Raw genomic sequence first — 1,129,150 nt, forward strand, 5'->3', positions numbered from 1 at the left:
AACCAGTGACATTGTCCACGTCACCCGACACATGCCCTACAACTGTCCACGTGCCTTGGATATTTAACAGCACCGTGACGGCGCTTTTACCGCCGGGGGGTAGTATTACGATATTGACACATGTACTTATCTTTATCGGGCGACCACGTTTGGCCGCCTAACAAATGTTATCGCGCAGCGCAGGGCACGCCTGCATATAAAAGAAGTTTCTGGAATGTTATCGATGGTTCCGTCCACTGTCTTTCACCGCAACTTGCGTAATCTGATTGCATGTATGCGCGACGCGAATAGTGTAGAACTTTGTGGAAGACACGCGGGTCCCATCGGTTAATCTGGAACATTCGATGACTGATCTATAAAAGCCGACGCGCTTGACCCGCTGATCAGATTTTCGACGATCGCCGAGCGTGTTCGCCGCTATCGTTGGGCTATAAGTGTAGCCTGTTTTGTGGGCACAGGTTCGCCCAATAAAAGTTTTGTCGTTCACAGTATTCCTACTGTGTTATTCAACGTCACCACCACGTGACAATATTATCGGTAGATACCCGAGAGACGAGCCGCCGCGAGAACGACGACGATTTGGGTCTGTGCCCTTGGCGCGAAAAAATGTCGGCCTGGCGCTCTGGCTCCAGTCCAGTGTGAACAGCTTGTAAATAGCCTCTTCCATCTGTATCTTTCTACACGTAACAATATCAAAAGGAGTGTTCTTTCAAACTTGTCGCACGTTTCGAGTCCGATGTGTGTCGCATCTTTATCAGTCGGTGTTCTCGCCGACTCCGTAAACGTTGCTGCCTTGGTGTTGGCCAGTCAACTCGTCCGTCTCTGATGTTGGTGTCCTGAACTCCGTTAGTGACGTGCACCCCGGCCTCATCAGCTAGGCCTAACTCCGGGTTCCGCCGCTACTTGTTCAAGTGCAGACGAGACGCCCTGGTGACTATCGTATATGCTGGTCTGCCTCTGATGGGGCATCCTTCCTGGAGTGCCCGGCACTGCCATGAGAGGCTGCAGCAGGTCCAAGGAGCCTCGCTTGAACGTCGCCGAGGTCAACGGCCACACCCTGGACCGCCAGCGTCACGGACTTGACCGAACCTCATGGCTCCCGTCGCCAGTGCGGTCCTGATGCTACAACCTTCTTGTCCCAGAGCCACGTCGATAATCCCAGCTCGGCGGCGCTTCTATCTCGATCATAGCTCGGGTCACGCGCCTCGAGGACTCGTGCCGTTCAGACCGATACGTGCATGTCGACCTCTTCCTCCTTACTGCACCGCATGCCTCTTACATATGACATGGGTCCTCTTTTCAGGAGTTTTTTCCAAGAAATTACCTCCTGTTGGTCTTTTTGGTGGCGAATTTGTCTCTCCCGCTGTGACTTGGGTGTTTTTTCTTGTGTCGTCGTGGCTCACAACAGATCACCACACTGGCACGCACATTTCGCCATCTACATTGTTCACAACGTTTGCGAGTTCATTGTTCCCACCACTTTACATGTGTACGCTTGCTCTGTCCGCGTCATACTCTTGATATTTCAACACTCCATTGTCCTACTCATGAAATCCGCCCCCAGATACTGTCGTGCTTTAATGTAGTCTATATGGAAGCAGTATTCTTGCAAGATGAGGCTCCATCTCATTATTCTGCCACTAGTTAGCTTCTTCATCATCATCATCATCAGCCTGGTTACGCCCACTGCAGGGCAAAGGCCTCTCCCATACTTCTCCAACTACCCTGGTCATGTATTAATTGTGGCCATGTTGTCCCTGTAAACTTCTTAATCTCATCCGCCCACCTAACTTTCTGCCGCCCCCTGCTACGCTTCCCTTCCCTTGGAATCCGTTAGCTTAGCCTTGCTCAAAAACTCTAGGGGCTGGTGGTTCGTTTGCACCCTAAATTGTATGCGAAATAGATGTGGAATTTCTTTATTGCCCATACAATGGCGAGACATTCCTTCTTTATGGTTGAGTAATTCCGTTCGGCATTGTTAAGTTGCCTGCTAGCAAAAAATACCAGATGGAGTCTCGTCTTCCTCATGTAGGAGTACTGCTCCTAATGCCTTATCGGAGGCATCAGTGCGTTGTACAAACTCCTTCCTTATGTCTGGTGCTCAGCACCGGTGGATGTGCTAAGCTTTTCTTTACCATTTCAAAGGCTCTTTGTTGATGTTCACCCCACTCCACTACATTGTTTGCCCCCTTTTTCTGATTACAACGGAGACGCCAAATAAAACAACGGACGAAGAAAGGAGACGCGGGTCAACCATGTGGCGCCTACGTGGTTGTCCCGTGTCTCTTTTCTTCGCCCATTGTTTTACTTGGCGCCTTCGTTGTAATCATGTATAACCAACTCGCCCACCAGTACGTGCTCAGTGTCCCCCTTTTTCGTCAACTCTGTCAATCGTTTTTCACTCACTCGCTCACTGTCAATCGTCCAGCTACTTCAGCACACTGTATGCTAAATTCTCTATAAAATCCTGTAAGCCCCAAAAACAATTGTACTTGTTTCTTTGTCTTAGGCCTGCCGACTGCTTGTATCTTGTCTAGAGTATCCTCCTTGGGCTCGACTTGTCCCATTCCCAATTTGTGTCCCAAAAATTCCGTGGCGTTGTACCCTAGCTCACATCTGGTTGACTTTATCGTCAACCCCGCGTCCTTTATTCTCGTTAGTAGCTCTTCCAGGGCCTAAACATGTTTATCCCATGTATCAGCGGCAACCAGTATGTCATCAGTATAGCGTTCAACGTGTAGCACACCATGTAGGACCCGTCTCCTCAATCTTGTGAACACTGTTGCCGCTGTCTTCAGACAAACGGCATATACTAAAGTTTATGTACAGTCGAACCCACTTATAACAATATTCAAGTGCCATGAAAATTTTATTGTTATAATCGATAATTGTTATAACCGCTGCCGGCTGTATCGGAAAGTACCGGAAGCCTATCAAACCGAGGACTCCACCGACCAACGCCAGGCGGAAGTCGGCTCCCAAGCAGGCTCCGCCCACCAATGTCAACAGGAAATCTACCACTACGACGGGCAAGTCCGCACAAGTCAAGACGAACGGGACCAGGACGAAGGAGCCGACTTTCAACGCTGGGGATTTCCCGTCCCTGGAAAACGCCCAAACCAAGGTGAGCGGTTGGGTTAGGGCTGTCTCCGGGCCTCCCTCCCTCTTCCCAACCGAAGCCGCCCTACAGCGGCAAAATGCTGAACTCAGGCGCTAGACCAAAATTCTAGCTAACAAAATGCAAGTGCTAGAGGCAAAATTGGCCAGGCTCACGGAGCCTCGGGCACAGGAAGGGCCTTCGGAGCCCATGCAGCAAGCTGAGGTGGCAGAACAAGATGACAGGGCCTCGGTCACGTCAGGACTATCTAGCGTCTCGCAGTGCTCGGGCAGCACAACAGTCGAGCGCATGCCCATTATGGAGCACCGTTTGGAAAATTTAGAACGCACAATTGCGTACATGCAAGGTAAAATTTTAGCAGACGTCAGGGCTTCCTTCCGGGAACTCTGGGAACAACAGCTCCCGCACATTGTGCAGAGCATAACTCCAGCCGTGATTGGCACTGTCCTGTCCACAGTACAGGAACGGGCTAGCGTCCAATTTAGGAACAGCCGCTCTCGTTGTCGTTCCCCGCGACCGGATTCGCGTAGGCGAAAGGTGGTCACTCGTCAGGCCATAGGCTCCCAGGAACACAGTCCGGCTGCCGCCTCTCCGGAGATCGTGGTGCCTCTGTCTGAGATGCCATCGCCTTCGGGGAGTGGGCATGGCCCTCACAATTAAAAACAACCTTCACTATGGCTATCCGACCCCAGCGGAAAACCCATAATAAAGCCGTAGAAGAGAAATTCGAGATCATACAGTGGAACTACAGGAGTTTTCGGAGCTGGAAGAAACGTACGCACCTCCAGCTCTACCTGCAGTCCCTCGGTTCCGTGCCGGCGGTCCTGGCTCTACAGGAACCTGGCGCGGAAGCTAAATTCACTGGGTATAGCTCGTTTCAGGGATGAATGAATGAATGAATGAATGAATGAATGAATGAATGTTTATTTCATCTTGAATACGCTTTCAAGAAAGGTGCAGGGGCAAAAGGCGCACAGCGCCTGACAGGGGCCCCTGTACCCCCAATATAAGTTGTTATTATACATTATTTATTGGTAGTTGATTGGCAGTGAGCGGACACACACAGCGTTACATATTTTAACACATTATGCACGAGTTTACACAAACTGAGAACAGCAATAACATAAATTTTTGGGTTACAGTTTGTTTACTAATATAGATAATAATATATAGTGCACAGTCAATAACGTAAATGGTATACAGGTAAATTACCATAGTACACTAAAGTGCAGCATATAAACCATGAACATGTACGTATCTACGTAAAACAGAAAAAAAAAGCGGGTTATAATATACTTATGTAGCAATAATCACTCTCTCAAACACTGTGTTAGTAAAAATTCCTTCACATGGTTTTTGAAGGCGTTTCTTGCCATACTGAAATCAATGCTATCTTCTAGGTTATTTAGGATTGTTAGTACTTGGTACCTGGTTGTTTGTTTACCATACTTGGTCCTTGTGTTTAGGGTCCGTTTTCTTTTTAGTCTCATATCGTAAGGAGCTTCATTAATGTTTTCGCGTATATAGAGTGCATTTTTATATATATACTGCAGTAGTTTAAAATCGTAAACGTCGTTAGCTTTAAGCATTCGGTATTTAAAAAATAATGGTAATGTGCTTAGTTCATGACATGGTCCCTGATAGTTTTCGTAAATGCGCAATATTTTCTTTTGTAGAATAATGAGCCTGTTGTAGTTAGCTTTTGTTGTGGTACCCCATACCAATACGCCGTACGATAATCTGGAGTAGAACAGTGAAGTATATAGATTTTGTTTCAGCCAAATAGGTATTAAGTGTGCAATTTTATACAAGCATCCAACAGATCGGGAGAGTTCGGTAGCTAAATTATTAATGTGTACATTCCATGAAAGGTGCTCTTGGAACCAAACACCAAGAAACTTTTGCTCTTTAACCCTGGTTATCTGTTGCCCTTCAAAAGTTAAAACTATTTCTCTACTTAGTGGTTTGTTAAGTGCACGAAATATTATGTACTTTGTTTTTGTTGTGTTAAGCTGCAGGCTATTTTCCCGGAGCCAAGCCGCGAGGGATGCAAGGTAAGTGTTGGCCCGTCTTTCTAAATCTGTTAAATCTGTGGAATTAAAAAAGATATTAGTATCATCGGCATACATAATAAGTTCAGGAGAGTTGGGTATAGCTACAATGTCATTAATGTAAACAAGAAATAAAAACGGTCCTAATATTGACCCCTGTGGAACGCCTTGCGTTAACTTTAGCTGTGATGATGTGGCGTCTTTTATTTGCACGATCTGATAGCGGTCACTTAAGTAGTTTTTAACGAGCTCTAATACAACTCCCCGCACACCATATCTAGACAATTTGTGCAGTAAGATATCGTATTTTATTGAATCAAATGCTTTCTTTATGTCGAGAAATAGACCAAGTGTTAACTTTTTACTGTCAATGTTAGTAAGTATGCTATCTTTAATATAGCACAACGCTTCTTCGGTTGATCTATTTTTTTGAAATCCATATTGGCTACTAGACAAGATTTTGTGTTTGTCAAAAAAAGAAATTAGCCGTTGGTTAATCACACTTTCAAAGATTTTGGACAAAATGGGGAGCACCGATATCGGTCGGTAATTTGATAAATTATTTCTATCACCTCCTTTAAATATAGCTCTTACTCGTGCTATCTTAAGTTTATGTGGGAAAACACCGGTTGTTAGCATGAGATTAATAATGTGAGCAATTGTCCCCGAAACAAAGCGAGATATTTGTTTTAATTCTAATTTTAACGTGCATCCTGGTGAACAAGGCATACACCGCAGTACCGGTCGATCTCGACTTGGAGATTGAACAGGAATACACCATGGTCAAGGTCCTGCCACTTAAGTGCCATTACCCGTCAATACATATTCTTAATATTTACTGCCCCCCGCCAGCGCGTAAATTTCAACGAAATCTTCTACCGCGCGCTCAAATCGGCTAACAAGGAACCTCTCGTGATTGTTGGGGACTTCAACGCTCCCAGCCTTCATTGGGGATACCGCTTTGAGAAGGCCAGAGGACGCAAACTGGCGGAAATATCCACACTTCGTCTCACGCTGCACACGGATCCGGCATGGCCCACACGCGTGGGCAATTCGGTAACGCGTGACACATGCCCTGACCTATCTCTCGCTAAGAACGCTAAAGATGCCGCCTGGGAGAACCTGGGGGACTGTCTTGGTAGCGATCACTGCCTTCTCCGGATCGCTCTTCTGGCGAAGGCGGCTCGCAAACAGTGGGGCAAGGCCAAATTGACCGATTGGCATAAGTTCAGAATGCAGGAGGTGCTCTTTTGCAGCGGCTACGCTGAGTGGGCAAAGCAATTACACACAATACAGCAACAACACGTTACGACAGTTCAGACTTCCGAAGACATCCCCGCAGTGGACAATCACCTGATGCACCTGTGGGAGGCGCGCCGAAGCCTTACGAAACGGTGGAAGAAGCAAAAGCTGAATCGGAAGCTTAACGCTCGCATTACCGAACTCACGGAGCAAGCCGCAGCGTATGCTGCCCAGATCACGGACTCAAATTGGATGGAAAAGTGCAATTTCGCAGCCCGTCAGATGAGCTCGAGAGGGACGTGGCCTCTTTCGCAGCCTCATTGACCCCACTCAGACGAGAGGAGAGACGCAACGACAACTTTTGCGGGCTTTGCACGGGTACCAAGGCACGACAGCTCAACTCGCGGACACGATATGCGACAGGTATCTCTGTCGCACAGAAGACCCGATTGGGCCCGAGTACGAGTACGCGGGCAAGCCTAATCCAGATCTTGATGCCCCTTTTACATTCCACGACCTTAGGGCGGCTTTAGCTAAGATGCGCAGAGGTACGGCTCCGGGCCGCGATTGCATAACAGTGAAACTATTGGCGAATCTTCCAGACTCGGCCTGCCTTCACTTGCTAAAGTACATTAATCAGATCTGGGACGGGCGTCCACTCCCTCCTGATTGGAAGACCTCCTTGGTCACTTTCATTCCTAAGCCAGGCAAGACCGTAAATACCGACAACCTAAGGCCCATCTCACTGACTTCGTGTTCGGGCAAACTTATGGAGAAGATGGTTCGGGATCGCCTCTCTCCGTACATGGAGGCTAAGAGCCTCTTTGCAGACACTATGTTTGGTTTCCGCCCGCATATGTCCGCACAGGACGTCCTCCTCCAACTACATCGTGACATAATACGACCCACGGCCATGCGCCACAACGACAAGGCCATCCTTGCCCTCGATCTTAGGGGGGCCTTTGACAACGTTCGTCACGGCAGCATCCTGGCAAACCTGAGCACGTCAGATTTCCCCTCGAAGCGCCAGGCCCTCCTTAAGATCGAGGATGAGGAATATGGCCTATACACCATGGGCACACGGGGCACTCCCCAAGGAGGGGTCTTGTCGCCACTCTTTTTCAACATTGCCATGATGCAGCTTCCACAACAATTGGCCCGGGTGGAAGGCATCCAACACGCACTTTACGCGGATGACATAACAATTTGGACTACCGAAGGGAGCGTTGGGGAAATGGAGGACTGCCTCCAGCGGGCCGTCTCCATCGTCGATAGCTAAGCTATACACTGTGGTCTCCAATGCGCTCCTGCGAAATCGGAACTTCTTCACATCAGAACCAATCCCAAAGACAACACGAGTTTGCGTCTCTTTCTGATGGGAGGTCCTATTAGAGAGGTCGAGGAGATCCGGATCCTGGGTATGTTCATCCATCACAGACAGCCCGGAATCCACTATCGAAAAACTCAAACGCGTAGGCGAACAGGTCGGACGTATGATCCACCGTGTTTCCAACAAACGTGGCGGGTTGCGGGGCAGGGACGCGCTTCGGCTCGCCCATGCCTTCGTAACCAGCAGGATCCTACACTCCGTACCCTGCCTTCGAACTACAAAGAAACACGGTGAACGCATCGACGCCATCATAAGGAAGGTTACAAAGCGAGCTTTGGACCTCCCGGTGGCTACCTGCAACGCTAAGTTGTTGGCTCTAGGTATGCTCAACTCCTACCAGGAGTTGGAGGCCCACCTTGTGAACCAATACACGCGACTCTCGCGGACGGTGTCCGGGCGCCACCTGCTAGACCGCTTGCACATACAACACGAGTGCATTCCAGAGGAGACATGCAGGTTTCCGGAGCTCTGGCGTCACAAGCTCTGGGTTCCTCCACTCCCGCGCGACATGGACACGCAGACACATGAAGGCAGACGAAAGGCGCGCGCTCGGGCTCTCGAACACCAATATGGATTAAAGCAGGGTGGATACTACGTTGATGTGGCAGGGCCGTCGGCCACCGGATTCTACACGGCTGCCGTAGTTCACCAGGACCAACGAGTTAACGGACTTTCCTACCGCGCATTCAACTCCGCGCAGGTCGAGGAGGTTGCTATAGCACTTGCCACCTCGGACCCGAATTCGAAGGTAATCATCACAGATTCGCGCAGAGCCTGTGAGCACAACCTGGCGGGCAAGGTAGTATCATCTTTAGCCTACCGCATTTTAAAGCGAGCCGTGAGGGAAGCGGACCCCTCACCCAAACGCATTATTTGGAGTCCGGGCCACCAGGGCCTTAGAGGTAACGAGGCTGCGGACGCGGCCGCCCGAGCGCTTACCCACCGGGCACCTTAACCAGACTCTTCCGGCTCAGAGATTAGACAACCGCTCCTGTGGTTCAGGGAAATTCTGGCAGACTATTGCGAACGTCATCGGCTTTTCCCGGTCCCTGCTAAGGGCCTGAGTAAGGCCGATGAACGAACCCTGCGGCGCCTGCAGACAAACACCCTGCTGTGTCCTGCAATAGCAAAACATTTTGACCCAAAAGTTGATGGGCGATGCCCTCACTGTGGGGAAGTCTCCGATAACTTTCACATGGTGTGGGCATGTCAGATGAATCCGTCCCTTCCCCCCAACCCTTCCCTCACTAGAGAGGCATGGGAGGCAGTCCTACTCAATTGCTCGGCGCTGGGGTCTCAAAGGGCTCTAGTCCAACGGGCGCGGGTGGCAGCTTCGTCCAGTGGGATCCCAGACTAAGGACTCCACCTATGTAAAGGGCCATTTTTGGCCTGCAAACTCTCAATCTGTTGAATAAACGTTTTTCATCATCTTCATCATTTGCAGACATCTCAGACCCGCGGCTAAGCATTCCGAGCATCGGCGAAGAGGACTTTGCGGCCAGGATTTGCGCGCGGAATCCTCGGACACGTGGTTAAGCCTTTCAGCACTCGGTGGTTCGGAATTCGCGAGCAAGCACATGGCATACGCTATAGGCGGAGCGTTTTCATGTTTCCCGACCAGCTTTCCGAACCTGACACACACACACACACACACACACACACACACACACACACACACACACACACACACACACACACACACACACACACACACACACACGCACGCACGCACGCACGCACGCACACGCACACGCACACGCACACGCACACACACACACACACACACACATTTATTTATTTATTTATTGTACCTTCAAGGCCCGAAGGCGTTACAGAAGGGAGTGGAACTAAATATACAGCATGTGCAGATAACAGGGTATAATAATAACAAGAAAAAAATGAGAAAGTGCGGATTAACAAAAGTATTCTTCAATAGTAGTTCTAAAAGCAGATGTATCGGTTATGTTAATAATTGAGGCCGGCAGATGATTCCATTCATTGGTAGTTTTAGGAATAAATGAATAAAAAAATAGGTTCGTGCGACAGTGTGGAACGCCCAATTTATGCCGATGGTCAGTACGAGATGATATACATGCAGGTTCGGACAAAAGTTCACATTTTAATTCCGGATTGTAATAATAAATTTTGTGCAGCAGTGATAAGCGTGCTAACTTCCTACGGGATGAGAGGAGAGGGAGGTTTAAAGTAGCCTTCATAGATGTTACGCTTGATGTCCGAGAATAGTTAGTAAGAATGAACCGCGCGCAACGATTTTGTATAGATTCTATGGCATTTGTTAAGTAATCCAAGCCAGGGTCCCATACAGAAGAGGCATATTCAAGCTTAGGACGTATTAGTGTTTTGTATAGAAGTAGCTTTAAGTTAGCGGGTGCCATAGAGAAATTGCGACGGAGGTAACCAAGCGTACGGTTAGCATTGTTAGTTATGTGGTTTATGTGTGTTTGCCAGGAAAGATTAGATGTTATGTGGACGCCTAAGTATTTATAGGAACTGACTTCTTCGAGTACAGAGTTCTTCAAGTGATAGTCGGATAGGTTAGACGAAGCATTATTGCGGGAAATCCTCATTAGTTTGCACTTTTGGCTGTTAAGTCGCATTTTCCAAGTGTCGCACCAGTTAGTTACCTTGTCTAGATCAGATTGTAGCGTTAAAGTGTCAGAATTTGATGATATTACTCTGTAAATTACACAATCGTCGGCAAATAACCTTATGGAGGACGCTACACAGTTAGGCAAATCATTAATATAAATGAGAAAAAGTAAAGGTCCGAGAACGGAATCTTGCGGCACCCCGGAACTGACAGGACAACGTGAAGAGTCAAAATTGTTAGCTGAGACAAATTGTGTTCTATTGGATAAGAAGTGTTCAATCCATGTGATAATGTTACGGTCAATGTTAAGTGTATTTAATTTTAGACAAAGTAATTGGTGAGAGACGAGATCAAATGCTTTAGAAAAGTCTAAGAAGATGGTGTCAATGCGAAATCCATTATCCAACGCGGCACAGATGTCATGTGTAAATGAAATAAGTTGGGTATCACAGGAAAATGATTTACGGAACCCATGCTGACGAGATGAAAAAAATGAATTTGTTTCTAGGAAGTTGATGAGATTAGAGTATATTATATGCTCTAGAATTTTGCATGGCACACTAGTTAGAGAAACTTGCCTGTAATTTAAAGGTGAATGCACGTCACCAGACTTAAATAATGGAATCACCTTGCCGACTTTAAAGTCCTTTGGTAGTGAGCACGACAGAATAGATTGCGAAAAAATGTTGCACAAAATTATGGATGAGTACACTTCAGTATTTTTCAAAAATTTAGAGTTAATATCGTCTATTCCTGACGATGACGAAATCTTTAACTTACGAATTAAGTTCACGACACCATCGTAATCAATTAACAAGGGCTCCATCGGAGGAAACTTCATCTTAACAATTTCAGGTAGAGAGGCACAGGGCAACACGTTATTCAAAAATGATTTAGAAAACACTTCATTGAGTACAGAACAACATTCTTCTTGTGGAACAACAGCACCATTTACATCAGTTAACGATATTGTGTTACACTCGGAACCCTTCACAGTTTTCCAAAATTCTTTAGTATTTTCAGTCAGCAGAGATGGAAGTGTATTGTAAAAGAAAACGCGTTTAGCTTCTTTGACTGCGTTTTTAAACAGTGAAGCAACCTGCTGATACGCACGCCAGCTATCAATTGTGTTCCGTTTTTTAGTTTGGCGAAACAGCCGCTTCTTCCTGTTCAAGATACGTTTTAGGGATGCATTAAACCACGCTGCTCGATGGTTACATCGGACAACTCGGAGGGGTATGTATTTTTGTACTAATTCATTAACTTTATTTTTAAAGAGCGACCAGTTCTGTTCAACGCTCCGAGTGTAAAAGTCCGGCATATATTCTTCTACAAAAGCTTCAAGTTGTGTGTTCATTGATGCGTAATCGGCTTTACTGTAGTCTCGAATGTATTTTTGTTTGCTATTGTGACGGTTGACATTTTCTTTCAGCTGGAAATGAATAAAAGAATGATCACTAAGCCCTGGCAAAATACTTAAAGAATTGACAAGATCCGGAGCCGTAGTGAAAACCAAGTCAAGGATGTTAGCACTGGTTGCTGTAGTTCGAGTAGGTTGAGTAATCAGCTGAGTAAGATGGAAATCAAAACACAAATCGAGAAATGCCTTGTTATCACTGGATGAGTCGGATACAGTTGGCACAGGATAGGACCAGTTTATGTTGGGGTAATTGAAATCCCCCATTAGGAAAATGGGTGAGTGTGGAAACCTTGTTACGATGGTATTAAGCAGGTCATGAAGTTCAGCGCAAAGCGTAGAGGAAGCGCTCGGTGGCCTATAACATGCGCAAAAAATAACATCACGGTGGTTTATTCTAATTCCTGCACAAACTGCTTCTAAACCGGAAGAAAGAGGAATGTGAAACGAATTGAGCCTGTCGGCCACTGCGATAAGCACGCCACCACCTAATCTAGTACCACGGTCACACCGATAGATACAATATTGTTGTTGGCATTCGAATACTTCTTTGTTCGATATTCTTGACGATAGCCAGGTCTCTGTCAAAGTGACAATGTCGGCAGTGCATGTATCGATTAAGGAAGATATGTCATCACGTTTATTTACAACACTACGAATGTTAGAAAAGAGCAGATTAATATCAGGTGCAAGGCGGTGTGTGTTCGAGTTTAGCTATGCCGGAGGTGTGTCATGCGCAGAAGATCGAACAGCGGCTTGAGAAAGATGCAAGGATGATTCATCAGCCTCGATTCCGGACTCGATCTCACAGAGACTGTTAGTAGATGGGTGGTACATATAAGCCTTCTTTTTGATTATCAATTTATTGTAGCGTACTGAAAATTGTTCACCGCTAGCTTTTCCAAACTCGATTAGTTTTTTGCGCGCTGTGCGGGTAGAAATGCAAAAATCTTCACTTACAGTGATACCTGTCGTTCTCATTTGGGATTTCGAGGAAAATATTTCGCTTTTTGTTTTAAAACTAGTGAACTTAGTTATTATCGGACGGCATTTATTTGGCGAAAACTTTCCCAGTCTGTGGGCACGAGATATGGCCTCATTCGACAGTTCCATGTTGAGCACTGAAGAAATTATGTCCCGCACTTTTTTTTCAGAAGCAGCCCACGTTTCTGTCCGGTCATCAGCGACGCCATAAAATATCAAGTTATCGCGCCTTGACCGATCTTCGAATTCATCGAAACGACTGTAAATGGCGGCCGTCTCCCTACCCACAGCCTCAGTCATTGCTCGGGCAACTTCCACCTCGGCACAGCTTTCAGTTGCTTCTAATTTTTCTTCAACAGCTGTCAACCTGTCATTTAAATCTGTTATTTGCTTTTCCAGATTCATCTGAATTTCCTTTACTGTATAAAGTTCTGAGAGCACCTCGGCATGATTTTTGTCTATTTTAGCAGTAAGTGTCTTCATCAAAGAAAGAAGTTCGTTAGAAGTTTTGCTAGGGTCCTCCTTCGGAGGTCCGGGATTCATTTCGACATCACCCCCCAAAAGCAAAAGTTTCATGACATAAGCACAGTCACAAACAATGCTAAACATGGTGTGTGGGCATGGAAAGAGCAGCAAGCTAGTATTGCTAGAGCGTTTACAATGCAAAGGAGGGCCAGAACTGACCTGCATCGAGAAGCAAAGATAGATTTGGAACGCCCGAATCGTAGCCGCTCTTTCCTGCCCACTGAAGACGAACGATGAGAGCCCGGTCTTTAAAGGCAGTTGATCCGATTATGTCAGGGACGATGGCGATCCCGGATCCATGGGAAAAGACGTGACGGTCCAAGCGTTGTCATTCGATGTGGCCGGGCAACATTGTTCTGGCTGCAGCATTGGGCTGCGCAGGGGTAAGCGGCACCAAATGTCTGATGACGCATCAGGCTGTGGTTGTGGCTCGCCGGGGACGCACATCGATACCATCTGCATCGAGAAGCAAAGATAGATTTGGAACGCCCGCATCGTAGCCGCTCTTTCCTGCCCACTCAATATATATATATATATATATATATATATATATATATATATTGTGACGCAGCAGTTGTCACGACGTTTATTCCGCGTCACAGATGCGGCGAACCGACCACACCCACAGCACGGATCACACTCGAGAGCCAGCCCCACAAGTGATGATGAAGAAGGACCCCATATGAACCCCACATGATGATTATCATGTACAGATGACAAAGAATAGCTTATAAATTCCCACACTAATGTCTCCTCGCGCGAGAGCGGCCATCCTGGCCGCAATTCAAAGGGGCGGCAAACGCCTCGTGAAAGGCTTCATACGGGAAACGTGGACAATCTCAGCGGCGCGGCAGCGGCGGTCATTTGGAACAATAACTGGTAGCACGCGATAGTTAACCGGAGAAGTCTGCCCCAAGACTCTGTAGGGGCCGATGAACCGAAGCTGAAACTTGTCACACAAGCCAGGAGTACGAACTGGTGTCCGGAGTAGCACTTCCTCGCCAGGGCGGAAGCACACGATGCGATGAGAGGCGTCGTAATGCTGCTTGCGGTCCGGTTGCCGTGCTTCGGTGTTGATGCGAGTGAGCTGGCGACAACGCAAGATGCGTGACACATATTCTTCACAGGAGGATGGACATTGATGGACAGTTGGCGCGAAGAAAGAGACGTCAAGACAGGAAGAGGGCGAACGACCATAGACAAGGTAGAATGGCGAGTAACCGCTCGTGCGTTGAACGGCGGTATTATATGCAAAAGTCACGAATGGCAAAATTGCGTCCCAGTCTCTGTGATCCGGTTCGATGTACATGGCTAGCATGTCTGACAGCGTGCAATGAAATCGCTCTGTGAGGCCGTTGGTTTGCGGATGGTAACTTGAGGTAGTGGTGGGTGGTTCCGGAGCCTTTGAGTACTTCGTCTAGTAGCTGCGAGAGGAATGCTTTTCCACGGTCGCTCAGAAGGACGTGAGGAGCACCGTGGCTCAGTATTAAGGATTGAAGTATGAATGCAGCAACTTCAGAGGCTGAGGCAGAACTAACACAAGTTGTTTCGGCGTAGCGTGTCAAGTGATCAACGGCTGTCACAATTGCGACTCTCACCGGTAAACGATGGATTAATCCATCGTTTACCGGTGAGAGTCACAGGAAGAGGACCATACAGGTCAATGCCAACGACCTCAAATGATTGCGACGGACAAGGAACCGGTTGCAGTTGTCCGCTTGGAGCTGATGTAGGGCGCAGGAAGCGATATACCTCGCTACACTAGCGGACAATCCAGGCCAGTAGAAGCGACCTTTGATGCGGTCATAGGTTTTCTGGAAACCAAGGTGACCAGCAGTCATGTCGTCGTGAGAAGCCTGCAGGTCATGAGCACGTAGAGAGCGTGGCAGGACAGGAACCCAGCGTTGACCGTCAGGGTGATAGACATGATGGTATAGCATAGAGAAAGAAAAAGACTATATAGGACGCGGTTGTCAATCTTAAATTGCGTCGGCTGTCGACGAAGGCGGGCGTTAGGCGGGCGCGAAGCTCCTTGAAGGTGGTCTATGATGAGCCGACAGTAAGAGTCGGCAAGTTGATGAGATTGGAAGGATTTGTTGTCGTGTGGAGGCACCTCGTCGACAGTGGCCAACAAGAAAGCATGTGAGGAGGGATCGTGCGAAAGCTTGTCACGGATGGTAGTTTGAGGTCCATTGCATGGTGTCGTAGGAAGCGGACAGTGAGAAAGCGCGTCTGCATCCTGGTGTTTTTTTCCGCACTTGTAGGTAATAGTAAAGTCGTATTCTTGCAGACGAAGAATCCAACGACCAAGTCGCCCAGACAAGTTCTTCAGCGTTGAAAGCCAGCATAATGCATGATGGTCTGTAACGATCGTAAAATGGCGATCGTGAAGACAAGGTCGAAACTTCAGCACAGACCAAATGATAGCTAGGCATTCCTGCTCCGTAATGGTGTAATTCTTTTCGGCGTTTGTCAGAACGCGACTTGCGTATGCGACGACCCTCTCACCTAAAGTGTCGTCTCGCTGTAGGAGAATGCCATCAATGCCGTGACCACTAGCATCCGTATGCAGGAGGGTAGGAGCAGCTTCATCAAAATGGCGTAGTACTGGTTCAGATGTGAGAGCGCACTTCAGATGGTCGAACGCAGATTCACATTCGGGAGACCACACAAAGGGAACAGTAGAACCCAGTAATTTGTGCAGAGGTGCCGCTATTGAGGCGAAGCCTCGTATGAATCGGCGAAAATAGGAAGCGATGCCTAAGAAACTACGCAAATCTTTGGTGTTTTCGGGACGAGGGAAGCGCTGAACTGCCGAAACCTTGTCAGGATCAGGACGAATGCCATTTTTGCACACAATGTGACCTAGTACCTTGATCGTGTTGCTCGCAAAATGACATTTCTTGGTGTTTAGCTGAAGTCCAGCGTTGGCAAGGCACGTGAGAACTTCATCCAGACGTTGCAGCTGCTGAGAGAAGGTTGACGAAAAAACAATATCGTCCAGGTAGCATAAGCAAGTCTTCCACTTCAGGCCGCGAAGAATGGTGTCAACCATGCGCTCGAACGTTGCGGGCGCATTGCAGAGGCCGAATGGCATGACATTAAACTCGTAGAGCCCATCTGGTGTTGAAAACGCTGTTTTCTCTTTATCATCCTCATGCATAGGTATCTGCCAGTAGCCGGAACGCAGATCGATGCTGGAGAAGTACTCGGCACCCTGCAGGGAATCCAAGGCATCGTCTATTCGCGGCATAGGGTATACATCCTTGCGTGTGATCTTGTTAAGCGCTCGGTAGTTGAGACAAAATCGAACAGAGCCGTCTTTTTTTCGAACCAAAACAACGGGGGAAGACCAAGGGCTAGCAGAGGGGCGTATTATGTTCCGCTGAAGCATGTCGGTGACGTTCTCGTCAATGACTTTCCTCTCGGCTAGCGATACGTGATATGGTCTACGGCGCACGATGGATGTACCATCTGTATGTATCCGATGCGTCGTAATCGAAGTCTTTCCCAGTGAAGCTGAATGCGCGTCACACGAAGCTTAATGTTTTTGGAGAAAAGCAAGCAATTGTGACTGCGAAGGAACTGATGGCAGCTGCTAGAGCTGAAGGAGATGCAGCCCGTCCGGTACAAGGAACTTCAGAGGAAGCTGGTTTAACGCAGACAACATATATAGACTCCGATTCAGCGGCGCAAGCCAATGTAGTGCCTTTAGGGATGAGAATCTTTTCGGATGTCGGATTTGTAGCGTAGAGAAGTGCAGAGCCATGACCAAACCGCACTAGCCCTGATGCAAAGGCTATCCCTCTTGCGAGACAGCGTGCAGATGCTAATACGAGCACGTCGCCGCAGTCAATGACGTCAGACGTGATGGTAACGATGCTTTGATGGCGAGGAGGTAGCACGGTATCTTCTCCAGCAAGCAAGTGAAGTGGTGCGTATACCCGCCGCGGTTGCTCAGTGGTTATGGTGTTAGGCTGCTGAGCACAATGTCGCGGGATTGAATCCCGGCCACGGCGGCCGCATTTCGATGGGGGCGAAATGCGAAAACACCCGTGTACTTAGATTTAGGTGCACGTTAAAGAACCCCAGGTGGTCGAAATTTCCGGAGTCCTCCACTACGGCGTGCCTCATAATCAGAAAGTGGTTTTGGCACGTAAAACCCCATAATGTGTAAGTGGTGCGTCATCTGCATGAAGTGAATAGGTCGTGTCGGTCATGTGGAGAACGCGTTGCCCGCAGCAGATATTGGCGGAGGCCGTAGAAAGAAAATCCCGTCCCAATATGAGCTGCTGGGCACACGAACTTGGCACTGCAAATTGTACGTAATGCAGATGTTCCTCGATGGAAATACGAGCAGTGCACATGGCGATAGGTCGAATGGCGGCCCCTTGAGCAGCGAGTAGCGTAGGTCCATCATAGGGGGTCGTAACTTTCCGAAGTCGCGAACACAATTCACGGTGAATAACTGAAACACTAGCACCACATCTATCAAAGCTTCCACTTGTACACCTTCTACTACAACCAATATCATATTGCACGGACGCGATGGAGGAATTTCTGTCCTGTCGTTCGATGCAACTTTTCCTCCAAAAGCTGCATAATTCAGGTTTCCGGACGACGCTCGGCGAATTGAGAAGCAGGTCTCAGTGGGGACGTAGAGCGGCGAAGGGGTGACGGCGAGTGGCGTCTCGCAGGACGGTAAGCCGTCTCGGATGCTACAGTAGGCGATGGAGAGCGTCCGCGCGGTGGACCATAAGGACGGCGTTGGTCATGGAAGCTCCCTAGACGTTGGAAAGTAGCTCCGGGCGGAAAGTCATCCCGTTCGTATACGTCATATCCGCTACGCTCGTCTTGCTGGCGCTTGCGGCAAAAGCGCGCTATGTGGCCACGATAGCCGCAGTAGTAGCAGATGGGACGAGGAGGACGCCACTGCGGATAGCTGGTTTGGGTAGGTGCGCTGGTAGTCATGGAAGCGATGTGAGCCGGTGTTGGCTTTGGAGGCATCGGTGGGACGATGACTGGAGTAGCTGCGGCTACTTGTGGGTACGTTGGTGGGGCCTTAGGGGTTAGAGGGTCCGTGTACGCTGCACCAGCCATGGATGTCAATTCCTCCTTGATGACGTCTCGCAGATTGGTATCGGAGGCATGAGAAGGCATATATAGGCCCTGCGGCTAAACCAAGATACTGTAGCTCTTATCGAATTATTGCGCGTATCATATTGCTCGTAACGTAGGGTCGTCGGCCGTAGTGTTTGCAGTGGTGTCTGGCTTCAACCGTACTGATTCGAGTTCGTCAAGGCGCTGGCAAGTAGCGACGATATCAGCGACGGTAGCGGGGTTCTGGATGCCTAAAGCATTGAAAGCAATAGCTCCGATGCCTTTGAGGATGTGGCGAACACTGTCTGATTCGGTCATGGCCGTGTTCACGCGTCGACAAAGAGCAAGCACATCCTCGATGTACGACGTATAAGATTCACCGGGTTGTTGCTTGTGAGTGTCGAGCGTCTTTTTTGCGAGGGCGGAACGAACAGCCGGTGTGCCGAAGATTTGGCGGAGTTGCTGTTTGAAAGCGCCTCAGTTCGTGAAATCAACCTCATGGTTGAAAAACCAAGTCTTTGCTACTCCTGTCAGATAAAAGGTGACGTGACGTAGTTTTGACGCATAGTCCCAACGGTTAGCCGAACTCACTCGGTCATAGTCGTATAGCCAATCCTCGACGTCTTCACCGCGAACTCCAGGAAACAGATGGGGATCACGCTGGTGCCCAGTGACAACCCAATACGGAGAGGCTGGGGTAGCCGAGGCCGAGATGGTGGAAGTAGAAGTGCCTGTTGGCTCGTCCTGCAACATGCTGGCGGACAGCTGGCACAATCGGCGACCCGATCGAAGCTCCAGGAGGTTGAGCGGGGAGTCAGAAGATGGAGGACTAAAGAGCGCACTCCACCACTTGTGACGCAGCAGTTGTCACGACGTTTATTCCGCGTCACAGATGCGGCGAACCAACCACGCCCGAAGCACGGATCACACTCGAGAGCCAGCCCCACAAGCGATTATGAAGACGAACCCCATATGAACCCCACATGATCATGATCAGTACAGATGACAAAGAATAGCTTATAAATTCCCACAATATATATATATATATGTATACATATATATATATATATATATATATATATATATATATATATATATATATATATATATATATATATATTGTCATATTCTGATGAAGGCCGGACCCCGGCCGACACGTCAATAAACCGCTTCATACGCGCGTCTGCTTCACTGTGAATATTTACCCGGACCCAGAACGGCTTTTTTTCTGGTATATATATATATATATATATATATATATATATATATATATATATATATATATATATATATATATATATATATATATATATATATATATATATATATATATATATATATATTCAGTCATCAGCATGTTTACCCACCGCAGGGCAAAGGCCTCTCCCATACTCCTCCAACTACCCCGGTCATGTACAAATTGTGACCATGTTGTCCCTGCAAAGTTCTTAATCTCATCGTCCCACCTAACTTTCTGCCGCCCCCGGCTACACTTCCCTTCCCTTGGAATCCAGTCCGTAACCATTAATGACCATCGGATATCTTCCCTCCTCATTACATGTCCTGCCCATGCCCATTTCTTTTTCTCGATTTCAACTAAGATGTCATTAACTCGCGTTTGTTCCCTCACCCTATCTGCTCTTTTTTTATCCCTCAACGTTACACCCATCATTCTTCTTTCCATAGCTCGTTGCGTCGTCCTCAATTTAAGTAGAACCCTTTTCGTAAGCCTCCAGGTTTCTGCCCCGTACGTGAATGCTGGTAAGACGCAGCTGTTATACACTTTTCTATTGAGGGATAATGGCAACGTGATGTTCATGAACTGAGAATGCCTGCCGAATGCACCCCAGCCAATTCTTATTCGTCTGTTTATTTCAGTTTCATGATCCGGATACGCGGACACTACCTGTCCTAAGTAGATGTATTCCCTTACCACTTCCAGTGCGTCGCTACCTATCGCAAACTGCTGTTCTCTTCCGAGACTGTTAAACATTACTTTAGTTTTTTGCAGATTCATTTTTCACCCAACCTTCTGCTTTGCCTCTCCAGGTCAGTGAGTATGCATTGCAATTGGTCCTCTGAGTTTCTAATCAAGGCAATATCATCAGCGATTCGCAAGTTACTAAGGTACTCTCCAATAACTCTTATCCCTAATTCTTCCCAATGCAGGTCTCTGAATACCTCCTGTAAACACGCTGTGATTAGCATTGGAGAGATCGTATCTCCCTGCCTGACTCCTTTCTTTATTGGGATTTTGTTGCTTTCTTTATGGAGGACTACGGTGGCTGTGGAGCCGCTATAGATATCTTTTAGTATTTTTACATACGGCTCGTCTACACCCTGATTCCGTAATGCCTCCATGACTGCTGAGGTTTTGACAGAATCAAACGCTTTCTCGTAATCAATGAAAGCTATATATAAAGGTTGGTTATATTCCGCACATTTCTCTATCACCTGATTGATAATGTGAATATGGTCTATTGTTGAGTAGCCTTTACAGAATGATGCATGGTTCTTCGGTTGACAGATGTCTAAGGTGTTCCTGATTCTACTTCCAATTATCTTAGTAAATCTTTTGTAGGCAACGGACAGTAAGCTGATCGGTCTATAATTTTTCAAGTCTTTGGCGTCCCCTTTCTTATGGGTTAGGTTCCGGTACGCTCGAAGTCATGAGGCATTGCGTATGCAGGGTGGCCAGGTATTCTAGAACAATCTGCCCATCATCCTTCAACAAATCTGCTGTTACCTGAATCTCCCCAGCTGCCTTCCCCCTTTGCATATCTCCCAAGGCTTTCTTTACTTCTTCCGGCGTTACTTGTGGGATTTCAAATTCCTCTAGACTAATCTCGCTTCCATTATCGTCGTGGGTGCCATGGGTACTGTATAAATCTCTGTAGAACTCCTCAGCCACTTGAACTATCTGATCCATATTAGTAATGATATTGCCGGCTTTGTCTCTTAACTTTTATATACATATATATATATATATATATATATATATATATATATATATATATATATATATATATATATATATATATATATATATATATTGCACTTGAAGAAATTTCGTGTGACCTCGAAGAATTGAGCGCTGAAGTGACGCCGTTATATCAGTATATATACAAGACCTCATAGCAGGAGACAGTTCAATTTCACAGCCTGAGCCCTCCCGGTGGTGTAATTTTCACTCGCGTAATTGTTCGTGTGTAATCGCTAATACCGCTTTGCCTTTACGGTGAAACTGCAGTCTCTCTGTCTCTCTTTGTTTTTATTTTTCTGTGAGTCCGACTATAAGCGTTGGTGCGCATGACTGCTGTTTATTTTGATTTCGAGTGAATCCAGCTTGGCCTCATTTCGGTTACTGAGTGAATTATACAGTGTGCCCCGACTATCATGAGCAAGGACTTAAAAAAAGGAACAGTTTCGTTGCTCGAAGAAAACCTAGTGCACATTGCTTCCAGTACAGTGGAGTACCTGCCAGTAATTCTTTTGTTACTGAGATTAAATTCGGTAATTGCAATTAATTATCTAACTCGAGAAGTACTATCTTAATTTTCAAAGTGTCAATGAGGCATTTGTAGGCACCCAGAACTACATCTAACCGTGGTATTTTTGGCGCCGTACTAATTGTGTACAATTTTTTTTTACTTTCAAACAAACCCCACGAAGTATGAAAAATACCATGTGACTGGTATTTTTCAATCAGCTTATATACCATATGCTGATTGAAAGCGACTGCGTTGCCTGACGCAAACCCGAAGAGACAATGCATCACCTTGATAATGGTACGGAAGGAGCACCAACAGCAGGTTTCGCGCCATTGCAGCTATTCCTTCCTCTCATTTCTACGTCACACTTATTATCCGTCTCTCAAGGCTCACTGAACACATTGCTAACAAAAGCCCCTTGATAACGCGGCCGCAGCGCCGCTCTGACCACGTACGAAATGCTCAAAGCAATGTAATAGGCATAGAATGTTTCAAAATTCCGGCTTTGCTCGCACCGCATCGAAAGAGTGAAGCTATATATTGCGCTAGAAACTTGGTTCGGACGGAAGCCAAATTAAAGTGACCGTTTCATTTTTCATGAAAGTGTATACATGCTCCAAAAACAGGTTCGTGTCGAAAAATAGAAGCGAAGTGAATGAACCGAGGAGCGACCAACGGGTGGAGAAACGGCAAAAGCGATGCGTTCAAGAAGGTAAATATACCACTTCTAAATGAGCTGAATTGGTAATCAGGATGTGCGCACAAAACAAAAACAAAAAACGTCAGCTTTTAGTGTGGCCCTGTTATCTATGAATTCGTAAGCTTCGTTGAACACCAGCTGCTGCCTAGAAGTCGTGTTCGAATAGGTCTCCTTTTGCAGCTACGCAGTACGGGGTCCATTTTATCACCTCTTCTGTGACTTTCTTGATGACCGATGCTGGAATTCCACGGCAGACAACCGTTATCTTTGCCTTGAACTAATCTGACGTCCATCTCGATCACTTAAGCGCGATCTTTCACATAACCCCAAAGAAAGAAATCCAGTGGAGAGAGGTCAGGTGACCTAGCCGGCCAATTTACAGGCCCGTCCGTGCCTTCCAATCTGTTGTGCATGAAAAGTCGCATCCAGCTAGTTTCATGCCTGGCTGCTGCTGTGTGTGGGTGCCTTTCTTGCTGATACCACAGAAGTGGAAGACGTGACAGCGGGACTTCGCTGAGAAACTCATCCACCACTCCTGCGAGGATTTCATTCACGTAATGCTAGTCAGTGTGTCATCGAAGAAGATGGGACTCATTATAGCACCGCCGTAAATTCAGAGCCACACACTGAGCGACCACTGGTACTGGTGCCGATTGCACTTTACCCAGGGTGGATCGGAGTGCCTCCAATAGTGCGCATTATGCAAATTTTTCTGCAAGAATTTTCGGCAATGTTTCTGCGAAAATTGGTTTCATCTGTGCACATGATGTTGCTCAAAAAGTCCGGTGACTCATCGGCTTTTGTGAAGACCCGATTCGAGAAATCTAGACGATTCTGCAAGTCCCTATCTTCCAAGCATTGGCGCTGGTTAAGGCAGTACGGGTGAAAGGCCGTCATTTAGAATCCTCCAAACTGATGACGTGGAAATTGGTACCTGGGCGGCCACGTCTCGCACGCTAGCATTAGGGTTTGAGGCCATAAATGCTGGAACATCCGTGTGTAGGCTGGGACTCAAAGATGGTGTCCTCTGCCGCTGTTGAAGCTGCCGGTTTGTCTCAGCTTTTCAGAATTTCTGATAATAGTCGATGCGTTTGGTCTATCGCCACACTTCAATGACTAATATATATATATATATATATATATATATATATATATATATATATATATATATATATATATATATTGCGGCTTTCCTTTTGTTGCCATTTGCAGATCCTAAGGCAATGACCATGTTTACCGTCAGCTCATTAGAGAAAGACGTGGTGACTTGGACGAAACATAATGCATTTTAAACCTTTGCACTGACGTCAATTTGCTTTTGTGGGGATAGGTATTGTGTCAAAAAAAAAAAAAACATTCGTGGCACTTTACCCTGTGAACCATTTATGTCCCATAGAGGCGCATAGAACATAATGTTTTAGAGGTTGCACACATCCTATGGATGTATTTCTCTAAACAACATGGCAAATACGTACTATGGATAATCTAAGTCCCATCCAGATCACGTTGCTGTAACGTTAAAGGATGTCACCGCTGGACATAAGTGACGTCTAATAGATGTTTCCTTTAGAGATGCAGGAGTTCCATAGAACGTCTAATAGATATTTCCTGTTCACTCGTTCCTGTGGCCGAAGCATAACTAAAAGCACAGTGTGCGGCGTCGGCCAGCCGTCATTGTACACATGTACGTGGTTTCGTCACGGAGTGCAGGGCTGTTTGTCCTACTGCGATTACGTCACCTGTATTTTGTATGAAGCTTGTATTCTCACCCGGCAACTGCAATGCCATTCCTACCTGCAATTACTATTAAAGTGGATAGCACTGTCGTTGCTCCTCTAGCGTAATAGGTGGTGGTGGTGGTGGTGACGTTGAAGCAGGCGGGGTTAGCCTGGCATACATAGCCGGCAATTGTTCCGCCTGATCCTCCTTCGAGTGGAGATCAGGGGTGTGTCACCAGGTGTCGATGAGCCCCGTGTCTCGCAGAAAGGCTATCAGCAGTGGTTGCGCTCTCTTCCTGAATGCCGCGGGCCCTCCAGGGAAAACAACGTCTTCAAAGGTCCTGTGCGTAAGACCGCTCTTTTGTAGGTTGTCGACCATCGCTTTTCTTTCTGTGTCAAACTGCGGGCATAGCCAAATGAAATGTTCGATGTCGCCAATGTCACCACAGAAAACACAGAGTGGGGAAGCGCGAAGCCCAGTCTTGAATAACCAAGCTGGGGTGTACGCGGAGTCGGTCCTCATGCGGTATAGAAGGGTCGCTTGTTCGCGTGTAAATACACGAGTCACACAGTATTCATGTGGATTCTTGTGCATATCTCTAAAGTGAAGGCGGATTGCACCCTTAGGGTTTTGGAAAGCTTTTGGAGCTTTCACTTTTGGGACACATGTCAGCGCTAGGCGTGCAAGGGCGTTAGCTTTCTCGTTTCCATCAATTCCTACGTGTGATGGAATCCACTGAAACCTTATGTTAAATCCTTTGCCCGTTAGGTCGTCAATCAGTGCCAGAGACTGCCTTGTAAATTTCTCTAGAGGTAGGCCCCGATGTAATCTTTGTAATGCTGACTTGGAATCCGTCAGCACCACGACATCTCGTGCAGAAAAGGCCCGTATATATATTTCCGCAAAGCCGCGGTGATTGCGGCGCTTTCTACTGTTGTAGAGGAAACTACGCGATCCAGTCGGCCAGACCATGACACATCAAGGGATGGTATGCAGAATGCCGCTGCACAGCTATCTGTTTGTGCGCACACCGAACCATCTGTGTACACTTGTAGACAGCTTTGAAACACAGTGCTCAAGTGGTCCAGCACAATAAACTTTGCTTCGGCAGTTGAAATGGTGCGTTTCGTCGGTAGGTGGGGTACATTGAGGCTGCAGGTAACGTCCAAAAAAAGACCATGGTGGGTCAAGGCGAGTTCGTTTATGCCATTCCAATCCTAAAAATCGGCAGGTGTTCAGCGCCGCATGGAAATGCGAGCGAGTTCTTGCTCTTAGCCGCCGGAGAAGCGCCGTGCCTGCGCGTGACTCGCCCAGCCTTAATAGCTGCGTCAGCAAGGCCTGAGATGCCAAGAGGTGGAGTGGAAGAGACTCTGCCTCATTTGTGACTTTCTTCTTTGAAGCCGCAGTTGGAACCCCCATCGCCAAGCGAAGTCCCTTTCTGTGCACTGCCTCCAAGCGCTCGAATTGACTCGATGACGGTGATATCAGAGGGAGCTGAGGGAGAATGCGGCTTGTTATCAGTGCAGCGTTCAGTTTAAGCATGGATATAGGATTGTTTCTCTAACGTACACCTGCCAATCGACGAAGTGCATTGACTCTTTGCACTGATGCAGCCACAACACTTTCGACCGCACCACGCCATAGTCGCTTGTTGTCGATGGTGACGCCCAGGAATCGAACATGAGTTGCACGAAGAATCGAATGCCCTCTGATATTCAGCGTCAGACGTGTTGACTTGCGTCTCACTCCCGGGGAAAGCATGAAGGCAGATTTTTCTGCTGATAAAGATAGGCCAAGCGTCGATAAGTGGCGATCGATAGTGGAGATTGCAGCCTGGGCTATCCGGGCCAAACGTTTGTGTTGGTACCCCGAGATCCAAATGCAGATGTCATCTGCGTAGATGGACATTTTAACTGCTGTCCGACCTACTTTCAGGGCATGCGGAAGGCTGACCATGGCAACGTTAAAAAGCAAGGGAGATAGGACACTTCCTTGTCGGACGCCGAGGGAAATTCGTCGCTTGTCACTCATTATACTTCCGAGCTTAACTTGGACACATCGAACACTGAGAAATTCATGGACGAATCGAAGAGCATTTCCCGAGACGCCCATGACTCGGAGTCCGTTGATGATGCCTGTATGAAGCACACAGTCGTATGGCTTGCGAACGTCCATAAAGATGGCGAGTGCGGAAAGGCCGTCTACGCGATGGTGTTCAATATGGCTTAGTAGATCCAAGACACTGTCCTGGGCACTCAACCGTGGACGAAACCCGGTCATACATGATGGCAGTCTATTTCCTTGCTCAAGATACCATGTTAACCTCGTACATATTAGTCTTTCCATCAACTTTGACGCATGATGTTAGCGGTGATGGCCGATATGAGGTGAGGTTTGCAGGATCCTTTCCGGACTTGAGCACTGGCAGCACCCATGCTGTCTTCCACGCTTCTGGGATCTCTCCTGTGCTCCAGACATGATTAAATATCTCCAGAAGGGCTCGTTTTCGTTCATATGGCAGATTTATCAGCATCTGATTGCTGATCGAATGGGGACCCACAGCACAGAGTCTTCTTAATTTACTAAGCGCCAAATCCAACTCACGAAAGGTGAACGGCGTATCCATGGTATGGAATGCTTCAGACAACAGAGGGCTCGATACTCCTGCTGATCTGCCAGATGTGTATACGTCTGCAAAATCTTCTGCAAGGGTTTGCAAATCTTTTCCTTGCTTTAAAGCAAGTGCTTCGAATGGCCTGTGTAGGCGAATCTTTCCGGATAGGCTATTCATTACTCCCCATATCCTGTTCATGGGAGTAAACGCCGATGAACTCTCACAGAAAGCAGCCCATTGAACTCGTCTTAACCTTTTTGTGTGACGACGGATGACAGCGTTTATCCAGTTGTATTCAGTTTTCGCAGATGGATTTCCCGTTTTTCTCATTAGTTTTCGCTCCGCTCCCCTACGCGCTGCGCAGAGCTTCTTTAGTTTCAAATCAGGAGTAGGGAAATGATCTGGCAGTTTCAACATTGAGGTAGCCGCTCTTTTGCTCCGCAGCATATCTGCGAACAGCTCACCAGGGGATTCATCCAACGCTTCTCTGTATGTGTCCCAGCGTGTCACAGCACAGAATTGTCACCCAGCAGTGTGAAATCCGGTGATGTTGGTGAACATCGGAAAATGGTCACTGCCCATCCTGTCTGGGGCCGTTGTTGACGATACGACAAGGTCTGTAGAATGGATCACGAGGTCTATGGCACTCCATGAATCTGGTGGTCTGAAGAAAGTCAGTTTGCCATCGTTCGCGATACATAAGTCAGCAGCATCTGCGGCTGCGACAAGTTCCTTGCCTCGGGAATCTGCAGTCTTATCTCCCCAAAGCGAATGATGTGCGTTAATGTCGCCACAGATTATTGTAGGAGAGGGGCAACGAATGCAAAGGTCCTTTATAAACGCCTCCATGGAGACCTTCTTGCGCGGACTTATATATACCGACACCACACTGAGTTTTCGTTTTCCTAGGCACACTTGCACAGCGGCGACTCCCAAGAAGGTAGAACAAAGGTCTTGCACTGGTAAGGTAACGTGAGGTATTTCTCGCCGGATGTATATCATCGCACTTCCATTTGCGAATGACTGTATACTCGGATTTCCATGTCTGATGTACCCTGGGATCGTCCTTCCATTTGGCCTCCGAGAGGGCTAGAATTGGTATAGGTATGTCTCGAAGGAAAAGGCTGAGTTCAGAAAGACGCTGTAGAATACCGGTGCAGTTCCATTACATTATTAAGGGCACTTTTGGACGACGGAATGGACCAAGCGGGTGAGAAATCGCCATTATGCTACTGTGGGTATAGGGAAGTAGAGCAGAGTATTACTGACTCAAGAGCCAGCACTGCTTCCAGCATATCCTTCGTTGAACTAGCGGCATCCTCGCGACGTGGGAACGTAGTGCCGTGAACAAAGCGCGTATCACATGCTGGCAGTTTTCCTGCTGACTGTTTCCAAGTGGTACTTGAGGTCGGTTTACTGCGGCCGCATATAGGTGCGTTTTTCGGACTCTTTTCGAACAGGTTTCTCAGCGGCTGTGACCGTTTGCGTTGGCTCAATAACTTCGTTTATCGGTGTGAGATGCGGGAAATGAGATGCGTACTCTGTTCCAAACTAGGTAGTTGTGGCGCTCTGGACGTCTTCTTCGTGTTCGATGGTGCGCTTGCACGCTATGGACCTAGAACAAACAACTTATTTCTTCGCTGAGCCGCTGTCCGCGCAGGACATCGACCGTAGCTAGCAGGATGGTCACCGCCGCAATTTGCACACACAAAGTTGTCTTTACTTGCACACGTCTTAAAGTCATGAGGTCCACCACAGCGCTTGCACCTCGGTTCCCCACGACAGTACTTAGCGATATGTCCGAAGCGCTGACACTTAAAACAGCGTGGTGGTGTCTCCACGTAGTCGACAAGCTCGTGTGTGGTGAAACCAAGGTTGATCTTCTCCGGGCGTTCAGAATTTGGAGCAAATGTGAGAGCCACCGAGTTAGTGGGCCTTGACTCCCATTCAGATGGCGAGGTTTGGACCCGACGGATGATTCTTCGTGCATGGAATACTCCCTGAGGTCTCAGGTAGGTGAGCAGCTCTTCATGCGAGTACTATTTGGGGAGTCCTCTAACAATGCACGCGTTTTTCATATAACTGTGTGGAACACGGGCAGATATGACTATGCCGCCGATATTCTTGGTCTCTAGAAGGGCGTTGGCTTGTCCTTCTGTCTCTACATCTAAGAGCAATGCTCCCTGTGCTGTGAAGTGGCTCTTCACTGGTGCTCCGCCGAGAATCGTTTCAAGCTCAGAATACAGGATAATAGGATTTACTTGCCTTAAATCATCTCTTTCGGATGCTGCAGTAATTAACACTGGAATGCCCTCCGCGCTGTCTTTACGATGGCGCACAATTCGGAAACCACCCTCGTCCATGTCTACGTCTGAAGGGTTCGCCACGTTGTCGTTCTCGATGATAGTTGACTCGTCTTTAGATTCACCAGTGTCTTGTCGCTTGTAGTCAGGCTGGCTTGTACAAACCAGCTGGCGTTTCTGACCCGGTGTCAGCCCTTGGGAGGTCATGGCGGGGTGCTCGTCGGTGCCAGCTTGGTTCCTTCTAGCACCTTGTGAGGCGGCGGTCTCCAATACGGAAGGTAGCTTGTCGAGTCTACAGACGTCTTGAACGGTTCTGACCAGTAATATTACCAGCAAATAACGAAAATAACGATAAATGTAGAAAGAGCTACTCAGATAGGCTAGCAGCAGGTTCGTCGTCTTTTTCTTCCCTCTAGCGTAATACATTTTTAGTGCTATTCGAATTCTGATTAGATACTGGCAGCAAAGTTTGATGGTAGAAACAAAAACAAGGCAACGCACATTAAGAAACGGCGCATGCCAGCTATATCATGCTACAGATGCAGCGATGGTAATAGCCACTATAACAGTGTACTGCCAGGTGGGAATGGCTCTGCCGAGTTGGTATGATAAAACAACTAATACAAAATCCGGGCGACGTTTATTGCTATCGGGCGAGCAGTGCTGCACACTGCACGAGAACCACATGCCCACACATACGCAGAATGACTGGCTGACGGCATGCACTGTACCTTTAGCTGTTTATTTATTTATTTATTCCAAATACCCTCAAACACAAATCCATTGTAGAGGGGAGTGGTTACAAAGGAACGGTAAGTTATACAATGTTATACAAAAGCAACGGTAATACCGAAACTATTAATGCAGAATACAAGAAATGTCAACAATACAAAAAACGAACAGCGTGATACAAACAAGATGACTCGCAACTGGGACAGTTAGTTACAATGAAAAAAATGCGAATAAGGATTGTCTGAACAAAGCATGATCCGTGATGAAAATAAGAGTTGCAGGAAGGTGATTCCAGCCACGTAAGGTGTTTGGTATGAAAGAGTGTAAGAATGTGTTTGTGCGACCCTACACAGCCCTATTTTACTCATGTGGTCAACCTGCGATGAAAGGCACGTAGGGGGAGGGATTAGCTGGGCGTGTAAATGATGATGATGGTAGACTTTCTGAAATCAACATAAGCGAAAAGCTTTTCTTCGTAGTGATAACTGATACAACTCCATACTGGCTTTCATTGCTGTTATGCTGAATGTACGAAAATAATTGGCTAGTATGAAACGTGTGGCGTTATTCTGAAGCAATTCTAGTGCATTAGTAAGGTTGTCACGGTCAGAATTCCAAACAGCAGCGGCATATTCTAGTTTAGGGCGCACAAGTGTTTTATAAAGAAGCAATTGTATTTTTCTTGGAGACTTACTGAAATTTCAACAGAAGTACCCTAGCATTTGATTTGCGTTATCAATTATTACAGTGATGTGAGTTTTCCATATTAGATCAGACGTTATATTGATTCCGAGATAACGATAGCATGAAACTTGTTCGAGCGTACTACTTTTAAGTTTATAAATTGGGCGGCATTTGTTTGTGTGAAAAGAACGCATTAATTTGCATTTATTAATGTTTATTCCCATAAGCCACTATTAGCACCAGCCCATTATGGAATCTAAGTCAGATTGTAATATGTGTTCATCGTGCTCACTACCAATTTCGCAATATATAACATAATCATCGGTGTAAAGGTGAATATTAGAAGAAACACAATTTGGTAGATCATTAATGTAAATTAAGAAACGCAATGGACCTAAATCTGAGCCCTGAGGCACGCCAGATGGAACATATGATGGTGAAGAATCGTGATGATTAGCCGTGACCACTGAAGTCGATTGGTAAGAAAGTATTCTAGCCATGTTAGCAATTTGTGATCTAAGTTCAATGCTGAAAGTTTGACCATAAGTATGGGTGGCATACTTTATCGAATGCTTTCGCGAAGTCTAAATCTACGCAGTCAGCTTGGGAAGTTCTGTCCAGCATGGTGTGCAAACGATGTGTGAAAGTAGTAGTAGTGTGTCACATGAGTAGGATCGGCAGAAACCGTGTTGAGCACCCGTCAAGAAGTTATTTGAGTCTAAGAAGTTAAATATGTTAGAATCAGTATATGCCCCATAATTTTACAAGGAATGCTCGTTAATGAAATTGAGCGGTAGTTAAAAGGGCAGTGCGTTTGACCAGGCTTATGAATAGGAACCACCTTACCAATCTTTCAGTCCGACAGTAAGGTTGAGGTCTAGTGATAATCTAGTGATGGTTGAAAAGTCATAGTAAGGAAAAGAGCTGACCACATCTTTGTTTGTTTTCGAAATTTTAGTTGATGGTATTTACGCCACAAGAGGAAGACAATTTCAGAGAGTTGATTACCTTTACTATACCGGCATATCTTATCGTGACAGGAGACATAGGGGGAAGAGTTCTGTGAGAAAAAATGCAAAGTTCATCTGGATCATGAAAGCAAAAATTACTAGTGAAAGCTGTATTAAATATGAGAGGGCATTCAGCCGATGGTGTGGGTTCACCTGAATCATCATTCAGAGATATTAGGTAACTTTCATTGCCCTTAACATTACTCCAATTTTTTTAGGGTTATTACACCGTAAGTTAGGTAGAATAGTCATAGAAAGATATCTTAGTTGCGCGAACAGAATTTAAGTAATGTTCCTCGTCTTTAAAGTACACTTCCCAGCGTTCAGCAGTGTTCTGGAGCTTTGCCAAACAAAACAGCCGCTGCTTTTCATTACAGAGACATTTAAGCGTATTAGTAAACGATGGTGCATTATTGTGCGATACCACTTCTCTAGCAGGTACATACTTGTCAATGAATTGGTTTACTTTTGTAGTAAATATATTCCAGTTTTCTTGAACATCTCGAAGGTCAAAGTTCTGGAGATAAATGTCCAGGAAATCACCCATTTTTTCATTGATAAGGCCAAAATTAGCTCTCTTATAGTCACGAATTTTTTTGTTTCTGCTGGACTCGAGGAGAGGATATGTTGATGTTAAAGTGCAAGAGCGTATGATCACTGAGACCAGGGAGGTAAGTTATAGAAGATGTGAACTCTTGGTGAGTAGAAAAAAATAAGTCCAATGTATTCGAGGATTCAGCCTTAATCCTTGTCGGTTCTCTCACAAGCTGCGTGAAATGGAAGCAATTGGACATGTCCAGGGAATCATTACATTGGGTGGAAGATGGGCTTACTATAGGAAAATTGCCGGACCATCCTATACCTGCAAAATTGAAGTCACCAAGAGTATGACTGGGCAGGAAAATGCCGAGAAATAATATCGGCAGTGACGTCATGCAATTCACCAACAAAAGTCGCTGGGGCGTTAGGAGGGCGGTAGCATGCTCCTAGTATCATCTTTTCATTTCTAAGAGAAATGCCCACCCAGACTATTTCCAAATGAGACACCACGTGTACTTGAAATGATGGGATTTCTCTCGATACAGTAATCAGTGTGCCACCACCACATCTGCCTGCTCGATCGCAACAATACACACCATAATGTTTACCATTGTGAAAGATTTTGTTTTTTGAAACTTTCGAGCTCAGCCACGTTTCGGTTAGTATTATAAGGTACGCATCACAAGCGTACCCCACCGAGTTCAGTTGATCTCGTTTATTCCTCACACTTCTATTGTTAGTAAACAGAACTATGAGGAAAAGTATTGAAACGCTATCAGTGCCCTTTCCCACCTCTAACCGCTACGTTTCGTGATGTGCAGAAACAAATTTATTTGCACATTTTCTTTACCTTCCGCACTTATTAGCGGGGCCGTTATTGATATTTTTCTGTGATGCACTTTTATTTGACGAGGATGACACAGGTGGTAATCTGGGCGGCTGTTCCCTAACGCTGTCACTTGATTTGTCATACACGTAACATAAGTCATCCATGTATACTTTATCGTTTTGTGGCCGGGTGTAGTTTTTCGTGTCGAAGTTTAAAGGCAGGTGAGTTCGACAATGGCTTTGCAAACGGAATTAGCATTTTCCTGGCATCCGGAGCCACAGGTGAAAAGTCTTCAGTAACAGTTACATTACATCCTTTCAGTTTGCTGCATGCTTTAAAAATGCGTTTACGAAATTTAAGTTTGCAGAATTTAACAATTAGTGGTCCACATTTGCTTGCTCCATAAGGGCCACCAAGCTGGTGGGCCCTCTCAATTATATCACTTGTTAGTTCTGCTTCGTTATGCTTCGGCCACACACTCCGCCGTATTCATTTCATTTGTCCTTGACGGTATATTTGCTGAGGCACATTAATGCCACAGTTGCCATCGTTGTCGGCAAGTAGCTAGTGAGCTTGTCTGAAATGTTTTGTTAATGTGCAAACACGTAAATGTCACAACAAAAGTATAACACTGATGAGGTAGCTTTCTTTATATAGGTTTAACACTCATCAAAATGTGAAAACTGGGCTCACAAAATTGTAGACCTACATTTTGATCATTATGATTTATTGCAAATCCTGCAATGGCTACATGAAAAAGGTGAGTCTCACAATGTCATATCAACATTACCGTTTATTTATACAATTAGTAGCAACTTGCCCATGCAGCTTGGAACTTGGTCCCTGAATTAGTCATCGTCTTGGAAATTTTCTAGAATATGTCCAACAAAAAAGTCAGACTATTAACCGTCACAGACCTGCATAGCAGAGAATGTTACAATTTTTTATGCAAGATAATAGCCCAAATTTAACTAAATGAAAACGTACTCAGTGACAAACCAAGAATTTAGTAGAAGCTCTGCCCAAAATATTTCACTGCCCCTGCCTTCCTTGTCACCATAATCCAAAAACGATTCCCAATATTGACAGTTAATGAGTGAATGTACTTGGCTGGTGCATTTATGTGAACTGCCTGAATAGGGCAGTGATGCATTGCCCCATTTTCTTAGCTAATGCTAATGCAAACCAAGCTGCTCAATAAAGAAGAAAAAAAAAACACTGTGCAAGGTACACTAAGACCTATGGTGTTTGGTAGTCACCACTTTTGTCCGAACAATATTTTTTTTCGTTGAGCTGATTGGCTAACATTACCTAGGGCACCCTATAAAAGCTACCATTGCTGTAAGATACTGTAATTGGTTTACAATACTCAACTAATAGAATGACAGTATTTAATTCCATTGTTGAATTTGTCAGAAAATCCAGCACCTTTGTGCTATTCACCAGCACTTACACGGATGCCCCATACTCCTAATGTACACCCGGCCACAAAATATTACGGACCATGAAATTTGAGAAAAAGTTAAGTATCTCCGCAACCTCACAACACAACCTGGTATTTGCATTGTAGGCCTCGACTAGAATATGCTAACATTGTCGTATACAGTTTTACTGAATACTTCTACAGGCTGCTTGGGAATTGAATGTTCTCCGAGATCCTGTGATCCGTAAACTTTTGTGGCCGGGTGTACATCCTTAGCCACAGCATTGCACAGGTTGCTATGGCTAAATTTGATTTTAAGCCAAGTTAAAAATTTAGAGTGGCCCGAGAAATCCAAACCATATCTACGCTGCAAACATTTGTACATTTGAACTTTTCTTTGATTACAGTAACATAATTGAAACCAAAGTCCAGCAAACATGCTGAATATATTCAGATATTGCAGTATATGCTACCAGAAGTGTTCTTCCAATTATGAAGCTAAGCTACGTAATTACATCATAGATTACGAACTAGCCTGATCTCTAACACTGGTAAAAATAAATCCTGCACCACTTCAAATCAGCAAGCTTCATGTGGATAAAAGAAGTTGCAAATTTTGTCAGTGATTTAATCAGTTAAGTGAATAGCTTTAGTGCAGCTAGACCCAAACCTGGTAAGATAATGCAGCACCAGCATGCCTGCAAACTAACATTTGCAGGCAAGTTTTTTAGGCAGACCACTGTAAAGCTAATCTGACTGTTACACTGGACACTTCTGGGGCTTCACAGTATATTTGCATAGATTTGGTGCATTAACAGATAGAACTTCCGATAACAAAACTTCTCAGGTCCTTTCATGTTTTGGAATTTTAAGGGAATAACTTATAAAGGTGAAGTTTTTTTGCTACGGAGCAAACTACTCGCATTTCTGCTTGCTGTTGTGCTAGTATGTTCACTTTCCTGAGTTTAAGTAGACGCGCAGCTATATGAAGAAATGACAGAACAAGAAAAAAATGTGTCATATTTACTTGTATCATCACATTGATGAACTGGCATTTTGAGGTAGTAAATTAGGAGGCTTAAAGCAAGCACAAGCATGAAATCAAGTAGACCAGTGGGCAATTTATGTGTAAGGTTAACTGTCCAAGTTTTTACATCATCTTTAAGTCTCTTGTGCACTTATTACTATACCCCCATGAAGTGTATGTTTGCTTCTAGTCAAGCATTGTGTTGCATTGACAAAATATGTACTTCTTTTCAGTTTTATTGTTTTGTTGTTGCTGTGTGCCAATTCACAAAACCCAGCATATCTAATCTCACCGTGGTAGAGCTCCACATCCGGGTGGCAGCATTTATAAACAAATAAATGAACAGAAATATTTTTAATTGAGCTTACTCTGCAATATAATTTTTGCAGGTGCAATGCTTAATTTTTGGACTACAGTAAGATTATTAATGAACTAAGAGCTTCTTCAAATATGTACCTTATGAAGTGCGAGTCGGCACCTAGCAGGTGCATGGCGAAGCCAATTCTTTATTGCTGCCTTGATGGTGAATTCATTAGTGTTGTGCACAGTCCTCACGGCCGCTTCAAGAACAGGCAGCTAACTATTGCATTATAAAACTACTTTTTTAACAATGAAAAGTTTAGCATGACTTGGTTCCGGTGGAGCAGATTTACATGGCGCACTTGTGAAAACATAAGCTGCAGGTACAGTGTTTATTTATATGCATGCAACTTTTAGGCTTACGTACCAACAGTGCACTGGAACATATGAATGCTACTAAAGGGATGCTTTCCTTGCTTTCCACGCCAAGAGAACAGTGAAGCCAAGCTGTAGTTTATGATAGCCCCCAGGATCCGACGCGTGCGTGCTTCTGGAGAGGGACCTCAGATTTCAGAAAGCTGGAGAATCTATTGGCGGCGAGGAGTTACGGAGTCGCCATCTATCGGAAGCGCCTGGCTGGCGTAGTATGAGGGATCACGTGGCGCGCTCCTCATAGGTTTTGCTGTCAGCGCTCACTGAAAACACCACGCACGAGCTCTCCCGGACATTTCTGTAAGTACTTTCGAAACGAGGGAAGTTTGTTACTGTCTAAATAATAATCATGGGCAAAGTGAAAGCACAGAATCGCGTTTACAGACGCTATCTCTTTACCGAATACGTACAGTGAACGCCACTGCGCGCGGTCGCCGCGATGGAGTCTCCCGAACCGGCTTCTTGCGTGAAAGATAGGTAAACGCTGAGAGCAAACTATGTGATATATGTTCTTATAGTGTTTGTATAACTGAATGGAGCGTAATAGAATGAAGCCTCAATGCAGCGATCGCACAGATTCGCAGCGACCGACTGCGCGTCTGCATGCTTGTCCGCGCACTTTTTCGCTTTCACCGCGTGCGCGTTTTCGCACCGTGCCACGAGCTTTAGGCTGTAGAATATGAGCATTTGACAATATACATGCAACCATTGTTGCGTGGGCGCTATCAGAGTTGTTCAAAAATAATTTCATTGTAAAGACTTCGACGGGGACTGGGATGTGCCGTCGCGACGATTCAATCTTTTTTTTTCCTCTTATAAATTCTTGGACGTTTCAATATTATTTCACGAGTTGCATCGCACTGTATGTTTATCGGTGTTCTCAGCGTGCGATTTCCCGTTGCTTCTTTTTTGTAATCCACTGCATTAATTCATAACACAAACATGACCATATGCCATCATTTTTTTAATGTGCTTCTTACCGCTCCCTTTCCACTCCAGTGAACTTGCCAGCATCTATAGCGTCGACAAGTTCATAGACCAAACCGTCATGACATTAGCCGGGCAGCGGACTCGGGCGAGCGTCTCAGTGCGCGTTTTCCGAACATATATCACAGACCCGGCGCCGTAGCAGAAATCTTCCTCGCGCCTGTGCTTGCTGCATACCTGAGTTGTAGCCGATGGCTGTTTGCCGGTTTTATGTTTCGCGAGCCAAGCATCACGCAGCTTCTTGTCCTGCGGCTACGTGTGAATAATGCTGACCCCGTGCTCCGTTGCGTACGTCCGGCACTGCGGCACCGAGCAGTAGCCTACCATGTTGCGCGCCTTCAAAGGCAGCCACTACCTATTGTGGTGCTTTCAAGCGTTGTAAAGGAGACACTCGAAGCGGGAGAATCTCGCCACTAAACGAGGACCGCAGCGTACGAGGGAATTTAAACTCTCGTTTTCAGCTCGCTTCGGCGCTACCGAAGCAGCCGACGCGGACGCTATGTCCACGTGATCCCTAATAGCACGTCACGCCGACGGTGGCGCCAGCTTTTCCAGTGGTGGAGCTCGAGGCCAATAGAACACAAGGTATATCTTTCTCAGCATAAATTCCAGTAATACTTGCTATATTTACCGAAACCACTCTTAATATTCTGAAGTTTCTGCGAAAATAAACTAACGTGTCCTTATTGCAGAAATGCACAAGGATCATTGCTGATAAGAGGAATGAAAATAGCTGCATGTATGGCATAGTTTCTCAAAAAAATTGTACATGTGACTGTACAAATTCTTCAAAGACACTGACAACAAACTTATTGGCATTATGTTGCAATCTGAAAAATCTCCTTAGTGTTATATCTAGCACAAAAATCACCATAAGCAACATCTGCGAATTTGGTGAAAGTAGAAGCTAAAAAAAGTCATAATACGATCAAGCCTGCTCGAAAAGAACTTGCCACAGCAGCCAATGTTTCAACAAGGGAATTTGTCAAGGCGTGTTTTCTTGTGGAAGGGCTGAATCCAATGACATCTCTTGTTGACCACAATTGATAATTCCAAGTACCCAGCTTCCTGTTAACATCTGTCCAGTTCGGACCGTCGTCATACAGTGCGACTTAATTGCATTCCCACTAATTTGGGCTCACCCTATTCAAGAAGTCCCTTTGCTGGGTATTGGGAGCGTAAGTTTCGGTATTTTAATAGAAACACTAACAAAAAATAATGTGTGACACATAAAATTGTTGCACTTTTCAGTTCATTTATTGAAGAGACACACACCACTTCGATGACAAATTGCAATGTCCAAGTAGACCTTTATTTTAGAATACTGCCAGTCTCTGGTTAAGACTTGAGCAGTTGGGCAATACATTTGTCAGGTTTTGAAAGCTATAGTATAATTCTTCGCAGCAGCTCTGCACACAGTATAATTACCAAAACAATTCCACAGTAAAAAAAGGTGAAAGTTCAAAAAAGTACAGTTAAAAACAGTTAAAAAAAGGTGAAATAAATTAGTGCAAAGAAGTTTCAGAAAGCACATACAGGTTTAAATGCAAAACATGATCACAATATAATGTCTACTGTTTAGAGCTGACAGAATGACCTCATCACTAGTGTTTAAAATGTGCCCTCTAGTTGGGAACAAAAAAATTGGAAATATGCGTCCAGGTAGTTCCATTCTCGTGTTAATAGCGCGAAAAAAGAGTGTTTAAAGGTGTCACTATGATATAACACTCACTTAGGGCTTACGCGTATATTAAAAAGATTCACTGAACTTTTTAGCAGATTTTGAAGGCCCATATTTTAAATTGGCGCCAGCTTTACGAACCGAACACGTACCCCAAGGTTATCAGCACAGATTTTTTTTTGCAGTAGTAATGTACGCCTGTTCAGGTTATCGCCTCATCAGGCCAAATTCCAATATATGATTCATGTGATTTAATATTTGTTCTAAAAAAGAGACACCCCGTGTACATATGGGCTTTTGAAATATCAGAGTATTAAATCTGACCCCCCCCCCCCCCCCCCATAGCGGCCATAAAACAAAACAGTTACTCCCCCTCCCCTTTTCAGCCACCACTCGTCTAAGTTTCAGCATGTTTCAATTTGTACCCAGGATTTATTAAAAGTTGTGATATAGCGGATTTATTTAAAAGGAATGTTCTGGTAAAACAAAAGCAATAACCACAGCTTCCTTAAGTGCTCCTCTGATTTAGCGTCAAAGGGTTGCATGGCAGACAAATCGCTAAATTGAGCCTTGATGAGAATGTCTTCCATAACGATTTTCTCCCTACTGAGGCTGCTAATGATACCCAAAAATAGATCACCCTGCTGCTGTTGTACGATCCGAAGGGCAGCTTAGCGCCTCATAACCTCTTGTTGAAATTATACATATGTTAAGGCAAGTGATTATTCCTTTCAAGGAAAAGAGGGGACCGGGACAAAAAACATTAGGTGGAAAATGATGATGTTGCCACAGGCTGGTTCAGTTGTTCGGTGCAGATTGCCGCTATATAGCAGCCACGCAGAAGATGTTTTCCAGACAAGAACAGCCGCGACCTTGATCAAAAAGCAATGCGCGTTGCTATGCATGCTGCCAGTCCTGCCGCTGCCATGCTAACAGATACGAAGCGGCATCAGGTTGTCTTTTATACAGTTCGGTGAGATGACGTACGCTGATGCCACCATAGAGTCGTCCCAGGGATCGCAGCAGTGAAAGTCGGCGATCCGTTGGTGACGTAGCAGTTGGTAGAAAATGATGATGTTGCCACAGGCTGGTTCAGTTGTTCGGTGCAGATTGCCGCTATATAGCAGCCACATGCAGAAGATGTTTTCCAGACAAGAACAGCCGCGACCGTGATCAAAAAGCAATGCGCGTTGCTATGAATGTTGCCAGTCCGTCCGCTGCCATGCTCACAGATGCGAAGCGGCATCAGGTTGTCTTTTATACAGTTCGGTGAGGTGACGTAAGCTGCTGCCACATTAGAGTCGTCCGAGGGGGTCGTAGCAGTGAAAGTCGGCGATCCGTTGGCGATGTAGAAGTTGGTGGAAAATGATGATGTTGCCAGAGGCAGGTTTAGCTGCTCGGTGCAGATTGCCGCTGGATAGCAGCCACAAGGAGAATACGTTTTCGAGACGAGAACAGACGCGACCATGACCATAAAGCAATATGTGGTCCTCATCATATTACAAGTCCTGCCGCTGCAATGATCACAGACGCGAAGGTGCATCAGCTTGTCTTTTATAGAGTGCGGTGATATGACGTTAGGTGACACCACATTAGAGTCGTCCCAGGGAGGTCTAGTGGTGAAAGTCGGCGAAACGTTGGTGATGTAGCAGTTGGTACAAAAGAATGATGTTGCCACAGGCAGGTTTAGCTGCTCGGTCCATATTGCCACTGGATAGCGGCCACACGTAGAAGACGTTTTCCAGACGAGAACAGCCGCGACCGTGATCAAAAAGCAATGCGCGTTGCTATGTATGTTGCCAGTCCTGCCGCTGCAGTGCTCACAGATGTGAAGCGGCATCAGGTTGTCTTTTATACAGTTCGGTGAGGTGACGTAAGCTGATGCCACTTTAGAGTCGTCCCAGGGGGTCGTAGCAGTAAATGTCGGCGAAGCGTTGGTGATGTAGCAGTTGGTGGAAAATGATGTTGTTGACACAGGCCGGTTCAGCTGCTCGGAGCAGGTTGCCGCTTTATAGCAGCCACACGGAGAAGGCGTTTTCAGACGAGCACAGCCGCGTCCTTTATCAAAAGGCAAAACTGGTTGCTGAGCATGCTGCAAGTCCTGCCTTTGCCATGCTCACAGATGCGAAGTGGCATCAGCTTGCTTTTTATACAGTTTGGTGAGGTGACGTAAGCTTATCCCCCCAAAAAATTATGGGGTTTTACGTGCCAAAACCACTTTCTGATTATGAGGCACGCCGTAGTGGAGGACTCTGGAAATTTCGACCGCCTGGGGTTCTTTAACGTGCACCTAAATCTAAGTACACGGGTGTTTTCGCATTTCGCCCCCATCGAAATGCGGCCGCCGTGGCCGGGATTCGATCCCGCGACCTCGTGCTCAGCAGCCCAACACCACAGCCACTGAGCAACCACGGCGGGTAGCTTATCCCAACTTAATGTTGTCCCAGGGGGTCGTAGGAGTGAAGGTCGGCGATTAGTTGGTGATGTAGCGGTTGGTGGAAAATGGTCATTTTGCCTGAGGCCGGTATATCTTCTTGGTGCCAATTGCCGCGGGATAGGAGCCACACGCTGAAGACGTTTTCCAGACGAGAACAGCCGCGACCTTGAAGTAAAGGCACTGAGGGTTGATACGCAGGTTTCCAGTGCTGCCGCTGCCATACCCACAGATGCGAAGCGGCATCAGCTTGTCTTTTACAGTGTGGTGAGGTGACGTAGGCTGATTGCACTTTAGAGTCGTCCCAAGGAGTCGTAGCAGCGAAAGTCGGCGATTGGTTTGTGATGTAGCAGTTGGTCGTAAAGGATGATGTTGCCATAGGCTGGTTTAGCTGCTCAATTCGGATTGCCTTTAGATAGCAGCCACACGCAAAAGAAGTTTTCGAGACGGGAACAGCTACGCCCTTGATCAAAAACAATGCTAATTGCTTAGCATGTTGCCAGTCCTGCCGCTGCCATGCTCCCAGATGCGAAGCAGCATGAGGTTGCCTTTTTACAGTTCCGTGAGGCGACGTATGTTGACGCAACTTTAGAGTGTTCCAAGAGGCCCGTAGTGGTGAAAGTCGGCGATCCGTTGGTTATGTAGCAGTAGGTGGAAAATGATGTTGCCACAGACCGGTTTAGTAGCTCGGTGCAAATTTCGACTGGATAGAAACACACGAAGAAGACGTTTTCCAGACGGGAACAGCTGCGACCTTGATCAAAAAGCAATATGCGTTGCTAGGCATGTTGCCAATCCTGCCAATCCAATTCTCACAGATGCGAAGAGGCATCAGCTTGTCTTTTGTACAGTTCACTGAGGTGACGTAAGGTGACCCCACTTTAAAGTGGTGCTTGGGGGGCGTAGCAGTGAAAGTCGGCGACCCTTTGGTGATGAAGCATTTGGTGGAAAACGATGATTTTGCCACAGCCAGGTTTAGCTGCTCAGTTCAGATTGCCGCTGGATAGCAGCCACACGGAAAAGACGTTTTCCAGACGAGAACAGCCGCGACCTTCCTTTAAAAAGCAATGCTCATTGCTCAGCATGTTGCCAGACTTTCCACTGCCATGCTCAAAGATGCGAAGTGGCATAAAGTTGTCTTTCATAGCGTTCAGTGAGGTGACGTAAGGTGATGCCACTTTAGAGTGGTCCCTGGGGGTCGTAGCAGCGAAAGTGGGTGATCCGTTGGTGATGTAGCAGTTGGTGGAAAATGATATTGTGGCCGCAGGCCGGTATATCTCCTCGGTAAAGATTGCCGGTGGATAGCAGCCATGCACAAAAGAAGTTTTCCTGACGAGAACAGCCGCAACCTTGATAAAAAAGCAGTACTGTATGCTCAACATGTTGCCAGTCCTGCCGCTGCCATCAGGCTGTCTTTTATAGATTGCGGTGAGGTGAAGTAAGCTGATGACACTTTAGAGTGGTCCCAGGGAGTCGTTGCAGTGAATGTCGGCGATCCGTTGGTGATGTAGCAATTGGTGGAAAATGATGATATTGCCACAGGCCGGTTTAGTAGCTCGCTGGAGATTGCAGCTGGATAGCAGTAACACCCAGAAGGCATTTTCCAGGGGAGAATAGCTGCCTTCTTGATCAAAAGCAAAACGTGTTGCTGAGCCTGTTGCCAGTCCTGGCTTTACAATGCCCACATAGGCGAAGCGGCCTCAGCTTGTCTTTCATACAGTTTGATGAGGTGACGTAAGCTGATGCCACTTTAGAGTCCTCTCAGCGGGTCGTAGTAGCTAAAGTCGGCGATTTGTTGCTGATGTAGCAGTTGGTGGAAAAGGATGATGTTGCCACAGGCCGGTTTAGCTGCTCGATGCAGATTGCCGCTTGTAGCAGCCACATGCAAAAGACGTTTTCCAGACGAGAACAGCCATGACCTTGTTGAAAAAGCAATATTCATTGCTCAGCATGATGATAGTCCTGCCGCTGCCATGCTCACAGATGCGAAGCGGCATCAGTTTGTCTTTTACAGTGCGGTGAGTTGACGTAAGGTGATGCCGCTTTAGAATGGTCCCAGGGGGTCGTAGCAGCGAAAGTGGGCGATCCGTTGGTGATGTAGCAGTTGGTGGAAAATGATGTTGCCGCAGGTAGGTTTAACCGCTCGGTGCAGATTCCCGCTGGATAGCAGCCCCACGCAGAAGAGGTTTTCCAGGCGAGAACAGCTGTGACCATGATCAAAAAGGAATATGGGTTCCTCAGCATATTACCAGTCCTGTCGCTGACATGCTCACGTCTACGAAGGTGCTTCGGCTTGTCTTTTATTAGGTGCGGTAAGGTGACGGAAAGTGACGCCACTTTAGAGTCGTCCCTAGGAAGTGTAGTGGTGAAAGTTGGCGATCCGTTGTTGATGTTGCAGTTGGTGGAAAATGATAGTGTTGCCGCAGGCCGGTATATCTTGTCGGTGCAGATTGCCGCTTGATAGTAGCCAAGCGCAAAATATGTTTTCCTGACGAAAACAGCCGCGAACTTGATAAAAAGCAGTACGGTTTGCTCAACATGTTGCCAGTCCTGCCGCTGCCATGCTCACAGATGCAAAGTGGCATCAGCTTGTGTTTATAGAAATAGCTTAGGTGACTCAAAATGACGCCACTTAGGAGTGCTGCGAGGGGGCCCATGCAGTGAAAGTCGGCGACCCTTTGGTGATGAAGCACTTGGTGGAAAATGATGATGTTGCCACAGGCAGGTTTAGCTGCTCGGTGCAGATTGCCGATTGATAGCAGCCACACGCAAAAGATGTTTTCCAGACGAGAACATCCACGACCTTGATGAAAAAGCAATGCTTATTGCTCAGCACGTTGGCAATCTTGCCGTTGCCATGCTCACAGATGCGACGCGGCATCAGGTTGTCTTTTATACAGTTCAGTGAGGCGACGTAAGGTGATGCCACTTTAGAGTGGTCCCTGGGGGTCGTAGCAGCAAAAGTGGGCGATCCGTTGGTGATGTAGCAGTTAGCGGAAAATGATGATTTTGCCAGAGGCAGGTCTAGCTGCTCAGTGCAGATTGCCGCTGGATAGCAGCCACACGCACAATACGTTTTCCAGAAGAGGACAGCCGCGACCCTGTTGAAAAAGCAATGCTCATTGCTCAGCCTGATAGTCCTGCCGCTGCCATGCTCACAGATGCGAAGCGGCATCAGCTTGCATTTTATACTGCTTGGTGAGGTGACGTAATCTGATGCCACGTGAGAGTGGTCCCAGGGACTCGTTGCAGTGAATGTCGGCGATCCGTTGGTGATGTAGCAATTGGGGGATAATAATGCTGTTGCCACAGGCCGGTTTAGTAGCTCAGTGCAGATTGCCGCTGGATAGCATTGACACCCAGAAGGCATTTTCCAGGGGAGAATGGGCGCGTTCTTGATCAAAAAGCAAAACGTGTTGCTGAGCATGTTGGCAGTCCGGCCTTTGGAATGCTCACAGAGGCGAAGTGGCGTCAGCTTGTCTTTTATACTGTTTGGTCAGGTGACGTAAGCTGATGCCACTTTAGAGTCGTCCCAGCGGGTCGTAGTAGGTAAAGTCGGCATTTGCACTCTGCGGCAGCAGCGGCGTGGCGCTAGTTCTGTGGCTACGTTCCTAACCGGGGAATTCTTTCTGTAAACGCAGGTCCCTACGTCTGCGCATCTCTGCCAGGCGTACAGTTTTTTTTTTTGCCTTCTGCAAGCTGAATTGCATCACTGCCACGTGCCTTGACTACCTTCGCGGTGCCTGCGGTTGAGCGGGACTATCTACTGGTGCGCCGTACGTACCTGCTGTGAAGTGCATCGCCTGTCCGCGGAGCAGCTGCCACTCGGGAACCAGTATATGAAGCCACGTCGACTGAAGACCGACTGCATTTGCACTCTGCGGCAGCAGCGGCGTGGCGCTAGTCCTGTGGCTACGTTCCTAACCGGGGAATTCTGTCTGTAAACGCAGGTCAGTATACACCACAACTTGAGCCTCCTCCGCTGCCGCGAGTGTTCTTGTTGCATGTGTACAAATTTTCTGCAATGGCCGATACTGCTCAGTGTGCTTCATGTAGCCTAACCTTTCCCGACGATGCACCGTCCATTTTATGCGTCAGTTGTGGTTGCAGGTATCACTTAGGAAGTTGTTCGGGGGAGGACGAAATAACCATGACTCGAAAAAGGAAAAAAAAGTGGAACTGTGAAGCCTGCAAACCTAAAGCAACGATTGATCCTGACAGCTCAGCAGATGCACGCTCTATCACTGATGTGTTCAATGAGCTAGCTGCCATAAATCAAAAGCTGCTAGAAGTAAACGTAATAAAGAAAAACGCAGAGTTGTTACTGAATCTGAAGGCCACTGTGGATGGCATCGAGTCCTTGGTGACACTTGTTTCCGAGAAGTATGATACGCTACTGGATAAGATGACAGCTCAGGAAAACAAAATTGGCACGTTAGAGAAAAGAGTTGCCGTCATTGAAGCGTCAGGGGACTGTGAAGAAACGAAAAAACTCAGAAATGACCGTAATCAACTTGAGCAGTATGGACGACGACACAATATGGAAATACACGGCATAAGGTTCACCGAGAATGAGGACTTTCTCAGCAAGGTTAACATCCTTGCTAGTGAACTCGGTCTGTAGTCTGTAACTACAAGGGAACTCGATGCTGTTCATAGACTTCCGGCGAAACAAGGAAAGACACAGCCAATACTACTGAGGTTTCAGTCTCGAACTACTAAGGAAGAATGGCTCAAAAAGAGAGCTGTCTTGAGGGAGAAGAAATCAACTGTGGGTTTGCGTGAGAACCTTACAGCTACGAACAAGCGACTATTTTGGCTAATGAAAGCAAAGGCAACTGAAAAGGATTACATGTTTACATGGATAAAGGAAGGAAAGCTGTTCGTCAGGAAACGTCATGGGGAACGCGCAATTAGAATTCAATCAGAAGATGACTTGTCCAGGATAGAATAGAAGCTGACAATGTCAGTAACACTGATATAAAATGGCAGAACTACTTAGCCAAAGAGACAACCAATACTATAGTCAAGCAACGTTCCGAGTAGATGTGGGCAACTATGTTCATAACAAGCAATGCTTCTCAGTTTTTCACATGAATGCTAGAAGCCTCAGGAACAAATTTGACGAAGTTAACATGCTTCTTGACTCTCTGCACTATAGTTTCAATGTCTTGGCTGTTACAGAAACCTGGTACAGTTCTAATGATTTTATTCCCGAACTTGAAGGTTACAGCTGTGTCTATTTCGCGATGTAAACGACGAGGTGGTGGCGTTGCAATCTATTTTCGCAATGACGTATTGTACAACGAGTTAACAGAGTACAGTATGGTTAACGATGATTGCGATTCACTTGTGGTTGAGTGCGATGGCCTGCTTCTTGCTGTCCTGTACCGTCCGCCTGCAGGTAGTGTGAATATTTTTTTGCAAGTTGTTGAAAGGATCCTGGAGCACAGCTTATTGTTGAAAGTGCCCGTGTTACTCACTGTTGACTTTAATATTGACCTCCTTAATGAGAACTCTATTAAATATGATCTACTAGATGTTATTCACTCTTATGGCTGTCGGAATTTAATCGAAGCACCAACAAGAATTAATGTCGAAACAAGTACACTGTTAGACTTGTGTATAACGAATCATTTAAGTGACGAAATGGTCTCAGGCATAATATCTAGCGGCATCAGTGACCACTTACCACTCTTTTGCATTATACCACGCTCTAACTATCGTAGTGTTTCGCAGAATGGGAAAGAAGCGAGAGCAAGTAGAAAAATAAGTGACAATAACATTACGAAGTTCCAGGAGCTTGTAACTAACACCGATTGGAGTGTAATAGAGAGAGAAAAAAATGTTGACCAGGCTTACAGTAAGTATATAGCACTCTTTAAAGAAATTTACGACACTTGTTTCCCACTAGAAATGCGCAAAACGCACCGAAAAATTAGAAAGCCTTGGGTCTCCTACGAACTATATAAAGAAATTGAACGCCGCAAAAAGCTATTTGAAACATTCATTAAATCGAAAGATCCACACGTCCTGAAAACCTACAAGCAGCTTCGAAATAAAACAAACTCTAAAATGAAGAAGGCTAAACGCGAGTACTATCAGAACAAGTTCACCGCAGCTGCAAACAATCCTTCACTGCTTTGGAGAACATTTCGAGAATTATTGACGGGCAACAAAACGAACTGTCCTCAGTCAATAGTTATCGACGGGATAACATTATCAGGGGAATGCCTAGCCAACAAGTTTAACTCGCATTTCCAGGTTTCTGCTGCGCAGTGTAGCGATGCTCCTGTGGGCCGATGTGAAGCATACAAAAGATGTTCTGATATGCCCACTATATTCCTGTACCCAACAAGCCCAGCAGAGATAGCAGACGTCATATCTACACTAAAGAATAACTGCGCATGCGGAGCGGACGAAATAAGTACAAAGCCTATAAAGAGTGTAGCGCAAGTAATATGTCACCCGCTTTCGCATATCTGCAACCTCGTCTTATCGACTGGTGAATTTCCCGTGCTCATGAAAATTGCGAGAGTAGTGGCACTGCATAAGGGGGGTGCGTTAGATAACCTCAATAATTTCAGACCCATCTCAGTTCTTCCTATCTTTTCTAAAATCCCTGAACGCATTTTAAATAAAAGAATAGTTGGGCACTTGAGAAAACACAAAGCAATAGTACCAGCACAATTCGGGTTTCAGAAACAAAAGTCTACTGAGCAAGCGCTTTTGCATGCGAAAGACCACTTAATTAAGAACTTTGAAAAACAGACTTACACTATTGGAGTGTTTTTGGATTTCCGAAAGGCTTTTGACTCTATTAATCACGATATTTTGCTTCGAAAGTTACCCTGGTATGGCATAAGAGGTGTAGCATATACTTTAATTAAGAACTATCTCAGCTCCCGTAAACAGTTTGTTAGCCTAAAAGATTCTAAGTCCCAACTTCTTGATTTAAACTGCGGTGTTCCTCAGGGCTCAATCCTAGGCCCAACTTTGTTTCTTCTCTATATCAATGATATTGTTAACATCCCAAACACACCGTGCATAACTTTGTATGCAGATGACACCAGCGTTTTCTTCTCTGATCATAACATTCAAGAAGCATTTAACGTAGCCAATAGATGGATGGGGGACCTCAACTGTTGGCTAAATTCAAATAGAATACAACTGAACTGCGAAAAAACAAAGTACGTCATATTTAGACCAAAAGGAAAGCAGCTGATGGGTCACTACGAGTTAAATTTTGGGGGGCGCATTATAGAAAATACGAAGTGCGTAAAATTTTTAGGCGTATGGTTTAACGGAAACCTGTATTGGTCCATTCATGTGGAGACCCTCAGAGCCGACATTCGTAGAGCGACGGGAATGGTTAACATGTTAAAGCATCTTATTCCAATGAATTTAAAGAAACAGCTATATTACACACTAATGAGAGAGAGAGAGAAAAAAACTTTATTGCTGCTATCAAGGGGTTTAGCGGTGAGCCGTCTTGCGCTTGCTGCCTGGCTCTTCAGCACGGGTGTGCCCCTATTCCAGGGCTCCACTGAGCCTGGCCACTTCGCACGCGTGCTGCACCATTGCCCTTTGGGCGGTGAGCTCGCTGCTGGTGAGCAGGCCCTCCCTTTGCTCCGCACTCGGGTTTTTATGTTTATGGAATGTGTAGTTGTGCTTACATTCCCATGTTATGTGGTAAAGAGTTGGTATTTCTCCGCACCATGGGCAGGAGTTTCTGTATTGTGTCGGGTACATTTTACTTAGTATGTGTAGATTATAGAAAGTTCCGGTTTGTAGCCTTCTCCAGTCGGCTGCTTCCTGTTGTGTAAGTAGTGTGTGTGGCGGAGGATATTTGATTCTCTGCCCTCTATAGTAGTTTAATATTTCCGCACACGTCGGCTCCACCGTTGTAGGGTTCTCGAGAGGCTCTATCTGTCCAGCTCGGTATGTCATCTCGCGAACTAGACTGTCTGCTCTCACGTTCCCTTCTATCCCGGTATGGGCCGGTATCCAGAAAATTTTGTGTTTAACTTTATTTCCGAGGGTTCCTGCTCCGAGGAGGATTCGCAGGGCCTCTTTACAGACTCTCCCCTGCATGTAATGCCTGCATGCAGCTTTGGAGTCTGTTAATATGGTTAGTGATCTGTTACTTCGGTAGCCTTCGGTAGCTGCAAGCGCTATGGCGACCTCTTCCCCCTCCGCTACCGTGCAATTCCTTATGGTTGCGCAGCTGATTGTCTCTCCCATGTAGTCTACTACAGCCGTAGCTACTCTGTGTGTTCTAGTGTGCTTGTCCCACGGGTATAGCCCTGCATCCGTGTACACCGTGTTTTCCTGTGTTGCCAGGTGGCCTTTCACGTAATCTGCCCTTGCCTGCCTTCTGGCTGCGTGTAGGTTCGCATCCATGTTGCGTGGAATTGGACTTATTCTGAGGGTTTGTCTGACGTTGTCTGGGATGTCTGCCTCTCTATCTATTGCCCCTTTCGTATCGTATCCTAGTCTCTTTAGGAGCATTCTTCCTGTAGCCGACTGCCAAAGTCTCGCTATTTGTGTGTTTAGTTGAGCTTCTGCCAGCTCGCTGAACGTGTTGTGTATTCCTAGCTGCAGTAGCTTGTCGTTTGAAGTATTCCTCGGTAGGTGTAGTGCCGTTTTGTACGCCTTCCTTAGTATGGTTTCTGCTTGTTCTCTTTCTAGCTTGTTCATCAAGTGGTAAGGTAGCGAGTATGTGACTCTGCTGACCACTAAACTTTTAACCAACTTGATCGTGTCTGCCTCTTTCATGCCATGTCTTCTATTTGAAACTCTCGTAATCATCCTGCTTACTTGATCTGTCGATTTTTGGAGTAAGCTAATTGTGTGACTGCATTTTCCGCTGCTTTGCAGCCACATTCCTAGAATTCTTATCATGTTCTTTTCCGCTATAAGCTGGCCCTCTAAGTTTATTTCGATTTCGGCCTTGGTGGGGTTCTTTCCAATTCTGAGTATTTCCGATTTCTCTGTGGAGCAAGCCAGGCCTCTTGCCTTAACATTGTTTTCTACGCGGTTTGCTGCCTCTTGCAGTTTCTCTTGCTTTTGTCTTAGCGTTCCTTGGTTGGCCCATATTGTGATATCGTCCGCATACATTGCATGTCGTATGCCCTCGATTTCGCCTAGTTCCCTGGCCAGGCCAAGCATCGCAATGTTAAACAGTATGGGTGAAATGACTGAGCCCTGTGGGGTACCTTTGCTTGGGGTGACAAAGGTATCGCTTCTTATATCCCCTAGTCCTATTGTGGCCGTTCTTTTTGCTAGGAAGGCTCTCACGTAGTCATGAGTCCTCTTCCCAGAATTTATGTTTTGAAGCCCTTCCATTATTGCCGCGTGGCTGACATTATCGAAGGCTCCCTTGATGTCTAGTGCCATTATGATGTTTTCTCCTGTCTTGGGTGCTTTGCTTAGGACCTCTTCCTTAATCTGTAGGAGGACATCCTGTGTTGATAGCTTTGCTCCGAAGCCAAACATACTGTGCGGATACAGTTCCTTGCCTTCCATGAGTTGCTGTATTCTCTTTGTGATTATTCTTTCGTATAACTTTCCCAAGCACGAGGTGAGGGAGATTGGTCTTAGGTTTTCTATCTGTAGTTTCTTTCCTGGCTTCGGGATCATTACGACCTCGGCGTGTTTCCATTCCTCCGGGATCGTTCCCTCGTTCCACAATTTGTTTAAGTAGATTGTTAATTGATCTATCGCCTCGTCGCTTAGGTTGCGAATGAGGGAGTTGTTAATTTTGTCTGCTCCCGCTGCTGTGTTTTTGGTTAGGGACCCCAGAGCTGCGTTCACTTCTTCTCGTGTGATTGGCCTGTCCATATCTGCCTTTTCTTCCCCCTGGTATTCCCCTTTATATTCTTCGGGTCTTTCCTGTCCGTAGCATTTGTTTTTCAAGGCCTCCATTAGCTGCTCTTCGGTACCATCGTACTGGTGAATCAGCCTCTGGATTGCCTTGTTGCTCTCTGCCTTTGTTTTCCCTGGGTCCATTAATGCTTTCAGAATGCGCCACGTTTTGGCCGTGTTGAGCGTACCTTGTAGCGAACTGCTAAACTGTTGCCAGATTTGCCTGACCAGTTGCGTTGCATATTCCTCTGCTTTTGCTGTGATTTCTGCTATTTTCTTTTTGAGTTTCTTGTTAAGCTTTTGTCTTTTCCATCTTTTAGTGAGCCCACGTCTCGCTTCCCATAGCCCAAGCAGACGTTTGACCACCTCCGGTACTTGCTCCGTCCTATCTATTTCATGCGTATATGTTTCCTGTATTTGTTTGAGCTGCCGACACCATTCCTTGATGGATGTGATCTCTCCCTTTAGTTGTTGACTTCCTTGTCTGAACGCGTCCCAATCTGTTAAATGGGCCAATCCTATCTTTCTCTTGACTGTTCCTGCTTCTATTGACGTTCTTATGATGTAGTGATCGCTGCCTAGGTTTTCTAGCGTGTTCTCCCATTCGACCTGGCTTGCTCCTTTCACAAAGGTTAGATCTGGGCAGGTATCTGGGCTTACGCTATTCCCTAGTCGCGTAGGTTGGTTTTCGTCTGTGAGTAGCTCACATCTTATCGTTTCCGCCGCGTCACTTATCTTTTGTCCTTTTCGTTCTGCCTTCTGGTAGCCCCAGTTCGGACTTTTGGCATTAAAGTCCCCTGCTATGATGAGTGTGTTCGATCTGGCTAGTTTGTCTGCCTCGGCAAACAGCTTCTCGAAATCTCCATCTTTTTGTCTAGGGGGGCTGTGTAGGTTTATTACGAACGTGCTTCTCCCTTTATATTTCTTTTTGGGTATGATTTCTGTGATCACGTGTTCGATTTTTGTCCCCTCAATCTCCTTGTGTGCTATGGTTACTATCTTATTGCTAATGAGGGTTGCGGTCCTTCCGCTCTCTTGGCACGTGTATCCCCTTAGCGTGGGTGTTATGTTGGTTTCCTGTAGCATGATTATGTCTGGTTGTGCTCCTTTAGTGTTAATAAACTGCTCTAAGAGGCCCTGCTTCCTCCGATACCCTCTACAGTTCCATTGCCATACGTTTAATTGGTTTTGTCCTGCCATGTTGTGTTGTTATTGTTTGCACTTTGGCTTTCAGGTCCGAAACGCCTCTCATTGTAGAGTCTATCTCTGGCGTCGTTAGTGGTTCTTTGGGTATTTTGGTTTTTAACGTAGGTGCGGAAGCTCTGTTCCTGCAACGCTTGCTTTTGCTGCATTTCGTGCATCTGCTTCTGTACTGTTATCATGAAACCTTTGATCTCGTCTCTGAAGTTTTGCTCTTCTGTCTGTTGCGTGTCCCCAACTGATGGAGCCGACGTGTTTGTCACGTTCCTCCCCTGTCTCTGCCACTGCAACTCTTTGATGAGCTCGTCTAGTTTTCTTTTAAGTTGCCTAGTCTCTTCGCGACATTGCTCTAACTCCTTTCTTAATGCCTTGTTTTCCTCCTCTAGTTTCTTTTCATTGTTTGTCTGTGTAGTGTTGGTATCCGAGTGCGGAAAAAGTGATTTGGGAGGGCCTGCTCTCCAGCTCACCTTAACGCCACCGTTCGTCTGCTGTTGTTTTGGTCCGGGCCCGTTCTGCTTCCCCAGTGGCGGGTAGGACTCGTCCCGGCGTCCGTCCTGGCTCGTGCTTCTTCCTCGGCTCCGGCTCCTTGACTTGCTTCTGCTTTGGTCCCGGGAGTCGTCTTCTTCTCCGAACCACCTTGGTCTTTTTCCTCGGCTACGGCTCCTGCTCCGGCTCCGCCATTGCTGGCCCTTTTGGGCGGATCTGCCGCGCAGCTCCTCCGCTGTCTTTAGCCGTTGTTTGCAGTCCCTTGTGCCCGTCTTGTGGTCGCCCCCGCAGACTAGGCATTTGGGTGTGCATTGATGCTCTGTAATTGGGTCTTGCTCTCCGCATTGCTTGCAGGCCTTGATGTTCGGGTTTGGGCAAACGTCCGATCGGTGTCCTTGCTGGCAACATTTGTAGCATATCGGTCTGCTCGGCCTGTAGGGGTAGCACCACATTTCTCCCCCGTAGTATAAAACTTGCTTGGGGAGAATGGGGCCTTCGAAAGTAATGAGAGCCGTGCTCGATCGGCCTAGTATTCTGGCTGCCAGTATCTTCACTCCCTGCGTTCGGGTTCGTAGGTTCGCCTTGAGCTCTTCCGGCGAGGTCCCCGCGTCCACCCCGTGGATGACCCCCCGCAACGTGCCCTCCGGCGCCGCCACGTGTGCGTTGATGGCGTAGCTGCTGTTCCCGAACGTTAGCTGCGTGATGCGCCGTATACGTTGGGCCGCCTCTTCGTTGTCGGTGCTTACTATTATGATGTTGGAGCCATTGCGCAGCCTGATGATCAAGTCTTCCGCCTTGCAACCGGATCCGGTGGCCGCGACCACCGCTCGCGCAACCTGGTGTGTCTGCAAGCTCTTGACTGCGAGTCCCCTCGGCCTGAGCACTATCTTTAAATCGTCCTTGGGGAGCGGAGGCAGTCTCCTCCGCGGCACCCCCTCTCCTCCTCCTCGCTTCGGCGCAGCTGGAGCGCCGTCTGTGTTCTTTGCGTCGCCTAGGGAATTTCTGTTCCCTAGCGCCGTTCCCGCCAAAACTTGGCTGCTCGATCCTTTGCCGTCTCGCTGGCGCCTCTTCTGTCTCCTGGACATGGCGATCTCCCATTCCGGGTCCGCGTCGTTATTGCTATCTGCCTGTGGTCTTCCTGTCATTGGGGTGCTGCCTCTGGGGGCTTTGGTGCCTGCCGCGGGCCCGCTTCGATCTTGCACGAGGACGGGCTCGGTGGCGTCGTGAAAATCTTCCTCCATGGTTTCCTGGGCTCGTCTGCACTATTCTCTTCTGGTCTGGGGAACTACTACCAAAACTAACCTTATGTCACTATATAGGCTGCAAAAAAGAGCCGTAAGGGCAGTTTGTAACCTACCTGTTCTTGCACACACTAAACCGTTTTTTGATAAGCTTGGCATACTCCATATAGACCACCTATTTTTGCATAAGCTATCGCTCGAGGCGTTCCGTCTCCGTCAGGCTGATCACATACAGTTTAATCAGACCTTCGCCACCAAAGAAACTCCGTATAACTTCAGACATGACCCAATCTCTATACCGCTTACTCGCACGAACTACGGGAAACAGGCATTACACTTTCAAATATCAACCTTACTAAACAATAATCCCACAATTCTGGAACAATTACAAACCACGAGATCAAGCTTGAGGTTCAAGAAATCTGTTAAAACGTATTTTCTTCGCTGCTTCATTGTATAACTTCCTTATGTACTGCAATGTTACTGTTTTGTTTTCCTTTTTAACATGTTCTGATCGAGATTCGAATTGTTAATCGTTTTTTATATGTTATCATATTTCGAAAATTGTAACACTTGTTGTGCTGTTGTTTGCTTCAGAGTGTCAACATGCTTTGGGTGCTGCAGCCTTTGTCAGGCAAGAATATTGCCTTTTGCTGCAGCCCCTGAGACAGCTGTATGTCTCAAACAACAAATAAATGAAATGAAATAAAATGAAAATGAAATTTGTTGGTGATGTTGCAGTTGGTCGAAAAGGATGATGTTGCCACAGGCTGGTTTAGCTGCTCGATGCAGATTGCCGCTTGATAGCAGCCAAATGCAAAAGACGTTTTCCAGACAAGAACAGCCGAGACCTTGATCTAAAAGCAGTGCGCGTTTCTATACATGTCACCAGTGCTGCCGCTGCGATGCTCGTAGATTCGAAGCGGCATCAGCTTGTATTTTATGTAGTTATGTGAGGTGACCCAATATGACGCCACTTCAGAGTGGTCCCAGGGGGCAATAGCGGTCCAAGTCGGCGATTCGTTGGTGATGTAGCAGCTGGTGGAAATTATGATGTTGCTACAGGCCGGTTCAGCTGCTCGGTGCAGAGTACCGCTGGATAGTAGCCACCCGCAGGAGATGTTTCCCAGATGAGAACAGCTGCGACCTTGAAGAAAAGAGAATGAGGATTGATCCGCAGGTTGCCAGTCCTGCCGCTGCCATGCTCACAGATGCGAAGCGGCATCAGTTGGTCTTTTACAGTGCGGTGAGGCGACGTAAGGTGATGCCGCTTTAGAATGGTCCCAGGGGGTCGTAACAGCGAAAGTGGGCGATCCGTTGGTGATGTAGCAGTTGGTGGAAAATGATGATGTTGCCACAGGCAGGTTTTGTTGCTCGGTACAGATATCCGCTGGATAGCAGCCAAATCCAAGAGATGTTTTCCAGACGAGAACAGCTGCGACTATGGTCAAAAAGCAATATGGGATCCTCAGGATAATCCTAGTCCTGTCGCTCACGGATACGAAGGTGCATCAGCTTGTCTTTTATAGGGTGCGGTGAGGTGACGAAAGGTGACGCCACTTTAGAGTCGTCCCACGGAGGTTTAGTGGTTAAAGTCGGCGATCCGTTATTGATTTTGCAGTTGGTGGAAAATGACAATGTTTCCGCAGGCCGGTATATCTGGCCTATGCAGATTGCTGCATGATAGCAGCCACACGCAAAATATGTTTTGCTGACGAAAACAGCCGCGACCTTGATAAAACAACAGTACGGGTTGCTCTACATGCTACCAGTCCTGCCGCTGCATGTACCCAGATGCGAAGCGGTTTCAGGTTATCCAGTATAGAGTGCGGTGAGGTAACGTAAATTGACGCCACTTTAGAGTGTTCCAAGAGACCCATAGCGGTTAAAGTCGGCGATCCGTTAGTCATGTAGCAGTTGGTCGAACGTGATGTTGTTGCCACAGGCCTGTTTAGTAGCTTGGTGCAGATTGCCGCCGGATAGCAGTCACACCCAGAAGGCCTTTTCCAAGGGAAGAATAGCCGCGTCCTTGACCAAAAAGGAAAACGCGTTGCTGAGCATGTTGCCAGTCCTGCCTTTGTAATGCTCGCAGAGGCGAAGTGGCATCAGCTTATCTTTTATACGGTTTGATGAGGTGACGTAAGCTGATGCCACTTTAGAGTTGCCCCAGCGGGTCGTAGTAGCTAAAGTCGGCGATTTGTTGGTGATGTAGCAGTTGGTGGAAAAGGATGATGTTGCCACAGGCCGGTTTAGCTGCTCGATGCAGATTGCCGCTTGATAGCAGCCACATGCAAAAAACGTTTTCCAGACGAGAACGGCCGCGACCTTGATCTAAAAGCAATACGCGTTGCTATACATGTTACCAATGCTGCCGCTGCCATGCTCGCACATTCGAAGCGGCATCAGCTTGTCTTTTATGCACTTATGTGAGGTGACCAAAAATGACGCCACTTAAGAGTGGTCCCAGGGGGCGATAGCGGTCCAAACCGGCGATTCGTTGGTGATGTAGCAGTTGGTGGGAATTATGCCGTTGCTACAGGTCGGTTTAGCTGCTCGGTGCAGATTGCAGCTGGATAGTAGCCACCCGCAGGAGACGTTTTCCAGACGAGAACAGCTGCGACCTTGAAGAAAAAGCAATGAGGATTGATCCGCAGGTGCGCAGTCCTGCCGGTGCCATGCTCACAGATGCGAAGCGGCACCGGCTTGTATTTTATACTGTTTGGTGAGGTGACGTAAGCTGATGCCACGTTAGAGTGGTCCCAGGGAGTCGTTGCAGTGAATGTCGGCGATCCGTTGGTGATGTAGCAATGGACCATTTCTGAAAGTTGAGCGCGCCCCCTACGCGACCGCCGCAAATCAGGCTGGGAATTGTGAGCGATCTTGGCGGGCAGGATCCGGCGCCGGAGCGGTACGACATGGACGTCGCGCAACAGCAGGTAAAAAAAAAAAACTTTTTTTTGAGTGCTAGTAATACTTTTGTTGCATGTTTGCGCCGCGCAAGTGATCTTTACATTGCCGTCCAACTTTCTTGTGATTATGCAGCCGACGCTACGAGCGCGAAGCGAGTATTTTCGCCCGTGAAGCGCGCACATGTGCCAGTGTCTCGCGCTCGGAGCTTGCGTTGCATAGCAACACCTTTGTCAGCGTTTTATAGCTATGCTACTGAAGGCACGAGCGCGATCCTACGGCTAGCAGGCGTGTTTTGCTGGTGAGGACGCGCTAACAGTGCATTTATTTACTAGTCGCCCGTCGGAAACCTCCGAAGTTTGTGCGGCTGTTCCGGCGGCAGGCGTAGTACGTAGCGTACAGTACATTCATGTTTGTTGCAACAGTGCGACACCCTCTTGTGAGAATGTATGCGCTGCATTTCAGCAAAATACCTCGTTATCGAGCACTGCCCATTCAGTCTTTTGGTTACGGCGTGCTATTTAATCTACGGACAAGTCTGAAAAAAGTATATCGTCGAAAGGAACGGACAGCGCATACGTTCAATAATGTACATCTTGCAAGAAATAAGTAAGCAATGACAATTTCGATAGCGTGACTTTCATAGCGCATGCCTGAGTGCTTCCACGTGATCTATGTCTGCTTGACGCTGATGGTTTAGAAACAGTCTGGTTGTGAGAATAACCATTGTTGCTAGTAGCGCTGTGTGTTGTCTTTGTTATGTGCCTCCTAGTGTCCGAGTTATGTTTTGCTCTGTACCACTATTCCTGTAAAACGTGCACTGGACTGTCAGTTTCATATATGCAAGTACATTTGATACAGCAGGTAAAGAAAAGAAAAGATATCAGACCACGCGCTTCCTTGTTGCTTCATTTGTTGATATCTCGGCATCAAATTCTTCGAATGACTCGATGTCCTCGAATGGTTTTTGGACCACATACTTTACGGGCCCAACTTTCAAAGGGGCACTGCATAGCTGTTGTGCAATGGCATCACGTTGGCGCCCTTGGTGCTCAACTGTCATTAAAATTGTTTGCAAGGTCTTGAAAGCGAGGTGTTCAAAACCTACTAAGATTGAGGTAACAATAACAATGTAATAAAAAATCTGCAGCTTACTTACATATTCGAAAAGAAATGTATGTAATCATTGTATTCTGCTAGCATTAGGCTATGGAGCTAGAACTTCGGTAACTAAGAAAACTAAAAAAAAGCCAATCATGCAATGAGCAATGAACCAAAAAAAATATATGCACATGCAGGAGGTAGGCAAATGACATTCTAGTTTAGAATAAGGGGAAGTGAAACTGGAAAGGTTGTCTCATGCATGTAATGGGTAGACCAGATGAATGGTGATATATAAAAGGAAGAGCAGGCAGTGAGGGCAGCAGAGAATTATGCAGACAGAGTGATGAGATCAAGAAATCCGCAGGCATAGGTTAGGTTTGGCAGATGAAGCATACAGTCAATTTGAGATGCAAGGTAGAGGCCATCCACCTGTAGTAGACGAGGCAAGCTGACAATGAAAACTCGGACGATGCACACTCGTAGTTTCTTGTCTATTTCACATCGACAGCAAAAATACATGCGCATAAAATTCTTAAATTTTAGAGTGGTTGCTTGGGCTAGTTGGTAATTCATGATGAAAAATAATGTACAGCGCGAAGCACAAGGACTGCAAGAGATGACATAGCGCTGGCTAGGACTGCGAGAGACGACATACGCAGCGCTGTGTATATCGTCTCTCGCAGTCCTTGTCCTTCACGCAGTACGTTATTTTTTATCGTAAATTTTGTCCAGGGTGTCACACTCAACTGTGGTTTTGGATGCTAACCATTATTTTAAAAAAGCCCAAGGAATTCGGGCATGCATTATGCACAGGCAGAATACGTAGCACCAGAAAACATCTCAAATTTGAACACCAGTTTAACAGAATGTAGTTTTGTTTACCAGATGGCGCATTCACGGTTGAAACCGGCCTGCTTGTGGGCCTTGAGGTAGGTGCTGCAAGTTATTTAGCCATTGGGAGTGCATTTCCCGCACAAATTTCTTTGCCAACGAAATGTCCATCAATTGCAAAAGAAGGTTTTCTAGTTCACAAGTTTGCAGTTGCATAACGTGCTAATGTCGAGGTTGCATTATGAATGTAATCAAATTTTGCAAGCTCATTCAGCAGTATTGCCTATTTAAATTGCAACGGATTCTACTCTCTATTGTACCAGAAAACAATACACATAGTCATGCCCTTTTTTATGACAGAGCATGGCTGAACTTAGCATTCAAATTATCGCCTAATATCAACTAAAAGTAATATGCACTTACTAGACAGTACATCAGCAGTGGGAAATGAAGCCCTGCTTATCCCATATGATCCTGCAAGTTATGCCAAGAGAAGTAACAGCAGTGCAATCAATATACTTAGTCTTACCTGATTGTCAGATGTCATTTCTTGGCTGAGAGGCAGCCGTAAGAGGTGAGCGGGCATGGGTGCTAGTTTTCTGGCGTCTCTCCGACCCTATTCGCAAAGACAAGTCTCGATGCAACAAAGGGAATAAATTGGCATGCCATGGTACTAGAACATGATGTACTCAATCTACCTAAATGCTCATGCTCAAATGGCTGGCTCCAACAGTGGTAATGGCCTTCAGAAAACAGCACAAATATAGTATTGGAGCTGATTTTTATAGCCATGCATACCTTACCTGAGCTTGCTGTCGCCGTTTGACTAACACACGGACACAAGCCTGGCAAGTCACTCTGAGCGTTGTCTGCAATGTCACCAAAATAGAAGCAATAAACTGCAGTTTTGAATAAGATTATTACACTGACAAAATGTGTGCGTTTTAGAGCAGTCTTCAAATTCAAATCTACCTCCTCCACAGGGCGATGAGATGCAACTCAAACTGCTGCTTTCTGCAATGTAGCATGAATTTAGTGTTGGACTCATAATGAGCAATTTCGCAAACTCAATATAAATGGCTCAGTCAGCTGCACCCAACTGTTTGTAGCAAAGGAAAGCTGCCATTAAATGTGAGAACGTGTGCTGAATGTAGGTAGGTTGTATTCGTTTACTCAAAGTGTCGAAATATGTACACAGACAGTGAGCATACGGTAGCATAAGTAGCAACCTTCAGGTGACCACTCAGACCACACTGAAGCCATGCAGCCATCATATTAAATTTTTGTGCAGCTGGTCCCTTGTGTAAGGAGGCTTGTGGATTTTTGAGTAAATGAAAATGCTGAGATATCCAACAAAGATTTAAAGATTTGCCTCGTTGGCAGCTGCATGACACATAACTTGTTTTGCTTTGTGTTGATTTTTGATTTTTTCAGTTAAATCAGCAACACAATATGTATTAGTCGATGATGGACAAAGATTTAAAAAATAATTGTACAGAATACACAAGGTTAAACTGTTCAGCCACTTCAAGATAAACTAGAGGTCTTACCATCATATTCAGGACGCCGTGGAAAGCTCCGTCGCAGTGGCTCCCTTCAGAACACTCAGGACTACCACACATTCTTTCTGCACAAGAACCCAAGGCATGACTTCAGCTGTGCCCAATTGCTTGTAATTCTTAATTTAATTTTATTTAATTTACAATTCCTAATTGTAATTGCTTCTAATTTATAACTAAATGCCAGAACATGCAGTAAATGTTTGTAGGTTGTATTAATTTACGCAAAGTGTCAAAATATGTAAACAACGTGAAGAAGCGGGGTTAACTGAGGGGCCCCGATAATAATGAGAAGCCCACAAACAAAGACACGAAGGAAAACATGGGGAAAAGTACTTGTATTTACTAACGGAATTAAAAAAATGATTAATTAACGGAAATGAAGGTGGATGAAAAAAAAAACAACTTGCCACAGGTGGGGAACGATCCCAGGTCTTCGGATAATGCGTGCGACGCTCTAACCAATGAAGCTACCGCAGTGCCGTTTCCTTATCCACTTTCTTGGGTAACCTTGGGAGTGTAGCCAGCGCCGCCACTCACAAACCTTGTCGGCGCATGCGGAACATCCTTTCTGCTTCAGGCGTCACCAGTACGTGATCTTTTTAGGTAAAGGCAACTGGTCAATAAACCCCCGCATGCTACCTGAAGTCATCAATCTTGCCATATTCGAGACCCTCAAGTGGTCAATAAACCCATGCATGCTACCTGAAAGCATCGATGTTGCCGGATTCCAGACCCTCGTCGAGGGTCTGGAATCCGGCTACATTGATGCTTTCAGGTGGCATGGAATGTCTCGAATCTGGCAACATTGATGCCTTCAGGTAGCACGCGTGGGTTTATTGACCAGTTGCCTTCACCAAAAAAAAAAAAATCACGTACTCGTGACGCCTGCGGCAGAAAGGATGTTCCAATCAGTCGCAAGGTTTGCGAGTGGTAGCACTTGCTAACACTCCCAAGGTTACTTGTAGTAGTAAAACAAATACTCAAGAAAGTGGATGGGGAAACGGCACCGCGCTAGCTCAATTGGCTAGAGCATCGCATGCGTAATGCGAAGACTTGGGATCATTCGGCACCTGCGGCAGGTTGTTTTTTCATCCACCTTCATTGCCAATAATTTATCCTTTCTTTAATTCAATTAGTACATACAAGTAATTTCCGCTACGTTGTCCTTGGAGTCTTTGTTTGTTGGCTTCTCAAAATATGTAAACAGGCACCTTACAGACACGTTCTCATTTATGTTGTACCAAGATAATTTTTCTAACTATAACGAACGTGACACAACGTGAGATGCTTTACAGAAGTCAAGAAATGTACAGTCAACAGAATGTCCTATATCCCGTGCGCTCGTTAAGTGATGAATGAATTCTATAATTAGTAAAGGCAAGGCGCAGAAGAACAGGACTCAAGAAGAACACACACGACAGGACCTGCGCCAGTCCTGTCGTGTGTGTTCTTCTTGAGTCCTGTTCTGCGCCTTGCCTTTACTAATTCAAGCATGAACCAACTACCCCAAGCAAGAGTTTTACTTGAATTCTGTAAGCTGGGTGCCACACGAGTAACCGCTGCGAAAACCATGCTGATGGGTATTTAACAATTAGCATGCACTAAGATGACTCATATTGGTATAAAGCTTGTGCTCTAAAACTGTCACGCTGGTCAAAGACACTGGTCAATATTCTGAAACAATCTTTAAAGTCCAGGTTTAAGTATGGGCACAACGTTTGCAAGTTTTCATTCATCAGGTAAAGATCAGTCCTGTAATGACTTGGTGAAGAAAATCTGCAGCTACTTTGAAAAAAAAAGCACAAGAAGAGAGCAGGATCGTGGGTAAACCGTCTGGTGTAGTAGCACTCTTTTCGTTAAAGCATTTTAAGAATGACACGATTCCTCGCTCTTCAAATAGAACATCTGCCAGGGGTTCGGTAAGTCAGGTTGATAGTCGGCCGGGCAAATGTTGCTTTTAGCAGTAGAAAATACCAAGCTTAAAAACGCCTTCAGGCAGTTCACTTTCTCCAGATTATAGAGAACAATAATTCCGTCACGATCAAGTGGTGGGAAGGACAGCCCACCCTTTCTATTTTTTAAAATATAGACTGCCAAAATCCTTTAGGGTGATCCTGAATGTGCAGGTCAAAGGACTGGAAGTAGGCAAATTTGACTTTTTTAACCAAACTGTTCATATCTTTTGTAATCTTTCTGAACTGATTCTAGCTTTCTTGCAATTATTTTCTTTTGAGGCATGCGTATAGATGTCTCTCTTCAACGCATCTGCACACCTCTTTTGTAAACCATGGCTTGCTTTTGCTGCGACGTTTCGTCATCACCCATGACGTCACATATCGTTCACGCAGATAGAAAAGTTTATCTTTCAGTGTGCTGAAACACAAGCTAACCCAACGCAAGCTAATGGTCTTACCATTATATGCAGAGTGCTGTGGAAAGTTCCACGAGTGCAGTGGCTCCTTTGCAGACCGCTTTGCAGTACCATGCGTTCTTTCTGCACAAGAACATAAGATACAACTTGGAAAGAATTCTGCTCGTTGCAATCACAACAGCAGTACTTGTTAATAGTATAAAGATATTTTGTAATGCTAATGTTTCAGGTTTAATATATAGACCCGTTAGGTGCACAGACAGCTACATAAACGTTAGTGGGCTTGATGTCCCTGCAGCCAGTGATGTTAAAATTTGCTACATGCTGTGATACAAGCTCTCGGTGATGACAGTTGTGAATGCAGATGTTACACAATAACAAATACGAACATGCAGAAAACGAGCAAATGACATGCCACAACTCTTTCAAGCAACAAGTAAAACCGAAATGTTGTTCACTTGCCTGCACATAACATAATTGCACCTGCATAGCAAAACAAGTGAAGTAAAAATTACCAGATTTAGTTGCAGTTACCAAAAATTGTGGCAATGCAATCAGGAGCTTCTTTTGAGTTAAGCAACGAGATGTTCAAACTGCATTATGAAATTGGCAACTTCATTTATGCACCATAAATACATGCAACAAACCATACCATTATATGCCGAGTGCTGTGAAACAGTCAAAATACTTGACGGTTCCATCGCTGCAGATCTTTCTGTAATACCATGTGTTGCTCCTGCATGAGAACACGACAAAATTCCATGAGCACTCTAGGTGTAACAGATTATTAGAGAAAGGGAGGGGGGACACGTGCCTAGTGTGCCACCCCCTGGCTATACCTCCACTGCCAATATAGAGCACCGCTGATGACTGTCATGCATAGCAGACTGGTAGACAGTATTTCACAAATCTAGTAACCCTCCAATATGGAGACCATGGCATCTTTGTCACCTCTTTACAGATAGCTGAAAAAAGTGCATACGTTTCTGCATAGACTGGTGGCTGCGGGAGTGGAATCTCGTCTTCATCGCTGTAATGCCTTCTTTTCTTTTTCCTTTTTCCTCTGCCACGTTCACTTGTACTTGCGATGTCTGAGTTGTCTTCAGCTTTCTGAGGCCCCGTACAGCATCATCGTAATTGGCTGAAATTGGCAATATTATTCTGCAATGGCTTTAAAAATACAGGACATCACTGGAACTTCAAACGTATTCAAACTGCATATGTATTCAAAAAGCTTACTTGCCACAAGCAGCAGTTACCTTTTTGTTCATTTTCATGTCCATTTACTGCATTGTTTGTACACTTCAAATAACTATAATTTCACCTATGCCCTCTCTTGCTTAATTGATTTTTACATGAGTAGGAAATTAAGGCAAAAATGAAAGACAAGTATACGGCATAAGTATTAATAAATGGGCAGCATTAATTTGCAAATTTTATTTGCACGCAAGAATTAAAATACAAGCACCGTTTAACACAAGATCACTGCAATTAAAGCCTCATCTAACTAAGGAGTTCATTGTGGTCCCACATTGTCAATAATCTGCTTTGACCTATAAAAGCATTTCACCCCAACTTCTCCGTATTGGTACCAATGGAATACGGGAAATATTGCCGGTATTCCTTGCTCTGTAAGCAACATAGTCTAGTGCTGTATGGAACTAGCATGCTAAACTATTATTGCAATGATCAACTTGGCCTACTTTGCTGGTGCAAAGACGTCAGAAATAACATTTTCTATGTGAATAAAGATGCTCCTATTCTTTTTATAAGAAAATTCAGCAACAGAAACGTTTAGTCTGCTATGGTTAAACGCAGTACAACCACATGCCCCAACCAGTCTGGGCACTCACTTGTGCAGTTGTACACATAGAGGTCCCTACAACCTAAAACTATTCCACTATGTTTTTATTCCAAATTGGTCATTAGCCCTCTCTGATAGGTCAGAATGGTTCGGGTTCAGCCCATACGGGTGGGCGCCACGCCAATATGGCCAAATCCCGAACCATTTTGACCTATCACAGAGGGCTAATGGTCAATTTGGAATAAAAACAGATTGGAATAGTTTTCAGTTATAGCTACCATAGTTTGTTTCAAGACTTTTTATTAAAATTATCTGAACAAGTATGTACAAGACGCTTAAAAAACAGCACGTTCTCCCTGAAGACATAGTGGCAGACATTTAATTTGCAAGCTCAACATTCAGCTTGCACTCGCTTGATCTGAAGCTTTGGTATAACCTATAGGTTCTATCATGAACAAGTGGGGCTTCAGAATAGAATGCAACATAGTGCAAGCTGCATGCAGAATTAGTTAATTTACATGTTAATTAAGCACACAAGCAAAGTCTACATGTTCGAATAGCACACAATCATTGCAATACGGCTGCAGCCTGCCTATATAAAATGGACAAAATAATAAATATTACCAAATGCCTCAACCACTTCACAAGGCGACTCCTCCAGTCATTTCCAGACAGGACCCCAGCTTTTAACAAGCCTTTTCTGTATTTTGTCTGTGGTGGCCACATGCAGCTGTTGCCACCAACCCAGTTTTTATGTATAATGGCAACAGCACTATCATCTTCTGGAAACTTCTTTACTATGCGGAGGCCACCTTGCAAAAAAAAGAAAGAAAGCTAGTTTATTTCCAAAAGCAGTCACACTAATGAGGACAAATGAAATTGCAACATCTGTACAGCAACGTGACAACTATCGCGGAACAACAGCATGCAAAAGTGGTAAAATAATATTTTCTCTCTTGAACAACACTGTCAGACATTTCTGAACTATACTCCAAACTGGCCAGGACCGCGAGCCAGAAAGTTGAGATACAATGCAAATCCCAAGCATTCTTGATTGACAAAGTTTCGTATACAAGTCTCTGCTTTGGAGGAACTCTCTTCCTATCACAAAGGGTGTTCATGACTTGTCATGCACAAAGTTCTCCAGAATAATATTTGTTCCATTATTTAGTGTGCAGCAGCTGTTGTTCTTACCTGCTGCCAGTGCAACATTGCCAGGTAATGTGGCCTTTTTAAACTGTGTGCCTTGGAACAGCAGAATCAATGGACCGCAGTTATGCTCTACAGAAAATAGACCCTCTGATGGTACCAAATTTCTTTTTGGAACATTTCTTTGCTATGACAATCTTTTGCAGAGCTGCTCAAGGGGATGTTCAGGTTTTCGTATCATTCTCTTGATGTTTGACATCCAGCTTTAAAATGGAAACGCACTCCAAGCATCCAGGGAACCTAAGTGTAACACATCAGATGCAATGTGGCTAAAGCCATGCACATTGTGCGACACTTGCTCTTGTCCATAAATGTTGATGAAGTTTCGAAGAACAATGTTTAACAAGTCACCTGCATAACTAACTTCACTTGCAGTTGAATTAGTTGAGGCTGCTAGTATTGTAATGGCCGCATGCAGTGTAAGAAAATTCTCATACATGTGGGAAGGGATTGTAGAAGACAACACTAAAGGCCCTCCGTATAGTAAGAAGAAGCGAAGTTCAGTTGCCTTCCAGCGATCTAGCTCCACAAGACTTCGCGGCTTCCTATTAAAATCAGAAGGAATGAACTCTGCAAGTTTAATGTTCCTCTCGGAGATTTCACTTCGAACTTTAGACCCAAGTCTCACTTCTTTCGGCCCGCGAACCCACAGAACAAGGAGTTTTTGCATGACACCTAAGCAGACAAGATGTATGTACTGCAAAGGCACATCCTTTATCATATCTATTGGGAGTTCCTCCAAAATTCTGCGGCCTGTGCGGTGTTGTTCCTGACTCTGGTTGCGAAAACTGTTATCATTACGGAGGGTGTTAGCAAAAGTCGGGAAACAAACTCTTCCTTTTCAATACATTCCTTTGACGGTGCATTTTGTGCAGCTGAAATATTTTGTGTGGCTCCTGATATAAAGGACAAAGGCTTTAGCAGGTGCATCACAAATTATACTCTGCAGCTTCACAGAAACTGACGCATCATGAACAGAAAGGCCTTCCACCAGCAGTTCTTTGGTTTCCTCAACAAAGCACTGAAAGAACTCATTTGCATCTTGTGGTTTGGTTTTGCCGAAAAAAAAACGGACAAAAAATGGTTCTCCATCTTCAAAATTTCGGATGCGACCGAGGATGATCCAGAATTGGTCTATCGAACTCTTGGATAGTGGCAGACCATCAATGTTAAAGCTAAGACTAAGCTCGGCCGGCAAGTGCTCACGGCCAAGAAGTGTTTCCCGCAGTCCTGCCTCTAGGCCAAAATGGTGAAATTTCCTTCCTCCTAGCTTTTTGATGTTAAGGACCCTTTTTAGAGTTTGCAGAAGAGCTCTAGGAGACGATAGTTGTGACGAAAGGTAACTCTGGCTTTGCAGAAATGCCAATAGTGACGTGACCGCGGCCTGAGGGCAGCGCGATTTAAAGCCGAAGCAAGCAATATCAGCCGTACTGTCAACACATTGCTGTCGCCACTATCACATTCAGAGTCCTGCGTGCTTTGTGCATCACTGCTTTGGAGTTGGCGTTGTTCGTGTTGCAACAAAATGGTCGAAGGCCATTATCTGATGTCGCCATCAGATAAAGCACCACTGACTAGGTCACCCACTAACTCAGTGTCCACTACGCCATGCTGACACACCACTTGCACATCGTCATGAACAAAACGTGCTAGCTCTCTACTCAACTCGGGAGATTGCGCTATCTCCTTATCATCGAAATTCATTTCACGCTGATTCTCCACGCGACCAGTCATCCGCGCCGGACACGAAAGACAGCGCCTGTGTGGGCTCCGTTGCATGTGAGGCGCTGCACGCCGGCGCTGCGAAGTCATTGTGAACGTCCCTTAGGAAATGAACACACGCATCAACGCGCCGTTTTCGCTTCCGGCGAAACTGTCGTTCACTGCTTTCCTCCATCACGAGCACAACAAACAACACCACAGTTTTCAGAAGGCTGAACAGCACTCACCGGCATTCACATCTGGCTCCAGGTCATTTTCTGCTGTCATGACATCAACATCAGCGACCGCTTCGCAATGCGCCATCTTTTTGATTGAGCGCCCTGCCAGAATGGGAGGCTCTGGCTTAGCTTGACTTCATCCCAGGGTTGCCAGCGGCAAACAGAAAAAAAAAACGCAGGGGCGGCTATTTTGAACAAAATTTTATTCTTTACAACGCCTATTACTTTCTTTTTGCCGAGCAGTCCATAAGGGAGACGGCTAAGGAAAACAGCTCATTTACCAAAATTGCATTCACGACTTGCTTATGGCGGTGTTCTTTCAGTTTAGGCAAAACGTCATAATTGGGTTATCATCGTAACTTCATAGCCTTTTATACATAGCCAAATTATTTTTAATTGTAGTTCGTAATAAATCAACACTTAAACAGCATTTATTTCACAACTAGCAGCTTTACAAGTGATTAACAGATTTGTTATCCTGAACACGTCCTTTTGAGGACAACTCTAGGATAATCCTGCAACTGATATCCTCAGGACATCTTCAGAACGGCGCAGAACGGACGACGACGCCTGTACCTTTTCATGACGTCCTCACGACATCCTCAGAACGACACAGAACGGACGAGGACGTTTGTATCTTTTGAGGACATACTCAGGATGTCGCGTGTTGTCTGGGTAAGCTTATCGACGGGTTAAATAACTCGCCATCTCCCGGCTTCGACGGTATTAACACCAAATTTTTGAAAAACACTAGTGCCTACTGTTCTATTGTATTAACAAAAATGTTCCAAGAATCTTTGGAGACGGGCACGCTACGCAAACAATGAAAGATAGGGAAGGTGATTCCAATCTTCAAATCCGGCAGTAAAAACTTCCCTTGTAATTATCGCCCAATTTCTCTCACAAGTAACTGTTGCAGAATACTGCAACATGCAATCTACAGTACCTTGGTAAACTTTCTGGAATCAAACTCATTTTATAGCGCGGCTGAACACGGCTTTCGCAAAGCACATTGATGTCAAACGCAACTTTACTCACGCATTCGCATTTCGCGTGCGATGCTCTACCAATTGAACTACCGCGGCGCTGTTTCCCCATCCACTTTCTTGGGTATTTATGTGTACGCGAAATGCGAAGGTTGTGGGTTCGGTTCCCACCTGCGGCAAGTTGTTTTTTCATCCACTTTAATTTCCAATAATTTATCGTTTCTTCATTCCATTTATTAAGTAATTTCCCCTATGTTGTCCTTGGTGTCAGTGTTTGTTGGCTTCTCATGATAAGACTAATAAAAATCGGGCCCCTCGGTTAAAACCCCCTTTCTTCTCGTTTATTACATAACGAGGGCCTCGAGTACGGCAATATTGATGCTTTCAGGTAGCATAAGTGATTTTATTGACCAGTTGCCTTCACCCAAAAAGATCACATTCGCGTGACGTCTGCGGCAAAAAGGACATTCCACGTCCGCCGCCAAGGTCTGTGAGTGGTGGCGCTGGCTAACGCTCCCAGGGTTCTACTAGTACCCAAGAAAGTGGATCGGGAAACAGCGTGGCGGTAGCTCAATTGGTACAGCATCTCACGCGAAATGCGAATGTTGTGGGTTCGGTTTCCGCCTGCGGCAAGTTGTTTTTTCATCCACTTTAATTTCCATTAGTTTATCGTTTCTTCACTCCATTTATTAAGCACAAGTAATTTCCCCTATGTTGTCCTTGGTGTCAGTGTTTGTCGGCTTCTCATGATACTTCTATTTACAGGTGACAAATGTGAGCTCAAGCAAAATTAGGAACAAGGTACACTGTCTGCAGATTCATCAGCCGGTGGAACTGCCTAAGCCAGCTCCCTGAATCATGAAGTGACCAATGTGTGATATTATATTCACAAAGCAAATCTCTACAAGGTGCCTTAGGGACATTTTGCTTATGTAGCTGTGTTATTGATTTGATTTATTAAAAACTGTTTGAAACCTTTGGCCACTTGAGCACTTCATTTGTGTGATTAATCATTCTTTATGTTAAGCGCGGCTTTAACATGTGTTGACAGTATTGTGGCCTTGCGAATATTTCAGTGGTGCTATGGTGGGCTGTAAGAAACGGGCCATAGGCATTGGTTCTGTTGGTGCAGCCAAACTTTTCAATATTGCGAGGATTAGAAACATCCCCATTGATTTGTCCAGTTAGCGTGTCAGGAGCCACTCAATTCCTTTATAATTAATGTTATAGTGGAGGGTGTATTGTGTTCCTAAATTCATGTGCGTGCCAAACATTAATGTAAGAAAAACTTCTGTGATAGTTGTATAACTGAATTTTATCGCCAAGAGACAACTTAAAACGCCACCTTCGTTCTGGTGCTTTCCCTCACAATAGTGTTCCCACTGTAAATTCAGAAGTTTGGTAGATCTTGCTGTCATTTTTTTCAACTACACCGTAGCCCATTGACGAAGTGGTATTTTTCAATACAATTTTAAGGTGCTGATGCTTGCAATGAATCTTGAACATTCGTGACTAGAAGTACCACCACTTTAATATTTAACGAGCTTTGAATGCTTTGTTCGTTCGTTACCTTGGGGCCTTAATCATCATCATCAGCCTGGTTATGCCCACTGCAGGGCAAAGGCCTCTCCCATACTTCTCCAACTACCCCGGTCATGCACTTATTGTGGCCATGTTGTCCCTGCAAACTTCTTAATCTCATCCGCCCACCTAACTTTCTGCCGCCCTCTGCTACGCTTTCCTTCCCTTGGATTCCATTCCGTAACTCTTAATGCCCAGCGGTTATCTTCCCTCCTCATTACGTGTCCTGCCCATGCCCATTTCTTTTTCTTGATTTCAACTAAGATATCATTAACTCACGTTTGTTCCCTCACCCAATCTGCTCTTTTCTTATCTCTTAACGTCACACCTATCCTTCTTCTTTCCATAGCTCGTTGCGTCGTCCTCAATTTAAGTAGAACCCTTTTCGTAAGCCTCCAGGTTTCTGCCCCGTACTTGAGTACTGGTAAGACACAGCTGTTATAAACTTTTCTCTTGAGGGATAATGGCAACCTGCTGTTCATGATCTGAGAAGGCCTGATGAGGGCCTTAAATGACCTGTCAACTAATTGCTTTACTAGGTTACAGGGCTACGTTACACAAATATTGACTAGAAGGTAACGTACCTTGCTCGTCGTCTTTAGTCTGTTGGGAAAACATTTTGAGGACGGTTACGCAACGTCTCGCAAAATTTCCTACGGGCGTTTTTAAAACGGCTATAAGACGTGTTGCAATGCATCTCATAACCATTTCTAAAGCAATTACAAGACGTCTTGCAAAACGTCTTATAGCTATTTTTAGAACGGCTGCAATATGTCTTGCAAAACATCTTATATTCCTTTTTTGGTGGTGCATTAGATGGTCTTCACGACGGCTACAAGACGTTTTAGCACATCCGACAAAGTTTTTGGAAGACATCTTCAAGGAGCCATAAATATCTTGCCAAGACGTCTGTAAATGTTTTAAGTGATTTTCAAGACGTCTTGGTGGTCTCGCCAAGACGTCTTGGCGAGACCACCAAATTGCTTGAGCTGATCATGCTCAGGCGTGCGACGGACTATCCCACGTTCGAGCTAGACAGCGGTCCCGCCTATCAACAAGGGGAAGCGCAGTTCGGTGGTTGGTAGAGGTGGCAAAAGGAGGGGTTGCTATACCTCTCCGAGTGGAATCAAAATGACGAGGAGTTATACAGATATTTGGGTGTAAAATCACGCTAGAGGGAGTAGAAACCATTTAATTCATGCTAGACTCTGCAAAAAAATTCACTAGACTGCCTTCAGGTATTCAAGCTATCATTCATATAGCCCCCACAAGAGCTATCTATAATGAGAGGAGTTTTCGTACAGCTAGTTACATCTTTGAAAAGCGCAAGACGTGCCTAGAGGCAAAGTGGTCTGCAATATTTTGCTGTCGCAAAAAAAGAAATCGGCACCTTGTTACACTTCTGCAACAAGTGAAGGCGAAAGCCTGCTACACACTTGGTAATGTGCCGCCACGCGTCATCACATTGCTGCTTTCGCAGTTTGCGGCTTCGTGCGCTCGCATAGCGGGGTCAAATTCACACCACCGACGTTTCTCTTCGACTTAACTTTCCATCCTTTCAGCAGGTGACTGAAGCGTACGCTGTTCTATGTATTGTATGGGCGATTTCTATGAATGTATGCACTGTTCCCTTCATTTAGCCTTGTAGCCTCTGCATTACGACAGGGTTGAACCATTGCACTTATTGCTTGCTTAGCCTCAGGTTTTAGGGACGTATGAACCATTGCATTACGGAGATTTGAGCCATTGGGAAGATGACGTGTTTTTAAACCACTCGGCTGGGGATCCGGCTGCAAGGGGGCCAACTCAGCGGAGTTGTTCCATATGAGCTCCCGATTCAACCTGAACTTCCTGCGGACTGCCATCCGGAAGCGCCAGACGGTCTGCACCATTCGACACAGCTCGAGAAGCGGCATTCAGAGAGACCATCCGCAGCGCCGTGAGTTCATTTTTCACAGATTTGCACTCTTTGACAACAGCCAGGCAGCGACAGCCCAGCTAAGCCTACGGAGGATTGCCAAGCTTTGCTCTCCGAGGGCACGCGCCTCGCGCCTCACCCACGCGCCTCCTACCCATGCCCGAGCTTTCAGACGGAACTTCTCGCCTCGTCAACCACCTGCCCGCCGCGTGCCGGCCCTTTGAAGGTGAGGTACGCTTAATTTCTTACTCAAGATGAAGTACCAAGAGGAGGGGGAAGAGATCTCCCCGGAAGAGGTTACTCAAGATCAAGATCAAGAAGAGTTGGCGCCAAAACGCGCACGGCTGACACTAAAGCGCCATCGCAGCAGCCGGCAGCGCGCCGCGGCAAATCAGGTGGTGCTTCTCTAAAATCCAAGGTGCTACGAGCAGGAAGGATGTCGTCACTACCTCGAGATGATATCAAGATTGTGATCAGGCCGCGAGGTGGACTCAATATCTCCAAAATTGGCGCTGTTACGCTGGCTGACACAATACTCGCCACCGCTGGCATCAGCCAGGAAGATCTATGCCAAGATACTCTATGCCTGAGTGTACAGCAAAATATCGTGGTCGCCACTACTCCCAAGAGCGAGAATGCGAACCGCTACGTCCGGATGAGCCAAATGCTCATCTCGGTCAAGGTATATGAGCTCAGTGCCTACGAGACGGCCCCACATCCACGTGCGAGAGGGGGATCCGCAACATGCCCCTTCAAGACGGCTCCAACGTCATGGATGCCAAGATTGTTAACACCAATAACCCACTCGCCTTAGCAGCGAAGAGAACAGCCCAAACCAGCACAGTCATTGTCGCGTTCGACGGGCATCGTGTACCGAACTTTGTCAGGTATGGACCGTTACTCACGCAGTGCTCGCTTTACCGCAAGAAAATTGTGTGCTATACGTGCGGCCTTCTCGGCCAATCACGCCGACGTGTGCCCCACTCCCGGTGACGCGATTTGCCGTGGCTGTGGTGCCCCTAGTCCCGATGAGCAGCGTCAGTGTACCCCTAAGTGTAAACTCTGTGGTGGCCAGCATCTCACGGCTATTAAGGACTGTGCTCAAAGGTTCGAAATCTCCCACATCGCGCGTCGTCGTCGCCGTGAGGGTGCCAAGAAAGCCGGTGCTGCGTCATCGTCCCCTCAGCGGCGCTCCGACACTGCGGAACTCGTCCAGGCTTCGTCCACTTTGGGTGCTCAACGCAGAGGACGTTCCCGTTCCAGGGGCCACTCGAGAGTCCATTTTGCATCCAGGGGCCACTCTGTCTCCAGGGGACGTTCCGGCTCCCGCAGTGGGTCGAGAGGATGGGCCTGTTCCCGGGGGCGCTCCGGTTCTCGGCCCCGCTCCAGCTCCATGCCAGGACACGACATACCGCGGGGGACCTGGTCCTGCTCCCGCATGCCCACCGCCTTTAGAAGCAAGAAGTTGATGCTCTCCTGGGCCGACAAGGTTCGAGGGGGACGTGAGGACCCAAGAGGTGACGAACTGCCTCGCGATTCGAACCAAGCAAACGAGCTCGAGGAGTTCCGGCGAGTCAACGAGCAGTTGAGGAAAGAAAACGCGCAGGTTAAGCAAGAAATGAGCAGGCTAGCTGCGGAGATGGCCCAGATTAGGAAGCTCGCACTTTCACCCTCCTCGCCGCAACCCGCCTTGGCCCCGTGGATGTCCGAGACACGCCTGGGATGTCCGAGACATCCCACGCGTCTCGTGCGCCTTAGCGTCGAGCGGTAGAGAACGGACAGGAAGACGAGACAATAAAATTACTTTCGGAACTGAAGAATGCCTTCGCCAGCATACAGGATAGCTTAGTAAAGGTCCAGGAAGCTATAGCGCGCCCAAAAATGGGCTTAAGTGCACTAACTGAACGTATAAGCAAATAGGTGATGATCGACGCCAGGAGATAACTCAGCCCGGCTCCTTCGCAGGTCGCAGCAAGACGTCATGTACTAGCACCACCGACGGAGGGCGTGATTCTCAGGTCCACTCAACCCTCCTCTCAGCCTAGACATGGATAGTGCGGACGAGAACTTTCGTATCTGGCAATGGAACTGCGGAGGGTTTCTAAACAAGAAGCCGCTTCTGCAGCAATATTTAACTCTCGCAGCTAAGCCCGAAATCATAGCTGTTCAGGAAGTTGGAAGTAGTACCCCTATCAAACTTGCAGGTTATCTGGTAATATCATCCCATTCAGGGGGTAGGGAAGTTGCTACCCTCGTCCGCAAAGGTTTAATTGCCTCTCTCGCGACCTCGGCGCAGTTGGTGATGGCATCGAGTACGTGATGACCGAAATCCTCATGAACCCACCCCGAAAGGGGCTCAGAAGAAACAGTCTCTTTATCCTGAACGTATACTGAAGCCCCAGCTATCGCACAGCGATGGTGAACTCTCTCCTCAAGAGGGCCGTCAGCCTGGCCGGTAGGCACCCCCTTGTCGTCGTCGGGGATTTCAACGACACACATAGTGTGTAGGGGTACACCCATGACACGCCCAAGGGACGCGAGCTGTGGCAGACTGCGATGAAAGTAGACTTGACCCTTATCACCGATAAGGATTTACCCGCTAGGAGAGGCAACTCCACAAGCCGGAACACTACCCCAGATTTCTCTTTTGTCAAGAACGTAGGGGAGGTCAAGGGGGTCAACACGGCTCTAGGCCTCGGAAGTGACCACTACGTCATCGAAGTCTGGCTCGCGATTGCCCGCTGTAAGACGAGGAAATTGAAGATGATCGACTTGGACGTTTACCGCAAGATCAGAGCCGAGCGCGGACCGACGACCGAGACAGATTTGGAACGTTGGTGCAAGGGATCAGGGATGACGCCTCGGGGGCTACCAAGGAGGTCGTCATTGACCTCGACGTTGACAAGATGGACAGCAGGTTGGCGCACATGCTGGAAGCCAAGCAAGCCCTCCTCACGAGATGGAAGGGGCAGATGCACAACAGGCGGCTTCGCGAGAAGGTTTGCGAGGTTAACAGGGAGATCAAACAGCACTGCACGAACCTGCGTAAACAACAATGGGATGAGCTCTGCAAATCCATCGAGGGTCAGATCAGGTCAGGAAAGAGCTGAGGTCTGCTCAAACACCTTCTCGATGAGGGTAGCACCAGATCCAACCAGAGACGATCCCTCGCGCGAGCCATCCACCTCGCTACGGACTCTACCCCGGACGAGTTGATTGTCAACAGGATCATAGACAAGTACCTGCTAGTCGCGGATAGCTCAGCCCGTACCCAGTTCCCGGTCTACGCGGGGTGTGCGGTACCGGAGTTGGACCAGGACTTTACTGCGGCCGAGATCCGAGATGTCCTCTTCTCACTCAACGTCAGATCTGACCCTGGCCCAGATGGCGTCACTAACAGGATGCTCAGGAATCTCGATGGTGAGTCGATCGACTTCCTCACTGAAAAGATTAATCAAGTCTGGTGTATTGGGCAGGTCCCCACACAGTGGAAGGCGGCCTGCACGGTACTCATCCCCAAACCCGGTAAACCACCAGGAATCGAGAACCTAAGAACAATTTCCCTGGCATCCTGTGTCGGTAAGGTTGCAGAGCATGCCCTGCTCAACCGGCTCAAGGTGCACATCGAGGCCAATGACATGTACACCCACAATATCATTGGTTTCAGAGCCGGCCTCCCGACACAGGACGCCATGAAGTTCATAAAGCATTAGATCATCGACCAGAGTACCGCAGATACCTGGGCCATCCTTGGATTAGACCTGCAGAAGGCCTTCGACAATATCTCACACAAATTCATTCTGCAGCCTATTGCCGACCTCGGGCTCGGGAAGAGAGCCTACGACTTCGTCCGATCCTTTCTTAGCCAGAGAACTGCCATGCTCAAGATGGAAGGATACCTCTCGCAAGAGATCACCCTCGGCTCACGTGGCACGTCTCAGGGCTCAGTCATCTCGCCAACACTATTTACCATCGCAATGATCGGGCTTTCCAAGGAGTTCGCGAAGTTTCAAGGAATCAGTCATACCATCTACGCAGATGACATCACCATCTGGTGCATCGGCGGGAGCGACGGCCAAGTTGAGGCCGCCATGCTGAGCGCCATCGATGCGACCGAGCGCATCCTCCGCCCCTCTGGGCTCAGATGTTTTCCTTCAAAATCTGAGCTACTTCTCTATAAGAAAAGACCCAGAGGCGGCGGCCATCGTAATTGGAAACCGGCGTCCCAAAGCGAGATGCGGCTTTTCACTGGTGACGGGTTCCCGTGCCCAGAGTGGACCCGCTCCGAATATTGGGGATGTATATCGAGTCTAACGGTGCCAATGGAACCGCACTCAGAAAGATCACCGCCAAGACAGAGAGTGCTCTCGTCCTCATTCGGAGGATTGCCAGCAGGCACCGGGGAATCAAGGAAGACAATCTTATCCGCATTATACATGCTTTTGTTCTCTGACACCTCTCATACTTGGCGGCCATGTATGATTGGCATGTTGCAGAGAGGAACAAGCTCAATTCCCTCATCAGAAAGGTATTTAAGCTTGCCCTCGGCTTACCTGTAAGCACCCACACCGAAAACCTGCTCAAGCTCGCAGTCCACAACACGCTCGAAGAAGTTATCAAGGCACAAGAGCGCTCACAACTGTTCAGGCTATCCGGCACCCCTGAGGGCCGCAAGATAGTCGACGAGATGGGCCTTAGTCCTGTCGACCAGTGCCCCGACGTCGCGCGGATGCCCAGTGACACCAGGTCTCAACTGCACATCGCGCCCTTGCCCGCAATATGCACCCCGCAAACAACGTCGGCAGACGTCGGGCCAGGGGTACAGCTCTGCTCGAGCATGTACGCAATAACCACATTGAAGCAAGCTTCATGGATGCTGTGGCATATGTCCAACAAGAGGCATTCGCAGTCTCCATCGTCGACTCCAATTCCAGGCTCGCTTGCTACGCTACAGTATGCACTTCGAGGCCCGTGGTAGCCGAACAGGTTGCAATCGCTCTGGCTGTGCTTGATGGTCGCAGAGAGGCAATATATAGCGATTCCAAGGCAGCCATTAAGGCCTACAAAAAGGGATGGCCTCCCCTCAGGCCCTCCGCATTCTCGAAAGTGCGAAAAGTATCTCCGAATTCTCTTACTTGGTTTCCCGCTCACTTGGGGTCGAGTGAGGGCTCTCCGTCTAACCCTAACGAGGGCGCGCACGAGGCCGCGCGAGGACTCACTGACCGCGCCACCTCAGCAGTCCTCCTGCCCCACGGGAAACCCTTGCTCACGTTGTCAGGATTGGGGTCTCAATCCCATCGCTCGTAACCCGTTGTCAAGATTGGAGTCTGGCATGAATTAGAAGGTAGCTGGCCCATGCCGTCGTCCAACTTATCCACGCTGAGGACGTTGATCCAGAGAAGGACTGCTTCTCATCGAGAACAAGGAATATGGGTTTATTTACAGTATTTACATGCAGTTCATCAGTCTAGCATGACTGCGAGAGAAAGTAAGTCAGTCTAACACGACTGCTTGAGAGAGTATCTCAGTCTAACATGACTGCGTAAGAATGTGTATCGAGCATCCGCACAACAGCCGTTTATAAACACTCGGTCCTCCCCCGATTCCAAGGTGGCGGAAACGTTCGTCCAGTCATCGTAAACACGCCGCCTCTTCGCGGGACGGTTTACACGCACACAAACTCACACACACACACACACACACACGCACGCACACACACACACACACACACACACACACACACACACACACACACACACACACACACACACACACACACACACGCACGCACGCACGCACGCACGCACGCACACACACACACACACACACGCACGCACGTACGCACACACACACACACACAAACACACACACACACACACACACGCACGCACGCACACACACACACACACACGCACACACATACACAGGTTCTCGGTCTGAAACCGACATCACACGAATTTCGTAGAACTCGGAGCGGACCCTCGCAGTGCGCCCGGGTAGCCATTGTCTTGCGTCTTGGTCGGCGCGTGGAAAGAGGTCTCCGACAACGTTCCCGCGGCAACTCCTCCACTCATAGCAGATGAGGTCCACGTTGGTGGGTTTGGTAACAATAGGTGGCCCGCCGAACTCACTCAGTCACAACGGCGACGAGGCTAAAGCGTAACGGTGGCGGTTTCAGCACAAAGCCTGCTTCGTCAAACGCATCCTAGCTGAAGCGATGGAGAGTGGAGGACGCGCGTATTGTTCCCGACACAAAGTCGACTTAGTCACCCCATGGCTAGAGGTTGGCGGCGGCGCTCCAGGAAAGTGGCGGCCACTGTCGCAACTGGCCGGCAAAACTTGCACTGCAGCTGGTTGTTCTTAACAGCGACTCCATGGTCCGAAAAATCTCGACTGTCTAGCGCAAAAAACCGCTGGGCAGTAAGAGAACGGCTGGTGGCCATGGGGTGATGGCTTGGCTCGCAGCGACCACTTGTGCAATGATGTTACCACCCCAAAACATCCAACAAGGACAGGTAACTGTAAAATGAACCCCACAACACGGCTCTGCGCCGAGATGACGTACCTTGGCTCTCAGTTTAGACCCGCTAGGCTTCCAAGAAAACATAAGTGCAGAAACAAAAATGCTGAATTTCGTTATGCCAACTTCTGAAAGAATTTCGTGCCGACAAATTCAGCACTCATGGAGGGAATCCTGCTAAATGAGAGGGAATTTTCTTGGCTAAACAAAATTAACACTAGTAACCCTAAAATTTAGGCGGTACCCTCATACGCACAATTCAAATTAGTCTGCTCAAACCATCCGCATTCCTATGCAACTTTCCCTTCTTATATCTAACGGAGAAGTTGTACTATTGGAGAGTGAGACTCCATCGGAGCAAGCGGCCATTTTTGTGTGACATTTGATGGAGCCACGTCAGAAGACAGTGGCCGGTCTCGAAGATGAACTTCGCTCCGTACAAGTAACACGACAACTTCTGGGCGGCCCAAACTAAACAAGTGCATTGCTTCTCTGAAGCGCTGTAGGCTTCCTCTCTTACATTTAGTTTACGGCTGGCATAGAGGATAGGATGCTCCTCGATATCGTCGCCGACCTGACTAAGCACCACGGCCATTCCTCTGTCGCTTGCGTCGCATTGAACTATGAATTTCTTTGTGTAGTCTGGCGCGCGAAGCACAGGACGAGAAACCAATAGCGCTTTGAAACATTGGAAAGCGGTCTCTTTGTCCTTATCCCAGTGTACGCTACTCGGTGCCCCTTTCGGAGGGCGTCCGTTAATGGACTTGCCATTTGCGAGTAATTCGGAATGTACCGTCGATAGTACCGCACAAGTCCCAAAAATGAACGAAGGTCTGTTTTCGTGCGCGGTTGAGAAAATTCTCCCAATCGTAGCTAATTTCAGCTCGGCCGGCCGTCTCGTGCCCTGGCCGACAACATGGCCCAGATAAGTAACCTGTGAAAAACCAAATCTACACTTTTTCGCTTTCATTGTTAAGCCGGCTTCCCTCAACCGTAAGAACACCTGTTTGAGGTGCGATACGTGTTGTTCCCAGCTGTCAGAAAAAATTGCTACATCATCAAGATAGGGCAAGGCGAACTCCTGCAAACCTTTTAGGACAATATCCATTAACTTAGAGAAGCTAAACGAGGTGTTCTTCAGCCCGAAGCTGAGTGCCAGAGGGCGAAAAGTGCCTACAGGTGAGATGAATTCGGCATAGCGGCTGGCACTTTCTGAAAGGGGAACTTGCCAGTACCCCCGCGCGAGATCTATAGTTGAAATGTATTTAGCAGCGCTAACTCTTTCAATTCGTTCTTCAATGTTGGGTATCGGGTACAGCTGATCCCTAGTGATGGCGTTTAACTTCCTGTAGTCTACACACGGACGAGGATCCTTGTTAATGGTTTCTACCAGTATTAGCGGTGACGTGTAGTCAATCTCAGCGGGCTCAATAACTCCCAACTCTAGCATGCGCTGTATCTCTGCCTCCATAATCTCTCTCTCTGTCTTGGAGACACCCTGTAAGGCTTTGACCTTACGAGTTCGGTAAATGTCAGCTCTATTTCATGCGTTATTAGTTCGGTTCTACCTGGCAGATCGCTGAACCTGTCGATATATTCCCCTTACGCCTCTTTTAGGTCCTTTAGCTGCTCGGATCTAAGAGCGTGCGAGCTTACGGAATGTTTTACTACTTCTCCTAGGCCGATTTCAGAGTTGGAGGTCTCCCTATGCTCCTTAAACTTGGTACTAGTGCCATCGTGCTCTTTGATGGTATAGTTAACGACTCCGCTTCGCTCTATATACAGCTTCATCAAACTGCAGTCATATATCCTCACCTACATCCTGCGACTGGGCATTTTCAGAGCATAGTTAGTATCTGAAAGTTTGTGCAATACTTTAACAGGCCCGTCCCAGTGAACTTCAAGCTTGTTCTTTCTTGAAGGTTTGAGGATCATTACCTGGTCTCCGGCGTTAAACGTACTAAGCCTCGCGTTCTTGTCGTAATAGAATTTGGCGTTCTTTTGAGCTACTCCCATGTTCATTTCGACTAGTTCTTGGGTTGCGCTTAGCCGTTGAAGCAGATTTAGCACGTATTCAACCGCTGTTTGACTCTCCCCTTTTTCCTCCCACGTTTCTCTTAACATTCTCAGTGGAGAACGGAGTGTCCTCCCATACACTAGTTCTGCTGGCGAGAACCCTGTCGCTTCACGCGGAACTGTTCGCAAAGCAAACAACGTTGCCGGCAGACAGTTCTCCCAGTCCTCCTTGTACTCGCAACAGAGCGCACGCAAAACTCGCTTAAGCACTGAATGCCACCTCTCTACACTGTTTGACTGAGGGTGACAGACAGAACTGTGTATTAACTTTACCCCGCACTTTTGCAAGAATGTGGAAGTCAGTGCGCTCGTGAATACTGAGCCTTGATCCGCCTGAATTTCGGCTGGAAACCCAACTCGTGCAAACACTGTCAAAAGCGCGTCTACTACTTCGGTGGAGCTGAGCTCTTTCAGAGGGGATTGCTTCTGGGAACATTGTAGCGGGACGCAGCATGGTGAACAAGTACCTGTAACCTGATTTTGGTAGAGGCCCTACCAGGTCTATTACAAGTCGTCTGAAAGGTTCTGTTATTGAGGGACCTTTAGTGGAGCTTTCCATGTCTCTCCTGGTTTACCCGAGCGCTGGCAGGCGTCGCATGATCTTACACAGTTTTCTGCGTCTTTGAAACAACCAGGCCAGTAGTATTCCATAAGCAATCTTTCCTTTGATTTTTCTATGTCTAGGTGGCCGGACCACCCATTTCCATGACAGAGATTCAAAAGGTCCTCCCTGTACTTTGTAGGTACGATTAACTGATCTAAAATCCTACCCTTTCGATCTCTGTAGTGCCGATACAACAATCCTACTCTCTCATGTATCATCACGTTGCGCGTAGCAATGCCTTCTTTAGCTCTATGAGGTAATTTAGCAAAGCTCTCATCATTCTTTTGCTCGGCTGCCAGTGACTCTCTATCCACACGTAAGAGCTGATCAAAGTTTTTTGAGGCCGGCGATAATAACGACCCTGTCTCGCTTGCGATTGCGTCAGCTTGCTCTTCCTGCAGGCTTGAACTTTCACACTCTAGTGATACGCTCTCATTGAGCTGGTCAGCTGGCAGGCTCTCCTCCACTGATTTGTTGTCCCTGTGGCCTATCTGAGATTCGGGTATTGAAGTTTTACCTTTTTCTGCTTCCGCTGGAGCAGCTTGTGCATTTTCAGCCGAAAGCGACGCGATTTTACGAGCTTGGCCGCGGGTCAATGCCTGTACCATGCCCTCTCCCAGTTTAAGCCCCTTTTCACGCAGTAACTGATTAGAACGATTCGAAAAAATGTAAGGGTACTGCAGTGACAAAAATTTGGAAACTGCAGCCTCGGTCACTAGCTCCCCGAATGGTCCAATGATTTTGACTTTGGCCATGGGCAGACATACGCTGTGTTCTTCTACAACCTGTTTGATCCATGCTACTTCTCCGGTGAAGTCTTCTACCGTCACGTAAGACGGATGGACAATGTCCATCGTGCCGGCACTGTCTACTAGCACTCGGCATGGTTTACCATTTACTTGCAGGTCGTGAAGATATGGGCTTAAAAGTTCCATATTCTCGTCTTTTTCCTCCACTTAGGAGAAAACTAGGCTCCGCAGTTTACAGCTATATGTCCAAGTTTGTGGCATTTATAACAGCGGATCGGCCTAAAAGATTCGAATTTTCTTTTCTGTTCCTTTTGTGCGGTTTCCCCGTTAAGTTTCGCCTCGCTCTTTTCTGCGGGATTTTCCTCCACGTCTACAGGCTCCGATCGTCTAGTCTGCGAACCCTTTTTGAACGGAGGGTTTCCGCGGTCCATTTCGACCGTCCCAATTTCCGTACTCGGCGTTCAACTTTCTACGGATTGCATACTCTTCGGCTAATTCAGCCGCCGTTTCCACAGTGTTTACATTCCCTCTGTCTTGCACCCACAGTTTCACAGCTGGGGGGATGGTTTTGTAAAACTGCTCTAGACACATGCATTCAATGATCATGTCTCTGCTGTTGTACGCTTCCGCGCTTTTCAGCCACTCGACTAGGTTGGCCTTTAAGCCGTATGCAAACTCCGGATACCCCTCGCTATCTTTCTTGCCTGTGCTTCTAAACCTTTGCCGAAACGCTTCGGCTGAAAGGCGGCATTTCTTCAGAACACTGGCCTTGACCATCGCCTAATCATATGCATCTTCCGCATTGAGTTTGGTGATTACCTCTGCAGCCTCACACGGCAACATAGACAGCAACCACTGTGGCCATGTACTCGGAGCAAAGTTCATCTTCTCGGAAGTCCTTTCAAAATTGCTTAGGAACAAGCCTATGTCGGTCCCTACCTCAAATGGCTTTATTAGCCTGTCCATGCGGTATGATTCTGCCTCACTTGATCGTCCCAGAGCCCCTTCACTTCCTTGAGACAACTCTAAACGTTTGCTTTCAAGTTCACGTTGCATTTTTCTTAACTCGCGATCTTTATCGCGTTCCTCTCTCTCTTGTTCTTTTCTCTCTCGTTCTTCTCTCTTTTTCAGAAGTTCAAACCCCATTTCAATTTCTTCCTCACTGGCCTGTTCGGAAATCAGCTACAATTCCGATTTTAGCATTTCCTTGCGTACAACTAGGCCCAGTTCCTCACCAACAATTAACAACTCGTCTCTCAGCAGTGTCCTTAACTGCATGATTGCTGCTTTACTCCTTGGTCCTGCTCGTTAAATCTAGCTAGGAAAACACAACCTAGCTAACACTGAACAATCTAGCTTCCCTACTGTTCTAAACAGAACAACCACAAAATGAAGCCTAGAGAGTCGAAGCAAGAACCAAGCACTCACCGCAGACGCAGCATCACGTCTCAAAGTCCATCTCACCGCTGTCAGCCAGTTGTCAGGATTGGGGGCTCAATCCCATCGCTCGTAACCCGTTGTCAAGATTGGAGTACGATGCCCGGTTTCCCGTAACCATGATAATGGTTACGGTGATAATGGTGATAATGATAATGGTGAAAAATCTGAATCTTTTAGTTTTTAATGGGGTGTTTTTAACGGCGGTGTTTTGTGTATCGCGTAACCATTAATATTTATGGTCATTTGGCCCTATACACCACGTGTCATTGTCACGAACGTCATCTTTACAATCGTTTTGTCGCCTTTTGCCTGGTTACCATGTGATTTTCGACAACGTGTGAGTTGCGTCGCGAGATTTGCGTATATATATTGTGTGTTTCCGTCAATAAAGCATCAGTTGTTAGTAAGCGCTCGTGCGTGTCTCTTCTTGTGTCGTCTGTTTGGCGCTTTAGTACATCAATAATATGCACCAACTAGCCCAACAAAAAGTTCTGCTAGAATTCTCAGGCTCTCCATTATCGGTATCGTGGTGCCTTCTACTGTGACCACAATGCCCTGCCTTTCCCTAATGCTGTTTCGACCCCGGCATGTGGGTCTATAGAGCAGAAGTTCTGATTTTTGCGAGGAGCACCTCAGTCCCCTGAAGAGTACTAAATTTTTTTCCTTGCTCTTAAATTTAGAAAGTGGTTGTATGTCCCCAGGACGACCCTTGCCGCGACGGATTCAATTTTTCCTAGTGCACTATTACGTACACCAGAAAACGGATCCCACATAGGACAAGCCCACTCCAAAGTTTATAAAACATGTTTATACGCGGTTTGTTTTACGGTAATGCTTACGTGTTCTAAACGTTGTTGTGCTGGCGTTTCCAGCACTCGTTCTGCTCGGACGTGCTTTTCCGTAGCTTTGGATTTTCGCCACGTTTGCTGTTTTTTTCCCGCTGCTCGAACCCTGTTGTTTATGGACCACTTTGGCTAGACGCGTGCCGCTCCGGGCCACGAAGCTTCGAAGCTGCTGTTCGTGGCGCCGGGGGAGGCGGAACATTACCTATGCAACTGCCATCCAAGCCAGGAGCATCTTCTTCGTGGGGATGAGTGCAACGTGCAAAGGCGGTACCCTGAGGACATGGGCATATATCACCCGCATGGAGCACAAGAGCCCTGCTGTCACGGCGCACACCTCGGCCAAGAGAATGTAAGAAGCTACAGGCCTTACATCGCATGAAAAAGTAGCTCTAGCAGCGCCAAAATACACCTGGCTCATCACAAGGCCTGCCTACACGACCGACACATAGGTCTCCGGTGTCGCCAACGACATCGTGGTACGAAGTGCTTATCAAACCTCGTGCTAGATATGGCATGTCCACTCTGCCCAACCTTATCAATCAAGCGGCCCTGGACGCCACCTCGAGACTTCCCGATTCCCCCCCCCCCCCACACTCCCCAATGTTTCGCTCTACATAAACCTACCAATACGGTTTCAGTGTGGATGTCTTCTATGGCACTAGTTTATAAGCTCGATGAACTGCAACAAATACAAGTCTCAGAACAATGTGTCCTTCCAGTCAAGGCGTACCTCGACAGTGGTACTGATTTAAGGCGCTATGTGGTTAATGGCGTTGGCCATGAGGAAGATCCCAAATAGCTCCGGCAGGAACTATCGTGTCCCGCACACAAGGTCGTGGCTGCTCGCTACCTAGGCAGCGGTCGCACATGCCCAATCACGCTTCAAGCTCCTAATTCCCCGCCCTAACGTATCCTATATTGCGACTGCGTACTGCGCCCGCATCTGTTCAAGTCCTCTGTTGTGTACTGATACTCTTGCCTTACACAGGGACAGATGAAGTCATCCTGCCCCTACCCACACAAGGACGACACCATGGAGCTTGGACCATCAGCATCGTTTAGATGCGGCTTATGTCAAACAAACGATCATGACATCACTTCCAGACGTGCCCTACGAAGTTGAAGGCCACTAATAAAGCTCTACAACGCCGTTCTCGTCAGCCAGCAAGAATCTCTCGAGATCCGTCAATTAAACAAGTCCCTATGTACAACCATTACGCCGTTCTGGCCTTGCTGGTAGAGTAGCTAGCCAAGTGACAATAGCAAGTACAGTGACAAGTGATGTTGCCACTCCTACATTTAGCGCAGCTGTTAGGTCGTCCACTTCACAACCACAACGGGCATCACAATCGATAGAAGACACGCCGCTTCCCTTGGCAAACGAAGAGTTCGAGATCAACGCTCGTCTATACACCCTTGAAATGGAAATCCAGCGTCTCAAGGAACGCCGTACAGTGCTCCGGCTTCGTCATGACGGAGCGTGGTTGCTGCATTCGTCGTCGACGCCTATTCCTGCTCATATGGCCAACCCAGCATCTATGTCGAAACCTCTCTCACCCCAAGAACTATTGCGCTTCGTTGCGCAGCAGTTCCAGCATCTCATCTCGGTTATGCTGGCTAACCTTAACCTTTGATCGCTGCTACGTTTTCAAGTGTGCCAGGAGGCATTTTACCGTGGAACTGCCGTGGCATCGCTGGGAAGATCGGAGAGCTGCGCCAGTGTCTCAGATATATATAGGAAGCTACGTGGTTGTGCACTAGTGCTTCAAGAATCCAGCGGCCTCCCACATATTTCAGGATTTGTGGCATGCTCGTCACTTTCAATGTTGTCCCCTAGGAGTGCAACGCCCGGTTTCCCTCCAGGAAAGGCTGCAGCTTATGTAAGATTCACTCTTCATCAGACTGTGTTGATCTTTCACGGTAGTGCGGTTTATGACAAGAAGTCGGGGCCGTATTGGTTCGTCTTCAACGCGCGGATGTTATCATGGTTTCGTACTATACCAGCCCCTACAGCGGTCGTGCCGTTTTGTCTCGGCTGGTTGGCGCACCTGCGACAGAAACATCCTAGTTGCCTCATTATGGTAGCAGGAAATTTTAAGACACCCCACACCACATGGGGTTACGCCATTTCCAGTGCGCGTGGTACGTGTGTGCTAGACACTTTTATGGACGCCCAATTCATGCTGCTCAAAAATTTGTAGGACGCTCAAGCTTCGCCTTTAAGTGTGGAACGCGATAGCCATTAAAGACCCCTTACTGCTTTTAATGCTTCCGGCAACAGCAGCTTATGCAACCGTAAGGTTTACCGGGAAACGCTGGTGGCGAACACTATGCACGAAGGCGAGCTTTCAGGTAGAAACGCAGCCTCTTGCGTGGGTCCATCTCCGGTTATTGTTGCGCACTTTCAATACTTCAGTTTGAGAAGAGCTAACATAAAGGATGTGCGCTGTCGATGTTTGTTTTTTCATTACATTTTTTGTTAACTGCCGTTCTCAATATGCGGAGGAATGAATTTGTAAAGAATGAAACACAAAGTATGGGCAAAATTGGTGGTAGAAGAGTGGTTGGGTATCCCTGTTTCGGACTTTGGTTCGCAGTTCTAGAAGACGCAAGACGCTGACGATGGATTTTTTGCGGCACGGGCCCCTTAACGCTATCGCGTTAATGATGTTTCAGTGCCTGCCCGTCGGCATGACCACCCTCGCGCGCCGCCACACTCGCCGGACTTATCTTGATGGCTAGGAAGGACGACTGTTTCGTGGTGATGTGAACACGACTGCTGGGGCAGCGACCATCATCCGACTCGCCTTGGTTTATCGTCGGGCGGAACAGGCCGCCTCCGCCGACTTTTCCATTAGTGGACTGGGGTCGATACAGGGCGGTATCAGATAGCAATGTATCTAACTCCATGTGGGACCCGTTCCATGGTCTTCGTGCAGCATTAGTTGAGGCAACACGCACGTCGGGCGTTGATGAATCGCGAACCACTCCAAGTTTGCAACTTCTGCGTCCAAGCAGAACTTGGATCAGAGCGTAACCCTGCATCATATATCCTTCCGTTAGAGGCCCAACGCCTTACTACAGTAGCTCGGCGCCATGAACACCACTTAAAACGTGGCCGCTGGTGCTCTTCTGTCGGTCCTTCGTCGCCCAATGCCTCTATTTGGTGCACTTTCCGAGTAATGGAACGTGGTCGGCGCCCTCCAGAATCCGTAGCCTGCCTCCTGTTAGCATCGCAGCCAGGCACGAGTAGCATTCGCGGTAACTGTCGCCCACACCGTTTTAAAGCGAAGCTTTCTTGCCTGTTCCTTCGACTTTCCCACTGCTGCTGCTGCTGCTGCTGCTGCTGCTGTCGCGCACATCGTGTCGGGGGGTGGTTCAGAGCGTGTATATAGAGGACAGGGGCGAGTAAGAGAGGCAAGGCGACGGAAGAAACTTATTTTCACGCCAGCGCGTCGAATGGGCACAATACCTTCTGGAGCTCTCTGGTCGTCGCCACTTTAGCCGCTTGACAGCTGTAATCATCCGTGACTCCCCAGACTAGCATTGCAGAAACTTCAGCGCTTCCCTTTCTACTAACGTGCGAGGCCAGAGGGGACGCAGATTGAACTGTAGAGAGGACAAGAAGGACAAGGAGGAGAAGAGGCAGTTCCCACGTGAGAAGGCAAGGCAACCCCACTACTATCGACAGTGGTTCCGGGGACACAGGATAAGCTTAAGTTTAGGGTACCGTACAGTACGTTGCTGCTATTTCTGAAAAAAAAAACGCCATGAAAATATATCAAGCGGGAAGCTTATGCAGGGCGCGCAGAAGCAGAGCCGCATTATTAAAGTGCACCGCAGGGTCCAGAAGGCACTACGGAAGTGGTCGACCGTCAAATCAACACTTCTGTGGCCGGTGCGTTAACTTTGCGGCAATGGCATTGCTAGAGGTCGTGGATTTGATCCCAATCGCGGCAGCCGCATTTCAATAGGGCGAAATAGAAAACGCACGAGCACTTACATTTTGGCACACATTAAAGAACATCACCGTGACAAAATTAATCCGGAGTCCGCCGCTACGGCTTGCCTCCTAATCCTAGTGTGTTATTGGAACGCACAGCACCACAATCCAATTCAAGTTTAATACTTCTGCCACAATGCGATGTGCCATGTGAGGAATTGAGAATGCTCAACCCCCTCAGAAGTTATAAAATATGGCGCACAACAACGCCTCAGGCAAACACCTCTCCCTGTGTGTTCTGTGTACTACGCAGTTAAACAGCAGTGGTGCACGCAAGGTAATGTTTAACATCAGCTTACCACTCTCGTCTTAGCCTAAGCGTTGAAGAAATTAAGCTTTAGCCGAACACATCACCACTAATTATGATGAATCAAAGCATCCAGCATGGAAAGCTTTTCTTACATCGATTTCCACAGTGTATGGGATCTGCATATTTTTCCTGCTTTGGACACAGCACCCCATCCTTGCGTTGTTCAAAACTGCCTTTCCGCGGACGCAGGCACGCCGCCTACACTCTTCGATATCGAAGGTATAAAAGCTGTCTTCAATATAGCGGAATTTTTAGCGGCAATAGACCTGTCGAAGCCATGCAAGGCACCAGCCCCGGATGGCATACCGTATGAACTTCACAAAAACGAGGAAGGCAAGGTTCTCGATGTGCTTGGATCTGTGCTCGCACCAGTGCTTTTCGACGTTGCCCTCCTTCCACTAGCTTGGAAGCTAGGGAGAACACATAAGGCACAGAGCATAATGTAGGCAGATGACATCACTGTTTGGTCAGTTCATTCTGAAATCTGCCGCCAAGAACAAGCGCTCCAAGGGTTCCTTAATGTGACCCGCAACTGGTATGCTCAGATAGGGGTTAAAATTTCCGAGGACAAAACGCCCTACATGTCTGTAGCGAACAAGTATGGGCGCCGTCGACTGGTACTCCAGCCTCTCCAGTTAATTCAGCAGGCTCTACACAAGGCTTCAACTCTTCGTGTACTCGGTCTTGAAATTGAATCCTCCGGATCTGGGGGACCATGGGTCAAGAATGCAAAGCAAAAGGTGGCAGAAACAATAAAGTTGATACGTCAGATTGCGAAGAAATCTGGCGGAGCGAGCACCAGCATGGCTCGCCCTCTTGTCCGTTCTGTATTGCAACCACGACTCGTCTACAGAGCACATTTTCATCATCTCATGAAGGCAGAAAGCTTGCTTTGAGGCCAATAATCACGAAGCCATGCAGACCATCACGGGACTAATGCGTCTCACTCCGCTGCGAACACTACAGGCCCAGTCCCAATTTAACAAACTCGTGCACCAACGTTGATGCGCGCGCGCCCTAAAGACACCAAACTTCTGCTCGGCTGCTTCACTGGCCTGGTACATGGGACATGAAATAGACGATCCAGCTTCTACGAGACCCGATGTAGCACCGTGTAACAGGATGCAATTAGGTGACCACAAGCCTCTTGGCCCTCTGTATAAACCGTTTCCTCTCTAGGCAAATGGCCAAGTTTCCCACCTTCGTCGCGCCGATGATAATCATAACGACACGACTCTTGTAGCATACATTGATGCCAATGTTAATGGCACCATGATTCACACAGCTCTCGTGCGCCCATTGATACCAGAGGCAGGCCAGACGTGCTCGTATGTTGCCGATCCTGCCCCACTGGTCTATCTTGCCGATCTTGGCGCCATACGAGGCGGCTTGGCCGCGTTACTCCTTTCTGCTCGAGCTGCTAGATATTCTCAGCTCATCATTCACACGCACTCTACTCAAGCCATCCAAGACATACGTAGGGTATCTCGGTACACTCTCAGGTGGCATTCACCGTCTTGCTACCACTACGAATATCCTGATACGCGCCCAGTGGGTGCCTCGAGCAGCCCTGCCGGGTTGCCTTGAAGGAGATTTGGTAACCCACCCACAGATTACAACTTACCCACTTTCGCATTTTCCCGAAGACGCCTGCTGACGATTGATCCAGAAAAAAAGAAGGCTTCCAACGTACCACATGAGCTCTTATACCTCCGTTTGGGTCAGACCTCCGTGATGGGTTAACCCGCCGAGAGGAGGTTACGTTAAGGAGGCTACGTGCCGGGGTCGCGCTCACCCCTTCTGCAACCGCTATCTGGCCACAACCGTACCATGTTCCTTATGGCGCATCGTGCCTATATTGTGGCACAAAAACCCAAATTGTGACAGTGTCGCACATACTATGGATGAGTCCAGGACTTCATCTAAGCCGTCTCTGCCCCCCGCCGGGCAGCAGGCCATCGGCCTGGTCGCCCTCCCGATTTTGAACTTTGGATTCATGGGCCTTATCATAGTTCACTTCTAGATTTTTGCACCAGTCAAATATATTCATGTAGTTTTAACAGGATTTGTTTTATGCCGAAGGGCAAGCTATCGAATTAAAAAAAAAAACGTTGTTGCAAGAAGCCAAGGTCACGCCCTGCACTTCTACCTACGGTATTAACGTGTTACGATCAAGGGCCATCCTCTGACAGCATAACACCTAAATGTTTGTCTGACGAATTATTATATTTGTTTTTTGGCTCTCTAACACCTCTTTATATCTTATTTTGTTATATTTTTGTAGTGAAGCTGATGCGTATACATTAATTGTGTTCAGGGACATTGTATTAGTGATACACCCCTTTTCTGCGCGCTTCAGGTCGGCCGCGAATCGAAAACAATGTCTCATTGGATGTCCGTCCACACAGGGCACAACCTTCCGCGAAAATTTTGTCTCGGTTTCCATTACATCGCAAAATATCATGAATAAAAACAAGAAAGAGAATCAGCCTCAACACGGAGCCCTGTGGTACACCAGACGTAGCAGCAACATTATCTTAGCAACTCCCATTCAACATAGCTCTTCGACGTACTGACTTTGTAACACTGCGTTAGAGCCTGTGTATTCATAAAAGTATTTACGCGCTTGATATTACAACTTGTCTGACTTGGTCGACCTACATCAACACCAGTAAGAATGCAATAAAACGAAGAAAAAGAATCGAACTTTAGGTCATTTGCTTCGCTACGTTTCTAATGCCACCATCCTCTCTCAAATTAGTACTATAAAACACAAATACGAAAAACATTAAGGTATGAATCTGCTTTATGGGATTTCGTTACCTTTATTAGCTGATTAGAGTTTCTCTAAATTGTTCCGCTTGTTTTATATTTTCAACTTATGTTCCAATAGCTACTCTAACCACAAATAAAACTACCATTGAATTTTTTTACTCTTAACTGATATCTCCATCGCAACATATATCGAATCCTATTGATTAACCGTATAAAGGAGGCGTCATATCTAGTCACATTACCTTTCTCTAGTTGTCTTGGCCTTGAATGGATCGGCCTGCCTAAAGAAATCGTAAAGAGTACTAATAAACGCAAGTTTCATGCAACTTGAGCTTTCGTACGTTGTGTAATCTTAACTTGCTAATTAGCGATTGTAGCACTTATAATTCTTTGCAATGTCAGGTAATATTGTGTAACTGTAACGATGCCTTCCCGGTTCACAGGGATTTTTTCCCATTTACCATCAGAAAAAAATGTATGTTTAAATATTTACGTCTTATTCATTGCACTATTTCTTTATCCTTCTCCACCCACTCCTTTCTGTATTGCTTTCGAGCGCTATTAAAATGTAAAAGCTATTTTTTGTATGAAGAGCGGTCACCTCCAGTGATGTATCATCATCATCATCATCATTATCATTATAATCATCATCATCAGCAGCAGCAGAAGCAGCAGCAACCGCTAACTAATCAGTTGTCGCTATTAGACCCTTATTTTGTCTGTGCGTGAAATATTTCCGTCTTTATTACTGAAATGACAACCTAAGCAAGGAGATCTTGAAACTTCTATCGCAATTGCGGATTATCTCCGAAAACAAACTGCTTATGTATTTCTGGACTCACGCGCTCAAATAAAATTTAAAAAATGTGCGACGTTTTATAAATGCAGTGCATGAAATGTGCTGCGAAAAGAGAAAGCCGTGCAAGATATTTTAAATTTTCATTTCACACCTATAACCAGGAAGTTTATGCGAACAAACGCTTGTTTATTATGACGTTCCCAATCGCCTACGGTATTTTCCCTACATGTGGAGAAACTGGTTGAACTTTGAATTGATTAACAATTCGGCTTAGTTATGTTTCCACCATATATATGATGGAGGGTATGATCAATAGGAACACATGTTGAAGGACGAAATTCTCATGAACTTTTGCAAAATGTAAATGTGTTTAACATGTGAACAGCACATTTTACCCTCAAATAGATAAGAAATTGAAATGAATGACATGCATCGAAGTTTGCCTTGAGATTATTGTGAAGTACACTTTCAGTTTTATTTTATGTAATTTATGATATATGACATTTGATGTGACTCTGACATCAGTTTCTTCTTTTAAGTATAGGCTACTTGCACTGTACAAACTATTTTTCGTCATACTACGGTAAACAGACAGTAGAGTTCGTCTCATCAACATATCGGGACAATGAGGTGTAATTTGCTACTCAGTTTCTCGGCACAGGCAATATAGGAGCCCCTATATCGTAAGTATGACTTGGTTCATAACGCGTGTGTTAAAAGCGGACTGATTTCCACTTTCTGTGCAGCCACAGAAGTGTTTGTGAAAAAAATTCCCTCTTTAAAGGCCTTTCGACGACGTGCGCCAGAAATATACAGAAAGAACGCGCTCATTCGGCACTTCAACGGTGGAACCGTGTTGGAATTACCCTTCTACGGGTTAGTCGCGTCCGCTCGCCGTTACGCAACATCTTGCGACCTGTGTCAACGCCACAAGAAACCTGCGGCTCAAGTTGCTGGTGTCCTTCAGCCAATTGACGTTTCAACCGAGCCGCTTTATCGGGTGGGCCTGGACTTGCTCGGCCCTTTTCCAATTTTCACGAGACGCAACAAATAGATTGCAGTCGGTACCGATTATACCGCGCGATATGCACTTACGCGAGCGTTGCCACTCAGCTGCGCACGAATGTTTCCTACTGTGCGCCGTGATCCTCCAACATGATGCTCCACGTCACCTACTCACAGATCGTGGTCAATACTTTCTGTCTCGTGTAGTGAACGATCTACTTCGATCATGTCCCACTCATCACAACTTTACCAGCTCATATCACCCTCAAAGCAATGGACGCCTAAACCATACGCTGACCGAATTGCTTTCTGTGTACGGCTCTGATGATCGCTATGATAGGGACTTTGCCCATCCGTTCGTCGCATTTGCATTCAACTCATCGCGTCATGACGCTGCCGGCTACTCACCCTTCTTTCTTCTTTTTGACCGCCATCCCTTTGGCACTTTGCTCCGTTCTGATCCGGCGCCCACGTCTCCCTATGCGCAAGATGCCATCACGTGCGCGCTCGTCGCGCGCACAGTAGCCCGCGCTCGGCTTTCGTCTTCGCAGACCGCACAAAAGTCCATTCACGATCGCCGACACCGGGATACTGCTTTTCCACCGGGCTCAGTCGTTCTTATTTGGCTCCTATCTCGTCGTGTTGGCCTCTGTGAAAAGTTAATGTCGCCTTACGTCGGGCCCTACCACGTGCGGCGCCAGGTGGCTCCTGTCGCCTATGAGATAACTCCCATGGCATCCACTTCATCGACGACCACACCACGAAGTGACATCGTGCTTGTTTCCCGCCTCAAGCGTTAACTATGTTAAACCATTTTGACCACAACCAGCACCGGGACGGTGCTTCAACAGCCGGGGATAATGTCACGAATAGTGGCAAAGACAAAGACGTTGTCGTGGGGCTGGGTCAGACTCTGTCCTGTCGTACTGAAGGAGCTGCTAATGCTTGTGTGCCCTGTGCAGTCTTGACTAGCCAAGTGCTAGCCCTTTACTGTTGAGTGAATACTCCCCGTAACAATGCCGAGAAGTTCAAGATCACGCACTTTGCGTGGGTTAGTCGTACCAGTACCCCTGTGATCACCGTCGAAGACATTAATGTGGACATTTCAAAACCAAACAACAAACGGAATGGTTCACTTAGTTTGTGTTTGAATAGTTGGGCTTGAAGTGGTACGCCAATCCAAGTCACTCAACTACTGAACAACGGTCATGCATAGATTTAAATTTGGCCCAGAATCTGTCTAAGTTTTAACCGTAACAATCAGCTTGTATCACAGTAACCACAAATATATTGTCACTGCCATTACCAAATCATTAAAATAAATACATGTACAATTGTCTAACCCTGTGGGATATGCTACAGCTCAGCGGGTTACACCTTTACACAGTAAAATGGCCCCTCATCTTTTTCGTTACACACCTACTAATCTTTGACCACTTACGTGGCACAGAGGAAACCACAAGCACGTCATACGTTGAAGCTACCTTCTTCACGTTATGTGCCACTGACGGTACGGTGACAGTGCGACAGACTTCTCGTTTGAGAATCAGTTGTTTTTTTGACCTTGCAGAAGAGCGCTTCAAGAGCACTAAAGACTTTTCTTGAAGGCATCGCCATTGTTGGCCGTTATTAACGCTTTCATTGTTCCGTTCATTGTAATGTCACTGTATGTATGTATGTATGTATGTATGTATGTATGTATGTATGTATGTATGTATGTATGTATGTATGTATGTATGTATGTATGTATGTATGTATGTATGTATGTATGTATGTATGTATGTATGTATGTATGTATGTATGTATGTATGTATGTATGTATGTATGTATGTATGCATGTATGTATGTATGTATGTATGTATGTATGTATGTATGTACGTACGTATGTGTTTCTGGGTTATGTTATGTTGACTGTTCTGTTAAGAAAATATGGGATAATGCATTTGCACGATGTATGTACCACCCGCTGACTAGAGACTGTTATTAGGCGACAGTATTGTTTGTATTTTTGAGACTTTTTCTACATAACTATGGAGACATTTAACTTGTATATTGTATGTACCATGTATTTCTTACATCGTAGCGCAACTGTGAAAATGTTGCATGACAATTCCTGGTTCTTGTGTGGAAAGGTTATTTGATATGGTTATCTTGAACCCTGTATGTGGTAAGTTAAAACCATTCAAAAGCTAAGGAGTAGTCGTCGCCTTAAATTATGCGGGATCTCCTTATGTCATATGAACAATAAAAAAAACGAACAAGCGCTAACTCGCCACTAAATTTTATTTTGAAAACTTCGCCTACTTAAGTAGACAGCAGACGAGGATCGCGCAAGCGCACTGCCCATCAAGCCAACCAACGCATGATTCAAGAAGTGCATAGGTTACAGCATAATTTCTAAAAACTGCTTGTCTTTGCTGCGGAAAACTACCGAGGTATCGCTAATACAGACACTTTTTTTTCTCTCTAATATGATATGCCTCGATAATTTCTCTGGCCAAACATTGCCACTCCGTCCTAGAACTAGAATACCGAAAAGAGAACAGACTGGCGGTCTAGTTGGTACTGCATAACTTGAGGCAAAGCACGAAAAAAACGCGGACAAGAGAAGGAAGCGCTGTGTCTTCGTTTCCTTCTCTTGTCCTTTGTTTTGCTTTTTTTGCGATTTGCCTGAAGTTATACTGAAAAGGATTGGCTCACAGGGACAGGACCTACAGTGCGTAGGTAAATGAAAAGAAGCTTTGTTAGCTACAGAGCGCTCATGTTCTCGCGCTCGTTCGTGGAAGATTGTTGACCTGCGAGCCAATTATTTCCGGTATTCGAATTCTAGGCCGGAGTGGCGATGCTTTGGCCAGAGTAATTATCGAGGCACATCATATTAGAGAGAAAGAAGTGTCTGTATTAGCGATACCTCTTTAGTTTTGCGTTGCAAAGAAAAGCAGTTTTTAGAAATGCTGCTTTTATCTAAGCGCTTCTTGAGATGATGCATTGGTTGGCTTGATGGGCAGTGCGCTTGTGCGATCCTGGACTGCTGCGTACTTAAGTATGCGAATTCTTAAGAATAAAATTTAGTTGCGAGTTATCGTTTGTCCTGTTCTTGTGTGTCTGTTATCAGTCCCGTCTTGGAATTGCGCTTGCCAGTATCCAGTTGTTAATCATCGTTTTTGAGCCATTTGTTTTGCTTGCCGCATCACCTCTCTTTACGCTTTTGCCACATGGTTGGTTATGTGTTGCAATTTATTTACACTCTTGTGTGCCTGTGTTTTCTTCTTGTTTCTTTAATTCACTTTGGATGTGTGTTTGTTTACACATGCGCTTGATTACTTGCACGGCATTAGCGAGGAGTTCAACACGCTTCAACAAGATGTAACAATTTTATCTAATATCAAAAGAAAGCACTAGTCTGTGTCCATTGACCTCTCGTCCTTGTCTGCGCTGCGCATCTTACTCTTCCAAAGCATTTTTACGGACATTTAGCAGCCGTAAAAAGTGGCCCAAGCACTTGTAGTGCCTTTAGCCATGTACCCACAGTACAATACACATAGTGTCTTAAATAAACTCAACAATAACAACAGCAACCATTTTGCCTAGAATTGGTTTTGCCTCAGCGCTTGAGCGTGAATAATTGCTTACTCTCCGCTATCCCAAATTCACACATGTACCTTCTGTTGGTTATTATTTCGCTTTTAATCAGTTCTGCGTTGTATGGCAAAGGGCAGCAGGCCGTACTGCATAAATAAAAAAATATCAGGCGACAGTGCGCTTACATAGGTTAAATATTGATCTTTCGAAGAGAGAGGCATTGTTGGGCACTTTTTATACTGTCACAGTCTATGATAGGGGATATTATGGCTGCTCACACTGTCGCTTTCAGACTTTGTTTGCAACAACGTTGGGTTGTTTTGACTGCTACGTGATAAGGTTGTTGTGTGGGAATCACTTGTTTTGCTCTATCTCCTACAAACTACATGCAAGAGTTACAAAACTACGTATGCAAGATGTGTGTGTGTATCTATGAATGCAACTATATGTGTACAAAACTATATGCGGAACATAACCGATGCCTAGCTGTCGCCGTATTCGGGCGCTACCACTCCTTTCTGTCATCTCAACAAATAAAGGACAGAACTGCTCTCGCCTTGCAAATGCTCAATGACACGTCAGTTCGGGGTCTGTTGGCTGTTCGGCGAAATCAGCTGCGCTCATTGTTCCTCGAACGTGTCGCCTGGCGGCGGTGGATAAAAAGGTAAGAAAGACAGAAGGGCTGTGACAGAATGGCCAGGCGCCGTCTTCTTTAATTAACCAATGCGTTCTAATTAGTGTTTGTCGGATCTTAGGTACGAAAAACAGCGCTTGTAGTAGGAGTAGACCATGGAACTACGTCTGTTAAGAGCTTGGAAGGCTTAATGTCGATTCAAGAACGCAAGCCGCGACGTGTGCGTCGGAGAATCCAGATTTACTTGCACTGTGGTTCCCTTGGTGATTGTTGAGGCGCATGTAAGTCAAGAAAACGAAAAGAAGTTGGTGTGAGTAGTTTTTTATTGGGATGGAAGTTATGCAGGCACTCTAATCGCGTTCACGCCGTCGTGGCGCTGTGACGGCATCGATGCGCGTGCGAGGCTTAAGGCCCCCAGAGACGCGCAGTGCGCAAAGCAAGGCAGCCAAGTTGACACACTGTCAGCTCTCTGCCGGGGCATCGTGCGTGCCCGCTGCTGGCATTGTGCGCCGAAACAGCGGGGCTGACGAGAGGCCATGCACGCGTGCCACGCTGTTGTGCATGCCCGAGTCGGACGAGCAGCTCACACGTGAGGCTACAAAGAAAAGTCAGGGCAGAAACTCCCCGCGAGGAAATTGCCATACAGTGCTGAGAGTCATTACTTGTGAAGCTTGTAAGGACTTTTCTTATACTCTAACCTTGAAACCAAGGCTGCCAAATTTTAAGACCAAGACTGCCGAATTTTTTTTTTAAACTCTAGTCGCTATCACGCACACTTTGATGATCTCCCTGGTAAACTCGCTTTTACCACCAGTATTCTGTTTGGTAAATAAAAAAAGTCTTGTTGTAGTGCTCTTATTTTTAGAATAATTTGCCCACCAACGCCCATGCCTATGTTCCAACGCCTCCTCTTCAGAAGCTTCTCACTGTTGTTGCAGATGCATTCCTCTCGTTGCTTGCGTCTTCCCCGCGTACCTTGTCCACGGAAGCGATCGCCTGCGTTCTCGCAGCGCCTACCTAAGGGCTGCGTTTTCTATACATTTCCTCGCAGCATTCTGAAGTCTACTTTCCTCGTCACTGAAGACGGCATAGTCACAGAATTTTCGTATTGAAAGTAGCACAAGCAGTGAACTGACCCAGTTGTTCTCTTCAGGCCTACAATGCGACGCAGGTCCCCCGATATCGAGTGCGCCGGTCGCGTATCGTGAAAATTCTAAGAATAGCTTATTGTGCCATGGAATTTCCTAGTATAGCTCTTCATATGAACCTTTATGGTACGGGTTTGGGCAGATGTCTCTCAGCACCTGGTGGCTGTCCGACAAAATATGGCACTGGATGCTTGTGCCCCCACAAGTTGATGGCGGTAAGCGTACTTCACCATCATCATCATGAGCCCATTTATGTTCACTGCAGGCCTCTCCCTGCAATCTCCAATTACCACTGTCCTGCGCCAACTGATTCTAAATTGCGCCTGCAAATTTCCTAATTTCATCACCCCACCTACACTGGGCATGGCATGGCAAGAACCTTATTATGGTCCAGAGAAACTAGGGCCCGAGGGTAGAAGCCCCAGGTTAAGTCGGTGGCTCCGCCTACGTAGGCACCGATAGGTAAAAGGCTTTTCCAATGTTGTGAGCTCTCCGGACGGCCAGGAGTTGATCTTGGAGGACTTTGCTGGATATGCACCAACTCCAGTCCTCCCCACTGTGGAGATCCGAAGCCCTTTGGTTGGGACACAGCCAGAACATATGATCAAATAGACACGGAGTGTGTCCACAACTTTTGCATTTCGCGAGAAAATCCTGGTCAATGTTGTTAAGCACAAAAGGTGTGGGATAAGATTTAGTTTGAATCATTCTTAATGTGACTGCCTGAGCTCATTTGGTTGGGGCACAGCCAGAACATATGATCAAATAGACACGGAGTGTGTCCACAACTTTTGCATTTCGCGAGAAAATCCTGGTCAATGTTGTTAAGCACGAAAGGTGTGGGATAAGATTTAGTTTGACTCATTCTTAATGTGACTGCCTGAGCTCATTTGGTTGGGGCACAACCAGAACATATTGTCACCTGGTCGTGACGGCAAAGAACACAGTAGCAATACTGTGAAAGGCAAAACTAGCTTTTATTGGGCGAACCTGTGCCCACAAAACAGGCTACACTTAAAGCACAACGAGAGCGGCGAACACAGTCGGCGATCGTCAAAAATCTGATCAGCGGGTCAAGCGCGTCGGCTTTTATACAACAGTCGTCGAATGTTCCAGACTAATAGGGTGCTTTTGGTCCATGTACCGGACGCCCCCGACAAGCCGTGATCCAAGCCCGGACCGTAAAGAGAGCACCAACGTAGTCACGGACCATCGAGTAAGCTGTCGTCTACAACAGCTGCCCCCGGAACACGGACTTCTACCTGAGAAGACCAAGAAGATCGTGGCCAAGACAACCCCAATGGCTGCCCCAGCGACCCCCGTTGTCCTGTAACAACCTCGGGACCCACCGACCTTCCATGGAGCAGCAACTGAAGACCCGGAATCCTGGCTGGAGACGTACGAGCGAATCGCGACTTTCAACAACTGGGACTCCGACGACAAGTTGCGGCATGTATACTTCGCTCCAGAAGACGCCGCCAGGACGTGGTTCGAGAATCGGGAAGCCACCTTAACGACGTGGGACCTGTTCCGAAGCGGCTTCTTGCACACGTTTACAAGCGTCGTGTGAAAAGAGCGAGCCCAAGCTCTACTAGAAACCAGAGTGCAGCTGCGAAACGAGACGATCGCGATCTTCACGGAGGAGATGGCCCGTCTTTTCCGGCACGCCGACCCGGAAATGTCGGCGGAGAAAAAAGTTCGCTTCCTGATGCGCGGCGTCAAGCAAGACCTTTTCACCGGACTTATTCGTAACCATGCACCGAAGACTGTGGCTGAGTGTTCTGCAGAGGCATCGATGATCGAGAAAATTCTGGAGATGCGCACCCGGCAATATAACCGCCAGGGGCACACGCCGCAGTATGCCATCCAAGGACTGGGTTCGGACGACCTTCAAGAGACCATCAGGGCCATTGTGCGCGAAGAACTGCGCAAGGTCCTGCCTTCGTCGCAGCCTCAAGTAGCATCGATCGCTGACATCGTGAAAGATGAGGTTCAGCCATCGCTTGGGGTTCCTGAGGTGCAACCTCAATTACCGCAGCCCCAGCCAGAAGCGATGACCTACGCCGCCGTCGCACGCCGTCAAGGTCTCCCTCCGCGACCACGCCAGGGCCCTGCAACGACGCAATTCCGTCGTCCGCCGCCGCCGCCGCCAGCACGCCCACCCGTCACCCAGCGCACCCTCGCGAGGAAGACGGACATTTGGCGAGCCCCCGACCACCGTCCGCTCTGCTATCACTGCGGAGAAGCCGGCCATGTGTATCGCCGATGCCCATACCGTGAGATGGGACTGCGAGTTTTCGCCGTCAATGCTCCGCGCCCGCAGCGAGGTGAACGCCCTCGCGATATCGCCGACTACCTCGCCGCTACTCAGTGGAGCTCTCGACGACCGTCGCGTTCGCCATCACCAGGCCGCTACCTGTCGCCGCAGCGCCGACCATACACTGGCCCAGCCCGGGGCCGGTCTGCGAGCCCATATCCGGAAAACTAAAAGCAGCAACCGATGGAGGTGCGGTTGCTGTTCGTCGAACTGACGAAGATCCTCCGCCGCCGACGAAGACGACGAAGAGACCACCTCGACGACATAATAACGACCCGCCGCCGTCCCGACGAAGTCAGGAAGCCAAGACTACACCGACGAAAGACGACTTGACGACGCGACGTTCCAGTTTCAGTTCAACACGACGCAGCCGTGATCCGACGCCAAGACCTAACTGCAACGCCAGACAAAGAACCACCGACCTCGACGTGCTTCTCGACGGCCACGCAGTTACCGCCTTAGTGGACACAGGTGCTGATTACTCCGTCATGAGTGGACACATCGCCGCCCAGTTGAAGAAGGTTAAGACCGCATGGGAAGGCCCTCAAATTCGGACCGCTGGAGGACACCTCATCACGCCGACAGGAATATGCACGGCAAGAATAACCATTCATGACCGGACTTACCCAGCACCTCCACCGGATGTCACGTGGTCGTGACGGCAAAGAACACAGTAGCAATACTGTGAAAGGCAAAACTAGCTTTTATTGGGCGAACCTGTGCCCACAAAACAGGCTACACTTAAAGCACAACGAGAGCGGCGAACACAGTCGGCGATCGTCATCTGATCAGCGGGTCAAGCGCGTCGGCTTTTATACAACAGTCGTAGAATGTTCCAGACTAATCGTTGGGACCCGCATGCCTTCCACAAAGTTCTACAACATTCGAGTCACGCGATGAAATCAGATAACACAATGTTCGGCGACAACAGACAGCCGGGTAGAAGCATCGATAACTTTCCAGAAACGTCGGATACATGCAGGCGCGTTCCTCGCTGTGCGATTACAGTTGTTAAGCGGCGAAACGTGGTCGGCCGATAAAGATAAGCACACGTGTCAATATGATGAAATAGACACGGAGTGTGTCCACAACTTTTACGTTTCGCGGGAAAATCCTGGTCAATGTTGTTAAGCACAAAAGGTGTGGGATAAGATTTAGTTTGAATCATTCTTAATGTGACTGCCTGGGCTCATTTGGTTGGGGCACAATCAGAACATATGATGAAATAGACACGGAGTGTGTCCACAACTTTTACGTTTCGCGGGAAAATCCTGGTCAATGTTGTTAAGCACAAAAGGTGTGGGATAAGATTTAGTTTGAATCATTCTTAATGTGACTGCCTGAGCTCAGTTGGTTGGGCCACAAGCAGAACATATGATGAAATAGACACGGAGTGTGTCCACAACTTTTACGTTTCGCGGGAAAATCCTGGTCAATTTTGTTAAGCACAAAAGGTGTGGGATAAGATTTAGTTTGAATCATTCTTAATGTGACTGCCTGAGCTCATTTGGTTGGGGCACAACCAGAACATATGATCAAATAGACACGGAGTGTTTCCACAACTTTTACGTTTCGCGGGAAAATGCTGGCCAATTTTGTTAAGCACAAAAGGTGTGGGATAAGATGTAGTTTGAATCATTCTTAATGTGACTGCCTGAGCTCATTTGGTTGGGCCACAACCAGAACATATGATGAAATAGACACGGAGTGTGTCCACAACTTTTACGTTTCGCGGGAAAATCCTGGTCAATTTTGTTAAGCACAAAAGGTGTGGGATAAGATTTAGTTTGAATCATTCTTAATGTGACTGCCTGAGCTCATTTGGTTGGGCCACAACCAGAACATATGATGAAATAGACACGGAGTGTGTCCACAACTTTTACGTTTCGCGGGAAAATCCTGGTCAATGTTGTTAAGCACAAAAGGTGTGGGATAAGATTTAGTTTGAATCATTCTTAATGTGACTGCCTGAGCTCATTTGGTTGGGCCACAACCAGAACATATGATGAAATAGACACGGAGTGTGTCCACAACTTTTACGTTTCGCGGGAAAATCCTGGTCAATTTTGTTAAGCACAAAAGGTGTGGGATAAGATTTAGTTTGAATCATTCTTAATGTGACTGCCTGAGCTCATTTGGTTGGGGCACAACCAGAACATATGATCAAATAGACACGGAGTGTTTCCACAACTTTTACGTTTCGCGGGAAAATGCTGGCCAATTTTGTTAAGCACTAAAGGTGTGGGATAAGATTTAGTTTGAATCATTCTTAATGTGACTGCCTGAGCAGGGTTCTGATGGGGGGAGGAAAAAACATCCTACCATCCCTACCCTTACAAAAATGACTTTAGACTCTCTACAGAAAGTCTATAGACATTTTATAGACGACCTTGCCTTTCTATAGATTTGGACTTTTGTTGATACAAACTCTATAGACTGTCTATAGCCGAAAGCCGATAAAGTGTCTATTTCTTTTTGTCTATTCGCAGTCTATAGACGGTCTATAGAAAAAAGTAGATAAAGTACTTGTTTCTTTTTTGTCTACTTCCCTTCTATAGACCACCTATAGACGAAAGTCGATACAGTCTCTATTTATTTTTGTCTATTATTTGTCTATAGACTTTCTATAGGCGGTCTATAGAAAAAAGTCGACATGGTGTTTGTTTCTTTTTTGTCTGCTTCCCCACAACAGACACCTATAGACGAAAGTCGATACAGTCTCTATTTATTTTTGTCTAGTATTTTTCTATAGACTTCTTATGGAAGAAAGTCGATAAGATTTCTATTTCTTTTTGTGTATTTGCAGTCTATAGACAGTCTATAGAAAAAAGTCGATACAGTTTCTATTTATTGCTGTTCATTCTTCGTCTTTAGATGGTCTATAGACGAGAGTCCATAAGGTTATATTTCTTCTTGTCTATTCATACTCTACGTAGGTCTTCACAAACACGCACATGCACATATTCAAGTACACACATACACAAAGATATATATATATATATATATATATATATATATATATATATATAGTCGCATTGCGTGTAATCACGGGTTTCTTCGCACTCGGAAAAACAGTTTTATGGAGCACGTGTTGAGCAGCAGAAAGCTGTATGGAGAGTTTCTGCTGTTGCTCTACAATTTTATCATTGGGAATTTTCATCGGATTAAAATAACTAAGAAATAAATTAGCACCAATTATCTAATCAGGGGAATTCAAACAAAATAATCTGTGCATCTTCAAGCGATGACAAACATTATCTTGGTTCTCTCCAGCTACGTAGCATTTGCATATGTTAAAGTCTGGCTCAAATTAAGTGAAACACCCCGTATACTTTGCAATTCGAATTATTTTCCACGGTTTCCGGTATCACCGCCGGTGAAGGCCATAGGATGGGACGTCACCAAAGGTCATGTTAACTTCTGCGAACAGCCCGTATATCGATTGTGGTAAGGCGTGGGATGAAGTAGAAAACAGCCCATACCGTAAAATTTTTATTGCTTCAGGTTTACATGCCGTCTATAGATTGGCCAAAAACAAGAATCGTTAATCTGCGCTGTACGCTGTAACCAAGCGCAGGTACCGGTGGATAATACGGAGCTGCGTTTGATATAAGCCACTGAAGTTGTATACTGTTGAGATTGCTGTAGAGCGTATTTGTAGACATTAGTATAGACATAGTGTATACCTCTGCGTTAGTTGACCACATGATATGATCTACTTAGTCGCTCTCGGCAATCCCAAGACAGTCTTCACAGTTGTAATAGCATGACTTTTGCGGCAGTAGAATAAAGAAAGCAATACGCCCATCTAATTGTGATAATAGATGTTGTGAACGCGAATTTTAGCTACAAGTAGATTCCAAACAGGCATCAAGCTAACAGCACACAGAGACTCGTAACATTTGTAGCTGACTACGCGGACTTTGTGAGTGTGCGATGAACCGATGCCGCGCATGTGGTGTGCGCGTTGTGTGTCGTCCGATTCTCAGACACTTCTAACATTGTCTTCATATCTCGGCTGCATCACTAACATCGGGCGGTTTTTCGTTGACTGATATTCTGCACTATAACCTCATCAGTGTCTCATTCCCTTAAAATATGTTCCAATTTCTCTGAGCCCACCCAGTATTTCGCAGGCGGTATGCCTGCGCGGCCACGCATATGAGTACCTCACTGCTGTGCTGATTGCTTTGACCTATCATCGGAACGGAAAATTTGCACTAACATACGTACGGGCATAACATTTGGCAGTACGCAGGAAGATATAATACAAATGTGCTGTATTACTCATCGTCGCTGGCGATAATGCAAACGCTTGAAGGGCCCTGTTACGGCTCTTGTAAACAGCGCATTCATCCATGTGTGCGTTCCAGTCTCATACGATAGCCCACGGCATTTGTAATACAACCTGCCAGCGTGTTTCCTTCGTTCATGAAAAAAGGATGAAAAATAGAAAAGCAAAGCAACCCGTTCCGGCGCGCATGGTGCGTGGAGAGAGAGAGAAAAAGAGACAAAAGAAAAAGGCGCACAGACTTCTCGGAGCGCGTGCGCCCTGGCGCGTGGAGATGGATGGATGGATTGATGGATGGATGTTATGAGCGTCCCCTTTGGAACGGAGTGGTGGGTTGCGCCACCAAGATCTTGCTATTATACTGCCTAATGTCCTACCTAGGTTAAACAATGAAAAAAGAACAAAAAACACTATGAACTATCATGCTCAAATTTTCTGATCCCCTATTGCGAACTGTGCTTTTGTTCGTCTCCGTCTTTTGTCGTTTCCCTACTTTTCTTCCACCAATCCACCAATCGCGTCTTACTATAGCCTATTGCCGACATGTTTATTTTTCCACTGCTCTCGCTGAATCCAAGTGCTTTAAGGAGGCCAGTGGCGCTTAAATCGACGGCTGGGTAGACTTCGTCACATTCTTATAAAACATGCTCCATAGTCTCCCTAGCTTTACCGCAGCAAGCACATGCTTCTTCTTCCGTCTTATATCTTACTTTATAGGTGCGTGTTCTAAGGCATCCCGATCTCGCTTCGAAAAGTAATGAGCTTCCCTTTGAGTTATCATAAATTGTTTCTTTCCTGATTTCGTTTTTTTCTCTTAAGTAGTTACTCATGGCAGGTTTCTTTTCCATTGCCGCCACCCATCAGACTATTTCAGCCTCTACGACTTTCCGCTTGACCTTCTTTGTTGCTGTGTTGCCCAGCCTACAGGCCGCATACTTGCTGGTAACCTTCCTAGTTCCTTACTCCACTGTGAATCAATGTTTTTCCTGTACAGATACCTGAACACTCTTCCAGCCCTACACTTTCTTCCATATTCCTGCTCCTGCGCAATGAGAGCCGTCTGTCCGCGTCAATTTGAATTCTCAACGAATGCGCCAGGCACGTAAACGCTTGTAGCGGTGTGCGGTGTCTGCCTGTCGTCTGTGTATACGTGTCTTCTTTGTGGCATCACACGTCAACTACACTAACCGGTAAGCTGTAGCGAAGATATTTTGCGTCAATAGCTCATGATTAGTAAGCGCATTTCGTAGCGCAAACCGGCTGCATGTAGCGCAGGCGGCTCGGGCATAGTATCGGTTTATCCTTTTCATGATTTCTTAACGCGCTCTTGTTCTCACTTTTACTAAACGGAATGTTTTACGGCAAGCGATCGCGCACGCTTGTTGATTTTTGCGTCATTGTTGATGTGCGTAACAAAGAAAGTACCCCATGTTTTAACTTGATACTGAGCTGCCACTAAGCGGATTGTGTGCGTTGAGCAGCCAGTGTGGTAGATCAAATTTTGTGGCGCTGGATCCGGCCGCGATTAATGCTGCGTTGCATGTGCAGTGAAATTCTCGTGACACGCTTTACGTATATATCTCGAAATTGTGTTACTATGAAGAATTTTCAAACAGACACGTATAGTTGAATAACTGCTAGCGTACTCGGATGAAATGCCATGTTTGCGGGGCATGCATCAGCAGTGTGTGCGCTGCCGTTTTCGTATAGTTTAATAGCAGCCGTATTTTTAAAGTTCCTGGAAACCAATCTGAATAATTTTGGGAAGTTACCGCAAGCAAAACGCAAGACTTGAAAAAATATCTAGATTCACCCAATCTAAACATGTGCAACCACAAACGCTTTTTGAGCGTGAAACCTGCGATAAGCGCCGTCACTCGCAGCTTTGCAACTAAGGCGAAAGAGTTAGAGAACAATAAATTAGACGCCCCGGGAAGCACCTTTACACGTTTCAAACTGAAGACACTTGAGAGTAGATGGGAGATTTTTTTTTCTCTTTTTATAAACAGTTTAGCAGCAGAAGTTATCTTTAGGGCTATTTGAAAAGCGTTAAGCACCTTTCGATGCCTCGGCGTTATGCAGTTTACGTGCTGTTAATAACTAGGCAGCTGCTGGCGCATATTCGCATTGTGACAATCGTGCATGGTGTGAAGCACTTGTCATGCGTAATAGGTGTTCCGGTTTTCATTACTGTTGCATTTAGTGCCGTCGTCTTGGACAGATTGTATATGATATGCGTTGTACAAAAAAAAGAACCAGATTATCCATTTGCTGGCCTTTTCTTAGAAGATAACGCGAAGATTATTCAAATAATTTGGTGGACATTACACTTGTTCTACCCTTATCAACACACCTAAAAGATCGTAACATGTTTTAGTTGATAAGTAACCTTATCAATACACCCCCATTCATGTGCATTCTACGGAAAGTGTGGCAAATGTATTCATCTCGAAGTATGAGAAAAGAAACATTGCAGACTGTTCTAAGCAGAAATAAATTGCAATTCTTAACGTGATTGTTCAAAACGGCAGTCACTATGCTGAGCATGTTCGTTCGGCATGGGCATATTGCATTAACACCTGAAAAATGTGCACAGTCCAGCTGCGTCTTTGTTTCAGCAATTATTATTATAGGGATCGTTTGGGATTCTCGCATTTCTTTTATTTTTATAAGTACACTGTGTGTCACATGAACCTGTCTTGAAACGAAATGTATCGTTGACGTAGTAGACCCGCAAGGTGGAGAGAAGCAATGAATAAAGAGAAAATCAGACACCCACCCGTTCGTAGCAATTGCTACAAAGGAAACCCGTACGGGTTTGCTTTGTAGGAACGGGTGGATGTCTGATTTTCTCTTTATTCTTCGAAACGTACCATTGCTGGCACAGGCGACCTTTGCGGTATTCTAACTGCTAATCATACTGTAACATAACGAAACATCATAATGGCACTGATTCATATTGCCATGCAGCCTATAGTCAGAGGAAAACAAAGTTAACTAGAGGCAAAAGTGATGAGAGCAAGTTATATAGAAAACTACTATGGAACCCTAAAAATAACTCATTCAATAGTTTTCCGTCATGCTGTTGCATTTGCTTTACTTGTGTGTCTCTGTGTTCTTGTCTTCCGTGTTATACTCGTGTGCCCATCAATTACGAACTTGCCCAAGCCCTTGTCAGCTTTATTAAACAAGCGATTCAATTCAGTTGAATCCAATACTGCATATCAAGTGACTGATGTGTTCTTCGTTTTATCTAAATATTATGGACTGGCTGTACCTGGCAAGCATTACACCACAATATTTTTTGTTGCACTTAAGATGCAGATGTAATAGATTGCCAGAAAACTTTCATGAAAACATCAAAATATCGGGGAATTTTAAGATGACCACATAGGCATGCTGTCTTGTTATATGTCATACAAAGTTTGCAGATAATCTCTCTGTTAAATATATTTTTAAAAAGTTTCACCTCATAAAATGTTGAGAAAAATTGGTCCTATTTATTGAAAAAAAATAATGAAAGTCATGCATACTGACATGGCATTTCTTACTCAATTTGTTTTGTTTTTTTGCGTCAACTAAAAGTCCTGAACCTCTAAAGCCTACACAAATGTTTGATCTTTGAGACCACCTTAAATAATTTACTGTGATAGCATTCATTCGAACTATAGTATCAGTTTTCTTTCTTAGGAAGTGCATATCTGTCGCCCCATGACACAAAGTGCTCGCGTGGTATTTCGGGTGCTCATGTGGTATACCTAACTTGGAAAGCTGTTAGCGTGCCCAAGAGGCCTCATTATCCGTAAGAAAGTGAGTGACCACATCAATACAATCAATCCATCTGCCTTCTGTTGACGTTATGGCCAATGACCCATTCATTTAGGAGTATGAGAAAGACTTTTAAGTGTGTAATAATTAAAATAAATTACAATCTTTCGCATGACAATGTGAATACTCCAGTCACATCTTCTGAGCATATCCCTCTGCACAGGCACATTTAACTACCAGTCAAAAAAAAAAAATGTACAGACAGTCCAACTGGGTAACATTTCAGCAATAAATTTAAATATCATTTGGGATAAATACAATAATGCATCATATATGAACTTGTCATAAAAGGGAACACACTGTTGCTGGCACGAGCAGCAGTTGTGACTGTACCATAAAATAAAACATTCTATAATCGTACTGATTTGTAGTGACAAGCAGCCATTAGTCATAGCTAAACCGCATTAAGTATTTTGCTTAGATGGTTTGAGCACATATATTAAGCTGCTTAATGAACATACAAACAATACACACTTATTTTTGCCTCATATTGCTGCATCTACTTATTTGCAGCATACACCTGCATCACCTTTGTGTCTAATGACACAAAGGTCAAGGCCAGCCTGGCAACCATGCTTGCCAAGGGGAAGTAGTGTAAATATTTAGTCTCTTTCCATAATAGCATAAGACATGTATTTTAAGAATTTCAGCTATTATATCGGGCAATAAAAACAGCTAGTGAATTGCCGGTGCATCTGTATTATTTTTTGCACTGCATGAATCAGCACTTAATTCTGTCTGTTTATTCAACATATATGAGAGTATAGCTGGTTCAGGAGCATTATTAATCTACTAACTTTAATGCATAAGTGCAGATGAAAAGCAACAGGTGCACATGCATAAATACATTTCAAATTTTTTGCTACCACATCTAAACAAAAATGTAAACTAACTGTAGATAGCAGATAGCTATGGACTTGTGGCCTTATACACTCTTCGTAGACTTGTCTATAAAATTTATGTGTCTTTAGAATGTCTATAGATTAATGAACATTCTTGTTTGTTGAAAAATGTCTACAGAACGCGATAGAAAAAAATGTATAGGAAAATATAGTTCTGTTCTTGTAGACTGAAGTCTATAGAATGTCTATAGCCAAACGTCTATACCAATTTGTATAGACATTTGGTTATAGACATTTTATAGACAAGAAGGTAAGAAGCAGGCTGGAGACAAGTCAGTGGGTGAATATGGCATAGGCACTAGGAATAGCAGGGGAGAACTATTAGTAGACTTTGCAGAGCAGAACAATATACGGATAATGAAAACCTTCCTCCATGCGACATAGCCGAAAGTGGACGTGGAGGAGCCCGAATGACGAGACTAGAAATGATATAGACTTCATACTCTGCGCTAACCCTGGCATCATACAATATGTGGACGTGCTCGGCAAGGTGCCCTGAAGTGACCATAGGGTGGTAAGAACTCGAATTAGCCTAGACTTGAGAAGGGAACGGAAGAAACTGGTACACAAGAAGCCGATCAATGAGTTAGCGGTAAGAAGGAAAATAGAGGAATTCCGGATCAAGCTACAGAACAGGTATTCGGCTTTAACTCAGGAAGAGGACCTTAGGGTTGAAGATATGAACGATAATCTTGTGTACATCATTAAGGAGTGTGCAATAGAAGTCGGCGGTAACTCCGTTAGACAGGATGCCAGTAAGCTATCGCACGAGACGAAAGATCTGATCAAGGAACGCCAATGTACGAAATCATCTAACCCTACAGCTAGAATAGAACTGGCAGAAGTTTCCAAGTTAATCAACAAGCGTAAGACAGCTGACATAAGGAAGTACAATATGGATAGAATTGAACATGCTCTAAGGGACGGAGCAAGCCTAAAAGCAGTGAAGAAGCTAGGAATAGGCAAGAATCAGATGTAAGCGTTAAGAGACAAACCGGGCAATATCATTGCTAATATGCATGAGATAGTTCAAGTGGCTGAGGAGTTCTATAGAGAGTTATGCAGTACCAGTGGCACCCGCGACGATAATGGAAGAGAGAATAGTCTAGAGGAATTTGAAATCCCACAAGTAACGCCGTAAGAAGTAAAGAAAGCATTGGGAGCTATGCAAAGGGGGAAGGCAGCTGGGGAGGATCAGGTAACATCAGATTTGTTGAAGGATGGTGGGCAAATTGTTCTAGAAAAACTAGCCACCCTGTATGCGCAATGCCTCATGACCTGGAGCGCACTGGAATCTTGGAAGAACGCTAACATAATCCTAATCCATAAGAAAGGGCTTGAAAGACTTGAAAAAAGACTTGATCCAAAGACTTGAAAAAATATAGAGCGATCAGCTTACTGTCCGTTGCCTACAAAGTATTTACTAAGATAATCGCAAATATAATCAGGAACACCTTAGACTTATGTCAATCAAAGGACCAAGCAGCATTCCGTAAAGGCTACTCAACAATAGACCACATTCACACTATCAATCAGGTGATAGAGAAAGGTGTGGAATATAACCAACCGTTATATTGTAACCAACAGTTACGACAGCCGTTTCTACGAAAACTAATTTATTCTGGGCGAACCTGTGCCCGTCAACAAAAACCGACTGAATACTCAACAACAACAATAACGTCCCTCGAGCTTCGCTTCTTCGAACGTCGTTCTCCTCTTCGCCGCGTGCCAATCATTCGATTCTCGCGCACGAGCCGCCGGTCTGTCAGCACCGGCCCAGCGTTGCGTTGCGGTGCTTTGCTTGACGTTCGCGGTGTGGCGGCTCGTTGAAACGCAGTTGGGATGTGTCGATCGTCTTTTTCTTCTCGCAATGCTGGCGGCATTAGCCCCCTCCGAAGAAGCATTGCCCCATGCGTAGAAAATGTCTAGAGAGGGCAACTGCTTTGAAAGGACAGTAGTCAGATGATGGCTGTTGCTAGGCTTGATCGTACGTGCAACTTCTGTTAATGCCTTTCGTGGTGTGGTTTCAGCCGTACTACGTGTATGACCTCTGGGCGAGTCCTGCGTCGTGTGGAGCCGACTTGGCCTTCAGGAGTTACCTCGTAATTTAAGGGACTTAACCGGCGAAGTACTCTGTAGGGGCCATAGTAACGGCGCAGTAACTTCTCCGAAAGACCGGGCGTTCGTACAGGCCTCCATACCCACACTTTGTCTCCGGGGTTGTACTGTACCTCTCTGCGCCCTAGGTTGTGCGGCATAATCGTTGCTGTCTTATCGTGTTTAGTTCTTGCCATGCCACGGCCCTTGATGCGATGCCCTGCGCATGCGTGACAGGCACACATATGTATATATACTACGGAGCAATAAAGGCGGGGGTTCATTCCCGTTCATGTTCAAGACGGTGTCGTTCGACGCGGAAACACGACATGGTGTCAGAAGTAGCCTTCGCAAAGTGGGTGGAACCACGGGTGACGTGAGAAGATACAGGTACGGCCGACCTTCATCGTTGGCGTCCTCGGCTCGGACACGATAACGAAACAAGAGCTTCGAGCCATGGCGCGTGAGGAAAGTGGTATTTCGCGCCAGCTCTTTCCAGTACAGCCACCAACGAGCTTCAACTTTGACAATAGGTCAGAGTGGCCAGCGTGGGTGCAAGAATTCAATGATTATCGATTTGCTTCCGGCCTTAATGAGCGAACTCAAGAGACTCAGGTACGCACGCTGCTGTATACCATGGGGCGGCAGGCACGCAACGTATTCAAGACCTTTGAGCTGTCGGAAGAACAGTCAAAGGACTATGAAGTGGTGAAAAAACGTTTCGACGCCTACTTCATTGCCATGCGCAATTTGGTGTACGAAAGTGCGTGTTTTCATCGTCGCCACCAAGCTTCAGGCGAATGGATGGACCAGTATGTATCGGCCCTACATACTTTGGCAGATAAATGTGACTATGGCGTGATGAAAGAACGGATGATCCTCGACCGTTTCGTGGTTGGACTACGTGACACAAAGTTGTCCGAGGCCCTACATATGGACGCTGCACTAACTCTGAAAACGGCACTGACAAAGGCAAGGATGAAGGAAGCGGTACAGCAACAACAACAGGAACTTCACAGCAGTCCATACCACCAACCAGCCAGCGTAGAGGTCGACGGAATTCATCAACGAGCAAGCCGGGGACGTCCAGGGGACCAATGGGCCAAAGAAGACGTCCGAAAGTGCGCGGCTTGCGGCAGGGCCCGTCATTTAACGTCATCGTGCCCTGCAAGGGGGGCAATCTGCTACAGGTGCCAAGGACGGGGACATTTCGCCGCGGTCTGCCCACAAAAGCAGAACTTCATGATCGCCGAAGCAAGCGCATCCGAGGTAGATTTGTGCAGTGTTCCCCGGACAGCTACATTGAGTGAGCAAACAGAGTGTGCCATCTATTTTGTTGGGACTTTAGCTGGCACAATTGCAAGAGCACGTTTTGTTCAGGTCGCTATTAATGGGGTCACAGTGTCTGCTAAGATTGACACAGGAGCAGAGGAAAACGTTGTTCCAGCATCATTTCCTGGCGTACCCAAGACTCTACAGCGTTCCAACGTAATTTTAAAAGGGCCAGGCAATGAAGTGTTAGATCTGAAAGGACAGTTCACTGCAGACATTCTGTGGAAACGATGTTTGGTTAGGCAGGACGTTTTCGTCATTAACTCGGAGAGTAATGTCATTTTAGGCTTGCCAGCAATAGAAGCTTTGGGAATAGTGAAATTTGTAGACGAAGTTTCGATCCACCAAGCTGTGCAAACGTGCTTCCCCTCTTTGTTCTGCGGTTTGGGTACCATGAAAGGAGAATACTGTATTAATCTCAAAGCAGACGCGGTGCCCTATGCCATTTACACCGCTCGTCGTATACCCATCCCGCTGAGGGACGGCGTGAAACGCGAGCTAGAAGAAATGGAAAAGAACGGGGTCATTCGTAAAGTCGAAGGGCCAACCGAGTGGTGTGCTGGCATAGTGCCCGTCTTGAAGCCGTCCGGGCAAGTGCAAATATGTGTTGACCTAACCCAACTCAATAAGTGGGTAAAACGTGAGCGATTTGTGCTCCCCACTGTTGATGAGACACTCGGGTTACTAAGCGGAGCAGCTGTGTTTTCTAAACTTGACGCGAGCTCGGGATTCCATCAGGTAAAGCTAAGCAAGGATTGTCAGCTATTGACCACGTTTATTACCCCCATCGGACGTTATTGCTTTGAACGCCTGCCGTTTGGCATAACCTCTGCTCCTGAATATTTTCAAAGGCAAATGTGTGAAATTCTTGATGGAATGCCGGGGGTCGTAAACTTAATGGACGATGTGTTAGTCTTTGGTTCTTCACAGAAAGAGCATGATGAGAGATTGTTTCAGACTTTAGGACGCTTGACGGAAGCCGGCATCACTTTGAATCGTGAAAAATGTCAGTTCAGTGTAAAAGAGCTATGTTTTTTGGGATGCCGAGTGAGCAAAGATGGCATACTGCCAGATCCTGCAAAAGTTGTAGCGATCACTGATATGAAGCCACCAGAAAATGTTGCCGATATGCGGAGGTTCCTTGGTCTCGCAAATCATTGCTCGCGGTTTATTCCAGACTTAGCTGAGACGTCTGCGCCGTTACGTCAGTTGCTGCACAAGCACAGGGAGTGGATTTGGGCAACGCCTCAGCAGATGGCGTTTGACAGCATAAAACGCGCTATCTGTTCTGATAGGTGTATGGCAAAGTTTGATCCACGGAATCAAACCATTCTTTCTGCAGACGCGTCGTCGTACGGTTTATGTGCAGTTTTACTTCAGGTACAACCAAACAAAGAAAGACGGCCAGTTATATTTGTTTCAAGATCACTGACTCGAACAGAAATGCGCTACGCGCAAATTGAAAAGGAGACCCTAGCTCTAACATGGGCGACTGAGCGTCTCGAGGGTTATGTGCGTGGACTACACATAAGGCTGGAGACGGATCACAAACCGCTAGTGACTTTGCTAGGAAAGACTCCTCTAGATTTGGTACCACCGCGCATTCAGAGATTCCGAATGCGTCTGATGCGATTCAGTTTTGATGTAGTATACGTTCCTGGGAAAAAATTGGAAATTGCTGATGCACTTTCTAGAGCGCCAGTGCGAGGGCAAAAAAACCAAGAACTTCCTTTCTGTGGATGAAGTAAACTCGTTTGTTACTGGTGCGTTATCCGAGTTGGGTGAATCGGATCACTTTAGACTGGTCGCTGAAGAGCAGGCAAAGGATGAGACCTGCCGTACGTTGTGCCGTTACCTTCGTGAAGGCTGGCCGGGCCCAACTTCGGTATCAAGCGTTGTGAGGCCATATTGGCAGTATCGCGCAACATTGAGCGTGTGTAAAGGGGTTCTCATGCATGGCACTCGCCTCGTTGTGCCCCTCTCGCTCCAGAATAGAATGTTAAGTCTGCTTCACGAAGGTCATCAAGGTATTGTGAGATGCAGGGCGAGAGCAAGGGAGTCTGTTTGGTGGCCGGGCTTGAGCTCTCAACTAGCTTCTTTGGTTGTCAATTGCCGCGTGTGTTCGCAGTTCCGAGAACAGCCGAGTGAACCAATGATCCCAACCCAGACACCTATCCGACCTTGGCAAAGGGTCGCAGCAGATATCTTCCATCTCAACGGCCGTAACTACTTGCTCTTAGTGGATTTTCTATCTCGATTTCCAGAATTGTGTTTACTGGAATCGCTCACCAGCACTTGTGTTGTTGGTCATGTCAAAGATGTCTTCGCTAGGCACGGCATACCCGAAGTGCTTGTCACGGATAACGGAGCTCAATTTGTCAGTGAAGAATTTAAGCAGTTCGCGAAGGCCTATGGATTCAAAGGTGTGACGTGTAGCCCTAGGTAACCGCAGGCAAACGGAGAGGTAGAACGAATGGTGAAAACGGTAAAAGGGCTACTGCTAAAGTCTCATGATCCCTATTTGGCTCTGTTAGCGTACAGGGACACCCCGGGACCACTAGGCAAGACGCCAGCGGAGCTGCTCATGGGGCGGCGGCTTCGTACAACCCTGCCTCTCCATCCGAACAGGCTGGTACCAAAGACACCCAACCTGAAAGAGGTACGGAAGAAGGATGCAGTTGTCCGGGAAAAGCAGCGGCAAAATTATGACCGCCGTCATGCGGCCCGACACCTTGTCCCATTGGCACCCGGTGATTCTGTCTGGGTCAAGGACTGCAGGCGGGAAGGCGTCATCTGTCAGCGGGCTAAACGGCCGCGGTCGTATGTCGTCGCGTTAGAGAGCGGCATCCAGATCGAACGCAACAGGAAATTTCTAGTCAAGCAAGCGCCAAGCAGAATTCCAGACTCGTACAACGAGACATACGAGTTTCCCCCAAGCCTGGAAAATGCAGAAGTTAGCGATCAGCCTAACTTCCAAGCCCTCCTAAGGGACCCCATACAGGATCGGGGTAATGTTTCGCTGCAGGTACCAGGCGAATACGTTACACGATTCGGCAGAGCTGTAAGAAAACCAGACCGTTACGGGATTTCTGAATGTAAAGCAGTACCTTTCTTTTGACTGTGTTTATCATTATTTAGTTGGTTGTTTTTTTGTTGGAAAAGGGGAGATGTGGCATAATCGTTGCTGTGTTATCGTGTTTAGTTCTTGCCATGCCACGGTCCTTGATGCGATGCCCTGCGCATGCGTGACATGCACACATATGTATATATACTACGGAGAAATAAAGGCGGGGGTTCGTTCCCGTTCATGCTCAAGACGGTGTCGTTCGACGCGGAAACACGACAGGTTGTACCAGTTTGCGTCGACTTATTGCTGTTGTACGATAAGGTGCCTTGCTAACTGCCGTGCTTCTTCTGCCTTTTCTATGTACTCACTAACGTTAGGGTCGTCTTCGGTGATGTTGTTTACAGCTAACATCGCGTCTAGTGTCGTTGTTACTGTCTGACCGTAAACAAGCTCAAATGGCGTAAAATGTGTCGTCTCTTGTACTGCAGTATTATACGCAAAGGTGACATATCGTAGAATACTGTCGCATGTCGATGCTCGACGTCCACGTACATTGAGATCATGTCAGCGAGCGTTCTATTGAGCCGTTCAGTCAGGCCGTTTGTTTGCGGATGGTACGCTGTGGTTTTCCGATGAGCAGTATGTGGTAGTTTCATAACAGACTGCATCAAACGGGCCACAAAAGCTGTTCCTTTGTATGTTATGAGTACCTTAGGTGCACCATGTCGTAACCCTATGTGTGTGACAAAAAACTGAGTCACTTCAATGGCGGTTCCTTTTGTAAAAGAAGAGGTCTCAGCATACCGGGTCAGATAATCGGTTGCCACAACAATCCAGCGCTTTCCTGGGGTTGAAACGGCAAATGGTGCGAGTAAATCCATTCCTATTTGTTCAAACGACGCTGCTGGTTGCTGTATCGGTTGCAGAAAACCTGCTGGTTTGAGTGGCGGTGTTTTGCGTCTTTGACAATCTCGGCACGACTTGACATAGTGCTGCACTGAATTTATCAACTTCGGACAGTAATATTTCTGGCGGATTCTCGCTAGAGTCCTACTAACGCCTAAGTGGCCCGCTGCAGGGTCATCATGGCAAGCTTCTAAGATTTCAGCTCGCAGCGATAATGGTACGAGAAGTAGAAACGTCTCACCACTGTGCTCGAAGTTTCGTCTGTAGAGGACCTTGTTCCGGAGTACGTACAAACACAATCCGCGGACGAAAGCTCGAGGCACTTTCACTTTTCGACCCTCCCGGTACTCGATGAGCAGGAGTGATTCCGGATCAGTACGCTGATGATGAGCCATTTCCGTCGTATTCACAGCCCCAAGAAATGGGAAATCGTGCTCGTATTGAGGCGACCTAACCTCGATTGGTGGGCGTGATAAGCAATCAGTATCATTGTGTTTGAGACCGGACTTGTAAACGACCGTGATGTCATACTCCTGTAGACGCAAATTCCATCTAGCGAGTTTTCCAGAAGGGTCCTTGAGGTTCGCCAGCCAGCACAATGAATGATGGTCGCTTATGGTTCGAAACGGTCTGCGATATAAGTATGGCCGGAACTTACTGATGGCCCACATAACCACCAGGCATTCCTTTTCTGTAGCTGAGTAATTTGTCTCGGCTTTCGATAAGGTACGGCTGGCGTACGCAATGACTTTTTCTTCTCCATTCTGCCACTGAATAAGTATGGCACCGAGACCAACGTTACTCGCGTCGGCATGGATGTCCGTTTCAGCAGTTTCATCAAGATGGGCAAGTATAGGAGGATTCTGCAAACGCCGTCGTAGCTAAGAGAAGGCGTCTTCTTGTTCTTTCTCCCACACAAAAGGCACATCTTCTTTTGTCAGTTGCGTGAGTGGTTCGGCAATTTTAGAAAAATTTTCTACGAAACACCTGTAATCAACACAAAATCGTAGGGTGTTATCCTTCTTTTTGACCAGGACTACCGGAGATGCCCACGGGCTATTGGATGGCTGTGTTACATCGTCCTTGAGCATTTCCTGTACTTGATTCTTATCGATTCTCGTTCCTTGGGAGCCACTCGGTACGGGTAATGGCGCACATGCGGTGTTTTGCGATGGGAGTACGACGGACTTTCGATGCAGTCGAAAAGCAATCTGCAAACTCTGTGACCAAGTTCACAATCTTATCTCTTTGTAGTGATGACAGCTCTCAGTCAATGTCGCTAGAGGTAAGGACACTGTCTAAAGTTACAGAAGCTGGTGATGCTGCATCGAGGGTTGACACATCCGCAAGTTGTGCATAGTCATGAAGAGACGCTATGGCTGCTCCCTTCGCCACGTGTTGTGCCTCATTGCCAAAGTTAGTCAATAGGACGTCCGCACATCCGTTACGCAGGTGAACTAGGCCTCTTGCCACGCATATTTGCTTTTCCAGTAGCAGCCCGATATTTCCGTCTGCAAGTCCCTCATAGTCACGAAATACGTCGCTCCTTACAACGACAGTCACACTGCACCGTGCCGACACCTTCACGTGTTCATCCACAATACGGAGAGAGGAAATATGTGGCTCTTCTGTATCAGAAATGGTAACAACACTTTCTGTGGAAAACAACACGCGTGATTCTTGCATGTCAATAATTGCGCCATTTGTTTACAAAAAGTCCGTGCCCAGTATCAGATCACGGAAACACTCAGGGAGAACAATAAAGCTGCTGACGTATGTAAAGCCTCTAATTCCGATTCTTGCGGTGCACACTCCTACGGGGTCGACTAAGTGTCCCCCCGCTGTACGCATTAGAGATCTGGTCCAGTGGGTGAATACCTGTTTCAATTTTCTGGCGAGTACACTGCTAATAACTGAATTGTCCGCACCAGTGTCTATCAACGCAGTCACTTCGAAGTCATCGATGATGACGCGCAACTCGGAAGTAACGGCGTCATCGATGCACTTGTCGTCGTTTCGTCACTGCCGTCGTCTTGTCGGATTGGCGATGGAGGGCCTTCGGTGTTCCGGGCGTCAGCGGCCTTGCCTCCACAGGTCGCTGGCTCTAGTTTTCCTGTCGCGGACTTTGTGAGCGACGCCTCGGTGAAATGGAAGAGGGTCGCGGACTGGGCGACCTATGACGCATAGGCGCTGCCGATCGAGGTTCATGTTGCTGGCGGTTCCGAATAGTTTGGCGCGTAGATAAAAGAGCTTCAATTTCAGAAGGGCGCTCACCGTTTCGAGGGCAAGGCGCATTCACAGAGAAGCCACGCAGTCCTACTCGGCGATACTGGCATTCCCCGTATAGGTGACCAGCCTCTCCACAGTGGTAGTAGAGGGGACGCCGGTCTGCAGTGTCCCATACATCGCTTTTACGTGGGCTTCTTTCTGGCATGGGCGGTCTATTGCGAGGAAGTACCTGGGGTAATGTGGGCGTTCGTCCAAAGTCGCACGCACGTCCTAGGTCCTGACGTAAAGCTTGGACGTACGATATCCGCGGCTGACGCTCTGGCTGTGCGCGGGGCCATACCTGAGGCTTTGACTCCCAAATTACTTGCCGGACTTCTTCGCGTATGACATCAGCAATTGAGGACACCGTAGGAGGGCCTTGGGCCAGCTGCAGTTTCTGCAGCTCTTCCCTTAAGACGGACCTCACCATTTCGCATAGGATGTCCATGTTGTTGGGGAGGGCTCCTGACCCAACGCCAAATGATGCGACGCTTACATCTCTGTTGTACTGCCTCGCACGGTGCTGCAGCGTCTTCTCCATGTTTGTCGCCTCTGATCGAAATTAGGCTACAGTGCGGAGCGGATTACGATGCAGGCCGGCAAAGAGTTCCTGTTTCACACCGCACATTAGGTGCTGCAATTTCTTGTCCTCAGCCATGTTTGGGTCGGCTCGGAGGAAGAGGTGGGTCATGTCCTCAATGTACATAGTCACACTTTCGTTGTTCCGCTGGTTCCTCGCCTGAAGAGCGGCTTCTGCCCGCTCTCTGCTGTCCGTGCTCGGGTACGTAGCAAGCAGCTCTCGTCAGAAGTCGTTGCACGACGATAACGACACTTCGTGATTTTGAAACCACGTGCGTGCAGATTCCTCCAGCGCGAAGTACAGATACCGGAGTTTATTTGTCTCGTCCCAACCGTTACACCGGGCGACGCGCTTGAAATTTGAGCCAGTCCTCGGCATCCTCGAATGTGTCTCTGTGAAAGGAATCTGGCGTCGGGGGTGAGTCAACGACGACGTGAGGAGGGGTTACTTGAGTAGCCATCCCACTGGTACCTAGGCTGACTGCCGCCGCTGCCCTTGGTGAATCGGCAAGAGGACCAAACTCGGGGCCCTCACCTCGTACCTTTCATTGATTTCATTGCTTTCGTAGCTTTCATAGCTTGCATTGAATACAAGAAAGTGTTTGATTCAGTCGAAACCTCAGCAGTCATGGAGGCATTACGGAATCAGGGTGTAGACGACGTATGAAAAAATACTGAAAGATATCTATAGCGGCTCTACAGCCACCGTAGTCCTCGATAAAGAACAACAAAATCCCAATAAAGAAAGGAGTCAGGCAGGAAGATACGATCTCTCCAATGCTATTAACAGCATGTTTACAGGATGTATTCAGAGACCTGGATTGAGAAGAATTCGGGATAAGAGTTAATGGAGAATACCTTAGTAAGTTGCGATTCGCTGTTGATATTGCCCTGATTAGTAACTCAGGGGACCAATTGCAATGCATGCTCACTGATCTGGAGAGGCAAAGCAGAAGCGTGGGTCTAAAAATTAATCTGCAGAAAACTGAAGTAATGTTTAACCGTCTCGGTAGAGAACAGCAGTTTACGATAGGTAGCGAGGCACTGGAAGTGGTAAGGGAATACTTCTACTTGGGCAGGTAGTGACCGCGGATCCGGATCATGAAACTGAAATAATCAGAAGAACAAAAATGGGCTGGGGTGCGTTTGGCAGAAAAGTGTATAACAGCTGTGTCTTACCAGTACTCACGTACGGGGCAGAAACCTGGAGGCTTACGAAAAGTTCTACTTAAATTGAGGACGACGCAACGAGCTATGGAAAGAAGAATGATGGGTGTAGCGTTAAGGGATAAAAAAAGAGCAGATTGGGTGAGGGAAGAAACGCGAGTTAATGACATCTTAGTTGAAATCAAGAAAAAGAAATCGGCATGGGCAGGACATGTAATGAGGCAGGAAGATAACCGATGGTCATTAAGGGTTACGGACTGGATTCCAAGGGAAGGGAAGCGTAGCAGGGGGTGGCAGAAAGTTAGGTGGGCGGATGAGATTAAGAAGTTTGCAGGGGCGACATGGCCACAATTAGTACTTGACCGGGGTAGTTGGAGAAGTATGGGAGAGGCCTTTGCCCTGCAGTGGGTGTAACCAGGCTGATGATGATGATGATGATTTTATAGACCAGTCTACAAAAGCAGAACTGTATATAGTTCTATTTTTGTAGACTGAAGTCTAATAAATGTCTATAGATAGTCTATAGACGTTTGTATAGACTCTATAGACAGTCTACAGGCTCAGAGTTTTATAGACTAGTCTATAAAAAGTGTATGGCCATAAGTCTATAGACTGTCTATAGGCTCAGACTTTTTATAGACCAGTCTATGAAAAGTGTATGGCCATAAGTCTATAGATTGTCTATAGACTGGTCTATAGGAATAATGTATAGATAGTCTATAGACATTCTATAGACTTCAGCCTACAAATGTAGAACTGTAAGCTTATACACTTGTCTATAGACATTATGCAGACAATTGTCCACAAACATGAATTTTCATTATTCTACAGACAGCAGATAGACAGTCTATAAACTCGGACTTTTCATAGACTAGTCTATAAAAAGTGTATAGCCGTAAGTCTATAGACTGTCTATAGACCAGTCTAAAGAAATGTCTATAGACAGTCTATAGATTTCATAGATGTCTATAGACTATCTATAAAAAATTTTCTAAGGGTATAGTGTGAGCTGATCTCGTGAAAAGTAGTAAGTGGGTCTTTGTAGGAGCCGAAGTCATCCTGGAGCAGTTCGTGATATGATGCGCGGCATGTGTGATCTCGCACAGCAGTGTGAGCTTGCTCGTTAGGATTTCAGCCATTGTGGCTGACCGAGTGGCACTGATGAGCCGGAAACCAGACTAGATGTGAGCTTTCTAGTTGCTCGTAATTATGAGTATTAAGACTATGTATAAGTAACTTGCTTGCTTCCATTGTGACGAGGCCGGTTGAGTATTTCCTAATAGCTGTAAGGGAATCGGAGAAAATCTTGGAGCTTCTCCTCACTGTAATTGCAAGTACTATGCTTGCTTCTTCAGCTGCATGAATTGAGATCGTTCCTAGTATGGTATGGTATAAAGAACTTTATTTGGTCCTGAAGGTCAACTCTAGGTTGACGCGGGCCGCTCCTACGTTGGGACTATCAGGCCGAGCCCTTCAGACACATCACGGGCCTTATGGACTGCCCGTAATTGGTCAGAGAGTGATTCGCTGTGTAGCATTTGTCGCCACCATTCTTGTTCCTTGTCACAGTCTGTGAAGACCGAGGTGCACTGCCAAAGCATATGGTCAAGAGTAATGATGCCATTGCACTTATTACAGTTGGTTTCAGTTTACCTCTCCGGATAGATCCTGCTAATAAAATCTGGACTTGGGTAGGTTCTTATCTGTAGCAAACGTAATGTGACCGTTTGGGCTCTGCAAAGCTTACCGTGTGGCAATTCCTTTTGCTTAAATAATAATGCTTCGTTATTTCGTTGTATATTAACAATCGATCCCTGTGTTAGCCGGGTGAAGTGTTAGTTGCTCGGTCTTGAAGAGCACGGCTAGAAAGCCCTCGTGCTGCTTCATTTGCCACCTCATTGAGGTTTCTCCGAGCTCCGTCCACCACCCCCGGATGTGCAGGAAACCTGCGGATTTCAATCCTTTCACTGTTGACCTTCTCTAATAATTTTGTTGCTATCCGTGTCATATATCCGTTGGTAAAGTTGCGTATGGCTGTTCTAGAGTCGCTGTAAATATGTGTCCACCGATTAGCCCGGATGGCTAAGGCGATTGCTACTTGTTCTGCTACTGTTGGGTCCTTGGTACAGACGGTGATGGCATCCCGTATATTACCTTGAGTGTCTACAACAACGGAGGTATACGCATCCTTATTTTAACCCAGGTAGCGTGAGCGAACACCGCCTGTTGCTTATGTTGATCTATGTCTTGAAGGAGTGCCTTCGCCCTTGCCTTCCGTCTCTCGAGGTTATGTGTCGGGTGCATGTTCCTAGGGATCGGGGTCGTCTTTATTGTTTCTCGTGGTCCCGCTTGTAATTGTGTTAATAATTCTCCTTCGTTAATGTGGTTGTTAATTTCCACGCCAATTTCTTCAAGTAGCGCCCTCCCAAGTCGTTTCCCCATTAGTCTCTCCTGGTGGGCCACCTGTTGAGCCTTAGCTAGCTCTTCTAGTGTGTTATGCAGCCCTCGGCGCAATAAGCTATCATTGGCCGTGCTGATGGGAAGTCCTAGTGCAGTCTTTATAAGTCGTCTGATTAAAGCGTTTAGCTTGTTCTTATCAGCCTGTGCCCATTGTAGCATGCCAGCCACCTACGAGAAGTGGTAAAAGGCGAATGCATGTACCAATCTTATGGCACTGTCTTCTCCTAGCCCCTTATGCTTGTTGGTAACTCTACACAGAAGCCTAATGACTTCTTCTGACTTGTTAGAGATGTGTTGTATCATCCTGCAATTAGATCCATTCGCTTGTAGGAGACGTCCTCGCACTCTAATAGCCTCCACCTGCCTGATTGGTTCTCCATTCTTTGCGTATATGTCAATGCGGGGTTCTTCCTCTGGGATATATCCGTTCGGCTTGCGCCCATGCTTACTGCTCCGTAGTACCAATAGTTCTGATTTTTTAGTAGAGCAGTTCAGTCCCATACCCTCAAGTGTTGTTGCCACCACATAAACGCTTTCCTGTAGTTTTGTCTCTGTTTGTCCCATATTACCTTCGGCACTCCAGATTGTTTGATCATCTGCATATATAGCAAAGTGGATACCCTCAATCTGCGCGAGACCTCGAGCCATTTTTGACATTGCCAAATTAAATAACATGGGAGATAGGACAGACCCTTGTGGTTTCCCACGATTCCGAAGTTTGAGCGTTGTCGATTGGAGTTCGCCTAACCTGAGACAAGCAGAACGGCCACCGAGAAAGGCTTTGACTATATTGTGCAATCGTTTACCCAATCCCATCTCGGAGAGGATATCCAATATGGCCCTGTGCTTGATGCGATCAAAGGCCTTTTCTACATCTAGGCTTAGAAGAGCTCTCATATGTAGCGGGCTAGAAAGAATAAGGTGATGTTTGATTAAAAGCATTGCATATTGAGTTGAAAGTCCAGGACGGAAACCGATCAGGTTACGCGGAAGAACATTTCTGTTTTCTACTACTTAGTCTATTGAGTATGACACGCTCCATGGTTTTGCCCAGACATGATGTTAACGATATGGGTCTTAGGTTATCTAGATTGAGTTGCTTGCCTGGTTTGGGAATAAGAATTGTGGTAGCAATTCTCCATTCCTTCGGATAATCACCGTTATTCCAGAATTCGTTGAAATACTCTGTTAAATATTTATAGAATCATCGCCCAAATTTTTCAACAGCCTATTGGAAATGCCATCTGGACCGGCAGCAGATCTACTGTTGAGGTCGTACAGGGCTGCGCGAACTTCGCTTTCTGTGAAGTCTTGATTCGTAGGCTCACAGTCTTCCCCTGTATATTCAGGCAGGTATGTACTCTCATTGCTATCCTTAAGTGGTAAATACCTAGCTGCGAGCCGATCCAGAATGGGCTCCTCCGTTGTGTCCTGACTCTCACGATGGATGAGTCGCGCTACTGCAGTTCTCCTATTAGATTTCGTGTCGTCCTCATGAAGCAAATGTCTAAGTAAGTTCCGATTTCCATCACGTCCGATTCGAGCATCTACGGAATTACAAAGCTCATCCCATTGTTGTTTCTGTAAATTTCTGGAGTGTTCTTCAATCTCCCCCTTCAACAATGCTATGCGCTGCCTGAGTCTCCTGTTCAGCCGTTGCGTTTTCCATGTTTTTAACATAGATTGTTTGGCTTCAATCAAGTGCGCCAGCCTACTGTCCATAATTTCGATATTCTCCTCTGTGGTAATATCCTTCGTTGCCGCCTTTACATCTTCCCTCAGCTGAGTGGTCCAAGTTTGGAGTGTTTTCTTTTCTCCTGTCTCTGTCTCAGCTCTGCTTTTCCTTGCTTTCCGAAAAAGATCCCAGTCAATGTAGTTAAAAGTGCTTTATCTCATTACTTTGTGTTTCCAATAGTATTTGTAATATGTAATGATCACAACCCAGGTCAATATTGGAGTTATTACAGCCAGCGTTCGCTAAATTTGATACAAAAGTATGGTCTGGGGTGGAGTCCCTGCATGTAGATGTACCACACCTAGTGGGATAAGCTGGGTGTGTGATGAAAGAGAGATTAAGATCTGTAGCTAGGTGCCAGAGTCCATCCCCTTTCTTAGTATTCCAGCGATATCCCCAGGTTTGATGTGGGGCGTTGAAATCTGTTTAAGAAATGCCCTGAAACTCTGTTTCATGTCGCTAGGGCTGCTATAAACATTAAGACAAAAGAGGCTTTGTGGTTTTATTCTATTCCTTTTCAAAATTATTTCCACAAGTTAGTATTCTAATTTGTTTAGTCCAAGGCGCAAATCATGTTTTATGTAAGGTATTTTCTTATCTACGAGCGTGGCTAGCCCCCAACCCGGCACTTTGCCCCTGCATGTCCGCTTTGTATCCGGATAGGCTGATCTTATCCGCGAAGGTTTCCTGCAGCATAATCATTTTCGGTTTGTCTGGAGAGGTTTTTATTATTTGCATGAGAGGTGCCTTTTTGTGATAAAATCCTGGGCAATTCCAATGCCACACGGTAAAGCTCCCCCTGCTTGATTCCCATTGCTTATAGAACCCGCCTTACTGCTACCCGCTAGAGTACGCTTCCTAGAACCCCCCGGCGCGCCAGGGAGCGATCTGACGCTTTCTGCTTCTGAGGGTAGGTATTCGTCGTCCTCGCGTTGCGCTTCTACTTCGGTAAGCCTCTTTTCAGCAGTCAGTCTCCATTTCCACAACTTATCAACTTTGAAGGTAGTTTTATCTATGGCATCTCTAAGTTGTTTAATCGCCTCCTTGATCTCTTCCAAAGCACAGCACACTGTCGTTTCTACTGGGCTTATTGCCCGCTTCTTTGGAGCTGGTGGTTTTCTTCATCTTGACTGTTGTCATTATTCACCGGTTTGGCTGTTGCTACTTTCGTGGAGCTACTCTGCGAGTTTTTGCGAAGTTCTACAACCTGCTTAGTAAGTTCTTCATTTGCCTTTCTCAGATACGTTACTTCTTTAATTAGCTGTTCTACCCTGGCATCATTATCTCCGACCGGCCGCCCCGCACCGCTCTCCGCAGCCCTCATAGTACCTTTCACTTTGTCGCCTCAGGTTGTTCCAGATGTCCTCTTGTCGCCAGGCGTTTGCCCTCCTCCTTCGAAGCGCACCGGCACTTCACGTGATATGGAGCGGCTTCTGCCCTTCGACGGCGAACGGCGTCTTGAGCGTGTGGGGCTGCTTAAGCGCGTGTTTGGGCATCCCATTGCAGCTGAGATGATGTCGCCGCCGATGCAGATCTGTTGCGTTCTCGTCGTCGAATTCGCACCACGTATGGACTTTGGTACCGCTGTCGGCAAGTCTTGTCTACAGTTGGGTGGTTCCCTCCACAGAATTTGCAGTTAGGCACACACATGTGATTGTCCTCAGGGTTTTGAGTTCCACATCTTCTGCACTGTACCACGTCCGATGATGGACATACATCTGATCGATGTCCAATCTTTCCGCAAGCATAGCAGTCATCAAACTGCTTCCTATACAGGTAGCACCTTACAAGGGTCGACCCGTATCTGACATAATAGGGTACCTTGAGCCCATCAAACAGAGGTATAACTGAACCCGTGGATTTAATACGTTTGGCTGCCAATGCCAGTGGGTTAAATTCATGCACAATGTTGTTCGTTTTCGCGGCCTGATTGTCCCTGAGGTCAACTCTCCGAATCACCCCTTTACACGTGGTATGCGGAGCTGTCTCGTAGGCGTTCACTTCATATTCGGTTTCCACTATAACTATTGACCTGATTCACACATACCTGGCAGCATGACTGGGATCTGGTGTACTAACCACCCCAATGTTTTGCGCGAAGTTAGGGCAAACGACATCCTCTCGGGCTTGTTGCGGAGTCAGGCCCGATGCTTCAATAATCGCCACGCCTATCGCTGTGGTGCTCACTTTGCTCAAGTTGAGACCTCCTCATGGGCGGATGATGATTTTGCTGTGCTCCTCGGGCAATTGGGCATCCTTGATGCCTTGACAATCCGGTTTTTGAACATAGTGGTTGTAGGTCCCTTGTTCTTGCTGCTGTTGCTTTGCTCTTGCTGGCTCTGCGGTGATGTTTTCCCATCGCCAGCAATCCTTGTGGTGGAGCGAAATTTTCGGCTTGTCACAATTTGCCAACCAAGATCTTCCTCATTCTCTTCTAATCCGGTAGCGTCTTCATCTTCCATGCGCGTTTCCGCCATCGTGGCCCGGCCGGGCCAGTAGGCCTGCTTGGCCTACGTACTGCATCGCGCTGCATTTTACTGCATCGTACGTACCATTCTTACAGATCGTTCTTAGTGACGCCGCGCTTATTAGTTTACCGTTCTCATCGACCACGGCAATAGCGTAGCGGTTGCCCGATCCATAACTAGTTGCATCGAGAAAAAGAGCTAAGCTGTGTTATTAGTGCAGTTTACCCAGAATGCATTTGGACCTGGTGTCCCTTTTGCCCTTGTTGTGGACAGGATGAATATTTCTAGGTATGGGGTCCACAAGTAATTGTGTCGCCACCTCCTCGGGTATTTTGAACTTAGAGACGTCTCCTCCTCGAGGCAGCAGTCCTACTTCATCTAGAATTTTGCACCCTGGCTTAGTGTTGGAGAGTCTTGCAATCTGTGATATCGAATGCGCCTCAATGAGCTCATCTATAAGGTTATGAAGTCCTAACTTGTTGAGGAGTTCGGTACTCGTTCCGCGCGAAAGTCCCAGAGCTCTTTTGAGCCCGGAGCGTATAAGTGCGTTCAGGTTAGCCTTCTCGGTAAAAAAAAAATTCTTCAGTTTGCGGTGAGTGAGTGAGTGAGTGAAACAACTTTATTTGGTCCACTATAGTCGTAAGCAAACTCAACGTCACCTGGCTAGGCCCACTCGGGGACCATCAGGTGAAACCTGACGGCCCTCTCGCGAGCCTTCTGGACTGCCAGGATTTGAGAGGTCTGATCCTGGGCTCTAATTAGCCTCATCATTTCCTCTTGGGTGAAAGGGGGACCGGCAGAGGCGCAGCCCCACAGGACATGTTGCAAGTCCGCATAATCACCCCACAAAGTACAGTCCGGGCTTGGAAACCATTCGGGGTGCATTGTGTGCAGCGCCGCGGGGCTCGGGTAAGTGCTTGTTTGCAGAAGTCTGAGAGTGACTGCCTGGGCCTTGCACAGCGAGAAGTGCGGCAAAGGCAGGAGTCTTCTTGACAGATAATTATGTTTGCAAATTTAGTTGTACGAGCAGCAGTGAAAAATGAGGGCGAAGCGTTGCCAGACACTTTTCAGTAGATGTAAGGCGGGGTTTCCGTAGTACGCAGAGACCATAAAAATAAGTTCCGTTAAATGAAAAACGGTGAGCCCCGTCACGACATTGACTGTATTTTGCCAATAAAAAAGAAGGGTGAGTTCCGCAAAACGCAAATTGTATAAATTGAGCTCCGTACTTGTGATTTCAGTGCATGCCGGTACTTTGGTAATAAAAAAACGAGGACCTAAAAAAACGGACAGGCCGTGGTAAGAAAAGGTGTGCACATTAAATACACAAAAAAAGACCAAAAGAAAACGGAAACACCATTCTTTTCATTCTTCTTGTGCCCATGTTTTGTGTGCTTGCATTTCCGTACCTAGAATCCATACGAACTTGCCCAACTTTATGTTGCTTCGTATCGACAAGTGCAAATTCTGTTTGCAAAATTTGTCTATTTCGCGAACTAATGTTGTTGTCTTTTCCTGTAAATTTCTTTTATTGTTTTGTTTTGAATTTGCATTGTACCCACCGCCTCTGTAGCGCCCTCTGTGTCATGAGGGTGTACGAATAAATAAATAAATAAATAAATAAATAAATAAATAAATAAATAAATGCTCTGATGTACAGGTCCAGCCAAATTGTTGGTTCATTGAAATAAGTTATTTTTGGCGATAAACCAACCAAGTTCGGCACAACAACGTTGATAACTGGCAACATATAATGTATAACTGGGAACGTGGCAGGGATCAAATCATATCGGACATACACCACACTGAGCGTGCTGTGTTTGCACCTTTCCTCCCAGTGTCATTGTCTTCTTCAACGCTTATTCTTCGTGTCAGTATTGTCAAGTTGCACTTTGGTTCTGTACACATATAGAAAGCATACATACAGATTCGTGTCCAAGAAACAACAAGCCACTTGAATCTGAACAAACTTGTGTTTATTGTGCTTTACTGACAAAAGAATTTGAATTACTACACGTTCGAAATGGTCTCACTAGAGCAAGGATTGGTTGATAATTGGAATGACTGGCTGCTTGCAGATGCCTTCTGCGTTGCCTGAAAAGAAACACCGATCAATTAAGCTACTTGAATTATTATTACCACCAGAACCAATATTACTGAGATAAAGAAGAAACTATTTCTAATTCGCAACTGTCATCAAAAGTGCTCTTGTCAGAAGAAATGGTTCAGACTCAGCCATGTTGGTATACGTTGCGTTCATTCATAGCTTTATAACATAAAACGCTTCACATGGCAGTGACCCAAGTCAGTTGCCGGTTTGCTTTGAACAGGCAAAGATGTCACGTGCACATTATGAGATTCAAAGATTATATTTCCGCATTTAGGTAGAGCTGCCATGACCACATACTGTGGACCATAGCTTTAAACTTTCACTGTTCGAATAAGCAACCTTGCAGATTTTACTGTTTCTCAACACAATGAAGCACTCTTGAAAGAAGCTCAAACCACACATGCTCTAAATTCCGGTGCTGAACAAACAAGCCAATTACACTATCCAGCTAAACAATCTGATAGAATAGCAACAATACAAAGAAGCCATGCTTGAACCACAACGTGTGGCTGTCAGCCCCTTTCAGACATGGTTTGTTGTGTCACGAAACAAGTATGAATGTGCAATATTCTTTTTACTCAAGCAGAGAAAATGGAGAGTTATGGTCGCATATGCATTAACATACTCTTCCCATCTTCTTAAAAAGTTGTCATATTGCACTGTGTTCACCCAAAAAGTTGCCCTTTTGTTAATGTGTACTTTTCAAAACAACCTGTAGCATTCTCGTCACGTAAAAGAACCGGCAAGCATGCCTGGACCCCATGCGTGGCTCCTGCAGGTAGTACTGTTTCTTCTGTCTGTCCCTTGACTTGCAATTCCACAACGAAACGAATAATCCAACATGTTTTTTTCTGATTGCGTTACTTCATGTGAATGCGCTTAATTTGGGAATTTTCCAAAAGAATAAAGCCTCTCATAAAAAAATTTAGAGTAACTAATTAACGTGCCCCGAAATGAGCACTTCCCGTTGATTTTGAAAGCCAATGAGGACACAACTATTTGACCCAAATTTCTACGACTTTCATGGCAACAGGATGGCGAAAAAGAGAAACAAACTGGCTGATATGTGCAATGCTGCGTTTCCAAATTTTTTCGTCATATTGAAGCGGGGATACTCTGTGGTAATTAGTTCGAATTGATTCTATTCGCCTGTAGTCTAGGACAAAATGTTTTTAGAGCCGTTTCCATAGCACCTTTTCTTTGGGATCTAACCACAATGGACATTTTGTAAAATACAAGGCTTTGCTTCTAATTGAACAGGTGATTCTATATTTTCTTGCAAAGACTTCTGTTCTTCTCGCAAAGCTAAGGTTGATTTAATTGTCGTCAGGGTCAGGAAATAAAATAGATTTTTTATGGAAATTAAAGATAGTCGCGAGACATGTCCAGTTGAATTTATCTGAACATGCCCTACTGTCTGCAGTGCACATGTTGCCACTTTAGAGGCGTGCAAGAAGGCATCAGTTATGTTTTCTAGCGCAAGCAGGCAATGGACTAGGTTGCTTAAAGCAATTAGTCACAGGGGTCCTGGATCAGTAGAAGAAAATTTAAAGGCTAAAAATTTATGGTACACTTATGGTACACACTGCTGAGTCGCGATCTGCAGCGTATCATTATTGTCGAAAAGTAACTTATTGCGTTGCCCTAAAACTAACCTAAGAGGCTCGAACCCACAGCGATAAAAATGAAGCTTGAGAAGTGGCGCTTTGCTCAACAAGCAATGGAACGACAAAAAATGATAGGCGTGATAATGAAAAATGCTGTTGAAGGTCGCATAGAACTAGGCACCATGACGAAATTTGTAAATCTGCCGGCAAAGGATGGCGTCAGTTGACGCAAGCAGATGTATTTGCAAATTGCTAGGAAAGGCCTTCGTCCCGAAGTGGACGTAATGCATGTGAAAGAACGCTGGACCTTTTTGGTTATGCAGTCCCGGAGTTTCCGCAAACCGTTGGCGGCTTCCGGTCCGACTGACAGAAGGAGGCGTCACGTCACGTGATGCAGCTGTCGGGGACTACCCGAAGTTTGAAAGCACCGTGATCGGAAATCGCTCTCCGGGCTGCCGTCGTCTGTTCTCCGCTGCTCGTAGGTGGCGCCCTGAGATGCATGGCCTCCAAAGGGTGCAGTCTAAGGGGCCACGACACAACCCCTTGCGCAAATGGAATCGCAGCCTGAACACATCGCACGTGTTCGTAGAGCTCAGTTTGAGTCTCGCTCTCGCTCTTCGGGACCTTTTAAGCGCTGTATTTAAGCCAGCTCATTGCCTGCCAAATTTAGGCGGCATTGCCACATGAAAATAAGCAAACTCGCGGTTGTGCCATATTTCTGTTCACTCACAAAGTACACGCAAATATCCTCAAAGCTGGTGAAACCGTCTACTAAAGGCCTGATGTGTGTCTAGGACAGAGCGTGTGCACAGTGTACTAATCCTGCACGTCCAAAAGCAAACGCTTGAACTTGGTAATAGAAGGGATCAACATATAAGTCAACAGCAATCGGCGAAGCTTCGATTATACAATGTGTCCCACCTAACTTGAAGCAAAGATCAAAATATGCAAATGCCACGTAGCTAGACAGAACCAAGGTAATGTTGTTTACCGTCACTTGGATAAACTCAAATTATTATTTTTATCATTCCGCCCAATTAGGCAATTAGCGTTAATTGATTAATCAGCTTCTCAAATATTATAATAAGATAAATGGTGTCGATGAGAAAATTGTATGCCGACATGAAAAACTCTCGATGCAGCTTTCTTCTGCTGAACACGCGCTGCATGAAAGCGTACTTCCGAGCCTGAAAGAAGCCCGCGAATACACGCAAAATTGCCACACAATTGGCCCTTCAAGGAGCTTTGCGTGCATTGACAGGCTTCTTTCACACTCGGATAAGTAATTTTATTAGCACGTATTGAGCAACAGAAAGCTGTATTGGGAGTTTTTCATGTTTTTCATGCCGACAAATAGATAACGCTCAGCGCAACCGTCTCATATCTCGATCTTGTCTAACGAATACTAACCTTACTCAATTTAAACTAAACAAGAATTTTATTCTTCTCGAGGTACGCACAAATAATGGTAAGCAGAGTATCCATTTTTCGTCCGTTTCCTTCTGGACATTACCTCCTATTATTAAGTCATGTAAGTCATTTCAATATAAACGAGCACTAAAAAAACATTTTATCATCTTCAATCACTTAGTTATGTCTTTTTTTTTCCTTTTCTCCCTTCCAAATGGACATTTTGGTAATACTTAAGCTACACAAATAAAAGTTTGGTTAGTTGGCGCATTGTGGTGTCGTCACCCTTATCTCCTTGTTCGCTGGCGCTAAATATGGTTTCCAATTCAGTTTACCGACACGCCCACCAAATGGCAATGGTTGGTTATGTCTCGTTATCCATTTACTTTCATAATGGCATAATAGTTAGTTCTACTTCTGTAGTTAGTCGAATGTAATAATAAATATTATACTTTGTTACTTGCATGTCTGTAGCTAATTTGTATTAATTCAAATTCTTTATTTCTGCCTTGTACAAATACAGACAGCGGAGGCGCAGAAAAAGCTGTCAGAAACAGCTTGACAAAGCCGCAGCCCCCTTTCGCTTGGCAGAGGCTTCACAGCAAGGCTTTTAAAACAAAGGAAATTGCAGTCTAATAACACTTATACATAATGAACAAATACAAAAGAAAACATAACAAAATTATACAATATTTAGACAATATTCACCACAAAGAAGAACAGAACCTACATGGTAACATACATAGTACGCAAAGCACCGTTTGACGCACTGAAAAGATCAAAATTATTATGTACATATGCATTTAAGAGGGAAGGAAGAGTGAATAGTACAGCTAAACATGAACCAACACTGTGTTTGCTATTATTTTTAATCTTTGACATTATTTGTTGTAACTGTTGTTTATATCTTTACTTATACGCTATACAGGAAGGCTCATTAGTCTTTGACTTCGGGACCTCCACCTGTGTAATATTCTTTTGTTACCGTATCCTGTCTATTTATAATAAACCTCATCGAATGACACTTACCAAAGAAAACACTGTGATCAAGAAATGAAAGATCACTGTCTAGTGGTAATTTTTCCCATACATGAACTCATCTAGCAGTGCATAGAAGACCACAAACAAATCACTTTACATGTTAAGTAGCCTTACTTCACTTAAGATAGAGTAGAAAGTTTCCAATGAAGCAGAATACATTTACTATGCTGGTTCTCACAGTAGCAAGTGTTTTACGATTAGTTCACTCGGCTGTGAGAAGTCGCCAAGAAAGGTTACTAAAGGGGTTGACCAACTTTTTAATGTCTGCCTACACGCTGCCAGGCACGTTCAACTAAGCAGAACTACTACTGAACGGCAAGTTCCACTATCTTGGACTGAGGAAAAACACCTTTGAGTGCGTGGCATAGCTCCAGCTCGATGCTCGCCATAGGAAGTCTTCAGGCCCAGATAGTGGAGCTTCGTGCTGTAAAAGCAAACATTGCACCTGGTTGTGGAAGCTGTCCTTTACTTCGAGGTGGTACCAAGTGTTAAGAGTGCTCTCTGGTGTTCATGTAGCCACAGCATGCTTCAGTGTTCAAGCGCGATAATAGGAAAAGCCAAAACACATTTGAGTGCGTGGCATAGCTCCAGCACGATGCCCGCCATAGAAAGTCCTCAGGCCCAGATAGTGGAGCTTGCCCTTCAGTAGTAGTTTTGCTTAGTTGAACGTGCCTGGCAGCGTGTAGGCAAACATTAAAAAGTTGCTCAACCCCTTTAGTAGCCTTACTTGGCGACTACGCAAACAAATCACTTTACATGTTAAGTAGCCTTACTTCACTTAAGATAGAGTAGACAGTTTCCAATGAAGCAGAATACATTTACTACGCTGGTTCTCACAGTAGCAAGTGTTTTACGATTAGTTCACTCGTCTGTGAGAAGTCGCCAAGAAAGGTTACTAAAGGGGTTGACCAACTTTTTAATGTCTGCCTACACGCTGCCAGGCACGTTCAACTAAGCAGAACTACTACTGAACGGCAAGTTCCACTATCTTGGACTGAGGAAAAACACCTTTGAGTCACCATAGTCATCGACGCTGATATCGCCTACGCGTCTCAATGCGCTCTATATGCAATCATCACAACAATTGCTACACTATTCATCAAAAGACTCACAACGTCGCGGCTTTATCAACCCTCATGGCCAAGCAGGAATGTCGTTGCGGGGCGTGCTCACACAACACAATTGAGCCTGTCACTGGCCACCGCGGTGCAATTCGCACGCGCGACATGCACAAACAACGAGAAAAGGACACTTAATCGCTCACCTGTATAGAAATCCATCGTCGATTCCTTCCCATTCTCAGAGTGAAATCCCAAATGCAACAGGTATACGAACTCCGCACACCGTCATTTGCAGCCGCTGTCCACTTGGTACTGTTGTGCCGGAGAAATACGACCCATCGTGTAGGAGCGATAAACAGATGGATGGATGTTATGAGTGACCCCTTTGCGTCACCAAGCTCTTGCAATTATACTGCCTAGTGTCCTACCAAATTTTCTGGCCCCCTATTGCGAATTTTTCTTTTGTACGTCTCCGTTTTTTGTCCTTTCCCTACTTTTCTTACACCAATCTTCCAATAGCCTCTTACTAATGCCTATTGCGGACATGTTTACTTTATCACTGCTCCCGCTGAACCCAAGGGCTTCAAGGAGGCCAGTGGTGCCTAAACCGGCCGCTGGGCAGACGTCATCACATTCTAGTAAGACATACTCCATCGTTTCCCTAGCTTTACTGCAGCAAGTACATGCTTCTTCTTCGTTCTTATAGCTCGCTTTATAGGTTCGTGTTCTAAGGCATCCGATCTCGCTTCGAAAAGTAATGAGCTTCTTTTTGAGTTATTATCAATTGTTTCTTTCCTGATTTCGTTTTTTCCTCGTAAGTAGTTACTCATGGCAGGTTTGTTTCCTTTGCCGCGACCCATGAGATCATTTCAGCCTCTCTGAATTTCCGCGTTACGTTCTTTGTTGCTGTGTTGCCCACCCTACAGGCCGGATACTTGCTGGTAAGCTTCCTAGTTCTTTTCCTCCACTGTGAATGAATGTTTTTCCAGTACAGATACCTCAACACTCTCCCAGCACATTTACTTTCTTCCATACTACTGAGTCCTTCTTCATAATCAATTTTACTGCGAGCATCCCTCACTTCAAAACTAGTCCAGCCCATATCACCCTGCACAGCTTCATTTGTAGTCTTCCCGTGAGCGCCCAATGCGAGGCGTCCCACTAACCTTTAGTTCCCATCGAGTCCTGATTGTACCCCTGATTTAAAGAAAACAACCGAATTTCCAAACGTAAGTCCTGGAACCTTTACACCTTTCCACATACCCCGGAGGAGCTCGTATCTATTGTATCCCCATAACGCTCTGTTCTTCTCTATGGCTTCCTTTCTCTTTCCCTTTACTGTTATGGTTTTTTCCTGTGTTTCCATGTATCTATTGCCTTCGTTTATTCATATACCAAGGTATTTGTGTTCTCTCACCCGAGGTATTTCCTGGCGCTGTATTGCCACTTTCTGTTCACGGCTTTCATTGAATACCATAGCACCTGATTTTCTAACACTAAATTCCAAACCTAAATTGTTGCCTTCCTGCCCACAGATATTAGGCAGACGTTCCAAATGACTTTGCTTATTAGCTAGCAGCACAATGTCTTCCGCATAAGATAAACCTGGAAGCCACTACTTTACTACTGTACCCGCCTGTTTGTATGAGAGATTAAACCTGATATTACTTCCTTCTATAGCGCCCTCTCCATCCTCACCATGTACGTCATAAACAGCAGTGGGGATGGAGGGCACCCCTACCTCAGTCTCTTGTTGATATCAACTCTCTCCTCATCCCTTCACGTTCAACGGAAACGGTATTTTCTAGGTTAATCTCTCTCAAAAATTGTAGACAATCGTCACCTAAGCCTTCCCCTCCCAGAATTCCAACGAAATGTTGCGGTCTACGTGATGGTACGCTCCTGTAATGTCTGAAAAGCTACATATAACGGTCTGCTTTCTACTCTTGATATTTCAATATGCTGAGTAAGAAAAAATATTCTATCATCCAAACGCCTACCTATTCATAAGCCATTCTGAAGCTCTCCCAAAATGCCATTATTCTCTGCTCATGCTTGAAGCTTTAATTTGATTGCCGGCAATGGTAGCCTGTCTATTGCCGATGTAATGGTCAGCGGTCTATATGAGTGAATTTTATCTTGCTCTCCCTTACCTTTATAAGTTATATCATTCTACTTTGTCGCCAACTGTCTGGTATTTGTGTATCTTTTAAAGTTTTTCCCACTTTTTTCACCATAGCTTCCTTACTTTTTGGTCCTAGTTCATTAATCAGCCTAACGCGAACCTCGTCTAGCCCCATGGCTGTGCGCTTGGGAATGTTCTATTCCGCTTTCTTCCAGTTGAAATTTGTCAGCACCAGCTTACCACCGATGAAAGATGGCAAGTAGCGCTACCGCTAATGCCTCTTTTACGTGTGTCTGTGTGTTTTACGATTCGCCCGTGAATGATGCTCAAACAGCGTTATCTATGGTGATATTATGTAACTGCCGGGGAGAGTAGACAGTGATTTTCTTTATATTTTTTGCGTGTAGGTTTTTCGCTCTTATCATGTTCAATTGCCCTCCACAAGAAATTACGTACGGCTCTCCTTATTTCAAAAACAGAGCTCACGTCCGATTTTTTACGTAGAATGCCGGCGTTTTTCATAAAACGGAAAGGTCTCAGTAATTTTTACTTAAGGTCTGACCGTAAACTCACAGACAATTTTTACACTGTAGTTCTTTTGCCGTCCTCGACGGCGCTTCCCTTCTCTTGTCATCGATTCTGTACGTCTAATGGCCCAACAGTTATCCATCCTACGCGTTGCTTGGTCTGGGCTCCATTTATCCGTCTTAATGTCCTTCAGAATATCGGCTAGCCCCATTTTCTCTCCGATTCACATCGCTCTCTTCCTGTCTCTTATGGTTACGCCTAAGATATTTCGTTCCATCGCGCTTTGCGCCATCCTTGTTCTCGAGCTTCTTTTTCAAGCTCCAAGTGTGCACACAAACGTGCACAGGAGTGCATGCGACACCAAACGGAAGGAGGACGGAGTGCAACACGGCCGCCAGCACAGGCGAGCGCCGTCGGTCGAGCAGCAAAGCTGTGCGACGCCATCCTCAAGGCGCCCGCATGGCCGGGCGGTGTCCCTGCGGCGCAGCAGCACTTTCATCGCGTGCACTGTCGCGCAATATTGCTCGAGGAGTGTTGTTAAAGGACTTTGCTGGGAGGTCAAGCTCGGAGGTGGACCTTTCTGTCGCTTTCAATGGTTCGCCTTCCAGTTAAAATGTCAGCTTTTTGTTATGAGTAACTAAATCACTACATTACTTGAAAATCACTGGCCCAGTGATTAGCAAAATAAGATGTTCATTAGCCTTCCGAGATGTGGGCGGGTATAGACAACGCTTCTTACGCCAGCATTATTCGTAAGAGTAAATCCGAACCAATTCTGAGGCTGGTCATATCACAAGGCGGCCGGCCAGTGGCAAAGAACACTTGCCATTGAATGCAGTCGTTTCGTGGGAACGATGGGAAAGTGAGAGCAATGTCTACGTTAGAGTGCATTTTATTGCCATTCCATGCACCTTCTTTCTTACCCTATTCTGTCTGTGCAAGATAAAAAGTTAAATTCCAGTGTTTACGTGCCCAACACCTATGTGACTACGAGGCGCGCTGTTGCGGGGGGTAGCCTTGGTTAACTCTAAGCTCCTTAACGAGCACCGAATGCAAGGGGGCATTTTTGCATTTCGCCCTCGTCAAAATGCGGTCGCTGAAGATGAGATTTCCTCTCGCGCCCTCGGGTTTAGGAGCGCAATGACAGTATGCCACCACGGCGGGTGCCTGTGAGAGATAAAGTGCCCGGTGCCAATGTCTGTGCGACATCCCTTATTCTTTTTGTGTTATATTAAGTTGCTCGTTTTAATGTCAGCGTTATCAGTTAAAAACACTGTTGGCGTTCGCTGGTGTCTTGAATATGCTTACGGTGGCGCGAATTAAAGACAGGACAAGATGCGTTGCCAAGAAGCCAGCATTGAAACCCTCGTTCGCTGGCAGTCAGCGCGATGTAGCTTCAGAAGCATGACAAACCTATTTTCCCGTTTTAACGTCATCGCACTCATAAAGATTACAGCAGAGGCTTCATTACGGAAAATTGTTTATCATTCACATTTAAAATACATTGGCGATTTGAGTTACATTTATTTTGTTTTGGTTTCACCCGCCGTGGTTGCTCAGTGGTTATGGTGTTAGGCTGCTGAGCACGAGGTCGCGGTATCGAATCCCGGCCACGGCGGCCGCATTTCGATGGGGGCGAAAACACTCGTGTACTTAGATTTAGGTGTACGCTATAGAACCCCAGGGGGTCGGAATTTCCGGAATCCTCCACTACGGCGTGCCTCGTAATCAGAAAGGGGTTTTGGCACGTAAAACCCCATCGTTTTTTATGCGAAGCATATTACTAAAGCTCAACCCAGCTCCTCAGGCGCGGCGGTGTCGCCTTCAATACCACGTGACACCGTGACGTCACGACAGAGGAGAAACGGGGCTCCACAACTCGCGCCGTCGCTCGCGGCGTCATATAAGCAGCTGCGCTTGTTTCTAGGTGGCTTTGGCTCAACTCTTGCAAGATGGGCTGGGTGGGAATCGAACCAGGGTCTCCGGAGTGTGAAACGGAGACGCTACCACTGAGCCACGAGTACGATGCTTCAAAGCGGTACAAAAGCGCCTCTAGTGAATGCGGTGTTACCTTAGAAACGAGCTGTTTCTAAGGCTCAGGCGTGCGTCGCTTGCTCAGGCGCACATTTCGTTGCCGCGCCGAACGCTGCGTTGCTCGACGCTCACCGCGTCCAATACGGGGCGCGTAGTCGCTGCGCCGTAGCCCATTGTCTTACACCCCTTGGCGGGTCGACGGGAACGCTGTCGCGTTCCACTCTTGAAGGCGAAGCAGAGTAACGCATGAGTTATTTCTTCGTCTAGCCGAACCAAATATAGCCAAGCAACAGCAGTTCACCAGGCTAAACAGTGGTTCAACAACTAAAATAAAGGCTAGTATGCTTCGCATCCTGGGCTTAACCTTAGCTAAGCCACAGCCATTTTTTTTGTGTCGGTTTGTTTAATCAAGAATGTACTTGTGGTATCTCCGATATAACATCACAATTACTTCGAACATATATTTGCGATGTAAAGCACCAGTATCCAAGGGTAAGCAAAATTAAAAGAAAAGCTGAAAGCACAATGTCTGGACCACTGTGGCGAAATCAGATAGGAAACTTATGCGGCACCGGCATCCTTAGTCGCACGAACGTGGTCGTACCAAACAGACAGAGGGCAAGAGAGCTGACGTTCGTTGTCCGTGTGCTTAATGTGTTGCTTGGCTTTTTTTCGCAAATTCAGACAAGCGGCGAAAAAAATAAATCACTGGCGACAAAGCATGCGGTAGATGCGAAACTGCTCCGAGTTCGGCACAAGTGGCGCTTTTGACGCGCGCCGCCGCCAAGCTTACACTGCGCCGCCAGAAAACTCACGCCTGTCTGCGCTCGAGCAGTACTTTAATAATCAGCGGCGGTTTTTTTTTTTCATTCGAGGAACTCGCGTCATTTAACTAGCTCAAGCCAAACGAACCCCGTCATGAAAGGAAAAGGCTGCTCTACCGCTGTTGCTGCCCCGTCGCCCGAAATAAGAGTGTTAAGTACAACTGGCACACTGATGCGGCAAAAATACACAAGCCAAGCTGTCGCACAGGCATCTCTCGCCAAATGAGGCAGCGCGTTCATGCACGTCAAAGCTGACAGTCTGGGCGGCGCGGTCGCAAAAGGCTGCACGCGATAGGAAACGCACTCTGAGCGGAGGCACGCAACGGCGGCCGCTCGGCCCCCTGACACTGCGCGACGCTCGGGCAGTGAAAGGAGGAAAAGGAGCCCACCTCGGCATCGAGCTCAGCCGTGTGATTAACGGCCTCTGCGCATGCTCTCTGTGCAAGGCTACGCGATGAAACGGCGTCTCCCTTCGGGGCTCCGCTGCCTGGACCAGCTGCTGCTCCTCTGGGCCGTTTGCTTCTCTCAGGTGGGACCAATGTGACTGGCGCAGTCGCAGCCTTCGGTAATTTAACCATTACGCCTGCCAGCAAAGCACAGTGCCAGAGTGAACCAGCAGCGCATGCTGAATACAGCTGTCTCCGCTTGGTGTTGCGCTTCTCCGTCTTGAGGTGATGCGTTTCCAGGCCAGCATGTTTACGTATTACTGTTCGAAGCATGCACTGTGCGGCAGGCGATAGCATTGTTTTGTGGCGCTTGTTGTTGACAGAATCACAACCGATACGAAAGAATCACCAAGAATATATGTCAACAATTAAATCGGTATGAATGGAAATGGCAAAGGCACCCGTTGAGAATGCAAATAGCGCAAATCTTTGCTGTGTAGTTTGGAACAGCACAATAACAATTGACTCTTGGAGCCCATTGTTATGGACTCTTTGGAGCCCAACTCGACAGCTTGGCAGGTTGTCGAGTTATTTTCTTTTCGGTGTTGACCGTATTGAGGAAACGTGTTTTTTCTTCTTGTTCGCTATAATATTGCGTAACAACGTGCTGCTGTGCCCATTTTTCTACATCGCTATTTTGTTCTGTCTTCACTCTCTACAATGAGTTCACTCTCTACTCACTTCACTCTCTCAGTTTCCATGAAAGACACAGACTGAATCTCGCAACCTTAATCAGAGGTACACATTTTATTTTTTCTGCTGACTTCTAAAACAGGGCCCCCGCCGTCACCTTGTGTATTGCAAATTCTACTAAAGGTGCCCCCTAATTTTTCAAGATTACGATTTTACTGCTGTTGTAGGGGTTACTCGGAAACTTCTGAGTCACACGTATACATGCAGTGTAGGGTGTATCAAAAGTATCACAGACACTCACATGCAGTAAACGTGTACAATGCCATTTTCAGCAATCTGCAAGCAACGAACTGCGGTCACAAGAGGTGTATGAATATACAAAAATTTCGAGTGAGGAACCAAATGTATTTCTACTCAATTCCGTGCTTGAATGTCAATATTCGAAGCATCGAATGTTAATTGAGATACTGTAATGCAGATAGATTTGAAATAAATAGCGCAAGCAAGAAAGCACTCGAAAAACAAAAACCACGAAGAACGGCGGGCTCATTGTTCTGGCTTCCGTCTCTGGATTGCCGAAATCTGACGCGTATAGCAAGCTTTTAAACCATTGTGGACTCAGTATTGGTTTGGGGACGATGCTGCTGCTTTATTGCTCGTATGGCCCTGATCCTGACGTCCTAACAATTTGATATTATCCAGAACAATATCGACGCGTGCGTCTATTCTTCTATGCAGACGACAACGAAGATAGGGACATTAACGGATTTCGTCTAGTGGGTCAGTGGGATTCGGCGAGGACGAAGAAGACGTGTCTCTGGCCTGTTCTGTATTTGAACAAGTTGTCCTACGGCTCTTGAACGTCTCCCTTTTTACAGTCCGCGTTGTACTGCGACACTGGTGTAGGTGCTGGGTACTGACCGCGCCTGATGCTCGGGAGTCCTTCTGGGAATCGTTCCTCTAGCCCGGACGCGTTATCACCAGTTTAAACACCCGTGCATCGCTTTAGTAGTCGACTGCTAGGCCTTGCCCCGGAGTTCTCCCCTCTTCGACCACCTCTCTCTAGGAGCTCCACACATCTCGCAATGGCCGAAACCAGCCCAACGCAAGCACCCCAAAGCAGCCGGTTTTCCAGTCCACAGCAAGTAACCGTTCTGCATCCTCTGGTTCCCGATCGCTATCGCGGAGCAGTCTTCGAAGACATTGAAGACTGGCTTGACAAATATGAATGCGTCGCACAGATTAATCAGTGGACTGAGCAGCAAAAGCTCTCCCACGTCTATTTCGCCCTTGACGACAGCGGCCGTACTTGGTACGAAAACCGCGAAGCTAGCCTAACGACATGGTATGACTTTCGTCAGAAAATCACAGATATTTTTGCGAGTGCCGACCGACGCGACCGTGCCCAGCAGATGTTGGAGCTACGCGTACAATAACCTAATGAGTCGGTAACAATGTTCGCCGAGGACATGGCCCGCCTCTTTCGTAGAGCCGACCCGAACATGACTGACGAAAGAAAGTTGCTCTACCTCATGCGAGGTGTAAAAGAGCAGTTGTTCGCGGAACTTGTGCGGAATCCACCAGTCACCGTCACCGACTTTATCAAAGAGGCTACGGCTATTGAGCGGGCCCTTCATCAGAGATGCAGACAGTACGATCGACTGTCCACCAGCCCCACAATCAATGCCGCCGTACTGACCGGCGAGTATCAGAACCCCTTGCGAGAACTGATCAGAGAACTCGTCAGAGAAGAACTTCAAAAAATTCTGACACCGACAGTGGATAGACCTGTAGCGTCAATCGCCGAAGTGGTGCGTGACGAAATCAGGCAGGTGTTACCGGCAGCCGATCTGCAAGATCCCCAGCGTCCCATGACCTACGCAGCCACTGTCCGATGTTCACCACCCGTTACAACCACACCGCCGTACCACCAGCCTCCGACAGTCGCGCCTTGGTCGCCGCCGCAAGAGGGGGCTTCGAGGCGCGCACCCGTCACGCAGCTACAGTCGTACCACCAGCCGCCGTTCACAGCACTTTGTCCAACGCCGCGAACCGACACTACGGGACGGCCGCAATTTCGGAGAACCGACGCATGGCGCACCGTCGATAGGCGCCCACTCTCTTTTCACTGCGGAGGCGTCGGCCACATTTCGCGTCATTGCTGGCATCGCGACACATCATTTCGACCTTTTCGCCCGTGGTCCTATGGTCGACGTGCAACTGATGACTCCATGCTACGTCGCGACGAAACTGCTTTTCAGGGACCTCCAATAGCGCACCCGAATGACGAATCTGTGCAGCATGTTCAGTCCGATTTCGGCCGTCGGTCGCGCTCGCCAACCCCTCCACGTCAGATGCCTTCCCCTACTGGACATACTTTTGCTGACCTCCGAGGACGAAGGTCGCCCAGCCCACGCCGGGGAAACTGAAGGCGGCGACCTCTGGGGGTAAGGTTGCAGGCCCACCGCAAGACAATAAAAAGCCCCCGACACTCTCGCCGCAGAACGACGTGAAGCCGATAAACCCCGACATCGAAGAAATTGTGAGCGCCGACATTCATGTTTTGGTGGATGGACATCCCGTGACAGCGTTAGTCGACAGTGGTGCCGACTTCTCTATAATGAGTCAGGAACTCGTCCTCCGTTTGAAGAAAGTAAAGACGCCATGGATGGGACCCCACATAAGGACGGCAGGCGGGCAATTACTGATGCCTATTGAAAGATGTACTGCTAGAATTAGCATCCGGGATTCCTCTTTCGTGGCCACTTTCATCGTTCTTCCTGTGTGGTGTAAGGATTTGATTATTGGAATGGATTTCCTTAAAGAATACGGCGCCGTAATTAACATTCCGGACCGCATGGTGACGTTTTATAAGAGCCCTGGTTTAGTTCATTGCTTATCGCCGCAACGCAACTCCTTTCGTCTAGCAGAAGACGACGTCGTCATCCCACCTCGATCATGCACCCTTGTTACGGTGGCATGTGACACACCGTTTCATTGCGAGGGAGTTGCCGACCAAATAACCACGTTGTTGCTTACTCACGGTATTTCGGTCGCACGAGGAATCGTAAATGTTAACCGACGGGCGCACTAACTTGTTACTAACCAATTTTAGCACAGAGCGACGGTACCTTCCAAAAGGCACGGCTGTGGCTTATTTTGATGGTTTTGCGGATGTTCGAGGCTGCTGTTCGCTACTCGAAGAAGCACCTACGCAAGGCCCAGCTTCTGCACTCGGCGTCAGCACTGCTTTGTCGCAGCACGAATGAGAGCGGCTTCTCACGCTATTGTCGAAGTTCAATGACTGCTTTGCGTCGACGTCCAGCGTCGGACGGACGCCTCTAACGAAGCATCGGATAATTACAGAGGGATACGGCAAGACCAATTCACCAAAATCCTTATCGTGTGGCTCCCAGAGAACGTGAAGCCATACAACAACAAGTGACAAAAATGCTGGAAGACGACGTGATTCAACCATCAACGAGTCCCTGGGCATCTCCTGTAGTTCCAGTTAAGAAGAAAGACGGCAGCTTGCGTTTTTGCGTGGACTACCGAAAACTAAATCAAGTGACAAAGAAAGACGCGTACCCGCTTCCCCGTATAGATGATTCACTCGACAGGCTTCGTCACGCGCGTTACTTCTCTTCAATGGACTTAAAAAGCGGATATTGGCAAATCGAGGTAGATCCGAGAGACCGTGAAAAAACTGCTTTTGTGACGCCAGACGGCCTATACGAATTTAAAGTCTTGCCTTTCGGCATGTGCTCTGCCCCTGCTACATTCCAACGCCTCATGGACACTGTGCTTTCGGGTCTGAAGTCGAAAACCTGCTTAGTGTACCTGGACGACGTCATCGTGTTCTCCGCAACTTTTGAAGAACACCTCCAACGGCTTGAAGCGGTTCTGCAGTTCATCCGGTCCGCCGGCCTCACCCTTAAGCCGGAGAAGTGCCACTTTGGCTTCGGGGAACTACAGTTTCTCGGTCACGTCGTCAGCCACGCAGGTGTTCGCCCAGATCCTGAGAAAATTGCGGCCGTAGCACAGTTTCCAGTACCAACCGATAAAAAGGCTGTCAGGCGCTTTCTGGGCCTCTGGGCCTATTACCGCCGGTTTATTGCGGACTTTGCTCGCATTGCGTCGCCATTAACTCGCCTGACGAGAGACGACGTTGCTTTTTTATGGGGCGACGAAGAGCAAGGTGCATTCACTGACTTGCGGGAACGTCTCCAGACACCTCCAGTGCTTGCTCACTTTGATGAGACCGCTCCTACATTGCTCCACACTGATGCCAGCAATGTTGGCTTGGGAGCTGTTCTTGTGCAGTGGCAGGAGGGCACAGAAAGAGTACTTGCCTATGCAAGCAGAACACTCTCACGCACAGAGGCCAATTACTCCACAACTGAGAAAGAATGCCTCGCTGTAGTATGGGCTGTTATGAAATTTCGCCCATATTTGTATGGCCGCCACTTCACAGTTATCAGCGACCACCATTCACTGTGTTGGTTGACAAACCTTAAAGACCCTTCGGGACGACTGGCGCGTTGGAGCCTACGGCTGCAAGAGTTTGACATGACTGTCAAGTACAAGTCGGGGAAACGACACAGGGGATGCTGACTGCCTGTCTCGATCGCCGATAGAGTCGTCTGCTCCACCCGAAGAAGACTCGGCATTTCTTTGTGTCCTGGACACATCCACCATCGCCCAACAACAACGGGACGACCCTGAGTTGCTTGAGCTCATCAATTACTTAGAGGGCAGATCTGCGAAACCACCTAGAGTTTTCGCAAGAGGCCTGTTGTCGTTTTGTTTGCGGGCCAAAGTCCTCTACAAAAGACACTTTTCTTCGACCGGGTCCCCCTGTCTGCTTGTCATTCCTGCAGCTCTTCGTACGGAAGTACTTCAAGCCTGCCACAATGAGGTGACTTCTGGTCACTTAGGCTACACGAGAACGTTGGCCAGAGTGAAGCAGAGGTACTACTGGCCGAGACTTACCACCGCCGTGAAACATCACGTTCGAACTTGTCTCGACTGCCAGAGGCGCAAGTCGCCTCCGACGAAACCGGCCGGCTTCCTACAACCCGTCCAGGTTCCTCGAAGACCATTTGATCAAATCGGAATGGATATTTTGGGCCCACTTCCTACTTCTACTGCAGGCAATCGCTTTGTTATCGTAGCAACCGACTATCTCACACGTTACGCTGAAACAAAGGCAATCCAGAGAAGCACAGCGGAAGAAGTGGCGCGCTTTTTCATTGAGCACATTGTGTTACGACACGGCGCACCAACCGTCGTAATAAGAGACCGAGGAACCGCATTCACTGCTGCGCTTTTAGATCACGTTTTGCTGCTAAGTGGAACGGCGCATCGGAAATCAACCGCCTACCATCCACAAACCAACGGATTAACAGAACGCCTAAACAAAACAATTGAAGACATGCTCTCCATGTACGTGGACGTTGAACATACAAACTGGGACGACATCCTACCGTATATCACCTTTGCATATAACACGGCGAAAGAAGAGACGACGCGCATGACTCCGTTCACCCTTGTTCATGGGCGGGATGTACAAACGATGTTGGATGCTATGCTTCCACATGACTTTGACGACACTGATACGGACGCCGTTGTGTTTACGCAACGCGCCGAAGAGGCTCGGCAAATCGCGCGCTTGCGGATCTGCCAGCAGGAAGACTATGATGCCGGGCGCTATGACCTTCACCGTCGAATAGTAATCTATGACGTCGGCGACAGAGTGTGGGTTTGGACACCCATACGAAAACGAGGCCTCTCCGAGAAGCTGTTAAGGCGATACTTCGGACCATATCGAGTATTGCGCCGACTCAGTGACGTCACGTACGAGGTCGTCCCCGATAGTCCCAATTGTACGCGGCGCCGCACGCACCGTCCTGAACTTGTGCACGTTGTCCGCATGAAGCCGTATGTGAGCGAATAACTGTGCGAGAGACCCTTAATTCCGGAAGTGACACTTCTGGTCTAGCATCGGGACGATGCTCTCTTAGGGGGAGACAAATGACGCGTGCGTCTATTCTTCTATGCAGACCACAACGAAGATAGGGACATTAACGGATTTCGTATAGTGGGTCAGTGGGATTCGGCGAGGACGAAGAAGACGTGTCTCTGGCCTGTTCTGTATTTGAACAAGTTGTCCTACGGCTCTTGAACGTCTCCCTGTCTACAGTCCGCGTTGTACTGCGACAATATTATCATATTATTAGGGCTTATCTATCGTATTCGATCAGAGAGCTCTCTGGTGACCTTGCTGTCGACAGCATTGATGTTCGCGCTTCTCTCGTGAAGCTGCCGTTTTTCTGAACGTTGCGTTTAATTCCCGAACTTTACTTTAGAAATGGTGCTGAAATAGCCCCTTGAATACTACAGTGTTGCAGCTATATAGTTGCACCACTAGTGTACAGACTACTGGCCCAATTTATTGCGGTTGAAATTGCTAGATGCTTCAAAGTTTGCAGAATTCAATCACTAATAAAAGAAGTATTATTCGGCAGCTATATCCATAAATTAATCAGTTCGTATTCCATATCGCTATGTCATTCTCACGGGATTTCCTTTTTAATATCACTACTCCCTCGCCCCTAATATAATTTGGGAAAGAGTGCCTAAGTGGTCGATAAATGGCGCGAAAATTCCTAAGAGATAGCTTGATTTGCGGAGCAGGCTCTTGTCGCATGTACAGGCAGAGGAAGTTACCATACATAGCAGAACATCTGTTTGGAACACAGGCCGACAAACTATAAATCATTGTGGCACAGTCAGCTTGCACAGTGAGTTCTTTCAAGATTGCACGTGCAGCAACGTGAAGTTCCAGCTACTTCCAAATGCAACCTTTTGCCATAAGGCTGGTGTAGTATAAGTGTAAGGCCTGTTAGAAAGCCCATACACTTCCAAAAGAGCTTCTTGGGCAAGTTCGTGCTTAGATTTCCTAGGTATACCATGTGGCGCAAAATACATTTCTTGAAAAGGGACAGAAGAAAGGAAGACAGTGAAGCGCCGAACTACCAACTGTTTGGCGCTTCACGGTCTTCTTTCTTCTGTGCCTTTTCAAAAAATGTATACTGCCTCACAAAGTATATCTACGAAACATATACACTTCCTGCAGTACAGCGTGAACTTGCTCGTAATTTCATTAAATAAATATAAGAAAGGGCAACATCGCTTAGCTCATACAAACCACGCTAGTCGTGTCACACTCTCGCCGTTCGTATCTTAACAATGTTCATTTTCTTTGCCAAGACACAATTCCCTTAAAGACTGCTTTATTGGCGAGAGGGAGCGTAGCCTTGCGACAGCGCGCCGTGCGGCTCCCCTCCTTGCACTGCTGTGCGCGGATCACCGTTTTTCGCAGCGGCATAGCTTGGAGCGGTGTCATTGGAATTAGTGCCATTCTAACGTGGTTCGTCTAAGACTGCTGTGATGTCGCATGACTCAACGTAAACTAGCTGCCACTGTGATGTCATCATCATCATCGGCCTGGTTACGCCCACTGCAGGGCAAAGGCCTCTCCCATACTTCTCCAACAACCCCCGCCATGTACTAATTGTGGCCATGTCGTCCCTGCAAACTTCTTCATCTCATCCACCCACCTAACCTTCTGCCGTCCCCTGCCACGCTTCCCTTCCCTTGGAATCCAGTCCGTAACCCTTAGTGGCCATCGGTTATCTTCCCTCTTCATTACACGTCCTGCCCATGCCCCTTTCGTTTTCTTGATTTCAACTAAGATGTCATTAACTCGCGTTTGTTCCCTCACCTAATCTGCTCTTTTCTTATCCCTTAACGTTACACCTATCATTCTTCTTTCCATAGCTCATTGCGTCGTCCTCAATTTAAGTAGCACCCTTTTCGTAAGCCTCCAGATTTCTGCCCGGTACGTGAGTGCTGGTAAGACACAGCCGCTATACACTTTTCTCTTGAGGGATAATGGCAACCTGCAGTTCATGATCTAAGAATGCCTGCCAAACGCACCCCAGCTCGTTCTTATTCTTATTATTATTTCAGTCTCATGATCCGGATCTGCGGTCGCTACCTGTCCTAAGTAGATGTATTCCCTTACCACTTCCACTGCCTCGCTACCTATCGTAAACTGCTGTTCTCTTCCGAGACTGTTAAACATTAGTTTTCTGCAGATTAATTTTTAGACCTACCCGTCTGCTTTGCCTCTCCAGGTGAATGAGCATGAATTGCAATTGGTCCCCTGACTTACTAAGCAAGGCAATATCATCAGCGAATCGGAAGTTACTAAGGTATTCTCCATTAAATCTTATCATCAATTCATTCTAATCCAAGTCTCTGAATACCTCCTCTAAACACGCTGTGAACAGCATTAGAGAGATCGTATCTCCCTGCCTGTTTTTATTGGGATTTTGTTGCTTTCTTTATGGAGGACTACGGTGGCTGTGGAGCCGCGATAGATATCTTTCAGTATTTTTACATACGGCTCGTCTACACCCTGATTCCGTAATGCCTCCATGACTGCTGAGGTTTCCACAGAATCAAACGCTTTCTCGTAATCAATGAAAGCGTTATATAAGGGTTGGTTATATTCCGCACATTTCTCGATTACCTGGTTGATAGTGTGAATGTGATCTATTGTTAAGTAGCCTTTATGGAATCCTGCCTGCTTAGGCATTACAGCGTGGCCAGTTTTTCTAGAACAATCTGCCCGCCATCCTTCAACAAATCTACTGTTACCGGATCCTCCCCACCTGCCTTCGCACTTTGCATCACTCCGAAGGCTTTCTTTACTTCTTCCGGCGTTACTTGTCAGATGTCAAATTCCTCTTGATTATTCCCTCTTCCACAATCGTCGTGAGTGCCACTGGTACTGTATAAATCTCTATAGAACTCCTCAGGCACTTGAACTATCTTATGCATATTAGTAATGATATCGCCGGTTTTGTCTCTTAACGCATACATCTGATTCTTGCCTATTCCTAGTTTCTTCTTCAGTGCTTTGAGGCTTTCTCCGTTCCTGAGAGCATGCTCAATTCTATCCATATTATAATTCCTTGTGTCAGCTATATTACGCTTGTTGATAAACTTGGAAATGTCTGCCAGTTCTATTCGAGCTGTAGGGTTAGAGGCTGTCATACATTGGCGTCTCTTAAGCAGATCTTTCGTCTCCTGCGATAGCTTACCGATATCCTGTCTAACGACGTTACCACCAACTTTTATTGCACACTGCTTAATAATGCCCATATGGTTGTCGTTCATTGCTTCAACACTATGGTCCTCTTCCTGAGTTAAAGCCCAATACCTGTTCTCTAGCTTGATCCGGAATTCTTCTATCTTCCCTCTTTCCGCTAACTCATTGATCGCCTCTTATGTACCAGTTTCTTCAGTTCCCTCCTCAAGTCCAAGCTAATTCGAGATCTTGCCATCCTACGGTCACTGCAGCGCACCTTGCCGAGCACGTCCACATATTGTAAGATGCCCCCCCCCCCCCCCCCCCCGGGTTAGCGCAGAGTATGAAATCTATTTCATTTCTGGCCTCGCCATTCGGGCTCCTCCACGTCCACTTTCGGTTATCCCGCTTGCGGATGAAGGTATTCACTATCTGTACATTATTCCGTTCTGGAAACTCTGCTAATAACTCTTCCCTGCTATTCCTATAACCTATGCCATGTTCCCCCATTGACTTGTCTCCAGCCTGCTTCTTGCGTACTCTGGCATTGAAGTCGCCCATCAGTATAGCGTATTTTGTTTTGACTTTACCCATCGCCGATTCCTCGTCTTCATAGAAGCTTTCGACTTGCTGGTCATCATGACTGGATGTAGGGGCGTAGACCTGTACGACATTCAGTTTGTGCCTCTTATTAAGTTTCACATCAAGACCTGCCACCCTCTCGTTAGTGCTATATAATTCCTGCATGTTACAAGCTATATCCTTATTAATCACGAATCCGACTCCTAGCTCTCGTCTCTCCGCTAAGCCACGGTAGCACAGGACGTGCCCGCTTTTTAGCACTGTATATGCTTCATTTGTGCTCCTAACCTCACTGAGCCTTGTTATATCACATTTAATGCCCGCTAATTCCTCCAATAGCACTGCTCGACTCGCCTAACTCTCCTCATGATATTATACATAGATAAAAATGACCACATAGAAGAGTTAGCTAAGCGCCATGCATAAGTAAAGGATGTTTGTTAAATTTTGACAACGAACCAAAATGAGATGGACTAGATATGGAAAATTTGTAAAGACAATTTAACTAAATTTAAATGAAATGTGACAAATTCGGCAGGCTATCCCAATTAATATCTATTGTAGGTGTAGTTTCTTCATGGATACATAAATACGTACGTTACGGAAGAGGATATCAGTATCTGATGCTAGGCGCGCGTCAAAAGAAGGTATTAAATTGACTCGAAAGCTCTTGTTTATGTTTTCCCCCTTAGAGCTGCTCGTTTTTCGCGTTAGGTGCTTATATTGCACCTAACGAAGCTTGTTCCCTATCACTGAATTACAGATAATACTGACGCATTCCTCTGGGAAGAATACTTTAGAAATTGTACGCTACAGAACATACTCAGGCTATCATGTTCTTATACGAACTGTTTTGCTTTTAGACTGCAGCTGCATAAAAATGAAGGTTCTGTGTTTACTGATGACGCCTCGAAATGCCTCTACTGAGTCATCCAAAGCGTAAGGTATATTTAGTACACTGATATTTATTACCTCAAATTTCTGATGGCTAGATTGGCAATCCTATTGGGAAAATCATAGTAGCATTGTTCACTGGCTGGAGCGAAGTTTTAGTTGTTTGTAGCTAAGCAAAACAATTCATTTAATTGCTGTGGCTAATTGTTCTATAACTCAAATTATATGTCATCTATTTTAGTAAGAATGCATTCTATAAGTGCATAAATAAAGGTTATTGAGTTCTTCTTACCTTAATATGGAACGTTGTTTCGGATTTCATGTGCAAGGCACTCTTTAACCGTCACGAATACCTCAAAAGCGGTCGAACGAAAACGGCTTGTCATAAAAAAAAAAACAAGTTGCCAGCAGGTCTTACAAGTGCTAAGATTTGTGAAAAGCTGCGGTGAAGTTGTTTGGCCGGGCTGTATTCAGGAAAAATACGAAACAGCTGCTTCGGGTGCCACACAGGCTCCCTTTCATATTTCCAACTGCATGTACAAGATACGCGAGGTGAATAGTAGGCTCCCAGGACTACAGTAAAACGCCAGGCTGTGATTTGAAGATAGAATAAGAGCCACGGTAAATACATCAATTTTGGCTGCTTTTGATGAACTATTAGATACGAATAAAACAATTGTGACATGATTATGATTGTTGAGGTAGAGAGTGGATACTGGATAGTTTCCCTTTCTGAAAATTTGTGATTTTCTTCAATTTTTATTAAAATAACGGTCAACGTAAGGCGTCTACTTGCTACAGTAACCAGAATATACATTTTCTATTTCACTGTAATAACTCTCATCCAAGTCGGTGCAGCGGCTGTCGGGAAAAACGATTTTTCTTTCCCATGTATTCAGGTAGGACCCCTCGAGCTAAAGTTCCCCTTAGGAGCTTCCTAAACTCAAAATATTTGCTTGCAGTAATCAGCTTATTTTACTTGTTACGTTGCTCTCAGGTGCGTGGAGCAGAAACGTGTGCATTGGTAGTATGGTGGAGACGCCATCTGCTAGCCGTCTCGTTAGCTGAGATGGTAGAGCGGCTGGCCCGGAAAGTCTCGGGCCCGAGTACCTGACCAGGACGAATTTTTCTTCAATTACGAGGCTTTCGAGCAACCCCTATCGGTTTCCTTTGTAGCAATTACTACGACTGCGTCTCAGTTTTCCTTTATTAATCGCTTCTCTCCACCTTACAGGTTTCCGCAGAACTGTTACGTCAAAAGAACGTTATATATACTTCGCTGAGTAGTTAATTTTTTGTTTTGATTTCCATTTATCTAGGCCTGTTAGGGAGGGGGAGGGAAGTACAATAAATTGGATTAGTAAGACCTTGATGAGGGCTAGTTGGTTCATATTTAGAACTGAGATTAAAGTGACACTAAAGGTTACCATGAAATCAAGTTAAAGTGATAAAGCAATGCTCTAGAACGTCTAGGGCGTCAATATAATCTCGAACAGAGCTTCAGTAACCGAGAAACTGAGGTACATGCATGACACGATTTGAGACCTACCAGCGACATTCCGGTACTAGCCCGATGACGAAGGCACTGCTCATCATAATTTATGTCACTAGTACTCAACTACTCGTATTAAAAATATCATTTGATTAGGTGATAAGATGGAAGAAAATACTCCTTGTCTACTTCTGTTCGATTCTAAGAAAAAATAACATTTTGACGTTACCCTTCAGTAGGGTCGAAAGGTTTCGTTTTCGCTCGACTCTGCGCGCTCGACTCTGCACCCCACCCCAGTGTTAGTGAAACATGTGTACCCAAAAGAATATGTGAGTTATGTGTGCCGCGTATGCCAGTCGGAGACGGCCACCCTGACGCACATCCTAGGGGATCGCACCAAGTTCCCCAACGAAGCTTCGACAAGTACGATTCCGCCGCGACTCGCGGCTGGGGCGAAATTCTGCAACCACGAAATCCAAACCTGGCCCGTCCTGCAGGTCTCGGCGGCTCTTGAAAGACACAGGCCGAGCGAAACCGACGGCACGTTGCCCCTCAGGGCGACCGACCGCGGGAGTAACACGCGCTGGAGTTGAGTAGAGACCACCCCCTGAGAAGACGTCAGGGCCCGCGTCTCGACACCACTTTGTCATGGTGTCGTTCTGCAGACGACTGAATAAAGTTGGTTCGTTCTCTCTCTCTCTCACTCTGCGCCGCGCGCGCTTTGGAGTTTCAGTTGTTTCGTTATCGCGTCGTGCTGCGCTGGTTCTGCTGGCTCGCGAAACTTGCATTTGGAACAAGCAGCGAGAATGAAACGTCCATGTTATGTCGTGGGATGCGCGAACGGTCCGCGGAGCTTGGCCAAGTGCAGTTGCAGCGGCGACTACAACGTTGCTTATCAATGTGTGCCAACGAGTGAACCTCTCCGTTCGAAGTGGTTAAGTGCCGTACCTCTGCCACAGCGCGTTGGCAAAGAGACGAAAAATCGCATAGTGTGCTCGCTGCACTTTCGTCCAGAGCATTACGAGTTCAACGCCGACTTACTTAAGTCGTGTGGAGTGCCTTTCAAAGCAATGCTTTCCCGTAGCGCTGTTCCGTCGGTCTTGCCTGCATTCTCCGAAGCGCAAGAACTGCAGGTCGAAGACGGGGCGGTGAGTGCGGCATTTGGTTTTCACGAAGGAAAAGCTACAAATGCGCGAATATGTACAGCCATGACATACAGTTGCCGTCGTAGTAGTACGCAACGACGCCGGCAGCGCAAACCCTCAGCAGCAGGTCACGTTCATCAGTGCTTAAATCGCCGAAGTCGAGGCCAGCATCGCGAGCCAACGTGTCGTTGTCAGGGTTGTCCATTGCAACGAGCGTCAAAGTTGGCGTCATAAAATAAAGAACCAGCTTATCGTCGCGCGCTTTCCCTGCCGCCAGCCACAATAGTTCCGCTTTCGCGCTGCTGTCGGCTCTGTCTTGGCTCTGTTTCGGGCCGCACGTTTGCGTTTTGCGCAGAAAAGCCGTAGTGCCGTCTGCGGGTGCCGTTTTACTCACCGACGGCGCAACGTTACTATGAGACCATGACGTCGCCATTCCTCGATCGGAGGGCGGGCGATTTGAACTGCGCTAGAGGTATGCGGACGCTTCACAACGCATTTTCTCTTAAAATAAGTCTCTTCTTCGCATGAAAGAAGCGTTTCGAGGTTTCTGGGATGGTATTTCAACAGTCCACGTTGACTTAATATTAACCTTTAGTGTCCCTTTGAGCAGCGCGAATAATACAAGGACACAGAGCAACGAATACCACAGAGAAGCGCTGACTGCCAACTGGAAGTTTATTTGAAATTCTCGAGCCATTTTACACCTTTTTTCAGCATAGGCATGCGTATCCTAGTCGCAAATACATGTGCGAAATCATATTTCATGCGAAAAAGTTATTTCTTTTTCCGACACGGCAAGAGCGGGAGCACTCGCACATTTATCTGCTTCCTTTCTAATGTAATAAGCCTCTATTGTTATTCCTTTCCCTCTCACGTTTTCATTGCCCTATGAATTTTATTTTTTCAGATGTGAGAGTGCAGGGACACTTGTTACAATGTCCTGCTAAAGGACTCCCATAGCTATTGTTGAGCTTACTGCTGTGATTACGAACTCTGTCATTGAAAAAAAAAACGTCCCGTTCGCCCTGTATAAGTTTTCCACAACTCAGCAGGATTAATAAATAACGTTACGCCTGCAGTCAGTGAAACGAGATTTATGATCTGTGGTGCACAGGGGCCTTTCAGGCATTTTCATAAGATTGCATATCAAGGAAAGCTTGCATGAGGCACGGAAAGGCAAATTAAAGTTATGTCTATTGGAAACTTCAATTAGATTCTGTGACAACTTGCGCAAGTATGGCACCACGTGCGCTGGTCTCTTGTCTTTATTCTTTTCTTTGTGTGCTGGTTCCGAACTTATCTTTTTCTTTCTGCAGGATGGCTTCGCATACTGAAATGATGACAGAAAGGGAAAAACTCGCGTTCTGTAATCATGCTATCTGGCTTACAAACGTTATGAACCAAAACTCCAAGCAAGCTATAACGAAGAACGTCAAAGTGGTTCGTTTCGAACCGATCAAGCATGAGAGGGCCGCCATGAAGCTACTCAAAGACTTGCACAAGGATTCCTTATAGCAGCTTATGAACAAAACTGATACAGAGTTTCTTCAAGTTTTCTTCACTCGCAAAACACACAGGCCTGACTACCCTTTCAGCGTTATTGTGTCATAGAAGATGTAATGGCAGAGACATGTAGGAAAAGTCCTACAAGGCAATCGAAGAAGTTGCAAATACATGACCCTTTTCGGGTAATAATCTCGGAAGAAGCTCTCTTGGCGATAAATGAAGACTAAGGGACTGCACTAACCACATTTTCAATAGATGTAGAGGACTTATATTATCCTGTGCCACATGATGGTTCGATCTCTGCTGTGCGTGAGAGGATCGAAGATTTGGGAGAACTGAATTTTCAGAATTCTGCCGGCGCTAACAGCGACACTTTTTTAACGCTTTTAGATTTTTGTCTTCCCTCAACTGTCATTAATTATGATGGCCAGTTTTACGTCTCTATGGGATCAGGAATAGCTTCCATTTCGTGCGACATTTTTTTATCCCCGGTTGACAATGTAATTTTTGCTAAGTTGGTGGACATGGCTGTAACGTGAGTCTTTAGGCACGTTGACGATTACTTAACTGTTATGAAGAAAGAGATCTGTATGACGCGGTTAAAAAATTTTGGACATGTTCATCAACTTATCGGGAGGACTTAAGTTCACGTCCGAATTGCCAATTAACAACAGCATTCAGTGTCTGGATATTAATCTGTTTTTCTTTGAATGAGCATGTATGCTCGGCAAATCACCCCAGATATAAGAAAGCTTTGTTTCGCTACTTTGTTTCGCTAACTCTAAATTGATTAAGAGATGCATAGAAAACACGTGCACTAAGGCAGCATTAAGTAACTCTTGTAAGCATGAGTGCAAGCAAAGTTCTTTAAATCACATAGGATGATTACAGAACGCAGGTTTTCCCTTTGTGTCATCACTTCATATGCGAAGCCACCTAGCAGAAAGGAAAAAAGAATAGGTTGGGAGCCAGCACAGAAAGAAATGAATAAAGACAAGAGACAAGCGCACGTGGGGCCGTACTTGCCCAAGCTGTCACACAATTTAAAGAAAGGCTTTAATAGACATAATATTAATTTGCTTTTCAGTGAATATGATGACCAGTTTGCACGCTTTCCTCAATGTGCAAATGCATGAGAAGGCTCGAAAGGCCCCTTTGTCATAAATAGCGATTGTGTGACGAAGAATGACGAAGAAGGATTGACATATTCGAAGGTGGTATGGCGACGACGGCACGATGGCATGGGATACTCGAGTAGCGAACATCTTAAACGACAGCGTGCGGACGACGGCGTGACTGCTGCAACCGTGGTGTGTGGACGACGGCGTCGCGACCACAGTTTGACAGTGACTGCATGGCGAAGCGACGGCACGAGAACAGAGTGACGACGATGTTACGACAGTGCAATCACGACCACGGCATGACGAGAGTCGGCTGACGAAGCTGGCGTAACGGCACGACAGCACGACGATGGCGGAATTACATTGGATGCATGATACTGGCTGTTTGACAACGACGCGATTTCACCACGATGGCATAAACAACGGCGAAAAAGTTACAACTCAGTGACGACCGCATGGTTACGATAGAATAACGGAGAAGGACTCAAGTCGATGGAGCGACGAAGCCGATATTACGACGACGGTATGAACACAATGGGATGGCGTTACTAAAATGATGACTAAGGCAAAATGGTAGCCCGATGACGACGGCCTGAGGACAATGGTGTGACCACGACTGTGTGACGACGATGGCGTGATGACGACGGCGTGGTGAATGTCGGACGAAGAAGTTAGAACGACGACGTGGACCGTGACGACATCACGATGACGGCATGACAACGACGCAAGGACGACGAGGCCACGGCAACGATATGAGGACAAGGGGATGAAGACGAGCGTATGCCGTCCATGGTGCGATGACGACTGTACCTCGAAGACTGCATGACGGCGACGGCGCGACGACGGCTGCATGACGACAGTCGTATGATGAAGCTGGATTGGCGACGATGGAACGACTACAGCGGTATCGTGATCGTGGTGTCACAACGAATACATGACAACTCTAAAACGGCAACGACGACTTGACGAAGGTGGCACTACGAGAGTCGCATGAAAAAGCTGTTGCCACAAGAAAGGAGTATCTGGTACACTACCCCTATTCTGGAGTATCAAGCACATTGACAGGCTCGTCCCATGCAGAATAGGAGTAGTGTACCAGGTACCAGATACTCCTTTCTTGTGGCAACAGCTACACAGGGCAGACGGGGTGGTGTCTAAACGTCAGACTGCAGGCGCACCGCGCAGGGGTAGAAGCATTGGCGGGGGGTGGCAAACTGGCTGACCGTTGTCGCCACTGTCGTAATTGCACGCCTAGGTTCCGCGACACTAAAGTTTTGAAGATGTTCGCGTCATAATTGAGCCGCGAAATCTATGAAGCTTACTGTATAAAATGCAATCTGGCAGCTGCGTAAGCTGCTCTTCAGTGTCACTGAGCGATAAAGAGTTCAATTATTTACTTGCAAACTTGTGCCACTCAAGCCCGCATGCCAATGACGAGTGATGGTTGTCCGATGATTATCAAGTGTGATTATGATACACGTATAAATGTGGGCTTTCCCGCAGTAAATCTCAGTTGAAGTTCCGCGCCTATCCTGTGTGTTTCTTTCCTCGTCCGTTGTCGTTTGCGCGGTTACATGATGCATTCCTCTGTGAAAGGCCGGCCGTCTAAGTGTCCCAAAGCTGTACGAAGGGCACTCCTCTCATCTTCGTACGTAGGGCAGTCACACAGATGTTTCGTCATTTCTTCGACATCACATGTGCTTCAATTGGGACTCTCCGCCATTGCAATTAGGAATAAGCTCCTACTCGCATGCGGCACAATGACGTTGCTTCTCGTCGGTTATAACCAGGTAAAGGTTGTAATGTCGTATGCGGGTCTATGGTATATAGGTGCCGGTTAGTGAGCTTCGGCGTGTTCCATTTCCTTAGGGTAATAATAAATGCAAGGGCACTGAGGTGCCGCACTGCATCCGTTCTCGACAATGGTATCGAGGTGCTTTCGCATTCACCATGAGCCTCACGGGCAGCGTTTAGGCACTTTCATTGTCAGTGATGTTGCAGTGACCAGGTAGGTAGTGAAATACAATGTCGTGGCCTCTGTCCACCGCTTGATGGTAGCGTAATCGTATCTCTACTACCAATTTTTCATGTGGGTTGCTGTGCAGAGGAGTAATTGCAGGGCTGCCTTTGAGTCACAGAATACAGCCGAGTGACCTTATGAATGCTGCGCACATATAGCAGGGTGGACCCCGCCGATGTTGTTATGTGGCTGATCTTGAACTTCTTGCAGATTGACATCGACGGACTGACTACCGCACCAGTAGAGCTGGTTAGAGTCCAAAATCCATGTGTATGAATGTGAACTCAATTGGAGTATGAATCACGCTGTAGATGTAGAGCGGCTTGATTCAGGGCACACGTTGGCAAGCTGGACTTATTTCCAACCCCTGGAATGGAAAGCCGCACTTGTGGCTGCCGGAGACGCCACAAAGGACAGGTGGATCTTGCTGCCAGCGTGAGATTGGACGGAAGAAAGGATCGCTACGAGGCTATAATGCCGGGAATAGTTGTCTCTGGTATACTTTGCGAGAGGGAAGGAAGGCGTTCAGACTGTAGTCGGGAAAGATGACGGAGATGATTTTAAGGGCGTCTGTGGCGATATAGGTGCTTATGGGATGTTCCCTTGCGATGGAAATTGTTGCGACTGTTGAAGCGCATCGTGGTCCAGAACCAGACATGTAAGCGCTTGAGCTTGCATGGTGTCAAGCACTAAGCGGTTTGTGCTGCAGGTGCTTGCTTGACAGCACTGGAGTGCTGTAATGCAAGGAGCCCATGAAGAGCGCTTTGTACAGTTGAAGCAAAGAACACACCGATGGTCCCCATGCTTTTATAGTGGCGACCCCTGGAAAGGAGTGTCTTTTTTAGGTAGAGTACATGGGGGCTCCAGGAGAGCTTGCGATCGACAATGATCCCTAAAAATTAATGGGTTCTCTGTGCAAAATAGGCTGGCCTTTTCTAACCCTGCACGAACTTGGGGGCGAGCGCTTTCATTATAATTCACCGATCTAGTTTTCAGTAGAATTAGCCAACACTTGACTTCAAACAACTAAAAGAAGTGGCTGGGTTCAGGAAGGGGTATTCTGCAATGGATCACGTCCATGACATCAGTCAAGAAATTGATAACTCTTTAAGGAAATTCATTTGACTCAGTAGGAGTACCAGCCGTCATGAAGTCATGGCGTAATCAACAAAGCATACGTGTGTATCTTGGCAAATATCTACAAAGACTTCATGGGTAGCAAACCGGTTAGGCTAAACTGGTTAACCTCCCTGCCTTCCTTCTCCACTTTTTCCTTCCTTCCTTCCTACAAAGACTTCATAGGTAACATAATCCTCCACGAGAAAAGGAGAGAAACAGCCATTCGCCGTGGCAGCATAGTGGCTTTGGCGTTGCGCTGCTAGGGCGCTGGGTCGAATCTCGGGAACGGCAGCTGAATTTCGGTGGCAACAAAGTGCAAAAAAAAAAGAATCACTCGTGTACTGTGCATTAGGTGCACGTTAAGAACCCCAGGTGGACAAAATTATTACTGAGCTCCCAACTAAGGCCTGCCTCAGAATCACATGGTTATGGATCGTAAACATCCACAGTTTCAGTAATACGTACCATCGCGGTGAAAAATACGCGGCCCACGGTATAGTGGCTAGAACGGGTCAGTGTGCCGAGCGACGTATTTGCGCCGTGCGAGGGAGAGGCGCGATGAAATTTCCGGGCGCTGCTGGGGGCGCTGAAGTGCCCTGGTGTGCAAGGACAAGCGGCGGCGCGGCCTTTGCCAGTGTAGCGTCAGCGAGGTCTGCCGGGCAAGCGTAGGCGGGTAGACCGCACTTGTTTGCACGTGGATCGTTTTCACTAAGAAGCTGGCAAGCGTCGCACATGTGCCACTGTGATTATTCTGACGTGCCTAGCGCGTGATATTCTGCTGTTCCTGTATTATGTATTAGATGACGTGGTGGTGCACTCATGGCGTCGAAAGCGCAAACATGCTTTTGCACCCGCGTGCAGAAGCGAGTACAGAACGTGCAAAGCCAAGGCCTCCCTTTTCACACCGCCTAAGACGCAGCTCGGTGTGAATTGTGGTCTCAAAAAAACATCAAACTTGCTCACAAGGAGTTGACAACAGAGTGTGTTGTTTGCGAACGGCACTTCCAACTGAAGTACATCGAAAGCGCCTTTCGACAGATGACAGCATGATGACGAAAGGACGAGAATAGCTGAGATGCTCCGCGTTGATCGCGCACGTGTCTACATGACGCTCGCCTTATTCAGGCAAATATGTCACGCGGCCTGAGTTCGGTCATCGTGGTACTGAGATTATTAAATTGTGAAGCTACACAAGCTGCACACGGCAGTCGACTGGGTACACGCCAGCACACAAGTCGTATGCACTTGAGGAGCTCAAACGAGTTGTTGAATGGGCAGCTGCACAGTGTTGCACACACGCAAGCGCATCGCCTTTGGCGTGTACCGGCGAAACCTTAACCGCTGCTCTTTCATGCAAGCAAAGTGTCTTCAGAAAGCCAAATAAAGAATCTGACCGATGCAATATCAATAGCTTGCGAAGCAGGTTCATCAGGGCAAGCCGCGATAGTGTTTTTGCCTACGAATACAATGCATGGCCGTGGACGACATAACACTCAAGCAAAGCTCTGGCATGTATATATACATCGTGTACATTACGTATACGTTATTGGCGAAACAAAGAATTGTGATTTTTGTGTTAGTATTCGACACTAAAAGGAATTTGTCCACCAAAGTAGCCTCAAAAGCCTTCTTCTAACAGGAAGTAGCCAGTCCACCCGAAGCAACAAAACAAGTGCGCAGTTACGTGCCGAAAAAGCACAAAAAACACCTGCTTCTGCCAGTTTCATAGCGTTCCGTCATCGCTCCTAGCACAGCAAACAGTATTCGATGCTTCAATACAGTAAACATTTATGCACAAACACCTAAACAACAATTTTATTGTCTCATCTCGTGTAACTCTATGGGTGGTTTCCGAGCGAGCGACCAAACTGTGAGGGCGAGCTTCGAGAGAAAGAGCGAGCTGCAAGAAGGCCAGGAGAAGGAGAGGCTGGGCGAGGAGGAATGTCGCTACCTTTTTCTTTCATTCGGGGACCTTAGATTGGGCTAAAGCCTCTTTAGGGGTGCCTCGAGGCCAGCGCCGCGTTTCAGTGTTGGCACAGCCTTTGAACCGCCCGGCCCTGCCGCTGTGGCAGTTCTTTCGCGCAGGCTGCAGAGCTGAATGGATGCGCGCTCCGTTTGCTTTCTTTGTGGCCTTGCGGTGCGAGAGCTCGTGTTTTGTGTAGTCCCTTATGGTGTTCGTTCTTGTTAACGAAACATGGCGGGCTATTGTGTCCCTCTCTGCACTGTATGAGCGCAAGAAGGTGATATGGTTTCGTCAAACCGTTCCGTTGGGCGGGCGTTAGATCTCTCCAGCACACGGCAGTCAGTCACTCTATGCAGTGTACAACAGGGTTCAGAATAACATTCATTTGGGCTAGAAGCTGCGTACTTGAATTAGGAAGGAGCGGCGCCAACTTAAACGATCACGAGAGGGAGAAATTTTTGACCACGATTGTACCTATCAATGAAAGGGTCAGGGAAGCAGACAGAATATGTCCAATGCTATTCACTGCATGCTTAGAAGAAAATGTTCGCGCTATTAGACTAGGAAGAATTGGGAGTGAGGATCAACAGCGTTAAAACGGATTTTTGGGCGAGTTGGTAAGCCATATTTGAAACAGAACAGCGTGGTTTTGACGGGGAGAAGCAGAGAGAAACGACACGGACGAGCGCTGACTTGCAACTGAAGTTCATTGCTTGGAACTAAGAATATATGAGAGCTCCAACCAACAGTAGAAACCAAAAAAATATACATATATTCACAGCCTATCATACATGCCGCACTGAACAAGGGAGATAGCTGTAATCATATCCCCCGCTAAAGATGCCAGTTCTTTGGACGTAATCGATAAGGAGGGGCTGCTCACGCATGCGTCTTTTGACCAGGCGATGTGCGCTGCTTCGATGATTTCACGCGTTAGTTGGTTACTGTGTTTACTTAAAACTTGTGTTCGAGCGAAGCAGGGTGGCAAGCCTTGCTGTCGCAGTCTCTACAGTGGATGCCAAGACGCCCTTTTGCAGTATTATGCACAATGTTGTTGTGCTCCTTCAGGCTTTCATTAAGGTATCTCCCCGTTTGACCGAGATAAAGCCTGCCACATGACAACAGAATGGCGTAAACTCCGTCTTTACAAGAGACGAATTGATTTTCATGTTTGATGTCGCACTCTCTTGGAACGAAATCAGTATTAATCATTTTGCACATCTTCCCAAGCTTATCCGGCGTCGAGAAAACTACTTTGACACATGCTCTGTTAGCTATCTTTTTTATTCTATGGGAGACATGATGAATATAAGGCACTACAGTCGTTTTTACTTTTCCTTTCCTGTCATCGAATCTACCCGTTGTTCTTTTCTGTTTTTGATCAAATTACTCAGGATAGTTTCTGACACTGACACTGCAGCTGCTTGGGATAACCAGCCTTTGCCAGACGATCTGTTTGATGATTGATGCATCATTTGTTAAGCGCTTTGTGATAGGATGATTTGACCACTGCTCGTTTAACCAGCTTAGGATGAGATGACGTAAAAGGTAGCAATGTCTTATTGCTTCGTGGTTCGTAAGACCAGCACGTGTGATGTTGCATTAATCTGAGTTTGATATCCAAAAATCTGATGACATCGTTTTCGGTCACTTCAGTAGTTAATATGAGCGGGTGAAGGCTTCAAGCCATCCGCACGCCGGCCTGTCTCTGAAGCCCGAAAAATGTCACTTGGGCTACGAGGAGCCTAACGTTCTAGGTCATATTGTCAGCAGCACCGGTGCGCGCCCGGTGCAGTTGCTTTGGCAGTTGCTTTGTTCCCGATACCGATGACAAAGCAGGGTGTCGGCCAATTTTTAATGCTTTGTGCGTATTACCGCCGTTTTCTGCCGAATTTTTGCGAGACTGGCGAACATTTGGAACGACTCATCAAGAACGTCACATTTGCTTGGGGCCCGGCACAATCCGACGCCTTCCATGACCTTCAGCGACGTCTACAGACACCACCGATACTTGATCCCTTTGACACCGAGGCCGACACAGAAGTCCATACTTATGCTAGTAAAGTTGGTCCCGGAGTGACACTCGTACAGTTTCAAGTTGGTGTTGAACGCTTTATTGCGTATGTCAGCCGAACATTGTCTGCTGCTGAAAAAAACTACTCAGCACCTGAAAAGGAATATCTGGCAGACGTATGGGCTGTCCAGAAGTTCCGGCCATACTTGTACGGACGCCCTTTCCGCGTCGTCTGCAACCACCACTCTCTCTGCTGGCTGGTGAATCTCAAGGATCCTTCAGGCCATCTCGCAAGATGGAGCTTTCGGTTGCAGGAATTTCATGTGACGACCGTCTACAGGTCTGGCCAGAAACACACGGACGCCGACGGTCTCCCCCGCGCCCCCGTCGAACCCGCACCCCTAGGTACTGACGAGGACTCTGGTTTTCTTTGTACTCTTCCGTCTTTAAACCTAGCTCAACAGCAACGCCAAGATTCCGAGCTCCAGCCCTTGATTGAATACCTTGAAGGAAGCCACCCACAACCACTGCAGCAGTTCGCGCATCACTTGTCCTCTTTCTGCCTACGCGCCGACATCCTATACAAGCGGAACTTTCACCCTAAGGCAACCGTTTTCCTGCTCGTTGTTCCCGCTCCTCTGCGCGACGACGTTCTACGTGCATGCCATCACGAACCAGCGTTCGGGAATCTTGATTTCACGCGTACTCTGGCAAGGATCAAGCAGAAGTACTACTGGCGAAAACTCACAAAAACCGTGAAGCAGTACGTCAGAAGTTGTCGAGATTGCCAGCGTCGCAAAGTTCCACCACTGAAACCAGCCGGTCTGCTTCAGCCTGTACGACCTCCTTGCTCGCCTTTTGAGCAAGTCGGGATGGATTTACAAGGCCCATCTCCCAAGCGTTCGGCTGATAGCCGATGGATCGTTGTAGCCACCGATTACCTCACTCGGTACTGCGAAATACAAGCTGTTCAGCGAACTACTGCATCAGATGTAGCCAACTTCTTTGTAAAAAATATTGTCCTTTGGCACGGTGCTCCCGCTGTCGTCATCACAGACCGTGGTATGTCCTGCGCCGCCCAGTTTGGCCTAGATATTCTGAAGCTGAGTGGAACAACGCAACGTAAGGATATGCTTTCTATATATGTTCCCACGGATAATAAAAATTGGGATGAACTGCTCCCGTATGTGACATTCGCGTATAACACTGCGCTTCAAGAAACCACCGGGTTTCCTCCTTTTCGTCTGGTTTACGGAAGCGATGTCACCACTATGCTCGACGTGATGCTCCTACCAACTTCGCCTCAACCTACCACACCAGATACAGACGCCTTTCTTCAGAGTGCCGAAGCAGCACGGCACCTTGCACGGCAACGAATTCTATCCAGACAAAGTCAAGATGCTCGTCAATACAACATACGCCATCGATACATCACATACAACCTGGGAGATCTCGTATGGGTTTGGACCTCTATACGTCGACGAGGCCGTTCAGAAAAATTATTGCGGCGATACTTTGGACCCTACATAGTTTTGTATCGTCTAAGTAATGTCAACTACGAAGTTATTTCAGCCAAAACTTCGCACCACTCTCGTAGGCCACGTTCCTCTGGCATTGTTCACGTTACCAGGATGAAGCCCTACCACTCGCGCTGACTTTCGTCCACAAACTTGGCGGTGCCGCCCCTGTCGTCACGTCCGTTGTGTTTCTAATTTCTCTTATTTTCTCCTTGTGGCATTTAACATCTCCCCAACTTTACTTTCTTTTTTTTTTTGGGAGGGGGGGGGGGAGGTGGCGTACTTTCGTGTAGTCGCATGGAGAAGTAGTCTCTCTTCTTCTTGTTTTTTGTTTTTTGGAGGGAGGGGTAATGGCACATGCTAGTTGCGGTAGATGCCGAGGATGAAGCAGTGTGTGTGGTAGCTGCTGCAGAAACGAACAGTAAAGGGCTGTTCGCTTGGAATGGACTGCTTGCCTTTTCCTCTCCCGACAATATTCAAATTGACATCAAGAGACAATAACGGAGCTGGGCAGGTAATGTGATGCGCCGATTAGGTAACACTTGGACCATTAGGGTTACAGAATGGGTACCAAGAGAAATAAAACCCAATCAAGGACGAGAGAAGACTATGTGGAGCGATGAATTGAGGAAATTTGCGAGCGCTAGTTGGAATCTGTTGGCGCAGGACAGGGGTAATTGGAGATCGCAGGGAAAGGCCTTCGTCCTGCATAGGACATAAAACAGGCTGATGATCATGATAATAATGATGATGATGATGACTTAACTTTGCCCTGTCTATAGCTTCTACATCTTGCCCTATGCTGGAATCGCCCGAAAATATTTTTATTTATTTAGTTATTTATTTATAGAATACTGTCAATCCCCCATGGGGATATTTACAGGGGTGAGCAACAAGTCACATCAAAAAACACTACTAAAGCATTCAATAAATGAGTACATAATGATTGGAGACTATTCAAGAATAGCAGTAGTACATTCATACATAATGATACGCACAACGAAACCAATGTACATCAACCAGCAGGAAAAAAAAATGCAGTGTAGAAGGCATCATTCAAATACAGAATGCACAGAACAAAAAGTGTAGGCAAGTGCTTTCCTAGCACAAACTGAATCGGGATGGATTGCATGACCAAAGCAATTTGGTTACTTATATTAACAACATATTAGGCTCATGCAGCATGCTCAATTAAATCCATAAACTTTGCTAGTGTTGGCTGCTGTTTTGTGACTACATCCAGTGCATTCCATTCACGAATTGAGCGTGGGAAGAAAGAATAACGGAACGTATTATTAATAAACGGATATTCTACAAGTTCCCATGCCTACCGTCTTCTGGTCGGTCTGGTATCACGAAATTTAAAGTAAGAGTCGGGGTTTATACGGAATGATCTATCCAATAGTTGGTACACAAGTTTGACCCGAAGAAGCTTTGCTCGACTTTCAAGGGTAGCTAGACCAGCATGCTGTAACAGAGTAGTAGGTGAATCAAGGCGTCCGTATCTGTTAAAGATAAAACGCACCGCTTTCCGCTGCACCCTTTCCAAAATGGCGATATCGTTCGCAGTGTGAGGGAACCAGACAATACTGGCGTATTCCAAGACTGGGCGGACAAAAGTGACGTATGCAAGAAGCTTTGTTTCATGTGTAGAATATGACAAGGCCCGTTTAATGAAGAACAGTTTATTTAATGCTTTATTTGACACTTGACGCACGTGCTCCGTCCAGCTGAGATTAGACGATATTATGAGACCTAGATATTTATACTGGTTTACACTTCGAAGTGGCACATCGTTGAAGTGATATGGAAAATCAAGCTTAGACGCTTTATTTGTAATGGACATGAATACGGTTTTATCAATGTTTATTGTCATTTGCCAGTCTATGCACCATTGAGCTATTTTATTCAAGGCAATATTTAATTTCACCTGGTCATTGCGGCGTCGTACTTCATTATAGAGCATGCAGTCATCAGCAAAGAGCCTGAGTTTCACGTCAGCATTGTTAGTTATGTCATTTATGAATATTAAAAACAAAACTGGAGCTAATACAGATCCCTGCGGAACGCCTGATAACACTGGAGCAAGGTCGGAGGAGTGAGAGCCGTACTGTACAAATTGGTAGCGGCCAGTTAAGTAATTAGTAATCAAAAAAATGAAATTAATTCCATTTCTTGTTTCCCCATTAGGGCATTTCAGGGTCCACTTTCTGTGGCTACGATTCCTGAAAGAGGTGTTAATTATTCTCAGCTTATTCTTTTCTGCGAATTCTACCAGCGTCTCTGCTCTAGCGTTTCCAGAATCGACGCAGTAGTGGCCTATTGCCTCTTCACCCGCCTGCTTTTTCCGCAGTTTTGCATTGAAGTCACCCATTACTTCTATATATCGAGTTTACACTTTTCTCATCGCTAATTCAGCATCTTCATAAAAGTGATCTTACAAGGGTTTGGGTGCGAACTAGTTGGTGCGGATCATTCATATCTAAAGCGCGCCAAAGAACACGCACAAGGGACGACACAAGACGAGCGCTTGTCCCTTGTCCGTGTTTTTTGGCGCTGTTTTAAATATGACTGATGTACTTCTTCATCGTCGTTTCTGGATATTGGAGCGTAGGCTTGCACTACCTTTAATCTATACCTCTTATTAAGTTTGGTTACGACTGCTGCTATCCTCTCATAATGCTGTAGAATTCGTCAATGTTGCCCGCTATGTCCTTATGAATTAGGACTCCTACACCGCATAGCTTCTTATCACCGAGACCTCTCCAGCTGAGGAGATGGCCGTTATTTAGCAATGTATAAGCCTCACCAGTTCTTCTAATCTCACTAAGGCCGATAATATCCCAAACAACGCCTGACAGTTCCTCAAAGAGTCCTGATAAGCTACCGTCACTCGACAGAGTTCGACTGTTAAAGGTTGGCAGGGTCAGTTTATATTGGCGGCCTGTCCGGCCCAGAGATTTTTAGCACCCTCTGCTGCGTTACAGGTCTGACCGCCGCCTTGGTCAGGTGCTCCGCAGCTGCTGGGGACTGAGGGTTATTGGTTAATTGTAGATATCATCAGGGAGGTTGTGGCCGAATACTCCACCAGCGAGGCCAATTCCTGTCCTGGTGGTAGTGTCTTTGTTCAAGCTTAGTGGGCCTTCCTAATTTGGTTCTACCTAGATTAATATAGCCCCACTCGCTCTCGGCCTTTTTCGCCGGTGTCAGGCGGCACTCCAAGCCTGCAGATGTAGTGCACCGGAGAATGTCAAATTCAGATACACCATCGTCAAAAAAAAAAAAAAGGGAAACCAAAACGGGGGAGCGGGGGGCGATTTAAAGTTCCGACTACCGCAACCGAACATTCTACATAGCTCAGTAAGATAACCCAGCATGCGCCTAGGCTACTTTGTCGCCGAAAAGTACGGCCCAGAGGATCGCACTTGCCGAAGAGATTTGCTGATTTGTCCGCCCTTTGCGGGTTTTGCTGATCGTCATAGGTTGCACGATATAGTGTCAATGTTACGTGGTGCTAACCTCACTTTTCCCGAATCTCACGCATGCACGCTGTCTTGAACGCGCCTAGGTACACGATATCTTTTCGCTGAACATGAACGGCACTTAACACTTGTGTGTAAAAATAAAAAAGGGAAAAGTTTTCAGAACTTACCGAGAGGCCCCGAGTCCCGTATCATGCGCTCGTCGCGTCTGCTTGTCCCTTGGCGTCCGAAGACTAGCGCACCCGGGTAGCTACCTAGAATAGCGAGTCGTGCCGCCGAATCGGTACCGCTCTGAGCTTCGTGCAAGGCAGGCGACCTTGACAGCTCCCGGTAGTGTCTTCAGCCTTTCTAAAGCTTTGGACACCGGTTATACTACAGCTAATGAGAAGGAGGAAATGAGGGGGGGGGGGGGGACCATACCCCGTAGTTTTTCTGGGAACGCTGTGGGCCTAAACGCTAGGGAGTTGGGAATTGAATGCCTCATTTAACCTACAGTGGTGCCTTCTTCGATTAGTCAGACATGGTTTGCACATATCGCGCTAGTAAGCGATTGACGGCTGAGCTACCACCGCGGTCGCAGTACAATTCTCGAGAATACAAATGAAAATAAGCAAGAAAGAATAATTGTAGATGGAGACGAAAGGAATGGACGCATGTAAAATCTTTCTGACGGGCTGAAAATGTATGTGTTAACTTTGCCGGAAGGTGTTGTTGCTACTTGCTTTTCCTTATTCCTTGCGCAAATACTGTAAAAAAAAAAAAAAAAAAAAAAAACTTCCCGTCATTTTCCTCTGTTCCTTTCGTGCGGAAATTTCGCATCCTCAAAGAAAGTCCGTTTTGGCAGCGCGCCTCGTAAGTTGCCGTGGATAAGTTCTTGAACATTTGTAGTGTTATGGAGTGTGCAGTACCCACATCTATTCGCGTATTATAAGCTAGCTTCTATGTATTGTGGCCTTGTAGAGAAGGAATCCCGGCAAGTGCAAATGTTCTGAATTGGCCTCCGTTATATGTTACGGGGATCTTGGGAGTATAGAATGACTGCATTTACAATATATATACAAAATGAGTCAGATTAGATAAGATGGCTGACCACCAACAACACGCAGCAGCCAGCGTCCCGCGACCTTCTTCTTCCTCTCTACTTTCATCCTTCCGTAACAGGACCCCGGGTGGTGAAGCGCTGCCTCGGCGCATAGTAGGCGAAGAATTGCAAGCGAAGTGTGGCTTCAGCCGCGAAACATGGACGTCAACAGGCGTAGCACTTGAGGACTTATCAAATTGTAGCGGCGCAATCTCGTAATTTACGTCGTTAACATGATGTAGCACTTCAAAGGCTCTGTGTTTCTAGTGTTGTCACCAGAAAGTATCTGCAAGGTATGTCGGTTGTGTATTTGCAAAGCCCTTTTCGTAAATATTTCGTGTTGCACGATATAGTGTCAATTCTCCGTGATGTTAACCTTGTTTTTACCGAATCTGGTTACTTGAGTAATGGTTACAATATTGTTTCTAATTTATTTGTTTCTAATATACAATTTGATTCTAATATACGCCTTTATTAAAGGTTATTTGAGCAAACGCTACGATGTAACTTCTATATACAGGTGCACAAATTTGTAACAATATGCCACTTGATTAAACGTTACGGGGCTAAGAATTATACTCAAGCCGACCATGGTTTTTTGGGCTTCTGATCGCAATCACGACGGGTAACATACACCCTCATCGGAAACCCTAGAGCCCACACCGCGACAACACTTTCGCTCTCCTGGAAACGCCTCCCCTAACGCGGATGGTTCGGGGTTTTAGTGCGCCGCTTAGCTGGAATGTAGGGCTTAGGCTTGAGCGCCGGCCGACGTCCCGGTAGAGCCTTCTGTAGAGGCTCGTCATTCCGTGTATTCAGATAATTTTCCTCTTGCTGATCCAACTCATCGCCAAGCCTCATAGCAGGCGTGCTACTTGACGTAAACATGACGGTGTCGAAAGTATCCTGTTGTTCTCCGGTCGTCATTTCTGCAGAAGTGCAAGTTTACTCGGCGTGTTTTTCTCTATCTGTGTCGAGTTCTTTGGTTCCGGCGTGTCATCCCACTGGTCTTTCTAGGCGTCAAATGACTTTGTTTCATCAGCAGGCGTGGATTTATTCAGGAGCCGAAGGCTCGACATCGCTCCCTTCACCGACGGCTTCCATGCGTCTACCGGGTCCATCAGCTGGCATGTCATCCTTGAATGTCAAGCGCCTGATTTTCGTTCGCACGCACTGTGCCTCGTCGTGGCCGTAACGAGCCCACAGCGTTGCACGCGGCACTCGCGTCGTGTGCGCCCGATGTCACTGGAGGCAGAGGGAGATGGGATGGGCACGAGCTCAACGTCTACCGTTACTCCCAGCCCTATAGTGGCACCCGCTTTCAGCTTCAATGTCGCAGAACGGGTTGTTGACCTTTCGTCAACGCATCCTGGCGCGTGGCACTCATCCATCATGATTTCAGTCACCTTTCCAAACGGTGACCAAGCAGGGCGAACGTCGTCGTCAGGTGCTCCGTGAAGTAGCTAGTGGAGCTTGATTCGGACGCCGCAGTCACACAGATCGATGACCACACATGGGAGGTCCTTGATATCGAACGCGCCCACAGCGAGAATCTTTTTCTTTCTTCATCATCTTTTCATGTCCCCGACCACCGACACTTCGTCTAATATTGACATGTGTACTTTCATATCGCTTTCAGGTGACCGCTTTTCACCGTCTAAAAAAGGTTATAGTTCAGCACGGGATGCGCCCGCATTTATCGGAAGTTTCTCAAATGTTATCGACGGTTCTTGCTGCTGTCTGTTGTCACGGAAGCTAGTGTAATCTGACTGCATGTGCGATGCGTATTGTGTAGAACTTTCTGGAAGACACGCGGGCACCAGCGACTACTCTGGAATCTAAATGTCAGTTATGCGGCGAGGACCATCCGACCGCAGACAAGACGTGCAAAGCCAAATTCAAGAAGCTGTTCATCGTTAAACAGAGACAATGGCACAGACTGCAACGAGAACGACAAGAAGAACATGAAGACGCTACATCAAGAGAAGACAGGGCAGAGTCTCGTGGAACGCCTGGCCTCTCAAACGCCAGGGAACGACGCTCCTGGTCGAGGACAAGGTCTCGATCCACCACCAGATCCTTATCCCGGTCCGGCTCCAGGACACCGGGGACATGACCCGGATCCAGATCCAGGTCCAGAACTAGACCATCCTCTTCAGCAAACCAGACAACCACGGTGCGCTGGGCAACGTAGCCGATGGCGTGCGCATAGGGGCTGGCGGGGAGACTGTCATTAATAACGAGATAACGCAACTAAAACACGAGAACGTGCAGTTGAGGATTTTGGTAGCACGTGTGTAATGAGGAGGGAAGATAACCGATGGTCATTAAGGGTTACGGACTGGATTCCAAGGGAAGGGAAGCGTAGCAGGGGTTGGCAGAAAGTTAGGTGGGCGGATGAGATTAAGAAGTTTGCAGGGACGACATGGCTACAATTAGTATATCACCGGGGTAGTTGGAGAAGTATGGGAGAGGCCTTTGCCCTGCACTGGGCGTAACCAGGCTGACGATGATGATGATGATGATTATGATGAGCGATGAAATAAAAATTCTCAAGGAAGAAAAAAACCAAATAAATCTGGTAACTCCCGCTCCACACGCGAGCACGAAAGAGCCATCTGAAATCTTGGACAATAAGATAGACGAAGGGGATGACCCCCTCCACTCAAACGCAAGGCCCAAACCAGAAGTGATAAACAAGATAACACAGTGGTAGATAAATCATCAGCCGATATTCAAAAGGCCCTAGTAGAGATGCAAAAGTGAAATGAAAAACGGGACGAAATGATGAACGAAATGGCAAAGGCAATAGCAGCAATGTTAAGTAGATTAGACATCCTAGCGGCAAACCAGTCACCAGGTAATGGACTCCCCTCCGTTGCACCGGAAGCACCACAATGCTTAGCCACTTCACAACAACTCACCCTATTTAATTAAGATCAGCTTCTCTCTAACCTCCCGTCTCCCTCCCATGGTCGCACCCGAAATGAGGTGTGGTAAGAAGGGTTCAGGATATGGAAATAGAAATGTAGAAGTTACGAAAGCAAAAAGTCAGTTTTTCAGCAGTACTTAAAAGACAAGGATACACTGGACGTCATAATTCTGCAGGAAACACACGGGATATCGCAAAGTTAGCAGCATAGAGGTCATTTGGCTATGCCGAAGGGGAGACCAGGGCATTAACCTAGCTTGTCAAAAGAAACATAGCTTGCGTGCAACACAACACAGGCATAACACACATTGACAATATTCTATTGGAACTCATCCCACAAAAGAACACAGGACGTAGCTTATTTATTCTCGACATGTATAGCAACCCCACGCTACGTAAACACAAATTCAAGAACCTATTCCAGAAAACACTCAGATTTGATGGAGAATATCCGGTAGTTATAGGAGGAGACTTTAATGCCCCACAGACCACGTGGGGATATTTATATACCAGAGCAAAAGAAAGGGACTTGTGGAACGACTCGCAAGAATTAGGCCTCACGCTCGCCACAGACCCGCCACTCCAACGAGAGTAGGCGCGGTGCTAAACAGGGACACAACCCCAGACCTAACCTTTACCAAGAATATTGAAAAGGTGACGTGGCACAACACACTGGAAGATTTTCGTAGCGACCAGCGCATATCGGAGTTGACACATCAGAGAAGGGCTTAATAGACCAAAGAAACAACAGATCAAATTAGTAGACTGGGATCTATTTCGTAGAACGCGAGAGTCGACGCAGCAGCGACCAATCGCTGACATAAAGCAATGGATGAATGAGCTCAGCGATGACGTCAAAGCCGCCACAAAATAGCACCACCTGAATCTAACTTGGAGAAATGCGACAGCAGACTAATCCACAGTCTTTTCTGAAGCAGTCGCTTCAGAATAGACTTAGCGGTCAGAAGCATAACAGAAAGTTAAGAACGCGCATAGCGCTCCTCAACAAAAGAATAGAAGAACGTGCTGAGCAATTGACAAAACAACAATGGGAGGAGATATGCAATTCCACTGACGGACAATTAGGCACCGGCAAAACCTGGTACATGCTCAGGTTCCTGCTTGACCATGAGAATAACAAGAAAAACCACATGCAAGCCATTAATAAGTTAATAAACGCATATGAGAGTACAGAAGATGAATTGCTCAATGAATTAGAGCAGTAATATTTAACACAGGTACCCCTTACAGCTATACTAGCTACTACAGGAATAAAAACGCAAAATTAGACGAGGAACTCACGAAGGCAAAAATCAGCGCGGCCCTACAAAAGTTAAACACCAGATCAGCCCCAGGCCCAGACGGTGTAACCAACAAGACTCTCAAGAACCTCGATGATGAATCGATCGCCAAGCTAACAGAATACATAAACGAGTATTGGGTAAAGGGAGAAATGCCAGTTCAATGGAAGAAAGCGGCAATAAGGCTCATTCCAAAACCTGGTAACAAGCTTGAGATCGACAACCTCAGAACAATGTGCCTAACGTCCTACGTCGGAAAATTATAGGAACATGTGATTTTAAATAGTGTAGAGAACTTCCTAGAGGATAATAACATGTACCCAGATACAATGGTACGATTTCGCAAAAATCTTCCGACACAAGAAGCGCTGCTTCAACTTAAGCAACAGATAATCGATTATAAAATGCGCTCTACAAGGGCCATCTTGAGCCTTGATCTCAAAAAGGCTTTCGATAATGCCAACCACGCAACCATATTGAAAAACATCGTATGAATAGGACTAGGGCAACGGACGTATAACTACATCAAGCGCTTCCTATCAGATAGGAAAGCAGTCATCTTCGTCGGAGGGGTCACGTCGCCCGAGATCGACCGACATAGGGGAAGGGGGGGGGGGGGGCGGCACGCCGCAAGGCGCTTTCGTTTTCGTCTCCCCGATGCTGTTTAATCTCGTCTTGATGTGACTCCCCGAAAAATTAAATCACATAAGGTCGCTGAATCGCACAATCTACGCGGACAATATTACTATCTGTACCTGTGATGGCAGCAACGGATCAACAGAACAACGATTCCAGACTGCAATTAACACAGTAGAGGAACACCTCATAGGAACAGGCCTCACATGCTCTGCAGAGAAATCTGAATTTCTCTTGTAACCCTCCACGCTTAGGGGCAGGCCTCCCAAGGATACGGCTGAAACAAGGCTCATGAGGAAATCAAGCTACATACTAAGGACGGGTGGAAATCCCAATAGCTAACCAGCTCAAGGTGCTGGCTCTAGTAATCGAGAACAAATGCACAAATAAGGAAACCATAAAGTTAGACACAAAGGTAACAAACACCATAAAATTAATCAAACGAATTACTAAAAAGCACCATGGTATGAATGAAGAAAGTATCATACTTTCGTATATAAAACAGCGCCAAAAAAAAAAAGAAAAAACACGGACAAGGGAGGACACAGGACGAGCGCTGACTGCCAACACCTTTATTGGAGTATACACTTGCGCAGGCTCCAATAAAGGTGTTGTCGGCAGTCAGCGCTCGTCCTGTGTCCTCCCTTGTACGTGTTTTTTTTTTTTTGGCGCTGTTTTAAACATGAATGATCGGTACCAAATAGCTCGCACCCAAACCATTCTAAGTATCATACGGCTGATACAATCATTCGTAATCCGTCAGATCACATACACAGCAGCCTTACACAATTGGTTTGCAGCTGAAAAGACTAAAATTAACAACCGGATAAAAAAGGCATACAAACTAGCACTAGGGATTCCCATCAGTACGAGCACGAATCTCTTGCTAAAGTTAGGACTTCACAACATGCTGGACGAACTCATAGAAGCACAGCAAACATCTCAGGCAGAATGACCAACCAAAACCAAAATGGGACGGCATGTACTAAGCAAACAGGAATGATTTACCACAAAGTATACCGGGAAAAGAGGAGGATAACGAGAGAAATTTGTGACATACTCTTAGTAGCAAATATACCCAAGAACATGCATCCAGGTTGCAATGACGGCAGAGGCAAGAGTAGAGCAGAGAAAATGATCCGAAGCTTTCGGTCAGACAACAGAGCAACCTTCGTAGACGCGGCTGAATAGCCACACAGGAATAGCTACGTAGCAGTAATCGTAGATCACACCCAAAAACCCCTTACAAGCGTATAAGTTAATACCAAACATTCCGAGACACCAGACGAGGCAGCCATTGCACTTGCATTCGCCTCCATGAATGCTCAGTACATCATTAGCCATTCTAGCGGCCATTAGCGTCATTAGCGGTCATTAGAAATTATGCAAAAGGTAGGATCTCTCATGAGGCATGGCACATCGTCAGAGTCAATGAAGCAAAATTCTCCGACTCGAAAGAACGGCAGGAGTGGTATGCTCTGGTTACCAGCGCATACGACTCCAGGTATTCCCGCAATCAACCTCAACGAGGTAGCATACCGCGAAGCTCGAGGTGTTACTCGCCGAGCTGAGCAAAGAGTGACTTCCATCGGTCAGGAGAACGCGGAGGAGGAGATCTGGACACAAAAGGATAGATTAACAAGATTTAGCGATATTACCAAACTCTATCAAAACCAGAGGCGAGTATTACCACCGCCTCACATTAAACTGAACAGAGCTGAGTTCGTTACTTGGAGGCGATTACAAACAGAAACTTGTACAAGTCCCGTGCAACTAAAAGCTTTCTATCCTGATATATACGAGAGCGATATGTGCAAGCTGTGCCAGTCTGTTAGAGCCATCCTTCAACACATGTGTTGGGGATGTGAAATATATCAACATAAAATGGCAGTCTCCCCGGAAAATCTACGGGCGCGGTGGTCGGCCGTGCTGCTGAGCTCATAACTCCGAGACCAACTTTGGGCCGTCCAGCGAGCGATGGAGGCCGCACGGGAGCAGCAGCTCCAAGTGGCCATCTAGGCGGCCCCAGGCCCGGGCCTCCCAATCGCCGGATTCCAAATAAAGTTATCACATCACATAGACCTCAGACTCTGCCCAGGCGGCGCTGCGGAAAAACCCGTCACCAGCGCCCCCATCGCAGCCTTGGCGCGAACTGAGTAGTGCAAGAAGAGCCGTCCGCAAGCAACGGTGCACAGGCCACAATGGATCCCTCTCTTTCGTTTGTGTTGAGGCACGGTTTCCTGAAAATCAAGGACCTGGAAAGCTTTTTCCGCCCATCCACGCTTCGGAAAGGAAGCTGAGCAGGGCGAAGTACGTGTACAATATAAAATAAAGTCTCAAGCGTTCTTTCGGCGTGCTGCAACTCGCAAGTACAGATAGTATCAGGTTTGTCTATAGGCATATCGGCATAAAAATCTAAGCATTTCAAATTGGTTCATATTGAATATGTCCTGAACACAAGACTTAAGTATCTGCTATATTTTTATGTATTTGATCGTAATGTTTTGTCTCCCAATTACTTACAGAGTAAATCATTTCATAGCCATTTCCAGGGCAGCAAACAGAAAACGTTTTCCAAGGCAGCAAACAGCGTGCGATCATAACGAAAGTAAGCTTCCTACGGTGCCTACGCGCTGCATCTTTCTTTCTCGAAGGAGCTACAGCATCGCTCAGTACTTTAATTTGAACTTTTCGCAGACGCTTCGAGCAACAAGCGCACACAAATAAATGTGAATAAACGCGACATTTTTTCTTTACACAGGCGCGTTACTTCGCAATTACTCATCCAGTGATCCTGCCGCAACTTTATTTCTCACACCTGAAAAACGCAGTCGAGCAGGCTCAGCCCATTGCGAAGCGTGCTTGTTGTATCGGCGCAGGACTTACAAAATACCGAAAGTAGAAATGAGCTCGCGATACAACGATGCTCTAGAACCGGATTTTGAATTCATAAACGAGCCAAAATGTTTGGTTAAGCGCACCTGCCAAATCTCTCCGTTCCACTTGTTGAGTCAAGTGGAGACGGACGTCTGTTAAAAGGTGGAGATATCGATGGCACATAAGCAGGATGGTTCGCAACGTTGTTTTTTCTGTTGCCAACGAAGTGGCGGCTGCAGATTGAGTTTTCGCTTGGTTACGACGGTCCTCCGTCAGGGCTATGCAACACAATTACAGAAGAACAAAATTGTCGCACTTTCTCATGCGAGCCGCTGTGTTGTGGTTCCGGAATGCAAGTAATTCGACTACCCAACAGGTTGAACGGCCCGTATCCAGTGCTCTCTCCTTTCCCCTTCATACTATCGCGATGGAAATCGGTGAAACTGAACGTTGCTATTCCGTCCTTCACGCTCATGGCAATTTACAACACAAAAGTAGCGTCGATTGCGGCGTTTCTTCGTAGCGCGCGGAGCTATCGCGGCTGCCGTCGTTTCCGCCATCAGTCTGAAGAGTGAGCCAGTAAGCGCTTTATGGCAGTTCGGCGGCGCGACCGACTAGCGTAGAAATTCATAGCTCTCTGTCTGGGGTTAAATGCGCAAAACACTCGCAATATGGACCAAAATCTAGTTAAATCGTTGTTTCGCAGTCGCAAGCTGGATAGGCAACTTAGCAAGGGAGCAGGGCTTCGCACTACTCAATTACTGCCTCTTCGCACCGGCAGGTAGCGCTACGCGTCTTGCAAAACTCCAGAGTCTGACGTCCATTGACCGGGAGAAGAGATTTTCGACGATCGCCGACTGTGTTCGCCAGTGTCGCTGTTTTTTGAGCGTAGCCCGTTTTTGAGGGCACAAGTTCGCCAAAAAAAGCTAGTTTCGTCATTCCCAGTTTTGCTGCTTTCTCCACCGTCACTTCTACGTGATATCTGGGGGAGGTGCTAGTGCGTACATGCACCGAACGCCCCCGCAAAGCCGCGATCCAAGCACGAAGCCCGAGGACAAGACCGACGTCGCCCAAGACCAGCGAGCTAGCCGCAGAGTGCAAGGACTGCCCCCAGAGCACGGACTTCTTCCTGATACGATCAGGAAGACCGTGGCCAGCTCAACAACCACAATGGCAGCCCCAGCGTCACCCATCGTGCTCCAACATCCCAAAGAGCCCCCTACCTTCTGTTAGCTACGTCGGATAATCCGGTAGCCGGGCTCGAAGCCTTCAAAACGATCTCGTCCTTCGACAACTGAACCTCTGAGGATAAGCTACGACATGTGTTCTTCTCCTTGAAACATGCCCCGGGGACTTGGTTCGAGAACCAGGAGTCCGCGCTTACAACGTGGGACCTGTTCCGAAGTAACTTCCTGAGGACGTTCACGAGCGTTGTCCAAAACGAAAGGGCCGAAGTTCTGCTTGAAACCCGAGGGCAACTACCCGATGAGACCATGGCCAACTTCACGGATGAGATGAGCCGTCTTTTCCGGCACGCCGACGCGGAAATGCCAAAAAGAAGTCCGCTTCTTTAGGAGAGGCGTAAAGCAAGAACTTTTCGCGGGAGTGATCCGCAAAACACCGAAGACCGTAACTGAGTTCTTGACAGAGGCAACGACGATCGAGCAAACTATAGAAGTGCGCACTAGAGAATGTAACCGCCAAGTGCTCACGCCGCAATGCCCTATCCAAGCACTGGGCTCCGGTGACCTCCAAGAGATCATCAGGGCCATTGCGCGCGAACTGCGCAATATGTTTCCTTCGTCGCAACCTCAGGTGTCCTGAGTCACTCACATCGTCAAGGACGAACTTCGACGACCACTGGGCGTTTCCGAAGTGCACCCCGAATCTCCGCTTCCCGTGCCAGAATCGGATACCTACGCCGCCGTCGCCCGCTGTCAAAGTCCCCCTCTGCGCTCTCGCCAAGGCCCTGTAACGCCGCCGTTCCGTCGTTCACCGCCGCCACCGCGAGCACGCCCACCCGTCGCCCAGCGCAGCTACGCGAGGAAGACGGATATTTGGCGAGCCCCCGACCACCGCCCGCTCTGCTATCACTGCGGAGAAGCCGGCCATGAGTACCGCCGATGCCCATACCGCGACTTGGGACAGAGGGGGTTCGCCGTCAACGCGCCACGTCCACAGCCTAGGCTGCGCCCTCGTGATATCGCAGACTACATCGGCGCTACTCAATGGAGCCACCGACGACCGTCCCGTTCGCCGTCACCAGGCCGCTACCTGTCGCCGGAGCGCGTTCCATACACTGGCCCAGCCTCACGCCGGTCATTCAGCCCATAACCGGAAAAGTGAAAGCAGCAACAGATAGAGGGGTGGTTGCTTGTTGTTCGTCGAACTGACGAAGATCCTCCGCCACCGACGAACGCGCCGAAGAGACTTTCTCTACGACATAACAACGACACACCGCCTTCCCGACGATGTCTAGAAGCAAAGAATACGGCGACGAAAGATCACCTGACAACGCTATGTACCAGCCACAGGTCAACGCGAAGCAAGCCGTGATCCGACGCCAAGGCCTAACTGTAGCGCAATACTAAACAACATTGACCTCGACGTGCTTCTCGGCAGCCAAGCAGTCACCACCTCAGTAGACAAAGGAGCCGATTACTCTGTCATGAGTGAACCTATCGCCCCTCAGTTGAAGAAAATTAAGACTACATTCGAAGGCCCTCAGATTTGGACAGCTGGATGACACCTCATAGCGCCGACTGGAAAATGCACGGCAAGACTTACCGCTCATGACCATACTTACCCTGCCACCTTCATTATCCTCCAACAGTGTTCACGAGTGGTCATTCTCGGCATGGAATTCCCGAACCAACATGCCGTAATCATGACCTTAAGTCGAAGCTGATATCGATGTCGGAAGATCAAGCGATACCGCCGGAGAGCTCTCGTAGTCACTACGCCTTGAGCGTGCTCGAAGATTCTTATTCTTATTATTATTTCAGTCTCATGATCCGGATCCGCAGTCACTACCTGTTCTAAGTAGGTATGTTGCCTTACCACTTCCAGTGCCTCACTACCTATTGTAAACTGCTGTTCCCTTCCGAGACTGTTAAACATTAATTTATTTTCTGCAGATTAATTTTTTAGACGCACCCTTCTGCTTTGCCTCTCCAAGTCAGTGAGCATGCATTGCAATTGGTCTCCTGAGTTACTAAGCAAGGCAATATCATCAGCGACTCGCAAGTTACTAAGGTATTCTCCATTAACTCCTATCCCCAATTCTTCCCAATCCAGGTCTCTGAATACCTCCTGTAAACACGCTGTGAATAGCATCGGAGTGATCGTATCTCCCTGCCTGACGCCTATCTTTATTGGGATTTTGTTGCTTTCTTTATGGAGGACTACGGTGGCTGTGGAGCCACTATAGATATATTTCAGTATTTTTACATACGGCTCGTCTACACCCTGATTACGCAATGCCTCCATGACTGCTGAGGTTTCGACTGAATCAAACGCTTTCTCGTAATCAATGAAAGCTGTATATAATGGTTGGTTATACTCCGCACATTTTTCTATCACTTGATTGATAGTTTGAATATGGTCTATTGTTGAGTAGCCTTTACGGAATCCTGCCTTGTCTTTTGGTTGACGGAAGTCTAAGGTGTTCCTGATTCTATTTGCAATTACCTTAGTAAATACTTTGTAGGCAACGAACAGTAAACTGATCGGTCTATAATTTTTCAAGTCTTTGGCGTCCCCTTTCTTATGGATTAGGATTATGTTAGCGTTTTTCCAAGATTCCGGTACGATCGAAGTCATGAGGCATTGCGTATACAGGGTGGCCAGTTTCTCTAGAACAATCTGCCCACCATCCTTCAACAAATATGCTGTTACCTGATCCTCCCCAGCTGCCTTCCCCCTTTGCATAGCTCCCAAGGCTTTCTTTACTTGTTCCGGTGTTACCTGTGGGATTTCGAATTCCTCTAGACTATTCTCTCTTCCATTATCGTCGTGGGTGCCACTGGTACTGTATAAATCTCTATAGAACTCCTCAGCCACTTGAACTATCTCATCCATATTAGTAATGATATTGCCGGCTTTGTCTCTTAACGCATACATCTGATTCTTGCCTAGTTCCTAGTTTCTTCTTCACTGCTTTTAGGCTTCCTCCGTTCCTGAGAGCATGTTTAATTCAATCCATATTATAATTCCTTATGTCAGCGGTCTTACACTTGTTGATTAACTTCGAATTCTGCCAGTTCTATTCTAGCTGTAGGGTTTGAGGCTTTCATACATTGGCGTTTCTTGATCAGATCTTTGGTCTCCTACGATAGCTTACTGGTATTCTGTCTAACGCAGTTACCACCGACTTCTATTGCACACTCCTTAATGATGCCCACAAGATTGCCGTTCATTGCTTCAAGACTAAGGTCCTCTTCCTGAGTTAAAGCCGAATATCTGTTCTGTAGCTTGATCTGAAATTCCTCTATTTTCCCTCTTACCGCTAACTGATTGATCGACTTCTTATGTACCAGTTGCTTCCGTTCCCTCCTCAGGTCTTGGCTAATCCGAGTTCTTACCATCCTATGGTCACTGCAGCGCACCTTGCTGAGCACGTCCACATCTTGTATGATGCCAGGGTTAGCGCAGAGTATGAGGTCTATTTCATTTCTAGTCTCGCCGTTCGGGCTCCACCACGTCCACTTTCGGCTATCTCGCTTGTGGAAGATGGTATTCATTATCCGCATGTTATTCTGTTCCGCAAACTCTACTAATAACTCTCCCCTGCTATTCCTAGTGCCTAAGCCATATTCCCTCACTGCCTTGTCTCCAGCCTGCTTCTTGCCTACCTTGGCATTGAAGTCGCCCATCAGTATGCTGTATTTTGTTTTGACTTTACGCAATGCCGATTCCACGTCTTCATAGAAGCTTTCGACTTCCTGGTCATCATGACTGGATGTAGGGGTGTAGACCTGTACAACCTTCATTTTGTACCTCTTAATAAGTTTCACAACAATACCTGCCACTCTCTCGTTAATGCTATAGAATTCCTGTATGTTACCAGCTATATCCTTATTAATCAGGAATCCGACTCCTAGTTCTCGTCTCTCCGCTAAGCCCCGGTAGCACAGGACGTGCCCGCTTTTTAGCAATGTATATGCTTCTTTTGGCCTCCTAATTTCACTGATCCCTATTATATCCCATTTACTGCCCTCTAATTGATCCAATAGCACTGCCAGACTCGCCTCACTAGATAACGTTCTAGCGTTAAACGTTGCCAGGTTCATATTCCAATGGCGGCCTATCCGGAGCCGGGGATTCTTCGCACCCTCTGCAGCGTCGCAGGTCTGACCGCCGCCGTGGTCAGTTGCTTCGCAGCTGCTGGGGACTGAGGGCCGGGGTATAATTTGTTGTATTCATATAGGAGGTTGTGGCCATGTACTGCACCAGGGTGGCCGATCCTGCTCTGGTGAGGGAGTGCGTTACCGGTTCTGGTCACCGGGATCAGGCCACACTTGAGGCCTGTTTATGCAATTTTATCAACACGCGGATTTTTCTTTTTTTTATTCCGGTGGAAAATTGCGCGGCACCGGGATTCGAAACACGGACCTCTTGCACGCGAGGCGGGTGTTCTACCTCTACGCCACCGCTGCACCTTTTGGAACATGTACAGAAGAACAACCGTTGAACACCACAGACTGCTTTTTTGCACGAAGATATTCGGCAATCCAAGCTATGACACTGCTGTCGAATTGGTAGGCTCAAAGTTTTGAGAGACGATCATGTGCAACGACATCAAAGGCTTTTTTGAAATCTAGAAATATGCAGTCTATTATTTTGGTTTTGCGCATTGCCGAGGCCAGATCACGAAAAAATTCTACTAACTGTGTAGAGCATGAAAAACCTTGTCGAAAACCATGTTCACTAGAGCTTAGAATATTGTGCTTAACTAAATGCGACATGATTGAAATATAAATTATTTGCTCCATTACATTGCATGTGATACTTGTTAAAGATAACGGTCTGTAGTTCTCAACGGCACTTGTCGATCCGCCTTTGTGAAAGGGTACAACCCGTGCCAGCTTCCAATCACGCGGTAAAGAAGACTCAGATAAACACTTTGTAAATCACCGAGAGAAGTAAAAACACAATATTCCAGAACAGCTTTTAAGAATCGCTGCCGGAATATCATCAGTGCCACAAGCGATCGTCGGCTTCATCTCCTGCAGTAATTTACGCCAACCTTCTACACCAAATATAACCTCAGGCGTTTATTTAATGTCCATTTGGCAGATCAGATTAAGAGTGCGAGAACGCTTTGGTCTAAACGCTGACAAGAAAAAAATCACTAAAAAGTTTCACTATGTCTTCATCAGCATCAATTATGGTTTCACAGCTCTTTCAAGGGGTGATAGAACTGGTTTCTTTACCGTTACACCTAACACATCTCCAGAACTCTCTGGAATCTTTGAGCAACTTCACAGCAAGTTTTCGAAATAAGTATACTTGGCCTGCTCCGCAAGATTCTGAAAGCTTCCTTTCAAACATTTCAGTTCTAACCAAGTATTCTGGGACTTCGCTCTACGAAACTTGAGATAAGCTCTCCTAATTTTTTGTTTTAGTGTGCGCAGCTGATGATTAAACCTAGGCTTATCCTTTGACCGTTTAGATGAGATAACGTGAGTAGGAACAAATGCATCGCGCACTTCAAACAGGTTGTCTTTAAACAGCTTCCATAACTCTTCAATGCTCAATTCATCAACTAATGCATCAAAGGTAGGAAAATATCACTCAAACGCCGAAATTATAGTGCCAAAATCAGCCTCTTATGCACGTAAACCTTTCTGGGTTCCTTCTTCGGCACGGACACATATTGAACGTTTATATCAGTAGTAAAAACAGAATGGTCACTTAAGCCGAGAAGTACGTTTACATTTGTTAAAATGTTTGGGACATTACATAAGAGCAAATCAAGTACGTGACCTGTGCCGGCGCTCCGTGATGCAACACGAATGTACTGTTGAAACGTAAAATCACAGACGAGATCCAAAAATGCAGAATACACATGGCCAGTGACCGACGCTACAGGGCCATCGCACGACCAGTCTATACCCGGAAGATTAAAATCTCCCCCATGTATTACGATATAGTTTTCAAGCGTATAAAGGAAAGCAGACAGCTGAAGAAACTGGTCGTATGATATTCTGGGAGGAAGGTAATATGACCCAATAACTAGACTTTTCCCATTAGATAGCCTCACTTTACAAAAAACAGATTCAAGATCAGCTGTAGAACCTCCCAGTGGCACACACGATAAGCTTGAGCTAACAAGAATAAATACCCCTCCCCAACTTGCTCCTCGATCGCGTCTGAAACAATGATAGCCATCTGGAAAAACTTCAGAATTTAAGACGCTCGAGTCCAACCATGACTCGGTGCCAATAACTATTGACGGCTCGACTGATCTAAGAAGGATATGGAAAGAATCGACTTTATTTCTTATACTCCTGCAGTTTATTACCAAAAGTCTGAGCATTTCCTTTATGTTAGTCACTGGTGGTGGACACATCTGCTTCACTTTGTTGGTCACGCTATCAATCTGATAGGGCTCCTTGCCCATGTACAAGATATCAAACTTTAGTACTACTTTTATACGTTTTTGACGATTCTGTTTCGCAAAATTCCATAAACGGCTTCTTTTATCCATCACCACGCGTGAAAAATCTCCGGAAATGCTGTAGTTCGCGCCCTTTAACTTGCGTGCATTATATAACACTTGTTGGCGTTCTTTGAAAGAGGAAAACTTCACTATAATTGGGCATGCTTTATCTGCTCGATAGGTTCCTATCCTGTGAGCACGCTCAATTCCAGCATCATTAAAGGAGCACTGACACAAAAATTTGAAGTCGAGATAACTTGCGAGATCGATTTAGTTGGTCACACACACATCGTCTATAAAATATCAGCGGCGAATATCGCTTAGAACATATTTAAAATCAATTTTAAAGTACGTGCGCGCAGCCAACCGCAAAACAGAGCACCTCGCGACATTGACATCAACCGGGATGGTAAATAGCCAAGAAAACGCTACGTCATGTGGCTACGTCACGAATTTTAGTTGGCTGCCATGCGGCTTAGATGTGCTCTTCTCCTCCGTTGTTGCTTGTTCTAGCTGTTGTACTTGTAGTGGGACGCTCTCCGTGTCGCTGCAGCTCTAGTTTTTGTCGTGTCCATCGGGATATTTCCCACACTATCAGCTTGACTGCGCTGCCACAACGTTCAACGCCGATTTATTGTGTCTTACCATTGATTGTGGCCGATGTGAAGGTTTTGTTGAGGTTCGTCCTCGCCATCGCCGGCCGCAATATCTGAGTCGCTAAGTGATTGGCCACGTCTAAAGCGCGAGACACATGGCGCGATTTTCCGTGCGATCTGTAGTACGGTGCGTCGTGTGCGACTTGCCGCATGCGGCGATTCGGGACTCATGGTACGAATGAGCGAGCGACGGCCCAGAACCGGCGCCCCTGCGTGGAAGTTCGGAATGCTGCGTAACTTCGAACAGAAAGTGAAAGCAACCGTATTTGCTCAGCTATCTTGTTTGAAACAAACGACGACAATATAAACACGTCTATGCGAGCACTGTAGACGTGTTTCCGCAAGGCCGCGTTAGCAGTATCGGATCCGTTGACAGCCGCCGATGGCCAAGAGCCGGCAGGCATAGCTCGCTGGGCCATCGAATCCGACACCGGCTGCGCTTGTGACACGATCGCTTGCAGCTCGTATAACGAAGCGCCTATGTTAGTCGGCACAACGTGTACACAGTAATGTCACGCTTAAATTGCAGCACATTTGATTTCATTGGCGCCGACAGAAGCGAACGAGCATGCCAAGCGAGCTTGCGATCGCTGGGAGACGATGTAGGCCTAGCTCGCCGGCCGTCTATCCGGGGCCGAGGGTCCTTGCGATGCGTCCGCAGCTCGTAATAAACTGCCTAAATTTGTGAGCACAATCAATGCCTGAACATTTATGTTTGTCTTAAGTGAAAATACGGTTAGTTTTCCCGGTGCCGTTAGTAGCGATGAGTAAACAGGCCAGTCAGGCGAGCCGCTTCGTGTACAGACGATTGCAGGCGCGTCTGCGCTTACCGTGTCCGAGTAGAAATCACGCCAACGATTTACTATTTCGCACAACGTTTTATAACTCGCTCTCTTTCGAGGTTACTTTATTCTAGAAGTTATTTCGTGTCAGAAACAAATTGTAGCCCACTTATATGCCGCCGTCAGCGGCGAAAAAGGCCCGCGTTTCGACCAGGGAGAGAAAAAAAACCAGACATGATCGGAGCGGCGAGGTGCCCGCTCGCCGGCCCCACCCTAGGAGGTGTTGCCCCAACCCGCCGGGTCTACCACGTGGCCATGACGTTCACGCTACCGGCGCTGTCATTGGCTGCGGTCGTCCGACCGATGCGGCAGTCGCACAACAATATTCAGCTAGTTGGTCGCGCACGCTGGCTGCGCGTCAGAGCATACGTCATGGCTTTTTGCGAACACGTGACCACTTTGTTTACATTCCCGTTGGTCCCGTCTCGTTGCTCTCTGGAACCGAAACTTCGACTGGTTGCTACAAAAAAGACTGCAAATAATTACCTGTCGCGCTCTGAAGTAAATGAGGTTTTGTGCCGTGATTATCGGGTCATTAACTACTTATTAAAGCAGAAAAAACCACGTGGATTTTTTTTGTGTCAGTACTCCTTTAAGTTCCAGTTTAGTACTGCACAGGTTTGAGACAAGTTCACTTGATTTAGTTGCGTTTTCGCCAGTATCGCAATCTTGAAAACCATAAAAAAGTAGATTATCCCGCCTTTGGCGATTCTCAATATCGTAAATTTTTGAACCAAAAGTCGACAATGTTGCCTGATTCTGACGCTGCTGTGCCTCAACGTTAGCCAGTGAAGAACGAATATCATGCACCCCTGTGATTGTTTCTTCTAACGACACAATACGTGCCTTCAGTTCTATTTCAGCAGAGAATTTGTTCTCCATTGCTGACAGCTTTTTCAATATTGTGTTTTGGACTTCAAGTATTCGTTCAAACTGTGCAGTATCGGGCCCTGGGTTCGGCTCTATATCGCCTCCACACAGCAGCAAACTCAGTAAATAGAAAGCAGAACGCCTCCAAACAACAAACTGACGTCGTACGAGCTCGCTGCGCGACTTCAAAGAAACACACTGCTTTGGAGTTGGAGTTGGAGTTTATTTCACCACAGTGTTTGAATATATACATATTCATACATGAGGAAAAGATACAATGTGTGGTGTGGAATGCGGGAAAAAAGCTGCGACATAAACGCAACTTGACTGGCCCCACATTCCAGCAATACAAGAAAGGAAAGTGACTGCATTCGTAGTAATGAAAACAAGTACATAGGCAAATAAATACATAGTGAAATTGGTACAATACGGAATATAATAATACAAAAACGAAAAACGCATATAGATTTGCACTCCTCGAGAAGACAAAAAAATTAAAAATCCTAAAAATGCAGCATCTCATGCCGCATTTTATGCACCAAGAAAACACATAAAGAACTACATCATGTCAGTAAAAAATATTGGACATATCCTGTCGCGAAAGAACACGTAATCGCTCTAATGAAAAATTGAACTTGTTTAGTATGTGGGGGAGTGAATGTTTCAGCATTTGGAGACCATAGTTTGTTCGGCATCGAGGAACCTTCCAATAATCGCTCTGTCTAGTAGGTCGAGACGAGGTGCTGCGCTCTAAGCATGCTATGGAGGTAAGATTATTATTTCCTTTGTTAAATTCAGTTGTCAAGGACACTAATAAACAATATTGAAACATGTTATCAAATCTTAATACTTTGAATTTGTTGAATAAAGACGAGGTATGTGCATTATATTCGGTATTTGCTATACAACGTAATGCATTTTTTTGAAGCGTGAGTAATTTTTGCTTAGATTGGAGGGTGCCAGTGCCCCACACCAAAACACCATAGCGTAGCTGTGAACAAAAAAGCGTGTTATAGATTGTTAACATCTCAGTAGTCGGCAGAAATGATTGACATCTCCTAAGCATGCCTAGTGCCTTACTTAGCTTTTTTCTTACAATTTCACTATGGGAATCCCATAACACATGCCCGTGAAAAATTATTCCCAATGCTTTAGCTGTCGAAGAAAAATCAATCGCGGAATCGTTCAGGTGTATGAAGTAGCTGTGTACGTCGTTCTCTTCGATCGAAACAGAATAGCTTTGGCTTTTAAGCAGTTGATTTGTAGGGAGTTTCCGGTCGACCATGCATACAAGTCACCTAGTGTCGCGTTTGCTTCTGAAATAATGTCATTTACGTCTACACCTGTGAAAAACAAGGAAGTGTCATCCGCATATATTACATATTGGATTGTCTGGTTTATGTTTATAATGTCGTTGATATAAGTAATGAAAAGTAGTGGCCCCAATATACTACCTTGAAGTTCACCTTGAGAAACTTTTTTGCAAGGATGATTGTTCTGTGTTTATACTTACACACTGTAGCCTATTGTTCAAATAACTGGCAATTAAATTCAGTGCAGTGCCTCGGATGCAGTAATAGGGTAATTTTTGTAAAAGGGTATTGTGATTGATCCGGCCAAGGGCTTTAGAGAAGTCAACAAATATACCTAGTGTAAGTTTCCTGTCGTCTATAGTGCTTAATATAATTTGCTTTTGTCGTAGCAATGCTAGCTCTGTCGACAGCCCTGACCTAAAACCGTACTGAGCCGGCGTAATTACTGAGTGTTTTGTAAATAAATTCGATAATCTTATGAATAATAGTTTTTCTATGGGCTTTGAAAACAATGGTAGAGCGGTAATGGGCCTATAGTTTTTTAAATCATTTTTGTCTCCCCCCTTAAACAGTACTGTAACTTTTGCATGCTTCATACGTTGTGGGAAAATACCTGTGCCTAAAATGAGGTTATAAATGTATGTTAAAGGGGCGACTGATATATATATAACAAAACAGATTGGAGCGTTCTTTAAACCGTCAATATCTTCCGATTTACTTTTCTTGAGTTATTTGAAAACGCACATAACCTCATATTCATCTGTTGGGAAAAGATAAACCGACGATGCTACTTCTGGGGCGGACATGTAATGTAGTGCAGTGGTGTCACTGACGCTGTGTACCGACGAAGTAAGGTGATTATTAAATTTCTCAGCCAATGCTTTGCCCCTGTATGTTCGATCCCCTTCACTTATATCTTCTACAGTAAAATTAGCTTTATGTAATGAGGTAATTTAATTTAATTTGCTCCACATCTCCTTAGCCCCTGCAAAACACTCGAATATGGAAGAATAATAATTGCGCTTCGCTATTTTCATAAGTTCAGTTAAATTATTTTTATACTTCCTAAACGAATCCAATGTGTCTGGATCGCGATTTTTCAAGAATAGTTGATACATGCCATTTTTCTTATTAATCATATTTAACAGCTTCTTTGTGACCCATTGTTTCCGTGAACGTTTCGAATTCTTTATTTCTTTATAGGGAAAATATCGCTTGTGGATACTGGAAATTATCTCCATAAAATTGTCATATGCGGCGTTTGCGGATGAGCACGAGAGCACTGCTTCCCAACTACTTCTGGAAATTTCGTCTCGAAACTGCGAAAGAGAGTGTTCAGTTATGTTCTGGCACCGAAATTTATAGGTTGGCTTTGATTCAATGTAGTACTTATCAATAACTAGATATATCGGCAAATGATCACTAAGTGTAATGTTAATTGTCCCAGAAAAGAGGCTTTCACGTGGTAAAGTTGTAACAAAAAGGTCCAATAACGTGGCGCTGGTTGCTGAAATGCGAGTTGGTTCCAGTACCACATTTGACAACAAATACGAATTAAGAAGTACGGAAAATTCCGCTTGTTTTGATGTATTAGAAAGCATGTCAATGTTTAGATCCCCACCTAAAACTAAATTGTACTGATGTATAATAACATAAGAGAATGTCGCGTCTAGCTCCTGAAAAAACCCATTTAAATTGCCGTCGGGTGGACGGTACACCCCAGCGAAAAGAAACTTTCCGCATTTCAAACATATTACCTCGATATCTGACGTACATGAAGATAGGTCATCAAGCAGTTCATAATTTATGCCTTGTTTAATAAGCATACATACGCCTCCGCCTCTTCTAAGTGGTCTGTTCAGGAAAACTCCGTTATAACCTTCTAGATGTATGTCATTATTTGCCGAAAACCACGTTTCTGTCAACATAATTACAGAAAAAAAACGAAATCACTAAGAAACATACAGAATTCATCCTGTTTGCCACGCGCTGACTGCATATTAAGATGAATAAAAGAAGTGAATCGCATTTCTCGACCTTTTTATACCTTAACACTGACGGACTAATGCTACAAGTGTTCATTTTAGTTTCTGAGAGGTCAACAGGAGATCATTCATTGTAATATCTGAGTTTATTGCGAAATCAATTTTGCGCTCGAACAACAGTGCAACGACAAAAGCAGCGACAGCTATCCTTGTAGAACCAATTTTACAACCCCGAACAGGATAGGCTGCACAAATGAAAAATTGTAACAAAAACAAGCTACAACACCACGAGCCTTGGTACATCCTAAGAAAATAGAAATAAGTAAAATAAATTTTCCCAAACAAGTTATACGCGGAAATGCTGTTTTTACATGGTAAAGCAAAGATTTCATGGACCAACAGAGATGCAATGTCATGAGCATACGCGGTAGTTGACCTACTTGGCAACAGAAAATAAGCATGAAATAAGTCACCGATGTTTTCTTTTGCAGTAGCACCGTAATATTTGCGCACATAACATAAACCGCCTCTTTCGCTGAACCGATTTCAGGGAGAACTGGTCATTTTGTTTACATCATCACTGTTTTCAATCTTGATCTTTGGCGCGTTATCAGTCTGCCTCGCAAAGATTTTTCCATTGCGCACCCAGACGTACTTCCAACGGGTCTCGCGCTTGCGCGCCGTAGCTTGACCAAGGAGTCGTTTCAATTCTGGGCACAGATGTTCATTTACAGACACCGCTGACCGAAAGTCAATGTCGAAATCAGAGAACTTCAGGCCTACTGCGCGCGCACTCCTCAAAAAAGCATCCCGCCTTTGTCTCTGCTCGAACTGCACAACTACTTTTTTTTTATACCTGCTTGGGTTGTGTGCCGTTGGAACTCTGTGTGCTCGTCCGATATCAGTCGCAGCAAGCGGAACGCCCACCTTCTTTCAAATTTTTATGACCATTTGAACTAGGTCTTCGGAGGACTCGTACGGAATACCTTTGATTTCGACATTTGCCCTCGGGGAAGGCTGCTCAGCCTGAAGTATTCTGTTCTCATGGTCATTTACCTGCCGTGCGAGATCAGAGCACTGTGCCTTTAATTCGTCATTTGAAGCTCTCAGGGCTTGGTTTTCATTCCTAATTTGTTCATACTCCTTGTTTGCTGTAGCCAAAAAAGTTTTTATATCACTTAGTTCCTTACGAAAGTATCGCTCGATTGTGTCTTTGAAATCCTTGAACTCCGCCCTATGTTCACACTTCAGCTCATCAAAAATTCATCTGATCTCCTTCGACATCCTTAAAACAAATAGCTATGCGAAAAACACAAGTTGATACAAATGGCAGCAATGACAGCAGCGGCAAGAACAGTGAAAATCAAGAAGTGAACCGATTCCCAACCTGCGTAAAAGATGCGCAGAGTCCGTGAGCACACGTGAAGCTTGCTGCCGCCCTCGCTGCCAAGTGAAAGAGCAGGCGGTGCTCTCGGTGCTTTTGTAGGGTCCGTACAGATGAGCCAGCGGGGCAGAAGGGGCAGTGCCGCAGTCGAACTTCCGTAACTTGAAAGGTGATGCTAGCGTAGGAAATGCACCTTTCCCATCCACGGCGATGAAGTCCGAAACGATAGCGAAGCCACCAGAGCCGGATTGCAGGATAAGGTATCAGCAAAATGTCTGCGTAAAAGATGCGCAGAGTCCGTGAGCACGCGTGAAGCCTGCTGCCGCCCTTGCTGCCAAGTCAAGCAGAAGAAAAACACAAGAAAAACAGAGTTTGGGGTGGAACCGCCAAAGCAATGCAAACATTAATCGAAGAATAGTGCTTGGGACTAACCTGCGAAAGCAGTAAACAATATATAAGGGTTGATGCCATGTCGCTGGTTCCACGCTCTGTTGTCGTAGTGCCGCTTCGAGGTTTTTGTGGCTGAAGGATACCGCCAGCGTTTCCGAGGGCGCACAGTTGTCATTCGTGAAGTCGGGAGAAGTCAGATTGAGCGAGCGCCGGGCACGTCTGTCGGTCCCGGAGCCACGTAAAAGGCCATCCATCACAGTTCACTTGCAGTCGGGCTTCGCCGCCTACGTACGCTGATGCCGAAGTGCAGCGTGACACAAAAAAGCAGTAAACAATATATAAAGGTTGATGCCATGTCGGCGGTTCCACGTCCCACGTAGAATTTAGATTTTTATTTTAAATGCAAGAAACCTCGTCAAATTTGGTGCAGTGGTTGCCAAGAAAAACGAATTCACCTTCTACATGTTTTTAGATAGGAGCACCCGAGCTAAACCTTCCTCTTAGGAGGAGGCCAAGCTGCTACGTGAGCACCCCCCGAACGAAATTTCTGGCTACTCCACTGCCACAGGATGCCATCCTCTCTCCACTTCTATTCAGTGTCGCAATGAACCGCTTGGAACGACAGCAAGAGAAAACGGCATCAACTTGGTGTTTTACGCAGACGACGTCACCTTAGGGGCCTGCATGCAAAGGCTCGTTAGGGCAAAAAGAACAATATATCCAAGAGGGTATCGACTCGCTGAAGAACTTGGCAGAACAAAACGGTCTGCAGTACGTTCCGGAAAAATCTGAGTTTATACGGATCCACGGGCGTAACTGCAGAAACAAGCCGAGCATACACCTAAGAATGGGGGACTGTGATGTGTGTAGTGCGCGACACGATGCGGTGGTTGAAAAGGAGAAGAAGCAGACGACAAGTAGTGCGCGCGCCGTGGCGAATTCCGCGCTGGATGGAAAACGACAACGCCGAAGAGTGTCCCGCACGTGAACGCGCGGCGCAAGAAAAGAAACAAAGAGATTAAGCTAATCCAATCAGAAGAGACCACGGAGCTTCGAGCAGCCAATGAGAAAACGACGCATCGGCCAGAGCGGCGGAAAAGCGAGGCGCGCTGGCAGGAGACGCGGTGAGACGCAGGGAAAGTTCCAGGAAGCGACGCGAGGAGAAGGTCGGCCACCGGACCGGGAGTTGAAGACAGGCCGTCGGGTTCCGCACCCGAGCCACCAGGACTTCACACGACCAGGGCCTCCTGCCAACCCGTTCTTGTGCGTCGCCACTCTACCCGATCGTGCCGCCAGCTGCCCGAGGGCGGCGAGCTTCTGCGCCCGTGGGCAGGACGAGAGCAGTCGGGCTAGGGGCCCGAGTTCTATGCCCACTTGCCTGGCCAGAACGGCGCCGCCATCTGCTCGTGCCGCCTGCTGCCCGAGGCCGGCGATCGAGCTTCTGCGCCGGTGGGCAGGACGAGAGCAGTCGAGCTATGGGCCCGAGTTCTACGCCCAGCTGCCTCGCCAGAACGGCGCCGCCATCTGCTCGTGCCGGCAAGCCACCTTCCTTCCCTCTCCAAGCCAGAGCTGTCGCGCTCTGGTCGCCCGGCCAACGATCCAACGCCCCGACCTTTGGTGAGACCGGCATCTTGTCGCCGCTTCTCCACGTCGAGACCTTTATATGCGCCCTTGCAGTCGTGGTGAGCCCGGACTCGCATATGGTTAACGCCCTCCTAGCCCGAAGTGTGTTTATTGTCGTGATGTCTCTTTGAGTGTTTATTTTATAGTGTTTTCGCCTCTTTCTAGTTTCATTAAAAGTTTGTGTGTGTGTGTGTGTTTTTGAAACAAACGGCTTTGTCCTCAATTGGGTTCTCGGAGGCTCCGCCTCAGAGAACCGTCTGAACCCTTAAACACAAGAATGGAGAAACTTCTGTAAGCTTACCGTCACATACATTTGGCGGCGTGAGCTTCTAACGGTATACTTTGTTAGAAAGCCGTAGACAGACATAGACATCCGCCAAAAGCACATGCCATAAGGTTTCATACATTGATTACTAGAGCGAACTGTGGCGCTGCTGTTTGCGGGAGCTGCAAGCGGGGCAGGAGGTGATGTTTATAGCTTGGGTTTGCCTGAACTTCGTCCTTCTACAATGCCACCTTATCTTTAAAGAAACTATTATGTGCAAGTATGTGTCGATATCCTCTCCTTCGTAAGGTGTCTCTGTTGTGCTTTTCTTGCATAATTTGCCCACCGACGCTCTCGTCTACGTTTCAACGCGTCACCTTCAGAAACCTCTTTGTTGCATACGCGCGTACCCGCCGTGGTCACTTAGCTGCGAAGCATGAAGTCGCGGGATCAAATCCCCGCAGCGGCGGCCGCATATCGATGGATGACGAAATGCAAAAACGCCCGTGTCTCGTGCGCATGTGAAAGCTCCCCGGGTGATCAGAACTAATCCAGAGTCCCCCCTATGGCGTGCTTCACAGTGTGATCGTAGTTTTGGCAAGTAAAACCCCGGAATCCAATGTCGCAGGTGCAATTCTCTCGCTACTTCCGCTTTCCGCTCGTGCTTGCCCGCGCTAGCTCTCGCCTGTGTTCTAAGAGTGCCTCCGCAAAGCCACCTCGAAGGCCAACGTGGGCAGGCGGGTGCACGGAAAGCGGCGGAAACCTCCTCGCCGAGCGGGCATAGCAGGCGGAAAATGAGGCGGTGGTGTGCCCGGCGGCCCTCCAGATCTCGGGAGACGCCGCACCTGCAACATGCAGTTGTCACACCTCCATTCGTCCCACCTCTCAGCAGCCCAAATTGGCCTGTCCACGCCAGCTATCGGAGTCAGCATGTATGTCCCTTACTTTCCCTCTTTGTGCCCAGGGAGGTGCGTGCGTTTCCGACCGGGCGCACCGAAAGGGGCCCGAGCCCCCGATAACGTCGGAGCACTGAAAGGGGTTCACCGACGCGGGATTGGTCTCCGGACGCCATCTCCTGACGCCGGATTGGTGGAAAGCAGGAACAATGACGACGCATGCATAAAAAGCGGATCCGGATGGCTGAGAAGGAGGACGCTCGGAAACGGTGTGAATCGGACATGCTAAGACGTTACTATAGTGAGCTCCGATAGTTGGAGCCGTTTTGTAATCACAACCATGTACTTTTTTGAATATATTCATTTTTTTTCTTCATTCTCGTAAACGTTGCTTGGAACCCTTCCTCCCGGCACCTGACACGGCACCATCGATGGGAACTTCGTTGGCCGCACGGACCCCCGACCACGCAACAGTGGTAGTCAGTGGTAAGATTGACCTCACGGAACTTGGGACTAGCTGACTATCACAACACTGGCTGGTAGCTTATGGGATCGGATGGCGTTGGCTACATCGGTGTGGTGAGTGCTGCGTGTTTGCACCTCTTTTCGCCAGACTCATTAGCGCAGGCAGTCGGTAATGGTGCTCGGTGTTATTAGTGATTTGCTCTTGTAGACCAAGAAATGAGTTTCTCGCGGGCTAAATTACTAGTGGGGAAGAAACACAAGGTGCACGGTAGAAGTTGAAAAACGCAAGAACTCTTCAAAATTCACGAGGCGATGGGCATTTCAGTTGGCCCTGCGAAACACAAAAAGCAGAAATTGGAACTTTTCCAGAATGAGGAGAAGAGTTCAGAGGAGGCCGGTGAGGCCAGGAAAATTATGTTGTAAGTAAAGAGCGCGATGAATGGGAAATTTTGTGGTCTCCTGAGGATAGGTATAAGGGCGGGCCAGCGAGTGCCGAATGTTTGCTCTTCATGCCGCGAGAACTCTCTCTTGTACAAGAAAGCAGATGCTAGAAGAGTAGGGGTGTTTGCTGGTGGGCACCGTTTTGGGAAATTCACCTTCTTTAAATAAGGATTTCAGTTTTAAGGAAACGCGAATTTTGAAGGCAGACGAGATCGCTATGGAGAAACTTGAAGTGCAGGACCTAATTCAAATCTGCGACGAATTAGGCATTTCCGTCTGCTCCGCAAAAACAAAAGGTGCAGTTCTCGACGTCATGAACATAGAAGATGTGACGGTCGAAGAAGTGGACGAGGCTTAGGAAACCATTGTTCAAAGAAAACAAAACGCAGAGGAGTTCGAGAGGTGCGAGTGGGAAGAAGTACAGAGGTGAGAAAGGCGCACGCAAGCAGCAGAAGAATACGAGAGGCGCGAGCAGGAGGCAGCGCAAAGACACGCTCTTGGATGGCTGAGCTTGAACGCAAAAGTCAGATGATGGCAGATAGCGCGACGCCAGCTCCGCACTTTCGAGGCATACGACGACATAGTTAATTTCCTTGCTGTTTTCCAAAGGGTATATATGAGAAAGAAAGTGTCAGCCGGGACTTGAGGACCGTTTGGTTACCAGCGTTAATCCCGTTGAGTGTCGCTAAGTGCTTCATGAACTTTTTGTCTGAGGAGAAAACGCGTGACTGCGATAGGGCTAAGAAGGCTTCGTTCACACATGTCGGTCTGGAATTTCGTGCCGGTCTCGAAGGCTAAAAAGAGAGAGTGGCAGAATTCACCGAGGATAGCTGCACACGACAAAGTTTCCGCTATACGCCGCTACAACCAGGGAGGAGCGACAAAGCGCGATATGGTGCCGCGAAGCAAAAGGGTAGCAAGTCTGTCCGTAGGAATATTAAACCGGAGACTTGAAATTCTCCGAGCACGCATAAAAAAAGAGGGCAGTGCATCTCAAGCAGAGCAAATCAGCAAGAAGGCGGAAATTTCGGCCAGCCTGCAAGAGCAAGTCAGCTATGGCTGTGGGTCGGAGCAAACGCTGCCGGAGCGAGGAGAACTCTTCTCCGATATGGGAGCTTTCAGGGCGAAAACACCGGAGGAGACTCAGAGACTCATGGGTGTGCCCCTATTGAGCAGGGGTCAAAGGACGAAGGAACGATTCGCGAGGTAGCTGCGCGCAGTGACGAGTCTAACGTATTAGTAGGTAGAAGCGAGGAGAAGGGCGCGGCGGTTTTCCCGCACAAGAAACGGAGGACCCGTTAGACCAAGTGTGTATGGAGGTGGCAAGTGCGGCCAGCCTGGCGTAATATGTCACCTATGGCTGTTGAGATAGGCCGGAACAGATGGTGAAGAGAAGGCACAGACGGAAAAAGACGGACGCGGCCGAGGCGTCTAGAATCAAACGTGCGAAGTGCCAAGGCGACAGAGGCAAAAGCGTGAAAGTCAAGATCCAGCCGAAGACTTTGAAAACGCAAAGGACAGTAAAGCTTAGGCGTTTGCAGAGATCGGGGATCGGCCTGACGCACGTGTTGAAAAAGGGAGTTTCGCGAAGATTCAGCCGTAGTAGCCATCGCTTAAACCCCTCGAGGGCGTCTCGTTGTAAGCAGAGGTACAAAGGGAAGCGTCCTGTAGGCTGCTACAAGAGCTGGACAATCGCGAGGGCAGAGAAAGGCACCTAAGCGAACGGTGCGCACGCGGGCCTATGAATGTGCCCGTTTTCTACGGCGCGGAAGCTGTTGTTCTAAAGTCGCAGCTACAAGGAGCGTCAGGCAAATTAGAGGCTTTGACCTTCTTCGCGACCGCACTTTGCGAGAACCCCAGAAGACCTTCTCGAGCTCGTCTGAGAAGATTTGCTAAGGCCTGAAAAAGAAATCAGGGAAAAGCGTTGCAATTTCTTTTGTTGTATTCTATTCATTTTGGGGGAGTTTAGCTGCAAGCTGAACGTTTGACAATGCGTACAGAATACCAGAATCTTTTTTTAGGTTATTAGCATTTGCAGCTCAGGTTAGTTCCGTAGTTTGAAGTTCAAAGTTCACGTGACGACACGCACGGAATTGCAAGGCAAACAGGATCAGTTTGCATACAGTTTGGAAAGCTGCGCAAGTTGATAAGTTATGCTTTAGCGCGAGTTTAAAACGAGGCATGTTTGAATTTGCAGGAGTGCTTTTGGAGGCACGTTTTGTAAATTACGTTCATGGTGGTGGTGGGGATAAACTTTAATAAATATTGAACCATATCTCAAGCTATTCCTGGGTTGGCCCTTGGTCTCGTGAATAAGGCCGGCAGTCGGTGACGCCCGGCGACTTCCGAAGCCCAGCCCAGCAGCTGCTTTTGGAAAGCTGGGTCGGAACTGGACACCGCGACCTCCCATCGCTCGAGGTCAGTGAGTTGCTATTCTGATGGTGGCTGGAACTCAGAGCATATGTATAGTATGTGATGGAAATCAGCTCTTGGGGCTCCGCAAAAGGTACACTTGCGTTCATGAGCTTTCATTTCTTCGATGACATTAATATTTAGGAACGTTTAAGTTGCGGTTGCGCTTTAAAACCACGACGCTGCAAGTTTGCTTCAGAGACTTTCCTTTCCTTCCCACTTCTCCGCCCTTAAACTGGCTCTCTCAACTACTACACGCAGAGACAAAGCAACAGCGCGCGCATTAGATCCCATAGATGAGATGAATATTTACAATTATTATTAGGGTTATAATTATATTCGAGTGCTCATTGCCGTGTTATCGTTTGCTAACGAAGCTTTCCCTCAAGTCTAAATATTTTAAGGCAGTTTGTCGTGTGCGTATCATGGCCACGCACGCTTATATCGCCTTCCGTTTCTCTACCACGGGATGCGCTTTAAAACCACGGTGCTGTAATTTTGCTTCAGCGACTTTCCTTCCCTCCCTTCTTCTCCGCCCTTAAACTGGCTCTCTTAACTACTACACACAGAACAAAGTAACAGCGCGCGCATTAGATCCCATAGATGAGATGAATATCTACAATTAGTATTAGCGTTATAATTATATTCGAGTGCTGATTGCTGTGCTATCGTTTGTTACCGAAGCTTTCCCTGAAGTCTAAATTTTTTAAGGCAGTTTGTCGTGTGCGTATGATGGCTACGCACGCTTATATCGCATTCCGTTTCTCTACCACGGGTGCGCTTTAAAACCACGGCGCTGCAGTTTTTTCTTTTCTTTTCTTTCTTCTTCTCCGCCCTCAAACTGGCTGTCTTAACTATACTACACGCAGAGACAAAGCAACAGCGCGCGCATGCGATCCCATAGATGAGATGAATATATATATATATATATATATATATATATATATATATATATATATATATATATATATATATATATATATAGAAAACTATCAGTCATAGCTCTCGTAGTATAGCCCTCTGGGCCGTTTCCTTTTTTTTTTCGAAAGTAGTCCTATTAGGGTTATTATAATTACACGAAGGTATTTCGCCCTCATCAGCAGCACTCCTTGGTATAGTTATTCTGGCGGCTAGCTTCCCACGCTATGCGTGCCGCCATCGCACCTGGTTAAGCTTTTCCTAGACGCTAGAGTTATGCTTTGTCCGCGCAACCTTGAGCGATCGGAAAGCGCGTTTCCCCCTCTTGGCCGGCGGAGAAGGGAGGCTTCGTTCCGGCCGCGAAGCTCTCCACATCTCTGTAAGGTGCCTTGTGGATGTCTCGTGCTGACGATGCCCTCTCGGTGAGCGCATATTTCCCCCCTCATCTTTTAAGAGGTTCAATACATACAAGCATTTGTCTCGCAAACCAGATTTTTTTTTTCAAGGGGATTTTCCGCGTCTCAGTAATTTCTCTCGTCGTATTCGAGTGCTGATTGCCGTGTTATAGTTTGTTAACGAAGCTTTCCCCTCAAGTCTAAATATTTTAAGGCAGTTTGTCGTGTGCGTATGATGGCCACGCACGCTTATATCGCCTTCCGTTTCTCTACCACGGTTGCGCTTTAAAACCACGACGCTGCAAGTTTGCTTCAGAGACTTTCCTTTCCTTCCAACTTCTCCGCCCTTAAACTGGCTCTCTCAATTACTACACGCAGAGACAAAGCAACAGCGCGCGCATTAGATCCCATAGATGAGATGAATATTTACAATTATTATTAGGGTTATAATTATATTCGAGTTCTGATTGCTGTGCTGTCGTTTGTTACCGAAGCTTTCCCTCAAGTCTAAATATTTTAAGGCAGTTTGTCGTGTGCGTATCATCGCTACGCACGCTTATATCGCATTCCGTTTCTCTACCACGGGTGCGCTTTAAAACCACGGCGCTGCAGTTTTCGCTTTTCTTTTCTTTCTTCTTCTCCGCCCATAAACTGGCTCTCTTAACTATACTACACGCAGAGACAAAGCAACAGCGCGCGCATGCGATCCCATAGATGAGATGAATATATATATATATATATATATATATATATATATATATATATATATATATATATATATATATAGAAAACTATCCGTCATAGCTCTCGTAGTATAGCCCTCTGGGCCGTTTCCTTTTTTTTTCGAAAGTAGTCCTATTAGGGTTATTATAATTACACGAAGGTATTTCGCCCTCATCAGCAGCAGTCCTTGGTATAGTTATTCTGGCGCCTAGCTTCCCACGCCATGCGTGCCGCCATCGCACCTGGTTAAGCTTTTCCTAGACGCTAGAGTTATGCTTTGTCCGCGCAACCTTGAGCGATCGGAAAGCGCGTTTCCCCCTCTTGGCCGGCGGAGAAGGGAGGCTTCGTTCCGGCCGCGAAGCTCTCCACATCTCTGTAAGGTGCCTTGTGGATTTCTCGTGCTGACGATGCCCTCTCGGTGAGCGCATATTTCCCCCCTCATCTTTTAAGAGGTTCAATACATACAAGCATTTGTCTCGCAAACCAGATTTTTTTTTTCAAGGGAATTTTCCACGTCTCAGTAATTTCTCTCGTCGTATTCGAGTGCTGATTGCCGTGTTATAGTTTGTTAACGAAGCTTTCCCCTCAAGTCTAAATATTTTAAGGCAGTTTGTCGTGTGCGTATCATGGCCACGCACGCTTATATCGCCTTCCGTTTCTCTACCACGGTTGCGCTTTAAAACCACGACGCTGCAAGTTTGCTTCAGAGACTTTCCTTTCCTTCCCACTTCTCCGCCCTTAAACTGGCTCTCTCAACTACTACACGCAGAGACAAAGCAACAGCGCGCGCATTAGATCCCATAGATGAGATGAATATTTACAATTATTATTAGGGTTATAATTATATTCGAGTGCTGATTGCCGTGTTATCGTTTGCTAACGAAGCTTTCCCCCAAGTCTAAATATTTTAAGGCAGTTTGTCGTGTGCGTATCATGGCGACGCACGCTTATATCGCTTTCCGTTTCTCTACCACGGGATGCGCTTTAAAACCACGGCGCTGTAATTTTGCTTCAGCGACTTTCCTTCCCTCCCTTCTTCTCCGCCCTTAAACTGGCTCTCTTAACTACTACACACAGAACAAAGCAACAGCGCGCGCATTAGATCCCATAGATGAGATGAATATCTACAATTAGTATTAGGGTTATAATTATATTCGAGTGCTGATTGCTGTGCTATCGTTTGTTACCGAAGCTTTCCCTCAAGTCTAAATATTTTAAGGCAGTTTGTCGTATGCGTATCATGGCTACGCACGCTTATATCGCATTCCGTTTCTCTACCACGGGTGCGCTTTAAAACCACGGCGCTGCAGTTTTTGCTTTTCTTTTCTTTCTTCTTCTCCGCCCTTAAACTGGCTCTCTTAACTATACTACACGCAGAGACAAAGCAACAGCGCGCGCATGCGATCCCATAGATGAGATGAATATATATATATATATATATATATAGAAAACTATCAGTCATAGCTCTCGTAGTATAGCCCTCTGGGCCGTTTCCTTTTTTTTTCGAAAGTAGTCCTATTAGGGTTATTATAATTACACGAAGGTATTTCGCCCTCATCAGCAGCAGTCCTTGGTATAGTTATTCTGGCGGCTAGCTTCCCACGCTATGCGTGCCGCCATCGCACCTGGTTAAGCTTTTCCTAGACGCTAGAGTTATGCTTTGTCCGCGCAACCTTGAGCGATCGGAAAGCGCGTTTCCCCCTCTTGGCCGGCGGAGAAGGGAGGCTTCGTTCCGGCCGCGAAGCTCTCCACATCTCTGTAAGGTGCCTTGTGGATGTCTCGTGCTGACGATGCCCTCTCGGTTAGCGCATATTTCCCCCCTCATCTTTTAAGAGGTTCAATACATACAAGCATTTGTCTCGCAAACCAGATTTCTTTTTTCAAGGGAATTTTCCACGTCTCAGTAATTTCTCTCGTCGTATTCGAGTGCTGATTGCCGTGTTATAGTTTGTTAACGAAGCTTTCCCCTCAAGTCTAAATATTTTAAGGCAGTTTGTCGTGTGCGTATCATGGCCACGCACGCTTATATCGCCTTCCGTTTCTCTACCACGGTTGCGCTTTAAAACCACGACGCTGCAAGTTTGCTTCAGAGCCTTTCCTTTCCTTCCCACTTCTCCGCCCTTAAACTGGCTCTCTCAACTACTACACGCAGAGACAAAGCAACAGCGCGCGCATTAGATCCCATAGATGAGATGAATATTTACAATTATTATTAGGGTTATAATTATATTCGAGTGCTGATTGCCGTGTTATCGTTTGCTAACGAAGCTTTCCCTCAAGTCTAAATATTTTAAGGCAGTTTGTCGTGTGCGTATCATGGCGACGCACGCTTATATCGCCTTCCGTTTCTCTACCACGGGATCCGCTTTAACACCACGGCGCTGTAATTTTGCTTCAGCGACTTTCCTTCCCTCCCTTCTTCTCCGCCCTTAAACTGGCTCTCTCAACTACTACACGCAACATGAGTCTCTTTCCACGTAAGTGTGAGGCTCGGAGCAGGAGCTGTGGCGCTTGAAAGTAGCCTGGGGTCTGACGAACCAACCGACTGAGCTATCTTTCCGGGCAACATCGAAGGGTCACGAGTTCAAATCACCTGTTATGTTCCTTTTTTTTTTTCGCCAATTTTTTTTCTTTTTTTTCTTTCTTTTAATGTCTTCTCCTTTATTTTATCACTGTACGGGAACCCTCCTAAAAAAAAAAAGAAAGATATATATCTTCAAATATGTATGGCCTCACACTCACATGTGCAGGTCATAAATACCAGGTTCTCTAGCCGAGTGCCATCCATGCGGTATAACCGAGCTCAGATTGGTCCACCTTGACTGACCAAATAGGGCACCACTGTAGGTTAAATGAGGCGTACAACTCCTGCGGGACCCGCCGTGGTTGCTCAGTGGTTATGGTGTTAGACTGCTGAGCACGAGGTCGCGGGATCGGACCCCGACCAGGGCGGCCGCATTTCGGTGGGGGCGAAATGCGAAAACACCCGTGTACTTAGAATTAGGTGCACGTTAAAGAACCCCAGGTGGTCGAAATTTTCGGAGTCCTCCACTACGGTGTGCATAATCAGAAAGTGGTTTTGTCACGTAAAACCCCATAAATTAATTTTTAATTTAGCTCCTACGGGGACGGTAGAGTATCCGTCTCCAGTGCAAGAGGACCGTGATTCAAATCCCGGTGCCGCGCTATTCTCCACCGGAAAATACAAAAAAAGAAAAAACCGTGTGTTGAGAAAATTGCACAAACAGGCCTGGAGTGCGGCCTGATCCCGGTGACCAGAACCGGTAACGCACTCTCTCACCAGAGCAGGATTGGCCACCCTGGTGCAGTACTTGGCCACAACCTCCTATATGAATACAACAATCGAACCCCGGCCCTCAGTCCCCAGCAGCCGCGAAGCAACTGACCACGGCGGCGGTCAGATCTGTGACGCCGCAGAGGGTGCTAAGAATACCTGGCTCCGGACAGGCCGCCATTGGAATCTGAACCTGGCAACGTTTAACGTTAGAACGCTATCTAGTGAGGCGAGTCTAGCAGTGTTATTGGAGGAATTAGAGGGTAGTAAATGGGATATAATAGGGCTCAGTGAGGTTAGGAGGACAAAAGAAGCATATACAGTGCTAAAAAGCGGGCATGTACTGTGTTACCGGGGCTTAGCGGAGAGACGAGAACTAGGAGTCGGATTCCTGATTAATAAGGAAATAGCTGGTAACATACAGGAATTCTATAGCATTAACGAGAGGGTGGCATGTCTTGTTGTGAAACTTAATAAGAGGTACAAAATGAAGGTTGTACAGGTCTACGCTCCTACATCTAGTCATGATGACCAGGAAGTCGAAAGCTTTTATGAAGACGTAGAATCGGCGATGGGTAAAGTCAAAACAAAATACACTATACTGATGGGCGACTTCAATGCCAGGGTAGGCAAGAAGCAGGCTGGAGACAAGTCAGTGGGGGAATATGGCATAGGCTCTAGGAATAGCAGAGGAGAATTATTAGTAGAGTTTGTAGAAGAGAATAATATGCGGATAATGAATACCTTTTTCCGCAAGCGGGTTAGCCGAAAGTGGACGTGGAGGAGCCCGAATGGTGAGACTAGAAATGAAATCGACTTCATACTCTGCGCGAACCCTGGCATCATTCAAGATGTAGACGTGCTCGGCAAGGTACGCTGCAGTGACCACAGGATGGTAAGAACTCGAATTAGCCTAGACTTGAGGAGGGAACGAAAGAAACTGGTACACAAGAAGCCAATCAATGAGTTAGCGGTAAGAGGGAAACTAGAGGAATTCCGGATCAAACTACAGAACAGGTATTCGGCTTTAACTCAGGAAGAGGACCTTAGTGTTGAAGCAATGAACGAGAATCTCATGGGCATCATTAAGGAGTGCGCAATAGAAGTCGGTGGTAACGCCGTTAGACAGGAAACCAGTAAGCTATCGCAGGAGACGAAAGATCTGATCAAGAAACGCCAATGCATGAAAGCCTCTAATCCTACAGCTAGAATAGAACTGGCAGAACTTTCTAAGTTAATCAACAAGCGTAAGACAGCGGACATCAGGAACTATAATATGGATAGAATTGAACAGGCTCTCAGGAACGGAGGAAGCCTAAAAACAGTGAAGAAGAAACTAGGAACAGGCAAGAATCAGATGTGTGCGTTAAGAGACAAAGCCGGCAATATCGTTACTAATATGGATGAGATAGTTCAAGTGGCTGAGGAGTTCTATAGAGATTTATACAGTACCAGTGGCACCCACGACGATAGTGGAAGAGAGAATAGCCTAGAGGAATTCGAAATCCCACAGGTAACGCCAGAAGAAGTAAAGAAAGCCTTAGGAGCTATGCAAAGGGGGAAGGCAGCTGGGGAGGATCAGGTAACAGCAGATTTGTTGAAGGATGGTGGTCAGATTGTTCTAGAGAAACTGGCCACCCTGTATACGCAATGCCTCATAACCTCGAGCGTACCGGAATCTTGGAAGAACGCTAACATAATCCTAATCCATAAGAAAGGGGACGCCAAAGACTTGAAAAATTATAGACCGATCAGCTTACTGTCCGTTGCCTACAAAGTATTTACTAAGGTAATCGCAAATAGAATCAGGAACACCTTAGACTTCTGTCAACCAAAGGACCAGGCAGGATTCCGTAAAGGCTACTCAACAATAGACCATATTCACACTATCAATCAAGTGATAGAGAAATGTGCAGAATATAACCAACCCTTATATATAGCTTTCATTGATTACGAGAAAGCGTTTGATTCAGTCGAAACCTCAGCAGTCATGGAGGCATTACGGAATCAGGGTGTAGATGAGCCATATGTAAAATACTGGAAGATATCTATAGCGGCTCCACAGCCACCGTAGTCCTCCACAAAGAAAGCAACAAAATCCCTATAAAGAAAGGCGTCAGACAGGGAGATACGATATCTCCAATGCTATTCACAGCATGTTTACAGGAGGTATTCAGAGGCCTGGAGTGGGAAGAATTGGGGATAAAAGTTGATGGAGAATACCTTAGCAACTTGCGATTCGCTGATGATATTGCCTTGCTTAGTAACTCAGGAGACCAATTGCAATGCATGCTCACTGACCTGGAGAGGCAAAGCAGAAGGGTGGGTCTGAAAATTAATCTGCAGAAAACTAAAGTACTGTTTAACAGTCTCGGAAGAGAACAGCAGTTTACGATAGGTAGCGAAACACTGGAAATGGTAAGGGAATACATCTACTTAGGGCAGGTAGTGACCACGGATCCGGATCATGAGACTGAAATAACCAGAAGAATAAGAATGGGTTGGGGTGCGTTTGGCAGGCATTCTCAAATCATGAACAGTAGGTTGCCACTATCCCTCAAAAGGAAAGTGTACAACAGCTGTGTGTTACCAGTACTCACATATGGGGCAGAAACCTGGAGGCTTACGAAAAGGGTTCTGCTGAAATTGAGGACGACGCAACGAGCTATGGAAAGAAGAATGATGGGTGTAACGTTAAGGGATAAGAAAAGAGCAGATTGGGTGAGGCAACAAACGCGGGTAAACGACATCTTAGTTGAAATCAAGAAAAAGAAATGGGCATGGGCCGGACATGTAATGAGGAGGGAAGATAACCGATGGTCACTAAGAGCTACGGACTGGATTCCAAGGGAAGGGAAGCGTAGCAGGGAGCGGCAGAAAGTTAGGTGGGCAGATGACATTAAGACGTTTGCAGGGACAACATGGCCACAATTAGTACATGACCGGGGTAGTTGGAGAAGTGTGGGCGAGGCCTTTGCCCTGCAGTGGGCGTAACTAGGCTGATGATGATGATGAAGTTTGTGAAACCTTTATTAGACAGAAGGCATTGTTGGTCTCTTCTGCTCGTGGTTTTTGTTCGTTTGTTTACTTCCTTGAAAACGTGACAGCTGAAAGCTGAAGGGAAAGCATCAGTGTTTTAGTTTCTTTTCTTACGCGGAGATGAAGTCTGAAGTTAAAGAACCTCAATGTGTGTTTAGTTGCGACTTGTTTTGGATAATTCACACACATTTTTTTGAATGTTTGTTATTATTGGTCGGATTTGGTGATTTATTGTAATCACTCTGCGTCATATTAGCATCATTGTGATGTGCGCTAGAAGAAAAGCGGAAACACTGAGGCCTTCTGAGACAATTTACGAACGTGATAAGGATTTCAGATGGTTTTCCCTTTTGTTGATTTCGGACTTTGGCGTTATGTAATGATCATGTAGCTATCTGGTGCTAAACGGACATAAGCTAATTAAGGGCAGTTCTCCCTTCGCCTTCCTTACGTGAGGAAGCTCTAATTCATGATTACTTACCTTGACTATGTAAACCCGATTGTGTCTATTTGAGAGTACACATAATTGGAAGTTTCTGGGTACTTAGCGAAATCAACGTGAACCTTGTGTTTCAAGGTTTTCGTTTGGGTAGGCGGTTGACAGATTTCTTTTGAATTCATACAGTCTGGCGAATAGTGGCGCGCACGTGACGCTTGAGGCATTGTGCGTGGCTGACAACGGTCGTTCCTTGGAGCTTGTCCCCTTGCATTTGTATAGTCCACTCAGAGCCTACCCACCGAGGGGTCTTGGGCCACAGATCGTCATGCTGAGTAGCTGCGGCCCTGCGGCTTCGAACAATGCAGGCATCAAGCCGGCCGAGCTGCATCAAACAAGGATGGATGGAAGGATGGATGGTATGAGCGTCCCCTTTGGAACGGGGCGGTGGGTTGCTTCACCAAGCTCTTGATATGCTGCCTAATGTCCTACCTAGGTTAAACAATAAAAAAGAGAAAAAAAAACACTATGAACTACCTCACCAAAACTTTCTGATCCCCTATTTTGAACTGTGCTTTTATACGTCTCCGTTTTTTTGTCGTTTCTCAACTTTTCTTCCGCCAATCCTCTAATCGCCTATTGCGGACCTCTTTTCTTTTCCACTGCTCTTGCTGAACCCAAGTGCTTCAAGGAGGCCAGTGGCACCTAAACCAACTGCTGGGTAGACGTTTTCACATTTAATAAAACATACTCCATAGTCTCCCTAGCTTTACCGCAGCAAGCACATGCTTCTTTTTCCGTCTTATATCTTGCTTTATAAGTGCGTGTTCTAAGGCATCCCGATCTCGCTTCGAAAAGTAATGAGCTTCCCTTAGAGTTATCATAAATTGTTTCTTTCCTGATTTAATTTTTTTTCCTCTTAAGTAGTTACGCATGGCAGGTTTCTTTTCGATTGCCGCCACCTATGAGATTATTTCAGCCTCTCTGACTTTCCGCTTGACCTTCTTTGTTGCTGTGTTTCCCACCCTACAGGCCGCATACTTGCTGGCAAGCTTCCTGGTAAGCTGGTTCTTTTCCTCCACTGTGAATGAATGTTATTCCTGTACAGATACCTGAACACTCTCCCAGTCCATTCACTTCCACATTCCTCAGCCGTTCTTCATACTCAAATTTACTGCGAGCTTCCTTCTCTTCAAAACTAGTCCAGCCCATATCACCCTGCACAGCTTCATTTGTTGTCTTCCCGTAAGCGCTCAATGCGAGGCGACCCACTGACTTTTGGTTCCCGTCAAGTCCTGATTGTACCTCTGAGGTAAAGCAAACAACCGCATTTCCAAAAGTAAGTCCTGGAACTGTATCATACTTGGCTACCACGGAAGCAGACGAGCTGATAGCAGCGCATCCTTCTTTCCCCTAACCACTTCTGCGCATGCGGCACCCTCTCACACGAAGATATAAAAGTAACCACAATAAAGAGACAGGCAGTTTTCTCGATGCCCAACCACTGTGTGTGTCGACTTGCTCAGACGCACACGATACATGGTGTCAGAAGTGCCCGCAGCCGCGCGGCAGGAAGCAAGCCATGGACGCCTTAAAACTGCCCTGCCCACTACAGCTGACCGGCAATGTCAGAAGGAACTGGGAACTCTTCAAGCAAAGACTGGACCTATTCCTGACGGCCACCTCGACAGACCATCCCAAGACAGAAGCGGTCAAGGCGGCCATCCTCCTGAGCGCCGCGGGTGAAGAAGCGCTTGAGGTCTAGCAACTTCACATTCGCCGAAGGTGAGCTCAAGGATGACTACGAGACACTAGTGCGGAAGTTTGACGCATACTTTATTGAGCAAAGGAACGAGGTTTACGAACGCAATTTGTTCCGTATGCGAGTCCAAGATGAGGGAGAGCGATTCGAGCGGTTTGTACGTGACCTGAGGACGCAAGCCAAACTTTCTAATTTCGCGACCCTTGAAGAGTCTCTGATTAGGAACCAGATTGTATTCGGGACAAATAACAAGACTGTCCGAGAGAAAATGTTGCGGGACAAATCCTTGACACTACAAAAAGCCGAGAACATATGCAAAGCAGCTGAAGCGGCGGCACAACAAAATGCTGCATGGGCCAATGAGCGCGTGCAAGTAGACTCCACTCGCCGATATGAACGCGGCAAAGAACAAAAAGGCCGGTGCAAGCACTGTGGTCGAGTGCACGCGCCACGGCAATGTCCAGCCTACGGAAAAACTTGCTACGCATGTAAAAAGAAGAATCACTTTTCATCGGGCTGCAAGAACCCGCAAGTTCACGGCATTCAGGAAGATGGTGAAGACAGCTTTGATGTCCTTGATGTCACCATCTGTGGCGTAAGCACAAAACCAGGGAAACACTGGACAGTGCGTGGCGAGGTCTCTGGTCACGGGATAGAACTGAAAGTCGATACTGGTTCCCAAGCCAACTTGATTCCGCTTAGCATTTTTCAGCGCATCTCGAAAATGAACACGTTACGCAAGAGCGCAGCAGTGCCGACTGCCTACAACGGCTCCGAGATCAAGCATCTCGGTGTCGCCACTAATGCACTAGAGATGAACGGTACCACGAGAGAAAACTGCCTGTCTCTTTATTGTTACTGCCTTCTGCCTGAACAGTACCACGAGAGATACTGCCTTCTTTATAGTCAAGAAAGGACGCCAAGCGATCATTGGATTGAGCACATACATCGAGTTCGGCATTGTCCCAGCAAACATCGACTCAGTCAGGCGAAGTGGAAAAGCAGGGCCAGAAACACAATTTGCACATCTTTTTCATGGAACGGGCTGCGTACAAAGAACGTACAAGATGGTTCTGCGACCAGACGTGGTTCCAGTCGTACAAACTGCTCGGAAAGTACCTTTGGCACTGAAGCAACCATTACGTGACGAGCTGGCACGCATGGAGAAGGCGTCCATCATTGTCAAAGTAGAAGAACCCACCGAATGGGTAAGTCCTCTGGTTGTGGTAAGAGAAAAGAATGGCGCTCTCCGAGTATGCATGGACCCTAGAGAAGTAAACAAACATATATTACGTGAGCACTACCCGATGCCTACCCGTGAAGATATAGAAAGTGAGCTTTCAGATGCTCGAATTTTTTCGAGACTGGATGCCAACTCTGGTTTTCATCAGATACCCCTTGATGAAGCTACATCGCGCGTCTGCACGTTCGCCACTCCCTTCGGGCGCTATCGGTTCCTAAGGCTACCGTTCGGCATTTCGTCTGCCAGTTAGGTCTTTCAAAAGACACTGACTGAGATCTTTGAAAGTATCCTAGGAGTACGCGTTTACGTCGACGACGTCCTCATTTGGGGTGCTGACAAAACCCAGCATGACCAACGTTTGCGTACCGCGCTAGAAAAGGCAGAAAAAGCAGGACTCATGTTTAATCCTGAAAAATGTGCGTTTGGTATGAAGGAGATAACATTTCTAGGTGACATAATCAATGAAGGCGGCGTGCGCCCAAGCCCCGAGTTGATTGAAGGCATCAGAGCCATGTCCGCGCCGGAAGACAAAAATGCCGTGAGAAGAATGATGGGTGTCGTCTACTATTTCCGAAAGTATGTACCCAGCTTAAGCGATAAAACGGCGTTGCTGCGAAGCCTCGTCAAGGACGATACGGTTTTTGAGTGGACTACAGCCCATCGGCGCGAGTGGCAAGACGTCTGCGAGGCATTAACATCGCCGCCGCTCCTGGCGTTTTTTGCTGAAACTAAAGAAACAAAGATCTCCGCAGACGCGTCAGCCATCGGCATTGGCGCGTCGCTATTGCAAAAACACCAGAGTGAATGGCGCCCAGTGATGTACGCCTCGCGAACGCCAACTGATAGCGAAACGCGATATTCGCAAATCGACAAAGAAACGCTTGGCATAGTGTTCGCCTGCGAAAAATTTCACCAGTTTACTTATGGCCGCAAGATCCTCATAGAGACGGACCACCGACCGTTGTTGGCCATCGCAAAAAGATACATCGGAGAAATGCCACCCCGGCTACAGCGTTTCTTTGTTCGCCTTCTAAAATACAATTTTGACTTGCAGTTCGTTCCTGGAAAGGACCTGCTCCTGGCTGACATGCTCTCCCGCGCGCCCTCCCTTTCACCAAACCCGGAAGCAATGGAGGACATCGAGGTTCGTGCAGTTCGTCTTGTCTCGCACATGGTAACCCCATCGACAAAACGTCGCCTTCAGGACGAGACACTATCGGATCCCTATCTGAGTGCTGTAATGCATCAACTGTCGCGTGTAACAACGGTTCAAGGGGAATTACGTCCGTTTACGGCTGAGCTATCTGTCATTGACGGGATACTACTGAAAGGATGCAAAATTGTTATACCCAAGTCCATGAGGAGCGAAATGCTAACAAAGGTACACGCAGGTCATCTGGGTATGAATAAGTGCAAGGCAAGAGCGCGCGCGCTCTTATTTTTCGGCCTGGACTACACAGCAACATTGAATCAATGATTCGTTCGTGCAACGCATGCCAAAAGTATGCGTACAAGCAGCAGTCCAAGCCCCTTATTTTGCGCCCGACACCTAGTATGCCGTGGTACAGAGTAGGCATCGACATATTCCATTTCGCCCGGGAAGAGCATCTAGTAGTGTTCGATGCGCACTCCAATTTTCTTGAAGTGGAAAAGTTATCCACAATGACGGCCCATGAGGTGGTACAAAAAACATTCGCGATATTCGCGCGCTACGGGATCCCTGTGCAAGTACTTACAGATAATGGGCCTCAATTTGCATCCAAAAAGTTTGCCGACTTCGCAAGGCGATATGATTTTGAGCCCATTACATCAAGCCCGCGATTTCCCAGATCAAATGGACTTGCTGAAAAGGGAGTACAGATAGTTAAGCGCATTATGAAAAAGACCACTGAATCTTGCGACGATTTTTGGTTAGGACTCTTGTCTTATCGTGTGTCTGTACTAGAGGATGGCCATTCACCTGCCCAACTGTTACAGGGACGGCGCCTGCGCACCAACGTTCCGGAATACAGCACAGAGCTGGGATGCCCAATAGTCAAGCATCGACAGCAGGCCACGGGCAAAACGCTTTACCCTTTGCAGCAAGGAGACATGGTACGCATACTGGACGACAACTGGTCACGTAAGGCAAGAGTGCTTCAAGAAGCGGCTCCCCGGTCCCACATCGTGGAGACAGAGGATGGAAGGCTTCTAAGGTGGAACAGACAACACCTGCTTCAAACGCGGGAAAAATACCGCAGGGTAGACGAAGATGACGACAACAGCAACGCTGAAAATAGTAGCTTACGAAACGAAAGACAGGAGCCTCTAGAACCCGGGTTAACTGGTCATCCGCAAGCCAACATACAGGTCTTCCCCAAAGTGGAGGCATCGAAAGCAGAGCCCCGCAGGTCGACCCGTCAGCGCAACAAGCCTCAACGGCTGCAATACGAAGCGAATTTCTGTCAAGTCTCCTAGCATCTTCTTTTCTTGCTTTGTGGTCATAAAGTCCTTCTTTTATTTTCGTTAAGGGAAAGGAGCTGTATCATACTTGGCTACCACGGAAGCAGACGAGCCGATAGCAGCGCATCCTTCTTTCCCCTAACCACTTCTGCGCATGCGGCACCCTCTTACACGAAGATATAAAAGTAACCACAATAAAGAGACGGGCAGTTTTCTCGATGCCCAACCACTGTGTGTGTCGACTTGCTCAGACGCATACGATACAGGAACCATTACACCTTTAGACATACCTCGGAGGACCTTGTACCTATTGTATCCCCATAGCGCTCTGTGCTTCATTATGGCTGCATTTCTGTTCCCCTTCACTGTTATTGTTTTTTTCCGGTGTTTCCATATATCTATTGCCTTGGTTTATCCATATACCAAGATATTTATATTCTGTTACCCGAGGTATTTTCTGCCCTGTATCTCCACTGTTGTTTCACTGTTTTCATTTTATACCATCACCTGATTTTCTACCACTAAATTTTAAACCTAAATTGTTGCCTTCCTGCCCACAGATATTAGCCAGACGTTGCGAATCACTTTGCTTGTTAGCTAGCGACACAATGCAGTCTGCATAAAATAAACCTGGGAGCTCCTGCTCTATTACTGTACCCGCCTGTTTGCATGAGAGATTAAACCCGATATTACTTCCTTCTATAGCGCCCTCTCCATCCTCACCATGTACATCATAAACAGCAGCGGGGATAAAGGGCACTCCTGCCTCAGTCCCTTGCTGATACGAACTTTCTTCTCGCTCCCCATCTCTTCCCGTTCAACGCAAACGGTATTTTCTAGATTAATCTCTCTCAAAAGCTGTAGACAATCGTCACCTAAGCCTTCCCCCTTCCAGAATATCCCACAAGATGTTGCGGTTTATGTTGCCATAGGCTCCTGTAATGTCTAAAAAGGCCACATATAACGGTCTGCTTTCTACTTTTGATATTTCAATACACTGAGTAAGAACAAATAAGTTATCATCTAACCGCCTACCTATTCTGAAGCCATTCTGAAGTTCTCCCAAATGCCATTATTCTCTGCCCATGCTTGAAGCTTTAATTTGATAGCCTGCATTGCTGCCCTGTATATTACTGATGTAATGGTCAACGGTCTATACGAATGAATTCTATCTTTCTCCCCCTTACCTTTATAAATAAATTCATTCTACTTTGTCGCCTACTTTCTGGTATTCGCCTATCTTTTAAAGTTTTTTCCACTGCTTTCACTAGAGCTTCCTTACTTTCTGGTCCCAGTTCATTTATCAGCCTAACGGGAACCTCGTTTAGCCCTGCGGCTGTGCGCTTAAGAATTTTCTCTTCCGCTTTCTTCCAGTCTAAATTTGTCAGCACCAGCTCCTTTTCCACTTGGGTCTCTTTCATGCTCTTTTTTTCTTCAAATACAACCTCGTCCTTGCCTTGGAAAGATTCGGCTGTGACTTTTTGGATGTAATTTATTGCTGCCTCTCCTTCCAGTCTGTTTTCATCTTCGTCTAGGATATGTTGTTGTATTGTTGTTGACTTCCTGCCTAATAATTTTATGTGATTCCAGAATATTCTAGGTGCGGCCTTCTTTTTCTCACGTATTTCTGACAACCAACGTTCACTTTCACTTTTTAATTTTGCTCGCACCAGTATTTGAACCATAGACTTTTTCTCCCGGTATATTTCCAATTTGCTGGTTACTTCATCCTGCGGCAACTGCGCCTTCTTTGCGTGCCTGTGCTCTCGAGATGCTTTCTGTCAGTCGGCGATCGCTTCTAATATATCCCTGTTCCACCAGCTTTTCGGTTTCTTTCTTCCTTTCCAACGAACATGTTGTTTCTCTTTCCGTATTTCTGTCGTTATTACACTTAGAAGCTAACGATATTCCCACTCTTTACTTCGCTATTTGCCAAGTTATTCCTCGACTCTAGTGACTATATTTGTTATTTGTTCAGCGTTCAAATTTGGACTGGCCATTTTGCGTTCCTTGCTCTCTTTCCCAATTACATATCACATTTTCAAAATGATGCGTTTATGGTCACTCCCTACGCTGCTATACCCTTCTTGATGAATGACCATTTCTCTCAACTTTTCATGAATTCCTTCTGTCATCAGCCAGTAATCAATGGTCGATTGCCGGTTTCCCACTTCCCACGTGATCTGCCCTTCACACTTAGGCCCTGTGTTCACGAAAACGAGGTTATGTTGCTCACAAAGGTCTAGCATTGACTTCTCGTTGTTGTCGGCATAGCCATCTAAATCCTGTATGTGGGCATTCATGTCACTACTAGGCCAATTTCAGCACCATTCCCGAAACCCTTGATATCAGCGATTATGCATTTCACTAACTCTTTATTCTTCTCTGTGAAATTATTTCCGGTCCACAAATACGTAACGCCCAGCCAAGTTTTTTTCCCACTCATTGTACTTTATCACCAAAGATGCTCTTGACATTTTGCATTTACTCTTTTCCATTTGGCTCCCTGATGGATGAGCATTCCGACTCCCCCTCCCTTTCTTTCCGACTTAGTTCTGTTGCATTCTTCCTAAACTTAATTCTCAATAACTGGCGGCTCTTCTGAGTCTCTAAGGTGCGTTTCTGTAACCGCATACACCCCTGTTTGTTCTCTATGTAACTGCTCTTCAATCCCTGCCCACTTTTCCTTTCTTCTACCGCCCTGCATGTTTATGTAGCCTATAACATGCCGAGCTCTATTTCTTGCTTTCCTCCTTTTTCTGTTATCGACGGCGATGCTCTTCTGAGGTTCGCCGAGGGGACCTTCTTCATTACTACCTACTCTGGCCTCCTGAGCGCTCACGGGCTCCCTAAAGAAGCAACAGCGCGACCACCAGGTCGCCAGCTCACTTCTCGTGCCAGCCTGTAATTGAAGTGGATCCCGTCTCGTTTAAAACTGTTGTGACAGAATGACGTCACGGCCATGCCCCTGTTCGTACCTAGATAAACAGCGCGCGTTTGGGAATAAAGCCATTCCTATTCCTGCTATCTGAGTAGCGTCTGTATGCATGCTACAACAAGTGGCGACGAAGTTGGGATCGGAAACTTAGGCCGAGATTGCGCAGGACAAGAAGAATGGCGAAGTTCTTGGATTTCGAGCCTTTCGTCGATGATGGCGAAGAAGATTTCATGTCTTATGTTGAAAGATTTGACCACTACTGGAAAGTGACCCAAAACAAGGATGACAGCCTGAAGAAGTCTGCCTTTATAACGGCCATTGGTAAACGCCCCTACAAAACGCTGAAGGACCTGTTGCTACCAGCGAAGCCTGAAGACAAATCATTCAATGAAATCGTCGCAGTTCTGAGGGAACACTACTCTCCGGGAAGCAAAGTTATCGCCGAAAGGTTCAAGTTTAATCGCCGCTACCAGGTGGAAGGTGAGACTATTTCTGCATTTGCCGTGGAACTACGCCATATGGCAGCAAGATGCGAGTTTGGGCCGTTTCTGGACGATGCTCTTCGAGACAGGTTCGTGGCTGGCCTCAGCGACGCTTCGATTCAAGCCAGCCTTCTGAAGAAAAAGGAGCTAAGCTTCGAAACTGCGTATGACCTAGCTAGAAGCGCGGAACTGGCTGCGAAAGAATCCAGAGGCTTCCGCCCAGCCTCTGAAAACACTTTTCTCGATGAAGACGTCCACGTAATTCAGAAGGGTCAAAAAAGACAAAAGGCGAGGACTTCGGCGTGTCTTGCTCTTGTTACTGACGTTACTAACTCTTGTTACCGATGTGCGGAGCAACACGATGCGGGAGACTGTCCATATGGAAAGGCAAGGTGTCATTATTGCAAAATGACCGGTCATCTGGCTCGGGCGTGCAAGAAAAAAAAACGAGAAGCGGTTAATGCATTCAATGACAACGACGAAGAAGTGGAAGAGTTACAACTTTTTCACGTTCAGCAAAGTGGACCGACGACTCGACCTTACCGAGTGCAAGTGCACATTGCAGGCACGCCGGTGGAGATGCAGATCGATACAGGAGTCGCTGTCTCGATTATTAGCGAGAGCGTCTTTTCGTCCCTGTCTTGTTCACAGCCACCAGTCAAAACAGGACTGCAACTTAGAACGTACGGAGGCGCACCACTGGAAATTGTAGGGCAAGCGGAAGTGCCTGTGGTCTACCGAGAACAACGCAAGACGCTGCCTGTCGTGGTTGTACCTGGAAGGAAGCCGTCGCTACTTGGACATGACTGGCTTGCAGAACTGAAGATTGACTGGAAGAGCGTATTCACGGTGCAGACAGACGGAATGGTGGAGGAGCTGCTACGCACGTATAGCGATGTCTTTTCTACGGAGGTAGGACTAATAAAGGGACACAAGGCACAGCTGGTCCTAAAGGAAGACGCCAGACCAGTTTTCTGCAAGGCTCGACCTGTTCCCTTTTCCCTGCGGACAGCAGTCGAAGAAATTCGACAGCTCGAACGGAACGGGGTCCTGGTTCCCGTGGCACAAAGCGACTGGGCTACACCAGTGGTCGTCGTCCCCAAGGCAGACAAGAAGGTGAGGCTGTGTGGAGACTTCAAAATTACCTTAAATCCTTGCATAATGACGGAGCATTATCCATTACCTTTAGTCGAAGACATCTTTGCAGTAATTGCGGAAGGCAACGTCTTCACGGTATTAGACCTGACCACTGCGTACCAACAAATAGAAGTTCACCCTGACTCTCAAAAACTGTTGACGCTTAACACGCACATCGGCTTATTACAGTGCCTCCGCATGCCATACGGAATTTCCAGTGCCCCAGCCATATTCCAGTCGGTGATGGATCAAGTATTAAAAGGCGTGAAGGGCGTTGCCTGCTATCTCGATGATGTCCTCATCACGAGAGCGTCGAAAATAGAATGTTTCCAACGCGTTGAAGCAGTCCTTGCTCGGTTTCGGGAGCATGGCGTTCGGCTCAAGCAAGAGAAATGTTTTTCAAAGACTCTGTCTCCTATCTGGGGCATATTATTAGCGCAAGTGGAATTAAGCCGTGCACGGAAAAGGTTGAAGCTGTTAGGAATGCGCCAGCTCCAAGGAATGAATCGGAACTAAGAGCGTACCTTGGCATGCTATCTTTTTACTCCAAGTTCATCCCCAACATGTCCACATAGCTGAAACCCCTATATCACTTACTGAAGGGAACTCGGCAGTGGCCCAAAGACGCTGAAGAGTGTTTCCAGAGGAGCAAGCGTTGGTTGACGAGTGACAGTGTCCTAACCTTCTACAATCCGGAGAAGTCAAGAGGCCTTGTAGCAGACGCGTCTGCATACGGATTGGGGGCGGTGCTCTTCCATGAAATCGATGGAAATGAAAAACCGATAGCCTACGCTTCGCGAACACTCAGTAAAGCAGAGACTGGGTACTCCCAAATAGAAAAAGAAGCGCTTGCCGTGGTGTTCGCTATCAAACGATTTCATAAATATATTTATGGACGAGAGTTCACTATATACTCTGATTACCTGCCATTAAATGGCTTACTCGGACACAACAAGCCCATTCCAGCACTATCAGCTGCCCGAATGCAGCGCTGGATGCTACTACTTGCGGCCTACCGTTACAAATGTGTATATAGGAGAGGGAAGGCTCTCGCTAATGCAGACGCATTATCGCGGCTTCCGCTAAAGAATGAAGCGGACGTCAGTGACTACGTGCAGTTTTTCTCGGCAACAGACGAACTGCCCTTATCAGCTGAAGATATCCGAAAAGCAACAAAGAAGGACCCAGTCCTATCGAAGGTCCACTTCCTCGCATTAAATGGATGGCCAGCAAAAGTTGCCGATGAAAATTTAGCACCGTACTTTACTAGACGCCATGAACTATCGTTGGATCGAGACTGCGTGACCTGGGGCAATCGCGTAATTGTGGCACGTGCGCTTGTTACGCCGGTTTTAAAATTGCTGCACGAAGGACATCCTGGCGCGACTAGAATGAAAATGCTTGCAAGGAGCCATGTGTGGTGGCCTCAGCAAACTTCGGACATAGAAGACACTGTCCAGAGCTGTGCAGTCTGTCAATTTAGGCAAAACACGCCGTCCCAGGTAGACTTCACTCCTTGGGCCCGTGCACGCAAAAGATGGGAAAGAGTGCACTTGGACTTCGCTTTTGCAAACTCATGCTGGTTACTAGTCCTGATAGATGCTTATTCCAAATGGGCAGAAGTTGTGTGCATGAAAACAACTACAGCGGAAGCAACTGTGCAAGAGCTGCGAAGAATATTTGCGAGCTTCGGTCTACCGGAAATGGTCGTCACAGACAATGGACCACAATTCTCGTCTGCTCAGTTCTCTACATTCCTTGCCTCCAATGGCATACGCCACCTCACTTCTCCGCCTTATCATCCTGCTTCGAATGGGGCGGCGGAGCGACTTCTGCAAACCGTCAAGAAAAGCCTACTAAAGCAAATTGGAGAACACAAAAAGCATGGCAAGTCTATGCAGCATTGTGTCGATCAGTTTTTATTTTCGTACAGGAACACGCCCTGCGCATCGACAGGGATTACGCCCGCTCAGTTGTTTTTGACGTGGGCCCCAAGAACACGTCTTAGCCTCCTGCACCTGGAGCTGAGTAACCGGTTGAAGAACGAATCGCGCCAGCCCACTTTTGTCCGCTCAAGGTCAACGTGGCGCGAGTTCACAGCAGGTGACGAGGTGCGAGTGAAAGGAACTCGCCCGGGCGACCCTCTTTGGTTAGCAGGCACGATCACGCGCCGTATTAGTGCTGTCACGTATACAGTGCGGGTGAATAACGAAGAACGTTTTGTGCATGCCGACCATATCGTTTCAGCTAAGCGCCCGGATTACCAGCCAGCCAGAAGCTCGCATTCAGTCCTACAACTTCCAGGACGGCTCGATCAAGCGGACCCCATGGCGGCCCGAGAAATGACAGCCCTTCCAGACGGTCCACAGGGCGACGATCAGACACTGCAAAACCAATCTTCACATGAGCCCTCAGCATCGGGGCGCCTTGAAGATCACCAGGCGATGTCCGGCCTCGACACCTCGGAGCAGGTTCCAGTGCAGCCTACTCCTGAAACCTTAAGGCGTAGTACACGAACACGCAAGCAACCAGATAGATGGGGATGCAATTAAAAAAAAAAATAAAGCTGGCAGAAGTGTTGTGACAGAATGACGTCACGGCCACGCCCCTGTTCGTACCTAGATAAACAGCGCGCGTTTGGGAATAAAGCCATTCCTATTCCAGCTATCTGAGTAGCGTCTGTGTGCATGCTACAACAAAAACCACCACAACTTCTCACTTCCCTGTTTACTTCTACAACCTCGAAGCCATTCTCTCGGCTCATTTTCCAAATTGCCTCATTACCAGCCACTACGGCTCTTTGTACGTGACTGTCACGTACGGGCACCTCCGGAACCGTGCACACCACAATCTGTACCTGAGAGAATAGCTCGCGCAAGTCGTCCACCCCCTTTGCCAAGCGCTGGGCTAGACTAAAGCACCTACATCCACGCGTCACCGCCGACCAGGTTAAGTACCGCAAACCTGCCCTCCTCCTCCACGCTCCTCTCCCACTCACCCCCTCAGCTTCCGGCGTCAAGCGGAACTTACGTAGCTTCAGCTTCCTGTTCCGAGTGGAAGTGACCCTATGTTTTTTTAGCGTTGTTTCGTTTCGCGTCTACGGAGAGGCTTTAATTGCACCAGCTGCGGTTGAAACTCTTAATGCGATTCCATCCAAGAACCACCGCCTACTGTAATCGGCGATCTGGTCGTGTTCGCTGCTTCGCGTCAACCTGCGACAAGTTGTGCCACGAGAGACAACGTACAGTGGAATGTAGTGCCTGGGTGCTTGGAGACCACTCCCGTTTTTCGTGCATTTGGAAAACAGCGACCGCAAACTACTACTTCAGCGGAATACAACAGCTTGTCCCCTTTGAATTCTTGTTTTGAAGCATACATCCCCTCCAGCCAGCACGTATGGAGGGACTTTAGTGAAGGAGTTCGCGACGCCAATTTGTACGGCAGACGCATAGAGTTTATGCTGTTGATTCTGAGGTTGAACTTGTCTCGTACGGCAGATCGAAGGTAACGAACGTCCCAAGTGCGTGCACTGCGTGAAGAACTGCAATGACGTGAAGCTATGAAATATAACAAGTTCAAATTTGCGTGAAGGGCATTCAGTGACATGGTGAAAACAAGTGTGCTTTTCTTGTGCGATATGAGTGGAGGTGTGCAGTGAATTGGTGCGTGCGCGCGTGTTGTAACGCGTGCAAAGGTGTACGGCGAATTGTGTTAGTGTTGTGACGCGAGCAGATGTGTACGGCTAATTATGTTCGTGTGTTGTGCCCCAGCCCATGGCTCTCCGCACTTTGTCAGAGAAAGGGGACGACAGGCAAAGCGTGCGGGCGCAGCGTACGCAAACAAGCACGTAGATGCACACGAATGACGCTTGGTGGAATGGCTAGAGCGAGCTACTCAAATTAGCACCGGTTCCTAAGCACGGGCGTCTCACCATCGTCTGCAATCACAGTGGAAATTCTCGCAGCGCAACTCCAGGAAGCGTAAAAGCTGGAACCGGAAATCTTAAAACCGGACATGCCGGAACCGGAAATGCCGGAAGCGGAAATGCCGGAACCGGATTTGGTGTGAGGGGAAAAGGCGGTTGTCGCTACTTAAGAAAGCGGTGGTGGCGCGTGGATGGAGGGGCTTTAGGCTAGACCAACGTTACTAGACTAGCTTCAGTTGTAAAACTCCCCGCCCGCGCGCTTACAGCCTCTGTCGCCAATTCTCTGACAGCCGCCAGATGGCAACGCTGTTCCATCGGGCTCTAATGCAGACGCCTCGTCACAGCCTTGAGCTCGTGCGGACGGGCAGTTTGCGCGTGTTTCACGCTCGCTGGCGTTCTCACTTGTCCGAATTAGTGATACCACGAGAAAGCGGTGCCCACCTACAGCAATAAGATTTATCGCGCCAGTTCGTTAATACTGAAAGAAGGGTAAACTTCACAAAAGGAAGAAACTCATACAGCGAAGCGCTGAAGCTGCGTTTCTAAATGTCGTGTGTTTCTTCCTGTCGTCTTAACGTTTCGCGCAGTTTAGGCTCACGAGTCTGAATATCTGGCCATAGTGCGTGATTGTCGGATGATCTTCATCCACACCGAAGCTTCTCACCACGCGAAAGAAGCGCTACAAAAAGAAAGATGAGGTCGGTCTTTGTACACACAAGCCACACACACAAAAAAAGAAAGAAGTCGGATTTTTCATTCCGTGAAGACGCTTAATCAGCGAAGCTGAAACGTGCGCCCCCTGTGTTTATCACTGGGTTAATCCCGAGGGTTAATTTAAGTATTTCTCAGTTATGAGCTTACACACACAATCGGCTGCGACGGAGAGAACCACGTCACTGGCGGTACGCCCGCAGTCCGCATTTGTCGCTTGTGTTCGATGTCTCGAGTTTGCTCAAGCCTTCGCCTGCGATTTGCCGCTTGTGATTCTTCGAAATTTCTTCAAAATTAAATATTTCCGTTACGTAAGACCATGAGTGGCTCATACTCCCTTAAACAATGGCTCATACCCCCGTAAACTCGGCCTCCCTTTACGACGACAGAAGTGAAGTGAAATTCTACGCTGGAAAGATGAACGGCCACGCAGCCAGCTGTGAAAGACGACGACGAACGCGGGAGCAATGGCACGAGGGCGTGCCGTGAATTTCGCAGAATAATAATAATAGAAACTTTATCGCAATGGAAAATATTTGAAGGAGGGGTGGTCGGAGCCTCTCAGTCCAGGGCCCCACTGGCCCCTGCCGCCTGCCGGACCTGGCTAATTAAGGACTTTTGTCCTGCCAGGTCGGAGCGGGCGAGCTGTGCCTCCCACTGCTCCATTGTGTTGCTGGTATTTCGCCTATGATGGTGCTTAGTGCACTCCCAGGTTATACGTATTAGGCTAGGTATGCCACCGCACCAAGGACAGTTGGCCCTATAACGAGTGGGATACATGGCGTTTAGCAATTTTAAATGGGGGAAAACCCCGGTCTGTATTTTACGCCAATGAGCGGCCTGTTCCCCGCTAAGTTGTGGGTGAGGTGGCGGGTATTTTCTCGGGACTCCGCGCTGATGAGCAAGGATGTCTTTAGCATTTAAATTTGTGCAATTTTGTGAGGGATAGTGCGGGTTGTTGGGGTTAGAAGAGGACGCCATCGCTCGGTTAGTGAACCCTCGAGCTAACGCGTTAGCCTTTTCGTTCCGCTGTACCCCCGCGTGGCCCGGGCACCAGACTTGGCGATGATGGTGGTTGAAGGATTTGGGGATTATCGCGAGGCTAGCCGCAGTCACGTGCCCCTTGAGAAACATGCGACGTGTCTCCTGGGAGTCCGTGACCACGACCGAGTCCCTTTGCGAACGCTCCACGTGAGCGAGTGCGATCGCCACTGCTAATAATTTAGCCGAGGTGGGGGATCCCGCCGTGACCGACGCGGTAATTTGCTGTTGGCTGATCGCGTTCACGACTGCCAGGGCGTAACTCCTTCGGTAGCGCCGCCCGGTCGCTTCTGCATACACAGCTGCGTCCGTGCAGTACGTGTTGTACCTATGGTTATTTCGCAGAAAGTTTCCGGTCGGCACGAGGAATCGCTCTGCTGGGAGCACAGAAAAAGTGGTGCGCCGAACTGTCGACATCGTTCCGATAGCGACCTATGCAGCCAGGTACGCAGCACGTCGGCATCGTCTGCTGATATTCTTAAGAAACTAGGCGAAGGCTACAGTTCCACGGATGACATGCTTGCTGGAATTTGCTGTCAACAACGAACCACAGAATACACCAACGCTGCACCGCGTGCTTAGTCCTGCCCGCCCGCGTAACCGGCTAGTGAGGAAATGAAGCCGGGTGCGACTGCAGCGCCGCGAAGGCGCGGGCATAGAATGAAGACTAACATTAGAGAAGGGAAACTGTACCTTCCGCAGTGGTACGAAAATAAGCAGCGGCAGCGCATGGAACTTAGCGGGGGGGGACGCCAGATGGCGATGCTTTACACGGAAGCGGAAACGCAGTTTCTTTTTTTTTAGAGCAATATCCAATATGGCCGTTTCTCGCCGGTAGCGTGCGCTGGTACGCGCTGTGCTCGCCCTGCTGGCTATACATTCTATGGCTCTGCGGCATGCCTTGTTTTGGCTGCCGCGTAGCTGGTGCGCTGTAATTGCCAGGAGACCAAAGAGCCTCTACTGACGCCCATACAAAGAAGACAAGTGAGTGAACTGAACGTGCGACTTTATTGGCAGAAGAAAAGCAGTGTCCCTGTACATTCTCATGCAACAACAAAAATAAAATTTGCATGTTGAGATACGCTGGAATAATTAACGCGAGCTCCTACTTCGTTGTCGGACCTGGCGGTCTGGTAACAAGCGACAACCAGCAGTGCAAACAGGTTGCACAGAGCGTCCCACCTGTTTGAACCGACAGTTGCCGTTGAAAGTGAGCAGCTTGCATTGCGAAGCAATCGGGTGGCGCAAGCACTGCTGCCGCAGCCAACACAGTAACATGGACTACCCGCCACTTTATAGTTCCAACTCCTTTCCAACCTGCATGTTTCTTTTTGTTCTTTCGGGGGCCGCTAAAGTGTCGCTCGCACTTCGCGCCCCACTTTGTCTCAATGTGTTCATCGTTCGTTTCATGGGCATCAGCTTTGGCAGCCACTTTTGTGGGCCTTTCCACCCACGTGGCTAACAACATCGGACACTTCAGACCATGCGAGCACGTATGCTGGTCTCCATTCATGCCAGACCGCGGCCGCCGAAGACGGCCGCAAGCACAATTTGCCCACGGTTCATGTGAATTGGGAGTCCATGTCACTGTGCGGACTGCAGCAGCAGATGCTTACCTCAACAGACTGCTACCCAGTGCAACTGACCAGCCCGCCACATCCGAGAACCATGACCGAGAAGGACAGCATCTCAAGGAAACTCTGCAATCAATCACTTCAGCGTACCACTCGCATAAGGTTCACTGTACACTCTATACATTGGTTAACATCAACATGGCATCAGCGAGCATTCGCGTACATGGGTGGCTTGCGGCACATTCAGCCATTAGAATACAGGTATAGTGCTTGCCTTCCGTCGCACCTGGTGGTCTGGTAACAAACGACAACCAGCAGTGGAAACAGATTGTTTTGAACCTGTTTTGCTTCAGTACCTGGCAAAAACCGAGCCTTCCCAGCAAGGAGAGAAATTCTGGATGAGACCTGCAATGCAATGCAGGGATGAGAAATCTTGCATTTAAGTAGGAAGCCACTACGCTCTGTAAGCAATGGAGGCCAAAAACAAGAAGGCAAATGCTACATAGCAAGAATTGCTTGGCCTGTACGTTTGGAATAGGGGGAAGAATTGGCTCGAAGAATAATTGAGAATGAAAAAGCTTTTATACTTGACACAAATGGAATTTGACAAGGCCAGGAAGCTAAGTAAGAAAAGAAAACCAAAATTCACGAGTCATTGAAGTGAAAAAGAAAGGAAGTGTTACCCTTACTTTTGCAAGGCACCCCCACAGTTGCCTACTGCAGCTTCTCCAGTTTTCTTTTCGCAGCAGATTTAGGTGCTTTTGACAAGCTTAACTCCCGGTTTTTCAACCGCAAATGCCATAGAAGTCTAAGGTGGACATAGAGCTCCAGAAATTGCTGCCTGCAGACTGAACTACAAAATGGCAGATTGCCGGTCTCCTCTGCCACAATGGAAAACAATTCACTTGTAACAACTTGATGGTGTACAACAGCCTCTACTGCGTGTGTAAATTTGTCCTCAAGCTTCACGACATACGCATATGCTGCGTCAGTTGGAACAGTTAAATGGCCGAGGGATTTGCCGCTTATAGGAACAGCTTTAAACATCATAAATAACTGACTAGGTTTTGCAAGGTCCCGGTTGCTTTCCTTCAGGAGGTCGTGGCACGAGCTACACTGACTTTTCTTTAGGAATGCATGTATAAGATATCCACACACATAGCAAACTATGTTTGACTCAAGCACGTCATCACTTGCTTCTACACTACTTTCAGAGAACCCTTCTGTAAAAGCAGCACTTGTGGAGCTAGGGGCCCCTTCAGTCGGGCTGCTAAGGTTGGTCAGTTGCAGCGACGTAAGTTGAGTTAAAAGAAACCCCTTGTCCTCCTCACAGTTACTGTTGTCAGAAAGCTTGAAAAGCTTTGACACAACAATGTGCCGTAGACCGGCACAAAACTGGTAGACGTTTGGAGTTTCATTGCAACCGTGCTGCTGCCGAATGAGCCCGAACATATTCTCGATTGGATCCTGATTGAGTCACCGGGTTAGCAAGAATTGAAAATTAAAAGAGTGGTGCAGATCTTGCCACAGCAACACGATTGCCTTGATTGTTATCTGCCATCCATATATAGTCGTAGGCCGGCGAGGGCTATCGAACTTCCAGGACTTGATCCAAGGCACGCAAGCCTTTAAAAATTCAATGTGCTCTGTGGACGAGGTCATGGCATGTCTCATTTTTCGCTCTTTTATACGTACTGCGGAGCTGTTCAAAGCATCAAATAGCTTGTCCATCCTTTCTACAAAGCTGCCCGTGTGTGTGGCAGTAGGAGGCAGAACATTAAAAGCAATGAAGGCCTCAATTGCCAAATACACACTGTTGCTGAAGACCTGCGAGGCGAACTTTACTTTCATGTTGCCGAAAGGAGTCTGGTACAAATGCTTGTTAGTCATTTTAGGTAGGCATTTGATTAAGTGGTGGGTGGACTCGCATATCTTGAGTATGTGTTTCCATGAAACAACATCCTTGCCAACCTTGAGGTCATACTTCCGCAAGTTGTTCCTAGTACACTTCAATAAGTGTGGCGGATCAAAAATAAAGTATATTTTCGTCCCATTCATTTCAAAAAATGGATCTTGTGGGGTTATCTTGAGGGCTCTCCCAAGTGCACAGTTGTTGGAAGCTTGGTCACAGATCAGTGCCTTTACAAGGAGACCACTGTCCTTCAGCTTACTTATTAGTTGTCTCAGCAAACTCAAAATGGCTTCAGAAGGAACTGTGCCGTCACCTATCATAAAACCTACAGGTTGGAGCCACTGCTTCGCTATACCAGACACAAGAAACAAGAGTGCTGTGTTTGCTACACGACCACACCTTTCAGTGCCACTGTCAACATAACCAAGAACAACATCGTGCTTAGAGTCATACTGCAGGTTTCGTTTTAGAGAAATTTCATCAAAAATAAGGACACATGCCCTGTCCATCAAATCCCATTTTTTTTTGTTTTTTCTTTCACAAAATCCAGAATCTCTGGCATCAATCCTGGTTTGAGCGATATTGCCGACAGCCAGGTTCTTAATGTTTTTACTGTTGGAAGCCTAATGGTTTTTACCAGGTACCTGTATGCTTTTGGGCTATTGAAATAGAGGTTAAGTGCAAACTGGCGGAACTCTGTTGGCCAGCGTCGTCCGTGCTTGCTCATGGGTTGCAAGTGCATCTGAACACGAAGAATTTCTAAAAAGTCTTTGTTGAGGTACCTGGATGACTCTGCCAATATCCGTGCTGGTGGAATGTAGGCCGAGGCACTTTTCAGTTTTGACACCGTCCTCTGTAGGCTTGCTATTTCATCCAAAGATTTCTGTATCCGCTTCTTAGTTTGTGGTGTAAAAGCCTTGCGGATTCGGCTCCGGCTTTTTCCTGTGGGCGTAGATGGTAGCTCCTGCGACGAGGACCAAGATGTGCTTGGGACAGGCTCTGTTGGGGCAGAACAGCAACACATCAGATACAGCACAGGCAAGAACGTCGGCAATTAGGCACACACTGCCACACATTAGCTGTGAACGCACCTTGAAGGACAACTGGCGGAGTCGTGCTCACTGGGTAGTTGAGCTGGGTCAACTGACTGGGTTCAGGCGTGCTTGGGACAGGCTCTGTTGGGGCAGAACAGCAACACATCAGATACAGCACAGACAAGAACGTCAGCAATTAGCCACACACTAGCTGTTAACGCACCTTTAATGACAACTGGCGGAGTCGTGCTCAGTTTTAAAACTGAAGCTTGTCTAGTAACGTTGGGCTAGACCACGGAGGAAGGAAACTAAGGAGAGGCCCTGACGTCACTCTTTGTGAAGCTAAAGTGAAGCCGGAAGTTGGCGTTGTTCATGGGGTTGCTCCGCCTATCGGGCCAGCTCTCCTCTCTTGTTTACATTTCTCGCGAAACCACACCGCGTTGCGCGCAACCGTGCTGCTCGGACCCGCGCGCTCCGCAGCAATACTAAGCAATCGTTAGCACGTTAGCATGATTCCGCGAAAAAGGGCAAAATTTCCCGCGGATATTCCTTCGTCCGTAGCCATTGTCGTGGCGCGGTACATTGCGTACAGCGTTGCATGCGCGTTCATTTCACGAATTTTAGTTCCTCCTGTCCGACCTGGCCACAGCAACATCCGGGAGAGCACGGTCCAGATAACGGAGTGCAACAAAACACGAAGACCAACGCAAGCCTGCCCGGACGGTGCCTTTGCCACGGTACGAAACCTACGGAGCAACACGTGTGAGCGCACAGAAGCAAAACAAAGCCGCCATTGTGGCCCGAAAGGCGTGGCCGCTACGGCAAAGAAATAAAAAATCAGCAAAAAAGAGAAGAACGTACTACGTCACTTACTCCACACTTTTTTCCTTACGCGCGGAGGGTGTAGGGTCTCTCCTCAGTTTCCTTCCTCCATGGGCTAGACTAAGGTCCCTCTATAATTTTCAAGGTAGCGACATCTGCCGCGCGCGCCACCTAGGAAGTTCCTGTAGCAGACGGCGCCCACTCTAAACGGCGGCGCCGTGGCATTCGTGAGGTGAAAAAATATCTGCACACGCGCGGAAATAAAACCTACTCTTGCCTGACTGTAGTGAAAAATGAAAGAAGGCCCCGAACTGCTAAATCCAGTCCTTTAATTTCAAATGAGCGCGGAAAGAAAAACGGTCAAGAGAGCGGAATGAGGGCTTGATTGCCTCGATTCCGCATGTTTACATTTCGTTCGTTTGCGCTCAATCACTGCGCGAGCCTTGGTGATTGCTTGCGCTTAATCCCGTTTACTCTGTTAATTATTTTGCTTGTAATTGTGCTGCGTACACATAGCGGTCACTATGAACGAAGAATTTGTGTAGAAATGAAGGCTGAGAGTCGCCTGCATGGACCGAACAACTTTCGACATAACGTCGCTGAAACGTGCGGCCCTCACGGTAACTAAACAACATCCTTTGTATGTGTGTGGAAACAAGTGCGCCAACAGTCTTCTTGCCGCTGAGTGTGTCTGACGTGAAGCGATTACACGACGACTGTTGTGTCTTGTGGTTCAATGCTACGAGGTAGTGAAACTGTCGTGACATTCTGAAGTGGTGGTACCGTGTCCGCGAGTCTCCTCGATCGTGTTCGGGCTGCCAGAGCGATCTCATCTCATGGCACACCAACATCGAGCGTAGTGTGCGCGCGTGTGTGAATGCGGTTGCCTGTTCTCGAGAACCGTGCGACGTCGGCACGTTAACTTGAATCATGACGCGCATTGTTGTGGTGATGCCTTTTCGCCTCCGTGCACCGCTAAAGCCCGTGAGAATTAGAGGGCCCTTATACGAAACGCACGCGGATTGGCCTAGCTATTACTGCACTGTGTTTTGCTGGCGATCCGTGTATCGCTTATGCGTTTTTCTTATGTTCATTTGCAGTTGTGTGTTTTTCATCAGTAAAATGGCATCGCCGATTATTGAAACATCTTAGAGTGTAAGGGAAACTTGGAAGGAACGAGCTCGCAGCTGTATGTAATGTACTTTGATATATTGTATTATACTTTATTATTTGATGGCCAGTAGCAGCAGCTACGTAGTATTTGTTTTTTAAAATCAGAGTAATGCAGGCACTTAGAAATATGTTTATTCACATTTGCAATGCACCAAATACGATTAGGATATGCAGAGTTGGAAATGACTTTTTGGACATATGGTAAAGCGCAGTTAAGAAAGCGCTCACAAACACAGAGAAGTGTAAAAGTAGAATTCGCTACTGAAATTTGCTGAAATTGCGCACGTAACGCAATGCGGATATTTTTCAGCCAGTTAATGTGCTTCTGCGCCACTATTTACTTACATGCTAGGTCCTACGGCACTTGCAAGTCAACGGGCTCATAATGCACTAAGATCGATAATCTTCACAAACTTCGGCCGTCAGCATTCATGCGCGCGAATGAAATACTATCGCTGCTCTGCACACACACGCGTATACTTTCTCTCGCAGCTTCGTATCGCTCTACGTTACTTTCCTCGCATAGTCGTGCAGTTACCGACGGTTCAGTCTTTGCGTCCAATTCTATGCAACCACATTTATATTCTGTTTAGGTTTTGTTTACCGCGCGGGATGCAAAATAACTTCTTGCCGTCCTCCGTCTGATCTCGGCACCCACCCGCACAGCAACAAGGCATTTCGGTCCTTCGCATCCTAGGTCATACTGAGCTATTCAGCGCGCTCATAACGAAATAAAATAAATGTTCACCGCAAACTTCGGCCATCAACATTCATGCTCGCGAGTGAAATACTATCACAGCTCGACACACGCACGTATATACCTTCTATCGCACCTTCCTATCGCTCTACGTTACTTGCAATCGCATAGTCGTGCAGTTAGCGACGGTTCAAAGTCCTTCCGTTAAATTCTGTGCAGCCATACTTTTCGTCTGGTTAGGTTCTGCTTGCCGCGCGGGATGCAAAATAACTTCTTGCTATCCTTCGTCCGGTTTCGGTGCCCAACCGCACATCAACAAGGCATTTCGGCCCTCCCGGAACGAAATTATCGCAGCAATGCGCATAGCACAACAGGCGAAACGAGCGCACTTCGCCCGGCGCGAAGGAACTTTCATGGCGGCAAAGGGGCGGAGCAAGGTCACATGTCACCCATCAGCCTATCACTGGCGTCGTCGGCTGGATCAAAGCCTTTCGATACTTTGAAATTATTGAGGGACTTTAAACTAGACCAGCCCCTTTCCTGTTTAGGACGTCATTTAGCCCACCTGCTACTATGACAAGGTTGCACACGTTGGCATTTCTCGCGAGCTTTTCGTTTGCTCGTTCTATGACAGAACCGAGAGTCCGCCCTGGAAATCTCCATACCACGACTCTTTTTTCACCTTTCACCCTCCCCACAATTGCTTTTGAGCACCCAGCCAGGTTTGAGTCGCAGGCGATAATCACCCTTTCACTCTCTCCTACCTCGCCCTGCTTGCCTTTGTCCTTTTCCGCGCGATTCGGACTCGACAAGGGGCATTGTCCCCTGGGCTCCTGCTTTTTCCGCGTGGCGGCCTCAAGGTAGGTGCCGCTCTTTCCAGCTAACTTTTCGTCACGCTGCATGCATTCCACGTACTTCGCTGATACTCCCTCACCTGTTTCGTCGGGGGTCTGCGTTCTATTGTCACGCACATTCTCGTTCACAATGGTGGCCTTGTTCAGCTTTTCCTCGGCTGTTTTAAGCCTTTCTTCAACTACCTTCCGTGCATCACGCTCCCTGTTTAGCTCATTTTTGAGCTCTTGCACCCGCTTGAGAAGCTCTTCCTGGAAAGCGTCCATTTTGTGCAGCCTAGTGTAGACATCACATTGTTTGCCGTTTGATTCGATGCCCTCTCCATTCTCATCCATCTCCTCATCTGTCTTGAGGGACTCCCCGCGCACTGCTTGCTGTCCCGTCTTTCTCGCCATGTTTTTCACGGCATTTTGCAAATACTACAATATTTTAATAATGCTACTACAGATGCGCATACTATAGTACTGTATCAATGCAGAGCGCGTGCCTTTTAGCAAAAACCGATACGCACAGGATCCAAATCCTCAAAACGTCGCAAAGCAACTCTCAGCACTGTTTCAAAAGCAATCAATGCCGCGGAGACCGAAGGTATGACACGCTCTCGCACGCGCTCAAACACGCGGCCACGTTCTCACTTTCCTACCAAAACACGCACAGTAAGACCACTAATACCTATTTGTCTTGCCACTTCCAAGCTGCCATTTAAAAACTACAAACACTCAACGTCCCACCCGGCTGCACGTGGGGGAGCACGTGGTACGAAAGGACGCTCTAACCATCCTGCAAGACGAAATGTACACGAAGCACACCCACGCACCCGAAAATTGAGAGACAAAAAAAGGAAAGAAAAAGAAAACCACCCAATTACTATTTAAAGGCAAAAAATCAGCAAATAAAAAACAGAAGCAAGCTCAAAGCATGCACAAAAACATGATTTCGTCGCCGCCAAGGAGCCCCGAAAAGCACGTTAATCGCCACAAAATCCAAAGGAACACCTACTCGACACAATTCAACCCGCCGATGCACCATCTGGCGGCAGGGGTGCTGTTGTGTTCGGTGGCCCTCCAGATCGGGGGAGACGCCACACCTGCGACATGCAGTTCTCGCACCTCCATTGTCACACCTGTCAGCAGCCCAAATTGGCCTGTCCACGCCGGAGTGAAGGTCGGTACAAGGCTACGACTCTTCACGCCTATCAGCAGCACAAATTGGCGTGACCACGCCGGGGATCGGAGTCAGCGTGCGTGTCCCTTACTTTCCCTCTTTGTGCCCAGGGAGGTGCGTGCGTTTCCGACCGGGCGCACAGAAAGAGGCCCCAGCTCAGTGATAACATCGGCGCACCGAAAGGGCAACCAGCTCACCGACGCCGGGATTGGTCTCCAGAAGCCATCTGTCTCCTGACGCCGGATTGGTGAAAAGCAGGAACAATGACGACGCAGGCATAAGAAGCGCATCCGGATGGCTGAGAAGGATGCTCGGAAACGGTGTGACTCGGACATGTTAAGACGCCACCAAAGTGTGCTCCGATAGTTGGAGCCGTTTTGTAATCACGACCATGTACCTTATTGAATGTATTACTTTTTTTCTCCATTCTCGTAAACGTTACTCGGAACACTTTTTCCCAGCAATTGGCTCGGCACCATCGATGGACACTTCGTTGGCCGCACAGAACCCCGACTTTGCAATAGAGGCCAGTCCTATCTTTTCTGAACTGATTTTTTCCATCCCGCCAGAGTTTTCCGTCCTCTCGCAACCAATGAGAGTTCGAGGAAAAAAGGCGGCTGCATTGTTCATCGACGCAACCAAAGTTTACCCGATGCTATAAATATTCAGATGGGTCAGGGGATAAATTCCTAGTGTGAAGTAGTTTAAGGGATTCAGGTCTCTGTTTTTTTTAAAGCTCGAATGCGTCAATGTTGTTAACTTCCATAAGTTGGGGGGGGGGGGGGGGGAGTCAGATATTCAAAATTTATTGAACCTAAATGTGATCGCTTTTCTCTGAATTCTATTAGTGTTTGAGTACGAATCCCAAACTATGCATGCATATTGCAGCTTAGGTCTAATAAAGGAGAGGATGATAACATTTCAATGTTAGAAGGAGCTTTCTTTAGTTTGTGTCTCAAAAGGCGTAGTTTTCTCAAAACCGAAGCGCAAGTGTTATCTGATTGAAGTTCAAGTTGAAGTTTATTTTCACCACCAACAGTACAGTGTGTTTTACACAGAACAGTGGTGGCGTGGAAAGTGGGAAAAAAGCTGCGCCGATGCAGCTTGACTAGCCCCTCCTCCCATCCGTACAAGGCAGCAGAACGACAGCACAGCAAACTTCATACAGTCTTAACGTATGATACAAAAATAAAAATAAAACGTGCACAATAATTGTCAAGTAGACATAATTATATGCGCCCTTGGGGACCTAAAAGTACATCAATCATTCACGCACAGAAACCAAAACCAATGACAAGAAAATTATTGCAAGGTAACATAACAGTAAGGCATACTGTAAACAGAAAGGAGTGCTTTATTTCTACAGAATTTTTCTGGGCTTGCAGCGGATTATGTAAACATGTTGAATAGCTCCCTGCCTGAAAGGACATGCAAGTGATCTTCGGTAAGCTTGAACGTATTGAGTACGTGTGGAATGGTGAATTTTAACATTTGGAGACCGTAGTTCGTTCGTGCTCGGGGAATGTGCCAGTGTTCAGAATTTCTGATGGGACGCAATGAAATGTTCGGCTTTAAATGCGCTAAACCTCTCAAGTTTAGGCTATTTCTGCGAATTTCAGACCTCAACGACAACAACAATTGATGTTCATAGGCAACACTGAATTTTAGAACCTTAAACTTCATAAATAAATGAGATGTATGGTCTTTCTAGCCTAAATTTGCAACAGCCCGCAAAGCCCACTTCTGAAGTGTATATATCTTTTTCTTTGATGTTTGAGTTCCAGATGCCCATACCAACTGGCAGTAGCGTAGGTAGGAACTAAAAAGCGCATTAAAATATGAAGTTTCTGGGGAACTGGCAGAGACGACTGACACCTCCTTAGCATACCTAGGGCTTTTCTTAGCTTAATACATAATTCTTCAATGTGAGAATCCCACAGCATATGTTGATGAAAGATAATACCTAATGTTTTGACAGTCTCTGAAAGTTCAATTTCAAAATTATTTAGTAGCAGTGTATGCGAGTAGTTGCAAGCCGTTCCTTTCGCGCGGAAAAAAACGGCCTTGGTTTTAGAGCTGTTGATTTGTAGCGAATTACGACAAGACCATTCGGATAATTTGTGTAAAGTTTCATTAGCTACTTGAATCAACTCATCTAGGTTTGCTCCTGTAAAAATGAGCTCGTGTCATCTGCATAGATAATGTATGTAATTGATCGATCTATGTTTACAATATCTTTAATATAACGGTTAAATAAAAGAGGGCCTAATATACTTCCCTGTGGTACACCACGTCTGATTTTTTGGGGCATAGATATTTCTCTATTTATTGATACACACTGGTACCGATCGCTAAGATAGCTCCTTATTAAATCAAGTGTAACGCCTCTGATGCAATAATAGGGCAATGGTTCTAACAATGTTTGGTGATCAATCCTATCAAACGCTTTTGTAAAATCTACGAATACGCCTAGTGTGAGCTTTCTTGCTTCAATGTTGCCTAGTACGACCTCTTTCTGATGTAGAAGTGCTGTGTCTGTCGATACACCTGACCTGAAACCGAATGACGCCGCTGTAATCGCAGAATGCATGTCCAAAAATTTTGACAGTCTAGTGAAAATAATTTTTTCCAGAGCGTTTGAAAATACTGGCAATACCGATATTGGTCTGTAATTACTCATTTCGTTTTTGTCGCCACTTTTGTAAAGTACCGCGACCTTGGCCTTTTTCATACGCTGAGGGAAGAGACCTGTGTTTAAAACAAGATGATATATATGGGTCAAACAAGGTACTAATAAATCGATGACAAAAATAACCGGTTCCATTTTTATGCCGTCAATGTCTTCGCTTTTACTTTTTTAAGTTTCATAAAAACGTTAGTTACCTCAGATTGTTCTGTGGGGCAAATAAATAACGAGGGTGTTATTGGCGTGGGTAAATAACTTAACGCATTCTCATCGTGAGTACTGTCCGATAAAGAACTAAAGTGGTCTATAGATTTATTGGCCAACGCTTTTCCCTTAAATACATGTTTGTGAATTTTAATTTCGTTGACGTGCGGCGCTTGTTTATGTGTAAATATAATTGTGTTTAGGGTTTTCCACATTTGTTTGGTGTCTATGATGCCGTCGAAGATAGTAAAGTAACAATTACGTTTCGCTTGCCTTAATATTTTGGAGAGATTCTTTCTGTAAATTTTAAACATTCTTAGGGCATCTAAATCGCGATTTTTCAAGAACACCTGGTACAGCCTGTTTTTTGTACGTGTCATTTTTATGTGACTTATTGTTATCCAAGGTTTACGTGCATGTTTTGGTTTAGTTATTTCTTTGTAAGGGAAGCATCGTTTATAGAGAGATGAAAAAATTTCAGTGAAGTGCTCATTGCGGTATCAGCCGAAGATCACGCAAGAACTTCGTTCCAAGCAGTCGTGACGAGTTCATCTCGGAACTGAGACAGTGCAACCATGTTGATGTCCTGATATATTATTTTCGCAGTGATGTATTTTGCCGTATGAGATGTGTCAGTGACTAAATAAATGGCTAAATGGTCGCTAAGAGTAATTGAAAACTGAGCATGTTGGGACCAGTATGCAGCACAACATTGGTCTTTCCTTTCTGTCTTGGTGCACACTGTGGAGTGGGTGCATGTTAAAAATCTCAGGCGATAAAAGTTAAGCCGGAGTCCGCAAGTATGGCACGCCTCGTAATCGTATCGTGATTGTGACTTATAGAACACTAGAATTAAATTAATTTTAATTTAGATGTTTGAGAAGAGTCATAAGAACATTTATTTAGTGAAGCAAATCTTAGCACACATTAAGAATCGCTCAAAGCACACGCAGCTTTCAGTGGCATGGTATGGTCATAAAAGCTGCCATGTGGAACCACATTAATATAAAAAAATTCAGCCCAAAAGTTTAATGTCAGAGCTCCTTTACATGTAAGCATGAGGGACACATCTTTAAAGGCCTCATCTAAATCCTGTGTAAATATTTATTGGTGAATATCAAATGGCCCTACATCTAAGGAAGTTATAGGGTATTATGATAACAGGAAGCCACAAGATTTTTGTTGTGCACTCTTCCTATAGAGGCAATATAGGGCAGCAACAGAATAGTTGGGCCTAGTGAAGAATTCATTCAAGACCCTTGCCAATTTGGCAGGTTCACTATTACTAGAGATAATGAAGGCCAAGCAGCTTGAAATGCATGCTCAAACCTCATCAGCATTGCATCACTTATTACAAATAACTTTCATTTTGTCATTTTGCCAGATTAAAAGTTCTCGACAACCTGCTTAGCTGGTTTCAATAACGTTTCCAGAACGGTTTGGTTCCATTCGAATGCAGCATTGTCAGTCTTTAGTGAACTAGACCCATCTTTACTGATATGCAATTAAGTAGATCAAAGCAGATGCTGTCACAGTGCATGTGACAGAGTGTTTAGAGTGGGTATTCCTGGGTGATGTTCCAAGAAGAGAATTGTGAGCTTGATGCCCACAGCAATTATTGCATATGAAAACCAGCACTTTACTCATTTTTTTAGGTACCGCAGGGCTTGCACTAAGGCTGGTCATAGTCTACTATAATTTCCATCATATATGACCCTTGTCATCACAAGTTATTTTTATTGTCCTACAATATATTCCCTCTGCGTACAATCAACATCTCTGCCAAGAACAACAGAAACAGTACGATTGGAAACTGCAGAATTCTACTTCTGCGGAGGTGGCTGGCTGATTGCCGTATAAGATGCTTTGTGAGCTGGCATTGATGTCTAAATCTCAACTCATCTGCAGGCGTACAAAATAGGCTTTGGGATACTTTTACCACAAGAAGAGAGACTACAATGACTGTTACCTGTGACATATGGCACATACCCATGACGAGGGATCGGCTAGGATTCCCCATGAATACAACATCGAATAGCTTTATATTTCCACTAACTTGATAGTACATAATACTGATATGTAACAAAAATAAACAACAAAGTAACTGAAAAACGAACAGGTCTACTACGATTGAGCCACAAGGGGAACGATGGAAACATTTGTGTTAATTGTATGAAAAAAATGTGCCTAAGATGTCATCTTCCTAACAGCAACAATATGATCATCCACAAAGTAGCATTACTCTTCAGGCACACTCCAAGCTGCTCACACCATTTTCTATAAGATTTGAAGCCCAACAGGCAGAAGGGGTAGCTGTCTAGATATTTTTTCGGCTGAATACCTTCAGCATAAAAGAAGAAAGTTATTCTATTCCATATCCTCACATGAAACATAGCAATATTGTTACAAGCCATTTTCACACATTGAAGAAGGCATCAGCAATGTGATGAAGACAATTGAAGAAGCACTCATGTTCTTATTTCCATTGCAATACAAACCTACACTTGGCCATATGAAGGTGCATGTGCCAAATTCAACCGTGTACTGTTATGAGCGCCATGGAACAGACATTCCAAGGAAGTGAAATATTTGTAATGCAGTTACCGTTGGTGTGTAAACAATTTGACCAGTCAGAAGGGCAATGCGCTAAATAAAAAAAAATAAAAACCCACAAGCCCACCATGAAATGCTTTTGCCAAACTACCCAAAACTTCAATGTGTGCGAGCCCACAATGACCAGGAAAAGAAGTAAACAAATTTCTTGCAGAGGGAATGAAAAAGAAATGTTTCGACAATTGAGAAATGAATTCTTTGTACTTTCTATTGGCACACGGATAGACCGGTGGTGGGCACAATTTGAACTTCAACTCAAGGCAGCGCTGCAGGGGCAAATACCACACTCATACTTCCGAGAAGCGTCGGTTACAATGCTGAGTTGGAAGGGAAACTTTGCAAATACTTCAGAACTTCAAGCATCTGACCAGTAAGCAGTTGAGCATGACTAGGGGAAATATAATCAATTTCACAAATAGCACCATTCCAAAAGAACTGGCACACTGCATTGATTTCTCAGGTGACAACTATTTTTCTAAAAGCCTCTGCTGCGTTAATACAACCTGAGGCAGCTTAAATCTAGGTCGCATGGAATCGAAAAAGTACAGCAGCGGGCGCAACACTTAAATTTGCTATCTCGCGAACATGAGCGAAAACTTCAATTTGAAAAGGTTTGCTCGAAAGGAAAACTCACGGCTGTACGCTGCTGCCCATCGCCAGTTGTGTGAATAAAAAAAAAAAAAACATCTGCACGATCAAAAGACATTTCGTCGATATTTGAAGCAGATCGTTAGCGGTTATCAAGAAACGTGCACTGGATAAGAGCGAAACATGTAACCGACTGACTGAAGGAAATAAGACTCACAGGATAAGTTTTCTCTGTGTACACCGATAATGCAGCACGTATTGTGCAATTAAATCGCCCGTAATGTGCAGCAATTACCGCACTCGATTGAAGTCGCCATCGCAGTGACGCGCCCTTTATTTCAGGACCACGAAAAGCAAGGTATTCACCTAAGTACAGCGGTGGTTTACCTGTGGGCAAGCCCCTAACTCGCATATGACGAAAGCAAATGTCACGGAGTCGAAGCCCACGATTGCTCAAGTCAAACTGCGCTCGCACGAATATCGCGAGCGTTATACGCTTTCGACATGCACAAAAGCGCGCGCAGAACGTCTTTTAGCTGACACGACGGCAATGGCTAATCTACGTTCGAGAGTAGCTCTTTCAAAAAAGTAAAAACAAGCAACAATGTGACGTCACATCCTGCGAGAAAGAGTTGTTCTCTTTTCTCTCCTGCTCTCAGCTCACGCATGCACAGCGACCACGGAGCCATCAGGGGCGATGTTCAGGTCCGAAACAGGACTCCCTTATGAGTCCGATGAATCGCGCCGTTAGAAGGCGTTAGTAAACGCAATACTGACGCTATCTTTCGTACTATGGGGAACCAGCGCTGGAGCTTTCACGACGCCTGCAGCGCCGCCCTGGCGGTCAGAACGTGCACAATGCAGCCGATCCCGCGGACGAAAATTGCTACTTGTAGTGGCGTTGCGGGCCCTGAAAGTCGAAGGAAAACAAAAGGACGCCGACGATACTGTTGTGAAAACAAGTGCCACAACTACGTCGGGATGAGGGAGGAAGTATCCTTCTGCGTCTTTCTATCTAAACCCTACGAACAAGAACGGAGGCGGCGTTGGATCCAAGCAGTCAGGCGAGCGGAGTAAGTTCCCGAAGTCCCGTCTTGTCGCCCTGTCAAGCAGTGTCGGGCTGGTTTCTAAATGAAATTTCGCGTGTGTGCAGAATCTGCATTCGGCATTTCGTCGGAAACAAAATGAGCAATAGCATGCACCATCCGGCATATGTACCAACCATTTTTGCTTCGCAATACCACCGCCTAGCCCCTTCCAACGCCACTGTACCAAGCGAACGATACGAAAGGTAAATATTATCCATTCATTGCCAAGAATTATGTGGGAGCGAAGCTGCCTTGTAATGCGAGTTGTGTGCCCATACTGCCGGCGCACGCGCGACTAAGCCGCCCATGTGTTTTTAAAAATGCGCATGCGGATGAGGACTCGGCGCTGAGATGCATCCGGTAAATTTATGTAATTAATGCTAAATGTAGCCAGCGTTGTTACGGATCCAGCAGCGGAGTACTCAAAGCTTTGCTTGCGCGAGTCAGCTGATGCGATAAAGCTTTCTTCTCCATTGACTGCTGTGGCGAAGTAACATCAGAATTTTTTTATGTCTAGCGAGAGAAATATGGAATGTCTTCAGGCCAACTAATACTTCTGAAATCATAGTGCAGCACAACCGTAGCCATAGCTTCTAGATTTGCGAGGCAGGCTGCCACGCAAGTATGGCAACGGGCCACGGCGCAACCGTTAAAGAAACACACGTGCTCGCCGCGACACACTGTGAAAAATATATAAAGCTTAAAAAGCTTTTTTCGTCATTTCTTCACTTGATGGCGCTAGCTTCTTTACGGAAACTGTCCACTTGAAGCGGCGCGAAAACGGAAACGTACGAACAATAATAGGCAGTTTTAGTTACACGTACGTAGGGGCCTTGCGTACGTAGAGCTTCTACGTGTCAGCAGTGCGCATGCGTACAACGTAGCGGGCGCGCGCGCGTCTCACGGACGTACGTGAGATTCAATTCTTTGCGTGCGTTTCTTGCGCACGTAGACAGCTTCGCGCAATAGTTCCGCGAGATCACGAACAAGCGATAGCGGGCCGCGTGTGCGCAGACGGCTCGCATCGAAACACGGCGACAGGATTGAACAGGCTACCGCCATGTTCACATTTCCCGATAGATGGAGCTACGGGGTCCCTCTTGGCGTGCGTCGCGTACGTGTAGCTAAAAGCGTTTCAGATGGCGTGCACGTAAGGTACGTAGGCTTTTCACGTTTGCGTACGTGAAGCCTCTACGTACGTGTAACTAAAACTGTCTAATGCGGCCGCGCACGTGTGTGTCGTGTGGTCGAGCGGCTGGAATATGCTGCGTTTCATCGCCAGGGGGGCGCGCAACGCACTCTTTTCGACGCGCCGCCTATCCAGCGCTGGTTCCCCATTGGGTAACGACCGACCTCCGGTGGCGCATAGCTACGCGGCGAAGCCGGATTACAAGAGACGTGAGAGCGTTGCAGGGAAAACAGCACAAGGGGGCGCGAGACAAGGGGGCGCTTGTGAGTCATGCCCTCACAAGCTAAACGATACATCATTTTGCGTCAACCTTGTCAAGCACCGTGTCTTCGCAGCATAGACTCGAATAAGCGCTCTGAAATGGGTAACTGGTCCCCAAAATACGCGAAGCGAATGGACGTAAGCCTCTGTGTACCGATGCGCGTCATGGACTCTTTGGCGTGATTAGTGGTACCATGCAATACTCGACCCAAAAGGTGATTTTGTTTTCAGGAATTCTTGCTTCTTCGAAATTCGCCTTTACAGTGTTACAAGGCAGGGAGAGCATGTGCAAGGCGTACTTCAGGTTGCTGCTCACTCTTGGCACCTGCAATGGGTCGTCTACATACACATTGCGAAAGCGACCAGGAAAAACGTTCAGAACAGTAACAATCTTCTGAAACCCGCTGGGCGAGTTTTTCAAACCAAACGGAAGACGATTGTACTCACAAATGTCAAATGGAGTCACAGAGGTGGTGTATTGCTTGGTTATCTTTTAAAGTGGCATTTTCCAGAAGCCTTTGCCCACAATCTGTCCTGGAGAAACCGGTATATCCTCCTGTTTTGCCAATGACGCTGTCTACTGCAGGCACTGCATTCATGATGATGAAGCAACATTTGCTGGGCCCGAAATAAATCGGTGGTGCACGCAGGCACCAGACGGGGTGGTTCCCTAGTTACGGGGCCCATATGCTTCCAGCAGCTCCTGGCCCCTGTCCGTCAGTGCGAGCTGAATCGGTAGGGCGGGGCCGGATAACAAGGTCTCCCATCGCTCAGGCGCTGGGGATTGGGGGTGTTGGTGGGAAGGGGAGGAGGGGGGGTCTTGCGTTCTGTGCACTCTTCCAAGACGTGCGGCAGGGTGCCCTTCTCTCTTCTGCAAAAAGGACAGATGATATCGTATTCCGCAGGGTACATGCGGTTCATGAGAACGGGATGCGCAAGCGATCCCGCCTGCACTCGACGCAGGATCGTCTGTTGTTGCCTGGCGAGTTTGGGGTGCGGTTCTGGCAGTCTGCACCTTTCCTCTCGGTACATCTGGGTAATGTCCCGAAAGCTGGTAACCGGGTGCGGTAGCTCTCCCGGCTCGTGCTCGGCCCGGATTGACATTTCTCGGGCATGGTAGTCGGCGATGGTGTTGCCTGCTACCTGCGAGTGAGCCGGGACCCACATGAGCTCTATGGCTCTTCCCGGAGCTTGTGCTTGGCTAGAATGGCTCGGGCCGCGGAGGAGATTACCCCCCTGCGGAAGCTTCTGTAGGCTGTCTTTGAGTCGGTGACTACGGTGTCCACTCTCGGCTGTGCGAGTGCGAGAGCCACGGCCACTTCTTCGGCAACTGCGGGGTCTGTTGTCTTCAGGGACGCGCTGACGATCAGCCTGGCTTTTGATGTAACCACCACCGCTGCACGGTCACTGTGTTTTCGGAGCGTGGCGTCCGCGTAGAGGACCCTGGGGTTCTCTTCCAGCTTCCGGGCTAGGGCTTTAGCTCGCGCGGTGCGCCTCTCGTCGTCGTTGCCCGGCGTCATGTTCCGGGGAAGGGGTTTTGTCTGGATGATCGTTTTCCAGTCTTCCGTAAGGGCCGTCTTTATGGGTACTGGCTCGATCTGCCATCCTATTTTGCGTAGGAAGGCTCGTCCGTGTTCCGTGTGACTGAGCCGGATTCTCTGATTAGAGAGGCGGGCTTCGATGAGCTCCTCCACCGTGTTGTGGGCGCCCATGTCTAGCAGTTTTTGAGTGGACGAGTAAATGGGCATGCCCGGTGCTTGTTTCGTTGCCTTACGAAGCATCGTGTTTAGGGTGTCCCTATTCGCCTTCGTCAACTGGAGATACGGTGCGGAGTAGGTAACCCGCGACACGACGAACGCGCGTACCAGGCGCATGGCATCGCCCTCTTTAAGGCCTCGGTTTCTATTAGATACCCTCCGAATCATACCAAGTATCTGTTCGGTTGAAGTCTTGATCTTTGTGATGGCGGCCTGTGCCTTCCCGTCGCTCTGAAGTAGTAGGCCGAGAATCCTAATCTGCTGTGTTGGCTTGATGGTACTTCCGGCGATGGTGATAATCACGTTCGGCAGCAGCTCCTTGGATTTTCCCGGTTGGATCATGGGCAGCTGTGATTTCTGGGGAGCGCAGCTCAGTCCGAACGACTTTGCGTACTCGTGCACGGTCGTTGCCGCCCGCTGGAAGACTTCCTCCATCCAGGCATCGGATCCGGCTCGGGCCGTCCACACCGTAATATCGTCGGCGTAAAACGCGTGGTCCACGCCTTCAATTTGCGTAAGTAGATCGGGCAGGGGCAGCAGGGCCAGATTGAAGAGCAGGTTCGACAAGACCGATCCCTGAGGGGTGCCCCTATCGCCGAGTTCGACAGGGTCCGACTTCTCCTCCCCTATCCTGATGGTCGCCGTTCGGTTTGATAGAAAATCTTTTATGTAGCCAAATGTCTTTCGGCCACACCGGGTTTTGTTCAGATTCTGCAACACGCTCGCGTGGGACACGTTGTCAAACGCTCCCTTCAGGTCGAGAGCGAGTATCCCGCGCGGCGCGTGCCTCATTGCCGGCTTGACGACCAGTTCCTGAAGTTGGATCATCAGGTCTTGGGTGCTGAGATGTTGCCTGAAGCCGTACATCGTCTATGGCATCTGATCCGTTTCTTCGAGGTGCTTCTGCAGCCGGCGAAGGATCATGCGCTCCATCACCTTCCCCACGCAGGATGTGAGAGAGATGGGCCGCATGTTGTCTATCGTGAGGGCCTTGCCGGGCTTTGGAATGAAGCGGACCTCGGCGTCCTTCCATTCCTTCGGCAACTGCGTGCTCTCCCAGGCTTCGTTAATGTGCTCTAGGAGGCCGCTGGCCGCTTTACCGCTCATGTTACCGAGTAATTTGTAAGTTATGGCGTCCCTGCCGGGTGCACTTCTCTTGTTACAGTCATCTATCGCTGTCCACAGTTCCGTCATGGTAAACGGCCGGTCCAGTTCTTCGTTGTCGGGTCCTTCGTACCTCTCGGGCACCGGGTACGGGCCCTTCTCTGCCTTGAAGTACTTGGCCTTCAGGTCTTCCAGGAGCCTGCGGCCGTCTCCCTTGTACGTGTTCAATACTTTGGTGAGGTTGCGATTGGTCGCAGTTTTGCTACTCAGCGGGCCGATCAGATGCCTCAAGAGACACCACGTCTTCCACGTCGAGAGCTTGCACTGCAGGCCGTCGCAGGTCTTCAGCCAATTTTCCTTACATAGTTTGGCCGCGTGCTCGGCGATCTGTTTGCTCAAGACTGCTATGCGCTTGGCCAGCTTTCTGTTGTGTCTCTGACGTTTCCACTGCCGCGTTAACGAGTGTCGGGCCGCCCACAGGTGGGTCAGTCTGGCGTCCACGTACGGTGTCTGCGACGTCGTTGCGATTTCTTGGGTAAATTTATTGAGGGCCTTCTTCTGGTCCCTCACCCATTCGGTGTAGGTCCTTTGTGTTTCAGCTTGTCCCGATTCTTCCTCGGACGCCTCTTCTTGTTCTTGGGTAAACTTTCTCATCTTCGCGAGCCTCGGATTGTGATGCCGATCACGCTGTGGTCAGACCCCAGGTCCACTTCTTCTCTTCTCCAGGAGACGTCTAGCGTGCCTGATAACCACGACAGGTCTGGCGTGGTGTCCCTCGCGGTACTGTTGCCTCTTCTGGTGGTTACGTCCGGCTCATTGAGGAGGGCCATCTCGTGATCCTTCATTGCTTTGGCCAATGCTTTTCCTCTCTTAGACTGAAACTCATAGCCCCAAGTTGTGTGAGGGGCGTTAAAGTCGCCGAGGGTCAGGAGCGGTCTGGTCCCCGCCAACCCTTTCGCCTGGCTCACGATGCGGTCAAATTCGTACTGCCGTTGTGACGGCCGGCAGTACGCGCTCATTACAAATAAATTACCCGAGCTGCCAATTTCTCTCGCATGAATTCCGACCAGCGTGTGCTCGCACCCACTCTGCGCCGTGACATGTTGAGTCACATTTGAGTCACATGTTGAGTCACATGTTGAGCACTGCATTCAGCTGCCTGTGGGAGGTTTATCACTCTATAGTCAGCGTACAGTCTGAGGCTACCGTTTTCTTTTGGGGCCATGGTGACTGGCGATGCAAATGGCGACACAGGTGGATGGATGATATCAGCGTCTAATATTTTTTGAATTTCCGCTTTTAGTCCTATCTTCTTTTCTGTCGATACGTTGTACGTCTTTTTCTGGATTATAGTTGTATCCTGTAGTTAAAATGAAACTTCAGACTAGGTGGTAGCAGGAGCATAGCTTCCCGAGCAGAGCAATCTTTGGTTGAGTTTCTGAATACTGTCTCCAGTATTCGGCATTTAAATTCGATTTGCTTTAGTCATTGGTTTAGAATTATCTCCATTGGAGCTCACAGACAGTGTCGTCCCAAAGAATGCTTAGCCTCAACGATTTCATGTCCGGGCGAAAGACAAGGAAGTCGTATCTGACGCCGTCTATCACAAAGGCAAGGTGTTGCGCGTACCGCAAGTTGTATTTTGGCCTTAAGCTTATCTGCTCGCAGTGCTCCTTTTCGCGGCCATCGTAACTTCGTACAGGGACTGATCGGCCTGTGGATATGTCTTCTGCATTTCCTCTGCCTGTCTTGCGTATTCATTTTAAGCTCCACTGTAGACAGACAAGATTTCTCAGTTCATGTCCATTCCCTTCAGGTTGGATATGGAGTAACCTTGAAGGAATCAGTAAGATGGGGTCGTTTCATTTCGTTGAATACACTGAGGCTTTGGCGTCATCTGTCTTTTGGTCTCTTTGAACAGTGGGGAAGCCGAAATAAACAGTGACACAGTACCTGGTCCCATCGCTGAAATTGATCTATTTCGGAATATCTAGAGTAAGCCATTTTTCCACATACACAAAACTTTGCAGACATGCTCTAAGAAGCATAACTCATGCCACTTTCTCGCTACACCACTCAAGGATTATCGCGTGTTTAAGACCCAGCTTTGCACACATAACCACCCATTATAATTCGGTGCGGCTTCAAAAAAAAGTGACTCGCCATACCGGCCCTGCGAAAGCAGATATCCAGCGAAGATGTTGCAGAAGCACCAGTGCAACTGTTAAGGGGGCTATGCAATGCTTTATTGATATTTCGGGTGCTTGTCTTGAGCTTGTTCTTTATTAAAACGTATGCTGGTCTGTGTGTTGCATAGGAGATTTCAATGAATGTATGCACTGCTCGCTTCACTTTGCTGAGTGCTTGTAGCCTCTGCCTTACGGGGGTATGAGCCATTGCTCACGGGGCTATAAGGCATTGCATTTCTATTGCTTAGGGGAGTATGGACCATTGCTGATGATGATAGATGCTTGTTTTCAGCTTGTTCTTTATTGAAACGTATGTTGTTCTGTACGTTGTATGTGTGATTCCAATGAATGTACGCAGTGGGCGAGGGCGATGAGCCATTGCATTTTTGTTTGCTTAACGGGGTATGATCCTTTGCTGATCATGAAAATTTTACACCGAATCTACATATGGCTAGGATCCCGGCATAGAGTTTCTCACTATAACACCTAGAGGGAAATCTGGCGCCACCGTCTATGGGAGTTTCTTAAGGGGGCACCGCGCCGTCATGGGAATGACGGTATATGTGTCTGCGAGGCTCGTGTTGGCTGGTGTTGTACGAGGCTTCGTCTAAAACGTGCATATGGCTACACATATAACGCGTTCTCGAATTAAAATCTTAATAAAACGTTTCCATTCACGCATATTACATCTTTACTCACCTACAATGCATGACCAATCGAAGAAAAGCAAGAACAGGCGGCAAACTGTTTCAAAGCGAGCGCGAACCATGTCGTCTGTCCTCCAACTTTAGCGGCCCGCTGATACTTTTTACGTAAAATATAATCGTACACGCAATAACAAGTTCTCACAGTTAAACAAAACATGTTTTTGCGTAATAATAAAGCCAAAACAGCTTTTCACGTGCTGTTTTAGTAGAAAATGAATCATTGCGACTGACAGAACGGTGCTTGCCAAGCGCGTCTTCAAGGTGTCCTGTCTCTGCGAGAACGATGCCAATCCGAAGTCACAATATACCGGCATTCCCATGCATACGACAGCGCAGCAGCGCCAGATTTCCCTCTAGGTAGTGTAGTGAGAAACTCTATGATGCCGGGATTCTTTCGCTTCCGTCGCCAAAAAAGTATCATCATCAATCGCTCATACCCCTGTAAGCAAGCAAAAAATGCAATGGCTCGTAGCCCCGCTAGGCTACAAGCACTCACTATTGTTTCGCACTAAAACATTTGTTACAGTGAATGCGTCGTTACCACCATTTCAATGACGGTTGCTTCTTCTTTTGCATTTGCAGCATTCTTCCTGCAGTGCCGATTGCCACGTACAACTTCAGGTAGGTATAATAACCAAGAGCAAACACTGTCTGTACTTCGCAAAAATAGCATTAGGGCGATGATAAATAAATTCTAAGCGTTCGATAGATTCCTTATGGAGTGATAGACAAGCCTTTCTCCAGATTATGAGCGTCGCTTCGGTTCTCGAAGCTAAGAAGTACGCTCTGAACTTCTGAGACGTTGCTCCAGGGACATGGTGCTCGAGCGAAATTGCTTAGTAGAGCTTTACAAATGCTAATAATGGACAATAACAAAGTCGTAAAACAGGCGACAAGGGACAAGGAAGTGATGGGGCGAGTTGTAAATGTAAGTATCGGTAAGTTTTCGATGAGGCGTGTTTTTCAGATGGTATAATAGAGGCACAATCTCTTCATACCGGGTAGGCAGAGTAGTCAACCTTGGCTGGTGCGCTCTAGTCTGCTGCTGTATACTTGGCAAGAATAAATATACAGCAGAGCCGTGAACTTCTATGTTGCACTCCCATGTTGCTACATTTGCTGGGCAAGTTCCATGCATCCTAAATAAGCCTCGACTACAGGTCTTGCTCGTTAATACGCTTGTGCTGCCCGAAAATACGGTTTATATGCCTCTATGAAGCAGCTGGGATGGATAAAGTACCCTTGAGGTTGGTTGAGGAAAACCTTGATATTTTAATTCCCGTCTTATGCATGTTTTCTCGCTCTCTGCATAGTCCTTTGTTTCTGTGGCTCCTAAACACATGTTAAGTTCTACCTGTCCTTTAAGACGTGAATAGCTGTTTCCAAATACAGACCAATTTTCTTATATAGTGCTATAACAGACGTTTAGAAAACATTCTTTCGAGAAGTTACAGAAACTCTGAATAAGTAAACGTTCTTCAGCAGAATCAATTTAGACTTAATTATTCTAGTAATATCGTAGTTTCAAACTTACTTTAAAACACGAGCACTGTCTATCTAAGAAGCAAACACGCTCGTAGGGATAAGCTATTTAGTTTAAAAGGGTCGGAATTTGGAGGAGCTGGTTCGTATGGCTTTATTACAGGCAAAAGAGCGCGAGTAAAACGGGACACGAAAGAAACACAGGACAGGCGTCCACCCAAGTGCATGTCCCGTACTGTCCCGTACGATTTCACACAGTTATGTGACTCGACATTAACACATTTAAAGAAAAGAGACACCCCACACGAACACAATATACAAGAATTCCGTGCTCTTCACGAAAAATATCAAAATAAGATGGCATTCTACACTGATGGCTCTAGAACAAAAGAACACGTGGTGCAGGGGCCGCAACAGACAATTGGTGAACAAGTATTCGTCTACAAAAACGTGCCTCTGTTTACACTGCTGAAGTTTATGCTGTATGGGTTGTAGTTAAAAAGATTATCACTGGCAAACATCTAAAAACGCAGCCATATACACTGATTCCTTAAGTACACTAAAGGTTCTACATCTGAAATCTGAGTGTGAACACCTGGTAGGGGATGCACTAACATGGTCGCGCTTAACAAATACGGGAGATCAAGGGCCAGACTCCACTTCGGTTCCGTCTCCGAACCGTTCCTTATCGGAGTGACGTCCAAATGAGGACAGCGAAGTACGCGAGGAGAAAAAGGAGAAGCCAACAGCCAATCGGCGAGTGCCCCACCTCGCGGGAGCCCGGCCCACGACTGCCTGGCTTTTTCGGGGGTACTAAATAATGGGTTGCTTTAAAAAGAAATCAAATATTACAAATAAATGGCAATTGATATCGCTTAATAAGAAGTCGCAGTACGTGCAAGAGAGCGCAGTGAAGAACTATTTTGATGTTTCTTTCGGTACATCCCTATTACAAAACGCAGTGCCACTAGGACCCAGTGCGCCAGATTATGGGCCCAGTGCCACGCGCTGGATGCTGGGCCGGCGCGGCACACTGGGAGGCACAGGCTACTCGTGCGAAAAACGGCTCTAGCGCGTTAAGTGCCCGGACACTGTATACATTTTTTTAAATACAGAAAGCAACGAAGAGCGCTTTAGTGAAATAAAAAAGGGAGAAAGAATAACGTAAAAATAAAACTGCTCCAGCCGGGATTCGATGGCCCGACCTACAGATACCAAGCCCGGCACTTTACCTCTATATACGTCACGCCAGAACTTTCTTTTCTTTCTTTCTTTCTTTCATGGTATTTATTACAGTAGCAACAACCCGATATTCACCAGTTGTGCATAGTCAGAGAAGGGAGAGCACAATGAAAGTCACACAAAGAAAAGGCATTGTTCATACTGTGGGTAGAAATGTTGGTTTCACTCTAGAAGGGTGGTAAGGATAGGCACCTCACCAAAATGGGATACCAGTCCGGCTGTGTACCAAGTCCATCCTAAACCTGCTTTAAGTGTAGTGTGATTTGGATGAAATGTACCCTTGTAGGTACAACCGTTTCGGCGTTTCGGTCCATCATTCGCGTTTTCCACAAACTGTGCATTCCGATGCGAAAAAACATATCGAAAGGTGCACTATTATCAGAGGTCGGCAGCAGGCATCGCCCAGTATGAGCGTTAATCTCAAAGTCTCTTTTTAAAGTCCGTTGGAGGACATCCCAAAATAGTATGGCGTCGGTGCAGCTAATAAAACAATGTTCAATCGTCTCTGGCACGTCACAAAGGCGACAGTTAACAGAAGAGACAAAGATACCGTTTTTCTGTAGCCATGTTTTTACTGGTGTGGTTTCATTATGGAGTTTATAAAAGAATGTTTTGCAGCAAGGGGATGTCTACCTTTTACGAACTCGCTTTAGTACATCGTGACCTGGCCATTGAATGTATAGTGATCGGTAAAATGGAAGCGGAAATAGCATGGACAATAAATCTTTGTATAACGTTTTACGCGACACAGAGTACAAGTATTCAGTGGACAACTGAACTGTCAGGAAACGAACAGCCAAGTAAACTTCTTGCATGAACCCCCACAAGCATAAACGCGAAGGAAAATTGGAAGAAACAATTAAATCGGGTAACGCGTTAACAAGTGTGACTTGCATGAATGACCGAATTATAGGATGTGATGTATCGCGAAAAAAGTAGAAACGAGACACTATTTGCCGCACATAAAGATGTACTAAACCCAGCCCACCTTCACTACCGGGCCTAAACATATTGTCTCGCCTCATGGGCTCAAAAGTTGAAGACCATACGAAGGTTGCAAAGATTCGGTGAAAGCGTTGGATGTAGAGCCTGGCACAATGAATAACTTGCAATACATAGTAAATTTTTGTTGCCAAAAACTTATTGCAGGCCTCGGCTTTCCCAAAAATAGAAAGTCGGTGTGGAACGAATGTCTGGGCGTAACTTTGCAGCGCCGAAACCCGTTTTTTCCAATAGTGTGCGCTTAATTAATATGCGTCTAGCGGCACGCCAAGATACTTTGGCGGTACACCGGTCCACTTAACGCGTGCAAACAGTTCTGGTGTATAGCACCATGAGCCAAACCATTAGCCTAAGCTTTTTGCGGAGTTCATTCGTGCTCCCCATACGCTGCCAAATTCCTCTATTGTTTATACTACCTTTTCAACACTGGACTTATCCGTGCAGAATAACGCTAAATCATCTGCATAAGCTAAGACTTCTACTTCATTACCCACTATATTGAAGCCATGGATGTAACTCAACTGAATTACGCTTAAGCATAGCGGTTCAAGATAAAGGGCGAACAGTAATGGGGACATCGGGCATCCTTATTTTAATGAAGAGCAAATGGAAACGGGTTTACAGAGTTGGCTATTAATAACTAAAGGAGTAGTACACCACGTATAGCAAAGCTTAACGCCTTTAAGCACAACGGAGCCAACATTGGCATGCTCCAGAAGAGAAAATAAATAGGAGTGACTGACACGATCCAAAGCTTTAGCAAGGTCTACCTGGAGCATTGCAAGCTGCTCAATGGAACCGTAACAGTATTGAAGAAGTGCACGGGCGATATGTATGTTGGTTTGAATGGATCGGCCCCTAATTCCACACGTCTCATGGGAACCAATGAGAATTGACATCGCAAATTGCAATCTATTCGATAAAACTTTTGCAAAAATTTTATAATCCACGTTTGACAATGTGATTGGTCGGTAGCTTTCAACAGAACGCAGTTTCTCTTTATCTGATCTCTTGGGAATGAAAACTGTGAGGGTTTAGCAAAAAGATTGCAGAAGGGCGTTTGCCTCTAAATTTGTAATAAAAACGTCCAATAATATGGGACTGATAATTGATTTTAAAGCTTTGTAAAATTCACAGGAAAGTCCATCAGGGCCGGGTGTTTTCGACAGAGGCAGCTGATCAATAGCTAACTCAATTTCTTGTATCGTAAGGGTATCACTAATGAATGCACAGTCATCATCCTGCAAAGCTTTTACAAGAGACACAAAACTCTCTAAGACTTTTGCATCGTGATCATCGGGCCGGGCACGAAACAACACACTGTAGTAAGTTTCGAACTTTGAAATTATGTCACTCGTATTTGTTAGAAGACTACCTTCAGAATATATTTCCTGAATTAATTTGGAAACAGCGTGACGTCGCTCGTCAAGTAAAGCTTGACGTGTTGGTTGCTCAGACTGCAGAGCACGCCTATACCGAGATCGAACTCGCGCACCTCTGTAACGCAGTGCATCATACTTTTGTAACTCACATTTAAGATTTTCTATCTCAACAATATAAGTGCCTGGCATTTCGCATTCCATCTGATAAAGGTTGTATAGGCTCTTAAGAAGCATTTTCTCTTCATTTTTTCTATAGAATGCTTTCTGCGATCCAATTTCTATGGCCACTTTGCGAACGTCTTGTTCAAAGAGTTCCCAAGCTGTAAATAACGGCAAGTCAGTAGAAAGAAAGTTTTTTAGGGCCATGCGCACGTGATTAATAAATTCCTGATCATTTAAGAGCTCAGAGTGAAGCTTCCAGAGTGTCCACTGTGGTCGGAAATTGGTTACAAATTTCTCACCAATCTTTGCGATAACCATGCAATGATCAGAGAAGGAAACTGGGATAGTAATACAAGACACTCCTCGGGAGAGGAGTGATGAAGAAACATAAATTCGACCAAGGCGGGCGTAAGAGCGACCTTGAATTTGTGTATAAGAGCGAGCTCCCTGTCCCGACACTCCTATGTCAATTAGCCCTGCATTTTCTATTACGTTAGACAAAACTTCATCACTCCTGTCCCGCTGAGTTTTAATGCCGCTTCGATCGCTCGGATCACATAGACAATTGAAATCTACCATTAACACGGCCTTACGATCACAGTCTATTAGACTACGCACAGTATCAAATAAGAGAATTCGTTTTGCAGCTTCATTAAATGCATAGACGTTGACTATTCGCCATGGCACACCCTGCAACACAAAATCACAACATATATATCGCCCTTCAATGTCAACATGGTAGCTAAATGCTGAACAAAGTAGGCTCTTTTTCAGAAACAAGAAACAGCCCGCGGGTAAACCAAGAGCGTGGGAAACGCAGACATTATATTCAGAGAGAAAAGGTCGCAAAGCCCTTTCTGTCTCGTCATCACTCTCAATCTTCGTCTTCTGCACGGCGACGAAGTCGAGGCGCTTTCTAGACAAAAGCCGGCAAAGCTGCGCCTGTTTCTGCAAAGACCTAAGGCCTCGTACGTTCAAAGTTGCGAAGAGAAGTTGCTGGGACAGCGCCATGGTGACTACCCACTATTTAGACTTATTTGTCTATGCAGTCGGTCCTAGAGTGTAACATTGAGGCTCCGTCCGCACCCTCACCAGGCCTCCTGGACCGTGATCGCCGGCACTTTCCATAGTGTGTCGATGTTTTCCCGTGACGTGCTTTTCTTATGGTACTGGCCGTCTCGCTGTCCGTGCTTGATTCTGATCTATTAGACGCACGGCGCTTCGGAATTGACGTATCCGCGCTACCTCGTCTGTCCTCTGTCAGCATGGCGCACGTGTTGAGATGCTTCGGTTTAGCAGATGAGTCATCAGCGGCTGCCTCATTCGCTGGATGGGCAGCAACTGACTGCGTGGTAACGGGTGCTTCTTTTTCTTCGCTACTTTCCTTTTCCACGGGCAGTTCTGCGATGCCATTATCTTTGACATCTAGAGGGGCCTTACTGGCACAGCTGGTATGCGCGGAAGAGGGAACGTCTCCAGTCGCGTCGAGAACCTCAGTATTATCCATTATGTGATCCTGCAAGCTTTCGTCCGGAGGCCTTGTTCTGTGTCGTAACTTGTCGGCGTATGTCAGAAAACATTCTTCAGCTGTGTGGCCAAAGCGTCAACAGGCTTCACAACGTGGGGTTCTGCAGTTTCGACGAATGTGGCCAACCTTGTTAAAGCGGAGACAAAGCGGGGGCCGGCCCGGAATCCATACAAGGCTCTGCACTCCACAAACATGTAGCTGATGTGGAAAGTCCCCCACGCCGACTCCATCGGCAAGAGTTAACAACACGTCACGATTTAGGGTACGCATTTGTTCCATTTCCGATACTCTCCAGCTTTTTGCTGATATAGACTTCACTTTCCCGTAAGCCTGGAGCGCATCTCGAATGTAATCGTCTTCCAAACGCTCAGGAAGCCATAAAAGCTTTATTTTTACTTCCGTAGGCTCGGGCTCAATAACGATGCAGCGTCTACCTTTTACGGATTATTCTCCGCACGTGACTAGCTTGGATTTTGTGATTGGTGATTTGAACGTCACTATCCACACGTGCAACATCTGAGATTGAGCGATGCAACTTATTTCCTACAGGTCAACAACGTTCTGAAGGGCGTCTCTGAAGTCTTGGGCTCTGTACGGTCGACCACTTGAGTCAGCATGCAGGAAAACGGAGTCCACGACCAGCTTACCGGTAGGAAGACGAGGTAGCACAACACGGCAGTCATTGCTGCTGGCTGAAGCCTGAGCAGCACCTCGGTCAGGGGCCGATAAATCATTTGGAGCGGAGAACATGAAAAAAGTGACCGTTCGGTACGCCGTCTTCTTCTTTCTCCCTACGCCACGCCAGAAGACCAGCATGAATGGATAATTTGCCATATCAAAATTTAGAAGCAATTTTAGTTTCGCAAAGCTACGTCTCGCACAGACATGGTAGATGCGCTATCGCCCAGCAACTAAAGCTCACGCCTGTACTACAAAGAAAAATTTGCTGTTCGTATTGAGTAGCATGCTCGCAAGTGCCAGAACATTGATTTTCACTTGCGATTGGTATTTTAGCTTCGAAAAAAGTCCTAAATGAAACGCCAACCGGGGCGCTGTTTGGGCTGCTACTGCCGATTTCGATAGCCGCGTTTTGTTCTTCACGCGATGGATATGCAACGTTTTCTTAGTTCAGTGATGCCTTTCAGTCAACACTTCTGTCTAGTCATATATCTTCGTCGAAGAAGCACAGACTAGTGCTAGGAGCCTTCGGCGATACCACATATACCTGTGTTTATGACGCGTCACATCGGTGGTCATCGCTTCTTGTGCTGGCACTGTAGACATGAAAAAATTTTTATTTAAGAACACCGGTGCGAAAGATGAAATATACAGTGATTTATCCTTGTTAGACTTCTTGATTCCTGAGCGTAGACGCGCCGATAGCGTGAGGACAGGCTCGGCGGATACGCTAGGCCTAAGCTTCGGTGGGGACCGATCTCGGCGCGGGTAGCTGGCGAAAGCTAAAATGTGTGTATTCGAGCATCAGAACGTTTTTTAGTATAATAGGGAAAGTGGAAGCGCATGAATCACCTCAGCTTTGTTATCGGTGCGATAATATCAGTCAACGATAGGCTTCGAAATCGGGGCCCGTTCGCGCGTGTCTCAACGACTTCTGCATTTCATCTCCACTCCACAACACTGTGACAACGGCGACAACTCCCAGTCATATGTTACGTGCGAACTACTAAAAAACGCGGCGTCCTCAAGGTTTCCGTGGTTTCGTTCAAGAATTTAGCTATCCGACCAGTCAAAAGGGAAAGCGAAAAACCAAAACAAAACGAAAATGATCTTCAGTGTGAAATGTCCATGAATAAACAGGGCAGCTCACGCACCTTTATTCCAGGCTGCGACACGAAACAGCATTTTATGACCCCAAGATATAGCGTTCATGCGATGGAATTGTATAAAGCATTTATTATTCAGCAGCGCTCGTCCTTGCGTACTGGAACCAGCACGGCACAAGCACAACCAGCGCAGTTTCCAGTACGAACCGGCGAACTGCAGCGAGAACCAGCGCCTGTACGGCACAAACTACTCCGCCCCAGCGTCATGGCAGTGGAACCAGCGTCTCTTCCAGTGTGACCCAGCTCTTATCCAGCGCTCTCCCTGGTGTCCCAGTGAGTCCCAACGAGCGCCAGCGTACCCAGTGCGACCCAGTGCCAAAAAAATGCTGGTTTCACACTGGAAGACGCTGGCTTTTGCAGTAGGGATGTTTCTCTTTTCTGTCGGTAGATGGCGTCGCATACGCGCGTTTCGTCTGCGTTTGGTTCCATTTCTGACAAGAAGACTCGCAATGGCAGAAGCAGCGACTCGCCGGCCTCTTGGCGCCCATGTTTCGCCGCGACAGCGTACTTTGCTGGTAGAGTTCATGGAGCAACACCCGTGGCTCTGCCAATTCTGCCACTGCCTGCTGCTTTTCCGCTGGCGTGGTCGGAAAGGTTACCCACCATTTTTTGCTTGCCTACGCGAGTTATAGCTACCGCTATTGCGCTCATGCAGCGGCTCATCGAGGATTGCGAGAATTGGATGGTCACTTCACTGCCGACAGACGTCTGAAAGCTCCCGGTCACAAGAAACCGAAGCGCACAGAGAACTTTTGCTTCTGTCGGCAGTCCGGTCGGCCCCTTCGTCCCAATTTCGCCCTCAATATCAGCACACAGCCTACGCACAAGCGCCTTACTCATCCTGAAATGGCGGCGAAAATCCTCCTCCGGCAGATCGAAGGCATCTTCCTTGTTTCTAGGTCTTCTCTGGCCAGTGCGGCCGCAAAGAGCCGCTAAAACATACGGAGTCATGGGCGCCGCCATGTTTGTTTACAAGCGTGCAGCAGCGGTTCCCGCGAAGTTGAGCTACTCGCCGCGGTTCTTGTGACAGTGTACTAGAACTCTTCTAATAGACTGTAGTTTTTGTGCCGGCAAGCGAAACGGTTCCTTTCGGCGCTGTGGCCACGCCCCGTGACGTAGACGAAGACCGCGGAGCTGCCTCCGGAAGTTTTTCGTCACGCCGGACGTGACGACGGTAGGCCAATGAGAGGAGGCGAAAGAAACTGGTTCTCGACCGGAACCGCAGTGGGATCTGGCCCCAATTCGTTTCTGCTGGGTACCAATTCATGTTGGGATGCTGGGTAACGACAGCTGATAGATGTGCATCGATGGCAACATACAAAGACATAATAAAGACAGCACTTCCATATAAAGAGAGTATCCGTGCCATTAGTAAGGCTTTAACGTCAAATTGGCAACACGAATGGGACCATTGAACAGACAACAAGCTACATCTCGCTGAACCCATATAGGGTGCGTGGAAGGCGTGTAACCACCAGGAGCGCTTGTTTGAAGTAGTTCTATGCCTATTTCGCATTGGGCACACACACTTCACACACAATTGTTTATTTACAAAAGAAGATGTACCAACATGCCAAGAATACCAAGAACCACTAACAGTCATGCATATATTACTCCCATGCACACATATTGAAGTACAAAGACGAAACCCTTTGCACAACCTATATCAACTGCACATGCCTTTACATCCTGCTTTCATTTTAGAAGATGATTGGATAGTCCCATTACCTGAAGTGCGTAAATTCCTAGATTACACTGGTATATTACACAAAATATAGATCAACACAGCCTTTCTCCTATTAAATAGTATTATAAAACACCTCGTGTATGGCGCAGCATAGCCTTAGCCACTTTTGCAACACTAAACCACATTTACCTACTAACTTTGATTAAATCGACTGTTATTCCATCTTCTCCTGCCGCTCTTGCTCGTTTCACGTCTTGCAAGACCCTTCTGACCTCATGGCTAGTTGTAGGAGGAGTTTCTTTATCCTGTTAATTACGCTTTTTATTGGAGGTATCGTGACTCATTTAGGTATTGTACAGGTCAATATAGAATTCTTCCATTTTTTTACTGTATCGTCGAGATTGCTGATGATATTATAATTACCTTGCTTATCTTTAGTGCATAAATCTCGGTTTGTCCTTTGCCAAGTTTCTTTCTCACTGATTTCAGGCTGCGTCAATTTTTACAGCTTCTTCAGTCTTTCTCACGTCATAGTTTCGAATATCACCTATTTTCGCCTTGTTGATCAGCTTTGACAGTTCCGCGAATTCTCTTCAGTTGGACACTTTCATTCTTTTTCATTCCTTTATTAGGTCCTTTGTTAATTGGGAGGGCTTGCCTACTGGTCACCTTGGTGCCTTGCCTCCCACTTCAATTGCTGCCCATGAAGCCAGCCTAGTTACAGTTTCATTCATTACCTCTGTGCTACCTTCATCTCTCTGTTCTGCAGCTGCATATTTGTTCGGAAGTACCAGCCTGAATTTCTCTGCTTTTACCCTTACTGCCTCTTGGTTGACCTGTTTCTTCGTGGTCAATTTTGCTTTTTCCCTCTTCAAATTGAGGTGAATCCCAGCCCTCACTATCCTATGATCACTGCATTTTACCGTACCTATCAGTTCTGCATCCTGCAAGTGAAACATCAATATTTTATTTGTAGTAAACGACAATGCATCCGTGGTACATCTAGCGTCAACATGTGTTCTCTACCGCACAAAGTGGTTTCACGGGTAAGCTCGCGCGTAAGCAGAAGATAGAAATGATCGCTTTGCACTGAGAAACAACGCAATAAATTTGTCGATTGTGTATATGGCATAGCATACATGGTTCACTTCTGTGGCGGTAAAATTCATGTGGAACAGTCTGAAAGATGCGTCGATGAATGCCTCTGACAACACCACGTTTTGTTAAAAGCTTCAAAGTCTTCGCACCTTGCTGGCCGTTGTAAACACTGCAATTGCTATATCCGGTTTTCAAAGAAACAGAACATTTCCGACATCAAGATCAACTAACTCCTGAGCTCTTCGAATCATGTTGTTACGAAGGTAATGTAGGGTAGAGCCAGGTCCCAGTCACGGTGGTCGTCTGAAGTGTATTTAGACAGCATGTCTGTAAGGGTGCGGTTCAAACGCTCAGTGAGGCCGTTCGTTTGAGGGTGATAGGAGCTAGTAAATTTATGCTGAATGGAGCAGGCCCGCATGAGTTTCCATTACGAACCAGCGAACTGCAGCGAGAACCAGTGCCTGTACAGCACAAACTACTGCACCCCAGCGTCATGGCAGTGGAACCAGCGCCAAAAACGTACGGCCACGGTCTGTTAGCAATCGACGCGGAGCACCATGCATCAAAATGATATCATGGAGAAGGAAATCCGCAACGTCAGTTGCGCAACTGGTCGGAAGAGCGCGGGTTACGGCGTAGCGGGTCGCGTAGTCAGCCGCGACTGCAACCCATTTGCATCCTGATGTAGATTCCGGAAATGGGCCGAGAAGGTCTAAGCCAACACGATGGAAGGGCTCGGCAGGGATGTCGAGCGGCTGCAGTTAACCAGCGGGGGGCTGGGAAGGCTTCTTGCGTCGTTGGCAAAGTTCACAAGCGGCGACGTAACGTCGTACGGAACGGGCAAGGCCCGGCCAGAAAAAACGGCGACGAACAGGGTCATAGGTTCGAGATACGCCGAGGTTTCCTGCCGTTGGTGCGTCGTGGAGCTCTTCTAGAACGGTTGAGCGGAGGTGTTTAGGTATGACAAGTAGGAACTCAGAGCCGTCCGGAGGAAGGTTACGATGGTACAGAGTACCGTCGCGGAGGACGAAGAGGCGTAGAGTGGCGTCGGCCGGAGAGTGTTCAAAATGGTTGATGAGTCCTCTGATGTTGGCGTCACGGCGTTGCTCGTCGGCGAAATGAAGCAGCTGCGACGCAGAGAATACACGAGTAGCACTGGTAATATTGGAGGAGTCAGGGTCGTCAACAAGGTAACGCGACAGGCGGTCAGCGTCTTGGTGCAGGCGGCCAGACTTGTAGACCACAGAATACGAAAATTCTTGTAGTCTCAAAGCCCATCGACAAAGCCGGCCTGTAGGATCTTTTAGGGATGAGAGCCAGCAGAGAGCATGATGGTCAGTGACTACGGAAAAAGGGCGACCGTAGAGGTAAGGACGGGACTTCGCAACCACCCAGACTACAGCAAGGCATTCTCGTTCCGTAATGGAATAGTTGCGCTCCGATGGTGTGAGGAGGCGGCTCGCATAAGCAATAACGCGATCCTGGCCACGCTGACGCTGGGCTAAGACGGCACCTACGCATTGACCGCTGGCAGCTGTACGCAATTCTGTAGGGTCATCATGGTCGAAGTGGGCGAGAATGGGTGGCGAGGAGGGAAGAATGACGAGACGAGAGAAGGCGGCGGCTTCTGCAGTACCCCACGAGAATTGTACGCCTTTCTTCAAAATATTAGCGAGGGGTCTAGCAATTGCATCAAAATATTGAACAAAACGACGAAAGTACGAGCATTGCCCGACAAAACTTCTAACGTCTTCAAACGCTAAACACCGGCTGCACAATATCCCACAAATGGTTGATGTAGCTTGAAACAGACGTGGTAAAGTTAGGGGCCCACTGTTCTAGAAATGTAGTTGAGTAGGCCTTGTTGCTGGGTGAGTTGGTTGAGATTTTATGAATGCATTGGTGCGCCAATAGGAACATAAAAGACAGAGGAGGGCAAGTAAAATACGACAGGTCGAGCGCTGAACACCGACTGCACAATGTCACAGAAATGGTTGATGTAGCTTCAAGCAGACGTGGTAAAGAAGGGGCCCACTGTGCTATAAATGTAGTTGAGTAGACCTTGTTGTAGGGTGAGTTGGTTGAGATCTATTGAATGCATTGTTGCACCAATAGGAAAATAAAAGACACAGGAAGGCAAGTAAGAAACGACAGGTCGAGCGCTGAACACTGACTGAACAATATCACACAAATGGTTAATGAAGCTTGAAGCAGACATGGTAGCTTCAAGCAGCCAAGCAGACTTTTGGCGCAAAAATGTATTCATTAGATCTCAACCAACTCACCCAGCAGCACGTTCTACTCAACTATATTTCTAGTACACTGGGCCCCTTCTTTATCATGTATGCTTCAAGGAACGTAAAGCATTTTTGTCCTATTGTTCAGTCAGTGTTTTAAGCTCGACCTGTCGTTCCTTTCTTGCCCTCCAAAGTCTTTATTTTCTTTTTGGCGCAACAATGTATTCAATAGATCTAAACTAACTCGCCCAGCAACAAATTGTACTTGTCTATCTAACTTGTACCACAACCTATGCCTGTAACGGATCCGGTCGCGTCAAAATTTCATGTTTTTTTCTACCAATACTCTAAACGCCTTTTGCTTATCTCGACTGTTGTTGAGGCTTCGGTCCACTTTAAATCTAAGTTCTTCTAGAAGGCATACGTTAACTACGAGTCTCTCTGGGTGAATGCTTTCGCATTCAATTGGGACGTATTGAGGTGTCTCTGGATTTTTCCTGCAGCATACACATGCCTAATCCATTGCGAATATTTGCTCCGGCATATTTTTGTCCTTTGTTGATCAGCTCGAGGCTCAAGTAGCAAGACAGTGCCCTTTATGTCACCTTACAGAATTTCCCTTTTAATTTCTTTTCTTCTCAATATGGCAAATCTCCACGCTCTTTTTTGTTTGCATTGTTTACGTAGAATGCACTGCCTGTGTTTCTCACTTTCTTCCTGATGACTTCTGGTTATCGATTTACACTTCCAATTATTCTTGTATTGGTTGCCAACTTTCATTAACTCTTCTACCATTCTGGTTGACGTTTTTCAGGCACAGATACTTGTGCACTTTGGGCAGCTGTTTATTTTGATGCAGGCTCCTCTTTCTCCAAAGCAAATATTGCTTAGCGCTTGTCTGATTTCAACAGAGGCCTAACCCATGTAACCCTTCACTGCTCCTTTGTGGTTTTGCCATGCGCTCCCCAAGCCAACTGGCTAGCCGATATTTGGTTCCTGTCCAGCCCCGACAAGATAGCCGATTCTAAACGCAGAATGACACTTGCGAACGTTATCACTGGTACTATTAATCTTTTCCAGATTCCACGCACCACTTCATATTTATTGTGCCCCAGAATTCTCTGTTTTATTGTTTCTGCATTCCGCTTCTAATTTTTTCCTTCGAATTATTATTTCTTTCACGCTGACATGGGTAGGCGCCACAGCTTCGCAGTCGACTCATCGCACTAGGCAGGGGTCACTCAGTCTGTGCTGGTTTTCAATGAACCGCTTTCACGGTCACTAAGTACGGGCCGGTAGGTGTGTGCCGCTCTTTAATGAACGTCGGTCACGCCAACTTGGCTAGCTAGGCATGTGCCACTGGGAATGCGTCGCAGTGAGGTAAAACATCCGTTAAATTGGTTCGTTGCTGAGCGGAATTGAGCCCACGTCGCAAGCCTTTCTCAAGGACAGAAACCCGACGCATTAGCAGGCTGCGCCACCAATGGAGTGAGTAGGATCACTTTTTTATTGTCTTTCATGACAACGCTTTAACCAACCGCACCACGAATACACTGGGTATGTGTCGCTTTTAAATGAGCCTCTCCACAACTTTGGCCACTGAATATGTGTCACTGCGTGCCCGGCAAACCAAGGAACAATTTTCAGCGCTCGCAGCAATCGGTGCACCACCATTCTCGTCTCAAAGGGTTCGGGCGATCTTCACGGCAGTGCCAATAGATGGCGCAGCGTGTCCAGAAAAAAAAAAAAGCAAGCAGGCTAGGTGGCTGTTTGTCACCGCCCCGTTTGAAAGGAGATGCGAATAAATCTTCATCATCATCACCGAAACGTGATAGAGGCGCTCGGTGGCCGCATAACGCGTTTCTCAGCGTTCTCACGCACCGGCCCGCCACAGATTTCGAAGGCCAGGCTTCGCGGCTGCGGCACTCGACGGCGACGAGTGCTCTTAGAGAAGCGCGAAAGAGGAGTTCCACTGCAGCACAGGCCTCAAACACAGCTCATAGATAACTCCGCCTTTCGATGGGGCGAAATACGAAAACATCCGCGTGCCTAAATTTAGGTGCACGTTAAAGATCTGCAGGTGGTTGAAATTTCCGGAGTTCTCCAACACGGCGTGCATCATAATCATATTGTGGTTTTTGTGCGTAAAGCCCCATAATTTAATTAATACATAACTAATTTCTACCGTGGCTATATGCTGTGTTGCTGTAATGTAACGGTGTAGGGACGGCGAATTACACCATGTCAAAGCTGTGAGTTACCGATTAGCTTCTTTAATGGACGAAGTTGTGCCCAGCAAAAGAAATAACACTCTGTCATTGTGACAATGGCGAACAAAATCGGTGATCATCAAAAGCCTTTGCGGGCGAAGCACGGCAGCTTTTATGCATGATCCGTCCAAGGTGCCAGCGTAATCGCTGATGCCCGCTGCCTTTCCAGAAAGTGCTGCACAATTCTTGTCACGCATGCAACCTCATTGAAAAGGTGCGGCGAAAACATACGCAACAGATAGGATCAACAATAATATTCCACTAAGTTGATGATAATGCCGGCACGACTTGCGATAACACCGAGTTCTAAGCGTGTAAACCCGCAGAAAGGATGAATAAGCAGACGTGCGAATATTGAATAATTGCTAACGCATTGCAGTCGACAGTCAATGCGAGGTGTGTTTTGCCGCAATTTTTTTTACTTGCAACTCTTTAGGTAAAAAGCTAACAAATATTGCTACGATGACATAACATAACTAGGAGTGGACACGGGAACAGCGCTTGTGGCACCACGCCTAATCGCCTTGTTTTCACTATGCATGTCTTGCTTTTTATCATCTTCGGATGGTCGTCCTGCTTATCCCGTGAACCCGCACCGTGCCCTTTACTTGTGCCAGCCTCAGGCATGAACGAAGCCTATTTCAGCGATACGCCAGCCGCGATACCGACCTATTCGCTCGACGTTTCCTTCGGCCTCCCAGCCACATCGACACAGCCATCACCAGGAGAGGCTGATTTAAGCTGCCGACCCATCGACCTACACTTCAGTGGACACGGGAACAGCGCTTGTGGCACCACGCCTAATCGCCTTGTTTTCACTATGCAGGTCTTGCTTTTTATCATCTTCGGATGGTCGTCCTGCTTATCCCGTGAACCCGCACCGTGCCCTTTACTTGTGCCAGCCTCAGGCATGAACAAAGCCTATTTCAGCGATACGCCAGCCGCGATACCGACCTATTCGCTCGACGTTTCCTTCGGCCTCCCAGCCACATCGACACAGCCATCACCAGGAGAGGCTGATTTAAGCCGCCGACCCATCGACCTACACTTCAGTGGACACGGGAACAGCGCTTGTGGCACCACGCCTGATCGCCTTGTTTTCACTATGCAGGTCTTGCTTTTTATCATCTTCGGATGGTCGTCCTGCTTATCCCGTGAACCCGCACCGTGCCATTTACTTGTGCCAGCCTCAGGCATGAACGAAGCCTATTTCAGCGATACGCCAGCCGCGATACCGACCTATTCGCTCGACGTTTCCTTCGGCCTCCCAGCCACATCGACACAGCCATCACCAGGAGAGGCTGATTTAAGCTGCCGACCCATCGACCTACACTTCAGTGGACACGGGAACAGCGCTTGTGGCACCACGCCTAATCGCCTTGTTTTCACTATGCATGTCTTGCTTTTTATCATCTTCGGATGGTCGTCCTGCTTATCCCGTGAACCCGCACCGTGCCCTTTACTTGTGCCAGCCTCAGGCATGAACGAAGCCTATTTCAGCGATACGCCAGCAGCGATACCGACCTATTCGCTCGACGTTTCCTTGGGCCTCCCAGCCACATCGACACAGCCATCACCAGGAGAGGCTGATTTAAGCCGCCGACCCATCGACCTACACTTCAGTGGACACGGGAACAGCGCTTGTGGCACCACGCCTAATTGCCTTGTTTTCACTATGCATGTCTTGCTTTTTATCATCTTCGGATGGTCGTCCTGCTTATCCCGTGAACCCGCACCGTGCCCTTTACTTGTGCCAGCCTCAGGCATGAACGAAGCCTATTTCAGCGATACGCCAGCCGCGATACCGACCTATTCGCTCGACGTTTCCTTCGGCCTCCCAGCCACATCGACACAGCCATCACCAGGAGAGGCTGATTTAAGCCGCCGACCCATCGACCTACACTTCAGTGGACACGGGAACAGCGCTTGTGGCACCACGCCTAATCGCCTTGTTTTCACTATGCATGTCTTGCTTTTTATCATCTTCGGATGGTCGTCCTGCTTATCCCGTGAACCCGCACCGTGCCCTTTACTTGTGCCAGCCTCAGGCATGAACGAAGCCTATTTCAGCGATACGCCAGCCGCGATACCGACCTATTCGCTCGACGTTTCCTTCGGCCTCCCAGCCACATCGACACAGCCATCACCAGGAGAGGCTGATTTAAGCCGCCGACCCATCGACCTACACTTCAGTGGACACGGGAACAGCGCTTGTGGCACCACGCCTAATCGCCTTGTTTTCACTATGCATGTCTTGCCTTTTATCATCTTCGGATGGTCGTCCTGCTTATCCCGTGAACCCGCACCGTGCCCTTTACTTGTGCCAGCCTCAGGCGTGAACGAAGCCTATTTCAGCGATACGCCATTCGCGATACCGACCTATTCGCTCGACGTTTCCTTCGGCCTCCCAGCCACATCGACACAGCCATCACCAGGAGAGGCTGATTTAAGCTGCCGACCCATCGACCTACACTTTAGTGGACACGGGAACAGCGCTTGTGGCACCACGCCTAATCGCCTTGTTTTCACTATGCATGTCTTGCTTTTTATCATCTTCGGATGGTCGTCCTGCTTATCCCGTGAACCCGCACCGTGCCCTTTGCTTGTGCCAGCCTCAGGCATGAACGAAGCCTATTTCAGCGATACGCCAGCCGCGATACCGACCTATTCGCTCGACGGTTCCTTCGGCCTCCCAGCCACATCGACACAGCCATCACCAGGAGAGGCTGATTTAAGCTGCCGACCCATCGACCTACACTTTAGTGGACACGGGAACAGCGCTTGTGGCACCACGCCTAATCGCCTTGTTTTCACTATGCATGTCTTGCTTTTTATCATCTTCGGATGGTCGTCCTGCTTATCCCGTGAACCCGCACCGTGCCCTTTGCTTGTGCCAGCCTCAGGCATGAACGAAGCCTATTTCAGCGATACGCCAGCCGCGATACCGACCTATTCGCTCGACGGTTCCTTCGGCCTCCCAGCCACATCGACACAGCCATCACCAGGAGAGGCTGATTTAAGCCGCCGACCCATCGACCTACACTTCAGTGGACACGGGAACAGCGCTTGTGGCACCACGCCTAATCGCCTTGTTTTCACTATCCATGTCTTGCCTTTTATCATCTTCGGATGGTCGTCCTGCTTATCCCGTGAACCCGCACCGTGCCCTTTACTTGTGCCAGCCTCAGGCGTGAACGAAGCCTATTTCAGCGATACGCCAGCCGCGATACCGACCTATTCGCTCGACGTTTCCTTCGGCCTCCCAGCCACATCGACACAGCCATCACCAGGAGAGGCTGATTTAAGCTGCCGACCCATCGACCTACACTTCAGTGGACACGGGAACAGCGCTTGTGGCACCACGCCTAATCGCCTTGTTTTCACTATGCAGGTCTTGCTTTTTATCATCTTCGGATGGTCGTCCTGCTTATCCCGTGAACCCGCACCGTGCCATTTACTTGTGCCAGCCTCAGGTGTGAACGAAGCCTATTTCAGCGATACGCCAGCCGCGATACCGACCTATTCGCTCGACGTTTCCTTCGGCCTCCCAGCCACATCGACACAGCCATCACCAGGAGAGGCTGATTTAAGCTGCCGACCCATCGACCTACACTTCAGTGGACACGGGAACAGCGCTTGTGGCACCACGCCTAATCGCCTTGTTTTCACTATGCATGTCTTGCTTTTTATCATCTTCGGATGGTCGTCCTGCTTATCCCGTGAACCCGCACCGTGCCCTTTTCTTGTGCCAGCCTCAGGCGTGAACGAAGCCTATTTCAGCGATACGCCAGCCGCGATACCGACCTATTCGCTCGACGTTTCCTTCGGCCTCCCAGCCACATCGACACAGCCATCACCAGGAGAGGCTGATTTAAGCTGCCGACCCATCGACCTACACTTCAGTGGACACGGGAACAGCGCTTGTGGCACCACGCCTAATCGCCTTGTTTTCACTATGCAGGTCTTGCTTTTTATCATCTTCGGATGGTCGTCCTGCTTATCCCGTGAACCCGCACCGTGCCCTTTACTTGTGCCAGCCTCTGGCGTGAACGAAGCCTATTTCAGCGATACGCCAGCCGCGATACCGACCTATTCGCTCGACGTTTCCTTGGGCCTCCCAGCCACATCGACACAGCCATCACCAGGAGAGGCTGATTTAAGCCGCCGACCCATCGACCTACACTTCAGTGGACACGGGAACAGCGCTTGTGGCACCACGCCTAATTGCCTTGTTTTCACTATGCATGTCTTGCTTTTTATCATCTTCGGATGGTCGTCCTGCTTATCCCGTGAACCCGCACCGTGCCCTTTACTTGTGCCAGCCTCAGGCGTGAACGAAGCCTATTTCAGCGATACGCCAGCCGCGATACCGACCTATTCGCTCGACGTTTCCTTCGGCCTCCCAGCCACATCGACACAGCCATCACCAGGAGAGGCTGATTTAAGCTGCCGACCCATCGACCTACACTTTAGTGGACACGGGAACAGCGCTTGTGGCACCACGCCTAATCGCCTTGTTTTCACTATGCATGTCTTGCTTTTTATCATCTTCGGATGGTCGTCCTGCTTATCCCGTGAACCCGCACCGTGCCCTTTGCTTGTGCCAGCCTCAGGCATGAACGAAGCCTATTTCAGCGATACGCCAGCCGCGATACCGACCTATTCGCTCGACGGTTCCTTCGGCCTCCCAGCCACATCGACACAGCCATCACCAGGAGAGGCTGATTTAAGCCGCCGACCCATCGACCTACACTTCAGTGGACACGGGAACAGCGCTTGTGGCACCACGCCTAATCGCCTTGTTTTCACTATGCATGTCTTGCCTTTTATCATCTTCGGATGGTCGTCCTGCTTATCCCGTGAACCCGCACCGTGCCCTTTACTTGTGCCAGCCTCAGGCGTGAACGAAGCCTATTTCAGCGATACGCCAGCCGCGATACCGACCTATTCGCTCGACGGTTCCTTCGGCCTCCCAGCCACATCGACACAGCCATCACCAGGAGAGGCTGATTTAAGCCGCCGACCCATCGACCTACACTTCAGTGGACACGGGAACAGCGCTTGTGGCACCACGCCTAATCACCTTGTTTTCACTATGCATGTCTTGCCTTTTATCATCTTCGGATGGTCGTCCTGCTTATCCCGTGAACCCGCACCGTGCCCTTTACTTGTGCCAGCCTCAGGCGTGAACGAAGCCTATTTCAGCGATACGCCAGCCGCGATACCGACCTATTCGCTCGACGTTTCCTTCGGCCTCCCAGCCACATCGACACAGCCATCACCAGGAGAGGCTGATTTAAGCTGCCGACCCATCGACCTACACTTCAGTGGACACGTGAACAGCGCTTGTGGCACCACGCCTAATCGCCTTGTTTTCACTATGCAGGTCTTGCTTTTTATCATCTTCGGATGGTCGTCCTGCTTATCCCGTGAACCCGCACCGTGCCATTTACTTGTGCCAGCCTCAGGTGTGAACGAAGCCTATTTCAGCGATACGCCAGCCGCGATACCGACCTATTCGCTCGACGTTTCCTTCGGCCCCCCAGCCACATCGACACAGCCATCACCAGGAGAGGCTGATTTAAGCTGCCGACCCATCGACCTACACTTCAGTGGACACGGGAACAGCGCTTGTGGCACCACGCCTAATCGCCTTGTTTTCACTATGCAGGTCTTGCTTTTTATCATCTTCGGATGGTCGTCCTGCTTATCCCGTGAACCCGCACCGTGCCCTTTACTTGTGCCAGCCTCTGGCGTGAACGAAGCCTATTTCAGCGATACGCCAGCCGCGATACCGACCTATTCGCTCGACGTTTCCTTCGGCCTCCCAGCCACATCGACACAGCCATCACCAGGAGAGGCTGATTTAAGCTGCCGACCCATCGACCTACACTTCAGTGGACACGGGAACAGCGCTTGTGGCACCACGCCTAATCGCCTTGTTTTCACTATGCATGTCTTGCTTTTTATCATCTTCGGATGGTCGTCCTGCTTATCCCGTGAACCCGCACCGTGCCCTTTACTTGTGCCAGCCTCAGGCGTGAACGAAGCCTATTTCAGCGATACGCCAGCCGCGATACCGACCTATTCGCTCGACGTTTCCTTCGGCCTCCCAGCCACATCGACACAGCCATCACCAGGAGAGGCTGATTTAAGCTGCCGACCCATCGACCTACACTTCAGTGGACACGGGAACAGCGCTTGTGGCACCACGCCTAATCGCCTTGTTTTCACTATGCATGTCTTGCTTTTTATCATCTTCGGATGGTCGTCCTGCTTATCCCGTGAACCCGCACCGTGCCCTTTACTTGTGCCAGCCTCAGGCATGAACGAAGCCTATTTCAGCGATACGCCAGCAGCGATACCGACCTATTCGCTCGACGTTTCCTTGGGCCTCCCAGCCACATCGACACAGCCATCACCAGGAGAGGCTGATTTAAGCCGCCGACCCATCGACCTACACTTCAGTGGACACGGGAACAGCGCTTGTGGCACCACGCCTAATTGCCTTGTTTTCACTATGCATGTCTTGCTTTTTATCATCTTCGGATGGTCGTCCTGCTTATCCCGTGAACCCGCACCGTGCCCTTTACTTGTGCCAGCCTCAGGCATGAACGAAGCCTATTTCAGCGATACGCCAGCCGCGATACCGACCTATTCGCTCGACGTTTCCTTCGGCCTCCCAGCCACATCGACACAGCCATCACCAGGAGAGGCTGATTTAAGCCGCCGACCCATCGACCTACACTTCAGTGGACACGGGAACAGCGCTTGTGGCACCACGCCTAATCGCCTTGTTTTCACTATGCATGTCTTGCTTTTTATCATCTTCGGATGGTCGTCCTGCTTATCCCGTGAACCCGCACCGTGCCCTTTACTTGTGCCAGCCTCAGGCATGAACGAAGCCTATTTCAGCGATACGCCAGCCGCGATACCGACCTATTCGCTCGACGTTTCCTTCGGCCTCCCAGCCACATCGACACAGCCATCACCAGGAGAGGCTGATTTAAGCCGCCGACCCATCGACCTACACTTCAGTGGACACGGGAACAGCGCTTGTGGCACCACGCCTAATCGCCTTGTTTTCACTATGCATGTCTTGCCTTTTATCATCTTCGGATGGTCGTCCTGCTTATCCCGTGAACCCGCACCGTGCCCTTTACTTGTGCCAGCCTCAGGCGTGAACGAAGCCTATTTCAGCGATACGCCAGCCGCGATACCGACCTATTCGCTCGACGTTTCCTTCGGCCTCCCAGCCACATCTACACAGCCATCACCAGGAGAGGCTGATTTAAGCTGCCGACCCATCGACCTACACTTTAGTGGACACGGGAACAGCGCTTGTGGCACCACGCCTAATCGCCTTGTTTTCACTATGCATGTCTTGCTTTTTATCATCTTCGGATGGTCGTCCTGCTTATCCCGTGAACCCGCACCGTGCCCTTTGCTTGTGCCAGCCTCAGGCATGAACGAAGCCTATTTCAGCGATACGCCAGCCGCGATACCGACCTATTCGCTCGACGGTTCCTTCGGCCTCCCAGCCACATCGACACAGCCATCACCAGGAGAGGCTGATTTAAGCCGCCGACCCATCGACCTACACTTCAGTGGACACGGGAACAGCGCTTGTGGCACCACGCCTAATCGCCTTGTTTTCACTATGCATGTCTTGCCTTTTATCATCTTCGGATGGTCGTCCTGCTTATCCCGTGAACCCGCACCGTGCCCTTTACTTGTGCCAGCCTCAGGCGTGAACGAAGCCTATTTCAGCGATACGCCAGCCGCGATACCGACCTATTCGCTCGACGTTTCCTTCGGCCTCCCAGCCACATCGACACAGCCATCACCAGGAGAGGCTGATTTAAGCTGCCGACCCATCGACCTACACTTCAGTGGACACGGGAACAGCGCTTGTGGCACCACGCCTAATCGCCTTGTTTTCACTATGCAGGTCTTGCTTTTTATCATCTTCGGATGGTCGTCCTGCTTATCCCGTGAACCCGCACCGTGCCATTTACTTGTGCCAGCCTCAGGTGTGAACGAAGCCTATTTCAGCGATACGCCAGCCGCGATACCGACCTATTCGCTCGACGTTTCCTTCGGCCTCCCAGCCACATCGACACAGCCATCACCAGGAGAGGCTGATTTAAGCTGCCGACCCATCGACCTACACTTCAGTGGACACGGGAACAGCGCTTGTGGCACCACGCCTAATCGCCTTGTTTTCACTATGCATGTCTTGCTTTTTATCATCTTCGGATGGTCGTCCTGCTTATCCCGTGAACCCGCACCGTGCCCTTTACTTGTGCCAGCCTCAGGCGTGAACGAAGCCTATTTCAGCGATACGCCAGCCGCGATACCGACCTATTCGCTCGACGTTTCCTTCGGCCTCCCAGCCACATCGACACAGCCATCACCAGGAGAGGCTGATTTAAGCTGCCGACCCATCGACCTACACTTCAGTGGACACGGGAACAGCGCTTGTGGCACCACGCCTAATCGCCTTGTTTTCACTATGCAGGTCTTGCTTTTTATCATCTTCGGATGGTCGTCCTGCTTATCCCGTGAACCCGCACCGTGCCCTTTACTTGTGCCAGCCTCTGGCGTGAACGAAGCCTATTTCAGCGATACGCCAGCCGCGATACCGACCTATTCGCTCGACGTTTCCTTCGGCCTCCCAGCCACATCGACACAGCCATCACCAGGAGAGGCTGATTTAAGCTGCCGACCCATCGACCTACACTTCAGTGGACACGGGAACAGCGCTTGTGGCACCACGCCTAATCGCCTTGTTTTCACTATGCATGTCTTGCTTTTTATCATCTTCGGATGGTCGTCCTGCTTATCCCGTGAACCCGCACCGTGCCCTTTACTTGTGCCAGCCTCAGGCGTGAACGAAGCCTATTTCAGCGATACGCCAGCCGCGATACCGACCTATTCGCTCGACGTTTCCTTCGGCCTCCCAGCCACATCGACACAGCCATCACCAGGAGAGGCTGATTTAAGCTGCCGACCCATCGACCTACACTTCAGTGGACACGGGAACAGCGCTTGTGGCACCACGCCTAATCGCCTTGTTTTCACTATGCATGTCTTGCTTTTTATCATCTTCGGATGGTCGTCCTGCTTATCCCGTGAACCCGCACCGTGCCCTTTACTTGTGCCAGCCTCAGGCGTGAACGAAGCCTATTTCAGCGATACGCCAGCCGCGATACCGACCTATTCGCTCGACGTTTCCTTCGGCCTCCCAGCCACATCGACACAGCCATCACCAGGAGAGGCTGATTTAAGCTGCCGACCCATCGACCTACACTTCAGTGGACACGGGAACAGCGCTTGTGGCACCACGCCTAATCGCCTTGTTTTCACTATGCATGTCTTGCTTTTTATCATCTTCGGATGGTCGTCCTGCTTATCCCGTGAACCCGCACCGTGCCCTTTACTTGTGCCAGCCTCAGGCGTGAACGAAGCCTATTTCAGCGATACGCCAGCCGCGATACCGACCTATTCGCTCGACGTTTCCTTCGGCCTCCCAGCCACATCGACACAGCCATCACCAGGAGAGGCTGATTTAAGCTGCCGACCCATCGACCTACACTTCAGTGGACACGGGAACAGCGCTTGTGGCACCACGCCTAATCGCCTTGTTTTCACTATGCAGGTCTTGCTTTTTATCATCTTCGGATGGTCGTCCTGCTTATCCCGTGAACCCGCACCGTGCCATTTACTTGTGCCAGCCTCAGGTGTGAACGAAGCCTATTTCAGCGATACGCCAGCCGCGATACCGACCTATTCGCTCGACGTTTCCTTCGGCCTCCCAGCCACATCGACACAGCCATCACCAGGAGAGGCTGATTTAAGCTGCCGACCCATCGACCTACACTTCAGTGGACACGGGAACAGCGCTTGTGGCACCACGCCTAATCGCCTTGTTTTCACTATGCATGTCTTGCTTTTTATCATCTTCGGATGGTCGTCCTGCTTATCCCGTGAACCCGCACCGTGCCCTTTACTTGTGCCAGCCTCAGGCGTGAACGAAGCCTATTTCAGCGATACGCCAGCCGCGATACCGACCTATTCGCTCGACGTTTCCTTCGGCCTCCCAGCCACATCGACACAGCCATCACCAGGAGAGGCTGATTTAAGCTGCCGACCCATCGACCTACACTTCAGTGGACACGGGAACAGCGCTTGTGGCACCACGCCTAATCGCCTTGTTTTCACTATGCAGGTCTTGCTTTTTATCATCTTCGGATGGTCGTCCTGCTTATCCCGTGAACCCGCACCGTGCCATTTACTTGTGCCAGCCTCAGGTGTGAACGAAGCCTATTTCAGCGATACGCCAGCCGCGATACCGACCTATTCGCTCGACGTTTCCTTCGGCCTCCCAGCCACATCGACACAGCCATCACCAGGAGAGGCTGATTTAAGCTGCCGACCCATCGACCTACACTTCAGTGGACGCGGGAACAGCGCTTGTGGCACCACGCCTAATCGCCTTGTTTTCACTATGCATGTCTTGCTTTTTATCATCTTCGGATGGTCGTCCTGCTTATCCCGTGAACCCGCACCGAGCCCTTTACTTGTGCCAGCCTCAGGCGTGAACGAAGCCTATTTCAGCGATACGCCAGCCGCGATACCGACCTATTCGCTCGACGTTTCCTTCGGCCTCCCAGCCACATCGACACAGCCATCACCAGGAGAGGCTGATTTAAGCTGCCGACCCATCGACCTACACTTCAGTGGACACGGGAACAGCGCTTGTGGCACCACGCCTAATCGCCTTGTTTTCACTATGCAGGTCTTGCTTTTTATCATCTTCGGATGGTCGTCCTGCTTATCCCGTGAACCCGCACCGTGCCCTTTACTTGTGCCAGCCTCTGGCGTGAACGAAGCCTATTTCAGCGATACGCCAGCCGCGATACCGACCTATTCGCTCGACGTTTCCTTCGGCCTCCCAGCCACATCGACACAGCCATCACCAGGAGAGGCTGATTTAAGCTGCCGACCCATCGACCTACACTTCAGTGGACACGGGAACAGCGCTTGTGGCACCACGCCTAATCGCCTTGTTTTCACTATGCATGTCTTGCTTTTTATCATCTTCGGATGGTCGTCCTGCTTATCCCGTGAACCCGCACCGTGCCCTTTACTTGTGCCAGCCTCAGGCGTGAACGAAGCCTATTTCAGCGATACGCCAGCCGCGATACCGACCTATTCGCTCGACTTTTCCTTCGGCCTCCCAGCCACATCGACACAGCCATCACCAGGAGAGGCTGATTTAAGCTGCCGACCCATCGACCTACACTTCAGTGGACACGGGAACAGCGCTTGTGGCACCACGCCTAATCGCCTTGTTTTCACTATGCATGTCTTGCTTTTTATCATCTTCGGATGGTCGTCCTGCTTATCCCGTGAACCCGCACCGTGCCCTTTACTTGTGCCAGCCTCAGGCGTGAACGAAGCCTATTTCAGCGATACGCCAGCCGCGATACCGACCTATTCGCTCGACGTTTCCTTCGGCCTCCCAGCCACATCGACACAGCCATCACCAGGAGAGGCTGATTTAAGCTGCCGACCCATCGACCTACACTTCAGTGGACACGGGAACAGCGCTTGTGGCACCACGCCTAATCGCCTTGTTTTCACTATGCATGTCTTGCTTTTTATCATCTTCGGATGGTCGTCCTGCTTATCCCGTGAACCCGCACCGTGCCCTTTACTTGTGCCAGCCTCAGGCGTGAACGAAGCCTATTTCAGCGATACGCCAGCCGCGATACCGACCTATTCGCTCGACGTTTCCTTCGGCCTCCCAGCCACATCGACACAGCCATCACCAGGAGAGGCTGATTTAAGCCGCCGACCCATCGACCTACACTTCAGTGGACACGGGAACAGCGCTTGTGGCACCACGCCTAATCGCCTTGTTTTCACTATGCAGGTGCGTATAATTGCCTCTCTTCATGCTAAAAAATCTGATAACCGCTACCTGGTACTGTTCCCGTGTCCACAAGTGTTATTTGACACAGTGTACGAATGTTTTTCTTTTATCCTACTGTTATTACGTTCGGGGGATGTCGAGACTAACCCTGGACCTAACACACGTTCTGAATCTCTGCTTGATATTGAATTGCTTCCTTCTGATCCTTCAGAACAAATGAACGTTTTATTCAAGCTGCTTAAGGATCTGCACACTCGATCGCTTCAAAATTCCAAAACACAAGCCGAACTAGCTGCTGACGTAAAGTCAATCAAAAATGGCCAGAAAAACATTGAAACAAAAATTACTGTTCTCCGAAATCGCTTAGATTTACTTGAAGAAAAATTTAAAAACGTCGACCAAGTAACCAAAGCAATCTCAGAAGTAAATGACAAGGTAAACAGTACGACCTGTCGCTTGGAAGCGCTTGACTTACACCTCGTTGACATTGAAGACAGATCGCGCCGTGATAACCTAATATTTCGCGGTATCCCTGACACAAAAGAATCGTGGCAAGAAACCGAGACCAAGCTAATATCAACGATTAAATCATTCTTCGATACATTTCCTGATGACGCCCTCCATCGCGCACATCGCCTCGGCCCTTTCGATCCTAACAAGTGTCGCCCCATAGTTGCAAAGTTTTCACATTCGAAAACCCGTGAGAAAGTGTTCGCGCTGCGCGATCAATTCAAACAAAATAACCTTACTATTAGTGAAGACTTCTCGGTTCCCACCCGCGTTGCTCGCAAAAAGTTAATCGAGTTCGGTACCAGTCACCCCGGTTCCCCCAACTTTAAACTCCGCTACAATAAATTGTTTCTGAACAATAAATGTTATATTTACGACGCATCTACCGATAGCGTCCGTGAAAGAGCGCAGAGTGCATCTGGCACATTACAGAATCATTCGGTTCCACTACGTGCGTTACAATAGGGAAGCGTAAGGGGTAGTGGCCTAACATCACAAAAAGCTTTACCTTACTTGCCTATTCTTTTTACAAATATAAGAAGTCTTGTGAATAAATTTCATTCTTTATCTTCGGCAATCGACACGTGCGATGCAAAAATTATTGCCTTGACAGAAACTTGGCTTCCTGCACATGTGCGCGATTATGATACTTTCTGTGGCGCCGGCAATTTCGCTGTCTACCACTGTGACCGATCTGCACGTCGAGGAGGAGGCGTCCTTCTCGCAATTTCTAAAGATATTCCATCAGTTCATATAAATATTAACACTGCACTTGAAACCACGTGGGCTTGCCTAACTCTCGGTCACACAAAGATAATCCTCGGCGTTTGCTACCGATCACCCTCGTCATCTGCCACTTTCACTGAACAGCTACACGATGCTATTAATCTAATTTTTTCCCGTTTTCCTACAACACCGTTATTCTTACTCGGCGATTTTAATTTTCCAAATTTAATATGGAATACGCATCCACCCACCGTAAAGCCTTTTTCCGTTCAGGCTAAAGATTTCTGTGAACTGTGTTCCCTATTTTCATTTTCCCAACTTGTGACTCAGCCTACCAGATCATCAATCAGAACCGCTAATACGCTTGATTTAATCCTAACTAATCGACCAGAACTTGCTTCCTCTATAACATACCTACCTGGTATTAGCGACCATACCTTACTGACATTCGGTTTAAAAGTCTGCTATCCCAAAAGGACAAAAATTAAGAAAGTAATACGCGATTACAAGAAAGCCAACTTTGAAGCCATTAACAATGAACTATCGTCATTTATTCAAACATTTTTTGTTGATTTTGAGAACCGTACGGTCCAGGCAAATTGGGATATATTTGTAGACCAAGTACGCCTATTAACTGAAAAGTTCATTCCTAATCGCATCATCACTTCTAATCCTCAATCCCCTTGGTATAACTCTTATATAAAGCGCCTATCTAACAGAAGAAAACGTCTCTATCGCTCAGCTAAATCATCTGCAAGTAAAAGAACTTGGAAAACCTATAACGTTGCCAATCATCTATACTTAACTGCGCTAAAAAATGCTAAAGACCATTACTTATCCCATACATTACCTGACATGCTTACGACAGATATCCGAAAGTTTTGGCGCGTCATTAACCCATCTTCTGATAGCTCGATCACCTTGAAAGACGAGTCTGGTGAAGTTATTCCAAATGAAGCTTGCGCAAACATTCTCTGTGAATCATTTGCAAATAATTTTTCCACTTCATCGCACATTGATCTACCACACACAGAGCACTACAACTATCTCATTATGCAACCCATAGCTCTTGACTTTGCAGGTATTGCTAGGCTGATTGATGATTTGCCTTTAAACTCAGCTCCCGGTTATGATACCATTAATAGTAAATTTTTGAAAAACACTAACACATACTGTTCTGTAATACTTGCTAATATTTTCCAGCAATCAATAAACACTTGTACTCTGCCTGCTCAATGGAAAATAGGGAAGGTGGTTCCGTTGCATAAGTCTGGTAACAAAAACTCACCCCTGAATTACCGCCCGATTTCGCTTACCAGCACCTGTTGCAAACTTCTTGAACATGTTATATTTACTAATCTCGTTAACTTTCTTGACTCGAACACATTTTTTACCTCTGCTCAACATGGTTTTCGCAAAACATTCTCATGTGAAACCCAACTAATATCTTTCACTCATAGATTACACTGTATTTTAGACCGCGCCTCCTGTGCCGACTGTATATTTTTAGACTTTAGCAAAGCATTCGACAAGGTTTGCCACAAACTGCTCCTATTCAAGCTGAGTCTTTTAAACCTTGACAGTAACCTGCTGAAATGGATTGAGTGTTTTCTTACTAACCGTCATCAATTTGTTACTGCGAATAATTATGATTCATCATTGACTGAGGTTCGTTCTGGTGTGCCTCAGGGATCAGTACTAGGGCCCCTACTTTTCCTGATTTATATTAATGACCTACCTTCTTCATTGACATCTCATATTCACTTGTTTGCTGACGATTGTGTGATATATCGTGAAATAATTACTAACGACGACACTAATGCTCTTCAGTCTGACTTGGACTATGTGATTGATTGGTGTAACACTTGGCTCATGGAACTTAATATTAATAAATGTAAAGTTATGCGCGTGCAGAGGGACACCAGTACTCTTCCTACTTACTATCTAGATAATATTCCTCTAGAACCCATTAACTCATACAAATACTTAGGAGTTCATATAACAGCAAAACTAACCTGGAACATTCACACTCAGTACATAAGTAAAGCTAATAGCATGCTCGGTTACTTACGCCACAAGTTTTCCAAAGCTCCATCATCCTTAAAATTACTACTTTACCAGTCATTAGTGCGTCCTAAATTAGAATACGCTGCAGCTGTGTGGGACCCATACCATGAAAACCTCATATCTTCACTCGAGCTCGTCCAAAATAACTCAGTCCGATTCATATTTTCAAATTATAACCGTACCGCTAGCGTAACATCAATGAAAGACAATCTATCTCTTCCATCACTTGCATCTCGTAGAACAATAGCACGTTTGACACTGTTTCACAAATTTTATTACCATTCCTCCCTTCACAGTAACTTCATTTCTCAACCTCATTACCTATCGAGCCGCATCGATCTTCACCATAAGGTAAGACTTCAAACAGGCAACACCAACACTTTCAGTCAATCTTTCTTTCCCAGATCATCACGGCAGTGGAGCCACCTTCCCTGTGAAATTGTATCTATTGTCGACAACAAACTGTTTCGTAAGGCTTTAGCTAACATTGTATAATTAGGAATTATTAACATGTTATTTCATTTACTTGCCGTACTTACAAGCGACTAAGGACGACACTGGTTAACATTGTAATAACAGGAATTATCAAGATGCTACTTTTTTTACATTGTCTGTCGTACTTACAAATTTTGGGCAAGATATTACATAGTATTGTATAATTAGTAATTACTAACACACTGTATTGTTTATTTTCCGTACTTTATTGTTATACTTCCCGTTTTCCCACTCCCCTCTGTAATGCCTTCGGGCCTTGAGGGTACCATAAATAAATAAATAAATAAATAAATAATTATGTGCCCGGGCGGACATCATTGGAAAGGAAAAGGAATGCGATAAATATTTCAAATAAAGTAATTACAATAAATAACAAGCTTTACGGCACAAATTCGTATTGTAAACTTGACGGGAATTGTCAGAAAAGTCCAGTTCCATGTTTCAGCATTTCAAAACAGGCATGTAAGCCGGAATGGTTGGCCTCAAATAATTTGTTGCATTTACCTTATTACGCACGCACCACAGCGAAGCGGGGCTCGCAGTTTCGAGGGTGGCGGAAGACTAAGCTCGGCCGTGGGGCCCCGCCTCTGCGGCCGGAGCGGCTGTGCACCCGATCGGGAGTAATCGTGTGGATACGCGATATGTGCCAGAAAAAGGAGCCCCCGCCGGTGGTTGTTTTTTTCGCCAAGACGAGAACGCGACCGCGGCTAGTATGGTGATCATAAAGCTCCCAGTTTTCTGCCGCAGCCCTGCGTTCTTGATTTAGGCGCCGGTGGTAATTCTTGCGTTGGCGGATTCTTTCCGTGAACTATCTAGCCTTGCCAGCATACAACATGATGCATTCAGGGCATGTATTATCTTGTGCACGATGCCTTTTCGGCAGCGCCTGCACGTCCGTCAAAGCGTTCAAAACAAGCACCGCTATGCCTCCCGCCATCTCCCGTCTGAAGAAGGAGCTCTGAAACGTTGAACTTTTAGAATAAAGTGTAGTTCGAGTTTTTTTCTCTTGAATTCAGTTGTCGTCGACCAGGCAGGTATCTGCCCAATTTATACGTTTGATTCTATACGGCGAGGTTTTGACCAAGAGACCATGCAGTACGCTAAAGGTTTCATTATATAAAACCTTCGAAGGTATAACTGTATTCAAGTGCCACTTGCAGCTCTACCAATAGTGCAAGGAGAATGTCACCCCCCCCCCCCCCCAGTATGCGTCTGAAACGTAAAGTTTTTTCATCGGAAGACCTGCAGATAATCTCTAAAATTGAGCAATGCTTCCATAAGACATTGCGTAAGACACTTGCATAAGACACTTGCGTCTTAAAAGGGGGTGGGAGCTTATAGCAGGCCTATCACGATAGATACAGTACCGCCTTGTGCAGAAGCAGTGACGGTGTGATCTCCTGCGGCAGGTGTTAGCTGAGCTAGGTAGGTCGCTGTGTAAAAGACCAACTGAAGGAATAGCCGAGTTGTTTAAAGGGCGCCAATCTCAATACGCAGCAATTAGATATGTGGCAATCTCGCTGTGGATTGTAAGTGCAAATATCAACCAGATTTAGACAGGTACAAGATTGGGACAAAGTACTGTGAAGAAAGTGCCCGAGTTGAGGCCTTTATGACAAACAAAAAAAGAACGTGTGCCAGCACGTCGTCACTCATATTGCATTTGTCATGATAGGAGAGCAGTAGATTGTCAAACCCCTTTATTCTTCTTTGTTCCTTTTTGCGTGTACAAAAAGTTCAGTACACGCAGCAATGAATTCATAGGGTTGCTAGCCAGCGCTATATGTATACTTGGTCAGAGCACTGGGCCTTTATAATTTCAAGTAATATATATTTGTGCGCCCAAAAAAGCTACGGCTTCAATGATAGTGGCATTCATGAAATGGAAATGCAGAGGCGGGTATGTGCACCGGCATTTAAGAAAAAAACATGAGGAGTTACATTCAGTATACTCTTTCTCGTGAAAATTGCACAAAATAATTATGTTGCTTTCTTTCAGCGAAATTTCACGCTCAACGAACCTTCACCGATGGTGAGTTCAGTCGCATGGCAAGCTCTCCTGTTTCTTCTTGTGTGTTTTTATCTGCATTGTTTCCTTCGCTTAGTTTCGACAATCGAAACAAAGCTCATGCAATACCAACTAGCCCAAGTTGCCATTTACCTATGGGTACTATAAGGTAAAACAAGGCTCTATAACGTAAAGCTATTCAAAACTTTTCTATTCCAATTCTGCAGCCAGGCCACCGCGATTGGCCAAACTTTTTTGGACGACCCCCACTTCGCCTTTCTATCACGCGACGTTACGAAAACCGCGATAGCTCCCCATCTGATAAGACGTGTACACACTGATTATGCATATTTCACCGAACAAAAGAAAAACACTTATTTCTCATTCGACGCTTTTCGCCATTAGCTCTCGTCTATTGGTCAAAAGTTTTCGGGCTGCACTCACTTCACCTGCCTGTCACGCGACGTCACAAAACCGCGCAACCTCACCACGTCAAGGTGACGTGTACGCGTTAAAGATGCATTAATATGCCGAACAAAACTGAATTTTCTTCTGAATAGCCGCAGGCTGCCCCGTTCCGAAAGGAATAAAAGATGGCTGCCGCCGGTCACTCAGGCGCTGGCTACTTGCCACCTGCCGGAGAGCTTGGGTTTATTTGCGTATAATAAAGCTTTATGCGTGACCGTGTAACGTTTTCTAGCACTGTTGGCACGTTTACGACCTCGTTCTGCCAACTCTTCTTTGCTGAGGATCCGTTTTAGCATCATTCTTAAACTTCCGTTGCATGCCGCTACGATTTTCGACGAGTCATTGCTAGCTAAGTAAGGGAAAACGGACCAGTCGCAGACGCCGGCACCACCTTCTTCATCCGGTTATCGATTTTCAGCGCACTGGCTCGGCCGCATCGAATCCCTCCGCACTTGAGCGTGATCCTCGCCTCTTGTCAACCGATTAGATAAAACAACCCGCATCAGTGTAGGCGATGTTATTCGTTTTTTCAAGCAAACAAAAGTGACCTCCTGGGAATGAGAAGAGTGATTGATTGGTCTGTTCAGACACACCTGCGGGTTACCGCTCGATGCTTGCATCTGCGGTTACGCAAGTTATACGCCAGGAGATTGGAATAAAAACATATTCGAATAGTTTTCTGTTATAGGGCCCCTATTCCAATCTGTTTTTCTTCCAATCTCCTGACGGCAAATTTAGGTAACCACCGATGCAAGCTTCGGGTGGTGCCCCAGAGCGTTATCTGAACAGCCGAATCAAACGCTCTCCTGGTTTATAGAAAGTCACTTTCTTCGCTTAAAAACGAATAACATTGACTAATTTGAGCATTTTTTTCTAATCTAAATAGCTTAGAAGAAGCGAGGAGCACGCTCACATGGAGAGTGTTGGAAGGAGCCGAGACAGTGCAGTGAGAATAGATAACCGGGTGAGGTGCCGCCGTCTGCTATTGGTCCACTTCCCCTCACACAGCTTGCGGTGGCTAGTCGAACATCGCGGTGGCGCGCAACGAAAGGTAAAAAAATGGAGCTAAAACGTATCCTCAGCAAAGCATAATTGGCATAGCGATGACGCATACGTGCCGAAAAGCGTCGATAATGTTATACGGCCGTGCAAAACAGTTTTATTGTACGCAAACAAATCTATGCTCTCCGGGAGGTGCCGCCAGTGAGTGCCTGAGCGATGGGTGGACAGCCATCTTCTAGTCCTTTTGCAACAGGACAATTTCCAGCTATTCGGAAAAAAATTCAGTTTTGTGCGGCATATTATTGCATGTTCACCGCGTACACGTCAGTTTGACGCGGGGAGTTTTCGCCGTTTTCTGACGTCGACTGACCGACACACGAAGTGAGCGCCACCCAAAAACTATTGACCAATAGCAGAGCGCTAACGGCCAAAAAAAGCGTAGAATGAGAAATGGCAATTCTTCTTTTGTTCTGCCTAATCACACATAGTCAATGTGTAGACTTTGTATCAGATGGGGAGCTATCGTGGTTTTGGTGGCGTCGCGTGACAGACAGACAGGCGAAGCGCAGTTGACCCGAAAATGTTTTGACCAATCATGGGGGGCTGATTGCAGAATTGTAATAGAAAATTTTGGAAGGCCTTTACGTTGTAGTACCGTATATTGCGGACGCGGCTGTTCAACGTGTCAAATTTGTATTTGGAGGCTGGAATGAAAGGCGCCTGGTACAGAAACTAAACGAAGTCTTTATTCTTATGTTTAAGGGTAACCGTTCTGTCTGAAGACAGTAATGTGGAGAACAGAAATGCCAGCTTAAAAACTGTTCGTCCCTGCGAAAAATTACATCAAATACGCATTCTTGTGCGAAATTTTGTAGATATGTGCCCAAGCATTTAAAGCTGCAGTGTCAAAACACTGCAGAAGGTTAGGATAAAGAGTATTACTATTGAGCACGAAAAATTCTTCATCATGGAATGCAAAAGTGTTTGTTATATACGGCGGATATTAGGATGGCTTATTACCCTTAATTCCAGCAATCTCACTCGAACATCAGTTATTGCGCTGTTTGCACCACAATGCAACATTCGCAGAAAGAAACTGCTAAAAAACTCTAAAAGCCACACATTGCTCGTTACGTCTGGTAAAACTGCGGCGCGCGCAATGGGCGACGGACACGGGTCGTTCACACATACTGGTGCCGACTCGCGAATCGCTTTACTTAAAAAGTATTATTGTACATATTCATCATTTGTACCCAATGAGAAGGATTTGGCTTTTTTCAATGCCTGTTTCTTTTGATAGTTCTGAACATGGTAATTGTTAGCCGGCGCATATATGACTGCGACGTACACTCTAAAGTTTACAGCCTTTGGGGCTTATCTTGTTCCACAACAGTAATCGTTATCTGCCTTGCTTGCGTTTCCTTTGTTTAATACTCTGCGCTCGCTACTTTCCTGTCGAGTATGCTATGTCGCGCTGATAACGGGTATGCCGTTCGCGACCTGGAAGTACCGGCTCGCTGTGTCAAAGAAAGCAAATGCGGGCGAGATAGATGACAATTTCACTACATTAGGAGTCTATGTCGTTCGCCGGAAGATACATCCTTTCCTGAAATAAACTGAGTTGAGGGTTGGTACTTTTTGTAGGCTACCTGTGTTCGTCGACTTCATTGCGCACTGCAGTTTTACAATGATCAGTAGCAAAAAAAAATTGCAACAAGAAACACTGACTTTGAAATGGCCTATTCATCAACTATTGAAGACTATGCGCTACGATGCGCTGGCAATAGACGAACATCAACACATCTACATGATTATCGTCGGTGTATGGAATATTGTTTACAATGCTGCTCAAAATATGCTCAGCTATAGGTTAAAAATTTTCAGACTGTGAAATAACTTGCTGACTGAATGAATGATTTTCTCAGTGATTGCAAGTAGATTGCTTGCGTGTACCAGCTTGTTTTACAATGTTACGTTATGCTTCAATCACATAAGTTCTTGCTTTGTCAGGAAGAGGCCCACAGTATGTACAAATAAAATTAACAGTGCAGATGTAACGCACAGGTTTAAATATATGTGAAGTACAACTTTATTAAACTGGTGATTGAAATGCTTCAGAACTAACGTCGGGGCGTGCTAGTTTGTTAACTTATATCCTCTACAAGGATTAACACCTTCGAATGATTTTGTTTAGCAATCACACAATTTTATTCTTTAAAGTTCGATTAACAGCGCGAGGACACTGAAGAGGGAGACAACAGAGCACTGTCCTTCTTCCCCTCTGGTGTCCCCGCGCTGTTAAACGAACTTTAAAGCATGTGTTACCCACAAGCCCAATCTTACAACCTTAACAATTTTATTGTCACACAATATTTATGTTTAGAAAGTGCGTCGTTGCGAAGATAAGCCTAAACCGAAAATCCAATTCAGGTGGATGCATAGAATGAGACGCATACAAAGTCATGTCCCAAAGAAGGCGATGTATGTGCTTGTTGAGGTAATAATGGTGGTGACAGGTGTATGCCCAGGAGAGTAGGACGCGAATCAAGCAATATTTAGAAATTGTGAACCTCTTGGTATCACCGCGGGACATGCCCATTCTGGAGGAGTGGCCAAAAGCGAGCACATTTTCTGTGGCACATAGCAAATGGCTAAAAGAAAATAAAGTAAGTAAATCCGTGAGATGTATTTAGCCATTAGGTTAACAAATAGGTGTGCTTTACAGATATTTGTGACCTGACTGAACATGCTCTGGTTTTATGTACAAATCGTAATGGCACATGCTTATTCTGGAGGACTCACCAAGAAGGGGCACATGCATAGTGGCATGTGCATGTGCATGTGCCAAAAAAAAGAATGTAAATTCAAAAACGCGTTAAAAATAATTCACTACGCCATCAACAACTTTATAGATGCCTGTACATGGACATTATATAATCAGGTTTCATGAAGGAAGTTAACGCAATAATAAATATGAATATTGTCTGCATACTCGGCCAGCATAAAATAATTGCGTGAACCACTTCGCTGGTAGCTTCCGATTGCGCTCGCATTTAATGAGCTGGGATAGTGATTGGCCCAAGCGAAAGCCAGGCAGCCAAGCGAAAGCTGCAAAAGTAGGCAAACGCAGCTGAGCTTTAATAAACAAACGGTGAGTGCTTTGACATACGCGCGGTGCCTAGTGTCAACCACTGCTCAGTTTTGACGCACCTGCTTTCCTTCACGTCATATTATTGCGATTGCAATTATATTGACAATCAGGTAAGTTTTTCGTTTACAGTCGTTGTAATTTTCTGTGTATATTTATGTTATATAAGCCTTATGTTTATCGTTGTTGTATATGAAACGCTAAATCATAATGTGGCGAATTGAGCGTGTTGTTACATACTTTAAAAGGCGGCAGCGCAATAAAGGAAGACACGGAAGGATACAGGACGACAAGGACGAGCGCTGAACTTCCAACAGCCTAATTTCGAATGGGTATATTCGTGCTGGGTAGCACGTATATAACATATACGTGCTGCCCGAGCCATTGGTTAAAATATTGCGCATGCGTAAATATGCCAGCTCTCTGTCTGGCATATGGACAGATATGGCATATGTCTGGCGTAAGCATGATGGAAGCCATGCTGGTACATCCCTCCCCAAATCTAGAGATCCCTTCAAATTTGGCGATTTCTCACGTCACACGCGTTTTACTACTCTTGATAACGGATGTGTTTTCAAGGTTGGGCGAACAGTCCTTGCAAGCCAGGCAATGACTTGCCAATAAACCTCCAAAACCTTTTCCCTCACGCGCATCTCTTACGCTGTTTCCGTGCTCCCTTCACCTATTGTGAACACATCTTCCAGTTTGGCCAACCGAAACTTTTCCAGCCTTATAGAAATTTCATAGACTACACCTTCTGCTCATTATACAAAAGACCGCCTCTAGTTTGGGCCGCTGTCAACCCAGGAGCGTGAGTGCGGCACAATGCGGAGGCGATCTTTTCGGTGGAATGATACGAAGCCCACCGAAGACCGTAGACGAGTTTCTTCGCGAGGCCACCAGCATCGAGAAGACACTGGAAATACGGAACCGGCAATTCAACCGCTGCATGAACTCCACAAACTACACCGGAGTTCAGTCATTGACCACCGATGACCTGCGCGAGACTACCAGAGGGGTCGTGCGGGAGAAGCTTCAGAAGCTGCTTCGTTCATCACAGCGTCAAACAGCTTCACTTGCCCATGTCGTACGCGAGGGGCTGCAACAATCACTCGGAGTACGTCAATACTCGCAGCCTGAGCCGCAAGCGATGACGTACGCTGCCGTTGTTCGCTGTCACGTTCCTCCTCCGCGCATGTACCAGGGCCCAGTAACGCCACAATTCCGTCGTCCACAACCGCTGCCGCCAGCACGCCAACCCATCGCTCCGCGCAGCATTCTAAGGAAGAGTGACGTTTGGCGATCCCCCGACCACCTTCCGCTCTGCTATCACTGCGGAGAAGCAGGCCACATCTACCGCCGATGTACTTACCGCAAGATGGGACTTCGGGGGTTCCCCGCCAACGCACTGCGCCCTCAGGAAAGTGAACGCCCTCGTGATATCGCCGACTACCTCGCCGCTACTCTGTGGACGCTTCGACGACCGTCCCGCTCACCGTAACCAGGTCGCTACCTGTCGCCGTAGCGCCGTCCATACAATGGCCCAGTCAAGGGCCGATCCGTTGGCCCATATCCGGAAAACTAATAGCAGCAACCAATAGAGGCACGGTTGCTGTTCGTCGAACTGACGACGATCCTATCAAAGAGGCTATCTCGACGAGATAACAACGGCACGCCGCCATCTCGACGAAGTCTGCAATCAAAGAATGCACCGATCAAAGACCTAATAACAGGACGAACCAGCCACACGTTAACGTGATGCAGCCGGGATTCGACGCCAAGACCTAACTGCAACGCAAGACAAAGAACAACCCACCTCCAACGTGCTACCGGACGGCCACGCAGTCACCGCCTTAGTGGACAGACGAGCCGATTGCTCCGTCATCAGTGGATTGTTCGCCGCAAGTCGAAGAAAGTCAAGACTACATGGAATGGCGTTCAAATGGGGACAGATAGAGGACACATCACAATTCTGACTGTAATCTCCCCGGCAATAATTACAGTTCATGACGGGACCAAACCTGCACCACTAGTTGTCCTCAAACAGAGGTCGTGGGACGCAATTCTCGGCATGGACTTCGTGAACCAACCCGGCGCCATCAACGACCTGAGATCGAAGTCGATAACGCCGTCCACAGACCAAGTAATACCGATGCAGAGGCCTTCAAGTCAGCTCACTTTGAGTGTACTTGAGGACCAAGTCAGCATCCCGCCTCGCTTCAGCATTGTCATTTCCATCGGCAGCGAAACACCCGCAGACGTAGAAACGTCATCGAAGGCAACCAACGCCCACTCCTCAATCGTGAAGTTTTCATCTCAAGAGGGATCGCTCGACTGCACGGAAGGAAACCGAAAGTTATGCTGACAAAGTTCAGCCAGGAGTTCAAGCACATGAACAAGGAAACGACTATGGCATACATCGACGAAATCGAAGAAACCAGCAATGCGTTTCTTTTCTCGGATTCCGCCATATTTCCCTGACGACTACACCAGGGTTGCAATGTGGGCTTGTTGATAATGCCATATTCAAGGGGTGCATGGTAGCGTCATTAAAAGACGGGACAAAAGAAGACACACAGGAACACACACAGCGCTGTGTGTGTGTTCCTGTGTGTCTCCTTTTGTCCCGTCCTTTAATCGCTCTACCGTACAACCCTTGTCGACGACTACTGTGCCAGAACAAGACTTTGACATAAATCCAAGTCTCTCCATGAGTAAGCAGGGAGAGCTCAGAAGTCTTCTCCGATGATACAATGACTGCTTTCCCATGTCATCGAGGATTCGACAAACACCAGTTGCAAAACATCGCATAATAACCGAAAAGTGCGCTCGACCGCTCCGCCAGAGCCCTTACCGAGTTTGCAGGCGAGAACGTGAAGGTATAAGTCAACAAGTCGACGAAATGCTGCACGACGGCATCACCCTGCCGTCGAAAAGCCCGTAAGCATATGCAGTAGTCTTCGTCAAGAAAATAGATGGAACCCTACGTTTCTGCATCGATTATCGTGGATTTAACAATATCACAAAGGATGTGTACCTTCTCCCGCGGATAGATAGTGCATTGTATTGGCTCTGCAAGGATAAATACTTCTCGTTGATGGATTTTAAGTCTATCCACTGGAAAATAAAGTCGACGAGAGCGATTGCCAACAGACTGCTTTAACACGCCAGACGGCCTCTATGAGTTCAAGGCCATGTCATTTGGACCATGCTCGGCGCCTGCAGCGTTTCAGCGCGTGTTGGACACTGTGTTAGCAGGATTGAAGTAACGGATCTGTCTTGTTTACTTAAATGACGTCGTTGCCTTCGCCGGAAATTTCGATGATCACGTTAGGCGGCTTGCGATAGTACTAGAGGGCATCAACTCGTCAGGGCTCACTCTGAAGCTGAAAAAGTGCTGTTTCGCTTGCGATGAGCTTCTGTTCCTTGGCCACGTCATAAACAAATCTGGAGTACGCACCGACCCACAGAAGACAATTGCTATCGCGAACTTCCCGCAGCCCATCGACAAGAAGGCAATGGGAAGATTCCTTGGCATGTGTGCCTACTACAGGCGCTTTGTCAGGGACTTTTCACGCATCGCTGAAGCGTTGACATATCTAACTAAATCTGATGTAAAGTTCAAGCAGGGAAATGCCGCAGGCTGACGAATTCTAAGAATTCAAGCGACGCATGCAGCCACCGCCGGTACTTGCGCATTTCGAAGAGGTCGCCGATACAGAAATCCACACTGCTGCCAGTAGCGTACGCCTCGGTGGCGTCCTAGTCCAGAGGAGAGATAGACTTGAACGAGCGATATCTTACGCTAGATGGTTGCTGTCAAAAGCAGAAGGCAAATATTCTACGACTGAAATGGAATGCCTCATCATCTCTAGGGCTAAAGCAAAATTCAGCCCTTACCTATATGGCAGGTCATTCAAAGTCGTCAGCGACCATGGCTAGCGAATTTAAAGGACCCTTCAGGACAGCTGGCGTGGTGGAGCCTCAGCCTGCAAGAATAGAAAATCACTGTAATCTACAAGTCCAGACGAAAACCCTGTGATGCCTATTGGCTATCAGGCGCCCTCATTTACCCGCCGCCGCAAGATGGCGAGGATGAATACATCTTTCTTGAAATAATAAGCGCGGAAGACTTAGTTGTACAGCAACATATAGACCCGGAGCAAAAAAGACTCGTCGAGCATTTGGAAGGGAACACCGACGTTGTTTCTAGGGCGTTTAGGCGAGGATATCGTTCGTTGTCGCTTCAGAGCAACGCACTCGTAATAAAGAACTTCTAAACAGTCCGTGCCAACTACCTTCTTGTTGTTGCCTCAATGGTGCGTGCTGAAGTACTGCACGCCCTACATGACGATCTGACAGCTGGGCACTTTGGATCCTCCCGGACGCTATCGAGGATACAGGAAAGGTATTACTGACCGCGCCTGGCCGCCGACGTCGCCCATTACGTCAAGACATGCCGAGACTGTCAGCTAGGCAAGACACCACCGAAAAGGCCAGCGGCATTACTACTTCCGATCGAGCCTCCTTGCCGACCATCCTGCAGATCATGATGGACTTGTTCGGGCCCTTTCCGATGTCAGCATCTGGAAACAAGTGAATCGTCATGGCGACGGACTACTCACCCGCTTCGCTGAAATGAAAGCTGTGCCGACATTTAGCTCAACCGAAGTACTTCGTCGAGAATATCTTAATGCAACATGGCGCCCCAGATGTCCTCATCGCCTACAGAGGGACGGTCTTTAAACCATATAGGTTACAACGCTGCGTGCTTTGGAGGTGAACACGTCACGACACCTGCTCAGGTTCTTCACCTTGTCCCCAGGATGCTATTTCCTCTGACGCAACATTTCATCCCATGGTTACTGCGGACATATTGCCTGAACAAGCAGCAGCTCTGTGCCGCCTTTTGGGTTCCTACCACGAAATCTTCGACCCCAACAATCGCCAATTGGGCCAGACTTCACTTGTTAAGCATCACATAAATACTGGTGATGCCAGTCCTATTCATCGCTAGCCACGTCGAGTTTCTGCTTCAGAGCGCAAGGTTATTCAAGATGAAGTGAACAAGATGCTTGCCAAAGGTATTGTTGAACCTTCGTCGAGCCCTTGGCCGTCACCCATGGTACTTGTTAAAAGGAAAGATGGCACATGGCGTTCCTGCGTAGATTATCGTTAGGTAAACTGCATTACCAAGAAAGACGTCTACCGCTTGCCTCGCATTGACAACGCCCTCGATTGTCTCCATGGTGCCAAATACTTTTCATCAATGGACCTTCAGTCTGGATTTTGGAAGATTTCTGTGGATGAAAAGGACCAAAACAAGACCCTGTTCGTCACCCCTGATGGCCTATATCAATTCAAAGTGACGCCAATCGGTCTATGCAACGCCCCAGCAACGTTCGAACATATGATGGACTCTTTACTTCAGGAGTTCAAATGGTCAACATGCCTCTGCTACCTAGACGACGTTCTCGTATTTTCACCTGCATTTGAAACACACCTCGAGCGCTTTTCAGCTGTTCAAGAACAGTCTTCCGCGAGGCTGAGCTGCAACCAAATTCATCGAAGTGTCTGTTCAGTCGCCGGCAAATTACAGTGCTGGGCCACTTCATCGACACTTCCGGTATTCAAACAGACCCGGAGAAAATTCATGTTGTCACGTATTTTTCTGTACCTCAGTCTGTCAAAGATGTCCGATGTTTTGTAGGACTCTGCTCCTACTTCCGATGCTTCGATAAAGACTTCGCAGCGATTGCCCGACCGCTTACTGATCTTCTGAAGAAGGACGTGCCATTTACGCGGGGCCTCTCTCAAGCTGCCACGTTTTCCCAGCTCACCAACATTCTCACCACGGCACCTATACTGGCCCACTTTGACCCCTCCTCTCCTACAGAGGTACGTACCGATTCCAGTGGTCACGGTATCGGAGCCGTCTTAACCCAGCGCCAACAGGGTCAAGATCGCGTTATCGCCTACGCATGCCGCCTCCTCACAGCAGCGGAGCGCAATTATTCGATTACAGATCGTGATTGCCTGGCTGTCATCTGGGCGGTTTCCAAATTCCGCCCGTACTTTTATGGCACGCACTTCTCTGTAATCACGGACCACCACGTGCTCTGCTCGCTTTTCTCACTCAAGGATCCTACCGGCCAGCTTGGTCGCTGGACTCTGCGGCTTCCAGAATAATCCTATGCAGTAGTGTACAAGTCGGGCCGATTACATCAAGGCGCAGACTGTTTATCACGCTATCCAGTGGACGAACCACCCTCCGACCCTGACCCCGATGCCGACGCTTGCATTCTCTCCGTTTCTCAGCTGCTACACGTTGCCGGCGAGCAACGCCGTGATGCCGCCTTGCGCGCCATCATTGATGGCTTGGAATCTTCGTCTTGTGATTCGTCCCTTCACCTGTTTGTTCTTCGGTATGGTGTATTATATCGCCGCAATGTACGCATCGATGGTGCTGCCCTACTCCTCGTCATTCCTAAGCACCTCCGGTCAGCTGTCCTCCAAGAACTTCATGATTTACCAACGGCAGGCCACCTTGGCGCGTCCCGCACCTACGACCGGATTCGCCGACGCTTCTTTTGCCCAGGCCTTGCCCACTGCGTCAGGAAATACGTTGCGGCGTGTGAGAAACGCCACCGCCGAAAAACACAATCGACGCTCCCTGCCGGGTGCCTTCAATCGTTCGACATTCTTTCGGAGCCGTTCTTTCGCGTTGGTCTAGACCTACTTGGCACTTTCCCTTTATTCACATCTGGCAACAAGTGGGTCGCTGCGGTGACAGATTACACCATGCGCTACGCTCTCACCCGAGGACATCCAACAAGCTGCGCGACAGATGTCGCCAATTTTCTTTTACGCGACGTGATTCTGCAGCATGGCGCTCCCCACCAAATGCTCACTGACCATGGTCGGAGATTTCTTTCTGAAGTCATCGCCGACATCCTGCAGTCCTGCTCAACCAAGCACAAGCTGACCACGTCTCACCATCTACAGACTAATGGCCTCACGGAGCGTCTGAATCGTGCCCTAACAGAAATGCTTGCAAAGGATGTCTCGTCCGACCATACTGATTCGGACCTTGCCCTACCCTATGTCACTTTTGCGTATAATTCTTCGCGTCACGACACTGCCGGAAGTTCCCGGTTTTTCTGTTCTTCGGCCGAGATCCTACATTGCCACTGGACGCATCCCTCCCATGTGCCGCAGCAGAGACCAGCGATTATGCACTTGACGCAATCACCAGGGCAGCAAGCACGACGCCCCCTGCCAATCGACGTTTCCTGCCGGGTGCCTTCAACCGTTCGACATTCTTTCGGAGCCGTTCTTTCGCGTTGGTCTGTACCTACTTGGCCCTTTACCTTTATTCACATCTGGCAACAAGTGGGTCACTGTGGCGGCAGATTACACCATGCGCTACGCCATAACCAGAGCACATCCAACAAACTACGCGACAGATGTCGCCGATTTTCTTTTACGCGACGTGATTCTGCAGCATGGCGCTCCCCACCAATTGCTCACTGACCGAGGTCGGAGATTTCTTTCTGAAGTCATCGCCGACGTCCTGCAGTCCTGCTCAACCAAGCACAAGCTGACTACTTCTCACCATCTATAGACTAATACCCTCACGAAGCGTCTGACTCGTACCCTAACAGACATGCTTGCAAAGAATGTCTCGTCCGACCATACTGATTCGGATGGTGCTTCTGCCACCGGGGATAATGATAAATGCATATTGCGCGTTCCCTGTGGCCGATGCACGCGGGTGCCCCGACGAAGACGACGAACGCTCTCTGGCTCTCGAGCTGTCGGCTGAACAGGCTAGCGCTGCATTGTCCTTTGTAAATACACTTTTGTAAATATCCTTCAGCTCGTATTCCTTCCTTCGCGTAACAATATCATGTACACGGACGAGTGATCTCCTATGTTTCCTTCAATTACACCAGACTGCACATAGCCGTATATTTGTGATAAACAAATCAAGCAAGCTTTCGGAGTTGGTACAAATTCGTGTGGGTGCCGTAATGACGTTACTGCAGCAGAAAGAAGCAAGAATAATCTGAAATCTTCGCGACTTCAGCGTATTTACTAGACGAAGAATATTTATATCCCCGCCAATGACAAGTTGCAAGCGATTTGCGCCGATAAAGCACAACAATCTTTCAAGAAACGCGAAAAAATTCTCAATGTCGCCGCTAGGGGGCCGATACACAACAGCGAAAACACCACTTGTGTGATTCTGGACTTAACACTTCGTAATCTGTTTCCAATGCAGAGGCAGCTGGAAGCATGCTACATGAAATTTGATTAGACACAAGCTGTAATACACCCCCGGCACACCTATCAGAACGGTTCAAATAAAAGGTTTGGAAACCAGGCATTCGAAACAATTCTTCGTCTGATCTATACGAGGTTTCTGTTATCAGTACATTGTCAAATTGAACCGGGAAGTCACCGAGAAGCGCGATCATATCGTCATGCTTGTGCCTAGCTGATTGTGCGTTACAGTGAAAAAATCAAAGGCAATCGCGCGAATTAGGCTTTATGACGTCTCTTGGTGAAATCACTCCCATGGTGCAAATAAGATAAGAAACGACCTTTCTAACTTGGCGTCTCCACACCAGTTCCATAATTAATAGCTCTGCTTGGGTACCTAAGCCGTAACGACTCCTCTGCAGCTGTCTCAATAAAGCTACTCGTGTCCAATATGTTAATCGCAGCAAGCTAGAATACGACACAGCGGTATAGGATCGCAGCTCCGAGAATCTAATCCATGCCATTTTTTACTCCAAAACAATTTTGTTCGCTTTGTTCTTCACAACTAAAGTCGCAAGGCTGTCATAAGCGCAATGAAGAACTCATTCAAACTGCCGCCTATTGCTCCTGGTCGTATGCTTTTCCACCTGTGTTTATTCCCCAACTTTCTGTTATCATATGCCTGCTCTTCGTGACACGCTCATTACATCCCCTTCATACTTATCGGATCGGATTACTCATTCTAATGAAGTTGGTGTTGTGGCATCCATAACCGAAACATACGGCGATTCTCTCATTCCCAGAATATCACTTGACTGGAACTACCTTTCCAGAATTGTAGTCGCCATCACCTTTCATGACCAGATTCTTATCCAACTAGCTAGCATTGTACAATGGAGTGATACAACTTACCTGTTCTTATTGATATATCCGTTTTTATTGTGATATGAATTATATGGACACTCCAGGCGCATTTCTGCCGTTGCCTTTCACCGTGATGTTTCGTATAAACTCCAAGAGCGATAACACCGTCGACGCGCGCCCTACGCTGTTTGTGCGAGTGAAAGCGTGCGAGGGGAGCCGAGGATCGCGGCTCAGTCTCGCCCGTGCGAAAGGGAGGAAAGCTGGGATGAAGCGCGCCGTCTTCTGTCGCGGGCGAGGCACCCAACCTTGTGAGGCACTGGGCGGACGGGAGGCGGCACTCTGCTCCGCTTGCGACCACTTATGTGGCGGCTCCGCACGGCTATTTCTTGAGAGCGATGTGCATTGACGGCAGAGTCTAGGCGGGCCGACGGCTCGTAGATTTGTGCGAACTGTGTGTTCTCTGCGCTCAGTTTGCGTTGAAGCGATAGACAGCACGAAAGTCACTTCGCTTGCTGCTGCTGCCGCATTTCCTCGCGCCAGCGTTTTGACAGCAACTGTCTGTGGTCCGCGATTGTGATGTGTACATGTTTGCTTCCTGAGCTGACACCATGCTTGTTCATTTGTTAGCAAGCGAATGTTTACAAGTTGATATGGCCGATAAAATTACTGTGCTTACTTCATAGGGCTGCCTGCAAGGAAGAAAAAGTGGAGAAGGAAAGGCAGGGAGGCTAACCAGTTTAGCTTAACCGGTTTGCTACCCTACACATGGGAGCGGGATGGGGGGATGAAAGATGGGGAGGAGAGAGAGAGAGAGCACATAACACAGCACACCCATCGTCAGTTACAGTCCGTCACTCTTGCGCGGTACGTGACATCACTGTCACAGCCGCTTGTCCAAGTCCGTCTCTTTCAATCAAGAAGTAGTCCCTTTGTCGCCTTCAGCTGCGATGCCTTCTGTCGGCGATATGTGAAAATAGTTGGAACTGACAATGGTCTATTGTTAAGGTGCGCTAGAAGGGACGCCAGGGACTGTCTCTGAACATTGCAATCGATGACTCGCCTTCGGGCAAAACTGCGAGATTTTCATGGAAATGTATTTAGCTAATATTGTATCAGGTATTAGAACAATGAAACCACTTCCTTCCAGAATGAATTTGGTCAGGAGGGTATTACTAAAATAAAATAAAATAAAATAAATGAGCGCCTTTCGGCAGCTCGTGCCACCAGCATTGACGAGGGCTCTTCATCGTAGAGCTTACCGCCATTGCACTCGCTTGTGCGACGCAATGCGTTTGGACCACCTCGGTAACAGCCTAGCGATGGACCCTTTAAGGTCATAAGACGCTGCCTGAAACACTTCATCCACGTAATCGAGGAGAGGGTCTCCCTTGGCACATCACGCGGGCCTTCTTCAAATAGCGTCTTATGTATGACCAACCGTCGCGTCAGTTTTGTCAGAAGGCTTGTGGCTTCCTCGCTAGAAGCGGCACTATATGGGGAGCAATCGCCACCTGGACAACGAAGTTGTTACTGCGCATGCCTCGAACGCGTCAAACGATCCGGGCATCTGGGCAGCTGCGCACTGCTAACGGTAACCGCCACTGGTTTGAGCACTTATTCGATTAAAAATGTGAGACTGGGGTCACCTTACATCTTCCGCAAGTATTGACACGTGTACTTGCTTATCTCTCATCGTTTGACCGTGTTTCACCCTATAACGAATTTATCGCCGAGGGCAGGACGCTTCTGCATGTGTCGCACATTTTTTCGAATGTTATCGATGGTTCTATCCGTTGTCCCCATCTAACCTTGTGTAATCTGATTGTATGCGTGACGCGAACTGTGTAGTACTTTCTGGAAAACATGCGGGCACAAGCGATTATTCTGCAACCAACTGTGACTCATGTATCATAGCAGACGCGTTTGCCCCGCAGATGAGATTTCGACGACCGCCGACTGTATTCGCAGATACCGTAGTATTTTGAGCGTAATTTGGTTTTGTGTGGCCAGGTTCCTCGAATAAAAAGTTAGTTCTTCGTGCTGTGTTTTTCACCGTCGCTACTACGTGAAATTTTGTGGTACTCTGAAATATACAACTAATTTGTCGGTAGGACTTTTCAAAATCCTTCGTCAAGCATTAAAATTTTCGCCTAAGCTTTATATATATGTTAGATTTGTCCCCTTCAGATATTTAAACTGACTCAGTATGTTTTCTTCTTTATGGCAAAACTTGCAGTGCCACTTTTAGGACGTCCGAAAACGTTAGATGGCCATTCTCGCGGTTTCGCAAAAAACTACGTTAGAAATTATGGCGAATAAGTGGGAGAATACGGAGGAAAATTTTGAAGCTTCAATGACAATTAGAGGTGAATGAAAATGGCCAAATTCTCATTTTCGGGTGGTTAGGAGGCTTACTAGTACTTATGTTCGGGAAGGATGTTGCGACATACTTCAAGTTTAAACAGCATGAAAAGATGGCGAAAACAACAAACCCATACAGACAGGACGAGCGCTGTCCTGCCAGTAAGTGTCAGTGCTACAGCCGCGTATGTGTATGTCTTCGATGAAATAAAGCACGTAAACTGCATATGTTTGCTGAGAACAAGGGCAAGCTGATGTGTAGGCAAAGATGAAAGTCAGTGGGTCAAACGACGCATATACAAAAAATTTCTCCTGCAAGCGCACTGGAATGTTAGAAAGAGGTCTAACGAAAGGGGTATAATTTATCCTGTCAATCTGACAGTACTACAAATTCCACCAAAATAACATTCATCGGAAGATGTAGCAAGGATATGAGAAATCGTTATGAGAAGCTAAACGGTTGTTGATCAATAACAGCCTTTGTGATACATAAAAACGTTATCTCAGTGTTTTAAAGTATCGCCTATGCCCAAAGCATCTCGACATAACTTTAGGTTATAGCATATGTGTATGTACACACACACACACACACACACACACACACACACATATATATATATATATATATATATATATATATATTTATATATGTATATATATGAACGAGAAGAAAGCGGGTTAACCAAGGGGCCCGATTTTTATTAGTCATATCATAAGAAGCCAACAAACTGACACCAAGGACAACATAGGGGAAATTACTTGCGCCTAATAAATGAAATAACGAAACTATAAATTGATGAAAATTAAAGTAGATGAAAAAACAACTTGCGGCAGGTGGGAACCGAACCCACAACCTTCGCATTTCGCGTGCGATGCTCTACCAATTGAGCTACCGCGGCGCTGTTTGCCCATCCACTTTCTTGGGTATTTATGTGTCCTAGTAAGAACCCTGGGAGTGTTAGCCAGCGCCACCACTCACAGACCTTGGCGGCGGACGTGGAACGTCTTTTTTGCCGCAGGCGTCACAAGAACGTGATATTTTTGGGTGAAGGCAACTGGTATATATGCTACCTGTAGGCATCAATGTCTTGATATTCAATTCATCATCATTCAATATTCATCAATATTGACCAGGACGCAAGACAATCTTCAACGTCGTTGTCGTCGTTGTCGTCCTTGTCGTGGTAGCTGAATATGGTAGGATCCCGCTGGTGAAAAGCGCCAGCGCAGAGAACAGGCGGCGACGGGAGCGTCTGCTGGTCAGCGTCTGACACGAAAGAAGGCGGCGGCTGAGTGCGGAGTTCCAGGGTGGTGGAGGTGAAAGGCACTCAGCACGTTCATTCATTCAATCGTTCATAAATTCATTTCTGTTTCCTTAGAGACCACCGAGGGGGTATTACATAAGGGGTGGGTTTCTGTACGCAGAATATTGTTGACACAACTGTCAGTGCGATGCGATATTTGATATTCTATGCATGAAACTTGATGGGCAGGTGATAGTGGCGGTGTTGCGAGAAAGGCCGTTCCAGTCTTTTGCTACTCTGGGAAGAAATGAAGCCGAAAATGTTTTAGTGCGGGCACGTTAGCGAGAAAATTGTAACGCATGACCAGTGCGATGAGATATGTGAGCTGCAGGGATAATGTAAGGAGCGCAATTAGGTGATGAGTGAAATAATTTGTGAAATAAAACGAGGGTTGCAATGCGTCGGCGATAAGGCAAAGGTGATAAGTTACACTCGGCTTTGAGGGATGAAGCACTGATTTTATATGGATACGAAGCGTGAATGAACCTAGCAGCACGATTTTGAACGGCTTCTAGGGTATTAGTGAGACCTACTTCGGGTGGGTTCCAGATGAGAGATGCGTAGTCTAACTTATTATTTGAAAGCAAGTAGATTTACGTGTGTCGCAGCGTTACGTAAATTACGTCTTAAGAAGCCCAAAGTTCTGTTAGCTGAAGACGTAACTTTAGCAATGTGCGTGTTCCAAGACATATTGTTAGATAAGGTAACTCCAACGTATTTACGAGTGGTTACTGATTCAACGAGGACGTTAGGTATGTTATAAGCGAAGTGAAGGGGTATTTGACGACGAGTAAGGGAAATGAGCTTGCATTTAGTAGGGTTTAGGGACATTAGCCAGTGATCACACCACTGTACTATGTGGTCGAGACCTTGTTGTAAAATAATATGGTTAGATGGGCAAATAACGCTAAATAACGCAGTCGTCAGCAAACACACGAATCTTGATTTTGGCGCATCTCGCAAGAGGCGTATCACATATTCCAGTGACATCTCATACACCAAGAAGAGGCCGACTTCGATAACCGAAGGCATTTGCTATGGATCCCGGCACACACTGGGTTGAGCACCCCCCAACGAAGCGGCTCACCGCGTTGCTCCAGGCCTCACTCACGTAGCATCATCGGAGGAAAAGCCCCCGCGGGATACTGCAAACGTCTGGGCGTTGGAGGATCGTATGACCAGGTTCGACGACATCAAGACACACTACCAGTTACAAAGACGCGTATACCCATTTCCTCAGGTTAGACAGGACGCAAGCAGTACACTTCAGAGAATTACAAACTGATTCTTACAGAAACCCCAGACTCATACACGCAATGCATCCAGACATGTACACTACAAACAGATGCACATAGTGTAGCGACGACCCGCCGTGGCTGCTCAGTGGCTATGGTGTTAGGCTGCTGAGCACGAGGTCGCGGGATCGAATCCCGGCCACGGCGGCCGCATTTCGATCAGGGCGAAATGCGAAAACACCCGTGTACTTAGATTTAGGTGCACGTTAAAGAACCCCAGGTGGTCGAAATTTCCGGAGTCCCCCACTACGGCGTGCCTCATAATCAGAAAGTGGTTTTGGCACGTAAAACCCCATAATTTTTTTTAAGTGTGGCGAGGTTGCCACACTTAATCACATGTTATGGCAATGTCAGCACTTGCAGAAGATAGTGCCAGCCTTTCCTCCTTTCCCACAAGAACCACTTCTCTCAGCACTTAACAAACAAGTCGAGCAGTGCCAACCGCTCCGTCGCTTCCACCGCCAGCCTCCGCTCGGGCTGGAAGACCCCACTGCTCACCTCGAACCTGGCAGCACAACTCTGGGCCGTCCAGCCAGCCGAGGAAGCCGCTTTGAGACAAGGTCTCGGAACCATGTCTGCGGCGGGTGCCCAGACCCACTAAAAAGACGCCGGACTCAAATCTCATTGATTTGAAAACAAAGTTTACGCTCTCAGCAAACGTGCGGATATTAGAAGATACATGCAAAGGTAGGTCATTAATGTATATTAGGAACATAAGAGGACCGAGGACAGAGCCTTGAGGCACCCCCGATGACACTGGAAGTGGGCTGGATAATTTGTTATTTGTAAGCAATACTTGTGAATGGTTAGTGAAGAATTCTTTTATGCAATTTAGTATTTTGGGTGCAAGTTTAAGATGGATAATTTTAAAATTAGGCGTTTGTGGGGTACTTTATCAAAGGCTTTCATGAAGTCAAGAAATAAGGAGTCGGTTTGCACGTCAACGTCAAGGTTAGCATAAAGGTCACGAACAAAGCTGGCAAGCTGGGTTTCGCAATAGAGACCCCTACGGAACCCAAGTTGACAATGATGAAAGAAGTTATGAGAGTCGACGAAATTCATGATGTTATAGTAAATGACGCGTTATATGAGTTTGCAAGGAACGCTGGTCAAGGAAATTGGTCGTTAGTTCAGAGGTGAGTTTTTGTTAACGGATTTGAAGATGGGAATGACCTTTCCCACTTTCCAGTCATCTGGAATGATACCGTTAATGTCGTCTAGTCCAGTTGCCAAAGACAACTTCGTCTTTTCGAAGACGGATGAGATACGATCAACAGAAAAGCTGATTTCAGGCATGGTAGACGTGATACGACATGACACATAGGTAAGGAAATGTCTACTTCTATAGTGAAGACAGATAAAAAGGCCTTGTTAAATGTATCGGCGCATTCAGCGTCAGAAATTATCTCCCCAGAGTCGTTAGCAAGATTGATAGAAGCTACTGCTTTGGGGTTAATTGTCCGCCAAAATTTACGGTCTTTATTAGTTAACATATTAGGCAAATCGTTGTTAAAGAAAGCGAATTCGGCGTTACGGATTCCTGTGAGATAACTTTTTTCGGCTGTATAATACCTGTCCCAGTTTTGGGCGCCCCCTTTAATTTAGGCATTCCTTAATAAACGTTTTTTTCTTGTTACCTACGCGGTGCGAAATTTCGTTAAACAATGTCTTTGGCTGTTTACACGGATACTAGATTTAGGGATGAACATGTGTATTAGCTCGGTTAATTTCTGCTTAATAGTGAGCCAGTTTTCCTGAACACAATAATGGTAAGAATTGCTCTCATATGTCAGTAAAAACGTGCAAAGTTCGTTATTTATGGCATCATAATTACCCTTGTTGTATAAGGTTATTGTTTTCTTGTGCGAGGGATTGTCAGTAGGGCAAAAACTTGAAATCTACATGAATTACTTTATGGTGACTAATTTCACGGAGATAGTGAATCGATGACAGGCTATGGGGATGGGTTGTCAGCATTAAATCCAAAATGTTAGAGCAAGCGCAAGTGACACGCGTTAACTGAGTTATTAACTGCGTTGGATTATAGTCAAGGCAAACACCAAGAAAATCTCTAGCTTCAGCTGTGCTAGCCGTTGTATTTTCTTCGCTCCAATTAATACCAGGAAAATTCAAAACGCCAAAAAGAACGAGATCGGCTTTAGGATATGTCAAGGTAAGCTGGTTTAGAATATTAATAAATGCGCGACAAAAGTTAGGATGATTAAATGGGGGCCTATAGGAAACACCCAATAATACATATTGTGGTAACGCTTGAAATAATACCCATACAATTTCTAAGTCGGAGTCAATGTTAATGACAAAACATGGTAATTGTTTACTGGATGCAATGAGAACACCGCCCCTGCGAGTGCCTTTGCGGTCTTTCCGATAGACATTGAAATTCGGTAAATCGGCGAGTACTTCTGCGTCGGCAACATCATTTGACAACCATGTTTCGGTTAGCATCCGAATACTGCTATCTGAAGACTTGCCAAGACGAGACAGGTGATCACGTTTGGGTATGAAACTTCGAGTGTTAGTAAATATTACGGAAAAAGAAAGGTTAGCGTTTGGTCCCGGGTGAGAACTGGCGATAACTGCTTGACGCTGATATGGTTGCTACTGGATTTCTTGCACTGTTTTTGAGGTTTTATTGAATAGATAGCGTTTCGAGCCGATGTGGAGTGTTTTATGGCATAGGGAAAATTCAACAGATTTTTGTCTTGCAATTTCGACCAAGTGACTCCTGGCGTTCTGAACCCTGCGTAAGAAATCCTCACCTCTGCTGTTGGGCGTTCCTTACAACTTACGTCCGTTTGAAAGGATCCCGTCTTTTGTTTTATGGGACGCGAATTTCGCTATTATCGACCTGCATCTCCCGCCTTTGTGTCGGCCTGAGCGATGCGCACGGTCAATTTCTTTAGGGTTGATATGTATGCCCAAGTGACAACGGCAATGTCGAATGATTATACGATTCAGAGGGCTTGGCGCCTGGAAGGCCGTAGAACATTAGATTGTTACTCCAATTGTTACTAGATTGCTAGATTGCTCTGTTGTTAATAGTTCGTTCTTGCACTTCGCTTATTAGCGTTGACTGGCCCGCGGAAAGTTGTTGTAGTTCCACAAGAATCGCATCAGGGCCGGGGTTTGACTCTACGTCCCACGATAATAACACTAACAACAAGTGAACGACATGAGCGCACTCAACAACGGTCGCACAGCAGCAACGTGGGCTCGGTCACTGCAGCAAGAAGTAATTGCTTGTCTTTTAGTAAAGAGGGGTTGTGATACAGCAACCTGCATAGCAAGAAGCAGCGGGTTTGTAGGTGACGACACGAAGCAGCCGCCAAGCCCACGAAGCGGGGCCGACAGCTGCAGCTTATTTATAGTTGGCAGCGTAGCTGATGTTTGTGACGATGGCGCTGTCCAACCACTATCCAGGGCCAGGCGCAGCGGCAGTGGCAACAGGAAGGCAGACAGTGGCGGGTTGAAGCTTGCAAGCTGACACGTTGACGGTTGTCAGCTGGATAGTGGGTGGTGCAAAGTCGTAGCACAGCAATCCACAGGCCGGCGATGTGTCAGCAGAAGCAGTCACACCGGCAGCAACGAGCAGGCGAGCGAGGACGGCAGATAGCATCTGCATAGCAATAAGTAGCGGGTTTGTAGGCGACGACACGAAGCAGCCATCAAAGCAATTGTAAAGGAGCTTTATTACAGGAGGGGCCGATGCTGGGTAGAGCGCGTCACCGAGCAGAGTCTCAAAGCTCGAGCATCTGCGGCACGTGATGTTGTTGCCAATCCTGCTGCCTACGTCCATGCGTTTTTCATTACAACGTATATATATATATATATATATATATATATATATATATATATATATATATATATATATATATATATATATATATATATGTAAAAGAAACCCGCGTAACACGCAAAGTGCCTCGAGCAGCCAGTCGCGTGTATTCACGGGCTTTTTCTACGCTCGCAAAAACACTTTCTTTCTTTTTAAATACTCATTGTTCTTTGGTTCCGTCTAATTATGCATCATAAATGTGTAAATATCACATCATACGCGGTTTTCACGATGCCATGTGACAGACAAACGAAGTGGCGGTGGCCCGAAAATTTTTTTACCAATCGTGGAGTGTTCATTTTGGAATTGAAATAGAAATGTTTGGTACAGCTTTACGTCGTAGCGCCCAAGAGATGTTCAACTTATATAAGTTAATACACTGTGATATTATTCATTCCGCACAAATTGGACCACTGTGTTACCCGTTCTTTCTTCTACTGAAGGAATTGCTGGTGTTTTCACAGATGAAAGCATGAGTTGTATTACTGTATACGATGGATTCTTGCCCTGTCATTCTACAGAAAGCTGTGACACGACATTTTTGTGGGTTTCAGGTTCATTCGCGTGTCTTCACACTCAACAACCCAGGTAGGACGTGCTTTCGTTTGTATTCCCGTGTATGTAGACCATCACCATACGGTTTTCTCTCATGGCGAATTATCGCATGGTTATTTCTATGAGCGCAACATGCATAAGGGGACCCTGGACAACATTTTCTCAAAGTGTAGACATGCATATGAAGTTAACTTGGGCTATTTCAGAAGTACTTTGCCGCAGAAAAAGTACTGGAATGCCTTCAGCAGAAGCGGAGTTATTGGCAATAAAACACCTCCTTCGCGGCAGTGCCGCTGTTGCTTCAATGCCTTGCACTGTGAAGGCTACGGTGTACTTAGATTTAGGTGCATGTTACAGAACCCCAGGGGGTCCAAATCTCCGGAGCCCCCACTGTGGCATGCTTCATATTCAGAAAGTGGTTTTGGCACGTAAACCCCATAATTTAATTTTTAATTTTTGAGAAGGCTACGTTGCAGCGGTGCATGCCCACAACGCTCCGCCTACCGATCGTCGCCAAGGTGCGCAGTTCAAATTTGATTTTGCATGTTCCCGTAGAAGCCACCGTTTCGGATTTTGGCTCTTTCGACGCGCCAGATGCAACTGAACGTAGCCAAGCGCGGTTGTCCTCGGGGAGCCGCAGTGCTCTTGGCCAGTGACTCGTTGCGGCACCCTGCGGTATCGACAGACCGCAAGCTGCGCGCAACAGCAGCGTTTTCTTTGCACACGACAGCGCGCGCTCGCGTGATTCTTGTCTCGCTGTGCTACGTGGTGGCTGTTCGTCCTGCACCCACTTGGCCGATGGCGACGCCGGACTTGCGCATTTTGAAGCGCTGCCTATCTAAGGTTCGCTCATTACGAAGTGCGCCAAGGCGTTTCACCAGGAGCGGCGAAAAGTCAGCGCGCGCTGGCAAACGTGCGTGTGAGACTAGCAAGAATTACCCAGACCCGACGGCTACGACACCGACAAGCAGAGTGGCCCAAGTATAATTCCTACGGGAGCGGCCGCGGCCGAGCGTGAGCAGGCAAGGGCGCAGTTCTTACAGAAATTCTAAAGCATCACTTCACTTACATCAGCCCCTTTGCTAAACTTGGTCAATATACACAGGAACAGCAGGAAAAAGCACATTGATCCAAACACCCTTCTTGACTGATGTCAGTTATTGGCCAATAGCAGCCGCGTATGGGAATCTGCTATGTTACGAAATAAGGCGTCCCGAAATGTGTGAGGAGCAGTTTGAAAGAACGCTGGTTTCGCCCTTGGGTTGCGAGATACGCGAGCCGCGCTCGACTGCACAATTTGATGGGTGATGTTCGCAGTGGCGTATACGCTATCCACGAACTTTGTTTTTTACACCAAGCCCAAGGGGTGGCTCAGGTTTCGTTCAAGTCCTCATGTCTCAAGCAGTAGGGACGAAGTGAAATTGTTAGTTGGCCCCTTGTCATGCCCCTCCAGACAGTTTGTAATAGACTGGAACTTATAAAGTGCCGTCTAGTGGGTGTATAGCAGAGCAATTTTCTTCATTTGTTCATTATCGGAGAACTGTGATCGGGCTAATTCATACGGGTGCACAACTCCGGATAGCACGAGAAGCTTGAATACTGTGCAAGGCCTCGATTATTACTCACCGACAAGCTCAGGCCATGATTTTGGAAGAGGGACTAACGACTAAACACGGCCAAAGCTGAGTGGAACGGTTGCTGCAATGCACATTTGATTGGCATTGTTCACGCAACAGAGCAGATTAAGGTATGCTTGGAGTGCTATGCCGAACTCATGTCAATCTATGCACGTCTCGATTGTGTGCAGGTGTAATGTGTGCATTCGTTTCCCTGTGCTTGTCTATTCGTTAACGAGAAATGGCCCACAAGAACTTTCTTGTCGCTTTAAATGGGCAGTGAAGAAGTTTCACATAGCGCTCTTCTAATAAAGTGCTTTTGTTTTCTAGGCTGTGGCGGACACATGAAATTCCGTGCAACAAAAAGCGGCTCTCCTATAACAAGAAGGTATCTGCCATGGATGGTAAGTGCTGAGAATTTCTGTCCACACTCGTGCTTTTTCTTTGTGTATATTGTTAATTGACAAGCACTAGACGCTCTGCGAAAAGAGATCTGAACGTATTTGCTTCCCCTATGAATCTCTCCGCGCACCTTAGACGCTCTTCAAGTTTATGACTTCAGTTGAGCTTGTCGGACGGAAGGGGGAAGAGGTCGCGGTAATGCGTGCAGAACGCACAGAACGACTCGTAAAGGCTGTAGCGCAAACATTGTACAACGGCCGCTCTGATATCTTCCCTAGAGCGTGCTCTTACTTGTATAACTGTAACTAGAAGAGAAAAAAAAACGGCAGTACACGCGTATACACGAAACATAAAGTTGTATCTTCCCAGCAACAATTACCTGCATGAGCAACGCTAAGTACACCAATGTTACGTATTCGGAAACGCACATACTCTAACGCTCTCACTTGCACAGAATCGTTAGAATAAATCGCAAAAGATGTAACCTAGTCGCGGAGTATGCTACACATTGAAGGGACAGTTATGTATAAATGGCAGCGTCTCAGGAACCCTGCACTCGAAGGTGCAATATATAATTTCAGTGGTGTACCTGTCTACAATAAACATGCTGCAGGAAAACCTTTCGAAATGATGCCGTAATTGCAATGTCACACACGTTTGATGAGCGGACTATGCAGGCGCTGTGGTTTCGCGCTCAGCTTCGTTGCCATCAGAACGGATGCCCTCTGCTCGCAGCCGCGTGTCTCACGAACTGAATTACAGCAACAGGGCCGCGTGGAACAGAGAACCAGGGGCACAGGCGACAGGAGATGCTCGTCACCTGATCGCCATTTTCACGATGCCATCTGAATGGAAACTTCAAGCGAGAATCAGTGGCACACAATGGGCGAGACGTCCTTCCTACTTCAGTCACACAGCGCACTGTTGTCGGTCCACGATTCGAGAGCTTTTTTTTTCTATGGTGGCGCTTCGCGAATAAATATTCTGCAGTCACGATGAGCGAAGAAGCGATAGGCTAAGTCTGTCGAGAAACGCGGAATTTTTTTTTTCGCGTATGCGCGGCCCGTATAGCCGACATATTCGCCAGTGATGACCGTTACCGCATTCCACACTTGAAAAAGTGTAAATGGAAGCACGTCTTTACTTCGTTCGCCTATACAAAATTCTGCGCCCAAAGTATGTGTTCTAACACGGGCGTGCTTAAACTCCTGTTAAGAAAGCACCCACGGGACTGTCCTATGCCTAGTTGCGTTTTTGAAGATTTCAAATTGTATCAAAGAATGGAACCCTGCTGAAGAGCTTGCTGTCCTCATGGTATCTGTACCCCCCCCTCCCCCCAAAAAAAAGAAGACACAACCAAGAAGCGCAATCATTACGTAGCGAATGCTGTTGCACAAATGCACGTTTGCCTGAGCACCAACAGCAATTTCTGGCCTGTCTTGGAGCATACGGCCAAAAAAAAGAAAGAGTAAAAAAAAACGGAAACTTCGAGTGTTTGTGAATCTACATAACACTGCAGTGATTTTGCTATTTTGCAATCACTTGTACGTTGTTTTCTTTGTTAAAAAGGAGGTATAGATAAATCACATGTCTGAGTGATCATTTCTTCAATGCTCACATTGCGGGTTGCCACTGATAATGAAATCGAATACGAATGACATGCCATTCGCCACATTAGTGAAATAGCTTTGGCTTCAGCGTAGTGGGGCTGTGGTCGTTTGGGTAGGATACTGCTGCTTATCATGCCCTGCTACAGCTCGGAACTCGTTCATCCTTCTACATGCGTCTTGTACAATGGCACACATTTCTCAAAAGCGCAAAAGCGCTCAGGATATTGCGTTATGTCTACATGGAATTGAAAACACTGCGGCACGTCTTTGCCCAATGCTTCCAGCGCATTGGATACCTGTTTGCGAACTGGTAAGCTGTTACCAAGCGGATAACTTGACTTTTCGGTATGCGTTTCACGCTTTTAATGAATTTAAATAAATTAGTATTCGTCACTGTGCTTAGGCTACCGCACATTGTATTCCCCTTACCGGAGGGCTGGCGGTGGCAATTTTTGTCTGGTGCTTGCGTGGCAGTGCGGCAAAAGTACCCATTAGACCGCTCTCAACCTCCACTGGCTCGGCATTGTACGATTCGTCGGACGAGATCTCGCCGCTGCCACCATTTGATGGAGTTGAAGGTCGTAGAGAGGAACTCGGTGAACAGGATTTATTTACACATTAACATTTTGAACAAGGCATACATCGACAGTCTAGCGTGACTCCCAAATGGTCCACGCGAGACGACGCATACAGCAAACAGCTTACGAGCACACAGCTCACTAGTACATTTTGAGCATGACAACGAGCACACAGCTCACTACGACGAGCACGACAATGAGCACACCCTAGCAGCCGGCAACCACTGCTTATAAGCACTTGTCCCCCCCTTGATTGCAAGCGAACGGAAACTTTCGTCCAGTCATCGTTCGACGTCACCGTTCGACGTCGCCGAAGATGACCCATCCTTTTGGAGGAGGCGGGCTCACATACTCATGTTGCACACAAACACAGGTGTAAAGGTCCGGAGCCGACGTCAGAGGGGCTTCGTAGAACTCTGCTCCATCAAGGGTGGCGCTGGCGGCTAGCACATTCCTGAGCTGACCCCGCGCCACGTGGCTGCCGGTTATTCGCAATTCTCTGAAGTGAGCCCCATCCAGTGGGTTGGGAACACGTGCAGCGGGCTGAAATAGGTGGCACGTTGTCACCCCGTACGGCCATTCCTAACAGCATGCACAGAAGCCGCGTTTATCATGAGCACCTGCTAGAGCAAGTCCCCGTTTTCATTATGTCGTGGATGCCGAGCGATTCCGACGCTGGCATGTACTTCTATTCATCATTCATCCTTCAGAAGCAAGAAACCGACAACCAGGCTCCTGGCGCGTAATAAACCCGCGTCATAAATCGTGAACGCTTTCGCGTTCTCTGGTGGACGACCCCGAAGTCGCTGTTTTGAGATGCGCGAATAAAATTTTCCCGGCGCATTTGCATGTACGAAGAAGAAGGGAAGAAGTGGTGGAAGAGAAGGAAGAGGTGTGCTTTGTTTTTCGGTCTAGCGGCCTCGTCCCATCCAGTGTTTTTGCGTGGAGCCTTCTGAATAAACGCCTCACGCCTTGCAACAGTTCTGGTGGAGGTGCTGGTTAACACCACGTTCAACCATTGAAGCTTTCTCTTCAAGTCTTCGCCGCAGGCGTTGCCTTGCCGGCTGTCGGCCAACCGACATATGTCCACAGACGCGGGTGCTTCGACGTCCTCGCATCCCTTCCCTTGCGAGCCACATAGGGACTCAATTCGACGGACGAAAAGCTGGGTAAGACATCAATAAATGGTTAACACATTACGAAATGGTGAGCAAAAGCAAGGGTCTCGCAGTCACAAGTTACAAATGTTCTCGCTAACTGACACCGCTGTCGTCTCGTACGAGAATCATGATGACACCCTGATGACCTGGAACACATTTGTTCCAAGAATCAAACGCTGTTTTGGTGACACCACTGCCAAGAAACAGCGTGCCAACTGACTCGTTCAAAGGGCTCAACTTGCTGGTGAGACTTCATCATCATCATCAGCAGCAGCATCATCATCAGCCTGGTTAATTCCACTGCAGGGCAAAGGCCTCTCCCATACTTCTCCAACTACCCCGGTCATGTACTAATCGTGGTCATGTCGTCCCTGCTAACTTCTTAATCTCATCCGCCCACCTAACTTTCTGCCGCCCTCCTGCTACGCTTCCCTTCCCTTGGAATCAAGTCCGTAACCCTTAATGACCATCGGTTATCTTCTCTCCTCATTACATGTCCTGCCCATGCCCATTTCTTTTTCTTGATTTCAACTAAGATGTCATTAACTCGCGTTTGTTCCCTCACCCAATCTGCTCTTTTCTTAACCCTTAACGTTACACCCGTCATTCTTACTACAGCTCGTTGCGTCGTCCTCAATTTAAGTAGAACCCTTTTCGTAAGCCTCCAGGTTTCTGCCCCGTACGTGAGTACTTGTGAGACTTGCACCGCATATATTGAGGAGATTCTTCTATATTATATATTCTTCTATATTCTATATTGAGGACGCCTATAATTTCCTTATTCGCAAAAATAACGGTTTCTAGATGCGACATTGCCGCACCTTTTAAATCTTTGGGAAGCGCCGAATAACGACCAAGTTCGGTCGCTTGGCCAATGCAACTACGGCGGCAAGCGTTGAGGTGAGTTCGTCGTCGTACCTTGCCTCAACGATACGTCATATCCTTCATGAAGAGCTACTCCGGTGCGAAGTTCCTTCATCCTCACCACGTTTGGCGAGTACCTGCCCGTCGCAGGACGCTGCATTCTCACGGCCCACTCCTACATAGCAGTCGGTGAAAGCCGCGGACTACAACTACGCGGAAACTACGTGCAATGGCATCATTGAGGGCGAGGTCCGACTGCAAACCCCGCTGTGGCCCCACCCACCAATATCAAGGACACTCAAGGGGTTATTAGGTGGATGTCGGTCGTTCTCCGTATCCCGACGTGTCTGTCTGCTTCGAAGAGCAGCGCGCGCATTGACCTGTGCGTAATTTGTGTGGTGCACCAGGCCCACTCGCACGGTTCTGTGGAAGCCGACAGTCCCCTCGGTACGAGCAGCCCGCTGGGCTGCGTTATGACGCACATCCCAATGCTCTGTTGCCGACCCGCACTATATCGGACAGTGGTTTCTGGCAATGAAGCTTCAGGAATTGCTCACCGGCCTCTGACCGCAGTTCGACGCCATCAAACGGGCACGCCGTCCACCGCGGCGGCGCTCACCGCCGCAAAACTGACCAGCGCCCCTCTTATATTTATGTTTAAGAACAAGGTGCACATTGATCGGGGTGTCTAAGTGACATTGGTCGACACGGGTGCAAGTATTTCATGAATGAGTCTTGTGCTCAGGAGAGCGCTACGGCCACGAAATCATGTTTCAGTGTGATCAAGCAGAAATATTCTTTGGAGTGGGTTGCAAACTATGGCGTAGAACGACAGAAAGCCGAGCTAGTAGGTAAGGATTCATTATGCAAAAAGAAGTGAGGCGTGCAGACAGGACACAAGAGTAGAGAAGTGGACAACACGAACGCCGACTATCAACTGAAGGGAGCACTGAGGCGAAAAAATAAAGAAGACACAAAACTCATCTGCGCATGCTCAGGAATGGTAACACCACGTGTCAGTCGGGTACACGTGCCGGTCTACGTGAGAGATAACTGTTAAGGCACTTAATCTCTTCCTTACGTAAAGTAATCGAAGGCTGACTCACGCACGCACTTCCACCATTATAGACATGCCATGCCTCTACCATAAGACACGTATCCTCATTCTTATGCCTGTACAATATCGCGCATTCATCTAACTCTGGCGTGCAGTTACAATCTCGGCAATGTAGCGAAAGATTAGAAGGCGATCCACCGGTTAACGACCTTTTATGCTCCATTAGCCTCTGATTGATACACCGCCCCGTTTGCCCTACGTAGAACTGACCACAGCTAAGGGAAATTTTATAAACCACACCCATACGACAGTCAGTAAAACTGTTGTTTTTATTGTGCTTCACTGGACAAATATCTGTTCGTTTAAGTCCTTGCCGCCTCTAATCTTGTTTCCAACATCATAATAGCGAGCACACCAAGCGACGATACCGCGAAGATAATTCGAGTTATCACCAGCTTGAGTTTCGAAGGACGCTCCTTTCAAGTCAACACCTACGTAGCGACACCTGAAGATTGCAAGCGTGCCGTGATCCACGGGATAGACGCCGGGACCACGGAAGAAGAATTGATGGAAAGCCTGACACTGCGCACCCAGGGTGTAACCATACTGAGGGCCAGAATGCTGGGGCAGTCGAAGACAGCCCTCATTACCTTCGACGGACCCTTCATTCCCAGGATGGTCAATTGGTGGGGAGGCGACTACAAATGCCACTCTTACCGACCGACGAGGCAAGTGTGCTACAACTGCGGACAGCAAGGCCACAGATCTGACGTATGTCCGACGCATGTCGGACATACGTCAGATCTGCGTGCCTGCATACGTCAGATCTGCGTGCCTGCAGGCCTTGGACGTATGTCCAAGGCCTGCAGGCAGTGAGGAGCACGGAACCCGCCAGAAGGACATCAATGCCAGCCAACGTGCCTGGTATGTGGAGGCGACCATGCCACCGGGTCCAGAGACTGCAAGGAGCGCCTGAAGCAGTTCAAGGAGTTTCGCGGGCCGGCCTATGGCGGGCGGCAAAGCCGCCAAAAGAGCCGAATCGGGCAGCAGCAGCATCAGCATCGAAAGAGATGGCTCAGCTCAGAGGGCGACCAGAGCCAATCCCGGAACAAGAGCCAGGAGCGGAGAGGGACTTCGCGGAGCCGTTCACGGAACACTTCGCGAAGCCGATCACGGACAACGCTCCCCAGTCGTCCCAAGGCATCAAGGGAGGCAAGCAACAGCCGCAGCAGCAGCGCCACCAGAAGAAGCAGAAGCCCAACAACAACAATTACAATGGCAAGGTGAGCTGGGAGTCAGGTCCTCCCAAATCGCTTGTTCCGCACTCGGATAACAATAGTCGAAATAACATCAGTACACACGAGACTCAGTTAGAAAAAGAAAATAAGGCCCTCAGACAGAAGGTAGAGGAGAAGGATAGAACGATTGAAGAGCTAATGAGAGCAGTTAGGGACCTCCAATCGGGAGCCCCTCACAGGGCATCGCATCCATAAGAACAGGCATCAGAAGCACCCGAATACTTTGTCAAGTTCATGGCAGAGATGAGACAGAAATTCAACATAATAGAGCAACGAAGAGATGCAAAACACAGACATACGCAACATGCGTAAACAAGAAAGAACACAAGGGGTCAAAGACAAATTTGACCAGCGACGTCCAACATTAGGCCTGTATTCAGATAACTAATCATGGCCAGACCCAATAGAAAAAAGGCAAAAACGAAAACTTGAAATCTGGCAGGGGAATTGCAGAGGCTACCGAAGAAAACAAGGACAAATACAACAGTACATCAACAAGCAGCTAATTCCGCCCGATGGCATTGCTCTGCAAGAGACCTGGGGCTTCACGCCAGAATTACAGGGGTATACATGCCAAGCATAGGAGGTCACTGGTCGAACAGCCATTCTGATCAGCAGCACCCTTGCCGCCATAGCACACGACAAAATTGCTGACACAGACATAGATCATGAGATTACCGAAATTATACCGAAAAAGAAGAATGTGGAAAGTACTTTTATTGTAAACGTATACAGTCCTCCAAAGCAGAAGAAGGGCAAATTCACGCACCTCTTCCACGGTGTCAGCAGGTTGGCTAAAAACAACACGCTCGTATTCGTTGGAGACTTCAATGCCAAGGATCCTAGCTGGGGATACAACACCACCGATAAAAAGAATACGACAGTCAAGGAGGCGGCTGACAGCATAAACTGCCAACTTCTAACGGACCCAGAGGTCCCCACCAGGATGGGAAACAGCGTCCAGGAGGACACCAGCCCTGACCTCACCTTCGTAAGAAGAGCGAGACAGGCGGTCTGGGAAAATATGCTGGAAAGCCTGGGTAGTGATCATTACATCATCAAGACGCAAATCGGAATGGCTCATATAAAGCGTCGGATAGGTACAGCAAAAATAACGGATTGGGATGCCTTTAGAGAAGCCTGTGATGGACATCCGCTGGGCGCGATACTGTCAATCAAGGAATGGGGAAATATGCTGAAGGAAAGGCTAAGCGAGTAGACCAAGGAGATTGACCGCACAGAGCAAATGCCGGAGGTTGACTCTAGAATGCTTCGGCCATGGGAGGCAAGACAGAGCCTGACCAAAAGGTGGAGGAGACAGAAGTTTAATATTAAGCTAAAGCTGAAGATTGCGGAAATTACGCAAAAGACGGAAGAGTATGCGGAACAATTGGCGAGAGCAAATTGGCAGCAATTTAGCAATTCCTTAAGCGGAGCCCTGAGTACTGTCCGAACGTGGAGCATACTCAAAGCACTCCTGGACCCGACTAAAACCAAGTCGGAGAACAACAAGGCCATACAGAGGCTGGTTCACCAGTTTCAGGGCTCAGAGTATGAGCTCAGAGAAAGAGTAAGGCACAAGTGCTTCGGGGACGTTGACCCAGCAGCCTACACGCAGTGCTACAAGGGGAAAGAAAATTCTGATCTGGACAGGCCTATAACCAAAGAGGGAGTATACGCAGCAATAAGAAATACCACTAGGAATACGGCTGCAGGCGCCGACAAGATAAAAAACGCGCTGATTCGCAACCTCGGTGATGAGCTTGTAGTCGAACTTACTGACTACCTCAACAAGCACTGGGCGGAGGAGACAGTACCCGAGGAGTGGAAGCATTCTGAGGTAGTGATGATTCCAAAACCTGGCAAAAAACTGCAAGTAGAAAATCTTAGACCAATCTCTCTCACGTCATGCTTAGGCAAGCTGTACGAGCGGGTGGTTACAATGAGGCTACAAAATTATATGGAGGACAACGAGCTGTACCCCCCCCCCCCCCGCATGTTTGGATTCCGCGCTAAATTATCGACGCAAGACGTGCTCCTCCAGCTCAAGGAAGAGATGCTCAGCAACGTCCCACGGAACAGCGAACATGTCATCATGGCACTGGACATTAAAGGAGCCTTCGACAATGTCAGCCACGACGCCATCCTCACAGGAATGGATAGCCTAAACTGTGGCAGAAGGATTCATGGCTACGTCAAGGCCTTCCTCTCTAACCGGACAGCAACAATCGGCCTGGGAGCAGTCAGATCAGAGAAGTTTCGCACTCCAAACAAGGGAACTCCTCAAGGGTCGGTCATCTCCTTCATCCTCTTCAACGTCGCAATGATCGGGCTAGGAAGACAACTCGAACAACTTGAAGGCATACGGCACGTCATGTACGCTGACGACATCACGGTATGGGTGAACCGGGGATCGCTCAGCGAAAAAGAAGAGTGCCTGCAAAAAGCGGCCACCTGCGTAGAAACCTACGTCGGGGCGAGGGGCCTCGCCTGCTCGACGGAGCAGTCCGAGCTCCTAAGGGTGTGGCGAGGCAAACAAAATTGAACGGTCCCTACAAACGATGAGCTCATCCTCAACGTATACCTCGCGGGACAATGCATTCCGGAGAAGACCACCATTCGGATGCTGGGGATGTGGTATCAGTTCAATAAACGGTGCAATCATACCCTGACACTGCTGAAGACTGCCACCATGCAGGTAGCCCGTATGATCAACAGAGTATCTAGCAAGAGACACGGCATGAAGGAGAGCTCAGGCTAGTCAGTAGCCGCGTGGTAAGCAGAGTGGTGTATAGCCTTCGCTACCACAAATGCATCAAGCAAGAAGAAGAACAAGCGGACGCCATACTGCGAAAGACGTACAAAACTGCGCTTCACCTGCCGCAGTGCACATCGACCGAGAAACTGCTGGCCCTGGGACTGCACAATACATTCAGTGAACTAAGAGAAGCACTACTATGCTCTCAGGCACGTAGGTTGATGCAGACCCCCACGGGAAGGGTGCTCCTGCGAAGATACGGTGGCGGCAACATGATCCAAGAGATCGAACGTACCGAGGCCATTCCGTACAAGTATCGTAGTACACTGCGAGTCGCACTGATACCCAAGAATATGGACCGGAACCTGCACAAGGAGCGTAGAGAAGCAAGAGCGGAGTACGTGCAGAGAACCTTGGCGAACAAGGACAACACAAGGTATACGGACGCGGCAACATTCGTCAAACACGGAAGACAAAACAGCAGAGCAGTGGCGTCGGTGGTTAATTCGGATCTCAAGGAGATCACCAGCGCAGCACTACAGGACTGCACGGTAGTCGAGGCCGAAGAGGCAGCTGTGGCTTTGGGAGCACTGGAGGGCTATCGATCTGGCAGGTCCCTAACAATAATAACAGACTCTCAAGCAGCATGCCGTAATTATACAAACGGTAGAATTGGGTGCAGAGCACGCCACATACTCTGCTCATGCGACCCGGGAAACAAAGTTCAGCATACCATAATCTGGGTACCAGGGCACACTGGCATAACAGGGAACCAAGAGGCGGATAGGATAGCTCGAGGGCATACCAACCGGGCGTCCGACACATCAAGCCTTGAGGAACCCGATTCAGTACCTATGGGCTACTCAGATATCCTAAATTATTATAAAGGGGTCAGACTGAAGTACCCACCCCCAGATAAGGAACTAAGCAGAGAGGATGCTGTTGCATGGCGACAACTGCAGACGGGTACTTTCCCGAATCTAAACCTTCTCAATAAAAATTTCCCTACACAGTATGTGGCTAAGTGCCCATGGTGCGGAGAGAAACCAGATCTATACCACATATCATGGGCCTGTCAAAATATTGAGTCCCCAACTATCTATAAAATTAAAAACCCGAGTGCGGAACAGTGGGAGAGTATGCTTTCCAGCGTAAGCTTGAACGGCCAAAAGCGCTTAGTAGAGCGAGCTCGCGGGTTGGCCATACTCAGTGGAGCCTTGGACTAGGGCACCAACCCTGTGATTGCAGACAGAAGAATTCATCAGAAGATGGAAGAGGCCGTCTGAAGCCGCGAAGATCTCTTTTCTAGAGCCCAATAAATGTTTTCCGATCCGATCAATCTGTTCGTTTTTTTCCTTTTACCCGTTCCTGTTTATCCGCTCCCTTTTTATCAGATCCTAGTGTAGCAGTGGCCACTGTGGCTGAGCGCCTAAACAAGTCGGTTTCGAGAGGGACGGACGTGATTACGGAAAGTAGTAATAGCAAAAAAAGTGTAGTGTCTATTCCGTATATTCATTCAGTGTCGCACAGGCTTAAAAAAGTTGCAAGTAGATATGATGGTAATGTTGCTTTCACTGCTCCCAATAAGCTAGGTAAGCTATGCGCTGCCGTACAGAATAAAAAGGAGCGGGTAAAAGGCAAAAAACGAACAGGTATTTGTCCAGTGAAGCACAATAAGAACAACAGTTTTACTGACTGTCGTATGGGTGCGGTTTATGAAATTCCCCTTAGCTGTGGCCAGTTCTACGTAGGGCAAACGGGGCGGTGTATCAATCAGAGGCTAATGGAACATAAAAGGTCGCTAACCGGTGGATCGCCTTCTAATCTTTCGCTACGTTGCCGAGATTGTAACTGCACGCCAGAGTTAGATGAATGCGCGATATTGTACAGGCATAAGAATGAGGATACGCGTTTTATGGTAGAGGCATGGCACATCTATAATGGTGGAAGTGCGTGGGTGAGTCAGCCTCCGATTACTTTACATAAGGAAGAGATTAAGTGCCTTAACGGTTATTTCTCACGTAGACCGGCACGTGTACCCGACTGACACGTGGTTTTACCATTCCTGAGCATGCGCAGATGAGTTTTGTGTCTTCTTTCTTTTTTCGCCTCAGTGCTCCCTTCAGTTGATAGTCGGCGTTCGTGTTGTCCCCTGCTCTACTCTTGTGTCCTGTCTGCACACATCACTTTTTTTTGCATAATGAAATTATTGCGTCCTGCTGGTGTGTGTGCTGTCGACGCATCCGTAGGCGGTCGACCTTTTAGTACCGAAATTATATCCCTGTGCGCGCGTGCCCTAATTTTGGGCATTGACTTTGTGAGGCAGTGTGTTGCTACAGTTGACTGTCGAACTGGGGAGCTGTCAGTGCGCGACAACATTCCATCCGGGTTTCTGCAGGACAGCAGCCATTGTCACGAAAGTACCTTTTCTGTCTCTGGAGATACTATAGTGCCAGCCTTGTCACTTGTTTGCGTTCCAGTTGCTTGAGCCAGCACTACACGCGCTAAGTTCCATGCGACGGTGGAACCCATTCATCCGGCTTGTGCAAAAAAGTACATTGTGTTCTCGCACGCCCTAGTGCTAGTGGAGGATGGGCGTTCGGATTTGTGGACTGTGAATTACACCATGGAGCCTGCGATATTTTCTGACTGCTTGAAATTCGCTTGAAAGACGCGCATTTGATGGCGGCTTAACTGACAGATGCAGATTGACCAGGCGAGGTGAGAAACCTGGATCTACGGACTCGTGTGTTCTTCGCATGGTCAACAGGTCACTCAGCACCAGTGAGAGCTGTGCCGGTGTTCTGTCAAGATACTTGCCTGTGTTCGACTTTTGCCACGATGCCAAAGTGCCTTCGATCCCTCCGTCGTCCCGCACACGTCACACGATCAACATAGGTACAGCACATTCGATGAGACAAAAGCCTTACCGAGGCTCCCAAGCAGGACGCAAGATAATCCATGAAGTTCGCGAAATACTTCAAATAGGAATTGTTCTGGAGTCGTGCATTCCTTGGGCGGCTCCACTGACACTTATTCAACAGAAAGATGGAACCCCTTACAAAAATGCATATTAACATTAGTTAGGGCTCTTGCCAACTTTCTATTTACTTTCCTGACAGTCTGTTTAGATTTACTTTGTAGTAACATTTGTTAACACTTTCAAAATACTTCCTCCTTACTTTTGTATAAAGAACAATCTAAATACACCGTTAACAGTCTTTCTTCATACATATCTATAACGAATATTTTAAGTACACCGTTCAAAGATTTCCTTCTTACTTTTGTATAAAGAATATTTCAAATACACCATTAAAAGACTTCCTTATTACTTTTCTTTACTGAACATTTGTTCATACACCGTTGAAAGGCTTCCTACTTACTTTTGTATAAAGTATTTTTTAAGTACACTGTTGACATACCTTCTTCTAACCTTTGTCTTAACATCAAACTTAATGCTCCGTCAAAAGGTTCGTTACTTTTGTGTAAAGAATTGAATTGAATTGAATATATCTTTATTTCCAACACACTGGGGGAGACAGGGAAGAAAAGCTGCAAGTGCAGCTTGAAAAAACACCCTGCCCCCTATGACCACAAGACGCGGGCAGCGCGGAGCTGCCGCGTGTTTTTAACACTACAGAAATACACAGTTTTTCAAGAATTCATGAGAAGCGCTAAGTGAAAAGTTTTGACTCAGTTTTTGCGTTACAAAGTTTAAATGGTCATTCCATAGCAGCGATGAAGAAAAATACACGCCTAGAATTTTGATGCGTTCTACAAATTCAATCGGAGCATTATTATAGGCTATGCCTATAATAATGCTCCGAAGTAAAGGGGAAGTGCTTCCTTTTGGACGAAAAATTATAGCTTTAGTTTTGGCTGGGTTAACACATAAACAGTTTTGCTTAGACCATGTACTAAGTTTCAGGAGCACTTCATTTGATGTTGTGATAAGCTCGGTATAAGAACGTGATGTTAGAAATCTACTGGTGTCGTCTTGCTAAATTAAAAATTTTACATTGAAATGAATATTTACAATATCGTTAACGTATAGATTAAAAAGCAAAGGACCCAGAATGCTGCCTTGAGGCACTCCAGAAGGTGTAAACCTCTCTTGGGACCTGAAATTATTTATCTGTACATATTGGCGTCTATCTTGAAAATACGACTTAACAAATTCAAGAGGAAGTCCTCTAACTCCATAACGATTAAGCTTATGAAAAAGAATGTTGTGGCTAATATAATCGAACGCTTTACTAAAATCTACAAATAAACTGAGAGTTATGAGCTTGTTTTCGAAATTGTTAAGGATATATTCTTTATGATGCAGTAGGGCTAACTCTGTAGACTTGTCTTTTTGAAACCCATGCTGAGATTCGCTAATTAAGTTGTGCTTATTACAGAATGAGTTTAAACATACAAATATTATTTTCTCTAAAGCTTTGGAAAAAATAGGGAGAACAGATATGGGCTGGTAATTATTTATGTCTAGCTTGTTGCCTTTCTTATGGAGTACTGTTACTCTCGCACTCTTCATCTTAACAGGAAAAACACCAGTTGAGATGCATAAGTTGTATATGTGTGCAAGTAGCTCAGTGATTTTATGCAGCACAAATTTTACGGGTGTTATTTGTATCCCATCAGGCTCAATGCATGATGAGTTTTTAAAACTAGAAAATACTGCATGCACTTCATGAACATCTGTAGGCTGGAAAAAGAGCGTGTTTTGATTTGGAAGGAAAGTAAGGTTAGGAAGTTTTGGAGAAGTAACATAGGTATCGCGATACACAAATGTTTATTAAACTGTTCGACCATTTGCTGCTGTGAAAGCTTCTGTCCTTTGTAAGCAATTTGTTCTATAGACTCGCTCCTTCTTTGTCGCCCCAATACAAAATTCAGGTTATTCCAAAGTTTATGGCTCTGAGAGGAAGAAGAAAACATCTGGAAATAACATGCATCTTTTCTTTTCGTAACTCTTTGGTTAGTTTATTAGTTAGTTATTAGTTATTATTATTAGTTAGTTATTAGGCAGGGGTGACTTCGCTTTCGACAACTGTGACACGGCTACTTTCGAAGAATGATGAACTAGAAAACTGGTCCCGTCGCAACAATATAATTCTACACGGCCTTGATGAACCGGCTGGCGAAACTCACGAAACATTTATTTATTTATTTATTTATTTATTTATTTATTTATTTATTTATTTATTTATTTATTTATTTATTTCACGTACTTTCAAGGCCCGAAGGCGTTACAGAAAGGAGTGGAGTCAAAACAAGAAGTAATGCAGTAAAAAATACAAACAAAAAAGTATTAACAAAAATACTAACAAAAGGCATTCTGAACGGCTGTCTTGAAGTTAGTAGGGTCGGTGATGAGTGCGATTGAGGCGGGAAGGCGATTCCAGTCCGTGCTCGTCCTGGGGATGAATGAGTCACTGTACCGGTTAGTACGGCATAATGGCACCCCGATTTTAAGGCTGTGGTCAGTGCGGGCAGAAATATAAGACGGAGGGGCAAGAAGGGTCTCTTTTAAAAGGGGGTTCAAGTGAAAAACTTTGTGAAAAAGGGAGAGACGGGAAGATTTGCGGCGTGACGAAAGATCGGGTAAGTTAAGAGTTCGTTTCATTGAAGAAATACTTGCATAGCGAGAATAATTAGATAATACAAAGCGTGCACTGCGATTTTGAATACTTTCAAGAGTAGAAACTAATGAAGACTGAGTCGGATCCCAAATGGCTGAAGCATACTCCAATTTGGAGCGAACTAAAGTTTTATAAAGAGTTAGCTTCAGGGAAGAAGGGGCAGAGCTAAAATTACGGCGTAAGTAACCAAGCATGCTATTAGCGTTTTTAGTAACATAGTCAATATGCGAGTGCCAAGAAAGGTTATTTGATATGTGTAGGCCGAGATACTTGTAAGAGCTAACTGACGTCACAGGTGCACCATTAATAAAGTAGGTGTGTGTGGCAGCGTTACGAGATATACGCATGGCCTTGCATTTATTTGAATTTAGTTGCATGCACCAATTAGAACACCACTCAATTACGCGGTTAAGGTCGTCCTGCAGCTCTTGGGAATCTGAAGGATTAGTAATTTTACGGTAAAGAACACAGTCATCCGCGAAAAGCTTTATGGAAGAGTAAAGAACGCAGTTCGGAAGATCGTTAATATAGATTAGAAAGAGAAGTGGACCCAGGACTGACCCTTGAGGAACACCTGCTGGTACGTTAGAAAACCGAGAATTACAGTTATTAGTGTTTACAAACTGCGTCCTGTTAGAAAGAAAGTTTTTTATCCATTCGAGTACATTAGCGTCCAAGTTAAGTTGAGACAGCTTAAGCAGAAGTAAATCATGGGTCACAGAGTCAAAGGCTTTGGCAAAATCAAGAAATACGCAGTCAATGTCGGTACCTAGATCAGAAATTGCAAAGAGATCGTTAGTAAATGTTAAGAGCTGTGTTTCACAGGAAAAGAACTTACGGAAACCATGTTGACAGGGGTTGAAAAAGGAGTTTGATTCTAAAAACTCAGCCAAATGTGAATATATTATATGCTCAAGAATTTTACATGAAATGCTTGTTAGTGAGATAGGCCTGTAATTGCTGGGTAAGTGTGTGTTACCTGATTTATGAACTGGAATCACCTTTCCCACGCACCAGTCGTGTGGAAGAATAGACTGCTGTAATGACTGAGTGAAAATGTGCGACAATATAACAGCAGAAAATACATTAGTACACTTCAAAATTTTTGAATTCAGGCAGTCTGGGCCGGCAGAGGAAGACGTTTTTTGATTGTTAATTAGGCAGCTAACACCAACCCAGTCAATAGAGATTGGATCCATGGGCGAAAAACCAGAATTGGATACAAGCGGTAATCCACGTGGCATTGTGGTAACATGTGAAGAGAACACATCATTAAATACATTACAGCATTCTTCAGGAGCAACAGGTTGATCATTTGGGTATGTTAATTGGATTATTTTGCTTGGAGTACCGTTAACTATGGTCCAGAATTTACGAGGATTAGTTTGCAAGATGGACGGAAGGGTAACAGAATAAAAATGCTGTTTCGCACTAGCGGATGCTGTGTTGTAGTCACTTTCAGTGAGGTAGTAAGCGGACCAAGCAACGTCACTGTATGAAGCTTTTGCGCGACGAAACAACCGCTTTTTTTTGTTACGTAGTCGCTTCAAAAAGGGGTTGAACCAAGGGGACCGTGGCTTGCAAGCGACTGTTCTTTGCGGTACGAAACGTTCGAATAATGACAACAATTTATTTTTGAAAATGCACCAGTTTTCTTCAACACAGCGCTGATCGCAATTAGCGATGTAAGAAGCTGCGAAATTTTCCATTTCAGCGGTAATGGAAGCCAAGTCGGCTTTGCTGTAATCGCGGATCACCTTCGTAGTTTTCTTAACAGGAGCCCGTGTGTTGATATGAAAAGTGAGTGCAAGGTGATCACTTAAGCCTTTTATGTAAATAATTGGGGAAACTGTGTCAGGGTTTGTTGTGAGAATCAGATCTAGTATGTTAGATGAAGAGGCACACACGCGCGTTGGTTTCAGTACAAGCTGGGTGAAGTGGAAATCCAAACAAGTGTTTATGAACTGGGTACTCTGAGAAGACTGGGACGTTGCCGTGTCGTTACGCCAAATGATATCGGGAAAGTTGAAGTCACCAAGAAGAAAAAGGGGAGCGTTAGGGTATCTGACAACTAATTTGTTCAATGCGTCGTGAAGGTCATCGCAAAATGATGTCGAAGCAGTAGGAGGGCGATAGCATGTGCAAAATATAACATCTCTGTTGTCGAGTACAACGCGCACGCAAACAAGTTCAAGTGGTGTTTCTATGGAAACTGAGCTTGAAGTGAGCGTTTCAGATACTGCAATCAAGACACCTCCACCTGATCGCACACCACGATCGCAGCGATAACATGAATACAGTTTTTCACAATAAAAAATTTCGCTATTTTTTATCCGAGCAGAGAGCCATGTTTCAGTGAGACATACTATGTCAGCAGCGCATGGATCAATCAGTGAGGACACCGCAGCACGTTTATTTAGTAGACTTCGCACGTTAGTGAAAAAAACAGATATGGTGTTATTAGATTGCGCATGTGCTAGCTATGTCGAACCATTTCCTTCGATAGCTTGACGCGACCGAACAGAAGAGCGTGCTGCACGTGGCATGTTGACTTCGCATACATTGTCAGTGGTAGAACAGTAAACGTAGCACTTCTTGTTCAAAAATAACTTATTTAGCCGTATTGAGTATGTCTGTCCTGATGCCTTAGCAAAATCAAGCAGCTTTTTCCTAGACTGGCGCGTTGCTCGGCAGAAATCTTCGCCCACAGATACCCCGGCGGATTTCAGATTAGATTTTAGTGCCAGAATTTTATCCTTTAGTTTTGAGCAAGAAAATTTCATTATAATCGGGCGAGTCTTATTAGCAGTATACGAGCCAAGTCGGTGGGCTCTACATACCATATTCTCGGGGACCTCAAACTTAAGATGATGAGATAAAAATTCGCACACCGATTTTTCGGACTGCGCCCATGTTTCTGACGGAGTGTCAGAAATACCATAAAATATTAAGTTATCCCGGCGGGAGCGATCTTCTACATCATCGAGACGTGTCAGGAGGGAGGCATTTTCAGTTTTAACGGCGTGAGCTACAACTGCAGGTATGTCAGCTGACGATGGGTTAAGCTCAAGTGATTCAACAAGCGATTCAACTGTCGTTAATCTAGTGGTTAAATCGGACACTTGATTAGGTTTTTGAGCCTGCTTTTCCTTTAATTCGGCGAGACCACTCATTACCCCTGTGTGTCGTGAATCTATTTTTGCTGAAAGGGCAGAAATGGCTGCAAGAAGTTCTTTGTACTGCGCGTCAGTTGCGGGTCCCGGATTAAGTTCAACGTCACCAGATAGGATGAGTAGCCTTGCAACAAACGCACATTCACACAGTGAGGCAAAAAATACACTTGGGCACGGGAAAAGCAGCAGACAGATGTTACTCGTATGTTAAGAGTAAAGAGACGGAGCTTCACAGACCTGCATGAAGAAGCAAAAAGGGTTTAGCGGCGACTGCATGGTTGCCGCTATCCCGTGCCCACTGAAAGTGGCCGGACGAAGGCAGCTGCTTAAGTAGAGCCAGAAGAATTATTAGCTAATGTTTCACGGCTATTTTCTGAGATATTATTGATGCAATGTCCGTCCATTGAACGGTGTCACCGGATTGGTCGGCCACGGGAAGGCCACCGGCGCCCAGTAATAAGGATGATCTTGAGTTTCCAAGAAAAGCTTCAGATCTTCAAAAATGCCACTAAACTCGTGAATTCTGATCTGCGCTTCACCGATGACCTGTCTTCAAATGTGAGATCTGTTCGCAAAAAGCTCTGGGAGGCCTCTGGTTCATTTCGCGACAAAGGTTTTGTTGTAAAAGTGCGCTTTAATGATGTCTTTATTAACAAGATTCGCTATCACTGGGATCACTTGTCTAACTAAATGGTGAAATCTTCCAGTAATTCCTTTCGCTCCTCATCTGTGCCTTTAGTTAGCAACTGTGCCGATGCCAGCAGCCATACGGCATCACCGTCATCGCATCTTTGACTAGCTCCCACATCGCTTGATTGCCTTCGTTTACTCAATCTTAATGCACGAAGTATCACCAATAAATTTCCTACATTCTTATCTCTTATTCACTCGTACTGTCCTCACGTTGTTGCTATCACGGAAACGTGGCTACACAATGGGATTTTTGACTCGGAATTCACTCCACCGGACTATATCGCCATTCGGACGGACAGACAGAACAGTAAGGGGGGCGGCGTCGCCCTTTTGCTTCGGTCTGATCTTAGGTTTTCCGTTCTTCCAGCTCCTCTAAATACGGAGTCGGCCTGGTGCAAACTTTACTTGGAAAAAACGCATATTGTAATCGGCGCTTCTATCGCCCTCCGGGAACAACGGTGGACTTGCTTCAAGTAATCGAAACGTTCATGCACATGCACAACCTAGGTCCTTCCAACTTTATTTGTCTGGGCGATTTCAATGCACCGGGCATTCATTGGCCCTCTCTATCGACATGCGGTCATGATGGCTCTTTCGATAAAGAACTTTTAAATTTTAGCCTGAATTTGGGGCTTACTCAGATCGTTTGCAAGCCTACCAGACAGAATTCTCTTTTGGACTTGGTCTTTCTTAGCTCGAACCTCACCGCGAATGATTACACTTGTGAAGTGGTAGAAGGCATTTCTGATCATAAGGCTGTTTTTGTTTCCCTTCCGTGCATTGTTCCTAAACCATCCTTCGTTCTTACTACATTTCGCGATTTCAATCACGCTGACGACACCTCTGTTTTAGATACATTGGCTGATGCCTTCGACACCTTTGAAACACTCAGCATATCAAGTGACGTGAATGTTCTCGTGACATATTTTGAAAATATTGTCATGTAATGTATCGAACACTTCATTCCCATCAAAACAAAAAAGAAAAATACTAAAATCCCTTGGATGAACAGAGATATACTACATCTTTCACGTCATGTTCGCAGGCTTAGACGCTTGAAGGACTCCCACAACCCCGTACACACTGCTAGGTTAGCTAAGGCGAAGGAGGATCTTTGTACAAAAACCACATCAGCCAGATTTTTTTTATAGCGTGCAGCTACCGCTTCTGTTGAAAAGTAACCCGCGTAAATTCTGAGGATCCATTTTTCCTCGTGACAGCTCTTGTACATCCTTATGTGTGAAGAACGAAATGACTAGTGATTCACTATTAATCTCCAACGCCTTCAACGCATACTTTAAGTCCGTTTTTACTTGCAATAATCATATTGTTCCTCCTTTTCCAAACATTCATTCGACTTGCCTCATTAATGATGTCTTAGTTAGCGCAGAAGGTGTCTTAAACCTCATACTAAATCTTCATACAAAGAAAAGTGAAGGGCGTGATGGAATCCTGAATTTGTTTCTCGTTCGGTATGCCTTATGGACTTCACGATACCTTACTCTTATCTTCAATAAATCACTAACTTCCGGCATAGTACCTTCATCATGGAAGATGGCTAAGGTGCTTTCGTTACATAAGTCAGGTAGTAAGCAGCATCTTTCTAACTACCGGCCAATATCTTTAACACCATATTCAAGCAAAATACTAGAGCATATAATATACATATAATAGAGCATATAATATTATGGAATTCCTTGAATCAAATAACATTCTCTCTAATGTACAACATGGATTCAGACGCGGTTTTAGCACCATAACACAACTTGTCGAGTTCACGCATGACATAGCTTCTAACCTGGATAAGGGATTTCAAATTGACGCTATGTTCATAGATTTTTCCAAAGCTTTCGATACCGTACTTCACTCAAAACTACTGTCCAAACTAAATGCAATTCTTAACAACCCTCAATTAGTGAACTGGATAGAAAGTTTTTGTCTCACCGCACTCAATTCGTAAGCTTTAACTCCATCAATTCTTCGGTGGTGGATGTGTCATCAGGCGTCCCTCAAGGCTCCGTCCTCGGACCTTTACTTTTCTTACTATATATAATGATTTGCCACACGAGATATCATTTAAAATTCGAATGTATGCAGATGACTGCGTATTGTATGACATAATTTCATCTCCCTCTGAGTATGTTCGCCTTAGTGAATCATTCGTCAGATTTTCTAAATGGTGTGAAACATGGCAAATGAATATTAACTTCCGTAAGGCCGTCGTTATGTCCTTCCCTAATAAAGCTAACCCGTTCCTTTTCTGCTACGGATTTAATGATAATTTAATTCAACGCGTTTCTGAATATAAATATCTTGGTCTCACGTTCACCACTAACCTGTCCTGGTCAAAGAACATTGATTCCATTACGACTAAAGCTCTACAAAAACTCGGTTATTTACGTCGTACTGTGTTTAATTATCCGCGCGACACTAAATAACTGTTATATAAAACTATGGTTCGCCCTATACTTGAGTATGGTAGTATCATTTGGAATCCCTACAAGCAGTATGAAATAGAGAGAATTGAGGCCATACAAAGGAAAGCCATTAGATTTGTCTCCCGACGTTATGACCACCAGTTCTCACCATCGTCAGTCATGTCTTCACTCAACCTGACATCTCTCGCCGAACAGCGACACGTTAATTCTTTAAAATTTTTTCATGGCATTATTCACTCATCTTGTCGCCTCTCCAGTAATGAATATATCACCTTTGCGAAAATCTCTTCTAGTAGGCGACATCACGCGCTTAACATTACACCATTTTTTGCACGCACTAATACCTTTAAGTATAGCTTTTTCCCTAAAACAATTTAAGCCTAGAATTCGCTACCAGGAACCAACCGTTCTCTCCCATTAAATGAATTCTTCTCTGTATTCCCTCAACACTGCGCCTAAACATTCTTTGTTGCTTATTGTATTTCTTTCTTGTATTGTATTATCTACTCCAGCTATAGCCCCAGCAGGGGCTGCAGTATGTGTAAATAAATAAGTACGTGTATATAAATAAATAAATTAGTTAGTTTCGTAACTCTTTGGTTAGTTTATGTTGTACTATACGTCATCAAATTTATTTTTCTGAAGGATATGCATCCTCAGTACGTCAGCAGCTCGGGCTGTTTGCTGAAAGAAAAGATATTTTTAATGGAAAGCAACTTGACAGTTCTGATATGAATTTTTCTAACACACAATAATGTGGATATATGACAAACTCAGAAATCACGCTCTTCTTTTTAAATCACAGTTGCAAGGCAAGTCGGTGGTGAACTGTTGACGGAGTGCTACTATAACGTTTAAAGAAATGTGTTGCTTAACTGTTAGAACTAATCTTTTTGAAGGTTCTACTTGACTAAGTAATCCTGTGCTGATGTCAGTACTTGGAGAAAATTAGCTTGTGCATCACCAACTGACTGGTGTGATGATAGCGGAGTAGTGTGCAGGCCGCACACCAATCGCTGAGCTATCCCGACCTCAGGGCTGGTCAATTAAAGGCCAACTCACGCTCCCTCCACGCCATGGATATCTATTTAACTATAGAAGTGCTACTGCAATAGCTTTCAGCATTATTTTTCGGTATTTGCCATGAACCAAATCTTTGTCTTTGAGCGCGACAAGAGCTAAAAGATATTTTTGGTGCAACATAGAATACCCACACAATTTAGCCAGTATGATCTTATTTTTCAATTTTTATTACATTTGGAGAAAAAGTCGGTTTTGAGAACAATAATTGTCTCGAAAGATAAACTTACACAGCCCCGAACAGCACAACAAAATTAAGCCGGCTGTCTTGTCAGGTTCTTTTTCGACCTCAGCCATACGGTACATTGCTCCCTCCAAGAGCAGTCTTCCAGACGGGGATTCGCACACAATGGCCTGCCACACCTGTCACCAAGAGGTGATGAATGTATTGGCGTCATTCAACCCTCGCAAGTTAACGGGGTGAGCATGGTTCGTCGTAAAAAGGGGCTTTAGTTCAGCGGTGGTCAAGGCGAAGCGGGTGGATGGAAAGAATGTCACATGCTTCTGTCGCGAATGCGTACAAACTTCACAGTGGTCGGAGTCGAGGCCAAGAAGGAGACCATCGCCATCGATGTCAGTTCTTTTGTGACGTCGGTGCCGTACGCTCGGAGCGATGTAGGTGTTTGTAGCAGCAATCTAGCTATTTTGCTGCTGTTTGTGCTTATGCTGTGTTGTGGCTGATTCATCGCTACAAGCCAACCAGCACCGTGCTTGCGAAGCCCACGGCGTTTTCTTCGTTCCATGCTGCCAACGTTTCTGCAAATTCGCTGCCAGCGGTGATGCAGTGGCCTGTGAAGTGACAGTAATTTAATATTGGCATTTTCCGTGTTTCAAACTGCACACGTAGCCAACAGCTCTTCTTCAAGACATCACTGCGCCGAAGTTCTGTCGGTCTGGAAATTTTAATAAAAAGTATGTTCTTTTCCATCATTTTTCATAAACATATTATTTTGATATCCTATTTATTTCAGTTTCCTATGCCGCATTTTGGCAGGTTATTACAAGCGCGAACTGAAATGACATGAAATGTTTTAAGAACGATTTTATTGCATACATTAACTACGCCGCGTGATGCGGTTCGCTTGAAGTTGTTATGAACATGCATGAAGCGTAGAAACACTACGCTTCCACAGCGCTCGCTATAACCTAACGTGTGCTAAATAATGTCTGATCACGAACTCATTCTTCGCTCTTTCGTACTGAGGCTGCACAGAATGAGAGACAGTGAAATATTTAGCATAATATTACGGGGAGGAAAGACGCTTGGCAATATATCTACAAGATATATACAACGGGCAGAAGACAGGCACACAAGCTAGAGCTCGTGCGCACGCCTATGGGCGATAGCCGTCTTCGTCAGTCTTCTCATCATCGTTCGCCCCTGCAGCACCTCGTAGCTTGACCCCCGGCGGCGAAGCCGCTGTCTCGGCGCCTGGTAGGTTTGAATGATAGCGCTTCCGTCGAGCAAGGTGAACGCTATCAGAGGAGGATCGCGGTGTGGAGGTATCGAGAGGCTGTAACTCGTAGGTCAGTGTCTTGCGTCACTTGACGCAAGACACGGTATAGGCCTGAGTAGGGCGAAACAAGCTTCTCACAAAGACCAACTCGCTCTGCTGGTTTCCAAAGAAGCACCATGTCACCAGGGTTAAAGTGCGCGGCGTGGTGACGAGCGTCATATTTGCGTCGTTGCTTTTCTTGGGAAGTTGTCAGACGGAGGCGCGCAATCTAACGTACCTCGGTTGTACTGGATATGGCATCTCGGGCATATGCTGACGTGCCGGATTGTGTCAAACGGTAGTATAGGGTCTCAGCCATACAAGAGAAAAAATGGAGAGAAACCAGCAGAATTATGGCGGGACGTATGTAGCCGAATGTGATGAACGGCAGAGCGGCATCCCAGTCACGGTGCTAGGTGGAGACGTAAATAACCATCATTTCTGTGATAGTTCTATTGAGCCGCTATGTGAGGCCGTTGGTCCGAGGGTGATACGCCATTGTAAACTTGTGCTTTGTAGCGCAAGTGTGCAAGATGTCCTGGACAACCTGTGAGAGAAAGAAGCGGCCCCAGTGGGTAAGGAGTTGTCGGGAAGCGCGGTGGTGAAGTATCACTGCGTCGAGTAGGAAGTCAGCGACGTCGGTTGCACAAGTGGTAGGGAGAAACCGCGTGATAGCGTACCAGGTGGGGTAGTCCGTAGCAACTGCTATCCACTTGTTCCCATTAAGCGATAGAGGAAAAGGGCCAAAGAGATGAAGTCGAACACGTAAGAATGGTGAATATGGTATTTCAATGGGCTGAAGACGGTCAGCTGGTAGGGCTGCTGGCTTTTTGTGGTGCTGTCAAGATTTACAGGAGGTGACGTACCAGCAAAGTGAGCGGGAAATACCGGGCGAGAAGAAATGACGCTGAAGACGGTCATATGCCTCCCAGATGATCAGCAGTTGGGACATCATGATTGCTACTGTGCGAGCACAATCTCACGCAAATGCTTGGAAACGACTAGTAGTAGCTAAGGCTCATCAGGGTGCATGTGGTACCTGTACAATAGGCCACGTAGCAGCACAAACATTCGCGAAGATTGTGAAGTTGGCAGGTTCGTGAGGCTGAGGATGATGTCTCTCAGGTAGGGGTCGCGTTGTTGCTCATTGGCGATGTCACCGAACGCGGGAAGCGCGAGGACGCAAGTTGACTCGCAGCTCTCAGGTTGCTCTGGTGGGTCTGCTGGATGACGGGACAAGCAATCAGTGTCCTTATGGAGTCGACCTGTCTTGTACGCCATTGTGTAAGAGTACTCTTGGACCCGTAGAGCCCTCCGACCAAGACGTCCAGTCGGATATTTTTAAAGACGAAAGCCGGCATAGGGTGTGGTGATCGGTGACAACCGTGGAAGGCCGTCCCTGGAGGTAGGGGCGAAATTTAGCTACTGCCCAAGCGAGGGTGAGGCATTCACGTTCGGTGATCGAGTAATTGCGTTCGGCTGGCGACAGAAGACGGCTAGCATACCCAATGACACGGTCGCAACCGTGCTGTCATTTTGCGAAAACAGCGCTGATACCCTGGCCACTCCGTCGGTGCGAACATCCGTCAAAGATATCAAAGTGGCTGAGAATAGGTAGCGACGTGAGTAACGTCGTGAGCTCAGCGAATGCACTACTTTGGTCGGCACCCCAGACAAAAGTCGCGTCTTTCTTAAGACGTTCTGTTAGAGGGCGTGCGATGTCAGCAAAGTTTCGCACGAATCTGCGGAAGTAGGAGCAGAAGCCTACAAAGCTTCGAACGTCGGTTGCGCAGGTGGGCACTGGGAAATCCACTGCGCGAACTGCTTCCGGATCGGGGCAAACACCGGAAGAGTCGACGAGGTGTCCGAGCACAGTAAGGTGCCGGCAGCCGAAGTGAGATTTTGTCAAATTGAGCTGAAGTCTCGCCTTGCACAACACCGAAAGAAGAGAGACCCTCGAGCTGTGTGTCAAAAGTCGGGGAAGGTACAATGACATCATCGAGGTAGCACAAGCAGCTGGACCACGTTAAGCCATGAAAGAGGGCGTCCATAATTAGTTCAAATGTGGGGGGACCTCTGCAATGCCCGAATGGCATCGCCTCAAACTGATAGAGATGATCAGGTGTAATAAACGCGGTCTTTTAACGATCAATGTCGTCAGCTGCAATCTGCAAATACGCGTAACGAAGGTCGAGCGAAGAAAAATACTTGGAACCACTGAGACAGAAAGGCCGTCATGTATCCGAGGTAAGGGGTACACGTCTTTTTTGTTACTTGGTTAAGATTCCGGTAGTTGATACAGAAGCGCTAGCTGCTGTGCTTCTTCGTAATGAGCACGACAGCAGATACCCATGGGCTTGCAGAACGTTCGATGATATTGCTACGGAACAGCCGCCACAGTGAGGCTGCACTGAGGAGGAAGAAGACGACGTGGGCCCGCTTGATATAGCGTCGCCATTTTGGCCTTCCGTTAGCTTCCCTTCTCTGTAAATAAATTGTATCTAGTATTTGGCTCCAGCTACACGTAACATTAATTTGGTGGAGGTGGACGTTCCCCGTACCCGTCATGGAGCTTCGCAGCGGTCGCAACGGCGACAGTGCAACTTCGGCTCCTGCTGGCGGCACTTCATCTACGCAACCGTCTCCGCCTGCAGCCCCGACCTACGTCGCCGTTTCCCCCCCTCGAGATCCTGGTGTTTTCAATGGAGTCGGCAGTCCTGAAGTTGACGACTCGCTCCGCTTATACGAACGTGTCAGCACCAGTCACAGGTGGGATCCGACTATAATGCTTGCGAACGTTCTTTTCTACCTCGACGGAGCTCCACTTGCATGTTTCCAGACTCACGAAGAGGAGATCTCGAGCTGGGATCTCTTCAAAGAGAAGCTCCGCGACCTTCTTGGCAATCCGTTCGGTCGCCAAGTCAATGCCAAGAAAGCCCTTGCCACACGTGTACAGACGTCGACCGAGTCCTACGTGTCGTACATTCTCGACGTCTTGGCCCTTTGTACCAAGGCTGACCCCACCATGTCTGAAGACGATAAGGTTAATCACGTCCTCAAAGGCATTGCTGACGACGCCTTCAATTTACTGGTGTTTACGAACGTCACCAGCATCTATGCGATCCTCAAAGAGTGCCGCCGTCTTGAGCATGCTAAAAGCCGCCGCGTATCCCAGCACATCACGCGACTTCCCAACACAGCTGCTACGTCATCCTGTGACGACCTCTTCCACCAGCCGTCGCGACGCGATGTGACAACTTGACCCGCATCATTCGTCGTGAGGTCGAAGCGGCACAACCGGCGGCCCCTTCATTCCCGTCACCTGATCATTCTCCGGTGACATTCTCCTTGATTCAGGCCGTCGTCCGTCAAGAGTTGTCCAACGTCGGCCTGCAATCCATTCGTCCCATACGATCGGAAGCTCTTTCTCCCGCACGTCCCCACCGCGCTCTTCTTACTCCTCTTACGGACAGCGCAACCTCTCCGAATGGCGAACAGTGGACGACAGGCCGATCTGTTTTATTTGCCGACGCATTGGACATGTCGCTCGCCACTGCCGCAGCCGCTGGACTTTTCCGATGCGCTATTCTCCTGATTACCACCCTCGCCCCTCTAGCGCATCCTTTTCCTTCACCCATTCTATCCCCGCTCCATCATCTGACCCTGCGACACCTCTGACACGACCCCGCTACTCCCGCTCGCCTTCTCCCTCCCGTCGTCAATCTCGTTCGCCCCCGTCACGCCGTGCTCCTTCTCCGACCTACTCGCCGCACCCCCGACCGGAAAACTAGACAGTGCAGCTTCTGGGGGTGAAGCTGCAAACACGACATTGGCACGAAATCCTCGCTTCATTTTACCCTCGAACAAGAATCTTTTGGACGTTCTCGTCGACAATGTTCCTGTGTGCGCGTTGATTGACACTGGGGCGCATGTGTCCATTATGAGTGCTCGTCTTCGCCGTCGGCTCAAGAAAGTTCTGACGCCCGCCACAAACCGATTTGTACAAGTCGCCGACGGAGGGACTGTCGCTATTATTGGCATGTGCTCTGCCCGACTCATCATTGCTGAGAGACAAACCGTCGTTCTCTTCACCGTCATCGAGCATTGCCCTCACGACCTCATTCTCGATCTGGATTTCCTTGCCAATCATTCGGCCCTCATTGACTGTTCGGCCGGCTCACTTCGCCTTGACTTGCCTCTTCTTGCCGACCCTGTGGACCCGCCTCCAAGCCGTTTGAGCTGCATGAATTTTATTCGCCTACCGCCTCAATCTGTGACACACGTCGACTTGTTGTCCTCACCAGCTGTGCCTGACGGTAATTACGTGGTCGCACCAATTCCGGCAGTTATACTTACACATGTGTTACCGTGCCGCACACTGTGCTGACAATTACTGGCAACCGCACCTGCCTTCCCCTTGTCAATTTCGCGCTAACCGCGCAAGCTCTGCCTCAGGGGATTTCATTGGCTATAATTAGCGCTTTGCAGGATGATGAGATCGAGCCATTCACAGTGGAAGATCGTCACAGCTCAGCCCATACCGTAACGTCATCGCACGGTACTGACGTCGACATTGAGAAGATGGTTTCCTCTGACCTTACACCTGTTCAAGCTGAAGCCCTTTGCCGCGTTCTTGACGGCTATCGCGGCATTTTTGACTTTGACGATCGACCCTTAGGTGAAATGTCCGTCGTGACTCATGGCATAAACACTGGTGATGCGAACCCTATTCACCGACGTCCATATCGTGTTTCTGCGTCCGAACGAGCTGTTACCCAACAGGAAGTCAAAAAGATGCTTGCAAAAGACATTATCGAGCCTTCCTGTAGTCCCTGGGCTTCTCCCGTTGTACTTGTCAAAAAGAAGGATGGAACGTGGCGTTTTTGTGCAGATCATCGCCACCTGAACAAAATCACAAAAAAGGACGTGTACCCTTTGCCACGTATTGATGACGCTCTAGACTGCTTGTACGGTGCCACCTATTTTTCTTCTATCGACTTACGGTCCGGCTGCTGGCAGATATCCGTCGACGACATGGACCGAGAGAAGACTGCATTTATTGCTCCTGACAGCTTTTATCAATTCAAGGTGATGCCTTTCGGTCTCTGTAACGCGCCCGCCACCTTCGAACGAATGATGGACTCTTTGCTTCAGGGGTTCAAGTGGTCCACCTGTTTGTGCTATCTGGATGACGTCATCGTTTATTCGCCCACATTTTACACGCATCTAGACAGTCTTTCAGCGATTCTTGACGTGTTTCGCCGCGCCGGTCTCCAGTTGAACTCGTCAAAATGTCACTTCGCTCGCCGCCAAATCACCGTCCTTGGACACCTCGTGGGCGCCAGAGGCGTGCGACCTGATCCGGACGAAATTCGCACCGTTACGAACTTTCCTGTTCCGAACTCTACCAAGGACGTTCGTAGTTTCGTATGGCTGTGCTCATATTTCCGACGCTTTGTGAAGGATTTTGCGACTATCGCACGTCCCCTTACCGACCTCTTGAAGAAAGACGCCCCATTTTCTTGGGGACCTGACCATGCCGCATCTTTTTCGCAGCTCACTACTCTCCTTACCACGCCTCCAATTCTGGCCCACTTTGACCCGTCTGCCTCAACGGAAGTTCGAACTGATGCCAGTGATAACGGCATCGGAGCAGTGTTAGCACAACGCCAGCGTGGACATGACCGCGTTATAGCCTATGCCAGCCGACTTCTATCACCCGCTGAGCGCAATTATTCGATCACAGAGCGCGAGTGCCTCGCTCTTGTGTGGGCTGTTGCGAAGTTTCGTCCATACTTGTACGGACGCCCCTTCTGTGTCATCACTGATCACCACGCGCTCTGCTGGCTATCCTCACTCAAGGACCCCACGGGACGACTCGCTCGCTGGGCATTACGCCTGCAAGAATGTACCGTCTCCGTGGTATATAAGAGGGGACGCTTGCACCAGGATGCCGATTGTTTATCCCGCTACCCCATCGACGAACCGGCTGATGCGGACGCCATCGCTCGCGTTTTCTCTGTCTCCCAGTTGCTTGAAATCGGCAACGAGCAACGCCGCGATCCTTCATTACGAGCCCTCATCGACCATCTCGAGTCAACGCCTGGCGACGCGTCTCCCCGAATGTTTCGCCTTTAAGAGGGGACATTATACCGCCGCAATCTCGATCCACACGGCCTTGACCTTCTGCTCGTAATTCTATCACACCTGCGTTCGACTGTCCTCCAACAACTTCACGACGCTCCCTTGGCTGGACACTTGGGCGTCTCGCGTACATACGACCGTGTACGCCGTTGATTCTTTCGGCCAGGTCTCGCCCGCTCCGTGCGGCACTACGTTGCCGCTTGTGAGCCCTGTCAGCGCCGGAAGAAGCCCTCCACCCCTCCAGCTGGATGTCTCCAGCCGATCGACATTCCACTGGAACCCTTTTTCCGTGTTGGTCTAGACCTTCTTGGACCGTTTCCTTTCTCGGGCTCCGGAAATAAATGGGTCGCCATCGCTACTGATTATGCGACGCGGTACGCAATCACCAGAGCCCTTCAAACAAGTTGTGCTACTGACGTTGCTGACTTTCTGCTCTATGACATCATTTTAGTGCATGGTGCTCCGCGCCAATTACTCACTGACCGTGGCCCGAGCTTTCTGTCGGCAGTCGTCGAGGACATCTTCCGCTCCTGCTCGACAAAGCACAAGTTCAGCACGTCCTACCACCCACAGACCAACGGTCTCACGGGGCGCCTCAACCGGACCATCACCGACATGCTTTCAAAGTACGTTGCGACCGACCACCACGACTGGGATCTTCACTTACCATATGTGACGTTCGCGTATAATTCGTCGCGTAATGACACCGCCGGCTATTCGCCATTCTATCTCCTATATGGCCGAGAACCCGCGTTGCCCTTGGACACTTTGTTGCCCTCGGCCACACGTTCAACCACTGAATACGCCCGCGACGCGATCGCACACGCCGACCACGCGCGCCAGCTCGCCCGCTCCTGTCTCGAGGCCTCGCAGGAGCATCAGTGACGCCTCTATGATTGCCACCATCGCGGCGTGCACTTTACTCCGGGTTCTCTGGTGCTTCTCTGGTCAGCCACTCGACGTGTGGGCCTTTCAGAAAAGCTGCTGTCGCGCTACACTGGCCCATACCGTGTGGTGCGACAAGTGACCGATGTCACGTATGAAGTCATCCCCGCCGACCTGTCAGCGTCATCGTCGGCTGCAAGTGACATCGTTCACGTGGCAAGACTGAAGCGATACCAGACACCTTTCACCGCGAATGTGCTTCTACCGCCGGGGGTGATGCTACGGAACAGCCGCCACAGTGAGGCTGCACTGAGGAGGAAGAAGACGACGTGGGCCCGCTTGATATAGCGTCGCCATTTTGGCCTTCCGTTAGCTTCCCTTCCCTGTAAATAAATTGTATATAGTATTGGGATCCAGCTACACGTAACAATATCACGCGCGTGCATTTTGTCAATTCCCTTTTGTATAACTTGGCGATCACCGGAGAAGACGCGATAGGGATGTCGGCGTATGGGTTTGGCATTGCTGGTGGGAATCCGACGCTTGAAAACTGTTGTTTGGCCAATCCCTTACAAAAATGCCTATTAACATTATTTAGAGCTTCCACCAACTTTCTATTTACTCTATGTACATTTACTCTATGTACAGTCTATGTACATTTACGTTCTAGTAACCTTTGTCAGAATACTTCTTTCTTACTTTTGTATAGAGAATGTTTTAAGTACACCGTTAAAAGACTTCCTTCATACTTTTGTATGCAGAATTTTCGATACACCGTCAAAACACTTCCTTCTTACTTTTCTATTAAGTAAATATTGAATACACAGTTAAGACTTCCTTCTTACTTTCGTATAAAGGATATTTTAAATACACCGTTAAAAGACTTCCTTCTTACTTTTGTATAAAGAATATTTTAAATACACCGTTAATAGACTTCCTTCTTACTTTTGTATAAAGAATATTTTTAATACGCCGTTAAAAAACTTCCTTCTCACTTTTGTATAAAGAATATTTTGAATACGCTGTTAAAAGACTTCCTTCTTACTTTTGCACATAGAATATTTTAAGTGCCCTATCAAAATGTCTTCTTCTGCCTTTTGTCTATACAACTTTAGTACTGCGTCAAAGGCTCGTTGCTTTTGTGTAAAGAATGTTTTACTATACATGATCAAACTATTTTTTTTCTGAAGGACATGTATCCTCAGTACGTCCACACCTCGTACTGTTTGCCGAAAAATATTTAGAATGGGAAATAACTTGAGTTCTGGATAAATTTTTCTAACACACAATAATGCCGATATATGACGTACTCAGGAATCAAGCTCTTTCTTTTAAATCATAGTCCCAATCCAAGTCGGTAGCGAATTATTGACGGAGTGGTACTAAAATGTTTAAAGAAATATGTTCGTAAACTGTTAGAACGAATCTTTTTAAGGGTTCTACTGGACTACGTGAGCGTGCGGTAACGTCAGCACACTCCGAGAAAATTTGCTTGCGCTACACCACCTGACCGGTGTGATAGCGGAGTACTGTGCAGGCCGCGCACCAGTTGCACGCTTTATCCCGGCCTTGTGGCTGGTTATTTAAAGGCGGATTTATGCTTGAGCCGTGACGCGTGCGGTCATGCAGAAAAGTGCGCCTTTCGCACACTGGGTCACACATTTTGGTGTACACTGGGCTCGCACATGCACGGGCCGGTTGGGGCAGCGCCGTGTGCTGCCTGAGACAGCCTCGCTCTACACGGAGGGTTCGCAGTGGTCGGTCTTGTGAGGGGTGACGGGCTCGACAACGGCCTAACGCTGCCGCATCACTGGCAACGCTTGCCGCTTCCGAAGTGGGCGGTGATCCGCTGGAAGAGATTGGTGTTGCCGCAAGTCCTCCTGCGGGCTGGAACTCGGAAGTGGCAGTCGAGGGTACTGGCCAGGTTCCGAGGCAAGGCCTAACACGTTCGGTGTGTCTGTGCCACGTGGCCCCGTCTGGCATGTGGACGAGCAGCGATGAGGCGCTGGCAGGTGACACTACCTGTCCGGCAGGCCTGGGTGGGCGAGGGCGAACGTTCTTGGCGAAAACTGGAGCTCCCAACTTCGGCAAAGGCCCGGGACGGCACCCTTGGTGAGCAGCGAGCTTCTGCTTCAGCTGCTTCAAGAGCACTGTGGATCGGAGGTCCGGATGCAAGACGCCCATGTGTGCCTTGCCATCTCACCCAGCAGCTCACAGAAGGCACGGCCAGTTATATCGTGGGGCATGGTCCGGTACTGAAACAGTATCCGGGCAATCTGCGTCCGGAAATCTCCAGTCTGGCTCTTCTTGAGCTGCCTGTTCTTGGTTGGCACCACCCGCTCGGCTGCACCATTTGAAGCAGGGTGGTACGGCGCAGCGGTGGCGTAGAGGTAGAACATCCGCCTCGCGTGCAAGAGGTCCGTGGTTCGAATCCCGGTGCCGCGCAATTTTCCACCATATGTTAAAAAAAATCCACGTGTTGATAAAATTGCATAGACAGGCCTGGAGTGTGGCCTGATCCCGGTGACCAGAACCGATAACGCACTCCCTCACCAGAGCAGGAGTGGCCACCATGGTGCAGCACTTGGCCACAACCTCCTATTTCAACACAAATATCAAACCCCGGCCCTCAGTCCCCAGCAGCTGCGAAGCAACTGACCACAGCGGCAGTCAGACCTGTGACGCAGCAGAGGGTGTTAAGAATCCCTGGCTCCGGACAGACCGCCATTGGAATCTGAACCTGGAAACGTTTAACGTTAGAACGTTATCTAGTGAGGCGAGTTTAGCGGTGCTATTGGAGGAATGAGAGGGCAGTAAATGAGACATAATATGGCTCAGTGAAGTTAGGAGGACGAAAGAAGCATATACAGTGCTGAAAAGCAGGCACGTCCGGTGCTACCGGGGCTTAGCGGAGAGACGAGAACTAGGAGTCGGATTCCTGATTAATAAGGATATAGCAGGTAACATACGGGAACTCTATAGCATTAACGAGAGGGTGGCAAGTCTTGTTGTGAAACTTAATAAGAGGTAGAAATTGAAGGTCGTACAGGTCTACGCTCCTACATCCAGTCATGCTGACCAGGAAGTCGAAAGCTTCTATGAAGGCGTGGAATCGGCGATGGGTAAAGTCAAAACAAAATACACTATACTGATGGGTGACTTCAATGACAGGGTTGGCAAGAAGCAGGCTGAAGAAAAGTCAGTGGGGGAATATGGCATGGGCTCTAGGAATAGCAGGGGAGAGTTATTAGTAGATTGTGCAGAATAATATGCGGATAATGAATACCTTCTTCCGCAAGCGGGATAGCCGAAAGTTGACGTGGAAGAGCCCGAATGTTGAGACTAGAAATGAAATAGACCTTATACTCTACGAAAACCCTGGCATCATACAAGATGTGGACGTGTTCGGCAAGGTGCGCTGCAGTGACCATAGGATAGTAAGAACTCAAATTAGCCTAGACATGCTCCCTCTGCGTCTTCTCAATCAGCCCCGACCGACGACATTACAAAGATGAGTGCACCGGACCTCTCAGCCCAACAAGCCGCAGAGCTCCGTAGCCTCCTCGAGTCCTACTCCGACATCGATCGCTCTTTGCGTCAAACTACGGTCGTGAAGCATCATATAAATACCAGCGATGCAGCACCTGTTCGCCGACGCCCATACCGGGTGTCGCCTTCTGAGCGATTCGTTGTCCAGAGCGAGGTTGACAAGATGCTTGCCAAAGAGAATATTGAACACTCTACCAGCCCGTGGGCGTCCCCTGTTGTTCTCGTCAAAAAGAAGGTAACAGCTGGCGATTCTGCGTTGACTTCGTCGTCATCATCATCATCACCATCATCATCAGCCTGGTTACGCCCACTGCAGGGCAAAGGCCTCTCCCATACTTCTCCAACAACCCCGGTCATGAACTAATTGTGGCCATGTCGTCCCTGCAAACCTCTTAATCTCATCCGCCCACCTAACTTTCTGCCGCCCCATGCTACGCCTCCCTAACCTTGGAATCCAGCCCGTAACCCTTAATGACCATCGGTTATCTTCCCTGCTCATTACCTGTCCTGCCCATGCCGATTTCTTTTTCTTGATTTCAACTAAAATGTCATTAACTCGCGTTTGCTCCCTCACCCAATCTGCTCTTTTCTTATCCTTTACCGTTACACCCATCATTCTTATTTCCATAGCTCGTTGCGTCGTCCTCAATTTAAGTAGAACCCTTTTCGTAAGCCTCCAGGTTTCTGCCGCGTATGTGAGTACAGGTGAGACAGACCTATTATACACTTGACTATTGACTATTGGCTATTATACGGTGACTATCGTCATCTAAACACGATCACCAAGAAAGATGTATATCCACTTCCCCGCATTGACGATGCTCTGGATTGTCTTCACGGTGCCACTTATTTTTCATCTATAGACCTTCGTTCTCGATATTGACGAATTGCCGGGGATGAAAGGAACCGTGAAAAGACCGCATCCGTCCCACCAGACGGCCTATATCAGTTCCGGGTAATGCCTTTTGGCTTGTGCAATGCCCCGGTGACCTTTGAACGGATGATGGGCATGCTCTTGCGTAGTTTGAAATGGTCCGTCTGTTTGTGCTACTTGGATGACGTCATCGTATTCTCTTCAACTTTTGCGACTCATCTTGAAAGACTTTCATCTGTTCTTTCTGTTTTTCGCTCCGCTGGCTTGCAGCTCAACTCATTCAAGTGCCACTTCGGTCACCGCCAAATAACCATGCTCTGGCACCTCGTCGATTCGTCAGGCATTCGCCCTGACCCCGCTAAAGTTCATGCTGTGCAGAATTTCCCCGTACCAACTTGTGCCAAAGATGTTCGCAGCTTTATTGGCCTTTGCTCGTACTTCCGCAGGTTTGTGGAATATTTCGCCCATATTGCCCGTCCCCTGACTGACCTCCTGAAGAAAGACGTTCCTTTCTGTTGGAGCTCTGAGCAAGCGTGTGCTTTCTCGCAGCTCATCACGCTGCTCACCACACCTCCTGTTCTCGCCCATTTTGACGCCTCCTTTTCGACAGAAATCCGCACTGACGCCAGTGGCTACGGCATCGGCGCTGTTTTAGCTCAACGCCAATGTGGGCACGACCGCGTCATCGTATATGCCAGCCGCCTCCTCTCTCCCGGAGAGCGCAATTACTCGATTACTGAGCGCGAGTGTCTCGCCCTCATTTGGGCGGTGGGCAAGTTCCGACCCTACATATATGGTCGGCCATTTACAGTTACAACCGACCACCACGCCCTTTGTTGGTTTTCCTCCCTCAAGGATCCCACCGGACGCCTCGGTCGCTGGGCCCTATGGCTGCAGGAATACACATACACTGTGGTCTACAAGTCGGGTCGTCTACATAGGGACGCCAACTGCCTGTCTCGTCATCCCGTCGATGTACGGGACGGTTTAGTGGATGTCACACCGATCTGCGCTCTTTCGATCTCTGCCTTGCAAGACATTGGCGCTGAACAATGACGCGATGAGTCGTTACGCCCCATTATCGAACGCCTGCTCTCTGATCCGTCTGGCCCATCCCTTCACATGTTCGTACTACAAAATGGCATCCTGTATCGCCGCAACATGCACCCCGACGAGCCCGTCATTCCGTCTCATATGCAACAGATTGTAATGCAGCAACTGCATGACGTTCCCACCACTGAACACCTAGGCGCCACGCGGACCTATGACCGAATTCGGCGTCGCAGCAAGAAATCAGCGACGTCTGTAGCGCAGCTGGTCGGTAGGGCTCTAGTAATGGCATAGCGAGTTGTATAGTCCGTAGCGACAACAATCCACCTATTTCCGTCATTTGATATAGGGAATGGTCCGAGGAGATCAACGCCAACGCGAAAGAAAGGGTCGGCCGGTATATCGAAAGGCTGCAGCAGTCCGGCAGGAGGCACAGCTGGTCTTTTCCGGCGTTTACACGACTCACACGGGGCAACGTAGTGCCGTACGGAGTGGGTGAGACGGGGCCAGAAAAACCGTCGCCGAATTGAGCCATAGGTCCGCGTGACGCCAAGGTGCCCAGCGGTGGGAACGTCGTGCAGTTTTCATTTCGCGATGTATTGGCTGCCGCGGACGGTCTGTCTTGTGCGGCGCGTTGCAAACGGAGCGAAATGTGGCACGACTGCCTCGAAAATACGCAAATCGCTAGAGGCAGTGCGTGGCCGATGTGCGGGCGCGATTCAGAGCAGTCATTGTATACAGATCTCAGCTCATGCAGCGCTTTGTTTCCATGTGTCTGACGCGCGCTACTCTAACGCCATCTCGTCGCCATCATCACCGCAGATCCCGTCCAGCGCGGCACAACGCTTTCCTTCTAACCCTTTAGCTATACACTGCTCCTCCGCTTTTCGCCTCATGGTTCCGCTGCAGCGTCCTCTTCGCGCTATCTTCGCTAAACACTGTCTTTCATGCCCCCTGCGCTCCGCGTTCGCTCTTTCATCCTTCGCTTTGCTTGCTGCTATGTTACAAGGGACACCGTCGTAGTGGGCGCCTAAGGGCTGCGCTCTAATATGTAGTCTATAAGATACCCATGGTAAAGAATGGAATAAAAGTTATGAGTGAAACACGCTAGTTGCGTTTCACACACACATGTTTTGCGGAATCCGCGTTGAACCGTGCTAAATAATGCAAACTCCTAGAACTTCTAGAAACTTCAAAATATGAGCGGAAATGACATGTTCCCTGTTCTTGCGTGGTGTGCTTGTTATTGATACGGATCGGTAACATTTAGCAGTGTGCTTGTATCCCGACTTGAAAAAGGCAATAACTCTGCCGACTTTCGAACATCATGAATACATACAGTATGAAGTGACTGCTCAAACAGTTTTCAATGTATAATGTGGGTGCCTTTTGGTCTCGGGTGTTATGTAATAATACTTCCTGTTAAAAATAAGAATGGATATATACATATATATATACATATATATGTATATATATATATATATATATATATATATATATATATATATATATATATATTAGATTATAACCTAATGATGATATTAGCTTAACTATTAGTGTTATTAAAATTTAGTACTTTGTTATTAAGTATTCGGCCCTTTGTGGGCGTGGCGCGTTGACGGCGAAGCCTCGTATTTCCATCTCACGATATAAACATCGGCGGTAGACATGGCCTGCTTCTCCACAGTGACAGCGCAGTGGGTGGTGCTCGGGGAGCGCCATCTTTCAATGTACCTCGAGACGCTCTGTGGACTGACTGCCTGACAGGCAGTCGGTGGTGGTGGCGGCGGCCAGCGACGGCGCTGAAGTGTTAAGAACTTCAGCGGTTACTCTATATGGTCTGTACATCGGTGACTTCCAGTGACCGCCGAATTTGGTATTCCAAAATGTTGGTGATCGAGGCGACCTCAGGCTACACCGCATGAAGCATTTTACGCAGTTTTTCACGGAAAATGGTCCTGATGGATTCCCGTAGGTTGGAAGAGCCTAGTGCTTTTACTTCGAACTTCAGCAATAAAACCGCCAAGCACTTGACAGTTTCATTGCCTAGTGCACATTCTCAGTCTGTTCTCGGTGGCTGTTGCTTACGTTAAAACTTTTGTGACAGTCTTGGGCGTGTTGCAAATCAATTTGGCGAAGACTTCTTGCTTCGCGGCCGTCATCACGAAACGAGTTTTTCTTCTGGTATGTTAGTGTCAGCATGGCTGAACAGGCGAGACACCTCATCCGTGAAGATCGCTATGTTCGTATTTGGTAGCTGCACACAGGTTTAGAGCAGAGCTTCGGTCCCACTTTGCGAACGACGCTCGTGACCTGTTCTGGAGAGGCAGGAACCCGCTGCAAATCACGTGTCATGCTATCAAGTTGGACTCTCGTTGCTTGAATCAATTCTTGGCGGTGAATATCAATGAGAAATAAACATGCCACAGCTTCTCTTCGCAGTTTCACTTATTAAACGTAGCCGTTCTTTTGTAGGTTTTAAGCTAGCTTTCCGTGTCTTCAGGTGATGATTGGCAGGAGGTCGGTAACTCCCTGGGTTGTTGCACTACGATCGCTGTAGGCGGTCATTGCGGATGTCGACTGGGTCATGATCTCTGTCCGCTGTGGTAGAAATCCGTCCTCCGGGCATACATTTGGTTTGGTACCCTGCGGCTAGTTCAATGGTCCGGGCTTACGTTGGCGATGCCTTCACGCTGTGGGCTTGTGCTCTACGATGTAGAACGCTATTACTGTCGCGAATGCAACCTGATTACACCAGGAACAGCCACAACGCAGACAACAGATGACACTGTATTCGAGAATTGGGATTGTTCTGGTACATGCTGGCACGTCTTGCGCCTAGCGATAACGTCTGACTTTTCTGACACGATGAAAAGTCGTCCTCGGAAAAAGAAAAACAACTTCCTCTGTCGATACCAATGAATTTGAGACAATGCTGCGTGCGTCATTATAATATACTAGGAAGAGTAGCTGGACAAGCGCAGATCCTGAAAGAAGTCACTATATCGCTCCTTTAGCAGTAGAATGCGCATAAATGAATGGAACGTACTGGGAGAGATAAAACAAAAAAAACTTAAGATCGGCACAGAATTTCTGTTGCAGAGGACGTTACTCGGCCTACGCGCCGTCATTCCTAAAAGGACGCCTACTTGAGCTTGTGGCGTCAGAACCTTCGGCGAGGTTAGTCTTCCAGACAACGTTGAAGGTGTCCATGAACTGTAGAACCAAGGTTGAGCGCACCGGAACTTCTCCGCACTGTGCGAAAGATTTCAAAGAGCGCCCCATAAGGTGAAACGAACCGATGTATCGCAGAAGGGGTCAAGGTGGTCTCGCGCGACAAACCGATTGTGTCATGTGCACCGGTTACACGTGCAATTTAGTTGTTGAGGCATAACCGACTGTGTTCTGCCAGCGGACAAGGAAGCTGGCTTTGTAGTCCTCAACGAAGGTGATTTCAATAAGAAATCCTGCTGTGTCATTGCCTCTGTGTTCGACCATTGTCGAAATGTACCTCTCAGAAAGATCAAGCTAGAAGCAAAGCGTCTTTGCAAGAAGGCAGACCTTAGTCAATTGGTTCGGGAAATTGACAACGCGAAGTCGGGTTGCCTTCGAATTATGTTTAGTGCGAAGTCGCTCAAACCCGAGTGCTCGTTAAGGGTAATCGTTTCAGAAACCGGGTCATGGCAAAGCAATGTTTGCTCTTATCTTGCGGGAAAAACTCAGAATTCTTAATATATACGACCACCTTTTGGTTAAAAGCTCTGAAGAAATCGTAGATTTTCTGTAGTAAAATTCTGACAAAAGCTTATCGGCTTGCTTCTTTGACATAAAGAACCTGTACTACTACTTGCCTCAAAAGAAACTAATAGCCTGCGCAAAAGAGCGCATGGAAGAGTATGGCTGGCTTTATATTCCAAAATTCAGCCGGTTTGTCCATTCATGGCTTTTTATATATGCTTAGTGGCTACCTTCACTCTACGTAAGCCGCATGGAATGACGAAATATTCATTAAAAAGCAGGGTGTCTGCATCGGTTCATGTTTGGCGCCTATACTGAGTGACATTTTTATAGCCCACCATAACAAAAACCTGTAAGGTGCCTTGTCGGAGCATAGGGTGGTTAAAGTTGTCAGGTACGTTCATAACTATCTACTCCTTTTCGAAACAGACGCACCTTCTACAGTAGAGAAGCTTTACGAATTTTTTTCTGCAGGTCTTAGTCCGCTTACTATCACGCTTGAAGTGCCGTCTGATAACGTGCTGTGTTTCGTAAATATTCAGCTCGAGTTCATAGAACGGCACACATGTTGGAAGTGTAAACCCAGGGCTAATAGTTCCCTGTTGTCGTATCGGTCCGCCCACTCGAAACTTGTCAAGAAGAGCATAGCCAAGTTGTGTTTTGGAAATGCATTAAAAAAATTTGCCACCATAAGATCAATACAAGTCTTAGGAATCAGCCGGGAAAGTTATCAGCAGCAGGGATTCTGGAGTCAGTGCAGGTTTTGGTCCAATGGGGCCTGCTAAAAAGCTGCGTGTCAGACAGCTAAACTCGGAACGTGGCAATTCAACGGACGCAACGCGGAGGGTAGGTAGTGATATTGCCCTATCTGCATAGAACGGCACATGGTCTTAAGGAACTGACTTTTTGCCAACCGAGGCTGCACGAAGGAAAAACGTCTCACATTTCCCTGCTTTATTTTCCAGGCTTGCGCAGAGCAAACCGTCACAGAAAAATAGAAGACAAGCGCAGCGTGACCTCTGCTAAAATGGGTGCAGCCAGAGCGTCCGCTTACAGCTGACCCTGGTGAACCTTGCTGGATCACGTGGAGCTTGTTGTCACCGGAGCCTGAGAAAAAACAACGCTTGCATGCACGAAACACCATTTGGCAACCCAGGCACCACGAAGGAATGATGTCTCACATTGTCGGGCTTGATTTTCCAGGCTTGCCCAGAGCAAATTGTCGCAGAAGAATAGAAGACAAGCACAGCGTGACCACTGCTCAAGTTTGTGCCGCCAGAGCGTCCGGTTATTAGCTGATCCGGCTGAATCTAGCTGCTTTACGTGGAGCTTGTCGTCACTTGGGCCTAGGATAAAGTAACGATTGCATTCACGAAACACCATTTGGCAACCGAAGCAGTGCGAAGGAAAGTTGTTTCACATTGCCCTGCTTGATTTTCCAGGCTTGCCCAGAGCAAACCACCACAGAAGAATACAAGACAAGCGCAGCGTGACCTCTGCTCACATGGGTGCAGCCAGAGCGTCCGGTTATGAGCTGACCCAGCTGAACCTTGCTGGATTACGTGGATTACGAGTCTAGGTGTATTCGATGACTTTTCGAGGGCTTTCTATTTGATTAACTATAAAACCATATTTGCAAAATTAAACCACTGAGGCTTTCACGGGATTCCCCTTAGGCTTTTGAAATCATGTCTTGAGCAGTGCGTCGCAATTGGATCAAAATTTTCATCAGCAAGAGAATTCCACTTCCTGTGGAACAAAAGCTGCTCGACAAGGAAGTGTATGTGGATGTATTTTGTTTACTATCTATATTTATGACATGACCAGTATTATTGGAAGGGCGCAGTTCATATTCTATGCAGGTGATACTAGTCGTTTTCTTTGTCAGATTACTTGACATTGCGCAACTCACAAATATGGCAAACAACACTTTAATACCCATTAGAAAAGTGTAGTAATATAAACTCATTAGCAATCAATGAGAATAAAGCTAAGGCTGTGTTGTTTACGCCACCAAAAGAACAGACAAACTGCAATACTGTTCTTTAACTCGGCAAAGAAAGGATATAATTAGTTGATAATGTAAAAACGTTGAGTGTAATTTTTAACTAACAATTAATTTGGGATGCACACTTTGAGCGGATTATGTCCACTTTGGCGAGGGCATGTGGAATAATCTGTCAATTAGGACACATGCTGCCCTCTAAGGTAAAACTGATGTTATATAACAGTCTCTTGCTCTCACATGTTAGCTATTGTAATCTAGTGTGGCACGCGACATCGCAAGCAGACATTTGAAGCTTAAAAACAACATGAAAGAAAACTGTCCGACATATTTTTAACGCACCGTTTGATGCATATACACTCGAGATATTACGCACTCCTAATGTGCTTCCTATTTAATATTTTTATGATTATAACCTAGTCATAAAATCGAAGATATGTTTGGTGTAACAACAAGGTTTCATAAATTTGTGCAACTTAGTCAAATCAAAGGAAGCGTTATATGACTTCAGAAAACGGAGCAAAAGGTGTTACCTTTCACAAGAACTAATTACGGTTTCAGGCGATTGCAATACCAGGTGCCGAAAATATTAAACGTGATATATACTTCCCATACCAAACTAAGCGCTATTAGGCGAAAGGCACAGAAATTAAATTTCATTAATAATGGTCAACTGTTATAAATTATAAGGTTTTCAAACTCTTACGATGTCCCAAATTTTTCGCTTTTCCATCGTTCCGCATTTCATTCTATGTTCCGATGAACATTGCCGTTATATTCTGAGTAAAACTGTTGGTATTGTTTTAGCGTAAATATTTACAAGTGTTGCTTATCATTTGTGCATGATATTTGTTTTTCTTTTATTTTTTTATGTAGATGTATGTCTGCGTGTATATATCTAAGTATTTATAGATACTGGGTTGGTGTAGATAGGTAGTGCACAGATATCAATATATATAGATGTTATGTAGGTTCTATGTGAACATGGATGTATGTATAAAATCCATTCATTTTGTACATATGTAACACGCTCTATTTGTGAATATGATGCGACTGGTTGTCAAAGAAAGAGGACAGGAACCTCGTCAAGATGCGGTTGTGCAGCTTTTAATTCCTTCCCGCGCATTTTCTTGTTGCTGTAAAAAGAAAAAGCGATATGAAGTTGAAAATTGAAATAAATTTGAAAGTTGAAAGCCGTGTGAACACAAAAGTGGTCTTTTCAGCGCCAGAAAAACTGTCTAAAATATGTCGGTTAGCTGACCCGCACCGTAAGGCAGCTGTCCGATGCTCTACGAATCATCGTAAAGCACTAGTGGGTTGCGTAGAAGCTGTTGTGTATGAGGTTCCGCTTTCCTGTGGGAAAAATGCATCGGGCAAACAGGCAGGTGTCTTAATGACCGGTTAAGGGAACATAGTCTAAACGTGAGAAATAAGCAATACGGTTATTTGGCAACTACCCCTCAGGAGTGCGGCTGAGTGCCGGTATATGGGTTCTGCCGTGTTTTTGCCAAGCACAAAAATAAAGATGTGCGAGAGATTATTGAGGCTCAGGCTGTCTGTCGGAATAGTGATACGTGTGTCCCTTTGGTCAACTTGTTAGATAAGGAGAGGGTTTTATTGGATGGTAAAAATTTGGACGATGTGGCAACACTGTGCATGGGTTAAATCGGTGGTTGTTTCCTGAAAATATAGTTGTTGAAGTTAGTGCGTTGTGGTGTCGTCTCCATTCTTTCCTCGTTCGCTGGCGCTAAATATGCCTTTAAAGTCAGTTCACCAACACGTCCAACAAATGGCAATGTTGAGATCTAGGGTAAAAAAAGTTCCACTTGAAGTCATGTTTAGCCAGTGTGGTAGTTTAGAATGCAGGACTATATCGAATGTTTTTGCACGTTCGCTGAAATTCGCGTCAATTTCGCGTTAGGTATTCAATCTGGAAGATAATTATACACGAACTTGGTGAGTTGTCTGACTGTGCTAAAGCTTCTCCAAGATATCTGCATATGTTAGTCAACAGGTTGATATTTCTAAAATAATTTAAACATCTACGCTCAGCCTATGCTCAAGCATTGTTAAATCTATACTCAGATGTTTGTTTCTCAACTTGTGATAGGATGATAGCAAGTTTTCAAGATGGTGAAATGGTTGAAGAGGTCAGGGATAGACAATCGATAGACTTTTGCTGATAGGTACTCGCCTGGTATCTCAGCTACCACATGGGATAACGCAATAGAGAAGTTAGTATTACCATTTGGTCCACATCATTCTTGGTTTAGATTTAGCTTAAGGTTTAGTTCTCTTTCCACACTGAACGTTGCTTCATAATTTGGGCACATTTAGTTTTACAGTGAAGCTGTTGTGGGGTCAAGGCCGTGGCTTCAGAGCCAGTGGCCTGCGGAGGCTCTCAGAGATGACGCAGAGTGCACGCAATGGACAGCCTGTAGTGTCTGGAGCACATACCAACTGAGCCCAAAACCCCGCTCCCTGATCGCCACTCGCCGTGCCAGGCACGCTACGCTTGGCCCGGGCGCATGAGCCCCGCTCCGATGATGATGATGGTGGCATCGCCGTTCCGTCATGTGGCTGGTATCCTCATACTGTATATCGCTAGCCAATTCGTCCGCCCATTTGTTGCCTGTGCGCGAAAAAATCCTCTGGCGCAACCCCATGAGCATGCACGAACAAAAAAACAGAGAAAGGGAGGTGCGCGATTGGCTGCGCCAGTAGTGACGTCGTTACTCTGTGTCGCAGCCGAACGTTGCGCAGCAATCCGGCTCGCCGGATCCTCGGTGCGCAAACCGTCGTTATTACGCCGTCGTTTAAGGAACCGTGGGGACTAACACAGCGATAAACATCTGGGCCACACGTTTCAGCTTCGCTGGTTAACCATCTGTACGAAGTGCTTCGGTGGTGATTCTTTTAAATGAAAGAATGCTCTATTTATCGGGCGTGTAAAACGATTAAAATTCTGTTAGATGTTGTTCATATATTTCGCAGAAGCTTTCCTTAAGTAATGTGTAACCGTGTAATGTGTAATAAGTAACCGCAGCGGCAGTGATCACATTCACTGGCAAGGCTGTACCCTTCTACGTGCGATACTACAGCGGTTGTTAGGATCGGCCTTCAGGGGTACTGCTCTGCAAAGCTATTTCAGCCCGCTGCAGGAGCATCGATCAATGCGCGGTGGGGGCGCCCTACAGAGAACCAGCGAGGACAGCGCTAACCAACCATGAACTTACTTCAGTTAACTGCGGACTACGGCAGCTCTGGAATTTAGAGGCGCCGGCTGGGGCCGGGCGTGACCAGCTGGCTACGGGGACGCAAGACAATGACACCACGACGGCCACGCTGTGGGGGTCTGCTCGGGGAACCCACACGCCGTCAGACGCACGACAATGGGCACCCGGCCGTACTGCAGGGGTCAGCTCGGGGAATAAAAGGCCCTTTCCTGACACAAGCCCCGAGTTCCACGAAGTCCGTCTGACGTCGGCTCCGGACCGTGAACATCGCTCAAGGAAGTGTGTGTGTGAGTGTATGTGTGTACACCGTTCCGTAGAGAGGCGGATTGTTTACGATGACGTTGAACGTTTTGCCTCACCTAGGGATCTAGGGAACACGAATTGTTTAAAAACGGCTGTTTGTCGGCTGCTAGGTGTGCTCGTCGTCGTGCCCTGTGCTCGTCAATGTACTCGTGAGCTGCGTGCTCGTAAGCTGTGTGCTGTATGCTCGTTTTGCGGGCTCAATTTGGGAGTCACGCTAGACTGTGTAAATGTATCCCATGTTTAAAATGTAAACACAGCAAATAAACTCTGCTCGCCTAGTCCTGTCGCCCCAAGTTCCTCCGATCGTCTTACAAGCCCGACTCCAAATATTACATCTGGATGGCAGTGGTGAGATCGGCCTACGACTCGGAGACAGCAACGGCAGCTCACGGACTTTGGCACATGGTGACCGACCGGTATCCTGATCAAGTTGGAGGCGACTTGGGACTGACCACCTCTTGTAGCTGACTGGATACGGTGGAGAATAACCGGTGATATGGTGCTGCTTCAGTGGGTGAGCGTTTGGTTTTGGCTGTAAGATTTACCAGGCTTCAATTTGTTTGTGTAGATTTGATTCGCTGGGATCACTTACTTGTATTCTGATTTGCGTGGGTATCGCAGCAAGTATTGTGTGACAGCAGAGCCAAAGCTTAAAATAGCGACCATGGTCCTAATGTGTTTGACGAGAGCTGACCTGTTGTGGTTTTGTGAAGAGGTCTAGGTGAACGTAGAGGAGCACTTGACGGAAGCAGGAATTTGTAAAACCATTCTCGCAAGTAACAATGATTTGAAATTCATAGAACAAATTGCTAAACGAATTCTGAATAAAAGGCAGGAACAGGAATCAATTAGGCAAGAATGCCAAGAGCGCGAGCGAAAACGTCAAGAACGCGAGCGAAAACGCCAAGAGCGTGAGTAAAAACGGCAAAAGGTTGAAAAAGAAAAGGAAGCATTGATAAAACAGATACAATATTGTGAGCACTTAAAGGCACAGAGACAACGGCTGTCTGAAATTTCTGTAGGTAGTACAGAGCAAAAGAATTAGGAAGTATCTAGCGCATTTTCACCAAAAGCCGACGAGAAAAGTAGTGCCTGTGAGATTAGCGGCCCATTCATAGGCGAACGGAAAGGGCTAGCTACTAACGATGCCGTAGTGGCAACAGAGGCCGTTAATGGCCATAGTGAGAGTGACGAGGGGCTGTGCCAACAGAGCACTGTAGAGACAGCTAGGCCAGCTGTGAATGAATTGGTACAGTCACCGTGCGTGTGCGTCGCAGGTAATGTTAACGAGTTAGTTAACGAAGTACAGAGTACCGCTGACCCGAAAGACGCGAGCACCCACGTCGAGATAACTGTCGAGTCGGATCTGCGTGCCGAAGTGCGAGCTGGACGATGCAGTTGAGGGTAGTTCTCAGGATTGCGAGCTGCGTAGCTCAAGAGAAGACAACTGCATTGTTCAAGGATCGGTGCAGCTCTCCGCCAGTCTAGGTAGCCAAGAGATGGATGATTTATTACGTTCAGACTATGCGCGTGAGACAGCGATTGAGACCGACGGGCTGTGTGCCGATGCACAGCGTGAGTTGGGCGATGCAGTAGAGGGCAATTTGCAAGAGTGCGAGTTGCACAGCTCGAGTAAAGACTGCTGCGTTGTTCCACAGTCAGTTGGGCTGTCCGCCAGTCGTGGCAAAGTGAGAATCGATTTAAATGAAAATCGCTCAGACTGTGCGGGTAGGAGACCGATCGGGGCCGACGAGATGTGTACCGGCCAGTACGAGGCACGAGAGGGCGGCATGAAAGTGAGTGCGAGGAAAAAGCGCCGTAGAAAGAACCGCCGTAAAGAAAGAAAGACGGTAAATAATGTAGCGCAGCCAAAGTCGGCGAGAGGCGCAAAAAGGCAGGGCGCGAAGAAAAGAAAGATGCGGTCGTCGTTGACGACGTGTGCGCATCAAGCAAGTTCGAGCCACCGGTCAAAGAGAGACGGAGAAGCGTGTTCTGCACGGATGCGGACAAAGGGCACGGGGCAATTACGTTCCTCGTCGTCCCGTCGTTCTTTTCGGAGTGCGGCATGTAGTGCGAAGGAGCGCAAGGTGGCAAGACGAGACGAGGGAATAGAGAGTCGCGACGTGGTCAATCGAGTTCGTGATGAAAGCGTGGCGCCAGGACGCAAATTGGCAGGACACTATAACGTCTTGAAGGAGCTGATTGTGTGTCAGCCCTTTTGATGTTCCTCGGTAGCCAGAGTAGCTTTCGAACCGCGACCACCTCGAGTACAGCTCAAAAGCATGAGTCAGTTGTAAACGTTTGAAACGGGGGGCCAAAAGAGCTTCTGTAGAAGAAAATCGTGTTTTTTTTTTTTTGAGCATTTGAAAATTTCGCGATTTAAGTTTCTTTCAATATGTAGAAGTATGAGCTTTATTTGTGTTTTTGTTCGAGGATCTCCGAGATTGAAAAGATGCGTTTTATGTAAACATGTAGTTTCGCGAGGTGTTCACTAATGAATAGATAGGCGTTCATTTTTTTCTGTGTTTGAGTAACCTGAAAGTCAAGGTTATCGGTGTGAGGCCTATGGTAACGCGCGTGAGTATTAGTTAACCTTCATTTTTATAAGTGTTTTTGAATTTTTCTAACGTTAAGCGCGTAGATTTTCAGTTAGTGCATCATCTGCACTGAGAAGCGTTCTTAGTTCCCTTAGCGCGTGTCCTGTGTGGACGGAAGGAAGCAGATTTTTGACTTCGTTGCTCGTGTGTATAAAGGGCAACCGTATTCTGACTTCTCTCGTACGCGTGCGTAGAACGAGTTATTCGCAGACGCATTTTTTAAGGGTTCTGCGGAGTGCGTAAGTTACGCAAGTTTAGTTGTTCCTTTAAGGTACGTGTCCTGTATAGACTAAAGGAACAAATGAGAGTAAGCGTGATGAAATGCTGACGTACGACGCAAGTACGCGTTCTCAATAGGGACCACAAACCAAGCGCGTTTGTGATTACGTACCTGAGGAGTTGGCCAGACGGTTCAGGGGCAACCGTACATGAGATAAGTACGCCACTGCGATAGGGTAAGAAAAAGCTGTTCGTGAAGCTAGGCTGCTTAAGTTATGTTCGGGTATTGGTGGTTGAGAGCCTTCAGTTTAATTCTGCGTAAACCTTTACTCTTGTGCAGCGCGACGGTCAGGTTTGGTCTAACTCAGGGGGAACGTGAACGCTCGCTTTGGCGGCACAAAACTTCGGGGGCAAAATTTGGGGTTCCCAGTTGAGTGGCTCCCAACGAAATTTTAATAGGAAACCTGGTGGGTTAACAGCTGATTCCGGGAGTTTGCACGCTGAGTGGTATTGTGTTGCCGAGATCGACTCTTCTGTGCCAGTTGTTGTGAGATGGTTGAAGCCATTCCAAGTGCGCAGGGGTTGCAGAGAGCACAACCATCTTCTTACTCGCCAGCCATTCTCTTCCTGCCCAGCAGTTGTCAGCACTAGCCAGGCGAGATTTTCCGGGCCATGGAGGAGGGGTTAGGATCGGCCTGCAGGGGCACTGCTCTGCAAAGCTATTTCAGCCCGCTGCAGGTGCGTCGGCCGATCCGCGGTAGGGGCGCCCTACAGAGAACCAGCGAGCACAGCGCTAACCAACCATGAACTTACTTCAGTGAACTGCGGACTGCGGCAGCTCTGGAATTTAGAGGCGCCGGCTGGGGTAGGGCGTGACCAGCTGGCTATGGGGACGCAAGACAATGACACCACGACGGCCACGCTCTGGGGGTCTGCTCGGGGAACCCACGCGCCGTCCAAGACGCATGACATTGGGCACCCGGCCGCACTGCAGGGGTCAGCTCGGGGAATAAAAGGCCCTTTCCTGACACAAGCCCCGAGTTCCACGAAGTCCGTCTGACATCGGCTCCGGACCGTGAACCTCGCGCAAGGAAGTGTGTGTGTGAGTGTATGTGTGTACACCGTTCCGTAGAGAGGCGGATTGTTCACGATGACGTTGAACGTTTTGCCTCACCTAGGCATCTAGGGGACACGAATTGTTTAAAAATGGCTGTTTGTCGGCTGCTAGGTGTGCTCGTCGTCGTGCTCTGTGCTCGTCAATGGACTCGTGAGCTGTGTGCTCGTAAGCTGTGTGCTGTATGCTCGTTTGCGGGCCCCATTTGGAATCACGCTAGACTGTGTAAATGTATCCCTTGTTTAAAATGTAAATACTGTAAATAAACCCTGCTCGCCTAGTCCTGTCGCCCCAAGTTGCTCCGATCGTCCTTCAACCCCGAGTGCAAATCTTACATGGTGAAGTACAATGCAAACCATACCGACCACTCACGCATTTTTGCCGCATCTGCCACCAAGTCGGCCACCGGACCGATGTATGCCCAACTCCACAAGCAAACGTATGCCCCCAGTGTGGTACACGGAACCCCAATTAGGACCACCCCTATCATCCCCGGTGCGCCTTATGCCAGGGGCCTCTTCCTACGGCTTCCAAGGAGTGCCCTGATCGACTGAAGGAGGCATCCTCAGCACCGCAATGGACCAGCCGCCGGGACTACTCACGATCGAAGTCTCGGTCACGTAATACCAGCAACGCAAGAGTTCCCGCTCCAGGTCTCGCTCCTCCTCGCGGAACCAACAAGAGCGACCCGGAACCTCAGCGGACCTGCTGCGCCGGGATCACAAGCGGTGAGCTGGTCAGCACGGTTTCCCCATCTCACACAGTCCACCAAGGCAACACACTCTCATCACGCCTACACACAACACCATAATTCTTTACCCCTAAACATACTGATATTCAACTGCCAATTATAGCTGAACTAAAGGTTATCAGAGGCAAACGCCTTCATGAAGAAAACCACAAACTTCGCACGCACATTGCAGAACTATACGCCAATCGTACTGCCACTCAGCATTCCACACCAATAACCGCACCCTCAATGCCGTCATCTTCTGAACGTTCTGAACCAATGCTTCTTGCGGAATCAGCAAAACCAACAGAAATCGCACAAGTCGAAGAGAAAGTCGATGGACTGCAACGACAGCTTCTAGCAATGCAACAAAGCATCCAGCAACTCGCAAGCATAATTAAAGAAACGCGGCTCGAAAAAGATCAGCGACGCAAGAAAGTGAGAACAATGGCAGAACAGGATATAGAGCAGGGACACCCTGCCGATCCACCCGTAAATCAGAATGAATAGCAAAACCATCCACAGGAACGAAAACCCACTCCTAATCTGGCAATAGATTTGTCGCAGCTACAAACGCAAGCAAGGATCATTGAGACAGCACATAAGTAACGCCAGAACGACACCAAGCGTAATCGCACTGCAGGAAACAGGCACACACCCAACTCAAACTGGCTACAACACACATACCCACCGCGCCTGAAAGCCGCGTGGCCACACTTACAGCTGAAACGCACGCAACCAAACAACACAATAGACGGCAGTGACGTCGATCATAACCGTATTGAGATCCTACCGCTCCAACGAGGCCGAAAGAGCCTTTTCATACTGAATATCTACAGCCCACCCAAGCAGAAGCAGGCAAGTTTGACTACTTGATCACTGAAGCGATTGGCAGAGCCAAAACAATAGTCTGCTGATTGTAGGCGATTTCAACGCGGCTCATCAGGCATGGGGCTACACGACAGCCACATAAAAAGGCACTGCACTCCAGTACACAATACAGCAGCATCGTCTCACCATCCTCACCGACCCCGCCTACCCCACACGTCTAGAAAACAGCGTCTCCCGAGATACATACCCTGACCTCACCCCCACTAAAGGGATACAACATGCTACCTGGCACAACACGGAGGAAACTCTGGGCAGTGACCGCAGCATACTTGCCACCACATTGAACGGGACGCATGCACGCTACCCGATAAAGAAGACAACACTCAAAGATTGGACAGCTTTTCGCAACGAGCGAGCGGATGACTCCTCAATGGGTATTACGGATCTCGAGCAGTGGGTACGAGAGCTCCAACAAGACGTAAGCAAATATTCAGAACACATCACACTCGCCACAGACATACCGGCCGTAGACCCGCACCTTCTTCACCTGTGGGAAGCACGTCGAGGCCTTTTAGGAGATGGAAGCGCCAAAACATGATCGTAAACTGAAACTGCGTAAATAGAAACTCACGGAAACCGCGGAATTTTGTGCTGGGGAGCTCAACCGTCACAATTGGCGAAAACTATGCAACAAGTTGCAGGGCAATCTTAGCACGGCCAAAACATGGTCGCTGCAACGCCATCTTCTTGACCGCACACAAAGCAAGGCAGTCAGCCAGCAAAAAACCCAACTTATTGTCCAAAACTATCAGGGTTGTAGGTATACTTTGTGGCACAAAATACATTTCTGGAAAGGGGACAGAAGAAAGGGAGACAGTGAAGCGCCAAGAAGTCCTTTTGGAATATCAGGGTTCTGATGACAAAATCCTAGAGGAGCTGCGGGCGCGGTACATAGGCGATTTCGAACCCGTACAAGGACGACCTCCAACGTACAGCTGGAGCGATAATTGCAACCTCGACAAGTGGATCACTATCACTGAGGTTCAACAAGCACTCCAAGCACTCACACGAAACACCACCCCAGGCAAGGACAAAATAAATAACAAGCTCCTGCGCAATCTGGATGATGGCAGCAATCAGTCTCTTACTGGCCTCTTTAATTATCTTTGGGAAGCGGATACGCTACCAGCAGACTGGAAGCACGCGGACATCATATTCACTCCTAAGCCCGGCAAACTCTCCAGCTTATAAAATATTAGACCGGTATCACTGGCTTCATGCCTAGGCATGCTTCTGGAACATGTCATTCTGAACCGACTTCAACCTTACCTAGAATCCAGTGACCTCTTTCCCTAAGCAATGTTCGGATTCCGGCCCCTCCTTTCTACCCACGACATCGTTCTCCAGCTAAAGGAACAAGTCCTTGAACACATCTCACCACACAACACCGGAGCGATTCTAGCACTCGATCTCAAAGGCGCTTTCGACAATGTGGCTCACCATTCCATCCTTGCAAACCTAAGTCTCACGAACTGTGGTCGTAAAACTTACAATTACATACGCGCCTTTCTAAGCAATCGCACGGCCATAATACGCATTGTCTCACTCAGAACCCCGACGTTGCCTACCCGCAACAAAAGAACCCCACAAGGTGCTGTTCTGTCACCCACCCTTTTCAAGATTGCTATGATGAACTTACCCGACAAAATCAACGCAATACCAGGAATCGGGCGTGCAATATGCGCCGATGACATCACTATCTAGACCATCACTGGTTCCAAAGGAGAGAAACAAGACGCCCTTTAACAAGCGACTGACGTTGTCCAGCAACATTCAAAAACAAGTGGCCTCTAGTGCGCCCACGAGAAGTTGTAACTATTAGTCGCTCGACAGAAATCACGAAGAAAACTCAATGAAAAACCCCACATCACACTCACCCTCGACGGCAAAGAAATACCCATAGGAAACCGCGTCCGCATTCTCGGCCTCCACATACAACAGGACAGTGGAGACGAATACCCCATCCAACGTCTCAAGAAGACCACCTTCCAAGTCATGCGAATGGTCAGCCGCATCACCGCCAAACAATAGGTCTGAAAGACGACGACATAACAGAACTCGTCCAGGCCCTGATAATCAGCCAGTTTGCCTACGCTGCCCCGTACTTACCCCTCACTCCCAAGGAGATAGATCAATTAGATGTACTTCTTCGCAAGGCATACAAGCAAGCGCTCAGCCTACCACCGAGAACAGTGACACTAAAGCTTGATGCCATAGGAGGCCATAATACAATAAGAGAAATTATAGACGCCCACCTCACAAGCCAACGAGAACGGCTAGCCCTCACCCCAACAGGAACAAGAGTCCTAGCGCGCCTAGGCTACCCCACACACGGCAAAGACCACGAATAAGCAATCCACCTGGCCCCAACTTCCGGGAGCACATCAACGTAGCCCCTATCCCCAGAAGCATGCATCCGGAACATCATGCCAGTCGTCGCCAAGCTCGCCCAAAGTCTCTAAAGACAAAATATGGAAATCTCCCCACCACACCATACACAAATGCCGCGCAGTCCCCCCGAATAGAAGCTATGACGGCCAGGGTTGTCGACCATAACCTTCAAGAGGTGGTCTCGATGACGGTCCGCAATGCCAGTGCCCTCGTCGCGCAGGAGACAGCCATCGCCTTGGCCGTCACCTCTAGTCTGAGCAACAAGTACGTCAGAATTATTACTGACTCCCAGGCAGCTTGCCGTAGCTACGCGAGAGGTAGAATATTTCAGTCGCCCACCGACTCCTCAAACAAGCCTCTCAATTTCTGGACGTTGAAATAGTATGGACTCCAGGACACGAGTCCCTCCGTGGAAGTGAGCGTGCGCATGGTGTAGCCCTAGCTCACGCCTCTGGGGCGCCACAAGAGAGGGATACGGCTGCATCTTTGAAGCCCCTACCTTTACAATACAACGCCATACTACAACACCACAGATTGAACAGACGACAATACCCACCTCCACACAAGACCTTCTCACGTGAAGACGCCGTAAGATTGCGACATTTACAAACCAATACATACCACCATTTAAGCAGGCTACACGCAATACACCCTAAACTATTCTCATACAAATGTCCCCTTCGTAACGACTACGCCTCCCTATGTCACACTACATGGGCGTGCCCCAATGTCAAGGCAGCCCCGCAAATACCCAACCTCATACCCGAGCAGTTGAAGGCCTTGCTGACTGGTTCGGATCCTCGTAACCAGCAATAACTGGTGCGGCGGACCAGGGAGACAGCAAGAGCCGCAGGAGCCCTGGATTAAGGGTACCTCCCGCACAAGCAGAAATACACCTGCTTACCTGCTTGTCCTTTCTTTCTTTTCCTTTAATAAATGTTTTTCCTCCTCCTGATCTTGCGTCGAATTCAAGTCGCAGCGTTAAGTCAGAGAGACCACTGGCGTTCCGGTTATATTTCTGCGGCAGTGACAGTGTAGTACCCACCGACGCCACTACGCCCGCACGCAATAGGTCGGCGCTCTAGGTAGGCACTGCAAAACATGGCGAAAATAAAGTTGAGTGGTGTGTGCTCGCGGCTCGAGCATGGTACACGCTAGTCCTTTCTAAGAGCCTGCTAACCTGGTCCACTGCTTCATGCGCTCCGCTGCAACATCTCGGTTCTGGGCATCCTACCACCCTCAAGCAGCCGTCCGCCTGACGCTAGCTCGCGCATTCAGCACATCGCAGCTCTACAGCTTCACCTGTCCACGTTCTGGCACAAGGACCCATAGGTTTGGTTCACCCAGGTCGAAGTCTCCTTCGATCTACACTGCATCACCTTACGGACTCCTCTGTACCGCAACTTATTTGCCAACCTCCTTCCTGAGGTTGCTTAAGAGGTGGTGGTCATCATCCCTCCCCATTTGATGGATGTCCCGTACAAGCAGCTGAAGCAGAGCGTTTTGGACCGCACCACAGTGTCTGAAAGCGCGTTCCTCCAGCCCCTGCTCGCCTCCGAGGAGCTTAGAAATCACCGCCCTTCCCAGCTGCTCAACAGGATGCGACGGCTCCTCGGCTCAAGCAGTCTACGCGAGCGGTGCGCTGTTGAAATTATTACCGCACTTGCCGCATTCCACGTGCCTTGTCTTGTCCGCTGCAGGAGACTTCACCCTCGACCGCCTCGTCCTGCTCGCCGATCGAGCCTGCGACGCGACTTCCACTTGTGTCTCCTTCTCTTCTGTCCTGGATATACCAGCTCGCCGTCTCCATAGACGCCCTTGGGGCGTCCTCTCATGACCAGAGCGTCTCCTCCCTCACATCCCAGCCGCCGTCCCTCTTCCACGAGCAGTCCCCACTCGCGCAATCCTCGAAGCGTGCCAACTTGGTGGTACCATCGCACTTTCAAACACCGCGCCCACCAGTGCAAGTCCCCATACCAGTTGGTCGGGAAATGCACTGCGAGATAGCTGAAGGTAGTATGTTGCGTCGCCTTACAATCCGGCCGCCTTTTCATCGGCAGGGATCGCATTTTCGGCCTGCGAATCCTTGCAGACTTGGGTGGCTAGGTCAGCGTACTGCTGTCCTTCAAACCTGACCGCGCTTCTAAGTCACCTGGCCCTATGCTCCGCGCGGCGAACTCTGCCTCCATCGCCACGTATGGTCGACGGTCCCTCACTCTCGGCGCTGGCCTGTGGCACACGTTTCGGTGGGTCTTCATCGTAGCCGACATCGATCGGCCTATACTCGGCTTTGACTTCCTGGCCCATTTTGTCCTCGACGTCAGCATATGCCGCCGTCGCCTGATTGGCAGCAAGACGCGACTCTCCATTTCTGGAGTTCTGTTGGCTATCGCTCCAACTGGCATCCGCACGCTGATTCCACTATGCCCGTACGCTAGTATCCTTGAAGATTTTTCTGCGGTAACGTGGCCCTGCACTTTAAGTCAGTCGCCCAAGAGCAGCGGAACCCACCACACTGTCACACTTGGTCCACCCGTCGCAGCTAGTCCGCGCCGCCTCTTCGGTGAGTGTCTGGCCATTGCTGAACGGGAATCCGAGCGCATGTACCACCTGAATATTATTTGCCCTTCGGCCAGCAGTTCGGCCTCTATACTCCATCTAGTTCCCGAGAAAGCACCCGGTCACTGGCGTCCGTGCGGTGACTACCGGGTGCTCAACGCACACACAGTCATCAATAGCTATCCCCTTCCACACTTCCAAGATTTCACAGGCCACTTAGAAGGATGTAAAATCTTTAGTAAAGAGGATCTTGTCAAGGCCTTTCTCGAAATTCTCGTTGAACCGGCAGATATCCCTAGGACGGCCATTATTTCACCCTTCGGCCTCTGAGTATATGCGCAGGCCCTTTGAGACGCAGCTGAAACTTTCTAAAGATTCATTGCGGAGGTAACGCGTGGACGCCCGGCTGTATTTTCCCACATCGAAGACACTGTTGCCGCGAGTTCTAATCCACAGGCTTATGAGCGTCACCTCCATGAACTATCTGAACGCCTTCAACAATTTGGCTTGGTTGTCCGCCCCCAGAAAAGCGTTTTTGGTTCTTCCAAGCACGAGTTCGTGGGTCACCACATCTAGGCGCTGGGAATTCATCCATTGACCTCCCGCGTCCAGGAAGTGTAAGACTACCCAGCTGCTTGAGTTTCTTGCCCTAGTGAATTCCTCCCGACGCTTTATTCGGCGCTGCGCTCAGCTTCTGCACCCCTCGACTGACCTCCTTCGCACGACCAAGGGCTCTTCATCCACAATTTTCCGGATTCCCAAAGCTCAAGCTGCTTTCAGGGCTGCTAAAGAAGCTGTCACCGATTTAGTACTACTCATCCACCTAAGAACTAGCGTGCCTACTCGAGTATTGGTGGATGCTTGCAATGTGACCATCGACCGCGTTTTCCAGCAGCCAATCGACTAGGAGTGGCGTCCACTTAGCTTCTTCTCGCGGAAGCTCCAACCTGCTGAGATGCGCTACAGCGTTTTTTGGCCGTGAGCTCCTCTCTATCTACTCCACCATCCAGCACTTCTTCAAGGGCCAGCCATTTTATGTTCTAACAGATCAGAAGCCTCTGGTGTATGTCTTCCGCACACACTCTTCCAAGTACGTCGCACGTTCACACCGTCAACTGGCCTGTATACCGGAGTTCACTACGGATACCCGGCGCATCAAAGGCACCCAAAATGAGGCAGCTAATGCACTCTCCCGCATCATCTCTCTCGGAACTTCTGCATCAACTGTGGATTGCGAACGTCGCGGTCGGGCACACGCGGAAGGCCCTGAGCTGCAAGTGCTGCGTGACCATCCCCATTATTTCCGTGTACAACTCGTCCCTCAAGCGTTTGTTCTTGGCTGACTTTGGTGTGACATGTCAGCGGCTGTACCTCGCCCCTTCATTCCGGCTTCCTTCAGTTGCGCGGTATTCCAATCCCTTTTCGACATTTGTCATCCCAGCATCCGAGCCACGCAGTGCCTCGTTACACAGAGCTATGTCTAGCAAAGCATTAACACTGATGTTCGTTAGTGGGCGCGTTCTTGCCGGGCGTGCCAGACCACCAAAGTAAACCGCGACACGTAGGTTCCCACGCAGTCTTTCTTGCCAGCTGGCTGTTGCTTTGACCACGCCCATCTTGATTTGGTTGGTTCACTTCCTCCTTCTCACGACTACCGGTTCAGTCTAACAATGACTGAGCGCTTCACCTGTTGGCCCGAAGCCCTGCCCATTCCGGACACCACTGCGGAAAGGGTCGTCAAAGCCTTCGTTTCAACATGGGTTCCAGCTTCGGCTGCCCCAGCATAGCGACCACTGATCGCGGCTGGCAATTTGAGTGCACCCTCTTCCTCTTCACTTCCCTCAGCCACCTACTTGGCGCTAAACACTGCCGTGCCACTGCATCTCATCCCTGTGTCATCGGCTAGGTTGAGTGGCTCGACCACCAGCACAAGGCTGCTCCCCACTGCGAGCCCAGATCGGGAACACTGGGTCGATCACCTTACTATGGTGCTTCTCGGCCTACGCGCTGTCTGTCGCGACTTTGGCTGTTATCCGGCCGAATTCAGCTATGGTGGAACTCTGTGGCTTCCTGGAGCTTGCTCGTTCCTTTGACTCCTAGCACCAGCCGCTGATGTACCTTCAGTGCCTAGACGACTGCATTCAGCAAGTGCGTCCCGTCCCGCCTCGATCTTCGGACTACAGTATATTTATGCATCTGGATCTTGCGTCTTCGACCCACGTCTTGCTCAGATGAGACGCTGTAAACGTGATGGGTCGTACCGTGTCGTTCACAAGACGCCGAAATCCGCAACCGCCCTATTAAATGGCTCGAAGAAGCAGTCTTAGCAGAACGCTTCCGACCGGAAGCGTTCTGCTTCGCCAGTCTGTGCCTTCTTGTTTTGCCTTCAGCTCTGCTGCCCTAGGTTAAACATGCACTTCGTAACCACCCAACTGCTGCTGGGCACCTCGGATACTCCCGTACTCATGCGAGGATTTAGCACAAGTGACTGCGCCTAGCCACTGATGTCGCCCGTTACGTCAAGACTTGCCGAGACCGTCAGCGACGCACGAAACCGCCAACAAGGCCAATGGGATCGCTACAGCCGATCTAGCCTCCTTACCGGCCCTTACAGTAGATTGCAATGGGTATACTTGGACCTTCTCCAACGTCACCATGGGGAAATAACTGTATGGTCGTCGCGACGGCCTACCTCACTCGCTTCGCTAAACAAAGGGCCTACCGAAAACTAGTGCAGCCAAAGTGGTGAAATTCTTCCTCAAGAATATCCTGCTGTGATTCGTAATGGTAACAGCGCGAACAAAACGACGACAGACACAGGACGAGCACTGCCTCATCTGTCAGAAGTTCTCATCGCCGACAGAGGAACGGACCTTGGAGCAAAGCTCACAGAAGCCATTCTGCAATGCAGACAATCAAGTCACTGGAGGCCAACTGGCTACCACCCGCAGAGCAATGGTATTACGGAGCGGCTGAATAAGACCCTCGCCGACATGTTAGCGATTGCAAGGAACAACGCAGATCACTCAATTCAAGTTGGTTCACGAAAGGAACCCGATGACGACTCCCGACTCCAAGCTGCCGCACATCACCGGCGAAGAGAATCCGGAGGCCCCGAAGTAACTTGCGTTTGCCGAAGCGCGAGAGCTCACCCGCCTCTAGATAAAGAGCGAGCAGAGAACCGATAGACGCAACTACAATCTTCGGTGAAGCTGCGTGCAATACCAACCCGGTGACTGTGTTCGGCTTTGGACTCCGATACGCAGATGACGTCCTCGCGAGAAAATTGTGTGAGGCTATTTCGGACCCTACAAGATCACCCGACATGTTGGCGCACTAATCTATGAGCTCGTGCCAGGTAACATTTCGCAATCACGGCACCACCGCGAATGACCTGAAGTCGTCCACGTGGTGCGCATTAAGTATTTCTACGCCAGCTGACGAACTACGGGACTCAATTTTGTTGATGCTTTGTTTCTTTCATTACTACGGCTACTTTTGTTTTTTGCTCTTCGTTTGTTTGCTGCATCCGTACAACGATTTTTAATAGAGGAATTGACACCAGTACTTGTTTATTCTTTCCTCGAAACAGGCATTTTCCCCGCTAACAAATTGAAGTTCTCGCTGATCGCAAGACTCGTCTGCATGATTGGAACTTACTCGAATGTTATCGTTGATTCTGTCTATTGCATATGTTCTCGCCGGATTTTATGTAATCAGATTGTATGCGCCACAGCAACTATGTAATGCATTCTGGAAGGCAGGCGGGCACCAGCCATTACACTGGAACGTTTGACGAGCCCAGTGAAAAAGCCGATGCGCTTGACCCGCAGATCAGGTTTTCGACAATCACCGACTTTGCCCGCCGGGATCCTGGTGTTTGAGAGTTAATTGTTTTGCTGGGCGCAGGATCACCCAATAAAGAGTTAAATTTTAACCCATAGTTTTGACACTGCGTCGCTTTCCCACCGTCGATATAACTTGATTATATTGTGGGATGCTCCGACGACTTGCACGAAATGAAAGATATTCATCGGTTGGAGCTCCCCGCACAATACAAGAAGCATTTGGGCAAGAAGCGGAGCGAGCCGGTGGTTGTTATTTGGCCAGCGTGCTCATTTGCAAATAACATGATATTCTCTCATCGTTTAGACGTAGCATTCGCTGAAAGAACTACCGACTTTGAGCATCAGTTCCGGCATGACGACTTCCAGCACCCGCGTAGGTTAACCACTGCGATGGCCTATGGTTTATACTTGATCAAAGTGCCTCAAAAATAAACGTCTCATTAGCCCGACTTCTGCCAGCACATTGGAAGAGTGAAATAAATTATTCAAATCCAACGCATACTTTAGAATCTATGTGAAGGAAAGCTTTGTGAAACGGGTAGTCAAATGCTATAAATTTGTGCATTTTATTCTAGCGTCTGTGGCGTGACAAAAACTATCGCGCGCCCACGTGCTCACGTGCGACTGTGCTACAGTGCTTCACGTACTCGGCGATCATTTTAAATGTATAGTTGGCGTTCGCATGGTAGAAGTGTGCGTGCGATTGTGGCCTAATTATTAGAAAATCGAGCTACAGTGCTACTGCGCCTTCACATCCCGCCATAGGGCACATGACTCATTTACTAAAGAATGAGCTATTTTAAAAGACAGTAGCGCCGCCGAGAAGTTCCAGAGAGGAAAGTTTCGCTAAAGAAACATTGTTTTAAACCTTTCCTTATTGCATCAATTTTAGCAGTTCATGACAACTCTTACTTTTTACCTACCTTTTAAGGTGCTGCTCGTGACCAGGACTTTGTCGGGCGTTTACCGCTACTGCAGTGGAACAATCATCACCCGGAGGCACGTCTTGACTGCCGCCCACTGCACCTTTTACACGTAAGTCTTAACAACTACTTTCCACCATCTCCTTGTGTCATATGAAGAACGCAAACATTTCGTTCGTATTCGGAAGCGATACCTTGAGCAGACTTCACATTCAATTACCTAATGTCAGCAAGTTTTCTCCAGGTAGAGCAGAAATCGCCGATGTCATGATAATCATATTAATATTAGTGCTTTTTAACAATAATGCAGAGAAAATGAAGCGAGCAACGTGAGCGGCAACCACTAAACCTGAGCCTAGGAGTGAAGACGAAGTTGGCACGTCTGTTTACTAAACCTAGTACCAGGGTCCTTCCTCAGATTATTATGATTTTATTATGTTGCGATATCCTTAAAAATTTATGCGTATTCCAGTAGTATTAGAAATTTCTGGACCTATCAAGCTGTGGTAAGTGCCAGCTACATAAGTTTAAAATATATTTAAATCTATAATTGCCACGCGCATGCGCACGCACGCACTCACGAAGAACAGCAAGAGTCGGAAATCAAATTTAACATTCTTATTTTATATTTGGCGCGACCGTGCGTCACGTCGTACCAAGCAGGAGATGAGGAACAACCTTCGAAATGGTCGCCGCCACGGGACGTGTTCTCGGTCGTCATCGCATGGAAGGCAAGAGACCCCAAGCCCTATCTTGACAAGCGGGATATGAAGCTCAATATGAACTGTCACTTCGAAAAGTGATTCCGACAGTTGGCAACTGACAAGTCCATTGCAAATCACACGAACGAAAGCATCGCTGGGCTTATGACGCGGTAACTACGAGTGTAATCGTCACAAACCAAGCAACATGGGCAACTAATATATTGCTGTGCTAACAAAGAGTGTGGGCTAATGCTAGTCACAGAGTTGACTTAGTATTGAGTAAGCCAACTAGTCAATAATAAGCTGTGCTAAGTCAGCTGTGCTAGCAGCATTATAAAGTCACTATAGGGCGCCCTTGTCAGCAACAACTTACGCCAAGAATCGCTCGAAGACGTCACATGATGCGGTTGGGAATTTGTTGATGTTCCGAATGCATAATTCCAAAGATCGTATCGACTCAGAATACTGGACCACTATGCGTGCGCTCTGCGGAAGAGCGCATTTATATTCATTTCTGAGCAAACCCAGTCTAGCGATGGGACAGGGCTGTTTTTTTAAGCAGCGCTCTTGTTCGTTTATTGCTGACTTTCAGGAGAAAATATGGCTGCTGCACTCAGCAGATCCTAGGCTTTCTGACCCATCTACTAGGCCTTTAGTCATCCATGGTATGACGAAGTGCTAAATGCAGGTATCAAAATATTCTCGCAAATATCAAGCACGATTATCCAAGCATGCGAACAGCCAAAACACGTTATATGTTAAACTTCTACTAGAGACCTTTCAGACCTACCACACTTCTAAAAACTTTTACTACATACCTACATGAAAGGGAGAATAGTCTAGAGGAATTTCAAATCCCACAAGTAACGCCAGGAGAAGTAGAAAGAGCCTTGGGAGCTATGCAAAGGGGGAAGGCAGCTGGGGAGGATCAGGTAACAGCAGATTTGTTGAAGGAGGGTGTGCAGATTGTTATAGAGAATCTGGCCACCCTGTATAGGCAATGCCTCATGACTTCGAGCGTACCGCAATCTTGGAAGAACGCTAACATAATCTTAATCCATAAGAAAGGCAATGCCAATGACTTGAAAAATTATAGACCGATTAGCTTACCGTCCATTGCCTACAAAGTATTTACTAAGGTAATCACAAATAGAATCAGTAACGCCTTAGACTTCTGTCAACCAACAGACCAGGCAGGATTCCTTAAAGGCTACTCAAGAATAGACCATATTCACGCTATCAATCAGGTGATAGAGAAATGAGCGGAATATAACCAACCATTATATATAGTTTTCATTGATTACGAGAAAGTGCTTGATTCAGTCGAAACCTCAGCAGTCATGGAGGCATTACGGAATCAGGGTGTAGACGAGCCGTATTTGAAAACACTGAAAGATATATATAGCGGTTTCACAGCCACCGTAGTCCTCCATAAAGAAAGTAACAAAATCCTAATAAAGAAGGGCGTCAACCAGGGAGATATGATCTCTCCGATGCTATTCACAGCGTGTTTACAGGAGGTATTCAGAGACCTGGATTGGGAAGAATTGGGGATAAGAGTTAATGAAGACTACCTTAGTAACTTGCGATTCGCTGATGATATTACCTTGCTTAGTAACTCAGGGGACCTATTGCAATGCATACTCACTGACCTGGAGAAGCAAAGCAGAACGGGTGGTCTAAAAATTACTCTGCAGAAAACTAAAGTAATGTTTAAGAGTCCCGGAAGAGAACAGCAGTTTACGATAGGTAGCGAGGCACTGGAAGTGGTAAGGGAATACATCTACTTAGGACAGGTAGTGACCGCGGATCCGGATCATGAGACGGAAATTGATTGATTGATTGATTGATTGAGTAACTTTTATTTTACAGTCCTGCAGAACGCGTATTAGCACGTCGCGGGCCGCTCCCACGTCGGGACCGACAGGTCTAGCCTGCCAGCCGCATCGTGGGCCTGCTGGACAGCCCAACGTTGCTCAGCATGGAGTGGGTTGCGGAGGGCCGCTTGCCACCTAGCTGAGCTGAGGTCAGGGCTTGCTATAGAGATACATCCCCAGAGCATGTGCGAAAGTGTTGATCTATCCCCGCAAGCAGGGCACGCCTCATCAGTGTAAATCTCCGGATATATCGCATGTAACGTGAACAGGTTGGGATAGGTTTCTGTCTGCAATAGTCTGAATGTCAGTGCCTGAGGCCAAGTCAGCTTGGGGTGAGGAGGAGGGTATTGTCGCCGCGAGAGATAGAAGTGTTTAATAAGTTCATTATAAGTGGCAGGCGCATCCCTACCATGCATAACTCTCTCTTCGGCCGTTACAGCGCCAGCGCGGTCAGTCAGTGCGCGCGCGGCAGCGTGGGCCGTCTCATTGAGGTTCGTGGGGACACCCGCCATGTGCCCAACGTGGGCTGGGAACCAAGTAAGCGAGTGATACTTGATTCTATCCGGACCTGCCTTACGAAGCAGCCCAAAAGCCTGTTCTGAGATCGCTCCACACTGAAATGCCCTAATGGCCAACCGTGAGTCACTGTAGATGACGTCGCTGCTGTCATCAAGCATCGCCAAGGCAATGGCCACCTGCTCGGCTATCGCCGGATCTCCGGTTCGTACAAATGCACAGTTCGTGAGTCGCTGTTTGGAATCCACCACTACTGCAGAAAAGGAGCACCCCTTCCGATATGCGGCCGCGTCAACAAAGCAGGCTCTACGCCCCTCTGTCTGGATCTGTTTGAGTATGGTTGAAGCTCTTGCTTTCCTTCTACCCTTGTTATATTCAGGGTGTACATTTCTTGGTATCGGCGATACGGAGATCAAATCTCGTATGTCCCGTGGTAACTGGCATTTTCTTGGTGCTTCTGCAGATGGTGGGTAGCCGAGCTCTTGTAATATCCTCCTACCGGCGGCGGTCGTGGAGAGTCTGGCAAGTTGCGCTCTTTCCTGAGCCTCTGCAATCTCCTCCAGAGTGTTATGCACACCTAGCTGGAGGAGGCGATTGGTGTTGGTGAAGATCGGTATGCGCAGGGCTCGCTTAGTTATATTCCTGAGCAACGTGTTGAGTTTGTTCCTCTCTGCTTTTTGCCATCTGTGCATAGCCGCCATGTAGGCAAAGTGGCAAAGCACAAAGGCGTTAATCAACCGTAACAGATTGTCCTCTTTAAGGCCATGATGGCGGTTAGCCACCCTTCGGATGAGACGTACTGCGTTGTCCGTCTTGGTCGTGAGCTTGATTATTGTTTGCGCGTTAGAGCCAGTAGATTCGACTACCATGCCGAGTATTCTTATTGCGTCGACCCTAGGAATCTTGTCTCCCTTGCCCGTGCGAAGACAAATGGTCCTGTCAGACAGTGGTCTCCAGCCCATGGGAAATAATCAGAAGAATAAGAATGGGCTGGGGCGCGTTTGGCAGGCATTCTCAGGTCATGAACAGCAGGTTGTCATTATTCCTCAAGAGCAAAGTGTATAACAGTTCTGTCTCACCAGTACTCACGTACGGGGCAGAAACCTGGAAGCTTACGAAAAGGGTTCTACTTAAATTGAGCACGACGCAACGAGCTATGGAACGAAGAACGATGGTTGTAACGTTAAAGGATAAGAAAAAAGCAGATTAGGTGAGGGAACAAACGCGAGTTAATGACATCTTAGTTGAAATGAAGAAAAACAAATGGCCATGGGCAGGACATGTAATGAGGAGGGAAGTTAACCGATGGTCATTAAGGGTTACGGACCGGATTTGAAGGGAAGGGAAGCGTAGCGGGGGGGCGGCAGTAAGTTAGGTGGGCGGATGAGATTAGGAAATTTGCAGGGACAACATGACCACAATTAGTACATGACCGGGGTAGTTGGAGATATATGGGAGAAACCTTTGCCCTGCAGTGGGCGTAGTCAGGCTGATGATGATGATGATGACAGACCTTTCGATCTATCCCTCTGGACACTCGACGCGTTCTGGCAGTGCTGCCGTCAAGCAGTGAACCATAAAAGCTTACGGATCACGGGATCTCAGAAAAGGTTCAATTTCCGAGCAGCCTGTAACAGTAGCTAATAATACCCAACATCACAATGTTGTTCAAATATAGTGGTAGAGGCTGTAAATGCGAATGCTAGAATGTATTTTGAGGCTGCGCAGATATTTGACTTTTTCTAGGATTTTTTGTTCCGTAAATGTTTGCGGTTGACTGTTCATGCTTTCTTAGTGTAGCATACAAAGTGACCAAAGTTGTCGGGCAAGAGGTTCATTGAAGAGTGGGTCATACCTAGCGGGACCTGTCTGCATGAACTGATCACATATTAGCTTTGGTACAAGCGATCAGTTTAAGGCCGCATGGCCTTCAGGATTGACTCATATTGTTAATGGGATAGATAGAAAGCTAGCCAGGCAGAAGGAAATCTGGTCTGACAATGCCAAGAATGATATTTGCAATAAAATATCGCCTAAAACAGTAGAAAACCTACACTTCGGGGCCTAAAGCTTGCTTGACATAAAGCATTCTTGCGCACACCACAGTAGAAATATAACCTTCAACGAGAACTCCTGCAGGGTGCGTGGTGACAGCCATGACAGGAGCCACAGCAAAAATCGCTTTATAGTACTGTGCAAACAACCAAGACACGGCGGAACCAAAACTGCATGCATGTGGGTGGACACACCAATTATGTAACCCGGAAGTGGATGCTTACCTGGCTTAATACGGAAAGTGACGTAAATAGTTTACTAAAATAGATACTTCCGTAAGCCTAATTATTCCGATTATGATAAATAAGGACTGCACATGGCAAGAGAATTGCAAGGCCTAATAATTATGACTCGTCCACGGCGCACCTGTCCAGCAATGAATAGGTGCTTGACTGGTCAGGACTTTTAATACAAGCTCAGATTATGTCGAATGTCAGTCGGTATTTCTTGCCCCAGCATGAAAACATGTGAGTGAAGAACGAGGTTGTACGAAGACGTGACTGCGGCCCACGAGCCGTGCCGTCGTCCCTTCATTTGGGCGGGCGAAGGCGGCACGCGCGGCGGCGGCTGCGGCGACCAGTGTAGCAGGCATCTAGAACACTGCGCATGCCCTGCTTACGCATCAAGCGCGCGCTACGTGACGTCACTCTTGCAGCCGACGCGAAGGCTGAGAGCGCGGCCGTAGCGTCGCCGCGCTGCGGTGCTGGCGGGCGCTACAGGACCCTCCGCCCAGACAGAAGGGCGGTAAGGCGAGTTAGTGAAACCGAGTTTCAATCTCAGTTGGTCAGTCGAGTAAGATGACAGCGAAGGGGACCAGTAAATTTATCTGCTGGCTGCGAGTAGTGCTGTGGACGGATGGTGTACAGCACGTTTTCTCAGATTGTGAAGGCAGATGCCTCTGTAGCAGTTCACGTAAGCCATGTAAGGCGAACGAGGACCGGGCGTTGTCAATGGTGGACACGACAACTCACAAGTTTGATCGTCGTGCTTTCGTAGGCGCACGAGCAATGGTCGATTTAGCCTCTTAGCGTCTGGAATTGCCCGACTTGCGGTCGACGTCGGAAGTTGCAGACTTCAGCAGCATCACCCATATTACAGAATGGTCTGATGCGCGCAGGCGTGGGCTTAGGCCTTACCACGGTTAATGGCCATGGGCGCGAGTTGTGCTCCAGACGGCTAGAAAGGCGTCATTGGACGAAGCTTGATGACGTCACTGGGGTTGGTTGGCGAACGTCTGTGAATGACGGAACAGTAGCAGCCGATTCAAGCTGTTTGGCGTGCTCCAATGCGGGCATGACGCAAATTGCAGTAAAGGTGTGGATGCGACATCAGGGCTCGCGTCGCGGGATAGTGGTGCCAGTCTATCTCCCTTATCCGTGTCACCACGATTATTCATTGCCTGCAGTGTCTGATATGTCGTCTCCAAAGTGTAAGAGCGCACGAACACGAGAACGAAGAAAGTGGACAGGACCAGGCGCTTACTCACAACTGAAAGAAAAGCGCCTCGTCCTATCCACTCTCTTCGTTCTCATCTTTGTGCTATGTTACAGTTTCAAGATACAGGTAATACAACTAGCCCAGTTTTCTATTCTGTTACTGATTTGTCAGACGTGTCTTAAGAGGGGCTTGGCAGTAAGTAGGCCAAAGGAGAGGACGGGCAAGCAGGGGGGAAGGGATGGAGCCCGCTGCTGCCGCTGCGTCGCTGTCTTGCAGCTGCCTCGGTACAGCTGGTACGTCAGAGGTAGGGGCGTCGGCAAGGTGCAGAGATCGTGGTGACTCGGAGGCTGTTTATGTGGACAGTGTGGGCGGATTGGGTGGAGGGCGAAGGTCGGGGGCTGAGTGGCTGGTGCGATAGTGTTGGAGACAAGCTTTTTCAGGTGCGGTACGGGAGCCGGCGTTCGTTTGGCGCTGTCACGTGCCCTCATGGTGGCGAGATAGACGATCAAGTGGCCGGTATCATAGTCGTACCGATACCCTTGACGAGAACATTGTGCGCGTAGTTGCACAAAAGAGACCGCTGGGTGACGTCTGAGAGAAGGGACTGCTCCGTATCTTGGCAGGTCGGGGAAGATGGCTGTCCTGATGATGACGGCATACGGGTGCAGTAAGAGACGCGCTGCGCTTGGTCGTGAGGGTGTTGGAAGCGGTGAGTCGAGTATCGTGGCGTCAGTCTCTCAGGAAAAGGGCGGTACGTAGTACCGTAGAAGTTCAGCATGGCCTGTCGTAGCTCGTCGTAGGGGCGCGCGCCAGACAATGGACCGCATAGGGAGAGCCCAGGATCCAGTGGGAGAAAGTCGAGGAGTACCTCGTGCTTGAACTCCTCGATCCTTATATTATTCAGCGCCAAACTGCGCGAACCATGCGCCGACGTAGTGGGACCGGAACGGCGATAGTGGTGGGCTGAACCGTTTCCCGGGTCGCTGCTGTGGGAAGTCGTGACGGCGGTCCACGAGTGCCGTCGTCCATAGATTTATTTTGGTAGAAGGCGGTGACTGGAACGGCGGCTGCGGTGACCAGTGCAGCCGGATCCACGCGTCCCCTCCTTGTGCATCGCCAACAAGCCGCCCAACCCTATTCTTCTCTTATTTTGCAGCCCGCCCCTGAGAGCGCCGATCACAGCGTCCCGCGTTACGGCGTCGGTGAGCGCTACAAAGTAATCACATGTCTCATCGTTTGAATGATGGAGACACCCACGCAACTGAGGACCGCCAGATGTGCTAATTAGGCATGAACAAACTGACCACACCATGTTCGCCTTAATACATATGACTGAATACTTATAGTACATACTTCAGTCCCTGAACTTCTATTCGAACTTAGTGGCATGACTTTTGTGTGAAATAGAGCCTACAGGAGATGTTATGAAACAAAATATCAAAAGAAGCAAGAGCTGCAACAAACAAACCTCAACATGGCATCTTGCGCTGGCTGCAACCATCGTTTCCATAGATGGCATGGTGAGCCTCTGCATGGATTATTGGAAATGAAAACCCAAGCAGAGCTATATTCATTCCCGAGACCTCTGAAAATATCATCAACAATATCGCAGGATGCCAGTGGTGCTCAAGAATAATTAACGCAGAAAGTTGGCCTAGTTGGTGCTGATGCATTTGCTTTTGGCATAGTTAGTAGCACTGGCAAGACTAATGTAAAAAAAGTTTGGACAGGACAGAGCGCTGGTGTCCTCTGGCCTGTCTGAGCGCACCTGACAGCCTGACAGAGCGTTTTGTCCTGTCCCAACTTTTTTCCGTTAGTCTTGTTAGCGCTAGTAAATATGTCACAGCAAATGCTCAAGAGTGAACATGTGCGAAGATCATTGGCAGGTACCTCTCCAGGAAATTTTCAATGAGTACATGACCTTTATAACGCCTTCCTACTACTTTGAATGAAACCGCATGTCATTCGGTATGAAGGCTGCAGCAACACCATAACGAGATTGGGAATGCCCAAGTAGGTCACCTGGCAATTGATTCTAGGTATTGTAAGGGCACATCAAACTTTGGCGCATGGTCGGGTTTTACAAGACGTGGCGAAGTGGATGAGGTCGATAGCTGTGGTTAGAAAAGAAACGTTCAGCAGAAGACCGTTGCGTGAGCATAACAAAGATCTCATTATCATAGAAAAAAATCACTATCTGTGTTTTCTTGCGCAATATATTTGTTGGAATTGGCGCTTTGTGTTGGCCGGTCTCTCTGGACCGCGTCGTTATTACGCCTTTTGCCTGAATATGCCAAACCCTCAGGCCGACAATTTCTCTCTAGTTCCTTCCTGTCATGGGGAGGTGAACTTGGCGGTTGTAATTGTCTTCGGCAGGTCACGACAAACTCCACATTTTCTCATGACCATGAGCGGAGAGCTTTATACGTGAAGTGACACTTTGACAACTTCAGGATGATCCCAGATGAGTTGATTGCCTCTACTACTGCCCCAAGTCGCCAAAAGGTTATATCGTCAAAATTATAGGCAGGGATGGGGACATCATTAAAGCAGATTAGAAAGGTCTGGAACTGGGCTGGAAATTTTGCACGTGCGGAGTAAAGTCTGAATGTCAAGAATTGATGGATGTCATGTGGTACGATACACTTCGTCTTCTTTAGGCCATTAACCTTTACTTAGACTAACTAGTTGTGAAGGCCATAGATGTGAAAAACCTTAGCATTGCAGGTCTGCCCAGAGCGTTGTTTTTTCGTGGGAGTATATGTCCTTCATTGCGACTTTGTTTAGGCAAGAATAATCGATGCAGAGAGTTTCATATTTATTCTTTATTAAAACATCATAGGAAGCTGAATTATTTTGGACGTGTGGATGAATTCATCAAAAAGCATTTCATTCATTTGGTGTTTTATTATCTCTCGTTTTCCTGCTGACCAGGCTTTGACAAACCAGTTCAGGCAATCAGCTTATTATCCGATGCTTCCAATTGGTACCTCTTGATCTCGAGTGACAAAGAAAAGCAGTATTTTGTTTGTTGGAAGATATTTTGGTGCTTTTGCTGTTTATGCGTGAGAAGACTTCAGCTGATTTTTAAACATGGGTTAGAAGATAGGGTCCCCGAAGTGGATGCGGTAAAAGTTGAGTGGTCAAACGCGTGCCTAGCTTCCATAATTTTTTAGAAGCGTACATGATCATCGTACCTTCGCTAGAGTGTTCGTATTGCTCGCTAAAGTTATCGCCTTCATATTGTTAAGCGAAGGAAGAGTCAGTAAGACGAGCAACCATTTACAGGTTACATTTACAACAGCGGTTGCAGCGCTCACCGGTTAGATTCACAGCGCTAGCCCAGTTCGTTCTTCCTCCTCTTTTCTCAAGTGATGGCGCTCACGAAGCCTCGTTCAAACAAGCAAATACCACACGCGTGTAGCATAATCCCCCGGCGGCAGAAGCGACGTCCCGGAGCGCCTAAATGTCATCACTGGGAGGGTGATACTGCTTCTGTCGTGTAACGTGGACGACATCACTGGACGGGGAAGCAGATGGGGCGTCAGGGGCGATCTCGTAGGTGACGGGAGTCACAGCATGAAGCACTCGGTATGGGCATGTGTAACGAGACAGCAGTTTTGTTACAGGCCGACTTGAAGCGTTGGAGACCATAGAAGCACCAAAGAACCAGGCGGGAAGTGAACCACTCGGTGTCGCTGGTCTTGCAAACACCTTTGACTGGCTTGGGATTTCAGAGGGTGGTCACGGGCAATTTCCCTTGCGTGGGCACAGCGGGCGATACCGTCAAGTGCATATTCACTAGTCGGTGCCGCGTGAACAGGGAGGGTTGTGTCGAGGGGCAGTGCTGGTTCTCGGCTGAACAGAAGGAAAAATGGGGAATAACCGGCTGTGTCGTGGCGCGAGGAATTATAAGCAAATGTGACAAACGGTAGAGCGATGTCCCAGTCAGTGTGGTCTGAAGAGGCATATTTCACGAGCATGTCTGCGAGAGTGCGATTGAGAGGCTCCGTGGGGCCATTTGCTTGCGGATGGTCAGACGTGGATAGCTCGTGGCTCGCCTCACAGGACTGCAGGATGGCCGCGATAATGTTTGATAGGAACCTCCGGCCACGGTCTGTGAGAAGTTGTCGCTGAGCTTCATGTATTAAAATCACGTCGCATTGAAGAAAATCGCGACGTGATTGGCGCACATTGTAGGAAGCGCTCGGGTGATGGCCTAGCGCGTGGCGCAATCCGTGGCCAAAGCGATCCATCTGTTCCCAGAGGTAGAAAGCGGAAAAGGGCCAAGTAAATTCAAACTAACCCGAAAGAATGGTTCCGCGGAAATGTCTAGTGGTTGAAGGTACCCATCAGGGAGCGTCGATGGTGTCTTGCGTCGCTGGTATTTCTAAGACGCAGCTACGTATCTTCGAACGGAGCGAGCAAGCCCTGGCCAAAAGAAGCGTAGGCGAATCCGGTCGTAGGTACATGACACAACCACGTGACCGGCAGTGGGGAGGTCGTTAAGTTCGCGAAGAACAGCCGCGCGAAAGTGTTTAGGGATCACAAGGAGTAATGCAGGGCCATCAGGGTGAACGTTGTGGTGGTAGAGTACGCCATCTTGAAGTGTGAATAAGCGAAGGGAACTGTCGCCAAGTGACGATTCCAGGCGATCAGTGAAGATACGCAAGGACGGGTCGCGGCGCTGCTCCTCGGTGACATGGGGCAGTGGAAAAACAGAGAGAACACAGGCGTCGGTGTCAGTATCAGACGCAGAGGTCGCGTCTTCGAATGGGTCGCGAGAGAGGCAAATTACGTCGTGGTGTTGGTGTCCCGACTTGTAAGTGACTATGTAGGGATGTTCTTGTAGTCGGAGGGCCCAACGACCGAGCCGGCCAGTAGGATCCTTGAGTGACGAAAGCCAACAGAGCTCAGTAGGGTCTGTGATTACTGAGAAGGGCTTGCCACATAATATGGGCGGAAATTTGAAACAGCCGAGACGAGAGCAAGACATTCGTGCTCGGTAATCGAATAGTTGCGCTCTGCAGTTGTCAGGAGCTGCATAGCGTACGCTATAACGCACTCGCGTCCGTGTTGGCGTTGCGATAAGACGGCGCCGATCCCATAACCACTGGCATCGGTTCGGACCTCTGTGGGTGCGGACGGATCAAAGTGGGCCAATACCGGTGGATTCGTGAGAATCATGATAAGGTGTGAGAATGCGGCAGCCAGAGGGGAAGCCTGCGTAAAAGGCACGTCTTTCTTCAGGATTTCAGTGAGTGGTCGAGCGATTGCTGCGAATTCTTCCACAAACCGTCTCAAATAAGAACAGAGCCCCACAAAACTCCGGACGTCTTTGACCGATTGAGGGACAGGAAAAGCCGTTACTACTCGAACATTCTCCGGGTCGGGCGGTACTCCGGAAGCATCGACGAGGTGGCCCACCACTGTAATCTGTCGGCGCCCGAAGTGGCACTTCGAAGAGTTTAATTGGAGCCCAGCCTTGCGGAAGACATCAAGGATAGCTGCGACGTGCTCAAGGTGCGTCTCAAATGTAGGAGAAAACACAAGTAGGTCGTCGAGGTAATAAAGGCAAGTTAACCACTTGAAACCTTGGAGCAGAGAGTCGATCATCTGTTGGAATGTGGCGGGGGCATTGCATAAACCGAACGGCATAACCTTGAATTGTAGAGGTCATCTGGAGTGACGGAATCGTTCTTTTCTTGGTTTTGCTCATCGACGGAAATCTGCCAATAACGAGATCAAAGGTCGATGGATGAACCGTTTTTGGCACCGTGAAGACAACCAGGAGCGTCGTCGATTCGTGGTAAAGGGTACACGTCTTTTTTAGTAATTCAGGTTGAGTGTCGGTAAACAACGCAGAAACGCCACGTGCCATCTTTCTTTTTGACGAGTACGACCGGCAGCACGCGTAGACTTGAGGCGTCAACAATGCCTCTGTCTAGCATCTTGTTTACTTACTGCTGAATAACTTGCCGCTCTGCCGTGGACACGCGATACGGTTGGCGGCGAATGGGAACAGCATCACCAGTGTTTATCCGATGCTTAACAAGGGACGTCTGGCCAAGTGGTCGATTTTAAGTGTCAAATATGTCGCGGTAGGAAAGCAAAAGGTGATATAGTGCGGCTGCTTGTCAGGTGCGAGGTCCGGAGCCACCATGGGACGCAATAGGCCGTCGAGGTTCAAGGCATCCTGCGGGAAATGAGGAGGAGCTGGAGACGCGTCGGCTGCAAAAGCGGTGACGTGGTCGTCTGTCACTGACCGGAGCGTGGTCACCGCTATGCCTTCAGGTAACATTTGCTTTGTCAAGCCAAAATTTATAACGGGGAGAGACATCGGATTGGCGCCAACGTTACGACAGAGTGTGGCACAGAGATGTCGCGCGCCAGGAGGACATCACGAATGGGTGCGACGACATAGTCGCCATCAGACATGGTTGCCGTTGAGGACAATTCGACGAAGGTTAGGTCTTTTTGAGGTAAGCGAACAAACGCTGTAGTGCAGAAGGTGTTCGGTTGTTCGGGGCAAACGTCTGAGCAAAGAGGAAGCTCGATGCACAGCGTACCGGTGGAAAAGCCCATGAGGGCAGAATGCGTCGTCAGAAAGTCGAGCCTGAAGATTAGGTCATCAGGGCAACTTGTCAGCACGGTGAACATGACTGCAACTTGACGGCCAGCAATTCCTTTGCGAGCAGTGCACATACCATTGACGGCAACAGTGGCGCCGTTGGCGATGCGTACGGCTCGAGTGATGCAGGCGTAAGAAATTTTTGAGGCGACGACGTAGGTTAGCGCTCACTATGGACACTTGGGCTCCAGTATTAATTAATGCCGTCAACGGAACCCCATCTACGTCTACTTCAATGAAGTTCGCGCTGGTGAGGAGCGTCAACGGAGGATTTGGACAGGATGAACGTGATGCAGCACTACGTCCAAGAGCTGCATAGCCTAGTTTTCCGCCCGTCGGCTTGGCGAGGAAAAGCGGCGAGGCTAGGGTGACGGGGAGCGACGGTGTTGAGGCGACGGTGACGCACGGAGGAGCGGCTGTCAGGAGCATCAAAAGTTTGGTATAGAGGGCAAGGTGAATAACGGCGAGTGTCGGCGTATGCGCGAGGAGCAGGGAATGAGCTCCAGTACGGCGCCATCCAGGTAGTACGGCAGTGGCGGGATACATGACCATCGCGGTGGCAGCGGAAGCAGATCTGTTTGTCGTCTGCGGTTCGCCATTCAGCAGGATTGCGTGGTCTGGGAGCGAAATACTGGTCATTACAGGTTATGGACATGGGAATGGGTGCCGAATCAGGTCGGGAGACAGAGCAGGCGGTAGGGAGGCCAAGGTTTGAAATTTCTTGCCGCTTAACTGCTTGAATAACGGAGATAGTGGGGGCCGCTTGGTCAAAGGTACCGTCAGGGGATCGTGGATGAAAGGGGCCGGACTCGCCGCTTCAATCTCACGGCCAGCGATATCTGTGACTTTCTCTTGAAGTGGTCATGTGGCGGTAAGAGCGGAGCAAGAGGACGGGGCAGGGGTGTTTGGGAGACGGGAAAACAGTGGGACGACGCGGTTGCTTTTGGCTACCTCGAAGCGGCGGCATTCATTGACGATGGCGTCGACATTAGAAACGTCGTTATAGACGAGCAAATTGAAGGCGTCCTCCGTGAAGCCTTTTAGGATATGGCCCATCTTGTCAAGCTCGATAATGCGCTCGTCGACTTTCCGGCAAAGCGCGAGCACTTCCTGTATGTAGGAGACATACGATTCGGTCGACGACTGAACGCGGGCAGCGAGCTCTTTTCGCGCAGCCTGTTGGCGACCTGAGGGGTTGCCAACTGGACAGCTCCAGCTGGAGAGCTTGATCTCATGGGTGCAAAAACAGACACGTGGTGTCCCGTCCAGATAAAAGATCACATTGGCAATCATGATGGTAGGGTCCCAGGGGTGCTTTTGGCTTTCACACACATACATGTTGAGCCAATCGTTGACGTCAACGTCATTTCAGGTTGGGAATGTCCCACGATCACGGAGACTAAGAATCGTAACGTACATTGTGGTTGGTGCCGCAGGTATAGGTGGCGACGGGGTGGTTTCATCGGAAGCTATGGCTGATAAGACAACGGTGCGGCTGCTTGGGAGCTCCGTGGCGAGGACGGAGAACGTTTCACCTCCACCACAATGTTACCCGAGCGACGAGTCAGTAAGACGAGCAACTATTTACAGGTTATATTTACAACAGCAGGTGCAGCGTTGAGCGGTTAGGTTCATAGCGTGAGACCAGTTCGTTCGTCCTCCTCTTTTCTCGAGGAATAGCGCACACGCGTCTCGTTTAAACAAATACCACATGCGTATAGCAATATTCCTTCAAAGCAATCGAGGGATTTCCTTTTCGACGCATATTTCGCGGTCGAGCAGCAGATAATGGTTGTCAAAGGCGACAGTTTTTATCTTTATGGGTGATTAGGTGCCAAAAGAAATGATAACGCTAGAGCCAGCCAAGACGCTGACTTGATGTGCGGCCCTGGTATTCTAAAGCGTTAATCAAGTGGACTTTCAAGCTGTGCTAGAGAAAGGGTATGGCAGTGCTACCCTTTGATTTAAATGGTCACGGCGCTCCAATGACACCTCACGGCAATTCTTGAGAAGCGCAGCATGTTCTGCAGCCAAGGCTGCAGAACTTGCTCCAGCGAGTAATAAACTTGGTATAGTGGAGGGAGATTTTCTAGTAAATGATCATTTAAAAATATGGAGGTTAGAGTCCTATGTGGTGGCATCAACTTGTTTGTAGACAGCGTTATTAACGCGAATATCATGGTTAGTGTATTTATGCCCTTTAAAGGGACGTACTGCATTTCTGTCAGTGTGTCTGGCAGTTTATGTATCTCTCTATTTCCCCGCCAACACGGGTCACTGCGTAGAACCATAGGACTGCTGTGCTGAGACTACCGGGTGCACTACTAACCGTTGCGCCAACTTCGGTTATGCGTATGTGACATTGTGTACGTGCCATTGTATACGTTCCACTGTTCAATTACACTTTTTAACTAGCACTTGGATCATTAAGTGCGCATATTGGGTAAGTGCCATGCTTCAATGAACTTCTTCGACGTCAACTTCGCTCACTGAGTTCAGAAGGCTTCAATACGCCTCTTTCAAGCTAACTTGAGTCTTTGGGTATGTGCCACGGGGAATGTGCCACTCTTCAATGAACGTCGATCACGGGAAATGTAATCGCTGGGTATGAGGGACGCAGTATGTGCCACCCTTCAGTAAAGCCCTTTGACGGCGACGCTGTGTACGTGCCGCTCTTCAATGAATCTCCTTGGCACCAACTTGCGTGACAGGGTATGGACCGCTGGTATGCGTGCTAGTTTGGAAGACAATTGACGCTCCTTTACATTTCCCGGATCCATTCTCGCTTTCCATTGGCCGGTCTTTCGTGTGCAGAGTTACAGGGGGACACGTTGCTGCGCAGAAAGTATGTTAGGAGCCAGGATTTTTCTTGGCCACCGAGGCCTTGCTGAATGCCGTCTCAATACCAATTGAAGCCTCTTATGCAGTTTCAACCTGCTCCATCCACTGACAGTACAGCGAATTGTCAACCTGCAATCCCTCAATCAGCATCCCTTCTCGCCGGTGATAGCGAACCACGCCCCGTGTTCCGACAGTCTGGCAGCGTAGTGGTTATCGGCGGACACAGGATGCCCCTGCTCTTTTCACCAGTTTGTAAATGTCTGCTGCATATTTTAGCAAGCCTGGTACTGCTTCCAGACTTGTCACCACGATTTTACGGTGCTGAACATGTTTTTAGGAAATGGCTATACGGAGAAGAAAGACGATAGTTCACTGACTTCCAGCGGAGCACATATCGCCCCTATCCAGGCTGCGAACCATAAAAAGAGGAACCTGCGATGACACGTCCAGCGGCTGACACACGACGCGGGCTCGAATTTCTCCACCGACGTTCGACAGCGCATTATAATTATTTCCAGTTCTACACCCTCGCCGCTAACACACCATCGCGAGTTACTTCGTCGACCCGCCTTACCACATACAGAAGCGCACCTATATATGCTGTGCCGCGGAGAGCATGCGCCACCTTGAAAAAGACAAATCCACTTGTCGAAGCTCCTGCTCTCACCTTGTTCTCGTGTTGCTCATCGACTTGGCAGATAAGTAGGGAGAATGGGTTGAAATTTCACAAGTATTTCAGGAAATGCTACGCGTGATAAAATCACCAATTTTGAGTATTTTATGCTAAGCATGGGCCGATATATCATTTCCAATAGTGTATAGAATAGCCATGTGCATCAAAATAATCATGTTGGGCCTAACATACGAATTCCTTACTAATAGTATATTAATACTAGTACCAAAAATCACGACCCAGTTATTTTGTTTCACATTCTAAATCACGGCACTGAAAGCATCTGAATGATTGACTGATCGCATTCAGGATCCTTTTATTTCGGTGAAGAAGGATCGCGGTCTCATCGGAAAAATTGATAAGTGGGGTTTAATGTAAACTAGATGGTCTTTCATAACACAACCAGTTCTGTGTTAAGGCACTGAAGGGGAAACTAGGTGAAATGATGTTGAAGAAAAATTTTTTTCACCTTTGTGTGTAAACTACGAACATTCTCATAGGAAACTCATATCACTAAACTTTCTTTTCATCTCGCTGACCATCTTTCAATATCATTCTATCGTAAAGTTCTTCTCTGAAGGACTAGTAGAAGCAAGAGTGCGGCCACAGTGACGTATTCCTCAGACCATGATAGCAGTCCTCATTAACAGAAACGTGAAATGACGCGTAGAAATGATACTTGCTTTTTTTAGTCGAGTGCAGGCGTTGCACAACTGGTGATTGGTCGGCGGCGAGCCGTAAGGGATGGGTGTTAGGCGCAAGCTTTGCCACATAGATGGCCCAAGGATGCACAGAGCGAGAAACAGCAACAATCCCAGCAGCGCAGCAAACATCATTGCCTTGTGCCGGCGGCGCAGCAGCAGGAAAGGGCGATGACGGTTTGTGCTCTCTGGCAAGCTTGCCTCGTAGAACGCGCACCTCGGCTCGAAATGCACCTATAGCTACGGCTTGCTGTGCGGGTGCCGGCGCGCTTTCTCTTCGCAAGGGTACGTTACCGTCCTCCCTCGTGCGCCTTTTGTTTGGTTTCCGAATTGCATATTGCCCTCAATTTTGTTGCAACACGACACCCCAATGCCTCGCTTTTTTTTTGTTAGATGATTTTAATTTCCCGCGAATTTCGTGGACTGCCATACCTCCGGCATTATTCTTGCCCTCTGCTCAATGTACCGAATATTTAGACCTGTGCTCTTTATTTTCGTTATCCGAACTAATTCGTGAGCCAACAAGAATCACACGTGGAAGCGCAAACACCCTCAATCTAGTGCTGACTACCAACTCCGAAGTCGTCTCTGAAGTATCTTCCTTACCGGAATTAGCGATCACTCGCTCCTCTCATTCGAAGTTCGCATCCCTGTCGCAAAAACAATCAGCAAAACTAAACAAATACGACACTACCAGAACGCAAACCTTGAAATTATTAGCATCGAACTTTTCCGCATTCTTGGACCTTTCCTAGATAATTTTGATGAAAAAACTGTTGGAAATAACTGGCACGGTTTCAAGTATAATGTGCACGAGATGACGACAAAGTACATTCCCTTGTGCATTTTCGTTCTAACTCAAAAGCACTATGGTACAACGTCCGCCCTAAACGGTTATCTAATCATAAGAAGCATTTCTTTACGGCAGCTAAGCGCTTACCCTCCGAACAGCGTTGGGATTTCTATAAGTTCGTTAACAATGCTCACATGGACGAATTAGAATAACCAAAAAATTACTTTCAATACACATCGCCTTCGAAGCTTAATTACGATCCTAAAACGTTTGGAGCCTTATTAATACTCACAAATGTGTCTCCGTTCAGCTAGTCGATCCCACTGGCTCTCCTATAGCGAATGTCGATTGCCCATCTGGACCAGGCAGGATTCCATACAGGCTACTCTACAATAGACCACGTTCACACTATCAATCAGGTGATAGAGAAATGTGCGGAATATAACCAACCCTTATATATACCTTTCATTGATTACGAGAAAGCGTTTGATTCAGTCGAAACCTCAGCAGTCATGGAGGCATTGCGGAATCAGGGTGTAGACGAGCCGTATGTAAAAATACTGAAAGATATCTATGGCGGCTCCACAGCCACCGTAGTCCTCCATAAAGAAAGCAACAAAATCCCAATAAAGAAAGGCGTCAGGCAGGGAGATACGATCTCTCCGATGCTATTCACAGCGTGTTTACAGGAGGTATTCAGAGACCTGGATTGGGAAGAATTGGGGATAAGAGTTAATGGAGGATACCTTAGTAACTTGCGATTCGCTGATGATATTGCCTTTCTTAGTAACTCAGGGGACCAACTGCAGTGCATGCTCACTGACCTGGAGAGACAAAGCCGAAGGGTGGGTCTAAAAATTAATCTGCAGAAAACTAAAGTAATGTTTAACAGTCTTGGAAGAGAACAGCAGTTCGCGATAGGTATCGAGGCACTGGAAGTGGTAAGGGAATACATCTACTTAGTGCAGGTAGTGACTGCGGATCCGGATCGTGAGACTGAAATAATCAGAAGAATAAGAATGGGCTGGGGTGCGTTTGGCAGGCATTCTCAGATCATGAACAGCAGGTTGCCATTATGCCTAAAGAGAAAAGTATATAACTGCTGTGTCTTACCAGTAGTCACGTACGGGGAAGAAACCTGGAGGCTTACGAAAAGGGTTCTACTGAAGTTGAGAACGACGCAACGAGCTATCGAAAGAAGAATGATGGATGTAACGTCAAGGGATAAGAAAAGAGCAGATTGGGTGAGGGAACAAGCGCGAGTTAATGATATCTTAGTTGAAATCAAGAAAAACAAATGGGCATGGGCAGGACATGTAATGAGGAGGGAAGATAACCGATGGTCATTGAGGGTTACGGGCTGGATTTGAAGGGAATAGACGCGTAGCGGGGGGGGGGGGGGGGGGCAGTAAGTTAGGTGGGCGGATGAGATTAGAAAATTTGCAGGGACAACATGGCCACAATTAGTACATGACCGGGGTAGTTGGAGAAGTATGGCAGAGGCTTTTGCCCTGCAGTGGGCGTAGCCAGGCTGATGATGATGATGATGATGACTTAACAATGTTTACAGGTAAATTTTTGTAACCTCTTCTAGTAATCTGCCTGCTTTCGAGGCCAACAATGAGCACCTGCCAATGAATCCCTTTAAATTGATCCACATGGCGTTGCCAAAATAATTGAATCGTTTAAAGTGTCAAGCCCCGGCTCTGACCTCATTACTGCTAAGTTCCTAAAGAGCGCTTTTTTGTATTCCTCTACTATTCTGGCTAATGTTTTTCAGCACTCACGGGACACCCGCATGATCATTGCTGATTGCAAGGTCGGGAAGGTGGTCCCCATCCATTAATCAGGTAAAAAAGGCTCGCCCAACAATTATCGTCCCTTATCACTTACGAACATACCATGTAAAATTCTCCAGCACAACTTGTACTCACACTTAGTAACTTTCCTTGAATCAAATTCCTTTTTTTCACCTTATCAACACGGTTTTAGGAAGACTTTCTTGTGGGAAGCTCAGTTACACTGTTTTACACATAAACTTAGTCTCATTCTAGACCGGGGGTCATGCGCAGATTGCCTTTTCTTCGATTTCTCGAAAGCATTCGATAAAATCTGCCATAAATCACTTGTCTTTAAACTTAGTCAACTTAACATAGGTTGTAACATTTTTTTTCATGGATAGAACAATTTCTTCTGAGCCACTCGCAATACGTAGAATGTAATGTCCAAGAATTCTTTTCCAGCCCCGTCCATTCTGGTGAGCCGCAAAGCTCAATATTAGGTCCCCTTCTCTTTTTGACTTATATTAACGATCTTCCTGCTTGTGTTTCGTTCAATATTTACCCGTTTCGCAATCATTGCTTTATTTTTCGTGAAATTACAGACCCTAACAACACTAACATGCTAGAAAGTGATATTGACGAAGTGTCTGCATGGTGCAGGAAGTGGCACATGCAAATAAACACTACTACATGCAAAGCTATGCATGTATCCTGTGTGGTAGCTTCTCCTGCCCTCTATCATCTTAAATACGTACCGCTCGAAACCGTAACATCATACCGATACCTATATGTTCACATAACGTCTTCGCATTGAGAAATTGTAACGAAGAAGCGCCGGTTAGCCCGGCGCATCTCCAGCGCATGAAATGTAAGGAAGAAGTGCCGGTCAGTCAGGAGGATCACCAGCGCTTTACGCATGGGGCCGGTTCTGACTACTCGCAGGGTTTTTACTACCGCACCGAGTTCAGCCTCTCCATCCTTGCCTTCCCTACCAATCCGGACCCTTCAACCATTTCAGCCCATGCCAGACGATCCTGTCCAGCCTTCTCGAACCATGCCTGGCGATCCAGCTAAACAAGCTGCAGTCACGGCACCAACTGTCATCTGTCCTGTCCTGCAGCGTCAGCGGCATGCTGCTATTTTTGCGGGTACCGGTGATCAGGACGTCGAGGACTGGCTCGTCTCGCACGACAGAGTCAGCGCGCACAACCACTGGGACAATACGGGAAAGCTCAACAGCGTAATTTTCTACTTGAGCAACGTTGCACAGTTGTGGCATATTAACCAGGAATCCGACATCCCGACATGGTCGGCGTTCAAGACCAACGTCGCGGAAGTCTTTGGTCGTCCAGCTATCCGCAAATTCCCGGACGAACAGCCCCTGTGCGGACGCGCCCAGCAATCAGGTGAGAATTTCACCAGCTACATCGAAGACGTCGTTAATCTGTGCAACAGAGTCGACGCAAGGATACCAGAAGCCGACAAGATTGGGCATATCCTCAAGGGGAATTTAGGACGGCGCCTTTCAAATGTTGGTCGCCCGAAACCCGACCACCGTGTCTCTCCTCATTGCGCTGTGTCAGAGTTACGACGAACTTCTAAGGCAGTGAGTAGTCACGCTGCCGTCCAGAGAATTCGCCGCTGTGTCAGGTCTAACGGTAGATGTTGACGAGTCGCCTCTAATGCACCAGATAAAGGAATTCGTAGGAGAAGTTGCTCGGCAGTTTTCTTTGGTGCCCTTTACGAACGCGCAACCATACTCTGCATTGACACCAGGGGTACAGAGCGTCATCAAGGACCAAGTCACCGAGTGCCTGCCAGCTGTGATTCAACCGCCTGCCGTCGCGCCTCCCTGACGTACGCTCACGTGGCTGCAAGGCCACCATTCACTTCACGTCCACCTCTTCAAGCTGTTGCGCGACCGCCCCCGATTCCCTTCTCACCTGATTAGAACGAAGGCGCCAAATAAAACAACGGACGAAGGAAGGAGACACGAGACGACTACGTAGGCACCTGCAGCACAGCTACGTCAGGCAAATCTTTGGCGCACCGCAGACAACCCAATTCATTACCATTGTGGTATTGCGGGGCACGTTGTCCGCTTTTGTCGACGCCGTATGCGGCATATTTAAGATAACCGCCAACCCATGAGCACTTACGCCCCTCAACAGCTACAATCTCGTGGGCCACCGGATGAAATCCCTGTTCTCAACTATGCACTTCGTTCCTCATCACCACGCCACCGCTCTGTCTCACCGATGAGACGCCGGTCAAGCGCTCTACCTCAGGGAAACTAAGTGTCGCAGTTCCTGCGGCGAGAACTGCGTCCCCTTCGATTTGCCAAAGGCCTCAAAATAACCCCTGCAACGTCATTGAGGTATAAGTCGAAGGGATTCGAACATTCGCACTGGTCGATACGGGCGCAGCAGTTTCGGTGTTACGCACCGGACTTTCCGGATTGTATTTGAGTACTGCGAGCGCACAGCCTGTCGAACCATTGGGAGCCTGCACTGCGCGTGTTGTCATCGAGGAGTCGCTTCATGTCATTCAATTCGTTGTCCTGCCGTCTTACTCTCATGATGTTATCCTAGGCTGGAATTTCCTTTCGTCAAACAATGCCATCATTGACTGTGCCCGCGCCGAGGTGGAATTGTCGTTTCTTGCCGATGCAGCCATGGACCAAGATCCTGTGACGTCTACAAAAATGCTTGTGGCCGAAGTTACTGATATCCCTCGTTAGTCAGCTGCCGTCGTCTCCGTATCTAACGCCTCAGCACGTGACGCAACGGTGGTATTCACGCCATGTGACTTCGTCGTCCGTCGCCGTTTCCTTTCGTTGCCCTTTGCCATCATCGCCGTGAGTGCTGGCCGTGGTGTCATGTGTTTGTGCAATGTGTGTCTTCTTCCGATTACTTTGCATCGCAGGGAGTGCCTCGGTTACGCGCAAACTGGATTATTCAATAGCTCTTCGACGATCCCGATGACGCGATTCGACGTCCCTCGCCGCCCTCGACAGTGCCAATCGACACTCATTGGAGTTCTTCCATCCGTCAATCTCCGGTGATCTGACAATCACACAACGCCCGTAACTTATCAGCTTGCTACGTGAACTTACCGCCTCCTTCGACTGCCATCAACATTAACTCGGCCGTACCACCACAGTATCGCACAGCATCGACAACGGTTTGCACGCCCCACTCCGGCAGCGTCCTTACCGTGTCAGAGTTCTGCACGCCGTGTCATCGACGAACAAGTGAGCGATATGCTTCGGCGTGGCGTGATTCACCCTTCCCATAGCCCGTGGGCGTCGCCAATCATCCCCGAAAAAAGAGCGCAAACTTTATTTTCAAATCAGAAAGATTTGAGTCCGGCGTCTTTTTAGTGAGTCTGGGCACCCGCCGCGGACGCGGTTCCGAGACCTTGTCTTGAAGTGGTTTCCTCGGCTTGCTGGACGGCCCAGAGTTGTGCTGTCAGGTTCGAGCTGAGAGTACGGTCTTCCAGCCTGACCGGAGGCTGGCGGTAGAAGAGATGGAGGGGGCAGCACTGCCCTACTTGTTTGTTAAGTGCTGATATTCCCATAGCTTGTGACTAAGTGTGGCAACCTCGCCACACGATGTGCATCTGTTTGTAGTGTACATGTCTGGATACGTGGCGTGAATGAGTTTGGTGTTTCTGTAAGAATCTGTTTGTAATTGTCAGAAGTGTACTGCTTGCGTCGGTGTCTAACCTAGAGTGAGGAAATGGGTATACGCGTCTTTGTAACTGGTAGTGTGTCGTGATGTCGTGGAACGTGGTCATACGATCCTCCCACGCCCAGACGTTTGCAATACCCCGCGGGCGCTCTTCCTCCGATGATGCTCGGTGAGTTAGGCCTCAAGCAACGCGGTGAGCCGCTTCGTTGGGGTGCTCAATCCAGTGTTTGCCGGCATCCACAGCAAATACCTTCGGTTATCGAAGTCGGCCTCTCCCTGGTGCATGGGATATCACATACTCGCAAAAAAGAAAGATGCGTAGATTACAGACGCCTTCACAAAATTACGCGCAAAGGCGTATATCACCTACCGCGCATAGACGATGCTCTTGACTGTATGAAAGGTGCCGAGTTCTTTTCCTCTTCGGATTTGCGGTCTGGATATTGGCAAGTGCCCATGGCAGAGGCTGACGCTCGAAAACCGCCTTCTATACACCAGACGAATTAAACGAATTTAATGTCATGCCATTCGGGCCTATGTAATGCGCCAGCTACTTTCGAGCGCATAATGAAACATCTTGCGCGGTCTCAAGCGGCACACGTGTTTGTGCTACCTAGATGGTGTCGTTGTCTTCTAACCGGATTTCCTGACTCACCTACCACGCCTAAGAAAGGTATTAAGCTGCCTTACTAAGGCTGACCTGCAGCTTAACATAAAAAATGCTTCTTTGCTGCCCGTAAGCTGACCATCTTAGGCCATGTCGTATCTAAAGAAGGCGTGCTTCCGGATTTTGTAAAACTCCGTGCAGTTGCGGAGTTCCCCAAACCCACCAACCTGAAGACACTACGCAGTTTCGTTGGCCTCTGCTCCTATTTTCGCCGCTTTGTGTTGAACTTCGCTATGATCCTCGCCCCTTTCAATCAACTGCTGGCTGGAGCCAACGCCCTATCGTCCTGGTCGAAATCATGCGATGACGCATTCACGACCCTTCGCCATCTCCTCTCCTCCTATTTTGCGACATTTTGCTCCCGCTGCCCCAACTGAGGTCCATACAGATGCTAGTGGAGTCGGCCTTGGCGCGGTTCTTGCCCAACGCAAACGTGGTCTTGAGGAATACGTCGTTGCTTATGGTAGACGTACGCTGACGAAGTCGGAGCTAAACTACTCTGTTACAGAAAAGGAGTGTTTACACTCGGCCCTTACGAAAATTTGACCTTACTTATACGGCTGCCAATTTGATGTAGTAACGGACCACCATGCGCTGTGCTGGTTCTCCTCATTGAAAGACCCCTCTGGCCGCCCCGCATTCTGGGCGCTCCATTGGCAAGAGTACGACATCCGGGTCGTGTACCGCTCTGGACGCAAGCATACCGATGCCCACGCTCTCTCCCGCTAGCCCATTTCACCTGACTGGCACAGTCTTTGCCCACTCAACTTTGTCCTTTGAGCACTTCCCATCGATGACATGCGCTCTGAGCATAGCAAACACCCGTGGATTTCTTCGCTTTTGGAGTTTCTCGCTGACCCTGCCACGGTTATAACATCTAGCACGCTACGGCGGCAGGCGCAACACTTTGTTGCTCGCGACCAACTCCTCTACCGTCGCAACCATCTCACCGAGGGTCGGCAATGCCTCCTCGTAATACCGCGTCATCTTCGGGCTGAATTATGCACATCGTTTAACAATGATCCCCAATGTGCACGTAGTGGCGTGTTAAAGACCTACAGCCGCCTTACGCTCCGCTATTACTCGCCTTGCATGTGCAAGTTCGTTCGCAAGTACGTCCGCTGCTGCCTCGACTGCCAGCGCCGAATGTCGGTCCCTACTTCCACTGCCGCACCTTTGCAGCCGCTTCCTTGTCTGTCCTGGTCGCGTCGGAATCCACCTATACGGTTCACTTGTACCGGGGCTGGCAACTGCTGGATTATTGTTGCAGTGGATCATCTCATACGCTCTGCAGAAACCGCTGCACTTCCATCTGCCACTGCCCAAGACGTTGGATCATTCCCACTGCGGCATCTTGTTCTTCGTCGCGGAGGCCCTCGGGCACTTCCTAGTGATCGAGGCTACGCTTCTCTACCTGAAGTCGTGACTTTGCTTCTGAAGGAGTGTCACATCATCCACTAGCGCATACCATCCGCAAACGAACGGGTTGACGGAGCGTTTTAACTGTACTCTTGGCGACATGCTCGCCATGTACACCACATCCTACCATTCCAACTGGAATGCTGTGCTTCCGTTTGTCATGTTCGCATATAATACTGCCACTCAAGCAACCACTGGCTTTTCTCCGTTTTTCTTACTATACGGCCGCGAACCTTGCTGCACTATCGATACCATTCTACCCTACCAGCCTGATTCACCAGAATGTGTTCCTGTCTCTCAAGTTGCGCAGCATGGTGAAGAATGAAGACAACTCGCCCGCTGTCTTACTACCGCAGGTCAGACACACCAGAAGCTTCGTCGTGGTGGCCCTGACTCCCCAAGCTCCCCTTTCGATTCATTGGTTTGGCAGTGGGTCCCACCTTTAGCTTCCGGCCTTTCTTGAAAGCTGCTCCCACGATATCATGGACCTTGCCGTGTTATTGCACAAACTTCCCCCGTAAACTACGTCATCGAGCCTTTGTCGCCGTCTTCTGATCAGCGCCGTTACGGTCGCAAAACTGTTCACGTAGATCGGCTCAAGCCCTTCTACGATCCCTCTAGCTGCTCTTTATGCTTAGATCGCCAGGGTGGCGCCTATTTCTCCGGGGGACAAATTTAACGAAGAGGAAGCACCGGCTAGCCCGGCGCATCTCCAGCGTATGAAATGTAACGAAGAAGTGCCGGTCTGTGAGGCGAATCGCCAGCGCTTTATGCACGGGGCCGGTTCTGACTGCTCGCACAGTTTTGTCTACCGCGCCGAGTTCAACCTCTCACTCCTTGCGTACCCTGTCAATAAACATGCTCACAAAAGAATTAACAACGCCAACCGCACGCTTGGCTACCTTCGTCGTGACTTTTCATTCGCCCCGATTTCACTGGTGACACTCTTGTACAACACCTTAGTAAGGTGAAAATTAGAATATGCTGCTTCAGTATGGGATGCGGGTACTGATGTTCTAATTAAATCTCTTGAACTTGTTCAGAACGATGCTGCGCGGTTTATTACAAGAAATTACAACAGAGCTTCCAGCGTAACATCTATGCAAAAAACACTCGCCTGCCTCAGCTCGGCCAATTCCGTCAAGGTTCTCATCTTTATTTATTTATTAAAATGTGTTATCACAATCCCTACTTGCGATCCATCTTGGCATCCGAGCCTTCATATGTCTCAGCCTGCGCTGATAACCAACATAAAGTTACAGTCATTTCCTGTTGAACAAAGTCCTGTTTTCAGTCATTCATTACAGCGTTACAGCATACGACTGGAACCAAGTTACAGAACAAACCGCGGCCATTGAAGACATTTGCCTCTTTCGCACTATTTTGAATAATACTGTTACTTCAGGAACCACCTAGATATATTATACAATAACGTCGTCCAACTCATCCACGATGAGGACGTTATTGAAGGGAGAGACTTGTTCTCATCGAGAACGAGGAATATGGGATTTATTTGCAATATCTACAGGAAGCGTGAAGAACGTTACAGTTCATTAGTCTAGCATGACTGAAAACGAATGCACACCCAGCAGCCGCGCAACCGCTGCTTAAAACACTCTGTCCTCCCTAGATCCCTAGGTTAGAGAAAACGGTCATTCAACCATCGACCAATTTGAGCGTCCAAAGTCACCGTAGCCGACCCACCTTTGAGGCGGAGGGTTTACACACTCACTTCCTCACAGGTTTGACTGAACGCACAGAAGTGAGAAGATTCTCGCAGACAGATGTCTTGCCCCGAGCAGGCGCCTCTAGATTCCAGTGTTGACCCCGCAGTCGGTGGGCGCCGCGCCTGTCCATTGACTGTGACGACTTCTGGGGCCGTGAGACCGCACCGCAAAACATCATGTTCCAGGAGTTATCTTGCTCCAAGCCAACCCTGAAGGCGACGGAGAATCCACTAACAATGCTTGGTCCGCCGACCGAGGCTAGACATGCCGGTGCCGTACGGCTGTTGACACGACGCATTGCCGTCTTTACAAAGCGAGTCATCGCAGCGGGCTGGGGAGGGTTCCAAGGTCGCTTCTCCGAACATCGCCACCCCGCAGCTTCGGTGGGCTGGGAAAATTTTGCAGGTCGGTACCCCTGCAGGCCGATCGTAACAATAGTCAACGCTGTTGTCTGTGTCCCTCTTCGTCCTGTTGTTTAGCGCTGTTTACTGCTCGTAGAGAATGTCTCGAATTATTGCTCAAGTTGTCTTCTCTGTTCCACGTCTAAGGTTTATTGAGCTTGCTCTTGACAACATATTGTATTCAGCTATGGAGAACTGATTGATCCCGAAACAGCATGGAGCTCTCACCGGCCGCTCCACTACCAGAAATCTCGCAAGTTTCACGACACAGATCTCCGCGCTAATACTTCAAACGGGGGCAAGTTTTTCTAATTGAAATAAATTGAATTTTATTTCTCGTTCATTCAAACGAGCTGGGAAATGACACCGCTCCCAAACATCCAACGAGGACAGGCAACTGCAAAGCGAACCCCACAACACGGCTCTGTGCCGAGATGACGTATCTTGAATCTCTTTAGGCCCGCTATGCTCCAAAGCAAACATAAGTGCAGAAACAACAAATGCTGCGTTTCGCTACGCCAATTTCTTGAAGGAATTTCGTGCTGACAAATTGAGCAATCATAGAGGGAGTCCCATTAAATGAGAGGGGATCTTCTTGGCTTAACAACAACAAGTCCAAAATTTCGGCGGGATCCCTAAACGCAGAATTCAAATTAGCCTGCTCAAACCCTCCGTATTGCTATGCAACGTTCTCTTCTTATATCAAATGGAGAAGTTGTACTCTTGGAGAGTGAGGCACCATTGGAGGAATCGGCCATTCTTGTGTGACATTTGATTGAGCCATGTCAGAGGACCGTGGTCGGTATTAAAGAGACGACAGTTGCGCAAAAGGTTTATTGACGATGACTGGCCCGTACATCCCAAAATACCTGAAGACACGCCCCCCTGTTTGGGTAGGCTATTTATACTGTAATGGTGGCGCTGGAGTGCCCACAAGCGTGGCCCCCTACTGTTTACAAGATACAGCGCCTTTCTTCCCTTTATTTGGCTACTGGTACCCATACCTTTCGGGCACTCGCCGGATCCTTCTGGATCGCCGCAAGGGCACTGGTCCGACGGGCTGCTTTGGAGCAGTTTGTTCGGTTGATTGGCCCTCTGCTAATGGCGCGGCCTGCTGAGTGGACGTGACTGCTTCTAATGAGCCCTCCCTCTGTAAAATTTCGGGGAGTGCCTCGCTTTGGATATCTGCGTTGTCCGACAGCGTTATGTCGGACCAGCGAGGCGTTGGCGATTCCACTTTGCATCTTAAGTGATTGGCATCGCCTTCTTTACAATTATGCTTGCCCACGAATTCACCCTTTCGTTGCGAAACACTACGGACGTATACCTCTTCGCTTTGCGTAAACTCACGGCTGTTACCCCTTCTTGCATCTGCCGTGAGCTTTTTTTTTCACTTATGTTTTTCCACACTTTCATCCTGCACGGTTTTAGCATGGACGGCCTGATTCAGACTTTTCGTCCGAGAAACAACTTGCAGGGCGCTGATTCTGTGAACGAGCGTGGCGTCGTCCTGTTTGAAAACAAGAAATTATCAATGCGGTGTTGTAACGACTGCGTCCGGCCGGCTCTTTCATCTTTTAGCTGTAATTTCAAGATCCCCCTCTTCGTGGTCTGCACCAACTTTTCCACTGCACCGTTTGACTGGGGGTGATACGGGGGCGTGAAAAGTGACTTTACATTGTTTTGTTCCAAGAACCGTTAAAATTCCCTGGATCTAAATTGTAGACCAATGTCGGTCGCAACGAAACTGGGCAGGTCATACGCCGAAAAGCTGCTCCTTACCGCCTCCACCGTGGCCGAGGCTGATATGCCGTGCATTACTCTTAGCTCGAGCCATTTTGAGTACGCGTCTACCATCAGCAGCAATGATCTCATACCACTTGCACAAAATCTAAATGAACCTTCTCCCAAGCGTTTGTAGCTATTCGCCATGGTTGCACCGGTATTGATTCTGCTGAATTCCGTTCACTTTGACAGACCTCGCACGCTCGTACCATGTCTTCTAGTTCTGTATCCAGATTTGGCCACCAAATCTACCTGCGAGCCAGCATATTGATTTTCGTCATTCATGTGTGGCTCTCGTGTATTAAAGACAGACAGCTTGGCCTAAGAGCTTTCGGTATAACAACCCGACTGTCCCACAACAAATAGCCCTCCTCTATCGATAACTTGTGTCGACGACTAAAATACGGGTGGTATTGCACTTCTGTTTCTTGAAGCCAATCGCGCCATGTCATGTCTACTACTGCTCTCAGAACCTCATCTCTGCTTGTTTCTTCAGCCACTTCCTGGGCTGTAAAGATAACCTCTGACTGAGGCGAAAAAAATATTTCTTGTTCTTTCCCCGTAGTTGTTTCCAACGGAAGCCTCGATAAGCCATCTGCTTGGGCTACCTGTTGGCCCTTCTTGTACTTGATGACATACTGATAACAAGCCAAGAAATTTTTTCATCGCTGCACTCTTGCTATCGCTACTTGGCTGCTGTGTCTCTTCGAATCAAACAACTGCGTCAGCGGCTCATGATCAGTCATTATTTTGAACTGCCGACCGAACAATGGATGGATGGATGCAAAACTTTAATGAAGGTCCTGAGGTACGCGACTCAGCGCGCTGCGGGCCGCTCCCGTGTTGGGACAGTCAGGCCATGCCCGACCGCCGCATCGTGGGCCGAACAAGTACATAAGGAATTTTTAATGCCAAAAATAATGGCTAGATCTTCGCCTCAATTTGTGCATAGTTTTTTTCGGCCGCTGTAAGCATGCGTGACGTGAATGCAATAGGTCTCTCGCAACGACCTTCGGTGTGCGCGAGCACCGCTCAAAGCCGTATGCCGATGCGTCACATGTAAGGCGCAGCGGTTTGTTTCCATCGTACAAAGCTAGCACCGAGTCCTCCCTCAGGAGCAACTTGCATTTAAAGCTGATTTCACTCTCTTTTGTCCATTCCCATAGGCAATCTTTTCTGAGGAGCTTGTAGAGCGGTTCTAAGGTGTTGACTGTTTGGGAAAGGAACCTAGCGTAAAAATTCACCAACCCTACGAAAGCCTTCAATTCGGAGACACCAGTCGGAGTTGAAGCCCCTAGTATGGCTTCTACTTTATCTTTCGTAGGATGCATGCCAACCATGTCAATTTCGTGACCAAGAGAGAGGACGCGGTTTTTACGACATTGACATTTACCAGCGCTAGCACGTATCCCATGCTTCCGTAGTCTCTGCAGCACCTGTACGATGCGTCTCAGGCACCCGTGTTCGGTCTTTCCTGCTATCAGAACATCATCGAGATAGCACACTGTGCCCTCCAAGCCAGCCAATACCCGATACATTACCGACAGGAAAATGACAGGTGCGCTCGCGACACCAAACGGTAAAGGAGTGAAACGGAAAAGGCCAAGGTGTGTATTTCTCGTTAGCAGCTCTTGCGAAGGGTCGTCCATTCGAAGTTGCAAGTACGCTTTCGATAAATCAAGCTCACTGAAACAAGTTCCCCCTGCCAACGACGCGAACACATCTTCTGGAAATGGTAGCGGGTAGTGGGCAACCGTAATACATGGGTTTAAAGACGTAAGGTAGTCACCACAGAGTCTGACGGCTGCTCCATCACTCTTCAGAACTGGTACGACAGGGGTTGCCCATTGGCTTTCACGCACCCGGTACAACACACCGGCCAATTCCAACTCCTTGAACTATTTTTTAACTTCGTCTTTCAGGGCGTACGGCACTGGCCTGGCTTTACAGAATACAGGTTGCGCTCCCTGCTTCACAACAATGGAGCCCACAAACCCCTTAATAGTTCCAATTGGGCCCGTGAACACAACCTTGTACTTGTCTAGCAACCCCTCCTGTTTAGCAATTGTGTTCACTCGCAAAACATGTAACCAGTTTAGGTGAATATGCTTCAACCAGTCTCGGCCAAGCAGTGCAGGTACCGTGCGTTCCTGTTCATTCGCCGCTATCACGAGCGGAAGTCTAAAAGAATTGCTTTAAGGAGTTACATATACAGTTACATTGCCCTTCAAAGGAATACTTAAGCCATTGTATGTCCTTAGGCGAAACTACACATGCTTATATGGCAGATGTCCAAACTGTTTCACAAAACCACTTTCAGGCATAATAGATACCGCTGAGCCCATGTCTATTTCCATGGCAGTGATTTGCCCATTTATATTCATATCAACATTGTACGGCTCAACCTTTTCTCTTAGCGTGTACAGTTCTAAGCTACAGGCGTCCTCTTCCGCGGTGCAATTACTCTGCCTTCTCTTACACGTAATAGCTAAATGTCCCATCTGGGAACAACTGTAGCACCTTGCCTTTATGGGCCGACAGTCCTGCTGGTGGTGGCGACTCCCACAACGAAAACACGGCCGCATCCTCTCCTTGTCAGCGGACCCTTTCCGCGCAGCCGCCGTACCACGCCGCCGACAGTCGCTGGTTAATCGCATAGTCGCGGCACTGTCCCCGCGTTGCCTCTTGACGTCGTCCTCTTGTTCTTGCTTCACGTCTCGTCCCGGTAGCGTCTCCTTCGCGTGGTTTTCCGCGGCTTCCATGGACGTGCCGATAACACACGCCTTGTCCCATGTTAGGCCTTTCTCAACTTCAGCGGCCAAAAGCTTGCATCGAATAGCCTCGCTGCGCACACCCACGACGAGCTTGTCCCTGAGCGCCTCAGTTAAAAACGTTCCAAGCGAGCAGTTCGTTGCCAACCACTTCAATTCCACGATGAAGTCGTCAACTGCCTCCCGGGGTCCCTGTGTGCGTTTATGGAAGTTGTAACGCTCCGTGACTATCGACCGCTTTCTCGCGTAATGTTTCAGAAGCGCCTGTTTTGTCTCCTGATACGTCTTCTCTTCTGGAGCCTCCGGAAACATCAAGCTCCGCAATGTGGCTTACGCGCTGTCACCTACTATCGTGATAAGAACATCCGTCTTGCTTGGTTCGTCCAGCTTATTCACTCTCGCAAAAGCCTCGAACTGCTCGAAGTAGATATCCATGTTATCTGTCGCGGTACAAAATTCCGTCAGGCGCCCAGCGAACAGTTGGTAGCTAGAAGAAGATGGCAGATCGTTGTCCATGATGTTACTGTTGCTTGCTGCTTAAATCAGGGCCGGCGGTTCATCCCATGCTTGTCGCCATTATTAAAGAGACGACAGTTGCGCAAGAGATTTATTGACAACGACTGGCCGGTACATCACATAATATTTCAAGACACGCCCCCCTGCTTGCGTAGGCTATTTATACTGTAATGGTGGCGCTGGAGTGCCCACAAGCGTGTCCCCCTGCTGGTTACAAGATACACCATTGGGCCTCGAAGATGAACCTCGCTCCCTACAAGTAATACAACTTCAGGCTGCCCAAACTAGCCAAACAAATTCCTTCTCTGAAGCGCTGTAGGCTTCCTCTCTTACAGTTAGCTTACGGCTGGCATAGAGGATAGGATGTTCCTCATTATCGTCGCCGACCTGACTAAGTACCACGCCCATACCCCTGTCGCTTGGGTCACATGGAACTATGAATTCCTTTCTGTAGTCCGGCCTGCGAAGCACAGGGCGAGAAACCAATTTTCAATCTTTGGAAAGCGTTCTCTTGGTCCTTATTCCAGTGCACGCTACTCGGTGCTGCCTTTCGGAGGCCGTCCGTTAAAGGACTTGCTATTTGCAAATAATTCGGAGTGTACCGTTCATAGTAACCCACAAGTTCCAAAAATGAACGAATGTCTGTTTTCTTGCGCGGTTGAGAAAAATCTCCAATCGTAGCTATTTTCAGCTCGGCCGGCCGTCTCGTGCCCTGACCGACAACATGGCCCAGATAAGTAACCTGCGAGCAGCCAAACCTACACTTTTCCGCCTTCATCGTCAAGCCTGCTTCCCTCAACCGTGAGAACACCTGTTTGAGGTGCGATACGTGCTCTTTCCAGCTGTCCGAAAAAAATTGCTACATCATCGAGATACGGCAAGGCGAACTCCTGCAAGTCTTTTAGGACAATGTCCATTAACTTAGAGAAGCGAAAGGACGCGTTTTACAGCCCGAAGCTGAGGGTGAGAGGGTGAAACGTGCCTACAGGTGAGATAAATGCAGCATAGCGGCTGGCATTTTCTGAAAGGGAAACTTGTCAGTATCCCCGCACGAGATGTATAGTTGAAATGTATTTAGCAGCGCTAACTATTTCGATTCGTTAATGAATGTTGGGTATCGTGTACAGCTTATCGCTAGTGATGGCATTTCACTTCCTGTAGTCACACACGGACGAGGGTCTTTATTAGTGGCTTCTACAAGTATTAGTGGTGACGTTTAGCCACTCCCAGCAGGCTCAATAACTCCCAACTCTAGCATGCGCTGTATCTTTACCTCCATAATTTTTCTTTGTCATGAAGACACACTGTAAGGCTTTGATCTTACGGATTCGGTCGATGTCAGCTCCATTCCATGCGTTATTAGTTTGGTTCTACCTGGCCGATTGCTGAATCTGTCGAGATGTTCCCCTAACAGCCTTCTTAGCTCATCTACCTGCTCGGGTCTAAGAGAGTGCGAGCTTACCGAACGTTTTACCACTTCTTCTAGGCTGATTTTAGAGTGGTAGGTCGCCTTATACTCATTAAACTCGGTACTAGCGTCATTCTGCTCCTTGGTGGTACAGTTAACGACTCCGCTCCCCTCCGCTCCACGTACAGCTTGATGAAATTGCAGTGGTATATCCTCACCTTCTTCCTGCGACCGGGCACTTTCAGAGCATAGTCAGCATAGGAAAGTTTGTCCAACACTTTAACGGGTGCGCCCCAGTGAACTTCAAGCTTCTTATTTGAAGGTTTGAGGATCATTACCTGGTCTCCGGCGTTAAACGTACGAAGCCACGCATTCTTGTCGTTGTAGAACTTGGCGTTCTTTTGAGCTACTGCCATGTTTTTCTAGACTAGTTCTTGTGTTGCACTTAGCCGTTCCAGCAAATTTAACACGTACTCTATCACTGTTGGACTCTCTCCTCTTTCCTCTCACATCTCTGTTAACATTCTCAGTAGAGAACGGAGTGTCCTGCTGAAAAGAACCCTGTAGCCTCATGAGGAACCGTTCGCAAAGCAAACAAACTGGCCCGAAGACAATTCTCTCAGTCCTCCTTTGCTCGTAACAGAGCACCCGCAAAACTCGCTTAAGCACAGAATGCCATCTCTCTACACTGTTTGACTGAGGGTGACAGACGGAACTGTGTATCAACTTTACCCCGCACTTTTGCAAAATGTGGTAGTCAATGCGCTGGTGAATACCGACCCTTGAGCTGCCTGAGTTTCGGCTGGAAACCCCACACGTGCGAATACTGTCAAAAACGTGTCTACTACCTTGGTGGAGTTGAGCTCTTTCAGAGGGATTGCTTCCGGAAAGTTTGTAGCCGCACGCAGCATCGTAAACAAATACCTGTAACCCGACTTTGTCTTTGGAAGAGGCCCTAACATGTCTGTCACGAATCATCTGAAAGATTCTGAAATTAAGGGCACTACCTTTAGTAGAGGTTTCCAGGTTTCTCCTGGTTTACCCGAGCGCTGTAAGGCGTCACATGAACTTACAAAGTTTTCTACGTCTATGAAACAGTAGTATTCCATAAGCAATCTTTCCTTCGACTTGTTTATGCCTTGGTGGCCAAACCACCCATTTCTATGACAGAGACTCAAAAGGTCCTCTCTGTACTTAGTAGGTACTACTAAATGATCTAGAATCCTGCCCTTTCGGTCCCTGTAGTGCCGATACAACAATCCTCCTCTCTCTTATATCGTCACGTTGTGCCTAGCAATTCCTTCTTTAGCTGTGTAATGCAGTTTAGCTAAGCTGTCATCATTCTTTGGCTTGGCTGCCAGTGACTTTCTGTCCACACGTAAGAGCTGATCAAAGTTCATTGAGGCCGGTGATAGGAACGACCCTGTCTCGCTTGCGAGTGCGTCAGCTGGCTCTTCCTGCAGGCGTGAACTTTGACACCTTTGTGATACGCTCTCGTTGAGCTGGTCAGCTGGCAGTGTTTCTCAACCGTTTCTTCGTCCATCTAGCCTAGCTCGAATTCGGTTACTGAAGCTACCTCTTTTGCTACTTCCGCTGAAGAAGCTTTTGCATTTTCAGCCGAAAGCAACGCCATTTTACGAGCTTGGCATCACGCCAACCCCTGTGCTGCGCCCTGTCCCAGTTTAAGCCCCTTGTTCCGCAGTAACTGATTCGACCGATTCGAAAAAATCTAAGGGTACCGCTGCGACAAGAATTTGGAACCTGCAGCCTCGGTCACGAGCTCCCCGAACGGTTCGCTGATTTTGACTTTGAGCATGGGCAGACACACGCTGTGTTCTTCTACAACCTGTTTGATCCATGCTGCTTCTCCCGTGAAGTCATCTACCGTCACGTAAGACGGATGGACAATGTCCATAGTGGCGGCACTATCTCGCAGCACCCGGCATGGTTTCCCATTAACATGCAGATTCTAAAGATATGGGCTGAAAAGTGCCATATCTACGTGGATGAAAAAGTGTCTTTTTCATCCACGTAGGAGGAAACTACGCTACGCTTCCCGCAGTTTACAGCGATAGGTCGTAGTTTGTCGCACTTATAGCAGCGGATTGCTCTAAAAGATTCGAATTTTCTTTTCTGCTCTTTTTGTACGGTTTCCCCGTTTGACTTCTCGCTCTTTGCAGAGGGCTTTTTCTCCATGTCTACAGGCTCCAGTCGTCTAGTCTGCGAACCCTTTTTGAACGGAAATGGTTTCCGTGGTCCATTTCAATCGTACGAATTTCCGACCTCGGTGTTAAGCTTCGTGCGCGTTGCGTATTCTTCGGCTAATTCAGCTGCCCTTTTCCACAGTCTTTACGTTTCCTCTTTCTTGCACGCACACCTTCGCAGATTGTGGGATGCTTTCATGAAACTACTCTAGATACACGCCTTCAATAATCATTCTGCTCTCGTACGCATACGCGCTTTTCAACCACTCGACTAGGTTAGCCTTTCAGCCGTATGAAAACGTCGCGTACCCCTCGCTATCCTTTTTGCCTGTGCTTCTAAACTTTTGCCGAAAAGCTTCGGCTGAAAGGCGGTACATCTTCGAAAGGCTAGCCTTAACCTTCGCATAATCATATGCATCTTGCGAAATGAGTCTGGCGATTACTTCAGCAGCCTGACACGGCAACATAGACAGCAACCGCTATGGCCATGTACTCGTACCGAAGTTTATCTTCTCGCAAGTCCTTTCACAATTTCCTAGGTACAAGCCTATGTCGTTCCCGACCTTAAATGGCTTTAACAGCCTGTACATGCGGTATGATTATGCCTCACTTCATCGTTCCAGAGCCCCTTTACTTCCTTGAGACAACAACAAACGTTTGCTTTCAAGTTCAAGTTGCATTTTTCTTAACTAGCGATCTTTCTCGCGTTCCTCTCTGTCTGTCTCATTCTTCTCTGTCCCGTTTTTCTGTCTCTCTGTCCCGTTTCTTTCTTTTCCTAGGAATTTCCAACCCAATTTCAGTTTCCTCCTCACTGGCCTGTTGCGAAATCAGCTGCAACAATTCCGGTTTTAGCATTTCCTTGCGTACCTCTAGGCGCATTTCCTCACTAACAATCAACACTTCTTCTCTCAGCAGTGCTCCTAATTCCATGATTGCTGCTTTACTGCCTTGGTCCTGCCCGCTAAACATCCCAACATACCTAGGTAAACACATCCCAGCTAATAATGAACAATCCAGCTTCGTTACTGTTCTAAACAGAACAACCGCAAAATGAAGCCTAGAGAATGAAAGCAAGAACCAAGCAATCACTGCAGACACAACACCACGTCACAAAATCCGTCTCACCGCTGCCAGCCAGTTGTAAGGGTTGGGGTCGGGCATGAAATAGATGGTAGCTGGCCCATGCCGTCGTCCAACTCATACACGCTGAGGACGTTATTGAAGGGAGAGACTTGTTCTCATCGAGAACGAGGAATATGGGATTTATTTACAATATCTACATGAAGGGTGGAGAATGTAACAGTTCATAAATCTAGCATGACTGAAAGAGAATGTACATCCAGCAGCCGCGCAACGGCTCCTTAAAAACACTCTGTCCTCCTTAAATTCCTAGGTGAGGTAAAACTGCCGCTCAACCTTCGACCAATGGGAGCGTCCAAAGTCATCGTAGCCAACCCGGCTTTGAAGGGGACGGTTTACACAATCCCTTCTACATAGGTTTCACTGAACACACTCAGGTGAGCGGGTTCTCGCAGCCGGGGGCCTTGCCCCGAGCAAGCGCCTCTTGATCCTAGAGTTGACACCACAGTCAGTGGCCGCCGCGTCTGTCCATTGACTGGGACGACTTCTGGGGCCCGTGAGACCGCACCGTAAAACATCCTGTTCCAGCAGTTCTATTGCTTCAAACCAACCGCGAAGGCGACGGCGAATCCACTAACAATACTTGATCCGCCGACCACGTCTAGACATGCCGGCGGCGTACGGCTGTTGACGCCGCGCATTGTCGCCTTTACAAAGCGCGTCGTCGCAGCGGGCTGGGGAGGGTTCCAAGGTCGCTTCTCCGAACATTGCCACCGCCGCAGCTGCGGCGGGCTAGGAAAATGTTGCAGGTCGGTACCCCTGCAGGCCGATCGTAACAATAGTCAACGCTGTGGTCAGTGTCCCTCTTTGTCCTGTTGTTTAGTGCTGTTTACTGCTTGTAAAGAATGTCTCGAATTAATGCCCAAGTTGTCTTCTCTGTGCCACTTCTAAGGTGTATTGAGCTTGCTCTTGACAAGATATTGCCTGTAGCTCTGGAGAACTCATTGATCCCGAAACAGCATGGAGTTCGCACCGGCCGCTCCACTATCAGAAATCTAGCAAGTTTCACAACACACATCTGAATCTGAATCAGAACCAGTTTTATTTTCCTCAAGGAAAGGAAAAATGGACCCCAGACAAAAAGCTGCTCATTGAGCAGCTTGACCAGGCCTGAGGCCCCTACAGGCAGTGGCAACAGCGGCAAAACAGCAGTGTATGTTGTACACCCATACTAGAAGAAAAAAATAAAGCAACTCGAGAAAGAAAAAGCGAAAAAAAAGAAAGAAAGAAACTGTTCGCACCAAGCTGTGACGAACGAGAAAAAAAATATTTACATATACGTACACCAATAACAAACCAATATTGTACACTGACATGTTATATTCACACGTACACACGCAAACACCCGTAGAAGTGGCGCGCATACGCCTCTATATATACATATATGTACACCTACATATACATTTACATATACACGCCTACATGGCATATATACACACACCATTCAAGTGCACACATGCATGACGTTAAGTTAAATATTTTATGAAGAATGAACTGTTACAAAAACGGAGTGAGAAAAAAAAAGTGAAATTAGACAATGCCTGCAAAACTAACCCACACAAAAGAACGCACAACGCCGAATGTAAGCTGTATGATATCAATATGTTGCCCATTTAGCTATACTGTTTAAAAAGTACTCAATTAAAACACGTTTATTTATTGCGGGGCCATCAATTCAGGTTGTATTATTGTTCAGGGTGTAAGGTATTATATACTTTAACATTTGTTGACCGTAATTCGTTCGAGTTTTGGGAAGACACCACTTTTCTAATTGTCCAGTGTTGGCTGCCGGTACACGTTCCTTGAGCGCTGATATTCTGATAAGGAAGTTAGTACGAAGCGTGGTTTTAGTGGTGAATAAAGAAACAATAATGTGCGGTAGCATAACACTGATGGGCAGAATATTTAACCGAATAAAAAGCGGTTTGGAGCGTGCGCCGTACTCTTCGTCTGCAATGACACGAATCGCTTTCTTTTGCAGGCTCACAATTCTATTCATGTTAGTCGGTGATGCCGTGCCCCAAACAAGATGACAATATGCAATGTGTGATTGAAATAATGAAACATATATCTGTTTTTTAATGTGCACTGGAAGAATGCCACGACACCGGGAAAGTGCTCCAACAGCTTTAGATAAACTTAGGGATACGTAATTAGTGTGCTCAGTCCATCGAAGGTGCTCATCAAATACAACACCCAGTGTTTTACGGTGGCTAACGACCTCAATAATATTATTGCCTAGGTTAATGGTTAAGTTAGTCCCTATGTGACGATTTATAGTGTGGAAAATAACAGCCTTTGACTTACCCCTGTTTGATGTACTGGCGCAAGTTTTTTAATTGAATTAAATTAAATTTTATTTCTCGTTCATTTAAATTTGGGTAGGTGAAGACTAAAGGTTTCAGACCCCGTAAGCGACAAGTTTGACAGCAAATCAGGCACATATGCACAATTTTTCAAGTTACAATAAGCCTGACTGCTGCAAAAAAAATCACAGGAACAATGTCTATTGTCATCGTGTTCAAATACCGTCAAATTAAAAATGAAATGTGCAACACGGCTAAGTACAACTAAACACTTCAGATTCGACAGTGTTCTACCATCATACAAATAAAAACATGTTTTTATCAAAATAAACGCTAATAAATTTGTAGAGCATTAAAAAGCAACAGAATGCTCAAGAAAATAAAAATAATATAAGAAAATCACATATCCTAATTGGGTTTTAAAATAATACAATATAAATGAAAAAGAAAGGAAATTGTAAAACCACACATGGATGCATAAAAATATATATGTATTGTAGTGGGTAACATGCATGTGGCGCTGTGCGGACTGCCACCGCTGCGGCGCGAGACCCGAGCTCGGGCTGCTGATGCGAACGGCTAGGACTCGCGATCAAGAGCTACTTGCGATCCCTAGTACGAGCTGCAATAAACCCCCTTACATTTGGTGGAGCTGCGGGGTAGACCTCGGAAACTGGAACTCCGAAGCCGGACGCTACCGACTGCTGCGACCATGCCTGACGAAACCACCCAGGAACATGCACCACAGCCTCCGGCGGTCATCGTTTCCGGTGTGTTGCGCCAGCGTGATCCTGCCATCTTTAGCGGCACCGATGATCATGACGTGGAGGATTGGTTGTCATCTTACGAACGGGTGAGCCAACATAACAAGTGGGACGACGTCACCAAGTTGCACAACGTGTTGTTTTACTTAACCGGCGTCGCGAACCTCTGGTTCCGAAACCACGAGCACGATTTCGCAACATGGAGCACATTCAAAACAAGTTTCGCTGAAGTGTTCGGGCGCCCCGCTGTGCGCAAGCTTCGCGCAGAACAACGCTTACGGGGGCGTGCGCAACATCACGGTGAAACTTTCACAAGTTACATCGAAGATGTCATTGACCTGTGTAAGCGCGTGAATCCGTCAATGTCAGAACAGGACAAGATAAAACACATTATGAAAGGCATTGATGAGGACGCCTTTCAGATGTTGTTAGCGAAGGATCCGCGTACCGTGGCCGAAGTTATCAATTTGTGCCAAAGTTTTGACGAGCTACGGAAACAACGCATCTTAGCTCGGCGCCCACCGCCTACGGAAGATTCGCTAGCAGCATTAATTATTGGCGACAACCACACAACTTTGCTGACGCAAATAAAAGAATTTGTGCGCGAGGAGGTCGCACGACAGCTCTCGATTTTGCCGACCACGGAGAAGCCTTCTCAATGTTTTACTCCAGCGCTCCGACAGATAATTCAAGAGCAAGTGACCGAAGCTCTTCCACCTCCGTGTCAGCCGGCTCCCGTGGCCGCGCCTCTGACGTATGCTGAAGCCGTTGCGCGGGCGCCTCGTCTACAGGGGTTCTCTCCTCCGCCTTCAGCGCCTCGCCCGCCGGTGTTCTCTCCTCCGCCTTCGCCTCGCCAGCCGGCGGATCCCTTTTTCAGTGCACAGCAGCAGGGTCCAAATCCTTGGCGCACTGCTGACAACCGCCCAATATGCTATGCCTGCGGTACCCCGGGTCATGTAGTGCGCTTCTGCCGCCGGCGCTTGCCGGCCTTCGTGGGCACCCCGCGACGACCCAGCTCCGACTTCCGACCTTTCCGTATGCCTTCACGACCACCACCAGAAGTCTACGCTGCTGATGACATACCGGCACCGCAGTCACAGCTCTACGGCACTCGTCGCTCGCCTTGCCCTCGTCGGCGCTCACTCTCACCCATGCGTCGTAGACCCAGTGCCAGTACTGCTGAGGCGGAAAACTGATTTCCGCAGTTCCTGAGGCACGAACTGCGTCATCGTCGGAACATCAAAGTCCTCGTTTTTCCCCCGCTAACGTTATTGAAGTGTGCGTTGATGGCATCAAATCCCTTGCGCTCGTCGATACAGGTGCTGCTGTATCCGTGATTAGCGAGAAGCTTTGTCGTGCATTGCGGAAAGTGACCATGAAGCCTTCGATTCCATTGCTTAGAACAGCCAGTGCGCAACAAGTACAGCCAGTCGCTATGTGCACTGCCAGAGTGCTGATTCGAGACATTTTGTATTCCATTGATTTCTTTGTGTTAACTTGTTGCTCCCACGATGTCATTCTCGGTTGGGATTTTCTGTCGCGCCATCATGCCGTCATCGACTGTGCACGTGCTGAGGTTCAGTTCTCCGTTCTGTGCGATTTGCCATCTCGCGACTTTCTAGTTCACGATCTTAGCAGGATCTCTGTAGCTTCAGATACTGACCTTCCTCCTCACAGTGCTGTATTTGTCCCTCTTTCATGTGCATCGCTTGCCGAAGCGACGGTCATGTTTACACCCGCTGCCGTCTTCATTCGCCGCCAGCCTATATTGTTGCCTTTCGCCCTCCTCACGGTTCACCATGGTGCTGCAGAAATACTGATTTCTAACCCAAATTCGTACACTTTGGCTTTGCACTGTGGCGAGACTATTGGTACCATCGAGTCTGTGGACGCTGTCGCTATTGTGCATTTCCCCATGGCCGACGACGTCGATACTGCCAACGTAACAGCACTGACGCCCCATGTGCCATCTAACCGAGTCCCACCGGATGTTTTTTGTCGCTCCATTGCCGATGACCTCGAGCCGACACAACGTGAGCGGCTAATTACTCTTTTAAATGAGTTTCACGCGTCTTTTGACTGGAACCAAGCATCGTTAGGCCGCACAAGTACCGTCTCTCACCACATTGATACGGGACATCACGCACCATTACGCCAGCGTCCGTACCGCGTGTCATCTACCGAGCGTCGTGTCATCACCGAGCAAGTTGAAGACATGCTTGACCGTGGTGTTATCAAGCCATCGTGCAGCCCTTGGTCATCGCCCGTAGTACTCGTTAAGAAAAAAAATGGCTCGATTCGTTTCTGTGTGGACTATCGTCGCCTCAACAAGATTACACGAAAAGATGTCTATCCTCTACCGCGCATAGATGACGCCCTGGATTGTCTACATGGTGCTGAATTCTTTTCTTCTTTGGACTTGCGATCGGGCTATTGGCAAGTGCCAGTGGATGAATCCGACCGCCCGAAAACAGCTTTCATTACGCCTGATGGCCTGTATGAGTTTACAGTAATGCCATTCGGCCTCTGCAATGCGCCCGCGACATTCGAAAGAATGATGGACAATATTCTGGGAGGCCTCAAATGGAAGACGTGCCTGTGTTATTTAGACGACGTGGTAGTTTTCTCCCCTGATTTCACCACTCACCTCTCTCGTCTACGCGAAGTCCTTACTTGTCTTGCCACCGCCGGCCTTCAACTTAACTTGAAAAAGTGCCGCTTCGGCGCCCGACAGCTGACCATACTTGGCCATGTCGTTTCCAAAGACGGCGTCCTTCCCGACCCTGACAAACTTCGTGCTGTCGCAGAATTTCCGCGGCCGACTACACTGAAAGAGCTCCGAAGTTTTATCGGCCTTTGCTCGTATTTTCGACGCTTTGTACGCAATTTTGCCTGCATCATCGCTCCTCTGACGAAGCTCCTGGCTGGCCCAGGTGACCTTCGCGATTGGACTCCGGCATGTGACCAAGCCTTCACCACTTTGCGTCGTCTGCTTACCTCACCACCTGTTCTACGCCACTATGACCCGACTGCACCGACCGAAGTTCATACAGACGCCAGTGGCGTTGGTCTTGGAGCCGTCCTTGCGCAACGCAAGCCTGGTTTTCCGGAATATGTGGTTGCATATGCGAGTCGTGCCCTCACGAAGGCAGAAACCAATTATTCTGTCACAGAAAAAGAATGTTTGGCTATAGTTTGGGCGTTAAACAAATTTCGCCCTTACTTGTATGGCCATCCGTTCGATGTTGTGACAGACCACCACGCGCTCTGCTGGCTTGCGTCACTGAAAGACCCGTCAGGCCGTCTTGGACGTTGGGCTCTTCGGCTCCAAGAATTTGACATTCGCGTCATCTATCGATCCGGGCGCCAACATTCTGATGCCGATGCACTCTCCCGATCACCCATGAGATCCGACGAAACGCCACCCTCACCCGTAGAGTGCCCGGTTGCTACACTTGCTGTTACTGACATGCCGTCTGAACAAAGGAAAGACCCGTGGATTGTGTCTCTCATTGACATTCTTCACAGTTCTTCAAAGGCTACATGCCCTCGAGCCCTTCGTCGCCAAGCCACCCATTTCGTGCTACGGGACGCCATCTTGTACCGCCGAAACTATCAGCCGGACGGTCGCAAATGGCTGCTAGTCATCCCTCGCCATTTGCGCTCCGACATATGCACGTATTTCCACGCCGACCCCCAACAAGCTCATGCTGGCGTCCTGAAAACCTACGAGCGGCTCCGTCAGCGCTACTACTGGCGCGGCATGTATTCTTATGTCCGCAAATACATTCGGTCATGTGTAGCCTGTCAGCGACGCAAGACATCTCCTCATACGACTGGCCCTCTGCAACCTTTGCCGTGTCCTGCACGTCCTTTTGATCGGATTGGCATTGACCTCTATGGGCCTCTTCCATCCACTGCTAAAGGAAATCGTTGGATAATTGTTGCAGTAGACCACCTCACAAGATATGCCGAAACCGCTGCACTTGCTTCGGCTGCTGCTCGCGACGTCGCCGCATTCATGTTACGGCATTTCATCTTACGGCATGGCGCACCGCGAGAACTGCTCAGCGACCGAGGCCGTGTCTTCTTGTCCGAAGTTATTAATGAGCTACTCGCCGCTTGCCGCACTATTCACCGCACCACTACGGCGTATCACCCACAGACTAACGGTCTCACGGAACGGTTCAACCGCACTCTGGGTGACATGCTCACCATGTATGTTGCGTCTGATCATTCCAATCGGGACAATGTCCTCCCTTTTGTGACGTACGCGTATAACACCGCCGTTCAGGCTACCACAGGCTTCTCCCCATTTTTCCTTCTTTATGGACGTGAACCATCCACTACCCTCGACACCATACTACCATATCATCCGGATGCCTCTGAATTCACCCCTCTTTCCGAAGTTGCTCGCCATGCTGAAGAGTGCCGCCAACTGGCTCGCTCGTTCACGTCGGATACCCAAGGTATCCACAAAGATCGCCGCGACAACGGGCAGCCCACACAGTCCTTCGCCGTGGACTCTCACGTCTGGCTTCAGCTGCCCTTCCAATCTCCAGGCCTTAGACCAAAGCTTGCTCCAAAATATCAGGGTCCGTACCGGATCGTCGCGTGTACATCGCCGGTGAATTATGTGGTGGAACCGGTGACGCCATCTTCGGACAAACGCCGCCGTGGCCGCGAGACGGTTCACGTCAGTCGTCTGAAGCCGTACCACGACCCCCTTATCGTGTCATCACCTTAGGTCGCCAGGATGGCTCCTCTTCGCGGCGGGGGCAATTGTAGTGGGTAACATGCATGTGGCGCTGTGCGGACTGCCACCGCTGCGGCGCGAGACCCGAGCTCGGGCTGCTGATGCGAACGGCTAGGACTCGCGATCAAGAGCTACTTGCGATCCCTCGTACGAGCTGCAATAAACCCCCTTACAGTATGAATACAAAGGAGACGCAACAATAAGAACACTACATGAAATAAAATCATGTGGACCCTGAAGAGAAATTATGTGTAATTCATGGCAGAAACGTTGATCACCTTATAAGCTTAATTATTCAATTTCCCAATATATGTCTTCCCTATTTAACCATTCTCTTATTTCTTTTAAATGTCCTTGGAGAAGTATGTAAGAATACAAATTCACTGTATCTGTTCATTAGTTTTGTGGATTGATATACAAATTTACGTTTCCCGTAATTGGTCCTTGTTTTCGGCGCGTGTTCTCGGCTGTGTCGCAAGAAGTATCCGGAAAAGTTACGTTCAATACATTGTGCGCTTGGGTTTCTCTTTCGGACTTCTAGGAGAAGTTGCATATAGTATACGGAGGAGGAGGAGAAGGAGGAGGAGGAGGAGGAAAAAACTTTATTCTTGTCCTGTACAAGGTGTTGCCACCTGCCTGGCTAGTCCCATGTTGGGACCGGGAGGTCAATCCTCCTAGCCCTATCACGGGCGTACTGGACAGCCAGGACTTGGGGGATATGCTCTGGAGATCTGAACATTCTTAAAAACCGATTCCGGGAAATGCCAGGGCCGAGCGACCCACACTCCCAGGGCAGACGTTCAAGTGCGCATATCTCCTTTTTGCATGCTTTGCATATAATATTCATGTCTGCAATGGCATACCATTCCTTTATCTGTGCAGGTGAATAATAAGACTGTCTGTAATTGCCTAAGTGTAACTGCCTGTGCTCTGTTTAGCCTATAGTGAGGGGGTGGAAACTCCCTCCTTCCCATGTAGTAATGTTTTGTAATTTCATTGTATGTAATGAGCGTATCTCTCTGTAAGTTCTCCAATCCAGCAGAATCAAAACCATATGTAAAAGCGGCCCAGTCTCTAAGGTCGCGGGCGACGCTGTTGGGCGATTCATTAGGATTGACAGGAATGCCATCAAGTGAACCAAGGTGCGCCGCGAACCAATAAATTTAACGTGTAACATTTGTTTGCTTTTTGTTAATTATTCTCGCAGCCTGTGGGGCAATCTTTCCCCTATTGAAAGCTCTAATACTGTTTTCGAGTCGCTGTATATTTCGATGAATCTATCGTCTCTTAGTGCCAATGCAATGGCAACTTGTTTAGCGTCTTCAGGTTTGTTAGTGTAGACCGTGGCGCAGTTGGTGCAATTGCCCTGATGATCCACTACCACCGCCGTGAACTTAGTTCGATCTTTGTAGGCAGCCGAATCGACAAAGCAGGCTCGTCCTCCCCCTTTATCCATTTTCTCGATTAACGCCCTGGCTCGTGCGACTCTCCTGTTGATGTTATGTTTTGGGTGCATATTCCTGGGTAGCGGTGCGACAATTATGTTGTCTGCGAATTCATGATTAACTTTAACGTTCTGTGCTGGATCCTTAATGGGGTTGATCATGATCTTGTCCAGGATTGATCTTCCCGTGCTCGTTGTAGATAGTCTCGCTATTTGTGATGTTTCTTGAGCCTCCGCGATCTCCATGGTCGTGTTGTGTATTCCCAACTTGAGCAATTTTGCAATGCTGGTTCGAATTGGTAGCCCCAATGCGCTTTTAACAACTTTCTTGATCGCTGCGTCAAGCTTCTTGAGTTGGAACTGCTTCCAGTTGTACATGGCAGCGGCGTATGATATATGACAGAGTACGAAAGAGTTGATTAACCTGATGAGATTATCGTCTTTCATGCCCTTGTGTCTTCCTGCCAGGCGTGTGATCATCCTGCACGAGTTATCCGTTTAAAGGGTGATTTTCTTGACCTCGGTATGGTTTCCACCGTTTGCATCAATGAAAAAACCTAGTACCCTGATCACGTTGACTCTGGGTATATTGGCACCATTTTCTGTATGTATTGCTTTCCGATAGAGGTTTCCAGCCCTTAGGCCTGCCCCCCTTTTCACGTCTATAAAGTAGCAACTCCGATTTATGTGGGGAGCACCTGAGTCCAGTGGGCCTCAGGTATTCTTCCACCGTCTTGATCGCTTCAATCAGTGCGTCCTGTATCTGCCCTTCACTGCCACCAGCACCACACACCGTACAGTGAGATCATCAGCATATATGGTATGGTCAATGGCGTTAATCTTGCCCAGCTTTCTGGACAGACCGATCATGCACAGGTTGAAAAGGACGGGAGAGATCACCGATCCTTGGGGGGTTCCTCGATCTTCGAGCTGAACCACTTCCGAGTTTGTGTCTCCGACCTTTATCTTCGCCGTGCGTGCTTCGAGAAAGGATTTGATGTATTTAAGCACCCTCGACCCGAGTCCAATGTCTTCTATCGTTCTGAGGATGTACTCATGCTTGATGCTGTCGAACGCTTTTTCCAAGTCTAATCCCAGTATGGCCTTAATATTTCTAGAATATTCGTCGAGAATGTGGTGTTTAATTTGCTTCATGGCATCCTGCGCCGAAAGTGCGAACCTAAAACCCAGCATGTTGTGAGTGTATATATTATTGTCCTGTAAGTGGTCTTTTAGCCTGTTAAGGATTGCGTGTTCAGCGACCTTCCCCACGCATGATGTAAGTGATATTGGCCTTAAGTTGTCCAAGCTTGGCGGTTTACCCGGTTTCGGTATTAGTATAACCTGCGAAGTTTTCCATTCTTCTGGGACTTCGCCTGAGATCCATGCTTCATTGATGAAGTCTGTCAGCGATTCAATTGAAGGCTCATCGAGATTTCTAAGTGATCTGTTTGTTACTCCATCAGGACCTGGGGCTGACTTTCGATTTAGTTCACTTAACACCCTCCGGATTTCAGATATGATGAACGGTTGGTCGAGTTCAGGTTGAGCGGCTCCCCTGTATTCTGATGGAAGTGGCTGGTCCTGCTCATTTCTAACTGGTAGGTATTTGTCAATTAGTTGTTTGGTAACTGTTTCGATGGGCTGATCCTTAAGGGCTACGTGTATAGCTCGGGCAAGGTTGTGTCTCTGGTTGGCTTTAGTGCCTTTTTCATCAAGCAGATGCTTGATTAAGCAGATGCCATCTATTGACACACAAAACTCGTCCCACTGTTGCTGGCAAAGGGTGTTACAATATTGTTCGATTTGGTTGTTAAGTTCTGCGATTCTTTTTCTCAGCCTACGATTTAGCCTTTGGGCCCGCCACCTTCGGGTTATGGCTTCCTTGGCTTTTATTAAGTGGGCAAGTTTCGAGTCCATTGCCTCTACATTCGTGTCTGTAACAATTATTTTGGACGCTGTTTTGATGTCCCTTCTGATGCCCTCACACCAGTCTCTGAGATTGAGTTTGGTCGTTTTTTTTCCGCTTTGGGCTCTTAACTTGCGAAAAAGGTCCCAATCTACGACCTCGAATTCTCGATTTCGGCCTTTCTCAACTTCCAGTTTGACTTCTATTACGTAATGGTCGCTGCCAAAATTCATGTTTGTGTTAGTCCATGAAACATGCTCTGTGTTCTTAATGAACGTAAGGTCAGGTGTGGTGTCTCTGCAGACAGAATCTCCAACCCTTGTAGGATATGTCTTATCCGTGATTAAGACCAGGTCTAGCTCATCCGCGTGGTTCTAGAGATTCCTGCCCTTGGCATTAGTCGTAACGTAGCTCCATAGCTCTTGGGCTGCATTGAAGTCTCCTTATATAATCAGAGGTCTACTTCCAGCTAGGTTAGTAGCCTTTTCGAATAATCTCTTGAAGTGTTTATGGTGTTTCGGATTGCTGTAGATGTTGAGTACGAATAAGCTATTGTTCCTTTGATTTTTGTGTGAAGTTGGTACTACAACCTTAACCATGAGGTACTCTAGGCTTTTGTCTGTGATGCCTAATTCATGTGGGATGTGCGTAAGCTGCTTATTTACAAACACGTACAGGCCCCTACCGAACGTTTGACACTCTAGGGCTCTGTATCCAGTGAGTGTGACATATCCATATCCTGTCTCTTGAAGTGCGATAATATCCGGTTTAGACTGAAGTGACCTAAGGTATTGCTGGATTATGGTACGTTTGTTATTGTACCCCCCACAATTCCACTGCCATATTCTAAATTCCCTCTTAGTGTGAGCCATATTGCACATTCATCTCCCCCGCCTGGGGAGTTACTGTAGCTCTTAAGAATGACGACCCGCATTGTTCCCTTACGTCCATTGACATAGTCATCATTTCCAGGGTTTTGATTCTTTCGCCAAAAACCTTCAGCCCCTCCTTAGGGTCATTCAGTGCCGTTGGTATTTGGCCTGCATTCATTCTCAACTGTGAGACACTGTCCATAAGCATCTGCATGTTATCTTTAAAAGACGCCAGCGCTTGTTTGACTTCCTCCATCTGTGTTTCAGTGTTCTTGAGCTTACTTTCAACAGCCCTAGGCTTGGCTGACATGGGTCCTTCACCAGCAGGCATGGGTACTGGGGCTTCTTTGCGTGTATTAGTGCTATCTTTGTTTTGTGCTTGCTTAGCCTCACTTAAAGAGTTTCCTTATTGCCCTCATCTCTCTAATCATGTTCTGATTCATTTCCTTTAGTTCTGCATTCTCTTTCGTAAGTCTTTCTATTTCACGATCCTTAGTTTGCTCTGGGGGTGGGTCACAAAGCATGGCACTTACCGGATCGGTACGCGGGTCGTCGGCCCAGATAAGTCTTGTTTTATTGTTGTCCCGGTGAGGAGGCGTCTTGTCGGCTATGGCCATTCCCTTGACTTTTTCGGCCCATGTGGATTCGTTGCTTCCTTCCCCGGGTTTCGATGCAGCCCGATCTCTTGATCCGGATCGCGCCCTGGATTGGGATCTGGATCTGGGTCGGGATCTGGACACGCTTCTTCCCCTGGAGCGTGAGCGACTGCAGGACCTGGACCTGCCGCGGGACCTTGAGCTTGGCTGCGTGTCGTTATTGTCCTTGTTGACGTTGGTCGCTAGTGCTCTTTCGTTTCTCCGTTTTCTGACCACGTATGGAGTTGTATAGCGCTGCTTACACACTTTGTCCGCAGTTGGATGTGGGGCACCACAAAGTTCACACCTGGGTTGGCACTGATGTTTGTCAGTCAGATTCACTACACCACAGCCTCGGCATATTCTCTCTTGCGGAGACGGGCACACGTCAGCTCTGTGACCGAGCCGGCCGCAAGCATAGCATACGTCGACTTGTTTCTTGTATAGTGAGCGCCTTACAAGGACCGGGCCTTATCTGACGAAATTCGGAACCTTGTGTCCATCAGATGTGATGATCACCGTACCGGTATTCTTGATTCTTTTAACGGCGATAGCCAAAGGGTTTCTTGAGTTGACTATGTTCTTCTTCTGCTCCGTCGGGCCATCTGCTAAGTCAACGTTCCTTATCACTCCCTTGCACGTGTTGTGAGGTGCAGCCTCATATGCATTGATCTCGAAGCTGCATCCATTCAGATTAATCGACCTTATTCTCACATATTTCTCAGCATTCTCTCGTTGTGGCGTACTCGCCACATTTATGTTTTGGTTGACGTTCGGGCATATGATGTCTGATGCAATGTGATCCGAGCTTAGACCAGCTGCTTCAACGATGGTTTTGCCAATCTTGCTAATATTGAGTCCGCCGCGTGGTCGGAGTATGATTTTAAAGTGATCTTTTGGCAAGTATGACATTCGGGACGCCCTGGCCACCCTGTTCTTGACTCGACTGCCGTTCTCGAATGTTCTAGGCGACGTAGCCATATGAGACCTAGCTCCGGCTGAATTGCCGCTAACAGCGGATCTGGTAAAAATTCGCCTAGAAACTGCTGCCTGCCATCCGTACTCTTCGGTGCACTCGTCGGGAGGTAGTTCCTCCCCTTCCATCATTACTTGCATGTCTGACTCGCCTCCAATGGCCACACTCACGCAGCACTTGGCTTAGCGCGGCGGCAATGGTGGCGGCTCGAAAAAGTCTCTTAAGATGCGAATAGTCGGCCCACCGTTGAAATCCTGGTGTCGCCCAGGTCCTGTCGATGCTAAACGTCAATTTATGTAACAGAACCAAGGATACTCTCTGATTAACGGGTCGTAACCGATGTTGAAAGCGGGAGCCGATCTTTCTCCATGTTCTTCGATGCTTCTTCTTCTTCCGAGGTCCATATATGGTATATCCATATTGACACGAGTACTTATCTTTATCTGGCGACCACGTTTCGCCGCCTAACAAATGTAATCGCACAGCGCGGGACGCGCCTGCATGTATCCGAAGTTTCTGGAAAGTTATCGATGCTTCTATCCGCTGTCTGTTGTCGCCGAACCTTGTGTTATCTGATTTGATCGCGTGACGCGAATGGTACAGAACTTTGTGGAAGGCACGTGGGTCCCAACGATTTGTCTGGAACATTCGATGACTGCTGTATAAAAGCCGACGCGCTAGACCCGCTGATCAGATTTTCGACTATCGCCGAGCGTGTTCGCCGCTATCATTGTGCTATAAGTGTAGCCTGATTTGTGGGCACAGGTTCGCCCAATAAAAGTTTGCTTTGTCGTTCACAGTATTGCTACTGTGTTATTCAACGTCACCACCACGTGACATCTGGTGGAGGTGCTTTTCGTTCATGTACCGGACGCCCCCGACAAGCCGTGATCCAAGCCCGGACCGCAAAGAGAACACCAACGTAGTCCCGGAGCATCGAGCAAGCCGCCGTCTTCAACAGCTGCCCCCGGAGCACGGACTTATACCTGAGAAGACCAAGAAGATTGTGGACAAGGCAACCCCAATGGCAGCCCCAGCGTCCCCCATCGTGCTGCAGCAGCCCAGGGAACCTCCGACGTTCCGCGGATCAACATTCGAGGACCCGGAAACCTGGCTCGAAACGTATGAGAGGGTCGCTAAGTTTAACAGTTGGGACAGCGACGACAAGCTTGCGGTATGTCTATTTCGCATTGGAAGACGCCGCCAGGACGTGGTTCGAGAATCGGGAAGCCCCCTTAACGACGTGGGACCTTTTCCGAAGTGGCTTTTTGCACACGTTTACAAGCGTCGTGCGAAAAGAGCGAGCCCAAGCTCTACTAGAAACCAGAGTGCAGCTGCCAAACGAGACGATCGCGATCTTCACGGAGGAGATGGCCCGTCTTTTCCGGCACGCCGACCCGGAAATGTCGGAGGAGAAAAAAGTTCGCTTCCTGATGCGCGGCGTCAAGCAAGACCTTTTCGCCGGACTTATTCGTAACCCACCGAAGACTGTGGCTGAGTTTTCTGCAGAGGCATCGACGATCGAGAAAACTCTGGAGATGCGCACCCGGCAATATAACCGCCAGGGGCACACGCCGCAGTATGCCATCCAAGAACTGGGTTCGGACGACCTTCAAGAGACCATCAGGGCTATTGTGCGCGAAGAACTGCGCAAGGTATTGCCATCGTCGCAGCCCCAAGTGGCCTCGATCGCCGACATCGTGAAAGAAGAGGTGCACCGATCGCTTGGTGTTGCTGAGGCGCAACCACAAGTACCGCAGCCCCAGCCAGAAGCGATGACTTACGCCGCCGTCGCCCGCCGTCAGGGTCCCCCTCCACGACCGCGCCAGGGCCCCGTAACGCCGCAATTCCGTCGACCACCACCGCCGCCGCCAGCACGACCACCCGTCGTCCAGCGCAGCTACCCGAGGAAGACAGACGTTTGGCGCGCTCCTGACCACCGCCCGCTCTGCTACCACTGCGGAGAAGCGGGTCACGTCTACCGACGATGCCCATACCGGGAGATGGGACTGAGAGGGTTCGCCGTCAACGCGGCGCGTCCACAGGTGGAGAGCACCCACGTGACTTCGCCGACTACCTCGCCGCTACTCAGTGGAGCTCTCGACGACCGTCGCGTTCGCCATCACCAGGCCGCTACCTGTTGCCGCAGCGCCCACCATACACTGGCCCAGCCCGGGGCCGGTCAGCGAGCCCATATCCGGAAAACTAAAAGGAGCGACCGATGGAGGTGCGGTTGCTGTTCGTCGAACTGACGAAGATCCTCCGCCGCCGACGAAGACGCCGAACAAACCACCTCGACGACATAACGACACGCCGCCGTCCCGACGAAGTCTGGAAGCAAAGAATACGGCGACGAAAGACGACCTGACGACGCGACGTTCCAACTTCAGTTCAACACGATGCAGTCGTGATCCGACGCAAGAACTAACTGTAACGCAAGACAAAGCACCAACAGAGGACGGACAGCCGACACTACAACCTCCGACGACGCTTCGTCGAGTACCAGACCGGCGACCGTGTTTGGGTTTGGACACCGATACGCCGACGAGGACTGAGTGAGAAACTATTGCGTCGCTATTTCGGACCCTACAAGGTCATTCAACGTATTGGCGCACTGGACTATTAGGTCGTGCCAGACGGAATTTCGCATTCACAGCGGCGCCGCGCACGATCTGAAGTGGTCCACGTGGTGCGTCGGAAACCCTTTTACGGACGCTGACGAACTTACTTATTTTTGTTTTCTTTGCTACGGGTGTTTTTCTTTATTACTTTCATTTGTATGCAGCATCGGGCCGATGCTTTTTAAGAGGGGGGTACTGACACGAGTACTTATCTTTATCTGGCGACCACGTTTCGCCGCCTAACAAATGTAATCGCACAGCGCGGGACGCGCCTGCATGTATCCGAAGTTTCTGGAAAGTTATCGATGCTTCTATCCGCTGTCTGTTGTCGCCGAACCTTGTGTTATCTGATTTCATCGCGTGACGCGAATGGTACAGAACTTTGTGGAAGGCACGTGGGTCCCAACGATTTGTCTGGAACATTCGATGACTGCTGTATAAAAGCCGACGCGCTGGACCCGCTGATCAGATTTTCGACGATCGCCGAGCGTGTTCGCCGCTATCGTTGTGCTATAAGTGTAGCCTGATTTGTGGGCACAGGTTCGCCCAATAAAGGTTTGTTTTGTCGTTCACAGTATTGCTACTGTGTTATTCAACGTCACCACCACGTGACAATATAGTATATCCTGTCCGCACGGCGTATGTCACATTTGTCAAAGATGGCGCCGTTCTTAGTTGTGAAAAACACCCATAGTAATTTGCATATAGGCGAATAACACTTTTTTTTCTGAGATTATCAATTTCGTGTATTTTGACCTGGTTGTTGTACCCCATGGCAGTATTCCGTAGCAAAGTTTTGAATGAATAAGTGTATTAAACAGTTGCTGTTTCAGCCATAGAGGGATAGGGTCTGCAATTCTATAGATTACACCAATATTGTTTGATAATTCACTACAAACGAAATTGACATGTGTATTCCATGATAATTCTTCACTAAAATGTATTCCCAACAATTTTTGATGTTTGACTTGTTTGATAAGGAAGTTGTTGGATTTCACTTGTAGTCTGCCCTCAATTCCCTTATTTGGTGCCCTAGATTTATTTTGTCTTATTTGTATTCAGCTGGAGTTCGTTGGTGATCAACCAGTCGGATAACAAAGATGTATATTTATTTACACACTGCTGCAATTATGTTGTGTTATCGGTTGTAAAGAAGACATTTGTATCATTTGCATACATCGTAGTCTTTTGGAAAGCTGGTAAATCTGCAATATTGGCACGTGTACTTGTATACTTTTTTTGGGTGACCGCTTTTCGCCATCTAAGAAATGTGATCGCTCAGCGCGGGACGCGCCCGCATTTATCGGAAGTTTCTAGAATGTTATCGACAGTTCTTGCTCCTGTCTGTTGTCCTCGAAGCCTGTGTAATCTGATTGCATGTGTGACGCGAATTGTGTAGAACTTTCTGGAATACGCACGAGCGCTAGCGATTAATCTGGAACCTTCGATGGCGCATGTGTAAAAGCCAAAGCGCTTCACCAGCACGTCAGATTTCGACGATAGCCGACTCTGTTCGCCGCTATGGTTGTACTTTAGGCGTTTCGTGTTCTTGTGGGCACAGGTTTGCCCAATGAAAGTTAATTTCGTCATTTAGAGTATTGGTATTGTGTTCTTTGCCGTCCCTACTACGTGACAATATCATTCACATGAATTACAAATAATAACGGACCTAACTTTGAACCTTGTGGGACACCTTGCTGTAGTGTAAGCATTTCAGATGCAGTAATTCCCAGCTGTAGCTCCCACAGGCGCTTTGCGTTCATGTACCGGGCGCCCTCACAGAGCCGCAACCCAAGCCCGAACGCGGAAGACAACACCAACGTCGCCAAGGACCAGCGAGGTAGCCGTAGGCTACAAGGACTGCCCCAGAGCATGGACTTTTGCCTGAGACGACCAGGACGTTCGTCGCCAAGCCAACCCCAATGGCAGCCCCAGCGTCCTCTATCGTGCTGCAACAGCCCAGGGAGACACCGACCTTCCGTGGATCATCATTTGAAGACACGGATAACCGGCTGGAAACATATGAAAGGGTCGCTGCATTCAACAACAGGAACTGCGACCACAAGCTCCGGCATGTGTACTTCGCCTTAGAAGCCGCTGCCAGGACGTGGTTTCAGAACTCGGGAATCATTAGTGACTACATGGGACCTGTTCCGCGAAGACTTCTTGCAGACGTTCAAGAGCGGCCTGCGCAACGAGCGAGCCGAAGCTTACTGGAAACCCGCTGCAGCTGCCGAAAGATAATATCGTGATCTTTACGGAGGAGATGACTCGCCTTTTTCGACACGCCGGCCCAGACATCCGGAAAAGAAAAAAAGTCGCTTCCTAATGCATGGTTAGAAGCAACAACGCTTCGCTGGATTGATACGTGGCCCGCCTAAGACTGTTGCCGAATTTACTTCCGGGCCGCAACTACTGAGAAGACACTCGACATGGGCACGCGGCAATATAATCGCCGACCACTGACCTCAAGCCACACCGACGTTCAACTACTCGGCAGCGACGACCTGCGAAAGACCATCAGAGCGGTTGTTCGCGAGGAACTGCAGAAGCTCTTTCCAAGGGCACAGCCTCAAGTGGCCTCAATTGCCGCCATCGATAAAGCAGAGGTTCAGCGATCCCTTGGCGTTTCTTAGGGGCAACCACAATCACTGCATCCCCAGCCAGAACCGATGACCTACGCCGCCGTCGCCCACCGCCAAGGTCCCCCTCTCCGGCCGCGCCAAGGCCCTGTAACACAATTCCGTCGTGCACCCCCGCCGCCGCCAGCACGCCCACGCGTATCCCAGCGCAGCTACGCGAAGAAGACGGACATTTGGCGCGCCCCCGACCACCGTCCGCCCTGCTATCGCTGCGGAGAATCCGGCCACATACACCGCCGATGGCGTAACAGCGAAATGGCACTGCTAGGGTTCGCCGTCAACGCGCCGCGCCCTCGTGATATTGCCGACTAACCCGCCGCTACTGAGTGGAGCCCTCGACCACCGTCCCATTCGTCGTCACCAGGCCGCTACCTGTGGCCGCAGCACCGTCCATACACTGACCAAGCGGGGACCGGTCGCAAGCCTATATCCAGAAAACTAAAGGTAGCAATTGACGGAGCTGTGGTTACTGTTCATCGAACTGATGAATATCCTCCACCACCGCCGAAGACGCCGAAGAGACTATACCGACAACATAAAAACGACACGCCACCATCCCAACGAAGCCTGGAATCAAAGAATGCACCGTCCAAAGACTTGAGGCGACGTACCAGGCACACGTCAACACAACGCTACCGACATCGCACGCCAAGACCTAACTGCAACTAAAGACAAAAAACAACCGACCTCGACGGGCATCTCGACGGCCACGCATTCACCGCCTTAGTGAACACAGGAGCTGCTTTCTCCGTCATCAGTGAATTATTCGCCGCCAAGCTAAAGAAAGTCAAGACTGCATGGGACGGTCCTCTAAGTCAGACAGCTGGAGGCCTCATAAGGCCGACCGGAATCCGCATGGCAAAAATTACAGTTCATGACCGGACCTACGTTGCAACGCTTGTTCTCCTCCAACAGTGCTCGCGAGACGTAATTCTCGGGATGGACTTCCTGAATCGAGGTGAAACAGAGCGAAAAAGACGAGGACACAAGGAAACAAATGCCACAGACAAGCGCTCGACCACCGTCGAGCACTTGTCTGTGGTATTTGTTTCCTTGTGTCCTCGTCTTTTTCGCGCTGTTTCACCTCAGTTCTAAGTATGAACCAACTAGCCCTCATCAAGATCTTCCTGAATCAACACGGCGCCATCATCGACCTGAGGTCGAAGTCGATAACACCATCCACAGACGAAGCCATACCGACGGAGAGGCCTTCCAGTCAGGGTTCCTTGAGTGTACTTGAGGACCAAGAGTGCATCCCGCCTCGCTCCAGAATTGGCATTTCCGTCGGCAGCGAAATACGCGCAGATGTAGAAGGCGTCATCGAGAAGGGCCAAGGTTTACTGCTCGGTCGTGAAGTTTGCGTCGCAATAGAGATCGCAGGGAGCACGGAGGGAAAACGAAAGTAATGTTGACAAACTTCAGCCAGGAGTTCAAGCACATCAACAAAGGCATGACGATTGCATACATCGAGAAATCGACACCGACGACCAGAGTTCTCTAACCAGACTTTGACATAAATCGAAGCCTGCCCCTGAGTACACAGCAACAGCTCAGAAGTCTTCTCCGACGATACAAAGACTGCTTTTCCAGGTCATCGAAGATTCGACAAACACCACTTGCAAAGCATCACATTATAACCGAAGAGCGCTCTCGACCACACCGTCAGAGCCCTTATCGAGTTTCGATGCCAGAACGCGAAGCTGTTAGGCAATAAGTCGACCAAATTCTTCAAGATGACATCAACCAGCCGTCGAAAAGCTTGTGGGCATCTCCTGTAGTCTTGGTAAAGAAAAAGGGCGGAACCCTGCGTTTCTGCGTCGATTACCGTCGACTAACAAGATCACAAAAAAGGACGTATACCCCCTCCCACGCGAAGACGTCACATTGGATGGGCTCTGTAACACTAAATATTTCTCGTCAATGGACCTCAAGTCTGGCTACTGGCTAAAAGATCGCGAAAAGACCGCCTTTATTACGCCAGACGGCCTCTATGAGTTCAAGACTATGTCATTTGGACAGTGCGCGGCACCTGTAACATTCTAGCGCGTGATGGACATGGTTTTAGAAGGATTGAAATTGCACACCTGTCTTGTTTACTTGGTTTACTTGGCATCCCCATCGACGCGAGCGCCGACGAGCTAGATAGAAACATCGTCAACGAGAGGAACCCGCTAGCAGTGGCCGCAAAAGGGATTGAAAGCACGACCACTGCGATTGTGGTGTTCCAGGGACCCAAGGTACCGAACTTCGTCCGATACGGAGTCACCCTGATACCGTGCTGCCTCTACAAGAAACAGATCGACGTCTGCCAGCAGTGCGGCCGAGTGGGACACCGCAAGGACGTGTGCCCGACCCCCACAATCAAGATGTGCCTGGCCTGCGGACTCGCGAACCCTACAGAAGACCATCGCTGTACCCCAATATGTAAGTTGTGCGGAGACGAACACCCGACCGGGGACCGAGCGTGCAAGGCGAAATACAAGATCCCCTACGTAGTGCGCAAGCGACAATGGGAGCGCCGACAGGCCGAACACCAGCTGCTGTCGGAGAGCGATTTCCTGCCACTCGACAAGCCGCCAGATGCGCGAAAGTCAAGGACCCCTTCGGAAAACCGCGCGCCCAAATCCAGAGACAGCAGCTACTGCAAGAGAAGCCTCAGCAGGAAAACGTCACCATCACGTGAGCGAGTGAGCTGGGTCGACGCAGCGAAAGGAAACAATATGAGGAACGAGCAGAAAATCACCGAAACGACAAAGAAAGAAGATATGAACAAGGTGCGGGAGGCAAATTCGATCCTAAGACAAGAAAATGCGGCGTTGCGAGCGACCATCAACAACCTCACGAATGAGATCGCCGAGATCCCTCAGTTGCTGCTATGCAACAACGAGCGTATACAGAGACCCACGCCAAGCACAAGCAAGACCGAGCAAATGACAACGAACATCCAGGAGAAAGCAATAGAGGAACCGGCACCGAATAAGCGAGCCATCGAGGCCACGCGCACGCAAACAGAAAGCGATCGCATCGACAGCCTCGAAGCGAAATTCGAAGCGACATTCAGCAGACTCGAACAGCTAATCACGACGAACATCGCAGCAGTGACATCCTTGCAACAAACAATGGGGGCCTACCAAGCCGAGAGTACGAATAGATTCGACTACATCGAAAAGACCTTACAGCCGATGGTAAGCCACCCGACGTTTGCGCCCCTCTTCGCGCACCATCCACCCAACCAGGGAGCCCCGTACACGCCAACGCAATCATGGCCGCCAACGCAACATCAGCAGCAGCAGGTGTAACCGCGTGGCAGTGGAACTGTCGCGGCTTCGGAAGGAAGAAGGCAGTCATCCAACAGCACATCGTACATGCCGCGCGCAAGCCAGACGTTATACTACTAGAAGAAACAGTAACCGACGCACAGTCCCTCCCTGGCTACAGAGTGCACAAGGGACCGCCCGATGGCAGAGGCCTGTGCACCTTGGTCAGGAAGGGACTCACGTTCGTCGAACACAAGCTGCAAAGCAGTATCAAGATCGAGCACACACTCACCGAAATCATCCCGGGCAAGAAGAGAAAAGGAAGCATATTTCTGCTCAACGTCTACAGCAACCCATCGCAGAGAAAACAGAGATTCAAGACATTACTGCACAGAGCCAGCACCGCAGCGGGTCGCAACACGCTGATCGCGTGCGGAGACTTCAATGCGATGAACCCTGCCTGGGGCTACAACAAGTACACACCAAAGGGCCGCGACCTGTACCAAGACGCCACGTAACTCGACTTCACCCCCATCACGGACCCGACACATCCAACGAGAATCGGCAACTCCGTGTCCCGGTACACCACTCCGGACCTCACGTTTGTGAAGAACGACATCCGGGGCGCGATCACCTGGAGAAACACGGGGACCAACCTAGGCAGCGACCACACCATCGTGGAAATCGGCATACCGCAGCACAACGACACCAGCATCAAAACACACAGATGGATAGACTGGGATGCCTTTCGAGACGCCAGGAGCCAGAAGAGCGACGGTGACGACGAGATCGAAGACATCGACTCGTGGACGGCCGAAATCACCAAGAGCGTACGCGACGCGACCAAAGAAATTGAAACATGCGCGGAGATCGACAAAGTAGACAGCCGGGTTGCGCATCTCATCGAAGCCAAACAGTCAATACTCAATCGCTGGAAAAAACAACGGCTTAACCGCAGACCGAGCGATCGAGGATCACTGCCGCGCTCTCTGCACGCAACAGTGGAACGATATCTGCCACGCGGCAGACGGGCAGATGTACAGCGGGAAGACGTGGAACCTGAAACCAAGACTAAGTCGACCAGAATCGACCCCATACCGAAGAACATGAATACCGAGTTCAACAAGGGAAGAAGAGCGGTGAGGGCCAAGGCTCTCATTGACCAGCATGCCAACGACGAACACGCGCGGTACATGGACGCGGCCGAATACCAACGGAATGCCTTCGCAGCGGTCGTCATAGAGGCGTCAACCGGCGCCACGAGGACGGCAGCGAGCGTGAGAAGCGTCAGAGCGGAACAAGCGGAGGAGGTAGCCATCGCCCTGGCCATCGCCGACGCAGACGGCCACACGGTGCTGAGTGACTCAAGACAGGCGGTGCGAAACTTCGCCAAAGGCCAAATCTCCAGGGAGGCTGAGCGCGTACTGCGAGCGGCCAAACTAGAAGAACGAAAAGTACGACTGAAGTGGTTCCCGGCGCACGCGGGCGATGCGTCGGAACGCAATGAAAACCATACTGAGACGGCACACGCAGCGGCGCGAGCGCTAACCAACCGCGCCCCGGCGACAGACTGTCCGACGTGGTTCGGAACCAGGGACCGCATGACGGATTACAATGAAATCACGAAGGCCTACCACCTGGCTCGCAGGGCTCTCCCACGCCGCACCCGAGACTGAGTCGAGCGGAGGCGGTAGTACTGAGACAGCTCCAGACCAGATCGCTACCGATCCCGAGGCTGATGAATCGCATGTACCCCGAGACATCCGACAGATATGTGCAGAGTGTGCAGGAGGGAGACCACAGACTACACGCACATCTTGTGGGACTGCGTTAAATATCCAGAAGAAGCAAAATCAAGAATGCTCCCACCGCGGCTCGAGGCAGCCGCGAAGAGCTACGACCGAGACGATCAGCTCTGGGCCGTCCAGTAGGTCCTCGAGGCACTCGAAAAGCACGGACCCAGCGAGCCGGCAACGGCGAGCGGAGACCCACGCCGAGTAACCGCTACTTCGAGGATGACGTAGGCTCTCGTCGGGGCGCGCGAGCGCCGAACTGTAGGCATAAATAAAGTTGGCTCCAATCCAATGCAATCACCGATCGCTGAGCCGCTGACACATCTAACTAAATATGATGTCGAGTTGAAGTGGGAAACGCCGCAGGCCGACGTCTTTAAAGAACACACCTGTCTTGTTTACTTGGATGACGTCGTCATTCTCGCCGGAAACTTCGGCGATCATATTGGGCGGCTTGCGACAGTACTAGAGGCCATCAAGACACCAGGGCTCACTATGAAGCCGGAAAAGTGCCGCTTCGCCACGTCATCAGCATATTTGGTGTCCACCCTGACTCGCAGTAGACAGCTGTCATCGCAAAGTTCCCGCAGCCCGTCGACAAGGCAGTGCGTAGATTCCTTGGCTTGTGTGCCTATCTCAGGTGTTTTGTCAAGCACTTCTCACCAATCGATGAGCCGCTGGCACATCTAACTAAATATGATGTCGAGTTGAAGTGGGAAACGCCGCAGGCCGACGCCTTTCAAGAACTCAAAGGACGCATGCGGTCGCCGCCGGTACTTGCGCACTTCGACGAGGACACTGATACCGAAATCCACATTGACGTCAGTAGCTTAGTCCTTGGTGCCGTCTTAATCCAGACGAAAGGTGGACTTCAACGGATGATATCATACGCTAGCCGGTAGCTGTCAAAAGTGGAAGGCAATTATTCTAGGACCAAAAAGGAATACCTCGGCATCATTTGCGCTACACCAAAATTCCGCTCTTACCTCTATGGAAGGCCATTGAAAGCCGTCAGCGAACATCACACCGTGTGTTAGCTAGATAGTTTAAAGGACCCTTCAGGACCGCTGGCGCGGTGGAGCCTTATACTGCAAGAATATCGCATCACTGTATTCTACAAGTCTGGACGAAAACACTCTGATGCAGACTGCCTGTCACGCGCACCCATCGACCCGCCACCACAAAATGGCGAAGATGACGGCATCTTCCTTGGAATAATAAGCGCTGAAGACTTCGCTGAACAGCAACGAGCAGACTCAGAGCTAAAAAGCCTCCTCGAGTATTTGGAAGAGAACACTGACGTTGTCCAAAATCATTTAATCGATTTCTGAAGTGAAGGCGCTAAAAAGGCGGAGGACAAAGAAGAAACACACACACACAGGGCGCCACTTCCAACAATGTTTACTGAATAAACATTGTTGGAAGTGGCGCCCTGTGTGTGTGTGTTTCTTCTTTGTCCTCCGTCTTTTTAGCGCCTTCACTTCAGAAATCATGCTTAACCAACACGCCCAACTATCCATCCTAACATTTAGTCGAAGACTGTGTTCGCTCTCTCTTCGAAATAAACTACTCGTAAAAAACTTTTCAGCCGTCCACGCCAACTACCGTCTTTTTGCTCCCTCAGTACTGCGTCCAGAAGTACCGCACGCCCTACATGACGATCCGACCGCTGGGCACCTCGGATTCCTCGGATGCTATCGAGGATACAAGAAAAGTATTATTGGCCGCGCCTGACTGCCGACTTCTTTCGTTAAGTCAAGACATGCCGAGACTGTCACCGACGCAAGACACCAACGACAAGGCCAGCGGGATCACTACAGCCGATCAAGCCTCCTTGTGGACCATTTCAGCAGATCGGGATGGACTTGTTGGGGCCCTTTCAGGCGTCAACATCCGGAAGTTAGTGTAACGTCATTGCGACGGACTGCCTCACCCGCTTTGCTGAAACGAAAGCTCTGCCGAAAAGCAGCCGAAGTGGCAAAAGTCTTCGTCGAGAACATCCTGCTGTGACAAGACTCTCCAGAAGTCCTCCTCATTGACAGAGGAACGGCCTTTACAGCGGAGCTCACCCAAGCCATTCTGCAAAACAGCCACAGAAGCACAGAACGACAACTGCCTACCACCCGCAGACGAATGGCCTTACAGAGCACGTGAATGAGACCCTCGCCGACATGCTAGCAATGTACGTCGACATCAAACGCAAGACCTGGGATGCCTTCCTGGCATACGTAATGTTCGCTTACATCATGGCGGGGCAAGAAACAACACAGATCCCGCCGTTTAAGCTGGCTTATGGCAGCGACCCGGCGACGACTCTGGACGCCATGCTGCCACACGTCGCCGACGAAGAGAATCTTGACGTTACCACCTATCTCCAGCACGCCGGAGAAGCCCGACAGCACGCCCGCCTGCAGATCGAGAATCAACAAAGGACCTACCGCCGGCACTACAACCTTCGACGACGCTACGTCGAGTACCAGCCCGGCGGCCGTGTTTGGGTTTGGACCCAAATACGCCGGTTAGGACTTAAGCAAGAAGCTTTTCTGATCCTACAACATTATCCGACGCGTTAGCACACTGGACTATGAAGTCATGCCAGACGGCATTTCGCTATGACAGTGGCGCCGCTCAAGGCCTGAAATGGTCCATTTGGTGCGACTTCAGCCGTTCTACCAGCGCTAACGAACTTTGGAATCTTTCATAGCTGAACTTTGGACTTTCGTTTTTTGAAATGTATTACTTTTAACTTTGTTTCTGTGTTGCTTTGTTCTGTTTAATAAGTGTCCTATTCTCTTACGCTTCTAGCATCGGGAGGATGCTTCTTGAGCGGGGGGGCATTGACACGTGTACTTGTATATGTTTTTCGGGTGACCGTTTTTCACCGTCCAAAACATGTTATCGCTCAGCGCGGTACGCACCTGCATTTATCGGAATTTCTCGAATATTATCGACGGTTCTTCCTGTTGTCTGTTGTCACCGAAGCTTGTGTAATCTGATTGCATGTGCTACGTAAATTGTGTAGAACTTTCTGGAAGTCACATGTTCACCAGCGATTACTCTGGAACCTTCAATGGCTCATGTATAAAAGCTGATGCGCTTGACCGGCAGATAAGATTTCGACGATCACCGACTGTGTTCGCAGCTGTCTTTTTTTTTTAAATTCGAAAGCATGCCCTTAGGCATAATACAAACGATGTTAAAAATACACGAACAGATTCGACTCGTGCAAAAAATTTAGGAGTGAACGATGATGGGGTCCATGAATCTAACGTTCAAGGTCGGGTGGGCGGCCAGGCCGAAGGCCTGTTTCCCGGAGGTGGCGGAGACGGCTTAGAGGAAGTCCTGGGCATGTCCATAATAGGTGTGTCACTGTCACGTTTTGGATTCCTGTGTTGCAAAATGGGCACGATGAGCTGTAAGGACCATGGTACTGTTGTGGCCAGAGAGCGGTCACAGAAGATGTGAGCGCGACCCCGACACGTAGCCTCCTTAACGTAACCTCCTCTCGGCGGGTTAACCCACCAGGGAGGTCTGCCCCACACGGAGGTATGAGAGCTCGCGTGGTACGTCGGAGGTTTTCCTTTTCCCGGATCAGTCGTCCACAGGCGTCTTCAGGAAAATGTGGAAGTGGGTATGTTGTAATCTGTGGGTGGGTTGCCATATCTGCTTCAAGGAGACCCGGCAGGGCTGCTCGAGGCACCCACTGGACGCGTATGAGGATATTCGTAGTGGCAGCAAGACGGTGAATGCTATCTGAGAATAGAGTGGACCGAGACACCCTACGTATGTCGTGGATGGCTTGAGTCGAGTCTATGCGAATGATGAGTTGAGAGTATCGAGCATCTTGAACAGTAGATAGCAACGCAGCCAAGCCGTCTCGTATGGCAGCAAGCTCGGCAAGGTAGGCCGGTGGTGCAGGATCGGCAACATACGAGCACGTTTGGCCTGCCTCTGGTATCAATGGACACACGAGAGCTGTGTGAATCATGGTGTCATTAACACTGGCATCAGTGTATGCTACAAGAGTCGCATCGTCTTGATTGTCATCGGCGCGATGAAGGCGGGAAACATGGGCATTCGCCTGACGAGGAACCGGGCTATACAGACGACCAAGAGGCTTATTGTCACTTAATTGTACCCTTTTCCACGCAGCTGCATCGGGTCTCGTAGATGCTGGATTGTCTATTTCGTGACGCATGTACCGGGCCAGTGAAGCAGCCGAGCCGAAATATGATGGCTTTAGGGCACGCGCGCATCCACGTTGGTGTAGGAGTTCGTCAAGAGCGTTGAGTTGGGACTCAGCCTGTAGGATTGGCAACGGAGTGAGACGTGGTAGTCCCGTTATGGCCAGCATAGCTTTGTTATTAATGGCCTCAAGGCGTGCCCATTGTGCCTTCGTGAGATAATGAAACTGGGCTCTGTAGACGAGTCGTGGTTGCAATACAGAACGGACAAGAAGGCGAGCCATGTTGGTGCTCGCTCTGCCAGATTTCTTCGCAATCCGACGTATCAACTGTATCGTTTCTGCGGCCTGTTGCTTTGCATTCGTGACCCAAGGTCCCGCAGATCCGGAGGAATACATTTCAAGGCCGAGTACATGGAGAGTTGAAGCCTCGTGTAATGGTTGCTGATCCATAGTTAACTGAAGAGGCCTGAGTGCCAGTAGACGGCGCCCATACTTGTTCGCTACTGTCATGTACGTCGTCTTGCCCTTGGAAATTTCAAGACCTTTTCAACACCAGTTGTGCGTCACGTTTAGGGCCTCTTGGAGCGCTTGTTCTTGGTGGCAGATTTCAGGATCAACTGACCAGACAGTGATGTCATCTGCGTACATTATGTACTGTGCGTTAGGTATCGTGGCTAGCTTCCAGGCTAGTGGAAGGAGAGCAATATTGAAAAGGACTGGTGCGAACACAGATCATTGTGGGACACCCCAATGTCCGACGAACTGACCTGCTGCTTGGCCAGCCAGGCGAATGGAGAAGGTGCGAGCGCACAGGAAGGCTTCGACGAATGTGCAGACACGGCTAGGGATCTGAAGCCATTGGAGAATTCCGACAATTGCTTCGTGACTCACACGGTCGTGCGCGTTACGAATATCCATTGCCAGAATCGTGCGAATTCTTCGGGAGCAGCCTCCGATGAGAACCACAGAAGATAGGTGGGTAAGGCCATCCTCTGCGCCTAGATGAGCACGGAACCCGATTTGGCCAGGATGATACCTTGAGTACCGCTCGAGCCACCATGTAATACGTGTCGCGAGCATACGCTCCATCAGCTTGCCTAACGTTGAGGTTAGTGCTATCGGGCGCATATGAGCGATATTATCTTGGGGTTTTCCGGGTTTGGGAATAGGGACCATTTATGCATGCCGCCAAGAATCGGGAATGACTCCTGTAGCCCAAGCTTCGTTTATGGCCCCCAACCGCACTTCCAGAACCTTGCCTTCCGTGTTTTTATAAAGTTCATACGGTATGCCATCCGGTCCTGGTGCCTTGCATGGCTTCGACAGGTCGATTGCTGCTAACAATTCCGCCATAGTGAAGGCAGCTTGTATACCCTCGATGTCAGAGAGCGTAGGCGGCGTGCCTGCGTCCGCGGGAAGGCAGTTTTGAACAACGAAGGGAGGCGGTGCTATGTCCAAAGCCGGAAAAAAGGTGTGGGCGACAGTTTCTGCGAATACTGCTGGTGTCTGGCCCGATGCTAACAGGGCGCAGGCTGCGGGCTCTGGAGGGCGTCGACCACGTTCCATTATTCGGAAGGTGCACCAAATAGAGGCATTGGACGACGAAGGTCCGAGAGAAGAGCACCAGTCCATCCAGCGGCCACGTTCTAAGCGGTGTTCATGGCACCGAGCTACTGCAGTAAGGCGTTGGGCGTCTAAGCGAAGGGTATTTGATGCAGGGTCACGTTCTGATGCAAGTTCTGCTTGGCGGCGCGACGCTCAGAGACGCAGAAGTTGCAAATCAGGAGCGGTTCGCGATTCATCAACCCACGACGTACGTGTCGCCTCAACTAATGCCGCCTTAAGACAATGGGATGGGTCCACCATGAAGTTGGATACATTGCTTTTTGATACCGCCCTGTATCGATCCCAGTCCACCGCTCGACATAGTCGGCGGAGACGGCCTGTTCCGCCCGAAGATAAGCCAAGGTGAATCGGATGATGGTCGCTACCCCAGCAGTGGGGTTCACATGACCACGAGACGGTAGTCTTTCCTAGCCACCAAGATAAGTCCGGTGAGTGTGGCGGCGCGCGAGGGTGGTCTCGCCGACGAGTAGGCACTGACACATTATTAAGCAGAGTGAATTGGGCGTCCATAAATGTGTCCAGCACACCGGTACCACGCGCACTGGAAATAGCGTATCCCCATGTGGTTGGGGCGCGTTAAAATCTCCTGCTACCATAATGGGGCAACCAGGATGTTTCTGTTGTAGTTGCGCAGCCAGCCGAGACACAACCGAGCCGCACGACCGCTGTAGGGACGGGCATAGTATGAAACGATGATAACGTCCGTGCGTTGGAGACGAACCAATATGGCCACGACTTCTTGCCACAGAGCACGCCACCGTGAAAGATCAACGCGAGCCTGATGAAGAGTGCATCCGACATAAGCTGCAGCCTTTCCTGGAGGGACATCGGGCGTAGCACTCCTACGGTCCAACATTGAAGGCGATGAGTATGCCACAAATCCTGGAATGGGTGGCAGGCCGTTGGATTCTTGAAGCAGTAGAGCCCAAACACGCAGCTTCCCATATCTGAGACGCTGACGCAGCTCTCCGACCTTCCCCGCGGTGCCGCGACAGTTCCACTGTAAGATGCCTTCTGGCACACTTGAAGACGTAGAAGCCATCATAAATTAAGATTGGCCAGTAGAACCGAGGTGAGATGCTAGAGCTGTTGCGCAACGAAGCGCAGGAGTTCTTTGGGTGAAAGAGGCTTCGACACAGATGCCGGGTTAGCCATATGAGCAGGACTAGACGTCGACGGTGAATGCGACGGCCGCGCTCCGTCATGACGACGCCGGAGCACTATACGGCGTTCCTTGAGACGTTGGATTTCCTTTTCAAGGTTGGCCAGGTGAGCGTCGATCTCGAACTCTTCCTCTGCCAAAGGAAGCAGCGTGTCTTTTATCGATTGTGATGCCCGTTGCGGTCGTGAAGTGGACTACCTAACAGCTGCGCTATAGGTACGAGTGGCAGCATCACTTGTCGCTGTACTTGCTTTTGTCACCTGGCTAGCGTCCTCTTCCAGCGAGGCCAGAACGGCGTAACGGTTGTACACAGGGACTTCTTCCATTGATGACTCTCGAGGGGTCCTTGCTGGCTGTCGAGAATGGCGTTGTCGAGCCTTCTTAGTGGCCTTCAACTTCGTAGGACACGTCGTGCAAGTGATGCCATGATCGTTTGTTTGGCATAGGCCGCATCTAAACGATGCCGACGCTTCAGGCTCCATGGTGTCGTCCTTAGGTGGGTAGGGGCAGGATGATTTCATGTGTCCCTGTCTAAAGCAAGAGTAGCAGTACACAACGGAAGGCTTGAACGGACGCGAGCGCAGTACGCAGCCGTAATACAGGATACGTTCAGGTGGGGAATTAGGACCTTGAAGCGTGATTAGGCACGTACGACCTCTGCCTAGGTAGCGAGCAGCCACGACCTTGTGTGTGAGACACGATAGTTCATGCAGGAGCCTCTCGGGATCTTCGTCAAGGTCAACGCCATTAACCACGTAGCGTCTCAAATCGGTACCGCTGGCGAGGTACGCCTGGACGGGAAGGACACACTCTTCCGAGACTTGTATTTGTTGCAGTTCTTCGAGTTTATAAACTAGTGCCATAACAGACACCCATACTGAGACCGTATTAGTTGGTTTGTGTAGAGCAAAACCTTGAAATCGGGAAGTCTCGAGGCAGGCGTCCAGGGCCGCTTGAATGATATGGTTGTGCAGAGTGGACATGTCATATCTAGCACGAGGCTTGATAACCACTTCGTACCACGATGTCGTTGGGGACTCCGTAGACGGGCGTGTCGGTCGTGCGGGCAAATCTTGTTATGAGCGAGGTCTTTTCGGGGCTGCTGGAGCTACATTTTCATCCGATGGAAGGCCAGTAGCTTCCTTCGTTCTCTTGGCTGAGGTGTGCGCCACGACAGCAGGGCTGTTCTGCTCCATGTTGGTGGTATCCATCCTCAGGGTACCGCCTTCGCACGTTGCAGTTGTCCCCATGAAGGACACGCTCCCGACTTGGATGGCACTTGCATCGGCAACGCTCCGCTCTTTCGACGCAGCGGACAACAGCTTGGATGCTCCACGCCGACGCGGCGAGTGCCGCGGGGGCACTCGCACGCGCGAAGCCGCGCAAGAACTCGAGTTGGACGATGCAGCAGGAGGGTGTAGATGACGACGGACCTTGTATATAGGCGCCAGTAGTGATTACGAACAGTCCATAAACAACAAAGTTCGAGTAGCGAGGAAAAGAAACCAGCAAACGGGGCGAAATTCCGGAGCTACGGAAAAACACGTCCGAGCGGAACGAGCGCTGGAAACGCCTCCTCGCAGCTATCGTTGATCTTTAAGTGTAGCCTGTATTTGAGGGTACAGGTTTGCGCAATATAAGTTAGTTTCGTCATTTGCAGTATTGCTACTGTGTTCTTTGCTGTCATTACTACGTGACAATATCATTCATTTAAATTAGACATAATAACTGACCTAACTCTTGGACCTTGTTGGACACCTTGCTGTACTATAAGCATGTCAAATGCAGCAGTTTCGAGCTGAAAAAGCTGTTTTCTATTAGATATATATTTTTTTATCAAATCATTAGCAACCGCTCGCACTCCGTACCTTTCCAATTTTTCAGTTAGAATATAACGGTCAATTGTATCAAATGCCTTTCTCAGATCCGATTACAGGCCAGCATTAACTTTCTCTGTTCCAGGTTTGTAATTATTTGATCTTGAATATTAGTAAAGCTTGTTTGGCTGAGTGATTTTTTTTATTAAAGTCGTATTGAAATTGTGCAATGTTATTGCGTTTTGTGAAGAAATTTGACAGTGTTTCATAGATAACACCTTCAAAAACTTTAGAAAAGATACAGTGAGAACTGAAATCAGCCTGTAATTTGACAATTGGTCTCCGCTTCCGTCTTTGAAAATTGGAGTGACGCGCGCTATTTTGAGCTCATCTGGAAAAAACGTCTGTGATAAGAAACAAGTTTATGACAAGTTGACACCATCTACTGTCACCTCAGCAAAGCTTTTGATGTAGTCAGCCACTCACTGCTTCTGATGAAACTTGCGCACTTTCATGTTGATTCATCAATTTTCAATCTCTTGCGCAGTTATCTTCTTGATAGATAATATAATCTTATCTTCAATGGCCAAAAGTGTTTTTGCGGGGCGACTAGCGGCGTCCCTCAGAGATCAGTGTTATATAGGGCCATCCTTCTTCATATGTTGTTATTGACGTTACTACAGCTTTTCTTTATTCTTTTTTCCTTATATATGCCGATGATATCAATATTGTTAATGAGATTCATACTGTTGATGACTGTTGCATCCTGTAGTCTCGCCTGTTTTCGTTTTTTGAATGTTGCAAAGCTGAAAACGTCACCTTGAATGCTGCTTACACCAAAGCCATTGCTTTCACACACAAAACATCAAACATTTATTTTTAATTTTTGTAGATTCTGTAACTCTGGTATGGCTGCGCTCGTCCTTGTCCCATGCTGTCTATCTGGTCCGTTTGTTAGCGCAGTTAAACAATGTTCGCTGAGATCAATGAACTTGGTGCACGTTTTAATAGCGCGTTAGGCTTTTCTACTCACACTAAAAGCGTTGCAATGCGAGGTATGAGCTCTCTTGGCTCTGCTTGCAGAATATCGAGGTAATTCAATTGTTCTACATAGTTTGGCAACTTGTGCGCACAATCTGTCAATTATTTATTGGAATACGCTTCGTTCGTCTGGAATGGCATTTCTAGGTCAAACAGTGCCATCACAGATCGGGTCCAGAAAGGTTTCCAAGCATATATCATCGCCGCTTTGCTAAAATGAACCCTGGTCGTTCTTATAGCACTGTTGGATTATTGCAATTGCCCTTATTTGACTGCCGACGTAATCTCGCTGACCTTCTGTTTCTTTTGAAACTGCTTGACGGTATTCTCACCGGCCCCAAGTTCCTGACTTGTATTGTATTTTGTACGACGCGAAAGATGACCTGAGAACGTAGACCTTTCCATGTTCCGGCCTGTCATCACCAACTTTCAACCGTCCACAGAGAGCGGAGTCAATGTAAAGCTTACTTCAGTTATCTTGGTATGTTTCATAACTCCCTGTCATTGCTGTTTACAGAGTTTCGCGTTATTCACTTATTGTTCTGCTGCCATTCTCCTGCTTTCTTCTGTTTTTGCACATAGCGTCTTGCTGTATGTACTCTTCATGTCGAGAGTGTTCTTGTTATTCATAGTTATTATTATTATTATTATTATTATTATTATTATTATTATTATGCCTGCTGTTCACCTCAGTGGAGAACAGAAGCTTTCCATTGCTGCCCTTAAAAGTGCTCCGGCCAGTAAATCACACATGTCCCCAGCTTATAACCCTCATGATATTGCAGTATATAATCGTCCGCACGGGATAGAAGCTTCCGGAGGTAAGACCTGTCCATATTGTAGGTGAGTGAAACCAAGTTTTTTTCTGCCCAGCACATCTTCTAAATGTCCACTATATTGGAGACCATGCATGAAAGCAACAACACGTGCTTGATAGCATTCTGAGCCGTGTAGGCCTCGCTCCTTCAACTTTCCATTTCTTTTTTTTATATTTCCCTCCTATTTTTATTAATGGAGCCTTGTTCATAAAACTTTCTTCTACACAATAGGAAGAAACAATCGAATGGGTTACCAGCTGCTCCTGCAACAGAAAATATGAAAGCCACCTGTCAAAGCAAGTCTAGAGATTATCCCGCTGAAACTTATCGAAGCGCCAGCTATTTTAGTCCAAGCGCAGGTCAGTTTAATCCAGCTGCCAGACATTTAATCCGAGCACCGAATAATTTAATCTACGCGCTACTTATTTTAATCTTAACGCCAGAGAATTTAACCCAAAATAAGAATGCATGTTCGGAGGTGTTCTAGGAAGTCGAAGGTAAGACGAAGTGCTACGATTTTGCGCCGACCAAACATAACTCAAGAGCTTTCTTAAAGAGTGCAATCATGTGACAAAACAATGCCACCAAAAGAATGCACTGTTACGGAGATTATCTTACTTCCATGAACAGTTCATGCAAAATATAGCCATTTCATGACTTTGCTGGCATAGATTGAAACAAAGGGGTATCCAGCAACAAACCGTTGATTTCAAAAGCTGATAAAAAGAGGCTGAAAAGAGCCGCACGTGACAACTAAATTTGTTTGTTTTCTAAAAGCGAAGGTGACATCGATATCAAATGAACGATCTTCGAACTAACTCTGCGATTCTAAATCACGTAGCCCATTCCAGATCACGTGGAAGAGGGTGTCACATGATCTTACGTCACATTCGCGATTACATCAAGGTAAATATACCTGGTGGTGAAGCTTCCATAGGAGCCCATACGTTCAAAACATGGTGGTCCATCGGCGGTTCATGGGGCTTAGCGCCATCTTTATGTGGTGGGAACACTTCCGGCGGAAGAAAAAATTATGTGACGCCATGTCTGTTTAAAGCAGAAGTGACGTCATTTTGTTTTCGAAGGCGCCAAATTTGTTTTGTTGGCCTGTTTTTGGAGCTATATATTCAAATGCCCCGCCATTCGACTTGATGGGCGTTTCGAGCAGCGCAGAAAGCGATGCAGGAAACGCCAGCCGTACGGTTGTCGAAATCGCACCCCTGCACAGAACATACTTTCCTTGGAGGCCGACGAAAGCTTTAGGTGTAGAGTGCTGATCCTATCGTCGGACTCCAAGCTCGTCGGCCAGCGCAGTCGCACGAAAACAACCACACAATTATCTGGCGGTCGTAACTCACTACTTTTGACTGAACAGATTAAGAAGCGATGAAGCTACCCGCGTCACCAAATTCAGACGAACTTCGAGAAGCAAGAAAGCACAAACTATGATGGGGGCGTATTTCAACAGGTGAACTTTACGAGTGCGCTTTTCTGTCCATTTCAAGACGTGCATTGCATTGCGAGTGATAGTGTCGTCAACGCCCCCTGCAACGATGGGCGCCGAAAAGAAATGCATTTATTAATAACAATAAAATTGAATAAACTTGTATTTTCTTAACTCGTCACGAATATATAAAATTCACCAGGAATATTATTTAGTTGAATGAATTTAACTGTGTCTCGCTTGAATTAAAAAACGTTTTTTCTTTCCCAATCTCTGTGCCCTCCAAACATAGTCGCGCTTCAATCGCTCCTCCCATAACCCCCCTTGCTGATGTCGGTGACAATCTGTACCTAACCGCTTTTCACCCGAAACTTCGCAACCTATTTGGATCGACCTTGATTATATTCCTGATTCCCAGCCATACAGCACACGTAGTGCCGAACAGACGCCGTTGTGCGTTTCAGATTGGGCAGCACACACCGCACACACCGCCATATTATAGTGGGTTGGCACCGGGGAGAGGTGGGGGCAATTTAATTTTACTTCCGAGGTAGGATGAGAAAACGGGTGGAGAACAGGGGTATTGAGCAGAGGTCACACACTCATTCTCCCACAGACAGGCCTCAATGTGGACGCAGAAGGTTGCAGTGGGAAGTAGAAGTAAGGGGACGAAACGCTATAACTGTCTTTCGAGTCACCGCAATGTCACTGCCCCAGGTAGGGGAAGGTATAGGGCAAGCATATCCAGCTTTTATGGACAACAGGTTTTAGCTCGCGTGAGGGCCACCGCGTGGCGTACTGAGCTTAAACTTTTCAAACTTCGCGCGGTGACGCGTGATGACGTGAACAAAACAAAAATAAAATAATTAAAATCTATCCCTGCGCATTGAACTTCGCCACAAAGATTGTCCCGCCGGCGTTATCAAGTGTTGGTGATTAAACGTAGCCGCTCGTCGCCTGGAAGTGACTTATCATCCTAAGAGCGTTTAGTCGCGACGAGCGACGATTCATTCTGGGCTTTTGATACGGTTCTTTTTTTTTTCTTTTCCTTTTTTGATACTAAGGAGTAAAATAGCTAGAGTAATCGCCGGAAGCACCCCACAGCAGACTTTCTTCAGCCGGCACAGACTCTTAACGTCCGAACATCGCACAGCGTCTACGAGAGACGCCGTCATGGACGGCTTTTGATTCTGACATCGATTTCGTTAAGGCGCCCCCAATTATTTCCCTAGCGACTTTCTATCCACACTCATGGGCTACCGCAGCAGCCCCAAATCGAGAAGTGCATAACTATTATGATGGAATCACGGATAAGTTGGTTTTGCACCTTGAGGCAAAAGACACGACACAAGAATTGCGCAAACTGTCTGTGTGTGGTCGTCCGCTAACATGCTAGGCCGCAGCTGCTCACAATATTACGCCCCATTTAGTGGCCACTGGGCCAGGTACACCTTTGGCAATGACATATACAGTACTTCCAGTTAGTTGTAAAAATACTTTCCTGTCATGGTTACCCACGTGCGTGAAAGAACAACATTATTTAAGATTATTGTGCAGTAATATATGCGGGATTTGTCTTTCCTCCATATTGTCTGCCATGTTTTCGTTTCGCCTATATAATACAGCCGCAATATCATCATTATCATCATCATCATCACCCTGGTTACGCCCACTGCTGCGCAGAGCCCTCTCCCATACTTCCCCAACTACCCTGATCATGTACTGATTCTGGCCATGTTGTCCCTGCAAACTTCTTAATCTCATCCGCCCACCTAACTTTCTGCCACCCTCTGCTACGCTTTCCTTCCCTTGGAATCCATTCCCGTAATTCCAAATGACCATCGGTTATATTTCCTCCTCATTACGCGTCCTGTAGATGCCCATTTCTTTTTCTTGATTTCAACTAAGATATCATTAACTCGCGTTTGTTCCCTCACCCAATCTGCTCCTTTCTTATCCCTTAACGTTACACCTATCATTCTTGTTTGCATAGCTCGTTGCGTCGTCCTCAATTTAAGTAGAACCCCTTTCGTAAGCCTCCATGTTTCTGCCCCGTACGTGAGTACTGGTAAGACACAGCTGTTATAAACTTCTCTTCAGGGATAAGGGCAACCTGCTGTTCATCATCTGAGAATGCCTGCCAAACGCACCCCAGCCCATTCTTATTCTTCTGATTATTTCAGTCTCATAATCCGGATCCGCAGTCACTACCTGTCCTAAGTAGATGTATTCCCTTACCAGTTCCAGTGTCTCACTACCTAACGTAAACTGCTCTTCTCTTCCGATACTGTTAAACCTTACTTTAGCTTTCTGCAGAATAATTTTTAGACCCACCTTTCGGCTTTGCCTCTCCAGGTCAGTGAGCATGCATTGCAGTTGGTCCCCTGAGTTACTAAGCACAACAATATCATCAGCGAATCGAAAGTTACTAAGGTATTCTCCATTAACTTTTATTCCCAATTCTTCCCAATCCAGTTCTCTGAATACCTCCTGTAAACACGCTGTGAATATCATTGGCGAGGTCGTATCTCCCTGCGTGACACCTTTGTTCATTGGGATTTTTTAGCTTTCTTTATGGCGGACTACGGTGGCTGTGGAGCCGCTATAGATATCTTTCAGTATTTTTACATACGGCTCGTCTACACCCTGATTTCGCAATGCCTCCATGACTGCTGAGGTTTCGACTGAATCAAACGGTTTCTCGTAATCAATGAAAGCTATATATAAAGGTTGGTTATATTCTGCATATTTTTTTATCACCTGATTGATAGTGTGAATATGGTCTATTGTTGAGTAGCCTTTACGGAATCCTGCCCGGTACTTTGGTTGACGGCAGTCTAAGGTGTTCCTGACTCAATTTGCAATTACCTTAGTAAATACTTTGTAGGCAACGGACAGTAAGCTGATCGGTCTATAATTTTTCAAGTCTTTGGCGTCCCCTTTCTTATGGATTAGGATTATGTTAGCGTTTTCCCAAGATTCCGATACGCTCGAAGTCATGAGGCATTGCGTATACAGGGTGGCCAGTTTCTCTAGAACAATCTGCCCACCATCCTTCAACAAATCTGCTGTTACCGGATCCTCCCCAGCTGCTTTCCCCCTTTGCATAGCTCCTAAGGCTTTCTTTACTTCTTCCGGCGTTATCTGTGGGATTTCGAATTCCTCTAGGCTATTCTCTCTTCCATTATCGTCGCGGGTGCCACTGGCACTGTATAAATCTCTATAGAACTCCTTAGCCACTTGAACTATCTCATCCATATTAGTAATGATATTGCCGGCTTTGTCTCTTAACGCATACATCTGATTCTTGACAATTCCTAGTTTCTTCTTGACTGCTTTTAGGCTTCCTCCGTTCCTGAGAGCATGTTCAATTCTATCCATATTATACTTCCTTATGTCAGCTGTCTTACGCTTGTTGATTAACTTCGAATGTTCTGCTAGTTCTATTCTAGCTGTAGGGTTAGAGGCTTTCATACATTGGCGTTTCTTGATCAGATCTTTCGTCTCCTGCGATAGCTTGCTGGTATCCTGTCTAACGGAGTTACCACCGACTTCTATTGCACACTCCTTAATGATGCCCACAAGATTATCATTCATTACCTCAACACTAAGGTCTTCTTCCCGAGTTAAAGCCGAATACCTGTTCTGTAGCCTGATCTGGAATTCCTCTATTTTCCCTCTTACCGCTAACTCATTGATCGGCTTCTTATGTACCAGTTTCTTCCGTTCCCTCCTCAGGTCTAGGCTAATTCGAGTTCTTACCATCCTATGGTCACTGCGACGCACCTTGCTGAGCACGTCCACATCTTGTATTATGCCAGGAATAGCGCAGAGTATGACGTCTATTTCATTTCTAGTCTCGCCGTTCGGGCTCCTCCACGTCCACTTTCGGCTATCCCGCTTGCGGAAGAAGGTATTCATTATCCGCATATTATTCTGTTCCGCAAACTCTACTAATAACTCTTCCCTGTTATTCCTAGTGCCTATGCCATATCCCCCCACTGCCGTGTCTCCAGCCTGTAGACTCCAGCCTGTAGACTTGTCTCCAGCCGCAATGTAGACTAGCAGATATCGAAGGCCAAGATGGCCACCCACCTACTCAAGACCTCGCGCACAACTCCTGACACTTGTATTCAAGAGTCGTGTGACTCCCAAGGACATTCTTAAGGAATGGTAAATAATACATTATGGGGTTTTACGTACGAAAACCAACACCTGATTATGAGGCACGCGGTAGTGGGGGATTCGGTTATAATTTGGACCAGCTGGGGTTCATTAACGTGCGCCTAAATTTAAGTACTCTGGTGTCTTCGCATTTCGCCCCCATCAAAATACGGCAGCCGCGGCTAGAATTCCATATCGCCAACTCGTGCTTAGGAGCCCAACACTACATCCACTGAGCAACTACGGTGGGTAAGGAATGTTGGTAGTTCGAGGAAGGTGACAGTCTGCAAGTGATACGTTTTTTTGCATCGTCATGGCGCGAGAATTGGTACGAGCCGTCGAATAATGGCCGTAGACTGCATGGTATTTAATTTGATGGAGCCCGCGGCAAAAATTTTATACCCGAATCACCCTGCAAAGACTGACGACCAGGCATCTCGCTTATATGTGCAGTCGCCTTACAGTTGTGGGGCGCTGGCGTCGGCCACTGACCTACCTGACCGCTACAACACTTCCCGACATTCGCGCCTTATTTCACACCATCGCGTTTCGGCTGAACTCCTTTAACAGTGAATTTATTTGTCCAGGATTATGGCTACCAGCTTTATCATTTTTTATCTTTAAGTCATCTTTTATATTTAGGCTAGTACTGTCCTCAGATTTCCAGCAGGTCACCTTTCCCAATATGCCTGCACTTTTCTCGGCCTGTGTTCATATTTTGGGAGATTTTTAATAGACTTTGAAACCATAGCACGGCCCGCTGAGCATGCTGCTCAAAAAGACATTATATTTTCCCGACGTCTTCCGCAAGATTCTGTCTTCTTGCCGTGGCGAGATTTCCTGATTTCCCTGTCACTTATTTACCATTTTGACGACTACGATCCCACGCAAGGTGGCAATGATGTAATGGCCATGGGATTGAAGCCGTTCTACCGTGGACACGACAGTTGCTTTTGCTGCTGCGAATGAAAATATTCTATTAACGAGCGCCAATCTTAAGTACATAAATTCACACCCTAAAGAATTATGCGGATCCCACGCGCTGTGGGAATCGATGTAAGCGAAGCTTTTCTGTTGTTTGCTTTTATTGACGATAATTAGGGGCAATTCTTACTGCGAATGTACACTTTGTTCAGCGTTTAGCGCGATACGAGAGTAGCGTGTTGATGGCAAATGCTACCTTGCGTGCACCACTGCTTCTTTCTGCGTAGTACACAACATACAGCGAGACGAGTTTGTTTGAGGCGTTGCTGTCTGCCATTATTTATAACTTATGAGATGGTTGAGCATTATCGTTGCTTCACATGGCACATCGCATCGCGGCAGACGTGTTGGCAGAATTATGAGGCTCGACGTGCTAAAACCATAATAAGAATATGAGGCACGCCGTAGTGGCTGACTCCCGATTAATTTTCACGCCCTGGTGTTCTTTAACGTGCACCTAAATCTAAGTGCACGACTGTTTTTGTATTTCGCTCCCTTCGAAATCCAGCTCCCGCGGTAGAGATTGAAACCACGAGGTCAAGCGATGCCATAGCCGCACAGCTACCACTTGGGGTACAGAAGCGTTGATTTGACGTGCGACCGCTTCCTTAGTGTTACATAGTGCCTACGGTGAGTTAATGTGGCTTTGCATCCGCACGCCTTGCGGGAATAGTCCGTTTGACGAATTTGCATGGTGTTTGTTTTTGAGAACTAGCAGAAACCTACAGTACCGTTCCTTCCATTTGGCCCGCAACTGTTGTCGTGTCTATAGTACTAGCGTTTCCTTATCTTCGTTTCCTTAACGTAACCTGTTCTCTGTCACAACCTTCTCTCCTGTATGGGAACTGCGAGCGAAGAGTGGCAAGGCTGTTATTCACTCGTTTCGCGATTCTGCCGGTTTTACCCATTTTCTCCGTCATCTCCTTGCTCCCTCTCTACCAATCTATTTACCTCTCCTCGGGACTTGCACGCTAGTAGAGCAGTAAGCGCTGCAGCTTCTGCAATGCTTTTGCTGGGGTCGCAGATAATTACAGCTGTAAAGAGGCTAATATAGCGACGCCCAGGGAGGTCCAGAGTACTGTGCATATGTGACGCGATGAAAGACGCGAATGGTCTATCCAGTTTACTACAGACCTGCAAGATTTTTTTTTGTCAGTATGTTCATTATTTGTGTCACCCACAGGTATACTGTAGAAGCACTTCCTTTTTATTGTACTGTAATAATAAGTGAACTTGTTTTCGCATTATATTCTCTTATAATGTTGTATTCTTGCTATTATTGTCAGGCGTAATCTACACAGAGTACTCAGGCACCCTCTAATGCTTTAACTTTTTGCTTGATTAGGCCGCAAATAAACATAGCTTGAACTCATTTTCCCATAAACGCTGTATAAAATGCTGACGTCATGTTGAACTAAATCAACAAGGGCCGTAGTACTCGATTTTCTGATGTCCCTGTTCGCAAGCTCCCTTTTTTTTAGGATGTGATCTTGTTCCGTACAAACGTCCCGCGGAGGTCTCTGATGAGCTCATTTTTATTCTCAAGCACCCATTGCAATTTGTCATCGCCGTTACTCTATGATGTCCTGGTGGCAGGCAACCATGGCGTGTCGCGCAAGTATGACCACGCTGATTCATTTGGGTTCGCATAGACTATTTAGCTTGAAAAGGCCGTCCATTTAACCTGATTGTCTTCAATATATTCGCACACCGCCTGAGTTCTCTCATTAATCAATTATCTCACTCATAATCAACTCACTCGGTCCGTTTCCTCTTTTAGTTTTCGCAAAGTGTGTGTCTATCGCTGTGGTTACCAAATACCCCCAACGGTATGCTACCACTCAAGCCTTTCAGGCGACCTGAGCAACTGAAGTCGCAGGCTTTCTTCAACACGGCGCCGACGTTCAATATGGCTATCCTCAACTACTTTTCGCGAACTTCGCCCTCAGCGCTTTCTCTTCAGTGTCATCTCTTACATTACTCGCTCGTGCTACACACAACACAAACAACCAACGACCTTAATGAAGTATCAATTACACGCTAGTTGACATTCTGTTTATGTACATTCCATCTCATTACTGGGATAGGAGCGCTACCCTGTTTTTGGTGGCATTATCGGTCTACAACCTCGCTCAACAACAGTTCTCGTTCTCATCATTTTTTTTTTTTTTGTCGATAGAAGCATACTCTGTTTCCTCTGAATATACTTTCGGCTTTAGATGCGACTTTGCACGCCCGTTAATTCTGTTACGCTGACGGCGGCCGTTGTCATCAGGCCGCCTCCTCATTCTCAGCTTCGTCGTCACCAGAGAGCACAGAAAGGTGTTTTCACAAACAAGTCACGTGATTTGAGCCCCTGTATCCGGAGCGTTCTACATTTGGGAGCTGGGCACGACAACCACTACGCTACCGCCTTCCCCCACCACTGTCAATTTATCGGCCATCCCACTACTTGTTTTCGTCACTGACGCAGGCAGAATGGACGCAGAAAAGAAAAAAAAGTGAAGATTGTTGGAGCCGCTAGGTAACACATGACTAACTTTGGCAGGCTACTCTGATCGGAGCGCATGTGGACTTGCAGCTGCGTGCAGATCATCGCCTTAGCATTATTGTACATTTTCTTTTACTGAGTCTTTCCGGTTAAAACTGAAACGCGGGACAAAAATTGGACATACCATGTATTAAGGCCACCTTTATTGGCTCATGAGTGTCCGGGCGCAGTCCGCGGTGGGCGCAGGAAAGCGGTGATCACCGCCGAGGGTTGCAAGGAGAGGAGGCACCATGAAAGTAGCGCTGTGCGAGTGGGTACGTGGGAGAGCGCGGGCATGCGGGTGGGGGTGCGCGCAGATCGGCGACAAACCTTGCAGCCATACGATTGCATCCCATGCTCGCGGCCACGGCGGCGTCCGTTCGCAGAACAGTTCAGACAGCAGCAACAGGGGCAGTCATAGATAGGCTTTCGCCAATCGCAGTTTAGCTCAGCAAAGTGACCATACATTTTTTTTGCTTGCTTTCTAGGTTTAAATAAAAAAAACTCATTTCTAACATTAAAGCGGCAACACCTTCATCATCAGCGACTTGAACACTCATTTAAACAAATAGTGATTGTTTAAGAAATGGCATAAGGATGCTATATTTCGAGGCCATGTCGCTTCCGATACGAGCCGGCATCACGTATCCACGAAAGGGCATCACACTGCCGGTGCATGAGGCAGGGGACTGAATGATGAAAACAGAAAATATGACTGTTTTTCAGTTCTCCCAACTTAATAAACACAATGCACCCGCCACCATGACATTTTTTTTTCTACAACAACGATGCACTACGGCGGACTGACATTTATGCATCACATACTTCTTAAATACTTCTTAAATGCTTCGTAAAGGGGTTTAATTTATTTTTCATCGCGGAACCACAAGTGCGAGCAACGCCGCGCGTACACCGCGGCCACTTATATGCTGGAGCCGCGCTCTTTTTCTTTAGCAATATGGCCGCCGGCGGCTGCACGCACTACCGTAGGCGGCGGCTGGGACTGCCACTCTAGAAGTTTAAGTATATAACCTCCTTGCATAGAAACGGTAGCATGGTTGCTAATATATTGTTGGCTCGGATATGTTCGGCATGACGCCCAAGACGGCACGCCGTCTTCTAACGCGCTCTTTGCCTTCGCGTCTTAAAGCCACCGGGCACAGAGGACCAGCGTAGACGCCACTGTGCATGTTGTACAGCGCATGCGCACTGGCGTCAACGCTAGACCACGGGGCACGCTGGCCTGCTGGCTGGCTGAGCTATAATTCTCTCTTGCCTTTAAGGAACGCGCACCTTAACATACTGCAAAGGTGCTTGCGTTGAGCGTATGTAAGGCGATAAACGCTGTTCTAAACTGTCTGTTCTCTAACCTGTGCAGTAAACCGAACTTTATAGTATTCCCGCATACACAATGGTCACGAGTATGGAAACCGTATCAGCAAGAGTCACAGTATGGTCGTAAATTGTCTCTACAGCGCAGCTGTAGTTCACGGAGCCTGTCACTAAGGGTTACGCGGCGAGGTATGGCCGATAATAATAATAATAATAATAATAATAATAATAATAATAATAATAATAATAATAATAATAATAATCTTTGCTACATCCAGTCATGTCATGGTTACAGATCCAGCCCGCATAAGCAACATTGCTTGTGTGCGAGGCTGGGCAGTCAGCTGGTAGTACTGATATGTGTACAAATAAATAAATTAATAAAAAGAATATAGGAAAAAATCATATTGCAAAAGTGAACAAAAGATATTATTTGAACAAAAGATATTATTGCATCAACAGGGGAAAAAATACACATTGACATTAGAGATGACTTCGCAATCAGGTTCGCCTGCTTCAAATCCCGAAAAAAACATCAAAGAATATGGACATTACGTATCACCCATGCCCTTAAATGTGATTTTATTTGTTTAAATGTTCCCGCGATATCATTCTCATTCAATTTATTGAAATTAGCCGGCACGTAGAAAGCACGAGTTCTCTTGCCGTAGTTTGTGTACACACGAGGTACCACATATTTTTCTGTCTGACGTAAGCTGCGAGATTTCACGTTCAAGTTTTTGAATTTAGTAGAAAAATAACTTTTACACATGGCGTCGAACAAAACTTGTTGCTCGACAAACAGCATGTCTGACTGGTACATGCTCAGCAAGAGATCTTCCCCGTGACTAAGTGTGCCATACGAGATGCTATAGGCAATTTTTTTTAGGATGCTGTTAATTATCTTAAGTCTACTAGAGGAAGCAAAGCCATAAATTGTTATTCCGTACTTTATGATCGATTCCCCAAGTGCCTTGTAAACCATTTTACGAATATTTACATCACAGAAAGATTTTAGGGCATACAAATGAGCGCACACAGCACGTAAGCGCTTTGCGAGCTCTTGAATGTGGACATTCCATGACAATGTGTCGTCGAAGTGTAGCCCCAGGTATTTTGTGCTATTTACCAGAGCTACCGGAGGACATGAGCATGCAAGGCGGTCACTGGTGTGGAGATAAACAGGGGAAATATCCGTGACTGCTTTATATGGGCTGTGAAAACACATCATATTAGTCTTCGATTTATTAATGAACATTTTGTTATCAATGAACCAATCAAGTAGTTTACAGACATCATACTGTAACACTCTAGCGGCTTCGCTCGAAAGTTTGTTTGATACAACCAAAGCCGTGTCATCAGCGTATAAATAAAGTTTTGATTTTAGTGGTAAGCAAGCAAGATCATTCATGTAAATGTTAAACAAAAGCGGTCCCAATACGGTCCCTTGTGGTACCCCTGATTTAACACGCAACGAAGAACTATAGGACTCCGCCACACGGACACACTGTTGTCTGCCTGTTAAATATTTTTTAAAAAATGAGTAATACGGGCCTCTGAAACCACATCTGCTTAGTTTTGATAGTAACTGTTCGTGACCTAATGTGTCAAATGCTCGTTGTAAATCAACGAAAAGAGTCAAAACAAGATTGTTTTTATCGATTTCGTTACAGATATAGTCATTAAAATCTTCCAACAGACCCACAGTACTCTGTCCCGAGCGAAAGCCAAACTGCGGTGGGTTAATAAGGCTAAACTTTTCACAGAATGAGGCCATATTAACATAGACTATTTTTTCTAATATGCTTGCCAAAGACGAAAGAATTGAAATTGGTCGGTAATTCTCGTAAAGCTTTCGAGATCCTTTCTTATAAAGAGCTCTTACAATGGTAACTTTCATGTTTTCATGTATCTGACCGGTTTCTAATGTTTCATTTAGGATGTAAAGTAGTGTTGATTTGAGCACATCGGAATTCGCAGCTATATCTCTTATCCTAATTTTATCAAAACCTGGAGATTTTGTTAAACTCATGGATCGTATAATATCCCACAATTCTGCTTCACCAACAGTAGGCAGAAAAGCAGAATGAATGTTAGAGAACGTAACATTGTTTCGGATATTTGCCGGTATGCACACATTTGTAATGTTGTTTACTGATTGGATAAAGTGTTTGTTAAAATCATTCGCTATCTGAACCGCAGGTGACTCGAGAAAGGCGTCAGCAAGAGTATTATCAATACTCTTTTTTGCAGGTCTCCCTATTAGGGTGTTAACCAAGTTCCATGTTTTACCGGTATTACGACTGCAAGCTGCAAACTTGCCTGAGTGGTAGCGCTTCATAGCTAGTCTTATTTTAGCGTTTACTTTGTTTCTCATCTGCCTAAATTCTTCTCTTGCAAGAGCGTCCCCGGGTTTATCTTGGCATTTTCTAAGGAGCTTGCTTTTAACGCTGCAAAGCTCCATTATTTCGTTATCAATCCACGGGCTATCTTTATTTCTTCTTTTAAGCTTTATTTTCTTTTCGGAGCAAAGGTAAATTTCTCTAAAGGCCTCTACAAACAGGTCGTAAGCCTTTAGATGGCTGTGCTGCGTTAATGAATCCCAGTTTAATGTTCTCACACGTTTATCTACTTCATTAGAATTCAAAACATATTTCTCTACAATCTTTATTTCAGTCAAAGCAGCAGCATCTCCTGAAACTGCTATAGCGATAAAGTAGTGGTCCGCTACTTTTTCCTTAATAACACAGCCAAAGGAATTATATTTGCACATTTTTGCGCTGATATGGTCTATACACGACCTTGTTAAACGATGACCGAGAATTTCCTAACTCTGAATTTTGTTTTCGATTCCGTAGCTTGCCAATAGTGTTAAGTAATCAGATGTTGCAGGCTTATTAGCTGTAAAAATGTCTATATTAAAATCACCGGCCAAAATAATGCTGCTTCTGTCTGCGTACTTTTTGAGGCAGCTTGCCAAATCGTCTAGAAATGTATTTAGGTTAGTGCTCGGTGGCCTATAAACAGCACATACTGTAAATTTCAGATCTGCTTTAGTCATTACTACAGTAACTACTTCAGCATCTTGAAAATCAAAGGACACTCGTTCACAGTGCCAATCACTTTTTACATAGACCGCTGTGCCACCACCTCTTTTGTTATCCCTGCACAAAAAGAAAGACTGAAAACCACGCAGTGCAAAATGAGCGCAATCGTCTTTTGAAATATTGATTTCGGTTAAAATTAAAACATGTAATGATGGCAGTGCTTCAGCTAGGTGAATTTTTAACATGTCCCAGTGTTTGCGTAGGCTTCTCACATTCACATGGATTAGCTCAAGCAATAAGCTGCTAGAAAGATCTGACGCCCACTAGTCTTTCATTGATAGCCATTGTTCAGTTGAGTGTACTTGGTCAATCATTTTATAATATTTTATGTAAGCCTTGTTCATTGTCAATGCGTAACACTGACGTTCCTTCGCGTTTTCTTACAAGTATTCTGACATTGCGCACCCAGACGAAGCGATATTGTTTATCTTTCGCCAGATTTCTTGTCATCCATAGCAGTTTCTCCATTCGGGAAGTTAGATTATCGTTCAAGTGTATCTTTTCTCCCTTCGGTCTGTTCCGCTTTTCAATCCAACGCTCTTTTGTTTCACTCCTTGAAAATCGCACCAGAATAGGTGGGACGGAGTTAGCTTTGCCTTTGATTCTGTGCACGGCTTCAATGTCGTCGTGACTGGGCCTAGGAAGTTCGAGTTTGGTTGCAATAGATTCCACCACCTTTCGTAGGTCCTCGTTATCACTCACTTTGACACCATGAATTTCTAAATTACTTTTTCGTGAGTACCGTTCAAGATCATCTACTGCTTGCTCCATTTTCGACAGCCTGTCTGATTTGGCCAAAAGCTCGGCTTCCAGTTCAGTTACTTTTTTGTTTGTTTCCTTAAGTTCCTTTCTATGCTCCTCCAACTTTCGCAGCATTGTGTCATAATTAGATGAAAGCAATGCCAATAATGTCTCAATAGCCTGCATTGCCGTCCTCTGCGCCAGCATTTCCTGGTTGGAAGCCTCGAGCTTGTCCAACTGCACGTCTTGCCGCTTTTCTAACACATCTAGTCGACTCAGTACGACATCAAGTTTGGCCAGTACATGTGTCAGGGACAGCTCGACCGATACATCTGTTGGTCTATCCTTCTGGGTTACGCCGTCACCGTTTCCAGTTGGCAATCGCGATGCACGATTTACACAAGTCAGACACACCCACTGTTGCTTTTCCTTAGTGGAAAAGTTTTTCAAGTTCGTTTTCGTAACCCCTGAGCACTTTCCTGCATGATACCGATTGTCGCACTCGGCACATGTAAGGCTCTGCAAAACATCAGCAATCGATTTCATGCACGCAAGGCAACCAAACTCAGCCATCATGGAAACACTGGTGCAGTCCAGCGGAGACGTATGCAACAATGAAATAAGCAATAATACCTAATTAGCCATTCTCACCTATAAAGCAAAGAAGCGGTCAGTCTCCACTCTGCAAGTACTCCGCCGGACTGCAACCGAGGCCCAGTAGGCAGCGCCTTTATACCCTGCTGGTTCCGGCATCCAGCGATAGATGGACACTTTCCCCAGATAACGTAGTTGAAATCCCGGCCATATCTTGCTTCCGAAGACGCTTTGCCTGCGGTGCCTTGTGACGACACGTGCTCAGTCTTTTCTTTTCCCTTTCGGCCGGGAAAGCTTGGTTTGGACGATCCTTGCTGCTTTCTTCAACATAGGCGTTTCCTATAAAGCAAAGAAGCGGTCAGTCTCCACTCTGCAAGTACTCTGCCGGACTTAGTAATGAATGAATAAGTAATTGCCAAGATTGGTATTTGGTAAACGTTAATTACCAATAACCGTGAATGCTTATACTGCCGCGAAGGACGCACGCTGGGCGGTGACTCCAATCATTTGCTCGCTTCATCACACATTTACACTGAAATTAAACTCTTTTCAGAAATTCCCGCTTATATTTTCTCGACCCTTAACTGCGACTTCGCCTGCCACCCGGGCTCTTTTCTTTTTCTCTTTTTATACCTCGATCATTTCCCAATGTACCGGGATGTGCTTACACCGACGTTCGGTTCTTCTTTTCTTTATTGAACTCATTCACTGATTCCTAAGCGGGCGTTTCCACCGCTCGTTCGTCTCGGACGTGTATTTCCGTAGCTCCGGATTTCCGCCCCGTTTGCTGGTTTTTTCCCCGCTACTAGAACTCTGTTGTTTATGGACCGCTTTGGCGGTTCGTAATTACTACTGGCGCCTATCTACTAGGTCCGTCGTCATCTACACCCTCCTGCTGCGTCGTCCAAATCGAGTTCTTGCGTGGCTTCGGGCGTGCGAGTGCCCCCGCGGCACTCGCCGCGTCGGCGCGGAGCGTCCAAGCTGTTGTCCGCTGCGTCGAAAGAGCGGAGCGTTGCCGATGCAACTGCCATCCAAGTCGGGAGCGTGTCCTTCATGGGGACAACTGCAACGTGCGAAGGCGGTACCCTGAGGATGGATACCACCAACATGGAGCAGAACAGCTCTGCTGTCGTGGCGCACACCACAGCCAAGAGAACGAAGGAAGCTACTGGCCTTCCATCGGATGAAAATGTAGCTCCAGCAGCCCCGAAAAGACCTCGCTCATCAGAAGGCTTGCTCGCAAGACCGACACGCACGTCTCCGGAGTAGCCAACGACATCGTGGTACAACGTGGTTATCAAGCCTCGTGCTAGATATGACATGTCCACTCTGCACAACCGTATCATTCAAGCGGCCCTGGGCGCCTGCCTCGAGACTTCCCTTTTTGAAGGTTTTGCTCTACACAAACCCACTAATACGGTCTCAGTATGCGTGTCTGCTATGGCACTAGTTTATAAACTCGAAGAACTGCAACAAATACAAGTCTCGGAATATTGTGTCCTTCCAGTCAAGGCGTACCTCGCCAGTGGTACCTTTTTAAGACGCTACGTGGTTAATGGCGTTGAGCTTGACGAGGAGCCCAGGAGGCTCCTCCAGGAACTATCGCCTCCCACACACAAGGTCGTGGCTGCTTGCTACCTAGGCAGAGGTCGTACGTGCCTAATAGCGCTTCAAGGTCCTAATTCCCCACCTGAACGTATCGTGTATTACGGCTGCGTACTGCGCCCGCGTCCGTTCAAGCCTTCCGTTGTGTACTGTTACTCTTGCTTTAGACAGGGACACATGAAATCATCCTGCCCCTGCCCACCCATGGACAACACCATGGAGCCTGAACCGTCGGCATCGTTTAGATGCGGCCTATGCCAAACAAGCGATCGTGACATCACTTCCACGACGTGTCCTACGAAGTAGAAGGCCACTAAGAAGGCTCGACAACGCCATTCTCGACAGCCAGCAAGGACCCCTCGAGATCCATCAATGAAAAAAATCCCTCTGTACAACCGTTGGACCTCGCTGGAAGAGGACGCTAGCCGGGTGACAATAGCAAGTACAGCGACAAGTGATGCTGCCACTCCTACATATAGCACAGCTGTTAGGTCGTCCACTTCACGACCGCAACGGGCATCACAATCGATAGAAGACACGCCGCTCCCTTGGGCAGACGAAGAGTTCAAGGTGGACGCCCGCCTGGCCACCCTTGAAAACGAAATCCAACGTCTCAAGGAACGCCGTACAGTGCTTCGGCATCGTCATGACGGAGCGCGGCCGTCGCATTCGTCGTCAACGTCTAGTCATGCTCATATGGCTAACCTGGCATCTGTGTCGAAACCTCTTTCACCCCAAGAACACGACGCCCTGTTAGCATCGGGCCAGACACCAGCAGCATTCGCAGAAACTGTCGCCCACACCTTTTTTGCGGCTTTGGGCACAGCACCGCCTCCCTTCGTTGTTCTAAACTGCCTTCCCGCGGACGTAGGCACGCCGCCTACGCTCTCCGACATCGAGGGTATACACGCTGTCTTCACTATGGCGGAATTTTTAGCGGCAATAGAGCTATCGAAGCCATGCAAGGCATCAGGACCGGATAGCATACCGTATGAACTTTATAAAAACACGGAAGGCAAGGTTCTCTAAGTGAAGTTGGGGCCATAAACGTAGCTTGGGCTACAGGAGTCATTCCAGATTTTTTGCGGCACGCAGGAATGTTCTCTATTCCCAAACCCGGAAAACCCCATGATAATATCGTTCATATGCGCCCAATAGCACTAACATCAACGTTAGGCAAGCTAATGGAGCGTTTGCTCGCGACACGTATTACATGGTGGCTCGAGCGGTACTCATGGTATCATCCTGGCCAAATCGGGTTCCGTGCTCATCTAGGCGCAGAGGATGGCCTTGCCTACCTATCTTCTATGGTTCTCATCCGAGGCCGCTCCCGAAGAATTCTCACGATTCTGGCAATGGATATTCGCAAGGCGTACGACCATGCGTGTCACGAAGCAATTGTCGGTATTCTCCATTGGCTTCAGTTCCCTAGCCGTGTCTGCACATTCGTCGAAGCCTTCATGTGCGCTCGCACCTTCTCCATTCGGCTGGCTGGCCAAGCAGCAGGTCAGTTCGTCGCACATCGGGGTGTCCCACAAGGATCTGTGCTCGCACCCGTCCTTTTCAGTATTGCTCTCCTTCCATTAGCCTGGAAGCTAGCCACGATACATAACGCACAGTACATAATGTACGCAGATGACATCACTGTCTGGTCAGTTGATCCTCAAATCTGCCACCAAGAACAAGCCCTCCAAGAGGCCCTAAATATGACGCACAACTGGTGTGCTCAGATAGGTCTTGACATTTCCAAGGACAAGACGACGTACATGTCAGTAGCGAACAAGTATGGGCGCCGTCTACTGGCCCTCCGCCCTCTTCAGTTAACTCTGGATCAGCCACCATTACACGAGGCTTCAGCTTTCCGTGTACTCGGCCTTGAAATGGATTGCTCCGGATCTGCGGGACCATGGGTTAAGAAAGCAAAGCAACAGGCTGCAGAAACGATACAGTTGATACGTCGTATTGCGAAGAAATCTGGCGGAGCGAGCACCAACATGGCTTGCCTTCTTGTTCCTTCTGTATTGCAACCAAGACTCGTCTACAGAGGGCAGTTTTATCATCTCACGAAGGCACAATGGCCTCGCCTTGAGGCCATTAATAACGAAGCCATGCGGGCCATAACGGGACTACCACGTCTCACTCCGTCGCCAACCCTACAGGCCGAGTCCCAACTGAACACTATCGACGAAATCGCACACCAACGTCGATGCGTGCGCGCCCTAAAGCCATCATATTCTGCTCGCCTGCTTCACTGGCCCGGTACATGGAACACGAAATAGACAATCCAGCATCTACGTGACCCGATGTAGCTCCGTGTAGAAGGGTACAATTAAGTGACAATAAGCCTCTTGGTCGTCTGTATAGCCCGGTTCCTCGTCAGGCGAATGCCCACGTTTTCCGCCTTCGTCGCGCCGATGATAATCGAGACGACGCGACTCTTGTAGCATACACTGATGCCAGTGTTAATGGCACCATGATTCACACAGCTCGTGTGTCCATTGATACCAGAGGCAGGCCAGACGTGCTCGTATGTTGCCAATCCTGCACCACCGGCCTACCTTGCCGAGCTTGCTGCCATACGAGACGGCTTGGCCGCGTTGCTACCTACTGTTCAAGCTGCTCGATACTCTCAACTCATCATTCGCACAGACTCTACTCAAGCCATCCACGACATACATAGGGTATCTCTGTCCACTCAATTCTCAGATAGCATTCGCCGTCTTGCTGCCAATACGAATATCCTCATACGGGTCCAGTGGTTGCCTCGAGCAGCCCTGCTGGGTCTCCTTGAAGCAGATATGGCAACCCACCAACAGATTATAATATACCCGCTGCGACATTTTCCTGAAGACGCCTGTGGACGACTGATCCGGGAAAAGGAAAACCTCCTACGTACCACACGAACTCTCATACCTCCGTGTGGGTTAGACCTTCCTGGTGGGTTAACCCGCCGAGAAGAGGTTACGTTAACGAGGCTACGTGTCGGGGTCGCGCTCACCCCGTCTGTGACCGCTCTCTGGCCACAACAGTACATGGTCCTTACGGCACCTTGTGCCTATTTCGCAACACAGATATTCAAAATGTGACAGCGACACACCTATTATGGACGTGCCCAGGACTTCATCTGATCGACGACCAAGTCACGGACCGATCCCTACTTAATCAAGCCCCTGGACCCTCCCCCGGACTCAGTTGCGGGCACGGCACGCATGCAAGCATGACTTCCAACGTGTTCGTATTTGCTTGTCTGCAGGTCCCTTTTCTCGTCGCCGCCACGAATACAAGAGCAATCGCCACACACTGCAAGCCGGAGCGTCAATCTAATCATCTGGATCTACTGCAGACGCAACTACTGGGCACGTGCGACGGCGATACGTATATCGGAAGCATCCACCAATCATCGACGACCAAGTCACGGACCGATCCCTACTTAAACAAGCCCCTGGACCCCCCCGGACTCAGTTGCGGGCACGGCATGCATGCAAGCATGACTTCCAACGTGTTCGTATTTGCTTGTCTGCAGGTGAGACACGACACTTACTCACTTAGAAGTAATCATTTGTCACTGATTGTCGTGCCGTGCCCCCGCACTCTAGCGCTGCTTGTATGTGATTGTTGGTCTGTATGTCTCAAGCTTATCACAAGTGGTGATGTCGAGTTGAATCCGGGCCCTGGTTTGACTACAGATGAAAAACTTGAACAGATTACGCAAACGTTGAAAGACCAGAGCAAGACATTAAGTGACATTAAACGTGATCAGAGAGCAGTTCAAAAAGAAGTGAAAGAAAATGGTGCCGCGATGAAACTTATTGAAGACCGCGTAACTAAACTTGAGTCTTCTTTTTCTAAACTTGATGACACACAGCGGACGATGCCTCGCCTGAATGAAACAGTCGCAGTGCTATCTAGAAAAGTTGACGATATGGAAAATCGCCAGCGCCGCAATAACCTTATCGTCTTCGGTTTGCCTGAGCAAGACAATGAAACGCAGGCAGATTTATCGAAATTGATGCAGGACAAAATATTTTCTGTGATTGGTACTTCTCCCCGGAGCATTGAGCGCATGCACCGACTTGGAAAAAAGCAGTCAAAAGCACGACCAGTTATTTTCCGGCTGTATGATTTGAAGGAAAAACAGGAAATCATGAGCAACTGTCCCAAGTTGAAAGGCATGAATGTTTCGATAAGTGATGACTTCTCAAAGAGCGTGGTGCACAGGAGAAGCTGCCTATGGGAAAGCGCTAAAAATGAGAAATCGAGTGGGAAGTGAGTGCGCCTAGTTTATGACACGCTTTACGTGGACGGCAAGGCGTATTATTAGGACGATGATACTTCCACACGTAGGCCATGTCGGGAGCCGCGTCGTCGTGACAAAAGTAGCAACATAGGCGGCAGAGAAAAGCCCTACGAGAGGCGAAACAGCTCTGACAGCAGTCACGAGTGTCCCTGACAGACTAGTAGTTTTAAACCTCAATGCTCGGAGCATATGCAACAAATCTTCACTTTTGGGAGCTGTCCTCTTGGAACATGAACCGGATATCGTAATTGTAACTGAAAGTTGGTTAAATAAATCAATCGAAAGTGCTGATTTCCTTCCTCCGAACTATACGGCTTGTCGCAAAGACAGAGGATCCAGAGGAGGCGGTGTTGCTATTGTTTATAAAACTTCAATGGTCTTTGTTGAAATTTCATCCCCTCCAGAACTGGAGTGTATTGTGGGTACCACAGAGATCGGTGGTCTGTATTTTGTAATTCTTGCAGTATATCGCCCCCCTGGCACCTCCGAAGAATACATGCTATTGCTGAATGATTTCTTACTTGAAAAGTTTGGCAACAGCACCTGTAAGATTATAATGGCCGGAGATTTCAATTTACCAAATATTGACTGGGCATATTATCAGGAAGGTCAAAATAATCAGGCCGTGTCTCGTGTTCTTCTGAATCTGACTTTTTCCCTTGACTTAACACAAATAGTAACTATGCCCACACGAACCCACGAATTGGGAGAATCGCTACTTGATTTGGTGTTTCTAAGCAGATCTGTCACACAATCCAAGTACTGGTGTGAAGTCTCAGAAGGGATTTCTGACCACAAAATGGTGATCACGTATGTCTGTACCACATATACCCGAGCAGAAAAGAATAAAACTTTGCTAGTCTCCGATTTCTCTAAAGCAGATGATGTTGCAGTATTGGACCATTTAGAGGAAAGTTATGATGATTTCAGCCATTTTATTTCGCTAAATACTACGTCAGTAAATGATGCTTGGGAGAAGTTTAAAAGTGTGGTATTAAATCAATAGCACTATTTGTTCCCAAGCGCCCCAAAAAAGTTAACAGAAAAAACCCATGGATTACACGGGGAATAATTAATAAAAAGCGCCTCCTGAAACGAATGAGGTCTAGAAAATTCTCTACAAGAACACGTCATTGTATTCATTCCGCTTCACATGAACTTAAAATGGAAATTATCAAAGCGAAACATTGTTACATGAATAAAACACTTACCAATTTTATTAAATCCTCTCCGGGAAAATTTCGGAGGTACATTTCAGGGCCCAAATCCGGCATTCAATTTCTGACAAGTGAAAATAAGACTATCACGAACAGCTCTGAAATGGCTTGCCTCTTCAATGAATATTTTGAATCGGTCTTCACATGGGATGATGGTTCTACACCCCTAACAGTACATTCCATTAGGCACTGTATATCTGAGCCAACTATTACACAAGACGGCATTTTGAACCTGCTCCTTAAACTAGATGAGAAAAAAATGTCCTGGCCCTGATCAAATTCCCAACGCTTTTTTAAAGAGGTACGCCGAGTGGTGCTCATGTTTCCTTTCGGATATCTATACTAAATCTCTAGAATCTGGCGACGTTCCGAGAGACTGGAGGCGCGCTAAGGTAGTACCGATTCACAAACAGGGTTCCAAACATGACGTCACTAATTACCGGCCAATCTCTTTGACAAGTACATGTTGCAACACGCTAGAGCACATCCTTACTACCCACCTAACTAAATTTGTGGAAGAGAACGACGTTTTGGGTGAAAACCAGCAAGGCTTTCGCCGAGGGTACTCCACAGTCACTATCCTCACTGAAGTTACGCATGAAATCCGTCAATGTATTGATGGAAGGGGTCAAATAGATATGATCTTTATCGATTTCCGCAAAGCATTCGACAGAATATCCCATAGAAAGCTGCTTATGAAGCTGTCTCATTTCTTAGGTAATACCAAGCTATTCAAATGGATTGAGGCATATTTGTCACAAAGGGAACAATTTGTTTCATTAAATTCTGTTAGCAGCACCAATAAACCAGTTCGATCGGCTGTGCCGCAAGGATCTGTTATAGGCCCTTTACTTTTTTCCATTTATATTAGTGATATGGGAGCAGGTTTTTCGCCACAAATATCCATCAAGCATTACGCAGATGACACCATTATATATGCTAAAATATGCACTCCGAATGATCAATAGGAGCTTAGTAACCATTTACAAAAAGTCAGTCTCTGGTGTGATGAATGGCAAATGGAATTAAATACATCAAAAAACTGTTTGTATGCGTTTGACGCGTAAAAAAGATCCTTTAATATTCCCCTACAGCATTAACGGAGCCGAATTAGCTGAGGTTAAGGAATATAAATACCTAGGAATTCACCTCACACATGATTTGAACTGGTCGGTACATGTCGACAACATCTGTAATAAGGCCATGCGCACACTTTGGTCGTTAAGACGAAAACTTCACGACGCCACACCAGAGGTAAAAACAATGGCCTACAAAATGACTGTACTTCCTGTACTGACTTATGCAAGCCATGTTTGGGAGCCGTACACTCAACAGAACGCACTAAAATGTGAGCGCGTACAAAACAGGGCCTTGAGGTTTATTTTTAACACATACGCTAGAACCCAGTCCGTCACCGAACTTAGAAATAGAGCTGGCCTCATGACTGTCAAGCAAAAAATGCAGCTTAACAGGCTGACATTCTTTTTTCACGTATTAAGCGGAGACTATAAAGTAGACTTAGAAAAACACATCACATCAGAGAGACCTGCTAACCCCAGAACAAAGCATCCAAAACATATTAAACCACTTAAATATAGAACAGAATCCTTCAAAAATTCGTTCCTGGTTCGAAGCATAGACGATTGGAACAACTTGCCACATGATATAGTAGAATGTACTGATTTACAATCCTTTGTAAAGGCTGTTACCAATTATTTGTAAACGGTTGAGAATACGTTTTATTGTTAGCTGTTTGTCGGTTGCAGTTGTTTGGGCGCGTTACTTTTATGTTGACCCATATAGTGCTATAACTTACTCATTGTAACTCATGTTGTTTGTTGCTTCATATTTGTTTATATGCTGTGCCTTCCTAGCCTGATTGCTTTGTATTGAATTGTTTAAACATCTACTATGTCTAGTTCGATGACAGCAATGTAACCGCAACTCCTGTCTTGGCTTGTGCTGACAGTATGAATAAAAGAAATAAAAAATAAGCCGTCTCCGCCACATCCGGGTAACAGGCCTTCGCCCTGGCCGCCCACCCAACCTTGAACGTTGGATTCATGGACCACATCATCGTTCACTCCTAGATTTTTTGCACGAGTCGAATCTGTCCGTGCATTTTGAACACGCTTTGTGTTCTCTAAGGGCATGTTTTCGAATTAAAAAAACAAAACTCATTCACTCATTCATTCTAAATTGCTGCAGAAGACATCATCTCTTCATGTCCATTATCATCCTTTCTCTCACCTGGAATCTGCCATCGCAAAACGATGCTGTTATGTTGCATATGGCTTGGTGTCGCATATACAGTTTTGTAGAAATATCCAGCAGCACGCATGCAATCTTCGGTGGGTGACGAGACAGTATAGAGCACCTTCTCTGCCACTTCAACACTAAGCACTGTGCTCCGTGAGCAACTATTACCCGGTTCGTAGGCAGACCACTATCGGAGAAAAATATCCTGGCAACTTGGTCTAAGCATTATTCGATTCAGAAGCCCACAAAAGACCAACTGTGCTTCTTGAAAGTGCCTGCACTGTGTACTCTGCAGGGTTCACTTTCGCTACCTCTTCATTCTTTTTCGTTATCTCTCTGTTTATATCTTAATACATAGCATTAGGATTAGGTTCATATTCCAATGGCGGCCTGTCCGGAGCCAGAATCCTTGGCTGCGGAGAGGCCGCCATTGGAATATGAACCTGGCAACGTTTAACGCTATAACGGTATCTAGTGAGGCGAGTCTCGCAGTGCTATTGGAGGAATTAGAGGACAGTAAATGAGATATAATAGCGCTCAGTGAACTTAGGACGCCAAAAGAAGCATATACAGTGCTAAAAAGCGGGCACGTCCTGTGCTACCGGGGCTTAGCGGAGAGACGAGAACTAGGAGTCGGATTCCTGATTAAAGGGACCCTGAAACGCTTTTGACGATTTTGTACAAACGTACTGAGTCGTTCGAGTAGGTCCTTCTGATCATTAATTGACGCATATAAGTGCTCCGCGTAAAGCGCGTAATTTATTATAAGTTTTAAAAATGCACATCGCCGCCGATCGCAGCACACTGCTCGGCGGAATTTTAAGCCGCCCCTACCCATATGACAAAAATCACCCATATGACGTCAATGGGGCGAGCTATCCGATTGGCTGACCAGGGCGCGTGATCGATAATTTTTCCAATTTTATGGTAAACAAATGATCTTCGTAATAGTTGTAATGTTTGTTTATTTGTTTTTATAAAAAGAAAGTAACATAAAGAGAATGCCCAAGAACAATTTTTCAGTACACTTAAGCACTTCCGGCACATAGCAAGTGTCGTCTGCTTGTGTTACAACGTACTCCATTTTGACGAGAACTCCGCGGTCAGATTCGGTCTCAGTCTTTTCGCGAGCACTATGATTCGACTTTGTTGCCTTGTGGACTGCAAACTTAGCGACTGGCAATATGTCAAGCTCCGACATCGTGTCCCTCTGCAAGGCAGCCTACGAGCGAAGTGGTTGCTGCGCATCGGACTGCCGCTGTCTGATCGGCGCCAGGATTTGCGCGTTTGTGGCCGTCGCTTTACACCGGAAGATTACTAACGCAATAGCGTTTCGCGAGTCCGGTATTAGAGCAAACGCAAGCGCAAGAGGACAAGGTCTGGCCGCTTGACTGTGCCGTAGCAGGATGAGCCATGAGATGAGCAGAAGGGCAAATGTGAATGGTCTGCACGGTGCAGCCACCTGGTGGCACAGAGCTCAACCATACACAGTAGCAGCAACGAAGTGTATTCTTCTTTGCTGCGGGTGTGTATTTTTCGCAGGAGTGTAATCATCAACACGTTGTTTTTATAAATGTTGAAAATGTTTTTTCACTTGGTTAGAGCAATATTAGGGCTTTGTTTAGTTGGTTAAGTGCTGCGCCAACAAGTGTCTGGACAGTGCAGACCGATCAGGTCGCTCACGTACGTCTATGCTAAGGTTCCTTCATCAGCTTGAGTTTATGCCTCCAGTCATTTGCCGAAATGACCAGCTTGCCTGTGGTTACCGGAACACGAGACACGTTCGGCGCTACGACAGAATGCTCGCAACGCACGCTGCTTCAATAGCTTTCGCTTGAGGTCGACGGCCAAGCGACTAGCGGAGAGGTCTCGCGCGGGCGGGGATGGGCTCCAAACCAACCGGAAGTGGACGATGTGACGTCGCATCGTGACGCAAACCAGTGAAGGCGGAGCTTAGCCCCGTCCGCTCGGCGAACGAGTTGAGGAGGAAAAGCATGTCTATGGAGGAGGGTAACTTTTAATCGCTTTTAGCTCCAATATTACGTACCGCTTCACTTAAATAGTGGTGCGAATGTTCTACTTAAGCTGCACCCTATGCGTCTACAAAATTTGTCCGAACCGTTTCAGGGGCCCTTTAATAAGAATATAGCTGGTAACATACAGGAATTTTATAGCATTAACGAGAGGGTGGCAGGTCTTGTTGTGAAACTTAATAAGAGGTACAAAATGAAGGTTGTACAGGTCTACGCCTCTACATCCAGTCATGATGACAAGGAAGTCGAAAGCTTCTATGAAGACGTGGAATCGGCGATGAATAGAGTGAAAACAAAATACACTATACTAATGGGCGACTTTAATGCCAAGGTAAGCAAAAAGCAGGCTGGAGACAAGGCAGTGGGGGAATATGGCATAGGCACTAGGAATAGCAGGGGAAAGTTATTAGTAGAGTTTGCGGAACAGAATAATATGCGGATAATGAATACCTTCTTCCGCAAGCGGGATAGGCGAAAGTGGACATGGAGGAGCCCGAACGGCGAGACTAGAAATGAAATAGACTTCATACTCTGCGCTAATCCTGGCATTATACAAGATGTGGACGTGCTCAGCAAAGTGCGCTGCAGTGACCATAGGATGGTAAGAACTCGAATTAGCCTAGACCTGAGGAGGGAACGGAAGAAACTGGTACATAAGAAGCCGATCAATGAGTTAGCGGTAAGAGGGAAAATAGAGGAATTCCAGATCAAGCTACAGAACAGGTATTCGGTTTTAACTCAGGAAGAGAACCTTAGTGTTGAAGCAAAGAACGACAATCTTGTGGGCATCATTAAGGAGTGTGCAGTGGAAGTCGGTGGTAACTCCGTTAGACAGGATACCAGTAAGCTATCGCAGGAGACGAAAGATCTGATCAAGAAACGCCACTGTATGAAAGCACCTAACCCTACAGCTAGAATAGAACTGACAGAACTTTCGAAGTTAATCAACAAGCGTAAGACAGCTGACATAAGTAAGTATAATATGGATAGAATTGAACATGCTCTCAGGAACGGAGGAAGCCTAAAAGCAGTGAAGAAGAAACTAGGAATTGGCAAGAATCAGATGTACGCGTTAAGAGATAAAGCTGGCAATATCATTACTGATATGGATGAGATAGTTCAAGTGGCTGAGGAGTTCCATAGAGATTTGTACAGTACCAGTGGCACCCAAGAGAAATAAATGGAAGAGAAAATACTCCAGAGGAATTCGAAATCCCACAGGTAACGCCGGAAGAAATAAAGAAAGCCTTGGGAAATATGCAAATGGGGAAGGCAGCTGGGGAGGATCAGGTAACAGCAGATTTGTTGAAGGATGGTGGGCAGATTGTTCTAGAGAAACTGGCCACCCTGTATACGCAATGCCTCATGACCTCGAGCATACCAGAATCTTGGAAGAACGCTAACATAATCCTAATCCATAAGAAAGGGGACGCCAGAGACTTGAAAAATTATAGACCGATCAGCTTGCTGTCCGTTGCCTACAAACTATTTACCAAGGTAATCGCAAATAGAATCAGGAACACCTTAGACTTCTGTCAAGAAAAGGACCAGGCCGGATTCCGTAAAGGCTACTCAACAACAGACCATATTAACACTATCAATCATGTGATAGAGAAATGTGCGGAATATAACGAGCCCTTATATATAGCTTTCAATGATTACGAGAAAGCGTTTGATTCTGTGGAAACCTCAGCAGTCATGGAGGCATTACGCAGTCAGGGTGTAGACGAGCCGTATGTAAATATACTGAAAGAGATCTATAGCGGCTCCACAGCCAGCATAGTCCTCCATAAAAAAAGCAACAAAATCCCAATAAAGAAAGGCGTCAGGCAGGAAGATACGATCTCTCCAATGCTATTCACAGCGTGTTTACAGGAGGTATTCAGAGACCTGGATTGGGAAGAATTGGGGATAAAAGTTAATGGAGAATACCTTAGTAACTTGCGATTCGCTGATGATATTGCCTTGCTTAGTAACTCAGGGGACCAATTGCAATGCATGCTCACTGACCTGGAGAGGCAAAGCAGAAGAGTGGGTCTAAAACTTAATCTGCAGAAAACTAAAGTAATGTTAAACAGTCTTGGAAGAGAACAGCAATTTACAATAGGTATCGAGGCACTGGAAGTGGTAAGGGAATACATCTACTTAGGGCAGGTAGTGACGGCGGATCCGGATCATGAGACGGAAATAATCAGAAGAATAAGAATGGGCTGGGGTGCGTTTGGCAGGCATCCTCAGATCATGAACAGCAGGTTGCCATTATCCCTCAAGAGAAAAGTGTATAATAGGTGTGCCTTACCAGTACTCACCTACGGGGCAGAAACCTGGAGGCTTACGAAAAGGTTTCTGCTCAAATTGAGGACGTCGCAACGAGCTATGGAAAGAAGAATGATCGATGTAACGTTACGGGATAAGAAAAGAGCAGATTGGGTGAGGGAACAAACTCGAGTTAATGACATCTTAGTTGAAATCAAGAAAAAGAAATGGGCATGGGCAGGACATGTAATGAGGAGTGAAGATAACCGATGGTTATTAAGGGTTACGGACTGGGTTCCAAGGGAAGGGAAGTGTAGCCGGGGGCGGCAGAAAGTTAGGTGGGCGGATGAGATTAATAAGTTTGCAGGGACGAGATGGCCACAATTAGTACATGACCGGGGTTGTTGGAGAAGTATGGGAGAGGCCTTTGCCCTGCAGTGGGCGTAACCAGGCTGATGATGATGATGATTAGGATTGTCAAAGTGGAAAAAAGTGTAAGCATGTGATGCTTGGCAAACTGGTCACGCGGGAGAGGTAGTCCGCTTAGAAAAGCGTGTGCGAACACACACACACAGACACATACATATATGCATGGTATACGCGAGACCCCACCGTCGGTTACACTTCGCTCCTAGAAGACACAAGATGTGTGTCGAGTAAGGTAATGAACAACACTGTAATTTAGTAAGCATGGGTCATGAATCATATATCATGGGTCCGGAACCTCAGAGGTGCGCAGAAGCTTACCGCATTTCTCTCTCATTTACCGTTAAATAACCATTAAATTTTTCCCTCTCATGTCAACGATAGGCAATCAGGCACGTCCATGGTTAAACTCCTTCCCTTACACACTTCCATTATCTGTTCTTTTCTTTAGTATGTGTGATAGCGCGACGCTGTGTGGCGACGTCATCGCGGGCTTGAAAGAACCATGATTCCGTGCTGCGTTATCACGCCTCTCCGTCCTTATATATTCCTGCCTACTGTTCAATAAAAGTTCTTCGTTCGTCGTCCTTGTCTGGCATCAGTCATATCTGGCGACGAGACACTTCGTCCACGCGCGGAGCTGGCTTGGCCCTGCGGAAGCAACGTTCTACGCGGAAAGACCAGCCAGAACACCCGGAATGTTCGTCGACCGTCGACTGAGCTCTACATGTTCAAGGAGCACGACAGTCAACGGAGATGTCGACAGAAGTCCAGCGCAAGTGCTGACGGGAGGAAGTGACTACTTCGGGCGCAGCGTGTGATGAGTACTGTCAAAATGCCTTCTTACGGGAAAATAGCGGAGTTTGGTGCTAAATCTCGGAACTTCGAAATATACGTGGAACGTTTTAAACTTTTTGTCTGCGTGAACGAAACCGCTGAGGAAAAAAAAACTGTCTGTATTTTTGACAGTTATTGGCGCAGAAGCTTATGAGGTGCTGAAAAATCGGAGTGTTCCGAAAACGCCCGCCGAGCAAACGTATGTTGAGGTACAGCGGTTGCTTAAAACCCACTACTGCCCGAAAAGCTCTGTGATTGCCGAACGTTGCAAGTTCAATCGCCGCGTACAATTACATCATAAAGGTGTGGAAGAGTTTATTGTTGAACTGAAACTCTTGGCCAGGAAGTGAGATTTTGGCACATTCTTGCAAGATGCGTTAGGGGACAGATTGGTTGCAGGCTTGCGGAATGAGGAAAGCCAGCGCGCATTGTTCACTGCAGAGACATTAACGTTTGAGGGGGCGTGAAAATTGCATTGGATCGGGAGCTGGCGGCAGAAGACGCTGCTGTAATGCAAACAAGAGGAGCAAACTTATTGCTACATTCTTTGCAGGCTAAGAGTAAGAGCGCAAGGAACGAAAGAATGCCGAAGTCTCCTGACCAGGTGTCAGTAAAAGCCTCTTGTGAAAGATGTGGCAAGAAGCACGAATCGAAGAAGTCTTGGTACAAAAATTTTAAACGCCATAAGTGTTCAAAAATCGGCCACTTGCAGGAAATGTGCCCCAATCGGCAAAGCTCCTGAACACAGTGGATGACACTCAGGACGAGGGGGAAGAGTTAGACGTGTACCATTTGAAAAACTTGCCGCGATAAAGTTACGAAGTAAATGTTCAAGTGGAAGGCAAGCCATTGAGAATGTAGATAGACACTGGCGCGGCTGTTTCAATTGTTCCGGAGAGTGTGTACAATTCTTTCCGCACATGAAGTGCGTGCCCACTAGCATGCCATTGCGCACGTACACGGGAGAGCAGCCATGTTTGAAAAGCCCCTGTGACGTATCAGTCGTCTACGGGAATCAGAACGTGAATCTGCCCGTCTTCGTATCGCCCGATAACGGGAGGCCGCTGCCGGCACTGCTAGGTCGCAACTGGCTTGAACGCCTTCAGTTAGAGTGGCAGTAGATCGGCCACATTTTTGGGAGGAAACAGCGTCGAAGCACTGCGTGAAAATTTTTCTTCGGTGTTCTCGGGCACGTTAGGGACAGTACGTAATTTCGAGGCGAAAATGGTGCTAAAACAGAATACTGCTCCAGTTTTCAGTCGCGCACGGTCAGTTCCCTTCGCGCTGCGGGAAAGAGTAGAAAAACAACTCGGCCAAATGGTAGCGACCGGCATGATTCGGCAAGTTCCACACAGTGACTGGGCAACACCGGCTGTAGTGGTGCAGAAGAAGGATGGCAGCCTGCGGATATGCGGGGATTAGAAAGTTACGGTTAACCCAGTGTTGAAAACCGAACACTACTCGCTACCAAGACCAGAGGACTTGTATTCAACACTAGCAGGTGGAAATATATTTTGTGAGCTCGATCGTTCTGCTGCATACCAGCAAGTGCCGCTCGCTCCAGAGGCCAGACCACTTTTGACCATTAACACTAGTTTGGGACTTTTTTGGATTATATTAAATATAAACGTAGACTGGACCTTTCCATAGATGTATTTCACTGCGAAACTGTTTGGATCGAAACCGATGCCTTGTCTTTTCCAGATTATGGTGGCGGAATTATTATTGGCTGTATTTACCGTTCTCCATCTTCTTCCATACCTGATTTCCTTCGTCATCTTAGCTCAGTTCTTCAAACAATTACTAGTGAAAACAAGCCTGTCCTAATTGTAGGTGATATAAATATTAACTTGCTCGATGTCGACAATAGTACTGTATGCGCTTATTCGGACTGTTTTTTCTGGCTTTGGGCTTGAGCAATTAATAACTTCGGCCACCAGGATTTCCACTCAAGGAAGCAGCTCCCTCTTAGACCATGCCCTCATTAATATTTCGCCTTCACCAGAGTCTGGTGTAATTGACATAGACATATCAGATCATTACCCTGTATTCGTCACATTCAAATCTAACCCTCCTAGGCCAGATCCCTGTTATCTTACGTCTCGTCTTGATATTATAAATTTTGTTGATGCAATTGACAAAATTGACTGGACAGTTATAGCTACTAAACTAAATCCAGAAGAAGCGCTTCAGTTATTTTCTTCTTTACTTTTAAAAGCTGTTCATGCTAACACTGTCACTGTTAAGTGCAAAAAGAAATTTAAATTTCCGCATAATCCTTGGATCACTAATGGGCTACTTGTGAGCATGAGGAAAAAAGAAAACATGTATAGGAAGACGAAAAAACAGCCTTTCAATGTTAATTTAGCATTACGCTATAAGAAATATTGCAACATGTTGAGTAATTTATTGAAGAAATCTAAAAGGCAATATTACGAAAATGAATTCATGAAAAATAAGTTTAACCCCAAAAAACAATGGCAACTTATCAACGAGTTTTTGAATGTACCGCGTTCTGGCAGTGCCATTGAAAAAGTAATCTACAATCATGTGACTATCACTGACCCGCCTAGCATTGCTCGTGCGTTCAGTAATCACTTTTATGAAATTTATAATACTACCCATGTTCCTTCAGTTTATCATACGAGCCGATGCGATAAATCTTTCTTTTTGTTTCCTGTAACATCTGAAGAAGTCCTTACTGAGATTTTCAACTTAAAGGACTCAAGTCCTGGTTTTGATGGAATTTCCGCATTTCATTTAAAGCTTGTTGCTCCGACTATTTCTGGTGCTCTCAGTAACTTAATTAACCTCATGTTCAAGACCGGTATATTCCCTAGAAGCCTAAAAAAAGCTAAAGTAATTCCTGTTCATAAAAAGGGTGACAAAGCTCAAGTCGCGAACTATCGTCCTATATGTATTTTACCTTCAATTAGTAAAGTTGTAGAAAAATTAATGCTTCTTCGTATTAACATTTACCTTAAGAAATTCAGCTTGCTGAAACCCTGTCAGTTCGGTTTTCGTTCAGGAAGCTCGACTAACTTGGCTTTGCTAGCATTAACTGATTATATTCGACATTCACTTGATCTCGGATACTTTGTTGGCTCGGTCTTTTTAGACTTTACTAAAGCCTTTGATACAATAAACCACAAAGTTTTGTTTACTAAACTGGAGTCTGTTGGCATTTCTGGTCCAGCTCTTAATTTATTAAAAAGTTATCTGTTTAATCGTGAATTAACAGTGTACGCAGGCGGGGCTTTCGCTGAAAGCAAAATTATTAACCAAGGAGTGCCTCAGGGCTCGATTTTAGGTCCACTATTATTTTCCATTTATATAAATGATTTACCTGACTGCCTTAATTATACCCTACCTATATTATACGCCGACGACACGACTGTTGCCCTCTCTGATAAATCATTACTTTCGCTAACTTTGAAACTAAACAGTGATCTTTCGAAAATTACTGAATGGTGTAACGCCAATTTTCTAGTTATAAACCCTACGAAAACGCAATTCATGTTATTTAAGTCTCCACAGAGACATTTACCTTGCTCTCCGACCATAACTCTGAATGGGCATGACATTCCTGCCTCCACTTGTGTTTCTTTCCTCGGCATCAAATTAGATCCCCACCTTAAGTTTACTAACCACATTGCACACATCAAACGTAAAACAGCATTTGGCATTAGAGCACTACTCAAATCACGTGCATTTTTTCCCAAAGAAGCATTATTATCGTTATACTTCGCTTTAATTCATAGTCATATCATTTATGGTATCACTTCTTGGGGTAATACTTATCATTGTCATCTTTCCTCTATTCAGCACATTCAAAATCAGGCTATCCGCATTATAACACGAAGCCATCTTTTCTCTAACGCCTCTTCACAACTACGTACAAACCGCATTCTTCAAGTTACTGATTTGTTTAACTATCATTTAGCGATATTATTTTTCAAATTATTAACTCAACAACTTTCTTACAACTTTCTTACAAGTTTTTTAGTTCTGATCTCCTTTTTAATCCCAATAACACAAGGTTTGCAGCACAAGGAAATTTCTTGTTGCCTTTATGTCATACTAATTACGGAAAGATGGCTTCCTCTTTTTGCGCGCTTAAACTTTGGAACAGTCTTCCATATTCCATTAAGTTGTCAACTACCTTGTACTCTTTCAAATATGAACTGAAGAATTATTTGCTGTCTGATTAATTTTATACAATGTTAATTTGCTATTTAGAAGCTGTGGAATTACCATTGATTGTGCATCTTTCCTTTTCCTTTTGTTTTTTATGAGTTCGTCACTCAGTTTCTTGGTTATATTTTGCTTATTTCATTATTTGTTTCTCTGCTCTGTATTCCGCTTAATTTTTTTTGTATAACTTCTGATCCAAGGGTCCCGGTGCAGTCTCTGACTTTGGGACCCTTGTCTGTATACCATATTTTGTAACAAATTGTTATGAACGAATAATAAACTGAAACTGAAACTGAAACTGAACACCTTTCGTACGGTGTGGCGAGCGCTCCAGCCATTTTCCAAGCCCTGATGGATGAAGTGTTGAAGGACATTCCTAGAGTTGGCTACTACATTGATGACATCATTGTAGCAGGGTCAGACATGGATGACTGTCAAAAGACGCTTTAGCGTGCCTTGCAGAGATTGTGTGCCTTCAACATTACACTGAATGTCGACAAGTGTCGTTTCTTTCAAAGCTCAGTGACTTACTTGGGTCACAAAGTGACTGCGGAGGGCATTTACCCGACTGACACCGAAGTACAGGCAATCCTGGAAGCGCCGGAGCCAAGTTGAGTCTCCGAAGTGAAGCGTATCTGGGAATATTGAATATTTATTCAAAATTTTTGGATAACGTGTCCACTGTATCACAGCCACTTTACCAGCTACTAAAGAAATCAAGAGTGGTCCTGGTCTACAGATTGCAGCGACTAGTTCCGATCCGCCAAAAAGCTGCTCTCACGAGCAGCAAAGTGTTAACTTTCTACGATGTAAGTAAGCCTATTGGCATGCTTTGCGACGCCTCATCTTATGGCCTGGGTGCTGTAATGTTTCATGAAATGCCAGACGGCAGCGAACGTCCCGTACCTTTTGCCTCCCGAACGCGGACAGCGGCGGAAAGGAAGTACCCGCAATGTGAGCGCGAAGCCTTGGCTTTAGTTTTTGGGTTGAAGAAATTCCATCGGTATTTATACAGCCGGGATTTTACACTTTACACCAACCATCAGCCATTGCTAGGAATCCTTGGCCAGGACAAACCAACGCCTACTCTGGACGCAGTGCGCATGCAGCGTTGAGCCATGATGCTTGCTGCCTACAGTTATCGGCTTAAGTACCGCAAAGGCAAGAACCTGGAAGTAGCGGATGCGCTGTCCAGACTACCGCAGGCTGAGAAGGAAACTGATGTTGCAGAGAAATGCTTGGCAGTGTTCGAGAGCCTGCCGTTATATGCTGCGAATGTTGCCAAGGCCACAAAGCGCAACTTGACTTTGAGTCGTGTGTCTGAATACACACTGAATGGTTGGCCAAACCAATACCATGAAGAAATGAAGGCATATCACGTGCGCCATTATGAATTGTCCCTTGAGCAAGGGGGCCTAACATGGGGCATTCGGGTAGTAATACCGAATAAGTTGAGAGAACGCGTGTTAGACTTGCTTCATGATGAACACCCTGGCAGCACTCGCATGAAAATGCTAGCCAGAAGCTTTGTATGGTGGGCGGGTCTGGTTCAAGCCATCGAGGTGTACGTCAGGAAATGCAAAATGTGCCAGGCAGTCCAACCAGCTGCCCAACCCGTGCCGCTCCATCCATGGAGCTACCCATCGAAGTGTTGGGCACGAGTTGACGTTAATTTTGCATCCAACAATTCTCACATGTTCATTGTTTTAGTTTATTCTTCTTCTAAATGGGTGGAAGTTTGGCCGACGCCCTCAACGTCTATCACGAAGACGGTTGAGAGACTAAGAAAGGTCTGCAACCTGCTGGCTGCCTGAAACGTTAGTCAGCGACAACGGGCCTCAGTTCAAGTCTGTTGAGCTCTCGGACTTCTTAGAGCGCAATGGTGTGAAGCATGTCCGGGCCCTGCCATATCCCCCCGCGTCCAATGATGCGGCGGAGCGCGCCGTGCAGACGATAAAACTGGCGCTGTTAAAGCAAGTCATGGATCGTGATGTTACTCGCGTGCGATCACTTCAGGAGGGTGTGGATAATTCTTATCACCTAGAGAAATACGCCAAGCAGTGTGACGGGGCAAACACCGGCACAGTTTTTTCTAAGGCGTCAACCGCGCACGAAGCTTTCTTTGCTCAAGCCCAGCTTTGTCGGTGACATGCGGCAAAAGCAAGCTGACATGAAAAACAAGCGTAATGTGTCCCGTGGTGCTGATCGTGCGTTTCGCGAAGGTGATCGCGTGTACGTGAAGACGGTGCGAGCGGAACATGCCTCTTGGGAGGCAGGTGTGGTTCAACAATTTGTGAGTGCTGTGACATACGTTGTGGAAGTGCCCGGGCATCTTCGATTCACCCACGCCGACCATCTACGCCCGCACCATGCTGATCCAGCGGCAGCCCCAGAGTGACCAGTTGCAACAGAGCCGTCAAAGTGTCGGCCTCTACTCAGCGGTCCGTTACCTAATGAAAGGGCTCAATCAGCTCGAGTACCAGAAGGACAGAGTGCGACAACTCTTCAACCTCCTCTAGTGATTGACGTAGTGCCGACTTCTGTTAGTACAGACCTGGCACCACAGCAAAGACCAGGGCAGCTACAAGCGTCAGAGCCAACGGCTACAAGTGAAGACCAGGCACCACAGCAAAGCCCAGGGCAGCTGCAAGTGTCAGAGCCAACGCCACCTATAAGGGAAGAACCAATCCTTCGTAGAAGCACTCGTTTGCGCAAGCAACCGCATCGGTTCAGACACGAGAACCTTTAAGTAGAGCCTGTGGGGGGGAAAGAAATGTGATAGCGCGACGCTGTGTTGTGACGTCATCGCGGTCTTGAAAGGACCACCATTCCGTGCTGCGCTATCACGCCTTTCGGTCCTATATATATTCCTGCGTACTGTTCAATAAACGTTCTTCGTTCGTCGTCCATCTCTGGCATCAGTCATATTAGTATGTTGCACTTTTTTTTGTCTGTGGCCAGACGCATCTCTCACAGGACGAAGGACCTAGCTGCGCTAGTCGAGGGCAGCTTTTATCGGATTCCCGGATGGGTCGATTTAAAAGATACATTTCCTATCCAAGCCTAAATGTCAGCGATACAGGCGAGGTGAGTTGCGGTAGCTCGTAGGTTTGAACCTAACGACGCTACCCACGCCGAACTTTCATCTTTTGCGTGGTTGTGAACCGGAGTGAAAGGCAGGAGGGTAACATGCCTTGCCGAAATGAAAAATTCGGGATGATGCTTTGTTCGAAGGATGGACGTACACTCGCCCACAATATATTGCGGGGTGCGCGAGCGCGTGGCGAAGCGACCCTCCTCCCCTTCTAGCGGTGAACCCCTGGTGTCGAGACCGACGCCTGCACGCATGCGCGTCCCTCCGAGACTGCAACCGTGCGTGTTTCCGCGCTTCCTCCTTGCGCGCCGGCGATATCTTAATGTTGTCGCGATGTGCCCCTCTTGCGATATGCGCCATGGCGGCTTCGACGGGTAGAACTTCGTTTATACAACGGAAATTAATTGTTCATTTTCGTCTTGCCTGTCTCCTTCTATAGAGCGCGTTATATGCCACGCTCTTCTGCGGGAGAACGCCCCGTTCGTAAAAAAAGAAACACCGAGGATTGGCCACGAAAAGGTGCAGCCCAGAAAAAAAAAATGACTTGTTGAGTTCGCCACCGGGCCGGCCCTATGCGTCAGCGTTCGTGACTCGGCAAAAAGCGGCCGCAGTGGCGCGCCCGCAAACTCGCGCTTCTAAACACGCTTCACACAGTTTCGCCCGTCGAAGCCGCCACAGGGCCACAGCATGGCCACAGCGCATATCGCATGAGGGCTACCCCGCGGCTACATTCGAACATCGCCGGAGCGCAAGGAGGAAGCGCGGAAACATGCACGCTTGCAGTCTCGGAGGGACGCGCACGCGTGCAGGCGTCGGTCTCGACACCGGGGGTTCACCGCCAGAAGAGGAGGGGGGTCGGTTCGCCACGCGCTCGCGCACCCCGCAATATTTTGTGGGCGAGTGTACGTCAAGGACCCACACTACGAAACACCTTCAAGTGGGTATCAGCTTACAAAGAAGGAACTCGGATGAAACGTCTTCAAGTGGATAGGCTTTTAATTATCCTAAACGATATTTTTACTTGAAGTTTCCTTCCTTGCCATGAGGCGAAAACAGATTGAATTGGAAAAACTTTAATAAAGGTCCTGCAGGCTGCAAGTCAGCGCGCAGTGGGCGTCTCCCACGCAGGGACCGACAGGGAGTACCTGGCTGCCGCCTAATAAGCATTTAAATATCTGTTACTCTTGAGTTCTTCTGTGAGTGTCCAGCTTGCAGCCATTTACAACTTTTTAGATTAGGATGTCAGTTGTGAATAATAAATTTTTGTATACATGAGTAAACGCACACGCAAAAAAAATCCTACTCCATTTCTCAGTATTTGCTCAATGAAGATGTAGCACGTCTATACTGTCAACTTGTAGTGATGTGAATAACAAGGCAGCTCCAAAAAAGTGAGTCACGAATATAACTCATTAGAAGGCGAGCTTGCGCTGGACAAGAAAATAACAATCAAAGCGGAACGATGGCTGCGCGCAAAATCTTGCTTTCTCTGAATATGATCTACTAATCAATGCATCGGTTCTTCAGATTGGAATGGCCGTACATTGCAGCGCAATCGCGGGAGCTGAAATGTTATCGAGTATGTACACGCCAGTATTCGGCTCACGCGCGCAATCTGATTAGATAGCTCTCTTTCGCTACTGAACCCGTGATGACATTCTGGATACTTGAAATACATGATGGCGCGTCTTGAGCTAACTGAAAACTTTGAAACAGTGGTGAGACGCTAAAGGAATCTCACTTGTAAAAAAAATAATAATGTACTGTTGCTTCCAATATTAGCTGAAATATAATGCGCGGGGTAAGAGGGGCCCCCGAGACTGCACAGGGGTGCAGACATACCAAAAGTTCCCGTGCTAAACAGTTTCAGATTACTGGTAGTTATTAAACCAGCATTACGCGTATCAGTGTAACCCTGTAGTCCAGGGGCCAGTTGCATCACGGGCACTCTGTCGGAGCTCATGTTTCACGTGACTTTACATACGTCACAAATAACTCACAAAATCACGGTATTTACTTTTTTAGGTATTAACATTAGATAGCCAAAATGTATGCCTCAAACAATCATCCTAATACATCAGTACTTCTCATTCTAACGTACATGTCCGCGCTGCCCCATCTGTTGCACAGTACTGAAAAATATATCCAATGCTTTCCCCCAGGTAGCTCTGTTTTAACGCGAAAGCAGTAAGGGCTCCGTGTGTCAGAAAATCTCGTGCCGGCGTCGGCGGCGTTGTCAGTGAGCGAACATTTTCGTGCATATTTCGGCATATGTATATGCCATGCCTTGCTAGATCGAGAGTGCATGCCTTTTGTTACATCTTCTAATACTGAGAAAATGGCCTGTGTTCTCCGACTCAAAACCGGCTTTACAGTGCACGCAGTCAGTTCTCCGACGCGGTTGTCATGAACAGCTGACATACGAAATCGTGAAACTTCACCGTCACATCCAACGAAAAGGTCACGAGGTTGTCTTTCAATAGCTACCTGGCCATTGTGGAATAAGTGGCAATGATTCCGCCGATAACGCTGCTCGTACATCACATCAAGATGAGCACAGCGTTCCAATTCCGCTTTCGAGGACAGACGCCGCAAGACAGCTTCGACACCTGGCACGCAGTCTGTCACTGACCGAGTGGAACTCGCCAAACTTAAGACTTGCACGACTGCATCGATTAAACCGCTCACTGCAATTCCGATCTCCATTCGGACTTGCTCGACGTCAAGCTACGCTTCTCTGTCACCTTTCGTTAGGAGTTGCCTTCCCAAATTCATACTCTACATTAATTGGAGCGATCGACAGTGCAGCATGCGACGTCTGCGGCATCGAAGATAATATCGAGCCCCTGCTGTGCCACTGTCCACGATATGTGCCAGAAAGACAAGAGCTTGCTAACGCTCTCCAAAACCTGAACAATAGCCCGCTTTCCGTGCAAGTGTTGCTGGAACACCGCCCCTATCGCTCGTCAGCCCATAAAGCGGTGAAGGCACTTATGTGCTTCTTGAGGGTGACGGGCTTGTGTGAACGTCTGTGACTGTTAGTGCAATTACTAATAGACCACATGCATCAGCGAACTCGCCGCTAATTTCCTTCTTACCTTCCTCCTCTCTCGCCCTGTCATCTTTGTTTTGCCCTTTCCGATACCCCAGTGTAAGGTAGCCAACTGGACATTATTCTGGTTACCCTCCCTACCTTCTGCTTCTCTTTTTCCTTCTTTCCTTCCTTCCTTCCTTTCTTCTATAACTGCAATATTAAAAGCGCGAAACAACGTAAAAACCTGAAAATAATGTAATTTTCTTGGCGCGGCTGTGCACTACCTCCGGAATCACCACACGCAAGAGGCCGCGTTTTTGTCAGAACGCTCGCCTTCGTGCAAAACGTTCGCCGCCAGCGTTTCCCTGTAAACATTACAGTTACATAAGCTGCAATTGCCGCGAAGCGTGACAGGCAGTCGGGGATCTTTGAATGCTATCGGCGTTCCACTCTGAAAGGCAAGGCGCGTCTCCCGCGTCCCCCGACGCGTCCCCCGCGTCCATCACGCGTCCCCCGACTTTTCATTCTTCATGACAAATGAAAATTTTCGCACACGCACATGCACACACGCATACGCATACGCACACGCACACACGCACACACACACGCGCACACACGCACGCGCACACACGCACACGCGCACGCACACGCACACGCACACACGCACACGCACACACGCACACGCACACACACACCAGGAAATCGAGCCTGATACCAGCAACGCTCAGAAATGTGACACCTTCTGTGATGTACCCCGGCACTGAGGTGCTTCTCGTACAAATGTAGAAGAATGTAGGCTGGGGCGCATGCGCTTAAGCTCATGAACTTCATTTGCGCCAAGAAAACCTGTCCATATTTCACACTTGCTTCATAAGACGCCTACTGCACTATCAATATGCAGGCTGTTTTTAACTAAACCAGCTAACGATACTAAGCAGTCTAAGCCTTGGTGAGATCATTTAATCATTCGACTGTTCAAATTGGTAAGCTCTAGATGCGGATAAATTGAGACGTTGTGCTTGTAATTAAGAAAGCTACGTTAATTGTATTTGGAAGAATTGATCATAAATAGCTAAAAAAATGCGTAGATTGGAGCCCGTCCTCGAGATTATCTAGCAGAGCGGAGACATTTTGATGAAAAATGTTTCTATAAGAGCTACACTCTAAGAACAGTTTACACCCTTTGGCTTGCCCCTTCTGCCACACAAAAATAATCGTCATCTGCCTTGATGCGTTTCCTTTCTTTATCGCTGCGAGCCCGGAACTTTCCAGTAACGAACGGCACGCGCGTTATCAGCATCGAACAGTTTACACCCTTTGGAGTGCCCCTTCTGATAACGCGCGTGCCGTTCGTCACTGGAAAGTGCCGGGCTTGCAGCGATAAAGAAAGGAAACGCATCAAGGCAGATGACGATTATTTTTGTGTGGCAGAAGGGGCAAGCCAAAGGGTGTAAACTGTTCTTAGAGTGTATGCGAAAAAATATTTTCTAGTTAAACGGTCTCGGAAAGCTTAGCTGACGCAGAAAAAGAAAGTCTGTAAAGTCAACCTGACCGTACGTAGCCTTTCGTGATGTCAATAACATTGTCACGTGGTGGTGCCGTTGAAGAACACATTAGAAATACTGTGAAAGAAAAAACTAACTTTTATTGGGCGAACCTGTGTCCACAAAATCAGGCTACAATTATAGCACAACGATAGCGGCGAACACGGTCGGCGATCGTCGAAAATCTGATCAGCGGGTCAAGCGCGTCGGCTTTTATACAGCAGTCATCGAATGTTCCAGACTAATCGTTGGGACCCGCATGCCTTCACAAAGTTCTACACCATTCAAGTCACGCGATGAAATCAGATAACACAAGGTTCGGCGACAACAGACAGCGGATAGAAGCATCGATAACTTTCCAGAAACTTCGGATACATGCAGACGCTTCCCGCACGGTGCGATAACATTTGTTAGGCGGCGAAACGTGGTAGCCCGATAAATATAAGTACACGTGCCAATAGACCCCACTAAAAAAGCATCGACCCGATGCTGCAAACTAACGAAAGTAATAAAGAAAAGCACTCGTAGCAAAGAAAACAACAAAATAAGGAAGCTCGTCAGCGTCCGTAAAAGGGTTTAAGATGCACCACGTGGACCACTTCAGATTGTGCGCGGCGCCGCTGTGAAAGCGAAATGCCGTCTGCCACGACCTCATAGTTGAGTGTGCCAATACGTCGGATGACCTTGTAGGGTCCAAAATATCGTCCCTGTAGTTTTTCACTGAGCCCTCGCCGGTGTATCGGGGTCCACACCCAAACATGGTCGCCGGGCTGGTGCTCGGCGAAGCGTCGTCGTAGATTGTATTGTCCGCTGTCGGTACGCTGCTGGTTCTTGATCCGTAGGCGGGCGAGCTGTCAAGCTTCTTCGGCGCGCTGGAGATAGGTAGCGACGTCAAGATTCTCTTCGTCAGTGACATGCGGCAGCATAGCGTCGAGCGTCGTCGTCGTGTTCCTGCCGTAAACCAGCTTAAACGGCGTGATCTGTGTTGTTTCTTGCACCGCCGTGTTGTAAGCGAATGTTACGTACGGCAGGACGGCATCCCAGGTCTTGTGTTCGACGTCGACGTACATTGTTAGCGTGTCGTTGAGGGTCTTGTTCAGGCGCTCCGTGAGACCATTTGTCTGCGGGTGGTAGGCAGTTGTCCTCCTGTGACTAGTCTGGCTGTATTGCAGAATGGCTTGGGTGAGCTCTGCTGTAAAAGCCATTCCTCTGTCGGTGATGAGGACTTCTGGAGCACCATGTCGCAGCAGAATGTTCTCGACAAAAAATTTCGCCACTTCACCTGCGCTGCCTTTCGGTAGAGCTTTAGTTTCAGCGAAGCGGGTAAGATAGTCCGTTGCCACCACGATCCACTTATTTCCGGAAGTTGATGTCGGAAACGGTCCCAGCAAGTCCATCCCGATCTGCTGAAAAGGTCGGTAAGGAGGCTTGATCGGCTGTAGTAATCCCGCTGGCCTTGTCGGTGGTGTCTTGCGTCGTGGACAGTCTCGACATGTCTTGACGTAACGGGCGACATCGGCGGTTAGGCGCGGCCAGTAATACCGCTCTTGTATCCTCGATAGCGTCGGGGAGAAACCGAGGTGCCCAGCAGTAGTAATGTCATGTAGGGCGTGCAGTACTTCTGGACGAGGCGCCGACGAAACAAGAAGGTAGTTGGCGCGGACTGGTGAGAAGTTCTTCTTCATGAGTAGGTTGTTTGGAAGCCTGAATGAAGACAATCCACGCTTAAATGCCCTAGAGACAGCGTCGGTGTGCCCTTCAAAATAATCCACGAGGCCTTTTAGCTCCGGGTCCGCTCGTTGCTGCTCAGCGAAGTCTTCCGCGCTCATTGTTCCAAGGAAGGCATCGTCATCCTCGTCATCTTGCCGCGGTGGGTCGACGGGGGCACCTGATAGGCAATCGGCATCTGAGTGTTTTCGTCCGGACTTGTAGGTTACAGTGATGTCGTATTCTTGCAGTCTGAGGCTCCGCCGCGCCAGCCGTCCTAAAGGGTCCTTTAAGTTAGTTAGCCAACACAACGCGTGATGGTCGCTGACAACTTTGAATGGCCTCCCATATAGGTAAGGGCGGAATTTTGCTGTAGCCCAAATGATGGCGATACATTCCTTTTCAGTCGTAGAATAATTGCCTTGCGCTTTTGACAGCGACCGGCTAGCATAAGGTATCACCCGTTCAAGTCCGTCTTTCCTCTGGACTAGGATGGCACCGAGGCCTAGGCTACTGGCGTCAGTGTGGATTTCGGTATCGGCGTCCTCGTCGAAGTGTGCAAGCACCGGCGGCGACTGCATGCGTCGTTTGAGTTCTTGAAATGCATCGGCCTGCGGCGTTTCCCACTTGAACTCGACATCACATTTGGTTAGATGTGTTAGCAGCTCCGCGATGCGTGAAAAGTCCTTGACAAAGCGTCTGTAGTAGGTACACATGCCAATGAATCTACGCACTGCCTTCTTGTCGATGGGCTGCGGGAACTTTGCGATGGCAGCTGTCTTCTGCGGGTCGGGGTGGACTCCAGATTTGCTGATGACGTGGCCTAAAAATAGAAGCTCCTCGTAAGCGAAGCGGCACTTTTCCGGCTTCAGAGTAAGTCCTGATGACCTGATGGCCTCTAGTACTGTTGCGAGCCGCCTAAGGTGATCGTCAAAATTTCCGGTGAAGAAGACGACGTCATCCAAGTATACGAGACAGGTCTGCCACTTCAATCCTGCTAAAACCGTGTCCATCATGCGCTGGAACGTTGCAGGCGCCGAGCACAGTCCGAAAGGCGTAACCTTGAACTTGGAGAGGCCGTGTGTGGTGATGAAGGCGGTCTTTTCGTGATCTCTTTCGTCGACTTCTATTTGCCAATAGCCAGACTTGAGGTCCATCGCCGAGAAGTATTTAGCGTTGCAGAGCCCATCCAATGCGTCGTCTATTCGTGCGAGGCGGTATACGTCGTTCTTCGTGATCTTGTTGAGACCATGATAATCGACGCAGAAACTTAGGGTTCCGTCCTTTTTCTTCACCAAGACTACAAGAGATGCCCACGGGCTTTTCGACGGCTGGATAATGTCGTGCAGCATTTCCTCGACTTGTTGCCTAATAGATTCACGTTCTCGCGTCGAAACTCGGTAAGGGCTCTGGCGGAGTGCTCGAGCGCACTCTTCGGTTATTATGCTATGCTTTGCAACTGGTGTTTGTCGAATCCTCGATGACGTCGAAAAGCAGTCTTTGTATCGTCGGAGAAGACTTCTGATCTGTTGCTGCTTACTCATGGGAAGACTTGGATTTACGTCGAAGTCTGGTTGGCGGACTGTGCTCATCGGGGTAGATGCGGCAGAATCCGAGAGGACAAAGGCATTGCTGGTTTCCACAATTTCCTCGATGTACGCGATTGTCGTACCCTTGCTGATGTGCTTGAACTCTTGGCTGAAGTTGGTTAGCATAACTTCCGCTTTCCCTCCGTGGAGTCGAGCGATCCCTCTTGCGACGCAAATTTGACGGTCGAGCAGCAGATGTTGGTCGCCCTCCATGATGCCTTCTACGTCAGTGGGTGTTGTTTCGGTGCCGACGGAAATAATAATGCAGCAGCGCGGCGGGATGCTCACTTGATCTTCGAGCACACTCAAGGCGTGGTGACTGCGAGAGCTCTCCGGCGGTATCGCTTGATGTGCCGACAGCGTTATCGAATTTGACCTCAAGTCTATGATTGTGCCGTGTTGGTTCAGGAAGTTCATGCCGAGAATGACGTCTCGGGAACAATGTTGGAGGATTACGAAGGTGGTAGGGTAAGTCCGGTCATGAACGGTAATTCTCGCCGTGCAGGTTCCAGTCGTCGTAATGAGGTGTCCTCCAGCGGTTCGAATTTGACGGCCTTCCCATGCAGTTTTAACTTTCTTCAACTGAGCGGCGATGTGTCCACTCATGCCGGAGTAATCAGCCCCTGTGTCGACTAAGGCGTTGACTGCGTGACCGTCGAGAAGCACGTCGAGGTCGGTGGTTCTTTGTGTGGCGTTGCAGTTGGGTCTTGGCGTCAGATCACGGCTGCATCGTGTTGAACTGAAGTAGGAACGTCGCGTCGGGAAGTCGTCTTTAGTCGGTGTAGTCTTGGCTTGCTGACTTCGTCGGACGGCGGCGTCTCGTTATTATGTCATCGAGATGGTCTCTTCGTCGTCGTCTTCTTCGGCGGCGGAGGATCTTCGTCAGTTCGACGAACAGCAACCGCACCTCCATCGGTTAATGCTTTCAGTTTTCCGAATATGGGCTCGCAGAGCGGTCCCGGGCTGGGCCGGTGTATGGTCGGCTTTGCGGCGACAGGTAGCGGCCTGGTTACGGCGAACGGGACGGTCGTCGAGGGTTCCACTGAGTGGAGGCGAGGCAGTCGGCGATATCGCGAGGTCGTTCGCCAATCTGGGGTCGCGGCGCGTTAACGGCGAACCCTCGGAGTACCATCTCCCGGTATGGGCATCGGCGGTAGATGTGCCCGGCTTCTCCGCAGCGATAGCGAAGCGGACGGTGGTCGGGGTCTCGCCAAATGTCCGTCTTCCTCGCGTAGGTGCGCTGGGCGACGGGTGGGCGTGCTGGCGGCGGCGGCGGCGGACGATGGAATTGCGTCGTTGCAGGGCCCTGGCGTGGTCGCGGAGGGGGACCTTGACGGCGTGCGACGGCGGCGTAGGTCATCGCTTGCGGCTGAGGCTGCGGCGATTCAGGGCCTACTCGGAGTTGTTGTTGGAGTTCCCCACGTACGGCGTCGGCAATCGAAGCCACTTGAGACTGTGATGAAGGCAACAGCTTCTGTAGTTCCTCCCGCACGACCGCTCGGATATTCTCGCGCAGGTCGTCGGTGGCCAGTGACGCAACTCGGGCGTAGTTTGTCGAGTTCGTGCGGCGGTTGAATTGCCGGTTCCGCATTTCCAGTGTCTTCTCGATGCTAGTGGCCTCGCGAAGAAACTCGTCAACGGTCTTCGGTGGGCTTCCTACCATTCCTATGAGAAGTTCCTCCTTTACATCACGCATCACTAAGCGGACTTTCTTCTCCTCGGACATTTCCGGGTCGGCGTGGCGGAATAGGCGGCTCATTTCCTCTGTAAAGATCGCGGTGGTTTCATTAGGCAGCCGCACTCGGGTTTCTAGTAGTGCTTAGGCTCGTTCTCGGCGTACGACGCTTGTGAAGGTCTGCAGGAAGCCGCTTCGGAACAGGTCCCACGTCGTTAAGGTGGCTTCTCGCTTCTCGAACCACGTCCTGGCAGCGTCTTCCAATGCAAAGAAGCCATGTCGCAGTTTGTGGTCGCTGTTCCAGCTGTTAAATGCAGCGACCCTCTCATACGTCTCAAGCCAGGTTTCCGGGTCCTCGAATGTTGAACCGCGGAACGTAGGAGGCTCCCTAGGCTGCTGCAGCACGATGGGGGACGCTGGGGCTGCCATTGGAGTTGCCTTGGCCATAATCTTCTTGGTCTTCTCAGGTAGAAGTCCATGCTCCGGGGGCAGCTGTTGAAGACGGCGGCTTGCTCGATGGTCCGGGACTACGTTGGTGTTCTCTTTGCGATCCGGGCTGGGATCACGGCTTGTCGGGGGCGTCCAGTACATAAACGAAAAGCACCTCCACCAGATGTCACGGGGTGGTGACGTTGAAGAACACACTAGGAATACTGTGAAAGACAAAACTAACTTTTATTAGGCGAACCTGTGCCCACAAAAACAGGCTACACTTATAGCACAACGATAGCGGCGAACACGGTCGGCGATCGTCGAAAATCTGATCAGCGGGTCAAGCGCGTCGGCTTTTATACAGCAGTCATCGAATGTTGCAGACTAATCGTTGGGACCCGCATGTCTTTCACAAAGGTCTATACCATTCGAGTCACGCGATGAAATCAGATAACACAAGGTTCGGCGACAACAGACAGCGGATAGAAGCATCGATAACTTTCCAGAAACTTCGGATACATACAGATGCGTCCCGCGCTGTGCGATAACATTTGTTAGGCGGCGAAACGTGGTCGCCCGATAAATATAAGTACACATGTCAATATGGCTTCGTAAGCGCGTTCCTAGTGGCTAGTCCGCTTTCGATTTTTATTAAGAGGAAGGTTTAGCTCGGGCCCAACTCTGACAGGGCCTATACAAATACATGTAAAACGCAAAAACGTTTATCTGAGGTAATCCCTGACCGATATTAATGAAATTTGTTGCATTCCAGAGGGAAAGTTAAATTTTAGTGACGGGTGTGCGTGGAATTTCGATTTATGGCCTGAATTTTGTTTAAACAATTTCAAGGATTCGAAAGCTTGAAAAAAATTGAAGCACTAGCTTTATAATTTAATAGCTATGCATCAAGAATAGCTTCTGTAAAAATCGCGGTTCTGCAAACGGCATCCACTAGATCATTGAAAGCGGACAAATTTGATATGGTATTTGACATCTTACGTGAATTTGTTACGTTGTGTACAAGGGTTCCGCAAAAGCTGAATTTACATAATACTATATTTCTTGAGATTCATGTGTAACGTACAAATTTTGTCCGCTTTAGATGTACTATCAATGGAATTCGCATATTTGTTACATCATTCTTTGCTGAGTTACAGCGTTGTAAACTTGATAGTTTAGTTTTCTGGGAATTTTCGACTTTTGCCACTTTTTAATAAAGAAATGACGACCTAAATCAAAAATGCGAAGCCAACAGACACTAGATTTTAGATCTTTCTTATAAATGCAACAAATGTCGCCAAATTTCGTGCAGTGATTGCCCAGATAAACGAATTCTCCTTTTACATGGGTTGAGGAGCACCCGAGCTAAAGCTTCCTCTTAACGCTGTTTATTCGAAGCAAGCAGTTCACGGTATTAATACCAATATACCAGCGAACGTTTGCCGCCGAAAGCTTGCTTTGCACTAGAAGCGACGCATGACGAAATGGCGGTGTAGGTTTAGCTCGTCGCTTGCTTAAAGACAGTGAGCCGCTGCCGTGGAAGGGAAGATAACGAAGGTGAACAGCTAGGTAGCGGCTCACGGAGCCGTGCCGATGGTGACGGAGCCATCGTGACGAAATCTGGGGCGGCGATATTGACGGCTGAGGCGTCTTTTTTTTTGCCTTCATTTCCCTTTCAGAATGATATAGTGCTATAAATGCAGTCATTCGTTCTTGTCTCCTAGATTTATATACTGGTTTAAATAAACTCTATATACCATTCAACCCGGAGAGTAGGCGTAAGCGGGGAAGTGCACACACACACACACACACGCACAGAGAGAGAGAGAGATACGACACCTATTTGGCCGCATTCACATTTATACTCGTCCACGCGTGCACAAAGGCACAAAAATGTACGCAAGAAGGCACACGGGACTGCACGCACACACAAGCGTGCGTATTCTCGCACACGCATACTGTTAGGAATGACCTGGCGAGGTGCCGACATGCAATATTTCTCAGCCAGCTGCAGCAACAGGGTTGGCATTTTCTAGGAACCGACCGTCCTTCTCCAGCCTCTTTGCGTCACGATGTCTGCTGTGTAAGGAGGACAATACGCCTCGTCAGCGACTCTCCGTCGCGGGAATGCCGAGATGAGGTCGACGAACCAGGCTTTGTCACTGAACTCGCCACCGCCGACTTGGTCTTTCGGGAGTGGGGAGTTCCCAAGGGAATGTATTTGGCGGCACCGTCCCACGCGCCTTTCAAGACGCAAGACAATGGAGAACCACGGCGGCCACGCTGTGGGGGCGAACTCCGGGAATAAGAGGCGCTTCCTTTGGGCAAGACACCGCTCTGCGAAGACCGTCTCACCTCGGTGGGGCCAATGAAACCAGTGCATACGTGTGTCTGTGGGAGCCCTCCTCCTCCAAAAAGGCGGGTGAGCTACGATGATGTTGGACGCTACGAATGGATGGTGAACTGCCGTTTTCACTCACCCAGGGATCTAGGGAGGACGGAGTGTTTATAAGCAACGATTGCGCGGCTGCTGAGTGTGCTCGTGAGCAGTGTGCTAGTGCTCGAGAAAGTGTGTTTGGAGCTTCGTGCTCGTATGCAGTATGCTTCGTCTTGCGTGCACCATTTGGGAGTCACGCTAGACTGTCGAATTTATCCCTTGTTCTAATGTAAATATCTGTAAATAAACTCTGTACGCCTAGATCCTCCCAAGTTCCTCCCTACGACCTCCAACTCCTTAGAATGCACGCGCTCGTGCGCACGCAGATTCAAATGCGGAGACACAAACACGCGCGCACACGCAAGTGCAAGTACACACGCACGCACGCATATACACTGCATGTGCATGTGCACGCATATGCACGTACGCATATACGCACGCACGCATATACACTCCCTCTCCTTCCCGGCTGCCTCGCAAAAACATGCGCGTGCAAACAAACTGAATGGCACTCGTTCTGCAATCGCCGTTCGAACTCCAGCTGTAATAAATGGGTTTACGGTTTAAATTTGGCGCTTCTTCAAGTCAGTGTGCCCTCTGCCCATAGAGTACAAAACCATTTGCGACTGTCGTGTGACAACCGCGCATCCCCGACCAAAACACTGCTTTAACGCACCCCGAATATTCCAACTAAGTGCCATAAATGCTTATGTTGTTACAGGAGACTACCCTCTTAGCGAAGACAGTTCAAACTTGTTGATACTCGGCTGTCATGTAGCAATAAAATTGTTTAAAATTTTTCCCATTCAGTTACGCATGTGAATTACACGCAGGATGGTCAAGGCGCAATGTCCAGAATTCCTTACTATGTCCATGCTGCAAGGCATGATAGTATATTTTTTTAACGTAACGCAAAGACACGCGCATACTTGTTATGCTGTCCAAGAAATAAAATAGGATCATAAAAGCAATGGCTTAACAAATAAGCGACCCATTCCTACATTTTAGGAAGTAAAAATATAAAATATAGTATTTGAAGAGCCCTCCTGAAGAAACCAAAATTGAAATCAAATCGTGAGTTTTGTATTTCGGCCATCCGGTAGAAGACTGTCGAACTCAGTTCTACGTGGCGTGGAAAAATATGGTATCACGGAATCGAACCGCTGCCAGCATAACGTGGGACGATAGGTGCTAGCGGTTAAACGACTCGGCCAAGGCTTCCGACGTCTGCGTCAGCGATACGCTCGCGTGTTTATAGATGCCACGTGAACTTGCACGACTGTGTGTCCAAAATCGCTTTTGGAAACCGGTTTAGGCCATGGTGTAGAGTCAAGATAAGCATCAATCGAAAGCTGAGTCTCCGGACTACATACGCTGCAGTGACTTTTACGATAGACACCATACTTTTATCACAGCTACCGTTTATGTCTCGAAAATCGAGTACAAAGTTTCGTCTTTTTCATAGGATTCCATTGCTGAATCTTTAAGCGCTCTGGGAACAGAATTCTTGGGTTCCGCAGCGTGATCACTGCGCTTGACTCGTGTGGATTGTCTTCCAGAACATGTCTCTCATCTGCCTTTTTCAAGAATCGACCTGCAGCTTTTGTTATTCGCGAAAAACGCACTCGTTCCAATGAAAACACGCTAGCTTCGTGCCGGGGCCGCTTGCGGCGCTAGTTGGTACGCGTCCAGAAACGCTGGATAAGGAGCAAGCACTGGCAGGCGCAAGCACTGCCAGAGGCGCCAAATGCCAGCGCGCGAAACGGCAAGGATCGCCCACCGCTGGCACCGCGTCAGTGCCGCAACTGTGGGGAAGGGACGGAGAAGGCGGAGTGGACGGCAGCGGCGAAATGCACCGGAATGGCGCTGTCCGGAGGAAGGGGGCGAGAGGATAGGCGAGAACACGTGATCCGGCTTTGGGGAACAAGCGGAGAGCAAAACTGGCGCCACGCACGAGCGATGGCAGCAGGAGCGCGGTCAGTTACACCTTGGTTACGGCGAGGTTGACGGCGAGGCACAACGGTGACGCGAAACGCAGGAATGGGCGCGAAAGAGCTGCGCTCTAAAAAGGAAAAAAAAAGTACGCGAGGACGAGGACGCGCCGCGCGTTAGCTGTTTCTGTTTCGAGGAAGACGAAAACAATCGTGTGCGCGCCTTTATTTTCTAGAAGTATCGCGCGCCTCCTAGGTAGGGTGGCTAGAACTAACCACCCTATCCTAGGGTCGTAACTTTAGGTGGCCTTGGCACTATCGTCAACAGGGCATCTGCATTAATGGAGCCAATAGGAGCCATCCGGAGATTCAACCCTGTAGCCTTCGTAGCTGTAAAATGTGCTGGTAAGTGTGAAAAAGCACTGTGTACTAGCTTCGTTTGTTTACTATCTCTGAATTAATAGATGTTTGCTCATTTAGACCTTGCGTTATTATCAGAGAGGCAGATCTCATATGGACGAGCATGTTAATCGTAATTGTGAAAACAGGACAGCTGGTAACAGGCTGTTTCAAGGTACACGTACAGTATCGTGGCTATACATACTCATAGAGCTGCTTCTAGTGCATCCCGTCTGGGTTGAGTGCTCGATGTCTTTAGTTGTCTGCATCTAGCGTTTGTGGATCTTTAACGTATTTTATAGTTGAGGTGTTCACGATTGCTTGTTTCGCTGCATTTGACGCTGCCTCCCACCGCTCTTTGTACTGTGGAAATGTTATGCCACTATGCGGAAATAAGCGCTATCAGAGAAAGCTACGAAATACCGCATCGCTTTTATTTCCCGCAAAAGGTGACCGCTCATCGTAATTACTCATTGCACTAAAGGAAGTGATCATAAGACGCCCCCGAAAGGGTGCTTGCGTGAATAGGCGTTTGGTGTGTTTCCTCATCCGTGCGTGACTTAGGCATGTCTTGGGAAAGGGGGATTGGGGGGGGATGAGCCAACGTCGGGAGTTTGGTTCTTTATGGCACTTCGGCGGGGAGGCAGCACATCTCTTTCGCCTCCACTTCACGTAGACGGTAACCGCAGAGATGTAGCGACGTTTTTACAAAAGTACTTAAAGTTTGTGCCAATCGATGACCCAGTTTCGCTAAGTGAGAACAAGTGGTGGTATTCTTTAAAGACTCGCAAGACAGGAACTTGTCGCTTTTTCTATTGACTTAAAAGACCTGTACTATTTTCTTCAGCAGAATGACGTGATGAAATGTGTAACTGACTACATTGACAAGTTTGGAGCGGTTCGATTTCAAATTGATTATGGTTTGACTTGCGACGATTTTTTTAGAACTTCTTGATTTTTATGTTAACTCGACTTACGCGAATTGGGAGGGCAATGGTGTCAAACAAAAGTATGGCATACGCATTGATTCATGTACTGCTCCCTGCTTAAGTGACTTATGTCGTGTTAACTATGACCGGGTTCTTGATGAACGCCTAAAAAATAAGACCGACGTCCTGAAAGTATTCACATTTGTTGATGATTTCTAATCGCAGATTTGTTGACGTTTTTTAATCATTTTGAATAAGGAATGAGACAATTTTCACTCTCTGGTTTCAGAAAACGCAAACTCGTTCACTGAAGTGCTGTCTCCTTTGTCGTTGGCACATGAAGTCCCCATAGGCAATTTCATAAGGTTTTTAACGCGACAGCGTTAAGGAGCTCGTGTCGCAGAAAAGCCGGTGTCGTCGGTATCAGCGTCGGCGGCGTTGGCTGTGAGCGAAAGATCCCAGAAGGCAATCCATAAATGAAAACAACTTGCAAGATGGGCTGGGTGGGAATCGAACCAAGGTCTCCGGAACGTGAGACGGAGATGCTACCACTCAGCCATGAGTTTTTTTTTCTTTATTTACCACTCAGCCATGAGTTAGATGGTTCAAAGCGGGACAAAAGCACCTCTAGTGAATGCGGTGTTGTCTTAGAAACGTGCCGTAGAAAGTTATACTGTGGTGTATATCGGCAATTATGAGCATGTAAATTACAGAAGCCGCAGTTAAACGAGTAGCGAAGTACGTTTCCGCTACATTTCTTCTGTGCTTGGCGCACACGCAGAGCCATTTTGTGGCAAACAGAGAAGACCCCCCTCCTGGCAATGTACGGCGCTGCCCCGACAGGTGGCACACCACTCGCCCGCTTCTCCCCTTCGTCTCGTTTGAGCGCATTGGGGCCGTGTGGGTGCCGGTGCAAGGATGCCCCAATACCCTTGCTTTTAATAAGTTTTCTCGCTCTCTCCCCTTCTAACTTCCAGCGTGCGTAACTCGAACCCTCGTGTTTAGGCGACGCGGCTCCTCTTTCCGCTGAGAGCGCGATTCCTAGGCGCAGTGTCCGATGCGGGACGCCTCTAGGCGGTTTCACATGGCTCGATTGGGGCGAAAAAAATCGTTCTGCCGCGCACGTCGCAGAGCAATTTTCGCTCACAGCTTTCACATGCGTTTGCGGCAGCGCGATATCCGTCGCAGCGATGCGCAAGGTTGCCTCCTGCTCACAAAGTATCCATGCCTGCATCGTTAATTAAAAACTACATGGAAACTAGTCAAATATTCGAATTTTCCTATTTTTATTCGATAATAGAATAGGTACACCATTTTTTAGCGTTTAAAAACGTTGAGGCGTTACGACAGCTTGCAGATACGGTGAGTGAGGCGCTGCACAACACAGCAAGTATGAGCGCGTGGCTTGCGCGGCGTCGGTGGGGTGGTTCCGCTTAGTACACTCTAGTTTCGTTGTTACTATGGAAGCCGCAACTTTTTTTACTGGATGAGTATTTGCTTTTGCAGAAGAACAAACTACTGTTGAGTGTGCATGCATATAAGCAGCTGGCGCAATTTGTAGGGATGAAGAGGTTAACGACGGCAGCGATCAAGTGGGTACGTGCCTTATTTTTATTTATTTATTTTTTATTTATTGAGTACCTGCATCGCCATAGAAGGCATTACAGCAGGGGGGTATGTTGAAGCGGCGTCCTTCTCCCGATCTGGATAGCGTGCAGCTCCTCCTTTCAAACGAATTGTGTAGGCGAAAGAAAAAAATGTATGAAGCTCCTAAGCCGCAAACGCTGGTGGGTACGCCCTAAACATAGCTAGAACTGACGCGCGACATTGCTTCACCAATGCGCGGTGAAACACACGTTACCCCTCCCACATCGCGCCGATCGCTGCGACTGAGCGACGGCGCGACCAACTTGTTGGAATCCAGTCGCGGAGAGCCCACGACGTCGCGGCGGTCGCTGAGCGACGGAATTCGCTGTGTCGCTGACTGAAAATCGCGCCTTGTGAAACAGCCTTCTGACGTGATCGCTGCGCCGTAGCGCGTCTGGTGGGAAAGCGGCCGCTGCGATGTGTGCCGTGCTGCTGGCGAGGAGTCATGCGTCTGCGTGGTGCTCCCAAGCGAGATAGAGGACGATCCCATCGAGGCGTCCGCCCCATGATCACGTCCGCCTTCATGGCGCGTCGCGGCCCGGCTGTCCTTACCGATGACGACGTTTGGCTCGCGTAGATCGTTTCTCCCTCCGAGACGCCGAGTTCTTTGGTTCGTTCCGCTTGCTCAGGCGCACGTTTCGTCTTTGTGGGACTCAAGAGCATGCCGTGCGAATGACTGGGTGGTGCTAACGGGGTGCGATAAACCTATCGCGTTCCACTCTTGAAGGCGAAGCTTAAGCGTCCTCTAATTTTTTAGGCTTGCGATTGTGCTTTTCCCCATAAAAGGCCTGCTGGAGTCATCAGCCGAGAGGCAATAGGCCAGTCCCACCATTTCATCCCGCTCATTCAAAACTCGTAAAACGCGCAATAGTAACATCGTGTTTCAATAATTCTCTGACAAAGTCATGAGACCACAAAGTGGAAGCCAGTTTTAGAGATCAGGCCAAGCGCCTGGAAGATTCTGGTTATCCGATGCGTATGCTCAGCTCTGTCGCGGAGGGCTTAAGCAGGGAGTGTAAAAACGCATCGGATGGAAGCAGTTCCAATGCTAGAGCAAAGAATGTCGCTGTGGTACCATACATTCACTGCATTTCACATAATCTCAGAAGAATAGCTGTGAAATAGGGGGTGGACGTCGTTTTCTCTGCCCCTGAGCGTGTAGAGAAGCTATGCAAGCAGGTTAATACGGATAATAATGCGCACATTCTACTCAACATCGCAAACAATTTTTTACCAGCAGTCATAACGTTGTCAACGCCATTTCACTTTGGTTCTGAAGAACTTATGCTGGTCGAACCGGCAAATGATCAAGGACAGACTAAAAGAGCGTCAATATAAGGTCACTAGGATAATCTCTGATAATTTCGGTATACATTGCCGAGATTTTTCCTGCAAGCCCATGTTTCACAGTACTTCCATTCTGCATAGGGCTCATAGCAGGATGACAAGGGAGATTGTGGAGGCCAATAATATTGCAAAGTTAGAGCAAAGGTGCGTGAGCAAGCTATCGGTGTCGCTATCTGAAAAGGAGATACGATTCCTGGGTTTAACTTTGTAACAATTGCAGTATATGTTTTCGCCATGCCTTGCACACGTGGGCAGTTCATTGACATGCACTAATGAATGTTCTTTTTTGCTTTGACGTTTGTTTGCGCTCGTACAGTATATATTTATCGATGCATGAGAAAATAAAATAGATGGTTGAAAGTATCGCTGTCTCTGCGTATCTGCTTTTTTCTACGTCCTCGTTGAGTCGCGCTTATACACTCTATCATGAACCGCAGGCCGACCCACCAGGAGATAATCGGTGGTTGCCTTTTCTTTGGCTCCAACCTTCGTCCTTATCTCTCACTTCGAATCATGCCTGTCTTCATTTGCTGTTACTTTCGTTCTTCCCGGCTGCGCCGGTTATCGTTGTGTGCTACTCCAAAGCTTAGATTTCATTTTGTTTTTAGCGGAAATGTAAAGCTGGCGTCCCCAGGAATTTTCTTTTTTTTTTGTATGTCCGGCGGCGTCCCTATGTCGGGCTCCGTGGTGGGTGGATGACATTATTGCAGGAATCTCAAGATATACCTATTGGTAGTTCTTTCCCCAAATTGCCTAAATGCCCTCAAACGAGGGCACAGTGAAAAAGCCCTCTTGTTTTTTGGACCCCGAAAAAATACCTTTCCGCGATTCCATGTCATTTGCTCTGGAAATTTCACCCTGAAAAACAAAAATAGGAATGATCTCACCTTGGTTCCAAGTCAGTAACTGAATCTTGGATCTCATTATCATGCATCGAAGGCGGCTAGCGGTGTTAATTAATTAATTAATTAATTTACTTATTTATTTATTTATTTATTTGCGTATACCGTAGCCAAACAGAGGGCTATAGCAGGAATGGGAACATTACACATTGCTATACATTACACATTAAAAACACACATATACACAAAAAGGTGAATGATCAAAAAGAAGCCATTTACGTGTTAGCGATGTGCTTATAAGTGGTAGCTATAAAATGTTTTAGCGGTAGTGAATTAATGTGTGAAGAATTCCAAAGCTGTATTCCCTATTCGAAAACTCCTCTCCGCTGCCATGCAGAATTATGGACCCAGTGTCGCGCGCTGGATGCTGGGAAGGAGCAGCGTACGGGGAGGCGCCGGGTGCGATCTACTAGCGCGTAAATGAAGCGGTGCTTGGGCACCGCGCGTGTGTGTATATATATATATATATATATATATATATATATATATATATATATATATATATATATATATATATATATATATATATATATATATATATATATATATATATATATATGAAGCAATAAAACGATGGACACTGACCAACAGAAGTGCTAAAAATGATTAAAACGAAAATACGTTTCGGCTTCGCTACGGAAGTCTTGTTCACAATGGGATGACGGAAGGTTCATGGAAGCTAATGTATACTTCAGAACATGACGTCAGCAGCGCGTGTATGACGGGCGGAGGGCTCCCTCGTTTTGATTGAGCGTGTGACGTGTTTTTTTGTATTTCCAGCGACTCCAGGTAAGCCGCGATTTCAGGTTTCTTTCGTGGCCTATAACGACGTATATATATATATATATATATATATATATATATATATATATATATATATATATATATATATATATATATATATATATATATATATACATATATATATATATATATATAACAGAAAGCAAGAGAAAGCATTTGCATTTTTGGGCATTAAAAAAAGAAAGAATGACAACGTCGCGACAAAGATTCGTTCCGGCGACCTACAGATCCCAAGCCCGGTGCATTGCCACTGAGCCACGCCATTCTTTTTTTCATTCATTCTTTTTTGCTTTACTTCCAGCTTGGCTACAAGCCTCAAACGAGTTTGTGATCGCAGATTACACTCGTTTCATGTGTGTTAAGGTATCAAACATTCACACCACATATTCAACACTGTCAATCGTCTTGTACACTTCACGTACTTTCACAACCATTTCTGCTAAATTTTCATAGGCATTTCGACCTTTAACATCACAGTGTTTATATGGTAACAAACAACGCCAGACTGCGTGCAGCCCGAGTAAAAAGGTAAAGCCCGTGTGTACGAAATGGCGTTCTGGTGGTAAAAAACGAATGTCATATGGATTGAGGGGTAGGTCTACCTTTAAATTTCTCTGTAATATATCCCAAAAGAATATGACATTAATACAATCAATGAAAACATGTTAGATCGTTTCAGCTAGTAGATGCATGGTGTGGATAACTCGCCCTATCAAGACTCGGGCGCAGTTTTAGTTTCGCAGATGCGCAATCGCCCCGCAACAAAATATTACGCTGTGCCAACAGAGCACGTTGTTGTCCGCATTCATTAGTATACTTGGAAGTGCCACAGCACTGATTTACTTTTGCGATTGGTATTTTAACTTCGAAAAAAGTCTTAAATGAAACGCCGACCTGCGACGCTGCATGGGCTGTCAAGGCCAATTTTGATAGCCTTTTCTCGCTCTTCGCGCAAGGGATAACGACATTTTCTTCGTTCAAGGATCCGTTTCAATCGACACGTCTGTCTTTTCGCTTATCTTCGCCAGAGAAGCGTAGGCTAGTGCTCGCAGCATACGGCGAAAGCACATACACGTATGTTTATAACGCGTTACATCGGCGCTCATCGCTTCCTGCGGTGGCATTGTAGACACGAAAAATTGTTTATTTAAGAACGCCGATGCGAAAACGGAAATATTGAGTAATTTAACCTTGTTAGACTTTTTCATTCCTAAGGCCAGACGGGCCGATAGCGTGTAGACGGACTGGGCGGGTAGGCTAGGCCTAAGCTTCGGTGCAAGGGAACGATCTCGGCGCGGGTACCGGGCGATTGCTATAATGGGTGTATTTGAGCCTCAGAGCCTTTTAGTTATTATTTTTAGTTCACTAAGGGAAGTGGAAGCGCTCTAATCTCCTCAGCTTTGTTATCCGTGCGACAATATCAATCAGCGGCAGGCTTCCTAGGAGTCCTTTCGAACGCCTCTGAGCGACTTCTGCGTTTTGGACTCGGTGCTAGAACGCATCTGTCCCAGCTAGCCAGTTTTCGTCAAATTTTCATCAGTCTCTGGGGCATTTTCCGCGTCCTAGCTTGAGGCGATGGACGCGGAACGTTCCGCAGGCCCGTGCTGCCAGAAGTCTGCAACGGCAATCTCTTCTATGAGTCAAGGCACCTGGTCAACCACCAGTGACCGCTCAAGAGAGACTCCTACTCCTGTGGCCATGGATGCAGAGCCTATTGCCGGCCCGTCTGGCAAGATCACTACATTAACAAGTTCCTCAAGGAAACGAGGCACCTGGTCCAGCACCAGCGAAGAAACAGAGGTCTACTCAATCACAGGTGACGACTCATCTGATGACAGCTTCGTGTCGGTGAGGAGCCGAAGGGCTAAAAGGAGGCTTATCAAGGCGTCGTCACCAGCGAGTACGACAACCATGCAGGCAGGTAGTGAACGCTGGCCGCACACCATCCTCTTCATGCCAGTGGATTCTTCTGTCAACCTTCGAGTATTGAACAGGCAAGCTCTCTCTGTTTTTCTTGAGGGAAAGGCGCCAAACGAAATCAAGGAAGTCCGGCTGAACACACGAAAGAATGTTCTAGCTGTCGACACAACCCGTGGAACCACGCTGGAGACGCTACGACAGATAACAGATTTGGGCAACATAAAAGTACGATCGGTCATACCTATGGATGGGGCCTGCACTGCAGGTGTGATCTACGATGTTGACTTGGCTATTTCGAACTCGGACCTGCCAATTCTGATCAAACCGGCATACGAAGGAATGGTCATCACGCACGTATGCCGACTTGGCAACAGCCGTTGTGTGAAGATTGTGTTCAAGGGGGATTCCATCCCTTCGCACGTAAAGGTCGGTCACTTCCGACATGTCGTACGACGGTTTACCCAAAGCCGCTTCAATGCCACAAGTGCTTTAAGATCGGACATGTTAAGGGCGCCTGCGCAAACTCCCCAATATGCCCCCGGTGCGCGGAGTCACACACGGTAGATGTCTGCCGTGCCACAAACTTTAGGTGTGGCAACTGTGAAGGCACCCATGAAGCGACGTCTAAAGAATGCCCAAGAATCAAAAAAGAGTTCGAAGTTCTGAAGCAAATGGTGAGGAATAACTCAACCCATAGAGAAGCCTCAGAAAAGATCCGGCGTCGACGTCGTCATCGACGGAAACGCTCAAGACAGGGTGGAGCTCGTGCGCCGCTTGCGCCAACGCCATCATCTTCATATAGAACGCCCGAGAGCACAAGGAGGCCTCATACGGGAAATGCTGCCCCCGTGGAAGAGTGGCCGGCGCTTGCAAGCTCTCAGTCTTCTAAGGAGCCTGCACGCTTGATGCTCCCATCGAAGCCCGCTTCTGTCGGTGAGGCTTCAACAGTCGACTGCCAAATGATCCCGGTGCTGCGATCCATTGTGAATGTCATCAGGGCCATGCTGACGAGCATTGACACCCCATCTGCTCGTAGTGGACTACAAGTGCTCGACGCGCTGAGCCCCATCCTAGCAAGCCTTGAGTGAAGCCATGACTGACAACCATAAGTCATTTCGTAAGGAGGTCAGAGAAGCGTCGATCCTTCAGTGGAACGCGAGAGGTCTAAGATCTCGCATCGCCGATTTTCGTCAATTTGTTCTCACTAACCGCTTTCCAATCATTGTCATCTGTGAACCAAGATTATCCCATCCAATGAGACTATCCGGCTACGAGACAATATTCTCATCAAGCGACATCAAAAGTAGCAAGGTGGTCGTGTTTATTCGCCGTGAACTCACTTACGTCGTCCAACCGGTGCAACATCATGACGACAATCAGTATGTGTGCATGACTGTTAAAAATAGGAAAGTCACCTTTGCACTCTTGGGGGTGTATCTGTCTCCATCAAGTCGATTTGACACCAAAAGACTAGAAGACATCTTGAAAACACAACCTGGTCCATGGATTATCACCGGGGATTTCAACGCTCACCATACCATTTGGGGAAGCTCAAAGGTTAACGCGACGGGAAGACGACTAGCTTCATTAGCTTCCAACAATGGTCTCTACCTGCTGAATGACGCGAGTCCAACATTTCTGCGGGGAATAACGTACAGCAGCTGCCTCGATTTGACTTTCGTCTCCCACCACCTCGCCACACATGTTAAGTGGTTTTTGGACATTGAAACGCACGGAAGTGACCACATCCCCACTTACCTCAAGATCAAGGGAATGTCCAACACGTATACGTTCACCACGATACGAAGAATAGATTGGTCTGTCTTTAAATCCCAGATTGAGGACGCTTGTCACAAAGGCCTCTCTTGTGGACTTCAACAAGCTATTAAGAATACGGCACAGACGGCCACGCGCACACTTACGTGTTCTCCAAGGTATTCTGAATTCGACCTGGAATTGGAGCGGCTTCGTGCGATTCGCCGTCGTGCCGAAAGGAGATATCGACGCACTAAGTCAATTCAGGATCTCAGAACAGCCAGGCGAATGCAAAGGAAGATACAGCGCCGCATGGATAAACTTGAGGCTCAGCGTTGGTCGAAATTTTGTGCGTCGCTAGATCCACGCAAACCGCTATCTCAAATATGGAGAACTGTGCGAGATCTACGTTCTGTTCCGGAACAGCGTTTCCCGTTTAAGGCCCTAGCACTATTCCAACGCCGACAAGACATTGATGTGGCGGAAGACTTCTGTGCTATGATTGCGGGCCAGCCAACTCGCACAGGTTCGCTTACATTGAACCGTATTCCAGATTCACGCGATTCACGCATGGATCTGCCTTTCACGACGCAAGAGCTTGACGCGGCGCTCGCCCTATGTAATCGGTCGTCGTCGCCTGGTCCGGATGACATATCTTACCGCATGCTATGTCACCTTGGTGAACGGGCACGAAGTGCACTCCTTCATATCTATAACGAGTCCTGGCAAGAGGGCAAAGTTCCTCAAGATTGGAAGCTCAGCCGCCTGGTACCGCTTCTTAAGCCTGGCAAGTCTCCCTTAGAGATTACTTCATACCGACCAATTGCGCTGGCAAGTTGCGTTGGGAAGGTAATGGAGCGAATGATCCTCGCCAGACTTGAGTGGTATCTTGAACATTACGAAATCTACCCGGACGCCATGGCTGGTTTTCGACGTCACCGATGTTCTATCGACAACGTTATCGATCTGGTAACCTATGTTCAACACCAAAAGACGTGTAAGAGGTTATCTGTCGCATTGTTCTTAGATATAAAGGGAGCCTACGACAACGTTCTTCATGACGCCATACTTGAAGCATTGGAATCGGTGGGCCTAGGCGGTCCATTATATCGTTGGACTCGCAGTTATTTACATAGGCGGTCTCTATTTCTTAACACTGGAGCTGGCCCAACCTCGCAATATTATACGCACCATGGAGTTCCACAAGGTGGTGTCTTGAGTCCCACGCTTTTCAACCTTGTACTCATTGGTCTCGTGGAACGACTTCCGAACACAGTTAAAATTTCAATGTATGCCGATGACATCTGCGTGTGGGCATCTGGTGTGACACGGCCGCAAGTACGCGCCAGGCTTCAAAAAGCTGCCACGTCAACATCGGCCTACTTAAATGAACAAGGCCTCAAGATCTCGCCAGAAAAATGCGCATTGGTCGCGTTTAGCCGGAAGCCAATGAGATCATACGATGTCTCTATCGACGGTCAAAACATTCCTTATGTCAGGACGCACCGCTTCTTAGGAGTAATCATTGATCGCGACCTCTGCTGGAGTCCTCATGTGGCCTACCTAAAGAAGCGCCTGACGGATATCTCTAATGTGTTTAAGTTTCTTGGAGGAAATGTCTGGGGTACTTCAGTACATGCAATGATGCAACTGTACAGGACGCTCTTTCTTGGGTATTTGCGATACAGCTTGCCTGTACTGACCAACACCTGCAGAAGTAATATCCGTACACTTGAAAGCGTCCAGGCCCAGGCGCTTAGAGTGTGTCTTGGATTGCCGCGGTGTTCGTCAACGGCTGAAACCATTGCGATTGCACACGATTTCCCAGCCAAGACCCATATAGTCATGGAAGCACTCAGAGCACACGTAAGACACCTTGCTCGAGCCCCTGCCCATCATCTAGCCACACTGCCAGAGGATCGACCACGTGCTTCCTTTTGTGAAACTGTCCTGCCCTATCGTGCATACCTTCCATCAGGTTATACAGCTCCAGCGAAAGTTCCGTTTCCACCATGGTGCTTGGCTCAAGCAAAGGTTCGACTTATTGTACCAGGCATACGAACAAAAGCCTAACTCCCGTCTCCAGCACTCAAGCAGCTTTCACTGCTCTTGCTGTACGAGGCGTACAACGATCATCATCATCTGTATACTGACGCTTCAACCACGGTGAATGGGTCTGCAGGATCGATGATCTTTCCTGCAAAACCTTCCACCATAAAGATTCTACTCTCTCACCGGACTACATCGACTGCCGCGGAGCTTGCTGCTATTCGTTGTGCACTTCGTGTAATTTCTGAAGAAATACCCAAGAAATGGAGCGTGTTCACTGACTCCAAGGCTGCACTTCATTGTTTGGTTTCTGCCTTACGCCGAGGACCCCACGAACAACTAGTTCTAGAAATCAGACTGCTGCTTCACCACCTCGTCGAGCAAGGACACGACATCACGTTGCAGTGGATTCCAAGCCACTGTGGCATAATGGGCGATGAACTTGCCGACGCAGCAGCACGATCTGCACATGAGTGTTTGCAAGACTCCATTCCATTCTCAAGAACAGACGCTGCAACGAAAATTCGTGTGCTTGCAAATGAAGCCATCAAAACTTTATGGACCACACCAAGCTTAAAGCATACACGTCTACACCGACTGGACCCATCCCTTCGACTTCGACCCCCATCTGGACTCTCTCGACTAGAAACAGCAGTACTTTGCCGACTGTGGCTTGGTGTCGCCTACACAAGATCCTTCGCCTTCCGAGTCGGTATGGACGACAGCGCGGCTTGCAGACACTGCGGCGGCGAGGAGACCATCGAACACGTGCTCTGCCACTGTCCTCAATACAGCGCGCACCGGCTGTCACTAGCGACCACGTTGGCACGCCTTGACGACAGACCACTTTCAGAACAGTCAGTTTTAGAATGCCGACGTGAACTGTCGTCGCAGCAAAAGTCGGTCAAGGCTTTGTTGACTTTTCTACGTGACAGTGGCCTGTTAGAAAGACTATAATGCCCCCATTTCATCCCTTTTCATATTTTTTTTCCTCGCGCTTTTATTTTTGTCACGCTCTTCTTTCCGTCTTTACTTCCCCTTTCCCTTCCCCTAGTGCAGGGTAGCAAACCGGAGGTTTTAAGTCTGGCTAACCTCCCTGCCTTTCTCTCATTTGCATCTCTCTCTCTCTCTCTCTGCGTTTTGTGTCCACTCCGGAACATTGCTACCACAGCGACAACTTGCAGTCATCGGTTGCGTACAAGCTAACAAAAAACGAGGCGTCGTCTGCGTTTACGTGATTTTGTCAAGAATATAGTTATCCACCCAGTCAGAAGGAAAATGCAAAAAACGAAAGTGATTTTCAGTGTCAAATAATACATATATATAATATATGTATATATTACATATATACATAATAATAATATAATAATATATACATATGTATATAATACAAAGGGCACTTCTTTCAGTATCAATAATGACTACTCAAAAGAGACCGTTGATCTCAGAAAGAAATTATGGGAAAGTAGTGCGCCGGACCGAGCTAAGGGGGCACGGGTATCACTCGTGTATGATAAACTAAAGATAAATGGACGCATGTTTGTTTGGGATCAAGAGAAAAATGAACGGCGTCTGTATAAAAGCCGGAGTGACAAGATCGATAAAGACGTAACAACTCCAACAGCAAGTGCGCATGACCGGCATGCATCCTTTGACTCGGATAGTTCTGCCAGCAGTTCAAGAAAACCGCCCCACTCATAGCTACGAATTCTTGTGCAAAATGCCCGTAGCATCGTTAATAAAGTCACAGAACTAGAATATATTCTACTGGCGCATAGTCCCCATGTAATACTACTTACAGAAACATGGCTGCGTGAGGGAATACGCAGTGATTGCATTGTTCCTTCCGGGTACAAATTCTTTAGGTGGGACAGAGATTCACGAGGCGGTGGTGCTGCCATCATAGTTAAAAATTCCGTCCATGCTTCCACGATTGAATCTAATGTTCCCGAAAGTGTATGGTGTAAGCTTACATTCGAAAACAGAACGTACTTCATTGGCGTAGTATACAGACCACCTGCGTCTTCGCCAGCGTTTCTGGAACTGCTAAGCGAATTCTTGGTTGACCATGTTAACAGGAACACGAGGCTGATAATGGCTGGGGACTTTAATTTGCCGCACATTAATTGGCAAAGTTTATTGCCCGGCGAGACAGAAACAGCTAGCTCGGAAAAGCTCTTGGAAATAAAATTTTGTCATGGCTTCGAACAAATTGTTCAAGAACCAACTAGAGTTACAGAAAAGTCAAAGTCATTATTGGATCTTGTTTTCCTATCGCACAACATAATAGATTATACATTAGATATATTGGAGGGCATATCAGACCATAAAATCTTGTCTTTAGACATACAGACCAATGTGGGCAGTATAGGGAGACCGTTTCTACCGGTAAAAGTAAAAGACTTTAAAAATGCAGATGACACCGCCATCATAGATTTTTTAGAATTACAGTTTAGTTACTTCGAGCAGGCATCGAAGAGCGAGTCTGTGGAACAACTGTGGCAAAGATTTAAAAGTAGCATCATAGCTTGCGTCGAGCACTTCGTTCCAAATCGTATTAAGAAAACGCGCAAACGAAACCCCTGGATAACACGCAGCATTATCCATATGAAACGGAAAATTAAAAGACTACGAAAACAGAAAGTGAGAGCGATGGAAGTTGCAGCTATAAAAATTGAGATGAAAGAAGCTCTTGTGAAATCGAAAAAACAGTTCTTTGATCACACGCTTGCCAACTTTCTTAAAAGTTCACCACACAAATTTTGGCGTTACTTCAGTGAAAGAAAGGAAAAAGTTGAACAGATCGAACATGAAGGGAAAGTCCTGACACGAGTTGAAGACTTAGCTGATGCTTTCAATCGCTTCTTTCAATCTGTTTATACGACAGACAAAGGTGATAAGATAGGCGAATACATGAACGGCGACATGAGGACCGCAATGGAATCAGTTATTGTCAGCCGTGAAGGTGTTTTACAATTGCTTCTTGAAGTAGACGCGAAGAAGGCAAGCGGACCGGATGGTCTACCAACTGAATTTTTGAAACGATACGCCGAATGGGTTTCCTTTTACTTAGAGATAATATATGCGAAGTCAATTGAAACTCGTTCACTTCCACAAGACTGGCGCAATGCAATAGTAATCCCTGTTTTTAAAGGTGGCAACCGTATGCAAGTAAACAATTACCGACCCATATCCCTGACGTCAGTTTGCTGCAAGGCTCTAGAACACGTTATTGCAAAGCATATTATTAGTTTTCTTGACACTAACGAGTTACTTTCCACAATTCAGCATGGATTTAGGAGCGGTCTTTCTACGGTGACACAGTTAACAGAAACACTCCATGATTTCTACCTGAACATGGATGCACACCTACAAACAGACGTAATAAGCGTTGATTTTAGGAAAGCTTTCGATAAGGTTTCTCACCGTAAATTACTTTTTAAGCTCGATAAAATAGGAATAGGTAAAGAGGTAATACAATGGATAGAGGCCTATTTATCTATGCGTCAACAGTCCGTAAGGATTGAGGATTGCATTTCAAATCCATTGCGTGTGTACTCTGGGGTTCCCCAAGGTTCCGTTTTGGGACCAATACTTTTTTTGTTGTTTGTTAATGATATCGGTGCGCTAGTCGAACCGCCTGTTTAAATGAAACTTTTTGCTGATGATTGTTTGATTTATTCGCCAATAGGTTGCGAAGATGACCAAATTAATCTAAATAGATGCTTACAGGCATTAGACGAGTGGTGTTTAACATGGGACATGGAAATAAACTATAGCAAAACAACATTTACGCATATACACTCAAGCAGGAGCAAATTTTCCTTCATATACCACATCGGAAACCATCCTCTGAATAATGCAGCTTCTTTCAAATACTTAGGAGTCAGTATTATGCACACATTGCAATGGCACTCACACGTTGATAATATATGTTCTAAGGCAAACCAAAAACTATACTTTTTAAAGAAAAAACTGGAATGCGCTACACGGGACGTGAAATTAACAGCCTACAAAACTTTTATACGACCAGTCTTGGAGTACGCTTGTGTTGTGTGGTCCCCTCATCAGAAAGTCCTGAAAGCAAAAATAGAAAGAATACAAAGATTGGCAGTCCGTTTCATATGCGGTAAATACCGACGCATGGAGTCCGTTACAGCCTTGTTAAAATCGTGTGAACTAGAACCTCTGGAGGAACGCAGAAGTAAGCATAGGCTAAAGTTTCTTTTTTAAAATCATGAGTGGGCGAACGAAAATAAACAAGGATCTATATCTACAACCCCCAGGACGGAGATGCGATCGTCTAAACAATAGCAGAGCTATTCAACCTTATTTAACACGTACTGATGCTTTTCGTTTCTCCTTTTTTCCTGACACAATTGAAATGTGGAACAGATTGCCTGATGCAGTTGTGAGCAACGAGGGCTCTGCCGAATTTGAAAATGCGTTGGATACTTTCTTTTACGAGAATGTATACTAAATTGTTGCTGCGAGCACTTTCGCTGACTTTTCTTTGTATAACTACTGTTATTTGCTTTTGTTAACTTCCAAGAGCGCCAGTGCACTTGTATGTTACATAGAAAGAAAATTATGTATCATGTATTCTTGACACATCACCCTCCCTGTAATGACCCCAACAACGGGGTTGACAGTATCAAATAAATAAATAAAAATATACATAAACAGGGCATGAACCATGAAAGGTGCGTAATCACGCACCTTTGTTCCAAGTTCCGACACGAAATGTACTTTTGTGAACCGGAGATATAGCCTTACTTGGGACAGGGTATTAGTATCTAGCGCTCAATATTAGTACCTTCCGTACGGGAACGAGGGCTGCACAATTTAACTATTTCTTGTGCGAGCCAGCGAGCTGCACCGAGAACCAGCACGTGCACAGCACAAACCAGTGCACGCCAGCGTCATAGAAGTCAAACCAGCTTTTCGTCCAATGTGATCCAGTGTTCTCACTAGTGTCCCAGTGACTCCCAGCGAGTGCCAGCGTCCCCAGTGTCAAAAAACGCGCTGGTTTCACACTGGAGGGCACTGAACGACGCTAGTTTTTGCAATTGGGTTGCACGTGAAGAAAAAAACTGTACTTAAATATATAAGTATGGTCATAAATGGGTGTAATGTCCAAGGCGTGGGAGCTACGGGTACAACTTGCGTTAGTAAATGCGATGTAGTTACAATCAGAAATACCATAGGTGGAGTTAATAATTGCATATAAAAGTTTTAAGGCTTCAATGTCATAACGTGAATGTAATGGCTCAAAGTTCAAAGATTGTTTAGGCTGTGTTGGTGAGAAAGTGCGGCTGTAATTTTGGCAAATGCAACGGATAGATTTTCTTTGAATGTTATTGAGCGAGCTTATTTCACATTGTTTGTTGGGGAACCAAACGACAGAGGCATATTCTAGAACAGGGTGAATTAACGTTTTATATAATAGCAGTTTAGTATCGCTGGGTGTCTTAGCTAAAGTGCGGCAGAAATAACATGAGAAGATAAGAACTTTATTTTAGCCCTGAGGAACTCAAATCTATGGGAACCGAAGGCTCCTCCAAATAATGTTGTTGGCTCCGCCCACGATGGAACCGGGAGATGAGGCCCCGCCGCAATGTCGTGGGCCCTCAGGACAGAATGAAGTGCTTACACCTCATGTGACGCATCTTCCTGCCGCTAGGTGAGCATAGGGACGATGCTCTCTCTGGAGGGAGGTAAATGCCACATCCAATACACGGCACGTAAAGGAAGACGAAGCTCTCGTGCATTGCGGGAGAAAAGACTAGGTCCCTGTGCGATCGCTTTTCAGTTTCCCTGCAGTTAAATTGTCCTGCTCTGTTTTAATAGCTTCCTGCTGCTTGTAAATCGTGACAATATCATCCTTCCGCCTTTGTGCTTCTTGTACAATAAATTAGTCATTGTCATCTCAACACATATACACTTTACGCACTTTACAACGACGGTTTTCGAGGCCCCATTACTGCTGCGTCACATCTACCTGTCGTAATTATTCGCGGAATTTCGAACTCAACAACACTAGCCTGGCGCGCTTTAGTCATTCTTGGCTCTTGCGCTACAAAACACAAAATTCATCATCATCATGCGACGCACCTGTTGTGAACGAAGAGTCCAAAAACCAAATAGCCAACCCTCTCCTTAGCTCAGGCAGTAAAATTACAGTTCAGTCGCACTGGCTAGAAACTTCCACCAGAAGGAGAGTAAATTTTTTTTCTCTGACATCGGAAAAAATAAAACGCCGAACTCGAAATGCGCAGGAAGACGAGCAAGTTACTAGCATTCCAGGATAATTTTGTTTATAGTATAGGTTGTGACGGCATTTTGCGAATACCTTACGGTATTGATTCTGATGCATGAATTACTCTCCAGCGGTTTTATTAGATTTTAAACCTTGGCCTACATCTTCTCCTCTAGTCATGTTTGTTGGCCTTGCAAACTGAGGGTCAACAACTCATTCCTTGACTGACAACTTTGAAGAGGGCGATTCTACGCTGCTGGTTACAAAACGCGCTGCTAAAGTCATGTGCTCTTAAGCGCTATGTTCGCTTCAGAAATTCTAGGGTATTTCTCAAAGCTCTTATTATCATTAGGAGGAAGCTTACTGAAAAAGTTCAAAAAGTAGATGAGAATGCACGCAGTAAAAATGACGTAAGAAATGAGTGACTTCTTGGGTTCTACGTGCCGAAACCACAATTTACTTATGAGGCATGCAGTAGTTCCATTTTCTCCACCAGGGGATCTTCAATGTGCCCCCAATGCACGGGAAAAAGACATTTTAGCATTTCACCCGTATCTAAATTTTGCTCCCGCGACCAAGGGCTTGGCAGCGCAGCGCCATAGCCACTAAGCTGCCACGGCGGGTTCCGTAAAAAAAATGTCGGTCATACTTTTTATGCCGTAGTTTCATACAACCTATGAAAGACAAGCTAAAAGGCTAGTGTTGATGGACTGTTGTCGAAAGCTGTGCAACCAGGCACGGGAGCACTGAAGCACGGTGTTTGATGCAAAGCGCTGGTCTTCGCTGCCTCGCCGAACAGAAAAGGCTGCACAATAAACAGAAACGATTTCGGCATGCCAATAACGGGAGACCAGCTTGTGCCCACTAAAGAAATCGTCCGGTGGCGGTTCTTTTATACTTGACGCCGTCCATGTTGATCGTACCGGGCGCAACGATTCCCAGTCATTCCATGTCGCAGTGGCTTATCCGCGCATGCACCGTAGAAACCGGGCACGGGAGCAATAAAGCACAGTGTTTGATGCAAAGCGCTCGTCTTCGCTGCCACCCCGAGCAGAAGAAGCTGCACGAAAAACAGAAATGGTTTCGGCATGCCGCTGACGGGAGGCCAGCTGACGGGCCCACAAATAAAATTGTCCGGTGCCGGTTCCTTTATACTTGACGCCGTCCATGTTGATCGTACCGGGCGCAACGATTCCCAGTCATTCCATATCGCAGTGGCTTATCCGCGCATGCACCGTAGAAACCGGGCACGGGAGCAATAAAGCACAGTGTTTGATGCAAAGCGCTCGTCTTCGCTGCCACCCCGAGCAGAAGAAGCTGCACGAAAAACAGAAATGGTTTCGGCATGCCGCTGACGGGAGGCCAGCTGACGGGCCCACAAAAGAAATTGTCCGGTGCCGGTTCCTTTATACTTGACGCCGTCCATGTTGATCGTACCGGGCGCAACGATTCCCAGTCATTCCATATCGCAGTGGCTTATCCGCGCATGCACCGTAGAAACCGGGCACGGGAGCAATAAAGCACAGTGTTTGATGCAAAGCGCTCGTCTTCGCTGCCACCCCGAGCAGAAGAAGCTGCACGAAAAACAGAAATGGTTTCGGCATGCCGCTGACGGGAGGCCAGCTGACGGGCCCACAAATAAAATTGTCCGGTGCCGGTTCCTTTATACTTGACGCCGTCCATGTTGATCGTACCGGGCGCAACGATTCCCAGTCATTCCATGTCGCAGTGGCTTATCCGCGCATGCACCGTAGAAACCGGGCACGGGAGCAATAAAGCACAGTGTTTGATGCAAAGCGCTCGTCTTCGCTGCCACCCCGAGCAGAAGAAGCTGCACGAAAAACAGAAATGGTTTCGGCATGCCGCTGACGGGAGGCCAGCTGACGGGCCCACAAAAGAAATTGTCCGGTGCCGGTTCCTTTATACTTGACGCCGTTCATGTTGATCGTACCGGGCGCAACGATTCCCAGTCATTCCATATCGCAGTGGCTTATCCGCGCATGCACCGTAGAAACCGGGCACGGGAGCAATAAAGCACAGTGTTTGATGCAAAGCGCTCGTCTTCGCTGCCACCCCGAGCAGAAGAAGCTGCACGAAAAACAGAAATGGTTTCGGCATGCCGCTGACGGGAGGCCAGCTGACGGGCCCACAAAAGAAATTGTCCGGTGCCGGTTCCTTTATACTTGACGCCGTCCATGTTGATCGTACCGGGCGCAACGATTCCCAGTCATTCCATATCGCAGTGGCTTATCCGCGCATGCACCGTAGCTTCGGTGACACGCCGAACAGAAGCTGCACGAAAAACTAAAATGGTTTCGGCATGCTGTTGACGGGAGGCCAGCAACCGAGCCCACTACGGCGCACGACGCTCTTTTCGGCACAAACTCATGCTTCTTCTTGTACCAGGTGCTGCTCGGATTCTTCGCTGCCGTGGCGAACGTCGACTTCTCGGTGGAACACGGCTTCACCAAACCTTGGCCAGATGCTGCTACAACTGATCTGCAATCATCTGTTCGTGTCTTACACGGTCCGCAAGATTATTTGCTGGAAATCTTGTACGATCTCCGATGCACCGAAATGGATTCTACGCATCGGGCAACCTTTCCGGTTCCGCTGCGCGCTGGCCGTATAAAGGACCAGCCAAGCCTAGAGCGACTGGGGCACGACGCTCTTTTCGGCACAAACTCACGCTTTTTCCTGTAACATGTCAGTTACCTAAATGGAACTAAGTGTTATCGCTCTAGCAACGTTATGCTTAAATTTTAAGAGTGTCGTGCCCCATTAGCAAGCGACACATCATTGAATGTCTTTAGCATGCCAGCCTGAGGTTCCTTGATGCTATACTATTCTCTCTCTACGACGGCTTTCTTACGCTTTCCCAAATCTTACTGCACCTCTCGGGGGATATAGAACTAAATCCAGGGTCCATGAATGCAGTTGGACGTGACCCAATGGCAAACATTGAATGGATTCTCTTAGAAATGAAAACAGGCCAGGAAACTGTGCTTGCGATGTTAACAGAAATTACAACAAGACAATGTGAATTAGAATCCATAATTACGGGCTTAATAGAGAAGACAATGTAGAAAGTCGTATTGCTCGGGTGGAAAAAATGAAAGATAAATTTATGGCTAAACTTAGACGACTTGGAAAATAGAAGCCCTTGGCAGAATCTGGTCTTTTTCGGTTTGCCTGACAAAGAGCATAACAAGACGTGGGAGGCGTCTGAAAAAGTAATTAGTTGAATATGCAAAGATGTGATGAAACTTGATGATATTTCGGTTGAACGGGCTCATCGCGTAGGCGTTTTCAAAGCAGACAAAAACCGGCCCATAGTAGCATGCTTTTCAAGGTGTAAGGCTAGAGAAAACGTCTTTTAAAACGCTTACAGACTAAAAGGCACTTTGTACCGCATCTCTGAAGATTTCAGCCGAGCGGTACAAGAAAAAAGACGTCAGCGTTGGAATTATGCAAAAGAAAATAGAGAAAACAAAGAAAATCGTGTTCGCTTGAGTTATGATAAATTGATCATCATAGGCAAACGTTTGTCTGGGATAGCGATATGCGGATGCCAGTTCCACTTCAGGCACATGCGTGACTGGACAGAGGCAAATGACGCATTCCGAATTCCGTTATTCCGAAAGATAACTCAGCACGTTGCTCGCAGCCTGAACAGCTCTCTGTCCTGCTTGTAAACTGTCGCAGCATAAAGAACAAAGTCGATAACTTCATGTCTTTAGTAGCCACTGTTAAACCTCAGATTGTGATGGGCACCGAATCATGGTTAGACAAGACTATACCTTATGTAGAAATCTTTCCGCCGGATTTTACTGTCTATCGGAAAGACAGGCATGGACATGGCGGTGGAGTATTCATTTTGATATCAAATGCATTGTCTAGTACACAAATTTTATTTGAAAACAATTCTGAGTCTGTCTGGTGCCTTGTGAAATCACCTAACGGAAACAATGTAGTGTACGGGACATTCTACCACCCCCCCGGCAGCAGCGACTCATTCGAATTGCTGTCTGTGATGCTATCTCTACTGCATAATAGCGTATTTCTAGGGGGGTTTTCAATTTGCCAGACTTCAACTGGAATGCCGGATGTGTGGCTGGTAATAGGTCCCGCATTTACAGAGTTAGAAGAACTGCTCGCATTAAATGGATTGCAGCAGTACGTACTGGAACCTACGCGAGAAAATACAATTTTAGACTTGGTACTTTACAATGAGCCGAACATAATATCAAAAGTTACTATTTGCCCAGGTATTAGTGACCACAGGGCAGTTGTCATAGAACTTAACATACAGCGAGTACGGATGGCGCAAATTCCGCAAAGAAAAGTGTGCAGCTACGAAAGAGGAGACTATGCTGCTATCAGGACCGAACTTGAAAATTTCTTTCCTACTTTCCAATATATGTCAAACGCACGCTGTCCGTTAACTTTGTGGTTAGCATTTCGGGACAAAATACTTAAACTAGTCGAAATTCATGTTCCATGCAGGTACCTGCGGCAACGAAAAAAACAAGAACCTTGGTTTAGCGTAGAAATACGTAAACTTATAAGGAAAGCAAGGCTAACGTATAAAGCATTTTCTGCCGACACCAGTCTGACAAATCAGAAACGCTTGCAAGAGATAAATAAGCTATTGAAAGCAACAATTAAATCTGCCAAAGATACCTTCTTTGTTAAATTAAACAAGGACTTGAGAGAAAACCCAAAATATTGTTGGAAATTTGTAAAAGAAAATCGAAAAGAAGACATATCAATACCATCTTTAACTATTGACGGCAAAACCGTGACGTCAGACTATCAGAGGGCGGAATGCTTCAACCAGTACTTCCAATCTGTGTTTTCGCTAGTATCTGCTGGGGAGACTTAGCTTTTGAACAACGCCAATCAAGGCGATATGATGCCAGACATTGAATTTGGTGTTAGTGGCGTCGATTCTTTATTACGGCATTTATATAACACAAAAGCAATTGGACCTGATGGAATATCCGCAGTGGTCCTTAAAGAGTGTCATAGCATCATTTCTCCGTATTTAACGATCATTTACAAGCTTTTCCTTGAAACATGCCTAATTCCCTAAGATTGGAAAACGGCAAGCGTGACACCCGTTTTTAAATCGGGTGATAGAAAACTCAGCGAAAATTATAGGCCGATTTCACTAACGTTAGTATGTTGCAAGATATTCGAACACATTTTATATAGGAACATATCTGTATTCCTTGACTCAAACGCTTTCTCTACAACTTCCCATCACGGATTCCGAAAAGGTTATTCCTGCAACACACAACTAATAGAACTCCAGCACTTATTATCTAAAACCATTGATAACAGTAGTCAGGTAGACGCGGTTTTGATTGATTTTCAAAAAGCTTTCGATATTGTGTCCCATAAGCTCCTAGATTTATTTATTTATTTATTTATTTATTTATTTATTTATTTATTTATTTATTTATTTATTTATTTCGGTACTTTCAGGGTCAGAGGCATTACAGAGAAGAGGGGCATAGAAAATCGGCGGCAGTTTTCTTAAATTTGATGACGTCGGTGATGGCAGCCATGAAGGCAGGCAGGTGTTTCCAGTCATTTCCAGTTCGAGGAATAAATGAACTTATACAAAGGCTAGTTCGGCAGTGCGGTATTCCTACCTTGAAGTTATGGTCAGTGCGTGAAGATATATAAGATGGAGAGAGGAGTAACTTATCTTTGAGAATAGGGTTGGTATAATAAATTCTGTGAAAAAGACATAAGCGAAAATATTTACGGCGCAGAGAAAGAACGGGAAGACCAAGTGCAGATTTCTTCGCAGATACGCTCGCTGTTCGGGAATAATTTGAAACAATAAAACGGGCGGCGCGGTTTTGAACAGACTCTAAAGCGCTAATTGAGGTTATCTGATTAGGATCCCAAATGGAGCAAGCATATTCTAGTTTAGGTCTGATTAACGTCCTATATAGATGAAGCTTAATGGTGCTGTTAGAAGCTATGGTATAGCGCCGTAAGAATCCAAGCGTGCGGTTAGCCTGGTTAGATATGTAGTTCACGTGCATTTTCCAGGACAGATTGTGTGTTAAGTGAATACCCAGGTATTTGTACGATGAGACAGATGACAACGGAGTGTTATCAGCGAGGGGTGTATTCAGGAGGACGGCTGGGGATACGCAGGTGTTTGCACTTAGTGGTGTTAAGTGTCATGAGCCATTCGCTGCACCATGAAGAAATTGCGTTCAAGTCCGATTGCAAACATGCTTCATCAGAGGGATTAGTAATTGAACGATAAAGCACACAGTCATCTGCGAAAAGATTTATATAGGAGATAACGTTATCAGAAAGATCATTAATGTAAATTAAAAACAGTAGAGGACGTAACACAGAACCTTGAGGTACTCCAGAAGTTACGGAAACAAGAGGCGAGTCATAATCATTAACTGAGACATACTGACTACGGTTGGAAAGAAAACATTTAATACAGCCTAATACCTGATCGTTGATATTAAGAGCACCGAGTTTAATTGTTAATAGATCATGAGAAGCAGTGTCAAACGCCTTAGCAAAGTCTAAAAATACGCAATCCACAATAACGTTAGCATCCATAGCGCGAAATAAATCATTAGTGAAAGATAGGAACTGTGTCTCACACGAAAAGAATTTTCTGAAGCCATGTTGACATGAATTGAAAAAGTTGTTAGATTCAAGGAAGGTAATAAGATGAGAATAAATAATGTGCTCAAGAAGTTTACAGGGAACGCTGGTTAATGAAATGGGCAGATAGTTAGGTATTGAAACTTTACTACCCGGTTTATGCAATGGAACCACCTTCCCCACCTTCCTATCATGAGGGATGGCACAACTGTGTAATGTCTGTTCAAAAATTTCACAAAGACTCAATGATGAGCAGGTAGATGTACTTTTCAAAAACGTCGTTGTAATGCCGTTGACACCTGAACAAGACTAAATCTTCTGTTTTTCAATTAGACACGTCAAACCAACCGAATCAATGAGTATTGGATCCATAGGTAAAAAGTCAGATGTACAAGGATGATGGGAAACATTCGGCAAGGTAGAGGAAAAACAAGAGGCGAAAATTCATTTAACACTTTGCAGCAGTCGCTCTGGTGTATTGGAGTGTTGTGATCATCGCAAAGATCTACTGTATTCGGCTTATTCCCGCTGACCACATTCCAAAATTTCCTCGGATTATCTCTGAGGAGGAGCGGGAGCGTGTGATGGTAGAAATCTTGTTTTGTTTCAAACGAAATTTGTTTATAATCCGTCTTAGCGGTGGCGTAAGCCTGCCAGCGTTCCGCCGTTTCAGTTGCCTTGGCCCGCCGGAAGTCATTTTTTTTTTTGTTCAGTAGGCGCCGAAGACGCGCGTTAAACCACGGAGCATGAGAGTTGGATATAATGCGTTTCTGAGGGATGAATTTATGAATTGTTTGAATTCAGGAAACGCATGAAGCGTTTCTGAGGGATGAATTGTTGTGGGAGCAGAAGCCTCCGTCAGGCCACTCGGCCTTTAGCTTCTGCTTCCTTTCTGTTGTAAACAGGAGAAATAAACTCATTCAACATTAATTTAAAAAATGACTTTTTCTTTGAATAAGGTCCAATTTTCATCAATGTTGCGCGTGTGGACACTTGGAATGAAGTGAGTGACAAAATCCATTAGTCCGCGGTTTATAGACTCAAAGTCAGCGTTTTTAGAGTCTCGGATAACTTTTGGCGTTTTCGTAGCGGGAACAGACGTGTGTAGTTCAATATAAATGAGTCAATGATCACTCAAACCAGGTAAATATCTTCAACATGAAACAAGCTTCGGCGTAGTAGTGAGAAGGAGGTCAAGAATGTTAGCAGATTGCTGAGTAGATCGTGCAGGCTGAAGGACAAGTTGCTTAAAATTAAAATCCATACAGAGGTTGATGAAGAGAGAGCACTCAGATGAACAGTCAGATGAGGAGGAGAGTCATGGCAGGTAATTGCTGGAAAATTGAAATCACCAAGAAGGAAGAGTGGACATGAGGGGAACCGTACAATTTATTTATTCATTTATTTATTCATTCAAGATACTCACAGGCTCCAAATAGGAGTATTGTGGGAGGGGGGCATGTACAGAAAATGAAGGATACAAAAAAGCAGCTCATGCATCATTATGAATTGATCATTATGCATCATTAACTCATTTAATACGTCATGTAAATCTGAATTAAATGTTAAGGGCGAACTGGGCGGGCGATAGCACACACAAAAAATAAAATCACGATATCCGAGAGTGACACGTGTACACACAATTTCCAAACGAGTAGCAATATCTATAACACAACTCAAGCCTTCGCGTACGGCGATCAACACTCCGCCACCAGTACGCGAGATACGGTCACAGAAAAAAAAAATTTGAAAACTCTTTCACATTCAAAGATTTCATAGTCTGCAATATCACTCGAGAGCCAACTTTCAGTCAAGATAACAACGTCAGCTGAACACGAGTCAATGGCTGAAGACAGGTGATCACGTTTATTACGCACACTGCGCACATTGGAAAAAAGGAAGGAAATTGGTTTAGCCACCGGGCGAGCAGATAGCTACGATTATAGCGATGAACTACTAGCGGCCAATGAAGCATTCCTGATAGTATTCGCTGAAGCCGAAACAGATATGCCTCTGTTCTCGCTGGAACGACTTTCGGCAATATCTACTTCACAAACACGATCGGTGGATGAACAATAGACGTAGCACTTTTTCTTGATGTACAATCGGTTCAACCGCAAGAGATACTTCTCTCCCGAAGCCTTACCGAAATCAGCCAACTTTTTGCGGGACTGGCATGTGGCGCGAGAGAAGTCTTCACTGAATGATACTTTGGAATTTTTTAACTTTGCACGTTGCGATATAATCTTCTCTTAATTTGGGAGAACCGAATTTAACTATAATGGGTCGACATTTCTCCGAGACGTACGAGCCCAGTCTGTGAGCACGATGAATACCTTCTTCGGGAAAAGATAGATCCAGTTTGTCTGAAAGAATTTTGCGAACGTGTTCTTCAGACTCTGCCCAAGTTTCAGAGCTAGTGTCTGGGATACCGAAAAAAAAATAAGGTTATCTCGACGGGAGCGATCCTCGACATCGTCTAGCCGTGAATTTATGGCACCTGACTCCACACGAACTGCTTCGGATATGGCATCGTTGAGCGCAGGAATACTGTCCGGAGACAGTACCTGGGATTCGACAGCCGCAAGCCTGTTATAAGGTCGCGAGGCCGCATACTTTCTGCTCTAGTTCAACTTGGTTCGCCTTAAGTTGTGTTAAAGTATCTGTAAGGAAGAAGAGTAGCCGCCTGCGCCACACACCATCGCCACCGGCATGAGCTCGTGGTTGCTGTCTTTCGCCGAACGCTTGTGACAGCTACCCGTTCGCGCCCGTTGTTAATAAATCTCTTAGCAAGTGGTGGAGGTGCTGGGTTTCGACCACCCTGGAACTTCGGAGTCGCACTCTACCCCCCATCATGCCCGACGACGCACGCACTCCTCCAGCTCCTCCAACGGCGCCGGCCACCTTGGTTTGTGCCGGTGCCTTGCGTCAGCGAGATCCCCCTATCTTCTCCGGCACAGATGACAAAGACGTTGAAGATTGGATCTCGTCTTATGAGCGAGTGAGTGCCCATAACCAGTGGGACGACGTTACCAAGTTGAGAAACGTCGCATTTTTTCTTACGGACGTTGCGAAACTATGGTTTCTAAACCATGAAGCTGACCTCACTTCGTTGTTGGTCTTCAAGACCAACTTTACCCAAGTTTTCGGTCGGCCTGCAGTAAGAAAGCTTCGTGCAGAACAACGTTTGCGCACACGATCCCAAGAGGCCGGAGAAAACTTCACAAGCTACATTGAGGACATTGTCGACCTTTGCAAACGGGTGAATGCGTCGATGTCAGAGGAGGACAAGATCAAACATATAATGAAGTGTATTCAAGACGACGCATTTCAAATGTTATTATCGAAGAGTCCTCACACTGTCGCTGAAGTGATAGAATTGTGCCAGAGTTACGACGAGTTGCACAGGCAACGGCTTCACACCCGACGTCCCACCCCACCCGCCGACTGCCTATCAAGCCTTGGAGTCGACGACAACCATGCTGCTCTCTTCGTAAAAATCCAGGAATTCGTTCGCGCAGAGGTCGCCCGCCAGCTATCTTTGATATCTTCTGTCCAGGAACCACCCCCTGCTTTGCATCCTACGATCCGCGACTTCATTCAAGAACAAGTCTCTCAAGCCGTTCCTCCAGCCGTTGAGCAGACACCAGTCACGGCTCCCCTCACTTACGCTGAAGCAGTTTCCCGATCTCGTCCACAAACGCCCCTGCCGCCCTCTATGCATCGACCACCGACATTTTTGCCGCCATCTATGCCGCTTCACGACCGCCGGCATTTTCCTCCTATGCCGCTGCCCGACCGACAGCATTTTCCGAATCCTCAACCGCGACTCGGACCTTACCCCCCACTGACCAGTGGCGCACCTTCGATGACCGCCCAATATGTTTTGCTTGCGGTGGTGCTGGTCACGTGGCGCGCCATTGTCGTCGTGGCATGCTTCCTCTTCAGAACATCCGGCGAGCGCCACCTTTCTCCGCTCCGTTTTCCTCTTCGCCTTCCAGCCTTCCTACCTCTTCCTTTTCCCCTGACCGCCCAACCGCCTCTACTCGGCCGCTCACCATCTCGCCGTCGTCGCTCGCTTTCTGCGATGCGGCGTCGTCCCGTGTCCACCGAGCAGAAAAACTGATGGCCGCAGTTCCCGAGGCACGAACTGCGTCCACGTCGCAATGCCCAAGTCCTCGTCCGTCTCCAGCCAACGTCATTGAAGTCTCTGTCGAAGGAATCGCCGTCCTGGCACTTGTAGATACAGGAGCCGCCGTATCCGTAATTTCCGCCGAACTCTGCCGCACACTACGAAAGGTTTTGACGCCTCTCTCCGACTTCTCCCTTCGAACCGCGAACGCTCAAAATATAACGCCTCTCGCTGCCTGTACTACTCGCGTCTTCATTCAAGGTCTACTGTATACCGTCGAATTCGTCGTGCTGCCCACTTGTTCCCATGACATCATATTAGGCTGGGACTTCCTTGCAAATAATAACGCCGTTATTGGCTGTTGTCACGCCGAACTCGAACTTTCTGCACTTCCCGACGTCGAGCCTATCGAAAACAACCCTTCCAGTGTTAAACTGTTTGTTTCCGAAGACAATTCCGTCCCTCCACGCTCTTCCCTGCTTGTGCCTGTGTCGTGCGCCGTTATTTCTGATGCCACTGTTCTCTTTACGCCCTCTGAGCTGTTCATTCGCCGCCGATGTTCTCCGCTGCCCTTTGCTCTCCTTACTCTTCGCAATGGCGGCACGAAAATGATCGTCGACAATCCCACAGCCTGCCCTTTAGCTTTATCTCAGGGTGAATGCCTAGGCCTTGTTCAACCGGTCGACACCTTTTGCATCTTTGACACTCCTGCCGTTTCTACTTCTGCGGGCCTTGGCGCACTTACTTGTGACTCTGCGATTGATCAGTCACTCCTCGACGCTTTCCACTGCTCCATCGACGATGGCACGTCATCTTCAGAACGAAGCCAGCTTATTGCTCTCCTGCAGAGGTTCAGCGCTTCTTTCGACAGCCATGCTTCCGGTTTGGGCCGCACATCGACCGTTTTTCACCAGATAGATACCGGCAGTCATGCACCTTTACGGCAGCGCCCTTACCGAGTTTCCGCCTCTGAGCGCCGTGTCATTGACCACCAGGTTGCTGACATGCTCAAGCGTGGCGTTGTGAAGCCTTCCAACAGTGCCTGGGCATCACCGGTCGTCCTCGTTAAGAAAAAGGATGGCTCTATTCGATTCTGCGTCGACTACCGACGTCTGAACAAGATAACGCGCAAGGACGTTTACCCGTTACCGCGCATCGACGACGCCCTCGACTGTTTGCAGGCGGCCGAGTTCTTTTCTTCGCTGGATTTACGTTCCGGATACTGGCAAGTCCCCTTGGCACCATCTGATCGACCTAAAACAGCATTTGTAACACCTGATGGATTGTATGAATTCATCGTAATGCCTTTCGGCCTGTGCAACGCTCCAGCCCCTTTTGAGAGAATGATGAATAATATTTTACGCGGCCTCAAATGGAACACATGTTTATGCTACCTGGATGACATAGTTGTCTTTTCCGCTGATTTCTGAACCCATCTCAGCCGTCTCGAGCAAGTTCTCAAATGCCTTACTGACGCGGGACTTCAACTTAACTTAAAGAAATGTCGTTTCGGCGCCTGAAAGCTCACTATTCTTGGTCATGTTGTATCACGAGACGGCGTCCTTCCGGATCCAGCCAAGCTCCGCGCTGTCACCGACTTTCCGCAACCAAAGAAGTTAAAGGAGCTTCAAAGTTTCCTTGGTTTATGCTCATACTTCCGACGTTTCATTCGAAATTTCGCTTCCATAAGTGCACCCCTGACAGCCCTTCTAAGTGGCGACAAAGAACTTTCCGCTTGGTCACCCGCCTGTGATGACGCCTTCACGAAATTACGCCGCCTGCTAACCTCGCCACCTATCCTCCGCCACTTCGATCCTGCAGCGCCCACAGAGGTCCACACCGATGCCAGTGGCGTCGGACTTGGCGCTGTACTCGCACAACGAGAAGCGGGCTTTGATGAATATGTCATTGCCTACACGAGCCGAACTCTGACAAAGGCCGAGGCTAATTACTCTGTTACAGAGAAAGAGTGTTTAGCCATTATTTGGGCCCTTGGAAAATTCCGTACTTATTTGTATGGCCACGCTTTCGATGTCGTCACTGACCATCACGCCCTTTGTTGGCTGTCTACCCTTAAAGACCCATCTGGCCGACTTGCTCGCTGGGCCCTTACGCTACAGGAGTACGACATCCGCGTCCTTTACCGTTCCGGCCGCAAACACACGGACGCTGACGCCCTTTCTCGCTCAACGGTCTCCGCTAACAGCGCTTGCCTATCCGCCCTTGAGCCCACAGTTCCATCTCATGCACTGCGTAACATGCCGTCGGAGCAGCGCAAGGATCCCTGGATCAGTGCTCTCATCAGCAGCCTTTCTGATCCATCCACCTCTTCACCATCTCGCGCTCTTCGCCGCCAGGCTACCCACTTCTGCATTCGCGACGGCCTTCTTTATCGTCGTAATTACCTCTCTGACGGTCGCAAGTGGCTTCTCGTGATACCCCGCCATCTCCGTGACCTTATCTGCGACGCTTTCCACGCAGACCCTCAGTGCGCACATGCCGGCCTCTTCAATCGAATGCTCGACTACGCATCCGATTTTATTGGCGCGGCATGTATAACTACGTCAGAAAGTTCATTCGCTCCTGTGCTCAGTGCCAACGCCGAAAATTACCTCCCGGGCAAGTCTACCCGTCACAACCCCTTCCCTGCCCTCGTCGGCCCTTTGATCGTGTTGGTATAGACATCTACGGACCGCTACCCTACGGACCGCTACTCCAGCAGGCAAGCGCTGGATTATTGTTGCAGTGGATCACTTGACCCGCTATGCTGAAACAGCTGCTCTGCCGACTGCCGCCGCCCGCGACGTTGCATCGTTTCTGTTACGACATTTCGTTCTTCGCCACGGTGCCCCTCGCGAACTTCTGAGCGATAGAGGCCGCGCCTTTCTTTCCGATGCTTTGAAGGCACTACTCGACGAATGCCGAATCGTTCACCGCACCAGTACAGCGTACCATCCGCAAACTAACGGCATAACCGAGCGCTTCAACCGTACTCTTGGCGATATGCTCTCCATGTACGTCGCCTCGGATCATTCAAACTGGGACCAAGTTCTCCCTTTCGTGACGTATGCGTACAATACTGCTACTCAAGCAACTACTGGTTTTTCCCCTTACTTTCTCCTATACGGACGAGAACCTTCTACTACTCTCGATACCATTCTGTCATATACACCTGACGCGTCCGAAAGTACTCCGCTATCTGAAGCTGCTCGTCATGCCGAGGAATGCCGCCAGCTTGCCCGCTCTTTTTCCACCGAGGACCAGTGGCAGCAGCAATCCCGTCAACCTGCCGGCCGTTCTGCACCAACTTTTTTGCCTGGCTCTCTCGTATGGCTTCGGGTACCCGCTACTACACCCGGCCTCTCCTCAAAACTTGTCGCAAAGTACCTAGGACCCTACCGCGTTCTCGAGCAAACGTCCTCCGTCAATTACATCGTAGAGCCCCTCACGCCATCGACGGACCTACGCCATCGCGGCCGCGAACTTGTCCACGTCTCTCGCATTAAGCCGTACTACGACCCAATAGTAGTCTCTTCGCCTTAAGCCGCCAAGATGGCGCCTTTTTCTGCGGAGGGCGATTGTAAGGAAGAAGAGTAGCCGCCTGCGCCACAGCACCATCGCCACCGGCATGAGCTCGTGGTTGCTGTCTTTCGCCGAACGCTTGTGACAGCTACCCGTTCGCGCCCGTTGTTAATAAATCTCTTAGCATATCCATCAACTCACTGTGACGGGCATCCGATTTTTCAGACAGGGTAGCAATAGCAGCTAGCACATTGGCATTTGGATTAGTATCAGTTGGTCCCGGGTTTGACTCAATGTCGCCTGCTAACATCAAAACTTTAACAACATGAATACAATCACATACTGTAGAAACTAACACTAGTGGGCAGGGGAAGAGCAGCGTGCAAATATTGCTGCTACGTTTAGCGTGCAAGGAAGGACAGTCACCAAACTGTACAGCAAGGAAGCAGAACCGATTGTCAAGCGTGCGCATGGTAGTCGCTCTTCCCTGCCCACTGAAGAATTCGTTGGAACCGCAGGCTTTTATATGCTCGGTTGACGCCGATGATGTACCGGGGCCGCAAGGTGGCGTTGGTCGCAGTATAGCGTTGGCGAGAGCGTTCAAATCTTTGGTCCAATTTGCTGCCACAAAGCACGGTGATGTTGCAGCGATGTTGGCATATCCCCGGGCTGGTGCAGATAGCCATGTGCTAAGAAGAACGGGAATCTACAGCAAGGAAGCAGAACCGATTGTCAAGCGTGCGCATGGTAGTCGCTCTTCCCTGCCCACTGAAGAACTCATTGGAACCGCAGGCTTTTATATGTTCGGTTGACGTCGATGAATTGCCGGGGCCAGAAGGTGGCGTTGGTCGCAGTATAGCGTTGGCGAGAGCGTTCAAATCTTTGGTCCAATTTGCTGCCACAAAGCACGGTGATGTTGCAGCGATGTCGGCATATCCCCGGGCTGGTGCAGATAGCCATGTGCCAAGAAGAACGGGAATCTACAGCAATGAAGCAGAACCGATTGTCAAGCGTGCTCATGGTAGTCGCTCTTCCCTGCCCACTGGAGAAGTCATTGGAACCGCAGGCTTTTATATGTTCGGTTGACGTCGATGAATTGCCGGGGCCGCAAGGTGGCGTTGGTCACAGTATAGCGTTGGCGAGAGCGTTCAAATCTTTGGTCCAATTTGCTGCCACAAAGCACGGTGATGTTGCAGCGATGTTGGCATATCCCCGGGCTGGTGCAGATAGCCATGTGCTAAGAAGAACGGGAATCTACAGCAAGGAAGCAGAACCGATTGTCAAGTGTGCGCATGGTAGTCGCTCTTCCCTGCCCACTGAAGAACTCATTGGAAGCGCAGGCTTTTATATGTTCGGTTGACGTCGATGAATTGCCGGGGCCACAAGGTGGCGTTGGTCGCAGTATAGCGTTGGCGAGAGCGTTCAAATCTTTGGTCCAATTTGCTGCCACAAAGCACGGTGATGTTGCAGCAATGTCGGCATATCCGCGGGCTGGTGCAGATAGCCATGTGCCAAGAAGAACGGGAATCTACAGCAAGGAAGCAGAACCGATTGTCAAGCGTGCGCATGGTAGTCGCCCTTCTCTGCCCACTCACGTCAATATGTTACATGTTGACGTGAGTGGGCAGGTGAGTGGGTGAGTGGGTGACGTGAGTGAGTGTTACATATTGACGTGAGGGGGAGATGTAAAGCTTGCTGCATTAAATATAAACGAAAACATTCCAAATTGGATTCGAAACTACCTAAACGGAAGAACCCAGTCTGTCGTCCTAAACAACGCTGCATCTTCACCGATAACTGTTTCTTCGGGCGTTCCTCAGGGAAGCGTATTGGGCCCCTTGTTATTTTTAATGTACATAAATGACATTGTCGAACTAATTACATCACCCACAAAACTATTTGCTGATGACTGTGTGATTTACAGAGAAATTACCACTGAAGATGACATAGATACATTGGAAACAGATTTAGATGAGGTAGTGATCCGGTGTAAAAAAATGGAACATGAATTTAAATATAAAAAAGTGCAGTAGCGTAAGCTTTTCCAGAAAATTATCCAAATTTCAGCACCGATATAACATCAATGGCACGCTTATCGACATACAGTTGGAACATAAGTATTTAGGAGTCTATTTTACCGAATCACTCACTTGGCATAAACAGATTGACACTGCATAGCAAAAGCTAGTAGGATGTTACGTTTTATTCGCAGAAATTTTAAACAGGCAACATGCGAAGTTAAAGAAACTTTATACTTCTTACATGTTAGAACAATACTTGATTATGCTTGTGTTATATGGGATCCCTATCAAGATTACCTCTTTACTACACTGGAAAAACTACAGAACCAAGCAGTGGGGTTTGCTTGCAATAATTACAGCCCGTACTCTTGCGTTTCCGAAATTAAGGCCACCTTAGGATGGGATCTACTACATATGCGTAGGCAGAAGTTAAGGCTTAAACTATTGCACCGAATATATAATGATCAGACAGGTATTAATCGCTATAACTATCTCCTGCAACCAGATTACATATCGACTCGCTGTGATAACAACAAAAAGATCTCAGCCTATACCTGCAGAACAAACATTTTTTACTGCTCTTTATTCCCCAAATCAATTAGACAATGGAACAGTTTGTCAAATGATATAGTAGATGTGTGAAATAACAAACTATTCTATTCTATGCTGTGACGGCGCTCTTGTAAAACGAATCTATGTGGTATATATCTTGAAACCTGTTTGTTTCACATTACTAGTATGCTTTTCTCTAACAGTTATTCTAGTGCTTCTGTTTGTGAGTAGATCTGTCCAAAGGCTTTTCTGTATTACTGGTTGTACTTTGTTCCCCACTACGTAATGCCTTTATGGCGATGTAGGTACACTGTAAATAAATAAATAAATAAATAAATAAATAAAGATTTGTCTGGTGGCGGTTCCTTTATACTTGACACTGCCGATGTTGGTCGTACCGGGCCCAACGAGTGCCAATCGTTCCCATATGGCAGTGGCTTACACGCGCATGCTCCGTAGAAACCAGGCACGGGACCAATGAAGCATGGTGTTTGATACAAAACGCTGGGCTTCGCTGCCACGCCGAACAGAAGAAGCTGCACAAAAAAACAGAAATGGTTTCTGCATGCTGCTGACGGGAGGCCAGTTGACGAGCTCACTAAAGAAATTTTCTGGAGGCGGTTGCTTTATACTTGACACTGTCGATGTTTATCGTACCGGGCGCAACGACTCCCAGTCGTTCCCATATCGCAATGGCTTATTCGCGCAGGCTCCGTAGAAACCAGGCACGGGAGCAATGAAGCACGGTATTTGATGCAAGGCGCTCGGCTTCGCTGCCACACCGAACAGAAAAAGCTGCACAAAAAACAGAAATGGTTTCGGCATGCTGCTGACGGAAAGCCAGTTGACGAGCTCACTAAAGAAATTTTCTGGTGGCGGTTGCTTTATGCTTGACACTGTCGATGTTTAATGTACCAGGTGCAACGACTCCCAGTCGTTCCCATATCGCAATGGCTTACACGTGCAGGCTCCGTAGAAACCAGGCACGGGACCAATGAAGCACGGTGTTTGATGCAAAACGCTGGGCTTCGCTGCCACGGCGAACAGAAGCTGAACAAAAAACAGAAATGGTTTCGGCATGTTGTTGACGGGAGACCAGCTGCCAAAGCCACTAAAGAAATTGTCTCATGGCGGCTCCTTTATACTTGACGCTGTCGACGCTGCCATTATCCCTCAAAAGCGTATAACAGCTCTCTTACCAGTACTCACGTACGGGGCAGAAACCTGGAGGCTTACGAAAATGGTTCTACTTAAATTGAGGACGACGCAATGAGCTATGGAAAGAAGAATGATGGGTGTAACGTTAAGGGATAAGAAAAAAGCAGATTAGGTGAGGGAACAAGCGCGAGTTAATGACATCTTATTTGAAATCAAGAAAACGAAATGGGCATGGGAAGGACATGTAATGAGGAGGGAAGATAATCGATGGTCATTAAGGGTTACGGACTGGATTCCAAGGGAAGGGAAGTGTAGCAGGGGGCGGCAGAAAGTTAGGTGGGCGGATGAGATTAAGAAGGTTGCAGGGACAACTTGGCCACAATTAGTACATGACCGGGGTAGTTGGAGAAGTATGGGAGAGGCCTTTGCCCTGCAGTGGCGTAACCAGGATGATGATGATGACATATGGGGCAGACACACGGAGACTGACAAGGAAGCTTGAGTACAAGTTACGGACCACGCAAAGAGCGATGGAACGAAGATTGCTAGGTATAACGTTAAGTGACAGGAGGAGAGCGGTTTGGATCAGAGAGAAAAATTGTATAGATGATGTTCTAATTCAGATCAAGAGATAAAATAGAGTTGGCCAGGTTAAATGCGCCGGTTAAATAACCGTTTGAACATTAGAGTTACAGAATGGGTGTCACGGATCTCCTCCGGAGAACACTCTGACAGAAAGAATCGACTATGCGACAGGTGTGCCCACACAGACGCACATTTAATACAACCTGCGTGACACAAACACTAGCACACAAGCCACACAAAACTAACACAAAATACAAAGGCGATCAGTACACACCACCCGGTAACACTGCCACTAGCGTTGTCCTGTTGGTGGTTGGCGTTCGTGCTCACGTTTCGTTAGGTGCGGGTGTGGCCTGGTCCCGCAGCCGGCGTCGAAGGGGCGTTCGACGTTCTAGAGCTGGCGTCGCTGGCGGCGTCGTTGGCTGCGTCGTACACGCTCCCGGTCCAAACGCCCATGTAGGTGTGGCCGATGATGTTGGCGTTGGGGCACCACCCGGAAGAGTGGCAACAGCGCTGGAGATACCCCTGGCCGTATCAGGTGGTAGCGTCTTCCGTGGACTCCCCGGAACGGGCTCAGGAACGGCAGAAAGTCTGCGGTGCGAAGCGAAATCTTTCGACAGTGACGCAACTGGCAGAAACAATTGGTTTTGCGAGGTCTTTGGATAACAACACCCGCCGCGGTTGCTCAGTGGCTATGGTGTTGGGCTGCTGAGCACGAGGTCGCGGGATTGAATCCCGGCCACGGCGGCCGCATTTCGATGGGGCGAAATGCGAAAACACCCGTGTACTTAGATTTAGGTGCACGTTAAAGAACCCCAGGTGGTCGAAATTTCCGGAGTCCTCCACTACGGCGTGCCTCATAATCAGGAAGTGGTTTTGGCACGTAAAACCCCATATATTATTATTATTTGGATAACAAGGGGCAAATTGACTGTATTTGTCTTGACATGCCCAAAGCCTTCGACAGGGTCCCTCATTCGGAGCTAATTAATAAGTTCGTTCATCTTGGCATCAACTACAATATAACACAGTGGATTCGTGCATGCCTAACAGGCCAAACTCAGTACGTAGAAATTAATGGCTCCAAATCAGAATTATTAGACGTCACATCGGGTGTTCCACAAGGGTCTGCGTTGGGTCCAGTCTTATTTCTTGTTTATGTTAATGGTATTGCGCAATGTATCAACAAAGAGAAAAGCGTGCGCCTTTTTGCAGATGATTGCCTCCTTTATGAACAAATAAACAACCAGGACGATTCAAAAATTCCTAACGACGCTCTGCAACTGGTTGAACAGTGGCGCGAAATTTCAAAAATGAAAATTAACGCAAATAAAACTGTTGAATTTCATGTCACAAACAAGACAAAGCATGTTGTTGACTTTAACTACACCCTGGGTTCTTTTGCACTTGCCGCAGTTGATAGCCTTAAATATTTAGGCGTAACTATTTCCAGGAATATGAGGTGGAAGGAGCACGTTAAAAAAAAATTGTTCGATACAGAAATGAAACTCCGATTTTTGCGTAGGAAGCTCAAGCTTGCTTCGCAAGACGCCAAGTGAGCTGCCTACCTACATCTGGTAAGACCGACACTGGAATACGCCAGTATTGTATGGGACTCTTATGAAACAGGATAGTTCAGCATGATTGAAAGAGTCCAACGAAGAGCTGCTCGATTTATTCTGTCTCGTTACTCGCAAACCCATTCTCTCACAGAAATATTCCAATTACTTAAATTACCCTCCTTAGCCGAACGACGCCATGAAGCCAGACCTAGGTTTCTTTTTTCGTTTTGGAAAGGGCATTTTGACATAAATACTACTCACTACTTAGCGCCACAAGGCAGAACCTCAAGAGGTACACATGAACATAATTTCCGGATATCTCAACTGCACATTAATGCGCACGCCAATTCTTTTTCCCCAGAACATTAAATGAATGGAACAGACTACCAACAACCATTATTCAAAGTGATACCTTAACACAATTTGAAAACAAGCTGAAGCAAATCATGTGTTAAATAAAATTTTGTACATTATACAATACAATACAATATATTTTATTAACTCCCTCAAGGTTACATCAGCAACAAAGGAGAGAGGACGCAAGGCAAGAAGCTGCGTTGTTGCAGCTTGAGAGCCACCCTGCGCCCTCTGCCACGGTGCATAGCCCAGCAGCTGATCACAACAGCAGTGGAAGAGCGCACTCACAAACACAAAAGAAATACAGCCACAAAAATAGCTAGATCTGACATTTGCGTTAAGTTACACCTCTAATATCGCTGGACGTTATTTGACAAAAACCACTCCACATATTCTATGCGCAGGAAACTCATTTACTATCAACCGAGACACAATGCAAGTAAAATGAAGGTACACGAAGCTTTATATACGTTCTAATCACGAACTATATACATTCAAACATGGGAATAAGTTTGGCTAATTTATGCCATGAGGTCTTTTCAAGTGTGATGTGTCTCTTTTGCAGAATATTGAGATAATGTTATAAATTATATGTCAGTGACTGCTTACCGTATGTTGTGTGGCAGAGAGGTATACTCCATGAAATTTTGTTCCGTGTATTGTAGGATAGAATCGAACGAGTCAGGTTGAGACTTAATAAAAGGAACTCATTCTTAGTGGGAACAGCGTTCTTATACATAGAGATCAACTTGAATGGGAATAACTATGATATTGTCATGATATTAAACCTTGCAAAGTAGGGACCCGTATGAGTACACCACGGTACATTGGCTATTAATGTAATTGCTCGTTTTTGAGCAATTAGAATTTTCCTTTGATTCTGCTTGGTTGTTGTCCCCCAGATCATGAGACAATAAGTTATATGTGGCAATGTAAATGCACTGTAAATTAATATTTGCACTTTTGGGGAAAGTGTGTGCCTCTGGCGACAAGGAATGCCATTATTCCTGTTTATTTTACCGCAGACGTTCTCAATATGTTTGTACCAATTAAGAGACTCGGTCAAAGCAACACCAAGACATTTCACAACTGGCACGACCTACATTTTTTGTTTCCTAACCAAAGGTCGAGATTTGCACGCACCGTTCTGTTCTTATCTCGGAATAATATTGCTTTCGTCTTCGTAACGTTTACTTTCAGGAAATTCTTAAAGGACCATTGACGCAGGAATTCTAAGAACTGATTGCCGAGTGCTAGTAGGTCAGTTTCTCTTTTACTTGAGGCAAGCATTCTGAGGTCAACTGCATATGCTATTATGTGTACAGGAAGAGAAGAAAATATATAATTATTGTAGATATTAAATAATAACAGCTCCAGAATGCTGCCTTGCGGTACACCAGAGAGGATAGGTTGTGAGTTTAATATAGCGTGATTAAGGGAGACCATTTGTTTACCATATTTCATACATGATTGAATTAAAGATAAGCTCGTTTCTCTAATGCCATAGTAACTGAGTTTATGTACGTACCAGTAAATTATGATTAAGCAAGTGAAATGCTTTTGAAAAATCTACGAATATTCCGACTACAAGGAGCTTTTCCTGAAACGCATTTATTATTATCTCTTTTCTTAATTAGTGCCATTTCAGTGGACCTTTGTTTTCTGAAACCGAATTGACTGTCTGATAAAACTGGATGTTTAACTAGAAAAGTATGAATTCTCACGTAACTAATCTATTCCAGACCTTCGCATAATATTGGAAGAATCGAAATAGGCCTGTAATTAGCCATATCCGAGGTAGCACCACCTTTGTGAATGACAGTCACTTTTGCTACCTGCATTTCGCTTGGAAAGACGCCAGATGCTAAAGCTAGGTTATAGATATGCATTAGCATTGGGGCTAGTGTGTCAACTACAAACCTGAATGGTTTGACCTGAAAGCCATCTTTATCTTCAGCTCTGCTATTTCTTAGATTTCTAAACACTGTCATGATTTCGTCTTCATGTGTAGGATACATGAACAGGGATGCCGGAATACATGGCTTGTTATACACGTAATCCACAGTTGTGTCAGAGAGACAGCATAATGTTTTGGTTACATTAACAAATAAATCATTAAATGCAGCACACAGTTCTTCCCCACTTATTGGTATACCATCTTTCATTATTGTCGTAATAGTTGTTTTTGAGGTGCGATTTAGTCATTTGTTCAATTTGTCCGACTGGTTGTAAACATTTCTTTTGGATCCTTTCGAAAATGCATTACTAAAATACCTCAAGAGGAAGCTTTAGCTCGGGTGCTCCTATGTAAATACATGTAAAAGGAGAATTCGTTTTTCTCGGTAACCACTGCGCCAAATTTGACGGGGTTTGCTGCATTTAAAAAAAGAGCTTAAAATCTAGTGACTGTTGGTTTCGAATTTTCGATTTAGGTCGTCAAATATTTATAAAAATTTGGCAAAAATCGCAAATTTTCAGAAAACGAAACTATCAAGTTTACAACTCCGTAGCTCAGCAAGAAAAAATGATATCGCAATTCTGTGAATTGTACCTGATAGCACATCTAAAGCGGACAAAATTGATATGCTACACATGAACCTCAAAAAATGGAGTAATGTGTAATTACAACTTTTGCAGAACCTTCGTAAACAACGTAACAAGTTCACGTAAGATTTAAACTGACATATCAAATTTGTCCGCTTTGAATGGTCTAATGGATGCCGTTTACAGAATCGCGATATCTGTACTTGATGCAGAGCTATTAGCTTGTAAACTTCGTGCTTCTATTTTTTTCAAACGTCTGAATTTTTGGAAATCCTTTTAACAAAATTCAAGCCCTAAATCGCAATTCCGCTTCCAACAGTCACTAGAATTTAACTTTCTCTCTCAAATGCAACAAATTTCATTAAAATCGGTCCAGGGGTTATCTCAGAAAAACGTTTTTCCGTTTTTACATGTATTTGAATAGGCCGCGTCGGAGTTGGACCCGAGCTAAAGCTTCCTCTTAACTTGGCAGCTCTTAGTTCTCGATTTCGCTGGTTTCGGTATTTTTTATATTTCTCAAGCTTGGTAGGCTGGCGCGATTTTATGAATTGCGCAAACATTTTCTCTTTGACCTTTATTTTGCGCAGCAGTTCTTGCGTCACCCACGGCTTCTTAGGATTGTGTTTGAGCGGACGAACTTGCGGAAAACATGTGTGATAGACAGTTTTTATTTTGAACAAAAATGCATTATACGCCACATTCACGTCTTTTAAAGATAGCACATCGTCCCAACTTCTTTCAAATAGCATTGAACGAAAACGGTCAAGTGTGGTGATATCAATGCGTCGAAAATGTGGAGAGAGTGCTGCAGGAACTCGATAAGGGCGTTGAGCTGGGACAAAGACAAGAACAGGGAGATGGTTACTTAAGTCGGTCAGTATAGTACCAGCTTTTTTTGTCTCGCATTTCTCTGCGTTCGTGATTACAATATCAATGAAGGAAGATGTGGAGCACGTGATGCGTGTAGGTACTTCGATAAGATTGAAGAAGTCATAGGCATCTAGTCAGCTTATGAATTCTCGTTATGGTGCTGAATCACATCGCGTATCAATATTCAAACCACCCGATAAATATAATACTTGATAGTTTGCTGTTACATAATCAAACAGTCTTTCGACAACGTCTGGCAGCCTCTCAAATTTCCATCAGGAGGACGGTATAGAACGGTGAAAACGCTATTTCCACCTCCTGCTGTCAGTATTTCCCTATCTCGGGTAGAAACTATGAATAGTTTGTTTTCTACTGCAGCTAGTGTGTTCAATATCGGTAACGACACTCCGCCACCTCGGTGCCCAGGTCTATTAAGAACAAAATGTGTATAGTTACTTAGAACTGAATAGTTTGCGTCATCTTGATACCAGGTCTCGGTAAACATACTTACATCAAAAGAAAATTTGAAAACAGAAGAAAAGGCTTCTATTTCATCAACTTTGTTGTTTATTGAACGGCAGTTCAAGTGAAAAGGTTTTACGGGATTTGTGCTGACTAGCTTGTTTATCTGCGCTGGAGCAAGCAGGTGTTAGCAATCCATTATGAAGAATAACTTCTTAGGTCATCTTGGCCACGTCACTGCTATTCCTTATCTTTAGCAGCGTGCTGTTTTCAGGTTTCTTGCATAGATCTGGCCTCCACGCACCCAAACAAACTTCCAGTTTGATTCGCGCTTCTTATTGACAGCCAGCCCCAGCAAGCGCTTGCGATCTGGGCACAGGTGCTCGTTTACATACACTGAACTCGTTTCTTCAAAGCCAAAGTCTGTACATGACAGTCTCATTTTTAGCGCCTTTCCAAGAAAAGCGTCTCGCTTCTTTCGATGCACAAATTGTGCCACTATGTATTTCTCTGTTTTGCTTCTATGAACGGCCACCCTATGACATGCGTCAATGTCGGAAGACGCAACACTTTCGCCTACTTTCTTGCCAAGTTTATCCAGGATATCGAGCAAGTTTTCATCTGTGCTCACGGGTATTCCTTTTATTTCTACATTTGCATTCCGCGAATACTGTTCACAATGTACCAGCCGTGCCTTACACAATTTGACCTGGGCAGCAAGAGAATCACAGTTATTTATTAAAATTGCCCTTTCTTCACGCAATTCCTTATTTTCCTCGACTGTGCTCTTGAGGTCATCCTTCATCTCATCATATTTCTCACTGATGAATGACATACTGGTTTTTATTTCTCTCAGCTCATTGCGGACGTCGCGTTCAAGCAATTCCCTGAAGGCCTTAAATTTGGCCCTGATTTCTTTCATCATTTCTTCTAGTGCAAGCTCTAGTTCCTTGCTGATTTTGGACATGACAGTGTGAGGCAAGCTGTGACGAAATCACAAGAGCAGCAGTTAACAAATGGCAGAAGCGGCGTGGCAGCCTGCATCCTACAGAAATATACAATGCAAGATGACCAACCTGCAGTAAAGCAAAATAGTCGGGTTAGCCTCTGTGTTCGGTCGTCCACGCCGTCCCCGAAGTTTTGTAGCCGAAGCCCGCTGACGTCACCGCGCCTGGTCCACACACACACGGTGCACAGATATCTTCGGCGCACGATGCTCCGTGTCGACTTCTTCCGGAAAGATATGGGCGGCTGTCTCTGTGTAGAAGGTGCCGGCGTAGCTGCAGTAAAGCAAAATGGTCGGGTTATCCTCTGTGTCGGCCGTGCTGCTCACGCCACTGCCGCCAAGTGAAACTACGGCGTGTGTATGTTAGATATAACACAGACTGTGTTTATTGTCTCTGCATATTGCTGTTGTGTTTGTGCTGTTACTAGTTCCCCGGTGTTTTATGAATGTATGCTTAAGAAGACAGTATTTGGTGTATAATTTGCCTGCATTATGTGTAATGTACATTATGTATTTTCATTTTCTCTGCTGTACCCCACCCCTATAACGGCCTCCGGGCAACAGTATGACTAAATAAAATAAATAAATAAAAATAATTTGCGCATGAAAAGTAACATCCAGCTAGTTTCGTGCTCGGCTGCTGCTGTGTGTGTGGGTGCCCCATCTTGCTGATACCACAGAAGTGACAGCGGGGCTTCCCTGAGAAACTTATTCACCTCCCTCAAAGATTTTTTTTCACGTAACGCTGTCCAATCAGTGTGTGATCGAAGAACATGGGACCGATTATAGCACCGGCGTAAATTCCTAACCAGATGTTGAGTGACCACTCGTACTGGTGCCGATTGCGCTTTACCCAGTGTAGATTGGAGTCCCTCCGATAGATTGCATTATGCAAACTTACCTAGGCGTTTTTGTGAAAATTGGAGTGATCTGTACGCATGATGCTGCTCAAAAGTCCGGTCACTCATCGGCTTTTGTTTACGATGTAAGGTGCTGACAGACGCTAGCCGCGTCTACCCAAGGGATTCGGAGCCGAGTTGACCGAACGAAAGCACAAACCTTTATTGGACAACACCATGTATATAGAACGCATGGCGCGCAGCGCTCTCTACATCTCTCCCCCGAGATATGCACACATGAATCACCAAACGATTCACAAGTAAAGTGTTCTCGGAGCCTTGACTCCACGCCCAAACCTGGTTACTCTCACTCCACAATCGTTGGAGACTTGTGGTGTTGCTGTTGCCGTGGTGTCTGTTACCGTGGTCTGCTCTTCGTGCTCCTGGTGGTTTTCACTCCGAGCTGGCTCGTTGAGCTGGCTCATCGTTGTGTCTGAATAGGGCACTAGATGCATCCTATTACAGCACCAGCACCGCGTTGGGTGTTTGCACGACGTACGAGCGGGGCTTGGAGGCTGGGCTGAGAACACACGCCGTGTCCTTGATGTCTCGAACCCGCACCGTATCTCCCGGCTGCAGCGGAGGCAGGACGGTTGCGGTATGACGGCAATCAACGTTTTTCTTCTGCTGTCTTCTCACCTTTTCGTCTTGGCATTTGACATCGTCTGGCGCAGGCCACTTCGGTTCCAGGCGGTCCGCTGTCTTGGGAAGCCTGGTTCGCAAGCTGCGACCAAACAGTAGCAGTGCTGGGCTGAACCCTGTGACGCCTGCAGTGTCTCTGTAAGACAGAAGAGCCTGAAAAGTATCGTCTGCTTCCGCAAACAACTCTTTCATAGTACGCATCATCCCTTCAACTTCCTCGTTTGACTGCGGGTAGTTTGGAGTTGGGGTGACGTGCTGGAAGTCATAGCTCTTCGCAAAAGCTCCAAAGGCATGTGAAGCAAATTGCGGTCCATTATCACTTCTTACTACTGTGGGAATGACAAAACGAGCAAAAATGCTTTTCACTGCACTGATGACCGCCTCAGAGTTCGTGCTTCGCATATAGATGCAAAGACTTCACGGTAGTGAGAACGAGAATCAACTACTACTAGGTAGTTGTGTCCCTTGTAACTAAACAAGTACATTCCTAGTTCTTGCCACGGTTGTTCCGGAGTCTTCATTACCACCAATGGCTCACTTCTTTGCGCTCGTGTGACTGCACACTGTCGGCAGCGAGTGATCGTCTCGTACTTGCTGCGAAAGTCCGTGCCACCACACGGAATCCTGGGCCCTTAGGCGGCATCGTTTAATTCCCTGGTCGCCTTCATGGATAAGTTCGAGTGTATCCCTTCGCAGCAAAGCCGGGATGACAAAGCGATTACCGTTTAGCAGGACACCGTTGCACAAAGAGAGGTCACCTCGATGGCTCCAGTACTTCTTGATGTGCTCCGGAGGCCTGTCTCGATAAGGGCAGCCTTGAGTGCAGTATTTGACGAGCTGGTTGCATTCCGAATCCAGTTCTTGCTGCCTGCGAACATCATCTACAGTAACCAGCTTAGTGCCTGTGACCGTACCAACTTGAAATTTCGCAGACTCCTCGACCATATCCCCCAGATTGATCGACGGCTTCTCATCCGGAGCCCTTGAAATAGTATCCGCTGTGGCTAGCTGTTTGCCAGGAACATAGACCACGCTAAATTGGCCACGCATATGCGAAGCGTTTGAATACGTGGGAGCATCGTGTCCAAGTCAGCGTTTCCTAGTGTTAGCAGCGGCTGGGGACCGGTTTCTATCGGGAAGTTTAGGCCGCGCACATAACGGTCGAAAGGTTTCACTGCCCATGCTACCAACAGCGCCTCTTTCTCTGTTTTGCTGTAGCGCTGTTCTGCTTCAGTAAGCGACCTGGATGTGAACGCTACCGCACGCTGCTCGCTCGATGGTTGGTGCTGCAGAAGAACCGTCCCCAATCCAAATGAGCTCGCGTCGCATGAGACAACGGTATTACGACCGGTATGATACTTAGCGACGCACAGATTCCAGGTGAGCGTCGCTTTCATCCGATTAAAAGCGGTCTCTTTAAGCGGTACCTATTGCCATGCATTTTGCTCGCGTAGCAAGGCGCAAACAGGGGCGGTTGCTTGCGAAAGATTGGGCAGGAAGCGACAATATGATTAGCCATGCCGAGGAATCGCCTAACCCCAGCAACGTCCTTACGTGGCTCCAAGTTGTGCAGAGCTTCGAGTTTGCTGGTACTTGGCGAGATACCGTTGGCGTCAATGACCACACCCAGAAACTCTACTTTGTCTTGACTGCAGCAGCATTTTGACTTGTTGAGTTTGACTCCGGCTGTCTTCAGACGTTCGAGAACCTCCACAAGTCGCTTGTCGTGCTCTTCTCACTCTTTGGCAAAAACCAGGATGTCGTCTATAATGTTGACGACGTTGGGTTGCCTATCCAGAGTTCGAGCCATTTCTCTCTGAAAGTATTCTGGTGCTGAAGTCAAGCCAAAAGGCAGACGATAGTAGCAGTAGCAACCAAATGGTGTGATGAATGTGGTATACCCTTGGCATTCCTGGAACAATCGCACTTGGTGAAATTCTGCTGTCGCATCCAGCTTCGAGAACACTTTGGCGTCGCCCAGTTGCCGGAGCACCCATTCAACCATTGGAAGCACATGCTTTTCACGCTTCTTTGTTGAGCTTCGTTAAGTCCAAATATACTCGGATGCCGCTTGATGCCTTCGGTGCTGTGACCAGACCGGCCCACCATGGCGTCGGCTTCGTAATGTCCCTCATAACACCTTGTTTTTCCAACTGGTCCTCCTGCTTTACCTGGTTGTACAGAGGCATGAGAATTCTGCGAGGTACACTGAGAACAAATGGCCTGGCACTTGGCTTGAGTCGAATAGTGTACTCCTCCCCAACGGTACCAAGCCCTTCGAAGGCGTCCTGGCCAGGGGCTGCGTCGCTTGCAGAGCTAGCTTGCTTTTCAGATCACTGTGCGGTATCGATGAACTTCACGACTCCCGATGCGAGGCACCAGGGTAGTCTAGTTGAGGTGTAGACTGCGAAGGCATAACGTATACTGGCTGCACACAGGTGCGGCTCTTCCACGCCAACGTGGCTGTGAATTGGCCCGTTACTTTCAAAGGAAATTTTCTGAACCGGCGAGATGACCAAGTCGCGACGGTACTCCTTGAAAAGTGCTTGGAACGACGGCTTCTTCCGCTCCTGAGTCGACCTTAAACTTGAGTGGGACTCCATTCACGTGGACCCAAACAAACTTAGCCTTTGCCTCATGACTGCTCTAGACAGCATGCATCTCGATGGCACGTGAATGTCAGCTTTGCGAGCGTTGTTTGACTAAGCAAACTGCTTGGAAGTATCCTTTCTTTTTCGAAAACTTGCAAACAGCTTTTTTTGCAGGACAAAAAAATCCGCTAAAGCTCTTCTCGTCCGCTGAAGTGACACAATATGTGCACGCCGGCGAGAAACGTTTCTCTTGATCCCAACGCTTAATTACGTGACTGACTTCTCGTTGGCCTATGTTTCGCTACACCAACGGCGACTGGTCCAGACAACTGGCTTTCTCGTTCACGTTTTTCTCGTTCGGCATTTTTGTGCAGCCGTTAATGCAGAAGCGCTGTATCAAGCGTCAAGCCGGAAGTGCGGCAGAGTTGTTCCGATGGCTTGCTGTCCAACACATCAACGATAAATTGGTCTCAAACGAGCCTGTCCTCGACGGACGTTGAGCCGTAGTTGCATCTTTTTACCATGTTTCGCAACGCGTAATAAAAAGCATTGACGCTTTCATCTCCTTCCTGCGTCCGTTTGTGAAAACGATAGCTGCCGTGATCTTCGTTTAACGGGTGCTTTAAATACGAGGTGAACTTGCTTTTAACAACGCTGTACGACTGAACGTCTTCGGCCGACAAGTTGAAAGACGCCAGCTCGCGTCGAGCTTGAACACCCATGCACAAAAGAAGAGTTGGTACCCGAACCTCCTCGGTAGCTTGGTGCGATTCGGTCGCGTAGGCATAGTTCTCCAACTTGGAAATGGGTACCTGGGCGGCCACGTACCGCGCGCTATCAGGAGGGTTTAAGGACATGAGAATCAGAAACTGTTTTTATTTTCCTCAAGGAAAAATGGACCGGACAAAGAGCTTCTCATTGAGCAGCTTGACAAGGCCTGGGGCCCTGCAGGCAGCGGCAACAGCGGCAAAACAGCAGTTTATGTCGTACACTCGTACGAGAAAAAAAGCAATACAAAATAAAGGAACCGCTCGCACCAAGCTACGAAGAACGAGAAGAAAAAAATTTTACATATAAATACACCTATACAAAACTATATTGTACACTGACATGTTATATTCACACGTATACGCGCAGACACCTGTAGAAGCGGCGCCTATACGCCCATATCTACGCACATATATACGCATACATATGCATATATATACACATACGTACACACACATGCATTCATAGATACACACGCACGTGGCATATATGCACACCAGTAAGGTGCACACATGTATACCTTCAAGTTAAATATTTTGCGAAGAATGAAGTGCTAGAAAAGCGGAGAGCGAGAGAGAGAAAAAAATGAAATTAGACAATGCCTGCGAAATCATTCCAATATAATCCACACAAAACGCACAACGCCGAATGTGAACTACGTGACATAAATCTGCTACCGATTAAGCAATTATTTTTAAAAAGTGTTCCAATAAAGCATGTTTATTTACTGCGGCGCCATCAATTAAGGTTGTAGGAGCGTTCTGGATGTAATCTATTACATACTTTACCACTTGTTGACAGTAATTCGAGTTTTGGGAGTGAGTGATTGAGTGAGTGAGTGAAAACTTTATTGAATATAAATAAAATAAGGCACGATGGTTGGAGCCCCTATTCCAGGACCACACTGGCACGAGCGGCTCGCTGAGCTTGGTCCAGAAGAGCCAACTGGCTCTCCCGACCCTCGTCCGCAAGCCATGCCTCCCACTGCCTATTCCTCATTAGTGCATGTTGGTGTAATATGGGGCTGTCTATGTGCGGACAGTCCTTCATAAGGAAAGCAACAAAATCCGAATAAAGAAAGGCGTCAGGCAGGGAGATACGATCTGTCCAATGCTGTTCACAGCGTGTTTAGAGGAGCTATTCAGAGACTTGAATTAGGAAGAGTTGGGGATGAGATTTAATGGAGAATACCTTAGTAACTTGCGATTCGCTGATGATATTGCCTTGCTCATTAACACAGGGGACCAATTGCAATGCATGCTCACTGACCTGGAGAGGCAAAGCAGAAGAGTGGGTCTAAAAATTAACCTGCAGAAAACTAAAGTAATGTTTTACAGTCTCGGAAGAGAACAGCGGTTTACGATAGGTAGCAAGGCACTGGAAGTAATAAGCGAATACATCTACTTAGGGCAGGTAGTGACCGCGGATCGGGATCATGAGAGTGAAATAATCAGAAGAATAAGAAAGGGCTGGGGTGCGTTTGGCAGCCATTCTCAGGTCATGAACAGCAGGTTGCCATTATCCCTCAAGAGATAAGTGTATAACAGCTGTGTCCCTTACCAGTAATTACGTACGGGGCAGAAACCTGGAGGCTTACAAAAGCGGTTCTGCTTAAACTTAGGACGACGCAACGAGTTATGGAAAGCAGAATGATAGGTGTAACGTTAAGGGATAAGAAAAGAGCAGATTGGGTGAGGGAACATCCTCATCATCATCATCAGCCTAGTTACGCCCACTGCAGCGCAAAGGTCTTTCCCATACTTCTCCAACTACCCCGGTCATTGTGGCCATATTGTCCCTACAAACTTCTTAGTCTCATCCGCCCACCTAACTTTCTGTCGCTCTCTGCTACGCTTCCTTGTAGGGAACAAACGCGAGTTAATGACATCTTAGTTGAACTGAAGAAAAAGAAATGGGCATGGGCAAAACATGTAATGAGGAGGGAAGATAACCGATGGTCATTAACGGTCGCGGACTGGATTCCAAGGGAAGCGAAGCGTAGCAGGGGCTGCAGAAAGTTAGGTTGGTGATGACATTAAGAAGTTTGCAGGGACGACATGGCCACAATTAGTACATGACCGGGGAAGTTGAAGCATGGGAGAGGCCTTTGCCCTGCAGTGGGCGTAACAAGGCTGATTATTATTATTATTATTATTATTATTATTATTATTATTATTATTATTATAACCACTAGGCTATTATTAACTAATTCCGCTCCTACTAGAGCGGAATTAGTTAATGATAGCCTAGTGCAATCTTGTTTAGATCACATAGCGGTCAGAGCTCCCTCCTGTTCATTTAGGTCATGTACTATTCTACATCGGATGGCGGACCACTATTTCGTTGCATGTCGTCTAGTTTCACCAGGCGCGTCTAGAACGTCATCGGTGGAAACTGGATCTGGGCAGCGTAAATGCCTTGTCCCTACTGGTAGTCAATCCAAGCTTGATAACCTTATCGTTTCGTTTGACTGGGCATCCTTAACCAAAGAAGATTCTTCGGCCAAAGTATATGAAAGGCTCTGTATGCAAATGAAACATTTTGAATCGCGTTGCACATGGCTGATAGCTAAGCCGATAAGAAAGGGTCACTGCTGGATGAACACGGAAATTCTTGCTTCCATTTCGTATCGAGACAACTTGTGGAAACGTTGCAAAAGAAATCCCTGAAACCAAAGACTGTGATTAGAATACAAGTCGGCAAGAAATAGAGTTGTTGCTCTTCTGCGTGGCGCCAAACACCGTTACTTTTTTTATAAATTCCAACAATCTGCAAGTAATGTAAGAAAAACTTGGTCTTTGGTAAATCATCTCAGAGGAGTGAGTTCCAATAACCGTTCTATTTTCGGTGTTTTTCAACAACCTCCCACAGAAGTGGCTGATGCTTTCAACAATCACTTTGTTAAAGCGTCCCAAAGGGCCGTCTCTTCATATACAAGCACTACGCCCTTAGGGCATTCCGTATCTGCGTCGGCTTTTATTCCGAGAATTTTGAAGGGTGGGGGGGGGGGGGGGATCTGGAAGAAATTATTTTCAATTTCCGTCCTAACAAGCCCACTGGCTATGATGGAATTTCTTTACACACCATCAGAAGGAATTGCAATGCGCTCTCAGATATTATCCTGCATATACTGAATGGTTTTTTGGAAGGCGACGAAAACTGCAGGTATTGCACCACTACACAAGGCAGCGAAGAAAGATAGTATTGAAAACTATCGGCCAATTTCTATATTGCCGATTATTGCTCAGGTCTTAAAAAAAGTTCTTTTCCACACTATGTCTCCTTTCCTTAACAAATTTTCTATCCTGACTAATCGACAGTTTGGCTTTATTTCAGGGCGTCGTACTGTGGCACTGCTTGAGGAATTTTCAGATCAACTGTTCTCGGCATTTGATCAGAATCTTTTCACATGTGCGCTATTTTTAGATGTAGCGAAAACGCTTGACACCCTGAATCGTCAAATCTTGTTATGTAAACTGCATTTTTGGGGATTTCGTGGGCCTTTTTACAAAGTTCTCGAAAATTACTTGAGCAACAGATTTCAGGTGGTCTCTACCGATGATAAGGGCATATTTAGTTCTAAGCTGTCGGTAAAAGCTGGAGTTCCTCAGGGGTCCATTTTGTCGCCATTGTTATTTATATCTTTGTTAACGACTTCCCTTTGGCAATTTCGAAATGTTCAGTATTCCAGTATGCTGACGACACCGTATTATTAGCGAAACACCTTTCTTATAAAACGCCCACTGAAATGTTGCAAAATGACGCGTACAAGGCAATGCTTTGGTTCTCTAATAATGGAATTGTTGTAAATGCCCAAAAACCAAAACTTGTTTGTTTTCGCTCCCCACTTAAGACTACTGTTATTAACATGCCTCTCTACTTGCATGAGTCAGACTGTGTTCATTGTAAATGTGCGCCTATTCCATACGTGGATTGTGTGAAATATCTTGGAATCTATTTCGATAGTAATTTATCGTGGCAGCATCACTTATCACTTATTTGTTATAAACTGAGGTCAGTAACCTGGCTGTTATTTATTATCAAAAGTATCGCACCCTTGTCTATAAAGAAGATTATAGCACAGGCACTAGGTTACATTGTGTTGAGGTACGGCATTACAGTATTTGGGTTTTGTTCGGATCGTTGGAGATGCAGGGTTGACCGGATTATAAAAAACATTCTTAAAAATGTTACCTACAATTCCTCAATAGTAACAGGTGCAAACATCTTCCGTGAACTTGGGCTACCAAACTTCCATTCATTACTTATAGAAACAGTTGTCGTTAAACATTTCTGGAATTGCGCTTTCAATCAAGGAAGTGCCGTCACAGGAGAGCTTAGAAAACATGTCAGTTATGAAATTCCTCGTTCAGTCACAAGATATGGCGCGGCCAGACGCTGTGCTTATGTGTCTGACATATTTAACAAATTACCAGAAGAAATTTTTAACGTAACATCAGAAAGCACGCTCAAACACTTCTTAAAGCAGCTACAGTAAAATTACCCTCTTGTATATTTTTTTTTGCATCGCAATATTTAGCTCTTCAACTTTTGGTATATGTAGATAACCAAATGTTATTTTGTTCTTTTCAATTTTTTGCCGTTCGTTTTTGTTCTTTATTTTTTTGCTTCATTTCTCATCAATTTATGTATATTTTTTTGCTTTGTCTATCACAGTCATTGGCACGGTCCTACAAGCCAACTGAGGCTTAGACCGGCCTACTTGTGTCGTTCTGTATATTTTCTGGCAATAAACATTATGAATATTATTATAGAAATATATATATATATATATATATATATATATATATATATATATATATTATGCAGGAAAAAAAGATGAAGTTCAAAACTATAGACCTATCTCTGTTTTGCCTATACTCTCCCAAATACTGGAACAGTTTGTGTTTGATTGTATGACTACCTGTCTTAAAGAAATTTTCAATCCTAACACCAAGACAATTTGGATTTGTTGCTGAGTGAGGTACTATTACACTGTTAGAAAATTTCACCGATGAATTATATTCTGCTCTAGATAAGAACCTGTATAGCTGTGCTTTGTTTTTGGATTTAGCAAAAGCGTTCGAAACTGTAAATCACGATATTTTATTGGAAAAGTTGTTTCGTTTGGGTTTCAGGGGACCCTTTTTTGATCTTATTTGCAATTATTTACGTGATAGATCACAGGTGGTCATGGGCAGTAAAGAAATTGTTAACGCTAGAAAATATATTACAGCTGGGGTTTCACAGGGATCCGTGTTGTCCCCTCTCTTATTCAATTTATTTATCCCACGATAATTACAAAAGCCACTGTGTATCAATATGCAGATGACACAGTTCTACTCACTCGTCATATGCATTATGAAGACGCTATTAGCGCCCTGCAAGACTGCAGGCATGCGAGAACCAACACGCAGTCGAGTCTCTCCTGCAGTGGCACGGAGGCACCTCTCAAGTCTTTTCAATATATTGTCTTCCGTTACTACAAGGTCGTTGAATGAAGCGAAAGAACTGTAACAGTACCGCTTGCCTGATTCACATAGAACTCTTGTTGTGACCCTGTAGGCCTCAACTTCTTATTTTAAGAAAACGGGATAATATCCTTACGAAGACACTCCTCCTAACAATGTTTGTACTAAAATAAAGGTAAAATAGCGCTAAACACGCTGCACCAACATAGAACGGAACGAATCAACTGGACAAACAGCACCTGTGTATCTCATGTTATCCAAATAGTCACATGCGTTTTGCGATGTTTTAACTCTTTAACGATGCGCAAGCAGCTCCAAATATATGCACTTTTTGCATTTGTACTAGACGGTGTTCGTTCTTCTTTCGCAGAAAGCAAGACCCAATTGCCAACGTGAAAGTCTACTACGGACTTAAAGGCTTGCAAGGGCCCTTTAGGCGAGGGGCCCGTTTCTTGAGACATCCCATGTTCGACATGTCCACCCTCCGCAACGACATTGCCATCCTAATGGTAACGTTGGAAAATATTTGTTCCTTTATTAGACAGCGAATGTGAGCTCGTAAAGAAGTATTATGTGTATGCCACGCGGCGTAAAGCAAATCCTTAGCCTTGAATGAAAACACCTGTGTGCCAAAGTTGACTCCCAAGTAGCCATGTGCGGGAATTCCGGCATTAAGGATGGTGCCATGTTTCATAACTGCAGATTTTTACATTATTTCCAATATTTTTTTTTCGTTCCATTGTCAGACGTTACATTTTTTTCCAACTCTCTAGTTCATTTATTCATGTCGAGTTTTCACATTAGCTTTTTTTACGCGCATGTACGCCGACGTTGTCTTCTTTCACGTCTACTTTGCTTGACACGCGGCTATGTTTTGATCCACTGCGACACTCTGGAGGCGCGAAAAAGCCATTGGGGAGTCTTAAAATGGGGACCCCAAAGGTTTGGGGCCCCAGAGAGCTTTGCGGGTGTTGGCGTTGGGCCAGGCAGGAGTAAAGAGTTTTGAATAGGGATATGGGTTTGCAGATAGCGTCTTGCGCTTGCAGCGCCACTACGGCATCAAGGAAAACTATCATTCATAATAAACAAAATATACCATTTTATGATAAGAAGAGTAATTTCTACATTTGTGTTCCCACCTTTAATTACATTTTAGAGGTTATTCTACTAGCAACATGCGATTAGTCGCGCTTTGTTTTGAGTAACCAACTTTACGTGCTTCCACCAGACAAAATGAGCCGTGTTGGCCTACAAGGCATGAATTGACAACCACATTCAGAATCAGTGGCGACCAATGAAACAACCTTCATAACACACGCTACTTCAGAGTAAGCGATAACCGCAGCCACTTCTCTTAGCTTGTGAACTTCACGCGTTACCACGAATTGAAGCCAGTTTGTTGTTAGGTTAGAGGCGTCGCTTCGATGGGTACCGCCATGTTTGTTGACGCTAAACTTTTGGGGCAGCTTTTGAGGCTTCCACTCAGTCAGTAAAATAACATGTCTGACGCAAAACCCAAATGCCGTTTGCGTCACGCGCATGCGCAGTGGCTTCGACGTTATTTCTTTTGTTCTAAAACTCTACTTTTGCAGCAAAACTGTCTATGGCAAGGATCCCGGGATTTTTTCGTTGCGTAACGTCGACAGAAAACTATCATCATCAATGGCTCATTGCCCAAAATGCAATGGCTCATACCCCCGCAAGGCGGAGGCTACAAGCTCTCAGTGAAGTAAAGCGAACAGTGCACACATTCTCTGCAATCACGCATACAACATACAGAACAGCATACGCTTCAATAAAGAACAAGCTGAAAACAACTACATACAGGCATCCAAACCACACAAGTTATGATAAGTCCGAAGCACGTAGCGCTTCCCGCGTACGTTTCCCGGTAAAGATTGTGGACAGCAGCTTGCGACGTGGCGTGTGACATTCCTACCCCTTCGTATATAAGATAACCAGCCTATCAACTAATTTCAATGTTGTTGCAACACCGCTATGGACGGCTGCGTGTGGTGAAATTTATGCTTACTCTCATTACTACCATTAATCTCAAATAGCATTACTACCATGACTCTAAAGCCATAAAGCCCCTCAGCCGCTGTAGTGGTGATTTTTACCAGCTTCGCTCGACAGCCACTTTCGTAGGGGCGAGATGGCGAGTGTCTTTAACAAGAGGCGAGACAGGCAGATCCCATTCAATACAGTCTAGCGGAGGAATGTAGTTGAATCAACATTACAGTAGCGCTAATCACGCTCGCATTCTTGACGTTGCCTTCTCTGCGACTAATTCTCGCTATCTCTTCTTGGTTCTACTTACACTTGGACGCCTTTTGAGAATTGTTATGATGCTCTGGAGACACGAAAGCACTGTTTTTTGACAAAGGGGCCTGATTGCATGGTACTCACATCCTACGTACGCGAAACCCGTGTAGTGTCACCCGACAGGAGCTTGTCTTCAAAAATAAGGAGCTTCATTGTCATTCCTAAATATAATAAACTTCCCTTCGAAGAAGTTTTAGCTTCGCCCCTCCTTTCGTTAAATAAATGGGAAAGGAATTTTTTTTTTCTTCAACGGCACCACTGCCTCGAAGTTGATGACGTTTGTTACACATCTAGTGACTGTGAAGGCACGTACCCAGGGGGTGGGCTCGGGTCCCCCCCCCCGCTAAATTAGGCGGCATACCCACCCCCCTCCCCACCTATGCCACCAATTCTCACAAACATTCCTAAAGCACCGCCAAATCAATGCTGAGACTTGACAGCTATTCGTTGGTCAAAGTGTTGCTGCATTTTTCGCTCCTTTTGGATGACGGTATTTATCAGCATCTCCTGGGGTGTTAAGACCAGTTTTCTCATCGATTCGGTGCCCGCAGGATTAACTCGAGATGCGTTCAGTTGTCACTATCTGTATTCGATGGTCACGCACATGGCTGTTGCTTTGTTAGTTCAACCTTCTTTGTTTAGATTGATCCAGGGACCAAGAACGGGATTCGGTTCGTAGTCAGCTGGCCTGTATGCTTGAGGAACGAGTTGCAGGCGGAAAAAACGCCAGTTTGGTTTAACTTTTCCTTTTGCTTCCTTATTTCCTCAAGTGACGGCTCGACGCCACGCTGGCACATTGTCCGAACCATATACCAGCTATATGAGTTAAATAAAGTGCAAATTAAAATAATGCGAAACAGCGTCCATCATCAAACGGTAATAACCGTTAAACCAATATGCAATATGATTGTCACCCGTTACCTCGTCTGGTTTTTCCCTAATTCTACAGCACCTGTTGTGCAATATTGGCAACTGCAAGCAAGATCGCAAGGATTTGATAAATTAAGTGAAGGCAACAGCCAAATTAGAAGGGAAAGCGAAAATGAACAAACTTAACCATTCTTTATCAAAATATTTATGGACCAACATCTTTTTATTTAAAAAGGACGTACAGAAAACGCTGCCGGAAGTGGAGAACAATTCTGTGTATTTTGAATGACACTTCTACAGTTATCAGTCGAGCCGCCTGACGTAGCCACTTCTCTGCTGGGCTTATGTAGGTGTTTTTCTAACCTTCCGCAGTGGGCGCAGTACGTCTAGAACCGCAGCGTCCTGCGCTCTACGCGGTTGTACGGCACTGGCGGTCACGCATCATTGCGCAACTTGCCAAATAACCGTACGAGTCGGTTTTGGCACTTCACTTGGTAGAGCAGTAAACGAGGGATCCAATAGAACTGTGATTGTTCCGCAAATATATATTTTTCTATCATTCTTCCAGACCTAATTTAAATAACGTCATTATAGTCACATACAACTTAAAGAAACACTAAAGCCTAATACTAAGTCGGCGTGGACTGTTTAAACACCATTCCAGAAACTTTACAACGCTTGTTTCGTGTCAAGAAAAGACTAAGCTTATGGAAAAAAAATCTGAAGGGTCCGGGCGCCTTCTTCGCAACTCAAGTCTCCCTCCGCCCAACCGGAGAAGTGGTGACGTTGCGTACGCCATCACCGCCCTTTGCTGCCGTTGGCGAGTAAAACGCCACCGTGCCAAGACAGATAAAGTCAGGGCGGCGGATTCGCTGCTGCAGCTGCTTTTTGGCCAAGTGGCGTAGACCGTTCGGGCATCCCACGACATCACATCGAAGTTGAATTCTCTTCTACTTGCAGTTTCTGTGAGTTTGGCCAGCCAGAAAAACCACTGCAGTACTACGCGATCAGGAAAGTACTGAAACGCGGAAGTGAGGGCGTCGCGGAGTCGAGAAAAAACGAAACCGTTCGACCGCCCGAGTCGTTGTCAAGGGTAATTTCATTCACTTCTTTTGTCTAAACATGAAACAGAATGGGACAAGTAGCAGTTTATTTCCTCCTATAATACAATGCAAGGATCTTTCTTGCAATGAGTGGTTGCGTACTAGTCACAGAATTTAACTCAGGAGTGCTTTCGTCATCGGGCAACTACTTGAATTTCCCGGGGGATTGTGTAATCCTGCATTTACCTCGATTTCTCGATGATTAAGGCTGTTTTCGTGTTAATATTGAGGCCTTAGAAATTCCCGAGCACTAACTTATCACTTTAGCTTGACTTATTATTTGCCTTTAGTGTCCCTTTAGGTCTGCAGTGAAGCCCCGCGCACGCCCTCATAATCGCCAGCCACTGTTCCTCCGCGAGGCTGCAAATAATTCGTACTTCAAGCTTCCTGTTACGCAAATAAGGCGCTAACCACAAAAACAAAATGATTAGCCCATAATTTTGTACGTTTTCCCTCGCCTATTATAGTGGAGTGGAGAAAGCCTATTTCTTCATTGAAGTGAAATAAAATGCTTGCATCGCTACAACTATTTATTGTCAAGTTTCATTTCAGTTGGCAATGGAATTTCTTGAGTAAAACGGGCTCAGCAGTAAAATGCACTGTACCGAAGACTTTTGAAGATTTAATTAATTAGGGAGTTTTATGGGGGGCGGGTGCCAAAACCACGATCTGATAATAAGGCACACCGTAGTGGGAGACTCCGGAAATTTTAACCACCTGAGGTTCTTTAACGTGCACCTAAGTCTAAGTAGACGGGTGTTTTCGCATTTCGTCTCCATCGAAATGCGGCCGCCGAGATTCGATCCCGCGACCTTGTGCTTAGCAGCCCAACAACATAGCAACTAAGCAACCACGGCGGGTGACTTTTGAAGAGTGAAATGCGCAGACTCTATACACTTTGTCCATGTCTCTTGCACACCTCATTGCTTCCGTCGATGAAAAGGCTCTTCAAGAGCAGCAGACGCTCCGGAGGTATCAAGTACGACGCCATTTTGAAAAGGACGCATGACGACGATTTTGTTTGCTTCTGTGATTGGCTTGCGGTGTAACACAACCCCGCGCGGTCTGTGTGCCTTGGTTGCCAACTGCTGTTTTTTTTTTTTCAAGTTGTATGCTACTATAGAAATCAACTATAGGAAGAGGCCGTTGTCCTGCAGTGGGCATAAAATAGGCTGATGATGATAGAAATCTTTAGTTTACGCTTTCGCTTGTTTACTTGTTCTTGGTAGTGTTCTTCCTGCGCTTCTTTCCTGCGCGAGTCCATCCGATGTGGTTCCCTGTTTGCAAGTAAAAAAGGGGTGTATCTCGCAGGCATACTACCTGTGAGATACATCTTATTTCATTTCCCTTTTGCGGTTTTACGCGTCTTTATGGAGAATGGCAGGTGTTATTCACAATTGTACTAGTAAAGGTACCCGCCTTCCTCATTTGAATAGAAAAGTTACGTTGGGTTGGGTCGCCCCCCCCCCCCCCCCCCCGAGAAATATCCTGGGTACGTGCCTGTGACTGTGTGAAGGAGGTATTTAATGTATACCGTTAGTGCTTCATAAAGAATCGCAAGACTTCAAGGAGGAACTTACTATGTTACAACTAAAATTCCACAATGAAAAGCGATATCAAAATACCGTACACGGTACCTAATACACATAAAGCCTACAAGGTTGATGTAGTATGCATTACTGCTAAGTTAGCCATTAATTTGTGAATACGGCTTTGCACAGCCTTCGTAGACATTCCCAAACATTTATATAAGCAGCAAATACATTTATGAAATTTGTCTGCAATAAATCTGTGTTATATGCCGACTCGTGTTGAGGGGCCAATTTATGAACTTCATAATTGATTTTTCTGCTTCGTAAAATCACTAGAATTTATTTTTTTCCCAAAGGCAGCAAAATCGCATAGGGAAGGAAATTGTCTTTCTTACTACATCTCTTTTTAATTTCGGTTACGAATACCATGTAATTGATGGAATATCTGACCAAAATGCTGTGTTAATTTCAGTTCCTCGCATTGTCCTTAAATCCCCCTGTATCTACCGCACACTTCCTGACTTTAACCGCGCTGATGATTTAGCAATAACAGACGCCCTATGCGATTCTTTTCATTAGCTTGAACTAATAAGTACCACTAGTGATACTAATACCTTGACAAGCTTCTTCGAAAATTTTGTCAGTAAGTGTATCAACCATTTTATTCCTTTAACAACAAATGACACAAACACTGAAATTCCTTGGATGACTTGCGACCTTTTGCATTTATCACGTCGTGGGGCCAGATTACGTAGATCAAAACGCTCTGGTGACACAAGACTCATGCAATTCTATAGCGCTAAAATCTAAAAGGGTTGCTGTAAAAGAATTCTATTACAAGGTAACCTTGCCGAAATTTATGCTGGCCTATCCCCAAAAATTATGGAAAGCTATCCTTCCATTTGGGTTATCTTCGGACACGTTATTATTTACAATGTAGAAGTTTGGATTTGCACACAATAGCTGCTTCTCTTAACACCCACTTCCACTCTGTCTTCACAACACTGTAACCGCTATTTATGATTCCGAACCAAACCCTGACATCGACGATACATCACTGTCTACATCATCATCATCATCATCATAAGCCTCGTTACGCCCACTGAAGGGCAAAGACCTCTCCCATACTTCTCCAACTACCCCGGTCGTGTACTAATTGTGGCCATGTTGTCCCTGCAAACTTCATAATCTCATCCGCCAACCTAACTTTCTGCCGCCCCCTGCTACGCTTCCCTTCCTTTGGAATCCAATCCGTAATCTTTAATGAGCATCGGTTATCTTCTCTCTTCATTACACGTCTTGTCCATGCCCATTTCTTTTTCTTGATTTCAACTAAGTTGTCATTAACTCGCGTTTGTTCCCTCACCCAATCTGCTCATTTCTGATCCCTTAACGTTACATCCATCATTATTTTTTCCATAGCTCGTTGCGTCGTCCTCAATTTACATAGAACCATTTTCGTAAGCCTCCAGGTTTCTGCCGCGTACCTGAGTACTGGTAAGACACAGCTGTTATACATTTTTCTCTTGGATAACGGCGTGATCTGAGAATGCCTGCCAAACGCACCCCAGCCCAGTCTTATTCTTATGATTATTTCAGTCACATCATCCGGATCCGCGGTCACTACATGCCCTAAGTAGATGTATTCCCTTACCACTTCCAGTGCCTCGCTACCTATAGTAAACTGCTGTTCTCTTCGGAGACTGTGAAACATTACTTTAGTTTTCTGCAGATTAATTTTATAGACTCACCCTTCTGCTTTGCCTCTGCAGGTCAGTGACCACGCATTGCAATTGGTCTCTTGAGTTACTAAGCAAGGTAATATCATCAACGAATCGCAAGTTACTAAGGTATTCTCCATTAACTCTCATCCCCAATTCTTCCCAATCCATGTATCTGAATACCACCTGTAAACATGCTGTGAATAGTATTGGAGAGATCGTATCTCCCTGCCTAACGCGTTTCCTTATTGGGATTTTGTTGCTTTCTGTATGGACGACTACGGTGGCTGTGGAGCCGCTATAGATATCTTTCAGAATTTTTACATGCGGCTCGTCTACACCCTGATTCCGTAATGCCTCCATGTCTGGTGAGGTTTCGAGTGAAACAAACGCTTTTTCGTAATCATCATCATCATCAGCCTGGTTACGCCCACTGCAGGGCAAAGGCCTCTTCCATACTTCTCCAACTACCCCAGTCGTGTACTAATTGTGGCCATGTTGTCCCTGCAAACTTCTAAATCTCAACCGCCCACCTCACTTTCTGCCATCCCCTGCTACGCTTCCCTTCCCTTGGAATCCAGTTCGTAACCCTTAATGACCATCGGTTATCTTCCCTCCTCGTTACATGTCCTGCCAATGTCCATTTTTTTTTTTCTTGATTTCAACTAGGATGTCATTAACTCGTGTTTGTTCCCTCACCCAGTCTGCTCTTTTCTTATCTCATAATGTAACACCCATCATTCTTCGTTCCATAGCTCATTGCGTCATCCTAAAATTAAGTAGAACCCTCTTTGTAAGCCTCCTGGTTTCTGCACCCTACGTGAGTACTGGTAAGACGCAGCTGTTATACACTTTTCTCTTGAGGGATATCTTATGTCTCGTAATCAATGAAAGCTATATATAAGGGTTCGTTATATTCTGCACATTTCTCTATCACCTGATTGATAATGTGAATATGGTCTATTGTTGAGTAGCCTTTACAGAATCCTGCCTGGTCCTTCGGTTGACAGATGTCTAAGGTGTTCCTGATTCCACTTCCAATTACCTTAGTAAATATATTGTAGGCACACGGACAGTAAGCTGATCGGTCTATAATTTTTCAAGTGTTTGGCGTCCCCTTTCTTATGCATTAGGATTATGTCAGCGTTCTTCCAAAATTCCGGTACGCTCGAGGTCATGAGGCATTGTGTATACAGGGTGGCCAGTTTTTCTAGAACAACCTGCCCACCATCCTTCAATAAATCTGCTGTTACCTGATCCTCCCCAGCTGCATTCCCCCTTTTCATAGCTCCCAAGGCTTTCTTTACTTCTTCGAGCGTTACATATGGCATTTCAAATTCCTCTAGACTATTCTTTCTTCCATTATCGTGATGGGTGCCACTGGTACTGTATAAATCTCTATAAAAGTCCTCAGCCACTTGAAATAACTCATCCACATTAGTAATGATATTGCCGGCTTTGTCTCTTAACGCATACATCAGATTCTTGCCTATCCTTTGTTTCTTCTTCACTGCTTTTAGACTTCCTCCATTCCTGAGAGCATGTTCAATTCTATCCGTATTATACTTCCTTATGTCAGCTGTCTTACGATTGTTGATTAACTTCGAAAGTTCTGCCAGTTCTTTTGTAGCTGTAAGGTTAGAGGCTTTCATAAATTGGCGTTTCTCGGTCACATCTTTCCTCTTCTTTGATAGCTTACTGGGGTCCTGTCTAACGGAGTTACCACCGACTTCTATTACTCACTATATAATGATGCCCATAAGTTCATTGATTCAACAATGAGGTCCTGTTTTTGAGTTAAAGCAGAATACGTGTTCTTTAGCTTGATCCGGAATTCATCTATTTTTGCTCTACCACTAACTCATTGATCGGCTTCTTGTCTAGGCTAATTCGAGTTCTTACCATCCTATGGTCACTGCAGCGCACCTTGCCGAGCATGTCCACATCCTGTATAATGCCAGGGTTAGCGCAGAGTATAAGGACTATTTCATTTCTATTCTCGCCATTCGGGGTCCTCCACGTCCACTTTTGGTGGAAGAAGGTATTCATTATCCGCAGATTATTCGGTTCTGCAAACTCTACTAATAACTCTCCCCTGCTATTCCTAGCGCCCATGCCATATTCCCCCACTGACGTGTCTCCAGCCTCCTTCTTGCCTAGCCTGGCATTGAAGTCGCCCATCCGTATAGTGTATTTTGTTTGGACTTTACCCATCGCCGATTCCACGTCGTCATAGAAGCTTTCGACTTCCTGGTCATCGTGACTGGATGTAGGGGCGTAAACCTGTACGACCTTTAATTTGTACCTCTCAGTAAGTTTCACAAGACTTGCCACCTTCTCGTTAATGCTATAGAATTCCTGTATGTTACCAGCTATATCCTTATTAATCAGGAATCCGACTCCACGTTCTCGTCTCTCCGATAAGCCCCGGTAGCACAGGACTTGCCCGCTTTTTAGCACTGTATAAGCTTCTTTTGTCCTCCTAACTACACTGAGCCCTATTATATCCAATTTACTACCCTTTATTCCTCCAATAGCACGGCTAGACGGGCCTCATGTGATAACGTTCTAGCGTTAAGCGTTGCCATGTTCAGATTCCAATGGCGGCCTGTCCGGGCCCGGAGATTCTTAGCACACTCTTCTGCGTCACAGGTCTGGCCACCGCCGTGGTCAGTTGCTTCGCAGCAGCTGGGGACTGAGGGCCGGGCTTTGATTGTTGTATTCATATAAGAGGTTGTGGCCAAGTACTGCAACAGGGTGGCCAATCCTGCTCTGGTGAGGGAGTGCGTTACCGGTTCTCGTCACCGGGATCACGTCGCACTCCAGGCCTGTTTATGCAATTTTATCAACACGCGGATTTTTTAAATCCGTTGGAAAATTGCGCGGCACCAGGATTCGAACCACGGTCCTTTTGCACGTGATGCGGATACTCTACCTCTACGGCACCGCTGCCTACATAGGGTGTACTTAACTTAATCCTAAACTTAGACACCAAGAAGTTCTGTGGTACAGACGTTATCCCGACTTTTTTTCGTTCGATACTCTCTTTGGTTCAGCAGATATCTCACAATTACCTTTAGAAAATCTTTCTCGTCCGCTAGCGTTCCTCCTTCGTGAAAACTTGCTTCAGTTTGTTCCTGATGTAAGTCGGGTAACGTTCAATTGTTATCTAACTATAGGGCAATCTACTTAACAACACACTCATGTATATTACGCGAACACATTGTCTTTAAACATTTTATGGAATTTCTTAAAACTAACAAAATGTTATGTACTCTCCAGCATGATTTTAGACGTGGTCTTAGCGCTATAACATAACTGACAGAATTCGTTATGCCATGAGCAGCTCTTCAGATATAGGTGACCAGATTAATGCTGTTTCTATAGACTTTGCAAACGCCTTCGACTTTGTCTTACACCCTAAACGTATGAACAAACTCTTCGCCTTAATAAGAAATGAATTTTCGGTTGGCTGCATATCGGACTTTCTTTCCCAGCGTTCGCAATATGTATGTTTCATCTCTAACTCACCTTTGATGCCTGTTTCATCAGGGGTTCCCCATGGCTGAGGACTTGGTCCTCTTTTATTCCTCATCTATAATAATGATCTCCCCCTACACACCTCAGTTAAAACACGCCTTTTTGCAGATGATAGCGTTTTATATCATACAATTAAATCTGCTACTGATCATGTTGTCCTTAACAATTATTTCGCGGACTTCTGTAACTGGTGCAAAACATGGCAAATGAATATCAGCTTTTCCAAAACGGTCTTCATGTCCTTTACATGACGCTCATACGCTGCCTTCTTTGCCTATGCCTTTAACAATAATGCTTTGAATAGGGTCTTCGATTTCAAATATTTAGGTTTCCTACTAACACACGATTTGTCTTGGTCGAAACACATTGATGTCACCTGTAACAAGGCCCTTAAAAGACATGGTTGCTTACGTCGTACGCTGCGTGCTGCTCCTCAAGAAACAACTTATTACATATAAAACCCTTAATCCCCCATCCTCCAATATGGCTGCATTGTACGGAACCCATACAAACACTGTGACGCCAGAAAACTAGAACAGTGCAAAATAGGGCTGGGCATTTTGTTTGTAGGAGATATGACAAAGAATTTTCACCGTCTAGCCCTCTTTCCCTGTTTGGTCTCACTCCTCTTGCAGAGCATCGCAAACGTTAATGCCTAAAATTTTTTCCTACGCTAATCAATTCTCCTTGCGTAACTACTTGACTTTTTCCAAACCCTCATTTACGAGGAGTCACCATGCTCTAAATATGTCAACTTTTTTTGCTCGCACTGATTCCTTTAAACGCAGTTTTTTCCATCTACAATTTAAGTCTGGGATTCATTACCGGGCAACATCCGTTCACTACCACTAAAACAATTCACCTAAGCTTGTTTATAAATGCTGTATCTTTGTTCATCCCACTCCAGCAATAGCCTCATTGAGGCTGCAGTATGTATAAATATTTTATTTATTTTTGTTTATTTATTTGACACCTGCTTCGCCTTTGCAGGCCTTACAGCAGGGGGATACATAAAATAAGCAGCATATTTGAGACCAATAACAAAGAAACTAGTTACACAAAGCGCGGAAAAAATCATCATTAGAGACAATGGATACAATCATAGGCGGAAGATCATTTCACTCTCGTATAGATCTAATAAAAATTAATAGCGCAAGACGCCACCTTCAAAGAAAACTTCATTTACTTTGAGCCTGTGGTGCTTTCTTCAGGATATGTAGGACGGCGCTTGGATGTACTTCTTATCAATTCCAGTTTTGGAATGGTAGCTATTATGAAAAATTTTCAACCTGCGATATCGTCTACGATCTTTCAAGTCTTCCAATTTGAGTTTACTTTTGATTACCTGAAACGAATCGCACTGCCCTAGTCTCTGTGTTTTCGAGCGTAAATAAATAAATAAAAAGATAATTCAGATTGATGGCAGCAGTTGTCTGATAAAAGTATTTCCCTGTTTTTCTAGAATGTACTTCAATAGCTAGTATTGCAATTGGCCCTGAGCTAAAGCTTCCTCTTAGGCTCAAAGCCGTAGCTCGATAAAATATTGAAAGTAGACAGACACACTCGAGGAACAAATTTTGCGTAAAGAACACTTGTGTATTCTCATGAACTCGGACGCATGCTAACTTGTCTGCACTCGAATTGCCCTTGGTTGATATGCAGAATGGCCCGACTTTGGCGCAGCTGGTAATCTCCCCGAAGAGGAGCCTTCAGATGAATGAGCTACTTTTATGAAAACGCGAAACTCAACCCTAGGCGTGCGTCCAGTTCCACTGGGTCATCTAGATTCACTCTGAGGTTATCGTCACATGGGCGTCACCTCATGCATCGTCGACAAAGGAGTCACATGGTCAGACTATTTTCGAAAGGTCTTAGGTCTAGCGTACTCGACATTGGACAATAGAGCAACGCAGAGCAGCACACAGAAAAATAATAATACTAACCCTTTACATTCAACTACACAACGTAACCTTAGTAACCTTAATGTCGTGTTCCCAGCACCAACCAAAGTAAGCTGTCTTTGCAGAAAGGCCGGACAAGGACGCACTAAGGCAGCAAGCTGTGAAAAGAAACACAGGGAAAGGTTTGTCGATTGTAAGTCAGGGATCGTTTACGAGATTCCAACGACATGAAGAGCTAGCTACATCGGCCAAACTGGCAGATGTCCTTATGGTAGGTTACGTGAAGATAAATACACAGTAAACAAGGCGCACCCCGACAGTATTTTTGCATGTCACTGAAAGAAAAGCGCCTGCCGACGCCACTTTAATGATACCGTGATCCTCAGTAAAATATTCACGCAGAAACTCATCTGGGTGTTGCCTATGTATGCGTAAGCATTGTGCCACTTGCTCATCTGCACATAGCCCTGTGTCATTATCAATGCTATGAAACTTGTTCCGACAAGTATAAACCCTTGTCAACCCTCATCAGTCCTTATCAACCTTATCGAACATGATCCGACCCTTTCAACTCTTATCGGTCTTTATCAACCTGGATATCAACCTGGATGTCCAGCGAAGCTCTTGCACAACAACCACTACAATTCCTCACGGTGGTATGCAGTGATTTATTGATGGTTCAAATGCGTGTTTTAAGCTTGTTCTTTATTGAAATGTATGCTGTTCATTGCGTTGTGTGCGTTATTTCAATGAATGTGTTTACTGTTCGCTTCACTTTGCTGAGCGCTTGTAGCCTCTGCTTTAAGTGGGTATGAGCCATTGTAATTTTTAAAGTGAAAGCCTTAAGTGGCTGGTTCCAATGGCTCACACTCGAAAAAAGCGGTATCTAGTCCAGCCACACAAAAAATATCATCATCAGGAATGGCTCATGCCCTCGTAAGCAAGCAAAGATCCAATGGCTGAATATGAATGATGAAACGAAAGAACATTCAGGTAGTGCATTAGGTGCTCGCATGTCTCGTTGAAGAGGTCACGTGTGCTTGACACTGCGGCTCGTTATGTCTTGCAAGAAGTCTGGCCCCTCCGATCGTATAACTTCACACCTTACCACGTGTACAGTAGGCTTTCGCCTTCACGTGCTACAGGAGTGTAACATGTTGCCAAATTTTTTGCTTGCTTACGGAGTATGAGACATTGCGTTCGTTTTACGGGACGGATCGACACGATTCTCTTTGCGCAGGCATACAAGTGCTTACGCATTTAAAAGCGTCTATGATTTGACTACGCTAATCACAAGGGCACTGCACATAACGGTCTAGGGTGACACCTTGCATCACAAAACAATTCAGCATCAAGAAAAGGGTCAGAATCCTGAATGTGACAGTGACACATTTCGTGTGGACGTGCCCAGGACTTAAGTCATATTTGCCACCTCCAAACAACAGGCCTTACCCCTGCCCGCCCACCGGACCTTTAACGCTGTATTCATGAGCGATGTCAACATTCATTTGTACATTTGTTACTCGAATCCAATTTGTGTTTGTCTTGCATGAATTTTAAGTTTTTCTTACACAGAAAATATAAATACCTAAATCTATATACAGACAAAAGTCCCAAACTATTAATAATGAAAACGGGACTCTTGGTTTGAAACTGCAACATAACTGTATAATTGTTGGCAGCATAAGAGTGGATAACGTAATATTAGAATAAATACCAGAAAAGCAAATAAAAACAATCGATAAGCAATGCTCGAATGCGATTTAGTATAACAAAAACAACAACAAAGGTGTCAAAATTATACAATCTTTAAAGTAGACGAACAAACGAAGAAAAAAAAATGTGCAGTGTGCACGCTACGAAGAAAAAAATGTGACAGAACCATATTGAGAGCCCCTAGTTGAAGAATGCAAAAACGTTTATTAAGGCTAATTAGCGGAGGCTATAGCAGGAAATATTTTAGCGGAGCACACAAAAATGTTGGCAGTACTTTAGGCGAAGTAAGGTAAACGATTCCAGAGTGTAATGGTAGCTAGCGTAGATTTTTTTTCACCACAGTTAGTATGAACAAATTGCAGTGAAAAATTATAATTAGAAGTGAACCTAGTGGGTTTGGTATTCCCGAGGATACTGCTTGGAATGCATTGCCGGCACAGTTGGGACTCGGGCAATTAATGAAAAATTGTGGCTAAATGGTAGTTGAATAAGTTTTTGACACAACATTTTGTAATGTTCAAGTAGGCCGAGACCAATAGAACCGCATGATGGTAGTATTGCTTGATTTTCTATGTCCACGATTGAAGACAAATAACATGTACATGTTTTACCCCAAGCGGTTAATCCGTAGCTATTGTGCGAATGAATGGACGAATTGAAAAGCGAAATCAAAGCACCAGGCAAAAAGTAGTGGCATGCCTTGATACGCGCACGGATACCAAATGCGCACTTCAGCTTGACATTATTCATGTGCAGGTGAAACGTCAGATAGCTAAGACAATACCCAGAAGTTAAGCAGAATCGCTAACGGCAATAGAATGATTGGCTAACGTTAAGGAAGCAGGATTATTGAGTCACTTTTGGGGGTGCGAATGGAATCCAAATAATTTCGTTTTAGGCTCATGAATGATTTGGCCGTTGTCGGTGCCCCATTTCATTAAGTAGCCAAGTGTCATACTTACGTTTATTCGTAGAGAAGTCATGCACTCATCATCTATAGATAAAGGTGTATCGTCAGCGTACAGAACGTAACGGCAAGCATGTGACGTCAGGTCTATCATCAGGTCATCATATCATACCATATCAGGTATCATCATATCAGGTCTAGCGAACCAAATTATTTTCGACACAATGTTAGCTTGCGATCTCGACCAAGCCGTTCACGTTCCAACATGGGTGCAGGGATCTGCTTCCTCTATTCTTGATCTGGTTTTTCACAGCAGATCTCTTCGAGACGTTGAAATAACTGTTGAGGAAGGCATATCAGATCATCGGCTAGTGTGCTTCACATGTCGAACAGATAGTTCAAACAATAACACGCTTAAAGATTGCAGATCCGTCAAAAACTATGCTAAAGCAAATGACGAGTCCGTTATCGATTACCTTGAACTAGCACTGGAAGACTTCTCTGGCGATGATGTTGATTACCTATGGCTAAAGCTGAAATCCATTTGCCACTTCTGTATTGATAACTTCATCCCTAGTAAAATGAAGAAGGTGCACCGAAAAAATCCTTGGATCAATCGAGATATAATCCGCCTCGTCAGAAAAGTAGAAAGATTCCGAAGGCAAAAAAAATTTGGCCCAGTATTCGACGAGCTAAAACAGACACTCACTAAAGAAATTAGAGCAGGTAGGCAGTTTTATTGCTCCCACACGCTGACCCAATTTCTTAAGACTGACCCTGAAAAATTTTGGCGACATTTGAACTATAAGAAGAGGCAAGCTCTTGATCACTTAAAGATTGATGGTCAGATAATTCAAGATAAGCAACACCAGGCATCCAAATTTAATCATTACTTCATTACTTCTCTGAGTCTAATCAGTGCTCTCCGGTCATTGCTGAAGATGTGGAAAACGTAAATTCTGATTTTATAACATACGAGGGTATATTTTCTATGCTCTTAAATCTAAACACAAAAAAGACATGCGGTCCAGACGGCATTTCTAATGCTTTTCTTCGTCGCTATGCCGAGCGGCTTTCACATTTTCTTCTCGTAATTTTCCGCTCGTCCATATCTTGTGGCATCGTTCCATCAGACTGGCGGGTCGCTCGTGTTGTGCCTGTATTTAAGAAAGGCGACCCTGCATTACTATCAAACTATCGCCCTATACCACTGACGGTTACATCTTGCAAGCTTTTAGAGCATATTATCTCAAATTACATGACGGAATTTCTTGAAAAACGTGGTATTCTGTCCCCATGCCAACACGGCTTTCGTAAGGGGCTGTCTGCCACTACTCAGCTTCTCTCTAGCGTCTACGCTTTCGCCTCAGTTCTTGATAAAGCCGGCCAGGTGGATGTTATATTCCTCGATTTCAGCAAAGCCTTCGATAGGGTCTCTCATTTTGGTTTGATAACAAAACTAAGCAACTATGGGTTTCCACCTAACATTGTAAACTGGATCTGTGCATATTTGAGCATGCGCAGACAATTCGTCGATGTTGAGGGCCATTACTCTGGATGTCTCCCCGTAAATTCGGGAGTGCCGCAGGGAAGCGTGCTCGGACCGCTACTTTTCCTAGTATATATTAATGACATAACAGCATGCATAGACAATAGTGTGAGTATTAAATTGTTCGCGGACGACTGCTTACTTTACAAAGAGATTAAAGATGCCAATGATCAAGTGATTCTGAATAAAAGTCTTGCTGCGATTTCTGACTGGCGCGACACCTGGGAAATGAAACTTAATGAAGAAAAAACGGTTTTTATGCGCATTACCAACAAAAAACACCCTCTAACATATCAATACACTGTTAATCAATCCGCGGTCTCTGAAACAGACTCCTTTAAATATTTGGGTGTAACCATCAACGATCGTCTAACCTGGTCGCAACACATTGATAATGTTTGTGCGTCTGCTCGACGTAAACTCGGCCTACTGAGACACAAGCTTAAACATTCTCCTCCATCCGTGAAACAATTGGCATTCAACACACTCGTAAGGTCGCGATTAGAATATGCTTGCGTCGTCTGGGACCCATTCACGAAAAAAGATATTAAAAACTGGAAAACATAAACAGGCTTGCCGTCCGCTACATATATAATTGTTATGGACGTTATGACTCCGCCTCTCAATTGATTAATGAAAATAATATTGCCACCCAAGAATCCCGAAGGAAGGTAGCACGCCTAACATTGCTTTTCCGCCTTTGGAAAATGGATCTACAACTTAGTCATTCACCCTGTCTCCAGCCGCTACCTGCTAGAGCTACCAGAAATTATCAGCCCTACAAGATAACCCCTATTTTCGCGCGTACAAATTGCTTTAAATATTCGTTCTTTCCTAGAACAATAAATGATTGGAACTCTCTGCCGACCGATGTATTCCTGTCCAATAACATATTACATGCCATTGAAAAACTGCATTTCAAATAAACGTGTGACCACATGAGTACTTTCATGCGTGTTATGATGAAAAAAAAAACAACAACCTGCGTAAACTGGTACTGTAAATATTTCTTTCCTTTCAATTCAATCCCTTGCATTGTATGCTTGTAGAATGTGTTTTTTTATGCATTTATATTATCCTTCAATGTACCTCATATGATTCCATGTATTTCAATGCACTTCTTTTCTTTGAACGTATTTAATTACATTACTGTATGAAGGTATTCCCTCCTGCCTGGGTCACAAGTTGGCCAGCAGTCTTCTGTAAATAAATAAAAAATAAATATTGTAAACAGCAAAAAGAAAATGCCCCACTAATGAGCCCTGGGGTACCACCTGGTTAGACTTTTTTAGAAGGGGCAAGAAGTTTCCGATGCATATGTAATCAATTATAGATCAGAAAATAACTTTTTTTTAATTTAGGGAAGGCAAGGTATGACATAGGCTCCATAGTTTAAGAAATAAAGTCATGTGATTAATAGTACCAAATGGTACTAAAGGGTACAAAACGGAACCGGCGAATTCATTATTATCGACACTATTCTTAATAAAACCAGACAAAGAGGAGCTAAGTTGGCAGAGCTTCCAGACTGAAAGTTTAGCTGGCAGGATGTGATTCCTTGTATGATGCCTATGAGCAAGTTGTCCAAATAAAAAAAAAGATAAAAGGATTTTAGTGCACGGCAACATAACGTGATACATGTTATGATGCCATTATAACATACATTTCACGATAACCGTTGTTACTATACTCTGGACACGTATTCTATTACGCACCCAATGAACATATAATGCGTGATTTTATTCTGCAAATGAAAGTTAGCGCCCTGCAAGTTTGTGTCCCGTTTGTCTTTTCTGTCCAGTGTCGGGTGCACTACGCCTGAAGCGTTCTATTTTATTGTATCAACAAACCCAACGTGCAATATTAGTCAAACTGTCGATGCCTTTATTATTCTTTTATCGTTACGATCGAGAGTTCATTATCTGTGCAAGTACATTTCGAAAAAAAATTCACGGAAACAATTAGATATTTAGCAGCGTTCTCTTAGTGATACAGAGTGCCAGTGAGAGTAAAAGGAGGCGAGTGCGAGTGAGTGCCGGTGAGTGCGAGAGAGTCTCAGTGAGTGTGAGTCAAGATGAGTGCTAGTGGGTAAGTGTGAGCGGAGGTTAGTGCGAGTGCGAGTGATGGCCACGGAGATGAGTGCGAGTGAGAGCCGGTGAGTGTGAGCGGAGCTGAATGCGAGCGAATGCCTGTGAGTGTGACTGGAGGTGAGTGCGAGTGAATGCCAGTGATTGTGAGTTGAGTAGGTGTAGGTGCAAGTGAGGACCAGTGAGTGAGCGGATATGAGCGCGAGTGAGTTCCGGTGAGTGTGAGTGGAGGTTAGTACAGTGGAGATGAGTGCGAGTGAATGAGTATGAATGGAGGTGAGTGGGAATGGCAGTGAGTGTCATTGTGTGCGACTGAAGGCGAGTGCGAGTTAGTGCCAGTGATTGTGACCTTGAGGTGCGTGCGAGTGGGTGCCAGTGAGTGTGAAGGACAGTGAGTGCGAGAGAGTGAGTGTGAGCGGAAGTGAGTGCGAGTTCAAGTGAGGGCCAGTGAGTGAGTGCATATGAGTGCGAGTGAGTGAGTGTAAGCGCAGGTGAGTGCGAGTGAGTGCCAGTGACTGCGAGCGGAGGTGATTGCGAGTGCAAGTGAGGGCCATTAAGTGTGAGTGAAGCTGAGTGCGAGTGCGAGTGAGCGGAAGGGAGTGTGAGTGAGGATGTGAGTGTGAGTGGAGATGAGTGCGAGTGAGTGTCAGTGAGTGAGCGGAGCAAAGTAATTGCGAGTGAGTATCGGTAAGTGCGAGTGAGTGCGAGTGAGTGCGGGTGAGTGTGAGTGGAGGTGAGCGCGAATGTGAGTGAGTGCCAGAGTGTAGGTGAGTCCGAGTGAGTACCAGGGACTTAGAATGGAGGTGAGTGTGAGATAGTGGAGGTGAGTATGAGCGGAGGTGACTACGAGTGAGTGCCGGATAGTGCGAGTGAGTTCGAGTGTGACTGAGTACCAGTGATTGCGACTGCAGGGGAGTGTGAGTCAGTGCCGGTGAGTACGAATGTGAGTGCCAGTGAGTGCGAGTGGAGATGAGTGCGGGTGAGTGCGAATGTATACGCAATGTCTCATGACTTCGAGCGTACCGTAATCTTGGCAGAACGCTAACATAATCCTAATCCAAAACAAAGGGGATGGAAATGAGTTGAAAAATTATAGACCGATCAGCTTACTGTCCGTTGCCTACAAAGTATTTACTAAAGTAATCGCAAATAGAATCAGGAACATCTTACACTCCTGACAACCAAAAGACCAGGCAGGATTCCGTAAAGGCTACTCAACAATAGACCATATTCACACTATCAATCAGGTGATAGAGAAATGTGCGGAATATAACAAACCCTTATATATTGTCACGTGGTGGTGACGTAGAAGAACACAGTAGGAATACTGTGAACGAGAAAACTAACTTTTATTGGGCGAACTTGTGCCCACAAAACAGGCTACACTTATAGCACAACGAAAGCGGCGAACACAGTCGGCGATCGTCGGAAATCTGATCAGCGGGTCAAGCGCGTCGGCTTTTATAGAGCAGTCATCGAATGTTCCAGACATCGTTCGGACCCGCGTGCCTTCCACAGAGTTCTACACCATTCACGTCAGGCGATGAAATCAGATAACACAAGGTTCGGCGACAATAGACCGCGGATAGAAGCATCGATAACTTTCCAGAAACTTCGGATACATGCAGGCGCGTCCCGCGCTGTGTGATAGCATTTGTTAGGCGGCGAAGCGTGGTCGCCCGATAAAGATAAGTACACGTGTCAATACCCCCCTCTTAAAAAAAAAAAAGCATCGACCCGATACTGCATACAAACGAAATAAGGAAAAACACCCGTAGCAAAGAAAACAACAAAAATGACGAAGTTCGTCAGCGTCCGTAAAAGGGTTTAAGGCGCACCACGTGGACCACTTCAGATCGTGCGCGGCGCCGCTGTGAATGCGAAATGCCGTCTGGCACGACCTCATAGTCCAGAGCGCCAATACGTGGGATGACCTTGTAGGGTCCGAAATAGCGTCGCAGTAGCTTCTCACTGAGTCCCCGTCGGCGTATCGGGGTCCATACCCAAACACGGTCGCCGGGCTGGTACTCGAAGAAGCGTCGTCGGAGGTTGTAGTGTCGGCTGTCGGTCCTCTGTTGGTTCTTGATCCGGAGGCGGGCGAGCTGTCGGGCTTCTTCGGCGCGCTGGAGATAGCTAGCGACGTCAACATTCTCTTCGTCAATGACGTGGGGCAGCATGGCGTCGAGCGTCGTCGTCGGGTTCCTGCCGTAAACCAGCTTAAACGGCGTGATCTGTGTTGTTTCTTGCACCGCCGTGTTGTAAGCGAAGGTTACATACGGCAGGACCGCGTCCCACGTCTTGTGCTCAACGTCGACGTACATCGCTAGCATGTCGGCGAGGGCTTTATTCAGGCGCTCCGTGAGACCATTCGTTTGCGGATGGTATGCAGTTGTCCTCCTGTGGCTTGTCTGGCTATATTGCAGAATGGCTTGGGTGAGCTCTGCTGTAAAAGCCGTTCCTCTGTCGGTGATGAGGACTTCTGGGGCGCCATGTCGCAGCAGGATGTTCTCGACGAAAAATTTCGCCACCTCGGCTGCGCGGCCTTTCGGTAGAGCTTTTGTTTCAGCGAAGCGGGTGAGATAGTCCGTCGCCACGACGATCCACTTATTCCCGGATGTTGACGTCGGAAACGGCCCCAACAAATCCATCCCAATCTGCTCGAATGGTCGACGAGGAGGTTCGATCGGCTGTAGTAACCCTGCTGGCCTTGTCGGTGGTGTCTTGCGTCGTTGACAGTCTCGGCATGTCTTGACGTAACGGGCGACGTCGGCTGTCAGACGCGGCCAGTAATACCTTTCATGTATCCTTGACAGCGTCCGCGAGAATTCGAGGTGCCCAGCAGTTGGATCGTCGTGTAAGGCGTGCAGTACTTCTGGACGCAGCGCCGACGGAACAACAAGAAGGTAGTTGGCGCGAACTGGTGAAAAGTTTTTCTTCACGAGTAGGTTGTTTTGAAGCGTGAACGAAGATAATCCACGCTTAAATTCCCTAGGGACAACGTCGGTGTGCCCTTCCAAATACTCGACAAGGGCTTTTAGCTCCGGGTCCCCTCGTTGTTGATCGGCGAAGTCTTCCGCGCTTATTATTCCAAGGAAGGCGTCGTCATCCTCGTTATCTTGCGGCCGCGGCTCAATGGGGGCGCGTGATAGGCAATCGGCATCTGAGTGTTTTCGTCCGGACTAGTATGTTACAGTGATGTCGTATTCTTGTAGTCTGAGGCTCCACTGTGCCAGCCGTCCTGAAGGGTCCTTTAAGTTAGCTAGCCAACACAACGCGTGATGGTCGCTGACCACTCTGAATGGCCTGCCATATAGGTAGGGGCGAAATTTCGCTGTAGCCCAAACGATGGCGAGGCATTCCTTTTCCGTTGTGGAATAATTGCCTTCCGCTTTTGACAACGACCGGCTAGCGTAAGCTAACACGTGTTCATGTCCATCTTTTCTCTGGACTAGGACGGCACCGAGGCCTAGGCTACTGGCGTCAGTGTGGATTTCGGTATCGGCGTGCTCGTCGAAGTGGGCAAGTACGGGCGGCGACTGCATGCGTCGTTTGAGTTCTTCAAATGCGTCGGCCTGCGGCGTTTCCCACTTGAACTCGACGTCACATTTAGTTAGCTGTGTCAGCGGCTCAGCAATGCGTGAAAAGTCCTTGACAAATCGCCTGTAGTCGGCACACATGCCAAGAAATCTACGCACTGCCTTCTTGTCGGTGGGCTGCGGGAACTTTGCGATGGCAGCTGTCTTCTGCGGGTCGGGGCGGACTCCAGACTTGCTGATGACGTGGCCTAGGAACAGAAGCTCATCGTAGGCGAAGCACTTTTCTGGCTTCAGAGTGAGGCCTCATGACTTGATGGCCTCGAGTACTGTTGCAAGCCGCCTAAGGTGATCGTCAAAATTTCCGGCGAAGACGACGACGTCATCCAAGTAAACGAGACAGCTCTGCCACTTCAATCCTGCTAAAACCGTGTCCATCACGCGCTGGAACGTTGCAGGCGCCGAGCACAGTCCAAATGGCATAACCTTGAACTCATAGAGGGCGTCTGGGGTGATGAAGGCGGTCTTTTCGCGATCTCTTTCGTCGACTTCTATTTGCCAATAGCCAGACTTGAGGTCCATCGACGAGAAGTATTTAGCCTTGCAGAGCCGATCCAATGCGTCGTCTATCCGTGGGAGGGGGTATACATCCTTCTTCGTGATCTTGTTCAGTCGACGATAATCGACACAGAAACGTAGGGTTCCGTCCTTTTTCGTTACCAGGACAACAGGGGATGCCCACGGGCTTTTCGACGGCTGGATGATGTCGTCGCGCAGCATTTCGTCGACTTGTTCTCTTATAGCTTCACGTTCCCGCGTCGAAACTCGGTAAGGGCTCTGGCGTAGTGGTCGAGCGCACTCTTCGGTTATTATGCGATGCTTTGCGACTGGTGTTTGTCGAATCCTCGATGACGTCGAAAAACAGCCTTTGTATCGTCGAAGCAGACTTCTGAGCTGTTGCTGCTTAATCGCGGGGAGACTTGGATTTATGTCGAAGTCTGGCTCGGGATTTACGGTCGTCGGGGTAGATGCGACAGAATCCGAGAGGACAAACGCATCGCTGGTTTCCTGAATTTCCTCGATGTATGCGATCGTCGTGCCCTTGTTGATGTGCTTGAACTCCTGGCTGAAGTTTGTCAGCAACATATTTGTGTTTCCTCCGTGCAGTCGAGCGATCCCTCTTGCGACGCAAATTTCACGGTCCAGCAGTAGACGTTGGTCGCCTTCGATGACGCCTTCTACGTCAGCGGGTGTTTCAGTGCCGACCAAAATAACAATGCTGGAGCGAGGCGGGATGCTCACTTGATCTTCGAGCACACTCAAGGCATGGTGACTACGAGGGCTCTGCGGCGGTATCGCTTTATCTTCCGACAGCGTTATTGACTGTGACTTCAGGTCGATGATAGCGCCGTGTTGGTTCAGGAAGTCCATGCCGAGAATGACGTCTCGTGCACACTGTTGGAGGATAACGAAGGTGGCAGCGTAAGTCCGGTCATGAACGGTTATTCTTGCCGGGCAGATTCCAGCCGGCGTAATGAGGTGACCTCCAGCGGTCCGAATTTGGGGGCCCTCCCATGCAGTCTTAACCTTCTTCAACTGGGCGGCGATGTTTCCACTCATTACGGAGTAATCGGCCCCTGTGTCGACTAAGGCGGTAACTGCGTGGCCGTCGAGAAGCACGTCGAGGTCGGTGGTTCTTTGTCTGGCGTTGCAGTTGGGTCTTGGCGTCGGATCACGGCTGCGTCGTGTTGAACTGAAGCTGGAACGTCGCGTCGTCAAGTCGTCTTTCGTCGGTGTAGTCTTGGCTTCCTGACTTCGTCGGGACAGCGGCGTGTCATCATTAGGTCGTCGAGATGGTTGCTTCGTCGTCTTCGTCGGCGGCGGAGGATCTTCGTCAGTTCGACGAACAGCAACCACACCTCCATCGGTTGCTGGTTTTAGTTTTCCGGATATGGGCTGACGGACCGGCCGCGGGCTGGGCCAGTGTATGGTCGGCGCTGCGGCGACAGGTAGCGGCCTGGTAACGGCGAACGGGAAGCTCGTCGAGGGTTCCACTGAGTGGAGGCGAGGTAGTCGGCGATATCGCGAGGTCGTTCGCTAATCTGTGGCCGCGGCGCGTTAACGGCGAAACCTCGCAGTCCCATCTCCCGGTATGGGCATCGGCGGTACACATGGCCGGCTTCCCCGCAGTGGTAGCAGAGCGGGCGGTGGTCAGGAGCGCGCCAAATGTCTGTCTTCCTCGGGTAGCTGCGCTGGGCGACGGGTGGTCGTGCGGGTGGCGGCGGCGGCGGACGACGGAATTGCGGCCTGACAGGGTCCTGGCGCGGTCGCGGAGGGGGACCTTGACGGCGTGCGACGGCGGCGTAGGTCATCGCTTGCGGCTCAGGCTGCGGCGATTCAGGGGCTACTCCAAGTTGTTGTTGGAGTTCCTCACGCACGGCGTCGGCAATGGAAGCCACTTGAGGCTGTGATGGTGGGAACAGCTTTTGTAGCTCCTCCCGCACGACAGCTCGGATAGTCTCGCGTAGGTCGTCGGTGGCCAGTGACTGAACTCCGGCGTAGTTTGTCGCGTTCGTGCGGCGGTCGAATTGCCGGTTTCGCATCTCGAGTGTCTTCTCGATGCTAGTGGCCTCGCGAAGAAACTCGTCGACGGTCTTCGGTGGGCTTCGTACCATACCGGCGAAAAGTTCCTCCTTTACACCACGCATAGCCGGACTTTCTTTTCCTCGGACATTTCCGGGTCGGCGTGGCGGAATAGGCGGCTCATTTCTTCTGTAAAAATCGCGGTGGTCTGGTTAGGCAACTGCACTCGGGTTTCTAGGAGTGCTTGGGCTCGTTCTCGGCGTACGACGCTTGTGAATGTCTGCAGGAAGCCGCTTCGGAAAAGGTCCCAGGTCATTAAGGTGGCTTCTCTGTTCTCGTACCACGTCCTTGCAGCGTCTTCCAATGCGAAGAAGACATGTCGCAGTTTGTCGTCGCTGTTCCAGCTGTTAAATGCAGCGACCCTCTCGTACGTCTCGAGCCAGGTTTCCGGGTCCTCGAACGTTGAACCGCGGAACGTGGGGGGCTCGCTGGGCTGCTGCAGCACGACGGGGGATGCTGGGGCTGCCATTGGGGTGGACTTGGTGGCAATCTTCCTGTTCGTCTCAGGTAGAAGTCCGTGCTCTGGGGGCAGTCCTTGCAGTCGGCGGCTAGCACGCTGGTCTTGGGCGACGCTGGTTTTGTCCTCGGGCTTCGGGCTTGGATCGCGGCTTTGCGGGGGCGTTCTGTACATGAACGCACAAGCACCTCCACCAGATGTCACGTGGTGGTGACGTAGAAGAACACAGTAGGAATACTGTGAACGAGAAAACTAACTTTTATTGGGCGAACTTGTGCCCACAAAACAGGCTACACTTATAGCACAACGAAAGCGGCGAACACAGTCGGCGATCGTCGGAAATCTGATCAGCGGGTCAAGCGCGTCGGCTTTTATAGAGCAGTCATCGAATGTTCCAGACATCGTTGGGACCCGCGTGCCTTCCACAGAGTTCTACACCATTCACGTCAGGCGATGAAATCAGATAACACAAGGTTCGGCGACAATAGACCGCGGATAGAAGCATCGATAACTTTCCAGAAACTTCGGATACATGCAGGCGCGTCCCGCGCTGTGTGATAGCATTTGTTAGGCGGCGAAGCGTGGTCGCCCGATAAAGATAAGTACACGTGTCAATATAGCATTCATTGATTACGAGAAAGCGTTTGATTCAGTCGAAACCTCAGCAGTCATGGAGGCATTAGGGAATCAGGGTGCACACGAACCGCATGTAAAAATACTGAAAGATATCTATAGCGCCTGCACAGCCACCATAATCCTCCATAAAGAAAGCAACACAATGCCAATAAAGAAAGGCGTCAGGCAGTCAGATACAATCTTTCCAATGCTTCACAGCGTATTTGCAGGAGGTATTCAGAGACATGGATTGAGAAGAACTGGGGATAAGGGTTAATGGAGAATACCTTAGTAACTTGCGATTCGCTGAATGATATTGCCTTGCTTAGTAACTCAGGGGACCAATTACAATGCATGCTCACTGACCTGGAGGGGCAAAGCAGAAGGGTGGGTCTAAAAGTTAATCTTCAGAAAACTAAATTAATATTTAACGGTCTCGGAAGAGAACAGCAGTTTACGATAGGTAGCGAGACACTGGAAGTGGTAAGGAATTTCATCTACTTAGGACAGTTAGTGACTGCGGATTCGGATCATGAGATTGAAATAGTCAGAAGAATAAGAATGGGCTGGGGTGCGTTTGGCAGGCATTCTCAGATCATGAACAGCTGGTTGCCATTATCCCTCAAGAGAAAAGTGTATAGCAGCTGTTTCTTACCAGTACTCACGTACAGGGCAGAAACCTGGAGGCTTACGAAAAGGGTGCTACTTAAATTGAGGACGACGCAACGAGCTATGGAAAGAAGAATGATAGGTGTAACGTTAAGGGATAGGAAAACAGCAGATGGGGTGAGGGAACAAACGCGAGTTAACGATATCTTAGTTGAAATCAAGAAAAAGAAAGGGGCATGGGCAGGACATGCAATGAGGAGGGAAGATAACCGATGGTAATTAAAGGTTACCGACTGGATTCCAAGGGAAGCGAAGCGTGGCAGGGGACGACAGAAAGTTAGGTGGGTGGATGAGATTAAGAAGTTTGCAGGGACAACATGGCCACAATTAGTACTTGACCGGGGTAGTTGAAGTATGGGAGAGGCCTTTGCCCTGCTGTGGGCGTAACCAGGCTGGTGATGATGATGATGCGTGCGAATGGAGGTGAGTTCGAGTGAGTGCCAGTGAGTGCGAGTGACTGTGAATGGAGGTGAATGCGAGGGAGTGTCAATGCAGATTTGGGCGAGTGAGTGCCAAAGAGTGTGAGTGGGTGTGAGTGCGAATGAGTTTGAATGCAGGTGAGTGCGAATGAATGCCAGTGAGTGTGAATGTAGGTGAGTACGAGTGAATGCCAGTGAATGTGAGTGGCGGTTAGTGAGAGTGCGAGTGAGTGCGAATGAGTGCCAGTAATTGCGAGTGCGAGTTATTGCCAGTAAGTTGAGCGGAGGTGATTGCGAGTGCAAGTGAGCGTCAGTGAGCGTGAATGGAGATGAGTGTGTGAGCGGAGGTGAGTAGGAGTGCCAGTGAGCGGAGGTGAGTGCGAGTGAGCGAGTGTGAGTGGAGGTGAGTGTGAGTGAGTGCCAGTGAGTGTGAGCGCACGTGAGTGCGAATGCCACTGAGTGAGTGGACGTGAGTGCGAGTGTGTGCGAATGAAGCTGAGTGCAAGTGAGTGTGAATGAAGGTGAGTGCGAGTGAGTACCAGTGAGTGTGAGTGGATGTGAGTGTGAGTGAGTATGAGTGAAGGCGAGTGCGAGTGCGAGTGAGTGCCAGTGAGTGTGAGTGGAGATGAGTGTGAATGGAGATGAGTTCGAGTGAGTGCCAGTGAGTGCGAGTGAGTGCGAATGCAGGTGAGGGCGAGTGTGGCCAGTGAGTGTTATTGGATGCGAGTGCGAATTAGTGTGAATGGAGGTGAATGTGAGTGAGTGCGAGTGGGTGCCAGTCAGTGCCCGTGAGTGTGAATTGAAGTGAGTGCGAGAGAGAGCCAGTGAATGTTAGTGGAGGTTAGTGCGAGTGCGAGTGAGTGCAAATGAGTGCCAGTAAGTGCGAGTACGAGTGAGTTCCAGTGAGTGTGAGTCGAGGATAGCGCAAGTGCGAGTGAGTGCCCGTGACTTGAGCGGAGGTGATTGCGAGTGCAACTGAAGGCCAGTAAGCGTGTATGAAGATGAGTGCGTGAGCGGAGGTGAGTGCGAGTGAGTCCTAGTGAGCATGAGCGGAGGTGGTTGCGATTGCAAGCGAGCGCCAGGGAGTGGGAATAGAGACGAGTGGCTGTGACAGGAGGTGAGGGCGAGTGAGGGCCAGTGAGTGTGAGTAGAGATGATTGCTAGTTAGTGTCAGTGAGTGAGTGGAGGAAGCTATTTGTTCGATGACAGCAAACGTATCAGGTTCAGCAGGCGTCGTGGCAGTACAATGACGGCAGTGAATTAGGAGGATAGCTTTCATCGTATTCACGTCTTCTTAGCCTGCTTGACCATTGCTGTCGATATCTGCAAGCCGGTGGATGCTATAACCAAGCAGCTACAGCTCTCGAAAAACTGCGGTCTTTTTACGGGTCCGAGTGCCGTTTTCCACACGTCGGTACCTCTCAAGCCATTCGCAACATTGCCACCGTCTGGGACTTCAATCCTATCTCAACAATTTAGTCCGCTATAGCAAACGTGACTGGTTCAGTAGGCGTCGAGGCAGTACAATGACGGCAATGACTTAGGAGCATCGCCTTCACGTTATTAACGTCTTCTTTGCCCACTTGACCTTCGCGGTCTGTCCCTGCAAGCCAGTGGATGCTATCAGCACGCAGCTACAGCTCTCGCAAAACCGCGACTTTTTTGCGTGTCCAAGTGCCTTCTTGGAACGTTGGCACCTCTCAAGCCATTCGCAATGTCGGCTTCGTCTGGGATGTCAATCCTATCAAGTTATTTAGTCGGCGACAGAAAACGTCACTGGTTCACTGCACGTAGATGCAGTGCAACGGCGCCAATGGCTTAGGAGCATCGCTCTCATATTATTCACGTCTTCTTAGGCTTCCTGACCTTCGCGGTCTGTCCCTGTAGGCCGGTGGATGCTACCACTCACCAGCTAATGCTCTAGCAAAACCATGGCGTTTCAGGTCTGAATGCCCTCATCGACACATCCGTACCTGTCAAGCCATTCGCAATATCACCACCGTCTGGGACATAAATCCTATCAAGCTATTTAGTCGGCGACAGGAAACATCACTTCTTCAGTAGACATAGAGGCAGTACAATGAAGACAATGGCTTAGGAGCATCTCTTTCATGGTATTCACGCCTTCGTAACCTGCTTGGCCTTAGCAGCCGGTCCCTGCAAGCCGATCCATGCTATCACAATGCAGCTACAGCTCTCGAAAAACTATGGCTTATCTACTGGTCCGAGTGCCTTCTTCGACACATCGGTAGCACTCAAGCCATTCGCAACGTCGCCATCGTCTTGGACACCAATCCTGTCAAGCTTTCTGTCGGTGACAGCAAACGTCACTAGTTTAGTAGGCGTCGAGGCAGTACTATGACTGCAATGGCTTAGGAGCATCGCTTTCATCGTATTCACGCCTTCATAACCTGTTTGGCCTTACCAGTGTGTCCCTGCAAGCCGATCGATGCTATCACCACGCAGCTAGAGCTCTCGCAAAACTACGGCTTTTCTACTAGTTCGAGTGCCTTCTTCGACACATCGGTAGCACTCAAGCCATTCGTAACATCGCCATCGTCTTGGGCATCAATCCTATCAAGTTGTTTAGTCGGCCACAGCAAATGTCAGGACTTTTGGTTCAGTGTCCGTGGAGGCATCACAACGGCGGCAATAGATTGGGAGCATCGCTTTCATGGTATTCACGCCTTGATAGCCTGCTTGAAATTACGGATCTGTCCCTGCAAGCCGATGGATGCTATCACCACGCAGCTACACCTCTCGAAACCGCGCTTTGCTACGTGTCCGAGTGCCTTTCTTGACACATCGGTGCCTCTCAAGCCATTCCCAACATCGCCATCGTCTGGGACATCAGTCCTATCAAGCTTTTTAGTCGGCAACAGTGAACGTCACTGCTGCAGAGGGCGTGCAGAAACTACAACTGCGGCAAAGACGTAGAAGCATCACTTTCATGTTATTCACGCCTTCTTAGCCTACTTGACCTTCGCAGTCTGTGCCGGAAAACGAATGTATGGTACCATCACGCAGCTACAGCTCTCGCAAAAGTGCAGCTTTTCTACGGGTCCATATGCCTTGTTCGACAAATGTGGACCTGTCAAGCCATTCGCAAATTCGCCACCGTCTGGGACATCAATCCTATCAAGCTATTTAGTCGGCGACAGGAAACATCCCTTGTTTAGTTGGCGTCGAGGCAGTACAATGACGGCAATGGCTTAGGAACAGCAGGCAGGAAATACAACTGCGCCAAAGGTTTACGAGCATCGCTTTCATAATGTACACGTTTTCTCAGCCTGCTAGGCCTTAGCGGCATGTTCCTACAAACCGATCGATGCTATCACCACGCAGCTACAACTCTCGTGAAACTACGGCTTTTCTCATTGTCCGAGTGCCTTCTTCGACACACCGTTACCTCTCAAGCCATTCGCAGCATCGCCATCGTCTAGGACATCAATCCAATCAAACTATTTATTCGACGACGGTTGAGGTCATTGGTTCAGTGGGAGTACAGGCAGTACAACTGCGGCAAAGGCTTAGGAGTATCGCCTTCTGTTATTCACGTCTTCTTAGCCTGCTTTACCTTGGCGGTCTGTCCCTGCAAGCCGGTGGATGCTATTACCACGCAGCTACAACTCTAGCAAAACTTCGGATTTTCAATGGGTCCGAGTGCCTTCTTCGACACATCGGTAGCTCTCAAGACATTCGCAAGCTCGCCACCGTCTGGGACATCAATCAAGCTATCTTGACGGCGACAGCAAACATCGCTCGTTCAGTGGGCATGGAGGCAGTTCAACTACGGCAGAAGATTAGGAGCATCGCCTTCATGTTATTCGCGTCCTGTTAGTCTTCTTAACCTTCGTGCTCTGTCCCTGCAAGCCGGGTGACGCCATCACGATGCAGCTACAGCACTCACGAAACCACGGCTTTTCTTCGAATCCGAGTGCCTTCTTCGTAACATGGGTACCTCTCAACCTATTCGCAAAATCGCCGCCATATGAGACATCGATCCAATCAAACCACTTATTCGGTGACGGCAAATGTCACTGGTTCAGTGGGCGTGCAGGCAGTATAACTGAGGGAAGGACTAGAGGCATCTCTTTCATGTTATTCACGCCTTCTTACTCTACTTGTCCTTCGCGGTCTATCCCTGCAAGCCGATGGATGCTATCACCACGAAGCTACAGCTCTCGCAAAACATCGGCTTTCTTACGTGTTTCAGTGCCTTATTCTAGACATCGGTACATCTGAACCGATACTCAACATCGCCTCCATCTGAGGACATCAATCCTACCAAGATATTTAGCCGCCGACAGCAACCGTCACTGGTTCAGCAGGCTTTGAGGCAGTACAATGACGGCAATGGCTTAGGAGCATTGCTTTCATGGTATTCACGTCTTCGTAGCCTCTTTGGCCTTAGCGGTCTGTCCCTCCACGCCGATGGATGGTGTCACCACGCGGCTACACATCTCGCAAAACTGCGGCTTTTCTACAGGTCGGAGTGCCTTCTTCGACACATCGGTACCACTCAAGCCATATGCGACGTCGCCATCGTCTGTTACCTCAATCCTATCAAGCTGTTTATTGGGCGACAGCAAACACCACTGGTTCAGTGGGAGTGGAGGCAGTACAATGACGGCAATTGCTTAAGGGCATTGCTTTCATGGCATTCACGTGTTGTTATCCTGCTTGGCCTTAGCGGTTTGTCCCTGCGTGCGGGGGGACGCCATCACCATACAGCTGCAGATCTCGCAAAACCACGGTATTTCTACTGGTTCGAAGGCCTTCTTTGAAATATCCGTACCTCTTAAGCCATTCGCAACATCGCCATCGTTGGGACATCAATCCTATCAAGCTATTTATTTGGCGCCATATTCGTCACTGGTTGAGTCGGCGTGGAGGCAGTACAACGGTGGCAATTGCTTCGGAGCATCACTTTCATGTAATTCATCTCTTCTTACCCTGCTTGTGCTTCGCGTTCTATCCTTGCAAGCCGATGGATGCTATCACCACGCAGCTACAACTCTCGCAAAGCCGCAGCTTTTTTACGTGTCTCAGTGCCTTATTCAAGACATCGGTACATCTCAAGCCATTCGCAACATCGCCACCATCTGGGACATCCATTGTACCAAAACAATTGGTCGGCGACAGCAAACGTCCCTGGTTGAGCAGTCGTCGAGGCAGTACAATGAGGGCAATGGCTTAGAAGCATCGCTTTCATGGTATTCACGCCGTCTTAGCCTGTTCGGCCTTAGCGGTCTGTCCCTCCAAGCTGATGGATGCTGTCACTACGCAGCTGCAGATCTCGCAAAACCGCAGCCTTTCTACTGGTCCGATTCCTTTCTTCGAAACATCGGTACCCCTCAAGCCATTCGCAACATCGCTATTGTCTGGGAGATCAATACTATCAAGCTATTTATTCGGCGCCATAAACGTCACTGGTGCGGTCAGCGTAGAGGCAGTACAACTGTGGCAATGGCTTCGGAGCAACATTTTCATGTAATTCATGTCTTGCTACCCTGTTTGTCCTTCGCGGCCTATCACTGCATGCCGATGGGTTCTATCACCACGCAGAGACAGCTCTCGCAAAACTGCGGTTTTCTACGAGTCTCAGTGCCTTCTTTTACAGAGCGGTACCTCTCAAGCAATTCTCAACAACGCCATCATCTGGGACATCAATCCCATCAAGTTCAGTCGCGACAACAAACGTCACTTGTTCATTGTGAGCGGAGCAGCAGAACAGCGGTAATGGTTTAGGAGCATCACTCTCATGTTATTCACGTCTTCTCTGCCTGCTTGACCTTGGTGGTCTGTCTCTTCAAGCTGGTGGACGCCATCAATGCGCAGCTGCAGCCCTCACAAAACGGCGGCTGTCTTCAAATCGGAGTGCCTTCTTCGGCACATCGTTACCTGCCAAGCCATTTGCAACATCGCCATGGTCTGGGACATCGATCCAATCGAGCTATTTATTCGGCGACTGCTAAGGTCACTGGATCAGTGGGCGCGCAGGCAGTACAACTGCGGCAAACGCTTAGGAGCATCGCTTTCGTGGTATTAATATCTTCTTAGCCTGCTTGAACTTCGCGGTCAGTCCCTGGAAGCCAGTGGACGCTATTACCACGTAGCTACAGCTTTTGCAAAACTGCGGCTTTTCTACAGGTCCGAGTGCCTTCTTCGACACATCGGTACCTTTGAAGCCATTCGCGACATCACCACCATCTAGGACATCAATCCTATCAAGCTATTTATTGGGCGACAAGAAACGACATTAGTTCAGTGGGCGCGGAAGCAGTACAACTGTGGCAATGGTTTAGGAACATCGCTATTCAGGTCTTCCTGACATTAGCCTTCCTGACATTCGTGCTCTGTCCCTGTAAGCGGGTGGACGACATCACTATGCAGCTACAGTCCTCACGAAACCGCGGCTTTTCCTCGAATCCGAGCACCTACCTAAATACATTGGTACCTCTCCAGCCATTCCTAACATCGCGACTGTCTAGGACGTTAATCCTATCAAGCTATTTAGTCGGCGACAGCAAAGGTGACTGGTTCAGTGGGCGTCGAGGCCGTACAATGACGGCAATGGTGTAGGAGCATCGCTATCATTGTATTCACGTCTTCTGAGCCTGCTTGGCCGTAGCGGTGCGTCACTGCTAGCCGCGTGACGCCATCACCATGAAGCTAGAGCACTCACAAAACGGCGGCTTTTCTTCGAATCCGAGTGCTTTCTTCGATACATCGGTACCTCTCAAGCCATTCGCAACAACGCCTTCGCCTGGCACATCAATCCTCCAAGATATTTAGTTGGCGATAGCAACGGCGCTGGTTCATTGGGCGTGGAGGCAGTACGACTATGGCAATGTCTTAGGGGTATGGCTTTCTCGTCATTCACGTCTTGTTAGCCTGCTTGGTCTTCGCGATTTGTCCCTTTAAGCCACTTGACGCTATTACAACGCACCTACACTTTTTGTCAAACTGCCTACAGTTTTTGCAAAACTGTGGCTTTTCTACGCGTCCGGGTGCGTGCTTCGACACATCGGTACCTCTAAACTCGCTGAACACACTAGTGTATTAGCCGTCTACAGGATGTCTTGGCAAGATCATCACGACGTCTTGAAAATTACTGTAAATGGTTACAAGACATTTTGAGGACGTTTGGCTAGATATTTAAGACTTTTTGAAAACATCTTACCAAAGATTGTCGGATGTCTTAAAACGTCTTGCAGCCGTCGTGAATACCCTTAAGTGGTTTTGGCAGGTAAAACCCCATAATTTAATTTAAGTTTTAATACCATCTAATGCATCGCCAAATAAGTGATATGAGATGTTTTGCAAGACATCTTGTAGCCGTTTTAAAAACAGCTCTAAGACGTCTTGCGAGACGATTTGTAGCCGTTAGAGAAACGGCTATGATATGTCTTGCGACGCGTTATGTAGCCATCTCGAAAACTGCTGTAAGAAATTTTGCGAGACGGTTTTCTAGCCGTCCTAAATGTTTTCTCAAGACTTTTGGAGAGCGAGGTCCAACAACTTCTAGTCAATGTTTATAACATAGCCCTATAATTTAGGCAAAGGACTTCATTGAGACTTATAAATTTGTTGAGTGAAGGGGCATAAGAGCCCTAAGGTAACGTACGTACAAACCATCGAAAGCTGTTTAAAGTGTCACGGAACTTCTAGTCAGGAATTTTTTACACACATTTGAAGCATCAATACTATAAGCTCTATCGAAAGGCACCACTTGTTCATAGGGCTAGGTAGTTGCAAAAATGACAGCAAGCCCTACCGAAGCAGTCGATTTACAGTGGGAACATTATTTGTCATTACATTTTAAGCAGGTTCTAGACTCTAAAATTCTGTCATAACCTTGCAATTCACTGTATCTTTCCAAATCAACTGCCCAACTAAATGTCGCTGAGCTTCAGTGATCTGTGTAGAAACAGCATACACTGCACATAAGAGATGGTCTGGGAAAACCCAAGATCCTTTTCCTGACCTTGTCAACATTGTTAGGGATTTGCGGATGGAATAATATCATTGACTCCTGCAACTATATCACGGAAGTTTTTATTTCACGGATGTTTGGCACAAACATGAATTTAGGAACACAATGCACGCTTTCACTATAACATTTATTATAAATGAATTGATTCTTTTTGATACTTGCTAAATAGACAAATCAATGGGAATGTTCCTAATTCTCACAATATTGAAAATAAACTTGGCTCTACCGACCGCAACAATGCATATGGCCCACGATAACACCACTGAAGTATTGTCAAGGCCACAGAAGTGATAACACATGTTAAAGGCATGTCTAACACTAATGATTATTCACAAAAATGAAGCGCTAAAGTGACCAATGTTTCAAAGCATTTTTAATAAATCAAATCATAACACCACTACATAGGGAAAATATTTCTAAAGCATCTTCTAGAAATTTGCTTTGCGACTGTGTTATCACACATTGGTCCCTTTATGCTTCAGGGAGCTGGCTTTGAGAGTTCCCAGGCTGATGCGCCAGCAGACAACACAGCTTGTTCCTACTATAGCTTGAGCTGAGATTTGTCACGTGTAATTAGAAGGTATTACAAGATATTAACAAATACTTGTTAGAGTGAAACTTCGTTATAATGAAACGGGACATAACGATTATTGGATGTAACACAGTGAAATGCCCCCTGAAGTCTCCGTAGATATCTACAGTTTCAAATCTGGTTTCAACGAGGCAAAATTATCCTGCCAAAAGATTTGCTGAACATGGCTTGTCACCGAAATACAAACTTGATTTGTCTTCGAAAGAAGGAATGCCCGACCTTTCCAGACTCAATAGCATTCCGCGGGGTTCGGCATACAATCCGTGCAAAAAAGTTTGTGTATAGGCATTGAATGCGCCGTCGAACACTGTTCCTTCTCACCATTGCGTGCAGCTGCGCATAAGCAGAGGCTCATTATCACCACCGCAATTTCTCCCACTGGGGCACCGCACAGGATACTGCTGCTAGGCTGGCTTCAGATATTCTACCGGTGCAGTCTCGGAGACAACGCCGCCTTTTGTGGCACGTGGTGCTCTAACTTGACAAACGTTGTTAGCGTCGCAGCGTGCAACCTAATCAACCACACCGCCATTTCGCAATTCTAGAGACAAGCCAACTGAAAGAGCCAACGAAAGACCATCTCATTGAAACAGAAGGCAGCTATCGTAAACGCAATTGTGTCAGATGCTAAGAAGTTTTGTGTTGAGGACGCTGAAATTTCTTTTGCTGTTTTCGTTTCAGCGCTCCTGGCCATGTAATGGTTCTACTGGCCGCAAGGCCGTCTTCTATGCAAGTTCAAAATTGTGCACTTCATCATGCATGCATTACACTGAAAGACAGTATTGAATATAATCAATTTCGGCTCCCCTTCAACGTACTTTTAAAGTGATTTGATAGCATATGACAAATGAGAGCTCCCGCTCATTTGTGCGGAAGCTTTGTTTGCAAACAGTAACTGCTAGAAACTCGACCAAGGCACCTTGCGTTCACACACGGCTTACGGAAGAATGCCATCGCTACGATTCAGCCTTTTGTGTAGTCTGATAGGAAGCACCTTAGATGCTGACATGAAATCAAGTTTCTTGGCGATAACGAAAGCCTTATCCAAGGCTAATGTCATGGTTAGAGGCTGCCACGTCCGCCACATGTACGTCGCAGGCAACATTTTTCCTTTTCCCATCATACACATGCTGCTTCAAGCACTTTTCAAAAATGTATCTTTTGTTCACGTGAACGTAGTCACTAGCGCACGGCATACCTATACCACGCCGAAAAAACATTTTACAGCATGTCCTTCAGATGTGTCAGTTCATTCTGCAACATGCAGGCAGCTACTACATGATATGCGTCATGCTGACTTTATACGCTTTCAGAAACCTCTATATGACGAATAAAAGCGCCCTGCAATAAAGCTATGTGCGCCAAATAACGGGTTGTGCGTAGTTTAGGATGTTCTCTCGGGCCTAGTAGTGCGTGCTCGGTCCATTATGCGTTGGTGCTGTGTCACGCATTCATACATCGCACTGGCGGCGTGACTTTGCTGGGAGAGGTGTTTGTTAACCGGCGACTCTTTCATCAACCGACGACGCATTTGACACGGCAGCTGTATGATGCACCCAGCAAACTGAAACTTTCTGGCTTGTTATCAGCTGCTTTGCTTAGTTGCATTTATCCGTGTCTTCTCATAACGCAGCGGACTTGTAGCTCGGCCATTTTACTAGCCGAAGCACTTTAGGACGAAAGTCAAATTGCTTCATTGGCTATTAGCATTCGACGTGAGTATGCCATGAGTTTTTTTGCCTTCATGTGGCTCGTTTTACAACTCCGGATGCACATATTTTTTTCTGGGTGCACTGGTTGACTCAGTGTGGCCACGAATGGTTGTAATTTGTTTTTGAGTGGCCGTGTAGGTTGATTATTTTCCACTAGAATAATAGCAATGGTGCGCGCCGGTAATCTGGAACCATTTTTGATGCGCACGAATATTGTCCGGCTGATGACCATTCGAAATTATTGTTGACTGCTACAAAATCAGCTACAAAGCTCTTGGCCATTCCCACCAGTACACACAGGAGGCCGCTTAATAACGTAACGGTTTGAAACGGCGATATGACTGGCCGATTGCGCATGTCCACGTTGTCTCAATTTAATTGATGGTGCTGTTACCGGCAAGCGAATTCTACCGCTAAGTAGACTGAGCTTACCATTGAGGCGAGGAGGCCAGGAGACGGTAAATAGTAAATAAATCATAGCCGCACGTCTGGAAGACGTTCTCCTATAAACGGCTAGGAGACGTCATGTTAAGATGTCTTCTGCTTACATCTTGCTAAGACGTCTTTAAAACGTCGTCAGAAGACGGCTTGAGAACGTTTTGCCTAAACGTATGCAAGATGTCTGTGCTAATCTGTTTTTGGATATGTCTTAAAAGATACATTTCGGTGTCTTTCTCGGCTTACATGACTTACATATCCCAGAATGACCATACCTAGCATAAATGAGTGCGCTTCTTGGTACTCTGTCATAGCGTCTACACGTACGTCACAGAAAAAAAGCATGGATAGAGCGTAAAATTAATAGCGTTAAACTCTATCGATAACGTGTGCATGCATACGCCAATATCAGTGAAAACTTGAGTAAATACGCAATTTGGTTCATAATAAATACAAAGGCGTACGTACCTGTACGTGAAGCACGCACACAGGGGCGTGAATAACGCTCTGTACACAGTTCGATGCATAGCTATCGCAGTGTACCATATATTTTTTAATGAGAGATGCCTATAAGTGGCTGGCTTTATTCTTTGTACTTTTTCATAACGTGAACTAATTGTATATCGACGCTATACCACCAATTCTCGACACTACAGCTCTTGCGGCATGAAGTGCAAGAATACACACAGACCTGGATATATATCGCAGCACGTTTTAGAGTCGCCTCAAGCGGCGACTGCACGAGCGTGGGGCCAACTCATATTGGCGAGATATGCGGGCTTTTTCTCGCGATAATATGCAGCCTTTTGCCTTCGCGTATCGCTTGCTCAGAGACAACAGGCAATAGGTTGGTGGGAACGGTGAAGTCGATCGTCCGAACGCGTAGTATAATCGCTGTGCATGCCACCAAGCAATTCACAAAATACATTACCTATTTATTGGTTTGCATATAAAAGCATTTAAGTAAATGTGGTACTGGGATATTGAACACGGTGTATTTATTTGCGAACATAAAAATACATACGAGCGTATAAATCTGCCAACTTCAGCTTAACAAAACGTAACTTTTGTGTGGAGCACGGCAGTCGTGCTTGATCGCGACTCGTCACATCAAAAACTACAACCGCTCGCGTAAAAAATAGAGAGTAAAACTATTCAATAAATTCAGAAAGGATCTGGCCAAATACTTGGCAAACACAGCACAATAAATGCATCCTAACAGCCAAGAGAAAGCAATTTCAGTACATTTACACAAGGCACAGAACACGGTTCAAAGAAGCATCATGGCAACAGTACGACCGACTGCAAAAGACTAGATCAGGCAATGAAAATCGGCATAAGCAATAAGCGCATAAAATAACGTGTTAAATAACATGACAGCTCACACGCACGTAGGATTTTTTTTTTACTCTGGAGACTGCTGTTAAATTACTAATTAAGCAACGCGACTGGCAAGCAGAAACAAAATTTTCTGAAGCGTGTGATTTGGTGCCAGGTTGCAATTAAACTTGAAGATCCGGCAGTTTAAAGGCGCTACAACCTCGCATGTGAAAATCAGCAATATATTTGCGCTATTTAGAAAAGGTAAGGCAGGTATATGTAAGATTTCATTCAATTGCACTCTTCATAAAAAAACAAATCGCGGTGCAAGTCACAATCATCAGAACAAATTGACGCTACGCATGTTAGACAAATCGGTTTATCATAAGACGAAGGAAAGCAAGCTTTACGTAAGCGGCGCTAACGCAGTGCATGTTTGATTTAGTTACTTCCTTTATCGAAGCACAGCTGTCAAACACAAACGCTGACATTCTGAGGTCACGAATAAGCGAGCTTTGGCCTAACAAACCATGAAAGCACAAATAACTGTTCTGTCTTATATCAGAGATGTGAACACGCTTTGCATCTAGTCCATCGTTTCGGGACGACAGGAAAAAGAAGAAAACCTATAGAAAACCACGAATCACCCACAAATGCACGCACATATCCGTACACCCATTTGTACGCATGCATGCCGTACAACACACGTGTACAAAGAACCTCACACTTCACAGTAAATGCAAAGGTGCCCGCAGCAGCACAGGCAATTCTCAGAAATGCAACACCAATACGTATGCTTTGCTTCGATGCGCAGCCGTTCCGAAACGATAGGATTAGCGCTTGCTCGTTCCTCACGCCTGTGGTAGCCAATCCCTCGAAGAAAATGCAAGTACGGTCACCTCTACAGACACACAAGACGCACATTCTTCGAGCACATCGGCCGTTTCGCTGATGTATCCAAAAAGAAGTATGAAATACAAAAAAAGCGAGAGCTAAGCTATTCCACCCATCAGTGCTGCACCGCATCACGGCCGGGCTACAGGGGCGACGGCACGCGCCCGCCCGTGAACATATTGGGGGCGAGTAGTTACGGAGTCGCCATCTGTCGGAAGCGCCTCCTTTGCGTAGTATCAGGGACCACGCGGCGCGCTGCTCATAGGTTTCGCATTACGGCGCTCAATAAAAAAAATGGCTGTGGCAAAGCTAAGGTTAAGCCCAGGATGCGAAGCATACTAGCCTTTATTTTAGTTGTTGAACCACTGTTTACCCTGGTGAACTGCTGTTGCTTGGCTATATTTGGTTCGGCTAGACGAAGAAACAACTCATGCGTTACTCTGCTTCGCCTTCAAGAGTGGAACGCGACAGCGTTCCCGTCGACCCGCCAAGGAGTGTAAGACAATGGGCTACGGCGCAGCGACTACGCGCCCCGCATTGGACGCGGTGAGCGTCGAGCAACGCAGCGTTCGGCACGGCAACGAAATGTGCGCCTGAGCAAGCGACGCACGCCTGAGCCTTAGAAACAGCTCGTTTCTAAGGCAACACCGCATTCACTAGAGGTAGCGTCTCCGTCTCACTCCGGAGACCCTGGTTCGATTCCCACCCAGCCCATCTTGCAAGAGTTGAGCCAGAGCCACCTAGAAACAAGCGCAGCTGCTTATATACCGCCGCGACGCCGCGAGCGACGGCGCGAGTTGGAGCCCCGTTTCTCCTCTGTCGTGACGTCACGGTGTCACGTGGTATTGAAGGCGACACCGCCGCGCCTAGGGAGCTGGGTTGAGCTCTAGTAATATGCTTCGCATAAAACAACACGCGGCAGCCCTCCTGGACATTTATGTAGGTATCTTCAACACGAGCGAAGTTTTTGACTGTCGATATAACAGTCTTGGGCAAACTGAAACCACAGATTTCTTTACCGACGCTATCTCTTTACCGAATACGGATACAGTGAACGGCACTGCGCGTGGTCGCCGCGATAGAGTCTGCCGAACAGGCTTCTTGCATAAAAGGTAGGCAAGCGCTGAAAGTAAACTATGTGAAATATGTTCTTATAGTGGGCTGTCTGTATAACCAAATGGGGCATAACAGAATGAAGCCTCAATGCAGCGATTTCACGGGTTTGCGGCGACCCACTGCGCGTCTGCATGCATGTCCGCGCACAATGTTTTCTTTTCGCTGTGAGCACGTTTTTGCACCGTGCCGTGAGCTTTAGGCAGCAGCATATCAACATTTGACAGTACACTAGCAACCATTGATGCATGGACGCTATCAGAACTATTCAAAAATAATTTTGTTATAGAGACTTCGACGCCTACGGTGACTGTGATGCGCCATCGCGACGATTCAATCTTTTTCTATCTTCTAAATTCTTAGACATTTCAATATTATTTATCAAGTTGCGTCGCACTATATGTTTATCAGTCTTCTCAGCGTGCGATTTTCCTCTGCTTCTTTTTCCTAATCTAGTGCATTAATTCATAACGCAAACATCACCAGATGTCATGCCTTTTTTTTATTGTGCTTCTTACGGCTCTCTTTCCGTTCCAGTGAACTTGCCAGTATCTAGCATCAAAAAGTTCATAGACTAAACCGTCATGACGTTAGCCGGGCAGCGGGCGCGGGCGAACGTCTCAGTCCGCGTTTTCTGCTACTCGCGGAATATCGCGCAGTCCCGGCGCCGTAACAAAAATTTTCGTCGCGTATGTGCTTGCTGCAGACCCGAGTTGTAGCTGATGGCTGTCTGCCGGTTCTAAGCTTCGCCATCCAAGCTTTACGCAGCTCCTTGTCTTGCGGCTACGTATGAATAAGGCTGACACCGGGCTCGGCTGCGTACGTCCGGCACTGCAGCACCGAGCAGTAGCCTACCATGCGGCACGCCTCCAAAGGCAGCCACTACCTATTGTAGTACTTTCAAATGTTGTCAAGCAGGCACCCAAGGCGGTAAAGCCTCACCACCTAATTAGAACTGCGGCGCAGGTGGGACTTTAAACTTTCGTTTTCAGCTCGCTTCCGAAGCAGCCGACGCGGCCGCTGTGTCCACGTGATCCCACCTGAACATCGCCCCCGAGGGCTCTGTGGTCGCTGCGCATGCGTTAGCTGAAAGAAGGTGAGAGAGGAGGACAACTTTGCTTTACCGGATGTGACGTCACATTGTTGTTTGTTTTTGCTTTTATGAAGTAACTACTCTCGAACTGAGACGGCATGGCTCGCGTCTCGTTCGCGCGCACACGGTATGTGGCCCGCTTTTTGTTTTTGGCGACTGCTTAGAAGCTTTGGGTTGCGGACACTGCGGTGGGCCAGGGCTTGATGACATTTGTTGCCCAGCTGCTGGTGCTACTGCGACGTACTTGGAGCAACGGTAAGTGTCGTGCAATTACCCGTTTTCTTGCTGACACGTAATAAATCGGTTGCGCATTCGAGCTGTGGTCGATGTGATCTCGAAATTCGAAGGAACACGAAACGGTTGTCACAGGTCCCGCAGTGATCACAGGACAATTGATTCGTTCGTGCCTTCAACAATTACTACTGCAGTTCCTACGCATTGCACCGACGTGAAAAAAAAAAAATACAGCGACAGCGACAGCTTCCACGCGCCAGCAATGCATGCACTCAACTAGGGTGGATGTCGTCCTGTTATATTTATCGCGTACTTAAGTCTATTTTTCTCCATCTCTATAGGAGATGGAGAAAAACTACGCTATGCCCCTCTTATTTACCCATGCAGCACATGGCTGCATTTATTTACCTTTCTCACTGCTCGCACTGACCGCGGTAGGGGCGTCAGAGGCTTTCATTCGTTGCAGTGAGATAACGAAAGCGTATTTCCTTCACACAAAGCTTCTTAGAAGCTCCTTTGCAAGCCGTGGATTTAAATCATACAATGCGTACGTTGTGAGCGAGCTGGTAAACGAAACCACTTTACTGCTGCTGCTACTATCGCTTTTACGGGAACTTTCAAAATTAAACATATATGAGTATGAATCAACTCACCAAGCTTTCTATGCACGTCCGTTGCTTTCGTTCATCGATCATGTGCGTAGCTTTGTAACCGTGACCGATAATGTAAAACAGCAAGAAGGCAGCTGACACAAGTAGTGTGTCTGCTTTAATTGTTGTCTGTGCTGTTTTTAGAATATCAACCAACGTACTCCACGCAATCGTGCTGTTTAGAGCTAAACGTGTTTTTTCTTTGTGCATGAGGAGCATTTGCTTCTAATTGTGGCAGTAACGTTGTGAATTGTCCTCGGCCCAGATCGCTGACTGTGTGCAAATTTGTCTAATTTGTTTCACTTAATCTGCTGCTGTCTTTACAGCTTCTGCTTATTTCCTCTGCCTGCACCTTATATTTGTTGTGTTTATCGAGACCTGGCCTGTCTCTGCCTCGTTGAAGACAAATGGACAAAACTACTGGTCGCCGTTGGTTTGTTTGGTTTGCTCAGTCTGAGCGTGGTATGTATATCCATTTGCTAAAAGGGTGTGCTGCTGCGTCTAATGCAGGTACTGCTCATCTAAAGGTAGATTTAATTAGCAGTTTGAGTGATGTATGGCACCAGAGAGTTACTGTGCTAGAAAGGTGACAAAGCTCGTCGACAAATTTAAGGTATGGAGATGCTTTACCATTTAACTGTTCTAAGTTGCGATGAAGTATTACACACATTTAAAATTTCAGTTGCAAAAGACATAGCAGAAGAAGAATGCAGAATATTTGCAGCCAGATGTCTTCAGACAATAAATTGTAGAGAAAGCATTATAGTGTGAGCTGCCTATGATTGTCATCAGCTCTAACCCATTTTCTATATAGTCACTGCTGCTTCTTTGTCTGTTGCCATCACATGCTTGTTATAAACAAAAAATTGAGCTGCGTGATTCACCTGATTTTCTCGCTCATAAGATACAAATGTTTTCATTTCGGCTGCCTTGGTGCCTCGTGGTAGAAAACAGGTGTTTATTAGCCAGTTGCCAGCTTCTATGATTGCATGCTTTCTAATGTGGGTGTTTTAAAGGATACTTCACATCTGCCATCATGACTGTGAGTGCTGCTGCCTAGCACTCCCAGAGCTATGCTTAGTACACATGCGCAGCTATCCAAGAATATCGACATTGGGACAACTGCCGTTGAAGCTCACTTGATAGAGCATTGCAAGCACAAGGCAGAAAACATGGGCTCAGCTTACATTGGGACAACTGCCGTTGAAGCTCACTCGGTAGAGCATTGCAAGCACAAGGCAGAAAACGTGGGTTCGGCTTCGTTGTCTCTTGTGGAAAGCATTATCATGATCTGTCTCCTGACTTCTTCGTACATCCGGTCAGATAGGTTCAATAATAGTTAGTAACGTGCCTGATGGTAGGTTGTTTATCTGGGTCCTTAGTGCAGCAGCCCAATCCTTTACCCATTAAGCTACGGATGCATGCATAGCGCGCCAGGTTAATCTCACTGGTTCTTTCATAGCAGCTAATTCTTTCATATATTATGTGACACAGTTTGGGATTCACCCGTTTCAGCTCAGATGCAACATAAAGCAGGTGTGGTGTCTATTTCGGTGAGAAGTTGTGTGTGCAGTTGTCTTGGTTTCGCTGTGTTGACGTATTGTGCTTTGTATTTCATGTGGTTTTAGGCATTACCTCAATTGCAGTTCAATGTTGTGCCCATAAAAACAGTTGTAGGTAGGCGCTCAGGAGTAACGGGAAGCTCATTCTTCCTCATTCTCTCTTGCATACAGCAGGTAGTGCGTCCAGTTTAGTGCCATGCACCTGTGTGGGGCATTTCCTTGTTCTTATTCTGCTGATGTGTTGTACATGAGGGAAAAGTAAATCCTCTGCATCATGGTTGTCAGTGCCGCAGAATACAGTGCAGTCTCAGTCTCGCTGCCTTGAAATGTCATAAGTGGTGACATCGGGGGTTAAAGTAGAATCTTGCTCTCCCTTGTCATCGGGCATAGCCAAGGTTGTGGTTGTGCAACGCAAGGATCCTGGAAATTTCTGCGGGACAAATGGCACCGATGTTGAAAAGCGGGTGGCTATGTACGAACGCGTGAGTGGAATCAACAGATGGGACCCCACGCTTATCCTAGTTAACCTGTTGTTCTACCTAAGAGGCACGGCAAAGGTGTGTTACGAAAACCACGAAGAGGAGCTAACCGGTGGAACCAGTGCAAAGAGAAGTTGACAGAGTTGTTTGGCAAACCAGCCGGCCGTAAAATTGACGCGAAACAGGAACTGGCCTCCTGTGCCCAATCCCTCACGGAGTCCTATCTCTTGTACATCCAGGACATGCTGGCACTTTGTCGAAAAGCAAAACCGATCACGACATGACAGAAGCTGAGAAGGTCGGGCATGTGCTTAAGGACATTGCTGACGATGCATTTAATCTGCTCATGTGCAAAACCCAGGTAGCACAAAAGAGATACGTAACGTTTTCGTAGCGTTTATCCAAGGCGATAAAAACGGGTTAAAGAAGACACGAATGAGAGAACTGCGTTGGGAAAACGTCGTATATGTCTGCTAATGTCCGGCTTAATTACTCTCTTGAGACGATCTAGAACAGGTCTGCAAAACGTATTCGAAAAGCTGGTCTAGAAATAGGATTGGGAAAGACAAATAATCCCTTTGCCAAAACTATTCGTAACCAATTTCTAAACGTTTTTAGGACATTATCAAAAAGCTGGTCTAGAAGTGGTCTTGAAAGGTTTACGATAATCTGAAGCGAATTTTCGCGGGTGCCAGGGGCGCGACCGGATATCGTTGTTCAAAACGCGCCTTCAGTTTCGCCTTACGCGACTGGCCTATGCCGCGCCGACGTCGTCAGCCGCACCCGTCAGCACGGCCTAGGCCAATCGCGTGAGGTGAAACTGAACGGGCGTTTCCAACAACGATCTCCAATCGCGCCCTGGATGAGTAGAAGCGTCGGTGATGACTGTAAGAGCCATGGCGCAGTGCCAAGCACTGTTGCCTGCATGGCCGGCGGATCCTCTACCAAGTCACATGAAAATGAACCTGTTAGGAATAATGAATCCTTAATACCGCCTTTAGTAAGCTACGATACTTACAACCAAAATGGGAATGACATCCTGCAAAGAACAAATGGTTACGTCTTGGCAGGCGGCCTGACCAAGGCATTCATGCCAACAGTGCATGAAATGAGAACATTGCGACCAAGCGAAAACACTTTATTAAAATGTAATGCTGATGCAAGGCTCAAGCAAAATGTGTGAGAAATGCAAATAGAAGTGAAAGTACATCAACAATGCCGAAAATCGCAGAAAGGATTTGTAATGAACTCGAAAGTGAGCATTCACTAGTACATAAACAAAATTCCAAGTACACATACAAATATGAACTGAAAAACATGGAGTTTACTAAAGTTTTCATTTATCATAGTAAAGAGCACGTGCTATTAGATATGCTAGAGTTATCCAGAAGTGACATCGGAGCGAATGGAAGAAGTAGACTGAAAAATGCAAGAGCTTGAATCGGATCGTAACTGCCTCCAAACAATGTTACCAATCAGCTAGAAGCTTGAAAAGAGCACAATAAGAAATACCACCGCATACCATCATAAAACAATCCTGTGACAGAAATCAAACAATGGGAACAATGCAAAATATGAAATACTGCCTTTAGGATATATCACAGAAAGTAATGGCTAGAAAAAGAAGTATGCAACAAAAAAGCAATAAAGTGAAACTAGAACAGAATACTTAAACGGGGGAGCCAGTGTAACAAGTAAGCACTACTGTAGTACGGTGAACGATGAGACTGAGTAATGCTGCATCTTGCCACTCCAGAACGTGAGAAATGAATATACAAGCCTCATATTAGAAACTTGCATAAACATGGAAATAAACTGGAATGCACTGGAAGCTGCATTTGTGTAACAAAGGAAGCAATGGTCATAATAAATAGTAATTGGTTTATCTAAAAAGCCTTGTACAAGAGGCAAATTTGTACAACTCTGGCAAAAACAAAGTAGCAAAGAATAATTTGCAAACCAGCAAATACATCAATTAGCCCACTGACATGTCACACTTTGCGCACATCTCCAGTCTCCTAAAATACAAAAAAGTAAAATTAAAATAAAAGAAATAAGAAAAGCACTCTGAATGAGAAAAAGGTTTAACACATGTAGTCCAGAGCCAATTCTTAGCCAGTTCGCCCACACTTTGACATCCAAAAATATTTGCCACAGAGTGCAGGCACAGTTCCACTGATACTTACCAGTTCACCCCCACTTTCACGTCCAAAAATATTTGGCACACAGTCCAGGCAGAGCTTCATCGATGAACAGCTTGAGAGCACACTACTGAATATTCTGCTGTCCCGCTGGAAATAGAACAGCCGCACATGCTGGTAGCGGTTTCAATGTAGCCACACTTGCTGCCTTGGACAGGTAAGCCCAGATATCTGCACTGGTGCTCCATTTTGTCGAAGTAGACACATTGATGCACTACGCTGGTAGCTGAAATGTTTTGAATGTACAAGCATTGGCTTCACCAGAAAGACTTGCCCACATACCACCGCTGGCATATATATGCACTTGCTCTTCATTCAGTAGCATTGAACTTAAAGTGTTCCCTATGTGGGAGCCATGTGTAATACCGGTGTCACACAACCACTCTTGATCGCGATCAAGCCCGATCCGGATCGAAATTATCGATGCCATTCCCTCACCCGCGCAGCTTGTGCAAAGGAGCCAATCACGACCGAGAAATTCGATTTGTAACGGACTGGATCGCGGTCAAAAGGGCCCCGTGTGAAACCGGTATCAAATAATGCACAGACGTACGCTAGGAAAATGTTTTGCACAAGGACAAAGAACTGTGGCATGCCCTGTTGTGCGAAGCGTGCGAACAGAAAACAAATCGAAAAAAAAAAAAAAACGCGCGAGCTCTTCGCAAACTCCATGCGCACACATGGCACCCGCACGAACTCGGCAGGCGGCCGACTAAGTAAAGCGCGAAGGGCGCATAGCGTACAGTCCGACACATGTCCCAAACTGCAAACAATCGTACTACCTGGAGCATACAAGTTATTTTATACCAAAGGCATACCCGACTCACGTACGCAGCATTCACAAGCGAGTTATGCAGCGTACATGCTGTATCCATTCGCCAAGTAGAAAAATTGATAACAAGCACAAACCTACAAGGGGCTCAATATATTACTACCATTTGAGGCGTCAAATAAAATTGAATTTGGCCGTTTCATATAATGGACACAAGTTCCCCGTAAGACCATGAAATACCCATCACGTGGGTAAAGGGAGCGAAAACACAATCGAGAACCTGAAGCGCAAACGATGAAAGCACGGTATATATGGTGCACGCGAAATTCCGTCAGTGCGCTGAAGCGCGAGGGAATAGGGCGGGCACTTGACCTTACCTCTTGGGATACAGTACTAATACTGACTAATAGTACTAATATACTAATATGTACTAATATGTTGTCTGCAACACTCTTGCTAAACGGGAGACTAAAATACCACGATATCGGCTCTATTGCGGAGATCGGCAAGGTGCGCACAGACAGCAATTTTGCCGCCTTTCTTCGCATTCTACAAAATGCGACTTTCTTGTTAGGATCACGCATAGCGGCCGATCCCGACGCTAGGGACACACAAGCACGATTTCGTCCCTCTAACTTTCGTCCTTATACTGCCCTTAAGTCCTTAATTATAGCATTATTGAACACGTGCCTCACATAACATGACAATGAACTTGAAGAGTTGATTAGTGCCCTCCACTCGGCGCCCTCCAATTGAAAACACTACTGATTTCCAAATGAAAACCACACAAACAGATCGCACAACCCAAACTAATCACAGAATGTCGTTTTCTTGACGGCAAAACACTGCAACACTTACATGACGAATGGCAGTGGCAGCACATTCAGAACAGCCGCAAACAGACCACAGCGCCATGCGAGTGCGGTGACGCAACTATGCCCGGCTCGCCGCCGCCCGGCATGCTGCCCGGCATAACGAATCACGTGGCCGCCTTGGTCACATGATGTGACGACGGTATCGCCACCTTGCGCAAGGTTGGATCGCGTTGATGGGTTGTTGAATATTGTACAAGCCGCTAGAGAGGCTGACGCGCCGTGGTGTGGCGCCTTGGTGTGCGCGTCTTGCGTGTCGTGCGCATTGTGCTTTTGTAGTTCTCGACCCGTGAATCATGTTGCGCAGAGGCAGACGCCGCGCGCTCTTCCATTGTTCTTTAGCCACTCCATCTGCAGCAAGAGTGGCGAGCTGGAAGTCGCCACTGGGCGTTCCGCAAGGCCTTTCAGTTTCCTCTTTCATTTCGGACGCTTTCGGCTTTCAGTGCCGCCTCATTGTGGTTACAGCATGATTAGAAAACAATTAATCGCCGCTTCTATATAAGTGCGATCACACCACGCTCTGCGCCCAAGCGTGGCGAGCCTATAACGACGAGTTTCAGAAATATTAAAGCGAATAGCTTTCTGTCCCCTCTCGGTCGGATGTTTTCGTAGTTCAGTCGTCGGTGGTCGGTCGTCGGACTGTTCATCTGCAAGGAAAACGCTCGCGCGTTCGTTCGTTCGCTCTCACGGTAACTATATTTTGCTCTCTCGCTTGCTTTCGCTAGTGTTCTTTTGTTCGCTCGCTCGTTGGGACTAATCGCTTGCATTAACAATCATCGACGATGGTTTCTGCAAATTTTTTATGTACATTGTGCTCACAGTATAGAATGCGTTGCCACACTTCCTACGAAGCACCGTTACCAGAAACGACTGTACCGACTGTACCGATGTGACCCTCCGTTGGCACCAAAATTGATGTTCGCTTATTAACTCGATACTTTTATTTATGCTGCATGTGACTTGCATGATTTAGCGCTCTGGAGCCAAGCTCCAAGTTGTTCATTGGTCTCACGGGGAAGCGCGTTCTTTGATGAATAATGTACGCTTACTGTATTGCATATGCATAAGATATCACCTAAAATTTCATATGGACTTAAACACACACATTACATATATATATATATATATATATATATATATATATATATATATATATATATATATATATATATATATATCCAAGTGCTCGGACTGTTTATATTAAAACCGCAGTTTTCATTATTCAGACGACTGGGCACCAAATGTTACCTTTATACGCACGAAAACTGTACAGCACTCGTGCCTCAGCAGTAAAAAAACATTGAGCCGTTCAGTGATAAGGTATTCACATCACTGCATTGTGAATAAGAGAAAACAAGGCAAAGCTGCCTTGTCCAGCGGGAATTTTGAAGCATTTGCATGCGACGCTGCTCATTTTCCAGGAGCTCGTTGTCACATTTAGTGATGACAACTTTGATATGCCAAACACACTGGAAGGAACCGGGTAGTCATACAGATCTTTCTTCCTGTTGAAGGCTCAGCCGGCTACCATTGCCGTAAGGGCGGCTTCGATGTTTCTGTACTCGCGCTCCACTTCCTCCTGGCGCAAAACACTTCCCCTTGAGATGCCACGTTCATTTGCAATCCTTTGTCCCTTCTGCCGTGACGTTAACACCACAAAAAAATTCTTTTTCTTTCCGCACTCATTCTGATGTAGGTCGAATAGAGGAGCAATTGACACGACGAGTGCTGTTTGACAAGCGAAGAATTCTCCCGCCAAAGACGGCGCTGTCGAAAACGTACCTGGTACGCTTGATAACTAAACAGATAGAGCGAGTTATGTGAAGTCGTTTTCAAAACGTATTCACCCCTCGTTTTTAAGTTGTTTGACTTTCAACATTTCGAAAACGTATTCACCCCTCGTTTTTAAGCGGTCTTGTTTGGAACGTCTTTGATGCGTCGATTTTGGTCAAAAATCAGTTTCAGACGTTGAATCCCTTAATACGACGTTTTCAAGACTTTGTGTGCTACCTGGGAAGCTGCTCTACAGTTGATGCTATCTTTAAAGAGTGCCGACAATTCCAGCAGGCCAAAAGCTGATGCGTCTTGCAAGCATTCACCAGGCTTCCCAATACTGCTGCAACGTCGATGTATGAAGATCAACCCACACAGCCGCATGCGTCGCCATCAGAGGACGTGGTGTGAATCGTTGACGTGAACTGGATGCGATGGCGCCTGCATTTCTGTTTGCGTATCCCTGATGCTACATTTTCAGTCCCCCTCTTACAAGCCACCGTTCACCAGGAACTTGAAAACATTGGTTTACGTTCTGTCTGTGCTGTTGCCAATCCCAGAGCTAACAAACGCCCTTCTACTATTTTTACTCCACCTGGACGCTTCTCTCCGCGTTATCGCAACCCGACTGAGTGGAGAACTGCGGACGACAAGCCGATATGTTTCACCTGCCGCCGCATCGGTCATGTCGCCTGATACTGTCACAACTCGTGGCCCTCAACACTTGACACGCCGACCAACCTGAGCCGTTTTGGTGAAAATGCCCGCAATGTTTCGCCCACCGCCGAATCTAACAGCGCCAACTCTGCTAGGAACATGTGGTACAGTCTCTCACCATTGCCGCATTGACATCAGTCTCGTTCAGCGTAAACACGTCGCCCATATTCCCGTTCGCCGCAGTCACGTTGCCTTTCGTCCCCTGTGGTGTTTGGTCGCACCCGTTCGTAAAACTAAGAAATGCAGCCCTCGGAGGTGGTGCTGCATTGGCTAATGCTGCAGCAAATTCTCTGTTTATGCCCACAAGGAGAAGTGTAATTGGCGCTAAAATAGACAACGTAGCTGTCCAAGCACTAGTCAACAGTGGAGCCTGAGTAGACGTTGATCCTCACCCCAGCAGCTGCCCGAGTGCTTCATATGGCTGATGGCGGCATGCTGGTTGTTCTTTGAATGTGTACTGCAAGTACAGCTGGCCGTCCTACTTCTGTTCTCTTTGCTGTTGTGATCAACATCTGCCCTCACGAGGTTATCCTTAGATTTGACTTTTATGCGAAGCATATTACGAGAGCTCAACCCAGCTCCTCAGGCGCGGCGGTGTCGCCTTCAATACCACGTGACACCGTGACGTCACGACAGAGGGCAAACGGGGCTCCAACTCGCGCCGTCGCTCGCGGCGTCGCGGCGGTATATAAGCAGCTGCGCTTGCCTCTGCTAGACACTCACGAGGTGAGATGCCTCCTGGAGACAGAGCTGCTCGTTGGAATGAGAAGCGAAGGTTGCGGCGTGCTACAGAGACTGATTTTCTAGGTGGCTTTGGCTCTACTCTTGCAAGATGGGCTGGGTGGGAATCGAACCAGGGTCTCCGGAGTGTGAGACGGAGACGCTACCACTGAGCCACGAGTACGATGCTTCAAAGCGGTACAAAAGCGCCTCTAGTGAATGCGGTGTTGCCTTAGAAACGAGCTGTTTCTAAGGCTCAGGCGTGCGTCGCTTGCTCAGGCGCACATTTCGATGCCGCGCCGAACGCTGCGTTGCTCGACGCTCACCGCGTCCAATGCGGGGCGCGTAGTCGCTGCGCCGTAGCCCATTGTCTTACACCCCTTGGCGGGTCGACGGGAACGCTGTCGCGTTCCACTCTTGAAGGCGAAGCAGAGTAACGCATGAGTTGTTTCTTCGTCTAGCCGAACCAAATATAGCCAAGCAACAGCAGTTCACCAGGCTAAACAGTGGTTCAACAACTAAAATAAAGGCTTGTATGCTTCGCATCCTGGGCTTAACCTTAGCTAAGCAACAGGCATTTTTTATCCACTCATTCTGCTCTCATCGACTGCACGACCGGCGTTCTTCAGTTAGAACTGTCTCAACTCGCCGATGCTCCGAGCACCGCCCCACCGCACTTGTGCTCACTTCGCGATGTGCGTCTGTCACCCGAGGCAGTTACTTACGTCAATTTGAACGCCCAGCCACAGGTTCCTGATGGTGAATATGTGCTTCACCCCATCATCGATGTGCTTTTGAACCGGAACGTTATTGTTCGCATACACTGGTCAGGTTACTAATAACGACGTCATTTTACCGCTTCTGAATTTCAGCCTGTGCCTTCAAGTGATTCTGGCCAGCATGTTCTTGGACAGCGTTTCTACAGGTTCTGAATTTGATATTGAGAGTCTGAATTCTGAGAGTGGTTTATTAATGCCAATTGCAGCTCCTAGCTCGGGTTCCTTAACGGATAACATTGCCAAAATGATTGCACTTAACCTCACTTCTGTACAGGCCAGGGACATACGTCTCCTGCTTGAATCGTACAGTGGCATCTTTTATTTCGGCGACAGACCTTTAGGCTGAACATCTGTTGTTCACTACCGTATAAAGACTGGATACACAAATCCTATTTGTCCGCGTCCCTATCGTGCATCGCATGCTGAACGTCGAGTCATCGAACCAGAGTTGGACAAAATGCTCCGCAAAGGGGTAATCGAGCCGTCAGCCAGCCCTTGGGCTTCGCTTGTCGTCCATGTGAAAAAAGAAAAATGGTGCCTGGCATTTTTGCGTAGACTATTGCCACATAAATGAGATCACGCGAAAGGATGTCTACCCACTACCATGCATCGATGACGCCTTGGACTGCTTGCACAGAGCTAAATTCTTATCGTCCTTCGATCTAGCCACTGGCAGATTTCACTTGATGAAATGGTTGGAGAAGGCGGCCTTCATCGTGCCGGATGGCTTATATCAGTTCAAAGTCCCTTTGGCCTATGCAATGCTCCTGCGACATTTGAATGTGTGATGGACTCTGTTCTGCGAGGCTACAAATGCACCACCTGTCTTTGTTACCTTGACGAAGCTGTTGTTTTTTCTCCCATGTTCGGCAGCCGCCTTACCCAACTCGCTGCCATTATCGCGGTCTTCTGAAAAGCCGGCCTCCAACTGAACTCCACGAAGTGTCAATTTGGACGCCGTCGGATTACCGTGTTGGGACACCTCATTGAAGCATCTGATATCCAACCTGATTCGGAAAAAGTTCGCGCCGTACGCAGTTTTCCTCTGCCACATTCTGCTTCTGACGTGCGCTGCTTCGTCGGCCTGTGTTCTTACTTTCGCCATTTCATCAAAAACTTTGCCAGCATTGCTCGGCCTTTGACAGATTTAAAGAAGAACGCGCCATTCTCAGGGGGCCCGCAGCAGGCTCACGCGTTTGCCGCTCTCATCGGGTTTCTGACCACCCCTCCCACACTTGCCCACTTTGATCCATCTGCACCGACCGAAGTCCCCACTGGTGCAAGCGGCCATGGCATCGGCGCTGTTCTCGATCAAGAACAGAATGGTACCGAGTGCGTCATAGCTTACGCCAGCCGCCTGCTGTCACCTGCCGAGAGAAATTACCCCATCACCAAGTGGGAGTGCTTCGCTTTAGTTTGGACTGTCGTCAAGTTCCGGCCATATTTGTACGGCTGTACATTTTTCGTCTTTACAGACCACCACGCACTCTGCCGGTTGTCTTCCCTCTGGGACCCGACAGGACGGCTTGGTCACTGGGCTTTGTGGCTCCAGGAATTTTCATTTATTGTCAATTACAAGACTGGATGCCTCCACAAGGACACTGACTGCCTCTCGTCAGCCCGTGGATCCACCTGATCCTTCTGCGCATGATCCGGGGACCTGCGTGATGGCTTTCACTGACATGAATTACATGCGTGCCGAACAACAACGCGACGAGTCCTTACAGTCCATCATCGCCGGAGTGCAATCACTTCGGCAGCACTGACGGCACATGCCGCATGTTCGTGCTGCACAACGGCATCCTCTACCGCCGCAATATCAACGCTGATGGCTCTGAATTGCTCCTTGTCCTTCCTCGTCATCTGCAATCCGTTGCTCTTGAACAACTTCACGATGCACAGACGGCGGGACACTTTGGAGTTTTGCGTACATACGATCACGTACGATGCCGGTTCTTCTGGCCGGGTCTCTACTGCTTTGTGCACTGTTGTGTCGCAACTTGCGAATTGTGTCAGCGCCGGAAGAAACCTCCCTACCACCTGTCGGACGACTCCATCCCGTTGAAGTTCCTTCTGAACCGTTCTCTCGCTTAGGCCTTGACTTGCCTAGCACTTTTCCGACGACAACTAGAGTTAACAAGTCGATTGCCGTCGCTGCTGATTACACGACACGCTACGCGATAACAAAAGCGTTGCCGACTAGTTGTGCAACAGACGTTGCCGATTTTCTCCTCCACGACGTCATTCTACACCATGGGGCACCTCGACAGTTATTACAGACCGCAGCTGCTCATTGTTGCCTCGAGCTGTCGACGACCTCCTCCGCTCTTGTGCCACTGAGCACAAGCGGTCCACCACCTACCACCCACAAACAAACGGTCTTATGGAATGTCTCAACCGAACAATCACAGAGATGCTGTCGATGTAGGTCTCCAACGATCACTGCGACTGGGACGCCACGCTGGCCTACGTGACGTTCTTGTATAACTCGTCCCGAAGTGACACTGCAGAATATTCACCCTTTGATCTTTTGTATGGTCGTGACCCCACTTTGCCCTTTGAGACCATCCTCCCTTCTGTACCACGTGTTGCAACTGAGTACGCTCGTGAAGTCATCGATCGCGCTCACATGGCACGTCAAGTCGCCCGATCTCGTTTATTAGCCTCGCAGCATACACAAAAAGAGTTATGACCGGTGCCATCGCGATGTTAAGTTCGTGCCAGGTGCTTGGGTGCTCTTTTGGTCACTATGCCGTCGGGTTGGCCTCTCCCAGAAGCTTCTCCCTCGCTACACAGGGCCTTATGAAGTCGTAAGTCAAGTTAACGACGTAAATTACGAGATTTCGCCGCTTCAGTTTGATGCATCCTCAAGTCCGACGCCTGTTGACGTCGTGCATGTTTCGAGGCTGAAGCCATACTTCGCTTGCAATTCTTTGCCTACCATGAGAGACGGCGCTTCACCACCCGGGGGTCCTGTTACTTAAGGATGAAAGAAGAGAGGAAGAAGACCGCAGGACGCTCGCTGCTGCGTGTTGTTGGTGGTCAGCTATCTCAACTACTCTGACTCATCTTCTATATAAACTGTAAATACAGTCTTTCTATACTCCCAACATCTCCGTAACAGTATGCTTCGTCTCAGGCATGTTCATGTTCACCGATGGTATATAAAACAGTGATGCAGACTAAGCTTCACAAAAAAGTAATGTTCCGTCTCTTCCTTACAGGCTGCTGTGTTTCAACTATATCTGCTTTTGCTGTGTCCAGTGGCCTTGTCGCTCAATAAGTGCTTGCCCATTTCTGTTACACTGCAACCACTAATGGTAAAACGTGATACTTCTCCTCTCTTCCCTTGTCCTCCTGTCCTTTTACACTGCTGCAAACTTTTAGATTAAGATTGATGCTACCATATTGTGTGACGGCTGTCCCGACGGCAATAATTTAGGTGGATCTGAAACTAAAGAAAAAACAGGCATGTGTGAGTAGGAATAACTTCCTTGGGACCAAAATGGCTCCATGCTAAACTTTGCCTCCCGGAACTTGGTCTTAAATGTCTCAAACCCTTTGCGTGCTCTCTGACAGTCTAATAGACATTCACGGAAGTTGCACAACAAGGAGTGCCTTTCTGTTGGGGAACAGTTTTTATCACAAGTATGCTATACAGCGCCAGTTGTGCTATGAGCAGGCACAACTGCACATAGCACAACTGCCTGAAATTTAACATAATTTTATATCTATTTGTGAACTTCCTAAGCCATTTCACAATTGCAAGCTGAATCTGATGTACGCTGTCTCAGGGTCATGACCTATATTTTGGGGAAGACTAAGACTGCAGCCTGTGACTGAAGTTTGAGCATTTTGAGCCCACCATTTCAAAATGCTTTTTATGTGCACTCAGTTCTCCAAGCTTCTTGACATGATTTTAAGTGATACTAGAAGCAACACTTATTGAGTTGTATTATACTGAGATTTCGAATTTTCTGTAACATACTGTGGTCACAATAACACCACACTGTTTAAAAGGCATTGAAAATAAAATTTTACTTACTTGCCTTAGTAGAATGTAGAAATGGGCATTCTGCAGTATGAAAAGTGAAAACAAAAACATTATTGTTGTGACATTCCCAACCACTTTAGCTGCTCATAAAATCATTGAAGTGCATGTAAAGAGCCTCTAGGTTGTGTCTGTTAAAAACATGCTCTATCATGCCGCAGCATTATGCATGCTAGCTTTGTGTGGAAGCCACAGCTGTTTTAATGTGCTGCACCGCAATGCACTTTGGTTAGGTGGAAAAGCTACCATTGTTGCTACGCTCTTTGCATTTATACACGTCAACCTTGTGGCAAAGCCACTGCACTTGCCATGTCATGCACCTCAAAACATTTCAGGTATCTGGGAATGCACACTTGCATGTGCTAGATTTGGGCATTTCTAATGCAAAGAGTTATTTCTTCATACAAAGCACTTTGCAGTAGGCAATTTTACGTCCCGACTCGTTTCGGTCTTCTGCTTTGAAAACAAAAATATGTTATAGTGAGCCCGAACCTGTCTCCCAGCATAACAACCTGACGCTCAAGCCATTTGACCACTGTCGTGCACATACTTCTTGCTCGCCAATGCATAGCTGTGTGTATGGGATAGTGGCACATGGATTACAGTGCTAATACGTGTCAGAGCATGTGTGCATATACAAGTTGCTTAGAAACTGAGAACATGTCAGTTCCCATTCTTCCTTTGTGGCTGTACTTCGAGGTGCTTTGTTAGAATGCACCACCTTTGGGATTCGCTCACATTTCGAAGTCCCCCTCACTGTAGCAGCTAGCACAACATGGACACTGCGCAACATAGTACTACCTTTATGCTGTAATGTTACTTCACTGGAGTACAAAAAGGAATCCTGTAGATCCAACGTACGTGTTAAAATCTATGTAAAGTGGTTAATCAGAATCTATGAAAAATTCATATTTAATGCATTGTTGCAATCCAAATGAGGGAAAGCGTATTTGCCTTAGCAAGCTAGCAGTAACAGATGTCACCAGCATGTTATGCAGGGAAGCCACCTTATCACCTGTAGCTGTTCTCTGTGCAGTAAGGACGAAGGTGACATGTGCTTGTTTAGTGAAGGACGTTGACAAGAGATGTATGCACAGAGACATATGACACTTATCTTAATTCTACATCTAAGGCTTGTATACTTGTGTCGTAGCGACACATACCCGTTCTACGGGATGGGCCTAGAATAGGCACGTGCCCATTTGCGCATAATGCATAAGCCAAGTTTTCCACTCGTCAAAACAGCAGCCACCACAAAGTGTTAGGAAAGAGGCAAAGAAACCATGCCTTTGCATTCGTACTCTCCTCACAAAGCTTGCGTCATATATGCAATTACTCGCCATACACAAACACATTGGTCAACACTTCAATGTTTGGAAGAACCCGAACCAACGCTACGTAGCCGTTTAGCTGCAATATGCCGCCTGTAACATAAAACCCCACTGTGTTTGGAATCTACATAATTTGTTTTAATTTCTTAGGCATTTAGTGGTAGAGGCCAGTGCATTAGACAGAAATCCTGCTAGACTGCAGCAATGTTCAGAATGTAGTATGACGTACTCTGTCTGGCTGGGAATATAGAAATTATATTAGTAGTTAAAATATAGTAGCCAGTATTGAAACTACACATGCACTCAAGGCTGAGCCACTTCATGAGAACACGGAAGAGCAGACACACACGGTGGTCACTTGAGCTGGCATTGTGTAGCTTTACCAACAAGCCCAGCTGTACACTGAAGTAAGGCATGTTGTTGGGCTAGTCAGCTCGTAGCTTCAGCAAAATTTTAAGCTGTGCGAGGAAGACAGGACATGGACAGAAACATAGATGCATGCACAAAGTGTGGACTTCCGACTGGCTTTGTTTGGTGAAGGCAGAGAGTTTATAGGGTTCTTCAACATGAAAAACAAACAACATGCACAAAGAAATTGTGAACGAGACAGCGACCAAAAATAGCAAGGCCACCTGTGCATTAAGAGCGCAGTAGAGTCCCAATGTGCCCATCTAAGAATTATATTTCTTTTCTTTATAGGGACAAAGAAGGTGAGCTAACTTCGTGTTCCCACCATTTAGCAATGTGGAATGCCTTGATGACTTGTCTTTCTTTTTTTGATTTTGCCTTCGAAAGGAATTTATTCTGTTCCAGATAAGGCAGGCAGCTTTTCCTGTCGCAGCTCCTGCACTGCAAGAAGATTCTCAAGGAAAGAATTAAAGTCTTAGATGGGCACATTAAGATTCTCCTGCACTAATAATGAATACAGGGCCTTCATATTTTTTGTCACTACCTCGTGCACCAATTACTTGCAATTGCTCCTTGTTTTGCTATTTTGAAGTACCTTATATATTCTCTGCTTCCACGAAACAAAATCAGCTGGAAGCCTGTGCTTTGTGTGCGTCTGTTTCAGTTCACGTCCCCTCTTCCTCACGTAGTTTAAAATTTTGCCTAACCAGCTGTATAGCTTGTGTATACGATGAGTAATTAATATTAAGATGACTGCAGCACAGCAATGGTCGAGTGGCATAGTGTCGACATAGTATAGAGATGGTACTAAGTTAAAAATCTGCAAATGTCATAAATTGTGAAATCAACCCTTATCCCTCGGTTTCCTACAACGGCAAAGCACTTGACCACTGCAGCAGTCAGGCATTCTGTATACATATTAGGGAGTGCCAGAATTTGCGAGATCGAGACAGGCTGCCACTAGAAGTTCCTTGGGCCAGGTGCATCCAAATATTTCTATATTTCACTACATAAACCTTTGTAGAATGAGGAACTTTTCAAGGGTGACGTTGTTACACACAAGAGAAAACTATTACTAAACAGTGACCAGTTTCATTTGTTTTGTAAGCCAGATTGCATGTATTTGACATTGCTTACTGACTCTTACTTATTCTCACTGTCCGTACAAGCATATGCACTCGCATATATTTTCAAACAAAACTATTGTGAGGAGCCATGTTTGTGGTAGAATAAAATTGGTCCCAATACAGAGCTCTGTGGCACACCGGATCTTACTAACAATTGCGGAGAAGAAAGTTAATTAGTAGTTACAAATTGGTACTGGTTAGTTAAAAATTTACTAATCCAATTCGTAGTTCTGTCAATTTGAAGTTTACTGTCGTTTGTGTATCGGACCAAGCCGATGTCCCCTGGCCTGGGCGGGCCCTGGCGCGTCACCTAGTGGTGGCCTTTGAAAATAGCAGTGTGGCACCAATGGTTGCATCAGGATCTAGGCTCATGAAGATAGACAGCAACCTGCACGGGGCAAGGAGCTTGGTAGCCTGCTACTCGTCACATTTGTGGAGAACACTATAGTTCTTGCGAGTCCTAGCCCCTACCTAGGGTACCAGTCTGCGCACTGCATGTATATATATATATTTATATATATATATATATATATATATATATATATATATATATATATATATATATATATATATATATATATATATATATATATATATATATATATATATACAGGTTGTAGTGCAGTGGTCTTTGTGGTTCTAGAGCTGCGCTGGCATGGCCTAAGAACAAGATGTATCGGCAGGGTGCAGAATTGCAGAGTGGGGGCGCTCCATTCTATTCCCACTCCATTCCTTCAGAGTTGTGGTTTATGTGATTCCCGTCCTTTTAACTCGTTGGAATTCTTGCAGTTGGACCATTCCCACTCTTTGACTGGTCGAACTAATCTACTCCAATCTTACAATTACAGTAAATAAAACGCTTCCTGTATAATTCATTCCTACTTGCACCCCGATGCAGCGATAGCATAGAGGTAGAGCATCCTCCTCACGTGCAAAAGGACTGTGGTTCAAATCCCGGTGCCACGCAGTGTTCCACCGGATAAAAAAATCCACATGTTGATACAGTTGTATAAACCGGCCTCGTGGCCTGACCCCGGTGACCAGAACCGGTAATGCACTCCCTCACCAGAGCAGGATTGGCTACCTTGGTGCAGTCCTTGGCCACAACCTCCTATATGAATAGAACAATCAAATCCCGGCCCTGAGTCTCCAGCAGCTGTGGAGCAACTGACCACGGCGGTGGTCAGACCTGTGACGCAGCAGAGGGTGCTAAAAATCTCTGGATCCGGACAGGCCGCCATTGGAATCTAAACCTGGCAACGTTTAACGCTAGAACGTTATCTAGTGAGGCAAGTCAAGCAGTGCCATTGGAGGAATTAGCGGGCAGTAAATGGGATATAATAGGGCTCAGTGAAGTTAGGATGACAAAAGAAGCATATACAGTGCTAAAAAGCCGGCACATCTTGTGCCACCGAGACTTAGCGGAGAGACGAGAACTAGGAGTCGGATTCCTGATTAATAAGGATATGGCTGCTAACATACAGGAATTGTATAGTATTAACGAGAGGGTGGCAGGTCTTGTTGTGAAACTTAATAAGAGGTACAAATTGAAGGCAATACAGGTCTAGGCGCCTACATCCAGACATGATGACTAGCAAGTCGAAAGCTTATATGAAGACGTGGAATCGGCGATGGGTAAAGTGAAAACAAAATACACTATACTGATGGGTGACTTCAATGCCAGGTTAGTCAAGAAGCAGGCTGGACAAAAGTCAGTGGGGAATATGGCATAGGTTCTAGGAATAGTAGGGGAGAGTTATTAGTAGAGTTTGCAGAACGGAATAATTTGCGGATAATGAATACCTTCTTCCGCAAGCGGGATAACTGAAAGTGGACATGGAGGAGCCCGAATGGGAAGACTAGAAATGAAATAGACCTCATACCCTGCGCTAACCCTGGCATCATACAAGATGTAGACGTGCTCGGCAAGGATCGCTGCAGTGACCATAGCATGGTAAGATCTCGAATTAGCCTAAACTTCAGTAGGGAATGGAAAAACTGGTACATAAGAAGCTGATCGATGAGTTAGCGGTAAGAGGGAGAATACAGGAATTTCGGATCAAGCTACAGAAGAGGTATTCGGCTTTAACTCAGGAAGAGAACCTTAGTGTTGAAGCAATGAACGAAACTCTTATGGGCATCATTAAGGAGTGCGTCATAGAAGATGGTTGTAACTTCGTTAGACAGGATACCGATAACCTATCGCAGGAGACGAAAGACCTGATTAAGAAACCAACCCTTATACATAGCTTTCATTGATAACGAGAAAGCGTTTGAATCAGTCAAAACCTCAGCAGTCATGCAGGCATTATGGAAACAGGGTGTAGACGAGCCATATGTAAAAATACTTAAAGATATCTACAGCAGCTCCACAGCCACCGTAGTCCCCCATAAAGAAAGCAACAAAATCCCAATAAAGAAGGGCGTCAGGCAAGCAGATACAAACTCTCCAATGCTAAGCGTGTTTACAGGAGGTATTCAGAGACCTGGATTGGGAAGAATTGGGGATAAGAGTCAAAGGAGAATACCTTAGTAACTTGTGATTCGCTGATGATGTTGCCTTGCTTAGTAACTCAGGGGATCAATTGCAATGCATGCTCACTGACCTGGAGAGGCAAAGCAGAATGGTGGGTCTGAAAATTAATAGGCAGAAAACTAAAGTAATGTTTAACAGTCTCGGAAGAGAACAGCAGTTTACGATAGGTAGTGAGGCACTGAAAGTTGTATGGGGCAGGTAGTGACCGCGGATCCGGATCATGAGGTTGAAATAATCAGAAGAATAAGAATGCTGGGGTGCGTTTGGCAGGCATTCCCTGATCATGAACAGCAGGTTGCCGTTATCCCTCAAGAGAAAAGTGTATAACTGGTGTGTCTTATCAGTAGTCACCTACGGGGCAGAAACCTGGAGGTTTACAAAAAGGGTTCTGCTTAAATTGAGGACGACACAACGAGCTATGGAAATAAGAATGATGGGTGTAATGTTAAGGGGCTAAGAGGAGAGCAGATCGGGTGAGGGAACAAATGCGAGTTAATGACATCTTAGTTGAAATCAAGAAAAATGGGCATGGGCATGGCATGTAATGAGGAGGGAAGATAACCGATGGTCATTAAGGGTTATAGACTGGATTCCAAGAGAGGGGAAACGTAGCAGGCGGCGGCAAAAAGTTAGGTGGGCGGATGAGTGTAAGAAGTTGGCAGGGACAACATGGCCACAATTAGCCCGTGACCAGCGTAGTGGCTGTTTATGCAAGCATGTTGCAAATGCGGCTCGCTTTTAAGCACCCCTTTTTATGTCTAAAACATTTAGTAAGCTTATCATATTCCTCAGTGTTAACATACAGTATTTACAGGTGGTTACAGAAAGTAGTAATAATTGACAGTAAACACTGCTTGGATGGTGAAAAACATGGGAATCTGGTCATTTCTTTTACAACACCCTTTTTTGGCATAAGAGCCTAAGCAAATGGTGATGTAGCAACACTGTAAAAACCGAATAAGATGAATGTGGAATGCCTTGATGACTTCTCTTCCTGTTTTTGATTTTGCCTTCGAAAGGAATTTATTCTGTTCCAGATAAAGGAGGCAGCTTTTGCATCTGCAACAGAACAGTGGTGGATGTTGTGTGAAGCACTTTTTCCGTGCTTTTTCACTACCTAAGCAAGGCAAGTTTCTTGGTGCTTCATCACGCGATTTCTACAGTCAACGTCCATTAATTCTGCCCTCACGAGACCGACGGGTCGAATGAAGATGCAAAAACCTGCTAAAACACCATTGATTCATTTGGCAGTATGTGCTTGAGTAACACGCCTCTCAAACGAACGTGCGTCAACTTTCTATTTGTCCAAAGTATAAAACTAAAGTAGAAATGACTTAACTCCACACCAAAGTAGAAACCTACGCGTACCTGATTTTTTAGAATGGCAGCCGATTTTCTAAAGTCAGCTTCGCCGTATTACAGCCATGATATGCGGCAAAGCATATGAATGCTACAACCACGGTTATAGTTTCGCAATCGATTGCACAGCTAGGCAATTTTCGGCTTTATGTCCATTGAAAACAAAAAGTGTTCGTTAGAATCAGATACGTACCACAATCAGATATTGTCAGCTACCGGTAGTGCTTGAAAATTTTTATGGGGTGGGTCAAAAATAGGCATTTCAGAGAGGAGATGGTGTTTAACGGATTCACTGTCCCCTAAGCTCTGCTGAGACAGACGCTGCCACTAAAAAGAGTCGTTATTAGGGTCTGGTCAAGTTCGCATTATCCGGCTAATGCCAGTTTTAGGATCGAAATAATGAATGTTTAGGCCCATAGAAATGCATAAGCACCGACCAGGATCTTCGGCCAGGATCGAATTAGCTGGAAATTTAAATTAACTGGAGTCAGATTATTGGAAGTTTACTGTACACCCTTTTCTCTTCTACAAGGACTTGCCATTTTAATATGTAGTTTTCTTCTATAAGTGTGGCAGTGGTGCTAAACTTAGCATTTGTTCAAATCATCCATTGTTCCAAGGACAAGTTACAAAGTAGGTGCACACTTTGAGACTTGAAACATTTGCAGATATAAAGGCAGGACACGTTAACAGCTGTCCAATTAACATTAGTTGGCTGTATTGTCTGCATAGCATGTGGTTGCTTTTTTGAAATGTGGTCATTCTGTAAAGAAAAGTTGCATTCGTTTCAAATAAATTGCTTAACTATTGCTTGTGTGTATTCCTGCGTTCTCTGTGCTTATTGCGCTTTTAAAAGTGCAGTGAGCGACTGCGGACTCAAATGCACAAGACTTCACTTTATCATGCCAGAAAGAATTTTTTGGCTTGACAAAGGAGCCTTAACCCCTTCCATGCATACATACTTTTTTGTATAAACACATCAAATGGAAGAGAGTGACATCATGTATTTTAAAGCCTGGCAGTGTTAAACAGAGTGAAGTAAAAATTCAATTTGCTGTTAAGTATTGCTGCTAAAACCTCATGTTTGTGTATAGTATGCACATGCAGTGCTGGCTATGCCGTGGTAGAGCCCTGAAACAGCTTTCACCAGGCTGCTTGCTATAGCATTGTTGTGTTCTGCAACCTGAGGGCAAAACTAAATATATCTAGAAGTTCAGCCGCGCAACTGACAGGTATTTCCGTATGTTTGATGCACTCCTGGCCAGGGACTTTTCGTCCTGTAGGCAAATAGGTGGCCGCCACGGACGCTGTTTTGGGAAGAGTGCAGCTTTCCCTCGAAAGTCCCCTCGCAATGCTTCACCAGCAGGTTTTGCCAGCGAGAGTGGAGGGGGGCACAGTAATTTTACTTTACATGGTGCGGCACAATACCTTAAGATGCTGCTGCTTCTGGCTTCCATTTACTATGATATGCTGGTGCATCTCAACATGGAGCAAACCCATTTTATTAAAATTCTGAATTCTACCAACATGGTGTGGTGTGGCTGTCTATGATCACTGTATAAAACCGGGGCAAACAGCATGTCTAAAAAGTACCAAAACTGGTATAACTGTAATGAATGACCTGCAGTCATCCGAAATGTGTAAAATCGCAAGAATTGGTCAAGCTCAAACACTGTAGAGTTTAAGTAGTCCTGGTACAATTTTTTTCTTATGCGTGTGTAGCTGTCATTCAGTTATTTACACTACAAAACTTCAAATTCCTTCTATACGCAACAAATATATCCTTAACGCAAACATTTAAACCTGTGCCAAAGGCAGTGTGGGCCCATAATCTGGTAACAACATTGCATGGTAGGTCACAAACAAATGATGCATGCTGCAGTTGTTCATGAGTAAGCCATGGCATTATTGGGTCATTGAAAACTGAGCATGATAGGACCACTATGCAGCAGAACATTAGTCTTTCCTTTCTGTCTTGGTGCACAATGTGGAGTGGGTGCATGTTAAAAACCTCAGGCGATTAAAGTTAAGCCAGAGTCCACAACTGTGGCATGCCTCGTAATCGCATCGTGGTTGCGAATTACAGAACACTAGAATTAAATTATATTTAATTTAGATGTTGGAGAAGAGTCAAGAAAATTTATTTAGTGAAGCAAGTCTTAGCACACTATAAGAATCGCTCAAAGCACACGCAGCTTTCAGTGGCATGGTGTGGTCATAAAAGCTGCCATGTGGAACCAGATTAATCTAAAAGAAATTCAGTCCAAAAGCTTTATGTCAGTGCTCCTTTACACGTAAGCATGAGGGACACATCTTTAAAGGCATCATCTAAATCCTGTGTAAGCATTTATTGGTGAATATCAAATTGCCCTACATCTAAGGAAGTTATGGGGTGTTATGACAAGAGGAAGCCACAAGATTTTTGTTGTGCGCTCTTCCTATAGAGACAATATAGGACAGCAACAAAATAGCTGGTCCTAGTGAAGCATTCATTCAAGACTCTTGCCCATTTGGCAGGTTCACTAATACTAGAGATCATGAAGGCCAAGCACCTTGAAATGCATGCCGAAACCTCATCAGCATTGCATCACTTATTTCAAATAACTTTCATTTTGTTTTTTGCCAGACTAAAAGTTCTCGACAACCTGCTTGGCTGGTTTCAAGAACTTTTCGAGAACGGTTTGGTTCCACTCGAGTGCAGCATTGTCAGTCTTTAGTGAACTAGTCCCATCTTTACTGATGCAATTCAGTAGATCAAAGCAGATGCTGTCAAAGTGCATCTGACAGAGTGTTTGGAATGGGCATTCCTGGGTGATGTTGCCAAGAAGGGTGTTGTGAGCTGAATGCACACAGCACCTATAGCATATGAAAACCAGCACTTTATTATTTTTTTAGATCCCGCTGAGCTTGTGCTATTGCTGGTCATAGTATACTATAATTTCCACCACATATGGCCCTTGTCATCACAAGTTATTTTTATTGTCCTACAATGTATTCCCAATCAACATCTCTGCCAAGGACAACAGAAATAGAACGATTCGAAATTGCAGAATTCTCCATCTGCGGAGATGGCTGGCTGATTGCCGTATAAGATGCTTTGTGAGCTGGCATTGATGTATAAATCTCAATTCATCCGCAAGCGTACAAAATAGGCTTTGGGATACTTTTACCACAATAAGAGAGACTAGAATGACTGTTGCCTGTGACATATGACACATACCCATGACGAGGGATCGGCTAGGACTCCCCATCAATGCATGAAATAGCTTTATATTCCCACTTACTTGATAGTACATAATACTGATATGTAACAAAAATAAACAGCAAAGTAACTTAAAAACCAACAGGTCTACTACGATGGAGCCACAAGGGGAAAGACGGAAACATTTGTGTTCATTCATTCATTCATTCAAATAAATTTATTCAGTGCCCTGCGATTTGGTGGGGTGGGCTTGGACCCCGCCTAGGTTTCAGCCAAGGGTTGTTGGCCCTTGGCTGCTTCCTCGGCTCGCTGGACGGCCCTGAGTTGGTGCTGCAAGTCCGAGCTGAGCAACGCAGTCTCCCAGCGCGTGCGGAGGCTGTCGCGGTTTGAGGCTGCATCACCGTTACCCTCTATTACAGCCGTACATTCCCATAGGATATGCACCAGGGTGGCTCTAGAGTTGCAATGTCTCCACTTGTCCGTTGGGTATAAATCTGGGTGTATTAGGTGCATAGTAGCTGGACTCGGATACGATCTGGTCTGTAACTGCCGCCATTCTGCATACTGGTTTTTGCTTAATTTTGGGTGCGGCGGCGGGAATGTACGCCTCTACAATCTATGGTGTTGTGTAATTTAGTAAAATCCGGTTATTCGCGCTTCCCACTCCCATTCATCGGTAGTCGGGGCTAACCGAGGCTCGGTCCGTAATTTCTCGAGCCATGCGGTGCGCCACCTCATCGCTACCGTCTGGTAGTGTGTTAGCGGGTGTCCAGATGAGATCGATACTTTTGTCGCGGTTATTAGCTAATTTTAGGAGTCGTAGTGCCTCTGGGGAGATTCAGCCGTTGGCGAAGTTTCGTATGGCCGTCTGGGAATCACTGATGATTACGCCCGCTGGTGTTTGTGCTATGGCTAGCGCAATAGCTTTTCCTCTGCGGTTTCTGCATGTAGCGTGTTGACTGTAGCGCTCGTCGTGCATTTTCCCTCGTAATTTATCACCAGTGCTGTGTAGGCACGCTTGTGTCTGTATCGAGCTGCGTCTACAAATGTGGTGTCCTTGCTCTTACCGAATTTCATCTGTATATTGCGTGCTCTGTTTTCCCGCCTACCCTGATGGTGGGCAGGATGCATATTTGTGGGTATTGGAGGGATGGTTATCATGTCTCTGATGTGTCTGGGCATATCTACTTTGACGCCATGTTGGATGTGATACCACGTACCTAGGCGATCCAATATTTGCCTACCTGTTTCGTTCGTATTGTGCTATTCGTTGTCTAGAAGCGTACGGTGAGGGGCTAGTTGGTATGACATTAGGCGAACAACGAAAAACTGCGCAAAAAAGAACAAGACAGAGAAAGAACCACATGACACAGGCGCAGACTAACAACTGGTTTAATGCTCCAACGCCACTTTCCTACCAACAACAGAACGCATGCGCACAAACCGCAAAGACCAATGCCGCTATCATGTAGTCAAGCCCAGAAACGCCAACTCCTTGCGGTACAAATGCATGGAAGCCTCACTAACACAATTATCCGGCCCTAATCTCGCGATTGGAATATGAACCTGGCAACGTTTAACGCAAGAACATTATCTAGTGAGGCGAGTCTAGCAGTGCTATTGGAAGAATTAGAGGGCAGTAAATGGGATATAATAGGGCTCAGTGAAGTTAGGAGGCCAAAAGAAGCATATACAGTGTTAAGAAGCGGGCACGTCCTGTGCTACCGGGGCTTAGCGGAGAGACGAGAACTAGGAGTCGGATTCCTGATTAATAAGAGTATAGCTGGTAACATACAGGAATTCTATAGCATTGACGAGAGGGTGGCATGTCTTGTTGTGAAACTTAATAAGAGGTACAAAATGAAGGTTGTACAGGTCTACGCCCCTACATCCAGTCATGATGACCAGGAAGTCGAAAGCTTCTATGAAGACGTGGAATCGGCGATGGGTAGAGTGAAAACAAAATACACTATACTGATGGGCGATTTCAATGCCAAGGTAGGCAAGAAGCATGCTGGAGACAAGGCAGTGGGGGAATATGGCATAGGCACTAGGAATAGCAGGGGAGAGTTATTAGTAGAGTTTGCAGAACAGAATAATATGCGGATAATGAATACCTTCTTCCGCAAGCGGTATAGCCGAAAGTGGACATGGAGGAGCCCGAACGGCGAGACTAGAAATGAAATAGATTTCATACTCTGCGCTAACCCTGGCATCATACAAGATGTGGACGTGCTCGGTAAGATGCGCTGCAGTGACCACAGGATGGTAAGAACTCGGATTAGCCTAGACCTGAGGAGGGAACGGAAGAAACTGGCACATAAGAAGCCGATCAATGAGTTAGCGCTAAGAGGGAAAATAGAGGAATTCCAGATCAAGCTACAGAACAGGTATTCGGCTTTAAGTCACGAAGAGGACCTTAGTGTTGAAGCAATGAACGACAATCTTGTGGGCATCATTAAGGAGTGTGCAATAGAAGTCGGTGGTAACTCCGTTAGACAGGATACCAGTAAGCTATCGCAGGAGACGAAAGATCTGATCAAGAAACGCCAATGTATGAAAGCCTCTAACCCTACAGCTAGAATAGAACTGGCAGAACTTTCGAAGTTAATCAACAAGCGTAAGACAGCTGACATAAGGAAGCATAACATGGATAGAATTGAACAAGCTCTCAGGAACGGAGGAAGCCTAAAAGCAGTGAAGAAGAAACTAGGAATTGGCAAGAATCAGATGTATGCGCTAAGAGACAAAGCCGGCAATATCATTACTAATATGGATGAGATAGTTCAAGTGGCTGAGGAGTTCTATAGAGATTTATACAGTACGAGTGGCACCCACGATGATAATGGAAGAGAGAATAATCTAGAGGAATTCGATATCCCAGAAGTAACGCCGGAAGAAGTAAAGAAAGCCTTGGGAGCTATGCAAAGGGGGAAGGCAGCTGGGGAGGATCAGGTAACAGCAGATTTGCTGAAGGATGGTGGGCAGATTGTCCTAGAAAAACTGGCCACCCTGTATACACAATGCCTCAAGACCTCGAGCGTACCGGAATCTTGGAAGAACGCTAACATAATCCTAATCCATAAGAAAGGCGACGCCAAAGACTTGAAAAATTATAGACCGATCAGCTTACTGTCTGTTGCCTACAAAGTATTTACTAAGGTAATTGCAAATAGAATCCGGAACACCTTAGACTTCCGTCAACCAAAGGACCAGGCAGGATTCCGTAAAGGCTTCTCAACAATAGATCATATTCACACTATCAATCAGGTGATAGAGAAATGTGCGGAATATAACCAACCATTATATATAGCTTTCATTGATTACGAGAAAGCGTTTGATTCAGTCGAAACCTCAGCAGTCATGGAGGCATTGCGGAATCAGGGTGTAGACGAGCCGTATGTAAAAATACTGAAAGATATCTATAGCGGTTCCACAGCCACTGTACTCCTCCATAAAGAAAGCAACAAAATCCCAATAAAGAAAGGCGTCAGGCAGGGAGATACGATCTCTCCAATGCTATTCACAGCGTGTTTACAGGAGGTATTCAGAGACCTGGATTGGGAAGAATTGGGGATAAGAGTAAATGGAGAATACCTTAGTAACTTGCGCTTCGCTGATGATATTGCTTTGCTTAGTAACTCAGGGGACCAACTGCAATACATGCTCACTGATCTGGAGAGGCAGAGCAGAAGGGTGGGACTGAAAATGAATCTGCAGAAAACTAAAGTAATGTTTAACAGTCTTGGAAGGGAACAGCAGTTTACGATAGGTAGCGAGGCACTGGAAGTGGTAAGAGAATACATCTACTTAGGACAGTTAGTGACTGCTGATCCAGATCATGAGAGTGAAATAATCAGAAGAATAAGAATGGGCTGGGGTGCGTTTGGCAGGCATTCGCAGATCATGAACAGCAGGTTGCCATTATCCCTCAAGAGAAAAGTGTATAACAGCTGTGTCTTACCAGTACTCACGTACGGGGCAGAAACCTGGAGGCTTACGAAAAGGGTTCTACTTAAATTGAGGACGACGCAACGAGCTATGGAAAGAAGAATGATAGGTGTAACGTTAAGGGATAAGAAAAGAGCAGATTGGGTGAGGGAACAAACACGCGTTAATGACATCTTAGTTGAAATCAAGAAAAAGAAATGGGCATGGGCAGGACATGTAATGAGGAGGGAAGATAACCGATGGTCATTAAGGGTTACCGACTGGATTCCGAGGGAAGGGAAGCGTAGCAGGGGGCGACAGAAAGTTAGGTGGGCAGATGAGATTAGGAAATTTGGAGGATCAACATGGCCACAATTAGTACATGACCGGGGTAGTTGGAGGAGTATGGGAGAGGCCTTTGCCCTGCAGTGGGCGTAATCAGGCTGATGATGATGATGATGATGATGATGAATCTCGCGATTTCTAAAGCTTCGATTACTTCACGCTCTTTCTTATCACTTGCGCGTCCGACAATCTTAGTCCTGCCGAAAAGTGGAGTACAAACTTTGCCGTCATGCCTGCAGGTCTTGCAATGCTTGCAGGTCTTGCAATGCAATGCGTGTGGTTCTTTCTCTGTCTTGTTCTTTTTTGCGCAGTTTTTCGTTGTTCGCATAATACTATTCGTTGTGCCTCGATTAGCTCATCCAGTGCATTGTGGAGACCTAGCTGCAGTAGTCTATCATTGCTTGCGGTGATGGAGAGTCCAATTGCTTGCTTGTAGATTTTTCTGGTTAAGCAGTCTAACTTGTGTTTTTCTGACGAGTACCATCATAGGTGAGATTCATATCTGCCATAGTTAGATGAATTTCCGGATTGTTTCGTTCCTCGTAGTTGCGTGGTTTTCAGCCACGTGGCGATGGTACATAAATGAGGAGCTCAGATTTCTCTGCCGAACACGCCATTCCGGTTCCTGCTAGGTATTGTTCAACTGCTTCTATGGCACGTTGTAATGTGTTTTCACGTATACTGTTCCGCATATTACAAACGCTTGGACTAGTTGAATCAGATTGCCTTCTTTCATTCCACTATGTTTGTTGGCTATTCGTTTAAGTAGCCGCATGATTTGAGATGTTATATTGTCTAATTTGCATATGGTCGCTCCATTGTAGCCATTACTTTCAATGATGAGGCCCAATACTCTGATCTTGTCAACCTTGAGTATGGGTATACCTTCTGCCATAGGTGAATTTCCGGATTGTTTCGTTCCTCGTAGTTGCGTGGTTTTCAGCCACGTCGCGATGGTACATAAATGAGGAGCTCAGATTTGTCTGCCGAACACGCCAGTCCGGTTCCTGCTAGGTATTGTTCAACTGCTTCTATGGCACGTCGTAATGTGTTTTCAACCTTTCCATCGTTGCCATCGCTCACCCAGAGGGTGATATCGTCAGCGTAGATGGTACGATTGAGGCCATCGATTTCCTGTAGCTTTGCTGGTAAGCCACTAAGAGCTAGGTTAAACAGCATCGATGATATTACTGAACCTTAAGGCGTACCTGCGCTTCCGATCTGTAGTTCTTCGGAGTTAAGGTCTTCTATCTTAATGTGTGCCTTTCTGTTGGTAAGGAAGTCTCGTATATAACGGTATACTCTCTGGCCTAGACCTAGCTCATTTATTCTGTTTAGTATTGTTTCGTGGGTAACACTGTCAAAAGCTTTCTTTAGGTCCAATCCTAGGATAGCTTTGATGTTTCGACTTGTGTTATCTATAATTTGACGCTTAAGTATGAGCATTGCATCCTGTGTGGACAATTTCTCCGGAAGCCCAACCTTGTAGGGGGAGAAAGTCGTTATCCTCGAGATAGTTGGTCAGTCTCGTTAGGACAACGTGCTCCATGAGCTTGCCCACATAGGACGTGAGTGAAATGGGTCTCAGGTTCTCCAACTGTAGCCATTTGCCTGGTTTAGGCATTAGAATAATCAGGGCCGTTTTCCATTGTTGTGTTATTGTACCGGATTGCCAGCATTCGTTCATATACTTGGTAAGTTGTTCTAGAGAGGCATCATCGAGATTCTGGATCATCTTGTTTGTTATTCCGTCCAGTCCCGGCGCGGATGTAGTGTTAAGCTTTTGTAGAGCTGCTCTCAATTCCGCCTCACTAATCTCTTCGTCTGATTGTCCGTTTTTGGTCCCTGTGTAATCTGGGTGAATTGTTGGCTTAGCCCGGATAAATACCTTGCGGCTATCTCATCGATAAAAGCTGCTTCAGTTTTGTCATATGCATGTAAGATTTTGTTTGTTTTGTCTGCACGTGACTTTACTTTCTTCAGGATTCAAAAGGTGCCTGAGGAAGTTCCACTTTCTGGACAATCCTAATTGATTATCCATATTAGTGCATGTTGCTTCCCATTGTTGGCTTCAATATCTCTGTTAAGCCGGGCCAGCCTGCGTCGGAGCATCCTGTTGTGTCTCCGAGTTTTCTACCTCCTCAAGAGACCTTCTTTAAAGCTTCTTTCTGGGCGAGTTGGTGCATACTTGACATAAAAATTGTAACAGCGCAAACAGCGTATCAGCGCTTGTGTGTCGTCCTTGTTACTTTGTGGTTGCATGTGTTTGCGCTGTTACAATTTTTATGTCAAGACCTTCTTTAGCTTCCCAGATATGTAGGAGTTTACTGTCTACCTGTTCCATTTGCGCGTCCTGAGGGATTACTTGTGTGGCTGCGTTAACATCCTGCTTAAGCTGCGCGCTCCAGTCCACGATGTCTCTGATAGTATTATCATTTTTCTTGCGAATTTCTGTGAGTTTGTTCCAGTCTACAATTTTGAGTTGTATGCCCTTAGATTTGCGTGGCCCTGCTTTAACAGTGATTTCAAGGATGTTATGATCGCTGCCTAGATCCTATTGGGTGTTAATCCATATCGCATCCTTAATGTTCTTTGTAAAGGTGAGATCTGGCGTAGTGTCCACACTAACACTAGAACCCCGCCTTGTAGGTGTTGACGGGTCTGTGATGAGGGTAAGGCCCTCTTGTTGTGCGTCTAGACATAGGTGTCTACCTTTGGGGTTTTCAAATTTGTATCCCCATGCCGCGTGTTGAGCATTGAAATCCCCCCCCAATCACTAAGGCTCTGCCTTCTGTGATAGTGAGAGTCTTGCGGAGAAGTAATCGGAAATTGGGACTTTTGTTTCTTGGGTTACTATAAACATTTAGGAGAAATAGACTTCGATTGTTTTTTTCTGGTAGGTATTAACTCCATTAATATACTGAGTACATCCGCAGTGCCTGTATCATGCTGAACGACCGTGTAGGCACGTTTGACTACAGTGCTGACAGCTCTTGTCTCCCCGTCGGCACTACAGAATGATCTATACCCAGATAATTTGGCCTTACAGCATGGCTCCTGTAGCATTATGACATCAGCATGTTCCTTATTGATTAGGTGTTGATGTAAGTGGGATCTTTTTCTACTGTATCCGTGACGATTCCATTGCCAGATAGTATAATGGTCGTGTCGATCCATGGCGGCAGTTACAGTTTTCCGGTTCCCTCCACCGTAGGTGTCAAGGGTTTATTATATGGTTTAGTGGTTATTTTGATGGGGCCACCTCCACTGGTTTGTGGTCCCCATGACTTCATACAAGATTCAATGTCGGTAAATTTTGTAGCGACTGTGTTAAATTGTTGTATTTGCGACATAATAGCCTGTGTAACTTGCTGGGTAATTTGCGTACCCAGGTGTTTAAAGCGTGTATTTATGATGTCTAGTTTGTTTTCTAGAATGTCAATGTTGCTTTCAAGTTCATTCTCTCTTTTCTCAAGAGGTTTAACGGACTTGATCTTTTTAACTGTGATCGTCTCATTATCATCCGCGGCTTTACGCTTGGCTGGCGTGTTCGCCTCTTCTTCCATATCAGCCTCTTTTTATACAATACTATCTAGTGTAATACCCCGCCCGTTTTTAAGAGTAATGTTTTCTTTCCGCAGTCTACCGTTTTCTTCTTCTGGAGCGACAATCTGCTGATGATGTTCTAGCATCATTTGTTTCTTCTTTGCTAGTTGTTTTTTCCAACTCTCTATTTCTAGTGTTAGGTGCCGCCTCTTTCTCTACACGCACTCCGGAAGCTACGTCAGCCCAGTTCACCTGTGATGGGGGTCCGGTGGTGTAGTCGCTGGTAGTGCCCTTGCTGTTGCCAATGGCCTGTGGTGGCTTCATTGGACTGCCATTGCGCGGTCGGAACATTGACCTTGATCGGTTGCCGGAGCGTGATCTGCTTCTGGCTATTCTGTTCCTGCTGGCTGTACTTGGTCTTCTTTGTTTATCGCCATAGTTTTCGTATTCCACTTGTTCCTCTCTACGGACGCGTTCCCATCTTCGTCTTTTAATGAGTTATGGAATGCAGTACCTTGCTTGGCGTCGTTTATCCCCGGTCGGGTGGTCTTTTCCACATAGTTGGCATTTTGCTTTGCATTCGTGGTCTTGCTTTGGATTCTTGGTGCCGCAACTCCGGTAAATTTTATCAGTAGGATTGGGGTATACGTCTGCTCTGTGACCAAGTCTACCGCATTCGTAACAGATGTCAAATTGTTTCTTGTAAAGTGCGCATCCAATGAGCGCAGCTCCCTAGTTCACATAGCTAAGGACGTAAGATCCATCAAAAATGACGATTACATTGTTTGTGTCGCCCATACGCTTGGCGTAGAGTACGCTGGGGTTACGTGGAGTGACCTAACGGAGTGGAGTGGAGCTTCCTAACGATGTCTTCCGGGCTTTCATCGGCAGAGATACCTCGGATGACTCCTTTCGAGGTGTTCTCCGGTGCTGCGCGATAGGCACAGACTTCATATTCCTTGCTGCCAATGCTTAGACTGGTTATTGCGACATATTGTTGGTCTCTTTCTTTCGATGGTGTGCTGAGGACTATAATGTTCTGCTTCTGGTCGAGGCAAAGATTATCTTCTTCATTCGCTGTGCGTTCAACATATGCAGCACGTTTTACGCTGTGATAGATGCGGTCCGCACCGTGTTCGGTCACGTTGAGTCCGCCTCTTGGTCTAATAATGATCCTGTAGTCGTCCATTGGTAAGTGTGGCATGCGGCTTGCGACGATTAATCGTCGAATCTGCCGATTGCCCTTTTTCTTGTTCCAAGTAGCTTCGTGAGCTCGCTGAAGTGGTGTTTTATCACTTCTATGATTTCTTTTAATTTCATACGAATGGCCTCGGCCCAATTCTTCTGGTTGAATATCTTCCCCATCTACGTTTACCACCTCCATGTTAACCTTAATGCTCTGCGAGAGCCGGGTAGAAGGGTTTTCTCCGGCTCTGATCGCGGCGTTAGGCACAGCACGTCAGTCGCCGTGGCTGGTGATACATGACGACGGGGATGCTCTCGCTAGGCTTAGGCTTCCCGGTCGGCGTGGCAAACTGTTTGAAATGATTTCTGGAAATGGCCCACCAGGTTGATTAGGTGCCCAGGTGATCATTGGGTCTACCTGCTTCTTCTGAGATGTGAATTTCGTAGTTCCAGTCAAAAAAACACTGGGAATCATTCGAAGTTTATGGAGCTGACGCGAAACGCATCCGCTTTCCGTCGTTGTCTTCTCCCATTTGTGTTAATTGTATGAAAAAACTGTGCTTAAGATGTCCTCTTCCCAGCAGCAAAAATACGATCATGCACAAACTAGCATTACTCTTCAGGCACACCCCAGGCTGCTCACACCATTTTCTACAATATCTGAAGCCCAACAGGCAAAAAGGATAGCTGTCAATTTTTTTTTTCAGCTGAATACCTTCAGCATAAACGAAGAAAGTTATTCTCATATATCCTCACATGAAACACAGCAATATTGTTACATGCCTTTTCATATTGAAGTTTTCCCTGATATTCGCGAGATAGCAAATTTAAGTGCCACACACGCCGCTGTATTTTTGATTCTATGTGACCTAGGTTTAAGCTGCCTCAGGTTGTATTAATGTGCACGGAGGCATTTAGAAAATAGTCACCTAAGGTGCCTAAAATGTCATCTTCCCAGCAGCAAAAATACGATCATGCACAAACTAGCATTACTCTTCAGGCACACCCCAGGCTGCTCACACCGTTTTCTACAAGATCTGAAGCCCAACAGGCAAAAGGGATAGTTGTCAATTTTTTTTTTTCAGCTGAATACCGTCAGCATAAAAGAAGAAAGTTATTCTCATATATCCTCACATGAAACACAGCAACATTGTTACAAGCCATTTTCCCACATTGAAGAAGGCATCAGCAATGTGATGAAGACAATTGAAGAAGCAGTCATGTTCTTATTTATATTCCAATGCAAATCTACACTTGGTCATATGAAGGTGCATGTGCCAAATTCAACACTAAATGGCACAGTGTACTGTTATGAGGCATAAAGAACAGACATTTCAAGGAAGTGAAAAACTTGTAATGCAGTTACTGTTGGTGTCGAAAGAATTTGGCAAGTCAGAAGGGCAATGTGCTAAATAAAAAAAAATCTACAGGCTCACATCGCAATGCTTTTGCCAAACAATCCAAAACTTCAATGTGTGCAAGTCCACAATGACCAGGAAAAAAAGTAAACAAGTTTCTTGAAGATGGAATGAAAAAGAAATGTTGCGACAATTGAGAAATGAATTCTTTATACCTTCTAGTGGCACGCGGATAGTCAGTCAGTGGGCACAATTTGAACTTGAACTCATGGCACTGCTGCAGGGGCAAATACCACACTCATACTTCCAAGAAGCGTCAGTTACAATGCTGAGTTGGAAGGGAAACTTTGCAAATACTTCTTCAGAAGTTCAAGCATCTGACCAGTAAGTAGTCGAGCATGACTAGGGGAAATATAATCAATTTCACAAATAGCACCATTCCAAAAGAACTGGCACACTGCATTGATTTCTCAGGTGACTATTTTCTAAATGCCTCCGTGCGCATTAATACAACCTGAGGCAGCTTAAACCTAGGTCACATAGAATCGAAAAATACAGCGGCGTGTGTGGCACTTAAATTTGCTATCTCGCGAATATCAGCCAAAACTTCAATTTGAAAAGGTTTGCTCGAAAGGAAAACTCATGGCCGTAACCCTGCTGCCCATCGCCAGTTGTGTGAACAAAAAAAAAGCCGCACTGAGAAAAAAGGAAAACATCTGCATGATGAATAGACACTTCGTCGATATTTGAAGCAGATCCTTAGTGGATATCGAGAAATGTGCACTGGATAAGAGCGAAACATGCAACCGACTGACAGAGGGAAGTAAGGCTCACAGGATAAGTTTTCTCTATCTACGCCGATAATGCAGCCCGTATTGTGCTATTAAATCGCCCGCAATGCGCAGCAATTACCGCACTCGATTAATTGAAGTCGCCATCGCAGCGACGCGCCATTTATTTCACGACCACGAAAAACAAGGTATTGACTAAGTACAGCGGCGGTTTACCTGTCGGCAAGCCGCTAATTCGCATATGACGAAAGCAAATGTCACGGAGTCCAAGCCCACGACTGCACAAGTCAAACTGCGCTCGCACGAATATCGCGCACGTTATACGCTTTCGACACGCACAAAAGCGCGCGCAGAACGTCTTGCAGACGACACGACGGCAATGCCTAATCTACGTTCGAGAGTAGCTCTTTCAAAAATGTAAAAACAAGCAACAATGTGACGTCACATCCTGCGAAAAAGAATTGTTCTCCTTTCTCACCTTCTCTCAGCTCACGCATGCGCAGTGACCACGGAGCCCTCGGGGGCAATGTTCAGGTCGTGATCCCTCAAGCCACGTCAAGCCAACGGTGGCGCCAGCTTTTCCAGTGATGGAGCTCGCCCCCAATATGGTTAACAGTGCTGCGCCGCCGCGGCCAGATTGGAAGGACGATAATTGTAATTTTGTACTTTCGCTCACATATGACGGCCCAGCCGACCTCTCGAGGCCGCGAACTATCACGTGACCGAAAGCCTTGAGTGAAGGCGTTGCTTAAGCGCGTGTCCTCGCTCTGCCTTTAAGTCTTCTCGCCCAACCTTCCCTTCCAATCTTTCGCCCTTTCACATCTTTCCGGCGGCAAGCAGAGCCGACGCCGGGAGCCGCTTGACCGGTGAAGTCAGAAGGTTCGGGTTGGCGCCTGTGTGGGTACGCTCCTTTGTGTAAATTTAGAACACTCGCAGAGCAAGCTCTCCACTTTGTGTTTTCGACGCGTTCACCAACAACCCCTATGGACCCTTGTAGTACGCGGCGTCGCTTTGACTCGGAAAGCAGATCCAGCCTCGTCTATGCCTGCACTTCGCCGACGAAAAAAGTGAGTACTATATGAAATCACCTTATTTGTGATTATTGTCACCGCGAAATGTCCTTTGCTTGGACATGTCACATTCGCGCGCCACGCTCGAAGAGTATACTGTGAGCTTGCCGTGGTGTCCTATGGAACCTTAAGACATGTAATTTCACAGATAAATGAGTGCTTTTTTTTTTCACATTGCGAGCGACTATTTCTCTCGTTTTCCTGTTTTCCTCCGTGATCCTGACACGCTTGCTAAATGCAGTGCTAATAGAGAAACTTTAATCCATAATTGCAACAATCCATGGTCCGTGGAATGCGTACGGGAGAGTTAGCATCCCTGTATATAGAGGGACATTAGGGAGAGTTAAATATTTATGGCAGGCTTCTCGGAGCGGGTGCTGTAGGCGTCGCGAAACTTCAAGGATTGAACCAATGTCGGTCGTTTCGCGGCATAAGACTGCGTTGCTTGCATTTCCGCTGGCGCGCTATTCGCGCATTCAGTATAACGTACGCAATCAGGCTAATTCGCATAGCCGAAAAAAGAATTTTTTGGGGGGCTATACAGCGCCGTTAAGAAATATTGCCGCCTCTAATAAAATTCCCCATTGTGTTCGCGCCCAATCGCACGTTTGTTGTTCCGGCAACCTGTTTCGTTTCAACTTGCGCTGGTTGCGTGTGACACACCTGCTTTAGTTTGACTGTCTACTGCGCATTCGGTCGACCTGCAGTCACGCTTCGAATCGTGTGACTGCTGGTTGGCATTACTAAACTATTTCGATCTTCGTGGCTGCTTCTAGGGCTGTACGGTAGCGCGATTAAAAGACGGGACAAAAGAAGACACACAGGGACACACACAGCGCTAACTTCCGACAATGTTTATTATCGAAAACCAGGCCGTACTTATACACTCAGCCAACATGAGTCACAGCCACGTGAACAGATAAACAATCAATCAGATCGAAACGTTTTTGTAAGGGATACGTTAAGCCATGCGCAACATTTTCAGTTCTTTTTCAGAGAGAGCCAATGACGGTTTGCTGATACATCAATCCTCTAGGGCATCATTCTGCTCGGCTTCTATTGTAAGTCTAGTGAGTTCGCACTTATTTCTACCAGTAATGGTTGTTGATTCGAAGAGAGGGGAGCACTTATGTTGCTTACAATGAAGGGAGAGAAACCCATCTGATACATCTTTGTCGACTTTATTTTTGTGTCCGCGCAGTTTATCGTTAATGCATCTGCCCGACTGTCCGACGTAATACTTCCCACATGGTAAGGTTATACGATGTGTCACAATCTCTAACCTTCTTCCTGTGCTTAACTTGGCAGCTATGGCAAGTTATGTCCCGTCTGCCGCTGCCAGCTGCAGGAGGTATCTCGCGTCATGATTTATCATGCGCCGCCCTTCGCAGCAGTTCCTGTAGCTGCGTCGCGGTCGTTTATACTGGTAGGATCAGGACTCTTAACATCATATAATGGCACCGGGCTGCGTGCAGATAAGTGGCACAATGCTTACGCGTACCTAGACAAGTACCAACGGAGTCTCTGCGTGACACTTTTTTTTCCGGGTGAGGGGCTCTGCTTGCAGTTTTTGAGCCGTGCAACCTCTGCTGACAAAAATACCCGGCATGCAAGCAGTGTTCAAGACGCTCAATTAGTACACATGTGTGAATTACCTTAGCTATTACAGACTTTGCTATGCTCTCCCGAGCACCAGTCTAAGACACATGTCCTCAGAATCCGCATGCCAGTCTAATTTAAACCTCGCGATTGCGATGAACAATGACAGAGACATCGCGTATATTTACCTGTGATTACCGTAGTCACTGATTCACATAAGTTATGATACGGAATCGTGTTGTACTTTACAGGAATCAATCATTAACCGACGGATTTTGTTATGGTCATATCTTAGAGCAGTAAAAAAACTTGCGCTATGACGCCACAATAATACATGCTGTACAGTTTAGCCGTCGCCGGATAAAAATTGCGATACATGCCCCGTCACCTAACGCACGGGCATTCTTCTTATGTGTAAATTTTGCAGAGGTGCACATATACGCCCGTACAGCTCGCCCCCCTTTGTAGGGCCCTTCCTTGTGCCCGTGTGGGTTTCGCTGGTTAAAGAAATCTCGCCAGGCCACCAACCCGTTTCCACACTGTTATTAGCTGCTTCGTTTCTTGTTTGCCTTTTGATTTATCAGCGCTTAATGAGATGTCCAGTGTAGCGATTTCATATATATATTTCGAGACAGCTGTTAAGCCTCAATGGTTTATTTCGCAGGTCGCGCGCTGAAGACGATGACGCTGGCCATGATGATGAATATATACAGATGAAGGAGATGAAGGGGTAATATAATGCTCACACAATTTCCCCCGCATGTGGAAGCGGCCAACCTGGCCGCTGGTTATGGTGGGAAACGCCGTATGAAAGGCTTTAAACGCGAAACATGCACAATCTCTGTGGCACGGCAGCGGCCGTCCAAAGGCGGAAAACTGGAGTGACAGGATAGTTCACTGGCGAATTATCTTCCCGAACAATGTAGTGCCCGATGAAACGGGACTGAAATTTCTCGCACAATCCAGGAGTGCGAACTGGGGTCCACAGTAATACTTCGTTTCCAGGGTGGAAAGAAATGACACGGTGAGATGCATCATAGTGAATTTTGCGGTCTTGTTGACTGGCGTCGGTGTTGAGACGGGCACGTTCGCGACACCGTGCAATGCGCGAAACGAACTGCTCACACACTGATGTGGACGAAGGCACGGGGACATCGAAGAAAGAAACGTCGAGGATAGTGAGCGGTTGGCGACCATACACAAGGAAAAAGGGCGAGTACCCCGTAGTGCGTTGGACGGCCATGTTGTATGCGAAAGTGACGAATGGTAGAATCACATCCCAATTGGTGTGGTCAGGGTTGATGTACATAGATATCATGTCGGACAGCGCGCGATGAAAGCGCTCTGTGAGACCATTAGTTTGAAGGTGGTAGCTGGAAGTCGTTTTATGGATGGTATTGGACGCACAGAGAATATCGTCGAGAAATTTAGAGAGAAAGGTCCTGCCGCGGTCACACAAAAGGACACGTCGGGCTCCGTGCTGTAAGAAGATGGCTTCCAAGAAAAAGGCTGCAACCTCCTCTGCGGATCCCGAAAATAGTGCGGCTGTTTCAGCGTACCGTGTCAAGTGGTCTACAGCTGTGATGATGCATCGTTTACCGCCGGTGGTTAAGGGTAGCGGTCCATAGCGGTCGATACCAACGACTGCGAAAGGAGCTTCAGGACACGGGACAGGTTGGAGCAGTTCAGCCGGAGGTGTGGTCAGTCGTTTGCGGTGTTGGCAGAGCGAACAGGAAGCCACGTATTTCGCTACGCTGGTTGCAAGTCCAGGCCAAGAGAAGCGGCTGCGAATTCGCTCATAGATTTTATGGAAACCAAAGTGACCGGCAGTGGGATCGTCGTGAAAGGTCTCCCATATCTGGGCGCGAAGTGATCGGGAAACGACATGAACCCAACGGTGTCCTTCTGGATGAAACACGTACCGGTATAATATGAAATTTTCGATCTTGAAGGTCTTCAACTGACGACGGAGCCGAGCGTTAGGTTTGCGAGATGATCCGCGATTACGTTCCATAACGGCAGCAGGAGTCATTACGTTGGCTAAAGGCAAACGTATGAGAATGGCTGGATGGGAGCCGGTCGAGAGCAGCGAGCGAAGGGAATGCGCTGCGCCCTGCACTTTGCTCACGAAAGGTGTTAAGCAAGCAGCGTTTGAAGACGGTGGTAGGGGACAACGAGAGAGAGCATCGGCATCCTGGTGTTTCTTTCCAGACTTGTAGGTGACGTCGAAGTCGTATTCTTGCAAACGAAGTATCCAACGGCCGAGACGTGCCGTTAAATTCTTTAGCGTCGTCAGCCAGCACAAGGCCTGGTGGTCAGTAACGACCGTATAGTGGCGGCCGTGCAGATAAGACCGAAATTTTTGGACGGACCAAACAACGGCGAGACACTCTTGCTCGGTAATCGCATAATTTTTCTCTGCAGCTGTTAGCGTGCGACTTGCGTATGCAACCACACGTTCTTCAGAATTTTGCGGACGTTGCAGAAGAATAGCGCCGATACCGTGTCCGCTGGCATCAGCATGTAGAAGAGTGGGTGCGGTCTTGTCAAAATGACAAAGCACAGGTTCGGACGTGAGGGCACGCTTGAGGGCGTCGAAAGCAGTTTAGCATTCGTCCGACAATACGTAGGGAGCTCCAGAAGGAAGGAGTTGATGGAGCGGCATCGCAATGGTGGCAAAGTTACGTATGAAGCGCCGGAAATACGAAGCTAGGCCAAGGAAGCTACGCAAGTCTTTGGCGCGTTGAGGCCTGGGGAAGCGGAGGACAGCGGTAACCTTGTCGGGGTCGGGTCGAAGGCCCTCCTTGCTGACAAGGTGTCCGAGCACTTTAATGGTTTTGATGGCGAAGTGGCACTTTTTTGTATTCAGCTGAAGGCCAGCAGCTGAGAGGCATGTCAGGACTTCGTCGAGGCGCTGCAAGTGCAGATGGAAGGTCGACGAAAATATGATGATGTCGTCAAGGTAGCATAAGCAAGTCTTCCACTTTAGGCCCCGTAGTACGGTGTCAATCATGCGCTCAAATGTAGCGGGAGCGTTACACAGGCCGAACGGCATTACAATAAATTCATAAAGTCCATCGGGTGTGGCATAGGCGGTTTTCTCCTTGTCTGCTTCGTGCATGGGTATGTGCCAGTATCCGGAGCGTAGATCAAGGCTGGAGAAATACTCCTCGCCTTGTAATGAATCTAACGCATCATTGATTCAGGGCAGTGGGTATACATCTTTGCGGGTTATTTTGTTCAAGGCATGGTAGTCTACGCAAAATCGCACTGAGCCGTCTTTCATACGCACCAAAACGACAGGTGACGACCAAGAACTTGAGGATGGGCGGATTATGCTACGTTTCAGCATGTCGGCAACGTGGGTATCTATGATCTGGCGTTCAGCGGAAGAAACGCGATATGGCCGCCGGCGCACGATGGAAGTTCCATCTGTGTGTATGCGATGAACCGTCGCAGAAGTCTGTCCCAGAAGAGGAGAGTGTACGTCGACGGAGCCTTTATGCTTGGATAATAATGCCAGTAACTCCCCCGTCTGCTGTGGCGTTAAATCGGAACTGATGGTACTAGCGAGAACAGAAGCAGGGACCGGATCCATAGCTGTGGGTGGTTGTGAAACAGCAGTAGTCGAGGTAAGCGCAGAGACAGGGTGTGTGTCCAAGACGCACATGAGAGCGACGCCTTTAGAAAGCAGAACTAGCTCATTGGTTGTGTGGAGTACAGCCAAAGTGGCCTTGCCGTAGGTAAAGCGAAGGCTGGGTGCCAGAGCAATCCTTTTGGATAAGTAACGGGCTGACGGTACAACTAAAACGTCACCATCGGCGATGTCAGAGTTAACTACAAGGAGTTGTTCGTGACCAGGGGGCACCATACAATTGTCAGCAGATCGTAAGTGCGGGCGTCGTTCGTGCACGTCGTCGCAATGGTCGGCCTCTGTCAAGTTAACGAGGCGTTGACGGCGCGCGATGAAAGCCGACGCCGAAGAGAGAAAGTACCACCCTAGTATAAGCATGTGATCACAGGAAGTCAACACTGCGAACTGGATATGGTGGCGTAACCCGACGATCGAAACTCTAACGGTGCATTGCGCCGATGGCCGAATCACAACATTATTTGCGTCACGAAGAAGAGCTCCACTGTAAGGTGTAGCAACTTTGCTTAGACGAGCGCACAAGCCGGCGTGAATAATGGAAATAGCTGCTCCCGTATCAAGCAATGCTAGGACTGGTGCACCTTCTACACACACGAATAAAGTATTGGCCCGGCACGCTGGAGGAATTGTAGTCTGTGCGAGCCATGCAGCTTTCCCTCCAAAAACTGCACCATCTAGTTTTCCGAACGGTAGTCAGGAGTGCGTGTGGCCTGCTGGAGGGGTAATGTCGAGCGTCGGAGAGGGGAGGGCGAGCGGCGGTGACCTGGATGGTAGTAACGAGGCGCCTCGGAAGGTGGAGAAAGTGAGCGTGGGGAGAGCCGGCGCTGGTAAGGACTCGGAGAAAGCAACGGGTCTTTCTCATAAATATCGTAGCCACGGCGTTCGTCCTGTTGTAGTCTTCGGCCAAAACGCGATATGTGCCCCCGAATACCCTAATAATAACAAACGAGGCGGGGCATAGCCCGGGTAGTGTAAAATCCTGTGGCAGGCGGTCGGGGTGGTAGAGTCGCCAGATGGTTGGGGCCAGTAGCAGGAGCAGGAGGCGCTGTCAGAACGAACGCTGCTTGCACAGCCGCAACCTGAGCATACGAGGTGGATGGCGAAGGAGGGCCACAACTCGCAGCGCAGGTCATGGAGGACAGCTCCTCTTTGGTGATGTCTCGCAGGCCAGGAACCAAAGGCTGAGGCTGGAGAACAGGAGGACTGAGCAGGCCACAAGCTTGGAGCTCGTCGCGTATGAGAGTCCGAATCAGCAGACGCAGGTCGGTATCCGACGAAGGAGGCGCGTCACCGGCGACAGATTGTAAACGGATGGCCTGCAGTGCGTCCAGGTGTTGGCAAGTCGCAATCACATCGTTTACGGTATTTGCATTCTTTATCGCCAGTGCGTAGAACGCGACGTGGACAATGCCCTTTAGGATGTGACGAACACGATCAGGTTCCGTCATTGTGGCGTCAACACGGCGACAAAGGGCGAGGACGACCTCGATATAAGAGGTGTATGTATCCCCGGGAAGTTGCGTGTGTGTCCATCAAGCTTTTTCTTGGCGACCTCAGAGCGAACGTTGGGAGCGCCAAAAATGTGCCGAAGCTGGTGTTTGAATGCCGCCCAGTCAGGCAAGGTGCTCTCGTGGTTGAGAAACCAAGTCCTGGCAACGTCAGTGAGGTAGAATGCGACGTTGCGAAGCTTGTGCATGTCATCCCACCGGTTAGACTCACTCACGCCGTCATAATTGTCCAGCCAGTCATCATCGTCGTCACTACGAAGGCCAGCAAACATAATGGGATCGCGCTGCCGCGTGCTGACGGTCCATGAAGAAACGGCCGGAGGGGCAGAGACGGTGACGCCGGAGGCTCCTGGAGGATCTTCTTGGGGCATGCTGGTGGAAAGGCGGAGCAAGCAGCGGCCTGAACGAAGCTGCAGGGAAACTCGAAGGCATAGAGGACCAAGGGATCGAAGGCAGCCTCCACTACTTGCGAGACAGCTGTTAAGCCGCTGTTAAGAGCGGGCCGGTGGGCTAGACCTGCCGGTCCCGACGTGGGACTAGCCGGGTGCGCGACGAGTTCGCGTCCTCGCTGGACCTGCAATAAAGTTTATACACTCACTCTCTCACTCACTCACTCAGCCTCAGCTGTTTATTTCGCGGCTCGCGCGCTGAAGACGATGACGCTGGTCGTGATGATGAATATATGCAGATGAAGATGAAGGGGAAATATAATGCTCACAATACATATATATATATATCAGGGTGTCTACAACCGGGAAAACCGGGAACCGGGAAACTCAGAGATTTTGAGTAGTCTGGGAAAACTCAGGGAATTTGTGCCTCTATCAAGGAAAATTAGCTGTAATTTTATTGAAAGGGTCGAAAGTCGCGGTAATGCTGGCGTGAGTAACAGACAATAATCGTAATGAATCGTCTTTGACGCCCTGTCGTCGGCTGGAGGACTTGACAGTGTGCTGTCAACGACCGACTTTCCGGATTCCCGATCATTTGGACGGCCATGCGGCACCACCACGTACCCCTTAGAGTCAATGTATCAGAACATCTGAAATTTCGGACGCAAGAAGTCTTTACCGTCTCATTTTCCGGAAGTTTTGCCGTGACAGCAGGTGCGAAACGGCATTAATCAAAGCCACCACCACTGCCATTTTGATTGCCTCGCCGCCTCGAACCGGCGTTCTCGCACGCAGATCCGCTGGCAACTGTAGCCACCACTGCGGCAACGCCAGGCCTAGATGCTTCGGCGTTCGCTGTGAAGCTTCTTGCCGTTGGGTGCCGTGTTTTTTATTCAAAGAATTCGCTACACTCAGCAATGGCACGGATTCCGCCGTTGTGATCCTCGCGATTGGCTCAGAAGCTTGGAAAGCACGGTGCGCTGCATAATGTCGGTTCCCGAAAGTCAGCTTCGCCTTCGTACAGAAATGTTACTTGATGAAGCATACGCAAAAGTATTGCAGTGAAGCATAAGTGTGGAAAGGGCTATTGCCACGGGACACAGTATGTATTCCTTAATTATGCACGCATGCACCCGGTATTTCCTGTCACAGTACGGGCACCTATATGCCTAATACGTGTAAAGACGGGCCTTCAGAGCGTTTTCGAATGTGCCTGTGGCGGTGTGAGCCCTTAAGGGCAGTAAATGGTGGACTTGGTGGCACCGACCAGACGACCATGCATATTCCTGCTCTTTTCGTTGTGCAGATTGCGCTGTGGCCAAGCGGCCTCACCACCAAGCAGGCCACACATATGCACGCAAACGGAACAATGCCAACCCCAGGTGGTCCAAATTTCCGGAGTCCCCCACTACGGCGTGCCTCATAATCAGAAAGTGGTTTTGGCACGTAAAACCCCATAATTGAAATTGATTGAAAACAATGCCAGTGGCTTCGGATGACAGAGCAAGGGACAACAAATCTGCGCAGACTCCGATCACGATCGACGCCCTTCAACTACGCAGCGACCACGTCACGGATGCGGTCACGTCAACCTTATCAGGCACTCGGCAGTATAAAACCCGACCCATGACCCCATCCGCTTCAGTGGACTTGGTGGCACCGACCAGACGACCATGCTTATTCCTGCTCTTTTCGTTGTGCAGATTGCGCTGTGGCCAAGCGGCCTCACCACTGGGCAGGCCACACTATGCACGCAAACGGAACAATGCCAGTGGCTTCGGATGACAGAGCAAGGGACAACAAATCTGCGCAGACTCCGATCACGGTCGACACCCTTCAACTACGCAGCGATCACATCACGGATGCGGTCACGTCAACCTTATCAGGCACTCGGCAGTATGTAAACCTGACCCATGACCCCACCCGCTTCAGTGGACTTGGTGGCACTGAGCAGACGACTATGCTTATTCCTGCTCTTCTCGTTGTGCAGGTCAGTAACTACTCTGTACCCTCTTTACGGGACAATGATGTAACGCTGACGGTGCTTCCAAGTCCACACTTTCTTGCTGTACTGATTGTTGAGCGCTATGATGTATTTAAGCTATTGCTACTAACATCGGGCGATGTCGAGCTTAACCCCGGTCCGACGTCAGACTCAGAATCGGATACTCGTCCTAAAAACGACCTTCTGAAACAAATTCTGAAAGAACAATCTAAAACCAACAATACGTTAAAAGAACTAGTAACGAACTTGAAAAAGGTTGAGCGAACAGTTGATAACATGGAAACTAGGCTTGCCGCAATTGAAAACGACATGGAACGAGTGAAGCATTGCGAAGAGAAGTTGACCGAATGTGAAAATAATTATGACACCACGAAAAATCAAATCCAAGATCTTGCATTGAAATTGGACGATTTAGAAAATAGAAGTCGACGGAACAACTTGATTATTTACGGCGTAACGGAAGAACCTAACGAAGCTATAGTTTCACTGGAAAGGTAGTGAGAGAAAACATTTAAAAATAAACGCTAGGCATTGAAGTGAAAACCCTTGAAAGGACACAGAATAGGTACCCGCACAAGTAACCGAGACCACCCGATCATCCTTAGATTGTTTGATTACGCCGAAAAAACCAAAATCTTATCTTGCTGCTACAAACTGAAAGGCACACCACTAGCTGTTTCCGAAGATTTTTCTAAGAGAGTAAGGGAAATGTGCACGCACTTGTGGCATTCAGCGGTAAATGAAAGGGCAAACGGAGCAAAAGTTCGGCTAACATTCGACAAACTGAGAATCGATGAATAAGTGTATACTTGGGACCCAGTGAATAATATTAGGACTGAATTACCGCAGAAAGCAAGTCTTTCAAAACAGTCCCTTTCCACTTCGACTTCGCTGAAATTCTCTAAAAACAAGAAAGTTCCCAAATGACAGCCCAGTACCAAAACTCTACGAATCCTTTCCCTAAATGCCGGAAGTGTGGTAAATAAATTTGATAAATTAGAAGACCTAATCCTGTCTTATCAACCTCACATTTTAGTAATAACAGAAACGTGGTTTAACCCTGGTGTACGTGATTCTGAAGTTATTCCTCCTTCATACAAACTGTTCCGTAAAGACAGAAGATCAAGAGGCGGCGGTGTCGCGATAGCAATTAAAAATAATATAAAGTCCTTAGAACTCGATGGTATTCCCCACCATGAAAGTTCGTGGTGCACAATAAGATGTTGTAACAAAAACATAACTGTAGGGGGCGTTTATAGGCCTCCAAATGCAGCACCTGACTTTATCGATCAGATTCATGATTACCTTTCAATACATACTAATTCTAGATCAAAACTTATTATTGCCGGGGATGTTAATCTTCCCGGAATAGACGGGAACAACCGCTCGCATGACGGCCGTGATGTCGCAAGTTCAGAATCACTACTAGACGTGGCATTTACGTTTTCACTGAGCCAAATGGTAACTGATAACACCCGTATCACTTCAACATCATCATCTTTACTTGACTTGGTTCTTATAAGTAATACATTAGAAGGATCTTCCGTGTCCATCGAGAATGGCATTTCAGACCACGAAGCGCTTATTCTAACCTATCCCATTTCAATGACGCGAAAATACAAAAAAAAAACACAACGTACATACTTTAAGGATTACACACGCGCAAATGATCCTGCTGTACTAGGCTTCTTAGAATTCCAGTTTCATTGATTCAATGAACTAACAAATGTAGAAGAACTCTGGACGCGTTTTAGAAATATTGTCAAGTATTCCGAAAACACCTTCATTCCAAATAAAAAGAAACGCGTTAACCGAGAATACCCGTGGATAACACGTGAAATAATCCAACTAAAAAAAATAAAACGATGGCGGAAAAAGGGAACCAAGTGCAAGTTAGACGATCTTATCGGTACATTCAAACAAAAAATATCGGAAGCAAAAGCCCGTTTCTTTGACACTACATTACCTTCGTTTATGGCACATGACCCTCACAAATTCTGGCGATATTTGTCAGATGAACGAGAAACAATAACGCAAATCAAAATCTCGGATCATGTTATTCAGGACCCTGAACTCATTGCTAAAGAGATGAATAACTTGTTTCAGACAGTTCTTACGAAACATGCTACAGATGCAGCTTTACACCTTACGATGTCCAAATACCAATGGAAGAATTAACTGTAAGTGAGGAGGGCATACTGTCTCTATTTCTTAAGCTCGATCTTAAAAAATCTACCGGCACCGATCAGAATTCTCATTCTTAAGTCGATACGCAAGCTGGACATCAAAGTATATACTTAAAATATTCACTCTTTCTCTTCAAGCATCAGTGTTACCAGACGATTGGCGCAAGGCTGCAATAATTCCAATACATAAATCGGGCTCTAAATTAGATTTAAATAACTACCGCCCAGTGTCACTAACAAGCTCATGCTGCAAAATAATGGAACACGTAATATTTAAGGCCATAATAACTTACCTAGAAACAAACGAACTTCTATATAAACAACAACATGGTTTCAGATCAAGCCTGTCAACTGTAACCCAACTAGCAGAGTTAACTCATGACATACCTAACGTACTTAATAATGATGGCCAATTAGATCCAGTTTTCTTAGACAAGCGTTTGACGTTGTTCCGCAGCAGGATTTACTCACAAAATTACCGGCTTTTGGTATTAGTAATAAAATAATATCCTGGATTAACAGTTTTCTAACCAATCGTAAACAGAGCGTTTCAATCGATAATAATCTTTCACAACCACTCGATGTCTACTCCGGAGTACCTCAAGGATCAGTTCTGGCACCACTTTTGTTCTTGATGTACATTAACGACATCCAGTTTTTCATTAAAAACTCAATTCAAATGCGCCTGTTTGCTGATGACTGTGTCGTGTACACAGTCGTACACAACCAAGAAGACCAGATAGAACTTCATAATTCACTGCAAACAATTTACTCTTGGTGCAACACTTGGGGCATGATACTGAACACATCAAAAACACATTACATGTATTTCACAAACAAGAAACTCCCGCTTAACTTTACATATTCGATCGGAAGGTCAACAATCAACAAAAGCGAACAGGTAAAATACCTAGGCATTAAACTCACGCCTCACCTTAACTGGGAGCCTCATACTTCGACCTTGTGTCAAAAAGCCATAGGCAAACTATCCTTCTTAAAAAGGAAACTGCGCGCAGCGCCACCTCAAACTAAATGCGTACAAAACACTAATAAGACCATGCCTAGAATACGCTGATCTAATCTGGAGCCTTCCTCAAAAATTCCTTATAAATGAAATAGAACGCATACAAAAATTAGCAATTAGGTTTGTATATTTGGACTGCAAAAGGCAGTCCAGTATCTCAGGTCTGCTAGCAAGGGCAAACCTAAAATCCCTCTCGCAGAGAAGAGCGATTTCGCGAGTAAAATTCATCTGTCAATTATACCATGGTCATTTCCAGATAGCACGTTCTCATTACCTGCAAGATCCTCCAAAACGCTCAACCAGACGAAATCGTTCCAAAACAATCTATCTTCCCCCAAGTCGTGTTAGTGTTCACAAGCATTCCCTTTTTCCGTCTGCCATTTCCCAGCGGAACAAGTTAACTAACGATATTGTGTGTTGCAATAACATCGACTCTTTATTAACCGCATTCAGTGTATTGACTTATCACCATGATTTTTTTTTAATTGCGTTTCTGTACCACTCCTGCACGGGCGGCGAAGGGCCTGCAGTATATTCAAATAAAAAAAAATGACAACCATTTTTTTTTCCAACTGGCCGATTTTTCGGATGTTTTCGCAGCCCCTAGGGAGTTCAAAAAATCGGACGTGAACTGTGCAACTGACCAAGCAGATGCTTCAAATGGTCCAAGGGACGAACGAGTGGCGGAAGGAAGACAAGAAAATAAAGTACCTACGCATTGAGGAATGAACGGGAAAGGAAGCGTGCTGCCGCCGTTTTGAAGGAGCTTCCGCTTAAAAAACAAAGTGTTGGCTGATCCCTAGAAGCAGGTGTCCCTTATCCAAATCAATATACACTCTTTAATACAGTGAAACACAACAATGGGGTGTTGTGGGCGGGCTGAGAGTATGTCAGGACAGTTGAGGTTGACTTACGAGCTGTTGAGAGAGAGTCCCGATTGTGACAAAGTTCGGGCCTCATACCACTGAGCTTGCTATTAGTTGACAGGAATCGCTCATATATGAAAATATTTGCTTCTATATGTATCTCCTTTTTATTCGTATTTCAGAATGTTCGACTCGATTTGCATATATTTAAAGACATGTTATTTGCTGTGCATTTTACTAACCCCTCCCTTTATTCTGTTTTTGAATAACATAAACACTACTCCTTAGTATTCAAATTGGATTAAGTCGTTCTTCTTTAACAATTTTTTTATATGCTTACTAAGAGTGACAGTATCGGGAAATAATGGTTTCAGCCCGTCTTGACATAAAACATAGTTCTGCATCACTAAGGGAATATTGCGAAGGCACTCAGGGAAAACCTGGAAAACTCAGGCAATTTGGAAATGTCAACTTGGGAGACACCCTGATATATATATATGTATATATATATATATATATATATATATATATATATATAATTGTTACGAACGAAGGATTAACAACTAGACACTATTTACAAAAGATAATGCAGCGCTGGCCAGTTCAGCTGATAGCTCGTCAGCCAGGGAGCGTTTGTCGTCTTCGGCGCGCCCGTGTGCATCGTCCACAAGAAACACGCAATATGCATGTGTCATTAACCCGGCGGTAGAAGCATCGTCCCAGTGCGTCTAAATATCGGTGATAATGGGAGAGTAATATGGCTTGAGGCGTGTGACATGCGCAACGTCCGTGGAATTCGGAGCAGATAAAGCACTGGTACTGACTGGGGCGATTTCGTAGGTAACTGGAGTCAGGGCACGCTGCACCCAATATAGGCCTATGCACCGAGACAAGAATTTTTCTGACAAGCCAACGTGACGAGTTGGGCACCACAGGAATACAAAGATCCAGGCGAAAAGTGGACGTCTCTGTGTTGGCGATCGTACAAACGCCGTTGCTTCTCTTGCGAGGTCAGGAGGCAAACGCGGGCAATTTCGCGTGATTGGGCTGCTCTGGTCATGGTGACAAATGCGTACTGGTCTTTGCTGCAGGGGAATGAAAGGGATGCGTCCAGTGGCAATCTGGGTTCTCGGCCGAACAACAGGAAGAACGGGGAATAACCGGCAGTCTACAAAAATTATATGCAAAAGGGACATAGGGTAGGGCAAGGTCCCAATCAGTAAGGTCGGACGACATATTCTTTGCAAGCATGTCTGTTAGGGTACGATTGAGACGCATCGTGAAACCATTAGTCTGTGGATGGTAAAACGTAGTCAGCTTGTGCTTAGTTGATCAGGACTGCAGGATGTTTGCGATGATTTTAGAAAGAAATGTCCCACCACGGTCAGCGAGCAGTTGGTGTGGGGCGCCATGCTGGAGAATCACGTCGCGTAAACGAAAATCGGCGACATCTGTGGCGCAGCTCGTTGGAAGGGCTCTAGTGATGGCGTAGCGTGTGGCGTAATCTGTCGCCACAGTGACCCACTTGTTGCCAGGCATAGACTGAGGGAAAGAGCCAAGTAAGTGCAGGCCAACGCGAAAGAACAGCTCCGAAGGATTGTCGAGTGGTTGAAGGCACCCTGCTGACAGCGTCGATCGTGTTTTACGGCGCTGGCATTTCTCACACGCCGCACCGTATTTCAGAATGGAGCGGGCAAGGCCTGGACCAAATGAAGCGTCGGCGAATTCGGTTGTAGATGCGGGAGGCGCCAAAGTGACCTGCTGCTGGTAAATCGTGAAGTTCTTGGAGAACAGCTGACTGGAGGTGCTTAGGAATGACGAGGAGTAGGGCATGACCGTTGGGTCGTACATTGTGCCGGTATAATACACCATCCCTGAGAACAAATAGGTGAAGAGACGAATCAGAAGACGAAGATTCCAAGCCATCAATGACTGTGCGCAAGGTGGCATCTCGGCGTTGCTCGTCGGCAATGTCGGCAACGGTCGCTGGGCTCTGCAGCTGCAAGAAAAGAGCTTGCTACCCGAGTTCAGTCTTCTACGGAATCGTATGTCTCGTGCATACAACACGCGCTGGCTCTTTGCCGGAAAGTCGGCGACCAAATGCCTGAGCTTGACAAAGTCGGCCACGTACTCACAGGGATCGCGGACGACGTGTTCAATTTGCTTGTATTCAATAATGTGTCCACCATCGACGTCATTATCAAGAAATGCCGCCGCTTTGAGCTCGTCAAAAGCCGCCGCGTCATTCCACAGTTTACCGAGCACCTCCACCAGCAATTCATGATAAGCTAAGAGAAATTGTTTTTGATGAGGAAGGGTACAGCAGCATCGGGAGTGACCATAAACGCATCATCTTGAAAATGGGATATGTAGTTGGGAAAGATAGCAAGGAATGCAAAATGGCCAGTCCAAATTTGCACGCGGAGCAAATAAGCCGTATAGTCTCTAGAGTTGAGGAAGAACTTGGCAAATGGCCAAGTAAAGACTGGAAATACAATGAGCGTCTAAGTGTAATAACGACAGCAACACGGAAAGAAAGAACATGCTTGTTGGAAAGGAAAAAAAGGAACCGGAAAGGTGGTGGAACAGGGAGTTACGAGAAGCGATCGCCGAACGACAGAGAGCATCCCAAGAGCACACGCACGCAAAGAAGGCGCAGTTACCGCGGGAGGAAGCGGCCAGTAAATGGGAAATATACCGGGAGAAAAAGTCTCGTTCAAATACTGGTGCAAGCCAAGATAAAAGGTGAAAGTGAACGTTGGTCGTCAGGAATACCCGAGAAAACGAAGCCGCACCTAGAATATTGTCACGTGGTCGTGACGTCAAAGAACACAGTAGCAATACTGTGGAACACAAAACTAACTTTTATTGCGCGAACCTGTGCCCACAAAAGAGGCTACACTTATAGCACAACGATAGCGGCGAACACGGTCGGCGATCGTCGAGATCGGATCAGCGGGTCAAGCGCGTCGGCTTTTATAGAGCAGTCATCGAATGTTCCAGACTAAACGTTGGGACCCGCATGCCTTCTACAAAGATCTACACCATTCGTGTCAAGCGATGAAATCAGATAACACAAGGTTCGGCGACAACAGACAGCGGATAGAAGCATCGATAACTTTCCAGAAACTTCGGATACATGCATGCGCGTCCCGCGCTCTGCGATAACATTTGTTAGGCGGCAAAACGTGTCGCCCGATAAAGACAAGTACACGTGTCAATACCCCCCTCTTAAAAAGCATCGACCCGGTGCTGCAAACAAACGAAAGTAATAAATAAGCACTCGTAGCAAAGAAAAAAAAACAAAATAAGGAAAGTTCCTTACCGTCCGTAAAACGGTTTAAGACGCACCAAGTGGACCACTTCAGGTCGTGCGCGACGTCGCTGTGAATGCGAAATGCCGTCTGGCACGACCTCATAGTTCAGTGCGCCAATACGTCTGATGACCTTGTAGGGTCCGAAATAGCGTCGCAATAGTTTCTGACTGAGTCCTCGTCGGCGTGTCGGGGTCCATACCCAAACACGGTCGCCGGGCTGGTACTCGACGAAGCGTCGTCGGAGGTTGTAGTGTCGGCTGTCGGTCCTCTGCTGGTTCTTGATCCGCAGGCGGGCGAGCTGTCGGGCTTCTTCGGCGCGCTGGAGATAGGTAGCGACGTCAAAGTTCTCCTCGTCAGTTACGTGCGGCAGCATGGCGTCGAGCGTCGTCGTCGGGTTCCTGCCGTAAGCACACGTGAACGTCGTGATCTGTGTTGTTTCTTGCACCGCCGTGTTGTAAGCGAATGTTACGTACGGCAGGACGGCATCCCAGCTCTTGTGTTCGACGTCGACGTACATTGCTAGCACGTCGGCGAGGGTCTTATTCAACCGCTCCGTAAGACCATTCGTCTGTGGGTGGTAGGCAGTTGTCCTCGTGTGCCTTGTCTGACTGTATTGCAGAATGGCCTGGGTGAGCTCCGCTGTAAAGGCCGTTCCTCTGTCGGTGATGAGGACTTCTGGGGCGCCATGTCGCAGCAGGAAATTTTCGACAAAGAATTTCGCTACTTCGGCGGCGCTACCTTTCGGCAGTGCTTTAGTTTCAACGAAGCGGGTGAGGTATTCCGTCGCCACGACGATCCACTTATTTCCGGTTGTTGACGTCGGAAAGGGTCCCAACAGGTCCATCCCGATCTGCTGGAATGGTCGGCAAGGAGGCTCGATTGGCTGTAGTAATCCGGCTGGTCTTGTCGGTTGTGTCTTGCGTCGCTGACAGTCTCGGCATGTTCTGACATAACGGGCGGCGTCGGCGGTCAGGCGCGGCCAATAATACCTTTCCTGTATCCTCGACAGCGTCCGGGAGAATCCAAGGTGCCCAGCGGTTGGATCGTCGAGTAGGGCGTGCAATACTTCTGGACGCAGTCCTGACGGTACAACAAGAAGGTAGCTGGCGCGGACTGGTGAGAAGTTCTTCTTCACGAGTAGGTTGTTTTGAAGCGAGAACGAAGATAATCCTCGCTTAAATGCCCTAGGGACAACGTCGGTCATCATCATCATCATCATCATCATCAGCCTGGTTACGCCCACTGCAGGGCAAAGGCCTCTCCCATACTTCTCCAACTGCCCCGGTCATGTGCTAATTGTGGCCATGTTGACCCTCCAAACTTCCTAATCTCATCTGCCCACCTAACTTTCTGTCGCCCCCTGCTACGCTTCCCTTCCCTCGGAATCCAGTCCGTAACCCTTAATGACCATCGGTTATCTTCCCTCCTCATTACATGTCCTGCCCATGCCCATTTCTTTTTCTTGATTTCAACTAAGATGTCATTAACGCGCGTTTGTTCCCTCACCCAATCTGCTCTTTTCTTATCCCTTAATGTTACACCTATCATTCTTCTTTCCATAGCCCGTTGCGTCGTCCTCAATTTAAGTAGAACCCTTTTCGTAAGCCTCCAGGTTTCTGCCCCGTACGTGAGTACTGGTAAGACACAGCTGTTATAAACTTTTCTCTTGAGGGATAATGGCAACCTGCTGTTCATGATCTCAGAATGCCTGCCAAACGCACCCCAGCCCATTCTTATTCTTCTGATTATTTCACTCTCATGATCCGGATCAGCAGTCACTACCTGTCCTAAGTAGATGTATTCCCTTACCACTTCCAGTGCCTCGCTACCTATCGTAAACTGCTGTTCCCTTCCGAGACTGTTAAACATTACTTTAGTTTTCTGCAGATTAATTTTTAGTCCCACCCTTCTGCTCTGCCTCTCCAGGTCAGTGAGCATGCATTGCAGTTGGTCCCCTGAGTTACTAAGCAAGGCAATATCATCAGCGAAGCGCAAGTTACTAAGGTATTCTCCATTTACTCTTATCCCCAATTCTTCCCAATCCAGGTCTCTGAATACCTCCTGTAAACATGCTGTGAATAGCATTGGAGAGATCGTATCTCCCTGCCTGACGCCTTTCTTTATAGGGATTTTGTTCCTTTCTTTATGGAGGACTACAGTGGCTGTGGAGCCGCTATAGATATCTTTCAGTATTTTTACGTACGGCTCGTCTACACCCTGATTCCGCAATGCCTCCATGACTGCTGAGGTTTCGACTGAATCAAACGCTTTCTCATAATCAATGAAAGCTACATATAGTGGTTGGTTATATTCCGCACATTTCTCTATCACCTGATTGATAGTGTGAATATGATCTATTGTTGAGTAGCCTTTACGGAATCCTGCCTGGTCCTTTGGTTGACGGAAGTCTAAGGTGTTCCTGATTCTATTTGCGATTACCTTAGTAAATACTTTGTAGGCAACGGACAGTAAGCTGATCGGTCTATAATTTTTCAAGTCTTTGGCGTCCCCTTTCTTATGGATTAGGATTATGTTAGCGTTCTTCCAAGATTCCGGTACGCTCGAGGTCATGAGGCATTGTGTATACAGGGTGGCCAGTTTTTCTAGAACAATCTGCCCACCGTCCTTCAACAAATCTGCTGTTACCTGATCCTCCCCAGCTGCCTTCCCCCTTTGCATAGCTCCCAAGGCTTTCCTTACTTCTTCCGGCGTTACTTGTGGGATTTCGAATTCCTCTAGACTATTCTCTCTGCTATTATCATCGTGGGTTCCACTCGTACTGTATAAATCTCTATAGAACTCCTCAGCCACCTGAACTATCTCATCCATATTAGTAATGATATTGCCGGCTTTGTCTCTTAACGCATACATCTGATTCTTGCCAATTCCTAGTTTCTTCTTCTCTGCTTTTAGGCTTCCTCCGTTCCTGAGAGCTTGTTCAATTCTATCCATATTATACTTCCTTATGTCAGCTGTCTTACGCTTGTTGATTAACTTCGAAAGTTCTGCCAGTTCTATTCTGGCTGTAGGGTTAGAGGCTTTCATACATTGGCGTTTCTTGATCAGATCTTTCGTCTCCTGCGACAGCTTACTGGTATCCTGTCTAACAGAGTTACCGCCGACTTCTATTGCACATTCCTTAATGATGCCCACAAGATTGTCGTTCATTGCTTCAACACTAATTTCCTCTTCCTGAGTTAAAGCCGAATACCTGTTCTGTAGCTTGATCTGGAAGTCCTCTATTTTCCCTCTTACCGCTAACTCATTGATCGGCTTCTTATGTACCAGTTTCTTCCGTTCCCTCCTCAAGTCTAGGCTAATTCGAGTTCTTACCATCCTGTGGTCACTGCAGCGCACCTTACCGAGCACGTCCACATCTTGTATGATGCCAGGGTTAGCGCAGAGTATGAAGTCTATTTCATTTCTAGTCTCGCCGTTCGGGCTCCTCCACGTCCACTTTCGGCTATCCCGCTTGCGGAAGAAGGTATTCATTATCCGCATATTATTCTGTTCCGCAAACTCTACTAGTAACTCTCCCCTGCTATTCCTAGTGCCTATGCCGTATTCCCCCACTGCCTTGTCTCCAGCCTGCTTCTTGCCTACTTTGGCATTGAAATCGCCCATCAGTATAGTGTATTTTGTTTTCACTCTACCCATCGCCGATTCCACGTCTTCATAGAAGCTTTCGACTTCCTGGTCATCATGACTGGATGTAGGGGCGTGGACCTGTAAAACCTTCATTTTGTACCTCTTATTAAGTTTCAGAACAAGACATGCCACCCTCTCGTTAATGCTATAGAATTCCTGTATGTTACCAGCTATATTCTTATTAATCAGGAATCCGACTCCTAGTTCTCGTCTCTCCGCTAAGCCCCGGTAGCACAGGACGTGCCCGCTTCTGAGCACTGTATATGCTTCTTTTGGCCTCCTAACTTCACTGAGCCCTATTATATCCCATTTACTGCCCTCTAATTCTTCCAGTAGCACTGCTAGACTCGCCTCACTAGATAACGTTCTAGCGTTAAACGTTGCCAGGTTCATATTCCAATGGCGGCCTGTCCGGAGCCAGGGATTCTTAGCACCCTCTGCAGCGTCGCAGGTCTGACCGCCGCCGTGGTCAGTTGCTTCGCAGCTGCTGGGGACTGAGGGCCGGGGTTTGATTGGTGTGTTCATATAGGAGGTTGTGGCCAAGTACTGCACCAGGGTGGCCAATCCTGCTCTGGTGAGGGAGTGCGTTACCGGTTCTGGTCACCGGGATCAGGCCACACTCCAGGCCTGTTTACGCAATTTTATCAACACGCGGAATTTTTTTTTTTTTAATCCGGTGGAAAATTGCGCGGCACCGGGATTCGAACCACGGACCTCTTGCACGCGAGGCGGGTGTTCTACCTCTACGCCACCGCTGCCAACAACGTCGGTGTGCCCTTCCAAATACTCGATGAGGTTTTTCAACTCCGGGTCTGCTTGCTGCTGTTCAGCGAAGTCTTCTGCGCTTAAAATGCCGAGGAAGGCATCGTCATCTTCGTCATCTTGCGGCGGCGAGTCAATGGGGGCACGTGATAGGCAATCGGCATCAGGGGGTTTCGTCCGAACTTATAGGTTACAGTGATATCATATTCTTGCAGTCTTTGGCTCCACCGCGCCAGCCGTCCTGAAGGATCCTTTAAATTCGCTAGCCAACACAAAGCGTGATGGTCGCTGACGACTTTGAATGGCCTGCCATATAGGTACGGGCGAAATTTCGCAGTAGCCCAAACGATGTCGAGGCATTCCTTTTCGGTTGTAGAATAAATGCCTTCCGCTTTTGACAACAATCGGCTAGCGTAAGCTATCACGTGTTCATGACCATCTTTTCTCTGGACTAGCACGGCACCGAGGCCTAGGCTACTGGCGTCAGTGTGGATTTCGGTATCGGCGTGCTTGTCGAAGTGCGCAACTATGGGCGGCGACTGCATGCGTCGTTTGAGTTCTTGAAATGCGTCGGCCTGTGGCGTTTCCCACTTGAACTCGACGTCAGATTTAGTTAGCTGTGTCAGCGGCTCAGCGATACGTGAAAAGTCCTTGACAAATCGCCTGTAGTAGGCACACATGCCAAGAAATCTACGCACTGCCTTCTTGTCGATGGGCTGCGCAAACTTTGCAATGGCAGCTGTCTTCTGCGGGTCGGGGCGAACTCCAGACTTGCTGATGACGTGGCCTAGGAACAGAAGCTCATCGTAAGCGAAGCGGCACTTTTCTGGCTTCAGAGTGAGCCCTGATGACTTGATGGCCTCTAGTACTGTCGCAAGCCGCCTATGGTGATCGTCGAAATTTTCGGCGAAGACGACGACGTCATCCAAGTAAACAAGACAGGTTTGCCACTTCAATCCTGCTAACACCGTGTCCATGACGCACTGGAATGTTGTAGGCGCCGAGCAGAGTCCGAATGGCATGACCTTGAACTCGTAGAGGCCATCAGGCGTGATGAAGGCGGTCTTTTCGCGATCTCTCTCGTCGACTTCTATTTGCCAGTAGCCAGACTTGAGATCCATCGACGAGAAGTATGTTGCGTTGCAGAGCCGATCTAATGCGTCGTCTATCCGTGGTAGGGGGTATACATCCTTCTTCGTGATTTTGTTCAGTCGACGATAATCGACGCAGAAACATAAGGTGCCATCCTTTTTCTCCACCAAGACAACAGGGGATGCCCACGGGCTTTTCGAGGGCTGGATGATGTCGTCGCGCAGCATTTCGTCGACTTGTTGTGTTATAGCTTCACGTTCTCGCGGCGAAACTCGGTAAGGGCTCTGGCGGAGTGGTCGAGCGCTTTTCTCGGTTATTATGCGATGCTTGGCGACTGGTGTTTGTCGAATCCTCGATGACGACGAAAAGCAGCCTTTGTATCGTTGCAGCAGACTTTTGAGCTGCTGTTGCTTAATCACGGAGAGACTTGGATTAATGTCGTAGTCTGGTTCGGGAACCATGGTCGTCGGGGTAGATGCGGCGGAATCCGAGAGGACAAACGCATTACTGGTTTCCAGAATTTCCTCGATGTACGCGATCGTCGTGCCCTTGTTGATGTGCTTGAACTCCTGGCTGAAGTTTGTCAGCAACACTTCAGTTTTTCCTCCATGCAGTCAGGCGATTCCTCTTGCGACGCAAATTTCACGGTCTAGCAGTAGATGTTGGTCACCCTCGATGAAGCCTTCTACGTCGGCAGGCGTTTTGGTGCCTACGGAAATGACAATGCTGGAGCGAGGCGGGATGCTGACTTGACTTTCGAGCACACTTAAGGCACGGTGACTACTAGAGCTCTCCGACGATGTCGCTCGATCTTCCGACAGCGTTATGGATTTCGACTTCAGGTCAATGATTGCGCCGTGTTGGTTCAGGAAGTCCATGCCGAGAATGACGTCTCGCAAACACTGTTGGAGGATAACGAAGGTGGCAGGGTAAGTCCGGTCATGAACGGTAATTCTTGCTGTGCAGATTCCAGTTGGCGTAATGAGGTGTCCTACAGCGGTCCGAATTTGGGGACCCTCCCGTGCAGTTTTAACCTTCTTCAACGGGGCGGCTATGTGTCAACTCATTACGGAGTAATCGGCCCCTGTGTCGACTAAGGCAGTGACTGGGTGGCCGTCGAGAAGCACGTCGAGGTCGGTGGTTCTTTGTCTGGCGTTGCAGTTGGGTCTTGGCTGCGTCGTGTTGAACTGAAGCTGGAACGTCGCGTCGTCAAGTCGTCTTTCGTCGGTGTAGTCTTGGCTTCCCGACTTCTTCGGAACGGCGGCGTGTCGTCATTAGGTCGTCGAGATGGTTTCTTCGTCGTCTTCGTCGGCGGCGGAGTATCTTCGTCAGTTCGACGAACAGCAACCGCACCTCTATCGGTTGCTGCGTTTAGTTTTCCGGATATGGGCTCGCAGAGCGGCCCCGGGCTGGGCCGGTGTATGGTTGGCGCTGCGGCGACAGGTAGCGGCCTGGTGACGGCGAACGGCACGGTCGTCGAGGGCTCCATTGAGTAGCGGCGAGGTAGTCGGCGAAGTCACGTGGGCGCTCTCCACCTGTGGACGCGGCGCGTTGACGGCGAACCCTCTCAGTCCCAAGTCGCGGTATGGGCATCGTCGATAATACACATGGCCGGCTTCTCCGCAGTGATAGCAGAGCGGGCGGTGGTCGGGGGCTCGCCAAATGTCTGTCTTTCTCGGGTAGCTGGGCTGGGCGACGGGTGGGCGCGCTGGCGGCGGCGGCGGTGGTCGACGGAATTGCGGCGTTGCAGGGCTCTGCCGCGGTCGTGGACGGGGACCTTGACGGCGGGCGATGGCGGCGTAGGTCATCGCTTCCGGCTGGGGCTGCGATGATTTTGGTTGTAACTCGGGAACTCCGAGCGATCGCTGAACTTCTTCTTTGGCAATTCCGGTGACTGTGGCCACTTGATTTCCGGGTCGGCGTGGCGGAACAGACGGTTCATTTCCTCAGTGAAGATCGCGATCGTCTCATTCGGCAGCTGCGCTCTGGTCTCCAGTAGAACTTGGGCTCGCTCTTTTCGCACGACGCTTGTAAATGTTTGCAGAAAGCCGCTTCGGAACAGGTCCCACGTCGTCAAGGTGGCTTCTCGAACAACGTCCTGGCGGCGTCCTCCAATGCTAAATAAACATGCCGCAGCTTGTCCTCGTTTGCCCAGCTGTTAAATTTAGCGACCCTCTCATACGTTTCCAGCCAGCTTTCCGGGTCCTCAAATGTGGAACCGCGGAACGTCGGTGGTTCCCTGGGTTGCTGCAGCACGATGGGGGACGCAGGGGCTGCCATTGGAGTTGCCTTGGGCACAATCTTCTTGGTCTCAGGTAACAGTCCGTGCTCCGGTGGCAGCTGTTGAAGACGGCGGCTTGCTCGATGTTCCGGGACGGCGCTCGTGTTGTCTTTGTGGTCCGGGCTTGAGTTACGGCTTGTCGGGGGCGTCCGGTACATGAAGGTAAAGCACCTCCACCAGATGTCACGCGGTCGTGACGTCAAAGAACACAGTAGCAATACTGTGGAACACAAAACTAACTTTTATTGGGCGAACCTGTGCCCACAAAAGAGGCTACACTTATAGCACAACGATAGCGCCGAACACGGTCGGCGATCGTCGAAATCTGATCAGCGGCTCAAGCGCGTCGGCTTTTATAGAGCAGTCATCGAATGTTCCAGACTAAACGTTGGCACCCGCATGCCTTCTACAAAGATCTACACCATTCGTGTCAAGCGATGAAATCAGATAACACAAGGTTCGGCGACAACAGACAGCGGATAGAAGCATCGATAACTTTCCAGAAACTTCGGATACATGCATGCGCGTCCCGCGCTGTGCGATAACATTTGTTAGGCGGCAAAACGTGTCGCCCGATAAAGACAAGTACACGTGTCAATATTTTGGAACCACATAAAATTACTAGGCAGGAAGACAACAACATTACAACAACATATCCTAGACGAAGATGGAAACAAACTGGAATAGAAAGCGGCTTTAAATTACATCCGAAAAATAACAGCCGAATCTTTCCATGGCAATAATGACGTTGTATTCGAAGAAAATAAGAGCATGAATGAGAACGAGATGGAAAAGGGGCTGTTGCTGATAAATTTAAACTGGAAGAAAGCCGAAGAGAAAATTCCTAAGCGCACAGTCACAGGGCTAGACGAGGTTCCCGTTAGGCTGATTAATGAACTAGGACCAGAAAGTAAGGAAGCTCTGGTGAAATCTAAAAAATAGAAGAATACCAGGCAGTTGGCGACAAAATAGAATGAGTTTGATTTATAAAGGTAAGGGGGAGCAAGATAGATTTCACTCGTATAGACCGTTACATCGGTAATCTACAGGCTAGCAGTGCAGGCTACTTAATTAAAGCTGCAAGCACGGGCAGAGAATAATTACATTTTGGGAGAACTTCAGAATGGCTTCAGAATAGGTACTCGTATGTATGATAACTTATTTTTGGTTGCTCAGTGTGTTGAATTATCGAGAGTAGAGAGCTACGGTAATATGCTGCCTTTTTAGACATTACAGGAGCACATGACAACGTAGACTGCAACATCTTGTGGGATATTTTGGAAGGGGAAGACCTAGGTGACGATGGTCGGCAGCTTTTGAGAGAGATTTACCTAAAAAAAACGTTTGCATTGAATGGGAAGGGATGGGGAGCGAGGAGAAACTTGATATCAACAAGGGACTCAGGCAGGGGTGTCCTTTAACCCCACTGCTGTTTATGATGCACATGGTGAGGATGGAGAGGGCACTAGAAGGAAGTAATATCGGGTTTAATCTCTCATACACACAGGTAGGTACAGTAGTAGAGCAGCAGCTTCCAGGTTTATTTATTGCGGAGCACATTGTGTTGCTAGCTAGCAAGCAAAGCGATTCGCAACGTCTGGCTAATATCACTGGACAGGAAGGCAAGAATTTAGGTTTGAAATTTAGCGTTAGAAATGCAGCTGTTATGGTATTCAATGAAAACAGTGAACAGTGGCAATACAGGGCCAGGAAATATCTAGGGTAAGAGATTATAAATACCTTGATATATGGATAAACAAGGACAATAGGTACATGAAAACGCAAGAAAAAACAATAACAGTAAAGGGGAAGAGAACGCAGCCATAATAAAGCACAGACAGCTATGGGAATACAATAGGTACGAGGTGCTCCGGGGTGTGTGAAAAGGTGTAATGGTTCCAGGACTTTTGGAAATGTGGTTGTTTGCTTCAAATCAGGGGTAAAATCAGGACTCGGTGAGAACCAAAGGTCAGTGGGTTGCCTCGCATTGGGCGCTCATGGGAAGGCTACAAAGGAAGCTGCGCAGGGGGATATGAGGTAGACTAGTCTTGAAGTGATGGAAGCTCACAGTAAAATTCGTTATGAAGAACTACTGAGGAATTTGGAAGAAACTAAATGGGCTGGGAGAGTGTTTAGGTATCTGTACAGGAAAAACATGGATTCACAGTGGAGGAAAAGAACTAGAAAGCTTACCAGGAAGTATGCGGCCTGTACGGTGGGCAACACAGCAACAAAGAACGTCGAGCAGTAAGTCAGACAGGCTGAAATAATCTCATGAGTGGTGGCAATGGAAAAGAAACCTGCCATGAGTAACTACTCAACAGGAAAAAACGAAATCAGGAAAGAAAGAATTTGTGATAACTCAAAGGGAAGCTCATTACATTTCGAAGCGAGATCAGGATGCCTTAGAACACGCACCAACAAAGGGAGATATAAGAAGTAAGAAGAAGCATGTGCTTGCTGCAGTAAAGCTAGGGACACGATGCAGCATGTTTTAATAGAATGTGAAGACATCTGCGAAGCGGTCAATTTAGGCCCCACTGGCCTCCTTGAAGCCCTTGGGTTCAGCGAGAGGAGGGGAAAAGTAAGCATGTCTTAAATAGAGATTACTAAGAGGCGATCGAAAGATTGGTGGAAGAAAAGTAGGGAAACGACAGAAAACAGAGATGTACAAAAGCAAGTTCGCAATAGGTGGTCAGAAAATTAGGTTGGGGAAGTTCATATTGTTTTTGTTTCCTTTATTTCTTTTTGAACCTAGGTAGGACATTAGGCAGTACTTCAGAGTTGGCAAGAGCAATCTCTGTAGCAAGAGCTTGGTGGCGCAATCCAGCGCCCCGTTCCAAAGGGAGCGCTCTTAACATTCATCCATAGATCCACCCATGCGAAAAGTTTCGTGACATCTGCCATTAATAAGGCTAAATGAGCTGACGAGTCACTGAGCTAATCTAATCCAATACCACGAGCCAGTACGTGCTTGCGCATCATCTAGCAAGGAACCTCCATGTCGCGCATATGACCGCGCCGCCATTAAGCTCTATGTGCCATAATAACCGGTTGTGCGTAGTTGATGATCAAATGCTGTCGGGCCTAACTGTACGTGCTAAGCCCATTATGCGTTCGTGGTGTATCACGCATTCGTACTTAGAACTGGTTACGTGGCCTTCGTGGGAGAGATTATCCTCAACCAACGACGCGCACTTCGCACATTCGGCACGGCATCTGTGTCATGGTGCACTCATCCAACTGAAACTTACTCCCTCGCTTGTTATCAGCTGCTTTTCCGTAGCGTTTATTTGTGTGTACTCATAACCCAACAGACTTGTAGCTCGGCCATTTTACTAGCTGCAGGACTTTAGTACGAAAGTGAAATTGCTTGATTCGCTATTAGCATTCCGAGTGACTGTATTGCCGTGAGTTTGTTTGTGCCTTTATGTGGCTCGCTTTACTCCTCCGGGCGGGTAGTATTTTCTTTTTTCAAGTGAGGTGGTTTACTCCGTGTGGACGCAGATGGTAGTAATTTGTTCCTGAGTGGTCGTTTACTTGGGTTACCTTCATCGATAACAATAGCAATGGTGCGCGCCAGTACGCTGGTACCATTTTTGATGCGTAGGATTAGTCTTCGGCCGATAATTCAAAACTGTTGACTGGTACAACATCAGCTACAAAGCTCTCGACCAGTACCACCAGTGCACATAGAAATGAGCTTAATAACGTAACGGTTTGAAGCATTGATATTGTTACGTAGGAAGACGCTGACGAAAAGCTATTTACAAGTATATTTACAATGCAATACGCCGCAGTTGGCCAAGAGGCAACAGCCTGCGCTAGCTTCCAATCGTCGTCGTCGTCTTCTAACTGCTCGGCTCTTCATCATTGGAAATACTATGCCGTAGCACTACCCCCGGCGGCAAAAGCACCGTCCCGGAGCGACTTAAGGCCGGACTCTGAAGCAGTGTAGTAGGTCTTGAGCCTACTGACGTGCACGACATCACTAGATGCCAGAGTAGATGACGAGGTTGAGCTCACAGGAGAAATTTCGTACGTCACAGGCGTCACCTGGCGCAGCACGCGGTAGGGCCCTGTGTATCTCGAAAGGAGCTTTTCTGAAAGTCTGACGTGACGAGAGGGCGACCACAGGAGCACGAGTGCACCAGGAGAAAACTGTACGTCACGGTGGCGGGCGTTGAACTGACGCTGATGCGTGGTTTGCGAGTGCGTCAGTCGAGCACGGGCAAGCTGGCGTGCATGGTCGGCGAGGGCGATGGCGTCGCGCGCATACTCAGTTGTTGAGGTCGCAGCAGGAGGAAGTACCGTGTCAAGGGGCAAGGTCGGTTCGCGACCGTAGAGTAGATAAAATTGAGAAAATCCGAAGGTGTCGTGCCGGGAAGAATTATAAGCAAATGTGACGTAAGAAAGGGCAACGTCCCAGTCGTGGTGGTCCTTCTAAACGTACTTGGACAGCATGTCGGTAAGAGTAAGGTTTAACCGCTCTGTCAGGCCATTGGTTTGAGGATGGTATGAGGTAGTCAGCTTGTGTTGAATAGAGCAGGAACGCACAATGTCGGCGATAAATTTCGAGAGGAAGTTACGACCACGGTCAGTAAGCAGCTGTCGCGGAGCGCCATGCACTAAGATAATGTCACGCAAGAGAAAGTCCGCGACGTCAGTGGCGCAACTGGTAGGGAGAGCCCGCGTGATAGCGTATCGGGTGGCGTAATCAGTTGCGACGGCTACCCATTTGTTCCCAGAGAATGACGTGGGAAAGGGACCGAGGAGGTGTAATCCAACACGAAAGAACGGTTCCACAGGGACAGTGATCGGCTGGAGATGACCGGCAGGTAGCACCTGAGGTGTTTTCCTACGCTGGCATGGAACACAGGCAGCAACATAGCGTCGGACGGAGCGAGCGAGAGCAGGCCAATAGAAGCGGCGGCGGACGCGGTCGTACGTGCGGGTTACCCCAAGATGTCCTGCAGTGGGTGCGTCATGCATCTCAAAGAGCACAGTCTGTCGTAGATGTTTTGGCACGACAAGAAGAAGATCAGGGCCATCAGGGAGGAAGTTCCTTCGGTACAGAATGCCGCCCTGTAGGACATATCGGCGAACGGATGCGTCGGTAGGTGTAGAGCGCAGACGCTCGATGAGTACTCGCAGCGATAGGTTTCGATACTGCTCATCGGCAATGTTAGCGAAGGCAGACACAGAGAAAATGCCGTCGGCGGTACTACTGTCGGCGTCGTCAGGCTCGTCTGCCGGGTAGCGAGACAGGCAGTCAGCGTCCTTGTGTAGTCGGCCAGATTTGTAGGTGACAGAGAACGAATATTCTTGGAGGCGTAAGGCCCAGCGACCAAGTCTTCCTGTAGGGTCCTTCAATGAGCATAACCAACAAAGCGCGTGATGGTCCGTGATAACGGAAAAGGGTCGGCCATATAAGTATGGGCGGAAATTCGCAACCGCCCAAACTAGGGCCAGACACTCACGCTCAGTGATGGAATAGTTGCGTTCCGCGGGCGAGAGGAGCCTGCTAGCGTAAGCGATAACACGGTCGTGGCCACGCTGCCGTTGTGCCAGTACTGCGCCAATTCCGTGACCGCTGGCATCAGTACGGACTTCGGTAGGCGCAGAAGGATCGAAATGGGCCAGAACGAGAGGGGTTGTGAGAAGATCGATTAGAAGCGAGAATGCAGAGGCCTCGTTATCACCCCACTGGAAAGGGGCGTCTCTTTTCAAATGCTCGGTTAGTGGTCGTGCTATGGCCGCGAAATTTTCCACGAAACGGCGGAAGTACGAGCAAAGGCCTATGAAGCTGCGCACATCCTTGACGCACTTTGGAACAGGGAGGTGCGTAACAGCATGGATCTTGCCGGGGTCCGGTTGCACTCCGTTCGCGTCAACGAGATGTCCAAGGACGGTAATCTGGCGACGGCCGAATCGGCACTTCGATGCGTTGAGTTGCAGACCGGCTCACCGAAAAACGTCCAGGACTGCTGAGAGACGCTCGAGGTGCGTAGCGAATGTTGGGGAGAATACTATAACGTCGTCCAAGTAGCACAGGCACGTGGACCATTTGAACTCGTGAAGAAGGGAGTCCATCATGCGTTCAAAAGTCGCAGGAGCGTTACATAGACCGAACGGCATCACTTTGAATTGATAAAGACCGTCGGGTGTTACAGAGGCAGTCTTCTCGCGATCGAGATCGTCCACGGCAATCTGCCAATAGCCGGAGCAAAGGTCAATAGAGGAGAAATAGCGAGCCCCGTAGAGGCAGTCAAGGGCGTCATCAATCCGAGGTAGGGGATGCACGTCCTTTTTGGTAACCCTGTTACGGTGCCGATAATCCACGCAAAAGCGCCATGAGCCATCCTTCTTTTTTACCAGCACAACAGGTGACGCCCATAGACTACATGACGGTTCAATAATGTTCTTGGCAAGCATTTTGCGAACTTCGGTGTGAATAACTTGACGCTCAGCCGGTGATACTCGATTAGGGCGGCGATGAATAGGAGGGGCATCGCCCGTATTAATGCGATGTTTAACAGCTGTTGTTTGGGCCAGAGGACGATCGTTAAAGTCAAAAATATCTTGGTAGGAAATCAGAACGCGGTAGAGCGCACGAGCGTGCTCGGACGGCATGTCGGGTGCAATCATTTTCTGTAAGTTGGCGATGGTACAAGTTGCCGACTGCGCTAGTACAGGGGGATCGTCTGAATTGCCGTCTACTGAAATCTATGCTACAGAGTGATCCTCGAATGGGCAAAGTTGGGCCAGAGACATCCCGCGTGGCAGCACTTGCGTCGTCAAGCCAAAATTGATCACTGGCAGGCAGACGCAATTCGCCGTAATAGATAAAACTGTATGAGGTATTGTGATCCCGTGTGTAAGTAGGACGTCTTGCATAGGAGCCGCGATGTAGTGACCCTCGGGGACTGGTGGGGATGACACTAAGTCAACGTAAGTCAGTGCCGAAGGTGGCAAGCGAACGAAGTCGACGGAACTGAGGCGAGTATGGTGTTGTTCAGCGGGATCCAGAACAGGCAGGTTGAGGCGGAGAGTACTGGCGCAGCAATCGATGAGAGCTGAATGTGCGGAGAGGAAGTCTAAGCCGAGGATGATGTCGTGGGGACAGTGGGCGATGACTGTGAATAGCACGGCAGTGGAGCGATCGGCGAAGGAGACGCGGGCGGCACACATACCAATTACAGGGGCTGTCCCGCCATCGGCGACACGGACAACAGGCGTCGTGGCTGGCGTGATTATTTTCCTCAGCCGGTTACGAAGGTCAGCGCTCATTACCGACAAATGCGCCCCAGTGTCTATGAGACCAGACACAGAAACACCGTCGACTTGCACGTCAAGAAGGTTCAGATGAGTGGGCAACGTCAGGAGAGGATTTGGCGGCGTAGGGAGCAATGCAGCGTCATCTCGAGGCGCTGCATCGTCTAGTTTTCCGGCTGGGAGCGGCGTCCGAAGGGAGTCGGCGAATAGGAGCGACGGGGCTGGGGGGAGCGGGATTGTCGTCGTTGGGGCGAAGGCGAACGAGAATAGGGGCGGTTCGGCGCAGGAGAATCGGTGGCGGCATTATCTGAGCGGGCAGCATAGGGACGAGAAAGGCCACCTGGGGGGCGAGAGTAGGCAGTATATGTAGACAGGTTCAGGGAACTCCAGCGACTGCGACAGTGCCGAGAAATGTGGCCAATTTGATGGCAGTGAAAACAAATTGGCTTGTCGTCTGCAGTGCGCCATTCAGAGGGGTTGCGGAAACGTGGTGGGTAAGAAGGTGCGGGACGGGGTGGAATCGAAGAACCCGGGTGGGTATCAGGCCGAGCAGATGGTGTGAATACCCATGTTGGCGAACTCCTGACGGACAACTGCCTGGATCAGGGAAACAATGACTGCAGGTGCATTGGAGGGGCTGGAGTCGAAGGCAGCCGGATAGGCGGCCTCGATCTCACGCCGGACAATCCTGGTAACATCGCCAGTGTTGTTGGGACGAGAAACGTCGGCACAGGAAGATGTCGCTGGGGTGTTGGGCAGACGGGCAAACTGTTGGTCGATACGTCGGCTTTTCGCGAGTTCCAGGCGGCGGCACTCTTTTATAACTGCATCTACTGTCGCCACATTGTTAAATACGAGCAAGTTGAAGGCGTCATCGGCAATGCCTTTGAGGATGTGGGAGACCTTGTCGGACTCAGTCATGTGTGCGTCAACTTTGCGGCACAGAGCCAAGACGTCCTGAATGTACGTGACGTAGGGCTCCGTTGACGTCTGCACACGACCGGAAAGCGCCTTCTGCGCGGCAAGTTGGTGACCGTAGAGGTTGCCGAACAAGTCTCGGAGCTTTTGCTTAAGCGAATCCCAACTGGTCAGCTCATCTTCGTGCGTCCGATACCAAACTCGGTGTGCCACCGAGGTAAAAGACTACGTTGGCGAGCATGATAGTAGGGTCCTACCGGTTATTGCGGCTGACGTGTTCGTACAGGCTGATCCAGTCCTCGACGTCTTCCCCATCTTTTGCCGAGAATACGCCAGGATCACGGGGAGCGGGGAGAGTGATGTAGGTCGTCGAAGTGGCAGCAGGTGTCGGAGCCGGCGGAGTCGAGTTGTCGTCGCCGGGAGCCATGACGGAAGGCTCGACGTACCGTCCACTGCGAAGCTCCGTGACGAGGTACAGGGAACGTCCACCTCCACCAGATATGTTACGTAGGAAGACACCGATGAAAAGCTATTTACAAGTATATTTACAAGGCAATACGCCGCAGTTGGCCAAGAGGCAACAGCCCGTGCTAGCTTCCAATCGTCGTCGTCGTCTTCTTACTGCTCGGCTCTTCATCATTGGAAATACTATACCGTAGCAATATGACTGGCCTAGTGCGCATGTCCACACTTAGCCTCAATTCAATTGTGTGTGCTGTTACCGGCAAGCTAAATTTACCACTATGCAGGTTGAGCTAAGCATTGAGGCGAGGATGTCAGAAAAAGGTAAATACGTGATTGCGGTCTCGATAATGAAGTACAGAAAAGATAGTGAAGACAAAAATACATATGCCACATATACAGGACACACTTATCAATTTCATTATTTAAAGGCGCGAAGAACATAAGTACACACAACAGGACGTTTTATCCGTGTGTTTTCCGAAGTCCAACTTCATTATTGAGGCTGCAATTACGTAATTACCTTCTTTAGGCATCCTCACCTCAATGGTACGCTCAACCTACTTAGCGGTAGACTTAACTTGCCAGTAACATCAAACAGAATAAAATTGAGAAAAAAACGTGGAAATGCGCAATGGGCCAGTCATATCACTGCTCCATACCGTTACAATATTATGCTCCTTTCTATGTGCACTGTTGGTAATGGTCGAGAGCTTTGTAGCTTATGTTGTACCAGTCAACAATTTGTTATCGGCCGGACACCATTACTACGCATCAAAAATGGCTGCACAGTACCAGCGTGCAGCATTGATATTATTCTCGAGGAAAATAATCGATGTACACGACCACTCACGAATAAATTACAACCATCCGCGGCCACACTGAGTCAACTAGGGCACCCGGATAAAGAAAATACCGCGCATTCCAGAGCTCTAAAGCGAGCCACATAAGGGCACCAAAAAAGAACTCACGGCATAGTTACGTAGAATGCTAATAGCCAATGAAGCAATTTCACTTTCGTCCGAAAGTCGCACAGCTAGTAAAATGGCCGTGCTACAAGTCCGCTGCGTTATGAGTACACACAGATAAAGGCAGCACAGCAGCTGATAAGCAGCCAGGGAGTTTCAGTTTGCTGAGTGAACCATGATACAGCTGTCGTGCCGAACGTGCGATGTGCGCGTCCTAGGTTAATGAACACCTCTCCCACCAAGGCCACGCCGCCAGTACGAAGTATGAATGCGTGACGCACCACCAACGAACCGAGCACGCAGAACGCGTTATTATGGCGCACATAGCTTAATGGCCGAGTGCCCATTGGCGTGATATGGAGCTTTCTGCAAGCGTATGAAATCAATGCGACGCATTGTATGTAGCTTCCTACACGTTGCAGCATGAACTGGCACAAGTAAAGGACATGCTGTAAAATGTTTTTTTTGGTGTAATATAGGTACGCTCTGTGCGAACGGTGACTACGTTTTCCTGAACAAAAGGTGTATTTTCGAAAAGTACTTGACGCAGCATGTGTGTGATGCGAAAACAAAAAAAAAACGTCGCTTGCGGCATACTTTCGGAGGATTTGGCAGCCTCTAACCATATGATATTGGTGTTGGATAAGGCTTTCGTTATCGCCAAGAATCTGGATTTCACGTCAGTATCCTGGGTGCTTCCTATCACACTACACAAAAGACTCAATCGCAGTGAGGGCATTATTCCGTATGCGTACGCAAGATGCCTAGGTCAAATTTCTATCACTTAGTATTTGCAAACAAGGCTTCCGTACACATGAGTGGGAGCTCTTATTAGTCACATCCTATCGATTCTCTTTATACCCAGTTGAAAGGGAAGCCAAATTCATTGTATTCATTACTGTCCTTCACTGTAACGCATGCGTAATGAAGTGCACACTTTTCAACTTGCATAGAAGACGGCTTGCGGCCAGTAGAACCGCTACATGTCCACGAGCGCAGAACATAAAACAACCAAAGAAATTTCGGCGTCCTCAACGCGCAACTTAGCATCTGGCACAATTTCGCTTATACCTTCTGTTTCACTGTGATAGTATTTCATTTCCGCTTTCATATGACTTGTCTCTAGCATCGTGAAATAGTGGTGCGGTTGAATAGGTAGCACGCTGCGACACCAACAACGTTTGTCGCGTTCCAGCAGCACGTGCCACATAAGAAGACTGGGCCTCTGAGATTGCACCACTACAATCTCTGAGGTCATGCCTACCTGCACTAGCCGGCGCCGTGCCGCAGTTGGAGAAATTGAAATGTCAATTCTGAGCCTCTGCTTAAGCTCAGCTACGCGCAGGTGACAAGGAACAGTGTTCGACATCGCATTTAACGCAAATACCTAAATGTTCTGGCACTGAATGCGTGCCGAACACCGCGGAATGCGATTGAGTCTGCAAAAGTCGTGTATTCCTTCTATCGGAGACAAATCAAGTTTACACTTCGGAGACAAATCAGTTCGGAAAATGTATTGGCAGAATAATTTTACTTAATTGAAAGGTTTTAAAAAGGGGATATCTACGGAGGTTTTAACGGGGATTTCACTTTGTTATATCCAATAATCGTAATATCCCGTTTCGTTATAACGAAGTTTCAGAGTAACATGTATTTGTTAATGTCTTTTCTTACCTTCTAATTACAGGTGACTTCTCTCAGCTCAAGCAACATTAGAAACAAGCTACATTGTCGGCAGGTGCACCAGCCTATGGAACTGTCTAAGCGAGCTCCCTGAATCATAAAGTGACCAATGTGCGGTAACCTGGTCATAAAGTAAATCTCTAGAAGGTGCATTAGAAACATCTTGCTTATGCAGTGATGTTATTGTTTTAATTTATTAAAAAATCTTCGAAACCATTGGCCGCTTCAGCGCCTGATTTATGTGATTAATCATTCTTTATTTTAAGCGTGACTTTAACATGTGTTGTCACTTTTGTGGCCTTGCCAATATTTCAGTGGTGCTATGGTGGGTTGTAAGAAATAGGCCATAGGCATTGGTTCTGTCGGTTCATCCAAACTTTTCAATATTGCGAGGATTAGGAACATTCCCATTGAATTGTACATTTAGCGTGTCAGGAGCCACTCAATTCCTTTATAATTATTGCTATAGTGGAAAGGTGCATTGGGTTCCTAAATTCATGTGTGTGCCAAACATTCATGTAAGGAAAACTTCTGTGCAGCGTTGCTGGAGTCATTGAGATTATTCCATCCGCAAATCTCTAACAATGTTGACAAGACAAAGAAAATGATCTTGGGTCTCGCCAGACTATCGCATATGTGTAGTGTATGCCGTTTCTAGCCAGATCACTGAATCTCAGCATCATTTCGTTGGACAGTTCATCTGGAAGGAAACCGACACTGGATTGCAATGTTATGGCTGAATGTTAGCCTCAAGAGACTATTTAAAATGTCCCCTTTGTGCTAGTGCTTCCCCTAACAATAGTGTTCCCACTGTAAACAGACATGGTTTGTTAGTCTTGCTCTCGTTTTTGCATTTTCCCTAGCCCAATGGAAAATGGTACTTTTCGATACAATTTTAAGGGGCTGATGCTTGCAATTAATGTTAAACATTCCTGACTTGAAGTGCCGCCACTTTTTGATGATCTTGAATGGTTTGTACGTTCGTTACCTTCGGGCGGTAAATGAGCTGCAACTCAACAAATTGCTTTACATAATTATAGGGCTACGTTACGCAAATATTGAATAGGAGGTATCGTACCTTGCTCGTCAAGTCTGTTTAGCCTGTTAGGAAAACATTTTTAGGACGGCCACACGTCTTGCAATACTTCTTATAGCCGTTGCTAAAACGGCTACAAAACGTCTCGCAAAACGTTTTATAACTGTTTTTAAAACGGCTACAAGATGTCTTGCAAAACGTCTAAACGAACAAACAACAGACACTATTCCTTATCTGACGGTACATTCTACGGTCTTCACGACGGCTACAAGATGTTTTAAGACATCCGACAAAGTTTTGGTCAGACATCATCAAGAAGTCTTAAATATTTTGCAAGACGTCTCGAGGATGTCTTGTAAACGTTTATAATGATTTTCAAGACGTTTTGGTGATCTTGCCAATATGTTTTGTAGACGGCTTATAGGCAAATGTGTGTCAGTGGGTTGCAAGCCGATGGATGTTATAACCACGCAGCTACAGCCCTCACGAAACCGCCCGTTTTCATTGAATCGGAGTGCCTTCTTCGGCACATCGTTACCTCTCAAGCCATTCGCAACATCGCCACCGTCACATACATCAATCCTATCAAGCTATTTAGTCGGCGACAGCAAACTGCACTGATTCAGTGGGCGTGGAGTCGCTACAACAGCGGCAATGGCTTAGGAGCATCGCTTTCATGCTATTCACTTCTTAGCCTGCTTGGCCTTCACGGTCTGTCTCTGCAAGTCGATTGATGATATCGCCAGGCAGCTACAGCACTCGCAAATCCGCGGCTTCTCTACGGGTTCCAGTGCCTTCCTCGACACATCGGTACCTCTCAAGCCATTCGCAACATTGCCACCGTGTGGGACATCAATCTCATCAAGCTATTTCGTCGGCGACAGCAAAGGTCACCGGTTCAGTAGGCAATCGAGGCAGTACAATGACGGCAATAGCTTAGGAGCATCGCTTTCATGTTGTTCACGTCTTCTTAGCCTGCTTAACATTCACAGTCTGTCCCTGCAATCTTCTGGACGCCATCACTACGCAGCAACAGCCCTCACGAAACCGCCACTTCACTTTGGATCGGAGTGCCTACTTCAGCACATCGTTATCTCTCAAGCCATTCCAACATTGTGGACCTCAATCCTATCAAGCTATTCGGCGACAGCAAAGGTCAATGTTTCAATGCGCGTGGCGGCTGTGCAACGGCGGCCATGGCTTAGGAGCATTGCTTTCATGTTATTCACGTTTTCCTAACCTGTTTGACCATCGTGGTCTGTCGCTGCAAGCCAGTGGACACCATCACCACGCAGCTTCAGCTGTAACAAAACCAAGAATTTTCTACGGGTCTGAGTGCTTTCTTTGCACACATCGGTACCTCTCAAGCCATTCGCAACAAAACCACCGTCTGGGACATCAATCCTATCAAGACATTGGTCCGCGACAGCAAGCGTCACTGGTTCAGCGGGCATGCAAAGAGTACAACGGCGGCTGCTATTTTCGTCTGCTATAAGAGGCTTGGATTCTTGCGTCGTCATGTCCGCCATGCCCCTCAACTCGCAAGATTACTAGCATACAAAACTCTTGTAAAATCGAATTTAGAATGTGTATCACCCATTTTGAACCCGCATCACGCCAACTTATTAATGCACATGAATCACTTCAAAATACAGCAGCCCGATTAATTCCCTCTTCATATTCATACATCAGTGTATCATCCTGGATCGCGGAATGGCGTTTATTACAACTTTCACTCTGTCGCTGTGTTGCGAATCTTCGGTTATTTCAGAAGGTTCTAAGTCGAAAGCCTTTCTAGGCTCATGATGAATTTTGTGTCAGTAGACCTGACCACCGGAGTGTCCACCGAAGCGTCATCACGCCATATAAAGACAGATTAAAGAATGGAAAATTATCCACAGTAACAACTACTCAATTATAACGCTATAATGTAGATTACTTGGGGTTAATAATGACTCGAGATGACTAATAAGGACTACTAATGACTCCGAAATGACCAATATGTGTAACGATGGCTTGTAATGGCCACAGTCTATTAGATATGCCTAGACATGCCTAGTAATTAGTAATGAATAAATGCAAGGTGACTAAATATTCTTTCTTGGCAAGTTTTACTTCGACGGTGTCTCCCACCTTGATACGAGTTGCCTGAGCACCTCTACGTTTGTCTACATACTGTTTAGTTTGCCCCTGTTTCTGCGAGACTCTCTCACAAACTTTACTGTTCTGAACCGATGTGTGCTTATGCAACCTGAAGTTGCTAATATCTATCTTTGAACGAGGTTGACGACCATGAAGCAGGAAAGCTGGGGAGAGACACGTTGTAGCATGTGGCGTAATCCTATAGGAACCCAAGAATTCTGAAATGCTTTTCGAAGCATCTCGACCTTCAAGCCTTGCTACCTGCAGATGTTCCTTAATGACTCGGTTGAACCTTTCTATTTGACCATTTCCCTGAGGATAATAGTTGGAGGAGAAAAAATGAGCGATTCCCTTCTCCTTTAGGTAATGTTGGAATTGTTTTGAAACAAACTGCGGACCATTGTCCGTAACTATAGAGTCTGGCAACCCTTCACGGCTGAAAGCCCAGTCAAGAAGCTTAATGACATCATCTGTGGAGATGGAATTAGTACCAAGTACTTCTGGCCACTTCGAGTAGTAATCAACTAGGGTGACTAGATACCTAGGGTAGGACGTGTTTAATGCGCCAATGATGTCCATTCCCAATTTTCGCCAAGCCTCGTTCGGCCATTCGACTAGCTGCAATGGAGCTACATGAGGCTTTGCAGACTTGTCTGCCAGCTTACATACATGACAATGCTTTACATACTGTTCAACAGTGCTATCCATCTGGGGCCACTAATAGCGTTCACGAAGAAGCTGCTCAGTACGTACTATGCCCTGATGATTTTCATGTGCCAGCTGTAGAAATGTAGGTTCACACGATCACCACGCATGAGTAATCCATCTACAAAAGACAATTCTTCATTTACGTGAAAGTAACCTATTAAAGCATTGTCTATGTTTTTCTTGGAAGGCCAACCCTCTGCTAGGCATTTACTGACCTTCTGAAGAGTTTCATCTGTGCTCGTATCAAGTTGCATAGTTTCCTTGTCAACAACGGATGTAACTAAGGATACTATTTCTTCCTCCTGGACTACATTCTGCGAATCCTTTACTGGAAGTCTAGACAAGGCATCAGCTACTAGATTTTCTGATCCTTTGCAATATTCAATATGAAAGTTGTAATACAGGAGCCTGGCTGACCATCTCGAAATGCGAAGAGGTCGACGACCTGAGTCGCCAGCGGACAGTAATGCAACTACTGCTTGATGGTCAGTTCGAAGAGTGAACCGTCTACCCCAGAGGTAAACATGCCATTTTTCACATGCGAACAGACATGCTAGCGCTTCACGCTCTCCTACAGAATACTTTCGTTCAGTTACCGACAAAGTTCTAGATGCAAAAGCTACAGCTTCTAGCTTAGAACCATACGGTTGTTGTAACACAGCACCAACACCAACATCATATGCATCAGTCGTGACTACCACAGGCAATTCAGAGTTGAAAATCTTAATGACAGGGGAACATGTAAGACGAGCTTTCAACTGATTGAAGCTGCGTTGTGCATCATCAGACCAAGCAAAATTTCGCCCTTGCCTGAGCATGGGGCGAAGCGGTTCTACAAGTTCTGCATAATGATCAATGAACGTAGCATAGTAACCAGCTAATCCTAAGAAGGATTGCAATGACTTAATATCTGTGGGAGCAGGCGCATTCAGGATTGCCTTTACCTTGCTCTCTGTAGGCGAAATGCCTTCAGCTGAAATTTTATGGCCCAGAAAAGTCAGTTCTCTCACAGAGAACACACATTTTTCATTCAGTTTCATACCACTGTTTGAAATGCAAAGCAAGACTTCTCTTAAGTTAGCATCATGCTCAGGTTTTGTCGGACCCCATACCAAAATGTCATCAAGGTAACAGACGACATTCCTACAACTACGCAAGATTTGTGACATCATTTTCTGAAACACTGCTGGCGCGGATGCCAAGCCAAAGCAGCCACGCTTGAACCTGAATAAGCCTTCATGAGTTATGAATGTAGTGAGATCTCTACTATCTTCATTCAGTAACAGCTGATGATAAGCAGATGCTAGATCCAGCTTAGAAAAATATGTGGCACCATGATACATTTGTAATAAGTCTTCTACGTGCGGCAAAGGATACCCATCAATGACAATTGCCTTATTCGGTTCCCGTAGGTCAACACAGAGCCGGATGGCTCCATCGTTTTTGCGCACCACGACGAGTGGAGACACCCATTCAGAAGCCTCGACGCTCTCGATGACGTCGCAGTCCTCGAGACGTCGCAGTTCATTTGTCACCTGGTCACGGAGAGCCAGGGGTAGTCTGCGCAACATTGAAGATACTGGTTCCATACCTTGCCGCCGATGTATTCGGTGCACGAAGTTTTTGACTAGTCCCAACTCGCCACTGAAGAGGTGATCAAAACCCGGAGGCACACCTGTGGGGCTCTGTACTGGAGGAAGCGAAGCCAGGCAGCATGTCAGCAACGTACCGTCGATTTGTCCTCTTGTTTGTCCTCCAGACCTTGTCCTCTTGCGCTGGCGTTTGCCCTAATTCCGGACTCGCAAAACGCTATTGCGTTAGTAATCTTCTGGTGTAAAGTGACGGCCACAAACGCGCAAATCCTGGCGCCGATCGGATAGCGGCAGTCCGATGCGCAGCAACCAGTTCGCTCGTATGCTGCCTTGCAAAGGGACACGATGTCGGAGCTTGACACATTGCCAGTCGCTACGTTTGCAGTCCACATGGCAACAAAGTCGAATCATAGTGCTCGCGAAAAGACTGAGACCGAATCTGACCGCGGAGTTCTCGTCAAAATGGAGTACGTTGTAACACAAGCAGACGACACTTGCTGTGTGCCGGAAGTGCTTAAGTGTACTGAAAAATTGTTCTTCTGCATTCTCTTTATGTTACTTTCTTTTTATAAAAACAAATAAACTAACATTCCAACCATTACGAAGAACATTTGTTTACCATAAAGTTGAAAAAATTATCGATCACGCGCCCTGGTCAGCCAATCGCATAGCTCGCCCCATTGACGTCATATGGGTGATTTTTGTCATAAGGGTAGGGGCGGCTTAAAATTCCGCCGAGCAATGTGCTGCGATCGGCAGCGATGTGCATTTTTAAAATCTTATAATAAATTACACGCTTTACGTGGAGCACTTAGATGCGTCAATTAATGATCTGAAGGACCTACTCGAACGACTCAGTACTTTTGTACAAAATCGTCAAAAGCGTTTCAGGGTCCCTTTAATAGTGAGCAGTAATGACTCATAATGAATGAAGTGACTTGTAATGACTAATCATGACTAGCAAGTGGCCAATATGTCTCGCGACAACTTGTAAGGACTACAATTCATTATAAATGACTAATAATGCTTAGTAACGACCAGTACTGACTAAAGAACTGGCTGCAATGACGTGCATGATTACTAATTGTTATGATATGACCAACATATCTAACGATGGCTTGTAATGACGACAATTGATTACAAATGACTAAAAATGCTTAGTAGTCAGTAATGACAAAAAAAAGAAGAGATAGAGAAGAGACCAAGAGAAAGAGGCGAATGGTAAGAGGAGGAAGAGTAGGCTTTCGCCGTTGACCTCTTCAGAGAGATCTTGAAAGACCCTGTAATATTTCCGCAGTTCACTATGCTGCAGACTCTATACTATCCCGCCAGCCCGCACATGTTTCGTCATTCACAAATTTGCCGCTGTATTATTCACCGTGACTACTACGTGACAATATCTTTCCGAGCATTTGTGTCGCGAAATTCACTTCCGTGATATACGATGCTGTTTAAAACTTACATATTTTATTTTGGACTTTCTAGTAATCTTCATTTGCTACCCTTCATTGTACAAAAAGCGGACACTGAGGATGAAAAACACAAAACCAGTGTGCGTATACCTTTGTGAATGCCATGTTCCCCTCCTTTCAAGATTAACGCGCACTATAATTGGCATATGCCAGCGCGAGAATAAAAAGCGGCAGAGATGAAACCGTATCGGGCGCCCATCGTGTTCTTTGCTTGCTGTCGCGCCTGGTCTTGCCTTTTCGCTTTGGCGTTTCTTCTGCTTTTCTTTTTCCTACACTGCAACTACTTTTCGGTCCTACCCTCTGCACTAGACACCGTGAATCAAAGCCCGCCGTCTTCTGTCCTTGTACCTACTCTCTGCCTATTTCCAAGCCATTAGGACGTATTTCTCTTGTGTATCGGCCACGCGCATGTGGCAGCAATTATCTCCTGTAGAACCATTTCGCCCTTTTTCAAGCAAGACCCATCGGCTCTTCGGGTACACTTCCGTTCAATTTATCCGGTGTTCTTTACAACGAGACGGCTTTTTGTGCAATATTCCTCGGTACATGTGCAAATAATCGATCAGATATATTTCAGCGTTCTACCCAAAAGGTCTTACAATCAAGGTTAGCTGTGCCATCGGCTCTTCACCTTCAATGCTATTATTGAAGTGGAATGCTGTCCTAGAAAATTCATCGTCCTCTGATATTCTCGAATAGCACCGTAGGGAACAACTTACGATAATTACTAATCAGCTACACAGCATAAATTTATCTGAACCCAAAAACAGAACTTGAACAATTCGTCGAAAGTAGGGAGAAAAACCTGCTGGATAAATACTAGTACAATTGTACTAGAGCTGTAGATCTCCCCTGAAAACCAATAGATACCCAACAGCACATAGCTTCATTGATAGCGCTACAAGTGAGCATCCAGTGCACTGCAGCAACGTAGTCGACATATCACAGATTTCAAATGGCGATGAAGTTGATCTCCTGCAACGTGCTCTAGCGTTTTATCCCACGAAGAACGCAGTAAATAAATATTGACATGTCTACTTATATTTAACGGGCGACCACGTTTCGCCGCCTAACAAATGTTATCACACAGCGCGGGACGCGTCTGCATGTATTCGAAGTTTCTGGAAAGTTATCGGTGCTTCTATCCGCTGTCTGTTGTCGCCGAACCTTCTGTTATCTGATTTCATCGCGTGACTCGAATGTTGTAGAACTTTGTGGAAGGCATGCGGGTCCCACCGATTAGTCTGGAACATTCGATGGCTGCTGTATAAAAGCCGACGCACTTGACCCGCAGATCAGATTTTCGAAGATCGCCGACCGTGTTCGCCGCTATCGTTGGGCTAAAGTGTAGCCTGTTTTTGTGGGCACAGGTTCCCCTATTGAAAAAATATTTATGAGAATTTTACGAGAACTTCTCTACGCTATTATTGCTCCGTAGACTCAACGATGTCGTATGTCACATGTGTACGAGAGGACATCGTCACTGAACGAGATCGTTCTCGTATGGGTACATTAAACGAGATTACTCTCGCATAGCTATGCTTGACGAGATAGTTCTCGCACGTCTATGCTCAACGATATCGTTCTCGTTTGTGTATGCTACATGAAAATGTTCTCGTTCAGCTATGCAGAATGACACTATTCTTGTTTAGCTGCATTCTACAAGTGTTCTCATTTGTGTTGAATAAGTTCTTTTGTTCATGCAATATTTTTGGTGAAGTTCCACACAAACATCTACTGCCAACATTACAGCGAGTTAATTTCTATCACGTGAGTCGGCCGATGTGCCAGCTCGGAGACAAAGAGGACACTTTTTAGGGCACACAATTAACACAAACCATCTTTATTTTGCATCCCGAAGCATGGTGGCCAGGTGCTTGTTCAGGTCCTTCAGCCTCCTTGCCTCTGTATCCACAGTGCTCAGCGTTTTTGACACAAAGTGCTCGTATGCATCTGCAAAAAAATGTAAACAAAGCAGCCGGCCCTGTTAGATTCTAACAAGCCATTGGAACTGACATGCACAATAGGTGGCTCCACTGCAAAACTGAATGGGCTGGTTCTTGCATGATATTGTGTGTAAAGCATGAAAATCTCACAGAGAAACAGGAAAAAGAGAACACGGAGGCTTATGAGTTTTCTACCTATGTAAATTGATATTTCAACATTAACCACAGCAGTTGAAAGCAAGTGCTCGTCCTCGCATTGTCTTGTTCCTGTCTGTTAAATGTTTGTGTTTTACAAACAATATAAATGGCTGCAGAATTGCAATACAAGACCACAGAAATAGTCTAATACTTTTCGACAAGTATTTTACATTAAATGAACAAGTATAACAAGCTCATGCAAGTGAATACACAGATAGCACAGCTCTTTGCTACTACACTGCGGAATATGCAGACGGAAAACACTGCATAGATGCCAGTGCAGAATTGTTTATAGGAAAGATTAATGCACCTTTAATACTACTATGGAAACTAAATGATAGTTTTTGTGAAAGAGTTCTAGTTTAAGGCCTAAACAAGCTCCATGGCAGTTTGCATTTAAGCATCTTCTGAATACATGTACATGAGGAACACTGCAAGAAGAACGCTTTAAAAAAAGAACACGAGTGTATTTATCACCAAGGCCAACCCTTGTGTCTTAGCATATTTCTCAAAACTGATACTGAGGTGCAAGGTGTCTATATCATATTACCTTGTTAATGAAGCAAAGCACAGTGGTGCCTGGACGTTGTGAGGCTAATTCAGACGTAGAGATCAGCACCAGCACTGATCAGCAACACAGTAGTCTGCTTACACTCTTTCTGTAGGCCCAGCCACATCTGCTATAAAACAAGTGAGCTTATTCTCACAAGAGTATAATATAAAAAGTGACACTATGAACAAAGTAATTCTTATTAGGTATAAATAGGAATGAAATGCTGATATTCGCCCATAGAAAGCTTTGAGTTAACAAAGCCTGCAAGATAAGAAAAGTGCAATGTATGAGCCATCTGTGCAAAAACATTAATCGAAGGTCCCTTTTTTTCGCTTCTGTCCTCCTCGTGCATAGATGGCAGACAGGTTAAGTAAACTGAAGCAGACTGCCACGTAGAGTAAGCAAAGCTGGTCACTTCTTCGGGGAGCAGCCTATAGGCTGCTTCTTGAAAGAGTATTAGAAAATGCGAATAATGCATGTATGCATTATTCACAAGAGGCCTTGTTTCTCTGAGAATGCCACAGCCAATCACATATTTCAAATTGACCATATTAAAATGCATGCAAAGTACAGCATGGCTTTGAGGGTACCCCAGACTACTGAAATTCACATCAGCCAAGTTCAGCAAACAACACCATAATTAAGCCTCTAGAAGCTGTGCATTTTACTGCAAGATAACAGAATAATGAGGAAGAGAAAGTGAGGGAGATGGTGCCACTATAGCATAGTTCAAGCTCTATCCCACATGATGTGCTGAAGGGCAAAGAATGCTCAGCTTTTGGTTATACTCGCAGCTGTGACCACTGCACCATGTTGACTGACATGCGTAACAAGCAGTTTGTGATACCCCGTTATTACATCCTGCAACTGACGTGACATGAGAGATCAGCTTCAAGCTTGACGCTATGCTATACTAGGGAATGATAATGAACTGGCTACATTAAAATCTAAAGCAAAAGTGTTGAGCATTGTTTGCCAAACCTGCCAGCCTCTGCGCTTCATATTTTGCTAAAATTCTAGACAGAAATCCTGTGTTGGAAAGACAGCACGCACTTTCCTAAAGCTTTCTCTCAGCGCCCACATTTTCCTATGCATACATTATTAACCATTATTTACCTTGACACGCTGTACACAAACAGCACACTTGGAAAAGCAGAAACTAATCGGCAAAGTCGGCAGGTACCAAATACACGAATAGAATCTAGAACACATAAATGGCTGTGACCGTTTTGTACGTACCTTGTCAAAGCAGGCAGATCAGATGCTTTGTCGTGCTGTTCAGGCTGCATAGTGCCGCAGTCTCCTTTGTGGTGCAGAGATGCCTCCGTCTCTGGAAATTGTGACATCCCTAAACAATAAATGTTCAGCTTATTGCAATCACTGCTGAATCTGCAAACTTCTGATTTAACAACACCGCGTCAAATTGTGGAAAGCTCTCGTACAGCCAGCTACAAGAAGCTGCATCCGCTTAGACAAATTAAATGTTTCCTTCTTACATCACAGGCAGTTATTCAACGTGTCAAAGGCACGAAAACAAAGAGAACACTAAACACAAGAAATACAGGTTGCCTTGGCGACAATCTATAAGCATCAAAGTTTGCATACAAGCTAAAATCTTCTCACGAGTCAGATCATTTGGATGCCGTCGCGCGTTGACGTTAGATGTGAAAACATTTGCACAACACATCAACGTACTTCTAGAATTGTCTATAAGATTTCTTGCTGAGAAATTACGTACAGAAGCAGTGACATTCTCTGCTTGAATTTTTGTGCCCGTTCAGACCAAGCGATGCCCCGGCGCTAGCATACATCATAACAAAAAAAAATAAACAATAGAAGCTCTTAAGAACATCAATCTCGGGGTAATTTTCGTGAAACGTTTTGCTAAATGTGCACTACGATATCGAACGAACATTAGGGAATCACTGCTACTGTTTTTGTAGCTGTACTAGTCATCTTCTGCTGCGCATGACAAGGTACACTACATGAACCATAAGAATGCGCTAGGCGCCGGACTTACCTTCCGAGGCGAGCGCTCCTTCGTGTCCGTTCACGCCGCATCGACTGCACCAACAGTCCGTCCAGCGTAGTGTTGAATTGCGGTGAACTACAGCACGCGATAGCACAACTATCAGCACATTCTTCCGTGCACTGTGACCCGATGCGGGAGCGGCGAGAGTACACAAGTTTCTCATGAGCCGGGCACAAAGAAAGCGCGTGTGGACCACACTACGATAATCAACAACGGCGCACCGCAAGAAACATACAGCGAGTTAATAGCGTTGCACAGGACCCAGGGCTTAGTGATCGTTAATCCACACAAAAAAAGGAGCACATGTTCTCTAAGCACCGCGTAAATATGATCAAACGATCAGTACCACACCGACCGCCCGGGCCGCCGCAATAACGTTTATAGATCCTCTTTAAGTGCCCCAACTCCTAGCCTATGCGCACCATTTAGCCCGCTGTCGTTCCCGCCACCGCAGCGCTGCCATCGACCTCCGCGCCAAGCGTCCGAGCGTCGTCTGCTATAGCCTGGCATGGTTATGGGTGTTTGTCGCGGCACTCGGCATTTACATGGTGCTCGCTGAATAAAGCAGCAGTTATTTCTTTCTGTTGTTGTTTAAGCTGAAGTATAATATTTTACAGACACCATACCTGGGGGTGCAGGTCCGAAGAAAGGAATGAGATGAAAAAAAAGTGGGCCTACAAACCAAAGTGCGCACGCAATGTTAAAGGGACACTAAAGGTTACCAGAAAGTCAAGTTAAAGTGGTAGAGCAATGTTCTAGAACGTCTAAGGCGTCAATATAATCGCGAACAGAGCCTTAGTAACCGAGAAATTGAGGTAAATGCATGACACGATTTGAGACCCCCCAGCGACATTCCGGTACTAGCCCGATGACGAAAGCACTCCTGAAAATTTGTGTTACTAATACTCAACTACTCGTATTAAAAAATATAATTTCATTCGATTATAAGATGGAAGAAAATGCTACTTGTCTAGGTCTATTCGATTCTAAAAAAAAAACATTTTGACGTTACCCTTCAGTAGTATGGGTGGTCGAAAGGTTTCGTTTTCGCTGGACTGTGCGCGCTCGACTCTGCGCCGCACACGCTTTGGAGTTTCAGTAGTTTCGTTATCGCGTCGTGCTGTGCGGGTTCTGCTGGCTCGCGAAACTTTCATTTGGAACAAGCAGCGAGAATACCACGTCCATGTGATGTCGTGGGAAGCCCTCGTTGCTTTCCCGCTCCGGAGAGCAGGTGTCGAGGCCGCCGTCGTAGTACGCAACTACGCCGGCAGCGCGAGCCCTCAGCAGCAGGCAGCGCTCGTCAGTGCTCAAATCGCTGAAGTTGAGCCCAGCATCGCGAGCCAATTTGTCGTTGTCAGGGTCCATTGCGACAAGCGTCGAAGTTTGCGTTATAGAATGAAGTACCAGCTTATGGTCGCGCGGTTCTTCTTCCGCTAGCCACCATACTCCCGCTTTCGCTCTGCTGTCGGCTCTCTCTTGGCTCTGTTTCTGGCCGCGCGTTTGCGTTTTGCGCAGAAAAGCCGTAGCGCCGCCTGCGGACGCCGTTCTACTCGCCGATGGCGCAACGTCACTATGAGACCATGATGTCAGTACTCCTCGATCGGAGGGCGGGCAATTTGAACTGCGCTAGAGGTACGCGGACGCTTCAGAATCCATTTTCCATTAAAATAAGTCTCTCCTTGGCACGAAACAAGCGTTTCGAGGTTTCTGGGATGGTATTTCAACAGTCCACGTTGACTTAAGAGTAACCTTTACTGTCCCTTTAACGCTCGGTGACCCACACTTCGCCGGTACTAGCGTCTCCGTGAGCGCAAAACTTGGACCGGACGCAAAAGACCTCGACCGCCAGCCACGTGCACGAGGACAGTAACAAGGCACACGCAGTGAGAAAATATAATCGGCTACAGCACAAGAAGCGCAAACACCCGCAACTAACGTGCACATGTCAGCAGAGCAGCACCGCTCACTTGGTGCAGAGCTCGACCGCAGCGCCCTCACAGTCCCAGGAACAAGTCGCGCCTTGCTCGAAAGGAAGAGTCGTGCAACTGAGAAAGTAACTATAAGTCTCGGTCCGAAATGAGGGGAAATGTCTTTTGTTTACGTCGCCGTCTGTGGTTCCGGTAACCGTGATCGCATAGGTAGCGTGCGTAGTACAGGCGTATTATTTCAATGTTCTTGCGTGTTTTAGGCGACCTTTTTGAACAACTTTGCTGACATTGCTTTCAACAGCGAGGACAGCCTGTGGAGCAGCGCTATCAACCGGACAGGGCCGTAAAATCTGTTTGAAGTTCGCAGCACATCGTCGTTTGGTTTGTGAATGTTAGAAGGTGTTCGTGTTTCTCAGCGGCGTAATCTACGACAGATTTAGCGTCGAGTGGTGTACACTTTGTTCAGGCTTGTTGCGCGCCGTTCTACGGATGGGTACTGTTAATGAGTAGTGTTGCTTGTGCTTCGGAAAATGGTGCCACGCCGGCGGGATTTGCTTTCTTGTAAAAACATCCGTACCGTCTTTGGCGAGTGCTTTCGGAAACTGCTCGCCTTTTGTGCGTGTGTGTGTGCGTGTGTGCGCGCGCGCGCGCTTCTGATATGCGTCAAACGCGTAGGAACGTCCGTACAGTCTTTCGTGAGTGCTTTCGGAAACTGCTCGCATTCAGTCTGTGTGCGCGCGTGACATTCGTCGTTATTGCGATTTGCAAAGGTGTTTTTCATTTGGTGACTGCGTCCGCGAACGCCAGGATGTGATACACGTTCGTCAAAGACCCTGCTTCAGTGTAGGGTCACTTACATTTTGGTTGCTTGGAGGTCAGCTTTCAACACATGGCAAGGCATTGCAGTGCGCTTAACCATCATTGGCACACGAATTGCTTTGTCAATTCTCCTTCAAATTCAAATTCAGTTTTGTGCAGTATGTAGGCAGATAATGGTCACCAAGTTGCGACGCTCATCTCGTTTTTTGCCTCTGCTGTGCACATATGAGGATTTTTTACTAGGTCAAGCTCTCTTAGCAAGTTGTGAAACACTTAGTGCAAATAATTTTTCACAGCAGTAACTGTGATCATGACCACAATTGATCACATGACATTTTTAGGGATTGATATTGTTACTACCATATTTATTTATTTTTTTGTGACAAAGTGCGATGAATTTTGACTGCTATTTTGGCTATCTGTTCACCAACCTATTACACTGTTTTGTGGTTGTGCTTTTTATTTTATATGGGGGCATGCATGGCCAATCTCATGCCTACCTTCTACAATTTGACATAAACAGGCACTAACATGCTCTTAGCAGATTGGCATTTGACAGTATTGTGGTTGACACACTTGGCTATTTGGAAAATATGCAGGTTCAAGTTCGCCCATTACTACCTCTGACTGATATCTCTGATGCAAAGCAATATTATTAGGATGTGACAAAGTGCATGCATAATTTGTCACTGATCAAACTGCCTGCAATAAACTTTGCCAACTCGTCCTTGTTTGAAGTGTTTCCAATGTGCTATACACCAGAACACCGTGAATTCAAAGCGCGCCGCCATATTGATGAGCGCCGGTCGCGCCATCTATCCCAAGCGCCGCGAAGTAGCAGGCCTGGGCTGCCACGCCGGGAGATGCGACCCGGCGCGAAAGCGAAACTTGGGCTTTTTAGCTGGGCGGAAGGCGTGTTTCGCGTTTTTTCTAGCCTGTCATTTTCGCTGTCTCGATTCAATCAAACTTCAAGACCTCATGCAAGTCCACAATGGCCACACTGAGTGATGTGCAGACTGCAGAAGCGAATACATCGGGTAACCACGTAAGCACGTAACCTGTGAAGAATTTTACAGCACTGTGTTGGTGCCACATTTTATTAAAGCACGCAGAACATTGTCCTCTGCACTTTCAGTTTGGTCTTGTTTGTCATGGTCACTACTGGGTTGGCCGCGTTTGGCAACCAACTGGCGAGGTCGTTTGACTGCCTGATTAGCAGACGCCTGCCCTTCACCACCTGCACATTGAAAACAATATATATGTTATAGTAAGAAGGGCTCTAGTTCTTTCCCATGCCATCACTGTTGCGAAAACATAAAGTCCTCTCAAAATGAAATAGAAAATGCACCAGGCCAATTGTATCGTGCAAACCCTTAAGAGTACAACATTAAGAACACAAGCCTACAGTACTCGAACAAGCAGCATGTGATGCTAAACCTGCACTCATTGGAAAATGAGGAACTACAGTAGTTATAATGTTCAACTACATGTGCAGTCAAAGCCCATATAACAGGGCGAGCATGACGGATGCAGGTTTTGTACAGTTGCACAAACCATGACAGGGCACATAAAATTACCATCCCTACTTAAAGCTGCATCATCAGGGAAGCCTTTGGTACAAGACAACAACCGCACCTGCATTCCAAAAAAATTAGCCCCACCAACTGCAGCTACCTGGTATCAGACCTGTTTCGCTTGTGCGAGGCCATATCGGATTGTTAGCGCTCCCTTAGAAAACAGTAAAAGAAACTGGTGAGAACGAGCAAAATTTTGTTACAAAATACAACAATAATTAAGCACCTTATTTTCCTCGCCTTACGAACGGAAAAATTTTGCGCTTTGCCCTGCATAACAGCCCGCACGCAGTTTAGAGCTCAGGATGCTCAAATGAATTCGTTACGAATGACACCTGCAACACCAGCTCGTAAAGACAGGCGCGCTGCAAGAACGCTTTCGGCGACGAGCAGTCGTTGTTTACGTTTTTGTCGACGCATGCTACGTGACGAGCAGACTTCGTTTTACCTTCATTAGCAATAACGCTCACCAGCAGGGCAACATACTATCGTTTACAACTTGTCGTTCACGCTTATGGTCATGCCGTGCAGCAGCTGCAAGTATCGCTAACCGCAAACTCAACTGTTCCGCTTAACCGTCGGGAGCTCTGCCTGAATGAAAACACAAAAAGGCTTGCCTTTTTGTTATAGCCAAGGCGAAGCACCGGCGCGGGATTCTGCTCTGTGGGCTTGTCCAGAAAGTGCTCGGAGCAAACCTGCGTGTTACACATATTACGTTCGTACGGCGCAAAGTTGAACGTGGCACCAAAATATACACAGATAGAATACTCACTCGTGCATTTTCACTGGGTTGGTAGTTCTTCCTATTCACTGCAGCTATCCACCGGTGGCGCAGCTTGTCATTCTTCGTTGCGGATGGAAATCGGTGCAGGCTGAAAACACCGCACTGGCACGATTCCCTACGTGCATTGTGCTCTTCGCAAACAGCGCTAAGCAACCTGCTCCTTTTCCGCTGGTTATTTTGGCATCCAAACACGACGCAACGATGCCCAGATGACTTCTTGTACTTTGGATTCGCGTGAACGGGCACATTTCCGCACTTTGGAGTCCTAGAGCTAGCGCTAGCCATGTCTGCTGGTCGCCGGCGAACACGCTTTGGCAGCCCAGAACAAAATGGCGCTGGTCGACCGGGCAATCCGGGTGCGAGAGTATGCGTTCGATTATCCTGGGTGCGAGGCTAGCGTGTTCTGGTCTATAATCCATTGCCAGATTATTTTATTGCGTGCACAAACAAACGTATAGCATTTTATTATGAAACTTTGATGGTACCTGACTCCTATATTGCAATAGAATCTTAGGCAGATCTACTCTGAACAAAGGATTCATTCTCTGATGATAGCTTTCGACAATATCATGGCGCTATCCAGTGCCTATTGGCTGGTCAAGGAATGCGTCATGCAAAGGCAGTAGTATCGCCATAAGTTCATCCGAGAATATGTCCCCAAATGAAAATCATTGCATGAAAAGTACCGACACCAGCTTTGATGGGGATGTATATGCGTTCGTTGCATGAAATTCCAGAAGTTGAACTCTGAACATCTTATTTGCTCTGTAGTTTATGCTGGTATATATGTGTCACAATGGTTCAATCTGATCGTACAGCACATTGATCACGCTCTTGCATGTACTACAAACGACTCATCATAAACCTCACTGTCAGTAATGAGCTTTTGTATGCACTACGACTTGAGTACACACACTTTGTATGCAATTCATTGTCATCCTCAAAGATCAAGTTGCTCATACGACTACAGTGCGTACACATCACACGCCACCTCACACACGTCATACATAATCTCGTCAGGTCTACGCAACTTATCGCATACATGTCATACAAGCTCTACGCATTCTTATCGCACATCGCATAAATCTCGTGCACTTCGTAAAAGTCTGCGTAGCACATCATACAGATCTCGCTCGTTTTCAACGAGATTTCGTTCAATATGCATTTCATATCGTTCATTTCTCGTCAAATCTGTGCAACATGCATACATCTCGTTCAATTTCTCGTCAAATCTGTACGACATGCATACATCTCGTTCAATTTCTCATACAAATTTTTCAATAGGGTCGCCCAATAAAAGTTAGTTTTGTCTTTCACAGTATTTGCTACTGTGTTCTTCAACGTCACCACCACGTGAAATCTGGTGGAGGTGCTTTTCGTTCATGTACCGGACGCCCCCGACAAGCCCTGATTCAAGCCCGGACCGCAAAGAGAACACTAACGTAGTCCCGGAGCATCGAGCAAGCCGCCGTCTTCAACAGTTGCCCCCGGAGCACGGACTTCTACCTGAGAATACCAAGAAGATTGTGGACAAGGCAACCCCAATGGCAGCCCCAGCGTCCCCCATCGTGCTGCAGCAGCCCAGGGAACCTCCGACGTTCCGCGGATCAACATTCGAGGACCCGGAAACCTGGCTTGAGACGTATGAGAGGCTCGCTATGTTTAACAGTTGGGACAGTGACGACAAGCTGCGGCATGTCTATTTCGCACTGGAGCACGCCGCCAGGACCTGGTTCGAGAATCGAGAAGCCACCTTAACGACGTGGGGCCTGTTCCGAAGCGGCTTCTTGCAAACGTTTACAAGCGTCGTGCGAAAAGAGCGAGCCCAAGCACTACTAGAAACCAGAGTGCAGCTGCCAAACGAGACGATCGCGATCTTCACGGAGGAGATGGCCCGTCTTTTCCGGCACGCCGACCCGGAAATGTCAAAGCAGAAAAAAGTCCGCTTCCTGATGCGGGGCGTCAACCAAGAACTTTTCGCAGGAGTTATTCGTAACCCGCCGAAGACCGTAGCTGAGTTTTCTGCAGAGGCATCGACGATCGAGAAAACTCTGGAGATGCGCACCCGGCAATATAACCGCCAGGGGCTCACGCCGCAGTACGCCATCCAAGGACTGGATTCCAGCGGCCTTCAAGAGAACATCAGGGCCATTGTGCGCGAAGAACTGCGTCGCAGTTCGTCACAGCCCCAAGTGGCTTCGATCCCCGACATCGTGAAAAAAGAGGTGCACCGATCGCTTGGAGTTCCCGAGCAGCAACCGCAGCCCCAGCCAGAAGCGATGACATACGCCGCCGTCGCACGCCGTCAAGGTCCCCCTCCGCGATCACGCCAGGGCCCTGCAACGACGCAATTCCGTCGTCCGCCACCGCCGTCGCCGCCAGCACGCCCACCCGTCGCCCAGCGCACCTACGCAAGGAAGACGGACATTTGGCGAACCCCTGACCACCGCCCGCTCTGCTATCACTGCGGAGAAGCCGGCCATGTGTATCGCCGATGCCCATACCGGGAGATGGGACTGCGAGGTTTCGCCGTCAACGCTCCGCGCCCGCAGCAAGATGAACGCCCTCGCGACATCGCCGACTACCTCGCCGCTACTCAGTGGAGCTCTCGACGACCGTCGCGTTCGCCATAGCCAGGCCGCTACCTCTCGCCGCATCGCCGACCATACACTGGCCCGCCCGGGGCCGGTCAGCGAGCCCATATCCGGAAAACTAAAAGTAGCAACCGATGAAGGTGCGGTTGCTGTTCGTCGAACTGACAAAGATCCTCCGCCGCCGATGAAGACAACAAAGAAACCATCTCGACGACCTAATGACGACACGCCGCCATCCCGACGAAGTCAGGAAGCCAAGACTACACCGACGAAAGACGGCTTGATGACGCGACGTTCCAGCTTCCGTTCAACACGACGCAGCCGTGATCCGACGACAAGACCCAACTGCAACGCCAGACAAAGAACCACCGACCTCGACGTACTTCTCGACGGCCACGCAGTCACTGCCTTAGTCGACACAGGGGCCGATTACTCCGTAATGAGTGGACACATCGCCGCCCAGTTGATGAAGGTTAAGACTGCATGGGAGGGCCCCCAAATTCGGACCGCTGGAAGACACCTCATTACGCCGGCTGGAATCTGCACGGCAAGAATTACCGTTCATGACCGGACTTACCCTGCTACCTTCGTTATCCTCCAACAGTGTTCACGAGACGTCATTCTCGGCATGGACTTCCTGAACCAACGTGGCGCAATCATAGACCTGAAGTCAAAATCGATAACACTGTCGGAAGATCAAGCGATACCGCCGGGGAGCTTTCGTAGTCACCACGCCTTGAGTGTTCTCGAAGATGAAGTGAGCATCCCGCCTCGCTCGAGCATTGTTATTTCGGTCGGCACCGAAACACCCGCTGACGTAGAAGGCGTCATCGAAGGCGACCAACGTCTACTGCTAGACCGTGAAATTTGCGTCGCACGAGGGATCGCTCGACTGGATGGAGGGAAAACTGAAGTGTTGCTGACAAATTTCGGCCAAGAGTTCAAGCACATCAACAAGGGCACGACGATCGCGTACATCGAGGAAATTCTGGAAACCAGTAATGCGTTTGTCCTCTCGGATTCCGCCGCATCTACCCCGACGACGATGGTTCCCGAACCAGACTACGACAATAATCCAAGGCTCCCCGTGATTAAGCAACAGCAGCTCAGAAGTCTGCTCCAACGATACAAAGGCTGCTTTTCGACGTCATCGAGGATTCGACAAACACCAGTCGCCAAGCATCGCATAATCACCGAGGAGTAGGCTCGACCACTTCACCGGAGCCCTTACCGAGTTTCGCCGCGAGAACGTGCAGCTATAAGAGAACAAGTCGACGAAATGCTGCGCAACGACATCATCCAGCCGTCGAAAAGCCCGTGGGCATCCCCTGTTGTCCTGGTAAAGAAAAAGGACGGAAGCCTACGTTTCTGCGTCGATTATCGTCGTCTGAACAAGATCACGAAGAAGGACGTATACCCCCTCCCACGAATAGACGATGCATTGGATCGGCTTTGCAACGCTAAATACTTCTCGTCGATGGACCTCAAGTCTGGCTATTGGCATATAGAAGTCGACGAAAGAGATCGCGAAAAGACGGCCTTCATCACCCCAGACGGCCTCTACGAGTTCAAGGTTATGCCATTCAGACTGTGCTCGGCGCCTGCAACGTTCCAGCGCGTCATGGACACGGTGTTAGCAGGATTGAAGTGGCAAACCTGTCTCGTTTATTTGGATGACGTCGTCGTCTTCGCTGGAAATGTCGACGATCACCTCAGGCGGCTTGCGACAGTACTAGAGGTCATCAAATCGTCAGGGCTTATTCTGAAGCCGGAAAAATGCCGCTTCGCTTATGATGAGCTTCTGTTCCTAGGCCACGTAATCAGCAAATCTGGTGTCCGTCCAGACCCGCAAAAGACAGCTGCCACCGCACAGTTCCCGCAACCCATCAACAAGAAGGCAGTGCGTAGATTCCTTGGCATGTGTGCCTACTAGAGGCGCTTTGTCAAGAACTTTTCACGCATCGCCGAGCCTTTGACACGTCTAACTAAATGTGATGTTGACTTCAAGTGGGAAACGCCGCAGGCCGACGCATTTGAAGAACTCAAACGACGCATGCAGTCGCCGCCGGTACTTGCGCTCTTCGACGAGTACGCCGATACAGAAATCCATACTGACGCTAGTAGCCTAGGCCTCGGTGCCGTTCTAGTTCAGAGAAGAAACGGAGTCGAACAGGTGATAGCTTACGCTAGCCGGTCGCTCTCAAAAGCGGAAGGCAACTATTCTACGACCGAAAGGAATGCCTGGGGGGGGGGGGGGGGGGGGCGTTTCCAGCGCTCGTTCCGCTCGGACGTGTTTTTCCGTAGCTCCGGATTTTCGCCCCGTTTGCTGGTTGTTTTCGAACTCTGTTGTTTATGGACCGCTTTCGCGGTTCGTAATTACTACTGGCGCCTATCTACAAGGTCCGTCGTCATCTACACCCTCCTGCTGCGTCGTCCAACTCGAGTTCTTGTGCGGCTTCGCGAGTGCGAGTGCTCCCGCGGCACTCGCCGCGTCGGCGCGGAGCATCCAAGCTGCTGTCCGCTGCGTCGAGGGAGCGGAACATTACCGATGCAACTGCCATCCAAGCCAGGAACGTCTCCTTCTTGGGGACAAGTGCAACGTGTGAAGGCGGTACCCTGAGGATGGATACCACCAACATGGAGCAGAACAGCCCTGCTGTCGTGGCGCACACCTCAGCCAAGAGAACGAAGGAAGCTACTGGCCTCCCATCGGATGAAAATGTAGCTCCAGCAGCCCCGAAAAGACCTGGCTCATCACAAGGCCTGCCCGCACGACCGACACGCACGTCTCCTGAGTCGCCAACGACATCGTGGTACAAAGTGGTTATGAAGCCTCGTGCTAGATATAACATGTCCACTCTGCACAACCGTATCATTCAAGCGGCCCTGGACGCCTGCCTCGAGACTTCCCGATTTCAAGGTTTTGCTCTACACAAACCCACTAATACGGTCTCAGTATGGGTGTCTGCTATGGCACTAGTTTATAAACTCGAAGAACTGCAACAAATACAAGTCTCGGAAGAGTGTGTCCTTCCCGTCCAGGCGTACCTCGCCAGTGGTACATATTTAAGACGCTACGTGGTTAATGGCGTTGGCCTTGACGAAGAACCCGAGAGGCTCCTGCAGGAACTATCGTGTCCCACACACAAGGTCGCGGCTTCTCGCTACCTAGGCAGCGGTCGTGCGTGCCTAATCACGCTTCAAGGTCCTAATACCCCACCTGAACGTATCCTGTATTACGGCTGCGTACTGCGCCCCCGTCCGTTCAAGCCTTCCGTAGTGTACTGCTACTCTTGCTTTAGACAGGGACACATGAAATCATCCTGCCCCTACCCACCTAAGGACAACACCATGGAGCCTGAACCGTCGGCATCGTTTAGATGCGGCCTATGCCAAACAAACGATCATGACATCACTTCCACGACGTGTCCTACGATGTTGAAGGCCACCAAGAAGGCTCGACAACGCCATTCTCGACAGCCAGCAAGGACCCCTCGAGATTCATCAATGAAACAAGTCCCTGTGTACAACCGTTACACCGTTCTAGCCTCGCTGGAAGAGGACGCTAACCAGGTGACAAAAGCAAGTACAGCGACAAGTGATGCTGCCACTCGTACCTATAGCGCAGCTGTTAGGTCCTCCACTTCACGACCGCAACGGGCATCACAATCGATAGAAGACACGCCGCTTCCTTTGGCAGACGAAGAGTTCGAGATCGACGCTCACCTGGCCAACCTTGAAAAGGAAATCCAACGTCTCAAGGAACGCCGTACGGTGCTCCAGCATCGTCATGACGGAGCGCGGCCGTCGCATTCGCCGTCGACGTCTAGTCCTGCTCATATGGCTAACCCGGCATCTGTGTCGAAGCCTCTTTCACCCCAGGAACTCCTGCCGCAACAGCTCCAGCATCTCACCTCGGTTCTACTGGCCAATCTTAATCTATGATGGCTGCTACGTCTGCAAGTGTGCCAGAAGGCATCTTACAGTGGAACTGTCGCGGCATCGCGGGGAAGGTCGGAGAGCTGCGTCAGCGTCTCAGATATGGGAAGCTGCGTGTTTTGGCTCTACTGCTTCAAGAATCCAATGGTCTGCCACCCATTCCAGGATTTGGGGCATACTCATCGCCTTCAATGTTGGGTCGCAGGAGTGCTACGCCTGATGTCCCTCCAGGAAAAGCTGCAGCGTATGTAAGATGCACTCTTCATCAGACTCGCGTTGATCTTTCACGGTGGTGTACTCTATGGCACGAAGTCGTGGCCATATTGGTTCGTCTCCAACGCACGGACGTTATCATCGTTTCATACTATGCCCGCCAGTACAGCGGTCGTGCGGCTCGGTTGTGTCTCGGCTGGCTGGCGCACCTACGACAGAAACATCCTGGTTGCCCCATTATGGTCGCAGGAGATCTTAACGCGCACCACACCACATGGGGATACGCTATTTCCACTGCGCGTGGTACATGTGTGCTGGACACATTTATGGACGCCCAATTCACTCTGCTTAATAATGTGTCAGTGCCTACTCGTCGGCGAGACCACCCTCGCGCGCCGCCACACTCACCGGACTTATCTCGGTGGCTAGGAAGGACGACCGTCTCGTGGTCATGTGAACCCGACTGCTGGGGTAGCGACCATCATCTGATTCACCTTGGCTTATCTTCGGGAGGAACAGGCCGCCTCCGCCGACTATGTCGAGTGGTGGACTGGCGATCGATACAGCGCGGTATCAGAAAGCAATGTATCCAACTTCATGGTGGACCCATCCGATTGTCTTAAGGCGGCATTAGTTGAGGCGACACGTACTTCGTGGGTTGATGAATCGCGAACCGCTCCTGATTTGCAAATTCTGCGTCTCTGGGCGTCGCGCCGCCAAGCAGAACTTGTATCAGAACGGGACCCTGCATCAAATACCCTTCGCTTAGAGGCCCAACGCCTTACTGCAGTAGCTCGGTGCCATGAACACCGCTTAGAACGTGGCCGCTGGATGGACTGGTGCTCTTCTCTCGGACCTTCGTCGTCCAATGCCTCCATTTGGCGCACCTTCCGAGTAATGGAACGTGGTCGACGCCCTCCAGAGCCCGCAGCCTGCGCCCTGTTAGTATCGGGCCAGACACCAGTAGTATTCGCAGAAACTGTCGCCCACACCTTTTTTCCGGCTTTGGACACAGCACCGCCTCCCTTCGTTGTTCAAAACTGCCTTCCCTCGGACGCAGGCACGCCGCCTACGCTCTCTGACATCGAGGGTATACAAGCTGCCTTCACTATGGCGGAATTTTTAGCGGCAATCGACCTGTCGAAGCCATGCAAGGCACCAGGACCGGATGGCATACCGTATGAACTTTATAAAAACATAGAAGGCAAGGTTCTCGAAGTGCTGTTGGGGGCCATAAACGAAGCTTGGGCTACAGGAGTCATTCCCGATTCTTTGCGGCATGCAGAAATGGTCCCTATTCCCAAACCCGGAAAACCCCAAGATAATATCGCTCATATGCGCCCAATAGCACTAACCTCAACGTTAGGCAAGCTGATGGAGCGTATGCTCGCGACACGTATTACATGGTGGCTCGAGCGGTACTCATGGTATCATCCTGGCCAAATCGGGTTCCGTTCTCATCTAGGCGCAGAGGATGGCCTTGCGTACCTATCTTCTATGGTTCTCATCGGAGGCCGCTCCCGAAGAATTCGCACGATTTTGGCAATGGGTATTCGTAAAGCATACGACCATGTGAGTCACGAAGCGATTGTCGGAATTCTCCATTGGCTTCAGTTCCCTAGCCGTGTCAGCACATTCGTCGAAGCCTTCCTGTGCGCTCGCACCTTCTCCATTCGCCTGGCTGGCCAAGCAGCAGGTCAGTTCGTCGCACATCGGGGTGTCCCACAAGGATCTGTGCTCGCACCCGTCCTTTTCAATATTGCTCTCCTTCCACTAGCCTGGAAGCTAGCCACGATACATAACGCACAGTACATAATGTACGCAGATGACATCACTGTCTGGTCAGTTGATCCTCAAATCTGCCACCAAGAACAAGCCCTCCAAGAGGCCCTAAATATGACGCACAACTGGTGTGCTCAGATAGGCCTTGACATTTCCAAGGACAAGACGACGTACATGTCAGTAGCGAACAAGTATGGGCGCCGTCTACTGGCCCTCCGGCCTCTTCAGTTAACTATGGATCAGCAACCATTACACGAGGCTTCAACTCTCCGTGTACTCGGCCTTGAAATGGATTGCTCCGGATCTGCGGGACCATGGGTCAAGAATGCAAAGCAACAGGCTGCAGAAACGATACAGTTGATACGTCGGATTGCGAAGAAATCTGGCGGAGCGAGCACCAACATGGCTCGCCTTCTTGTCCGTTCTGTATTGCAACCACGACTCGTCTACAGAGCCCAGTTTCATCATCTCACGAAGGCACAAAGGGCTCGCCTTGAGGCCATTAATAACGAAGCTATGCGGGCCATAACGGGACTACCACATCTCACTCCGTTGCCAACCCTACAGGCTGAGTCCCAACTCAACACTATTGACGAACTCGTACACCAACGTCGATGCGCGCGCGCCCTAAAGCCATCATATTTCGGCTCGGCTGCTTCACTGGCCCGGTACATGGGACACGAAATAGACAATCCAGCATCTACGAGACCCGATGTAGCTCCGTGGAAACGGGTACAATTAAGTAACAATAAGCCTCTTGGTCATCTGTATAGCCCGGTTCCTCGTCAGGCTAATGCCCATGTTTCCCACTTTCACCGTGCCGATCGCAATCAAGGCGATGCGACTCTTGTAGCATACACTGATGCCAGTGTTAATGGCACCATAATTCACACAGCTCTCGTGTGTCCATTGATACCAGAGGCAGGCCAAACGTGCTCGTACGTTGCCCATCCTGCACCACCGGCCTACCTTGCCGAGCTTGCTGCCATACGACACGGCTTGGCCGCGTTGCTACCTACTGTTCAAGATGCTCGATACTCTGAACTCATCATTCGCACAGACTCGACTCAAGCCATCCACGACATACGTAGGGTATCTCGGTCCACTCTATTGTCAGATAGCATTCACTGTCTTGCTGCCACTACGAATATCCTCATACGCGTCCAGTGGGTGCCTCGAACAGCCCTGCCGGGTCTCCTTGAAGCAGATATGGCAACCCACCCACAGATTACAACATACCCACTTCCACATTTCCCTGAAGACGCCTGTTGACGACTGATCCGGGAAAAGGAAAACCTCCGACGTACCACACGAGCTCTCATACCTCCGTGTGGGTCAGACCTCCCTGGTGGGTTAACCCGCCGAGAGGAGGTTACGTTAAGGAGGCTACGTGGCGGGGTCGCGCTCACCCCGTCTGTGACCGCTCTCTGGACACAACAATACCATGGTCCTTATGGCTCATCGTGCCTATATTGCAACACAGGAATCCAAAATGTGACAGTGACACACCTATTATGGACGTCCCCAAGACTTCATCTAAGCCGTCTCCGCCATCTCCGGGCAACAGGCCTCCGGCCTGGCCGCCCACCCGACCTTGACCGTTGGATTCATGGACCCCATCATCGTTGCCTCCTAGATTTTTTGCACGAGTCGAACCTATTCGTGTATTTCTAACATCTTTTGTATTATGCCTAAGGGCATGCTTTCGAATTAAAAATAAAAAAAGGAATGCCTCGCCATCCTTTGGGCTCTGGCTAAATTTCGCCCTTTTCTTTATGGCAGGCCATTCAAAGTCGTCAGTGACCATAACGCGTTGTGTTAGCTAGCGAATATAAAGGATCCTTCAGGACGACTGGCGCGGTGGAGCCTCAGACTACAAGAATACGACATAACTGTAACCTACAAGTCCGGACGAAAACACTCCGATGCCGATTGCCTATCACGCTCACCCATTGACCCGCCGCCGCAAGATGACGATAATGACGACGCCTTCCTTGGAATTATAAGTGCGGAAGACTTCGCTGAACAGCAACGGGCAGACCCGGAGCTAAAAGGCCTCATCGAATATTTGGAAGGGCACACCGACGTTGTCCCCAGGGCATTTGAGCGCGGATTACCTTCCTTCACGCTTCAAAACAATCTACTCGTGAAGAAGAACTTCTCACCAGTCCGTGCCAATTACCTTCTTGTTGTCCCGTCAGGACTTCGTCCAGAAGTATTGCATGCCCTACATGACGATCCGACCGCTGAACACCACGGAATTTCCCGGACACTAACGAGGATACAAGAAAAGTATTATTGGCCGCGCCTGACCGCCGACGTCGCCCGTTATGTCAGAACATGCCGAGACTGTCAGCGACTCAAGACACCGCCGACAAGGCCAGCCGGATTACTACAGCCAATCGAGCCTCTTTGCCGACCATTCCAGCAGATCGGAATGGACTTGCTGGGACCCTTTCCGACGTCAATAACCGGAAATAAGTGGATCGTCGTGGCGACGGACTACCTCACCCGCTTCGCTGAAACAAAAGCACTGCCGAAAGGTAGCGCAGCCGAAGTGGCGAAATTCTATGTCAAAAACATCCTGCTGTGACATGGCGCCCCAGAAGTCCTCATCGCCGACAGAGGAACGGCCTTTACAGCGGAGCTCACCCATTCTGAAATACAGTCAGACAAGCCACAGGAGGACAACGGCCTACCACCCGCAGCCGAATGGTCTTACGGAGCGGCTGAATAAGACCCTCGCCGACATGCTAGCGATGTACGTCGACGTCGAACACAAGACCTGGGATGCCGTCCTGCCGTACGTAACATTCGCTTACAACACGGCGGTGCAAGAAACAACACAGATCACGCCGTTCAAGCTGGTCTACGGCAGGAACCCGACGACGACGCTCGACGCCATGCTGCCGCACGTCACTGACGAGGAGAACTTTGACGTCGCTACCTATCTCCAGCGCGCCGAAGAAGCCCGACAGCTCGCCCGCCTGCGGATCAAGAACCAGCAGAGGACCGACAGCCGACACTACAACCTCCGACGACGCTTCGTCGAGTACCAGCCCGGCGACAGTGTTTGGGTGTGGACCCCGATACGCCGACGAGGACTCAGTGAAAAACTACTGCGACGATATTTCGAACCCTACAAGGTCATCCGACGTATTGGCGCACTGGACCATGAGGTCGTGCCAGACGGCATTTCGCATTCACAGCGACGCCGCGCACGATCTGAAGTGGTCCACGTGGTGCGTCTTAAACCCTTTTACGGACGGTGACGAACTTCCTTATTTTGTTGTTTTCTTTGCTAGGAGTGCTTTTCTTTTATTACTTTCGTTTGTTTGCAGCATCGGGTCGATGGTTTTTAAGAGGGAGGTATTGACACGTGTACTTATATTTAACGGGCGAGCACGTTTCGCCGCCGAACAAATGTTATCGGACAGCGCGGGACGCGTCTGCATGTATCCGAAGTTTCTGGAAAGTTATCGCTGCTTGTATCCGCTGTCTGTTGTCGCCGAACCTTGTGTTATCTGATTTCATCGCGTGACTCGAATGTTGTAGAACTTTGTGGAAGGCATGCGGGTCCCAACGATTAGTCTGGAACATTCGATGACTGCTGTTTAAAAGCCGACGCACTTGACCCGCAGATCAGATTTTCGAAGATCGCCGACCGTGTTCGCCGCTATCGTTGTGCTATAAGTTTAGCCTGTTTTTGTAGGGACAGGTTCGCCCAATAAAAGTATTTGCTACTGTGTTCTTCAACGTCACCACCACGTGACAATATGAACTAAACAAAGATATGACAGAGTTTTAAAGGTACATGCGCATCAAGGAATTCTTTTTCTACAGCACAGACGTAGGACAACCGGATAGATACTCTCTCAGACCACCTTGCATGTGGACGCCGAAAGCTGAGCAGTGCACATACCTTGATTTATATGTAAAGGTAACCTCAAAGAAAATTCTAGAGTCAACGTTGCATTGCCGGAAACTTGACAATTGGTCGCCTGCTTAGCACCAAATTCCTAAAGAACTCGCGGACCGAAACAAATTATATTGTAATAAGACCAGCGGACAAAGGTGGCAGCATCGTAATTTGGCCTATAGAAAAGTTCTAAAATGACGCCTCCAAGCAACTCGGCAACCACACCCATTACAGGAAGCTCGACTCTAACCAACTGCAGACTACAGCAATCTTGTGCAAAGCACAATAACGGAGCTTCTGTCCAGGGAACTAATCGCGCAACCTTAATATCGTTTCAAGATGCCCAAGAACAAAAAAGCCAGTCACCTTTAACGTCTTCCAAAAGTGCATAAGGTTCCCGTAAAAGAATTACAGCAGGAAACCAAAGTCGGCCTATGGTATCTCAAACAACACACCTACGGAATCACCATCTAAATTCTTAAATCGGCATGTGCAAAAAAATCGCCACCACCCTCTCATATTTTGTTCAAGACACTCCCCACTTTCTTCGAAATATCGACGGCATTAACGTTCACAAAATATTTCCGATCGCGCTATTCTAGTCACTTAAGACGTTCCTGCCCTTTACTCTAACATGCCCATGAGTGGACAAATTGAAGCCGTATCGAAATGCCTCGCAGTCAATCGCAACGCGCACGCACGTTCAGTTTACCTGTGACTCCTTAGGATAGTCCTCAGGCTCAACTATGTCGAATTCGAGTCTATTCACTACCTGCAAACTTTCGGCACCAGCATGGTGTGACGAGTGGGGCGTTTGTGCAGGACGACTGGACAAAGAAGAAAAGGAAGAGGGCGCGGTGGTGAGCGGGGGGGTGGCGGAGCGGCACGCGAGGAGAGCGCACGCTGTGGTTCAGAATTGGACGGCTCGGCAGAACGATCACGGGCCGCTGACGACCTGGTGGGACCTGTTCCAGAAGCGATTGAGATGGCTACCAATCCGTCGTGATCGCACAGCCGGGCAGCCCTAGCACGAGCGGAAAACGGTCCGCATTGGTAGCTGTGACTGTGGTCCCGCCTGAGAGCCACTGCCGAAACTGAACAGTGCTGCAGTTCACGTGGCTGCCAGCAGCTCTTCCGGCCCTGTTACGCTGGCAGGAACCCGCAGAGCTCGCCGTAAACACGCCTATCACACTTCTCGAACCCAGAGTGGTGAGCGACCTTTTCGTGCTCTTTCCCGGTGCCGGGGCATGGCAGCACCAGTAGACGACACGGCTGCGGGCATTCGGAGTACCGAGAGGACATTGTCGTGAACTGCGCGTGAGTTAATCGCCCGTCGGATGAGAGCCGACACTTCACGACAGCGAACGTTACCGCGTAGACCTGGACCACTACGATACAACCACAAAGCCTGCTCTAGACTTGTTTACGTTTTGTGTGTATTCTTGTTTTGTATGTATGTAAATGCTCTTCGCACTCGGCCATAGAAGGGATATAGACAATGTCAGTTCTCCTTGCCTTTCTCGCTCTGTATTGAGCCCTGGGACCACGAACCCCCGTTTGTATCACTGTCATATGTAACAGGCGTGCGGCGCAGAAGGAAAGGAAGAGGACGATGTACACCTATCGGTCCGAACGGCACGAGACCCCGTGGTGCGAACCCGAGCTGTGATCGAGAGAGAAGCGGCGGTGAGCTGGCATTATTGACGTGGTTCTGGGCCAAGCAGGTCGTTGCGTCAGCATCGCACTGGCGGCGGAAGCCATGGAGGTTCGGTCAAGTCCCTGGCGCTGGTGGGCCAGGTTGTGGCCGTCGACGTCGGCAACGTTTGAGCGAGGCTCCTTAGACTTGCTGCAGCATCTCACGGCAGTCCCGGGCACTCCAGGAAGGATCCCCCTTCAGACGCCGCACGTACGATAGCCCCCGGGGCGTCTCGTCGGCACTCGGAGAAGTAGCGGTGGAATCCCGAGTTAGGCCTAGCTGGTGAGGCCATGGTGCCACATCATCGACGGAGTTCGGGACACCGGCATCAGAGACGGGGTCGGTGAGAACACCGACTATGGTCAAGATCTGACACGCACCGGACTCGGAGGATACATGCGGCGTCAAAAGTATGTAAGAACGCTCCTTTCTGTTAGTGCGCAGTCATAGGCTAGGGTTGTCTGACTTTCGAGTGGAAAGCACCGAGGACTGACGCGACTGGCAGTGAGGACATATATTGCCATTGTGAAAGGGACACTAAAGGCAAATGTTAAGTCAAGCTAAAGTGATAAATTAGCGTTCTAGAGTCTCTAAGGCGTCAATGTTTTCGCGAAGAGAGGCTTAATACTCAAGCAATTGAGATAAATGCAAGACGTGATTAGAGGCTCCTCCGGAACTTTCAAGAACTTTCCCGATGACGAAAGCACTCCTCAGTTGGATTTTGTCAATAGTACTCAAGCACTCGTTGCAAAAAAATTCTTGTATTGTGTTATGATATGAAATAAAATGCTACCTGTCCAAATCTATTTCCCTTGTAGAGAAAAGAACTAATTGAAATTACCCTTGACAGCTACGCAAGCGGTCGAGAGGTTTCGTTTTCACTCGACTCTACAGTACCACGCTTTCGCGTTTCAGTATTTTCGTTGTTGCGCAGTGCTGCGATGGTTTTGCTGGCTCGCGAAACTTGCACTAACTGCAAGCAGCAGAGAATTCAGCTTCCACGTGAAGTCGTGGGATACCTGAACGGTGTACGCCACTTGGCCAAAAAGCAGCTGGAGCGGCGAATCCGCCGCTCTGACTTTATCTGTGTTGGCTCGGTACCACCGTCTCTCGGGCGCCATTTTACTCACCCACGTCACCAAAGGGCAGTGTTAGCGGGTGCAACATCACAACTCCCCCCGGTTGGGTGGCGGGAGATTTAAAATGTGAAAAAGGTATTCGGACCCTTCAGATACAATTTTCTCGTAAACTAAGTAAACTTGGCACGAAACAAGCGTTGCGAAGTTTCTGGAATGATATTTAAACAGTCCATGTCGACTTAGTATTAGCCTTTAGTGTCCGCTTCGTAGGTTGTATAGGTGCTGGCATTTCTTTGTGGTGTTTTAGTTTAGCTGAGTTTTATTTTGGGTTTTGAGTGTAATTAAAATTGTTGTGCTGCCCTGCGTCTCCCAACCTCAGCTCTCGTGGCATCGGCACGCCCAGAGATCGGTGACGTACGACAATCACATTTGGCGAGCTTTCCAGGATTGGCTTGAACCATCCAGAGCCAATGCTCATGCACGAAGGGGAGACACAGAAACCGACAAACTGTACAGACTAGGCGGAAATCTAGGTCTGAAAGACACAGCGCTAAGAGAATGGGTGGAGGTGGAGCGTGCTAGACTGCGCGATAAGAGAATAGAGGAACGCAGTGCAGCGAAATGTCCCTGCAGTAGAAACTGCTAGAGTAAGATCAGAAAGTCCGCGAACTTGAGCTCAAACTTCAGGAGAGTTGTTGTAACGCACAGGCTTCCGAGGCCGCCGCACAGGCTAGCCCGAGTCCGCCCGTGACGACACCCGTTTGTAGTCCGCACCGAGAAATCGCAACATTTAATTAATGCAGAGATGACCTAGAACTTTGCTGCAACGTTTTGAACGTGTCGCAAAGTGCCAAGAATGGCAGCCATAGAAATGGGTGCTCTTACTGAGTCTTTGCATGACCGGAGAAGCACTAACGGTCATTGGTCGTCTTTATCCTTATGCTGCCCTGGACTATAACCAGCTCAAGACCGCACTCTTGCAGCGTTTTCGGTGCACTTCGGAGGGATACCGTGATAAGTTTCGCCAAGCCAGTCCTGAAGACAATAAGGCTGCTATGCATTACTCCTCCAGGCTGGCCAGCCATTTCGATCACTGGGTCGAATTGCAAAAGGCGGAGAAAAGTTATGACAGCCATAGTGAAATGTTTCTTACTGAGCCATTCGTTAAGGGCTGCTCTCCAGAACTACGGGTGTTCTTGAAGGAAGGGAGCTGCCTAACGCTGAAGAGTTGCTCCCAGATTGCGGCCATCTTCATGGAAGCCAGGATGTTACAAAACCTGAGCCAGGGGGGGACTACCAAGACAACGGTTGCATCTGCATCAAAGACGGAGTCAGGCATGAAGACGGCTCGAGATGGCGAGCCTTGTTTCCAATGCGACAAAGCGGGAAATAGGGCTGATGACGAATTGAGTCGCAGACAAAAAGAAGTTGCTCAGCACATCAGCACATGGGTTCCAAGATCGGTCACAAGGCGATATTTGGCCAACCTGTAACGTGGACAGGAGAGAATCCTCCTGCATGGTGTTGTTAGACAAATCGCAGGATGAGCCGACAGATAATGGTTACCTCGAGATGCCGAAAGCATACCGGTAGTCAGCGCAACATTTTGTTGGCATGTTTCAGCTAATGACCAAATTGTTGACATGCCTGTGGCAAAAGGGTCCCTGGGAAACTGTCTCGCCAGAGTATTGCGTGACAATGGATGCAACACTGTTGTCGTGCGGCCGTCATTGGTTCCCAAGAAAAAAATTTGCGGTACCCACAGGCCGGTAGTCCTATTGGACCGCACGCTGCGTTGTCTACCGGAAGCTATGGTATTCCTAGATACGCCATTTTTCGTGGGAGAGGTTCGGGCTAGGTGCATGCGGGAAGCCAATAATGACGTTGTGCTTCGATATATAAAAGGAACAGTGTCACTGGACGATCCGAATCATGGGCAAACATATACAGCATAGATTGACGGAAAAGACGGCGTCAAGTTGGAGGTAACGTCCTATGACAAGAATAACGGCATGGAAGGAGATGCGCTCTCTGTTGGCCCCGTGTCAAGAACCCCTCAGTAGAAGCGGTGCACAACGGAAAAAAATGCGATAACGCACATTGACTACGGAACAGACACTTGAAAGTAAAGACCCCGAATCGGGAACTCCAGCCTCCGAAAGCGGCAGCTAAAGCTTCCTGGAACGAGTGCGTTCAACAAAACTCAATGGTTACCGACAACAGCTTCCACCTTCCGCTGAATCAGACACAACCCCGTTGATATGGCCCAGCGGACGTACAGGCTACAACCAACAAGTACAGCTGGAAGAAAGAATCTACACTCACTTTTCAGAGCGAACTGACCTATAAACGACCCACGTGGATTTACAGGAGCGATGTGTTTTGTGGGCACAGGCATATAGTCACGCTCATCAGCCTTACTACAAGAGCTGAGCACGCCTCTCCCCAATCTCAAGGGCGAACTAATGCCTAGAGCGACTTACATGCGAAGACACCACACTAACGTATCAAAACCCTAAAAATTAACACCCCTCACATGAGCCGAGACGCGCTCTCTGAAGAGCTGCGTGCAGTGTATGCCTTGAATTTTTTTAGTGCGGTCCCAAGTAATTGCTTGTGTGTGATATGTGCTCAAGTTTTTGCCATTATGCCGCCTCCGGACACAAACTCGCGACACAACGTACTGAAAGTGGGGGGGGGGGGGGTTGACGATTGGGGAAGTTGCGCGGGACGAGATGACGAGGCAGAAAAGAAAGAGCGCGGGGGGAGGCACGCGAGGAGAGTTCGCTCTATGGTTCGGAATTGGATGGCTCGGCAGAACGATCACGGCACGGCGACGACCTGGTGGGCCTTGTTCCGGAAACGATTGAGACGGCTACCGCTTCATCTCGATTGCACAGCCGGGCAGCCCAAGCACGAGCGGCTACTGCTAACCGTCCGCATTGGTGGCCGTGCCTGCGGTCCCGCCTGAGAGCCGCCACCGAGCCCAAACAGTGCGGCAGTTTGCGTAGCCGTAGTTGTGACAGAAAGACGTCACGGCCACGCCCCTGTTCGTACCTAGAACAGCGCGCGTTTGGGAATAAAGCCATTCCTATTCCTGCTATCTGAGTAGCGTCTCTATGCATGCTACAACAAGTGGCGACGAAGATGGGATCGGAAACTTAGGCCGAGATTGCGCAGGACAAGAAGAATGGCGAAGTTCTTGGATTTCGAGCCTTTCGTCGATGATGGCAAAGAAGATTTCATGTCTTATGTTGAAAGATTTGACCTCTACTGGAAAGTGACCCAAAACAAGGATGACAGCCTGAAGAAGTCTGCCTTTATAACGGCCATTGGTAAACGCCCCTACAAAACGCTGAAGGACCTGTTGCTACCAGGGAAGCCAGAAGACAAATCATTCAATGAAATCGTCGCAGTCCTGAGGGAACACTACTCTCCGGGAAGCAAAGTTATCGCCGAAAGGTTCAAGTTTAATCGCCGCTACCAGATGGAAGGTGAGACAATTTCTGCATTTGCCGTGGAACTACGCCATATGGCAGCAAGATGCGATTTTGGGCCGTTTGTGGACGATGCTCTTCGAGACAGGTTCGTGGCTGGCCTCAGCGACGCTTCGATTCAAGCCAGCCTTCTGAAGAAAAAGGAGCTAAGCTTCGAAACTGCGTATGACCTAGCCAGAAGCGCGGAACTGGCTGCGAAAGAATCCAGAGGCTTCCGCCCAGCCTCTGACAAGACTTTTCTCGACGAAGACGTCCACGTCATTCAGAAGGGTCAACAAAGACAAAAGGCGAGGACTTCCGCGGGTCTTGCTCTTGTTACTGACGTTACTAACTCTTGTTACCGATGTGCGGAGCAACACGATGCGGGAGACTGTCCATATCGAAAGGCAAGGTGTCATTATTGCAAAATGACCGGTCATCTGGCTCGGGCGTGCAAGAAAAAAAAACGAGAAGCGGTTAATGCATTCAACGACAACGACGAAGAAGTTGAAGAGTTACAGCTTTTTCACGTTCAGCAAAGTGGACCGACGACTCGACCTTACCGAGTGCAAGTGCACATCGCAGGCACGCAGGTGGAGATGCAGATCGACACAGGAGCCGCTGTCTCGATTATTAGCGAGAGCGTGTTTTCGTCCCTGTCTTGTTCACGGCCACCAGTCAAAAAAGGACTGCAACTTAGAACGTACGGAGGCGCACCACTGGAAATTGTAGGGCAAGCGGAAGTGCCTGTGGTCTACTGAGAACAACGCAAGACGTTGCCTGTCGTGGTTGTACCTGGAAGGAAGCCATCGCTACTTGGACGTGACGGGCTCGCAGAACTGAAGATTGACTGGAGGAGCGTATTCACGGTGCAGACAGACGGAATGGTGGAGGAGCTGCTACGCAAGTATAGCGATGTCTTTTCTACGGAGGTAGGACTAATAAAGGGACACAAGGCACAGCTGGTCCTAAAGGAAGACGCCAGACCAGTTTTCTGCAAGGCTCGACCGGTTCCCTCTTCCCTGCGGACAGCAGTCGAAGAAGAAATTCGACAGCTCGAACGGAACGGGGTCCTGGTTCCCGTGGCACAAAGCGACTGAGCTACACCAGTGGTCGTCGTCCCCAAGGCAGACAAGAAGGTGACGCTGTGTGGAGACTTCAAAATTACCTTAAATCCTTGCATAATGACGGAGCATTATCCAATACCCTTAGTCGAAGACATCTTTGCAGTAATTGCGGAAGGCAAGGTCTTCAAGGTATTAGACCTGACCACTGCGTACCATGAAATAGAAGTGCACCCTGACTCTCAAAAACTGTTGACGCTTAACACGCACATCGGCTTATTTCAGTGCCGCCGTATGCCATACGGAATTTCCAGTGCCCCAGCCATATTCCAGTCGGTGATGGATCAAGTATTAAAAGGCGTGAAGGGCGTTGCCTGCTATCTCGATGATGTCCTCATCACGGGAGCGTCCGAAATGGAATGTTTCCAACGCGTTGAAGCAGTCCTCGCTCGGTTTCGGGAGCATGGCGTTCGGCTCAAGCAAGAGAAATGTAAGCTTTTCAAAGACTCTGTCACCTATCTGGGGCATATTATTAGCGCAAGTGGAATTAAGCCATGCACGGAAAAGGTTGAAGCTGTTAGGAATGCGCCAGCTCCAAGGAATGAATCGGAACTAAGAGCGTAATCGTAATCGGAACTAAGAGCGTAATCGGAACCTTGACATGCTATCTTTTTACTCCAAGTTCATCCCCAACATGTCCACACAGCTGAAACCCGTATATCAATTACTGAAGGGAACTCGGCAGTGGCAGTGGCCCAAAGACGCTGAAGAGTGTTTCCAGAGGAGCAAGCGTTGGTTGACGAGTGACAGTGTCCTAACCTTCTACAATCCGGAGAAGTCAATAGGCCTTGTAGCAGACGCGTCTGCATACGGATTGGGGGCGGTGCTCTTCCATGAAAAACCGATAGCCTACGCTTCGCGAACACTCAGTAAAGCAGAGACTGGGTACTCCCAAATAGAAAAAGAAGCGCTTGCCGTGGTGTTCGCTATCAAACAATTTCATAAATATATTTATGGACGAGAGTTCCCTATATACTCTGATCACCTGCCGTTAAATGGCTTACTCGGACACAACAAGCCCATTCCAGCACTATCAGCTGCCCGAATGCAGCGCTGGATGCTGCTACTAGCGGCCTACCGTTACAAATGGGTATATAGGAAAGGGAAGGCTCTCGCTAATGCAGACGCATTATCGCGGCTTCCGCTAAAGAACAAAGCTGACGTCAGTGACTACGTGCAGTTTTTCTCGGCAACAGACGAACTGCCCTTATCAGCTGAAGATATTCGGAAAGCAACAAAGAAGGACCCAGTCCTATCGAAGGTCCACTTCTTCACATTAAATGGATGGCCAGCAAAAGTTGCCGATGAAAATTTAGCACCGTACTTTACTAGACGCCATGAACTATCGTTGGATCGAGACTGCGTGACCTGGGGCAATCGCGTAATTGTGCCACTTGCGCTCGTTACGCCGGTTTTAAAATTGCTGCACGAAGGACATCCAGGCGCGACTAGAATGAAAATGCTTGCGAGGAGCCATGTGTGGTGGCCTCAGCAAACTTCGGACATAGAAGACACTGTCCAGAGCTGTGCAGTCTGTCAATTTAGGCAAAACACGCCGTCCCAGGTAGACTTCACTCCTTGGGCTCGTGCACGCAAAAGATGGGAAACAGTGCACTTGGACTTCGGTTTTGCAAACTCATGATGGTTACTAGTTCTGATAGATGCTTATTCCAAATGGGCAGAAGTTGTGTGCATGAAAACAACTACAGCGGAAGCAACTGTGCAAGAGCTGCGAAGAATATTTGCGGGCTTCGGTCTACCGGAAATGATCGTCACAGACAATGGACCGCAATTCTCGTCTGCTCAGTTCTCTACATTCCTTGCCTTTAATGGCATACGCCACCTCACTTCTCCGCCTTATCATCCTGCTTCGAATGGGGCGGCGGAGCGACTTGTGCAAACCGTCAAGAAAAGCCTACTAAAGCAAATTTGAGAACACAAAAAGCATGGCAAGTCTATGCAGCATTGTGTCGATCAGTTTTTATTTTCGTACAGGAACACGCCCTGCGCATCGACTGGGATTACGCCCGCTCAGTTTTTTTTGACGTGGGCCCCAAGAACACGTCTTAGCCTCCTGCACCTGTAGCTGAGTAACCGGTTGAAGAACGAATCGCGCCATCCCACTTTTGTCCGCTCAAGGTCAACGTGGCGCGAGTTCACAGCAGGTGACGAGGTGCGAGTGAAAGGAACTCGCCCGGGCGACCCTCTTTGGTTAGCAGGCACGATCACGCGCCGTATTAGTCCTGTCACGTATACAGTGCGGGTGAATAACGAAGAACGTTTTGTGCATGCCGACCATATCGTTTCAGCTAAGCGCCCGGGTTACCAGCCAGCCAGAAGCTCGCATTCAGTCCTACAACTTCCAGGACGGCTCGATCAAGCAGACCCCATGGCGGCCCGAGAAATGACAGCCCTTCCAAGCGGTCCACAGGGCGACGATCAGACACTGCAAAACCAATCTTCACATGAGCCCCCAGCATCGGGGCGCCTTGAAGATCACCAGGCGCCGAGACCTTGGAGCAGGTTCCAGTGCAGTCTATCCTGAAACCTTAAGGCGTAGTACACGAACACGCAAGCAACCAGATAGATGCGGATACAATTAAAAAGAAAATTAAAGCTGGCAGAAGTGTTGTGACAGAATCACGTCACGGCCACGCCCTTGTTCGTACCTAGATAAACAGCGCGCGTTTGGGAATAAAGCCATTCCTATTCCTGCTATCTGAGTAGCGTCTGTATGCATGCTACAACAGCTGTCAGCTGTGCGTCCGGCTCTGTTACACTGGCAGGAACCCGCAGAGCTCGCCGCCAACGGCCCTGTCACACTCCTCAAGCCCATAGCGGTGAACGTCCTCTTCGCCCTTTTTCCCGGTGCCGGGGCGTGGCAACTCCACTAGGCGACACGGCTGTGGGCATTCAGAGTACCGTGAGCCCACCGCCGGGGGAACTGCGCGTGAGTTAGTCGCCCATCTGGTGAGAGCGGAAACTTCACGACAATGAACGTTACCGCGTAGGCACGGGAGACTAAAATAGAACCGCGAATCCTTCTCTAGACTTGTTTAAGTGCTGTATGTATTGTTGTGTTTTGTGTATATGTGAATGCTCTGCGCACCCGGGAATAGAAGGGATATAGAGAAAGTCAGTTCTCCATGTGGTTGTCGCTGTGTGTTGAGCCCTGGGCCCACAAACCCCCGTTTGTATCACACGTGGGAACACCATTAGCTCCCACGTATGCCAACATTTACAAAGGACAGCTGGAAGCAAAGCCGATAAAATCATACCCTTTGAAATTTTACACCTATCTGAGTTACATTGACGCCATACTTATAATATGGGAAAACGGCACAAGTGCGTTAACCGACCTAATCAGTCATTTCAACCGCTTTCACTCGAGCGGTAAAGTTGTAGCAACTGTCCGTCACTAAGTTGTCCTGGAATCGCGGAATTGCAGTTTACCTCGCCTTGCCTTGCCAAGGGGGTTATTGCCCCTGATCGTTCTTGGAATTGAGGTGGCTGGCCGACGAGGGCGCCACAGCAGCCACTTGGCCAACCTGAATTTACTTTTGAGTAAAGCCAGTTGATTCTCCCTTCTAAACGTGTAAGAAGCTGTCACAAGCTCCCAAAAAGTGGGGACCCTGGACATCTATGCTTTTTACGAACAAAGGCCATGAACGATGCTGCTCTTACTCCTGCTGACAGAGACGACGCCACGATTAAGTTTCCTGTCATCTTCGCAAAGCTTCAGCTTCCCAGCTTCTGGCCCGAGAATCCCCGAGTGTGTTTTATACAAGAAGATGACAGTTTTCAACTCCGGTGAATTGCTTCACAGGCATCAAAGTACCTGAACATCGTCGCCGCGCTACCCTCCGACATCACCGATGCCAAAAACAACTAGCTAGCGCCTACACCTTCCGCCACAGCATACGAAGACCTGAAACGCGGGTTCCTGCAGCTCTTCGAGCCATCGCAACGAAGTACGCTCCAACAGCTGCTCTACGAGGAACTACGTGGCCAATGACCGTCAATACTGCTGTACTGGTTCCGTCAGTTACTAGGTAAGCACTCCGCAAGCGAGAGCCCGCTTCCAATTTTGCGCGAGCTGTTTTTGCAACGCCTCCCACAGTCGGCACTCATGGTACTGACAGGTGTCGATGAGATAAGTCTCCATCGGCTAGCTGCACTCACTGACCGCATATGCGGCAGCTCGTCTTCGGCACAGCTACCTATCGCCGCTGCAAGAGTCTCAGAGCCAGGAGACTGACTCTCGGGCAAGGAGGAAACAGTCGATCTCCTTACCATTGCACTGGAAAAGCTGACGCCTAGAGCCAATACTGACGACCAACTTCGGCGCTACCATTCGGCTTCACAATCTCGCAGTGCACTTAGAGACTCGCCGCGGCATTTGAGCTGGTATCAGCGTCGCTTTCGAGAACAAGCAAGTCGCTGCACTCAGCTTTGTTGGTTCACGGGAAACGCACCGTCGAATCGTAACGATAGCATGCGACGTCTACCTACGAGCAAGCCACCTATTTTTCCTTGTGGGCTTCACTAGCGGCAGAGCCTACTCGTCGACACCAGAGCCGACCTGTCTATCGTACCCGCCAAGGCCGTAGATCGCCAACGCGGCAAGTCAACAACCACGCTCCACGCAGTGAACACTGGCATCTCGTCGTATTGGTTCTGCTCAATAATCATAGACACCGGACTCCAACGCTTGCACAGATGGGTGTTTGCGACATAGACGTCAGCTTTGCCATACTGATAGCGGACTTCTTCAACCATTTAAACCTAGGTGTGAGTATTCGCGATTGGCTCCTAAAGGATAACGTCAAATACCTCGATGTACATGGCCTGCAGTGCAGCCTCACTTCATCGTGCATCCGTACGTTTTAGTACTCAATGGGCTACAACATACTTGCTGTGTACCCAAAACTTACGAAGCCCCAAAACAATGCGCTGCCCGTGAAACACAAGGTGAAGCATCATATCACCACCACCAGCCTACCAGTCGCCGCCCGCCCAGGGAGGCTTGCTGGACAGAGGTTCGAAGTCGCCCGCCATGACTTCGAACACATGCATCAACTCGGCGTTATTTGTCCTTCCAGCAATTGGTCTTCACCTCTCTATTTTGTTGCAAAGCAGGACAGTGGCGAGTGGCGGCCTCGTGGTGATTGCCGAGCTTTGAATGTCGTCACTACTCCGGATCAATATCCCTTTCCCCACTTGCATGGCTACGGCGCTCATCTCGCAGGAACCAAAACATACAGCATGATCGAGTTGATGAGCGCGTAACGAAATTGCTGTCGAACACAGTGACACTCCAAAGACAGCAATTAGTACTCCATTTGGCCTATTTAGCCATAACGTGGTTCACGACCGCAGTGTTGCTGACTCATCCGATGCCCGACGCCCCAACTCGCCTTATGGCAGATGTATCGACCACGACAGTGGATGCAGTACTGCAGCAGCAGGATGGCAGACTGGAAGCTGCTGGGCTATTTCTCAAAGCGCGTCAATCCCACGGAAACTCGCAACAGCACCTTTGGGAGTGAGATGTTGACCATATGTTGCCCTGCCAAGCATTTTCGTTTTTTAAGGCTAGAGCTTTTACATTATGACTAAGCAAAAGCCGCTAACCTTCATTTTCAAGAGCAACAGTTCCTAATACTCATAACTTGAGCTTCGGCCACTTTCCTTTATCTCCAAATTTTCTACGGACATCCGCCATATCTCTGGCACCAAAAATCAGGCATCTGACGCACTGTCGCGGATTGTCCCTGTGTCTGCTGGCCCTCTGGATTTTCATGCTCTAGCCTCCAGCCAGCAAAACGACCACAAGCTGCATGAGTTGCTGAGAGAAGGCTCGTCACTCCAGCTTGCAGAGGTGCCGCTTCCCTACACTACAACATTGGTCACATGCGACACATCGCAGGCACCTCCTTGTCCCTTTGTGCCCCATCAGTTTCGGGGACCAATATTTGATTCACTGCGCGGGCTAAACTATCCCGGCATCAGAGCGACACAGAGGCCTATCACAGACCAGTTCGTCTGGTCAGCGATCGGCCAAACTATTTATTTATTTATTTATTTCAGAATACTGCAGGCCAACAGTTATGGCCCATGCAGGAGGGGCTATACAAGGAATGGAAATACACTGCTACATAAAAAGAAAAAGAAAGAAAGAAGGGCAGATTGCCGCTAATAAACAAGCAGAAAAATGTGTATGTACATATTTATACATATATCCACGTATACGCACATATACAGCAATCATTCACTCAAACAAATACTCTTCTAGAGCTTTAACGAAATTAGAGGACTGGAAAATGGCCCCCGGAAGACAGTTCCAGTCGGAAACGGTCCTCGGGAAAAAAGTGTGTTTGAATGTTTCAGTTCCTGCAAAAATTGGTTGAATGACTTCCTGTGTGGTGTGTTCATCTAGACGATAGCTGTTTAAGTACTACGGGATGCGAAATGTTTAGTTCATGTGCTAAAAGATTATGCATGAACAACAAACGGGACATTTTCCTACGTACTTGAACTAGTTGGATGTTATTTGTTTTCATCAGTGTCGTAGGGGAATCAAGCCTTCTGTATTTGTTATAAATAAACCTAATCGCTTTCCTTTGCACCATCTCAAGCTGGTAAATGTCCTTCTTTATGAACGGGTCCCATAAGACTGACGCGTACTCTAATTTTGATCTAATAAATGTTATGTATGCAAGACGTTTAAGCTTACTTGGAGCGCCTCTAAGCTTCCGCCTCAGGAAGCACAGCTTGAAAAATGATGAGGAACAAATGTCTGCAATATGCGCAGACCAGGTTAAATCGTTTGTTAGTGTAACCCCTAAGTATTTATGATGTGGGACCTCTATAATAGAATGATTTAGAAGGCTGTAAGAGATAGGAGAAAGAGGACGGTTTTATCTAGGTTAAGTTGCATATTCCATTTAAGGCACCATTGATGAACAGCTAGTAGTGAGTTTTGTAAGAGGGAATGATCATTACGCACGTTTATGCTCTTGAAAAGAATGCAGTCATCTGCAAAAAGCCTGACAGAGACATTTTCGGAAACAGCAGCCGGCAAATCAATAATATAAATTAAAAATAGCAGCGGGCCTAAAACGCTTCCTTGGGGTACACCTGACGTAACTGGCAGCACTTCAGATTTACAACCTTTAACCTCTACGTACTGTGCCCTGTGTTATAAATAAGCATTAATCCAATTAACAAGGTAAGTAGGGACGCCAATGCTTTCCAGTTTATAAATAAGTTTACTGTGGGGAACTATATCAAATTCCTTGCGGAAATCTAGAATAAGTACATCAATCTGCCCTGATTTATCAAGCACAACAGAAAAATCATGAATTGTAACTAACTGTGTCACAGTGGACATTTCTTTCCGAAAGCCATGTTGTGCAGGTGATAAAATGGTATTTTCAGCAAGATAGGAGTTAAGGTAACCAGAAACTATGTGTTCAAGCAGCTTGCAACAAGAGGAAGTTGATTGAGATTGGTCGATAATTATAAATGGTTAGCTATTCGAAGCTGGGCAAGAAGCTTCCAAGCCTTTCAAGCAGTGAAAGTTATCAAGCACACGCGTTGAGCGGCGCAGCCATTTCGGCCACCCGAGGGCCGTTTCCATCACGTACTAGCCTTGGTTGGGTCTCTGTCGTCCTGCCGAAGTTTCAGGTACCTCCTCGTGTGTTTCGACCGGTACTCAAAGGGACCCGAGGCGACACCTGTACAATACATCACGACTGAAACAGTGGTGGGAGCATTTGTTGCTAAATGGGTGTTGCGGTATCGTTTTAATTTGCGAATTTCTGACGGATGCCGGCCATTCCAAAGCTTGCTTTGTCCTGGCCTGGCGAGAATGCTCGGCACGCGCCTTCATAACAGCACGGCTTACCCACTACAAAGCAACGGCATGGTCTAGCGTCTGCACTGACAATTGAAGGCGTCATTGGCAACCACCCTCGACAGACAGCACTGGCTGGAAAGGCCACTCCCCGTACTACTGCGGCTCCGAACAACACTCAAGGATGACCTCGGAGTCAGTGCTGCCGAGATGCTCTATGGGTCAGCAATCCGCGTTCCAGGCCAGTTTTGCAACAACGAGCAAGGCACTCGGCCAGGGGCCGCGCAGCACTTAGAGAGGCTACATTCCTGTCTCTACCAGCTTCGACCTACACCACCCCGTATCTCCCGGGGCAGCCTGGGTTTAGGTCCCCGACGACGGACGCAACCACGCACGTCTTTCTGCGAGGCGACTCTATCTAGCCACTATTGACTCCTTCCTACGAAGGTCCATTTTGTGTGGTTTCGCATCCAAATAAAACCTTGTTCGCGGCAAAGAAAAGACAGTGTCGTGCGACTTCGTGAAACCAGCCTATCTTGAGCATTAACTTTTCATTCCTTCTGCCATTCACACTTAAGGTTCTGTCATTCCAGGGAGGGAGCTCTGTAGCGACCGTCCATCGCTACGTCATCCAAGCTTCGCGGAAATCCAGTTTACCTCGCCGTGCCTCGCCGTGGGGCTCATTGGCCCCTGCTCTTTCTTGGAATTGAGGTGGTTGCCCAACTGGGGCGCCACCAGAACCACTCGGAAAACCTACTTTTGCTTTTGAAGATTACCAGTCGACTCTCTGTTCTCAACCTGTCAAAACGCGTTTTCCTGCCTTTGCTACAGTGCACTAGAAGGCTTTGTAGTGGGGGGCTGACTGCCCTATCATTCGTATGCTCTCCACTGACGCGGCCGCTTTCGCCTGCTATGGGCCCAGTAGAGGCGCTGCTGCAACTTCCTCCTGAGCTCGCCATCCCGCCTGCCAATTTCCCTGTCTCGCATAATACAGACACCACACTTTCAATATAGGTGTAGTATGACGGGATGTTGTCTGAATGATCGAGCCAGGGAACATGAACAAACCTTAACGAAATATGAATTGGTGCACTTGCCTGGGACGCATTGCAATGCCTGCCCCTGTGAACCACTTTTCAAGGGGATAAATATTCTGGAGAGAAGCCAGGACCAGACTGTACTGTAAAAATTTGAACAACCTTAGGGGTGTAAATGGCTTGTCCCGTGGGTGACACTTTTTTGGGTATTGCTACACCCCATGTAAAGGGTGCTAAGACCTCACAGAGTAAAGGGTGTTAAAAATACAACACCTTGCTTATGGGTGTTAAGTAAAAAGCGCCCTTTAAGACATGGGTGTAAAACAAATAACACCCTTTCTATACGGGTGTAAGACAGACACCACTCTTTCAATATGAGTGTAGTATGGAAAGCACCTTTCGAAAAGGGTGTTATCCCTGCAAGTATTTTAGCATTCACTAGAGCCATGTAGTTAATGGACAGGCTAGCTGTTGTGAATGCTGCCTAGCCTTAGCTGTGGTATTATCTTGTTTAGTATGAGCCAGAATGCGTCAGGCGTCGCCAAACTGCGCTTCTGGTCTATCATGTGGTAGTACAGTATATATATGTATATATATATATATATATATATATATATATATATATATATATATATATATATATATATATATTTCATTTCATTTTATTTGTGCCCATTTACAAGCAAATGGAGGGGGCCAAGGTAAAAGCTGCGTATTGGCAGCTTGAGTGGTCCCTGGCCCCCTTTACATATTGGCAGACCGGTGGCAAAGAACACTTTCAGAAATGAAAAAATAAAGAACAGTGGGCTACAAAAAATAAATTACATATCTTTCATTGAATACATATGGTTTTACGGAACCATGGCGATCTAAATGGTAGTTTTCACCACACAGATGAGCTCCGATGGTGTCAAGGCATGGATATCAATGCCGGCTTCTAGATTAGAATTTAGTAGCCGTGGCAAGGTATTTGCGACCCTTTGATGGCCGTAATTTGTCCTCGAAAAGGGTATGAGCCATTTTTCATGGCGGCGCGTCTCACATGTGGGTGTATTCTCTTTTAAGTTTTCTATATTTGTTATTAAGTTGCTTCTATTTTTCACCTGAAAGTAGTAGGTGCGTAGGATGGTTTGTTTGTAGAGATGATGACTTCTTGTTATGTTGTACTTGGTAAAAAGACTCTCAGTGTGCGATTTGTATGGTACATTTGCGATAGCGCGTATTATCTTTTTTTGCATCAATAGTATTTTAGAGTGATTGGAAACTGATGTCGTGCCCCATCAAGATGGCAATAATTTACATGTGAGGCAAACAGTGCATTATAAATGATCAATTTAGCTGACGTTGGTATAAGGTAGCGATTTCGATGTAGTATACCTGTTACACGGCTCAGTTTCTGGATTACAAAATCCACGTGAGCGTCCCATTGCAATGTGTCGGTAAAATGTACGCCAAGTACTTTTACCGTGTCAACAGCCTCTATTTTCTCAGAGTTGTAAATTATGTTGTGGGTCAATGGAGTACATGTACCTCTTGTTTTAAAGATGATTGCTTGTGTTTTATTCGAGTTTAGTTTTAAAAAGTTGTCGTGGCTCTATTTTGAGAGATTGGTTAATAGGTTGTTCGCTGCACCAATGAGGCCTGTATAAGAGTTGTTTGATAAAAAAACACTCGTATCATCTGCGTAGTTTATGAATTTTGCTTCTCGGTGGATAAGAACTATGTCGTTTATGTAGGTGTTAAACAAAAATAGGCTAAGGATACTTCCCTGAGGGACACCTGTTTGTATTTTTCGTGTAGATGATTGCTAGTGTTTATAGCCACATATTGCTGTCGGTTTCTAAGGTAGGATGTCAGTAACTGAAGAGGAAGGCCCCTAGCTTAAGTATTAGGAGGTCATGATTTATGCAGTCGAACGCTTTTATGAAATCTATGAATAGACCAATTACAAGTGACTTATTTTCGAGGTTCTGCAGTATATATTCTTTCTGTGCTACTAGTGCTAGTTCCGTATGAGCGTCTGTTATTAGTTTGTTTATTGCTGAAAGAAGTTGATTGGTTAAGAATTATTTTTTCAGAACCTTTAGAAAACTGCGGGAGAATAGATATCGGACGGTAATTTATTTAATCAAGCTTGTCACCTTTCTTATATAATACAATTACTTTTGCAATTTTCATTTTTTCAGGAAAAGTACCTGATGTTATGCGTAAGTTATAAATATAAGTTAACACAGGTGCAATGTCACAAATGACGTGCTTGATAGTTCTTATTTGGAGGCCATCAGCATCGCAGCTACATGAATTTTTCAGTTTGAGAAAAATTGAACAAACCTCGGTAGGGGTTGTCGCTTGGAAAAAAATAGTGTCTATAGTTGCAGGGAATTGAAATGTACATGTTGGGCTTAGTGTTAAATGGGAATCAGTGTCTGTAAAGTAATCATTAGATGCGTTAACTAAATGATCTCCGGTTAAAATGCATCGGTTTACAGAAACTTTCTGTATAGGTTCAGTGTTCTGTATACGTCCCATTAGTTCATTTAACTTGTTCCACATCTTTTTTGTATGTCCCTCGCATGAAGAAAAAGTACGTAAATAATAGCGATTTCTTGCATTTCTTAACTCTTTCTTTAATTTATTTCTAAAAATTTTTGAGCACTTTAGATCCTCGCCGTTCCGAGATTTTATAAACCTGGCATAAAGCTTATCTCTTTTCTTTATTTTTTTAGAAGGTCTTTGGTGATCCAAGGTTTCCGATAAGCTTTGTGGTTTCTTTTCTTATGTATGAAATGTTGCGCATAAACAGCTGAGAATTTCTTTAGGCAGATGTTGTATGCTGGCTCTGCCTCGTTTTGTTGAAAAACCTCCTTCCAAGATACTTGTCTCAAGGCATCTTGAAAGGCAGTTAATGTGTGCTCGTTTATTGTCGGAAATGTTTTTTCAGTATTGTCATTTTCGGTATCGTTTGCTCTTGTGTGGATAAACATGACTATTGGCATGTGGTCACTGAGAGGACAGTTCAAGACTCCACTAGTTACTAAGAATGGATTATAGTTCGTTATAAAGAGATCAAGAGTGGTTTTCGTAGTTTCTGTTAATCTCGTGAAGGTTTCAACCGCATTTATACATCCGCTTGCCACAAAAATTCTTTGAAATATCGTTTTCCTAGCACCATCGGAACTCATATCAATGTTGAAGTCTCCTGCTAAGACCACTTTATATTTGTTTTCTGGCGCAAATTCTAGCATGCACTCTAAAAAATAAAAAAAGGTTCCAATAAACCATCCGGCGGGCGGTAACATACTGCAAAGAGTACACCCGGTGTTTGTACACACAACATTTCACAGTTTTCTGTCATACAAGAATACGCGGCTAACAGTTCACATGTTAGAGAATCATCTATCAAAACAGATACTCTTCCACCGCGACGTGAGGTTCGGTTTTTATAAAATAATTTTTTGCAAGGCAGGCGAAAAACATCATCAAAGCAATTCCATGTTTCGCTTAGCATGACTACATTACACTGACTATTTATATCAGAAAAAAAGTTTCTATTTCAGGTAGCTTGCTGGAGACTGATTGAATGTTCACATGTATGAAAGACAGTCCCTTCTTTTGAGTGGCCAAGACGTGAACCAATGCTCCTTGCCAATACATCCCGAATGATTCATTTCGGCAAAGAGTCAAATAATAGCAACAAGAAATTGGCGTTCTTTGCAATAGAGCACGAAGATCATTTTCACCCTTAACGACAACTGCCGATTCACCGTTTGCCCTACGTACGAGAACTTTTCCATTTGAGTGCCACTGGAACTTGTATCCCGCCTCCTTTGCCCATTCTTTGGCAGTGGCAAGGAGCTTCCTCGAGCGTGAGGTTAGGTTTTCGTTAGTGAAGATGTTGCCCTGGTTGTCCCTTAAGGCTCGCCTTTTGGCAATCCACGCATCCTTCAGTTCCTGCCGTGGAAGACGGATAATAATTCCTCGCAGTTTTCCTTGCTTTGCCGGGAGCCTGTGAACTGCCACAACATCTTCCTCAGATAGAGGTTGAAGTTCAAGCTTCTTTGCAAGATCATTTACCTTCTCGAGTAGGTTTTCATTGTCAGCCTCAGGTACACCGTGTATCTGAATGTTAAGACGTCTGCTGTGCCATTCAAGTGCGTCTATGTCAGCCTGAATCTGATCGAGCTCCCTAGGAGAAGCGTACTTCTCTATTTTTTCTACTTTCTGTTTGACAGCGTTTAATTCCTTTTCGTGGCTCTCAAGCTTTCGCTGAATTTCATCAAAGTGATCGGAAAGTGCTTGGATGGACTGTTCGATCCCGTCTACCTTGTTTGGCAGACTAACAAGCAAGTTTAGTTTTTGGTCCATTTCAGCAAGTTTTTTCATTATCTGTCATTCTTACACGCTTTAGCAGAGGAGGAGCTTTCACTTTCTGTAGGTTTGCAAGACTCGCTCTTCCAAGTCTTTTTGAATTGATCTCGTTTGCCCTTAATGGTACTTTCAGCAACGCGGAAGCAGGTACCGCTATGATACGAAAATTCACATTGTGAACAAGTAAGAAACAATTCGCTTTCATCTATCACAGAGCAACATTCACAGCAACGCGACATAGTTTGCAGCTGTACAGGTCTATGACTTTCCGAAATAGGGCAATGAGAACAACAAATGAACTCAAATTTGTAGATTGGCTGTAGCGGAAAGAGCGCGTAGCAAGATGAGTAACGTAGAGAAAGAAACCAACCTGAGAAACACAGAAAGAGTGATAAGTGCCGTGTCCTTTGCACTCCACCGCCACAGCCAATGTGTTAGGAAACGCCCCCAGCTCAGTGACGAGCTGCGCTTCGTCGACGACGATGGCGGCACACGTGGTCCGGCTTGCGAACAGAAGGCGCGAAGTTCAAGTGTCCAGTTTAGCAGAGGCGATGAAAATGCTTTTGGCAGGTAGGCAGGTACTGAAGATGGAAGTAGCTGGGAAGGTCCAAGAAAGGTTGTACCACAGTCCGGTTGTGGTAGCGTTGGGTCCCCAGCCAATGTGGCGGTGGAGCATATATACATATATATATATATACATATATATATATATATATATATATATATATATATATATATATATATATATATATATATATATATATATATATATATATATATATAGTTTGCGACCCTTTCATGCACAAAATGTAAGTTTCACGATCGGAGCAATGCACACACCCCATGCTGCACAAAGTACACAGGATGTTCTGCTCCTTGGCACACCAGTACTTATCACTCCATGGAAAAAGCACACAAGCAAAAAGCATGATGGTACATGCATTTGTGAAATAATACAAACAGCTCCACTTGGTCAGAAATGTTTGCAGCAACACCAGTTCGACCAGGAGGGAAAGCTACAACAGCTTGTGTCTTTCTTTTTGTGGATCGTCTTAGGTATTTGCGCTGTAACGTTAAGTTCAGAATTATGTACCAACTAGGCCCAAATGAAGTGTTACTGAAGCTCTACAGAAGCATACATTTACCTGTCAAGCAGAGTTTTTTGCCCTGCTTTAAGCACAACTTATATACCTCTATTCATCAAATTGTCGTTTATCTCCACGGGGTGCTTCTACTAGTACCTTCACATATATAATGACTTAAAGCTAGCACTGAAAGCAAAAGAAGAAATCACAACAAAGCGCTTCCACTTAGGTATAATTTTTCAGAATGTAAAAACAAAACTGCACGCATAGCTGTGTAAGCTGTTTATTATATAAGCATGTACTATTTCCTCAAATTTATATATGCTCCATTTGCTGCCAGGAACCTGCTATACCCAATTATTTAGTTTATTTTTCACCGTGTGCTTGCACTGGATGTCCCACAGACATTGTAAGTAAAACTATCAGAATAACAATCAGCTAGTCTAAGGTTACTTAACTGAACGGAATCATTGCAAAATTTTGACAAAATGTCGGAAGAAAAATATTTATTATTTCATAAAGAGAACTGTTACATAACAAACTTTGCACATTTTAAAAATAAAAAGGAGAATATGGAGTAAAACCATACCAATACAAAGACATAAGCACCGAACAACAGCACCGGCTTCTTCAATTAAATTTTAAGGCCAAAACAGTTTGTTTAAATAACCTCACTACAAACTATCGCATGTTATCATTCGAGAAGCACTGTACCTTATAAGGTATGAAAAAACCTACCACATAAGAAAGAACAACTCTAGGTGTGTCTATCAACCAATCCATCAATCAATTTTATTTTCATTCTGTCAAAGATACAGAAAGCAGGACTGTGACAGAAAGCTGTTTGTCAGAACAGCTTGACTAAGTGACAGCCCCATAGAAAAATTTCGGAGCGGTAACAGCACCACCGTAAAATAAATCAAAAATTCAAACTTAACAGACAGCATAGTGCTATAGGGCTCATACTATGGTGTGGATATGTAAAGTTGACAAAGAAAAGTTTAAGCAGTTTTTACAATCGCCTTAAAAATAAATACAAAACAGTTTCTTAGAAAAAATGAATATCTGAAATGCTATCAAATTACAAATATCTAAAATAAATATACTGAATGTGAATGTAAACTACACATGGCTGGTAATAACTAGTGAGCACTGCACAAAAGTTGAACATGAAAACTAGTAATAGTAAAGACATATACTTGGCTCAGGTGAAGTAACAGCAAAATATTGCAAATATCACAAAAACAGCATAAAACTGGGCAGAACAGAACACTGGCTGTTAGTTATAGTTGCAATATACACATTAAATCAAGACATAAAAAGTCAAAACTAAGCTGCCAGAAACGTTGTCATTTGTGTAAGAGACCACTGAGAAACAAAAGGTATGCCCTTTATCACTCCATCTCATAGATTGCTGGGTCTAATTAACGTTTAGACATGACCCCTTGTGTGTCACAAATGCATTGTTGCCAATACCTATGAGGCATTAGCTATGCGATGTATGAGGCATTAGTCATTGCAGAGTTGTAAGCTGTCAGCATGATTTCAAGTACAGTGACTAGTAATGAATGACTGTAATTTTAAGCTCACGTGAATATGCGCTTATTGTTTACCTAAAGCTCTTTTTACTCGCACGTGAGAATTCTAGGTTGATTATGCTGTTGAGGTTTTTTCCCCTTTCCATCTTTTGAAACCTGTATACGGTAGTCATGAAAACAAAAATACTACAACTGGCTTGCGGTAAGTTTTACGTCATATTTTCTTGCAGCTCATTGAAACGAGCCACGACGACAAACTCAAACTCAAATTGTGTTACTTGAGCAGACATTCTAATTTCCTAAACACTAACAAAACCAGATAGGCATTAGAGTGAGCATCCCTTAAATACATTAAACACTGATATAAAAGTTATTGCACAGCTTTGTGCCCGGTAAAAATGTTAGAAACATCAAAACTGTTAAGATTCTAAAGCTAACTGTTAAAAGTAAATGAAAATCATTAAGCTTTTTTAAAGGGGTGCAGAACCTTTACAACTGGCAGTCTTGCTGATGGACAAGCTGATAGATGAACAGCCATTCCACTGTGACGATAATGTTGAGGGCTTCGCGTGGAAGTCTATACGAGACACTGAGGAGTAGTTCTTGGTCCATATGAAGGAGGTTGCTTTGCATACACAACGGCTGGGCCACCATAATGAAAACATTGTGCTACCTGGCGTTTTCCTCCCTGCATTGTGGTAAAAACGATGGTTAGGTTTATATGATATTTAAACATTTCATGAAATTAATTGTTTTAATACGTAAAATATTGGTACTATGTCTCATTCATTATAAGGGTTCATAACCGCAACATATTTCATATATAAGCAGGTAGAATTATCAGCTTGGTCAGTTTGTACAAGCTCGTTTCAGGCAAGAAATCAAGTTTGACAAAGACAACCTCAACATTTTCGATTGAAAAAGGAACACCTCAGGTGACATGCAGTCTTGCGAGTGGGAATTGCATGGTCCAATAAAATCAAATTAAATCTGGCGCACCGATCCTCAAAAAAGAAAGATAAGCACCTGCCACTGCAAAAAGATAATTCATTTATAGGTTTTAGTAGCACCAGACCATTTTTGGCCAGAGTGCCAAGTCTATACTGCAAAAGATAAACTTAGTGCATTTTTAGAAAGCAAATATATAAAGATGACTGATACCTGCGTGCTCTCTGCGCTACAGTTGCTTTGCTCTAGCATGAACGTATTTTAATGCATGTACAGATACATACATGGACGACTCCCAAGTGTAACAGCTGCAGAATTAAAATGGGGCAGCAACGAATTCACAACCCTTAATCCTTTAACCTCTGATCCCAAACTGTACTAGTGACTGGAGGTTAGTACCAACATCGCCAATGACCAGTCACGCTCGTTTTGCCAGATGTTATGCTGCTCTGACTGGCACAGATGAGTTATGGTCGGCATGGAGGGAAAGCTGCCCTCAAGAGCAGCTTTTCTTTTTGTGTTATTTCTTACCACAGACCAATGAAGTAATATATTTTTAGAATGAGAGTGACACAGAAAAACATGAGTACATAAAAAATGGGAAAGTTTGGTGCATTTTTCCAGAATTAACTTGGGGGTTAAAGCGTAAAGCCACAATGCAGAAACTGGAACATGTTTTCGACATGTTTGCTACTAGTAAATGCTATAAAATATGCTGGCATTGTGTAGTTTTGTCCAAAAATGCAAAGCGGATTCTTTATAACTAAAGAAGTAATGGACAGATATCTTGCAGTATATTTTATGAATCTAACGCAGAATCACTCAATTTCGGTTACTATATAATCTTCACTCGCTTCACCTGCACTTTCCGAACTAGTTCAGCAGGTTCTGTATTTCTCTCTTGTTCCACCAGTTCAACATGGCAGCCACTGCACGTTGTGATTCGTTTTACTTAGTTCAGGCTTTGTACAGGGCGAGTTCAGAGCATTCCGTGCACTTGGCAGAAAGGTAGGGCATGTTTCTGCAGCAGGTGGGGTGCCGCTTCTACTTGAGCGAGGTGCAGAAATAACTGAAGTGCCTGGCATTTTGTTCTGGAGTAATAAACTAACTTTTGATGTCCCATAAATCTTACTGGTCATTAATCCCAAGTTTTAGTGCAGTCACATGTCTAGCAGGCAGTTGTGGTATTTGGTATAAACATTTCAAAGCCAACTGTGATGAAAGTTCACTCTTGTAAATTGGTTATGATCGAGTAGCATACACTACTGAAGCAATCTCTGGGAGACTAGTGAAGTAATTTTCTTATTAGCAGCTTCAAACAGCCTTCGAGCATATGACACATGCACCTCAGATATGCAGATAAGATTTCTCTGACTCGCCCGACCACTTTAACGCGACTCTGCAAAGGTCATCGAGCTGCTCAGACGTCGACGACATGGATTCTGAGGGTGGATATACCGAGGTCACAAATCGTTGGTTTAAGAGGAAACTTCGTAGGACATCAAGCATGAGTGAGCTTAACTACAATAACCAGCCCTGACAGCAAGCGTATAAAATCGCCTACATCCCCGTCGCTGCTACAGGCAATCTCAATTCCCTCACTAGGCAAACTCTCACTGCTTACCTCGAGAGGCTGGCTCCAGGGCAAATCAGAGAGGTCCAAATTAATTCCAGAAGAAACATACTTACTGTTGATATGACTACACGAACCATCCTCGGCACTTTAAAAGCTGTAAATCAGCTAGGAAATATACTTTTCCGCTCATTCATCGTACATGGAGGCAGCACCACCGCCGGTGTTATCTACGATGTGTATACAGATATTGACAATGACGATCTCCCAACGCTAATCTCCTCAACTGTCCATATCACAGACATACGCCGTTTTTGGCGGTCGAGGTGCATAACGCTCATTGCAATAACAAGTGCAATAACACTTATGCACTTAAATTCAGGTGCACGTTAAAGGCCGGGTGGCCAAAACTTCAGACTGTGACTTTGACATGTAAAACCCCAGAACTTAATTTTAAAATCTAAAGGTGCTTTATTTGTAGCTGGGCATAATCTTGAGCTTTTCTGCACTGCCATGGCACAAAGAAGCTCCGAGTAAATAAGAAAAATTTCTTAGACAATGTTCATATCTTGGAAACATTTACGAACACTTCTCTGCATGCACCTCTGTTGCTGTTATAGTTAGTTCCGTATGCCAAGCTGGGTAAGGATGCTACATCTTTCAAACCTGTTTCTTGTTTGTTTTTTTACTTCTTTAAAGTTTTTGGTTATTTTGCATCTCTGTGTGTGCCGAATGCACATTTCAGTGCATCGATTTCTTCAGAAAGTGCACTCCTCTTTATTTATTTGTGCATGCAAGAAGGGTTCAGAAGGACTGCTTTCTGCAGATCCGTACAGCAAGCAAAGAAATTCTATCTAGGCTGCACAACTAGAAATGATTGCTTTTGTAAATATGTCATTTAGTTCTTCAAAAAAGGCACCTGTCAGTATTCTATTTCAAAATGAAAATTCCCTCTACCTACTCTGATTCATTTTCTGATGTTGATGGTCCATTCAGGGACACTCAAGTGACAGGCTGCACTTTGGTCTTGTCGGGTGTGCTGTCACCAAGCCCAAGGTCGATCGAAATCCTCACCTCAATCCTCAATCAGTGTTCTTGTTGCTGCGTTCTGCGCATGTTCTATTTGTCTATATATTGCCGCGGATTGCCGTGAATAAACCAGTTGAAAGTTATCGCCCGTCTCGTTTTTGTGTTCTCTTCCGCTGTCCCCGTGTTTATTTGCGGTCAATATGATATGCAGTAAACACCTACTAGGCCCATGTGAAGTTCTTCTGAAGCTTAGTTTTAGTGGGCTCATTGTAATTTGTACATTGAAGCGAGCCATACCAATTTTTAGTTATGGAAACATGAGATTATGCATAGAACAGTGGCATGGCGAAATTCAGCTGTGAAAGCGAGCGAAACCAAAACTGAGAGCGACGTTGTGTTGAAGTCGTCTAGCAGCCTTCAGCCAGTGAGTTGAGTTTCCATGTTCCTCGCTTTCGCAGCGCGCTGGCTGCCCGCTGCGTGGTGACGCACACAGAACGTCGCCTCGAAAAGCGTGGCTGCTTTGAGCTCGATGCAACCTGCCAGTTGCTGTGATAGCTGAAATCTGCCCGGTCAATTTTTGTTGGTAATAGCATTTTCTTTTCAGATCCAAGCGTTCATATGGCTAGTAGGGAAAGCTCGCTTCAATTTACCAGTTACTGAATCGAAACTAAAAGATTAAAAGTGATATATTGATTATTGTTAACTAGCAACTGATTCCTGTATCACCCTGTGGACCGTACCGATGGTGGCATGTCTCCGAAGAAACGATCCCTTTATTTCAAAACCTGCATTTTAAGTATTAATTAAAATCTTTGTAAAACACCCAATATACGCATGTCTTCATAGCATCGTCCAATATGGGCAACAGAGTTATGCGTGTAAACCAATACTTGGGCCGGCTGGCACATGCTGTCGCGCAAGAGATTTGGGGTGTCTGAAGCCGGGTGTCGAATGGAACCCGAATCCGAACCGAAAACCGGTAATTGTCCACATTATAATGCATCGAAAATAAGGTGTTTTGTTGCATGTTCGAGAAAAGCTTATGTCACGTTATTTCGAGATTATTGCCATATCTGTGCATTTACCATACTACATTCAACTTATAGTGCTACATTACACTTATACTACTACATTATACCATACTGCACATTGGCCTTGAAGAAAACAAGTCCACTTGTCGAAACGTTGGCTGCTCCTTTCAAGACGTTCCCGTTGTGCTCGTCGTCATAAATTTCCATCTTCCGCCTTGCCCGTGTTTTCTCTACATTATACTTAGTTGTTTCTTTCAGTTCTTGAATATACTCAGGAGAAAATTGCTTTAACGTCATGCGTAAACATCTCTAAAGATAATAACCTCTTTACGAACAAAAATACACTTTACAATAATTAGGTAATGATCGCGAGATGCAGCATTTAAAATAGCACCACCGTACGGAAGAAAATCACGGAAGAAAACAGCATTATCACGGAAGAAAATTTTTACAGCTTTGCCCTTAATAAGCATGGGTGAAGATAAGGCAAAGCCGGCAAAGACGCAGCAAAGGGATTGACGCGCCGAGGTGCCGCACCACGAGCCGCGCACATTTTCTGCGCCATTGCTCAAGATGGCGCTCTTGATGTGCGTCCCTCCTGTGGCTGTATAGCAATAAAGTTTATTGGTATTCATTTCAAAACACCTATAGCTGTCCACCATGCACGACAGAGCTCACTTCTGCTATCGAAACGTACGCATGCTTCACGCGGACAAGGAAATAGAACTGAGCATCGTGCGCCAGGGGACAGGAAATTTACTGCGCCGAACCTGTTCACGAAGCAGCTAAGAGTAGCTAACCAGTTCGCGAGCCACTATGCACGTTTATTTCTTCTAACTGGACCGGAAGCGGAACAAAACGGGGGAGTGTTGAACCCCGAACTCGAACTTAACCCGTATTCATTCGGTTCGCCACCACTCTTGTCTAATAATTTTAATGCTGTGGGAAGTGATCATCAAGGACAGGCGCCCTCTTCTGCCGCCGCCCTGTACCCATGCACCGACTATAGGACAGCGCGCTTGCAGTGCTAACCGCCTAATGGTCAGCGGCGGCTCTATTCTTTGTAGGGCTGCGCAACCAAACACGGAAAGCTTCCTAAATATACTAAGTACAACCAAAATAAGCCCTGAGGCGCATAATTTTCTTAAGAGGCGTGAATAGTTTCAAAGAAGCGTTTAGATATTTGCCTACATCGACAATAATCGTCGATGGCATCTGCAGAATATTTAAATGCAAGTTCTCTTTTCCTTCTTTGAGAAGTTGTTGTCTTGGTGAATAACACTTCGCCAACACGTGTGTCATACTGAAGGTATTTTCATTGCTCCGTTGTGGTCGCACGATTCTCATCCCCTGCTTGCTCCTGGATGCAGTCTTGGACGATTAACGATACGGGCTAATGTTTGAATCAACGACAATTCATGTAGCCCGCGGTGCCCGGTGAAGTGCGGACGTGTGCTCCAACACCGACAAGCTGTCACTGTCATGCTGTTACACCGACCTTCCGTCGGGGTCATTTCATCGCCATATGTCAGTCGTCGCCATGCCATTGTGGTCTTTCAATGGTCCTGTTGTCGTAGTGGCTTCACCGTTTTACTGCTGCTTCCACTAATTCCACTCATTGTCACTATACCTTTGTCCTCACACGGTCGTCGTCATTTTGTCGTCGTCATTGCAACTTCGTCTGCGTATTGTCGTATTTTATAGCATCGTCGTGCCGCTGTCGCGATGCCGTGCTCTTCATACCAGTGCATTTATTTTAACATTGTCCTCAAATTGTGGTCATCACGTGCAGCTCCATAGTCCTCTTTGTCACACCGTCGTCATCGTACAATCGGCATATTGACACGTGTACTTATCTTTAACGGGCAACCGCGTTTCGCCGCCTAACAAATGTTATCGCACAGCGCGGGACGCGTCTGCATGTATCCGAAGTTTCTGGAAAGTTATCGACGCTTCTATCCGCTGTCTGTTGTCGCCGAACCTTGTATTATCTGATTTCATCGCGTGACTCGAATGTTGTAGAACTTCGTGGAAGGCATGCGGGTCCCAACGATTAGTCTGGAACATTCGACGACTGTTGTATAAAAGCCGACGCGCTTGACCCGCTGATCAGATTTCCGACGATCGCCGACTGTGTTCGCCGCTTTCGTTGTGCTATAAGTGTAGCCTGTTTTGTGGGCACAAGTTCGCCCAATAAAAGTTAGTTTTCTCGTTCACAGTATTGCTACTGTGTTCTTCTACGCCACCACCACGTGACATCTGGTGGAGGTGCTTTGCGTTCATGTACCGGACGCCCCCACAAAGCCGTGACCCAAGCCCTCACTCGGAAGACACCAACGTCGCCAAGAACCAGCGAGGTAGCCGCAGGCTGCAAGGACTGCCCCCGGAGCACGGACTTTTGCCTGAGACGACTAGGAAGATGGCCACCACGTCCACACCAATGGCAGCCCCAGCGTCACCCGTCGTGCTGCAGCAGCCCAGGGAGCCTCCGACGTTCCGCGGTTCAACTTTCGAGGACCCGGAAAGCTGGCTTGAGACATACGAGAGAGTCGCTACCTTTAACAACTGGAACAGCGACGACAAACTGCGATATGTCTTCTTCGCTTTGGAAGACGCGGCCAGGACGTGGTTCGAGAACCGAGAAGCCACCTTAACGACCTGGGAACTTTTCCGAAGCGGCTTCCTGCAGACGTTCGCAAGCGTCGTACGCCGAGAACGAGCCCAAGCGCTATTAGAAACCCGGGTGCAACTACCAAATGAGACCACCGCAATTTTTACAGAAGAAATGAGCCGCCTATTCCGCCACGCCGACCCGGAAATGTCCGAGGAAAAGAAAGTCCGCCTACTCATGCGTGGTGTGAAGGAGGAACTTTTTGCCGGGATGGTACGAAGCCCACCGAAGACCGTCGACGAGTTTCTTCGCGAGGCCACCAGCATCGAAAAGACACTCGAGATGCGAAACCGGCAATTCGACCGCCGCACGAACGCGACAAACTACGCCGGAGTTCAGTCACTGGCCACCGACGACCTACGCGAGACTATCCGAGCTGTCGTGCGGGAGGAGCTACAAAAGCTGTTCCCATCATCAGAGCCTCAAGTGGCTTCGATTGCCGACGCCGTGCGTGAGGAACTCCAACAACAACTTGGAGTAGCCCGTGAATCGCCGCAGCCTGAGCCGCAAGCGATGACCTACGCCGCCGTCGCACGCCGTCAAGGTCCCCCTCCGCGACCGCGCCAGGGCCCTGTCACGCCGCAATTCCGTCGTCCGCCGCCGCCGCCGCCGCCGCCAGCACGACCACCCGTCGCCCAGCGCAGCTACCCGAGGAAGACAGACGTTTGGCGCGCTCCTGACCACCGCCCGCTCTGCTACCACTGCGGGGAAGCCGGCCATGTGTACCGCCGATGCCCATACCGGGAAATGGGACTGCGAGGTTTCGCCGTTAACGCGCCGCGGCCACAGATTGGCGAACGACCTCGCGATATCGCCGACTACCTCGCCGCCACTCAGTGGAGCCCTCGACGAGCTTCCCGTTCGCCGTCACCAGGCCGCTACCTGTCGCCGCAGCGCCGACCATACACTGGCCCAGCCCGCGGCCGGTCCGTCAGCCCATATCCGGAAAACTAAAAGCAGCAACCGATGGAGGTGCGGTTGCTGTTCGTCGAACTGACGAAGATCCTCCGCCGCCGACGAAGACGACGAAGCAACCATCTCGACGACCTAATGACGACACGCCGCTGTCCCGACGAAGTCAGGAAGCCAAGACTACACCGACGAAAGACGACTTGACGACGCGACGTTCAAGCTTCAGTACAACACGACACAGCCGTGATCCGACGCCAAGATCCAACTGCAACGCCAGACAAAGAACCACCGACCTCGACGTGCTTCTCGACGGCCACGCAGTTACCGCCTTAGTGGACACAGGGGCTGATTACTCCGTCATGAGTGGACACATCGCCGCCCAGTTGAAGAAGGTTAAGACTGCATGGGAAGGCCCTCAAATTCGCACCGCAGGAGGACACCTCATCACGCCGACTGGAATCTGCACGGCAAGAATAACCATTCATGACCGGACTTACCCTGCCACTTTCGTTATCCTCCAACAGTGTTCACGAGACGTCATTCTCGGTATGGACTTCCTGAACCAACACGGCGCAATCATCGACCTGAAGTCACAGTCAATAACGCTGTCGGAAGATAAAGCGATACCACCGGAGAGCCCTCGTAGTCACCACGCCTTGAGTGTGCTCGAAGATCAAGTGAGCATCCCGCCTCACTCCAGCATTGTTATTTTGGTCGGCACCGAAACACCCGCTGACGTAGAAGGCATCATCGAAGGCGACCAACGTCTACTACTCGACCGTGAAATTTGCGTCGCAAGAGGGATCGCTCGACTGCACGGAGGAAACACGAAAGTGTTGCTCACAAATTTCAGCAAGGAGTTCAAGCACATCAACAAGGGCACGACGATCGCATACATCGAGGAAATTGTGGAAACCAGCGATGCCTTTGTCCTCTCGGATTCTGTCGCATCTAACCCGACGACCGTAGTTCCCGAGCCAGACTTCGACATAAGTCCAAGTCTCCCCGTGATTAAGCAGCAACAGCTCAGAAGTCTGCTTCGACGATACAAAGGCTGCTTTTCGACGTCATCGAGGATTCGACAAACACCAGTCGCAAAGCATCGCATAATAACCGAAGAATGCGCTCGACCACTACGCCAGAGCCCTTACCGAGTTTCGACGCGGGAACGTGAAGCTATAAGAGAACAAGTCGACGAAATGCTGCGCGACGACATCATCCAGCCGTCGAAAAGCCCGTGGGCATCCCCTGTTGTCCTGGTAAAGAAAAAGGACGGAACCCTACGTTTCTGTGTCGATTATCGTCGACTGAACAAGATCACGAAGAAGGATGTATACCCCCTCCCACGGATAGACGACGCATTAGATCGGCTCTGCAACGCTAAATACTTCTCGTCGATGGACCTCAAGTCTGGCTATTGGCAAATTGAAGTCGACGAAAGAGATCGCGAAAAGACCGCCTTCATCACCCCAGACGGCCTCTACGAGTTCAAGGTTATGCCATTTGGACTGTGCTCGGCGCCTGCAACGTTCCAGCGCGTGATGGACACGGTTTTAGCAGGATTGAAGTGGCAGACCTGTCTCGTTTACTTGGATGACGTCGTTGTCTTCGCCGAAAATTTCGACGATCACCTTAGGCGGCTTGCAACAGTACTCGAGGCCATCAAGTCATCAGGGCTCACTCTGAAGCCAGAAAAGTGCCGCTTCGCCTACGATGAGCTTCTGTTCCTAGGCCACGTCATCAGCAAGTCTGGAGTCCGCCCCGACCCGCAGAAGACAGCTGCCATCGCAAAGTTCCCGCAGCCCACCGACAAGAAGGCAGTGCGTAGATTTCTTGGCATGTGTGCCTACTACAGGCGATTTGTCAAGGACTTTTCACGCATCGCTGAGCCGCTGACACAGCTAACTAAATGTGACATCGAGTTCAAGTGGGAAACGCCGCAGGCCGACGCATTTGAAGAACTCAAACGACGCATGCAGTCGCCGCCCGTACTTGCGCACTTCGACGAGCTCGCCGATACCGAAATCCACACTGACGCCAGTAGCCTAGGCCTCGGTGCCGTCCTAGTCCAGAGAAAAGATGGACATGAACACGTGATAGCTTACGCTAGCCGGTCATTGTCAAAAGCGGAAGGCAATTATTCCACAACGGAAAAGGAATGCCTCGCCATCGTTTGGGCTACAGCGAAATTTCGCCCCTACCTATATGGCAGGCCATTCAGAGTGGTCAGCGACCATCACGCGTTGTGTTGGCTAGCTAACTTAAAGGACCCTTCAGGACGGCTGGCGCGGTGGAGCCTCAGACTACAAGAATACGACATCACTGTAACATACAAGTCCGGAAGAAAACACTCAGATGCCGATTGCCTATCCCGCGCCCCCATTGACCCACCGCCGCAAGATGACGAGGATGACGACGCCTTCCTTGGCATAATAAGCGCGGAAGACTTCGCCGAACAACAACGAGGAGACCCGGAGCTAAAAGCCCTAGTCGAGTATTTGGAAGGGCACACCGACGTTGTCCCTAGGGCATTTAAGCGTGGATTATCTTCGTTCACGCTTCAAAACAACCTACTCGTGAAGAAGAACTTCTCACCAGTCCGCGCCAGCTACCTCCTTGTTGTACCGTCAGCGCTGCGTCCAGAGATACTGCACGCCCTACACGACGATCCAACTGCTGGGCACCTCGGATTCTCCCGGACGCTGTCGAGGATACATGAAAGGTATTACTGGCCGCGTCTTACCGCCGACGTCGCCCGTTACGTCAAGACATGCCGAGACTGTCAACGACGCAAGACACCACCGACAAGGCCAGCAGGGTTACTACAGCCGATCGAACCTCCTCGTCGACCATTCGAGCAGATTGGGATGGATTTGTTGGGGCCGTTTCCGACGTCAACATCCGGGAATAAGTGGATCGTCGTGGCGACGGACTATCTCACCCGCTTCGCTGAAACAAAAGCTCTACCGAAAGGCAGCGCAGCCGAGGTGGCGAAATTTTTCGTCGAGAACATCCTGCTGCGACATGGCGCCCCAGAAGTCCTCATCACTGACAGAGGAACGGCTTTTACAGCAGAGCTCACCCAAGCCATTCTGCAATATAGCCAGACAAGCCACAGGAGGACAACTGCCTACCATCCGCAAACTAATGGTCTCACGGAGCGCCTGAATAAGACCCTCGCCGACATGCTAGCGATGTACGTCGACGTTGAGCACAAGACGTGGGACGCGGTCCTGCCGTATGTAACCTTCGCTTACAACACGGCGGTGCAAGAAACAACACAGATCACGCCGTTTAAACTGGTTTACGGCAGGAACCCGACGACGACGCTCGACGCCATGCTGCCCCACGTCATTGACGAAGAGAATGTTGACGTCGCTAGCTATCTCCAGCGCGCCGAAGAAGCCCGACAGCTCGCCCGCCTCCGGATCAAGAACCAACAGAGGACCGACAGCCGACACTACAACCTCCGACGACGCTTCGTCGAGTACCAGCCCGGCGACCGTGTTTGGGTATGGACACCGATACGCCGACGAGGACTCAGTGAGAAGCTACTGCGGCGCTATTTCGGACCCTACAAGGTCATCCGACGTATTGGCGCTCTGGACTATGAGGTCGTGCCAGACGGCATTTCGCATTCACAGCGGCGCCGCGCACGATCTGAAGTGGTCCACGTGGTGCGCCTTAAACCGTTTTACGGACGCTGACGAACTTCGTTATTTTTGTTGTTTTCTTTGCTACGAGTGCTTTTGTGTATTACTTTCGTTTGTTTGCAGCATCGGGTCGATGCTTTTTTTTAAGAGGGGAGTATTGACACGTGTACTTATCTTTAACGGGCAACCGCGTTTCGCCGCCTAACAAATGTTATCGCACAGCGCGGGACGCGTCTGCATGTATCCGAAGTTTCTGGAAAGTTATCGACGCTTCTATCCGCTGTCTGTTGTCGCCGAACCTTGTATTATCTGATTTCATCGCGTGACTCGAATGTTGTAGAACTTCGTGGAAGGCATGCGGGTCCCAACGATTAGTCTGGAACATTCGACGACTGTTGTATAAAAGCCGACGCGCTTGACCCGCTGATCAGATTTCCGACGATCGCCGACTGTGTTCGCCGCTTTCGTTGTGCTATAAGTGTAGCCTGTTTTGTGGGCACAAGTTCGCCCAATAAAAGTTAGTTTTCTCGTTCACAGTATTGCTACTGTGTTCTTCTACGTCACCACCAACCGCATCACGTTGTCACCTTGTTGTCACGCCGTCGTCTTCGCACTATCACCGTCACTCCAGCGTCGTCAGGCCATCCTCGTCATGATAACGTCGTGTTTGTTTTAGCGTATTCATTTTGCCACGGTGAATCTAGTGTCGGCGTGCCATTTTCGTCATGCCGTCGTGCCCATTCCACCGTTGTCATTTAGTCGTCGCCATAGAGCCATCTTCATGTCATCGATATCATGTCATCGTCGTCATGCACGTCATATGCGTGATCGAGCGCAAACTGAAAATGCGTCCAACAAGGTAGTGTAGTCTGTACATTCAAATGAACGCTAACCATAAACAGCTTTCTTCAGAAACACCAATAAATGCATCGTTTAAACCAATTCTTACAGTGCGTATAATGCGCAAACTTTATTCGTACACTTGTTACCCTGTTTCTGTGTGACACCCTACACATCAAACAATGTTGTCATGAATATCACCTCTTTTTTGAATTTTCTGACAGATGGACAAGTGCTTTGAATTTAACAAGAATACGGGGAGTGCTTGCCTTCCTGTGGCTCCTGCGGATCTTGCGCGAAACCCGTCCTTAGAAGTCTACTGGAAAGTTCAAGAAAATGGTAAGAAAACAACGTCTTTAGTCGCAGTATTCACACGGGTACTTATTTATGCTTTCTGCGGAGACTGCATTTCATTAACCCTGTCGCTCAGCGCAAGACGCACTTGCATGATTTGGAATTTACTCGAATGTGATCGTTCATTCTATCTGTGTCTTACGTTATTACTAATCACAGCCAGGCACTAAGCTGAAGACAGTACAGAATAACAACGACACTCGCTGATGTCACGCGGACTGTCTTCCGTATTGTAGGCCAGTGAATTCGTTGTAATTACCTGTAAATACATTAAACCTGTCTTCTGTCTATAGCATTTTGGTGGAGATTGCGGGCTGTTTGGACGCACTACGAATTTACGCAGCGGGAACTTCTTGGCTGCATCGGCCAGCTGAAGGCGAGACTGCGTCGGGCGCGTCGCCACCCCCACCCACCGTCATTGTGGCACAATTGCGCGTCCCAAGAGTCTTTTCTGGCACGGATAATGCCGACGTTCGAGATGGACTCCAGTTATACGAAGGCGTGGGCGCGAGCAATCACTGCGACCGTGCTCGCTAACATGATATTTTACCTCGTGGGAACAGCGCGCGTCTGGTTTGAGAACCACGATGAGGAACTCACCAGCTGAGACTTGTGCAGGCAAAAGCTCACTTATTTCTTTAGCAAGCTTCTTGGCCGCCGGAGTGCCGCGCAGAAAGATCTTACGAGGTGAGTTGAGACTTGCACTGAGTCCTATATGACATATACCCAGCACTTTCTTCCGGAAGCGAAAATATCCCGGGAGCGAAAACGCTGTGCATATCCTAAAAGAAATCGCGAATGACGCGTTTGCTCTGCCCGTCTACAAGAACTCTTCGACAACACAGGACATCATCGAAGAAGCTAAAGGCCGTTGCACGCCCACCACTTTTCTCGCCTACTTAACACTCCTGCAACCTGCGAGGATCTCCGCCTCCCACCTGTGCGCGCTGCATCCGACTGTATTGTGCGCATCGTCCACCGGGTAACTGAAGCTGCCTCCCCAGACTCGCACCCCAGACGATTCTCACGCAACTATATCTTTCATCCAGACTGTTGTGCGGCAAGAACTGGCTAGCGTGGTTCTCCAGTCACTTTACCCAGTCAACAGACCCGACTACCACTCACCCCTCGTATTCGATCTACCAAGGATTTTGTATACTCGTCCTCGTTATCGAAACCCAGAAGAATGGCGCACTTTTGATAACAGGCCTATCTGCTTCTGCTGTGAACGCTTTGGACCAATTGCCCGCAATGGTCGCAGTTCTTGGAACTCGAAGTCCTAGCCGAGCTTTCGAAGTACCCGGTGCCTTCTTGGTAGTCCCTGCCCGCCGACACACATCGAACAAGACACCGCTCCAAGATCTCTACCCGAACAATCAAACCATTGTACTTCGCCGCGCCCTCGTCTTTCCCGCAGCCTCTGCGTCATCGACCCCCCCCCCCCCATCTCCTTCTTGCTCCCACCGTACTTCGGAAAACTGAATGGCGCAGCTCCGATATGTGAGCCTGCCATGACGACCCGACCCGAAATTCCTCCTCTGCTTACACTGCCTCGCCATTGCAACCTCATCACGATGGACGTGGACGGTATACCTGTAATAGCACTGATTGGCAGAGGAGCACACATATCAATTATGAACTCGAACCTCCGTACGCGCATAAAGAAAGTTTTGTCGTGTTCTTCATGATATAAGTGAAATATGTAAATTTTTACTTGATGAAAGGAGTGCTACGAAGATGCGGACTAAAAGAACAACATGTACGACGGACAAGGCGCTACTTCCGACTAAATTTTTTTTTTTTTTTTAAGAAACAGGACTTTAAATAGATGCAACCAAGAATGGCCCATCGTGACATCACGACCTCCCTGTCTCATTGGAAAAGCTATCTCTTTTTCGGTAAGCGTCACTGAAGGGCAACTAATGCACGTGCCCTCGGCCTTTGCAATGTAAAAAGTTTCTAATATCTCCCGTTCTAGTCTATCTCTAGACCATGCCGGAAACCTGGTGTCACAAAGATACGGACGTCAATTGTGACGTTTACAGCGTTCTGCCAGATGCCCCCCCCCGCCCCCCCCCCCATTGTTATTCACCGCCCAATTGTGCTCACGCGCCCTTTCAATAAAACACCGTCCAGTTTGACCGATATAGACCTGTTGGCGACTTAAGGGTATCTCATATACATTACTTTTGCAAGCAGTGTACTGCGCTGCATGTTTCTTGTAGAGCATGGTTCGGGTTTTGCTTTTGTCATCATAGGGCATCGGCCAGCTTACATGATGCACTGAAGAGAAAATTGATTAAATGATATTGCGCTACATAAAAAACGACACGGACGTGAGAGAAGACGACACACCAAGCGCTTTTGCGCTTGGTGTGTCGTCTTCTCTCACGTCCGTGTCGTTTTTTATGTCGCGCCATATCATTTAAGCAATGGATTACCAACTTGCCCGGAATGCTGCTCTCAAGAAGATTGACACTGTGCCTTTGTGCCACCTTCTTGAAGTTGTGGGACACCCTGTGCCAATAAGGAATCACATGTATTCTCTTCCTATCAAATGGCTTTTTTGTGTTAGTGCCTTCTCTTGCCTGTTTGATCTTTTTCAAGAAGCTTATCGTAAACGCTAGAGATCAAGAGTGAAGGGAAACCGGCTAGGCGTAGCCTTTAAACTTGGTTATTGAAACTTATTTCTATTTTGTGGTTGCAAGATTTGTTTAGCGCTTCTTTTAGACAAGTCATTGCAACTCCTCATTTTACTAGCTTGGAGTGCGCAGTGTCGTATGAAATTAGCTGCTTGTTCAACCTCGGCCGGTATTCGAAACAGACATGCGTGTTCATCAGAGTGAGACTGAGGTCCAGAAAGCAAATGCTGTTATCACAAGGCCTTTCGCGCGTGAAATTTAGAGCCTCCGATGCATTTCTAAATGTGTTAATTATCGATTCTACAGTGTCATCTAGCCTAGACCGTGGAACATCGTTAACAACCACCAGGTACTGAATGACGTACCTCATTATAGAAGGAGCACTTGACTGATGCAGAATGCTGTTTACACACTTGTCAAAGGCGCTGAGAAAGATGTCTGAAAAAATGGGAGCAAGAGACGATCCAACGCAAATGCCCTTGCGTTGTACATAGTGTTGTTTTTTGAAACTAACGACAGTGGAATGAAAATAAAAGCTTAACAGCTCTAAAGACTGGCCACTATTCACTCCGGTTGCACAACTGAACCTAACTCCACCAAAGTCTTCTATTTTGTTCCTAATGGCACTGAGCACTCCGTCATGAGGAATCGCATAACACAGGTCTTCAACGTCCAGTAAAAACGCGTACACATTGCTCCAAGTTCCTTCTAAAGTCAGCACGACTTCTCTAGAGCTCCGCACAAGGAAAGGGTCATCTAGGGGTAACTGGCATAAATGGCGCTTCAGGTGGTGCCCTACTTTCACCGGCCATGTTTTCTTCTCAGAGACAATAGCCCTAAAGGGGCAATCAGGTTTGTGGGTCTTGCCGGAGAAAAATACTTCCAAGACGTCTACCTCAGCCCTGTTCGTCGCCTTCCAAAGAGCATCCAGGTTGAAGTTATCAAGCAGCTTGATCGCATTGGCTTTTTGCTTTGTGTGGTTGAAATCTACGGCCTTAAAATTTTTCTCAATCGCGCTGATGGCCCTCTCTCCATAAGCGCCCTTGGAAAGGATGACGAAGCCATCCTTCTTGTCCGCCTGTACCGCGACGAGGTCATTTTGCCTTAGGAAGCCCGTTAACTTCTTGAAGGGGGGGTTAGGGGTGGATTTCGAACGCATGGTCCGAAGAAGGGTATCCACCGCGTCACTGGTAGCTCGATCCCGCTCTGCCTCGCCAGCGCAGTTTCCTATTTGCCGGGCCGTAGCGAGCAGCCGGTGCTTCTTGGACGGTGGCTCAAAGCTGTATTTCTTTAATTTTTGAAGTAGACTCCTAACGTCGTCTGGGAGCACATCACCGACTAGTATCACTTTAGTTGGCTGAATGTTTCGCCGAATTCGCTTTGTAAGACCTATTCTTAACCTTTGCCAAAGGAATTCAGTCACTTGTTTGGCAATCCTTTTGGTCTGGGCGAACTCTCGGCCGCCTACAACCTGATCCTTGCTTTCGTTGCACAGGACCCAAAGCCAGTCGTTGTACCTACGTACCTGCCGCCCTTTCTCAGACTTCATTATCCTGTACATCCATGAATACTTTGTTTAGCGCAAACCGACAGAGACAAGAAAGACGACAGGACAAGGCGCTCGTCTTTCTTGTCTCTGTCGGTTTGCGCTAAACAAAGTATTCATGCATTTGCACCAACTAGCCCGCCAACGCATTGTGCTGAACAATCCTGTACATCCTTTTGACGTGTTCCCATGAAGGTTCCAGGCCACCCAGGAAGACTTGAACTTCGGGAGCAACTATTCCCTGTTTGAGGTAGTGTGTCACTATCCGAGACTGACAGGAGTTGATTGCGATGAGGTTGATGCACCCTCGCAGGGGCGTCTGCGTCAGCAGGCGTTTGCTGCGTTGCGACACCACGTACCCGAGCACATGAGGGTTGGACCCTGTGTGAAGTGATTTTTTAAGGAGAAATGGAAGAGATAAGTGCAGTGCCGTAACTGTCTCTCACAGGAGGACACCTCAACAGCACTGCACGGGGAAAGGGGTGTGGGGAGAAAAAGATGGAGATAGTGACCGGAAGTAAAAAGGAGAGAGACCGGAATAGCAAAAAAGAAAAGACAACAATGTAGCTAAGCGTTTGCGGGGCCTACAGCCGCACTCTGAGGTGTGTTGCTTCACAGAATTCCATCAATGCCGAAAATGCACGCTTGCTGAAACTGGGAGCATTGGGGAAGAGTAGGCCCTGCAGGGTGGTGGATGGCAAGTCACATCGGCGGTAGGAGGCGTACAGATCCTCCCTCTCGGTCCCGAAGACCGGGCAGTGAAGCAAAAGGTGTTCCAGCGTCTCCACGTCGTCGCAGTTACCACACACGGGGCTGCCAGTTCCTGTGAGCCTGTGTGTGCGCGCCGCTGTTTTGTAGCAGCCGATGTGCAGGCGGAGAAGGAAGGCGCAGTCAGCCCGAGAGAGGTCCGCACGCGGAAGCAGGCGCGGGGGCGTTCCCGCCGCGAAGCGCCGATCGCGGTGTTGCGCAGTGAGGCTACGCAGAACCGCTGTCTTGGCCGCGTCAAAGCTCGTCACCAAGTGGGTGAGGGGAAAGCGCTCACCGTGCGCCGCCTTGGCGAGGGAGTCAGCCTCCTCGTTGCCTGGCAATCCGATGTGTGCGGGTATCCATTGAAGCGCCAGGTCGCAGCCTTGATTCACGATGTGTCGCAGCTTGCAGCCAACTCGAACGAGGGGCACTCCGCCGTAGTCTCTGGCCAGCATGCAAAGCACCGCACGAGAGTCAGTGAGAATGGCCGCTGACACAATGTTCGGATGTTCCAAAAGGAGGTCGGCAGCGAGATCGATGGCGGCGAGTTCGGCCACTGTCGCTGACGCGGCAAAGCGCAGTCGGCACTGGCGCGTTTCCGAGATGTCCGGTGCCGTGCAAGCCGCAGCACCAGACCCGTCCGGCGTCACCGAGCCATCGGTGTAGACGAGAAGTCGTCCTGCCAGTCGCTCGTGCAGTAGGGAGGCGGTCTCCTGTCTCATGGCGCACACCGCAGTTCGGCGCTTTGATGCGACGCCAGGCACCGCGATGTTCACGTCGAGCAGGCTGGAGTAGTACGGTAGGGAGACGAACTGTGGCGACGACCCGATGAGCTTTGAGAACTCGGTGGCGCACTTGCCCATTCCCGAGTTCGGCAGGGAGTGGAGTCTGCAGACGAGCCGCTGGCCCTGTGGTGAGCGCTGCAGGCGCTTAATGTGGTGGAGCGCCTGCTTTCGTACACGAAGCGATGGCGGCCAGTTGCCCACTTCCGCGAGTATCGCCCCTACTTGGGAGGAGCGAGGGAGGCCGTATAGTTCTCGCACCGCACTACGGTGCGCCATAGCAATGACATTCCAATTCGCCGCTCGAACGCAGGTCGTGGGGAGGGCGTAGAGAGCCCTCGATGTGGCCACAGAGTTGTACACGCGCAGTGCGAGCTGCGGCCTGCATCCGTGTCCACGCGCGAGAAGAGAGCGCGCGGCGCTGGCGACTTTCCTTCATTGCTTGCAGATGTGGGACATGGCCGCATTGAAGTAGACGCGGCAGTCGATCTGCAGGCCGAGGTAACGGAAGCTCTAGCGCCACGGGAGAGGGCAACGGCGCAGAGTCAGCGGTGGCGCTTCGGAACGTGCCCGCGTTCCTCGCGGGTGTACCAGTAGTGCCTCTGTTTTGGTCACCGACAGCTGGAGGCCGATGCTTCCCATGTACTGGTCCACCGCGTCTGGACCAGTACATGGACCGTCCACCATTGCAGTCTGGACAGATGCACGCACCTGATAGCCGACTTGAGTAGGGCCAGTCGCAAAGAGGGCGATGTCGTCAGCGTAGATTGCCAACCGCACGTCGTGCGACATCGCTTTTGGGATGTAGTCCGGAACTCGCGCGAGGGCAAGATTAAACAAAAAGGGGCTCAAAACACCGCCCTGCAGAACACCAGAAAACACACTGCGCGGCCGGCTGAGCGCACCTCCAACCCGCACCCGAAGCTTGCGATCAGACAAGAAGGCTCGCACGTAGTCGAGTAGCCGGTCGGTGATGCCGAGCTCGTGCAGCGCACTGACGATCGTAGAATGCGGCAGGCCCCACGTGTAGCCGTGCGCGGCTTAGCCGTGTCCGGGGAAAGGGGGATCCTGGGGGTTGAGCCGATGCCGGGTGTTCGGACCTTTATGGCCCCCCGGCGGAGGCAACACACCTCTTTGGCCTCTGTTTCACGTAGACGGCACCCCCGGACTGACCCACCCGGGGGAAATCGGTAGTTGCCTTTTCCTATCCTCCTCTCTAATCTTCGTCTTTCTCTTGCTTTCGGTCTTTCCTGTCTCCTCCTAGCTTCCTTTTTATTTCCACTTTTCCCAGGCAGCAAGGGATAACCTTGTGTGGTATAGCCAACCTTGGTTATAACAGATTTGGTTATAGTAGTGTCGTACAACTGGCGCGTGCAGGCCATGTCTTTTCACTGTCCTGCAGCGTCCCCTTGTTGGGCTCCATGGTGGGTGGCTGGCGGTGCTGCCGAATTTCCGCATATATGTATGGCAAGTTCTCTTCCACCCCTTCCTGATCGCCCTCATAAACGAGGGTGCACCGAAGAAGTATTTAGGTTCTATGGTCGTCATAATGAAAACTTTCTCAAATTTCATGTCATCCACTCGAAGAAAACCGCAAAGTCTGCGAGAATGATCTCTCCATGATCTCTCCTATTCTTGGCCAAGGCTTTAAAGTAACCAAACTTGCAAGTGGAGATCTCCTTTTGGAACTCCGAGATAAAAATCAGTTTGAGAAGCTGCCGAATCTTGTCTCTTTTGGGGACGTTCCAGTGAATGTGACACCGCATCGCACCATGAACACCAGCCGTGGTGTGGTATCAGATAGTGACCTGATTGATCTTACAGAGGCTGAACTACTTGAAGGCTGGAGTGACCAGAATGTTATCAGTGTAAAACGAATCAAAATGAGGCGCGATGGTAAAGAAATTCAGACTAAGCATCTTATTCCAACATTTGGTTCAAGTGTCCTGCCCGAAACAATCGAGGCAGGCCATGTGAAGTTCAGGGTGAGGCCGTGTATCCCAAATCCCCTCCGATGTTTTAAGTGTCAAAGGTTTGGCCACAGTTCCCAGAACTGCCGCTGCCGACTAACCTGTGCCAAATGTAGCGACCATGAACATCCATCCGAGTCATGCCAGAACACTCCACACTGTGTAAATTGTAAAGGGGAGCACCCCGCGTACTCGCGGTCCTGCCCACATTGGAAAAAAGAAAAGGAAATAGTGGCACTCAAAACCAAAGAGAACATTTCGTTTAAGGAGGCACGCAGGCGCGTATCCTTCTTACCGAAGAATAGTTTTGCCGAAGTGGCGCGTCAGGGGGCAGCGCCACAACGGCCTCCGGCGGCTCTCCGGCCCACACCTAGTGAGCCGGCAGTGACGTCACCTGCCCCCTCGGCGGTTGCGGCTAGCGCTGCTCCGTCATCCGAGAAGGGGCTGTCGACCTCCGGGCTGGTGGCCTCAAGGGCCTCATCCTTTGAGAAGAGGCTTTCTCAACAAACAAATCGTTCACAAGAGCGGGTGTCCAGCCCTTCGCAGGAGGCGATGGACACGACACCAAGTCAAAGGGCGCCACTAGCGCCTAAGGAGCGGCGAGAATCGCTCGACCGCTCAAAAAAAGAGAAACATCGCATTACAGGACCGGAAAAGGGTCCTGTAACCTAATTTCTCTTTCTAGACACACAGCACTAACCTCGTTCCCGTTATGGATACCCAAATAATACAATGGAACGTGAGAGGACTTCTTCACAATCTTGATGATGTTAAAGAACTCCTTCGCAAATTCACTCCAAAGGTGCTGTGTGTCCAAGAGACACACCTAAAAGTAACACAGACCAACTTTCTAAGGCAATATGCCACTTTCCGCAAAGACCGCGAAGATGCACTCACCTCCTCATGGGGTGTAGCCGTAATAGTCGATAAGGGCGTTGCATGTCAGCAAATCAAACTCCGAACTCTCCTTGAGGCAGTTGCAGTCCGAGCTGTGCTGTTTGGTAAGTTAATCACAGTTTGTTCGATATACGTCTCCCCCTCCTATAAATTTTCTAAAGCAGAGTTTCAAAGTTTTATCGACGAACTTCCTCCACCATACATAGGCGTTGGTGATTTAAACGCGCATAGCCCCCTGTGGGGCGACTCGCGTTCTGATGCGCGTGGGCGCCTGATAGAAAACTTTCGGTTTTCTTCAGGTGCATGTTTATTGAACAAAAAAGAACCAACGTATTACAATGTTACACATAACACATACTCGGCCATAGACTTGAGCATCGTTTCGAGTTCACTATTTACTTACCTGGAGTGGTCTGTTCGCAAGAACCCCTATGGGAGTGACCGCTTCCCAATTACATTAAACCTAACCAAACCAGATGCATGCTCGCCGCATTTCCCTCGATGGAACCTCGAATCAGCAAACTGGGAACTGTTCCGAGAAATCACGTGTTTTGGATGGGACGACATTTCTGATTTTAATATAGACGATGCTGTGGCATACCTAACTGGTTTTATTATTGACGCTGCAACAAAATGCATTAAACAATTTAATGGACTGGCAGAGAAGCGTCGCATGCCATGGTGGAATGACGAATGTCGAAATGCACGCAAAAATCAAAACAAAGCTTGAGGATTGCTTCGCAATTCTCCAACAGCTGAAAATATTATTCATTTTAAACAGGTCAAATCACAAGGCAGGAGAATACGTCGACGTGCGAAGAGAGAGAGGTAGGAGCGGTACATATCTAGAATAAATACTTACAAAGACGAGGCAAAAGTGTGGAATAGGGTGAGTAAACTAAAAGGCCGAGAGACGAACCCCCTGCCCTTAATAAGTACCCATGGAGATGGCCTGGAAGACCAGGCAGACTGTCTGGGGCAACACTTTGAGTATATCTCCAGTGCATCGCATTACTCACAGTCATTCCTGAAGTTCAAAGAACGCGCAGAGCGACAGCGCCTTGATTGGAAATGCGCCCAAAATGAAGATTACAACCGCCCGTTCAGTTTAGCTGAGCTCAAAACTTCTCTTGCTAGTTGCAACAGCTCAGCACCAGGTGGTGATCGTATCATTTATGAAATGATCAAATACCTGCTTCCTGAAACACAGAAAACACTCCTCTCACTTTTTAATGTCATGTGGGCCGCTGGGTATATTCTATCTTCTTGGAAAGAAGCTGTAATAATACCCATACTCAAACAGGGTAAGGACCCGTCCTTACCTAGCAGTTACAGGCCTATCGCTTTGACAAGCTGTTTCTGCAAGCTTTTTGAACAGATGTTAAACCGGCTCCTAAACTATATCCTTGAGAGCAATACACTACTAGATCCTTACCAGTGTGGTTACAGAGAAGGCAGGTCGACCGCAGACCACCTTGTCCGCATTGAGGCAAATATAAGGGATGCCTTCATACACAAACAGTTTTTTCTCTCCGTATTTCTTGATTTGGAAAAAGCATACGGCACCACATGGCGCTTCGGTATTATTCGAGACCTATCCGCTATGGGTATCCACGGGAGTATGTTAAGCATCATTGAAGGTTACCTTTCTCACCACACATCTCGTGTTAGGGTGGGCCATGCCTTGTCAAGGTCTTTCACCCAGGAAACTGGTATTCCACAAGGTGGTGTGCTAAGCTGCACACTCTTTATTGTGAAAATGAATTCTTTGGGCATGGCTATCCCACGAACGATCTCATACTCTGTATATGTAGATGGCGTTCAGCTTGGTTTTAAATCATGCAACTTAACTATCTGCGAACGACATGTCCAGCATGCCTTAAATAAAGTGGCAAAATGGGCTGACGAAAATGGTTTCAGGTTGAGCCCACAGAAAACTACCTGCGTTCTTTTCACGAATAAGAGAGGAATAGTACCACGTCCTGCTATTGAGCTCTCTGGTAGCAGATTACCTGTAAGCGCTGAGCACAAGTTTCTCGGCATCATACTGGATTCGAAACTGACAGTCATCCCGCATATTAAATACTTGAAAGCTAAATGCCTCAATACCATGAACTTATTGAAGCTTCTATCAAGTACAACATGGGGCAGGGACAGGAAATGTCTTTTGAACTTGTATAGGTGTCTTATCGGCTCACGTCTTGACTATGGCGCTATAATATATTAGTCCGCTACACCAAGTGCTTTAAAGATGTTGGATCCTGTCCATCATTTAGGAATCCGCCTCGCGACTGGAGTCTTCAGGACAAGCCCCGTACAAAGCCCTTATGCAGAAGCAAATGTATGGTCACTCTATTTTCAGAGATCATATAGCGCTTTTACATATTTCCTCAAAGTAAATTCTAACCGCGCACACCCCTCTTATTCAAGCATAAACGATATGACCGATACCATACTCTTCAATAACCGACCTGCAGCGAGAAGACCGTTCTCTGTGCGCGAGGAACCCTCAGTGAGGAAATGGGTGTTCCGGTGCTTGAACATTGTCTTATGGCTCCAGCGAAACTGTTAGCGCCATGGCAGTGGCAGCTGACAGAGTGTGACACATCCTTTGTAGAGGTCACTAAACATGCGCCAGAGACACATATCAAAATGCATTTCTTGGAGCTCCAGTACAAGTACTCGTGTGCAGAGTTCTATACAGACGCTTCTAAGTCGCATGCCGGGGTGTCCTACGCAGCCATTGGTCCATCCTTCTCGGAATCCGGTGTGCTGCACCCTGAAACAAGCATATTTACGGCTGAGGCCCATGCACTGTTGTCGGCTGTGAAACATATCAGAAAATCAAATCTTCAAAAATCAATTATATTTACAGACTCCTTAAGCGTCGTAAAAGCCTTGAAGTCACTCTGTAAACACAAAAACCCTGTACTTACTGAGCTCTATTCCATTCTCTGTAGAACGTATATGTCTAACCAGCATGTCATTATATGCTGGGTACCTGGCCATAGAGGCATAGAGGGGAATGTACTAGCTGACGAAATGGCTACATCAATCACCTCGCAAGCTATTATTCCTACGGCTGCTGTCCCTGTCACAGATCTGAAGCCTCTCTTACGGAAGAATCTGCGAAGCCACTGGCAACGCTTGTGGGACATGGAAGCTACGAATAAGCTTCACTTGATTAAGCCAAAGTTAGGTTTCTGGCCCCCGAAAACGAAAACACGACGAATTGATGTCCTGTTCTGTGGACTCAGGATAGGACACACCTATGACACCCACAATTTTTTACTGACTGGAAATGAACCTCCAACGTGTAGTACATGTGGTGAGAGGCTGACCGTTCTCCACGTCCTCGTGGAGTGTCGGGAAGCCGAAGCTGAGAGAAAGAGACATTTTCCCCTTGTATATCGCCAGCACACCCCTCTCCATCCAGCAATGTTTCTCGGTGAAGAACCGTTCTTTGACACCAAATCAGTTCTAAATTTCTTGAACGATCTCAACTTGCAAGTTTTTAGCCCCAGATATTCATAGCACGTCCTCTTTCTAGAGGATGCCGCTGTGATGATAGTCTAGCATAGCACATGCCTACAGGCCCTTGCATCCCAAGGACTCTGTAAGGCAGTAGTGCTTATTGGAAAAAGTATATTTGTGAGATATATCACTAAATCATCATTACTTCACAATGTGTATTTCGTGTCCATTGTACAGCCCATTAACCATCGGCATGATTTTATCTTGTATAGGTTTTATGCATTTTAGACCAACTGTTTTTAGGCCCCTTTGCAGCCACCATAACATCCGCCCTTCGTTATTCATACCTCCATTGCGAACGCACTACCACCGGCCTGGCGCTCTTTGGCCACATTTGGCCCTTGCGCCAGAAAACACCGCATTCATCAGGTTGATGCACGTGGCGATGGGACACGGTTGAACTTGTGAAGACAGGAAAGAGCCCAATGTAGAAGAAATCTGGAGCAGCAGAAGCTTGATGTGGGCGAGTTGGTTTTGCACACTTGATGAAAAGAGAGCTACGAAGACGCGGACTAGAAGAACAACATGTACGACGGACAAGGCGCTACTTCCGACTAAATGTTTTTTTTTTTTTTTTGAAGAAACAGGACTTGAAATAGATGCAACCAAGAATGGCCCGTCATGACATCACGACCTCCCTGTCTCATGAGAAAAGCTATCTCTTTTTCGGTAAGCGTCACTGAAGGGCGACTAATGCACGTGCCCTCGGCCTTTGCAATGTAAAAAGCTTCTAATATCTCCCGTTCTAGTCTATCTCTAGACCATGCCAGAAACCTGGTGTCGCGAAGATACGCAAGATACGTAAGATACATAAGCACATTCTAATATTGATTAATGCGCCCGCCGGTGAATTGCATTTCCAGCTAAAATACCATTATATATCTCGTTACACGCTAGCGAACGTGAAAAGCTTTTAGGCATGCGTTCTCCTTGCATACTGAAAAAATTTTGCGGCAAAAAACAACACAACAAGAAAGACGACGACACCACGGGACCAGCAGGTAACTAGCCCAGCAGTTAACTCTTCTAAAGTTCTCCTTGCACTTTTCCAGCCGGCACATTGTAACACTTCCAAGTAAAATCGATTCAAGTCCAGCCTGCTTAGTCCCATTTTTCTGCATTATTTTACTATTGGAGATAACAATTATGTTATTATCTATTATGTTATTATCTTAAATGATATTGCGCGACAAAAAACGACACGGACGTGAGAGAAGACGACACACCTTGCGCTTGGTGTGTCGTCTTCTCTCACGTCCGTGTCGTCTTTTTGTCGCGCAATATTATTTAAGTAATGGATTACCAACTTGCCCGGAATGCTGCTCTCCTCATGTTATTATCTATTTCACGAACGATATATCACACCACCCACACGCATATCGCTACGAACTGAGCACCGATTACAAGTCTTACGCCCACGCTCCCACACAACTACTTTTTCCTCGTCTTTTTTCCCCGCACAGTACCAGATTGGAACGCCCTTCCCCACCACGTCGCTGCAATCACTTGCCCGACACCGTTTTTCGAAAATGTGTCTTTATTGGCTAATCAATAACCTGCTTTTTCACTCGTTATTCTTTCTGTTTGTATGCACTTGCGAAAATTTAGCTTTCTTGCACAAATTTTTCTGTATACCTGTGTTTATGTTTAGCAAAACTTGAACCAGGTGAATGCAGGAGCGAACGTTTCGACAAGTGGACTTGTCTTCGTCAAGGCGACGTATGCTTTCCTCGCCACAGTATATATAGATGGGGTTCTTCTAAAGGGGAGAAGGTGTGAGGCGGGAGGATGCGGAAACGAGGGAAAATGTGTTAGCGTGTCGAATTGAGAGTAAAGGAACGCTGTGTACAAGGTCAAAGCCAGGGCACCCCCCCCCCCACCCCGGTCTGTCAACGCACGCGCGTTAGCCGGCGTGTCAAGGGCGTCTGACACGACGGCTGACAAAAAAAAAGAAGGAAAGGAAAGGAAAGGGAAAAAAAAGGGGGGGGATACGCCAAGAAATGAAACTAAGTGTTGTTGCCTATAGCTTGAAGTTTACCTTAGCGAATAGATTCTAAAGCTCCGTTTGAAGCGTTTATGCCTATTGGTTGCAATGTCTTGAACTTATGGATAAGGTATGATTCTCTGTATTTTCTTTCTCGTTCAGAACGGAAATTTGACTGTAAGATGTAGAGTTTAACTTCATCAAAGTTATGACCTGGTTGGTTGAAATGCTCGGCAACGGCGTTGGGAAGCTTTTTAGCTGTGTCCGCGTGATGTCCGTTTAATCTGACGTTCATTGATTGTTCTGTTTCACCGATATATTGTTTCTTACAGAAGGAACATTCAAGCACATAAATCACATTCAAACTTGTACAAGTGAAGCTAGATTTGACTTCATGTGTATATATAACTATTTGCGGTGCTTTTAATTTTAATGCCACTTTGAAGGTGCCTGCAGGTTTTGCACCTAGGGCGACAACATGCTTTTATTACAAGGGAATGCTTTTGGCTGACTTTCGCGTGCACTAACATGCCTTTAAAGTTCTTGTTTCGGCGATAGGTAACCCTGGGTACATCCGGGAATGCTTTTCGCAGACGCTCGTTACTTGATAATATTGGGTGGTATTTTCTTAGGATGTTGTTTATGTTTGGGAGTGCATTAGAATATCTTGTTATAAAGGCCGGCGGTCTGTCAGATTCTAATGTGGGCTGTCTCTTCGCCAATTCCGACTGGCTCTCCAATCTTGACGCGGCATCATAAGCTCTATCGAGAGCAACTTGGGGATAGTTTCTTTCTGCTAGCGTTGATTTAAGGTCATTTAGGTGGTGGATATAATCGTGGTCTTCGCTGCAGGTTATTCTTATACGTTTCGCTTGTCCGACAAAAATTCCTTGCTTGCAATGTCTGTCTAATTGGAGACAGTCACTACAAGTACATGCACGAACACTTCCCACCGGGCCAACACTCACCACGCATTAGCTTTAAGAGCGGTGCCACAACACACACCATCCGAGACCTCATTGCTGCAGCACCACAGAACATCACACATTTCTTCATTCACTGCAGGACTAATGACCTTAACCACGACACCGGTGACAACACAGTTGAGGCCATGAAAACGCTCATAAACGATTTGCACACCAACAGACCAAATGCAGAAATCACCTTGACAACAGTACTTCCCAGGATCGCAAACAAACACAGGCCACTTATTCAACAATCAGTGACACTTCTAGCTCGCGCCCTAGGGACACGTAAGCTCAATGATTTTCTTCTTGACATTGGAAACCAACACGAAAACGTCGATGTCATCCACCACGCTGAAATACACCAGGACCCCCACATTCTGCTCGTCCGGGACGGACTTCACCCCAAGTTTTTGGCGTCAAGGTAATGACTAACAACATCAAGTACAGGCTCAGGAACTCTTTTAAATCGACGCTACCTACAACACCAATAAATCCTGCCTCCCAGTGAGCTTCAACACAGGAACACTCGCCTGAACTTTTCAACACCAGCTCGCACGCACGTTCCACCAAAGCTAGAACCCAAGAAGCATCTACACAGACGGTGGACGCGGAACCAACACCACCTTTACAACATCTGCGCATATGGAAGCCCACAACCACCTGCGAAGCCTTCACGCAAACAGCTACATACACTAACAAGAAAACCGATACGCAGACAGACATCGGTGCAGGCCTCGACAAGAAAACTAAGTGTAAAAAGACACCACCGGAAGATTTTTCGCCCCGGAGGTCTGCCCGAACCAAACAGAAATGACTACCACGCACTGGGGATAGCACACGCAACAACATATCTCGCCCTTTCCTCGAATCCCGCAAACTTGTCGCCAAACAAACAAATTACAGATCTCACCTAAAAACATACACTAGCTGCATTAAACCGAGGAAAATCCCAAAAGGTCTCAGAATTAAGGTTAGATGCGTCCTCGGTTCTTTACCCTCCAGGCTATTATTAAAGTGGAATGCTGTCCCAGAAAATGCATCGCTCTCCCTTATTGACATTCTCGAAGAACACTGCAAAGAACAACTTATGATAATCTCTGATCAACTCGACAGCACAAAGTTAACTGAACCGGAAAGAAGAGAACTTAAACAATTCGTCCAAACTAAGGAGGGAAAATTACTAGGTAAATACCAGCGCAAATATATTAGATCTGCAGACCCACCCAAGGAAACTAATGTAACCCCTGCAGCACGTAGCTCCACCGGCAGTCCTACAGGCGAGCATCCAGAGCACTGCAGCAATGTGGTAGACATATCCCAGAGTCTAAGTCCCGAAGAAGTTGATCTCCTGAAACGTGCTCTAACGTTTTGTCCGACGAACAACGCAGTAAACGAATACGAACTCCCCAAAAATATAACAGTTTTCACGACGCATGCGCATCAAGGAGTTCTTTTTCGGTAGACCAGATGTAGGAAAAGAAGATAAAGACTCTCTTATACCACCTAGTACGTGGGCACCGGAAACCGAAGAGTGCCCAGACCTCGATTTATACTTAAAACTGATATCAAAGGAAATTCTAGACTCAACGCGGCATTGCCGGAAACGCAAACATTTGACCCCCACCTCAACACCAAATCCTTAAATAACTTGCGAAAAGGAATGATATTGTTACGTAGGAAGACGCAGACGAAAAGCTATGTACAAGTATATTTACAAGAAAATACGCTGCGCTTGGCCAAGAGGCAACAGCCCGCGCTAGCTTCTCATCGTCGTCGTCGTCTTCGCTCTGCTCGCCTTTTCGTGATCGCACATATTGTTCCGTAGCACTACCCCCGGCTGCAAAAGCGCCGTCCCGGAGCGACTAAAGATCGGACTCGGAAGCAGTGTAGTAGGCATTGAGAATACTGACATGCACGACATCACTTGATGCCAGAAGAGAGGACGAGGTTGAACCCACAGGAGCAATTTCGTAAGTCACAGGCGTCACCTGGCGCAGCACGCGGTAGGGCCCTGTGTATCGCGAAAGGAGCTTCTCTGAAAGTCCGACGTGACGGGAGGGCGACCACAGGAGCACGAGCGCACCAGGCGAAAACTGTACGTCACGATGGCGGGCGTTGTACTGACACTGCTGAGTGGCTTGTGAGGCCGTCAGTCGAGCACGGGCAAGCTGGCGTGCATGGTCGGCGAGGCCGATGGCGTCGCGCGCATACTCGCTTGTTGAGATCGCAGCAGGAGGAAGTGCCGTGTCTAGGGGCAAGGTAGGTTCGCGACCGTACAGTAGATAAATTGAGAAAATCCGGCGGTTTCGTGCCGGGAAGAATTGTACGCAAATGTTACGTAAGGAAGGGCAATGTCCCAGTCGTGGTGCTCTTTGGAAACGTACTTGGACAGCATATCGGTAAGAGTACGGTTTAACCACTCTGTCAGACCATTGGTTTGAGGATGGTATGAGGTAGTCAGTGTGTGTTGAATGCAGCAGGAACGCACAATGTCAGCGATAACATTCGAGAGGAAGTTTCGACCACGGTCAGTAAGCAGCTGTCGCGGGGCGCCATGAAGCAAGATAATGTCACGCAAGAGAAAGTCCGCGACGTCAGTGGCGCAACTGGTAGGGAGAGCCCGAGTGATAGCCTATCGGGTGGCGTAATCAGTCGCGACGGCTACCCATTTGTTCCCAGAGGATGACGTGGGAAAGGGACCGACCAGGTCTAATCCAACACGAAAGAACGGTTCTACAGGAACGGTGATCGGCTGGAGATGACCGGCAGGTAGCAGCTGAGGTGTTTTCCGACGCTGGCAGGGATCACAGGCAGCAAGATAGCGTCGAACGGAGCGAGCGAGACCAGGCCAATAGAAGCGGCGGCGGACGCGGTCGTACGTGCGGGTTACCCCAAGATGTCCTGCAGTGGGTGCGTCATGCATCTCAAAGAGCACAGTCTGTCGTAGCTGTTTTGGCGCGACAAGAAGATAAGAGCCGTCAGGGAGGAAGTTCCTTCGATACAGAATGCCGCCCTGGAGGACATATCGGCGAACGGATGCGTCGGTAGGTGTAGAGCGCAGACGCTCGATAAGTGCTCGCAGCGATAGGTCTCGGTACTGCTCATCGGCGATGTTAGCGAAGGCAGACACAGAGAAAATGCCGTTGGCGCTACTACTGTGGGCGTCGTCCGGTTCGTCGACCGGGTAGTGAGACAGGCAGTCAGCGTCCTCGTGTAGACGGCCAGATTTATAGGTGGCAGTATACGAATATTCTTGAAGGCGTAAGGCCCAGCGACCAAGTCTTCCTGTAGGATCTTTCAGTGAGCATAACCAGCAAAGCGCGTGATGGTCCGTGACAACGGAAAAGGGTCGGCCATATAAGTATGGGCGGAATTTCGCTACCGCCCAAACTAGGGCCAGACACTCACGCTCAGTGATGGAATAGTTGCGCTCCGCGGGTGAGAGGAGCCTGCTGGCGTAAGCGATAACACGGTCGTGGCCATGCTGGCGTTGTGCCAGTACTGCGCCAATTCCGTGACCGCTGGCATCAGTACGGACTTCGGTAGGCGCAGAAGGATCGAAATGGGCCAGAACGGGAGGCGTTGTGAGAATGTCGATTAGATGTGAGAATGCAGAGGCTTCGTTATCGCCCCAGTGGAAAGGGGCGTCTTTTTTCAAAAGCTAGGTTAGTGGTCGTGCTATGGCGGCGAAATTTCTCACGAAACGGCGGAAGTACGAAGAAAGGCCGATGAAGCTGCGCACATCCTTGACACACTTCGGAACAGGGAAGTGCGCAACAGCATGGATCTTGCCTGAGTCCGGTTGCACTCCGTTCGCGTCAACGAGATGTCCAAGGACAGTAATCTGGCCACCGCCGAATTGACACTTCGATGCGTTGAGTTGCAGACCGGCTCGACGAAAAACGTCCAGGACTGCTGAGAGGCGCTCGAGGTGCATAGCGAACGTTGGGGAGAATATGATAACGTCATCCAAGTAGCACAGGCACGTGGACCATTCGAAACCGTGAAGAAGGGAGTCCATCATGCGTTCAAAAGTGGCAGGGGCGTTACATAGACCGAACGGCATCACTTTGAATTGATAAAGACCGTCGGGTGTTACAAAAGCAGTCTTCTCGCGGTCGAGATCGTCCACGGCAATCTGCCAGTAGCCGGAGCGAAGGTCAATGAGGAGAAATTGCGAGCACCGTGGAGGCAGTCGAGGGCGTCATCAATCCGAGGTAGGGGATACACTTCCTTTTTGGTGACCCTGTTAAGGTGCCGATAGTCCACGCAAAAGCGCCATGAGCCATCCTTCTTTTTGACCAGTACAACAGGTGACGCCCATGGACTATATGATGGTTCAATAATGTTCTTGGCAAGCATTTTGCGAACTTCTGCGTGAATAACTTGACGCTCAGCTGGTGACACTCGATACGGGCGGTGATGAATAGGAGGGGCATCGCCGGTATTAATGCGATGTTTGACAGCTGTAGTTTCGGCCAAAGGACGATCGTTAAAGTCAAAAATATCGTGGTAGGAAAACAGAACGCGGTAGAGTTCACGAGCGTGCTCGGACGGCAAGTCGGGCGCAATCATTTTCTGCAAGTCAGCGATGGTACAATTTGCCGACTGCGATGGTAGAGGAGCATCGGATGAAGTGTCGTCTACTGCAATAGATGCTACTGAGTGATCCGCGAATGAGCAAAGCTGGGCCAGAGACATCCCGCGTGGCAGCACTTGTGTCGTCAAGCCAATGTTGACCACTGGCAGGCAGACGCAATTCGCCGTAATAGATAAAACTGTATGAGGTACTGTGATCCCGTGTGTAAGGAGGACGTCTTGCATAGGAGCCGCGATGTAGTGACCGTCGGGGACTGGTGGGGATGACACGAAGTCAACGTAAGTCAGTGCCGAAGGTGGCAAGCGAACGAAGTCGATGGAACTGAGGCGAGTACGGTGTTGTTCAGCGGGATCCAGAACAGGCAGGTCGAGGCGGAGAGTACTGGCGGAGCAATCGATGAGAGCTCAATGTGCGGAGAGGAAGTCTAAGCCGAGGATGATGTCGTGGGGACAGTGGGCGATGACTGTGAATAGCACGGTAGTGGAGCGATCGGCGAAGGAGACGCGGGCGGCACACATACCAATTACAGGGGCTGTTCCGCCATCGGCGACACGGACAACATGCGTCGTGGCGGGCGTGATTATTTTCCTCAGCCGGTTACGAAGGTCAGCGCTCATTACCGACAAATGCGCCCCAGTGTCTATGAGTGCAGACACAGAAACACCGTCGACTTGCATGTAAAGAAGGTTCAGATGAGTGGGCAACGTCAGTAGAGGATTTGGCGGCGTAGGGAGCAATGCAGCGTCACCTCGAGGCGCTGCATCGTCTAGTTTTCCGGCTGGGAGCGGCGTCGAAGGGAGTCGGCGAATAGGAGCGACGGGGCTGGGGAGAGCGAGATTGTCGTTGTTGGGGCGAAGGCGAACGAGAATAGGGGCGGTTCGGCGCAGGAGAATCGGTGGCGGCATTATCTGAGCGGGCAGCATAGGGACGAGAAAGGCCACCTGGGGGGCGAGAGTAGGCAGTATATGTAGACTGGTTCGAGGAACTCCAGCTACTGCGACAGTGCCGAGAAATGCGCCCAATTCCATGGCAGTGAAAACAAATTGGCTTGTCGTCTGCAGTGCGCCATTCAGAGGGGTTGCGGAAACGTGGTGGGTAAGAAGGTGCCGGACGGGGCGGAATCGAAGAAGCCGGGCCCCGCACCTCCACCAGATATGTTACGTAGAAAGACGCAGACGAAAAGCTATGTACAAGTATATTTACGAGAAAATACGCTGCACTTGGCCAAGAGGCAACAGCCCGCGCTAGCTTCTGGTCGTCGTCGTCATCTTCGCACTGCTCGCCTTTTCGCGATCGCACATATTGTTCCGTAGCAATATTGTCATAAAAGCAGCACACAAAGGCGGCAGTATCGTAATCTGGCCTATAGAAAAGTACAAGAATGAGGCCGCTGAACAACTGAGCAACCACACCCATTACAGAAAACTCGACTCTAACCCAACTTCATATTACAGCAATATTGTGATAAGCACAATAGCGGAGCTCCTGTCCAGGGAACTAATCACGCAATCTGAATATCGCTTCATGATGCCCAAGAACAAAACAGCAGGCCGCTTTTATCTTCTTCCTAAAATACATAAAGTTCCGGTCAAAGAAATATTTACAGCGGAAATCCCAGGTTGGCCTATTGTGTCTAATAACAACATACCTACTGAGTCACTATCTAAATTCTTAAATCACCACCTGTCACACATACCCACCACCCTCCCATCTTTTGTTAAAGACACGCCGCACTTCCTTCGAATTATCGACGGCATCATCGCCAACCAAATCCTTTCCCACCGCGCTATTGTAGTCACTTTGGAGGTTTCTGCCCTTTACACCAACATTCCCATGAGTGAAGGAATTGAAGCCGTTTCTAGATCTCTCGCAATCCAGCCCCTAGCGCACGCTCCTGAAGTTTACTTAGCGCTCCTTAGGTTAGTTCTCACGCTCAACTATTTCGAATTCGATTCTATACACTACCTGCAAATTTTCGGCACTAGCATGGGTACGTGATTCGCTCCCACGTATGCGAACATTTTCATGGGACAGCTTGAAGCAGACCTGCAGAAATCCTACCCTCTAAAACCCCCCACCTATCGTCGTTACATTGACGACATATTTATAATATTGGAACATGGCACAAGAGCCCTAACCAACTTAATTAGCCATTTCAATCGCTTCCACCCGAGTATTAAATTTGCCGCCCACCACTCTCCTAGTCAGACCAACTTCCTGGACACGACGGTCTACATAGAAAACGGAAAACTGAGAACGACACTTTACCGGAAGCCTACAGATAGCCAGCAATATTTAGACTACAACAGTCATCACCCGCGACATTGCAAGCAAGGAATTTTTGTCGGACAAGCGAAACGTATGAGAAGAATCTGCAGCGAAGACCATGATTATAACCACCACCTACATTTCCTTAAAGCAACGCTAGCAGAAAGGAACTATCCCCTAGTTGCTCTCGATAGAGCTTTTGATGCCGCGTCAAGATGGGAGAGACAGTCGGAATCGGCGAAGAGACAGCCCACATTAGAATCTAACAGACCGCCGGCCTTTATAACAAAATATTCTAATGCACTCCCAAACATAAACAACATCCTAATGAAACACCACCCAATATTATCAAGTAACGAGCGTCTGCGAAAAGCGTTCCCGGATGGACCGAGGGTTACCTATCGCCGAAACAAGCATGTTAGCGCACGCAAAAGTCAGCCAACAGCATCCCCCGTAATAAAAGCATGTTGTCGCCCTAGGTGCAAAACCTGCAGGCACCTTCAAAGTGACGTTAAAATTAAAAGCACCGCAAATAGTTATACACATGAAGTCAAATCTAGCATCACTTGTACAAGTTTGGATGTGATTTATATGCTTGAATGTTCCTTCTGTAAGAAACAATATATCGGTGAAACAGGACAATCAATGAACGTCAGATTAAACGGACATCGCGCGGACACAGCTAAAAAGCTTCCCAACGCCGTCGCCGAGCATTTGAACCAACCAGGTGATAGCTTTGATGAACCTAAACTCTACATCTTACAGTCAAATTTCCGTTCTGAACGAGAAAGAAAATACAGAGAATCATACCTTATCCATCAGTTCAAGACATTGCAACCAATAGCCATAAACGTTTCAAAGGGAGCTTTAGAATCTATTCACTATGCTAAACTTCAACACTTAGTTTGATTTCTTGGTGTATCCCCCCCCCCTTTTTTTTCTTCTTTCCTTTCCTTTCCTTTTCTTCTTTTTTTTTTTGTTTGTCAGCCGGCATATCAGACGCCCTCGACACGCCGGCTAACGCGCTTGCGTTGACAGACCGGGATGGAGGGCTGCCCTGGCTTTGACCTTGTACGCAGCTTTCCTTTACTCTCAATTCGACACGCTAACACATTTTCCCTCGTTTCCGCATCCTCCTGCCTCACACCCTCTCCCCTTTAGAATAACCCCACCTATATATGCTGTGGCGAGGAAAGCATACGTCGCCTTGAAGAACACAAGTCTACTTGTCGAAAAGTTCTATCCTGCATTCACCTTGTTCACGTTTTGCTCATCATCTTGAATTTCCATCTCCCGCATTCCCCGTCTTTTCTCTGTGTTTATGTTTGTATTATCAACTGTACCCACCCCTTATGTAATACCTCTAGCAAAGGGGTCTTTAAGGAAATAAAACTGAACTGAACTGCACACTTCAAGAAGAGATATTGTAAAGCTTGTATGGTGGTCATCAGTTAAACTGTCTGCAAATAACACCCCCCGCTCCCCCACCATAGCTGATTTCACCCAGAAACCAATGTATCATTATATCCATCTACCACAGCTTATACAAATGGGTGCCCTGTTCTTGTCGCACAACGCAACCAATGTGTTGAACACGCTGGGAGCACAACAAGGTACTTTCATTTGTCGAAATTTATTCAAGGGTTAGGTTTGCTTGAGTTATTGTGAACGGTTATTATCACAACACTAAGTAATTTTCACCAATAGCCAAATGCTACCGGTGTAAGATAGCAGCCCTGGCATGCAAATTTGCTTCAGTCCAGATGCCATGCAGCGATGTCGAACACAAGTTGTCCACGAAAATAAGCAATACTCTCTATTGTACACATCTAAGTTTCTTATATGCCCGTAACTATTGTACATATATCTTTATATACTACACATAAAATGAAAGAGCCTTAGAGTCATGCTTCCTGGTACAAAAGTTCACCATGTAATTAACGGCCCATTTCCGTTACTAGCACATGCTGCAAACTCTTAGAACGCATTATATACTCGAACCTTGTCGCCTTTCTTGAACCTAATTCCTTTTTCTCACCAGCTCAACATGGCTTCCGGAAATCATTATTGTGTTAATCGCAGCTCATATCATTTACTCATAAACTGCACCGAATTCACGATCCTTCTTCATTAGCTGACAGTATTTACTTAGATTTTTCTAAAGCGTTCGACAAAGTTTCCCACATACTTCTTTTTCATGAACTTAGTCAACTTAATATTGTTTGTAGTCTTTATTTGTGGATCAAAGATTTCCTTTCAGATCGTTCCCAATTTGTTGTAGTCAATGAACTTTCCTCTAACCAATGTCGTGTTCAGTCTGGAGTCGCACAAGAATCCATATTAGGCACCCTTCTTTTGCTCATTTTCATTAACGACCTTCCTTCTTTAGTTTCTCCTAATATTCATCTTTTCGCTTACGACTGCTTTATGTTCCGTGAAATAGTTACTGATAACGATGATCCTTCAGTCAGATTTAAATTCGATATATAGCTTGGTTAATGGAATTAATTATTAACAAGTGCAAAGTGATGCGTGTCTCTCGTGCATCTAGTAGTCCTTTTCTATATCAACAAAACAACTCTCCCTTAGCCACAGTTTCATCCTATAAATATTTCGGCGTTCATATCACTTCTAATCTAAGTTGGTCTTTGCATATTGAGAAGACAATTAACAACGCTAATCGCATGTTAGGTGACTTACGCCGTAACTTTTCAGCAGCCCCTACATGTTTAAAGCTCTTGCTATATAAAACACTCATTCGATCTAAATTAGAATACGCCACTCCAGTCTAGGATCCAAGCACTCACAATTTAGTTGCGTCACTAGAAATGGTGCAGAATCGCTCTACTCGCTTCATCTGTTCCTCTTATAACCGCACTGCCAGTATAACTTCTATGAAATATGATATCTCTCTTCCATCTCTAGCATCCCTCCGAAAAAAATTTCGCTTGAACGTTTTTCATCGGCTTTACTATCACCCGACCCTCCATGACGAATTCATTCTCAAGCCACATTATATACGAGTATCTGACCGTGTTGACCATCACTTTAAGGTTGGTATCAAACCATGTCATACTAAAGCCTTTCTTTACTGTTTTTTACCTCGAACTTCACAAGATTGGAATCACCTTCCTTCCGACATTGTTTCCATTAATGATAACACACGATTTAAACCTGCCTTAGCTAACATTGTATAATTAGGAGTTACCATGACCTACCATGCTTTGCCATATTATGTTTATTATGTTCATTATTATTTTGAATTATTAGGTTACTATGCACTGTGTTTATTCTCTACCCACTCCCCTCTGTAATGATTCGGCCCTGAGGGTAAGTAAATAAATGAATAGATATAGAAGAAACAAAAACTATATATATTCAGTAAAATAATACCTGCCAATTGTGATCAAAAAGTGTCAAGGCAACTAAAAAGTAAGTGTTCTCCAAAACAATGGCAAAAAATGTAAAGCAACTCGCTTCACTTGCTTGTCGACAGCAGGCGCTGTCACCAGTACTGGCCCCTCTAGGTTCTGCGGCAATCCGAAAATAGCGGCGGAAACCATGTTACGATGACTGTCAACGGTATTGCGTTCGTGTTGAATCAATATAGCGACACAACGTATTGCCATCATCGAAACCAGTTATGTACCAGGCGTGCACAGCAGCGAGACATCTCCTTCGCTCTTTACTGAGAACGTGCAGCACCACGACACATTAGCTCAACTAAAGGACTTTTTTTAAAAACAACGTATGCAACCTTCCTACAATGCGAATGGAATGAAAGAGAACTAACATAATTCCCATATCAAAACCAGGAAAACTTAAGAACATCCACCGCCTACTACCTATATCACTCACTTTGTGCACCGGAATACTTTTCGAGAAAGTAGTCCGAACGTGGCTTAGCAGGCATATCGAAGGTTGGGGAGTCTTTCTACACTCCATGTACGGCTTTCAACCACACGTGTTCTTCTTGGTGCCTTAAAAATTGGTACAATCTCCAAATACTAGGGGCATTCCAATATTCCAAATTTTCGAATAACGAATCGAATATATTATTCAAATCTGTCTTCGAATTAAGTAATCATATTAGTAAATACGAATTTTTTCAAATACTTTTCAAATATTTGAGAATGTCTACTGTGCCGAAATAAACATAAAATGGCTGAAAAAGCACGGTTATTTTCATCCCCGCTGCCATAGTATACACATAAAGCTCGAGAACTTGCAAACTGGAGCAGGCTACGTCACTTAGGTAGGCACACTTCACAGGCAGTAGTTAACATTCGCTTTAGCATTCGTACAATTAACTCTCCGAAGAGTCCTGTGCATGCGAAGAAGCTACTTGTTAGCTCCTAATGCTCAATTTGTTCATTTTATTAAACAAAGCTTCATAACGTACTATGTAATCACAAAAACTCCAGAACATTATAAACACGATGGTGTAAACACCGTTTTATAAAAATTGTAGCAATGGCTTCTGGTACTATTCGATTGGTATTTGATGTAACATTCCACGACAAGCGTGCACAGAACCAAATCACGATCACTTTATTCTTCTTCTATTCCCCGTTCACACAAGACCTGTCATTTGTCATATCTCGACCCACTACACCCTCCCGGGATTTGTTTCATCAATCTGCTGCAAATAAAGGATGACGTTGGCAATGACTGCTATTTATATCGCACTACTTTCCGTCTTGTAGCCGATGGTCTTGAGTACTCCTTCTTTCGTAGCCAATTTTACCACTTTAAACGGACCCACAAGTTGTGTGTTAGGACCGCCATATCCTTTGCGCACCAGAGCCATATCGCCTAATGCAATTGCCGGAACATTTGTGTTATGACGTTAGTCAAATTCTCTCTTCAGTGCTTTCCTGTGCTTCCTTTGCTGTTCTGAACTTTTCTTCGTTTCCTTCAAGTTCAGCTTCTCTGTTACGCCAATTATATCGTCCGCAGGCAAGTAGGCAGGCTACTCCGCGGCGGCGTATTGAGGAATGCATGCCAGAGCGCTCGTGTGAGATATATTGCGGTGCGACACACCTGCTTGTAGACAACCCTCCCACACTCCTGGCAATCCTGGGTACATGCTTATAAATTGTTTTACGTCTCGGATAAATCACCCTGCTAGTCCATTAGCTGATGGACGGCATGGTGCTGTGAACTTTAGGGTAATGTTTCTGTCTTTTGCCCATCTTGCAAATGACTGACTCTTAAATACAGGGTCATTGTCGGATACGACACATTTCAATCATTTAAACATGTCTCTATTCAAGAGAGATATGACAGCATCAGCATTTTCTTTTCCTGGCTTGGCAGCTAGTATCCTTGAGCATTCATCAATTCACACTAAAAAGGACTGCGTTTTCTGCATTCCTTCTGTTTTTTTTTTTTCGTCAGTTCAGTGAAATCAACATGTACGGTGTCAAATGGCACATTTGAATGAGGTGGAAAAATCATGCTGTCAGTGTTCTGCTTATATTTCGTTTTGTTCAGTTGCAAGAGCTAATGTAATCACTAATATATTTCTTCATACAGGCCCACGTAAATCTCCTCATTTTGTTGTATGTTCGCCAGAAGCCCCCATGCCCTCCTTACTGAGGACTGTCGTAACAGAGGTCGAGAACTTTTGTTTTCAGTGTATCTGGTACGTGAAACGTTCTGTCTAAATACATCAGCCGTTCCGTGCCTTCCCAGATCTTAAGTGGGTTCACGCTTTCCTCGTTCCCACAGTTACTAACAATGGTAAGTCGAGAAAGTTAATCAGCATCTGAGAAATCTTGTCTGCTCCTGTGTGCGACCTCAAATTCAAACTGTTGAATTTCACTGATCCAGCAAGTAATCCGCGCTTTCAGTTGACTACCGTTCCGCAAATGAGTAAGCGCCTGATATTCAGGGAACAATTTGAATTTCGTGCCTTCTAGGTACGATCGAATATACCTAATCGCTAGCACAATAGCCAATGCCACCTTTTCACTTGTGCTGTAGTTTTGTTCCGATTTTGTGAAAGTATAAGAGTAATGTCAATAACTTGTCTTCCTCTTTCGCTACAACTTGTGCTTCTTCGTTGGTACCGTACACCAGCTCCTCCGTAGTTCGATGCATTGTGAGGACCGCGCCTCATGATATGGCTAATACCGAATCTCTGTACGCCTTCTCACATTCTTCATTCCAAGTAATCTCCAACTTACTCCGTGTTTTCACGGAGTAGGTTGTTCAACGCTTTAGCTCGTGCTGCAAAATCCTTTATGTAATTTCTAAAATGTGCCGCAAGGCTAAGAAAAACTCGGACTGCGTGTACATTGTCTGGCTTCTTCATCTGTCGTACATGTTCCACGGACTCTTCTTTCGTGCTCCTTGTGAATCCGGCCAGAATTCGACCGTGAAATGTAATTTCGTGTTTAAAAAACTAATTTTTTATAAAATTCAGTTTATGTTTGCCATCACTTAATGCCATCAAAAGAGATGTCAAGTGTTCGACGTGGGATGTTTCATCCTTGGAGTAGGCTATGATGTCGTCTACATACATATTACAAAATAATCCGAGAAACGGCTTGAGAACATTATTTATAATCTTTTATAAACATGCTGCACTGGTTTTCCATCCAAAAGGCAAACGATTACATTCGTACACATCAAATCGAGTGACAAAGCCTGTGTACATTTTATATTCCTCTTCGGGCGGAATCTGCCAAAATCCTTTGCAACGTTCTATAAGGGAAAATATTTTGCCGCCTCTGGTTTCTTCAATTATCTCGTAGATCCTTGCCATTGGAAAAGGAAGAATGTTCCTTTGGCTATTCAAGATCCGATGATCAGTACACAGTCGCAGAGATCCGTCTTCTTCCGGAGCCAGAGTAAGAGTCGAGGCGAACGTCGACACCGATGGCCGTATTATTTCAGCGTCTAGCATATTTTATGCATCATTTTTATCCAAACTGTCTTTTCGCGCTACATACTGTAAGGCTTTCTCTGACCGGCGTAACATCTCTCCGCTTAAAGGAAACAGTAAATTTTGTTCCAGCCGGTGGATAGTTGCCTAGACAGATGAGTTCAGGCAATTTTTCACGAACATCTTTTTCACAATTAACAAGGCGGTCCGCGACGTTCAAGGACGCACACGTCTCTTGCGTCTCAGTTACTTCTTCATTTCAATAAAGGTTTAACTTCCGTGTCTTCATATGTGGCCTCGAAGTAAGGCTTTATAGTCACATCCCTTCACGACAAGAACGTCGCTATTAGGCCCTCCGGCCTTGATAAGAGGCATTTCCTTTCCCCCATTCATCATATATTTGTCTCGTCCCAAGAAATAACCGTACCTGCACCGTTCTTCCACTAATTATTTTGTCAGTTTTAACAAGAACCTTCTTTATTACAGATACAAAAAACACCCCTATCAACCAATGCATCAACAGCATCTTTATTGATGTTGAGCTTAATATAGACAAGGTCAAGGGCGGTTAGAAAAAGTCTCAACTCTTGTCAAATGGGACTGGAAACCCTCTCATTAGTTTTTTGGTTGCGCTTCCTCTGAATTAGAAGCTACTGGTTATGCGTCTTTGCTGTTGGTAGACATTAGGTTGAAGGCTTGATTTCCGCCATGAGATTTTCGAGCTCGCGAGCCCTCCATGGAGCCCTTTCGAAAGTCTTATCTGTCCGACGCACATGTTGTGCTGTAAAATCGGTGCAGATGTTTCTGAAACATCCCGACAGTTCTTCGATGGTTTTCGGCGACTTCACTTTCACCTACTTCTGAAGTTCTTTGGCGAAGCCATGAACAAGCAGTGGCACTACTGCGGACTCCGGTAGTTCTGCATTGGCCATGTGAAGAAGCCGTCTTTCCTGGTAACAATATTTTGGCGCGCTCGAGAGACATATATATAAACAATAGGTCTGTCCCACCTTTCAATCGGGTTTTTGTCAAAAGCTGCCAAAAGTTTGTTCGCCAGTTCTTTCATGTATACGTCGTATATCCGGCGTAATAGTTGTCATACCACTTCTTGGAAATCCAAAATTAAGAAAGGGGCTGACAGATGGAATAGCACACTGTCGTATAAAGGTTATAAACAGGGATAAGGTGCCTCAGAAAGGCTGGCCAACGTTTCGATAGGAGCACCTATCTTCGTCAAAGGCGGCCTCGTCATCCTCAGCATGTTAGTTTTAAAGGGTTAGTGCACTGACGTCACGTGCCGTTGTTGTCGCTGGCGGCTGGTTGGAAAGGAAGAGACTTCAAAGAGAATGAGCGCTGTCGCGTGACGTCTGTGGGCTCGTTCCCAAGACGAGGTGACAAGAGCGGAAGGGCGGGAAGGCGGGGAGAAAAGAAAAGAAAGAAAGGTGAGAAAAAAAAAGAGAGACCGCCGAAAAAAAGAAAGAACCAGAAAAGAGAAAGAGGGGCATGGGGGGTGTTGCCGAAGCGAGAGGTTCGGGAGCATTATGGGGTGTCGTTGGTGGCATGTTTTTGTGGCTTTAGAAGAACCGGTCAGGCGGTCAGTGGGCGATTAACAGAAAAGACCCGAAGACATCAGTTGAAAGAGTGACTTTAGTAGCATAGCAGCAGTGCATCCAGAAATTTCGAAGGAGTTAAGATGGCCACAAGGAGTCCGGGGTGCAATGCATGAAGTAACTGGAAGGCAGCCGCATGGTCGTTCAAGGGACGTTAGCCCCAGTACCTCAACGTAGGTGTCGTTACGGTGGCATACAGAAATGGCGATACCTGTGTGGCTGAGGTGCCGAAAAAGGTATAATAGCGTCTAGGAGTTTGGAATGTGTTGGTGAGGTTGTTTCAAAAAATATATGACAATGAAAGAGTCAAAACAAAAAAAGTAGGGGGGGGGGATTTAAACCGGAATAACAAATAGGAGGGCGACCTGCGCAGAAGTGAACGGGGGCAGGTGTATTTGGGAAAAGGGTTAAGTACAGTTGATATAAACGTAAACGCATGAAAGAGTACACTAAAGTGAGTAGTAGATAGGAATAAAAATTTTTGACATGGATGAATAGGTGAGGTTAAGTATTAAGGTTAGCTGGCGGCATAATCTGTTTTGTGTCTTGGTTGGTGATATGAGAATTTCAGATTTAAGTCACCGCTTTTAAAGATTCTAAGTTGCCGCGTGCCAAATTCATTGCCGTCGGGTGTAGGCAATAAACTTGTGTATCAGGTATAATTCCGTATATTTCCTTTCGCGAGGTAAACCGAAATTTTTTTTCTAATGTATAGAGCCTTGCTTTGTAAAATATAGGACCATGTTTATTAAAGTGACTGGCTACTGCTTTAGGTAAATTGTGTTTTGCATCCGCACCCTGGCCGTTGTTGGATCTGGAGGACAATCCCAATTGCTGTCACCCAGATTTTTGGACCTTGCCGTTGGGTGCGGGAGTTGGCCGAGGTTGAGGAGGACGGCGGGATGAAAACTGGAGGTTTATTTACATTATTTACGGTGAGATTACAAAGAAATTAACAGTCATAAAGTCATTACGGGCCGGCGGCAACTCGGACGCTGCGGCCCGTGGCAAGACGCTCGAAAGAGATGAATGAAGGAATGCTGTCTTGCTGCTCCCGGTTTCTGGCTTTTAAGCCCTTCGGTGTCTAGTAGTCACGTCACGTTCGGCCAATCGGCGAGCCCGCTCAGGTGACGCCATTTTCGACCAATGGCAGGCGCCCGTGCGATTGTGTCGCACCCGGCGCACAGGGTTGCTCCTTGAGCCCCAAGGAGCAACTTCTCTCTGCGTTACTTCTCTCTGTGCTATTGCCTTCCCGGTCTGCAGCTGCCTTAACAAAGGCGGATGTGAGGATTGCTGCCAGGGCTTCACGATGCAATCCAGCCGTCTTGCCTCGGGACCCACGTTACCTGGAACAGTGCCTGGCTCTCGCTACACTTTCGGAAAGAGTCAAGCAGTGAATACCTCCACCTGCGGCGCACGAGGTGGGGGACGCCAACTCGTTTGCACGTGCCGTGCCTCGGGAATGGGGTAGATCTGCTTCTGCGTTTCTTACTTAGGTGTGGCGCGATTCAATGTGGTCTGGTGAACTCGAAGGAAGCTCAGGAAAAGGTCCCTTATCTAACACCGTTGAATCTTGGACGAATTTGTTGTTAAGTCTCACCTACGTACTGTTTGCTACAAGCGGCACATTCTAGACAGTAGACCACGTTGCTTGATGTGCAGGTGAAACCCGAAGTTACCTTGTGTGAGTAATTCGACGCTGTACCTTTTATTGTAGTAGCATATCGAATATGTTTACCTGTAGAGCACCTGGGGCGGCCACGGGGGCCGGTTCGTAACTTCGTCTTTGTCGTTAGTTTGGCATGCACAGGAATATCTTTAAAATTAGTATTGCCTCTGTAGACTACTCTGGGCGGGTCGGGAAAGAACTTATCACGTTTCTATTTGCTGGTGAGAATTGGATAGTATTTACTGCTGATGTTGTTCATGTTCGGGAGTGCCTTTCAGAATTTAGTAGTAAGAGGCGTTGTTCTTGTGATCATCGGGCGGGGTTCGAGCACCTCGGCTCGATCAAGTTTGGTTGCAGCGGTGTAGGCTTTTTGGTTCCAGTGGTTTCTATTTGAGAGGGTTTCTTTAAGGTGATCAAGTCTATCTATGTAGTCTTGGTTTTCAACACAACTGCGACGTGGTCGTGTGGCTTGGCTTTTAAAGATGCCTTGTTTGCAATGTCTGGGATGTTGGCTCGTATATTCTAAGTACTGCTGTTTCGCGAAAAGTTTCCTATACAGTATTGTCTTAACGCCCCATCGTCAATGTATATTGTTGTTCTGCTTCAACTCAAGAAGAGGACCTCAGTGCTGAAGCAGTCAAGGACAATCGTATGCACATCATTAAGGAATGTGCAATAGAAGTCGGTGGTAACATCGTTAGACAGGATACCAGTAAGCTATCGCAGCAGACGAAAGATCTGATTAACAAACGCTAATGTATGAAAGCCTCTAACCCTACAGCTACAATATAACTCGCAGAACTGTGTAAGTTAATCAACAAGTGTAAGACAGCTGACATAAGGAAGCACAATATGGATAGAATTCGAACGGGGGAAGCCTGAAAGCAGTGAAGAAGAAACTAGGAATAGGCAAGACTCAGATGCATGCGTTAATAGACAAAGCCGGCAATATCATTACTAATATGGATGAGATAGTTCAAGTGGCTGAGGAGTTCTATACAGATTTATGCACTATTAATGGCACCCACGACGATAATGGAAGAAAAAATAGTCTAGAGGAATTTCAAATTCCACAAGTAACACCGGAAGAAGTAAAGAAAGCCTTAGGAGCTATGCAAAGGGAGAAGGCAGCTGGGGAGGATCAGGTAACAGCAGATTTGTTGAAGGATGGTGGGCAGATTGTTCTAGAAAAACTGGCCACCCTGTATACGCAATGCATCATGACCTGGAGTGTACCGAGATCTTGGAAGAACGCCAACATAATCTTAATTCATAAAGGAAGGAGACGCCATATACTTGAAAAATATAGACCGATCAGCTTACTGTCCGTGTGCCTACAGAATGTTTACTAAGGCATTCGCAAATATAATAAGGAACGCCTTAGACTTCTGTCAACCAAAGGACCAGGCAGGATTCCGTAAAGGCTACTCAACAATAGACCTTATTCACACTATCAACCAGGTGATAGAGAAATGTGCGGAATATAACCAACCCCTATATATAGCTTTCGTTGGTTACGAGAAAGCGTTTGATACAGTCGAAACCTCAGCAGTCATGGAGGCATTACGGAATCAGGGTGAAGACGAGCCGAAGGAAAAATACTGAAAGATATCTACAGCAGCTCCACAGCCAACTTTGTCCTCCATAAAAAAAGTAAAAAAATCCCAATAAAGAAAGGCGTCAGGTAGGGAGATCCGATCCCTCCAATGATATTCACAGCGTGTTTACAGGAGGTATTCAGAGACCTGGATTGGGAAGAGTTGGGGATAAGATTTAATGGAGAATACCTTAGTAACTTGCGATTCGCTGATGATATTGCCTTGCTTACTAACTCAGGGGACCAATCGCAATGCATGCTCACTGACTTGGAGAGGCAAAGCAGAGGGGTGGGTATAAAAATTAATCTGCAGAAAACTAACGTAATGTTTAACAGTCTCGGAAGAGAACAGCAGTTTGCGATAGGTAGCGAGGCACTGGAAGTGGTAAGAGAATAAATCTACGTAGAACAAGTAGTGACCGCGGATCCGGATCATGAGACTGAAATAATCAGAAGAATAAGAATGGGCTGGGGTGTGTTTGGTAGGCATTCTCACATCATGAATAGCAGATTGCCATTACCTCTTAAAAGAAAAGGGTATAACAGCTGTGCCTTACCAGTACTCACCTACGGGGCAGAAACCTGGAGGCTTACGGAAAGGGTTCTACTTAAATTGAATGGGACACAACGAGCTACGGAAAGAAAAATGATGTGTGTAACGTTAAGGGATAAAAAAGAGCAGATTGGGTGGGGGAACAAACGCGAGGTAATGACATCTTAGTTGAAATGAAGAAAAATAAATGGGCATGGGCAGGACTTGTGATGAGGAGGGAAGATAACCGATGGTTATTCAGGGTTACAGACTGGATTCCAAGAGAAGGGAAGTGTAGCAGGGGGCGGCGGAAAGTTAGGTGGGCGGATGAGATTAAGAAGTTTATAGGAACAACATGGCCACAAGTAGCACATGTCCAGGGTAGTTGGAGAAGTATGGAAGAGTCCTTTGCCCTGCGATGGGCGTAGTCAGGCTGATAATGATGATGATGATGACGACGACGATGATGATGATGATGATCGTTGTGTCTATAAAGTTTATGTGCTCAGTTGGAGATTCTCATGTGAATTTTATTGTTGGGTGAAAAGAGTTTAGAATTGCCACATATTTACCTAGACTGTCTTGACCTTGTCCACATATTATGAATATCGTCTATGTATCGTAGGTAACAAGCAAGCCCACAAACCTCAGCTACGCACATTCGTTGGACTCAACCATCCTTTCCCAAGTTGAATCTTACCGTTATCTTGGAATTCACATCACTAGCAAACTAACCTGGTCCGAGCACATCACGAATATTGCAGCTGATGCATCGAAATCACTTGGGTTCATCAGACCTCACCTCAGCTTCTCCCCGCCCTCTATTCGCAGTCTAGCTTACAAAACTTCTGTCCGAACGAAACTAGCATTTGGCTCCCCAATTTGTAATCCACATCAGGCTTCCCTAGTCGATAGCCTAGAAGCCATTCAAAACTGTGCAGCCCGATATATTTCATCTGACTACGACACGCACTCCAGTGTTACCAATATAAGATTATCGCTTGACATCGAGTCTCTGACGCACAGACGAAAAATCGTCCGTTTGTCATTATTTCATAAGCTATACTTTTGTTTTCCTTCGCTTCGGGACTCCCTTTCTGCTTCCACCTGTCCGAACATCACGCCGTCTTTTCAACTCAATGAGCATTCTCCGTCTCCACGGCTCCTCTAACGCATTTAACAAGTCATTCCTGCCACTTGCAATTGAAGAATGGAATTCATTACCAGACCATATTGTAACAGAACGCGATCCATATAAGTTCCGGCAGTTGCTGACATCCTATTTAAAAAAAAGTTGTTCAAATTCTTCCCTGCTGCTGTTTGGCTCTATTTACTTTATTGTCGCTATTTTTATACTTGTTAATGCTTATTTAAAGGTTTTTTCTAGTTTTTCTTTGGTATATATACTGCTAATCACTGATTGTCACAATGTTTGATAGTGACCTAGCTTGTTGTCTTCAATGTTCCGCCCCCCCTTATGTAATGCCCCTTCCAGGGGTCTTTAAGGACCAATAAATTATGATGATGATGATGATGATGATGATGTGTGGGGCTTGTCAGTGCAGCGCGATAGGAAATCTGTTTCTAGAATCCGCATAAATATGTTCGCGTAGATTGGTGCAAAAGGCGTACCCATGCTTGTACCAAGTATCTGTAGGTACTAACTGTCCTCAAATTTGATGTAGTTATGTGTTAGAACTAATTCAACGAGAGACAAGTAGACTCCAGTAGAGTGTTGTGTATTGTGTTTCGAGAGCGTTTGTTTTATCGAAGGTAAACCACCGGGGATTGGAATGTTGGTTTACCGGACCGTGACGTCTAGTGTTGCGAGAACTATGTTGTGTGCCTTTAGTCCTCCATAGTTCTCAGCAGGTTGGCGTATCTTGTGCAAATGACAGAAGTGCTTTTGGCAAATCACCAAGGAAGCAGTTAAGGAATGTGGAAATGCCCTCTGTCGGGGTGTTTGATACTATCGGACGACCTGGGATAATACCGGTGTGTAGTTAAGTGGATGGAATTTTATGAATTTTTGAAAGGAGGTAGAAGCGCCCGGCAGTTTTCTTGCTTAGTTTAAGAAATTTGTGTTCTGACGATGTTATCAATTCATCAGCCAAAAGTGATTTCAGCCTGTTGGTAATTGTCACTGTGTAGGATAATGTCGCATGTCAAGGTTCGCCTAAAAATGTCAAGCGTGCGCATATAAACCTTGTTCTTTATATATATTTAGTTTTTATGCTACGCTAACCTGCTCTGAAAATTTATTGCTTTATATGAACCAAGGGCATGTATACCGTATGTCTGTGTGTCCTTATATGTTTATGAATGTGCCATATCGGTATATATCTGGGGATAGCTATGAGTATATGGATTACATTGTATGCATCTTTCTTTTCCTTTTTTTCTTTTTTTTTTCTTTTTTTCTCACTCTTGTTCGCCAATATTATTGCATCAAATCATGTATCGCTCATTTCCCACCCTACTAAAATCCTGACCAGCGATTGTAGTACATATAGATAAATAAATAAACAGATAATCGTTATCTGGCTTATGGTAATGTTCTGGGTTGTTTACTTGTGTGTAAGCCTGTTGCTTGTATTTTTCTACTGGCCAAATAACTATACTTCCACCCTTATCTGCTTCCTAAATAACATTGTCATTCCGGCAACTAATATATGAAATAATACGACTCTCCGACGCCGTTATGTTTTTAGGTCGCTTAGATGTCTTGATTGGCTTATAATTTCTTTACTGACAGTTTTAGGGTATATGTCAAGTTATATGGCTTGTTCTGGTTCGGGAGTCCAAGTGGATTGGGCTCTAAGTGGTGTCGTCCAGGTGTCTGGTGTGTTGTTGTCTGCAAAAAGTGTCTGATACACATTCGTTGGGAAAATTATGAGAGGTCCTTGTGAAGCTCGAATTCATTTATTGTGTTGTTCGTGGGACAAAAGTTTATGCCCTTGCTGAGCACGCCTATTTCTTTTTTTACTTAATGTTTTTGAAATGTCTGCAATATTTGACTGGTTTAATTTTGTGGAAGTTTCCGTTACGTCTCGTATTTCTAGACTCGAGGTCCCTCTTGTTGGCGTGAGGTGGCTTTTGCCTGGAAGGTTGTTTTCTGATGAAGGTTTGCCTGTTGTCTTTGTTTCTGAACAAATTTTCTAGACTGTTTTTTGTCGTAATGCTCTAAATCTTCGTTCTAATCCGGTGTCAGAGCTATGTTCAGAAATCTGTGGCCAAGACATTCGATTTGTTCTTCGCAGTGTTTCTTGAGGATATTAAAGTGAGGCATTGTGCCATGTTTGTTGCCAGTTTGCATGATGGTATGGTGGGAGTGCTCGTAGAGCTGGTACAGCCTTTAGTGTTAGGCCTTTAAGGATTATATTTTTCTCTGTGCAGATTGTGTAGGTTTTCAGATAAGAGGTGTAGCTTGCATGTTTTTGGTAAGTTTTCTAGCCTGTAGGGATTCGGTGCTTCATGGCAGAGAAGAGTTATTGATTTGCGATGGCTGTAATTTATTTGTCTTTTTGCGGGTAGATTTGCGTGGGGTGTGTTTCTGTTTGGCAGGTTTATTAGTGCATGCCTAGCTTAAGTAGAGCTGGGTTTCTGTTTGACTGTTGGCGTGTGCAGGCAGGTGTGTGGCCATCTGTGTGAAAATTTCGGTAGTGGATTTTCTGTTGTCTGTTGCAGCTGTGTCTGTTCGCACTGTCGTTGGTGTCGTTTTTGGTGTAGTGTGTGTCTTGTGGCTCGTTTCACATTCCGCTGTCTGTGTTCGGAGTGTTCTTGAGGTGACTGTTGCACTTGTGCAGTTGCTTGTTTCACATTCCGCTGTCTTGTTCCGAGTGTTCTTGAGGTGACTGTCGCAGTTGTGTTGTTCGGGGTAGCACAATCGGTAGTCTGTGGGGGTGGTATTTTAGGTGGATTTAAAAAGTGTTTTTCTGTACTTGTCCTTAATAAAAGATTTGATGTGCTCAGAAACATGCTGTAGTCCGCTGTGGTTTTACTGGAAACAGTCCTAAGCTAGGTGTTCGTGCGGTACTTCGTGTATTTCTGCGTGGTGCATCGTGTCAATGTTCTTGTGGAAGTGTTGTAAGTTGAAAATTAATGAGTTGAGCTTGTTAGTCTCCTCATTGTGCTTCATGAGTGCGTTAGTTTGGTGGATTAATCGGCAGTGTTTCTTTTGTAGGCGGGGAGCGACAGTTGTTACGGTTATGAGTGCGTTTGGGCGAGCGGCTTGAATAGTTCGTATTACGACGTTCATATACTCCACCGTTACGGTGGCGCTTTGTGTTCTGAGGTTGTTTGTGCCTACATTGGTAATCAAGTGTGCCGTGTCAACTGGCGTATCACGAACTAGCGGGAGGATGTCTTATGTTTGCGCCCTACTCAGGTATCTAATGTATGGCGCGTGTGGGCCTGGTGGAAAGTGTTCCTTCAGCTATCTGTACTGACTGTCTCCAAGGACTGCTACATGGGCAAATGATAACAAGGAGCACTTACCCTGTTCCGTCATCGTCAGCTGGCATGGATATCCAAAATCAAAGGGCTGACAGATGGAATGTGGGATAAAGGTTATGGTATAAAGGTTATGCACTGTGGTATACACTGTGGTTACACTGTGGTATAAAGGTTACAAACAGGGATAAGGTGCCTCAGAAAAGCTGGCCAACGCTTCGATAGGAGGACCTATCTTCATCAAAGGCGGCCTCGGCATCCTCGGTATGTTAGTTTTAAAGGGTTAGTGCAGTGACATCACGTGCGGTGATTGTCGGTGGCGGCTGGTTGTAAAGGGAGTGACATGAAAGAGAATAAGCACTGTCCCCTGACGTCTGTGAACATGGTTCCCATGACGAGGGGACAGGAGCCGGAGAGTGGGAGGCAGGGAGAAAGGAAAAGAAAGAAAAGGAGAGAAAGGAAAATGGGGGTGACCCCGAAAATAAAGAGCAAGAAAAGAAAAATAGGGGCATTGGGGGTATCGTGGAAAGCGAGAGGTTAGGGAGTATTCAGGGGTATCGTTGGCGGCATGTTTTTGTGGCTTTAGAAGAGCCGGTCAGGCGGTCAGTGCGCGAGTAACACAACAGACCCAAAAGACATCAGTTGAAAGAGTGACTTTAGTAGCGTAGCAGCGATTGCAATCTTGAATCTTGATGCAATCGACTGCGTAGCAGCAGTCGAGCAATCGTGAAGGCGTTAAGATGGCGACAAGGAGTCTGGGGTGCAATGCATAGGGTAACGAAGGCAGCGGCATGGTCTTTCAAGTGGCGTTGGCCCCAGTAGCTCCACGTAGGTGTCGTTACTGCGGTAAACATAAATGGCAATTCCCTGTGTGTCTTAGGCGCCGAAAAAGGTATATGGCGCCTGGGACTTTGGAATGTGCTGGTGAAGGTGTTTCAAAAAATATGTAACAAAAAACAGACAAAACAAAAGAAAGTGGGGGAACTGAAACCGGAATAACAAATAGGATGGGGACGTGCGGAGAAGCGGACGGGGGCAGGTGTATTCGGCAAGAGCGGGTCGTACAGTTGATATAAATGTAAAAACATAAGAGTATAATAAATTTAGTAGTAGGCAGGAAAAAAATTTTTCAAATGAAGGAATGGGTGAGGTGAAGAATTGAGGTTAGCTGGGGGCATAAAGAGGTTTGTGCCTTGGTTGATGATATGAGTATTTCAGATTTAAGTTACCGCTTTTAAAGATTCTAACTTGCCACGTGCCAAATAATCCCCGTCGGGTGTAGGCAGTTAAAATTGTGTATGAGGTATGGTTCCGTATATTGCCTTTCGCGAGGCGAATGGAAATATTATTGTAATATTGTCACGGCTCACTGGAGACAAGAGCGGAGAGCGGTATTCATTCGACAGTTAGGGCAAGCGCTCAGTCCAGGCTTCTTCTTCTCTAGCGCCTCGCTTGCACAGGCGAGGTCGTCGTCTTTATTGTCAACGTGGTTGGGCACAGATGGCGTCACGGTATTTGGCCCCCGCCAGAAGGAGCATCGTCCTGATGCTCGGCGGGTAGCATCCGGTGTGCAGCAAGCCAGAGTGTGTCCATGTCATTCAGAAAAATAAGGTTTCATGCGCACCGCGTGCACAGTCTCAGGCAGGTCGTGACGGCGCCTCGAGCAGGATGGGCTGTCAGGAACGACTTCATAGTTGACGTCGCTAAGGCGTCGTATAACCTTGTATGGTCCGAAGTATCGGAGCAGAAGTTTCTCCGCGAGGCCTCGGCGGCGTACTGGAGCCCAAACCCAGACTCTTTGGCAGGGCTACTGGACGACCCATCGATGGTGTTGATTGTAACGTCGGGCATCGCGGTCTTGCTGGCTGGCTGTGCGAACGCGCGCGAGCTCTCTTGCTTCTTCGGCGCGCTCTGTAAAATCTGCGGCGTCAGTTTCGGAATCACTGGAATCATGAGGAAGCATAGATCCAGCATTGTAGTTACTTCTCGACCGTGGAGGAGACTGAATGGCGTCGTTGTTGTTGTTTCTTGCCGAGCCGAATTATAAGCAAACATTACGTAGGGTAATATTTGGTCCCAGTTCTTGTGTTCCACATCGACATACAGGCACAGCATGTCTGCTAGAGGCGCTCCGCAAGTCCATTGCTTCGCGGGTGATAGGCTGTCGTCCTTCTGTGTGCCGTGTCACTGAGGTTGAGTACAGTTCGCAAAAGTTCAGCCGTGAACGCGGTTCCCCTGTCGGTTACGATGACCGCTGGAGCACTGTGCCTCAGGACGACGTTTCTGATGAAGAATTGTGCGGCCTCGGCTGCTGTGCTGCTAGGAAGTGCCTTGGTTTCAGCATATCGCGTGAGGTAATCTGTCGCAATTATTATCCGTTTATTTCCGGCAGCAGATATTGGGAATGGGCCCAAAAGGTCCATCCCAATTTGTGCAAACGGTGTTTCCGGCACTGGAACTACATATAGTAGTACGGCCGGTTTCGTAGGTAGCACTTTTCGTCGCTGACAGTCAAGGCACGTTCGAACGTAGTGCTTCACCTGTGCTGCGAGCCATGGCCAGTAATACTTCTCTTTGATTCGTGCTAATGTTATTGTGTAGCCTAAGGGACCTGAGGTAGCTTCGTCGTGACAGGCCTGCGAAATTTCAGTTCGGAGAGTTTTAGGGACGACTAGTAGATATCTCTTCCCTGTTGAGGAGAACTTCCTCCTAGAAAGAACGCTGTTGCGTAGGCAGAATGATGACAGGTGCCTTGAGAACAATCTGGGCTTGTTTGTGGTGCGGCCTTCTAAGAAATTAATTAGTGACGCGAGCTTCTGGTCCTCTTGCTGTCGTTGAGAGATGGTGGCCCCATGAACAACTCCCAAAAAACCTGCGGATTCGTCATCTCCGCCTGACGACTCGATCGGCGATCTGGAAAGGCAGTCAGCGTCTAAGTGCTGCCTTCCCGACTTATAGACCACTATCATGTCGTACTCTTGAAGCCGTAGGCTCCAGCGTGCCAAACGTACAGATGGATCTTTCATGTTGGTCAACCAACAGAGAGAATGGTGGTCACTTATAACTTGAGATGGGCGGCCGTATATGTACGGGCGGAACTTGGTAACTGTCCATACTACAGCCAAGCATTCCTTCTCTGTGGGGGCGTAGTTCGACTCGGCACGTGACAATGTTCTACTCGCGTAAGCGATGACTCGCTCAGCGCCGTCTTGCCGTTGAACAAGGACGGCGCCTAGACCTGCGTTGCTGGCATCGGTGTGCATCATTGTCGGCGCATCCACGTCAAAGTGGGCAAGAACAGGCGGAGTTTGTAGGCGGTGCTGCAAGTCGTTAGATGTCGCCTCCTGCTCCTCGCCCCACACAAATGTGACATCTTCTCTGGTTAAGCAGGTGAGCGGTGAGGCGATGCGTGCAAAACCCGCAATAAATCGCCGGTAATATGCGCATAGGCCCAGGAAGCGTCTGACTGCCTTTTTGTCTCTAGGCCTTGAAAACTTTGCGACGGCTGCGATTTTCTCAGGATCACGTCTGACACCTGTATGACTACGTGACTGTATGACTACGTATGACTGTACGTGGCCCAAAAACTGTTGTTCTTCATAGCCAAAGTGGCACTTTTCAGGTTTTAAGGTAAGCCCAGCGGACCACACGGCTTGAAGAACCGACCGTAGCCGTCTGAGATGTTCATCAAATGTGGCAGAATAAACAATGACATCGTCTAGGTAGACTAAGCAAGTCTTCCACTGAAGGTCTTAGAGAACAGTATCCATTAGCCTTCGGAACGTGGCTGGGGCGGAACACAAACCAAAAGGGAGAACTTTGAATTCATAAAGGCTATCAGGCGTTACAAAAGCCGTCTTTTTGCGATCCCGCTCATCGACCTCTATTTGCCAGTATCCACTTTTTAAGTCCATCGATGAGAAGTACCGTGCATGCCGTAGCCTGTCGAGAGAATCGTCGAAGCATGGTAATGAATACACATCTTTTTTTCTAACCCGATTGAGCTTGCGATAATCGATACAAAACCGCAGGCTACCATTCTTCTTCTTAACGAGTACCACGGGCGATGCCCAAGGGCTTTTTGACGGCTAGATGACATCATCTTCTAGCATTTTCTTGACTTGCTGCTGTGTTGCTTCCCGCTCTTTCTCAGCCACGCGATACGGATGCTGTCGGATGGGTATTGGTGTTTCCTCCGTAATGATGCGATGTTTCGTCAGTGGTTTTTGACGCACTCGGGACGTTGTAGAGAAGCAGTCCTTAAAATCGTCAGGCAGTTCCCTGAGACTTTGTTTCTGTTGCGGCGCTAAACTTGGGTCAACGTCGACGACGGGTGCATGTGGCATCGTATCGGTGGTCGATTCCTCTGTTACAGCAACGCAGTGTTGAACGTGGTCAATTTCATCAAAGTATGCCACAGCGGTGCCTTTACTGATGTGCCGGCGTTCATTGGTAAAATTTGTCAGAAGTACCTCTGTGCGACCACCGATTAGACTGACGATACCGCGAGCAATGACGACACCTTGATGGAACAGAAGTGCTGTTACTTCTTCGGCTACAGCGTCCTTGTTAAACTGTTCTCCGCAACTGACGGAGAGAAGACTGCATGATAGTGGTGGTACGCAGACGTCGTCGTCAGCGACACGTAACGATGTACGTTGGCGCCCTTCGTCGTGGCTCGTGTCTGTACTAGTTGAAAAGGTTATGTCGCCGTCCCGTATGTTATACACGGCGCCGTACTCCCGCAAGAAGTCCATTCCAAGTATGAGTGATCTGCAGCACTCTTTTAAAATAATAAACCTGGGAACAAAAGCTGTATTTCCTTTCTGGAGTCGTGCAGTACATTTTCCTGTAGGTGTCATCTGGCCCCCGGCATTTCGAAGATAAGGGCCCGTCCATTGCATTTTGACTTTGTTAAGCCGGTCTGCCAACTGCTCACTCATTATCGAAAAGTCTGCGCCGGTATCAACTAAACATGCTCACGTCGTGCCCATCAATCGTTAAGAGTAGGTCGGCACTCACAAATTCGTCGGCGTTCCGTTTCTCCTGGTTGCTCTGCTCGTTTCTCTGTAATATTGGGGGACTTTCGGCGGTTCGACGACTTGCAACCTTCCCCCCGGAGGTCACCGATTTCATTTTCCCCGCCGTGGGCTTGAAGAGCGGCCTCTCACCACGTCGGTGAAACTACGACGGTTCGGTGAAGAATAACGCAACGGAGACGGCGAGCGCGACCGGAGATTAGCTGAGCTGCCTTGTTCCCGAGTGACACTGTCGTCGAAGCGTCGATGTCTCTCTGGAAACTGTCGCGGAGTGGCAGGTGACGATAAATATGCCCTGGTTCGCCACATTGAAAACACAATGGTCGGTGATCAGCGGTGCGCCATACGTCGGTCCTGCGAAGATGGGGTCGCCTGAAATGCTTCCTCTGTATCCAGCCAGCAATAGGTGGCCGCTGGTGGTACTGCTGTACTGGCCCGGTAGAAAGCGGGCGATGAACAGCGCCTGCGTAGCTGCATGCGCGCGGCTCGAAGCATGGCTCGGGACACGGTTCAGGGAGTGGCTCAGGTGATGCAAATGCTTGCCGGATTTCTTCGCGGACAACTTCAGCGACCGAAGGGACAGTGAACTCCTTCGGTATCACAGTTTGCTTCACAATCTCCTCGCGCACAATGTCTCTTATTAGTTTACGCAGCGAGGTCTCGTCTGTCACTGTCAGTACTGCGGCTCTGCAGGCACATCGATAGTCAGGCGTTCGTATTGCCGGCAACGCTGCTGCAGCGTTTGCTCGATTGCTGTGGCTTCCTTAATGAACTCTTCTACTGTTGTAGGCGGGTTACGCACAAGACCAGCCAATAGCTGTTCTTTGACGCCGCGCATGAGATGGCTCAGCTTCTTCGAATCAGGCACGTTGGGATCCGCGCGGCGAAACAAACGAGACATGTCCTCGGCAAACATCGAAACACTTTCGTTGGGCTTCTGAATGCACAAATCGAGAAGGTGTTGTGCATTATCTCGGCGATCAGTGCTTCCGAAGGTGTCAAGTAGCGGACGGCAAAATTTGTCCGACGTTGTCAAATGTGCCCCGTGGTTTTGGAACCACGGCCTTGCGCTACCTTCAAGAGCGAAGTACACATTGGAAAGCTTCTGCTCCGGACGCCACTGATTGACCTTAGCTACGCGCTCGTAAAGGTCCAGCCAGTCTTCGGCGTCTTCATACGTGTCACCGTGGAAGCCAGTGGGGACTAGATTGTTTTTAATAGTCACCTGTGTTGGACTTGCAAGTGCCATTTCCGTAGTCGGTGAGGTCGCTGACAAAGTTCCTTGAAAGAGGCCGAATTCCGGGCACAGACCTTGCAGGCGGCGGCTTGCGTGGTGCACAGGTGTCTCGATGCGTGCATGATGTCTTGAAGGGCTGGATGCAGGGCTACTCGCAGGAGTCGTCCCTATCATTAGATGACGATGCGGTACCCGGCACGTCCACCAGTGTCAGGGGTCACTGGAGACAAGAGCGCAGAGCGGTATTTATTCGAGAGAGTTAGGGCAAGCGCTCAGTCCAGGCTTCTTCTTCTCTAGCGCCTCTCTTGCACAGACGAGGTCGTCGTCTTCATCGTCAACGTGGTTGAGCACAGATGGCGTCGCGGCAATATATACGGCCTTGCTTTGTCGAATATAGGACCATGTTTATTAATGTGGGTGGCTACTGCGTTCGGTAAATTGTGTTTTGCATCATCGCGGTAGCCGTTGAGTGTTGTATGAATTTGTTGTCCAGTCTCACCTATGTATTGTTTGCTACAAGCGGCACATTCTAGACAGTAGACTACGTTGCTTGATGTGCAGGTGCCACCTGAACTTACCTTCTGCGAGTAATTCGACGCTCTACTTTGTACTGTAGTAGCAGAATGAATATTTTTGCACGTAGAGAACTTGGGCCGACCGCAGGGACCGGTTGGCAACTTCGTATTTGTCCTCAGTTTGGCATGCAGAAGAATATCTTTAAAGTTAGTGTTCGTCAAGTGTTCAATTATGCGTCAGGCAGGGAGATACGATCTCTGCGATGCTATTCACTGCGTGTTTACAGGAGATATTCAGAGACCTGGATTGGGAAGAATTGGGGATAAGAGTTAATGGAGAATAGCTTAGTAACTTGCGATTCGCTGATGATATTGCCTTGCTTAGTAACTCAGGGGAGCAACTGCAATGCATGCTCACTGATCTGGAGAGGCAAAGCCGAAGGGTGGGTCTAAAAATTAATCTGGAGAAAACTAAAGTAATGTTTAAAAGTCTCGGAAGGGAACAGCAGTTTGCAATAGGTAGTGAGGCACTGGAAGTGGTAAGGGAATACACCTACTTAGGACAGGTAGTGACTGCGGATCCGGATCATGAAACTAAAATAATCAGAAGAATAAGAATGTGCTGGGGTGCGTTTGGCAGGCATTCTCAGATCATGAACAGCAGGTTGCCATTATCCCTCAAGAGAAAAGTTTATAACAGATGTGTCTTACCAGTACTCACGTACGGGGCAGAAACATGGAGGCCCACGTAAAGGGTTCTACTTAAATTGAGACGACGCAACGAGCTATGGAAAGAATAATGATAGGTGTAACGTTAAGGGATAAGAAAAGAGCAGATTGCGTGAGGGAACAAACGCGAGTTAATGATATCTTAGTTGAAATCAAGAAAAAGAAATGGGCATGGGCAGGACACGTAATGAGGAGGGAAGATAACCGATGGTCATTAAGAGTTACGGCATGGATTCCAAGGGAAGGAAAGCGTAGCAGAGGGCGGCAGAAAGTTAGGTGGGCGGATGAGATATAAGTACATGACCTGGGTAGTAGGAGAAGTCTAGGAGAGGCCTTTGCCCTGCAGTGGGCATAACCAGGCTGATGATGATGATTATGATGATGATGATGATGATGATGTAGGCTAATCTGGGTGGGTCGGGAAAGATCTTGTCCAGTTTCTGGTTGCTGCTGAGAATTGGGTCGTATTCACTGAGAATGTTCACATTTGGGTGTACGTTTGAGAACTTAGTAGTAAGGGCCGTAGTTCTTGTGATCCTCGGCCGGGGCTTGAGGACCTCGACTCGACCAAGTTTGGTTGCAGCGGTGTAGGCTTAATGAAGGTCAGTGTTTGGGTGGTTCCTGTTTGATAGTATTTTATCACGATCCGCCCGGGTTCGTGAACAAGGGAGGGCTTGAGGCACCCTTCGTTACACAGACGTTCCGCAGCGTGGTGGTGATGAGCGATGACTGACCGCCGAGCAGCTGTGCTCGCTGGTGCTTATTGCGGTGCAGTGCCCAATGTTGCCGACCGAGTATGGCAGGCCACCGAGCCTGGCGGGCCAACGAAGATTATGCCCGAAGAGACGTCACACGGGTATTACACCCCCTTAGCCCCAATCTGTTTGTTAAGTGAAAGAAACAAACGGCCATATTCAGAGCATAAGGCTCTGCCTCCGTCCAAGCCGGATCGACGTTACCTGGTACCCAGGCGTGTAACCGTCCGGTGGCCTCTGCCGCCAAGTACTCTGCCTGGGCACCGGTGTTGACAGGCCGTGTATGGCAACGCCGTGTGCTACCTGAGCCAGCCTCACTACGTCCGATGTGTCCGCAGTGGTCGGCCTTGTGAGTGGTGCCGGACTTGACACCGGTCCAACAGGCGCCGCACCACGGGCAATGCATGCCGCCTCCGAGGTGGGTGGTGCTCCGCTGGAAGCGACGGTGTGGCAGCTAGTCCTCCTGCGGGCTGGAACTCGTAAGTGGCAGTCGAGGGTGCTGGCCAGGTCCCGAGGTGAGGCCTAACATGGTCGGCGTGTCTGTGCCACGTGGCCACATCAAGCATGCGGACGAGGAGCGATGAGGGCGCTGGCAGGAGGCACCACCTGTCCGGAGCATCAGAGTGGGCCAGGACGAAAGTTCCTGGTGAAAACTGGAGCTCCCGACTCCGGCAAAGGCCCGGGACGGCACCCTTGGTCAGCAGCCAGCTTCTGCTTCAGATGCTTCAGGAGCACTATGGATCGGAAGTCCGGGTGCAAGACGTCCAAGGGTGTCTTGACCATCCGACCCAGCAGGAGCTCACAGGGGCACGGCCAGTGATATCGACACGTGTACTTATCTTTATCGGGCGACCATGTTTCGCCGCCTAACAAATATTATCGCACAGCGCAGGACGCGCCTGCATGTAAAAGAAGTTTCTGGAATGTTATCGATGGTTACGTCCACTGTCTTTCACCGCAACTTGTGTAATCTGATTGCATGTATGCGCGACGCGAATAGTGCAGAACTTTGTGGAAGACACGTGGGTCCCAGTGGTTAATCAGGAACATTCGACGACTACTCTATAAAAGCCGACGCTCTTGACCCGCCGATCAGATTTTCGACGATCGCCGACCGTGTTCTCCGCTATCGTTGTGCTATAAGTGTACCCTGTTTTGGGGGCACAGGTTCACCCAATAAAAGTTAGTTTTGTCCTTCACAGTATTGCTACTGTGTTCTTCAACGTCACCACCACGTGACATCTGGTGGAGGTGCTTTTCGTTCATGTACCGAACGCCTCCGACAAGCCGTGATCCAAGCCCGGACCACAAAGAGAACACCAACGTAGTCCCGGACCATCGAGCAAGCCGCCGTCTTCAACAGCTGCCCCAGGAGCACGGACTTCTACCTGAGAAGACCAAGAAAATTGTGGCCAAGGCAACCCCAATGGCAGCCCCAGAGTCCCCCATCGTGCTGCAGTAGCCCAGGGAGCCTCCGACGTCCCGCGGTTCAACATTCGGTGACCCGGAAACCTGGCTTGAAACGTATGAGAGGGTCGCTGCATTTAACAGCTGGAACAGCGACGACAAACTGCGACATGTCTTCTTCGCATTGGAAGACGCTGCCAGGACGTGGTTCGAGAACCGAGAAGCCATTTTAACGACCCGGGGCCTTTTCCGAAGCGGCTTTCTGCAGACGTTCACAAGCTTGGTATGCCGAGAACGAGCCCAAGCACTACTGGAAACCCGAGTGCAGCTGCCTAATGAGACCACAGCGATTTTTACAGAAGAAATGAGCCGCCTATCTCGCCACGCCGACCATGAAATGTCCGAGGAAAAGAAAGTCCGCCTACTGATGCGTGGTGTAAAGGAGGAACTTTTCGCCGGAATGGTACGGAGCCCACCGCAGACCGTAGAGGAGTTTCTTGGCGAGGCCACCAGCATCGAGAAGACACTGGAAATGCGGAACCGGCAATTCAACCGCTGCACTAACTCGACAAACTACGCCGGAGTTCAGTCGCTGGCCACCGATGACCTGTGCGAGACTATCCCAGTGGTCGTGGGGGAGGAGCTACAAAAGCTCTTCCCGTCATCACAGCCTCAAGTGGCTTCGATTGCCAATGCCGTACGTGAGAAGCTCCAACAACAACTAGGAGTAGCCCCTGAATCGCCGCAGCCTCAGCCGCAAGCGATGACATACGCCGCTGTAGCCCGCCTTCACGTTCCCCCTCCGCGCCAACGGCAGGGCCCAGTGACGACACAGTTCCGTCGTTCACCACCACCCCCGCCGCCAGCACGCCAACCCATCATCCCACGCGGCATTCCAAGGAATACTGACGTTTGGCGCGCCCCCCACCACCGTCCGCCTTGCTATCACTGCGGAGAAGCCGCGAAAATCTACCGCCGATGCCCATACCGGGAGATGGGACTCCGAGGGCTCGCCCTTAACGCGCCGCAAACACAGATTGGCGAACGACCTCGCGATATCGCCGACTACCTCGCCGCCACTCAGTGGAGCCCTCGACGACCGTCCCGTTCGCCGTCACCAGGTCGCTACCTGTGGCCGCAGCGCCGACCATACATTGGCCCAGCCCAGGGCCGGTCAGCGAGCCCATATCCGGAAAACTAAAGCAGCAACCGATGGAGGTGCGGTTGCTGTTCGTCGAACTGACGAATATCTGACGAACCGACGAACCGACGAAGAGACCATCTCGACGACATAACAACGACACGCCGCCGTCCCAACGAAGTCAGGAAGCCAAGACTACACCGACAAAAGACGACTTGACGACGCGACGTTCCAACTTCAGTTCAACACGACGCAGCCGTGATCCGACGCCAAGACCTAACTGCAACGCCAGAGAAAGAACCACCGACCTCGACGTGCTTCTCGACGGCCACGCAGTCACTGCCTTAGTCGACACAGGGGCCGATTACTCCGTAATGAGTGGACACATCGCCGCCCAGTTGAAGAAGGTTAAAACTGCACGGGAGGGTCCCCAAATTCGGACCACTGGAGGACACCTCATTACGCCAACTGTAATCTGCACAGCAAGAATTACCGTTCATGACCGGACTTACCCTGCCGCCTTCGTTATCCTCCAACAGTGTTCACGAGACGTCATTCTCGGTATAGACTTCCTGAACCAACACGGCGCAATCATCGACCTGAATTAAGTCGAAGTCAAAAACGCTGTCGGAAGATAAAGCGATACCGCCGGAGAGCCCTCGTATTCATCACGCCTTGAGTGTGCTCGAAGATCAAGTGAGCATCCCGCCTCGCTCCAGCATTGTTATTTCGGTCGGCACCGAAACACCCGCTGACGTAGCAGGTGTCATCGAAGGCGACCAATATCTACTGCTAGACCGTGAAATTTGCGTCGTAAGAGGGATCGCTCGACTGTAAGGAGGGAAAACTAAAGTGTTGCTGACAAACTTCAGCCAGGAGTTCAAGCACATCAACAAGGGCACGACGATCGCGTACATCGAGGAAATTCAGGAAACCAGTAATGCGTTTGTCCTCTCGGATTCCACCGCATCTACCCCGACGACCATGGTTCCCGAACCAGACTACGACATTAATCCAAGTCTCCCCGTGATTAAGCAACAGCAGCTGTGAAGTCTGCTCCGACGATACAAAGGCTGCTTTTCGACGTCATCGAGGATTTCACAAACACCAGTCGCCAAGCATCGCATCATCACCGAGGAGGGCGCTCGACCACTCCGCCAGTGCCCTTTCCGAGTTTCGCAACGAGAACGTGAAGCTATAAGAGAACAAGTCGACGAAATGCTGCGCGACGACATCATCCAGCCGTCGAAAAGCCCGTGGACATCCCCTGTTGTCCTGGTAAAGAAAAAGGACGGAACCCTACGTTTCTGCGTCGATTATCGTCGTCTCAACAAGATCACGAAGAAGGACGTATACCCCCTCCCACGGATAGACGACGCATTGGATCGGCTGTGCAATGCTAAATACTTCTCGTCGATGGACCTCAAGCCTGGCTATTGGCAAATAGAAGTCTACGAAAGAGTTTGCGAAAGGACCGCCTTCATCACCCCAGACGGCCTCTACGAGTTCAAGGTTACGCCATTTGGACTGTGCTCGGCGCCTGCAACGTTCCAGCGCGTGATAGACGCGGTTTTAGCAGGATTGAAGTGGCAGACCTGTCTCGTTTACTTGGATGACGTCGTTGTCTTCGCCGGAAATTTCGATGATCACCTTAGGCGGCTTGCAACAGTACTCGAGGCCATCAAGTCATCACGGCTCACTCTGACGCCAGAAAAGTGCCGCTTCGCTTACGATGAGCTTCTGTTCCTGGGCCACGTCATCAGCAAGTCTGGAGTCCGCCCCGAGCCGCAGAAGACAGCTGCCATCGCAAACTTCCCGCAGCCCATCGGCAAGAAGCCATGTGTGCCTTGCCATGTGTGCCTACTACAGGCGATTTGTCAAGGACTTTTCACGCATCGCTGAGCCGCTGACACAGCTAACTAAATGTGACGTCGAGTTCAAGTGGGAAACGCCGCAGACCGACGCATTTCGAGAACTCAAACGACGCATGCAGTCGCCGCCCGTACTTGCGCCCTTCGACGAGCACGCCGATACCGAAATCCACACTGACGCCAGCAGCCTAGGCCTCGGTACCGTCCTAGTCCAGAGAAATGATGGACATGAACACGTGATAGCTTACGCTAGCCGGTCGTTGTCAAAAGCGGAAGGCAATTATTCTACAATGGAAAAGGAATGCCTCGCCATCGTTTGGGCTACAGCAAAATTTCGCCATTACTTATATGGCAGGCCATTCAAAGTGGTCAGCGACCATCACGCGTTGTCTTGGCTAGCTAACTTACAGGATCCTTCAGGACGGCTGGCATGGTGGAGCCTCAGACTACAAGAATACGACATCACTGTAACATACCAGTCCGGACAAAAACACTCAGATGCCGATTGCCTGTCACGCGCCCCCATTGACCCGCCGCCGCAAGACGACGAGGATGACGACGCCTTCCTTGGAATAATCAGCGCGGAAGACTTCTCCGAACAACAACGAGGGAACCCGGAGCTAAAAGCCCTAGTCGAGTATTTGGAAGGGCACGCCGACGTTGGCCTTAGGGCGTTTAGGCGTGGATTGTCTTTGTTCACGCTTCAAAACAATCTACTCGTGAAGAAGAACTTCGCACAAGTCCGCGCCAACTACCTTCTTGTTGTTCCGTCGGCGCTGCGTCCAGAAGTACTGCACGCCCTACATGACGATCCGACCGCTGGGCATCTCGGTTTCTCCCGGACGCTATCGAGGATACAAGAAAGGTATTATTGGCCGCACCGAACCGCCGATGTCGCCCGTTACGTCAGGACATGCCGAGACTGTCAGCGACGCGAGACACCAACGACAAGGCCAGCGCAATTACTACAGCCGATCAAGCCTCCTTACCGACCTTTTCAGCAGATTGGGATGGACTTGTTGGGACCGTTTCCGACATCAAGTTCCGGAAATATGTGGGTCGTCGTGGCGACGGACTATCTCACCCGCTTCGCTGAAACTAAAGTTCTACCGAAAGGCAGCGCAGCCGAAGTGGCGAAATTTTTCGTCGAGAACATCCTGCTGCGACATGGTGCTCCCGAAGTCCTCATCACCGACAGAGGAACAGCTTTTACAGCAGAGCTCACCCAAGTCATTCTGTTATATAGCCAGACAAGTCACAGGAGGACAACTGCCTACCATCCGCAGACGAATGGTCTCACGGAGCGCCTGTACAAGACCCTCGCTGACATGCTAGCAATTTACGTCGACGTCGAGCACAAGACGTGGGATGCGGTCCTGCCGTACGTAACATTCGCGTACAACACGGCGGTGCAAGAAACAACACAGGCCACGCCATTTAAGCTGGTTTACGGCAGGAACCCGACGACGACGCTCGACGCCGTGCTGCCGCACGTCACTGACGAGGAAAATCTTGACGTTACTACCTATCTCCAGCGCGCCGAAGAAGCCCGACAGCTCGCCCGCCTGCGGATCAAGAATCAGCAGAAGAGCGACAGCCGACACTACAACCTCCGACGAAGCTTCGTCGGGTACCAGCCCGGCGACCGTGTTTGGGTATGGACCCCGATACGCCGACGAGGACTCAGTGAGAAACTACTCCGACGCTATTTCGGACCCTACAAGGTCATCCGGCGTATTGGCGCTCTGGACTATGAGGTCGTGCCAGACGGCATTTCGCATTCACAGCGGCGCCGCGCACGATCTCAAGTGGTCCACGTGGTGCGCCTTAAACCCTTTTATGGACGCTGACGAACTTCCTTATTTTTCTTGTTTTCTTTGCTACGAGTACTTTAGTTTATTACTTTCGTTTGTTTGCAGCATCGGGTCGATGCTCTTTAAGAGGGGGGTAATGACACGTGTACTTATCTTTATCGGGCGACCATGTTTCGCCGCCTAAGAAATGTTATCGCACAGCGCAGGGCACGCCTGCATGTAAAAGAAGTTTCTGGAATGTTATCGATGGTTACGTCCACTGTCTTTCACCGCAACTTGTGTAATTTGATTGCATGTGTGCGCGACGCGAATAGTGTAGAACTTTGTGGAAGACACGCGGGTCCCAGTGGTTAATCTGGAGCATTCGACGACTAATCTATAAAAGCCTACGCGTTTGACCCGCTGATCAGATTTTCGACGATCGCCGACCGTGTTCGCTGCTATCGTTGTGCTATAAGTGTACCCTGTTTTTGTGGGCACAGGTTCACCCAATAAAAGTTAGTTTTGTCCTTCACAGTATTGCTACTGTGTTCTTCAACATCACCACCCCGTGACAATATCATGGGGCGTGGTCCGGTACTGAAACAGTATCTGGGCAATCAGCGTTCGGAAATCCCCAGTCTGGCTCTTCTTGAGCTTCTCCTTGATGGTTTGCACCACCCGCTCGACTGCACCGTTTGAAGCAGGATGGCACGGCGGAACCATCATCCGGCGGATTACGTGCTTCGTCAGCCAGGCCGAGTACTCTGTGCTGGCAAAAGCAGGGCCATTGTCGGACACGATGACGTCTGGCAACACCTGGGCAGCGAAGACCTGTCGTACAACTGCCATGGTTGCGCCTGCTGATGGAGTCGTGAGAGGTAGAACCTCCACCCACTTCGATATGGCGTCTACCACTCCCTAGGAAGTAATGGCCTTTGAAGCGCCTCCCAAAATGCACATGCAGGCGGGAACAGGGTCTCTGTGGAAACGGCCAGGGTGTGATTTCCACATGACGGGGGACCCGCTGATGCCCGTGGCAGATTCTGCAGCTCTGCACCATGCGAGCGATGTCCTGGTCCAGACCAGGCCACCAAACGCGCGACCAGGCACAAGCTTGGTCTTTTCAACGCCAGGATAACCCGCATGTAGCAACTGCAGGACCCTGAACCAGGGACTTGGATCACCACCCTGGAAGCCTACATTAGGCAGCCCTGCTGCAACATCAGCTCGGCAGCCTTGTGGCTACAGGCTTGCTGGACCAATTCCTCCTCACGGGACACCGCCTTGACCACCTGAGACAGGACTGGTTCCCGGCAAGTCGCTTGCGATACCGCATATCTGAAGAGCACCTCCAGGTACGCGTGCTCCACGATGAACAATTCAGCAGGTTCTGGAACAGCATCAGGCACCTCTCGCAGGGGCAGGCGGCTCAGGGCATCAGCAGGTCCCAGGTCATTTCCTGGACGGTAAACCAGCTGGTAACTGTATGCTGCCAGCTTCAAGGCCCAGCGTGCCACTCGAGGAGATGCCTGCACGGGAACTGCCTTGTCAGGTCACAGCGGCTTGTGGTTCGTGACCACCTCAAACTTCCAGCCCTACAGATACTGATGGAAGCGTTCGATACCGATCATGAGGGCCAGGCCTTCCTTGTCCAGCTGGCTGTAGCGTTGCTCTGCAGCATAAAGCCGACGAGAAGCAAACGACACAGGGCGTTCCTGGCCATCCTTACCCCAGTGTTCCAGGATGGTTCCCCCGCCGTACGGTGACGCATCTACAGTCAGGACGACAGGCTTGGCAGGATCGAAGTGTACTAGCACGAGAGCCTTGGTGATTAGCTCCTTGCTGCGCTGGAAGGCCCAGTCTTGCTCCTTCTTACAGACCCATTGCTGACCATCTCGAAGCAGAAGATAGAGCAGCTGTAATGCTCCGACAGGTTCGGCAGAAAACTCCTATAAAAGTTGATGAGGCCGAGGTAGCTCTGAAGCGCCTTCTTGTTCTGGCGCTTAGACACCTTGACCAAAGCATCAACTTTGCGGGGAGCCGGGGCTAGGCCTAGGCCAGCCTAGGAAATGACATGTCCCAAGTATTCAGCACTGGGGGCGAGTAAATGCACTTTTCCAGCTTGAGCTTGAGGCCGGCGTCCTGCATTCGTGCCAGGACGTTGTGCAGGTATTGCAGGTGGTCCCCGTCATCGCTGCCAGTAACCAGGATGTCATCCATGTAAGCTGTCACGTGTCTCATGACCCTGAAGAGGTTATCCACTCTCTCTGAAATATGGCTGGGACTGACGCCACGCCAAAGGGTACGCACGTGTACTGGAAGAGACCCAAGGTTGTCGATATTGTGACATACTTCCGGGAGGCATCCTGGAGCACCAGCTACTGGTAAGCATCTCGGAGGTCGAGCTTGGTGAACTTCTGTCCACCGCACAACGCTGACCAGAGATCTTCAATACGGGGTACCGGGTACTTCTCGACGGTATCGACAGGGTCGATGGTAACCTTGAAATCCCTGCAGATCTTGACACTGCCGTCTCACTTGAGGACTGGTACGATGGGAATGGCTTATTCAGACATCTTGACGGGCACCAGCATGCACTCTCGCTGTAACCGTTGAAGCTCCTGGGTGACCCCCTCCTTCAGGGTGAAGGGCAGTGGGCGAGGCCTGAAAAAAAGAGGCCTGGCTCCCTCAGGTACATAGATGTCAGTCGTCGCGCCAGCGAATGTGCCCACCCCTGGCTGGAACATGGACTTGAACTCGGTTAGGAGGCTGAGGACGTCTTTCACTGCATGCAGGCTGGCTTCCTGGTACTCTGGCAGACGAACGTCCTGTGCATGAATGCAGTTTCGGCCCAGCAGCGTTGGTGACGACCCCATGGTTAAGTAAAGGGGAAGGGTTGCCTCCCTGTCGCCAAAGCTAGCGCTGACCTGGGCCTGACCCTGGACCTGGAAGAGCTGCCCGGAGTAGCTGCGCAGTATTACACCCGAAGCCTCAACGGACACGCCAGGGAAGGTACGCTTGAACCGTTTCACGGCTATGACAGACACGCTGGCCCCTGTGTCCAGCTCCATGGAAATGGGGTGCCCGCAGATTTCGACGGTAAGCATGCATAGCGGCACAGACGACGGTACAAGGCCTGTGTGCCACGTCGAAAATCTGCGGGTCCTCGGTAACGATGTGGAGCCTGGCCGCGTAAGAACTTGAGCCTGCTGCCGCACGCCACCGCCGAATACCCTTGCAACGGCTACGCTGGCAGCGGGCTTGTGTGGTACCTGGGTTTGAACCAGGCTGCTAATGCTGCTGTTTGCTGTTCGTCCTCCCCCTTCAGCATACCCGTGCCAGGTGCCGTTTTCCTGTACATGAAGCATTGTGCGTGAGAGAACTGGTACTCTGAGGGGGAGTGGGCACCACCACAGCGACCGCAGGTAGTGCCCTTTGTCGCCAACTTGTTGACCGCCGCTTCGGCCGACGGTGAGCCAATCGCATGGACAATCTTGCCGGTGTCCTTGGCGGCAGCTTCCATTACCAGTGCTGCGTACACGGTGTCGTCCAGCAAGGGGTCGGGAAGCTCAAGGAGTCGCGTCTGCATGTCGGTGTTGTTGATGCCGCAGACGAAACGGTCCCGGAGCAGCGAGTTCATTTAGTCTCCGAAAACACAGGCACTCGCTAACCCTCGTAGAGCAGTGACGAACTGCCCAAGGGTTTCTCCTTCCCGACGGCTCCGGTTGTTGAAGCGAAAACGCTCCATTAGTGTGGACGGTGCTGGGTTGAAATGCGAGCGCAGTATGGCGAGCAGCTCGCCCAGTCCCTTAGCATGCGGCATGGTTGACTTCAGAAGGTCGAGCAGGAGACTGAAGACGCGGGTCCTGCAGTTGGCCAGGAAAATGTCCCGCTGCTTGGCCTCGGGTGTGTCGTTTGCCCAGAAGAACACGTGGACTTGTTCCTCGTTAATTGGCCAGATGGCCCTCGAACGGCTCTATCCTTCCGTACAGTGGCATGGTGGCAGCAACGGGGGGGCAGTGTTTCGCCGCTCGCGGCGGCGTGGGACGATCCGTTGGTACTCGTCGCTAGTGTCACGATCCGCGCGGGTTCGTGAACGAGGGAGGGCTCGAGGCACCCTCCGTTAGACAGACGTTCCGCAGCGTGGTGGTGATGAACGATGACTGACCGCCGAGCAGCTGTGCTCGCCGATGTTTATTGCGGTTCAGTGCCCAATATTGCCTACGCAGCATGGCAGGCCACCGAGCCTGGCGGACCAACGAAGATTATGCCCGAGAGGGCGTCACATGCTTGTTACAGGTTTCTTTAAGGTGATCGAGTCTATCTATGTAATCTTGGTTTTAAAGGCAAATGCGAAGTAGTCGTGTGGCTTGGCCTTTAAAGATGCCTTGTTTGCAATGTCTGGGATGGTGGCTCGTATATTCTAGCTACTCTTGTTTGTCGAAAGGTTTCTATACAGCGTTGTCTTTAGCGCCCCATTGTCAATGTGTATTCTCGTGTCTAGATACGCTCAGTTGAAGATTGTGATGTGAATTTTATTTTATTGAATTTATTGGCAGGTGCGCTGAGAAACTAATCCATGTTCCTGATGTGATCGCAGGGTTCGTCCCAGCAGTTCTCCTCGCACGCTTGTTCGTAAAATTATATCCAACTCTCTGGGCTTGAGCTCTCTCCATCAAAGAAGTCGGGCTTTGCCATATGCTCGTTTTGTCGTTGTTGGGCTTGAATAACAGTGGGGGCACGCTACCTCGCAGGCATCTGTCATGACGGTCCCTTTCTTGACACAGGGCTACCTTGTGTTGGTCTTTCGAAGTCTTCCCACCTACCTCGGAAGCATCGAGGGCACAGCATATCGCCGATTCATAGTTCCTGGACAACTTTTCAATAGAACAAGCACAGGAGCTGCTACGTGGCCGCTGATTTCCGCTATTACTGATGCTCTCACCTGGCAACCTGGACCCACCTTGCGCGCGGACAACGCCGCTTTGCTATTAAACCCGCTTCCGTTCCTCCAAGGTCGATTCAAATAGGTCGCGAAGCTTCGGGCGAAAAGCGGTTCAGTACAGATTGTCACCGACATCAGCATGGGGGGTTATGGGAGCAGCGATTGAAGCGCGACTAGGTTTGGAGGGAACAAACATTGGAAAAGAAAAACGCGTTTTTTAATTCAAACGAGGCACAGTTAGATTCATTCAACGAAAATAAATTCCTAGTCAATTTTATATATTCGTGACGTGTTAAGAAAATACAAGTTTAATTTTATTATTATTAACAAATGCATTTCTTTTCAGCGCCCATCGCTACTGGGGGCGTTGACGCCACTATCACTCTCAATGCAATGCACGTCTTGAAATGGGCAGAAAGGCGCACTCGTATCACCTGTTGAAATACGCCCCCCTCACAGTTTGTGCTTTCTTGCTTGTCGAAGTTTGTCTGAATTTGGTGACGCGGGTAGCATTGCTTCTTAATTTGTTCAGTCAAAAGTAGTGAGTTACGACCGCCAGATAATTGTCTAGTTGTTTTCGTGCGACTGCGCTGGCCGACGGGCTTGGCATCCAACAATAGGATCGGCACTCTACACCTAAAGCTTTCGTCGGCTTCCAAAGAAAGTATGTTCTGTGCAGGGATGCGATTTCGACAACCGTATGGCTGGCCTTTTCCTGCATCGCTTTCCACGCTGAAAGCTCGAAACGCCCATCAAGTCGAATGGCGGGGCATTTGAATTTATAGCTCCAAAGGAAGAACAACAAAACAAATTTCGCGCCTTCGAAAACAAAATGACGTCACTTCTGCTTTTAACGGACATGGCGTCACATTATTTTTTCTTCCACCGGAAGTGTTCCCACCACATACAGATGGCGCTAAGCCCCATGGACCGCCGATGGACCGCCATGTTTTGAACCTATGGGCTCCTATGGAAGCTTCGCTACCAGGTATATTTACCTTGGTTCCTCTACCAGTCGGGGCACGCTACCGGGCAGGCATCTGTCATGACGGTCCCTTTCTTGACGCAATCCTACCTTGTATTGGTTTTTCGAGGCCTTTCCGGCTACCTTGGAAGCATCGAGGGCACAGCATATCGCCGCTTTGCAGTTCCTGGCCAACTTTTCAACGGAGCAATCACAGGAGCTGCTACGTGGCCGCTGATTCCCGCCGTTACTGATGCTCTCACCTGGCAACCTGGAGCCACCTTTTGCGCGGACAACACCACGGGACTATTAAACCCGCCTTCATTCCGCTAACAGTCGGGGCACGCTACCGCGCAGGCATCTGTCATGACGGTCCCTTTCTTGATGCAGGTTAGCTACATAATGCTGCTTCATTTCGCAGCAGCAACCCATTCTTGCTTATGGTATCGTGCCCCCTGGAGTGCGTGATTTTTTCCGACGTTTGCCGAAACTAGTTTATCTGTATGTAAGTGCTGTTGTCGTGCCTTTTACGGTCATTTTGTCTGGTAATGTCGAACTTAATCCCAATGCTGATCATAACACCGCACCGTCCCTTGAATCCATTTCTAATACCTTGTCGCGACTTGAAGCATCGCAAACTAGCATGCTATCTGAGGTAACAATGATCCGTGTAGCCCAAAGCAATATTGAGCACATGGTCAACAGTCTTTCAACTCGTGTTGATGCCTTAGAAAAACTTGCTGAAAAAAACTGTTACGCCGCTTCAGAGTCAGTTTCGCCCCCAAATGCGGAAATTGCCAAACTTACTGCTGAAGTGCAGGCCTTAGCCGAGAAGTGCCACGACTCAGAAAACCGTCAGCGCTGGTCAAATATGCTATTTTTTTTTAATTCCAGTTTATAATGGGGAGAGCTGGACGCGATCCAAGTCGCATGTTGCCTCATTTTGTGCTGATAACTAGCCATTACGATTAACAGCAGTTATATTAAAAGGGCGCATAGACTATAGTCCTATAGGACGTCACCAGATTGGAAAGAACCGTCCGATAATTGCAATGTTTTCGAGATTTAAGGATAAAAGTTCAATTCTTTCTGCAACATCAAAGCTGAAGGATACACCCTTTGCAGTTTGCGAAGATTACTCGGCACGTTTCAGAATAGCCCGCCAAATACATTTTGCAGATGCGCTAGAGCCTCGGTCCACTTCCTTTAAGATTCGTTTTGACAAGCTAGCAATGAACAACAAATTATTCATTTACGACTCCGTGACTGATACCGTTAGAGAACTAAAGTCGCATCGTTCACTGCAAACTCGCTCGCTGTTATCCTGCCGCTCTACATGGCCACATTCACACCAGGCTAAAGTCACAATATACGACAGTATTTCATTCCTTCTGGGAAACGTACGAAGCTATCTTCCTAAAAAAACCTAATAGAAGCCGTTGTTGATGACAGTTTCGCCGACATTGCAATATTTACAGAGTCATGGCCTACTACTGATATAAACACGCAAGAACTTTTGTCCAGTGACGTGTTCAACGCCATCAGAATTGATAGGGTTTGTCGCAGGGGGGGGGGGTTGTGTCCTCTTACTGATTACACCTGATCTGTCTTCCTCCGCTATACCAATCAACAACGAAGAAATTCTTTGCGTTAAAGTGTCTTCATTCTTGCTCAAATATTATTATCGCGTGCTACCGTGCACCCGACTGCAATAAATATTTTACGAAAGACCTACACAACTTGCTTTTGTATTTATTTGCTACATTGCCAAAATTAAATTCATCCTCTGCGGTGATTAACTTTCCTGACATTAACTGGAATAAAATGACAGCATCTTCTCAGCTATCTAAGGAATTTCTTAATCTTGTTCTAACATTTAACTTCACACAAATGGTGTCTATGCCGACTGACGGTGCCAATATTCTTGATTTATTTATGATTTCCAACCCCGATGCTGTTTAATCGTTAATGTGTATTGATGGCCTAAGTGATCACAAGATGGTGTTATTTGACCTAATCTTTCAGGTACCAACCAGTCAGCCTTCAGCAACATATATCCGCGATTCCAAAGCACAGTTCTCCAAAATAAATCAGGAATTGGGTGCTTTTGTGTCTTTTGAGCAGTTCGCTTTCTTACGAAGGGTATAGAGCAATTGGCTACTTTATAAACAGAAGATAGTGTGTCTTGTCGAGAAATATGTCCCACTTGTCCGCATTCGGGCGATGTCGATAAACCATGGTTCACCAGCTCCCTTAGGAAGCTCGTAAACAAAAAGAAGCGCCTATTTCGGGCAGCTAAACTCTCGTACTGCGATTCCAAATAGGAAAACTATTTCACATGCCTCCGCCAATACAATAACTTGTTACGGCAATCAAAAAAGAAATTTTTTCATATTGACCTTCTTAATATCCTTCGTGAAAACCCACAGAAATTTTGGAAACTTTTACCTACAAACCGCAGTGCTTCTCAGAATATAAGTTTGTCATATCCTGATGGATCCCCTGTCTCTACTGATCATCGATCCGATGTCATAAATTCTTATTTCTCTTCCGTTTTCACTCAAGAACCCGCCTTGGGTAACAGTACCCTTCCTTACTGCAACTTTTCCTGCATGCCTTCAATTGACGTCACATCTGAAGGCATTTTGGCCCTCATCAATAATATTGACGCAAAATAAGTTTGCACGTGATGACACGGGACCCTGACGGCGAGAACGACGAAGTTTGTGGTTGCGCGCGCGCTCTCCGAGGACCAGCCATCGCAAAAGGCAGACGTTTTTTTGCCAATCTGTCGGTTGTAAACGGTTTTAGTTGTAATAGCTGGGTGACAATATCAAGATCTCCAGTGATCCCAGCCCGATAACATTCCCGCTAAAGTCGTCAAAAGCACTAAGGTGCTTACTAGTAAAATTCTGCAAATCATCTTTACGCAGTCCATAACTACCAGTACCATTCCTAACGACTGGAAGTTAAGCAAGGTTGTCCCGGTTTTCAAAAGTGACGACAGAACTGATCCATCGAATTATAGCCAAATATCACTCACCTGCATTGCCTGCAAACTTCTTGAACGTTTAATCTATTCTCATGTTGCCTCTCATCTTGAAGCTAACTCTTTCCTTTTCTGTAACCAACATGGCTTCCGACCAGGTCACTCTTGTGAAACTCAACTCTTTGAATTCACTACTGACCTCCATTTAAACCTTGATTCTCTCTTCCAAACAGACGTAATTTATCTATACTTTTCGAAAGCCTTTGACCGTGTACCTCACGAACGACTAATGATCAAAGTGAACAGCTTATGTCTCCATCCTCTAATCACGTCCTGGATCCGGAGCTTCCTAATTAGGCGATCACAGTTTACAGTGATTGGAAACCGTCACTCTAGTCACCGAAGTATTATCTGGAGTACCGCAAGGTTCAGTCCTTGGACCCCTTTTGTTTTTAATTTTCATTAATGACCTCCCCTCTGGTATTTCGTCATCCATCCGGCTCTTTGCCGATGACTACGTGCTGTGCCGCCGTATAAACTCATACAATGATCAGTTGCTTTTACAGCGTGACCTCACTACAATTGAAGAATGGTGCACAGAGTGGCTCATGCAGCTAAACGCCAAAAAATGTAAGTTCATGCGTGTATCACGGAAACACTCTCTCATTTCATACTGTTACTCTTTGCATTCCCTTCCTATTGAGCTGGTTCAATCATACATGTACCTTGGTATCATTTTCACTAGCAAACTTATATGGTCAGAACATATCTAAAATCTGGTTACTGCCACCAATCGATCGCTGAGATTCATAAGACGGTCACTATCATCATCACCCCCTGCGATCCGTCAACTAGCATATGAGACATTTATCCGTACTAAACCGGAATTCGCGTCGGCAATATGGAATCCCCAACAAGCGTACCTTGTTGAGCTATTGGAAGCCGTTCAAAATCGCACAGCCTGGTTTATTACATCCCAGTACGACTATCGGCTAAGTGTTAGAAACATCAAGTCATCCCTCCACATCCAATCATTAGCACATCGCCGAAAAATCTCACGCCTATGCCTCTTTGAAAAGCTCTATTACAATTTCCCACATGTACGCGACACGCTTCGTTTGCCACCCAACCGTACTTCACGCCGTCTATCAAACAACCTGAGTCTTCAACGTCTTCACGGCTCTACTAAATCCTTCAATAACTCTTTCTTGCCGGTAGTAATTGCAGAATGAAATAGTTTACCTGACCTCATAGTAATCGAACGTAACCCTACCAAGTTTCGAAACATACTAACGAACTTTCTTAGTATTGATGCTTAACGTATTTGACTTATTTTTACTGCATCGCACTTTTTTGAGTGCATTGATTATTACTTTTTGTGTTTGACACTCATTTCATTACACCTTATTTACCCTTCTGAATGTTAGTGTTATTGTTTTTTTTCTTCAGTCATGACTGTTTCAAAGTTTCTTTTTGTTATGTATGCTCCCCCCTTATGTAATACCGCGACAGGGGCCTTTAAGGCTCAAGAAATGGTAATGCTGATGATGATGAGAAGATATTTCATGAGTTGCTGCTGTCGCTCGGCGTGTTGCTGCTGCAAGCGAAGCATTTCTAGCAACCACGAGTCCATAGAGGAGTCGGTCTTGCTCAGTACAGTGCTTTTTGTCAGCTGCACCAGCGAAGTCATGATGTGTTCTTGAAATTTGGAGTGCTTCATTCTTATCTCCACTGATACTTGAACATCAATCTCCTGCAGTGTCTTCCCAGCTTTTTGGGCGACGAACTCACGAAGCTTGCGAGTTGTGATACTTTCGGGTAAATGCTACTTGACGGCTTCGTCCATTGGTCTTCTGTAACCATCCATGCTGCAACCAACCATTTCACGCGTTGAAAAATGCGACTAATATTGCGCACCTCTGGCTATACACAGCGTTATCCACATAATAGAGGTTTCTATACTGCCAGAAACTGCGCCAATGTAACATTCCACGACAAGCGTGCAGAGAACTAAAGCACAATCTCGTTATTGTTCTTGCTCTTCTTCCTCCAGTTCCAACCAGCTCTGTCCATTGTCATCTCGGCCAAGTACATTTGATTCGGTCTCAAAAATCACTACTTGCACACCCATACGCAGTAGGACACACCCAGTACTTTATGAAGATACATTTCCTTGGTGCGGGGAGCGGTTGACTCTTGCCCCTATAATGTGGAGGTGTAAACTATGCCTCCGAATTCGAGTTTGCCCTTTATGGCGCCATTTCCAAGTAACAGACAGTGGGAGATTTGGGTTCCTAGCGAAATTTTGGAGAGCCAGAGAGCTTGATCAAACCCAGCGAACCGCAGAGACCAGTGCTCACGGACCTACCCACCGCCAATACCGCCAAGAAAAATGTATCCTACTACTACGACTTGTACACAGCGTCATCTAGCGCCATCACCAAGAAGCCTGATCGAGGCTTCCCAAATACATGGCACGTCAGTGTGTGCGAATGCTGAGGAACGCGTCGTGCGGTAACCTGACTCCTCTCCAGTGCTTTCTTTCTGTACCGCTATGCCATCTTGTGGCACTACAGAGAAACGTCGTTTGGGTTAGCGTGCGAGGTATCTTCGATGGTATACAGCGCCACGGCAAGGCCAAAAAAGGCACGGACCTGCACTGATTTCCAATTGAACTTTTTTGTCACAAACATTGAAATATGTCGTACCAGCTAACAGGTGTATAGCGCGTGTGGCGCCTGTCCATAAAGGCGGTGACCGGCTGCTTCCTAAAAATTACCGTCCTGCTTCTGTTACTAGTAGTTGTTGCAAGCTTTTGGAACACATAGTCGTCAGTTTTATTCAGGAATTTGTTACTAAAACCAATATTGCGTCTCCCCATCAGCACGGTTTTCGAAAGGGTCTATCTACAACCACACAGCTTATTTCACGGGTACACTAGATATCGAGTGTACTTGACCAGTCTGGTCAAATTGACATTGTGCTCTTAGACTTACCGAAAGCCTTCGATAGAGTGCCTCATGGAAAATTATTGTATAAATAAGAGTGTATAGGGTTACCTTTGTACATTATTCAGTAGATTGCCTCGTACCTAGTTCATAGAAAGCAGTTTGTGGAAATTGATCATTGTCCGTCTAATGCGATGTCAGTTACCTCGGGCGTTTCAAAGGGGAGTGTTTTAGGTCCGCTACTGTTTCTTCATTATTTTAATGATTTGGTGGACGTAGTGCCTCATGATGTATCCATCAGAATGTTTGCTGACGAGTGTGCTGTTTTTAAGCAAATATCAGCCACATATGATCATTTCTTGTTGCAAAAAACTCTTTTGGCAATCGATAATTGGTTGATGCGTTGGGGTAATGGCGCTGAATTTGGAGAAAACTACTTTTACGTGTCACAAAGAAACAATGTACCAGTTCTTTTTCTTATCAGCTCCATAACTAGCCTGTATTAGAAGTTTCCCAATATAAGTACTTAGGCGTGACTCTAACTAATAAGCTTGCTTTGTCGGAGCATATATTGGACATTTCTTCATCAGCCCTGTGGAAGCTGTGGCTCCTGAGAAGAAATTTTGAACACGCTCCAGTTGGTACCAAGATATTAGCTTACAATTCATGTATTCGGTCAAAACTAGAGTATGCTGCTGAAGTTTGGGATCCCCATTATAAGATGGATGTCCTGCAACTCGAAAGAGTCCAAAGAAAGGCAATAAGATTTATTTTTGATAGATACAGACGGTACGATTCGCCATCCTTATTGATGCAGACGTACAATGTACCGACTCTCGAGGTTCACCGGAAAATTAGTCGTTTCGGCTTTCTTCACAACTGTCTTGCAGGGAAAACTAAATTAGTACATCCCAATTGCATAAAATCTTTAACTACAAGGACAACTAGACACAGCCATGAATACTCTTTATCGCCAATTTTCGCTAGAACCGACGCACACAAGCACAATTTTTCCCCCGAACAGTGTCCGAATGGAATTCCTTGCCCCGACAGATTTTTGAATCCGGCGACTTTATAAAGGTGCTCGAGTCTTATATTGTAACCTTCGGCGGTTGAACGTTGCTACGGTCTACGTGTTCTGTTGATTTTTGTTGTTGATCTTCGTTTCATTGTATGTATCCTTTGTAGCCCCCCTGCTAAGGCCAAATTACTGGCCTGCTGTAATGTGTAAATAAATAAATAAAAATAAAATCTACAAAGAGTCAGGAAAGCTGTGATTATCATGAGCTTAATGTTTGTGCTTTATCCCTTCTTTTCATCTTGTTTGTTTAAGAAAAGCAGAGCCTTGTTTTTCCTTTGTTTATATTTCAATGTTTTCGCCAATAAAACATTGTTGGAAAACAGCGCTCGTCCCTGTATACTTTTTTGTCCCCGTTTTTACCATTCTGCTGTACACCCTCGGAAAGTCCCGAGCAGGCCGCGCGTGGCATCCGAGATTGAAAGCGCGGCGCGCCGGTACCCTCGAACGCTGAAAATTGTTACTTCGCTTGCCACATACTCAGTGGCACATAGTCACAGAGCCAAGTTTGTAAAAGGTTCATGGGAGACGGACACCTCCCCAGTGTATTCATGGCGCAGCCCGCTAAAGCGCTGGCGTCAAAGGCATTCTCAGAAAAGCGCGACACAATAATAATCTTTATTGCATCCATTCACGTTACAGTTACATACCCAGCCCTCACGTCCAACAGTGCGTGTTTGCGAAGCTAGGAAATCGGCAGGTGTTACTATATGACATGTACAAAACAGAATTATAAAACACTAATGCAGTGCATTTGTGGCGCAGCCTGCTATTTCTTTCGAAAATATTGTTGAAAGGTTATTGAAATGTCATTGTACAACGCCAACAAACGGCATTGAAATCAATTGTTGGAACATTACTGAGGAAGTTGTTGACAGTGTTGATAACTGGCCCGCAATATTTTGTCGAAACATATTTGGGGCCACAATTTCAAAGACCATTGCTGTGTTGTTAAAACTGATTTCAATGTTGAAGGCCCATTCAAGCATTGTTGAAGATGTTTTGAGTATCAAAATTGAAAGATTATTGAAGTATTATTGAAATATGTTGTATGCCAAGTCTTAAAGCCCATTGAAGCATTGTTACAAATGTGTTGTTTTAACAATGAAAGTTTATTGAAGCACGGTTACATATGTGTTGAGTCTGAATAACGAAAGTCCATTGAAATATTGTTGGGGCTGTGTTGAACATCAAGACTCAGAGTAGGCTGAAAGCCTTTTATGGCCCCAGTGTGTATTTAGCAGTGTTTAAAACTGCACTTTTAAAGTACTGCTGAGCTATGTTATAAACGAGAAGAAAGGGGGTTAACCGATGGTCCTGATTTTTATTAGTCATATCACAAGAAGCTAACAAACACTGACACAAAGGACAACATAGAGGAAATTACTTGTGCCTAATAAATGAAATAAACAAACGATAAATTAATGGAAATTAAAGTGAATGAAAAAACAACTTGCCGCAGGTGGGAACCGAACTCACAACCTCCGCTTGTGGATGGGGAAACAAAAGCGGATGGGAAAACAGCGCCACGGTACCTCAATTGGTAGAACATCGCACGCGACATGTGAAGGTTGTGGGTTCCGTTCCCACTTGCAGGAAGTTGTTTTTTCATCCATTTTAATTTCCATTAATTTATCGTTTCTTTATTTCATGTATTATGCACAAGTAATTTCCCCTACGTTGTCCTTGGTGTCAGTGTTTGTTGGCTTCTTATAATATGCTGAGCTATGTTGTGTTGCATATAATATTTCATGTCACATTGATAAGTTTGCTTCGAGAAGGGACACATTGAAATGCAGGCACTTCTGTATTGCAGAGCTCGGTCACTTGGGGCTCAAAAGCAAGCTCCTAGATTGCCGGTAATAAACCATATTTTAAGGCTGCTAGCAGTACTGTTAGCCAGTTTTTCAATTGTGAAAGTCAATGGTCGTTCATGAAATCAAAAGTTCTGAACGGATGCAGACAAAAACAATTTTTCTATGTGAAGTCTTTATTTGTAACCAAACATCTGTGTAAATGTGCAACTACTAGTAGTTTCAGATAAGAAACTCCTTAAAAACTATGGCAATGTCCAAACTTCCTGCAGTTTGACACCAAAACAAAATTGAATACTGACAGCTGTAATCTGTATGGCCATAAAGTAAACTCATTTTGCTAAACAAATAAATCTAAAAAAGAAATGCCTAAATGTAAATATGTACAAGCAGGCTGGAATGACAGTAAATACGAACACTAAAAAAAGGTACTTGCTTTTTTATTCGGTAGCCAGTGGTACTGTAGCCATAGCACGACTCGCTTGAGCCCACAGCAGTCATTGAGACACTGATATGCAGGGTGGCTATATTTAAGTTTTAACGAATTTATTAAAAGCAGGCTCTTGCAGTTAACATAATTCTCGATACAGAGTCTCAGATATTACTTGCATGAGAAATCAAGACACATTCAGTTAAGTAAGAAAAACTCGCTTCCTAATTAATTTTTGCAAATTGTAGCCGGTAATTTTACAAGGTGTGTGCAGTCAGAATGAATTTCCAGAATGACACCTGTGACGAGACACATGCCATAAAACTGGCCATAAAAATGCACTGTTGTTCAACGTATTCTTTTTCACAAAACGCACTGTTATGCATTGTAGCACAAAAGAAGCAGGAATGCACATGCACTTCGTCTCATATTTATGGAAAATTTTCAAATTTGGTGTTATCTGGGAAATTAATTTCGAGAGAATACATCTTTGAAACTCACTGGCTACAATTTGTAAACTGCCATGTGTGCCGCAATGTTATAAGTGAATTAGTAAATTTGTGAGAATCAGTTGAATGTGTTTCTATTTCTTGTGCTAGTAATGTCCAACTCTGAATAATCCAGCTCAATAGCAATAACTATGCTACCTAGCAGAGGCAAGTTATAATATGTAAAACTTAAAAAGGATCACTCTGTAATATCGTTATTTGTTGGTTGAATGATTCGTGCCCAATTTTAGTAAACATTATCTACTTTTGAAACACGGCAATCGCAATTAGTGATGCCATGGAAGCAGTTTATTATGTTGCATTGCTTATTGCATGATCCTGTTGTGTTTTCTGCATGATAACGTTCCTGTGCGAATCATTCCATATCAAGCGATTTATTCACATTGATAGCTATTAGTGACGTGCTGGAAGAATTAAAAGAATTATTTCTCATGTGAGTTCCATTTCAATTTTGTTCCGTTCCACAAAAATACAAAATTATTCACCAAAAATATGTTTTGATGCAAACATGAAAGATACATCATTGCCATTACAGGAGAGCTTTTGATACACTTTGAGCCAACTTCTACATATTAATCTTTACTCATGTATTTTAGATAGCAAAAAAAGCAATTCTTGCAAATGTATGCAAAATGCAGTTTCCACTGAAGAGAACTACTTTGACAATTGCGCAGATGCACTTGCAGGTGTGCCATTTCACGTTGAATTGACCACCGTTTTTTTAGCACCACAGATATAGCTGAAACCAGTGCCATGTGTTTGCTGGAGTTCAAAACTCCTTCCCCACTTTTATTTATTTTTGCCCAAGACTTTGTAGCATTTTGGTGACAATTTATCTTTCCTGCTTAGCTGACTAGAGGACGCCAATCAAGATCTGTTTTCAAATGCACATTGTATGGATCCAGGCCTCCAAATAGTGTGCCTGGAAATAACCAAAATAGCCAATTTTTCAAATATTTCTGTACTTCGAGTGCTTTTGGCACCGGCAAAAGTGACTAAAATTACAATGCGTTAATTTCTTTTGTAGCGACAAAATCACAAGACAAATTAAATACACAATGGTAGCTCAGGTGACATAGTATAGCAAAAAATATTTTAAGCTCTGAACGTTCAGCCGATCATCTATAAAGAAACTGTAAAATTCTAATTTTTTGCAAGAAGCTTCATGTTCAAGGTGAAAATAGCTTCGGTAGTTGGCCAAAAAAATATATGTGATACAGTATTTCATAGCTCTACACGACTGCTATGCATGTGTGATGTTAAAGAATGCATTATTTTTAAATGTCGAAATTATTTCTTGAATTTTTCTCAGCACTGGCTTTCCTCCAATGTGTGCAAAGCTTGCTGGGTGGGAATGCAGACAACAAAGCTGCTTTCGTCTGCAACACAGATGACAGAGAAGCGGTGTTGGGGTCTGGATGTTATTGCCAAGAGATACGCTCTAATGCAACGAGGCTTGTGCTTGGTGTGGGCTGGGTAAACCATACAACCATTGCAAATAAAATATCAATGTGTTCAATTCGTGAGGGAGTCCTGCAGCATTAAAAGATACATTTCATGCAGTTTACAAACAGAAATATTTGCGATTACTTAGTCAGTATATCCAGAAAGCGGGCTGATATTGTTCGTGCAAAGCATTTTAAAGGACATGTCGCACTGCAATGCAATATATCAATAACCAATGCGAGATACAAGGCGTAGGACACTTTGTACCCTGCTGCCTGGAACCCAATGACGGTACAAGCAGAAAACACCTTCATAATTAAAACTGAAAACAGACACGAGCATGAACAAATTCTTGTTGTGCTGTGTGCTACCGACCACTGTTTGAAAGCCGGAACATGCTCATCTGTAAAAGTCACATGCACCGTGTTCAGTCTGATGTGGTCAGATGCCGTTGGCGACCACTTTTCGCGTTCACACTAAAAAATATATAAGTCGAGACTGCTGCGCTTAACGTTAGCTGCCTGTGTATTGATAAAAAAGGCTGTCATAGTTTGTTGACTAGTTTTTGTTGCTAGGTATATTAACAATCTTTCCTTGCTAGGTGACAAGGCTTCATATATTTATGCTGTATGCGGTGATCCACAAATGGACATTAGAAAAAAATTATTTATCGCACTTAAAGAATAACCCTATTTCATAACTTCTCACATGCATAGCAGACATGTAGGGTTATCTAATTATGGGTCACATATTTTTGCGCCGGCCAGCAAAGCTAAATTTTGTACCTTCAGCACGAAGTATTTGCGAAACATTTCAACTTTACATTTTTTTTTAGACAATAGACTGAACCTCCAAGGCTTCAAATGTTTTGCAGCTATCCCAAGTCATACAGGCTGCAATTCTATATTTTTTGTGCCTTGTATAGTTGCCTGCATTCGAAGAAAAAAACTCAAACTTTGCAATTCTGGCAGCCACTTCCTTCTCTTGACATGAACGCCATCTGAATAGCTGCATCATACAATTTCTCTTTGAAACGAAACGTGGATCAGTGCCTTCTAGTTTAGCTGGGCAAGAAAATCAATTCTTGCGAAAATTAAAGAACATTTTTGCGATGAAAAATAAATGCAGAGAAAGCGTTCGGAGCTTCAACAACATATCGAAGTTTCTTCAACTATATCTGCGATGGTCAAAATATGCTGCTTGGTTGATGTGGAATGACTCAGGTGTATGTATGAAAGCAAATTTTTTCAAGAATATTCTTATTCTACCGGCTTTTGCTTATCAAGCAAACTTGAAATGGTTTGCCATAACAGGATAGTTCTTGACAAAACTGGGTCGTTTCAAATGACTGACAAATCAAATGACTGAAGATACTTAAAAAATGCAATGATAAGAAAAAACTATCCTTGCTGGAACTATACAGAAAACTAACACAAAAATGTAGTGAAATATAACAAAGCACAACACTTGTATGCTGGATTCAGCCATCCAACGAGGACTTTCAGGGAACTAGCATAATTAACATAAATGAAATTAACATAGAAATGTTTAAGCATGCAAAGGTAAAAGATTTGAATGCTCGTTTGAGAAATCCCAATTGCGCTCTTGAGGAAACTAACAAACATAAACATAAAAATGTTGACAGTTACAAAAGCACAACACTAGTGTTTTGGTTGGAGCTGTCCAACTTGGGCTCTTCAGAGCCGGTCCCTAGCGAGAAGCGAGGCCAGAGTGTTCTTTACATAGGGCATGTTGGTACCAGGAAATTCGCAACACGCGAAGCCTGCAAGAACAAAAAGCCAGAAAAAGTTTTAAAAAGCAACTTCCACCTGCAAGAGTGGGGCATACAATATGCCCTCGTTACTATAAAATTTATTTATGTATTTGTCTTGCTTTATTCCAACTTTCCGTGGGTACAGCTTCGCAGCATGACCATTTCAACTTATTCAAAGTGGCACAGGACTCCAAGTGTCATATGCAGAAAAGGGCAAAGAGGAACAAGACAGTGTAACAAAATAACTGCATGAATATCCCAAATATCGACAATATGAACTTTGCTTGCTCAGAAACAAAATGGCTAAAAAGACTTCATGTCATTCATGAAAAACCTAAACTGCAGACAACTAAATTTATTTCTTCGAACTTTCACAATTAAAATGTGCAGCACTTCATCATGCTTTCCCATGCTCCAAATACAATAGTGTCATGTCGCTAGAATTGAATGTGGCATCATTTCACGTTAGGTTTCATGAGTTCACATGCAATTGGATTGCACTTCTCACTTTGCAAAGGCTTACCAGTTTCTACTTTAAAGAAAATACCGCTTACAGTGAAGTGTGTTTTCTGCCTCAACGATGAACAACTGTTATAATGAGGATTCCCTGTAGTTGTGCACAAAGCTGGTTACCATGACACATACTGAATGTGAGAGATAAAGAAATGCTCAGTCTTCTAAGGAGCCATATACCAGTAGACTCGCTCCTTTAACCCTTTGAGCTTCACTGCCGTACATCTGTCACTGCGACGGAACACTTTGAAAAAATCCGCCTTTTCAGAACAAAGTGTTGCCTAGCATCACTCTGGAGGTGCTGCAACCTTCTGGGACTTCGAGAAAAAATTCTTATTGTACTGTCGCTCCTTGGGTTTCTCCAAAACTTATTTTTCACTTAGCTCCTTCGTGGTTGTCATTGTAGTAGTCTGAAAGTGTTGCCACTTCAGCTAATTTAATATAAAACAAGTTTTTGTAATTATGATTACACAAAATATTATGCTGCTTTATTCTGCATAGAAAACTAAAACGTGTATGACTGCCAATACAAAAACGTTTTGTCAATTTATTGTCACCTGAAAAAATTCTTTACCCCTTTTTTTCTCGAAAAGTCACTCTGAAGTACCTAAATCTGCAATTAGAAGATTAGGAATGTGCGAATAGTGATTTATGAGACCAAACCTAATAATTCCAGAAGCAAGTCCAATATTGCCTAGCTTCTGAATAATGAACTGCTGATATCACATGCGAAATGACGTTTACATCCCAGTATACTTAAAGTTAGCAAGTTTCTGACATTTCATACTATGTTATGCAGAGCTGCTTATTAAGGGGAGACGCTGCTCGAAACAATTTTTTATTACCTGTATTAGAGCTTTCAAAATTCAATGAAGTATATTGTTTTCTATGCATATTTCTGATATGCCGCTACTTTTGTGCAGCTGTTTTAGAGTGATGTGATGCACAATGGTAAAATGTAGTCATCTATTTGGGCACATTCTTTCTGTAATAAATTTTCACAAAAACCATTGTGCTGTAGCTTGTTCAACTCTTTGTAGATTGCAAAGTGCCGATGTCTAGCCAAACCGTGTACAATTACTGAATGCAAAATAATTTGAACATTTCAACTAATGGTTTTTCAATTCTCTGAAATATGACCTGTACTTTCGCAACTTACTGCTTGGAGACATTGCAATTAGTATTATATATTCATCATGATCATCATCAGCCTCGTTGCGCCTACTGCAGGGCAAAGGCTTCTCCCATTCTTCTCCAACTACCCGGGTCATGTACTAATTGTGGCTATGTTGTCCCCTCAAACTTCTTAATCTCATCCGCCGACCTAACTTTCTGCCGCCCCCTGCTACGCTTCCCTTCCCTTGTAATCCAGTCCGTAACCCTTAATGACGATCGATTATCATCCCTCCTCATTACATGCCCTGCCCATGCCCATTTCTTTTTCTTGATTTCAAGAAAGATGTAATTACCTCGCGTTTCCTCCCTCACCTAATCCCTTAACGTTACATCCATCGTTTTTCTTTCCATAGCTCGTTGAGTCGTCCTCAGTTTATGTCGAACCCTTTTCGTAAGCCTCCAGGTTTCTGCCCCTTAGTTAAGTACTGGTAAGACACAGCCAATATACACTTTTCTCTTGAGGCATAATGGCAGCCTGCTGTTCATGATCTCAGAATGCCTGCCAAACGCAACCCAGCCCATTCTTATTCTTCTGATTATTTCAGTCTCATGATCCGGATCCGCAGTCAGTGCCTGCCCTAAGTAGATGTATTCCACTTCCAGTGCCTCGCTACCTATCGTAAACTGCTGTTCTCTTCCGAGACGGTTAAACATTACTTCAGTTTTCTGCAGATTAATTTTTAGACTCACCATTCTGCTTTGCCTCTCCAGGTCAGTGAGCATGCATTGCAATTGGTCCCCTGAGATACTAAGCAACGAAATATCATCAGCGAATCGCAAGTTACTAAAGTATTCTCCGTCACCTCCTTTCCCTAATTCTTCCCAATCCAGGTCGCGGAATACCTCGTCTAAAAACACTATGAATAGCATTGGAGAGATCGTATCTCCCTGCCTGACACCTTTTTTATTGCGATTTTGTTGCTTTCTTTATGGAGGACTACGGTGGCTGTGGAACCGCTATAGATATCTTTCAGTATTTTTACATACGGCTCGTCTACACCCTGATTCCGCAATGCCTCCATGACTGTTGACGTTTCGACTGAATCAAACGCTTTCTCGTAATCAATTAAAGCTATATATAAAGGTTGGTTATATTCCGCACATTTTTCTTTCACCTGATTGATACTGTGAATATGGTCTATTGTTGAGTAGCCTTTACGGAATCCTGCCTGGTCCTTTGGTTGACAGAAGTCAAAGGTGTTCCTGATTCTATTTGCGATTACCTTAGTAAATATTTTGTAGGCAACGCACAGTAAGCTGATCGGTCTATAATTTTTCAAGTCCTTGGCGTCTCCTTTCTTATAGATTAAGATTATGTTAGCGTTCTTCCAAGATTCCGGTACGCTCAAGTTCATGAGGTATTGCGTATACAGTGTGGCCAGTTTTTCTAGAACAATCTGCCCACCATCCTTCAACAAATCTGCTGTTATCTGATTCTCCCCAGCTGCCTTCCCCCTTTGCATAGCTCCCAAGGCTTTTACTTCTTCCGGCGTTACTTGTGGGATAGCAAAATCATCTAGACTATTCTCTCTTCCATTATAGGCGTGGGTGCCACTGGTACTGTATAAATCTCTACGGAACTCCTCAGCCGCTTGAACGATCTCATTCATATTCGTAATGATATTGCCGGCTTGGTCTCTGAGCGCATACATCTGATTCTTGCATATTCTTAGTTTCTTCTTCACTGCTTTAAGGCGTCCTCCTTTCCTGAGAGCATGTTCAATTCTATCCACATTATTCTTCCTTATGTCAGATGTCTTACGCTTGTTGATTAACTTGGAAAGTTCTGCCAATTCTATTCTCCCCGTAGGGTTAGAGGCTTTTATACATTGGCGTTTCTTGATCAGATCTTTCGTCTCCTGCGATAGCTTACTGGCATCTTGTCTAACTGAGTTACCACCGACTTCTATTGCACACTCGTTAATGATGCCCATACGATTGTGGTTCATATGTTAAACACGAAGGTCCTCTTCCTGAGTTAAGGGCGAATACCTATTCTGTAACTTGATCCGGAATGCCTATATTTTCCCTCTTACCGCTAACTCATCGATCGGCTTCCTATGTACCAGTTTCTTCCGTTCCCCACTCAGGTCTAGGCTAATTCGAGTTCTTACCATCCTATGGTCACTGCAGTGCACCTTGCCGAGCTCGTCCACATCTTGTATGATGCCAGGGTTAGCGCAGAGTATAAAGTCTATTTCATTTTTAGTCTCACCATTTGGGCTGCTCCACGTCCACATTCGGCTATCCTGCTTACGGATGAAGGTATTCATTATCCGCATATTATGCTGTTCTGCAAACTCTACTACTAACTCTCCCCTGCTACTTTTAGAGCCTATGCCATATTCCCCCACTAACTTGTCTCCTGTCTGCTTCTTGCCTACCCTGGCATTGAAGTCGCCCGTCAGTATAGTGTCTTTTGTTTTGACTTTGCCCGTCGCCGATTCCACGTCTTCATAGAGCTTCCAACTTCCTTGTCATCATGACTGGATGTAGGGACGTAGACCTTTACGACCTTCAATTTTTACCTCTTTTTAAGTTTCAAAACAAGACCTGCCACCTTCTCGTTAATGCTATAGAATTCTTGTATGTTACCAGCAATATCCTTATTAATCAGGAATCTGACTCCTACTTCTCGCGTCTCCGTTAAGCCCCGGTAGCACAGGACGTGCCCGCTTTTCAGCACTGCATCTGCTTCTTTTGTCTTCCTAACTTCACTGAGCTCTATTATATCCAATTTACTGCCCTCTAAATCCTCCAATAGCACTGCTACACTCGCCTCACTAGATATGTGATCATGACTACGTTATCTAGTGAGACGTTATCTAGTATATGTTAGCGCTGTACATATCATCAAGACAATGTATGCCAAATTTCGTTAGTATAAGACCATTGGAAGTGTACAAAGTTATTTTAATGTGATCGTGAAAAACACTTTTTTGAGGTGTCCTAATTTTTTTTTATAGTTCCATAATTGTACACGCTGTTCGAATAGATATCGGCACTTTGCGGTCTACAAAGAGCTAAATAAGCTACAGCACGAAGTTTTTGCAAAAATGTATTACACAATAAAGTGCACACAAAATAACTCTATAAGTGGGTGGATTTTCAAATCTCTAGCGCAAATATGAAAGTGATGTTTTTTCGAGGTGCGTCTCCTCTAAAAGCCCAAATGGAGCAGCAAAAAGTTTCTTGGCATGCACAGGGCCCTTCAGTAAGCATCAATGATTGCTGCACAGCCTCTAAAGTACAGCTACTTATGTAACATAGCCTGGTCTGCTATTTGTATACGCCCTCACATTTTATGTCTATACTATGTTCATGCAGGTGAAAATTTACAGTACTCTGGCTTAAATTTTATGTGTCTTTGGTGCTTTGAAATATTTGATTAATATTCGCATTGACATATAGTGACCATTTAAAGAATGAATCGAATAAGACACTACTGAATTCGTTAGTTGAAAGTTTCGAGTATTTGCACACTAGTAAAAAATATATATCTCCTTTATTGCAGTCATATTCTTCCCCAAAATGTGATCCTCAATGGGCTGAACAAGAGCGACGGGAAAGCCCATACTCCTTTTTGATAAATTTAAGCTCATAGTTTACGTAGCAATGGTTCATAATACCCCTGTAAACAGGCAAGTGAAGTAATGAAGCAGGAGATAGTTCCGACAATTTCAAAATTGGAGTTGTGGACATGTCCAATTATCTGTAAGAAGCTTTAGACAGTAGTCGCCAAGGGCCTATTCAGTGCTGCTCAATTTATTTAAACATGTGGGCAAAACCGCACACACACGCACATATATATATAGGCGTTTTCTTCAAAGTTCAGCACGCAGGACCTGACGTAACGTACGTAGGAAAGAGACGACGAACATTTTGGAAGACGTCTTTACTTATCGTTTTCGGCTGGTGGACCAGCCAAAAACGTTAAGTAAAGAAGTCTTCCAAAAAGATCGTCGTCTCTTTCCTACGTATTATATATATATATATATATATATATATATATGCTGCCGCACGTAACTGACGAAGAGAATCTTGACGTCGCTACCTATCTCCAGCGTGCCGAAAAAGCCCGACAGCTCGCCCGCCTGCGAATCAAGAACCAGCAGAGGACCGACAGCCGACACTACAACCTCCAACGACGCTTCGTCGAGTACCAGCCCGGCGATGGTGTTTGGGTATGGACCCCGATACGCCGACGAGGACTGAGTGAGAAACTATTGCGACGCTATTTCGGACCCTACAAGGTCATCCGACGTATTGGCGCACTGGACTATGAGGTCGTGCCAGACGGCATTTCGCATTCACAGTGACGTCGCGCACGACCTGAAGTGGTCCACGTGGTGCGTCTTAAACAGTTTTACGGACGCTGACGAACTTCCTTATTTTGTTGTTTTCTTTGCTACAAGTGCTTTTCTTCATTACTTTCGTTTGTTTGCAGCATCGGGTCGATGCTTTTTAAGAGGGGGGTATTGACACGTGTACTTGTCTTTATCGGGCGACACGTTTTGCCGCCTAACAAATGTTATCGCACAGCGCGGGACGCGCCTGCATGTATCCGAAGTTTCTGGAAAGTTATCGATGCTTCTATACGCGGTCTGTTGTCGCCGAACCTTGTGTTATCTGATTTCATCGCTTGACGCGAATGGCGTAGAACTTTGTGGAAGGTACGCGGGTCCCAACGATTAGTCTGGAACATACGATGACTGCTGTATAAAAGCCGACGCGCTTGACTCGCTGATCAGATTTTCGACAATTGCCCAGCGTGTTCGCCGCTATCGTTGTGCTATTAGTGTAGCCTGTTTTGTGGGCACAGGTTCGCCCAATAAAAGTTAGCTTTGTTGTTCACAGTATTGCTACTGTGTTATTCAACGTCACCACCACGTGACATCTGGTGGAGGTGCTTTACGTTCATGTACCGGACGCCCCCGAAAAGCCGTAATTCATGCCCGGACCGCAAAGACAACACCAGCGCCGTCCCGGAACATCGAGCAAGCCGCCGTCTTCAACAGCTGCCCCCGGAGCACGGACTTCTACCTGAGACCAAGACGATTGTGGCCAAGGCAACCACAATGGCAGGCCCAGCGTCCCCCATCGTGCTGCAGCAGCCCAGGGAACCACCGACGTTCCGCGGTTCCACATTTGAGGACCCGGAAAGCTGGCTGGAAACGTATGAGAGGGTCGCTACGTTTAACAGCTGGGCAAGCGACGACAAGCTGCGAGATGTTTATTTCGCGTTGGAGGACGCCGCCAGGACGTGGTTCGAGAATCGAGAAGCCACCTTGGCGACGTGGGACCTGTTCCGAAGCGGCTTTCTGCAAACATTTACAAGCGTCGTGCGAAAAGAGCGAGCCCAAGCTCTACTGGAGACCAGAGCGCAGCTGCCGAATGAGACGATCGCGATCTTCACTGAGGAAATGAACCGTCTGTTCCGCCACGCCGACCCGGAAATAACCGACTACCGTAGAAAAGTTCCTTCGCGAGGCCACCAGCATTGAGAAGACACTCGAAATGCGGAACCGGCAATTCAACCGCCGCACGAGCTCGACAAACTACGCCGGAGTTCTGTCACTGGCCACCGACGACCTGCGCGAGACCATCAGGGCAGTCGTACGAGAGGAGCTTCAAAGAATCTTCCCTTCATCGCAACCTCAAGCGGCCACAGTCGCCGAAATTGTCAAAGAAGTTCAGCGATGGCTCGGAGTTCCCGAGTTACAACCACAATCATCGCAGCCTCAGCCAGAACCGATGACCTACGCCGCCGTCGCCCGCCCTCAAGGTCCCCCTCCACGACCGCGCCAGGGCCCTGCAACGCCGCAATTCCGTCGACCACCGCCGCCGCCGCCAGCACGCCCACCCGTCGCCCAGCGCAGATACCCGAGGAAGACAGACATTTGGCGAGCCCCCGACGACCGCCCGCTCTGCTATCACTGCGGAGAAGCCGGCCATGTGTATCGCCGATGCCCATACCGCGACTTGGGACAGAGGGTTCGCCGTCAACGCGCCGCGTCCACAGCTTGGAGAGCGCCCACGTGACATCGCCGACTACCTCGCCGCTACTCAATGGAGCCCTCGACGACCGTCCCGTTCGCCGTCACCTGGCCGCTACCTGTCGCCGCAGCGCCGACCATACACCGGCCCAGCCCGGGGCCGCTCTGCGAGCCCATATCCGGAAAACTAAAAGCAGCAACCGATGGAGGTGAGGTTGCTATTCGTCGAACTGACGAAGATCCTCCGCCGCCGACGAAGACGACGAAGAAACCATCTCGACGATCTAATGACGACACGCCGCCGTTCCGAAGAAGTCGGGAAGCCAAGACTACACCGACGAAAGACGACATGACGACGCGACGTTCCAGCTTCCGTTCAACACGACGCAGCCGTGATCTGACGCCAAGACCCAACTGCAACGCCACACAAAGAACCACCGACCTCGACGTGCTTCTCGACGGCCACGCAGTCACTGCCTTAGTCGACACAGGGGCTGATTACTCCGTCATGAGTGCACACATCGCCGCCCAGTTGAAGAAGGTTAAAACTCCACGGGAGGGTCCCCAAATTCGGACCGCTGGAGGACACCTCATTACGCCGGCTGGAATCTGCACGGCAAGAATTACGGTTCATGACCGGACTTACCCTGCCACCTTCGTTATCCTCCAACAGTGTTCGCGAGACGTCATTCTCGGCATGGACTTCCTGAACAACACGGCGCAATCATTGACCTGAAGTCGAAGTCCATAACGCTGTCGGAAGATCGAGCGATACCGCCGGAGAGCTCTAGTAGTCACCATGCCTTAAATATGCTCGAAAGTCAAGTCAGCCTCCCGCCTCGCTCCAGCATTGCCATATCCGTAGGCACCAAAACGCCTGCCGACGTAAAAGGCGTCATCGAGGGTGACCAACGTCTACTGCTAGGCCGTGAAATTTGCGTCGCAAGAGGGATCGCTCGACTGCACGGGGGAAACACGAAAGCGTTGCTGACAAACTTCAGCCAGGAGTTCAAGCACATCAACAAGGGCACGACGATCGCGTACATCGAGGAAATTCTGGAAACCAGTAATGCGTTTGTCCTCTCGGATTCCGTCGTATCTACCCCGACGACCATGGTTACCGAACCAGACTACGACAGTAATCCAAGTCTCCCCGTGATTAAGCAACAGCAGCTCAGAAGTCTGCTCCAACGATACAAAGGCTGCTTTTCGACGTCATCGAGGATTCGACAAACACCAGTCGCCACGCATCGCATACCAACCGAGGAGAGCGCTCGACCACTCCGCCAGAGCCCTTACCGAGTTTCGCCGCGAGAACGTGAAGCTATAAGCCAACAAGTCGACGAAATACTGCGCGACGACATCATCCAGCCGCCGAAAAGCCCGTGGGCAACCCCTGTTGTCTTGGTGAAGAAAAAGGACAGCACCTTACGTTTCTGCGTCGATTATCGTCGACTGAACAAAATCACAAAGAAGGATGTATACCCCCTACCACGGATAGACGACGCATTAGATCGGCTCTGCAACTCAAAATACTTCTCGTCGATGGATCTCAAGTCTGGCTACAGGCAAATAGAAGTCGACGAGAGAGATCGCGAAAAGAGCGCCTTCATCATGCCAGACGGCCTCTACGAGTTCAAGGTCATGCCATTCGGACTCTGCTCGGCGCCTGCAACATCCCAGCGCGTCATGGACACGGTGTTAGCAGGATTGAAGTGGCAGACCTGTGTTGTTTACTTGGATGACGTCGTCTTCTTCGCCGAAAATTTCGACGATCACCTTAGGCGGCTTGCGACAGTACTAGAGGCCATCAAGTCATCAGGGCTCACTCTGAAGCCAGAAAAGTGCCGCTTCGCTTGCGATGAGCTTTTGTTCCTAGGCCACGTCATCAGCAAGTCTGGAGTCCGCCCCGACCCGCAGAAGACAGCTGCCATTGCAAAGTTCCCGCAGCCCATCGACAAGAAGGCAGTGCGTAAATTTCTTGGCATGTGTGCCTACTACAGGCGATTGGTCAAGGACTTTTCACGTATCGCTGAGCCGCTGACACAGCTAACTAAATGTGACGTCGAGTTCAAGTGGGAAACGCCACAGGCCGACGCATTTCAAGAACTCAAACGACGCATGCAGTCGCCGCCCGTACTTGCGCACTTCGACGAGAACGCCGATACCGAAATCCACACTGGCGCCAGTAGCCTAGGCCGCGGTGCCGTGCTAGTCCAGAGAAAAGATGGTCATGAACACGTGATAGCTTACGCTAGCCGGTCGTTGTCAAAAGCGGAAGGCAATTATTCTACAACCGAAAAGGAATGCATCGCCATCGTTTGGGCTACAGCGAAATTTCGCCCGTACCTATATGGCAGGCCATTCAAAGTCGTCAGCGACCATCACGCTTTGTGTTGGCTAGCAAATTTAAAGGATCTTTCAGGACGGCTGGCGCGGTGGAGCCTAAGACTGCAAGAATATGATATCACTGTAACCTATAAGTCCAGACGAAAACACTCTGATGCCGATTGCCTACCACGCGCCCCCCATTGACTCGCCGCCGCAAGATGACGAAGATGACGACGCCTTCCTCGGCATTTTAAGCGCAGAAGACTTCGCTGAACAACAGCGAGCAGACCAGGAGTTGAAAAACCTCATCAAGCATTTGGAAAGGTACACCGACGTTGTCCCTAGGGCATTTAAGCGAGGATTATCTTCGTTGTCGCTTCAAAACAACCTACTCGTAAAGAAGAACTTCTCACCAGTGCGCACCAACTACCTTCTTGTTGTCCCGTCAGGACTGCGTCCAGAAGTATTGCACGCCCTACACGACGATCCAACCGCTGGGCACCTTGGATTCTCCCGGACGCTGTCGAGGATACAGGAAAGGTATTATTGGCCGCGCCTGACCGCCGACGTCGCTCGTTATGTCAGAACATGCCGAGACTGTCAGCGACGCAAGACACCACCGACAAGACCAGCTGGATTACTACAGCCAATCGAGCCTCCTTGGCGACCATTCCAGCAGATCGGGATGGACTTGTTGGGACCCTTTCCAACGTCAGCAACCGGAAATAAGTGGATCGTCGTGGCGACGGACTACCTCACCCGCTTCGCTGAAACGAAAGCACTGCCGAAAGGTAGCGCCGCCGAAGTAGCGAAATTCTTTGTAGAAAACATCCTGCTGCGACATGGCGCCCCAGAAGTCCTCATCACCGACAGAGGAACGGCCTTTACAGCGGAGCTCACCCAGGCCATTCTGCAATACATTCAGACAAGGCACAGGAGGACAACTGCCTACCACCCACAGACGAATGGTCTTACGGAGCGGCTGAATAAGACCCTCGCCGACATGCTAGCAATGTACGTTGACGTCGAACACAAGACTTGGGATGCCATCCTGCCGTACGTAGCATTCGCTTACAACACGGCGGTGCAAGAAACAACACAGATCACGCCGTTCAAGTTGGTTTACGGCAGGAACCCGACGACGACGCTCGACGCCATGCTGCCGCACGTAACTGACGAAGAGAATCTTCACGTCGCTACCTATCTCCAGCGTGCCGAAGAAGCCCGACAGCTCGCCCGCCTGCGAATCAAGAACCAGCAGAGGACCGACAGCCGGCACTACAACCTCCGAAGACGCTTCGTCGAGTACCAGCCCGGCGACGGTGTTTGGGTATGGACCCCGATACGCCGACGAGGACTGAGTGAGAAACTATTGCGACGCTATTTCGGACCCTACAAGGTCATCCGACCTATTGGCGCACTGGACTGTGAGGTCGTGCCAGACGGCATTTCGCATTCACAGCGACGTCGCGCACCACCTGAAGTGGTCCACGTGGTGCGTCTTAAACAGTTTTACGGACGCTGACGAACTTCCTTATTTTGTTGTTTTCTTTGCTACGAGTGCTTTTCTTCATTACTTTCGTTTGTTTGCAGCATCGGGTCGATGCTTTTTAAGAGGGGGGTATTGACACGTGTACTTGTCTTTATCGGGCGACACGTTTTGCCGCCTAACAAATGTTATCGCACAGCGCGGGACGCGTCTGCATGTATCCGAAGTTTCTGGAAAGTTATGGATGCTTCTATCCGCGGTCTGTTGTCGCCGAACCTTGTGTTATCTGATTTCATCGCTTGACACGAATGGTGTAGAACTTTGTAGAAGGCATGCGGGTCCCAACGATTAGTCTGGAACATTCGATGACTGCTGTATAAAAGCTGACGCGCTTGACCCGCTGATCATATTTTCGACAATCGCCGAGCGTGTTCGCCGCTATCGTTGTGCTATAAGTGTAGCCTGTTTTGTGGGCACAGGTTCGCCCAATAAAAGTTAGCTTTGTCGTTCACAGTATTGCTACTGTGTTATTCAACGTCACCACCACGTGACAATAGATAGATAGATAGATAGATAGATAGATAGATAGATAGATAGATAGATAGATAGATAGATAGATAGATAGATAGATAGATAGATAGATAGATAGATAGATAGATAGATAGATATCTTGGAATAGAAAGTGATGAAGTGCATGTTAATAAATAAGTTGGGTGCTTAGAATGAACAAGCGTCCACTAAACATAGTACTGTTGAACATGATGCTGGCAACTATGTCCTTGTTTGATTGAAACAACCAAACAAAAAGGCCACATGTTCCCTCCGCTGAATGGCTACTATATTGCATCCCATGGACCTCGTTCAATATAGGAGCAAGTCAATTTAAGTCAATTTGGTCTGTTAAAATTGGTGAAACTCCTCATTCACATTAAAGAACCTGGAAAGCCGTTTCGATTGCTGAAATTTGGTGAACGTGCTGCTCTTCCACCTGAGCAGTAACCACACTTGAGCATAGCTTCTCCATAATTCGTGTATTAGAATAACGCTTTCAGGCTACTTAAACATGTCCTCCATGTTTCTAGATTTGTAGCATGCTTCACAGACAAGTATTCATTGCAATGACAGCCAAGTGGCACTGCTAATGCGCAAATGCAGTTCATTTCATCTGATGGAGCCGCCAAAAACGTCTGGAAGTGAAGGCAGCTTTTAAATTTTAGAAGCATCTGAGTATGGTTGCATTGGGCACTTAAGATCATATGAACAGTCATTCCAAATGGTAGGCTATTCTAGCAGCACACAACTGCACAAACGGAGTACTTGATAGCCATTGTTAGGCCAATGGAAAGTTCCTAATTTAAGATACAAAGTGTGTATCTAAAAATGCAACGGGAAATGATGTATCGTACTTGCCTGTAACAGCGTGGACCCTGGAGGGGTCAAGAACCTCTTTTACCCCTTGATGTTATTTCCAAAGAGTAAATGGCCCATTAACGTCTCTTCTGTGAACATACGGTGAAGGAAGGCCCTTGCGAATTTTCCTGATCCACCATGGCAGACCATGGTAAGCAGTGCCAGGATAACCTTCCCAATGTGCAATCCTCCAACCTATGTGAACCTATATGTTTAAGTAAATGTTAGCAAAGCAGTTTTAGGCGTTTCAAGCACATTTAGACAACAGTCCTACTGCAAATGAGTCACAACAATGGTGCCTGCTGCAGATGCAGAATGCTAAACTTACTTGACTTCTTGCTAGCTTCTTATGCTTTCTAGATGCCACGTGTACCAGAAAAACAAGGACTGCATAAACAAGAAAAATAATAAGTAAACCAAAGTATCCAAAACATCTAGTATTATTTAATGCGATTAGCATTCTTTGGATACTTCATATTTTCGGGCATTGTCTCTATTTTCCCACCCATTTCTCTCAAAGGGTAGGCCATTGTATATTATGAAGAGATCGTGCTGCTATGTTGAGGTAAGCGGGTACATAACCAACCGTCGGACCCGCTTGGGTCACTCGGTGTGTGACCCTGGGCATGTGTCACTCTTCAATGAATCCCTTTCACGCCATCTTGGGCAACTGCTACTGCTTGTGTCGGCTAACAGCATTAGGTGCTCGAAGAGGGACATGACTGTCAATTGTTACTAAGATTACAACTACACATAAGGTTCGCTTGCTGTGCTCCAGAAGTAATATGCGAGATTCGACTCTGCTGTATGAAATGTACATAAGCCACAACGACAGCGTGTGCCAACCGCCACCTCATCAATTAAATTATTCAATTCACAAAGGACAGGCGGCACAAGATCACGGAGTGAACTCACAGGTTTGTGGACAGTCAGTTGATGACTACGTCAGGGACTTCGAGGGAGACTCGGTCATTTCTCGACGTGCATCATCGTGCCCTCGCACTCTGTATCACAATTCTGTCTGTCTCGTTAGTGCCACCGTCCTAAGAATAGTCATCACGTATCACCATAAATAAAATATAAGTAGATACATATACGTACTGTTTATTAAATGTTTATGAAGAATACTTCGAGCATAGGTTTTTGCAGAGATAGTGAATGACACAGCTTAAATGAGCACTAAAGAAAAATGAAATTATTTGTATTCTGGGGTTTTACGTGCGAAAACAACAATCTGATTTTAAGGCACGGCATAGTGGGGAACTGCGGTATAAATTTGACCACCTCGGGTGGCACGGAACAGGGTTAGTTTTGCATTCCACCTCCATCAAGATGCGGTTGTTGGATCCTGTGACCTCGTGCTTAGCGGCGCTGTGCCAGCGCCACTGAGCAACCACGACATGAAAACACTAACGAGAAAAAAATATCAGATTTATCTTTAAATGAACTTCCTGCAATTCAGGAGATTCACTCGTACCATGGCAAGAGGCTGCGTTAATTGTAAAAGGTGCAAGAAGAAAGATTAATGGCACTGCTGCCTTGAAGTTGCCACACCAGCTTGCTGTAACGTCATGGGTTTTATGGTGTCTGCTCAGGAGTAGCTATTTTTTTCACTAAGGAAGGTGTTCTTCATTCTATTCTGAAAAAGCCAGAAACCCAAATTAAATAGCATCAGGAACTTTTAGTGAACCAAAATACCCGAAATTTCTAAATATACATGAAATCCGCGATGTGACAATGAGATGTCGGCCCGAAGATTTTTGGGCGATACTGAGAAAATTTAACTTTGAGCTTTATTTTCGCTAATAATCAACCAACTACCAAGAAATTAACAGTAGATATTTAAAAGTATGCTTTCTTATATTTATTCGAGTTAGGGTGTCCTTAGTGTGCCCTTAACACAAAATAAGGAATGCACTTAGCTGCGAAATAGGATAACATGCATCCCTGGTTCTCATTAAAGTAGGATTGACAGTATAGCAGAGGGCATACACTGGCTGCCGAGAGGGGAGCACTGCCACTTCCCCTCAACCTGCCAATTTCGAATTGTTTTATGAGCAGTGTTGCGATTTCTGCATCTTAAAAAGACACAATGCCAAGGAGATTCATGCCGCGCTGGCTACAGTATGTGGTCACCGGCACTGCACACCGTGCAGCTCGGCATCAATCGCTTTGGAATTCGGCCTTTTAAATGCAGAAATCCCGGATGACTGCTCGTTCTTCAAATAACTTTCTCAATGGGTGCAGCTGTTTTGGTTTGATGCCCCTAGCAGTGCACTGCTGTATGACATAAGAAAAAAACTAGAAAGACGGGCACTCATGTAGACCACTAATGTGCACACCAAGTTTCTGAACGCCCCTCTTATATCAGGCATATACCCTGAAAAAAGCACATTCTAGGTTTAATATGTTAAAAAGGGACACTGAAATTCACTCCCAGTCCCGGTGCAGTTGCAAAGTCTTTCCGCTGAGTGCTTAAAGGCACCATGTCTGCTACTTAAGGCACTGTGCACTAATTGATCACTGGAGGAAATGCTTGCAGTTGCATCAGCAATGTTCTTTTTATTCTCCCTGCAATACGTTTTCACAGCATCACAGCAGTTGATCGTGGTGACGCATCACATTCAATGACCAAACAAAGAATTCACCATTCGCGTTCGGGCTGGGGTGTTTCCCAAGAGATGTCAGTAAAACGCGAAACCACGACACCCCAAAAGCAACAATCAAAATAGGTACAAGGAAGATTAAGCTCACATAAATGGACGGATATAAATGACTGATTGAGAACACTTAAGTGTGGCTGCTGTTTACGATGGCAGTGTGAGCTGATCAAATAGTTTTTCTAATTCCTCCCCTTAATTTAACAATTATTTCTGCTTATCTATTCACCTATTGTGGCCACACCTTAACGGGAGCTCCTTCATATAAAAACACAGTGTTGCATTTTTTTACTTCTCGTCTACATGACGCTACTGATGTTATGCTTACTCTCAGAGAAAGTATTTCACAGAACTGCTCCACCGACAAAGCATTGCTCCAAGCTTGCATCAAAGCGTCATTTAGTTCATAAGGATGCGCTCCTCTTTCAATCGGTTCCCTTTATAGTGCTCGAATTCAAAGAAAAAATTGCTTTCCGACATAACTAGCTGGTTCTATGGTCACAAGAAACTTCGCTAATTATTGACGTTTATTTTGCCGATAACGTATACATGCCGCCTGGTAACACCGTGGGACGATACGGCAGATATTCCGAGGCATCTCGTTTGTTTAACGATATTAAAGTTTTGGTAAATCAATCAGTTACTGAAGTGCGAAAGGCTTAAATTTCATGCCATCACAATATTTTGAATGTTCTATTCCAGTAAAGTAGTACCTAGAGTGCCATGGCATCTGCCTTTTCCGTGAATGCAAAGAGCGCCTACGCATAGTTGTTTGCGCGAGGCACTCGATAGCGTCGAACGGAGAACATGAAAAAAGAAAGTTGAATGCGTACAAACTGGTGAAAAACAAAACACGCGCGTTTAGCAAGGTGCATAACTCGATGATGTCGCAACAGTCGGTGTACCACCCCTATTTTATCTTACTTATAACATAGAATCGCATGTTGCACCCTTGAAATTTTTTATTATCGCGTATAGCCTCCTAAATGTTTTATGATCGCGCGAACGTCGGCAGCACGGCGTATGAGCGGCCTTGCATGCAGCAACGCCGGGGCACTCGATTCTGAAGCAAACAGCGCAGAGAATACATTTTCTCTAGAGGCTAATTTTCACCGATCCCACAGCCGCTCGTTGCAACAAGCGCGCTCACACGCCATGTACTAGATGGCGTGGCACAAATGAAATGTATTCGGTTACAGTACAATTCAGATGGTTTCACGTAGCATTGTTTTCCGCTCATTAATAAGGCTAACTTAATTGGTGGTCCAACACCATACCAGAAATCGTGGCGTACAACATGCCCTGTTTTAGCTGGCAACACATAGCTGCCTTACGTCCCCACAAACGAACTGTGAAGTAAAACCAGCACAAAAGTCCACGTTCAACACCACAAATCTAGTGCTCTACAACCAATTCTTACAACGAAGGATAGTACATGAATGAAAACTAGAAAAGAGGCGCGCCGAAGACACGAACAGTCGCTGTACACATTTCCGCGCTTTTCTTCCCCGCGCCGCAGTGGACGAACACATTTGAAACACTCACTCACCTTTGATGTCCCTGAGTCGAAGGCAATGGTGGTGATCTTCGAGGCAACAAGCCCACAAAAAGCGAGCAACACAAAGGAATGTTCCAATGAAGTCACAGCGAAGCAGAGAACGATCTAGGAAAACGCAGGAAGGCCTCCAGCAAGCGGTGTGCACAAACCGCACAAGCTCCCGGAATGCGCCGAAGCGTCAACAGTGCAAGCGTGCAATCATACAAGTACACGCATACAAATACGCGCTTATATCATCGTTAATTCTAATATTTATTAACAAAGTTTGTAATTTGTTGTTACTTAACAATTTCTGCGATTTGCAAGTGTATGGAAGTTTTCTGCTCGGCTCCTTTCATGAACTGCTTTCTTTATCGCAGTAAAGTAGTGCACTGTCCGGAACTAAAGAATAGCGCAGGAATTGGCGCAAAATTCAAACATCGCAAATGCCCCGTCATGTGTGCGCGCACAGTTTTCATCGCTTGGATTTAAAAAAAAAAATAACTAATGCGTACAGCAACCACACGAACTGAACTATTTACCAAAAAAGTGCAGAAATGTCGCTGTTTGTGCGTGTTAGTTTGACATCGTGGCAAACCGCAGACGGTCTGTCGTCCCATTCTTTAAACATTTCTGCGTGTGCTTCTGCGCTATACGATTTCTCACCGGAAAAGTATACCAGCGCAGATTGTGCTTGGTGGCCAAGCAGATTCCCAACACATTGGCCAGCACCCCGTCTATATCACAGAAAGAACTTTGGCCTCCATGTAAAGTTTGAGCACCATGTCGTAGATATCGGCCACACTTTTTCGGTTGTTTCTATTGTGCGCTAAGCGGCAACATCTAAGCGAAGCGCACTCTTTAAAAACTACATATATATTTACTACATTCTCCTCCGCACCCGCCGTGGTGTCGTAGTGGCTGAGGCGTTGCGCTACCAACCCGAGTGCGCGAGATCCAATGCCGCCCGCGGTGGCGGCCTTTCAATGGGGGTCAAATGCAAAAACGCCTGTGTACCGTGCACGTGGTACAGGTTAAAGAACGCCAGGTGGTCAAAATAAATTCAGAGTCCCTTACTACGGCATGGCTCATACTCAAAGCATGGTTTGGCACACTAGAATTTTGCTGACTTTCTCCACCACCGCACCCATATTTAACATGGAGCCAATGCCGTGTGCTAACACACAGCCAGGGCTCTGACCACTAAGAATGGACGCCGATGAGAATGCAGGATGCGTCCAATCATCGGTTCTTGTCACTGTATTTATGGACGTTTACTTGTCTTCCTTTCAAACTGCATATTTATATATATATATATATATATATATATATATATATATATATATATATATATATAGCTGACACGAAAAGGTACGCTTACGAAAATGGCATTTTTAAGGTTTGTAAAACATTAAAAATAATAAAAATGCAGTTTTCGTAAGTGTGCTTCTTCGTTCCTTCTACTACCTATGCACCGGACCTACAGAACTTTTCCTTGTATTACATATATATTCTAATATAAATACAGCACAAGAGAGCAGCAGGCAGCGTGTCTCAACCAGAGCAGGTCAGGCAATCTCGAGCTCGCGCCTCCCGGGCGACTGGCAATGTGGCTGCTGCGCCGGGCATCATTCTTCTTCGCTACAATCGCCCCCCCCCCCCCCCACCGAAGCCATCCTGGCGACTCATGGTGACCATAGAATCATGGGGTCGTAATACGGCTTCAGGCGTTGTACGTCGACGGTTTCACGACTACGACAGCGTTGGTCCGTAGGTGGCGTCACAGGCTCGACAATATAGTTCGCAGGCGATGTCTGCGCGACGACACGGTAGGGTCCTTGATATTTGGGCACAAGCTTGGATGAGAGTCCAGCAGGAACGGCGGGAACCCAAAGCCATACAAGGGAGTCTGGAAGAAAGTGACAATGCGGGTGATCATCATCAAGTCTAGATTTTCGTTTCCATTGGTCGACGGCTATAAAGGAACGGACGAGCTGACGGCATTCCTCTGGCGCGGCGGCCAGCTTCAGAGAGGGGCGTACATTCGGATGAGTCAGGTCTGTACGGAAGTATGGTGTCGAGGGTAGTCGAAGGTTCGCGGCCATACAAGAGGAAGAATGGGGAGAAGTTGGTGGTCGCCTGTGGTGCAGCGTTGTAGGCAAACGTGACAAATGGCAAATGAGGTCCCAATCAGTGTGATCAGAGGCGATGTATTTGGATAGCATCTCGCCAAGGGTGCGGTTAAGTCTTTCTGTCAGACCATTGGTTTGAGGATGGTAGGAGGTGGTGGTGCGATGAACGATGCGGCATTTAGCAAGGAGCGCGTTTAGGACTTCGGAGAGGAAGACACGTCCTCGATCACTTAAACGTTCGCGAGGTGCACCGTGACGGTAAAATAAGGTTTTTCAGGAGGATGGATGCTATATTGCGAGCGGTGGCAGCAGGCAAAGCGGCTGTTTCTGCGTATCCCGTCAAGTGGTCGATGGCGACGACTATCCAGCGGTTCCCGGAAGCCGTGCTCGGAAGGGGTCCATACAGGTCAATGCCAATGCGATCGAAGGGCCTGGCAGGACACGGGATTGGTCGCAGTTGACCAGAGACATGCTGAGCAGGAACCTTGCGGTGTTGGCACTGAGGGCACGACCGAATGTACTTGCACACAAAGGTGTACATGCCACGCCAATAAAACCTGGAGCGAAGCCGGGTGTATGTCTTGAAGACACCCGCATTCACACCGCGAAGACGCATTCACACCGAAGGCGGGGTGGGCAAAGCGGGCAGGCGGAAAGCAGAAACCGACGAAAACCTCCTCACCGAGCGGGCAAAGCAGGCGGAAAACGCGGCGGGGAGCCCGATCGCTCTCGGACCGATTTTTTCCGCCCCGCCGGAGCTTCCCGCTTTCCCGCCGCCAACCAGGGCTCGAGGAGACCAGCCGACTCAAAATGGCATCCACCGAGACAGCTGGATTTTGCGCTGCACTTTTGATCGACATAATTAAATGTTGCCCGATGCTATGTGACACACTGAATACAAGAATCGAAACACTGGCATGACCCATTCTCTCTCGTTCTTGCAAGGCGGGGCGAACCCAACAGCGGCGTTGACGGGCTGTCTTCCTTCGAGCTTTCTGCTGCTCGTCTTGAAAAACTGGTAAAGAAGTGGCGAGTAGAATGCGAACTATTTCGTCTTCTACGTGCGAGCTGATTATTCTCCACAAGGGGTTAGGAAGCGAGAGCGGCTGGCCAGACGACGGTGGCGCGGTGACGACGCTTGCGCGCGCGCATTGAGGACGTAAGTATGTAAGTAAGTGGTCCTGATCCCTTTTGACTCAGGGCAGGTGTTTGTCAACGCCTACAGAGTACAAGAAGGAAAGAAAGTAAGGAGAGGAAGAACATAAAACACAGTTTTGTCACAGTCACAGTCTGTGAGTCCGTCTGGTTGGTCCGGTTTGTTGTATTCTAGGCTCCAGTCGCCTCGGATTTCACCAAAGCCACGACAATCCAATCCGCCAGCGCTGCCGGTTCAAGTCACCGCGTCCCAGATGCGTCGCTGCCTGGTCGGCCGTCTTTATTTTAGGAGCTCGTGTAGCTGAGGAGGTCGGCATCAGCGGCCACTCGCTGTGACTGGGCGGCTCTAGCCGGGCGATATCTGTCTGGGGGTTTCCTTCACCTACTCGGCTCGCCTGCCCAGTCGTTCCCACTGTTCTAGCCGGATCTTCGTAGTCTCGGCGCGTGCTGTTCGGTCCTCCTCGGTGAGACCAATCAGGGCCAGGCTCTCAGCCAGGGGGCACGATCGGGGAACTGCGGGAAGTCTCGGACATTGTTGTAGCACGTGGAGAAGGGTTTCTTCTGGTGCACCGAACAAGCGGCACGTCGGATCCGCGCCGAATAGTTCGTGGCGGCGTTGGTTTGTGAGGAGAGCGCCAGTGCGGGCTTGAAACAGCAGGGCGCTGCCTCTATCTCCTCGGTAGTCTGGTGATGGGCACGCTTCCGGCTTGTGGTGGTAATATAGTGCCAGGCTTTGCTTTTTTGCTACTGTCGTGCGCCAAATCGTTTTTTCAGCCTCATTGATTTCCTTGATGACTGCCTTGCGCCAATCTGCCTCCGTCTTAGTGTCGTGTTGTTTCGAATTTTCGCTGTATTTCGCGTCTAGGGACGTGTATTTCCGTATCCAAGCCGTCTTGATGTTTTTGCATCTTAGGTGTAGGTACATTCTGCGACTGTAATTTGTGTTTGCCATGAATTTGAGTCTGCCGGCATATTGTAATTTGGACCGCGCCTCCCTTGCCTCGTACGAGGACCAGCTTATTTCACCGCTTACTGCTGCATTTGCAGTGGCTATGCTGCCCCCTAGCAGCCAACGGCCTAGTTCTGTTTGGTGACGCTCCAGGCATTTCATGGTTTCACTGGAGTAGGCCAGCACATCGTCTGCGTATGTTGTCGCTGGTACTGCTACTCCCTTCCACAGTGTGCGTCCGACAGTGTATGGGTTGTATGAATGTCTGGCCAAGTGCCAGATGCGGCCTTTGAGGCGATTAGATTTTTTTACTAGTGCTTTGTGATGCGGATCCAGAAAGTTTGGTTGGTCACTGAGAGTTATGCCGAGGTATTTGTATTCCGATGTTTTCTTTTTTTTTTTGACGAGGTTCCCTTGGAGGGTGAATTCATTGTTAGTGTTGCTTGTATTTATCCCCATCCACTGTGTTTTCTCAGTGTTAAACTTTAGCTGGTCGGTTCCTGTGACTTCGGAGCAGATGTCGAGCTGGTGTTGGAGGTCAGCTGCTGATTCTGCTAGCAGCACAATATCGTCCGCGAATGCCAGACATGAAATTTTGGTGTATTTTTCTTGTTTTTCGGTTGTTATCGTGGACAGGTGGAGGCCTGGTCCTTCATTGCCTAGTGTTTGGAGTAATTGTGTGATGTATATGTTGAATAATGTTGGGGACAACGGGCATCCTTGTTTTAGTCCTATCTTTTGCTCGATTTTCTTCGACCTTAGTTCTTGTAGTGTGTACAGTGCTGTGCAATCCGTGTATAGGTTCTTGAGCAGGTCTTTGCTTTTACATTCTAGTCCATTGCTCAGTAGTTTTTCCCAAAGCCTCGAGTGGGGCACACTGTCATAGGCTATTTCCATATCAAGGAAAGCCAGATATAGCGTTGATTTTTCCTTATGTTTCATCTCCATAGCCTGGGTGAGAGTGAATGTATGGTCACTTGTCCTGCGGTTTAGTCTGAAGCCGTTTTGACACTCTGTGAATATGCTATTTGATTCACAGAACTTTTGTACTCTTCTGTTGAGGATTGCGCTGAACAGCTTTTGTACGTTGCTCAGTATAGATATCGGGCGATATGAATTTAGTGGTTCAATTGGTTTTCCTTTGCCCTTGTGTATGATGATCACTTTTGCCTCTTTCCAAGCGGGTGGAATTGGACCCGAATCAAGGATGCTGTTAAAGTAGTCTAGTAGTACCTCTCTTGCTTTTGTCTTTAGTGCTTCTAAGAATTCGTTGGGGATATCATCAGAGCCTACTGCTTTTTGATTTTTAAGGTCGCTGATGCTTCGTTTCATTTCTGTTGTGGATATCGCGCTCAGTATGCTATGTTCTTTTTTTTCCCTCTTCATCTTATCAGTCGCTGTGTTTAATGGCTGTGGTGTGTGATCTTGTGGATTGTCTTAGAGTGTTTTGAAGTGTGATGTCAGGTATATTTCCATCTCTTCTTGTGTTTTCAAGACAAGTCCAGACACAGTGTGTATAGCAGTTGTTTTCATTGTGATCTCTTTTGGTTGAAGAGAGTCAATATACATCCAGAACCTTTGACTGTAATGTTTTCATTCCTTTATTATGTGGCTTTCTTGTTGTTTCAAGGTGGTGTCGACTTTTTTGGCTACTAAGTGTTTAACCTTTTGTTTCTGGTTTAAGTAGGCTTGCCATGCATTGTCTTTCTCAGTGGTTTCCTTTTCATTTGTATGGCGGTGCAGTCTGGATAGTCTTTTCCGTTTTGATATTTCTTTAACTTCCTTGTCAAACCAGGGTGTTGGTCGTGTTCGCGTCGTCCCTTTTGTCTTGCCAATAGTTTTATCTACCACTTTTAGGCATTGTTCTATGAACTCTTCATAGGTCTGGCTGTTTTCTATTTTTTCTTGTAGCTGTGATGCGAACATTTCCAATTTTTCTTTGTCTCTCATCTTCCAGTGCCTGCTGTGTGTGTTGTCTTTTTGTTTTTCGTGCGAGGTGCAAGGGTACCTAGAAGTATTTTAATTATATTGTGGTCGCTACCACAGCTGTCTGTTTTGTCTTCGTCAATGTGCATTGATATTATTTGAATGTGTTGTGCGGTGGCGTATTTGCTGTATAGCACATAGTCAATGGCTGATTTTTGAGTGTGTCGTGTCCACGTGTAGGTGCCTCGGCAGGTAGGGTCTAGGTTTGCTATGGACAGGTGGCATTCTTCCACTAATTTGCGGAAGCCCATTGCATCCTTTTCTTTGCCTTCAAGCTCCATTATATGGCAGTTGAAGTCGCCCAGGAGGAAAACAGGGTGCCCATTGTATTTTTGTTGGATATCCTTAGTGATGCATTCATATAGTTTTCTATTCCATTCGTCTTCTTCAGATGTTGTAGCCATGTATAACACACATAGATATACACTGCGTTTCTCTATGTCTAGTTTTATCCACATGTGTTCTTGACACGAATTTTGGTCCTCTCCAGTGATTTTCTGGGTGGCTTGTGCAAGGAATTCGACTCCTCCTCCACGTTTCGTACCCCTTTTTCTGTTTGGGCCATACCATTCTAGACCGTTGTGTTTATAGGGCTCCTCGTCATCTCGAAGGTGTGCTTCAGTCAGCGCATATAAATCAATTTTCTGTTGGCTCATTTCACGTTGGACTTCTTCCCATTTCAGTCTGCTGCCACCTTGCATGTTTAGTAGGCAGGTGGATAGGTTCTTTTGTTTGTCTCCTGGTTTTATTTTGTGTTTTCTTTTTGGGTACAGTGGGTGTTGTTTGAATTTTGTTGTGGGATTCAGATTCTGCGTGCTGTCCTGGCTAGCTCGATCCTCTTCTGTATGTTTTACAGGCGACTTCATGTTCGGCCAAGCATTGTTGTCTTCATCTTGAGTGGTCTGTTGGCTGTGTTCTGTTCTGTTTTCTGTTTTATCTGTGAGGCTAGTGGCAAGTGTTTTTGTTTGGCTTTAATGAGGCATTTTACCAGTGGCGTCTTGTTTGGCCTAACTGGCCAAGTGCTGTTGTCATGGCTTTCAACAGTGTCCTCACTGCCCTCTGGCCTGTATCGTTGGGGTGTCGGCGGTATTGTGATGTGGTTGTGTGTTCCCGGGAGTTGTTTCCTAAAAAAGGAGTTATTTTTTGGGCTAGTAGGGAGCTCACATGGTCTCCTGCTGCTTCAGTATAGTGGATGTCATTGAAGCTGTCTTCGTTGAGGTCATCCCCTGTTGCAATAAATTCTACACTGCGACCAAGTGAGGCACATATGTTGTTGATTTGCTGGTTCCATTTGCAACACGCTGCTTCTGCTTGATGGCCTCGTGACTTCGGTTCTGGAATGGCACTTATGATGTAATGGTGTTGGGGTGCCTTTTTGCTCCATGATGTTAATTTCTCTGTGAGCTGTTCGATGGACTTTTCAACTCCTGTGTCACTTAGTGCGTCGACAGTACCAACGTGTAATACGAGTTGGAGCCTGGTGTTGGAGGAGTCTGCGCGTGTAATTTCTCCTTCAGCTCGAAGGAGTGTTTCGTGCGTAGTTGCTCCCGATTTGGTAGTTATGCGGAGCCTCTGGTCCTTGATTTTCTCGTAAAGGTGTTTTTTCCAGTCGATGAGCATTTGAGTCATCAAGCATCACCATCTGATAACGCTGGGGTGAGCTGTTGCTGAGTTGCTCTTTTGGCTGTTTGCGGGTCTTTTGATTAGGCATTTGGTTGGACGGGGGGTGCTGTTGGGTTGTATTGCCGCCATTCTTTCCGTTCTTTTTCTTACGGACTTTGATCCTTGGGTCTGCATTTGTTTCTGATTCTTCACTCTCTTTTGCGTTTTCTTGGTTTTCATTTTGTGTTTGGTAGCTCCTTTGACTGGGTGGGGCGTCCTGTTTTTCTAGTAGCACTTTGTTGTTTTTTGTGTTTTCAAGTGTTTGACAGTTTTCGTTGGTGGGGTATTTTCTATCTTGCTGAACTTTTGGACCTCGGCTCGAAGCGCTGTCACCTCCTCTGACAGCCTTTCGCGTTTTTCGCGTTGGGCTTTTAGTAACTGTAGTATTTCTTGTCGTTCTGTTTTCCTCTCGATCTCGGATTTCTCCCACTTTGTTCTCAATGTTTCGATGTCAAGGCTGCACTCTGCCCTCACCTTTCTTTCTTGTTGCGCTATTATCGCTTGTAGTGTAGACATCTTCATGCAGAACTTGCACGTGAAGCTCTTGCCGTGGGCCTCCTCTATGGTGCAGAATGGGGAGTCCTCCAGGACTCCGGTGCCAAGAGATGGCGACACGTGTGCCACGAAAACGCTAGATGCTCCGCCTTCCCTGCAACGCGGGCCGCCAGGCAAGCCGTCTGGTCTGAACAGGCGTGCGCGCTCACCGCCTCGCCGCGTTGAAAATCCGCTTGGCCGCTTAGACGCTCCGCTTTCGGTGTGAATGTGTGTGGTCAGTGTGGAAGGCAGAACATATTTTACCACCAAGCTGTCGAGGTATGACCAGCAACCACTTGCGGGCGTCAGAAACGTAATTCCGGCGGTAGAGAAGTCCATCCCGAATTTCGAAGTGAGATGCTTGACGGCGCAAAGCTCGAGAAGGTGCAAAGCTCGAGAAGGAACAGTCGACAGGTTTGAAAGGAAGCGGATAAGAGTACTAATCCAGGCATCCTTGCGTTGCTCCGAAGCCATGTCGCAGCCTGCTGCGAACGAAAGTACTTGGTCAACCGCAGAGAGGCAGGCATCGCTTTCGGTTGACACGGGCGAACGGGAAAACGCATCGGCATCGGTGTGGCGGCGGCCAGACCTGTACACAACGCGCACGTTGAAATCTTGCAACCGCAAAGCCCAGCGAGCTAGTCGACCTGAGGGGTCCTTCAACGTGGACAGCCAACAAAGTGCATGGTGGTCTGTAATCAGGGCGAAGGGACGGCCATACGGGTAGGGTCGAAATTTACTAAGTGCCCAGATTATGGCCAAACATTCCTTCTGTCCTGTCGCGCCTGTCCTGTCGTGCCTGTCCTGTCTTCGTCCTTGTGATCGTCTACAAAGCGCATCCAATCTTTCCAAATACAATGAATCAACTTACCCAACAACGCATTCTGCTAGACTACATTCCTTCTCCGTAACGGAATAGTTCTTCTCGGCTTTCGTGAGCCTGCGGCTTGCGTATGCAACGACGTACTCGTCGAATCCAGATTGGCGCTGGGCGAGGACAGCGCCGAGTCCAACACCGCTGGCGTCGGTGTGTACTTCGGTCGGAGCTGTCGGGTCGAAGAGACGCAGTATAGGCGGCGAGGTCAGTAGACGACGCAACTCTTGGAAGGCATCGTCACAAGCGGACGACTAGGCGTAGTCAGTCAAGTCACTCCGTAGAAGCTGATTCAAGGGAGCAGTGATGGACGCAAAATTCCTAATGAAGCGGCGAAAGTAAGAACACAGGCCAAGGAAGCTGCGAAGTTCTCTTACGGAGGAAGGTTTGGGAAAATCAGCAACTGCACGGAGCTTGGCGGTGTCAGGAAGAATACCGTGTTTAGATACTACAAGGCCAAGGGTGGTGAGCTGACTTGCGCCAAAGTGGCATTTCTTCAGGTTGAGCTGAAGGCCGGCGGCAGTTAGGCACTGTAACATTTCCTCCAGCCTACAGAGATGGGTGGGAAAATCGGGCGAAAAAATAACCACATCATCTAAGTAACACAGGCACGTTTTCCACTTGAGACCACGCAAACGGTTGTCCATCATACGCTCAACTGGCATGAGACGAAATTAATTTAGGCCATCTGGTGTTACAAAAGCCGTTTTAGGTTGTTCTTCGGGTGCCATGTGGACTTGCCAATAGCCGCTGCGTAAGTCGATAGAAGAGAAGAACTCCACGCCTTGGAGACAGTCAAGGTCGTCGTCAATTCTCGGAAGAGGGTAAACATCTTTACGAGTTATTTTATTAAGACGACGGTAATCGACACAGAATCATATCCATCCACCCTTCTTCTTAACAAGAACAACGGGAGATGCCCAGGGGCTGTCCGAAGGCTGAATGACGCCGCGCTTGAGCATGTCAGCTACTTGGTCGTCGATAACACGGCGCTCTGTCGTGTATACGCGATATGGTCTTTGTCGCAGTGGCGCACTGGTACCCGTGTCGATGCGATGACAAATAGTTGACGTGCGGCCAAAGGGAACATGCTGGCAGTCGAAAGACGAACGGAACTTGTCGAGAAGGCGTAGAAGCTGGGCTCGTTGAGAAACAGTCAACGTGTCGGCGATGTAGCTATGTAAAACATCGGGAAAAGTGGGCTCCTGCGCGGGGTTACAGGTCACTCCGGGGACCTCATGAGTGGCGATGGGACCAGTTGGAATGTCAATGACGGCAGCAGGGTTGACACACTGGGCACGGCCCACGAAGCAAAGTGAGCGGACAGGATAATCGGTTGGCGACGAGCAATCTGCTGACGCCGGCATGGACGTCAAAAAGAGCGAAAGGCAGCGGTGAACATTTGCGACGAGTGATAATTGCAGATGGCGTAAGAAATGCGCTGGCATCAGCAACAATGTTGCATGACACTGCGGCAAGGGCAGATGAGTGTGGTGGAATTGTAACGTCTTCGGCAACAAATACTTTGTCTTCAGATTCACGAGCGTCAAGGAGTGGGGCATAACACAGCGTTTGAAGTTCCACTTGAGCACGAGAACAGTCGATGACGGCCTTACTAGCGGAAAGGAAGTCCCAACCCAAAATAAAATCGTGGGAACAAGAACACAGCACCAAAAATTCGACGATGTAGAGGAGGCCGTTGATCACAACCCGAGCAGTACACGCAGCTGCAGGCGTGATGCGGTCTGCGCTGGCAGTACGAAGTGACATGTTGCACAGTGGCGTCGTGACTTTACTGAGCGAACGGCAAAGTTTGGCACTAATAACTGAAACTGCGGCACCAATGTCAACGAGGGCGAGTGCAGCGACGCCGACCACATATACGGTAATAACATTAGTCGGAGAACGGAGAGGCCTTGGTCTGTTCGTGGGTAACGCAGTTCTTGCCTCTGGAACTGCTACGATAAGTTTTCCCGTTCCGACGAAGAAGGACGATGGCGCATCGGCGAAAGCGAGCGGCGTCGAGGCGATGGCGAACGGCGGTCAACAAGAGGGCGGCGGTCCGAGTAGGAAGACATCTGTCCGGGGTTCTGAGACGCGGAGCATGACGGGTATGGGGAAACGTATGGTGCGGCGTCGAAGCTACGGCGGTTGGACGTTGCGCGGCGACGACAAAATCGTGCAACGTGGCCAGGTACACCACACGCAAAACATATTGGCCGGTTGTCAGGAGTGCGCCATTGTCCACTGCTGTACCGCGGTTGAACGAAGTGAGGAGCTGGACGCAGTGGCACGACCGATGAGGATGGCACAAAGGTCGGAGTTGGTGGCCACGCGAGATCCTCGGCAAAGCTGAGAGGTGCAGACACCTCGGGAAAAGCAACAAGATTCGGCATAGGCGGAGTCTCGCGAGCAGAAGGGAGAGCTGCGCACACTTGCTCGTGGATGACCTGGCGAAGGTTGGCCGGCAAAGACGAAGGTGGTGGCGGGGCTGAGGACAGCAGCGAAAGCTGAGGAGCGACCTCAGCACGGACGAACTCTTTTATCCGGCAATCAGGGAGTCCATCTCAGGAGCCACGGGCATGCTCGTGAGGGTTTCGTCTGACGCAGGGGGGCGCCGCGTGAGAAGGCGCTGTCTGCAGAGCTCGTCGAAACTCTGGCAAAGTTCAATGACCTGAGGGACAGTGCCTGGGTTTTTGGAGAGGAGCATATGAAAGGCATCGTCGGAAATGCCCTTCATGATGTGACGTACCTTGGCCGCCTCCGCCATCGTCGGGTTCACACGCCGCCAGAGGTCGACGATGTCCTCTATGTAGCTGGTGAACGCTTCACCAGTTTGCTGGGATCGGCTTCGTAGGCGTTGTTCAACGCGAAGTTTGCGCACGCCAGGGCGGCCGAAAACTTTTGCGATACCGGTTTTGAAGCTAGACCACGTGCAGAGATCGGCTTCGTGGTTTTTGAACCACAGGTTGGCGACGCCCCACAAATAGAAGATCGCGTTGCCGAGCTTTAGGGGATTGTCCCATTTGTTGGTGTTGCTGGCGCGTTCATACGATTCCAGCCAATCTTCAACGCCTTTCTCATCGGTGCCGCTGAAGATATCAGGATCCCGCTGACGCTGGGCACCGGCACATACAATGGCTGGAGTAATCGGTGGGGATGTCGGGCTGGGGTCGTCAGGCATGACGGATGGCAGAATTCGGGTGCGTAATTCCAGGTTTGGGAAAACCGTAGCACCTCCACCAGAATCTAATATAAATACAGCACAAGAGAGCAGCAGGCAGCGTGCGTCAACCACAGCAGCTCAGGCAATCTCGAGCTCGCGCCTCCCGGGCGACGGGCGATGTGGCTGTCATTGTATATATATATATATATAGTTACAAGCACGGGGAAAAGGGATTTATTTAGGCGTGCGAGCGCAGGAACGGCAGGCTACGAACAACAAGAATGGCAGCTGCACAGTCTTCCTTTTTTCTCTTCTTGATCCCCGCGTCCCTTTTCCGCGCTTGGACGTAACGTGGCGTACATGATTTCAACCGTGCGACATGAGAACGTCTACCAGTGTTCGTGAGGCGAGCGAGCGTATAGTTCACTTCGCTGACTTTGTCGATGACAATATACGGTAGTTTGCCGTATATATCGTAGTTTGCCAGAAGCTTTTGGCACAAACCGCGCTTCCTTATGGGAGTCCAAAGCCAAACGAGATCACCAGGGTGATATGTAACAGGCCGATGTCGTGCGTCGTAGCGGGCTTTGGAGTTTTCTTGTGATGCTCAAGTCCGCAGACGCGCAAGTCGCCGAGCCTCTTCAGTGAGGCATAGCGTATCGGCGACCGTAGTATTGTCGTGGTGGTAAAAAGGGAGGACAGTGCCGAGCGTACACCGGGGCGGCCGAGCATATAGAAGGAAGAAGGGGTTGTAGCCGGTTGTCTCGTGCTTGGCGGTGTTATAGGCGTAAGTAATAAACGGTAGAACATCATCCCAATTCTTGTGATCGGACGCAACGTACATGGAAAGCATATTGGTGATTGTTCGATTAGTGCGCTCAGTGAGGCCGTTCGTTTGTGGATGATACGGCGTCGAGTGCCTAAGGTGCGAGTTACATAAACGCACAAGCTCTTTCACGATATCCGCCGTAAATTGAAGTCCCCGGTCGCTTATGATAGCACCAGGCGGTCCATGTCGCAGAACAATAGCGTGAAGCAAGAAGAGCGACACTTCGGTGGCAGTGGCTGATGGTATAGCCGCCGTCTCGCAATAGCGTGTGAAATAGTCGGCGCAGACAATTATCCAGCGGTTCACCTTAGATGACTTTGGAAAAGGGCCTAACAGATCAATCCCAACTTGCCGAAAGGGTGAGCTGGGAGGCGGCACAGGTTGAAGGAGACTAGATGGGGCAGTGGTTGGGCGTTTCCGACGTTGGCACTGTATGCAGCTGGCGACATACAACTCAACGGAATGTCGCATCCGGGGCCAGCAAAAGCGTTCTTGAATGCGATAAAGGGTGCGCACAGTGCCTAAGTGACCGGAGGTAGGGTCATCGTGCATAGTCTGAAGGATTACTGGCCGGAGACGCTCCGGCATCGCTAAAAGGAAGCGCGCACCCGTGCTTGAGTAGTTCCTTTTGTACAGGAGCCCGCCCCGTAGACAGTAGCTGCTTGTTGCATTTGAATGGGCAGAAGTGAAGAGTGGCTCCAATTTGGTGTCTGTCCGTTGTATTGCTTTGAACGCATCGATATCAGGAAAAGCGGATGTCACAGAAGCGACGAGATGATCAAAATCGTCTACGTCGCAGTCCGTCGTGGTAAGCGGCATACGAGAAAGGCAGTCTGCGTCAGCATGTGTTCGGCCACTCTTGTAGGAAACAGTGAAGCTATATTCCTGCAACCTCAAAGCCCAGCGCGCAAGGCGACCACAAGGGTCGCGAAGGTTCACGAGCCAGCACAGGGAATGGTGGTCTGTGAAGACTAGGAATGGGCGTCCGTACAAGTACGAGCGAAATCGCTGAACTGCAAAGAATACAGCGAGGCATTCTTGCTCTGTCACCGTGTAATTTCGTTCAGGTTTGCTTAATGAGCGGCTTGCATAAGCAATGACTTGCTGACGGTCGTCATTACGTTGGACCAAGACGGCACCCAGACCGATGCCATTAGCATCTGTGTGGATTTCTCTCGGCGCAGTAGGATTGAAGTGGCGAAGAATAGGTCGGGAGGTCAGCAGGAACTTCAACTGACGAAATGCAGACTCGCACTCGGGTGTCCACTCAAACCGTGCGTCTTTATGTAGCAGACTGTGTCAGAGGATGAGCGACGTCACCAAAACCAGGAATAAATCGGCGAAAGTAAGAGCAAAGACCCAGAAAACTACGATGTTGCTTCACTGACTACGGTGCACTGAATGCCTCAACAGCTGCCGCCTTGAGGGGATCAGGCCGGATACCGTCTTTGTCAACAAGATGACCCAGCACAAGGGTTTCACAGTCACCAAAGTTACATTTCTTGGAGTTCAGAACCAGGCCAGCGTTTTTGATGCAGTCGAGGACAATATCCAGGCGCGTATTGTGCTCATTGAATGTGCGCCCGAATATAAGAACGTCGTCAAGATAGCACATACAGATGTTCCATTTTAACCCACGCAGAATGGTGTCCATGAAGCTTTCAAAGGTTGCTGAAGTGTTGCACAACCCAAATGGCATCGTATTGAATTCGAATAATCCATCCGGGGTTATGAAGGCTGTTTTCTCCTTGTCTGCCGGGTGTATCGGGATTTGCCAATATCCTGAGCGCAGGTCCACTGAAGAAAAATAAAAGGCCGAATGAAGGCAATCAATTGCATCATCGATCCGGGACAGCGGGTAGACATCCTTCTTAGTCACGGCATTTAATCTTCGGTAATCGACGCAAAATCTCCAGTTACCGTCTTTCTTTCTGACGAGTATGACCGGAGCTGCCCAAGGACTCGAGGACTCTTGTATTATCCCATTTTTCATCATGTCACTCACTTACTCCCTGACTATCTCGCGCTCGTTAGGCGACACGCGATAAAGCTGTTGCCTGATCGGGCGCGCAGATACCGTATCGATAGCATGGCGCGTTCTTGACTCCGTATTCGAGAACGCTTTTTCTGGCTGCGCGAAGTTAAACACTGACAGATGCTTAGAAAGCGTATCCACCAAGGTATGGCGCTCCCTTGTGCTGAGCGACTTGTTTATCATAGACAGAAGCTTTTTGTCGGAGACGTGGCGAAGGTCAGCAGGTTCACACGGCGGGTTTGTTAGTACGGCTACGGACGAAGACTTGTATTCTGTAAAGTAGGCGAGTTTCAAGCCGTCTGGAAGCAGGACGGGTTCTGCCGAGCAGTTGGCCATCCACAAGCCAGCGCGCCCGTTGCCGATGGATACCACACAATGAGGGACAAAAACGTTCTTCTTCACACAATTTAGATGCATTGGCTCTACGTAGGCATCGAAACTGTCTGGAACGTCACTGGGACTTACAACCAGCACGCACACAGAGGTGGACGCAGGCACAACAGTATCTGCAGACACACAAAGTTCACCGTGACTGCAAGTCTCCTCTAAGAGCCCGGACGAAACATGTAAATCGACGCAAACTTCCCCCGTGCGACAATCAGCGGTCGCACCACACTGCCGCAAAAAGTCAATGCCCAAAATCACTTCGTACGTCGATCGGGGAATAACTACAAACTCCATCGCGATAACTCCACCAGCCAAGGATACTTCAGCAGTGCACACACAAACAGGGGGCAACGACTCGCCGCTCACTCCACAAAAGGGTGCAGCCTGGTCCCACGGAAATACAACTTTGCGCCCTAACCGACATTTAAAACCGAGACTCGTTACGGATACAGTTGCCCTGGTATCCACTAAAGCCATTGTAGGAACACCATCAACAAGTACATGCACTTTGTTCTTAATCATAACAACTGCAGGGAGCATTTCTGTCAATAGCACGTGTCGAGCGACCTCACCCCCGTCGGCCGCGCTAGCTAGTATTCCGGTTGTGAAGGCGAGGAGGAGCGGCGCACTGTCGATGGAGATTGACATAAACGCGGTGCACGAGAAGTTGGCGGTGGCGTCAAACTCCTGTAAGATGCCGGCGAGCGACTCCGAAAGCTTGTCTGCCAGTAATCGTTGCCGAGAGGGACGCCAGCTGACCAAGAGGTGGTGTACGGCTGTTGAGTTGTCCTCATAGGAGGTGTGGTCCTTGTTGAAGACCCCGATCGCCGATTCCACGTTGTTGGGCGACGATTGCAAAACCTCGCTATGTGGCCCTCGACACCGCATTGGAAACACACCGGCAAATGCCGCAAATTTCCATGTGCTTCCACTTCCGTCAGACACGGAATCCAAGCTTTTCTTGCCGATCAAAAAATTGTAGACGTCTTCGGCTATTCCTTTCAACAAATGTCCAACTTTGTCATCTTCAGACATTTGAGAGTTGACTATCTTACACAGTTTCAGCAGTTCTTCGATATAAGTCGTACAGGTCTCGCCGGGAATCTGAGCTCTTTGCGAAAGCGTCTGTTCAGCGCGTTTCTTTTTTGCGCTAGAGTCTCCAAAACACGCTCTGAGCTCCTCGACGAAAAGCTCCCATGAAGTGAGCGTGTCTTCGTGATTCTCATACCAGACGAGCGCTGTGTCGGTAAGGGAAAACACAACATTGGACAACTGTGCGGTTGAGTTCCAACCGTTAGACCGGCTCACCCTTCGGTAGTTCGTGAGCCACTCGTCGACATCTTCTGCGGCTTTTCCTCCGAAAGTGAGTGGCACCCCGTAGTATTGCCACGGAACACCAGGTGCTGGCCTTGAAGCCGCGTCAGATCCTTCGGGAATCTGGCAGGCGTATTCAGGCATGTCAGGCGAGGGTGGCGGAAGTCCGGAAAGTCGACGGCTTCGGCTAAGTTGTAGCAGCGTAGGCTCCGTGGTTACGAGGTGTACCCCGCACCTCCACCAATTTGTTACAAGCACGGGGAAAAAGGGTTTATTTAGGCGTGCGAGCGCAGGAACGGCAGGCTACAAACAACAGGAATGGCCACTGCACAGTCTTCGTTTTTCTCTTCTCTTCTCTTCTTGATCCCCGCGTCCCTTTTACGCGCTTGGACGTAACAACATATATATTGTGACACGCTGACGAAGATGTCAGCTTGGTCGGAAGAAGACGACGCTCTGGACTTCGTGCGCTGTCTACAATCTTGTCAGCCGCTACGATTATTGTAAATATTCTGTAAATAAACGTCTGACTGTTTTTAACCCCATAACATTTTTGGTGGAAGCCGCGGAATCATTATCAAGACGGATTTATGCAGCGGGGGCTCCTTGGCTGCATCTACAATGCCAGCACAAGGCGTGGATGCTTCGGGCCCGTCGGCACCCACGCCCACCGTCATTCTAGCACAACCCCGCGACCCAGGAACCTTTTCTGGTACCGACCACACTGATGTTGAAGACTGCCTTCAACTATATGAGCGGGTGAGCTTCAGCAACCACTGGGATCAGGCCATCATGCTCGCTAATTTGATATTTTACCTCGCGGGCACGGCACGCGTATGGTTTCAGGCCCACGAGGAGGAACTTACCAGCTGGGACATTTGTAAACAGAAGCTGAAAGATTTGCTTGGCAAGCCTGTTGGACGTCAGCGCGCCGCCCAAAAAGACCGCGCTTCGCGTGTGCAGACGGGCACTGAATCCTACCTCACGTACATCCAGGACGTGCTCGATCTGTGCCGCAAAGTGGATCCGAAGATGTGCGAACCCGAAAAAGTTGCACACGTCATTAAGGGCATAGCAGACGATGCCTTCCACCTCCTTGTTTTCAAGAATTATTCCACTGTGCAAGCCATTATTACCGAATGCCGGCGGTTTGAGGAAGCCAAGAGTCGCCGCATTGCCCAACCATTTCCCCGCCTTCCCAACACGGCTGCTACGTCCACCTGCGAAGACCTCCGCAGTCCGCCCATGCCCGATCGCTCTGATGACGTCCTACATATCATCCGACGTGAAACAGAAGCCGCATCTCCTGTCACAGCCCCGACCCATGGCCCCGACTATTGCCAGGCGACCGCCTCACTGATACAGTCCGTCGTGCGCCAGGAATTGGCCAATATTGGCTTGACCAACGTCTGCTCAGTTAATCGACCTGACTACACTTCGTCCAGCATTGTCATACGCACCCGCAGCCTGAATGCCCCAACGCGGTATCGCAAGCCCGCCGAATGGCGCACTCCAGACGACAAGCCTATATGCTTCACTTGTGGTCGTATCGGCCATATTTCACGTCACTGCCAGTCTTCGTGGGTTTCGACCCCCTGGCCCTACCTCCCATCCCACGGCCCTCATGATGCTCCTCGGTTCCCCCCGCAAACGCAGCCAGTACATTCTGGCGACACTTCTCTGCCGACCCGCTCTAGCCGCTCTCCTTCGCCACATCACCGCTTCTCCAGTTCGCCCCCATCCCGCCGATCACCGTCCCCTAGCTCCTTCCGGCGCACCCTTCCGGAAACCTAACGGGTGCAGCACCTGGAGGCGAGGCTGCCAAGCCGACCCGACGCAAAAATGCTCTTTTGTCCTTGCCCACACATCGGAACCTCGTTAAAGTGAACGTGGATGGTGTACCTGTTACGGCTCTGATTGACACTGGCGCGCACATATCTGTGATGAATGCTCAGCTTCGGAATCGTCTCAAGAAGGTCCTCACTCCTGCTCCGTTGCCTGTGGTCCAAGTCCCCGGCGGTGGAACACCAGCCGTTATCACCATGTGTCTGGCTCGCGTGGGTGTCGCCGGACATCATATTTCTGTTTTATTTTATGTTCTAGAGCACTGCCCTTACGACCTCATTCTGGGCCTTGACTTTCTGTCTACACATTCCGCTTTGATAGACTGTTCTGCTGGTGTTGTGCAACTCGCTCTACCTGCTGCTATTGACCCTCCCGATAGTGCTCCGATATGGCTATGTTCTACAGAGAATATTCGCCTCCCACACCATGCCATTACCTGCATAGGTGTCTCCCCCGTTCCACCTATACCAGACGGTGACTACATCGTATCCCCTAATCCGGATGTCCTGCTCTCGCATAACGTCGCTTTTCCTCACACCCTCATTACCATTTCGGACAACGCTTCCTGCCTTCCATTTCTGAAATTTAGACTTTGTACACAACCCACGAAACACGAGAGCAGCTATTTGATGTCTAAAAGATGTCTTGAACGGTTAATTCAAAAGCCTAGTAGCTGTCTTGATCAAGACATTTTGTAGCCATGGACGTCTAGAAGTACTTCAGTAAGCCTTGCTAACGTTACGCTAAAAGTTGGCTAATGGACAGCTTGACAAGAACAACTGAAGACTTTTATTAGACATTCCCTCCAATTTTTGCGGCAGGTGTTACAGTAACACGACGTTTGCCCAGAGCTACAATTTATTTTAAACAAGGCATGGACATCAGAAAAATAAGTGTATATTGTCGGATAGAGTGATGCACAGGTAGTTCTTCCAGATGTGAACCATAGGAATAGTGTAGTACAGCCTCATTGGTCAATTAGTGCTTTTTAATTAGACCAATCAATTGAATGCCACCTGTCAAAATTGCGAATAAAACGAGATCTGTATTGTATGCTGATATCATTCCAATGTTCACCCATTGACCTAAACAAGAACATCTCTGCATGAAACACGTCCATTATTGGCAAAACTTTGCCCTGCTGGGTCTCCACCAAATTGAAATAGTCTCTAGCGAAGAAAAATTTTGTCAGTGATGCTGCAGTCCAGGCAAAAATTAGATCCTGGTTCCAGCTACAGGGAGCACAATAGCCTTACGCCAGTATACGAAACAGAACACTGTGCTGCAATGAGTTAAGAAATAAAGGATAGTACACATCTGGAAGAACGCTCTGCAAACTACTCTAACTAGCAATATAAATATATTTTTTCTGATGTCCATGCTTCATTTAAAAGTAAATTGTAGCTTAATTTGTGGGTGCCTCTTGTAAGGTAGCGCCACAGGCTTGCACAGCATCACGCAGAAATAATGGTCAGTTCTTCGGCATACCATCCATTAGTGAATTCCTTGTACGTTGCATGTTACGAGAACTGAAAGATAAACCATAATATTCTGTTATTTTTTTCATAAACTTTACGATGAGCTTTTTATGCACAAAAGATGATTGCAAGTGAAAATGCAGCAAGACATCAACTTCACACCATCTCACATACTCATACTTTATTACCTAATAAATTAGAAAAGATGCAGAAAGTGCCATTAACAAGAGTGACAAATAGCAGCAAAGGTGATCATGGGTAAATCTTGAAGATGATTGCCGCCGCTGCCAGAGTAGGCCAGCCTTCGTAGGAGAGCACTGGCTGCCCACAAAAGCTTGCTGTCACAGGCCACACGTGACGGTTCTTGTAGACATAGGCAAGCAATACCTGCACAGAAGAGGGAAAAAAAGGCGAGGGAGCAAATGGGAATATTGAAATTGAAACTTCAATTAGCAATATGTGCTAAGTAAGAAGTTTGGCTCACATTAAACGTAAATTTAAGCACTCCTTTCTTTTAAATTACGGGTATCTTAAGGTATGTATGCTATGATGTTTACAATGACTAGTATATTTCCTATCATAAGAAGCCAACAAACACTGACACCAGGGACAACATAGGGGAAATTACTTGTGCTTAATAAATGAAATAAAGAAACGATAAATAATGGAAATTAAAGTGGATGAAAACACACCTTGCCGCAGGTGGAAACCGAACTCACAACCTTCGCATTGCGCGCGCTATGCTCTACCAATTGAGCTACAGCGGCGTCGTTTTCCCATCCACTTTCTTGGGTATTTATGTGTCCTAGTAGAACCCTGTGAGTGTTAGCCAGCGCCACAACTCAGAGACCTTATTCCTGGCATATAGTCATTAAGTTGCATAGCAGAGTCAAAGTCAGCCTTTCAATTATTATATGGTGTTTTGTGGCTAAAAAGCCACTTATCAACCTGTCAAACAAGTCTGAGAAGCTTCTTGCAAAATATAATCAGTTTAAAGCAGTAATTCACTCTTGCAGGTAAATGATGTACTAACTTAATTAAAAAGTTAAATAGCGTTTTATATTGTTAAACTAAAAGCAAGTTTGGCATTTTGCGCTGCCTAGCTGTTGCCTTTCTTTGAAACTTAAACATGACACAGTACAGAGTAAGCAGGTAGCATGCAAAGGAGGACTGGTGATAAAGTAGTGCTCCACAGCAACACTCCTAGCTAGATCAATCACTTTTGTTGATATATTTTCATGTGACCCTAATTGGCTAAGGGCAATACCTCACACAAATGATGCAACACCTTGGACGATGCGTCATACAAAATTGAAAGTATCTCATGATGTGATAAAACGATAACATTGCCCACTCTCTTGGAAGTGTTAACATGCTGATTGCGCGAGAAAGTGCAAAGTGATTCGTATATGTGGCAAATTCATCAGTGCATCTATAGCCTCAGGTAATTCTGAGCATCTATGTTGACTTGCAATTGAGAAGCCACTGCACACAAAAAGGTGTATTCAAGTAATGGTTCATGCTGAATAATTGCCCACCTAGTGAAAAGGCAAATGTGGCAGGCTAAGGGGCCAGATCAAATAGATTGCTAAATTCTGATAACACATCCTATGATATTATTGAAATAGGTGATAAAAAACAGCACAGGTGAAATTGCAGTTATGACACAATTTTAAAAGCACCTCTGCAAACTGCTGGAACCCTCAGCATCATACCCGTTCCACACGCACATATGTTGCAGTGCAATCTATATATCAGATGCAGGCGCCTCCACACATCACTTTGTGATCTCCTCACAATAAGGTTAAGAACAGTCTGGCACAAGCTACCGGATGTGATTCATTTTGCAAGTGCGCGCCAAGTGCTGATGGTGGTAGAGCGAAATTGAAGTTTGTCCTTGTACGGAAGCCTCGGCCCATGTTTTATCAATTCTAGCGGAAACGCACACCTTTTACAGCACACATAAATCTTAAATTAGACTGCGTGCTGATGCTGTACAGTAAATTCCTGAAAAGAAACTAAATCACACAGAAAACATTTATAATACCGAACTAATCAAATGATTCAAATGTTAGCCCCTTCCCTTTTGAGGGAAAGGGCTCACACTCACATACGCCCTCTGAATTCCCAGAACCCGAGTTGAGCGGGTCCTCGTAGCCAGGTGGTCAGGCTTGCCCCAGCCGGCGCCTCTTAATTCCAGAGCTGGCTTTCTCCGGTAGTCACCACAAGTGTCAGCAGACTGAGACGAATACTGCAGCTCGAGGAAAAACGTACCGCAAACCACCCTTTTGTTGGAGAAGCTCTTCTTGCTGCAAGGAGACCATGAAGGCCCGGCAAATCAAGCAACAATACACGGGCCGCCAAACGTAGCCAGCCCTGCTGCCATCGCCGATTCTCCGAACGACGCACATGATCGGTTAGCGCTGTTGTCCTCGCCGGTTCTCTGAAGGGCGCCACCACCGGGGGTCGATCGAAGCACCTGCAGCTGGCTGAGATAGCTTTGGAGAGCAGTACCCCTGCAGGCCGATCGTAACACCTCTTCCATGGCCCGGAAAATTTCGACTGGCCAGCATTGACAACCGTTGGGCAGGAAGAGAATGGCTGGTGAGCAAGAATGTGGCTTTGCTGGCAGCAACCCCTGCGTACTTAGAATGCCTTCAACCATCTCACAACAACCGGTACAGAAGAGTCGATCCCGGCAACAAAATACCACTCAGCGTGCAAACGCCCGGAATCAGCTGTTAAACCACCAGGCTTCCTATCATAATTTCACTGCAAGCCGCTCACTTGGGAACCCCAAATTTGGCCCCAAAATTTTGTGCCGCCAAAGCGAGCGTTCACGTTCTCCCTGAGTTCGACCAAACCTGACCGTCGCGCTGCATAATAGCAAACGTTTACGCAGAACTAAACCAAAGGCTCTCAACCACCAATACCCGAACATAACTTAAGCAGCCTAAATTCACGAACAGCTTGTTCTTACCCTATCGCAGTGGCGTACTTATCACACGTACTGGTGCCACTGAACAGTCTGGTCAACTCCACAGGTACGTAATCACAATCGCGCTAGCTTAGTGGTCCCTATTCAGAAGGTGTACTTGCATCGTACGCAAACGTTTGATCACGCTCACTCTCGTTCTTTTTTTCTCTATTCCATGCAGGACACTTACCTTAAACGAATTAAACTTGCGTAACGTACGCACTCCGCAGAACCCCTAAACAAATACGTCTTTTAATAACTAGTTCCACGCACATACACACGTACTAGAGAAGACAGAACGCGGCCGCCCTCAACAAACACGAGCAACCCAGTCATAAACATTCTGCTTCCTTCCGTCCGCACAGGACACGCGCTAATGGAAATAAAACCGCTTTTCCGTGCAAATTATGCACTTACTGAAAACCTAAGCGCTTCAACTTAGAAACTTCGAAAACTCTTCTAAAAATAAAGAAGGTAAACTAATACTTATGCGCGTTACCATATGCCTCTCACCGATAACTTTGACCTTCAGGTTACTCACAAGAAAAAAGAAAGCCTATCTACTCATTAATTAACACCTCGAGAAACTAAATGTTTGCATAAAACGCATCTTTCAAATCTCGGAGCTTCGCAAACAAAACATAACCAGAGGTCATATCTTACATAATAAAAGAAACTTTAGTATTAAATTGCGATAATTTTCAAATGCTCAAAAACAAAACAAAGCAACACGTTTCACTTCTACGGAAGCTGTCACGGCTTCCAGTTCCAAACGTTTACGACTGACTCATACTTTTGAGCCTTACTCGATATGGTCGCGGTTCGAAAGCTATTCTGGCTACCCAGGAACAACAAAAGTGCTGACACACTATCAGCTCCTTCAAGATGTTACAGTCTCTTCCCAATTTGCGTCCTGGTGTCAGGCTTTCATCACGAACGTGACTGACCGCGTCACGACTCCCTACCACCTCGTCTCGTCTTGCCACCTAGCGCTCCTCCGCACTACACGCTGCACCCCGAAAAGAACGACGGAATGACGAGAAACATAACTGCCCCGTGCCCATTGTCCGCGTTCGCGCAGAACATGCTTCTCTGTCTCGTTTTGTCCGGTGGCTCGAACATGTTTGATGCGCCAACGTCGTCAACGACGACCGCACCTTTCTTTTCCTCGCGCCCTGGCTTTTTGCGTCTTTCGCCGTCTTTGGCTGCGCTACACTATTCTTTTTTACTGCGCTTCTTGCAGCGGCGCTTTCTCTTTGAATTCCCTTTCATGCCGCCTTCTCGCGCTTCAAGCTGGCCGGTACACATCTCGTCGGCCCGCATCGCTCTTCAACCCGCAGTCTGAGTGATTTTCATTTAAATCAACTATCGCTTTGCCTCGACTGGTGGAGTGGACAGCTCAACCGACTCTGGAACAATGCAGCAGTCTTTACTCGAGCTATGCAACTTTCACTCCTGCGAGCTGCCCTTTACTGCATTGCCCAGCTCACGCTGTGCATCAGGACAGCTCGTCGGTCTCGATCGCTGTCTCACCCGCACAGTCCAAATGATTCCTAACGAAATCATCGCGCTCGTGCCTACCTAACTAGCGGACAGCTGCACCGATCTCTGAACAATGCAGTTGTCTTCCTTTGAGCTACGGAGCTCGCAATCCTGCGAACTGCCCTCAACTGCATCGTCCAGCTGGCACTTCACTGCGGCACGCAGATCTGACTCGACATGGGTGCCCCAGTCTGTCAGGTCAGCAGTGCTCTCTACTTCATTAAGAACCTCGCTAACATTACAAGCGACGCACACGTGTGGTGACTGTGACAACTCACTCACAGCTGGCCTAGCTGTCTCTACAGCGCTCTGTTGGCACAGCACCTCGTTGGTCTCACTACGGCCTTTAACGGCCTCTGTTGCCACTAAGGCATCGTTAGCTGCTAGCACTTCGAGTTCACCTATGAACGTGCTGCTAATCTCGCAGGTGCTACTCCCTCTCTCGGCTTTCGGCCAAAATCTGCTATCGACTTCCCCCTACTTTCGCTGCGTCCAGCGTACAGACTTCTCAAGCCGCTGTTGACTTCGTTCGATTTCCTGCTCCAAACCTTGACTCTCTTTGCTCAATGCAGCAGCGTACTGCCTCGTTACATCTGTTAGGCCTTTTTCCTGCCGAATTCTTTTCGATTTCCGCCTAGCTTCTTCCTGTTCTTGCCTAATTTCTTCCTCTTTTTGTCTAATTGCTTCCTGTTCCCGTATTTTTTTCTTAGAAGTCGTTTACCTAGTTGTTGGATGAGTTTCAAATCATTGCCACTTTGCAGAATGGTCTTACGAATTTCTGCTTCCATCAAGTCCTCCTCTACGTTTACCTAGAGCTCTTTACACAAACACAAAAGGTAGGCTCTCGTCATAAACAATAGTACCATGGTCACTACATTAGGCTTGGGCTCTGCTGTCACACAATACTTGCTGCGATACCCACGCAAATCAGAATACAAGTAAAACATTACCAGCGATTCCAATCTAGAAACTCAGAGAAATTGAAGCCTGGTAAATCTTACAGCCAAAACCAAACGCTTACCCACTCAAGCAGCACCGTATCACCAGTCCTTCTCCGCCGTATCCAGTCAGTTGCAAGAGGTAGTCAATCCCAAGTCGCCTCCAACTTGATCGGGATACCGGTCGGTCAACATGTCCCAAAGTCTGTGAGCTCTCATTGCTGTCTACTTACGCGGTGCAGGCCGATCTTACCGCTGCCATCCAGTGGTAGAAGTGGAGGTCGGGGTTATAGGGAGGATCTGGATCGTCGTCAGGAACCAGGAGTGCAGGATTTATTTACATATTTATATTAAAACAAGAGATGCATTCGACAGTCTAGCGTGACTCCCAAATGGAACACGCAAGACGAAGCATACAGCACACGAGCACGAAGATCCAAACACACTGCTTCTTGAGCACGAGCACCCTGCTCACGAGCACACCACTAGCAGCCGACAAACTGCCGCTTAAAAAGCCTCTGTCCTCTCTAGATCCCCAGGGGAGGGAAAACTCCTGTAGAACCTTAGTCCAATCGGACCATCCACAGTCGTTGGGGCGTAGTTGACCCGCCTTTTGAGAAGGAGGGCTCACACGCTCACATACGCACTTTGTATTCCCAGAACCCGAGTTGAGTGGGTCCTCGTAGCCAGGTGGTCCCGCTTGCCCAAGCCGGCGCCTCTTAATTCCAGAGCTGGCTTTCTCCGGTAGTCGCCACGACTGTCAGCAGACTGTGACGAATCCTGAGACCCGAGGAAAAACGTACCACAAATCACCCTTTTGTTGGAGAGTTCTTCTTGCTACAAAGAGACCATGAAGACCCGGAAAATCAACCAACAATACACGGGCCGCCAAACGTGGCCAGCTCTGCTGCCGTCGCCGATTCTCCAAACCAGGCGCATGGTCGGTTAGCGCTGTCGTCTTCGCCGGTTCTCTGAAGCGCGCCACCACCACGGGTCGATCGAAGCACCTGCAGTGGGCTGAGATAGCTTTGCAGAGCAGCACTTCTGCAGGCCGATCGTAACACCATCACGCCTTGGGTTGGCTAGCGAATTTAAAGAACCCTTCAAGACGGCTGGCGCGATGGAGCCTAAGGCTTCAAGAATATGATATTACTGTAACCTTGAAGTCCGGACGAAAACAATCTGATGCCGATTGTCTATCACGCGCCCCCTTTGACTCGGTGCCGCAAGATAACGAGGATGACGGCGCCTTCCTTGGCATATTAAGCGCGCGAGACTTCGCTGAACAGCAACGAGCAGACCTGGAGTTGAAAAACGTCGTCGAGTATTTCGAAGGGCACACGGACGTTGTCCCTAGGGAATTTAGGCGAGGATTGTCTTTCTTCTCGCTTCAAAACAACCCACTCGTAAAGAAGGAACTTCTCACAAGTCCGCGCCAACTACATTCTTGTAGTCCCGTCAGGGCTGCGCCGAGAAGTACTGCACTCCCTACATGACGATCCGACCGCTGCACATTTCGGATTCTCCCGGGCACTATTGAGAATACAGGAAACGTAATACCGGCCATGCCTGGCCGCCGACGTCGCCCATTACGTCAAGACATGCCGAGCCTGTCAGCGACGCAAGACGCCGCCGACAAGGCCAGCAGGATTACTAAAGCCGATTGAACCTCCTTGACAACCATTTCAGCAGATCGGGATGGATTTGTTGGGACCCTTTCCAACGGTAACAACTGGAAATAAGTGGATCGCCGTGGCAACGCACTACCTCACACGCTTCGCTGAAACGAAAGCTCTTCCGAAAGGTAGCGCAGCCGAAGTGGTGAAATTCTTTATCGAGATCACCCTGCTGCGACATGGCGCCCGAGAAGTCCTTATCACCGACACAGGAAAGGCCTTTACAACGGAGCTCACCCAAGCCATTCTGCAGTACACTCAGACAAGCCACAGGAGGACAAGTGGCTAGCACCCACAGACGAATGGTCTTACGGAGCGCCTGGATAAGACCCTCGCCGACATGCTAGCAATGTACGACGACGTCGAACACAAGACATCGGATGCCGTTCAGCCGTACGTAACCTTCGCTTACAACAAGGCGGTGCAAGAAACAACACAGATCACGCCGTTTAAGCTAGTTTACGGCAGGAACCCGACGACGACGCTCGACGCCATGATGCTGCACGTCACCGACGAAGAGAATCTTGACGTCGCTACCTATCTCCAGCCCGCCGAAGCGCGACAGCTCACCCCTCATAATCAAGAACCAGCAGCGTACCGACAGCCGACACTACAACATCCAACGATGTTACTTCGAGTACAAGCCCGGCGACCGTGTTTGGGTTTGGACCCCGAGTAGCGGACGAGGACTCGGTGAGAAACTATTGCGACGCTATTTCGGACCCTACAAGATCGTCCGACGTATTGGGGAACTGGACTATGAGGTTGTGCCAGACGGCATTTGGCATTCACAGCGACGCCGCGCACGATCTGAAGTGGTCCACGTGGTGCGTCTTAAGCCCTTTTACGCACGCTGACGAATTTCCTTATTTTTTTCCCCATTTGCTACGGGGGTTTTTGTATATTACTTTCGTTTGTTTGCAGCATCTGGTCGATCCTTTTTTTTAAAGGGGAGTATTGACAGTTTTACTGTTCATCTTTTCCGGGTGACCGCTTGTCACCGCCTAACAAATGTTATCGCACAGCGCAGGGCGTGCCTGCACGGAGCGGAAGTTTCTGGAATGTTAACGATCGTCTCATCCGCTGTCTGTCACCGAAACTTCTGTAATCTGATTGCATGCATGTGCGACGCGAATAGTTCCGAACTTTGTGGCAGACACACGGGTCCCGGCGATTACTCTGGAACATTCGACGACTGTTGTATAAATCAGGACAACATTCATTTGGGCTAGATGGTGCATACTTGAGTTAGGAAGAAACAGCGCCAACTAAGACGATCACAAGTAGGGAGAGCGACACAGGATTGGCGCTTGTCCTGTGTCGTTCTCCCCACTTGTAATCGTCTTAGTTGGCGCTGTTCCTTCCTAATTCATGATGTATAAAAGCCGACTTGCTTGACCCGCGGATCATATTTTCTACGATCGCCGACTGTGTTCGCCACTATCGTTGCGCTTTAAGTGTAACTTGCTTTTGAAGGCACAAGTTCTCCCAATAAAGATTTAGTATTGCCATTCACAGTTCTGCTACTCTGTTCGTCCCCGTCACTACCACGTGAGAATATGCACTAGCTGCCAGAGCACCACGCAGCCCGTCCCCCCTTCCTCCGATTCCCTCACGACCTGTCGTGCGACGGAAGACATTGCGTTTGCTTTCCGCTTTCTGGCTTCTCATAAGTGAGCCGCGATTGTCGGCTTCGCTGGCGTGCCTCGCATATACATACTCGCACGTACAGCGCCTGACGCGCGGCAACGGTGTTATCGCCGTTGGACTTCATGCGGAACATCACAGCGACAGCAAGATAGCGCCTGGAGTGTTGAGGTATCGCAAAAAAGGCAAGTCTAGTCAAGGCTAGCCGGCACAGGCTCACCGTAAGACCGATCTGTTAGGCGCACACGCTGTATCACGGTTACCGGGAGCGCACTTAACCGAGAAGTCGCGGGTACAGAGGTCCTATGCAAGCCACTTATTGCGGACCTGCGAGCATCTGACGCGGCGAAGAGGCGCTCAGCGAAAGATAGCTTGGGTGAAGAGGCCCCCCGGGGTCCGCCACTGGGAGACCGGCCAGTGTGCCTCCCGTGACACAGTGACTCAACGCCGGCATGGAGATGCACGATTTGCGCGGGAATGCATCTGCGGTGCGCTACCCGTGTCGTCCGTGTTCCCACTGGGGCGGCGGTTCCCCGGGGTTGAGCTTAGCACCACGACTGAGCTGGGGAATGAAGCGCAGGTGCGCACCTCAGTCCCCATATTCGTCAGAACACAATCAACAGGATGCTCCTCCTATCTTCTTGCTTTCATTTGTTCACATGGATGTGATGTTAGCGTATTACTCTGTACATAGCTCAAAGGCTCTCGCTGATTTCTTCACATTGCAGGCGCGGCCACCATGTTTGCCGACATCTTGACCTTGCAGCGAACATCATCTTGCCGACTCCGCCTTGGTGACGCCAGTTTCGATAGCAGAGTTTCTTTTTGCGGTATGGGGACGGCCATTTGCAAGGTGAATCAGTTTGAACGTTCAAACCTCAGTAGTACGGCTGAACAAAATTTACCTCTATTCTCAATCTTGCTATCACACAGTTAGTTTTAATACTTATTGTTTGGTACTAAGCAGTTAACCATTTCAAGCTATATACATATGCATATGTACTTGCATGTGCCTCTACAAATATACGTAACTGTCTTCCCGAATCGTTAAACAATGTGTTTTGTTTTTATGTAAACAAGGCGTTGGGCATCATTTGTGCCGGCCTCCTTTTAGACTATTTTTCAGAAAAGAAATAAAGAAAGAAAACGATATTTATAGGGGGTTATAAGCAAACGTTCCTTATCAAGTAACGATAGTACCCACCATTGATGGCGCTTAGTATGTATGTCCCCGCGGCACGTCAGCTCGGGCCAACGATCGATACGTATTGGCAGTTCCTGCCCAACGGTGGCTTAAGGTTGACAACGTGTTTCCAATATGGGATGTGCCATTCTCATCGGTTTCGCAACGATGCGTGAACAGCGTGAATCGAATATAGGCTGGACCACTGTGATAGAGGTCCAACACTGGCTCTTTTTGCACCTACAACCAACAATATTAGCACTGCCATCTAGAAAGGTAGCAATTATTGGACCGACATTCAGGGGGATTTGCCAAGCATGGTTAATAAGCTGGCTTTCTCGGAACAACACAGGGCTTAAAATAAGCAAATTTGTTCTTCCTGGGTCATTCGACGCCAACTGTCTCAACCTTGGCGTTCGACCTTCAGCGAGTTCTTTGAAAATTGAGGACTATCTATTTAAATCAAAGAATCTTTCTGTAAAACATTTTTGCGAAAAACAAATTTTCAGCAACGCTAGCAACATGTGAAGTTATTTAGAGAGCTCGAAAGTATGAGTCGTAAAACGCATTGTCGAAAAATTCCGTCTTCTTAAATTAGGCGAGCACACGATTTTCCCTTGAGAATGAAGACAGGTTTTTCACTTAAAAAAGATGTCGATCTTTGCGTTCCCGTGAGTTTTTTATACGGTACTAAATATGCAAAATTTGATGCATATTTGGAATTTTTTCGCATAAAGAAAACTTTTACCAAAAGGTTATACGTCATAGTAACTAATTGCCAGCAAGTTGTACTCTAAGTGAAAAATAATTTGGGAGAAATATAGCGTGAAATGCCCTGTAGAGCTGGCGACAAAGTTGCAAAAAGTTAGTTTTAGCCTATGTTTAGCCGTAAATTTAGCATTGAAGTGATCGGTGTAAAAATACGCTAAATAGTGTATTTATTATAAACATTCATTATCTACAAACTGAGAAACTTTTATCAAATAACTTTTTGTTTTAAGCAAGAAAAAACATTTTTGAATTTGTGTTATACCGGTCTCTGCGCTTGCACGTGTTTCCCCTTCGTAGGAAAGCGTCCTAGCGGTAAGTAGAACTTGCGCGGACGCGAAATTTCCTGAGTCGATGGAGGAACGTCTAGACAAGATAATCAGCTCTTCATGTTTTTACTTGAAGGCTTTATTAAAAATTATTAGCCTAGCCAATAAAAAACGCGAGCCCCAATAGAGCGCATTTAACCGGATGTCGCCGTACAGCGACGGCCTGCATAGCGTCGTCACGCGGCATCGGAAACTTACGCCGGTGAGTACAGAGTGCAGTTACGTACAAGAAGATTTAGAAATGGGTTGAAACTTTGTGAATAAGAAAACAATCTGTTGCTTTATTACGGCCAATATGTAGCAAATATCAGCCATCACAATCGTGTTTTAGCGACCATGTTGGCAATGATGTTAGAGGACTGATGTCGACTCGTCATTAAATGTTTTGGCATGCTTAAGTTCAAACTACTGCATTTAATAAGATGATGGAAAGAAATAAATACGTTTAGTTGCTCGCCCTCTTTGTGTTTCTTGTTGTTAAAGGGACCCTGAAACAATTTTGACGATTTTCTACAAACGTACTGAGTCGTTAGAGTAGGTCCTTCTGATCATTAATTGACGCATCTAAGTGCTCCGCGTAAAGCGTGTAATTTATTATAGGGTTTTCAAAGTGCACATCGCTGCCGATCGCAGCACACTGCGCGGCGGAATTTTTAGCCGCCCCTACCCATATGACGTCGTGGGGCTAGCTATCCGATTGGCTGACCAGGGGGCGTGATCGATAATTTTTCCAGCTTTATGGTAAACAAATGATGTTCGTAATAGTTGGAATGTTATTTAATTTGTTTTTATAAAAAGAAAATAACATAAAGGGAATGCACAAGAAAAAATCTTCAGTACACTTAAGCCCTTCCGGCCCACAGCAAGTGTCGTCTGCTTGTGTTACAACGTGCTCCGTCTTTTACGAGAGCTCCGCCGTCAGTGTCAGTCTGTCTGTTCGCGAGCGCTATCATTCGACTTTTTTGCGTTGTGGACTGCAAACGTAGCGACTGGCAATATGTCAAGCTGCGACATCGTGTCCCTCTGCAAGCCAGTAGACGAGCGGGCTGGCTGCAGCGCATCGGACTGCCGCTATCCGAACGGGCGCCAGGATTTGCGCGATTGCGGCCGTCACTTTACCCCGGAAGATTACTAACGCAATTGCGTTTCGCGAGCCCGGTATTAGGGTAAACGCAAGCGCAAGAGGACATGACCTGGCCGTGTCCCCTTGCGTGTCGTCTAATGGGATGAACAGAAGCGCAAATGTGATTGGTCTGCACGGTGTAGCCACCTGGAGGCATAGAGCTCAGCCAGACACAGTAGCAGTAAGAAAATGTATTCTTCTTTGCTGCTGGTGTACATTTTTCGCAGGAGTGTAATCGTTAACACGTTGTTTTTGTAAATGTTTAAAATGTCTTACACTTGGTAAGACCAATATTAGCTCGTTTTTGGCTAGTTAAGCTCTGCGCCACGGGTGACGGCAGCCGACCGTGGAGACCGATCAGGCAGCTTACGTACGTCTACGCTAAAGTTCCTTCATCAGCACAATGCGTTGGCGGGCTAGTTGGTGCGAATCCATGAATACTTTGTTTAGCGCAAAACAACAGACGCAAGAAAGACGAAAGGGCCTGTCCTGTCGTCTTTCTTGTGTCTGTTGTTTTGTGCTAAACAAAGTATTCCTTCATCAGCTTGAGTTTATGCCTCCACCGACCCGCCGCAACGTTCATCCAGTGTGTGGTTACCGGAATACCAGACACGTTCGGTGCTGGGACAGAATGCGCGCAACGCACGCTGCTTCGGTAGCTCTCGCTTGGGGTTGAAGGCCAAATGGCCAGCGGAGAGGTTTCGCGAGGGCGGGGGCGGGCTCCAAAACAAGCGGAACTGGATGATGTGACGTCACATCGCGACGCAGAACTAGTGAAGGCGGAGCTTAGCGCCGATCGCTGGGCGAACGAGTTGAGGAGGGAAATCACGGCTGGGGAGGAGGGTAACTTGTAATTTCTTGTAGCTCCATTAATACGTAACGCTTCACTGAAATTGTGGTGCGAATGTTCTACTTAAACTGTACCCTACGCGTCTACAAAATTTGTCCGAACCGTTTCAGGGGCCCTTTAAATATTAAATTCAGACCGAATGAGGCAGTCCGCTGACCTCTATAAAGCGCAGGATTTAACATCCAGTCTGCGATACTGAAGAAAAAGTGGGAATGCTTGTTCGAGCTATCGACTGTAAAAAGGTTGCGCCTCGAATCAGCGGTTCTGCAGCTCGCCGGAGCAGATGGGCGCGAAGTTTGCACTTGCATTGTTACGAACCGCCGGAAATATGTGCTGCCGATGGGCGTCGAAACAAAACCTACGAAATGTCTGTAGCAATTTTAATGAAGCAGATGCGCTCCTGTTTTTTTTTTTTTTCCGTGGCATGTTGAAGAAGACGACGAAGACCCACGCCGTGATTGCTTGAGTGTATATGTTGCTGACTGACACTCACACTCACAGACCCAAACAGAACTTTCAAGCTTACTCAAAGTCCGATTTTTTCGCGAACAAAATGTGCTGCGCAAAAGACACCGACGGAAAAATCCTATCTCACTTTTCAGAGAACAAGAGTAGCAGCTAGTTGGGGGCTATGACAATGTTGACATTTGGGGTACCCGTCCCAGTGCTCCTTTGCGAAAAACAGCACGTGACTTCCGCCACATTCTCTCCAATACGTTCGTGCTGGTCGGGGCCTCTCTTGGGTCTCCTACCTCCATGTCGGATGCAATAAACGTGTGCGAAATCAATGGCATGCATTTTTATTCCCGTGTTCCGACATATGAAAGAATGAGTGCGACCACTCTAAACACGCATATACAAAAAAGGCTATTAAGAACAACCGCAAGAAGAATATCTGATGCCCTTCTTATTCTATAACGCAAAAGTGGCACAGTCAGAACTGAAGTCTAGGGTTTGACGAAAACTCGTCTGGCGAGGAAAGGGCATGGGCGGATCTGGATGAGTATTTCCACGCTTCAGCATATTTAGTCTGAGTTCTCTGGCAGATATCACCAATAATGCTTCTGATGTCTTGCTAGAGCCACTATAGAAATACATTGTAGCTGTAGGTACCGGAAATATTTGCACTCGAAATCTCCCTTCTTTTATTTAACGCAATTATTCTGGCCTTTTAATGCCTAAGAGACGTCATTCTTACCTTATTCAGAACATTGCTGCAAGAAGACCACCAGGGGAAGTGCAAGCATTGAAACATACTAGGGGTTGTGTCAAAAAATATAATGCATCTGAGGAGCATAGGTGCGCGTTTTAGGATTATAGCCGCAACCTTTATACAGTCGATAACTCGAACGAGCCTTCCCATTTTTTTCTTCAGTTATCGCAGACTGGATGTTAAATCCCGCACTTCACAAAGGTCAGCGGACTGCTTCATTCGGTCTGAATTTAACATTTAACTACAAGAAAGACAGAGAGGGCGGGCAACTAAACATATTTATTTCTTTCCATTATCTTTTTGAATGCAGTAGTTTGAACTTAAACCCGCCGTGGTTGCTCAGTGGCTATGGTGTTAGGCTGGTGAGCACAAGGTCGCGGGATCAAATCCCGGCCACGGCGGCCGCATTTCGATGGAGGCGAAATGCGAAAACACCCGTGTACTTAGATTTAGGTGCACGTTAAAGAACCCCAGGTGGTCGAAATTTCCGGAGTCCTCCACTACGGCGTGCCTCATAATCAGAAAGTGGTTTTGGCACGTAAAACCCCATAATTAAAAAAAAAAGTTTGAACTTAAGCATGCCAAAACATTTAATGACGAGTCGACATCACTCTTCTAACATCATAGCCAACATGGTCGCTAAAACACGATTGTGTTGGCTGATATTTGCTACATATTTGCCATAATAAAGCAACAGATTGTTTTCTTATTCACAAAGTTTTCGCCCATTTCTAGATCTTCTTGTACGTAACTGCACTCTGTACTCACCATCGTAAGTTTCCGATGCCGCGTGACGACGCTATGCAGGCCGTCGCTGTACGGCGACATCCGGTTAAATGCGCTCTATTGGGGCTCGCGTTTTTTATTGGCTAGGCTCATAATTTTTAATAAAGCTCTCAAGTAAAAACTTGAGGAGCTGATTATCTTTTCTAGATATTCCTCCATCGACTCAGGAAATTTTGCGTCCGCGCAAGTTCTACTTACCGCTAGGACGCTTTCCTACGAAGGGGAAACACGTGCAAGCGCAGAGACCGGTATAACACAAATTCAAAAATGTTTTTTCTTGCTTAAAACAAAAAGTTATTTGATAAATGTTTCTCAGTTTGTATACAGTTTCTGATAAATACACTATTTAGCGTATTTTTACCCCGACCACCTCAATGCTAAATTTACGACCAAACATAGGCTAAAACTAACTTTTCGGCAAATTTGTCGTCAGCAGTACAGACGATTTCACGTTATATTAGTCCCAAATAATTTTTCACTTACAATAAAACTTGCTGGCAATCAGTTAATATGAACTATCACCTCTCGGTAAAAGAAAGTTATCTTCCTGCGAAAAAATTCCCAATATGCACCAAATTTTGCAAATTTAGTGCCGTATATAAAACTCACGGAAACGTAAAGATCGACAACACCTTTTTTTTTTTAAGTAGGAAGCCAGCTTCATTCTCAAGAGAAAATCGTGTGCTCGCCTAATTTAAGAGAGAACTTTTTGACAATGCATTTTACAACTCATACTTTTGAGCTTTCTAAAAAAAACTTCACATGTTCGTAGCGTTGCTGGAAATTTTGTTTGCAATGATATTTTACAGAAAGATTTCTTGCTTTAAATAGATCGTCCTAAATTTTTCTCAGAGAAATCGCTGATGGTCGAGCGCCAACGCTGGGACAGTTGGCGTCGAATGACCCTCCTAATTTTTTAAATATATTTTTGTACGACTTCCTCAGTTTGACTGACGTCTAAAAAAGTCAATATCAACTCACCATTTGGGTTTCATTTCTTAAACCACAATGTGATTAGGCGCGTCGTAGTCGGGGGGGGGGGGGGGGGGGGCGGAAGGGGCCTAGTTCCAAAAGGACTTCTTCTTGGGCAAGTTGGTGCTTAGATTTCCTAGGTATACTTTGTGGCGCAAAATACATTTCTGGAAAAGGGACAGAAGAAAGGGAGACAGTGATTGCTGTCTGATTGTGTCAGCGATACATCTATCGTATTATATTCCGCAGAAATGTGCTTCATACAAAGTACGTTATCATGACCACGCTGTTCTGTCACACCTTGGCTTCCTGCGCATGAGCGGAGGTTGTATTTTCTTCTATACGTTTGTTCAGGCTGTCATTAAACTTCACTGTCTCCCTTTCTTCTGTCCCTTTTCCAGAAATGTATTTTGCGCCACAAAGTATACCTAGGAAAGGGGCCTCGTATTTATCCTAACCATGTTCGTGGTTTTTCAACGTGAACCGCAGGCATGGTACACGGGTGTTTTTGCACTTCGTCCTCAGCGAAATGCGCGCCCCCCTCCCCCCCTAGAGAGAAAAGCCCATGCACAACAAGGCCAGCAGGGAAAGCCGGATATCGGGATATGAAGCAGCAGCTAGCTTTAGCTGCTGCTTTAGTGATCGTGTCCGGGAACATGAGTTTTTGATAAGAAACAATGCTATTGCGCATTTGCCTGCGCATTGTGTATTTTGCATGTGCGCTCCGCGGTGTTTGGGGATCAAGATTTTGTGGAGATCGAGAATTTCACTGCCACAGAGCTGATGGAACCGTTTTATACTGCCTCGAGATGGAGCGCATATGTATTAATGAAACTTCTATTTTTTGTTCAGCCGCGCAGAAAGGTTCATGCATGGCATGTAGCGGCGACGTAATCATCATGCTCCTGTTCCAATAAATTTAGAGATTTATATATTTATATATATATATATATATATATATATATATATATATCCCCATCCGCTGCCAGGTTTTGCGAATGGTGGCGCTGGCAAACACTCCCAGAGTTCTAGTAGTAAAACAAATAGCCCGGAGAATAGATGGGAAAATGGCGCCGTGGTAGCTCAACTGGTAAGAGCATCGCACGCGTAATGCGAAGACGTGGGTTCCTCTCCCACTTGCGGCCAGTTGTTTTTTCGTATAATTTCTTTATTTCCTTTAGGCAGTACAAGTATTTCCTCTATGGGTGCCCTTGGTGTCTTGGTTTGTTGGCTTCTTATGATTGTATATATATATATATATATATATATATGTCAGATCAAACTCATATTTAGGTATTGCAATTAGCATGTCCTGTACGCCTGACAAAATAACCGACCGAATGCAGGCCACGTAGTCAATATTACAATGCAAGTTCCTGGTGTCTGTCACTGCAACAAATGTGCGAGCAAATCTTCGCAATACCTAGTTTTAACGTAAACTCTAACGTTAAGCCTTACGCAAAACGAATACTGTTGATGCAGTGAGAATCTAACTTAGGCTAAGTTTTCTTGCACTAGTTCAAATGCCGTGTAAAAGGAAACGTCCTACGTTCAATTCTATTTCACTTCGAAGTTATATAATTGCTTACCTTCTCAACGTGGCCGACACTCCGAGAGTCGGCCCGACGGCTCTAGCTCCAAGAAAGAGGACATACGCTCGGTCCACATGCTACGCTTGACACAATGTGATGCAGTAGCATTATCAGTATTGCAGTGATTCCTGGATCGGCTTTGTTACTGGCCACATAAGTACCCCTGCGAGGACGTATCTCAGATCTGTGTTACAATCAGCCCTTGTACTCATCATCTTTATTACACAGTCCCCAGGATCGGACCAGTTTTGGTTACCCTATCTCGGGATCATGTTTCACGTTTATGTTATCACGTTTACCTAGGTCAAGATATCACCTTTACCTAAGTGAATTAATCATGAGATCATGAGATCATGATCATGAGAAGAAAAATCCTAGAAAAATAAAAAATGGGCTCGATTGCATACGGCAGACATTGTCAGCTCCTAACTGGAGGCTTACCGTTATCTTCGAAAAGGATGGTTTATAATCAGTGCATTTTGCCGCTGCTGTCATATGGGGCATAGACTTGCAGACTTACAAAGAAGCTTGAGAACAAGTTAAGGACCACATAAAAAGCAATGGAACGAAGAATGCTAGTCATAAAGTTAGGAGACAGAAAGAGAGAGGTTTGGATCAGAGAACAAAAGGGTATAGTTGATATTCTAGCTGACATTAAGAGAAAAAAATGGAGCTGGGCAGGTCATATAATGCGCAGGTTAGATAACCGTTGGACCATTACGGTTACAGAATTGGTACCAAGAGAAAGGAAGTGCAGTCGAGGACAGGAGAAGTATAGGTGGGACGATTAAATTACTAAGTTCGCGGGCGCTAGATGGAATCAGTTGGCGCTCGACAGGGGTAATTGGAAATCGCAGGGGGAGGCCTTCGCCCTGCAGTGGACATAGAATCGGATGATGATGATGATGATGATGATTGTGACGATGATGATGAAGTAGACGAAGAAGAAGAAGAAGAAGGAGATGATGATGCTGATGATGATCTTGGGAATCGGCCCAGCTCATTGTTTATTTCCTCCGTTATTGGCCTGGTTTACATTGCGTGAATTCCAACATACTCATATCAAACAACGCAAGCATAAACAAAGGCTTTAAAACTTGCATTTCGCCCAAGACAATTCTTTTGCTGGCTCGCAAACCATATACTCTCTCTTCGACGAGACATGAAAAAAATTGGTATGGAGTCAGCATTATGTTTATTGTGTGCAATATGGGAGTAAAAATATGGGCCTCTTTGCAGTAAAAGAACGCCGCTCAAATAAAGCAAAAATCGTATCTAACATTTGCTACTAAGTCCTCTTAACAACTTGGTAGCAGCCGTAATATACTACAATTCATTTTCGCAGCTGCGGTCGCTTTTGTGTAAGGCAGACAGGTCATTGCTTTAACCAGAGATTAAGTGAGTACACATGGTCGTTGACCATGTGGGCTCACCAATTTTTCTATATGCGTATAACCAACCCTTATATATAGCTTTCATTGATTAAGAGAAAGCATTTGATTCTGTCGAAACGTCAGCAGTCATGGAGGCATTACGGAATCAGGGCGTAGACGAGCCGTATGTAAAAATACTGAAAGATATCTATAGCGGCTTTACAGCCACCGTAGTCCTCCATAAAGAAAGCAACAAAATCCCAATAAAGAAAGGCGTCAGGCAGGGAGATACAGTCTCTACAATGCTATTCACAGCGTGTTTACAAGAGGTATTCAGAGACATGGATTGGGAAGAATTGGGGATAAAAGTTAATGGAGAATACCTTAGTACCTTGCGATTCGCTGATGATATTGCCTTGCTTAGTAACTCAGGGGACCAATTGCAATGCATGCTCACTGACCTGGAGAGGCAAAGCAGAAGGGTGGGCCTAAAAATTAATCTGCAGAAAACTAATCTTTAACAGTCTTGGAAGAGAACAGCAATTTACAATAGGTAGCGAGGCACTGGAAGTGGTAAGGGAATACATCTACGTAGGGCAGGTAGTGACGGCGGATCCGGATCATGAGACGGAAATAATCAGAAGAATAAGAATGGGCTGGGGTGGGTTTGGTAGGCATTCTCACACAATGAATAGCAGATTGCCATTACCTCTTAAAAGAAAAGGGTATAACAGCTGTGCCTTACCAGTACTAACCTACGGGGCAGAAACATGGAGGCTTACGAAAAGGGTTCTACTTAAATTGAGGAGGACACAACGAGCTACGGAAAGAAAAATGATGGGTCTAACGTTAAGGGATAAGAAAAGAGCAGATTGGGTGAGGGAACAAACGCGAGTTAATAACATCTTAGTTGAAATCAAGAAAAAGAAATGGGCATCGGCAGGACATGTAATGAGGAGGGAAGATAACCGATGGTCATTAAGGGTTACGGACTGGATTCCAAGGGAAGGGATGCGTAGCAGGGGGCGGCAGAAAGTTAGGTGGGCGGATGATATTAAGAAGTTTGCAGGGATGACATGGCCACAATTAGTACATGACCGGGGTTGTTGGAGAAGTATGGGAGAGGTCTTTGCCCTGCAGTGGGCGTAACCAGGCTGAAGATGATGATGATGATGATGACATGGTCGTTGAACTAGAAACGCCGTATTATATTAAAATTATTAGACAGGCAATTCTACGATTCACACTATCATACCAAAAATATTCTAATATAATGCAGGGTCAACAGTATTAGAAGATGGGAAGCTGGTTCTGGCGGTTCAAAATACTCACGTGTGGTAATTGAGAACTTCGTAACGGCTGAAAAACACGGAATGTGCAACTTATTTCCGGCAGAACTCGTGAACGTGCAGTGCGGAAACCTCGGCTTTCAGAATCCGCCAACTTCAGCAGGCCCTTCATGTCCTTTTGGAACTCCGGACATGTTTCTAGTGCCATCGATTGCAACAGGTTGTAATTTACCCCACTCCAAGCTGTGCGCGGACCATGCTTGCTGTGGACTAAAGCTTGGTCGATGCTGTGGACTGATGAAAGATGTTTATGGTATAGAGCTACTTACTTGCAGCATTGAGTGCATAGAGGAGTCCTCAAAATCCCCATGCTGTAGCGATGTAGATGTTGTTGCGAAGCGGTGAACTGGGTCTACATCGTAAAACGAAAAAAAAACCCGTGGAAACACACGAGATACCAGATGCAGACACTTCCGTTAGTGACACGTCTCTGTGCCTCACTGTTAAAGATGAATTTCCCTAACACCACAGTTGACTTTAGATAGATAAAAATATTTGCCTCTTGCGAGGGTAGTTTACGCACGCGCCATGTGGCCTGCCAGCAGGTACATATCCCCCATTCGAGTGTCGCTCTTTCACTTCTAAGTCCGGCTAGTCCGGCTGCCTGCTTCATCTCTCGTGGGTTTCCGCTGGTTGTTTATTCGTTTTACGTGCTGTACTTTCGCGGGTGAAATTTTTGGCGTGTAGCTGTGTGTGGCGAATGAGCGCGGGCAAAATTGAGCAATCTTCGGTTCCTCTTTATTGATTTTATTTATTTATTTAATAAATAATTAGATAACTTCTTTTTTAATGTACTTGAAGCGTCCGAAGGCCTTATTCCCGGAGGGGGTAATACATGGTGTTAGCATGAGGCCAGCTTGGAGCAAACAAATTAGTGAGCATACACCAACAAAAATTACCCGCGCACGCCATCCCACAACAGAGCTCGGTACAACACTTCAGTTCGGCATACAGTACAGCAATGAAAAATACCCTAAACTGAGCAGATCTTTCATGCCGTAGAAAATGCGCTCGCCTCTCGCTATTTCATGAAATTTTCCACTTTAACCCTGTATTAAAAAAGCAGCTTCTCACGTAGCCGTTTTATGTTTCATCTCGATCAGACCTTTGCTTTAAAATACGTGTGCCGTCATATAAGATTAATCTTTACAGTCATTCTTTCATTCCTCGAATAAGCACGGAATGGAGCCATCTTCCCACTGCTATCGCCGCCATCACAGACACTACTAACTTCAAGAACGCCATTCAACATGCCTTTGCTTAAATCCGATGTTATTTGCACAAATTGTTTATGTTTACTCCACTCCTTTCTGTATTGCCTCCGGGCCTTGAAAGTAAATAAATAAATAACTTGTTATGGTAGTTGATTCGATTGACTGTTGGCGTACGGAGAAAAATGAGCCGTGAAAGGCATTTGTTCTAAAATTAATTTCCCTCATTTTCCATTGGTGATCCCGTCTTGGAGATGAAAAATGAGGGGACAAAAGGTATGTTTCCTTGTCGACTTTAACCACGCCATAATGAATTCCAGAAAGTGCTTCTAATAGCCTGTTTTTTCTGCGCCTGCCGTGATGGCTAGGACCGGCCAACCGGAGCATCAAGTGGTGAGGCTTAGGACGAGGTGACGAGCGCGATGTTGTGATTGGGCTGAACGAGGCTCCCAGCATGGAGTGCGCAACGTTTTATGGAGGAGCCCCGTTCGTAGACGGAAGCGCAGCACAAGTATTGTGGGGAAAACGGACCACCGGCGGCTGCGGGCTGGTCGGGTATCCTTCTGGATTCAGCCCACGAGACGTAGTTCAAGGACACTTCAGTAGATCATCAACCATAGGCCCAAGTTGGCCTAATAAAGGTTAGATACCGACAGACACGCAGCAAACTCAGCGAAGATACCAAAGAATGTTAACTCTTTCGAAAAAGAATATCTCATTATTGCGTGCAACATCGTCCACTACATCCGAATAGCTCGATATGGTGTCTCAATTAGGTTTGTAACATGCGCACAAGATGCACAAAATGATTCATATTCAGTGACTCACAGGCAGCATTTCTGCTCCTTAGCAACGTAAATGCAACATCGATAAACATACAGCTGCTCTATGAAGCATTAAGAGAAAGTACTAAAGCAAGTGATGTTCGGTATTGTGGCGCGATTGAGGAGTACGTTTTCCAGGCTTTATGTAACCTGTGACGTGACTGCCAGCCAAAATATGTTTGTGATTTGCAGGACGACTCCGCTGCTCCCGTCTTCAGTCGAGGCACGGATGGTCGAGGTTTGCTAGTGGGCATTCTGTCTTACTCTGCGGACTGCTCCTCCAGCTCAGCAGCAAAAGTGTTTACACGTGTGGACATTCACGTGCCATGGTTAAAGGAGAACTTAAGAAGGCATGAGATATATGAGCCTCTTCTTTTGGCGGTCCTGTAAAAATGGTTTCTAAATAAATAGCAAGAAAATAAAAACGGAAAGCCTCTTTTTTTTCATTTTGTTAGCCGTGAAAGCCTGTCTATTATCTATCATGTAGTGCTTATCACAGTGAAGAACTTTCTATTGAATTTCAATACATTGCGCGTGATTGCACTGTCTTTCTAGCAAGTAGTATTAAGGTCGTTGAATTTTGCTCAAGGTTCCAAATGGTCAATGACGAGCTAACAAGTACAGCAAGCTGAAGCATCCTCGTAAGAAAATATTTCGCAATAACCCAATCCCGTGGCCAAGCGTAAGGCAGTAGCAAATAACTGCTACTATCAATAACGCAGCAAAAGCGATGAGCAAAACGAGAACAAGATAAAAGCAGCAGCCCACGTTTCGACAAGTGTGCTTGGCTTTTTCAAGGCCAAGGGCATTTGTCCACTTCCAGCTGCCTTGCAACTGGTCCCTCCAGGTACTTTGTGTGTATTCGTGGGCTTCTACCACGCTGGGAAAAACACTTTTGTGTAGCCCGTATTGTGGCACAGAAAGCTGTATAAAGAGTTTTCATGCTGCTCTACAATTTTTTCAGTGACACTTTTCATCTAACTATAGTAATTCAGAATTTGATTACTTCTTGAGATTAATTATGTAATTAGGCTGCATAAAGAGATAATATGGGTGTCTCCAAGCGACGGCAAACAACATTACCTTGGCTCGGCCCAACTATGTGGCATTTGCACATTTTTAAAGTTTGCTTAAGTTACGTGGGACAACCTTTCCATAAATAAGATTCATTTAAAGAGGAGAGAGAAGGAAATGCGGGTGGGCGAGGCAACGACCGACGGTCTGTTAGCGGCGAGGGTGTAAATTGAAAGGAAGGATGTGCTACTCAACGACGGAGGAGCGAAGCATGGTAGCGCCATTTGTCATCAAGTTGACCTGTCCCTGTAGGGTCCTCCTTTTGTGGATGTGGTCTGAAAAATTAGAGAGCGGGGAGGGATTATCTGCTCCGCAGGAGGTCAGTGAACTTTCGTCTCTCTGAAAAATAGAATAAAAATAGCGGCAGATATTGGTGCTCCTGAAAAATATGAACAACGAAATAAATGAAATGAAGATATGAATGAAGGAAAAGGGGAGTGGGAGGTTGGAATATTATCGAGAAGACAATACCAAAGAAAACTACGCAACCCAATGAAAAATGACTAAGTGCTGTAATCTGTAAAGTTGGGCGAGTTGATGATTAATCATCATACCAGGTTGGTGATGCCCCGCAGAAATCCAACAAAAGGATTCTTGGACTCGGTCCGAAGTTCTCCTTCCAGCCGGCCTTCAGACCACCGGAAAAAGTTGGATTAGCCAAAACCACGCCGCGTCGTGTGACTGAGGAAGAACGTCCACGTTTCATCACAGAGTGTGTGGATGTACTTTCCAGGACCGTAACCTCCGACAGAACACGTAAGGAATGTGATGCACTTTGGCGTGAGGAACGATTTGCGGTTTCCTACTTCTGATAAGGAAAATTGGTTTGTAGTAGTACCTGTAGGTGTTTTCCAAGAAAAGACGATGCGAGCGGTAAAAAGATTTTGTCCGTCTCGTCATTAACGATAGTAAGGTCAGAGATAAACCAGTCACTTTACTGGCAAGCAACCATTTTGAGTAACGTGCCTAGCAGATAAGCGCTTGTGCAGCCTGTACCTCGAATTGTTTTCTTTCTTTTTTTTTGCCAACACGCTTAAGGTTGGTGTTCCGGTCAAAGCCACAGTATTAGAAAAGCACTCGTGGCTGTTAATTGTTTCTTCGTACAAAACCACCTTAAGGCCTTGAAGGTTTCTCATCCGTTTGTTTTACCAAACACTTCTAACCTGGAAGAGGCGATTTCTTAAGTATAAATGTAGAGGATTTGTTTTACAACATTCCCTTTATTAGTCCCTTATTATCGAGTTCAGGCATTGTACAACGGAAGACAACGATAAGATGCAATTTGTCAACAAACGTGGCGTATCCGTTAATGCCTCGCATAAAGGGGTGGAGACATCAAAATTTTTGTTCATTCGTTTGTTGATTCAAACGTTGCGTCATGCTTCAGGGAGCACGATACACACAGCGGGATTCATATATATCCGATAAATAATTTAATAATAGCATTATTATACCGAGCGATTTCGGTTTCGGTTTCTGGGCTCTGCGGGATGCTATGACGTCACAGAGGAGGAAACGCAACATGGCTTGGTCACGTGGGCCACAAAAAATAGTGACGTAAAACTATGCTGCGTCGTCTGCTCGCATCGTCGGCTCGCGCACACGCGTGCTCTGCCAGCAGACGTCAACAACTGGCGATTCGAAGTGCATGCGCGATTATTATAATTATTGCGAAGAGCGACAACAACGGTAAGAAAATATTGCGGGTTGTGAGAGTCAGTGATTCATTCCGAAGCGTCGTAAGCTTTATCTTTGAAGTGAACCGGAAAAGGCCTAGCGACGATATCGGCGGCGCCGAACGATCAGAGGTGGTGAAGCTGCCGTCGGTGCCAGAGTGACCACTCCTCGGTCGCTGATTGGCCGCTTCGCCGTACGGCCGCCGCACAAATGGGTCCCGGGCCCGTCCTCTCTACGGCAAGGAAATCTCGCCGTTCGCGAGCAAAACCGCCGTCGCACGGGGGCCCGCGAACGGCAAACGGTGTGCGGCGAGTTTCCGTGCCGGTAACGTGGACGGGCCCTCAGATCGAGAAAGGCCAAGCGAACGAGAGACCGCTCCGAGCTGCCGAACTATGCCACTATGCGAAGAGAGAAGCGGACAACACGAACGCCGCATATCCTGGTCCCTTTCGGAGTCGGCCGGCTAGTGTTACACTCAAACGTGTAAAGGCCCGTCCGCATGGCAACTCGCCCCACGCAGTTTGCCGTTCGCGGGCCGCCGTGCCGCGTTCGTGTTCACTTCTCTCCTCTTGTGTCCGTGCCTGCACGCCTTACTCTTTCTTTGCATTAAGAAAGGATTTCTATATGCCTGTAGCTCGGTCATAGTGAAGGCTATGCTCGGTCGCTCGGCTCAACAGGCTCCGTAATCGGCATTTCATCGCTGCTCATCATACGTCACGTTTTTGTGCTAGTGTGCTATGACGTCAATATTTTTGTTCCTCATCTTTGACGTAGTAACTGCCGCGCTAGCGATGGGTCTCGACTACGAGAAGGAGTTTTTAAAGACTTTTTGGAGCTGAATTAAAATTAATTTAAAATGTTTGCAGCGTCCAATACCTCGTTCTGGGTGTCCTTGCATACGGAAGCAGCCTACAACATGCTCTTTATAGCCTCAAAATTTGGTGTCCCAACCCCTTTAAACTATTAACCTTCTACCATGATCCCACGTTTCTACTGTCGAATAAGGTTATGTACAGACAAAAGCCAGGTTCGGCCGCCACCCCTTTGCCCTTTTTACACACGGCTTTCTTCCTCAACGAACACTCCCGTACGCTCAAGACGTCTCCGCCTGCGGGCTCACACGGCACGCCAGATTGCCGGCTCCCGGCTCACTGAGTCTCAGGCCGCGCAGAAGATCCGGTACCACAGCCGACATCGGGACGTTCGAGTGCCGCCTGGCTCCGTTGTCCTCCTATGGACACCATGGGGGCTATAACGTAAAACTATTCCAAACTTTCCTATCCAAATTCTGCAATCAGCCTTCCGCGATTGGTCAAAAACTTTTTGGACCATCCCCACTTCCGCCCTCTGTCACGCGATGCGACGAAAACCGTGATAGCTCCCCACCTGATATGACGTACACACACGGATTATGCATGATTTGACAAACAAAAGAAAAATAGTTATTCCTGATTCGAGGTTTTTTCACCATTAGCCCTCGACTATTGGACGTGCTCGCGAAGGTGCGCTGCAGTCACAATAGGATGGTAAGAACTCGAACTAGCCTAAATTGAAGAGGGAACGGAAGCAACTGCTACATAAGAAGCCGATCAATGAGTTAGCGGTAAGAGGGAAAATAGAGGAATTTCGGATCAAGCTACAGAACAGGTATTCGGCTTTAACTCAGAGAGAGGACCTTAGTGTTGAAGCAATGAACGACAATCTTATGGTTAAGGAGGGTGCACCAGAAGTCGGTGGCAATATCGTTATACAGGATACCAGTAAAATATCGCCGGAAACGAAATATCTGATTAATAAATGCCAATGTATGAAATCCTCTAACCCTGCAGCTAAAATAGAACTGGCAGAACTTTCCAAGTTAATAAACAAGCGTAAGAAAGCTGACATAGGGAAGTATAATATGGATAGAATTGAACATGCTCTCAGGAACGGAGGGAGCCTAAAAGCAGTGAAGAAGAAAGTAGGAATACGCAAGAATCAGATGTATGCGCTAAGAGACCAAGCCGGCAATATCATTACTAATATGCATGAGATAGTTCAAGTGGCTGAGGAGTTCTGTAGATATTTATACAGTACCAGTGGCCCCCACGACGATAATGGAAGAGAGAATAGTCTAGAGGATTTTGATATCCCACAAGTAACGCCGGAAGAAGTAAAGAAAGCCTTGGGAGCTATGCAACGGGGGAAGGCAGCTGAGGAGGATCAGGTAACAGCAGATTTGTGGAAGGATGGTGGGCAGATTGTTCTAGAAAAACTGACCACCCTGTATACGCAATGCCTCATAAACTCGAGCGTACCAAAATCTAGGAAGAACGCTAACATAATCCTAATGGACAAGAAAGGGGACGCCAAAGACTTGAACAATTATAGACCGATCAGCTTACTGTCCGTTGCATACAAAGTATTTACTAAGGTAATCGCAAACAGAATCAGGAACACGTTAGATTTCTGTCATCCAAAGGACCAGGCAGGATTCCGTAAAGGCTACTGAACAACAGACCACATTCACACTATAAATCAGCTGATAGAGAAATGTGCGCAATATAGCCAACCCTAATATATAGCTTTCATTGATTACGAGAAAGCGTTTGATTCAGTCGAAACCTCAGCAGTCGTGCAGGCATTACGGAGTCAGGGTGAGATTAGGAAGTTTGCAGGGGCAACTTGGACACAATTAGCACATGACAAGGGTAGTTGGAGAAGTATGGGAGAAGGCTTTGCCCTGCAGGGGGCGTAGTTAGTCTGACGATGATGATGATTTGGCAAAAGATTTAGGGCTGCACCCACTTCACCTGCCTGTCGCGCGACATCACAAAAACTCACCGCGTCAAAGTGATGTCTACACGTTAAAGATGCATTAATATGCCGAACAAAAGTGAATTTCGTTCTGAATAGCCGGAGGCTGCCCCGTTCTGAAAGGAATAAAAGATGGCTGCTGCCGATCACTCATGCACTGGATACTCGCACTTGCCTGAGAGCATGGGTTCCTTTGCGTATAATCGAACTTCTTGCGTGGCCGTGTAACGTTTTCGAGCACTTTCGCTCTGTTTACCACCCCGTTCTGCAAACTTTTCTTTTCTGAGGATCCATTCTGGCGTAATTTTAAGCTTCCGTTGCATGCCGCCGCAATTTTCGACCACCCACATCAAGCTAAGGAAAGGAAAGCGGACCAATCGCAGACGCCGGCACCACCTTCTTCATCCGGTTATCGATTTTCAGTGCAGCGGTTCGGCCCCGTGGAATCCCGCTCCACTTGAGCGTGTTCCTCACCTCTTGTCAGCCAATTAGATAAGGCAAGCCGTTCAGTTTAGGCGATGTTATTCGTTTTTCAAGCAAACAAAAATGACCTCCTATGAACGAGGAGAACGTTTGATTGGTCTGTTCAGACAACCCTGCGGGTGACCGCCCCATGCTTGCGTCGGCGGTTACGCAAGTTTGACGTCAGGAGATTGGAATAAAAACATATTGGAATAGTTTTACGTTATAGGGCCCCATGTCGCCACTTCCGCTTGCCTGCAAAGCTTCTGCCGCGCTGCACGGATCCCTACACGATACAGCGTCAGCTTGGCGATGTCAACTATATACGAGATGACTCCACTGGACTCGCGTGTTCCCACGGACGCTGTGCATGTGTCGCGGCTGAAGGCTTACTTTGCCGCAAATTCACCTCCCTTATAGTTAGCACCGAGACAGCGCCGAGACAGGCGGGGGCTATGTTATGGAGCAACCAAGAGTGGTGCCAGTCAGAAGATTTGACGTGTAGAGGTGGAATAAGTCTTGACAGCCATCTTGCTTATGAAGCGTATCCTGTCTTGTAAATATTGTAAATACATGTTCATATGTGACTTCTGCAACGTAACAATATGTACAGGCTAAAATTGTGCTGCGGAATTTAAGACACTTTTTCTAGCTGAGATTGACAAAGCAATTGATTCAAACCTTAGCGGCCTTGCGGTAAGGGAGTTCCGTTTTGTATATGGCTTTTTTTTATGCTATAGTCGAACATGGTGTTTCGGAAGAGTGGAAGAGGTCTTGAAAGTGTGCAAGGGCGACAACCAAGGAATGAATTTCACTGTTGGGTTGCCAAAGAATGCAACCTACAGTTTTTAGACATGGCGTTAACGAGAACGTCGGACCACGTTTGCTAGTCCTACAACCCACGATCGGGAGAGCCCTTGCTTAGCTACTATTCGGGACACTCAAAAGTCGTAAAAAGCGGCATAGCTTTTTCATGTCTGCGAGTGGCCTTAACTAAGCCTTTGCCCGGACAAGTTTAAGCCAACAAGTTGTCAGGCTAAAGAATGCAGGATACGAGAAACATGGGCTGCGTAGCCGATAAGTGGATTCGTTATCTCCGCAATGGGAAGGAGCGTAATAGAAAAGAGAATGACAGCAAAAAAATTCTGTCAATGCCATATTTACAGAAAATTGCGCATAACCTAAAAAACAGAGGTAGCAGATATGTTGTAGAAGTAGTTTTTTCAGCACCGAACAAACTCGGTAAAATATGTGTCGGAGTGCATCGTAGACTTTAAACAAAAATAAAGCTAAATGGATATAGCTGCACGGTGAAGCATAGGAAAGAGTTTGTCAAGTGCAGGTCGTCGGTTGTATACTGTTTGCCCATATCTTGTAAAAAAGTATATATCGACCAAACGGGTCGGTGTGTAAACGCAAGGCTTAAGGCTTAGAGCACAAAAGGGCACTGAGGAGAAATATTCATTCCCACGTTAGAGGGCGTTGCTCACAATGTGGCTGCTGGCCGCGTTACAATGACACTACAGTTCTATCGCACCATAAGGATCAGCAGACCAGGGAAATAGTGGAAGCTTTTCACATTTACAAGAGAGGTGAGGCTCGTATCAGTCAACCACCTTTTCTTCTGAGGCATCACGTGGTCACCTTTTTGGAACGACACTAGAAAAAAATGTGTAATAAAAATTTGTTAGGGGTGCAACAAATAGGATAGGATTACCCACAATGATAGATAGGTTGGCCATCTTTGACGCCCGAGTAAGCGAGGGCAAATGAATTTGAAAGTGTTTTTACCTTGCCTTGCTTATCTTTGAGTCCGGGCTTAGCTTGGCGGGCTTATCTGGGCAAGTTAAGCCCGCGTTCACCTTCACTTGCGAAACTTCAAAGAATTGACAACTGCAGTTCCTGGACTTATTGTTGCTGTTTAAGGGTCACCATATATGCTGGTAATACAGTCCGAGGACTAAGAAGGGACTGCTCCCTTTTAACAGTATCCATTCCAAACTTGTCAAAAGAGGAATTGTAATGAATTGCCTTCATTCAGCCCTAATGAAGACGTGTTTCTACGTAATGAGCGAAAGCATCGGCCCCCGGTCATGCGGCTGAAAGAAGCCGGATACCCATCGGTTTTAATTATTGCGGTTTCTGAAGTGTTGCTTCGAGAGATTAAGAACCCTGAACCAAAAAGTAAGCCTGGTAAGCAATAAAGGCCGGTGCAGGTGATTCCGTATATTCATAAACTGTCACACAGCATAAAGAAGGTTGCTTCGAAGCATACGGTTCCGATTGTGCTTTCTGCACCGTGTAAGTTATCAAAAATCTGTCCAGTGACAAACAAAAAGAAGTTGCCGCAATGTACTACTCAGCATAAAAATAAGTTCACAGACTGTGTGCCAAATTGGTTGCGGTCGCCGGTATATAGGCCAAACGGGGATATGGGCGCATAATATTAATGTACGTAATAAGACATGTGGCTTTCTGGCTGAAGATTGCAAGCTGTGCTGCTCCAAGTCAAGATTTCGCGACACTAAGTTCCTGACGAAAGCAAGAGACCGGACCGAGCGAGAAATATTAAAAGCGCCTTTTATTAAAATGTCGGTGGACAACTGCGTGAGCAAGCCATCAATTTTTTTTATGACGCCGAGATCGAGCTTTTTCAAGTTATTGTTAGGTTTTAAACCTTTGACTTCCTTTTAAAGGTTCTTTATTTCTTTCGTTTTTTCTTTCTTTTTCGTCACGGAAGCCTGCTAAAATCTGTGGACACCTTCTTCTGTACGCATGTTCCTTGTTTTCTTTATTATTATTTTCTGTATAGTGAGTTCGCTTAACCCTAAGCATTCAGACACATGCTGACAGTACACTGAGTTCGATGAACATACCTTGTTCTTATTGTTTCTGTGGATTTAGTAATATGTTCTTAATCATTTGCGGTATCTTGTTTTTGGTTGATCACGTGTGACGATAGCTCTGTTAACTGCGGTGTTACATTGCAAGCCTTTTGCGCATAAATAGGTCAATTATGGTGCAAATAAAACCAGTTGTTAGCGCTTGTGATGTAGTTTGTTTCTTTGTCTCCGTCGCCGTTTGAAGGGCAAATGGCAGCTGCAAATATTTGCACCTAGATGAACAGTTTCTGTCGCGTTTCGACTCTGCAGTTCGATGTGGTGCAAGTGGCAGTGGAGGTTAATTCTAATGGGGCTGGATTGTAGATTTATTACATTTGCATAAATCCCCTGTGTGCCAAGTAATAACTGATACTCTGCGCAATGTTCTTTTTTTCGTCCTTTGTTTTAATCAAGCAACTATGTATTGCGTCAAAGTCGCGATTCTTTCCTGACACTGTTTGAACGTTGAATATTATTACAATGATAAGCTCTGTAAATATTGACACGTGTACTTGTTTGTCTTTATCGGGCGACGCGTTTAACCACCTAACAAATGTTATCGCGCCGCGCAGGACGCGCCTGCATGTATCGGAAGTTTCTGGAATGTTATCGATGCTTCCATCCGCTGTCGGTGACCAAACCTCGTGTAATCTGATTGCGTGTGCGCCCGACGCGAATAATGTAGAACTTCGTGGAAGGCACGCTGGTACCAGCGATTCCTCTGGAACATTCGAAGACTGATGTGTAAAAGCCGATGCGCTTGACCCGCTACTCAAATTTCCGACAATCGCCGACCGTATTCGCCGCTATGTTGTGCTATAAGTGTAGCCTCTTTTTGTGGGCATTTTTTTTCAACGTCACTGAACTGTGCAATGAAACTCAGGTTCGCCGAGTGATGACAGGATAACAAGAGAAAAGGCGTCGAATCAGAAATAACTACTTTTCTTTTGTCGGGTCAAATAATGCTCTATCAGTTTGCACTCATCATATCATAGGGGACCTATCACGGTTTTCGTGACGTCGCGTGACAGACAGGCGAAGTGGGGGTGGTCCAAAAATGTTTTTGACCAATCGCAGAAAGGTGATTGCATAATTGAAATAGAAAAGTTTGGAATAGCTTTACGTTGTAGCGCCCCAACCCAGGCCCGGATAAGGTGGACCAAGTTCTCGCGCTTTTTAAAGAGTTAACGTTGTCAAATGAAAAATTTCAGAAAGACACTTCAATCAATCAATCAATCAATCAATCAATCAATCAATCAATCAATCAAATCTTTATTTCCAATGACAGTTGGGGGTCCCTTAGGCGAAAAGCGGTAATAACACCACTTGAAAATACCTAAAGGCCCACGTACATGACAGCGGTATTACGATTCATACGTTCAAAAAACAAGTTTACAGTAATCAAGTAAAAAATGCAGTTCAATAAAAAATTTAAGAAGAGGTTGTGAAAATACAACAACGGAACAATAGAACAAATAATGTCAATATATAAGTACACTCCAGAACAGTTGTACATTATAGTTGAAATATTCAATGTTCACGTGAACACACATCATAAAATGACGAAAATAAACGTGTTACAAAAAATAACGAAACATACTTGATCATGTTCGGGCAGTACAAAAGACATTAGAGAAGAGTTAGAAAAAATTCACGCATTTCTGTTTTTGTAGACGTAGAAAAGTTGGCGTCTTTCTCTTCATATTTATTAAGTAGGGACGGCAGTGTGAATCTAAGAGACTGCAAAAAATAGGTCGTGCGGGAACGAGGAACAAGCCACTTGTCGGTGCTGCGGGTGCGTGAATCAGTGTAATGCATGCTTATATTAGATAAATCTTTAATAAACACTTTGAATTGTTCGTTTGAAAAGAAATAAGCATACATTAAACGAAAGTCGAACATGCGTTTCACACTGAATATTTTATAGCGGGTAAACAATGCAACTGTAGAACTATTGCGCGGGACGTTTGCAATATACCGAACGGCTCTTTTCTGCAATAGGTGAATTGTATTTATGTTACTAAGGGTTGTGGTGCCCCAGACTAACAGGCAGTAATTTATATGTGAAGAAAACAGAGCATGATAAATCTGAAGTTTAGCATTTTCTGGAAGAAAGTGCCTACATCGTGACAGAACACCAGCAGCACGTGATAACGATTTAGTCAGTGATTCAATATGACACGTCCATGTCATATTAGCAGAAAAAGTCACGCCCAGAATTTTATGTTTTTCCACTATTTCGACGGGTATTCCCTCAAGTGTTAATGATTGGTTGACGTTGACTTCAGTGCCTCGGGATCTGAAAAAGACAGCTTTTGTTTTTGTCGCATTTATTCGTAGGCCATTAGCTCTAGACCATTGCAGCACATCTGAAAGTACACTTTGAGTTCTCGCAACAATTTCAGTTGGATCTTGTCCAGAAACAAAAATACTAGTGTCATCCGCATAGAGCAGGAATGAGGCGTCATTGTTTATCTTAACAATATCATTTATGTAGATATTGAAGAGCATTGGTCCTAAAATGCTTCCTTGAGGTACGCCACAAGAAATGGTTTTAGAAAATGAAAAACAGTCAGCAATGGAGACGCATTGTTTTCTCTCAGACAGATACGAACTAAATAGTGAATTAGCTACACCACGCAACCCATAAGCACTTAATTTCCCGAGTAAAATGTAATGGTTTAGGGTATCGAAGGCTTTGCTATAGTCAATGAAAACGCCCAGCGTAAGCTTTCTTTCTTCGATGTTATTAATTATCAGTTCTTTTTGAGCTAACAGTGCAGTCTGTGTAGATTTACCACGTTGAAAACCGTGCTGATACTCCGAAAGTATATTGTGTTTGTTGAAGCTATTTACGCGGCAGAATATTATCTTTTCTAATCCCTTGGAGAATACAGGAATTATAGAAATTGGTCGGTAATTATTAGCATCATTAATATCTCCACCTTTAAATATAACCGAAACTTTTGAGATTTTCATGAGATTTGGGAAACAGCCAGACTGAAAGGCTAGATTAAACACGTAGGTTAGGCAAGGAGCAAGGAGGTCAATTACGTGCTTAATCGCCTCTACCTGAAATCCATCGACATCGACAGCTTTACTGTTTTTTAGAGAAAGAAATGTGCATACTATTTCTGCTTCATCTGTAGGTGCGAGAAAAATTGTGTCAGTATTATGGTAATTAATGTTAGTATGAGCAATGCTTCCCAGTGGTTGCACCGCATTAGCAAAGTGCTCACTGAAGTGCTCGGCTAGATGCACACCGGAAAGTTTGTTCCCATTAATGGTTATTTCCGTTAATGTATTCTGACCCGCATTGCGGTTCAGTGCCTGATTAATGGCTTTCCAAACTTGGTTTGGGCGCCGTCGACAGATGTCAGAAAACACGTGGTTATAGGAGGAGGTTTTTGCCTTTTTCAACGCGGCAGTTAGTTTGTTTCTGTAAGTTTTAAAGGCTTCAAATTCCTTAATATCGCGTGTGCGCAAAACCTTCTTAAAAAGGCGACCTTTTTTCTTGATCATTTTGATATGCTCGCGCCCTACCCAAGGTTTTCTTCTTTTTCTGTTAGCTTTGGTGCTTACGTAAGGAAAAGATGTGTTGTAAAGACTAGTGAATATAGATAAAAATTCACGATAGCTCTCATTTGGGTCTAGCTTATCGTAAACAGAAGATCAATCTTCCCTCAGCATACGCATGCGGAATGAAGTCATATTTCTGCTAGACATACATCTATGTTTAACGATATCCTGGCAAGTTATTTCATTTTCAGTAGTTTTAGGAAAAGCAATAAAGACAGGACAGTGGTCACTTACGCCGGCGCATACCGTGCCAGCTGCGCTTACATCAGTGTCTATGCTGACGATAAACAAGTCTAGTATGGACTGGCAAGTTGTCGTTACGCGTGTTGACGTGGTAATGACGTTATTGTAGCCACAAGCGTAAAGTTTATTAAGGAATTCCCGGGAGGTCAAATTATCCTTGAGAAGGTTTATATTAAAGTCGCCACCTATTAGAGTGTTATACTGGTGAATTGTTGAGTATTCTAACATCTCCTCAACAAATTCCAGGAATACACTCATATCACCAGACGGTGGGCGGTAAAACGCCACGTACATGTTAATATTGCTCTTTATGCAAAGCACTTCATAGTCGGCAGTAATGCACGTAAATTCCGGGATTATGTCGCAGAGCATGTGTTTTTTTACGTGCATTGCCACTCCGCCACCACGGCGACCACTTCGATTGATAAAATAATGGTTGTATTCAATCATATTTAACATGTCGCTTCCTTCGTGATACCACGTTTCAGTCAACATTATCACATCGAACATGAAGTTGAATTCATTAAAGAATGTGCTTAATTCATCGAGCTTGGTGGCGGCGGAACGTACATTGAGGTGAATGGCAGTGAAAATTCCCTGCGACTGCGCCGGAAGTTTAAGTTCACATGGCAGGCAAAACTCTTGATTCAGCATCGCGTGTACAAGAAAACGTAACACAGATTATAAGCATAAGTACCCTACGCAATCTTGACGAGGTCAGAATCTGTTTCAATGCGCACCACCTGACTGGACTGTGTCTTGCGCGCGAAAATCTTCCCATTCTTAGTCCACACAAACTGCCACTGATTCTCCCGTTTTCTTGCAATTGCCTGTGCAAGCAGCCGCTTCAGTGTCGGACAGAAATGCTCATTCACGAAGATTTGGGCTTCGCTGGAGATTCCTACGTCACGATTCCGAATACGGCTCTTGCGGGCTTTCTCGACCACGTGGTCCCGCTTCTGCTTGCTTTTGAACTGAACAATAACGTTCGTTTTGCCCTGCTCACGAGTCGGTACTCGGTGGCAAACTTCTATATCATCAGCAGAAATGGGTTCGCCAACGACACCACCAATCTGGCCTACAAGATCAATGATGTTTTCATTCTTCTTCTCAACGAGCCCTTTTATTTCCACATTCGACCTGCGAGAGTACTGCTCACCCTGAACAACTCGCTTCTGCAGCTCTACAATGATTGACTCATTTTCACTGCATTTAGCCTTCAGCCTGTCATTTTCCTTCCTTAAGCTTTCTCTCTCGGTGCGCCCTTCCATTAACTGTTGCTTCATTGTTTCAAATTGCTTTTCCATGAATTCAAGTCCCTCTTTCATTTGTTTCATATCGGAACGTAATTAGCGCAGCTCAGAACGTGCATTCCGTTCCTTCTGTGACATCACCAAGTGTAGAAAGTGCAAAATGTGCAAAAAGAAATACAATAAGCAAAATGACACAGCAAGTTGGCAGCGGTGACAGATAATAAAAAAAATAATAAAACGCGTCTGTAACAGACAGAGAAACAGCACCAACCTGTAGTAGAACAACCACTCCGATTAGCCCTGCGCCTACTGGCTGTCACCGCTGCCAAATGCTACGATGAATGTCGAGCGCTTCCTTTTCTATTCTTGCTGATGCACTGTGGGTAGCTTCCGGGTGATGTCGATGCGTTGCCTTTCGTAAACCCTCGGTGAAGGGTACCTTGCACCTAGCGGTTCGTCGCGGCAAGTCTCCGGGGTTAATGGCGCAGTGGGTAGCTGCAGGGCTGCTTCCGATGCTGCGCCGCTTTCAAGCTTCCAGTGAAGGACACCCTCGTGCTAGCAGTTCCTTGCGGTGAGTCCCAGGTTACCTGTAGTAGAACAACCACTCCGATTAGCCCTGCGCCTACTGGCTGTCACCGCTGCCAAATGCTACGATGAATGTCGAGCGCTTCCTTTTCTATTCTTGCTGATGCACTGTGGGTAGCTTCCGGGTGATGTATGCGTTGCCTTTCGTAAACCCTCGGTGAAGGGTACCTTGCACCTAGCGGTTCGTCGCGGCAAGTCTCCGGGGTTAATGGCGCAGTGGGTAGCTGCAGGGCTGCTTCCGATGCTGCGCCGCTTTCAAGCTTCCAGTGAAGGACACCCTCGTGCTAGCAGTTCCTTGTGGTGAGTCCCAGGTTACCTGTAGTAGAACAACCACTCCGATTAGCCCTGCGCCTACTGGCTGTCACCGCTGCCAAATGCTACGATGAATGTCGAGCGCTTCCTTTTCGATTCTTGCTGATGCACTGTGGGTAGCTTCCGGGTGATGTATGCGTTGCCTTTCGTAAACCCTCGGTGAAGGGTACCTTGCACCTAGCGGTTCGTCGCGGCAAGTCTCCGGGGTTAATGGCGCAGTGGGTAGCTGCAGGGCTGCTTCCGATGCTGCGCCGCTTTCAAGCTTCCAGTGAAGGACACCCTCGTGCTAGCAGTTCCTTGCGGTGAGTCCCAGGTTACCTGTAGTAGAACAACCACTCCGATTAGCCCTGCGCCTACTGGCTGTCACCGCTGCCAAAACTAAAGGATAGACAAACTAAAGGATATATTCAAACGAGCGTCACTGACATTAAAAGGCTACTCAACGGTGTCGAAGAGCGACTAAATGCAATTGATAACCTTGCCATAACGTCACCACCGTTAACTCAGTCGTTCAGGAATCACAAGATCAGCTGACGACCATAGAAACTAAGCAGTTGGAACAGGCCAATCTTGTTGTTGTTGACCTAAATAACGGTATTCGCGGAAATAACCTCATATTTAGGGAAATTCCGGAAGAACCAAAAGAACAATGGGTTCACACTGAACGCATCATCAACCAGTTCGTGTTAACTAAGCTAGGCTTCAATGCAGGTCAAATAGTGCGAGCCCACATAATAGGTCGACCTAAAGCAAGTCACATCCGACCAACTGTCGTGAAATTTCTCAATTTTAAGGACAAGAGCATCAGTTTAAGCAATGCTTCCAAACTAAAAAACCTGCAGAACTTACGCGTGTGGATTGAAGATGTCTCGGCCCGAATGCAGCTCATAAGAAAAAAACTCACGAGATTTCGCACGCAAAGAACGCAATCCTAACGAAAAATATACTGTCATTTACGATAAACTTCTTCTCGGAAAGAAATGTTACACCTTTGACTCGTCAAAAAAACAAAATAACCTGTCTTTCAAGGTGCAATGAAGCCGAAGTATGTTGGCTAAGTGAGCAAACTACTGTTGGTGCACGAGGGGACGAAACTAACCAGAAGTATTGGCACAGACATGCTAATCAGGGTAATTCGTTGTCACTCCTGGTGGGCAACTTTCGAAGCATGTTTCATAAACAAGACCAGCTATGTGCATTTATTGAAGCTTGTTCTGTAGATATTGTTCTTGGGACAGAAACTGGGCCTACACCCGTTATTGGGGACAATGAGCTGTCACTCTCTAGAAACTTTATTATATTTAGAAATTATAGGGTGGGCACACCGGAAGGCGGTGTTGTAGCTGCAGTGAAATCTAATCTATGTGCTCGCGTAGTTGACACGCAGTCAAATATTGAAATTTTGTGTAGTTCACTTGAGTTCTGTCCCTCTGTGACTCGTGCAGTCGGGGTCTGTTACCATCCACCTGATTCTACCGCTGAATTTATCGAGAGTCTTAATGATTCCCTAGCTTTAACCCAAGACAAGTATCCAACTCCACCTATAATCTTTGCTGGCGATTACAACTACCTTGCAATAAATTGGCAGACGTATACGCCCCTAGGTTGAGCAAGGAAGAGCAAATGCAGGGAATTTATTGATGCTATTTCTTCATTTGATCTGCATCACATAGTTTGCAAGCCAACACGTGGAAACTCAAGTCTAGATCTTGTCCTCACAACCGAACTGGAAAATATGCTTGTTCGCGGTCTTGAATGCATTAGCGACCACAACGTAGTACACTGCGAATATCGTTTACAAAGTAGTAAACCAGAAAAAGCAACGAAATGTATTTACGATTACTTCCGTGCAAACATCAACGCAATTCTTGCAGAGCTGCCATCTTTTTCTGTGTGGTTCTTGGAAACCATGGTTTATCGCAATAAAATGATAACTGGCTCGCTATCCGAAGAAAGCACTGAACTGAAACAAAAGCACGCTCCCAAAATTGAGATCACCTCATCAACACAGAGCACATGGTTCACGTCCCAAGGGAAGAGGGCAATCAATAAAAAGAAACGTCTTTACTCTGAAGCTAAGCTGTCCGACTCGGATGGTGATTGGCAGCGCTACCGAGAGCAATCAAATAAATGTAAAGCGGAGATTGAAGCATCTAAAGACAAGTTTATTAACGGTGACATCGTCAGCATGTTAATTAACAATCCAAAAATAGTTTCGCAAAGTAATTAAGCTTAACACTATTCGTTAATCATTAATCGTTAATAACGGCGTGCTACTCTCACTATCTGAAGCTGCGGCTGAATTGAACTCGTTTTTCAGCTCTGTATCCACAAACGAAAACCCAATACCACCTGATCTTACGCTTATTTCAATTAACGCATTTATACCTGACCTCATAATTACACCGGAGGGAGTAGAATCGGCAATCGATCGACTTTCGAATAACTCAGCACCAGGTCCAGACGGCATCTGCACAAAGATGCTTAAAATGATTAAGCCTATAATATATCCCATGTTAGCCACCCTTTTCCAGCAATCAGTAGATACAGCAATTGTACCGGATAACTGGAAGATCGGTCGTATCACTCCCATTACAAATCAGGTGACCGATCAGTGCCCTCAAACTATAGACCTATATCCTTGACTAGTATTCCAGGTAAGTTACTTGAGCATATATCTTCCGAAGTTATATTATGAAATATTTATCTTAACATATTTTTTTTTCTAATAATCAGCATAGATTTCAGCAAGGATGCTCTTGTGAAACAACTATTTGAACTTATAACTGATCTTCATTAAGCTGCTCACGATTCCATAAAAATTGACGCCACATTTACTGACTTCAAGAAAGCATTCGAAAAAGTTCCCCATCCTCGCTTAATGATGAAACTTAGCCGGCTTAACATACATGTTAAAATTGGTAATTGGATCTCAAGTTTTTTAACCAATCGCTACTAATTTGTTTCCGTAAGTGACCAGTATTCCGCTTTAGCACAAGTTAAATCTGGCCTTCCTCAAGGCTCCGTACTTGGACCAATCTTATTCTTAATTTACATTAATGACAGCAGTAACAACCTGACCTCGACAGTTCGGTTGTTTGCAGATGACTGCGTTCTTTACAGACAAATTATCACTTCTGAAACTACTAATATCTTATAGGCCGACCTAAGCAAAGTTTCACTTTCGTGCGATCAATGGCAAATGGGAATAAATGTTTCTGAAACAAAAACAATGATATTTACCAGAGCCAGCAACGTCCACTGAAGTTCATATTTTATGAACATTTGCCTTGAGAATGTGTCTACGTTAAAATAGTTGAGCGTTCTTTTAACTTCAAAGCATACATAGAGTGATCACATTGATGAATTAATTTCGAAAGCAAATAAAGCACGGTAAGGTGTAAGCTTGGGAGAGTCGGTGATTCAATATCGACATGTTTGCACAGCGCAAAAGACGAGGACTGAAAAGAGAACACTACACAGGCGCTGACACAGGCGCTGACCTGGCCTTTATTTGTGAAATCGCCAGAACTGTATACATGAGCAAAAGTAATGAAAATTTTTACAATGTTTATACCACCGTGCAAGGTCATCTTGGCATTCATTGCGGAGGCTGCCATTGCGACCCTGAATTTGAACACTGCGTCATAATTTCCCAACAGCGATAACAGCTTACACGTGAAATCCTAGAGGCTGACAAAATACAGCGGCTGGGTGACATTTGCGTCAGCATGCTATTTCCCTCATAAAACAATGAAACCAAGTATCTGGCCGGGATGCAATAGGGGTTCATGTGTGACTTATTGCAAAAGTTGTTCTTTTTTATTACTTTTGCTCATGTATGTAGTTCTGGCGATCTCACAAACAAACATCAGTTGAAGTCAGCGCCTGTGTTGTGTTCTTCTTTCAGTCCTCGTCTTTTGCGCTGTGCAAACATGTCGATATCAAATAAAACACTTGGATTCATTAGGCGAAATTTGTATTTAGCAAATCAGTCAACTAAACTATTAGCTTGCGCAGTTCTAGTTCGTTCAAAGATGGAATACGCTTCCATAATATGGAATCCAGATCAGACATACCTAATGAACAAGCTTGAATCTTTACAAAATAAAGGAGCACGTTTCATCACTAAAACCTACTCTAGAACATCCAGCATCAACGCTATCAGAGTCCCTCCATTTACCCTCTCTAGAAAAACGACGAACATTAGCGCTGCTTTCCGACTTCCGCAGATTGTATCGTACCCCGTCATCCTTTACAGCATCCCATATCAAAGCCCCGCAAAGAATTTTCCCCCGCATCGACCATCCCTTCAAAGTGCGTCCCACGTTTGCGCATACGAATCTCCTTCGACAATCACCGCTCTGTCTTGCTATTTATCACTGGAACAAGCTGCCAAAAGAAATTGCTTCTATACATGATCATGACTCATATGTAAGTCATTTGAAGCGCAGCTTAAATACGCATGTCGAGTAAAAACAGAATTTTGTGCCTTTGACGCATTGTAAGTCCATTTACATGCTTTAAACCATGTTTTTTTTTTCCACCATGTATGCATGTCTTTCTTTCTTTTCTTTTGTTGTATTTGGTCATCTATACTATGGTGTTACCTGCCGTGGTTGCTCAGTGGCTATGGTGTGGTGTTGTGCTGCTGAGCACGAGGTCGCGGGATCGAATCCCAGCCACGGCGGCCGCATTTCGATGGGGGTGAAATGCGAAAACACCCATGTACTTAGATTTAGGTGCACGTTAAAGAACCCGAGGTGGTCGAAATTTCCGGAGTCCTCCACTACGGCGTGCCCCATAATCAGAAAGTGGTTTTGGCACGTTAAACACCAGAATTCTTTATATACTACGGTGTTCTATATTGCCTTTCCCCCCAAATTATGTTTTAAATATCTTGTTCTTAACCCCCCCCCCCTCCTACGTAATGCCCGTAAGGGCCTTTAGGGTATCTGAATAAAAAAAAATACCCTGTTGTTCTTTAACGCGCTCTGAAATCAAAGTGCACGACCATCTCTCGTCGAAATCCGGCTTTCGCGGCAGGGATCGAAGCCGCGACCTAGAGCGATGCCATAGCCGTGAAGCTACCGCGGCGGGCCCATAAGTGTCGATTTGACGTGCGACAAATTCAGTAGTGTCGCCTATAGCCTACGTTAATTAATTGCGGCTTTGCGTCTGCACGCACTGCGTCAGTTGTCCACTTCGCAAATTTGCATGGTGTTTATCTTTTAGAAATAGCAGAAACGTACAGTACCATGCCTTCAGTTTGCCCGCAAACGCTGTCGTGTCTATAGTATTAGTTTTTTTATATTCTCACGTCACCTTTTCCCTGTCCCGTCCTTCCCCCCTGTACGAGAACTGCGAGCAAAGAATCGCAAGGGGATTCGCTCGTTTCGCGAATACCCCGGTTCTGCCCATTCTCTGCCTCTTCTCCCTGCCCTCTCTACCATTCTACCTACCTTTATTCAGGACTTGCATGCTAGGATAAGGGTAGCACTGCAGTTTCTGCAATGATTTTTGCGGAGGGTAACGGATAACTACAGCTGTCAAGAGGCTAACGTGACGACGCCCAGGGAGCTCCAGAAGGCACTATGCACATGTTTCATATCATTTCATTTTTATTTTTTTAAAGACCCGCGAGGGGGTATTACATGAGGTGTTTTTTCTTTTTGTTTCTTTTTTTTTTACGCAGAATATTGTTGACACAGCGATCAGTGCGATGTTATATTTGATATGCTATGCATGAAGCTTGAGGGGCAGGTGCTAGTGGCGATGTTGCGAGAAAGGCCGTTCCAGTCTTGTTCTGCTTTGGGGAAAATGAAGCACAAAATGTTTTAGTGCAGGCGCGTGGGGGAGAAACTTGTAACGCATGACCAGTGCGATGAGATATGCGAGCTGCAGGAATAATGTAAGGAGCGCAATTAAGTGGCGAGTCAAACAACTTGTGAAATAGAAAGAGGGTTGCGATGCGTCGGCGACAAGACAAAGGTAATAAGTTACACACGGCTTTGAGGGATGAAGCACTGATTTCATATGAATACGAAGCATGAATGAATCTAGCAGCACGATTCTGAACGGATTTTAGGGTATTAATGAGACCTACTTCGTGTGGGTTCCAGATGGGAGATGCGTACTCTAACTTAGCCCTCAGTAATGATTAGTAAGCAAGTAGTTTTACGTGTCTCGGAGCGTTACGTAAATATCGTTTTAAGAAACCCAAAGTTCTGTTAGTTGATGACGTGACTTCAGCAACATGCGTGTTCCGAGACATATAGTTAAGTAGGGTAACTGCAACGTATTTATAATACCCCTGTCAAGCGGGCAAGTTAAGTGCACTTATGGGGAGTGCACTTCGGGACCTTGAGTCACACTTTAGGCAACGCGCTTCTTAACGGGAAAACAGAGTGCACTCGCAGTAAAAAAAAAATGGCGACAGACTAAGAGCGCGTTTTTAAAGAGGTAAATTAACAAGAGAAAGCTGCTAAAAAGCGATTGTTTTAAGTAGAATTATATATAACAACAAAATTCATCTATTTGTCTGAACAAGAAACGAAGATGTTTTTTTATTATAAGTGTGTTGCAAGTCAATGCTGGCCAAGACGAATGTCTAGCCAATCCAAAACAACACGGCGGCGTGCGGCTGCTGATCCTGCTAGAACAGAATACGAGCGAGTATATATGAGCAAAGACGGCGAGTTCGATATTTAACTACGCTGCAAAATGCCACGCACACGGCTCAAAGCACGACTGGCGTGGTCAGCACGCTTTCACACCAAAATAAACACGTACTGAATGAACATGGCGGCGCCGCAGTGCCGCATCATTCTGGCGCCGTTAGTTGCGTACATGATAAATTCGTTTCTTTATTGTGCTGTTTCGCTTCTCGTTAAACATAAATTATATTGTTAAAAGCTGCTCAATAACTGAAATGAAGTTTTGTGTCCTTTTTCTATGCATTACATTTTGCGTCGTTGAAAGCGTTGGTGGCGAGGCTAGGCACTCCTTCAAACCGTTGGCGGCGAGGCTACGCACTCGGCCAGCAAAGTACGTTCCGTGAACGTACTCCGACTTGAGTGCACTCATCTGAGAGTACACTCCGCTGCGACGTTAAGATTTGGGAAAGTGCACTTAAAAACCGAGTGCACTCGCCGTAAGTGCACTTAACTTGCCCGCTTGACAGGGGTATAAGTGGTTACTGATTCAACGGGGACGTTAGCTATGTTACAAGTTATGTGAACGCGAATTCCACGACGAGTAAAAGAGATGAGCTTGCGTTTAGTAGGGTTTAGGGACACCCGTCATCACACCATTGTAGTATGTGGTCGAGGTCTTGTAGAATTATATGGTCAGATGCGCGAGTAAGGGTTCGGTAAATAACGCAAACGTCAGCAAACATGCGGATATTAGAAGATACATGCAAAGGTAGGTCGTTAATGTATATCAGGAACAGAAGAAGACCGAGGACAGAGCCTTGAGGCACCCCCGGTGACACTGGAAGTGGGCTGGATAATTTATTTGTAAGCACTACTTGTGAACGGTTAGTCAATAATTCTCTTATTCAATTTAGTACATTCGGGTGCAAGCTTAAGAAGAAGAATTTTAAAATTAGGCATTTGTGGGGTACTTTATCAAAGGCTAAGTCAAGAAATAGGGAGTTGGTTTGCACGTTAACATCAGGGTTAGCATGAAGGTCATGAAGAAAGATGGCAAGTTTCGCAGGAGAGACCCCTACGAAGCCCATGTTGAGAATGGTGAAAGAAGTGGTGAAAGGAAATTTATGATGTAATAATAAATGACGCGTTCCATGAGTTTGCAAGGTACGCTGGTCAAGAAAATTGGTCGGTAGTTCAGATGTAAGTTTTTGTTACCGGATTTGAAGATGGGAACGACCTTTCCCACTTTCCAGTCATCTGGAATGATACCTGTTGAATGACCTTGCGAAAATAATAAAACAAAATAGGCCAAAGCACAGTGACCTATATTTTTAATAGTTTCGCGTTAATGTCGTCAGATGCAGTTGCCAATGACAACTTCGTCTTTTCGAAGACGGATGAGATACGATCAACAGAAAAGCTGATTTCAGGCATGGTAGATGTGATACGACATGAAACATAGGTAAGGAAATGTCTACTTCTGTAGTGAAGACAGATAAAAAGGCCTTGTTAAAAGCATCGGCGCATTCAGCGTCAGAAATTACCTCCCCAGAGTCGTTAGCAAGATTGATAGAAGCTACTGCTTTGGGGTTAATTGTCTGCCAAAATTTACGGTGTTTATTAGTTAGCATATTAGGCAAATCTTTGTTAAAGAAAGCGAATTCGGCGTTACGGATTCCTGTGAGATAAGTTTTTTCGGCTGTATAATACTTGTCCCAGTTTTGGGCGCCCCCTTTAATTTAGGCATTCCTGAATAAACGTTTTTTTCTTGTTATCTACGCGGTGCAAAATTTCGTTAAACCATGTCTTTGGCTGTTCAAACGGATACTAGATTTAGGGATGAACATGTGTATTAGCTCGGTTAATTTCTGCTTAATAGTGAGCCAGTTTTCTTGAACCGAACAATGGTAAAAATTGGTCTCACATGTCGGTAAAAAGGTGCAAAGTTCGTTATTTATGGCATCATAATTACCCTTATTGTATAAGGTTATTGTTTTCTTGTGCGAGGGATTGTCAGTAGGGCAAAAGCCGAAATCTACATGAATAACTTTATGGTCACTAATTTCACGAAGATAGTGAATCGAAGACAGGCTATCGGGATGGGTTGTCAGCAATAAATCCGAAATGTTAGAGCAATCACAAGCGATACGCGTTGGTTGAGTTATTACCTGCGTTAGATTATAGTCAAGGCAAACATCAAGAAAATCTCTAGCTTCAGTTGTGTTAGCCGTTGCAGTTTCTTCGCTCCATTTAATGCCAGGAAAATTGAAATCGCCAAAAAGAACGAGATCGGCTTTAGGATATGTCAAGGTAAACTGGCTGAGAATATTATTAAATGCGCGAAAAAAGTTAGGATGATTATATGGGGGCCTATAGGAAACACCCAATAATACTGATTGTGGTAAAGCTTGAAATAATACTCATAAAATTTCTAAGTCGGAATCAATGTTAATTACAAAACATGGTAATAGTTTACTGGATGCAATGAGAACACCGCCCCTGCGAGTGCCTTTGCGGTCTTTCCGATAGACATTGAAATTCGGTAAATCGGCGAGTACTTCTGCGTCGGCAACATCATTTGACAACCATGTTTCGGTTAGTATCCGAATACTGCTATCTGAAGACTTGACAAGATGAGACTGGTGATCACGTTTGGGTATGAAACTTCGAATGTTAGTGAAGATTACGGAAAAAGAAAGGTTAGCTTTTGGTCTCGGGTGAGAACTGGCGATAACTGCTTGACGCCGATATGGTTGATACTGGATTCCTTGCACTGTTCTTGAGGTTTCACTGAATAGATAGCGTTTCGAGCTGATGTGCAGTGTTTTACCACTTAAGGAAAATGTAACAAATTTTGTCTAGCAAAGTTGACCAAGTGACTTCTGGCGTTCTGAACCCTGCGTGAGAAATCCTCACCTCTACTGTAGGGCGTGTCTTTCAACTTACGTCCGTTTCAAAGGATCCCGTCTTTTGTTTTTTGGAACGCGAACTTCGCTATCATCGGCCTGCATCTCCCGCCTGTGTGGTGGCCTAAGCGATGCGCAGGATCGATTTCTTGAGGGTTAATATCTATACCGAAGTAGTCACGGCAATGTCAATTGATTATTTGCTCAGATTCGGCATACGATTCAGATGGCTTGGCGTCTGGAAGGCCTAGAAAATTAGATCGTTACGTTGCGACCTGTTTTCGGCGTCATCCAAACGTGCCTCAGTATCATCTGTTAGGCGTGCTGTATGAACAGTGTTATTCTTGATAAGTTCTAGTTCGGCTTGGAGGGATGGCAGAGAATGGTAACGCTTTTCAATATGGGCCATTCTCTTAGTTAAGTCAGATAGGGTTTACTCTGTTGGTAATAGCTGGTTCTTTACTCCTTTACTCCCTGCACTTCGTTTATTAGCGTTGACTGGCCTGCGGAAAAGTTTTGTAGTTCCACAAGAATATGATCAGGGCCAAAGTTTGACTCTACGTCACCCGATAATAAAACTAACAACTGAACAACATGAGCGCACTCAACAACGGTCGCACAGCAGCAACATGAGCTCGGTAGCTGCAGCAAGAAGTAGTTACTAGTCTTCTTAGTAAACAGGAGTTGTGACGCACCAACGTGCATAGCAAGAAGTAGCGGGTTTGTAGGTGACGACACGAAACAGCCATCAAGCCGACGAAGCGCGGCCGACAGCTGCAGCTTATACATAGTTGGCAGCGTAGCTGATGTTGGTGACGATGGCGCTGTCCATCCACTTTCCAAGGCCAGGCACAGCGGCATTGGCGACAGGAAGGCAGACAGCGGCGGGTTGAAGCTTGACACGTTGACGGTTGTCAGCTGGATAGTGGGTGGTGCAAAGTCGTAGCACAGCAATCCACAGGCCGGCGATGTGTCAGCAGAAGCAGTCACACCGGCAGCAACGAGAAGATTAGCGAGGACGGCAGATAGCATCTGCATAGCAATAAGTAGCGGGTTTGTAGATAACGACACGAAGCAGCCACCATGCCCACCTGTGATGCGATGAAAAGGTCCGAACGAGTTTCTTGCGCCGCCTTTCCTCTTTTTCACGCTCCTTCCACGTATGTGCGCGCTCTGAACCACCCTGCGACACAGCGTGCAAGATAGCAACGACACCAGTGGAAAAGTCGAAGGAAGAAGCAAAGAAAGCTTCACTTCAAAAAAGTTGTCTTTATTTGTTGGCGTACAGTGACGTGTCATCGTGGCGTCAACGCGTCCTTTGCGGGATTTCTAAGCTGCGAGAGTCAACTGGCCGACTTAATAGCCCACTAGACGTTCTGCCTTCAGGAGCAACCTTATCCTGTTGCCAAGACGCGAGCGGTCTATCCAGTTTACTACGGACCTACAAGACTGTTTTTTAGCCTGTTCATTATTTGCGCCCTTCACAGCTACAGTGTGGAAGTACTTCCTTGTTACTACACTGCATTAATAAGTGAACTTGTTTTCAAATTATATTCTCTAATAATGTTGTATTCTTGCTATCATTGTCTTACGTAATCTACACAGAGTATTGAGCCAGCCTTGTAATGAAATGCTTTGAAGTTTTGCCTGATTACGCCTGCCATTGTGATGCAAATAAACGTAACTTGAACTCATATTCTCAGAAATTAACGCTGAATACAAACGTACAGTCGCGGTCAAAAATACGCGGCCCACGGCTCCAGTCGGCGGAGCGGCCGCGAGCCGCACCGCGGCGCTCGCGTCGGCGCTGCGAGAGTTTGCGCTCTGACGACAGGTATCTCCCTACGTATCGTCCGTATCCGTTACGTATCCGTCCGTTACGTATCGTCCGTTACGTATCCGCCCGAGAGCGAGGGAGATACCTGTCGTCAGAGCGCAAACTCTCGCAGCGCCGACGCGAGCGCCGCGGTGCGGCTCGCGGCCGCTCCGCCGACTGGAGCCGTGGGCCGCGTATTTTTGACCGCGACTGTACCTCGGACGTCTCTAATGTGCTCGTTTTTATTCTCAAGCACCCAATGTAAACTGTCATCGCCACAACTCCATGAAGTCCTGGTGGCACGCCACCATGGCATGTCGCGCAAGTATGACCACGCTTATTCATTTAGGTTGGCATATACTATTTTGCGCGTCATACTTCGCCACACTCATTTTTCAGACTATGCCAGACCTCGAAAAAGCCAACTGAGTGGGCCCCTGTCCTCTGTCTATTCCCGCTAAGTGTGTGTCTATCGCTGTGGTTACCAAATATGCCCAACGGTATGCTATCACTCAAGCCTTTCTGGAGACCTGAGCAACTGAAGTCGCAGGCTTTCTTGAACATGGCGTTCACGTTTAATGCGGCTATGCTCAAGTACTTTTCGCGGACTTCGCTCACCGCTTTCTCTCCAGTGTCATCTCTTACACTATACTCGTTCGTGCTAGACCCAACACAAACACGCAACGACCTTAATGAAGTATCAGTTACACGCTAGTTGACATGCTGTCGATGTACATTTCCGCTGATCACCGGGATAGCAACGTGGTCATGTCTTTGGTGACACTATCGGCCTACAGCCTCACTCAACAACACCGCGCTTTATTCATTCTTCTTTTTTTTTTGTTAACAGGAGCATACTGTATTTATTCTGAAAATACTTTCGCTTTACGTGTGGCCTTGCATGCCCGCTTATTCTGTTACGCTGACGGCGACTGTTGTCGTCAGGCGGCCGCCTAATTATGAGCTTTGCCGTCACCAGAGAGCATGGAAGGCTGTCTTCACAAACAAACCACCGGGATTCGAGCCCATCTATTCGCAGCATTCAGCATTTGGGAGCTGGACACGCTAACCATTACGCTACCACCTTTTGTTTATTTATTTATTTATTTATTTATTTATTTATTTATTTATTGCCTGTTAGAGACGCAATACGAAAAACATGGAATGGCTCAATTCACAATTTTGAATTCAAAGGAAAACCACATTCACAATGAAATAAGGTGATAAAAACACCGGCTGTATTACACAATATACAGCTTGGTTAAAGGTATTTTGTTGTGAGGTGGTCAAAGATCCATAGCCACTCTGGGGGCTCGCATAAAGACCTATATGCGTCACGTACATATGCAATATTTTCAACAAAATACTCTTTTGCTAGTCGTTCAATTCGGTCTGCATTTCTGACCACCATTCGTCCTCCAGAGACTATGCATGCACAACATTATTAGGTCATACGGCACCATCCGTTTGCTCAAAAGGCAGAAACCTTATCACGAAAGGCGTAAATGGGAAATCTTTTTTGAGAGTTCTCTGTAGGATTTTCCATAAGAATATGGAATCCCAGCAATTCAAGAAAATGGGCTCTATTGACTCTGGCTTTTTACAAATGATGCAGTTGACGCTCCCAGGCACAAAGATACCTTTTCCAGGAGCCAAGGTTTGACAGGGAGTGTGCCACAATGTAACATTAACAAGAAAGTTTTGGTAGAAGCCTTCACAGGGAAACCTTGTACACATTTCACCACATTCCGCTCTTGTCCTAACTGATATGCTGAACGATAAATTGGCGTAGGGCACATGACATAAATAAGGTCCTTGTAAAGCTTCTTTCTGGAAACATCTGAAAGATAATCTACTGAAAAATGCGCTCTGAGAAAACGGACACTATGCACAACTTCACGCATAAATCCTTTCACAGCTACATTACGAAGCGTGTGTGACGTAAAATTAAATCAGGCAATGCATCACACAATCGCACTTGACTAACAGTGTCCAAAAACACGTCACTTTGGTCGCGGAAGAACACAAATCTCGACACGACCTATTTCAGGAACAAATGAGATAAACCTACACCTCCATTCCCCACCGCATTAAACAAATTTACACGACTCATCCTTTCCCAACCAGATGCCCACAAAAAAACAGCAAATATTCTGTGCAATTTCTGCACACAAATCCTTGACATATACAACACTTGTAAAATATTATTACGATATCATCGAGCGATGCTCAAGGGACGAGCCGCCGCGAGAACGACGACGAAGTGGGTCTGTGCCCTCGGCGTGGGCGAGTGTCGGCCTGGTGGTCTGGCTCCAGTGTAAATACCCTGTGTGTAGCCTCTTTCATCTGTGTGTTTGCACACGTAACATTCTGGTGGAGGTCAGCGATCCCCGTCCTCACCACGGAACTCCGGAGTGGTCGGTACATCGAGCTTGTCACCATGCCTCCCGGTGACGAGACAGCCTCTGCAACGGCTTCGGCTTGTCCGACTGCTCCAATCATCACGGTTGCCCAACATCGCGACCCTGGTGTGTTCTCTGGCCTGGAGGGAGAGGACGTTGACTAATGGATCAAGCTCTATGAACACGCCAGTGCTAATAACAGGTGGGATCCAACGATCATGCTCGCCAATGTCATCTTTTATCTCGTCGGCACCCCACGCGTGTGGCACCAAACGCATGACGACGAGGTAAACAGTTGGAACAATTTCAAAGAAAAGCTCAAGGAACTGTTCGGCGACCCCATTGGGCGCAAGGCTGCCGCGAGAAAGGCTCTTGCGTCTCGTGTTCAGACATCTACAGAGCTGTACGCTTCATACATCCTCGACGTCTTGGCTCTCTGCCGCAAGGCTGACGATACGATGTCTGAAGCAGATAAAGTGTCGCATGTGCGAAAAGGCATCGCCGACGATGCTTTCAATTTGCTTGTTTTCGGTCACGTCTCGAGTATCGACGCCATTATCAAAGAATGCCCTCCCCTTGAACAAGCTAAGAGCCGCCGTATCACACATCACATCACGCGGCTACCCAACACTGCTGCTACGTCGACATGTGAGGGTCGACCGCGTCAGATTACTCCCTGTGACGATGTAAGATTACTCCCTGTGACGGTGATCGGCTCGGGTTGTACCGGTGCTTAAGAAAGGCGAAGCGACATTAATAACGAACTATCGACCGATTTCCCTTACTTCATCTTGCTGCAAACTATTGGAACATATTATAGCTAACCAGATAAAAGAATTCTTAAGTGACAACAGCATCCTCACACCGGTACAGCATGGCTTTAGGAAGGGGTTTTCCACCGTCACTCAGTTAGCTTCAGTCATCCACAGCTTTGCTAGCATTCTTGATAAACCTGGTCAGATTGATGTTGTATTTCTGGATTACAGAAAAGCATTTGATCTTGTTTGTCACCATAAGCTAATTGAGAAGCTCGAAATAATAAAACTGCCGCCATACTTAATTAGCTGGATATCTGCATACTTAACTAAGCGCACACAATTCGTCAGCATAAGCGACTGCTCTTCAGATGAAGTGCCAGTTACTTCCGGTGTTCCTCAAGGAAGCGTGCTTGGCCCTTTGTTATTTTTAATATATATTAATGATATTGTAGAAGTAATCGCTCAACCCGTTCAATTAAGATTGTTTGCTGATGATTGTTTTATTTAATGAAATTAAATGCCACGAAGACCAAGTCCTCTTAAATTCTACCCTTCAGAGCATTAATTCCTGGTGCCAGCAGTGGAACATGGAGCTCAACATTAATAAAACAGTTTCTATGAGAATTACTAAAAAAAAGTACCCTTTACTGTTTACTTACGATCTTGCATCTCAACCCTTATCCGAAGTCGAGGAATATAGGTACCTGGGGGTTATCATAACGCACGATCTTTCCTGGAATAAACATATCTCTACTACATGTGCTTCAGCTTTAAGAAAACTTGGTCTGCTGAGGCATAAATTAAAAATGGCACCTCCAGAAACCAAGCTGTTGGCTTACAACACCATTATAAGGCCTACACTAGAATATGCGGCAATTGTTTGGGACCCGCACACGAAACGCAACATCGATGCATTAGAAAAAATTCAGCGAAAAGCTGTGCGCTTTATATTTTCTAAATACCGTCCAACAGACTCTCCCTCAAACTTAATGAAAATTAATAATATACAAACACTAAAATTGCGGAGGAAGATTGAAAGGATTAAGTTCCTCTATCTGCTTCAGAATAATCGGCTATCTCTTAATCCGCAGCAATACATACAACCACTAACAGGGCGATTAACAAGGCACCGGCACGCCAAGTCATTAACTCCGTATTTTGCCAGGACCAACACCTTTAAATATTCCTTGTTTCCTCGCACAATAACCGAGTGGAATAACTTGCCCATATCGCTTCTTATTGACACAGACAGCATTGAATGCGTTGAAAGCTGAACATGCGACAGTTGAAAAGTGTTGTTTGCTCCTTTTTATCTTGTTTTGTTGCAGTGTTTCTGAAATTGTTTAAATTTTTTTTTTTTTACTGTTACTGTTTTTTTTTTTTTTACTCTTACTGTTTTGCTACTCATGTATTCTTGCATTTCCTTGTTGTTGTCTTTTTCTGTATTTCTGCCCCTCCTGCAAGGGCCACTACAAGGCCTGCAGTATTTTCTAAATAAAAAAAATAAAAATAAAAATAATCCGTATTGTTCGCCGCGAGCTAGAGGCCGCCTGTTTGCCAGCTTACTCCGCGACACCTCCCGATCCACCAGTAACCACGATTGCGCTGATTCAGGCCGCAGTCAGACAGGAATTTGAGAACATGGGTCTCAACTCCGTGTGTTCATCGTCTCCACCCACGGTTCCCCAGTTCTCAAGCAGCCCTCCTTGTCCCCGGTAGTCCTTTTCTGCCACATCTCGCCGCAACCCGTCCGAATGGCGTGCCCCTGATGACAGGCCGATCTGCTTCCACTGCTGTCGCATCGGTCACGTCGCTCGTCACTGCCGCAACCGATGGCCACAACCTCCTCGGATAAACACCGCCGCTAATTCCCACCCCTTTGGACCTTCTGTTCCCTATGCCACCCGCCATGAACCCATTGCCGCTGATGCTCCTGCCCCGAACCTTCGCTACAGCCGCTCTCCCTCACCTCGACGCAATCAGTCTCGTTCGCCCCAACTCCGTCGCTTCTCTCCGTCGCCTATCGCCTCCCGGATGCAGCCGGAAAACTAGGCACTGCAGCTTCTGGAGGTGAAGCTGCGTTGTCCACCCTGCCCTGACATCCTGTGCTCACGTTACACACGAACCAAAACCTTCTTCAAGTTGACGCTGATGGCTATCCTGTCACGGCACTCATCGACACAGGTGCGCATCTTTCTATTATGAGTGCTGCCTTCCGACGACGACTGAGCAAGCTCCTCACCCCAGCGTCGGCACGCGTCGTCCGCGTTGCGGATGGCGGTACTGTGCCTATTATCGGCATGTGTACGGCACGTGTAAGCATCGCCGGCCGCCACACTCCTGTCCTCTTCACCGTGATTGCTCATTGCCCCCCCCCCCCCCCGACCTCATTCTCGGCCTCAATTTTCTCTCCGCGCATTCTGCTCTTATTGACTGCTCTTCCAGTACCCTTCGGCTTGAGTTGCCGATTCTCGCAGAACCTTCTGACACACCCCAGTGCCACCTACGCCCCACCGCCTTTATTCGCCTGCCGCGAAAATCAATCGCCTATATTGAACTCTTGTTTTCCCCAGCAGTCCCTGATGGCGAGTACCTCGTCACTCCTCTGCCAGACATTCCACTACACTATGACGTTACCGTGCCTCACAGTATACTTACTATTACTGCGAACCGCACTTTCATGCCTATCTTTAACTTTGGATTGGCAAAGCAAATTCTACCGCAAGGTATTTGCCTTGCCAACGTTGATTGTCTCGGCGACCATCACGTGGCAACTTTATCGACCGATGCTTCTTGCGAGCTTAGCAGGCCCATCGTGCCAGCCTCGGCCGCCGATACCAAGATACAGAAAATGGTTGCGACGGACCTGTCTTCTGCGCAGGCTGAAGACCTTTACCAAAAGTATTTACCAAGGTGGTGATGTTGCAACGTTGGCGTAGAGGCAGAACACCCGCCTCGCGTACAAGAGGTCCGTGGTACGAATCCCGGTGCCGCGCAATTTTCCACCGGATTAAAAAAAAAGAAAGAAACTCTGCGTGTTGATAAAATGGCATAAACAGGCCTGGCGTGTGGCCTGATTCCGGTGACCAGAACCGGTAACGCACTCCCTCACCAGAGCAGGATTGGCCACCCTGGTGCAGTACTTGGCCACAACCTCCTATATGAACAGGACAATCAAACCCCGGCCCTCAGTCCCCAGCAGCTGCGAAGAAACTGACCACGGCGGCGGTCAGACCTGCGACACAGCAGAGGGTGCTAAGAATCCCTGGCTCCGGGCAGGCCGCCATTGGAATATGAACCTGGCAACGTTTAACGCTAGAACGTTATCTAGTGAGGTGACTCTAGCAGTGCTATTGGAGGAATTAGAGTGCAGTAATAGACAATATTCACACTACCAATCAGGTGATTGAAAAATGTGCGGAATATAATGAACCCTTATATATAGCTTTCATTGATTACGAGAAAGCGTTTGATTCAGTCGAAACCTCAGCAGTCATGTAGGCATTGCGGAATCAGTGTGCAGACGAGCCGTATGTAAAAATACTGAAAGATATCTATAGCGGCTCCGCACCCACCGTAGTGCTCCATAAAGAAAGCAACAAAATCCCAATAAAGGCGTCAGGCAGGGAGATACGATCTCTCCAATGCTATTCACAGCGTGTTTACAGGAGGTATTCAGAGACCTGGATTGGGGAGAATTGGGGATAAGAGTTAATGGAGAATACCTTAGTAACTTGTGATTCGCTGATGATATTGCCTTGCTTAGTAACTCAGGGGACCAACTGCAATGCATGCTCACTGACCTGGAGAGGCAAAGCCGAAGGGTGGGCCTAAAAATTAATCTGCAGAAAACTAAAGTAATCTTTAACAGTCTCGGAAGAGAACAGCAGTTTACGATAGGTAGTGAGGCACTGGAATTGGTAAGGGAATACATCTACTTAGGACAGGTAGTGAATGCGGATCCGGATCATGAGACTGAAGTAATCAGAACAATAAGAATGGGCTGGGGTGCGTTTGGCAGGCATTCTCAGATCATGAACAGCAGGTTGCCATTATCCCTCAAGAGAAAAGTTTATAAGAGCTGTGTCTTACCAGTACTCACGCACGGGGCAGAAACCTGGACGCTAAAAGGGTTCTACTTAAATTGAGGACAACGCAACGAGCTATGGAAAGAATGATAGGTGTAACGTTAAGGGATAAGAAAAGAGCAGATTGGGTGAGGGAACAAACGCGAGTTAATGATATCTTAGTTGAAATCAAGAAAAAGAAATGGGTAGGACACGTAATGAGGAGCGAAGATAACCGATGGTCATTAAGAGTTACGGAATGGATTCCAAGGGAAGGGAAGCATAGCAAAGGGCGGCAGAAAGTTAAGTGGGCGGATGAGATTAAGAAGTTTGCAGGGACAACATGGCCACAATTAGTACATTGGACCGGGGTAGTTGGAGAAGTATGGGAGAGGCCTTTGCCCTGCAGTGGGCGTAACCAGGCTGATGATAATGATAATGATCGTCCTACAGAGATATTTTCGACTTCAACGATCGCCCTTTAGGCCAGACGCTCGCGGTCAAGCATCTGATTCTTACTGGCGATGCTACTCCTATTCACCGACGACCGTATCGAGTTTCTGCATCGGAACGCCGAGTAATTCAAAGTGAAGTCATCAAAATGGTAGACAAAAACATTATTGACCTTTCTTCGAGTCCCTGGGCGTCACCTGTAGTGTTGGTTAAGAAGAAGGATGGCACGTGGCGCTTCTGTGAAGACGACCGCCATCTGAACAACATTAATAAGGACGTCTACCCGCTCCCACGTATAGACGACGCCCTTGACTGCCTCCACGGTTCCAGCTAATTTCTCTTCTATTGATCTTCGTTCTGGATACTGGCAGATTGCTGTTGACGATATGGACAGAGAAAAACCGCGTTCATCACACCTGATGGCCTATACGAATTTCAAGTAATGCCGTTTGGGTTATGCAACGCCCCTGCCATCTTTGAGCGTATGCTGGACTCCTTGCTCCGTGGTTTCAAATGGTCCACATGTCTCTGCTACCTCGACGACGTCATCGTCTTCTCGTCCACGTTCGACACTCACCTGGAGCGTCTAACAGCTATCCTTGATGTATTTCCAAAGGCGAAGCTGCAACTTTACTCGTCCAAATGTCGCTTCGGCCGCCACCAAATTACTGTTCTGGGCCACTTTGTTGATGCTTCCGGAGTACAGCCTGATCCCGACAAAACTCGCGCTGTCCGAGACTTTCCGGTTCCGAAGACAGCCGCAGACGTTCGAAGTTTTGTCGGGCTATGCTCGTACTTTCCTCGTTTTGTTCAAGATTTTGCGGCGATTGCTAGACCCCTCACTAATCTTTTGAAGAAAGGCGTACAGTTCTCGTGGGGTACTGCAGAAGCCGCCGCCTTCTATCGTCTCGTCACCCTTCTCTCCTCACCACCCATTCTCGCCCACTTCGACCCCGATGCCCCTACAGAATTGCGTACAGATGCCAGCGGTCATGGCGTAGGTGCCGTCTTAGCCCAGCGTCAGTGTGGTCAGGATCGCGTTATTGCTTATGCGAGCCGCCTCCTCACGCCATCGGAGCTCAACTATTCCATTACGGAACGAGAATGCCTTACTGTAGTCTGGGCGGTTGCGAAGTTCCGTCCTTACCTCTACGGTCGCCCTTTTTGCGTAGTCACTCACCATCATGCTCTCTGCTGGCTCTCATCCCTAAAAGATCCTACAGGCCGGCTTGGTCGATGGGCTTTGAGACTACAAGAATTTTCGTATTCTGTGGTCTACAAGTCTGGCCGCCTGCACCAAGACACTGACAGCTTGTCGCGTTACTCTGTTGACGACCCTGACTCCTCCAATATTACCAGTGCTGCTTGTGTATTCTCTGTGTCGCAGCTGCTTCATTTCGCCGACGAGAAGCGTCGTGACGCCTACATCAGAGCACTCTTCGACCGTTGGTCGCATGCTTCCAAAGTGACCAACGCTCGCGACAGAAGCATCACAAAACCATTTCGGGAGAACTACCTAGCGTGGCACAGGTACCACGACCACCTCTGCCTGCGCGTGCATCGAGGACGGTAACGGCGTCTACTGATAATTCAAGGTCGACGAGAGCACGCGGCAAACATTCACCTCCACCGGCTGATACAGACACGGAATGGCCTTTGCTGCCCTCTAGGCCCACGGCCATGCCAGCGGGCACTAGCGATCCTCTGTGCCATGAAGCCAAGAATTATAGGGCCAATGAAATCGGGGACACTACGGGCAAGCAAGGAGATGAACACAATGAGAAGGAGAGTGTGCAAAAAATGCTGAAGCACCTAGTAGAATCAATGCGCGTGATCCTCGGTGGTGTCGAGACTCCGGCCGCTAAATGTGCCCTACAAGTGCTCGCCGTGCTAGAGCCGCTTATCGCAGCTCTTTATATGCTATAAAGATTTTGTTTGGCGCTTGTGCTGTTCACGCAGGGGAGGCCCACACCAGCTTCGTCTTAACGCCTCTATTTTTAAGTTCAAATCGGTGACTACAGACTTGAGGCGAAACCTGATTGTGGCTTCATGGATGACATTTGTGAATGTTTATCATCAGAGTGTTGAACTTGCTTTCATCTTTGCGCATCCCTCTTGCTATGTCATCATCATCCCTCATCACATCTTTATGTCCCCGTTCCCCCTCCCCCTGTGCAGAGTAGCAGGCTAGAGCACCTTAGCTCAGGCCGACCTCTCTGCCTTCTTTCAATTAAATTATCTATCTGGCCGACCGTTTTGAACACTCTTCGGCCGATGTCACTCTACGCCTCTTCGTCCTCCGCGACGGTACTCTGTACCGTCGTAACCTTCATCCGGACGGGCCTGAGTTACTACTTGTCATACCTAAGCACCTCCGCTCAACCGTTCTGGAAGAGCTCCACGACGCACCAACGGCAGGACACCTCGACGTATCTCGAACCTAATACCGTGTACGTCGCTGTTCTTTCTGGTCGGGCCTTGCCCTTTCCGTACGACGTTACGTCGCCGCTTGTGAACTTTGCCAACGACGCAAGAAGCCTTCCGAGCCCCCCGCTGGTTATCTGCAGCCGCTCGACAGCCCTGCCGAGCCCTTCCACCATGTCGGCTTAGACCCCCTCGGCCCATTTCCAGAATCTACTTCAGGAAACAAGTGGGTTGCCGTCGCGGCGGAGTACGCGACCCGCTACGCCGTAACCCGCGCTCTTCCGACCAGTTGTGCGACTGATGTTGCGGACTTCCTCCTGCATAATATCATTTTGATTCATGGTGCTCCGCGTCAACTGCTAACAGACCGTGGCCGTACGTTCTTAGCCAAAGTCATTGACGACATCATGCGTGCCTGCACAATGCAGCCTAGATTTACCACCTCCTACCACTCTCAAACGAACGGCCTCACTGAGCGTTTGAACCGCACCCTTACAGACATGCTTTCTAAATACGTTTCAGACGACCACCGCGACTAGGACCAGGCTCTACCTTACACTACATTTGCGTATAACTCTTCCCGTCTCGAAACTGCTGGCTTTTCGCCTTTTTACCTCTTGTATGGCCGTGAACCAGCGCTACCACTGGACACTGCGCTTCCGCCCACCACAGCTTCAACTAGCGCTTATGCCCGTGATGCTATCGCCCATGCTGACCATGCTCGCCAACTTGCGCGCACTCATCTACAGGTCTCTCAAGGCAAACAAAAGCAACGGTACGACCTCCATCACCATGATGTCCATTTTGTTCCCGGCACCCTCGTGTTGCTTTGGTCACCATCGCGTAAAGTTGGCCTTCGTGAAAAACTGCTTTCCTGCTACACAGGCCCATATCGCGTGCTTCGCGGAGTAACCGATGTCACCTACGACATCGCTCTGGCCACGCCCACTACGTCCTCCGCTGTTACAACCAGTGACATTGTCCACGTCGCCCGACTCAAACCCTACAACTCTCCATGCTCCTTGGATATTTAACAGCACTGTGACGGCGCTTTTGCCGCCGGAGGGTAGTATTACGATATCATCAGGCGATGTTCAAGGGACGAGCCACCGCGAGAACGACGATGAAGTGGGTCTGTGCCCTTGGCGCGGACAAGTGTCGGCCTAGTGGTCTGGCTCCAGTGTAAATACCCTGTATATAGCCTCTTTCATCTCTGTTTTTCCACACGTAACAATATTGAGAGGTGTACTTATCTGTATTGGGCAACCACGTTTCGCCGCCTACCAAATGCAATCGCACAGCGTGGGACACGCCTGCATGTATCCGAAGTTTCTGGAAAGTTATCGATGCTTCTATCCGCTGTCTGTCGTCGCCGAACTTTATGTTATCTGATTTCAACACCTGACGCGAATGGTGTAGAACATTGTGGAAGGCACGCGGGTCCGAACGATTAGTCTGGAACATTCGACGACTGTTCTTTAAAAGCCGATGCACTTGACCCGCTGATCAGATTTCCGACGATCGCCGACCGTGTTCGCCGCTATCGTTGTGCTATAAGTGTAGCCTGTTTCTGTGGGAACAGGTTCGCCCAATAAAAGCTAGTTTTGTATTCCACCGTATTGCTGCTTTCTTCACCGTCACTACCACGTGACATCTGGTGGAGGTGCTTGTGCGTTCATGTACCGAACGCCCCCGCAAAGCCGCGATCCAAGCCCGAAGCCCGAGGACAAAACCAACATCGCCCAAGACCAGCGTGCTAGCCGCAGACTGCAAGGACTGCCCCCAGAGCACGGACTTCTACCTGAGACGACAAAGTAGATCGTGGTCAAGACAACCCCAATGGCTGCCCCAGCGTCCCCCGTTATCCTACAACAACCTCGGGACCCACCGACCTTCCATGGAGCAGCGACTGAAGACCCGGAATGCTGGCTGGAGACCTACGAACGAATTGCCACATTCAACAACTGGGACGCCGACGACACGCTGCGGCATGTCTACTTCGCCTTAGAAGACGCCGCCAGAACGTGGTTTGAGAACAGGGAGTCGACCTTGACAACGTGGGACCTGTTCCGTAGCGGCTTCCTGCGCACCATTACAAGCGTCGTGCGCAAGGAAAGGGCCGAAGCTATGCTGGACGCCCGAGTGCAGCTACCAAACGAGAACGTTGCCATCGTTACGGAAGAAATGAGCCGTTTGTTCCGCCACTCCGACCCGGATATGGCCGAGGAGAAGAAAGTCCGCCTTCTGATGCGTGGTGTGAAGGAGGAACTTTTTGCCGGAATGGTACAAAACCCACCGAAGACCGTCGACGAGTTTCTTCACGAGGCCACCGGCATCGAGAATACACTCGAGATGCGAAACCGGCAATTCGACCGCTGCACGAACTCGACAATCTACACCGGAGTTCAGTCACTGGCCACCGACGACCTACGCGAGACTAGGAGCTGTCGTGCGGGAGGAGCTACAAAAGCTGTTCCCATCATCACAGCCTCAAGTGGCTTCGATTGCCGACGCCGGGCGTGAGGAGCTCCAACAACAACTTGGAGTAGCCCCTGAATCGCCGCAGCCTGAGCCGCAAACGATGACCTACGCCGTCGTCGCGCGCCGTCAAGGTCCCCCTCCGCGATCGCGCCAGGGCCCTGTCACGCCGCAGTTCCGTCGTCCGCCGCCGCCGCCGCCAGCACGACCACCCGTCGTCCAGCGCAGCTACCCGAGGAAGACAGACGTTTGGTGCGCTTCTGACCACCGCCCGCTCTGCTACCACTGCGGAGAAGTGGGTCACGTCTACCGACGATGTCCATACCGGGAGATGGGACTGCGAGGTTTCGCCGTGAACGCTCCGCGCCCGCAGCAAGGTGACCGCCCCCGGGATATCGCCGACTACCTCGCCGCTACTCAGTGGAGCTCTCGACGACCGTCGCGTTCGCCATCACCAGGCCGCTACCTCTCGCCGCAGCGCCGACCATACACTGGCCCAGCCCGGGGCAGGTCAGCGAGCCCATAACCGGAAAACTAAAAGCAGCAACCGATGGAGTTGCGGTTGCTGTTCGTCGAACTGACGAAGATCCTCCGCCGCCGACGAAGACACCGAAGAAACTACCTCGACGACATAACGACATGCCACCGTCCCGACGAAATCAGGAAGCCACCGACGAAAGACGACTTGACGACGCGACATTCCAGCTTCAGTTCAACGCGACGCAGCCGTGCTCCGACGCCAAGCCCTAATTGCAATGCCAGACAAAGAACCACCGACCTGCTTCTCGACGGCCACGCAGTCACCGCTTTAGTGGACACAGGAGCCGATTACTCCGTCATGAGTGGACCCATCGCCGCGATGTTGAAGAAAGTTAAAACTGCATGGGAAGGCCCTCAAATTCGGACCACTGGAGGACACCTCATCACGCCGACTGGAATCTGCACGGCAAGAATAACCATTCATGACCGGACTTACCCTGCCACCTTCGTTATCCTCCAAAGGTCTTCACGAGACGTCATTCTCGGTATGGATCTCCTGGCCCAACACGGCGCAATCATCGACCTGAAGTCGAAGTCAATAACGCTGTCGGAAGATAAAGCGATGCAGCTGGAGAACCCTCGTTGTCACCACGCCTTGAGTGTGCTCGAAGATCAAGTGAGCATCCCGCCTCGCTCCAGCATTGTTATTTCGGTCGGCACCAAAACATCCGCTGACGTAGAAGGCGTCATCGAAAGCGACCAACGGCTACTGCTAGACCGTGAAATTTGCGTCGCAAGAGGGATCGCTCGACTGCATGGAGGGAAAACTGAAGTGTTGCTGACAAACTTCAGCCAACAGTTCAAGCACATCAACAAGGGCACGACGATCGCGTACATCGAGGAAATTCTCGAAACCAGTAACGCGTTAGTCCTCTCGGATTCCGCCGCATCTACCCCGACGACCATGGTTCCCGAACCTGACTACGACATTAATCCAAGTCTCCCCGTGATTAAGCAACAGCAGCTGAGAAATCTGCTCCGACGATACAAAGGCTGCTTTTAGACGTCATCGAGGATTCGACAAACACCAGTCGCCAAGCATCGCATCATCACCGAGGAGTGCGCTCGACCACTCCGCCAGAGCCCTTACCGAGTTTCGGCGCGAGAACGTAAAGCTATAAGAGAACAAGTCGACGAAATGTTGCGCGACGCCATCATCCAGCCGTCGAAAAGCCCGTGGGCATCCCCTGTTGTCCTGGTGAAGAAAAAGGACGGAAACCTACGTTTCTGCGTCGATTATCGTCGTCTGAACAAGATCACGAAGAAGGACGTGTACCCCCTCCCACGAATAGACGACGCATTGGATCGGCTCTGCAACGCTAAACACTTCTCGTCGATGGACCTCAAGTCTGGCTATTGGCAAATAGAAGTCGACGAAAGAGATCGCGAAAAGACGGCCTTCATCACCCCAGACGGCCTCTACGAGTTCAAAGTTATGCCATTCGGACTGTGCTCGGCGCCTGCAACGTTCCAGCGCGTGATGGACACGGTTTTAGCAGGATTGAAGTGGCAGACCTGTCTCGTTTACTTGGATGACGTCGTCGTCTTCGCCGGAAATTTCGATGATCACCTGAGGCGGCTTGCGACAGTACTAGAGGCCATCAAGTCATCAGGGCTTACTCTGAAGCCAGAAAAGTGCCGCTTGGCTTACGGTGAGCTTCTGTTCCTAGGCCACGTCATCCGCAAGTCTGGAGTCCGACCCGACCTGCAGAAGACAGCTGTCATTGCAAAGTTCTCGCAGCCCATCGACAAGAAGGCAGTGCGTAGATTTCTTGGCATGTGTGCCTACTACAGGCGATTTGTCAAGGACTTCTCACGCATCGCAGAGCAGCTGACAAAGCTAACTAAATGTGACGTCGAGTTCAAGTGGGAAACGCCGCAGGCCGACGCATGCAGTCGCCGCCCGTACTTGCGCACTTCAAAGAGCACGCCGATACTGAAATACACACTGCGGCACAAATGTACGGCTTTGGAAAAGTCAATGCACCTTTGGCGTCAAATATTTATGGGAGCATTAAACTTACAATGTTGCGCAATTGAAAATCTAAAGCGCACGTTTCGGAATGTCAACGCACCTTTCACATAAAAAGTTTATGAGAACTTTATACCCATAAAGTTTCGCAATTGATATCCACGCGCTCTGTAAATTCCATGATAGAGTGTAGATTCCGCGACCTCCGCGAGATGCCACGGCGAGCCCGTTCGCCATCAAAACGTCCTTGAAACTTTGTGCTCGGATGGGGCTACTTGCGTTATGTGACTCCAGGTGCATGGGCGTTGCCGCGAAATTCAGCCCGAGTACGCAATTTTCGCGGTGAAATGGCTTTTCGAGCGTGAAAAAGACGCTCTAGACAAAATCCACAATGATTTCCGGCGCCGGGGGCTGCTTTGGTAGGCGGTGCATGGACAGCACGAAAAAATTTCGGGGGGGGGGGGCTGAAGCCCCATAAGCCCCCCCCCCCTGGCCATGCCCCTGCTTGTGTGGGCCGGTTGTTGTTTTTCGTCCTCCGTTCTCAATTCTTTGTCCTTTACAGAAGACGCTACAGGCGGGTTCTCTTGCCTGCTCTCCTGATGCCCACTTCCCCCAGAAGCTTCCATAAGGTGCTCTTGCACAATGTCACTTCTGCCTATTCCGGTTACGTTGGCATACTGCGTACACACTGGCTCTCCTCGTGGCCATAAAGGCGGCAGGCACAGCAGCGTGGTACCTGGCACTCGCGCCGTATGTGACCGGTTCTATGGCACCGTAGGCAGAGCGACGCTCTACCAGCTACGAACACAACTGCGCTGTCTTCGCCTATGTGCAACTGGTGCGGCAGGTCTTCGACCATCAAGCCGGACTTCAGACGCAAGGACACCAAATGTGTGTAAGAGCCCTTCTCGTAGCAGCCTGAGACACGCCACTTCTCTTTGGAAATTTCAATAACTTTGCCAAAAGGTGCCAAAGCTGTTCGAACTTCGTCGTCGGGCGTGGTGTGCAAGAGCCAGTGAAGCTTTACCCGCACATCCTGTTTCCACGGGTCAATAACTACGCACCGGTGCTCCTTGACGCTGAACGCCTCGAGTGAAAGTATTTTTTTCTTTGCGTCTTCATCCTTGAAGGTTATCGCCCACACATGATTCGTTTGATAGGCCCCAAGGGCCAGCACTTCCGGCATAAGGTGTACTCGGGCAAGCGCATCGCGAAAATCATCTGCGCGATATGGTCTTGCTTTTAAGTCTCCGTACAAAAACACTGTCTTAAAAACCGTCGGACCTGATGGCAGATAAGGCAAGACAAGCTGATATTCCTGCGTAGTCGTATCCGTAAATCTGATTCCACGGCCTTGCTGGGCCGCTTCAACCACCCCAATGGAAAAAGACATTCTGCGATCGTACCGTACGGCGGCCAGAAGTAGAATCCATTACGCTACCACCTCCCCCCCCCCCCCACTTTCGGTTTATCTGCCTTTCCACTTCTCGTTTTCGTCGCAGACGCAGGCAGAACGGACATAGAAACGAAAAAAAAGTACAATGCTTCAGCCGCTAGCTGACACATAACGTTAACTTTGGCAGGCTACTCTCATTGGAGCGCATTTGGGCTTGCGGCTGCGTGCAGATCGTCGGTCGCCTTAGCTTTATTGTAAATTTGATTTCACTGACCCTTTTCGGTCAAAACTAAAACCCCGGACAAAAATGAAACCTACCGTTGTATTTTATTTTTGTTGTCTTCTAGGTTTCAACCACAAACGGTCATACCTAACTTTAAAGCAGCAACAGCTTCATCATCAGCGACTTGAACGCTCATTTACACAAACACAAGCTCAAGAAAGGGGCTGACAGATGGAATAGCACACTGTGGTATAAAGGTTATGAACAGGAATAAGGTGCCTCAGAAAGGCTGGCCAACGTTTCCATAGGAGGACCTATCTTCGTCAAAGGCGGCCTCGTCATACTCGGCATGTTAGTTTTAAAGGGTTGGTACAGTGACCTGCTAGAAGTGACCTTTAGAAGTGCCTGACCGGCTATTCTAAAACCACAAACACATGCCACCAACCACACACCTGAATGCTTCCTAACCTCTCGCATCCCCAACACCATCCCATGCCGTTCTTTTTCTTTTCTTCTTTTTTCCCTTCTGGTGCCTTTTTTTTCTCCTCGCCTTCCCACTCTCCCGCTCTTCTGTCCTCGTCTTAAGAACCACGCTCACAGACGTCAGGCGACAGCGCTCATTCTCTTTGAAGTATCTCCCTTTACAACCAGCCGCCACCGACAACAACCGCACGTGACGTCACTGCACTAACCGTTTGAAACTAACATGCCGAGGATGACGAGGCCGCCTTTGACAAAGATAGGTCCTCCTATCGAAGCGTTGGCCAGCCTTTCTGAGGCACCTTATTCCTGCTTATAACCTTTATACCAGATTTACGCAAATAGTGATTCTTTAAGAAATGACATAATGATGCTGTATTTCGAGGTCGTGTCGCTACCAATACGGGCCGACACCACGTATCAACGAAAGGGCATCACAGTGCCGATGCCAGCGGCAGGTTACTGAATGATGAAAACAGAAAATAGGACTGTTTTTTAGTTCTCGCAACTTATTATACGCAGAACACAAGGCACCCACCACCATGACACATTTTTTTCGACAACAGAGACACACAACGGCGGACTGATATACTTCTTACAGGGGTTTAATTTTACTTTTCATCGCATAAACGCAAGCGCAAGGAGCGCCGCGCGTATACCGCGGCCAATATATTGTTGGCTCAAGATATGTTTGGCACGAAGAGGGCACCTTGTTTTAGAACGCGTTCTTATGTTTGCGTTCGCGTGTCTGTCTTGAAGGGACGCGCACAGTAACATGCTGCAAAGGTGCTTGCGTTGAGCGTACGTAAGGCGGGAAACGCTGTTCTAAGCTGTCTGTTCTATAACTTTTGCAGTAAACCCATGTTTATAGTATTCCCGCAATAGTAAGAGTCACGAGCATGGCAACTGTAACCGTAAGAGACGTGGTATGGTCGTATCTTGTCGCGACAGCACAGAAGTAAGCCATAGACCCTGCCATATAAGAAATACGCGGCGACGTATGGCTTATGAATAAGTAATTGCCATGATTGGTATTGCCAAGTATGGGAGAGGCCTTTGCCCTGCAGTGGGCGTAACCAGGCTGACGATGATGATGGTGATGATGTAATGCCGTAGGCCCTGAGGGTACTAATATATATATATATATATATATATATATATATATATATATATATATTGCAATTGCGGTGGCTGCGATGAACATTTACACCAACATCTATCGGCGTCATCGCATAAAATTTGTGCTGCAGTGAAGATGTATCGACGTGTACTTATCTGACTGTACTGGTAATATGATTAACCATCCGCAAAATTAAACCAATATCTGTTTACCTTGCGTTTCGTGGTTTCAGTGTCTTCGTGCGACTGAGATGTTTCCAACTTGCTAGTTTTTGTCAGTGAGGTTAATTATTACGTTGTACTGCAGAGAAGCTGCATGTAAGAAGTACATATTCTTCACTCGTTGGGTAGTGACTAACAAATTAGCGGTCATAGTGATCTCACAGTCCCTGCAAATCAGTACTCGTTCGGCTCATCCTACGTGTCTTTTGGCGTGCGCTACTAAACAGTAATTAATTATGTCTGCTGTTTGCAGTCGTCTATTAAAGCTGTATGTGCTAGTATTTAGAAACTTGGACAATGTGCAATGATTTACTCATTTTTATGTTTTATATATACATTCTTGTTATTTTTTCCTTTCCCATTTTCAATGTAATACAAGGCGTTGTGCAGGTTAACGATGCGGGACTTGTAAAATATAGCGCTGTTTTTAGAACATTCTAAACATGCATGGTTTTGAAAATGGCTTGAATATGTGTAAAAGGCAGGAACTGCTTTCTGGTAACGTTCATGGCTGCAGCGAAGGATGCATAAATATAGCTGATTTGGTGAAAGCTTCACAATTTCTCTGCGCCGCAGTTCTTTGATAGCGCACTACCAATACATACAAAATACACTATAAAAATGTCTTTTCGCACTATACATTACAATTTTTGACGAGGTGTTCGCACCTGTGAAATTCAGGAGCCGTTGTGTTGTGGCTGCCCAATTTACGTGTCCGACATTTGTGGCATGTTCGCTAGTATAGGAAATAAAGCTGACAGTCAGGAACTGCTCTTCTTTCTTTTTACCCGATCATATCGGAGTTCTGATGGTCTATGTTTTAGGTAGTCAGAGTTGTCAGTTGATAGTTCTTTATCTACTGTCACCGAAAGCTTCATAGTTAGCCTTTGCAAAATGTGAAATAGATGATCATATCTTGGTGGTGAAGCAGCACACTGACAAGGACAAGGTGAAGACAAACAAGACTACATGACACTCGCTGCAGAGTACGATGATTAATCACCAACTTGCCCAGCTTTCGACATTAATGAAATAGATTATTTAATTGTAGCGTGAAAAAATGCCGCAATACAAATCTCAGCTTTTCATATGAAAGCATGCAGTGATTCATACATGTGTGGTTTTTCAATACAGCGACCACAAAGGCAGCCCTCTCAGGATAACTGATTCTTATTTGAGAATAAACCAAACTGATTGTTGAAGTGTTCCTTTCCATACTAATTTGAACGACTCTGAGATGCCCTTGTACTTATGCCTTAACCAGAGATAGCTATTGAGTCAGCACACTTGGCCAGGCAATGGCATGGCCAGAAATTAACGGTGGTTTTAAATTACACCCTATTGTACAAGATTTTGTGTAGAGCAAGTTATTCGAAACACATAAGAGCTTCTAAATGCATCCCGTTAACAATTTTTTTAATAGATCTTTAAATCATTGCAGTGCTGTCATAAAATACAGCGCCACACTATTAATTATATGACTGACAGTCACTGAACAAGAGAATATTCTGCCTGGAGTCAACGTTTCGACAAAGGAACTTGCCTTCATTAGGGCAACAACTGATTTCCTCATAGCTCATCACTCGCAAGGGTCGAGGAGGATAAGCAGGAACGTAAGAGTAAAATTAAGGCTATGGAAAGGGGAAGTGGAAAGCTTTGAAGGCAATGATTAGTTTCCGATAGTAGAAGTGTGCTAAGGGTTCTCCCAAGTGGAGTGACGGAAAAAGCGTACAGATCTTCAAATGAACCATTATATACAAGTGGGCGTCAATCTACTGTGGCAGCCCTTTAGGGAAACCTTCTAATTAAGGTAAGGCTTGCACTGTCAACTGCGTGCATAGCTGAAAGTATATCATAACCACTGCTAAAGTAATATGGGATCCTCACACAGCAACTAATCGTCACAAGCTTGATAGGATTCAGCGACTCGCTGTAAGGTTTATCTTTAATAAATACCGCCGGAACCATTCTTCAACAGAACTCTGCCAACAAGCCCAACTACCTATGCTAGAAACCAGAACCAGATATGAAAGACTAAAAACTCTTTACCTCATTATCAATAATCATCTTAAAATAAATAAATCAGATTACTTTGAGATCAAAACTAATGAAACATCAAGGCATCGTCATAGTAAGTTTATCCCATTACCGACTATAAAAAATAATTGTTTCAAGTTTAGTTATTTTCCCCGAACTTGTAGAGACTGGAACTCTCTTCCAGATTCTGCTGTTCGGTCGACATCATTGGCTGAATTCCTACGCCACTTAGATAATTTCATCTATGGCACTAGCATAGGGCGATGAGATCAGATTGCTGCTGTATAAGATTGCTGTTCTGATTTCTGAGGGATGTGTTTTTGTTTAGGTGTGCATTTCATGAGATGATCTTTTTTTCCTTTAACTAATGTATAACTATGGTTTTCAATATGTTCTGTACTACTTATTTTGCTGTTCAGTTCCGTTTTTTTTTTCCACTCCTGTTATAGCCCCTCAATGAGGCTGACAGTATTAATAAATGAAATGAATGAAAATGAATAGTAAAATATTTTTGCGCGCACAATTGACAAGGACACAGTGAAGGGGGACACACGAGCGCTTACTCAGGACTATTTTATTTTCGGAAAGATACCGAACATATATACCCCGGCTATCAGCGCTGAGCATGCGCAACAAGAGTGGTCACTGAAACAGAAACAGATTAAAAACAGATTAAGAAGGTTCAACCAGTATCTAAAAAAGCGAATTCATTTTCAGAGATTACAACAGATGGTTGGCTTATGCATCTTTCAGCGCACTTTTTGACATGAAATGCTTCTGTGATTCATGTGTTAGTTTATTTTTATCTGAAAACAAAATGTCAGTGTTATAAAATATCGGATCACAATGACATAGTTTGCAGTGGTTCGACAAGTTCGAATGGTTTTCTTTACCAAGAGAACGCTCACGTTCTTTTAGACGGGTGTTTATGCACCGACCGGTTTGTCCTATGTACATGTTGCCACAGGTCAATGGAAGCCGGTACACAACACCTATCTACATTTTGTGAATTTTCGATTGTCTTTTAGACCGCATCTGCATTTTTTTACCCTATTGTCTAATTTATTGGAAATAGCTTGGCACAGTTTTTGCACCTTGTTAGGAGCGCTGAAAACCACTTCAACGCCATACCGGCTGGCAACATTCTTTAGCCCATGGGAAAAATAATGTACGTAAGCTAGTCTTGTTGCCTGATTAGCAAAGCTTTCTTTTAGTCGGTGGCAACAAGATTTTACTAACGCGGCCCGAAGGCAAGACACAGCAATGCCGCTTTTTACAATCTTCGAATGTCCTGATTTGTACTGTAATATGGGCTTTTTTGATCTGGGGCTGTACATCCAGCATGTGTGGTCGGGCAGCAATCGCAGAGAAAGATCTAGAAACTGCAGTTCATTTTCTTTAGCAATCTCATGGGTAAACTTAAGGCCTAGGCCACATTCATGGAACACTTTCAGTACATCAACCACATTACAGCCATGTTCATTCCCATCAAAAATAACCAAAAAATCATCAACAAATCGGAAAATGTTTGCCAAGCTTCCTAAAGCACTGTGAATACTTTTGTCTACATGAGCTAGAAAAATGTCGCTTAGTATTGGCGCTACTTTGAAACCTATACATATACCCGATTTTCGCACATACATTGCTTCATTCCAACCGACAAACGTAGAACTAAGATAAAAGAATAGTATTTCCATAAAGCTTTCCACGGGTGTTCCGCTGTCATTTCTAAATTTTACTTCATCATTATCTTCGCAAATACACATTTTAACATTTTTTAACAGCTCTGTGTGGGCAATCGAGTAAAATAAATCTTGTACGTCAACACTGAAGGCGCTGCATCCCCTTGTTTTGTTTTCCCTCAAATATTGTACAACAGCCTCAGAATTACAGATTGCTAACGGATCTGGGATTCTTAACGAGAAAAGCTGTTTCTGGATAAACGATGCTACCAGCTGCTGCCAAGTGCTTCTTTCAGTAGCGATGGCTCTGAACGGCTCTCCTGTGTATTTACTATGATATTGACACGTGTACTTATCTTTATCGGGCAACCACGTTTCGCCGCCTAACAAATGTAATCGCACAGCATGGGACGCGCCTGCATGTATCCGAAGTTTCTGGAAAGTTATCGATGCTTCTATCCGCTGTCTGTTGTCGCCGAGACTTATGTTATCTGATTTCATCACCTGACGCGAATGGTGTAGAACTTTGTGGAAGGCACGCGGGTACGAACGATTAGTCTGGAACATTCGACGACTGCTCTATAAAAGCCGACCCGCTTGACCCGCAGATCAGATTTTCGACGATCGCCGACTGTGTTCGCCGCTTTCGTTGTGCTATAAGTGTAGCCTGTTTTGTGGGCACAGGTTCGCCCAATAAAAGCTAGTTTTGTATTACACCGTACTGCTTCTTTATTCACCGTCACTACCACGTGACAATATAGTGTTACCTGAAAACTCGTCTTTCTTGGTGGACATCTTTTAAGCTTGCAAAGCCTTTGCTCACTTTAACATACTCAGGCTTCTTAAGCACTATGTCAATTTTATGAGCTTTTTGTCAATGGGTACCTGTTCTAAGACCTGTGGTGTACAATATTAATTTATGTTCCGATGGTGTTTACTTGTGCAACATCTCCCAATATTACACATAATTTATTATTTTAGACAACAGCAGTTATAGTGGACTAAGGATTACTGTATTCACGGATGGAACTACCCACGTGGAAATATTTCACTTTTAGTACTCTTAAGAGTTCAGCATTTGAATTGTTGAAACAATCAAATGTGGTACAATACACTGGGTTACAATCATTATTGGATTGTGTCTGCATTGAAAAGAAAAGAATGAAATTGCTGCCATGTCATGTATCGAACACCTGGCTCATAAATAAAGTCAGAAACGCAAACCTAACAGGAACGCAGATTTTGTTTTTTCTACAACAATGTTTTTTGTAAGATCATTTCTTATCACTTGCTCAGCCACGCTAGCACCGATGAGTGTTATATATGACGGCTCAATTAATATGTTGTACGTTATGTTATTTTAAGCGTGTTTTTTTTAACCAGTATATGCACCTGAACTGACTTGACCTATGGTTGTGCAGCTTTGCTAAGGTTCACTTCTTTATATATTTTATATGAGTTTAATGGGTTCATGGCAAGTCTATTTTCAATAATCAGTAGCTTGTGGCAGTCTAAATGTACCCACAACCATGTTCTTGCACTCATTTCTCTCCTCCTAAGTTGAAAAAAAAACAGAAAGAAAGAACCATGCTCACTAATGAAAATCTGTTGCCTTTAGTGTACATATAAGACTAAACCATAACCAGACTAAGCCATACATATTAATACAACTAGGGAGACATTACAGCATGGAGCCCCTCTGGTTGCTTGACAATTCTGAGAACCGTGCAGCTGTAATTGATATCAATATAAGCAACCTTTCCTCTGTACATGTTCCAAGTAGTACTTAATGAACTGGATTGTGAAAATAGGCCTAATGCTGATGCTTAAGCTCATTTGTCAAAAAACATTGGTACCTGATTTCTGGGAAGCCTGTCTGCAGCTCCTTTTTATAAATTTAGGTGTATAAAAAAGGGTAATATTATAAACCTGATGATGAAGGAGTCATTGTAGAGAGAATCTGATTCACATTTTAATGATCAGAACAGGAGCCATAAATATCACCGATGTCATCTGCTACTGAGCCCCCCTCCCCTTTTTAAATCATTGTCCAGATAAAACATGTAGGTGGCTGTGTTCAATTCAATTCAATTTTATTTCCAGAATTACAAGTGTTCTGGTGGATACCAAAGGCTGAAAGCTGTTGGAAAACAGCTCGACTAGGCCGATGGTCCATTACAAGGCATACATGGCGGTTGCATCAAAATTGTAACATTTTTAGACACTCAGAATAAATTAATTAAAAAATGCACAATAACAAGACCGAAAATAATATAAAGACTAAGAGAAAAGACATAATTGATACATCAGAAAAATGGAAGTATGTGTGTAAGGGTTACTAACAAAACTAATACAAGTCGCTCTGATATAGAGAGCAGATAATACAGACTAAAAAATGAAAAAAAAAGCATTCGATACACCAGAAGATAGAAATACATGTGTATGGGTTACAAAATTAGTAATACGTACAGTTGTCTCTGAAAGAACGATAAACATTCACTGATCACATGTTTACAAAATGCATTCGCAGTTCCTTCGATGAAGAGGTATATGTACCTTTATATTTATTTAATATATGTGGTAGATTATGTTGTAATGACTGTAGGCTATATTTATTACGAAACCACGGGACATACCATATATCACTATTTCTTGTATTGGAAGAATTGAATTTTGGTGCCAAAGATGCAGTAGACACTAGGAAATTTTTGAAGGCAGTATTTGAGAAATAAAATGAATTTAGAAGGCGAAACGTGTAGAAATATTCTATTTTTATAATTTTATACTTTAAGAACGCTGGCCGCGTTGTCTCCGATAACCCATGTTGTCAATGTGCCGAATCATTTTCTTTTGCAAAGAAAGGATTTTCATAATGTTTGTCTTTCCTGTAGTCGCCCACACTAAGCTACAGTAATTTAAATGGGAAAAAAATAAGGCATAATAAATGTTCAGTTTTGCTTTGGTTGGAACAAGACGCCAACATCGAGACAGAACGCCCGTGATAGCAGACATTTTTGTGCAGATATTTTCAATATGTTTATCACAAGTAAGGTGCGAGAAAAAAGTGACGCCTAATATTTTATGTTAATCCACAACTTGCAGTTCTTTACCCGCACACACTAAGGTTTGATTACTAGTTATAACTTTATTTTTTGCGCGAAATAACACTACTTTAGTTTTCGTAGAGTTTATTTTTAGGCAATTAGCGACTGACCATTCAGATAGCTTATTGAGTAGACAGTTACATTTTCCCATTAATTCTTGTGAATTCGGACCAGAAATGAGAAGATTAGTGTCATCGGCATACACGATAAATTTTACGGTTGTATCAATATTAGCAATGTGGTTAATGTAAAGGTTAAAAAGCATAGGACCTAGTACGCTCCCTTGTGGCACGCCATTTAGTAAAGGAACAAAACTTGACTTGTCGTGTTTTATAGGTACTGATTGTTTTCGATTAGTAAGGTAAGACTCAAATAATGCTAAAGGAGTACCTCTAATGCCACTCTGTGATAATTTCCATAGCAAAATTTTATGATTTATACAATCGCATGCCTTACTAAAATCAATGAATAGTGCTAATGTGAAGAGATTTCTTTCTATGTTTTTTAGTACATGCTCCTTGAGTGTGAGCAAAGCAGTTTCTGTTGACCTACCTTTACGAAAGCCGAACAGAGCACTAGATAGAATGTTTTGTCTGTCGAAAAAGTTTGATAAGCGAGAAAAAATAATCTTTTCTAATCCTTTGGAAAATACTGGAATGATTGAGATGGGTCTGTAATTTGACACGTCGTTTCTGTTGCCTCCTTTAAAAAGTACAGTTACCCTACTCATTTTCATCTTTTCTGGAAACACCCCAGACTGTAAAGCTAGAATAAAAATATGCGTTAAAGCGGGAGTGATGTATTCTAAAACATACTTGATAGGTTTTATTTGGATATCATCAATGTCAAGAGCTTTACTATTTTTAAGGTTCATGATAGTGCTAAATACCTCAAATTCACTAGTGGGATTGAAAAATAAGCTGTTAGAAACGGAAAGAAACGATGACGTATCAGGCCGAGTTTGCTGTGGCACGGTTATACTTGCAAAGTACTTATTGAAATGGTTGGCGAGTGCTAAACCTGAAATTTCATTGTTAATATAGATTATCTTGTCTGGTGAGGTAGCATGCTTTTCGCGGCCAAGTACCTTATTGATAATGTTCCACAAGGTTTCAGGATGTTTACCAGTGGCGTTTGCAAACAGATGCTCATGATAGGCTTTCTTAGCGCGTCTAAGTTCCGTATTTAGTTTGTTTCTCTGCTTTTTAAACAGTGTCAGCGTTTCAGGCGAGCGTGTTGTAAGAAATCTATGGTACAGTTTATCTTTGTGTTTTATCATTTTAAAATGTTCCTGTGTAATCCAGGGTTTTCTTATTTTTTTGGATTGCTTAATCTTTTTGAAGGGAAAATGTGCGCTGTAGATTTGTATAAACGCTGACATAAACTTGGAATACGCGACATTTACATCACTTATTTCGTATAGGAAAGACCAGTCATAATTGCAAACTGTGCGTTTAAAAAGATCCTTATTTCTATCAGTTATATCTTGTATAGTAAACACATTTGACTCTGAACAACTTTTTCTCACATTGAAACGATATGTCATAAACACAGGACAATGATCGCTGACGTTCGACGTTACTGTTCCAGTATGCTCTACGACAGTGTCAATATTCGTGATAAGAATGTCGAGACATGTAGACGAGGACAACGTAACACGAGTTGGTGTGCTAATTAGGTTTACAAATCCCGCACAGCTAAGTCTATTAGTAAAATCCAGTGTAGCAGCAGTATTTTCAAGAAAATTTATGTTAGTGTCTCCCCCGCAGACAAGTCGAAATTCGTTAGCAGATACATATTCCAGTAAATTATCAAAGCAATTTAGAAAGCCAAAAATATTTCCATTTGGCGGGCGATATACGACCGAAATTATATCGGAGTAATGTTTAAGCGTTAAAATTTCATAGTCGTTTGTTGTTTTACAAAACTCTGATACTTCTTCACAGTTCCATCCCGACGAGACATAGATTGCTACACCCCCTCCTCGCCTATCAGTTCGATTTAAAACGCAATCAGCATAGCCATCAATGTACAGCAGAGCACTGCTGTCATGATACCATGTTTCGGTTAGCATAATGATATCGAACTTGAAAGAAAACAGATTTTAAAAATTACTTATAATTTCTTGTTTAATGACTGCAGATCGAGCATTCAAGTGTAGAACGGAAATGCTAGAGTTAGATTGTAATTGTAAACGATGCGGTAAGATGAAATCGTGATATTCCATGGCCATTTTTAGTGAGCGTTCCCAGTCACGTCAGAAACAGCAGACGTAATCCTAGCAAGATCACGTTCTTCCGATATTTGCACAGCATCAGATGTATCACTTTCCCTTGCATAGATTTTCCCGTTGCTGGTCCACACAGATTTCCATTTATGCTCATATTTCCTTTTCACTGCCATGCCAAGCAGCCTCTTTAGCGCTGGGAACAAATGTTCGTTCACATAAACGGGGCATGTAGATTCCAATCGTAGGTCTCTGTTTGTGATTCTTGTCTTCTTTGCTTTTTTCAACGTGGCGTCACGTTTAGCTCTAGATTTAAACTGAACGACAATGTTTGTTTTATCCGGGTTGCGTGTTAGAACCCGGTGACAACACTCGACGTCAGATGAACTGATTGGCTCATGGATTGCAGTGCCTATATCAGACAAAATAGTAGCAAGGTCCTCATTTTCTTTCTTTACAACGCCCTGTAAGACTTGTTCTTCATTATTGCCTTTCACTGAAAGCCATGACCCAAGCTCTTAACAGTATCCCTTTGTCTATGCAATGCACCATTGTGTTATCAAGCTTAAATATTAAAAAGAACTGGTCTGCCAAAGCTTTTTCATTGTAGCCTAATAATTTACCCACCGTTTCTTTGCAAAAGCTACCCCAAATTTTTCACCGCATGCCTTGCATTCTTAGAATTTTGTCCTGGCTGTCTAGTTTTGGAATTGCTGACGCACATCATTTCAGGCGTGCTTTCTAGCAAGATTTGTAGACTTAGCTTTCCGTCAATTGTACAAACAATACTTGCCAAGTGTGTAGCCTGTGTTCCCCTACTTCATTCTGAAATGAAATACTAGTACACATTGTGTGAGATGCTTAACACTTTCCGTGCCCTCGACGAGCTAGGTTCGTCCATGACATTTTGCTAAAAACTGCCAAAGACAAGCCCAGCTAATGAGCAGTACTTTGCATTCTCTAGCAATGCCACGGAGAAGCCAAGATGTGTCTCAGTGCTTAGTCAGGCTTTTGATCGGAAGCAATGGATAAGCCATGAAACAGCACAAGAAGAAGCAAATTTATTCTTTCTGAGCAGGTAAAACACATTGCTAACTGAGGTTTGAAAAATACATTAGCCACTTTTGGTCAGAATGAAACGAATTCTGGGGTTTTACATGCCAAAACCATGATATGATTATGAGGCGCAACGTAGTGGGGAATTCCGCATTAATTCTTTCCACCTGGGTTTCCTTAATGTGCGCCAAATGCACAATACATGGGTGTCTTCGCATTTCACCCCCATTGGGGAAACAGTGTGACATGGAAGGGGATAAAAAAACGCTTGTTATTACATACTGCACGAGTGTGCTTAAATGAGCTGGTTAATGCACGTTTATAATTGAATTTAACAGTGCTGAAGATGGGAGGAGAGAAGACAACAGACAGCGTTAGAGGGGTGAAGCCTCAAAACGCCGTAAATAATTTAATATAGTAGCTTCTTTACAGACACTATTGTTTGCCTGGAGGATACTATGCCCTGATATCACGACACAGTATATGGTCAAGTGGGAGCAGGACATTGCGATGTTGACACTCACTCTAGCTCATTCAGTCGTACGCTATGCTGCTACATTGGCCTTCACTATTAGCAGCACACAAGTCGACCGAGCTAGCCGGAGGCCCCAAGAGAGTGTCAAAACGTCGTAATGTCCTTCTCCCACGTGACCACATACTGTGTTGTGATGTCACTACAAAGTGTCCTCCTAGAAAACAAAACCGAAGCCAGCTCTAGCAAAGCTATTATACTAAATCACTCCACTGCAAGGCTTGTTCCTATTTTAGAGCTCTTGAGTCTCCATTTAACGACAAAAAGAAAGAACAATGAATAATTGAAGATATCATGTCAGTACCTCTTCAATTGAAACTTTGCAGATGTTTAGCCTAAAGTGTGTTGGGCGCTTTGAATAAGCATTTATGGTCTAAGGATGTGTTGTAAATGCCAAAGAAAAGTCGAAGGGGGATAGCCCTTGGGCATAGTTTTGTTGGTAAAGCACTTTATTTGAAAAATCCGAAGGAGCTAAACAACATTTTCTTGGTGCAAATATTGGCTTGCATAGCTGTAACTGGCACAAGAATTGTTGAGGCTTGAAGCAGCATCGACTCTGACATGGGCACTCAAGCAGTGGGCGTTCCTTTTCTGGACAAAGACCTAGAGTGAGGGGGCAGGGTAGAACTGAAAAATATTATTGCCATCAAGCATGAATACAAGGACATAGTTTATGTTATGCACAACATGCGGCATCTGTCAACAGCAAACTTGCGCACAGTCATAAAATACAGATATGCCTGCTCGTGGATAGACATAAATGGCTGCCTTATACATGACATTTATCACATGCAGCATTTCTCTATCCACCATCTGAGAACACACTGTGCAGCCATCTGGCTTCGCCGAGGTATGCAGTAGTGTAACAGCCATGCATGTATTGGGAACTGTATGGCAAAATCTATGCATATTAAAGGGCACGCTTTTACTTCATGTCAAAATAACCTGACTCAGTACAATACCAGTGCAATTTATATCTCAGTATTTCTGCCCAAAATAGACCCTATTTACACATTGCGCTTCTGCCTACGTTAACTCTCACGCAAATGCCAAACTCCTCCCACCCATTGCCAAACTCCTATTTCGGTCACGACTATAGAGGTTTAATTAATGAATAACCTTTCTGTAAAGCCAGAACTGCACATATACAGCTCATCGAAGCCACACATCTCGATTTTCTCACAAGGAACACATTTTATTCCATCTATTTCGGGCTTTCTGGTCAATTTTTCAGAGTTATGCAATTTTGGAGCTCTTTATAATGTTTTATGTATTGTGCGGTGGGGCAGTGTTCTTTTAATCTTGCGATTGAAAGGAAATCCTTCTTTTTTAACATAAAGTATAATTTTCACTCCTTTCTTGCATTCAGCTGCGTGAGTTGTTTCCCGCAATCTTTCTGCATTCAAGTGCGTGACTCTGTCTTTCCAAGCTGCCAAGTGCATGCGCTTCATTCTTGTGCTCTTCTTGGTGCCTTCAGAATCACACACAAAAGTGCAAACTCTTCTTTGACATATCGTTCTAGTTATGATCCCGACTGTCACACCTTATTTCAAATAATCCTTGTCTCGTCTTTCTGCAAGCTTCATTCCCCCCTTTGTTTTGCGTTTTTGTCTTTATGACAAATGTTTAACATTTCTTTAGCAGTGGTGCCAGATGGATTATCAGTCCCACTTAAAGGAAAGCTGTCGCCGTCTTCAGTGCAGACACAGCACCCATTGACCGACACAGCAAGCAGACCTACTGACAGAGAACAGAATGGCTTTTGTGGCACAATTACTCAGATTCGCCTGTGTGAGTTTCTGTGCTTTTGGAGCTATGACTGTTGCTTCTGTAACTCATCTATTTGCTGTGAGAATATCGCTACTCAAGTAGTGTTAATTTCTTGCAGCATTCTTTAGACCGAGTTACTTATGTTCATCAATGGGCAGTTGAACATGTGAACAAACCCAGCTCTATGGCCTACTTATTAAAATCCCTATTGGCATAGCGGATGTGTAACATGCTTTCTTGTCTAATTTGGTCAATCGGGCCTCGAGCTTCACTTTACTGCAGCAGATGTCCAATACAATGTATTCACAAGCCTCTACGTCACTCTTGCTGATAAAAACTACTCGCGTTATAGATCTGGTGGTCCAGATTGTTCAACGCCTGTCGCATCAATTGCAGATGTAAGCAAACTAAGTTGAACTTAAATATTTGTGACATAGATGAAAGTATTATATCACTTTTTTATTTCTTTGATGTCAGTATGCAAGAATATTCCCATAATTATCAGCCAATCAATGTCCGATATTTCAGTCTTTTAGGTTTCTAGAGCACTTGTGAGTGCACAGCCAAGGATGCTACATAACTGTTTATAAACATCAGTGATCATCGCAGTTACTCCCATCTTTAATACTGCCGCGACGGTTCTGGCTTCTTGAAGGGCAAAACATCCAAATTTCAGAGGGGTGACCTCAGCGTTCCAGCGTCGCAAACTTTGGAGTGCCCATCACGTTGAAGGCGCAGAATATTGGCAGGCACACAGCTGGTGGTTTCAAGGGCTACGCCTGTACGATCAGCCTTCCGATGAGACTTGCTATCCCAGCCTTGTGAGCTATGGAGCAGTCATCATTGTGGTAGCGAGATAAGCCTGCATTCTATGTGCTGTTCACTTCAAGGGCTAGGCCTTCAAAATGGATGTCACTGTCAGCCTTGCAAGCTTTGCAGTTGTCATTGCAGTTGTCCTTCGCATCGATAGGCAGGTCATCGGCTGCTCCGAGGGCTGGGCTGACAGGTTCTGTCATTCACCCCCGGGGGCATACTGGCTTTGTGAACTTTAGGCCGTTGTGCTGAAGGGCAAGGTCAGACAGGAGCTGAAGCAAGCGGAAGGTGCTCCCGCCTCACAAACTTTCAGATGATGCCTGCAGCCACAGTATGAGTCCTGGGTATTACGGCACAAAATGTAAAGAACCGAGACAGATGCCATGACTACACCGATCTTTCTCTTTTAATGGAACTATAATGATAACGATGATGATAGAAGAGTGATGCTATCTTCCTCTTCTATTCGCAAAAGTACGAGGGCATTCAAGTCACGAAAACAGGAAAATTAGAGGACCGATTTGTGCGTATTAAGTAAGGGACTAATTACTGCGGAGCACAAAGCCGCGGGTGAGAAAAATGATGGGAATAGCTGGAACATGAAGGAAAGCCACGTAGGAAGGTCGCCCCGTAGATTGTGCTGAAGACATGCCGTCAAGACTTCATTAGACCAGGGCAACCAGTGAAAACCTGGCCAACACATTGCTACAAGAGTGCGGTTTGTAAGTTCACCGGGCTACAAAATTCTAACACAAGGCCTGTGCGCTCCCGTTTCTGTGGCGAGAACACAAGCTTACACGCTTTGGGTCCGAACTCGCAGACAGCTGCCTGACCAGGCCATGTTCTCCAGGTGTTCTTGTTCAAGGTTCTCGATATGGTCCCCGCTTCTTTGGTCAAGTGTGGACATTATGTTTGAGATGTCTCGGACCCTTCAGTCAAGCGTGTAGTTGCTAAGGTGAGGGCATTGCAACTACCCTCATATTCTCACCTTGCTGCAACAAGGAAATGTTTTCTTTCGCTGAACAATACTGTTTTCATTCGCTTTGCTTTGTGCCACTTCTTTATTTGTTGTAGTCTGCTGTTCACGTTAGGTAAAAATGCCGCCTTACTCTTAGCTTCTAACTTAAACGTTTACGATTTATTTCCCCTTCCATGGGTGCATTAAACTTTTTGCTGCATGTATGAATGGCTTTATTTTCTTTTGGGTACTATGAGCTTTTGGGTAAGTGACCCATTCCAAATATAAAGAACCTGCATCATATCTACTGATTATGGGTAGCCATGTGGAAAGCAGGCAAACTCAGTGAATATTTAATGGCAAAAAAATCACTCCACATTGATGTTCTGTTGCGATTGTTAGGCCTGCCAAACTTATAAGAACACGACAGTGCAAGTCAGAAAGTACTTAAATTTAGAAATATATACTAAAATTATTCGGTTATTCATTATGTTGACTGTTTATTGAGTAAAGACTGGCAGATTTTATTCCGTAATGATGCCGTGAACAGCCACGCAGCTCTACATAGTCGAAGCCACAATGTGTCTGTGCTGCAGACATGCGGAAATGTATATGAGGTTTATAAATTAACTATTCACATAACATCTGACAACTCAGTTACCGTATACATGCAGCCATGCAGGTAGGTCTGTATAATCAATGAGCCCAAAAAAATTAGGCCATAGAAATAGCTCAGTGGCTTGTTTTATTTGAAATTAATTTTGCCCGAACTGCACACAAATGAAAAATCATCACATATCTGTCTGAATATGACAAACATAAATGAGGGGTGAAATGGCAAGACGATGAGGAGAACAAAGGTAGAAAGTCATTGGGCTTGTTTCGAAACCTGACAGCAGCTTCAAAGCATGGCCAGAACGTTGACCGCAGTTTTAGATCAACTTGCTCAACTATTGTTGCTCATTCAGAATTGCCTGCATCATAGCTAATTCTGTGCAGCAGCTGTCACAGGATGGAATTCTACAGTGAAATTGTCAGGGCCTAAGCTCCAAGTTAGGAGAAATTAAAACTAAGCTTCAATACAATAAGCTACATGTATGGGCACTGCTTATTCAAGAGTATAAGCTATGCTCCCTGTCCAACTTTAATGGGTATTGTAACCCATCTATTAGAGATATACGTGCTACTACAATGGCTTCAGCTCCGGGAAAAGCTGCAATTTATATATCATCGCATATTGCTCACACAGTGATTGATCTGGAGCCATGGTGTAGTGGTAATCAAGAAGTTGTCGGGGTCCTGACACTACCAGTGAAGACTCCTGTCATTCTAGTGTCATTCTACGCCAGACCACAGTGCACACGTTTGAACTTGGGGTGGATAGCCCATCCCCGGTCTACGTACCCGGGAATTCCTATTCTCGTGGGTGGAGACTTCAATGCCCCACATACAGAATGGGGGCACACGTACAACTCCCGAAGAGGATACCAAGTTAAAAACATCATGAGCGATGCCACTTTTACACTGTTGAGCCATCGCGCTGGGGCTATCTGTGCTGTACCCGCAGTATCTAGAACAAACGCTCCAGACCTCACGTGGTGGTTGGGTCCTGGAATGCCGCAGTGGCCGGTGGAACCAGATACATGGGGCAGTGATCATATGCCAATAATGATTGGTTTGCACAGAACGTGCATAAAGAAAATTTGACGACGAGTAACGGTCACGCATTGGGATAAGTTTCGGGAATCATCGATTGATAAAGTACCCTCAGAGCCTTCAGAAATTATTCCCGCTTTGCAAGAACTGCTACGGAGGAACACCACTGTAATCACAGTTGACAAGGAACAACCTCAACCAGACCTCGCCATTTTGCAGCTTTCGGCAAAGCAACGTCAGGCAGACGTGTATGCGTCGAGGAATCCCGATGCACCAGGTAGCCGTGCACGTGCTAACCATATAGCGGCGAAGGCGCGTCGGCACGAAAAGCAACTGTCTCGATGACGATGGTATGAGTGGTGCGAGAATCTTGGATCGGGCATTGGAAACAGAGCACTTTGGCGTACGTTCCGGTCAATGGAACGCGGTCATAAGCAACCTAACCCTGCTGCGAGCGTTAGGTTAGCGATGCAGACTTCGCCACATCAATTTGCAGAACACGCTGCTAGAGCGGTTTTCCCGAAATACGATCACGCGTCACCCATAAACTGCCCCGAAATTGATAAGTCTGACACAACTTCAAAATCCGAAATATCCAGCTCTTTCAGCATGGCCGACCTAATAGCGGCCATTGAAACTTCGAAGCAACGAACAACACCTGATCCCGATGGTATTCCTTATGAGGTTTTCATGAACATGGAAGGAGCAGCTCTCGACGCACTTCTTCAGGCTATTAATAAAGTATAGGAGACTGGAAACGTTCCACCTGATTGGAAGCATTCAATTGTTGTCGCAATTCCGAAACCAGGAAAGTCTCCAAATAGCCTCCAGTCATTACGCCCAATTTCACTAACCTCAACTGTCTGCAAGCTAGCTGAAAAGATGCTGGCCACACGTGTTTCCTCGTGGCTTGAACGCCACGGTAAATATCATCCTGCTCAAACGGGATTTCGTTCTTACTTGGGAACCGAAGACGGACTTTCTATCTTATCAGACGATCTTTTACAGGTTTCACCACACATTCACGCTGTGCGCACGGTAGTAGCAACAGACATAACGAAACCTTATGACAATATAGACCATGAAATCATTATAGCCAACCTCATCGACCTGGGACTTCCATCGCGGATAATAAGATTCATCTACTCATTCCTTCAGAATCGCACATTTGCGATTGGAGTAGATGGAAGGCAAGAAAAATACTTCACATCGAACAGAGGAGTCCCACAAGGTTCGGTTTTAGCTCCTCTTCTCTTCAACGTTGCTCTAATACCTCTAGCCTGGCAACTACGTCGGACTCCAGACGTGAGGTCCTTAATCTATGCGGATGACGTCACTTCGTGGTCCGTTCATGCAGATATATCTAGACAAACTCAACAGCTTCAAGGAGTCCTTGATGTTCTGAACAACTACGCTCGGAAAGCAGGGTTGGACATTTCCGCCCAAAAATCAAGCAATGTTGTGGTGGCCAACAAGAAAAGACGCACAAGAATCACACAGCACCCCTTTACATTTAGACTCGGCGCAGTGACAATCCCTGAGGCTTCTGAGGTCCGCATACTGGGTCTCGATATTCACCACTCCGGCAGTGGTGCACACTGGCTCCGTAAAACCAGACAGAGTTCGACAAAAACACTTCACCTTATTCATCGCATTGCAGCAAAAGCAGCTGGAGCACGTACTGACGTAGCTCGACGGTTGGTGCGTGCAGTCTTGCAGCCACGAATTTTATATCAGGCACAATTTCAACGGCTGACTTTGGCACAGCTGACACAGTTGGAGACAATCGCGATGCTGTGCGCACAATCACAGCACTGCCCCGCATCACTCCGATACCAACCTTACAGGAACATGCCCAGCTCAACACAATTGCAGAGCTAATTTTGCAACGTGAAAAAGCACGTGAAATAAAAATGCAACTTATTCCGGCTGTCCCTGCGTTACATGCTCACTTTCAACGCGGCTCTCGGATTGACAATGAGCCCTATCCAATGCCTCCCTGGGAATTCACCAGCATCACAACTAATAAGCCAACGAAGTTACGACGCAGCGATACAACAGGTATTATTGACGAACCCAATATCGTCGATGCGTCATGCGCTGACACCTGCAAAGTCTATACGGATGCTGCCATTCTCCCAGACGGCGGAAGGACATCATTCCTGAGTACTACGCATCATTTCATCAGCGGCCACCAACGCTATATATCTACGGAAGCCAGCGCTCTAGTAATAGAACTTCAAGCCATCCACGACGCTGTGCAAAATGCGACATCTAAGCTGCCTACCATCAAGCAGCTAGATATCTTCACTGATTCTTTAGCGGCTATTCAGTGACTCAAGAAGGTTGATAAGGCGATGGAAATCTGCGAGATAATACACACTATGAATAGTAAAACAGCTATTTGCGTCAAGGTACACTGGATTCAAGGCCATTCAGCGAACCCTCACAACATCAACATTGCTGTTGACCAGCAGGCACACTGCCCTCCTAATTCTGATCTTCCGCCTATTCCCCTCCCAGCTCAACCTCTTAACTCGCTCCGAGCCCGTAAAAATTTTCTCCGGCAGGACACACGCGCTCTTATCCCGCCGTGTGTCTGCTCCCTCCCCCTTCGCCTTACTAGGGCGGAGGAAGTTGTGGTTAGGAGGCTTCGGGCCGGGGTGGAACTGGTCGAATTTACCACTGGGTGCTACCTGTCTATACTGCTCCGTTCCTGTGATGGAAGCAGATGCATACCACCTATTAAGGACATGTAGTGGTTTAAAATCGGAACGCTCGAGTCTCCTACTGCAAGCCGGCCTCCGCTAAGTGTGACAACCAGCTATGACCGGTGGATACATGACAACAAATTCCACAAAACACTGCTTCAATTCATACAGAACACAGGCCTTACAGCACACATATAATACACATATACGCACCAAGAATTATGCCCTAAGGGCAAGGCTTTATCGCAATAAAATGAAAGAAGGTTGGCCCAGGATGCTAGACAATAGATGTATATTGGGAAGAGTTCGAGGGCATTGTGGTCAGTTCCATGCTTGATTCATAGTACTATCTGCAATCCGTGTCAACAATTGGCCTCCTGCAAGTTGTTTCCTATGTAAGCATGGTTGTGTATGTTTCAGCTCAAGAACGGAAGTTCTAGTTACCTGCTTCTGTGCCTGACTTGACAGATGAGCACGCTTAATAAATCAGGACGTGTGTGAGTGCACTGAGTAGGCGTATGTTAGAAGGCTAGAATGTTCTTTGTCTTCAGTTATATTTCACATCATTTTACAGTTGCACAATGTAGACCAATGAAGGCCCAAGCACAAAAGGGAAGATCATTTCTTTAATGACAAAATAAATGTTTTGTGCATCGGTGTCATAATACATCAAGTAAAACTCTTGCTTGGGCTAGTTGGTTCATGCTTGAAGTAGGTAAAGGCAAGGCGCAGAAGACCAGGACTTAGGAAGAAGAACACAAACGACAAGACGGGTGCCACTCGAGACTGGCAAGCTGAGACGGCGATCAAGTTGACGCACAAAATGGCAGGATCGGTGCGAAAGCTTCGATGAAAGAAAGGGCCCAATGTAGAAGAAATATGCTCAAGTATCAAAGCTTTCGCACCGATCCTGCCATATTGTGCGTCAACTTGATCGCCGTCTCAGCTTGCCAGTCTCGAGTGGCGCCCGTCTTGTCATTTGTGTTCTTCTTCCTAAGTCCTGGTCTTCTGCGCCTTGCCTTTACCTACTTCAAGTCATAATACATACTTGCCAACTTTTACAATTTCATCACAGAATGTCAGATTTCTAAAGGTTGCTTATAATTCTTCTATTGACACAAATAATTATAATGTGGGCCTTTCTTAGGCACTTCTTCATAATCTGCACATGATCATCATCACACCGTGTTCTTCATCTTCATCTCTTGTGGGGACCCATCTTAAGATTGATCTGTGCCTTCAGTGTGATCGGTCCACTACGTCTTCGGGGCGTATTAAGGGTCATGCTAACTGCTACGTCAGAATATTTTTTTTTTCATTTGCATCCTAGTAAAGGCGAAAACTGATCTTAACGGAATGCAAATATTATCAATGGGCAATTTTCAGAGCCAGACTACTCAGATCCACTCGGTTATTCAGACACATGTGTAAATAAGGAACACACGTGTCCTGTGACAACGGCTGTATTACGCAAAAACTGAGTTTAGGAAACCGAATTATGCAACATTTTTGGACTTTTGCCCAAAGCCAACCAAATTTCTTGTGCAGAAAACAATTCTCAGAATTTCTTACTATATTTCAGTGTTTTCTGTCTGCAACGGTAGTACTTTTTGCGTTTAAAGTTGAAGAGTCTGTAATACAAATTGTTTGCTTTTGTTTGTGTGTAAATTCTCTATCAGGGTATCTTAAGCGCCAAGTAGAATACAAAAGCAAGATGACATACAACACAGAAAAGCTGAAATATGGCCAGGAAAGCACGAATTTTAGTTCTTGCGTAAATGTATTTGTATCATGAGTTGAAAAACCACGTTCACTTAATGTTGAAGATAAAACCTATAAGGAAAAGTATATAAATTTTTAAGGAATGAGAAAGCACAGGGTAGGCTTATCAGAAAGTATAAGCTTTGTCTTTTAGTGAGGGGTTCCCACAAGAGTTTAAATTTGGTTTGTAATGAGAGCTAATCTTGAATGCTTATAATCCTAAAGATTCGATCACATTAAAGTCATTTAATGTGGATCTACCTTCTTCGCTTCTTCCTCCAGGTTTGGCGTCGGTAACTAACCAAGTAGGCGTAGCTGGATACAGCTGTACAATGGGCAGGGGAAACATGAGCATTTACAGGACAAAGGAGTCCTGCCAGATAGACTTAGCCGAAGGGCTCTTCATTTGCCTGATGGGTGTATTTAATAGCTGATGCAATTCAGAGAGGCTCAAAAAGTAAACATTTTTCATACCTCGTAGCGGCGCGACTGTCACCTCTAATGCAGGTGAAAAAGATGAGCTCACATGCAGGTAGCGCGAGAATAGAACACGCTAGCGCACTTGATCAAAGCGGCTGGCGGACTCAGCCGGCCCCGAGATCCCGTGGCACCATGGCTGGCTGGTTTAAAAAAACAGTGGCTACGGCGGCTACCTCTTCGGACCACCTCCCACAAATTGATGACACAGATGACCGAGCCCAGCCTTCGCACAACTTGGTGACCAGGACGACCGAGCCCTGCCATGCCAGCATCAGCGCACCGACTTTACCTAGGCGAGTAGTGACGTGGTCTCGCACGGTCCGGCAGACGTCCTCCGATTGTAGGGTGCCCGGGAATTCTAAACTGACATGCCGGACATCTAGTTCATCCAGCTAAACAGCCATTTCCTTCTCAACAAGGTTCCAGGCTATGGCTCTGAGCCGCGGCTCCGACTTCGACAAGGACTTGTGGGCAGCCGTCCTGGCTCACTTCATTACCTCGAGCGCTCACTTTCCTCCAGCCGGTGCTCCATCACAACAGTTCTCGCCATCTATCGCGTCATTCTGCGTCTTGTCGTCCCACATCACCTGCGTCCGCCCGTGCCGGTCGTGAGCACGCGCCGACTCCAGCATCAAACCTCTACCCGGTCCGTGAGCCTCCTCCCCAGCTCAAATGCAGCTGCTCGACGACTCTTTCCAAGGAATTCACTGGGCCAAACGCGAGCTCTTTCGGCTACTCTACAGCCCGTCGCTCTCCTTCTTTGGACGTTCCCACAAGCTACCCGCTTTCCACTGGAGGCACCTCACTCATCACCAATTCAGAGGCTGAGCCACCGGCTCCACAAGGCGCAAATTTCACTCTCGCTAACGCCACAAGCACAACCTTCGTGATGCATTCAGTGACCACTGCAACCCTGATTCTATCGGCATTCGAGATTCCACTGCAAGCAGCAGCAGGCAAACCTTCCGATATTGTGTTCACACCTTCCGCGGATGCATGGCCTACCGAAGTTTTGCAGAGTAACTCTGCTATCCGGTTTCTTCAGCTCCAGAATCACTTCTACGTCAACAACATGAGTGACCAACACTTGTTCTATCTCCACGCGAGTCCCGAGCAGCCAGACGGTCTTCTTTCGAGCTCCGACTTCTACAGGGCTGGGCACCTATGAGTACCTTGGCAAGTTGCGATTTTGCACTCCGGTATCATTGTGGCTGGGCCTCGCTCACAACCTACGCTGCCGGTGCTGCCTGGTATATCTCTCTCAGATTGCATGAACCCGACACTACCAATGACGACACCGTCTCCACACTTTACCTGGGCTTTACCTTTGGACTTTTTTTCAGTTGCACTTCGCACTAGGAGGTGGGCCCTGTAGCAGCGCGACTATCACCTCCAACGCAGGCAAAGAAGATGGGCTCACGCACAGGCAGAGCAAGAATAGAACATGCTAGTGCGCGCGACCTGAATGGCCACTTCCGAGATCCCGTGACACCATTGTTGGCTGGCTTGAATAAGCCGTGGCTACGGCGGCTACCTCTTCATGCTGCCTCCCATAAATTGGTGACCCAGATAACCGAACCCAGCATTCCCACAACTTCTTTGTACATTTACCTCTGCTCACAGTGCTTCCGTCGCAAGTCAGAAAACATTACCTTAGCCTGCAAGTCATTATTACATTCATGTAATTAACCATGAGGAGTTGTTAATTTGAATTTCACCAGAAGGGTTAAACATTTACACAAGTCGGAAATCAAAATGGAGCAACTCCCATGCATTATGGGAACCAATGTTATGGTAACATTTTGTTGGTAACCCCGCATTGTTATGATTAACGTGAAGTGTTACTAGGCAGACCGACATGTTTGTGTAAAATGAACAACTATGTGTGTAACGACAGAAAAAAGACATCAGTGACCATGATTGTGTGATACTGACGGCATGATTTCAACTCCGGCCATTTGAAGTCAGCTTACGACATGCAGACTGTTGCGTTATACATGTGTAATGGACGCGAATATGAGAGAAGCGTGGATTGTGAAGTTATCAGTGATTATGTGTCATACAATCGTACGTCCCTATCGTTATGTCATGTGATGTATATTAAAACGACGATGGCTTCATAGGTTTCTAAGCCGAAAGCAGTTTTTTTTAACCCATATGGGATTCTTTGAAAAAAGCTTCATAGCTGAAAAAAGATTTCTACAGGTCCGGGGATGGAACCCAGGACATTGTGCTAAAGTCTGGTGGATGAGAAGTTTCCTTTTCGTGAACACTCCTTGATCTTGCGGTCTTCCACAGAACATGAGTTGCCAATAATTGGGCTTAGGAGCAGGCAAATGGTCGATGGCCCTGACTTTGCCCGCCTCGATAACTTGGGGTAGCATACAAAAGTTTATTGGCTACTAGCCTGCTTCTAAGGTCACATGCAATTAAAATGAATTATATTTACTAACACATGCAGGATCGTTCTAATAACATATGCCTCCATGAACCCATGCATAGCCAAAGATCATAACACGCGAAAAGCACAGTTCACATTAGCAGGCCTTGCAAAGCGTGTCAAGTTGCACACCATGAAATTTATTTAAATCGTTTGAGTGCTCCCTAATATGGGCATTTAATACACTAAAGGCAAATACTAAGTAGATGTGACCTATTATAGTAGAATCCATAAACCTCCCAGCGCTTGTTTCATGCCAAGAAAAGACTTAGTTTACGAGAAAATTGCGCCTGAAGGGTCCGCATACCTCTACAGGAATTCAGATGACCTGCTCCTGAGCAGGTAGTGGCGACATTTCATAAACCATGACTGCCCTTTACTTCCACCGGAGTAAAACAGCGCCCTGCAGACGGTGCTACAGTTTTTTATGCAAAATTCGTACGTGCGGCCATGGAGCAACCGACCCACGACAGAACGTTGGATTCGCCACTGCAGCTGTTCTTGGTCAAGTGGCATGGGCTGTTCAAGAATCCCGCAACATCAAATGAACATATAATTCTCTGCAACTTGCAGTTTGTGTGAGTTTCGCGAGCCAGAATAGCCAGCTCATAACTACGCGATAACGAAACTACTGAAACACGAAAGCGTGGGCGATTTTTCAAGGTTTTTTTTGCTAAAAATCAAACAGAATCAAACATTGCCGACAGGAAATGCTATCATGCTGATAACGCGCATGCCGTTCGTTACTGGAAAGTACCGGGCTCGCAGCAATAAAGAAAGGAAACGCATCAAGGCAGATGACGATTATTGTTGTGTGGCAGAAGGGGCACGCCAAAGGGTGTAAACTGTTCTTAGAGTGTAGAGTACCATGGGTCTTCTTCGTTTTGAGCTTTGTTTTCAGTTTTGTGCGTAGTTCTCGCACTCGAAGTGCTCGACGCGTACGTAGGGCGTTGTGCGCTACCGAATGCAGCACAGGTCACGGAGTGCGGGCGCTTTTTGTCCGACAAACCATGCTGAAGGAGGGCGGACACGGCGAGTTGGTAGAAAACTCTATGGGCGTCTTGCGTTGGAGTTTGAGGTATAGTAGCGGCGCCTGGTGGCGGGGAGAAACGTTAGCTGGTAGTACCAGCTTGGGTAGTACTGAGCCCTAGCTGTGGCGAAGCACGTTTTTAGGCCGAGTTTTGCGTCGATTAGCACTTTTTTCCGCCCTGTTGCTAGTGCGAAAAGGCTCGTCACTTCTCATAGACCACGCCGACTATGCTGCCAGCTGGCCGTCGCCTATCTGCGGCGAGAATTTGGAGTGGCGCCCTCTCGCGAGTGACGTCACGGCCAGGACGCCGCTCGCTCCGGCTCGTTCGGCTGCCGCGCGCGTTCGTTTTCTTGGTACGTGCTTGGGGTATTGGCGGCTTGAGCCGAACTTACAGAAGGTTATTTCGGATTATTTCTGTTGCCATGCGTGGACCGCAGTTCCTTCTTTCAAACCGCGTGAGTCATGAAAGTTTGCGACTTGGCTATCGCAAGCTATGCAGCGCTGAAGGGGTCTACTGGTCTTGCAATGGATATATGCACCTTGTCTGTTCATAAATATTGCTTTAAAATATCGTCTGCAAGTTCAACACGCGAAGTTATTTATGGTGCTCCTCTAAACACTTAACATTCCCTTATTACGTAAGTATGAGAGACACAGCATTTTACATGGAAGAAATACCTTCATATTTGGTGTCAACATTATAAATCCGTGTTAGAAGGACACTGCCCAGGGAAGCTTTCATCATAATTCTTATCACTCTGGTGAGGTGTTTTAATCAAATGTGGCAACTGTAGTAAGGCCTAAATGGAAGAGATAGGCGCGCATTTTGTGTGAAAAGGTTTGGTACTACTTTCACCGTTCTCTGAGATAGGCACCCAAAAACGCATTGGCTGTTTACACTACGGCGCATCGTGTATAGTATATACATACTTCACGAATACCCTAACAGCAATCACATGAAAGAAAAATTCGTGTTTAAGATCGATAAGCAACCAAATGCAAGCGATGAAATGTGTCATAGTGACCCTCAGTAGCTTTTATGGACGATATGGCACACCCCTCCGCAACGGAAGCAACCGACTGTCGTTATGGTGATGCGCGCATTGTTCGGAAACCCAGCAGTTCACTACAACTTCGAATTGAAACCATGCAGTAGCTCTTTACAGCTCCAATTACAATGCCTATACCATACTCAAGGCACTACAGCGCAGCTTAGGCTGCCTTGAAATTGAAAATGCAAACATATTCTGCCTCAAGAAACCTCGATCCTGCGTTGTTTAATGACAGACTAAAAACTATTTGCTTCGTCAGTGCATAAAAGAATACCTCGCGTACCCGCCTCTTAAAGAAGACACCACAAGTCTCACATGAACACTACTAATGAATGGGCCTTCGGCTTCTTGCTGGCTGCAGCGAACCGGTCCAAAAGGCATATTTCACTCAAATATTTGACCGGAGCAGCCTCTGTCAGTTCTCCGTACAGATCCATCATGTCTGTTTCTCAAGCAAGAAGCACCAGTAAATTGCTCAAGTGAGTTAAACGTGTAGCACGGAAAGGGAATAAATATTGGCGCATTCTGTTCTGTGTGCTGCAAGCAGCTGTAAACCTCAATCAGCTTTGCTTCAAGTTACCGCCACTTAAATTTAACCGGTTAAGAACCGCTTAATTTTGAGAACCAGTTAAAAACGCAAGTGGGGCTGGCCGAATCTAAACTGCAGTCGTAGTTAAGTTCTCGTGTTACTGCCGAGGGTTTCTGTGAATAGAAAAATTGGACATTAAACCGTGAGCTATTCGTCGTGAGCGAACATGCTTTAGCGGGTTAAAATCAAGATAAATGTTGTAGAAGTCATACAGAGTCAGCGTTTAATTGTGACACGCGTATTGCACCATGGAGGGTATGGAATCTTAACTAGATTCTTGTGTTCTGTGCTTTTGCGTCTATGCTTTTATTATTCACGTGGGCTACCACTGGAAAGTGTAGATCCGCGCATGGAAAACCCGTAATGGGCTGGTCTGAGCTCCCTCGGGTGGCACTATACTGTTGCCTTCGAGAAATGTATTGTCGTCTAGGAAATAAGCTCCTTCATGACATTCTTGCGAATGAAGACATCGTAAAATATATATGTGAGAGGCCCCTCATAAGTACACAAGTATGGGGAACGAGAGCGAACAAACGGAAACACTGCAGAAGGCGTCCGGACACCGCCCAAACTGTAGCAGACGACAGGCGCGAGTCCGTGCCCTGACGTCACGCGAGTGGCGCTCGCAGCGCCCCTCTAGGTCGTTCTCGGGGCTAATAGTTTAACGCAAACGGACTTTTTGTGGGCCGTGGGACGTAATGCTCGAAGCAGAAGGAATCGGCGACACCGATCCGGAGGGACCAAGCTCAGCCTCGAGAAAGCGTCACCGCATTACTACTGCGTCGTCGGCTGCCATGAACAAGAAGGCCTGAATCCCAACATCAGATTCTACCGTTTTCCTTCAAGGCCTCACGAAGCGGAGAGTCGGGCGCGCTGGACAACTGCAGTTTGTCGCGCTGGGTAAGCGAAACTTCGCTACAAGCTGACTGCTTCGCCTGTCTTGAAGCTTGCTTGATTATCTGAGCTGCTAAAGTTCCTTCTTTTGCCCCTACAGTCCCGACGGCAAACCGTGGGAACCAGCATAGAACAGCAGGATATGCAGTCGCCACTTTGTGGGCAACGAGAAAAGCAATTCGGCCAGTCACCCGGCGTATGTGCCTAGTCTTCCCCGCGGCCTACAACAGGCCTCTTCCGCCTGACTCTTCAAGTCACATGGAACGGTTTCAAAGCTAAGTGGGCCAGTGGGCTCGGCAACGCAACTGCGATGGGCTTCGCTCTAACTCATCGCCTTTTTGCCGTGCAGGTAGTCAACCTTGCCCTGGCCTGTTTTTCGTCTACCTACGCCTTAACCGGACCCGAAGTACCAAGAGTTCACCGTTCATTTCCCTCGGACTTACCCCCTCTCCTGTCTGATCCGTCACCAGCAGAACTATTGCCCGCACCCTTGCACAGCAGTCCTGAAGTGTGTTCTTCAGAGCATCGAGTCTGCGCACCGGACGGGCCTCTTGGATCACAAGCCAACAGATCGCCAACAGCATCAAGCGAAGAGGATAAAAGGCGCGGCGCGCTCGATCTGCTCTTCAGTGGGCTCGGCAACGCAACTGCGATGGGCTTCGCTCTAACTCATCGCCTTTTTGCCGTGCAGGTAGTCAACCTTGCCCTGGCCTGTTTTTCGTCTACCTACGCCTTAACCGGACCCGAAGTACCAAGAGTTCACCGTTCATTTCCCTCGGACTTACTCCCTCTCCTGTCTGATCCGTCACCAGCAGAACTATTGCCCGCACCCTTGCACAGCAGTCCTGAAGTGTGTTCTTCAGAGCATCCAGTCTGCGCACCGGACGGGCCTCTTGGATCACAAGCCAACAGATCGCCAACAGCATCAAGCGAAGAGGATAAAAGGCGCGGCGCGCTCGATCTGCTCTTCAGTGGGCTCGGCAACGCAACTGCGATGGGCTTCGCTCTAACTCATCGCCTTTTTGCCGTGCAGGTAACGAATTGCTTTTCTTTATACGCCCCTCGTACTCGCTACCCTGCGCTCTTAGCGTTGCCGAGCCCACGCTTTTGTTTATCCATTGCATATGACTGTGCCGACGTTGTTCTATCGCTGTTAGTTCTGTCGGGTGATGTCGAACTGAACCCAGGGCCTACTCTTCGTTCCGCAGCCAGTCAAACAATTGGTAATGAAGCAGTCGGCGAAATAATGACCGCGCTTGAAGAACTGAAGTCAGGACAGTCATCGTTACTTAATGAAATAAAACATATCCACGCCAAGTTGTCGCAAAATGACAAAGCGTTTGAAGAAATTCGGAACCGCCTCCTAAAAATTGAGCAGGATTGTTCATCCGTTCCCGCACTGAAAGAAAAGTTAGATGACGTTGAAGCTGTCGCAAATGAAAACGCAGATAAGCTTTCCCAATTTTCGTCAAAAATGGATGCCTACGAAGATAATGCCCGCAGATCAAACCTCCTATTTTATGGCATAACCGACAACCCGGATGAAACTTGGAACAAAGCCGAGGGTTTGGTGATTGAACTCTGCAAAACGAAGCTCAACATTGACTTGCAGCCAGTTGACATTGAGCGCGCTCACAGGATTGGGTCTTTTGATGTAAACAAAACAAGACCTATAATTGCCAAGTTCGCGCACTTCAAAGTTAAAGAGCGCATTCTAGCAAACTCGGGCAAACTGAAAGATACTGATTTCAGTATATCTCCAGACTACTCACCAAACACGCGGCTCGCACGCAAAAAACTTGTTGCATTTGCTAAACCTCAAGGCAAACATTATAAGCTTCGCCACAACAGGTTAATAATGGACAGCTCCACCTATGTATATGATCATTCTACGGACAAAGTAATCCAACGACCATCATAGCTAAAAAATGATCCTGGTGAACAAAAAAAAAATGCCTTCTTTCGATTTTATATGCCAACATTAGAAGCCTTCTGCCTAAGCTCGACTCTGTTTCTAACCTTATTTCCACCACAGATAGCAATGTTCTTATTCTAACTGAAACTTGGCTAAACACAACCATTGATAACACCGAAATTCAGATTGCCTTAACCGACTTCGATATATTCCGTTGTGATCGTGATGTGAGGCGAGGAGGAGGAGTGTTAATAGCCAATAACCGCAACCTTCATTGTTTCAAAATTGATATCTCCTCTCCATTGGAAATACTGTTTCTGTGCACTAAAAATGCACACCCACCGTTAATATTCGGATCTTGCTACCGTCCTCCTGATGCCAATTCAAGCTTTGTTGCATGCTTCCATGAGGCACTTTGCACTCTGGCACATTCTTTTCCTAACGCGCCAATCATTCTGTTCGGCGATTTCAACTTTCCAGCAATAGTATGGTCTGACATAGCACAAACATTATCGAAGTGCAATGCAGAAAGTGAATTTCTTGACACGTGTCTTACGTTTGGCTTATCTCAACTCATCTTCAATCCAACAAGGCATATAAATGAATCGTCCAGCTTGCTCGACCTCTTGTTTGCCACGCATCCTGACAACTTTTCTGAGATAACATTTTTGCCCGGGCTTAGTGATCATGCTGTAATTCACGCTACTTATCAATTTCATATAACATATCCCCCCAAAATAAGAAAGATCATAACGCTCTACGACAGAGGGGATTATGTCGCGTTCAATGAAAAGTTAACACAGTTCAGTTACTCCTTTCTTGAAACATTCACTTGTCGTTCCGTTGAAGATAACTGGTTAATGTTTAAATCCAAAATGCAGGAACTAACGAAAGCCCATATTCCTACCATCACTGTAACTGAACGGCCCTCATCCCCTTGGTTTAATAACACATTAAAACGCCTGAACAATAGAAAGAAAAGGCTTTATCGTATCGCCAAGCAATCTAACACGTCGCGCGCATGGGAAAAGTACCGCGGCATTGACAAAATGTTTCAGTCACAAGCTAACAAAGCTAAGCGATCATTCTTTTCAATCTCACTTCCTGATATGCTACGTAATAACCCTCGTCAATTCTGGAAGGTTGTCAATGCATGCCCAAAGAAATCGATAAGTATACTTGACCAAAATGGCGTCCCTATTCCTGATACTGAACTTGCAACAACACTTAATTCAACATTCAGTTCAGTTTTTACAAAAGAATCTGAAGGCAATCTTCCTTATTTCCCTAACCCTCAATATCCTCCCATGCCTGCCATCACGTTTGAACCTCATGGCATTTGCAGACTAATAGAATCTTTGAAGCTAACTTCATCGGCTGGCATTGACGGAATTAACGCGAAAGTGCTTAAGAATACAAAAGATGTCACTAGTGTCATCTTATCACACATTTTTCAACAGTCACTCTCGTCTGGAGTGGTGCCGCAAGACTGGAAGGCAGGTAAGATCATTCCAGTCCCCAAAAAAGCTTTTTCAACGTCATGTCTTGACTACCGGCCTATTTCTATTACCGGCGTTTGTTCCAAACAGATGGAGCATGTAATCTTTTCCCACATCATGAGATTTCTAATTTCTAACAACTTTTTTCATCATAGTCAGCACGGATTTCTTAAGAATTTATCTTGCGATACTCAACTTGCGCTCTTTGTAAATGACATCAGTTCCCAATTAGACCTTAATGTACCCGTAGACTCATTGTTTTTAGACTTCGAGAAAGCCTTTGATAAGGTACCTCACAACCGTCTTTTCTTGAAACTTTCAGTCCTGAATCTCAATCCCTTAATTTATAATTGGTTGCGCAGCTTTCTGACCGGCCGACAACAGTTCGTTTTTGCAAATAACTTTTCATCCCCTCTGTCTCCTGTACTTTCTGGGGTTCCTCAAGGTTCTGTTCTTGGCCCCCTCCTCTTTTTAATCTACATTAATGACCTTCCTAATGACATATCTTCTAACATACGCCTATTTGCGGACGACTGTGTTATTTACCGACCCATTAACAATAGCTCAGATATCCCTGCCCTGCAGCGTGACTTACAAACGGTTGAAAAATGGTGTAAGACATGGTTAATGTCATTAAATGTAAATAAAACCTCATTAATCTCTTTCAATCGTCGGCACTCTTATGTAGCACCCTCATATCTCTTAGGTAATTCAACAATATCATCTGTGACCTGTTATAAATACTTGGGGCTTATCTTAACTCAAGATCTTTCATGGTCCTCTCACATCGCTAAAATAACTAACGAGGCTAACCGCACCTTAGGCTTCCTCCGGCGACATCTGAAATTTGCCCCTCCTCCAGTAAAAACTCTTGCCTACAAATCTGTGGTAAGGCCTAAACTTGAATACGCATGCTCAATTTGGGACCCTCATCGTACTAATCTTTCTAACATGCTTGAATCTGTCCAAAACCGCGCAGCCCGATTCATCTTCCATGACTATTCTTCATATACAAGTGTAACAGCACTAAAATCTAATGCGAATCTTCCGAGACTACAAGCGAGACGTCAAGTGTCCAGACTCATTCTATATCACAAGTTTTATCATGCCCCGATTGGTAACAGCGTCATATCGCCAGCTCACCGCCATTCATCCCGGACTAATCATTCAAAGTCAGTGTACCCCCCGCATGCGCGCACATCATCCCATCTTCATTCGTTTTTTCCACGTACAGCGAGAGACTGGAATGATCTGCCTGAAGAAGCAGCGGACCACTCCAGTGTGACTGCATTCAGGACTGCCATCGAACGCATTTTCCTTTGAAGCAGCCCACCCCTCATGTAAAACCCCTCTCCAGGGGCATTTGAGGAATAAATAAATATAATATAAATATTTGTTGATTGCCATGTGGATGCGATCGTCGGCTGCTGCTGCTGCCGTTGTGCTCTGTACAACTTGCGGTGCGACGCTTCTCGGTGACTCCTGTTTTTCGTCTGCTGCGGTTAGGCGTCACATTTTAGAACTTCAATGGAATTTTTTTCTGGTCTTTCTAAACGTTTAGGTGGCAGAAAAGGGGCCGGAAGCCGAGTTCCTGCGCTGCTGGGAGCAACGTTCCCGACATGCAAACTGTATATGAGGAAACCGACGCCAGAAGCGAAAATGTAAGCTGAAAATATTTCTCCGCAGAACTGCTCGCCTTGGTGGTGCATAATTATTGCATTTCTGAACATTATCATTTCCTTCACATTACAAACCTGTAACTATTGATGTCTTTATATTTTCGCACCTTTTACTTACCATGCAGCCATCAACCCGCACTGAGCAACAGAAGCCTGCAGAGTGTTCCAACTACACTGGAGCTCTTGCTGACCCGACAAGAGCAGACATACATGGAGGCTTTCCCCCAGCATCACCTCGTGATGATAAAGACTGCCCAGACCTCTGAAAGAAGATTTGACTTCTGCAGATACCTTGCGACTTTGGAACATCAGCCCAAACTGATGACCAGTAGATGGTCAAACACGCGGTTCGACTGCACACGAGGGCTTGCTACTTTGCTGGATATGAAAGCATTGTAAGTGCCCCTGATGCACTACGAAGTTTGTGTGGGGTGGACAGCAATGCGTTTTCTTTATTGCTTAGTCTTTTGCCAGCTGTCAGGGAAAGAACAACTGATGTAACGATTAAAAACAAACTTCTCATGTTTCTCATGAAAATGAAACTAGGAGTATCTTTTGAGGCCATTGGTTTGGGGTGCATCAGAGCACTGCCCACCGTATCTTTTATACAGTTCTGAACACATTGGCAGAAGTAACAAAAGATTGGATTTATAAGCCCCCAATTGAAGACATAAAGCTTTCACAACCTGAAATCTTCAAAAAAAAATTATCCAGAGTGCAGTTTGATCATTGACTGCACTGAAGTTAAAACCGAAACACCATCCGAAATCAGGCAGCAGCACGTGCTGCTTTCTTCATACAACAGTTGCTACGCACTAAAATTTTTAGTTGGAATTATCCCAAATGGAATGAATGTTTTTGCATCTGAGCCTTTCGGCGGACGGTGCTCTGATACATAAATCACTATTGATTCTGGTTTTCTTGACATCGTTGAACCAGGTGACCAGATCTTGACTCACAAAGGTTTCCCTGGTATCCGTACAGAGCTTGCTCACAAAGGAGTAGTCATGATCATGCCGCCCTTTTCAGCTGGAAGTGGTGTCCCATTTTCTCCTGAAGAAATGGAGCGAACCTACAGCATTGCATCTGTGCACGTTCATGTTGAAAGGGTGATTCAAAAATTAAGTAATACGGCATCCTGAAACATTACATCCCAACTTCACCCATTTTGTCTAAGAAGGAGTTTTTCAATATATGCTCTGTTTTGGCAAATCTTCAACCTCACACAACTGCAGTGACATAAGCACAATGACAAGAATGTGTCCTTTTAATTTGGAGTTCCCTAGGTGTGGTCTGTTTCCCTGGATGCGTCAATGTATGAGACTTACAAGCTGCTCATATGCTGTGAAAGACGCTGTTGTGGAGGGCTGTGGATAAATTTTGACCATCTGTGGTTCTTTTCTCTGCACTGATATTAAACCGCAGACAGGTTTTCTTGCATTTTGCCTGCATTAAAATGTACCTACTGCAGCAGAGATTCTGTCCCAAGGTCTTCCAAATAGAAAAAGATCCCTGAAGTGATAGTGTACACATTATCTCTAATGATGCATATTCTTTCCTTGCATTGATATTTATGTGTACATGTATAGTGTTGTTACTGCCGCAACATTATTTTCTTCTTTTGCGGTAGTATTCTGCATATTTTTTGTTTTCTACGTCCCCAATACAATGCCATACAATGGCACTGCGGGTATTATGATAGATAAATAAATATGCTGAGTGCATGCAGGAAGGTATGGCCCATTAGTGCACAGCACCACATCAAGTTTGGTTTCACACTTGCCCTGGCCCAAGTTCATAAGGTCAAAAAAGAAAAGAAATAGCAGAATTGTTCTAACTCTGTAGCATCAATGTTTCATCATGAGCTGATGCAATGTGACATGTTTAGTTACGGGAAATTAAGTGGTAAGGGTGTGAGGGGGGCAGTTAGGAGACAGCCTGGGCTACCACAGCGCTCTTGACAGATTGCATCTCATATCTTCATATCTTTTGAGGGGTTTAAACAAATCATTATGCATCTAGTTGTAGAGCTGCTCTCAAATAATGGTCACCTTTGTGTAGATTTAGTGACAGGTGACAGTGGAGATTGTAATATAGTTAACTCATAAGTATTTGTATTCTTCACTAAAGAGTGCATGTGATGTCACTGTGTTGAGAACTCTTTGCATGGTGTGTTGCAGTGACATGTGCGAAATCAAAGAATACAGGTCAGGGGGCTGTTATATGTGTTACCATGACATGAAGTTGCATGTTGTTCAATGACTGTGAAGGGTGGTCTGTGCTGTGACACCGTCGTCATTGTGAAAATTAGGAACAACTTAACAAAAGCCTACACTTCAAAATAGCAGGCTCTGTATCTGTCTTGTGAGCTAGCTCCTGCATATGCACTGGCTCTCTGCAAAGCATGACCCAACAGATTGTGGCAGCAGTCAATGTGGTGAAGTTGAACATCTAATAAAATGTTTATTTGAAAGCTTTGGCATATCTCAGTAACTCTTAGTGATGCAAAACAATAAATATCGTAGCACAAACATTTCTCACTTACCTATACACTCGTATAAATACTTGGCCCTTTCACTCAACAGTACATATTGCATCAACGCTACAGAAGCCAAGCAAGATCTGTACAAACTTACTTCATCTCACAAGTGGTTAGCAGTGTCTTAGTAGCTACAAGTATGAGGTGACTGCTTGCCACAAGTGTACTCTAATCATACACTCCTTAGGCAATGGGACAAATCTGGAAGCTGTTGCCACGTGCTTGCAATTCCCACTCCACTGCAAGCCACCTGTGCTATACGAGGGGAAGGGAAAAAGTAAAGGCACTAGGATTTGATAATACTGCCAGTATTCGGCACTGAATTAGTGTCGTCTGCAACACTTCTATGGAACGTCTCACTCTTATTCTCGCGTTAGTCGTTAGAGTGTAGCAGACCGCTAAAAATGGCAGCTCCATTTTCGTAAAGTCTGTGCAAGGTGGGTCCTGAAAGAATTGTCAGCGCAGCATAAGGAACAGAGGTTGGACATCTCTCGTAAACATTTGGCTCGTTATCGTCGCGATGGAGATGAATTTTTACAGCGAATTGTTACTGTAGATGAAACTTGTGTGCATCATTATGAACCGGAAAGTAAGGCTGCGAGCATGGTTTGGAAACACTCATCATCACCAGAAATTAAGAAATTTAAACGTCAACTATCAGCAGGTAAGATTATGCTAACACTATTCTGTGACATGAAAGGTATGGTAGCCGTTCATGTCAGCCCAAGAGGCGAAAGTGTGAACACTGAGAACTATTGTGATGCGTTGTGAACTAACCAAACCTGCAATCAGGTCAAAACATCGTGGAAAACTGCGAAAAGGTGTTATCCTGCTGCAAGATAACGCTCGGCCACATTCTGCCAAACGGACGGCCGAAACAATAAAGGAGTTGGGATTTAAATTGCTCGAACACCCGCCATACATTCCACACCTGGCTCCAAGCGATTTTCATATGTTTGGACCATTGAAGGAAGCGCTCAGGCGAAGAGGATTTGAAATCGATGCAGAAGTCATTGATGCGGTGCCAAATCGGTTACATGTGCAACCAAAAAACTTTTTTTTTCCAACAGAATAAAAAAAAAATTTTGAAATATTGGGCAAACTGCATTGAAGTGCAGGGAGATTATGTAGAAAAATAATCTATATTTCATTTTTCTATCGTTAGAATTAATGTGCCTTTTCTCAAAAGTCCCCTTACTTTTTGACTTCCATCGTAATTATATGCAGCAAAGAACCTTAAACAAGGTGCTTAATATAGAAATTAAAATAAAAATGTCCGAGCCTGGGAATTGCCTCTCACAAAAAGTGCTCATCACGCTCAAAAACAATTGTGACAGTTTGCTTGGAGCTGTAAACAAAAACAAACACTGTGCTGTGTTTGTTACATATATTGTAATTTGCAGTTGTGTGTTATATTGATAGTGCTTGTTTACTGCCAAGTGTCCATCTCTGTGAACAATGTACTTCATGAAGCTTGCTTCCTTAGTGTGGTCGATAAGTACATCGTCCTTCCTGGAGTGCGGGCACTTAATTACCAAAAGAGTTGTCTGGTCTCCATACTTGAAAAGTCCGTCAGGGCTGGCACATAGCCATGGTTGCTTCAGGTGCACAATGAGACCAACCTGCGGTCATATTAGTTGAGAGTTTGCAGTTGCGCAGATTATGCCACATTCCAAGTCGTTTATATACGACTGATATGAAAGTGTTTCAGTCTGCACTGCCCTCACAAAATTTTGACAATTTATTATGCGTTGAACAAGGGCATTATGCTGTTTCATCTTCAAATGAAGAAAGGTCGTAAAACCTTGCAACTTCAGACTGCAGGCCTACTTTTCACATTATATAGATATATAGCATCACTGCATTCGGTAGTTCCCCCAAAAAAGTGACCCATATACTCATCTTTTACAGTATAAGTGCTGGAAGGCAACATATGATTAAGTTTATTGCCAGATAGGATGGTAAAAGGCACATTAGTTTGGCAGTGGTTACTTGCTTTTAAAGTTAGCATTCTTTATTTGATTACTTTTTTGCTGCCATACAGGGTGTTCAAAATTAAGCTTTAGGGAATTTTTAGAAATAGCCTGTGGCAGGTAGCATAATTCTTATCATTGAGCTGGGTTATTCGATGAGGCGGACATTAGTAGCACGAGAAATCAAAACACTTATTCCACTAATTAACTTCTTAGTTAATTACATTACAACACATACTGCAATTTACGAATTGTAGCCAGCGAGTTTGTCAGGCGCACCCACTTGGAATTAATTTAGACAATGACACCAGTTTGAAGATATGCGCCATCAAACTCGCCACAAAAGTGTATTGTTGTTCCATTTACTTTTTTTACCATAATGCTGTTTCATACATTGATGCACAAAAGTAACTGGAACGCCCATGCATTTAGTCCCACACTTTGGGAAATATCTCGAAGCTGGTATCATTCTGAAGACTCATTTCAAGTGGATGTGTTTTGCAAACTCACTGGCTACAATTCGTAAACTGCAATATGTGTCGTAAAGTAATTAACTAAGAAGCTCATTAGCCAATTTTTGTTCATTATTTGAATATGCTTTTCGATTTCCAGTGCTAATGTCCGCCTCTTGGAATAATCCAGCTCAACTATAAAAATTATGCTACCTGCCACAAGCGATTTTTAAAAATTCCTCATTTACAACCTTTTTTATTGTTCTCGATCACCCGATTAACTTGATGGCACATGCTACCTAACTTATTTCTGGCAGAGAACAGCAACCTAACGCCTGCCCTGCTGATTGCTGCCCTGCTGCTGCAGGTTTCCCTGTTCTCTGCCAGAAATAAGTTAGGTAGCCTGTGCCATCAAGTCAGTCGGGTGGTAGAGAACAATAAAAAAAGTTGTAAAAGGCAGCCCAGACAAACTTTTGTTGGCCACTGTTGTGAATGTGTGGCTTATAAGATTCCTCTTTCATGCAAGCGTTTTATATCGGTCAATCGGGGCGGTGCATCAATCACCGCATGCGCGACCACTCAAACAAAGTTCAAGAACAAGCTAGAGATAGTCAGTATCACTGCAGTGCAATGAATGCGGTTGCAAGCCGTCTTTTAAAGATGTGACTTACCTGTCAAAATACCGCAACGACCGCGCACGTCTTATTTCCGAAGCTTTCCACATTCATGTTAGCGGTGAAGCATGTGTAAGCGTTCCCTGTATTTCGCTCCTTCCGAAGGAGATTGCCTTCCTATCGCAGTAATTGCATTTTTCTCCCCTACGCATGCTAATTTTCTGTTCATTCTGTGTTTTGAGATAGCGGCGGAGTATATATATGCTGACTGAAAGAATAAAGACACTTGGTCAGCGCTGTTGTCTGTGTCCCTCTCCTTGTCCTATTGTTTAGCGCTGTTTTACTGCTCGTAATCATGAACCAACCAGCCCAAATGCGTACTCTTATGCATACCATAATTCACAGATGATGTCAATGCAATGCGCAACACAGCAAGCAGTGAAAAGAGAGATGCATAACATAATTTACAGACCATGTCTAGGGAATGCACAACAAAGCAAGTAGCAAAATGAGAAATGCAGTTTTTAACTTACAGGCGAAGACCAACATCTCCCTTCAGATAGTCGCTATTAAATGGCAGACCGACATAGCAGCAGGCATGGCTGGTGATTCATGATTCGAGACCCGCGGCCACAGCTACAATTAACAATTCGACCGGTGCGAAATGGTGAAGTGACCAGGCGTGTGCAAATGACCACAAATCGTCGGGCTGTTTCGGTGACAGTTCCCTACCCCACTACAAGCAGCAAGGGTTAGAGAGCTAAATGTGCTCATCCTTGACTACTTCAAGCCAGCACGTTGAGGCAGCGCAGCAAGGTAATATTGATTACAGCTCATCGATCGATGTTCGAGCGCTGTCACTAAAAGCTACATCAAGCGAGCAGCGAACGAGCTCGCGCTGCAGCGCAATTCGCACGTACGTTACTGCGAGCTCATAGCATTGCATCAGTTATTTATCAGTTGCTAAAGGGACAGATGGCCGCTACGACAGCGCAGGCCTAATTACTTGTCTAGCGACATGGAGTCAACAAAGATTGCAGGGGGCCCACCGTTTCGCGGCATGTCGACAGACCGCTGCTTCGCGGCGCGTACGATCTTGCGCTCGAGCAGTTCTGTACACATAATGTCTGCTTATCGCTGCTGAGAATTCATTTATAGCAAGCATTTCCTCGCGTTTGTGCGCCTGAATCTAGCAGCGTGCAAACCTTACCTGAAGGAAGGAAGGAAAAAGTAGAGAAGGAAAGGCAGGGAGGTTAACCAGTTTAGCGTAACCGGCTTGCTACCCTACACATGGGAGAGGGATGGGGGCGATGAAAGATGGGGAAGGGGGAGAGAGAGAGAGAGAGAGCACATATCACAGCACACAAACATCGTCCGGTAGAGTCCATCAATCTGGCATTGTACGTGATAACACTGTCAGAGCCGCTTGTCCAATCCCGTCTCTTTCAAAAACTGAAGTAGTCCCTTCGACGCCTTCACCTGCGATGTCTTCTGTCGGCGGCATGTGAAAATCGTGTCGAGGGACAATGGTCTAGTGTCAAGGTGCGCGAGAACGGATGCCAGGGACTGTCGCTGAACATTATATTCAGGACAGTCGCACAGAATGTGTTGCAGCGTCTCCTCGCAAAGACAGGCATTGCAGAGAGCGTTGTCGGCCATTCCAATGCGGAATGAGTAAGATTTCGTGAAAGCCACCCCTAACCATAAGCGATAAAGCAGAGTCGCCTCGCTTCGGCGGAGTCCAGTTGGCATATAGAGATGCATCAAAGAGGACAGGTGGTATTGCCGGTTGCTCTGGTTGGTCTGGCTGTTTGGTGTGCACCATGAAGAGAGCGTCATCTCCTGTGCAAGCACTCGAAGTCTGCTAGCTGCGTCGGATCGTGAAAGCGGTATGGCCTCTTCTTGTGCGTCTTCAAGAGCTGCCCGAGCGGCATTATCGGCGTCTTCGTTTCCAGTGACGCCGCAGTGACTTGGCAGCCACTGAAACGTCACGTGGTGTCCTTTCTCCTGTGATGTATGGAGTAGGCATCTAATATCGAATACGAGCTGTTCGAATGGCCCGCGACGCAGAGCTGATAGTACAGATTGTAGGGCTGCCTTTGAGTCGCTGAAGATGGACCATTGTCGAGGTGGCTCCCGACTGACGAAACGGAGTGCAGCGCGAAGAGCAGCTAGTTCAGCAGATGTCGACGTTGTCGGGTGGTCAGTCCTGAAGCTGATGGTAATAGCTTTTGCTGGGACAACCACAGCACCGGACGAACACTGGGTGTTTGTGGAACCATCAGTATAAATGTGTTCACTGTCCGCGTACCTCTCGTGCAGAAGAAGCAGAGACAGTTGTTTGAGGACAGGCGACGACAGTTCAGACTTTTTTCCGATTCCTGGTACACTGAGATGTACTGTGGGGCTGATAAGACACCAAGGGGGTATCGATGGTTTAGATGCAGCGGTGAAGCCCGAGGGAAGTTTGTCGTTGTACTTGTTGATAGTTTTAGAGAATGATGATTGGTGCCTGTCTGAAGGTAGTGCTGCAAGGTGGTGATAGGGGGCACGTGCAAAATGTCTGATGTGCGTTCTCAGGGCTTCCACCGTAATGTGAGTTCGCATTGGGTGGTCCCGAGCAATCGCAAGAGTCGCCTCTGTTGACGTACATCTGGGCAAACCAAGGCAGACTCTGAGTGCTTGAGCTTGTACTGCCTGCAGAACACGAATATTTGTCTTGCAGGTGTTGTTCAGTACAGGTAGACTGTATCTTAAAAAACCGAGAAAGAGAGCTCTGTAGAGTTTAAGCATTGCGTCTACTGACATCCCCCACGTCTTCCCTGTCAAGTATTTGAACAACTGGGAAGTAGCTGTCAGGCGCCGTTTCATGTAGGCCACGTGTGGGCTCCAACAGAGGTCTCGGTCAATAATGACGCCAAGGAATCTGTGGTTTCGGACATAGGAAATGGTCCGCCCATTGATTGAGATGACATAAGGCGTCATCGGTTTCCGAGTAAATGCGACTAGTGCGCATTTTTCAGGTGAAATGCTGAGACCCTGTTTACACAAGTAGTTCGCTGTCAAAGTGGCCGCTCTTTGAAGTCGCGCACGTATCTGAGGACGTGTGACTGCCGAAGTCCAGACACAGATGTCGTCAGCGTATGTTGAAATCTTGATGGTAGTTGGCAAGCATTCAGCAAGTCCAACAAGAGCGAGGTTGAATAGCGTCGGGCTGAGAGCACCGCCTTGAGGAACGCCCCTGCTGGTATAGCGTCGCGTAGTTGGGCCATCGTCAGTTAACACATAGAATGATCTTGCAGACAGGTAACTTGCAATCCACAAGAAAACTCGACCACCTAGGCCAACCGTCGCAAGAGCGTCGAGAATGGCCTCATGTAATACGTTATCATATGCCCCTTTCACATCTAAGAATAAAGCTGCAGATAAACGCTTACGGGACCTTTCGTGCTGGACATATGAAACGAGATCAACTACACTGTCGATGGAAGAGCGGTCACGTCGGAAACCAGCCATGGAAAGCGGATAAATCTTGTAAAATTCAAGGTACCATTCCAGGCGGCCAAGGATCATCCGTTCCATTATCTTTCCTACACAGCTGGCCAGTGCTATTGGGCGGTAAGAGGTGAGTTCTAATGGGGATTTGCCCTGCTTTAAGAGTGGCACCAGGCGGCTTACTTTCCATTCGTCAGGAACATTTCCCTCCTGCCATGAGGAGTTGTAAAGGCTCAACAATTCTATCCGTGCGGACTCTCCGAGATAGCACAAGGCCCGGTATGATATACCATCTGGACCCGGAGATGATGAGCGCCTGCAGAGAGCTAGTGCCGCTTCGAGCTCCTCCATTGTAAAAGGAAGGTCCATGCGGCAATCACGGGAATGGGGGACGTCAGCTCGGGCTGGAGGATCTGGACGAGTCGCTTGGTCTGCGATCCGCGCACAAAATTCTTCTGCGACATCGATGTCTTGCCGCCCTTGGAAAAGCGCTAGCGCCTTGAATGGAAAACGCCGTTCCGGAAGGCAACGCAGACCTTGCACCGTTTTCCAAATGTGAGACAGTGGCTTGCGAGGGTCGAGTGTCTGGCAAAACGTTGCCCACCGTTCCGACGCTAATCTATCCATACGACGCTGAATCTTCTTTTGCATCCTCCTGGCTGCCCTAAGGTCATGGATTGATTTTGTACGTCGATATCGACGTTCCGCCCGGCGACGAAGCGCTCGAAGTCGCTCTAATTCTATGTCGAAGTCATTTCGCGTGGAAGAGATCGTCATCATGCGAGTGGCGTTTTGCATCGTCATTTTAATCGTTTGCTCTAACCCAGAGGGTAGGCCCTCGCGGCAGGCATCTTCCATCTCAGATTTGAAGTTGGCCCATTGAATCGTCCGAATGGTATTCCGTGAGCCTGATGTAGACGACAAGCCTTTGATGTTCAGATAGGTGGGAATGTGGTCACTCCCATGTGTCTCAATGTCTGGAAACCACTTCACACATCTGGCGAGAGAGTTGGAGACGAAAGCAAGGTCGAGGCAGCTGCCGTATGTCACGCCTCGAAGAAAGGTGGGGCTACCATCGTTCAGGAGAGTAAGGCCATAGTTGTGGGCGATACTTGCCAATCTTCGTCCTCTTGCATTTGTCCTTGTACTTCCCCATGCTGGATGGTGCGCATTGAAATCTCCTATGATGACCCATGGGGCGGGACAAGCACTCAAGATATCCTCAAATCTTTTGGTATCGAAATTGCTGGAAGGCGATATATACACGCCTATGAGAGTAAACAAGAGTTTGTTCTTTTTAACTGTGATGCATATATATTGATTGTCGTCGTGGGGCGCAATTGGTTGCAAAACATAGGTGAGTTCACGACGAACAAAAACGACGATTTTGCTGCATGCACCGTTTGTTGATGACATGATAAACTCGTATCCTGACAGTCTTATTGGTTTCGACAAGTTGGGCTCACAAATGACGATGAGTGGAAACCCATTGGTGTAGACAAACTGACGAAAATCTGAAATTCGTGATTTTAGCCCTCTGGCGTTCCACTGGATGACGGACGCTGCTTTGACTTCTTTCCGGAAGGATGGGGTATGAGTAGCCATCTTTCTAGTTGAGGGATGCAAGCACTGGGCTTAAGGCGTCCAACACTTTAAGTGCGCTTCGAGCAGATGGTGTCCTCATGTCCACTAAAAGCGCTCGAATGGCCTCCATGAGAGAACGTAGCACCGAGATGACTTGACGGTCTGTTTTGGGTGAATCATCCATGGCCGGAGAAGGATCAGGTGGGGCCCCGACCTTCTGAGGTTCTTTCGCAAGGGAGCGGCTCGGTAGCGTAGGCCATTCCTCTAAAGATAGAGTCTTTTCTGCTTCCTTCGTGGAAGTGGTGGGCCCTTTCGCGGCGCGGCTAACTGGCACCGCAGAGGAGTGGGTACTGTCACTTCGCGCATGCGTCTTCTTCGAAGACGTACGATGGTGCCGACGTCGACGCCGACGCCGGACTACTTTGGCTGCCTCCCTGTGGGCCGAATTGTCTCTGGCCATTTGCTTGAGAACCGCGCGTTCCCTCTTGATGCGGGGACAGTCTTTCGACGAGGCCGCGTGAGGGCCGCTACAGTTGGCACACTTCAGGACCGTGGCACCGCAGGTCTGTTCTGCATGAGGTTCAGCGCAACGGGGACACAGTAGCGAGTTGGGACACACGCCCTTGACGTGTCCTAGCCTGAAACACTGATGGCATTGAAGCGGCTTCTGGATGAATGGTCGAACCGGATGTCGAAAATGTCCGACTTTAACGTGGGATGGGATACAATCCCCCTTGAATATTACTTTTACGCAGCGCGTATTCCCAAGGCGGCGCACTTGCGTAATGATCGTGCCTTCGTATGCCGGCTTGATGAGGCTAGGTAAGTCATCATTAGGAATGGCTATGTCGATGTCGTAAATCACACCGGCTATGGACGTGTCGTCGATCGGGATAAAGGGGCGCATTTTGATTCCGCCTAGCTCCGTGATCGCTTGAAGTTTTCCAAGCGCAGTCGCGTTGTACACATCTATGGCGAGTATATTCTTGCGTGGATTTATTCTTATATCTTTAATTTGATCCGGCACCGCACGTTCCAGAAAAATGGATAGGGCTTGCCTGTTCAGCAATCGTAGGTTGCTTGATGGCTCTTCCGGCATATAGATGATGACGTGTGGCCAGCGCGCAGGCCTTGACTTCATAGTCGTTGTGCTCGCAGGAGTTGACGGCGCTGTGTTGACGATTTTTCTTCTCGCCCTCTTACTCCGGACGGGTATGAAGCCGTCGTCGGATGAGTCGTCCGACATGGAGTACAGCTCGGTGTCTTCGGTGTCACTGGGGGAGCCAACTCGCTTCCTTGCGGTTGACGGCTGTGATGACGTCTGGCCAGGCGGGCCTCTAGCATGCTCCGCGTCCATGGCTGCAAGACGGGGAGGCGAGGCACCTCGAAAGCCGAAGATTTTACCAAAAATTCACAGAGCACAGAAACAAGTGTTCTGCCAAGAAGACACTTCGTCGTCTTCCCAAACCTTACCTGAAGTTGTGGGGCTTCGGGCTAACGTGCCCGGACCCGGCTAGCTAAGGTCTAAGGATACACGTAGCTCGTCCCCACTCCGCAGCGCACGCAAAGGGGCGCCGCGGCGGGTTCGCTGACTCACTGGCAAGGCGTAGAGACGACTCCAGCCGTGTCACCAACGAATGGGGGTTTATTTCCTGCTATGTACAAAATGCGAGTGCAATACAGGAATAGGGCACTGGGGTGGCAGTCGCAGACTACAGGTGAAAGCTCCCGGGAAGTCTGCTCCGCCACGCTAGCTCTTCCGAGCAGGTTCGCCACACAAAAGGGGGCCGCCTTGCTCAGAGGGGCGCGGGACCAAGGGGGTCCGCACGTCCGACAGCCATGAGCACCGAAAGTCAATCTGTCCGGGCGAAAGCGCCCGCGCACCTCCGATGCTGAAGGAGAGAGGAGCCGAAGAGAGGGCGAGAGGGGCCCGCTCCTCAGGCACTGTTCTTACGCGCGGCGCACGGCGTAAGGTGAGCCGCGCGCGCAAGCAGCAGGCTCCGCGTCGCGCCGGCGCCAGCGGCCGCGGGAAATGTACGCTATCCAAAATAAGGCTTGGAACTGCGTGTCCCCAGCGATCGCGCGGCCGAATGGCCCAAGTCGCGCGTGAACAGGAGACAGAGGTCCCAAAAGGGGTCCCCACATCCCCCCCCTCCCGAAGACTCGGGCCGGCCCATGAGGGAGCCGACCGGAATCAATGGCGAAGCTGACGTCTGACCTGTTTTATTTTCTCAAGCGAAAATATCGAAGTCAACAGTCTCTCTCGCAGGGTCGGTGCCGCCGGCTTCCGGCGATAGGACGGAGTTGTGGAGGGGCGCAAGCGCCGTCGCCTGCTGCACAGCTGCCGCGATGGTCGCCGCGAACACAGGGTCCGAGGCGAGAGCGCCGACAACGGAACGCAGCAGGGCAGGGTTGACGTCCGGGTCCGTGTTCTGTAGCACCTGTGGGGCTGGATCCGTCCCGGGCTCCTCGGCACCTGGCTCCGTCCCCTTCACGTGAAGCTTGTGCACCGCGCTGGAGTCATGGGCAGCACACAGCCGCAGCACACCGCACACGCCGCAGTACACTGCCGAAGGGTCCGAGGCCATGACGGCTCCACCCGAGGCCTCGACCATGGCTGATAGCGTGCGGCCGCGGAAAATGCGTGGTATCTCTCGCCCGCTCATGTGGTTCTCCACCTTTCTTTGCTCCTTCCACCGTTTCGTCGACACGAAGCAAAGTGGTGCTTCGGAACCGGATTGGAAGGCCCAGGTAGCGACATGGTGGCGTGGAGGCAAACGGGCAGCTGGCTGTGGAGACACCGGCAACGACCGCACCTGGAAGGATGCGGAGGTGGTAACAGCGCCAGCTTGCGCCACGGGTCGTGCTGTGGTCTCAGGAGCGAGTGCGACCGCAGTGGCCTCTCGAACGGCTTGCGACTGGAGGCGCCCGCGGCGGCGGCGACGGCTCCCGCGAGACCTGGGCGAGTCGGTCGTCGTCCTCGAGGAGTGTTGCGACGGCTTCATTGTTGGCGTCCGTCTGGCACCACACTGACAATCAACACTTCACCCAACTAATCGCACTCCGATTATAATAACAACACTACAAGCAAATCTCACCTTCCGCTGACAATGTTCACACACAGAACACGCAGAACACGAAGCTCACACTGCATCCGTCAGCTTGCCAATCACGCATCGTTCTGGCGCATTCGCCTTTGCAGGCGGCTGCCAGAGGGAAGGAGGAGGCTCACGGAAAGGGGCATATTGGGCTTATGGTAGCCTCATGCATCCCTCCGGCTAGCGCTGAAACGCTAACCGTGCCTTTCATGGCACTCGAGCGCCACTGGAGGATAAAGTTCACCGGGCGCGAGCAGTAAGGCAACGGCTAGGTCGGCTTTCACAGCTCACGCCGGTGGGCTCGCGGATCACTTGGGTTCACCACCGCCCTCAGCAGAAGCTGCGCACTACGAGAAAGCGTCTTATTCGGCTAATGAGTGCCTTTTTTTCGCTTTAACGCGTGCATTCACGCTATAGTCACACCTCTCCGCTTGCCAGCTCGACGGGGAATAAGGTCCCTCTGCCTACCAGCGAGAAGCGGCGACTAAAAGCGTTTTCGCAAGTTATACCGGCGAGTGCGTGGATTGAGATCCGCCGTCTTGCTCGGTTGCGCTTGCTGTGTCTCTTCCTCTTCCCAGTTGCTGCTTCTGGCAACGAAAGGTTTGAGGTCAGAAACGTTCACTGGACCGCCGGATGGTCTACCGTTTGAGTCCACCAGCTTATACACAAGAAGCGACATTTTGGTCTCCACTCGGTATGGGCCCGACCACTTGGCCGACAGAGAGGCTGAGATGCCCTTTGTTGCGTCACTCAGCACATGATTGCGCCTGAGGACGAGGTCACCTACTTGATAATGTACCTCTCTATGCGACCGGTCGTATGGTGCTTTTTGTCCAGCGCGTGCTTTCGCCAGGTTGGTGCGGGCATGAGAAAGGGTCTCGCTCGTCCTAGCGCGCACTTGCACCGCGTAGTCGGAGAGACCCGACGCAACGGTGCTCGCCCCGCTGCCGGTTCGCAGAACGCGATCCATAGGGTTTGGCAGCTCTCTCCCGAAATTGAGGAAAGCAGGCGTGTACCCAGTCGAACGGTTCACCGATGTGCGCAAAGAGAAACCTATCTCGCGGAGACAGGCGTCCCAGTCCCTGTGTTGCCGGGCAAAGGCCGCGAGCAAGGGCTTCACATTTCGGTTCATCCGCTCGGTGGGATTGGCCTGAGGGTGATAAGTCGTTGTTTTGCGGTGCTTTATGCCAAAGGCTGCACAGACATCGACGAACACCTTGGCCGTGAAATAGGACGCATTGTCAGTGATCAACTCCGCCGGAAAGCCAAAGCGGGTGAATACCTCGATCAACTTGTCCCATATGACGCGTGCCGTTAGCTTCCGAAGGGGAAATAGTTCCACCCACTTCGTGAAATGATCTGTGACGGCCAGCAGGAATGTGTGACCTTGCCGGCTTCTTGGGAAAGGTCCCATAACGTCACAGGCCGCGATTTGCCAGGGTAGCTGGCTGTCGATCAGCTGCATGAGGCCGGGGGGTTTGCCACCACGGGGCTTCACAGTCTGACACACGCGGCACGAGCGAGAATAATGAAGTACATCACGCTTCATGCCTGGCCAGGTTGCGGAGCGGCTCAACTTAAGATAAGTCTTACGGCCACTCGCGTGTCCGGCCAACCGCGAGTCACGGAAATAGCTCAACGTGGCCCTCCGTAGACTGCGGGGGATCACCACCTTAAAGGACTCATTAGGAGCCTCTTCAGATGGGATATAGCGCAGGAGCACTCCATCAGCATCCAGCAGATACGAATCCAACGTGCCTGCAGCAATACCAGCTGCGTCGCACCCGGCGCCAACAGCAATACCAGCTGTCAATTTGCGCCCATCGGCGTTGCCGCCTCGCTCCCTTTCGGAGCTGTGCTCTTTTTCGAGCTCGTCAGCGATTTGCTGACAAAATGGGTCTTTCCGCTGAGCTTCCAGCAGCTCCCGTCTGCTGAATGTGATACCCATGGACGTTACAGGGTCCAGCAGGTACGCACTTTCGCCCGGCGACGGCGGCTTATAGGCCGCACAGCCGCCTGAACTCGCTCCTTCCGTGCCATTGGAGACAAGGGCTCCGGCTTCGTTCAGAAACGTTGTCGCGGAGGGGTGCCGGTCAAAGGTGTCCGGGTCTGAAACGGGGGCGCGCGACAAGGCGTCGGCCACCACGTTTGTGCTCCCCTTCCGATAGCGAACAACAAAGTTGTAGCGCTGTAACGTCAATGCCCGCCCAGCGCGCGAGGCGGCCTGAGGGCTCGCGCAAGCGCTTCAGCCAGGTGAGCGCCATGGGATCCGTTTCAACAACAAAAGGCACTCCGTCGACGTAGTGATCGAACTTACGCAGAGCGAACACTATCGCTAGACACTCACGTTCGGTCACGGAATAGTTACGCTCTGCGGGCGTCAACGACCGGCTGGCAAAGGCCACTGGCCGAAGAACGTCCTCATGTTCTTGGAGCAGCACCGCACCTATACCCAGGTCGCTCGCGTCAGCTTGGACTACGAACTCCCTGTTCAGGTCGGGCAGCTTCAGCTCGGCTGTGTCCACAAGAGCTTTAGAGAGAGCCCTGAAGGCATCATCTTGCTCCGGACTCCAGCTCCAGCTTGTAGACTTCCTCAACAACGAGGTCAAGGGAGCCTGTAGAGCGGCGCAGTTGGGCACAAATTGGCGGTAGTAATTCACCATGCCCAAAAAGCGTCTGAGGGCCTGTATGTTAGCCGGCGTTGGGTACTCGAGGACAGCTCGGACCTTGTCCTCGCTCGGCAAAACACGGCCTCGCTCTATTGTAAAGCCCAGCAGTGAGACACGGGTCTCTGCGATCCGAGCTTTCTTCGGGTTCAGAGTGATCCCGGCAGCGTGCAGCCTTCCGAGGATGTCCTCCAAGTGGCGGAGGTGTTCCTCAAAGGTGCGAGAGAAGAGGACAATATCGTCTAGGTAGGCTAGGGCGTATTGCCATTTTGCCCTTCCGAGAACTCTGTCCATCGATCTCTGGAAAGTCGCTGCAGCGCCCGAGCAGCCAAAGGGCATGCGAGTGAACTCGTACAAGCCTCTATGTGAGGTGAAAGCGGTTTTCTCCGCGTCGCTTGGCTCCATCTGCACTTGCAGGTAACCGCGGCTAGCATCTAGAGCGGTAAAATAATGTGCACCACCTAGGCTCGCCACGATTGAGTCAATGCTCGGCATAGGGTAAGCATCCTTCCGAGTGACTTCATTGAGTCGGCGGTAGTCCACGCAAAGACGAGAGGAGCCGTCTTTTTTCGGGACCAGCACTACCGGAGAACCCCACGGACTATTATATCGGCGGATTACGCCAGTCTCGATCATTTCGTCCATTGCGAGGTCGATAGCTTTCCTTTTGGCCACACTCACGGGCCTGGGGTTTCATTTCCACGATAGCGCGTCGCCTGTGTCGATCCGGTGTCGCACAAGAGTGGTGCGTCCCGGCCGATCTGTAAACATCGCGTGAAATTGGTTCAGCAGCGATGACAGGCGCGCCTTCTCGCGTTCCGACAAACTGCCAGGCAAAAGGCTGTTTCACATGGCGCGATTGGGGCGAAAAAAATCGTTCTGCCGCGCACGTCGCAGAGCGATTTTCGCTCACAGCTTTCACATGCGATTATGGCAGCGCGATATCCGTCGCAGCGATGCGCAGGGCTGCCTCCTGCTCACAAAGTATCCATACCTACATCGTTAAACAAAAACAACATGGAAACTAGTCAAATGTCCGAATTTTCCCAGTTTTATTCGATAATAGAATAGGTACACCATTTTTAACGTTTAAAGGCGTTGAGACACGACAGCTTGCAGATACGGTGAGTGAGGCGCTGCTCTACACCGCAAGTATGACCGTGCGGCTTGCGCGGCGTCGGTGGGATGGTTCTGTGTGGTACACTCTAGTTTCGTTGTTACTATGGGAGCCGCAACTTTTTTTCCTGGATGAGTATTTGCTTTTGCAGAAGAACAAACTACTGTTGAGTGTGCATGTATATAAGCAGCTGGCGCGGTTTGTAGGGATGAAGCGGTTGACGACGGCGGCGATCAAGTGGGTACGTGCCTTATGTTGAAGCGGCGTCCTCCCGATCTGGATAGTGCAGCTTCTCCTTTCAAACGAATTGTGTAAGCGAAAGAAAAAGAAATGTATGAAGCTCCTAAGCCGCAAACGCTGGTGGGTACACCGTAAACATAGCTAGAACTGACGCGCGACATTGCTCCACAGAGCTACCAACGCGCGGTGAAACACACGTTGCCCCTCCCACATCGCGCCGATCGCTGCGACTGAGCGACGGCGCGACCAACTTGTTGGAATCTCGTCGCGGAGAGCCCACGACGTCGCGGCGGTCGCTGAGCGACGGAATTCGCTGTGTCGCTGACTGAAAATCGCGCCATGTGAAACAGCCTAAAGGCGGCAGCGAGCGGTTCGTTTCGCCGCGCGCGCTTGCGATCGTAGGATTACATGAAATCCGATCCGCTCGCGCTGCGCTCGGCTCGGGAGAATGAGTCTCGCCACGAGCTCTGCCCGCTTCGTTGGCCGACGAGGGGCGGCGTACAGCGGGTTTTGTGACAGCCGGAGTCTGGGGGGCCAATGGGACTCGCCCCTCCTCCTGCCGTGGTGCCGCGCCTGGGGCTCTAGGTGCCACCGAAGCGACAGGGAAATGCGCAAAAGGTTTCAGGGGCGCACCAGGGCCCTCCCTGTATCCTTTGTTCGCAATGTCTATCACGATCCCAGTGCGGGCCAGAAAGTCTCGGCCTACTATCACGGGTACGGACAGACCAGGGGGGTACACGAACCTGTGACGGCGTACACGCTCCTCCCAGCGCACAACCAATCTTGTCGAGCCACACGAGGTAGCCGCACCGCTCGCGAGATGGAAGGCGGTGTTGCAGGCTCGCAGCCGGACTGAGTGCCGGCGTAAGTGAGCCAAAACTTCCTCCCCGAACAGCGAGGCTGTGGCGCCACTGTCCAGTAGCGCTGCAAACGTTCGACCAGCGATCGTGAGCGCAAGGAAGGGGGCTGGCGACGGGTCATCAATTCCGACCCTACACACCATCGGGGCTAAGGAACCCCTTGTTTCAGGTACCGCCGGCGAAGGCAGAGTCACCGGCGGCGCGCGCCGTTTCCCGTCGGGCGATTGTGCCCTTCGGTAGCGCGGCGGTTTGTGCACTCCCGGGCAATGTGGCCCGTCTCATTGCACTTGTAGCAGACGACGCTGCGTACAGGCGGAGCTGCTCGCGGAGCGCTGCGCGCCGGCGGTGGTTTCTGTTGCGCCGCGTGGGCATTGGTATCAGTTTCCACCGCCGGGCCGCTTCGGCGGTCCCAGTTTCTTGCTCGGCCGGGCTGGGCGACTGTGTGCGCCCGCCTGGCATACGAGTACGGGTCAAGAGCGCGGTCAGAGAGCTCCCACGCGCCTCGCTCCGTTTCTCCAACGTGGGCTGCCGTTGCGTCGGTTAGCCGGAAAGGGGCGGGCGTAAGCACGTTGCCGCCGTTCCAAGCGCACCGGGGTTCAAGGGACAACGACGCTGGCGGCGGCGGGCGGTAGGCCCGCGCGGCCAGAATGTCACCCTGAATACGCTTCGCTTCAGCGGCCAAATCGTCCAGGTCGTGGAACCGGCCGTTTCGAGGGTAAGCGACGAAGGTTGGATGGGCTTGCCGAATCACCCGCTCCACCTTCTCAGAGTTCGACGCCGAGTGCTCTGCTAGGAGATAAAGCTCCTGTATGGCTCTCACGTACTCGAGCAGAGATTCGTCCCTGTGTTGGGTTCGAAGCTCCAACTCGCGCCGCATGCTTCGCTCATAGTCAGGAGGGAGGAATTCGTGGCTGAACAGCGTCCTAAACTCCTCCATGCTACGAGCGCGCTGTCCGACTAGGCGGTACCACCGCGCAGCTTGGGCGGTCAGCGAGACAGGCAGTATGGTGCCTATAATCACGCTATCTTCCAGCCTCATCGCTTTCTGGTATTGGCATAGAGACTCCAGGTATTCCGTAGCGCTCATGCGGTCTGAGTAACCGCTGTACGTCGGAATATGTACCTTGAAGTTGCTCGGCAGGGCAGGCCTAGGGGGACTAGGGTCCACCACGGGAAGCCTGACGCTAGCCTGAGATTGCGCCATTTCCATCAGCGATGATAGCAACTGCGCGGCTGCATTGTGCAGCGGCAATTGGTCCGGGCGAGGCTCACAGGGTGCCTGCCGGGATGTGCCCGCTCGTGGCCCTAAGGGACCGGCGAACGGCGGAGAAATGTCGTGCGGGCCTATGGGAGGCCGGCCGACGGTGCTGCGAAAAGGTTGCCCTCTAGGCCAACTGAGGCCGGATAGCGGATCGCAGTCGCCGGCGTAGCGGGATGGCTCCTGCTCGGCAGAACGCCGAAGCAGCTGAGCAGTTAAAGGGCTCACGCTGCTTGGACCGTAGGGTGCCGCTGGGCGAACGGACTGACCAATGGGCGTCCCTAGGGGGTCGCACTTGGCATCTGATAGCATGGGGTTGCCACGGAGAGCATCCCTGAAGCTTACAGCATTGTCCGCTGCCTCAAACGACAGAAGGTCCGCAACCAAGGACTCAGGCTGCGACGGGGGCCGCAAAGGGGCCTGCTCCGACGCCATGCCGAAACCTAGTTGGGCGCCAGATATGTGGGGCTTCGGGCTAACGTGCCCGGACCCGGCTAGCTAAGGTCTAAGGAGACACGTAGCTCGTCCCCACTCCGCAGCGCACGCTAAGGGGCGCCGCGGCGGGTTCGCTGACTCACCGGCAAGGCGTAGAGACGACTCCAGCCGTGGCACCAATGAATGGGGGTTTATTTCCTGCTATGTACAAAATGCGAGTACAATACAGGAATAGGGCACTGGGGTGGCAGTCGCAAACTACGGGTGAAAGCTCCCGGGAAGTCTGCTCCGCCACGCTGGCTCTTCCGAGCAGGTTCGCCACACAAAAGGGGGCCGCCTTGCTCAGAGGGGCGCGGGACCAAGGGGGTCCGCACGTCCGACAGCCATGAGCACCGAAAGTCAATCTGTCCGGGAGAAAGCGCCCGCGCACCTCCGATTCTGAAGGAGAGAGGAGCCGAAGAGAGGGCGAGAGGGGCCCACTCCTCAGGCACTGTTCTTACGCGCGGCGCACGGCGTAACGTGAGCCGCGCGCGCAAGCAGCAGGCTCCGCGTCGCGCCGGCGCCAGCAGCCGCGGGGAATGTAGTACGCAATCCAAAATAAGGCTTGGAACTGCGTGTCCCCAGCGATCGCGCGGCCGGAGGGCCCAAGTCGCGCGTGAACAGGAGACAGGGGTCCCCACAAAGTTCAACTTCGTACGTGACTCGCTTCACTTGCAATTGACACCGCGCTAAAACTTCGCCGCTTATTTCTTGAACCGCGTACACGTATTCAACGTTGCATAATTTCTTGCCTTTACGCAGCGGACCACCACTGAAAAAAATCCTTGGCGCCCGATATTCGCTGCAAGCCGTGGTACAACACAACCGAAAGTGGCGGGTCCGTATTGAACCGTGTACTTGTCTTTGTCGGGCGACATGTTTCACCGCCTAACAAATGCTATCGCACAGCGCAGGACGCGCCTGCATGTTTCGGAAGTTTCTGGAATGTTATCGATGGTTCCATCCACTGTCTGTGACTGAACCTTGTGTAATCTGATTGCATGTGTGCGCGGCGCGAATAATGTAGAACTTTCTGGAACGCACGCGGGTCCCCGCGATTACTCTGGAACATTCGACGACTGATGTCTAAAAGCCGACGCGCTTGACCCGCTCATCAGATTTTCGACGATCGCCGACCGTGTTCGCCGCTATCGTTGTGCTATAAGTCTAGCCTGTTTTTGTGGGCACAGGTTCGCCCAATAAAAGTTATTATTGTCTTTCACAGTATTGCTACTGTGTTCTTCAACGTCACCACCACGTGACAATATTGTAAACGTGCTTTCCGAAGCAGACTACCGAGCTTGGTACTACACAGTTCAGGACAGAGGGCGCCTTTTAGCACCATTTTCTTCTACGCCTTCCAAACCAAGAGTAGGAATACGCATCTAAAGAAAATGGTGAATTTTAATAACACACAACACAGGTAAACAAAAATAAAAAGCTGAGCATTGTGGCAACTGCCATCGCCCCGTTTCAAAGGGGTGCTCCTACCTTCCGTCCATCCATCCTTTCGCAGCGCCCACTGGCCAAAGCAAGAGCCCCATAGACAAGAACGGCATCGAGAGCGGCGCTGCTGCGCCGGCGTTGAGAGCGCCGCATGCGGGGCGAAATTCAACTAGCGGGTGGTACGCCTCTCCCATCTCTCGTTCGCACCGTCTTGATTGCCTGTTGCACTGCGCGTGTTTGGGCACGTTTCGTACCGCGCGCGGTGTGTGCCTACGTGTGTGCGTAGACGTTTTATTCGAAGGACGATGTACAGTCTGTTTCACACTGAGGGGAAAACTCGGAGCGCATTGCATCGCGATGCGGCGAGCGCTTGAGTCAGGTGGCAGCAGCAGCTCGCGCAGGCGCAGGTGCTCGAGGGGCGGGGTCTTGAACGGCGTCGTCTGCTACGGCGGCGCGCGCTGGCCGCATTGTCGGGAAGCGTTCTGCTGTCAGTTGCAGTGCGCCGATCTCATCGTTACTGCGTGAAATGAGCCGGTATTCTTTACTAAGCAATTCTGTGACGCCCACTGATACGCCTCGAAGGTAAGTTCATCGCTGAAAGGTGCAGGGCAGTCACAGACGACGTACTGATTCCATACATTCTTGACGGCCCGTCCCTGGAAGGCGACTATATATTCTAGAACGATAGGCCGCCGATCCACACTGCTCGTGTTGTGCAAGAGCTGCTGGAAGAGCGAGCCGTCAATCTCTTGGAGTGGCCACCTCAATCCCCGGGCGCCCACGTCATTTAAGATGTCTGGGGCTCGTTGAAAGTATCACTGGCGGACGATCCCCTCTATCAGTCGCCCGAGGATAGGCTTCGATCCACCATCGCCAGCAACTGTGACGTGCTGCGAATGAACACATCCCTGATCAAGTCACTCAATACTTCACTGCGTTCCAGGACGAGCGCTGTCACCGCTGCCGCTGGGGACATGACGAGATACTAACTGAAGTTCGGAGCGTGACGTGTCCAGTTCCCCGCCGGCGAGCAGGGTCTGTCAGGTGCAGTGATTGATTGTCGAGAAAAATCACTTCCAGCTCATTGTCTTAACCTAAAACATTCCTTTAATCGTATCCGTTTGTTTCATCGTGTTCGACCCCCATAGTTATCATTGTTGAGTACTTTGTTTTCCTTTCGAGTAAAATAAAGACTGAGCACGTTGCGCGCACATCTTGGTGCGTCTTGTCCCTGCTTATTGCGGTAGCACACACAATGAAGAAATATGCGTACACGCACTCAGTACCCCGGCCTTTCGAAAGAACAAACGAAGCGTGCTGTCAAAAAATGTTTGTGGAACTCCATTACCGCCAATGAAGGCTCAGAGTCTGGTGTCGCACAACATTTAGTAAAGAATATCAGCTCAGTTCCTGCAGTACCGATGAAATCGATGCACTGCCCCTGACAGTAGCACGCTTCCCGACGATGCGGCCAGCGCACGCCGCCGTAGCAGACGACGCAGATCACGACTCCGCCCATCGGGCGTCTGCGCCTGCTCGAGCTGCTGCCGCCGCCCGACTCCATTGCTTGCCGCATCGCGATGCAATACGTTCCGAGTTTTTCCCTAAGTGTGAAACAGACTGTACACGCTCCCATTTGCCTTTAAGAAGATCTATACGCTTGACGATTATTTTTATGGCTGCAATGCGGCGAAAGGGCAGCGCCTGCTTAGCCATGTAAGTGACGCTGAGCAGGTAATTGGAAACGACATCGTATGTACCGCCGGAAAAATCGTCACATACATACGGCATATACGAGCTAAAGTCATTTTTGCAGTTTCTCACAAAATGTTTGCTGCAAATACGTGTTGTCCCTGATGGCGACAACGGACTTCCACTGACACTGTGCGGAAATAAACAAAATATATCGCTGCATGTCACAGGTACGACGTGCGCACACAACTTTAACTAGTATGTCCCCTACAATATAGAATAGAGGCAGCAATGTAAATAGCTTGGTCATTTTTCTACAGTGCTCAAGAGACGGAAGTTGAAAGTATTAGTAATCATTTCTGCTTCAGCAATGCCGGCTCGACCAAGACGCTGGCGTGTATCGTCCAGTAACTCGATTGATCGGTGCGGTGGTGATGCAGGAATGAACTCCGGTCATCTTCAATGCATCGTGCACATATTCAATTTCTCAGCACGCGTGAACTTCGGCCACTGCTAGCGCATACAACAGAAGTGGTTTCCATTCTTGGGCAGCGCACACACAAAGCAAACACGAGAAAGAAGACAGGACAAGCGCTGGTCGAACAACTGAAAGATTTAATATGAATAAATGGATTATATACCGAGTAATTATTAAATTCATGTGGGTTACATATAAAAACCGTCATACACTCAGGATGTGATCAATGAACGCGCTCTCTTCGTTTGCCAGTTGTTTACTTCGTTCGGCGCCCCGCAGTAATCCACGTCTGTCGTCAGATTTTTTCGTACCATTTTCTTGTGAATCGGCAGAATTTCACTGGTGGCATCAACCCTTTCGTGTTTACATTGCTGTCGTGACAGTTAACAACACAATCATAATTTCCGGCCATCCGAAGAGGCGCCGTCGCAAACAAGAGACGTTTCCCGCGCAGCGCGAACTGAACGCGGGCGCGACCGTGAAAGTATGGTGTCTAGTGAAGGGAAGCGGCTGCGGAAACCTACACCCGTTGGACGTGAAATCGTTCCGCCAGGGGAGAAACGAGCGCTGGCGTCTAGGATGAAACTTGGCGTGCGGACATCCATACTAACATGCCAGACTACGCCGAGCAGCGCGCTGTCCCGAAGCATCGTCACCGCCGATATTGATGCATGGTGAAGTGTCATGAGGGTCATGGGGCTGACACGCTGAAATTTTCAGAACTCTGTGCGACGACTTCGGGACGAGCGACAAAAGTGGCTAGGTAGTATGCAAGTTGCAGCTCTTCGCATTAAGTTACGCTGCCACCGGGTTTTATACAGCCGGTCTCGCTTGGTTTGTGTGTTCACGGTTTATTTCGCGTTTTATTTTTGTGTTCAGCAATCGGAAAAGGCACTTGCGTTCACTGAGAGTTCGCCTGTGGATCATCTCGTCGAGAGTGCACCCTATTTTAGCCTAACCATGAAAAATGCAGTCGTTTCTAAAGGTGCATGCGGATGACTTTATATTATTAGAAAACCTCCCTGCACAAGAATTTACAAAGCAATTTATTACGGTGAAGCGGCCCACCTAATTAAGCGAAGGTTCATACAGAGCAGTTGAAACTCTTTCAGACACGTTGCTGAGAGAACAAGCGAACGAGAATTGATGAACCGACGTGGCACAGTCAGTCGCGGCAATAAGATATGGGTCTGTGTATAAAAAGTGGTGTTTAAAAAGCCGTTGTCGCATTATATGTTACTGTAATGAAATGAATGACAACAAACGAAACTGTTTCTGTGCCATTGTTCTTCCTCTGAAAAAAAAAAAGAGCTACTGCGCGTCAGCGCTAAGGCTACAGACACTCAATCACAGTATTTACTGATTGGTAGGCCTGGAAATGAGCTTTTGTGGCATAAGCACACATGTGGCCGGCAGTCTCAGCGTCAATATACATACCATAGCCGCTGAAGCTGAGTTATGGTGCTAACGCCAGCAGATTATATTAGTTTCATTAGCTAACTAAATCATTGCTATTGGGCAATGGTTCTGAGTTGGTGCACGTGCTTAAGCTAATATACGCATATACTGCAGCAGTCTGCCGTTCCAGCGTGGCATCGCGCCGAAACGGCGTCTGAGACTTCTCGTGCACAGTGCACGCATTCGGCACAGCGCTTTACTTCCTTGGTGACGGAAGACCATACTATACAAAGCCTCCTATGCACAAAATTCTTCTAAATTCCCACCGCGATGCAGCTGAGACGATCAGATATACCGCGGAGCCATGCATTCACCAGCAGGGCATGGCGTTTCGTACTACCCGAAACCTAAAAGCGCCGCATGGAGGGCTCTGTTGACCGGCGCTTCCGCAGCGCCGCCGGGGCAGCCCGTCAAGCCTATCGTGTCCGCGTGTAGAACAATATCTGGAAGAAAGTGCAATGCCGGGCCGACCCGCGGTGGAGGTGACGCAGGCCTTAAGCACTCCCCGTACATGGGACGATACCGAAGATAGTGCAATACCGGGTCGACCTCAAGCGGAGGTGAATTAGGCGTTAGTACTCCCCATACCTGGGCCGACCCCGAAGGTGGTGCAATACCGGGCCAAACCACGGCGGAGCTGGAGCAGGCGTTAGGGCTAAACCCCATGAGTGATGTTGTGCGCAACGGCGACGAGCGACGACTTCTAGCGACAAAGCGGGCCGTCGCTTGAACAGATCACTCGTTTCTGGAAATCCATAATTCGTCGCTCGTCGCCCGGAAGTGCTATGAACGACTACACAATAGCGTGAAGGCAAAACTGTATGTACATCGCTCAAATACTACCGATTGTCGCACGGAACGAGCAAACGATTGAATTTTTATACGTGCAAGAATAAAAACCAACTGCAAGACCTTCAGAAATAGTTTATGCTGCTTTTTACAGTAAAATACAACTGAAACTACTAAAGCACGCGTCAAGCTAGTTTCGACGCGTATTTGCAGCCCTCATACCGGCAACACCGGTGAGACGTCGCTCGCAGGGAGTACGACTTGTAGGCGACGAGCGAACGCGACAGCCACATCCATCGCATTGCTTGTCGCTGTCGTGCGCAACATCGCTTATCAAGTCAAGTCAAGTTTGTCATGTTAAAGTTACAGGAGGTCCCATAGTTTTGAAAAAGCTGCCAGTGGGACCTTCTATGATTACATAAATAAGGTGATTATACAAAAACAGCTAATAGGTACGGTCATGTGAACAATAAGAATAATTAGGCAAGTTGATTATCTATAACAGGAAATTGATACATAAGTTGTTGCAAATGCTAATTATTGAGAAAAAAACATGAAATATAATCGAAAGCGTGTGAAGCAGCAAGATAAGGAATATTAAGAGAAGAAATCAACATGTCGTGGCAGGCCAAACTGGTTTCGTTGTCAATAATATTAATTACTTATACAAAAACAAAAGGTATACAGTGAAATGACATACATATTGATAGTTAATTAAGAAATTAAGATGAGTTGGTTAATTCCTGAATGAGATATTTCTTCGTGCCCACGGAGAATGTATGAACGTTGTGTGACGATATTATTTCGAAGGTAATGAATTCCATATTGCTATGCCAGAGAAGAGGGCTGTGAACTTGCCGTAATTCGTCCTTACGGCAGGTAAAAGGTTATTGCGCAGGCAAAACCGGGTGCTGTTGTTAGTAATGTGTTCAGGATCGATACGTTCAATGATGATGTCGTTTGATGAGCCTATATGCAATTATGGATACTTTCTGACGGAATAATTGTCGTAACGGGAGAATGTTAAGTTTAGGAAACAATGACCTGCAGGACAAATCAAATGGGTTGAAAGTCGTTAGTTTCATAGCTTGGTTCTGAAGTCGCTGCAGACGTTCAATATGCGTAGAATACGTTGAAACGGCATGAGCCTTCGAATAGAAGATGAAGAAGCGCGGGAACCGGGGGGACAGAGGAAGAAAAGAAGGAAGTGAGAAATAAATGTAGACGAGATGGACGCTAGCTCCACAGCAATGCTTTACGTCTACTGTGTCCTTTAACTAGGAACGCTACAATATTTTGGCGCAGCCGACAACTGACTCCAACATGTGGGTGACATTTTTCCTCGAGGAGACCTCCGCAGAGAAGATCATCTTTTCGAGATACCAAGCTCAAGACGAACCAGCGGTGGAACTACCTCGCGAACTCAACTCGGCAGAACTCGTGAACCTGGTTTTAGAGAAGGCTTTCATAGACATTGCTGAACTACATCGGAAGGGTGCGGTGAAAGTGAACTTGCGTCTGGCAAGCTTCGACGAATTAGTTCTTCAACCGATGCGGCGAAAGGACTCTGGATCACGGTCTTCGACAGAAGAGGTGAGCCTCGTTTTGAAAGCTCTTCAGCTACAACAAGAATAGATGGCACAACAAAACCAACTGGTGACGTCACTTATAAGCTCTCTAAACGCCGAGAAGCCGGCGACTAATTTTGTAGAACCCGATGCGTTCGACGGCATGTCTTCAAGCCCAGAAAATTGGCTTGAATTCTATGAATATGCTGCTGGGAAGAACAAATGGCACTCTAATGAGGACAAGATTACCAACATGCGTAGTTATTTAAGAGGTGTTGCACAGAAGTGGTACGATCTGCACATTATTGAAGATGTTGGCAACTCTTGGAACCAGTGGAGGGAAAAATTCTTGACGACATTCCGAAGCAACCCAGTGCAAAGATGGGACGCCGCGCTTAATTTCTAATTCAAGCAGGGCTCCCCCTTCAAGTATTTCTTTGAAAAACGCCGCCTTTTAAAGCTGGCCCAGCCTATGCTTCCTCCTTCTGCTATAGTAGCTCTAATAATGCACAGATTGCCTGCGGAAGTCCTGAAGCTAGTGCAAGCACGATCACCTAAAACTATAGACGGGCTCCTGGAGTGCCTTCACGACACACCATCTACTTCAGAAGAAAATATAACCGCTGGCTCAAGCAGTCGCTTCAGACGGACCGGCGCGGATTGGTCAAGCCGTAATCCGCGAGAACCGAGCCGCCTTGCAGGCAGTACAGAGAACTTGGGTTGGCGTGCTCCCAGAGGTCGAGTGAATAACGTCGACAAAGACCCTGTCTCCCTACTTTCAGACGCTCAAGAGTCTCCGACGACAAAAAATCTAATAAACAAGGGTGATCAGTCCGACCCGATGACCACAACTGAGACTGTTTATTTAACTTGCTCTAGCCTACTTCGTACAGGCCGCCATTGGAATATGAACCTGGAAACGTATAACGCTAGAACGTTATCTAGTGAGGCGAGTCTAGCAGTGCTATTGGAGGAATTAGAGGGCAGTAAATGGGATATAATAGGGCTCAGTGAAGTTAGGAGGCCAAAAGAAGCATATACAGTGCTAAAAAGCGGGCACGTCCTGTGCTACCGGGGCTTAGCAGAGAGACGAGAACTAGGAGTCGGATTCCTGATTAATAAGAACATAGCTGGTAACATACAGGAATTCTATAGCATTAACGAGAGGGTGGCATGTCTTGTTGTGAAACTTAATAAGAGGTACAAAATGAAGGTTGTACAAGTCTACGCCCCAACATCTAGTCATGATGACCAGGAAGTCGAAAGCTTCTATGAAGACGTGGAATCGGCGATGGGTAAAGTCAAAACAAAATACAGTATACTGATGGGCGATTTCAATGCCAGGGTAGGCAAGAAGCAGGCCGGAGACAAGTCAGTGGGGGAATATGGCGTAGGCTCTAGGAATAGCAGAGCAGAGTTATTAGTAGAGTTTGCAGAACAGAATAATATGCGGATAATGAATACCTTTTTCCGCAAGCGGGGTAGCCGAAAGTGGACGTGCAGGAGCCCGAATGGTGAGACTAGAAACGAAATCGACTTCATACTCTGCGCGAACCCTGGCATCATACAAGATGTAGACGTGCTCGGCAAGGTGCGCTGCAGAGACCATAGGATGGTAAGAACTCGAATTAGCCTTGACTTGAGGAGGGAACGGAAGAAACTGGTACTTAAGAAGCCAATCAATGAGTTAGCGGTAAGAGGTAAGAGGGAAACTAGAGGAATTCCAGATCAAGCTACAGAACAGGTATTCGGCTTTAACCCAGGAAGAGGACCATAGTGTTGAAGCAATGAACGACAATCTTATGGGCATCATTAAGGAGTGCGCAATAGAAGTCGGTGGTAACGCCGTTAAACAGGAAACCAGTAAGCTATCGCAGGAGACGAAAGATCTGATCAAGAAACGCCAATGTATGAAAGCCTCTAACCCTACAGCTAGAATAGAACTGGCAGAACTTTCTACGTTAATCAACAAGCGTAAGACAGCGGACATAAGGAACTATAATATGGATAGAATTGAACAGGCCCTCAGGAACGGAGCAAGCCTAAAAGCAGTAAAGAAGAAACTAGGAATAGGCAAGAATCAGATGTGTGCGTTAAGAGACAAAGCCGGCAATATCGTTACTAATATGGATGAGATAGTTCAAGTGGCTGAAGAGTTTTATAGAGATTTATACAGTACCAGTAACACCCACGACGACAAGGTGAGAGAGAATAGTCTAGAGGAACTTGAAATCCCACAAGTGACACCGGAAGAGGTAAAGAACGCCTTGGGAGCTATGCAAAGGGGGAAGGCAGCTGGGGAGGATCAGGTAACAGCAGATTTGTTGAAGGATGGTGCGAACACTGTCCTAGAAAGATTGGCCGCCCTATATACACAATGTCTCATGACCTCGAACGTACCGGAATCTTGGAAGAACGCTAACATAATCCTAATCCATAAGAAAGGGGACGCCAAAGATTTGAAAAATTATAGACCGATCAGCTTACTGTCCGTTGCCTACAAAGTATTTACTAAGGTAATCACAAATAGAATCAGGAATACCTTAGACTTCTATCAACCAAAGGACCAGGCAGGATTCCGTAAAGGCTACTCAACAATAGACAATATTCACACTATCAATCAGGTGATAGAGAAATGTGCGGAATATAACCAACCCTTATATATAGCCTTCATTGATTACGAAAAAGCATTTGATTCCGTCGAAACCTCAGCAGTCATGAAGGCACTACGGAATCACGGTGTAGACGAGCCGCATGTAAAAATACTGAAATATATCTAAAACAGCTCCACAGCCACCGTAGTCCTCCATAAAGAAGGCAACAAAATCCCAATAAAGAAAGGCGTCAGCCATGGAGATACGATGTCTCTAATGCTGTTCAAAGCGTGTTTACAGGAAGTATTCAGAGACCTGGATTGTGAAGTATTGGGGATAGGAGTTAATGAAGAAAGCCTTAGTAACTTGCCATTCGCTGATGATATTGCCTTGCTTAGTAACTCAAGGGACCAATTGCAATGCACGCTCACTGACCTGGAGAGGCAAAGCAGAAGGGTGGGTCTGAAAATTTATCTACAGAAAACTAAAGTAATGTTTAACAGTCTCGGAAGAGAACAGCAGTTTACGATAGGTAGCGAGGCACTGGAAGTGGTAAGGGAATACATCTACTTAGGGCAGGTAGTGACCACGGATCCAGATCATGAGACTGAAATAACCAGAAGAATAAGAATGGGCTGGGGTGCGTTTGGCAGGCATTCTCAAATCATGAACAGCAGGTTGCCACTGTCCCTCAAGAGGAAAGTGTATAACAGCTGTGTCTTACCAGTACTCACCTACGGGGCAGAAACCTGGAGGCTTACGAAAAGGGTTCTGCTGAAATTGAGGACTACGCAACGAGCTATGGAAAGAATGATAGGTGTAACGTTAAGGGATAAGAAAAGAGCAGATTCGGTGAGGGAACAAACGCGGGTAAATGACATCTTAGTTGAAATCAAGAAAAAGAAATGGGCATGGGCCGGACATGTAATGAGGAGGGAAGATAACCGATGGTCATTAAGGGTTACGGACTGGATTCCAAGGGAAGGGAAGCGTAGTAGGGGGCGGCAGAAAGTTAGGTGGGCGGATGACATTAAGACGTTTGCAGGGACAACATGGCCACAATTAGTACATGACCGGGGTAGTTGGAGAAGTATGGGAGAGGCCTTTGCCCTGCAGTGGGCGTAACTAGGCTGATGATGATGATGATGAGCCTACTTCACATTCCTGTCAAAGTGGGAAATAGACATATGATGGCTTTGGTTGACAGCGGTGCTTCTGTGTCTTTAATAAATGCCAAGCTGGTAGACTCAAGTCACCTGCATAGTGGAAGAGTACTACGGGTGCAAGGGCACGATGGAAAAGTGACAATGCATAATCAGTGGGCTTCTGTAAACATCGAGTTTCAAGGTCATGAAATAGAGAGTGAAGTACTGGTAATAACGGGGGTGACGTAGGACTTTCTGCTATCCAGACCAGATATTAAGAAACTAAAGATCAACCTATACTGGGACGATGCAGTTTTAGTGGAACGACTATCAAGGGAAGAGACACAGCAAGATAGAAAAGGTAACCTGCGAATTGTCAAGTGCGCGGAGGATATTGCAACGACCTACCCTGAACTGGCATGCATAGGAAGCTATCCACAAGCGATGTTACTGCAAGAGACCTAGTGGCTTGATTATTAACGTGAACAAATCGGGTACGGTTTGCCAGAAATTCTTTTATCCACTGCAGTACGTCATGATGCAAGTTTAACCAAGAAAGTTTTAGCAGCAAGCGCTTGTGAGGAACCTTGTCGAAGGCTTTCGCGAAATCTAGGAAGATTGAGTCAGTTTGAAGGTTAGAATCAAGGGTCATGTGCAGGTCATGCACAAAAATAGCTAATTGCGTTTCACAAGACAGGTTCTTACGGAAGCCGTGTTGAAAAGGATGAAAGAAATTAATAGAGTCAAGAAAGTTCATTATGCAAGAATAGATTACATGTTCCATGATTTTGCATGGTACACTTGTTAAAGAGATGGGGCGATAATTAAGGGGCGATTCTTTGTTACCTGATTTGAAGACCGGAACAACCTTCCCCACCTTCCAATCCCTGGGTATGCTAGCTGTGGAGAGTGATTGTGTGAACAATAATTGGTTTTTTAGAAGCATTGCTACAGGATGGCATATGTAACCGGCAAACGGAAATCTCAGGAGAGCACCTGAGGTTATAGGAAAGCAGGTGGCGCAGGATCTCCAGGACGCCCAAGGGGTAGCGGGGGGATCAAAGCGGGGCGGCAGGTGGGTTGGCGCCGCGGACGTCGAAGCGTGCCACAGGGTGTTCGCATAAAAAATTCCTTTTCCGCGATAGTGGACAGCCCATCTTATACACGCCTGGCACCCGCAGGCCTCCGCGAGCCCCAACCCTCGGCGGCCCAGTCCGGGTTCCAGCTTTGGTGTCCCCGTTACCGCTTTGGTTTCCTGGAGGCGCAGCCAATAATGCGAAAAAAATGAGACGTTATTGCAATTATAGAAAAACACGATTGAATAAATATAATTACGCCCAGCCGCCAACTTGTGACGCTAAGTAGTTCAGCACTGCCGCGCCCCGCGACTTCTGCAACACAAGTCAAAACTTTGCCTCTGAAGGTAGGTCGGACAGACTTTCTCACGCCAGCGGCGCTGGTACTGGGTCAGTCATCGTCACCGGCGGCCTTTGATCCACTTGCGTTCAAGCGCGGTTGCTAATTAAGGCCCTCTGCCTTCTAGATTTTCAATATATGCGGCCCGGGCTCCACTACGGGCGTTACTGCTCCAGCAGAAACATCTGTGATGTTATTTACAAGGTACATCGCCGTAACGCGCAAAAAAGCTACGATCCGCCACTATACTTAGCCCGCTGCTTCACCGAGTTTACCGCACTGGCAGCCAGCGTCCGAGCGTAAACTCGACCCCACTCCACAAATGCCGGCACGCCTAGGGACGCACGCCTACAACAAGCGCTAAGAAACGACGTTCTTAGACATACTTCAGTTTCGCAGGCTCCCAATGCGAGCTCACTGGCCGACGTGGCCGCAACGGGTGTCATTGAAACTACCGGCGCTGCAGTCGCGTCTTTCGTCATCCGCCGCGCGTCGTCTGCTCCTGCTACGACGCGTCGTTTGCACCAACTGGCCTGTCGGCGCTTATCCGTCGGTAAATGTAGTTTAGATACGTAGTATGAGTTTTGTAACAATCCTGCCGCCCTTAAGTAACGGGGACTTAACGGTGTCTGTGCACTATAGGCGCTGTAGTGACGTATTTCTCACGCAGCGCGCGTCGTCTACTCCTGCGATGTAATCTCTGCGGTGGGTCATTTTCGCCAACTGGCCTGTGCCGTTCGCTCTTTCACGACTGTGTTTCGGCTGCCCGCACAATATTTTATGCTAAGGACCCTCGAATGACATGTCTAGTTAGTCTTTAGAGGCTGCAACTACACCGCAAATGAGCGGTCGCGCACTGCAATTCCACTTTTCAACCAACTTTTTCCCTGTAAAAGCGCCACGGTGCTCCCTTCAGTGGGGGCTTTATTTTTTGCTGCTTATTCTGAAGATGTGTCGTAATTAAAGACTGCGAGCGCCTGTGCAGACGTAGCGACATTAACGCATCACGCCCAGCAGTCGCTTGAGACAACGTTGTGATGAATTGATGCACCCCCGTCAACGCGTCTTCGCCTAATAAATTTAATTTACACGTATTTTTATGGTTTGCGCGGATATTATAGGACGTGCAAATGCATTGGAAGTCATCTGCGAGCAGTGGCAATGACGAAGTTAAATACTATGAGCATATTTAGATCAAATCTTAATTCATTTTATTTTTGACGAACAATACAAACAACAAACACAGTAACACTTTTAATTTGCTTTGTGCACAAAAAAGCAATTTTGAGCAACTTATGCTCAAAGTAATTTTGCTCTCTTTCTGGCTGCTTACACCTGCTCTGTCAGCGATGCCTCACTGTTCATTTTTTTTAAAGAAGTGCATGCGCATGACAAGATAGAACTTGATTACATTAGCAGTCACCTCCTCGTAATGATTATCACATCCTAGTGCCGGCACAGATGCTTTGTCTAGCCCGTCCAGGATGCTCTAAAATAAGTCACCAACATCTGCGTTACTGTTGAGTGTGTGACGAATTATTTCGTCTATGTGTTTGTTGACGGTGAACATTCAGAAAGACGGTTCATGGATAAGCCCCCTGGCTTGAACGACCTCAGCTCTGGCAAAAGGCTATGCGAGGGTCGTGGGTCACGCGCACTTGGTGGCACAGAAGCACCTTCCAGTGATCCAACACACCGTTCGCAAGACACGGATTTGGTAACTTTCTTTAGTGTATATCCAGCCAGGTAGTAGGCAACCATTTTTTGGGTTCCTGCTTTCTGGTACCCGTGGTCGCCCAAGTCATCCATGTGGCCTACTGAAAGACTCATCCCACAGAGCTTCTTGTATAGCTTTGCTTCAACTGCACCTTTCAGCTCAGCAGCAGCCTTCGCCTTTTGTCCCAGGCTGTCGTGAAGAGACACCAGAACTCCATCGGGAGCGCCAGAGCAATTTTCTCTCACTGCGTTTTTCACAGGTGTGAACAAAGACAACAATCTATAAATCTGGCTGAATTGAACTACGGATGGATGGTCGTCGTCGCCATGAAATGAACGGACAACACTAAAAATTTCTGAAATGAATAAAGAAAGCATTCTGTGAGTGATTTTGCCTCCGCACCTTTTAATTGATTGGTCCTATAGCGCGCAGTAATAAAAGCAATCAGGATAAAACAAACTTTGCATTTGCGGTTTGTGCATGCATTAAAAATTCAACAGCTCTCAACATTTTCAACAAGCATTTGCGCATTACCTCTAGGGGATCTTGGTTGAGTTTCACTATCAGTATGTAGGGGACACCAGCTTCGTGGAGCTCATAAATTATTTCAAGTACCGACATTACCGTAACACGCAAAGCTTCGATTGCCTGTCACGAAGCAAACATAAGCATGTTTCGGTGGTAGTAGTTGTGTTCCGTGATGTTGAGCAGGTCGAGAGACTTCTTGATTATCTGCGCAAATAAATGAATAATTTGCACCAAACTGTAGGGCTTCCATTAAAATATTATTACACTGAGTTTGACGCATGTACACTGGCTTAAAGCGTACCTCAATCTTCGGTGAGCCCTTTCGTATTCCTTCCGCAGGATATTTTGTGTTGAGTGCATCAAAGACGTCATTCATTGTCATTGTAAACGCTTCTGTTCCCTTCGAGTCTTTGAGGCCTTCAACGCTTTCTGCCCTGTATAACTGCAATCCAATAGCAGTACTACGGCTGAACAGCTGTGGAAGGTACATTACTATTTTTAATAGCTCACCTGTGCAGCGAGTCGCACGTTCATTCTCTGCAAGTTCGTGAGGATTACGTGCGCTTCTGAGAGCTTGGGAACGACTTTGAGATGATGCTTTCTTTCGCACTTATAGAGGAGTTGATAGTGGGCAAAGTTTATGCGGTAATCTCCAGCCTGAAAAAAAGTTACTGACGCCAATCAGCACCGGTTATTATGAAATAAACTACGCTACCTCACCTGTCCATATTTGTGCTTGAGCAAATGGTTGCCTACACAGTTCAGGGCATGTGGCACCTCACACAGGAAATAAAGGTACGCGCGCTCAGGCAGGCATGGATGTGGAATTTTGTGAGAAGATGAGGTTACGCTGCCGCTGATTCCCATCTGCTGCCACATCGAGCGATTGTTCCCAGTGCCGTCACTGATTACGGCGATCACCATAGCACCATGTTTATGCAATTGCATTACTGCTTGCAACACCAGCTCTGCTAAAATCCTGCCGGGCGCAGCACCTTTCATGGCAAAGGTGGCTATCGGTTGCACCCAGTGCTCCAGAGGTGGTACGAACACTAGCACGAGCGCATGATCTGCAAGTTGGTCAGTTCCTTCATTTGGAATGCCACCGTAGTCCACAAAACCATCAAGTTTGAAGGTTTACTTGTTGAAATCGTACGCCTGGGGTGACTTAATTTCATCCAAAATCAATGTGCCGAACTTCTTCCCATCTGCTCTGTTGCCTAGCTGTTTTCCAATAGCTTCCATAGAGAGGGATTGAAAGCATACTTGCATGGTATTTCTTTCAGAATTTGTGTGAATGAATGAATGAATATTTGATGTTTAATGGCGCAAGGGCCAGATGTGGCCAAAGAGCGCCATGCTAATGATTAATGAGTTCGCAGTGCCTGATGGGTTTATGGTCTTAATGCGCCGTGGCTGTAAAGGGGCCTAAAAGAGTTGATGCAAATTCCATAAAATGTACGAGTAATAAAATTATGGGAATGACTATTGGCGTGTACTATGAACATTAAAATGGATTGAAAAAGGATGATGCAATAAAAAACATATGTGATTGTCTAGATGTATAATATTGTCTGGAGCACTACTGCCTCACCTGGGCCCTTGAAACGCAAGGGCCTAGAGGCATGTGCTATACAGAGAATCTATTCTAGCGATATCCTCTGGAAAGAGGATGCGCTAAGAAATGAATGGGCTTGTAACATGTAGTACAACATCTTTCAAGAAAGCGAGGACTGCTTTGGTACCAAAAAGCGGTTCTTCACCAAGAAACATGGCCGGATGCAGAGGGACGTTATGACTGTATGCAAAAGGAAAATGTTTTCTCCTGTCTTTTTCGGCTTCCCGGCACTCCAGGAGGACATGGAGGACGGTCAGCCGGTCGCCACATCTACCACAGGTTGGAGGCTCGTTACCGGTCAAGAGAAAATTGTGAGTGCTAAATGTGTGTCCTATTCTCAGTCTAGTGAATAGGACGTCTGTTCTTCGTGTTTTCGTTGTTGGCTGCCAGAAGCCTAACTTAGGCTTAATTACGTGAAGCTTATTGCTCGTTTCTGCGTCCCACAAGCGCTGCCAGTGGCTTCGCAGTTTGTTTCTGAGGAAAGGCTTCATGTGTGTGGCAGGGACTGCAGCAGAACGAGTACCCTGCGATGCCATTGATTTGGCCATCTTGTCAGCAAGCACATTTCCCTCGATTCCTCTATGGCCAGGCACCCAGCATATTACTAGGTGTCTGTGTGATAGCTAAATATTGCATAAGAGCGAGTAAAGTTCTATGAAAACAGGATTTGTATGCTTTTGTAAAAAGTTCAGCGCTTTTACAAGGCTTAACGAGTCTGTCAATACTATTGCTCTGTCGAGTTTTAATTTATTTATATGTTTTACTACACACAGTACGGCATAAGTTTCTGCAGTGAAGATACTCGTTCAGGGGTTCAGCACGTCAGATTCAGAAAGAGAGTGACCAACAGCAGCGTAGGATACGCCAGCATGGGATTTGGACGCGTCTGTGTAATATTCGTAGCAGGAGTACTTCGATTGAAGCTCTCGGAAATGCATAGCAATTTCAAGCTCAGGAGCGTGCTTCGAGACTTCTACAAAGGATGTGTCACATTCTATCATCTGCCACTCCCAGGGCGGTAATAGATTAGCAGGAGCCATTAAGCGATGTTCGAGAATTGGAACATCCATTTCTTCACTAAGTTCTCTTACACGCAGCGACAAAGGAAGTCTCATGGAGGGTCTGTTACGGAAGAGTGTTTCACACGTTAAGTCGTTTACTGTCGTGAAACACGGATGTTCCTTATTAGAGCGCACTTTAAGAAAGTAGGTGAAGCTGATGTATGTTCTCTGAATATGTAGTGGCCACTCGTCTGACTCTGCATATAGACTTTCGACGGGGCTTGTTCTAAATGCGCCAGTGGCGAGGCGGATACCCAGATGATGAACGGGGTCTAACATTTTTAGCGCACTTGGTGCAGCAGAGTGATATACTATGCCACCATAATCTAACCGTGACCTAACTAGGCTCCTGTAAAGATTCAACAGGCACCTCCTGTCGCTACCCCATGTAGTGTGGGATAGAACTTTAAGTAAGTTCATGGTTTTTAGACATTTTGCTTTAAGACATATTATGTGTGAAATGAAGGTAAGCCTGGAGTCAAGGATTACACCTAGAAATTTGTGTTCTTTGTTAACAGGAATTTGTTGTCCACCCAGTTCTACACAGGGATCAGGTACCAGGCCTCTCTTTCTTGTGAAGAGAACGCAAGTACTTTTGTGCGGGTTAATTGTAAATCCATTTTGGTCTGCCCACTTGGACACCTTGTTTAAGCCCTGCTGTACCTGTCTTTCACATACTGTAAGGTTGCAGGATTTGAAGCCTATCTGTATATCGTCTACGTAGACGGAATAAAAAATGGCTGGGGGCAGTGAAGAACGAAGTGTATTCATCTTAACGATAAAGAGAGTGCAGCTAAGCACGCCTCCCTGGGTTACACCAGTTTCCTGCGTAAAAGGACGTGACAGTGCATTACCGACTTTTACACGGAAGGTACGATTTGACAGATAGCTTTCGATTATGTTCAGCATATTCCCACGGATGCCCATTTCCGACAGGTCTCGCAAAATCCCGTAACGCCATGCCGTGTCATAAGCTTTTTCCATGTCAAGGAATATCGATAGGAAATACTGTTTATGTACAAATGCATCGCGGATATTCCTTCAATGCGCACAAGGTGATCGGTTGTTGACCGCCCTTGTCTGAAGCCACACTGATAGAGATCGAGTATATTGTTGAGTTCAAGGAAATGTACGAGTCTGCGATTAATCATTTTTTCAAAGAGCTTACACAGACAATTGGTGAGAGCTATCGGATGATAACTTGCTGCTAAGGAGGGGTCTTTTCCCTGCTCCAGGACAGGAACCAAAATCGCCTCTTTCCATGTAGGTGAGAGGTATCCCGCAGCCCACAGAGTGTTGAAAAGTGTAAGTAGTGTAAATTGCGTGTCAGTATGTAAGTTTCTGATCATGTCATACATGACTCTGTCAGGTCCCGGTGCAGTGGTTTTGCATGTATTCAAGGCAGCTCTCAACTCGGCAATACTGAAAGGCTGGTTATAGGGTTCATTCTGTCTGGATTTTCTAATTATCGGCTTACATTCTTCTGTTTGTTTATATTTGAGAAAGGACTGAGAATAATGGGTTGAGCTCGAGACGCTCTCAAAGTGCTCTCCAAGTGAGTCTGCCTGATCTTGCAGGGTATCGCCCTGTGTGTTTACCAGAGGGAGTGATTGTGCTTGTCGCCCTATTATCCTAATAACCCTGTTCCAGACTTTGGCCTCCTCTGTGTACGAGTTGATGCCCGATAAAAACTTCTGCCAGCTTTCTCTTCTGGCCTGTCGGCGGGTCCACCTGCCTTCGGATTTTACTTTTTTAAAGTGGATAAGATTTTCTGCAGTGGGAGAAGCGCGTAGCAAACCCGTCGCTTTGTTCTGTTTTTTACGTGCGATCCTACAATCGTCGGTCCACCACGGGACACGCCGCTTGCACGACAGGCCTTTTACTTGTGATATGCATTTAGATGCGGCATCTATTATAAAGGCTGTAAAATACTCCACAGCAGCATCAATTTCTAACGAGGAGATGTCATGCCATGAGATACCAGTAAGAGTTCGAAATTTGTCCCAATCAGCTGTCTCAATCTTCCACCGAGGTGGCTGTGGTGGATATTCGTTTTCTTGAGGTGTTCGTATTAGTATGGGCAAGTGATCGCTTCCGTAAGGGTTCTTTGTAACTTCCCATTCGAGTTCGGGCAGTATAGACGGGGAAACTATACTAAGATCTATTGAAGAAAAGGTTCTGTTTGCTAGAGAGTGATATGTGGGTTCCTTCTTATTCAGAAGGCACCCACCACAAGAAAAAAGGAACTGTTCAACAAGACGACCTCGCGCATCTATACGAGAGTCGCCCCACAGGGAGCTGTGCGCATTGAAATCGCCAAGAACAACATAAGGTTCTGGCAATTCGTCTATAAATGACTGAAATTCATGTTTGTTTAATTTGTAGTGTGGGCGTACGTAAAGCGAGCAAATCGTGACGAGTTTATTTAGAAGAACAGCTCAAACCGCCACTGCTTCAAGGGGCGTTTGTAGCTGTAAACGCTGACAGGAAATACTTTTATGAACCAAAATGGCAACACCGCCTGATGATACGACTGCATCATCGCGATCGTTGCGTAACTTGACATACGGTCGGAGAAAGTTTGTATGTTGTGGTTTTAGGTGTGTTTCCTGTAGACACAGCACTGTTGGATTGTGTTTTTGGATAAGCTCTTGCACATCATCAAGGTTCCTAAGAAGACCTCTGACGTTCCATTGAATTATTTGTGCATCCATATTGGAGGTCAGTGGGTGCTGTGTGTACAGAAACAGAAGTAGTGATTACGAAAATTACAGAGATTAAATTACAGAGCCCTTTCGAGGCCCTGTAACGGGAGTTTTGCCTTTTCTGGAGCGTTCGAGGGAGCCTCGCCGCTCCTTAGGCGCTTGCTGCGCCTTGAGGATAGGTGTTGTGTCCATTGCCTCTAGTGAGGCTCCGGACACGTGCTCTTGCGAGCGAGAAGTTTTCAGGGTGAGTCCCGCCTTGGAGGGAAGACCCCTGCGCCCACCAGCCCGGAGGTCGATGGGGCTCCCTGAGGGATTTGGCTGCGCCGGCTGTTGCCAGCGCTGGAAGGGGCCGGGGGGGTTGGAGCAGCCTCGGCTGCGCCCACCTTCGGGGTAGAAGGTCCCTTCTCCTCGGTTGGCGGAGCAGCGCTAGCTGCAACCACCGTGGGGGCAGACGGCGTAACTGCCGACTCACTGTTTGTGGGCCGGACAGCCGCCGGAGGCCGCTGTGACGCTGCCCCCTGACGCGCCACTTCGGCAAAGCTTTTCTTTGGCAGGTATGCAACCCGCCTGCGTGCCTCCTTAAATGAGATATTTTCTTTCACTTTGATCGTTACGATTTCTTTTTCTTTCTTCCAGGATTGGCACGACCGCGAGTACGCGGCGTGCTCCCCATCACAGTTAACACAGTGGAGAGCGTTCTCACAAGTTTCAGTGGTGTGTTCTTTGGCACTGCATTTAGCACAAGTTTGGTGGCCGCGGCAGCTCTGCGAGCTGTGGCCGAAGCGCTGACATTTGAAACATCGGAGTGGATTGGGGACGTAAGGCCTGACACGGAGCTTTATGTACCCGGCCTCGATTGATTCGGGCAGGACACTTGAATTGAAGGTGAGAATTAGGTGTTTGGTCACAATTTCTTTACCATCGCGCCTCATCTTTATTCTTTTCACATTAACAACATTTTGCTCGTTGAAGCCCTCTAGGAGCTCTGCCTTTGTCAGCTGAAGCAGGTCATCATCTGAGACAACGCCGCGTGTAGTGTTCATAGTGCGGTGCGGAGTCACTGTCACTTGAAAATCTCCAAAAGACACTAAATTGGGTAGCTTTTCGTATTGTTTCAGGTCACGGAGCTCCAAAAGGAGATCTCCACTTGCCATCCTTGATGCCTTGTAACCTGGACCAAGAGCCTCAGTTAAAGACTTCGAAACTAGAAATGGGGAGATTGTGCGTACTTGTTTATCTGACTTTTCCGAATGAATGACGTGAAATCGTGGGAAGTTGGGTCTTTGTCGTCCAAAAAACTGAAACACATCTTCGGTGCGCCCACTTTTCTGAGGGCGATCTGGGAGGGGAGGGAAGGAACTAGCCATAGAATAATGTAATTTTCAGCAATAACGCCAACCACCCACCGTGGAGCCCTACAAGGGGACGTTACAGGGACTGTAAGAACAGGTCCTGCAAACGCCAGCAGTACGTTATCACTATAACCAAATATGAGATAACCTAGGTTGGTTATTCACGCAAGGTTAACTCTTGCTGCCTGGAAAAATTGAAGTAAACGGAAGCTAGGAGAAGACAGGAAAGATGAAAAGTAAGGGAAAGACGAAGACAGGAGGGAGAGAGAGACAGGAAAAGGCAACTACCGATTTCCCCCGGGTGGGTCAGTCCGGGGGTGCCGTCTACGTGAAGCGGAGGCCAAAGGGATGTGTTGCCTCCGCTGAGGGGCCTTAAAGGTCCTGACACTCAGCATCGGCTCGATCCCCAGGATCCCCTTTTCCCCGGACACGGCTAAGCCGCGCACGGCTACACGCGGGAGGGTCCAACCCTCGTGTGCTCGGGTACGTGGTGTCGCAACACACCAAACGCCTGCTTGCGCAGACGCCCCTGCGGGAAGAATTTGTGTGAGACGGCTCAGGGAGGGCAAGGGGAGCATGTTCATGTCAGATAGAAGCTTATATTTATTTATTTATTTATTTATTTATTTATTTATTTATTTATTTATTTATTTATTTATTTATTTATTTGTACATACTGCAGTCTATACAGACCAAGCAGGTGGGCGTATTTCTGCAAACACTCATGTAAGACAAGAATAATATGTGCTCTTGTGCTAGACATATGGAACAGCAAAACGAAGAGAGCAAAAAGAAAAAAGTAACAAGTTGTCCTTTTTGTATTGCAAAGGACGATATTCACACTATCAGAAAAATGCACTGGGATAGTCAATATCACATCAAAATAAAACGTTCTCATCATAACAACATGCACTTGCATGGGCGATAGTAAAAATAACATGAATAAAAGAGGGGAAAAAATAACATTCCATATCATTGTGCAAAATACATGAGTAGTGCCTGCTCAAAATTATCAGCAGAGAAAATTTCTGAGGGTAGATCATTTCACTGAACAACAGTACGAGGAAAGAATGAATTTTTAAAGAGGTTAGTGCGCGCACGGAAAGGGAGCAAGTTGTGAGCGTGACGGTGTCGAGACGGGCGTGACAGGTAAGGTTGAATGTATGTTCGTCCATTAAATTCAAGCGACTTGTCATACATCGTGAAAAGAAATTTTAGTCGTGCCACAGTTCCTCGCGCTTCTAAGGTAGGGATATGGTTTTCGGTCATTAGTTGCAGCCAGGTTTCTGTGACATTTGCAATGTGGGGGTCGTATCTGAAAAGGAGGCATTCAAGTTGTTCTACCTTATTTATTATACTTCTGGCATTGAAATTTAGCACTCGCAGGATTTTACAAATGGCGAACGTGTTCTGTCAGGCATTACTAGAAGTTTTGTTTTCGCGGCTCACGAGAACTCGTTGAGATATACTGTCATTCCAAGCATAAACGTAGCCATCAAATTTCAGTTTGTCATTGATAAGAAAAGCACGTTTTCCATTGTCGACATCCCGTTTGACAGTTTCTCAAGGAAGTTTTCGTTTTCTCAGGGTTTCCCTGCTGTAATCATTCTGGATAGATATACCACTGCCCTTAAGCTTACGCACGTTGCGAAAAACGGCCTCTTTTTCCAAAAAGTCTTGGAAATATACAATAGCAGGTCTTTTTCCTGGCTGTCTTCCAAGACGATGAATAGGCGCGATATATTTGCATGATTGCTGCAGTTTTTTTGAAAAAATTTCATCAATGACCGATTTTCGTAACGTTTTATCATCTTCATCGTCTTGCCCTTTGACGCCAAAAACAACTAAGTTCGATCGGCGACTGCGGTCTTCAAGGTCAGCTATTTTATCGTTCTGTTTCATAACTACTTGATCTATAGACCGAATTCTGTCTTCTAGTGTTTGAATTTTGGAGGTTTTTTTGCTAATTTCTAGCAGAAGCTTATCGATTGCATTCAATCGTGTATTAAGAGTGGCGACGGCTTGTTCATTCGATGTAAGACACTCCCGAATACCAGTTAGCTCAGTTAATATGCTTGCTTGCCCTGACTGAAGGCTTTCAAACATTTGTTCAACTGTGGGGCCTGGGTTTTCTTCAATGTCTCCACAGACAAGCAATTTACACACACAGAAACAGTCGTAAGCAATTGACAAGCATGTCCGTGGGCACGGCAAAACCACCAATGTAATATCGTTACTGCGGAATGTAGAAACAGACAAACTAACCTGGGGAAGGAACATAAATCGTTTGGTGAGCGGCATGATCCCTTCGGTTTTGCCGTGCCCACTGACGAAGAAAAGGTGCGGACTGTCTTTTATATCCCAATCCGATGTGGTCACAGGCGGTGATTTGGCGTGCGCAGGATGGAACATGCGCACATGTAGGTCGGCAGATGATAGGAAGTGAGGAGAAGGGGAGCGGCTGTCGTTCACGTCACACACTGAGAGCACTGTCGACGAATTTGCTGTAGTCGATGAAACGGCGCTGACAAACAGCAAAACCTGAGGAAGGAACATAAATCATTTGGTGAGCGGCATGATCCCTTCGGTTTCGCCGTGCCCACTGACCATGCTCGAGGGCTCGCTATCCTCAGCATTAAACAATTCAGAAGCCAGTCCGCATTGTACCGCGTGCGACACGGAGACTTTCCTTTCAACTGTTTAAACGATGTCATAAATGCAAGTCGCTGTAAAGGCGGAAGTTCGGCCAACGCTTCCTCGATTCTGTTATCGGGCATTCCAGAAAGCCTTTTCTTCAGAGCCGAAATTTCCTTCTTTAGCTTTTGATTCTCAGCAGCCGCTTTAAGCAGCCTCTTCTTCACATTGCGTAGTTTCCGATATCGCTTCAGCGTTGCGCTCGGAGCCTTAATGCTCAGACGAAGTTTCCTCTGTAGACGGAGACAACGCGCGCACACTAGTTGCTTTGTAAGTACATTGCACTGCTTGTGGTGCATATTGTCTGATGTCGCCGTGTCACGCTGGCCTGCTTCCACACCCGCGCATGTGTTCAAGCTGTCTGCTTCTCTCAGGATTCTTTCCGCAATTGCAATGCTAGTCGCAGCTCGAAATAGCATCTTGTGATTTTTCTGTAGCTGTTTATGCAGCAAGTACCATCCCCTTCAAGCACAACCGTTTTCATTACTCGCAGATGCCCGGCTGCCAGTTACCTCATATAAAATACCCACATCGCTTCTGTTGCGTCGTCCTCAACAATTTCGAACTTCCAGAGCGCATAAGGCAGTGTCACGTTTGTGAGCTCATTGAGCACAAAGAGTGTAGCGCATATTTCCGAAGTTCCTTCTTCCAAGCCCGACAGCAGGTTTGAAGTTGAAGAGCTATCACTACAAGCTTCGCCCGATGTACTTGCCGCAGCACTTGCGCTCATTCTTTTGGTGGACCTCCCTTTCGCTTCACATTGTTGGGCTTTGAGATGCGCTCAGGCAGCCCAGGAAAGAGCCGAGGAAGTGCGCCTGGAACAAGCATCCATTTCCCGCGAGGAATCAGTATTTCTTTGTTACCCTACATTTTTATAGTATTTCGAAAAGTCGTCGTCCTCAAAGTGGCGTTTAGACACTTTTGATTTGTTTGTGAGGATTTGTCTTTTCGGTGTAGCATGCGTGCCCAACTTTTAAACTTTCCAGCGTCTTGCAGCGGTGCGAAAAAATGGTGACCAGGTGGGGTGTTCTGTAAGAGTTCACCTAGTGGACTATTTCAACCACCGCTGATTGTCTCCTCTCCTCCTCACTCGCACAACTCCATCCAATCAGCAGCGGCCGAAATGGACAGTCCACTAGGTGGACTCTTACAGAATACTCCCCCCCCCCCCCCTCCAGCTACATTATGTCTCAGGCCGCTGGTGCAGCCTGGCGCAAAACAGCACTGCATAAGGAACTTGTCGCTGTCATGAGACGCGGAAACGCTTCTTCAAGAAGCTTTTCAAGAGAGCAAATGACGACACTTCACACAAAACCTACAAAACGGAGAAGGATAGCGGTAGAAAATGCTGCGCACCCAACATGAAACCAGATGTGAAAGCAGAAGTCAAGTTTCAAGTTCATTGCCAGGAACGCATTTACAATACGTAGCTCAGATATGACAAATTTTCACAAAGAGCCTCAAAATAAAGAACTGTGAAATAACTACTTCTCAAAATGGAAACCGGATATCTACCACAAATGAAGCAACTTCTCTCAGAAGGCAAACAAGAAGTGACGAAAGACGCGATCGCAGCGCCGCTAGTTCGCGGGACCACCACTTCGGCCACCTCCCGAGCGGAGCTGTGACACTGAAGTATGTCTAAGAACCTTGGTGGTAAGAAACCTCCTCCCTACCTACTAAACACGCAAACAGCTATATGATGTCTAAAATATGTCTTGAACGGCCTATTTAGAAGTCTATTACCTGTCTTGATCCCGACATTTTGTAGCCATGGACGTCTAGAAGTACTTGCTAACGTTACGCTAACAGTTGGCTAGTGGACAGCTCGACAAGAACTGAAGACTTCGTTTAGACATACCCTCAAATTTTTGTGGCAGCTGTTACAATAACACGAGGTTTGCCCACAGTTACAATTTATTTTAGATGAGGCACGGACATCAGAAGAAAACAGCTTATATTGTCTGATAGAGTGATGCCCAGGTAGCTTTTCCAGATGTGAACCATGGGAATAGTGTAGTACAGCCTCATTCGTCAACTAGTGCTTTTTACTTAGACCAATCAATTGACTGCCACCTGTCAGATTTATTTAGCAAATAAAACAAGATCTGTATTCTATGCTGATATAATGCCAATGTTCTGTCCATTGATAACATGCTCATTGACCTAAACAAGAACATCTCTGCATGAAACGCGTCATTATTGACAAAACTTTGCCCTGCTGGGTCTCTACCAAATTGAACTAGTTTCTAGCAGCGAAACATTTTGTCAGTGATGTTGCAGTTCAGGTAAAAATTACATGGTTTCAGCTACAAGGGGCACAATAGCCTGACATCAGTATACGAAACAGAACGCTGTGCTCCAATTAACTGTTAAGAACTAAAGGATAGTACACATCTGGAAAAACACTCTGCGAACCACTCTAACTGGCATTATAAATATATTTTTTGTGATGTCCATGCTTCATTTAAAAGTAAATTGTAACTTACTTTCTGGGTGTCCCTTGTAAGGTAACGCCACATTCTTGTGCAGAAATAATGGCCAGTTCTTCGATACACCATCTATTAGCGAATTCCTTGCACGTTGCATGTTACCAGAACTGAAAGATAAATCATAATATGCTGGGTTTTTTTTTCATACACTAAACGATGAGTTTTTTCATGCATAAAAGATGATTGCAAGCGAAAATGCAGCAAGACATCTACTTCACACCACGTCACAGAGTCATACTTTATTGCCTAATAAATTATAAAAGATGCAGAAAGTGTAATTAACAAGAGTGACAAATAGCAGCAAAGGTGAGCATGGATAAATCTTGAAGATGATTGCCGCCGCTGCCAGAGCGGGCCAGCCTTCGTACGAGAGCACTGGTTGCCCACAAAAATTTGCTGTCACAAGCTACGTACGCATGAAGGTTCTTGTAGACATAGGCAAGCAATACCTGCACAGAAGAGGGAAAAAAGGCGATGGAGGAAATGGTAATGTTGAAATTGGAACTTCAATTAGCAACATGTGCTAAGTAAGAAGTTTGGCTCACATTAACAATAAATTTAAGCACTTCTTTCTCTTACATTACGGGTATCTTAAGGTATGTATGTGACGATGTTTAAAATGACTAGTATATTTCATGGAATTTAGTTACTAAATTGCAGAGCACAGTCAAAGTCAGCCTTGAAATTAGTATGTGGTGTTTTGTGGCTAAAAAGCTACTTATCAACTTGTCTGAGAAGCTTCCTGCAAAATATAATCAGTTTAAAACAGTAATACACTCTGTAGCTAAATGATGTACTAACTTAATTAAAAAGTTAAATAGCGTTTTATATTGTTAAACTAAAAGCAAGTTTGGCATTTTGCACTGCCTAGCTGTTGCCTTTTCTTCAAACTTAAACATGACACAGTACAGAGTAGGCAGGTCGCATGCAAAGGAGGACTAGTGATAGTGTTCCAAAGCAACACTCCTAGCTGGATCAATAACTTTTGTTCACATATTTTCATGGGACCCTAATTGGCTTAGGGCAATCCCTCACACAAATGATGCATCATCTTGGATGATGCGTCATACAACATTTAAAGTATCTCATGATGTGATCAAACCATAACATTGCCCACTGTCTTGGAAGTGTTAACATGCGGTTTGCGCGAGAAAATGCAAAGTGATTTGTATAGGTAGCAAATTCATCAGTGCATCTATAGCCTCAGGTAATTCTGAGCATCTATGTTGACCCGCAATTCAGAAGTCACTGCACACAAAAAGGTGTATTCAAGTAATGGTCCATGCTGAATAATTGCCCGCCTAGTGAAAAGTCAAATATGTCAGGCTAATGGGCCAGGGCAAATAAATTGCTAAATTCTGATAACATCTCCAATGATATTACTGAAATAGGTGACAAAAAGCAGCACAGGTAATATTATAGTTATGTAATGGAGTGTTTGAACAGTTCAGTTGGTAGCGTCTGTTCGTAATCGAGAAGGAAGGTCACGCAGAGCAGGAACAGCTGGTTGCCCGAACGGCTCACGCTCGTGCTAAGCACTGGCGATCTGGCTGGCCCACTGGTTCCACTGCAGGCACGGAACAGACGATCTGGTTGGCCTTGTCCTTGGGCTCTTCTTCATTACAATTACCCCCGGTGCAAAAGCGGAGCCATCCTGGCGACTTACGACGTGGAGAAGAGCTGGTCATAGAATTGTTTCAGGCGGTGAACGTGAACAACATCCCGTCCACGGCGGCGCTTGTCGGATGTCGGTGTAAGCGGCTCTATGACATAGTTGACCGGAGAGGTGCGTTCGACGATGCGGTATGGTCCATCATACTGCGAGAGAAGTTTTGTCGAAAGTCCAGGCGTGGTAGCAGGCACGGACAGCAAGACAAGTGTGCCGGGAGCGAAGTTCGGATTCGTAGCGTCGCCATCACGATTGGCATTTTGTCGTTGTTGGTCGGCGGAGGTGAACTTTCGGGCTAATTGACGGCATTCCTCGGTGTATCGGGCGACGGCTGAAACGGGAGCACACTCTGACGCGTCTGGTGTATAAGGCAACACCGTATCGATGGTATGGGAAGGATCGCAACCGTAGAGAAGAAAGTATGGAGAAAAATCCTGTAGCACTTTGTGTAGCCGTATTATATGCGTACGTGACAAATGGGAGGATGATGTCCCAGTTTGTATGCTCCGATGAAACGTACATGGCGAGCATATCACCTAGGGTGCGATTGAAACGCTCCGTAAGCCCGTTAGTTTGAGGATGGTACCCGTGGTGGTCCGGTGAACTATGCAGCATTGAGCAAGCAGTGCTTCAACCACCTGCGACAAAAACACACGGCCTCTATCACTCACCAGCTCCCGAGGTGGGCCATGACGAAGAATGAAACGATGGAGCAGAAAGGATGCAACGTCACTGGCGGTTGCTGCAGGTAGAGCAGCGGTTTCACCATAACTGCGACAATAATCCATCGTTTGTCTGCGGGTGTTAGCAGTAGCGGCCCGTACAGGTCAATTCCCACACTGTCGAAGGCACGAACATTGCACGGAAGCGGCTGTAATAAACCGTGGGCCGGATGAGGCGGAGATTTGCGGCGTTGGCATTGCGGGCACGAGCGGACAAACTTTTGGACAAAAGTAAACATTCCTCGCCAGTAGTAACGTTGCCGCAGGCGCTCATACGTCTTCAAAACGCCTGCGTGTGCACATTGTGGGTCAGTATGGAAAGACGCGCACATGTCTGAACGCAAAGTCTTAGGGATAACCAGGAGCCACTTGCGACCATCGGGCTGGTAGTTGCGTCGATACAATAGGTTATCCCGGACAGCAAAATGGGCAGCCTGGCGACGCAGGGTGCGGGAGGTGGGAGATGCAGGCGAGCCAGAAAGGAGATCCAGAAGAGAGGCCCCCCAAGGATCCTTGCGCTGTTCTGATTCGCAGGTGGCGATGTCGACCGAGGATACCGCCTCAATGGTGGAGAGGGAGGCCGTGTCGGCTGGCAGCGGAAAGCGGGACAGAGCGTCGGCGTCAGTGTGCTTGCGACCTGAGCGGTAGATGACGTGTATATCGTATTCTTGAATGCGCAGAGCCCAGCGGGCAAGGCGTCCAGACGGGTCTTTGAAAGAGGATAACCAACAAACATGGAAAGGCCTGCCATATAAATAAGGGCGAAACTTCCCGAGTGCCCAAACGATGGCCAAGCATTCTTGTTCTGTGACGCTGTAATTGCGTTCCGCTTTGGTCAGCGCACGACTGGCGTTAGCAACAACGTACTCGGAGTAGCCAGGCTTGCGCTGCGCAAGGACAGCGCCAAGGCCAATACCACTGGCATCGGTATGCACTTCAGTTGGGGTGGTGGGGTCGTAGTGTCGCAGTATAGGCGGAGACGTCAGGAGACGGCGTAAGGTCACGAACGGGGTGTCGCAAGCAGGAGACCAGGAGGCTAGGTCGTTGGCGCCACTTAGGAGTTGTGTCAAAGGTGATATAATTGAGGCAAAATTGCTAACAAAGCGTCTGAAGTAAGAACAGAGGCCGATGAAGGCGCGGAGTTCTTTTAATGTCTTAGGTTTGGGAAACTCTGTCACAGCGCGAAGTTTTGATGGGTCGGGGCAAATGCCGTCTTGTGATACGACGTGACCTAGAATCATAAGCTTGCGCACGGCGAACTGGCACTTTTTCAGGTTCAGTTGCAGGCCTGCGTTGGTCAAGCACGTCAACAGTTGCCTAAGGCGAAGAAGATGCGTGCTGAAATCAGGGGCGAACACAACGATGTCGCCGAGGTAGCACAAACACGTGCTCCATTTGAGACCGCGCAAGATATTGTCCATCATTCTTTCAAACGTAGCAGGCGCATTGCGTAGGCCAAATGGCATCACATTAAATTCGTATAAACCATCCAGAGTAATGAGTGCAGTTTTAGGGCGATCAACTGCTGACATCGGGACCTGCCAGTAGCCCGAACGTAAATCCAACGAAGAAAAAAATGCAGCGCCTTGCAAGCTGTCCAGAGCGTCGTCTATGCGTGGTAGAGGGTAGACTTCTTTTCGCGTTATCTTATTAAGACGGCGATAATCGACGCAGAACCGAATGGAACCATCTTTTTGTCTGACGAGATCCACCGGTGATGCCCACGGTAGATGACGTGTATCGTATGCCCACGGGCTATTGGAAGGTCGAATGACGCCGCGCTGAAGCATGTCGTCCACGTGCTCACTGATCACCTGACGTTCCTTGGCGGATACGCGGTACGGGCGCTGCCGCAATGGCGCGTTGGAGCCAGTGTCGATGTGGTCGCTGACGGTTGACGTGCGACCCAGAGTAGGCTGAGTGACATCAAAAGAAGAACGGAACTGGGCAAGCAGGTGAAGAAGCTGGGAGCGCTGCTCGGAAGTAAGGTCATCGGCAATGAAAGGTGTGAATAAGTCAGGTGATGGCGGAGCAGAAGTGGAAAGTGCACAGAAGTCAGTGAGCTCTGCATACGAAGCATCCGGCACGTCGGTTATAAACATGTCATCAAGAGGCTGAACATGGCCAAGTGCTTCACCGCAAGGAGCCGTCAGGGCTGTAGGAAGCGGATTGCAGACAACGATGGCGCTAAGACCGGCTGAAATGTCAAGCGTGGTGAAAGGGAGGGGAACATCTTTGCGGGTTATGAAGAGTTCCGAAGGAGTGAAGAGGACAGGGCCTTCAGAGACAGCGCCACAGAAGACGGGAACAACGGCAGACGAGTACGGCGGTATGGCGATGTCTTCCCGAAGGACTAGCTTAGAGGGAAGAGATGTGGCGCCGACGAGGGGTACGTCACACAAAGGCGATAATTCTACTTCAGCACGGGCACAATTGATGACGGCGTTATTTCGCGAAAGAAAGTCCCACCCAAGTATCGCGTCGTGAGAGCAGGACTGAAGAACCACAAACTCCACAATATAGAGAACGCCCTGAATAACAACTCTAGCTGTGCATGCTGCTGAAGGCTGTACTGATTGGGCGCTTGCTGTGCGAAGAGAAAACCCAGAAAGTGGCGTCGTAACTTTCCGTAAGGCGCGAGAGAGGCGTTCGTTTAGACCCAGACACGGCTGCTCCAGTATCAATTAGCGCAACGGTAGGGAGGCCGTCCACAGTAAGGTCGACAACGTTCGAAGGCGACAATGGAGGACTTGTACAGATCGATGGCGACGCAGTTCTTGCCTCCTGAACTGCGGCGCTTACTTTTCCTCTTGCGCGGGGGACGCATGGGGGATAACGAGCGGCGACGCGGGGAAGGCGAACGACGTGTAAGGACCGGGCGCTCGGCTGGTGGCCTGTTCGACTGCCGGCTAAGATAAGTGTCTTGAAAAGGTTGCACGTCGGCGTAGGGAGGCGACAGCACTAACTCATCAGAGTGCAGCATGCGGCGGCGGCAGAGTCGTGCAACATAGCCGGGAATACCGCAGGCATAAGATATGGGCCTGTTTTGTGTGCGCCAAGGATTATCAAACGCAAGAGCAGGTCGATGAACGGGATGACGAACGGGTGGTAGCGGCCGTGGATGTAGCGCAACGAATGGTTGACGAGGAGGCTGCGCGGCGACGGATGCGTAAGTAGGTGGCGCGGCGCCAGGGTACAGCTGATGCTGCATTGGTAGAGCCTCAGCAACTTGAGGCTGCGCGGCGACGGATGCGTAAGTAGGTGGCGCGGCGCCAGGGTACAGCTGATGCTGCATTGGTAGAGCCTCAGCAACTTGAGGCTGCGCGGCGACGGATGCGTAAGTAGGTGGCGCGGCGCCAGGGTACAGCTGATGCTGCATTGGTAGAGCCTCAGCAACTTGAGGCTGCGCGGCGACGGATGCGTAAGTAGGTGGCGCGGCGCCAGGGTACAGCTGATGCTGCATTGGTAGAGCCTCAGCAACTTGAGGCTGCGCGGCGACGGATGCGTAAGTAGGTGGCGCGGCGCCAGGGTACAGCTGATGCTGCATTGGTAGAGCCTCAGCAACTTGAGGCTGCGCGGCGACGGATGCGTAAGTAGGTGGCGCGGCGCCAGGGTACAGCTGATGCTGCATTGGTAGAGCCTCAGCAACTTGAGGCTGCGCGGCGACGGATGCGTAAGTAGGTGGCGCGGCGCCAGGGTACAGCTGATGCTGCATTGGTAGAGCCTCAGCAACTTGAGGCTGCGCGGCGACGGATGCGTAAGTAGGTGGCGCGGCGCCAGGGTACAGCTGATGCTGCATTGGTAGAGCCTCAGCAACTTGAGGCTGCGTGGCGACGGATGCGTAAGTAAGTGGCGCGGCGACAGGGTACTGCTGATGCTGCATAGGTAGAGCCTCAGCAACTTGCTCTTCAATGACCCGCCGGAGCGTAGGGGCGAGCTGTGTAGGAGGCTGTGACGGCAGCGGCTGCTGCTGGGGTAGCTCAGCGAAGGGCATTAGAGAGAGCTGACGTGCAATTTCCTCCCGCACGAAAGCTTGGATTTGTGTGAGCAGGGGGGAGCGATCAGGGAGGACGGTCATGGAAGAAAGGGCCTCGTCAGCCACTGAGGGGCGCCTGGTCTAATCGCGCTGCCTTCTCAACTCGTCGTAGCTTTGGCACAAGTTTATGAGCTCTGCTACGGTGCGCGGACTCTTGGCGATCAACATTTGAAAAATGTCGTCGGCGATGCCCTTCAAAATGTGCTTCAATTTCTCATTTTCGGGCATAGAAGCATCCACACGTTTGCACAGGTCGAGAACCTCTTCGATGTAACAGGTGAATGTTTCACCGGGTTGTTGCGCTGGCTCTCGTAACCGCTTCTCGGCGCGCAACTTGTGGACGGCGGGGCGACCGAAAACTTCAGCGAAACTGGCCTTGAACGCGGACCAGGACTGAAAGTCGGCTTCGTGATTTTTAAACCACAGGTGAGCCACTCCCGCAAGGTAGAAGATGACGGCATTTAACTTGGCGGTATCGTCCCATCGATTGTGCAAGCTCACCCGTTCGTATGTAGACAACCAGTCATTGACGTCCTGCTCATCCGCACTGCTGAAAACCGCTGGATGGCGTTGCGGGACAGCGCCAGAGCAGGCAACGGAGGGTGGCGGCGACGTCGGCTGGGGAGAGGCAGGCATGACGGGATGCAGAGTCCGAGACCGGAGTTCCAGGGTGTAGATGTTGTTGAATACCCCGCACCTTCCACCAATTGTAATGGAGTGTTTGAACAGTTCAGCTGGTAGCATCTGTTCATAATCGAGAAGGAAGGTCACGCAGAGCAGGAACAGCTGGTTGCCCGAACGGCTCACGCTCGTGCTAAGCACTGGCGATCCGGCTGGCCCACTGGTTCCACGCAGGCACGGAACAGACGATCTGGCTGGCCTTGTCCTTGTGCTCTTCTTCATTATAGTTATGACAAAATTTTAAAAGCACCTCTTTAAACTGCTGGAACCCTCAGCATCATGCCTGTTCTACACGCACATAAATTGTAGCAGCAAAGCATACCTTTTACAGCACACATAAATATTAAATTAGACTGCTTGCTGATGCTGTACAGTAAATTCCTGTAAACTAAATCATACAGAAAACATTTAGAATACAGAACTGATCACATACTGGCTTGAATACATTTCTGCATTAGGAAAGCAAGGTGTAATGTACACTGTTGTAGCAAATTTTTATTCATGGTATGGAATACTCATATGACACAACAGAGTTAATTTGTGAGGAGTTCTTAATTAGCAGTGACTACCTACAGGTAAAATTTGGAAGGCTTAGGGAAACTAATTATAAGTAGTACTGTGTATGTACACTGGCACTGAGAAATTGGTTATAATAGTGGCAGCTTATAAGGGACCAGTGCAAAAGAATGCCCGTTTGTGAGAAACCAACTAGCTATTTTACCACGAAGCGCTCCTTGGCCTTAACCCATATGCAAAGCACTGGGAGGACCAGAGAGTGTACAGTCTATTGGCTTACATTGATCGTGATGAGGTCCCGTCAACCAGCTAGCGCCATGGTACAAAAAGGATGTCGAGCCGTCTATGGAGTGAAAGGAACAAAATAAGAGAGCATCAAGTCAGTTGAAAGACAGATTTGCAATTACTAAGGAGGTGACCCCCAGTCACAGTCATTCATCAATAAATGTCAAGCAGTCGTGATTGCACTCCCAGATTAAGCACCTACTAAGCTAAAAGTTTTGCTGCTTATTTACAACAAAACTCAAGTTAAATTTGTACATAAAGCAGACGATTGCATTTGGAATTGTATAGATAAAGTTAACATCGAGTGGGTCTGGCGGCAGCATCGCAAACATGCACTACAAATTTGCCTACTTCTTACAGATTGCTGCAAGTACCTGTTTCCACAATCTTCAATGTTGTGCTCCTTCGGATTGCCGGCTCGTCGGTCTGCCCCACCGGACGGTCGACGCTTGCTCAGGAAGCTTCACGTGTCCGTTGCCAACAAAGGCACTAAACGCAAACGTGTCAGCCTGCGTGGACTGCTTCCTTCCCTGTTGGCCAGCGCTAACCTGGCGGTACTGCGCATGCTCCGGCACCTCGGCGACATCTACGTGCTCGCAACAGGATAAAGGACGGACGCCTCTGGGGTTCCACTTCAGTGGGCCTGGCGGCAGCATCGCAAGCATGCGCTAGAAATTTGCCTACTTCTTCTTACAGGTATGCAATTGGTATGGTTGTAAATGCTATAGAAATGATGGTCGCTTCTTGTTACTGCTGCCGGACCCCCCCCCCCCCCCACGTTCTTTTTCCCGAAAAGTGCTGCCTGTCTTGTGCGCATGTTGAAAAGCCTGTTGATTCTTTCAGGCGACATAGAAACCAATCCGGGTCCCATCACCGAAAAAATGTTGGCCGAATTGCTATCAGGACAGGCTCGCATAAGCAACGAAATATCTGCACTAACCTCTAAAATTGTCTCTTTCGATGATCGTCTATCTAAACTAGAGTCACTTGTCGCCAACACCAAAGATGTCGGTGAGCGCGTGCAGAAACTAGAAAATACTGTTTCTGGTCTCTCAGATATGATCCAAAAGCTGGAGCGTAAGAACGACGACCTTGAAAATCGGTCGCGACGGAATAACTTGGTTATTCATGGATTATCTGAAACACTGAATGAGACACCTGAGGCACTTCGTACTTCAGTACTAAGCATGCTAACGTCAAAGCTTGACGTCACGTGTGATAACATCGAGCGTTGCCACAGACTTGGGCAAAAAACGACAGGTAAAGATAGACCAGTAATTATGAAACTGTTGCATTTTTTAGATATGTTAGCTAACGCACGCAAACTGAAAGGTTAAAAAATTTACATCAGTGAAGACTTTTCGGCACGCGTGCGACAGGTGCGCAGAACCCTATGGCAGAATTCAACGGAACTCAGAAAAGTCGCAAAGAAAGTACGGTTACAACAAGAGCACCTGATTATCGAAAGTGTTCGGTACGAGTGGAGCGACGCCAGAAAGTGCGTTGTTAAGGGGTTTGATTACATCGGTTCCAGGAATTCCAACTGACTTCCACATAAAAGGAAACTGACACTTGTGAACTTTAATGCACGCAGCTTGGTTAACAAATTTGTTTGTTTGAACTGGCTTGTAGAATGTCACAAACCATCAATAATATGTGTTACTGAGACTTGGCTAAATGACTCCATTTCTGAGAATGAATTTTTGCCGCCTGGTTGCTCAGTGTTGAGAAATTACAGGACTGCTCGCGGTGGTGGCGTATCGCTTTTTATTTCTAGAGATACTAAATACGTCTTGCTACCGAAGCTTCATGATAGCGAATCGGTTTGGTGCAAGATTGACTTTGGCGGCTTTACTACTGTGATTGGCGCTGTATACCGACCGCCAAATGATGTCAATTCAATCCACGCTGTCACGGATTATATTGCAGTTAACAGGCTACAAAATAGCCAGTTAATAATATTTCGCAATTTTAATGCACCCTACATTGACTGGCATTCTCTTTCTTCTACTAGACGTGATGCTGCGATGCTCTAATCAATCTTGCTGTGTCATATGATTTAACACAGGTTGTTAGCTCGTTCGCCCGAGAATCTGCTATTTTGGCTTTGGTCTTCTTCAATGATGGGCTCCTGTATAGTGAGTGTGACGTTGTCCAGGGCATCTCCGATCACAAGGCGGTAATTGTCCACCTAGATATTGCTCTAGAGCCCAATAAGCCAAATATAGTACCGTCCATGACTTTTCTCGAGCTGACGACAATTCTATCGTCGCCTCGCTTGCATCACACTTTGATGAGTTTATGTTTTCGAGCGATGCCTTTGGTGTTGACTTGTTGAAATGTTTCACAACATTGTCAAAGAGTGCATAGCTAATTTCGTACCAAAAAATGTGTAAAGCGAAACCCGAAGCACCCTTGGTACACTAGAGAGATTATACAGTTGATTCGCCGGATAAAGCGCTTGCTCCGTGGCTCTCGCACTCAGAATGTCCGAGAAAGCTCAATGCTAACATCGCTTAGACAAATTCATAAGTCTAAATTGCAGCACGCTAGAGACTGCTACTATAACAACACTCTGACGACATTCCTAAAAGACAGCCCATCCAAATTCTGGAAAACGGTTGTTGTTCCTATGTCCAACTCAACTTCTGTGGTCATTAACGGACAGTCGTGTTCAAATGCTGTCATGATCTCTGAAGCGTTCAATACACATTTTAAATTTGTTTTTGTTGAAGATAACGGCATTATCCCTACGTTTCACTGCGGTAGTGCTTCAGCATGTTTTCCAAAACTTCGGATAACGATTAGGGGAGTTCACGGCCTCTTGTTAAATATTGATACTAGTAAAAGTGCAGGACGAGATAACATTCCAAACACGTTTTTAAAGAGATACTCAGAATATTGTGCGCGGTTTCAAAAATCTGTCGAATTGCAAACTGTTCCGAGTGTCTGGAAGGTTGCTCAAGCTGTACCGATACACAAATCTGACATTAGGCAAACAATTTCCAATTATAGACTAATCTCGTTAATATCTACTTGTTGTAAACTACTAGAACACATAATTCATAAGCATATTATAGAGTACCTCAACGATAACAACATTCTTTCACATCATCAGCATGGTTTTAGATCGGGTTTCTCCACGGTTACGCAACTAATTGAATTCGCTCACGACGTTGCTACTACACTTAACAATCGTGGCCAGATTGACGCCATATTTGTTGACTACTCCAAAGCGTTTGACAAGGTATGTCATGCTAAGTTACTTATGAAGCTTGACTCTTTATTCAGATGCATACACGGCAATCACGTGCTCGGCTGGATAAGAGACTACTTGCATCTGAGGTCCCAGTTTGTCTCATTTAATCAGGCGCACTCATCTTCAGTCGGTATTTCTTCCGGCGTCCCACAGGGCGCCATATTTGGACCATTTTTATTCATTATATACCTTCATAATGTCGAGAGTGTTGTTACTAACACTGCTGTTAAGCTCCGTTTGCATGCAGACGACTGTGTCTTGTACTCTAACATCGGCAGCGTCAATACCCAGGAGATGCTGAATAACACTTTCAACGCCTTCTGCAACTAGAGCAAGACCTGGCAAATGGAAATCAACTTCGATAAAACGGTATCAATGACCTTTTCGAACAAAAAAGAACCCCTGAAATTTGCCTACAGTAATGATGAGAAGGTTTTGACTTATGTCACTAAGTTCAAATATCTTGGTGTAATTCTTTCTCTTCCAAGTTAAAATGGCACAAACACGTCGACTTCATTTGTTCCAGGGCTCTAAAACGACTTGGATATTTAAAAAGAACACTAAAACCAGCAACCAAAGAATGCAAACTAGCAGCTCACAGATCCCTCGTGAGGCCCACTCTAGAATATGCATCTGCTGTCTGGTCACCTCACTGCGTATCTGATGTATCAAATCTTGAGGCTGTGCAGAAGAAAGCTATTAGATTTATTTATAATCGATACGATCGCAATTTCTCCCCTTCTCTGCATGCTGGCCTGCTATCGCTTGAGCCAATGGCACATAGGCGCACGTGTGAAAGGATTATAATGTTGCACAAAATTGTACATGCTTCTGTCATGGTCGACGTACCTGTGACATTTGTTGGCTCCTCGGCAAGTGCAACGCGAAGAGCCAATCCCTTGAATATTGTTCCTTTTCGAGCTCACTTAGATAGCTTCAAATTTTCTTTCTTGCCATTTACCATTGAATTGTGGAACACGCTACATACTAATCTACGAGAATTACCACTTGAGCGTTTTGTAAACGAAGTTCGTTTACATGTGACATGTTGATTGTATGTTATCTTCATGTACTTACCCACTCCTGCTATGTCTAAAATTTGAGACAGCAGTATTTGTAAATAAACAAATAAATAAATAAATAACATTGCAGTTATATTTTTGTTTTGCTCTAAAGTGAGAACGCTACAAACTGCATAGTCACTGACACACGCGCGTGCGCACGCAACGCTGTAATCCATGCAAGAACAAAAGGACACAAAATAGGGCGAGTTCAGCCTCGTTCAGGCTTACAGCCAGCGCGTCATCTTCAAACGCACTTCCTTCGATTGGTTCGTGCTACGTTAACCACAAGGACTAACAAGCAGGGAAAAGTTCTGACTGGTGTTGCGGAAGTCGTAGAGTGCCGTAGTGCTGAACTGCTTAACACAAGCAGAACCCTCGTATAAAAGTAAAGATGACGAAAACTCGCAGGGCAGAGGAGCCCATCCATCAAGAATTGTCGCAGGTAACACCTAAAAAATATTCACATTGTTGACGAAAAACGAAGTGCAATGTATTTCACTTACCGGAAAAAGCGTTATCCGAACGTGCGACGTACAAAGACGCACCGAGACACGAAGGCGGCGAACGCAGATCCCGCCATTGTGGTATTAAGCCGTCGGCGAAAACACGCAATACAGCCGATGTCACGAAGCACTGATGCAAAACACACGGCAAACTGCATCAGCACAGCTAAATGACTCCAGTTAATATCCAGTATAAATGTACAGGACGCCTTAGAATGATGCACAACTGGCATAACGAACCCACGACCGAGACATTGCGGGCGGCAGTGGCCGTTTTGTCAACCTGAACATCGCCCCCGAGGGCTCCGTGGTCGCTGCGCATGCGTTAGCTGAGAGAAGGTCTGACCCAGACATGCTGACCCAGACCTAGGGCTCAGACCCAGACCTAGGGCTGACCCAGACATGCCAGAGGAAAGAAAGCTGCGATATCTCTTGCGAGGAGTGAAGGAGCAACTGTTTGCCGGCCTTGTGAGAAATCCACCGACAACAGTGGCACAGTTCACAAAAGAGGCTACAGCCATTGAACGGGCCCTGCATCAACGATACCGCCAGCATGACATGAGCAACTCGGCGGCGAACACTTCAGTACTGGCTGCGAGTAACGACATGTCTCTGCGTGAAGTTGTCCGAGAAGTGGTGCGAGAAGAGCTTCGGCAGCTCGGCTTTGTGGTTGCGCCTACGGAACCGACGCCAGCGTTATCTTTTGTTGCTGATGTAGTCCGGGAGGAAGTCCGGCAAGCTTTTTCAGCGCCAGACTGTGGCAACGTTCCGCGGCGCCTCACTTATACGGAGGCTGTTCACCGTCCACTCAACGCAACTTCAACGCCGTTGACACCCATAACTACAACACCACCTACGCCACAAATAGAGCCGACATCGTCACCCTCGTCGACTCTACCGACCCCGCCGATCATGCCAGCACAAACAACGCCGTATTTTCGACATGCGCACGCCACTCCTTGGCTCCATGGAGAGTTACCGCCGAACTATCAGCGTCGGAAAACCGATTTGTGGCGCACCGTCGACCGTCGACCAGTGTGCTACCATTGTGGTGAAGCTGGACACGTCTATAGAGTTTGCCGCAAATGGAACAACTATCTCGCCGCTCAACACCCAGGCTTTCCTGCCAACTATGCTTATTCTCCGTACGACGGTCGACGCGCTTACAACGACGCTCCTGTGAACAGTCAGCCACAAAATACGACGACGCCCCGACCACGTTCTCCTTCTCCATCTCCGGCGCGCTACAATTCGCGGACTCGTCGCAGTTTTGCCGACGTCACTAGGGGCAGATCGCCTAGCCCTCGACGGAGAAACTAGCCGCAGCGACCTCCGGGGGTGAGGTTGCCAATACTCTAACTGCTCTACAGCCCCCGTTATCGACGAACGACGACGTGAAGACTACATTGACGAAAAAGACGCCCAGCACAACGACGAATACGACGGATAGAAGTACGAAAGACGTAACTGACATCGTCTGCGCCGAGCTCATCGTTTGCATTGACGGCCACGAAATAGCCGCTCTGGTTGACACTGGCTCCCATTTTTCAATCCTTAGCTTACAGGTCGCTGACAAACTGAGGAAGGTGAAGACACCATGGCACGGGCCCAACATAAGAACCGCCGGAGGTCAGTTGATGACACCTGTCGGGAAATGCACGGCCCGACTCTTAATCGCCGGTTCAACCTTCGTCGTCACCCTCGTCATCCTTACTGAGTGTTGTAAAGAACTTATATTGGGCATGGATTTCCTACGGGAGTACGGCGCCGTGATTAACATCCCTGACAGAAGCGTCACATTTGCCACGAGTTCGGATAATGTCACCCATGAGAAGCCACAACAACCTCGCTTACGTATTGCCGCGGACGACTTCATACTTTTGCCGCGGAGTTGCTCTCTCGTACAGGTGCGCTGTGACAGCCTGCAAAGTGGGACTGGAGTAGCTGAACACATCGGTGCGCTAGCACTGAATTGCGGTGTGTCCATTGCCAGAGCACTTATCAATGTAATCGACGGAAGCGCCGAACTCTTGCTCACAAATTTTAGTAAGGAGCGCCGACACATCGTTAGAGGCACTGCTGTCGCCTATTTCGACGAAGTGACAGAAATACAAGACTGCCACTTAGCGCAGGAGTCGGCCTCTACAATCCACACAGCTGCATCTATTGTAGACGTTAATCCGACGTTAACGGCCGTTGAGCGGAACCGTCTTCTTGAGCTCATCAATCAGTACCAGGGCTGTTTCTCCTCTGCGTCAGGAGTTGGTCAAACGCCACTTACCAAACACCGCATCATTACTGATGTCGACGCCAGACCCATCCGACAAAACCCTTATCATGTGGCCCCAAAGGAACGCGAAGCAATACAAAAACAAGTGAAGACGAAGCTGGAAGATGGCGTTATTCGACCATCTAATAGTCCGTGGGCATCACCTGTAGTTTTAGTGAAGAAGAAGGACGGTAGCCTGCGCTCCTGCGTCGACTATCGGAAGCTCAATCAGGTCACTGAGAAAGACGTTTATCCACTGCCACGTATTGATGATTCCTTGGATAGGTTGCGAAACTCGCGCTACTTTTCCTCAATGGACTTGAAAAGTGGTTATTGGCAGATCGAAGTGGATAGAGAGACCGTGAGAAAACAGCGTTTGTGACGCCTGACGGACTTTATGAATTTCTGGTACTTCCTTTCGGTTTGTGTTCGGCGCCAGCAACATTTCAGCGTCTAATGGACACTGTGCTCTCCGGACTCAAATGGCAAACATGCCTGGTGTACTTGGATACGCTCTGCCAGTCTCACTTTGAAGCCTGAGAAGTGCCATTTTGGTTTTCATGAGCTCCAGTTCCTCGGTCACGTCGTCAGTAGCCAAGGAGTCCTACCTAATCCGGATAAAATTGCCGCCGTCGCTAATTTCCCGATTCCATCAGACAAAAAAGCCGTGCGACGTTTTCTGGGACTCTGTGCATATTACCGGCGATTCATTGCGAATTTCTCGCGTATCGCATGGCCGTTAACACAGCTCACCCGAGAAGATATGCCTTTTACTTGGGGCGAAGACCAGCAGCGGGCATTCCACGAGCTCCGGCAACCATGCAATCGCATCCCGTATTAGCACACTTCGATGAGGAAGCCCCGACGATATTGCATACAGACGCTAGTAATGTCGGTCTAGGGGCGGTGCTAGTACAATGGCAGGGCGACAGCGAAAAAGCGATTGCTTACGCCAGTAGGACACTATCCCGAGCCGAAGCTAACTACTCCACTACTGAAAAAGAATGCCTCGCAATGGTATGGGCAGTTCTGAAATTTCGTCCGTATTTGTATGGTCGGTCTTTCACCGTCGTTAGTGATCACCATTCCCTCTGCTGGCTCATTAATTTGAAAGATCCTTCCGGCCGGCTCGCACGCTGGAGTCTTCGACTCCAAGAGTTCGACTTTGTTGTTACATACAAGTCGGGAAAACAGCACGCAGACGCCGACTGCCTTTCTCGGTCTCCTGTTGAGCCGGCAGCACAAGACGATGACACGCTTTTTCTGGGACTCGTGGATATTGCCGATCTTTCACGCCAGCAACGGGATGACATCGAATTGCTGCCGCTTATTGATTACCTCGAAGGACGAACCAACAGCGTGCCGAGGCTCTTTGCAAGAGGGGTGGCATCATACTGTTTGCGTCGCAGCGTCCTCTACAAGGAGAACTTCTCGCCTAGCGGCAGCAACTGCTTACTTGTTGTTCCATCACCGCTTCGACGTGAAATCTTACACGCCTGCCACAACGAGCAGACTGCTGGGCACTTGGGCTACACTCGCACATTGGCACGGATTCGGCAGAATTACTACTGGCCGAGACTTACTGCGGTCGTTAAACGTTACGTTCAGACATGTCTGGATTGCCAACGTCGTAAACCGCCATCCGTCAAACCAGCCGGCTTACTGCACCCTGTTGACGTACCGGCCACACCATTTGCACAAGTAGGCATGAACTTTCTGGGCCCCTTCCCAACGTCTACTACTGGTAATAGGTGGATAATCGTTGCCACGGATTATCTGACTAGATATGCCGAGACAAGTGCCCTGCAACGGGCAACAGCAGATGAAGCGGCACGATTTTTTCTGGAATCCATCGTTTTAAGGCATGGCGCTCGCGCAGTAGTCGTCACGGACAGAGATACTGCGTTCATGGCCCAATTTTTAGATATCGTTCTACGTCTAAGTGGTACCGCCCACCGGAATACAACAGCGTATCACCCTCAAACGAACGGACTGACAGAACGACTCAATAGGACATTGGCTGATATGATAAGCATGTACGTAGATGTAGAGCATAGGAACTGGGACGAGGTTTTACCTTACGTCACCTTCGCGTACAATACGGCTCGTCAAGAGACCACTCGCAAGACGCCCTTCAGTCTCGTATACGGCCGTGAGGTTACAACATTAGACGCAATGCTCCCTCATGAACAGGGGCGTAGCCAGGGGGGGGAGGCTTATGGGGCTTCAGCTCCCCCCCCCCCGAAATTTTTTCGTGCAGTCCATGCACCGCCGACCAAAGCAACCCCAGGCGCAGGGAATCATTCTGGATTTGGTCTAGAATGTCTTTTTCACGCTCGAAAAGCCATTTCACCGCGAAAATTGCGAACTCGGGTTGGATTTCGCGGCAACGTCCATGCACCGGGAGTCACATAACGCAAGCAGCCCCATCCGAGCACAAAGTTTCAGTGGCGTTTTGATGACAAAGGGGCTCGCCGTGGCCTCTCGCGGAGGCCGCGGAATCTACACTCTATCATGGAATCTACGAAGCGCGTGGATGTCAATTCCGAAACATTATGGGTATAAAGTTCTATTAAACTGTTGATGTGAAAGGTGCATTGACATTTCCAAACGTGTGCTTTAGATTTTCAATTGCGGAACTTTGTAAGTTTAATGTTCCCATAAATATTTGATGCCAAAGGTGCATTAACTTTTCCGAAGTCGTACAACGGGCCATACAATGAGACAAGCTACAACACACTATCAGACAGGTTGTCAAAGCCCACAGTGAGGCCCGATGGGATGAAGCGTTGTGGTGGTTTATTCGTGCCGTCATGTCACATAAAAAAATATCAACATTTTTTTTCACCTGCGCCAAAGCCTCCAGTGAAGACACTAAAGCCAGCCAAGGTAACTATGTTCTTATTTATTTATTCTACTTCGACTTTTAATCGGGAGGGCACATTGAGCCTCTTCAATTGTTTTTGTTCTCGCTCACCTACCCGGGGGCTGCCAGAGCCAGCCAGAGCGCATGCGTTTTTTCAGTGTTGCCCCGACCACCGCGCGGCGCACTTCGGTGCGCGTTCTCTGGCCGAATGCATTTTTGCCTGGCAGAGTTTTGGACGCTTTCTAGCTAGCAGTCGAGAAAAATAAACAATGGTCGCTCGCCGCCATCACTGTGGGGACTCGACGGATTGCACCGCGTTCGCTTGAGCACAACCTCTCCAGAAAGTCTTGTCTCGCCGGTGTAGGATACCGAGCAGTATGCGCATTGTTCTTGGTGGACCAAGCGTCTCGTGTTTTCTTCGATATTCCTTTAATAGCCACATTAGTTGCCCAAAGTAGGCATTCGATTGTGACCAACATACTTTGCGTTTTCTTTTTTCATTATGGTTCCCCCACCCCAAGAATTAAAAAAAAGGGAACGTTGCGGCGCAGCGAATTGTCGCATGGTGTAAGTTCTATTTTGTTACATCTTTTGCGGAAAGTAATAGGCCATGGGACGCTTCAGCTGCCGGACACACTTACTATAGTATTGCGATAGCAATTATATGGAGACTCTAGGCGCATTCCTGCCGTCGCCGTCGCCCTCATGTTCCGCATAAAGTCCAAGGGCGATAACATCGTCACTGTGCGCCGCATGCTGTATGTGCGAGTGAAAGCGTGGGGGGGGGGGAAATGGGTGAGTCAACGATGGTGGCTTAGTCTTTTGTGCGCAAAGGAGAAAAGCGGGGAGCAAGCGCGCCGCCTTCCGTCGCGCGCAATGCACCGGGGGGAGTGGATGGTATTGGGGCGGGATCTAGGATTCTGTGAACCTGTGATTGCCCAACATGGTTTATTTGCCTTGTTTGACCCATTATATGCCATGACTTTTTCTTAGATACGTAGATTTATAGGAGACTTATACGTATGTTTGGATATCTTGTTGCGAGGTTTTGTGTAAACGTGCAGTGAACTTTGTCTCCAGTAATACCCACCCCGCGCAGTTATGGTTCTGTTCATTATCTGCAAGGCCTGCGCGTAGCACACAGGCAACTCTCATTTACAAAAGTGGCTCGCAGGTATGAGGATAAATGTTCTTTAATGCGCTCGTACACTGGGTTGAACATGGTTGCGTGACCTAATGGACGCTCCAGAAGTTGAGCAGCGTGGTGCCGTGAGGTTTTTGTCAGCTGAAGGTGGGGGCTTTCCCAAAAAGAAATTAGTCACCGTATGGCTGCCGTGTACATTGAACATTGCATTTCATTGGCTGCTGTGAAGCGTTTGAACAAACGGTTCAAAGAAGGACGTGAAAGTTGCAAAGACGATCCCAGACCGGGCCAAAGCCATCGTGCAATAACCCCTAACGAAATTGCAGTAGTTGATGAACTGATGACACAAGAACGGAGGATAAGCATCGATGAACTGGCAGAGCGTGTGAACATCAGTCACGGTTTTGTTCACCGTCACCGTTCACGCCATCATTCATGAACATCTCGGTTATCGGCTCTTGTGTGCCCAATGGATGCCCAAGATTTTGAAACACCGCCAGAATACGGATAAGTTCGGTACTGCCTTTCGGTACTGCCTTGGTATCACAATAAGGGTGACGATTTCTTGTCTGCAATTGTGATCGGGGACGAACCATGGTGCCACTACTACGAGCCTGAAACGCGACGGCAAATCTTACAATGGAAACATTCGAATTCACCACCACCCAAGAAAGCAAAGGCTATCATTTCCGCCGGAAAGGTGTTGTTCACTTTTATTTTTCGATCGTCAGGGGCCATTGCTGATAGAACTTGCTAAATCTTGAAAGACTATCAATTCTTTCCCATATTGTGAAACGCCGGATCGGCTGCGTATCTCAATCAAGAACAAACTACGTGAAAAATTGACGAATGGGGTCATCTTGTTCCACGACAATGCCCGTCCCAACGTCGTTGATGTGGTTAGTACAAAACTGGCGAAGTTCAAGTGGGAAACGCTGCAATATGCGCCATACAGCTCAGATCTGTCGCCTTGCGACTTCCACATTTTGGGGCAACCGGAGAAACAGCTCAAGGGAGCCAGATTCGTCTCGGACGATGACGTGAAAGTCAGTTGCAGACGTTTTGAAGCAGCAACCCAAGGAGCTTTATGAGTCAATGGGACAAATGCCTAAACGCTCATGGAGGCTACTTTTAAATAAAGTACCCCGTTTGTCATATATTCGCATTGCCTCACTTTCATTTGACTCGCCCTCGTATATTCTGCAGAACTCCTGCTTTTTATACGTGCTCTCTGCTGCGACTATACTTTCGGTGCAATTACTCACGATACAAGAACGGTGACAGCTGCTCCTGCTTAATACAGTGGAACAAATGACAGCGTCATTGAGATCTTTCACTGGCCGTTGCATATGTACAAGAATGTAAACAAGGATCTTGAATGACAAAGTTTCATTAACATATTTGTGCTCAACTTGTTCATTTTATGGTCTTTACATTTTTCATATCAGCGGCATGCACTGCTTTGTTGGTATCTAACTGATGTAGTTCTGAAGCTCGTGTGATATTTCATTCACTTATTAAATAGACAAAAACATGGAAGCATTGACATCAATTATGTTGGGCACAACTTTTGGCACATACGAGTATAATATTTTATGAAAAATACATATTTTACTTGTATTGACAGTGCGTAGCGTTCACGAATTCGTTTGCAGCATCTTTTGCAATGGCAATGCAGTTATTATTCATGTATTTGATCCCTAGGCAAATTGTTTAAGAAGAAGCTTTAGCTTGGCCCCACTCCGACGCGGCCTATTCAGATACAAGTAAAACGCAGAAACGCTTTTCTGAGATGACTCCTGAATCGCTCTTAATGAAATTTGTTGCATTTGAGAGAGTAAGTTAAATTCTAGTGTCTGTTGGAAGCGGAATTTCGATTTAGGGTCGGAACTTTGTTTAAAATATTAAGAAAAATTCGAAACTTCAAAAAAAATATAAGGACGAAGTTCACAACCTAATAGCTCTGCATCAAGAACAGAGATCGCGGTTCTGTAAACGGCATCCATTACACCATTCAAAGTGGACAAATTCGACATGTCCTTTTGTATCTTACGTGAATTGGTTATTTTATGTACAAGGGTTCTGTAAGAGCCGTATTTCCATAATTCTTCATTTTTTGAGGCTCATGTGTAGCATATCAAATTTGTCCGCTGTGGATGTACTATAATGTGCAATTCACAGAATTGTGATATCAATTTTAATTGCTGATTTCCAGAGTTGTAACCTTCATTGTGTCATTTTCTGAAAATTTTCGATTTTTGCCACTTTCTAATAAAATATCGACGACCTAAATCGATAATTTAAAACAAGCAGTCACTAGAATATGAGTTTTTCTTTTAAATGCTACAAACCTGATCAAATTTGGCGCAGTGGTTGCCGAGAAAAACAAATTCTCTTTCTACATGTATTTAGATAGGAGCATCCGACCTAATATTTCCTCTTAGGAGGAGGCCGAGCTTAATATGAGCCCCCCCCCCCCGAACGAAATTTCTGGCTACGCCACTGGCCAGTACCGGTGCCACACAAGACCCGATGCAAATGCCCTGACGTTGAACATGAAAATGGTTGTCAAAAGTTACAAAAGTGGACTCAAGATAAAATTCTAGTAGCTTCATGAAATTGTCCACGGTTAGGCCGCTAGTATTCTGAAAATCTACTACACCATTTTCGTCGATGCAAGACCTAACTGCACAACCTAAGCGTAACCTAAAGATGAGGAACCCTGTAGGAAAGAAACCACATCACCTGAATTCTTCACAACAAAAGGGTCTTGTATAACTAAATTCCTTAAACACTTTTGGAGAAAAGAGCTAATCTCTCGTTGCCACGTATCCCTTTCACTCACAATACACCGGAACGGCTTGTCATCTTTGTGCGTCTTCACGGTAAAAAACAGTTCTAGGCTATTGCGCTTACAGTTGTTAACAGCTCTTGAAAGTCTATCTAAAGCCAAGTCCTTGCACAGTTCTATGGCTTGAGCCTTTACCTTGGAAGTCTTCACGTTTTTTGGTGACAAAGTTCCTTCCGACGGCCTCAACGGCTTTGTCGTGAAACATCCCCTTTGGTAGCACGGCAAATCCTCCCTCCTTATCCGCCTGAAGAAGCACCAGCTGATGTTCTTTGAAGAAAGATACGACTTCTTCGGTGTCCCTTTCCACAGTTGACTGTCTTAGGCACGCAGACACTTGAGGCTTGGTGGCCGTACGCAGCAGGCACTCGACCCCATCAAGAAGACACCTTTCACGGTCCTCTTCACCAGTTTTGCGCGCCACTTGTCGATTCAACGACAGCAACTCGTGCGCTGGCACATTAGGCTCCATGCTGAACTTAGGTCCTTTCTTTAGCACATCAGCTATCTTGGATGGTAGTACCGTGTCTGCCAGCAGAGAAATCGCACAGCCAAGACTTTTTTCTCTAGGCCTGCCTTTTGAAAGCCGCAGCAAAAGGCACCCCCACCAAAATTCGACCGCTTGGGAAGTCTGTCGCCGATAGGACTGTAACCTGGCTTCACCTATCCACTCGGAGTCTGTGCTAAAGTACCAGATCACACGTGTTGGATGTACTCACCACGAGCCCGGAAAGACCTGTTGCCTTTTGAGTCCGCTCATTCTAAGACGGTAAAACGCGCCATTGTTATGCCGTGCCTGAAGGAAGCCCTGCAGAAATCATGTGTTCACCTGGTAAAGGACAGCCTCAACAATCAGATTGGCAGGTTACAGAAGGCTGGTTTTCCCGTTTCCGTCGTGGCTGCTGTGGCAGAGAAGCTTCTGCAAAGCTTGAAACCTAGAACACCTCAAGAAGGTGGCGGTCAACCGAAAACCAGACCGGCGGTTCTCCCCTATATTCATAGGGTCTCCCACAACCTAAAGAATGTAGCCAATCGCTACGGTGTGCCGGTGGTATTTTCTGCCCCGCGCAAGTTGGCCTCTTTGTGCCCCCGGATTGTCTCCGGCGAGGAATACGTGCGAGACTGCACGAAACGTCACGCCACCAAGTTTGTCAGGTGTTCGGTCGGGGCTGTGTATGAAATTCCCCTGACATGTGGAAAAGTTTACATTGGCCAGACGGGCCGTTGTATAAATGAACGACTAAGGGAACATAAGCTTTCTATGGTTAACGAAAAAGGGTCAAATTTGGCCTTACATTGCGGCGCATGCCCTTTGGCTACGCCTGATAAAGCATACCAGCCTTTGCTGGCTAGAACCAAAATCTTAAGGCGCAGTCGTAAACAGGTAGCACGTGAACTCGCAGAGGCTTTTTTTACATTGATAAGTCAGGTGATGAATGCGTAAGCGATTCTAGTATCAATTTGTATAAGAAAGAGAAAACGTTCTTGGCATGTGCGCTTAGGCAATGATTAAATATGAATCTAGGTATATATATATATATATATATATTTGTGTTCTTTCTGAATAAAATCAGTCGCGAGTTTGCGCCCGTCCATGTCATTACTCGTCCGTGTCTTTTTTAGCGCAGTTCCCTATGTACGACCGACTCGCCCAACAACGTGCTCTCCTGAACAACGAAGACATGATACGCTCAAATAGAGGAATTGGCAGTTCCATGGGCCTGCAAACATCCCCCTTCTACCAGCTAGGTTTGTATTTCCATGTACAGAGACAGAGAGAACAACTTTATTGTTTGCCCAGGATGGGGTCAAGGAAAGGGGAAGAGGTGGGAGATCCTCTTCTGTCTTGTTCCCCCTTTAGGCGGCAGCCAGGAGCCCTTGGACCCAGGCAGTGTCTTCAGCCATCCGGATGAGTCGGACTTGCACTCTTGGATCAAAGCTGAGCAGCGCGATCTTCCACTGCTCCACAGACCCGATTTCTAAAGAACAGTGATCTTTCTGTTGGACGTGACTATGTTTGAGGGGGCATGATCAAACCATGTGCTGAAGATCTGTCCTGCCTTTGCAGATTTTGCATTCGGCTATACAGTCCTGGGTAACAGCGGCTGTACGCTACAGGGTTAGAGAAGGTGTTGGTCTGGAGCAAAGGCCATGCCATTGATTGGCACCTAAAGTTCTCTGTGCTGCAGGACACTTGGCCCTCACGTGTTTATAATGATCAAGGATGCCCTGATAGGTCACCAGCCTGTCCCGTCCTGACCGGCGAAGCGAGTGAGCATCAGCAGTTGAAAAGTTGGCGTCGACTCGGTTAGACCTCGAGCCACAGCGTGCGCATTCTCGTTCCCCGGGAGGCCGGAGTGGGCCCGCGCCCAGCGCTGCAACAGAAACTGTAGTCGGGCCAGCTCGCGCACCACATTCATATGTGGCGAGCACAGCTAGTAGTCTTAATCGATGCACCAGCAAGCATCTACAGCCGTTGCAACGAGTGGGCATGCCGTAAGAGCTACAAGTCTGCTTGACCTATGACAGAGGCCACTTCAAAGAAAGGGAGGTGTCCGCACTACTGCAACGAGACGGCGCTATGTGCACCATTACGCAAGATGCGGAATTCTGCCTTGGGCAAGACTGTGCGAGCTGAGCTGGGACGTAGCTGTGCGTGTGTTGCATACGTAACCTATTAAGGGGGGACACTGGTCTTAAAAACAATTGCGAAAAAAGATTTTGGAAGTGTTATTTTCGAAATCTACAACTGTTTTTCTACCTATCTGCCAAGTTTCTCATTTCTAGAATCAGTATTTTAGGCGAAATAATAATTTGCGCAATGAGTTCCGGCTGAATTCCAGCCAAAATTAACCCCAAAACGGCCCTTTCTACCCATCGCGCAGCTGCCGTTTCACGCTGCCTATCGCCGCCATCTCGGTCTTGTTTGAAAGAGCGGCCTTCTTGCTTAAGTTTCCTGCCACCGCCGCTCAGTTTTGCCCATTGGGTGGTGCAAAATAAATCAATAAAGAAAACCACATTATTTCTGTCCTATTGGCAGAACGAGCCCACGTGAGGAGACCGCGCCACCTGATTGCCCGAGATGTCTGGTGTCTGCTAAACGAGCTGGCCCCCGAGCGCACCGCCGTCGCGCTGCAAACAGCAGATGACCTTGACAATGAGCGATTAAAGGCTTCCACCTTAAAAATGGCCATCACTATACGAGTCTTATCTGATGGCAACAGCCGCACTTGCTTTGCAAGAGGCTGATTGTCACGATCCGCATGGGTTCGTGAACGAGGCAGGGCTCTAGGCACCCTCTGTTAGACGCTCCACAGCATGGTGGCGACGAACGATGACTGACCCCGAGCAGCTGTGCTCGTCAGGGTTTATTGGGTGCGATGACCAATGTTGCCTACCGAGCCTGGCGGGCCAATGAAGATTGTGCCCAAGGAGGTGTCACATGCTTGTTACACCCCATTACCCCCAGTTTGTTTGGTAAATAAAAGAAACTGTTTGTCGACTTGGCTGGGACGGCACCGCCGTCCCAGCCAATCAACGGTGCCTGCTATCCAGGCGAGTAACGGTCCAGCGGCCTCCGCGGTCGAGTGCTCCGTCTGGGCACCGGTGTTGACGGGTCGTGTGTTACAACGCCGGGTGCTGCCTGAGACAGCCTCTCTCCGTCCGGAGGGTTTGCAGTGGTCGGCCTTTTCAGTGGTGACAGGCTCGACACTGGCACAATGGGCGCTGCACCACAGGCAGCGCTTGCTGCCTTCGAGGTGGGCGGTGCTCCACTGGAAGCGACTGGTGTTGCTGCTAGTCCTCCTGCGGGCTGGAACTCTGAAGTGGCAGTCGAGGGTGCTGGCCAGGTCCCGAGGCGAGGCCTGACATGGTCGGCGTGTCTGTGCCATGTGGCCCCGTCTGGCATGCGGACAAGCAGCGATGAGGTGCTGGCAGGAGACACCACCTGTCTGGTGAGCCAAGACGGAAGTTCCTGGCGAAAACTGGAGCTCCCAACTCCGGCAAAGGCCCAGGACAGCACCCTCGGTCAGCAGCCAGCTTCTGCTTCAGTTACTTCAAGAGCACTGTGGATTGGAGGTCCGGATGCAAGATGTCCAAAGGTGTCTTGACCATCTGACCATACAGGAGCTCACAGGTGGCACGGCCAGCGACATCGTGGGGCGTGGTCCTGTCCTGGAACAGTATCTGGGCAATCTGTGTCCGGAAATCTCCAGTCTGGGTCTTCTTGAGCTTGTACGTGATTTCCACCACCCGCTAGGCTGCACCGTTTGAAGCAGGGTGGTACAGCGGAACCATCATCCGGCGGATTCCGTTCTTCGTCAGCCAGGCCAGGTACTCTGTGCTGAAGAAAGCAGGACCATTGTCATACACGATGACGTCCGGCAACCCCTGGGCAGTGAAGACATGTCGTAGCGCTACAATGGTCGCGCCTGCTGATGGAGTGGTGACAGGTAGAACCTCCACCCACTTCGAAAAGGCGTCCACCACTACCAGGAAGTAATGGCCCTTGAATGACCCCCCCCCAAATCCACATGCAGGCGGGACCAGGGTCCCTGTGGGAACGGCCAGGGGATGATTTCCAAATGACGTGAGGCCCGCTGATGCTCCTGGCAGATTTGGCAGCTCTGCACCATGTGAGCCATGTGTGGTCCAGGTCAGGCCACCAAACATGGGACCAGACGACCATCTTGGTCTTTTCCACACCAGGATGACCCGCGTGCAACAACTGCAGGTCCCTGGACCGGAGACTTTGCGGGATCACCACCCTGGAACCCCACAGTAGGCAGCCCTGCTGCAAGCTCAGCTCAGCGGCCTTGTGGGTATAGGCCTGTTGAACCAATTACTCCCCACGGGACACCGCCTTGACCACCTGAGACAGGACTGGGTCCCGGCTAGTCGCTTGCGATACCGCAGATCTGGAGAGCACCTCCGGGTACACGTGCTCCAGCATGAACACTTCAGCAGGGTCTGGAACAGCATCAGGCACCTCTGGCAGGGGCAGGCCACTCAGGGCATCAACAGGTCCCACGTCCTTTACCGGACGGTAAACCAGCTGGTAACTAAGCTGCCAGCCTCAAGGCCCAGCGTACCATTCGAGGTAATGCCTGCACGAGAACTGCCTTGTCAGGCCCCAGCAGTCCCAACAGCGGCTTGTGGTCCGTGACCGCCATGAGCTTTCGGCCCCAGATACTGGTGAAAGCGCTCGACACCGAACATGAGGGCCAGGCCTTCCTTGTCCAGCTGGTTGTAGTGTTGCTCTGCAGCATGAAGCCGATGAGAAGCAAACGACACAGGGCATTCCTGGCCATCCTTGTCCCGGTGCGCCAGGACGGCTCCCAGACCATACGGTGACGCATCTACGGTCAGGACGACAGGCTTGGCAGGATCGAAGTATACTAGCACTGGAGCCTTGGCGATTAGCTCCTTGCTGCGCTGGAAGGCCTGGTCCTGCGCCTTCTTCCAGACCCATTGCTGGCCATCTCGAAGCAGAACATGGAGCCGCTGCAGATGCTCAGACAGGTTCGGCAGGAAACTCCTGTAGAAATTGATGAGGCCGAGGTAGCTCTGAAGCTCCTTGTTCTGGGGCTTAGCCACCTTGAGCACAGCATCAACTTTGCGGGGAGCCCGGGCTAGGCCAGCCTGGGAAATGACGTCCCAAGTACTCAACACTGGGGGCCAGGAAAACGCACTTTCCCAGCTTGAGCTTGAGACCAGTGTCCTGCAGCCGTGCCAGGACGTTGTGCAGGTTCTGCAGGTGGTCCCCGTCGTCGCTGCCAGTAACCCGGATGTCATCCAAGTACACCGCCATGTGCCTCATGCCCCTGAAGAGGTTGTCCATTTCCTTCTGAAATATGGCTGGGGCTGAGGCCACGCCAAACAGTAAACGCATGTACTGGAAGAGCCCCTAAGCTGTAAATATTGTGACATACTTCTGGGAGGCATCCTGGAGCACCAGCTGCTGGTAAGCATCTCCGAGGTTGAGCTTGGTAAACCTCTGTCCACCCAACAATGCTGACCAGAGATCTTAAATCCGGGGCAATGGGTACTTCTTGACGGTAGTGACGGGGCTGATGGTAACCTTGAAATCCTCGCAGATTCTGACACTGCCATCTCGCTTGAAAACTGGTACGATGGGAGCAGCCCATTCACATGTCTTGACGAGCACCAGGATGCCCTCTCGCTGTAACCGTTGCAGTTTCTGGATGACCCCGTCCTTCAGGTCATACGGCAGTGGGTGAGGCTTGAAAAAACGTGGCCGGGCTCCCTCAGATACATAGATGCCGGCTGTCGTGCCGGCGAATGTGCCCACCTCTGGCTGGAAGAGGGACTTGAACTCGGTCAGGAGCCTGGGGACGTCTTTCACCACATGCAGGTTGGCTTCCTGGAACTCTGGCAGACGAACGCCCAGAGTACCCAGAGAACGGCAGAGAACACCCAGAGCATGAATCCAGTTTCGGCCCAGCAGCGTCGGCGACGACCCCTTGGTTAAGTAAAAGGGAAGGGTTGCCTCCCTGTCGCCAAAGCGAATGCTGATCTGGGTCTGACCCTGCACCTGGGAGAGCTGCCCGGAGTATCTGCACAGCATCATACCCGAAGCCTCGATAGACACGCCGGGAAAAGTACACTTGAACAGTTTTCCGGCCATGACCGACACGCTGGCCCGCGTCCAGCTCCATGGAAATGGGGTGCCCACAGATTTCAACGGTCAGCATGTACGGCGGCACAGACGGTACAAAGCCTGTGTGCCACATGCCGAAAATTGGCAGGTCCTCGGCCACGACGTGGTGCCTGGCCGCGGAAGAACTTGAGCCTGCTGCCACACACTTCCACTGCATACCCTTGCGACGGCTACCCCGACTGCGGGCTTGGGTGGTGCCTGGGCTTGAACCAGGCTGCTAATGCTGCTGTTTGCTGTTCGTCCTCCCCCTTCAGCATACCCGTGCCAGGTGCCGTTTTCCTGTACATGAAGCATTGTGCGTGAGAGAACTGGTACTCTGAGGGGGAGTGGGCACCACCACAGCGACCGCAGGTAGTGCCCTTTGTTGCCAACTTGTTGACCACCGCTTCCGCCGACGGTGAGCCAGTCGCACGGGCAATCTCGCCGGCATCCTTGGCGGCAGCTTCCATTGCCAGGACTGCCTTCACGACGTCGTCCAGCGAGGGGTCGTGAAGCTCCAGGAGTCTCGTCTGCATGGCGAGGTTGTTGATGCCGCAGATGAAACGGTCCCGGAGCAGCAAGTCTAGCTGGTACCCTAAAACACAGGTACTCGGTAACCCTACTAGCGCAGCAACGAACTGCCTCAGGGTCTCTCCTTCCCAGTGGCTCCGGTTGTTGAAGCGGAAATGTACGACTAGTGTGGACGGTGCTGGGTTGAAATGCGAGTACAGTATGGCAAGCAGCTCACCCAGCGTCTTAACATGCGGCATGGCTGGCTTGAGGTCGAGCAGGAGACTAAAGACGTGGGTCCCACAGCTGGCCAGGAATGTCCCGCTGTTTGGCCTCGGGTGTGTCGTTTGCCCGGAAGAACACAACTTGCTCCTCGTAAATAGGCCAGGTGGACCTATCTTCCTCGAACAGCTTGAGCCTTCCGTACAGCGGCATGGCGTCAGCAACGAGGAGTGGTTAAGTTAAGTTTTTGTTGTGGGTTCTTTTCTCCCTTGTAATCGACCAAAGTCTCTTCAAGGTGATTATCGGCGTTGATGAAGCAGGAGGCAGGTTGGAGGTAACAAAACTTGAAGATATATTGCAACGGAAATATTTACACAGTCAAATAGAGAGTTAGCAAAAGAACAGTGATACAAAACACACAAGTAAACAGCGCCTTACTCTTCTACTTTTTCTTAAGTTAGAGCCTAGGACAACTGTCACTACATACGACCAACCGAGTCTCACTGTTCTACCACTAAGTGGTTACGGCCCAGACTAGCGTTGCATCGTACGGAGTCTTACTGTTCTATCAGGTTTAGTGATTACAGCCTAGACTGAGGAACAAGCACCTCGTCTCGATTGTTATAGTCGGAAGAGACAAAGAAAAAGGGCGGTAGGGTCTTTAGCCCATCCCACGGAAGCAGTTGCCAATGAGAGTTGACAGTTTCTTAACCCACAACCCAAAGGGATGGGCTCACTCTCAAAAGTAAATGTATTGGAAAACCACCCTGTTTTCCCTCTTCCCACAGCTTCGTTTCCCTCTCCACGTGGTCAGTGACGGCCTCGGCACACACGTCAAGCACGCACGATTTATTGAGGCCATCTCGCACCTCAGCGGCGTTTCTAGCCAGCAAGGGGGCTCGGACGCTGGTGTCCCAACACCGCGTACTGCAGTCCCCCCTCAAGGTCTTTCCTCGAAGAAAAATAATGACCGCTGGCGGCTTCCGGACTCGGTGTTCTTAAACGAAGTTCTCCGAACGCGGCCTCCGCATGCGCACCGCGCCCCTCTCTACGGCGCGCACTGCAAGTTGTAACGCGACACCAAGCGGGCTCTCCTCAGCGCTCAAAACAAGATGCACGTGGCTGCCGCCCGAATGCGTAGGGGCGTGAACCCCCCCGCTCCGTACGCGCAGCGCGTGGTCAACATTGCTAGCAGCTGCGTCTCTAACCAGCAGGGCACTCAGGAGCCGGCGCCACAATGTCGCGTATACCACGTCCCACTCGAGGTTTGTCCGCGTGGCCCTATTATGACCATCGGCGGAATGTCAACAAAGCGCGCGTAAGAGCATGTTCTCCGAATCCGTTTTCCGCCTTCGCACCGCGCCCCCCCCCCCAGCGTGCGCCTCGGCTCGTCACCCGACACCACGCGGGCCGTCCGACCCCTCACGAACAGAGACGGGCGCCTCCCCATTCACAAAACACAGGGGCAACTCGCGGCACTGCAAAAGTATATACAAAACAATCATGCAGCCCTGCACCCTCCATTCTGCATGCTCGAGAGATGAGCGGCCTAACACGTTCCCCCTAAAGAGTATACTGGGCTGATTTTCGCTCAGTGATACGATAAATCACTGCCGCGATTACGTAATGAACTTTCTAACCACACCCTGGCCTAATTACATCACAACAACAAACACTTTCAAATAACAAAGCAAGAAGAGAGTAAAAAGAAATACACAATACATGTCACCAAACAATTAAGCACACGATTGCAGTTCCAAGCTGTAAGAGCACTCTAGTGTCTCTGTGTCTTGAATCGGCACTCACAAAGTCCGCGATATACAGCGCCAGGTGAGCAGGAACATTCACGCCCATCCAGTTGGCATGGCACTATAGTATTACGCTGGCTTCCATGAGCTGTTGTGAAGCCTGGACAAAGCATCCGCGTTACCATTGCTGACACCCTTCCGATGTCGTACTGACACGTGATATCGCTGTAAAGCCAGCGCCCATCTTGTCAATTTTGCCCCGTGTGGAGTCGAAGTTGTAAGGTACGACAATGGATTGTGGTCGGAAACAACGTTTATCATGGCACCAAAAAGCCAGTAGTCAAACTTCTTTAAGGCCCATATAATAGCAAACGCTTCCCTCTCAATTGTCGACCATCGCGTCTGAGTCGGCGTGAAGCGGTGGCTGGCAAAGGCAATAGGCCTCTCCTTTCCCTCGGCTGTCATTTGCGCCAAACAAGCGCCCGCCGCCGTAGCTGATGCGTCTGTGAAAAGCCAGTAGGGCTCAGATGGGTCCGGAGTGCTGAGCGCCACGGCCTCGCACAGGGACTGTTTCAGTGTCTCAAATGCCGTCTGAGCTTCCTCCGGCCAGGGTATGCTATTGGGTACCGCTTTCTTCGTTAACCGCGCGAGCGGGCTCGCCACCTCTGCACGTTCTCTGACGCACTCGCGATAGTAGCCGCACAGTCCTTGCAGGCTGCGTAGCTCCTTTTTAGTGCGTGGTGGCGCCACATTATTAATTGCAGCTATTTTCTCTTGGTGTTCTAGGGTTGAGAATCTTGGTGCGCAACCTAATTTCTCGAGCATCGACCGTGTGAGCGGTGATCTGAAATTAGTGCCCTGGTCGGAACAGATCACTTCCGGAACGCCAGTGCGACTGAAAATTTCAATCAACGCGTCGCAAGTCGCCTTAGCTGTCAAAGAGCGCAGTGGGACAACCTCTAGCCACCCTGTGCAAACGTTCACCAAGCATAGCGCGTACCTATGACTTTTAGCTGACGGTATGTCTAAGGGTCCAATGATGTCTGCATTGACAATTTGAAAAGGGTGAGTTGGCCTAGTGGGAGGAGTCATGGGTACTCTGTCCGTGCGACGCCTGTCAGAGCGAATTTGACAATCATGGCATGAACGACAATGCTCTAATACCTCCTTCTCCATTCCAGGCCAAAAAAGATTATACCTAATGCGCGCTTTAGTTTTCTTTGGGCCTAGGTGCCCTCCGCATAGTGACTCGTGAGCTAAACGCATCACCTCGCTGCGCTTGTCTTTGGGAACAACTAGTTGTCTCACTCGGGTGCCTACTATTGAGTCCCAGTGGTATAAGAGTCCATCAGAGACGAACATGCCGGATTTCCCACTCCGAGCATCTTCCCAACCTTTCTTTAAGGTAGCGTCAGCTAGCTGCACTCTGCGGAAATCTCCCCTCTGGATTAATGACTCATCGCTCTCTTCATCAATTTGCTCAACTTCCCCAGAAACACCTTCCTCCTCCAAAGTAACGTTGCAGGCCACTACCTCGGCTTTCTCATTTGATCGCTCTATCCTCTGAGTAGGCTCGGCCGGTGCTACAATGGATTCCAGAGAGCTGCTGGCCCTTAACAAATGTTCCCAATCTTCCTTGGTCAACAAACAATCTGTGCCCTCGACGAGCTCATTAGTCAACGCGCAGAGTAGGTCAATGTTCTGAGGCTCCGCCGCCATTTGCGGGCTATTTAACTTTACCGGCAACGTTGCTAGCTTTGCCTCGATAGTTTTACCAAATGCAGAGACCAGTCTTATTGTGCCTGATGGCTCCACGATACTTTTCGGAAGCAGACTCTCGCGTATGACAGTTATTTCACTTCCCGTATCTAGAATCGCATCTGTGGATACGTTTCCGCATGAGATAGGGATAAACTGCAGGTTAGTCATGCCTTCGCCTTTGTGTTTCAAGGCCTCTACCTTTGCAGTCAGGACTCCATCAGGTATCTCACTTCCTGTCTCGTGGGCTATCGCCACCCTTTGTGCCCTCTGCCTTGGCTCAGTAGCCTTCTTTGGCTGATTTTCCTTGTCACTAGACTTCGGGCAATCCTTAGCGAAATGACCTGAGCTGTGACATACGTGGCACTTGAGGGCGCTTTTCGCTACTCGCGTCGGCTTTTGCCCCATCTCTGCCGCTGATGGCTTTGAGGCGTATCCTTTGCCTTTCGCTTGTTCCAAAGTTTGTAGTACTTTGGCAATCTCAGGTGGCTTAAGCCATCCCTCGCCTTCTCGTAGCCTCACGTATTCAAGACCCTCTATACTAAGGCCTGCTTTTATACGATCCGCAACCATGAGTTCTGCCATAACTTCTACAGTGTCGGCTCCTCTTACTTGAAGGTAGTAGGAGAAATACGTTTTCACTCGCGACGCGAACTGTGACCACGTCTCCTCCTTCCGCTTCACTGCTCTCTCAAACCTCTGCAGATACTCCGCGGGAGAAAGCTTCAGTTCCATCAGCACTGCCTGTTTAACTGACTCGTAATCTGTACTCTCTTCCTGGTTGAGGTTACGCAGTAGGTAGCGAACGCGCTCAGTTAGAGCTGGCATGACTAAATGCACGCGACTCTCATACGGTACCCCGTAAGTAGCAAAAAGTCTTTCTACCTCCTCAAACCATAAGGGTACATCCGCGTCACACGGCAGGCGGAACCCTTTCAGCACTTTTGCGCATTGCTCGACGGCGTCGAAGCCCATTCGCATCCGATCACCCCGCTCCGACCCAGTGCTGGACAACGTGCCATTGAGACGTTCGGCATTCGTCCTTGCCTGCAACAGCCTCTCGTACTCAATTTGAAGTTGTACACAAGTAGCCTGAGCATTGAGCCTTTGAATTTCAAGTTCAAGCGTTCTTGTATCATTCGGAATTTGCAAAGGCTGAGATGCCTGCTGCGACAATTCCTGGCTCTGACTGGGTACTCTCATTTCATTTGACTTATCGGAATTTGGCATATCGTCATTTGATAACTCCTGATTCCGATCCATTTCCGCCACAATCGCACCCTCAACTCCGTTAGACTCCATTGTCTCTGCGCCCCTGCGTGTCCTCACCATCTGCTCTACACATCAACTGCCATGCCAACCTAAGAAAGACGCAAGAAATCCTGCTCACCCGTTGCTGAATGCACTGTCGTTTCCGGATCTCCTCCACGGTGCCGGGCTTGGCTGCTGTGGGATCTTCTCGAAGGTGCCGGAGGTGGTCGTTGGATGACTTGATCTTCTCACCACTGGTCCAGCATTCGATGTTGTAGAGCTCGCCGATCCTGTCGACTGCGCCAGTTAAGTTTTTGTTGTGGGTTCTTTTCTCCCTTGTAATCGACCAAAGTCTCTTCAAGGTGATTATCGGCGTTGATGAAGCAGGAGGCAGGTTGGAGGTAACAAAACTTGAAGATATATTGCAACGGAAATATTTACACAGTCAAATAGAGAGTTAGCAAAAGAACAGTGATACAAAACACACAAGTAAACAGCGCCTTACTCTTCTACTTTTTCTTAAGTTAGAGCCTAGGACAACTGTCACTACATACGACCAACCGAGTCTCACTGTTCTACCACTAAGTGGTTACGGCCCAGACTAGCGTTGCATCGTACGGAGTCTTACTGTTCTATCAGGTTTAGTGATTACAGCCTAGACTGAGGAACAAGCACCTCGTCTCGATTGTTATAGTCGGAAGAGACAAAGAAAAAGGGCGGTAGGGTCTTTAGCCCATCCCACGGAAGCAGTTGCCAATGAGAGTTGACAGTTTCTTAACCCACAACCCAAAGGGATGGGCTCACTCTCAAAAGTAAATGTATTGGAAAACCACCCTGTTTTCCCTCTTCCCACAGCTTCGTTTCCCTCTCCACGTGGTCAGTGACGGCCTCGGCACACACGTCAAGCACGCACGATTTATTGAGGCCATCTCGCACCTCAGCGGCGTTTCTAGCCAGCAAGGGGGCTCGGACGCTGGTGTCCCAACACCGCGTACTGCAGTCCCCCCTCAAGGTCTTTCCTCGAAGAAAAATAATGACCGCTGGCGGCTTCCGGACTCGGTGTTCTTAAACGAAGTTCTCCGAACGCGGCCTCCGCATGCGCACCGCGCCCCTCTCTACGGCGCGCACTGCAAGTTGTAACGCGACACCAAGCGGGCTCTCCTCAGCGCTCAAAACAAGATGCACGTGGCTGCCGCCCGAATGCGTAGGGGCGTGAACCCCCCCGCTCCGTACGCGCAGCGCGTGGTCAACATTGCTAGCAGCTGCGTCTCTAACCAGCAGGGCACTCAGGAGCCGGCGCCACAATGTCGCGTATACCACGTCCCACTCGAGGTTTGTCCGCGTGGCCCTATTATGACCATCGGCGGAATGTCAACAAAGCGCGCGTAAGAGCATGTTCTCCGAATCCGTTTTCCGCCTTCGCACCGCGCCCCCCCCCAGCGTGCGCCTCGGCTCGTCACCCGACACCACGCGGGCCGTCCGACCCCTCACGAACAGAGACGGGCGCCTCCCCATTCACAAAACACAGGGGCAACTCGCGGCACTGCAAAAGTATATACAAAACAATCATGCAGCCCTGCACCCTCCATTCTGCATGCTCAAGAGATGAGCGGCCTAACAGGTTACTTGTCGCCAGGGTCACGATCTGACCGGTTTCGTGAACGAGGGAGGGCTCGAGGCACCCTCCATTAAACAAACGCTCCGCAGCGTGGTGGTGATGAACGATGACTCACCCCGAACCAGCTGTGCTCGTCTGCGTTTATTGGCTGCGATGACCAATGTTACCTACAGAGCCTGGCGGGCTAATGAAGATTATGCCCGAGGGGGCGTCACATGCTTGTTGCATAGTCTACGGTTACATAAAAATTAAAAATATGGTTGTGTTAACCACGTGCAAAAGCTTATGGGCACAACCCTGCGCAACTTGATCATGAAACGCAAGGCGACAGAGAACCTTGGCGGCAGAGGAAGGCTAACGGGTGACCTCACAACAAAGTTGAGCTGTTACTATGGTTGGGCGCTGAAGTCGCACAAAGATGTGGAGGCAACTCGCAAGTCTGTGATGGTGACATATTACCACATTACTCATAATGATAAAGTTGCTAATCACTGTCTGTGCCCAACAGGCCCAGATTCTTGGTGCCGGCAGAATGCAGCAGCAGCCCGAGGCTAGCCTACTCCCAAACACTGGTATAACTTGCCACCTCATGTGTGCAAAGCATTGCTTACAATTCATGAACACCTCTCAGAAAGGAAGCTCCTTGAGCGGTGCCAGAGAGGTAAAACTCCGAACAATAATGAGAGTTTACATTCCATAATCTGGTCATTTGCACCAAGGCAACGCCATGCATCACTATTCACTGTAGAAGCTGCTGTGGCAGAGGCAGTGATGCGATTCAACGCAGGCAACAGGAGGACATCGGCAACAATCCTGAATGAGCTCAGCCTGAATCCTAGCCTAATGAACAACGAACGGATGGCTGAGGAGAAACGCAGAGAAAAAGAATGCTCGGAGTCATTCCTTGGCCGACAGTGTTCAAGGGGCACTGAAGAGACGACATTTAAACAGCAGCAGGAAATTGGACTACATTCCTGGTGGTTATTAGGAATTTACATGTGAATATGTGCAAAACATCTGTTAATATTCATTAAATTTTGTGTCATTTGTTTTTTGCATTTTTCTCGAAACAAGTTTTTGGCTCCATGCAATATTGTGGCCTCATTATCTCAACACCTAGAACACTTAACAAATTTTTTTCAGAATGAAGTCTAATGTGTACTCTATGAAAGATAGCAAGCGGATTTCTTACCTTTCATTTCAGAAATTATGTTGCTACACTTTGTGCCACATGATTGCCACATTGTGTGGGCTTACATTCAATGGGCGGTAAAGTATCTATTAATCGTCACATCAAAAATGTGTTTGATATACTTCAATCCTTACTCCTTATGCTATCTAACCATGCCTCATGAATAATAGTTTATTGCGCCATTTATTTTTAATTGAGGCCGTAAACAGTGAAATGTGAATTACCTTAACTAATTGGGCTACACCAAAACTAAGTACATATTTGAAATCAGTGCAAAAATATCAAGAAGACTGCAGAGTTTGATTATTATGGATGAGAAATTATATAGCAGGGCACCCCCTTAGTCATTAACACTTGCCTTTCAACAATCACGTCGCATGTTTGTTGCTCAACCAGAACAATCTGCAACGGCCCAACATTACACATTATGGGGTTTTACGTGCCAAATCCACTTTCTGATTATGAGGCACGCCGTAGTGGAGGACTCCGGAAATTTCGACCACCTGGGTTTCTTTAACGTGCACCTAAATCTAAGTACACGGGCGTTTTCGCATTTCGCCCCCATCGAAATGCGGCCCCCGTGGCCGGGATTCGATCCCGCGACCTTGTGCTCAGCAGCCTAACACCATAGCCACTGAGCAACCACGGCGAGTGCAACGGCCCAACAAAGGCACAAGCTACCTCCGAAATGTTCATTTCACAATGCGAGAAACGTGCCTACTTTTTTTGCAATGCTCGATTCTTGCAATGCTTTTCTGCTTCCAGCATCTAAGTTGAGGCCTTAGCTGTTCACTGGCTCAAAGCACAGCTCAACACGTGCAACTTTGCACGGCAGAAATTGCAGCTCTAATGAATCGAGAGATGTCCAATTTCTGAACATGGGTTCAGGTGGTTTAGCTTAATTGCATGCCTTTACATAGCAGCATAAGAAGCCAACAAACATTGACACCAAGGACAACATGGGGGAAATTACTTGAACTTAAGAAATGAATTAAAGAAATTATAATGGAAATGACAGTAGATGAAAAGAACTTGCCGCAGGTGGAGAACGATCCACGTCCTCGCATTACACGTGCGATGCTCTACCAATGGAGCTACTGCGGCGCCTTTTCCCCGTCCACTTTCTTGGGTATTTGTTTCTTACTAGAACCCTGGGAGTGTTACCCAGCGCAACCATTCAAAAACCTTGGCGGCGGATGTAGAACATCCTTTCTGCTGCAAGCGTCGAGAGTATGATCTTTTCTGGGTGAAGGCAACTGGTCAAACCCAGACATGCTCTCTGAAAGGATCAATGTTGCCGGATTCAAGACCCTCGTGTAAGAAACGACAAGGGGGTTAACCGAGAGACCGAATTTTTATTAATATCACAAGACACCAACAAACATTGACACCAAGGACAAGATAGGGGAAATTACTTGTACTTAATTAATGAATTAAAGAACCACCTTCCACTTCGGAGTATTTCGAGTGGCGATTCCTATATTGCTTTGCCAAGCTCTTTTTAAAGCCATCCAGCACAGCTTTGCTTTGCATTACAGGTTATAAAGTAGACGGCGGTACGGCGAATTCTTTCACGATGTCAATTTTGTGCTGACCGCCTTTTTCCACTTCTTTTATCAGCAGAACTTCTTGCTCCAAAGTCGGACACTCTTGCCCGCAGACTGACGGAGCCATTTATCACTGAAGACCACAAAAGCACACTCAAGGCACGCCTAACAAAGCACTCGGATTAACACACAATCACATGGCCTGCAGCATCGATCCAAACGCACGTGCTGTTGGCGCCAAAGTGACTGAATGCAGCAGGCGACGCAGAAGACAGAAGCTTAAAAATATCAGGGCATCTCGCTTTCCTCGTCAGCGCGTGCTGGTGATGGTTGCAATGGTGGGCTTGGCATCAGCTTCACATGTAGCGGAAGAAAGGCTATCGAAGTTGAGATCAAGAAGCAGGAACTGCGGAAGGGTACCTGTTGGTGGAAGATTCTGCTTGGGAGGGCAGGCTGGAAGAGGACAGCTTTGTCGAAGCAGCGACGTCACAACTAGCAGCGAGGCAGCGTGGAGTTGACATGAAGGCGAGTCAGAGGAGTGAATGGCATCCAAACAGCTTGCAGACTCAAGAGTGAATGAGAGGAAGGGCAGTGGCCTCGTTTATGGGGGGGAGGGGCGGAGGTCAGGGAAGACTATACAAGAGTAACGTGCTAGAAAGCGCTGCAAATGCCATGAAATTTGGCAGCTTCCATTCGCTCCGCAGTAAACAGCAGGGAGCACTCGGCACTCCCTTGGTAGCTGTTACCAGGCGGTCATCAGTTGCCTGTTCTGTGCCTGCATGAGACTAATTCGTCAGCAGTATTAATTTCACACTGCATGCGCTCGCCCACTTCGCTCTAAGTGGGTCAAGCTCTTCGTGCACTTTGAGTAATGCGGCTTAAAATGCATGCCTTTGGAGAAGAAATTTCGAGTAAAGCGATATTTCAAGTAAAGCGATTCCGTTATAAAGACAGATTACTGTATATGCACACATATAGGAGAGTGGCAGTGAGACTACAGAACAAAGAATCCATTGCAATGACAACTGTCGAGACATTTCAAGAGACTGGATGGATGGATGAATATAGCAAGGCAGGGGACGCAGCAACCAGTGCTGCATAGGCCAGCTAACGTAGAAAGCCTCTACTCGAACTTTGTGCAGGGAACGTACCTTCCCTCAAAACAATTGGTTTGAAATATTCAATTTTATCGCTGCTGTCAATAAACCCGATCAAGATTGTGCCGCAACCTCCCTGGATGGGGCTTTACAAAGAGTGTTTAACCAGACTTGTACTCAAGATTCCATAGGCCCGTTCCGTTTCAACTTATTGTAAGGTGTCGCACACAACTACATTACTCAACACAACGGTTGTAGTTATGCTTGCACCCAAACAGAGGGAAACAATCAGCTGCACTATACTTTATTGTCAATGTTCATATTTTTGATGCAGTCAAGTGTAAAAATAAAATGTGCAAGATGTACAATAAATGGCAGAAAGTCCCATGTGGTAGTGCTAGCAGGCAGTGGCATTGTCATTTCACGGGCTTTGCCAATTCCGGCACAGGTGACATCCATGTAAAACTGTAAAAAAAAAATGTGTTCACTGTAGAAGCAAGTCCCCACTAAAATCTTCTGCATTTCCTCAGGGCCGGCCAGCCATCACCCGGAGCTTGGCAGCATGGGACACTATCACTGTGCTCACACGTTCCAGCCGGCTGTGCTTGTACTTCTCATACGGCGCCTGCAAAGAGACAACAATGTATCAGCCAGTGCGGATACATTGATTTATTAATTTATTCAACACTGCCGGCAGCCAAGGCAGTAGTGGTACAGGTACCGTAGAATACCGTGGGAGCGCCCAGTTTCACACAAGTGCCCAATATAACCATTTCCAAAACTTCAGAATTCTGAAAGTTATATGTTAAGCACCCTCTCGCTCCAAAGAGCAAGCATCAGCCGAAATAGTCACTCCATTACAGTCGCTACAAGACCACTAGGGGCGATGACGAGGATATTCGTTTCCTTGCGGTGGGAAAGGAAAGACCGATGGAGGTGAAAATAATGCAGAGTGACAATGAACAGTCCTTGACAGAAAACACAGTGGTTGCAGGGCTTTTGCGAGACCTTTTTGATAAAGCGTGCATGTAGCCGGTGTTCCCAGACTTGTGCAATCCGCTAGCCCCACGAGGCACTCCTACACCGTCGCCAGGAAGATCGAATTCGCCGAGTGGCACCACCTGTTGGGGAGGAATGCGAGCTGCACCTCGGCATTTTAAGAAACAGAAAAAGAACCAAGTGGGACACTAAGTACGACGTGCTTAGGCACCGCAACTATGGCAAGCAGAAGATGAAGCATGATCTTATGGTCGCATGATCCTTTAAGAGGTGTGGAATCAGTGTCTTGTTGGACGACAGTGAGGATGGGCACTTGCGCAACCGACTTGCAGGCACCGGAGAGCCCGTGGTCTCTTAAATTCATGCGAGTGTCAGCGAGAAAAGCATTGACCTGTTCTGCACCTACTCTGAAGAGTGGTTCGCTGGGTTCAGTGACGATGAGTAGGTGCTGGTGTAACCCATCAGTTACCATTTGAAAATAAACGTGCTTTCTTCGATACCGTAACCCTGCCTTGAAGTTTTTCGTTGGCCGCCATCTTGGTATATATTGCTTCAACCAGCCAAGTGCCCATATCTAGACTAGCCGAATTTCTTGTGAAGTGGGGTGGGCACTTCTGCGGTATTTTAAGGCATATGAAAATACATGATGAAATACATACATGTATAACATACACGAACAAAATAAATTGATGTGCTCAGGCATGTTTTTTTGTGGCAACAAAGCTTTCTCGTAATAGACTTGCATTGGCCAGCTATCGTACCCTAGCAAATTTCTTGACCACTATTCAACCTTTTGCAACATTTCACTCTTATACACCTTGCCATGACCTGCCCAACCACACATCTAACCAGCTAGTTGCAGCATACTACCATTTTTCAGTGACACACAACAAAGTTTAAATTGTGCATGGCTGAGTAAATGAATTGACTGCTATACCAATTTTTAAGTAAAATGAATTTTTGTAGACAAGGTTCTGAAGTGCTGCAGAAAATGTTCTCTTTTTTACAGGTTCTAACAATGCCTCATTATTTTGTATTATTGGCAGTGCCTCCAGGACACCAAGACTACAACTTGGACTGGTCCATGGGTTGGGGCTTGTCATGGCCTGCGCGTGCCAGGGGTGTAATACGATTGGCTGCTCGCTATCGCGGGGAGCCAACATGGAATGCCCACTCCCCCTGGCATGATCTGGCCTTGGCGGCACCAGTTCACGAAACACCCTGCTTCCAGCATTGATGAGCCCTTGGGTGCCCCTGGAGAACCTGCGCTGCCTGCTTCACGATAATCTCACATGCTCTTCCGAGGCCTCCGTTTGCCAGTTGTATGTGTCTCCAGGGGTACTACTTGTAAAAAATTCAGTCTATTGCTGCAAAAAACCACACCCTGTAACGAAAAAAGTGCTCCACGACTTCTTTAACGCCCGTCAGAATCTTGCTTTTTTTGTACAAGTGCACTTGCCCTTCTCATGACCAGTAATAAAGGTGACCACATTCTATTTTCATGTGAATATGCGTATCACCTTTGTGAGGTTAATGGTGCATCCACAAAATAAAATTTTCACACCCCTCCCTTAAATGTTGAACACCCACAGATAACACCTTCAGTCTAACACATAATTGCCGTATTTTCCCACATTATGGGAACACATTAGTGCGAAAGCATTATATTCCCCATTACGTGAAAACCCGTCTGTGTGACCAAAAGAGTACCAAAAATAGCCGACAGCGCAGAGTAAAAACTAGTCAAAAAATGTTCAGACTGACATTAAATTTCTCAGAGAGGTTCCTGTAAAGAAAGCAAGTTAATGGCTTTGAAAAGAAAATGGCATAAATTTCGGTGTGGGTGGGAATCAAACCTGGACCTCTGGAGTGAGAGACGAGCATGCTTCCCCGACACCACAGCGGCTCCACGGTTCTGGTTAACTAAACATGTGCCTAGTATGTGCGTCATTCAGGGTGTCTACCAAGCTGACATTTCCAAGTTCCCCGAGTTTTCCAGGTTTTCCCCGAGTACCTTTGCAATACTGCCCGAGTGACTTAGAATATTCTTTTACGTCTAGACGGGCTCCCTACATCACGTCGCCTAATTGTGTCACTCTCTAGTAAGCAAGTTAAATAAAAAACAACATAATGTAGTTTCAATAGTAAGGGGTAGTGTATTTTATTCAAAAAGAAAACAGAGGGGAGGGGTTAGTAAAATGCACAGCGTAAAACCCATTGCAGTAAAACCCATTGCAAACTGAGTCGAACATTCTCAAATACGAATAAATAAGATGCATACAGAATATTTTCGAATATGAGCTGTTTCCATCAACCGATAGCGAGCTAACTGATATGAGGCCCGAACTTTATCACAAGTGAGATTCTCTCGCAACAGCTGGTAAGTCAACCTCAACTGTCCTGACATACTCTCAGCCCGCGCACAACACCTCAGTGTTGCGTTTCACTGTTTTAAAGACTTTTTGCTTGAATGAGGGACACCTGCATTTCGGCGTCTGCCAACACTGCTTTTAGAATGCAAGCTGCTTCAAAAAAGCAGCGGCATCCTTCCTTTCCTATTCATTTCTGAATGCGTAGGTTCGTTGCCTTCTTGTTCTTTGGCTGCGCGCTCACCACACTGACTATTTAAAGCATCCTCTTGGACAGTTTTACAGACAGCGTACCATTTTTCGGACTTCCTAGGGGCCGCAAAAACAAAAAAAATGTGGCACTCCGAACAAAAAAAAATCAATGCCTGTTTTTAACTGCCCGTAAGGGCTAAAATTGCCACAGGCACCTCCGAAAAAGCTCTGAAGGCCTGTCAGTAGACTCATTAGGTATATCGGTGCTCGTACTTTGACATCAGATGGGGGTGCACGCGTGTATAATTAAGGAGTACATACTACGTCCTGTGACAATTGCCGCTTCCCACGCTTGTTATGCTTCGTCGTCTAACGCTGCTGTACAGAGGCAAAGCTAACTTTGAGAGACTGGCATTACGCAACGCGCTGTGCTCTGCGAGCTTTTTTTTTTTTTTCCCCCCGAAGCCAATCGTGAGGATGACAAAGGTGGAGTCGGTGCCCTTGCTGACAGCGGCAAATTCTTTCAATGAAAAACACGGCACCGCACGGCAAGAAGCTTAATAGCGAACGTAGAAGCAGCTAGGCCTAACGTTGCCGTGGTGGTGGCTACGGCTGCCAGCAGATCTGCGTGCGAGAGTGCCGGTTCGAGGTGGCGAGATAATCAAAATGGTGGTGGTGGCTTTGATTAACGCCATTTAAAACCTGCAGTCAGGGCACTACTACACATTGACTATATGGAGTACGTAGTGGTGCCATAATACGGTGCGAATTATCGGGCATGTCCGAAAAATCGGGCATCTTGAAAATTGGTCTTAACTACTCTGGCAATACATTGTGCCGATGACACGGGGGTCAATGACGATTCTTCACGATTCCCCTGTTACTGGAGAAGCATTAACACGACTTTTGTTCCCTTTCAATAAAGTTACAGCTAATTTTCCCTGACAGAAGCACAAATTCCCAGAGTTTTCCCGGTTGATAGACACCCTGCATTAAATTAATTCGTTTCTAATGAAAGATTAATCTCACGCGCGATCTGCAGTGATGCTGCGACGACCAAACATGCAACCCATTCCTCGTGAACAATCTCGTTCAGCGCGAAATGCATAGCACCGGTTTTCTGTAAATGACTTTTTTTCGATAACAAACCTTGCATACTGGGGCATATGCTAGGTGCATACTAGCTGTTTACAACTGGTAACATGTAAATACTACATTATATTCCTGAATAAATCTAATTGTCCGTTTTTCTCAAAAACAAATGTTTTGCTCAGGCTCCTTGTTTGTTGCAACAATAGAACTACAGTGGTATTTTCCACTTTTTTTTTTTTGCTATATGAAGCTAAACCCATTAAGCTTGAAGTGCTGCAAGCAGATTACTACGAGGCTTACAAGTCTATTCTGAATGGAAATATGTAAATAGCACTGCCTTGGCGTTGCACTGAGTAAAGTTTCTGTTTTTTCAAATTTTTTTAAAAACGTGGTTTTAGGTCGCTTTGCTTGTTTGTTGTATCAATATCTTTGGACCTAGGACAGCTAGAGCTATTCTTTCTTTTGTAGCACAAAGCTAAATGTATTGAGAATGCAACGCTGAGAGCAGAATTTTTTCAGCTAGAAATTTTTTTTTAATTTACGTTTGCATTTGCTCTTATTATTGATGCCGTAAACACAGAACTTCAATGGGATGTAAAATGACAAATAATCGCTCAATTTCGAATGTGTTTCCAGCATTGCTATTCTTATGCACGCTAGTCTCCAACTATATGTTGTTTACAACTTTCCCTTTAGCAAGTAAATTTTAATCGTTTTAACAAATAATAGAAGGTAATTATTAATTATCTTAGCAACTACTATGTATTCAAAATATAATGAGATATTTCAGATAAACACAACACTTTGAGCATATGCAATTTTATCCCATTTGATGTTCTCAACAAACCAGTCTCCCCTTACCCGTGCTATTTTTTTTACTTTCATTTCGAATTTTGTATATTTTGAATTTTCGTAGCATTCCCGCAGAATTCGAATGAACAAGTGTTTACTGTAAATTCTCAGTGTCTGCTTTCTGCGCATCACTCTCGGTGCTTTAGTGGTGCTTGGTAGCAGAATCTACGCAATATAGCAACAGCGTTGGTCGAGAGCCAACAGCAACACTTTTGTGGGTAGCTCAAATGATGAGAACTTGAGAACTGATGGGCGGAGTGGTTAATTTTGGGGCTTTCACTATAACGACGTCTTCGGCAGTACTGCACGATTCCTTATATCGAGACTTGACTGTATGATGAAGGCTTTTTAAATTGCTGTACTGTTAAAATAACGCTTCCCATCTGGTCACAGTAAATAGAGGGCACACGCGAAGTACCGAAGCACGGAAGCACAACCAAAGCGGGCGCCCGGCAATGCTCTAGTCTAACCAAGACAATGATTCCGCCTTCGAGATGAGCGAGTGATTTGGGAAGCCTCGAAGGTCCTGCACTTTCAAGGTAGGCCTCCAGGAAGAAAGGGCACAGCATGAACAGCATGGCGCGATATTAGATGCCTCAACGGCGTCACTCGAGTTTTTGCAGAATTGTCTGTGCAGCACCATGTTCATTGTACCTGTTTCAACAATTTGGAATGACCATCTTTTTACCATGGGAAAAGCTGCACAAGCATATCAGTCGACATGACCCGAGTCGGCGAGAATGCTGCAGTACCCGCTGCCATCACACAATGTTGCAAAAGAATGGCGGTTACTACGTCATTATCAGGATATTACAGTTTGGCTGCGCTTCATTTGCAACATTATGAATTACCGACAACAGCCCACGGCGACAGCCTACCTTTTGAAGATTGTAATTTCCTCGCCCGAAGTGACATACATAACGCAATTTTATGGCTCTTGTACGGCTAACGTGCTGTCATAATACCGAGCCTGTGATGACAGACCTTTGCAGAATACAGTCAAACCCGGCTATATCGAACTCGCAAAAAAACGCCTATCAGTTCGATATAGAGCATAATTCGATATAAGCCTGCTAAATAATTGGATGTCATAAGAGCACATACCATTCATAAAATCACTTTATTGGCGAAACTAGCTTAGTTTCGCATATAGTCCTGCATTTTCTTCTGCTTGGGCAATTTCGCTGCCTGCAACGCACGCACTTCCCCACGTTGTCTAGAGTCCGAGCAGCTGAGGCCGCAACCTTCCGCATTCGCGCAGAAGCACCGGACTAATGCGAGTGCACCAATCACTTCGGAGGATGTGGGCAAAGGACCGTAGTTGCTTTCCTCAACGTGCCTACTTTCATTTGTGCTCGGTACGATGTCGGCGATGTAGTCTTCGTTTCGGGATCTACCGTCGTCGCGACACCATCATCTGCACTCACAAACTCGTCCACCGTTGATTCGAATGTCCCTGAAATTTTGACAGCTCGCTCCAAACTTCGGCAACACCGGCAACGGCTTCATCGCATTCATCAGAATTTGCAGTCATCACCGAGCACGCGGAAACCGGCACGTAGGAAGAACGCCTCGTACACGGCCGTGCGTACGCGTCGGGCGCCATGGGCACCGGGTTGCGAGTCTGGCCACTTTAGCCCTAATCGTGTCGAGAGTGCTCCTCTGAATCTTGCACGCTGCGGGGACATCGCGTTCGACGCGATTTGTGATTTCGATCTTCACGACGAAAGGCGAATTCTGCCGCTTCATCACGGCAACACTGCTGGAGAAGGCCCACAAGGCGCAAACACGATAAACCAGAGAAGCAGCCAGACAACTCGCACTTTCGCCATCTTGCACGAAGAGCGCACAAGAGCCTCTGATTGGCTGTCTGAGCAAGCGCTGTAGGCGGGCCAGGATCATTTTTTTGCTAGGGAGTGTCGATAGATAGCGATCTAAAGAAAGGAAGGACGCTTGATTCTGCAACCCGTGAGGGAGCACGGCGAAGCGTCGTCAGGGGAGAGGGAGTGGGAAGTGAAAGATGATAGAGAAAGAGGGAGGATAATAGACTTCACTATGCGCGACAGGGGGGAGTGTCGACGGCTCGCCCGAACAGCCCGAGGCAGCGCGGTCACGGTAGGGAGAGCGGTTGATGGAGCCGCGCCGCCGGGTTTCCCCGCTACCGCGAGGGAAAGCCAACTTCTGGGGGCACTTTTCCGCCGCTTGACGTTCGATATATCGGGAGTCACTGCAATATTTGTTCGATGTAAGCGTAATTTTTGCTATATATACTCATTGTAACTATACCGTGACCAGAAATTGTTCGATATATAGAATAATTCGATGTAAACGGGTTCGATATAGTCGGGTTCGACTGTAGTGGCATGCCATAGCAGTTTCCAAAGTTTGCCCATGTGGCCAACTAGAACGCTTTGCTATGTCGTGCAGAATATAGTCATGTTCTACTGGTAGCAAAATACATCACAAGCTCTTGAATATGCGGCTGCGCTTGCAGTTTAGAAATTACAGGTGATAGGAACCAGGCACTGTTCTGAAAGAGCTATACGACGCTGCATTTTGTTCTTTAGATGACCATTTCTAATGTTTGCGGCTACGTATGCGCCCGGAACACAAATGACTACTAATACAAAAGAACTACTGATACGAATACATTACGCAGAACTATCAAGTTCATTATAAATGGGTTTGACGTGTATCACAGTATTGAGCACCAATATCAATGTGACAGTTCAAGAGTGGGGCAGTGAATGAACGTTTATCGCTCTCTGCTGGTAAATTGTACAGATGGGAGGGAACAAAACGAGGCAGACCTTGTGGGTGCTTTGTGGTGCATCGAGGAGAAGTCCCGCCATGCGCTTGATGGTGGGCTGCAGAGCTTCCTCAGTGTAGCGCCCGTAGTGCGACATCAGGGCACCCCACCTGTGCGTCAATGGAATGGACCAATGTAGGACTAGTTGGTATGGCATAGCATACCATCACGCCAGAATGAGACGCAGACACAGGAAAAAAGCTACAAGGCAAACTTGACTATCCACATTTACCCCTGTGTACGACACTGGGGTGTATATACAGAGGCTCTCGAGACCCCGACACTCTTATCAGCAGGCCCAGACATAACAGTTCCCATATGTAACAAGATACAAGAGGCGATGGTGCTTATTCCTTGTCTGCATTTCATTCCGGTGCATAGTACACTGTAGTGCAACCGAAAAGGCTACAGGGACGCAGGAACGTGTGTGCATCTCTGAACATGTACATGCTTACGAATCACTGGTGTGATAAAAACGAATTTTCCAGCACCTAATTTAACCGCAAGGTACAAAAGAAACGCTACTTTTGAGGCCACCGCGGCCCACAAAACACGTGCAAATGCCGAAATGAAGTCAAACTTCGCACACGCGCCAATCCCCGGCCTATGCAGCCTGCCTGCGCCATCTTGGTGTCATTTTGACCGTGAATTCCTTGTTTTGCCGCCTTGCAAAAGCAACGGCGCAGTTGAGGCGCTATTGGCATTTTCCCGTGATGCGATGCAGAGCGCTTATCGGCGGGAGCAGCGCATTCAAATCACGCAGGCTAAAGCGCGCCCGCCATTGGCTGCTGCGCGGGCGGCGGCAGCGGCGGCTCCCTTCGATGGCGCGCCCACCGCACTTGCATCGTTGTTGCCCCTTGCTCCGTCCGCCTCAGCTGACACCAGGCGCTTGCAAGCTGCTCATCGCCTTGCGCTATATCTTTTAGATGATTTTCGCAGCTTTCTTTTTTTTCGCTAGTTCTTTGCTGCAGGTGATGCCGGCAACCAAGCCCAAGACAGTGCAGATGTTCGGTGTGCGGAAGCGCAATATGCGACTTGCACGAGCATTGAACTTCCGATCTTTCGCAGAGAGTGCCGACTGCGTAGAAGCTCTCAGTGGCGGAACTGTGCTGTCAGCTGTCGCCATTAGAAAATCCGACACTTGAGTGTGCCTGGAGCCGCAAGAGCTAATTAAAAGCTCTGCAGGAGCTTCCTAATAAAAAAACACGTGTTGACTTTAAGCCTCATTTTCTCCTGGCATTTCTCCAGGCTCTTCATCAAGCATATACATGAACCACCTAGTTAGACCTCAATAACTCTGGAACTAATAAACACATCTTCATGAAACTTTCCAGTTCCTCATAGTTCGGTGGTGTGAACGTACCCTGAAAGTTTCATTCGGATATCTTAAAAAATAAAGTTTGGTCCCCAGGGTAGCCTCCCCCCTTAAGCAGAGTCTACTGCATTAGCAAACTTGTGCTTTTAGAGAAAGAATGACCAACTCTGTGGTGGTAATAGCTGGAAGCACAGCCAGTATTCACTCTGTTGCATTTTGGCACCTTGTTACGGCCTGAAAGGGTACCGACCTACAAAATTTTCCCAGCCAGCTGCAGCTGCGAAGGTCGCGAGCTTCCCAGAAGCGACCTCGGAAGCCTTCCCCACCTGCCGCGGCAATTTGTTTTGCAGGGACAATGGTGTGCCATATCAACACCCCTCAGCGTCGCTATGATTAAACACTGTCGGTGGACCAAGTATTGTTCGTGAATTCGCCGTGGCTGCTGGGGGCTGTTTGAAGCAGGGGAGCCCCTGGAAGATATCTTGTGCTGCCGTCTCACGCAGCGTAGAAGTGATTGACACATGCGGCAGCCATTGTCTGCGGAGTTAACACTGGGATGAAGAGGCGCCTGCTCGGGTCAAGCACCTTGTCTGCGAGAACCCACTCACCTCGGTGTGGCCAGTGAAACATGTGCGGAAGTGTGTGTGTTACCAAGTTATGCAGTGAAGCATACACAAAATACAGTCGAACCACGATATATCGAACAGCGCGGTGATCGCGAAATAGTTCGATATAGCCAAAATTTGATATATAAAATCGTGTAAAAAATAAATCAATGAACCAAGGGCTCAATCGGGGATTGTTGTTCAGAGCGCACATTCGGTTGAGTCACGCACAAATGGCCTATGCCGTGCAGACTGTCCGAGCAAAATCTGCATGGCCTGGCCAATCGCACGGTCCGAACAACGATTCCTGACCGCGGCCCAATCATGGCACAGTAATACTTGTTTGAAGCTTCACACAAACTTTTTTTCTTTGGCTGAAAGTACTTCTTTCTTTGACTAAAGCAATGTAGCCTGCTTCTTATTGGCAGCTGCGTGCTTAACCACGGCGTCTTCAACATAGTCTAAATGATCCATAAGTAATAGGCCAGTGCCTTCTATTGCGTCGCAGCAGCGGCAAAAAAAGGGCCACAGCAGCTACAGCCTGAATTGAATTCGGGAGCGGGACAGCATCAGCGCTTGCGGGATCAACCTCGGCAGCACCTTCACTTGGCCGCTACTTCCACTACTATCTCCAAGTCAGTTAAACAAAGCATTTTGCAACATTGTCAATAACGAAGTATGAAGTGGTGTCTGCCAAGGCATCTATGAGTGAGCCCAACAAGCACATGCTGTCGCATGTCTTTGTGGATGCAAACTGCCATTCCTAGCGAGGCGCAGCAAATGCAATGCGTCGATATTGTCCAGAGTGATATTGCCGAGTGGTTGCCAAACATGCCAAGCAGCTAAGTGTGTACGCCGCTACGTTCAAATGGCACCCTCGGCGCTTTCGATGTCTGCAGCTATAATGCACAGCAGTCTCGAATGCCCATTGCTCCAACACTATCTCCGAGGGCGTTATGGGAGAGCTCACTGCCTCCCATAACGCTTGTGGACTGGGGTGGCGGAATTCGATATATCCATTTTATGTCCGACCCTGTTCAAAATAGAAAATAAAGAATGCATAAGATTTTCCAGGTGATATAGAAAGTGTGAGATATGCAATAATTTGATATATCCATGTCTGATATATTGAGGTTTGACTGTATTGCAGTAGTAGCCACTGTCGCGCAACACCATACGTGCCCCTTAGTTAGACACACTTTTCTGCAGTGCTTAGTCATAATACGAGCACCAAGACATTTAGTAACAGCACTGGCAGCCACTTGGACTGTTTCCGATTTTGTTCTGTGGCGATTTGTGCCCTTCCTCATGTTTACGTTTTCCACGGTCCCTTTAAAAACATCAACGGGGTTCTACTGTATTACTTTGTTGTTAAATATGTAAGGGATAACAACACTTATTGGAGGACGAAAGGAGAGAGAGAATGCTCGAAGTGAGCATTATTCCGAATGTCTGCTACAGGACAGGTGCGGTTGCTGTGCAGGGGCACCAGCTACCGAGCGAACACATGGGGCACATAACTTCCGCTCAGTCATTCATGAATGCCCGTATTTAGGTAGCTTATGTGCAAATTGCATGTCTCAAGTTAGGCGAAGCATTTATTACTTGCCCATTCGCAACATTTTTCCATCCCATGAAGACAGTGTGAGGTGATCTAGAGCACCTGGCGACGCTGATGCATCTGATGGTAGTGACAAGAAATCTCGCTAAAGTGAACCTATCCCCAAAAGTGGTCATCTGAGAATACGGCACACTAACCACTTTTTGCGAGCGACTTTCCACCTGTGCAAAGCCGCTAGCTTTGTGGCGAATTTCGATATGTTGAAGTTCAGATTATTTGGACTGTTAGCCGGCCCATGTTGAGCCCGAACTGTCGTTCAGCAATGTATAGACAACGTGAAGTTCGATTTGTCGGGCCACTTTAGTGATGCATGCTGTGCACGCCTGGGGCGCAATCGGAGATATTTGTTTGATACGTGTTCTGTTCAGTGGCTGCAACGTCACACAGTGGCAGTATGCAAAATTTGTGACAACGGGGCGGAGAGAGCAGCCAATCAAGAAGCGGTGACCTCCCCGGAAGTTTACTTCCGTCGTTTGTCGTATGCTTGCGAACAGTATATTACAAAACGAAATGTTTCTCGTCTCCCAATTGATTGAAAGCATTATCTAAAAAAAATGTATTTTTCCTTCTCAAGCCCAAAGACTTTTTCAAATAGTAGTGCGTGCGACTACTGCAATGTATAACTATTAGTTTCTTTGCGTCGTCCCTAGGTGGTGTCGCGCACAGAGAGATGAAGAAAGAAATAGAAACGACGGGAAGAGTGGCGCACTTTTCAAGAGGCAGCGACAACATTCCAGTGGCTTGCCGACACCGATGATGGGGTTGATTTTGCTGTACAACCAACGAATTATTTGTTTCAAGAAACTAAAACAAAGCCGGAATTCACTTCCTGCCATTTCTTCAAATGCGTTTCGCACCGCCACCCGCTCTCCTCCTTCCTCTAGAAACGCCAGCGCAACAACGCAAGTTCCCAACGGAAGCGACATTTTCTCGAATTCAACTATGGATTGGATCGAAACGTGCCATGCCGCAGCAGCCGGTTTTATCCAATCCAATCCACGAGACGCACCATGCGAAGCCGTATGATCGCTCCAAACTTCCCAGCTCCCGTCGGGTTCGGCGCCTAGCAGACGAAATGCTCGGTGGGAGGATGATTGACAGGAGCGTGTAGTCATTTTGACGTCACCAAAAACATGGCCGCACCCTGCGGCTGGCAATGTCAGCGCGGAGTAGGCCAATCACGCGCGCCGGGAACCGAACGAACGTGCGAAACAACGATCTCCGATCGCACCCCTGCAGACCACTGCTGCTGCCACACGTATAGCACAGCCAATCATTTTGGTGCACTTCAGTGCAAAATGTTATTTTCTTTATCAGGATGACACTTGAACTCTTGCTTGGCAAAATTTGGTGCGGGAGTGGGAGCACTGCACATACTGCTTAAAGTGCAGCCATGCGAGATGAAATACCAGTTATAGTTGCACAGACAAGCAAGGCAGCTTACTTCTTAACAAGGTGCATCGACCAAATCGAATGTGGAGGAGGGGATGCTGAGCAAACAAAGAAGGAGCAGTAACAAAAAAGCTGTGGTAGCAGAGGTGGCACGGCGAGCTCCAACAGCTCGGAGTCAAGTGACCGCAGCAAAATCGCCATCATGGCTATGCATGGTTCCATCCTGTATAACAGCTCAATGGTCAGATGACATTAAAAAAAAAGACCATGCGCGGAGTTGTGAATGCAACGAATGCACTGTGACAGTGCTTGCTCGTGCATTATAGAATGCGGCAAATGCACAGCCTGGTGAGCGGATGGATTAGGTGACATTTTGTGATCACGTTTATTAATCTTGGGGAGTGACAAAGCATCGCAATGATTTGAACAACTCTCAACAGTTGGCAAAGGAGAGTATTGGAAAACTACCAAACCAATGTCACTTGACTGCTCATAGGAACGTCATGCATCGCTTCATGGGTACCTATGTGTGCGATGACTGCTGTGAAGGGGAGCGCTAAATAACTGTGAAATTCTTGTTGCGAGGTCTTCGAACGCAGGGAAACAATAAAGTGCAGTCATCGCTGCTGGCATTTACAGACAGTGCTAGTTACACCAAAGGCAGCGTCGCAACATGGAAGTCGCACAGTCCATAGTGTGCGATAGAATCAGTGACCAATCATTTGGACGTACTCTATTACAGTCGCCGACTGATTTTCCGGACTCCAAAAATTCGGACATGCTCGATTATTTGGTCTGCTTCGCAGCACCGCCATTCTCTCCATAGACCATAATGTATAACAACTGCCGAAAGTTCGGACACCTTGTAATCTCTCGTCCGATTTTTCGCAAACTCCTTGAGCGAACTCGATCAAGAGCACAATGCACCGACTGACAGGTGCATGGTTCGACTAGCTGAGAACCATTGTTTTGAACGGAGCCTCCTTGCTGCCCCACAAAGTGGTGCTATTGGAAATCCCCGCTCATCATCATCGTTTCTGCCTGGTTCGATAGAGTTGCTACAGCAGTTCCAGTCTCAGCTCAGTAAGCCATGTCAAGACAATCTAGCAGCCGATTTGTTTGTTTCTTCGTGCACGACGCTGAGAGTAGGCTACGTTTTTCATTTGTACGACTGGTGTCGGCGTGACGGCATGGTGGTGCTTGCTTTGTATGCCGTATCGAGGTTGCGGTGATCCAAAGTGGCATACGGAAACATCGCATCAAGTGTCTAATGGCGCCAACAGTGCCCGCGCAGACTGTGCTGGGGCATGCCGGCAAGTGGGTGCTGGGAGGCCTAGGATTTGTCGCCTTCCGATGTGCTCCCTACTGATGCCAAAAATGTTCTGCGAGGACCTGCACAGTGGTTGCGTTGCGATTCCGGACACCATCTCATTTGACAGTTTCACAGGTGCTGACATGCTGTACTGACATGCACAGAACTCTATGACTGCAAGATCATTCGTCAGGTTTCTGCTGCACCGCCGGACGATGACTTATAGTCTGAAAATGACGCACCATGTGCTACACTGCCGTCGCATGCGGAGCTAGTACAAGCAGTGACTGTGCTTTCAGCCGGCTATAGTGACCGTAGGACCCTCTCCGATATTCAGGCTTATCTGATTGCGTGTAAACAGAACAGCGTGCAACGCGCATTCACGATTTCTTCAAGCCTACTGCAGAGCCCAAATAAGTGCATGGAACTAAAAATATTTCTTTTTTTCTTAATCTGCTTTTTCGGACACCTGTTTATTCGGACATTTCCGCAGTCCCCGTGAGGTTCGAATAAACGGTCGGCGACTGCATCCAGTCTTTGCGGCACCGTCATTCTCCCTATGACGGTATGTATAACGACCAGAATCTCAGATGATCTAGGGCTTGCAATCCGATAATCCGGACTCTGACGGCAGTGCTGTTGTCAGTTGGAAACCCCCCACAGCCACTGATAAAGCTGTCCAGGGAAGTTAAGGAATCCGACAGTGCATTTATGTGGTTGAATCTGAGGCCATACTTTAGTAAGTCAAACGGGGTAAATTGTGTAAACAGTGATATATTGCTCGCAGGCATTCTGGCATTGTCATTTTCTGGTTCCAGTATAGTTGATTGTTATCGCTGAGACTTCTGTCTGCTGTTGTGTTGCACAATGCACCATCTGCCATTCCTTGTTTGTTCTTTGAACATGCTATGTAGTAACCACTGTGATACTGAAGTTTTGAGCATGAGGTTTTCACAGCATGAAGCGTACGGGTGCCTAGACTGACCAGCTTCAACACTACGTATCTACAAGACACTCGGCATGTCACCAACTGCTGCCTTTGCAGCTAGTAGCAGCAATGATTCGCTGCAGGTATAAGACGACAATGGTGCAGAAAGCTGCCATCATGCAGAGCGGCCAGTCATAGGCTGAAGTAACACAGGAATTCCGCATTTAGAAAGACCATCTCGGGCTACATCAAAAACGAAGATTCTAGGAGCGATTGAATAATGTGCTGCGGCCCAGAAGATAAGCCTCTGCCAAGGCTTCAAGTTGTAGGCATACCTACAACTTGAAGACACGACGATGCCTGGGCACAATAGCTGCACAGTGCATTCCCATTTCTGGCCACCCACTGAAGCAAAAGGCTTTCACTGCATAGGGGAAATGAAGGTCAGGCCCCTAACTTTAGGAAGCCACGTGTTTACGAAAACTTGCGGCGAAAGTAGTGCCGGTGATAACACTTGTGAATTACTGCACTAAAAAGCTGCGAACATTGCTCCGCCATTTTTTTTTTTTCAGACGACATTTTGAACTGCAATGAAACTGCCTTTTACAAGTTTCTGCCAGACAAGAGTCTCTGGAGATCCTTGCCATGGAGGCAAAAATAAAGAGAATTGCTGTTCTGTGTGCCAACATGTCTGGAATAAAAAAGCTTCTGCTTTTGGTTATTGACAAAACAAAGTCAAAAATGCTTTAAAAAAATCAAAAGTCTCCCCATGTAGTATGAAGCTAACACCAAAGCCTGGATTACAAAACCATTGTTCAAGGTCTCAGGCCTGAGCCTCAGAGATCAAAGGTTTGAGGAACAGAATACCAAGGCGATTCTTTTATTAACTGCCATGCCCATAGCCTTGTCAAAAATTTGAAGGCACTTGAAATTAAGTTTCCTGCCACCGAACACCCCAAGCATCCTCCAGCCCATGAATCGGGGCATCAAGAACGTGAAGGCCTGTACCATTCAGGCCTACCACGTTGCATGGCGACATGCCTAGACAGTGGAAAAAGTTGCAGCCTGGACTTGCTGTCAGCCATGCACATTCTCGCTGATGCATGGAACGCTGCGAGACCAGGCACAATACAATAGAACCTCGGTCCCGATTATGGCTCGTACAAATTTCAGGGCAACACAAATTTTCTGGCCCCGGCAAAGTTTTAATAGAAATTGGCCATAACGTGCTAGAATTCGGATGTAGTGAACTGCATTTTTTTTTCTGCAGCATTTGCTGCGAACAGATTCAACCACCAACATGGCCACCAAAGACTATCCATAGACCAGACGGAAAGGCAGGAGCTGCGGCATTGCCAGCATACTATTAGACATATCGGTGCTCGTACTGCGATAGGCGATGGCGGGTGCACGCGTTTGTAATTCAGGAATACACAACTAACACAACTGTACCGTGAGAATTGCCCGTTCCCACTCTTGGCATGCTTCACCGCATAGAGCTACTATGTTGAGGCAAAGCTGACTTTTGGGAACCGGAATTATGCAATGTGTCGTGCTTTCCGAGCTTCAAAGCCATTGGCGAGGATTACAAAGGTGGAGTGTCGGTGCTATTGCCGAGAGCGGCGAATTGTTTTAATGAAATACCCGGCACCGAACAGCAAAAAGATTAGTAGTGCATGTTGAAGTAGCTAGGTCTAGCGTTGCCGCAGTGGTGGCTATGGCTTCCAATGCATCTGCATGCGAGCGCCAATTCGAGGCGGCGAGAATAAAAACGGCAGTGTTGGCTTTGATTAATACAGTTTCGGACTTGCGGTCGTGGCAAAATGTTACGAAAATTGGACGACTTATATATTGACTATGGGATACGTGCACATGGTGCCGCGAAGCCGTTCACATTATCGGGCATGTCCCGAAAATCGGGTGTCCGGAAAATCGGTTGTTCACTGTACACAGGCAACTCCTCCAGCCGGTGACACGGCATTGAAGACAATTTGTTACAACTCCTCTCTTTTACTCCAGCCAGCAATAGGGCGAATCATTTCCTTTCAATAATATGACAGCTGGTTTTCCCTGACAGAAGCACATATTCACCGAGTTTTCTCGGAGTATTTCTTTACTATTCAAGATCCCCGTGAATTCCCGGTTTTCCCAGTTGGTAGACACCCCAATTCCACAGCTACCTTGTTTCTACCCATTTTCTACCTGCTCTCTCTACCAGCCTCCCCTCTGGAGGGTTGCATGTTAGTGGAAAGGCAAGCGCTGCAGTTTCTGCAATGCTTTTGTGAGGGGTCATGGATAATTACAGCCGACAAGAGGGTATTCCGGTGACGCCTAGGGAGCTCCAGAGGGCACTGTACACATGCGATGGAAAAATCCGAATGAGTTGCTCACATTTTTCCTTTTTGTCACACCCCTGCCATGTATATGCCCATTCTGAACCACCCCACAATGAGGCGTGCAAGACAGCTGCAGCAGCAGAAAAGTCAGAGGAAGAGGCAAAGAAAGCTTCAGTTTAATGAAATGAAAATAGAACCATGGCAACATCTCACTACAGTAAAAAAAAGAAAACAGGCTGGCTTCAGATAGGGACATTCTACAATGGATTGCATCCATGTCATGTATTGGATAATTTAGGAATTAGTGGAGTACAATAAATTTCTCTATGTGACTTTCATAGGTACACAGGGATAGTACACACAAACACACTTGTTATAATGAGGTTCAAAATTCATGGCATTCTATGAACAAGTCATAAAGCCTAAGATACTTTGTTATATCGAGAATTTATATTGAAGCTTGTTATATAAAGGTTTAACTGTACTTCGAAACAGGACAAAAGCAGTAGTTATTCACACAGTGAAACCCAGCCATATTTTATCCTTCAGTAAGAACAGTTGTCCGAAACCACACCAAGGGTGTGGCAGAAAGCACCACTCGTCCACTGTGCCCAGCTTGCTCTGAAGTCTGCAGGAATTGCTGAAAAACTGTCACTACATCTTCAAGCATGCCGTGGTAGGCCAGCCAGTAGATGTCAAAGTCAACATTGGCACCGAGGTCTCCCAAAATAAACATTTGACACACTCGAGAACGAGCCTTCTCTCTTAGCTTCTCTGCACCAGCTTCATGGTCCGAATGGAAAGCTCTGCACTATTCACCAATGGGTAACCCAGCAAAAACAAAATGGTAGTTTGAGAGCATGGGAGGCCATGAAAAAGGGATGAGTGCACTTCAACTTTGCCTTGAGGTGTGGCTTCTCGTTAGTGCAGGTTTGTGGCGCTGAAGCTACAAAAAAAAAAAAAAGAATAAGTTATGGGGCTTTATGCAAAAAAAAAAAAAAAACAATCTGAATATCCAATATCTGAATAGCCATAGTGGGGACTCCCGATTAATTTTGACCACCTCGGGTTGTTTCACGCGCACGTAAATCTAAGTTCACGGGTGTTTTTGCATTTTGCCCCCATCGAAATGCAACCACCGTGGCCAGGACCTCATCCTTAGCAGCACAACCCCAAAGCCACTAAGCAACCATGGTGGGACCCACCATGGTTGCTTTCTCGTGCCTGCAGGAAATGTAGCAGGCATGATTGCTAAATTTTTATAAATTCTCCGAATTTTTGGTGTGGGGAATGTGCAAAAAAATTCAGTACACATGAATGCTCTGCACTGCCACAAATATGCAACTGTGCGATCGATGTTAAAACGCTGTATCACAACGTAGGCTTGGCAAGTGCAGACAAACCAGCCAAACCATTGTCAAAACATATGCGCATCCAGTATGGAATTTCAAGTTGCTATTGCAACATTTTGCTGCCGGCAAACCTTTTGGACATGGAGAGGACTGCATGTGAATCCGTACTCTGTTATTGCGGCTGTCAGTCCAGCCAGGGTCTGATCTCGCAATCACAAGGTCTACGAGTGCGAGGGCAGAGTGGCTGGCTTGTCACCAGCCGCTCAGTCAGCCACACTAGTTAGGCTGCTAGGCCTAACATGCACTGTTTCGTCACCACGCTTTTGCTAGAATATGTATTTGCTTCACTATAACTGATGGAGTTGGATACCACATTTTTAATTTTACTATAGCAGTAGATCACCTCCTTACTATAATTTAAAGCATTGCCAACAAACTTGTTATTTACTTAATACATACCAGATAACTTGTTATAGCTATGTGTTTATATCGAAGTTCGACTAACACTTGCACCAGTACAGGCAGCGTTCACATGCATGTCACACCTGTGCTGGCCCTCCCGGTCAAACAATCGCAGGGAGAGGCAGAGGGCCGCAGCAGCCTGTTCCGAGGGTAGCACCCATGCCATGGGGTAGTCCAGCAGGCACAGTTCCAGCACCAACTTGGCCAGGTTGTGCTCCACAATGTCAGCCTGCATTGCATTAAAGCCGCAATAACGTGGAAGTGTACTTTTCAGTGTCCACCGTCTCATCACTGCTTGGGCAGAGAAATTCAAGGGATTCTAAGGATGTGAAACAGCATCCCACGTAGCAATTTTTTTACTATGTATAACCATGTTTTGCAAACACTATTAAACACAAAAATTGCAAAGGTCCAGCCTTCATGCCCAATGAGGTACAAAGAAAGCAGCATAAACATAGAAGGGGAACCCGCACGAAGCGCCGGGTCTTTCGTGCACTGTGGTGTTTATCCAGTTTCACGCAGGTCGACGTACGAAGCAGGTGTGCACTTCTGCAAGTATTCAAATTTTTGCGCAGTTAAACGACCTGTAATATTAAGATACTCAGAAAATTCCAGTGTTGCACTTGATTCTGTTATAACTGAACTGCACGAAAAATGCTGAGGGGACAAACATTGTATTTGGAAAGGAGTACAGGCGTACACTACAGGAGTACACTACAGTAAAACCTCGTTATTACAGAAAACTGGATAATTCATTTTCATCCTCTGGTCCCGGCAGGAGTATGCATCATTTAATGCAATCAACCTCATTCATTCGGACTCTTTTGGCCACCCATTGCTTAATTCAATGAAATCGTGGCATTTGGCAAGCGCCGCAAAAGAGCAAAAATGGCACCATCGTACAAATGAAACGAAGCACTGGAATCCGAATCGTCATAGTCATCAGCAGAAATCATACGTGAATGAGCACAAAGCCAGAACGCTTCGTGCCTATTGGCGCCCTTAAAGCCTTTATCTTTGAGTTTACCGTCACACAAAGCACCACATTGGCTGCGTGGCTTAAAAACAGCGCAGTGGCCACCCATTATCACTTTGATAGCGACCGCAGTTTCATTCGCAGTTGTTTGACTAGGTGCAAGCGCCGGCTGTGTAGCTTCAGAGCAGCAAGGTCACCGTCCATGATCGAGTCTATAGTGGCCACAGTTTCGTCTGCAGTGGGTGGAGCAAGCAGTTTCAATTTGGCTCTGTGCAAGCCTCTGGAGGATGAAGAGCACTGCCTACATCGCAATGTACAAACGATCTGTTGGCAACCAGCTCACTGGTGAACAAATAACCGGGTTGTGTGCACGGTGTGATCTGGAGGACAATCCCAATTGCTGTCCCCCAGATATTTGGACCTTGCCGTTGGGTGCGGGAGTTGGCCGAGGTTGAGGAGGACTTTGCGATGAAAACTGGAGGTTTATTTACGTTATTTACAGCGAGCATCCAGGGAAAAAGACTAAAAAGCACAAAGCAAACCGCACCTGCACTCCCTTTCTACCATCTCCTTCAGCGAGCGCAGAAATACGCCGCATAAGTAGAGGGTGGTGCGCCGAGAAAGTGCAAAGTTGTGTCGTTTGGAGCGAAGCCACAAATCTCGCAACACTCAAAGTACGAGCTCACGCAGTCGACCATATCGACGATTCTGAAAACCACAAGCATGATCATGAAGGCTAGTAGCAGTGATCCTGCCGATCAATGGAAATGGGGGACTGTGCGCAAGGGCAAAATCCACCTTGTGTGAAACCAACACGGTAGCAGCTGCTGACATTAGCGATCTCTGGGAGCATGTCGCTACTGGCGATAAACTAGGTGCTTCGATGAAGCAGTTTCCGAGTGCAGGTAGTGCTGCGACACAGACGGCGGTGTGGTGCGACGGCGGCGATGACAGCAACAGCAGTCACGGCTAGATTGGCTGTGGCCCGCCTTTGACACCGACCCCCAACGTTCACGCAAAGTGCACTGTCGTCGATAGAGTCACTCACCGATTTCATGCACACTAAATTACAGACGTCAGTGTTCACGTAGCCGTTAGACGCGATGGACACCGCAGTTGTGAACTTGAAACTTCCGCAAAAGCAAGTGCAGATTTCTATTTAAGCCTGCCTAACGCTTGACACGCTGCTTAGAGATATAAATTAACGTTTCATTTTTTACAGGCTACTTTCTAAGACTGCAATTTTTTATCCAAAGTGCCAAATTTGGTGTCAGAGCATGTTTTTTTTACTCCAGTCTAGATATAGCGCCGATCGGGTATAACGATCAGATTTTATAGTTCTTGATATCGTTATAAGTGGACTGCACTGTACTGGCGGTGCCGCGGAGCTGTCCGAATTACCAAGCATGTGCAGATTATCAGTGTCAGATTTATCTGTCGGTGACAGTATATCGCTCATCTTCTACCTGTGATCGCTTCTTCCCCAGCTGGCCACTATTACAATGTCTCCATTTGGTGCATGATGCACCTTCCTGTATAGTCCTTCTCGAACATTCTCACCGATTCTACACCAAAGGTGTAGAATCGGAGAGTTTCATCAGATTGCCTGCACGATGCGAATGGTGGTGTACAATCTGGAACTTACGCTGGAATGTAAGGTGAGTTATGTATAAATAGCAAACACGCTTCACCTGCAGATCGGATTTTGATGACCAATGATCATGTTCTCCGTTATCATTGTGCTTCTTGTGTTACTTCTTTTTCAAGGCACAAGTTCACACAATAAAAAGTTACGTTTGTACCTCATGCCTTTGGCAGTCCCTTATTCTTCCCGGCCACGATATGTGGCAATATCAAGGCTGTGCTGTGTAGCCATGAATCGGGCCAAATACGCAGGCTGCTTAGATGCAGACGCACCTGTGCTGCCTTGGAGTTTCGGCGCAGGAAGTGCAGGGGCGAGGGTCGCCCCAGGGACCAGTCGAGCGTGCGAAGGATCTGCTGCTCCATGCGCAGCACTTCCTTGCCCTGGTACGCACCGTCGGTGACATAGATCATGTCTCCAAGTGTGGGTGGCATCATCTCCTCGAACTTGCCAGCAACAAAGATGGCCGACACGCCCAGCAACTGAAGCTTGGAACGGCTCACACTCTGCTCCTGCGAAACACACCACGGTACGGTCAAACAGACAGTGCCAATTCAACAGCGGTCTGCTGCAAGCTCCAGCACATAATGCTGCGCATTGCACTAAGTATAGTGTGCACCCATTTTTGACAGGACAGTGACAGTCAAATGGACTTGATGTGCCAAGAAAATCGTATTGTTATAATTGAGTTGCACGAAAAATGTCGAGTGGACAATGATTTGAACATTTTGTTCAGACAGAAGAAATTACAGTGAAACCCACTTATAAGCATTACCTTATATAAGACTGATTGGATGTAACAATGAGCCCTACAGTAAAATAAAGTGCTTGCTTCAATGTTCCCATGCTGCATTACTAGCTGTAACAAATGTAGCTACTGAGTGTCTGCACCAAAAAGAAAAGGAATCCAGAAGAAAAAAAAAAGATATGCGAGCTGCTTCGCGACATCTGCCTTTGTGCTGTGCACACACCGTCCGTCTCCCTTCCACCGGCCAACGCCAACAAGGGACCCTGTGCTTCATCCAAGGCCCCATCTTCAGCAACTGCCCCATCATCTGGGCTGACAATTTTATCGGTGAACCCATGTTTATAACATCACTGCGACTATATTATCACGTCGTTAACGGGCGTAGTAGAGAAACAGCAATTCTACAGCTTTGATTGCACCCTGTTTATATGTTCCTGCCAGCTATAACATTTTTTTTTTTTCTGAGTGCCTTTGCATCTGTTGAAAATATAGCTTAATCGATCTTATGAGAGCAGAATGAAAAGATTGCATTTTGTGTACTGTATTCACACCAAGGTTGCCCTTCCGTGCATAATATTTTCCTAAGAACTTGACATTACAGACATCCACAGCTGTTCAGTGGCATGTTTCCTTTACGCCCTTAACCCTTTGAAGGTTTTTGCCGTACATGTACGGCAGCGGTTTTCTGTCCCGCAAGGTCTTTACCGTACGGGTACGGTTCCGACCCTCCATTTGAAATTTCGCGACATAATGACGATGCATGCTCACCGGGAGGTGCTGCCACCTCTTAGCACTTACAAGATGCATTTGAAATTGGTGCTACCTTCTTGGGGAGATAAACAGAACTGATTGCTAGCTTCAGCGCGTCGCTCAGACTGTGGCAATGCCCCTTTGGCGGTTTCGGTTTCGGCGCGTGATCGCAACGGAGGCGCGCGAAACATTTTTTTCTTTGTCGGCACTCTCTTGCAGTGCGGTGGAAGTTGATTTCTATCTTGATTGGCGCTGCTCTTAGCTTGTTTATCAGCACCATTCGCAAGATTCTTGCTCTCAGTGGCAACGCGCTTTCGCGGTTTTCGGTTGCACCGCGTGATCGCAACGGAGGCGCGCGAAACGCGATTTTTCTCTTTGTCGGTACGCCATCACAGGGGCAGCAGAAGTTGATTTCTATCTTGATTGGCGCTGCTCTTAGCTTGTTTATCACCGCCGCTCACGAGGTATTCTCGCTCTGCTGCAACGTGCTTACGCGAGAGGGTGCCTCAGACCTCTGCCCAAGGCAGCCACATGTAAACATGTCGTGTGCGCCAACACAACTCCTCACTCCGAGAGAACAGACACGCATTTTAGGCGTGCAGACTGCGATAAGGCGCTGTGCATAGACCAGTGTTTCAAGGAGTACCACGCTCGGAAATACTATTGAACGTTTTGCAGTTCTAAGTGATGCCGAAACCACAATACGGTTCCTAATTATTTTTTACTATTAATGCCCGACTTTATACATTTTGCACATTCAATATCCGCAATAAAGTAATCTGACCACCTGGGACAGTTTTTTTTCAAAATAATTCAACCCTCAAAGGGTTAAGCGGTCTCCTTCCTTGTGGGTGCTGACCTGCCAATCTTTTTTCACGACCTGGCAGCTCTACTGATTACCTTCAGGGTGCATACTTCGCTTCGTTATGATGTGCCGCTATCGGCAGCAAAGAAAGTTCCATTCAGGCCAAGAAGGCCGCTTGTAGCACATCTCAGCCCAGCACTACGGAGCACGGCAGGACAGTTCGCAACTGTGTGGGATTTTTCTACTCTTCTTTGCAGAGTTGATAAAGACAATCTGAAAAAATGCTGCAAACAGACATGCTTGGATGCATAATCTTTTAGCTGCACAGCTATGCCGAGTCCTCGGTCCTGGAAGAGGTGCATTACTCTAGACTAACTAGTGAAGTAGGTTCCTTCGACTTCTTATCGGACCATCCTCGGAAGATGCCAAAAAGGTGGAACTTCAAAATGTGTTACGAGGACTACAAAACGGAACAGAAACCAGAAGTCTTGTGGGAACAGTGCGGAGTGCACCTATGCTTCACAAAATCCAGAAACTACTTCACTGCATGGCATGAGCGACAACTGGTCTTTTCTTTTTTGTACCACAAGAACGGCAGTGTACTAACATTTCTTTTTCATACTATTCCAGGGTTATCTTCGAAATGTACATTTTGAATTTCCTTTGATATTAATGTTTTTGTAGATACGTTTTGTTTATTGTTTTTATCAACTGGCAGCAAAAATAACACTTTATAGAATTTTTATGTTTTACATAATACATTTTTTTTGTTTGGCAACAAGTTTTTGGAAAGAGCATTTTCTTATGCCCAATATGCTATGCTGGAATGCTTGCTGGAATATTATTTCTAGGGGTAAATAATTTTTTCCCGAGTCCTATAAAAAACAACCATTTTCTCTCAGTAACAGAAGAGTTAAGGGGGAACGAGGCACCTGAAATCACCTGACAGGTTATGACAAGGTTATGAAATCCTTCATTACCTCACTGAGGTTATGAAGCATTTTACATTAACGGAAGAGCCCACTAATGACCGTTTAATGTTTTTAGACATTGAAATTGTTTTTAAACCTCATCACGTGTGCTGGAGCTACTTGCCTCGCTCAAAGAAAGGGATTTTCCCGTTTTCGTCTGCACACTCCGAACTCGTAAAACGAGGCATCGCTAAGGCATGTTTTAGAGCTGCTCTGAAGTGCTCGTGCGAGCACTCTGTTGAACAGAGCTTTTCAGCACAAGTCAACAGACTAACATCAGCAGGCTACCCGACCAGCGTGTTGTGCAGTGTTGCTGGTGGCCTTGTAAAAGAGTTAAAGAACGCCGGAAAACAAACTATGCAGTCACCGCCTTCGATATCTAGGCTTGCCATCATTCCTTATGTACACCGCATTTCCCATGACATTATGAAAATTGCAGCCAAGGCACGAGTGAGGGTGGTGTGCAATGCCCCTAATAAAGTGAGCGGGTTGTGCAAAATAGTCAATAAGGAGGATACTGTCACGTGCAAAGGCTGCTATAAGACGCATGTATTGACTGTATGACTTTATTGACGGTACAACGCAGGTCGTCTATAAGATCCCACTTGATTGTAAACGTTGCTATATCGGGCAAACGGGGAGGTGCATTAATGATCGCCTGCACGAGCATGCCGCTTCACTAAAAGGAAACCGTACAGTCATCTGGTTGCCCACTGTAACAAGTGGTTCCACTCCGATCTTTAAGTGCGAAACAATTGGCAGATATAGTGAAAAGCATGCACGGGAAATCTTTGAAGTATTTTGGATATTCGAAAGTGGCGACACATGCATGTCAGTTCTGCGTCCCTCACGCTCTCAACAAAAGAACTCGATTATCTTCTTGGCTGACGCTTATCTTTCTTATCCTTTTTATGTTCTTTGTCACATTCAACAATGTCTTTATGTGATGCTTCTACAAATAAAGCATTTGGTTGGTAGTCAGCGCTCTGTCCTCTGCTCTTTACTCGCTCGTCCTGCGTTGCGCTGTTCCCGTTTTTATTCTAAGCAATTTAGCATTCTGCCACGAAATCCCAGGACCAGCCAGGTCTCTTAAAATTCCATCTTGCCACGTGGTATCGTACACCTTTTCTAAATGAAAGAAAACTGCACGGCAGTGTTTATGTAGAAATGCATCACATATTTCATGTTCTAGTCGCACGAGATGGTCAGTGGTGGAGCAGCCCCTTTTGTATCCGCACTGGTGCTTGTCTATTAGGCTTCTTGTTGTATTAGGCTTCTTGATGAATGCGAGTCTTATGTTTGTAATGCTCTCATAGGATTCAGCTAGACAACTTGTTAGTGCAATGGGTCTATAGCTGCTAGTCGATGTTGCGGGTTTACCATATTTTAGAAAAGGCACTACTGCTGCGTTTTTAAATCTGTAGGCATTACCCCAGACTCCCATGTCTTGTTGAAAAATTTGTGTCTACCGATGCTTTAGATTGGTGTTCCAGCATTGTGTGGCGGACACGGTTAAGATCTGTTGCCGTTGTTTTACTGGCGGAAAGAACACTTCAATTCCTGAATTGTGAGGTGGTTATTATAAAGTTCATTAAGCCCCAGTGGTGGGCAGTCTGTTTCTCCACCGAATGTTTATATTTTAAGAATGTATGCGAGCAGTTCACCGAGCTGGAGACTCTGCAAAAGGGCTCGCCTAATCAGTTGGCCTGGTCTTGTGTGTGTGCTTTGACATGCAAGTAGTGGCATTGTGTATGATGAGTACTCCTTTAAATTTCCTCACCAGGTCCAACATTCGTTCTTATGTGACTACTATTGATTGAAGATATGTATTTTTGCCATGACAATTTTTCTGCCTTTCTTCGAATGAATCTTACTTTGGCTTGTTTGAAATTTAAAAGGTTGCTATATGTGAGGTACCTCCGTAGAATTTTCCAGGCCTTTTGTTCTTTTTTCGCTTCAGTACACTCGTTTGTCCACCAGGGATTTAGCTTCTTGTGTACTGGGGTATTGCCTATGACTAGGGTATTGCCTTTTCTGCCGCTGAGATTATAACCTCAGTGATTTTTTTTGTTAAGTTCGTCAACACTTAGTTCTGGTGAAAAGACAACTTTCAGTTTCGCATTTCCACGTTCCAAGTTCCACCGGCGTGGCCTAGTTACTAAGGTTTGTGGTGATGATTGCAGTTTGATGAGTGCGTGTAAGTGATTACTACTATATGACCTGTCGAGAGCTTCCCATTTAGGATCCCTAAAAAGAGATAGCAAAAAGCTACATCTAAACAACTAAAAGTGCAAGAAGTCTGAAAAGTAGGTCGGTGCATCATCATCATCATCAGCCTGGTTACACCCACTGCAGGGCAATGGCCTCTCCCATACTCCACTACCCCGGTCATGTAGAAATTGTGGCCATGTCGTCCCTGCATACTTCTTAATCTCATCCGCCCACCTAACTTTCTGCCACCCCCTGCTACGCTTCCCTTCCCTTAGAATCCAGTCCATAACCCTTAATGACCATCGGTTATCTTCCCTCCTCAGTACATGTCCTGCCCATGTCCATTTCTTTTTCTTGATTTCAACTAAGATGTCATTAACTCTCGTTCATTCCCTCACCCAATCTGCTCTCTTCTTATCTCTTAACGCTACACCCATCATTCTTTCCATAGCTCGTTGCATCGTCTTCAATTTAAGTAGAACCTTTTTCATAAGCCTCCAGGTTTCTCCCCCGTACGTGAGTACTGGTAAGACATCTGTGATGCACTTTTCTGTCGAGGGATAATGGCAACCTGCTGTTCATGATCTGAGAATGCCTGCCAAATGCACCCCAGCCATTTCTTATTCTTCTGGTTATTTCAGTCTCGTGATTCGGATCCGCTGTCACTACCTGTCCTAAGTAGATGTATTCTCTTACCACTTCCAGTGCCTCACTACCTATTGTAAACTGCTGTTCTCTTCCGAGACTGTTAAGATTACTTTAGTTTTCTGCAGATTAATTTTTAGACCTACCTTTCTGCTTTGCCTCTCCAGGTCAGTGAGCATGCATTGAAACTGGTCCCTTGAGTTGCTAAGGAAGGCAATATCATCAGCGAATCGCAAGTTACTATGGTATTTTCCATTAACTCTTATCCCCCAATTCTTCCCAAGTCGCCCATCAGTATAGTGTATTTTGTTTTGACTTTACCCATTGCCAATTCCACGTCTTCACAGAAGCTTTCGACTTCCTGGTCATCATGACTGGATGTAGGGGCGTAGACCTGCACGACCTTCAATTTGTACCTCTTATTAAGTTTCACAACAAGACCTGCCACCCTCTCGTTAATGCTACAGAATTCCTGTATGTTACCAGCTATATGCTTATTAATCAGGAATTCGACTCCTAGTTCTCGTCTCTCCTCTAAGCCCCAGTAGCACAGAAAGTACCTGCTTTTTAGCACTGTACATGCTTCTTTTGTCCTCCTAACCTCACCGAGCCCTATTATATACCATTTACTACCTTTTAATTCCTTCAATAGCACTGCTAGACTCGCCTCACTAGATAACGTTCTAGCATTAAACGTTGCCAGGTTCAGATTCCAATGGCGGCCTGTCCGGATCCAGGGATCCTTAGCCTCTGCTGCGGACTGAGGGTCAGAGTTTGATTGTTGTACAGTAGAACCCCGCTGTTACGTTCCTCACTGCTGCGTTTTCCCGGCTGCTACGTCGTTTTCATCCGGTCCCGGCACAGCTTCCATAGGATCCAATGTATAAGCAACTCCGCTGTTACGTAGTAGCTGTGAAAACGTTCCCGCATGATGCGTCGCAACCCGAACCTGCCTGGGCTAAAGTAGGCAACGCGCTCCAACCGCCATTTTGACCTTTGACGAGTTTTGACCGGGCTTGGCTATGGAACTAGCTGCAAAAAACCGCACGCGAGTTTGAGAGGCCGCCACTAGGTGGCCATTCGTGAAAAATGCTCTCGCTATCATCACTGATTACGGTCACCACATGGTTTGTTGGACGGGTCGACTCACGGAGGAAGGAAACTCGGGAGAGGCCCTGACGTCACTCTGTGTGAAGCTAAAGGGAAGCCGGAAGTTGGCGTTGCTCATGGCGTTGCTCCGCCTATCGGGCCAGCTCTCCTCTCTTGTTTAAATTTCTCGCAAAACCACGCCGCGCTGCGCGCAACCGGGCTGCTCGGACGCGCGCGCTCCACAGCAACACTAAACAATCGTTAGCACGTTAGCATGATTACGCCAAAGAGGGCAACATTTCCCGCGGATATTCCTTCGTTCGTTGCCATTGCCGTGGCACGGTGACGACGAGGAGCACGAGCCGCATGATGCCGGGGAGTTGCCAAATCCCAGCTTTGGCGAAGCCGTCGCGGCTCTGGACGTCCTCCGCAGGTGCGTCGCACCTCACAGCGACGCTGACAGCAATGCCGCCTTCCAGGCTATTGAGAAACGTGTGGCGATTTCTAGCGAGCGAAAGAAACGACAAGCCACCATTGTAGACTCTTTTTTAAGTTCTAAGCGCACTCTGTGGAAATAAATTGTCTATAGTTGAAGCTGCACTTTTTTCATTCATTTTCGGAGCTTTCCTCACTGTTGCGTTTTCCCGGCTGTTACGTTTTTTTTCCTCGGTCCGGTGAAAAACGTATGGACGGGGTTCCACTGTATTCATATAGGAGGTTGTGGCCAAGTACTCATATAGGAAGTTGTGGCCAAATACTCAGGTCCGTGCACCTGAGTTTAAAAGAGATGTCATTTGACAATACAATATTGAGTTGCCCTCTTTGGTCAGTTGTGACACTGCCCCAAAGAGTGCAATGAGCATTATAAATCTAAAACAAGTGGCTCCGGTAACTGATCTGTTAAGTCTCCCAGGTCTCGAGTAGTGAAATGGTTATGGGGAGCAATGTACAATCAACAGATGGTGACAGTCTCAAATGATAAAACGGTGACAGCTACTGCAAGTTAAATATACCTGGTAGCGAAGCTTCCATAGGAGCCCATACGTTCAAAACATGGCGGCCCATTGGCAGTTCATGGGGCTTAGCGCCATCTGTATGTGGTGGGAACACTTCCGGCGGAAGAAAAAATAATGTGACGCCATGTCCGTTAAAAGCAGAAGTGACGTCATGTTTTCGAAGGCACGAAATTTGTTTTGTTGCCCTGCCTTTGGAGCTATATATTCAAGTGCCCCGCCATTGAACTTTATGGGCGTTTCGAGCTTTCAGCGCGGAAAGCGATGCAGGAAAAGCCCAGCCGTATGGTTGTCGAAGTCGCAGCCCTGCACAGAACATACTTGCTTTGGAGGCCGACAAAAGCTTTAGGTGTAGAGTGCCGATCCTATTGTCGGATGCCAAGCCCGTCGGCCAGCGCAGTCGCACGAAAACTACACAATTATCTGGCGGTCGTAACTCACTACTTTTGACTGAACAGATTAAGAAGCGATGAAGCTACCCGCGTCACCAAATTCAGACAAACTTCAACAAGCAAAGAAGCATTAACTGTGAGGGGGGCGTATTTCGACAGGTGAACTTTACGACTGCGCCTTTCTGCCCATTTCAAGACGTGCATTGCATTGCGAGTGATAGTGGCGTCAACGCCCCCTGTAGCGATGGGCGCTGAAAAGAAATGCATTTTACTAGTAATAAAATTAAACTTGTATTTTCTTAACTCGTGACGAATATATAAAATTGACTAGGAATTTTATTTTCGTTGAATGAATCTAACTGTGTCTTGTTTGAATAAAAAATGCTTTTTTCTTTCCCAAAGTTTGTTCCCTCCAAACATAGTCGCACTTCAATCGCTGCTCCCATAACCCCCCATGCTGATGTCTGAAAATCTGTACTTAACCACTTTTCGCCCAAAGCTTCGCGACCTATTTTAATCGACCTTGGCTACTGTCTTGTACGTAGTATTTAATAAAACATTCTGTGTGGGGATGCTGCCTTGGATAACAACAGGGACACCTCCTAATAGACTGCTGGAGTGCTCGTGGTCCTTTTTTTTTACAACAGTAAAACCTGTATGAAAATGTATTTTTGGGACCTTGATTCGTTTCTTCAAGGCAGAATGCTACTGGTGATAACTTATTTATTAAGTCTTTGATGTCACCTAGATGGTGAATGCAATTCCAATGACTGATGAAAGCCATTTTATTGGAATTGAAAAAAAATTACTTGTGTGTGATTACAAGCTTAGAAGAGATTACAAGGGCAGTAACCATTCAGGTTACCTGTCCCTTTTTCGGGTCGACCTCCATCGCCTTCTGAGGCGCTGGATGATCAGGAGCCAGGTGTCGGGACGTGCGTCTCGCGCCGTGTAGTTCGGTTCAACTTTGAGCCTGCGGTACTGCAGTCTGCCAGCCCGTCTTAGATGATGGAGCAGCCCTGGCTGCAGCCACCAAGGGCGCCCCCTTGGTTTCTACAATGATACCAGACGAGGACCCTGTAGGCTCCTGAAACCAGTGTGGTGCTGCCGCCTGCCACGTCACACTGGCATAGCTCACTTGAGGTAAGTGTACTAGCCTTTCGCTTGCTTCATAGAACGAGATCTTTTCCTTTACAATAATTGTGATTATTTCTTTTTCTCTTCTGCAGCAAGGGCAGCTCCGCGAGTAAGCTGGATGATCGCCCTTGCAATTGACACAGTGTGTGAGCATTGCAGTTATCAGAAGGATGGTCATTGGCATTATATTTTGCATGTTTCTTTGCCTCTGCATGATTGCGATGCATGCCCGAACCTCTGGCACTTGAAACACTGCCTTGGGTTCGGAATGTACGGTCTGACGTTCATCTTCAAATATCCTGCATCAAATGAACTAGGTACAGTGCTGCTACCAAATGTCAATGTTGCATGTTTTGTCGGGATCTGTTGGTCATTTCGCCGTAGCGCGATTCTTTGCACCTTAATTACGTTTTGCTCCTGAAATTCTTCAAGGAGCTCTTCGTCACCGAGGTTTAGGCAGTCTTCCGATATAACACCCCAGCTTGTGATGAGTTAGCTATGTGGAGAGATTGTCACTTTAATGCCACCGATACTGGCAAGTTCAGCTAGCTTTTCTAGTTGACCTTTCTTCATCAGTTCAATGAGGAGATCTCCGTTAGCCATCTTTGAGGCCTTGTAACCTGGTCCAATCGTGTTTGCTAGGCATTTGGAAACTAGAAATGGCGAGTTTTCTTACGGTTGTGTTGCCTTCACAGTGGAGAACATGGTATTTTGGAAATGAGTCTTCGTTTGGTTTCAAAAAGAACTGGAAAGCTGCTTCGGTGCGATCTCTTTTCAGAGGGCGATTGGAAAGTCGCTGGAACACTTCTGCATTGGACGGTTTCAAATTTCGGCGGTGGCGGTAGCCACCCACTACCGAGCCCAATAAGGGGACGCTACAGGTTCCAAAGGACCTGTAGATGCCAGCTATACAATGCCACTATAACCTAATGTATATACCCAAGGCTGAATATATTACCCCCAGTTAACCCTTGCCACCCAGAAATTTGCAAGTAAGAATAAGTGAGTAGAAGACAGGAAAGATTGAAAGAGAGAGAAGGAAAAAGATTGAAGAGGGGGACAGAAAAAGGAGACTGCCGATTTTCCCCAGGTGGGTCACTCCGGGGATGCCGTCTATGTAAAGCAGAGGCCAAACAGGTGTGTTGCCTCTGCTGGGAGGCCTGAAAGGTCCAAACATCTGGCATCTGTTCAACCCTCAGGATCCTTCCTTGCCCAGACACGGCTAAGCTGTGCACGGCTACACGTGGGAGGGTCCAACTCTCATGTGCTCGGGTGTGTGGTGTGACAACATACCAAACGCCCGCTGACGCAGACGCCCCTGCGGGGCCCAGGAAACAAGTAGTGATGCATAACCCCGAATGTCCAAAGCCAGAAAAAAATAAAAAAACTTGCCTCGAATGTAGGCCTCACCTCGAAAGTACGCGAAAGTGAAGAGCGTTCACAAAATGACAAAAGCATTTAGTTGATACGAACATGCCGAGCTCACTCTAGGTCATCACTACCGTTGGCCTCGTCCGTATAACCAAGACCACACGTTCGCTTGCGCACGCGTGCCCATGCATACACAGACAGTGCGGCATCGCACGAGTCGAAAAGCGGCGCGATCTCTGAACAGCTCCACTGTTATTGCACACTTATCTGCCTTATCACTGTCATCTCCTCGTTGCAGCACACGCAAAAGCGTCTCCTGTTGCCCCTCCCAATGATGAGGTTTTCCTCATCGATGTTGAAGTGACGCCTGCCTTACTATTCCTCTGCAGCTTGCACAACTTTTCGGTTGAAAGTGGCACTATAGTGTACCATTACGATAACGCCATGCCACACGCCGATACCATAGAACCTGCTCCAATACGACAGGTCAAAGCGACGTAACCGCTCGTGTACTTCAGTTGGCTACTGGCCCGGCTAGTAGCGGCTGCGATACCGACTTCTCTATATGGCACTAGCTATGGACCATATTGATCATTTTCAGTTACAAACGGGCACGTTTTAAAAAAAAAAATGCCAGAACCTAAGTCGACGCTAGAGTTTTGTACCGTAAAAACCTGCGTATAATATCAACCCGCATATAGTATGACGTGAAACTTTTGGGACACGAAATGGAAAAAAAAGTTGTATCCGCGTATAATAAGAGTTGGGAAAACTCAAGGACAACATTTCAATTGCACTCCACACTTTAATCACCGTCTTCCTCAGCTGCGCTTTCTTCGGATAGTTCCTTGTCGGATGTATTTTCCCAGAGGTACTCTTCTGTGCCATCGAGAGCGTTTGAGATGCCGATGCCGCACTTCTACGCACAAGGTCCTCTGGTATGCTGGCCCATGCGTCCGCAATCCACTTGCATAGCGTGGCTGGTGAAGCCTGCTTCAGCCGCCCGGTCGGCATCACTGCAGGCTCACCTGAGCGTCCTTGAATGCGTCCTTGAATGGCTTGTTCACACAAACTGCAGCTGAGACATCACCCCACCCGGGATAACGATAGCGCTCGGAATGGCAGCAACAAGTGCGAATGTACAGAGAAAACTTGCGGCTACTTCTGAAACCTACAACAAGTGGGAACTCGTGGCGACAGTTCACCCGGACCATCGACTGCACGATGGATTTCCTATGGCAGCATGCTCTACCAAGCCTGAGACAGGGATTACAGAAGAAGCCTTCAGCATCAACGAGCCAGGTACAGATCGTCGGTGACGTGGGGCTGTCAAACAAGGTACAGCAAGTACTCAAATGTCGGCCGAAGTTCGCGACTCAGCCAAAGAAGTCTGCTCCCGATCTGTTGGCAATGGTACGACAAGTGTCAAAGCGTGTACCTGAAGTCGAGTCGGAAAGGTGTGTATCTGAGGGAGTGGATGTGCTTACGTGGTCCCGTCCCCTTAGCGAAAAGTTCTCCTTGAACAAGACTTAAGTTCTTGAAAGACAATGCGCTCACACTTATCCCTGCGGATAAGGAGGGTGGTTTCGTGGTGATGAACAGGACGATGTATAATTCAAAGGCTCGTGAAGCCATTTCGTCAACTTTCAGGGTCCACAAGGACATAACACTTAAGTCCAAAATGAAGCAAAGAAGCTATGCAAAAGCTTCAAACTAGATGGCTTATCCCAGTCTATCGAAAAAAGCACAAAGGGGGACCTTGAATTGTTTTTCTCAGCAAAAACACACAAGCCGGAATGTCCCCTCTGAGTGATAGTGTCAGAGAATGCTACTTGGCAAAAAGATGTAGTGACGTTCTTACAGAAACACTTAAAGCTCTTGCCAATCGACGACCCATTTTGGTAACCAAGTCTGAACAAGTGGTGGAATTCTTTAAAGACTGTCAAGACAGGAACCTTGTTGCTTTTTCCATTGACTTAAAGGATCTGTACTATTCTCTCCCACAGATGACGTGATGAAATGTGTATCTGACTGCACTGACAAGTTTGGAGCGGTTCGATTCTAAAACACTTGTGGTTTGACTAGCGACAGATTGTTAGAACTTCTTCGTTTTCACGTTAAGTCGACTTACTAGACTTTGGGAAGGAAACTTTGTCAAACAGAAAGATGACATATGCATTGGTTCATGTATTGCTCCCTGCCTAAGTGACTTGCATCTAACTAACTGTGACCAGGTTCTTGATGAACGCCTGAAAAATGACATCGATGTCGTGAAAGTGTTCAGATTTGTTGACGATTTTATAATCATTGAATAACGAATCAGACAATTTTGACTTACTGGTTTCAAAAACCGTATCCTTGTTCACTGAAGTGTTGTCCCCTTTGTCGTTGACACGTGAAGTCCCCATAGGCAATTTCATAGGGTTTTTAGACTTGGGATTGTACTTTTCTCCGCAAATGACCTGCTGGAGTTATCAGCCGAGAGGCAATAAGCTAGTCCTACGATTTCATTCCGCTCATTCAAAACTTGTAGAACGCACAGTAGTAACATGTTTTAATAATTCTCTGACGAAGTCATGAGACCACAAAATGGAAGCCAGTTTCAGAGATTAGGCCAAGCACCTGGCAGATTCTGGTTACCTGATGCGTATGCTCACCTCTGTCACGGAGGGCTTAAGCAGGAAGTGCAAAAGCGCGTCGAATGGAAACAGTGCCAATGCTAGAGCAAAGAAATTTGCTGTGGTACCATACATTCATTGCATTTCACATAACCTCAGAAGAATAGCGGCAAGATCAGGGGTGGACGTGGTTTTCTCTGCCCCTGAGGATCTAGAGATGCTATGCAAACAGATTAACACAGAATAACAAAAGGAACGCATGTTCTACTTAACATTGCAAACAATTTGTAACCTGTACTTATAACGTTGTCTATGCGATTCCACTTTCATGCGGAAGAATGCATGTTGGTGAAACCGGTAGATGCACTAATGAAAGATTAAAAGAGCATCGATATAATGTCACTAGGGTAATCTTGGGTCATTTGGGTATTCACCGTCGAGATTGTTCATGCAAGCCCACGTTTGAAAGTACTACCATTCTGTATAGGGCTCATAGCAGGATGACGAGGGAGATTGTGGAGGCCTACGAGATAGCAATTAGAGGAAAAGTTATCTGAAAAGGAGACAAGATTGCTCGGTTTATCTTTGTGACCTCTGCAGTACATGTTTTCCCCATGCCTTGCACACTAATCTGTTTATCGAAATTCACCACCGAATTTTCTTTTTTGCTGTTACGTTTGTTTCCGCTCGTACGGTATATATTTATCGAAACGTGCGAAAATAAAATCTATAGTTGAAAGTGAAGCACTGTGGCTATCCGTTTCTCCATAAGTCCTCGTACAGTCGCGGTTATGCACTCTACCATGAAGGTTGGTGCCGGATTCGCACAACAGCCTCTCCACAGAGACTTTAGCCAGTCGAGCACAAGATTCTTGTTCATCCAGCCTTTCTCATGGCATCTCAAGACCACATTTTTTGGCAGCTCCTCACCTTCGGGCACTGTATTGCGCTTGAAGACAACGTAGGGCGGCAGCTTGCGTCCATCTGCCATGCACGACAATGCAACGATAACTCTCATTTTCTCGTTGCCAGTGGACCGGACATAAGCTTGTTTAGAATCCTTTTCGTGCATGGTAAAGGGCGATGGCATGTCAAGATAAACCGCGTTAGGTCAGCATTGCCGATTTGCCCCTAGCTGGAAGGTCTTGGACTTGCACAGCGAAGTAACGTGGTGCTGGAAAGCCACAAGCAGCTCTTCGAACGATTCAGGCAGCTTTTGCGAAATCTAAGTTCGGCGGCATAAGGAAAATCCAGCACGGCCAATTTAGCGATAAATCCAGTGCTTGCTCGCTTTGAAGACCGAGCTCGGTAGCCCTTTTTCTCTTGCAAGCTCCTTAGCTTTTGCCTGCGTAAGCTCCACGCTTACAGCTATATGCGCGGCTCCCTGTTGGCATGTGGACTGTCAGGGCAAGTTCGATTTCCAGGAATGTCCTGCTCTTCGGGCTGCGAAAGCTTCTTCGCGTTCCGCTGCACGTGATAAGGGCTTGCTTCTGTCGACGCCATCTGCGAATGCTTTCCTCGTTGATGCCAAACTGCTTCCCAGCCACACTGTTGCTGATGTCCTGTGCGGCTAAAATAACCTTTCTCTTGAAAGCAGCCGAGTACTGTTTTCGTGGTCTGGACATCTTGGTCCTTCAATGCGGAATAAAAAAGATGCACTTCGCGCAGTGTCGTTTGCACGTGTGCTGCTCAACAATAAAGAAACGATGCTGTAGTCACGCAGCAATAAGGAAGCGAAGCCGTAGTCACGCAGCAATAACGAAGCCAAGCCATAGCCACGCAACAATAATGAAACCAAATTTCTGACTGAAATTTTCTTTCGGATCCGCATATAGTACGAGGCGGAAATTTTGGACGCTAATAGGAAAAACCTCGTATTATACGTGGATTTTTACGGTATACGATTATTAGGAAAAAACTATCGGCCTAGATTCTAATGAATACGATATATGAAGTAACTATCTACGCTTGAACCCTTCACAAGGTTAAGAGGCAAGCATGTGCTGACCTGCAGGAATCTGTCGGTGAGCGAGACTGCAAGGAACAGCGTCTCCTGGAGCAGCTGGAAGCGCTGGTGCACCATCATCATCCAGTTGATGAGGATGGCCCTCATCTCGGGGGTCACCGCCGGCTGCATCTGGAGGAACTTGGTCCTCACAGGCCACTTTTTCTGAAAGTGAATCATGCATCACGAATAAATAAATAGAAGTGCCAGGTACGTTGGCAACAGGCCTGCATGTGCGAACAATCATGCCAACACCACCTCAAGCCAGCCTGGTGTCCTTCCCACCGCAGTGGGCACGTGTGAACGTCAGACCCATTAATAATATAGGAATCTACATGCATAAGAATTGACGTCACAGGAGCGGCATTTTGACACGTGCTCACAGGGATGTTGCTTTCGCCCGCTACAGGCCCTGTCGAGCTCGCATTTCACAGAGGAGGTTCACTTTAATACCACATTTAAGGCACTACTGTACTTGCCCGTTTCGTTCACAATAAAAGTCAAGTGGATGTTCACTGAAAAAAAAAATCTTGTTGCAACAAAATGGTGGCGCAATCTGACTATGAACCATGGCCTCGGAGATGGGGCAGGAAGCGTGTGCCACCCAATCTCAGAGATTGAGGATGAACACACAATGTGTGCTGCCATAGCTATGACAGATGACGTAGGTTTTCAAACGTTAAAATATGGTTTTCACATTCAAGGCATTTAATGATACGCACATACCATGTCTGTGTTTACATGCTTTTTTCAATTAAAATAGCGCCACATAGACACTGAACAGTAGATTTCGAGTCTAATTTAAAGAAGATGAATATCGAAATGAATATTAGAAAACTTATAACAAGGTTTAATGCTTGCAAATCTTGGGCAAATGAACACTGTACTGCCCATGCTTGGGAGTGTCCCAACATTGCATAACAGGCACATTGCAAGGTATCAGTAACCTCAGTTGCCTAGAAATCAAGAAGTACAGCATGATCTAGTTTTTGAATGGAATTCCAAATTATGCCAGGACAGTAAACTACTCACCTATGGGGCAGAAACCTGGAGGCTTACGAAAAGGGTTCTACTTAAATTGAGGACGACGCAACGAGCTATGGAAAGAAGAATGATGGGTGTAACGTTAAGGGATAAAAAGAGCAGATAGGGTGAGGGAACAAACGCAAGTTAATGACATCTTAGTTGAAATCAAGAAAAAGAAATGGGCATGGGCAAGACATGTAATGAGGAGAGAAGATAACCGATGGTCATTAAGGGTTACGGACTGAATTCCAAGGGAAGGGAAGCGTAGCAGGGGGCGGCAGAAAGTTAGGCGGGCGGATGAGATTAAAAAGTTTGCAGGGACGACATGGCCACAATTTGTACATGACCGGGGTTGTTGGAGAAGTATGGGAGAGGCCTTTGCCCTGCAGCACTTGTGGGGTTCCACTCTGCGTGCGGCGAGGGCTGAAGGAGAGCTCTGGATCTAGCCCCACGCAGTCGCTTTGTGGTACTCCCCAACCGTAGCTCGGGAACCGCGGCTACGTCAGGTTCGAACAAATAAGGCAACCGGCGGAGTCAACTGTAATAACATTTATTGCTACCAGCTACCAGAGGGGCATCCTCTCTGTAATAAGTAATAATAGGCTGGCCTCGTTGCCCGGGATAGTTGGGCAAACGAGGTCACTCACAGGTTGCAGCAGGTACTCCAGTCCGGCAGGTTAGGGGTCCGGTGTCAGAGAGGGGGTCTCCCCCGGTGGCACTGTTTTGTACCTCTAACTGGGTGAGGGGAATGTCCTCGCCCGTCAGCTACCTGCCCGTGAGTCGGGGAGCAAGGGTGCGCGCGTCGCAAGAGCAAGGGAGAAGCGGGAGAGGGCATAAAGCGCCTCTCCCGTGTCTGTGACACTCTCGACGCGACGAAAGATGGGCGCGTGTGCTTCCCACACCCTCCAGGCTTTATGGATTTAGCTTTATGGCAAAAAAATTAGAGTTGTAGCTGTCTTAGATCTTGATACTGTTGCCACAAACAAGCAGGATGAGCAAAAAGTTTGTCTTGAGAAAAACTGACAACTCAATTTATTCGGGAATATAATGCAGTAATGAAACCGCAGATTGTGCACGAGTTGAGTATCTTTAATCGCAAAAAATGTCATTTAATACGATCTGCCAATTACCAGTACTCCACATTTCGCGCGCAGCGACATTATTCACGAGGAACAAGGGGTGCACGTTTGGATCACGCACAGCGAACTCCATGCCGATGAGGCATCGCCGCAGAATGCGCACGAGATGAATATATTGCGAGAACAGTCACGTTCACCTTTGCCCACTGCTGCACCGGAACTTGCGCTTTACACAAGGCAGCAGAGCATTTAGAGAATCGGAGCTTACGATAATGAAGCGAGTCGCCATCGCATCCAAGCCAGCCGCAGCTGCATCAGCGCGAGCGAGAAAATTTTCGCTTGGTAGCTGGCATTGAAGCAAAGTTTTGCCGTTTTTCTCGAGTCTTCACTTTCTCCAAATCATCGGGCTGCAGTGGTTTTTGCTGGAATGCAGCATCACCACCGGCCACTGCCAGAACTGCTTTCATCTGCTAAGCCTATTCCGCAGTCACGGAGGGAGACTCCAGTAACGCTCAGCACGGGTAGCAAACTATTACTGGCATCTTCCAAAGCTACTATGCACTTTTGAAAGATGAAAACCCCTCGTTTCTTCTGTTCACTGAATTTATGGCTTATAGCAACCTGAATTTGACATTGTTTCATGCCGAGTTTCGCATGCTTGAGCAGACGACGGCAAAAATCTGCTAATGGCATGGTATGCTTACGGCCACGTGTCTCAGTCGACCAATGCAATTGCGCATTGAGACTTTTTCTCTGGCTTTTTCTTCATGACCGTCAGCGCACAACGTAATAGTGGTGCAAAAACTAAACGAAAAGTGTGGCTCTTTCAAACAAGACCAAGAGGGCTGCAATCAGAAACTTAGAACGGCAAGTGCACGCCACGGATAAAGGCCCATTTTTTTTGCACGTTTCTCAGTAAATATACAGCTTGCCGACGTCATATAGAACACCAAAATAAAACAAACAAAATATTTGTGCAAGATGCGCGGAAATTTCAGAGATGATGCATCAGACACTAAAATCCAAAAATAGATTTTTTGGTCTGCAAGACCTGTGTCTCCCTTTAAGGATCTTAAAAACACCCTGCAGACATGCAATAATGGATGCATTGTGCAACACACACATACCTCAAGGTATGCCATGTAGTCGAAGATCTCCTGTGCATACTGGGCACACATTTGGGGCTCCTCAAGGTCACCCGCATCTATGTCTGGCACACCAGGTGGCAGCAAAGAGGCTGAGAATGCCTGTCCCTCAGCGTCTGGCTTCTGCTCTGTGTTGATGGCAGCCTTCTGCAGGCTCTGGGACAGGGCGGCCACATCCTCCGGCTTGCTGGCCGTGCTCTGTTGGAGACAGCACGTACCCTTGAAAGGAATTGCTGGTCACTAGTGCGCTCGCAATGTTCCAGTCAATGACTTTACAGTATGATGCATTAAGGCTCAACTGTGTAGATGATAGGACAGCTGAAACAGACTATGCAACTCAGCACATTGTTTCTGTTGCACCTGTCCTATCTTCTGCTTTACATAATGAATGTAAATGCAAACCATAATGAACGTAAGCCCACTTCACAATACTTGTAGTGCGTGATAGGTCATTGTAGCCTTAATTGTCAAGGCGTTGACTAATCATGATGGCTAGGCCAATGGAAAGGTACTATACTTAGGGAAGCATACTGTGCATAACACGTAAGGGGACAAACATGGACTGACGCAAAGCTGACTCATTTTATTTCAGACAAAAGTCAACAATTTACCGTATTTATTCGAATCTAGGCCGATAGTTTTTTTTTTTTTTCAAGTCATAATATACTGAACTCTAGGGTCGGCTTAGATTAAGATATTTGAAAAATTCACCAGCTTGTAATTGAAAATGATATTGTCACGTGGTAGTGACTGAAGAAAGCAACCAAACTGAGAACGAGCAAACTAGCGTTTTATTGGGCGAACTAGTGCCCTCAAAAACAGGCTACACTTAAAGCACGAGAGCAGCGAACACAGCCGCTGCGATCGTCGAAAATATGATCAGCGGGTCAAGCGCGTCGGCCGTTATACAGCAGTCATCGAATGTTCCAGACTAATTGTTGGGACCCGCGTGCCTTCCACAAAGTTCTACACCATTCACGTCACACGATGAAATCAGATAACACAAGGTTCGGTGACAACAGACAGCGGATAGAAGCATTGATAACTTTCCATAAACTTCGGATACATGCAGGCACGTCCCGCGCTGTGCGATAACATTTGTTAAGCGGCAAAACATGGTCGCCCGATAAATATGAGTACACGTGTCAATATCGTGCCCCCCCCACCCCCTCCATAGCTAGCACCATCTAGAAAAATCAATATCACAGCTGCTACTAGACGCGCCAGCAGCCAATCGCAGTACATGCCATTTAGACCTGCGTCGTATCGGTATCATGGCTAAGTATCGGCGTGCATCGTAGCATTATCGTAATAGCACCAAACAGGCAATGCCACAAGCGAAAAGTTGGGCTAGCCACAGAGGCTTTGTCAAACGTTCAAGCCGGTGGGACTTCAGCATCGATGAGAAAAACTTCTGTCATGGAGAAAAAATTTAATTATGGGGTTTTACGTGCCAAAACCACTTTCCAATTATGAGGCACACCGTAGTGGAGGACTCCAATAATTTCGACCACCTAGGGTTCTTTAACGTGCACCTAAATCTAAGCACAGGTGTTTTCACATTTTGCCCCCATCGAAATGCGGCCGCCGTGGCCGGGATTCGATCCCACGACCTCGTGCTCAGCAGCCCAACACTATAGCCACTGAGCAACCACGGCGGGTCGTCATTGGAGAGGGCAACGGGAGACGCCATTTGCGTGTGCCGCAACGAGATGACAGCAATAAGGAAGATGAGCGCGCAATAACAGAGGTAATAGAGTGTGCCGTACTTCAACACATACAAGCCATGCTGCACTGTCTGCACATGCGTAGACGCGCGAATGCGAGCTTGACGGCGTCTGCAAGCATACAAGGCCAGCAGCGATGACGTAGACACCTCGGTATGTTCATATTAAATAAATGCTCTTTTCATTTTGTGAACGTTGTCCTCGCTTTCTTGCTTGGTTTACATTCGAAGCAAGCTTTATTTTGTTTTCTGGCTTCGGACATTCGGGATCGGCTTAGAATCGGGGCCAGCCTAGATTAGAGTAAATACGGTAAGATTCGGTAAATACAGTAAGGAGTAAATACGGCACCATACATACACAATGTAGCAGCCCGCATTCAGTGCGAAATATGGGCAATATGACTGCATCGAGAACCTTTCCTTGTTCAGTATGAGATGCCCTTGCATAGATATGGAGAAATCAGCTGAACACACACAAGACTTGTAAGCTAAATGCCGACAGCAGGTGGGGCAAATGTCAGTGGTCTTCACATCCAGATAAGGCAGTGTCCATTTCTCCTTTTTAACTCCCTCCTCCTCCAATACACCTACATCAAACTCCGCTAACCCTGCCAAAGGTTCCAAACCTCTGAAAACGAATGCAAAAACAAGTAGCTTTTCATTTGTGCCATACTAGATTTACTATCAATTCTAATTTTGAGACTATTCCATGCAGTAAGTACTCATGCATATCTTGGCATAAACCACGCTTTGCGAAAAGCTTGGAACTTTTTGGGGGGTGCTGCCAATCACGTATGGGTGTTTACAGGAATGTGCCCGCGTGGCGAGATGAAAGAATGGCACAATAGTCGAACCCGACTATATCAAAACCGTTTCAGGGTGTCTACCAAGTTGACATTTCCAAATTCCCCGAGTTTTCCAGGTTTTCCCTGAGTGCCATTGAAAATTTCCCTGAGTGATGCAGAACTATGTTTTATGTCAAGACGGGCTGAAACCATATCACCCGATGCTGTCACTCTCTAGTAAGCTACAGAAAAAAGTTTTAAAATACCGACTTAATCTAATTTGAATACTAAGGAGTAGTGTTCATGTTATTCAAAAAGAGATCTAATAGAAGGGGGGTTAGTAAAATGCCAGCAAATAGAATGTCTTCAAAAAAGATTGCAAATGGAGCCGGACATTCTCAAATACGAATAAAAAGAGATGGATATAGAAGCAAATATTTTCGAATATGAGCTATTTCTATCAACTGATAGCAAGCTCAGTGGTATTAGGCCCGAACTCTGTCACAATTTAGATTCTCTCTCAACAGCTCGTAAGTCAACCTCAACTGTCCTGACATACTCTCAGCCCGCGCACGACTCTTGAGTATTGTGTTTCACTGCTTTAACGAGTTTATTTTGGTTTGGATGAGAGACACTTGCAGCTCGGCATTAGCCAAAACTTAATTTTTTGAGCGCTGGCTCCTTCAAAACGGCGGCAGCAAGCTTCCTTTCCTGTTTATTCTTCAATTTGTAGGCCATTTCTGTTTTTGTTTTCCTTCCGCCACTCGTTCGCCCCAAAGACCATTTGAAGTATCTTGGTCAGTTGCACAGTCTACGGCCGATTTTTCGAACTTCCAGGGACCGCGAAAACGTCTGAAAAATCGGCCAGTTGAAAAAAAAACAAATGCGTGTCATTTAGTGCCTTTAGGGGCTCAAACCGCCACAGGCACGTTCGAAAACGCTCTGAAGGCCTGTGGGTACACATATTAGGCATCTCTGTGCTCGTACTGGGACAGGAAATACCGCGTGCACGCGTGTATAAGGAATGCATACTGTGTTCCGTGGCAATAGCCCCTTCCCACGCTTGTTATGCTTCACTGCAATACTTTTGCGCATGCTTCACCAAGTAACGTTTCTGTACAGAGGCGAAGCTAATTTTCAGGAACCGGCATTATGCAACGCACCGTGTTTTCCAAGTTTCTAAGCCAATCGCGAGGACCACAAAGGCGGAGTCCGTGCCATTGCTGACAGCAGCTAATTCTTTCAATAAAAAACTCGGCATCCAACGGCAAGAAGCTTCATAGCGAACATAGAAGTAGCTAGGCCTAACGTTGCCGCAGTGGCGGCAATGGCTGCCAGCGGATCTCCGTGCGAGAGTGCCGGTTCGAGGTGGCGAAGTAATCAAAATGGCAGCGGTGGTGCCTTTGATTATTGCCGTTTCGGACCTGCGGTCACGGCAAAACGTCCGGAAAATCGGACGGCGAAGAGTTCTTGCGTCGGAAATGTCCCACGTTCTGATACGTTGACTCTATGGGGTACGTGGCGGTGCCGCGAAGCCGTCCTAATTATCGGGAATCCGGAAAGTCGGTCGTTGACTGTACACTGGCAACTCCTCCAGCCGACGACAGAGCGTCAAAGACGATTCATTACGACTCCTGTCTGTTACTCGAGCCAGCATTACCGCGACTTTCGACCCTTTCAATAAAATTGCCGCTAATTTTCCCTGATAGAGGCCCAAATTCCCTGAGTTTTCCCTGACTTTTTCCAGACTACTCAAAATCCCTGAGGATTCCCGGTTTTCCCGGTTGGTAGACACCCTGCGTTTACATCGAATTTTTTAGATCGAACAATATCTGAACACTATAGTTACAATGAGTATATATATAAAGTTACACTTGCATAGAACAAAAATAGCAGCGACTCCCAATATATTGCTACGGAACAGTATTTGCGATCAAGAAGAGGCGAGCAGTGCGAAGACGACGATTGGAGGCTAGCGCGGGCTGTTGCCTCTTGGCCAAACACGGCGTATTTTCTTGTAAATATACTTGTATATAGCTTTTCATCTGCGTCTTCCTACGTAACAATATTGAACGTCAAGCAGCAGAAAAATGCCCCAAGAAGTAGGCTTTCCCTCATGGTGGCGGGGAAACCCGGCAGCTCGGCTCCGTCAAACCGCTCTCCCTACCGTGACCGCACTGCATCCGAGTGAGCCATCGCCAAACCCCTGCAAGAAATCATCCTGGCCTGCCTGCAGCACTTGCTGAGACAGCCAATCAGAGGCTCTTGTGCCCTCGTCGTGCAAGATGGTGCAAGTGGAAGTGGTCTCGCTGCTTTTCAGGTTGATTGTTTGCGCCTCGTGGTCCTTCTCCCGTAGTGTTGTCGTGATGAAGCGGCAGAATTCGCCTTTCGCCGTGAAGCTGAAGAGAAAAAATTGGGTCGAATGCAGTGAGAAGTCAGATGCCCCGTAGCGTGAAAGATTCCAAGTGGCACACTCAGCACAATTTTGAAGAATAAGGGGGAGATTAGGGCTAAAACGGACAAACTCGCGGCCCAGTGCCCGTGGCGCCTGACGCGTACGCACGGCCGTGTACAAGTGGTTCATTCGAAATTGCTTCAGACGTGCCACCTTCCGGGTGCCCCATGACGACTCAATTCTGATGAGTGCGACGAAGCCGTTGCTGATGTTGCCGAAGTTTGGAGCGAGCTGTCAGAATTTCTGGAAGGCATTGACGAATCAACGGTCCACGAGTTTGTGAGTCGAGATGGTGTCGCGACCAAGGGAAAGCGCGAAAACAAAGACTGCCGACATCATACCGAGCACAAGTTAAAGTGGGCACAATGAGGAAAGCAACAACGGTCCATTGCCCATGTCCTCCGAGGTGATTGGTGCACTCGCACTAGTCCAGTGCTTCTGTGCAAATGTAGAAGGCTGTGGCCTCAGCTGCTCCGACTCTTTAGACAATGGGAGAAGTGTGTTCGTCGCAGGCAGCGAAATAGCCTAAGCAGAAGAAAATACAGGACTATTTCATGTGAAACTAAGCTAGTTTCATCAATGAAGTGATTTTATAAATGGTATGCGCTTTAGCTGGCTATCTGTATTACAGCGCATGGTGCGTAGTGCCATTGGTAGCGTACTGCACACGTTTAGAAAGCGTAGTGAGCATTCACGAGTACACACTATGCGAGCAGGATGTATCAAAACACATGCGGTATGTGCGCTTTTATTATACGTTGCGTAGAATAAACAATTGGTGCCACGTACGTTGCGTATGATAAAATAAAAACAAGTCACACCTCCAATGGTAAATCGCATGCACTGTATAAATCGAACAAAATGAACTGCACCAAACGTAGAGACGGGTCGCTTGGGAGCATGCCGGATCTTTTGAGCCTTTTTCTAGAGCGAGTGAGCTGTGGTTCAGTAAAAGTGAGGTGCAGTTATTTTGGAGAGAGGAAGCCAGTTCTCTCTAGTTCAATAAGCCGTGCCAAACCGTTCCGTCAGAGCCAGGTCTTCTGCCGAGTGAGACTTTCGCACCATCTATTAGCAGTGTGAGAAAGCAACTGCCCTCCTGCCCTTACTCGCAGGAGTCGCAACCACTCCCGCATGACTCATTTGAGGGATCGCCAGACGTTTGTGCAGGCACGTGTAAGAGTGGGCACGAGAGAGAAAATCTGGGTGATTTGCTTCTTGAATACGGGGCTCATGCACTGGAATTTGTAACACTGTGGCGCTACCTGGCGGCAGTCAACGAAGTTGGCTGGGTAGTGTGGAAAATACGTCGTCCATTGAGTAACACGAGTCTCACTTGTTTTGTGCTTTGAGTTTGAGTTTGTTTTGAGTTTTGTATGTATATCTCACTCGAAAAGTGTTCAACATGTACGCAGGGCGTGGTGCGCTACCGAATACAGCACAGGTCATGGGGTGCGCGTGCTTTCTTGTCCGACAAACCATGCTGAAGGCAGGTGGACCCGGCGAGTGGAAGCAGGTGGACCTGCTGTGCGCTGTGCCCAAGCATCGCCACCCCACCGTTATTGATGCATGGTGAATTGTCATGAGGGCCGTGGGCCTAACACAGAATTTTCAACATACTGTGCAACAACTTGGTTGCGAGAGATGTCTCTCGCTGCGTAGCACATGTCTCAGCTTCCTGCATTAGGTTACTCTAACGAGACCGGCTGTATACAGCCGGTCTCTCTTGATTCGTGTGTGTGCTCAAAGTTCATTTCCTGTTTTATTCTGCTGTTCAGCTATCGGAAAAAGCAGCTGCGTTCACTGCGAGTAGCCTGTAGACCAGCTTGTCGAGAGTGCTTAACCATGAAAAATGCAGTCTCTATAGGTGCACGCAGATTTCTTTTTATTAGAAAACTGGTCGCGCACAGGAATTTACAGGACCTAAAGCAATTCCTTATGGTGAAGTGGCCCACCTAATAAAGCGAAAGTTCATATAGAGCCGTTGAAACTGTTTCAGAACGCGTTGCTGAGAGAACAAGCAAAGGATAATAGATAGACTGACTTCGCACAGTCAGTTGCGGCAATAAGATAAGGAACTGTGCATAAAAAGTGGTGCTTAAGGGGGGACATGGCGATTAGAGATCACTTATTTTTAGACCCAATTCAATTAAAATACATAGATTTGTTCATTTTTAAAGCTGATTTCAAAAGTACAATTATTTTTTATAGGTCAAGTAATTATGGAGGTGATTAAGAGTACACTACTGTTTGTGGAGAGAATAGGTAGAAAAAATCTGGATGGAAAGCTGTAATTACAGCATGAGTGGACAGTTGAATGTTTAAAGGAACACTAAAGGTTAATATTAAGTGAACGTGGACTGTTGAAATACGATCCCAGAAACCTCGAAACGCTTGTTTCGTGCGAAGAAGAGACCTATTTTAAGAGAAAATGCGTCCTGAAGCATCCGCGTACATCTAGCGCAGTTCAAATCACCCGCCCTCGGATCGAGGAGTATTGACGTCATGGTCTCATAGTGACGTTGCGCCGTCGGCGAGTACGGTAAAACTGCGAGCGCGCAGATGGCGTTACGGCTTTTCTGCACAAAATGCAAACGCGCGGCCAGAAACAGAGCCAATACAGAGCCGACAGCAGCGCGAAAGCGGAACTATGGTGGCTAGTGAAAGGGAAAGCGCGCGACGATAAGCTGGTTTTTCATTTTACGACGCCAACTTCGACACTCATTGCAATGGATGACCCTGACAACGACACATTAGCTCGCGATGCTGGGCTCGAGTTCAGCGATTTAAGCACTGATGAACGTGACCGGCTGTTGAGGGCTGCCGGCGTCGTTGCGTACTACTACGACGACGGCCTGCTTTGAAAGGCACTTCACGCGACTTCAGCAAGTCGGCGTTGAACTCGTAATCCTCTGGACGAAAGTGCAGCGAGCACACTACGTGATTTTTCGGCTCTTTGCCAACGCGCTGCAGCAGAGGTACGGCACTTAACCACTTCGAACGGAAAGGTTCACTCGTTGGCACACTGTGGTAAGTAACGTTGGATTCGCCGCTGCAACTGCCCTTGGCCAAGTTCCGCGGACCATTCGCGCATCCCACGACATCACATGGACGTGGCCTTCTCACTGCTTGTTCCAAATGCAAGTTTCACGAGCTAGCAGGACCACCGCAGCACGACGGAATAAACAAACAACTGAAACTCCAAAGCGCGTGCGGCGCAAAGTCGAGCACGCAGAGTCGAGCGAAAACGAAACCTTTCGATCACCCATACTACTCAAGGGTAACGTCAAAATGTTATTTTTTAGAATTGTATAGAAGGAGACAAGTAGCATTTTTTGCAGTCTTATAATCTAATGAAGTGATCTTTTTAATACGAGTAGTTCAGTACTAGTGACAAATTATGATGAGTGCTTTCGTCATCGGGCTAGTACCGGAATGTCGCTGGGGGGTCTCAAATGGCGTCGTGTATTTACCTGAATTTCTCTGTTACTAAAGCTATGTTCGCGATTATATTGACGCCTTAGATGTTCTAGGGCATTGCTTTATCACTTTAACTTGACTTTCTGGTAACCTTTAGTGTCCCTTTAAGGAGTGAAATGCTGAAAGCAGTTTTAAAATTGAACAATTAGCAATTTAGGAGTTCATGAAAGTCTATTGGTTACACCATGGCTACTAGGTCACAAGAACAAGAGAAAAAAGAAGTATAGGAAAATGAAAAACAAGAATCTGCTTGCAGCACTTCAAGCTTTATGCATTTAGCTTTATATACCAATAAAATTTCAGCTCTAGCTGTCCTAGATCTTGAGATGTTGCCACAAACAAGCAGGATGAATGAAAAGCTCATTTTGAGGAAATAGCAAAAACACACAACTTCATTTATTCAGGAATATCATGAAATACCAGCCATAACAGGCTAGTATGCCCGTGGCAGATAGTCAGCTTGGCAAGTGTTCCTCGCGTGGCACTTTTTCAAGGCTCGATGTTTGACAGATCCACGCTTTCGAGCTGAAGTGTTCATTCGCCGCTGGTCTTTCATTTATGCGGTCATTGTTTATTCTGCTGCATGAGAGTTGCTGCATGCAAGTTGTTTTCTGTGGTCAAGATTGTAAGAGTTTGAAAGAAATGCCCCGAAACCCATAATGCTCTAGTTTAGTAAGCAAAGTCTGATGATTTAGCCTATCAAATGCTTTGGAGTAGTCCACGAAAATTCCTAGCGTTAGTTCCTTATTTTCGAAACCACTTAAAAAGAACTCTTTTTCGGTTAGCAGAGCCATTTCAGTTGACATTCCCGCACGGAACCCAAATTGTTTATTTGATATGACGGAATGTTTATCGCATAATGACTTTAGTCCTTCACAAATAACTTTTTCTAGTCTCTTGGATAGGACAGGCAGTACTGAGAGTGGCCTGTAATTCGAAAAGCATATTTTTGTCACCCGACTTGAATGAGACTAACTTTCGCGTGTTGCATATTTTCAGGAAAAATTCCAGTTGACAGCGATAGGTTAAAAATATGAGTGTACTGGGAGCAAGAGATCAAGCACGAACTTAATAGGTTTTATTTGAAGCCCATTCACATCACGGGATTTCCCATTTTTTAATGACATGAATATTGTGCAAACTTCATGTGGATCTGCAGGTTGAAGAAAAGCTGTATGTGCGTTCCGTGTGCCCAAATACTGGGTTACTGCTGTGTCGCGAGTACTTTTTTCCAGACATTAAACACCTTTGCTAATAGCATTCTATCCTCAACTACAAGTTCAAGTCTACACTATTGTGGACATCAGCTTTTTCATTTCGCTCCATAATAGACTGCTCCGATTACTCACCTCTTCAAATAGGTTCTCATAATACAGCTTTCTAGCATTTCGTACAAATTTCGTAACATAGTTCCAGTATTTCTTAAGCCTGCAAGATCATCAGGGTTCCTTGTTCTGACAAACTTATGATACAGTGAATCCTTCCAAGATCATCATAAGGCATTCATCATTAAGCCACGGTTTCCGTTTTCTAGTTGACTTCTTTACTCTTTTATATTTAAAGGAGTTGTCATACGCTTCCTTAAGGGAGCGCATGAGTTGATCATATGCATCATCAGCGCCCCGACATAGAAGCACCAAACTCCAATCAATATTAATTTTTTGCCGGAAAGTGTTTTGTAATTAATTTTCTAGAAAAGAAATGACTGAGACTGACACACTGGTTTTGAAGCCTGATGAAGCCTACAGAACATGTATTTCGGCAAATGATCGCTCATATCTGCTACAATCACTCCCGATTTCGTGGTATCTTAAGAACAGTTGACGACTAGATCGAGTAGTGTTTCAGATGTACGACTTAATGCGTAGGTTCTGTAATAACATTCCAGCAGTAAAGAGTGGAGGAGTAGTTGTAGTTCCTGGGATTGTGAAGTACTTTGTAAAAGATTAACATTGAAATCACTAACTGAAAAATTCATGTCGTTTAGACGCACGAAACTGAGAATCTTTTCAAAGAAAGAAATAAAGTTATCGGCCTTTCCATCAGGTGGACAATACACAACCACAGAAACATTTTTTGTACTTAAAATTTCATAAATCTGGCGTTATAGCAGAGAACTCTGGGATCAAGGTGCAAGAAAACTCGTTCGATATTAACTGCAGCACGCTGCCTCCGTGACGGGAAGGCCAGTTTAAGAAAGAAGATTGATATCCAAGAAGGTGAAGTACATCACTCTCTTGCTTGTACCAAGTCTCAGTTACCATGATCACATTAAATTAAGAGAAAATTTGCTTAAAAACATGGAAAGCTCATCACACTTGTTCTTTTCAGAGTGCGCATTCAATTGCAAGAACTTCAAGTAGTTGCAGTTGTGCCGCACTACAATGTCACCGGGAGTATTTATTTATAAACAAAAGATAAGCTTAACGTGAACAAATAACAAAAACACTTTTAGTGAACGGTGGTGGGACGTTGCATTTCGTCCAAGTCTGATTAACATGATATACGCAGGACAGGTGATGCGTGTCTGACGAGCGAAAATCTTTCCGTTCTTAGCCCATGCAAAACGCCAGTTTACTTTTTTCCTAGCAATGGCCATGCCTAGCAGCTTCTTGAGCTGCGGGCAGAGGTGCTCATTTATGTAGACAGACTGGTTATTAGGAAATCCGATCTCATTCGTAGCGAGCCTGTGCTTCCTGGCCTTATTAAGGACTACATCACGTTTAGCCCTGCTCTGGAAAACCACCACTATATGGGGATCAGAGTCTGGATCTGGCGCCGGAATTCGGTGGCAGACTGGAACGACAGGGTGTCAAAGGTGATTTGTTATGATTCCCGTCTGCTACTCGAGCCACCATTAGCGCGACTTTCGACATTTTCAATAAAATTACAGCTAATTTACCCCGAAGTTTTTCCAGACTACTCAAAATCCCCGAGAATTCCCGGTTTTCCCAGTCAGTACACACCCTGTGAAGATTCTGGCGATCAGTTTCCGCAGCCAGAAACGAAAACCGAAATCCGCGCGTTTGTAGGGATGGTAGGTTATTACCAAACTACATCAAGGGCTTCTCGGAGGTTGCTAGCTCACTTAGACACATTGGAGAAAGATGCCCATAATCGGGTAAAATGGGACGAAGCCAAACAGATGCATTTGCTTCTTTGAAAGCTGCACTCGCAGATAAGCCGGTCCTCGCAAGTCCGGACTACAAGGCCAGTTCTTATGCAGTGTGACGCCAGCAAAAAAGGGGTGGGTGTAGTATTAAGCCAGGAAACCGAGCATAGGCACGAACAACCGATTCTGTAAGCGAGCCGAAAGTTGACTGCTCGCGAACAAGCCTACAGTACTACAGAAAAAGAATGAATGCCTGGTGTGGCCTGTAGAGAAGCTCTCGTGTTACTTGTCTGGTTCAGAATTTATTTTTATTACAGATCATAGGCCACTCGCATGGCTTCAACAAATGTCGAACAAAAATGGTAGATTGCTATGTTGGAGCCTCAGTTTGCAACCGTGAGCGTTCAAGGTTAAACACAAGAAAGGATCTCTGCATGCAAATGCAGATGGCCTGAGCAGGGCCTTCTCTCACTCGGCGTCACTCGGCAGTAATGCAGCAAAGCGTTCACTCTGAATTCATCTGGCCTGGGCCTGTCGGGGGCCTCACTAGTCAGTTCTGTTCCTTTTAGAAAGATTCCAAAACCCTCTGCGTATCGGGGTCGGGCCGGGCCACATTCGGCGGTTGTTGTGGTGCTTGCCTTCTTGCCTATGCCCAGGATCTTTGCCATGGACGCCTCAACAAGCAACCCTCCGACATCTGCGATCATCCGAGAAGCTGGTGCCCGATCCGTCTACCCCAGAGTAACTCAATACTCCACAACCACTTCATACCACGGGCTCCTCTGTCCAGAATGTGCCTGATTTGGCCATGGACACCTCTATAAGCAACCCTGTGGCCTCTGGGCTCACCAGAGGTCCTGGCACCCGATCCATTTACGCATCAGTAGCGCCCAGTACGCCGGAATCACTCCGTACCCTGGACCCACCTGGCGAGACTTCGCCCGCTTGAACTGCTTAAAAGGAAACAAATGTGCTGTTCTGTCAACCTCGACAAACTTTCGAAAGTGAGTTCTTGTCGCAGGGTGGACCTTCTGGGAACACCCCCCCCCTCCATTCTTCCGTGGGGAGGAGCTGTTGCACTCACGCGGATGCCCGTTGCCGTGGATGCCCGGATGTCCGAAGGCCGGTGAGCCTGTCAGCGTGACAATGTTCATAATGTAATGTCAGCGTGATAATGGTTGTTATTGTGAGGAGGGTTGAGTTTCCCTCTCCCTTCGTGAAGGCGAGGCTTTTAAAAAGGATAGCGGAGCCACGCCGAGGATGTTCTGTATCTACCGGCAGCAGTTACGCCAGTTTAAAATAACGTTCGCCGTTCGGAGTCATATTCTTGTCTCGGCTCGGAGCCCTGCTCGGCCAAACTTAACAGGACCGAAAGCAGAGATTTTGTTTCATTCTCAGTCAAGATATCGAGATATCTGCAATTTGGCCCCAAAATAATTCCGAGATAAAGAGCAATAAATATGTGGCACATGTGGGAAATGATTCAGTGCGGCAGCAAATTTCGACTTGGCCACTTTTTCTAGATATGCGAGTAAGAGTTAACGAGGTACTACTGTATATGATAACATAACAGCACCGAATAAGTGCACATTTCTAGCGGAAAATTTGCTGTAGGAGAGGACCGCAAATGCAACATTAGCACTCTACGCATTTTCACATGCATAGGCCCGCTTCTATGTAATGAACATATGAAATAAAGTGCTATTCATTTGAGCAGACGTTTTTGTGTGCAGGTCCATCGTGCGGTCATCACAGCTGTGGCTGAAAAACTTCATAAGGTAGAAAAACAGAAAACAAACATGGTCTTGTTCCGAAAGAAGACGACCATTTAATGTATGCACAGTCGCCCAAAAGAAAAGTGGCAAACAGGCATGGAATCCCCGTGGCTTTTCCCGCTTCAAATAAGCTCACTGTGCTTTGCCCGAGAATCAGCACAGAAGGAGCCGAACGATGTGGTTGTGGAATAAAGCCTGCCGAAACATGAAATGCGCCACAGACGTGGTATACGAATGTGTATGCTCCCCTGTTGCATGTATGAATGTGCAGAGGAGCATGCATTCATATTTAAAACAGCACCAAAGAACACTGACAAGGGAGGACACGGGACGAGCACTGTCCAGTAGCACCCAGACAGCGCTCGTCCTGTGTCCTCCCTTGTCTGTGTTTTTTGGCGCTGTTTTAAATATGAATGATCCGTACCAACTAGCTCGCACCCAAACCCTTCCGAGCATGCATTGTCAATTCGAAAAGAGGAGCAAACTTGCCCACTTATTGCAATGCATGCAAAGGATGTGAACTAGCATTCGAGAACATTCTAGGCACGAGCAAGAGCAAAATAACCCGTGAGCTTTTAGAAGCTTTTAACATCAACAGGGTGTCTACCAAGTTGACATTTCCAAATTCCCTGAGTTTTCCAGGTTTTCCCCGTGTGCCTTTGCAAAATTCCCTGAGTGATGCAGAACTAGTTTTATGTCAAGACAAGCTGAAACCATATCGCCCGATGCGGTAATTCTCTAGTAAGCATATCAAAAAAATTTAAAAAATTACTTAATCCAATTTGAATACTGAGGAGTAGTGTTCATGTTATTCAAAAAGAAAATGGAAGGGTGGGGTTAGTAAAATGCACAGCAAATAAGATATCTTCGAAGAAAATTGCAAATCGAGTCAAACATTCTCAAATGCGAATAAAAAAGGAGATGCATACAAAAGCAAATATCGTTGAATATGTGCTATTTCTATCAACTGATAGCAAGCTCAGTGGTATGAGGCGCGAACTTTGTCACGACTGAGATTCTCTCTAAACAGCTCGTAAGTCAACCTCAAATGTCCTGACATACTCTCAGCCCATGCACAATGCCTCACTGTTATGTTTCACTGCTTTAAAATGTTTATTTTTGTTTGCATTAGGGACACTTGCATCTTGGCATCAGCCAACACTTTTCCGAGCTCAAGCTCCTTCAAAATGGCGGCAGCATGCTTCCTTTCCCGTTCATTCCTCAATGCGCAGGTCCTTTGTTTCTGTACTCCTTCCGCCACTCGTTCGCTCCACAGAACATTTGAAGCATCTTTGTCAGTTGCAGAGTCCACGTCCGAGTTTTCGAACTCCTTAGGGGCCGCGAAAACGTCCGAAAAATCGGCCAGTTGGAAAAAAAATGCATGTTACTGCCCTTAGTGGCTCAAACCACCACAGGCACATTCGAAAACGCTCTGAAGGCCTTTCGGGACACGTATTAGGCATATCAGTGCTCGCACTGCGACAGGAAATACCGATTGCACGTGTGTATAATTAAGGAATACATACTGTGTACCGTGGCGATTGCCCCTTCCCACGCTTATTACGCTTCACTGCCATACTTTTCCACATGCTTCACCAAGTAAGATTTCTATACGGAGGCGAAGCTGACTTTCAGGAACTGGCATTATGCAACGCACAGTGCTTTCTAGGCCAATCGCGAGGACCGCAAAGGCGGAGTCCGTGCCATTGCTGACAGCAGCGAATTTTTTCAATAAAGAACACTGCACCCAACGGCAAAAAGCTTATGTTGTGTCGGCAGCGGCAGGCAAGCGGGGGCCTGGCATGCGGTGAACGCGCGGCGAGCGCCAACGCAGAGAAGGATGACAAGGAGCTAACTGCTCCCGATGAAAACCGGAACAAAGACTCGGCCGGCTGGCGGCCGTTTATTATGCAAAAGGACTTCACATGCCAGATCACACCTCCCGATTGGTCCCAGCTCGTCACATGACAGAAAGGGGCGTGCGCCATCTAGCTAAACTACTATGAAACATAAATGTATGATAACACAGAGATCTGACAGGGGGCGACACTATACTACATCATCCCCCCCTGGAAACAAAGCAAGCATACAGTGAAACGCACACACAAGACGCGCACTTAAGTCCAAAGGCAATTTCAGTTCGTTCCCCCCTACGTTCACACACGCGCACCGTCACACACAAAGCACGCACTTAAGTCCACAACAAATTTAGGCCGTCTCCGCCCAAGTTCACATACACGTGCACCAGTCTTGGGCACCAAAACACAGGCAGTCACTCAAACAAAGTCTGACAAGGAACACTGCAGAAAACTCACTGCACTGCAACAAGGAGCACATTTTATACCTGTGTTAATGAAACATGTGGACTGTCTCCTAAATGTCACAACGAAGCCCCTAGCCGTGGCATTTCGAAGACGGAAATACGCTCTACACTACAGAAACAAAATCGAGCCACGGAGGCCGTTTTCCGTCAAGATGAGGACGCGTGCGCACCTCAGAAGAACTTTGGGGGTTGCGACGCGTATCGGTCAACTTCGAAGACCCAGTCGTCCCACTACTATTTCCCTCCCCCTGGTTGGACAATTGAATGTGGTTATCGCTCAAAGCTGGAGAGGGTTGCCCAGGAAGCTCCTCTCGACGTCCCAACAAGTCCTGGGAGGCTACCGATTCCCCCACGGAATCAGACGACTGCTGACTGTGCAGACTCTGAAGCGATACAGTCAAACGCACTACTTAACTGATGCCTATGAAAGGAGGATGTCACTACAGTCATCGGAATGACTATCCAAGTTTGAATATGAGTACGAAAAGTCTCTATCACTTGTACACAATGTACTATCTGCTGAATCCTTTATCACTAGGGTTAACTTAGACACATGCCATGTCTTCCCATCACTGAGTACAAAAATAGATAGTCCTATCTGGGCCTTGACTTTACGAGGTTTACTGTACTTAAAGAATCCTTTCCTGTTAAATCTTATTCTGACAGTGTCTCCCACCTTGACACGAGTTGCCTGAGCACCTCTACGTTTGTCTACGTACAGTTAAGTCTGCGACTGTTTCTGCAAGACCCTTTCCTGAACTTGAGACACAAGACTGCTGTTCCCGTGGATCTACACAGAGCCGCATGGTTCCATCCTTCTTGCGCACCACCACGAGTGGAGACACCCACTCAGTAGCCTCGACGCGCTCGATGACGTCGCAATTCATGTGTGACCTGGTCACGGAGAGCCAGGGGTAGTCGGCGCAACTTTGAAGATACTGGTTGCGCATCTTGCTACCGATGAATTCGGTGCACAAAGTTGTTGACGAGACCCAACTCGTCACTGGAAAGGCGATCAAAACCCGGAGGCACACCTCTGGGGCTCTGTACTGAAGGAAGCGATGGTAGACGACATGTCAGCGACGAACCGTCGATCTGTATGCCCAAGCGTTGGATGGCGTCTAAACCCAGCAGTGATGTTCCTGTAGTCGTTACGTGGAACGTGAAGGAGCATGACCTTTGGAAAAACTGGACAGTGGCTTGAAACAGGCCTTGAATGTCGATGTGTTGCTTGGAGAAATTTTTCAAGTCCACTGTTGTTTGCGACAGTCTGTGCTGTCGACCAAAGTGCTTTCCAAAATCTTCGGCCGTCATGAATGAGACAGACACTCCCGTATCCACCGGCAGTCACATGGAGACGCCGTTCACTACGACCGGAACTTGTAAATCATTTTGTTTCCAAAGTGCTCACCGTCAAGATAGACGCGGACGGCTGTCCTGCAGAAGTTGACAAAGACCACGTCTCTGCGGAAGAGACGTGCTGAACAGTACGGGTTTTTCGGCACACTGATGCAAAATGGCCCAACGTGTGGCAGGGGTTGCACCGCCGGTTTCTTGCTGCACAATTCCTGTACGTTGCAATATGTTTCGTGCTGCCACACCGATCGCATGCACCACGGTTCTCGGAGGAGCCATGTGCGAAATGTCGGCCCTCTTGGCGGCTCCTCTGAAGAAGTCTGCCCTCTTGGCGGCTCCTCTGAAGAAGTCTGCCCTCTTGGCGGCTCCTCTGAAGAAGTCGGCCCTCTTGGCGGCTCCTCGGAAGAAGTCGGCCCTCTTGGCGGCTCCTCGGAAGAAGTCGGCCCTCTTGGCGGCTCCTCGGAAGAAGTCTGCCCTCTTGGCGGCTCCTCGGAAGAAGTCGGCCCTCTTGGCGGCTCCTCGGAAGAAGTCGGCCCTCTTCATGGCCTCCCGGACTACGTCGGCCATCTTGGCGGCTCCCCGGAAGAAGTCTGCCATCTTGGCCCGTCGACGGCACGCCAAGTTGAGATGCCTCGATTTTTCGTACATTTTCGGAGCCGAACGCGCAGTTTGCTCGATGCAAGGCTTCTAACGAGCGTCCAATTTCTTCTGCCTTGTCCAGGGACAGGGTTTCGCCATGAGCCAGCAACTTTTCGCTAACGCTGACGTTCGCTACCCCATGTATTATTTGGTCTCGGACGTGCTCGTTGTAGGTTGTGCCGAAGTTGCACTGTACCGCCTTCTCCTTCAATGCGGTCACGAATTCCAGGAATCCTCCCTCGAAGTGCATTCAACTGGTGAATTCGTGCCTCTGCCAGAACATTTGACGCGGCGAACAGCCGGTCAAGCTGCTGCAAGAGTTTTTGGAACTGACACTGGCGGGACCGCATCACTTGACGTTGACGCTGTGCCGGTCGACTGCCTTGCTGCCTCGCTTGATGCTGTGCCGGTTAACTGCCTTGCTGCCTCGCTTGACGCTATGCCGGTTAACTGCCTTGCTGCCTCGCTTGACGCTGTGCCGGTTAACTGCCTTGCTGCCTCGCTTGACGCTATGCCGGTTAACTGCCTTGCTGCCTCGCTTGACGCTATGCCGGTTAACTGCCTTGCTGCCTCGCTTGACGCTGTGCCGGTTAACTGCCTTGCTGCTTCCTGCTCCTCGTCTGCAAAGTACTGCCGTTGTCCCTCACACCCGAGAGCGCTGACGAGCACGGACGCTCGTCGTGCGTCCGTCCAGTCTCCACCGCCGGCCGCTTCGAGGTGGGCCTGAAAAATTTTTTTCCATCGATGCCATGGAATTAACGTTGGCCCGGGCACTTCCAGAAAAACGGGAAGGTTCGCCGTAAAAGACTCCATGCCCGGTATCGTGCAGGAGACAGTGCAGAAAACAAGCCGGAGCTCGCAGCAGGAATGGGGCAAGGAAGAACAAAGGGGGCGAGAAGGCCTAGGCTCGGAAGCCTCGCGATGCCAAGTGCGGCGGCGGCGTTTGCTTGCCGTGCAGACACAGGAAGGGTCGCTTCACTTACGAAGCTCGTTGGCCTCCCGGGGCTTCGGTCGGAACCGCAGCGGGAATCCCATCCTCGTCGCCAAAAGATATGTCGGCAGCGGCAGGCAAGTGGGGGCCCATGCCCAGCGGACGCGTGGCGAGCGCAGACGCAGAGAAGGATGGCACGGAGCTAACTGCTCCCGATGAAAACCGGAATGAAGACTCAGCCAGCTTGCGGCCGTTTATTATTAAAAAGGAGTTCACATGCCAGATGACACCTCCCGATTGAAAGGGGCGAGAAGGCCTAGGCTCGGAAGCCTCGCGACGCCAAGTGCGTCGGCGGCGTTTGCTTGCCGTGCGGACACGGGAAGGGTCGCTTCACTTACGAACCTCGGTTTCCCGGGGCTTCGGTCAGAACCGCTGCGGGAACCCCATCCCACCCCACACAACAGCTTATAGCGAACGTCAAAGCAGCGAGGCCTAGCGTTGCCGCAGCGATGGCTACGGCTGCCAGCGGATCTGCGTGCCAGAGCACAGATTTCAGGCGGTGAGGTAATCAATATGGCAGCAGTGGCAGCTTTTATTAATACAGTTTCGGACCTGCAGTCACGACAAAACGTCCGGAAAATCGGACGGCGAAGAGTTCTTGCGTGCGAAATTTATAGATGTTCTGATACATTGACTCTAGGGAGACGTGGTGGTGCCGCGAAGCCGTCCAAATTATCGGAAATCCGGAAAGTTGGTCGTTGACTGTACACTGACAACTCCTCCAGCCACCGACAGGAGGTCAAAGACTATTCATTACGATTTCCGTCTGTTGCTCGATCCAGAATTACCGCGACTTTCGACCCTTTCAACAAAATTACAGCTAATTTTCCCTGATAGAGACAAATTCCCCGAGTTTTCCCCCGAGTTTTTCCAGACTACTCAAAATCCCCGAGAATTCCCGGTTTTCCCGGTTGGTAGACACCCTGCATCAATGAAAAGGGCAATTACTGTAAGTGACGCTTCTGTCACCTTGTATGACGTAGAAAAGTTCTGCACAACTTTTGCAGACTTGAGGCAAGCTTGATTTGCTATCTCCTCTTCCTCCCCCTCCTTTTAAGCAGGTGTGAACAATGCTTACACATGCAGTTTCCAAACTAATAAAAGCAGATTATAGTTTGCACTTTTCCGTCTGCTTTGTTTTTCCTGTGTCTGTCCCTTTGAATGAGCAACTCCTCCTAACATAGCCATGCCCAGCAAGAAGTTTGTCTAAACACTACAACACGACAACTACAAATCTGAGTTCGTTGTTACACCTGTGGAAGTGAAGACAGGCAATTCACATGCAACACGAAGCTCTTGTGTGAATGGCTGCTTCATTAATGTTGCAACACCTACCCCATAGCAAAGCAGCACCGGAAATGTACAGTGCTCAGCAATTGAACCACGATACTCTGAGCACGTAGCTGGCACCTTTTTCCGCCACAGGTGAGCACTAGGTGACCGACCCGGGACTAACAATGCAGTCACACTCAGTCGCAAAGGTTCTCGCTTTCACTGCATACCACACTGCATCAGCTCAGTGTACCCAGCGCTTGTAGTCTGTGCAAAAAGCGCCAGCGACCATGCGTTTCGAGTATAACTTTTCAATTGTAGAGAACTGTACATACTGTGGCATACAGACTGCACATATCCAGTCTTTTTATCGTTCCATCTGGCGAGACCCTGAGGAAAAACAATTGGCCTAACCAGCTTTAGTCATATTTCAGCAACTGCTCGTGCACCCAAAAACGAAACCTGTTTGATCAGGTTTGGTTTCACATGGCATCTCAGCAACACAAACGAGAAAATAACAACAGAACATTAAATAAATCTAGCCGGCGGCAGCCCCTGTCACATGCCATTACATTCGTGGTGCTGCCGCACAAAGGCAGCCACTGGTCAAAACTTCTCGTGCCTGGCGCCTATAGAATGACAATAGCGCTCTGTGGTGTGTGTCACGTCAAAATGTTCTCCAATCCAACCTCTAGTATGCTATACCAACACGCCCAGTCGTCAACCTTGGCAAATGTAATGAGGGTTTTCAGAGATGAGATGCTCAGTGCCATCATGTCACCCAAACTAGCACTGCTGCTCGCTCTACTGAAAAAACTCTGCACTGATATGCATGCGTTCCATTCTCCCAATCTTGCCTTTGGAGCTGGCAGTCTGTTGGGCTGGCGCAGTGGTGGTCGCTGCGAGGACTGTTTCACTGGCTTCTGGCCAGCAGTGGCTGCCTTCTGGCTGGCTGGGGCGGGCTTCTTAGCAGCTGTCAGGTTTTCTAACCCAGCCTGCACCAAAGTAGCATAAAAAAGTAAGCATGTCCAGCCACTGACACCATGTTTTGCAAAATCTGAACTGATATGCTGATAATCTCTAAAATTAAGGAAGCTTGCATAAAAGTGAAACAAATGGACTTCATATTCAAAACAGGCACATACCATTAGATAGCAAGTTTGCAGTACCATACCTTAAAGAGTATTGATTAATGAAAAATGTTTGGTCTTCACCTAAACGAGTAACTAATGGTACATTGTAGACCATTTTTTTCTTTAAATAAGGTCCCCGACTTCAAAATCTGAGAAAAACTTAGTGGCAAGCCTCAGAGGCTAGGTACAATGTCTTGGTACTGGTACTCAATGTCTTGCTACTGGTTTATGCTGCTGCGTCGGGCAAGTAGCAGCATAAAATATGACTGGGTGGGCAAGCCCAAAAGCATCACACTTTCCACTCCCAACTTGTGCATCAAGACAAGCAGCAACAAACTTGACACAGCAAGTACTGCAAGCAACACATTTGTTGTTAGATCACAGACTTCAGTGTTGCCCATTTTCCCTACTTGGCGTGAGCAAATGTGACCCAAAAATGGTGTCGCAGGGTACCTTTAAGAAATCGTGGCATCTAACAGTTCCTTGCCACATTGAGCAACACCAATAGTAGACTCGCGAAGAATACTGTACTGTGTTCACCGAAATATCACAGCTGCACTACTTGACCCACATCTTTGTTTCAATGCATTAATCTTGGAAACAATAGGCACAAGGTCAACAACACCAGTCAAGCCTGTATGTGCCTCTATAAATTGTCGGTTTGTTCCCAAGACAACTTTGCAGCACAGTACACTTGCCAGTTGCCTTTTGAGATCACAATGGTATTTTGTTAGCACACCACAGTGGTTCACACGTACCCGGAATAAGTATTGTAAGCCCCTGAGCAAAGAGCAACAAAGCACACCACTGTTATCATGGTATCTTGAAGTCATACTTGCACAGTGCACATACATACAACACCATAAGGTGCTACCAATGTCTTCCAATACTTTCAATCTGGTCACAAAACTTGTGCATAACGTTATGGGAGAGCTATATATATATATATATATATATATATATATATATATATATATAGTGGTCGCACCGCAGCGCAAGTAGGTGGACTGGAGCACACATTAATGAATGCCACGGGCATTCTGTGCATGTCGATTGCCTACATTGGCGTGCGAATATTGCAACGTGCATATGGCCACCATGTTTCTGTACGGCGTTCAATAATTTCTTAACTACAACGCCTCGAGTCATTTTCAGGTTCAACTGCATTGGCAACAGTGGCTTAATTCATAATTCAAATTGTTTGAATGAATGAATGTGTGGTGTTTATTGGCGCAAGGGCCAGGTATGGCCAAAGAGTGCCATGTCCATGGTAATGAGTTCGCAGTGTAGTTACAAGTTATACGAAATAGATGCGACGTGGCTGTAAAGGGGCCTTATAAATAGTTGCGCTAAAGTGCATAAAATGTATATGTAATAAGAATATGGCGATGCCAAATGACGTGTACTATGAGCATTAAAATGCATTGTGAAAGAATGATACAATATACAAAATATGTCAGATGCTATTGCCTCGTTAGAGCACTTGAAACACAAGGGCCTAGAGACATGTGCTACATAAAACAAAATGGCATCTTCTCGAAAGAGGATGCACTAAGAATGTAATGGACTTTTAACATGTAGGACAACACCATGAAAAAACTGGAGACTGCTTTGGCATTAAAAAGTGGTTCTTGGCCAAGAAACAGCCAGGTGAAGTGGGATACAATAGCGGTATGCCAGAGGAAAATGTTTCTCTCAGCTTCTGCTTTCAGACACTCCAGTAGGACGTGGACGTCAGCCTCTCCCCGCATCTACCACAGGTTGGAGGGTCATTTCCAGAAAGTAGAAAATTATGGGTCCCAAATGCGTGTCCTATTCTGTCAGAACAGGACATGTGTCTGCTGCGGTTTTGTTGTGGAGGGCCAAAAACCTAACCGTGGCTTTATCATGCGCAGCTTAGTTTCTGCATCCCACTTGCGTTGCCAGTGGTTTCAAAGTTTTTTTCGTAAGAAAGGCTTCAGATCTGCGACAGGGACAGCAGCACTAGGATTAACAGCATGCGACGCAACTGACGTGACCATCTTGTCCGCCAGAACGTTGCCCTCGATGCCCCTATGGCCAGGCACCCAGAATATAATGGTATGCTGGTGACATATGTATGCTTTACACAAGACTGAATAGAGTTTATTAAATACTGGATTTGTGTGTATAGAGTGACATCAAGCCTTCACGACGCTTAGGGAGTGTGTATACATAACTGCTTTGTGGAGTTTTGATTTTCTTATATGCTTCATAGCCGACAATAGTGCGTAGGCCTCGGCCATAAATATACTTGTTTCCGGATGCAGTACATCGGATTCCGAGAGGGATGGACCGACGGCTGCGTAGGACACCCCGGCATGCAACTTTGAAGCGTCTGTGTAGAACTGTGCAGGAGTGCTTGTACTGAAGTTCTAGGAAGTGCATTCGGATTTCGACCTCTGGAGCGTACTGTATAACTCCTACAAAGGATGTGTCCCACCACCTGCCATTCCCAAGGAGGTAACAGCATGGTTGGATGCATTAAGCGATGCTCAAGCAGTGGGACATGCATTTCATCACTAAGCTCCCTCACATGCAGCAAGAAAGGCTGTCGTATAGAGGGTTGATTGCAGAAAAGTGTAGCAAACGTCATATTGGTAATGGTATTAAAACATGGACGCTCATGATTAGAGTGGATTCTGAGAAAATATGTGAGGCTGATGTATGTTCTCTGCAAGTGGAGTGACCACTCATTTGATTCTGCATACAAGCTTTCAATCGAGCTTGTCCTGAAAGCGCCAGTGGCTAAGCGGATACCTAGATGGTGGACAGCATCCAGCATCTTTAGCGCACTCAGCGCAGCAGAGTTATATATAATGGCATCATAGTCCAATCGTGACGGAATTAGGCTCCTGTAAAGATTCATTAAACACTTCCTGTCACTACCCCATGTAGTGCAGGGCAGAAGTTCAGGACAGTTCATTGTTTTTCGACATTTTTCTTTAAAATATTTAGTAATGTGTGGAATGAAAGCGAGCCTATAGTCAAGTATAATACCTAGAAATTTGTGCTCTTTGTTGACAGGTATTTGTTGTCCACACAGTTCTACACAGAGGTTACAGGATTTGAAACCTATTTGAATGTCGTCGACGTAGACAATAAAAATGGCTGGTGGTCATGAAGCATGGTCATCTTAACGATAATGAGTGTGCGCTGAGCACAGCTCCCTGGGGTACACCAGTTTCCCGTTTAAATGGACATAACAGTACATTGCCGATTTTTACTTGGAAGGTACGATTGGACAAATAACTTTCTATTAGGTTTAGCGTACTGCCATGGATGCCCATTTCGGACAAGTCTCAAGATTCCGTAGCACCACGTTGAGTTGTATGCCTTCTCTATATCGAGGAATACGAATAAGAAAAACTGTACAAATGCGTCACAGGTATTTCCTTCAATACGTACAAGATGATCGTTTGTGGACCACGCTTCTCTGATGCCACACTGGTAGGAATCAAGCATTTTGCTCAGTTCAAGGAAATGGATGAGTCGCCGATTAATATTTTCAAGTAGTTGCGAGAGCTATATCGGGCAATAACTTGCCACAGAGGAAGGGTCTTCGCCCGGTTCCAAAACAGGGACCACAACGGCTTCTTTCCATGCAGTTGGAAGGTATCCGCAAGCCCAAATAGCGTTCAAAAGTGTGAGTAGTGTAACTTGTGTGTCAGTGTGCAAGTTTTTGATCATTTCATACATGACTGTCAGATCCCGGTGCAGAGCTCTTCCACGAGATCAAGGCAGCTTTCAACTCTGCAATACTAAAAGGACAGTTACACGGTTCATTCTGTCAGCATTTACGTATAAATGGCTGGCATTCTTGTATTAGTTTATAATTGAGAAAGGATTGTGAATAATGGGTTGAGCTTGACATGCTCACGAAGTGCACCCCTAGTGAGTCTGCCTGGTATTGCAAGGTGTCGCCCTGTGTGTTTACCAAAGGGAGTGAATATGTTTGGCACCCTCTTACCTTATTAAGCCTGTTCCAGACTGTTTGGCCTCATCTGTATACGAGTTGATACTCGATAAGAACTTCTGCCAAATCTCTTCTGGCCTGTCTGTGTATTCTCCTGCCCTGGGACTTCTTAAAGTTAACAAGACTCTCTGCAGTGAGAGAAGTGTATAGCAGCCCCCACACTTTGTTCCATTTCTTACGAGCGTTCCTACATTTTGTTCCACCACGGGACACGCCATTCGCATGCCACAGCACTTTAGATATGCATTTAGAAGCGGCACCTTTTATCTTTTATTAGGGTCGTAAAATACTCCACAGCAGCATTAATTCCTAAAGAAGAGATGTCAGCCAATGAGATACTAGTAAGAGTGCAGAATTTCTCCCAATAGGCTGTATCAACCTTCCACCGAGGAGCCTGTGGTGTATATTCGTTTTCTTTTGATGTTCTCAGCAGTATGGGGAAGTGGTCGCTCCTGTAAGGAGTTTTGGTAACTTTCCATTCAAGTTCAGGCAATATAGACGAGGAACTATGCCAAGATGAATTGAAGAAAATGTTCTGTTTGCGAGGCAGTAATATATGGGTTCCTTATTCAGCAGACACGCACCATAGGCGAAAAACTGTTCAACAAGACGACCTCGCGCATCTATACGAGTCGCCCCACAGGCTGTTGTGTGCCTTGAAATCGCCAAGAATGACATAAGGTTCTGGCAATTCATTATAAAGGACTGAAATTCACGTTTGTTTAATTGGTAACGTGGGGGTATGTAAAGCAAGCAAATGGTGACGAGTTTGTTTAGGAGAACTCGAACTGCCACTGCTTGAAGGGGCGTTCGTAGCTGTAATCGTTGACATGTTATGTAATGTAACACTACAGTAACAAAACCAACTCAACCAATAAACTAAGTACATAATAATTAATACAACTAATAAATAAGGTATCTAACAAAACTAATTCACTAATCAAGCTAACCAATTTATTAACTAAGTTATCTAACTAAAGTTATTCACTAATAACTTACCTAGCCATATTAACTCAGCAAACATAACTAATAAACTAATATCTAAGTAACAAACTCAACTATGAAACCAAACATAACTGACTTATCCAGCTAATTGGTTTCCGGCACACTTGGGCCTAAATCTGGACTCTCCAATCTCTGTAATGTTACCCACTCCCAGGCACACATAGTGCAGGTGCACATCTGTGCGGGAGGACGAGCCTGGTCACAGTCAGATGTCTAAGAGTTCTGGGACACTATTCACCTTTAATGAATTTCCGAAACATTTCTACCTGGAGAGAAGAATCCTCTACCACATAAAAAGCTCACAAACACAACCTAAAGCTACAACCCCCAGCATGCTTCAGACTAGCTCTTATCCTAGTCTGGCCTTCATGCCCTGTCTATTCCCGGATGTTTTTAGCTCAGTGTCCTAGCTGCGGAGGACATGCAATTTAGATCGCATACTCTCGCGGTGTTCCTCCTTACGGGAGGATAAGGACATCACTGAACAGAAGTGGAACTCTGCCATCAAGAGCTCAGAATACCATCGTCGGCTTTGGGCTGTCCAGAGAGCCTGCGATGCGGCGGTTAGGCGTAACTGTCCCCACGTGACAGCAGCCCGCGGTGAAGCCCTAATGGGCGGTGCTTCGCAGGATTCTTTTTAAGTTCGTATTCGTATCCAGCTAACCAACTATACAAAGTGCAAACAGATAGCCGAACAAAACAGTGTGCAAGGAAGGCCGCTAGAGGGCAGGGGGTGACTTCAATTGTAAAAGTGTGCCTTGTAAAATTAACACACCAACGCATTGCACATTCACCCTATAGTGATTAGACTCGACACAGGAAACAAAGTGGCCTTCACCTCAAGCCACCTAAGGCTTCGTTTTCAATTGGTGTACACAGCCCCCCTCACCGTGCGTGTGTGACACCACTGCTGCTGGCCACGTCTCCTCTGACCTCGCATTCAAAAAAAGAGTCACGTGACAAACTTGTTCCTGGTCCCGTGTTTCTGCTCTAAACCAACAAATGACACTTGCTGCATGTTATTCAGTGCTGGCTGAAGACAGCCAGAAACTGCACAGATTCTTTGGTATTGTAGGCAACACCTGTCAATAAAGGTTTAACAAATTTTGCCAAATGTCCCCGTCACATGTTCACTCTACAAACGTCAATGCTAGAATAAATGTGGTAGGTGCCTTTCCTTGCAGAAAATTTGCATGATGGCGCAGCCCGGCGATCTGGTACAGCAGACTGTTCACCTACATAAGCGAGCGTCTCTGGCGCCACCATCCGTCCTTATAAGAAACTTTCCAGGAAGTTTGATGACTAGATGAAAAGTATTGAAGGAACCTGGTGCTACTTTCAATAAATAAAATAATTTGTCTCGTTGCAGGAGCTAACCACAAAACAAAACTACGGGCACAACACGTGACCAAATGATGGAAAGTTTCTGCACAGCGCACTTTGTGAAGGAAAAATGAAGGCATGTAACCTACAATTTCCAGCAGCCACTTGCCACGAGCTGACTGTAATAAGTTTTACATATGCTAGCCTATCTAGAAGTGCCACTTACAGCTTTTTTTTTTTACTTCACTTGGCATTCACGGCTTTTCCGGCCACCAATTGCTGGCTCTGGTAACTGATAGCATAAGCAGCCAATGTGCCTGCATGTTCACTTTAATGAACGCGATACTGCACTCTACTATGCAGTTTTGTTTGCTTTTATCACTACCAAATGTGCATGCTTCAAAACAAATGTTTGTTGGAAGTCGTGCTTATTGTGTATGCGAGCTTCATAACTATGACTTAAAAGGTGCTATACCAGCAAGACTGGACAGCCTGCCGAACAATCAGTTCACTGAATTGGTCAAACAATTAAATACTGGGCTTTTACATGCCAAAACAACAATATGATGAGGCACGCCATAGTGGACCACTCCGGATTAATTTTTGCCGCTTAAGAGATATTGAATGTGCACCGAATGCTCAATACACGGGTGTTCTTGCATTTCACCCCCATTAAAATGTGGCTGCCGTGGTCGAGATTCGATCTCGCGCCCTCTGGCTTAGCGTTCAAGGCCTGTCGCAGCGCCTAAAAAAGATTGTGTCTCGATACGGGACTGATATTTTCAGTGAACAGGCTCAATGCTGTGGTGGGCAGTGCTGTCCCCGAGAGCACAAGCAGTGTCGCAGGACTTGACAACATTCCACCAAACACGTGGGTGTGCACCAGCTGCGCAGTTGATCACCTGTGCAACACTGCAACAAATTCTTCAGCAAGCATCTGACCCCAATGTTAAAGTGGACAACCACACACTCATGGTGACTGCAGCACTTCAAAGAAGTGTGTGCATCAGTGATGCATGCTCCACTCCCATGATATGCACTGCAGCTGCCACATGACAAGCAGTAAAAACAGAATCCAAGCAGTGTAACATCTTAACTAGCCTTAGTGCTACTTGTCAGCGAATTTGCTGTGTCATGACGCCACCGTGAAAATTGCCCTTCAACCCTTTTATGCTGGAATTATTTTTGCAGGAGATTTTAACGTCATTAAGCCCATGCAATTCGATGCCACCAAGATTTTGCATGAAGACAACTTTCTACGAATGTCGAGGTTGAAAGCATTGATCCCAATGCATGACAACCAGCACTTGAGCCAGAACACACTTCCAGAGCAGAGGCTGAACTTGATTCGTAACAAGTGGCGTTGAAGGGCTAAGGCTAGGGTTATCAAATATTTTCCCTCCTTCACCCTTGCCTGGTCTCATTCTATTAGGTGCAAGCAGTACGGCAGAGTTCCTACGTCTCCTAAGCTTGGAGCGGCCGAAAAATATAACTTGGGTGAACAAGACATTCCACGAAAGCATTTCTGCAGCAACTTAGAAACGAAGCCTAGCATTCAGCATGACTTATGTTCAATGAACTTGAGATAATGACAAGAAACGCTAGGCTGAGTACCAAGCAGTGCAAGAGAGTTTGTCATTTCTTGCTGACCTAAGATGTGGGGACGTCATGGCATAAATGCGAGCAAATGCAGTCATTGCGGGCTTGACTCTAGCAATGGTCACCCGAGAGGTACAACACAGCATATTCATGTCATACGAAACTTCAGCTAGAAAACAGCAGCAGAACTAAATCGACGAGAACCAGCGCAAAACGACGTGCGATAACAATAGACGCGACAGAGACCTAACGCTTTTATTGTACGATAACGGAAGTGCTTACGCCAGCCACAAACCCACGCAATAAACTGTTTCAAGAAATTAACACAGCTGCAAAGCCGCGCCTCTGTCGTGACAAACAGCGCTGCGTGGCTTCGTGTGCAGAGTGACAAGCCACACTTCAGTCACAGCAGGCCGCGAAAAAAAAAAAAGACTGCAACGTGGTGCGTTCAAGCAATTTACTGAAGCGCGCCCCGGCGCCTTTGGGCGGGTTTGACTACACCACGGCTGGTTCGCTAAGCTCGAACCCGCGGTGGTCGGTATTCCTGCGAGACCACCACATGTGACGAGGGCTAGTCGTAAGCAAGCCATCGAAAACATTCAAAACTCACTGCGGTTACACATTAGCAGAAAGGAACAATAAATTTCAATAGCCGCGGCAGGACAGGTGAAGCCCTAGAGACGTTATTACGCAGATATTCAAGAACAAAGTCCGGCCGAATATTCAAAACAAACCGGTTACTACTAACACAAATTGAAAAATCTTCCGTGACAGTCGCGTCGGAGGAGCGGACCGCAGTTCAAGCAGGTCCGCCGAATGCGAAGACACGCAAGCTACGAGAAGCAGTGAGTAAAGCTCTAGCCGCGAAGGCCACCACAAGCCAGACAGCAGCAGCCGAGAAGCCCACGGCAACGGCTTCCGCCAAACGAGGGTTACTGTATCGCTTCACTACACCGTTGTAATACGCATAGCCTTTGAAGGTCACTCACCCATCTTGAAGAACGCCCAAAAGTGGCCATGTCTGAAAGAACACACGAACTGCCTTGCACGGTACGCTTCCACCCGGCACCAGTCGGCCCTTTGAATATGCCGCTAATACCGTGCGCAGCCGAACCAGAAGCTCCAGCCCGTTTGAGGTGCTTCACAGCGACATAATATAAAGACCAGCAACGATAGGGGGCGCAGACCACGCGCCACGTGATCAATTAGCAAAAGGCGATTGGAGGATTGGTGGCTCAAAAGCAGAGAGGTGACATAAGGTTAAAAGGGTAGGAAGACGTATTTAAAGAAAATCGAGAATTTCAATAACACACAACACAGATAAAAATAAAAGGCAAAATAAAAATCTGAGCATGGTGGCAACTGCCATCGCCCCGTTTCAAAGGGGACGCTCCTACCTTCCATCCATCCATCCGTGATCCCTTTCAGCCAATCGTCAGTCGTGTAAAACAATTGATTAGAAAAAGGCCGGCGCTGGGTGCACGCGCGTGGCAGCAGACGACCCCAAGTGGAGTCCGCTGCTGCCACGCATGGTGACGTCACAAAAAGAAAGCTTAGTAAAAAATACATGAAATACTAACATTATTGTTTTTTTGGTAAATGCACTACGCCTAAATAAATAAAGTATTTATTTTATGCTGTGTTTTAAAATCGAAAATGACTGTGGGCGCCTACACACGCGTGCACGCAGTGGGAGGACCGTTGTGATTCCTTGTGGCCGTGTGGTGTGTACTTTAGTACTGGATCACTGTGTAATATCGGCGAGTACGAATAACGTTGTCGTTACGAAGCTACAGAAGCTTCGAACGAACTGTGCTGCATCCACGAAACAGCACGACATGTCGCCTCATTTGGACTGTCGGTTTCGAAGAGTCGTGGTAACACAGCGCCGACTGCATATGGTGCCGACACGGATAATGCATATTGCAGGGTGTGTCTTATGTAGCGATTCTTTAAGTTGTGTGTACGCCTTCTGGCAAAGCCGGATGCCTGTTTGGCCTTGCTTTCACGTCGACACACTGCTCACGAGCTCGAAAACGCAAAAGTGGTGCGCGTCGGCATTGACGTCGATGTAGGGTGCATACACATTTCCAAATCGCTTTGCAAAGTAAGGGCGCCTTTTGTCGATGAGCAAAGTGCATTCAAACACTTCGCGTCGCCTTACGCACGCAGAAGCCTAGTAACGAAAGCCTGGACGTGAAACGCGAATCTAACAGAAAGGCCTGTTCCCGCCTGAAGGCAATGTCAGCAAGTGTCCGTGACGAGTGTCAAGTGACTCACACGAGGCTGGGCGTTGAACAGTGTGTGGAGTGCCGCTGCTTCAGACTGGCCAGGGCCCAACCCGCTTTCATGAACCATTTGAAATGCCCAGTGTATTAGTTGCTATAGATTGTGGTGCAGTGAGACAGCCTTTCCATAGCAGCCATGAAAATTACCTGTGGAAGTAATAGTAATGCGATATGCTTTCGTGGTGATTGTCATTATGTATCACATGCATCGGAGTGCGATCATTTACACCCTGTGCACGTGTTTAGATAAATGCTTTATCTTCTGAAGATACGGTACAGCACCTGGATCTTGAGTGGATCTTTCACTGTACAGGCTATACCAAAACCTCTCTACCTTTGTGTGCTTCATTTTTTGCCAACTGTCTTTGCTCTACAAAGAAGGCCAAGTTTCTCTTGTGCGACTTGCAATCAACAGGGGTCAAACACATGTGGTAGAGCATTAGTGGTACAATATTCAATTGGGGGCCATTGTACATGCACCCCTAGGGAATCATTTGCTATGGCAAATACTAACGTAGTGGCATTTCTTTTTTAAATTTGTATGCCTTAATAATGTTGTTAAAATATAGAAGTATGTCTGCAAATGTAATAAATTTTGAGATCCTGACATAATTCCTAATGCATGTTGGTACATTATATTATTCCCAACGGACTCCTCAGTATCGCTTTTATTTCTCAGCATTCTCCCACAACAGGTATAGTTCTTTCATCTTTGAAACAAACGAAAGTCCTCCCGCTTTTCAAATCTGGTGACTAAGGCATTTGTAGCTATATATAGATTGATCTCCTTAGCCCCTTTATTCAAGTAAAATGTTGGAATACATAGTTTATAAGCATACTGTTGAATTCATTGAATCGCGTAATGCCCATGTAAGTTCTAACATGGCATTTTTGCATGGATTAATTTAGTACCACGTCGCAGTCAACTCACGACGTCACTCATGCTTGTGTTTTCTAGCAAGGTCAATCATGATTAATAGCTTGCACTTCATTTGCTTGCTTTTTTTCACATTGCATGGTGTGTGCATATTGTTCTTGTATGTATACCTGAATAAAAAATTCAGTTGCAAGTCAGTGCTCCTGTTGCGTTTTCACTGTCCTTCATACTTTGTGCACTGTTTCTACTCTTCCAAAAACGCACTAACTCGTCCAGCTCTCAGTATGGAAGTTTAAAGTCAGCTGTTAAAATGAGAATCCAATAAACATGGAAACTGTCTGTAGGACAATATCAATGATTTTACTGTTTGCAACATGCAGTTTGTACATGTTGGTACAAGAAGATTTCAAAGAGATATGCAGACTGTTACAGTGTGCAAGGTTGAATGGTCCCGTCCCTGTCATGAATACTGCAATATCATCATAAGTGTGCACAGGTTTTGCACTGCAAGCCAGAGACTTGCTCCAGGGCCTTCTTATTCTATTAAGTGTCAGCTGCTTGCATTCATAACGTGGTTGGTAAATTGCTTACCTATTTCCCATCTAAGTTCCCTGCATTTCATTCTGCTGTATTCATCAAATTATTTTCAGCACCTTTCTTTCAATGACATTAAGGGTTACATTCATTTTGTGTCAAGGTGTTGTCTAATGCACCAAGATTAAAGATTCTGACAAGTTTTCAAAGCTGACGCAATGGCAAAAATATGCTCAGCCATAAAGTGTGCTCATTGAGACACCAGGCACCTCGTCCCACAAAACATCAATCAATTATATTTTTAGATAAAAGCACATCAGTTTCTTACTTGTCAAGCTACATTTCTAGGCGGCACCACATGGTCTTTCCAAAAGGAAGGTTGCACAAGTATTTAAATGCACTGTTTAAAAGTTTACTGTTAAGACCTGTGTTTCCTTCATTTCAGTTGGAATATGTGAAGTAGGTAGCAAGAGTGTTTAGCTTTAGTGCATCTGCTGTTGACAGAGCTAAGCTGACATGAAGGTGAAAGGGCAGCTCTACATATATCAACCCAACGTAAAGGTATGGCTTGATAAAGACATGTTGTGCTGGAAAGGTGAATTAAAGGTCACAGGATTCTCTGGTAATGTAGCACACACAATACACCTGGGATACAATATGCAGATTACTTTGCAATTACTCATTTGCTTTCTTGGTGTTGCACGGCAGGAAAGAAAGCTACAGCGTAAGCATGCATGCTATAGTGTTATTTATTGTCATAACATCATAAAAAAATTGCAATTCATTGCTCCACCAAAGGCACCATCAACCAGCTAAGCCATTCTTGACATAGAGCTTCTCAGCCTGGTCTCTACATATGTTAGCTTTGAGAATGTCTTTTCACACAAACTTGTCACAGGAACTCTCGAAAGGAGGTCAAGAACGCAACATAAATCTTTGGAAACTGATTTGTCCAGCCCAGTATCATTTTACGGTCCTGGCTTTCTTGATGCCAGTTTGGGACTTAAGAAGCTGCAGCTTAGCATGCAAGGTGTCGAATTATACATATTTCAGAGGAGTTAGACTTGAAAAGCCATTTTATTATCCCCCACATTAAGGTCCAAAAGGCTCTACATGAAAACTATGAGATAAGCTTGTGTAAATCCCATGCAATGTGGGAATTGATGTTATGTGAAGTATTTTACAGGTAGTTGGCTATGCCAATGTGAGGTGTTGCTATCGGTCATTCCGAAATGAACATTCGTGTGAAACTTGCTTTTCAATCTCAAACGGAGGCGACCAACAACGGGTGGGTGTGCTACTGCTGAGACACCTGGATCTTTTCATGTGAGCCATCTGGTTCCAACGCAGGTAGCGTGAAAGTTGCATGATAAAGCTGGAATGACGACAACGCAAAGAACATGATGGCATCACAAACACAACACATCCACACATCTAGGTAGTGGCACAAGCTAATATACAACTTGGGCTTTTGGGTTGGCATAAAAAAATGTAAGAGTAACAACCCCATTATTGAAATCTTTCAATACAAACTATAACAAAAAATTTAGTGCTTTGTTGCACCTATAAAACTACATCAAAAGATCGTACACTAACATAAGCAAATACACAATAAAAAGTCCATTACAGCAAAAGCAATATTGTATTACTTATGCGACTTTATTTTATCGATGAGGCCATGAAAGTAGAAATGCCAGGTGATAACACTTTGCCAAAGCACAAGCAAATGTCTCGTTTAGTCCACTTCCTTTTTGGTGGACTTCAATTTGCTGGTCATTGATGCTTGTACATGTTGACATACCTCCTGCCAGTCATGGCAAAAACTGATTTTTTATGGCATGCAGTTTTTCAACTCCAAGCCCAGCTGCTGCTCTTTTTTTTTAGCATAGCTTCCTTCAGTTGCAGCAATAATATAAAGTTAATATGTTTTGGGCCAATGTACAGATATTTCTGTACTCTTGCATGTCATCCTATCTTTTTACTTCTCCCATTTCTGCCCAGAATGATGCAGTTGATTCGATTTCCAAGGTTGCTTTTGCATTGCTTGTAATTAAGCTAGGAAGGCAGCATTCTCCACTCTTTTTCTGTCCTTGCTGGATTAAGCAACAAGCGAGAATACTGCTTCAGGTGGCGCAGTGGTTGCTTTATTTTGTCCTCCAGTGTAATAGCAGTTGCTACGAACTTAGCAAGAACCTGGTCCAGATGCCAGCATTCCTTTCTTCACCTTCGTCACAGATGTCTGACAATGCAAATTATTGGCAGAAAATTGGCAGATCATGCACTTCAACTTGCTCACCAGCTTCAATGCATGTTGCTAGGCAACACTTGCAGTAATTTATCCAGCTGACATATTCCACTGCCAACAAAACTTGCGTGTCTGTATCAGCATCACTCTTTTCTCTGGTGTTTGGTTGGATGAAGTTCTGCAAGAGAAGAATCTGTCTAATCATCGCACGAATTCCTGAGTATACATTAACCAAAATATTAATTGAATTGGTTTAAGCAATGTAGGTAGTTGGGCGAGTTGGTTCAGCATTGCAGGCTTGTAAAAGTATATAAAATACAAGGACAAAAGAAAGGACAAGAATCAGTAGTGCATGTGCTACGTGTGTGTTTTCCTTTCTTTTGTACTTGTATTTTAGGTGCATTTACACGTCTGAAATTGTTTAAGCATGTCGCATCTTAGTTTCAACAGGTATGGCTGACTAGATTTCGTGTGGTTTTTAGTTTTCCTGCATGGGGTTTACATCTGAGAGAGAAAGAAAGGAACAAGGAAGGCTGGGTAGGTTAACCAGACGTTCATCCAGTTGGCTACCCTGCATGGGGGTGAGGGTATGAGGGGTTAAAAGAAAAAGAAGGAGGCAAATCGAGACAGTTCACTTGCACAAGACAGATGGTGTCTATAAGTATCTTTTCAGATTCGTTTATTTTAGAAAGTCATAAGAGCATGTATGCATAGCTTTCTTCATTAATATGGCCAAGCACGCAGGATCCTAGCCTCTGTGAAAGGTCAACTATCCAGTTGGGTGGGTACACTCTAAAAGGGCTGACATTGGACATCAAAGACTGACAGGGGAGGTGTTCAATGGTCTTTTTGCAGTTACAGTGGTCACATTTAATAACGAAGGACAGTGAATTTGTAAAGGCACTTGATCAAGTATGCCTCTAAATACCGGGGGTTACAAAGAAGGCCGACATGACACAGACAGTTCTAATAGAGCTTTCTCTCACCTCGAAAGGGAGATGGTGATTGATGTTGCAGCATGTGAAAACATCTTTGAAAGTGGAGGCTAGTGAGTAACAATGGTTCTTGAAAATGTAGCCCGAGAGCTCATCACTTTCAAGCAAACAAGATGGTACTCAAGCAAGATGGTGGAATGTTGAATATGTGCTCTGAGCCCTTTAGTATGTATAGCTATGTAGGCCGAGATTAGGTCTCTCTGCTGATTGCAATTGTAACAATTCAACTGTCAACAATCGCGAGTGTATTTTACACACAGTAGATTCAAGAAAATGCTACCTCGAGACCATGGCTATATCACTAATTTAACCAGTTCAGAGCTAAACTTACATTTCAAAATGCTAAAGGTCTCGTTAACGGCCATGCGCTCAAGAGGGATTTATTTAGAATTATTTGTCCAGCATGCCATACATGTACCCACCTGTTGTGTTGACTAGGACAGGGACCATTGATTTATATTTGCAGAGGCTTTGTAACAGTGAGGGCTGTCCCTATAGGAATTCAGTAGCCACACAATACATGATTTGTGGTGCAACCAAAAATATATCTGAGCTGTGCTCCACAAAGGCAATGAGAAAATCACATTTGTGATAGTGCATTTCGCTTGGACGTAAGTGTAAGTCAGTGTGCTTTTTTCTTTTTTTTCTCACTTCCTTTCTTTAGTCCTTTGCCGTCTAACATGGAGAATAGTTTTCCAAGCCTGGGGCTGGAGCTTATCTAGATGCAATTAAATTTTCTCTCGAAAGAGAGAGAAGAGCAAGATGTTGAAGATTTCACAGCCACTGACAGTCCACAGTACACTCAAAAAAAAGTTTACGCCCTTTGGGGCTTGTCTTGTCCTACAGCGATAATCGTCATATCTGCCTTACTTGCATATTTCCTTTCTTGAAAACTCGGCGCTCGATACTTTACTGTCGAGAGTGCTGTGTCAAGCTGATTACGCACAAGCCGTTCGTCACTAGGAAGTACCGGCCTCGCAGCATTAAAAAAAGGAAATGTGGGCATGACAAATGATGATTATTGTTTGGAGACAAAATACAACCCAAAGGGGGTAAACTTTTTTTAGAGTGTAGTCATAGCTTACATAAATCCACACGTGGGCAAGGTCTTGTATGCATCTCATAATGGTCGACAAATTTGTTTTAATTAGCTTCACCACAACATAGACATTTTATGGGCTCAATTGTACAAAATGCAGTGCAGGGAAGCATATGTTCTAATATATATGTATATATATATACACACACACACACACCTACACGTGGGCAAAGGTCTTGTATGTGTTTCTTAATGGTTGTTGACAGATTTGCTTTATCTTCACCACAATACAGACAAGTTATGTGGTGAGTTATACAAACTGCATTGCTGTGAAGCATGCTGAGATTCCAATGGGGCTCAGTTCAACTTTCACGGGGACTATAATAAGAGTCTCTAATTACACACGAGCGTACACGTCGCCTCCGGTCACAGTATGAGCACTGAACCATCTAATATGTGTACCGACATGCATTCAGAGGTGTTTCTGGTGTGGTGTTTTAAGCCGTTGTTTTGCCTTCAGGATTCCTCTCTGTTCGCGCCCTCTTTATACACAACCACTCGCGAACAACAATAAAACCAACTAATAAACCCAGCTATTCGCTGCAATGCATAATTGTTGTCTGCAAATGGGCTTTACAGCAGCATTAAGTATTATGCAGTGAAGCGCTGTCGGAAAAAATTTAAACTCCGGTAAACACATTGCGCTTCATCATGTTTTCGCAATGTTCAGTGTCTTGCAGGTAGCCAGTATATATATATATATATATATATATATATATATATATATATATATATATATATATATATATACACAGTAAACTCAGTTGTACGAACGTCGGTTTATCGATCGAATATTTCAGAATAACGAACTTTTTAAAAATCCCCGGCAGTTTTCTTATAGATTCTATGCAAAAATGTTTCACTTAAACTAATTTTGGAGCAGTCAATATTTCAGTTTAACGAACTTGCTCAGGCCAAGGCTTATTTTTGTCATCAGGTGGAGGTCGATAGCAATACTTCATTTGAAGACTATGCACAGTGTGACAGTGCACTGATTTCCTGTGCTGGACAGACGGATCTGGAGATTGTTTTTCAGTGTTCGTCCTGAAGAAGAAGAAGAGTGCGACGAAGAAGAGGCAACTGCCGAGCCAGTTTCAAGCCCTATAACTCTAGCTGAGGTTGTAGGGTACATTGTAAAGTTGAGAGACTGTGTCTCAACAGCAAGCTGTACCAGAAGAAGCATACAAAAATATTGACTCTTTGGACAGTTTTGTTACTTGCTGTGCTTTAAAAGTACAAGTGCAGAAGAAGATTACAGATTTTTTTCTAAGTGAGAAAGGCAGCATTATAACTGTTATCAACATTGTACTTGTTGATATGTACAAATTCCATTTCACACATTTCTAACACTGTGGATGCCATGTCTTCTGCTCCATGAATTGCACTTCAAACTTTTGAATCTGTGTGCCATGCCTTATGTTGGTCTAGTGAATATTCAGTTTAGTGAACTTTCAGTTAAGTGAACTATTTCGTTCGGTCCCTTGAAGTTCACTCAAGTGAGAATTCACTTTATATATGTGCAAATCAAGTTTTTACGATATGTTCTCAGCAGTTGCAGTGGCAGCGATGAACTTTTACACCAAAATATATCGGCTTCATCGCATAAAATTTGTGCTGCAGTGAAAATGTATTCGACGTGTGCTATACATATCCGACTGCACTGGTACAATAAACCATCGGCAAAATTAAGCCAATAGCTGTTTAGCTTGAGTTTCGTCGTTTTAGTGTCTTCGTGCGAGTGAGATGTTTCCAACTTTCTAGTTTTTTGTCAGTGAGGTTCATTATTACATTGTACTGCAAAGAAGCTGCATGTCAGAAGTACATATTCTTTACTCGTTGCGCAGTGACTAACAAATTAGTGGTTCTCGCCATGAACTGCTGTCCATATTCACAATTATATAATGGTCACAGTGATCTGACAACTAGTCCCTGCAAATCAGTACTCATTCCGCTCATACTACGTGTCTTTTGGTGTGCGCTACCAATCAGTGATTCGATCATTCTGTCTGCTGTTTTCAGTCGTCCATTAATGCTGTATGTGCTAGTATTTAGAAACTTGGACAATGTGCAATGATTTTCTCATTTTGATGTTTTATATTTACATTTTTTAAATTTTTTCCCTTCCTGCTTCCAATGTAATACAAGGCGTTGTGCAGGTTAATGATGGAGGACTTGTAAAAGATAGCGCTGTTTTTTGAACACTCTAAACATGCATGGTTTTGAATCTGGCTTCGATTATATGTGTAAAAGGCAGGAACTGCTTTTCACAAAGGCAGCCCTGTTAGAGTAACTTATTCTTATGTGAGAATAAACCAAAGTTATTGTTGAAATGTTCTTCCCCATACTCACTTGAATGACTGAGATGCCCTTGTACTTAACTAGAGATGGCCAGTTGGTCAGCACACTTAGGCAATGGCCTGGCCAACTAAGGTACCACTTTGCCAGAAATTAATGGTGGCTTTAAATTACACCTTATTGTGCAAGGTTTTGTGTCGAGCAAGTAGAGCACCACACAATAAATTAAATGACTGACAGTCACTGAACAAGAGAATCTTCTGCCTGGAGTCAATGTTTGGACAAAGGGACTTGCCTTATTAACAACTGATTTCCACATAGCTCATCGCTCGCAAGGGTCGAAGAGGATAAGCAGGTGCGTAAGAGTAAAATGAAGGCTATGGAAAGGGGAAGTGGAAAGCTTTGAAGGCAAGGATTAGTTTACGATAGTAAAAGGGGTGTGGTAAGGGTTCTCCCAAGTGGGGTGACGAAAACAACCCACAGAACTTCAAATGAACCATTACATACAAGTAGGCGTCAACCTACTGTGGCAGCCTTTTAGGGAAACCTTCTAATTAAAGTAAGGCTTGCAATGTCAACTCTGTGGACAGCTGAAAGTATCTCATAATCATTTCACGTAATGTCCTGGCCATGACCAAATATAATCTGGAGCTCCTACTGTTCCACTTGCCCTTTGTATTTACTATGATATAGTGTTACCTGAAAACACATCTTTCTTGATGGACGGCTTTTAAACTTGCAAAGCCTTTGATCACTTTAACATACTCGTGCTTATTAAGCACGGTGTCAATTTTATGAGCTTTTTGTCAATGGGTAACTGTTCTAAGACCTGTGGTGTACAAAATTTATCTTCCGATGCTTACTTGTTCAACATCTCCCACTATTGCACATCATTTAATATTTAAGACAACAGCAGTTATAGTGGACTAAGGAGGGCTGTATTGACTGATGGAACTACCCACATGAAAATATTTCACTTTTAGTACTCTTAAGAGTTCAGCATTTGAATTGTTGAAACATTCAAATATGGTCAAATACACTGGGTTACAATTATTGGATTGTGTCTGCATTAGAAAGAAAAGAATGTAACTGCTGCCATGTCATGTATGGAACACCTGGCTTATAAATTAAGTCATGAACCCAAACCCTAGCAGGAACATGGATTTTGTTTTTTATACAACAATGATTTTTTTGTAGGATCATTTCTGATCACTAACTCAGCCACGCTAGCACCTATGAGTGGTATATATGACGGCTAAATTAATATTTGGTACGTTATATTTTAAGCTTGTTTTTTTAACTAGTATATGCACTTGAATTGACTTGACTTATGGTTGTGCAGCTTTGCTAAGGTTCTCTTCTTTATATATTGGATACGCGTTTAACGGGTTCACAGTAACTCTATTTTAATTAATCACTCTGTTGTGGCAATCTAAATGTACCAACAACCATCATCTTGCACTCATTTCTCTCCTTCCAAGTTGAAAAAGAGACACAAAAGAAAGAACCATGGTTACTAATAAAAATGTTTTGCCTTTAGTGTACATATATGACTAAACCTGTATTCCATGCATACTAATACAACTAGGAAGACATTACAGCATGGAGCCCCTCTGGTTGCTTGAAAGTTCCGAGATTCGTGCAGCTCTAATTAATATCAATATAAGTGACCTTTCCTCTGTATACGTTCCAAGTAGTACTTAATGAACTGGATTGTGGAAATAGGCCTAATGCTGATGCTATTAAGCTCATTTGTCAAAAGACATTGCTACCTGATTTGTGTGAAGCCTGTCTGCAGCTCCTTTTTATAAATTTAGGTGTATAAAAAGGGTAATATTATAAACCTGATGATAAAGTAGTCATTGTAGAGAGAATCTGGTTCATATTTTAATGTTTGGAACAGGAGCCAGAAATACCACTGATGTCACTTGCCATTGTTAATAATGTGTGGCAGGTCCTACATACATTATTCTTAATCTGCTACTGAGCCCTCCCCCCCCCCCCCCCCTTGGCTTTAAATCATTGTCCAAACAGAAAGAGCATGTAGGTGGCTGTGTTAAGACTTGTTCATTATTGCCTTTCACTGAAAGCCATGACCCAAGCTCTTAACAGTATTCCTTTGTCTAAGCAACGCAATTTTGTGTCATCAAGCTTAGTATTAAAAAGAACTGGTCTGCCAAAGGCATTTTCATAGTAGCCTAATAATTTACCTGCAGTTTCTTTGCAAAAGCTACCCAACATTTTTCACCGCATGCCTTGCATTCTTAGACATTTGTCCTTGCTGTCTAGTTTTGGAATCGCTGACGTACATCATTTCAGGCGTGCTTTCTAGCAAGATTGGTAGACTTAGCTTTCCGTCAATTGCACAAGCAATACTTGCCAGGTGTGCAGCTTGTGTTCCCCTACTTCATTCTGAAATGAAATACTTGTACACATTCTGGTATGTTTAACATTTTCCGTGCCTTCGATGAGCTAGGTTCGTCCGTGGCTTTTTGCTAAAAACGGCCAAAGACAAGCTCAGCTCATAAACAGTACTTTGTATTCTCTAGCAATGCCATGGACAAGCCAAGATGTGTCTCAATGCTTATAGTCAGGCTTTTGATCGAAGGCAATGCATAATCCATGGGACAGCACAAGAAGCAAATTTATTCTTTCTGAGCAGGTAAAACACGTTGCCAACTAAGGTTTTAAAAATACGTTAGCCACTTCTCGTCAGAATGAAATGAATTGTGGGGTTTTACATGTCAAAATCATGATATGATTACGAGGCACACCGAAGTGGGGGATTCCACATTAATTATGACCATCTGGGTTTCCTTAACGTGCGCCAAATGCACAATACATGGGTGTCTTTGCATTTCACCCCTATCGGGGTAGCAGTGCGACATGGAAGGGGATAAAGAAGCGTTTGATAGTACATACTGCACGAGTGTGCTTAACTGAGCTGGTTAGTGCACGTTTATGATTGAATTTAACAGTGCTGAAGATGGGTGGAGAGAAGACGACAGACAGCATTAGAGGGGTGAAACCTCAAAATGCTGTAAATAATTTAATATCGTAGCTTCTTTACAGCCAATTTTGTTTGCCAGGAGGATACTATGCCCTGATGTCACAACGCAGTATATGGTCATGTGGGAGCAGGACATTGCGATGTTACGACACTCGCTCTAGCTCATTCAGTCGTCCGCTATGCTGCTACATTGGTCTTCACCAGTAGCAGCGCACAAGTCGACTGAGCTAGCCGGAGGCCTCAAGAGAGTGTCAAAACATCGCAATGTCCTTCTCCCACGTGACCACATACTGTGTTGTGATGTCACTACAGTATCCTCCTAGAAAACAAAACCGAAACCGGCTCTGGGAAAGCTAAATCACGCCACTCCAAGGCTTGTTATTATATTTTTAGAGCTCGAAAGCCTTAATTTAACGAGAAAAAAAAAAGGAATAATTGAAGATATCATGTCAGTACCTCTTCAAATGGAACTTTGCAGACGATGTTCGGCCTAAAGTGTATCGGGTGCTTTGAATAAACATTTATGGTCTGAGGATGTGTTGTAAATGCCAAAGAAAAGTCGAAGGGGGATAGCCCCCGGGCATAGCTTTGTTGGTGAAGTACTTTATTTGAAAAACCTGAAGGAGTTAAGTAACATTTTCTTGGTGCAAATATTGGCTTGCATAGCTGTAACTGGCACAAGAATTGTTGAAGCTTGAAGCAGCATCGACTGTGTCATGGGCACTCAAGCAGTGGGCAATCCTTCTCTGGACAAAGACCTAGAGTGAGGGGGCAGGGTAGAACTGAAAAATATTGCCGTCCAGCATGAATGCAAGGACATTTTATTTATTTATTTATTTACATAATACTGCAGACCTCATGTGGTCCAAGCAGGATGGGCAGATAACAAGGCATGTTTACAAACGCCATAAAGTTATTACATAGACAAAAGGTTTGACACATGACACCAATGAGCGAAACAAGTCAAAGGAAATAATACATTGCACATCAATCTGCACATCAAAATTCATTGCTAAGATTTCTTTCAAAACTGTCACTTGAGACAATCTGTTCAGGCAGTGCATTCCAATCGTTTATTGTGTGCGGAAAGTATGAGTACTTAAACAAGTTTGTTTTCGCAAAATATGGTGTTAGGGCATGGGTATGTTGGTGACGGGTTTTTCGTGTAGTTGAAGGTGTAACATAAGGTGAAGAAGAAATTCCAAACTTTCCCTGGATGAGTGAATGAAGAAACGTTAATCGAGCAATTTTCCGTCTCATATGAAGAGGTTTCATTTCGTTGGAGGCCATTAAAGCAGATGGGGAATCAGTTCTCTCGAATTTATTGTAAATGAAGCGCACAGCCCGTCTTTGCACGTTTTCTATTTTTGCTATATCTTTTTTGGTGTACGGCTCCCACACTATAGCCGCATACTCAAGTTTGGGCCGAATAAGAGAGTTATAGGCTAATAGCTTAACGTGACTGGGTGCTCCTTCGAGCTTGTGTTTCAAAAATACAAGTTTTTTTAACACAGATGAACAGATGTAATCAACATGGTCGCTCCAGTTAAGCTTTGAATTTATTAAAACACCTAAATATTTGTCTTTTTCGACTTCCGAGATAGTAGTGCCGTAAGCAGAGTAACTAAAGTGGATAGGACGTTTCTTCCTTGTCATGTGCAAAAGCACACTCTTATCAGAATTGAAGACCATTCCTGATCTGTCACACCAGGCCACAATTTCGCGGAAAGCATCATACAGTAATATTTGGTCAGCCACAGAACTTATTGGGGTGTACAGCATGCAGTCATCGGCAAATAAACCAATTTTAACATTTCTATCAATGGAACACACGATGTCGTTTATATAAACCAAAAATAACAGTGGACCTAGGACACTTCCTTGAGGCATGCCAGATGTCACTCGAAGTAACGTGGAAGAGATGCCACCGATATCCACAAACTGTGTTTGGTTTTGTAGGTAGGAAGCAATCCAGTTTACTAAGGTCAAGGGCACGACTATTAATTTCAGTTTTTCAAGAAGTTTATTACGGGGAACTTTATCAAACGCTTTGATGAAGTTTAAGAAAATTATGTCCAGTTGTCCAGATTTATCTAATACGGAACTAAAGTTATGGATAGCAGTAACCAACTGTGTGACAGTTGAAAAACCTTTCCTGAAGCCGTGTTGAAATGGAGACAAGCATCCTTTAGAGTTTAATATTTCAAGTATGTGGTTAGCGATAATGTGTTCGATTAGTTTGCAGCAGGTACTCGTCAAAGAAATCGGACGGTAATTGCTTAAACATGCGCGGTCCCCTTTTTTGTGCACAGGCACAACTCTGGCCGTTAGCCAGTCGGGGGAAATGAAAAAGACGATAAGGATAAACAGAAAATTTTTGTTAAGAAATGAGCTAATGATTCAGCATAACGGCGTAAGAAGGCGTTTGGTATGTCATCTGGACCATGCAAACTTTTGGTATCTAACCGGAGTAGGGATTCAACAACACCTTCGTAGGATACAGTGATTGATTCTTCAGGTGGAAGGTCAAACACATGTTTATTGGCACTTTCTTCAGAAAATACAGAATGAAAGTAGGCATTGAAATGCGTAGCAATTGATTGAGAACACGTAATCACGTTGTTATGCATAGTGATTTGATTTATTTGCTTGTGGGAAGTTCGAAGGTGATCCCAAAATTTATGGGGATCATTTCGCATAAATTGTGGAAGACTCTCTGTAAAGTAATGTTTTTTTTTGCTGATTTAATGCTAGAAGAAAGCTCTTCTGCTAAAATAGCTAACTGACTAGCACTGGCGTTCTTAGCTTTTTTCAGCCGTTTAAGCCTTCGTTTTAGGTGAATAATGTGGCGATTTACCAGGGATTTGCTTTCTTTAAGCGCTTCTTCTTATCGGGTATGAAGCTATTGATACAATATTTACAGTGTTCCTTGAATGTGTTCCATAACTGTGTGACACTGGTTCCCTCAAAGCTTTCATAAGCCAATTCCAAGTAATCAAGGGTGGATTCATCCAGTGCTTTTGAATAATCTTTTACGTTCTTATGCTTTGCTTTTTCTGTACGTCCGTGGACTACATGTAAAGATACGATTACTAACTTGTGATCAGATATCCTGTCATGAACAGATACTGTGTAATCACAAAAAGAGCGTTTTATGAATATTAAATCTAAGATTTACTCAGTAGAGCCATGTATTCTAGTTGGTTTGGTGACTATTTGCTGAAGGTTGTGGGACAACCTTATATCATAGATAGCGTCAGCATTTTCAGAACATCCAAGGTTTTCGTTAGATCAGTTTATGGTTGGCAGATTGAAATCCCCTGCAAGTATCAATTTTTTATTTCTGTAGTTGAACAAAAAATCCTGCAGCTTATGCAGATAGTCCAGATCTGAATTAGGGGGCCTAAACAGTGCACATAAGATGAAAGTGTAGCCAAGATACGTAATTTTCAGAGCAAGGCTTTCATGGTTTTCTGGTGAATTTAGAACTGTAGCGGAAACATTCGGTTTTAGTAAAATGGCTACGCCACCTCCTCGTGACCCCCTATCATGCCTAAATACACTGTATGGTGGAGGAAAGATGCAATCATTAGTGATATCACAGAGAAGCCAAGTCTCGGTTATAACCACTATATCAGGGCTGTGAATAAACAGAGCTATCTCAAGGGCAGTTGCCTTGTTCACTATGCTTTGGGCATTAATGTTTATTAATGTTTAATATAACAAGGTCACGAAGAGCTGGGTTATCTAAGGTGGTCTGTCAATCAGAGTTACTAGAAGAGAGGAGAAAGGCTAATCCGTTGTTCAGTTGAATCGTTCCAAGCGTACATGCTGTTGCCGATTTTGAGCTTGTCATGAACGAGATAAGCCTTCTTTCCATCCTTCCTTTCGGTTTTGCAAGATTCCCAGAGCAATTTTCGTTTTCTTAGTGTCTCCTTAGAATAATCATATTGTATGGAAAAAGCCGAACCTTCAAATTTACTAACATTTGCATACAGGGCCTTTTTTTCATTAACATCTTGGAAGAATGCGATTACAGGTCGGTTTGAGTTGTTATTTGCTTTTCCTATTCTATGTATACGGGCAATGGATGATGTTGAGACACCAAGGTGTTTTTCAAAGACCTCAGAAATCACCTTATTTTTAAGTTCCTCTTCAGTTTCAGAGGTATCTTCCATTACGCCATGTATAATCAAATTCGAGCGACGACTGCGATCCTCCAGGTCAGTGAGCTTTTGATGTTGCTTGGAAAATGACTGCTTTATCGAATTCATGTGCTGTTCGATTGGAGCAAGTGGGTCAATACCAGCCTTGAAGTCACCAAACAGATGTTCTATGCGATCTAATCTAGTTGCTAAGGAGCTGAGAGATATATCTAGCTTACTTTGGAAAGCTTTCAGTTCCGAAATTTCCTGCTGTATGATGGTTTGGGATTTCATGATTTTATCGAACATTTCCTGAACAGGAGGGCCAGGGTTGCTTTCTACATCACCGCATAAGAGCAGTTTGCACACACTTAAGCATTCATATGCAATGCACATCAAACGCCGTGGGCATGGCAGGACCAGCAACATACGGTTATCGCTTCTGCATGAGGAGTAGCAACCAACCTTGTGAGCAAATCGGGATGGCCGATTTGCTCACAAGGAACAAATTTTATTCCATCTATTTCAGGCTTTCAGGTTGAGTTTGCACAGTTATGTAATTTTGGAGCTGTTTATAATGTTTTATGTATCGTACAGTGGGGCAGTGTTATTTTATTATAGTGTTCAAAAGGAAATCCTTTTTTTTTTAACATAAAGTATTATCTTCACTCTTTTCTTGCATTTGGGTGCTTGAGTTATTTCCCGCAATTTTTCTGCATTCGAGTGCGTGACTATGTCTGTCCAAGCTGCCAAGTGCCTTCGCTTCATCCTTGTGCTCTTCTTGATTCAGTATGATGCCTGTCTGTTTGATCACACACGAAAGTGCAAAAACTCTCCTTTGACTTATCGTTCTGGTTCTGATCCTAACCGCCACACCTTATATCAAAGAATCCTCGTCTCGTTTTTCTGCAAGCTTCATCCCCCCCCCCCCCCCCGCGTTGTTTTGCGTTTTTGTCTTTAGGACAAATGTTTAACATTTCTTTAGCAGTGGTGCCAGATGGATTATCAGTCCCAGTTAAAGGAAAGCTGTCACCGTCTTCAGGGCACACACAGCACCCATTGACCGACACAGCATAGCAGACCTGCTGACAGAGAACAGAATGGCTTTTGTGGCACAAATTCAGATTCGCCTCTGAGTTTCTGTGCTTTTGAAGCTATGACTGTTGCTTCTGCAACGCATCTATTTGCTGTGAGAATATCGCTACTCAAGTAGTGTTAAATTCTTGCAGCATTCTTTAGACCGAGTTACTTAGCTTCATCAATGGGCATCCTCTAGTCATGTGAACAAACCCAGCTCTATCTATGGCCTGCTTATTAAAATCCCTGTAGGCATAGTGGATGTGTAACGTGCTTTCTTGTCTAATTTGGTCAATCAGACCTCGAGCTTCACTTACTGCAGCAGATGTCCAATTCAATGTATTCACAAGCCTCTACGTCACTCATGTTGAAAGCAAACTAAGTTGAACTTAACAACTATTCGTGACATAGATGCAAGTATTCTATCACTTTTCTTTGATGTCAGTGTGCAAGAATATTCCCATACTTCTCAGCCACTCAATGTCCCACTCGACGTTGGTTCAATGTTAATGATAAGGCAAATAATTTTCCTCTGCGATACAAGAAGCTTGTTCATATTTCTTTTAGGTTTTGTAGCCTGTATCAGTGTGCAATAGTTAATGTGAGAAAAAAATAGGGCATAATATATTTTTAGTTTAGCGCTTGTGGGAAGAAATGTGCAGCAGCGTGAGATTACACCTGTAACTGCAGACCGTTTTCTGGAGATGTAAACAGCATGAGCGTCCCATTTTAGATGGGCAGAAAAATACACACCGAGAACCTTGTGCTCGGTGACTATTTCTATATGCTGGTCTTGTAAAATGAATTCACCGGAGGAACTGCTTTATTCTGAGCACAAAAAATAACTGCTTTGGATTTAGTTGGGTTTACTTTGATTTTATTTACTCTAGTCCATGCCGATAGTTTAGTAAGGATATCATTGCATTTTGGCTCTAGTGTGCTAATATTACTCCCACAGAATTGTTACTAAACACCAGTGATCCTCGCAGTTCCTCCCATCTTTAACACTGCCATGGTGGTACTGGATGCTTGAAGGGCAAAGCTTCCAAATTTCAGATGGGATGACCTCAGCGTTCCAGCCTTGCAAACCTTGGAGTGCCCATCACGATGAAGGCGCAGAATATTGGCAGGCCGACAGCTGGTGGTTTCAAGGGCTAGGCCTGCACGATCAGCCTTCCGATGAGACTTGCTATCCCAGCCTTGTGAGCTATGGAGCAGTCATCGTTGTGGTGGCGAGATAAGTGTGCACTCTATATGCCGTTCACTTCAAGGGCTAGGCTTTCAACGTGGATGTCACTGAAAAAATTTATCGTCCCAGCCTTGCAAGCTTCGCAGTTGTCATTGCAGTTGTCCTTCGCATCAATAGGCAGGTCAGCAGCTGCTCCAAGGGATTGGCTGACAGGTTGTGTCATTCACCTCTGGGGGCATCCCGGCCTTGTGAACTTTAGGCCGTTGTGCCGTTGTGTAAGTCTTCACGATTTACTTCCCCTTCCATGGGTGCATTAAACTTTTGTTGCATGTATGCGATGGCTTTATTTTCTTTTGGGTACTATGAGGTTTTGGGCAAGTCACCAATTCCAAATATAAATAACCGACATGATATCTACTGATTATTGGTAGCCACGTGGAAAGCAGGCAAATGCAGTGAATATGTAATGGCTAAAAAATCACTCCACATAGATGGTCTGTTGAGATTTTTAGGCCTGCCAAAGCTATAAGAACACGACAGTGCAAGCCATAAAGTACTTAAATTTAGAACAATATACAAAATATTATTCGGTTATTCACTATGTTGACTGTTTATTACATAAAGACTGGCAGATTTTATTCCGTAATGATGCTGTGAACAGCCATGCAGCTCAGTATAGTTGCAGCCGCAATGGGTCTGTGCTGCGCAGAAATGTATATGAAGTTTATTAATTAAATATTCACATAACATCTGACGAGAACTCCGTTGCCATATACACGCAGCCATGCAGGTAGGTCTGCCTGATCAATCAGTGCAAAAACAATTAGGCCATAAAAATCACTTAGTGGCTTGTTTTATTTGAAACTGACTTTGCCCAAACTACACACAAATGAAAAATCATCACATATCTGTCTCAATATGACAAACATAAATGAGGGGGAAAATGGCAAGACAAGGAGGAGAACAAAGCCAGAAAGATTGGGCTTGGTTCGAAACCTGACAGCAGCTTCAAAGCATGGTCAGAAGGTTGGCCCAGGATGCTAGAAAGTATATGTATGTTGGGAAGAGTTCGAGGGCATTGTGGTCAGCCCCATGTTTGATCCATAGTACTATTTGCAATGCGTGTAAATAATTGGCCTCCTGAAAGTTGTTTCCAATGTAAGCATGGCTGTGTATGTTTCAGCTCAAGAACAGAAGTTATAGTTACCTGCTTCTGTGCCTGAATTGACAGATGAGCACGCTTAATAAATCGGGACGTGTCAATAGTGTACTGAGTAGGCGTACGTTAGCAGGCTAGGATTTTCTTTGTCACCAGTTATATTTCACATCATTTTACCTGTTGCACAATGTAGACCAATGAAGGCCCAAGCACAAGAGGGAAGATGAAAAAGTGAATGCATACATAACTTTCTTTAATGACAAAATGAATGTTTTCTGCATTATTGTCATAATACATACCTGCCAACCTTTACAATTTCATCACAAAATGTCAGATTTCTAGAGGTTGCTTATAATTCTTCTATTAACGCAAATAATTATAATGTGGGCATTTCTTAGGCACTTCAGCATCTGCACATGATCATCATCAGATCGTGTTCTTCATCTTCATCTCTTGTGGGGACCCATCTTAAGACTGATCTGTGCCTTCAGTGTGATCGGTCCACCATGTCTTCGGGGCGTATTAAAAGTCATGCTAAATGCTACGTCACAATAACATTTTTCCATTTGTATCCTAGTAAAGGCAAAAACTGATCTTAACGGATGCAAATATTATCAATGGGCAATTTTCAGAGCCAGACTACTCAGACCCGCTCAGTTATTAGGGTTACTGGCAGCAGTGCCACAATAAAACGGCAGGTAATATTTTGGCTGACGTTACATGAATATTTTGCAAATAAATATCACAAACATTTGTTTTTCTATGACGCAGATTATGTTTGCTGCAAATATAGAGCAGCATGCCTTTTCATAGCACCTCTACAGAATGAAGTCATGTAAGGTTCCGAAGTGTTGCATAATTCAGTTTCCTAAAATAAGCTTCGCTACAATACAGTCTTGTTATGCAGTGAAGCATATGCAATGTACGGCGGCGAAGCATATTATAGAAGTGGAAAGGGGCCACTGTCACGGGACATATAATGTGTTCCTTAAAGGGACATTAAAGAGAAAAATTATTTCTTCTGCATTAGCAAATTACCTTTCTACAACACCAAAAACACCACTCTTACCAGTATAAAACGCTTGGTAGGCCAGAAAAAGCGCAAAAACGAAAGACGGTAGGCGATGCCTCCTTGAAGTTCCCGCACCTGGTCGCTGTGAAGTCATGGATTTGTATGGTATCTTCTAGGGCCTACTTAATTACATAGCAGTACAGACTGTCTACATTGTGTTTTAAAGGAACCAAATGTGAAGTTTCGGGAATTTTTACTCAGCCAATGCCGCACAAATGCAAAAATATACTTTGGAATCCCTGATGTCACACTGACGCAGCTGCGTCAGGGTTTCGGCAAGAATTTTAAATACTGATACTTCGAACTTCATTTTCACATCTAATAAGCAAACTATTGTTTTAAAATGACTGCCTGCAGGGTTCTAAAACAATGCTTTATTAGTCTAAACTGATTTATTGTTTCGCTTTAGTGTCCCTTTAATGATACGTGTGTGCACCCTCCAATTCCTGTCAGCAAAAGCACCAATACACCAATTAATTGTACTAGCAGGCCATCAGAGCTACTTTGGCCATGGCTGTGGCAATGTGAGCTCTTATTTCAACCACCTTGCAAGGATGTAGCTAATATTCTAGAAATAATAAACACTTAAAAAACATGAACACTATAAACTTTGGCTTGATAAACAAAACGTTACTTTATTACGAGCTAAGGCCGCAGTTTTCATCCCAGAACATGGGCCTTAAATATCCACAGAAACAGCTTTGAATGGCTGCCAGTACAGTTATTACATGTGTTGGTACTTGTAGTATGACAGGGGACAGTAGGTGTGCGCATGTGTAATTAAGGAACACACATGTCCTGTGACTACGGCTGTATTACGGAAAAACTGACTTTAGGAAACCAAATTATGCAACATTTTTGGACCCTTGCCCAACGCCAACCAAATTTCTTGTGCGAAAAACAATTATCAGAATTTCTTACTATATTCCAGTGTTTTCTGTCTGCAATGGTAGTACTTTTTGCATATAAAGTTGAAGAGTCTAATATAAATGGTTTGTGTGTAAATTGTCTATCAGGATCGCTTAAGCGCCAAGTAGAACACAAAAGGAAGATGACATACAACACAGAAAAGCTGAAATTTGGCCTAGACAGCACAAGATAGCACGAATTTTAGTTCTTGTGTAAATGTATTTTTTTCCATGAGTTGAAAAACCCTGTTCACTTAATGTTGAAGATAAAAGCTATAAGGAAAAGTACACAAATTCTTAAGGAATGAAAATGCACAGGGTAGGCTCATCAGAAAGTAGATTTGCCTTTTAGTGAGAGTTTCTCACAAATTTAAATGTGGTTTGTAATGAGAGCTAATTTTGAATGCTGATAATCCTAAAAATTCTATCACATTGAAGTCATTTAATAAGGATCTAGCTTCCCTTTTTCCTCCAAGTTTGGCGTTGGCATCCAACCAAGTAGACGTAGCAGGATACAGCTGTACAATGGACAGGGAGAACGTGAACATCTACAGGACAAAGGACTCCTGCCAGATAGACTTAGTGGAAGGGCTCTGCACTTACGTGATGGGTGTATTTAATAGCTCATGCAATTCAGAGATGCTCAAACAGTAAACATGTTTAATACCTTGTAGCGGCATGACTGTCACCTCTAACACAGGCGAAAAAGATGAGCTCACATGCAGGTAGCGCGAGAATAGATCATGCTAGCGCAGTTGACCAAAGCGGCCGCGGGTCAGCCTGCCCCGAGATCCCGTGGCACCATGGCTGGCTGGCCTAAACAAACAGTGGCTACGGCAGCTACTTCTTCGCTCCGCCTCCCTCAAAGTGATGACACAGCTCACCAAGCCCAGCCTTCCCACAACTTGGTGACCAGGACGACTGAGCCCTGCCATGCCAGCATCAGCGCACCAACTTTACCAAGGCGAGTAGTGATGTGACCTCGCACGGTTTGGCAGACGTCCTGCGATTGTAGGGTGCACGGGAATTCTACACTGACATGCTGGACATCTGGTTCATCCCGCTAAACAATCATTTTCCTCTCAACAAGGTTCCAGGCTCCGGCTCTCAGCCCCTGCTCTGACTTGTACAAGGACTCGTGGGCAGCCATCCTTGCTCACTATGTCACCTTGAGTGCTCACTCTCCTCCAGCTGGTGCTCCATCACAACAGCTCTCGCCATCTATCGTGTCATTCTGCATCTGGTCGTCCCACATCACCTGCGTCCACCCATGCCGGTCGTCCGCATGTGCCGACCCCAGCATCAAACCTCTACTTGGTCTGTGAGCTTCTTCCCCAGCTCAAAGGCAGCTGCTTGACGATTCTTTCCAATACACTGGGCTAAATGCAAGCGCTTTCGGCTACTCTACAGCTCGTGGCTCTCCTTCCTTAGACGTTCCCACAAGCTGCCTGCTTTTCCACTCGGGGCAACTCACTCATGGCCAATTCAGAGGCTCAGCCACCGACTCAACAAGGCACAAATTTCACTCTCGCTGGCATGGCGTTGCCACAAGCACAACCTTCGTGATGCATTGAGTGACCACTGCAACCCTGATGCTATCGGCATTCGAGATTCCACTGCAAGCAGCAGCAGGCAAGCTTTCCGATGTTGTGCTCACACCTTCCGCGGATGCATGGCCTACCGAAGTTTTGCAGGAGCAACTTTGCCATCCGGTTTCTTCAGCTCGAGAATCACTTCTACGTCAACAACATGAGTGACCAACACGTGCGCTATCTCCACGCAAGCCCCGAGCTGCCAGACGGTCTTTTTTTGGAGCTCCGACTTCTACAGGCCCGTGCATCTACGAGTGCCTGGGGCAGGTTGCGATTTCGCACTCTGGTATCATTGTGGCTGTGCCTCACTCACAACCTATGCTGCCGATGCTGCCTGGTGTATATCTCTCAGATTGCGTGAACCCGACACTACCAATGACGACACCGTCTGCACACTTTACCTGGGCTTTACCATTGGACTTTATTTCAATTGCACTTCGCACTAGGAGATGGGCTCTGTAGCCGCGCGACTATCGCCTCCAACACAGGCAAAGAAGATGGGCTCACGCACAGGCAGAGCAAGAATAGAGCATGCTAGTGCACGCGACCTGAACGGCTGCTCCCAAGATCCCGTGACACCATGGCTGGCTGGCTTGAATAAGCCGTGGCTACCTCTTCATGCTGCCTCCCATAAATTGGTGACCAGGATGACCGAACCTAGCCTTCCCACAACTTCTTTGTACATACACCTCTGCTCACAAAGCTTCTTTCGCAAGTCAGAAAAGATTGCCTTAGCCTGCAAGTCGTTATTGCATTCATGTAATTACCCAGGAGGACTTGTTAATTTGCATTCCAGCAGAAGGGTTAAACATTTACACAAGTCGGAAATCAAAATGGAGCGACTCCCATGCATTATGGGAACCAATGTTAGGGTAACATTTTGCTGGTAACCCAACATTGTTATGATTAACGTGAAGTGTTGCTAGGCGGACCGACATGTTTGTGCAAAATGAACTGTGTGTAACGAAAGCAAAAAGACGTCAGTGACTATGATTGTGTGACGTTGACGGCATGATTTCTACTCCGGCCATTTGAAGTCAGCTTACAACACGCAGACTGTTACGTTCTACATGTATACTGGACGAGCATATGAAAGAGAAGTATGGATTGTGAAGTTATCAGTGATTATGTGTTATACAATCGTACATACCTATGGCTATGTCATGTGATGTATGTTAAAACAACGATGGCTTCATAGGTTCCTCAGCCGAAAGCAGTTTTTTAAAAACCCATAAGGGATTTCTTTGAAAAAAAAAAGCTTCATAGCTGAAAAAAATATTTTCTCCAGGTCCTGGGATGGAACCCAGGACATTGTGCTAAAGTCAGGTTGATGAGAATTTTCCTTTTTGTGAACCTTCCTTGATTTTGCGGGCTTCCACAGAACTGATTTGCCATTAATTGGGCTTAGGAGCAGACAAATGGTCGACGGCCCTAACTTTGACCGCCTAAATGCCTTGGGGTAGCATACAAGAGTTTATAGGCTACTAGCCTGCTTCTAACGTCACATGCAATTAAAATGAATTATATTAACACATGCAGGATCGTTCTAATAACATATGCCTCCATGAACTCATGCACTGCCCAAGATCATAACACGTGAAAAGCACAGTTCACATTAGTAGGCCTTGCAAAGCGTGCCAAGATGCACACCATGAAATTTATTTGAATTGTTTGAGTGTTTCCTAATAAAGTCATTTAATGGGACACTAAAGGCAAATACGAAGTAGATGCGGCCAATTAAAGTAGCATTCCATAAACCTCACAGTGCTTGTTTTGTGCCAAGAAAAGACTTAGTTTACGAGAAAATTGCGTCTGAAGGGTTCGCATACCTAGAGAGCAATTCAAATCACCTGCTCCTGAGGACAGAGTGGCGACATTGTGCCATCACTGCCCTTCACTCCCATTGGTGAGTAAAACAGTACCTTACAGACGGTGCTACAGTTTTCTGCGCAAAATGCATATGCGCGGCCATGGAGCAACCGAGCAAAGACAGAACGTTGGACTCGCCGCTGCAACTGCTCTTGATCAAGTCGCATGGACTGTCCGGGAATCCCGCAACATCACATAAACATAGAATTCTCTGTAACTTGCATTTGTGTGAGTATCGCGAGCCAGAAAAGCCAGCTCAGCACTATGTGATAACGAAACTACTAAAACGTGTAAGCGTGGGTGATGCTTTAAAGGGTAACCTCAATGGGTTCTTTTTTCTAAATATCAAATAGAACTAGACGAGTAGCATTTTCTTTCATCATATAATGCAATGCAGAAATCTTTTTATTACTAGTAGATAAGTCCTAGCGACAGAACTTTAATGAGGAGTGCCTTCATCATCGGGCTGGTACTTTATTGTGCAGGGGCACCCTCTAATTGTGTCCTGCAGTTACTTCTGTTTATCAATTACTGAAGCTCTGTTCGCAATAACAGTGATGCCTTCGACGTTCTCGAGCACTAATATATTACTTTAGCTTGGCTTAATAATTGCCTTTAGTGTCCTTTTAGACACTAGTCCCTCTGACCTGCATAGGACTTGCCACAGCAGAGAGGTATTGCGCTGATAACCCCCACAGCACAACACACAAAGTGCTTGGCATGGTTCTTCATACATCCTTGTCTCTCAGTACTCGTGTCACAAAGACACAATTGGGCTAATCACTTCGGTGCGGGAGAAATCACTGGGGCACCATATCTACCAGCCAAGTTTTTCAATTTGTGGCTAATTCTGAGCACATATGGCACGAAGTCATATCTAGTGATATCTGTTCTTTTTATGTCCGATGGTGTGTGCTAGTGAGGAACGCTTCACCTTTCAAAGAACAGATTTGGTAACAGCATGTACAACAAATTGAGTGAAGCTGGATTTCAAATGCCTCTTCATTCAATGAAATCGCATCAACAGGCCACTTGCCCCAATTGGGCAAATGGCCAATAAACCACCGTACCACCCTATCTTAGGGCATCAAGGGGCAGCCGAAGTCAGAGCCCTCGAACAGTTGCCTGCTGATGTATTTCATGACGCCTGCAGTTAAGACGTCTGCTGCTGTGGCTGTGAGTGGTAGTGGCTTATGCCAAGGGAACGGGAGGGTGAGTGCCACAGTAGCTGAATTGGTAAGCCGCCACATGCCTAATGAAGGTGGTGTGGATTCAGCTCCTACCTACAGCAAACTATCTTTTCGTCCACTTTCATTTCCCTTTTCCATACTATTTATAAATCCCGAAAATGCACAATTAATTTACCCTATGCTTTCTCCGAGTTCATTACCTATTTTCATCATCTGGTCAAACAATTATGGCTCAGCTCGATACGGCCTACTTCAGCTTGGAAGATAAGAACGTCCGAGAAGGCCAAAGGAAGTGACTTGGTCGGCAATTGTTGATACTGTTCAGAATCCGCTTTAAACACATAGAAGGTTTTCAGCTAAACGCATAGCAAAGACAGTCAATTTGTCATAAAGGTGCTTAGAGTAAATACTCACTAGTGCACTAAACATGAAGGTTTTAGCTAAGTGTGCCCCAATTGCTGACAAGAAATGCGGAAATAAAGTTACTTGTCAATCTAGTATATGCTCCTGACAGTGCAGCTTGCCGGCGAGCGCCGCAACACCTGTCACAGCAGAAGCGCAACTAGGGGACAGATGGGGGGAATAAGCACCCTGCAAGACAGTGCAGTTTGTGGCTTTGAAGCTGGTTGGTGCACAGCATGGTATTGGCGTGTTCAATAAAAGCATGAATCTTTTTAAAAGGCGGAAGCTGACGCGTACGCTTTCGATTCCGCGTTGTGGTACTTGTTAAGTCGTCAGTCCTGACATCACCGGCAACTGCGCTTTCCGTGCTCGTATGTTGACATTTCTAACGGCATTGCCGGACATTTGTGTCACTCTTCTGCATGTCCGTGAAGAGGCTTGGTTAAGATGTCATTCTTTGCCACATTAGGGCGAGGCAATTGTTTAATAAAGCAAGATTAACATAAAATACATGTTTTCTTTAGGTTGTTGCTCCGGGTGATCTAGTGCCTCACTTGATTTCCCCCTCCCGAATGCTTCATAGGCTTCATCGCCTCTCTTGTTTCATGCTGGCGGCCAGACCAGGCTCTAGTTACTTCAGCGTCCAGTGAAGGTATGCGCCTGGGAGCTGCTATTTACATGGAGCAGCAGTGCCTGCCTAACCGGACCCTTTAATCTGATTTGCAACTAGAGACAAGTTTTACATTTAAAATAGTGTGAAGCTTGTCACCAACTTGTGATAGCACTGCAACGCATACTAATAATGCGGCAGAAGTCGACCGTGAGGCAGCCCTATTACAAAAATCTGGACTTATATCTGCCTTAACACACCCCTAAATCAATTTTCCATTTCGCTTTCCTCAATGGCATTTGGACTATCTTGGACTATCTAGTGACGTAGATGCGCTCGTGGCATGGCTTTCCTGAATGGCACTTGGACTATCTAGTGACGTAGATGCACTCGTGGCATGTTTTGAAAGCATTGTAAAATCATGTATAGATCGATTTGTTCCTTTGAAAACTAAGAAAAAAAAAAACAGTAACCTTCCCTGGATGAACCGAGAACTGCTGCACTTATCGCGACGTGCTGGCAGACTTCGCACTAAGTGCTCAAACAATCCTCAGGCATGCGTTTTGTACACTCAGGTAAAAAATTAACTGCAGAAAAAAAAGGCCAAAAATTTCTTGTATAATGTTCAGTTGCCGAAACTGTTCAAGTCTAACCCCCGTAAATTCTGGTCTTTCATATCTCCTGGCTCTTCTTCTTCCATATCTTTTAAAATCAACAACAGTGTTGTTAACGATCCATTAGAGATTTCAGAAGCGTTTAATACATATTTTCAGTCACTGTTTGCCTCGGATGATTCCAATCTTTCAACACTTACAACTAACGATTCTTATGCAATTGATGATATCGACATTAGCCTATGTGTTTTGAATCTCGTACTAAACTTAGATACTAAAAACCAGCCGGCCCTGATGGAATTCCGTATTCCTTTTTAGTACGATTCTCGCTATGGATATCTAAATATCTGTTCATTATATGTCACAAGTCCCTTAATAGCGGCGTTGTGCCTTCTTCCTGGAAAAGAGCTAAAGAGCTACCTTTATATAAACCTGGTGTCACACAGCTCTCATCTAACTATAGGCCTATTTCTTCAACCCCAACCTCATGCAAAATACTAGAACACATGATCTATAAGCATATAATAATGTTCCTTAAAAATATTACCCATTGAACATATTTCAGCATGGCTTCAGGCATGGTTTTAGTACTGTAACCCAACTTGCGGAGTTCCCTCATGACCTTTCCCATTACATCGACGTAGGTAATCAGATTGACACCATCTTCATTGACTTTATAGCAAAGCTTTCGACACTGTACTACAATCTAAGTTTCTCTTGAAACTCCATAATATTCTAAATAACCCTCAGTTAGTATCTTGGATTTCCAGTTTCCTTTCTATGCATTTGCAATTCGTATGCTATGATTCTGCGGATTCATCTGTAGTCGACGTCACCTCAGGGGTCCCACAGGGATCTGTACTTTGCCCTCTACTATTCTTATTGTTTATTAACGACCTTCCAGACCATGTTACTTCAAAAATACGCCTCTATGCAGACGATTGTGTTATGTACAGCCCAGCTGACTCACTCGCTGATAATCAGCGCCTTAAAGATGCCTTTGTTTCATTTTGTGACTGGTGTGCTACCTGGAAAATGAGCATCAATTTTGATAGAACTGTTATAATGCATTTTACTAACAGAAGCAGGCCCGTATGTTTTGATTATATGTGCAACGGTGTACCACTAACACGAGTTTTTCAATACAAATATTTAGGCATCATTTTTACACCCACCTTGTCTTGGTCCAAACATATAATTACATTTGTAGTAAAGCGCTAAAAAAACTTGGTTACATCCGCCGTACTTTGTCTGCTGCTCCGAGGGACACTAAATTAGTAGCATACAAAAACACTGATTCGCCCAATTTTAGAATATGCTTCCTCTGTATGGAGCCCATATAAACAATGTGAAATTAATTGTATTGAATTGGTCCAGAGGAAGGCTATTCGTTTTGTTTACCATCGCTTCAACAGACTTTTCACCGTCAGCTGCTTTGCGGAATTAAACCTCCAGTTTCTTTCTAGATGGCGGCACATAGAATCTCAGAAGATTTTCTATTCTTATAAGAACTCTCTTTGTCACCTATCAGGTCCCTCCCTTTTAACGCCTGTTTGCTCGACTTCAACTAGAGCTTATCATGCCTCTAATAATAGACCACTCCATCCACGCACTAACACTTTCAAATAGTTTTTTCCCCCGCATGATTGAACAGTGGAATTTGTTACCTGCCGAAGTTCGTTTGTTACCCATTTCTCAATATTTAAAAGCTGTTGCTGATGTATAGTTCCTTTACATTTTTCTATTTTTATGTTCCCGTTTCTGCATATCATAATTAGTTTTACTCGCATGTACACCCACTCCTGCCATAGCCCTAACAGGCTGCAGTTTGTATGAAAAAAAAAAAAAAAATGTGTAGTTTGTAAGAAAAAACAATGTGTAGCAGACTTCACCAACTTGCACAAGACGAAGTCCTAGTCAGACTCAAAAATCTCCTTCAGAGATTTTCTTATTGTGATGAGAATTTCTGTCACTGCACGGCACTCTGTTCGAACAAGGCCTTCACTGATAAGATGGGAGAAAAGAAAGGTTATAGAGGCAAAAATTGTCACATTGTCACTCAGATATATTCCCTAACGCAATGCCTAAAAGATTTTTTTTTTGTTGGACAAGAGGATCAGGCTAAGGCTCAAGACCTATGAGCATTCTATTGCACAGATGAAGGGATTAACCAAACAAGCCCTGCGAAGTCAAGGAAGATCCATACAATGGAAACTTTGCACTTGCTTGAGAGTGGCATGCGTGGACCTGCAAACCCACACCGGTCATATTAGCGTGCATCTCACATCTATAACCTAATGCAGGTTCCTGCAATAAACCTACATCGTGTTTGTAAACAAGTTGCGAGGAACATTTGCGCAAACCTGGTACCTCGCATAGCGCCATCAAAAGAAGCAATACTAAATAGCTGCTTAGCAAACTAGCTGGAAGAAATGTAAGAAAATTTCTTGGTCTAGCCAAGCTTTACAACAAAATTGAGCCAGAGTAGAATTATGAGCGGCTGGGCCAGGTTCTGCAATATTTGTCTTCATAGTTTACATTGGGGTTGCTCAACATGTTCCTTTTGAACTGTGGCGAGCAGGTGCTCAAGCAAGTCGCGATTCGCTAGCCGCCAAAATCCGAGATAAACAAGGGAACAGTATGAACATGAAAGACAAGAAACAGTAGAGGTAAATGCGACGTCGAGTGCCATATAAAAATTACAACAGCTCACTTACTCAGGCAATATCTGCAACAGCAATCCTATGAAGGACGAAACAATTTTTTTTTCGCGATCGATGCACAGCACTAAGCGGCAACTGCGGCAACAAGCACTTGGAACGAGTTTAAACGTTTTTACCATAAGAGCAAAAAGTTCTGCCAAACTAAGAGCCCACATATGCCCCATTCACATCAGTAAATTCAACAAACAAGAGCAACAGCACTGAAAAACGTAACAGGAGCTGCACAAGATCACACTACCAACCATAAACGCGCTCCAAGGCATAAGGAAACGAGCTGCTCCAGCGTTGCGCCCAAGTGTGGCTCGAGATCGCAATCTCGAACACCATCCGGTTCTTCCAGCGCAACTAACTAGAACAACATTCTATCACACAACACAGTAAGAAACCGTAAAATTGTGTTTTAGCTAGGCTGAACAGCTGAAGGAGCTCCAGCAGCGCGCGCAAAACTATAAACCGGAACACGCCATACTTGTTTAAACAACGTCATCATAACTGTGACGTTGCATTTCGCTTCTACCACGCGCGTGTCACCAGTTACCGCCTTAGAAAAAATAGTCCCGTTACCGTTACACGGCGGCGTTACAATCCCCACACTTACAAAAAAAAAAGAATTTGCTTCTTGTTTATTTAGATCTACATAAAATAACTAAAATTAGTGGATAATTTTTTCATGTATTATTAGCATGAGGACGCTTATCTTTCCAACGTTTTCTGCAGTCACGTGACAGTAGTAACCCGCGGCCACGGAGGAAGGAAACCAAGGAGAGGCCCTACCCCCTCCGCGCGCTAGGAGAAAAGTGTGGCGGAAATGACGTAGTAGGTTCTCATTTTTTTGCTGCTTTTTTATTTTTCTGTTGTATGGCCACGCCTTTTGGGCCACAATGGCGGCGTTGTTATGGTTTTGAGCGCTCACACGTGTTGCTCTGGTAGGTTTCGGGCCGCGGCAAAGGCGCTGAGTGGGCGGGTTTGCGTTAGTCACCGTGTTTTGTTGCGCTGTGTTACCTGCACCGTGCTCTGCCAGATGTTGCGCGAGCGCGCGACACCACGCGCAGCGCGGCGTGGTTTCGCGGTAGATGTAAACAAGAGAGGAAGGTGGCCCAAAACGCGGAGCATCGCCATGAGCAACGCCAAATTCCGGCTTCACTTTTGCTTCACAAAGAGTGACGTCAGGGCCTCTCCTTAGTTTCCTTCCTCCGTGCCCGCGGCGCCCGCGGCCATAGAGTTTCTCACTACAACACCTAGAGGGTAATCTGGCGCCACCGTCTATGGGAGTTTCCATAGAGTTAGTAGAATAACTCATAGAGTTAGTAGAACAACTCTAGAGGAAAAGCTGGGCCGGAAAAGTGGGAACTATGGTGGCTAGAAGGGAGAGGTGACGCCAACGGCGGATGGAAGCCGCTCCTCCATTTCAAGCAGGGCGTAGGTGGCGCTGTTGGCCGTAATGCGTAATGTGAACAGGGAACTCCTGTGGAACATATTAAAAGCTGAAGGTATCGGTAATGAGGTAATTGATTTTCTACAGGAACTATATCGAGAAAATAATGTTGAAATAACATGGGAAGGAATCAAGAGTACGACAACTGTGGAGGTTCACAAAGGATTAAGGCAAGGTTGTCCTCTATCCCTGCTGCTGTTCATGCTTTATATGATAAGCATGGAAAGAAGGTTACAACGAAGCAATCTAGGGTATAATCTGTCGTACAGATTAGGCGAAAAGGTTGTTGAGCAACGACTACCGGGTTTAATGTATGCGGACGATATTGTACTGTTCGCAGATAGCCAGGAAGATTTGCAAACTCTGGTTAATTACTGTGGGGACGAAGGAGACAGTTTAGGTTTCAGTTTTAGTGCAGCTAAGTCCGGTGGGATGTTTTTCAACGATACAACTGATCAGGAGCTTACAATACAAGGCCACGAAATACCCCGAGTGGCCGAATACAAGTATCTCGGGGTATGGATAAACAAAGGGCAGATGTACACGGAAAAGCACGAACAGTCTCTAATAGCAAAAGGGCGAAGAGATGCCGGGATAATGAAACATAAGGCATTGTGGGGTTACAACAGGTATGAGGTACTGAGAGGCATTTGGAAGGGAGTAATGGTGCCGGGGCTTACTTTCGGGAATGCGGTCCTGTGTTTAAGGGCAGAGGTTCAGTCGAGACTAGAGGTAAATCAGAGAGCTGTGGGAAGGTTAGCACTAGGTGCCCACGGGAAAACCACAAACGAAGCAGTACAGGGAGATATGGGCTGGGCGTCATTCGAAGCACGGGAAGCTCAGAGTAAAATCCTATACGAAAAACGTCTGAGGAAATTGGATGATAACAGGTGGGCAGCTAAGGTGTTTAAATACCTATACAGAAAGAGCGTTGACTCACAATGGCGGAAAAGAACTAGAAAGCTAACCAGTAAGTATGCCAGACACGAGGACGAAAAAGGACAGAGCATTAAACGACAGGTTAAAAATGCGGAAGGTAAAAATTGGATAAATTCAATGGGAAAGAAGCATAGTGTAGAACTATATCGATACTGGAAACAGCAGATCAGGAAGGAAGCGTTTTATGATAACTCAAGAGGCAGTGCCCTACTCTTTGAAGCTAGATCAGGATGTCTTAGAACGCGGAGCTATAAAAAGAAATTTAACGAAGAAGAAGACACATGTACTGTGTGTGGTAAATATGTAGAAACAATGGAACACCTCATACTAAAATGTGATGGTATCACGGAGGAAGGAAACTAAGGAGAGGCCCTGACGTCACTCTTTGTGAAGCAAAAGTGAAGCCGGAAGTTGGCGTTGCTCATGGCGATGCTCCGCATTTTGTGCCACCCTCCTCTCTTGTTTACATCTTTCGCGAAACCACGCCGCGCTGCGCGTGGTATCGCACGCGGAGCGCACGCGCTCGCGCAACATCCGGCAGAGCACGGTGCAGGTAACACGGCGCAACAAGACACGGTGACTAACGCAAACCCGCCCACACAGCGCCTTTGCCACGGCACGAAACCTACCAGAGCAACACGTGTGCGCGCTCAAAAAATCAGAACAACGCCGCCATTGTGGCCCAAAAGGCGTGGCCATGGAGCAAAAAAAATAAAAAAGCAGCAAAAGAAATGAGAACCTATACGTCATTTCCGCCACACTTTTCTCCTAGCGCGCGGAGGGGGTAGGGCCTCTCCTTAGTTTCCTTCCTCCGTGGATGGTATCAACCCCGATGTCGATGCGGCCACAGTCACCCTTCCTGAGGCCATAGGGTTCAGAGATAATGATAGTCATGTAAATAAAGGTGCGGTGGAAATTAGCAAAAGGCGATTGGAGGATTGGTGGCTCAAAAGCAGAGAGGTGACATAAGGTTAAAAGGGTAGGAAGACGTATTTAAAGAAAATCGAGAAATTCAATAACACACAACACAGATAAAAATAAAAGGCAAAATAAAAATCTGAGCATGGTGGCAACTGCCATCGCCCCGTTTCAAAGGGGACGCTCCTACCTTCCATCCATCCATCCATGCATGGGAATGCCGGTATGTTGTGGATTCGGATTGGCATCATTCTCGTAGAGACACCTTGAAGACGCGCTTGGCATGTACCGTTCCGTCTTTCACAATTATTCATTTTCTACTAGAACAGCACGTGAAAAGCTGTTTTAGCTTTATTATTACGCGAAAACATGTTTTGTTTAACTATGAGAACTTGTTATCGTGTGTACGACTACATGTTACGTAAGAAGTATCAGCGGGCCGCTAAAGTTGGAGGACAGACGACAAAGTTCGCGCTCGCTTTGAAACAGTTGGTCGTCTGTTCTTGCTTTTCTTCGTTTGGCCATTAATCGTGGGTGAGTAAAGATGTAATATGCGTGAATGGAAACATTTTATGAAGATTTATACATGTCAAAACAGACAGAAATATGCCAGTGTCGTCTGCTGTTGGCAATAGTTGCCGACTTCGAACAGTGTTGCTCTGCACATTGCCGAATGTTTGCCAGCTTGCAACAGACGCCGCGTCCCCAAACCGAAGTGCGGATGCAGGCGCATTCGAACCGCTCGAGCTAACTAATAAAGAATAACTAATAATACAGCAAACGTAGTAACAAAATCCTGGCGCGATGCGAAATATTGCTGGTCGCCAGCACACGAGGCATGCACAATTAGGCAAAGTTACACCCTTTGGCTTGCCCCTTCTGCCACACAACGATAATCGTTATCTGCCTTGATGCGTTTCCTTTCTTTAACGCTGCGAGCCCGGTACTTTCCAGTAACGAACGGCACGCGCGTTACACTCTTAAAACGGTTGCACCCTTTGGGGTGTATATCTGTCCCACAACAATAATCGTCATCTGCCTTGCTTGCGTTTCCTTTCTTGAAACTCGGCGCTCGCTACTTTCCTGTCGAGAATGTTGCGTCACACTGATAACGCGCATGCCGTTCGTGACTGGGAAGTACCGGGCTCGCAGCGTTAAAGAAAGGAAACGCGGGCAAGACAGATGACGATTATCGTTGTGGGACAATATACGCCCCAAAGGGTGTAAATTTTTCTAAGAGTGTATCAGCATAGAACAGTTTACACCCTTTGGAGTGCCCCTTCACTCTTCACTCTTAAAACTGTTGCGCTCTTTGGGGTGTAAATTTGTCCCACAACAATAATCGTCATCTGCCTTGCTTGCGTTTCCTTACTTGAAACTCGGCGCTCGCTACTTTCCTGTGGAGAATGCTGCGTCACACTGATAACGCGCATGCCGTTCGTGACTGGGAAGTACCGGGCTCGCGGCGTTAAAGAAAGGAAACGCGGGCAAGACAGATGACGATTATCGTTGTGGGACAAGATACGCCCCAAAGGGTGTAAATTTTTCTAAGAGTGTATCAGCATAGAACAGTTTACACCCTTTGGAGAGCCCCTTCACTCTTCACTCTTAAAACTGTTGCGCTCTTTGGGGTGTAAATTTGTCCCACAACAATAATCGTCATCTGCCTTGCTTGCGTTTCCTTACTTGAAACTCGGCGCTCGCTACTTTCCTGTGGAGAATGCTGCGTCACACTGATAACGCGCATGCCGTTCGTGCCTGGGAAGTACCGGGCTCGCAGCGTTAAAGAAAGGAAACGCGGGCAAGACGGATGACGATTATCGTTGTGGGACAATATACGCCCCAAAGGGTGTAAATTTTTCTAAGAGTGTATCAGCATAGAACAGTTTACACCCTTTGGAGTGCCCCTTCACTCTTCACTCTTAAAACTGTTGCGCTCTTTGGGGTGTAAATTTGTCCCACAACAATAATCGTCATCTGCCTTGCTTGCGTTTCCTTACTTGAAACTCGGCGCTCGCTACTTTCCTGTGGAGAATGCTGCGTCACACTGATAACGCGCATGCCGTTCGTGACTGGGAAGTACCGGGCTCGCGGCGTTAAAGAAAGGAAACGCGGGCAAGACAGATGACGATTATCGT

The 1,129,150-nt window shown here is 47.2% G+C and overlaps 6 protein-coding genes, 4 long non-coding RNA genes and 1 pseudogene across 14 annotated transcripts; 7 read left to right on the plus strand and 4 right to left on the minus strand.

Moving 5' to 3' along the window:
- The first annotated feature begins 7,189 nt into the window (after positions 1-7,189).
- On the plus strand, positions 7,190-9,158 carry LOC126535710 (uncharacterized; annotated as a pseudogene).
- A 47,515-nt stretch (positions 9,159-56,673) lies between these two features.
- On the plus strand, positions 56,674-69,832 carry LOC129385967 (uncharacterized). Its single transcript, XR_008613437.2, has 4 exons — positions 56,674-57,074; positions 59,035-59,078; positions 68,401-68,541; positions 69,618-69,832. It is a non-coding gene; the product is annotated as an uncharacterized lncRNA (long non-coding RNA).
- A 42,900-nt stretch (positions 69,833-112,732) lies between these two features.
- On the plus strand, positions 112,733-117,618 carry LOC140219515 (uncharacterized). Its single transcript, XM_072289354.1, has 3 exons — positions 112,733-113,582; positions 116,143-116,616; positions 117,602-117,618. Exons 1-3 carry the CDS (start codon positions 112,733-112,735, stop codon positions 117,616-117,618), a joined length of 1,341 nt encoding a protein of 446 aa, XP_072145455.1.
- Positions 117,619-130,217: 12,599 nt separating this feature from the next.
- LOC129385966 (uncharacterized) lies at positions 130,218-135,794 on the minus strand. Its single transcript, XR_008613436.1, has 3 exons — positions 135,691-135,794; positions 134,776-134,850; positions 130,218-130,352 (listed from the first exon to the last, which is right to left on the minus strand). It is a non-coding gene; the product is annotated as an uncharacterized lncRNA (long non-coding RNA).
- A 5,458-nt stretch (positions 135,795-141,252) lies between these two features.
- On the plus strand, positions 141,253-858,779 carry LOC129386005 (chymotrypsinogen B-like). 3 transcript variants are annotated; one of them, XM_055073200.2, is made up of 10 exons: positions 141,260-141,527; positions 248,808-248,846; positions 281,898-281,930; positions 305,024-305,057; positions 306,971-307,044; positions 367,957-368,060; positions 545,953-546,091; positions 726,340-726,454; positions 845,513-845,637; positions 858,550-858,779. In XM_055073200.2, the coding sequence occupies exons 1-10, from the start codon at positions 141,429-141,431 to the stop codon at positions 858,745-858,747; spliced, it is 960 nt and encodes a 319-aa protein (XP_054929175.1). In that variant the 5' UTR covers positions 141,260-141,428; the 3' UTR covers positions 858,748-858,779. The 3 variants fall into 3 exon arrangements, with proteins under 3 accessions (XP_054929177.1, XP_054929176.1, XP_054929175.1); XM_055073201.2 differs by lacking the exon at positions 845,513-845,637 and having other exon boundaries at positions 141,257-141,527; XM_055073202.2 differs by lacking the exons at positions 726,340-726,454; positions 845,513-845,637; positions 858,550-858,779 and adding an exon at positions 660,971-661,182 and having other exon boundaries at positions 141,253-141,527.
- Positions 216,580-220,942, plus strand: LOC140219439 (uncharacterized). Its single transcript, XM_072289231.1, has 3 exons — positions 216,580-218,055; positions 218,449-218,913; positions 220,868-220,942. Exons 1-3 carry the CDS (start codon positions 217,492-217,494, stop codon positions 220,940-220,942), a joined length of 1,104 nt encoding a protein of 367 aa, XP_072145332.1. The 5' UTR covers positions 216,580-217,491.
- On the minus strand, positions 669,744-673,016 carry LOC126535556 (uncharacterized). Its single transcript, XR_008613473.1, has 4 exons — positions 672,634-673,016; positions 671,853-671,943; positions 670,611-670,737; positions 669,744-669,869 (listed from the first exon to the last, which is right to left on the minus strand). It is a non-coding gene; the product is annotated as an uncharacterized lncRNA (long non-coding RNA).
- On the plus strand, positions 696,163-700,466 carry LOC140219440 (uncharacterized). The gene is made up of 2 exons (XM_072289233.1): positions 696,163-696,756; positions 700,359-700,466. The coding sequence occupies exons 1-2, from the start codon at positions 696,163-696,165 to the stop codon at positions 700,464-700,466; spliced, it is 702 nt and encodes a 233-aa protein (XP_072145334.1).
- A 12,989-nt stretch (positions 858,780-871,768) lies between the features above and the next one.
- Positions 871,769-872,356, minus strand: LOC126543406 (uncharacterized). The gene has a single exon (XM_050190526.2). It carries the CDS (start codon positions 872,354-872,356, stop codon positions 871,769-871,771), a length of 588 nt encoding a protein of 195 aa, XP_050046483.2.
- A 118,305-nt stretch (positions 872,357-990,661) lies between these two features.
- Positions 990,662-1,024,110, plus strand: LOC129386006 (uncharacterized). 2 transcript variants are annotated; one of them, XR_008613475.1, is made up of 2 exons: positions 990,662-990,745; positions 1,023,649-1,024,110. It is a non-coding gene; the product is annotated as an uncharacterized lncRNA (long non-coding RNA). The 2 variants fall into 2 exon arrangements; XR_008613474.1 differs by lacking the exon at positions 990,662-990,745 and adding an exon at positions 1,022,237-1,022,872.
- LOC126535555 (G2/mitotic-specific cyclin-B-like) lies at positions 1,021,892-1,092,978 on the minus strand. 2 transcript variants are annotated; one of them, XM_050182383.3, is made up of 8 exons: positions 1,092,817-1,092,978; positions 1,083,631-1,083,768; positions 1,062,845-1,063,060; positions 1,059,616-1,059,777; positions 1,044,133-1,044,369; positions 1,041,323-1,041,468; positions 1,029,918-1,030,026; positions 1,021,892-1,022,228 (listed from the first exon to the last, which is right to left on the minus strand). In XM_050182383.3, exons 1-8 carry the CDS (start codon positions 1,092,844-1,092,846, stop codon positions 1,022,130-1,022,132), a joined length of 1,137 nt encoding a protein of 378 aa, XP_050038340.1. In that variant the 5' UTR covers positions 1,092,847-1,092,978; the 3' UTR covers positions 1,021,892-1,022,129. The 2 variants fall into 2 exon arrangements, with proteins under 2 accessions (XP_050038340.1, XP_054929173.1); XM_055073198.2 differs by having other exon boundaries at positions 1,062,845-1,063,081.
- Between the last annotated feature and the right edge of the window lie 36,172 nt (positions 1,092,979-1,129,150).

Source organism: Dermacentor andersoni, chromosome 7, assembly GCF_023375885.2.
Source record: "Dermacentor andersoni chromosome 7, qqDerAnde1_hic_scaffold, whole genome shotgun sequence".
Lineage (NCBI taxonomy): Eukaryota > Metazoa > Arthropoda > Arachnida > Ixodida > Ixodidae > Dermacentor > Dermacentor andersoni.

Bases quoted from the DNA above. Each gene is read 5' to 3' on its own strand.
- LOC140219515 (XM_072289354.1), top strand. From the start codon at position 112,733: ATGGCGCGTGAGGAAAGTGGTATTTCGCGCCAGCTCTTTCCAGTACAG. The intron at 113,583-116,142 runs GTGAGCAAACAG...TGGCTCTGTTAG, and splicing joins TCCCCGGACAGCTACATTGA to CGTACAGGGACACCCCGGGA.
- LOC129386005 (XM_055073200.2), top strand. From the start codon at position 141,429: ATGCTCTCTGTGCAAGGCTACGCGATGAAACGGCGTCTCCCTTCGGGG. The intron at 368,061-545,952 runs GTAAGTCTTAAC...CTTCTTTCGCAG, and splicing joins GCCCACTGCACCTTTTACAC to AAAGCAAGACCCAATTGCCA. The intron at 845,638-858,549 runs GTGAATCAGTTT...TGTGATTTGCAG, and splicing joins TGGGGACGGCCATTTGCAAG to GACGACTCCGCTGCTCCCGT.
- LOC140219439 (XM_072289231.1), top strand. From the start codon at position 217,492: ATGGCGAAGTTCTTGGATTTCGAGCCTTTCGTCGATGATGGCGAAGAA. The intron at 218,056-218,448 runs GTAATTCAGAAG...TCTTGTTCACAG, and splicing joins TTCTCGATGAAGACGTCCAC to CCACCAGTCAAAACAGGACT. The intron at 218,914-220,867 runs GTGAGGCTGTGT...ATTTTCGTACAG, and splicing joins TCCCCAAGGCAGACAAGAAG to GAACACGCCCTGCGCATCGA.
- LOC140219440 (XM_072289233.1), top strand. From the start codon at position 696,163: ATGGCGAAGTTCTTGGATTTCGAGCCTTTCGTCGATGATGGCAAAGAA. The intron at 696,757-700,358 runs GCGAGGACTTCC...TTACACTGGCAG, and splicing joins AGGGTCAACAAAGACAAAAG to GAACCCGCAGAGCTCGCCGC.
- LOC126543406 (XM_050190526.2), bottom strand. From the start codon at position 872,356: ATGAAGCAACAGTTAATGGAAGGGCGCACCGAGAGAGAAAGCTTAAGG.
- LOC126535555 (XM_055073198.2), bottom strand. From the start codon at position 1,092,846: ATGGCCACTTTTGGGCGTTCTTCAAGATGG. The intron at 1,063,082-1,083,630 runs GCAAGATTGGGA...ATTCCTTTCAAG, and splicing joins ACAGACTGCCAGCTCCAAAG to GGTACGTGCTGTCTCCAACA. The intron at 1,041,469-1,044,132 runs GTGCGTCTGCAT...AATGCAATGCAG, and splicing joins GAAACTCCAAGGCAGCACAG to GCTGACATTGTGGAGCACAA.